At 44.8% G+C, this 1,153,433-nt stretch overlaps 1 protein-coding gene across 8 annotated transcripts; it reads right to left on the minus strand.

Moving 5' to 3' along the window:
* Positions 1-110,228: 110,228 nt before the first annotated feature.
* On the minus strand, positions 110,229-944,808 carry NFIC (nuclear factor I C). 8 transcript variants are annotated; one of them, XM_044306589.1, is made up of 12 exons: positions 944,273-944,807; positions 942,395-942,562; positions 813,896-814,427; positions 596,385-596,456; positions 596,174-596,248; positions 590,406-590,529; positions 486,299-486,423; positions 267,413-267,541; positions 267,059-267,243; positions 266,495-266,648; positions 265,187-265,272; positions 262,574-262,984 (listed from the first exon to the last, which is right to left on the minus strand). In XM_044306589.1, the coding sequence occupies exons 2-12, from the start codon at positions 942,422-942,424 to the stop codon at positions 262,916-262,918; spliced, it is 1,581 nt and encodes a 526-aa protein (XP_044162524.1). In that variant the 5' UTR covers positions 942,425-942,562; positions 944,273-944,807; the 3' UTR covers positions 262,574-262,915. The 8 variants fall into 8 exon arrangements, with proteins under 8 accessions (XP_044162550.1, XP_044162524.1, XP_044162531.1 ...); XM_044306596.1 differs by lacking the exon at positions 944,273-944,807 and adding an exon at positions 943,630-943,647; XM_044306615.1 differs by lacking the exons at positions 262,574-262,984; positions 944,273-944,807 and adding an exon at positions 110,229-111,113 and having other exon boundaries at positions 942,395-942,794.
* Positions 944,809-1,153,433: the final 208,625 nt, after the last annotated feature.

Consider the following 1,153,433-nt stretch of genomic DNA (forward strand, 5'->3'; position numbering starts at 1 on the left):
ACAAAAAATGTGCTTTGACGGACACTAAATATCTTGCCCAGCAACAACAGTACAGCGGTGGGTAACGAGAGATTTAGAGGGATTTAAATTTGAGGCCTAGTATTTAGGCGCTGGGTCACCGGTATGGATTTAGTGACAGAATTAGACTTGGAAATGCACAGAAGCGTGTGTGTGAAGTTATTCTGAATGACCCAATGTGCACCTTCAATATTATATACCCTTTTAGGGATAGATTTCAAATAGCTCTGATATAGCAGAAACCACTAAATTATGAAATTGCTAAATTGGGAATTGTACTTCAACCCAGAACAAAAAATGTGCTTTGACGGACACTAAATATCTTGCCCAGCAACAACAGTACAGCGGTAACGAGAGATTTAGAGGGATTTAAATTTGAGGCCTAGTATTTAGGCGCTGGGTGACAGGTATGGGTTTAGTGACAGAATTAGACTTGGAAATACACAGTAGCGGGTGTGTGTGAAGTTATTCTGAATGACCCAATGTGCACCTTCAATATTATATACCCTTTTAGGGATAGATTCCAAATAGCTCTGATATAGCAGGAACCACTAAATTATGAAATTGCTAAATTGGGAATTGTACTTCAACCCAGAACAAAAAATGTGCTTTGACGGACACTAAATATCTTGCCCAGCAACAACAGTACAGCGGTAACGAGAGATTTAGAGGGATTTAAATTTGAGGCCTAGTATTTAGGCGCTGGGTGACAGGTATGGGTTTAGTGACAGAATTAGACTTGGAAATACACAGTAGCGGGTGTGTGTGAAGTTATTCTGAATGACCCAATGTGCACCTTCAATATTATATACCCTTTTTGGGATAGATTTCAAATAGCTCTGATATAGCAGGAACCACTAAATTATGAAATTGCTAAATTGGGAATTGTACTTCAACCCAGAACAAAAAATGTGCTTTGACGGACACTAAATATCTTGCCCAGCAACAACAGTACAGCGGTAACGAGAGATTTAGCGGGATATAAATTTGAGGCCTAGTATTTAGGCGCTGGGTCACCGGTATGGATTTAGTGACAGAATTAGACTTGGAAATGCACAGAAGCGTGTGTGTGAAGTTATTCTGAATGACCCTATGTGCACCTTCAATATTATATACCCTTTTAGGGATAGATTTCAAATAGCTCTGATATAGCAGAAACCACTAAATTATGAAATTGCTAAATTGGGAATTGTACTTCAACCCAGAACAAAAAATGTGCTTTGACGGACACTAAATATCTTGCCCAGCAACAACAGTACAGCGGTGGGTAACGAGAGATTTAGAGGGATTTAAATTTGAGGCCTAGTATTTAGGCGCTGGGTCACCGGTATGGATTTAGTGACAGAATTAGACTTGGAAATGCACAGAAGCGTGTGTGTGAAGTTATTCTGAATGACCCAATGTGCACCTTCAATATTATATACCCTTTTAGGGATAGATTTCAAATAGCTCTGATATAGCAGAAACCACTAAATTATGAAATTGCTAAATTGGGAATTGTACTTCAACCCAGAACAAAAAATGTGCTTTGACGGACACTAAATATCTTGCCCAGCAACAACAGTACAGCGGTAACGAGAGATTTAGAGGGATTTAAATTTGAGGCCTAGTATTTAGGCGCTGGGTGACAGGTATGGGTTTAGTGACAGAATTAGACTTGGAAATACACAGTAGCGGGTGTGTGTGAAGTTATTCTGAATGACCCAATGTGCACCTTCAATATTATATACCCTTTTAGGGATAGATTCCAAATAGCTCTGATATAGCAGGAACCACTAAATTATGAAATTGCTAAATTGGGAATTGTACTTCAACCCAGAACAAAAAATGTGCTTTGACGGACACTAAATATCTTGCCCAGCAACAACAGTACAGCGGTAACGAGAGATTTAGAGGGATTTAAATTTGAGGCCTAGTATTTAGGCGCTGGGTGACAGGTATGGGTTTAGTGACAGAATTAGACTTGGAAATACACAGTAGCGGGTGTGTGTGAAGTTATTCTGAATGACCCAATGTGCACCTTCAATATTATATACCCTTTTTGGGATAGATTTCAAATAGCTCTGATATAGCAGGAACCACTAAATTATGAAATTGCTAAATTGGGAATTGTACTTCAACCCAGAACAAAAAATGTGCTTTGACGGACACTAAATATCTTGCCCAGCAACAACAGTACAGCGGTAACGAGAGATTTAGCGGGATATAAATTTGAGGCCTAGTATTTAGGCGCTGGGTCACCGGTATGGATTTAGTGACAGAATTAGACTTGGAAATGCACAGAAGCGTGTGTGTGAAGTTATTCTGAATGACCCTATGTGCACCTTCAATATTATATACCCTTTTAGGGATAGATTTCAAATAGCTCTGATATAGCAGAAACCACTAAATTATGAAATTGCTAAATTGGGAATTGTACTTCAACCCAGAACAAAAAATGTGCTTTGACGGACACTAAATATCTTGCCCAGCAACAACAGTACAGCGGTGGGTAACGAGAGATTTAGAGGGATTTAAATTTGAGGCCTAGTATTTAGGCGCTGGGTCACCGGTATGGATTTAGTGACAGAATTAGACTTGGAAATGCACAGAAGCGTGTGTGTGAAGTTATTCTGAATGACCCAATGTGCACCTTCAATATTATATACCCTTTTAGGGATAGATTTCAAATAGCTCTGATATAGCAGAAACCACTAAATTATGAAATTGCTAAATTGGGAATTGTACTTCAACCCAGAACAAAAAATGTGCTTTGACGGACACTAAATATCTTGCCCAGCAACAACAGTACAGCGGTGGGTAACGAGAGATTTAGAGGGATTTAAATTTGAGGCCTAGTATTTAGGCGCTGGGTCACCGGTATGGATTTAGTGACAGAATTAGACTTGGAAATGCACAGAAGCGTGTGTGTGAAGTTATTCTGAATGACCCAATGTGCACCTTCAATATTATATACCCTTTTTGGGATAGATTTCAAATAGCTCTGATATAGCAGGAACCACTAAATTATGAAATTGCTAAATTGGGAATTGTATTTCAACCCAGAACAAGAAATGTGCTTGAACGGACACTAAATAACTCGCCCAGCTACAGCACTAGGGACAGATTTAGCTGGATATAAATTTGAGGCCTAGTATTTAGGCGCTGGGTGACCGGTATGGATTTAGTGACAGAATTAGACTGGGATATGGCCAAAAAATAAACAGACTATTGCTGGTTAAATGCACTTGGTGTGACAGCTTCACCCTGATGTAGGCTTTAGCCAAAAAACAACCACACCATTGAGGGTTAAATGCACTTGGTGACAGGCGCAGCTTGCCCCTGATTTTGTATATGGCCAAAAAATGAACAGACTATTGCTGGTTAAATGCACTTGGTGTGACAGCTTCACCCTGATGTAGGCTTTAGCCAAAAAACAACCACACCATTGAGGGTTAAATGCACTTGGTGACAGGCGCAGCTTGCCCCTGATTTTGTATATGGCCAAAAAATGAACAGACTATTGCTGGTTAAATGCACTTGGTGTCACAGCTTCACCCTGATGTAGGCTTTAGCCAAAAAACAACCACACCATTGAGGGTTAAATGCACTTGGTGACAGGCGCAGCTTGCCCCTGATTTTGTATATGGCCAAAAAATGAACAGACTATTGCTGGTTAAATGCACTTGGTGTGACAGCTTCACCCTGATGTAGGCTTTAGCCAAAAAACAACCACACCATTGAGGGTTAAATGCACTTGGTCGCAGCTTGTGCTGGCGCACCACAAGACACAAAATGGCCGCCGATCACCCCAGAAAAATGAGACTGACAAACGGTCTGTGCAGCCTAAAAACAGTGAGCAATTGAGGATCAGCAGCTCAATGATCCACAGCTGCAGATCGATCAGTTAATCAAGTCCTTTGGAGGAGTTAATCTGCCTAATCTCGCCCTACTGTCGCAGCCGCAACCTCTCCCTACGCTAATCAGAGCAGAGTGACGGGCGGCGCTATGTGACTCCAGCTTAAATAGAGGCTGGGTCACATGGTGCTCTGGCCAATCACAGCCATGCCAATAGTAGGCATGGCTGTGATGGCCTCTTGGGGCAAGTAGTATGACGCTTGTTGATTGGCTGCTTTGCAGCCTTTCAAAAAGCGCCAAGAAAGCGTCACAAAAGCGCCAAGAAAGCGACGAACACCGAACCCGAACCCGGACTTTTACGAAAATGTCCGGGTTCGGGTCCGTGTCACGGACACCCCAAAATTCGGTACGTACCCGAACTATACAGTTCGAGTTCGCTCATCCCTAGTTATGTGGCTTCTGATTGGTTTTTTTGAAAATCATCAACCTGCCAGCCAATGATCGTGGCCGGCAGGTTGATGACGAACTTCTTCTTTGAATTTTGCCGGCCCGCGATGCGCATGCGCGCGCCGGCTTCTCCGGAAATCTCGCGTCTCGCGAGAGGACGCACCGGCGCGTCCACCCAGAGCTGCACGACCGCCGAGAAGACGCAATCCTGCGTACGGCGGTCGTGAGCAGGTTAAAGTCGCCGCAAATTAATAGAGATCCCTGTTTTAAGTCATGAGCCAATCTAATAGTACGCTTAATGAATTTAATTTGGTCGGAATTAGGAGCATAAATGTTCACTATTGAATATCTAGTGTTGTTTATGTCACATATAATGATAATATATCTGCCCTCTTTATCTGATACTACATTATGACATTGAAAGGCAATGGTATTTTTAAAGCCTATAATTACACCTTTCTTTTTTTTTGTAGCTGGGGAAAGGAAAATGTGCGGGAAGGAGGAGTGACAGAATCTGTGGGAGTCTTCCTCATTAAGGTGAGACTCTTGAATGCAAATAATGTCAGCCCTCTGTCTCCTCACCTCATTCCAACATGTGGGGCGTTTAAAAGGGCTGTTGAGACCCTTAACATTTGATGAGAAGATCTTTATACCTTTACTAGCCATCTAACGCATTAGAACAATGCATTAAAGTTTCTAATCTGAGTAGAATAGATAAAGGTGCATATATTAAAAAAAGAAGTACCCAAATGTAGCCGTGTAATGATGGTGGGGACTGTGGGTTTGTACCTTTGTTTTCGAGCAATTGAAGAGATAGGGATAGACCTTGTGTGTAATCCTACAAAACAATGTGTTAAAACACAAAAAGAAAAGTAAGTAATAAAAAACAGTAACATGGTAAGGGTCTAACAATGACCACTAAACTGTGATGTCTGTCACTTAGATTGAAAGGCGTATAAGTAACAGTGGATTAGGGAATAAGAACACCTGGATGGAATATGTGTTCTGAGAGGTAGAGCAACAGGGTGTGGAACCCCGTATAATTTGAATATAACATAGCAATAAGCTTATGAGACTATAGTTACTGTCCAGAATGAAGGTCACGGAGAAATTCTTCCTACTTTGGTCCACTCTGGCGTTAGGTTGAGATGTTTTCTGTCAGATGAGGTCTTGCTAGAAGGAGAGTTCATTGCTTTGTCTTTGGTGCCCTCTAGTGACACACTGATGTTCCATTTGGAGAGAGTTTCTGCTGCTTCCTGAGGAGAAACTAAAATGGTTGATGAGTTTTGATATCTCACAATTAGCTTTACAGGGTAACCCCATTTGTAGGGGATATTGTTATCCCTTAGCGCTTTGGTGTAAATTTGAAAATCGCGCCTCCTGCTTAATGTCGCTGGAGATAAGTCTGTAAATAGGAGGACATTACAGAATCTGTCAGGTATGGCGTTCCTTTTTTTTGAGCTTCTCTCATCAGGGAATCTTTCAGATGGTAAAAGTGGATCCTGGCTAGGACGTCCCTGGGAATAGAGGCTGGCAAAGCTTTAGGTTTAGGAACCCTATGAACCCAGTCAATGATTAACTCAGATGCGGGAGTATCTGGCAAGTATGACACTATAAGATCTGAGATAAATTCTTGTAGCTGAGAGTCCAGAACACTTTCAGGGATATTTCTGAATCTTATATTATTTCTCCTGGAGCGATCCTCTAGATCCACAATTTTAAGTTTGATGGCTGCTAGGTCATCATCAACCACATTGTGATTGTCTACCAGAGAATTATGTGCTGAAACAAATTCCTCCATTTTTTTCTTCTAAATGTGCGGTTCTTTCTCCTATGGCCACTATGTCTGCATGGATAATAGAGATAGTCTCTTTAAAGTCGCCATGGATAGATCTTTTCAGATCTGTTAGCATGTCCTGCATTGTGGCTACTGTTAGGCCAGTGAGTTTGTCTGGCACTGCATTGCAAGTATCGAGGGGAGGATTATAAAATTGTTGCTCACTCACCCTCTTTTGCTTTTTAGGTTCCTGAGATGCTGGAGGGCTGGAGCCTGCTGAGGAGGAAGACCCAGAAGATCGCTGGACGCCTGTAACTGGAGAGGATCGGAGCTCTCCTTCTATGTGGCGGGAGTCGGCGCCATTTTGAAAAGATCTGGCAGCTGGGTGGAAGAACGCCATCATTTTCTGAGGCTGTGCTCCCTTCTTCCTCCCCCTTGTCATCATCGGCAGTGCTGCAAGACCTAGGGCTGTCCTAAATCAGGTAAGTTTGGAAAAAAATCGCTTATATAATAATCGCTTTGTGCCGCTGGACGGAGTTCCACAGACGGAGCTCAGGCACTATGCGTCCTCTCCTCCCGGCATCTGGCCACGCCCCGTGAAATTTTTATAGAGCAGGTTAATACAGACACAGCGATACCTAATATGTCAACTTTTTTTATTTATGTAAGTTTTACACACAATTAATTTTTGAGAAAAAAAATCATGTTTTAATGTCTCCATAGTCTGTGAGCCATAGTTTTTTCAGTTTTTGGGCGATTATCTTGGGTAGGGTATGATTTTTGCAGGATGAGATGTCGGTTTGATTGGCACTTTTTAGTGGTGCATATGACTTTTTGATCGCTTGCTATTACACTTTTTGTGATGTAAGGTGACAAAAAATTGCTTTTTTTCACAGTTTTTTGTTTACCGAGTTCATCTGAGGGGTTAGGTTATGTGATATTTTTATAGAGCAGTTTCTTACGGACGCGGCAATACCTAATATGTATACTTTTTTAATTTATTTAAGTTTTACACAATACCAGCACTTTTAATACAAAAAAAATGATGTTTTAGTTCCTTTATATTCTGAGCCATAGTTTTTTTTATTTTTTGGGCGATTGTTGCACTTTTTGTGATGTAAGCTGACAAAAATGGCTTTTTTTCAAATCGTTTAAATTTTTTAATTTTAATTATCGGACAGTGTGGATCATGTGATATATTTATATAGCCGTCATTACGGAGGTGGCGATACCTAATATATATATATATATTTTTCTGTTTTTTTATTATAAAATCAGGGGAAAGGGGCTTTTTTTTTTTTTTACTTCATTAATTGTATTACTTTATTCATTTTATCGAATCCCTGCCACAGCAGGGCAGGGACTAGATGGGCTCCCTCAAACACAAACCCCTTCTATGATGCGGTAGTGGCATAGAAAGGGTTAATCCGCATCAATTGTCGATATGGGGGGGGTCACAGGACACCCCTTCGGCATTGACCCAATGGTGCCTGCTGATGGATTTCAGGTACGCCCTGTGTCCTTAAGTACCGGGACATCAGGGCGTACCTGTACGCCCTGTGTCCGTAAGAGGTTACATAACATGTCTCATAAAGCATGTGTGTTAGCCTGCTACAGCCGTAACCCCAACCCTACCCAATTATTTCCCACTTGCTTTGGTAATGCTAAAATGTATTTAGTTCTGCCAATAAAGCTGATTTGATTTGATTTGATTGATAGAAAGATAGGTAGCTAGATAAATATTAGAAGAAAGATAAATAGATAGATAGATAGATAGATAGATAGATAGATAGATATAGATAAGTTGTTAGATAGATATTAGAAGCTTGATAAATGTATACATAGATAAATAAATATACGGATAAATATATGTAAAAAAAAAGGCCAAGTCAGAACTCAAATATCCGTGAAAACAGGGTATTTTAATCACCCATGTGAAGACAGCGTTTCAGCTCACTCCATGAAGTCTTTGTCAAGCCATAATACATAGTGCAAAGTCAAGTGCTTATATAGCATACATAACTGACAAAAGTGATTACATGATTATACATCAATTTTTACAAAAACACTAATAAAAACAATACATTTCAAGTGTACATGATTACAATGCAATAAAAACAGACCATATGTGCTATGTGCCAAAAAAATCTAACCATAAATTCATCTGGTTACAGTGCATAACATAATTAATCAATATTACAGATCAGGTGTGCATAATCGTGCTAATTAAAAACCAATAATTCATCTAATATAGAACTCTCACATGTAGCTTGAGACGGCAGGACTCAGTCGGCGTCCGGAAATGAGTAATGCGCAGGCGTGGGAAGCTCCTCAGCCCGCGAGACTATCTATCACATAGGACACATACCCGCCCACATCCAAGATGGCGACTCAGCACCAAACAGAGACTGAGCATGCTCATTCCCAAGTTAAGGTGGAAACAGTCTGACACACACACAAATCATGTGACAAGGTCACATGACTGCCATTCATAACAATGGACCGATTATACTGCACCATTTCCTTAATAATAGCTCAAAAAAGGGAGTCCAGCAGTGTGAAACGGGCCAATGGCATACCGCCACTATCACCCTTATTCACCTATTCCCTCATATTCATATAACCATGGTTTTGTCCCTAATGGTCCATACATCATGGGCAGTCAATTTATCTCAAATGGTGTGGCGTCTCCGCCGGGAGTCACCCGAGCAGAGGCAGCACACCTAGATGGGAGCCACAGACACAGCCATCACCGTAAAGCGACTCTGTGCCCCGGTCTCCATCATAAGAGAACCATCCATTCACATACAGACTGTATAATATCTTAGGTGAACAATGCACACAAATATGTGACCTGAAAGACCGGCCAACTGCACTGTGTCAAAGGTCCCATGATTAAGGAAACATGTATAATGCTGAGTCACATCTTGTCTGTGTCCCCATGCGTCCAATTATAAACTACATACATATATCAAAAAAGGTTAAAAATGTTGCCACATATCAATAATCTCCAGTGCGGTCCTGCTGTCTTCTAGCTTCCAAGGAGATGGTTCATTATAGAACAGATTCGCATGTTCATCTATATAATGAATACATAAAACTAAATATCAGTTGTTGGATTGAATACAATAATTGCACATGTTTAAAACCATGCGATAGAGGCGAGCAAAGTTCATCAGAACCATAAATGAAAATGAAGAAACAGTAAAGGGGAAAAAGGGAAAAGGGAGCAAGGGTAAGGGGGGGGGGGGGGGGGGGGGAGAACAAACATAAATGAAAGCATAAAAAACCAAAAACAAAAATGAGAGATATTCATATAACCCCAAAATCGACATTGAGCCCTCTAGGTTTGAGAGTTTGTAACTCAAAGATCCAATAGAGATCTCTTCTTTTTAAACGTATCGTCCTATCTCCACCCCTTCTGGACAAAGGCACTTTCACAAGTATTCTGAATTTCAAATCACGTTCACAGTGTCCTGCTTCCTTAAAATGTTTGGGCACAGGTAAATCCAGCCTCTGTTTTTTTATGGTATATCTATGTTGGTTTAGGCGTGTTTTAACATCCCAAGTTGTTTCACCAACATACCACAGTTTACACGGACATGATAATAAATAATTTGCGTATGTGGAATCACACGTAAGATAATGTTTAATTCAGATTATTTAACAGAGGCTGGATTTACAAAAAAATCACCTCTAATCATATAAGGGCAGTTCACACAATTGCAGCATGGATAACAGCCCTTAAGTGTAGAGCCAAAATATGTGCTGCAATCAATTTTAGTGGATCCAACATATGACCTGACTAGTTTATCTCCTAAATTGCGACTCCTGCGGAAGGAGCACAGAGGGGGGACCCTAAATTCCTCTATATTGTCAAAACCACTGGTCAATATCGACCAGTGTTTCCTGACAATAAAGGAAACTTGAGGACTACTGATGCAATAATCTGTGATAAATGGAATCCTCGATATCACAGTCTTGGGCCTCCTAGGGTCACCATCCTTCATTCGCATCCTAGTTTTGCTAATGCTCCCAGAGATGAGCCTCCTAGGATAGCCCCTGGACTAGAACTTAGTGGCCATCTCCCTAACCGGGCCCTCATCAACTATCCTGGCTACCCATAGCATTTGGCTGAGTGAAAGGGACTTAAACTATGGCCGTGGGTGATGGCTCTCAAACCTTACGAGAGTATTTTTGTCTGTGGACTTAACATAGAGGTCAGTGGACAATTTATGTCCCCTGATCAATACCTCGGTATCAAGAAACATAGATCGCTATGTGCATGAAATCAGGTCTCAGTTGGCAGACATTAATGTGTATCAGCGGGTCCAAAAAGACCCCAAGATTGGATTGTTGAGAGAATTCAGAGATATGTTGATGCAAGCCAAATCTGGCAGCATCATAGATGAGAAATTGTTTACTTATCTATTTTGTGAAAAACCGATAACACCCATACTGTATACCCTCCCTAAAATACATAAAAATCTGCTTGCTCCCCCTGGCCGGCCCATTGTGTTCAGCAGGGGTTCTTTATTTTGCAATTCAGCCATTTTTCTTGATAGGATCCTGTGGCCATTTGCTATGTCCGCTAGGTCCTATATAAGAGATACAAGTGATTTTTTTTGCTTAAAATTAAGGATTTGAGGGTACCTGGTGGTGCACGTCAATTGAGCATGAGTTTGGCCTCCTTGCGTTACAACAATGTTTACAACATACTGATTACACAGAGGAATGCAGGGAATTTTTACTTGGATTGTTGAGGTTTATTTTATCTAGGAATTTTTTATTCCAAGATGAATATTATGTTCAATTGAGGGGGACGGCGATGGGGTCCAATGTGGCGCCCACCTATGCAAACATATACATGACACATTTTGAAGAGTCTTATATCTATGGGTGCCGCCACTTCGCCATGTGCTAGGGTGTTGGCGCTATATAGATGATATTTTTTTGGTATGGGTGGGTGCCGCAGAGGACCTCATGGCCTTCCACTCCTTCCTAAAAGACATTGTGAAATTTACTTTGGTACACTCTCAGGATAAGCTGCAGTTTCTTGATACCGAGGTCTCGATCAGGGGACATGAATTGTCCACTGACCTCTATGTTAAGTCCACAGACAAAAATACTCTTGTAAGGTTTGAGAGCCATCACCCACGGCCAATGATTAAGTCCCTTCCCCTCAGCCAAATGCTACGGGTAGCCAGGATAGTTTATGAGGGCCCGGTTAGGGATTGCAGGCTATCAGAGATGGCTACTAAGTTCCAGTCCATGGGCTATCCTAGGAGGCTTATCTCTAGGAGCATTAACAAAACTAGGATGAGAATGAAGGATGGTGACCCTAGGAGGCCCAAGACTGTGATATTGAGGATTCCATTTATCACAGATTATTGCATCAGTAGTCCTCAAGTTTCCATTATTGTCAGGAAACACTGGTCGATATTGACCAGTGGTTTTGACAATATAGAGGAATTTAGGGTCCCCCCTCTGTGCTCCTTCCGCAGGAGTCACAATTTAGGAGATAAACTAGTCAGGTCAGATGTTGGATCCACTAAAATTGATTGCAGCACATATTTCGGCTCTACGCTTAAGGGCTGTTATCCATGCTGCAATTGTGTGAACTGCCCACGGTTACATTTATTATCATGTCCGTGTAAACTGTGGTATGTTGGTGAAACAACTTGGGATGTTAAAACATGCCTAAACCAACATAGATATACCATAAGAAAACAAAGGCTGGATTTGCCTGTGCCCAAATATTTTAAGGAAGCAGGACACTGTGAACGTGATTTGAAATTCAGAATACTTGAGCAAGTGCCTTTGTCCAGAAGGGGCGGAGATAGGACGATACGTTTAAAAAGGAGAGAGCTCTATTGGATCTTTGAGTTACAAACTCTCAAACCTAGAGGGCTCAATGTCGATTTTAGGGTTATATGAATATCTTTCATTTTTGTTTTTTGTTTTTTTATGCTTTTTTCATTTATGTTTGTTATTCCCCCCCCCCTTTTTACCTTGCTCCCTTTCCCTTTTCCCCTTTTCTGTTTCTTCTTTTTTTTTATGGTTCTGATGAACTTTGCTCGCCTCTCTCATATGGTTTTATACATGTGCAATTATTGTATTCAATCCAACAACTGATATTTTGTTTTATGTATTCTTTATATAGATGAACATGTGAATCTGTTCTATAATGAACCATCTCCTTGGAAGCTAGAAGACAGCAGGACCGCACTGGCGATTATTGATATGTGGCAAAATTTTTTACCTTTTTCGATATATGTATGTAGTTAAAATTGGACGCATGGTGACACAGACAAGATGTGACTCAGCATTATACATGTATCCTTGATCATGGGACCTTTGACACAGTGCAGTTGGCCGGTCTTTCAGGTCACATATTTGTGTGCATTGGTCACCTAAGATATTATACAGTCTGTATGTGAATGGATGGTTCTCTTATGATGGGGACCGGGGCACAGAGTCGCTTGACGGTGATGGCTGTGTCTGTGGCTCCCATCTAGGTGTGCTGCCTCTGCTCGGGTGACTCCCGGCGGAGACGCCACACCATTTGAGATAAATTGACTGCCCATGATGTGTGGACCATTAGAGACAAAACCATGGTTATATGAATGAGGGAATAGGTGAATAAGGGCGATAGTGGCGGTATGCCATTGGCCCGTTTTACACTGCTGGACTCACTTTTTTTAGCTATTATTAAGGAAATGGTGCAGTATAATCGGTCCATTGTTATGAATGGCGGTCATGTGACCTTGTCACATGATTTGTGTGTGTGTCAGACTGTTTCCACCTTAACTTGGGAACGAGCATGCTCAGTCTCTGTTTGGTGCTGAGTCGCCATCTTGGATGTGGGCGGCTATGTGTCCGATGTGATAGATAGTCTCGCGGGATGAGGAGCTTCCCACGCCTGCGCATTACTCAATTCCGGACGCCGACTGAGTCCTGCCGTCTCAAGCTACATGTGAGAGTTCTATATTAGATTAATTATTGGTTTTTAATTAGCACGATTATGCACACCTGATCTGTAATAATGATTAATGATGTTATGCACTGTAACCAGATGAATTTATGGTTAGAATTTTTTGGCACATAGCACTTGTGTTATGTTATATGGTCTGTTTTTATTGCATTGTAATCATGTACACTTGAAATTTATTGTTTTTATTAGTGTTTTTGTAAAAATTGATGTATAATCATGTAATCACTTTTGTCAGTTATGTATGCTATATAAGCACTTGACTTTGCACTATGTATTATGGCTTGACAAAGGCTCCATGGAGTGAGCTGAAACGTTGCCGTCTTCACATGGGTGATTAAAATACCCTTTTTTCACTGATATTTTAGTGCTGCCTTGGCCTTTTTTTACATATATCTAATAGGACCAGGTCCTTGGTCTGTTTCAAGGAATTGCATCGCTTTTGGATTTGTGTGCTGCTCATCAACTTTTTTTATACATATGGATAAATAGATAGATGGCTAGATAAATAGATATGTGATAGATAGATAGATCCATTGTTAGATAGATGGATAGATAGAAAGATAGTGAAAAGATAGACCGTTAGATAGAAACATGAAATATAGATAGATAGATAGATAGATAGGATGTTAGATAGATATTAGAAGCTAGATAAATAGATTAGTAAATAGTTAGAAAGGTAAATAGATACATTGTTAACCACCTCAGCCCCCCTAGCTTAAACACCCTTAATGACAAGACCACTTTTTACAATTCTGCACTACACTACTTTCACGGTTTATTGCTCGGTCATGCAACTTACCACCCAAATGAATTTTACCACCTTTTCTTTTCACTAATAGAGCTTTCATTTGGTGGTATTTCATTGCTGCTGACATTTTTACTTTTTTTGTTATTAATTGAAATTTAACGAAATTTTGGCAAAAAAATGACATTTTACAAAAAACGACATCCATATATACATTTTTCGCTAAATTCTGCATGTCTTTGATAAATAAAAAATGTTTCGGTAAAAAAATGGCTTGGGTAAAAGTTATAGCGTTTACAAACTATGGTACAAAATTGTGAATTTCCGCTTTTTGAAGCAGCTCTGACTTTCTGAGCACCTGTCATGTTTTCTGAGGTTCTACAATGCCCAGACAGTAGAAAAACCCTACAAATGACCCCATTTTGGAAAGTAGACACCCCAAGTTATTCACTGATGGGCATAGTGAGTTCATAGAACTTTTTATTTTTTGTCACAAGTTAGCGGAAAAAGATGATTTTTTTTTTCTTTCCTTACAAAGTCTCATAACTTGACACGTGACAAAAAAATAAAAACTTCCATGAACTCACTATGCCCATCATGAAATACCTTGGGGTGTCTTATTTCCAAAATGGGGTCACTTGTGGGGTAGTTATACTGCCCTGGCATTTTAGGAGCCCAAATGCGTGCAAAGTAGTTTGAAATCAAAATGTGTAAAAAAAAAATGGCCTGTGAAATCCAAAAAGTGCTCTTTGGAATGTGGGCCCATTTGCCCACCTAGGCTGCAAAAAAGTGTCACACATCTGGTATCGCCGTAGAAGAAGTAGGGCAATGTGTTTTGGGGTGTCTTTTTACATACACTGTATACCCATGCTGGGTGAGAGAAATATCTCGGCAGAAGACAACTTTTCCCATTTTTTTATACAAAGTTGGCATTTGACCAAGATATTTATCTCACCCAGCATGGGAATATGTAAAATGACACCCCAAAACACATTCCCCAACTTCTCCCGAGTATGGCAGTATCACATGTGTGACACTTTTTTGCAGCCTAGATGCGCAAAGGTGCCCAAATTCCCTTTAGGGGGGCATTTTTAGACATTTGGATCCCAGACTTCTTCTCACGCTTTAGGGCCTTTAAAAAGCCAGGGCAGTATAAATACCCCACATGTGACCCCATTTTGGAAAGAAGACACCCCAAGGTATTCAATGAGGGGCATGCCGAGTTCATAGAAAAAAAAAAATTGGGGCACAAGTTAGCGGAATTTGTTTTTCACAAAGTCTCCCTTTCCGCTAACTTGAGACAAAAATTTAAATCTTTCATGGACTAAATATGCCCCTCAGCGAATACCTTGGGGTGTCTTCTTTCCAAAATGGGGTCATTTGTGGGGTGTTTGTACTGCCCTGGCATTTGAGGGTCTCCGCAATCATTACATGTATTGCCAGCATTAGGAGTTTCTGCTATTCTCCTTATATTGAGCATACAGGTAACGAGATTTTTTTTTCCCGTTCAGCCTCTGGGCTGAAAGAAAAAATGAACGCCACAGATTTCTTCATTCGCATCGATCAATGTGGATGAAAAAAATCTCTGCCAAAAATAAAAAAAAATAAAAAAAAATAAAAAAAAAGGAGGGGAAAGGCATCTGCCAGGACATAGGAGCTCCACCCAACATCCATACCCACTTAGCTCGTATGCCCTGGCAAACCCGATTTCTCCATTCACATCAATCGATGTGGATGAATAAATCATTTTTTTGTTATTTTTTTTATATATATATATATATGCAAAGTGTTTTCCAAAGCATATGAACACTGCCGCCTCCTCAGCTCATATGCCTCGGCAAACGTATCTTTTACTGCAGAGGAGAAATCTTGTCTCTCAGCGCCGCATACACCGACTTTTGTGTAATCTGACAGCAGCGCAATGCTTCTGTCAGAATGCACATCAGTGCTGCAGCTAGTAGATCGGTTGGTCCACATGGAAGGTAAAGAAAAAACCAGGCCGCAACGCATAAAATTTATTAACTTTATAATAACTTTTGAACAGAACATATAAATTTTAACTTTTTGAACATAACGTTAACTTTTTTTTTACCTTTATAGGACAAACCTCTCCTTCCCCATGGGACAATGTGCAAATTGCCCAAAGATGTGGCGAAGTACATTATGCACTTTGTCCCAGGTGAAAGGAGAGGTTTGCAGCAGCTCTGTGTGAATGGGCCCTAATAGCCCTGTGTGCCTGTCCTGTGAGATGTGATCCCTATGCTAAGTGTACCTGTGTGTGGTACTTCCGGAAACACTCTCCAAAGCATAGGGCAGGGTGGTCAGGGCAGTCAGGACAGAAATAGCGGGTGTCACGCCTTATTCCACTCCTGCTACAGACACAACATCTTTTTCGGGGTGACGATTGGATTGAGGTACCAGCAACGACACTGGGGAAAAGGTCACTCGTGTTGACGGCTAGCTACACTGGTGGATGGGGCCACGAAACCTCCTGGATACAAGAGGTTCTCGATGATCTCTTCCTTAAATTTGAGGAAGGATCCTGTTCTCCCAGCCTTACTGTAGAGAACAAAACTATTATATGCAGCCAATTGAATTAAATATACAGACACCTTCTTATACCAGCGTCTGGTGCATCAGGAAACTAAATACGGAGCCAACATCTGGTCATTGAAGTCCACCCCACCCATGAGCAAATTATAGTCGTGGACACAGAGGGGCTTTTCAATGACACTGGTTGCTTGTTCAATTTGTATTGTCGTGTCTGCGTGAATGGAGGAGAGCATGTAAACATCACGCTTGTCTCTCCATTTCACCGCAAGCAGTTCTTCATTATACAAGGCAGCCCTCTCCCCCCCTTGCAAGACGGGTGGCAACGACCCGTTGGGGGAAGCCCGTGCGACTAGTTCGCGCGGTGCCACAGCAGCCAATCTGTTCTAGGAACAAATGCCTGAAGAGGGGCACACTTGTGTAGAAATTGTCCACATAAAGATGGTACCCCTTGCCAAATAAGGGTGACACTAAGTCCCAGACTGTCTTCCCACTGTCTTCCCCGACCGGCTCCAGGGTCTGATCTTTACCCTCATAGATCCGAAATTTGTGGGTATAGCCTGTGGCCCTTTCACAGATTTGACCCCATGACCCCATTACAATTTGACCCCATACCGAGCGCGCTTGCTTGGGATGTATTGTTTGAAGCCAAGGCGCCTGGTACAATGTATAAGGGACTCGTCTACGCAGATGTTTTGCTCAGGGGAATACAAATCTGCAAATTTCTGGTTGAAGTGGTCTATGAGGGGTCGAATTTTGTGGAGCCGGTCAAAAGCTGGGTGGCCTCTGGGACGAGAGGTGCTATTGTCACTAAAGTGCAGGAAACGCAGGATGGCCTCAAATTGTGCCCTGGACATGGCAGCAGTGAACATGGGCATGTGATGAATTGGGTTCGTTGACCAATATGACCGCGATTCATGCTTTTTGGTTAGACCCATGTTGAGGAGAAGGCCCAGAAAATGTTTTAATTTCGGAAACTTGGACGGGTTTCCACAGGAAAGACTGGGCATAAAAGCTTCCCGGGTTGGCGGCTATAAATTGAGTGGCATATTGATTTGTTTCTGCCACGACTAAGTCCAACAGCTCCGCAGTCAAGAACAGCAAAAAAAAAAAAAGACAAAGACAGTGCCGGTCCGATCTGAGCTGTCTCAACCCGAACTCCAGACTGGGCAGTGGTGCGGCTGAAGTTGGGGGCTGCCAATCAGGGTTTGCCATCTCAGGGACTCTAAGGGCTCTACGGGCCTGTCTGTGCAGTGGCTGCGACGGGGTAACTATTGCACGTGCCACCGTACCAGCTTCAACTGCCCTTCTGGTGCTCGCCACTTCACCATGTTGTACGGCAGTGCTGGTACTAGGTCCAGGAAGGGCTGCGCTGCTGGTGTATGCCTCACCACGTAATCCGACAGCGCCAGCCCCACTCTGCTGCCCTTGAAGCGGATCCTGCGCAAACTGTGGTCTAGCAACATAGGGCCGGGTACGCCTGGTGGTATCAGGGACCTCAACCTCCTCGTCCGAACTTTGGGTCAGACTGCCACTGCTTTCTACAGGTTCATATTCTGACCCCCTAGATTCGTTAGATGAGGGTTCCAATTCCTCATCCGACTGGGTCAGAATCCTGTAGGCCTCTTCAGAAGAATACCCTTTGTTTGACATTTGGACTACTAAATTTAGGGGGTATTCCCTGAGACTACCCAAGAAAAAAAGCAAGCCTGTCTTACAAATGGGAGGCTAGCGAAGTACCGGAGGCCGCTGCGATTGATAAAAAAATATCAAAACTGATTTTTTTTTTATCGCCGCAGCGCTTGTAAAGTGATTGTGCAGTGATCAAAAAAAATAATTTTTGTCACTGCGGCGGGGCGGGCGTGGGTGAACGCACGTGTGGGCGACTGATCAGGCCTGATCGGGCAAACACTGCGTTTTGGGTGGAGGGCGAGCTAAGGTGACACTAATACTATTATAGATCTGACTGTGATCAGTTTTGATCACTTACAGATACTATAAAAGTACAAATGCTGATTAGCGATACGCTAATCAGCGAATCAGTGACTGTGGTGCGGTGGGCTGGGCGCTAACCGATTGCTAACTACCTATCTAAGGGGCCTAAACTATCCTAAAACCTAACAGTCAATACCAGTGGAAAAAAAAAGTGACAGTTTACACTGATCACTTTTTTTCCCTTTTACTAGGTGATTGACAGGGGCGATCAAGGGGTGATCAAGGGGTTAATTGGGGTGATGGGGGGTGATCTGGGGCTAGGTGTGCTGTTGGTGTGTACTCACTGAACTGTGCTCCTCTGCTGAGATCAACCGACGAAAAGGACCAGCAGAGGAGCACAGCAGCCATTTAACACATTATATTTATAAATATAATGTGTTAACTGGCTTCTGATATGTTTTTAAAAAAATAATCAGCTTGCCAGCCACGATCATTGGCTGGCAAGCTGATGACGTGACCCCATGCGCGGCATGCGCGGGCCGGCTGAGCGCGTCATCTCGCATCTCACGTCTCGCGAGATGACACATATATGCGTGACTGTGCCTAGGACAGCCGCCTCCGGACCGCGATCCTGCGTTAGGCGGTCCGGAGGCGGTTAAATAGATAGATAGAAAGATTGATAGATAGATAATAGATAAAAAGATAGAAAGATAGAAAGACAGAGAGATAGATGCAATTGATGCTAGATGGGTTAATAAACCATCCCCTTTTTTTTTAACTGAACTGTTAGAATGCTGCCTTCTTTTACTTAAAAGATAGATAGAAAGATAGTGGAACGATAGACAGTTAGATAGAAAGATAAATAGATATGTGATAGAGCACCCACAGCCTGGCCATAGAATCCGGACGGCATCGACAGAGCTACATGCCTGGAGAAAGCAGACTATGCCAGCAGTGCCACCTGAAGGTGGTGGAGGATGAGGCCCACTTCCTGATATACTGTCCCAAATACTCAGCAGTGAGGGACATCCACTTTAGGAGACTCTCTGATCTACTTACAGACTTCCTCTACCAGCAGGATGGGCAGTTTCTCTTCCTCCTCCATGGAGCTGAATAGAACACTGTGGACCTAGCAGCACAATAGATCAGTGCCTGCCCCAGACTGATAGGAGCCTGATATGCCATGTACTCCGATACCCTGACTTGGGGTGTGTCTGCCCCCCCCCTCCCCCCGTCATGATACGCCACGGACTCCTATACACCGACCTCGTGTGTGTCTTCATTTCTCAACCCCCTATTTCCCACATGCTTTGGCAATACTAATGTATAATTTTTAGACCTGCCAATAAAGCTTTTTTAATTTGATAGAAAGATAGTGGAAAGATAGACAGATAGAAAGATAAATAGATAGTTTGATAGATAGAAAGATAAATGTTTGATAGATAGCCATGTTAAAGATAGATAGCTAGATAGAAAGATAGTTTGTTAGAAAGATATTAGAAGCTTGATAAATAGATATGCGTATACATAGATAAATAGATATATGATTAAATCGATATATGGATAAATAGATGGTTAGATAAATAGATATGTGATGTATAGATAAATAGATAGCTGTGAGAAGCTAGATAAATAGATAGATAGATAGATAGATAGATAGATAGATTGATATAGAGTAGATAGATGGGAGCACTCTGCTCTGCTATCTGGGCTCATGTGATGCGGGACTCAGCGATGTGGGTTGACCTTCTACGCTTAAGTGAGCTCTCCCTTGTATATGTACGCCAGGTCACTATGGGGTAGCATGCGTTCCACTTGGTTGGTGGAACGCAGGCCACACTCACCATTGCGGCGATGTGTACTGACGCTTTGCGTTCCAGACTGGAACGCAGGACGTCAGCTCGTAATTCTGTGGAGAGGATTAACACATGAATAGCGATCACATGATCGGAACCTGATCACGTGAGTCGATAGGGTTTAAGGTCCTGCGACATGCGCAGTTTAAACATAGGCACACCGAACTCCATGTGGGTCTTCCTCCACGTTCACTCTAGGACCTTCCTGATTTGGATTGTTTTTAAAGGTACACCTGCATATATGTTATTAGGAGATTATTGCCAGATGTGTGTAGTTGTCAATGATTTTGACCATATATTGATATATCACATTTTATGGGTATGTTTTCTCTCTGGGAGATGTATATGAAAAGTACATGCACTATATGTTATATTAAAAATGTATTCACTTTATACACTTATCTTTGGATGTATTTTGACGTTGGTATCAAAAATACTTTATCGATTGATAGTAAATAGAATTTGATTGAATAATTATGTGAAGCTGTATAAATATGTACTCAGCACTAGTAAGTTTGTCACTGCTTGAGAAAGATCCAAAGAGGTGGATTGAAACGTCGCTGTCTGGTGAATAAAAGTTGATCTTATTTTACGCCCTGGATGTGCCGTGGAATTCTTCCTACTAGATAGTTTGATAGATAGAAAGATAAATAGCTAAATGTTTGATAGATAGCCATGTTAAAGATAGATAGCTAGATAGAAAGATAGTTTGTTAGAAAGATATTAGAAGCTTGATAAATAGATATGCGTATACATAGATGATTAAATGGATATATGGATAAATAGATGGTTAGATAAATAGTGTAGGAGAGTACCTGGGGTGGTAATAGACGGCAGGTACGTGCCACCGGGGGTCCTGGCACCGGTGGAGTAAGAGCCAGAAAAGTGCATATTGCAGCGGTTATGCTGTTAACACAGCAGATTCGGGCCGGCTCTTATTGGGAGCAGGCAGATATGCGGGCGGGTGCCTGTCTCCCCACGGTCCAGGCCAGGTTTTGCAGGGAAGGGTTAAAACCTGACCAGCAACAAGGGTGTGGTGTGCAATGTGAAGCTTCTGTGTTCTCTGGCTGTGAGAGTGAGAAGTGGAGGTGAGCTGGGCTGTGTGCTGAGGCCTGTGGAGGACTGTGCAGGATCCTGCAGCTGAAACCAGGAGGGATCCGTGTCCTGTGGCTAGAAGCAGGACCCATGGACTTACTTCACGAAAAAGGTGACATTACTCCTGGCTTTAAATAGACTTTGCTTTATGTGACTGAAACAGGCCTCAAGTAGCCTGCAGCAGGGACTTGCTGTGTTTGAACTATTATTTTGCTGTTGTGTGTGACCACCCTCCCTATGAACTGCACCGTCTTTCACTTGTATGCACCGTGTGAATAAACAAAGCATCGTGTTTTACACCAAGACCATTCTGTGTTGCCTCTATACTGCACTCGCTACCACTGCCTACCAGAGCGGATCCCCACAATTGGTGGCTTCAGCGGGCAAACGGCAGTGAGGCTGAAAATTGTGCTGTTTGGACTGTATGTCATATATTAAGCCAGCAAGTTTTGTGGCTCCAGACAAGATGGAGGAGGCTATTAGACACTTGGTGCAAAGTAATGAGGAGGCTACTCGGAGACATGAGGAAGCCCTGAGAGACCAGCGGCAGTTGAATAGTCTACTGGCCCAGCAACTGGCGACTATGCAGGAGTCCATGCGGGTGTTACAACAACAAGCCGTCCCGGGGGGGACCGCAATCCTACCTGCTGCCCGGGATAAGGTGCGCTCAGCGTTAAGAAAGATGGGCCCCGAAGAGGATATCGAGGCGTTCCTGATGGTCTTCGAACGCACAAAAGGCCTACTTCGACCTCAGTCAGGAGGAAGCCAAAAGCTATAAGAGGCTGAAGGGGGAGGTGTTGGCTCGTCTTGGAGTTAATACCTATGTGCGTGCACATCGAGTCTACCGGTGGGCCTTCTCCGAGTCCCGGCCTGCTCGGTCCCAGGCCTATGACCTGTTACACCTGGTAAGAAAATGGCTGCAGCCTGAGACATTGAGCCCCTCGCAGATGGTGGAACGGGTGGTGGTTGATCGTTTGGTGCGCACACTGCCAAGGGCCATACAGCGCTGGGTTGGTCAGGGAGACCCCGGCAACCTGGATCAGTTAGTAAGCCTTGTCGGGAGGTATGTGGCAACCCAGGACTTGGTGCGGGACTTAACGCAGGCGCAGGAATCCCGTCGGGCTCCCTCTCAGGCTAGGGATCCGGAAAAAAGGACCCAACCACAAAGGGGGGGGAAGGCTAGTCCTACTCCAGGGAAGAGAGACTGGGGAGGGACCACGGGGATTCAATGTTGGCACTGCCACGGCCTGGGACATAGGGCAGCGAACTGTCCTCAAACACCTGAACCCATGGACTGCGGGTTCGCACGCCGGTCCTCTTTCTTTGCCCGGCCTGTATGTACCGCGGATGCCAGGCCGACCACCGATATGCCACCTCTGTGCCAAGTCTTGGTCGATGGGCATCTGATTAATGCTTTGCTGGACTCGGGGAGCCTGGTGACCCTAGTGCATGAGTCCTTAGTGTCTGAGACACTCCCAGAGAAGCAAACCCTGTCCATTGTCTGTATCCATGGGGACCGCCGGGAGTACCCCACTGCCAGGGTTACCATGTCCGTGTTGGGCAAAGAGGTGCAGCATGTCGTCGGAGTGGGACGCCAAATCCCTTATGCCGCCATACTGGGAAGGGATTTTCCTTTGTTCTGGACTCTGTGGAAGAGCAATATGCCTTCCCTTAGGGACAGACGACAATCGGGCTCAGTGCCCGAGGATCCCGATGCAGGGATACCAGCTGTAGGGGTCACCACATCACCCGTAGAGTGTCATCCCGATAGGTTTCCCCTAGAGGTGTTGGCAGGCGAATCTGTGGAAACCCCGTCCATCCCGGACCTGGAGGTATCCCGTGACACGTTCGGGACCGCCCAGCTCCAGGATCCGACATTATTACGGGCGAGGGAAGGGGTGACAGTGGTAAATGGGGTGGCTCAGCACCCAGGGGCCGACTCGGTGTTTCCCCATCTGGCTTTTAACCAGGACCTGCTGTATAGGGTGGACAAAGTGCAGCACGAGGTAGTGGAGCAGCTGGTGGTACCCCAGCCATACCGCCGTGTGGTACTGTACTTGGCCCACTCCCACGTGCTGGGAGGACATTTGGGCGTAAAAAAAAACCAAGAGCGGATTCTGCAAAGGTTCTATTGGCCCGGGGTTTATGAGGAGGTCAAAAGGTTTTGCCAATCCTGTCCAGTGTGTCAGATGACGAGCCCCCAGCCCCACTATCGCAGTCCCCTAGTACCCATGCCCATCATCGAGGTCCCCTTCGAAAGAATAGGGATGGATCTGGTAGGCCCCAAAAACAAGTCGGCCAGAGGGTACCAGCATATCTTGGTGGTCTTAGACTATGCCACCAGATATCCTGAAGCGATCCCACTACGTCATACTTCTGCTAAGCTCATAGCTAAAGAACTCATGGGTATGTTCGCAAGGGTGGGGATTCCAAAAGAGATCCTGACCGACCAGGGGACGCCCTTCATGTCTAAGGTGACGAGAGAGCTCTGCAAGCTTTTAGGGGTTAAACGGTTGCACACGTCCGTATACCATCCTCAGACCGACGGACTAGTGGAACGCTTTAACAAAACCCTAAAAACTATGCTTAAAAGAACCGTAGCCAAAGACGGAAAGGATTGGGACCTGTTGCTGCCGTACGTATTGTTCGCAGTGCGAGAAGTGCCCCAGGCATCTACGGGATTCTCGCCCTTCGAGCTATTATACGGTCGACGGCCAAGAGGGTTGCTGGACATCGCAAAAGAGGCGTGGGAGCAACAGCCCACCCCTCACATGAGTATTATAGAGCATATAGAAAAGATGCAGGACCGTATAGAGACAGTCCTACCAATCGTCCGAGAACACATGGAAGCCGTCCAACTGGCACAGAGCCGGGTATACAACCGGAGTGCCCAGGTCCGGACATTTAACCCGGGTGACCGGGTACTGGTGCTAGTCCCCACCATTGACAGTAAGTTTTTGGCACGGTGGCAAGGTCCCTACGAGGTGAAAGAGAAGGTGGGGTCAGTGAATTACAAGATATCCCAGCCAGGCCGGCGGAAGCCAGAACAGGTATATCATGTAAATTTACTGAAATCGTGGAGAGATAGGGAGTGTCTCATTGGGGACAGCCCAAGCACTGTCTTGTCTGCGGGGAAGATCCCAGCTCCACCCGAGGTCCGGGAGGGCACCTCCGCGGTAAAGATAGCGGGTGGTCTGTCGACTAAACAAGCTCAGGAAGCCAAAGAGTTGGTGAGTCGAAATAGGGACGTATTCTCTGAGCTTCCTGGTCGAACTTCAGTAGTCCGACATGACATCGTCACCGAGCCCCACGTCAGGGTACGGTTAAAGCCGTATCGTGTACCGGAGGCCCGGCGACAGGCCATTTCAGAAGAAGTAAGGTCCATGTTGAGGTTAGGGGTGATTGAGGAGTCAAGGAGCGAGTGGGCCAGTCCCATAGTCCTCATCCCAAAACCTGACGGTACTCTGCGCTTCTGCAATGACTTTAGAAAGCTCAACGAAGTGTCGAAATTCGATGCCTACCCCATGCCCCGGGTAGACGAGCTCATAGAACGGCTAGGGAAAGCTCGCTATTTCTCGGTCCTCGACCTCACAAAAGGATATTGGCAGGTGCCTCTCACGGAGGCGGCAAAGGAGAAGACTGCCTTTGTCACCCCCGAGGGGTTATTTCAGTACCAAGTTTTGCCCTTTGGCCTACATGGGGCTCCAGCCACCTTCCAGCGATTGATGGACGTCATTCTACGGCCCCATCGTCCATATGCTTCGGCATATCTGGACGACATCATCGTGTTTAGCCAGGACTGGGAGAGTCACCTGCCCAAGGTACAGGCCGTAGTCGATTCACTTAGAAAAGCTGGACTGACGGCCAACCCAAAAAAGTGTTCGCTTGGGTTCGAGGAGGTCCGGTACCTGGGATACGTGATTGGGCGGGGAGTTGTCAAACCCCAGGTAGACAAGGTTGAGGCGATCAAGAGCTGGCCCAGACCTCTTACCACCAAGCAAGTACGTTCGTTCCTAGGGATGATAGGATATTACATGCGCTTTATCCCCAACTTTGCCACAGTAGCGGCCCCATTGACAAGACTTTTAAAGGGGAGGAAGACGGTGATGGTCCGCTGGGATGAGCAGGCGGAGGAGGCATTCTCCCGTTTGAAGTCGGCTCTGTGTGGGTCCCCGGTTTTGGTGACACCCGACTTCACACGGGAATTTGTCGTTCAGACGGACGCCTCTGGAGTGGGCCTAGGGGCAGTACTCTCTCAGGAAATCAGTGGGGAGGAACACCCTGTTGTCTTCCTGAGTCGCAAACTCACCCCAGCGGAAACCAGGTACAGTGTGGTAGAGAGAGAATGCCTGGCCATTAAGTGGGCCCTCGAGTCCCTTAGGTACTATCTGTTAGGGAGAAGGTTCCGTCTGGTGACCGACCATTCCCCTCTCCAGTGGATGAGCCGGGCCAAGGAGGGGAGTGCCCGGGTCACCAGATGGTTCTTGTCCCTCCAGAATTTTAAGTTCAGTCTCGAACACAGGGCAGGCCGCTTACAGGGGATTGCCGATGCCCTTTCCCGGGTACACTGTTGTACATCTGTCCAACCCCTCAGGATTGAACAGGGTGTGCAACCCTTCAGGGTTGAACAAAGGGGGGGATATGTAGGAGAGTACCTGGGGTGGTAATAGACGGCAGGTACGTGCCACCGGGGGTCCTGGCACCGGTGGAGTAAGAGCCAGAAAAGTGCATATTGCAGCGGTTATGCTGTTAACACAGCGGATCCGGGCCGGCTCTTATTGGGAGCAGGCAGATATGCGGGCGGGTGCCTGTCTCCCCACGGTCCAGGCCAGGTTTTGCAGGGAAGGGTTAAAACCTGACCAGCAACAAGGGTGTGGTGTGCAATATGAAGCTTCTGTGTTTTCTGGCTGTGAGAGTGAGAAGTGGAGGTGAGCTGGGCTGTGTGCTGAGGCCTGTGGAGGACTGTGCAGGATCCTGCAGCTGAAACCAGGAGGGATCCGTGTCCTGTGGCTAGAAGCAGGACCCATGGACTTACTTCACGAAAAAGGTGACATTACTCCTGGCTTTAAATAGACTTTGCTTTATGTGACTGAAACAGGCCTCAAGTAGCCTGCAGCAGGGACTTGCTGTGTTTGAACTATTATTTTGCTGTTGTGTGTGACCACCCTCCCTATGAACTGCACCGTCTTTCACTTGTATGCACCGTGTGAATAAACAAAGCATCGTGTTTTACACCAAGACCATTCTGTGTTGCCTCTATACTGCACTCGCTACCACTGCCTACCAGAGCGGATCCCCACAATAGATATGTGATGTATAGATAAATACAAACCGGATTCCCAAAAAGTTGGGACACTATACAAATCGTGAATAAAAACTGAATGCAATAATGTGGAGGTGCCAACTTCTAATATTTTATTCAGAATAGAACATAAATCACGGAACAAAAGTTTAAACTGAGAAAATTTACCATTTTAAGGGAAAAATATGTTGAATCAGAATTTCATGGTGTCAACAAATCCCCAAAAAGCTGGGACAAGGCCATTTTCACCACTGTGTGGCATCTCCCCTTCTTCTTAAAACACTCAACAAACGTCTGGGGACCGAGGAGACCAGTTTCTCAAGTTTAGAAATAGGAATTCTCTCCCATTCTTGTCTAATACAGGCCTCTAACTGTTCAATCGTCTTGGGCCTTCTTTGTTGCACCTTCCTCTTTATGATGCGCCAAATGTTCTCTATAGGTGAAAGATCTGGACTGCAGACTGGCCATTTCAGTACCCGGATCCTTCTCCTACGCAGCCATGATGTTGTGATTGATGCAGAATGTGGTCTGGCATTATCTTGTTGAAAAATGCAGGGTCTTCCCTGAAAGAGATAGCGTCTGGATGGGAGCATATGTTGTTCTAGAACCTGAATATATTTTTCTGCATTGATGGTGCATGCAAGCTGCCCATGCCACACGCACTCATGCAACCCCATACCATCAGAGATGCAGGCTTCTGAACTGAGCATTGATAACAACTTGGGTTGTCCTTGTCCTCTTTGGTTCGGATGACATGGCGTCCCAGATTTCCAAAAAGAACTTCGAATCGTGACTCGTCTGACCACAGAACAGTCTTCCATTTTGACAAACTCCATTTTAAATGATCCCTGGCCCAGTGAAAATGCCTGAGCTTGTGGATCTTGCTTAGAAATGGCTTCTTCTTTGCACTGTAGAGTTTCAGCTGGCAACGGCGGATGGCACGGTGGATTGTGTTCACTGACAATGGTTTCTGGAAGTATTCCTGAGCCCATTCTGTGATTTCCTTTACAGTAGCATTCCTGTTTGTGGTGCAGTGTCGTTTAAGGGCCCAGAGATCACGGGCATCCAGTATGGTTTTACGGCCTTGACCCTTACGCACAGAGATTGTTCCAGATTCTCAGAATCTTCGGATGATGTTATGCACAGTTGATGATGATAGATGCAAAGTCTTTGCAATTTTTCACTGGGTGAAACCTTTCTGATATTGCTCCACTATCTTTCTGCGCAACATTGTGAGAATTGGTGATCCTCTACCCATCTTGGCTTCTGAGAGACACTGCCACTCTGAGAAGCTCTTTTTATACCCAATCATGTTGCCAATTGACCTAATTAGTGTTAATTGATCTTCCAGCTCTTCGTTATGCTCAAATTTACTTTTTCCAGCCTCTTATTGCTACTTGTCTCAACTTTTTTGGGATTTGTTGACACCGTGAAAATTTGAATCAACGTATTTTTCCTTTAAAATGATACATTTACTCGGATTAAACGTTTGATCTGTCATCTACGTTCTATTACAAATAAAATATTGACATTTGCCATCTCCACATCATTGCATTCAGTTTTTATTCACAATTTGTTTAGTGTCCCAACTTTTTGGGAATCCGGTTTGTAGATAGCTATCTATTTATCTATCAATATAGCTGTCAGAAGCTAGATAAATAGATAGATATACTGATAGATACATGGATACATTGTTAGATGGATAGATAGAAAGATTGATAGATAGAGTAGATAGATAGGTCAATAAATATTGATAGATAGAAAGATAGATAGGATGTTAGATAGATATTAGAAGCTAGATAAATAGATACAAGAGATTGGTAGATAGTTAGAAAGGTAAATAGATGCATTGTTAAATAGATAGATAGAAGAAAGAAAGATTGATAGATAGATAATAGATAGAAAGATAAAAGACAGATAGAATAGATAGGTAGGTCGCTAGATAGATATATAGATACATTGTTAGAAAGACGGATAGATAAATAGATAGATAGGACGTTAGATATATATTAGAAGCAAGATAAATAGATAGATAAATAGAAAAATTGTTATATAGATGAATAGATAGATAGATAGATAGATAGATAGATACATAGATAGCTACATCGATAGATAAACAGAAATATTCCACGGCACTCCAGAAGAAGTAAAATGAATGTGACTTTGATTCACCAACGCAACGTTTCGGTCCACACACTGGGACCTTCCTCAAGCAGTCACTGATTTTAAAGTCACATTCATTTTACTTCTTCTGGAGTGCCGTGGAATATTTTTGCTTTTCTATAATTTTTGGGAGATTGGATCGCTCCAACATCTGCTGGCACCCTATTTTACTTTGGACCTGCGGTGCTGCTTATATTATCAACTCTGCTAGATAGATAGATAGATAGATAGATAGATAGATAGATAAAATACAGTCCTGATCAAAAGTTTAAGACCACTTGAAAAATGACAAAAAAAAAATCATATTTAGCATGGCTGGATCTTAACAAGGTTCCAAGTAGAGCTTCAACATCCAACAAGAAGAAATGGGAGTGAGACAAAACATTTAAGCATTCAATTTAATGGAAACAACGAATAAACTGAAACAGGCTGTTTTTGAGCTGATCAAAAGTTTAGAACCACACCTCCAAAAAAAAAAACTAACCCCCCCCCCCCCAAAACAGAAATCCAACTTCCAAACATGAACTCAGTAATGAGTAGCTCCGCCGTTATTGTTTAGTACTTCCAAAATTTGTTTCGGCATGCTTGATGCAAGCGTTTCCATGAGGTGAGTGGGAACATTTCTCTAAGTGGTGAAGACGGCCGCATGTAGGCCATCTACTGTCTTGAACTGTTGTCCATTTTTGTAAACTTCCCTTGCCATCCATCCCCAAAGGTTCTCAATTTCGATTTAGATCACGGGAACACGCAGGATGGGCCAAAAGAGTGATGTTATTCTCCTGGAAGAAGTCCCTTGTCCTGCGGGCATTGTGTACTGTAGCGTTGTCCTGTTGAAAAACCCAGTCACTACCACACAGAAGAGGGCCCTCAGTCATGAGGAATGCTCTCTGCAACATCTGGACATAGCCAGCGGCCATTTGACGCCCCTGCACTTCCTGAAGCTCAATTGTTCCCCTGAAGGAAAAAGTACCCCGGACCATTATGGCGCCCCCTCCACTTTGGCGTGTAGAAAAGATCTCAGGTAGGATCTGCTTGTCATGCCAGTAACATTGGAAACCATCAGGACCATCAAGGTTACATTTTTTCTCATCAGAGAATAAAACTTTCTTCCACCTTTGAATGTTCCATGTTTGGTGCTCTCTTGCAAACGAGCAGTTCTGTGGCATTCAAGGAGACGAGGTCTTTGAAGACGTTTTTGGTTTTTGAAGCCCTTCAGTCTCAGATGCCGTCTGATGGTTATGGGGCTGCAGTCAGCACCAGTAAGGGCCTTAATTTGGGTCGAGGATCGTCCAGTGTCTTGACGGAGAGCCAATTGGATCCTCCGACTCAGTGCTGATGAAATTTTTTGGGGTTTTCCACTTGACTTTTCTGTTCTATAACACCTCAGCAGCGATGGCGCAGTTCAACAACGCGACCACGTTCAAAAAGGGAGAGTTTTTTGCCTTTGCCATCACCATGTGTGACTACCTGACAGAAAATGACAATGAATCTTTACACAGATTTGGCTTTTTAAAGACATGTGGTCCTAAAATGTGGATCAGCTGGAAAATAGCCTGTTTCAGTATAAATCGCTATTTTCAATTAATTAAATGCTCAAAAAATGTTTTGTCTCACTCTCATTTCTTCTTGTTGCATGTTGAAGCTCTACTTGGAACCTTGTTAAGATCCAAGAATGTAAAATATGTTTTTTTGTCATTTTTCAAGTGGTCTTAAACTTTTGATCAGGACTGTATTTTTGGTATTATTTTATTAAGCTGGATTATAGATAACACACTGCACAACAATGAATTTGCTACTGAGAGAAAAACATGTGATTTATACTAAAATGAGCGCGCTGATTCCAAATATAAACTCAGAATTTGCCTGACACGTCTAGATTTTAACCCCTTAAGGACCCTGGGATTTTCCATTTTTGAGTTTTCGTTTTTCACTCCCCGCCTTCCAATAGTCCTAACTTTTTAATTTTTCCATTCACATAGCCTCATGAGTGCTTATTGTCCATTTGCCGTATGACATTAATATTGTTATATTTTAATAGTATGGGCATCTTTGCACACGGCGATGCCCATGGTGTTTATTTTTTATCATTCAAGTATTTTTATTTTAGGGAAAGTTTGTCTTACCCAGCTCCTAACTCAGGGATCTGCTGAAGGCTAGTAGGGACCCTAGGTTCCTGAGTATGAGCCCTCCTACCATCTGGGTTCGCTCATACAGCTAGGAGTCAGGGTCAGAGTTAGGGACGCTGTAGGAGGTGACCTGCTCCCTAATTCTGTTGTCCTGGCTTCGCTACCCTATCTGGCGTTGGAGAGGTTAATTCCCTTTCCAGTGTGTGTCTGTGTGGCTACTGGCTATTTAGCTTCTGCTGAGACCTGAAGCTGAGGGGTACTCCAGCCTTATACCATCTGCCAGTGAGGGCCACCCTTGTTGTCATAAAAGTTATGCGTGTTGTTTATTTTATGTTTGTGTGGTGTTTTTTTATCACTGCAGCTATAGATCTGGTTTCCTGTGTTTATGTGTGTGTGCTATGTCCTTTTTAGGTTTGGTGTGGACACTAGCAGTTGAGCACGGGATCCAGTCAGTGTGTCTGTGGCAGGTAGGTGTGGAAGTGCTTTCACTCACCTGCCATATCCATAGTCTGTTTATGTTTCCCCTTCCTTGCAGTTTGGCCAGTTTAGACTTCTGTTCCTCTGTGTCTAGGAGGAACAGGTTGTCTTACCCAGCTCCTAGCTCAGTGATCTGCTGAGGGCTAGTAGGGACCCGAGGTTCCTGAGTATGAGCCCTCCTACCATCAGGGTTGGCTCATACTGCTAGGAGTCAGGGTCAGATTTAGGTGTGCGATAGGAGGTGACCTGCTCCCTATTCTGTTGTCCTGGCCGAGCAGCTTCCACATACGTGTAACATCGCACGGCTGAGGGTTTCCGCCATCCTCAGCCGTGACAGCTGCTATGGCGCCTGCTACATGTGTAAGCAGGCACCATTTTTGGGGACCGGACTTCCGCCGTACATGTACGGCGGAGGTCCTCTAGGAGTTAAGTTATACATGCAAAACCTATTCAGTTATAATATTAATGCATTATATTGGAGATATTCCAATGGACCTGTCCAGACCTGTTCGGACGCACTCAGGCTGATGTCAGCAGTAAGTACAGTACAGACCAAAAGTTTGGACACACCTTCTCATTCAAAGAGCTTTCTTTATTTTCATGACTATAAAAATTGTAGATTCACACTGAAGGCATCAAAACTATAAATTAACACATGTGGAATTGTATACATAACAAAAAAAGTGTGAAAAGACTGAAAATATGTCATATTCTAGGTTCTTCAAAGTAACCACCATTTGCTTTGATTACTGCTTTGCACACTCTTGGCATTCTCTTGATGAGCTTCAAGAGGTAGCCACCTGAAATGGTTTTCACTTCACAGGTGTGCCCTGTCAGGTTTAATAAGTGAGATTTCTTGCCTTATAAATGGGGTTGGGACCATCAGTTGTGTTGTGGAGAAGTCAGGTGGATACACAGCTGATAGTCCTACTGAATAGACTGTTACAATTTGTATTATGGCAAGAAAAAAGCAGCTAAGTAAAGAAAAACAAGTGGCCATCATTACTTTAAGAAATGAAGGTCAGTCAGTCTGAAAAATTGGGAAAACTTTGAAAGTGTCCCCAAGTGCAGTCACAAAAACCATCAAGCACTACAAAGAAACTGGCTCACATGCGGACCGCCCCAGGAAAGGAAGACCAAGAGTCACCTCTGCTGCGGAGGATAAGTTCATCCGAGTCACCAGCCTCAGAAATCACAGGTTAACAGCAGCTCAGATTAGAGACCAGGTCAATGCCACACAGAGTTCTAGCAGCAGACACATCTCTAGAACAACTGTTAAGAGGAGACTGCGTGAATCAGGCCTTCATGGTAGAATATCTGCTAGGAAACCACTGCTAAGGACAGGCAACAAGCAGAAGAGACTTGTTTGGGCTAAAGAACACAAGGAATGGACATTAGACCAGTGGAAATCTGTGCTTTGGTCTGATGAGTCCAAATTTGAGATCTTTGGTTCCAACCACCGTGTCTTTGTGCGACGCAGAAAAGGTGAACGGATGGACTCTACATGCCTGGTTCCCACCGTGAAGCATGGAGGAGGAGGTGTGATGGTGCTTTGCTGGTGACACTGTTAGGGATTTATTCAAAATTGAAGGCATACTGAACCAGCATGGCTACCACAGCATCTTGCAGCTGCATGCTATTCCATCCGGTTTGCGTTTAGTTGGACCATCATTTATTTTTCAACAGGACAATGACCCCAAACACACCTCCAGGCTGTGTAAGGGCTATTTGACCATGAAGGAGAGTGATTGGGTGCTGCGCCAGATGACCTGGCCTCCACAGTCACCGGACCTGAACCCAATCGAGATGGTTTGGGGTGAGCTGGACCGCAGAGTGAAGGAAAAGGGGCCAACAAGTGCTAAGCATCTCTGGGAACTCCTTCAAGACTGTTTGAAGACCATTTCAGGTGACTACCTCTTGAAGCTCATCAAGAGAATGCCAAGAGTGTGCAAAGCAGTAATCAAAGCAAAAGTTGGCTACTTTGAAGAACCTATTTTTCAGTTGTTTTACACTTTGTTATGTATATAATTCCACATGTGTTAATTCATAGTTTCGATGCCTTCAGTGTGAATCTACAATTTTCATAGTCATGAAAATAAAGAAAGCTCTTTGAATGAGAAGGTGTGTCCGAACTTTTGGTCTGTACTGTATATAAGGCAAGCTGGACAGATTTTGATAAAGTGATCTTATTATAGTGCTATCAGTTTTGAAACGTATCCACTTCCAGACCGGGCCATTTGCCCCCTTGCTGACCAGGCCTAATTTTGCAATTCTGACATGTGTCACTTTATGTGGTAATTAGGGATGAGCGAACCCGAACTGTATAGTTCTGGTTCGTACCGAATTTAGGGGTGTTCGTGACACGGACCCGAACCCGAACATTTTCGTAAAAGTCCAGGTTCGGTGTTCGGCGCTTTCTTGCCGCTTTTTGAAAGGCTGCAAGGAAGCCAATCAACAAGCGTCATACTACTTGCCCCAAGAGGCCATCACAGCCATGCCTACTATTGGCATGGCTGTGATTGGCCAGTTCATCATGTGACCCAGCCTCTATTTAAGCTGGAGTCACGTAGCGCCGCACGTCACTCTGCTCTGATCAGTGTAGGGATAGGATGCAGCTGCTGCTTTTAGGGCGAGATTAGGCAGTGATTTAGTCTTCAAAAACAATTACTGAAATGATCGATATACAGCTATGTATCATTCAACCTCTGCTATTTAATTACTCACTGTTTTAAGGCTGCCCAGAGCAATTTTCTGTCACTTTTTTCTGGGGTGATCGGCGGCCATTTTGTGTCTTGTGGTGCGCCACCAAGTACATTTAACCATCAATAGTGTTTTTTGTTTTTTTTGCTATATCCTACATCAGGTGCTTGGCTGTGCTTGCTATTTTATTGAGGGGTGAAATACAGTTGCCAAAATAGCAGTACCCTAAATCTGGTGTTTCAGCTGTGGCTAGCCAATTGTAATACTGTCTGCCATAGGATATATTTTTGTTCTGGGTTGAAATGCAATTCCCAACTTAGCAATTCCCTAAATCAGAGGTTTCTGCTGTATCAGGCCAAGTTTAAATCTATCCATAAAAGGGTATATTAGATTGAAGGTGCGGATAGGGTCATCCTCAATAACTTTACACGCTACCGTGCATTTCCAAGTCTAATTCTGTCCGTAAAACGTATACCTGTCATCCAGGGCCTAAATACTAGGCCTACAATTTATATTCAGCTAAATCTGTCGTTACTGCTGTGCCTGCATTAGTGTAATACGGTACCTAAATTGATAGCCAGATAGTGTTAGGTGCCTGTAAAAAAAAAACTGAATTTGAATTCAATACATTGGGCCAATTTTTTTTCTTATTGTTGTGAACGGTAACAATGAGGAAAACATCTATTAAGGGACGTGGTCGCGGACATGGTCGTCGTGGTATTAGTGGACCCTCTGGTTCTGGGAGAGGAAGTGGCCGTTCTGCCACAGCCACACGTCCTAGTGTACCAAATACCTCCGTTCCCAGTAGACACCAGAATTTTCAGCGATATTTGGTGGGGCCCAATGCCGTTCTAAGGATGGTAAGGCCTGAGCAGGTACAGGCATTAGTCAATTGGGTGGCCGACAGTGGATCCAGCACGTTCACATTATCTCCCACCCAGTCTTCTGCAGAAAGCGCACAGATGGCGCCTGAAAACCAAGCCCATCAGTCTGTCACATTACCCCCCATGCATATCAGGGAAACTGTCTGAGCCTCAACTTATGCAGCAGTCTCTTATGCTGTTTTAAGACTCTGCTAGCAGGGTTTCCCAAGGGCATCAACCTATCCCTTCCCCAGAGGTGGAAGACATAGAATGCACTGACGCACAACCACTTGTTTCCTGATGATGAGGACATGGGAATACCACCTCAGCACGTCTCTGATGATGAAACACAGGTGCCAACTTCTGCGTCTTTCTGCAGTGTGCAGACTGAACAAGAGGTCAGGGAGGAAGACTGGGTGGAAGACGATGCAGGGGGCGATGAGGTCCTAGACCCCACATGGAATGAAGGTCGTGCCACTGACTTTCAGAGTTCGGAGGAAGAGGCAGTGGTGAGACCGAGCCAACAGCGTAGCAAAAGAGGGAGCAGTGGGCAAAAGCAGAACACCCGCCGCCAAGAGAGTCCGCCTGCTACTGGCAGCTTCAAGGAGTTCCCTGGCGTTGCAGTTCTTCAAACAATGTGCTGACGACAAGACCCGAGTGGTTTGCACGCTGTGCCATCAGAGCCTGAAGCGAGGCATTAACGTTCTGAACCTTAGCACAACCTGCATGACCAGGCACCTGCATGCAAAGCATGAACTGCAGTGGAGTAAACACCTTAAAAACAAGGAACTCACTCAGGCTCCCCCTGCTACCTCTTCTGCTGCTGCCGCCTCAGCCTCTTCCCCAGCCTCTGGAGGAACGTTGGCACCTGCCGCCCAGGAAACAGAGGATGTACCACCAACACCACCACCTCCGTCACCAAGCATCTCAACCATGTCACACTGCAGCGTTCAGCTCTCCATCTCACAAACATTTGAGAGAAAGCGTAAATTCATACCTAGCCACCCTCGATCCCTGGACCTGAATGCCAGCATTTCTAAATTACTGGCCTATGAAATGCTGTCATTCAGGCTGGTGAACACAGACAGCTTCAAACAGCTCATGTCGCTTGCTGTCCCACAGTATGTTGTTCCCAGCCGCCACTACTTCTCCAAGAGAGCCATGCCTTCCCTGCACAACCAAGTATCCGATAAAATCAAGTGTGCACTGCGCAACGCCATCTGTGGCAAGGTCCACCTAACCACAGATACGTGGACCAGTAAGCACGGCCAGGGACGCTATTTCTCCCTAACGGCACACTGGGTAAATGTAGTGGCGGCTGGGCCCCAGGCGGAGAGCTGTTTGGCGCACGTCCTTCCGCCGCCAAGGATCGCAGGGCAACATTCTTTGCCTCCTGTAGCCTCCTACTCAGCTTCCTCCACCTGCTCATCCAGTCAGCCACACACCTTCACCACCAACTTCAGCACAGCCCGGGGTAAACGTCAGCAGGCCATTCTGAATCGCATATGTTTGTGGGACAGGCCCCACACCACGCAGGAGTTGTGGCGGGGTATTGAACAACAGACTGACAAGTGGTTGCTGCTGGTGAGCCTCAAGCCCGGCGGTGTGCGATAATGGGCGAAATCTCTTTGCAGCTCTGGGACTAGCTGGTTTGATGCACATCGCTTGCCTGGCGCATGTGCTGAATTTGGTGGTGCAGAAGTTCATTCACAACTACCCCGACATGTCAGAGCTGCTGCATAAAGTGCGGGCCGTCTGTGCGCGCTTCCGGCGTTCACATCCTGCCTCTGCTTGCCTGTCTGCGCTACAGCGCAACTTCGGCCTTCCCACTCACCGCCTAATATGCAACGTGCCCACCAGGTGTAACTCCACCTTGCACATGCTGGACAGACTGTGCGAGCAGCAGCAGGCCATAGTGGAGTTTCAGCTGCAGCACGCACGGGTCAGTCGCACTGCGGAACAGCACCACTTCACCACCAATGACTGGGCCTTCATGCGAGACCTGTGTGCCCTGTTGCGCTGTTTCGAGTACTCCACCAACATGGCCAGTGGCGATGACGCCGTTATCAGCGTTACAATACCACTTCTATGTCTCCTATGTCTCACTTAGGGCGATGATGGAAAAGGAGGTGGCCCAGGAGGAGGAAGAGGGGTCATTTTTAGCACTTTCAGGCCAGTCTCTTCGAAGTGATGATGAGGATGAAGCATGTTCACAGCGGGGTGGCACCCAACGCAGCTCGGGCGTTGGGGGGAAACGCAGGACGATGACGATACGCCTCCCACAGAGGACAGCTTGTCCTTATCTCTGGGCAGCCTGGCACACATGAGCGACTACATGCTGCAGTGCCTGCGCAACGATAGCAGAGTTGCCCACATTTTAATGTGTGCGGACTACTGGGTTGCCACCCTGCTGGATCCCCGGTACAAAGACAATGTGCCCACCTTACTTCCTGCACTGGAATGTGATAGGAAGATGCGCGAGTACAAGCACACGTTGGTAGACGCGCTACTGAGAGCATTCCCAAATGTCACAGGGGAACAAGTGGAAGCCCAAGGCAAAGGCAAAAGGAGGAGCAAGAGGTCGCCAACGCAGCTGTGTCTATTTTCACAGAATTTTTTAATACATATTTTGGGTAGGTATATAACTGAAGTTTCACTGAAAGATTAAACCTACTTTAAAAATTTACTTTTAATGAATATTTCTGTAAGATAAATCCCAAATAACAATACATTTTACATATATATAAATTTTATAACGACTGCAGTATATGTTATACTGACTGCAGTTTGATATCTAGCATGGAGTACTCACAGGGTTTTCAGTATTTCAGATATGTGTATCACGATAAATAGAAAATTTGTTACCACTTACGGTTACCGATGGCGATTCACAGTGGGTCCCAGACCAGGTTTACAATAAGTGACTTGATGTTGAGTTCCAGATCCGGATACCAAAGGTGTTGGTCATCAGGTATAAGTACAATTTCTCCACCATCAGTTTGCCAATAAGGTAAGTTAGAGAAAAAAAGAAACAAATGAGAAAAATAGGGAGGTCTGACCTTAGAATACTGTTGGGTCCCTGCCTAAAAGTGGAGAGAACCTCCGCCTAAATGCGGAGGTATCACCCCCTAATGAGGTGACCTCACTTATCCAGGGCCGGCCTTAGGTGTTCAGGCGCCCTGTGCGAGCTAACCTTGTGGCGCCCCCCCCCAAAAAAAAACAAAAAAACACTGCTTGTTGCTGGCATCATGGCATAGGCTGGCTGACTATCCAACCAAGTAGTTACCAGCCCGCACACCCCAAAGGCCGGTGTAATGTTATACTTCCCTACTTCATGAGATTTCCCTACCTTCGTCACTTCCGGTCGCACCGGACATGACGTGAGGAGGTGTGCAGCGCCGTGCAGGCGCACAACGACAGGTTAGGGAAATTTCACAGCAGAGTGCACATGCGCCGGGAGCGGTTAGGGTAGGGAAAAACTATGGGCCAGTGTGCAGGCGCAGTGATCGGATGGATGTTCTCAGCTGGACACCGGCCGACACTGCGCATGCACCGGGAGCCTCACCAGCGGTTAGGGAAGGGAAAAATTACGTACGGGCCAGTGCTTTTTCCCTACCCTAACCGCTGGTGAGGCTCCCAGCGCATGCGCAGTGTCGGCCGGTGTCCAGCTGAGAACATCCATCCGATCACCGCACCTGTGCACTGGCCCATAGTGCGCCCCCCCCCAATACCCCAGTATAATAAACATTGGTGGCGCAGTGGGCCCCCCCAATATAACAAACATTGGTGGCGCAGTGCGCCCCCCAACACCCCAGTATGATAAACATTGGTGGCGCAGTGCGCCCCCCCCAACACCCCAGTATGATAAACATTGGTGGCGCAGTGCACCCCCCCCAACACCCCAGTATAATAAACATTGGTGGCGCAGTGCCCCCCCCAACCCCCCAGTATAATAAACATTGGTGGCGCAGTGCGCCCCCCCATATAATAAACATTGGTGGTGCAGTGGGCAGTGCCAATGAGGGTTAAAAAATAAAAAAATTATTAACTCACCTCCTCCAATTGATCGTTTCCTGTTCTTTCTTCATGACCTGTCAAAGGACCTGTGGTGACATCACTGTTCTCATCACATGATCCATCACATGATCCATCACTATGGTAATGGACCATGTGATGAGCTCAGTGACGTCACCACAGGTCCTGAAGAAAGAACAGGAGACCGGCAGCTACGCGATCAACTGGAGGAGGTGAGTTAATTTTTTTAATTATTTTTTAACCCTCATTGGCACTTCCCACTGTGCCACCAACGTTTCTTATACTGGGGTGTTGGGGGGGGGGGGGGGCGCACTATGCCACCAACGTTTCTTATAAAGTTATACAAATACAGGAGGCGGGTGCCGGAATCAAATCGCCGGCACCCGACCTCTGTGACAGGGAGCTGCGATCAGCGGCAGTTAATCCCTCAGGTACCGCACCTGAAGGGTTAACTCAACTGCCGCTGATCGCAGCTCCCTGTCACAGAGGTCGGGTGCCGGCTATTTGATTCCGGCACCCGCCTCCTGTATTTGTATAACTTTATAAAAAACGTTGGTGGCGCAGTGGCCACAGCCCTTCCCCTCCTCCTCCCGTCTCTCTTCTTATTGGCAGCGGCGGGGGCAGCAGGCAGGTCAGACACAGGGGAGGAGGAATCAGGTCAGACAGGGGAGGGGGAGATGGAGGGGGCGCCCCGAGGTAGAACACAAGTGCAGCCTCGCCTGCCGCATATACATTGCGAGCTGTCGGCCGCCCAGCGCCCCTGTTGCTATGGCGCCCTGTGCGGCCGCACAGCCCGCACACCCCAAAGGCCGGCCCTGCACTTATCGACGGCTAAGCCCTGAGTGATAACCCTGAAAAATAAACTCCCAAAAAGAAGATCCCAACGCGTTTCTCTCTGTCACCGGTTTGGTGACAGGATCATCAGGGGATGTTGGATGCAGAGTGGCACAATCGCCAAAAAAGATTCAAGCCAGATAAAAGCTGCTGGTATTGCTGCTAAATGGATGTGGAGATGGCAGTCCAGGCCAATACCTTATTCTAATGCCATTAAATACCCCATTGAATGAAGTGAATTACTTACTTGCTGTGCGATCGCCATGTGTGTTCCGGCGTGCGCTTCACAGGCAGTCATTTCCGCTGTGAGGAACGCACGTGACGTACTTCCGTGCGTCCCAAAGGTATATCTATAGTCGCATGGTGATGGAACTCAAGGTGGAACGCAAAAGCGTCATCACCACGCGTCCCGGAAGTGCTCGTATGTCGCCGGATGTGACGTTTCCAATGCGTGAACCGCATCTGGAACGCACATTCGGCCGGACAATTAATACTTGTTAAAGCAAGAAGGGGAGATGTCCTCTAGTGCGAAAAGAGGGGGGTCACTTCTAATCGCTACAATGACAGGTGATTTACACCTAAATAGAAGATGGTTAATTTTGGTGAAAAGACTAAAATTAAACCGGTCATACACAACTCACAGTTAAAAATTCACAGTCTCAAGGACCTTTGGGGTGGCTATACATTACTACATTACTGTTATAGGCAGCAAAAAATACATACATGTACATATATATATATATATACAGTGGAGGAAATAATTATTTGACCCCTCACTGATTTTGTAAGTTTGTCCAATGACAAAGAAATGAAAAGTCTCAGAACAGTATCATTTCAATGGTAGGTTTATTGTAACAGTGGCAGATAGCACATCAAAAGGAAAATCGAAAAAATAACTTTAAATAAAAGATAGCAACTGATTTGCATTTCATTGAGTGAAATAAGTATTTGAACCCTCTAACAAAAAAAGACTTAATACTTGGTGGAAAAACCCTTGTTTGCAAGCACAGAGGTCAAACGTTTCTTGTAATTGATGACCAAGTTTGCGCACATTTTAGGAGGAATGTTGGTCCACTCCTCTTTGCAGATCATCTCTAAATCTCTAAGGTTTCGAGGCTGTCTCTGTGCAACTCTGAGCTTGAGCTCCCTCCATAGGTTTTCGATTGGATTAAGGTCCGGAGACTGACTAGGCCACTCCATGACCTTAATGTGCTTCTTCTTGAGCCACTCCTTTGTTGCCTTTGCTGTATGTTTTGGGTCATTGTCGTGCTGGAACACCCATCCACGACCCATTTTCAGTTTCCTGGCAGAGGGAAGGAGGTTGTCGCTCAGGATTTCACGATACATGGCTCCGTCCATTTTCCCGTTTATGCGAATAAGTTGTCCTGTGCCCTTAGCAGAAAAACACCCCCAAAGCAAAATGTTTCCACCCCCATGCTTGACGGTGGGGATGGTGTTTTGGGGGTCATAGGCAGCATTTTTCTTCCTCCAAACACAGCGAGTTGAGTTAATGCCAAAGAGCTCTATTTTGGTCTCATCAGACCACAGCACCTTCTCCCAGTCACTCTCTGAATCATTCAGGTGTTCATTGGCAAACTTCAGACGGGCCTGCACATGTGCCTTCCTGAGCAGGGGGACCTTGCGAGCCCTGCAGGATTTTAATCCATTGCGGTGTAATGTGTTTCCAATGGTTTTCTTGGTGACTGTGGTCCCTGCTAATTTGAGGTCATTAACTAACTCCTCCCGTGTAGTTCTAGGATGCTTTTTCACCTTTCTCAGAACCATTGACACCCTACGAGGTGAGATCTTGCGTGGAGCCCCAGAGCGAGGTCGATTGATGGTCATTTTGTGCTCCTTCCATTTTCGAACAATCGCACCAACAGTTGTCACCTTCTCTCCCAGCTTCTTGCTAATGGTTTTGTAGCCCATTCCAGCCTTGTGCAGGTCTACAATTTTGTCTCTGACATCCTTGGACAGCTCTTTGGTCTTTCCCATGTTGGAGAGTTTAGAGTCTGCTTGATTGATTGATTCTGTGGACAGGTGTCTTTTATACAGGTGACTAGTTAAGACAGGTGTCCTTAATGAGGGTGACTAATTGAGTAGAAGTGTCTAACCACTCTGTGGGAGCCAGAACTCTTAATGGTTGGTAGGGGTTCAAATACTTATTTCACTCAATGAAATGCAAATCAGTTGCTATCTTTTATTTAAAGTTATTTTTTCGATTTTCCTTTTGATGTGCTATCTGCCACTGTTACAATAAACCTACCATTGAAATGATACTGTTCTGAGACTTTTCATTTCTTTGTCATTGGACAAACTTACAAAATCAGTGAGGGGTCAAATAATTATTTCCGCCACTGTATATATATATATATATATGTACACTAGGGAGAGGTGATCCTAAAGAGGGGAAGGGGGGGGGGGGGAGGGACGGATATGTATTACTTCATAATGCTGAGATATGTAGATACCCCAGATCACCTCAAGATGCAATCAGTTAAACCTTTTTCGGTTAGATATCTATTTTAATTGACTGACGAGTCTGTTCCAAAAATAAAATACATTCACAGGGGGACAGGTCAAAAAGTTCTCCAAAAAAGGGAGAGAATTTGTGATTCACAGAAAGGATCCAAAAGATAAGACTTCATTGAGTCCGAGTGGGCTCACTGTTTTTAGCCTGTGAGTCCACTCGGCCTCCTTCTGCAAAATCCGCTTATTGTGGTCCCCTCCGCGAAGGCAGAGGAGGAGCAAGAGGTCGCCAACGCAGCTGTGTCATGGCCAGCTCCTCTGAGGGCAGGGTTAGCATGGCAGAGATGTGGAAAAGTTTTGTCAACATGCCACAGCTAACTGCACCACCACCTCATACGGAACGTGTTAGCAGGAGGCAACATTTCACTAACATGGTGGAACAGTACGTGTGCACACCCCTCCACGTACTGACTGATGGTTCGGCCCCATTCAACTTCTGGGTCTCCAAATTGTCCACATGGCCAAAGCTAGCCTTTTATGCCTTGGAGGTGCTGGCCTGCCCGGCGGCCAGCGTTTTTTCTGAACGTTTATTCAGCATGGCAGGGGGCGTCATTACAGGCAAACGCAGCCGCCTGTCTACAGCCAATGTGGACAAGCTGACGTTCATAAAAATGAACGAGGCATGGATCCCACAGGACCTGTCCATCCCTTGTGCAGATTAGACATTTATAACTACCTCCCCTTAACCATATATTATTGTACTCCAGGGCACTTCCTCATTCAATCCTCTTTTTATTTTCATTTTACCATTATATTGCGGGGCAACCCAAAGTTGAATGACCCTCTCCTCTGTCTGGGTGCCGGGGCCTAAAAATATCTGACAGTGGCCTATTCCAGTGGTGGGTGACAAAGCCTGATTCTCTGCTATGACATGAAGCCTGATTCTCTGTAATGGGATCTCTCTCCTCTGTCTGGGTGGCGGGGCCTAAATATCTGACAGTGGCCTGTTCCAGTGGTGGGTGACATGAAGCCTGATTCTCTGCTATGATCCTCTGCAATAGGACCTCTCTCCTCTGTCTGGGTGCCGGGGCCTAAATATCTGACAATGCCCTGTTCCAGTGGTGGGTGACAAAGCCTGATTCTCTGCTATGACATGAAGCCTGATCCTCTGCAATGGGACCTCTCTCCTCTGTCTGGGTGCCGGGGCCTAAAAATATCTGACAGTGGCCTGTTCCAGTGGTGGGTGACAAAGCCTGATTCTCTGCTATGACATGAAGCCTGATTCTCTGCAATGGGATCTCTCTCCTCTGTCTAGGTGGCGGGGCCTAAATATCTGACAGTGGCCTGTTCCAGCCTGATTCTCTGCTATGACATGAAGCCTGATTCTCTGCAATGGGATCTCTCTCCTCTGTCTGGGTGCCGGGGCCTAAATATCTGACAATGCCCTGTTCCAGTGGTGGGTGACATAAGCCTGATTCTCTGCTATGACATGAAGCCTGATCCTCTGCAATGGGACTTCTCTCCTCTGTCTGGGTGCCGGGGCCTAAATATCTGACAGTGGCCTGTTCCAGTGGTGGGTGACATGAAGCCTGATTCTCTGCTATGGGACCTCTCTCCAATTGATATTGGTTAATTTTTATTTATTTTATTTTTAAAAAAAATCATTTCCCTATCCACATTTGTTTGCAGGGGATTTACCTACATTTTGCTGCCTTTTGCAGCCCTCTAGCCCTTTCCTGGGCTACAGCCTTTTTAGTGCCGAAAAAAGTTCGGGTCCCCATTGACTTCAATGGGGTTCGGGTTCGGGTTTGGGGCGAAGTTCGGGTCGAGTTCGGATCTCAAACCCAAACATTTCCGGGAAGTTTGGCCGAACTTCTCGAACCCGAACAGCCAGGTGTTCGCTCAACTCTAGTGGTAATAGCTTTGGAACACTTTTATTTTATTCTGAGATTGTTTTCTCGTGACACATTGTACTTCATGATAGTCATAAATTTGAGTCAATATATTTCCTAATTATTTATGAAAAAATCAGAAATTTACCAAATATTTTGAAAAATTAGAAATTTTTATCTACTTTTAAAACAGAAAGTGATACCTCATAAAATATTTATTACTTAACATTTCCCATATGCCTACTTTATGTTGGCATCATTTTGTAAATGTATATATTTTTTAAGACATTTTAGAAGCAATTCTTACATTTTTTAAGAAAATTTCCAAAACCCACATTTTAAAGGACCAGTTCAGTAGAGATGGCTTTGCGTTTCACCCGGAGGTCATTTTGCGGCGAACTTCGCGTGTTCGCGATTTGCCGAACATATGGAGATATTTGCGCCCGCCATATTCTTTTGCATTGTGAAGAACTTTGACCCATGATACATCCATCAGGTGGTACAGGACAGCCAATTGTGACGTTTCAGCACATAGACATACCCCCTACCTTATAAATAAAACTGATCTGGCCGCCATTTTACATTCAGTGTTTTGCCAGTGTAGGGAGAGCTTGCTGTGTGGAGCAGGGACAGGCTGTTAGGGACACCAAACACTATCTAATAGAGCCACAGAAGTCCTTTTAAGGACTGGTATAGGTGTGCTAGCAATAGGTGTGATACACAGAGGGGTGTGATATACTTAAAATATACTTTTATAATGAGTCAAAAACAGCTAGATCTATATAGTGATCACCTGGAAGTCAGGGGCCTAGGGGCTAGGGGCTTACTAGGGCAATTTTTATATAGGGTAAGGATACGGACGGGGTCACTCTGATCAGGTCGTGCGGTCTGGGGTTAGGCTATCAGGGCCAGAATAGCACCCCCCTGTCGGGCAACATCAGGGACAGTTCTTTGCCCACCCTGTCATTAGAGATGTCGCGAACATAACATTTTCCATTCGCGAACGTCGAACACGAATTTCTACAAATGTTCGCGAACGGGCGAACCGCAATAGACTTCTATAGGCAGACGAATTTTAAAACCCACAGGGACTCTTTCTGGCCACAATAGTAATGGAAAAGTTGATTCAAGGGGACTAACACCTGGACTGTGGTATGCCGGAGGGGGATCCATGGCAAAACTCCGATGGAAAATTACATAGTTGACGCAGAGTTGGATTTTAATCCATAAAGAGCATAAATCACCTAACAATCCAATTTTTTTTTTAACAACGTGGTTTAAAACATCCAGTGTGTGTATACGATCAGGTATGATGTATCGATCAGGTAGTGTAAGGGTTACGCCCGCTTCACAGACATTGACAGACCAAACTCCCCTTTTAATGCACCGCAAACAGTCTATTTGCCCAACCGCAAACTCCCCATTTGTACAAGGTTGGATACCAAGCTAGCCATGTCCCGTTGATGTCATTTAAGGTTTCTTCCTCCACCCAGCCACGTAGAACACCAAGGGTCCCGGAAAGGTGAATTTAATAGATTTTTCGAACGGCGAGATGGTTAAGAAAACGCTGGCTCCCTCCTCTTTGTTTGAATCCATGCCACGGTCACTGCGTCTGCGCCGCGCAATTTACTGCCACACCCCATATGAGTGGTATTTTCTGTAGTACTATTCTCATCAGTTTAATCCCTGTTACGTCCCATATTAGGGTGGGATTGCCTTTTGTGAAAAAAAATTCAGGCCGGGTACCTATGACTGCCTTCACAGTGACAGACCAAACTCTGATACACCAAACTGAATTGATTTTAGGAACCGGGAGATGGAAAAAGCCGCTTGGTCGGTCCTCTTACTCCCAAGTTGGGGCACTACGTGTGCATGGAGCAATGTGCTGTGACACCCTATTTGAGTGGTGTCTTAACTAGTACTATTCCTATCAGTTTAATCCCTGTTACGTCCCCTATCCAGGGACGTGTGTCGAATTGATTAACCATTGTCGAATTAACAAACCATTACGACATCCTGGAATTATTTAGTTCTGAGCTTTGTACTTGCTTTGTATTGGAATTGATGGGGATTTTTTTTTAAATTGTCTGCATTAATTCTAATAAACTATTAATTATGATTTTTTTTATTTTATGTATTAAAAACCCACCCATACAACTTAAAAAAAATAAAAAAAATTAAGTTTTTTCTATGAAAAAACATCCAGCCGATCGCTTTTGGTCTTATCATAATGAAGCAACGGCCTTATCATCTGGGGTATGGCAGCATTGCCAACACACTCAGAGGTGATGATCGCTTCATTGTGATACACAAACCCCATCACCACAACAAGGTAACGATCACGAAAGGGGAATTGACACTTGTATGTGCCTTTTTTTTTTGCTTTGTTTTTGCAGCCACAGTGCAGCACCAGAGGCCAGAAAAATTAGGCATGTACACATGCCTGAAAAAGAATGTTATCGTAGCAGCGGCCGGAAAAATTTATGTTTTCAAGGCAGAAAGGTGACGAAAACATTGCGGCTTGAACCCTAGTTGGTGGCAGAGAATTCACGAAATTCATCCGGTATGCAGACATTAAATACAGCAGCGTGGGGACCATTTTGAGGCCAAGGCATGTCATCAGGCCTTTTGTTAGTTAAACGTATCCCCTACTGTCAGTCCCTTTGGGATCCATGCCTCATTCATCTTAATGAAGATGAGGTAATCAACAATTTTTTGACAGAGGCGACTTCTTTGGTCAGTGACAATGCCACCTGCTGCACTGAAGGTCCTTTCTGACAGGACACTTGAAGCAGGGCAGGCCAGAAGTTCTATCGCAAACTGGGATAGCTCAGGCCACAGGTCAAGCCTGCACATCCAGTAGTCAAGGGGTTCATCGCTCCTCAGAGTGTCAATATCTGCAGTTAAGGTGAGGTAGTCTGCTACCTGTCGGTCAAGTCGTTCTCTAAGGCTGGATCCCGAAGGGCTGTGCGATGTGTAGGACTGAAAAAGCTCTGCATGTCCTCCATCAACAACACATCTGTAAAGCGTCCTGTCCTTGCCGCCGTGGTAGGAGGAGGATTACTTTCCCCTCTTCCCCTGTTAGATTCCCGTTGTGTTGTGACATCCCCCTTATAAGCTGTGTAAAGCATATTTTTTTGTTTGGTTTTGAACTGCTGCATCCTTTCTGACTTCCGGTAATTTGGTAACATTTCCGCCACTTTCTGCTTATATGGGGTCTAGTAGCGTGGCCACCCAGTACAGGTCGTTCTCCTTCATCCTTTTTATACGAGGGTCCCTCAGACATGACAGCATGAAAGACCCCATTTGCACAAGGTTGGATGCCGAGCTACTCATTTCCCGTTCCTCGTCCTCACTGATGTCATTGACGGTCTGTTCTTCCCCCCAGCCACGTACAACACCACGGGTCCCAGATAGGTGACAACAATGAGCACCCTTGGATGCCTGCTGTGGTTGGTCTTCCTCCTCCTCAAAGCCACATTCCTCCTCTGACTCTTCTTCCTCATACTCCTCTTCCAACGTTGTCGCAGGTCCGGCAAGCAATAATGACTGTTTCTGGTGGTGATGGTGACCACAACTCTTCCTCTTCACGCTCATCTACAGCCTGATCCAGCACTCTTCGCAGGGCATGCTCCAGGAAGAAAACAAATGGGATGAGGTCGCTGATGGTGCCTTCGGTGCGACTGACTAGGTTTGTCACCTCCTCAAAAGAACGCATGAGCCTACAGGCATTGTGCATGAGCGTCCAGTAACGTGGCAAAAAAATTCCCAGCTCCGCAGAGGCTGTCCTAGCACCCCGGTCATACAAATACTCGTTGACAGCTTTTTCTTGTTGGAGCAGGCGGTCGAACATTAGGAGTGTTGAATTCCAACATGTCGGGCTGTCGCAAATCAAGCGCCTCACTGGCATGTTGTTTCGGCGCTGAATGTCTGAAAAGTGCGCCATGGCCGTGTTGGAACGCCTGAAATGGCCACACACCTTCCTGGCCTGCTTGAGGACGTCCTGTAAGCCTGAGTACTTAGACACAAAGCGTTGTACGATGAGATTCAACACATGTGCCATGCACGGCACATGCGACAACTTGCCCAAATTCAATGCCGCCAACAAATTGCTTCCATTGTCACTCACCACTTTGCCGATCTCCAGTTGGTGCGGGGTCAGCCACTGATCCACCTGTGCATTCAGGGCGGACAGGAGTGCTGGTCCGGTGTGGCTCTCTGCTTTCAGACAAGTCAACCCCAATGCAGCAGAAGAGGACTCAGCTGAGGAGGTTATGGAAGAGAATGGAGTAGGAGGAGTAGAGGAGGTGGCAGTAGGCCTGCCTGCAAGTCGTGGTGGTGTCACCAACTCCGCTGCAGAGCCACGCATTCCATGCTTGGCAGCCGTCAGCAGGTTGACCCAATGCGCAGTGTAGGTGATATACCTGCCCTGACCGTGCTTTGCAGACTAGGTATCAGTGGTCAGATGGACCCTTGCCCCAACACTGTATGCCAGAGATGCCATGACTTTTCAATCACTGAGTAGAGGTTTGGGATTGCCTTATTAGAAAAAAAAAAATCGTCCGGGTTCCTTCCACTGTGGTGTCCCAATAGCGACAAATTTTTTGAAGGCCTCAGACTCCACCCGCTGGTATTGTAAAAGCTGGCGGGCTAAGAGTTCCGTCAAGCCAGCTGTTAGATGCTGGGCAAGGGGGTGACTCTGTGACATTGGCTTCTTACGCTCAAACATTTCCTTTACAGACACCTGACTGTGGGCAGATGAGATGGAACTGCTGAAGGTGAGAGGCGGAGTGGCGGGTAGTTGAGAGGGGGCAAGGAGGACAGCAGTGGTTGACGTGGCTGAAGATGCTGGACCAGGAGGAGGATGGTGGCGTTGAGCTTGTGTGCTGCTTATACTTGTCATCATTTGTTGATCCCATAGGCGTTTGTGATGTGCGATCATGTGCCTTCGCAAAGCAGTTGTACCTAGGTGGGTGTTGAATTTCCCACGACTCAGTTTCTTTTGGCACAGGTTGCAAATGGCATCGCTGTTGTCAGAGGCAGCCACACAAAAAAAATGCCACACTGCTGAGCTTTGCAATGATGGCATTCTGGTGGTGGCAACAGCATGCGTTGATTGGCGTGCTGTCTGGCTGACCCCGGGTGCCAATACATGCTGTCTGACTGTGCCACTAGCTCCTTGCGACAACCTCCCCCTGCTTCCAACTCGTCTCCTCCTTCTCTCTGTCTCCCCTTCTGAACTTTCCCCCTCTTCTCTTCGAGCAGGCACCCACGTGGCATCCACGGACACATAGTCATCATCAACCAATTTACTTGTATCTGACACCTCAGCAAAGGAAGCAGCAGCGGGTACAACATCATCATCATCATCATCACAGAGTACGTCCATGTGTGTAATGCTGCCTGACTGAGACATATCCCGGTTATCTACATCCCCTGGCAATAATGGTTGTGCATCACTAATTTCATCCAACTGATGTGTAAATAACTCCTCTGAGGGATCAAGTGAAGCGGCTGTGGTGGCGGCGGCAGGTGGGAGAGTGGTAACTTGAGAGCAGGTGACCAAAGCAGAGCTGGAGGAGGATGGTGGTTCTTAGCGGAAGCTGTTGAAGATTGGGTGTCCTGTGTAAGCCAGTCAACTATTTTCTCCGAATTTTTGGGGTTCAGGGTACGTGGCCTCTGAACACTGGGCATTATTCTAGGGGCAGTGGAAATCACAGAATCACGACCACGACGGCCACTGCGGGGTGGCCTGCCTCTGCCTGTCATTTTTTTTTTTTATGTGAAGTGGTACTATGCGTGCAAAGTACTGTGCTAACCTATATAAGTGGTGGGCATTGGGCACTGTACAGTATGTGTGGGCCTGAAACACACGGGCTTGCAAATGTGATTATATCACAGAAAATTTTTTAATAGAATTTTGTTTATCTGCAAGGTATTTGAGTGAATGACACCCTGTAACAGTATGAGTGCAGGCTTAGCCACTAGCCAGTGGCCACAATACAGTATGTGTGGCCCTGACACACATGGGCTTGCAAATGTAATTATATCACAGAAAATTTTTAAATAGAATTTTGTTTATCTGCAAGGTATTTGAGCGAATGACACCCTGTAACGGTATGAGTGCAGGCCTAGCCACTAGTAGTATACAGTATGTGTGTGCCTGACACACACGGGCTTGCAAATGTAATTACACCCTGTAACAGTATGAGTGCAGGCCTAGCCACTGGCAACAATACAGTATGTGTGGTCCTGACACACACGGGCTTGCAAATGTGATTATATCAAAGAAACATTTTAAATATCATTTTTTTTATCTGCAAGGTATTTGAGTGAATTACACCCTGTAACGGTATGAGAGCAGGCCTAGCCACTACCCAGTGGCTAGTATACAGTATGTGTGGGCCTGACACACACGGGCTTGAAATTTGTGTATATATCAGAAAAATTTAAAAAAAAATTTTTTATCTGCAAGGTATTTGAGTGAATGCTACCCTGTAACGGTATGAGTGCAGGCCTAGCCACTAGCCAGTGGCCACAATACAGTATGTGTGGGCCTGACACACACAGGCTTGAAAATGTGATTATATCACAGAAAATTTTTAAATAGATTTTCTTTTTATCTGCAAGGTATTTGAGTCAATAACACCCTGTAACGGTATGAGTGCAGGCCTAGCCACTAGCCAGTGGCCAGTATGTGTAAATGTGATTCACAGAAAAATTTTAAATATATATTTTTTTATCTATAGTAAAAAAGGCGGCTCTCCACTGGTTTTCTGAAAGCAGGTGCTCTTGCTCAATGTGACTCACCCTCGTCACTTGTGAATAGATTTAAAATTTATAAAGATGGTGAGCAGGCACTCTATTTATGGGTTCATGGAAAGGCAATTTTATTCATTAAAAATAACATGGATATGTATGACAATAGATAGCAACACTATAACGACAATTAAGAACAATGTGACAATGATAAATAATATAACAAATGATAATATAGCAGCAATTCACCAGTTGATAATATATAGCAGCAATTGAGGAATGGTAGCAGTATCAATAGTATATCACAATTAGTCCGTAGCAAAATTGTTAGCAGCAGTTGGTAATAATATGCAGCAAAAGACTTTCTTATAGGATTTGTGGCAATTATTCCATGTGTATGTGCCACTATTCCTATGGACACAATGTGTGACAGCAATGTAACAACAATATTCTTGGTTGTAGCAGTTATTGAAAAAACTTGCAATTAGTCGCTGAATGTCTCCTTATATTCCTTTTGTGCAATTCACATGCTTAAAATAAAAATGCGGAGTCCTCTATTGTACACATTAAGGCCTCTTTCACACGGGCGTCATGTTTTTTGCCCTGATAAGAGGCGGGTGCGTTGCAGGAAAATGCACGATTTTTCTGCGCGAGTGCAAAACATTGTAATGCGTTTTGCACTCGCGTGAGAAAAATTGCGCATGTTTGGTACCCAAACCCAAACTTCTTCACAGAAGTTCGGGCTTGGGATTGATGTTCTGAAGATTGTATTATTTTCCCTTATAACATGGTTATAAGGGAAAATAATAGCATTCTGACTACAGAATGCATAGTATAATAGTGCTGGAAGGTTTAAAAAAAAATTAAAAAAGTTAACTCACCTTATCCTCATGATCGCGTAGTTCTTGGTCTGTTCTTTGCTAGCTGTGGGCTGAATGACCTGTGGTGACGTCAGATCACATGCTCCAATCACATGGTCCATCACCATGGTGATGGAGCATGTGATCTGACATCACCACAGGTCCTTTAGCCCACAGCTAGCAAAGAACAGGCCGGGAACTACGCGATCAAGAGGATAAGGTGAGTTAACTTTTTTAACCCTTCCAGCACTATTATACTATGCATTCTGTAGTCAGAATGCTATTATTTTCCCTTATAACCATGTTATAAGGGAAAATAATACAGTGAATAGACTGTCACCTAGAACCCATGCGTGAAAATCGCACTGCATCCGCACTTGCTTGCGGATGCTTGCGATTTTCACGCAACCCCATTCACTTCTATGGGGCCTGCGTTGCGTGGATTATCGCACCGCAACGCACAAAGAGGAGCATGCTGCGATTTTCACGCAACGCATAAGTGATGCGTGAAAATCACTGCTCATGTGAACAGCCCCATAGAAATGAATGGGTCAGGATTCAGTGCGGGTGCAATGCGTTCAACTCACGCATCGCACCCACGCGGAATACTCACTCGTGTGAAAGGGGCCTAAGTGTTTGGTCTACTCGCGATTCAGCTGTTTTCTGGTGCGGCGTCCCGCTCCTATTCTGAGAACAGACTGACCTTTATGATTCAGACCTTCCGATCGCAGCTTGTTTCTTAAGAGTCGGCGTGCCACAAGCTAAGGCGGCGTCTCTATTTGATGTTTCAGTCGCCTCTTAACCGCCTCCGGACCACCTAACGCAGATCTGCGGTCCGGAGGCGGCAGCTGTGCGCTCAACAACGCATCGGCGCGTCATCTTGCGATGGCCGATATTTCCTGTGAACGCGCGCACATAGGCGCGCGCGTTCACAGGATCGGAAGGTAAGCGAGAGGATCTCCAGCCTGCCAGCCGCGATCGTTCGCTGGCAGGCTGGAGATGCGATTTTTTTAACCCCTAACAGGTATATTAGACGCTGTTTTGATAACGCGTCTAATATACCTGCTATCTGGTCCTCTGGTGGTCCCTTTTGTTTGGATCGACCACTAGAGGACACAGGTAGCTGTGTAAAGTAGCACCAACCACCACTACACTACACCCCCCTGTCACTTATTAACCCCTTATGAACCCCTGATCACTTTATATAGACTCCCTGATCACCCCCCCCCCCCCGTCATTGATCACCCCCCTGTCATTGATCACCCCCCTGTAAGGCTCCATTCAGACGTCCATATGATTTTTACGGATCCATGGATACATGGATCGGATCCGCAAAACACATACGGACGTCTGAATGGAGCCTTACAGGGGGGTGATCACCCATATAAACTTCCTAATCACCCCACTGTCATTGATCACCCCCCTGTAAGGCTCCATTCAAACGTCCGTATGATTTTTACGGATCCATGAATACATGGATCGGATCCGCAAAACACATACGGACGTCTGAATGGAGCCTTACAGGGGGGTGATCAATGACAAGGGGGTGATCACCCATATAGACTTCCTGATCACCCCCCTGTCATTGATCACCCCCCTGTCATTGATCACCCCCCTGTAAGGCTCGATTCAGACGTCCGTATGATTTTTACGGATCCACAGATACATGGATCGGATCCGCAAAACACATACGGACGTCTGAATGGAGCCTTACAGGGGGGTGATCAATGACAAGGGGGTGATCACCCATATAGACTTCCTGATCACCCCCCTGTCATTGATCACCCCCTGTAAGGCTCCATTCAGACGTCCGTATGCGTTTTGCGGATCCGATTTTTTTAGACATTAGACCCCATTTCGGAAAGAAGACAACCCAAGGTATTCCGTGAGGGGCATATTGAGTCCATGAAAGATTGAAATTTTTGTCCCAAGTTAGCGGAAAGGGAGACTTTGTGAGAAAATACAAAAAAAAAAAAAACAATTTCCGCTAACTTGTGCCAAAAAAAATAAATTCTATGAACTCGCCATGCCCCTCATTGAATACCTTGGGGTGTCTTCTTTCCAAAATGGGGTCACATGTGGGGTATTTATACTGCCCTGGCATTTTAGGGGCCCGAAAGCGTGAGAAGAAGTCTGGGATCCAAATGTCTAAAAATGCCCTCCTAAAAGGAATTTGGGCCGCTTTGCGCATCTAGGCTGCAAAAAAGTGTCACACATGTGGTATCGCCGTACTCAGGAGAAGTTGGGGAATGTGTTTTGGGGTGTTATTTTACATATACCCATGCTGGGTGAGATAATATCTTGGTCAAATGCCAACTTTGTATAAAAAAAATAATGGGAAAAGTTGTCTTTTGCCAAGATATTTCTCTCACCCAGCATGGGTATATGTAAAATGACACCCCAAAACACATTCCCCAACTTCTCCTGAGTACGACGATACCAGATGTGTCACACTTTTTTGCAGCCTAGGTGGGAAAAGGGGCACACATTCCAAAGAGCACCTTTAGGATTTCACAGGTCATTTTTTACACATTTAGATTTCAAACTACTTACCACACATTAGGGCCCCTAGAATGCCAGGGCAGTATAACTACCCCACAAGTGACCCCATTTTTGAAAGAAGACACCCCAAGGTATTCCGTGAGCGGCATGGCGAGTTCCTAGAATTTTTTATTTTTTGTCACAAGTTAGTGGAATATGAGACTTTGTAAGAAAAAAAGAAAAAAAAACCATCATTTTCCGCTAACTTGTGACGTTCCGTTCTACGTGTCTACGTTCCGAAATGGGGTCATTTGTGGGGTGTTTGTACTGTCGGGGCATTGTAGAACCTCAGGAAACATGACAGGTGCTCAGAAAGTCAGAGCTGCTTCAAAAAGCGGAAATTCACATTTTTGTACCATAGTTTGTAAAAGCTATAACTTTTACCCAAACCATTTTTTTTTACCCAAACATTTTTTTTATCAAAGACATGTAGAACAATAAATTTAGCGAAAAATTTATATATGGATGTCGTTTTTTTTGCAAAATTGCAAATTTGCAAAAAAAATCGTTCAATTTCGATTAATAACAATAAAAGTAAAAATGTCAGCAGCAATGAAATACCACCAAATGAAAGCTCTATTAGTGAGAAGAAAAGGCGGTAAAATTAATTTGGGTGGTAAGTTGCATGACCGAGCAATAAACGGTGAAAGTAGTGTAGTGCAGAAGTGTAAAAAGTGGCCTGGTCATTAAGGGGGTTTCAGCTAGCGGGGTTGAAGTGGCTAACTTGTATGTTCCAGCTGCCAGAGTCCCACTTTATAGATAGTTGGTCAATTTTCGTGAGTTGAATTAAATTCCTCTTGGAGCGCTCCAGCTGTATGATTCCAATTTTCGTATGCTTGTTCACCCTAACATGTTTCAGAGCTCAAACTCGCTCCTTCCTCAGTGGCCAAGCATACTTCACATAATGTCCTCTTTTTATCCTGTGCCAATCAATCAGGAGAGCCAGAAGCTGATCCAGATTTAACTCTTTGTATGTTCAATTATGTGAACTTCCAATTCAGATTTAACTCTTTGTGTGTTCCATTGTGTGACTTTCCAGTTCTCTATTATAGAGATATTTAGATCTCTTATTTCATGCTGCTTTCCAGCATTACTGTTTATAAATATTATTAAGTTGCTTGAAATACAATTATTCATAAATATTTAAAACTATAAAATATATAATATTATAAAATATTCCAGAGGTATATATAATGTCAAAATTATTTAAAAATTTCCAGAGGTATATATATAATGTCAATACATCAATTATTCAAAAGTGTAAATAGTTATAAAATATATTTTCAAATATATATTTTCAAATATAAAATTTAAAATTATAGAGATCCTTGGAGAAGACGGGGTTAAAAGCAGAGTGTGCTTGGCGTGCATGCTGTTCCTGCGCTCCCTGGACTTTGTGTGGCTGTCATGGCCCATAAAAGGTAGGTTGCATTTTGTGTTTTTGCGTTTGTATCTGTATTTCGCCATAGCAATCTGCACCTGCTAGGGGTTGTGCGGGCTGAATCCCCCATATTTTTTCTTTGTAGTATATATTGGAGGCGTGGCGATCTCCAAGCAGTCATGCACACCTGACCAGTTAGTATGCCCTGGAGGCTGGTTTTAAAGTCAGTATAAAACTGAGTCTGCTTATATAGCACCTACCAGTAGCCATTAGGCTCCAGGAGAAGTATATAGTGGGCTCAGCATGCATGTTGGTACTTGCATCCCTGGATCTGATGAAAGCTGTAATGGCACCGGACGGGGTTAAAAGCAGAGTGTGCTTGGCGTGCATGCTGTACCTGCGCTCCCTGGACTTTGTGTGGCTGTCATGGCCCATAAAAGGTAGGAACTAGTGTTAGGGACCACTCATTATAGCGACCTTGACATGGTGAGTGGCTTACTACGCTTTGGCCAAAATGTACACCAATGACTTATCCAACATCCAGCATAAAGGCAGGGCAGAGTGCTGGTTGCAGTGTGTGATTGCATTTTGTGTTTTTGCGTTTGTATCTGTATTTCGCCATAGCAATCTGCACCTGCTAGGGGTTGTGCGGGCTGAATCCCCAATATGAATAAATATGTGCATGCACAATTTTGAATATTTCACCCTAGTTTAGCGAAGGGTGCTGTCATCCTGGGTTGGAAAACTGGACAGTTGGTATCGTTATCTATAAAAATACTGTATACAGGTTTTATAATAGAAGAGTAAATTGTTAGTACCTGTATCCTTGTCACCGTAGGCTTACTGAGAGACACTCCTGTAGAAATCCCTTTCCAAGGGAATAACAGTCGGCACAGCTGTGATAAATCATGAGGTGATATTAAATTGGATATTGTAATTTGGTTTGTGTCAGGTTGTGCATAATGAGCATCTGGTAGTATGCTAATTTAGTTCGTGTCAGATTGAAAGTAGTGGGTGGATACTGGTATGCTGGTCGGATTTCGGTGTTTGTTATTTGCTAATGTGCTTGGTGGGAATATGCTGTTGGGTGGGAATATTATGATAGGTGATGTTTTTGAAGATTGATATTGATGATGATGCATAGGAATCAGAGCAAATGAGTGTTGTATGCTGGTATTTACCTGAAGAATGCAGCCGAGGAGTATCCTGTTGAAACTGCGCTTCTGTACCGGCTGCACGTGTATCCTGCGGTGTGAAGAAGCATGCGCTGTCCAGAGGTTTTTAAGGCGGGACTAGGGGGAGGGGGTGTGGCAGGGGCGTGTCAATGGGCCTGTCATTAAAGTCGGAGGTCGCGCCGCCTGGCTGTTGGAATGATGTGTGTTTCTGGTAGTGGGTAGTGACAGGGGGCGGGAGGGAGGAGTTGGCGCAGCGATGAGTGTTGCTGCGATGTATTGCAGGTGCCGTGGTATGGGGTGTGACGATGGGGATGAAAGTTTAAGCTCCGTGGTGATTAGTGTATGAGAGCAATATGATGGGGACAGTATATTGGTATGAGAACTGAGTGTAATTATTAATCTCGAGGGTTAGCTGCACTGTTAGGTCACATGGGTGGGAGTAGGTTACAGTGTGAGTAGTATGTTGGTGTTTCTAGTGAAGGGACTTTAAGATAATGGGAGAATGTGCTGAGAACCATGGGAGGGGGGTAGGGGGTTGGGGGAAGATGTGGGGGTAGCTATCAGTCCAAGATGGCGTTACTTCATTGGATGGTGTGAATATGAATAAGGGGAGATGTATGGAAAAGGGTGCAAATGGATGAAGGGGAGTGAATGGAAGGTGGGGGGAAACGGATGTGAGGATGATTGTATAGTTGGAAACATGATGAGTCCTTGGTGGAGATGTGCAAAATCGGCACAAGATGGGGGGGGGGGGCTAGCGGTGTGAAGTGTATGGTCGAGATTAGTTAAAAGCACTGATTCCCCATACTTTCGTTAAGTCCATTGGGGTCAAGTGTGTGGAGTTTGAATATCCAAAACATTTCACGTCTTTGGAGGGTCCTATATCTATCCGGGCAATGGGCCTCTATATGTTCTATAGGGGTTATTGCTAGCTTTGAACACAATGGGGAGAGTTTTGTGTACTAAAATAGTACACCAATTGATAGCTTCTGGTGCAAAGACACGACCTCAGTCTTTATTGATGATAGTAAAAAGTGCATGTGGAAATATATATATTTATGTAACAAAAAAATAGATGAGCAGCACACAATTTTTCAATTGGAGCTAGGTGTTTGGGAGTGGGCATGCTCAGTGCGCTTCTGTTGTCACGCGGCCATCTTGGTTGTGGGCCGCCGATCTCTGCTCATTATAGATAGTCTCGCGGTATGAACTGTGTCCCGCGCATGCGCAGTGTCAAGTTCCGGACGCCGAGTGAATCCTGCAATCTTCAACAATATGTGAGATATCCATTGATTAGTTTTAATTTACACAATCATGGGCACCTGTAACTAATGAGCAATAATCATGTTTATGCACTATAACTCTCTGGATTATGAATTTTTTATATACGTTATATCACAATTTTGACACTGATGTTGATAAATTATAATGTTTGATTACTACATGTATATTATGAATTTGTATAATTAATTGTCACAGACGGTGTACAGGAAACAAGACAAAGCAACATGCATATATGAGTCACTGGATCCAAAGCTAAGGAACCAAAAGGGAGACCCCTGCACAAGACCTGAGACTTTCCCTGGCTGCTCAGCCTATGCAAAGATCCCAGAGGTGGATGGTTGCATATCCACGTACCTCGACTATATAACCCCTGAACACCCTACAATAGTGAGGGGACACGACCACCGGCTCCCTACACTAGACACGGAGGGAGTCAGGGTCACCTGGGATCCAGCAAACAGAAAATAACAGATAAATGTTCAGCACTTAACTTTGTAGCAGACTGGAAAACAAGATCAGCATGCACACACACTCCAGGAAGTAGTATAAGCCGCCCAGTAATGCATTATGGGGAGGAATTTAAAGGGAAGCAATCAGTCCAACTACATGACAGCTGAGAGAGGCTAACGAGATGAGAAACTGAACATCACAACAAAGAAACTCAAGGAGGAGGTTCTGAAAGGCTTCTGTCAGAGCTTCTCAGCTGTCTGGTTGTGACATTAATTTTAGTTTTTCTATGATTTTGTGTACTAATTGGAATGTAATCATGTAAATTACACAGTAATTTTGTATGCTTTATAAGCACCTGTGTTTGCACTGAACGCTATAGCTTGACAAAGGCTCCATAGAGAGAGTTGAAACGTTGCTGTTTTCACATGGGGGAATAAACTTTGGATTGTTTACTACACACACACACACACATATATATATATATATATATATATATATATACACATACACACACACACCTATACCTAACCACATATGGAATCAAAATTACTATCGGTAATATTAAATAAAATACCATAAGTATAATAATATATAATAATACTGATAATCATAAAATTAATATTAATAGCAATAATGTCATCATATATTCACAAATCTACATTGGATACTGTCCATTAGAATGTCACAACCTGCTCAATAGTGGTGGAAAAATGGCGAATCCATTTACAAGTAAATATTCACTGTATGATGTTAGGAGGGGGCACTAGATGACCAACACAAAGTGGATGAGGAATCTTATTAGCTTAGTACATACAGTATATATGTATAAATGAATAATTTAATAAATAAATAAATCCGGATTCTCACAACTTTATAGGTAAAGTAAAACTATAAAAATGCGCACACAGGGAGACTGTCGGGCGTTGTGATAGCTGGGCAATAAGACGGAGTGATGGTGACTGGTGTGGAGATGAATGGGAACAAGAGGGATGGCTTGATTATTTAGCAGGGACGTTTGGGCAGAATTGCGCATAATAATAGGGGAAAAGAGTGATATAATGAGATTGTACATCCAAAGACTGATGGTATAAAAACAAGTGATGTGGGAGAGAGTTAGGCTGGGGAAATAGATTTGATATTGAATAGGTAAAATGGTGACAAGTAGAGGGAGGGGAAGGGGGGAATGTGGAGGAGAGAAAGGAAACAGGAAAAAGAGAAGATGAGCCAGTGGGAATGGAGCAAAGGTGGTGGGTGAAAGGGCCGTATGAATGGTGAGGGGAGGACTGTGGTGGGGAGAGGACTGTGATAAAATGAGGGGGGGGGGGACCTTGTGAAGTGTAAATAACGGCAAAAGATGTAGGCAAAATGGATAGATGGCACGTGAGGGAGGGGACTCATAATCAAAGAAACATATTGTATGGTGATGGCGAGGGCCGTAGACAGTGTGAATTGTAATGAAGCGGTGGCAAATACGGGAGTGAGCTGATGAGGCAAAAGGACATAGCCAAGGACCAGTAGTTGAGAGAGGACTGGTCAAAAACAATTGCTCTCCAGTGATTTGTTTAGACCATAAGGTTCTATGATTTGCATCTTGAAAATCCAAAACATTTCTTTCCGTCTCAATATCTGAAACCTGTTTGAGTGGGTAGCTGGAATTTGTTTAATTGGTGTTATAGAAAGGATGGTCGGATCTTTATTATGGACTTGGAGGAAATGCCTGGATACACCATGCTTGGTAAAACCATTTGTTATATTCCAGCGGTGTTTGTTGATCCTTTCCCTCAATGCTTGAGTAGTGCGACCTATGTATTGTAGTCCACATGTACATTCTAATAGGTAAATAACGTAGCTTGAGGAGCAATTTAAAAAAGATTTTATCTCAAATTGCTCTCCTGTAGTGTTACTTGAAAATTTTGAGATCCGAGAGGAAATGTTCAAGCAACATTTGCAATGGCAATGCCCACATTTGTAGCTTCCAAGTAATTGGGGAAAAAAGTGGTAGGGTTTGTTGTATTCTTTTTGCAGTTCCATAGCCGGCTTGGAGCGATAATATTTTTAAGAGTTTGAGCCCTCCTGAATGTTATTTGGGTTTTTTACTGAATATGTTTTTTTAAAAAGGGATCCGCTTTTAAAATAGGCCAATGTTTATTAAGGGTATTCTGCAGAATATTATGATTAGTATTATATGTCGTGATGAAAGTGGATTTAAAATTTTCGGTAGCCTTTAAGTCATCTGGTCTGGTTGTACATGATGTGTGACACTCTATTTGAGTGTGCTCCTGGGCTCGCTGGCAGACTGCGTCTATAATTTCCCTAGGATACCCTTTCTTTTGAAATCTTCTTTTCATGACTTGGCTTTGTTCCTAAAAGCTTCATCCTTAGTGCAATTCCTACGTATACACTTGAACTGACTAAATGGAATATCGTTTTTCCATTTTTTGTGATGGGAACTCTGGTAATCCAAATACCGTCAACTTAAAAAAAAAATGTTTTGGTCTCTATAGTGTTTCATTTTGAGGATAGGACAAAATCCAGGTATTCTATGGCCACCTTTGAATAGTTTGCAGTAAAGGTAAGATTAAATGTTCAGGTGAGACGTGAAGTTGGCAGCGTCTTCCATATTTCCATCCCAAATTAGTAACAATATATTCATCACATTCATCCCTTTTGGTTGTAGTGAATCCATCCTTATAGATCCACTCAACCTCCCTCCTATTGATCTGCTCGATAGAATTCCCTCCCCGCCAGATTTCCCTCCCCACCAGAATTGAGCCACATAGGCTATGACGATCTTATGGAGGTGTGGTAGATTCCCACCTGCAGGTATATAAAAACCGCCCCTAAGTAGGCGAAGCTTTCCAAAGCAAAACCTGGGTCGGGTGAATGATTTATACATACTGCTTGTTACCTTATTTATCTTGTAAGTACAATAAAACCTTGCAGTCTGAACTTATGTGATTGTATACCACTATTTGTGGCAACCTTGATTTCTCACAAAGGTTCCCAAAGGAAAGGTGAATCCAAGTGATCTGACCGCTTTCACATATCCAAGGAAGTTTGTGTGATATGGAAGGGAGGATTTGTCTGCTTTGCTCTGGAGCAGCGTGGTCCATTTACAGAAACGCATTTGCATACAGTCATGTGAAAAAATTAGGACACCCTTTGAAAGCATGTGGTTTTTTGTAACATTTTTAATAAAAGGTTATTTCATCTCCGTTTCAACAATACAGAGAGATTAAAGTAATCCAACTAAACAAAGAAAACTGAAGAAAAGTCTTTTCAAGATCTTCTGTAAATGTCATTCTACAAAAATGCCTATTCTAACTGAGGAAAAAGATAGGACACCCTCACATGTATTCCCTCTTAAATTGGCTCAGATCTCACACAGGTATATCACACCAGGTGCACATAATTAGTAGATCGTTACTCTGCATGTTGAATGAGGCTTGCCCTATTTAAACCTCAGACATTTAGTTTGGTGTGCTCCTGACTGTTGAAGTGAGAGTGAGCACCATGGTGAGAGCAAAAGAGCTGTCAGAGGACTTCAGAAAAAAGATTGTAGCAGCCTATGAGTCTGGGAAGGGATTTAAAAAGATCTCAAAAGATTTTGAAATCAGCCATTCCACTGTCCGGAAGATAGTCTACAAGTGGAGGGCTTTCAAAACAGCTGCCAACATGCCCAGGACTGGTCGCCCCAGCAAGTTCACCCCAAGAGCAGACCGCAAGATGCTAAAAGAGGTCTCCAAAAACCCTAAAGTGTCATCTCGAGAACTACAGCAGGCTCTGGCTACTGTTGATGTAGAAGTACATGCCTCTACAATCAGAAAGAGACTGTACAAGTTTAACTTGCATGGGAGGTGTGCAAGGAGGAAACCTTTGCTTTCCAAGAGAAACATCGAGGCCAGACTGACATTTGCCAGAGATAAAGTTGACAAAGACCAGGACTTCTGGAATAATGTTCTTTGGACAGATGAGTCCAAAATTGAATTATTTGGACACAACAGCAGAGGACATGTTTGGCGTAAACCAAACACAGCATTCCAAGAAAAGAACCTCATACCAACTGTAAAGCATGGAGGTGGAAGTGTCATGGTTTGGGGCTGCTTTGCTGCAGCAGGACCTGGTCAGCTCACCATCATAGAATCCACGATGAATTCTACTGTGTATCAGAAGGTGCTTGAAGAACATGTGAGACCATCAGTTAGAAAATTAAAGCTGAAGCGGAACTGGACCATGCAACATGACAATGACCCAAAACATACTAGTAAATCAACCAAAGATTGGCTGAAAAAGAAGAAATGGAGAGTCCTGGAATGGCCAAGTCAAAGTCCAGATTTGAATCCCATTGAGATGCTGTGGGGTGACTTGAAAAGGGCTGTACGTGCAAGAAACCCCTCAAACATCTCACAGCTGAAAAAGTTCTGCATTGAGGAGTGGGGTAAAATTTCCTCAGACCGATGTCGAAGACTGGTAGATGGCTACAAGAACCGTCTCACTGCAGTTATTTCAGCCAAAGGAGGTAACACTCGCTATTAGGGGCAAGGGTGTCCTATCTTTTTCCTCAGTTAGAATAGGCATTTTTGTAGAATGACATTTACAGAAGATCTTGAAAAGACTTTTCTTCAGTTTTCTTTGTTTAGTTGGATTACTTTAATCTCTCTGTATTGTTGAAACGGAGATGAAATAACCTTTTATTAAAAATGTTACAAAAAACCACATGCTTTCAAAGGGTGTCCTAATTTTTTCACATGACTGTATGTGAACAGTACCCACTTCACAATTGGAACTCGCGAAGCACCAAAAGAGAGGCAACGTCTGTTTTATACAATTTTTATTTCTCTCTCAACTACTGGTCCTTGGCTATGTCCTTTTCCTCATCAGCCCTCGCCATCACCATACAATATGTTTCTTTGATTATGAGTCCCCTCCCTCACGTGCCATCTATGCATTTTGCCTACATCTTTTGCCGTTATTTACACTTCACAAGGTTCCCCCCCCCCCCCTCATTTTATCACAGTCCTCTCCCCACCATTCATATGGCCCTTTCACCCACCACCTTTGCTCCATTCCCACTGGCTCATCTTCTGATCTGTCTCTTTTTCCTGTTTCCTTTCTCTCCTCCACATTCCCCCCTTCCCCTCCCTCTACTTGTCACCATTTTACCTATTCAAGATCAAATCTATTTCCCCAGCCTAACTCTCTCCCACATCACTTGTTTTTATACCATCAGTCTTTGGGTGTACAATCTCATTAAATCACTCTTTTCCCCTATAATTATGTTCAATTCTGCCCAAACGTCCCTGCTAAATAATCAAGCCATCCCTCTTGTTCCCATTCATCTCCACACCAGTCCCTATCACTCCGTCTTATTGCCCAGCTATCACAATGCCCAGGGCCGTTTGAAGGAATTTGATGTGGAACAGTGTGGTATATTAGGTTTAAGGTACGGAACATTGGTTAAAATATGCCAATGCTTTGTCAAAATTCCCCTCAGGGTTTAATGGTTGGAATTATAGGTGGTAATTAGTGATGTTTTATATTGGTTAGGATTTTCTGTTTCTCTTAGTTTGGTTTTAGTCGCCAGGCATTCATCTTGGCTTAGGGTGCTTACCCTGGAGTAGGCATTCTCAATGATCCTGCTTGGAGACCCTTTGCTCAGAAATCTATTACATAAGGTTTGACCTTGTGTAGTGAAGTCGTCTTTAGTAGAACAATTTCTACTTATACGTTTAAACTGACTGTATGGTATGTTATTTTTCCATTTTCTATAGTGTGCGCTTCTATAATCAAGATAGTTGGTTCCATCCACTTTTTGGAAGTACGTTTTTGTTTGGATGTTTTCGTTGTAGGGGATAGGAGTAGGTCCAGATAATCAATTGAGGTGGTCGAGATGTTGGCTGTAAATGTGAGATTCCAGGTGTTAGTGTTGAGATATGAGATGAATGCTTCTGCCTCCTCATTGCTACCCCCCAGATAATGATAATATCGTCGATATACCATTTGTAAAATACGATCATGTTGTTCCAGTCGTGGTTATTGTATATCAGTTGTTCTTTGAAGCATCCAATGTAAAGGTTTGCATAACTCGGCACGAAACGCGTCCCCATAGCAGTCCCCCTCTTCTGTGTGTACAGGCAGTTCTCAAATGTGAATATATCATGTGTTAAAATAAACCGAATAGCGTATATAATAAATGTCTTGTGTTCCAGGGAAAGTTGGTTGTCCGTTTCTAGGTAATATTTGGATGTAATAATGCCTGCTTCATGTGGAATGTTCGAGTATAAAAATCCCACGTCTAATGTCAGCCAGCGGTAAGTAGTATTCCATTTGATGTCTTTTAACGAGGATATGAGTTGAGCGGAATCTCTGAGGTGGGAGCGGAGGTTGGTAACATTAAAAAAATGTTGGTTTCTGTAAAAAAAGATCAATGTAATGTGAGAGATTACTAGTAATGGTAATCTCTCTAGTAATGGTAATGTGAGAGATTACTAGTGAGGGAGTTGGTACCTGATATAATGGGTCTTCCCGGCGGATTTTCAATGCTTTTGTGGACGTTTGGTAAATGATAGAAAATTGCTGTGGTCGGATGGTCAATGGTGATAAATTCCCTTTCTTTTTTAGTCAATACTTGGTTGTCTTCTGCCAGTTTCAGTAGCGTTCCCAGTTCTTTTGTGTCCTCAGTGAGTGGGTTGTGGGTGAGGGATTCGTAATATGATATATCTTCCAGGATCCTGTGTGCTTCTTTGATGTAATCAGCACTCTTTTGAAGCACGATCCCGCCTCCTTTCCTTTCAATAGTTTTTATTTCCATTTTCAATATACAAATAGGTGCAGAATCCGGGTGAAACAGAATTTACATAAAACTATTGCCTAATAAATAGCTGTGTTATAAATCAGAGAGGTGCCTGCCTACACCAGCTCTAGAACAGATCCCAACATGGTGGATTATCTAGCATCCCACGTCCACGATATAACCAATCCAGTTTTACTTAGTGGGACAGAGTAAGTTACGGGGAGGAGCATAAGGGGGACCGCGCCCAGGAAGCTTAGTTACTGAAATTTGGCAAAACCACCTTTACCCATTGAGATAATCTTCTCATATGTATATGTATTATTAAGAGCAGTGATTACGTCACTAAGAGGCAGTACATCTGGAGTTTTCTCTCAGCAACACCAATTTTGCTGTGATACAAAATATACAAAGAAACTGCCTGTAAGAGGATGGCAGGAGATCAACTCCTACGAATAACAATACCAGTTGTGGATTCAAATTAATCTTTATGGGGAGTGTTCGGGTCAGCAAGTCACGACATGCTGATCAGTAACTTTGTATAATAGGACATTGCCATAACACGTGGTATAAAGTTCCCCTGCAATCGCACCCTCTCCAATAACAGTTGGAGACCGATGCATACATACGCCCCAACCTGAGAACCGTTTTCAGCACCGACTCGACATGCGATATACACATCAAATGTTTGTGTATCATGCTGACAGCGCGTGTCCATTCTGCATCTGAAAACGGTTTACCCAGATCTGTCTCCCAAGCCATCATTGGGTGGGAGCACTTAAACTGGGACGGGTGTAAGATTGCATTGTACAAAGGCTTTAGTCCCTTCGAATTACCTGTGATATACACTCTCGCTAGCCTATGCATTTTAACCCCTGTGGGGCGTAGACCCTGGATTAGGTGCCGGATCTGTAGGTATAGTGATGCAGAGGAAGCCTTTTCTCCGCCCACAGCACAAAAAGTGCCACTTGAGGTGGGCTAAAGCACATTTGGACAAGCCAGCTTTCGTTTTGGAATAAGGTGCTGTGGACTGATGAAACTAAAATTGAGTTATTTGGGCATAACAAGGGGCGTTATGCATGGAGGAAAAAGAACACAGCATTCCAAGAAAAACACCTGTTACCTACAGTAAAATATGGTAGTGGTTCCATCATGCTGTGGGGCTGTGTGGCCAGTGCAGGGACTGGGAATCTTGTCAAAGTTGAGGGACACATGGATTCCACTCAGTATCAGCAGATTCTGGAGACCAATGTCCAGGAATCAGTGACAAAGCTGAAGCTGCACCGGGGCTGGATCTTTCAACAAGACAACGACCCTAAACACTGCTCAAAATCCACTAAGGCATTTATGCAGAGGAACAAGTACAACGTTCTGGAATAGCCATCTCAGTCCCCAGACCTGAATATAATTGAAAATCTGTGGTGTGACTTAAAGAGAGCTGTCCATGCTCGGAAGCCATCAAACCTGAATGAACTAAAGATGTTTTGTAAAGAGGAATGGTTTAAAATACCTTTAACCAGAATCCAGACTCTCATTGGAACCTACAGGAAATGTTTAGAGGCTGTAATTTCTGCAAATTGAGGATCTACTAAATATTGATTTCATTTCTTTTTTGTGGTGCCCAAATTTATGCACCTGTCTAATTTTGTTTAAACAATTATAGCACATTTTCTGTAAATCCAATAAACTTTATTTCACTTCTCAAATATCACTGTGTGTGTCTCCTATATGATATATTTAACTGACATTTTTTATCGTAACAACCAACGATTTATACAGGAAAATCATGACGATTAACAAGGTTGCCCAAACTTTTGCCTCCCACTGTATGTCCTACGCATTGGGCTGTTCAATCCGTTGCCATTTAATATGTAAGGTGACAAAAAAACTTTTTTCTGGACCGTTTTAATCTGGGGGGTTAGGTCATGGGGTAGTTTTATAGAGGAGATTATTACCGGCGCGGCAATAACTAATATGTCTACTTTTAATATCCGATTTTTTATCCGATGTCAGTGCTAAATTGGGATATATGGAAAAATAAGGGGCAGTAACGTATTAAAACCTAGAGTTTATTAGGATTATTAAGATCCCGAATGGGGAAGGAAAGCCCTACCAAACAACCTGAACAAACAACTATGCGGGACCCACGTGGGTGAGTCACCATAGGTCAAGTCCACTACCAAATAATATAAGGAAGCGGAACTGACCAACAAAAAAACACAAAAACACACTAAATTAGGTCTTCGACATGTGCCATAGACCTAAGGTTATGCCATAAGGCGAAAAAAAGGGTAGATCTTACCGGTGGTACAAATCAGGACCATGTACACAGGAGGTGGAGGAGATTCTTGTGCCTGAAAAACGTCCTCTGGTCTGTTGTACCTTGGTGCCAAAGAGCTACAGGGAAAAACTTTCCCTGTTGATGCCCTACTTGGCCTATGAATCCCTAAGGTAACCTCCTAACACGGGGTCCTTTCCCCGCAAGGGGTGGCCCCGTCCGGAACCTGGCCCTAATAAATGAACCCTAAATAGCCCTATAGGGACAAGGGGATTGGCCCTATTAGTGATGAGAGCTACCAGGGTGTGGGGAACTAGTATGAAAGATATATTCAAGGTCCCTACGCGTTTCGTTTTTGGAACATATCAAACTTTAAAGGGTACCTCCACTTCAAAAGGGACCCCCTAACTCGGTCAGGGGACAGGGGTCATAAGAGGAGGAAAATATCTCCACTCCTAACACAATATGATAGTTATCTCGGTTAGAGGGAGGGATGGGAAGGGGGAACCATAAAGGTTGCGCAGACCTAGATAGACCAGTGTGGTCCAAATCAGCCCAGATACCTGTCAGATAACAAAAATGACAAAAAGGAATCCGTTCAGATACCGAACCTAACTGCAACCTTAACAGGCATGGCATATAGTGAGTTGGTTTACTTACTGTTTAGATCATGGAGCGCGTGTAGCATATACCATGAAGAGCGGCAGTGCAGTTTAGCATGCCGCCTGTGTATCGGCGTCTGTCGGCGTTGCTATGGGCGCCAATTGATTTAAATGAGTGGAGCAAGCTGGTGGTGCGCCTGCGTGAGGAGTGCGGCCGCCTTCATGTGACTAAACATATGTCAGCTGACGTGGCGGTCCGCCTCCTTCCCGGCGCATGCGCACTCGTCCAATGGGCAGCCCAACTACCGCGCGGCTTCAGTGACGTCATAATGGCCGTGATAGCCTGGAGAAGACATAATCCAGGACGGATGAGAGTAGCGGCGGTGGGAGGAGTCGCTGAAGAAGTACATGCAACTCCTACTACTTCACCCACGCTGATGCTGGCGGCGATAATTAATATCACCAGCAACATGGGACCTCAGAAGGGGCATTCAATGGCATTCAATGGCAGGCAGCCCCCCTTAGACCCAAACAAGGTATAGTGACTATGATTAGGCATTTAGGCAATATAACACTTGGAATAGTTAAGACTATTAGAGGATATTGGATTGTAAGGTCAAGAAGTCAACATTTGGATAATACGGTCATGAAATCAAGTAGCTCCTGCTACTAGGAGACAAGGGCAGAGCCCAGAGACCTGGTAGACCACAGACTAACACAAGGACAGAAAACAGGAAACAAAAAACAACAAAAAAAAAAAAAAAAAAAAGGCGGCCACGGAATAAGGCTAAAGTTATTAACCCTTGATGGTGCTAAGTGAAATATATATATGTATTGGAGACTAGATTGGGTCACAATAAGCAACCAAATTGTAACTAGTCATTCAATCCAGGGGGGTTGGTGGTTTTCAACCTGAATATCCACCAACACTCCCTCTGGAGAATCCTCTTATCCCAGTCCCTCCATGTGGTGGCTTCCTAATCACCTCTAACCCTACAAACGTGACACCTGACAACCGCCCATCATGGGCAGAGTGGATGTGTCTCGCTACTGGAGTGTCCCTGTTATTGCGGATGTCACCCAAGTGCTCACCTATACGCACCCGTAGCTCCCTACGGGTCTTGCCAACATATCTAATGCCGCACTCGCAGGTAAGGAGGTAAACCACTCCTGCGGTAGTTGATGAAATCCCGTATACGGTGGCCGGGTTCCGTGGGGCCAACTGCAACCAATTTACCCTGGGTGACATACTTGCAAAAACTACAACCGGCCGCATTTAAAGCATCCATTTAACGGTTTATCCAGCCAGGTCCTCCTTTTGGGAGGATTGTAGTGGCTGTGCACAAATTGATCCCTAAGATTAGTCCCTCTCCTAAAGGTCACTGATGAGTAAGGGCTGACAACATCTGTCAGATCCAGATCCATCAGGAGAGTGTCCCAGTTGGGTGCTAGGATCTCCTTAATTTGTCTAGCCGCTGAATCAAATGTGCCGATGATGCGTAACTTTTTTTGTTGTGGTTCGGTTTTAGGACCCCCCGTGGGATGTAGGAGTGTAGTACGTGTCTCCTGTTGAGCCCTTTGATAAGCCTTTCTCAGCGTATTGTCCGTATAACCTCGTGCACGAAAACGCTGTCTTAACTCGTTTGCCTGTCGTGTGAATTCTCGTGGTTCAGAGCAGTTACGCCTGAGTCTCAAATATTGGCCAAACGGAATCCCACGCTTCAATGGGACAGGATGACAGCTGTCCCATCAAAGGAGTGAGTTTGTGGATGTCTCCTTGCGAAAGATAGTGGTCTGTAGGCCCCCCTTGGTGTCTCTTGAGATACAGATGTCTAGAAAGGGCAAATTGTTATGTACAATCACTGACGTGAATCTGAGATTAATGGTATTATATTCAGTTTGTCCACCAACCTCTTGAACTCGTCCTCTGGCCCGCTCCACAGTATTCAGTATCAGTATCTATGTAGCAGGCCCAGAGGACGATGTACTCCGTGTACCAATTGGGTAGATCGCCGAATACCATAGTCTCCTCCCACCAGCCCAGGAACAGATTTGCGTAAGATGGTGCACAAGAACTGTCCATCGCGGTGCCCCTGAGCTGGTGGTATATCCGTCAAAGAGAAAACAGTTGCTGGTTAAAACAAAATTCAAAAGTTAAAGAACTAGTTCATTATGAGCAGCAAACTGAAGTCCTCTTGCTTTCACAAAATATGCTGTGGCTGCGAGACCTTTGTCATAGGGGATGGAGGAGTACAATGCCTCGACATCAATCGATGCCAGAAACCAGTTGGGTTCAAGATTAATGTTTTCTAATTTAGAAAGAAGGTCCCTCGTATCTCTCACATAGGATGGGAGAGATTGTACAAATGGGCCTAGTATACGATCAACATATATCCCGCTGTTCTGTGGCAGACTGCCTACCCCTGATACAATTGGCCGGCCCTTAAGGGGCACGGTACCCTTGTGGACCTTGGGTAGGCAGTAGAAGGTTGCCATAACTGGATGTGTTGGAAGGAGGAACTCGAGCTCGCTGCTGCTAATGAGACCATCCATCTTGGCTTTAGTCAAGATATCTATTAATTCTTGCTGGAGCCTTGGTGTAGGATCAGATGGTAGTGTCTCATAACTTTCTTTGTCGCCTAGTAGTGTGAGACACATATCGCGATACGCAGAGGTATCCAGGATGACAACATTACCCCCCTTATCAGAGGGCTTGATCATAATGTTGGCATCTGCGGATAGCTCCCTTATCGCCTGTCTCTCCTTACTATTGCAATTATGCCTAGTTGAGGTGAGAATTATCTTGGCAATTTCAGAAGTGGTCTGTTTGAGGAAGACATCGATACAAGAGATGTCTCCCACTGGTGGCATTTTACTACTCCTGTTCTTGATATCCGTGAAGGGACCTCTGCCATCTGGGTTATCTGGCGTGCTGTCAAGGTTAAACAGGAGGTGTACATCACCAAGGATCTCCACCGGCACGCCCAACTCCCGACTTTCTTTTTTGTCCCTAAGCCTAAGGTGTTTATGCCACTTTAGCTTACGGGCGAACAGGTGGAGATCCTTGGTCCAACTAAATAAATCAAATGGGGTAGTGGGGACGAAGGATAGACCGCGTCTCAAAACCCTGTTTTCCCCTATTCTTAGGGTATCTATCCCTCTCGTTGTCAGAGGCGTCTGTTTCAGAAGTGGAGACGTCCGTTCTCTGTGGGTTATCGGGGTTAGTTAGAAACAGGTACGCTCTATTCTCCTTAAAATCTTGGGAGTCCCTAGCAAACTGTCGATGCTTACGCTCCTTGAGATAATACTGATATTTCTCTATAGTATTCTGGAGCTGATTTTCTTTGACACTGAACTCTGCTTCCTGATGACATTTTTTTGTTATGTCAATTTTCTCCGCAAGGTTACTCTCCAATCTTGCCAATAACCCCTTTTCCTCCTCCAACATTATCTGCATGAATCTGAGGGAGCTATTAGTGGCCTCCCTTTCCCACTTTTGTAGTAATTCCGGGTTCCTAATGCGGTTAGCTGGGGTGAGGGGAATGCGTAGACCTCGGGGTACAATGCCCTGTTTTATGTAGTTGTCTATGCCCTGGACCTCCCACCAGGAACTAATGTGTTCTTTGTAGATACGGGTTAATTCAGCAAATGCCCCATTTAGGGTAGGGGTAAATTTCTTTTGTGTGAAGATTTGTTCTGAAAAAATTTTCTTTTCTTCAGTGAGCCACACGTCCCTGTCTAGGCCCGTGGAAAGGAAACCTGCCATGTCCCTATATAAGACTAGTGAAAGAGAAGAAAATAGGAATGGTCCCTAGGGGGAGATGATACGAAAGCACTCTCCCAGGATGTACTGCTCTGTGACAGGAAATATATGGAAAAATAGGATCTACCCTTTTTTTCGTCTTATGGCATAACCTTAGGTCTATGGCACATGTCGAAGACCTAATTTAGTGTGTTTTTGTGTTTTTTTTGTTGGTCAGTTCCGCTTCCTTATATTGTTTGGTAGTGGACTTGAGCTATGGTGACTCACCCACGTGGGTCCCGCATAGTTGTTTGTTCAGTTTGTCTGGTAGGGGCTTTCCTTCCCCATTCAGGATCTTAATAATCCTAATAAACTCTAGGTTTTAATACGTTACTGCCCCTTATTTTTCCATATATTTCCTGTCACAGAGCAGTACATCCCGGGAGAGTGCTTTCGCATCATCTCCCCCTAGGGACCATTCCTATTTTCTTCTCTTTCGCTAAATTGGGATACAAATTTAGTACTCTATGGAAGTGTGATACTCCCTGAAGCAACCGTCAATGCAGAGGCCCGTATGATCGGGGCACGTGTTGCACTGAGTAGTGGTGTCCTTCCGTATCCCCCTCCTGCGACACACTCTGCACTTTTTTTGGGTTCATCCATTCTTTCCAGTATGGGGGACCACACCTGGAAAGTGTTGGCCAGGGACGATCCGGGCGCCTACAGTTCCCGAGGTACTCCGGCCTCCTCTTTCCCGGTCCGAAAAAGATCAGGGCCTTGAGGACTGCCTCATAGAACTGGAGGAATGTCCCTGTGCTGCCAGCGCTTTGGGATAGTACAAAAGAGTTGTACATGGCAACCTGTACCAAGTAGACCGCAACTTTTTTGTACCATGCCCGGGTTTTGCGCATGGCGTTATATGGCTTGAGGACTTGATCCGAGAGATCAACTCCTCCCATATACCGATTGTAGTCGGCTATACAATTAGGCTTGAGGACCGTTGCCGCTGTACCTCGCACAGGGACAGGGGTTATGCCGTTACCATGAATTGTGGACAGCATAAGGACATCCCTCTTGTCCTTATACCTGACCAGCAACAGATTTCCAGTGGTAAGGGCACGGGTCTCACCCCTGGGGATAGGTACCTGGAGGGGGTGGGCAGGGAGGCCGCGTAGATTTTTCCGCACGGTCCCACAAGCGGACGTGGATCTGGCGGCAAGGGACTGGAACAAGGGGATACTGGTATAAAAGTTATCCAAGTAAAGGTGGTAACCCTTATCCAGCAGTGGGTACATAAGGTCCCACACAAGTTTCTCGGTAACACCCAGAGTGGGGGGACATTCTGGGGGTTGAATCCGGGAATCTCGCCCCTCGTATACATGAAATTTGTAAGTGTACCCTGAGGTACTCTCACAATTTTTGTATAGCTTCACACCATACCTCGCCAGCTTGGAGGGCACATACTGGCAGAAAATGAGTCTCCCCTTGAACGCAATGAGAGACTCATGAACCGCGACCTCCCTTCCAGGTACATAGGTCTCCATGAATTTGGCCCCAAAGTGATCGATGACCGGCCGTATCTTATACAGACGGACATGGGCAGGATCACCTTGGAATAATGCAGACATTTCCGGGTGGCCTCAAACCGGGAGTGTGTCATGGCCGTACTGTAAAGTGGAGTCTGGTAGAGGACGTCCCCACTCCAGTACAGCCTGACACTGGGTTTCTTGACCAGGCCCATATGCAGCACGAGGCCCCAAAATGTCCTCATTTCGGCTGCACTGACTGGCGTCCAGCCACCGGGCCTGGCCAAAAAGGAGCCCGGGTGTTGAGCGATGAACTGTTGGGCGTACAGATTCGTCTGCTCCACCATCAGATTTACCAGTGGGTCACTGAAAAAATGGGAAAAAAAAGTCATATTCAGTGTAGCCCACTGTGGAAATCTCGATTTCTGATTGGCCTACAAAATCAGGAATCACGGGCTCGTATCGCTCTGGGCTACACCAGACAAGTTCACCGGCAGGGTGCTCCGGTGGATTTAAATGGTGGGTCGGGAAACCAGTACGAGCCCCACAGCTGCTCGTACTAGTGTTGGCCACAGGGTCCCTAACATGGCGGTCCCCTTGCTCCGCCTGGCAGCGTCTCCGCTGCCTTGGGGGCTCATCATCATCGCTAGATGATGAGGAGGACGCGGATGACAACAGGAATGTGGGGTCATCCTCGTCCCCACTGGGACTCTCAGAGTCGGAGGCAAGCTGGGGGTATGCCTCCTCGGCCGAGAACGTCCGGCGGGCCATATGGGAGTGTGTGTCTGCGTGTAAATGTGCGTATGTGTAAATCTTTATTTGGTGTGCGTGTGTGTGGGGGCACAGGTGTTCGCGGACTTAACCCTAAAACTAACAGAAAAAAATTAAATAAAAACTAACTAAAAAAAAGGGCAAAAAATGTGGGGGAAAAAAAATCGAAACTGCTGATCAACCATCCAAAGTTGATCAGTGGTTGCAATGCGCTAACAGTGGCCGGACGCTAAGAGTGCCGGCCACAGTCAGCGTACAAAAAAAAAAAAAAAAACACAAAAAAAAAACTGCACCCCAAAAAAGTGTGTGTAGGGGGGGGCAAGCGGCAGCACCCCTGGGGTGTCTAGGGTCACACAGCTGTGCTGTGGAACCAAGACACCCTAACTTAGGGTGATGCAATAAAACTTCACAAACTAACTTTCCCTTTTTTTTCCCTGCCTAACGCAAACTTTCCCTATGCTGTCCCTATGTACCTGATGGGGGTTGCTGGGGGCACAGATCGGGTGTTGCTGGCAGCGATGGCGGACACGTGCAGGCAGCTCCTCCGGCTCCGGAACACAAAAGGAGGAGGAGAGGAGCGCCTGCCTCTTTTGAATCTGCCGCCGGACCGCCCACAGACCAATCAGAAGCGATCCTGAGTGGTGATTGGTGGGGTGAAATCACACCACCATCACCATCCTGTTCCGGGTTATCGGGTCTTCAGAGTCCCGAATAACCCAGAAACGCAGAAAACTGCAGGTCTGAATTGACCTGCGGTTTTCTGCGATCGCATACATGGGGGGGTCACCGGACCCCCCGGCACATTTGCCCCAAGTGCCTGCTCAATGATTTGAGCAGGCACGGAGCTCCGATCGCCGCCCACCGCGAGGCGGTGATCGAAAATACACAGGGCGTACAGGTACGCCCTGTGTCCTTAATTACCCCCTTGACTGCTAGCGTGACTTCAGGAGCTGGAGACGAGGACTTTATAAGTTGTTTTTTTCATGAATATCCATCCCAGGAAAGCGGCACAAGAATGCATTGAAACACAATGAGGATAATCTATAAGATACTGGTAATAGTTTATTAAGTGAAATCCTGGTGAAAGGTTTGTTTTAAGTACCAGGATATCAGGGTGTACCTGTACACCCTATGTCCTTAAGAGGTTAAACAAACTGCAGAACCCCTTTAAGGACATTGACAGAGTTTTCCCTAAGCTACCCATGTGTTGTCTTGGCTGTGTGCTTAGGGTCATTGCTTTGTTGGAAGGTGAACCTTCAGCGGAGTCTGAGGTCCAGAGCACTTTGATTATGGGTTTTCATCAAACTTGGGTTTTCATTAAGAATACCTCTGTACTTTTCTCCATTTAGCTTTCCCTCAAGCTTCATGTCTCAGCTGCAAAAAAAAAAAAAAAAAAAAAAAAACACCCCCACGGCATGATGCTGCCACCAACAGGCTTTACTGTAGGGATGGTATTGGTTAGTTGATGAGCAGTGCTTTGTTTACTTCAGACATGACTGTTACAATTGAGGCCAAAAAGTTCAATCTTGGTTGAAACTCTAAGCTGGCTATCATGTATCTTTTACTGAGGAGAGGTTTCTTTCTTACCACTCTGCCATAAAGCCCAGATTAGTGGAGTGCTGGTTGACCTTCTGGAAGTTTCTCCCATCTGCGCACATGATTGTTGGAGCTGAGCCAGAGTTACCATAGCTCTTCCCAAGACCGTCCTCCCCTGATTATTTAGATTGATGGGGTCAATTCAGACCTGTGGTTTGCTGCGTTTCCGGGTTATTCGGGTCTCTGAGGATCCGATAACCCGGAACAGGATGGTGATCGGTGGTGTGATTTTACACCACCAATCACCTTCCTGCGATCCTGAGAGATGATGGTGACATCACCTCTCAGGATCGCCCAGTGGCGTAGCGTGGGTTGCCAGCACCCGGGGCAAGCCAAAAATTGCTTGTGACCGAGTCCTGCTCACTCTACTGCCTTATAGGCTTGCGGCACAACGGAGGGGACGGGAGCCATAGGCTCCCGTAGCCCTCATTGAAATTTCGGCTGCCTGGTGACCGCCCGTCCGCCCCCCCCCCCACGCTACGCCCTTGGGACCGCTTCTGATTGGTAGGTGGGAAGGCGGCGGGACATTCAAATCTTGGCTGCCTGCATGTGTGGATCTCAACCAGCATCACCCCATCTGTGCCCCAGCACCCATCCTTGCCCCAGGACCCGATCTGTGCCCCAGCACCCCCCCCATCTGATCAGCCAGGTAATTAAGGAAAGGCTAGGGAAAGGTTGGGCTAGGCAGGGATATAAAAGGGAAAGTTAGTTGAAAAAAAAAGTTTGATTGCATCACCATAAGTAGGGTGTCTGGGGTCCACAGCACAGCTGTGTGACCCTAGACCCCCCAGGGGTGCTGCCGCTTACCCCCCTCCCCCCACAATTTTTTGGGGGCCCAGGCATTTATTTAAAATTTTTGTGTGCGTACGCTGACTGTGGCCGGCACTCTTAGCGTCCGGCCACTGTTAGCACATCGCACACCCCACCGCTGATCAACTTCGGATGGTTGATCAGCGGTTTTTTATTTTTATATATTTTTTTAATTTCCAATTTTTCTGCTCTTTTTTTAGTTAGTTTTTTTTTCTGTTAGTTTTAGGGATAAGTCCGCGAACACCCGTGCCCCCACACACACACACACACACTGAATAAATATTTACACGCACACACACACACACGCAGACACACACTCCCCTATGGCCTACCGGATCATCTAGCGATGATGATGAGCCCCCAAGGAGGCAGAGACGCAACCAGGCGGAGCAAGGGGACCGCCAGATAATGCAGCATGTCCCCCTCCCCCGTGGTGATCCTGCCTATGACCGCCTGTGCAAAATCAGGCCGGTCATCGATCACTTTGGGGCCAAATTTATACAGGGCTATGTACCTGGAAGGTAGGTCGCGGTTGATGAGTCTCTCATTGCGTTCAAGGGGAGAATCATTTTCCACCAGTATGTTCCCTCAAAGCGGGCGAGGTATGGTGTGAAGCTGTACAAACTTTGAGAGAGTACCTCAGGGTACACTTACAAGTTTTGTGTGTACGAGGGGAGAGATTCCAGTATTCAACCCCCAGAATGTCCCCCACTCTGGGTGTTAGCGGGAAACTTGTGTGGGAACTTAGGCACCCACTGCTAGATAAGGGTTACCGCCTGTACATGGATAACTTTTATACTAGTATCCCCTTGTTCCAGTTCCTCACCGCCAGATCCATGTCCGCTTGTGAGACCGTGCGGAAAAATCCCCAGGGTCAGATATAAGGACAAGAGGGATGTCCTTGTACTGTCCACAACTCATGGTAACGACATCACCCCTGTCCTTGTGCGAGGTACCACGGCAACGGTCCTCAAGCCCGATTGTATCGTTGACTACAATCGGTATATGGGAGGAGTTGATCTCTCTGATCAAGTCCTCAAGCCATATAATGCCATGCGCAAAACCCGGGCATGGTGCAAAAAAGTTGCGGTCTACTTGGTACAGTTGCCAAGACAACTCTTTTGTGCTGTCCCGGAGCGCTGGCAACACAGGGACATTCCTTCAGTACTATGAGGCAGTCCTCAAGGCCCTGATCTTTTTGGATCGGGAAAGAGCAGGCCGGAGTACCTCGGGAACTGGAGGCGCCTGGATTAGGGTTGCCACCTTTTCTTCAAGCCAAACCCGAAGGGAGGGAGGGCCTCCTTCCAGGCCCCACCCACATCCCGCCTCCAGCCACGCCCATGCCCCACCTCCACCCCTGGTCGCTGTCGCACCACGATCGTTACGCCCCTGATCCCGTCACTACAGAAATACAGCGCCCCATACCTCTTACATCCAGTGACGTCTCCTTTGATGCAGATGTTCTCTTTCCTCATCTTCTCCTTTCAGACCTTCAGACCAGACCATCATTTTGTCGCCATTTTTTGTCTCTGCAATTTGACAACAACAACAAAAAAAATCTTAGGTTACTACTTTTCCATTATCCTCCCATCTTCTGGACAAATCATCCTACTACCCCCAATACTGTGCCGCTGTGTTCCCTAATACTATACTGCAGAAACAGATAAACCCCCTGATAATACTAGTACAATGCAGAGTCCACCATATAAAATACCCCTTCTTTGTGGCCTCAGTAGAACCCCCCAAATAATGTACCAGTAAGAAGTGCCCCCCATAGATGCCCCCCATGTGTCAGTAAGAAGTGCCTCTTTTCTCCCCCCCCAATATGTGCCAGTATAAGGTGCCTCTTTCCACCCCTTCCCCCATATATGGCAGTTTCAAGTGCCTCATTCCCCCCCAATATGTGCCAGTATAAGGTGCCTCTTTCCACCCCTTCCCCTATATGTGCCAATCTCAAGTGCCTCTTTTCTCCTCCCCCAACAAAATATGTGCCAGTATAAGATGCCTCTCCCCCCCTTCCCCCATATGTGCCAGTTTCAAGTGCCTCATTTCTCCTCCTCCCCAATATGTGCCAGTATAAGGTGCCTCTTTCCACCGCTTCCCCCATATGTCCCAATTTCAGGTGCTTCTCTTCTCTAAAAAAAATAAAATAAATAGAAACTTTTATTTACCTCCAACGATGCGATACAGGCCTCTTTCCGGCCTGTGTACCGTGCTGTACGGCTCAGGCGGCGTGATGACGTAATCGCGGCGCCTGCACTGGCCTCTGATAGGCTGCAGGCACAAGGCCCACTCCCTATCAGAGGAACAGGGGAGGGAGACGCCTCTCCACTGCCGCAGCACAGCCGTCTGTATCGCTGTCCTGAGGACGGCGATACAGATGACTATGGAGATGAGCGCTTCCACAATGGAAGCGCTCATCCCCCTGTGCCAAGCTGCCGCTGCCATCATTCACAGCTGATCCTGAGAAAGGGTCTGAGAAAGGCTTGTACCCGGGCACAGGATTGCAAACCCGAACTGTCCGGGTAATTCCCGTACGGGTGGCAACCCTAGCCTGGATCGTCCCTGGCCACCACTTTCCAGGTGTGGTCCCCATACTAGAAAGAAGGGACGAACCCAAAAAAGGTGCAGAGTGTGTCACAGGAGGGGGATACAGAAGGACACTACTACTCAATGTGACACATGCCCCAATCATCCGAGCCTCTGCATTATTGGTTGCTTCAGGGAGTACCACACTTCCATGGAGTACTAAATTTATATCCCAATTTAGCCACTGATAATCAGATTTAAAAAAACTATAGTTCTCAGACTTGAGACACCAAAAGAAATTTGTTCAAAAAGTTTGTGAAACTAAAATAATTTTAAAAAAGTATACAAATTAGGTATCGCCGCATCGGTAATAATCTCCTCTATAAAAATACCCCATGACCTAACCCCCCAGATGAACACGGTAAAAAAAAAAGCTAATTTTGGCACTTTTCCATTTCAATCCGTTTTTTTCCGGAAACAAAGCAAGGGTTAACAACCAAACAAAAATTAATATTTATTACCCTGATACTGCAGTTTACAGAAACGCCACATTTGTGGTCGTAAACTGCTGTATCACTAACAGTCAGGGCGCAAAAGGAAAGCACAGACATGGTTTCTGGAAGGCCGATTTTGATGGCCTTTTTTATTGACACCATGTCCCTTTTGAAGCCCCCCTGATGCACCCCTAGAGTAGAAACTTCCTAAAAGTGACCCCATCTAAGAAACTGCACCCCTCAAGGTATTCAAAACTGATTTTACAAACTTTATTAACTCTTTAGGTGTTCCTCAACAGTTAATGGCAAATGGAGATGACATTTCCGAATTAAATTTTTGGGTAATCTTACCTCACAAAAATGTAATATAGAGCAACCAAAAATCATATGTACCCTAAAAATAGTCTAAACAAAACCGCCACCTTATCCCGTAGTTTCCAAAATGGGGTCCCTTTTTTGGAGTTTCTACTCCAAGGGTGCATTAGGGGGGTTGAAACAGGACACGGTGTAAATAAACCGGTCCATAAAAATCAGCCCTCCAAAAACCGCACAGCACTCCTTTCCCTCTACGCCCAGCTGTGTGGCCGTACAGTAGTGTACGACCACATATAGGGTGTTTCTCTAAACGGCAGAGTCAGGGCAATAAAGATACAGTCTTGTTTGGCTGTTAACCCTTGCTTTGTTAGTGGAAAAAATGGGTTAAAATGGAAAATGTGGCTAAAAAATTAAATTCTCAAATTTCATCCCCATTTGCCAATAACTCTTGTGCAACACCTAGAGGGTTAACAAAATTAGTAAAATCAGTTTTGAATACCTTGAGGGGTGTAGTTTCTTAGATGGGGTCACTTTTATGGAGTTTCTACTCTAGGGGTGCATCAGGGGGGCTTCAAATGGGACATGGTGTAAATAAACCAGTCCAGCAAAATCAGCCTTCCAAAAACCATATGGCGTACCTTTTCCTCTACGCCCTACTGTGTGCCCGTACAGTAGTGTGCGACCACATATGGGGTGTTTCTGTAAACGGCAGAGTCAGGGCAATAAAGATACAGTCTTGTTTGGCTTTTAACCCTTGCTTTGTTAGTGTAAAAAATGAATTAAAATGGAAAATTTGCCAAAAAATCTAAATTCTGAAATTTTATCTCCATTTGCCATTAACTCTTCTGGAACACCTAAAGGGTTAACAACGTTTGTAAAATCAGCTTTGAATAGCTTGTGGGGTGTAGTTTCTAGAACAGGGCAATTTTTGGGTGGTTTATATTATGTAAGCCTCACAAAGTGACTTCAGACCTGAACTGGTCCCTACAAATTGGGTTTTTGAAAATTTCTGAAAAATTTCAAATTTGCTTCTAAACTTCTAAGCCTTGGTAACATCCCCAAACTATAAAAGATCATTCCCAAAATGATCCAAACATGAAGTAGACATATGGGGAATGTAAATTAATAACTATTTTTGGAGGCATTTGGAGCTAGAGAAATTGAAACGTGAAAATGTGATATTTTTTACAAATTTTTTGTAAATTTGATATATTTTTTTACTTCATTTTACCAGTGTCATGAAGTACAATATGTGACAGAAAAAAAAAAAAAATATCTCAGAATAGCCTGGATAAGTCAAAGCGTTTTTAAGTTATCACCACTTAAAGTGACACTGGTCACATTTGTAAAAAATGGCCTGGTCCTAAAGGGGTTAAATTATTGTTATATTGCTCCTGAAGAAGAGGGATTTGCCTGTAACCCCTGAAACGCATTGAGATAATTATTAAAGGTCATTGATAAAGACGCTGTCTCCTGAAGCTGACATCGATCTTTAACATTCTACGAGCGATCTTGGTAGGGGAGGCGAGACCTGTTGGTGTCTTGAGTTTATCCATCAGGCCCCCCTCCCCCCCCCCCCCAGTGAAGTGAGTTGACAACTAATATATCAATATAACTATACATTCAATACTTCTTCAAATATTTTAACAATGGAAGATTTTAATTCTAGCTCTATAGCCATGTTCTCTCCTGGTGGAAGCAACATATTCTGATCACCAACCTATTTACCTATAAGTAGATAATTATAGGACGTATTTACATTTTTTACATCTATATATTGTAAATCACCCTCACCTATCCAATGGTATTAGAGCTTGTTATTTTTCCTTATCCCGGTTTCCTCTTCCACCCCATTTCGCCTCCCCCTTTTTTTTCTTTCCCTTCCCCGGAGACCTATCCACAGAGGGATTAATTCCCCTATTCACTTGCTATTCGAGACCACCCATGGGAGATTTTTCCATGCAACTGAGCAGCCTACACCTACTTGAACCTTTCACTCCAATATTTTCTACACCAGTACGAAAAACCACCTAGACTGTCCATTTTATTCTAAAGATTATTTCTAACACATCCCCCCCCCCCTCCCGAGTGGCGCCTATCCACATATTTCACAAACCTTGGAAGAAGGTCTTTCCCAAAACCTGGAAATGCAACCCTCTATCTTTTTTGTTAGACTATACAGACAGGGGTGCATCTTTCCAAATAATGTCCAATCAACTAAATCCAGGTGTCGAAATGTCTCAAATATGTTCAAGAGCTAAATTTCAAGCAAAGGGTCTGAATACCTGTCCCTGCTAAATTTTTTCTTTTAATAAATGTAAAATCATTTCTAAAATTATGTTTTCTCTTTATAGGGCATTAAGTGCACATTGATAATAGAAAACATAACATAAAATGTGAAATGCACTGACTGTATCTTTTGTTACAACTTTTGTGCCCCTTAAATTTCAAACAATTATTTTTACAAATTAAGCCATGGTACCACAGACCATGTGTTTCTGGTGCAGCTGGGTGCCTCATTGGTAGCTATGAGATCCTCCTTATAGGCCTCTTACTTATCTTATTGTTCAAAAGTTTCCACCTCCCTGGGCACAGCAAGAGGGTGTTTGCTGGACGTGTGCAAAGTCTGGCAACTACTCCTCTGTCTCTGGTTGGGTTTTCAGTTGTGGTACCATGGTTGTTAGGCTGCAGTACTTTTATTATTTCTGGCATATAATGGTTGATGGACTGGTGAGATGGCAGCACACTAGTAAGTATATTGAACTTTAGCAATGTGAAGTAGAAATGTTTGTGTAGGTACAAGAAGATTGAATATGATTCTGGGTAGGATCTAAGCATGTTGTCTCCGTTCACATGCCTGTGCAGGCCACGCCCAAGATCCCATATACACATGCCTTATACATTCATATCTGTGTGCTACAATCTGTGACTATTCACTTTTTCATGTTCTATCAAGCAGGGCCGTCTTTACCAAGGGGCAAAAGGGGCAGCTGCCCCGACCCAGTTGCTCCTGGGGGGCCCAAGGCAGCTGCCTCTTGAGCCCTGCTAGCTACTGCCCTGGGTGTCAAGCTGTCAGATACACAGGGGGTGCTGTCATGACATGCCTGCCCGCACTGAATCCAGGCATCATGATCGTACTGTGTTAAAGTTGTGATCTAGGACCTTAATGACATCATCACCATGTGACCAGTAACCTAGCAATTACTGGTCACATGGCTATGAGGTCATCACAGGTCCTACCAGGAGTGTTGCAGAAGTTAACTGTGGAGCTTTTTTGTGTGAAGATTACATCAGAAAAAGGTGACAAGGGCTGTTATGTTAATATACTGTAAACTACTGTATAGTGGGGTGCTGTATACTGTGTGGGGGCCTGTATACTGTGGGGTGCTATATACTGTGTGGGACTGTATATTGTGTGGGGGCTATATACTGTGTGGTGGGCTGTATACTGTGTGGGGGGCCTGTATACTGTGGGGGGCCTGTATACTGTGGGGGGTCTGCATACTGTGGGGGGGCTGTATACTGTGGGGGGGCTGTATAGTGTGGGGGGGCTGTATACTATGTGGGGGCCTGTATAGTGTGGGGGGGGGGCCTGTATAGTGTGGGGGGCTATACTGCTGTACTGTATAGTGTGGGGGGCTGTATCGTGTATAGTTTGGGGTGCTGTATACAGTGAGGTGTTGTATACTGTGGGGTGCTGTATACTGTGGGCTGCTATACTGATCTACTATATACTGTGGGGTACTGTATAGTGTGGGGTGCTAAACTGCATACTGTGTGGTGCTGTATACTATAGGGTGCTATAGTATACAGCACTGATCCTGAGCCGCTGGAGTCTTCAGAACTAGAAGTATTTACAGTCATTCTCTGTACTTTACCAGATGTGTGGATTTTTTGTGTGTGTGTTGTGGTGGAGGGCGTGATTGCCTGCTAAGGTGTGGGAAGGCGGGATCCAGGGGGCCCAAGTAAATTTTTGCCCAGGGTCCAATCAATATTAAAGACGGCCCTGCTATCAAACCATGAAAGCTTAACACTGTCATGACACAATGTGATTCACAAAAGCTGGAGAGTCACAGGTTACAACTACTTGCATATAAATTCAATCCACAAACCGTATCTGAAATATATGGCAATCTTCAGGCAATGCCAGAAATGTTTACATGTGAGAGTCCCACCTTTCTGAACCACTTCCATCAAAAGAATGGGTATCCTCATGCAATCCCTTCACAGATGAGAGCTTTCCACTTCATTTTCTCTTAGGTTTGGGTGCTATCAATTACCATGGCTTGCTCAGGATAGATGGGTTCCATTATTCAGAATTGCTATAAATTTGTAAACCTTTTAAATAGATATGAAGACAACCAGTGCTTAGCAACCAGTCTGCCCTTCAAAGTTCTTATACTGATGTCAAATTAGGAGGTAAGTTCTAGACTTGACAGCGGCGAATCAATGGATGTCGTATATCTGGACTTCTCCAAAGCATTTGACACTGTACCACATAAAAGGTTAGTATATAAAATGAGAATGCTCGGACTGGGAGAAAACATCTGTAAGTGGGTAAGTAACTGGCTCAGTGATAGAAAACAGAGGGTGGTTATTAACGGTACACACTCAGATTGGGTCACTGTCACTAGTGGGGTACCTCAGGGGTCAGTATTGGGCCCTATTCTCTTCAATATATTTATTAATGATCTTGTAGAAGGCTTGCATAGTAAAGTATCAATTTTCGCAGATGACACTAAACTGTGTAAAGTAATTTACACTGATGAGGACAGTATACTGCTACAGAGGGATCTGGATAGATTGGAGGCTTGGGCAGATAAGTGGCAGATGGGGTTTAACACTGATAAATGTAAAGTTATGCACATGGGAAGGAAAAATGCAAGTCAACCGTACATACTAAATGGTAAAACACTCGGTAACACTGACATGGAAAAGGATCTAGGAATTTTAATAAACAGCAAACTAAGCTGCAAAAACCAGTGTCAGGCAGCTGCTGCCAAGGCCAACAAGATAATGGGTTGCATCAGAAGGGGCATAGATTCCCGTGATAAGAACATAGTCCTACCACTTTACAAATCGCTAGTCAGACCACACATGGAGTACTGTGTACAGTTCTGGGCTCCTGTAAACAAGGCAGACATAGCAGAGCTGGAGAAGGTCCAGAGGAGGGCAACTAAAGTAATAACTGGAATGGGGCAACTACAGTACCCTGAAAGATTATCAAAATTAGAGTTATTCACTTTAGAAAAAAGACGACTGAGGGGAGATCTAATTAATATGTATAAATATATCAGGGGTCAGTACAGAGATCTATCCCATCAGCTATTTATCCCCAGGACTGTGACTGTGACGAGGGGACATCCTCTGCGCCTGGAGGAAAGAAGGTTTGTACACAAACATAGAAAAGGATTCTTTACGGTAAGAGCAGTGAGAATATGGAACTCTCTGCCTGAGGAGGTGGTGATGGTGAGTACAATAAAGGAATTCAAGAGGGGCCTGGACGTATTTCTGGAGCTTAATAATATTACAGGCTATAGCTACTAGAGAGGGGTCTTCCTCTGGATCAACTTGCGGGATAACAGGCCGAACTGGATGGACAAATGTCTTTTTTCGGCCTTATGTACTATGTTACTATGTTACTATGTTACTATTGAGCTGAGACTTGGCATTAAGAAATCATGGCTTTTTTCTTCTTAGGCTAGTTGCGGACGACCGTCGGAGATCCGGCAGTGAACAGTCTGCTGCACCCGCATCCGACATTGTTGAAGGTTTCTAAGGCTCAGTCGGGTCCCATTCCAGCAAATATGCTGAGAATCTGCTGGAAGAAAACTGCTGCATGCAATGCTGGAGTGTGCAGAGGTCCAGCAGGCTGCTCCCTGCCGGAACAGCCTGTAGGATCTCTGACGCTATTGTGCAACTATCCTTACTGCCACATTAATCGGATTCTTATAAAACTAAATAAGGTGGGAAACCTCTTTAATTCATTCTTGTTTCAACGAGATTATTTTAAATGGCCAATGTTGCATCACCAAAACACCATGCATTTGATCAAACATTCTCATACATCCATAAAATACACATCTGAACTCTTCACACAGTACAAGCCTACATGCATAGCACAGACACAGTCAAAACTTTCTCAATTGTTTCTAGAATAAAAGAGAAAATCTGTTTTTTGTATATATATATTATTTCTTAGTTTTGCTGATCGCTTACAAAAGAAACTATTTGTCCGTTCTTAAAAAAATAAGGAAACACATTTCCTCCCACCTTAAGCCCCAGATCCCCCCACAATTTTTTTTTGTGGAAGTAAAAGAAATTTCTATGCATGAAAACTATACAGATAAAAACCTAATTATTCAAATTTAACAAAATGTAAATCACCACTTAATTTAACTCTCAAACAGCTAAAGGAAACTGCAACACATTAGTTCTGGGGAGAAGGACATCCTTAATTTGGTTTAGATGAATATATAAAGAGTATTATCATTTTCTTTATCTCATTTCCCTTTAAATACAATCATTGGCAAGTTAAAGGAGATGTCTTCTCCCCTTTACTCTCACACAGCGTAGGACAATTAGAACAAGTTGCATATATTTAGGAGGCTTTGGAAGACGCAAGAGTTACAACAAAGACAGAATATGTATAATTCTGCAGAGGAAAAGGTGGGGCACAGGTAAGAGCATAAAGTGAAAAGATTGCCATATATTGTTTATCAGATCCATTTTTAAGAAAAAATGCAAGCTGTAACATGGTCACAAGGGAATTGAATTTCAAAATAAAGATGGTTGCCATCTCTCAAGCTGCATTATTACAATTAACCGACCAATCTATGACCACAATGATGCTATTTGAATTTACTGTATAAAGAGACTCTATAATGATAACAAGAGCTACAGTAAGTTAAGTCCATAAATCCAGGTTCTCTAACCAATGGTGATCAGCTGTTTTTGAAAGAGGAAGCTGCATCTTTCTACTCATTTGCCCTGCAGCAACCATATGTATCATTATGTGGCAGCAATTTCAAGGAATGGCTGTCCATGTAATGCTTGAATATGCCACCAGAGCAACAGTGGCTACTGCAAAATCTCATTCTTGCTCCAAGAAGGTGGCCCTCTATTACATCAATAAAACCTATTAGGGCTATGGACTGGAATTGTCTTTGAGAAACAATACCTTTCTAATATGGCAGATTTCAGGGCTAAGATCTCCCTACATGCATTGGTTGCTTAAAGGAAACCTGTCACCACAAAATCCAATGCAATCTGCAGGCAGCAGGTTATAGAGCAAGAGGAGCTGAGTAGATGGATATATAGTTTTATGGTAAAAGATTCAGTCAAACCAGTAGTTTATACATTTATATAGCTGCTTTTTCCACCTTCTGTGAACAGTACAGGAGGGAGGGGTTATCAATGATTGATAGCATTGTGTATATAAATGTGCATAAGAAAGAGCTGTCAGTCACTAATAACCCCTCCCTTCTGTACCGATGGGTACAAGAAGCAGAAAAAGCTAAGATATACAGCAAATGTATAAATTACAAGTTTAACTGAATCTTTCTCTACAAACCTATATTTCAATCTTTTCAGCTCCTTCTGCTCTATAATATGGTGCTTTCAGATTGCATTGTAGAGGCTGTTGTGGTGAACTGTATTCTGATAAATGCTGGCTTAATTTCAGGGGCTGTACTGTAATATACCTGTACCATTTTAGTACATCTAATCAGTTAATCTGCTAGGTCTGTCAAGCCTATTGTCGATTTTCAAACTCAACCAGCAGAATTGTGAATGCAGATTTTCTTTTATAATGTATGCTTTAAGACAGGACCAGGGCATGTCAAATCATGTCCTGTATCTACAAATACTCAATGATTAAAAGTTATACATAGTTGTAAAATGAAGTCATAGTTCAGCTTCTGTTCAGTTCCAGTTTTCAAATTTTTTTCTTAATGGTCTATATTTTTTAAAGAAAATATAAAAATACTGTATTTTTCGCCCTACAAGACCCCAAAAGTAGTGAAAAAATGTCCCTTCATCTTATGGGGTGAATTCTAATGAACGCTTCCATTATGGAAGCGCTAATTAGTACCTGGGGACTGGGAAGTGGTGAAGGCTCTGTACTCACCGCTTCCTGGTCCTCTGCCATCGGCACAACTTCACATCACAGTCGACAGCAGGAGGAAGAAGACTGCGCTGGCAGTGAGTAGTGGCGGCGTCCGGAGTAGGAGAGGTAAGCGGTTTTTTATCTTATTTTTATCAAGCATGAGGTAGGGGGCTGTTCTGAGGCAAAAGGGGCTGCTGGGGGCTGATATGAGGCAATGGGGGATGATGAAAGGCTGCTGGGGGCTGATAAGAGGTTGCTAGGGGCTGATGAGAGGCAATTGGGGCTGATATGAGGCCCCTAGCTTGCCAGTGGTACTGTACTTTTCCCTTTATAAGATGCAATGCATCTTATAAAAGGAATTAAAGTGAGTACTTCCATTATGGAAGTGCTCACTAGTATACAGGAGGTGGGGGAATGAATCGCTGTGAGTGCTGTACTTAACCGTCCTCCTGCTTGCTTTTCTCAGGTCTCACGCTGCTAATGAGAGGCATGGGGCTTTTATCTGTGGTCTGATTGGGGGTCTGATCTGAGGTCTTATTGGGATCTTACATTGGGGCTGTTAGCTGAGGTCTGATTAACATAGGGGGTCTGATTGCTGGTCTGACCTGAGGTCTAATGAAAAATATTTTCTCTTATTGTCCTCCTCTAAAACCTAGGTGCGTCTTATAGGGCGAAAAATATGGTAGTTCAGAACTGTGGGCAAGCTAAAGGAACCTTCTTTATTAGAAAATGTATTTCTCCTCTATCAACTTAACTGTCAGATAAAGCTATATGATAGTGTTTGTATATCCGATGCTGCCCCATTTATTGCATGTCTGGCTGTTGGAAGAATCATCTTCCACTATATGGCAATCAAGTCACTTACAGGAAGGTCAGAGCTTTGTAGTTCTGTTTTTACATTTCTAATAGAATAAAAATAACAGGGCAGTTGTGGAACATTCATTACTAGTTTACAACAGTGAAAAGATACACAAATGAAGGAATGGTTTGCATTGCAGTTACAGAATTGATCAAATTCAAGGAAAATTACATAAAGGAAATGTTTATATATAACATATAGATCCCTGTAGTATGAAGAACCATAGGGATTTCAAAGACATATTCAATAGTGCAATATACTTATGACATGGTAAAGAAATAAAAATGCAGAACTTTATCTGCCGGACCAAAATATCTGGAGAGGCTGTTAACATAGCTGGTCATTCAAACTCAAATATTCCAAATATTCATTGTTTGGTAACATAATAAACCATGAAAGGATGCGTTTCACAAATGTAGGTATTTTTATGCAGAACACCGCAAATGGATCACAAATCAAGTAAACACATGGAAAGGAAGGTATGAAACATGTCCTGTGTTTTGAATCCTATCTTGGGTTATGATTTTAAAACTGCATGAAAAACCTGAATGTGGAAACACACTCTAAACGTTTGAAAGAATAAAGGGTATTAGATATATATTTACCAATCAAATCAATTTTAAGTTATAAACAAATGGAAGGGGCCCACTCATATTTAATTTTCACAAATCTGGCAATTATATTGTCCAAAGCAACATTTAATGTGGTTGTCGGGTTTCTGGAGGATGTACAATACAGGTAAGTTCTTACCTGATAGATTTCACACCACAAAATAGTTTTTTACGTCCAGGCTTTTATTTACCTGGCTGCAGTGATGACGTCATGCTGACGTCATGCTGACAACATATGCTGACAATCACTGGCCTCAATGTTTCAACTTATAAGGTAAATGATTGGCTGCAGTGGTCACATGTTGATGTGACGTAACTGCTGCAGCTGAGTGAAGAGTGAATGTAGCCTGTCAAATTAATATAAATTCTTTACTGCAAGCAGATCCGGAGGTTTGTCTGGTTTCCTCATGAAACTCGACACCCAATTTAAACTGTTAAGTATTTTCTGATAGCTGAAAGAAATATGCCATTTTTTGAAAATAAAAATGTAGAAGCATCTGAGGGTTGGGCCAAAAGTCACATTTGTCAAAACTTTTAGTTACGAAGGTAATTTTAATATACTCTCCTCTATCAAAAATGCCCCTGTTGCCTACAGCAACCAATCATGCAAGTGACCTTTAAATTCCTATACTGCTGTTGAAAATGAAGATGTCACTATCACTTGTTTGATAATGGCTCCCACTGTTTATATCAGCAATAGAAATTATATTAATTTTTTAATAACGTTTTTATGTATAATTGGCAATATGTCAGCAAAATTAAACATGAGAAATGTATTTTAAGGGTATAAATGTAATGCTGAAAATCCTATCAAATGTCTCCTGATTTTACACAATATAGTTTTCCTTTTCCCCCACTATCATCAATTGGGAAACAATTAAAGTTTTTTAATGTACTGTATAGAGAGGATACATTAATTTCAACGGAGCCGTAAAAGATGCAGACTGTACACCGAGTGCCATCTGCATCTGTACTTCCGTTCTTTGCAAACAAGAATAATCATTTCTATGATAGGGCTGGCCATATGCATTCCGTAAAATGCGGAACACACATGGCCGGTATCTGTGTTTTTCAGATCCACAATTTGTGGACTGCATAACAAATATGGTCGTGAGAAGTGAGGGGGATCCAGCCTTTTATTTGTTACATATTTGAGCTGCTTGCACATTATGCCAGTTCTATTTATATGCTAGGGTAATAGGTAACAATAGCTTTTTCATTATGTGTTGATCAAACAACACACCCCCCCCCACCACAGACCCCTGTAGCTGTTTTGGTATTTAGAAACAAAGGATATATAACAGAAATAAAACTACTCCCAGCATTGTCAATGTTTAACAGCCTCTCAAATGTTGCACATTCCACAAGGAGAAAGACAATTCAACAGAAATACTGCATAAAAGATGAGGACAACATACATATCAATTAAAAATCCATTAACAAAATAATAAGGAATCAGAAATCATTAACTGTTTAATGTCTGTACACATTTCATATTTCCTGTATATTTAAGTCAGAGCATGCAGCAAATGAGCAAGTGGTTATTTCATCATTTGTCAGAAGGCAAGGCACATAATGTGATAGAAAACTTCGTGCAAATAAGGGAAAGATTATTCGTACATATCTAATGCTTTATATATATAAATTTATATATACTATTTTGTTTCATATGATATTTTATCATTTCTAGTGTTTATTTATATTGTGTTTTTTCATGTATTCCTTTCAATTAACATCTTAACACACAGCAGACCCCCATCTCAGATTATTGTGGTGGTCTTATACAACTTTTTTACCACTTCAAAACATTCCTCAATCACTTTTAATTTTACAATACTGTTGTTATTTTAGAGGCAGAGAATAACATATGCAATCAGAAAGAGAAAGTAGCCTCCTGAAGGTTATCTGAACACTTGCTGAGAACTCGTACATAAGTAAAGGATTTCTTTGGGGGTAAACATAGGTCATCTGGGAAGGACATCCCTACCATAGTGAGTATAGAAACTAATAACATAAGTACTGTTTCCTTCTTCAAAATCTCCTATAAACAGACTATTAGTACATTGCAGAGACAGCAAGTGAATCATAAGGGAATGCGCACTTCCATCCTAACTATCAATGGGAACAGTGCAATATTTAAATCTGCCATGCAGGTGTTCAGCCAAAAGCCTGTATGATGAGTGCAAGTAGTGGAACTGATTGCAAGAAGTAGCACCGTGCAGTTTACTCTGTAAAGTGGCTGAAAAGTTTCATTCAGTTAGGACAACCTCATTATTATCTTCAGATACCAACAAAGTAGGTACAGTAGTTTTTTGTTTTTGTGTTCATTTAACAGGCACACTCAAGTAGTGTCTTTACATACATACTTTTCACTTTGAATGTTGGTGTGTATATATATATATATATATATATATATATATATATATATATTTAGTGCTGATTTCTATATTATCATGTGAGATAAAAAGATTAACCCATCTTATGTTATACAATATGCAAATCATATACATCATATGTTACTGCAAACACAATGGGTCTCCTATATTAATATATTATTACATTAAGCCTTAAGACAGGTCTTCAGTGTCTTACCGGTCTGGATTCCTGAGACTAGCAGAATGAGACTAGCAGAATGAAGGGCAGCAGCCCAAACACCTCACTGCAGTACATGCAACAACAAAGTATACACAGTTGTGTCTGTTATTGCAACTATGCCCATTCAAGTGAAAGGAGCAAGCTAAAATACCAGACACATTTGCATGGATGTGTGCATCTCTGAGTTGGTACTGCAGCCAAGGTGTATCTGCTTATTGGTGGGGATCCTGCTGATGATATTCCCACTAATCACACATTGATAGCCTGTCCTAAAGTCATCAATGTAAAATCCAGGAAACCTATTTATATCTCAGGGAAATAAAGCTCTGAAAGTGTTCAATCATGTTCAATGTTTAGAGCAGTTTAAACAATTAAACCTGAACAATTCCTATGGGCAATATGATGTTTGTTAAAGTACCACTGTGTACTTTCCTATTATACTTACAAAGGCATCAAAGGGCTACATATAACAGATTAGTGAAGGTTAATATCATGACATTGGGCCCTGCTCTTATACAGAGCCACACATGTGCTATACACATATACTCCATTTTATACAGTTCAGATGCTTGGTAGACTTTGCATACTACCCAAATTTCTGTATTAAGTAACTGCTTGAGGCTTTTTAAAACATATTTATCTAAGTAGACTGGTTATATAACTTTTATTGTGTTACATGTTCACAAATTTCACGTATAAGCAGGTTCTTGGACTTTGGTCAGTAGTGTTTGTATGGTTACATAACAAATTACTCAGCTGTTACCAAGTGTCCTAGGATGGTTGAACAAGTGCTGAACACCTAATGGATACTATGAGGAGCCATTTTGATTAAGAAAAGTGTCCTCTTTTATGCAATAATAAAGCTAAATAATTGTTGATGTTAAATTTAGACTCTGTTAAAAACTGCATCATGGCTTAAATGTTTAGTGGAAGCCATCACATTTTGCCAATATTTTTGTAAGGCATATAATATTACCTAAAGTACCCCATTAACTTACAGTAAGGTGCCATTATTTTGATGGAAATAATAGTACTAAATCCTGCATTATTCTTGCTATTAAATCTTATGTAATTGGCAACATTTGTGAACAATCTGGATTCTAGGCTGGCAGATTAATTTGTTTAAGGGTAAGTGAGAAATGTGTTTCTTTTTCCTTGTGCTGCGATCCTATAATCCCTTTGATTGCAGATTGTAAGCCGGGATGGGCAGGGTTCTCCCCCCTCGATTCTGTCATGCCATTAGCTTGGGCCTATTGTACTTGTTTTTGTAATACATTATAAACATGTAAACCCTTTACTCATATGTACAGTGTCCTGGAATTGATGGTGCTTTAAAATAAATAGTCATCTCCCAAACATGATCTAATTAGAAATCTTACACGGATTCGTTAAAACCAAACCTTAGGACACAAAGTATATTTGTATATATGCAATTTTAAGTGAAACCTGTATTCATTTTAATTATATAATGATTAAGTTTAATTTACATAAAAGTGAGAAGACATTTAACATAACCTCTACAGACACCTCATTGTTGTTGGCGAGTTGTTTATGTATGGAGCAGGCTTACAAACTGAGCCTGCTCTATATGTGGCGGGTACTGGAAGTGTAATGTAGCTGACACCCAGCTGCAATTACCTGTATCTGACTTGACTACAATCCCAGTTAGTTAAATCCTAAGACACTGTGGTCAAAATTGACTGCTGTATCCGAGTGGTAAGACAGAGGGAGAGGGGTCTCCTTCTGTCCTGCCAGCTGTGTAATGGTAGATGGATTGTAGATGTAGAGGGATTGTAGATGGCTCTGATGGTCTAACTTAGGTCCTTAGATGCTACAGTCAATAGTTATCGCTGCATCTAACCTCCAATCAGAGCCCCTATGGCAAAATATAGGGGCTCTAATCGGTTGCTATGACAGCCTGTAGCCTTGTGAAGGTTTAACTGCCCGTTAAAGCCCTATAGACTGCTATAGTATTCTGTTGTAGTGTATGGTATAAACCAGTGATGCCAAACCTATGACTCGCAGGCCAAATCCAGCCCACGAAGCTGTGTCATGCAGCCCGTGCGACTCCCTGAAAAAAGTCTAAAAGTCTAATACGCCTTAGACTTTTCTCCCACATTAATCAGCTCAGTGAGCGCTGTGAACGGCACAGGCAGTGCAGCGATGCTGCCTTTGCCTGAAATAACCAATAGCAAAGCTCCTTACAGCAAGGAGCTTTGTTATTGGTTGGTATAGGCACGCGCCGGAGAGAAACAGGTCCTGCAGCAGCGGAAGCCTCTGCTTAAGAGGTAAGAAGCTGTGGAATCATGTGACTAGTCCCAGGTTACCCTGCTCCCCCTTCCTCCTGTCACCCCACTAGTGACCCTGCTCCCCCTCCTCCTGTCACTCCACTAGTGACTCTGCTCCCCCTCCTACTGTCATCCCACTAGTGACCCTGCTCACCCTCTTCCTGTCACCTCACTAATGACCCTGCTCCCCCTCCTCCTGTCACCTCACTAGTGACCCTGCTTCTCCATCCTCCTGTCACCCCACTAGTGACCCTACTCCCCCCTCCTCCTGTCACTTCACTAGTGACCCTGCTTCTCTCTCCTCCTGTCACCCCACTAGTGACCCTTCTCCCCCCTCCTCCTGTCACCTCACTAGTGACCCTGCTTCCCCCTGCTCCTGTCACTTCACTAGTGACCCTGCCTCCCCCTCCTCCTGTCACCCCACTAGTGACCCTGCTCCCCCCTCCTCCTGTCACCTCGCTAGTGACCCTGCTTCCCCCTCCTCCTGTCACCCCACTGGGAAGAAGCTGAACAGACTCCACAGACTATGATGGGATCCGTTTCAGTTTCCATTTGGGATCCTGTCTTTTTCCCGGACATAAAAGTGCTGCATACAATGCATTTTTTTGGGGTCGTTCGACAGAATCTGCAACAGAGGCTCCAAACGCAGCCTCCAACGCAGATTTAAAGGCCTACGCATTATGTATTTCAGTAATGCTCACACGTGCCTCTTCACAGTGTTTACATTTATTTCTGGCAAAGCTACCTGGTTCTGGCCCGTGAAATTTTTACCATGTCTAGTGCAGCCCTCAGACAAAAAATGGTTGGGCACCACTGGTATAAACGATCAAAGGATCGCATATTCCCCTAAGAAAACTACAAATGACAGTGTAAAAAAAATAAAAATTATATATATATCTCTAACAACACAGTCAGACGGTGTGAGTAGGGTGCAGCTCTTCAGGGAAGGCAGGCTTCTCCTCCACTGTATAATACATCCAAAGAATGAGGCAGCACTCCAAATTCTAGTGAGAGGGTGATGACCAAATTTATTTCCCAGGCAACGTTTCTGCCTACTCAATGAGGACTTTGTCAAGCCTGACAAAGGCCTCATTGAGTAGGCCGAAATGTTGCCTGGGAAATAAATTGGGTCATCACCCTCTCACTAGAATTTGGAGTACTGCCTCGTCCTTTGGATATAAATATATATATATATATATATATATATATATACATGTGTATAATCAAAATCACTTCTCTTTCCCAATTTTAAATCTAAAAATAAATAAGCAATGAACTCTGTAACAGAAAAAAAATACAAATTGCTGATTTGCCAGTTTTTTTTTTTTTTTTGGTCACCTCAGCACCACCAAAAAGTTTGAACGAAAAAAGTGATAAAAAGTTGTATGTATTCCAAAATGGTACCAATAAGAACTACAGCTCGCCTCACATAGGTCTGTAGATGGAAATACTACATAAGAAAGTTAAAGGTGTCAGAATAAGGAGATGCAAAGAAAAAATGCTTTTCAAAGGTTTATATTTTTTAAGTAGTAAGACAAAAAAAAAACTATATACATTTGGTATTGAGATGAGCAGCGTTTTGAAAAATTCGATTTGGCAGCTTTGCTGAAGTTAGCCAAGAAATTTGATTAATTCTGAATTAATTTGTCACGGAGTAGCTGTGCTGTGGGCAGGTTGCGGCCATGCTGTGGTGAATGTGGCCAATTACCCCTCAGCTGCCTTACATTTAAGAATGAAGACTGCACTGTGTAGTCTGTCTTCATTGTTCATGGCCACACGGCACCTTTAAACAGGGGCTATTGCTGGAATTGGTTTGGTTAGTTAGGTGGGGGCACAATATGTATATTATTGCTGTTCTGGCCTACAATCTCCTGCAGGTTATTTGACAGTAAACACAGAAAATTAATCAGCTTTGGTATACCCACTTCTCCAACCCCAGTGCTCTCCTGCCCTACAGGTGGGAGCCCTTCTTCTACCATCTGCTTTTCCTCCTTTTCACCATCATCTAATATTGATGAGTATATGTAATCAGGAACATCTAGCTTCTCCTCTCTCTGCATCTTGCTGACTTTTCTAAGACATGGAGACTTTAAAGGATGATTTAGAAGAAGTAAAGCCAGCAAAAGTGGAGGATGGTGATCATTAAGACCTGGTCCCCTAAGGGGTGCAGACTTAATGGTATTGGTTGGCACACTGGCACTCGAATAATTCCATCTTATTGGTATTGAATAGAGTTGAGCGAACACCTGGATGTTCGGGTTCGAGAAGTTCGGCCGAACTTCCCGGAAATGTTCGTGTTCGAGAAGTTCGGCCGAACTTCCCGGAAATGTTCGGGTTCGGGATCCGAACTCGAACCGAACTTCGCCCCGAACCTGAAGCCCATTGAAGTCAATGGGAACCCAAACTTTTCGGCACTAAAAAGGCTGTAAAATAGCCCAGGAAAGGGCTAGGGGGCTGCAAAAGGCAGCAAAATGTAGGTAAATCCTCTGCAAACAAATGTGGATAGGGAAATTAATTAAAATAAAAATAAAATTAATTAGAATTAACCAATATCAATTGGAGAGAGGTCTCATGGCAGAGAATCAGGCTTCATGTCATAGCAGAGAATCAGACTTCACGTCACCCAACACTGGAACAGGCCACTGTCAGATATTTAGGCCCCGGCACCCAGACAGAGGAGAGAGGTCCCATTGCAGAGAATCAGGCTTCATGTCATAGCAGAGAATCAGGCTTCACGTCACCCACCACTGGAACAGGCCACTGTCAGATATTTTTAGGCCCCGGCACACAGACAGAGGAGAGAGGTCCCATAGCAAAGATTCTGGCTTCATATCATAGCAGAGAATCAGGCTTCATGTCATAGCAGAGAATCAGGCTTCATGTCATAGCAGAGAATCAGGCTTCACGTCAACCACCACTGGAACAGGCCATTGTCAGATATTTAGGCCCCGGCACCCAGACAGAGGAGAGAGGTCCCATTGCAGAGAATCAGGCTTCATGGCATAGCAGAGAATCAGGCTTCACGTCACCCACCACTGGAACAGGCCATTGTCAGATATTTAGGCCCCGGCACCCAGACAGAGGAGAGAGGTCCCATTGCAGAGAATCAGGCTTTATGTCATAGCAGAGAATCAAGCTTCAAGTCATAGCAGAGAATCAGGCTTCATGTCATAGCAGACAATCAGGCTTCACGTCTACCACCACTGGAACAGGCCATTGTCAGATATTTAGGCCCCGGCACCCAGACAGAGGAGAGAGGTCCCATTGCAGAGAATCAGGCTTCATGGCATAGCAGAGAATCAGGCTTCATGTCACCCAACACTGGAACAGGCCACTGTCAGATATTTTTAGGCCCCGGCACCCAGACAGAGGAGAGGTTCATTCAACTTTGGGTTGCCCCGCAATATAATGGTAAAATGAAAATAAAAAGAGGATTGAATGAGGAAGTGCCCTGGAGTACAATAATATATGGTTAAGGGGAGGTAGTTATAAAAGTCTAATTTGCACAAGGGATGGACAGGTCCTGTGGGATCCATGCCTGGTTCATTTTTATGAACGTCAGATTGTCCACATTGGCTGTAGACAGGCGGCTGCGTTTGTCTGTAATGACGCCCCCTGCCGTGCTGAATACACGTTCAGACAAAACGCTGGCCGCCGGGCAGGCCAGCACCTCCAAGGCATAAAAGGCTAGCTCTGGCCACGTGGACAATTTAGAGACCCAGAAGTTGAATGGGGCCGAACCATCAGTCAGTACGTGGAGGGGTGTGCACACGTACAGTTCCACCATGTTAGTGAAATGTTGCCTCTTGCTAACACGTTCCATATCAGGTAGTGGTGCAGTTAGCTGTGGCATGTTGACAAAACTTTTCCACATCTCTGCCATGCTAACCCTGCCCTCAGAGGAGCTGTCCGTGACACAGCTGCGTTGGCGACCTCTTGCTCCTCCTCTGCCTTCGCCTTGGGCTTCCACTTGTTCCCCTGTGACATTTGGGAATGCTCTCAGTAGCGCGTCTACCAATGTGCGCTTCTACTCGCGCATCTTCCTATCACGCTCCAGTGCAGGAAGTAAGGTGGGCACATTGTCTTTGTACCGTGGATCCAGCAGGGTGGCAACCCAGTAGTCCGCACACGTTAAAATGTGGGCAACTCTGCTGTCGCTGCGCAGGCACTGCAGCATGTAGTCGCTCATGTGTGCCAGGCTGCCCAGAGGTAAGGACAAGCTGTCCTCTGTGGGAGGCGTATCGTCATCGTCCTGCGTTTCCCCCCAGCCACGCACCAGTGATGGGCCCGAGCTGCGTTGTGTGCCACCCCGCTGTGAACATGCTTCATCCTCATCCTCCTCCACCTCCTCCTCATCCTCGTCCTCCTCGTCCTCCAGTAGTGGGCACTGGCTGGCCACATTTGTGCCTGGCCTCTGCTGTTGCAAAAAACCTCCCTCTGAGTCACTTTGAAGAGACTGGCCTGAAAGTGCTAAAAATGACCCCTCTTCGTCCTCCTCCTCCGCCTGGGCCACCTCCTCTTCCATCATCGCCCTAAGTGTTTTCTCAAGGAGACATAGAAGTGGTTTTGTAAAGCTGATAATGGCGTCATCACCACTGGCCATGTTAGTGGTGTACTCGAAACAGCGCAACAGGGCACACAGGTCTCGCATGGAGGCCCAGTCATTGGTGGTGAAGTGGTGCTGAAACTCCACTATGGCCTGCTGCTGCTCGCACAGTCTGTCCAGCATGTGCAAGGTGGAGTTCCACCTGGTGGGCACGTCGCATATGAGGCAGTGAGCGGGAAAGGCTGAAGTTACGCTGTAACGCAGACAGGCGAGCAGCGGCAGGATGTGAACGCCGGAAGCGCACTTTATGCAGACGGCCCGCACTTTATGCAGCAGCTCTGACATGTCGGGGTAGTTGTGAATGAACTTCTGCACCACCAAATTCAGCACATGCACAAGGCAAGGGATGTGCGTCAAACCGGCTAGTCCCAGAGCTGCAACAAGATTTTGCCCATTATCGCACACCACCAGGCCGGGCTTGAGACTCACCGGCAGCAACCACTCGTCGGTCTGTTGTTCTATACCCCGCCACAACTCCTGTGCGGTGTGGGGCCTGTCCCCCAAACATATAAGCTTCAGAATGGCCTGCTGACGTTTACCCCGGGCTGTGCTGAAGTTGGTGGTGGTGTGGCTGACTGGATGAGCAGGTGGAAGAAGAGGAGGAGAAAGCCGAGTAGGAGGAGGAGGCAACAGGAGGCAAAGAATGTTGTCCTGCGTAACTGTGGTTAGGTGGACCTTGCCACAGATGGCGTTGCGCAGTGCACACTTGATTTTATCGGATACTTGGTTGTGCAGGGAAGGCACGGCTCTCTTGGAGAAGTAGTGGCGGCTGGGAACAACATACTGTAGGACAGCAAGCGACATGAGCTGTTTGAAGCTGTCTGTGTCCACCAGCCTGAATGACAGCATTTCATAGGCCAGTAGCTTAGAAATGCTGGCATTCAGGGCCAGGGATCGAGGGTGGCTAGGTGGGAATTTACGCTTTCTCTCAAATGTTTGTGAGATGGAGAGCTGAACGCTGTCGTGTGACATGGTTGAGATGCTTGGTGACGGAGGTGGTGGTGTTGGTGGTACATCCTCTGTTTGCTGGGCGGCAGGTGCCAACGTTCCTACAGAGGCGGAGGAAGAGGCCGAGGCGGCAGCAGCAGAAGAGCCCGTGGCGGCAGCAGCAGAAGAGGTAGCAGGGGAGCCTGAGTGACTTCCTTGTTTTTAAGGTGTTTACTCCACTGCAGTTCATGCTTTGCATGCAGGTGCCTGGTAATGCAGGTTGTGCTAAGGTTCAGAACGTTAATGCCTCGCTTCAGGCTCTGATGGCACAGCGTGCAAACCACTCGGGTCTTGTCATCAGCACATTGTTTGAAGAAGTGCCATGCCAGGGAACTCCTTGAAGCTGCCTTTGGGGTGCTCGGTCCCAGATGGCGGCGGTCAGTAGCAGGCAGAGTCTCTTGGCGGCGGGTGTTCTGCTTTTGCCCACTGCTCCCTCTTTTGCTACGCTGTTGGCTCGGTCTCACCACTGCCTCTTCCTCCGAACTGTGAAAGTCAGTGGCACGACCTTCATTCCATGTGGGGTCTAGGACCTCAATGTCGCCTGCATCGTCTTCCACCCAGTCTTCCTCCCTGACCTCCTGTTCAGTCTGCACACTGCAGAAAGACGCAGCAGTTGGCACCTGTGTTTCGTCATCATCAGAGACGTGCTGAGGTGGTATTCCCATGTCCTCATCATCAGGAAACATAAGTGGTTGTGCGTCAGTGCATTCTATGTCTTCCACTGCTGGGGAAGGGCTAGGTGGATGCCCTTGGGAAACCCTGCCAGCAGAGTCTTCAAACAGCATAAGAGACTGCTGCATAACTTGAGGCTCAGACAATTTCCCTGATATGCATGGGGGTGATGTGACAGACTGATGGGCTTGGTTTTCAGGCGCCATCTGTGCGCTTTCTGCAGAAGACTGGGTGGGAGATAATGTGAACGTGCTGGATCCACTGTCGGCCACCCAATTGACTAATGCCTGTACCTGCTCAGGCCTTACCATCCTTAGAACGGCATTGGGCCCCACCAAATATCGCTGTAAATTCTGGCGGCTACTGGGACCTGAGGTAGTTGGTTCACTAGGACGTGTGGCTGTGGCAGAACGGCCACGGCCACGTCCTCTCCCAGCACCAGAGGGTCCACTAACACCACCACGACCATGTCCGCGTCCCTTACTAGATGTTTTCCTCATTGTTACCGTTCACCACAACAACAAATATATGATTTGGCCCAATGTATTGAATTCAAATTCAGGCCTTTTTTTTTACAGGCACCTAACACTATCTGGCTATCTATTTAGGTACCGTATTACACTAATACAGGCACAGCAGTAACGAAAGATTTAGCTGAATATAAATTGTAGGCCTAGTATTTAGGCCCTGGATGACAGGTATCCCTTTTACGGACAGAATTAGACTTGGAAATGCACGGTAGCGTGTGAAGTTATTGAGGATGACCCTATCCGCACCTTCATTCTAATATACCCTTTTATGGATAGATTTAAACTTGGCCTGATACAGCAGAAACCACTGATTTAGGGAATTGCTAAGGCTACTTTCACACCTGCGTTCAGGTGTCCGCTCTTGAGCTCCGTTTGAAGGGGCTCACAAGCGGCCCTGAACGCAGCCGTCTGGCCCTAATGCATTCTCAGTGGAGGCGGATCCACTGAGAATGCATCCGTCTGCCAGCGCTCAGCCTCCACTCCGCTCAGTGAGCGGACACCTGAACGCTGCAAGCAGCGTTCGGGTGTCTGCCTGGCCATGCGGAGGCGAGCGGATCCGTTCCGACTTATAATGGAAGTCAATGGGGACGGATCCGCTTGAAGATGACACCATATGGCTCAATCTTCAAGTGAATCCGTCCCCCATTGACTTTCAATGTGAAGTCTGAACGGATCCGCTCAGGCTACTTTCACACTTAGAAAAATTTTCTAAGTTATAATGCAGACGGATCTGTTCTGAACGGAGCCACCGTCTGCATTAATATGAGCGGATCCATTCAGAACGGATCCGATCGAACGCTAGTGTGAAAGTAGCCATAGTTGGGAATTGTATTTCAACCCAGAGCAAAAATATATCCTTTGCCAGACAGCAGACAGTATTACAATTGGCTAGCCACAGCTGAAACACCAGATTTAGTGTACTGCTATTTTGGCAATTGTATTTCACCCCTCAATAAAATAGCAAGCACAGCCAAGCACCTGATGTAGGATATAGCAAAAAAAACACACACTATTGATGGTTAAATGTATTTGGTGGCAGCTTGTGCTGGCGCACCACAAGGCACAAAATGGCCGCCGATCACCCCAGAAAAAAGTGACAGAAAAACGCTCTGGGCAGCCTAAAAACAGTGAGCAATTAAATAGCAGAAGTTGAATGATTCACAGCTGTAGATCGATCACTTCATTAAGTGTTTTTTCTGAGTAAATCCCTGCCTAATCTCGCCCTAACAGCAGCAGCTGCATCCTCTCCCTACACTGATCAGAGCAGAGTGACGTGCAGCGCTACGTGACTCTAGCTTAAATAGAGGCTGGGTCACATGCTGCACTGGCCAATCACAGCCATGCCAATAGTAGGCATGGCTGTGATGGCCTCTTGGGGCAAGTAGTATGACGCCAAGAAAGCGCCGAACACCGAACCCAAACTTTTACCAAAATTTTCGGGTTCAGGTCCGTGTCACGGACACCCCAAAATTCGGTACGAACCCGAACTATACAGTTCGGGTTCGCTCATCCCTAGTATTGAATTACATATCTTAGTTTACGGCTGATGTAGGAATAAGTAAATGTAGGAATAACTAGAACTGACACTGAATAAGTCTCCTTGCACTCTCCCTCTCCAATATTCTTTTATTAATCCTTGTTAGCAACACCGTCCCTAGTGTATGAGCGATTGCCACGTCTCTCCCTATGCTCAGCTCACAGGACAATGGCGGAGACCGCAGGGGATGAGAGTTTTATAGGGCTGTGACATTACAGGGTATGGCCATCTGCGGATTGGCTGACTGCCGGCACTATAGGTAATCTTGAGTTCCAGGGCTTCTAACTTTCACTTTGTAACATGCGCAGCTGCCACTTGAGGAAAAACGGATTTGTTACCAAAACTTCACACAAAATTCTGCTTCAAATGCTTTGTTTCGCTCAACAATAATTATTGTAATTGTACTAACCCGCAGAATACGGCTGTCATGTAATTTTTAGCAAACAATAAACACCATAAAAACTAATAAAGAAAATAGTGTTTTTTCCCCCAATTTTCCCCCAACATGATTTTACCAATACAAGTTTTGGTAAATTAAGAGGTGCCATTAAAAAATATCACTTGTCTGACAAAAAACAAGCCCTCATATGGCTATGTGAACAGAAAAGTAAAAAAGCAATGTCTCTTGGAAGGCGGGGAGGAAAAAATGAAAACCAAGAAATAGAAATGGGCGTCGTCGTGAAAGGGTTAAAATCATACAGTGCAAAAATTGTGTGTTAAAAGACAAATAAAACCATAACAAGCAATCTGGTTATGGGATCACAATCTATTAGAAAATAAAATAACAGTAGAAAAAAAATTAAGCATTCCAAAAAAAATTAAAATAATCTCTAACCTGTTAGAAAAGTCCCTGATGTAAACTGCAGTGAAGGTAGTTTTCTTAGCAGTGACTGTATTTGTGAGTTATACCTCTCTTCTGATCCTCAGCTGTCATGTGACCAACTCGCCAAATAGCACAGCATCTTATGTGTGAACAGGAATCCAGTTTCTCTATGTATTCCTACGGGATCATCAATGTCAGTCTCATAGGACTGAATAGAGAAACTAACTTCCTGTTCTGTCCAGTTGGAGAGGCAGAGTGTTGGCTACATGACACCGCTAAGGATCAGAAGGGAGGTTATAACTCGAAATACTGTCCCTGGTAAGAAGATTACTTTCACTACAATTTACAACATGTACCTTTCTAATGAGCCAGAGAATAAATATTTTTGTGAGAGTGCTTCATTAAGGGTGACATACATGTGCAATCTACAATAATAATTAGGTTATACACAGTTGAGTCACATTATCATATACCATCTAATATCCAGAGTAACTGCTGTATGCAGAATGGACAACAGCTAGGTGGGCTGGGAGTGACTCAATAAGTTCCTGGTAGGTTTTCACAGGTATATGGAGCCATGCTGACTGCAGTGTATCCCACAGCTGCTGGATGGTGTGTTGGTGAGGATCCACAGAGACAACATTACAATCAACGTGGTCCCACAGATGCTTAATTGGGTTCAAGTCGTCTGGAGAATTAAGGGGCCTGGATAGTACTCAGAAGTCTTGTTCATGCTGTAACCAATGTTGGACATTTCTGTGTCACATATAGCATTGTCTTACTGGAAGATTCATTGCACCCCAGGAAATACAATTAGCATGCATGTTTGTACATGATCTGCAAGGATGGATTCATACCCAAATTGGTAGAGAGTGCCTTTCACATGCATTAGTGCGCCCAGAGAATGCCACAAAAACATTCTCCAGAACATAACGCTGCCACCACCAGCTTGTGCACTTCCAACAGGGTGTTTGTTCTCTGATGTTTCTCGCCTGACACGCCAGCATCCACCCAGAAAACATTACACATCAGAGAAGACAAACCTTTGCCAATCAGCGGAGGTCCAACTGTGATACTGCCACAAAAATGTAAGTATTATCTACTGATGCTACTTCGTTAGCAGAGATACAGTGACCATCCATCTGATCCAGAGCCCCAAACACAGTAGGGTTTGCTGAACTGTTGATTTAGACACACGTCTGGTAGCCCCTGGTTCATTTTGGTGGTAAGCTGCTACACTGTAGCATGCCAGTCTGCCCTTGTGCACATTCATAGCCGACGTTCACATCTCACATCAATGGCATGTGGCGCTCTGCAGTTTCCATATCACTTTATTCGCATTGGGGCCACTTGTCCCTTCACTATACACTTTCACCACAGCAGCATGTGAACAGTTGACAAATTGTAGAGTTTCAGAAATACTGCCACCATTGGCCCCAAAAAGCCAATAATCATACCTTTTTCACAACTGATAATCACTCCTTTTATCCATGACCGGAATGAGGAATATGTGTGCAGACAACCTATCACACACCTTATTTACCCACCCACCAAGCCAGCTAACGACAAGTGATGTCCTTCATGAGCTAGGCACTGCCAAGTCTAAAAAATAGGAGGTGGTCATCGTAATGTGACTCGACTGTGTATTTCTTGTGTGTGTTTATTTCTGATAAGAATAGTTGAAGGGGCTGTCCAGTATTCCGATATTGATAGCCTATCATCAGCATAGACCATCAATATCAGAGCGTCAGGGTTCCAACACTTCATACCACCAGCGACCAGGTGTTTCATTTCAGCTCTGAAAGTAGGTGCTGGAACAACAAAGTTCCTGTCACTGTATAGTGGACAAGCTGGTAACTATGCAATCATAGTTAATAATCTTTATGTCTTTGGTACTAAACATGATTTGGTAATCTGCCCCATCTGTCAGAACATTTATCCATCTTGCCATAATATTTTACTCCGCCATTAGTGGTTAACACAACAATTTAATTTAATCCGAGACAAGACAGTTCTTACAATTTAAATGATTTTCAATTGGAAATATTTCTCTTTGTCCTTTCCTGGAGACATTTCTGATAGCAACAGAGATCCGAACAGTCATTGTATTAGGGGAAAATCTTTTTGTTTATAATTAGTTTTTATTCCCAAAAAGGGGCATCTAGTTCATAAAACTATTTTGTTTCTACATCCTATTAGGCAATTTTGAGTCCACTGAGGGAATACAAATGTTCAGAGTAGTTCCAAAAAAGTGCCACTCTCTTATTCTGGACCTGTGCTGCATTACACAGACAATCCATTGATTTTAAATGGGCACTGTGTAATGCTTAATTTTTCTGGCACTGCAGGGAAACTGAATAACTGCCAGGTACTGGCATGTATTTGTGATTAGCTTATTTCAAAGGAATGTTCAAAGCTTCAAACCCCTTTAAATGTTTTTATCCATGATTATATTAAAATTTGGGAAGTATGCAAGTCATTGCATCTTAAATAACTGTAATATATGCAAAGCATATTACAACGGTATATATGGTTCTATATACATACACACATGAACACATACATATAAATTCGGCATAAATGAAAGTGCAATCCATGGCAGAACATTGATAAAACACACATATTATATATATACATATATATATATATATATATAGTTGAAAAAATTGGACTGCACTCCAAGCGTATCCTCAAACAATATGTGTTTATTCACCCATATATGGCAAAGCGACGTTTCGGCTCCAACTGAGCCTTTCTCAAGCTTGAGAAAGGCTCAGTTGGAGCCGAAACGTCGCTTTGCCATATATGGGTGAATAAACACATATTGTTTGAGGATACGCTTGGAGTGCAGTCCAATTTTTTCAACTCTACGATTGGGTAAGCACCTGCTGCCATGCTTGGACTTTGCACCCACTTTGTACGCTAGGTGGTGCCGCCTGTGGTTTTTTCTCTTTTTATATATATATATATATATATATATATATATATACACACACAATGGGAAAAATGCCAGCAGCACACCATGGATTTCAAAGGAAAAGCGTGCGGTTTATTCAACCGGTGTCGGGTAGCAGCGACGTTTCAACCGCTTGTTGCGGTCTTTCTCAAGCTTGAGAAAGACAGCAACAAGCGGTTGAAACGTCGCTGCTACCCGACACTGGTTGAATAAACCGCACGCTTTTCCTTTGAAATCCATGGTGTGCTGCTGGCATTTTTCCCATTGTGTATATATATATATATATATATATATATATATATAATAGTTGAAGTCATAAGTATAAGTGTACAACATACCCTTTAGCCACTTTCATAAAAAAATCCTGACATTTAACTATATTTCAATAATGTGAAATGTCAGACTAATACTAGAGGCTATGATTAATTTCAGTTTTCCACATTCTCAGTGGCTGTGAATTTTATATACTTCAAGTTTACATAGCTTGGAAAATTCCAGAATACAATGTCACGACTTGAACTCAAAGGCCACTCAGCAAGGTTGAAGCCACTGCTCCAAAACTGACATAAAATAGCCAGGTTACAGTTTACAACTGCAAATAGACACAACGGGGGAGACTTATCAAACTGGTGTAAAGTAGAGCTGGCTTAGTTGCCCATGGCAACCAATCAGATTCCACATTTCATTTTCTAAAGGAGTTGTTAAAAAATAAAAGGCGGAATCTGATTGGTTTCTATGGACAACTAAGCCATTTCTACTTTACACCAGTTTGATAAATCTCCCTCAGATATCTTACTTTGTGGATAAATGTCGTCTAGTCTGATAACTATTTGGTGTCGATGACCATGGTTATGTATGAAAGAGGAGGCTTGCAAGCCAAAGAACACCATCCCAACCATGAAGCACAAGTGTGGCACCATAATTTTGTGGGGGAGTTTTGCTGCAGGAAGGACTGTTGCACTTCACAAAACAGATGGCGCAATAATAAAATGAAGTGGTGAAGCAACATCTCAAGATATCAGCTAGGAAGGTCTTGGGCACAAATAGGTCTTCCAAATGGACCACAGGTTAAGAATAACAAAGTGAAGGCACTGTCATCTTCAATATGGAACTGAGTGGGTCCCAATCCTATCTAAAGCTAATGGGCAGATCTGAAAAGCTGAAGGCCTACAAAACTCAAAAACTTGCGCAATTTGTTCAGTCAGAACAAATAGAACACAATCCCAATAACTTATTGTGAGAAGCTTATGGAAAGCTACCCAAAACATTTGACCCAAGTTAGACAATTTAAAGGCAATGCTACCAAATATTAAACATGTGTATGTAAATGTCTGTGTCACTGGGAATGTGAGGAAAGAAATAAAAGCTGAAATAAATAATTATCTCTAATATTATTCTGACATTTCACATTCTTGAAATATAGTAGGGATTAGAGATGAGCAAATTTCCGCTTATGAAATTTGTTCACACTTCGTTTGGTGTTAAAAGGTGAATTGTGTTATGGATTCTGTTACCACAGACCATAACCCATAACAGAAACGGGACGGATCTGTTTTGCAGCCCATAAATTTCTATTATGACGGACTGAATAACAGTATACCTCTAAAGGCATTCCGTTCTAGAATTGCATTATGGTCAGACCAAAACTAATTATTTCAGATTTTTTTCTACCTACAATGTGACCCATAATCTTTACAATTCAATTGAAAAACAACCTAAAATTATTTAGAGGGGGGAAATAAAAATAAGAAAAAATAAATAAAAAAATTGACGCATAATTGTGAAGACCCTCTTATAAGGGCTCAAGCACACGACTGTATGTATTTTGCGGTCCGCAAAAAATACAGATGATTTCTGCGTGAGATCCGTATTGCATCAGGTTTTTTTTTGCAGATCCATTGTAACAATGCCTGTCCTTGTCCACAAAACAGACAGAATTGGAAATTTTCTATCTTTTTTGTGGTGCTACACAACCGACATATGGATGCGGACAGCACAAGGTGTGCTGTCCGCATTTTTTGCGGACCCATTGAAACATCCACCACCCATCCACAAAAATAACTGAATGGACATGGAAACAAAATATGTTTGTGTGCATGAGCACTAACTGGGAATGTGATTGTGTCCAGAATTAGCTAATCATATTTACACATGTTGAACAGTAGTCAGCACACAACTGCCATCATTTAAAGTGATTCTGATCGATTTGGCACACAGTGATATTACCAAGGAGCTGCAGGAATTTCTGGCAAGTACTAATTGGATACCGCATGTGACAAGAATCTCCTGTATTCATCATTAGTCTGGGCTCTGGGGTAGGGTTGCAAGACCCAAACCTTCTCTTACAAGTCTGGATCAACTTGCAGGATAACAAGCTGAACTGGATGGATGGATGGATTTTTTCAGCCTTACAAAATATGTTATCATGTTACTATGTTACAAAGAAAAACATCCAAGCCAGGCTATGTTTTGCCAAAACCTACATCAATTCTGCTAAAAGCATATGGGAAGACATGTTATGATCTGATGTGACAAGGGTCGGACATTTTGGCCATAATTTCCAAAGGTATGTGTGGCGCAAAGCCAACACTGTGCATCACCAAAAGGACACCATACCCATGAGCAGATAAACAATCAAGAGAAGGCAGCGCTGGCACGGCACACGCCTACTCTTCAACCAGCTGATAGGCGGGAGTACAGGGTGTCAGACCCCCGCTTATCTGCTATTGATGACCTATCCTGAGGATAGTTCATCAATAAAAATAACTTGGACAACACATTTAACGTGCAGGAAATTATGAATAATTTCAAATATCAATTTGGCCACAAAACCATATGCCTCCGCTAAAAAACGCTGATTATGAAGAGGAATTTCACCTTTCAACACTACAACAACTCAAAGCTCATCTCCAAAAGAATGGCTTCGCCCCAAAAAAAAATCAAAGCCAGGGCCCAGACCTGAATCCAGTTGTAAATCTGTGGGTTGACTTGAAGAGGCTTGTACACAGGAGCTGCCCATCAATCTGATAGATTTGGAGTGCTTCTGCAAGGAAGAGTGGGCAAAGATTGCCAAGTCAAGATGTGTCATGCTCATAGCCAACCCAAACTCCTACAAAAAAGAGACTGAATGCTGTCATAAATTCAAGTGGTACTTCAACGAAGTATAAGTTTAAGGATGTGCATTTATGCATGTACTGTAAGCTCATCATTATTTTAGTTCTTTATTTTTATTTTCCACGCTAAAAGATTTCACTTTGTTTTTCAATTGAATTATACAGATTATAGGTGACATTAAAGGTGGACAAAGTTTTTACATGACAAAAACCTGTAATTTTAACATGGGTGTTAAAAATATATATATATATATATATAAACAATGAAAAAATAGAAGGCAGCACTCCAAATGGTGAAGAATGGTGGACGCTTTATTCACCCAACCAGCAGCAACGTTTCAGCTCTCACAATGGAGCCTTTGTCCAGCTGGACAAAGGCTCCATTGTGAGAGCTGAAACGTTGCTGCTGGTTGGGTGAATAAAGCGTCCACCATTCTTCACCATTTGGAGTGCTGCCTTCTATTTTTTCATTGTTTATCTACATCCGGGACCCTGGTCTCAGGTCCTTTAGGAGGAATTTTGCACCCCCAAACTATATTGTGTGCTGCTTCTTAATTTTTCTTTTCTATATATATATATATATATATATATATATATATATATATATCTCCACAATGTAGAGATGAGAACACAGACTGTGTGCCAGGTCCTTAAACACATCATTGGTACACTGGTTTACAATCATAGATGGATGTGACAAGAATCATTTTTTTTTTGCCTTCCTCTGAATCAACTTGCAGGATGACAGGCAGAACTGGATGGACAAATGTCTTTTTTCGGCCTTATGTACTATGTTACTGTGTATGTATGTATGTAGCTAGTTTTCTAGGCACCCTTTCGTTACAAACAAAACCTGGTTGCATACCACAAAATTTTGTATATCCCTCAAATGGCAAGCTGTCATAAATCAAAGTCCTTCAGCCAAGAACAGTTAAACTTTTCAGCGAGGAAGCATAGGAAATAAACAATGAGGTTATATCAATTGCATAATAATATTATTAATAATTCATAATAGCAACAATAATAAAGTATATCCATACAGGAAGATCTTTGTTCTTCCTGCTCCTTTCTGGTTGGCTAGTCAACCCTTTTATAAATGGTTAAGATTAAAAGAATATTAAATCATATACCGTTACATGTATATTTTCTCAAAATCCATAATGCAAGAGCAAATGCTCTAAGACATCCTGTTGCATGAGACCATCAAAGTATATTATCACTTGTTCATCTCCCACTGACCTCTGGAGTATATCACTGATTTATTATTTGCTTTGTTGTGGGAACAATATTTATTTAAAAAATACACTTTTAGCTGTTGTCCTGGATATGAAACTTTGCAGAGACCTTTGTTTTATGTCTGCTGGTTCCAGTGGATGGGAGGTAGGCCAGGCTGCTATCCCAAGTACCATGACTGAAAAAAAAAAATAAAAAAAAAAAGGGGGAAGGAAAGGGAAGAGAACATTGAAATTTGAGCTTTAACATTGTGAAATAAATAGCATCAACAGAATGAGAGCATCTTACACTTAGCAGGCACTGGTTTTATTCAAAACATTGTGTCACACGACTAATGTTCCTTAAAGGCTATGTACACCTTTGGGGACAATTTTTTTTATGATTGCATTCTGCTTATTTGGGGCAAAAAAGATTTTTTTTTACAAATGTTCTTGACTCTTTATTAAGCCTAGTTGTGTGAATTGTACTTTCACTTTCTTCTGGTCATCTAATAAACCTCTAAATTACTAAAATGTTATAAACATTTATTTAAAGGCTATGTGATGATTGCATTTTACTCATTTTGGGCCAAAAATTAGTAAAATGCAAAAACATTGAGCCGTTTTGTCACAAACGGTTAACTGTTTGTCTAGCTGTGTGAATTGTACTTTTTACTTTCACTTTGTGCCTAATCTAATAACCCTTATCTCTAATTTACAAAGCGCTCATAAACACTTATTTAAGCTACATTCTTATCAGTAAGATAAGGATTGAGGGGCACATTTATTAATAAGCCCATGTGCTGGCGGTGGATCCGCCAGAGTTATGAAGAGGCACATACCTCTTCATAACTTCGGCGGATCCACTACCACTTCTAAATGTCCCCTTACCCACCACACCTACTTTGCAATCTGCAACACAAATACGCCTAATTAGGCATATTTATGATTAATAAATGATCCCCTGAGTGTTTATAAAGTCGGAGCAGAGAGAAAATTCAGAACCTGTTACTAGAGTATCTCAGCCCTGTACAGAGGTGTACATGTTAAGCTAAGCGGTAAATAATTACTAGGCAGATTTATAGAAACGAGTTTGGTGGAAATGTGGAGTACCTCCCTATAGAACGCAGCAAGCCATCTCAAAATCTGCAATTACCTTCATGTCCTCTATTATAAGCCACACTATTACTAGGTGTCATGGGAAGCAGCACAGTTTTAATTTGTACTAGCATTTCTATATATTGCTCAATAGTAGTCATACATATTTAATTCAGGGCCGGAACGATGGGCAGGTGAAGGTAGGTGCCCAAGGTCTGCAGGAGGGGGGGCTCCTAAATTTTGTGGTCTGAACTGAGGTCTGCACAGGTCTGAGGGAGAGGGGGCTCCTGAATGTTGTGGTCTGATCTGAAATGTGCAGGGGTCTCAGAAGCGGGAAGGGGGGGGGGGGAGATTTATCAAGGTCTGTACACTGTTTTTCTGGGGTTTATTTATTTATTATACTCTCTTATATAGCACTGACATATTCTGCAGTGCTTTACAGACATTAGCATCACACTGTCCCCAATGGTGGTAACAACCTAAGGTCCCTATCAGTATGTCTTTGGAGTGTGGGAGGAAACCGGAGTACCTGTAGGAAACACAAGAACATACAAACTCCATGCGGATGTTGTCCTTGGTCAGATTCGCAGCACTGCAAGACAACAGTGCTAACCACGAGCCATTGGGTTGCCAGTGTTCACATTTGTCTGGAGGGGGGCTACTGAATTTTGGAGTCTGATCTGAGGTCTCCAGTGATCTGAGGGAAGAGGGCTTAGGGGGGCACATGAATTTTGGGGTCTGATCTGATGTCTGCAGGGATATGATGATTTAGAGGGTCACATGAATTTAGGGTCTCATTTGAGATCCCCTTTAAGGGATGGTGGGATGAGGGTTATAGATAGCCACATTAATGTGGAGCCTGATCTGAGGTCTGCATTTAAATTAAATAGGTTATAGGGGGCCACATGAATTTGTGGTCCGTATAAATTTGGGGTTTTATCTGGAGTTTGTATGAATGTGGGGCTAATCTGGGGTCTGTATTTGGGGACTGGTCTGGGGTTTGATGCCTAAAGTTTGGTTTTGGTCCCATCATTTTGTAGTTCTGCAGTCATGTTTTTTGGTTCAGTATTGGTGGAAACTACAGGATGGGCTTGTTAAATGGGCAGCTGGATGAGGTGTTCTTTGCTATAGAAGGTGGGGATGGATGGCAGAAGCAATGAGTCAAGTCAGAGGTGTAACCCAATCTGGCCCTAATGTAAAACCTACCACAGCTCCCCCATCTATCATGAGCGATTTATTAATCCTCTTGTCTTTTTATATAGCAGAGGGGGTAGTACACCACTGGCCAAAGACATTATGGTCTGAACCAAATGGACAGAAAAGGAAATTGAACTATTGAAATCCGTGGAGGTGTCACTTTCTAAGGCAGTTGATTTACATTGGGTATACCTGTGACTGCATCTTATAAGATGTGTTCAAATCTCTTTTTTGAATCAGTTAGGTAAAGGTGAATTGATTTGGAGTTGGGAGGGGAAGGGGGGTGGCGCAATTTTCCAGCTCTGCCTAGTGAACTAAATACCTTGTCCAGGCCTTGATTTAATTGCTCCACCAGCGCAGTACTCACCCAAAATGCAGTGCAGCCGGAATTAAACATTACAGGAGCTCAATTATGGGGTAAAGAAGTAAGTCTGTTGACAAATTGTCAATAGGTCTATGAATCAACAAGACAAATGCAGCATCTGGACTAAAATATAAAGCATATTGTCATTTTGACTGACAACTAATACATGAGAAGTACGCAAACTTAATAAACATATTGTAAGGGATCGCCTCTTATTCGGGGGTCATTCTCACAATGATCTTCATCGACCACAGGGTTAGGGGCCAAACATTGCTTTTATTTGGCACCTCAGCAAAACCAAAACAAACAATACAAATAAAACACCTACCCAGCTGGGCTCTAACTAAACAAGAGGACTCCCTCCCTACCTCACTGAAAGCCCCATTCACACACGGGTAGAACATGCGGCTTTTCCCAGCCTAACAATCCAATCCTCCTGACTCTGGCCTAGCGACCTTCGATTCCAAGACCTTGCGGAGTCCCCCAAAGTTCAGGCTAACACCTAGCCCCGTGGCTCCTCAGCCAGTTCGGCTGAGCCCACCTGTACAGAGCCTTCCCAAGCCTCTGCTGCACACAGACTCTTCCTCCTCCTAACAGTCTGGACTGGGCTCTTATCCCAGACTGATTGTTCCACCTGGTGCGGTCTCTGACCTGCTGATTGACAGCGAAGAAATGCAAACTCCTGCCATATCTCTCCCCTAGCAGCCGTGAGGCCTGTCACTGCCTCACTATATATTAGTATGCTCCCATTCCATCGAAGGTACACCACCACTTCAAAGGCAGGAATGATCAAAGCAATCCTCTGCCTGGAAGTGCCGGAATGCGCAGGCTGGTGCGATAACATCATATCAGCGTGCCAGCCCTTGTGCACTGCCTGCAGCACGGGTTGATCAGGAGCGCATCCTGCCGGGTTTAACTAGTCTTGTGGTGGAGCGCTCGGCAGTTGAGCCAAGCAACTCCAGAAGCAAGAATCATCCCCAGGACAACGAGCATAAGCAGAATCATCCCCTGGAAAACGAGCCAACCCCTAGACAAATGAGCATTGGAGTACCTCCAGAGAGAAGGAAGAGACAGTTCCCAGGTGTCCCTACCTTCTAAATCGCTGCATACAGGGAGCTCACCGAGCTCTGTCTATACAGATCAGGAAGCGCTATGCTCCTGTCCCGGCCCGGTGGTCATGTGACTGCTGTGGCCAAAAGAGTGCAGAAGCTGTCAGGTCTTTCACATACCTCAATAAGCCCTGCACTGAGGCTGTACAACACTGTATTCTGCTGTACAGCCTCTCTGGGGGGTGTATTTCCCCTGTAACTAGTGCTACTATGTAAGCTCCAGTTACAGGAGAAAATCAATAGTGAAAAAAGTAAAATAAAATGAAGTCAAATATCCCCTATAGGTCTTGTTTGACCTTATGGGGGACACAAAGTGTAAAATAAAAAGTAAAAAATAAAAATAAAATAAAAAATCCCCCAATTACGTTAAAAAAATATATAAAAAAATAGAAAAAATAAAATAGATATATTTGGTATTGCAGCATCCGTGACGGCCAGCTCTATAAATATATCACATTATCAAACCTGTCCGATAAACACCATAAAAAGATAAAAATAAAAAACTGTCAAAAAAAGCAATTTTTGTCACCTTACATAACAAAAAGTGCAACACCAAGTGATTAAAAAGGCGTATGTCTCACAAAATGCTACCATAAAACAGTCACCTCATTACACAAAAAATGATCCCCTACATAAGAAAATCTCAAAAAATAAAAAAATATAGCCCTCAGAAAATGGAGACATTGTTTAAAAAATGCTATTATTGTGTTATAGTTAAATAAAACAATTTTAGGTATCGCTGCGTCCGTAACAACTAGCTGTATACAAATATCACATAACCCAACCTCTCAGGTGAATGACATAAAATAAAATAAAACTGTGCCACAAAAAAGCCATTGTTACCTCACATCACAAAAAGTGCAATAGCAAACAAACAAATCATGTTTTAGTGTCTACATAGTCTGAGAGTCTTTTTTGGGGGCGACTGTCTTAGGTAGGATATCATTTTTTTCAGATGAGATGACGGTTTGATTTGTACTATTTTGAGGTGCATATGATATGCACCTCAAAATAGTACAAATCAAACCATCATCTCATCTGAAAAAAATTATATCCTACCTAAGACAGTCGCCCGAAAAAAAAAAAAAAAATGACTCTCAGACTATGTAGACACTAAAACATAATTTTTTTGTTTAAAAAATTATATTATTAAATAAAACTTAAACAAATAAAAAAAAGTATATATATATACAGGGAGTGCAGAATTATTAGGCAAGTTGTATTTTTGAGGATTAATTTTATTATTGAACAGCAACCATGTTCTCAATGAACCCAAAAAACTCATTAATATCAAAGCTGAATATTTTTGGAAGTAGTTTTTAGTTTGTTTTTAGTTTTAGCTATTTTAGGGGGATATCTGTGTGTGCAGGTGACTATTACTGTGCATAATTATTAGGCAACTTAACAAAAAACAAATATATACCCATTTCAATTATTTATTTTTACCAGTGAAACCAATATAACATCTCAACATTCACAAATATACATTTCTGACATTCAAAAACAAAACAAAAACAAATCAGTGACCAATATAGCCACCTTTCTTTGGAAGGACACTCAAAAGCCTGCCATCCATGGATTCTGTCAGTGTTTTGATCTGTTCACCATCAACATTGCGTGCAGCAGCAACCACAGCCTCCCAGACACTGTTCAGAGAGGTGTACTGTTTTCCCTCCTTGTAAATCTCACATTTGATGATGGACCACAGGTTCTCAATGGGGTTCAGATCAGGTGAACAAGGAGGCCATGTCATTAGATTTTCTTCTTTTATACCCTTTCTTGCCAGCCACGTTGTGGAGTACTTGGACGCGTGTGATGGAGCATTGTCCTGCATGAAAATCATGTTTTTCTTACCTTGCAGACTTCTTCCTGTACCACTGCTTGAAGAAGGTGTCTTCCAGAAACTGGCAGTAGGACTGGGAGTTGAGCTTGACTCCATCCTCAACCCAAAAAGGCCCCACAAGCTCATCTTTGATGATACCAGCCCAAACCAGTACTCCACCTCCACCTTGCTGGCGTCTGAGTCGGACTGGAGCTCTCTGCCCTTTACCAATCCAGCCATCTGGCCCATCAAGACTCACTCTCATTTCATCAGTCCATAAAACCTTAGAAAAATCAGTCTTGAGATATTTCTTGGCCCAGTCTTGACGTTTCAGCTTGTGTGTCTTGTTCAGTGGTGGTCGTCTTTCAGCCTTTCTTACCTTGGCCATGTCTCTGAGTATTGCACACCTTGTGCTTTTGGGCACTCCAGTGATGTTGCAGCTCTGAAATATGGCCAAACTGGTGGCAAGTGGCATCTTGGCAGCTGCACGCTTGAATTTTCTCAGTTCATGGGCAGTTATTTTGCGCCTTGGTTTTTCCACACGCTTCTTGCGACCCTGTTGACTATTTTGAATGAAACGCTTGATTGTTCGATGATCACGCTTCAGAAGCTTTGCAATTTTAAGAGTGCTGCATCCCTCTGCAAGATATCTCACTATTTTTGACTTTTCTGAGCCTGTCAAGTCCTTCTTTTGACCCATTTTGCCAAAGGAAAGGAAGTTGCCTAATAATTATGCACACCTGATATAGGGTGTTGATGTCATTAGACCACACCCCTTCTCATTACAGAGATGCACATCACCTAATATGCTTAATTGGTAGTAGGCTTTCGAGCCTATACAGCTTGGAGTAAGACAACATGCATAAAGAGGATGATGTGGTCAAAATACTCATTTGCCTAATAATTCTGCACGTAGTGTATATTAGGAATCACCATGTCTGTAAGAACCGGCTCTAAAAAAAATTACATGACTTAACATCTCAGGTGAGCACCATAAAAATAAAAAGTGTGTCAAAAAAGCCATTTTTGGTCAACTTACATCACAAAAAGTAATACCAAGCGATCAAAAAGTCATATGCACCCTAAAATAGTACCAATCAAACTATCATCTCATACCAGAAAAAAAAATTAGCCCCTACATAAGACAGTCGTCCAAAAAAAAAAAAAAGATGGCTGGAGGAAAGAAGGTTTGTATACAAACATAGAAGAGGATTCTTTACGGTAAGAGCAGTGAGACTATGGAACTCTCTGCCTGAGGAGGTGGTGATGGTGAGTACAATAAAGGAATTCAAGAGGGGCCTGGATTTATTTCTGGAGCGTAATAATATTATAGGATATAGCTACTAGAGAGATATCGTTGATCCAGGGATTTATTCTGATTGCCTGATTGGAGTCGGGAAGGAATTTTTATTCCCCTAAAGTGAGGAAAATTGGCTTCTACCTCACAGGGGATTTTTGCCTTCCTCTGGATCAACTTGCAGGATGACAGGTCGAACTGGATGGACAAATGTCTCTTTTCGGCCTTATGTACTATGTTACTATGGAGACACAAAAATTTTTTTTTTTATCAAAAATGCTTTATTATGTAAAACTAAAACAAACCAAAAAAAACATATTTGGTATTGTTGCGTTGTCGCGTACCCAGCTCTATAGAAATAGCACATAATCTAACCTGTCAGATGAACATTGTAAATAACAAAAAATGAAAACTGTGCCAAAACAGCTATTTTTTGTTACCTTGCACCAGAAAAAGTGCAATATAGAGCAACCAAAAATCATATGTACCCTAAAATAGTACCAACAAAACTGCCACCTTATCCCATAGTTTCCCAAATGGGGTCAGTTTTTTGGAGTTTCTACTCTAGGGGTGCATCAGGGGATCTTCAAATGGGAGATTTGTCCAGTCCAGCAAAATCTGCCTTCCAAAAACCATATGGCGTTCCTTTCCCACTGCGCCCTGCCGTGTGTGTTTATGTAAACTACAGAATCAGGGCAATAAATATTGAGTTTTGTTTAGCTGTTAAACCTTGCTTTGTTAGTAGAAAAAAATAATATTTAAATGGGAAATCTGCCCAAAAAGTGAAATTCTGAAATTTCATCTCCATTTTCCATTCATTCTAAAGAGTTAAAAGCGTTAGTAAAATCAGTTTTGAATACCTTTCTAAAATGGGGTCAGTTTTGGGTGGTTTCCATTATGTAAGCCTGACAAAGTGACTTCAGACCTGAACTGGTCCTTTATGAAGTGGGTTTCGGAAATTTTCTGAAAAATGTTAAGATTTGCTTGTAAACTTCTAAGCCTTCTAACGTCCCCAAAAAATAAAATGACATTCACAAAATGATCCAAACATAAAGTAGACATATAGAAAATGTAATGTAATAACTATTTTTGGAGGTATTACTATCTATTATAAAAGTAGAGAAATAGAAATTTGGCGATTTGCAAATGTTTTTTTTTTTTTGTAAATTTGGTATTCTTTTATAATAAAAAATAAAAAAATTTGACTCAATTTTACCACTGTCATGAAGTACAATATGTGACAAGAACATATTCTCAGAATGGCCTGGATAAGTAAAAGCGTTTTAAAGGGAACCTGTCACCTCCCAAAAACATCCCAAGCCAGCAGCAGTTCCTGAGAGTAGCCAGCAGCGTGTTTGTAATGATCTTTTTTTTTCCTGCAGGCAGATGAAGCAAAAGCTGTACAAACCTTCTTTAATCCCCTGCCGGCGCGCTTCTCTAGTCAGGCTTGAAGTCATGGTAACCATGTCCCCTTCCCTGCTCCTTCGCTGTGATTGACAGCGCTTATGCACGACAGTTCGGCAGGCTTTGCCGAACTGCCAGCTGTCAGTCACAGCGAAGGTGCAGGGAGGGGGGCGTGGTTACCGTGACTTGAAGCAAAGAGGCCGCGGCAGGCTTTGCCGAACTGCCAGCTGTCAGTCACAGCGAAGGTGCAGGGAGGGGGGCGTGGTTACCGTGACTTGAAGCAAAGAGGCCGCTGCCTCTGTGAGTTCAAGCCTGATTAGAAGGGCGCCGGCAGGGGATTAAAGAAGGTTTTTACAGCTTCTGCTTCATCTGCCTGCAGGAAAAAAAAAGATCATTACAAACACACTGCTGGCTACTCTCAGGAACTGCTGCTGGCTTGGGATGTTTTTGGGAGGTGACAGGTTCACTTTAAAGTTATTACCACATAAAGTGACACATATCAGATTTGCAAAAAATGGCTTGGTCAGGAAGGGGGAAATGGCCCGAATGTAACGTGGTTAAACCATGCACTTCCCCCTGCATTGATATAGCCTACCCAACTGCCACCAATGTGTTAACGCTTTTCTTATCTCTCTACAATACTCAGCATTTTCTGGTACCCTGCATTAACCCCGACACTGCCACCAATGTTTTAACCCTTTCCTTATCTCCCTACAATACATTCGCTAGCCATTAACCCCTGCCTTGCCATCATCCCTGCTTTAACTCCTGCATTACCATTATACACCCCCTAAACCTGGTATTGTCACGGCCACGATTATGGCCGTGACTCCTTGGGAGCCGCATACAGTTGCCTGCGGTTTGGGTTGTTGTTTCAACCGCAGCTTGAGGCATGATGTTGTTTGCCTCAAGTGCGGTTGCCGCGGACAACAGGTGTGTGTGCGGTTCCCTTGGAGTTTGTGTGCGTGCATGTATGCACTGTTGTTTGTCTGTGTGCACTCTGTGTATTGTGTGGTGTGCACTGACACCTTTCCTGCACTGTGGTTGTCCGTGGCAACGTTTGGTGATGTTTACATGTGGTGGCAGTGTCCCGGCCTTTGGGCTGACTCCCAGGACACTTTTGCCACCCATGTTGTTGCAACAGCCACAGTGTGTTCTAGTGTTGGACACTTTCTCTTTATGTTGGTGTTTCCCTTCTCTGGTGCTGAAAGGGTTAACTCCCTTCCCAGTATGTGTGTGTGTGTCTCACTGGGTGTGTCCGACTGTGGGGTGTGGCTTCTTGGCCTATAAAGCCTCACTGTTTTCCTAGGTCTGGAGGTTGCTTCAGCCACGCTTAGCTGGAGCAGCCGCCTGTATTTTCTACCTGCCAGTGAGAGCCACCCCTGTGGTCATAACCATTATTGTCATTATGTTTATGTCTTCTTGTGTGTGATGGGACGTTCACGTTCTGTTGGGACCTTCCTTGTGATTTTGTGCAGCTTACGGTTCTGGATTCCTGTTTGCACAGGGATCCAGTCAGCAAGGCTGTGGCAGGTTGGTGGAACTACTAGTTCGCCTGTCATACCCGTAAGGCAGTATGTGTTCCCCTTTTCCCAGCAGCTTGGCCATTGAGACTCCTGCTCCTCCGTGCCTAGGAGGAGTAGGTTGTCTTACCCTGACTCCTAGCTAGGGACCGGACGGAGGGTAAGTCAGGGCTCCTAGGTTCCTGCGCATGGGTCCTCCTACCTTTTAAGGTCGGCCCATGCAGATAGGAGTTAGGGTCAGGTTAGGGACGCTGTAGGAGGTGACCTGCTCCCTATCCTGTTGTCCTGGCCGAGCAGCCATAACATCTTCTGGCATCGCACGGCTGAGGATTTTCCCCCATCCTCAGCCGTGACAGTATGACCACAGAGGCTTCTCAAGTGGTTTCCCTTGAAAGAGGGTGAAGCATGTACCTCCGTCTGTGGAAGGGGTACATGCGCGCTCTTTGGAGGGAGAGCGTTCTGGGGGTTTCGCCTCTGACGGCGCGGTGAGTGGCGTTCCCCGCCATCCCTTCACCGTTGCCTCGTTTGGCGTCCTCCTGATTTTATTGCACGGTGGTGTTTTTTTGGTGTGCGGTATGCATACCTTCGGAAGAGGGTGCAGCATGCAGTGCCATCCCCTTGTGGCCTGCATGCGCGTTCTCCGGAGGGAGAACGTCCCGAGGGGATCACCGTTAACGGCACGGTTGGTGGCTTATTCCCCGCCACCTTACCTTCCGTGTCCGTGTTGGTGAACCCTCTTCCCTCTCCATGTTCCCATCTCTGGTCGTTTGCTGGCAGCACTCCGTTAGTGGGGATTGTGTATTTTGTCTAGTGTAGCTAAGGTTATTATAGTGTTGTTATTGTGTGTTGTAGACTTGTGGAGCAGTGCTGAAAAGGGATTGGTTAGGTCTCACTGCCCCACTAATAGAAATAAACATGATGGCCCGAGGGGGAGGGGGGTTGTCGGCATCCAGTTTCAGCTAGTATCTGAGGGAGTGAGCGGGAGAATGACCTGAGGTTCCCCTTCCATGTCACCTTGAAAATATAAGCAGTGCAGCAGATCCCAGTGCAAGAGAGCCCAGTGCAGCAGAGCCCAGTGACCACTAGACCCTAGTCAGTTTTGTGCAGCCAATTCAGGTTTAGTTATGTTAGCCTGAAATAAAGACACAGATATCAATGCAATAGTAAGGCCTATTTCACACTGATTCTGCATTATGGTGAGTCACATTTAAATAATAAATGTAATCATTATATAGTGTCATATTTTAATATGCACCTTGTATTTTGTTATGCACGTGAATCAGTCAGCGTCGACCAGCACCCCCTAAGCCCCGCCCACCCCCTACACCCCGCCCCAGAACCCCGCCCCAGAACCCCACCCGGCCCCTGGGTAATTTGTCTTGCATGAAACTGGTCCTTTGTGCAAAAAAGATTGAGGACCACTGTTGTAGAGTGTGTCTATAGAAATTGGCGGAGTCAGCAATAATTGGCATCACCTGTTCACTAATATAAATTATTAATGTTAATCACAAATATTAATAATTAATATTTTGCATAACATTTGGCGAGCCAGGCAGGAGGGCAGGAACGGAGGCACCTGTGTGTGGTGGTGTGCTCTATGTACTGTGTTGTATCTGTATCTTTATGTAATGTCCATTGCTTTATGATTCCCATGTTATCAGTAAACAATTTTTATATATAAGTATCTGTGAGGGTTGTGCAGTGTCCCACTCACGTGACCATGGGCAGCACACACTTGCTTTAATTACTGTAAAACAAAACATGCAATGCAACAGCTCTCTGCAAACCAAATAAAGTACAACATTGCATAATAATTGCAAGTGCTATACTAATAAATTAGAGATGCTTGGCAAATCATTTTGTACAAAATTTGAGCAGGTACCAACATGCATGCCGGGCCCACTCCACACCACTCCTGGTGCCAAATAGCCACCAAAGACTGCAATGAAAGTCCCTTTTTTCTTTGAAGTTTGTACTGGAGGTGTGGCTGACACCTAAGGCTACTTTCACACTAGCGTTCTGCTGTCCGCTCGTGAGCTCCGTTTGAAGGAGCTCACGAGCGGAGCAGAACGCTTCCGTCCAGCCCTGATGCAGGCTGAATGGATGCGGATCCGTTCAGACTGCATCAGTCTGGCGGCGTTCAGCCTCCGCTCCGCTCGCCTCTGCACGGCCAGGCGGACAGCTGAACGCTGCTCGCAGCGTTCAGCTGTCCGCCTGGCCGTGCGGAGGCGTGCGGATCCGTCCAGACTTACAATGTAAGTCAATGGGAACGGATCCGCTTGAAGATGACACCATATGGCTCAATCTTCAAGCGGATCCGTCCCCCATTGACTTTACATTTAAAGTCTGAACGGATCCGCTCAGGCTACTTGCGCACTTAGAAATTTTTCTAAGTTATTAATGCAGACTGATCCATACTGAACGGAGCCTCCGTCTGCATTAATATGATCGGATCCGTTCAGAACAGATCCGATCAAGCGCAAGTGTGAAAGTAGCCTAAGTCGTGCACTCCTGCTCAGCTCGTCTGCCCCATAGGCTGATTTTAATTAGTGTAAGTATATAGCTTGGTTCACTCTCCCTCACTCACTGGAAGCCATTTGGCACCAGGAGAGACAAAGTTGTGGACTCTCATTGCAGTATTTGGTGGCCAGCCCGGCATGCATGTTGGTACCTGCATTCCTTGAATATAATGGAGGCCATTTTGGCACCAGAAATGATAGAAATTAAAGCAGGCCCAGCATGCATGTGGAACCTACACTCGCTGAATTATATGGTAGCCGTCATGGCACATAACAGGTAGAATTTAGTGTTAGGAACCCGTCTTACAGAGATCACCTTGAAGTGCGGCAGACGGGCTCAAATAATTTTGTACAAAATGATTGGCCAAGCATCTCTAATATAAGTATAGCACTTGCAATTATTATGCAATGTTGTACTTTATTTGTTTTGCAAAAAGCTGTTGCATTGCATGTTTTGTTTTACAGTGTTGATCTCAGCCATAGCAACGTGCCCCTGCGCTTTGGGATGTACTGACTGACCCCCTTTTTCTTTGCAACTTGCTTTAATTATGTATTAATGTAATGTAATATGCCTGCATTTTGTATTTTTTCTCCTGTCATATTCTCCATGTCACAATGTGATTCTATATGCAAAGATCCTTTACACAGGCCTAGTCAGGGTGCACTACACTTGTTTCTCCACAAGATGGAGTAGTGTCAGTGTGTATAAATAGCTTAGCTCAGACCTAAGTTAGGCAGTTGAATTCAGTTGGCTGGTTGAGGTCAATCCAAACCAGTGCAGATGAGATCAGGTCAATCCAACTGAGAGTTCAGGTCAAAAGCAGTTCTCTCATGAACCTACAAGAAAGCAACAGCAATGTAGCTAAACACCTGGACGGAGGCATATTCCTAGCCTCTCTGCTCTGTCCCTGTCGGCTTCACAGTCCAGGGTTAAAGGATGCAATCATTCTACCTAGAGGTGAGCAATCCACTACTATAGATCGCTCTTCCAGGGTGATCAATGTCTAAACTGCATGCAGCCAAGTATTTAAGGAATTATCACATTTATGCAAGACAAAGGATTAGCAAGATAGTCATTACCTGAGGACTTATTAGGCACCTTTGTAGTAGGTGTAGGACAGGGATGTCAAACTCGTGGCCCTCCAGCTGTTGCAAAACTACAACTCCCATCATGCCTGGGCATACTACAGCTATCAGGGAATGATGGAAGTTGTAGTTTTGCAACATCTGGAGGGCCATGAGTTTGACATTCATGGTGTAGGAGATAGCAAAAAACATCCACACATCCAGTTCAAATCCTGAGGACAGTCAGGCCAACTGTCAGAACAACATTGGAATAGAAGTTTCAGGATTCAGAAAAGCACTTTTAAGCAAGGATTAGGATCAGGCCGGCGTTTTGACCAGTGTAAGACTTTCATTATTACCAGCCTAGTCTGAGCAGTAGCTTTCTTATGTATTACAAGAGCCTGTACTTCATTGAGGATATGTTGTTATCAGAAGTCATCTTCAGTAATGTTCCACCTTGAATTCCACCTTGCTTGCCTCAGACTCCACTTCCTCTATTAAGGCCTCTTTCACACTTGCGTTGTCCGGATCCGGCGTGTACTCCACTTACCGGAATTACACGCCGGATCCGGAAAAACGCAAGTGTACTGAAAGCATTTGAAGACGGATCCGTCTTCAAAATGCTTTCAGTGTTACTATGGCACCCAGGACGCTATTAAAGTCCTGGTTGCCATAGTAGGAGCGGGGAGCGGTATACTTACAGTCCGTGCGGCTCCCGGGGCGCTCCAGAGTGACGTCAGAGCACCCCATGTGCATGGATGACGTGCCATGCGATCACGTGATCCATGCGCTTGGGGCGCCCTGATGTCACTCTGGAGCGCCCCGGGAGCCGCACGGATGGTAAGTATGCTGCTCCCCCGCTCCCCACTACACTTTAGCGTCCCGGCAGCCATGGTAACCATTGAGAAAAAGCTAAACGTTGCATCCGGCAATGCGCCGAAAGGACGTTTAGCTTAAGGCCGGATCCGGATCAATGCCTTTCAATGGGCATTCATTCCGGATCCGGCCTTGCGGCAAGTCTTCAGGATTTTTGGCCGGAGCAAAAAGCGTAGCATGCTGCAGTATTTTCTCCGGCCAAAAAACATTCCGTTCCGGAACTGAAGACATCTTGATGCATCCTGAACGGATTTCACTCCATTCAGAATGCATTAGGATAAAACTGATCAGGATTCTTCCGGCATAGAGCCCCGACGACGGAACTCTATGCCGGAAGAAAAGAACGCAAGTGTGAAAGAGCCCTTACACTATAGTAAATGGTTGTAACTCCACACAAAAGTTATTGGCATCACAACTACAAGGGACCTTGCCACTGGCACATTAATACAGACCACCAAGAGCACCTCAAACCACCATCTGGCCAGTGTCCCTTACACCAGAGAGTGCCGTTCTCATTTTCACTTATGTGAGTAACCAGAACTGTATTTACCTCGGCCCACCTATTGCCCACACCCTGACCTCACACCTAATTCCCCTGCAAGGTCTGTCATACTTCAGTGGGGTGTATGAAGGACTGGAAGAGTGTATATAATACACAGAATAAGTGGGTTGTATAGGAAACAAAGGCAACAGTCTAGGAACAGAATACAAGGGACAAAATACGGAGACCGATATAAATCTCCAATTTCCAATAAGCAAAACCTTGCTTTATCAATATCTTATGTGTATACAGTGAGGAACAAAAATATTTGAACACCCTGTGATTTTGCAAGTTCTCCCACTTAGAAATCATGGAGGGTTCTGAAATTCACATTATAGGTGCATTCCCACTCAGAGACAGAATTGTATAATTTTTAAAGAATTTCTTTTCTCTTGCACTGCTGAACATAAGTTTCCCTTACGTCCTCAACAGCAGCACAGATGGGGTTAACTGCCCCTGTGGACTGGTAGGACCGGCGGAATTTTAATGAGCCCAAGAACCAATAAACGATCTTCAGCTCCCTGAAAGGGAGGAGATCACCCCCTAGCCCACCGTGTTTTTTTCTGTCCTCTGGACAGGTGGACTGGCGTGTCGCTCCCTCTCTGGGAGCTGAAGATTGCTTAAGGGTTCCTTTTTCCCTCCTTAAAGCTTAGCTCGCTTTCTATGGATCTCAGTGCCTTTATTTTAGGCCTGATCATGGCGATTTCGGTCTGGGGTACCGTTGGGGAGGGGGGCGTCCCCTCCCCTCTTCTTTCATCATCTGTAGACGGTCCTCCGTTCCTCCGTTACCGCATGTGTGCGGCGCTATGGGCGCCGCCATTTTCCGGAAGTGACGCGCCCTAGGTGCGCTACGTCACTTCTGGTTTTTCGAAGCGATGCAGTGATGTATAAAACTCACCTTTCTTTAAACTGGCTCCCTAGAATGACATCCTGGACTTAGGAATTAGTCTGGGGAGACAATTTTTCGTTTAGGTAGAGCCAGTATAGGCTCTGGTTTTTCTGAGTGCTTGCTTTGGCAGCACATATACAAAAAAAAAAAAAAGGGAGTGGTGCTGATCTCGTTTCAGGAACCCGCCCATTGGGCGGGGTTTCCTCCTTTTAAGCGCCCAGACCCCATCAGTCAGTGCTCTGGTTGCGTTGCTTTCACAAGTTAGCTCCAGAGCTCTCCTGTGCTTTGTGATATTCCTGCAGTATTGCTTTGCTTGGGTTTTGTACTTCCACTTCTTTCAGCTCTATTTCTTCTAGTGCTGGTGGGCCTCCTTAAGGTCTGGTTTTCTCCACCTCCTGATGTTGTAGGTGTTATGACCTGTTTTGTTTCTTCCATTACAGACTATGGCTTCCCCTAAGGAGGATCAGCGGAAGGCTGGGGCCAAGAGGAAGCATTTGGCATGTTACGAATGTAACACACCCCTAGTTGACAGCTGTCCTTACTCCAGATGTGAGAGTTGTCGCATGGCATCCACGGAACCCACGATGCAGGAGATGTTCCAATGGACCAAGACATACGTGGATGATTCCATCAAGGGAGTAGTTCAGCTACTTAATGAGAGGCTACCAGGTCCCTCTCAGACTCCCATGGAGGTGGTCGCACCGGTCGAAAGACCTACCCCCTGTTCAGTGGGGTCTTCTTCTGAAGAAGAAGAAGAATCTACTTCTTGCTTTTTTCCTCCAGAAAAGACGCAGAAGTTACTCAAGTCCATCAGGTCGGGGGACCAGGATGTTGACATGGGGGAGTCCTCCGATCCCGCCGGTCGGACACAGCGTGTCTTTAGAGCGGATGAGACCCTCCTCTCTGTGATGCGCACAGAGTGGAAAAAGCCTGAGAAGGGTCCAGTGCTTACCAGAAAATTCAGACTCATGTACCCGATGGCTAAACCCTTGGTGGAATCGTGGGGTTCAGTTCCCAAGGTGGACATGGCTATAGCCAAGTTGTCCCGGCGCACTCTAGTCCCTGCAGACGATGGGTCTAGCCTGCAGGACCCTCTAGACCGGAGGGCAGAGTGCACCCTTAGGAGGGGTTACGCGGCGGCCGCTGCCTCCGCATCTACTTCCATTGCGGCCACTGAGGTAGCCACCTATCTACGCTCTAGGCTTAATCAAATCCAGACGGATGTGGACCAGAGCGTATCAAGAGACGACATCCTGGCAGCCTTCAAGTCAGCCAACCTGGCTATGGACTTTTTAGTTGATTCCTCCCAGATGCAGCTAAAGCTGGCCGCCAAAACTATGGCCCTAGTTTCAGCTGCCCGCAGACCACTCTGGCTGAAACCGTGGATTGCGGATAACGCATCCAAGTTTAACCTTTGTGGGCTCCCCTTCGAACCAGATAGGTTATTCGGGTCCGAATTGGACAAAATAATGGAGGGGCTCTCCGATAAAAAAGGGAAGAGCCTCCCCCAGCAGCCCTTTCGGGGACACCCCAGACAGGAAAAGAAGGGCGGAGGTCGTTCTGGGCAGCAGTCTAGGCGCAGAGATTGGGGGGGGGGCCGTCTCGTAAATATCCGAGACGCCCCCACAAACCCACCAGGGAGGCAAAACCCTCCTGACTATGGGCCTCCTCGAGGCTCTTGGATAAGCCCTGCTGCCCCTGCAGTGTCTCCTCTAGATTTTCCCGTACCCCTCCCCCAGATTCCCGTGGGGGGCCGTCTTACCCACTTCGAAGACTCTTGGAGCCGGTTGATTGCAGACCCCTGGGTTCAGGACATAGTTTCCGCCGGGTACCGGGTAGATCTTATCTCTCTCCCCCCAGAGAGATTCATCGCCACACGAAGCTTCGGGTCTGCCAAACAGGTGGTCCTAGAATCTTACATTCAGGACTATATTTCCAAGGGAGCCCTGGAGGAGGTACCAGCAGGGGAGAGGGGCCTAGGGATTTATTCACCAGTGTTCCTGGTTCCCAAGAAGACAGGAGATCTCCGGATGATCATCGATTTGAGATTCCTCAATCGATTTATAAGGAAAACAAGGTTTCGCATGGAAACCATAAGGTCAGTCAGCCATATCCTCAATCTTGGGGACGTCATGGCTACTCTGGACCTCAAGGATGCGTACCTTCACATTCCGATCCATTCCGCTTCCCGGAAACTCCTCAGGATCGCGGTCCAGATCTCAGGGGTTTGCAGGCACTTTCAGTTCGCCGTGCTTCCCTTCGGAATCTCTTCTGCCCCCCTCATCTTCACCAAGGTGGTGGTTTCGGTGGTGGCAGCTTTGAGACTCCAAGGTCTGACTATTATTCCTTATCTGGACGATTGGCTTTTCATAGCCTCTTCAGTTCCGATCCTTACCCACCATCTTCAGGTCGCAGTCTCCTTTCTCTTCCGCCTAGGCTGGATTATCAACTGGCAGAAGTCGAATGTGAGCCCATCGACTTCAATCCATTACTTAGGATTCGTGGTCGACTCTGTGGAGATGTCCCTCCGGTTGATTTTCGAAAGGAGAGCACGGATTCAGGACCTGGCAAAGGTCCTTTATGTCCCTCGTCGAGTCTCTATCCGGACTCTCATGAAGATGCTGGGGCTCATGTCAGCGGCTGCGGATGCGGTCCCTTGGGCGTTATGGCACCTCCGTCCTCTTCAGTCGGAGGTCTTACACCTATGGAACGGCAGCCCTGCAGGGCTAGATTCCCTGTGCTCCCTGTCCGGTCAAACCCGAAATTCCCTCAGATGGTGGTTTCAGCTACCAGCAGGGAAGTCTATGACCCAACCAGCTTGGGTCATATTGACTACAGACGCGTCCCTTGTAGGCTGGGGCGCTCACCTGGACGGATCCCCAATTCAGGGATCTTGGTCTCCTCTGGAGCGGCATCTTTCCTCCAATCTTCGCGAGATGCGAGCTATCCGGCTAGCCCTCCTTTACTTTGCGCCTCAGATCCGGGGCAAAGCAGTGAAAGTCCAGTCAGACAATATGACTGCAGTCCTCTATATAAACAAACAGGGAGGCACAAGATCATTGCCCCTTCTGTCAGAGATCGGGGTAATTCTTCGGTGGGCAGAGCTGAACCTTTCCTATCTATCTGCCGTTCATATTCGAGGCTCCCTCAATATGATAGCGGACCGCTTAAGTCGAGGATTACCGACCATGGAGTGGTCTCTGCATCCGGAGATCTTCAGGCAGCTAGTTTACAGATGGGGTATGCCAGAAGTGGATCTCATGGCAACCAGGTTCAACGCCAAGGTGATGAGGTTCTGTTGCCTCTACAGGGAAGACAACCCCCTGGCGATAGATGCTCTGTCAATACCGTGGAGGTTCAGCCTGACTTACATCTTCCCTCCCTTTTCCATGATACCGAGGGTATTGATGAAAATCCGTCAGGATCAGGCCTCGGTAATAGCCATCATACCGTTTTGGCCCAGAAGATCCTGGTTTACCCAACTCATTCAGATGAGTCGGGGACAATACTGGAGACTCCCCCCGGAGCAGACCCTGGTGTCGTGGGACACTCACCTCTGCACAGGTTCAACCTGACAGCCTGGAGGTTGATCAGTCCCTTCCCAATATAGAAGGGCTTTCCGAGTCGGTCCTGAGGACTTTGTCGCATTCCCGAGCAGAGTCTACAAAGAAGGCCTGCTCCAGGATCATGAGAATCTTCGAGGCATGGTGTGATTCCAGACAGGTGGCGTCTGCAGATCCGCCCCTTCCTGCGATACTTCAATTTCTTCAGGATGGATTAGATAGAGGCCTATCTCCAGCTACCTTGAAGGTACAGGTTTATGCCATCTCGGCCTGTCTCAACAGGCCACATTCTCGGGACCCACTCATCAAACGCTTCCTGAAGGGAGCTAAAAGACTAAAGCCTACTATACTGAAACCTATCCCCCAGTGGGATCTTTCAGTAGTGCTCAGGGGGCTAGCATCTCCCCCCTTCGAGCCCTTGGAGAAGGTAAATTTTAAATTTTTTTACTTTAAAGATGGTCTTTCTTCTGGCTATAGCTTCAGCCAAAAGAGTTTCTGAATTGCAGGCTTTCTCCGCAAATCACCCGTACATTATTTTTCTACAGGATAGAGTACTCCTGAAGTTTTTACCTTACTTCAGGCCTAAGGTGCCTACTTTCCAGAACATCAATCAGGTAATATCTTTACCAGTTTTGTTTACAGCCTCCTCATCTGATACTCCAGCTAGAGACCCGCTGGATATTTCAAGATGCCTCCAGATCTATGTGGATAGATCTAGTGAGTACAGGATAGATGAGAATCTTCTTATCCTGTTTGCCGGTAAGGCCGTAAAGCGTCTAAAGCCACCATTAGTCGCTGGATCAAGGAGGCCATTATGGAAGCTTTCGTCTCCCAATCCTTAGATCCTCCCGAGTTTGTGAGGGCCCATTCTACTAGGGCGGTCTCCACCTCGGTTGCGGAGAGAAGACGCCTCCCCTTAGAGTTGATCTGTAAGGCGGCCTCCTGGAGCTCTGAGTCAACCTTCATCTCCCATTATAGGATAGATGCTAGGATGGCAGAGTTTTCGGCTTTTGGGCAGACTGTTCTTAGTTCTGCCAGGCATGAGGACCCTCCCTAGGGGATTCTTCTTGCTATCTCCCCATCTGTGCTGCTGTTGAGGACGTAAGGGAATCGTTAATTTCCAACGATAATTTGTTTTCCCTTAGTCCTAACAGCAGCACACAAATATCCCACCCTAAATACATTATGCTTGTTAAAAACACGGTGGGCTGGGGGGTGATCTCCTCCCTTTCAGGGAGCTGAAGATCGTTTATTGGTTCTTGGGCTCATTAAAATTCCGCCGGTCCTACCAGTCCACAGGGGCAGTTAACCCCATCTGTGCTGCTGTTAGGACTAAGGGAAAACAAATTATCGTTAGAAATTAACGAATTTGAACACCTGAGAAACAGTGAGACATCTGGCTCTCAAAGACCTGTTCCTGTGCCTTTAAAAAGTCCACCTCTACTCCACTCATTAATCCAACTTAATAGCACCTGTCTGAGCTCTTTAAACACACCTGTCCATTCCACAGTCAGTTAGACGCCAACTCCTACTATGGGCAAGACCAAAGAGCTGTCAAAAGACACCAGAGACAAAATTGTGGACACCCACAAGGCTGAAAAGGGCTATGGGGCAATTGCCAAGCAGCTTGGTAAAACTAGATCAACTGTTCCAGCAATTGTTAGAAAATGGAAGAGGCTAAAGACGACTGTCAGCCTCCCTTGGACTGGGGCTCCATGCAAGATCTCTCAAGGTGAGCAATCAGCCTAGAACTACAAGGGAGGAGCTGGTTAATGACATGAAGAGAACTGGGACCACAGTATCAAAGGTCACTGTCGGTAGAACACTACACCGTCATGGTTTGCACGAAAGGTTCCCCTGCTCAAGTCGTCACATGTCCAGGCCTGTCTGAAGTTTGCAAATGACCTTCTAGGTGATCCAGAGGAGGCATGGGAGAAAGTCACATGGTCAGATTAGACCAAAGTAGAACTTTTTGGTCTAAACTTCACTCATTGTGTTTGGACGAAAAAGAAGGATGAGTTGCATCCCAAGAACACCATCCCTACTGTGAAACATGGGGGTGGTAACATCATGCTTTCGGGGTGCTTTTCTGTGAAGCGGACAGGAAAACAGCACTGTATTAAGGAGAGGATAAATGGGGCCATTTATTGTGAGATTTTGAGCAACAGCCTCCTTCCCTCAGTCAGAGTACTGAAAATGGGTCGTGACTGGGTCTTCCAACATGACAACGACCAGAAACACACCAGCCAGAATAACCAAGGAGTGGCTCCATAAGAAGCATATCAAGGTTCTGGAGTGGCCTAACCAGTTTCCAGATCTAAATCCAATAGAACATCTTTGGAGGGAGCTGAAACTCTGTTTTGCTCAGCGACAGCCTCTAAACCTGACAGATCTAGAGGAGATCTGTGTGGAGGAGTGGGCCAAAATCCCTGTTGCAGTGTGTGCAAACCTGGTCAAGAACTACAGGAAACATTTGACCTCTGCAATTGCAAACAAAGGCTTCTTTACCAAATATTTACACTGATTTTCTCAGGTGTTCAAATACTTATGTTCAGCAGTGCAAGACAAATACATTCTTTAAAAATCACACAATGTGATTTCCTGATTTTAATTTTTTTATTTTGTCTCTCAGAGTGGGAATGCACCTACAATGTGAATTTCAGACCCCTCCATGATTTCAAAGTGGGAGAACTTGCAAAATCGCAGGGTGTTCAAATGCTTCTGTTCCTCACTGTACGTTAAATGTGGGACAAAATTGTAAGTGCAGCCTTATTTTTCAAAGAAGATTCTTGCATTACACTCTCACTATAAAGTTGAATCTTAAAAGGAAACCTGTCATCAACTTTATGCTTCCCATACTAACGGCACATAAAGTAGAGACAGGTGAGTTGATTTCAGTGGTCTGTCATTTAAAAGCCACCTGAGAAGAGTCATGGTTATTCATAAATTCCTTCTCTCCCTGCCCACCTGCTGATGATTGATTCTACCTAGTTTTCTCTCTTTCTCTTTAGGAGAGAACTACCAATCATCAGCAGATGGGTAACAGTGCAGAATATTATGGATAGCCATGACATTTCTCAAGTAGATTTGACTCTTTTCAAGGCCTGTGCTGCAATGATTATGATGCTGGTTCTTAGCAACCACTTACTTTTAGCTCATGATTGACACACCGCTGAAATTAGCATTTCTGTCACAATTTTATGCTGTAAAAAATAATGCCTATAGTAGATATAATGGATGGATGACACGTATTAATTAATTAGAAAATATCAGGAGGAAAATAAACGTGCTTCTAAAATTACCTTTAATTAGATTTGAGTGTAACAGGGCAAATACCCTAGTGATAACCAAAACAATAAGAAAAAAGGCTCTTGTCTAACAAAACATAAATAGTTACAAATTTTAAAACAGGGCTGATGCAGGTAATGGTAGGCGTGTCTAGGGTGGCAAGGCTGAGCCTCAGGGTAGAAAATTCAACCCCTATTTTGGCCCTAAAATGTAGTCTCTGCCCAGGGAAGCTCCCTGATGGTGGAGGCCCCCTGTCCCCATACCTAAAGCCTGAGAGAACTCGGTTAAGACTATACATTGATGTACATATCTGATGTGTACATGTTCGTTTGGGTACAGAAAACCTTATACACATATATAGACAGTAAAAACCCCAATGCGTTTCCTCCGCATCTGGCAGTGGTAATCATGAATATTCGTAGGTATTAATATAATTATACAAAACTGATAAATATAGTGGCAAGGTACTTAGCGCCATGAGTTCACATGTGGGATCAAGATATGTAGGAGACTATGTCAGCCAATACCTAAAAGGAATCATTTAAATAAATAAAGATTACTAAAGGCTCACATGATATGAATAAATATTGTGGAAGGAATTGCACTTACTGATATTGAATACCCACAGTGCCTTGCACGCTGATGTCTAGGGAGGTATTGTGGCAAGTATACTGACGCCGGTGCTCAGAATTTAAGTGCATGCACCACATAGAACTTCTGGATGCCGGAAAGGTACTTCCGGCCAGTGGAAAGCTGGGATGAGGCATAAACATGTGACTTCCGGTGTTTGGAACGCACATGTGGAGCGCAAGACTCTGAACCCAGAAGTAATGGGGTCAAAAGCTCAGATATAGGAGACTGGCAGATAGAAAAGTCATGAGATTAACATGGTAATGTTCCGAGGACACCTAGCTGAGTAATATATTAATAGATATATCAAACTAGCCAAATGTATTGTTAAGAGGGGAGAGGATTTGAATCTGATAGTAAGGATATATAAAGAGGTGAGAGGGAACTGCAACGGTGGTGGGGAACCTACACTCACTGTATGACAAGGGACCTTGATATATTGGTCACCGTTCATATTGCAGGTGCTTCTCGCACCATCATGGTCCAGTAATGGACAAGTGTATTTTACAAGAGGTAGAAGCTGTAGTTAAAAGGGCAAACAGTTCAAATGAAACAAGTGTACTTAAGTCTTTCATTTAAGCCACCTGGTGACTGGGAGCGGAAGCGATATATTCATTCAGTTTCCTTCTGGAGAATCTTCTGATCCCAGTCACCCTTTCTAGGAGGCAATGGAACAACCTCCAATGCAGAGAACATGAAGGAATTGAGGTTACTCTCCATGTGTTTTCCCAATATAATCTTTGGGGCAGGTACATTGACATATATAGATGACTCCCTCAGTGTGTAGTTAGTCACCGAACAGGTCACAGTTTTTGTTGTTTGTAGAAAATTACAGGCCTTACAGGTGCCACATCTAAAAACCCCTATTGGTCTTCAATCAATGTACCCTTGTGCTATGTACCCTTTTCAGTCGGACCAGTATAGTGGCTGTGTACCAGCCAGTCTTTTAGACTTCTACCCTTTTTAATATGTAATCTGTGGGAAGGGTCGGATCACTTTACAGAGATCCTTATCCATGGCTAGAATGGGCCAATAGGTTCTCAGAATGGCTAAGAATTATTTATTGGCTACGTTGAATGTGGCGATAAGACGAATCAGATTATCATCCCTATTTTCAGTGGCTTTAGGCACCAATGGGTCACTACTTTTTTCTTCTTTCTGATATTTGAAACGCTTCTTTCAAAATAGATCCAGGGTAGACTCTCTGAGATAATCTATTTTGTAATTTTTTCAACTCATGATAAAAGTTCTCATTATTAGAGCAGTTCCTGCGAATGCGTAAATACTGCCCCTTGGGGATGCCTATTTTTACTGTGACGTGGTTTACAGGTGATGACTACTCCAGTGTAAAATACTGTTAGTGGCAGTCGGTTTTCGTTACACCCGATGTTGTTAAGTTTCCTAAGGTAAGTTTTACTTACAGAAAAGTGATACACTCAGGTTGAATTTCGGATGTAAAGCTCAGAACGATGTCATTGTCATTAAGTGTGACAATGAAATCATTAAACGCCTCCTCCTTACCGTTCCAGATCAGAAATACATCGTCAATGTAACAAGTCCAAAATAGGATCTTATTGGTCCACCAGACCTGATGGTCTGGAAAAATGTATTGATCTTCCCACCAGCCAAGGAGGAGATTAGCATTGGTAGGGGCACACGGGCTCCTCATTGCTGTCCCCATGAGCTGGTGGTAGAAAGATCCATTAAACAGGAAGAAGTTATGAGTTAAGATGTATTCAAGTAGACGCATAATAAACTGGTTATGGTTCCGAAAGTGAGTACCTCTAGTCCTGAGATAATGAGCTCTTGACCCTATTACTTCTGGGTTCGGAGTCTTGTGCTCCACATGTGCGTTCCAAACACCGGAAGTCACATGTTTGCGCCTCAATCCAGTGTTCCACCTGCCGGAAGTACCTATGGGGCGCATGCGCTTAAATTATGAGCGCCAGCATCCGTATACTAGCCACGATAACTCCCCAGACATCAGCATCCGAGGCACTGTGGGTATTCCATATCAGTAAGTACAATTCCTTCCACAATATTTATTCATATCATGTGAGCCTTTAGTAATAGTTTTAATTGGTGGCGGTGCCACAGTAGGGAGGGAAGGACTCCCTCCTTCTCCACTGTGCTGCTGATGAGAGCAGGGCAGGTGTCGTGCACGGCTTGCACCATGTTATCTAATTAAAAAAGATACTAAGTATTGATTGGGTATCGAAAGTTGGATACCTGGTGCAACCCTAGTGTAAACATACAGTACAGACCAAAAGTTTGGACACACCTTCTCATTCAAAGAGTTTTCTTTATTTTCAGGACTATGAAAATTGTAGATTCACACTGAAGGCATCAAAACTATGAATTAACACATGTGGAAATATATACATAGCAAAAAAGTGTGAAACAACTGAAAATATGTCATATTCTACGTTCTTCAAAGTAGCCACCTTTTGCTTTGATTACTGCTTTGCACACTCTTGGCATTCTCTTGATGAGCTTCAAGAGGTAGTCACCTGAAATGGTCTTCCAACAGTCTTGAAGGAGTTCCCAGAGATGCTTAGCACTTGTTGGCCCTTTTGCCTTCACTCTGGGGTCCAGCTCACCCCAAACCATCTTCATTGGGTTTAGGTCCAGTGACTGTGGAGGCCAGGTCATCTGGCGCAGCACCCCATCACTCTCCTTCATGGTCAAATAGCCCTTACACAGCCTGGAGGTGTGTTTGGGGTCATTGTCCTGTTGAAAAATAAATGATGGTCCAACTAAACGCAAACCGGATGGAATAGCATGCTGCTGCAAGGTGCTGTGGTAGCCATGCTGGTTCAGCATGCCTTCAATTTTGAATAAATCCCCAACAGTGTCACCAGCAAAGCACCCCCACACCATCACACCTCCTCCTCCATGCTTCACGGTGAGAACCAGGCATGTAGAGTTCATCCGTTCACCTTTTCTGCGTCGCACAAAGACACGGTGTTTGGAACAAAAGATCTCAAATTTGGACTCATCAGACCAAAGCACATGAAGCTCATCAAGAGAATGCCAAGAGTGTGCAAAGCAGTAATCAAAGCAAAAGGTGGCTACTTTGAAGAACCTAGAATATGACATATTTTCAGTTGTTTCACACTTTTTTGTTATGTATGTAATTCCATATGTGTTAATTCATAGTTTTGATGCCTTCAGTGTGAATCTACAATTTCCATAGTCATGAAAATAAAGAAAACTCTTTGAGTGAGAAGGTGTGTCCAAACTTTTGGTCTGTACTGTATATAGCAATTCAATGATTGTAATGAAAATACTTACTCATTGCTTGTAAAATTGTTCATGTGAACAAACACATTTATTGGGCCAGATTTATCATTACTCTGACAGCTCACTCCACTTTAACATATGGCTAAAGTCAGTTTTAGCCAAATCAGATTTATGATCGGCCCTTTAAGACGGTAATAAATATGGTTTGACGGTTGCAGTTTATCCGTCAGTAAGCAGGTAGCGGTTATCCGTCAGTAAAAGTCACATGTTCTATTAAAAAGTCTCATTAGATAAGCATGGTCCTCACTGGAGTGAAATTGCAACTTTTTTGCGACTTTTTAAATAGTCCCAATAGTAAATCTGTCTAGAGATTAATTTACATAAGAAAACATGCCCACTTTCGGAAAACTGGTGAGCAGAGTGCAGAGCAGAAAAAAGTCGCAAATTTGTGCGCAGTTTTAGTGTTTCAGACTTTTTTGGGGGACTTTTTCACTCCATTATTCTGACCTGAGCTAATGATAAATCTGGCCCCATTGTCATTATTGAATTTTGGCATGTAAGGCTACATCGTGTGATGTTTCTGTGATGGGAATTATGCAAAAACAGGCATGTTTTTTGTAAATTGTTGTGTTAATATACCTGTGAACAATCCTTAAGTTAAAGGGGTTGTCCCACTTTGCTTTTTTAATCTTATCAGCAGTAGATGTCCTGATAACTTCCTGGTTCTCAGGAAGTTGAGTGAAGGCCACGCCTCCTCATGACTCACCCTGCGTGCTCGTTCATGTGTATGAGTCATCCACATGGAGCCGTATGTGAGGTCCCGCCCCCCCAGTATAATAAACATTGAGTGCGGCCCCCCCCAGTATAATATACATTTAGTGCGCCCCCCCAGTATAATATACATTCAGTGCGGCCACCCCCCCCCCAGTATAATATACATTGAGTGCGGCCACCCCCCCCCAGTATAATATACATTCAGTGCGGCCACCCCCCCCCCCCCCCCAGTATAATATACATTCAGTGCGGCAACCCCCCCCAGTATAATATACATTCAGTGCGGCCACCCCCCCCCCAGTATAATATACATTCAGTGCGGCCACCCCCCCCCAGTATAATATACATTCAGTGCGGCCACCCCCCCCCCAGTATAATATACATTCAGTGCGGCCACCCCCCCCCAGTATAATATACATTCAGTGCGGCCACCCCCCCCCCCCCAGTATAATATACATTCAGTGCGGACCCCCCCAGTATAATAAACATTGGTGGCGCAGTGGGAAGTGCCAATGAGGGTTAAAAAAATAAATAAAAAATTAACTCACCTCCTCCAATTGCTCGCGCAGCTGCCGGTCTCCTGTTCTATCTTTAGGACCTGTGAAAGGACCTTTGGTGACATCACTGTGGTCATCACATGGTACATCATATGATCCATCACCATGGTAATGGACCATGTGATTAGCTCAGTGACGTCACCACAGGTCCTGAAGATAGAACAGGAGACCGGCAGCTGTGCGATCAATTGGTGGAGGTGAGTTAATTTTTTATTTATTTTTTTAACCCTCATTGGCACTTCCCACTGCGCCACCAATGTATATTATACTGGGGGGGGGGGGGGCACTGAATGTATATTATACTGGGGGGGGGGTGGCCGCACTGAATGTATATTATACTGGGGGGGGGGGGGGATGGCCGCACTGAATGTATATTATACTGGGGGGGCGCACTGAATGTATATTATACTGGGGGGGGGTGGCCGCACTGAATGTATATTATACTGGGGGGGGGGGGCGCACTGCGCCACCAATGTTAATACAAATGCAGGAGGTGGGTGCCGGAGTGAAATAGCCGGCACCCGACCTCTATGATAGGGGGCTGCGATCAGCGGCAGTTAACCCCTAAGGTCCCGCTCCCTGTCATAGAGGTCGGGTGCCGGCTATTTGATTCCGGCACCCGCCTGCTGTATTTGCGCATGCGCGGGCGTGCGCGTACTTGTAAGAATGGAGAGGCGGCCCGAGTACTTGTTCAGCTGTTGTGCGCAGGCGCGGCACAGCGATGCGGCCGGACGAAAGAGGCCGTATCCATGGGATACAGAAAACAACAAAGGAATCGCTTTACATGATTTTTTGAATGAAAGGTAGCTTTTGGATAATAACATGGATAGGAAGATATGTTGTGTGGGGGTAAATAGATTAGATAAAACCTATTTTATGAAGTGGGACAACCCCTTTAAGCATGTAAATGAAGGCATGCAGGCAAATTTTTACACAATGATTTTTGCATTAAAATGCTGTCATCGGCTTTAAATTGCTAAATTTGAGTGTCCTTAATTGCCTATATAATTATCCACTCGTCTAAATGTCCTTCCAGCATTGATAATCTGATTTTATAAGGGTTTGAAAGGTTTACGCTATGCCGATGTATTGAAAAGCTCTAAGGCTTTTGCACATGCTCTGGCACTCTCACATTGAAACCAATAGAGGGGCAGAGGGGTGGCCAGGCCATGGATGTAATACACATGTACCTGTTAGCACGCTCTCACAATCCCAGCCACCAAATGAAGAGAAACAAGAGTTCACAGTAAAAGTAAATTTGCCCAGGGGTGTACAAACTTCTGAATGCCACTGTAGGCACTATGGAAAAACATATGATGAATATGATTAAAGGCTTTTAACTAGATGGGAATATAATTTTAAGCCCTGTCTGAGACTGTATTACCTTTAGATATATGGTTTTGCAGTTGCATAAGCAATCTAATAATCATAAGGTCCCTAATGAGGGTAACCATAAAGTAAAAAAAACAAAAACAGTTTTTCTTTTGTTATTAAAAACAGGAGAATTAAAAAAAGATAAAAAAATATATATATCAGAAAGGGGTAGTAACGTATTAAAACCTAACTTTTATTAGGATTATTAAAAGTCCCAGTGATGGGAGGAGAACCCCTACCAGACAAACAAAACACAAAACAACAGGGGACCTGAGGTGACAGGTCGCCTGATGGTCAGATACCCACTCACGTCTCCGAGTAAAGCCGGAGGTGAACTGTGCGACCAAAAGACGTTAACAAAACAATAGAGACCGTGGCAGGTGTGCCGTGGTCTACAGACATGCCATGCGGCAAATATAAGGGTTGGTCTTACCGGTGGTGGACGAAAGGACCTACAGGTCCGGAACCCCGGAGAAGGTGTTCTCACGTGTGGATACGTCCTCCAGTTGGCGGTCACTTTATACAGGAGGGCCACAGGGAGGAGTCTGTCCCTGGTAATGCCCTACTTGGCCTATCAAGCCCAAAAGTGCCTCCTAACTCGGGGTGACCCTGTGGGGACAGGGAAATGGCCCTATGGGGCTTACATACCCGGGTATGGCTATTCATATGGGGGTAACAACTAATATAGAGACAAGCTCTGAGTCCCAAGCTAGTGTGGGGATATAGAAACATAGAATGTGTCGGCAGATAAGAACCATTTGGCCCATCTAGTCTGCCCAATATACTAAATACTATGGATAGCCCCTGGCCCTATCTTATATGAAGGATGGCCTTATGCCTATCCCATGCATGCTTAAACTCCTCCACTGTATTTGCAGCTACCACTTCTGCAGGAAGGCTATTCCATGCATCCACTACTCTCTCAGTAAAGTAATACTTCCTGATATTACTTTTAAACCTTTGCCCCTCTAATTTAAAACTATGTCCTCTTGTAGCAGTTTTTCTTCTTTTACATATTCTCTCCTCTTTTACCTTGTTGATTCCCTTTATGTATTTAAAAATTTCTATCATATCCCCTCTGTCTTGTCTTTCTTCCAAGCTATACATGTTAAGGTCCTTTAATCTTTCCTGGTAAGTTTTATCCTGCAATCCAATCCAATATGCTCTGAGTCCCTACGCGTTTCATTGAAGAGAATATCCAACTAAATACATCATGCAGTAAGGGAATAAGGACAACTACCTATGGAAAACCCCTTCAATCATCAGGGGACAGGCGTGTAAGGTAGAGTATGGGGCCCCCACTCTCAGCCCATCTGTATGGTTATAACAGATGCAGGGAGGGGGTATGTATTGAGTGGAGCAGACTTAACAGGACTTGGTAGTCCAGAATGACCCAGATTCCTCTAAAGTAAAAGACATCAATGGGGGTACAGTCAGGTTGGTGCATTCGCTACACTCAATGCAACGGCATGCCTAGTCAATTTACTTACTGTTTGGCCTGAGGGTCGTATGGCTTTCGTGGGGTGCGGCAGGGTAGATGCACATGCCGTACCGCCAGCCGGCGTCTGACAGCGCTTGTGCGCGCGCTGTGTAGTTTGAATGCAGGGGCAGGGTGGCTGGGCGCATGAGCAATAGGCGTGGCCACCGCTCACGTGGTTTGGTATGTGTGGCGTGATGCAGCCGGCCGCGTCCTTCCTTGCGCAATTGCCAGTGAGGGCAGCCGCATCACAGCGCAGCCTCGCCCACGTCACGGCGCCCCATGTGATTCATAGCATGGGGGCGTGGTCGTGGTGGAGCGCCGCGGCAGCTGTCCAAGAAAGGTGGCTGGTGTGGGAGGAGCCGGTGTATAAGTCAGTACTACTTGCTCCTACAACGGCACACCTGCCTGTGCTGGGGAGGACAAGGACCATCCCCTCCAGCACGGGACCTAAGCAGGGGCTTGCTTGGCAGGTTAAGCCACGGGAGAAGACAGGAAAAATTACATCTTCATAGTGTCCGCTATCCATTAGGTTAAAGAGATAGCGGCTGATGGCCACTGTGGGTTATAAATCGAGAGGAGACCTATATTAGTGTCTACTCCCTTTTCTAATCTGATAACCTCAGATGACCCATCACTAAGGCAGATGACACAAGGTGGAGGGAGGGTGTTGACCCATTGTATCACGTTGGAGGGTGGGGAGTGGAAACAGGGCAATTGGTGGAGAGTAATGGAGATAATGGTGAAGAACCTCCATTATACACAGTTGCAGGCCATTGCAGGCGGGGAGACAGGATGAAACCCGTGTCATAAAGGATGGTGACTACAGCTGGTCTTAGTTAGGGACCATTGGCGCATGGAGAGGGAAGGAATGCCGTAGTTTTGAGGGGAAGAAAGGTATTGAGACCAGGGCACGTCAACAAAATAGGTGCCCAATGGTACTCGTACCCCGCCTAATTTTTGATCTCTTTACGTTCATATGCCAATGGTGAATTTTAAAGGTGAATTTTAATTGGCTGGCATGCAGATGGGTCACAGGAAACATCCAAATTGTAACTGGTCGTTAAGACCAAGGGGTTGAGTGGTTTTTAGTTTAAAAATCCACCAACATTCTCTCTGGAAGATCTTTTTGTCCCAGTCTCCCCCTCGTAGTGGCTTCCTTATTTTCTCTAGGCCTAAGAATGTTACAACTGTGCGGAGTGGACAAGTCTTGCCACTGGGGTATCCCTGTTGTTGCGGATATCGCCCATGTGTTCGCCTATGCGTACCCTTAGTTCCCTACGGGTCTTACCCACAGATCTCATTCCGCACTTGCCTGCGGTGCGACAATTAATTAAGTTGCGTATATGGTGGGTAAAGCCCGTGGGGTCAAGTGTAAGGGACTTGCACTGCGTAACAAATTTGCAAAAGTACAGCGATCACACTTAAAACACCCGCTAACTGGTCCGTGCAGCCACGTGCTTTTCTTGGGGGGATTGTAGTGGCTGTGAACGAATTGGTCTCTCAGGTTGGTCCCTCTCCTATAGGTCACCGATGGGTGGGGGCTGACCACATCAGCCAGATCTGGGTCCATCAGGAGCGTGCCCCAGTTCCGTCCAAGAATTTCTTTAATTTGTGTGGCCGCTGTGTCGAATGTACCTATGACCCTAAGTTTGTTTTGTCGCTCAGGTTTCTGGTCCACGGTCGGATGTAGCAGTCTGGTATGTGACATCTGTCGTACTCGCTGGTAGGCCTGTCTAAGTGTGTTGTCTGGGTATCCCCGTGCTAAGAAACGTTCTCTCAGCTCCTTAGCCTGACGTATGAATTCCCACTGGTCCGAGCAGTTGCTTTTGAGCCGCAGGTACTGGCCAACGGGAATCCCCCGCTTCAATGGGACCGGGTGGCAACTGTCCCATCGAAGCAGCGAGTTAGTCGAGGTCTCTTTGCGATATATGGTAGTCTGCAACCCCCCCTTCGTATCCCTGGATATGCATAAGTCCAGAAATGGGAGGTTGTTACGATGACTGAAGTGAATTTGAGGTTAATGGTGTTGTGGTTCAACTCCTCCACCAGCCTGCTGAAATCATCCTCTGAGCCGCTCCACAGAATGAAAATGTCATCTAGCGGTCCCAGAGGATGATAAACTCCGTATACCAACCGGGCACATCGCCAAAGACAGTGGTCTCTTCCCACCAGCCCAGGAGCAAGTTAGCATATGATGGTGCGCAGGAACTGCCCATCGCGGTGCCCCTGAGCTGGTGGTATATGCGACCGTCGAAAAAGAAACAGTTGCTGGTAAGCACAAAACTCAAGAGACGGAGGACCAGCTCGTTGTGCTCAGAGAAATGTAGTCCCCTAGCCCTCAGGTAATGTGCAGTGGCTATTAGACCCTTGTCATGGGGGATAGAAGAGTACAGGGCCTCAACATCAATTGATGCCAAGAACCAGCTGGGCTCGAGGTTAAGGTTCTCAAGTTTAGAGAGTAGGTCACCTGTATCTCTCACATACGATGGAAGGGACTGCACAAACAGGCCCAATATGCGATCCACATATATCCCGCAGTTCTGCGGTAAGCTGCCTACCCCCGATACAATCGGCCGGCCCCTAAGGGGCAGGGTACCCTTATGGACCTTGGGTAGGCAGTAGAACGTTGCCATTATGGGATGCGCTGGGTACAGGTAATACAATTCCTCACCACTGATGAGTTTTTTCTGTTTTGGCTTTTGACAAGATCTCCCTCAATTCCTGCTGGAATCTGGGGGTCGGGTCGGAAGATAGTTATAGACATGGCTATGAGGTACTAAGTAGCGTGAGGCACATGTCTCGATAGGCTAGGGTGTCCAAAATGACCACATTGCCCCCTTTGTCAGAGGGCTTGATTGTGATGCTGCTATCGTTTGACAACTCTTTAATTGCTTGTCTCTCCTTCCAGCTGCAATTGGAACTCCTGTGGTTAGGAAGTATCTCAGAAAGTTCGGCAATGGTCTGTTTGAGGAAAACATCTACACATGAGATGTCCCCCACTGGAGGCATTTTGATGCTCCTATTTTTTAGGTCAGTGAAAGGGCCTGTGCCATCTGGACAATCCGGTGTGCTATCCAGATTGAACAAAAAGTGTACATCACTGAGGATCTCCACCGGCACGCCCAGCTCACGGCTCTCTTTCTTGTCTTTGAGCTTAAAGTGTTTGTGCCACTTCAGCTTGTGGGCGAACAGGTGGAGATCCTTAGTCCAACGGAAAAGGTCAAATTGGGTGGTGGGGACAAAGGATAGGCCTCGTCTCAGTACCGTAATCTCTATTTCTGTTAGCGGGCGTGATGAAAGATTGATAACCAGTTTGTCATCGGTAGGCCCTACTGGTTGGGCGGAGGATTGATGTTGCGACTCCGTAGTGGATAGTGTATAGTTTGTTCTAAAAAAGAGGCAGATGATGATGGCTGTGGGGCAGATGGTTGTTGGCTGAAGGGCGCGCATTGTGCTTGATCGTTTGACTGTATGTGTTATAGCGGCCACCCCGGCTGCCCCGGCGTCTAGATCTAAAATTGCCATGCCCACGTCCCCTAGTCCTGGGATATCTGTCCCTCTCACTATCAGAGATGTCTGTGTCGGTTGAAGACACGTCCGTTCTTTGGGAATTCTCAGGATTGGTAAGGAACAGATAGGCTTTGTTCTCCTTAAAATCCTGGGAGTCCCTGGCGAACTGTCTATGCTTCCGTTCCTTCAGATGGCACTATGGAAAAACATATGATGAATAGGATTAAATTTTTAACTAGATGGGAATATAATGTTAAGCCCTGTCTGAGACTGTATTACCTTTAGATATATTGTTTTGCATCCTCATCGATCAGCTGTTTGAAGAGAAAGTAGTGCTCGTAAGAGTGCTGCCTTCTCTGCCCTGTTTAAATGCTTGCCACAGCAATTGCAGTGGTGAGCAGGTGTAATTACAAGTATGGCATCCCCCCTTCACTTCTATAAGATGGCCCAGTCTGTTGAAACGCTCCTCACCCAGCAGTACACTTGGGACAAATGTTGGTCATAAATGAGGTCACCATGACTGAAACGTCGTCATTTATCTGAGAAAACAACATTCGAGATGATAATTTACTAGCAGAAGGACCCGGCTTTGCATGCATATAACAGTGACATCTAAAGTACCCCGCCCCTTTAACAGTGACCTCGACAGCGGCTTGCCCCTTTAACAGTAACATCCACAGTGCCCTCGGCTTTAACAGTGACCTCCACAGTATCCCGTCTCGTTAACAGTGTTTTCCACAATAACAAGTCCACTTAACAGTGACATCCACAGAGCTCCGTTCCCTTAAAATATGGCTTCCACAACACCCCGCCCCCTTAGCAGTGGCCATTACAGCACCCCATCCCCGCCCCCTTAACAGTGACCGCCACAGCAGCCTGGCCCTTTAACTGTGATCTCCAAAGCATCCTGCCCCCTTAAAAGTGACTTCCACAGCAGCCCACCCCCCCTTAACAGTGACCTCTACAGCAGACTGCCTCTTTAACAGTGACCTCCACGACAACTTGACCACTTAACAGTGACCTCCAAAGCAGCCCTCCCCTTTAACAGTGACCTTCACAGTGTCCGCTCCTTTATTAGTGACATTGACATTCACAGTACTCCATCTACTTAACCAGCTCCCCTAGCTTAAACCCCCTTAATGACCAGACCACTTTTTACAATTCTGCACTACACTACTTTCACGGTTTATTGCTCGGTCATACAACTTACCACCCAAATGAATTTTACCTCCTTTTCTTCTCACTAATAGAGCTTTCATTTGGTGGTATTTTATTGCTGCTGACATTTTAACTTTTTCTGATATTAATCAAAATTGACCGAAAATTTTGCATAAAAACAACATTTTTCACTTTCTGTTGTAAAATTTTTCAATTAAAACTACATTTCTATATACACTTTTCTCTAAATTTATTGTTCTACAAGTCTTTGATAAATTTTTTTAATAATTTTACAAACTATGGTGCAAAAATGTGAATTTGCGCACTTTGACTTTCTGAGCACCTGTCATGTTTCCTGAGGTTCTACAATGCCCAGACAGTAGAAACAGCCCACAAATGACCCCATTACGGAAAGTAGACACCCTAAGGTATTCGCTGATGGGCATAGTGAGTTCATGGAATTTTTTTTTTTTGTCACAAGTTAGTGGAATATGAGAATTTGTAAGAAAAAAATAATAAAAATTTCGGCTAACCTGTGCCAAAAAAATAAATACAAATCTACTATGAACTCGCCATGCCCCTCAAAAGTGATCTTTATAGCGCTGCAGCGATTTTACTGTGTTTTTGCAGTGATCAGAAAAATTCTGTCACTGCGGTGGGGCGGACTGAACGCAAGTGTGCGCACAAGATCAGGCCTGATCGGGTGAACACTGCGCTTTTTGTAGAGCCTATAGAACATGTCCTATTCTTGTCCACAATTGCGGACAAGAAAGGGCATTTTCTATATAGTTCTGGCAATGTGCGAATCTGTAAAATGCGGAAAGCACATTGCCGATGTCCCTGTTTTGCAGATCCGCGGTGTCCGTGTTTTGCGGATCCGCAAAACACATACGGATGTCTGAATGGAGCCTTACAGGGGGGTGATCAATGACAGGGGGGTGATCAGGGGTTAATAAGGGGTTAATAAGTGACAGGGGGGTGTAGTGTAGTGTAGTGTGGTGCTTGGTGCTACTTATTACAGAGCTGCCTGTGTCCTCTGGTGGTCGATCCAAGCAAAAGGGACCACCAGAGGACCAGGTAGCAGGTATATCAGACGCTGTTAACGAAACAGCGTCTGATATACCTTTTCAAGGGTTCAAAAAAAATCACATCTACAGCCTGCCTGTAGATGAACTCGTTTACCTTCGGATCCTGTGAACGCGCGCTCCTAGGAAATCCCGCGTCTCGCGAGATGACGCGCCGGCGCGTCAAAGAGGAATAACCAGGCCGCCCGCAGGACGCAATCCTGCGTTAGGTGGTCGGGTAGCAGTTAAAGGCCTTCTGTCACCCCCAAAAGTCATTTTTCGTTTTTGGGCTACTTAAAATCCTTATTCTGCGATTTTTCACTATATAGTGCTCTTACCCTTTTTCGTTCAGTAGTTTCTTTAAAAATGGCACTTTTATAATATGTAAATTACCTCTCTACCAGCAAGTAACGCCCCCTCCTCCTGTTGATTGACAGGGCCAGCGAGCACTTTCGTCCTCTGGCTGGCCCTGTCTGCGTTCTAAATCTCGAGCCTGCGCCGTACCGGTCTTCAGTCAGCGCAGGCGCACTGAGAGGAGGATGCTCGCCCGGCCGCTCCTTCCTCAGTGCGCCTGCGCCGGGTGTAGATGTGACGTCGCAGGTGCATTGAGGAAGGAGCAGCTGAGCGAGAGTCCTCCTCTCAGTGCGACTGCACCGACTGAAGACCGGTACGGCGCAGGTGCGAGATTTAGAACGCAGGCAGGGCCAGCCAGGTGACGAGAGCGCTCCCTGGCCCTGTAAATCAACAAGAGGAGGGGGCTTTTTTTGAAAGCAGGATGCGGCTGCTACCAGCAAGTAACCGCCCTACTTGCTGGTAGAGGGGTAATTTACATATTATAAAAGTGCCATTTTTAAAGAAACTACTGAACGAAGAAGGGTAAGAGGGTTTTAAGTAGCCCAAAAACAAAAAAATGACTTTTGGGGGGTGACAGAAGCCCTTTAAGGCCGAATGCACATGGCCGTGTTCCGCGGCCGAGAGCAGTCCGTGGTAACACGGACTGGCATTCTGTTGAGAGCAGGAGCGCACGGCGTAATTGGTTGCTATGACGCCGTGCGCTTCATGCCGCCGCTGGACTTCAGTAATACACTCGTATAGTTGCTTCAACACACTCGGCTAATACACTCGGCTGTTGCGGCAACTGTCATTGTTAAATACAAACTTGAAATACATCAATCATTTTCTGGGTTTTTAAAAACAAGCATTTTTGGCTATACCCTCCATCTTGGGCCTATGCCACATTAGTCAGTGTGCAATTTAAGCTTGAAATACAGGAATAATGTTCAGGGTTTTAAAAAACACCCTTTTTGGGCAAAATACTAAATATTGCAGCCTTTGCTGCATCTATCATTGTGAGACACACGCGTTAGATACTGCTGTTCTATTATGTTATTAAAAACACCCATTTTGTGTAAGATCCTAAATTTTATAAATATGAGGAGAGCGTCAAATAAGGGACATGGCCCCGGTCGTGGTGCTGCTGGTGGAGCTCCTGTTGCAGGGAGAGGACGTGGTCGATATGTGCCAGCTACACGCACAAGTGAAACACCTTCCTCAGGTGCAAGTAGGCGACAGAACATTCAGCGGCATTTGGTCGGGCCTAATGCGGCTCTACGAATGGTGAGGCCAGAACAAGTACAGTCGATAGTAGATTGGGTTACTGACAGTGCCTCCAGTTCCTTTATATTGTCTCCTGCTGAAAGATCAGAGTTGGCACCTGCAGCTGATGTCTTTCACCTCACCCCCTTGTAAATCAGCCAAGCAGTCTGAGCCCCAAGTCATGCAGCAGTCTCTTCTGATTTTTGATGACTCTGCTAGCAGGGTTTCTCAGGGCCATCAGCCTAGCCCTGCCCCAGAAGTGGAAGAGATGCCCAACCACTTATGTTTCAAGATGAGTACATGGGTGGACCACCGCAGCACGTCTCTGATAATGACGAAACACAGGTGCCAACTGCTGTGGCTTTCCGCAGTGTGCAGACCGACAAGGAGGGCAGGGGTGAAGACTGGGTGGAAGATGATGTGGAGGACAATGAGGTCCTCGACCCCACATGAAATCAAGGTCGTGCGAGTGACCTGTGTAGTTCGGAGGAAGAGGCGGTGGTCGCACAAAGCCACCAGAACAGCAGAAGAGGGAGCAGGGTGCAAAAGCGGAGTGGCCGTCCCCTAGACAGTACGCCTGCTACTGCCCACCGCAGCAAGGGACAGAGCACACCAAAGCCAGCTCCAAGGAGTTCCCTAGCGTGGCAGTTCTTCAGACAATGTGCCGACAACAAAACACGAGTGGTTTTCACGCTGTACAATCAGAGCCTGAAGAAAGGCATAAACGTTCTCAACCTGAGCACAACCTGCATGACCAGGCATCTAAGTGCAAAGCACAAGCTGCAGTGGAGTAGACACCTCAAAAACCAAGAAAGGTCTCTGGCTCCTCCTGCTTCCTCTTCTGCTGCAGTTTCGGCCTCTTCATCCACCTCTGGAGTGACAGTGCAACCTGCAACACTGCAAACAGAGGATCTGCCAGCAACACAACCACCTGGGTGGTTCACCAAGCATCTCCACAATGTCCCAAGGAAGCGTTCAGCTCTCCATAACCCAAACACTGCAGAGGAAGAGGAATAACCCCCCTACCCACCCATGATCCCTGGCCCTGAATGCCAGCATTTCAAAATTACTGTCCTTTGAAATGCTGTCATTCCGTGTGGTGGAGACGGAGAGTTTTAAAGACCTTATGGCGGTGGCTGTCCCACAGTACGTTGTGCCCAGACACCACTACTTTTCCAGGCATGCCATCCCTTCCCTGCACAACCAAGTGGGGGACAAAATTAGGTGTGCACTGCGCAACACCATCTGTGGCAAGGTACACCTAACTACAGATACGTGGACCAGTAAGCACGGTCAGGGATGTTATATATCCATAACAGCACACTAGGTAAATGCAGTAAAGCGTATCTGTTTGGGGGACAAGCCCCACACCGCGCAGGAGCTGTGGACGGGCCTTGAACAACAGACCGATGAGTGGTTGGTGCCAGTAAACCTCGAGCTCGGCCTGGTGGTGTGCGATAATGGGCGAAATCTCGTAGTAGCTCTGGGACTAGCACGTTTGACACATCCCTTGCCTGGCGCATGTGCTGAATTTGATTGTGCAGATGTTAATTAAAAATTACACGGATATGTCACAGCTGCTGCATAAAGTGCGGGCCGTCTATGCCCACTTTTGGTGTTCTCACCCTGCTGCTTGCCTGTCAGCGCTGCAGCGTAACTTCGGCCTTCCCGCTCACCGCCTCATAGATGACGTGCCCACAAGGTGGAACTTCACCTTGCACATGGTGGCCAGACTGTGCGAGCAGCAGCAGGAGATAATGGAGTTTAAGCTGCAGCATGCACGGGTGAGTCGCTCTGCAGAACAGCACTTCACCACTAATGTGAGACCTGTGTTCCTTGTTGTGCTGTTTTGAGTATTCCATTAACATGGCCAGTGCCGATAACGCCGTTCTCAGCGTTACTATCCCACTTTACTATCTATGCCACCTTGGAAAAACACTGCTGGCGATGATGGAAGAGGATGTGGCACAGGAAGCGGAAGAGGGATCATTTAATACGGTTTCCGGACAGTCATTCACAAGTGGCTCCGAGGTTGGGTTCCTTCACCCACAAATGCCAGGTACACAATTGTCCAGCCAGGGCACAGTTATGGAGGATGACGAGGAGGAGGAAATGTGTTCACAGAAGGGTGGCACCCAAACCAGCTCATGGCATTCGCTGGTGCGTGACTGGGGGGATACATAGAATACAGTCGATACACCTCCCACAGAGGACAGCTTTTCGTTGCCTCTGGGCAGCCTGGTGCACATGAGCGATTACATGCTGCAGTGTCTCTGCAAAGACCGCCAAGTTGCCCACATTCTAACTTGTGCCGATTACTGGGTGGCCACGCTGCTGGATCCCCATTACAAGGACAACATACCGTCCTTGATTCCGTCACTGAAGTGTGATAGTAAGATACGCGAGTGCAAGCGCACGCCGATAGACGAGCTACTGGTGGCATTCCCACCTGACAGCATGGGAAACGTGGGAGCACAAGGCAGAGGAGGAGGAAGAGGTTGCTAACACAGCTGGGGCACCACCAGCACCTCAGAAGGCAGGGGTAGCATGGCCGAAATGTGGAAAAGCTTTGTCAGCACGCCACAACAACCAGCACCACCAGCTGATATGGAACGTCCACCAGCTGATATGGAACGTCTTAGCAGGAGGCAGCATTTCACCAACATGGTGGCGCAGTATGTGTGCACACGCCTACACATACTGAATGACGGGTCTGCCCTCTTCAACTTCTGGGTCTCCAAATTGGGCACATGGCCTGAGCTTGCCCTTTACGTCTTGGAGGTGCTGGCCTGCCCTGCAGACAGTGTATTGTCTCAATGTGTGATTAGCATGGCAGGGGGCGTTGTGGACAAGCTCACGTTTATTAAAATAAACTAGGCATGGATCCCACAGGACTTGTCCGTACCTTGTGCAGAACAGACATGTATACCGGCCTTAAAGGGCTTCTGTTAAGACAGGTACGGCCGCGGCACAGGCGCCAAATTTTGAATGCAAACAGGCAAGGCCAGCAGAGAACTATTCCGTTCCCTGGCCCTGTCAATCAACATGCGGAGGGGGCGTCTTTAGGATCGGAGGATGCGGCTGCTACCAGCAAGTAGCCGCCCTACAGAAGCCCTTTAACCAGCCATTGTTATACAACAGCGGAAATTGCTCATTGTTGTATTTTGGATATTTCACACTCTTTTGGAGTGTACTATAATAAAAATAAAAAAATAAAAACATTTAAACCAAAAATCAGTGTTGGCTACCTCGTCCTCCCCTCCACCGCTGCTTCCACCTACACCGCTTCATCACCGCCTGCTCAAACCTCAAACTCCTTCTCCATATGGACCTCCACCTCATAAATCAAGTTTATTTATTTTTTATTTGTACGTATTTTATTTTATGTAATTTCACAAATTTTCTGGTGAAATTCACAAATTTTTGGGTGTGATATACCACTGCTATACCTAGTAGACAGGTAAAAAAAATGACTAATGTGTATGTTACATTATCGGGTGACATTTGACAATTTTTGCCGTGATTAAACCCCTGCTCGGCTTAGGGACATAAATTTCAAAAAAAGTCTGTTACATTGTCAGGTGACATTTTACAAATTTTTCTGTATACAAACCCCTTCTCTGCATAGGTGAGAGGGAATTAAATTTCAAAAATTCTTCTTTAATTGATGCACGCCCCCTCCTTTCATACAATGCTTAAACTTTAACAACTTGTCCCACATTTGTGCTTCAACAATTTGTCCCACTTTTCCGCTCGATCATATTTAATTTCAAACAAATAACCTCCCTTGGATGTGGTCTCTTTCTCACGCTCCCTCTACGGCGTGGAACTCTGATTTGCCGCTAACCATGATCAACATGGTAGCCGCAGAAAAGAACATCAAAAGTTGATAGAGCAGACATCCAATTCTATCGTGGACATCACAGGGACGTGCGACATGGTGGAGCAATATGTGTGCACACGCGTACACGTACTGAATGATGGGTCTGCCACCTTCAACTTCTGGGTCTCCAAATTGGGCACATGGCCTAAGCTTGCCCTTTATGCCTTGGAGGTGCTGGCCTGCCCTGCAGCCAGTGTATTGTCTGAACGTGTGTTTAGCACGACTGGAGGGGGTTATCACAGGTTACATTTCCCAATGTTTTGGGGTATAACCCAATTAAAAAAAATATAACTAAATTTTAAACTAAAAACCAAGGTAGTGTACCTCCTCCTCCTCTGCCGCTTCCACCTATACCTGCCACATCCACTGCCTCCTCAACCTCCTACTCCATATGGACCTCCTCCTCCTAGATCAAGATTATTATTTTTTATTTTTACGCATTTAAAGTCATTTCCCTTTCCACATTTTTTTGCAGAGCACTTGCCATGCTCTTAACCACATTTTGCTGGCATTTGCAGCCCTCTAGCCCCTTCCATTACATTTTTAGAGCCATGTTAGTGCTCAAAAATTTGGGTCCCCATTGACTTAAAAAGGGTTCGGGTTCGGGGTCAAGTTCGGATTCCGAATTAAAACTTTTTTGTGAAGTTCGGCCGAACCCAAACATCTAGGTGCCCGCTCAACTCTAGTATCATCCTCAGCACCCTGCCCCTTTAAAGCTGACCTACAGCAGTGAAGAAAAATGGCTGGGTTGTTATGGAAACCTGGTGTAAAACTGTGTACACTACATGCAGAATTATTAGGCAAATGAGTATTTTGACCACATCATCCTCTTTATGCATGTTGTCTTACTCCAAGCTGTATAGGCTCGAAAGCCTACTACCAATTAAGCATATTAGGTGTTGGGCATCTCTGTAATGAGAAGGGGTGTGGTCTAATGACATCAACACCCTATATCAGGTGTGCATAATTATTAGGAAACTTCCTTTCCTTTGGCAAAATGGGTCAAAAGAAGGACTTGACAGGCTCAGAAAAGTCAAAAATAGTGAGATATCTTGCAGAGGGATGCAGCACTCTTAAAATTGCAAAGCTTATGAAGCGTGATCATCGAACAATCAAGCGTTTCATTCAAAATAGTCAACAGGGTCTCAAGAAGCGTGTGGAAAAACCAAGGTGCAAAATAACTGCTCATGAACTGAGAAAAGTCAAGCGTGCAGCTGCCAAGATGCCACTTGCCACCAGTTTGGCCATATTTCAGAGCTGCAACATCACTGGAGTGCCCAAAAGCACAAGGTGTGCAATACTCAGAGACATGGCCAAGGTAAGAAAGGCTGAAAGACGACCACCACTGAACAAGACACACAAGCTGAAACGTCAAGACTGGGCCAAGAAATATCTCAAGACTGATTTTTCTAAGGTTTTATGGACTGATGAAATGAGAGTGAGTCTTGATGGGCCAGATGGCTGGATTGGTAAAGGGCAGAGAGCTCCAGTCCGACTCAGACGCCAGCAAGGTGGAGGTGGAGTACTGGTTTGGGCTGGTATCATCAAAGATGAGCTTGTGGGGCCTTTTTGGGTTGAGGATGGAGTCAAGCTCAACTCCCAGTCCTACTGCCAGTTTCTGGAAGACACCTTCTTCAAGCAGTGGTACAGGAAGAAGTCTGCAAGGTAAGAAAAACATGATTTTCATGCAGGACAATGCTCCATCACACGCGTCCAAGTACTCCACAGCATGGCTGGCAAGAAAGGGTATAAAAGAAGAAAATCTAATGACATGGCCTCCTTGTTCACCTGATCTGAACCCCATTGAGAACCTGTGGTCCATCATCAAATGTGAGATTTACAAGGAGGGAAAACAGTACACCTCTCTGAACAGTGTCTGGGAGGCTGTGGTTGCTGCTGCACGCAATGTTGATGGTGAACAGATCAAAACACTGACAGAATCCATGGATGGCAGGCTTTTGAGTGTCCTTGCAAAGAAAGGTGGCTATATTGGTCACTGATTTGTTTTTGTTTTGTTTTTGAATGTCATAAATGTATATTTGTGAATGTTGAGATGTTATATTGGTTCCACTGGTAAAAATAAATAATTGAAATGGGTATATATTTGTTTTTTGTTAAGTTGCCTAATAATTATGTACAGTAATAGTCACCTGCACACACAGATAGCCCCCTAAAATAGCTAAAACTAAAAACAAACTAAAAACTACTTCCAAAAATATTCAGCTTTGATATTAATGAATACTTCTGTTCAGTTTTTACAAAAGAAAAAGAAGGAGAAGGACCTCCACTAGAAAGGATGACTATTAAAATGTTTGATGCATGTGTCTTTACAGAGGAAGATGTTCTAAGTTTGCTGTCTAAAGTGAAGACAAATAAGTCACAGGGGCCTGATGAGATACACCCAAAATTATTAAAAGAGCTTAGTGGTGAGCTGGCAAAACCGTTAACAGATTTATTTAACCAATCATTAGTAACAGGAGTCGTCCCGGATGATTGGAAATTGGCAAATGTCGTGCCCATTCACAAGAAAGGTAGTAAGGAGGAATCGAGCAACTATAGACCAGTGAGTCTGACATCAATAGTAGGCAAATTAATGGAAACCCTATTAAAGGATAGGATTGTAGAACATCTAAAATCCCATGGATTGCAAGATGAAAAACAGCATGGGTTTACTTCAGGGAGATCATGTCAAACAAATCTTATAGATTTTTTTGACTGGGTGACTAAAATAATAGACGGTGGAGGTGCAGTAGACATCGCATATCTAGATTTTAGTAAGGCTTTTGACACTGTCCCACATAGAAGACTTATCAATAAACTGCAGGCATTGAGCATGGACTCCCATATTGTTGAGTGGATTAGGCAGTGGCTGAGTGACAGACAACAGAGGGTTGTAGTCAATGGAGAACATTCAAAACAAGGTCATGTTACCAGTGGGATTCCACAGGGATCTGTACTGGGACCAATTTTGTTTAATATCTTCATAAGTGATATTGCAAAAGGCCTCGATGGTAAGGTTTGTCTTTTTGCTGATGACACAAAGATATGTAACAGGGTTGATGTTCCTGGAGGGAAACGCCAAATGGAAAAGGATTTAGGAAAACTAGAAGAATGGTCAGAACTCTGGCAACTGAAATTTAATGTGGATAAGTGCAAGATAATGCACCTGGGGCGTAAAAACCCAAGGGCAGAATATAGAATATTTGACACAGTCCTGACCTCAGTATCTGAGGAAAGGGATTTAGGAGTAATTATTTCAGAAGACTTAAAGGTGGGAAGACAATGTAATAAAGCAGCACGAAATGCCAGCAGAATGCTTGGATGTATAGGGAGAGGTATAAGCAGTAGAAAGAGTGAAGTGCTTATGCCGCTGTACAGAACACTGGTGAGACCTCACTTGGAGTATTGTGCGCAGTACTGGAGGCCATATCTCCAGAAGGATATAGATACTCTAGAGAGAGTTCAGAGAAGAGCTACTAAACTGGTCCATGGATTGCAGGATAAAACTTACCAGGAAAGGTTAAAAGACCTTAATATGTATAGCTTGGAAGAAAGAAGAGACCGAGGGGATATGATAGAAACTTTTAAATACATAAAGGGAATCAACTCGGTAAAGGAGGAGAGCATATTTAAAAGAAGAAAAACTACCACAAGAGGACACAGTTTTAAATTAGAGGGGCAAAGGTTTAAAAGTAATATAAGGAAGTATTACTTTACTGAGAGAGTAGTGGATGCATGGAATAGCCTTCCTGCAGAAGTGGTAGCGGCAAATACAGTGAAGGAGTTTAAGCATGCATGGGATAGGCATAAGGCTATCCTTCATATAAGATAGGGCCAGGGACTATTCATAGGATTCAGATATATTGGGCAGACTAGATGGGCCAAATGGTTCTTATCTGCCGACACATTCTATGTTTCTATGTTTCTATGAGTTTTTTGGGTTCATTGAGAACATGGTTGTTGTTCAATAATAAAATTAATCCTCAAAAATACAACTTGCCTAATAATTCTGCACTCCCTGTATGTGGAGACTAAAGGCCTGCAAGCTTATATTGACTGATAAGGGTCATGTGACCAGGCTTCTATTGGTTAATGCATTTTTGGGGAATATCTCAGGAACGGTACGTGTTAGAGAGCTGAGACCCGGTCTAAAACCTTCCTGGACACATGCTTTATCTGTGTGCTAAATTTTGTTATTGTAAATGCGACTTCCTTTAGCGGACATACATACACACATATATGTCTAAACATTATTTGAGGAATTAAATAGATGAAAATTATTTTTGTGTGTGCATTGAATTTATCCAGAATACTGACAGGGTTGAAGAACCTTTTTGGTCACACTGCAGCAATATTTGGTGTGCTATTCCAATATATCCCATTGAAGTTAATGGGGAAGCCATACTTGTAATTACACTGCTCACCACTGCAATCGCTGTGGCAAGTAAACAGAGCAGAGAAAGCAGTGCTCATAAGAGCACAGTTTTTCCCCCCAAAACAGCTGATCGGCAGGGGTGTCGGGAGATGGACCCCCGGCGATATGATATTAATGACCTAGTAGAAAGTGGACAACCCCTTCAAGTTCCCAGAAAACAAACAGACTTGAAAATCATTCCATACTTTGTATGACTAGTATGACTGTGTACATTACACCAAAATATATCAGGAATACACAAGGGTTCAAAAATAAATAAATAAAAGACCCAGGGCCAGGCTTTGACCTCCCAGAGCCATAATATGGGTAGTAGTAACACCAGTGTGAGTCTGACACCGTGCCTTGGAGCCTGGAATGATAGCATTCCTCCTGCTCCTCCTCCTTGAAGCCCAAAAGAAGCCTTTCAGTGGTGTCCTCTCTGTCTTTCCAGAGGGGGACGCCTTTGTTGTGGCAACAACAAAATCCCATCACACCATACAGAGATAGTCAAGAGAGTCTCCCTGTTGATGACTTCTGCAAGAGTAGTCAGTGTTTGGACTGCTCCGAGAAGGAGGTTCTGGAGGAGGCGGGGACCCCATGCATAGCATCCATGGACATCAACAGTCGGGGAAAATGCAGAGCAGAAAATCAGGAGGGGGGCAAAGGAGTCCACCATGATATATAATAATATTCTTTATATATGTAGCGCCAACATATTCCGCAGTGCTTTACAATCAAGGGTTCATGTACAGTAACTAACATAGCAACAGACAAGTCAATTATTAGAACAAGAGAAATGAGGACCCTGCTCGCAAGCGCTTACAATCCATAAGGGGAAAGGCGTGACACAAAACGTAAAAGTTATTGTTTGGTACAATGGTCCAGCCATCTTGGGTAAATAATGGAGTAGATATAAAGCTGAATGAGCCAGTCACCAGACGATATCTGTAGTGCTTTTGGGTGCATGGGTGTGGTGGAGAGTTTGGTTGAGAATCAGGTTCAGGAACTGATGATAAATTGGGTATAAAGTATATTGAGAGGAGTTAGATCATAGGATGTGATAGGCCACCCTAAAAGTAAACTTTTTTAGGGAGCACCTAAAACTGTGTATATTGCAATTTAACCAAATTTTTGGGGGTAGAGCATTCCAGAGAACTGTTGCAGCTCAGGGGAAGTCTTGGAGTTGGGAGTGAGAGCTTCAGATTATGGGGGATGTCAATCGTAAGTCGTTTGCAGAGCATAGAGCAGGGATAGCCAACCTGCAGCTCTCCAGCTGTTTCAAAACTACAACTCACAGCATGCCCAGTATGCCTACAGCTATCAGCCTACAGCAGGGCATGGTGGGAGTTGTAGTTTTACAACAGCTGGAGAGCCGCAGGTTGGCCAGCCCTGGCCTGGCATAGAGTATGGGTAGGGTGTTAGACAAAGATGAGGGAAGAGATGTAGGGGGTGCATCACTGTAGAGTGCTTTGTGGGTATGAACGCGAAGTATATATTGGATTCTATACCGTATGGGCAACCAGTGCAATGACTGGCACAAAGTGGAGGCATCGGATTAGCAGTTAGACAAATTGGTGACCCTAAATGCTGCATTAAGGATAGATTGTATAGGGGAAGTCCAGTGAGGGGGAGGCCAATTAATATTGAGTTGCAAGTAATCGAGGCAGGAATGGATCAAGGTGACAATAAGAGATTTCGCTGTTTCCATAGTGAGAAAGGGGTGGATTCTAGGGATGTTTTTGAAGTGCAGACATAAACAGGCGAGAGAGGTTTAGGTAGGTTAGTAGATGGAGAGAAAGATTTATAATGATTCAGTTTCAGATAGAGAGAAGATATGATGTTAGAGATAGCAGAAACATAGTCACCGGTGTTCTGTAATACAGGAGGTGTGATGTCGAGGGATGAAGTGTATAATTGGGTGTCATCAGCATAGAGATGGTACTGAAAACCAAATCTGTCCAATTTGGAGAAAAGCTAGGAATAAACCCTGAGGAAACCAAACAGCAAGAGGGAAGTGGAGCCAGCAAATCATACACTGAAAGAGCAGTCAGAGAGATACGTATGAAGAAAACCAAGAGAGGGCCAGTGTCCTTTAATCTGATAGATTGGAGCATGGTGAGTAGAAGATGGTGGTCTACAGTGTTAAAAGCTGCAGAGAGATCAAGGAAAATGAGCAGAGAGTAGTCATCTTTGCATTATGCTGTCAGGAGTAGAGTTGAGCGAACACCTGGATGTTCGGGTTCGAGAAGTTCGGCCGAACTTCCCGGAAATGTTCGGGTTCGGGATCCGAACCCGACCCGAACTTCGTCCCGAACCCGAACCCCATTGAAGTCAATGGGGACCCAAACTTTTCGGAACTAAAAAGGCTGTAAAACAGCCCAGGAAAGGGCTAGAGGGCTGCAAAAAGCAGCAAAATGTAGTTAAATCCCCTGCAAACAAATGTGGATAGGGAAATATATAAAAATTAACCAATATCAATTGGAGAGAGGTCCCATAGCAGAGAATATGGCTTCATGTCAGCAGAGAATCAGTCTTCATGTCATAGCAGAGAATCAGGCTTCACGTCACCCACCACTGGAACAGTCCATTGTCATATATTTAGGCCCCGGCACCCAGGCAGAGGAGAGAGGTCCCATAACAGAGATTCAGGCTTCATGTCAGCAGAGAATCAGTCTTCATGTCATAGCAGAGAATCAGGCTTCATGTCACCCACCACTGGAACAGTCCATTGTCAGATATTTAGGCCCCGGCACCCAGACAGAGGAGAGAGGTCCCATAACAAAGATTCAGGCTTCATTTCAGCAGAGAATCAGTCTTCATGTCATAGCAGAGAATCAGGCTTCACGTCATCCACCACTGGAACAGTCCATTGTCAGATATTTAGGCCCCGGCACCCAGACAGAGGAGAGGGGTCCCATAACAGAGATTCAGGCTTCATGTCAGCACAGAATCAGTCTTCATGTCATAGCAGAGAATCAGGCTTCACGTCACCCACCACTGGAACAGTCCATTGTCATATATTTAGGCCCCGGCACCCAGACAGAGGAGAGAGGTCCCATAACAGAGATTCAGGCTTCATGTCAGCAGAGAATCAGGCCTCACGTCACCCACCACTGGAACAGTCCATTGTCATATATTTAGGCCCCGGCACCCAGGCAGAGGAGAGAGGTCCCACAACAGAGATTCAGGCTTCATGTCAGCAGAGAATCTGTCTTCAAGTCATAGCAGAGAATCAGGCTTCATGTCACCCACCACTGGAACAGTCCCTTGTCATATATTTAGGCCCCGGCACCCAGGCAGAGGAAAGAGGTCCCATAACAGAGATTCAGGCTTCATGTCAGCAGAGAATCAGTCTTCATGTCATAGCAGAGAATCAGGCTTCACGTCAGCCAAAACTGGAACAGTCCATTGTCATATATTTAGGCCCCGGCACCCAGACAGAGGAGAGGTTCATTCAACTTTGGGTTGCCCCGCAATATAATGGTAAAATGAAAATAAAAAAAAGGATTGAATGAGGAAGTGCCCTGGAGTACAATAATATATGGTTAAGGGGAGGTAGTTAATGTCTAATCTGCACAAGGGATGGACAGATCCTGTGGGATCCATGCCTGGTTCATTTTTATGAATGTCAGCTTGTCCACATTGGCTGTAGACAGGCAGCTGCGTTTGTCTGTAATGACGCCCCCTGCCGTGCTGAATACACATTCAGACAAAACGCTGGCCGCCGGGCAAGCCAGCACCTCCAAGGCATAAAAGGCTAGCTCTGGCCACGTGGACAATTTGGAGACCCAGAAGTTGAATGGGGCCGAACCATCAGTCAGTACGTGGAGGGGTGTGCACCCGTACTGTTCCACCATGTTAGTGAAATGTTGCCATCTGCTAACACGTTCCGTATCAGGTGGTGGTGCAGTTAGCTGTGGCGTGTTGACAAAACTTTTCCACATCCCTGCCATGATAACCCTGCCCTCAGAGGAGCTGGCCGTGACACAGCTGAGTTGGCGACCTCTTGCTCCTCCTCTGCCTTCGCCTTGGGCTTCCACTTGTTCCCCTGTGACATTTGGGAATGCTCTCAGTAGCGCGTCTACCAACATGCGCTTGTACTCGCGCATCTTCCTATCACGCTCCAGTGCAGGAAGTAAGGTGGGCACATTGTCTTTGTACCGTGGATCCAGCAGGGTGGCAACCCAGTAGTCCGCACACGTTAAAATGTGGGCAACTCTGCTGTCGTTGCGCAGGCACTGCAGCATGTAGTCGCTCATGTGTGCCAGGCTGCCCAGAGGTAAGGACAAGCTGTCCTCTGTGGGAGGCGTATCGTCATCGTCCTGCGTTTCCCCCCAGCCACGCACCAGTGATGGGCCCAAGCTGCGTTGGGTGCCACCCCGCTGTGAACATGCTTCATCCTCATCCTCCTCCACCTCCTCCTCATCCTCGTCCTCCTCATCCTCCAGTAGTCGGCCCTGTCTGGCCACATTTGTACCTGGCCTCTGCTGTTGCAAAAAACCTCCCTCTGAGTCACTTCGAAGAGACTGGCCTGAAAGTGCTAAAAATTACCCCTCCTCCTCCTCCTCCTCCTCCTCCTCCTCCTCCTCCTGGGCCACCTCCTCTTCCATCATCGCCCTAAGTGTTTTCTCAAGGAGACATAGAAGGTATTGTAACGCTGACAACGGCGTCATCGCCACTGGCCATGTTGGTAAAGTACTCGAAACAGCGCAACAGGGCACACAGGTCTCGCATGGAGGCCCAGTCATTGGTGGTGAAGTGGTGCTGTTCCGCAGTGCGACTGACCCGTGCGTGCTGCAGCTGAAACTCCACTATGGCCTGCTGCTGCTCGCACAGTCTGTCCAGCATGTGCAAGGTGGAGTTCCGCCTGGTGGGCACATCGCATATGAGGCGGTGAGCGGGAAGGCCGAAGTTACGCTGTAGCGCAGACAGGCGAGCAGCGGCAGGATGTGAACGCCGGAAGCGCGAACAGATGGCCCGCACTTTATGCAGCAGCTCTGACATGTCGGGGTAGTTGTGAATGAACTTCTGCACCACCAAATTCAGCACATGCGCCAGGCAAGGGATGTGCGTCAAACCGGCTAGTCCCAGAGCTGCAACGAGATTTCGCCCATTATCGCACATCACCAGGCCGGGCTTGAGGCTCACTGGCAGCAACCACTCGTCGGTCTGTTGTTCTATACCCCGCCACAACTCCTGTGCGGTGTGGGGCCTGTCCCCCAAACATATGAGTTTCAGAATGGCCTGCTGACGTTTACCCCGGGCTGTGCTGAAGTTGGTGGTGAAGGTGTGTGGCTGACTGGATGAGCAGGTGGAAAAAGAGGAGGAGGAAGCCGAGTAGGAGGAGGAGGCAACAGGAGGCAAATAATGTTTTGTGATCCTTGGCGGAGGAAGGACGTGCGCCAAACAGCTCTCCACCTGGGTCCCAGCCGCCACTACATTTACCCAGTGTGCAGTTAGGGAGATATAGCGTCCCTGGTCGTGCTTACTGGTCCGCGTATCTGTGGTAAGGTGGACCTTGCCACAGATCGCGTTGCGCAGTGCACACTTGATTTTATCGGATACTTGGTTGTGCAGGGAAGGCACGGCTCTCTTGGAGAAGTAGTGCCGGCCGGGAACAACATACTGTGGGACAGCAAGCGACATGAGCTGTTAGATGCTGTCTGTGTCCACCAGCCTAAATGACAGCATTTCATAGGCCAGTAGTTTAAAAATGCTGGCATTCAGGGCCAGGGATCGAGGGTGGCTAGGTGGGAATTTACGCTTTCTCTCAAATGTTTGTGAGATGGAGAGCTGAACGCTGCCGTATGACATGGTTGAGATGCTTGGTGACGGAGGTGGTGGTGTTTGTGGTACATCCCCTGTTTGCTGGGCGGCAGGTGCCAACGTTCCTCCAGAGGCGGAGGAAGAGGCCGAGGCGGCAGCAGCAGAAGAGGCCGAGGCGGCAACAGCAGAAGAGGTAGCAGGGGGAGACGGAGTGACTTCCTTCTTTTTAAGGTGTTTACTCCACTGCAGTTCATGCTTTGCATGCAGGTGCCTGGTCATGCAGGTTGTGCTAAGGTTCAGAACGTTAATGCCTCGCTTCAGGCTCTGATGGCACAGCGTGCAAACCACTCGGGTCTTGTCGTCAGCACATTGTTTGAAGAAGTGCCATGCAAGGGAACTCCTTGAAGCTGCCTTTGGGGTGCTCGGTCCCAGATGGCGGCGGTCAGTAGCAGGCGGAGTCTCTTGGCGGCGGGTGTTCTGCTTTTGCCCACTGCTCCCTCTTTTGCTACGCTGTTGGCTCGGTCTCACCACTGCCTCTTCCTCCGAACTGTGAAAGTCAGTGGCACGACCTTCATTCCATGTGGGGTCTAGGACCTCATCGTCCCCTGATTCGTCTTCCACCCAGTCTTCCTCCCTGACCTCCTGTTCAGTCTGCACACTGCAGAAAGAAGAAGCAGTTGGCACCTGTGTTTCGTCATCATCAGAGACGTGCTGAGGTGGTATTCCTATGTCCTAATCATCAGGAAACATAAGTGGTTGTGCGTAAGTGCATTCTATGTCTTCCACTGCTGGGGAAGGGCTAGGTGGATGCCCTTGGGAAACCCTGCCAGCAGAGTCTTCAAACAGCATAAGAGACTGCTGCTTAACTTGAGGCTCAGACAGTTTCCCTGATATGCATCGGGGTGATGTGACAGACTGATGGGCTTGATTTTCAGGCGCCATCTGTGCGCTTTCTGCAGAAGACTGGGTGGGAGATAATGTGAACGTGCTGGATCCACTGTCGGCCACCCAATTGATTAATGCCTGTACCTGCTCAGGCCTTACCATGCTTAGAACGGCATTGGGCCCTACCAAATATCGCTGTAAATTCTGGCGGCTACTGGGACCTGAGGTAGTTGGTACACTAGGACGTGTGGCTGTGGCAGAACGGCCACGTCCTCTCCCAGCACCAGAGGGTCTACTAACACCACCACGACCATGTCCGCGTCCCTTACTAGATGTTTTCCTCATTGTTACCGTTCACCACAATAAGAAAAATATTATTTGGCCCAATGTATTGGATTCAAATTCAGGCCTTTTTTTTTACAGACACCTAACACTATCTGGCTATCTATTTAGGTACCGTATTACACTAATACATGCACAGCTGTAACGACAAATTTAGCTGAATATAAATTGTAGGCCTAGTATTTAGGCACTGGATGACAGGTATACGTTTGCGGACAGAATTAGACTTGGAAATGCACGGTAGCGTGTGAAGTTATTGTGGATGACCCTATCAGTACCTTGAATCTAATATTCCCTTTTATGGATAGATTTAAAGTAGGCCTGATACAGCAGAAACCACTAATTTAGGGAATTGCTAAGTTGGGAATTGTATTTCAGCCCAGAACAAAAACTGTGCTTTGACGGACACAAAATAACTTGACCAGCTACAGCAATAACCACAGATTTAGCTGAATATAAATTTGAGGCCTATTATTTAGGCGCTGGGTGACAGGTATACGTTTACGGACAGAATTAGACTTGGAAATGCACGGTAGCGTGTGAAGTTATTGTGGATGACCCTATCAGCACCTTGAATCTAATATACCCTTTTATGGATAGATTTAAAGTAGGCCTGATACAGCAGAAACCACTAATTTAGGGAATTGCTAAGTTGGGAATTGTATTTCAGCCCAGAACAATAACTGTGCTTTGACGGACACAAAATAACTTGACCAGCTACAACAATAACCACAGATTTAGCTGAATATAAATTTGAGGCCTATTATTTAGGCGCTAGGTGACAGGTATATGTTTACGGACAGAATAGACTTGGAACTGCACAGTAGCATCAGCACCTTGAATCTAATATACCCTTTTATGGATAGATTTAAAGTAGGCCTGATACAGCAGAAACCACTAATTTAGGGAATTGCTAAGTTGGGAATTGTATTTCAACCCAGAACTAAAAGTGTGCTTTGACGGACACAAAATAACTTGACCAGCTACAGCAATAACCACAGATTTAGCTGAATATAAGTTTGAGGCCTATTATTTAGGCGCTGGGTGACAGGTATATCTTTACGGACAGAATAGACTTGGAAATGCACGGTAGCGTGTGAAGTTATTGTGGATGACCCTATCAGCACCTTGAATCTAATATACCCTTTTATGGATAGTTTTAAAGTAGGCCTGATACAGCAGAAACCACTAATTTAGGGAATTGCTAAGTTGGGAATTGTATTTCAGCCCAGAACAATAACTGTGCTTTGACGGACACAAAATAACTTGACCAGCTACAGCAATAACCAAAGATTTAGCTGAATATAAATTTGAGGCCTATTATTTAGGCGCTAGGTGACAGGTATATGTTTACGGACAGAATAGACTTGGAAATGCACGGTAGCGTGTGAAGTTATTGTGGATGACCCTATCAGCACCTTGAATCTAATATACCCTTTTATGGATAGATTTAAAGTAGGCCTGATACAGCAGAAACCACTAATTTAGGGAATTGCTAAGTTGGGAATTGTATTTCAACCCAGAACAAAAAGTGTGCTTTTTTATTTTTATTTTTTTATTAAATCTTTTTATTTCCATTTCGTACAATAAATACTTCCGTAACACAACATTATCCCAACAATACATATGAAAAAGTTATTAACAAATGGTGGTTACTGTTCGTCTTTCATTTCTATTCTTTTTCTTTCACCCCATTCCCAACCACCTCCCGACACCCACCCTCCCATTACCCCCCGCGTGGAGAGGAAAAAAAAAAAAAGGAACCTAAAGTACCCAATTTTTCCAGACCTGGTCGAGATTTGAAAACTTTTTAGTATAGTTCTTCATCCCACGTTCTTCTTTAATTAACTTATCTATTGTTTTCCTCCACTGTTCCACCGTCGGTGGGTCTACCTTTATCCATTTCCTAAGTATCAGGATTCTAGCCTGAAATAGTACTTTATTTAAAACCAATCGTATATTTTTATTTAATTTCAAGTGTTCAGTTGCCCCTAAAATACAAATTACTGGGTCATTTGGTACTCGGACCTTCAGTAACAAAAACACAGTTTCCATAATTTCTGTCCAGTATCTATGAACCTTGGGACACCTCCAAAAACAGTGTATCAAATCAGCTCTCTCTTCCCGACATTTTAAGCATTTGTCTGTTGGTCTCACCCCCATTCTTTTTAACATCCATGGAGACCGATGCAGTCTGTGTATTATAAAGAATTGTGAGATCTTATGCGAACCCCTATCCGAAATTGTCGCGTAATTTCTAAGGGCATCGCTCCATTTTTCCTCTGTGAAGGAAACTAAGTCTTTCTGCCATTTCTTCGCGGCAAGCATTATAGTTGTTTTTCTTTTTTCCTCCATCAAGATCTTATATCTCCTTGCAGTTATTCCACCTCTTTCCCCTGCTGCAATAAACTTGTCTAATATATCTGATGTTTCCCTTCGGTATCTATCTCCCTGTACCACTATCCGCAATGCATTCCTCAGCTGGAAATATTTATACAGGTCCCTAGTGTGCTTTGACGGACACAAAATAACTTGACCAGCTATAGCAATAACCACAGATTTAGCTGAATATAAATTTGAAGCCTATTATTTAGGCGCTGGGTGACAGGTATACGTTTACGGACAGAATGAGACTTGGAAATGCACAGTAGCGTGTGTGTGTGAAGTTATTGAGAATGACACTATCTGCACCTTCAATCCAATATACCCTTTTATGGATAGATTTAAAGTAGGCCAGATACAGCAGAAACAACTGATTTAGGGAATTGCTAAGTTGGGAATTGTATTTCAACCCAGAACAAAAATATATCCTTTGCCAGACAGCAGACAGTAATACAATTGGCTGGCCACAGCTGAAACACCAGATTTAGGGTACTGCTATTTTGGCAATTGTATTTCACCCTTCAATAAAATAGCAAGCACAGCCAAGCCCCTGATGTAGGATATAGCAAAAAAATAACCACACTATTGATGGTTAAATGGACTTGGTGGCAGCTTGCCCCGATGTAGGATATAGCAAAAAAATAACCACACTATTGATGGTTAAATGGACTTGGTGGCAGCTTGTGCTGGCGCACCACAAGACACAAAATGGCCGCGATCACCCCAGAAAAAAGTGACTGAAAAACGCTCTGGGCAGCCTAAAAACAGTGAGCAATTGAATAGCAGCAGTTCATTGATCCATAGCTGTAGATCGATCACTGACTTAAGTGTTTTTAAGGAGTTAATCACTGCCTAATCTCGCCCTAACAGTCGCAGCTGCAACCTTTCCCTACACTGATCAGAGCAGAGTGACGTGCGGCGCTACGTGACTACAGCTTAAATAGAGGCTGGGTCACATGCTGCACTGGCCAATCACAGCCATGCCAATAGTAGGCATGGCTGTGACGGCCTCTTGGGGCAAGTAGTATGACGCTTGTTGATTGCCTTTCAAAAAGCGCCAAGAAAGCGACGAACACCAAACCCGGACTTTTACGAAAATGTTCGGGTTCAGGTCCGTGTCACGGACACCCCAAAATAAAAGAGGAGGGGAATACACCAGAAGAGAGAGAGAGAGAGGTTAAAGATTTTTGTTAGGAGAGTGGTGAGAGCTGGAAAGAGAGAGGAGTAGGTGTATGGGAATGGGGTTAGAAGTGAATGTGTTATGATGAGAAGAAGAGAGGAGCCTGGAGACTTCTTCCATGACTGGGTCAAACAGATGGATCTTCAGCACATAGGTAACATAGTAACATAGTTTATAAGGCCTAAAAAAGACATATGCCCATCCAGTTCAGCCTGTTATCCTGCAAGTTGATCCAGGGGAAGGAAAAAAAGAACTGGGGTAGAAACCAATTTTCCCCACTCCAATCAGGCAATCAAAATAACTCCCTGGATCAAGGACCCCTTTCTAGTAGCTATAGTCTAATATTATTACACTCTAGAAATACATCCAGGCCCTCTTAAAAGCTTTTAGTGAACTCCTCCCCATCACCACCTTCTCAGGCAGAGAATTCCATAGTCTCACTGCTCTTACCGTAAATAATCCTCTTCAATGTTTGTGTACAAACCTTCTTTCGTCCAGGCGCAGAGGATGTCCCCTTGTCACAGTCACAGTCCTGCGGAAAACTAGATGATGGGAGAGATCTCTGTACTGACCCCTGATATATTTATATATAGTTATTAGCAGGGCTTTTTTTCTCAGAGAAAAGGTGGTGGAACTCACCCCCCCTCCCCTGGCCACACCCCTACCCACCCCTAGGACCGCCCCCTAAAACCGCCCCTTTAGAGAATAGGGATGCAAGTAAAATTTGGGGGGCTATAAAAGTCCAGCCCAGCAAAGAAACCCCCCATATGGGGATGGCACTGTTAATGGGGGATTGTCATGCCCGACTATGTGCGGAGGTCGGCCAGAATAGCAGCACGTGTTTAGTGTTTGTTTTGGAGTCGTGCTGGATCCGCCTCCCATCAGGTGCACTGGGTGGGGTCATTCATTTAAATGGCTCTCAATTCCAGTGCTCTGAGCGGGTTATAGAAATCAGTCTGGCCTAGGAAGCAAGCAAGGAAGGAAGGTTGTCTTTCCCAGCTCAGATACAATAAGTGTGGTTTCTGTTTTAGTTGTGTTTGTGTCATCTCTCCCATCCAGGTTCTGTGTGAGCAGGCTGCTCCTATTTCCCCTTTTCACCATCTCAGGGAATTTAGGATGTATTAGCCCAGGACACAGCATTCCTACCACCAAGGTCTGCTTGTGGGCTGAGCAGTGCAGGGAGAGAGGTCAGGGATTAGCTAGGAGGTGACCCTTCCCCTGCTTCTCGCCCAGAGCCTGGTTGTTTGTTTTTCTGTGTGTCTGAGTGCTTGTCCGCCGTGACAGGGATCTGGGGATGGCACTGTTATGGGGTGGAGGATCTGTGGATGGCGCTGTTATGGGGGATCTGTGGATGGCATCCACAGATCCCCCATCCTATAACAGTGCCATCCACAGACCCCCCCACCCCATAACAGTGCCATCCACAGACCCCCCCCACCCCTTAACAGTGTCATCCACAGACCCCCCATTGCCGCTCCAATACAGTTATAAACTGTGTAATTCAATTAATAATGATTCATGCTGCCCCCTCTGTAGTATAACATTCTAAAGTGTCAGTTTTTTGGGGGTTGTTGGACATTGAGGAAATTAGGGTGGTGAAGTAGGTCTGTTTGGTGAGGTGGAGGGCAGAGTTTTAGGTTCTTAGCATGAATTTGTAATGTTGGAAATTTTCTGGTGTGTGACTTTTTCTCCATAGGTGTTCAGCACTCCTGGAGCAACACTGGAGAAAGTGAGTTTGTGGTTTAATCCAGGGCTGCTTTGCTGTGTATTCATCCAGGGTGCTTCTGAGGGTGTCATTATAGTGATATACAGCTAGATCAGGACAGGAGAGGGAAGAGATTGTGGACAATAATGAGTGTAGAGTGTCTGTAAGCGTATGAGTGTGAATGGCCTGTATATTTCTGTATGTAATAAATAGGAGTGTGCTAGGGTAGGTGAAGATTTGTGAGATTGAAGGAGAGGATATATCACAGTCTGAAAAATAATGACATGGAGGGTGAGGATTCCAATGATTTATGTGTGTTGAACAGGACCTGAAAGCCGGATAGGGGTGCTGAGGAGAAGGAGGTAACATCAGAGGAGGGAAGTGGTGGCAGCAGCAGCAATAAACAGCAAGGGAGACGTACCTCCCAAAGAACTACCAGGGCCAGATGTGGTTCGGGAAATGGTGACACAACTGAGACTGTGCGTGCTTTAGGTCCAAAACAATCTGCTGGTGTGCAAGCTGAAAAGGGGTTGTGCAGCAATTTATATTGATGACCTATCCTTAGGATAGGTCATAAATATCTGATATGCAGGGTCCGACTTTCAGCACCCCACTGATCAACTGTTCGAAGAGTAGGCAGTGCTCCATGTGAACGTTGCTCCTGTTCATTACACTGCACTTTGTCTCGGAAGTGGAGTGTAATGACAAGCGTCTACTTGTAATAACACTATGACACCGCTCAACAGAACTGCGCAGTCTAATGACCAGGAAGTGGCACTTGCATGCAGCACTGCCTCCTCTTCAAACAGCTGATCTACAGGGGTCCCACACGCCAGACCCCTGCCATTCAGATGTTGACCTATCCTGACGATAGGTCATCAATATAAATAGCTGCACAACCCCTTTAATTCCCAGCTGGTAAAGTTGCTGGTGGTGCAGTCGTTGCCGTACCATTAAGCAGAGTAGAGTGCTGTCTTTAGGGAGCTAAAATATACTTAGCCAGCATTACTTATTCCAAAAAGCCTGCCTTGCCTTGTACTCTCACGTGGCGAAGAATTTTGGCTGCTCTCTGAGAAAGTCGCTGTACGGCAAAGTGCATGCCACGGTGGATACCTAGAGCAGCTGTTATGGGCAGGAACATATCTTTCACTGTCCAGCGAGTCAATGTTTTTTTACAGCAGCGGCAAGGCAGAACCCCAGCCATCAGGCCAGGTCCTTTTGTCAACCTGGCTATGACACCAGGCACCTATCTGCTTTCTCCACCCCCTCTTCCATGGACATGCTCGTGCCTTCAAAAGCAGCAGGGCACAGCGTCGCTTCCACTCCCCCTTCTTCCTATCATATGTCAAGTAAAGCATTGCCATGAAGCTGAATTGTCCTGGGGAAGAGTAGCCACACAGGTGAGGAGTTGCTAAAGTACATCAAGCAGCAAACATCCTGCTGGCTTTAAAGGATAACCGTCACACTTAGACCCTAACTTCAATTTTCATATATGTATTTACCAATACCATGATATTCCAGAATCAGTTACTATTAGACTGACTTGCCCTCAGGGGCGTAGCTATAGGCTCATGGGCCCTGGTGCAAGAGTTCAATTTGGGCCCCCCCTACCCCACAGCAGAAGTATATGCCAATCGTCCACCAGCAAGGCAGCTGGCACTGGGATCTCCATGTTATTGGTCAGTTAATACAGGCTGTGTGGGTCCATTGGAAGCTATCCAAGGCATCACAAGGAACTGCTGTTTGGCATTACATTTGTTGTAGTTGTGCATTGTAGATGTAGCAGAGATGAGTTTGTCACTTGCCCAAGACTGAGGGGGGGGGGGCAGTTTGTCACTTGCCCAAGACTGAGGGGGGGCAGTTTGTCACTTGCCTAAGGGGGGCCTCCCAGGCTGTGCACATTAATCCTGGCTGATTGATCGCTGCCTGCTGCAGTCACATGATGCATGATGAGAATACTGAGATTTCCTAAAGGGTGTATTGACTGGTCTGGTCTGGGCTTATTATCACAATCTCACCGGCGCTCCCACCAGGCGGGTCAGAGCCCGGATTCACTCAGGACAGACATAAAGTCGCAGTCACTCACTCACTGGACCGACCGGACCAGGACCCCGGTCGGTCGGACGCTCACCTCAGTAAGTCAGTCAGGTCAGTCAGTGTGTCTCGCAGTCGCAGTCACACTCGCAGGATAGGAGAGCGGTGGCGTAGCGTGGGTTGCCTGCACCTGGGGCAAGCCAAAAATGGTGCCCCCCCCCCTACCCCGGGCACGCCCCTTTTAACAAATACTGTAGTAGATCACTAGAAGTCCTATGTAACACAGTGATAACTCTCTGAGTACAGATAATGTTGTAGATGGGTGTGAGGCCCCAGAATTCAGAACACACACAGTGTTACCTGAAGTCTGGGGCCGGGCTGAGGCAGTGTGGGTCAAATTCTATATACCCCTTACCCTACCGAGAAACAGATATGTGCATGGATAATATTATTACAGGAGAATGCCGCACCATACCTGTTACATCCAGTGACGTCTCCTGTGATGTAGACTCTCCTCGACGTCTTCATTCAGAGATAAGACCACCATGATACCTTCTTTCTGCCGCTTCTCGTCTCTGCAGAGTTTCACAGAAAAAAATTTAGGTTCCTCACTTTACTATAAACCTCTCCTTCCTGGCGTCTCAACAACTCATCCTGCTGCCCCCCAATATTGTGCTAGAGCCAGACAGATAGTCCCCCATTCCCCATAATATTATTTCCCCTGTATAATATAATGGCCCCCTCTTTATTATTAATATAATGGCCCCCTCTTTATTATTAATATAATGGCCCCCTCTTTGTTATTAATATAATGGCCCGCTCTTTATTATTAATATAATGGCCCGCTCTTTATTATTAATATAATGGCCCGCTCTTTATTATTAATATAATGGCCCGCTCTTTATTATTAATATAATGGCCCGCTCTTTATTATTAATATAATGGCCCGCTCTTTATTATTAATATAATGGCCCGCTCTTTATTATTAATATAATGGCCCCTCTTTAATAACAAAGAGGGGGCCATTATATTAATAATAAAGAGGGGGCCATTATATTAATAATAAAGAGGGGGCCATTATATTAATAATAAAGAGGGGGCCATTATATTAATAATAATGTATTGGCCCCCTCTTTATTATTAATGTATTGGCCCCCTCTTTATTATTAATGTATTGGCCCCCTCTTTATTATTAATGTATTGGCCCCCTCTTTATTATTAATGTAATGGCCCCCTCTTTATTATTAATGTAATGGCCCCCTCTTTATTATTAATGTAATGGCCCCCTCTTTATTATTAATGTAATGGCCCCCTCTTTATTAATAATGTAATGGCCCCCTCTTTATTAATAATGTAATGGCCCCCTCTTTATTAATAATGTAATGGCCCCCTCTTTATTAATAATGTAATGGCCCCCTCATTGTTAATATAATGTCCCCCTCTTATTAATACTATGATGTCCACTGAGTACTGTCAGTGGTCCTCCTCTCGTGCCCCCAGTGCCTCTGCAATAAGGGTAGAACGTAGGGTACATAAAAAAATAATAATAATTAATACTTACCTCTCTCTCCTTCACAGCTTGTGGCATCCTGGTACAGGCGGTCACCAATGCCTCGCTCACTGTGCCTTCCCGCGCCGCGTCATCGCGTCATCTTGCGAGATCCGACGCAGGAGGTCACAGTGAGGTACGTGACTAAGTCCTGCGTCGCACCTCAACTGAAGCCGCTCCCCCGGCCCCTCCTCACTTCAGCTGCCCTGCAGTGCGTGTCACGCAGGGCCTCTCCTCTCGGCCTCCGCTCCGCCCCCTGTAAATCGTATTTTAGTTATTCAGCTGCGGCTGCGCTCTCCTGGCGTGAGGGGGCCCTGTGGGCCCCCCTGACTCAGGGGCCCGGTCGCAATTGCGACCGCTGCGACCCCTATAGCTACGCCACTGCTTGCCCTATATTTAATAAGATTCAGCCCTTAGCAACCAGTCTGCATAAAACTGCAATTTCACTATTCAGTTAAGATGGCCGCCACTGCCCTCACCCTGAGGATAATCCCGCCTGCCCTCACTAGCCAGTGACAATAGCCCCCCAAAAGTGTCAGTAACCAGAGCCCTCCCCCCCTGAAGGGTTAATCTCCTGCAGCACAAAGGGGTCCTCTTACCACATGCTGCTTTGATGTATACACTGAGCAGATGGCAGATCTCCCTTCCCTGCTCTGCGCTGCTTTAACTCTACTTCTCCAGCTCTGCTGAGTGAGGGAGCATTTGCCAAGCGCAGGGACAGGGAGAAGTGCACACAGCCCAGGCACTGTTATCAGCTGCTGGGGAGGGCCTAGCTTTAATCATTTACTTACAGTCTCTGGCTGTCAGGAATGTGACCTTGCATGCTGCATGCTTCTGCTCCTTCAACACATAGATTAATCATGCCTAGCAACCCTATTTTAAGCAAAGGTAAAAGTAGGCAGTACAGGGAACAAAACTGTGGAATTAAGGGGTAATTGAATACACAATGAAAAGTTGAAATAGGGCCACCAAGGAAATATTAATCACCACAATCCAATACTTGATTACTTGATAGCCATGCTTTTAGACTCTCGCTATCAAAGCAAAATAGGGGAATGTTTTTCCCCCTCTGAAAGGAAGGCCAAATTATGTTTTTACCAGAAAGCACTGTGTATGCAGCTTACTGCAGCATTTGGTGAGCAGACACCCGCCACGTTTAGGTCTGAAAGGGAGACCACTCTTTGCCAACTCAGAGTCACCTTCTTCTACAGCCATAAGCAACAAAAGCAGCAACAGCCAGTGCAGTCTCCTCGACATGATAGAGCAGTTTTTTAACCCACCACACCAGGCTGAGGCAAATCAGGAAGGGAAGACCTCACATTTCAATGCCCAGGTTCAGGCCTACCTACACTCTGGCCTGTCTCCGCCGCATATCCTGTTCTCCGACCCCATGGAATTATGGGGAGGCAGACTAGAACAGTATGCCCTCTTCTTTATTGCCCACCTTCAGTGTCATTTCAGAGAGGGTTTTCAGCACCGAAACAGACCAAGTTGTCCTCCACCAGTATCTAAAACATCACTTTTGTCAAAATGAACCAAGCCTGGATGCGGGAGAAATTTCACACTCCTTCAGCTTAGGCCAATGAATAAATATGGCCTTGCTGACAGTGGCCAATCCTGTCACTGTTGCTGCCTGCCTACCATCATGCTGCCTGCCTACCATCTTGGCCGGGATGTCCGGGTTCGAGCGGTTCAGCCGAACTTCCTTTCAAAGTTCAATTTGGGTTCTAAACTTAAGCCTGAACAACAAACAAAGTCAATGGGATCCTGAACTCTGGGGCACTAAAATGGCTGTAAAAAAAGTCATAGAAAGGGCTAGAGGGCTGCAAAAGGCTCCAATGTGGACATAGAAGCAGTACAATTACCCTGCAAACAAATGTGGATATGATAATGACTTAAAATAACATAAAATGCATACAAATAAAAAATAACAATCTTGAACCAAGAGGCGGAGGTCCAAGTGGAGTAGGAAGTTGAGGAGGCTGTGTAGGTGGCGATGTAGGTGGAGGAGCTGGAGGAAGAAGCCAACACTTAATTTTTTGGGGGTTTTATGTGTTTGTCAATTCTGTGTGTGACCTTTAGCCATTTTTGGGGATGTGGCCGGTATATTTCTCTACTCTACCAATATAAAAGATATAATAATCTTGAGCCAGGAGGTGGAGGTCTGAGGGGAGGAGGAGGCGGACGTGGAGGTGTTTTTGGAAGAGGAGGGGGAGGAAGTTAACACTTTTTGTTTTTCCCATGTGTCTATCAATTCTGCGTGACAGTTTGGTGCTTGTATGTCCTGGGTTAAAACTGGGTAAAAAAATTTGTCTGAGTTTTAGATCTCATACTTCCCCTATCTGGGGACTATATATCAAAATAATTCTTCTTCTACTACAGTAAGATGGAACCCAAAGGGGTGTTCTAAATTTTAAAAAATACACATTCAACAGAAGAATTTCCTCTCCTACATCAGTTAGGCTACTTTCACACTAGCGTTCGATCGGATCCGTTCTGAACGGATCCGATCGTAATAATGCAGACGGAGGCTCTGTTCAGAACGGATCCGTCTGCATTATATTAGCAAAAAAAAGCTAAGTGTGAAAATAGCCTCGGACGGATCCGTCCAGACTTTCAATGTAAAGTCAATGGGGGACGGATCCGCTTGAAGATTGAGCCATATTGTGGCATCTTCAAACGGATCCGTCCCCATTGACTTACATTGTAAGTCTGGACGGATCCGCACGCCTCCGCACGGCCAGGCGGACACCCGAACGCTGCAAGCAGCGTTCAGCTGTCCGCCTGTCTGTGCGGAGGCGAGCGGAGCGGATGCTGAACGCCGCCAGACTGATGCAGTCTGAGCGGATCCGCTCCATTCAGAATGCATCAGGGCTGGAAGGCTGCGTTCGGGTCCGCTCGTGAGCCCCTTCAAACGGAGCTCACGAGCGGACACCCGAACGCTAGTGTGAAAGCAGCCTTAGACGGACGCAAAAGGGGTGTTCTTAATTAAAAAAAATATATATTTTCAAATTTTTTCTTCATTTCATAATTTTTGTTACTATAGGCCCAAAAACATGGGGATTGGCAAAGAGAACGCACAAAGTGAGCTGGAGTATAACAATGGCTGGGGAGAGGGGTAGAGAGGCTGTCCCAGATAGGCCGGGACAAATGGCACGCTTGGCAACAGGACGTACGTGTGAGGAAAAGGCATAGCCAAAAGTGAGCGTACACCAGGCGGGTGGCATTGTGCAGATTGTGAACCTGAAGAGGAGCCTTTTTGTGAAGGCAGAGGAGCAGACAGATGATCTCCCTGTTTTGTCAAAGCAAAATGCCTTCTGTAATGGGTCTGGGGTCTGGAGGCCGTCGCCTTGAGAAGTGTTCTGCTTCGGCGAACCCTTTTCAGGTTATCTGTTCTTGTGCTTTTATGGTGTGATCAACTGTAGGATATTTCTCCTACATCCCCTATCTGGGGACCATATATCTAAGAACTTTTAGGACAGGGACAGTGAAAAAGAGCTTGCTTTGTCCACTTCACACATTGATCTACTCTACTGAGGATCGCCGGTGTATGTGACTGTGTTCACCGGACTCTGAGGCCTGCAAACGGCTCTATGGGTAAGGCTTTGTCTTGCTTCTTTCTCCTGCCCCTCTAGAGGGGTCTGGAACAAGTGGGACAGCTGCAGATAATATAATTACTGGGATAAACTGTAATATCTTTTCTCAGTGTAATATCTCATAAATCCCCCATCTGGGGACCATATATTAAAATAATTTCCTCTCCTACAACAGTTATGGCTCTTTCGCACGAACGTGGTTTGGTTCCGCATTTGAGCAGCATTTTCGGTGGTTTGGGTGCGGACCCATTCACTTCAATGGGACCATAAAAGATGCGGATAGCACTCCGTTTGCTGTCCGCATCCGTTGCTTCGTTCTGTGGCCCCGCAAAAATTATAGATCATGTCCTATTCTTTTTCGTTTTGCTGACAAGAATAGACATTTCTTTAAAGGGCCGCTCATTCCATTCCGCAAATTGTGGAAGGCACACGGATGGCATCCGTGTTTTGCGGAACCGCAACTTTTGGACCGCAAAACATGGCACGGTCGTGGGAATGAGCCCTTAGATAGATGAAGGGGGTGTTCCTAATTTTTAAAAATGACTTTCACAGACACGCCACAGAATTTTCTCTCCCATATTAGTTGGATGCATGCAAATTGTGCCGTCTTATTACAATTCTTAATTTTTTGGGAGGGAGGGGGTTTGGTAACTGTTGATCACCAAACATTGGCAAATGAAACGCAGCAGTATAACAATGGCTGGGTGCGGCCAGTATACTTCTATACTCTGCCAATGTAAGACATAATAATCTTGAACCTGGAGACGTAGGTCCCAATGTAGGGGGAGGCGGACGTGGTGGTGCAGGCGGAAGAGGTTTTTGAATTTTTGTAATTTTTCATTTTTGTAATTTTTTGGGAGTTTGTGGAGGCCCCAAAACATTGGGAAATAGCAAAGAGAACACATAAACTGGAGTACAACAATGGCTATCTGGTATACTTTTCTACTCTGGCCAAGGTACGGATAAGTCCTGTGGTATCCATGCCTGGTTCATGTTAATGAATGTGAGCTTGTCTACGTTGGCTCACACCCCCTGCCGTTCTGACAATGCACTTGCCTCAGGGCAGGCCAGCACCTCCAAGGCATGAAGGGCATGCTCCGGCCATGTGCCCAATTTGGAGACCCAGAAGTTAAATGGGGCGGACCCATCAGTCAGTACGTGCACACGTGTGGACAAATACTGTTCCACCATGTTGCTGAAACACTGCGTCCTGCTAAGATGGTCCATATCAGATGGTGGTATTGGATATTGTGGCGTGCAGTCAAAGCTTTTCCACATTTCGGCCATGCTAACCCTCCCTTCTGAGGTGCTGATGGAGCCCCTGCTACTTCTTCCTCTGTCTCTCTGAGCCCCCACTGTCAGGTGGGAATGCCTTCAGTAGTGCCTCTGCCAGCGTTCGCTTGTACTCGCGCATCTTCTGTTCACACTCCAGTGATGGAAGTAAGGATGGCACATTGCGCTTGTAGTGGGGATCCAGCAGGGTGGCCACCCAGTAATTATTACTGGTAAGAATGAGAGCAACTCGGTGGTCATTGGACTGCAGCATGTAGTCGCTCATGTGTGCCAGGCTGCCCAGAGGCAACGACAAGCTGTCCTCAGTGGGAGGTGTATCGTCTTTGTCCTCTGTATCCCCCAGCCACGCTCCAGTGACACCCGTTAGCTGATCTGGGTGCCACCTTGCTGTGAAAGGGGATCCTCCTCCTCCTCCAAAACTATGCCCTGTCTGGACAGTTGAGTAACTGGCCACTGTTGGTGCAGGAATCCACCCTCTGAGCCACCTGTGGACGACTGGCCTGATAACCATGGGAATAATCTCTGTTCCTGCTCTTCCTTCTGTGCCACATCCACATCCATAAGTGCCTGAGGCGTTTTTTCAAGGAGAAATAGAAGTGGGATAGTAAGGCTGATGACAGCATCATCACCGCTGGCCATGTTGGTGGAGTACTCAAAGCAGCGCAACACGGCACACACGTCCCGCATGGAGACCACTCACCCGCATGGAGACCACGTTACAGCGGATTGTTGGCTTTCACTTACCTGGATTTTGGCATATAGCCTTTGTGTGGTTGTCTATTGTATGTCAAAGATAATAGGAGTCCAAGAAGCATCCAGCCATCCTCTTAATGCTGTTTCCAAACCATTTTCATGGGGTTTTCATCAATTTCTAACCTTTTTTTGTGAACCAGACACCCTCTTCTTCTCCGAGCAGGGGGTGCCTGGGATTCTCCCATTGACTTCCATTGTGCTCAGGTGCTCGGTAGAGCACACGAGCATACCGATGTGTTCGGCCAGAGCACCCGAGCACTTTGGTGCTCGATCAACACAAATGTATATTAATGCCAGAAGCCTGACAAATAAAACTGGTGAACTGGAATTAGTGATGCGTGAGGAGGACTATGACATAGCGGCAATTACTTAGACATGGCTGGATGATAACGATGACTGGGAGGTTAACGTACAGGATTACAGTCTGTTTAGAACAGATCATCAAAACCAGAGAGGCGGAGGGGTTTGCATTCATGTAAAGTTCTGTTTAAAGCACAGACTCCGGGAAGATATACTGTAAGTGAGGGACATGGACATGTGAAGTCCCTGTGGGTAGACATACATGGAGGAAAAAAACATGGAGGCAATAAAATACTAATAGGAGTTTAATATACAGTCATGTGAAAAAATTAGGACACCCTTTGAAAGCATGTGGTTTTTTGTAACATTTTTAATAAAAGGTTATTTCATCTCCGTTTCAACAATACAGAGAGATTAAAGTAATCCAACTAAACAAAGAAAACTGAAGAAAAGTCTTTTCAAGATCTTCTGTAAATGTAATTCTACAAAAATGCCTATTCTAACTGAGGAAAAAGATAGGACACCCTCACATGTATTCCCTCTTAAATTGGCTCAGATCTCACACAGGTATATCACACCAGGTGCACATAATTAGTAGATCGTTACTCTGCATGTTGAATGAGGCTTGCCCTATTTAAACCTCAGACATTTAGTTTGGTGTGCTCCTGACTGTTGAAGTGAGAGTGAGCACCATGGTGAGAGCAAAAGAGCTGTCAGAGGACTTCAGAAAAAAGATTGTAGCAGCCTATGAGTCTGGGAAGGGATTTAAAAAGATCTCAAAAGATTTTGAAATCAGCCATTCCACTGTCCGGAAGATAGTCTACAAGTGGAGGGCTTTCAAAACAACTGCCAACATGCCCAGGACTGGTCGCCCCAGCAAGTTCACCCCAAGAGCAGACCGCAAGATGCTAAAAGAGGTCTCCAAAAACCCTAAAGTGTCATCTCGAGAACTACAGCAGGCTCTGGCTACTGTTGATGTAGAAGTACATGCCTCTACAATCAGAAAGAGACTGTACAAGTTTAACTTGCATGGGAGGTGTGCAAGGAGGAAACCTTTGCTTTCCAAGAGAAACATCAAGGCCAGACTGACATTTGCCAGAGATAAAGTTGACAAAGACCAGGACTTCTGGAATAATGTTCTTTGGACAGATGAGTCCAAAATTGAATTATTTGGACACAACAGCAGAGGACATGTTTGGCGTAAACCAAACACAGCATTCCAAGAAAAGAACCTCATACCAACTGTGAAGCATGGAGGTGGAAGTGTCATGGTTTGGGGCTGCTTTGCTGCAGAAGGACCTGGTCAGCTCACCATCATAGAATCCACAATGAATTCTACTGTGTATCAGAAGGTGCTTGAAGAACATGTGAGACCATCAGTTAGAAAATTAAAGCTGAAGCGGAACTGGACCATGCAACATGACAATGACCCAAAACATACTAGTAAATCAACCAAAGATTGGCTGAAAAAGAAGAAATGGAGAGTCCTGGAATGGCCAAGTCAAAGTCCAGATTTGAATCCCATTGAGATGCTGTGGGGTGACTTGAAAAGGGCTGTACGTGCAAGAAACCCCTCAAACATCTCACAGCTGAAAAAGTTCTGCATTGAGGAGTGGGGTAAAATTTCCTCAGACCGATGTCGAAAACTGGTAGATGGCTACAAGAACCGTCTCACTGCAGTTATTTCAGCCAAAGGAGGTAACACTCGCTATTAGGGGCAAGGGTGTCCTATCTTTTTCCTCAGTTAGAATAGGCATTTTTGTAGAATGACATTTACAGAAGATCTTGAAAAGACTTTTCTTCAGTTTTCTTTGTTTAGTTGGATTACTTTAATCTCTCTGTATTGTTGAAACGGAGATGAAATAACCTTTTATTAAAAATGCTACAAAAAACCACATGCTTTCAAAGGGTGTCCTAATTTTTTCACATGACTGTAAGCCACCTAATATACCAGAGTCCACAGAAAATCTACTAAACGAAATAGACGAGGCAGCAAATCTTAATGAGGTTGTTATTATGGGGGATTTCAACTACCCACATAGACTGGAAAACTGAAACTTGTACATCTCATAAGGGAAACAAGTTCTTGGCAATAATCAAAGACAATTACTTTTCCCAACTGGTTCAGGACCCGAACGCAGGGACAGCTATACTGGACTTAACCAATAGACTAGACAGAACAACAGATGTGCAGGTTGTGGGACACCTGGGAAATAGTGACCATAAAGTAATCACCTAACAATTGGCATTCAAAAGAGTGTTTCTTCAGGTAGGGACAAAAATACCAAACTTCAAACAAGATAAATTTAGCCAACTAAGAGAGAGGCCATAGGCATAACTAACTGGGACAAAGTCCTAAAAAATAAAAATACAGCCACAAAATGGGATATTTTTAAAAGCATCACAAAATTTAATTATGAAAGAAACATACCTTAAGGGAATAAAAGGTTTAGGAACAAGAAAAAAACAAACAAAAAATGTAAGTAAAGCAATAAATGACAAAAAGAAAGCACTAAAACAGGAAGGTAGTGAGGAAGCATTGAAAAACTAAGGAAAAAAATAGAATATGTAAAAGTCAAATAAAAACAGACAAACTAGAGACTGAGAGATGAATTGCCAAAGAGAGCAAAACTAACCCTAAAATGTTTTTCGATTATATAAATGGTAAAAAGTATAAATCTGAAGGTGTTGGCCATTCACAGAGTGATAAAAGTGGGAATTGCAGAGAGCGATGAGGAGAAAGCAAAGCTATTAAATATTTTTTTCTCCACTGTATTCACTGAAAAAAGTAAACTGTCAGATGAAATGCCGAATGTAAAAGTAACTTCCCCATTAAAAGTGCCCTGTCTGACCCAGGATGAAGTACAGCGGCGACTTAAAAAGACTGAAATAGACAAATCGCCAGGACCAGATGGCATACACCCCCAGATCCTAAGATAGTTAAGTAATGTCATAACCAGACCCTTATTTTTTAAGGACTCTATACTGACAGGGAGTGTTCCACAGGATTGGCGTATAGCAATTGTGGTGCCAATATTCAAAAAGGGTCCAAAAAAAGAGCCCGGAAACTAGAGGCCAGTAAGTTTTTACATTTGTTGTGGGTAAACTATTTGAAGGCTTTCTAAGAGATGCTATCTTGGAGTACGTAAATGAAAATAAGCAAATAATGCCATATCAACATTGCTTCATGAGGGATCGGTCATGTCAAACTAATTTAATCAGTTTCTATGAGGAGGTAAGTTCTAGATATGACAGCGGCGAATCAATAGATGTCGTATATCTGGACATCTCCAAAGCATTTGACACTATACTGCATAAAAGGTTAGTATATAAAATGAGAATGCTTTGACTGAGGGAAAATGTCTGTATGTGGGTAAGTGCAGTAACTGGCTTAGTGATGGAAAACAGAGGGTGGTTATTAAATGGTACACACTAAGATTGGGTCACTGTCACTAGTGGGGTACCACAGGGCTCAGTATTGGGCCCTATTCTGTTCAATATATGTATTATTGATCTTGTAGAAGGCTTGCACAGTAAAATATCAATTTTTGCAGATGACACTAAACTGTGTAAAGTAATTAACACAGAAGAGGACAGTATACTGCTACAGAGGGAACTGGATAGATTGGAGGCTTGGGCAAAGAAGTGGCAGATGTGATTTAACACTGACAAATGTAAGGTTATGCAAACTTGAAGGAATACTACAAGTCACCAGTAAATACTAAATGGTAACACTGACCTGGAAAAGGACCTACAGCAAACTAAGCTGTAGAAACCAGTGTCAGGCAGCTTCTGCCAAGGCCAATAAGATAATGGGTTGCATCAAAAGGGGCATAGATGAAGGTGATGAGAACATAGTCCTGCCACTTTCCAAATCACTAGTCAGACCACACATGAAGTACTGTGTACAGTTCTGAGCTCCTGTAAACAAGGCAGACATAGCAGAGCTGGAGAGGGCTCAGAGGAGGAGAAATAAGGTAATAACTGGAATGGTTGGATTACAGTACCCAGAAAGATCATCAAAATTAGGGTTATTCACCTTAAAAAAAAGACGACTCGGGGGATGTATGTATAAACATATCAGGGGTCAGTACAGAGATCTGTCCTATCATTTATTGATTACCAGGACTGTGACGAGGGGACAGCCTCTGCATCTGGAGGAATGTTCGCACACAAAAATAGAAGGAAGATTCTCTACAGTTAGAGCAGTGAGACTATCGAACACTCTGCCTGAGGAGGTAGTGATGGTGAATTTACTAAAAGAGGTCAAGAGGGGCCTGGATGTATTTCTGGAGTGTAAATAGATGAGCAAAATTTTTAAAAATTTCAATTCGGCCAGTTTGCCGAATAAAAAAATATAATTTTGATCCAAATTTATTTGCGTCAAAACGCATTAAAAATGGCTATTTCCTGGCTGCAGAGAGCCTTTATAGTGCTGTAGAACACTGTGCCTTGCAGTAACACGCACAGGAAGTCTGCTGTGGTGGTGAAATAATACTCAGTATGACATGCAGATGAAAGGAATCACTGCACACCACATACAGTCAGGTCCATAAATATTGGGACATCGACACAATTCTAACATTCCACAATGGTTTTGAAATGAAATGAGTCTTATGTGCCTCCCACTTGTTTTTTTTTTTTTTTTTTTTAATTTTTTTATTGGGAAAACTACAAAACATTTACAATAAAAAAAAAAAAAAGAATTTTTTTACAATCTCTCAATTCTTAGTGACCCAAATAGTTATATATAAATATATTCCGCTCATCTTTTCATAGTATTTATAGAAAAGAAAAGAAAACCCTCCCCTCCCTCCCTCCCAATTTGTGGTGCGTCAAAGTAGGACCCCTATATATGAAACAACCTGATCTCAGCTAACCAAACCTCCAACCACCCCATATCCTACTCCATTGGTATTCATTTATGTGCCTCCCACTTGTTAAGGAACCAAAAGTAATGGGACAGAATAATAATCATAAATCAAACTCTCACTTTTTAATACTTGGTTGCAAATCCTTTGCAGTCAATTACAGCCTGAAGTCTGGAACACATAGACATCACTAGGCTTCATCCTTGGTGATACTCTGCCAGGCTTCTACTGCAACTGTCTTCAGTTCCTGCTTGTTCTTGGGGCATTTTCCTTTCAGTTTTGTCTTCAGCAAGTGAAATGCATGCTCAATTGGATTCTGGTCAGGTGATTGACTTGGCCATTGCATAACATTCCACTTCTTTCCCTTAAAAAAACTCGTTGGTTGATTTTGCAGTATGCTTTGGGTCATTGTCCATATGCACTGTGAAGCACCGTACAATGAGTTCTGAAGCATTTGGCTGTAGTTAAAGCACATCTAGTTTTTTTATTTCAAATCCATTGTGATGGTGTATAGAGCCAAAAATTTTACAATTGTGTCAATGTCCCAATATTTATGGACCTGACTGTATTTGGGCAGTCACGGGGCCAAAACTGACCAAATAACTCAAGTATGAATTCAGCCTTACAGGTCGATGTTAGCTACAAGAAGAAGCACACTTCTTTTAAACCGTCGTCAGCTGATTCCACATATACAGGTCCTTCTAAAAACATTAGCATATTGTGATAAAGTTCATTATTTTCTGTAATGTACTGATAAACATTAGACTTTCATATATGTTAGATTCATTACACACCAACTGAAGTAGTTCAAGCCTTTTATTGTTTTAATATTGATGATTTTGGCATACAGCTCAAGAAAACCCAAATTTCCTATCTCAAAAAATTAGCATATTTCATCCGACCAATAAAAGAAAAGTGTTTTTAATAAAAGAAAAAAGTCAACCTTCAAACAATTATGTTCAGTTATGCACTCAATACTTGGTCGGGAATCCTTTTGCAGAAATGACTGCTTCAATGCGGCGTGGCATGGAGGCAATCAGCCTGTGGCACTGCTGAGGTGTTATGGAGGCCCAGGATGCTTCGATAGCGGCCTTAAGCTCATCCAACTTTCTCTTCCCAATATCCCACAGATTCTCTATGGGGTTCAGGTCAGGAGAGTTGGCAGGCCAATTGAGCACAGTAATACCATGGTCAGTAAACCATTTACCAGTGGTTTTGGCACTGTAAGCAGGTGCCTGACAGGTGCCAGGTCATGCTGAAAAATGAAATCTTAATCTCAATAAAGCTTTTCAGCAGACAGAAGCATGAAGTGCTCCAAAATCTCCTGATAGCTAGCTGCATTGACCCTGCCCTTGATAAACACAGTGGACCAACACCAGCAGCTGACATGGCACCCCAGACCATCACTGACTGTGGGTACTTGACACTGGACTTCAGGCATTTTGGCATTTCCCTCTCCCCAGTCTTCCTCCAGACTCTGGCACCTTGATTTCCGAATGACATGCAAAATTTGCTTTCATCAGAAAAAAGTACTTTGGACCACTGAGCAACAGTCCAGTACTGCTTCTCTGTAGCCTAGGTCAGGCGCTTCTGCCGCTGTTTCTGGTTCAAAAGTGGCTGACCTGTAGCCCATTTCCTGCATACGCCTGTACACGGTGGCTCTGGATGTTTCTACTCCAGACTCAGTCCACTGCTTCCGCAGGTCCCCCAAGGTCTGGAATCGGTCCTTCTCCACAATCTTCCTCAGGGTCCGGTCACCTCTTCTCGTTGTGCAGCGTTTTCTGCCACACTTTTTCCTTCCCACAGACTTCCCACTGAGGTGCCTTGATACAGCACTCTGGGAACAGCCTATTCGTTCAGAAATTTCTTTCTGTGTCTTACCCTCTTGCTTGAGGGTGTCAATGATGGCCTTCTGGACAGCAGTCAGGTCGGCAGTCTAACCCATGATTGCGGTTTTGAATAATGAACCAGGCTGGGAGTTTTTAAAAGCCTCAGGAATTTTTGGCAGGTGTTTAGAGTTAATTAGTTGATTCAGATGATTAGGTTAATAGCTCATTTAGAGAACCTTTTCATAATATGCTAATTTTTTTAGATAGGAATTTTGGGTTTTCATGAGCTGTATGCCAAAATCATCAATATTAAAACAATAAAAGGCTTGAACTACTTCAGTTGGTGTGCAATGAATCTAAAATATATGAAAGTCTAATGTTTATCAGTACATTACAGAAAATAATGAACTTTATCACAATATGCTAATTTTTTTAGAAGGACCTGTATGTCTATGTCACTGATTATTTTGCCCTACCTCTGATCCATCTGTTGAGCATCCGCCTTTAGAATATATAACTGCACCGCTGAACGGCAGATATATTTTACTTTTTCCACTTTTACGCACAAGAAAAGGCTTTAGAACGTATAACTGCACCACTGAACGGCATTTTTTTTATTTTGTAACTATTACACAAAAAAAGCTGTTTATAACATATAACTGCACCACTAAACGGCAAATATATTTTTATTTTGCCACTAATACATGCAACAAAAGGCTTTAGAACATATAACTGCACCACTGAAAGGCAAATACATTTTTATTTTGTCACTATTACACAACAAAAAGTGCTTTAAAACATAATTGCACCGCTGAACGGCAAATATTTTTTTCTTTTGCCTCTTATACATGCCACAAAACGCTTTAGAACATATAACTGCACTGCTGAACAGCAAATATATTTTACTTTTGACACTAATACACACCACAGAAGGCTTTAGAACATAACTTCACAACTGAAAGGCAAATATATTTTTCTTTTGCATTTAATACACACCACAAAAGGGTTTAGAATTAGGGTTAGGGCAAACCTGTTCTGTAAAGTTAGGGCAAACCTGTTCTGTAAAGTTTGGGTTCGTACCGAACTTTAGGATTTTTGGCAATTGTTTAACTCTGTGCCATTAAAAGCCATCACAGCCATGCCTACTAATGACATGGCTGTGATTGGCCAGTGCAGCATGTGACCCAGCGTTAATATAAGCTGGAGTCACATAGCGCTGCATGTCACTCTGTTGTGCTTAGTGTAGGGATAGGATGCTACTACTGTGAGGGAGAGAATAGGAAAGAATCTTTAATCTGAAGTGCTTGTTAACTCTGAGCCCTGTGACAGAGAAAAATAACTTTTATCCGTCTGTTAGGTGGGCGGCGACGGACATTTTATCAAGCTCAGTGTACCAGCACGTCACATGGGCTTTAGTGACATTTAGTGACATTTGGTGCCTTTGCAGCATTTGTCAGTGTAAGCTAGAAATACATCAATCATTTTTGGGGTTTAAGAAAAAAAAACACCTTTTGGGCAAAGTACTTAACCACTTCAGCCCCGCTAGCTGAAACCCCCTTCATGACCAGAGCACTTTTTACACTTCGGCACTACACTCTTTTCACCGTTTATCGCTCGGTCATGCAACTTACCACCCAAATGAATTTTGCCTCCTTTTCTTCTCACTAATAGAGCTTTCATTTGGCGGTATTTTATTGCTGCTGACATTTTTACTTTTTTTGTTATTAATCAAAATGTAACGATTTTTTTACAAAAAAATGACATTTTTCACTTTCAGCTGTAAAATTTTGCAAAAAAAACGACATCCATATATAAATTTTTTGCCAAATTTATTGTTATACATGTCTTTGATAAAAAAAAATGTTTGGGCAAAAAAAAAAATTTTTTATAGCGTTTACACACTATGGTACAAAAATGTGAATTTCCGCTTTTTGAAGCAGCTCTGACTTTCTGAGCTCCTGTCATGATTCCTGAGGTTCTACAATGCCCAGACAGTAGAAAAACCCCACAAATAACCCCACTTCGGAAAGTAGACATCCTAAGGTATTCGCTGATGGGCATAGTGAGTTCATAGAACTTTTTATTTTTTGTCACAAGTTAGCGGAAAATGATGATGATTTTATTTATTTTTTCTTGCAAAGTCTCATATTCCACTAACTTGCGACAAAAAATAAAAAATTCTAGGAACTCACCATGCCCCTCACAGAATACCTTGGGGTGTCTTCTTTCCAAAAAGGGGTCACTTGTGGCGTAGTTATACTGCCCTGGCAATTTAGGGGCCCAAATGTGTGAGAAGAACTTTGCAATCAAAATGTGTAAAAAATGACCTGTGAAATCCGAAAGGTGCACTTTGGAATATGTGCCCCTTTGCCCACCTTGGCAGCAAAAAAGTGTCACACATCTGGTATCGCAGGAGAAGTTGGGGAATGTGTTTTGGGGTGTCATTTTACATATACCCATGCTGGGTGAGAGAAATATCTTGGCAAAAGACAACTTTTCCCATTTTTTTATACAAAGTTGGCATTTGACCAAGATATTTTTCTCACCCAGCATGGGTATATGTTAAATGACACCCCAAAACACATTCCCCAACTTCTCCTGAGTACGGCGATACCAGATGTGTCACACTTTTTTGCTGCCAAGGTGGGCAAAGGGGCACATATTCCAAAGTGCACCTTTCGGGTTTTGCAGGCCATTTTTTACACATTTTGATTGCAAGGTACTTCTCACACATTTGGGCCCCTAAATTGCCAGGGCAGTATAACTACCCCACAAGTGACCCCATTTTGGAAAGAAGACACCCCAAGGTATTCCGTGAGGGGCACTGCGAGTTCCTAGAATTTTTTTTTTTGTCACAAGTTAGCGGAAAATGATGATTTTTTTTTCTCTTTTTTCCTTACAAAGTCTCATATTCCACTAACTTGCGATAAAAAATAAAAAATTCTAGGAACTCGCAGTGCCCCTCACGGAATACCTTGGGGTGTCTTCTTTCCAAAATGGGGTCACTTGTGGCGTAGTTATACTGCCCTGGCAATTTAGGGGCCCATATGTGTGAGAAGTACTTTGCAATCAAAATCTGTAAAAAATGACCGGTGAAATCCGAAAGGTGCACTTTGGAATATGTGCCCCTTTGCCCACCTTGGCATCAAAAAAGTGTCACACATCTGGTATCGCCGTACTCAGCAGAAGTTGGGGAATGTGTTTTGGGGTGTCATTTTACATATACCCATGCAGGGTGAGAGAAATATCTTGGCAAAAGACAACTTTTCCCATTTTTTTATACAAAGTTGGCATTTGACCAAGATATTTTTTTCACCCAGCATGGGTATATGTAAAATGACACCCCAAAACACATTCCCCAACTTCTCCTGAGTATGGCGATACCAGATGCGACACTTTTTTGCAGCCTAGATGCGCAAAGGTGCCCAAATTCCTTTTAGGAGGACATTTTTAGACATTTGGATCCCAGACTTCTTCTCACGCTTTAGGGCCCCTAAAAAGCCAGGGCAGTATAAATACCCCACATGTGACCCCACTTTGGAAATAAGACACCCCAAGGTATCCAATGAGGGGCCTGGCAAGTTCATAGAAATGTTTTTTTTTCGCATAAGTTAGCGGAAATTGATATATATTTTTTTTTTTCTCACAAAGTCTCACTTTCCGCTAACTTAGGACAAAAATTTTAATCTTTCATGGACTCAATATGCCCCTCAGCAAATACATTGGGGTGTCTTCTTTCCAAAATGGGATCAGTTGTGGGGTGTTTGTACTGCCCTGGCATTTGAGGGTCTCCGCAATCATTACATGTATGGCCAGCATTAGAAGTTTCTGCTATTCTCTTTATATTGAGCATATAGGTAATGAGATTTTTTTTTCCGTTCAGCCTCTGGGCTGAAAGAAAAAAATGAACGGCACAGATTTCTTCATTCGCATCGATCAATGTGGATGAAAAAATCTCTGCCCAAAAAAAAAAATGGAGGGGAAAGGCGTCTGCCAGGACATAGGAGCTCCGCCCTACATCCATACCCACTTAGCTCGTATGCCCTGGCAAACCAGATTTCTCCATTCACATCAATCGATGTGGATGAATAAATCATTGCCGGGATTTTTTATTTTTTTTTATATATACAAAGTGTTTGCCAAAGCATAGGAACGCCGCCTCCTCCTCAGCTCGTATGCCTTGGCAAACGTATCTGTTACTGCAGAGTAGAAATCTTGTCTTGCAGCGCCGCATACACCGACTTGCGTGTAATCTGACAGCAGCGCAATGCTTCTGTCAGAATGCACATCAGTGCTGCAGCTAATCGATCGGTTGGTCCACCTGGAAGGTAAAAAAAAAAAAAAGAAAAGAAAAAACCAGGCCGCAACGCAATAATTTTATTAACTTTGCAACAGAACATATAAACTTTAACTTTTTTAACTGAACATTAACCTTTTTGCTTACTGGTGTTTTTTGTTTTTTTTTGTTTTTTTACCTTTATAGAACAAACCTCTCCTTCCTCATGGGTCAATGTCCAAAGCGCAAATCGCCCAAAGATGTGGCGAAGTGCGTTATGCACTTTGTCCCATGTGAAAGGAGACGTTTGCAGCAGCAGTGAGTGAATGGGCCCTAATAGCCCTGTGTGCCTGTCCTGGTGAGATGATCCCTATGCTAATAGTGTACCTGTGAGTGGTACTTGCGGAAACACTCTCCAAAGCATAGGGCAGGGTGGTCAGGACAGTCAGGACAGAAATAGCGGGTGTCACGCCTTATTCCACTCCTGCTACAGACACGACATCTTTTTCGGGGTGACGGTTGGGTTGAGGTACCAGCAACGACATTTGGGAAATGTCGCTCGTGTAGACGGCTAACTACACTGGTGGATGGGGCCACGGAACCTCCTGGATACAGGAGGTTCTCGATGATCTCTTCCTGAAATTTGAGGAAGGATCCAGTTCTCCCAGCCTTACTGTAGAGAACAAAACTATTATACAGAGCCAATTGAATTAAATATACAGACACCTTCTTATACCAGCATCTGGTTTTGCGGGAAACTAAATACGGAGACAACATCTGGTCATTGAAGTCCACCCCTCCCATGTGAAGGTTATAGTCGTGGACTGAGAGGGGCTTTTCAATGACACGGGTTGCTCGCTCAATTTGTATTGTCGTGTCTGCGTGAATGGAGGAGCATGTAAACGTCACGCTTGTCTCTCCATTTCACCGCGAGCAGTTCTTCGTTACACAGTGCGGCCCTCTGCCCCCTTGCAAGACGGGTGCTAACGAGCCGTTGGGGGAAGCCCGCGCGACTAGTTCACGCGGTACCACAGGCGCCAATCCGTTCCAGAAACAAATGCCTAAAGAGGGCCACACTTGTGTAAAAATTGTCCACATAAAGATGGTACCCCTTGCCGAATAAGGGTGACACCAAGTCCCAAACTGTCTTCCCACTGCTCCCCAGGTAGTCAGGGCAACCGACCGGCTCAAGGGTCTGATCTTTTCCCTCATAGATCCGAAATTTGTGGGTATAGCCTGTGGCCCTTTCACAGAGCTTATACAATTTGACCCCATATCGGGCGCGCTTGCTTGGGATGTATTGTTTGAAGCCAAGGCGCCCGGTAAAATGTATCAGGGACTCGTCTACGCAGATGTTTTGCTCTGGGGTATACAAATCTGCAAATTTCAGGTTGAAATGGTCTATGAGGGACCGAATTTTGTGGAGCCGGTCAAAAGCAGGGTGGCCTCTGGGACGGGAGGTGCTGTTATCACTAAAGTGCAGGAAACGCAGGATGACCTCAAATCGTGTCCTGGACATAGCAGCAGAGAACATGGGCATGTGATGAATCGGGTTCGTGGACCAATATGACCGCAATTCATGCTTTTTAGTTAGACCCATGTTGAAGAGGAGGCCCAGAAAAGTTTTAATTTCGGAAACTTGGACTGGTTTCCACCGGAAAGGCTGGGCATAATAGCTTCCCGGGTTAGCGGTTATAAATTGTGTGGCATACCTGTTTGTTTCGGCCACAACTAAGTCTAAGAGCTCCGCAGTCAACAACAGCTCAAAAAATCCCAGGGCCGAACCGATCTGAGCTGTTTCAACCCGAACTCCAGACTGGGCAGTGAAAGGGAAAACTACAGGTGCGGCTGAAGTTGGGTACTGCCAATCAGGGTTTGCCAGCACCTCTGGGATTCTAGGAGCTCTACGGGCACGTCTTTGCGGTAGCTGCGACGGGGTCACTACTGCACGTGCCACCGTACCAGCTTCAACTGCCCTTCTGGTGCTCGCTACTTCGCCAGGTTGTACGGCAGTGCTGGTACTAGGTCCAGGAAGGGCTGGGCTGCTGGTGTATGCCTCACCACGTAATCCGACAGCACCAGCCCCACTCTGCTGCTCTTGAAGCGGATCCTGCGCAACCTGTGGTCTAGCGACACGGGGCCGGGTACGCCTGGTGCTATCAGAGACCTCAGCCTCCTCGTCCGAACTTTGGGTCAGAGAGCCACTGCTTTCTACAGGTTCGTTATTTTAGGGTTATTCCCTGAGACTACCCAAGAAAAAAAAGCAAGCCTGTCTTACAAAGGGGAGGCTAGCGAAGTACCAGAGGCCTCTGCGGTTGATAAAAAATATCAAAACTGATTTTTTTATCGCCGCAGTGCGTGTAATGTGAATGTGCAGCGATCAAAAAAAGGCCTGATCGGGCAAACACTGCATTTTGGGTGGAGGGAGAACTAAAGTGACACTAATACAATTATAGATCTGACCGTGATCAGTTTTGATCACTTCCAGATACTATAAAAGTACAAATGCTGATTAGCGATACGCTAATCAGCGAATAACGGACTGCGGAGCGGTGGGCTGGGCGCTAACCGATCCCTAAACTACCTAACCAAGGGGCCTAAACTATACCTAAAACCTAACGGTCAATACCAGTGGAAAAAAAAGTGACAGTTTGCACTGATCACTTTTTTCCTTTCACTAGTGATTGACAGGGGCGATCAAAGGAGTGATCAATGGGTTAATAGGGGTTCAGGGGAGTGATCTGGGGCTAGTATGAGGTGTTTGGTGTACTCACTGTGTAGCCTGCTCCTCTGCTTGATCCAACCGACGAAAAGAACCAGCAGAGGAGCAGGCAGCAATATAACAGATCATATTTACAAATATGATCTGTTATCTGGCGCTCTGATTGGATTTTTTAAAAATCATCAGCTTGCCAGCCACGATCATTGGCTGGCAAGCTGATGACGATTTAGTCCCTGACGAAATGCCGGACCGAACTGCGCATGCGCGGGCCGGCATAGCGCCTCATCTCGCGTCTCGCGAGATGACGCGTATATGCGTGACTCTGCGCAGCGATGCCGCCTCCGGACCGCACATCTGCGTTAGGCGGTCCGGAGGCGGTTAATATTGCAGCCTTTGCTGCATCTGTGATTGTTAAAAACAAGCTTGAAATTCTTTTATAATTTTCTGGGTTTTAAAAAACACCCATTTTTGGCAATTCCATCCCTCTTGGGCCTCTGCCGTATTAGTCAGTGTGCAATTTAAGCTAGAAATTTAGCTATAATTTTCTGGGTTTTAAAAAACACCCATTTAGGGCAAAATACCTTATTTGCGACCTTGTCTGCATCTGTCAGTGTGAGATACATGCTTTAGATACTGTTGTGCTATTTTGGTATTAAAAAAAACAACTTAATTTGCAGCCTTGTTTGTATCTGTACATGTGAAATGCAAGCGTTATATACTGCTGTCATACTCTGTTATTAAAAAAAATATATAACATTTTGGGCAAAGTAATATTTCAATAATTTTCTGGGTTTTAAAAAACACCCATTTTTTGCAATACCCTCCATCTGGGGCCTCGGCCGCATTAGTCAGAGTGCAATTTAATTAGAAATACAGCTATAATTTTCTTGGTTTCAAAAAACACTCATTTAGCGCAAAATACTTAATTTGCAGCCTTTTCTGCATATGTCATTGTGAGATACACCCTTTAGATACTGCTGTGCTATTCTGGTATAAAATAAACACCCATTTTGGGCAAAAATCGTAATTTGTTGCCTTGTCTGCATCTGTACGTGTGAGATACACCATTTACATACTGTTGTTCTATTATGCTATTTTAAAAAAAAACACCCATTTTGGGCAAGATCCTAAATCTGTCCCCTAGACAGTACGCCTCCTGCCCAGCGCAGCAAGGGACCGAGCAAACCAAAGCCAGCTCCAAGGAGTTCCCTGGCGTGGCAGTTCTTTAGACAATGTGCCTGACGACAAAACACGAGTGGCTTGCACGCTGTGCAATCAGAGCCTGAAGCGAGGCATAAACGTTCTCAACTTGAGCACAACCTGCATGACCAGGCATCTAACTGCAAAGCACGAGCGGCAGTGGAGTAGACACCTCAAAAACCAAGAAAGGACTCTGGCTCCTCCTGCTTCCTCTTCTGCTGCAGTCTCGGCCTTTTCATCCACTTCTGGAGTGACAGTGCAACCTGCCACCCAGCAAACAGAGTATCTGGCAGCAACACCACCACCTGGGTCACCAAGCATCTCCACAATGTCCCACGGAAACCTTCAGCGCTCCATCTCCCAAACACTGGAGAGGAAGAGGAAGTACCCCCCTACCCACCCACGATCCCTGGCCCTGAATGCCAGCATTTCAAAATTACTGGCCTTTGAAATGCTGTCATTCCGTCTGGTGGAGACGGAGAGTTTTAAAGACCTTATGGCGGTGGCTGTCCCACAGTAAGTCGTGCCCAGCCGCCACTACATTCCTTCCCTGCACAACCAAGTGGGGGACAAAATCAGGTGTGCACTGCGCAACACCATCTGTGACAAGGTCCACGTACAGATACGTCTGTACCCTTGAACTTCTGGGTCTTCAAAGTGGGCACATGGCTCTTTTGGAGTGTACCCTAATTAAAAAAAAAAAAAAAAGTGTTGGCTACCTTGTCCTCCTCTACAGCTGCTTCCACCTACACCGCCTTCTCAAACTCCTACTCTATATGGACCTCCACCTCATAAATTAAGTTTATTTATTTTTTATTTGTACCTATTTTATTTTATCTAATTTCACAAATTTGTCTGTTACATTTTCGGGTGAAATTCACCAATTTTTGGGTGTGATATACCACTACTATACCTATTAGACAGGTAAAAAAAAATGCAATTAATTTGTCGGTTACATATTCTACCTATTAGACAGGTAACATTTCGCTAATTTATCTGTTACATTCTTGGGTGACATTTGACCATTTTTGCCGTGATTTAACCCCTGCTCTGCATAGGTGATAGGTACCTAAATTTCCAAAAATCGTCTGTTACAAGGTGACATTTTACAATTTTTGCCGGATACAAAACCCCTGCTCTGCATAAGTGACAGGGAATTACATTTCAAAAATTCTTCTTTAATTGATGCGCGCCCCCTCCCTTTAATCAATGCTTAAACGTTAATAACTTGTCCCACATTTTCGCTTCAACAATTTGTCCTACTTTTCCGCTCGATCATATTTAATTTAAAACATTTTTTACTTCCCTTGGATGTGGTCTCTTTCTAAAGCTCCCTCTCCAGCGCGGAACCCTGATTCACCAATAACCGTGATCAACATGGTAGGCTCAGAAAAGAACAGTTTATAGAGAAGATATCCAAATGAATCGTGGACGTCAAGGTGACGTGCGATCAGGCAGAAGTTATCTAGAGTTAACAAAGCGGAAGCAGGGCCTCTCCTGTCTAACGTTTCCAAATCCTAAATACCCTAGTGACATTCCCTATAATTTTGTATTAATCATTCCAATAACAGGGCATCTTAAGAGTCTTGTATTGTTATTTATAGTCACTACCTCCCCAAGTCGGGAGTGGGTAATTGCCGCGCGCCCCCCCCCCCCCCCGCTTGATCACAAATACATTTCATCCATTGATCTCCCTTGGATGTGGTCTCTCTTTCTCATGCTCTCTCTCCAGCGTGGAACCCTAATTCGATGAAAACTGTGATCAAGATGGTAGGCTCAGAAAAGAAAATCGAAAGTTGATAGTTAAGATATCTAAATGGATCGTGGACGTCACGTGATGTGCGACATGGTGGGGCAGTATGTGTACACAAGCCTACACGAACTGACTGATGGGTCTCCAAATTGGACATATGTCCTGATCTTGCCCTTTACGCCTTGGCGGTGCTGGCCTGCCCTGCAGCTAGTGTATTGTCTGAACGTGTGTTTAGCCCGACTGGAGGGGATTATCAAAGGTTATATTTCCCAATGTTTTGGGGTGTACCCTAATTTAAAACAATAAAAATTAATTTAAAACCAAAAAGCAGTGTCGCCACCTCAGCTTCCACCTACACCGTCACATCTACCACCTCCTCAACCTCCTAATCCAGGGGTAGGCAACCTCCGGCGCCCAGCTGTTGTGAAACTACAACTCCCAGTATGCATACTTGCTCTGCTCTTCTAAGTACTCTCATAGAAATGAATGTAGCATGCTGGGAATTGTAGTTTCACAACAGCTGGGAGCCGGAGGTTGCCTACCCCTGTCCTAATCCATATGGACCTCATCCTCCTAGATCAAGATTATTATTTTTTATTTTTACGTATTTTATGTTATTTAAAGTCATTTCAATATCCACATTTGTTTGCAGAGCACTTGCCATGCTTTTAACCACATTTTAATGCCATTTGCAGCCCTCTAGCCCTTTCAATTAAATTTTTACAGCCATTTTTGTGCTCAAAAGTTCGGGTCTCCATTGATTTCAATGGGGTTCGGGTCCCAACTCAAACTTTTTTGTGAAGTTCGGCCAAACCAGTCGAACCCGAACACCCAGGTGTCCGCTCAACTCTATTTAGAACATATAACTGCACAGCTGAACGGAAAATATATTTTTCTTTTGCCACTAATGCATGCCACAAAAGGCTTTAGAACATATAACTGCACCGCTAAATGGCAAATACATTTTTATTTTGTCTCTATTACACGACAGCAAGGGCTTTATAACATAACTGCACTGCTGAACGGCAAATATATTTTTATTTTGCCACTAATACACGCCACAAAAAGTTATAGAACATAAAACTGAATTCCTGAAAGGCAAATATATTTTCCTATTTCCTCTTATACACGCAACAAAAAGATTTAGAACATATAACTGCACCACTGAACAGCAAATATATTTTTATTTTTTTTCACTATTACACGACAAAAAGGTTATTATAACATACTTGCACCGCTGAACGGCAAATATATATTTCTTTTGCCACTAATACACGCCACAAAAGGATTTAGAACATATAACTGCACCGCTAAACGGCAAATATATTTATCTTTTACCACTAATGCATGCCACAAAAGGCTTTAGAACTAGAGTTGAGCGGACACCTGGATGTTCGGGTTCGGCCGAACTTCGAAAAAAAAATTGATTTATAAGGTGGAGTTCGATATGGAGTAGGAGTTTGAGGAGGCGGTGGACGTAGTGGAGTAGATGGAAGCGGCGGTGGAGGACGAGATAGGTTTTTGGTTTTAATTTAAATTTAATTTTGTAAAATTAAGGTACACTCCAAAAGAGTGTGAAATATCCAAAATAGAAACATGAGCAATTGCGCTGCAGTATAACAATAACTGCTTAGTGCCGGTATACATGTCTATTCTGCACAAGGTACGGACAAGTCCTGAGGGATCCATGCCTGGTTCATTTTAATGAACGTGAGCTTGTCCACATTGGCTGTGGAAAGGCGGCTGCGCTTGTCTGTGACGATGCCCCCTGCCGTGCTAAGCACACGTTCACATAATACACTGGTTGCAGGGCAGGCCAGCACCTCCGGCCATGTGCCCAATTTGGAGACCCAGAAGTTGAAGAGGGCAGACCAGTCATTCAGTATGTCTAGGCGTATGCACACATACTGCTCCACCATGTTGGTGAAATGCTGCCTCCTGCTAAGACGTTCCATATCAGCTGGTGGTGCTGGTTGTTGTGGCGTGCTGACAAAGCTTTTCCACATTTTGGCCATGCTAACCCTGCCTTCTGAGGTGCTGGCGGTGCCCCAGCAGCGTTGACGACCTATTCATCTTCCTCTGCCTTCGCCTTCTGCTTCCACTGTGCCCCGCTGTCAGGTTGGAATGCCACCAGCAGCGTGTCTACCAGCATGCGCTTGTACATCTTACGATCACGCTCCAGTGACGGAATTAAGGACAGTACATTGTCCTTGTAACGGGGATCCAGCAGCGTGGCCACCCAGTAATCAGCACAAGTTAGAATGTGGGCAACTCAGCGGTCGTTGCGGAGACACTGCAGCATGTAATAGCTCATGTGTGCCAGGCTGCCCAGAGGCAACGAAAAGCTGTCCTCTGTGGGAGGTGTATCATCTGTGTCCTCTGTATCCCCCCCATCCATGCAAAGTGATGGCCATAAGCTGGTCTGGGTGCCACCCTACTGTGAATATGGTTCCTCCTCCTCCATCTCATTCTCCACCTCGATATCCTACAGAACTGTGCCCTGGCTGGACAGTTGTGTACCTTGGGTTTGTGGGTACAGGAACTAGAGATGTCCCGAACTATTCACCGGCGAACAGTTCTCGGCGAACATAGCTTGTTCACGTTCGCCGCGGCGGGCGAACATATGTTCGGTCCGCCCCTATTCATCATCATTGAATAAATTTTGACCCTGTACCTCACAGTCAGCAGACTCATTCCAGCTAATCAGCAGCAGACCCTCCCTCCCAGACCCTCCCACCTCCTGGACAGCATCCATTTTAGATTCATTCGGAAGCTGCATTCTTAGTGAGAGGAGTGACAGTGTAGCTGCTGCTAATTTAATAGGGAAATCGATAGCTAGGCTAGTGTATTCAGTGTCCACTACAGTCCTGAAAGACTCATCTGATATCTGCTGTAAGGACAGCACCCTAAAAAGCCCTTTTTAGGGCTAGAACATCAGTCTGTTTTTTTGTTTTTTTTCTGTGTAATCAAATTGCAGTTGCCTGCCAGCGTGTGTGTCAGGCTCACAGCCCTGCAAGTGCATAGTGTCACCAGCGCAACTCATATCTGGTGTCACATTCGATTATATTTAAAGAAAAACAATAATTTTGACTGTGAATAACTAGCAGTCAGTTGCACACACGTGTTTGTGTGTTTAAGGCCCAGCTGCAAGTCCATAGTGTCACTTAAGCACCATTCATATCTGGTGTCACAGTAGCTTGCACGCATAGTACAACTTAACTAATCTAAAGAAAAATTGACAGGCAGAGGCAGGCCACCCCGCAGGGGCCGTCGTGGTCGTGGTGCTGTGATTTCCTTTGGCCCTAGAATAATGCCCAGTGTTCAGAGGCCACGTACCCTGAACTCGAAAAGTTCTGAGGACATAGTTGACTGGCTAACACAGGACACCCAATTTTCTACAGCTTCCGCTCTGAACCTTGACGCACCATCCTCCTCCAGCTTAGCTTCGGGCACCTTTCAAGTTACCACTCGCCCGCCTGCCGCCCCCACCAACACTAGCACCACCGCCGCTTCACTTGATCTGTCAGAGGAGTTATTTACACATCAGTTGGAAGAAATGAGTGATGCGCAACCATTTATTGCAAGAGGATGTAGATAACAGGGATATGTCTCAGTCAGGCAGCATTACACAGATGGACGTACGGTGTGATGCTGATGATGTTGTACCCGCTGCTGCTTCCTTTGCTGAGTTGTCAGATACAAGTGAAGCGGTTGATGATGATGATCATGTGTCCGTGGATGTCACGTGGGTGACTGCTCGAAGAGAAGAAGAATAGGGGGAAAGTTCAGATGGGGGGACAGAGAGGAGGAGGAGACGAGTTGGAAGCAGGGGGAGGTCGTCGCAAGGAGCTAGTGGCACAGTCAGACAGCATGTATCGGCACCCGGGGTCAGCCAGACAGCACACCAATCAATGCATGCTGTTGCCACCAACAGAATGCAGTCATTGCAAAGCTCAGCAGTGTGGCATTTTTTTGTGTGTGTGTGCCTCTGATAACAGCGATGCCATTTGCAACCTGTGCCAAAAGAAACTGAGTCGTGGGAAATCCAACACCCACCTAGGTACAACTGCTTTGCGAAGGCACATGATCTCACATTACAAAAGCCTATAGGATCAACACATGAGTAAAAACAGCACACAAACTCAAAGCCACCATCCTCCTCCTGGTCCAGCACGTCAACCACTGCTGTCCTCCTTGCCCCCTCTCAACTTCCTGCCACGCCGCCTCTCGCCTTGAGCAGTTCCTGCTCATCTGACCACAGTCAGGTGTCTGTCAAGGACATGTTTGAGCGTAAGAAGCCAATGTCACAAAGTCACCACCTTGCCCAGCGTCTGACAGCTGGCTTGTCTGAACTCTTAGCCCGCCAGCTTTTACCATACAAGCTGGTGGAGTCTGAGGCCTTAAAAAAATTTGTAGCTATTGGGACACCGCAGTGGAAGGTACCCAGATGAAATTTCTTTGCACAAAAGGCAATCCCCAACCTGTACTCGATTGTGCAAAAGGAAGTCATGGCATGTCTGGCACACAGTGTTGGGGCAAGGGTCCACCTGACCACTGATACCTGGTCTGCAAAGCACGGTCAGGGCAGGTATATCACTTACACTGTGCATTGGGTAAACCTGCTCATGGCTGCCAAGCATGGAATGCGTGGCTCTGCAGAGGAGTTAGTGACACCGCCACAACTTGCAGGCAGGCCTGCTGCCCTCTCCTCTACTCCTCCTACTCCATCCTCTTCCATAACCTGCTCGGCTGAGTCCTCTTCTGCTGTTGCGTCTTGCTCCATATCAACGGCACCCCCCCAGCTCCCAGGGGCTATTCCACATCCCGGATACGACAGTGTCATGCCATCTTGGGGTTGACTTGCCTGAAAGCAGAGAGTCACACCGGACCACCACTCCTGTCCGTCCTGAACGCACAGGTGGATCAGTGGCTGACTCCGCACCAACTGGAGATCGGCAAAGTGGTGAGTGACAACGGAAGCAATTTGCTGGCGGCATTGAATTTGGGCAAGTTGACACATGTGCCGTGCATGGCACATGTGTGAAATCTGATCGTACACCGCTTTGTGCATAAGTACCCAGGCTTACAGGACTTCTTCAAGCAGGCCAGGAAGGTGTGTGGCCATTTCTGGCGTTCCTACACGGCCATGACGCACTTTTCAGACATTCAGCGCCGAAACAACATGCCAGTGAAGCGCTTGATTTGCGACAGCCCGACACGTTGGAATTCAACACTCCTAATGTTCGACCGCCTGCTCCAACAAGAAAAATAAGTCAACGAGTATTTCTATGACCGGGGTGCTAGGACAGCCTCTGCGGAGGTGGGCATTTTTTTGCCACGTTACTGGATGCTCATGTGCAATGCCTGTAGGCTTATGCATCCTTTTGAGGAGGTGACAAACCTAGTCAGTCGGTCGCACCGAAGGCACCATCAGCGACATCATCCTATTTGTTTTCTTCCTGGAGCGTGCCCTGCGAAGAGTGCTGGATCAGGCCGTAGATGAGCGTGAAGAGGAAGAGTTGTGGTCACCATCACCACCAGAAACAGCCTTATCAGCATCGCTTGCTGGACCTGCGGCAATGCTGGAAGAGGAGTCTGAGAAGGAGGAGTCAGAGGAGGAATGTGGCTTTGAGGAGGAGGAAGACCAACCACAGCAGGCATCCCAGGGTGCTCGTTGTCACCTATCTGGTACCTGTGGTGTTGTACGTAGCTGGGGGGAATAACAGACCTTCAGTGAGATCAGTGAGGTTGAGGAACGGGACATGAGGAGCTCAGCATCCAACCTTGTGCAAATGGGGTCTTTCATGCTGTCATGCCTGTTGAGGGACCCTCGTATAAAAAGGCTGAAGGAGAACGACCTGTACTGGGTGGCCACGCTACTAGACCCCCGGTATAAGCAGAAAGTGGCTGAAATGTTACCGAATTACCGGAAGTCGGAAAGGATGCAGCAGTTCCAAAATAAGTTAAAAAGTATGCTTTACACAGTGTATAAGGGTGATGTCACAGCACAACAGGAATCTAACAGGGGAAGAGGTGAAAGTAAACCTCCTCCTACCACGACCACACCGGCAAGGACAGGACGCTTTACAGACATGTTAATGGAGGACATGCAGAGCTTTTTGAGTCCTACACATCGCCACAGCCCTTCGGGGTCCACCCTCAGAGAACGACTCGACCGACAGGTAGACTACCTCGCCCTAAATACAGATATCGACACTCTGAGGAGCGATGAACCCCTTGACTACTGGGTGTGCAGGCTTGACCTGTGGCCTGAGCTATCCCAATTTGCGATAGAACTTCTGGCCTGCCCTGCTTCAAGTGTCCTGTCAGAAAGGACCTTCAGCGCAGCAGGAGGTATTGTCACTGAAAAGAGAAGTCGCCTAGGTCAAAAAAGTCTAGATTACCTCACCTTTATTAAGATGAATGAGGCATGGATCCCGAAGGGACTGACAGTGGGCGATACATTTGACAAAAAAAAGGCCTGATGAGATAAGATGAGATGCCTTGGGCTAAAAATGGTCCACGCGCTTCTGTAATTAATCTCTGCATGCCGGATGACTTGCGTGACTTCTCTGGCACCAACTAGGGTTCAAGCCGCAATGTTTTAGAGCACTTTCTGCCTGGAAAACATAAATTCTTTTGGCCGCTGCTACAGCAGTGGCTGCAACGATACCTAATTTTTCAGGCATGTGTACATACCTAAGTTTTCTGGCCTCTGGTGCTGCACTGTGGCTGCAAAAACAAAACAAAAAAAAGGCACATACATGTGCCAATTCCCCTTTGTGATCGTTACCTTGTTGTGGTGAAGGGGCTTGCGTATCGCAATGAAGCGATCACCTCTATGAGTGTGTTGGCAATGGCAATGTTGGCACACCCCAGATGATAAGGTTGTTGCTTCATTGTGAACAGACCAAAAGCGATCGGCTGGATAATTTTGCATAGAAAAAACATACATTTTCTATGTGATCATCTAAGGTGATCATTAAAGCCTACTAATCCAACAGTGGGCCCACACTGCAGAATCATTGTTTTCTGGGTCACTTAACTGTCACTGAACTACCTCAGCACGACCATAGGTTCAGGGACAGCACTGCTGCAGCCGGACACTTACTCTGCCACTCCAGTAAGCAGGGGATTAGGAGAGCAGGGCAGGCCAGACAGGTGCTGGTAGAGGGAGACTCTATTATTAGGGGTACAGATAGGGCAATCTGTCACAAAGAACGCGATCGCAGTACAGTGTGTTGTCTTCCTCGGGCTACAGTGCAACACATTGCAGATTGGGTTGACAGATTACTGGGAGGGGCTGGAGAAGACCCAGTGGTCATAGTCCATATTGGAAACAATGACAAATTTATAGGAAGGTGGAGAGTCCTTAAAAATAATTTGAGGGATTTAGGTCAAAAGCTTAGGGCAAGGACCTCAAAGGTAGTGTTTTCCAAAATACTGCCTGTACCATGTAGGGTAAAAAAATATACATAAACCTCAATTATATTACCTTAATTGTATGTATACTATTGCCAGAAGCCTGACTAATAAAACTGGTGAACTGGAATTAGTGATGTGTGAGGAGGACTATGACATAGTGGGAATAACTGAGACATGGCTGGATGATAGCTATGACTGGGCAGTTAATGTACAAGGTTACAGTCTGTTTAGAAAGGATCATCAAAACCGGAGAGGGGGAGGGGTCTGACTTCATGCAAAGTCCTGTCTAAAGCCCACAGTCCGAGAAGATAAAAGTGAGGGACATGAACATGTGGAGTCATTGTGGGTAGAAATACATGGAGGCAAAAATAATAATAAATTACTAATAGGAGTTTATTATAAACCACCTAATATACCAGAGTCAACAGAAAATCTACTAATAAATGAGATAGACAAGGCGGCAAATCATAATGAGGTGGTTATTATGGGGGACTTCAACTAGCCAGATATAGACTGGGAAACTGAAAGCTGTAAATCTCATAAAGGAAACAGGTTCTTGGCAATACCCAAAGACAATAACCTTTCCCAATTGGTTCAGGACTCCACTAGAGGGACGGCCATACTGGACTTACTATTAACCAATAGATTTGACAGAACAACAGATGTGCAGGTTGGGGGACACCTGGGAAATAGTGACCATAAATGAATAACCTTCCAATTATCCTTCAAACAAGCGTTTCTACAGGGAGGAACAAAAATACCAAACTTCAAAAAAGCGAACTTTAGCCAACTAAGAGAGGCCTTAGGCCTGTCACGACCATAGTCATGGCCGTGACTCCTGGAACCGCAGGCGGTTGCCTGCGGTCTGGCCTTGGTGTTAATCACAGGTGAGGGTTGAAGTAGATTGCCTCACCTGTGGTTGCCACTGGCAACATATTGTATTTGGCAGTATAGCAGCCTGAGCTGTTGCTAGGCAGCTTGCTGTCAAGTGCATCCGGTTGCACCTGGCAACCTGTCTATGTATGTGTGCACATCCCCTGTTTGGTGTGCACGTGGTTTATTTGTGTGTGCACTTTCCCTTTAATTGACTTCACTACCCTGTCTGGTGTTGGAAGGGTTAATTCCCTTTCCAGTGTGTGTCTGTGTGGGTGTGGCTACTTGGGCTATTTAGCCTCAGTTGAGACCTGAAGCTGAGGGGTACTCCAGCCTTGTGGTAAGCTGGAGTCATCCTCCTGGTCTTATACCATCTGCCAGTGAGGGCCACCCTTGTGGTCATAAAAGTTATGCGTGATGTTTATTTTATGTTCTTGTGATGTCTTATTTTACTGCAGCTATGGATCTGGGTTCCTGTGTGTTTATGTGTGTGTGCGCTGTGTCCTTTTATGTTTGGCATGTGAGCACGGGATCCAGTCAGTGTGTCTGTGGCAGGTAGGTGTGGAAGTGGTTTCACTCACCTGCCATATCCATAGGCTGTTTATGTTTCCCCTTCCTTGCAGTTTGGCCAGTTTAGACTCCAGTTCCTCCGTGTCTAGGAGGAACAGGTTGTCTTACCCAGCTCCTAGCTCAGGAATCTGCTGAGGGCTAGTAGGGACCCGAGGTTCCGGAGTATGAGCCATCCTACCATCTGGGTCGGCTCATACAGTTAGGAGTCAGGGTCAGAGTTAGGGACACTGTAGGAGGTGACCTGCTCCCTAATTCTGTTGTCCATCTTCCACATACGTTTAACATCGCACGGCTGAGGGTTTACCCCCATCCTCAGCAGTGACAAGGCCTAACTAACTGAGAAAAAGTCCTCAAAAATAAAATACTGCCACAAAATGGGATATTTTTAAAAGCATCCTAAAATCTAATTGTGAGAGGTACATATGGGAATAAAAGGTTAAGGAACAAGAATAAACCAATGTGGATAAATAGAACTGTAAAGAAGGCAATAAATAATGAAAAGAAAGCATTTCAATCACTAAGGGTAGCAAGGAAGCACTGAAAAACTATAAGTAAAAAAATATAATATTTAAAAATCAAATAAAAGCTGTCAAACTAGAGTCCGTGAGATTAATTGCCAAAGAGAGCAAAACTAACCCTAAAATGTTCTTCAATTATATAAATGGTAAAAAGTATAAATATGAAGGCGTCGGCCCTCTACGGAGCAATGAGGGGGGAGTTGCAGAGAGTGACGAGGAGAAAGCAAAGCTATTAAATATTTTTTTATCCACTGCATTCAGTGAGGAAAATAAACTGTCAGATGAAAAGAAGAATGTAAAAGTTAATCCCCCATTAAAGGTACCCTGTCTGACCCAGGAAGAAGTACAACAGCGACTTAAAAAGATTAAAATAGACAAATCGCCATGGCCAGATGGCATACACCCCCGAATCCTAAGATAATTAAGTAATGTCATAGCCAGACCCTTATTTCTGATATTTACAGACTCTATACTGACAGGGAGTGTTCCATGGTTTTGGTGCATAGCAAATGTGGTGCCAATATTCAAAATGCAAAAACAGACCCCGGAAAATATAGGCCGGTAAGTTTAACATCTGTTGTGAGTAAACTGTTTGAAGGTTTTCTAAGAGATGCTCTCTTGGAGGATCTCAATGAAAACAAGCAAATTACATCATATCAGCATGGCTTCATGAGGGATTGGCCATTTCAAACCAATTTAATCAGCTTCTATGAGGAAGTATGTTCTAGACTTGACAGCGGCGAATCAATGGATGTTGTATATCTGGACTTCTCCAACGCATTTGACACTGTACCACATAAAAGGTTAGTATATAAAATTTGAATGCTCGGACTGGGAGAAAACGTCTATATGTGGGTAAGTAACTGGCTCAATGATAGAAAACAGAGGTTGGTTATTAACAGTACACACTCAGATTGGGTCACTGTCACTAGCGAAGTACCTCAGGGGTCAGTATTGGGCCCTATTCTCTTCAATATATTTATTCATGATCTTGTAGAAGGCTTGCATAGTAAGATATTTATTTTTGCAGATGACAATAAACTGTGTAAATTAATTAACACTGAAGAGGACACTATACTCTGGAACTCGCTAACCCAACATATCAGACTCTCACCTACAGTGGAATCCTTCAAAAGAAACCTGAAAACCCACCTCTTCAGACAAGCCTACAACCAGTGACCCTGCTGCCTCTATACCGCCATGACCAACTTAACCCGCACCTACTGTGTCCTTCTCCCATACCATGTAGATTGTAAGCCCTCACGGGCAGGGGCCTCTCTCCTTCTGTACCAGTTTGTAACTCATCTTGTTTATGATTAGTGCAATTGTCTGTGTTATGTATGTGCACCGCTTATCATATGTACAGCGCTATGGAATGAATGGCGCTTAAATAATAAATAATACATAGTAACATAGTAACATAGTACATAAGGCCGAAAAAAGACATTTGTCCATCCAGTTCGACCTGTCATCCTGCAAGTTGATCCAGAGGAAGGCAAAAAAAACCTGTGAGGTAGAAGCCAATTTTCCTCACTTTAGGGGAATAAAAATTCCTTCCCGACTCCAATCAGGCAATCAGAATAAATCCCTGGATCAACGATATCTCTCTAGTAGCTATAGCCTGTAATATTATTACGCTCCAGAAATACATCCAGGCCCCTCTTGAATTCCTTTATTGTACTCACCATCACCACCTCCTCAGGCAGAGAGTTCCATAGTCTCACTGCTCTTACCGTAAAGAATCCTCTTCTATGTTTGTGTACAAACCTTCTTTCCTCCAGACGCAGAGGATGTCCCCTCGTCACAGTCACCGTCCTGGGAATAAATAGATGACGGGATAGATCTCTGTACTGACCCCTGATATATTTATACATATTAATTAGATCTCCTCTCAGTCGTCTTTTTTCTAAAGTGAATAACCCTAATTTTGATAATCTTTCAGGGTACTGTAGTTGCCCCATTCCAGTTATTACTTTAGTTGCCCTCCTCTGGACCCTCTCCAGCTCTGCTATGTCTGCTTTGTTCACTGGAGCCCAGAACTGTACACAGTACTCCATGTGTGGTCTGACTAATGATTTGTAAAGTGGTAGGACTATGTTCTCATCACGGGCATCTATGCCCCTTTTGATGCAACCCATTATCTTATTTGCCTTGGCAGCAGCTGCCTGACACTGTTTTTTGCAGCTTAGTTTGCTGTTTATTAAAATTCCTAGATCTTTTTCCATGTCAGTGTTACCGAGTGTTTTAGCATTTAATAAGTACGGGTGACTTGCATTATTCCTTCCCATGTGCATAACTTTACATTTGTCAGTGTTAAACCTCATCTGCCACTTATCTGCCCAAGCCTCCAATCTATCCAGATCACTCTGTAGTAGTATACTGTCCTCTTCAGTGTTAATTACTTTACACAGTTTAGTGTCATCTGCAAAAATTGATATTTTACTATGCAAGCCTTCTACAAGATCATTAATAAATATATTGAAGAGAATAGGGCCCAATACTGACCCCTGAGGTACTCCACTAGTGACAGTGACCCAATCTGAGTATTTACCATTAATAACCACCCTCTGTTTTCTATCACTGAGCCAGTTACTTACCCACTTACAGACGTTTTCTCCCAGTCCGAGCATTCTCATTTTATATACTAACCTTTTATGTGGTACAGTGTCAAATGCTTTGGAGAAGTCAAGATACACGACATCCATTGATTCGCCGCTGTCAAGTCTAGAACTTAGCTCCTCATAGAAACTGATTAAATTTGTTTGACATGATCGATCCCTCACGAAGCCATGCTGATATGGCGTTATTTTCTTATTTCCGTTAAGATGCTCTAACATAGCATCTCTCAGAAAACCTTCAAACAGTTTACCCACAACAGATGTTAAACTTACCGGCCTATAGTTTCCAGGCTCTGTTTTTGGACCCTTTTTGAATATTGGCACCACATTTGCCATGCGCCAATCCTGTGGGACATTCCCTGTCAATATAGAATCTGCAAATATCAGAAATAAGGGTCTGGCTATGACATTACTTAATTCCCTTAGGATACGAGGGTGTATGCCATCCGGTCCTGGCGATTTGTCTATTTTAATCTTTTTAAGTCGCTGATGTACTTCTTCCTGGGTCAGACAGGACACTTTTAATGGGGAATTTATTTCAACATTCGGCATGTCATCTGACAGTTTATTTTCCTCAGTGAATACATTGGAGAAAAAAATATTTAACAGCTTTGCTTTCTCCTCGTCGCTCTCTGCGACTCCCCCCTCATTACTCTTTAACGGGCCGACACCTTCAGATTTATACTTTTTAACATTTATATAATTGAAGAACATTTTAGGGTTAGTTTTACTCTCTTTGGCAATTAATCTCTCAGTCTCTAGTTTGGCCGCTTTTATTTGTTTTTTACATGTTCTATTTTTTTCCTTATAGTTTTTCAATGCTTCCGTGCTACCTTCCTGTTTTAGTGTTTTATATGCTTTCTTTTTGTCATTTATTTCTTTCTTTACAGTTCTGTTTATCCACATTGGTTTCTTTTTGTTCCTTAACCTTTTATTCCCATACGGTATGTACCTCTCACAATGAGACTTTAGGATGCTTTAAAAGATATCCCATTTTGTGGCTGTATTTTTATTTGTGAGGACTTTATCCCAGTTAGTTAGGCCTATGGCCTCTCTTAGTTGGCTAAATTTAGCTTTTTTGAAGTTTGGTATTTTTATTCCTCCCTGTACAAACGCTCTCTTGAATGATAATTGGAAGGTTATTACTTTGTGGTCACTATTTCCCAGGTGCCCCCCGACCTACATGTCTGTTGTTCTGTCAGGCCTATTGGTTAATACTAAGTCCAGTATGGCCATCCCTCTAGTTGGGTCCTGAACCAGTTGGGAGAGGTAATTGTCTTTGGTTATTGCCAAGAACCTGTTTCCTTTATGAGATACACAAGTTTCAGTTTCCCAGTCTATATCTGGGTAGTTGAAGTCCCCCATAATAACCACCTCATTATGATTTGCCGCCTCGTCTATCTCGTTTAGTAGTAGATTTTCTGTGGACTCTGGTATATTAGGTGGTTTATAGTAAACTCCTATTAGTAATTTATTATTGTTTTTATCGCCATGTATCTCTACCCACAGTGACTCCACATGTTCATGTCCCTCACTTATATCTTCACGGAGTGTGGGCTTTAGACAGGACTTTACATAAAGGCAGACCCCTCCCCCTCTCCGGTTTTGACGATCCTTTCTAAACAGGCTGTAACCCTGTACATTAACTGTTTGTACATAATAATAATAATAATAATAATAATAATAATAATAAATACAGCTACAGATGGATCTGGATAGATTAGAGGCTTGGGCAGAGAAGTGGCAGATGAGGTTTAACACTGACAAATGTAAGATTTTTCACATGGGAAGGAATAATGCAAATCACCCATACATACTAAATGGTAAAACACTGGGTAACACTGACGTCGAGTCGCTATATTCCAATATTGCTCATGACCATGGGATTATGGCCGCCAAATTTTTCTTGTCTTGTTCCACTGCAGGCGATCCAGCCCACCACACCTTCCTGGTGAGTTCATTGACATTTGTTCTTACCCACAATTATTTTGTTTTTGACCGGGTTTTTTACAGACAGGTCTCGGCACGGCCATGGGGGCACGTTGTGCGCCCTCCTATCCCAACTTATTTTTAGGTTGGTGGGAGGCCACGCGTGTCTACCCAATGGACGGCTTTAGGGACCGTGTGGTGGGCTGGTATCGCTTCATAGATGATATTCTATTTTTCTGGCAGGGTTCAAGACAAGAATGTGAGGATTTCATCAACCAACTGAATGACAACCAATACAATATAACCTTGACATCTAACATTTCGGAATCTTCAAATCAAGGTAAATGATGGCAGATTGGTAACCTCTCTTTTTCGAAAGCATACAGCAACCAATAATATATTGCGCTTCTCAAGCTTCCATCCTAAACATCTAAAAATGGGCATACCTGGGGGCCAGTTCCTACGTTTACGACGCAATTGTACGGAAATGAATGATTTTAAGATGGCATCAGAAGACTTATCTATGAGACTTTATGAGAGGGGTTACCCAAAAAAAGTTATATCACGGGCATTTGAGAATGCAAAAGGTTCAATACGTGAGGATCTGTTCATACCTAGACCCAAACCAAGGGATGGTAAGGTACGGTTAATTACCAAATACAATAACCAATGGTCGGACCTCTATAAAATCTTGAACACTCACTGGTTTCTACTCCAATCGGATGCCAAATTGGCAGCACATGTTGATGATAAACCCAAGATCATAGCACGGAGGGCAACCAATTTAAAAGATACATTAGTATCCAGTCATTTTCAACGCCCGGTAACCTCTACGGGTAGAGGCACTACCCTCAAAGGTACATATCCCTGTGGGAATTGTAATACATGCCAACTCATGTTGAATTCAAACACTTTTTCCCATGGGAATAACTCTAGAGTATACCTAAAACATTATATCAATTGCCGTTCTAGGAACGTAGTATATGCTCTTCTGTGCCCCTGTGAGAAGATCTATGTGGGCCAGACAATGCAAGAATTGAGGAAAAGAGTGCAACAAAATACATCTAATATTCGACTGGCAGCAAGAGATAGTAGCAAGGGCGAGAAACCACTTACATCAGTGGCAGCTCATTTTTTGGACCACCACAACGGCAGGTATGATGACCTACGGGTGGTGGGATTGGATCTGATCCGGGGCAGCATTAGGGGCACACACATCTCCAGATGTTTGCTCCGATCTGAAGCAAGATGGATATATAACCTCGGTTCACAATCGCCGGGGGGGCTTAATGAGGAACTCACCTTCACTGGTTTTTATATGTAGACCCATCTTTTAAATTCATGGGCCTATATATTACTTTGTTTGATTTTCCTCTTTTCTCTTTTTCGCTTTATTAAAAATATATTTTTATTCCTTTATGTTTAGGGCCACAGGTTTAAAGTTCACTGCAACATTGACTCACTGCAACACGAATGTTTTCTTCCTCTGGATCTTCTGTCTATATTGACCCTACAACAGAGGGATGACTTATCAAATGGACACTTCTAATATACTTTCACTGACCTCGGATCTTTGGACTCGCTGGATGTTCGCGCGATTCCAATGACCCTAGGCCATAATTCTTTTTAGTACACATAATGTCCTCATTTTAACCCATCCTGGTGACTACCCAGGCTTTTTTACATTATATATCTCCATCCACATGCTGTATGAACCGCTGATAATTTGGTGTTGGTATGAAAATGGTGGGATTTGTAATTTGTAGTTGGTAATTGCATGTTGCATAGACCACTGATAATTTGATTTTGGTATGATAATAGTGGAATTGTAACTGATAATTAGTAACTCAGATATGTACTATTTATCCCTCCATGAGTGCTCCAGGTTTGCTCTTTTTTGCTCATATATGCGCTTGCGTTTGCTTGGTCCCCTTTGTCCCGGTGCATGGTCCATAAACCCCTTGGATGTGCGGGGTGCGTGTGCGATCACTGCTTCAGCATAAAAATATATTGTTGGTGGATTGTAATATGCTAATAGATATTATGGCTATTGATGATGATTCAGGACTGACTGTTCAGGCATTATTGATATGAATTATGGTCCTACATATAATCATGGTTTATGAGGTATATATTTTTGTGTGCTTGCACATTATGATGATGATTCTTTATCTTTCCTTCAATCATGCATGATATGTAATATCCTCTAAAAATCCGGTTCTATAAATTATATTGCTCAGATTGCCATTACTGATATGAATTATAGTTCATGATGTATATATTTTTGTATGTTCGCACATTATGATGATGACTCTCCATTTTTCCTTCAATCATGTATGATATGTAATATCCCCTAGAAATCTATGAATTTGGCTTTACAAATTATATTACTATTGCTAAGATTGTTGTGGATCACATAAATTTCATATCTCTGTATGACTGTATATTTATTGTGGGATATAATATCCATTTTCAGGAGATTAATCCGAAATGGATTATTTTTCTCATATTATTTTTCTCACATATTGCTCCATCATCATGCATATCGAGGACCTAATCATGGTTAAGAATATTGCATAAGCATTGTATATTAGCATCTTTTGCTGTGGCTGTGCGTGCTCATACTTTGCGTCATATGGGGAGTATCTTGCGACGTCGCTCACGGATGTGACGTCTGGCTCCACGCTGTACTTCCGCTGTTTGGAGCGCATCGCGGGGCTGGGGTCACTTCCGGGAGCCATTTTGCGCATGCGCACCCGCGATGTCAACACGCCGGCTTTGCTGGCGGTCGCGGGTGCGCGTGGACCATGCACCGGGACACATACAGGTGACACCTGTCGACCCTTCCACCTAAGAATACCTAAATTGCCTTATCAGGTATGACTACAATTTATGCAACATTTATTCAATTAATGATATGGACTATAAAAGTTGAGTTTTAGGATCACAATGCACATGGACCTCTGAGGAAGCTGGTCTAGGAACCAGCGATACGCGTTAGGCTGTTGTGCATTCCTCTTGGATGGGTTTTGTATGCCTTGTGTGTTACCATTGATTATGTTCTCACCATAGGATTGAGGGATACAATTTCTTGACAGTGAGTTCATGGTTATCCCGCCTATTCATTGCCATCTTTGTGGGACATTATTGTAATGTTGATATAATTATTGTTAGACCATTTACTGCACCATCCTTGGGGTTTGCCCCATGTGTATGCTGTTTTTAACTTTGATATTTCAATAAAATATTTTCTATTTTCTACTTTGATGTGCGGCCATTATATGGTATTTCTTTGTCTGGTAGTTCTCATGTATGTGCACCGCTTATCATATGTACAGCGCTATGGAATGAATGGCGCTTAAATAATAAATAATAATAATAATAATAAATACAGCTACAGATGGATCTGGATAGATTAGAGGCTTGGGCAGAGAAGTGGCAGATGAGGTTTAACACTGACAAATGTAAGATTTTTCACATGGGAAGGAATAATGCAAATCACCCATACATACTAAATGGTAAAACACTGGGTAACACTGACATGGAAAAGGACCTAGGAATTTTAATAGACAGCAAACTAAGCAGTAAAGACCAGTGTCAGGCAGCTGCTGCCAAGGCCAATAAGATAATGGGTTGCATCAAAAGGGGCATAGATGCCCGTGATAAGAACATAGTCCTTCCACTTTACAAATCACTAGTCAGACCACACATGGAGTACTGTGTACAGTTCTACGCTCCTGTGAACAAGGCAGACATAGCAGGGCTGGAGAGGGTTCAGAGGAGGGCAACTTAAGTAATAACTGGAATGGGGCAACTACAGTACCCTGAAAGATTATCAACATTAGGGTTATTCACTTTAGAAAAAAGACGACTGAGGGGAGCAGTACAGAGATCTCTCCCATCATCTATTTATCCCCAGGACTGTGACTGTGATGAGGGGACACCCTCTGCGTCTGGAGGAAAGAAGGCTTGTACACAAACATAGAAAATGATTTTTTACGGTAAGAGCAGTGAAACTATGGAACTCTCTGCCTGAGGAGGTGGTGATGGTGAGTACAATAAAAGAATTAAAGAAGGGTTTGGATGAATTTCTGGAGTGTAATAATATTACAGGCTATAGCTACTTGAGATGGGTCGTTGATCCAGGGAGTTATTCTAATTGCCTTATTGGAGTCGGGAAGGAATTTTTCCTCCCTTAAGTGGGGAAAATTGGCTTGTACCTCACAGTTTTTTTTTTGCCTTCCTCTGGATCAACTTGCAGGATAACAGGCCGAAGTGGATGGACAAATGTCTTTTTTTGGCCTTATATACTATGTTACTATGTTAAATGAAGGCTTGCGACTCTGCACCTCGGCTTGGCACAAGCCATCAGTTCTCTGAAAGGTGCAGAGTCCACCACTTGGAAAGGGAGGGACTGCAGCACCAGAAATTTGGACAGGAGCACGTTCAGCTTCTGCGCCGTTGGATGAGTGCACGCATACTGTTGTCTTTTGGCTATCGCTTTGGTGATCGATTGCTGGTGGAATGAATGAGGAGTAGGAGGAGCATCAGGACCGGCAGATGATGGGAAGGACAGACAGCTCCCTTCGGCTGAGGTAGTGGAGCCTTGACTGGCTGAAACCAGGTGCATGCCACTGGGTGATGCAGCAGTTACTGCGGCAAGTTGGACCACCACATCGGAGCCAAAGTTCTCACAGGCCACTTTATTGCAATGCTACATATGTTGACGCAGGGCCGTAGTGCCAACATTGGCACCCTGGCCACGCTTCACCCTCTACCCACAGATTTTACATATGGCCACGTTCACCTCCTGCGACGGCTTAATAAAAAACTGCCACACTGCCGAGTAGGTGATTTTGCCCCCAAGACTATGCAGTGACTAACTGCTACCACCACTGCCTCCTTGAACCCCTGCACTGCTACTACAAAGCAGGTGGTCTACCCCCAGCGCGTTTGCAGCGGACACCGTCTACAGAAAAAGTACACTGTATGTCACAGATATTTTGAGGCTGCGCACACGTTAGACAGGAGATGTAGCCCAGATAATGTCGCTGTCTGCAGGTCATCAATATCTGATTGGCAAGGTTCAGACACCCCGCACCCCCACGATCAACTGTTTAAAGAGAAGGAGGTGCTCCATGCGAGCACTACTTTCTCTTCTTTGCACTATGTGTCGTCTCCCCCGGAGCAGTGACGTAGTGTAATTACACTGCACTTGGACCAAGTACCAAGTACTTGTAATTACACTGCACTTCCAAGATGACAGACAGTGTAATAAAGAAGAAGCAATGCTCCTATGAAGTGCTTCCTTCTCTTCAAACAGCTGATCGATGGGGGTGCAGTGTGTCAGACTACTGACGATCAGATATTGATGACCTATCTTGACAAATTAGTGACATTTTTTTACCTGTCTACTAGGTATAGCAGTGGTATATTACACCCAAAAATTGGCGATTTTCAACCAGAAATTTAACAGACAAATTAGTGAAATGACATAAAATAAAATCCATACAAAAAAAATCAAATAAAAATCTTGTATGAGGTGGAGGTCCATATGGAGTATGAGGCTGAGGAGGCGGTGGAAGTAGCGGTGTAGGTGGAAGCAGCGGTGGAGGAGGACGAGGTAGCCAACACAGTTTTTTTTGTTTTAATTTTTTTTAGTTTTTTTAGTTTTAAATTAGGGTACACTCCAAAATAGTGTTAAATATATCCAAAATACAACAATGAGCAATTGTGCTGTAGTATAACAATGGCTGGTTAAGGTTGGTATACTGTCACACCAGGTTTTAGAAAGTGTGAAAGATTATCTGCACATTAGTGATCTGACAGCCTCTTTTGGTTTTGGTTTAATTTTGTCTGTGTGTTGCTTGTATGTCCATACTTCCTGTTCAGGTGTGGATCATGTGACCTTTACCTCTCCCTATTTAGTCTGACTTTACCCTTCACTCCTTGCTCTGGATAGCTTCATTTGGTTTTTGGTAGAGCTGGAGTGTGGTTCTAGGTGAAGTCCTGTTCATTCATCATCCATCAGCCTCAGAAGTTAAGTGTTCCTTTTGTTGTATTTTTCCCCCCCACCTTTGTTGTTTACTAGGCCTCAGAGAGACGCTGGTTACTTCACCAGGGAAGGAGCAGGTAGTCTCTGCCCTGTCATTACCATTAGGGCATCCGAGGGGCACCAGGGTTTTCTAGGTTCCTGTGTATGGGCATCTCTACCATCGAGAGGTGCCCATACAGATAGGAGTTATGGCCAGGAGCAGGGTTTTATAAGATGTGACCCTTTTCCTTCCCTAGCGGTAAGGCCTAGCGTCTTTTCCCTTCCTTGTTGTCTTTTGGTGTTCTCCCTTACTACATCTGTGACATTATCCAGAGCCCATACCGCCATTTTCTGTTCTGATCTGTGCAGCTATGGACGCTATGACTGCACTGGTCGAACAGCTGCAGAATGCGATGGTTTTGCAGATTCAGAGTCCACAGGCTGCTGGTTCTGGTGGTGGGTTCCAGGCCTTCCCTGAACCGAAGGTAGCTCTCCCAGACAGGTTTTCCAGGGGTAGTGACAATTTCATCCAATTCAGGGAGTCATGCAAATTATACTTTAGGCTGCGTCCATACTCTTCTGGTGATGAGTGTCAACATGTGGGTATGATTATTTCATTGCTTAAAGAGGACACCCAATCTTGGGCTTTTTCTCTGCTGACCGACTCACTGTCCCTCCGGTCGGTAGATGAATTCTTTAGAGCCTTGGGTCTTATCTATGATGACCCGGATCGTATCTCTCAGGCCGAGACCAAATTACGGGGTTTGCGGCAGGGAGAACGTTCTGCGGAGACCTATTGCTCTGAATTTAGGAGATGGGCTACGGATACAGAGCTGAATGATTCTGCTCTCCGTAGCAAATTCTGCCAGGGTCTCTCTGAGAGACTGCAGGATGCAATGGCTTTTCATGAAAATCCTGAGTCATTGGAAGCAGCTATGTCCCCTGCTGTACGTCTTCATAGACGCCTGAGGGAGAGATCTAGGGGTCCTCAACTCCAGGAACTACTGTCCAATAAGGGTACTGCTTCCTTTGACACTTATGGTGGAGAGACACGGGTGGTCGTGCCTTGTGATGAGCCTATGCAGTTAGGAGGAGCTACTCCTGGAACTACTGGCAAAAGCTTGGGTCATGTGAAAGGAGTCTGTTTTTGTTGTGGCAAGAAGGGACATTTTGTGAATATTTGTCCGTACTTGCAGCATCAAGGTGTAAACAAAAAGAAAAAAAAAAGTTTACTATTGGTAGTGTGGGTGGGGAGCAAGAAAACTTACGTTTGTCTTTTACTGGTAGTACCCATTTTCTCCTGTCTGCCGAGATGGCGCTAGAGTCCAAAACTGTGAAAATCGAAGTGGGGCAGGAGTTAACTTGATTGATGGACAGTTTGTACGCATTCACGGGTTGACTACTAATCCATTAGAGAATAGTATTTCTGTCTTTGCAATTGACTCAGCACCTCTCGCCCAAAAATGCCTGTCGCAGGTAGTGAATGACATTAATTTAAGAGTGGGTGATTTGCATCAGGAATCTATTTCCTGATATGTGTTGGAGGGTCTGCCTGCTCCGTTGGTGTTGGGCTTACCATGGTTAAGCAAACATAACCCTAACATCGATTGGCAAACAAGACAGATTCTCGATTGGAGTGATTTCTGCATGGACAACTGTCTTAATGCATCGTTCTCTATGGTTACCACAAAAAATGTACCCTCGTTCATTTCTGAATTTTCAGATGTGTTTTCTGAGAGTGGTAATCAGGAGTTGTCTCCGCACCGGGAGTATGACTGTGCCGTAAATTTTATTCCCGGAGCTAAATTGCCAAAATCTCGGTTGTATAATCTTTCGGAACCCGAAAGAAAGGCTATGCGAGAGTATATCACCGAGAGTTTGGCAAAGGGACATATTAGACCATCCAAGTCCCCAGTGGCTGCTGGATTTTTTTTTTTTGTGAAGAAAAAGGATGGTACCCTGAGACCATGTCTGGACTTCTGTGAGCTCAATCGTATTAGCATCCGTGATCCTTACCCCCTTCCTTTGATTCCGGATTTGTTTAGTCAGATTGTCGGTGCCAAGGTGTTCTCTAAATTGGATCTGAGGGGGGCATATAATCTGGTAAGGATCAAGGAGGGGGATGAGTGGAAGACCGCATTTAATACTCCTGAGGGTCATTTTGAAAACCTGGTCATGCCCTTTGGGTTAACCAATGCTCCTGCGGTTTTTCAACACTTTGTCAATGACATCTTTCATCATCTGGTGGGGAGGTTTGTCGTTGTATACCTTGATGACATACTAATTTATTCGCCTAATATGGAGACTCGTCGGGATCATGTGAGACAGGTGCTACAGATCCTAAGAAAGAATAAGTTGTATGCTAAGATGGAAAAGTGTGTATTTTCTGTACAGGAAGTGCAATTTCTGGGTTACCTGCTCTCATCCTCAGGTTTTCGTATGGATCCCGAGAAGGTCTGTGCCGTGTTGGACTGGGATCAACCTGAAAATGTGAAAGTGCTTATGTGGTTTTTGGGGTTTACCAACTACTACCGTAAATTTATCTTGAATTATTCATCGGTGGTTAAACCTTTAAGAGACATGACTAGGAAGGGTGCTGATATTTCTATCTGGTCTGATGTGGCATTACAGGCCTTTTCTGCTATGAAAGAATGTTTTGCTTCGGCCCCTATTCTGGTGCAACCGGACGTGTCTCAGCCATTTATTGTTGAGATTGACGCGTCTGAGGTAGGGGTAGGAGCAATATTGTCGCAGGGTCCTTTACCCAGTAAATGGTGCCCATGTGCATTTTTCTCAAAAAAAAACTCTCGACTGCTGAAAAGAATTATGATGTGGGGAATAGGGAATTGCTGGCCATCAAGTTGGCGTTCGAGGAATGGCGGCATTGGTTGAAAGGAGCAATTCATCCTATTACGGTAACTACAGATCACAAGAATCTGGCATACATCATCACTTACCGCCCTGGGGTTAAAAATGTCAGGGCGGATGCTTTGTCACGTAACTTTCCTGGGGGGGGGGGGGGGGGTGAGTCCCATTTTATCTGAAGGGGTGGTTATATCCGCTCTTTATCCTGATCTCAAGGCCAAGGTGTTGGAGGCACAGGAGGATGCTCCAGACTCTTGTCCTCAGGGGAAGTTGTTTGTTCCCTCCGAATTACGTCACAAGGTGTTCGAGGAACATCACTGTACGGTGCTTGCTAAACACCCTGGGAGTAGATGGACTGCAGATCTCATCTCTCGCAGATTCTGGTGGCCGAGGTTGCGTAAGTGTATTGAGGACTATGTGTCAGCATGTGGCACATACTCGGCCTTCCGGATCTCTGCTTCCATTGTCCATCCCATCCATACTTTGGACCCATTTGTCCATGGATTTTATCACGGATTTACCGAATTCTTCAGGAAAGAAGATCTTTTTTAGTAAAATGGCACACTTTATTGCATTACCTAGACTACCCAATGATAAAACTCTTGCGCAGGTGTTTGTCGACAACATCGTAAAACTACATGGCATTAACTCTGATGTGGTGTCCGATAGAGGGACACAGTTTGTTTCCAGATTCTGGAGAGCGTTCTGTACCCGTCAGGGTGTACAAGTGTCCTTCTCTTCGGCTTTTCATCCTCAGTTGAACGGACAGACAGAGCGCACTAATCAGAATTTGGAGACTTACTTGAGATGTTTTGTTTCAGAGAATCAGGAAGTGTGGTCTTAATTTTTGTCGTTAGCTGAGTTTTCTATAAATAACCGTAGACAGGAATCCACTGGTAAGTCGCCATTTTTGGGGGCATATGGGTTCCATCCATAATTCTGGCATTCATGAGGAGGAACGATTTTCTTCTCCTTTGTCTTCTATTTGGCAGAAAATCCAAAATAACCTGGAAAAGATGGGCAACAGGTATAAGCGTGCGGATGATAGGAAACGTATGAGTGGTCCGGACCTGAGAGTGGGTGATTCTGTTTTGCTGTCTACAAGAAACATTAAACTTAAGGTACCTTCTTGGAAGTTGGGACCAAGATTTATTGGTCCATAAAAGATCACTGCCATTGTTAACCCTGTAGCCTTCCGTCTTAAACTTCCTCAAGCATTGAAAATCCATAAAGTTTTTTATAAATCGTTGTTAAAGAAATGTGTTGAACCTGTTGATCCATCCTCTTTGCCTCCCGCTTCTGTCATGGTGGACAGCAATTTAGAATTTCAGATCAGCAGGATTGTGGACTTCTGAGTTCTCCAGAGATTTCTCCAGTATCTCGTTCATTGGAGAGGGTACGGACCAGAGGAGAGGATGTGGGTTCCAGTGACCGATGTTAATGCTAGTCGTCTAATGAGAGCATTCCACAGAGCTCATCCTAATAAGGTCGATCCTGGGTACCCGGAGGTCACCCGTAGAACGGGGGTACTGTCACATCGGTGACAGGTTTTAGAAGGTCTGAAAGATTATTTGCACATTAGGGATCTGACAGCCTCTTTTGGTTTTGGTTTCACTTTGTCTGTGTGTTGCTTGTATGTCCACACCTTCTGTTCAGGTGTGGATCCTGTGACCTTTACCCCCCCTATTTAGTCTGACTTTACCCATCACTCCTTGCTCTGGATAGCTTCATTTGGTTTTTGGAAGAGCTGGAGTTTGGTTCTAGTTGAAGTCCTGTTCATCCATCATCCATCAGCCTCAGAAGTTAAGTGTTCTGTTTGTTGTATTTTGTATTCCCCCCCCCCCCCACATTTGTTGTTTACTATGCCTCAGCGAGAAGCTGGTTCCTTCACCAGGGAAGGAGCAGGTAGTCTCTGCCCTGTCATTACCATTAGGGCATCCGAGGCCCACCAGGGTTTTCTAGGTTCCTGTGTATGGACATCTCTACCATCGAGAGGTGCCCATATGGATAGGAGTTAGGGACTGGAGCAGGGTTTTATAGGTGGTGACCCTTTTCCTTCCCTAGTGGTGTGGCCTAGTGTCTTTTCTCTTCCTTCTTGTTGTCTTTTGGTGTTCTCCCCTACTACATCTGTGACATATACATGTCTATTCTTCACAAGGTATGGACAAGTCCTGTGGGATCCATGCCTGGTTCATTTTAATGAACGTGAGCTTTTCTACATTGGCTGTAGACAGGTGGCTGCACTTGTCTATGATAACGCCCCCTGCTGTGCTAAACACATGTCCAGAAAATACACCGGCTGCAGGGCAGGCCAGCACCTCCAAGGCATAAAGGGCAAGCACAGGCCATGTGTCCAATTTGGAGACCCAGAAGAAGGGGGCAGACCCGTCATTCAGTACGTGTAGGCGTGTGCACACATACTGATCCACCATGTTGCTGAAATGCTACCTCCTCCTAAGACGTTCCATATCAGCTGGTGTTGCTGGTTGTTGTGGCTTGCTGACAAAGCTTTTCCACATTTCGGACATGCTAACACTACCTTCTGAGGTGCTAGTGGTGCCACAACTGCGTTGGCGACCTCTTCTTCCTCATCTGCCTTTGCCTTGTGCTTCCACTGTGCCCCCACTGTCAGGTGGGAATGCCACCAGCAGCACGTCTACCAGCATGCGCTTGTACTCGCACAACTTACGATCACGCTCCAGTGACAGAATTAAGGATGGTACGTTGTCCTTGTAACAGGGATCCAGCAGCGTGGCCACCCAGTAATCAGCACAAATTAGAATGTGGGCAACTCGGTGGTTGTTGCGGAGACACTGTAGCATGTAATCACTCATATGTGCCAGGCTGCCCAGAGGCAAAGAAAAGCTGTCCTCTGTGGGAGGTGTATCGTATGTGTCCTCTGTATCTCCCCAGCCATGCACCAGTGATAGCCATGAGCTGGTTTGAGTGCCACCCTGCTGTGAACACGGTTCCTCCTCCATCTCCTTCTTATCCTCCACCTCATCATCCTCCAGAACTGTGCCCTGGCTGGACAATTGTGTACCCTCGGAGCCACTTGTGAATGACTGGCCACAAACCCTATGAAATGATTCCTCTTCCTCCTCCTATGCCACATCCTCTTCATTTTTTCAAGGAGGCATAGAAGTGGAATAGTAATGCTGAAAACTGTTTTCGGCACTGGCGATGTTGGTGGAGTACTCGAAACAGCGCAACAAAGAACACAGGTCTCACATGGAGGCCCAGTCATTGGTGGTGAAGTGGTGCTGTTCCGCAGTGCGACTCATCCGTGCTTGCTGCAGCTGAAACTCCACTATCGCCTGCTGCTGCTCGCACAGTCTGGCCAGCATGTGCAAGGTTGAGTTCCACCTTGTGGGCACGTCGCATATTAGGCGGTGAGTGGGAAGGCCGAAATTATGCTTCAGCGCTGACAGGCGAGCAGCAGCAGGGTGAGAAAGCCGAAAGCGTGCACCGATGGTCCGCACTTTATGCAGCAGCTCTGACATATCGGGATAATTGTTAAGGAACCTCTGCACCATCCAACTGAGCACATGCACCAGGCAAGGAATGTGCGTCAAACCGGCTAGTCCCAGAGCTGCTACGAGATTTCTCCCATTATAGCACACCACCAGGCCTGGCTCACTGGCACCAACCGCTCATCGGTGTGTTGTTCAAGGCTCGCCCACAGCTCCTGCACTGTGTGGGGTTTGTCCCCCAAACAGATAAGTGTTAAAACTGCCTGCTGTCGATTACCCCTGGCTGTGCTGAAGTTGGTGGTGAAGGTGTTATGCTGACCGGATGAGGAGCCGGTAGAGGATGAGGAAGCGGAGTAGGAGGAGGAAGCAACAGGAGGCAAACTGAAGCGCCCTACAATCCTCCGTGGTGGAAGGACATATGCCAAACTGCTATCCGCCTCAGGCCCAGCCGCTGATATAACATTCCTGACCGTGCTTACTGGTCCACGTATTCCTAGTTAGGTGGACCTTGCCAAAGATGGCGTTGCGCAGTGCACACCTAATTTGGTTGTGCAGGGAAGGGATGGCACACCTGGAAAAGTAGTGACGGCTGGGCACAACATTCTGTGAGACAGCCACCGCCATAAGGCTTTTAGCACTCTCCGTCTCCACCAGACGTAATGACAGCATTTCAAAGGATAGTAATTTTGAAATGCTGCCATTCAGAGCCAGAGATCGCGGGTTGGTAGGAGGGTACTCCCTCTTCTGCTCCAGTGTTTGGGAGACGGAGAGCTGAACGCTTCCATGGGATATTGTGGAGAAGCTTGGTGACCAAGGTGGTGGTGTTGCTGGCAGATCCTCTGTTTGCGGGGTGGCAGGTGGCACTGTCACTCCAAAGGTTGATTAAGAGGCCAAGACTGCAGCAGAAGAGGAAGCAGAAGGAGCCAGAGTCCTTTCTTGGTTTTTGAGGTGTATACTCCACTGCAGCTCGTGCTTTGCACCTGGTCATGCAGGTTGTGCTCAGGTTGAGAACGTTTATTCCTCGCTTCAGGCTCCGATTGCACAGCGTGCAAACCACTCGTGTCTTGTCATCCGCAGATTGTCTGAAGAACTGCCACGCCAGGGAACTCCTTGGAGCTCGCTTTGGTGTGGCCACTGCGGTGGGCAGTAGCAGGCAAACTGTCAAAGGGACGGCCGCTCCGCTTTTTCACCCTGCTCCCTCTTCTGCCGTGCTGGTGGCTCTGTGCGACCACCGCCTCTTTCTCCGAACTACAAGGGTCACTCGCATGACCTTGATTCCATGTGGGGTCAAGGACCTCATCATCCTCCACATCACCTTCCACCCAGTCTTCACCCCTGCCCTCCTTGTCGGTCTGCACACTTTCAAAAGCCACAGCAGTTGGCACCTGTGTTTCGTCATCATCCGAGACGTGCTGCGGTGGTCCTCCCATGTACTCATCTTGAAAGATAAGTGGTTGGGCATCGGTGCATTCAATTTCTTCCACTCCTGGCGCAGGATTAGGTGGATGGCCCTGGGAAACCCTGCTAGCAGAGTCATCAAAAAGCAGAATAGACTGTTGCATGACTTGGGGCTCAGACTGCTTGGCTGATTTGCAAGGGGGTGAGGTGAAAGACTGTTGGACATCGGCTGCAGGTTCCAAATCTCATCTTTCAGCAGGAGACTGGGTGGGAGACAATGTAAAGGAACTGGAGGCACTGTCAGCAACCCAATCGACTATCACCTGTACTTGTTTTGGCCTCATCATTCATAGAGCCGCATTAGGCCCGACCAAATACCGCTGAAGGTTCTGTCGCCTACTCGCATCTGAGGAAGGTGTTTCACTTGTGTGTGTAGCTGGCACAAATCGACCATGACCTCTCCCTGCAACAGCAGCTCCACCAGCAGCACCACGATCGGGGCCACGTTACTTATTTGACGCTCTCCTCAAATTTCTCAAATTTAGGATCTTTCCCAAAATAGTTTTTTTTTTTATAACAGAATAGAACAACAGTATCTAACGCATGTATCTCACACTGAAAGATGCAGCAAAGACTGCCAAATTAAGTTTTTATCAAAAATCAGTTTTCTTATAAATAAAAGAATTGAACAGCAGTATCTAACGCATGTATCTCACACTGACAGATGCAGCAAAGGCTGTAAATTTAGGTTTTTGCCCAAAATAGGTGTTTTTCTAATAGCAGAATAGAACAGCAGTATCTAACATTTGAATCTCACAATGACAGATTCAGCAAAGGCTGCAATATTAAGTACTTTGCCGAAAATGGGTGTTTTTTTAAATCCAGAATTTTATTGCTGCATTTCAAGCTTGTACTTCACACTGACAGATGCAGACAATGCCGCAAATTTTTTTTTTTGCCCAAAATGTATTTTTTTTATAACAGAATAGAACACCAGTATCTAACACGTGTATCTCACAATGACAGATGCAGCAAAGGCTGCAATATTAAGTACTTTGCCCAAAATGGGTGTTTTTTTAATAACAGAATATGACAGCAGTATATAACGCTTGAATTTCACACTGACAGATGAAGCAAGGGCTGTAAAATTGAGTTTTGTGCCCAAAAAGAGTGTTTTCCCCTGGCGGCACTCTATGCAACTCAGGCCCTCCCATCTGGACAGGAAACCTGAGAAGATAAAAAGAACACCCCCCCCCCCACCAAGCACCAGTTCAGGTTTCCTGTCCTCCGGATGGGAGGAAGCATCTGCCGCTGGGGGAGGGTCTGGGCCGATTGCCGTATGGAGACCTTTTCCCTGGGGAGCGGTAGTTCTGTGGCCGTGCCGGAAGCCGCACCCCACAAGTCTGCATCTCCTCCTGCGCTACTGTCCGGTCCTGCTGTGGCCGTGTTCAGGCGGCCCCCCACTCTTGTCTCGGGGTAAGGGCCGCCTCCAGTACTAAGAATGGCAGTCGCGTGCATCAAGCGCTTTTGCACATACGCCCGGCCGTTCTGGGGCGCATTTTGATGACGTCGGGGTGGAGCCTTCAGGGACCTCAGGATACCGGAAGTAGGAGTCGAGGCGCATTTTTTCAAATACAAGAGCGGCTGCAGGAGCAGGCAGCCAGCGTGGAAGGCACACAGTGTTTGTGCTGAAGAGGTTCCCAGCTTTGGCAGTGTGATGGAACTTGTGGATGGACGCACTGAACCCCTGGAACCCTTGAGGCCCGCAAGCCCGGTACCGGTCCTAAGGATTGGGGAAGGAAAAGTTTCTTCTCTATGGGTGAGAATGTTCTTTTCCTTACTAATGATATATTATTTGATGTTGTAGACCTCAAAGCCGCCCAAAAAGTCTTCTAGCAAGACCAAGCACAAGGAATTTGCAGGATGTAAAGTGGCCCTATCCACTTCATACCTTAAACCTTTGTGCTCTACATGCATAGATAAGCTTGTGGCGGAAGAGTTTGACCAAGTCCATGAAATGTTTGATTAGGTCAGAAGTGAAGACTTCACTTAAAGCATTCAGTAAAGGCTGTACCAGGTCCCCGGATAGGTCCGCAGAATATGAAAGTGGAGAGTTTGACTCTTCGGATACCGAAGATAAAGAAACAGGACAGTTGTTTTCCAGCGATTACTGAGGATACACAGCCATTACTGAAAGCTTTTGAACCTTGTTCACACCATGCGATTTTGTATGGATGGAATGAAGAACATGCTTATTGTGTCATGTAGCGGAGCCAATATTGTCAGAAAAATTCAGATCAAGGGTTAAACTATTGTACCCTGTCCACATCTTATGTTTTTTTGGGGATGGAGTGAGGCGCATGCGATATTCCAGGAGAATTTTACACTGCAGGGCAGATATTATATCAAATAGCTGACCGGATACCATCATAAAAAAATCGGGCATGTTGTGCGATTTTCCTAGTAAACTAAATGGAGATTATAGAGTAGTACAACATGTTCGATATTTAACAAGATATATTATAATGTATTGAGAAATGGAGACACGGTGTGTCTATATATACATTTGTTTTTCGAAACAGGACATGCGTGCTATCTTTTCCGATGCCGGCTTTTCCCACACATGATCTTATGAAGTGTTTTATCATATAATTAGATTTGATTTTATATGTCACAGTGTGTTTGTGTGTTTGTTTGAACAGATGTCTGATGTGCTGATGACCGGGTTTACCTCCCTTTTCTTCCCATCCCCTCCCTCCTATGGACGGGAAAAAAGGGAGGCTGACCCTATTTAAGATCATGGCAGATCAGACACTTTCGATTATGACTAAGAACAGAAGTGTTCGAAACGCGTAAATCGGGGAAGAGTGGGAACAAGTGCCACTGTATTTGTATATCTTGAAAATTTGGTGAATAAAGACAGGGAACGAAAAACTTTCAAAACTGGTGCTGGATCCTCTTCTTTTTTCATATGGGTGATTACTGAAAGCTGTAAGATCCACTATGCAGCTAGAAGATATCAAACAGTCTAGATCTGCTGCGGATCAAGCCTTCTAAGCTCTAGGCCCAAGAAAACATAGGGTCTTTACTATGCATGAAAATTTTCAGGGCCTCATAAAAAAAAAGTGGAAAATTCTGACAGGAAGTTTTTTATTCCCACCTCAGTAAAAAGAAAGTACTCGTATGATGAAGAGGTATCCTCAATATGGGATAAGGCTTCTACAGTGGACGCCCCGGTCGCCAAAATAGCCAAAAAGGCAGCACTTCCATTTGATGATCTGGGTTGTCTGTCTGATCCTCTAGATAAAAAGGCCTATATTTATTTAAAAACGTGCCTGGGAAACATTAGCCACTTGTCTCAGACCTGCTATCGCAGCTACCTGGGTGTCCAGGTCCCTCCGTCTCTGGTTGGACCAGCTAGAGATTCATCTGAAAGAAAAGAAGCCTAGGGAAGAAATCCTGGCCTCCTTACCTACATTCTCTAAGGCGGCGGATTTCTTAACGGTTGCTTCTACCGATGTTATCCGTTTCATTGCCAAATCTTCGGCCATGACTAATGCCGCTAGAAGAGCCATTTGGCTTAAGTCATGGAAAGGGGATCAAGGTTCTAAAGCCAGACTCTGCGCCCTTCCATGTGAAGGGAACAGACTTTTTGGATCTTGTCTGGATGAAATATTGGAGAAAGCTTCAAACAAGAAAAAGGGTTTTCCTACTCCTCAGAGGAATCCCTTCTTTCGTAAACCCCAGCAGAGTTTTTAAAGACAGAGGGGCAAACCTTATGATAAAAATGAAAGAGACAGGTTTCAGAAAAGATCAGGTGGATTCCTCTTTTTAAGACACAGGTTAATACCCCGAAAGGGAAACAACAATGAAGCCAGGCTCCAGGTTGGGGGAAGGCTGGCTTACTTTTTCCCGACTTGGACAGGGATTACCCTGAACAAGTGGGTCCTGGGGGGGATAAGGAAGGGATTCCGCTTGGAGTTCCTGTCTTATCCTCAAGACTCTTTCACCTACACCCCCTTTCCCAGAGATTACCAAAAGTACAAGGTGCTGGAATCGGAAGTCCGTTTACTACTAGACAAAGGTGTAGTCTGCCAAGTACCCAAGAGGGAGGAAGGCAAGGGGTTTTACTCCCCTCTATTTTTGGTCAAGAAACCCAACGGATCCTTTCACATGATATTGAACTTAAAAAAGTTAAACAAGTTCTTAAAATACAAAAGGTTTCGTATGGAGACAATAAAAACAACCCTGGATCTATTGTTCAAAGACTGCTGGATGGCGAGCATAGATCTACAGGGTGCTTATTACCATATCCCAATTCATGCTTCCTTCCAAAAGTATTTGAGAACAGCAGTCTACATGCATGGTCAGCTTCTACATTTACAATACAGGGCACTCCCCTTCGGGGTATCACAGGCCCCGAGAATTTTTACAAAAGTACTGGTGGAGATGGTGGCCTTCCTCCGTCTGTCCAGGGTGGTATTGATACCTTATCTGGATGACTTTTTGTTCATTGCCCATACAGAAGACCAATTACAGAAAGATCTAGTTCTGGTATGTTCCCTGTTAAAAGATCTCGGGTGGAAGATAAATCATGCAAAATCTTGTCTAACCCCGTCTCAGAATTGCACCTTTCTTAACGGAATGCAGCTAGACTACAAGTCCCAGAAGACAATTCACCCTCACAGAAAAGTCTCGTACACCATAGAGCATGTTTGGGACCTGTTTCATTCCTTCAAGTGTTCCTTCAGACAAGCAATGATGGTACTGGGTTATTTGGCGGCTACGATTCCGGCCGTACCCTTCACGCAGATTCACACAAGACCACTGCAGGCGGATATATTGCAGACCTGGAATGGACTTCTACAAACGCTGGAGGAAAGGTTCCATCTTTCATCCAGAGCAAGATCATCCCTTCTATGGTGGATGTCCCAAATAAACCTCTCTGTGGGAATGCCTTGGTCTTTTGCAAATCCCATGATGATAACTATGGACGCCAGTCCCTGGGGCTGGGGCGTACATGCCGAAAGAAGATACTGGCAAGGAAGGTGGGACTTAAAAACAAGGAGCTCAAAGCTGTAGTGATGGCCCTAAAGATTGCAGTTATGGAAGTCTCAAACAGAAAACTTGTCTTCCACTCAGACAACTCAACGACAGTGGCTTATATAAAATCGCCAGGGCGGAACACGAGTACCATTCCTTCCCTCCCTCTGCCAGGAGATTTTTCAGGTAGCAGAAGAGAGGAACCTCTTTCTATCCGCAGTCCATCTAAGGGGGAAAGAGAATATCCTAGCCGACTTTTTAAGTCGAGTCAAGCTCAGTCAAGAAGAATGGAGTCTGAACGAGGAAGCATTCTCTCAGATTGTGTCCAAATTTGGGTCTCCAACAATAGACCTCTTTGCCTCCCGGAAGAACAGGGAGGTGGAAAGATTCTTCTCCCTAAATCGTTCAGAGAATCCTACAGCTGTAGATGGTCTAGCTCAAGATTGGAATCAGGAATACGGATACACCTTCCATCCCCTTTCCCTATTTCCACAAGTCCTGAAAAAAGTCCAGAGGGAAAGAGCCTCCATAATATTAGTAGCCCCAAGATGGCCCAAGAGAGTGTGGTATTCAACCCTGATAAACCTATCCAGGGAGCCCCCTTGGATCATTCCTCCAAGGGAAGATCTTCTCTCCCAGGGCCCAGTCCTACATCCCAACCTAGAAATTCTGCAGTTATCAGTATGGAAGTTGACAGGGATATGTGGTTAGGGAGAGGCCTTTCCGACAGAGTAGTTTCCACCCTTTTATGCAGCAGGAAGGGTTCTACGGCCAGAAAGTATAATAGAGTCTGGAAAACCTTCTCTTCCTTTTTAGGGTCCAGTCCAGATCCGTTTAGCCCTCCAGAAGTCCCTAAGATCCTGGATTTCCTACAAGCTGGTCTGGATAAGGGGCTCAAGGCTTCCACCTTAAAAGGTGCAGGTGTCAGCTTTGAGTTATTTTTTTGACTTCCAACTAGCTGTCCACCCTTGGGTTAAGCGTTTTCTATCTGCAGCAGCCAGACTCCATCCTTCCCTAAGACCCTTTTCCCCTCCCTGGGATTTAAATAGGGTTTTTACAGCACTTACACAGGAGCCCTTTGAACCTCTGTTCGAAGTTTCGATAGACATCCTGTCCATAAAAATGGCTTTCCTCTTAGCCATCACCTCCGCTAGGAGGATATCAGAGATCCAAGCCTTTTTGGCTTATCCTCCTTACACCATTATTCTGGAGAACCAAGTAGTCATTAGACCAGTTCTAACCTTTTTACCCAAAGTAGTCTCTGGTTTTCACAGAAGCCAAGATATTGTGCTGCCGTCCTTTTTCCCAAACCCTTCCAACAGTTCAGAACAGAAATTTCATTGCCTAGATGTTAGAAGATGTCTGCTGGCCTATTTAAAAGCCACCTCCCCTGGAGAAAGGATGAAAATCTCCTGGTCCAGTTTCTAGGCAAAAATAAAGGGCGCAAAGTGTCTTCTGGGGTAATTGCTAGATGGGTTAAAAAGGCCATAGTTAAGGGTTATATTTCTTGGGGGCTTCCTCCTCCATCTGGATTCGGGGACCATTCCACGAAAGCAGTCTCGACCTCCTGGGCAGAGAGAGCAGATGTTTCCCTAGCCCAAATCTGTAGGGCAGCCATCTGAAATTCTCCACATACCTTCCTTAGGCATTAAAGATTACAGCTTCATTCTGATGCATCCTTCGGAGAGAGGGTTCTTCAGGCTGTAGTCTTCTAGGTTCTGATTTATAGTTTATCTTGCATACGGTGGCGTCATGGGTGAGGGGAAAATAACATTGCTTACCGGTAATAGTTTTTCTCAATACCCATGACGGCACCCTCCAAAAATCCCTCCCAAAAAACAAAAATACAATAAAAATAAATAAAATAAAATATAAAATATATAGATACATATGACTATATGAGGAAATATGGATATATAAGTTGAATATTCTAGTACATAGGTACCGCTTCTCTCTCTGGTGAACAATTTATTTCTTCCACTGGTGCTTTGTGGGGGTGTGTTCTTTTTATCTTCTCAGGTTTCCTGTCCAGATGGGAGGTCCTGAGTCGCATAGGGTGCCGTCATGGGTATAGAGAAAAACGATTACCGGTAAGCGATGTTGTTTTTTAAAACCCAGCAAATTATTGCTGTATTTCAAGCTTAAATTGCACACTGACTAATGCGGCGTAGGCCCCAGATGGAGGGTATTGCCAAAAATGGGTGTTTTTTAAAACCCAGAAAATTATTTAAGTATTTAAAGCTTGTTTTTAATAATGACAGATGCAGAAAACGCCGCAAAATTTGGATTTTGCCCTAAATGGGTGTTTTTTTTATAACAGAATATGACAGCAGTACTCATTAGTCAGTGTGCAATTTAAGCTAGAAATACAGCAATAATTTTCAGAGTTTTAAAAAACACCCTTTTTGGGCAAAATACTCAATTTTACAGCCATTGCTGCAACTGTGTGAAATTTAAGCGTTATATACTGCTGTCACATTCTGTTATTTTAAAAAAAACGCCCATTTAGGGCAAAATCCGCATTAGTCAGTGTGCAATTTAGGCCCCAGATGGAGGGTATTGCCTAAAATTGGTGTTTTTTTAAAACCCTGAAAATTATTGAAGCATTTATAGAATGTGTCGGCAGATAAGAACCATTTTACCTTGTTGATTCCCGTTATGTATTTAAAAGTTTCTATCATATCCCCTCTGTCTCGTCTTTCTTCCAAGCTATACATGTTAAGGTCCTTTAATCTTTCCTGGTAAGTTTTATCCTGCAATCCATGTACCAGTTTAGTAGCTCTTCTCTGAACTCTCTCCAAAGTATCAATATCCTTCTGGAGATATGGTCTCCAGTACTGAGCACAATACTCCAAATGAGGTCTCACTAGTGCTCTGTAGAGCGGCATGAGCACCTCCCTCTTTCTACTGGTAATTCCTCTTCCTATACACCCAAGCATTCTGCTAGCATTTCCTGCTGCTCTACCTTTAAGTCTTCTGAAATAATGAGTTTTAAAAAACACCCTTTTTGGGGAAAATCCATTTCAAGCTTGCTTTTAACAATGACAGATGCAGCAAGGGCTGTAAAATTTTGTATTTTGCCCAAATTATTGCTGTATTTCTAGCTCCTATTTGACTGTCACTGGTGCACAGAACTTGCATAAAATGGTCGCCGCTGCCCACCTAACTAACAAACGGATAAAAGTAATTTTTCTTGGTCACTGGGCTCAGGGCAGGGTAAAAAGATTGTGCACTGCTCCCACAAAACAAAATCTAGGTAGATCGCTGAGTTAACAAGCACTTCTGATTAAAGATTCTGTCCTATTCTCTTCCTCACAGCAGCAGCATCCTATCCCTACACTAATCAGAGCAGAAGGACGTGCAGCGCTATGTGACTCCAGCTTATATAGAGGCTGGGTCACATGCTGCACTAACCAATCACAGCCATGCCATCTAAGGGCACACAAGTTAAACGCTTGTTGGTTGGCTGCTCTGCAGCCTTTCAAAAAGCGCCATAAAATAGCCGAACACCGAACACAAAATTTTACTGAAAAGTTCGGGTTCGGGGTCCAAAAATCCTCAAGTTCGCTCAACCCTAGCTGTGACATTCCCTGCAATTTTTTATTAGCCGCTGGTGATAGCAGCGATATTACCTGAGCTACATCTCCTGTGTAACGTTTGCTCATCATAAATATCACTGATATTCCCTGTCATTTTTTATTAACCGCTGGTGACAGCAGCGATATTATCTGGGGTTACATCTCCTGTATAACGTTTGTGCATCATGAAGATCAGTGATACTCACTGTAATTTCTTATTAGCAGCTGGTGACAGCAGTGACATTACCTGCGCCTCATCTCCTGTATAATGTTTGCGCATCCCAAATAGCTGTGACATTCTCTGTAATTTTTTATTAGCTGCTGTTGACAGGAGCGACATTACCTGCGCTACATCTCCTGTATAATGTTTGCGCATCATAAATATCAGTGATATTCCATGTAATTTTTTATTAGCCGCTGGTGACAGCAGCGACATTACCTGCGCTACATCTCCTGTATAACGTTTGCGCATCCCAAATATCAGTGACATTCAGTTTAATTTATTTGCGCATACACTTACAAAACCTGCGCTAGTGTACATGTGACATACTTGCAAGCATATATACCATTTAATATGCCGAAGGCAAGCAGTAAAGGAAAGTGGCTGTGCTGTTGATGGTGCATGCAGAGGCCATTACCCTGGGTGCGGTGAAACTGTGCCTGCTGCCAGAGCACAAGAAACACACTCATCCACGATACCCAGCTTCATGTCCCAGTTTGCAGGGCGGCGCAGGACACCACTCTCGAAGTCAGACCAATGCGACCAGGTGGTTGGTTGGATTGCAGCAGATAATGCTTCCAGTAGATTAAGCACCACCCTGTCTTCCACAAAGTCCAGTCTCAGTAGCCAAGAGTCTCGTCAACAGAATCCTCACCCTGATCCTCCTTCCGCCCACCATGGAGAGTCTTGATAAACAAATGATCCCACACTTGGATATTCCGAGGAGCTCTTTTCATCACCATTCTCTGTTGGTGTCCCGCAAGGCTCTGTCCTAGGACCCCTGCTCTTCTCAATCTACACTTTTGGCCTGGGACAGCTCATAGAGTCCCATGGCTTTCAGTATCACTCCTATGCTGATGACACACAAATCTACCTCTCTGATCCAGACATCACCACCTTACTATCAAGAATCCCACAATGCCTATCTTCTATATCATCCTTCTTCGCCTCTCGCTTTCTTAAACTTAACATGGATAAGACAGAATTCATAATCTTTCCCCCATCTTGTTCAACCCCCCCAACAGACCTATCTATCATGATCAATGGCTGCACATTATCCCCAGTCAACAAAGCCCGCTGCCTTGGAGTGACCTTAGATTCTGCCCTTTCCTTCCGACAGCACATCCAAGCCCTTTCCACCACCTGCCGCCTCCAACTCAAAAACATCTCCCGCATCCGTGCTTTCCTTAACTTCGAATCTGCAAAAATACTCGTACATGCCCTCATTATCTCCCGCCTAGACTACTGCAACATTCTCCTCTGTGGCCTTCCATCTAGCACCCTAGCACCCCTCCAATCTATCCTCAACTCTGCTGCCCGACTAATCCACCTCTCACCTTATTACTCCTCTGCCTCTCCCCTCTGCCAATCCCTTCACTGGCTCCCCATTGCCCAACGAATCCACTTCAAAGTACTGACAAACGCATACAAGGCCGTCCATAACCTGTCCCCTCCCTACATCTCTGAGCTACTTTCCCGATACATCCCCACACGCACTCTTCTCTCCTCTCCTCTTATCGCCTCTTCCCACAATCAACTCCAAGATTTCTCCCGTGCATCCCCCATACTCTGGAACTCGCTACCCCAACATATCAGACTCTCACCTACAGTGGAATCCTTCAAAAGAAACCTGAAAACCCACCTCTTCAGACAAGCCTACAACCAATGACCCGCACCTACTGTGTCCTTCTCCCATACCATGTAGATTGTAAGCCCTCACGGGCAGGGCCCTCTCTCCTTCTGTACCAGTTTGTAACTCATCTTGTTTATGATTAGTACAATTGTTTGTGATGTATGTGCAGCGCTATGGAATGAATGGCGCTTTAATAAATAATAAAAATAATAATAATAATTCCTTGACTTGAGACTCTCGTCAAGCCCACTTGAAGAGGGACACGAGGAGATCGTGTGTACCGATGCCCAAACTCTTAAGCATCCACAGTCACAAGAAGATGACGGTGGGGAACGGCAATTAGTGTTTCACGAGGTGGATGATGAGGATCAGACACGGTTGTCAATAAGTGAGGTTGTCTGGAGAATGACCAGAGTGAGGAAGTGGAAGAGGAGGTGGTGGACCAGGCAAGGACAGCAGTACAGAGGGGGAGGGATCCGCAGTACCGCAACAGGCTGGAAGAAGCAGTGGGATTGCAAAAGGGAGAAGGCGGTCCACACCAAACAGGCCCGCAACTGTTCCCCGGAGCACCCCCTTGCGGCAATCTCCCTTGCGAAGGGGTAGGTGTTCTGCAGTCTGGCGCTTTTTTTTTTTTGGGAGGAAAGTGCAGACGATAAAAGAATTGTCATTTGCAACCTTTGCCGTAAAATAATGAGCAGGGGCGTGAACACTAGCAACCTCACCACCACCAGCATGATCCGCCACATGGCATCAAAGCACCCTAGTAGGTGGGCCGAACGCCCACAATCAGTGTCTGCGAGTCACACCACTGCCTCCTGTGTTACGTGCTGGCCAATTCCCTGTCCAAGACGCATGCCCGGATGCCTCCCATCCTGCACCTGGACCTTCGCAAGCACCATCAGCTAGCACACCCACTTCTGTGTCCCAGCACAGCGTACAGATGTCCATATCCCAGGCCTTAGAACGAAGGCGCAAATACCCAGCCACCCACCCACAGGCCATAGCACTAAATGTGCACCTTATAAGGCCACTTTACTGGCCTTATAAATGTTGCCATTTAGGTTTGTGGACACTGAGGCTTTCCGCTGTGGTCCCTTCTTACTCACTCCCTATCCGCCACTATTTTTCCCGGTGTGTCGTCCCCGTCTTATACCAGCATGTGTCCTGTGATATCACCCATGCCCTGACCAACGCAGTTATTGGAAGGTCCACTTAACGACTCACACATGGACAAGTGCTTGTGGCCAAGGACACTACATTTCACTGATGGCACACTGGGTGAACGTTGTGGAGGCTGGGTGCGAGTCATACCCTGGTATGGCACAGGTGCTACCGATGCAAAGGATTGCGGGCGCTACTTCCATCAGGATTTCTGCCACCACCTACATTAGTGGCTGCAACCCCCATTTCTCCTCCTCCACCTCCTCCACTTCCACCTCTGAATTATCATCTTTCAGCACCAGTCAGCCATCAGTCAGTAGCTGGAAGCAGTGTAGCACTACAGTGTGGAAGCTGGTAACAGGCCTTGCTGAAACTAATATGTTTAGGTGACAAACAGCACACCGCCGCAGAGCTGTGGCAGGGTATAAGGGACCAGACTAAGCTGTGGCTCTCGCCACTCAACCTAGAACCAGCCATGGTTGTGTCTGATAATGACCGTAACTTGGTGGCGACTTTGGAGCTCAGCAAGTTCAGACACATCCCATGCCTAACCCACGTGTTCAACTTAGTGGTTCAGTGGTTTCTCAAAACCTACCCCAATTTGCCTGAGCTATTGGTGAAGGTGCGCAACGTGTGCCCATTTCCGAAAGTCATCTACAGTTGCCGCCGGTCTGTCAACGCTGCAGCAGCACTTGCAATTGCCAGCTCACCGACTGTTGTGCTACGGCAGCAGGCGCTGGAACTCCACATTCCATATGTTGGCCAGGCTTTGTGAGCAGCAGACAGTAGTGGAATACCAGCTGCAACATGGTTGTCACCTTTCCAGTCAGCTTCCGCTCTTCACAAGCGACGAGTGGGCATAAATGTCTGACCTCTGTGAGGTTTTACGCAACTTTGAGGAATCAACACAGATGGTATATATAGTGGTTTCAAAATATATTTATTTAAGAAGGCCCCCGGTTCATCATTTGAGAGCATTTGGTGGATTGACTACCTACAGGTGACCTCAGCGAGGGGGGGCTTTAAGTGCAAGTGTTTCGAGCTTTATCTTGCACTACCCCCCCTGGTGAAGTAAGTACAACCAAAATAGCCATCAGTGTTGTCATTCTGATTTAATGAATTTTATTGATACCTTTTTCATTGATCCTGTTTTACCTGCTCTGTTTTTAATTACTATACGTAAGACCATTGAGTATAACTCTGACTTGACTTCCTATTTTGATACATCTACTCAGTCATCACCATACGTGGTTAAAGAACTCACTTTCATCTGTTCTAATTAACCTTTTCTGCACTGATAGTTTGTGGCGCTCCATGGGTTTCTACCCCTTGATTGCTTTTTCCTCGAAACTTGATATAACGAGCAGCCTCGACTCTGAGGCTAGCTTCTTCTATGGTGTGAGCTGCCTAAAAACCTATAAAACTTTCTACCTGGAACCCTTCATTTTTTCAATAGCACCTTGTCCCTTGGCGCTCTTCCTCCTAATCTTTCTTTCCAAATCAGGGCTATTCTACAGCCCTTGGTTCTGTTTTGAGTATTTTTACGTGCAAAACCCTAATGTTTTAGATTGTCAGTCAGCAGCAGGCTCTCGCTCATAATGTTTTAGATGGTAAGATCAGCAGCAGCATAAGCCGCTGATGTTTTAGACTCAACTCAGCAGCAGACCCTCACCCTTAATGTTTTAGATGGTCAGTCAGCAGCAGGCCCTCAACCATAATTTTTTCGATGGTCAGCTCAGCAGCAGACCCTTGGCCCTAATGTTTTAGATGGTCAGCTCAGCAGCAGGCCCTCACCCATAGTGTTTTAGATGGTCAGATTAGCCGCTGATGTTTTAGAGAGTCAGCTCAGTAGCAGACCCTTACCCCTAATGTTTTAGATAATCAGCTCCGCAGCAGACCATCAACCATCATTTTTTCAATGGTCAGCTTAGCAGCAGGCCCTCGCCCATAATATTTTCCATGGTCAGATCACCAGCAGGCCAACGCCCCTAATGTTTTCGAGAGTCAGCTCACCAGCAGACCCTGAACCATAATTTTTTTGATGGTCAGCTCAGCAGCAAGCCCTCAACCATAATTTTTTCAATGGTCAGCTCAGTAGCAGGCCCTCCTCCTTAATGTTTTAGAGAGTCAGCTCAGTAGCAGACCTTCACTCCTCATGTTTTAGATGGTCAGATCAGCAGCAGGCCCTCACCCCTAATGTTTTAGAGGGTCACCAGCAGGCCCTCACCCCTAATGTTTTAGAGGGTCACCAGCAGGCAAGCAATCATAATTTTTCAAGGGTGTGCATGATGCCCTCCTTTATATGTAATAAAGGGTGTAATGGAGTGTCAGTTCCTTGCAATTTTTGGCAGCTCTTTCACTTAGCATAGGCTAAGTGAAGCATAAACTTTAGGAGTGTAGGAGTCCCACTACCTGAACAATTGTACCACAATGTGAATGAGGCCCTCCTTTATGTGACATACAGCTTGTATCGGGGTGCCTCTTCCTTGCAATTTCTGGCAGAACTTGCACTTTATATACATGTAATTATATAGGAAAGAATGTTTCCTAACAATTTTTCTTCTAAAATCGATTTTATCTTCGGTTTTGTGCGTATTATTGTCAGTCTGTAAAAGTGGCGTACTACTCGGACAACATCGTTCCCAGCAGCAACCTGGGAGTCCAAGATGCATCCAGACATCCTCCCCATGCTGTTCCCGAACCATTTCAGTGGTGTTTCCATCCATTTCTGACTTTTTCATGTGAACCAGACACCCTCCCCTCTTCAGGTTCTCTCATTGACTTCCATTGTGCATTGTAGAGCACCCGAACATCCTGAGGTGTTCTACTCGAGCACCCGAGCACTTTGGTGCTCGATCAACACAAGTGTCCTTCCTTCACTACGCCTGCGTCGGATACTAAACGGCACAGCGCAGGCATGAGATTTCAACAGGCAGGAGGATGTGAACGCTGACTGGCCCTGTCAATCAAGTAAGTCTTCGAGGGCATGGACAGAGGTGGGAGAACGGAGCCTTTAGGAGCAGGACCACTCTCCCTTCCCGTTTCTAGAGGATAATTTGCATATAATAAAAGTTATATTCTAGGTTCAGCTGACATAAGTACATCGCTAATGTCATCCTGGTTAATAGTGTTAATTCAGGTGACAGAAGCTCTATAAAGCCACTTTTCTGGCACAAAGGAGATGATAAATCTCCCCCATAAAATAAATAAATATATATATATATATATATATATATATATATACACATATACACACACAGTACAGACCAAAAGTTTGGATACACCTTCTCATTCAAAGAGTTTTCTTTATTTTCATGACTATGAAAATTGTAGATTCACACTGAAGGCATCAAAACTATGAAATAACACATGTGGAATTATATACATAACAAAAAAGTGTGAAACAACTGAAAATATGTCATATTCTAGGTTCTTCAAAGTAGCCACCTTTTGCTTTGATTACTGCTTTGCACACTCTTGGCATTCTCTTGATGAGCTTCAAGAGGTAGTCACCTGAAATGGTCTTCCAACAGTCTTGAAGGAGTTCCCAGAGATGCTTAGTTCCCAGAGATGCTTAGCACTTGTTGGCCCTTTTGCCTTCACTCTGCGGTCCAGATCACCCCAAACCATCTCGATTGGGTTCAGGTCTGGTGACTGAGGAGGCCAGGTCATCTGGCGCAGCACCCCATCACTCTCCTTCATGGTCAAATAGCCCTTACACAGCCTGGAGGTGTGTTTGGGGTCATTGTCCTGTTGAAAAATAAATGATAGTCCAACTAAAACGCAAACCGGATGGAATACCATGCCGCTGCAAGATGCTGTGGTAGCCATGCTGGTTCAGTATGCCTTCAATTTTGAAAACAGTGTCACCAGAAAAGCACCCCCACACCATCACACCTCCTCTTCCACGTTTTACGGTGGGAACCAGGCATGTAGAGTCCATCCGTTCACCTTTTCTGTGTCGCACAAAGAAACGGTGGTTGGAACCAAAGATCTCAAATTTGGACTCATCAGACCAAAGCACAGATTTCCACTGGTCTAATGTCGATTCCATGTGTTCTTTAGCCCAAACAATATATTCCTACTACAGTAGTCAATAAGACCTAGAATCCCTTTAGGGGTCTCTAACTAATGTTAACATTAATATTTTTATTAGTATATATTTAAAAAGGTTTGCACCTCACATAAATTAGAAGAAAAAATATATATAAAAAAATCAGTATGTGGTGACAAGTGAACTGGTTCCTCTTGTGGTGTCTACCACAGTCACTTTATTATTCATAGGTCTCCACGGACAGCATAGGGGTGAATTATTCAATAGGAGTAGTGTTAGTGTTTCACATACGTTCCACGTGGATCCAAGTGAACAGAACGGGTCTCATCCACCACTCACAGCTCGATTCCGCCAATCAGGAGTCCCAGGGTAACAGGAAATGTCATCTGACATGTATCCTGTGCGCTCCCCTGCTCCGTCTCGTCACTGGCACGCGCAGGTAAACAATCGACGATTCGCCTCTCCATTGGTCAAATTGATCTGTCTATGATACATGCAGTTATAATAGGTAACCGCCCCTCTGCCTCTGACATATCCCAGCTTCTAACGCTGTTCATTAACCCATTCCTGGAGGTCGGTGACAGATACCTCACTATGATATAAGCAGTGGATGGAGTATAGAATTTATCATAGTGAGTACACTCACAGTGAATCTCCATCCCTTTTATTTCTGGCATATCCCATCGTATGCAGCCGATCGTTAACCCATTTGTAACGGTCGGTCCAAGTAACTTACATTCGATGTAGCCAGGAGGGGATAGAAGATATATTGTTTTCTACACTCCATCAGATGGACCAAGCTTTTTGAAATCAAGCAGATCAGATTGCCAATGTTCTATGAGTACATAATATCTCATAGAATAGGTCATTATGTAGAATTGGGATCCGCATGTTCAGACCATATTTGACAGTTTGTTATGGAAGTTGTGAGTTGACTGGCCTATACATTTGACTATTGGCCAGTTGGCCATCTTATATATTGGGGGTGGTACTTTTCTTTAATATATTAGGGTCTTGTTGGACTAATCCTCCTTACTTGATGTGAAGTTATAATTTTAATGAATATTTATTTTTTATACTTTCTATTATCACTCTATATTCATTTTAGATAAAGGCAGCATATGAAAAACCTTCATTTAGGCCTCCTGGACTTAGAGTCTGAAGTTTGTGCATCCATCTGGCCTCCTCCTGTAGAAGTTTGACATCTAGATTGCCTCTTCTTATTTAGCTATTTTCTTCAGTCCCCAAAATTTAAGGACCTCCACGTCTCCCCCATGGGCATATGAGATGTGCCTGTAGAGCGACGTGTCCTTGCCTGTATTTATGGCACTGATGTGGCCAGATATTCTTCGCCTCAGCTCCTGTGTGGTTTTACCCACATACAGCTTCGGACAATTGCAGGAAGCGATATAAATAATGCCACTACTACGGCAGTTAAAGAACTCTTATTGTATACTCACGTCCATCCATGGGGTTTTTGAATTTTTTGACTCTGGGGAGGTACTTACAAAAGATGCAATTTCCACAGGGAAAGGAGCCAGTAATAGTGGATTTTAACCAATTTATATTTGTCGTCAGTTTTTCAGGAAGGAAACTGTGGACAAGCTTGTCCCTCAAATTTGGTCCCCTCCTATACGTGACGCTGGGATATGGCGGCAGTACAGTCCTTAATTCATCATCACTGGTAAGTACCCTCCAATGTTTTTTGAGGATGTTCATGACTTGCTGATTACCACAATCATAGGTACCTATGCATCTAATCCTTTGTTCCTGTTTTTTCTGATTCTTCCTGTGGTCCTGCGATATTAGATCCTCCCTATTTGTACTATTGGCACGATTAAATGCCCTTTTCAGACACTTTCGGGGGTAACCTCTACTTCTAAAGTGATTATAGAGCTCACCAGCCTCTTTTTGAAATGTCTCTTCTGTAGTACAATTCCTCCTCGCTCTCAAGTACTGCCCCACTGGTATACCTTTTCTCAGTGCCACTGGATGCCAACTCGTCCAGTGCAGGAGGCTGTTTGTCGAGGTAGGTCTTCTGTAAATTTCCGTGAGGATCTGCCCATCCACATCCTTCTGGATCAGAAGATCCAAGAAGCATATTTGTTTGGGATGAATTGCAGAGGTAAAATGCATACCTATTTCATTGTGGTTCAACTTGTCAACAAAGGTGACAAATTTCCATTCCTCCCCCTCCCAAAATAACAGAACATCATCAATAAATCTACCCCAAAATAGGGTAGATGTCCTGGTTTCAGAGGACATCAATAAAGTAAGAATAAACAAGGATCTTGCCCCTGTTAACATGACAGAGGATGAACTTGGTTCATTGGATGAACTTAGAACCAATAAGGATATAATTGTGAAACCAAGTGACAAAGGGGGAAATATAGTTATCTTGGATAGGGATGACTATGAAGGGATGGTGAATAGGTTACTATGTGACAATGAAGTCTATCAGAGTGTGTGTGCATGCTGACCTTGTTCTCCTGTCTGCTACTATAGCTAAGTGTTGAACATTTATCTGTTATTTTCTGTTTGCTGGATCCCAGGTGACCCTGACTCCCTCCGTATCTTGTGTAGGGAGCCGGTGGTCGTGTCCCCTCACTATTGTAGGGTGCTCAGGGGTTATATAGTCAAGGTACGTGGATATGCAAACTTCCACCATTCGGATCTTTGCATAGGCTGAGCAGCCAGGGAAAGTGCCAGGTCTTCTGCAGGGGTCTCCCCTTGGTTCCTTCGTTTTTGGATCCAGCGAGTCATTTAAGCATGTTGCTTTGCCTTGTTTCCTGTACACCGTCCGTGACAGGCACCTTTTATCAACAGATGAAGGGTACCGCGATGGGGACTCCCTGCGCACCGACTTTTGCAAATTTATTTTTGGGGTGGTGGGAAGACACTATAGTTTTTATTGACACTATGGCACAATTCACTAGTCACATTTTATTTTGGGGAAGATTTATTGATGATGTTTTGTTATTTTGGGAGGGGGAGGAATGAAAATTTGTCACCTTTGTTGACAAGTTGAACCACAATGAAATAGGTATGCATTTTACCTCTGTAATTCATCTCAAACAAATATGCTTCTTGGATCTTCTGATCCAGAAGGATGTGGATGGGCAGATCCTCACGGAAATTTACAGAAAACCTACCTCGACAAACAGCCTCCTGCACTGGACGAGTTGGCATCCAGTGGCACTGAGAAAAGGTATACCAGTGGGGCAGTACTTGAGAGCGAGGAGGAATTGTACTACAGAAGAGACATTTCAAAAAGAGGCTGGTGAGCTCTATAATCGCTTTAGAAGTAGAGGTCACCCCCGAAAGTGTCTGAAAAGGGCAATTAATCGTGCCAATAGTACAAATAGGGAGGATCTAATATCGCAGGACCACAGCAAGAATCAGAAAAAACAGGAACAAAGGATTATATGCATAGGTACCTATGATTGTGGTAATCAACAAGTCATGAACATCCTCAAAAAACATTGGAGGGTACTTACCAGTGATGATGAATTAAGGACTGTACTGCCGCCATATCCCAGTGTCACGTATAGGAGGGGACCAAATTTGAGGGACAAGCTTGTCCACAGTTTCCTTCCTGAAAAACTGACGACAAATATAAATTGGTTAAAATCCACTATTACTGGCTCCTTTCCCTGTGGAAATTGCATCTTTTGTAAGTACCTCCCCAGAATCAAAAAATTCAAAAACCCTATGGATGGACGTGAGTACGCAATAAGAGTTATTTAACTGCCGTAGTAGTGGCATTATTTATATCGCTTCCTGCAATTGTCCGAAGCTGTATGTGGGTAAAACCACACAGGAGCTGAGGCGAAGAATATCTGGCCACATCAGTGCCATAAATACAGGCAAGGACACGTCGCTCTACAGGCACATCTCATATGCCCATGGGGGAAACGTGGAGGTCCTTAAATTTTGGGGACTGAAGAAAATAACTCTGGGACCAAGAAGAGGCAATCTAGATGTCAAACTTCTACAGGAGGAGGCCAGATGGATACACAAACTTCAGACCCTAAGTCCAGGAGGCCTAAATGAAGGTTTTTCATATGCTGCCTTTATCTAAACTGAATATAGAGTGATAATAGAAAGTATACAAAATAAATCTTCATTAAAATTATAACTTCACATCAAGTAAAGAGGATTAGTCCAACAAGACCCTAATATATTAAAGAAAAGTACCACCCCCAATATATAAGATGGCCAACTGGCCAATAGTCAAATGTATAAGCCAGTCAACTCACAACTTCCATAACAAACTGTCAAATATGGTCTGAACATGCGGATCCCAATTCTACATAATGACCTATTCTATGAGATATTATGTACTCATAGAACATTGGCAATCTGATCTGTCTGCTTGATTTCAAAAAGCTTGGTCCATCTGATGGAGTGTAGAAAACAATATATCTTCTATCCCCTCCTGGCTACATCGAATGTAAGTTACTTGGACCGACCATTACAAATGGGTTAACGATCGGCTGAATACGATGGGATATGCCAGAAATAAAAGGGATGGAGATTCACTGTGAGTGTACTCACTATGATAAATTCTATACTCCATCCACTGCTTATATCATAGTGAGGTATCTGTCACGACCTCTAGGAATGGGTTAATGAACAGCGTTAGAAGCTGGGATATGTCGGAGGCAGAGGGGCGGTTACCTATTATAACTGCATGTATCGTAGACAGATCAATTCGACCAATGGAGAGGCGAATCGTCGATTGTTTACCTGCGCGTGCCAGTGACGAGACGGAGCAGGGGAGCGCACAGGATACATGTCAGATGACATTTCCTGTTACCCTGGGACTCCTGATTGGCGGAATCGAGCTGTGAGTGGCCGCAACTGACAGGTGGGTGGGACCCAAAAAGGCATAAAGGAAGGTCTTCTTGGACGCGTGCACACATATACCCCACATCCCCTGACGAAGCCACTAGTTGTGGCGAAACATGTCGGGAGGGGTGGTATAGTGTGACCTAGTTTTAGACAGTCTGAGTGGCAGTGAGGATTAGTTAACAGCACGGTCGATAGACAGCAAGGGTGTTTGGAGCGTGATAGATTGAGGGATTAGGTGGCGTGGCTCCGTTCAGAGAACGCCACCAAGTACTAATCAGACTAATAAGTGTGTGTGTACCACCCTCAGGACAGACGGGTGGACTAGACCCGTTCTGCCCACTGGGATCCCTCCTGAATGTCTGTGACAGACGGGTGGATGAGACCCGTTCTGTTCACTTGGATCCACGTGGAACGTATGTGAAACACTAACACTACTCCTATTGAATAATTCACCCCTATGCTGTCCGTGGAGACCTATGAATAATAAAGAAAAATAGGAAAGCCACAGCAGCGTCTCACCAAAGGGTTTCTTTATTCAGGAACACTCCTCATAACAAGTCATAAAAAAGCATTTCGCAGCAACGTTTCGGCTAATGTTAGCCTTTGTCAAGCATAGCAATCACTAAAAATCACAGCCTATAAATAGCTATTCATAAGTCCACCCACACCGCTAAGTAACCAATAGAATTAAGAATTTATATGCAACACACCTGCATGTGAAACCAGCATACATCGACACCCTAATCAGCTGGCACAAAACATACCCATTTGAGGCCATCACCCATGAGTCCCCGCCATCCGTCCCGCGTCCCATAGCCGGCAATGCGCATGTCTGCATGCGTCATCGCACGCGCCGCCACAAGGCAGCGTGCGTATGACGCAACCAGATGAGCCCCGACGCATATTCCACGCTGGACCGCATACGTCATCAGGCGGCGGCCGGCGAATATCACCAAACCACTCCCACCTGGCGCGCCAAATTGGAATATGCATGAGGGTCCAAATGGGGCTGTGTGCAAAGGGCGATCGCACCGCTGTTATACATAAACAGCGTGCAAGAGGCGCCTATCAGGAGCACAGCAATAAACCATGTCAAAGCGCATCACCCATATCACTAACGCCAGGGCAGAATAAGGGGATATAAAAAGGCGTGTGTGCCCCAAACGGGTACAGAAAACATACTGGAGAAGTGAGAAACACCAGATGTTGATAACAAATGGCGTACTCACTAAACATAGGTGCCAACTAGTGGGTGATATCACATACAAGTGTGTATAGCAAAGACCACAATAATCATTATGGTACTATAGAGCGGTGTGGTTAGAACACATAATTAAAAGTACACAGCAAAAAATAGCAAAAATACTGTAACAGAAGAGGGATATGAAATCAAATTGAAAAAATGTCCGATCTTTAACTGATACCAGCCACATTAAACTCTAAATTTAAACCAAATGGCTGTAAGGATTTCAATGTGTAAATCCATTTGAGTTCCTTCTTCCTTAATATTGCATCTTTGTCACCCCCTCTCCGTAATGGCCCCACACCATCAATAACTCTAAAGCGAAGCTGGTTAACAGAATGCCCCGCTTCCACGAAATGTTTTGCAACGGGCTTATCCATGTTCATCTTGCGTATGGTGCTCTTGTGTTTATTGATGCGTTCTCTAATCTCCATAGTGGTCTCCCCCACATAGATAAGGCTGCAAGGGCACTGGATAGCATAAATCACATCCCGTGACCTGCAGGTATAATAGCCCTTGATTTTATATTTCTTCCCACTATACGGGTGGGAGAAAGATTCACCTTTGAGAACGTTACCACAATTACAGCAAGATAAACATGGATAAGTCCCGTTTTTGCGTGGTGCAAGAAGTTTTTGTGAAGGTGACTGCCCACCTACATCGGATTTAACAAGTCTATCACGGAGACTAGGGTTCCGTCTGTATGCCATCATCGGCGGGGATCTGAACTCTTCTATATCTGGCAATCCCCGTTGGAGTATATGCCATTCCTTTCTAAGGATGTTAGCAATGTTTCCACTATCCCGGCCGTAGATGGACACAAACGGAACCCTAGTCTCGGGGGTCATCCTTTCTGACTTCCGAAGTGCGGTGCACCTGTCAACCAGCCTCACCCTGCGTTTGGTTTGGGTGAGTAGGGGTTTCGGGTAACCCCGTTCCAAGAAACGTGTGCACATCGTGTCAATCCTCTGCGCACACGTGTTTTGGTCTGAAACAATTCTCTTCACTCGTAGGAGTTGACTCCATGGGAGCGAGTCAAGCATTCTGTGTGGGTGATAGCTATCATGCATGAGCAAAGTGTTGCGGTCAGTAGGCTTCCGATAGAGGTCCGTAGCCAAAAGACCCTCCATAACATAGACCCGCACATCTAGGAACTGCAACTCACTAGAAGAAACAGTAATAGTGAATTGCAGGTCCGGGACACCCGCATTCAAATGAAGGTGAAACTCGTCAAGTTCATCTCTTGTGCCTGTCCAGATCATAAAGATGTCGTCGATGTAGCGCCACCAACACAGGACTCTCCCAAAAAAAGGGGAGCGATACACGAGTTTGTCCTCCACCGCAGCCATAAAGATGTTAGCGTAGGTGGGGGCCACGTTGGACCCCATAGCCACACCCCGCTGCTGCTGGTAGAAGGTGTCCCCGAAGAGGAAATAACTCCTCTTCAGGACCACCTCCAAAAGGCGGAGGACAAATTGGCACACACCCGGGGAGAGTCCCATGTCGGACAGGGCCACATCGACGACATCTAACCCATATGTATGGTCAATACTTATTTTATTTACCACTATGAATAATAAAGTGACTGTGGTAGACACCACAAGAGGAACCAGTTCACTTGTCACCACATACAGATTTTTTATATATATATATATATATATTTTTCTAATTTGTGTGAGGTGCAAACCTTTTTAAATATATACTAATAAAAATATTAATTTTAACATTAGTTAGAGACCCCTAAAGGGATTCTAGGTCTTATTGACCACTGTAGTAGGAATATATTAATATCCCGAGGGTCTCTAAAAGGGACTTTGCATATTACATTAGCCCAAACAAGTCTCTTCTGCTTGTTGCCTGTCCTTAGCAGTGGTTTCCTAGCAGATATTCTACCATGAAGGCCTGATTCACACAGTCTCCTCTTAAAGGGGTTGTCCGGGATCAAGATTTTTTTTAAAAACCAGTTAAATCACTATTAATAGCGGTTTAAAGGTCCCCCCAGATGTTTTTAGCTATTTTTACACTTCAGCAGGGCTCCTACAGTCCCCCACTGATTGTTTACCTTTCTGTTTATGTGCAGCAACTTCCTGCCTCAATGCTTTCTGGGTCCCAGCGCAGCTAAACGCCTCCTTCCTTACTAAGAATGCGCCCTGCTCGGTGAGGGGCGTGGCTTAGCGCTGCGATGGGCGTGGCTTCGCGGCGTGAGGGGGCGTGTCTTAGCGCTTCTGTTGCCGCATAGTTACTGCCCCTCCATGCGCTTGGAATAATTAGAGGCCGACGGTGACGTCACCGGGCTCCTTGTGAAGCAGAAGGAGAGGCTTCACTATGCAGAAAGGGACCCGGTACGTCACTGACTGTGATAGAAACTGCACTTCCGGCTGAAAATTTGTCAAGTGAAAAAGGGCCATCAGAAATGTCTGGTAAGGGAAGGACAGGCATGAATGTAATATTTAGGGGACCATTGTACATGTAGACCCATGTCCCCAATCCCAGGACAACCCCTTTAACAGTTGTTCTAGAGATGTGTCTGCTGCTAGAACTCTGTGTGGCATTGACCTGGTCTCTAATCTGAGCTGCTGTTAACCTGCGATTTCTGAGGCTGGTGACTCGGATGAACTTATCCTCCGCAGCAGAGGTGACTCTTGGTCTTCCTTTCCTGGGGCGGTCCGCATGTGAGCCAGTTTCTTTGTAGCACTTGATGGTTTTTGTGACTGCACTTGGGGACACTTTCAAAGTTTTCCCAATTTTTCGGACTGACTGGCCTTCATTTCTTAAAGTAATGATGGCCACTCGTTTTTCTTTACTTAGCTGCTTTTTTCTTGCCATAATACAAATTCTAACAGTCTATTCAGTAGGACTATCAGCTGTGTGTCCACCTGACTTCTCCACAATGCAACTGATGGTCCCAACCCCATTTATAAGGCAAGAATTCCTACTTATTAAACCTGACAGGGCACACCTGTGAAGTGAAAACCATTTCAGGTGACTACCTCTTGAACCTCATCAAGAGAATGCCAAGAGTGTGCAAAGCAGTAATCGAAGCAAAAGGTGGCTACTTTGAAGAACCTAGAATATGACATATTTTCAGTTGTATCACACTTTTTTGTTATGTATATAATTCCACATGTGTTAATTCATAGTTTTGATGCCTTCAGTGTGAATCTACAATTTTCATAGTCATGAAAATAAAGAAAAATCTTTGAATGAGAAGATGTGTCCAAACTTTTGGTCTGTACTGTATATATATATATATATATATATATATATATATATATATACACACACACACATGTATATATTGTCAGGGCAACAATGAGTATGGTCCCTAAGCCAAGAAGATTTCCATCAGATTTACGCAACAGTGGGGAATGCCAGAGATCGATCTTATGGCGACAAGGTTCAACACCAAGGTGGACAGATTCTGCACCCTATACAGGGAACCCAATCCTTGGGCGGAAGATGCTCTGTCCATTCCGTGGAGGTTCAGGCTGGCCTATATATTCCCTCTAGTATCCATGATACCAACAGTATTGATGAAACTCAGGCAAGACCAGACCTCAGTGATCGCCATAATGCCTTTCTGGCCGAAGAGGTCTTGGTTCACCCAGCTCAGGCATGTGAGCCAGGGGCAATATTGGAAGCTTCCCCTGAGGCAGGACCTAGTACATCTGGCAGGGTCCTGCCTAGACTTGAAGAGTCTCAACCTGACAGCCAGGAGATTGATTGCCACCTTCTAGAGTCTAGAGGGTTTTCTTGCCAGGGTCCTGAGGACTTTATCTCATTCCAGATCGGTAGCTACCAACAAAGCCTATTCCAGAATCAGAAGGATTTTTCTGCAGTAGTGTGCCCTAAATGAGGTGTCCTCATTGGATCCCCCTCTTTCTTATGTTCTTCAGTTCCTACAGGATGGATTAGACAAAGGTCTCAAACCTTCAACCTTAAGGGTACATACCTCAGCTTTTTCAGCAGTTTTGGGCAAGCCCTTTTCTCAGGACCCTCTAATCAAATGGTTCCTTAAAGGAGCCAAAAGACTGCAACCTAGGATCCTGAGCCTTGTACCTCAGTGGGATCTGTCAGTCATGCTCAGGGGGTTATGCTCTCCCCCCCTTTGAGACCCTTCAGAGCGTGGATTTTAAATTCTTATCTTGGAAAATCAGTTTTTTGCTTGCCATTACTTCAGCAAAGAGAATCAGAGAATTGCAAGCCTTGGCTGCTGTGGAGCCATATACTGTATTTTTACCAGATAGAGTCCACCTGTGGTTTCTCCCCACCTTTGTTCCTAAGGTACCTTCTTTCCACAATTGAAACCAGGACATTTCTTTACCAGTTTTTTATCCATCTCCAGTGTCGGAAGAAGAGCAGGTCTTATAGACCCTAGATGTTGACAGAAGTATGAGAATATACCTAGAAAGAACTAAAGACTTTAGAAGATCCGAAAATATTTTCATTTTTTTTGCAGGAAGGAACAAAGGTCTTAAAACTTCTAAACCAACATTAAGCCGTTGGATCAATGAAGCCATCAGAGAAAAAAAAAAATCGCTCAGGTATAGGCGCTCCCTGCTTTTAGCCACACTCATGCTACCCGAGCGGTAGCTGCATCTACGGCTGAGAGGAGCCTAGTACCTTTGTGCTGCTGCCTCATGGAGTTCTCACTCTACATTTGTAAGCCATTATAGGCTTGACTTAAAGGGAGTCTGTCACCTACCTTACCGGTTTCAAACAGGTGACATTGTTCAGTCGGGCGCAAAGACATGACACAGATGTTACCCGTGGTTAGTTTTTCTGATGCGTCAAATCGCCCAAAAAGTTGTTTTTATCATATGCTAATAAGCCGTTGCAAGTACCCAGGGGCGGAGAGTTTTCTGAAAGTGCCCAAGTTTCTCCGCCTCACTTGCACTTAACTCCGCCCCTCAGTAAGCTCAGGCCAGCCCTGTGGCTCTGTGACATCATATTTCCCTGTAGGCTGTTCGTGCATCACTGCCGGGCCCGGGCAGAACACTGCGCATGCCCGATGCGCGAACAGCCTATAGGGAAATATACTGTCACAGAGCCACAGGGCTGGCTTGAGATTACTGAGGGGCGGAGTTAGGCACGAGTGAGGCGGAGGAACGTGGGCACTTTCAGAAAACTCTCCGCCCCTGGGCACTTGTGACGGTTCATTAGCATATGATAAAAACAACTTTTTGGGTCGATTTGAAGCATCAAAAGAACTAACCACGGGTAACATCTGTGTCATGTCTTTGTGCCCCATTGAACAATGTCACCTGTTTGAAACAGGTCCGGTAGGTGACAGACTCCCTTTAAGGAGTTCAGAACATAACGCCTTTGGCAGGTCTGTCTTGAATTAAGTTCCGCTGGAAGACCCTCCTTCATAGGTTCTCTTCTTGCCAAGTCCCCAGTTGTGCTGCTGTTGGGACGTAAAGGAATCGTTAATTTCTAATGATAATTTGTTTTCCTTTAGTTCTAACAGCAGCACACGTATATCCCTCCCTCTAATTTTTTGTGGGTTTATTACTTAACATTTCGCACGGTGTGTGTGTTTGGGGAGGTCATATTAGGGGCTTAATTGGTTAATCATCACTTTATTTTGATTTAATTAATAAAAGTTCCACCTGTCCTGATTGTCCACAGGGGCAGTAATACCCCAGTTGTGCTGCTGTTAGGACTAAGGGAAAACAAATTATTGTTTTTAACCACTTCCCAACAGCTCATAGACTATAAATGTCATGCGGGTCGCGATTTATCTTTGAATGGACGTTTTAGAGCATCCATTCAGAGATTGCAGCTGCACACGTTCCTCTGTGTCCCTGCCTTCTAGATGGCTGAACACACAATTCTGAATGAGTGCTGTGTATTAATCTAAGGAAGTGATATCCCACTTCCCATTCCGACCCTGTCAGTCATGTGACCGCTGGGGCCGGTAGATAGCAGATGCTGTCAGATCTTCCCGATACCGCGATCAGCCCTGCAGTGAGGCTGTACAGCATAGTATACTGCTGCACAGTCTCTCTGTGGGTTGTATTCCCCCTGTAACTGGGGCTACTATGTAAGGCCCAGTTACAGGAAAAATCAATAGTACAAAAAATAAATCAAAATTGTGATGTTAAATGTTCCCCATAGTTCTTGCATACCCTTATTGGGAACAGAAAGTGTAAAATAAAAAAAAATGCTTCCTAAAAATAAAAAAAATAAGTTTCAAATGTAAAAAAGCACATTTTTCCCCAATTGTCAATTAAAAATTGTTTACAAAAAATAGCCATATTTGGTATCGCCGCGGCTGTAATGATTGGCTCTATAAAAATATCACATGATGTACCCCATCAGATGAACAGCATAAAAAAATAATAAAAATTACATCAAAGCAGCTTTTTTTGTCACCTCACCTCCCACAAAAAGTATTAAAAAAATACAAAAAAATATAATATTAAGCAATCAAAAAGTCGTATGTACCCCAAAATGGTACCAATTAAAATGTCACCTAATCCTACATACAAGACCAAAGCCTGAAAAATGAAAAACAATATATATGGCTGTAAGAAATTGGCAACACAAAAACATGATTTTTTCCCCCTAAAAAAATCTTATTGTGTAAAACAAAAAAATAAAATAAATAGACATATTTGGCATCGCCGCATCCGTAACAACTGGCATTATAAAAATATTACATGATCTACCCCATCAGGTAAACCCGGATTTTTTTTTTTAATTACATCAAAATTTCTTCTTTTGTCATCTCTGTCCCCAAAAAACATAAAATCAAGTCATCAAAAAGTCTTAAGTACCCAAAAATGGTACTGATAAAAATTACAGTCTGTACTGCAAAAGGTAAGCACTCGGACATCTAAGCTGGCAGAAAAATGTACAAATTTTTGTATGTGGCGGTGCGAAATATAACAGATTTTTACTATAAAGGGATTTTATTATGCAAAAATAGTAACACATAAAAAAAAAAAAGTCATATTCATATCAACCTGAAGAATAAAGTAAGCATATCATATACCGTATTTTGCCCTATAAGACGCACCGGCCCATAAGACGCACCTAGGTTTTAGAGGAGCACAATAAGAAAAAAATATTTTTCATTAGACCTCAGGTCAGACCAGCAATCAGACCCCCAATGTTAATAAGACCCCAGCAAGACCTCAGCTCAGACCCCAATGTGAATGACCCCAATCAGACGTCAGATAAGAGCCCCATGACTCTCATCAGCCCCCGTTTGCCTCTCATCAGCCCCCAGCAGTCTCATATCAGCCCCCAGCAGTCTCATATCAGCCCCCAGCAGTCTCATATCAGCCCCCAGCAGTCCCTATTACTTCATATCAGCCCCAAGCAGCCCCCATTGCCTCTTATATTAGCCCCCAGCAGTCCCTATTGCCTCATATCAGCCACCAGCAGCCCCCATTGCCTGTCATATTAGCCACCAGCAGCCCCCATTGCCTCATATCAGCCACCAGTAGCCCCAACTACCTCTCATGTTACCCCTATTGCCTCAGATTAGCCCCCAGCAGCCCCATATTGCCTGAAATCATCCCCAGCAGCTCCATATTGCTCCAGATCAGCCCCCAGGAGCCCCATATTGCCTCAAATCATCCCCCAGCAGCTCCATATTGCTCCAGATTAGCCCCCAGGAGCCCTGTATTGCCTCAGGAGCCCCATATTGCCCCAGATCAGCCCCCAGCAGATCCATATTGCCCCAGATCAGCCCCCAGGAGCCCTATATTGCCTCATGTTTTATAAAATAATCACTTACCTTTTCTGCTCTGGACGCCGACGCTCCTCACCTACATTGTGATCCTCTTCATCCTGCTGTCAGCTGTGCTGTGAACTGGCGCTCACAGCGTGATGTCAAAGAGTGCCCTCACGCTGACAGCCGAGGACCAGGAAGTGGTGAGTACAGAGCCTTCACGGCTTCCTGGTCCTCCGGTACTAATGAGCCATTGTGGAAGCGCTCATTAGTAGAGATGGCCTTGCGGTTGGCCTGGCGGTCGCTTTGCGGCGAACTTTGCGTGTTCGCGATTCGCCGAACATATGGACAGATTTGCGCCCATCATATTCTTTTACATTATGAAGAACTTTGACCCATGCCACATCCATCAGGTAGTACAGGACAGCAAATTGAGTCATTTCAGCACATGGACATACCCCCTACCTTATAAATAAACCTGATCTGGCCGCCATTTTACATTCAGTGTTTTGCCAGTGTAGGGAGAGGTTGCTGTGTGGACCAGGGACAGGCTGTTAGGGACACCAAACGATAGCTAATAGGACCACAAAAGTCATTTTAAGGACTAGTATAGGTGTGCTATCTATATATGTGATACACAAAGGGGTGCAATATACTTATACTTTTATATTTAGTCAAAAACACATAGATCTATATAGTGATCACCTGGAAGTCAGGGGGCTAGGGGCTTACTAGGGCCATTTTTATATAGGGTAAGGTTCGGGCTCTCTCTTATCAGGGCGGGTGGTCTGTGGTTAGGCTATCAGGGTCAGAATAGCCCCCCCCCTCCCCGTAGGGCAATATCAGGGACAGTTCTCTGCCCACCCTGTCCTTCAATACCACATCATCATCTAAACCAGGGATAGATGGTTTTTGTTTTCTCTCCGGGATTCAGGGATGTGCACTGGACATATGGTTTCTGATTTGGTGCCGCCGAGCATCTGATTTAGTGCCGTCGAGCACTTGTTATTGCCTTCCACATCTATGCTTTTTTCTTAAAGGGATTCTGCACTTTGTTTTAACTGATGATCTATCCTCTGGATAGATCATCAGCATCTGATCGGCTTGGGTCCGCACCCGGGACCCCCACCGATCAGCTGTTTGAGAAGGCAGCGCCGCAGCCTTCTCGCTGTTTACCGCTGGCCCAGTGACGTCACGACTAGTATCAACTAGCGTGAGCGGGGCTAAGCTCTGTTCACTTGAATGGAGCTTAGCCCCGCCCACGCTATCCAGAGGATAGATCATCAGTTTAAACAAAGTGCAGAACCCCTTTAACTTTAATCATTTAATTTATTTTCATTTTGAGGGATATCTTTTCCATTCACATGTCCACAAAATGGGTCCGCATCCGTTCCGTAATTTTGCAGAAAGGGTGCAGACCCATTCATGTTCAATGGGGACGGAATGTGCTGTCTGCATCCGCATTTGCAGATCCGCATTTTCGTTTAAGCACTACCGCATCTGTGCTTCCGTTTCCGCAAAAAAATAGAACATGTCCTATTTTTGTCCACAATTGCAGACAAGATTAGGCATTTTCTATTATAGTGTCGGCGATGTGCGGTCCACAAATTGCGGAATGCACATTGCCGGTGTCCGTGTTTCGCGTGAATCGATCAGGGATCTATTTGCATCTTTACAGCCAAGTATTATAAATTCTATGCCTGTTGGGCCAAAGTGCTCACTACACCCCTTAAAAATTTCTTGGGTGGTGTAGTTTCCAAAATGTGGTCCCTTTTAGGGGGTTTTCACAGTAGAGGTACCTCAGGGTCCCTTCACACGCAATATGGCACCCATGGTGCTGCTTACTTTCTGAGCCCTGCTGTGTGCCTATACAGCAGTTTATGACCACAGTTTACGACCAAACTGCAGATTCAGGGTAATAAATATTGAGGTTAGTTTTGTTGTCAACCCTTGATGTGTTACAGGAAAAAAATAGATTAAAATAGAAAATGTGCAGAATTTTTTTTTTTCTCCATTTTGCTTTCATTTTTGTGGAATACTTAATTTGTGGGTGTTTTTTTATTATGCAAAGTGACTTCAGAACTGAATTAGTCCTTAAAAAAAATTGATTTTTTAAAAATTGCTTCTAAAATTCTAAACCTAATGATGCCAAAATAATGCCAACATAAAGCAGACATATGGGGGGCGGAGCCAGCGCCGGAGCCGAGAGGACATGCTTTGCTGAGCTCCGTACATTACCTTGCCAAGGGACCTGCTTACGTCTGCTAATAACCGCTGAAATGGTCAAGATAGGAGGGCAGAAGACCACTGACACAGGTGCGATGCCAAAATCCCATAACCAGGGCGCGGGGATGTCAAAATACCTGAAAAAACAGTCCAGCACGGCTGTGATCAGGGAATCCAAGATGGCACAGGCGGATGAATGCACTCCCGCCGAGACTGAAGAAGGCGCCTCTGATGATGACAGCGACGGAGGTGAGTCAGCGAACTCACGCCAATTACCAGTCTCCAGACGCTTTATTAAACAAGCCCTAGCAGAAGCCTTATCCCCCCTTAAGCAAGAAATCTCTAACCTCACGCAAGAAATCCAACATGTAGGCCATAGAGTGGAATCGCTAGAAGCCACACAAGCGGCAACCTTGGAGCATAGCTCGGCCGTGGTACAATCTCATTCCTCATGCCAGCGCCACATTAACTCTCTCTATGCCGCAATGGAAGATCAAGAGAATCGCAGTCGGCGAAACAATCTTAGATTCAGGGGCATACCTGAAACAGTGCCTGCTGAGGATCTTGTGACCACCATTAAAAATATTGCTACCTCTCTCCTAGACAACGAAGATCCTGCGAGTATGACTATAGAAAGAGCGCATAGAGCCCTGCGACAAAAGCCAAAGGACTCTGATCCACCTAGGGACATTATATGTCGCTTTTTGAATTTCCTTGACAAAGAAAAAATGCTAGCAGCGGCTAGGACAACTAACACCATTTCACTTGGGGACGCGTCAATCTCAATTTACCAAGACCTGGCGCCTTGTAACCCTGCAAAAAAGAAGGATCCTTAAACCCCTTACAGAGCACCTTCGCAATAACCGAATTCCATATAGATGGACTTTTCCATTTGGCCTCACTTTTTCGCATGCTGGAAAATTCATCAGGATCTCTTCATATGAGGATCTGCAAACAGCTTTCGTCACCATGGACATTACCCCGATGGACATTGCTAACTGGTATACAGTATCCGACATCTCATCACTCCCACCTATCCCGAAAATCACCCCATGGGAGAAGTCACCTGCTACCAAACTACAACGGTTTAGACACAGAAGTGGATTGCTGACACCAAGGAGAATCACTTGAATGTCTGGGTGCTATAGATACTCACCAACAATTTTTTCTATGTTCTCTTTCTGATATCTTGCCTTCTCTTTCCTACTTCCATATTTATCCCCTCCTCCTTGAAGGACCAATGCATATAGTATGTTATAAGATTTGTGTACTATTATGAATCACCAGAAGTAACTGCCTTTCAGCTCACCATGTCCCATATAATGGCAAGATCTAATAATTGGGTTTACCCACACTTCCCCCTTCTCACTACTTTGATGGTATTTCCCATCATTTCAATGTTCTATCAGAGTTATGCTGATTGTTATGTTTATAGATATGTTTCTCCTTCTTCTTCCTTCAGTCATGTCACTTTGAGTAGACTTTCCACAAGTCACCCGGCGTTCTTGGGATGGATGCTCGCTCTCCTTGGGGCCATTTGGTATGATATCCTATTCTCTCACTTCGCAAGGTACCGGTATAATTGTATCACCCCAATCCTGACCCGAACAATATGGCGGATCTAAATATAGTTACCTATAATGTTAAGGGTCTCAGATCTCCCTCAAAACGCTCTCAAATCTTCTCCCTTCTGGGAAAGGAAAAGTCCTCCATAATCTTCCTCCAGGAAACCCATTATAAACATAATAAGTACCCGGACTTATCTTTCTCTAGATTCCCAAATTGGTACCATTGCGGAGCTGATGGGGCTGCCTCAAGGGGAGTAAGCATCGGTTTCAAAAAAAGCGTACCCTTTACATATGCCTCTCACATTCAAGATCCCGAAGGGAGGTACATTATTTTGAAGGGTCATATCAGTCAGAAAATGTATACTTTTGTAAACCTTTATGCCCCTAATTCAGACCAGATATCTTGGTTGTTGTCTACCCTTTCTTTGATAGAAAACCATCATGAAGGTATTCTTGTCTTAGCAGGAGATCTTAATGTTGCGTTACATCCTCTTACCGACACTTCCTCCAAAAGGTCTTCCTTCTCTGCCAGAGCCCTGAGAAAATTAAACGCTAAATTATACAATTTAGGTCTGATTGACATTTGGAGATGCCTTAACCCAAATTGCTCTGATTATTCTTTTTTTCCGTTCCAGCACAGTCCTATAGCAGGATCGATTATATCTTTGTCTCTAAGGACCAGGTTCAGTTCTGCACCGACACGAGGATCGGAAGTATATCCATTTCTGATCACGCGCCTGTATTCTGTACCTTGCGTTCTTCATCTGATACGGGTAGGTCCCCTATTTGGAGGCTCAATGAGTCCATTCTGAGCAGCGAGGCACACAGGACCTACTTTAAATCACTACTAGATGAATACTTCTCTATAAATAATACACCTGACATATCCCCCCATGTCCTTTGGGATGCCCATATGGTTTTCATCAGGGGTCACTTTATTAGCAAATGCTCCTTCATAAAGAAACAATATGAGAAACGTCTGTCTGCCCTTTTAGACCAAATTCATGCCCTTGAAACCCTACATAAAAGTTCCCTAGCTCAGCAACATTTGGATGACCTTAATGCACTTAGAGCAGACCTCAAAAATCTATTAAACGAAAGGTCAGCAAAATATTATCTGTCCTCACAACATAAATTTTTCGCCCATGGCAATAAGGCATCCAAATTTTTGATGAGCCGTATCAAACGCAGACAACAGACAAGACATGTAACTTCTATCAAAGCCCCCCAAGGAACACCAATTTTCTCCTCAAAGGAAATTGCTGAACAATTCAAAATCTTTTATGAATCTCTTTACAATCTTGATCCCCCTAGCCAAGTACAATCTCTTTCAGACAAAGAGACTGAAACGCATCGCTTCCTAAGATCCTTAAACCTCCCATCACTATCCCCCTCTCAAAAAAGCACCCTATCAAGTCCTTTCACTCTTGCAGAATTGACCACAGCTTTAAAGACCTCACCTAAAGGAAAAAGCCCTGGACCTGACACGATCTGGGACTTACAGCTGTTAGACATTTTTTGGGGAAGGATTCGTCCATGCCAGAACAGCAAAAAGAATTCTTACTGGATGCCATTGAATTTATTTTAAATCATAATTTTTTTTACTTTTAATGAGGTGTATTACATTCAGAAAAAAGGGACCGCGATGGGGACGAAGTTTGCCCCATCATACGCAAACCTTTTTATGGGCCTCTTTGAGGAACACCATGGTCTATTGTCTCACCCGAAAATCCGTTATTACCAGAGATATATCGATGACATTATTTTTATATGGGAAGGGGATGTTGAAGAGCTAGTATCCTTTGTAAAAATTCTAAATGCAAACCAATGGGGCCTTGGGTTTAGCCTGGAGCACAACCCCCGAGAAGCTATCTTCTTGGATATTCATTTGAGCATAAAAAACAATAAGATCATCACTAAAACTCACTTTAAACAGGTGGACGCGAACAGCTACCTTAACTATAAAAGCTGCCACCACCCAAAATGGAAGAACAACATACCATTCAGCCAGATGAAGAGGTTGAGGAGGAATTGCTCTGACAACCAGACCCTAAAGAAACAACTAAACTCCTTATGTCAAAGGTTTGCTGAAAAAGGTTACCCTAAAACTCTAATCAAAGAATCTGAGAAAAGATCTCTGTCACTTTGCCAAATCAACGCCCTCCAACCCAAAATAAATAAAAATAAAAACACTAACACCGAGAACAAGACTCAGTTTAATCTGATTACAAGATTTAATGTGAGACATGTTGCAATCCGGCAAATTATGAAGAAACATTGGGGCATATTACAAAGGGACCCTATTTTAAAACATATACTTCCCCCAGTGCCAGGCCTAACATTCAGAAGGGCCCAAACCCTTAAAAACATAGTTGCACCTTCTTGCCCCAAAATTACAGAAATGGGAAAGGCCACAAAACCAACAAACCCATCAGAAAAAGGGGCCTTTAGTTGCAAAATAAAGAAATGCAAATGCTGTGGAATGATCAAGGATAAGACTAAAACCATACAATGTCCCACATTCTGGTGAGGTCATTACGTTGAGGCACTTTATGAGTTGTGGATCTCGGAATATAATCTATCTGCTTACATGCCCTTGCAATCTGTTATATATTGGGAGAACCACCCAAACCCTTAGAGAAAGAATGAACGAGCATCGCTCAAATATCCATCGCAAAGTTCTGACTCACAGCGTTTCCAGACATTTCTTCGAACACCACAACAGTGATCACCCCTGTTGAATGGGTCCCCTATTCATTTCAACAGTTGGCTCGAAAAGAAATGTTCTGGATATACAAATTTAATACGCTGGTTCCCTTTGGCCTAAACGAAGCCCTCGAATATACAAATTATTAACCCACCCATAGTTATGTGTGTATGTGTATGTATGTGTGTATATATATATATATATATATATATATAGGTGTATATATATATATATATATATATATATGTTCATTTATTTACTTATTTATTATTTTTTTATTTTTTTTATATATAATTTTTTTTATATATATATATTTTTATTTATATATATATATATATATTTCACACATTTTTTTATATATATGTTTTTTAACATATATATTTTTACATATTTATATTAATATTTCCATATGTATTTACATATCCATTTAATGACTTCTTCGGCTCTCTGGGAATATATATATTTGTATGTCCTATGCATATATGTTAAATTTTATATGCACATTTTTTGGATGTGGTTTTTTAGTGACATTTTCTACGGAATTTTATCATCTTTTTTTATATATATACATTTTTTATTCTTTATTTTATTTTCTCTATTATTATTATTATTATTTTAGATTTTTATTTATAGTCTTCTAAAACTTGTTTCCTTCTATATATACATTTGTCCTACCTTTCCTTAAGAATAGTTTAGTTTCTATTTTTATCATGTAATTATGCACAGCCCTGTATTTATCATATGATCCTGAGCTCCTCCCCCTCTCTTTCCCCCTAACAATAATAATGAGAATAATAATACCAATATTCCTTATCTAATATGGCTACAAGATCTTTTAAGATGCTGTCAACCAGGTCCCAAATCAACATTGCTGACAGCACGAACAAAACACATATCGGAACGCCCCACAGGACAGCCCATTGAATAACATCATCGGGTGCGTTCCACTGTGGAACGCACGGGCACTTCCGGTTCAGTCCGAAACCGGAAGTGGGGTCGGAGAGCAGCCAAAAATAGATCTGATCCTCTCCTTGTAAAGACACTCTCCCATCTTCTCCCAATCACTCATTATACAAGGTACATACCTGCCCTCTTTGTCTATTATTATGTGTTTATCTGCATAAATGCGTTCCACCGTGGAACGCACCATCACTTCCGGTCCACATAGGAACCGGAAGTGATGCTCCCTTACAAGCGTGGATGTGTTTGTCTGCCATATTTATCCCTATATATAGACAGCAATTGTAACATTGTATACACTGCTGCTCCTGAGGAAGGGGTGTTTAATAGACCCCGAAACGCGTTGAGCTCACCTATTGCCTGCTTTTTGAATAAAGGAAGTTACAAGAAGATCTCAGTGTGGACCTGCTGCTTCATCCTATCATTCTACTTGCGATCCAGGCGAGGGGGGAATATCCAGTAGGTGTCTTGAGCTTTATCCTATTGGATTCCTCCCTGGTGAAGTAAGTTTGAATATATTGTGGAGTTTATTGCTATTTGAAGCAATTTCACGGAGGAATCATTATCAGACCCTCCATCTAGGGTGTGTATCCTACACCTTTGTGTCTGTTCATGTATTTTTTTGTATACATTTGTATACATCTATATCTGTATAGTTGTTCTCTATTTTATCTATTATTAGCGAGCTCCATTTACAGTATAACAGCTTCCATCAGCTACTACTATACATTTAGGGGTGCGTGGCGCCGGACACCTTCTTTTCCGGTGGTTATGGTTGTATATATTTTTTCCTGCTCTCTATTCTTGTCCTTTTAGGAACCGACGTCGAGAAGGCATTTGACCGTATAGATTGGTCTTTCATCAAACAAACCTTGCAGAAATTCCAAATCCCCGACTCATTTATACACGCTATCTTTGCAATGTATACCAACTCTTCTGCTGCAGTTTCAGTCAACAACCTTATCTCGTCCCGCTTTTCCATAAAAAACGGTACCCGCCAAGGCTGTCCTCTCTCCCCTCTTATCTTTGTCCTTGTAATGGAAACTTTGATGCAAGCCCTTAGACAGGAGAAAGGAATAACAGGCCTAAAAATCGGAACATTAGAATTTAAATTAGCTGCTTTTGCGGATGACCTTCTGATAATTACCACCAACCCCTTAACTTCCATGCCATTAATAACCTCTCTCCTAGCTAAATTTGGCTTTTTATCTAACTTCAAAGTTAATCCCCATAAATCACAAATCCTGCACAGTGGTCTTTCCTCTAAAACGCTCACAACTCTTAGATCTAGCTCCCCTTTTGACTGGACCTCTCCTCGCCTAAATTATTTAGGTATTAAGATTACTTCTCATCTCTCAGATCTATTCCGCCTTAACTATACACCCCTCTTGTCTGCCATCGCTGCTCAGCTGGACTCATTAGATCATCATTGCCTATCCTGGTTTGGAAGAAAAAATATGGTCATGTCTTTAGTGATACCTAGACTGACCTACCTCATGCAAGTCCTCCCTTTACCTATACCTAGGTCATACTTCCGATCCTTGAATAACCATATCAGGAAATTTATCTGGCAGGTAAGGAAACCTAGGATCTCCTTTGCAACTTTAACTAAACCTAAACACTTGGGAGGAATAGGCCTCCCGGATCCAGAGAAATACATGAAAGCAATACACCTCTGCAGAGTAATGGATTGGCTTAGTCCCCATAAGCAAAAACAATGGTTAGCTCTGGAGAATATTTATTTCCCATCCACTCTCAGGGCCTTGTTGTTGGCGGACAGACCACTTCCTGCTCGAGCTTCCATACCTAATCCAATGATTTCCACTACCATCAAGGTATGGGAGTGGTTCTCCGCCAATCATCGGGCACTAACCCTACCTTCTCCCCTATTACAAGTAAAAGACATGATATCATTGGCTCCTAGGGAACTAAAAGATTCTTCTCCTACTGAGTTTAGATCCTCTAGCATACCTATACTAGAACTACTGGATAAAGATGGTTGTATTTTACTGGACCCGCTTCTATTGGAAGCATTAAACCTCACTCCCTCTAACAATTTACTCATTAACTATATAAAGAAAGACCTTCTCTCGTGGGCAAAAACACTTGATACTCAAAAAACTCCAGATTGGTTTGAAAATCTACTTAATGCTCCCAAATATCCTCCTAAGCTCATATCTACTATGTACAAACGAATAAACCTCCCCACTGCGGATGTCAAACCTGCTTTTATTGGCATATGGGAGGGTGACTTAAAGAAAAACTTCACACAAAAGGAGGTTCTTAAACTCTGCACTATTCCTCACAAGCTCTCTCGTTGTGTCCGTGTCCAGGAAAATGGATACAAAGTGCTATCACGATGGTATAAAACCCCAGACAAAATCTCAAAATTCTTCCCTACTGTCCCTGACCGCTGTTGGAGGTGCGAGGACATGAAGGGCACATTTGGTGGGACTGTTCCAAGATCTCTGATTGGTGGAAAACCATTTTTCAAATCAGCAACAAGATTTGCAAGTCCACTTTCCCATGTACCTCTGAAATTGCTTTACTCTCGTTTGGCATCCGCGGTAGGGACAAATATACGTTGGCCTTATTCTCCTCCCTGATATCGGCAGCGCGTCTCCTCATCCCAACTCTGTGGCGTTCTACTGAGACTCCAAAGGTTGAACATTGGCTCAATAAAGTTGACCAAATTTACCGCCTTGAGGAGTTATCCCATTGGGAACTTAACTCTAGATCCACCTTTCTATTGATTTGGACCCGCTGGAAAGAATATAGACACTTTACTTGATAATATTTATAGTATAATTGTCTCTTAGTTAACATGACTGACTACCTATTTCCCTTCCCCCCTCCCCTCCCTTTCCTCCCCCCCCTCCTTTCCTCCCCCCCTTCCTTTCTTTACTCTTCATAAGTTTCATGTTAACTTTAATGTTCCAATTGTAACTTTTATTGCAAGATTACCTGTCATCATACCATGTGCTATTTTGTGTCATTTGACAGTGATCTACTGCCATACATGTACTCTATACTATCAAAAAAACAATAAAAAATTGTTAAATAAAAATAAATAAAAATAAAGCAGACATATGGTGATGAATGATAATTAATAAATATTTTAAGAGGTATCACTATCTGTCTTAACCATTTCACTTCCTGAGGTTTTTTCGTTTTCATTTTTCTTCCCCATCTTCCATAAATTATTTCTATTTCCATTAGCTGTATGAGGACTTTTTTCGGGACAAGTTCTACTTTCTAATGCCACCATTAATTATGGCATACAATGTAGTGGGAAGAGGTAAAATAATTTTCAAACAAAATGCAATTTCTCCACTGTTTTATGGGTTTTGTTCCCACGGCGTTTAGTTTGCGGCAAAACTGACCCATGCCCTTCGTTCTCTGGGGCAGTACAATTACAATGATACCCCATATGTATAGGTTTTTTTTATGTCTTAATAGTGTAAAAATAAATTTAAAGGGGTTCTGAAGTTTTTCAAACTGATGATCTATCCTCTGGATAGGTCATCATCCTCTGGATAGATCATCAGCATCTGATCAGCTGGGGTCCGACTCCCGGGACCCCTGCCGATCAGCTTTTTTAGAAGGCAGTGGCACTGTTTACCGCAGGCCCAGTGACGTGACGACTAGTATCCAATGGCCTGGGCAGAGCTAAGCTATATTTAAGTGAACAGAGCTTAGCCCCGCCAAGGCCATTGAAAATAGTCGTGACGTGACTGGGCCTGCGGTAAACAGCAAGAAGGCTGCGGTGCTACTGCCAATGCCGCTGCCTTCTCAAACAGCTGAACGGCAGGGGTCCCGGGTGTCGGACCTCAGCTGATCAGATGCTGATGATCTATCCAGAGGATGATGACCTATCCAGAGGATAGATCATCAGTTTGAAAAACTTCAGAACCCCTTTATACTTTGAAAAAAAAATATATATATATATGTATATTTTTTTACATCACCATATTCTGACCCCCATAACTTTTTTGATAGTTATATCTACTGAGCTGTGGCGATTTTGACCCTTTTTCCATCACGCCATTTGCCGTATTGTATATTATATGGAAAGGGGGGTGATATAAACTTTTATATTTTTTACATATTTGTTAACAGTCTTTTTTTTTTTAATGATTTTGAAGCTTATATATGAGCCTAAAAAATCTATTGTTAATTTTGAACAATCATGTATTTTTAAAATGACTTTATTAATGTCTATTGCTCATTTCTTATGTTGGCCTGCCATCTGGTGTCCAAAATAAGAATTGCAGTTTGAATACTCTAGGTCTCTTTAGCGAGACCCACGGCATTAAAATCAGTTACCGGCATCCCCATTGGTCGCAGGGAATGTCGGTAGGATTTCGAGAATTGTGAGCTTCCAGGTTTTTGACACTTTAGATGCCGTGATCTCACTTAATCATGGCATCTAAAGGCTTTAATTACCGGGATTGACATTATTGCCGTTCGCAGTAATTAGCGTTAGGTCTTTTCTGTTTGAAACAACAGAGACCTGTCGGCCATGACGCCCGCTGCACGTGCGAGCGGGCGCCATGTTTGCCTATTGCTCCAGTAGAAAATAGTGAATTTTTCCCAAAAATTTGGTAAATTTTCAATTTTTTTATAAATAAGGGTATAACATAGGGACTCAATTTAACAATAACATGACGTACAATATGTCAATTTTAAAACGGCTTGGGTAAGTAAAAACATTCCAAAGTTTGTATCACATAAATTTACGCATGTCAGACTCACAAAATTAGTCTTGGTCAGGAAGGGGGTAAATGGCCTGGTCTCAAAATGGTTAAGGAAAATACATGTTTCTTACATGCCTAGTAAGATGTGTCAAATCTATTACACAGCATGGGGCAACTTAGTCTAGCTTTAAGCTATCTAAATTTAAGGCCGTATTAATAAACCTCCACCACTATCATGTATGCTAAAGCATAACTTGAACAAACTTACCTGTGGCTGATATATGCTCCCAGGATCCCGGGGTCCAAGTCCTACAAAGGATCGATTGGCTGGAGGTGTACTAGGGGAAGAATATGCTGTAAAGAAAGAATAATTATTGATACAAACGCCAAAATGGGTGGGTGGGGGGCTTAAGGGTACAGGCTATATAAAAATAGTCTTACAATTGTTCAGATTAAGTGATTGTGACTTCATACAGGTTTCAAGAATACTGAGCCCTTAACCACCAATATGACAACTACAGAACTATAGAAAAGCAATAAAGACGTAAATTATAATGCTTGAAATTAAAATGCTAATGGATTAAGGATTCTGCATGCCAAAGCATTTGCTTTAATCGCAATAAAATAAAAGCAGTCACAGACCATAGAAAGGTACACTGCTGTAATGATGTGGACTTACTGCTGATCTATGTGTTTGTAAGATGATTATATGGCACTTACTAATATAGCATTTGTTGATATTCTGCACCATTTCATAACGTAGGAACGCTTGTTGGCCAAGTCTTTTGTGCTGTCCACACAGAAGTCCTATCTATAAAAAAGCCGCAGATGGAGGGATATTTAACCAGACACATCCCTCAGCCTCCTCCATTCCAATACACATCACTCAGTCTGCTCTGTTCAAATATACTGCATCTGCCATCTACACTTGCAGTGTTAGGAGTTTAGTGCAACTGCAGTGGGTTAGAACGGAGGAGGTTGGGAGATGTGTCTGGTCACATGATCCTCCATCAACTGCCATTTTATGGACAGGACCTTTATGAGGACAGCAGAGAAGATTTCCGCAAAAAGGGTACATAGGTTGCAAAATCTAGCAGACAGCACAAAATATCAACAAAAGCTATATTAATAAGTGCAATTTATTCATCTTACATGCACAGTGATCACCAGTAACCAGAAAGTGATCAACCCCTTCAATATTTAGGGCTTATTCAGACAACTGTATATTTCAATAGGGCCACAAAAGATGCGGACAGCACACTGTGTGCTGTACGCATCTGTACTTCCATTCCACGGACCTGCAAAAAAGACAAGAATAGGCATTTCTATCATAGGGCTGGCCCTTCTGTTCCACAAAATGGGGAACGCACGCGGACGGTACCCATGTTTTGCGGATCTGAAATTTGCAGAGCGCAAAATGGATATACTGTAGTCGTCTGAATGAACCCTTAGTCATAAAGTATATGTTAGTCAATACATGCTTTTCTTTACTATTACCAATATTATAATTTTCCTACATTAATTCTTTGTCATAAGATTACCATTTTTCTTATTTTGTAACAGTTGGAGAACTCACTTGGAGAAGTGGGTGAGGAGTTACCACCGTCGGATGCTGTGGTAGATTTGGTGTCGGAGGGCAATGACAGGCGGGGCATCCCTGGAGGAGGTGGGGCCAACATCTGCGTGGAGATATAGTGACTCGAAACCTTCACCTGGCCACTCCCATTCAGCTTAGAGAGCAAGTGGGTGGAGAGGAAAAGTGGTAACAGTCTAGAGCATGACTCCATAGTACATATTATTTCAAGGGAAATACCCAGTGGAATAAATAGATTATAGCAACTACACAGAACCCCTTATTCTAAAACTAGATAATTCCCAACAGAACATATTTGGTACTGCCATGGATTGCCTGTATATTTTTTATGTTATCCAACTAGATGTATCTGGAATACTGGAATACTACTCCAAAATATTTATCACATACAGTAGGAAAATCCTCAAGATGCAGCACCCTCCCCACAATTATCTTATTATTTTTCTCCAGAAAAAGATTACGGTACATATGCTAGTGATTATTTCTATATAAAGTCCCCTGTCTCTTTTGATTCAGGGTTACTTTTACAAACCCTCAAATGCTTACCGGGCCTGGTTGTTGATTGGATGGGTCACAGGCAAGCGACACCAAGTCTTTCAGGGGATCCTGAGGATTTAGGTGAGGGGGATAGCGAATAGCTGTATGTGGAAAGTAAGTGGAGGCAGCCTGGGGAAGGAGGGAGGAAGGTGGGAAGTGTAACGTAGTAGAAGTGTGGGGACTTCGGGCAAGACCTATGTAGTGCAAAAATAACAGAACAATAAAGGGGGGGGGGAGGGATAATTAAACAACTGAAAATAAAAGCACAGGAAATATTTCACATATAACAAAGTACTAGATCTTATGTGTGCTCTAGAGAGCTATGCTCTCACTTGGGAGCAAATCTAGGGATTATGCACTCACCACTGTGCACAGCTATGACCGGCCTGTGATGTTGTGTGAAGCCACTGATTCTTGGGGAAGTATCTTGAGGAGATGGGCTGTGAAATGGTGATTTGTCCAATTCAGACTTCTTCACAGTGGGAGACATTCCTATCCAATCAATTATAATACAGAACAGGTATCAGGTACGTTTAAACATCTTGCCACAGGTAATGAAAGGCATTAGGCTAGGCCAGGGATGGCCAACCTGTGGCTCTCCCCACTGCTGTAAAACTACAACTCCCACCATGCCCGTCTGTAGGCTAATAACTGTAGGCAGTGTGGGCATGCTGGGAGTTGTAGTTTTGCAACAGCTGGAGAGCCTCAGGTTGGCCATCCCTGGGCTAGGCTATGCTGGACAGAAGGGGAAGGCTTTATCTGCATTCACTCCATAACAAGGTGTATCCAACTGTTTATGTGCATACTGGAACTCTTTATAAAGGAATGTGGTTAATAGTGACATTAGGACGAGAGACAGGACAAATGAAATGTGGGGGACAAAGAAGAGTTTCTAAAAACATAAATTGAAAACATAATTACTTAGTAGCTCAGTAAATCTCACCTAATGTTCCATTGCCCATTTAGTGAATATAAAAAGAATTATAGATCACAGACTATGATCCTTGCTCCATATGGAGAATACAGGCTGCTGTAAACGGTAGATGGATTGTATGACAACTCAGCAATCTGACGGTATTATCTGATAGCTCATGGAGATGGAGAGATGGTTGGATATAGAAATGCATAGATTAAGATTAGAGATATGCAAATGTCATATTTTAAAATTAGTTCACGCTTTGTTTGGTGGTAAAAGCAGAATTGCGTTATGGATTCCACGGACCATGACACAATTCTATAACGGAATGCCTTTAGAGGCATTCCGTTACTCATTCTGTCATAATAGAAGTCTATGGGCTGCAAAACGGATCCGTCCCATTTCCTTTATGCAGGGGAGTCCTCTCCTGCATAATGGAAACAGGACGGATCCGTTATGCAGGCCATAGACTTCTATTATGACGGAATGAATAACGGAAAGCCACTAAAGGCATTCCGTTATGCATTCTGTCACAGAATTGCGTTATGGTCCGTGGCAACGGCATAACATGAAATTTGCTCATCTCTAATTAAGATAGATAGATATATATTAAGGTATTTAGATTGATAAAAGTATTTATAAGTGGGGAGCTCCGTTTGCCTTCTCCCATCCCCTCAACAGTGACTGGTCACTGCCATTCATCTGACAGTGATGATACCACAGAATATAATAAACAATAATTGTAACCAGTGGTCGACTGGAAAAAAAAAACTAATACTGGCCCATTTTGTAGGCAGGGTGACAAAATACCATCCCAGCAGAACCAAATAACACAGTGTAGCACAATATACTGGCCCTCTGTGGTGGCCATTAATAGCTACCATTTGTTCTCTTCCAGTTGTCTTTGATTAAGATATGGAGCAGGGGGCTTAGGAGGTGAGATACAGGTCACAGCAGTTGAATTACTGTTGAGAGCTCATTATGTACCCGGTCAGCGGTAGAGACTTGGGTGGCCCACTGGGGCATCAGCCGACTGGGAAATTTCCCTGTAAGGTCTATGGCCAATCCGCCCCTGATTGTATCCAATTCATTTGCTCAGGGTATCTCTGTTATTGAGTACAGTCGTACAGTTTTCTTTTTCTGGTTTTTATCCTTGGTTACATATTTTATACTAGTCAAAATTGACTTTAATATGTGAACACTACTAGAAAACAAAGCTCTGTATGCAGTAGTACATACAATGTCAATTCACATTGTCCAATTTCAATTCCACCTTCCATTTATCACGTTGCATACAGCATCTGTATATACTATACTTCCTAACTGACAATGCATCGTGAGGATGTGTACAAACGTCCACCGCTATAATGGAAAAATCACACTGTATAGTATTCAGTTACTTATACCCAAACAATGTTAAATACAACGGTCATAGCAAGGTCAAATGTAACCTAAGAATGAGACTAGAATAAAAGAGAATAATTTAGATTACATTTATTGGCAATCTGTTTACCTTTAGCCTATGACAGCACCCCTGCATAGACCAGTCAGTGTGTCCTATAGGGTGAATACTAATGAGCGCTTCCATTATGGAAGCACTCATTAGTAAAGCAGGAATGGGGAGCAGAGAATGCATCACTCCTTGTGCTAGCTCTGTACTCACCACTCACTGGTATTCGTGTGCCAGAGCCGCATGCTGTGCTGTGACCTGCGCACAGTGTGAGGACATAGGCGCACTGTGTGACCTCATGCTGTGTGATGTCAGGTCACAGCATGGCAGGAAGAGGGCTGGATCTCAGTAGCAGCGGCGGTCCAGAATAGGAGAGGTGAGTTGATTTATTTTGTTTTGTCTGTTTAACATTGGGGGTCTGATCTAAGATCAGTTTGGGGGTCTGATTAACATTTGAGCTCTGATCTGAGGTCTTTTGGGAGTGTCTGAGCTGCATTCTAAATAACACTGTCGGTCTGTTTGGTGGAGTCGGAGGTCTGTTTGGGGGTCTGATTAATATTGGCAGTCTGAACGGAGGTCTTATTAACATTGGGGGTCTGAGCTGAGGTCTGATTAACACTTCAGCCTCTAAAACCCAGGTGCATCTTATAGAGCGAAAAATATGGTATATGTGTGTGTATATATATATATATACACACACACACAGTACAGACCAAAAGTTTGGACACACCTTCTCATTCAAAGAGCTTTCTTTATTTTCATGACTATGAAAATTGTAGATTCACACTGAAGGCATCAAAACTATGAATAAACACATGTGGAATTATATACATAGCAAAAAAGTGTGAAACAACTGAAAATATGTCATATTCTAGGTTCTTCAAAGTAGCCACCTTTTGCTTTGATTACTGCTTTGCACACTCTTGGCATCTCTTGATAAGCTTCAAGAGGTAGTCACCTGAAATGGTGTTCCAACAGTCTTGAAGGAGTTTCCAGAGATGCTTAGCACTTGTTGGCTCTTTTGCCTTCACTCTGCGGTCCAGCTCACCCCAAACTATCTTGATTGGGTTCATGTCCGGTGACTGTGGAGGCCAGGTCATCTGGCGCAGCACCCCATCACTCTCCTTCATGGTCAAATAGCCATTACACAGCCTGGAGGGGTGTTTTGGGTCATTGTCCTGTTGAAAAATAAATGATGGTCCAGCTAAACGCAAACCGGATGGAATAGCATGCCGCTGCAAGATGCTGTGGTAGCCATGCTGGTTCAGTATGCCTTCAATTTGGAATAAATCCCCAACAGTGTCACCAGCAAAGCACCCCCACACCATCACACATCCTCCATGCTTCACGGTGGGAACCGGGCATGTAGAGTCCATCCGTTCACCTTTTCTGCGTCGCACAAAGACATGGTGGTTGGAACCAAAGATCTCAAATTTGGACTCTTTAGACAAAAGCACAGATTTCCACTGGTCTAATGTCCATTCCTTGTGTTCTTTAGCCCGCCCAAACAAGTCTCTTCTGCTTGTTGACTGTCCTTAGCAGTGATTTCCTAGCAGATATTCTACCATGAAGGCCTGATTCACACAGTCTCCTCTTAACAGTTGTTCTAGAGATGTGTCTGCTGCTAGAACTCTGTGTGGCATTGACCTGGTCTCTAATCTGAGCTGCTGTTAACCTGCGATTTCTGAGGCTGGTTACTCGGATGAACTTATCCTCCGCAGTAGAGGTGACTCTTGGTCTTCCTTTCCTGGGGCGATCCGCATGTGAGCCAGTTTCTTTGTAGCGCTGTCACGGAAGGTGCACAGGAAACAAGACCATGCAAAATGAATATATGACTCACTGAATCCAAAACTAAGGAACAAAAGGGAGACCCTTGCATCAGACCTGGCTCTCTCCCTCTCTGCTCAGCCTATGCGAAAATCCCAATGATGGATGATCGCATATCCACGTACCTCGACTATATACCACCTGAACACCCTACAATAGTGAGGGGACACGACCACCGGCTCCCTACACTAGACACGGAGGGAGTCAAATGTACAGCACTTATCTTGTAGAAGGCTGGAAGATAGGATCAGCATGCACACCCACTCCAGGAAGTTGTATAAGCCGCACACTAATGCATTATGGGGAGGAATTTAAAGGGATGCAATCAGTCCAACTACATGACAGCTGAGAGAGGCTAACGAGATGAGGAACTGAGATTCAAAACAAAGAAAACTCAAGGAGGAGGTTCTGAAAGGCTTCTGTCAGAGCTTCTCAGCTGTCTGGTTGTGACAAGCGCTTGATGGTTTTTGTGACTGCACTTGGGGACACTGTCAAAGTTTTCCCAATTTTTCTGTTACGCTGCTGGTAGACGCGGCTGGAATCCAGTGGCCAGAAGGAACAAGCGAGGTGCAGACTTGAGGAGTAGATCGCAAGGTAGGTAATCCAGTGAAGAATCGGAACGGTCTGGAAAGGACGGTTCTGAGGAGCAGGAGACTGGAACAAGTCACAATACTCAAGCAATGTTTGCATTGCCTCATCGGTATAAGTAGGCCCAAACAGGAAACAAGATGGCTCCCAATCAGTATCACAACGGCCATCTTAGTTAAGGGCAAATCCTCAGATAACACAGCCGCCTCCAGTGGTGGAGGAGTGAAATTGCAACACAAGTTCAGAGTGGGTGAAACAGCGGCCATTAGTGGAAATTTAGAAGATTACATCAAATTCTGACATTTTCGGACTGACTGAACTTCATTTCTTAAAGTAATGATGGCCACTCGTTTTTCTTTACTTAGCTGCTTTTTTCCTGCCATAATACAAATTCTAACAATCTATTCAGTAGGACTATCAGCTGTGTATCCACCTGACTTCTCCACAACGCAAGGCAATAAATCCCACTTATTAACCCTGACAGGGCACACCTGTGAAGTGAAAACCATTTCAGGTGACTACCTCTTGAAGCTCATCAAGAGAATGTGCAAAGCAGTAATCAAAGCAAAAGGTGGCTACTTTGAAGAACCTAGAATATGACATATTTTCAGTTGTTTCACACTTTTTTGTTATGTATATAATTCCACATGTGTTAATTCATAGTTTTGATGCCTTCAGTGTGAATCTACAATTTTCATAGTCATGAAAATAAAGAAAACTCTTTGAATGAGAAGGTGTGTCAAAACTTTTGGTCTGTACTGTATATATATATATATATATATATATAGACATAGACATCAAAAGGATGAGGCAGCACTCCAGGTAAAGTGAAATGGTGGATCTTTTATTCCCTCTGCAACTTTTCAACCGTCTCAATGCGGTCTTTCTCAAGCATATCACAAGGTGTCATACAAGGGTATATATACCCACAATACATAGCAAGCAATTATAGTGACAATTATTCAATATACAACATGATTAATCCATACAAAATATAATAAAGTGCATAGTGCAATCTCCAGCAGATCTATCTGACATGATTACATATAATGTGATAATTTACATATCATGATACAGTACAGTGTTTGTAAATCCAGCAATTCTAATACCGGGCTCAACTGTGAATTAATTATTAATCTATAATTCATCAACACACTAAGAGTCACCTGTGTATCTATACAGAGTGCAATTATAACAACTAGAGTTAAAAACAACTCACACCGTAGCACATGTGCAGGGGCGCCAAAGTCCGTGTCCTCACTGTCGAAACGCGCATGCCCAAAATGTCCGCCGCGTCACAGAAGCGACACCATCCAGGAAGAAGCCAGGAGCCGTCACCATGGAAACGTGACGTCAAAGACACGCGACCAGGGAGGTGGCCACATGACCAAGCCAGAGGCGTCCCCGAGATCCGCCCACGATGCAGGGCCCGCGTCACCAGGCCAGACACGCCTACAGTAGTAGCGTCGCTGCCATGGCAACAACAGGCCCAACACCATGCACACAATCCCGCGGCAGGCATAGGGCAGGTGCGAACTAACCGAGAACGGCGGAGGGAGAACATTAGGCCAAACAAAAGATAAAATCAATGAAGGCAGATAGGCGAGGGTTAATGTATACCTCACCGGGTCATCATACATACTTAGAAATTGGAGTGAACATGGTCCGAGTATGTCGGCACCATGGGTAACCCCTAAATAATCTGTGCCATACCCATGTTATACGACAATAAACAGAAAATAGTTGTTTCTCAAAACCAGATCAAGAAGGTGGATAATGAAGTCCTGACAGTGTAAAGAATGGCTACTGCCCGACAACTGTCTCCGGACTGCAGCCACCCCCCTATCATGGTCAATGGAGGTGTGCAAGCTCGTTACGTCAAAAGATGCCAGGAGACAATTGTCAGGCAACACAATGTCAGAGATCTTATCCAAAAAATCCCCAGTGTCCCTAATATAAGACCTGGCAGTAACCGCATATTGTCTGAGTAATCTGTCAAGAAAAATAGAGATGTTAGAGAAAATGGAGCCAGTGCCCGCAACAATGGGGCGGCCTGGTGGGTCAATCAGTGATTTGTGAATCTTTGGGAGTACATATATGACTGGTGTACGTGGTTGTGACACAGATAAAAATGAGTAAAGTTCACCATCAATAATGTCCTGACCCAAGGCTGCGTCCAGGACCTTCTTGATGCATCCTGCAATCTCAAACCTCGGGTCACCAGCCAACATTCTGTAGACATTCGGGTCACCCAGCTGTCTCATAATCTCATGGATGTATTTAGAGGTGTCCATGACAACAACCGCACCACCCTTATCGGCTGGTTTGATGGTGAGGCTGCTGTCATGGCACAACCCCTCCAGAGTGACAACCTCAGAAGAAGTCATATTGGGATATTTTAAAGGCATATTACTGGCCTCCTCACGTAATGAGGCTACATCCCTTTTTAAATGTTTCTAGAGCAGACGAACCACTATGTCATGAGAAATCACTCTTATTGAACAATCCAAAGGATTTTAACCTCAATTCAGTACCAGCGGTCGATTGCTCCACAGGAGGGCGACCTGTAAACCATATCTTGAGTTCAATGCTGCTGGATTTACACACACTGTAATGTATCATGATATGTAAATTATCACATTATATGTAATCATGTCAGATAGATCTGCTGTAGATTGCACTATGCACTTTATTATATTTTGTATGGATTAATCATGTTGTATATTGAATAATTGTCACTATAATTGCTTGCTATGTATTGTGGGTATATATACCCTTGTATGACACCTTGTGATATGCTTGAGAAAGACCGCATTGAGACGGTTGAAAAGTTGCAGAGGGAATAAAAGATCCACCATTTCACTTTACCTGGAGTGCTGCCTCATCCTTTTGATGTCTATCTATCTATAGCCGCTTGAGCCCACGGCTGAGAGGACTTGCACCTATAATTTTGTCTTGTGCTGCTGGGACCCGCAATTTGGTTTATATATATATATATATATATATATATATATATATATCCAGAAAATGGACGGCACTCCAGTTAGATGAAATTAAGTGATTCCTTTATTTAACCATCCAATGCAACATTTCGGCTCTAAAATGAGCCTTTTTCAAGCCTTAACCATTCCGGATGGTTGTATAAAGGAATCACTTAATTTCATCTAACTGGAGTGCCGTACATTTTCTAGATACATTGGTGGGGTAAGAAGTCGATTCCCCAGGAACGTGCACCCAATCTCTTCTGATTATAGCCAGTACCGCCATTTTTCTTGTGTATATATATATATATATATATATATACATATGGAAGCCATCATTAGACAGGAGGTAAGGCTTATAAAATAATGTGGGGAACTCCAGGTGGCTGCCTTACATATTTGCTTTATAGAGGCACAGGCCTTCTCTGCCGATGAGGTAGATATCGACCAAGGTGGGGGACGATGAGTATACTAAACATATAGCCAGAGGGATCCAGCTATCAATATTTTGAGAGGATGTCCCTTTTCCTTCCTAGACCCTTGAAACTGTAGCAAAAGTTGACAAGAATCACTCCACTCTTGAGAAATGTTCAGATATTCGAGGAGACATCGCCCGATGTCTATCTCACAAACTCCTTTAGCTGAGGAAATGGCGAAAAGAAAGGCAAATTTAATAGGAAGTATTTTAAAAGTGAGGCTCTGAATATATAATCACTGCCTGTAAGGACATTTAAAAGAAAACAAAAAATGTCTATTGTTATGCAGATAAAAATGTGGAGGAAACCGAAACCGGGGTAGAAGCGCATATACTGTATCAGGCAGAAAGAACTACTAACTGGGGAATGCAGCGGAATATAGTACAAACCGGATTCCCAAAAAGTTGGGACACTATACAAATCGTGAATAAAAACTGAATGCAATGATGTGGAGGTGCCAACTTGTAATATTTTATTCAGAATAGAACATAAATCACAGAACAAAAGTTTAAACTGAGAAAATTTACCATTTTAAGGGAAAAATATGTTGAATCAGAATTTCATGGTGTCAACAAATCCCCAAAAAGTTGGGACAAGGCCATTTTCACCATTGTGTGGCATCTCCCCTTCTTCTTACAACACTCAACAGACGTCTGGGGACCGAGGAGACCAGTTTCTCAAGTTTAGAAATAGGAATGCTCTCCCATTCTTGTCTAATACAGGCCTCTAACTGTTCAATCGTCTTGGGCCTTCTTTGTAGCACCTTCCTCTTTATGATGCGCCAAATGTTCTCTATAGGTGAAAGATCTGGACTGCAGACTTTCACCCGGATCCTTCTCCTACAAAGCCATGATGTTGTGATTGATGCAGAATGTGGTCTGGCATTATCTTGTTGAAAAATGCAGGGTCTTCCCTGAAAGAGATGATGTCTGGATGGGAGCATATGTTGTTCTAGAACCTGAATATATTTTTCTGCATTGATGGTGCCTTTCCAAATATGCAAGCTGCCCATGCCACACGCACTCATGCAACCCCATACCATCAGAGATGCAGGCTTCTGAACTGAGCGTTGATAACAACTTGGGTTGTCCTTGTCCTCTTTGGTCTGGATGACATGGCGTCCCAGATTTTCAAAAATAACTTTGAATCGTGACTCGTCTGACCACAGAAAAGTCTTCCATTTTGCCACACTCCATTTTAAATGATCCCTGGCCTAGTGAAAACGCCTGAGCTTGTGGATCTTGCTTAGAAATGGCTTCTTCTTTGCACTGTAGAGTTTCAGCTGGCAACGGCGGATGGCACGGTGGATTGTATTCACTGACAATGGTTTCTGGAAGTATTCCTGAGCCCATTCTGTGATTTCCTTTATAGTAGCATTCCTGTTTGTGGTGCAGTGTCGTTTAAGGGCCCAGAGATCACGGGCATCCAGTATGGTTTTACGACCTTGACCCTTACGCACAGAGATTGTTCCAGATTCTCTGAATCTTCGGATGATGTTATGCACAGTTGATGATGATAGATGCAAAGTCTTAGCAATTTTTCGCTGGGTAGCACCTTTCTGATATTGCTCCACTATATTTCTGTGCTACATTATGGGAATTGGTGATCCTCTACCCATCTTGGCTTCTGAGAGACACTGCCACTCTGAGAAGCTCTTTTTATACCCAATCATGTTGCCAATTGACCCAATTAGTGTTAATTGGTCTTCCAGCTCTTCGTTATGCTCAAATTTACTTTTTCCAGCCTCTTATTGCTACTTGTCCCAACTTTTTTGGGATTTGTGGACACCGTGAAAATTTGAATCGACTTATTTTTCCTTTAAAATGATACATTTACTCGGATTAAACATTTGATCTGTCATCTACGTTCTATTACAAATAAAATATAGAAATTTGCCATCTCCACATCATTGCATTCAGTTTTTATTCACAATTTGTTTAGTGTCCCAACTTTTTTGGAATCCGGTTTGTAGTTGCATTGAAGGCTTTATGCAACTACTATATCCCGCTGCATTCACCAGCAAGAAATCCAGAAAGAAAGGAATATCTGGACTCAACAGGACATCTATGGGTTTGTTGGCAAATAAACAAAAAGTCCTCCGGATCTTGAGATAGAAAACAGATGTTACCTGCTAGTAGGGTAGAAATTACTTGTTCAGGAAAGTTCTCTTACTTAAAATCTGCCTTTTAAGAGCCAGGACATCAGAGGTAAACACTTCACTTCTGGATGGTAAACTGGTCTCTGAAAAAAGAGACTGTGAATCTCTAAAACAAAACCAGGGGTTACTATTGACATCCTGCAAAGCCAAGAGAACCACACCCTCCTGGACCGAAATGGGGCAATCATTACCACAGTGGCTGCCTCCTCTCTGATCGTTTTTTAGAGCCCTTGGCAAGAGTTTTAGAGGAGGAAAGGCATAAGGGAGACCCTCCCTCCATTATTGGGGAAAAGGTGTCAATCCCTGATGGTAAATCCTGGGGGAAGAGACAAAACCTGACCAAGTAGCAAATGGATCTATATGTGGTGTACTGCAAAGGGCATCTGATTGAATATACTATGATCTACTACCCACTCCCCCGATTTAGATGGTGATGACTCAGAAAGCCTGCCTGTTGGTTGGAGATCCCCCTGAGATGAACCTCAAATCAAGAACTCAAAGATGCTTCAGGTAATTGAAAAATCTGGTGGAAAAGACATCAATCCTTGGAGTCTGGTACCTAACTGCTTGTTTATGAAATCTTTATTCTTTACTGAAGAGAGACCATGAGATAAGGCTAGAAACATTGCCTTCATATATCTTAACTGCCTTAAGGTATTATTGTCCCATAGAACAGATTCTGCATGGTGCCAGAGCAGACCTGGCTTCTCTGAGGACTATGTACCAATTTTACATGGCTTCTTGTATTTGTGAAGTGACCAAAAGAGCTTTCTGGTGGGGAAGATAATACTTCTGTGATATGGAATCTAATATAACTCCCAAAAACGGGCACTTTTGATTAGGAGACAAGCTGGAATATCCTCTGTTCTGAATCAGCTACCATTAGAAAAACATCCTGATATTTGTGGACTCTATACTGACAGGGAATGTCCCACAGGATTGGCGCATGGCATATGTGGTGCCAATATTTAAAAAGGGTCCAAAAACAGAGCCTGGAAACTATAGGCCGGTAAGTTTATCATCTGTTGTGGGTAAACAGTTTGAAGGTTTTCTGAGAGATGCTATCTTAGAGCATCTCAACGGAAATAAGAAAATAACGCCATATCAGCATGGCTTCGTGAGGGATCGGTCATGCCAAACTAATTTAATCAGTTTCTATGAGGATGTAAGTTCTAGACTTGACAGCGGCAAATCAATGGATGTCGTATATCTGGACTTCTCCAAAGCATTTGACACTGTACCACATAAAAGGTTAGTATATAAAATGAGAATGCTCGGAACTGGGAGAAATCGTCTGTATGTGGGTAAGTAACTGGCTCAATGATAGAAAACAGAGGGTGGTTATTAAAGGTACACACTCAGATTGGGTCACTGTCACTAGTGGGGTACCTTAGGGGTCAGTATTGGGCCCTATTCTCTTCAATATATTTATTAATGATCTTGTAGGAGGCTTGCATAGTAAAGTATCAATTTTCGCAGATGACACTAAACTGTGTAAAGTAATTTACACAGAAGAGGACAGTATACTACTACAGAGGGATCTGGATAGATTGGAGGCTTGGGCAGATAAGTGGCAGATAAGGTTTAACACTGAGAAATGTAAAGTTATGCACATGGGAAGGAATAATGCAAGTCACCCGTACATACTAAATGATAAAACACTCGGTAACACTGACATGAAAAAGGATCTAGGAATTTTTATAAACATCAAACTAAGCTGCAAAATCCAGTGTCAGGCAGCTGCTGCCAAGGCCAATAAGATAATGGGTTGCATCAGAAGGGCCATAGATGCCCGTGATAAGAACATAGTCTTACCACTTTACAAATCTCTAGTCAGACCACACATGGAGTACTGTGTACAGTTCTGGGCTCCTGTAAACAAGGCATACATAGCATGGCTGGAGAAGGTCCAGAGGAGGGCAACTAAAGTAATTACTGGAATGGGGCAACTACAGTACCATGAAAGATTATTAAAACTAGGGTTATTCACTTTAGAAAATAGACGACTGAGGGGAGATCTAATTAATATGTATAAATATATCAGGGGTTAGTACAGAGATCTATCCCATCATCTATTTATCCCCAGGACTGTTACTGTGACGAGGGGACATTCTCTGCGTCTGGAGGAAAGAAGGTTTGTACACAAACATAGAAAAGGATTCTTTACGGTAAGAGCAGTGAGACTATGGAACTCTCTACCTGAGGAAGTGGTGATGGTGAGTACAATAAAGGAATTCAAGAGGGGCCTGGATGTATTTCTGGAGCGTAATAATATTACAGGCTATAGCTACTAGAGGGGGGTCGTTGATTCAGGGAGTTATTCTGATTGCCTGATTGGAGTTGGGAAGGAATTTTTTATTCCCCTAAAATGGGGAAAATTGGCTTCTATCTCACAGGGTTTTTATTTTTTATTTTTTTTGCCTTCCTCTGGATCAATTTGCAGGTTAACAGGCCGAACTGGATGGACAAATGTATTTTTTCGGCCTTATGTACTATGTTACTATGTATGGAAGAATCACTACTTCCTGATATGGGCCATCATCTATGTCACTATCTTGCTCAAGACCCTTGGGGCTTGGGACAGACTGAATGAAAGAACCCAAAACTGAAGTTGAAGAACCAAGTCTTCCAACTGAATGGCTATTCTTAGAAACTTCTGGCAAGACACATATATTGTAATACATATCATGCTAATCCATAGCTCCAGACTCCATCTGAAATTTCATGTACAGATGTATGCACACTTAACTGCTCACATAACTCAACATGGCCTGAGATGTGTGTTACGAAATTACGTTATATCTAAATTGTATAAATTGCAATACAACATTCAGATAGCAGGTGGCGCATTGTGTTACTAGCTAATACCTGAACATAAGGTCAAGACCTGGTAATGGAATTTGGCCGGGTTCACATCACGTCTTTGTTAGTGATGATCGAGCACCAAAGTATTCGGGTGTTTAGCACCCGAGTATAATGGAAGTCAATGGGAGACAACCAGGCACCCCATGCTCTGAAAAGGGGAGGGTGCCTGGTCCATTTGAAAAAGTCAGAAAGTGACAGAAACACCACCAAAATGGATCGGGAACACCATGGGGACGATGTCTGGATGCATCTTGGACTCCCAGGTCGCTGCTGGGAACCATGTCGTCCGAGATGTACGCCACTTTTACAGACTGACAAAAATATGCACAAAACACCCCCAAAAAGATAAATTTTCAGGAAACATTCTTTCCTGTATATTAAATTGTATATAAAGTGCAAGTGCTGGAAAAAATTACAAGCAAGAGGCACTCCGAAACAGCCTGTTTATCACATAAAGGAGGGCATCCTACACACCCATAAAAATTATGATTGGTGACCCTCAAAAACACTTGGAGCAAGGGCTTGCTGATTTGATCATCCAAAACATGAGGGGCGAGGGCCTGCTGCTGAGCTGATGCTCTAAAACATTATATGCGAGTGCGTGCTGGTGAGCTGGTGCTCTAAAACATTACATGCTAGTGCCTGCAGGTGAGCTGATGCTGTAAAACATGTTATGCAAGTGCATGTTGTTCAATTGACGCTCTCAAACATTATATGCAAGTCTATGCTGTGCATCTGATGCTCCAAAACATTATTTTCAAGTGCATGTTGTTCAGCTGACGCTCTAAAACATTATTTGCGAGTGCTTTCAGGTGAGCTGATGCTCTAAAACATTATATGCGAGTGCATGCTGTTCAGCTGATGCTCTAAAACATTATATGTGAATGCCTTCAGGTGAGCTGATGCTCTAAAACATTATATGTGAGTGCATGCTGTACAGCTGATGCTCTAAAAAAAATTGAGTAGAGGGCCTGCAGTTGAGCTGACCCTATAAAAAAATTGAGTTGAGGGCCTGCAGTGAGCTGACCCTATAAAAAAAATAGAGTGGAGGGAATATATACAATCTGGATGAGGAGGAGGAGAAAACAAGATTCAACCATATACTTTTTTTTTGTGGTGGAAAAGGTGCATGGGAATACACCATAGTAGATTGAGTACATTGTACATGATAGATTGAAATTGCCTTTATGTCCATCAACCTGTCAGCATTACCAGTGGACAAGCGGATATGCCTATCTGTTATAATTCCACCAGCAGCACTAAATACACGCTCAGATAAAACGCTAGCGGCAGGGCAGGCCTGCACCTCCAAGGCGTAGAGCGCAAGTTCGTGCCACGTGTCCAACTTTGACACCCAGTAGTTGTAAGGCACTGAGGGATCATTTAGGATGCTTATACGGTCTGCTATGTATTCCCTCACCATCTTCCAAAACTTTTACCTCCTTGTACCACTAGGCTGTGCTTCAGGGTGAGGTTGCTGGCGGGGTGTCATGAAAGTGTCCCATGCCTTGGAGAGTGTTGCCCTGCCTTTGCTGGAACTGCTGTGTGTTCCCCTTGTCTCCCTTCCTCGCTTGTCTAAGGAAGTACGGACTCTGCCGGCCGCATTGTCAGATGGAAAATTTTGGAGCAATCTCTCAACAAATACTTTCTGGTATTGCACAGTTTTACTCGTGCTCTCCACCAAAGGAATGAGAGATGAAAATGTCTTTGTCTTTGTAGCAGTGGTCTAGAAGGGTGAACACTCAGTAATCCGTGTTATCTAAAATGTGAATAACGCAAGGGTTGCGGGAAAGGCAGCCTAACAAGAAGTCAGCCATGTGTGCCAGAGTACCAACAGGCAAGGTGTCGATGTCGAAATCAGGATGACTCTCCATCTCCTCCTCCTCTTCTGCCCATCCATGCTGAACAGATGGAATTAAAGTGACATGGGTACTACCCTCTGTAGCAGAGGCAACTGTCTCCACTCCTCCTCCTCTTCATGGTCCAATTCTCGCTGAGAAGACAAACTGGAGTGTTGTCCTTAATTGTGAGCAGTGATCGTTTGAGAAGACACAGCAGTGGGATGGTTACGCTAATAATAGCGTTATCGCCACTAAATATCTGTGTGGATTGCGCTTGCTTTAAAATGACTGTTTATGGACATTTGGACGCTGCCCTGGGACAGGAAAATGGATACTGTTGTTGCTGATGGTTCATGCGAAGGTCCAGGTGCAGGGCGAGGGTTTTAGGGGTCCCTAGTAGAGATGGCCTTGCGGTTCGCCTGGTGGTTTTTTCGCGGCGAACTTTGCGTGTTCGCGATTCGCTGAACATGCGAACATATGGAGATATTGGCGCCCGCCACTCTTTTACATTGTGAAGAACTTTGACCCATGACACATCTATCAAGTGGTACAGGATAGCTAATTGTGACATTTCAGCACATGGACATACCCCCTACCTTATAAATAAACCTGATGTGGCCGCCATTTTACATTCAGTGTTTTGCCAGTGTAGGGAGAGGTTGCTGTATGGAGCAGGGACAGGCTGTTAGAGACACCAAATGCTAGCTAATAGGGCAACAAAAGTCCTTTTAAGGACTGGTATAGGTGTGCTATCGATAGGTGTGATACACAGAGGGGTGCGATATACTTATAATATACTTTTATAATGAGTCAAAACACATAGATCTATATAGTGATCACCTGGAAGTCAGGGGGCTACGGGCTTACTAGGGCCATTTTTATATAGGGTAAGGTCCCGGACGGAGTCGCTCTTATCAGGGTGGGTGGTCTGTGGTTAGGCTATGAGAGTCAGAATAGCACCCCCCTGTAGGGCAATATCAGGGACAGTTCTTTGCCCACCCTGTCCTTCAAAACCACATCATCATCTAGCACAGGGATAGATGTTTTTTGCTTTCCCTCCGGGATTCATGGATGTGCACTGGAACCCCCCAGATTGTGGTAGTACATATGGTTTCTGATTTGGTGTCGCCGAGCACTTGTTATTGCCTACCACATCTATGCTTTTTGCTTAACTTTAATAATTACATTTATTTTCAATTTGAGGGATATCTCTTCCATTCACACGTCCAGAAAATGGGTCCACATCCTTTCCGCAATTTTGCGGAACAGGTGCCAACCCATTCATTTTCAATGAGGCCAGACAGCACATTCCGGCCTCATTGAAAATGAATGGGTCGGCACCCGTTCCGCAAAATTGCGGAAAAGATGTGGACCCATTTTGCGGACGTGTGAATGGAAGAGATATCCCTCAAATTGAAAATAAATGTAATTATTTAAAAATTGAAAATAAATGTAATGATTCCGCAAAATTGCGGAATGGATGCGGACCCATTTGCGGATGTGTGAATGGAGCCTATAGTGCCAGCAATGTGTGGTCCGCAAATTGCGGAATGCACATTGCCGGTGTCTGTGTTTTGCAGATCCGCAAAACACTTACGGACGTGTGAATGGACCCTCATAGTAGCATTATTAAAGATACGGAAGAAGCGACCGCGAAGGGGCAAGGGGCGCAGATCCAGGACAACGTATCCAGACTCGATCCCAGGTAATATAGACAACCTGGTCATTAACATTTCTTCACAAATTCTATCACCTGCTCAAATAACGGCATTACAGAAAGGACTTTGATTTTGCCCTACCCACCCTCTTGACACTTTCCTACTGGAACAAGAATTACATTGATTCTACCGCACCATTCGACTTAAAGCCCATTTTTCCACATCGGGTAACCTGATCGATACATCTAGTCGATCCACTAATCATTCATTATCACTACAGACTCTGGGTCTCAGAAATAACAGCTCTTATATGCCCCCCAAGACCTATCATCAAGTGGAAACCTACATTTAATTTACCAAACGATCCATACACAATATACTTAAATCCCATTCAGAGGGTAATTTCAGACATTCCCGTAATTTAACTATTGATGAACAGCGAGCTATCTCCAAGTTACAATCTAATAAGGAGATCATGATTAAACCAGCGGACAAGGGGGGAGCAGTGGTAGTCATTGATAAAACTATGTATGTCAATGACATAAAAAAACAACAACAACTCAGCCATCCAGCCACCTATGAACCGCTCACAAAAGACCTGACCCCTTACATTGCAAAAAAAGATAATCACTCTACTTCAACATTATCGGAAACTCAATATCATTGATGATGACACAATAACTTTCCTAACCAAACAATACCCTATCACACTGGTCTTTTACACCTTACCTAAGAGTCCTAAAAATCTTCAAAACCCACCAGGTAGACCCATAGTCGCTTCTACTAAATCTATACTATCTCCTTTGTCAATATATCTAGATGGCATACTTACTCCACTCATTAAAACTTCATGCTCCTTCCTATTAGACACCAATGATTTCATAACCAAACTCAATTTAAGTTCACCCCAACCGAATTAATTACCAGTGACGATGGACATAAATAGTCTATTCATGTCCATAATGCATGATAAATGCATCCGAGCCATCACACAATTACTGGCTAGATACTCCATGCTCAGTTCAGTACAACAGGAATTCTGTATCTCGTTATTGTCACTAGTCTTACACAAGAATTTCTTTTTGTTTGGGGACGATTTTTATACCCAAAGAAGAGGGACCACGATGGGGGCCAATATAGCCCGTCCTTACGCTAATGCGTACATGATAAGCTTCGAGGAAGAATATGTCTAATCACACCCTCTCTTTCAACAACATGCCAAAATCTGGCTCCGCTTTATAGACACCATTTTTTGCCTTTGGGAGGGACCTACATCCAGCATACTTTAATTTCACCAATATCTTGATAACATTTATTCTGAATTAGGTTTCACTATACAGACAGACACTAACAAGATTAGTTTCCTTGACACCCTTGTACTCTTTAACCAAGAAGGATTCATAAGCTTTGACCTATACAGCAAACCAACGGACAGAAATAGTATTTTACATTACACTAGCAGTCATCCCAGAGCAACAAAAAAGTCACTACCCAAATCCCAACTAACTCGAGTGGAACGTATTGTAACTGATCCTTCCACCAGAGAAAAGAGGAAAGAAGAGATGTCATCAAAGTTTCTCCAGAGGGGATACCCCCAGCATATGATTCAACCCAAACATGGGCCACCATGACAGATAGTTGAACATCCAAGTACTCCCAATTAGAGTTGAGCGAACACCTGGATGTTCGGGTTCGAGAAGTTCGGCCGAACATCCCGGAAATGTTCGGGTTCGGGATCCGAACCCGATCCGAACTTCGTCCCGAACCCGAACCCCATTGAAGTCAATGGGGACCCGAACTTTTCGGCACTAAAACCGCTGTAAAACAGCCCAGGAAAGGGCTAGAGGGCTGCAAAAGGCAGCAACATGTAGGTAAATCCCCTGCAAACAAATGTGGATAGGGAAATTAATTAAAATAAAAATTAAATAAATAAAAATTAACCAAAATCAATTGGAGAGAGGTTCCATAGCAGAGAATCTGGCTTCCCGTCACCCACCACTGGAACAGTCCATTCTCAGATATTTAGGCCCCGGCACCCAGGCAGAGGAGAGAGGTCCCGTAACAGACAATCTGGCTTCATGTCAGCAGAGAATCAGTCTTCATGTCATAGCAGAGAATCAGGCTTCACGTCACCCACCACTGTAAGAGTCCATTTTCATAAATTTAGGCCCAGCACCCAGGCAGAGGAGAGAGGTCCCGTAACAGACAATCTGGCTTCATGTCAGCAGAGAATCAGTCTTCATATCATAGCAGAGAATCTGGCTTCCCGTTACCCACCACTGGAACAGTCCATTCTCAGATATTTAGGCCCCGGCACCCAGGCAGAGGAGAGAGGTCCCGTAACAGACAATCTGGCTTCATGTCAGCAGAGAATCAGTCTTCATATCATAGCAGAGAATCAGGCTTCACGTCAGCCACCACTGCAACAGTCCATTGTCATAAATTCAGGCCCAGCACCCAGGCAGAGGAGAGAGGTCCCGTAACAGACAATCTGGCTTCATGTCAGCAGAGAATCAGTCTGCATGTCATAGCAGAGAATGAGGCTTCACGTCACCCACCACTGCAACAGTCCATTTTCATAAATTTAGGCCCAGCACCCAGGCAGAGGAGAGAGGTCCCGTAACAGAGGATCTGGCTTCATGTCACCAGAGAATCAGTCTGCATGTCATAGCAGAGAATCAGGCTTCACGTCACCCACCACTGCAACAGTCCATTTTCATAAATTTAGGCCCAGCACCCAGGCAGAGGAGAGAGGTCCCGTAACAGAGGATCTGGCTTCATGTCACCAGAGAATCAGTCTGCATGTCATAGCAGAGAATCAGGCTTCACGTCAGCCACCACTGCAACAATCCATTGGCATATATTTAGGCCTAGCACACAGGCAGAGGAGAGAGGTCCCGTAACAGACAATCTGGCTTCATGTCAGCAGAGAATCAGTCTTCATATCATAGCAGAGAATCAGGCTTCACGTCAGCCACCAATGCAACAGTCCATTGTCAGATATTTAGGCCCAGCACCCAGGCAGAGGAGAGAGGTCCCGTAACAGAGGATCTGGCTTCATGTCAGCAGAGAATCAGTCTTCATGTCATAGCAGAGAATGAGGCTTCACGTCACCCACCACTGCAACAGTCCATTTTCATAAATTTAGGCCCAGCACCCAGGCAGAGGAGAGAGGTCCCGTAACAGAGGATCTGGCTTCATGTCACCAGAGAATCAGTCTGCATGTCATAGCAGAGAATCAGGCTTCACGTCACCCACCACTGCAACAGTCCATTTTCATAAATTTAGGCCCAGCACCCAGGCAGAGGAGAGAGGTCCCGTAACAGAGGATCTGGCTTCATGTCAGCAGAGAATCAGTCTGCATGTCATAGCAGAGAATCAGGCTTCACGTCAGCCACCACTGCAACAGTCCATTGTCATAAATTCAGGCCCAGCACCCAGGCAGAGGAGAGAGGTCCCGTAACAGACAATCTGGCTTCATGTCACCAGAGAATCAGTCTGCATGTCATAGCAGAGAATGAGGCTTCACGTCAGCCACCACTGCAACAATCCATTGGCATATATTTAGGCCTAGCACACAGGCAGAGGAGAGGTTCATTCAACTTTGGGTAGCCTTGCAATATAATGGTAAAATGAAAATAAAAATAGGATTGAATGAGGAAGTGCCCTGGAGTCCAATAATATATGGTTATGGGGAGGTAGTTAATGTCTAATCTGGACAAGGGACGGACAGGTCCTGTGGGATCCATGCCTGGTTCATTTTTATGAACGTCAGCTTGTCCACATTGGCTGTAGACAGGCGGCTGCGTTTGTCTGTAATGACGCCCCCTGCCGTGCTGAATACACGTTCAGACAAAACGCTGGCTGCCGGGCAGGCCAGCACCTCCAAGGCATAAAAGGCTAGCTCTGGCCACGTGGACAATTTAGAGACCCAGAAGTTGAATGGGGCCGAACCATCAGTCAGTACGTGGAGGGGTGTGCACACGTACTGTTCCACCATGTTAGTGAAATGTTGCCTCCTGCTAACACGTTGCGTATCAGGTGGTGGTGCAGTTAGCTGTGGCGTGTTGACAAAAGTTTTCCACATCTCTGCCATGCTAACCCTGCCCTCAGAGGAGCTGGCCGTGACACAGCTGCCTTGGCGACCTCTTGCTCCTCCTCTGCCTTGGCCTTGGGCTTCCACTTGTTCCCCTGTGACATTTGGGAATGCTCTCAGTAGCGCGTCTACCAACGTGCGCTTGTACTCGCGCATCTTCCTATCACGCTCCAGTGCAGGAAGTAAGGTGGGCACATTGTCTTTGTAGCGTGGATCCAGCAGGGTGGCAACCCAGTAGTCCGCACAGGTTAAAATGTGGGCAACTCTGCTGTCGTTGCGCAGGCACTGCAGCATGTAGTCGCTCATGTGTGCCAGGCTGCCCAGGGGTAAGGACAAGCTGTCCTCTGTGGGAGGCGTATCGTCATCGTCCTGCCTTTCCCCCCAGCCACGCACCAGTGATGGACCCGAGCTGCGTTGGGTGCCACCCCGCTGTGACCATGCTTCATCCTCATCCTCCTCCACCTCCTCCTCATCCTCGTCCTCCTCGTCCTCCAGTAGTGGGCCCTGGCTGGCCACATTTGTACCTGGCCTCTGCTGTTGCCAAAAACCTCCCTCTGAGTCACTTCGAAGAGACTGGCCTGAAAGTGCTAAAAATGACCCCTCTTCCTCCTCCTCCTCCTCCTCCTCCTGGGCCACCTCCTCTTCCATCATCGCCCTAAGTGTTTTCTCAAGGAGACATAGAAGTGGTATTGTAACGCTGATAACGGTGTCATCGCCACTGGCCATGTTGGTGGAGTACTCGAAACAGCGCAACAGGGCACACAGGTCTCGCATGGAGGCCCAGTCATTGGTGGTGAAGTGGTGCTGTTCTGTAGTGCGACTGACCCGTGCGTGCTGCAGCTGAAACTCCACTATGGCCTGCTGCTGCTCGCACAGTCTGTCCAGCATGTGCAAGGTGGAGTTCCACCTGGTGGGCACGTCGCATATGAGGCGGTGAGCGGGAAGGCCGAAGTTACGCTGTAGCGCAGACAGGCGAGCAGCGGCAGGATGTGAACGCCGGAAGCGCGAACAGACAGCCCGCACTTTATGCAGCAGCTCTGACATGTCGGGGTAGTTGTGAATGAACTTCTGCACCACCAAATTCAGCACATGCGCCAAGCAAGGGATGTGCGTCAAATTGGCTAGTCCCAGAGCTGCAACGAGATTTCGCCCATTATCACACACCACCAGGCCGGGCTTGAGGCTCACCGGCAGCAACCACTCGTCGGTCTGTTGTTCAATACCCCGCCACAACTCCTGTGCGGTGTGGGGCCTGTCCCCCAAACATATGAGTTTCAGAATGGCCTGCTGACGTTTACCCCGGGCTGTGCTGAAGTTGGTGGTGAAGGTGTGTGGCTGACTGGATGAGCAGGTGGAAGAAGAGGAGGAGGAAGCCGAGAAGGAGGAGGTGGCAACAGGAGGCAAAGAATGTTGCCCTGCGATCCTTGGCGGCGGAAGGACGTGCGCCAAACAGCTCTCCGCCTGGGGCCCAGCTGCCACTACATTTACCCAGTGTGCAGTTAGGGAGATATAGCGTCCCTGGCCGTGCTTACTGGTCCACGTATCTGTGGTTAGGTGGACCTTGCTACAGATGGCGTTGCGCAGTGCACACTTGATTTTATCGGATACTTGGTTGTGCAGGGAAGGCACGGCTCTCTTGGAGAAGTAGTGCCGGCTGGGAACAACATACTGTGGGACAGCAAGCGACATGAGCTGTTTGAAGCTGTCTGTGTCCACCAGCCTAAATGACAGCATTTCATAGGCCAGTAGTTTAGAAATGCTGGCATTCAGGGCCAGGGATCGAGGGTGGCTAGGTGGGAATTTACGCTTTCTATCAAATGTTTGTGAGATGGAGAGCTGAACGCTGGCGTGTGACATGGTTGAGACGCTTGGTGACGGAGGTGGTGGTGGTGGTGTTGGTGGTACATCCCCTGTTTGCTGGGCGGCAGGTGCCAACGTTCCTCCAGAGGCGGAGGAAGAGGCCGAGGCGGCAGCAGCAGAAGAGGTAGCAGGGGGAGCCTGAGTGACTTCCTTGGTTTTAAGGTGTTTACTCCACTGCAGTTCATGCTTTGCATGCAGGTGCCTGGTCATGCAGGTTGTGCTCAGGTTCAGAACGTTAATGCCTCGCTTCAGGCTCTGATGGCACAGCGTGCAAACCACTCGGGTCTTGTCGTCAGCACATTGTTTGAAGAAGTGCCATGCCAGGGAACTCCTTGAAGCTGCCTTTGGGGTGCTCGGTCCCAGATGGCGGCGGTCAGTAGCAGGCGGAGTCTCTTGGCGGCGGGTGTTCTGCTTTTGCCCACTGCTCCCTCTTTTGCTACGCTGTTGGCTCGGTCTCACCACTGCCTCTTCCTCCGAACTGTGAAAGTCAGTGGCACGACCTTCATTCCATGTGGGGTCTAGGACCTCATCGTCCCCTGCATCGTCTTCCACCCAGTCTTGATCCCTGACCTCCTGTTCAGTCTGCACACTGCAGAAAGACGCAGCAGTTGGCACCTGTGTTTCGTCATCATCAGAGACATGCTGAGGTGGTATTCCCATGTCCTCATCATCAGGAAACATAAGTGGTTGTGCGTCAGTGCATTCTATGTCTTTCACCGCTGGGGAAGGGCTAGGTGGATGCCCTTGGGAAACCCTGCCAGCGGAGTCTTCAAACAGCATAAGAGACTGCTGCATAACTTGAGGCTGAGACAGTTTCCCTGGTATGCATGGGGGTGATGTGACAGACTGATGGGGTTGGTTTTCAGGCGCCATCTGTGCGCTTTCTGCAGAAGACTGGGTGGGAGATAATGTGAACGTGCTGGATCCACTGTCGGCCACCCAATTGACTAATGCCTGTACCTGCTCAGGCCTTACCATCCTTAGAACGGCATTGGGCCCCACCATATATCGCTGTAAATTCTGGCGGCTACTGGGACCTGAGGTAGTTGGTACACTAGGACGTGTGGATGTGGCAGAACGGCCACGTCCTCTCCCAGCACCAGAGGGTCCACTAACACCACCACGACCATGTCCACGTCCGCGTCCCTTACTAGATGTTTTTCTCATTGTTATGGTTCACCACAACAACAAATATATTATTTGGCCCAATGTATTGTATTCAAATTCAGCGGGATATCAATTTGAGGCCTAGTATTTAGGCGCTGGGTGACCGGTATGGATTTAGTGACAGAATTAGACTTGGAAATGCACAGAAGCGTGTGTGTGAAGTTATTCTGAATGACCCTATGTGCACCTTGAATATTATATACCCTTTTTGGGATAGATTTCAAATAGCTCTGATATAGCAGGAACCACTAAATTATGAAATTGCTAAATTGGGAATTGTATTTCAACCCAGAACAAAAAATGTGCTTTGACGGACACTAAATATCTTTCCAAGCAACAACAGTACAGCGGTAACGAGAGATTTAGCAGGATATAAATTTGAGGCCTAGTATTTAGGCGCTGGGTGACAGGTATGGGTTTAGTGACAGAATTAGACTTGGAAATACACAGTAGCGGGTGTGTGTGAAGTTATTCTGAATGACCCTATGTGCACCTTCAATATGATCTACCCTTTTAGGGATAGATTTCAAATAGCTCTGATATAGCAGAAACCACTAAATTATGAAATTGCTAAATTGGGAATTGTATTTCAACCCAGAACAAAAAATGTGCTTTGACGGACACTAAATAACTTTCCCAGCTACAACAGGACAGCGGTAACGAGAGATTTAGCAGGATATAAATTTGAGGCCTAGTATTTAGGCGCTGGGTGACAGGTATGGGTTTAGTGACAGAATTAGACTTGGAAATACACAGTAGCGGGTGTGTGTGAAGTTATTCTGAATGACCCAATGTGCACCTTGAATATTATATACCCTTTTAGGGATAGATTTCAAATAGCTCTGATATAGCAGAAACCACTAAATTATGAAATTGCTAAATTGGGAATTGTATTTCAACCCAGAACAAAAAATGTGCTTTGACGGACACTAAATAACTTTCCCAGCTACAACAGGACAGCGGTAACGAGAGATTTAGCAGGATATAAATTTGAGGCCTAGTATTTAGGCGCTGGGTGACAGGTATGGGTTTAGTGACAGAATTAGACTTGGAAATACACAGTAGCGGGTGTGTGTGAAGTTATTCTGAATGACCCTATGTGCACCTTCAATATGATCTACCCTTTTAGGGATAGATTTCAAATAGCTCTGATATAGCAGAAACCACTAAATTATGAAATTGCTAAATTGGGAATTGTATTTCAACCCAGAACAAAAAATGTGCTTTGACGGACACTAAATAACTTTCCCAGCTACAACAGGACAGCGGTAACGAGAGATTTAGCAGGATATAAATTTGAGGCCTAGTATTTAGGCGCTGGGTGACAGGTATGGGTTTAGTGACAGAATTAGACTTGGAAATACACAGTAGCGGGTGTGTGTGAAGTTATTCTGAATGACCCAATGTGCACCTTGAATATTATATACCCTTTTAGGGATAGATTTCAAATAGCTCTGATATAGCAGAAACCACTAAATTATGAAATTGCTAAATTGGGAATTGTATTTCAACCCAGAACAAAAAATGTGCTTTGACGGACACTAAATAACTTTCCCAGCTACAACAGGACAGCGGTAACGAGAGATTTAGCGGGATATAAATTTGAGGCCTAGTATTTAGGCGCTGGGTGACCGGTATGGATTTAGTGACAGAATTAGACTGGGATATGGCCAAAAAATAACCACACTATTGCTGGTTAAATGCACTTGGTGACGGGCGCAGCTTGCCCCTGATGTAGTATATGGCCAAAAAATGAACAGACTATTGCTGGTTAAATGCACTTGGTGTCACAGCTTGACCAACCACACTACTGAGGGTTAAATGCACTTGGTGACGGGCGCAGCTTGCCCCTGATGTAGTATATGGCCAAAAAATAAACAGACTATTGCTGGTTAAATGCACTTGGTGTGACAGCTTCACCCTGATGTAGGCTTTAGCCAGAAAACAACCACACCATTGAGGGTTAAATGCACTTGGTGACAGGCGCAGCTTGCCCCTGATTTTGTATATGGCCAAAAAATGAACAGACTATTGCTGGTTAAATGCACTTGGTGTGACAGCTTCACCCTGATGTAGGCTTTAGCCAAAAAACAACCACACCATTGAGGGTTAAATGCACTTGGTGACAGGCGCAGCTTGCCCCTGATTTTGTATATGGCCAAAAAATGAACAGACTATTGCTGGTTAAATGCACTTGGTGTGACAGCTTCACCCTGATGTAGGCTTTAGCCAAAAAACAACCACACCATTGAGGGTTAAATGCACTTGGTGACAGGCGCAGCTTGCCCCTGATTTTGTATATGGCCAAAAAATGAACAGACTATTGCTGGTTAAATGCACTTGGTGTGACAGCTTCACCCTGATGTAGGCTTTAGCCAAAAAACAACCACACCATTGAGGGTTAAATGCACTTGGTGACAGGCGCAGCTTGCCCCTGATTTTGTATATGGCCAAAAAATGAACAGACTATTGCTGGTTAAATGCACTTGGTGTGACAGCTTCACCCTGATGAAGGCTTTAGCCAAAAAACAACCACACCATTGAGGGTTAAATGCACTTGGTCGCAGCTTGTGCTGGCGCACCACAAGACACAAAATGGCCGCCGATCACCCCAGAAAAATGTGACTGACAAACGGTCTGGGCAGCCTAAAAACAGTGAGCAATTGAGGATCAGCAGCTCAATGATCCACAGCTGCAGATCGATCAGTTAATCAAGTCCTTTGGAGGAGTTAATCTGCCTAATCTCGCCCTACTGTCGCAGCCGCAACCTCTCCCTACGCTAATCAGAGCAGAGTGACGGGCGGCGCTATGTGACTCCAGCTTAAATAGAGGCTGGGTCACATGGTGCTCTGGCCAATCACAGCCATGCCAATAGTAGGCATGGCTGTGATGGCCTCTTGGGGCAAGTAGTATGACGCTTGTTGATTGGCTGCTTTGCAGCCTCTCAAAAAGCGCCAAGAAAGCGTCACAAAAGCGCCAAGAAAGCGACGAACACCGAACCCGAACCCGGACTTTTACGAAAATGTCCGGGTTCGGGTCCGTGTCACGGACACCCCAAAATTCGGTACGAACCCGAACTATACAGTTCGAGTTCGCTCATCCCTACTCCCAATAGGATACCATGTATACTTACATATCACCAGCTCACACAGAAGATCCAAAATACGGTCTGCCAGCAATGGCATATATTATCTCAAGCCTAATCTCAAGTGTTTCAATCTCCTCCTCTTACATGCTACAAACGTCCACAAAACATTAGATACCATCTGATTAGAGCTGACATTGGCCCCCTATCTAGGATCCCTTGCCAAATATTTCTAGGGACCCCTAAAACCGTCACTTTTCCATGCCTACACTGTGCACAGTGTTCCAGCGTTATCAAAGGAGATGTTAACACACATCCCCACTCAGGCAAGAAATATCCCATTAAGGGATACTTCACTTGTGATTCCTCTCATGTTGTGATCAAATGTCCCTGTGGATTGATCTACGTTGGCGAGACCACCCAGCACATTAGAGATAGAATCTCCAAACATAAATCTACAATCAGAACTGATCAATTACTCTTACCAATTCCAGCACACTTCAAACAATTTAACCATCAAATCTCTACAATGCGTTTTCAAGTTTTGGAACAGATACCAATACCACGACGAGGAGGAAACCGGACCTTGCTATTAAAGCAACGTGAATAATATTGGATACACCGCTTGGATACTTTGTTCCTAAAGGGACTGAATAGAGAATGTGACTTTTACCATAATGTATAAAAGGACATAATATCTCTTACTTTTTCTGACATTCTATTATCTTTTTTGTTGTTCACAGATTCACTAAATTGGAAGATTTCCTAGATCCATCTAGTCATATACTCCCATGGGTGAATTGGTCCCCCCCCCCCTTTTTCCCATCTCCCTCCCCTTCTCACCCTAGTCAGTCAGTATAATTGTATTATAATACATTATCTATTGATATTGCTATTAAATGTATTGATTGAATTAACTTATTTAAGTCCTCGTGATTAACGTTTTATTTTTCAGTTAATTTACCTTTTCATAACCATTTCCCATATCTACCCTATAGCATCTATACCATCTCTTTTACTTTTTGCTGAGTTGTGTATCTAATCCTATCCTGTGTGATACTGTCTGCTGATTTGTGTATCTAATCCCATCATATATGATACTGTCTGCTCAGCTGGGTGTCTAATCCTATCTTGTGTGATACTGGCTGCTGAACTTTGGATCTAATCCCATCATGTGTGATACTGTCTGCTGAGCTGGGTATTTAATCCTATCATGTGTGATACTGTCTGCTAAGTTGTGTATCTAATCCTATCTTGTGTGATACTGTCTGCTGAGCTTTGTCTCTAATCATATCATGTGTGATACTGTCGGCTGATCTGGGTATTTACTCCTATCATGCATAATACTGTCTGTTGAGCTTTGTATCTATGATACTGTCTGCTGAGCTGGTGATCTAATCCTATCTTGTGTGATACTGTCTTTTGAGCTTTGTATCTAATCATATCATGTGTGATACTGTCTGCTGAGCTGGGTATCTACTTCTATAATGCGTGATACGGTCTGCTGAGCTGTGTATCTAATCCTATAATGTGTGATACTGTCTGGTGAGCTGCATATGTAATCCTATTATGTGTGATAGTGTCTCCTCAACTGCGTATCTAATCATATTATGTGTGATACTGCCTGCTGAGCTGTGCATCTAATCAGATCCTGTGTGACATTGTACATTATATTTGCAATGGGCGTGTGCTAATGTAGCATGGCAGAAATGAAAAAAAAAACTTGCATCAATAAATTCTTGTGTAATATTTTCTCATTCAATAAAACTGTTTGTTAATTTACAGAATCTAATAACTTGTAACTTTCTCAGACTGTCAAATTTATAAAGTGAAAAACAGTTGGAAAGGGAATGAGACATCACAATGGCTGCTGGGATGCTAGCAGTTATTTATGGTTCTTCCGTGGCTGGACTCTGGGCATCCGTAGCAAGGCATTCAAGGTTTCATGGATAATGCCAATCTCTGATAGTCCCAGCCTGAACCTATCACGGCAGAAAACTCTCTTCTGTTAAAAAGGGGGATGGGCGGGACTGAAATACAGCAGCACCTCCCCCACCTCTCTTATCTCAGCAGTGGCAGCTCACAATGCAGAGCTCCTTATCTCTGTATCACACTCTATACAGATAAATACAATAGCTTCATAAACAGTATCACAACTGCTAGGATTAGATACACAGCTGAGCAGACTGTATCACACATGATAGGATTAGATACACAGCTCAGCACACTCCTCTCCTGAAATGTTATGTGCTGCTGGGGACCCTGCTCCTTCTACTATGTAACGATCAGCCTGTGACCCACCACAAGATCAGCACACTCCTCTCCTGAAATACTGTTTGCTACAAACGCTCATGCACACAAACACATTTTCTTTCTGTGTCCTTTCCATTTTTTTGCGGACCGTATGCAGAACCATTCACTTCAATGGGTCTGCAAAAACAAGAGCCATTTTATGCAAGCTCAGTGCACCCCACTGCATATGTCCTTTTTGTGACATTCAATTCCAAGCTTGAAATACTGCAATATTTTTTGGCAATATCCTACATCTGGTGCCTTTGTGTGCAATTTAAGCTAGAAATACAGCTATAATTTTCAGGGTTTAAAAAAACACCCTTTTTGGGCAAAATATACAATTTTACAGCTGCATCTGCACGTTTGAAATTGAAGCGTTATATACTGCTGTCATATTCTGTTAGTAAAAAAACACCCTTTTCTGGGCAAAATACTTAATTTTGAAGCCCTTGCTGCATCTGTGATTGTTAAAAACAAGTTTGTAATACTTCAAAATTTTCTGGCTTTGAAAAAACACACATTTTTAGCAATAACCTTCATCTTGGGCTTCTGCTGCATTAGTCAATGTGCAATTTAACCTAGAAATACAGCTATAATTTTCTGGGTTTTACAAAATTTTACAGCCCTTGCTGCATCTGCATGTGTGAAATTCAAGCGTTATATACTGCTGTCATATTCTGTTAGTAAAAATAAAACACCCTTTTTGGGCAAAATACTTAATATTGCAGCCCTTGCTGCATCTGTGATTGTTAAAAACAAGTTTGAAATACTTCAAAATTTTCTGGCTTTGAAAAAAAAAATATTTTTGGGCAATAACCTTCATCTTGGGGCTCTGCCGCATTAGTCAGTGTGCAATTAAAGCTACAAATACAGCTATAATTTTCTTGGTTTTAAAAAGCACTCATTTTGGACAAAGTATAAAATTTTACAGCCCTTGCTGCATCTGCACATGTGAAATTCAAGATTTATATACTGCTCTCATATTCTGTAAGTAAAAAAAAAAAACCTTTGTGTGGGTGCAGTGCACAATCTTTTTACAATGCCCTGAGCCCAGTGACAGAGAAAAATTAATTTTATCTGTCTCTTAGTTAGGTGGGCGGCGGCGGCCATTTTATGCAAGCTCAGTGCACCAGCACTGCATATGTCCTTTTTGTGACATTCAATTCCAAGCTTGAAATACTGCAATATTTTTGGGCAATATCCTACATCTGGTGCCTTTGTGTGCAATTTAAGCGAGGGTGGCTTCCTGCACCCACATACACCAGGTACACAATTGTCCAGCAAGGGCACAGTTCTGGCACACATGAGCGATTACATGCTGCAGTGTCTCCGTAACGACCACCGAGTTGCCGACATTCTAACTTGTGCTGATTACTGGGTGGCCACGCTGCTGGATCCCCATTACAAGGACAACATACCTTAATTCCCTCACTGGAGCATAATCGTAAGATGCGCGAGTACAAGCGCACGCTGGTAGACACGCTGCTGGTGGCATTCCCACCTGATAGCGGGGGCACAGTGGAAGCACAAGGCGAAGGCAGAGGAGGAGAAAGAGGTCGCCAAAGCAGCTGGGGCACCGCCAGCACTTCAGAAGGCAGGGTTAGCATGGCTGAAATGTGGAAAATCTTTCTCAGCACGCCACAACAACCAGCACCACCAGCTGGGTTTCCAAATTGGGCACATAATCTGAGCTTGCCCTTTATGCCTTAAAGGGCTGGCCTGCCCTGCAGCCAGTGTATTATCTGAACGTGTATTTAGCACAGCAGGGGGCGTTATCACAGACAAGCGCAGCCTCCTGTCCACAGCCAATGTGGACAAGCTCACGTTCATTAAAATGAACCAGGCATGGATCCCAAAGGACTTGTCCGTACCTTGGCAGAATAGACATGTATACCGGCCTTACCCAGCCATTGTTATACTACAGCGCAATTGCTAATTGTTGCATTTTTGATATTTCCCACTCTTTTGGGGTGTACCCTAATAAAAAGAAAATTTTTAAAAATTAAAAGCAAAAAACTGTGTTGGCTACCTTGTCCTCCTCCACCGTCGCTTCCACCTACACCACTACATCCACCACCTCCTCCTCAAACTCCTAATCCATTTGGACCTCCACCTCATAAATCAAGTTGTTTTTTTTGTTTGTTTTTTGTACGTATTTTATTTTATTTGATGTAATTTCACTAATTGGTCTGTTACATTTTCTGGTGAAATTCACACATTTGTGGGTGTGATATACCACGGCTCTACCTAGTAGACAGGTTAAAAAAAAATCACTAATTCGTCTGTTACATTTTCGGGTGAAATTCACCAATTTTTGGGTGTGATATACCACTGCTCTACCTAGTAGACAGGTTAAAAAAATCACTAATTCGTCTGTTACATTTTTGGGTGAAATTCACAAATTTTTGCGTGTGATATACCAATCCTATACCTTGTAGACAGGTAAAAAATGCACTAATCTGTCTGTTACATTTTTGGGTGTTATATACCACTGCTATACCTGTAGACATTCTTGGGTTGACATTTTACAATTGTCTGCATAGGTGACAGGGTCCGAATTTTTAAAAAAATAATCTGTTCCATTGATGGGTGACATTAACCCATTTCTGGCATTAACCCATTGGGTGACATTAACCCATTTCTGCATAGGTGACATATGACATAGGTGACAGGACTTAAATTTCTAAAATTCGTCTTTAATTGGCCCTTTCATTCGATCCTTTTGCTTTAATAATTTGTCCCACATTTCCGCTTCATCCCATTGCAGCCATTGACCTCTCTTGGATGAGTTCTCCCTTTCTCAAGCTCCCTCTCTGGCGTGGAACCCTGATTCCAGATAACCATGATCAACATGGTAGGCTCAGAAAAGAACATCAAAGGTTGATATAGAGGATATCCAAATAGATGGTGGACGTCACAGATGCATGCGATCAGGCAGAAGTTATCTAGAGTCAACAAAGCGGCAGCAGGGCCTCTCCTGGCTAACGTTTCCAAATCCAAAATACCATAATGATATTCCCTATAATTTTTTATTAATCATTTAAATAACAGGGCATCTTAAGAGTCCTAAATTGTTATTTATCGTCACTACCTCCCCGAGTCGGGAGTGGAAAATTGCCGCGCTCCCCCTCCTTTCCTTTAGTTCTTCCATTTTAATAGCTTCTCCCACATTTCCGCTCGATCACAATTAAATTGCATCCATTGATCTCCCTTGGATGTGGTCTCTCTTTCTTACGCTCCCTCTCTGGGGTGGAACCCTGATTCGCTGCTAACCATGATCAATATGGTAGGTGCAGAAAAGAACATCGAAAATTGATAGAGCAGATATACAATTGGATCGTGAACATCAAAGGGACGTGCAACATGGTGGCGCAGTATGTTTGCACACGCCTACACAAACTGACAGATGGTTCTGAACCCTGCAAATTCTTTGTCTCCAAATTAGGCACATGGCCTGAGCTTGACCTTTACACCTTGGAGGTGCTGGCCTGCCCTGCAGCCAGTGTATTGTCTGAACGTGTGTTTAGCACAACTGGAATGGGGTTACAGGAGGTTATATTTCCCAATGTTTTGGGGTGTACCCTAATTTAAAAAAAAAAAATGTAAAACCAAAAAGCAGTGTAGGCTACCTCCTCCTCCTCTACCGCCGCTTCCACCTACACCGCCACATCCACCACCTCCTCAACCTCCTACTCCATATGGACCTCATTCTCCTAGATCAAGATTATTTTTTTTTATTTTTACGTATTTTATTTTATTTAAAGTAATCTCCCTATCTACTTGCCATGCTCTTAACCAAATGTAATGCCATTTGCAGCCCTCTAGCCCTTTCCATGACATTTTTACAGCCATTTTAGTGCTCAAAAGTTCGGGTCCCCTTGACTTCAATGGGGTTCGGGGTCAAGTTTTTTTGTGAAGTTTTTTTGTGAAGTTCGGCCAAACCCATCAAACCCGAACATCGTGGTGTCCGCTCAACTCTAGATTAGATCCAAAGCTCAGCAGACAGTATCACACAAGATAGAATTAGATACTCAGCTCAGCAGACAGTATCATTTATGAAAGGATTAGATACACAGCTCAGCAAACAGTATCATTTATGAAAGGAATACAAACCGGATTCCCAAAAAGTTGGGACACTATACAAATCGTGAATAAAAACTAAATGCAATGACGTGGAGATGGCAAATGTCAATATTTTATTTGTAATAGAAGGTAGATGACAGATCAAACGTTTAATCCGAGTAAATGTATCATTTTAAAGGAAAAATACGTTGATTCAAAATTTCACGGTGTCAACAAATCCCCAAAAAGTTGGGACAAGTAGCAATAAGAGGCTGGAAAAATTAAATGTTAGCATAATGAAGAGCTGGAAGACCAATTAACACTAATTAGGTCAATTGGCAACATGATTGGGTATAAAAAGAGCTTCTCAGAGTGGCAGTGTCTCTCAGAAGCCAAGATGGGTAGAGGATCACCAATTCCCACAATGTTGCACCGAAATATAGTGGAGCAATATCAGAAAGGTGTTACCCAGCGAAAAATTGCAAAGACTTTGCATCTATCATCATCAACTGTGCATAACATCATCCGAAGATTCTGAGAATCTGGAACAATCTCTGTGCGTAAGGGTCAAGGCCGTAAAACCATACTGGATGCCCGTGATCTCCGGGCCCTTAAACGACACTGCACCACAAACAGGAATGCTACTGTAAAGGAAATCACAGAATGGGCCCAGGAATACTTCCAGAAACCATGGTCAGTGAACACAAGCCACGGTGCCATCCGCCGTTGCCAGCTGAAACTCTACAGTGCAAAGAAGAAGCCATTTCTAAGCAAGATCCACAAGCTCAGGCGTTTTCACTGGGCCAGGGATCATTTAAAATGGAGTGTGGCAAAATGGAAGACTGTTCTGTGGTGAGACAAGTCACGATTCGAAGTTCTTTTTGGAAATCTGGGACGCCATGTCATCCGGACCAAAGAGGACAAGGACAACTCAAGTTGTTATCAACGCTCAGTTAAGAAGCCTGCATCTCTGATGGTATGGGGTTGCATGAGTGCGTGTGGCATGGGCAGCTTGCATGCACTATCAATGCAGAAAAATAAATTCAGGTTCTAGAACAACATATGCTCCCATCCAGACGTCATCTCTTTCAGGGAAGACCCTGCATTTTTCAACAAGATAATGTCAGACCACATTCTGCATCAATCACAACATCATGGCTGCGTAGGAGAAGGATCCGGGCACTGAAATGGCCAGTCTGCAGTCTAGATCTTTCACCTATAGAGAACATTTGGCGCATCATAAAGAGGAAGATGCAACAAAGAAGGCCCAAGACGATTGAACAGTTAGAGGCCTGTATTAGACAAGAATGGGAGAGCATTCCTATTTCTAAACTTGAGAAACTGGTCTCCTCAGTCCCCAGACGTCTGTTGAGTGTTGTAAGAAGAAGGGGAGATGCCACACAGTGGTGAAAATGGCCTTGTCCCAACGTTTTGGGGATTTGTTGACACCATGAAATTCTGATTCAACATATTTTTCCCTTAAAATGGTACATTTTCTCAGTTTAAACTTTTGTTCCGTGATTTATGTTCTATTCTGAATGAAATATTAGAAGTTGGCACCTCCACCTCCTATTATATATTATAGGATTAGGTACACAGCTCAGCAGACAGTATCACACATGATAGGATTAAATACCCAGCTTAGCAAACAGTATCACACATGATAGGATTAGATGCCCAGCTCAGCAGACAGTATCATATATGATATGATTAGATACACAGCTCAGCAGACAGTATCAAACATAATAGGATTGGATACACAGCTTAGTAGGCAGTATCACACATAATATGACTAGATATGCAGTTCAGTAGACAGTATCACACATAATAGGATTAGATACGCAGGTGAGCAGACAGTGTCACACAGGATATGATTAAATACTCAGCTCAACAGACAGTTTCACACAGGACAGGATTAGATCCAAAACTCAGCAGACAGTGTCACACAAGATAGGATTAGATGCCCAGCTCAGCAGACAGTATCATATATGATATGATCAGATACACAGCTCAGCAGACAGTATCAAACATAATAGAATTAGATACACAGCTTAGCAGGCAGTATCACATATAATATGACTAGATACGCAGTTCAGCAGAAATTATCACCGATAATAGGATTAGATATGTAGCTCAGCAGACAATATCACACATGGTTGGATTAGATACCCAGCTCAGCAGACAGTATCACACATGATATTATTAGATACAAAGCTCAGCAGACAGTATTACACAAGATAGGATTAGATACCCAGCTCAGCTGACAGTATCATATATAATAGGATTAGATACACAACTCAGCAGACAGTATCACACATGATAAGATTAAATACACAGCTCAGCAGACAGTATTACACAGGATAGGATTAGATCCAAAGCTCAGCAGACAGTATCACACAAGATAGGTTTAAATACCCAGCTCAGCAGACAGTATCATATATGAAATTATTAGATACACAGCCCAGCAGGCAGTATCACACATGATATGATTAGATACACAGCTCAGCAGACAGTATCACACAGGATAGGATTAGATACACAACAGTATCACGCATGATAGGTTTAAATACCCAGCTCAGCAGACACTATCACACATGATATGTTTAGATACATAGCCCAGCAGGCAGTATCACGCATGATATGATTAGATACACAGCTCAGCAGACAGTATCAAACATAATAGAATAAGATACACAGCTCAGCAATCAGTATCATAGGATAAGATTAGATACACAACTCAGCAGATAGTATCACACATGATAGGAATAAATACCCAGCTCAGGGGACAGTATCACACATGATATGATTAGATACACAGTCCAGCAGACAGTATGAAACATAATGGGATTAGATACACAGTTCAGCAGGCAGTATTAGACATAAAATGTTTAGATGCGAAGTTCAGCAGACAATATCACACATAATAGGATTAGATACGCAGCTCAGCAGACAGTGTCACACAGGATATGATTAGCTACACAGCTCAGCAGGCAGTATTACACATAATATGATTAGATACGCAGTTCAGCAGACACTATCACACATAATATGATTTGATAAGCAGTTCAGCAGACACTATTACACATAATAGGATTAGATATGCAGCTTAGCAGACAGTATCACACATGATATGAATAGATACAAAGCTCAGCAGACAGTATCAGACAAGATAGGATTAGATACCCAGTTCAGCAGACATTATCATATATGATATGATTAGATACACAGCCCAGCAGGCAGTATCACACATAATATGATTAGATACACAGCCCAGCAGGCAGTAGCACACATGATATGATTAGATACACAGCTTAGCAGACAGTATCACACAGGATAGGATTAGATACACAACAGTATCACACATGATAGGTTTAAATACCCAGCTCAGCAGACAGTATCACACATGATATGTTTAGATACATAGCCCAGCAGGCAGTATCACACATGATATGGTAAGATACACAGCTCAGAAGGCAGTATCACACATAATATGACTAGATACGCAGTTCAGCAGACAGTAATACACATACAGTTGTATCATCGTTACCGCTCCCTTTTTTCGCAATTCGTTAATACCGAAACACAATTTTATTTCCTTCAGTGTAGAAATACACAGCAAAGCCACTAGATGGTGGTGTTTATTTAAAGTAGCAAATTAAGCAGTGTTGCGGTACTTTGCTGTATAGTTCAGTACAGTACATATACTGTATGTGAAGTTCGTTGATAGAGTATAGTAGATACAGTAGCATACTGTAGCTGCCCTAATTTGTTAATTATTCCCTTTCCTAGAAGTAATGTAAGATTACAGTATATTATCGTAGTTATTGGCCAGAGCAGCTTTCCATTTTACCGGCTCCCGTCATCCCTCCCCGCTCTGCCTATCACCCTTAATGTTTGCTCTCCCCTAAACTTAGTGTCCCCCCCGTATGTGTACAGTAAGCACCTACAGTATATCATTATCTACAGTACTTGTGGCTGCGTTTAGCCGTATGGTCTGTCTGGTAGACGACTTCATCATCCTCCTGTTCCCTATACTCTGTTGGAATCTGTACTGTACAGTACATGTGCTGTATTTAATTAAAAAGTATGGCAATACATGAATAAATATACAGCCATGTACAGTACAGTATATACACATGCATTAATTATCGCTACTGCGCAGCTTATTGTAATTACCGCCTGGTCGCATTCATCCTTATGGAAACTCCGAGGTGGTGGAGATTACAGTAACCTGCGTGGCATTGAGGACAATATACTATAATGTACAGTATACTGTCCCCTTCATCACGCACGCCGCCAAAAAGAAGAAATTTGGTGTCGGGGGAGGCGGGGTGGGGATGTTCACCAAAGAGCTACAGTACAGTGCTGTACAGTACTGTAGCTCCGGCTAATAGTAATAGGGGGGGGGGGGGGAATCGAATATCCGAACATTATTAAACCAAAAAATCGCTGTACCGTACAGATAATTGACCCGAGGTCATTGATGCGGGCCCAAAAAAAAAAAGGGTTTGATTTATTAAAGTCCTAGGTGCAACATCGTGAGCCGGAGCTACTGTACAGTACTCTACTGTACAGTGTAGCTGTCTGGTGAACTTCCCCGCCACCCCCAACACCCGGTTTCTTCATTTTGGCCGTGTGCCTGATGAAGGGGACAGTATACTGTACATTACAGTATATTGTCCTCAATGCCACGCAGGTTACTGTAATCTCTGCCACCTCAGAGTTTCCATGATGATGAGGATGATGAAGTCGGCTACCTGACAGTCTATACGGCTTAACGCAGCTGCAAGTACTGTAGATAATGATATCGTAATTATGGCCGTACACAAACTGCTATTAACTACGATAATATACTGTAATATTATAGTACCTCTATTGCAGAAAAGGGGGAAAATTAAGGCATTAGGGCCCGTGTTGCTTCAACTGCCCTTCTGGTGCTTGCCACTTCACCATGTTGTACGGTAGTGCTGGTACTAGGTCCAGGATGGGCTACGCTGCTGGTGTATGCCTCACCACGTAATCCGACAGTGCCAGCCCCACTCTGCTGCCCTTGAAGCGGATCCTGCGCAATCTGTGGTCTAGCAACACGGGCCCGTAGACCCCCTAGAGTCCCTGAGGTGCTGGCAAACCCTGATTGGCAGTCCCCAACTTCAGACCCACCACTGTTTCCCCCTTTCACCGCCCAGTCTGGAGTTCGAGTTGAGACAGCTCAGATCGGTTCGGCCCTGGGATTTTTTGAGCTTTTCTTGACTGCGGAGCTCTTGGACTTAGTTGTGGCAGAAACAAACCGATATGCCACTGAATTTATAGCCGCCAACCCGGGAAGCTATTATGCCCAGTTTTTCCGGTGGAAACCCGTCCAAGTTTCTGAATTTAAAATTTTTCTGGGCCTTCTCCTCAACATGGGTCTAACCAAAAAGCATGAATTGCGGTCATATTGGTCCACAAACCCAATTCATTACATGCCCATGTTCTCTGCTGCCATGTCCAGGACACGATTTGAGATCATCCTGCGTTTCCTGCACTTTAGTGATAACAGCACCTCTCGTCCCAGAGGCCACCCAGCTTTTGACTGGCTCCACAAAATTCGGCCCCTCATAGACCACTTCAACCAGAAATTTGCAGATTTGTATACCCCTGAGCAAAACATCTGTGTAGACGAGTCCCATATACATTTTACCGGGCGCCTTGGCTTCAAACAATACATCCCAAGCAAGTGCGCCCAGTATGGGGTCAAATTGTATAAGCTGTGTGAAAGGGCCACAGGCTATACCCACAAATTTCGGATCTATGAGGGTAAAGATCAGACCCTGGAGCCGGTCGGTTGCCCTGACTATCTGGGGAGCAGTGGGAACTTGGTGTCACCCTTATTTGGCAAGGGGTACCATCTTTATGTGGACAATTTCTACACAAGTGTGCCTCTCTTAAGGCATTTGTTCCTAGAACAGATTGGCTGCTATGGCACCGCGCGACCTAGTCGCAGGGGCTTCCCCCAATGGCTCGTTACCACCCGTCTTACAAGGGGGGAGAGGGCTGCCTTGTGTAATGAAGAACTGCTCGCGGTGAAATGGAGAGACAAGCGTGACGTTTACATGCTCTCCTCCATTCACGCAGACACGAAAATACAAATTGAACGAGCAACTAGTGTCATTGAAAAGCCCCTCTGTGTCCACGACTATAATTCGCTCATGGGAGGGGTGGACTTCAATGACCAGATGTTGGCTCCTTATCTCCTTTCCCGTAGGACCAGACACTGGTATAAGAAGGTGTCTGTATATTTAATTCAATTGGCTGCATATAATAGTTTTGTTCTCTACAATAAGGCTGGGAGAACAGGATCCTTCCTCAAATTTCAGGAAGAGATCATAGAGAACCTCCTGTATCCAGGAGGTTCCGTGGCCCCATCCACCAGTGTAGTGAGCTGTCTACAAGAGCGACATTTCCCCAGTGTCGTTGCTGGTACCTCAAACCGACCGCCACCCCGAAAAAAATGTTGTGTCTGTAGCAGGAGTGGAATAAGGCGTGACACCCGCTATTTCTGTCCTGACTGCCCTGACCACCCTGCCCTATGCTTAGGGGAGTGTTTCCGGAAGTACCACACACAGGTACACTTAGCTTAGGGATTGCATCTCACAGGACAGGCACACAGGGCTATTAAGGCCCATTCACACACAGCTGCTGCAAACCTCTCCTTTCACCTGGGACAAAGTGCATAATGTACTTCGCCACATCTTTGGGCGATTTGCGCTTTGCACATTGTCCCATGGGAAAGGAGAGGTTTGTCCTATAAAGGTAAAAAAAATAAAAATCACCAGTAAGCAAAAAAGTTAACGTTCAGTTAAAAAAGTGAAATAAAGTTTATATGTTCTGTTCAAATGTTATTATAAAGTTAATAAAATGTATTGCGTTGAGGCCTGTTTTTTTTTTTTTTTTACCAAGGTATTCACTGAGGGGCATATTGAGTCCATGAACGATTGAAATTTTTGTCCCAAATTAGCGGAAAGTGAGACTTTGTGAAAAAAAAAAAAAATTCCGCTAACTTGTGGCAAAAAAAAATAATAATTTATGAACTCGCCATGCCCCTCATTGAATACCTTGGGGTTTCTTCTTTCCAAAATGGGGTCACATGTGGGGTATTTATACTGCCCTGGCTTTTTAGGGGCCCTAAAGCGTGAGAAGAAGTCTGGGATCCAAATGTCTAAAAATGCCCTCCTAAAAGGAATTTGGGCACCTTTGCGCATCTAGGCCGTGAAGCCTCTTGAGTCCATTCCCAACGTTGCCAAATATTTTTTGAAAACCACCACGAACTGAAAGAGGACCCACACTCCCCCAGCTAGCCCCTGACCTATACTCCCTCAAACAACTGACTGGGCACATCAAACAACCCGGCACCGCATACAACATTACACTACAACCCCTGCCTTCTCTATCAGTCTTAGATACCCGAAGTCGTACCACCACCCTATCCCCATATAAATCCACATCCCCCCCCCCAAACCCCCGGGACTAACCACGCTCCTGCTTACTAATTCACCCAAACGAAACGCCCCGAAAAAGCCAACGAAAAAGCCAACCTAAATAAACGCACCTCGTAACGTCCGGAAGGCCACCTAATTTAAACCCAAAAACCAAACCAGCCAAGCATCTATTAACCCTTTCCACCGATCAACCCTCTTCCACAATATACCCCAAAAACAATACCAACGGAGCTTCCCCCCCATCCACCCCTAAACCCAAACCAGCACACCATTGCTCCCAACAACTCCAATCCTTACCATAATCCATCCATGTATCCACACTCAACGACTGTCTAAACAAACCCGCTATGGCACCTCCAAGAGATCCCAGAGCCAAACCGGACACTCCAAACCCTCCGTCTCCGCCTCTGGTGCCAGCTGATGAAAACGCTCCAACTGTAGACGAGAAAGAGAATCAGCCATCCATTAGCAACTCCCGACACATGAACCGCCACCACCCAAGCATTCAAATGCAAACACATTAGCACCAAATGCAACAACCTGACAACTGGAGGGGAAGATGCCATCAGGCCGTTGACCGCCTGCACCACACCCAAGTTGTCACAATGACACCGCACCTTTTTGTTCCTAAATTTGTCACCCCAGAGCACAACAGCCAGCACTTTGGGGAACAAATCGAGTAAAGCAACATTCTTCACACAGCCCTTCAAAAACCACGACTCAGGCCACTTTCCTACACACCACTGTCCCTCACAATAGACACCGAAACCCACTCCGTCCGCTGCATCTGAGAACAATTCAAAACTCTCCACCGCGTCCCCCATGACTAACGCCCTACCTTTAAACTGCTCCAGAAACCCATGCCAAACCTCCAAATCCCTTCTCAACTCCTTACCCAACCAAACAAAATGATGCCCCGAAACCATGCCTCCTGTGGCAGCCGCCAGCTCCTACAAAATATTAGGCACCATTCCGTAGTAGGCCCAACCGTCTTTTATGCCGACAGCGGCACCCTAAACGACTCAAACACCGACTGCAACGACGCCAACAACAAACCGCATACCCTGGAATCCGCCGGACCCAAATACAGGAAATCGTCCAAATAATGAATAAGCGAAGTACACCCCGACAGGTCCTTCACCACCCATTCCAAAAAGGAACAACATTTTTTGAAATACGCGCAAGAAACAGAATACCCCATTGGTAAACACCTGTCAACGAAATAACCCCCATTACAAAAACAACCCAACAAATGTAAACTATCCGGATGAACTGGCAACAGACGAAATGCCGCTTCAATGTCCGTTTTCACCAACAGGGCACCCGGCCCCAACTACCGCACCCAATCGACCGCTGTGTCAAAGGATGTGTACACCACCGAACACAACTCCAGGTCAATCCCATCATTCACCGACGCCCCTTTCGGGAACGATAAATGGTGACTCAAACGAAAAGCATTCGGCTCCTTTTTTGGAACCACCCCCAGTGGAGAAACTCGCAAGTCCACCATAGGCAAATCCTTAAATGGCCCATCCATTCTCCCCAAAGCCACTTCCTTAGCCAACTTCTGCGTCACTACCTCCGGGTGCACCAAAGCAGAACGCAAATTTCTAAACATCCCAACCACCGTTTCCACAGGGGAAGACGGAATAGTAAAACCTTCCCCGAAACCCTTCCTCAAAAATTCCGCCCCTGCCCTATCAGGGTATCTATTTAAATACCGCCCCATCACGTCCACTCGCACCGGCGTCTGCCCCTTTTCCAACCGCCTCCCCGCCCCTTGGCCTGGGGCCCCTGAAACAATGACTGGCCCCGTGACTTCCCCCGCAAACAGAGCATTCGTGTTTGAACTTGCATTTTTGTCCAAACTTGCAACTCCCTTCATTAAATAAGAAACACAAGCTCTTGGCCGAAGCTGCTGCAAAACCGGACTGCCTTCCCCCCCCCCCCCGCTCTGCTCGAAAAAGCTGCCCCTGCCGCACCGACGCCATCACCCGAATCCACAACCCTATGTCCTTATGGTCCCACCGCATGCTGGTGCGGATCGCTTTCCTCTGATGAAACTGCTTGTCGTACCGCAACCACCCAGACCCCCCGTACACCCTATAAGCTTCCCCAATCGCATCCATGTAGCAAAAAAGAGGAGAACAACTATCTGGCGCCCTTTCGCCAATCACACTCGCCATAATAGCGAAAACCTGAAGCCAATTTCCAAAGGTACGGGAGGATCAGCCGATAACGCCTCTTCCCCTCCTCCTCCTTCTTACCCACATCCTTCCTAACAACATCCAAGTTAAAACACTCCAGAGGCAGAAGCGAGAATATATCCACATATTCCCCCTCCCCTCCTGTCCCTCATCTCCTGCTTCAAGTGCGCTCCTAAGGGGCCCTCAAACCACACATAAACCTCACCCCTAGCCGCATCATCCACCCTGGGCCTATCCTCTTCCCCCCCACTTGCGTTTGCATTGACACTCCCCCACCCCCTTCGCCGCACGTCACCCCCCCGACCCCCACCCCCCCTGCGTCTGCACTGATACCCCACCACCTACTGCCGTCTCGTCCACACTCCGCGCCTCCCACGCTTGCAACTGCCCTGCCCCGCCAGACCCCATGCCCGCCAGACCGCACAATAACCGCCCCAACCCACCAATGACTTCAGACTGACCACCCCCCACATCACCCCACACCAACACCCTGTATTAATGAAAATAACGTCCCCAATGTTGCCTCATCTAGCTGCCCGGGCGCTGTGAACCCCGCAGCCATTGATCTGGAATTCCGCCACTCCACTTCGGACCTCACTAACACAGACCCTCTCGTTGGCGATGAACCTCCACTGTCTCCCGGCATCCCAACTTCCTCTGTGCTGGACGCGCTCTGCGCCAACCTGGCTCCCAAATCCATGGACATCCCTGGAGGACCAGCTGAGGGCTGTCTGTCACCCAAAAGGGGCCTGCGCACCTGTGCCACACTCCGGTGCACAGCCCTGTGCTTCCTGATGGTGCTCACTCTCCCCCGCCGAGCAGGCCTCCCCCCCAACCGCAGGAGGGATGGAGCCTGCAGTCCCAGGTCCTTCATCTATGCCGTCTGCCGCCGCTCGCTGGGGGTCCGCCCCCCAAGCCCTCGCCGAGTCCCGACGCACACCTGGATTCCTCCCGGGCCGGGAGGACTTAGGAAGGGACTGAGAATGTCCCCCCCAACCCGGCGCTGGACTCTGGGTGTGTCCTCTGCAATAAGGGGCGCGGCGGCCTAGCCCACCGCGGCCGTCTCGCTCGGCGGTGGCAGACAGCACCCACTGCCTTCCCCTGCAACAAGCTGGCTACCTGGTCCTTTAGCCAGCCCGAACCTCGTGCCTCCACAGCCGCCCTTAAACGCGCCAACACTTCCTCCACGTCGGACATGGTAGGACGAGATGTCTGCTCCTCACTGCTTCCTCTAAAAAATGGCGCTGTCCCGCATGCGCCCGCCCCCTTTATAATCTATATCCTGCCCTTCCTTACATCCCGCCTCACTAGCTCCCTGTTGACCCCTTACCTCCCGGCCCTGTCTCCCAAAACGCATCATGTCGGCCTCCCCTGATATGTCCAGCCTCACTGGCAATGATTAGATACACAGCTCAGCAGGCAGTATCACACATAATATGATTAGATAGGCAGTTTAGCAGACACCATTACACATAATATGATTAGATACGAAGTTCATCAGACACTATTACACATAATAGGATTAGATAAGCAGCTTAGCAGACAGTATCACACAGGATAGGAATAGATCCAAAGCTCAGCAGAAAGTATGACGCAAGATAGAATTAGATACCCAGCTCAGCAGACAGTATCATATATGATAGGATTAGATACACAACTACACAGACAGTATCACACATGATATGATTAGATACTCAGCTCAGTAGTCAGTGTCACACAGGATAGGATTAGATACCCAGCTCAGCAGATGGTATCATACATGATTGGATTAGATACACAACTCAACAGACAATATCACACAGGATAGAATTAGATACGCAGTTCTGCAGTGTCACACATAATAGGATTAGATACGTAGCTCGGCAGACAGTGTCACACAGGATATAATTAGATACACAGCCCAACAGGCAGTATCACACATGATAGGATTATATGCACGGATCAGCAGGCAGTATCACACATGATAGGATCAGATACACAGCTCAGCAGACAGTATCACACATAATAGGATTAGATACACAGCTCGGCAGACAGTATCACACATGATGTTTAGATTCTGGATTTAGTGTTCCTTTATTCTTATGTGTTTGACTTTCTCACACTTAATATTATCAATAGATCTCACCAAAATTAGCTGGATCTGCCAATAAATATCTTATGTCTGAGGCCAGCTTCTCTGTTCTCTAAACAGAAAAAAAAGCAGCCTGAGGAATAAGCTAAATGTGGAGCACTCACCACCCAGTGGTTGTGATGTGTATTGCAGTCGTTAATAGAGACCACAAACTGGGAGTCATCCAGACTCTACACCACTGGGCAGAGAAAATCCCCACCAGCACAGAGGCCAAGGCGAAGGAATTCAAACACCTCAGAGGGGCACTTAAAACTTGTGGGTATCTAGATTGGGCCTTTGTCAAAACAGAAGGAAGGAAAAGAAAGAGCACCTAGACTACCAGTGAGGGCCAGAAGCATGACAGACGCAAGAATTTGGTTATCCCATATGTAGCTGGGGTGTCTGAGAAACTCAAAAGGATTTTTTATAAACATCACATCCCTGTCTGGTTTAAACCCAGCAACACACTAATGCAACAACCGGTTCACCCAAAAGACCCAACGACTAAACACAATATGGACAACATTGTGTACGCAGTCCAGCGCAATGAAGAATGCTCCGAACTGTATATCGGCGAAACAACAACTACATCAGCGTATGGCTCAGCATAGAAGAGCCAAAACCTCTGGTCAAGATTCAGCCATGCACTTACATCTAAAAGAAACAGGTCACACCTTTGAAGACAGTCAAGTACGTGTTTTGGATAAGGAGGCCGATTGGTACAAACAAGGTGTGAAGGAGGCCATCTACGTAAAAATGAAGAGGCCAAGCTTGAATAGAGGCGGGGGGGTTAGACATCTATTGTCTGCCACATACAATGCTGTCTTGACACCTTTTTCTGGGAGGTCATTGTCACCTACTGACTCCAATTAGGATAATGGAATCAACACCTTTGACCCCATGCTGGGTATAATGACCTCTGACCCCATGCTGGGTATAATTACCAGATGTTGATTAAGTTATATATTTATTCCCAGAGAATTCTTGTACAGTCACTCAGAATTGAGAAAGCTCATTGGAAAAACGAGTGAAACGCTTTCAAGAACTCTACAGTAAGTCCAGTTGCCTTGATTTATTATTTACAGATATTAAGAGTTTAGTTACAGTTTCACAATATTATGTTGTTTTGCTGTTAGGACAAAATTGACACCACCTCCAGCTTGGAGATCAGGAGTGGACGCATCTGTACACCAGACTCTGATTTAACCACCTCCGGACCGCCTAACGCACATGTGCGTTCCGGAGGTGGCAGCCCTGCGCTCAACGACGCATATACGCGTCATCTCGCGAGGGCCGGGATTTCCTGTGAACGCGCGCACACAGGAGCGCGCGCTCACAGGAACGGAAGGTAAGCGAGTGGATCTCCAGCCTGCCAGCGGCGATCGCTCGCTGGCAGGCTGGAGATCCGAATTTTTTAACCCCTAACAGGTATATTAGACGCTGTTTTCATAACAGCGTCTAATATACCTCCTACCTGGTCCTCTGGTGGTCCCTTTTGTTAGGATCGACCACCAGAGGACTCAGGTAGGTCAGTACAGTCCCACCAAACACCACACTACACTACACTACACCCCCCCCGGGTCACTTATTAACCCCTTATAAACCCCTGATAACCCCTGATCACCCCATATAAACTCCCTGATCACCCCCCTGTCATTGATCACCGCCCTGTCATTGATCACCGCCCTGTCAGGCTCCGTTCAGACGTCCGTATGATTTTTACGGATCCACGGATACATGGATCGGATCCGCAAAAAGCATACGGACGTCTGAATGGAGCCTTACAGGGGGGTGATCAATGACAAGCGGGTGATCACCCATATACACTCCCTGATCACCCCCTGTCATTGATCACCCCCGTCATTGATCACCACCCTGTAAGGCACCATTCAGATGTCCGCATGATTTTTACGGATCCATGGATACATGGATCGGATCCGCAAAACACATGCGGACGTCTGAATGGAGCCTTACAGGGGGTGATCAATGACAGGCGGGTGATCACCCATATACACTCCCTGATCACCCCCCTGTCATTGATAACCCCCCTGTAAGGCTCCATTCAGACGTCCGCATGCGTTTTATGGATCCGTAAAAAATCCTGCGGATGTCTGAATGGAGCCTTACAGGGGGGGTGATCAGTGACAGGGGGGTGATCACCCTGATTACCCTGATCACCCCCTGTCATTGATAACCCCCCTGTAAGGCTCCATTCAGACGTCCGCATGCATTTTGTGGATCCGATCCATGTATCCATGGATCCGTAAAAAATCATGCGGATGTCTGAATGGAGCCTTACAGGGGGGGTGATCAGTGACAGGGGGGTGATCACCCTGATTACCCTGATCACCCCCTGTCATTGATAACCCCACTGTAAGGCTCCATTCAGACGCCCGCATGCATTTTGTGGATCCGATCCATGTATCCATGGATCCGTAAAAAATCATGCGGATGTCTGAATGGAGCCTTACAGGGGGGGTGGTCAGTGACAGGGGGGTGATCACCCTGATTACCCTGATCACCCCCTGTCATTGATAACCCCCCTGTAAGGCTCCATTCAGACGTCCGCATGCGTTTTGTGGATCCGATCCATGTATCCATGGATCCGTAAAAAATCATGCGGATGTCTGAATGGAGCCTTACAGGGGGGGTGATCAATGACAGGGGGGTGATCAGGGAGTCTATATGGGTGATCACCCCCCTGTCATTGATCACCCCCCTGTCATTGATCACTCCCCCCCCTGGTAAGGCTCCATTCAGCCATTTTTTTGGGCACAAGTTAGCGGAAATTTTTTGTTTGTTTTTGTTTTTGTTTTTTTCTTACAAAGTCTCATATTCCACTAACTTGTGTCAAAAAATAAAATCTCACATGGACGCACCATACCCCTCACGGAATCCAAATGCGTAAACACGCATTTAGGGCCCCTAAAAAGCCAGGGCAGTATAAATACCCCACATGTGACCCCATTTCGGAAAGAAGACACCCCAAGGTATTCCGTGAGGGGCATATTGAGTCCATGAAAGATTGAAATTTTTGACCTAAGTTAGCGGAAAGTGAGACTTTGTGAGAAAAAAAACAAAAAAAATCAATATCCGCTAACTTATGCAAAAAAAAAAAAAATTCTAGGAACTCGCCAGGCCCCTCATTGAATACCTTGGGGTGTCTTCTTTCCAAAGTGGGGTCACATGTGGGGTATTTATACTGCCCTGGATTTTTAGGGGCCCGAAAGTGTGAGAAGAAGTCTGGGATCCAAATGTCTAAAAATGCCCTCCTAAAAGGAATTTGGGCCCCTTTGCGCATCTAGGCTGCAAAAAAGTGTCACACATCTGGTATCGCCGTACTCAGGAGAAGTTGGGGAATGTGTTTTGGGGTGTCATTTTACATATACCCATGCTGGGTGAGAAAAATATCTTGGTTAAATGCCAACTTTGTATAAAAAAATGGGAAAAGTTGTCTTTTGCCAAGATATTTCTCTCACCCAGCATGGGTATATGTAAAATGACACCCCAAAACACATTCCCCAACTTCTCCTGAGTACGGCGATACCACATGTGTGACACTTTTTTGCAGCCAAGGTGGGCAAAGGGGCACCTTTCGGATTTTGCAGGCCATTTTTTACACATTTTGATTTCAAGGTACTTCTCACACATTTGGGCCCCTAAATTGCCAGGGCAGTATAACTACTCCACAAGTGACCCCATTTTGGAAAGAAGACACCCCAAGGTATTCCGTGGGGGGCACGGCGAGTTCCTAGAATTTTTTATTTTTTGTCACAATTTAGCGGAAAATGATGATTTTTCTTTTTTTTTCTTTTTTCCTTATAAAGTCTCATATTCCACTAACTTGCGACAAAAAATTAAAAATTCTAGGAACTCGCCATGCCCCTCACGGAATACCTTGGGGTGTCTTCTTTCCAAAATGGGGTCACTTGTGGGGTAGTTATACTGCCCTGGCAATTTAGGGGCCCAAATGTGTGAGAAGAACTTTGCAATCAAAATGTGTAAAAAATGCCCTGCAAAATCCGAAAGGTGCACTTTGGAATATGTGCCCCTTTGCCCACCTTGGCAGCAAAAAAGTGTGACACGTCTGGTATCGCCGTACTCAGGAGAAGTTGGGCAATGTGTTTTGGGGTGTCATTTTACATATACCCATGCTGGGTGAGAAAAATATCTTGGTCAAATGCCAACTTTGTATAAAAAAATGGGAAAAGTTGTCTTTTGCCAAGATATTTCTCTCACCCAGCATGGGTATATGTAAAATGACAGCCCAAAACACATTGCCCAACTTCTCCTGAGTACGGCGATACCAGATGTGTGACACTTTTTTGATGCCAAGGTGGGCAAAGGGGCACATATTCCAAAGTGCACCTTTCAGATTTTGCAGGCCATTTTTTACACATTTTGATTGCAAGGTACTTCTCACACATTTGGGCCCCTAAATTGCCAGGGCAGTATAACTACGCCACAAGTGACCCCATTTTGGAAAGAAGACACCCCAAGGTATTCCGTGGGGGGCACGGCGAGTTCCTAGAATTTTTTATTTTTTGTCACAATTTAGCGGAAAATGATGATTTTTCTTTTTTTTTCTTTTTTCCTTATAAAGTCTCATATTCCACTAACTTGCGACAAAAAATTAAAAATTCTAGGAACTCGCCATGCCCCTCACGGAATACCTTGGGGTGTCTTCTTTCCAAAATGGGGTCACTTGTGGCGTAGTTATACTGCCCTGGCAATTTAGGGGCCCAAATGTGTGAGAAGTACCTTGCAATCAAAATGTGTAAAAAATGGCCTGCAAAATCTGAAAGGTGCACTTTGGAATGTGTGCCCCTTTGCCCACCTTGGCTGCAAAAAAGTGTGACACATCTGGTATCGCCGTACTCAGGAGAAGTTGGGGAATGTGTTTTGGGGGGTCATTTTACATATACCCATGCTGGATGAGAGAAATATCTTGGCAAAAGACAACTTTTCCCATTTTTTTATACAAAGCTGGCATTTGACCAAGATATTTTTCTCACCCAGCATGGGTATATGTAAAATGACACCCCAAAACACATTCCCCAACTTCTCCTGAGTACGGCGATACCAGATGTGTCACACTTTTTTGCTGCCAAGGTGGGCAAAGGGGCGCATATTCCAAAGTGCACCTTTTGGATTTCACCGGTCATTTTTTACACATTTTGATTGCAAGGTACTTCTCACACATTTGGGCCCCTAAATTGCCAGGGCAGTATAACTACCCCACAAGTGACCCCATTTTGGAAAGAAGACACCCCAAGGTATTCTGTGAGGGGCATGGTGAGTTCCTAAAATTTTTTATTTTTTGTCGCAAGTTAGTGGAATATGAGACTTTGTAAGAAAAAAAAAAAAAAAGAAATCATCATCATTTTCCGCTAACTTGTGACAAAAAAATAAAAAGTTCTATGAACTCACTATGCCCATCAGCGAATACCTTAGGGTGTCTACTTTCCGAAATGGGGTCATTTGTGGGGTAGTTATACTGTTTGGGCATTGTAGAACCTCAGGAAACATGGCAGGTGCTCAGAAAGTCAGAGCTGTTTCAAAAAGCGGAAATTCACATTTTTGTACCATAGTTTGTAAATGCTATAACTTTTACCCAAACCATTTTTTTTTGCCCAAACATTTTTTTTTTATCAAAGACATGTAGAACAATAAATTTGGTGAAAAATTTATATATGGATGTCGTTTTTTTTGCAAAATTTTACAGCTGAAAGTGAAAAATGTCATTTTTTTGCAAAAAAATCGTTACATTTTGATTAATAACAAAAAAATTTAAAATGCCAGCAGCAATGAAATACCACCAAATGAAAGCTCCATTAGTGAGAAGAAAAGGAGGTAAAATTCATTTGGGTGGTAAGTTGTATGACCGAGCGATAAACGGTGAAAGTAGTGTAGTGCCGAAGTGTAAAAAGTGCTCTGGTCATGAAGGGGGTTTCACCTAGCGGGGCTGAAGTGGTTAATAGTCTTAAATTTCTTGTTGTGCGAAAAGTGCCATTTGCTTTTCTTACAAGGAACAGAGTAGAGTACAATTCTCTTGAAATTCTAGCAGAGAAAAAACTGCTACTATGACTTACTGTTTTAGTTGACTCTTTAGAAAACTAAATTAAAATCAAAGCTGTAATCAATGATCCTTAAATAATCAGCATTGGGGTGTAACTAGTGGCGTAGCATGGGGGAGGGGCGTGGGAGCAGTTGCTCCACATACAAAATTGCATGGGGCTCCAGGCAGCAGGAATTTCAATCAGGGCCATGGAAGCCTATGGCTTCCGCCCCCTCCGTTATGCCTCATAGGCTTCAGGCCACTAGGCATCCTGCGTCGGATGTCGCGAGATAAAGTGGCACAGGAAGGCACAGTGTGGCATTCGTGACTGCCTGCGCCGGGACGCCACAAGCTGTGATGAACAGAGGTAAGTAATTGGTATAGGTGCGCTATCGTTTGACGCTTCTGTTAAATAGAACTGAACTTTGCACCGGCGCGGCTCTGCTCCATCGATTTCCGCCACTTCGACCGATGCAGGTGGATGACATCACTGACCAGCGAACCATCTTCTGGTTTGGTCACATGAGACGCCGCGAAGAACAAGCCGAGCGACTACCTTGTGGCACCAAACTAACACCAGTTGAAGGCGGTCTAACCGTAGTATTAAGCAATGTTCGGATGCTAAGACCACTTACCAGCGACCGCAAACTGAACATTTTTTGAACAACTTATGTTCAGATCACTGGCAAAATAACATACAACTATCCGAACATTTGAGAGATCTAATTGTAACACGTTGCAGACAGACACCATATAGCATATAGCGATATGTTGACATGCAATTAGGATATGTATAACATTTTAATATTTTAGCAGGTAAATACATTTTAACAAATGCAAAAATACTGTGAGCCAGTCTGATTGTTTTTTTTTTTTTTTACTAATTTACTTGGTTTTCAGTTGGTAACTGAAAGGCTGGGCTCCAGTAGGTTGTTGGTGCAGCTTCTCTAATTGTCTATTGTTAGTTTAAATAATTAGTTCATCTAAAAGGAATTAAAAAGGTCTTCGGGGACTATTTTGAGGAACTTTACAAGTCCAGGGTGCAATATACAAAAAAAGACCTTGATTATTTTTTTGATCATATTGCGTTTTCTGAGATAACTAAAGCACAAAAGGAATATTTGGATAAAGAAATATCCAGCTCAGAAATATTAGAGGTTTTGGGTCAGGTGAAACCAGTAAAATCACCGGGGAGCGATGGACTCCCCTTTGAAATATATAAGAGCTTTTCGCAGGTGTTAATACCAGAATTAAGAGCGACATTGTGTGAGGCTCAAAAAATAGGTGATCTACCAGAGTCAATGAAAGAGGCAATTATTACTTTGATTCCAAAAAAGGGTAAAGACCAACTAGATCCTGCCTCATATAGACCAATATCCTTGTTGAATACGGATGTTAAGATTCTGGCAAAGATTTTGGCAGACGGGCTCTCTAAAGTGATTAAAGGTATAATTCAAGAAGATCAGACAGGTTTTATACCCGAAAGAACAATATAATCAAATATCAGAAGACTGTACCTTAATATTGAAGCTAATAAAACAGAAGTTGGTGAAAAAGCTATACTCTCATTGGATGCGCAAAAGGCGTTTGATTGTATCGAGTGGGAGTATTTATGGGCAGTCCTAAAAAGGGTTGGTATAGGGGAAGGTTTATAAGATGGATCCGACTTATATATTCCAAACCAACCAATTCCATCACCGTCCCGGGTGATGGTGGATGGGAGTTTGTCCCTTCCTTTTGCCCTTTATAGGGGCACTAGGCAGGGATGCCCTCTCTCCCCATTATTATTTGCTATTGCAATAGAACCCTTGGCATGTATGATAAGAAATAGTGGGGAGTGTAAGGGGTTCCAATATAGGGACGGAAAAAAGAAATTAATAATGTATGCTCATGACTAGGGATGAGCGAACTCGAACTGTATAGTTCGGGTTCGTACCGAATTTTGGGGTGTCCGTGACACGGACCCGAACCCGGACATTTTCGTAAAAGTCCGGGTTCGGGTTCGGTGTTCGTCGCTTTCTTGGCGCTTTTGTGACGCTTTCTTGGCGCTTTTTGAAAGGCTGCAAAGCAGCCAATCAACAAGCGTCATACTACTTGCCCCAAGAGGCCATCACAGCCATGCCTACTATTGGCATGGCTGTGATTGGCCAGAGCACCATGTGACCCAGCCTCTATTTAAGCTGGAGTCACATAGCGCCGCCCGTCACTCTGCTCTGATTAGCGTAGGGAGAGGTTGCGGCTGCGACAGTAGGGCGAGATTAGGCAGATTAACTCCTCCAAAGGACTTGATTAACTGATCGATCTGCAGCTGTGGATCATTGAGCTGCTGATCCTCAATTGCTCACTGTTTTTAGGCTGCCCAGACCGTTTGTCAGTCACATTTTTCTGGGGTGATCGGCGGCCATTTTGTGTCTTGTGGTGCGCCAGCACAAGCTGCGACCAAGTGCATTTAACCCTCAATGGTGTGGTTGTTTTTTGGCTAAAGCCTACATCAGGGTGAAGCTGTCACACCAAGTGCATTTAACCAGCAATAGTCTGTTCATTTTTTGGCCATATACAAAATCAGGGGCAAGCTGCGCCTGTCACCAAGTGCATTTAACCCTCAATGGTGTGGTTGTTTTTTGGCTAAAGCCTACATCAGGGTGAAGCTGTCACACCAAGTGCATTTAACCAGCAATAGTCTGTTCATTTTTTGGCCATATACAAAATCAGGGGCAAGCTGCGCCCGTCACCAAGTGCATTTAACCCTCAGTAGTGTGGTTGGTCAAGCTGTGACACCAAGTGCATTTAACCAGCAATAGTCTGTTCATTTTTTGGCCATATACTACATCAGGGGCAAGCTGCGCCCGTCACCAAGTGCATTTAACCAGCAATAGTGTGGTTATTTTTTGGCCATATCCCAGTCTAATTCTGTCACTAAATCCATACCGGTCACCCAGCGCCTAAATACTAGGCCTCAAATTTATATCCCGCTAAATCTCTCGTTACCGCTGTCCTGTTGTAGCTGGGAAAGTTATTTAGTGTCCGTCAAAGCACATTTTTTGTTCTGGGTTGAAGTACAATTCCCAATTTAGCAATTTCATAATTTAGTGGTTTCTGCTATATCAGAGCTATTTGAAATCTATCCCTAAAAGGGTATATAATATTCAAGGTGCACATTGGGTCATTCAGAATAACTTCACACACACCCGCTACTGTGTATTTTCAAGTCTAATTCTGTCACTAAACCCATACCTGTCACCCAGCGCCTAAATACTAGGCCTCAAATTTATATCCTGCTAAATCTCTCGTTACCGCTGTCCTGTTGTAGCTGGGAAAGTTATTTAGTGTCCGTCAAAGCACATTTTTTGTTCTGGGTTGAAGTACAATTCCCAATTTAGCAATTTCATAATTTAGTGGTTTCTGCTATATCAGAGCTATTTGAAATCTATCCCTAAAAGGGTATATAATATTCAAGGTGCACATTGGGTCATTCAGAATAACTTCACACACACCCGCTACTGTGTATTTTCAAGTCTAATTCTGTCACTAAACCCATACCTGTCACCCAGCGCCTAAATACTAGGCCTCAAATTTATATCCTGCTAAATCTCTCGTTACCGCTGTCCTGTTGTAGCTGGGAAAGTTATTTAGTGTCCGTCAAAGCACATTTTTTGTTCTGGGTTGAAATACAATTCCCAATTTAGCAATTTCATAATTTAGTGGTTTCTGCTATATCAGAGCTATTTGAAATCTATCCCTAAAAGGGTAGATCATATTGAAGGTGCACATAGGGTCATTCAGAATAACTTCACACACACCCGCTACTGTGTATTTCCAAGTCTAATTCTGTCACTAAACCCATACCTGTCACCCAGCGCCTAAATACTAGGCCTCAAATTTATATCCCGCTAAATCTCTCGTTACCGCTGTCCTGTTGTAGCTGGGAAAGTTATTTAGTGTCCGTCAAAGCACATTTTTTGTTCTGGGTTGAAGTACAATTCCCAATTTAGCAATTTCAGAATTTAGTGGTTTCTGCTATATCAGAGCTATTTGAAATCTATCCCTAAAAGGGTATATAATATTCAAGGTGCACATTGGGTCATTCAGAATAACTTCACACACACCCGCTACTGTGTATTTCCAAGTCTAATTCTGTCACTAAACCCATACCTGTCACCCAGCGCCTAAATACTAGGCCTCAAATTTATATCCTGCTAAATCTCTCGTTACCGCTGTACTGTTGTTGCTTGGAAAGATATTTAGTGTCCGTCAAAGCACATTTTTTGTTCTGGGTTGAAGTACAATTCCCAATTTAGCAATTTCATAATTTAGTGGTTTCTGCTATATCAGAGCTATTTGAAATCTATCCCTAAAAGGGTATATAATATTCAAGGTGCACATTGGGTCATTCAGAATAACTTCACACACACCCGCTACTGTGTATTTTCAAGTCTAATTCTGTCACTAAACCCATACCTGTCACCCAGCGCCTAAATACTAGGCCTCAAATTTATATCCTGCTAAATCTCTCGTTACCGCTGTCCTGTTGTAGCTGGGAAAGTTATTTAGTGTCCGTCAAAGCACATTTTTTCTTCTGGGTTGAAATACAATTCCCAATTTAGCAATTTCATAATTTAGTGGTTTCTGCTATATCAGAGCTATTTGAAATCTATCCCTAAAAGGGTAGATCATATTGAAGGTGCACATAGGGTCATTCAGAATAACTTCACACACACCCGCTACTGTGTATTTCCAAGTCTAATTCTGTCACTAAACCCATACCTGTCACCCAGCGCCTAAATACTAGGCCTCAAATTTATATCCCGCTAAATCTCTCGTTACCGCTGTCCTGTTGTAGCTGGGAAAGTTATTTAGTGTCCGTCAAAGCACATTTTTTGTTCTGGGTTGAAGTACAATTCCCAATTTAGCAATTTCATAATTTAGTGGTTTCTGCTATATCAGAGCTATTTGAAATCTATCCCTAAAAGGGTATATAATATTCAAGGTGCACATTGGGTCATTCAGAATAACTTCACACACACCCGCTACTGTGTATTTCCAAGTCTAATTCTGTCACTAAACCCATACCTGTCACCCAGCGCCTAAATACTAGGCCTCAAATTTATATCCTGCTAAATCTCTCGTTACCGCTGTACTGTTGTTGCTTGGAAAGATATTTAGTGTCCGTCAAAGCACATTTTTTGTTCTGGGTTGAAGTACAATTCCCAATTTAGCAATTTCATAATTTAGTGGTTTCTGCTATATCAGAGCTATTTGAAATCTATCCCTAAAAGGGTATATAATATTCAAGGTGCACATTGGGTCATTCAGAATAACTTCACACACACCCGCTACTGTGTATTTTCAAGTCTAATTCTGTCACTAAACCCATACCTGTCACCCAGCGCCTAAATACTAGGCCTCAAATTTATATCCTGCTAAATCTCTCGTTACCGCTGTCCTGTTGTAGCTGGGCAAGATATTTAGTGTCCGTCAAAGCACATTTTTTGTTCTGGGTTGAAATACAATTCCCAATTTAGCAATTTCATAATTTAGTGGTTTCTGCTATATCAGAGCTATTTGAAATCTATCCCTAAAAGGGTATATAATATTCAAGGTGCACATTGGGTCATTCAGAATAACTTCACACACACCCGCTACTGTGTATTTTCAAGTCTAATTCTGTCACTAAACCCATACCTGTCACCCAGCGCCTAAATACTAGGCCTCAAATTTATATCCTGCTAAATCTCTCGTTACCGCTGTACTGTTGTTGCTGGGCAAGATATTTAGTGTCCGTCAAAGCACATTTTTTGTTCTGGGTTGAAATACAATTCCCAATTTAGCAATTTCATAATTTAGTGGTTTCTGCTATATCAGAGCTATTTGAAATCTATCCCTAAAAGGGTATATAATATTCAAGGTGCACATTGGGTCATTCAGAATAACTTCACACACACCCGCTACTGTGTATTTTCAAGTCTAATTCTGTCACTAAACCCATACCTGTCACCCAGCGCCTAAATACTAGGCCTCAAATTTATATCCTGCTAAATCTCTCGTTACCGCTGTACTGTTGTTGCTGGGCAAGATATTTAGTGTCCGTCAAAGCACATTTTTTGTTCTGGGTTGAAATACAATTCCCAATTTAGCAATTTCATAATTTAGTGGTTTCTGCTATATCAGAGCTATTTGAAATCTATCCCTAAAAGGGTATATAATATTCAAGGTGCACATTGGGTCATTCAGAATAACTTCACACACACCCGCTACTGTGTATTTCCAAGTCTAATTCTGTCACTAAACCCATACCTGTCACCCAGCGCCTAAATACTAGGCCTCAAATTTATATCCCGCTAAATCTGTCCCTAGTGCTGTAGCTGGGCGAGTTATTTAGTGTCCGTTCAAGCACATTTCTTGTTCTGGGTTGAAATACAATTCCCAATTTAGCAATTTCATAATTTAGTGGTTTCTGCTATATCAGAGCTATTTGAAATCTATCCCTAAAAGGGTATATAATATTCAAGGTGCACATAGGGTCATTCAGAATAACTTCACACACCCGCTACTGTGCATTTCCAAATCTAATTCTGTCACTAAACCCATACCTGTCACCCAGCGCCTAAATACTAGGCCTCAAATTTATATCCCGCTAAATCTCTCGTTACCGCTGTCCTGTTGTGGCTGGGAAAGTTATTTAGTGTCCGTCAAAGCACATTTTTTGTTCTGGGTTGAAATACAATTCCCAATTTAGCAATTTCATAATTTAGTCGTTTCTGCTATATCAGAGCTATTTGAAATCTATCTCTAAAAGGGTAGATCATATTGAAGGTGCACATAGGGTCATTCAGAATAACTTCACACACACGCTTCTGTGCATTTCCAAGTCTAATTCTGTCACTAAATCCATACCGGTCACCCAGCGCCTAAATACTAGGCCTCAAATTTATATCCCGCTGAATTTGAATACAATACATTGGGCCAAATAATATATTTGTTGTTGTGGTGAACCATAACAATGAGAAAAACATCTAGTAAGGGACGCGGACGTGGACATGGTCGTGGTGGTGTTAGTGGACCCTCTGGTGCTGGGAGAGGACGTGGCCGTTCTGCCACATCCACACGTCCTAGTGTACCAACTACCTCAGGTCCCAGTAGCCGCCAGAATTTACAGCGATATATGGTGGGGCCCAATGCCGTTCTAAGGATGGTAAGGCCTGAGCAGGTACAGGCATTAGTCAATTGGGTGGCCGACAGTGGATCCAGCACGTTCACATTATCTCCCACCCAGTCTTCTGCAGAAAGCGCACAGATGGCGCCTGAAAACCAACCCCATCAGTCTGTCACATCACCCCCATGCATACCAGGGAAACTGTCTCAGCCTCAAGTTATGCAGCAGTCTCTTATGCTGTTTGAAGACTCCGCTGGCAGGGTTTCCCAAGGGCATCCACCTAGCCCTTCCCCAGCGGTGAAAGACATAGAATGCACTGACGCACAACCACTTATGTTTCCTGATGATGAGGACATGGGAATACCACCTCAGCATGTCTCTGATGATGACGAAACACAGGTGCCAACTGCTGCGTCTTTCTGCAGTGTGCAGACTGAACAGGAGGTCAGGGATCAAGACTGGGTGGAAGACGATGCAGGGGACGATGAGGTCCTAGACCCCACATGGAATGAAGGTCGTGCCACTGACTTTCACAGTTCGGAGGAAGAGGCAGTGGTGAGACCGAGCCAACAGCGTAGCAAAAGAGGGAGCAGTGGGCAAAAGCAGAACACCCGCCGCCAAGAGACTCCGCCTGCTACTGACCGCCGCCATCTGGGACCGAGCACCCCAAAGGCAGCTTCAAGGAGTTCCCTGGCATGGCACTTCTTCAAACAATGTGCTGACGACAAGACCCGAGTGGTTTGCACGCTGTGCCATCAGAGCCTGAAGCGAGGCATTAACGTTCTGAACCTGAGCACAACCTGCATGACCAGGCACCTGCATGCAAAGCATGAACTGCAGTGGAGTAAACACCTTAAAACCAAGGAAGTCACTCAGGCTCCCCCTGCTACCTCTTCTGCTGCTGCCGCCTCGGCCTATTCTGCTGCTGCCGCCTCGGCCTCTTCCTCCGCCTCTGGAGGAACGTTGGCACCTGCCGCCCAGCAAACAGGGGATGTACCACCAACACCACCACCACCACCTCCGTCACCAAGCGTCTCAACCATGTCACACGCCAGCGTTCAGCTCTCCATCTCACAAACATTTGATAGAAAGCGTAAATTCCCACCTAGCCACCCTCGATCTCTGGCCCTGAATGCCAGCATTTCTAAACTACTGGCCTATGAAATGCTGTCATTTAGGCTGGTGGACACAGACAGCTTCAAACAGCTCATGTCGCTTGCTGTCCCACAGTATGTTGTTCCCAGCCGGCACTACTTCTCCAAGAGAGCCGTGCCTTCCCTGCACAACCAAGTATCCGATAAAATCAAGTGTGCACTGCGCAACGCCATCTGTAGCAAGGTCCACCTAACCACAGATACGTGGACCAGTAAGCACGGCCAGGGACGCTATATCTCCCTAACTGCACACTGGGTAAATGTAGTGGCAGCTGGGCCCCAGGCGGAGAGCTGTTTGGCGCACGTCCTTCCGCCGCCAAGGATCGCAGGGCAACATTCTTTGCCTCCTGTTGCCACCTCCTCCTTCTCGGCTTCCTCCTCCTCTTCTTCCACCTGCTCATCCAGTCAGCCACACACCTTCACCACCAACTTCAGCACAGCCCGGGGTAAACGTCAGCAGGCCATTCTGAAACTCATATGTTTGGGGGACAGGCCCCACACCGCACAGGAGTTGTGGCGGGGTATTGAACAACAGACCGACGAGTGGTTGCTGCCGGTGAGCCTCAAGCCCGGCCTGGTGGTGTGTGATAATGGGCGAAATCTCGTTGCAGCTCTGGGACTAGCCAATTTGACGCACATCCCTTGCTTGGCGCATGTGCTGAATTTGGTGGTGCAGAAGTTCATTCACAACTACCCCGACATGTCAGAGCTGCTGCATAAAGTGCGGGCCGTCTGTTCGCGCTTCCGGCGTTCACATCCTGCCGCTGCTCGCCTGTCTGCGCTACAGCGTAACTTCGGCCTTCCCGCTCACCGCCTCATATGCGACGTGCCCACCAGGTGGAACTCCACCTTGCACATGCTGGACAGACTGTGCGAGCAGCAGCAGGCCATAGTGGAGTTTCAGCTGCAGCACGCACGGGTCAGTCGCACTACAGAACAGCACCACTTCACCACCAATGACTGGGCCTCCATGCGAGACCTGTGTGCCCTGTTGCGCTGTTTCGAGTACTCCACCAACATGGCCAGTGGCGATGACACCGTTATCAGCGTTACAATACCACTTCTATGTCTCCTTGAGAAAACACTTAGGGCGATGATGGAAGAGGAGGTGGCCCAGGAGGAGGAGGAGGAGGAGGAGGAAGAGGGGTCATTTTTAGCACTTTCAGGCCAGTCTCTTCGAAGTGACTCAGAGGGAGGTTTTTGGCAACAGCAGAGGCCAGGTACAAATGTGGCCAGCCAGGGCCCACTACTGGAGGACGAGGAGGACGAGGATGAGGAGGAGGTGGAGGAGGATGAGGATGAAGCATGGTCACAGCGGGGTGGCACCCAACGCAGCTCGGGTCCATCACTGGTGCGTGGCTGGGGGGAAAGGCAGGACGATGACGATACGCCTCCCACAGAGGACAGCTTGTCCTTACCCCTGGGCAGCCTGGCACACATGAGCGACTACATGCTGCAGTGCCTGCGCAACGACAGCAGAGTTGCCCACATTTTAACCTGTGCGGACTACTGGGTTGCCACCCTGCTGGATCCACGCTACAAAGACAATGTGCCCACCTTACTTCCTGCACTGGAGCGTGATAGGAAGATGCGCGAGTACAAGCGCACGTTGGTAGACGCGCTACTGAGAGCATTCCCAAATGTCACAGGGGAACAAGTGGAAGCCCAAGGCCAAGGCAGAGGAGGAGCAAGAGGTCGCCAAGGCAGCTGTGTCACGGCCAGCTCCTCTGAGGGCAGGGTTAGCATGGCAGAGATGTGGAAAACTTTTGTCAACACGCCACAGCTAACTGCACCACCACCTGATACGCAACGTGTTAGCAGGAGGCAACATTTCACTAACATGGTGGAACAGTACGTGTGCACACCCCTCCACGTACTGACTGATGGTTCGGCCCCATTCAACTTCTGGGTCTCTAAATTGTCCACGTGGCCAGAGCTAGCCTTTTATGCCTTGGAGGTGCTGGCCTGCCCGGCAGCCAGCGTTTTGTCTGAACGTGTATTCAGCACGGCAGGGGGCGTCATTACAGACAAACGCAGCCGCCTGTCTACAGCCAATGTGGACAAGCTGACGTTCATAAAAATGAACCAGGCATGGATCCCACAGGACCTGTCCGTCCCTTGTCCAGATTAGACATTAACTACCTCCCCATAACCATATATTATTGGACTCCAGGGCACTTCCTCATTCAATCCTATTTTTATTTTCATTTTACCATTATATTGCAAGGCTACCCAAAGTTGAATGAACCTCTCCTCTGCCTGTGTGCTAGGCCTAAATATATGCCAATGGATTGTTGCAGTGGTGGCTGACGTGAAGCCTCATTCTCTGCTATGACATGCAGACTGATTCTCTGGTGACATGAAGCCAGATTGTCTGTTACGGGACCTCTCTCCTCTGCCTGGGTGCTGGGCCTGAATTTATGACAATGGACTGTTGCAGTGGTGGCTGACGTGAAGCCTGATTCTCTGCTATGACATGCAGACTGATTCTCTGGTGACATGAAGCCAGATCCTCTGTTACGGGACCTCTCTCCTCTGCCTGGGTGCTGGGCCTAAATTTATGAAAATGGACTGTTGCAGTGGTGGGTGACGTGAAGCCTGATTCTCTGCTATGACATGCAGACTGATTCTCTGCTGACATGAAGCCAGATTGTCTGTTACGGGACCTCTCTCCTCTGCCTGGGTGCTGGGCCTGAATTTATGACAATGGACTGTTGCAGTGGTGGCTGACGTGAAGCCTGATTCTCTGCTATGATATGAAGACTGATTCTCTGCTGACATGAAGCCAGATTGTCTGTTACGGGACCTCTCTCCTCTGCCTGGGTGCCGGGGCCTAAATATCTGAGAATGGACTGTTCCAGTGGTGGGTAACGGGAAGCCAGATTCTCTGCTATGATATGAAGACTGATTCTCTGCTGACATGAAGCCAGATTGTCTGTTACGGGACCTCTCTCCTCTGCCTGGGTGCTGGGCCTAAATTTATGAAAATGGACTATTACAGTGGTGGGTGACGTGAAGCCTGATTCTCTGCTATGACATGAAGACTGATTCTCTGCTGACATGAAGCCAGATTGTCTGTTACGGGACCTCTCTCCTCTGCCTGGGTGCCGGGGCCTAAATATCTGAGAATGGACTGTTCCAGTGGTGGGTGACGGGAAGCCAGATTCTCTGCTATGGAACCTCTCTCCAATTGATTTTGGTTAATTTTTATTTATTTAATTTTTATTTTAATTAATTTCCCTATCCACATTTGTTTGCAGGGGATTTACCTACATGTTGCTGCCTTTTGCAGCCCTCTAGCCCTTTCCTGGGCTGTTTTACAGCCGTTTTAGTGCCGAAAAGTTCGGGTCCCCATTGACTTCAATGGGGTTCGGGTTCGGGACGAAGTTCGGATCGGGTTCGGATCCCGAACCCGAACATTTCCGGGATGTTCGGCCGAACTTCTCGAACCCGAACATCCAGGTGTTCGCTCAACTCTACTCATGACATCTTACTGTTTTTGCACAATACTGGGGATAGGTTTAACATAGCAATAGATATAATAGATAAGTTTGGGTTTTTCTCGGGTTTAAAGATAAATTGGGGGAAATCCCGTATGATGTTACTAGGGAAAGGGGTATCACAGAACGCTTCAAGGGTGCATGTGCTTGGGCAACACAAGAGTTTTAAATATCTAGGCATACAGATTTCTAGAAATATACAAGATTATGAAAAATTTTATGTACTCCTTTTAGTAAAATTTAATGTACTCCCTCCCTTGAGAAAGAAACAACCATCCTATATAATTAGCCAGGTGGGCCCACAATCGGCTGGGTGAGCTAAGTAAGGGGTGGGGGAAGGTGTCCCTAAAACTACTGCCCTGCTCTATACCTCTGCCCAGGGACGTCCCCTAGTGGTGGGGACTCCCTGTCCTCGAGCCTAGCCTCACTTCCTGTCTAACCCTGGAATGGTGACAGGTGGCGAATAACTAGTATCAGAGTGGCCCACCAATGGATAACTAACAAATGCACAAAAAGATGGAAAAAGGTGCCCACTGTATATAGCCCTCGTGACAATTTGCCAGGAGGTACAGGGTACACCAAGTATATTAAAATTCACACGCGGACAGACAAGCGCATACTGACACGATAGTTACAGATAATAAACCAAACCGTGTTTATCGGATGGGGTTGATGATGCGATATATTTATAGAGACGATCGTTACAGACACGGTGATACCTAATATGTGTACTTTTTTTTATAGGAAAGGGGAATTTATTTTTTTAATTTACATTTTTATTTATTTATTTTAATCAAGTCTCACTTGGATCTTGAAGTGGGACTGATGGCTGTACTATACTTTGCAATGCTCTTGCATTGCAAAGCATAATACTATCAGATTTCCTGTAGGTGGCAATATCGGACGCCTTTGCAAAGCGTCCGGTTGCCATGGCAACCATCGAGCGCTACGCAGCGCGGCAGCCCCGATGGTTGAGAGAGGGAGCCCCCTCCCTCTATTATCCCCATGGATGTCGCTGCCGCGGCTAAGGGGTTACAGCAGAGTGTCAGCATACAGCTGACACTCTCTGCTGATGGCGGCAACTCAGAAATGGAGCCACCGCCATCAAACACAGCAGGGGGACCGCATCAGGGGCAGGGGGCACAAATGGGGGCAGCGCTGAAAAGAGGGGGTACAGCCAACATTGAGGGGGAACAGATGGGGGCAGGATGCATGGATGGGGGGGAGGGGGGCCGCATCAGGGGCAGGATACATGGATATGGATGGGGCAGGGGGGACCGCATCAGGGGCAGGCGGGGACGGATGGCGGAGGGGGTTTGGAGGTGCACAGGGGGGGGGCACAGATCTGGAGCACCAGGACACATTACCTGATTTCAGGCTCTGATCTGCAGAGCACAGATCAGAGCCTGGAACAGGCACTTTTTCATTGCCGCAATCCGATTAGTTAGTCTGCACAGACTAGCCACTCTGATTGGTCCCTTGGTGGCATTACTGCACTGCATGCTGGGCAGGGGCAGAAGCTTTAATCCCAGCATTTTGCAGCGCTTGGATTAAAGAGCTGCCATGACGTCTATACACGTGTTAGCTGCACGGGGTATGTGCACTGTGGCGAAACCAACCTCACCACTGGGTTTTGGAGGGGCCTGGTTGCCAGCCTCTTGCCCCAGGATTATGGCCCACACTAACTTTGAAGGAGAAGAAAGACCAGCCACACAACTTAAATCTGTGGAACTGTTTTAGACAGAAAAGCCATGAGTACAGCCAGGCCCAAGAGATTTTTACAACTAATTTGTGCTATGTTGGGATGTTAAATGTCTATGTGTATTGTAAAGGGTGGGACATTGTATACGTTGAGTAGTGAGGTCTGTTCCATTGTCTTGCTGTGTGTATTGGCGATTGCCCTCTGTCCTGAGAGATAATTGAATTACAACTCGTTTGTCTCCAGGACAGAGGACATTGTGTGTTCTCCTGCCTGTGACGATTATGTTAACCATGGTGTACCATGATTATATCACAGGCAAAGGGGAGGATTCTATGTGGGTTGTAGCCTTTGTGTTATTGGTAATTGTATTTTGTTAATTGCGTCTCAGACAATGCCAGTGTGTTAGTTAATTGCGTCTCAGACAATGCCAGTGTGTTAGTTAATTGCATCAAAGACAATGCTCATAGTATTTTGCTGATTGCGTTACAGACAGAGGGAAGGGGGTTTTGTGTACAATTGCTGGGAAGGTTTCAATAATGAAGTGCAAAACGGGATGAAGAAAGGGAAATAGCTCACCCTCTCACAGTCACAATGAGGTGCTCTGGTCTAAAATGATTCACCCTTCACAAATGCAAGAAAACGTATATGTCTGAAAGACCGGCACTCTCAACACACGGGACCATATGGTTAAATGCAGATCACAATGTTTAATTAATACATATATAAAAGAATAAAAAGATAAAATATACACTGACACTGGATGGTTTGATAAGTGGTTTCCCACAAGGTTATGCTAATTCTACAGTGGTGACATCAATCTACACACATCCAATGTTCACTATTGGAAAAAAGACCGCTGTAGGAAAAAAAAAAGACCGCTGTAGGAAAAAAAAAGGGGACCGTAAGTGTTCACATGTAGATTCCTGGAAGGAAAGAGAATGAGGATCCTTTTTGGTTCTGTCCTGAGTATGAACAGGCAATGCGAGATGGTATTCGCTGGAGTAAAGTCAATGTTCTATTGTAAATGACTACCTCTTTTCTATATAGGTGTCGCTTAACGGTTAGCAATCAAATGTGCCTGGTGATCACCCACTGTGTGGGCTTACCTTCCCTTCGTGCCGGTCAGTCAATCAGGTTCCTCGGGGCTCGCTGTGAGCCGGCGTCCCGGCTGTAGCACTGTCAGCGTCCCACGTGAGTTTGGAGAAAAAGTTTGTCGCTCCGGAAATGACGTATCGGCATGTAGGCTGGGTTTCAGTAGTTTACTCAGGCTCGGCTATTCGTTGTGACGGCTGAGATAAAACTTACAGTGCACTGTAGTTGGAGTTTTTGCTTCTCACAGATGGGTCATATTCTGATCTCTAATTTAGATCTCTGAGTACTAAACGCGTTTCGGGAAACACTCTTCCCTTCTTCAGTGGTGATGACCCTCCTTCATGTCTGATTGGTTTTTATACCCTCCATTGGTAATTGCCAAAAACAGACATGGAATCTATCCATTTTTTTCTTTGTCTATTTTTAGTCATCTACAATATAATTATTTGGTATCTGTTGTCATTCACATCTCTTTGTTACATAGTTCTTTTCATGTGTTCGGTATTTTTTCATTTTTTTACTTGCGATTATATCGCGTTTTTGATGCGTTTTATTTTTGACATATGCGTTTTTTTGTCAGAAAGTTGTAATTTGCTCTATAGTACAAAGTCCATAAAGGGTTTTATTGCACGAGCCATGGTTAACCTTATATATCATTTATTATGGTCTATTGTGTATATATGTGCAAATAAGCATCTATTTACATCTGATAATACATTAAAAGTATTTCCGATGTTAAAAATTGAGGATATAAAAATGAAAAAAACTGAATAAAATTATGGCTTACTAGTCTAATACATTTTACATCTTCATATTTTGTTGATGATATCAACATACAGCATTGTATATATTTCTATCTATACATTTGGTCCTGGAATATAAAGGACGTGCCTTAGTACTATTCAGTGGTTTATAATATGCTAAAGATCCGGCCGCAAATTAATGCGGGTGTATCTATAGATTGTGCTTTGCATCCGGTTTTACAAAATTTCTTCTGGGACATTTCTTTCTTTCCCAAGAAGCACCTTGTTTGGATGAAAGAGAGATACGTGCGCCTTTCCCCGAGGGAGGGTCGTAGTGCCGATAAACGGCCAAACGTGCGACTCTCCATTGGAAAAAAAGGCGAACGACCCATAAAATCAAAGAAAGCCAAAAATCTCTAGGTCAGCATTTAATCCCTTAGGTGTGAGGCTTCCAAAGTCATATATTCTTTTAGACTCTGCCCTTGACATTTTTTCGATGTGGTTACCTCCTCTGCAGTCGTGATCTATCTGTTCCAGTGCTGAGAAGGACAGGCCCTCACAGTTTTTGTTATGGACCTCTTTAAAGTGTCTTGATAGGGCATTATTTTCACAGCCCTTAGCTATATTATTAAGATGTTCAGATATTCGTATTTTAAGTTGTCGTTTTGTCCTCCCAATATATTGTTTAGTGCATGGGCACTGGATCAAATAGATCACGCTGGATGAATTACATGTTAAGAGGCCCTTAATTGTCATTGAGAACAAATTTTTTCCTACAGCGGTCTTTTTTCCAATAGTGAACATTGGATGTGTGTAGATTGATGTCACCACTGTAGAATTAGCATAACCTTGTGGGAAACCACTTATCAAACCATCCAGTGTCAGTGTATATTTTATCTTTTTATTATTTTATATATGTATTAATTAAACATTGTGATCTGCATTTAACCATATGTGTTGAGAGTGCCGGTCTTTCAGACATATATGGTTTCAATAATGTAAATGCATGTGATTGGCTAAAATATAAACTATCACAGTCTTCTACAAGGGCCCCTGGGGGAGTGTCCCTTGCTAGGAGACCTGCATAAAAGGCTGAAAAATAACCCATTAAAGAGTTCCTGTTTTACATTCAACATAGAGCCCCGTTTCATGTGTATGGGGATTGCTATACGTGTATACTCCCCTGGCTATAACAACTAGCTCTTGTAAGAGCTGTTCCTGGCTCCTGTGGTGGTTTTGGTGTAGAGCGGAGTGGTTGGAGTCCTTGGGAAGCACTGGGAGCATCCATCAACGGAGGTACCTGGTCGGGGTGCTAGGAGATCCGTTACATGCGCGTATATATAGCCGTATGGCAGTCGGAAAGAGGCAAATACGGTAATAAAAAGGGGGCCATTACATTAAAAATAAAGAGGGGACCATTATATTAATAATACAGAGGGGGCCATTATTTTAATAATAAAGAGGGGCCAATATATTAATAACAAAGAGGGGCCAATATATTAATAACAAAGAGGGGGCAATTATATTAATAATATAGAGGGGGCATTATATTAATAATAAAGTGGGGACCATTATATTAATAATAAAGTGGGGACCATTATATTAATAATAATAATAATTATTATTACAGGGAGTGCAGAATTATTAGGCAAGTTGTATTTTTGAGGATTAATTTTATTATTGAACAACAACCATGTTCTCAATGAACCCCAAAAACTCATTAATATCAAAGCTGAATATTTTTGGAAGTAGTTTTTAGTTTGTTTTTAGTTTTAGCTATTTTAGGGGGATATCTGTGTGTGCAGGTGACTATTACTGTGCATAATTATTAGGCAACTTAACAAAAAACAAATATATACCCATTTCAATTATTTATTTTTACCAGTGAAACCAATATAACATCTCAACATTCACAAATATACATTTCTGACATTCAAAAACAAAACAAATCAGTGACCAATATAGCCACCTTTCTTTGCAAGGACACTCAAAAGCCTGCCATCCATGGATTCTGTCAGTGTTTTGATCTGTTCACCATCAACATTGCGTGCAGCAGCAACCACAGCCTCCCAGACACTGTTCAGAGAGGTGTACTGTTTTCCCTCCTTGTAAATCTCACATTTGATGATGTACCACAGGTTCTCAATGGGGTTCAGATCAGGTGAACAAGGAGGCCATGTCATTAGATTTTCTTCTTTTATACCCTTTCTTGCCAGCCACGCTGTGGAGTACTTGGACGCGTGTGATGGAGCATTGTCCTGCATGAAAATCATGTTTTTCTTGAAGGATGCAGACTTCTTCCTGTACCACTGCTTGAAGAAGGTGTCTTCCAGAAACTGGCAGTAGGACTGGGAGTTGAGCTTGACTCCATCCTCAACCCGAAAAGGCCCCACAAGCTCATCTTTGATGATACCAGCCCAAACCAGTACTCCACCTCCACCTTGCTGGCGTCTGAGTCGGACTGGAGCTCTCTGCCCTTTACCAATCCAGCCACGGGCCCATCCATCTGGCCCATCAAGACTCACTCTCATTTCATCAGTCCATAAAACCTTAGAAAAATCAGTCTTGAGATATTTCTTGGCCCAGTCTTGATGTTTCAGCTTGTGTGTCTTGTTCAGTGGTGGTCGTCTTTCAGCCTTTCTTACCTTGGCCATGTCTCTGAGTATTGCACACCTTGTGCTTTTGGGCACTCCAGTGATGTTGCAGCTCTGAAATATGGCCATATCGGGACCGAAAGGTACCCCCAGAACCCCCTAACAGTGTCAGGGGCATCTATGGAGAAATTCATTGTCAGAGGCGGTTCACAGAAGGAGTTGCGGGCAACACTCCCTACAGGTGACGACCTAAAAGCGAGGGGCAAGATGGCGCCGGTGGCCGAGAAAAGACACAGGCTTACCCGCTCAACATCGCAGTCGACCCAGAAAAGCACGGAGGCATCGGGTTCCGATGAAGAAGAAGGGGAGTGTGGGCTCACCGCGGCAGAAGAGTTGACAGCCTCCTGCAAAACTATGGCCATAGAAGTGGCTAAACTCCTTGCGCCAGATCTCAAAGCTTCCCTGGAAGCCACGGTCTCGTTGGCCCTGCAACAATTGCAGTCAGAGGTGGCGCAGCATACTTCTCAGATTGCTGATGTGGAGCAAAGGGTGGTAATAGTGGAGGAAGAGCTGGAGAAGGCCCAGAGCAACATCAGAGACCTCCTGCGCAGCAACCAGTACCTGAAAGAGAAGATGGACGATTTGGAGAATCGCTCCAGGAGAAATAACCTGCGAATTATCGGCCTTCCAGAATTGATCCCTTCGAATCAGCTGGCGGATATTTGCGAGGTGGAGATCCCGCAAGCCCTGGGGCTGCGAGGCACTTGCACTGTGGAGAGAGCACACCGCTTGGGACCGCTGCTACCTGCAGGGTCACGATCAAATAACGTGAGGCCGAGAGCTGCGATAGTTAAATACTTGAACTATGCCGCCAAGGAGGCCATTCTGGCGAAGTTCCGACGCAATGTGCGGCCCTTAATGATTCGGGGCAACAAGATCCTTCTATTCAGCGACTACTCAGCAGAAGTGGCGAAGCGCAGGAGGGAATTCTCGCAAGTTTGCTCCACTTTAGCTAGAAACAAGGTCAAGTTTGCCCTTCTGTATCCTGCAACCCTGAGGATCTTTCGTCAAGACGGGACGGTAGATACCTTCTTTTCACCGTGGCAAGCAACTGAGGTGCTTGAGTCGGATTCCTTGTTTTCTGATATCATACCGCCATCCTCCCAGCGATCCACATCCTCGGGCAGAGGTAGAGGAGCCAGTCAGAAGTCGGGGAGAGCGGTGCCCAGATCTGCAGAGCTGGATCGTCATGACGCGGATCCTATGTGAATTTGGACATCCCTGGGTTCTGGCAGCGTCTCATGAGGTCGCCCTGGAGGGACACGTGAGACAACATTGGACTCTTGGTTCATTAATGTTAATGTGTTAAATTCTATGTCTAGGCCGTACATTTTGGGCTGCTGAGCGGCGTAGAGTAGGAGACAGTTAATGATTCTGTTTAGCGTAGGTAGCGACAACTGCTACACAGTAAGATGCGCGAAAAAAGCGAAGTCGATATGTGATATGTTTATGTTGTGGGGTTGGGTAGGGGGGGTATGGGTGGGAGGGAGGGGTGGGGAGGGGGGTGAACACCAATTTTGAGGGGTTCGGAATGCTGCTGTCTAGGTGCCAATATGTGAGATTCCGTTTTGACCTGTTCCTGTTAGCTTCTCCTGTGGAGTACGCAAGCATAGAGTACCAATAATGCGAGTAGCCACATGGAACGTTAAGGGCCTACGGTCCCCGGCCAAACGCATGACGGTGCTACGCCACCTCAGAAAACTCAAGATAGATGTGGCGTTCCTGCAGGAGACCCATTTAGAGGAGGCAGATTTCTGTAGGATGCAAAGATTGTGGGTGGGGCAGGTGGTAGGTTCACCCTCAGTGGGCAGGATGGCGGGAATCATGGTCCTGTTTCATAAACGTTTACGCTACGAGATTTCTTCTGTATCTACTGACAAACAGGGGAGATGGATGCGACTAAGCTTGGACTCTCCGGGGGGTCAGATAGTTCTACATAATGTCTATGCGCCCAACACCTCCCAGACTGACTTTTACAGGTCCTTGGAGAAGGACATCCTAGGGGAAGACTCGCAGATGCTATTAGTCGCGGGGGATTTTAATAGGGTGCACAATGAACAGGACGATAGGAAGCGGGGGGGCCTTCGAGAATATTTCTCAACAGAATAGGGCTCAGACGTTGCTCCCCCTGATACAAAACACGGGCCTGTGTGATACCTGGCGTTACCACCACCCAGTGGATCGCGAGTACACTCATTATTCTCATGCCCAGGGGTCATGGTCCCGGATTGACTACTTCTTGACATCACTGAGGATGCTGTCCAGAGTCAAACTGGTAGAAATTTCTGACTTATTAATCTCGGACCATGCCCCAGTGGTTATGGAAATTATGGACACAGTTTCCAGAGGTCAAGATTTTACATGGAGAATGCCTCAGCACTTGTCCAAAGACAAGGATTTTCTAGATAAGCTAAAAGGGTGGTTGTGGGAATACTCGCAGGATAATGCGGATCAGGCGTCAAACCAGAATTTAGTCTGGGATGCGGCCAAAGCGGTTCTTAGGGGCCGGATAATGTCCTATTCAATAGGGAAAAAGAGGGAAGCGAGAAAAAAGTTCGAATAGGCCACTCAGAAGGTACGAGAGACGTACACTGAATTCATGCAAAATCCCACAACCCACAACAAAGTTCTATGGGTCACAGCCAAACACAGTTTTGACTACTGTTAGGAAAGGCAGGAAAAGTGGTTCGGGGATTACCAAAAGGCTACGTTTTTCCGTGTAGGCAATAAGGCGGGGCGGCTTTTTGGTAAATTTAACGCGCCCATTCGTTAAACAAACGGCCCTGTACCCCCTAAAAGACAAATCGGGAAAGTTATGCTCTCAACCGAAGGATATTGTGGAGATATTGGGCGACTATTTTCAAACATTATACGCGAGGGATCCCCCCAGACCTCAGGAAGCAAGGAATCTCTTAGACATGGTGGACCTGCCACGCCTGACCACTGAGGCGCTGGAATCACTGAGTCGAGACGTTAGCGGCGAGGAATTAGGGATGACAATTAAATCCCTGTCGAACTGCAAAGCCCCGGGACCGGATGGATTCCCGGCGGAATTCTATAAGGCCATGATCCCAGAACTATCTTTGACGTTGACTGGTCTGTTCAATAACATTATGGCTGGGGGAAACTTACCTGATTCAGGCAAGATGGCTTACATTAAGATTCTTACGAAGCCGGGAAGAGACTTGACGCAGCCCAGCGCATACAGACCGATCTCCCTGATCAATCAGGATGTGAAGATCCTGTCCAAAATTTTGGCCAATAGATTAGCTGATTGTGTATCCAATTTAATTGGTTCGCATCAGGTAGGGTTCATGAAGGGTAGATCTGCAGTAACTAATATACGCAAAGTTTTAGCAGCTCTGGGCGGTTATAGGGACCCCAAAAACAAACCTTCTCCAGCGTTGTTGGCAGTGGATGCCGAGAAGGCATTCGACAACGTCAACTGGCAATGGTTGGACATGGTGCTGGATAGGGTTAACATCACGGGACGCTTTAGAAATTTCTTGAGGGCGCTCTATGATAACCCCCAGGCACGAGTGAATGTACCGGGCTTTTTATCCAAACCAATCACGCTGGAAAAGGGTACGCGGCAGGGCTGCCCCTTGTCCCCTTTACTCTTCAACCTGGCGATGGAGCCCTTGGCGAGATGGTTGATTAAGTCTGACACCTTTGAGGGCATAAAGATAGGGGCCAAGGTGCTGAAAGTTAGTTGCTTTGCAGATGACATCCTGCAATATCTTATATCCTGGGAGCTTCAGCTAGAGAGGACGCTAGAGGCTTTGAACCTTTATGGGAGTGCCACAGGCTATCGGGTCAATGCGGAAAAAAGTCAGCTATTGTTCCTAGACCACAGGTCCCCCGTAGCGAGTAATCTACAAAACAGGGTGGAAATTCGGAAGGACTATTTGACCTACTTGGGCATTAAAATTGGACGTACCCCAAAGTTAATATACACTCTGAATTACCCCCCCCCCCCCCTCTCTTCCTCAAAATAGAAAATGAGCTAGAGAAATGGCAGGATCTTCCCCTGTCGGTGTGTGGGAGGGCACATTTAATTAAAATGGTAAGCTTCCCGAAGCTACTCTATCCGCTCCAGACAATTCCATTGCTGCTCAAACACACAGATGTAGTTAGGATTAGTGTTGAGCGCAAATATTCGAATATCGAATTTTTTTCGCAAATATCGGCACTTCGCTAATTCGCGAATATTTCGAATATAGTGATATAAATTCGATATTTCGAATATTCGTTATTATTTTTTTTTTTTTATTGTTAGATTTTTTTCTTTCCCACTTCCCTAAAGTTGTTCTTACCTGTCCTTTGGATTCCTGGCTTCCTGGCTGCTCCAGTCAGTGCCCGTTGCCGCTTCTGCCGACTTCCGTGCTCATGGAGTGTCCCCATCACCATGGGAACGTCTCCATATACTAGAATGTACTGTCGGATTTGAGAATTACGTTGAAATCGCAATTCGATTTTTTCAAGTTATAATAATCGAATTTCGATTTTAACTTAAAGTCGAGTAGACCTATTTAAATAGCAATGCGATTAATTCGTTATAATAATCGAATTTCGATTTTAACTTAGCACTGCTATATTCCATATTCGTTAATTCTAGCCTAATATGGAATATAGCAGTGCTAAGTTAAAATCGAAATTCGATTATTATATCTTAAATTAATCGAATTGCGATTTCAACTTGGACCTGGTTTACTATGGTTGGCTTGGTAGAATTAGCGAATATGACGAATGTATTCGTCATATTCCACAAAACGAATATAACAAAGTATTCTGCATCTTCGTTTTAGCTACCTATTCATCAACTTCGCTAATTCTAGCAATCATATAGGAAGGTTTACTATAGAGACAGCTAAGTTTAATTCGCTATGTGATTATATTACTTTGCTTTTTTTTATAATATAGAATAATTATAATAATTATCAGTATTATAATTATTCTATTTTTTTTATTTTTTTAAAAGCAGTCATATAATCGCATAGCGAATTAAACTTAGCTGTCTCTATAGTAAGCTTTCCTATATGATTGCTAGAATTAGCGAAGTTGGCGAATAGGTAGCTAAAACGAAGATGCAGAATACTTCGTTATCTTCGTTTTGTGGAATATAATGAATATATTCGTCATATTCGCTAATTCTACCAAGCCAACCATAGTACAACAGGTCCAAGTTGAAATCGCAATTCGATTATTTCAAGTTATAATAATCAAATTTCGATTTTAACTTAAATGCTACTCTCCTATTGAAATAGCAATGCGATTAATTCAAGTTATAATAATCAAATTTCAATTTTAACTTAGCACTGCTATATTCCATATTAGGCTAGAATTAACGAATATGGAATATAGCAGTGCTAAGTTAAAATCGAAATTCGATTATTATATCTTAAATTAATCGAATTGCGATTTCAATAGGAGAGTAGCCTTTAAGTTAAAATCGAAATTCGATTATTTAAATCGCATATTAATCGCGATAACAAGAATAATGGCGAATATTCGATTTCGACGAATATAAAACGAATATTCTATCGAATATTCGCGAATTTCGTCGAAATCGAATATGGCACCTGCCGCTCATCACTAGTTAGGATGCAGAGAGCTTTCAATCGCTTCCTCTGGAAAACTAAGATGCCACGCATTGCCTATGCCAAATTAACGATGAAGGATGAGGGGGGCTGCAATTACCAAATATTCGGCACTATAACCTGGCGTCGCTATTCAGACATGTACGAGACTGGGTGTGGGGCACCGGGTACTATTTGGCGATTGTTTTTGAAAGAGAATTAGCTGAGGGGGAGAATCTTGAGGCTTTGCTTCATTCCAGGCTGAAAGACATTCCGGTGTCAATACGACAGTCCATACTATTGAAAGATACCATAATGGCATGGAAGGCGATTAGGAAAATGTATGGCCTTCCCTACTATTTGTCACCCAGTTTACCATTATGGTCGCTGCCGGCGTTCCACCAGGGTAGAGAGAACACTATGTTCCAGTCGAGGAGGGAAAAAAAACATAATGCGGCTTAAGGACTTGCTACACACTTCTGGTCTCCACTGGCTACCTTGGGAACAGGTAAAAACGCAGTTTGACTTCCAGGATGCCCGCTATCTCCCCTATCTACAAATTAGAAGTTATTGTAGGGCCCAGGTGTTCTCTGTGGGAGACTCAGAGAAGCTAGCATGGTTTGCAGCCCTGCTGGGCAGGGATGGCTCCCACATGCCCCTCTCTGAATTACATAGGCGGCTCCACAGCATTCAGACAATAGGCTTGGTGAAAGGGGCGTATAAACCCTGGGAAAGAGAATTGTCTGATTTAAACATAGAGAAGAAGATGAGGGCGCGTATGGAATTGGTTAGGTGGGCAACATATAATGAGCAATGGAGGGAGACGCAATTAAGAATCATGCATAAAGCGCCGTACGCCTTTAATTTATCCAATCATGACGCCCCTGCCCATTATCTGCGTGAATGTCCCAAGTGTAATCTCCCGAAAGCAGGATTCCTGCATGCCATATGGGATTGTCCAAAGGTGTAGCCATTATGGAAGCAGGCTATTGAATCGATAGATGACATTTGGGGAGAAACGGTGGGTCCCACACCCCAACAGTGTATATTCCACTATATTCCTAAAAACCAGGAGGAGGAACTGGGGTCGGTGGTTGCTAAGCCTGGTGTACATCATCTACTGATGTCGGTAAAAAAGTCTCTCTTACGTCACTGGTTAGAGCGGGAAATTCTAGTGTGGGAGGAGGTTATTGGGACGATGAAAAAGGTTCTTCACCTGGAAAGGTTGGAGGTGGAACAGGATAAAGAATGGCTGGTTGAGTGGTTCATTAAAAAGTGGAGGAGGTTCATAGAGAAAAGGCTGTCTGATATTGAAATTCAGGAGCTTATAGCCCCATTTAAACAGACCGGATGGTATCTAGAGGCTCAGCTTGCAAATAGGTTAGGGAAACTGGGATTGTAACTTGGCACTCGGGTGGGCAAACCACTGGAGGTGGGGGTCGCGGTTCTGCGCCGACACCGCTTCAAGTTTGGAGGTCTTAGAATGGTGTTCAGGGATGGGGGGTAAGGGGGGGGGGGGGTTGGGATGGGGGCATGAATAAGAGGGTTGGGTAGGGAGGGGGGAATAAAATTGTAAAATTGGGATTTGAGGAATCAAGCCTTTATAACTGCCTGTACAATATGCTTTGATGCAATGCTTATATGCTGTACTGTGTTCATGGCTTTGCTTGTGATTTCTCACTTCAATAAAGAGATCTTTAAAAATAATAATAATAATGTCCATCCACATATCTGTTTCACGGTAGGGTTGTGGGAGGAGATTGAGAATTTGGCCCACCCTGCCGCATCCTGGCCCCAGACTTCAGGTCACACTGTGCATGTTCTGCATTCTGGGGCTCACACCCATCTACTACATTATCTGTACTGAGAGAGTTATCACTGTGTTATCTGAGGTGTTACATAGGACTGCAGGTGAATCTACTACATTATCTGTACATGGAGAGTTATCACTGTGTTATCTGTGGTTTTACATAGGACTGCAAGTGATCTACTACATTATCTGTTAAAATGGAAATGCCCACAGGCCAGGGAAAGCACAATTTTTGCCTTGCCCTGGGTGCTGGCAACCCACGCTACGCCACTGGGTGTAACCCCTCTTGCCCCACCTGGAATTGGCTCCATCATGGGACTGCATAAGTCCAGGAGCAGCAGAGGTAGCGAGCTTCCAAGTCTTTTGGCATTAGCTACCTCCTCTGTGCTGGCTGGTTGGGCCCTCTCCCATAGTGTCACTAACCTTCTTCCACTTTTGGTCCATAGTGCTGACCCCTTTTTTCTCTCTGCTCCTGGGACCAGAAGTCATCATCATTAGACTTTGCTCCATGGATTCCACCAGAGAAGCAGACAAATGCTACCAAAGGAAGAGGGGTGAGAACGGCCCGCAGAGGCCCACAAACATCCACATGTGGCTGGACAAGCAAACTCACCCCACCACCCACAGACCAGAACAGGGGCTGTAATGTAATTGGAATGAGGGTAACCCAAGAAGATCTATACATGGGTGCTGTCATGGAATGAATGTTCTCACATATTACAGTGACACACATAATTGTGTGTCTGAAGTTTTTTGCATAAATCAGTTCTGTTAAACCTAACAGCGAAATGCGGAAGAAAATGTGCGTTTCCTTAGAAAAATAGATAATGAAGGTTATGTTTTGGTACGATATGAAAACATTATCTATGATGAAAAAAAATCTTTCAAAAATACACCATTAGAATGTTTTGTTCCAATAGATGAACCTTTGTTATGGATGCGTTGATGCTGTCATATAAGTTGGCACTAGCCCCACTAACCATTTTTATGATTTATGTTGAGGAAATTCAACTCTATTCTAATCTGCAGTACACGTCTGCAGACCACAGATATCATTGGGATGGTGGAAAGATCTAGGTAAAAGTAGAGGGTGATATGGTAAAAATGGTTAAAGTGCGACAAATCAATTTATTCCCTATCTACATGACAGGGGATAAGCATCTGATCGGTGGGTGTCTGACTGCCTGTTGCCATGTTGAGCATGCGTGCAGTTGCTCCATTCATACCAACACACTGGACTGCCATTCTTATGATTATATGGGTCCTAGCTGTCAGATCCCAATAAGCAGTAAATATAGGATATGTTGATTTCATGGCACAATTACTTTAATTCAGAAAAAGGCAAAATACATTAATTAAATCACAATTAATCTAAAAACTCAGCATTCTTATTAGTATTAAAAAATTATAATAAAAATTCAGCTTTAAAGTTTTTGAAGTTGTAGGTAACTATAGAGGAAGGGTCAGTAGTAAGATTATAAGAGTGAATCTTTAAAATGGTAAGTTTTAATGACCTTAAGGGTCCATGCACACGTCCGTAAATGTGAATTGCGGATCCGCAAAACACAGGCACGGGCAATGTGCATTCAGCAATTTACGGACCGCACATTGCCCATACTATAATAGAAAATGCCTAAACTTGTCCGCGGAAACGGAAGCACAGATGCGGAAGTGGGATCCGCAAATGCGGATGCGGACAGCACATTCCGGCCCCATTGAAAATTAATGCGCCTGCACATGTTCCGCAAAATTGCGGAACGGATGCAGACCCATTTTGCGGACAGGTGAATGGACCCTGAATGGGTTGTCCAAGTTTTTTTTATTAGGATAGGTCAATTACAGATCGGCGGGGGTCCAACACCCAGCTGGTTGAAAAGAAGGCATGTGATGTGTTTACTATTGCAACAGCAGCGGTGAGCAGGTATAGCTACAAAAGCTTTGCCATTCATTTCAATGTACCCTTGCCAATCTGATATTGATGATCTATAAATCAACAAAAATAACTTGGACAGACTTGTGGATCCGGCGCTGCCATGTGAGGATGCTCCTCTCCCAATTTACCTCTATTAGCACAATTTTGCAGCAAAATTGCAACATTCCTCCTCAGTGGCTCAGACCTGTGACTCCATCTTTCCTCACCACATGGATTGGTATCTGCTCAAAGGCAAAAAAAAAAAAAATGCAGAATCGCAGCACTCTTCGCCTATTAAACAATCACCTAAGATGGTGGCTAGAAAACACAAAATGAAGAGCCGACTGACTGGATCCAAAACTAAGGAACCAAAGGGAGAGCCCTGCAACAGACCTGGCTCTCTCCCTAACTGCTCAGCCTATGCAAAAATCTCAATGGTAGATGATCGCATATCCTCGTTCCTCGACTGTATAACTTGGTCATGGTCGTGACTCCTGTAACCGCATGCCTACTGCAGCAAGCTGCCTAACACTGCTCAGGCTGCACAGCTGCCACATACCCAATGTTGCCAGCGGCAACCACAGGTTAGGCAACATACTAAAGCCCTCACCTGTGATTGACAACAACACCAAGACCGCAGGCAACTGCGTGAGGCCACAAGAGTCACGACCATAACCATGGGTCGTGACACACAAACACCGGCTCCCTACACTTGATACGGAGGGAGTCAGGGTCACCTGGGATCCAGCAAACAGGAAAACACAAATGAATAAACAAAACTTATCTGTAGAAGACTCAGCAGTAGCATCCAGCATGCACACACTCCAGGAAGTTGTATAAACCGCAAAGTGATGCAGTATGGGAAGGGATTTAAAGGGATGCAATCAGTGCAACTACATGACAGCTGAGAGAGGCTAACGAGATGAGAAAACGAAAGCAAAACAAAAGGAACCTCAAGGAGGAGGTTCTGAAGAACGTCTGTCAGAGCTTCTCAGATGTCTGATGGTGACAATAGCAGGCAGCTAGGAGTGATTATGAACTGTGATTGGACAGGAGGGAAAACATGTATAGGTCAGCCTTTTCAGTTTATTGCTCTATAGTCTTGCAGGTCTGATACCCTTTAATGGCTAAAAAAAATAGAAGCAATCATGTTACAGCAATCAGTGAGCTTTCGAGACAACATCAGTCCCTTCATCCGGTCAAATTTGTGAAGAAATAGCAATACGTATATATATATATATATATATATATATATACACAATAAGAACACAGACATGATGTAATGAACGGACATTTGAAAAACAACAGAATATAAAAAATCTTGAGAATGAGCACTTAATTATCCTACAGATAAGTGGTGTGGAAGTTTTATGGTCTCTGAATTGATGTTATCTCAGAGACCTTGTGTCCCCACTATGTCTCTAAAAGACTCTTTAGAACTTTTAGTGTGCCATATATCTGTCATTGCTGTGTCTCGGCCCTGGTATAGTTTGCCGTGACACATTTGACGCGCTTGCAGTTGCCTGGGGCAACGTGTTGTTCTGCATGTTTGTGCTCTGCTCCCTTTCTCTTTGTTCCTTCCCAATCTGGTGTGTGCGGGGTTAAGGTGTGGATCTAGGTGTGTTCTGGGTGTGGCCTCATGGCTCTTCTTATTCTGGTGCTGTGAGTCTGAGGTAAGTGGTACTCCTACCTTGGTTGGTGATGGAGCTTGCTCCTGTCTGGATATTCCATCTGTCCAGTGTGAGGGCCACCTAGTTAGACATCAATGTCTCTCCTATTTCTTCCCCTTGTTTCTATTTCCTTTAACCATCCTCACCTGTTGTTTAGTTTGGTGTGGTTTATGTTCTGGGCGTGTTGTTTTGTGTTCCATGTCTGGTCTGTTTAGTGTTTGTAGTTCAGCATGGTTGCTAGACATTTCCTGTGTTTGTCAGTGCCTTTGGTGAGAGGGCTCCCGGGTTCCCCGGAGGGGGAACTACAAGTCAGTGAGCAGCTCTGTCTGGTGCTGCCATGCATCCTGTCCGCTTGGGGGTCCAGGTAGTTATTAGTGTTGGTCTTACACCCTGTTGCTGCAGCAGGTAAATGCTTGTTGTTCTGATGTGTTGTTGTATCACTGGAATCTTACCTGCCGATCCAGTTGCTGTTCACTGTCTTCCCCTATCTTTGCTGCTAGGCCTGCGGAGACTCCTGTTCGTTCGTGTTATGGAGGAACAGATCATCTGCAAATCCTGAACTTAATTTCAGGGATCACCAGGGCGACTCAGGGTCTGAGGTTCCTGTGTATGAGCCTTCCTACCATCTGGGTCCTCTCATATGGTTAGGAGTCAGGGCAAGGTTTAGGGATGCATTAGGAGGTCCCCTGCTCTCTTTCCCCGGTGTCCTGGCCTTGTTTTAGCTCCCACTTCCTTACAGTGTTCGGTGGGGAGTTCCCCCCACTCCCCATCGTGACAATATCATTGGGAATAATTCAGTCCAGTATTTAACCAGTCAAGTAGTGTTATAAATGTGCATTTCCAAATTCTTCTGGTTCTTTGAGACTTGATATTAGCCTTTAACATGACTACTTTCATATCTTCTTCATTGTGTCCTGGGCTATAGAAATACGTAGCCACATGAAAATGTACCTTTTTCTCTTGAATTTTGTGGCAGTGGGACCTCATTCTTGCTTTAAGTTTTATATCCTGTTTCTCCAACATAGAGGCCTCCCAACAGGACATTAAGTGCAGATAATCAGGTACACAACATTGGATGTAGAACACGTGAATGTCCCAGGGATCTTATAGTCCTGCTATGTGTTGGGGATTTGGATCGTATCTGTTGTCATTATAGGTTTTTACATCTTCTTACATTACAGAGGGGAGTTCCTTTTGTGTGGAACATGGCAATGAACTTCTGATTAGAATATTTGTCAGATTTGGGGTTTTTCGGTAACATAGTAAGGGAGGATCTGGGAAACATGTCTTTTGGGCAGGTCATCCTGAAGTATGACATAATGCACATTTTTGGCACTTTTCCTCAGTACCTCTAGTTGTGGGTTTTAGGCCACTACCAGAGGTACACACTGTTTCTCTATTTTCCTTGTATTGTAGAAGTTGACTTCTGGGGATCCTAGTGGCTCTTGTGATCTGATCTTCAATTGAAGCAGAATGATAGCCCTGGTGTAAAAAATTTCCTTTTCAGATGATGCAAATGCTCATCCCTGTCTGCTGAGCTGGAACACATTCAATTATATTTGATGGCTTGACTATAGATGACAGACTTTTTAATGTGTTTAGGGTGGAAGCTGTCCCATTTGAGGCATGTAGGTTTCCGATACAGGGATGTTTGTCTTGAGCTGTTCTGAACTTTTATGGTGGTGCCCAGAAAGCTTATCCACTCACACACTCATGCTTAGAGCTGTCCTTTTTTCCTTTGTTCAGTTTTATTGGTAGCCAAACAAGTATTATTGCAGGAATAGCTCTCCCCGGGTATGCCTGGAATACCGGCTGTAGTCTCTCAACTGAAACTACTTTTGAGATATGTTTAATTTGAGGCAAAATGGCATAAAGAGGAATCTGCTCCCAAGTTCTTATGGAAATGGAAGACCTTTCTAGTTACACACTTTAATGCTGATGACTTAGCAGAAAAGGTGCAACCTTTTCAATACACGTCCTGATATCTTACTTTATCTCTGAAGGGTATCTTGGGGGTCTTAAGTATGCAGTTGTAGGCCAAGAGGCAGAGGGTGGACCCAGAGGACATTTGGGGGGTAGTAGATGTCCACTTTACCAGAATATCACAGGATTATTTGCAGGGGATTATGGACAAGTTTTGTGAGGAGCACCCCAACAGGGGATATGGGCATCTTCTGAGGTTTTTGGGATGAGATACCCCTTCCATGCCCCTTTTTATTTTCTTTTTCCCTCTCTCTCCCTCTCTCTCTCCTCCCTTGTATTTCTTCCTCATCCTCTTCACACCTAACATCCATTACTAATATGTACCTTCTCTCGGTTGCCTTTGTTGTTTTCCACATACAATCATTTTGTGTCACGGCTGAGGATGGGGAAAACCCTCAGCCGTGTGATGCCATGAGATGTTAGTCGCTGCTCGGCCAGGACAACAGAATAAGGGAGCAGGTCACCTCCTAACGCATCCCTAATCCGACCCTGACTCCTAGCTGCATGAGCCGACCTTAAAGGTAGGAGGGCCCATGCTCAGGAACCTCGGATCCCTACTCACCCTCCGCCGATCTCTGAACTAGGAGCTGGGTAGACCACCTGTTCCTCCTGGATGCGGAGAAACAGGAGTCTAAACTGGCCGAGCTGGGATATGAACATAAACAGACTATGGATATGGCAGGAGAGTGAAAGACGTCCACCTCTACCTGCCACAGACACACTGACTGGTTCCCTGGACACAAGTGCTGGCTGTCCACACACAAACATAAAAGGACACAGCACACATAAACACACAGGGACCCAGAACCATAGCTGAAATAATAACAGACACCACATAAACTTAACATCACATAAACATATAGTATCACAATTTATGACCACAAGGGTGGCCCTCACTGGCAGATTGTATATGGGACCAGGAGAGTGCCTCCAGCTTACTACAAGGCCGGAGTACCCCTCAGAACTCAGGTCTCAACTGAGGTTAAATAGCCCATGTAGCCACACCCATGCAGACACACCCAGTGCTCACAGACTAAGAAGGGAATTAACCCTTCTCACACCAGGGAAGGGAAGACAGCAACTAAAAGGGGAATACACACAATAAACCCTGTGTACACCAGACAAGGAAAGTGCACACATATAAACACACGCTGCCAAGTGTAACCGCATGCAGATTGCAGCAAGCTGCCAAGCAACAGCTCAGGCTCCTATACTGCCAAGTATAAACATGTTGCCAGCGGCAACCACATGTGAGGCAACCATCCAGCCGCCCTCACAATGTGATGGACAAAAACCAAACCGCAAGCAACTGCTTGCGGATAAGGAGTCACGTCCATGACCATGGTCGTGACATTTTGGTTGAATTTGTCAGTTTTGATCAACTTTAGACTCATGTATTTCGTCACCTTTAGGAGCATTTAGATTCATAAATAGATGAGGATGCTGCTACTGTATGGAGAGGAGAGAAGGTAAATCGACTATACTGCCCCAAAAAGCAGACAGTGGTGCCCTCTCAGTTCCTAGGAAAATGGATCACTGCTTTATTTGCTTGAAATTAGAATTTTAGTGATGTAAATAATGGAATGGATGTTCGAAAAGCCATCCAAAAAGTATGCACACAATATATGTAAATAGAAAGTGAAGGAGGATTACAGAGGCTCTACTGACAACAGAGCACGGCTTGGTGCTCTCTCCAATATGGCAGTACCTATTGCCAGAGTATTGGGTAAGTTATATAGATTCACAGAGAGGAGGGCACTCCGATGGCTGGGTGTATATATAGAGTCAGATTGCAGGTATATAACCTATTATTTATTGATTACATATAAAATTAATCATATAGAATTAATCATATAGAATTACACCACTCAGTCTGTCAATAATAGTGGTGTAGTGGCCACAAGATGAGATGAGTGGATATACAGTATAATTATCCCTATATGGCTGGATTGTGACTAAACAAACACACTACATATATATCTCCTGTAGATAGAATAATACCTATAATTAAAAGAAAAAAGACAAATGACCTACTTATGCAGGTAATCAGTCTGCATATAGGTCCTGTTGTAAAATAGTAGATGTGCACAATGTATATATATATATATATATATATATATATATAAATAAATAAAAAGACCAAGTATGGTGGTCTGCATAAAATGAAACTTGTGCTGATGTTGGTCCGCTTGTATCCTGGAAGAACAGTCACCTTACAAAACAGAACAGTCTTACCCCATAAAGCTGAATCCTAGGGAGCTGTTGTGGAGGGGTGTCTGTGCTAGCGGTAGTCCGGTCCTGAATGGCATTGGTGCGCACGTGGTCCTCAGTGTCCTCGGCGTCTTCCTCTACTGCAGCTTCCTGAGTTTCTGCTGTGTTCCCCGTAGTACAGGAAATGATGTTTCTATATGACCGGAAGGAACAGTCTGTGGTTCCGATCAGCTGACCGGTTACGTCGGAGATTTGCGAACTGCTTAATAGATATTCACCTTTGGTTTTTCTTTCTAGAGAGGTCTTTCTCGACTCATTCAAAGTCCATGTGCTATCCTTTAACGAACCAGGTTCATTAAAGGATAGCACTATCACGATCGGCGTGACTATCACATATGTGACACAGAGGGAGGGAAAGAGGAAGGCCCTGCCCAAGTGAGAGGGAAGGTGGTGACCCCTGACTCACCTTGCGGCTGGCACCTGGCTGCCCTGACGTCCCTAGACGGGTTCCTCACCCGTACGCTGATCACGTGCCTAAAACCCTGGCTTTCCCTAAGATGAGCCCTAGATAGTGAACAGGGCGGTGGGAACAGGAGACAACAAAAAGCCCAACAGGGATCCGGAGGGTAGCACTCTGGAACAACAACCAGGATTCACAGCTCCAGTGGGTCAGTATAGAAGTCCAGGCAGGAAGCTCTATAACTGGCAACTAGAGAAGTGTGAGAGGAGAATATAAGGAGGTTGGGGGTGGCAGACAAGAAACAGCTGAGGAGGAGAAGCTACGGATCCCTGAGTGAGACAACAAGGATTGCAAGGCAAACACAGAAAACAATCACTAAGAAACAACGTGATCTTTAGACATAGAGCGCGCAGCCACCCGCTGCGACTTCCTGACCCCGGGTATAACGGAGTCAGACGTGGCTCTTGACACCCTCGTGACAGTACCCCCCCTTTCACGAGGGGCCTCCGGACACTCAGGACCAGGTCTCTCAGGATGAGAGGCATGGAAAGCCTGATTTAACCTGTTGGCGTTTACCTCTGACGCTGGAACCCACATTCTTTCCTCAGGACCATAACCCCTCCAATGCACCAGATACTGAAGAGAGCGGCGGACCCGACGAGAATCAACAATTCTGGATATTTGAAACTCCAGATTACCATCCACAATAACAGGAGGAGGTGGCAGCGGTGATGGTTCTAGAGGTGGAACATACTTCTTGAGTAACGACTTATGGAAGACGTTATGGATCTTAAAAGTCTGAGGTAGCTCCAGGCGAAAAGCCACAGGGTTAATGACGGCTACTATTTTATAAGGACCAATGAACCTAGGGCCCAGTTTCCAAGAGGGAACCTTCAACTTAATATTCCTAGTAGACAACCACACATAGTCATTCACTCCTAGGTCCGGACCTGGCGACCGTTTCTTATCGGCCATGCATTTATATTTACCACTCATATTTTTCAAGTTAGCTTGCACCTTCTGCCATACCGATGAAAGAGATGAAGAAAACCGTTCCTCTTCGGGAACCCCAGAAGACCCCCCCTCTTTGAAAGTACAAAATTGGGGATGAAAACCGTATGCACCAAGAAATGGTGACTTGCCACTGGATTCCTGACAGCGATTATTTATGGCAAACTCGGCTAACGGTAAATATGATGACCACACCTCTTGGTTTTCAGACACAAAACACCTTAAATATGTTTCTAGGTTTTGGTTGGTACGCTCAGTCTGTCCATTCGACTGAGGATGGAAAGCTGAGGAAAAGGACAAGTGTACCCCCAAACGGGAACAAAAAGCTTTCCAAAACTTAGAAATAAACTGTCATGGAACCATGAACCAGACGTACAACAAGAGATGAGTGGAAATAAGAAGGCTTTATTGAAAATAAAGCTGTAAGGCAAAAGTCCAAACGGATGGCTAAACCGAAGCAGGGTCTTGCGAAACCAGGGATCAGGAACCAGAAGGGTAGTCAGACGAAGCCAGGATCAGGAATCAGCAGGGTAGTCAGACGAAGCCAGGATCAGGAATCAGCAGGGTAGTCAGACGAAGCCAGGATCAGGAACCAGAAGCAGCAGCAGTCTTAGAAGCATGTGAGCACAGGAGGACCAAGCAAGGAACTGAAGCCACAGACCTCCTATATATATGAGCTAGGCATCCAGCTCCTCCCAGTGGGAAGGAGGAGCCGCAGGGTGGGAGGCTACAAGAAACCCAGAAACCAAGATGGCCGCCAGCACATGTCAAACGAAGGAGGACAGCAAGGAGGTAAGACCATGACAGTACCTCCCCCTCAAGGGCCCCTCCTCCGCGGAGTAAGGAACGGTTTCTGAGGGAAGCGTGCGTGGAAGGCTCGGAGCAAGGCAGGAGCATGGACATCTGCGGAGGGAACCCAGGAACGCTCCTCTAGACCATAATCACGCCAATGGACCAAAAACTGCACCCGGCCGCGGACCAGGCGTGAGTCCAGGATATTGCTCACCTCATACTCCTCACGATTGCCCACTTGGACCGGACGAGGCCGAGGAATCGAGGAAGTGAAACGATTACACACCAGTGGCTTCAACAGGGAGACATGAAACACGTTGGAGATCCGCATGCCAGGAGGAAGCGCAAGGGCATAGGCTACCGGGTTTACCCTGCGAAGCACTCGGAAGGGACCAACAAAGCGAGGCGCCAGCTTGGGAGTGGGCACTCGAAGGTTGAGGTTGCGGGTGGACAACCATACGCGGTCTCCGACCTGGTAGGAAGGAGCGGGCGCTCGTCTGCGATCAGCCTGGAGTCTCTGGCGCTGCACAGAGACCTCAAGGGACCTCTGGATCTGTACCCAAGAAGCACGTAGGACGGAAAGGTGATCCTCCACAGCCGGAATATCCTGGGGAGAGAATACCTCCGGTAACACGGCAGGTTGGAACCCATAATTGGCCATGAAGGGAGACGTCCCAGAGGAAGAGTTCACCGCCGTGTTCCTGGCAAACTCAGCCCAAGGCAGGAGGTCAACCCAATTGTCTTGGTGATCGGAGACATAGCAACGAAGGAATTGCTCCAAGGCCTGATTGGATCGTTCTGCGGCCCCATTGGACTGAGGGTGGTAGGCCGAGGAGAAAGAGAGATGAATCCCCAACTGGGAGCAAAAGGCGCGCCAGAACCTGGACACAAACTGACTCCCCCGATCCGACACAATCTCCTTTGGCAAACCGTGCAACCGGAAGACCTCCCTGGCAAAAATCGAGGCCAACTCTTGTGCAGAGGGTAACTTCTTAAGAGGAACACAGTGGCACATTTTGGAAAACCGATCCACTATCATGAGAATGACCGTATGGCCTCGGGATGCAGGGAGGTCCACAATGAAATCCATCCCCAGGTGTGACCATGGACGCTCCCCGGTGGCTATGGGTTACAAAAGGCCCAACGGAAGGTGCCGAGGGGACTTACACTGGGCACAAACGGAGCATGCCGCTACATATGCGGCGATGTCGGAACGTAGAGAAGGCCACCAGAACAGACGTGAAACAGCCCAGGACAGCTGATTCTTTCCAGGATGCCCCGCGGCCTTGGAGTTATGGTAGGTTTGCAACAACCGAGTGCGCAACTCCTCAGGCACAAAACACCTGCCGTTGGGTCTCCCAGAGGGAGCACCAGATTGAGCCGCCAAAATCTGCTCACCCAGGGGAGAGGTCAGGCTGGTGCGAATGGCGGCCAGGATCTGATTCGGAGGTATGACCGAAGTCGGAATCGACTCCTCCCCGGACAGCTCGGAGTACTGCCGTGATAAGGCATCCGCTCTGATGTTCTTGGAACCGGGTAGGTAGGAGACCACGTAATTAAAACGTGACAAGAACAGAGCCCATCTGGCCTGACGTGGTGTCAATCTCTTGGCCTCAGAGAGGTAGGTCAGATTCTTGTGGTCCGTCAGGATGAGAACCGGAACCACCGAGCCCTCGAGCAAGTGCCTCCATTCTTTAAGGGCCTGCACGATGGCCAATAACTCCCTGTCACCAATCTGGTAGTTGCACTCCGCGGAAGACAGTTTCCGGGAGTAAAACCCACAAGGAAGCAGAGGACCCTCTGGTGTTCTACGCTGAGACAGGAGGGCGCCTACTCCCGTCTCAGACGCGTCCACCTCGAGGACAAACGGCAACCCAGGGTTGGGATGCGACAGAATCGGAGCCGACACAAAGGCGGACTTTAGAGCCTCAAAAGCTCGGATGGCCTCGGGCGGCCAGACCTGGGGATTACTGCCCTTCTTGGTCAGATCCGTGAGAGGCTTGGCTAGCATGGAAAAGTCCCTGATGAACTTCCGATAATAATTGGCGAAGCCCAAAAAGCGCTGCAGGGCACGAAGACCACTGGGCTGGGGCCACTGTAAGACAGCCGAAACCTTCTCAGGATCCATGGAGAACCCCTCAGCGGAAATGATGTAACCTAAGAAGGTTACCTGGGATCGGTGAAATTCGCATTTCTCAAGCTTACCGAACAGCTTGTTCTCTCGTAACCGTTGCAACACTCGTCTGACATCCAGAATGTGGGCCTCCATGGATTCAGAATATACCAAGATGTCATCCAAATAGACCACCACACACTGCTGCAACAGGTCACGGAAAACATCGTTGATGAATTCCTGGAAGACTGCGGGCGCATTGCACAACCCAAAGGGCATAACCAAGGATTCATAATGACCGGTCCTGGTGTTAAACGCGGTCTTCCACTCATCGCCCGCCTTGATCCTTACCAGGTTATATGCCGCCCTCAGGTCGAGTTTGGTAAAGACTGTGGCCCCTTTGAGGCGATCGAACAGCTCGGAAATCAAGGGTATCGGGTAAGCGTTCTTGATCGTGATGCGATTGAGACCCCTGTAATCGATGCAAGGCCTCAACTCACCGCCCTTCTTTTTCACAAAGAAAAATCCAGCCCCTGCCGGGGACGAGGATTTGCGAATGTGTCCGCGTGAAAGCGCCTCCCTCACGTACTCCTCCATGGCCTCATTCTCCGCTACCGACAGTGGATAGACTTTGCCACGAGGCGGAACGGCACCAGATTGTAACTCTATGGCACAATCGTATGGGCGGTGCGGAGGTAGGGCAACCGCACGCACCTTATCGAATACATCCCGGTACTCCTCATATTCAGGAGGCGTGGGAGGAGAGGGAGGCACGGGTGGGACAGCAAACGTAGGCGCCAATCTGTTAGAAGGCCTCCGCAGGCTCTCCTTAAAGGAAGGTCTCTCCCTGAGTCTGGTGTCAATCAAAATCAGGAAAGAAATAAGAGACTCGAGCTCCACTGGTAGGTCCTTAGCTGCAACCTCATCCTTCAAGGCATCCGAGAGACCATGAGAGAAAGCAGCGACCAGAGCCTCATTATTCCAGCCCACCTCTGCTGCCAGGGTACGAAACTCAATGGCGTATTCAGCTACGGATCGTGAACCCTGTCTGATGGACATAAGGAGCTTCGCAGCAGAGGCAGCACGAGCCGGCACATCGAATACCTTCCGAAGAGAAGCAACAAAACCAGAAAACTCGGCAACCACCGGATTGTTGTTCTCCCATAAAGGGCTGGCCCAGGCCAAGGCCTTGTCCGAGAGCAGCGAGATCAAGAAGCCCACCTTTGATCTCTCAGTAGGAAAGGCATGTGGCAGCAACTCGAAGTAAATGCCCACCTGGTTAAGGAAACCTCGGCACTGAGTTGGCTCTCCCCCAAAGCGCTGTGGAAGAGGGGCAGAACCGGTCATACCCCGAAACACCGCAGGCGCAGCAGCAGGTGTCGGGGTAGACTCTGGCGCAACAACAACCGGAGTGGCAGTAGGAACGGGCCCAGGAGCGACAACCGACCCATCGGCAACGGAAGCTAAATGAGCCGTGCGTTCAAGCAGGGTTTGCAACGCCACAGCGAACCGACCCAACAAGTGATCCTGCTGATCAAGTCTGGCAACCAGCGTAGGTAGCGAGGATGGCCCTGTACCGTCAGAATTCATGGCTTGGTCCTAATGTCATGGAACCATGAACCAGACGTACAACAAGAGATGAGTGGAAATAAGAAGGCTTTATTGAAAATAAAGCTGTAAGGCAAAAGTCCAAACGGATGGCTAAACCGAAGCAGGGTCTTGCGAAACCAGGGATCAGGAACCAGAAGGGTAGTCAGACTGAAGCCAGGATCAGGAATCAGCAGGGTAGTCAGACGAAGCCAGGATCAGGAATCAGCAGGGTAGTCAGACGAAGCCAGGATCAGGAACCAGAAGCAGCAGCAGTCTTAGAAGCATGTGAGCACAGGAGGACCAAGCAAGGAACTGAAGCCACAGACCTCCTATATATATGAGCTAGGCATCCAGCTCCTCCCAGTGGGAAGGAGGAGCCGCAGGGTGGGAGGCTACAAGAAACCCAGAAACCAAGATGGCCGCCAGCACATGTCAAACGAAGGAGGACAGCAAGGAGGTAAGACCATGACATAAACTGGGTTCCCCGATCCGAAACCACATCGGAAGGGACCCCGTGAAGCTTCACGATTTCACTGATAAACACCTGAGCAAGAGTCTTAGCATTAGGAAGTGCGGGTAGCGCAATAAAGTGTACCATTTTGCTAAACCTGTCTACTACTACCAAGATAACTGTTTTACCCGCAGACAACGGTAAGTCAGTGATGAAATCCATTGACAGATGTGTCCATGGCCTATTGGGGATGAAAAGTGGCAATAAAGACCCTGCTGGACGTGTATGAAAGACTTTCGTGTGTGCACAAGTAGAACAAGTAGACACGAAATCCATTACATCCTGACGCAACCTTGGCTACCAAAAACGACGAGACAATAGCTCCAAGGTTGCTTTACTACCCGGGTGCCCAGCAAGTGCCGAATTATGATGTTCCTTTAATAATTCAAGACGCAGGTTTAACGGTACAAACAATTTCTCTGAGGGGCAAGAGGCCGGGGCGTCCCCCTGGGCCTCTAACACCTTTCTCTCTAGAACAGAGTGTACAGCAGAGACAACCACTCCTCTTTGTAAAATAGGTACCGGATCACTAACATTACCCCCTCCAGGGAAACTACGAGATAATGCGTCTGCCTTGGTATTTTTTGCCCCAGGACGAGAGGTGATTACAAAGTTAAATCTGGTAAAGAATAGCGACCACCTAGCTTGTCTAGGGGTGAGACGCTTAGCCGATTCTAGGTACAGAAGGTTTTTGTGATCCGCAAGTTTAATCGCCAACAGTTCCCTATTTCCGATATCATAGTTCTTTTCTGCTGTAGATAACTTTTTGGAAAAGAAAGAGCAAGGACGCCATTTGCCAGGAGATGGACCCTGAGACAATACAGCCCCCACTCCCACCTCTGACGCATCTACTTCAACAATAAAAGGCTGGGAGACATCAGGTTGAATTAGAACAGGTGCCGAGGTAAATCTCTCTTTTAGAGAGGAAAATGCAATTTTAGCGGCGTCAGACCATTTAGAAAAATCAGTCCCCTTCCTAGTCATGTCAGTAAGGGGTTTAACGATCACTGAATAATTTTTTATGAACTTTCTATAGAAATTTGCGAAACCCAAAAACCGTTGTAGAGCTTTAAGGTTCTCAGGAAGATCCCAATCTAAAATTGCCTGGACCTTCCTAGGATCCATATGGAAACCTGAAGCAGATAATAGATATCCCAGGAACTGTATTTCCTGAACGGCACATTTTTCAATTTTCGCATATAATTTATTCGTCCATAGGACCTGCAGTACTTGCCTGACATGTACTTCATGTGTTTTCAGATCAGCCGAATAAATTAAGATATCATCTAGGTATATGACTACAAACCTGCCGATGAGATGACTAAAAATATCATTAACGAAATGTTGGAAGACAGCAGGGGCATTGGTCAGACCGAAAGGCATGACTAAATTTTCATAATGCCCCTCAGGTGTGTTAAAAGCTGTCTTCCACTCATCCCCTTCCTTGATACGAATCAGATTGTAGGCCCCCCTAAGATCAAGTTTGGAGAACCACCTAGCACCCGCAATCTGATTAAAAAGGTCAGGAATGAGAGGAAGAGGGTATGGGTCTCGGATGGTTATCCGGTTTAGCTCACAGAAATCTAGGCAAGGACGCAGGCCCCCATCTTTCTTTTTAACAAAGAAAAACCCTGCAGCCACGGGTGAAGAAGAGGGTCTGATGTGTCCCTTAGCCAGACTCTCGGAGATATAATCTTTCATGGCTTGTCTCTCGGGACCCGAAAGATTATACAACCTGGACTTGGGTAATTTTGCACCGGGAATCAGGTTAACCGGGCAATCATAAGGACGATGAGGTGGTAGCTTCTGACAACCCTTTTCAGAAAAAACGTCCTCAAAGTCCGAAATAAATGTAGGTAGGGAAGCTATGGAGGCGATTAAGCAATTGTTATTTAAGCAATTCTCTCTGCAATGCTCACTCCACTCCAATATCTCCCTTGCCTACCAATCCACCACTGGATTGTGCGCTACCAACCAGGGAAGACCCAATACCACAGGAGAGGGAAGGCCCTCCAGAACGTAACATGAAAGACACTCATTATGGTGGTCCCCTACCCGAAGGTGTAAGTTATGGACAATGTGAGTGAGGTTTCTCTGAGACAGAGGAGCAGAATCAATAGCGAATATGGGAATAGGTCTCTGCAGCGTACAGAGAGACAAACCCATAGTGCGGGCAAAATGGGCATCTATCAAATTTACCCCTGCTCCACTGTCTAGAAAAAAAGAAATAGACTCCGTCTTAACACCAAAAACAATAACCGCTGGCAGCACAAATTGAGATGTTCGTATGGAGGAAACGTATACCCCCCGGCTGACATCCTCCGCACAGCCTGGGGTTAGTAGTTTTCCGACGGTCTTTTGTTTTTGAGAAAGGAGGGACAGACATTAATGAAATGACCCCTCCCCCCCACAGAAAAAACAAGCCCCCCACCTACGGCGAACCTCAGGAGGACGGACCTGACGAGAAGTTCCTCCCAGCTGCATAGGCTCATCTAAGTCAGTACAGACTAACTGCTGCTTGGGAGAGGTTACCAATTGCTCAGGAATTTTCGATCTCTCCCTAAGACGTCTATCTATTCTGATAGAGAGGGACATAACAGCATCAAGGGAAAGGGGGGTCTCATACAGCGCCAGCGCATCCCTAACCCTTTCAGATAACCCAGAGCAGAACTGACTCCTGAGAGCCGGGTCGTTCCACTGAGTATCCGTAGCCCACCTACGGAACTCTGAGCAATATTCCTCTGCTGGCCGATCTCCCTGTAGGAGTCTCCGTAACTTCGACTCAGCCAGGGCGACTCGGTCAGGGTCATCATATATGAGACCCAAAGCCCCCAAAAATCCCTCCACTGACCGGAGAGCCTGGGAACCAGGGGGTAACGAGAACGCCCAGGATTGCGGGTCCCCCTGAAGCAGGGAAATAACAATCCCCACCCGCTGTTCTTCATTACCTGAGGAGTAAGGGCGCAGCTTAAAATATAATTTGCAGGCCTCACGGAACATCACAAATTTGTCCCTTCCCCCAGAAAATCTGTCAGGAAGAACAACCTTAGGTTCTGTAACAACCTGGTTACCCATAGCAACCGCTGGGCTTGCGGTCTGCTGCATTTGCTGCTGTTGTTGGAGGACAGACGCCTTCAATCCTGCCACCTCCAAAGACAGGCCTTGAAGCTGTTTTGCCAAAGCAGCAATAGGATCCATATTGGATTCTAAGTAGAGAGAAAAAATTATTTATTTATTTATTTTTCTTCTCCCAAAAAATAAGGGCCAGTTATAATATCACGATCGGCGTGACTATCACATACGTGACACAGAGGGAGGGAAAGAGGAAGGCCCTGCCCAAGTGAGAGGGAAGGTGGTGACCCCTGACTCACCTTGCGGCTGGCACCTGGCTGCCCTGACGTCCCTAGACGGGGTCCTCACCCGTACGCCGATCACGTGCCTAAAACCCTGGCTTTCCCTAAGATGAGCCCTACATAGTGAACAGGGCGGTGGGAACACTAGTCCGCACCACTAGCTCTAAAGGAAAACACCAAGGGGAGGACAGACAATACAGACTCAACATATAATCCCAGGTGGGCGACAACAGGAGACAACAAAAAGCCCAACAGGGATCCGGAGGGTAGCACTCTGGAACAACAACCAGGATTCACAGCTCCAGTGGGTCAGTATAGAAGTCCAGGCAGGAAGCTCTATAACTGGCAACTAGAGAAGAGAAGTGTGAGAGGAGAATATAAGGAGGTTGGGAGTGGCAGACAAGAAAGAGCTGAGGAGGAGAAGCTACGGATCCCTGAGTGAGACAAAAAGGATTGCAAGGCAAACACAGAAAACAATCACTAAGAAACAACGTGATCTTTAGACATAGAGCGCGCAGCCACCCGCTGCGACTTCCTGACCCCGGGTATAACAGAGTCAGACGTGGCTCTTGACACCCTCGTGACAAGCACATGGACTTTGAATAAGTAATGCTTTAGTTTAAATGTCAGTTCTTGTTCCTCTGTCCATGGCATCTAGGATTGCTCCAAACAACATTTCATTGTATTGTACATTGTATTACATTGTATTGTACAGTGACAATAAAGGCATCTTATCTATGCAAGTTATAAGGCTGTATCCCTCCTGTAACTAGAAATCAGCAAAAAAAGTAATGTTAAATAGTGCCCAAAGGTCTTGCATGGCCTTATGGGGCAGAAACTGTAAAAAAATGAAAAAATACACACAAAACAAAGTAAAAAAAAATTATAGTAAAAAAGAACACCACCTCTAGCCACCCATTGCAACCATAAACTATATTTCCCATATACTAATTGACCATAACAGAAAGGGAAATCATTTTAAAAAGTATTTTAGTTGTACTTTGTGCTATAAAAAGATGTAAAATAGGTAAAAAGCGTTATTTACATTTTCCTAGATATGAAAAATAAAAACAAACTGTGCTAAAATAAAAATGGTATAAACATAAAGTCCCAAGTATCACAAAAAAAAAAAAAGACACAAAAAAGTTCTTAAATAACTGAAGAGGGGGAAAAACGTTTCACTGCATCATCCGAAAGAATGAAAATGTGTCTGGTCATAAAGTTATACAAATAATATGGCCCTCACAGAAACAAGATCAAATGAATGAGAAAGTTGTTTCCAATATATGTGCTGAGTATATCTTCTATTCTATGGATCGTAACTAGAGTTGAGCGAACACCTGGATGTTCGGGTTCGAGAAGTTCGGCCGAACATCCCGGAAATGTTCGGGTTCGGGATCCGAACCCGATCCGAACTTCGTCCCGAACCCGAACCCCATTGAAGTCAATGGGGACCCGAACTTTTCGGCACTAAAAAGGCTGTAAAACAGCCCAGGAAAGAGCTAGAGGGCTGCAAAAGGCAGCAACATGTAGGTAAATCCCCTGCAAACAAATGTGGATAGGGAAATGAATTAAAATAAAAATTAAATAAATAAAAATTAACCAAAATCAATTGGAGAGAGGTTCCATAGCAGAGAATCTGGCTTCCCGTCACCCACCACTGGAACAGTCCATTCTCAGATATTTAGGCCCCGGCACCCAGGCAGAGGAGAGAGGTCCCGTAACAGAGAATCTGTCTTCATGTCAGCAGAGAATTAGTCTGCATGTCATAGCAGAGAATGAGGCTTCACGTCAGCCACCACTGCAACAGTCCATTGGCATATATTTAGGCCCAGCACCCAGGCAGAGGAGGGAGGTCCCGTAACAGAGAATCTGTCTTCATGTCAGCAGAGAATTAGTCTGCATGTCATAGCAGAGAATGAGGCTTCACGTCAGCCACCACTGCAACAGTCCATTGGCATATATTTAGGCCTAGCACACAGGCAGAGCAGAGAGGTCCCGTAACAGACAATCTGGCTTCATGACAGCAGAGAATCAGTCTGCATGTCATAGCAGAGAATGAGGCTTCACGTCACCCACCACTGCAACAGTCCATTGGCATATATTTAGGCCTAGCACACAGGCAGAGCAGAGAGGTCCCGTAACAGACAATCTGGCTTCATGTCAGCAGAGAATCAGTCTGCATGTCATAGCAGAGAATGAGGCTTCACGTCACCCACCACTGCAACAGTCCATTGGCCTATATTTAGGCCTAGCACACAGGCAGAGCAGAGAGGTCCCGTAACAGACAATCTGGCTTCATGACAGCAGAGAATCAGTCTGCATGTCATAGCAGAGAATGAGGCTTCACGTCACCCACCACTGCAACAGTCCATTGGCATATATTTAGGCCTAGCACACAGGCAGAGCAGAGAGGTCCCGTAACAGACGATCTGGCTTCATGTCAGCAGAGAATCAGTCTGCATGTCATAGCAGAGAATGAGGCTTCACGTCACCCACCACTGCAACAGTCCATTGGCATATATTTAGGCCTAGCACACAGGCAGAGCAGAGAGGTCCCGTAACAGACGATCTGGCTTCATGTCAGCAGAGAATCAGTCTGCATGTCATAGCAGAGAATGAGGCTTCACGTCACCCACCACTGCAACAGTCCATTGGCATATATTTAGGCCTAGCACACAGGCAGAGCAGAGAGGTCCCGTAACAGACAATCTGGCTTCATGTCAGCAGAGAATCAGTCTGCATGTCATAGCAGAGAATCAGGCTTCACGTCAGCCACCACTGCAACAGTCCATTGTCATAAATTTAGGCCCAGCACACAGGCAGAGGAGAGAGGTCCCGTAACAGACAATCTGGCTTCATGTCAGCAGAGAATTAGTCTGCATGTCATAGCAGAGAATCAGGCTTCATGTCAGCCACCACTGCAACAGTCCATTGGCATATATTTAGGCCTAGCACACAGGCAGAGGAGAGGTTCATTCAACTTTGGGTAGCCTCGCAATATAATGGTAAAATGAAAATAAAAATAGGATTGAATGAGGAAGTGCCCTGGAGTCCAATAATATATGGTTATGGGGAGGTAGTTAATGTCTAATCTGGACAAGGGACGGACAGGTCCTGTGGGATCCATGCCTGGTTCATTTTTATGAACGTCAGCTTGTCCACATTGGCTGTAGACAGGCGGCTGCGTTTGTCTGTAATGACGCCCCCTGCCGTGCTGAATACACGTTCAGACAAAACGCTGGCTGCCGGGCAGGCCAGCACCTCCAAGGCATAAAAGGCTAGCTCTGGCCACGTGGACAATTTAGAGACCCAGAAGTTGAATGGGGCCGAACCATCAGTCAGTACGTGGAGGGGTGTGCACACGTACTGTTCCACCATGTTAGTGAAATGTTGCCTCCTGCTAACACGTTGCGTATCAGGTGGTGGTGCAGTTAGCTGTGGCGTGTTGACAAAAGTTTTCCACATCTCTGCCATGCTAACCCTGCCCTCAGAGGAGCTGGCCGTGACACAGCTGCCTTGGCGACCTCTTGCTCCTCCTCTGCCTTGGCCTTGGGCTTCCACTTGTTCCCCTGTGACATTTGGGAATGCTCTCAGTAGCGCGTCTACCAACGTGCGCTTGTACTCGCGCATCTTCCTATCACGCTCCAGTGCAGGAAGTAAGGTGGGCACATTGTCTTTGTAGCGTGGATCCAGCAGGGTGGCAACCCAGTAGTCCGCACAGGTTAAAATGTGGGCAACTCTGCTGTCGTTGCGCAGGCACTGCAGCATGTAGTCGCTCATGTGTGCCAGGCTGCCCAGGGGTAAGGACAAGCTGTCCTCTGTGGGAGGCGTATCGTCATCGTCCTGCCTTTCCCCCCAGCCACGCACCAGTGATGGACCCGAGCTGCGTTGGGTGCCACCCCGCTGTGACCATGCTTCATCCTCATCCTCCTCCACCTCCTCCTCATCCTCGTCCTCCTCGTCCTCCAGTAGTGGGCCCTGGCTGGCCACATTTGTACCTGGCCTCTGCTGTTGCCAAAAACCTCCCTCTGAGTCACTTCGAAGAGACTGGCCTGAAAGGGCTAAAAATGACCCCTCTTCCTCCTCCTCCTCCTCCTCCTCCTGGGCCACCTCCTCTTCCATCATCGCCCTAAGTGTTTTCTCAAGGAGACATAGAAGTGGTATTGTAACGCTGATAACGGTGTCATCGCCACTGGCCATGTTGGTGGAGTACTCGAAACAGCGCAACAGGGCACACAGGTCTCGCATGGAGGCCCAGTCATTGGTGGTGAAGTGGTGCTGTTCTGTAGTGCGACTGACCCGTGCGTGCTGCAGCTGAAACTCCACTATGGCCTGCTGCTGCTCGCACAGTCTGTCCAGCATGTGCAAGGTGGAGTTCCACCTGGTGGGCACGTCGCATATGAGGCGGTGAGCGGGAAGGCCGAAGTTACGCTGTAGCGCAGACAGGCGAGCAGCAGCAGGATGTGAACGCCGGAAGCGCGAACAGACGGCCCGCACTTTATGCAGCAGCTCTGACATGTCGGGGTAGTTGTGAATGAACTTCTGCACCACCAAATTCAGCACATGCGCCAAGCAAGGGATGTGCGTCAAATTGGCTAGTCCCAGAGCTGCAACGAGATTTCGCCCATTATCACACACCACCAGGCCGGGCTTGAGGCTCACCGGCAGCAACCACTCGTCGGTCTGTTGTTCAATACCCCGCCACAACTCCTGTGCGGTGTGGGGCCTGTCCCCCAAACATATGAGTTTCAGAATGGCCTGCTGACGTTTACCCCGGGCTGTGCTGAAGTTGGTGGTGAAGGTGTGTGGCTGACTGGATGAGCAGGTGGAAGAAGAGGAGGAGGAAGCCGAGAAGGAGGAGGTGGCAACAGGAGGCAAAGAATGTTGCCCTGCGATCCTTGGCGGCGGAAGGACGTGCGCCAAACAGCTCTCCGCCTGGGGCCCAGCTGCCACTACATTTACCCAGTGTGCAGTTAGGGAGATATAGCGTCCCTGGCCGTGCTTACTGGTCCACGTATCTGTGGTTAGGTGGACCTTGCTACAGATGGCGTTGCGCAGTGCACACTTGATTTTATCGGATACTTGGTTGTGCAGGGAAGGCACGGCTCTCTTGGAGAAGTAGTGCCGGCTGGGAACAACATACTGTGGGACAGCAAGCGACATGAGTTGTTTGAAGCTGTCTGTGTCCACCAGCCTAAATGACAGCATTTCATAGGCCAGTAGTTTAGAAATGCTGGCATTCAGGGCCAGGGATCGAGGGTGGCTAGGTGGGAATTTACGCTTTCTATCAAATGTTTGTGAGATGGAGAGCTGAACGCTGGCGTGTGACATGGTTGAGACGCTTGGTGACGGAGGTGGTGGTGGTGGTGTTGGTGGTACATCCCCTGTTTGCTGGGCGGCAGGTGCCAACGTTCCTCCAGAGGCGGAGGAAGAGGCCGAGGCGGCAGCAGCAGAATAGGCCGAGGCGGCAGCAGCAGAAGAGGTAGCAGGGGGAGCCTGAGTGACTTCCTTGGTTTTAAGGTGTTTACTCCACTGCAGTTCATGCTTTGCATGCAGGTGCCTGGTCATGCAGGTTGTGCTCAGGTTCAGAACGTTAATGCCTCGCTTCAGGCTCTGATGGCACAGCGTGCAAACCACTCGGGTCTTGTCGTCAGCACATTGTTTGAAGAAGTGCCATGCCAGGGAACTCCTTGAAGCTGCCTTTGGGGTGCTCGGTCCCAGATGGCGGCGGTCAGTAGCAGGCGGAGTCTCTTGGTGGCGGGTGTTCTGCTTTTGCCCACTGCTCCCTCTTTTGCTACGCTGTTGGCTCGGTCTCACCACTGCCTCTTCCTCCGAACTGTGAAAGTCAGTGGCACGACCTTCATTCCATGTGGGGTCTAGGACCTCATCGTCCCCTGCATCGTCTTCCACCCAGTCTTGATCCCTGACCTCCTGTTCAGTCTGCACACTGCAGAAAGACGCAGCAGTTGGCACCTGTGTTTCGTCATCATCAGAGACATGCTGAGGTGGTATTCCCATGTCCTCATCATCAGGAAACATAAGTGGTTGTGCGTCAGTGCATTCTATGTCTTTCACCGCTGGGGAAGGGCTAGGTGGATGCCCTTGGGAAACCCTGCCAGCGGAGTCTTCAAACAGCATAAGAGACTGCTGCATAACTTGAGGCTGAGACAGTTTCCCTGGTATGCATGGGGGTGATGTGACAGACTGATGGGGTTGGTTTTCAGGCGCCATCTGTGTGCTTTCTGCAGAAGACTGGGTGGGAGATAATGTGAACGTGCTGGATCCACTGTCGGCCACCCAATTGACTAATGCCTGTACCTGCTCAGGCCTTACCATCCTTAGAACGGCATTGGGCCCCACCATATATCGCTGTAAATTCTGGCGGCTACTGGGACCTGAGGTAGTTGGTACACTAGGACGTGTGGATGTGGCAGAACGGCCACGTCCTCTCCCAGCACCAGAGGGTCCACTAACACCACCACGACCATGTCCACGTCCGCGTCCCTTACTAGATGTTTTTCTCATTGTTATGGTTCACCACAACAACAAATATATTATTTGGCCCAATGTATTGTATTCAAATTCAGCGGGATATAAATTTGAGGCCTAGTATTTAGGCGCTGGGTGACCGGTATGGATTTAGTGACAGAATTAGACTTGGAAATACACAGTAGCGGGTGTGTGTGAAGTTATTCTGAATGACCCAATGTGCACCTTGAATATTATATACCCTTTTAGGGATAGATTTCAAATAGCTCTGATATAGCAGAAACCACTAAATTATGAAATTGCTAAATTGGGAATTGTATTTCAACCCAGAACAAAAAATGTGCTTTGACGGACACTAAATAACTTTCCCAGCCACAACAGGACAGCGTTAACGAGAGATTTAGCAGGATATAAATTTGAGGCCTAGTATTTAGGCGCTGGGTGACAGGTATGGGTTTAGTGACAGAATTAGACTTGGAAATACACAGTAGCGGGTGTGTGTGAAGTTATTCTGAATGACCCAATGTGCACCTTGAATATTATATACCCTTTTAGGGATAGATTTCAAATAGCTCTGATATAGCAGAAACCACTAAATTATGAAATTGCTAAATTGGGAATTGTATTTCAACCCAGAACAAGAAATGTGCTTGAACGGACACTAAATAACTCGCCCAGCTACAGCACTAACGACAGATTTAGCTGGATATGAATTTGAGGCCTAGTATTTAGGCGCTGGGTGACAGGTATGGGTTTAGTGACAGAATTAGACTTGGAAATGCACAGTAGCGGGTGTGTGAAGTTATTCTGAATGACCCTATGTGCACCTTGAATATTATATACCCTTTTAGGGATAGATTTCAAATAGCTCTGATACAGCAGAAACCACTAAATTTTTAAATTGCTAAATTGGGAATTGTATTTCAACCCAGAACAAAAAATGTGCTTTGACGGACACTAAATAACTTTCCCAGCCACAACAGGACAGCGGTAACGAGAGATTTAGCGGGATATAAATTTGAGGCCTAGTATTTAGGCGCTGGGTGACCGGTATGGATTTAGTGACAGAATTAGACTGGGATATGGCCAAAAAATAACCACACTATTGCTGGTTAAATGCACTTGGTGATGGGCGCAGCTTGCCCCTGATGTAGTATATGGCCAAAAAATGAACAGACTATTGCTGGTTAAATGCACTTGGTGTCACAGCTTGACCAACCACACTACTGAGGGTTAAATGCACTTGGTGACGGGCGCAGCTTGCCCCTGATGTAGTATATGGCCAAAAAATGAACAGACTATTGCTGGTTAAATGCACTTGGTGACGGGCGCAGCTTGCCCCTGATTTAGTATATGGCCAAAAAATGAACAGACTATTGCTGGTTAAATGCACTTGGTGTGATAGCTTGACCAACCACACTACTGAGGGTTAAATGCACTTGGTGACGGGCGCAGCTTGCCCCTGATGTAGTATATGGCCAAAAAATAAACAGACTATTGCTGGTTAAATGCACTTGGTGTGACAGCTTCACCCTGATGTAGGCTTTAGCCAAAAAACAAACGCACCATTGAGGGTTAAATGCACTTGGTGACAGGCGCAGCTTGCCCCTGATGTAGTATATGGCCAAAAAATAAACAGACTATTGCTGGTTAAATGCACTTGGTGTGACAGCTTCACCCTGATGTAGGCTTTAGCCAAAAAACAACCACACCATTGAGGGTTAAATGCACTTGGTCGCAGCTTGTGCTGGCGCACCACAAGACACAAAATGGCCGCCGATCACCCCAGAAAAATGTGACTGACAAACGGTCTGGGCAGCCTAAAAACAGTGAGCAATTGAGGATCAGCAGCTCAATGATCCACAGCTGCAGATCGATCAGTTAATCAAGTCCTTTGGAGGAGTTAATCTGCCTAATCTCGCCCTACTGTCGCAGCCGAAACCTCTCCCTACGCTAATCAGAGCAGAGTGACGGGCGGCGCTATGTGACTCCAGCTTAAATAGAGGCTGGGTCACATGGTGCTCTGGCCAATCACAGCCATGCCAATAGTAGGCATGGCTGTGATGGCCTCTTGGGGCAAGTAGTATGACGCTTGTTGATTGGCTGCTTTGCAGCCTTTCAAAAAGCGCCAAGAAAGCGTCACAAAAGCGCGAAGAAAGCGACGAACACCGAACCCGAACCCGGACTTTTACGAAAATGTCCGGGTTCGGGTCCGTGTCACGGACACCCCAAAATTCGGTACGAACCCGAACTATACAGTTCGAGTTCGCTCATCCCTAATCGTAACACATCTGGGGTTAAAGAGAAGAAAGTAATGACTGGGCAATGACTAATATATTTACATTATAACCCTTTAAATTGAGCAACTTATTCTTCAAAGTGAGATATTTACAGCCCTCAGAATTGTACTTGTCTGCTCTTCAATGAGCTACTGGACATTATATTCTTTCTCCATCCTTAAAAACAAAGCAATAAATATCTAAAGACAATTAAGGCCCCTTTTACACGGGCGAGTATTCCGCGCGGACGCGATGCGTGAGTTGAACGCATTGCACCCGCACTGAATACCGACCCATTAATTTCTATGGGGCTGTTCACATGAGCGGTGATTTTCACCCATCACTTGTGCGTTGCGTGAAAATCACAGCATGCTCTATAGGCCCCTTTTACACGGCCGTTGCGGAAACATGTGCGGGTGTGTTGCGGGAACACCCACAATTTTTCTGTGCGAGTGCAAAACATTGTCATGCGTTTTGCACTCGCATGAGAAAAATCACGCATGGGATCTGTATTCTGTAGACTGTATTATTTTCCCTTATAACATGGTTATAAGGGAAAATAATAGCATTCTGAATACAGAATGCATAGTAAAATAGCGCTGGGGGGGGGTTAAAAAAATAATAATAATAATTTAACTCACCTTAGTCCACTTGATCGCATAGCCCGTCATCTACTTTTGTCTTCATCTTAGCTTTGTGTAGCAACAAGGACCTTTGGTGACATCACAGTCATCACATGATCCATCACCATGGTAAAAGATCATGTGATGGATCATGTGATGACTGTGACGTCACCAAAGGTCCTTGTTGCTACACAAAGCTAAGATGAAGACAGAAGGAGATGCCGGGCTGCGCGAGCAAGTGGACTAAGGTGAGTAAATTTTTTTTTCATTTTTTTAACCCCTCCAGCGCTATTTTACTATTGTCATGTCCGGCTCTGACTATGTACGGAGGTTAGCCAGAATAGCAGCACGTGTTTAGTGTTCTGTTTTGGAGCCGTGCTGGATCCGCCTCCCATCAGGTGCACTGGGTGGGGTCATTAGTTTAAATAGCACTCCATCCCAGTGCTCTGAGCGGGTTATATAAATAATTCTGGCCTTGGAAGCAAGGAGGGAAGGTTGTCTGTTCCAGCTCAGAAAAGATAAGTGTTGTTTCAGTTTTTGTTGTTTGCTATCTTGGTTGTGTTGGTGTCATCTCTCCCATCCAGGTTCTGTGTGAGCAGGCTGCTCCTATTCCCCATTTCACCATCTCAGGGAATCTAGGGTGTTTTAGCCAAGGCACGAGGACACTTCATTCCTACCATCCAGGTTTGAATGTGGGCTGAGCAAAGCAGGGAGAGAAGTCAGGGATTTGCTAGAAGGTGACCCTTCCCCTGCTTCTCGCCTAGAGCCTGGTTTGCTGGTTTATCTGTATGTCTAAGATCCCGTCCGACATTATAACCCGCCTTACGTTGACTGTCATTGCTCAGCGTTTTTTGTGATGGCGTCAATTGATGCGTTAGTTAACCGCATGCAGGGGCTATCCCTAGAGGTTGCGGAGCTACGTGGTTCAGTCACACAGTGTCAGAATGCTCTGGCATCAGGAGGAGGTCAAATTTCAGTGGACCCTAAGATTGCTCTTCCTGATCGATTTGCAGGGGGTACGGATGATTTTATCCGTTTTAGAGAGTCTTGCAAATTATATTTTCGTCTGCGTCCATCGTCTTCTGGTGATGAAAGTCAGAGGATAGGTATAGTCATTTCTCTGCTTAGGGGGAATGCGTCATCCTTGGCCTTTTCTCTGCCGCCCGGTTCTCGGTCCCTCCGGTCGGTGGAGGAATTTTTTAAGGTCCTGGGATTGATCTACGATGACCCAGACCGGGTCTCGATGGCGGAATCGAGATTACGCAATTTATTTCAGGGTAAACATTCTGCAGAGGCTTACTGTGTTGAGTTTAGGAGATGGGTGACCAAATCAAAGTGGAATGATCCCGCGTTACGCAGTCAGTTTTGTTAGGGGTTATCTGAGAGATTGAAAGATGCCCTTGCTTTTCATGAGTACCCAGATTCTTTGAGAATGCTACGGTTAGATAGACGTATCAGAGAAAGGAGTAGGGCTCCCTCCGCGCAAGGGATCCCTTCTGTGAGTAGTTTCGTCTCAACGGGCTCCCCGGGTGATGTTACAGGTAACTCTGGGGTAGCGGAGGAACCCATGCAGCTGGGTCAGGTTTCTTGCTGTTCTGATAGTAGAAACTTTAGGAGATTGCACAAACTGTGTTACTACTGTGGGAAAAGTGGTCATTTTGTTTTGGCTTGTCCTTTTGTTAAGCCACAGGTGGAAGAGAAAAAGAAAAAAAAAAACTTTCCTGACTCTTGGTGGTGTGAATGGTGTGGTAGAGCAGGCAGGTATGCAAGCTCTCTGCAATTCCCGTTTTCTCCTTCCAGCTAGGGTGGCGCTAGAGTCAAGATAAATTTTTGTTGAAGTATTCCTTGACTGTGGTGCTGGGGTAAACCTAATTGACTTCCTTTTTCTTCAAAATTTGGGTATGGGCACTTTATAGAAAGAGATTCGGGTTTTTGCAATTGATTCTTCCCCTCTTTCTCAAAGGAGTCTCACTCACATTGCTCATGGTATTTACTTAAGGGTGGGTGATTCACATGTTGAGATTATGTCTTGTTTTGTCATGAAGCATTTGCCAGCTCCTATAGTTTTGGGGTTACCATGGTTGACTAAACATAATCTAATTATTGATTGGCAAGCGAGACAGATCATTGGTTGGAGTGAGTTTTGTTCGGTTAATTGTCTGGGCAAATCTATCTCTGGTGTGTCCACTATGGCTTTGCCTCAGTACCTCTCAGATTTTTCGGATGTCTTTTCGGAGGGTGGGGCTCAGGAATTGCCCCCTCATCGTGACTATGATTGTCCAGTTAATCTCATTCCTGGGGCTAAGTTGCCAAAGTCTCGGCTTTACAACCTCTCTCAACCCGAAAGAGAGGTCATGCGAAAATATATCGCAGAGAGTTTGGCGAAAGGTCATATTAGGCCATCTAAGTCTCTGGTGGCAGTAGGTTTTTTCTTTGTAAAAAAAAAGGATGGATCGCTGAGACCGTGTTTGGATTTCCAGGAATTGAACCGTATTACAGTCCGGGATCCATATCCCCTGCCTTTGATCTATGACCTTTTTGATCAGATTGTTGGAGCCAAGGTGTTCTCCAAGTTGGATTTGAGAGGGGCCTACAATCTGATCAGAATCAAGGAGGGGGATGAGTGGAAAACATCCTTCAATACGCACGAGGGTCATTTTGAGAACCTGGTTATGCCTTTTGGGTTGACGAACGCACCAGCAGCATTTCAGCGATTCGTCAATGACATTTTTCATCATTTGGTGGGGAGGTTCGTAGTAGTTTACTTGGATGACATTTTAATTTACTCTCCTGACCTGAAGACCCATCAGGATCATGTGAGACAGGTTTTGATGATCCTTCGGGGGAATAAATTATATGCCAAATTGGAGAAATGTTTGTTTGCGGTGCAAGAGCTTCCGTTCTTGGGATATCTGCTTTCTGATTCTGGTTTTCGTATGGACCCCGGAAAGGTCCGGGCGGTTCTGGGGGAGGTGATTTAGAGGATCCTGCGCCGATTTTAGCGGATGGGGTGGTGGTCTCCGCTCTGTACCCTGAATTGGAGATGGAGTTGTTGGGAGCCCAGGAGGGGCTCCTGGTTCTTGTTCCCCAGGGAGGTTGTTTCTTCCTGAAGGCCTGCAATACAAGGTGTTCAAGGAACATCACGATACTGTCCTTGCTGGATATCCTGGTGGTAAATCCACCTGTGATCTGGTGTCCCGGAGGTTCTGGTGGCCAGGGTTACGTAAGAGCATTGAGGATTACGTGACAGCTTGTGAAACCTGTGCTCGGTCAAAGGTTGTTCATACTTGACCGGCTGGTTCACTGCGTCCTTGGACGCACTTGTCTATGGACTTTATTACGGATCTGCCGAGTTCCTCCGGGAGAACAGTGATTTTGGTGGTAGTTGACCGTTTCAGTAAAATGGATCACTTTATATCATTAACTAGTATGCCTAACACCAAGACTCTTGCTCAGATTTTTGTGGATAATATTGTGAAATTGCATGGTATTCCTTCGGATGTGGTCTCTGATAGGGGCACGCAGTTTGTCTCCAGGTTTTGGAGGGCGTTCTGCTCTCGGCTTGGCATTTAACTTTCATTCTCTTAGGCTTTTCATCCGCAGTCGAATAGTCAGACAGAGTGTACAAATCAAAACCTGGAGACCTACTTGAGGTGCTTTGTGGCTGAGAATCAGCAGCACTTGTCCTAATTCTTGTCCCTAGCAGAGTTTGCGTTGAATACCTATAGGCAGGAGTCCACCGGTAAGTCGCCATATTTTGGATACGGTTTTCATCCTCAGTTTGGTACCTTTTCTGGGACTGGTTCCTCTAGGATGCCAGAGGAGGAGAGATTTTCTTCTGCCTTATCCTCCATCTGGTGGAGGATCCATGATGTGTTCCACAGGTCCTTACTGAAAAAATATGTGAAACCGGTGGAACCATCGCCATTGCCTCCTTCTCCGGTTCTGGTCGATGGAAACTTGGGGTTCGAGATCTCCAGGATTCTCGACTCTAGAATTCTTCAGGGTTCCCTTCAGTACCCTGTACACTGGAGGGGATACGGTCCTGAAGAGAGGATGTGGGTTCCGGCGCTGGATGTCAACACCAGCCGACTGGTGAGGGCTTTTCATAGATCCCATCCAAATAAGGTTGGTTCGGGGTGTCCGGAGGTCATCCGTAGAAGGGGGGGTACTGTCATGTCCTGCTCTGACTATGTACAGAGGTTAGCCAGAATAGCAGCACGTGTTTAGTGTTCTGTTTTCGAGCCGTGCTGGATCCGCCTCCCATCAGGTGCACTGGGTGGGGTCATTAGTTTAAATAGCACTCTATCCCAAGGCTCTGAGCGGGTTAAAGAAATCATTCTGGCCTTGGAAGCAAGGAGGGAAGGTTGTCTGTTCCAGCTCAGAAAGGATAAGTGTTGTTTCAGTTTTTGTTGTTTGCTATCTTGGTTGTGTTGGTGTCATCTCTCCCATCCAGGTTCTGTGTGAGCAGGCTGCTCCTATTCCCCTTTTCACCATGTCAGGGAATCTAGGGTGTTTTAGCCAAGGAACGAGGACACTTCATTCCTACCATCAAGGTTTGAATGTGGGCTGAGCAGAGCAGGGAGAGAAGTCAGGGATTTGCTAGGAGATGACCCTTCCCCTGCTTCTCGCCTAGAGCCTAGTTTGTTGGTTTATTTGTATGTCTGAGATCCCGTCCGGCGTGACAACTATGCATTCTGTATTCAGAATGCTATTATTTTCCCTTATAACCATGTTATAAGGGAAAATAATAATGATTGGGTCTCCATCCCGATCATCTCCTAGCAACAGTGCGTGAAAATCGCACCGCATCCGCACTTGCTTGCAGATGCTTGCGATTTTCACGCAACCCCATTCATTTCTATGGGGCCTGCGTTACGTGAAAAACGCAGAATATAGAGCATACTACGATTTTCACGCAACGCACAAGTAATGCGTGAAAATCACTGCTCATATGAACAGCCCCATAGAAATGAATGGGTCGGTATTCAGTGCGGGTGCAATGCATTCAACCGCACGTAATACTCGCCCGTGTGAAAGGGGCCATATTCTGCGTTTTTCACGTAACGCAGGCCCCATAGAAGTGAATGGGGCTGTGTGGAAATCGCAAGAATCCGCAAGCAAGTGTGGATGCGGTGCAATTTTCATGCACGGTTGCTAGGAGACGATCGGGATGGAGACCCGATCATTATTATTTTCCCTTATAACATGGTTATAAGGGAAAATAGCATTCTGAATACAGAATGCATAGTAAAATAGCGCTGAAGGGGTTGAAAAAAATAAAAATAATTTTACTCACCTTAGTCCACTGGAGGGGTTAAAAAAAAAAAGAAGGCGATGCCGGCTACGCGAGCAATTGGACTAAGGCGAGTTAAAAATTTTTTTACTATGCATTCTGTATTCAGAATGCTATTATTTTCCCTTATAACCATGTTATAAGGGAAAATAATACAATCTACAGCACACCGATCCCAAGCCCAAACTTCTGTGAAGAAGTTCGGGTTTGGGTACCAAACATGCACAGTTTTTCTCACACGAGTGCAAAACACATTGCAATGTGTTGCACTTGCGCAGAAAAAAACGCGGGTGTTCCCGCAACGCACCCGCACATGTTTCCGCAACGGCCGTGTGAAAGAGGCCCTACAATTCCAATACATTTCACACAATAATAGCACACATGAAGCCCCCAAGCTCCCATCTCCTCTGAGAAATGCTCCTTCTAAAATGATGGTGAAGAAACATGACAAGAACAAAATTAAATACTGTGCAACACTGTGCATCAGATTTTGTAAGCCAACATTAAATGGGCATTTCGGTTATGTTAGTTTCAGGCTAGCAGTGGAAATCTGGCAGACAGACCCGGCAGGGAACAGTAAGGCTCCATCCAGCCCCATTCACTATAATGGGGAGCGGCGGAGATCCGGCCACAGTTTGACAAGTATGCAGAGAATCGGCTAGAAAAATATGTGTGCAGCGTTTTTCTTCTGGCCAATTCTTGGCATATTTGCCGGAATGCTGCCAGATCTCCACTGGTCCCCTGTATAGTGAACTAGAAAAAGGTACCTGGCCGTGCCAGAGTATGAAGTGTTGTTTTCTTTGTGTGTTTCTTGGATTTGTGCCAAGGAGGCCAATTCATGACCTTTTCTTTTTTATTTTTTTCAGGGAGATGGCTAGTAGCTCTATATACCCCGACAGTTACACACTGTTCATTTTATCGACTGTCCCCCATAACAGTGATCTCCACAGTGTCCTTCCCCTTTAACTGTGACCTCCACGGCACTCGGTCCCCTTAACAGTGACCTTCACAGCACCCCGTCCCCTTTGTGCCTCTTGCACATGACCGTATGGTTTTGCAGTCCGTTCTAAATGGATCTTTTTTTCCATTTTTTTGTCTCAGTCGTGTTTTCTCTTCCGTTCTATTTTGCTGTTACGTTTTTCTGTTTGGTTTCCACTTGTGATCCATTTTTTGCGTACAGTAAGTACCTAAAAAAATTGGTTTGGGCATAAAATTTTCAATAGATGGTTCTGCAAAAACAGAATGGATACAGAAGACATAAGGATGCATTCCGTTTTTTTTTTTGCGGAACCATTGACTTGCATGGAGCCACGGATCGTTATTTGCGGGCAATAATAGGACAAGTTCTATCTTTCAGCAGAACGTGTTTTTTTTTGCAGAACCATTGAAATAAATAGTTCCGCATACGGATCGCAAATGGAATCTGCAAAAAAGTAACGGAAACGGAAAAAAAAAGGTTTGTGTGAAAGAGGCCTCCATAGCACCGTGCCCCCTTAACAGTGACCTCCACAGCACCCAGCCCCTTTAGGGCTCTTTCACACGACCATGTGTAGTACAGAAATCATGCTCTATGTGAGAGCGTGACCCTTCTTTGCAGACACTCCTCATCTTGCCAAAGCGCACATCATTATACTGATTACTGTCAGTATGATTCTGTAGAAGTAAGGTCAAGCAGAAGCACATAACATTATAAATCAGTATAATGCCATGCATGCCTGAAAGAAGAGCAGTGTCTAGAACGGAGAATCACGCTCACATATAGAGCGTGATTGCCGGACTACGCATGCTTGGTGAAAGAGCCCTAACAGTGATCTCAACAGCACCCCGCCCCCTTAAGTGGGACATTTACAGCACATCACCCCCTTAAGATTGACTATTACAGCACTCACCCCATTAACAATGACCTCAGCACCCTGCTCCCTTAACTGTCACTTTCACAGTGCCCCACCCCCTTAACAGTAACCTCCACAACACCCACTACCTTCACAATGACACCTACAGCACCCTGCCCTCTTAACAGTGACCTTGTCACGACCATGGTCATGGTCGTGACTCCTGTAACCGCATGCAGTTGCCTGCGGTCTAGGTCTGGGTGTTCAATCACAGGTGAGGGCTGTAGTATGTTGCCTCACCTGTGGTTGCCGCTGGCAACATTGTTTATGTGGCAACATAGCAGCCTGAACTGTTGCGAGGCAGCTTGCTATGTTGTGCATGTGGTTGCACCTGGCAACCTGCCTATTTAGGTGTGCCTTGTTTCTGTTTCTGTGCACGAGGTTTATTTATGGGTGCACTTTCCTTGTCTGGTGTGTACGGGGTTTATTGTGTGTATTCCCCTTTTAGTTGCTGTCTTCCCTTCCCTGGTGTGAGAAGGGTTAATTCCCTTCCTAGTCTGTGAGCACTGGGTGTGTCTGCGTGGGTGTGGCTACATGGGCTATTTAACTTCAGTTGAGACCTGAGTTCTGAGGGGTACTCCAGCCTTGTAGTAAGCTGGAGGCACTCTCCTGGTCCCATATACCATCTGCCAGTGAGGGCCACCCTTGTGGTCACAAATTGCGATACACAATGTTATAAGGATGTGTTTGTGTGTTATGCTTATTTATTGCAGCGTATGGTTTCCTGGCTTCCTGTGTGGTGTGTGTGCTCTGTCTCTTGTGTTGTTGTGGACAGCAGCACTTATACTTGGGTTCCAGGCTCTGTGTCTGTGACAGGTAGGTGTGGTACTAGTTGCACTTACCTGCCATTGCCATATGACTGTTTCTGTTCCCCTTTCTTTATAGCTTGGCCACTTTAGACTCCTGTTTCTCCGCGTCCAGGACGAACAGGTTGTCTACCCAGCTCCTAGTCCAGGGCCACCCTGAGGGCTAGCAGGGACTATTAGGTTCCGGTCTATGAGCCCTCCTACCATCAGGGTTGGCTCATACGGTTAGGAGTTAGGGTCAGATTAGGGACACAATAGGAGGTGAACTGCTCCCTATTTCCATTGTTCTGGCTGAGTATCCATTAACATCTTCTGGCATCGCACGGCTGAGGGTTTTCCCCACCCTCAGCGAATAACACAAGCCATTTTATAATAGTGAATAAAAATGGCTTGTGTTGTTATGGAAACCTGGTGTAAAATTGTGTATATGTCAAGAATGAAGGACCTATATGTTTCTATTGGCTAATAATAGTCACGTGTCTATGTGTATGGCAGTTACAATATGAGTGAAGGACCTGCAAGCTTCTTTTGGCTAATAAGAGTCATGTGACCATGTGTATGGCAGTTAGGATATGAGTGAAGAACCTGTGAGCTCCTACTGGCTAATACATTTTTGGGAATATCTCAGGAACTGTACATCCTAGAGAGCTGAGGCCTTTACGAAAACCTTCCTAGACACCTGATGTACCTATGTTCCAAATTTGTTGTTCAACGGTTCAGGCATTTGAAGGCCTATAGAAGACAGACATTGATTTTTTTATAACATACAGTCAGGTCCATAAATATTGGGACATCAACACAATTCTACAATTTTTGGCTCTATACACCACCACAATGGATTTGAAATAAAACAAACAAGATGTGCTTTACCTGCAGACTGTCAGCTTTAATTTGAGGGTATTTACATCCAAATCAGGTGAACGGTGTAGAAATTACAACAGTTTGCATATGTGCCTCCCACTTGTTAAGGGACCAAAAGTAACGGGACAATTGGCTTCTCAGCTTTTCCATGGCCAGGTGTGTGTTATTCCCTCATTATCCCAATTACAATGAGCAGATAAAAGGTTAAGAGTTAATTCCCAGTGTGCTATTTGCATTTGGAATCTGTTGCTGTCAACTCTCAAGATGAGATCCAAAGAGCTGCCACTATCAGTGAAGCAAGCCATCATTAGGCAGAAAAAACACAACAAACCCATCAGAGAGATAGCAAAAACATTAGGCGTGGCCAAAACAACTGCTCGGAACATTCTTAAAAAGAAAGGACGCACTGGTGAGCTCAGCAACACCAAAAGACCCGGAAGACCATGGAAAACAACTGTGGTGAATGACCGAAGAATTCTTTCCCTGGTGAAGAAAACACCCTTCACAACAGTTGGCCAGATCTAGAACACTCTCCAGGAGGTAGGTGTATGTCAGTCAAAGTCCACAATCAAGAGAAGACTTCACAAGGGTGAATACAGAGGGGTCACCACAAGATGTAAACCATTGGTGAGCTTCAAAAACAGGATTAACAGATTAAAGTTTGCCAAACGACCTCTAAAAAAGCCTTCACAGTTCTGGAACAACATCCTATGGACAGATGAGAACAAGATCAACTTGTACCAGAGTGATGGGAAGAGAAGAGTATGGAGAATGAAAGGAACTGCTCATGATGCTACCACCTCATCAGTGAAGCATGGTGGTGGTAGTGTCATGGCGTGGGCATGTATGGCTGCCAATGGAACTGGTTCTCTTGTATTTATGGATGATGTGACTGCTGACAAAAGCAGCAGGATGAATTCTGAAGTGTTTTGGGCAATATTATCTGCTCATATTCAGCCAAATGCTTCAGAACTCATTGGACGGCGCTTCACAGTGCAGATGGACAATGACCCAAAGCATACTGTAAAAGCAACCAAAGAGTTTTTTAAGGGAAAGAAGTGGAATGTTATGCAATGACCAAGTCAACCACCTGACCTGAATCCGATTGAGAATGCATTTCACTTGCTGAAGACAAAACTGAAGGGAAAATGCCCCAAAAACAAGCAGGATCTGAGGACAGTTGCAGTAGAGGCCTGGCAGAGCATCACCAGGGATGAAACCCAGCGTCTGGTGATGTCTATGCGTTCCAGACCTCAGGCTGTAATTGACTGCAAAGGATTTGCAGCCAAGTATTAAAAAGTTAAAGTTTGATTTATGATTATTATTCTGTCCCATTACTTTTGGTCCCTTAACAAGTGGGAGGCACATATGCAAACTGTTGTAATTCCTGCACCATTCACCTGATTTGGATGTAAATACCCTCAAATGAAAGCTGTCTGCAGTTAAAGCACATCTTGTTTGTTTCATTTCAAATACATTGTGGTGGTGTATAAAGCCAAATATTTTAGAATTGTGTCTGTAATGGATCACCTGGCACCCCGACTGAGTACTTCCATTGACGGATACTCCTAGCGTTTCTCTGAGGTTTCCAAGCACTCTGGCAGACACCACAATCACCGAACCGAAGCAGCATATAAATCCTCTTCAAGCATATGAATGCTGTAGACAGTTGAATAGGAAACCATACAAATAGGTTTACACTCCTAGCAGTCAAACTGGGACAGCATGCAATAAATCCTCCCCCAAGAATGAGACGACACTTCACCTTGAGGGTTAAAACAGGAACTGACTTGCTGGCACACCCAGCCTGGTTTTTATTACAGTTTTGCAAATACAGGACAGATACAACACATCCCCACAATGCATCATGGTTTCCTCCTCTCTGTCCCGGAGACAACCGAGGGCAATCCAATTATCTCTCAGGACAAAAGGGAGATCACCAATACACTTGTGGAGACAACAGGACAGACATCACCATTTAAACACACAATGGCACAATGGGACAATAGAAACACACCCACACAAAATCTTCCCCTCTGCCGATGATGATTATTGAACACACTGGCGAATATAATTATCAAAGGCAGAGAAATACAGTTTTATAAAACATATCACAGGAACCCCAAAACATGCAATAACCCCATAACCAATATATCCTCGGAACCGGGGGATCTGGGTGAACCACATATCCAAAATTCACCCACATCCGTTCAGTAGTTTGGAAGATACAGTTTTATGCCAGTTACACTGAAAATGTACAAGTTATACAGAAAATAGTCACTAATATATGTGTCCCCTGTTTGGTAGTTTCAAATTACTGAATGATGTCTCTGTTCACCAAATACAGGCAAGATAGCACCGTGTTGAAAAGTCAGAACAGTGTCTGTGAGTTAAAATGGCCGCTATCTATTGTTCTCACCATGTGCTTCCTCCATTGTTCTCACCATGGGAATAGTAAAATCCAAGCAAGTAAGGCAAATGATGCAATCCAGGGACAGAGGGCTCAGTCCCAAGTGCCTTAAGACCCAATAACTTAAGGGACCATAATCCCAGGGCAAGAGGCGGGCACGCAGCCCCCTCCAAAAGTTCATGGCAAACTCTAGCAAAAAGGTGAGTTTGCTACAGTGTCGATGTCCCAATATTTATGGATCTGACTGTAGATGAGGCAGGATGGAACCTTACAAGCTTCTGGCAATTCCGGAATGCAGAGCGATTTGGCAGGCTATTCTCTGCCAGAACAGCCTGTCTGATCACTGGAGCTAGTGTGAAAAATGCCTTACAGAAATGCGCTCCATTCATTGTTTTTTTTATAATTGTATGTTTATTATGGTATATAAAACAAAAAAACGTGAATATACTTTCACAATAGCATAGTGCACAGAAGTTCAAGGAAAGGGTAATACACAAAATATATCACATACATATTGGATGAGCATATGTAACACTGATGAAGCATTGAAGACTAGAGTTGAGCGAACACCTGGATCTTCGGGTTCGAGAAGTTCGGCCGAACTTCCCGGAAATGTTCGGGTTCGGGATCCGAACCCGACCCGAACTTCGTCCCGAACCTGAACCCCATTGAAGTCAATGGGGACCCGAACTTGTCGGCACTAAAAAGGCTGTAAAACAGCCCAGGAAAGGGCTAGAGGGCTGCAAAAGGCAGCAACATGTAGGTAAATCCCCTGCAAACAAATGTGGATAGGGAAATTAATAAAAATAAAAATAAAATAAATTAACCAATATCAATTGGAGAGAGGTCCCATAGCAGAGAATCTGGCTTCACGTCACCCACCACTGTAACAGTCCATTGTCATATATTTAGGCCCCGGCACCCAGGCAGAGGAGAGAGGTCCCGTAACAGAGAATCTGGCTTCATGTCAGCAGAGAATCAGTCTTCATGTCATAGCAGAGAATCAGGCTTCACGTCAGCCACCACTGTAACAGTCCATTGTCAGAAATTTAGGCCCAGGCACCCAGGCAGAGAAGAGAGGTCCCGTAAAAGAGAATCTGGCTTCATGTCAGCAGAGAATCAGTCTTCATGTCATAGCAGAGAATCAGGGTTCACGTCACCCACCACTGTAACAGTCCATTGTCAGATATTTAGGCCCCGGCACCCAGACAGAGGAGAGGTTCATTCAACTTTGGGTTGCCCCGCAATATAATGGTAAAATGAAAATAAAAATAGGATTGAATGAGGAAGTGCCCTGGAGTACAATACTATATGGTTAAGGGGAGGTAGTTAATGTCTAATCTGCACAAGGGATGGACAGGTCCTGTGGGATCCATGCCTGGTTCACTTTTATGAACGTCAGCTTGTCCACATTGGCTGTAGACAGGCGGCTGCGTTTGTCTGTAATGACGCCCCCCTGCCGTGCTGAATACACGTTCAGGCAAAACGTTGGCCGCCGGGCAGGCCAGCACCTCCAAGGCATAAAAGGCTAGCTCTGGCCACGTGGACAATTTAGAGACCCAGAAGTTGAATGGGGCCGAACCATCAGTCAGTACGTGGAGGGGTGTGCACACGTACTGTTCCACCATGTTAGTGAAATGTTGCCTCCTGCTAACACGTTGCGTATCAGGTGGTGGTGCAGTTAGCTGTGGCGTGTTGACAAAACTTTTCCACATCTCTGCCATGCTAACCCTGCCCTCAGATGAGCTGGCCGTGACACAGCTGCCTTGGCGACCTCTTGCTCCTCCTCTGCCTTGGCCTTGGGCTTCCACTTGTTCCCCTGTGACATTTGGGAATGCTCTCAGTAGCGCGTCTACCACCGTGCACTTGTATTCGCGCATCTTCCTATCACGCTCCAGTGCAGGAAGTAAGGTGGGCACATTGTCTTTGTACCGTGGATCCAGCAGGGTGGCAACCCAGTAGTCCGCACATGTTAAAATGTGGGAACTCTGCTGTCGTTGCGCAGGCACTGCAGCATGTAGTCGCTCATGTGTGCCAGGCTGCCCAGAGGTAAGGACAAGCTGTCCTCTGTGGGAGGCGTATCGTCATCGTCCTGCGTTTCCCCCCAGCCACGCACCAGAGATGGGCCCGAGCTGCGTTGGGTGCCACCGCTGAGACCATGCTTCATCCTCATCCTCCTCCACCTCATCCTCGTCCTCCTCGTCCTCCAGTAGTGGGCCCTGGCTGGCCACATTTGTACCTGGCCTCTGCTGTTGCAAAAAACCTCCCTCTGAGTCACTTCTAAGAGACTGGCCTGAAAGTGCTAAAAATGACCCCTCTTCCTCCTCCTCCTCCTGGGCCACCTCCTCTTCCATCATCGCCCTAAGTGTTTTCTCAAGTAGGCATAGAAGTGGTATTGTAACGGTGTCATCGCCACTGGCCATGTTTGTGGAGTACTCGAAACAGCGCAACAGGGCACACAGGTCTCGCATGGAGGCCCAGTCATTGGTGGTGAAGTGGTGCCGTTCCGCAGTGCGACTGACCCGTGCGTGCTGCAGCTGAAACTCCACTATGGCCTGATGCTGCTAGCACAGTCTGTCCAGCATGCGCAAGGTGGAGTTCCACCTAGTGGGCACATCGCATATGAGGCGGTGAGCGGGAAGGCCGAAGTTACGCTGTAGCACAGACAGGCGAACAGCGGCAGGATGTGAACGACGGAAGCGCGAACAGACGGCCCGCACTTTACGCAGCAGCTCTGACATGTCGGGGTAGTTGTGAATGAACTTCTGCACCACCAAATTCAGCACATGCTCCAGGCAAGGGATGTGCGTCAACCGGCTAGTCCCAGAGCTGCAACGAGATTTCGCCCATTATCGCACACCACCAGGCCGGGCTTGAGGCTCACCGGCAGCAACCACTCGTCGGTCTGTTGTTCTATACCCCGCCACAACTCCTGTGCGGTGTGGGGCCTGTCCCCCAAACATATGAGTTTCAGAATGGCCTGCTGACGTTTACCCCGGGCTGTGCTGAAGTTGGTGGTGAAGGTGTGTGGCTGACTGGATGAGCAGATGGAAGAAGAGGAGGAGGAAGCTGAGTAGGAGGAGGTGGCAACAGGAGGCAAAGAATGTTGCCCTGCGATCCTTGGCAGCGGAAGGACGTGCGCCAAACAGCTCTCTGCCTGGGGCCCAGCTGCCACTACATTTACCCAGTGTGCAGTTAGGGAGATATAGCGTCCCTGGCCGTGCTTACTGGTCCACGTATCTGTGGTTAGGTGGACCTTGCCACAGATGGCGTTGCGCAGTGCACACTTGATGTTTTCGGATACTTGGTTGTGCAGGGAGGGCACGGCTCTCTTGGAGAAGTAGTGCTGGCTGGGAACAATATACTGTGGGACAGCGAGCGACATGAGCTGTTTGAAGCTGTCTGTGTCCACCAGCCTAAATGACAGCATTTCATAGGCCAGTAGTTTAGAAATGCTGGCATTCAGGGCCAGGGATCGAGGGTGGCTAGGTGGGAATTTACGCTTTCTCTCAAATGTTTGTGAGATGGAGAGCTGAACGCTGCCGTTTGACATGGTTGAGATGCTTGGTGACGGAGGTGGTGGTGTTGGTGGTACATCCCCTGTTTGCTGGGCGGCAGGTGCCAACGTTCCTCCAGAGGCGGAGGAAGAAGCCGAGGCGGCAGCAGAAGAAGAGGCCGAGGCGGCAGCAGGAGAAGAGGTAGCAGGGGGAGCCTGAGTGACTTCCTTGTTTTTAAAGGTGTTTACTCCACTGCAGTTCATGCTTTGCATGCAGGTGCCTGGTCATGCAGGTTGTGCTAAGGTTCAGAAAGTTAATGCCTCGCTTCAGGCTCTGATGGCACAGCGTGCAAACCACTCTGGTCTTGTCGTCAGCACATTGTTTAAAGAAGTGCCATACCAGGGAACTCCTTGAAGCTGCCTTTGGGGTGCTCGGTCCCAGATGGTGGCGGTCAGTAGCAGGCGGAGTCTCTTGGCGGCGGGTGTTCTGCTTTTGCCCACTGCTCCCTCTTTGCTATGCTGTTGGCTCGGTCTCACCACTGCCTCTTCCTCCGAACTGTGAAAGTCAGTGGCACGACCTTCATTCCATGTGGGGTCTAGGACATCATCGTCCCCTGCATCGTCTTCCACCCAGTCTTGATCCCTTACCTCCTGTTCAGTCTGCACACTGCAGAAAGACGCAGCAGTTGGCACCTGTGTTTCGTCATCATCAGAGACGTGCTGAGGTGGTATTCCCATGTCCTCATCATAAGGAAACATAAGTGGTTGTGCGTCAGTGCATTCTATGTCTTCCACTGCTGGGGAAGGGCTAGGTGGATGCCCTTGGGAAACCCTGCCAGCGGAGTCTTCAAACAGCATAAGAGACTGCTGCATAACTTGAGGCTCAGACAGTTTCCCTGGTATGCATGGGGGTGATGTGACAGATTGATGGGCTTGGTTTTCAGGAGCCATCTGTGCGCTTTCTGCAGAAGACTGGGTGGGAGATAATGTGAACGTGCTGGATCCACTGTCGGCCACCCAATTGACTAATGCCTGTACCTGCTCAGGCCTTACCATCCTTAGAACGGCATTGGGCCCCACCAAATATCGCTGTAAATTATGGCGGCTACTGGGACCTGAGGTAGTTGGTACACTAGGACGTGTGGCTGTGGCAGAACGGCCACGTCCTCTCCCAGCACCAGAGGGTCCACTAACACCACCACGACCATGTCCGCGTCCCTTACTAGATGTTTTCCTCATTGTTACCGTTCACCACAATAAGAAAAATATTATTTGGTCCAATGTATTGAATTAAAAATCAGGCCTTTTTTTACAGACACCTAACACTATCTGGCTATCTATTTAGGTACCGTATTACACTAATAAAGGCACAGCAGTAACGACAGATTTAGCTGAATATAAATTTGAGGCCTAGTATTTAGGCGCTGGGTGAAAGGTATACGTTTACAGACAGAATTAGACTTGGAAATGCACAGTAACGTGTGTGTGAAGTTATTGAGAATGACCCTATGTGCACCTTGAATCTAATATACCCTTTTAGGGATAGATTTAAAGTAGGTCTGATACAGCAGAAACCACTAAATTAGGAAATTGCTAAATTGGGAATTGTATTTCAACCCAGAACAAAAACTGTGCTTTGACGGACACTAAATAACTTGACCAGCTACAGCAATAACCACAGATTTAGCTGACTATAAATTTGAGGCCTATTATTTAGGAGCTGGGTGACAGGTATACGTTTACAGACAGAATTAGACTGGGATATGGCCAAAAAATAATCACACTGTTGATGGTTAAATGCACTTGGTATGACAGCTTCACCCTGATGTAGGATATGGCCAAAAAATAACCACTTGGTATGACAGCTTCACCCTGATGTAGGATATAGCCAAAAAATAACCACACTATTGAGGGTTAAATGTACTTGGTGGCAGCTTGTGCTAGCGCACCACAAGACACAAAATGGCTGCCGATCACCCCAGAAAAAAGTGAATGAAAATCGCTCTGGGCAGCCTAAAAACAGTGAGCAATTGAATAGCAGCAGTTCAATGATCACTGAATGAAGTCTTTTGGAGGAGTTAATCACTGCCTAATCTCACCCTAACGTCGCAGCTGCAACCTCTCCCTACACTGATCAGAGCAGAGTGACGTGCGGCGCTACGTGACTCCAGCTTAAATAGAGGCTGGGTCACATGCTGCACTGGCCAATCACAGCCATGCCAATAGTAGGCATGGCTGTGACGGCCTCTTGGGGCAAGTAGTATGAAGCTTGTTGATTGGCTGCTTTGCAGCCTTTCAAAAAGCGCCAAGAAAGCAACGAACACCGAACCCGAACCCAGACTTTTACTACAATTTTCGGGTTCGGGTCCGTGTCACGGACACCCCAAAATTCGGGTTCGCTCACCCCTATTGAAGACCAAACAAAAATAAAGCGTTGAATTGAACTAACTGAGACTGCATCCATCTGCAACCAGCCTGAAAAAAAAAAAAAAAACAGGTAGAAGCGGGATAGCCATAAGGGCCCTAAGTCCCAAAAAATTCTCAACGAGAATTACCCAACTCAACAAGTAGGCAACAGACATGACAAATGACATGGACAAAGACAGAGAGGGAAGGGAGAGGGTGGGGGAGGTGAAAGGGACCAATCCTTTCACCATGTGTCTTCAAGGTTGCCTAGCGGCCCAATAAGTGTCCCATATGTCCCATATGGTGTTGAAGAGTGCCATTTTGTCCTGATACATAGCAGTGGAATACTCCATCGTTCGGACCTCCATCGTTCGGCATACAAATCAGAGACCCGCGGTGGGTCGGGGCTTTTCTACGATCGGGAGACTAAACAACGAGCTGCTGTTAGGATCAGTAGCAGCAGCTTGAGTGCATGTTTTTTGACTTGTTTGGGGACCACATTAAGCAGGAAGGACACAGGTTCCGGTCGGATTTCGGTTTCAAAAACATCGGTCAGGAGAGTGCCGACTTCAGACCAATAAGGGCCTATCTTGGGACAATCCCAGAAAATGTGAGGCAGTGTACCCCTATGTAAGCCACATCTCCAACAATCACCCGGAACAAATGGAATAAAAACACAAAGTTTCTGTATAAGAAATCGGTCCACTCAAGCGCTGCAGATCACAAGACAATGTGGGGAAAAGTCTGTTAGATAAAGTGATAGGAGAAAGGATTGCGCTGCAAGAGAGGATTTTTTAAAAGTTCCTATTATTTTTTCTTTCTTACATTCGGAAAATGTTCAGTTAGATGAACCACATTCAATCATATAAATTCAACAGATGCATGGAAACCTAAAATGCAGTGAAAAAAATGCAGTGAAAAAAATTACAAGTGATCCTTGTGAGTATATCGCATACATCTGATGCGACTGGTGTCTGAACATACTATACCATAGTGCGTTTTTTTCACTGCATTTTACGTTTCCATGCATCTGTTGGATTTCTATGATTGAATGTGGTCCATCTAACTGAAGATTTTCCGAATGTAAGAAAGAGAAAATAATAGGAACTTTAAAAAATCCTCTCTTGCAGCGCAATCCTTTCTCCAATCACCCAGAACCACTGGATTAATTCTATGGAGGAGGTCAGGAGTGTGATACCAGTACATTAAGATCTTATATTGGTTTTCCTGGTGAAGTACCGACATAGATGATTTCACTGCCCTCCTCCATATAAGGTGCCAGAGTGAATCCGAATCAGTTCACTCATCCATTATTCATATATTTCTTGTTTATACTACTTAATGTGGATTTTGAGATACACATTTCATGTGAATATGGGCTGATTGAAATGGCCATATTATTTGGGCTGCATACTGTCTGTTGTACATGGACAGCACATGGACCCATAGAAGGACTCACTTACGTTCTTCCACACAGACTGTTGGAAAGTTAGGAAATGAGCCACTATGGTCCATATCTCCACATTACCCACAATAACAGATCCTTTTCCTACAAAGAAATGTAGACCTTGCTGTCAAATTATAAATCTCCTACTGTAAATGTTTTATCTGCAACACAGACGTTTTTTTTAATGCAGCCTTCTGAAGGAGTTAAGCTTACCGTGATGAGTCAGGTTCTTTACAAATTTCACAAAAAGTCATTGGCCAAACAAACCTAAAGCTTTTCAAGTTCCCTTCGGATGAATCCAGTAAAACAGCACACAGTGCCATTTTACTGCATGTGTTGATTAGACAAACTACAAGGGGAGAAGGATGCTCACATGACCCTAGGAGGAAGTGCCGGGGAGTGCTTCCCCTGGTTAGCTTAGAGGCTTAAAAACCTGCCACCAGTCAATCAGGTGTGGCAGCAGGCAGGAGATGCCTGTGCAGAACAAGCAGATGCCAGTCTGTGTTGAGCTGTTGATGAGGGTGGATGGGTCAATGCAGATCCTGTCAGAAAACAATTTTATACAGTATACAGTCATAAGCAATCAGCTATTCTAGTGTGACAGGGGCAGTGTAAGGAAAGAACAGAAAGCAATCATCTATTCTAGTATAACCGGGAAAGTGTAGGGAAAGAATTGAGGGACTTTGATAAGGGAACGCTTTGAGGGAGAAGATGAGGGGCTGGGCACCCTGCTTAAAGAGCATCTGTCAGCAGATTTGTAACTATGAAACTGGCTGACCTATTGTATGTGCGCTTGGCAGCTGAAGGCATCTGTGTTGGTCCCATGTTCATATGTCCCTGCATTGGTTTAAAAATTTAGTTTTAATATATGTAATATTTGAAAATGAGCCTCTAGGAGCAATGGGAGTGTTGTTGTTACACCTGGTTTCTCTGCAACTGCTGCGACCTGTCCACTTTCATTCACAGGACCAGGTAGTGAAAACATCATCATGCTTGGCCCTGTCAATTAAAGTACAGAGGGCACATAAGTTGCAGAGAGAGCAGAACCTCTAGGTGTAACAGTAATGCCTTAGCAGCTCCTAGAGGCTCATATAAACACATCATTTTTCTCAGCAATGTAGGCACATATGAATTACTGTTTTTGTATACTGTTATATGCAAAAATTTGATTTGGTGCTCATATACAAAATGTAACTCGTCGGTCTGCACATAGTTATATAGTTGATACGGTTGAAAAAAAGACATAAGTCCATCAAGTTCAACCAAGGGATGCACACGTAGCCTACTTTTGAGCCTTCTATTAAATAAAAGAAATTCTTGCCTCTGGCCCGGGCAGTGTCGTGAGACTCTTGGAGTGTATGTGTCTTATGGGCAGGCATTCGGACCCCATTAAGACATCATCTTTACTTGGTTCGCCAAAAAGCCCCTGTTTTTTTTCAGATAACACTTTATACACACGCAGGCAATTTTGTCGCCTTGTTCATAAGGGGTATAGGGTTGCAGTTGCACATGGCTGAGAGGCTCTTTGATGCATAAGAAGACACCAGTGGTATACATGGCACAGGATAAAGGATTGTGCATTATGGCCCAGGAGATTCAAGTTTCATGCCTGCTGCCTGCATCTACCTCCAAAGAGCAATCATACATGCTGCATTTTTTAGTTTTTTGGTGGTCTGAAGATTAATGGGATTATTTATCAAACTAGTGTAAAGTAGAACTGGCTTAGTTGCCCATAGACCAGTCAAATTCCTCCTTTCATTTTCCAAAGGAGCTGACAAAAATGAAAGGAGGAATCTGATTGGTTGCTATGGGCAACTAAGCCAGATCTGTCACGAACTATGGATCCGATCGCTCCGGATCCCACAGCTGTGACGTAGTGGTCTGTGACGGAGTCTGCGCACACACAGAGACCTCACGTGACCGGGGTATTACCATTCGGCTAACACCCCCCACTACACTTCGGTAACTGCCACCACGTGGGTTCCCGGTCCACGAGCCGACTATCCAGGTCATTCACTATCACACAGATCAGTGGATGAACCGGATATCACTTACTGACCAACCGCAGTCAATCACCCCCAGCTACAATTCCTAAATGCAATTTAACTAACTACCTGGTAACGTCTCTTCAAAAGCAAGGTACGTTGTTCAGCAGCTTAGAATATGGAAGACTTGGCCACTTAGATTTTATAATCTTTAATAAGCGGTAAAAAGCAGTGCAAACAAGTCTAATGAAAATGACTACAAATCTACAGAATAATAATAACAATATAAATTATCACGACAGTTCAAATGAAAGGGAAAAAGATGAAAGAATACTTAGTTTCTCTGGAGGGTTTCAGATGGTCGTTCATATGTCCTTTTTGAATCCTTGCAAACCCCTTTTCAGTATGTATCAGGGGAGACCCTCAAAGTTCTTCTGATACAGGGATCTGCCGTCAATGTCCAATTAAGTGTCTGGTGATGTTCCATGGGTCTCTCTCCTCTGTCCTTGTGCATGGATTTTTATGAACTCTCCCATGGGCAGGAGACTTACTCCTGTCAGCCAATGGCAGCAGAGGGACTGTGAAGCCTAGGGAGTGGCCCCCAAGTGTTTTATGACCCCATCAAAGTTCAGTTCCTGCAATGAGGATTATACTTAAGCCCGTATCTCCTTGATACATCGGCATATTTTTATACAGAATACATATTTGCGATCCTTATTTATTTACCTACAGAATGAGACCACACATGGTAATGCTGGGACCTGTAGTTCTTCTACCACCCATAGGTCAGTTACAGAATCACATCCTCTGGTCATATTTGATACCCAATTAACCACAATACTCTGTAGAGCCTGGATCTGATGTCAGAAAGGGCATAAGTTGATTCATAAATGAAATATGAAAGTGGACTGGTTTTATGCCCAGAGCTAATTAAGGGCTATTAGCTCTCCTCAAACCAGACCTGGAAATTAATGACGTCACGCTCCAGCCAGGCTTGACAGCGAGCTGATCTTATCTTACCGGACAGGATGAGCTGGGCCTGGTATAGCCTTTATGACCTTTTTATAGCTGGTCTCAAAGAGTAGTGGTAATAAAAGTGTCCATCTATATCATAGGCGACCCAGGCTTCAGGAAGATGAGAGTTCACAGTTTTTTTTTTTACATATGCCAGAAGCATATAAGATGGCTACCCAGAGGAATTATGTATGTATGCCGGCACACCTCCCTCTTTTAAAAGGTTGCCTGGGGAAATGGCCACAAGCCTATTCCACAGCAACCCAGCCGTCTCCGGCAAATTCTCCCTGCCGCGACAACCCGTCAGCATTTCCATGTAAACTACCTTTTGTGTGCTGCACAGTGAAGTTGTACTGCTGCAAAATCAGGCTCCATCTCAGCAGTTTCGCATTGTCTCCTGCGAGACGTGCCAACCAGCTGAGGGGATTGTGATCAGTGACCACTGTGAAATTGCGTCCATACAGGTAGTGTTGTAGCTTTTGCAGGGACCACACAATAGCTAAACACTCCTTCTCTATTGTGGAGTAGCTGGTCTCCCTGGCCAGTAACTTACGGCTCAGGTATAGTACAGGATGCTCCTCCCCGGCCTGGTTCACCTGACTCAGGACTGCACCCAGACCAAAGGCGGAAGCATCCGTGTGGACCACAAACTTCCGAGTGAAATCTGGGGCCTGAAGCACAGGAGCACTGGCTAGCGCATCCTTCAGGGCCTGGAAGCCTTGCTCGCATTCCGGTGTCCATGACACCATCCTGGGCAGCTTCTTCTTGGTCAAGTCTGTCAGAGGCTTGGCCAGGGTGCTATAGTTCGGGATGAACTTACTATAGTACCCGGCCGTTCCCAAGAAAGACATGACCTGCTTCTTGGTGAGAGGTGTTGGCCATCTCGTAATGGCTTTCACCTTCTCTATTTCAGGCCTCAGTGTGCCTCCTCCTACTCTGTGGCCTAAGTAAGTGACCTCATTCATGCCCAGCTGACACTTGCTAGGTTTAACAGTTAGTCCAGCCGCAGCAAGTTTGTCCAGTACTTGTGACAGGTGCACCAGATGCTCCTTCCACGTGGGGCTATACACGGCAATGTCGTCTAAATAGGCGACAGCACATTCTTCTAGTCCTTCCAGCAAGTCATTCACAAGCCTTTGAAAGGTGGCTGGCGCATTCTTCATCCCAAACGGCATTACAGTAAATTCGTATAAGCCGAAAGGGGTGATGAAGGCCGACTTCTCCTGAGCCTCCGAGGTCAGGGGAATCTGCCAATACCCCCTGCTCAGGTCCATGATTGTCAGGTAGCTGGCTCCTGCCAACTTATCTAACAGTTCATCAATCCTGGGCATGGGGTAAGCATCCGAGGTTGTGATGGCATTCAGTTTCCGATAATCCACACAGAACCTGGTTGTCTGATCTTTCTTCGGGACCAGAACCACCGGTGAGGCCCAAGCGCTGTGGGATTTCTGAATGACCTCGAGCTGCTTCATCTCCTCGATCTCCCTCCTGAGGTCTGCCTGGACCTCCAGTGAGACACGGTAGGCGGACTGCTTTGTAGGAGCATGTGTACCTGTGTCCACATGATGGACTGCAAGGTGAGTTCTCCCGGGTTTCCCTGTAAAAGTGTCACGGTGAGCCGCCAACACTTCTAAGAGCTGAGATCTCTGCTGGGACGAGAGTTGAGGGTTAAGTCCACCTCCAACTCTCGAGTGTCAGCTAGCAGATCTAGTAGGGGGTCGGCCTCCTCCCTTTCGGGCAGGCTGCAAACCGGCATAACATGTGGCGTTCTCTCGTGATGCTCCTTGAGCATGTTGACATGAAAAGTCTTCTGTCTCCTACCTCCCTCTCCAAGGCCCACCACATAATTTACCTTACTCAGACATTTGACAATGGGGTACGGCCCTTCCCATGCAGCTTGCAGTTTGTTTTGCCGCATTGGCAGCAGGACATAGACCTTCTGCCCCTCCTGGTAGATTCTCTCTCGGGCAGTGCGGTTATACCACTGCTTCTGTTTGCTTTGGGCCTGCACCATATTCTCCTGTACCAGACCTACCAGCGACTCCATTTTGTCTCGGAACCTGAGGACATAGTCTACTACAGAGACTTCAGTTCCGGCAACCTTGCCTTCCCAAGACTCTCTGATTAGGTCTAGGGGACCTCTTACTCGTCGACCATACAGGAGTTCGAAGGGCGAAAACCCGGTTGACTCCTGGGGAACCTCTCTGCAGGCAAATAGCAGGTGAGGTAGATATCGTTCCCAGTCCTTCCCTTGCACCTCCACAAACGTCTTCAGCATCTGCTTCAACGTCCCGTTGAAGCGCTCACAGAGGCCGTTTGTTTGTGGGTGGTAAAGGCTGGCTACAATATGGTTCACCTATATTTTCCTACAGAGCCCCTGCATTAGTTCAGACATGAACTGAGGTCCTTGGTCGCTGAGAAGCTCAGCTGGGAACCCCACTCTCGTGAAGATCCCCAGCAGGGCGTCTGCAACCTTGTCCGCCCTAATGGAGGATAACGCCACTGCTTCCGGGTAGCGCGTCGCGTAATCCACCAGGGTTAATATGAACCGTTTACCCGAACTGCTGGGGATGGCCAGTGGACCAATGATGTCCACGGCCACCCTCCTAAAGGGTTCATCAATTATCGGTAAGGGATTCAATGGAGCTCGGTGACGGTCTCCTGCTTTGCCAACTCGCTGACAGGTGTCGCAGGACCTGCAGTACTTGGCGACATCTGCCCTGAGGCCAGGCCAGAAAAAATTCTGCATCACCCGGGACTTTGTTTTGGTTATTCCCAGGTGACCAGCTAAGGGGATCTCATGAGCCACTTGCAGTAATTGTTCCCTTACCCGCACAGGTACAATGAGCTGCCTCTTGAGTGGCCCCACCCTACTGTCACTGTGGGAGATGTCCTCCTTATACAGTTTCCCATTGTCCCAACACACTCTGTAGTTGTCTCCCTCAGTGGGAGGGCTGGCAGCTAACCCTTTTAGCTGCTCCAAGGTAGGGTCATCTCGCAGGGCCTGCTCAAAGGCGGTACTACAAATCCCAGCCAGCTGTCCTGTGGCGAACAGGGACAGTGGCTGAGGCTCTGACGCGGTTAAGTCCACAGGGTCCGAACCGGTGGAAGGGGACACTTCCACTTGCTCTTCCCCAATGGAGCGTTCCGCTGCGGCTTTTGCAGCCCTGCGAGTGATGGGCAACACAGGCACAATAATGTCATCACATTTAACATTGGCACAACTTGAATCAGTTAAACACATGTCCGCTACCTGTGTACATACACCCGCCATCCCCTCTACATCTCCTGTCATAGGAGAACTGCTCCCACACACCCCACCCCCCACCTCCCGAGGTCCATCCCCAAGGTTATCTGATGTTACGCAAACATCCTTGCACAGTACCTCGGTATGTCCAGGGACCTCCATAGGGACGGGTGAGTCCTGTGTGCTTCCAGGGGGCACGTAGCACGAGACCAATCGTCCTAGGTCAGTGCCTAATAAAACATTTGTGGGGATCTCCGCAGAGACTCCCACCTCCCTTACTCCACTCCCAGCCCCCCAATCAAGGAAAACACGAGCTAGGGGAACATTAGGGCTAACCCCCCCAACTCCCGTGATGGTGAGGCTTTTGCCGGGAATAAGGTCTGCGTCATCCACTAGTTCAGGCCGAACTAGTGTGACTTCGGCTCCTGTATCGCGGAAGCCTGTGGTGCATCGGTTGCCCACAGTAACCGACTGTAGGTTGTCTGCGGTGTGTCTTGCAGCTCCATTCACCAACAGCACAGATGATGGGTTGCGGGCAAGCTTGCCAGGGGGTGCTGTCTTCTTCTCCGGGCACGAGTGGCTGAGGTGTCCTGGTATGCCGCACGCATAGCACTTGCGCACGTCTGTCGGTGCTGGCTTGACTCCTTCAGGTCTTTGTGCAGACCTGTGAAAGGGTCGCTGGACAGGAACCGACAAAGCTGGCCGGGAGGAAGAAGCAGATGAAGAGGTTCCTCCCAGACGGGACAGAGTGTCTTTGAATGCCCGAGTGCTGGGCATGGCGATGTATTCATCGGCTAGCTCGGCCGCCTCTCGCGCACTCTTCGGCTTGTCCTCACATACATATTTTTGCACATCCGTGGGGCAATTGGAGACAAACTGTTCTCGGACCATCAGATCCGCCAGGGACTGCTTGGTGTCCTCTGTGAGGGGATCAGACCACTGTTGGAAGGTGGTCTGCAACTTGCCCAGATGGTCCATAAAAGTATCTCCGGGCCCTCTCCGCAGGGACCGGAACCGTAAACGGTAAGTCTCTGGAGTCAGCTGGTACTTGACCAGAATAGCCTTTTTGATGACCGCGTAACTGGTACGCTCTGCTAATGGTAGTCCGACCAGGGCCTCCATAGCTTTGCCCTTCAGTGCGGACATTAGATGTCCCGCCCACTGTGGCTCTGGTACCTGGTACTGCTGGCATGAGGTTTCAAAAGCATGCAGGAAAAGATCAATGTCACAGTTCTCAGACTCCATCACAGGCAGTTTTGGCTTGACCATCAGGGATGGGCCTGTGGATGTGGCATGCCGGTCTGACCCCTGAAGCTGTACTCGGGCCAGGTCCAGTTCATGCCTGCGGACAGCTTCCCGTTCTGCAGCCTCGCGCTCAGCCTTGCGCTCTGCAGCCTCGAGCTCAGCCTTGCGCTCTGTCCGACGTGCCTCCAGCAGCCGAAATTATAAGTCTGGGTTACTGAGCATTAGTTGATCCAGCCCATTTTGGGATGGCATAGAGACAGAGTTATGTCCAGCTAGAGGACTGCAAACCCCAGCAGGCTGTCCTCCTCCCAGTTCATCATCCTCATTCTGGAAGGGGTCACCTGGCTCAGGGGCCCCAGAGTCTCCTCCATTCTCTGAATCCTGCAGGAATGACTCTTGACTCCTCCGTGCAAATAACTCGTGGATAAGGACAGTCTTATTTTTCCCATATACTTGGATGCCTTTGTGCTCACACAGAGCTGTGATATCAGCCTCGCTCAGGACGTCATAATTCACGGATTCGGACATTATTGCCAAATAAAAGATAGGACAGAGAACAAGAGAGAGGGGAGGGTACTGTCGTGAATTATTATTCTATCAAAACTAATGCACTGTGCTTCGGCTTCCAGAATTTTTCAAACCTTTAGTACAGAGTTATGGACATAACTTCATGCACTAATATTCTAAGCATACAGAATCCCGTAAGCTGCCACCAGAAAATGTCACGAACTATGGATCCGATCGCTCCGGCTCCCACAGCTGTGACGTAGTGGTCTGTGACGGAGTCTGCGCACACACAGAGACCTCACGTGACCGGGGTATTACCATTCGGCTAACACCCTCCACTACACTTCGGTAACTGCCACCACGTGGGTTCCCGGTCCACGAGCCGACTATCCAGGTCATTCACTATCACACAGATCAATGGATGAACCGGATATCACTTACTGACCAACCGCAGTCAATCACCCCCAGTTACAATTCCTACAGTCATGTGAAAAAATTAGGACACCCTTTGAAAGCATGTGGTTTTTTGTAACATTTTTAATAAAAGGTTATTTCATCTCCGTTTCAACAATACAGAGAGATTAAAGTAATCCGACTAAACAAAGAAAACTGAAGAAAAGTCTTTTCAAGATCTTCTGTAAATGTCATTCTACAAAAATGCCTATTCTAACTGAGGAAAAAGATAGGACACCCTTGCCCCTAATAGCGAGTGTTACCTCCTTTGGCTGAAATAACTGCAGTGAGACGGTTCTTGTAGCCATCTACCAGTCTTCGACATCGGTCTGAGGAAATTTTACCCCACTCCTCAATGCAGAACTTTTTCAGCTGTGAGATGTTTGAGGGGTTTCTTGCACGTACAGCCCTTTTCAAGTCACCCCACAGCATCTCAATGGGATTCAAATCTGGACTTTGACTTGGCCATTCCAGGACTCTCCATTTCTTCTTTTTCAGCCAATCTTTGGTTGATTTACTAGTATGTTTTGGGTCATTGTCATGTTGCATGGTCCAGTTCCGCTTCAGCTTTAATTTTCTAACTGATGGTCTCACATGTTCTTCAAGCACCTTCTGATACACAGTAGAATTCATCGTGGATTCTATGATGGTGAGCTGACCAGGTCCTGCTGCAGCAAAGCAGCCCCAAACCATGACACTTCCACCTCCATGCTTCACAGTTGGTATGAGGTTCTTTTCTTGGAATGCTGTGTTTGGTTTACGCCAAACATGTCCTCTGCTGTTGTGTCCAAATAATTCAATTTTGGACTCATCTGTCCAAAGAACATTATTCCAGAAGTCCTGGTCTTTGTCAACTTTATCTCTGGCAAATGTCAGTCTGGCCTCGATGTTTCTCTTGGAAAGCAAAGGTTTCCTCCTTGCACACCTCCCATGCAAGTTAAACTTGTACAGTATCTTTCTGATTGTAGAGGCATGTACTTCTACATCAACAGTAGCCAGAGCCTGCTGTAGTTCTCGAGATGACACTTTAGGGTTTTTGGAGACCTCTTTTAGCATCTTGCGGTCTGCTCTTGGGGTGAACTTGCTGGGGCGACCAGTCCTGGGCATGTTGGCAGTTGTTTTGAAAGCCCTCCACTTGTAGACTATCTTCCGGACAGTGGAATGGCTGATTTCAAAATTTTTTGAGATCTTTTTAAATCCCTTCCCAGACTCATAGGCTGCTACAATCTTTTTTCTGAAGTCCTCTGACAGCTCTTTTGCTCTCACCATGGTGCTCACTCTCACTTCAACAGTCAGGAGCACACCAAACTAAATGTCTGAGGTTTAAATAGGGCAAGCCTCATTCAACATGCAGAGTAACGATCTACTAATTATGTGCACCTGGTGTGATATACCTGTGTGAGATCTGAGCCAATTTAAGAGGGAATACATGTGAGGGTGTCCTATCTTTTTCCTCAGTTAGAATAGGCATTTTTGTAGAATGACATTTACAGAAGATCTTGAAAAGACTTTTCTTCAGTTTTCTTTGTTTAGTTGGATTACTTTAATCTCTCTGTATTGTTGAAACGGAGATGAAATAACCTTTTATTAAAAATGTTACAAAAAACCACATGCTTTCAAAGGGTGTCCTAATTTTTTCACATGACTGTAAATGCAATTTAACTAACTACCTGGTAACGTCTCTTCAAAGGCAAGGTACGTTGTTCAGCAGCTTAGAATATGGAAGACTTGGCCACTTAGATTTTATAATCTTTAATAAGCGGTAAAAAGCAGTGCATACAAGTCTAATGAAAATGACTACAAATCTACAGAATAATAATAACAATATAAATAATCACGACAGTTCAAATGAAAGGGAAAAATATGAAAGAATACTTAGTTTCTCTGGAGGGTTTCAGATGGTCGTTCATATGTCCTTTTTGAATCCTTGCAAACCCCTTTTCAGTATGTATCAGGGGAGACCCTCAAAGTTCTTCTGATACAGGGATCTGCCGTCAATGTCCAATTAAGTGTCTGGTGATGTTCCATGGGTCTCTCTCCTCTGTCCTTGTGCATGGATTTTTATGAACTCTCCCATGGGCAGGAGACTTACTCCTGTCAGCCAATGGCAGCAGAGGGACTGTGAAGCCTAGGGATGGCCCCCAAGTGTTTTATGACCCCATCAAAGTTCAGTTCCTACAATGAGGATTATACTTAAGCCCGTATCTCCTTGATACATTGTCATATTTTTATACAGAATACATATTTGCGATCCTTATTTATTTACCTACAGAATGAGACCACACACGGTAATGCTGGGACCTGTAGTTCTTCTACCACCCATAGGTCAGTTACAGAATCACATCCTCTGGTCATATTTGATACCCAATTAACCACAATGCTCTGTAGAGCCTGGATCTGATGTCAGAAAGGGCATAAGTTGATTCATAAATGAAATATGAAAGTGGACTGGTTTTATGCCCAGAGCTAATTAAGGGCTATTAGCTCTCCTTAAACCAGACCTGGAAATTAATGACGTCTCGCTCCAGCCAGGCTTGACAGCGAGCTGATCTTATCTTACCGGACAGGATGAGCTGGGCCTGGTATAGCCTTTATGACCTTTTTATAGCTGGTCTCAAAGAGTAGTGGTAATAAAAGTGTCCATCTATATCATAGGCGACCCAGGCTTCAGGAAGATGAGAGTTCACAGTTTTTTTTTACATATGCCAGAAGCATATAAGATGGCTACCCAGAGGAATGATGTATGTATGCCGGCACAAGATCTACTTTATACCAGTTTGATAAATGAACCCATAATTGTTTTGGTTTACTTTATAGTACAGTCAAAGGAAAAAAAAAAAATTGAGAAAGACAAACCACAGGTCTGTTATGAGCTTCAGCTAAATGTTGATATATTTTCTCACGACTAAAGATTTGTCCAATTTATATATTTCATAATTATGATTCAATGATATATATGTTTATATCTAATACAAACACACACACACTAAGGAAAGGGGCTATTTCAGGCATATATACAATTTGGTTGCAATATAATATGTCACATATAATATTTGCTATTTCGAAATATTGGGAGAGTAAGTTAGTTGAAATAAGAGCTTCACAATGTTTAATATTCCTATTTTATAAGTTTGGCAAGGTTAAGTATGATTCAGAAAAATATTTCTCTGAATGACCATGACCAGACATGAGGGGCACTGTTTATAGCATTTATTAATGAGTTTGCGCCAATGTGACATGGACTCACTGTTCTAAAATGCAAGCAAGACAAAGTTCCTAGAATAGCTCCTAGAATAGTTGGGACATGACCTCAACTGCATCATGAGTTAAAGTCCATTTCTAAAATCAGAATAAAATAGAACCATAAATCCTTACAAATGAAGAGACTATGAGATCAATATTATATAAGCATCATTTTGTGGGGCGCTGTCATACTCTTTCAAAAGTAAATGTGTGCCCAGGCATTATTGCAGCAAACACTGTATTTAAGCAAATGCATGCATAGTTGCTTAAAATTAAACTGAGTTACAGGCAGTGTAAATTTCACTGCCTGCCCAGGAGCTTCTGAAACATATCCAACTGCAGTCTGAACAAAGATATTAACTGAGAGCAGAGGGAGGGGGAGTTATGAGCAAAAGGAGGGGGTGTCAGGACCTGGCAGTTCATCTCAGGACAGCTAAGCTACAATACAGTAAACATGTGACACAGCAGGGAGGAAACCTACATTGAAGTCCCAGCTATTGCCACAGAAGCAGTGTTGCAGCTCTCAGTGCAAACGTCCTGCTATTGCTTTACTGTGTTCCCTGGTTCTCCAACAGATTCTTATAAATTCTTGAGGCTTAGAATGTTAAGGCTGCGTTCACACGGGCGAGATTTCCACGCGGGTGCAATGCAGTAGGTGAACACATTGCACCCGCAGTGAATCCTGACCCATTCATTTCAATGGGGCTGTGCACATGAGCGTTTTTTTTCATGCATCACTTCTGAAATGCTTTAAAATCGCAGCATGTTCTATATTCTGCGTTTTTCATGCAGCCCTGGCTCCATAGAAGTGAATAGGGCTGCGTTAATAACGCATTGCATCTGCAAGCAAGTGCGGATGCAATGCGTTTTTCACTGATGGTTGCTAGGAGATGTTGTTTGTAAACCTTCAGTTTTTTATCACGCGCGTGAAAAACGCATCAAAACGCATTGCACCCGCGCGGAAAAAACTGAACAACTAAACGCAATTGCAGCCAAAACTGACTGAACTTGCTTGCAAAATGGTGCGAGTTTAACTGAACGCACCCTGAACGCATCCGGACCTAATCTGTCACGCTCGTGTGAACTCAGCCTAACCCAGTTCTGAATATCCTGAAAGTGAGTAACATGCTGTATTCAGTAAGATTATGGATGGTGCTTGTAGTACAAACTGCCTGCAATGCAGATAAATCTTGCTATTTCTAATAAGCCTATCACAAAGTTAACCACTTCATTATGATTGTGTTCAGCCCTCTCTTTTCCAGGCCATTTTTCTCTCTCAGTATTTTGCTTTTACATCACTGCATTCAAAGAGCAATGCCTTTATTATTTTCTGTCAATGAAACTGTATGACAGCTTGTTTGCTGTGGAATGAGCTCTATTTTTAATGTCTCCATTTGGACTAAATATAACATATCAGGATACGTATTTATTTAGGGGTGTAACGATCACGGTCACAGAGGGTAAGACTGCGACCGGGTGGGGTTGGGGTGCCTGCAAGTGCTTTTAGCCAGTCCCCTCTGCTTTGACTCATAATTAGGGATGAGCGAACTCGAACTGTATAGTTCGGGTTCGTACCGAATTTTGGGGTGTCCGTGACACGGACCCGAACCCGGACATTTTCGTAAAAGTCCGGGTTCGGGTTCGGTGTTCGTCGCTTTCTTCGCGCTTTTGTGACGCTTTCTTGGCGCTTTTTGAAAGGCTGCAAAGCAGCCAATCAACAAGCGTCATACTACTTGCCCCAAGAGGCCATCACAGCCATGCCTACTATTGGCATGGCTGTGATTGGCCAGAGCACCATGTGATCCAGCCTCTATTTAAGCTGGAGTCACATAGCGCCGCCCGTCACTCTGCTCTGATTAGCGTAGGGAGAGGTTGCGGCTGCGACAGTAGGGCGAGATTAGGCAGATTAACTCCTCCAAAGGACTTGATTAACTGATCGATCTGCAGCTGTGGATCATTGAGCTGCTGATCCTCAATTGCTCACTGTTTTTAGGCTGCACAGACCGTTTGTCAGTCTCATTTTTCTGGGGTGATCGGCGGCCATTTTGTGTCTTGTGGTGCGCCAGCACAAGCTGCGACCAAGTGCATTTAACCCTCAATGGTGTGGTTGTTTTTTGGCTAAAGCCTACATCAGGGTGAAGCTGTCACACCAAGTGCATTTAACCAGCAATAGTCTGTTCATTTTTTGGCCATATACAAAATCAGGGGCAAGCTGCGCCTGTCACCAAGTGCATTTAACCCTCAATGGTGTGGTTGTTTTTTGGCTAAAGCCTACATCAGGGTGAAGCTGTCACACCAAGTGCATTTAACCAGCAATAGTCTGTTCATTTTTTGGCCATATACAAAATCAGGGGCAAGCTGCGCCTGTCACCAAGTGCATTTAACCCTCAATGGTGTGGTTGTTTTTTGGCTAAAGCCTACATCAGGGTGAAGCTGTCACACCAAGTGCATTTAACCAGCAATAGTCTGTTCATTTTTTGGCCATATACAAAATCAGGGGCAAGCTGCGCCTGTCACCAAGTGCATTTAACCCTCAATGGTGTGGTTGTTTTTTGGCTAAAGCCTACATCAGGGTGAAGCTGTCACACCAAGTGCATTTAACCAGCAATAGTCTGTTCATTTTTTGGCCATATCCCAGTCTAATTCTGTCACTAAATCCATACCGGTCACCCAGCGCCTAAATACTAGGCCTCAAATTTATATCCAGCTAAATCTGTCCCTAGTGCTGTAGCTGGGCGAGTTATTTAGTGTCCGTTCAAGCACATTTCTTGTTCTGGGTTGAAATACAATTCTCAATTTAGCAATTTCATAATTTAGTGGTTCCTGCTATATCAGAGCTCTTTGAAATCTATCCCAAAAAGGGTATATAATATTGAAGGTGCACATAGGGTCATTCAGAGTAACTTCACACACACCCGCTACTGTGTATTTCCAAGTCTAATTCTGTCACTAAATCCATACCGGTGACCCAGCGCCTAAATACTAGGCCTCAAATTTAATTCCCTCTAAATCTCTCGTTACCCACCGCTGTACTGTTGTTGCTGGGCAAGATATTTAGTGTCCGTCAAAGCACATTTTTTGTTCTGGGTTGAAGTACAATTCCCAATTTAGCAATTTCATAATTTAGTGGTTTCTGCTATATCAGAGCTATTTGAAATCTATCCCAAAAAGGGTATATAATATTGAAGGTGCACATAGGGTCATTCAGAATAACTTCACACACACCCGCTACTGTGTATTTCCAAGTCTAATTCTGTCACTAAACCCATACCTGTCACCCAGCGCCTAAATACTAGGCCTCAAATTTAAATCCCTCTAAATCTCTCGTTACCGTTGTCCTGTTGTAGCTGGGAAAGTTATTTAGTGCCCGTCAAAGCACATTTTTTGTTCTGGGTTGAAGTACAATTCCCAATTTAGCAATTTCATAATTTAGTGGTTCCTGCTATATCAGAGCTATTTGAAATCTATCCCAAAAAGGGTATATAATATTGAAGGTGCACATAGGGTCATTCAGAATAACTTCACACACACCCGCTACTGTGTATTTCCAAGTCTAATTCTGTCACTAAATCCATACCGGTGACCCAGCGCCTAAATACTAGGCCTCAAATTTAATTCCCTCTAAATCTCTCGTTACCCACCGGTGTACTGTTGTTGCTGGGCAAGATATTTAGTGTCCGTCAAAGCACATTTTTTGTTCTGGGTTGAAGTACAATTCCCAATTTAGCAATTTCATAATTTAGTGGTTTCTGCTATATCAGAGCTATTTGAAATCTATCCCTAAAAGGGTATATAATATTGAAGGTGCACATAGGGTCATTCAGAATAACTTCACACACACCCGCTACTGTGTATTTCCAAGTCTAATTCTGTCACTAAACCCATACCTGTCACCCAGCGCCTAAATACTAGGCCTCAAATTTAAATCCCTCTAAATCTCTCGTTACCGTTGTCCTGTTGTAGCTGGGAAAGTTATTTAGTGCCCGTCAAAGCACATTTTTTGTTCTGGGTTGAAGTACAATTCCCAATTTAGCAATTTCATAATTTAGTGGTTCCTGCTATATCAGAGCTATTTGAAATCTATCCCAAAAAGGGTATATAATATTGAAGGTGCACATAGGGTCATTCAGAATAACTTCACACACACGCTTCTGTGCATTTCCAAGTCTAATTCTGTCACTAAATCCATACCGGTGACCCAGCGCCTAAATACTAGGCCTCAAATTTAATTCCCTCTAAATCTCTCGTTACCCACCGCTGTACTGTTGTTGCTGGGCAAGATATTTAGTGTCCGTCAAAGCACATTTTTTGTTCTGGGTTGAAGTACAATTCCCAATTTAGCAATTTCATAATTTAGTGGTTTCTGCTATATCAGAGCTATTTGAAATCTATCCCTAAAAGGGTATATAATATTGAAGGTGCACATAGGGTCATTCAGAATAACTTCACACACACCCGCTACTGTGTATTTCCAAGTCTAATTCTGTCACTAAATCCATACCGGTGACCCAGCGCCTAAATACTAGGCCTCAAATTTAATTCCCTCTAAATCTCTCGTTACCCACCGGTGTACTGTTGTTGCTGGGCAAGATATTTAGTGTCCGTCAAAGCACATTTTTTGTTCTGGGTTGAAGTACAATTCCCAATTTAGCAATTTCATAATTTAGTGGTTTCTGCTATATCAGAGCTATTTGAAATCTATCCCTAAAAGGGTATATAATATTGAAGGTGCACATAGGGTCATTCAGAATAACTTCACACACACCGCTTACTGTGCATTTCCAAGTCTAATTCTGTCACTAAATCCATACCGGTGACCCAGCGCCTAAATACTAGGCCTCAAATTTAAATCCCTCTAAATCTCTCGTTACCCACCGCTGTACTGTTGTTGCTGGGCAAGATATTTAGTGTCCGTCAAAGCACATTTTTTGTTCTGGGTTGAAGTACAATTCCCAATTTAGCAATTTCATAATTTAGTGGTTTCTGCTATATCAGAGCTATTTGAAATCTATCCCTAAAAGGGTATATAATATTGAAGGTGCACATAGGGTCATTCAGAATAACTTCACACACACGCTTCTGTGCATTTCCAAGTCTAATTCTGTCACTAAATCCATACCGGTGACCCAGCGCCTAAATACTAGGCCTCAAATTTAAATCCCTCTAAATCTCTCGTTACCCACCGCTGTACTGTTGTTGCTGGGCAAGATATTTAGTGTCCGTCAAAGCACATTTTTTGTTCTGGGTTGAAGTACAATTCCCAATTTAGCAATTTCATAATTTAGTGGTTCCTGCTATATCAGAGCTATTTGAAATCTATCCCAAAAAGGGTATATAATATTGAAGGTGCACATAGGGTCATTCAGAATAACTTCACACACACCCGCTACTGTGTATTTTCAAGTCTAATTCTGTCACTAAACCCATACCTGTCACCCAGCGCCTAAATACTAGGCCTCAAATTTAAATCCCTCTAAATCTCTCGTTACCCACCGCTGTACTGTTGTTGCTGGGCAAGATATTTAGTGTCCGTCAAAGCACATTTTTTGTTCTGGGTTGAAGTACAATTCCCAATTTAGCAATTTCATAATTTAGTGGTTTCTGCTATATCAGAGCTATTTGAAATCTATCCCTAAAAGGGTATATAATATTGAAGGTGCACATAGGGTCATTCAGAATAACTTCACACACACGCTTCTGTGCATTTCCAAGTCTAATTCTGTCACTAAATCCATACCGGTGACCCAGCGCCTAAATACTAGGCCTCAAATTTAAATCCCTCTAAATCTCTCGTTACCCACCGCTGTACTGTTGTTGCTGGGCAAGATATTTAGTGTCCGTCAAAGCACATTTTTTGTTCTGGGTTGAAGTACAATTCCCAATTTAGCAATTTCATAATTTAGTGGTTTCTGCTATATCAGAGCTATTTGAAATCTATCCCTAAAAGGGTATATAATATTGAAGGTGCACATAGGGTCATTCAGAATAACTTCACACACACGCTTCTGTGCATTTCCAAGTCTAATTCTGTCACTAAATCCATACCGGTGACCCAGCGCCTAAATACTAGGCCTCAAATTTAATTCCCTCTAAATCTCTCGTTACCCACCGCTGTACTGTTGTTGCTGGGCAAGATATTTAGTGTCCGTCAAAGCACATTTTTTGTTCTGGGTTGAAGTACAATTCCCAATTTAGCAATTTCATAATTTAGTGGTTTCTGCTATATCAGAGCTATTTGAAATCTATCCCTAAAAGGGTATATAATATTGAAGGTGCACATAGGGTCATTCAGAATAACTTCACACACACCCGCTACTGTGTATTTCCAAGTCTAATTCTGTCACTAAATCCATACCGGTGACCCAGCGCCTAAATACTAGGCCTCAAATTTAATTCCCTCTAAATCTCTCGTTACCCACCGCTGTACTGTTGTTGCTGGGCAAGATATTTAGTGTCCGTCAAAGCACATTTTTTGTTCTGGGTTGAAGTACAATTCCCAATTTAGCAATTTCATAATTTAGTGGTTTCTGCTATATCAGAGCTATTTGAAATCTATCCCTAAAAGGGTATATAATATTGAAGGTGCACATAGGGTCATTCAGAATAACTTCACACACACGCTTCTGTGCATTTCCAAGTCTAATTCTGTCACTAAATCCATACCGGTGACCCAGCGCCTAAATACTAGGCCTCAAATTTAAATCCCTCTAAATCTCTCGTTACCCACCACTGTACTGTTGTTGCTGGGCAAGATATTTAGTGTCCGTCAAAGCACATTTTTTGTTCTGGGTTGAAGTACAATTCCCAATTTAGCAATTTCATAATTTAGTGGTTTCTGCTATATCAGAGCTATTTGAAATCTATCCCTAAAAGGGTATATAATATTGAAGGTGCACATAGGGTCATTCAGAATAACTTCACACACACGCTTCTGTGCATTTCCAAGTCTAATTCTGTCACTAAATCCATACCGGTCACCCAGCGCCTAAATACTAGGCCTCAAATTTATATCCCGCTGAATTTGAATACAATACATTGGGCCAAATAATATATTTGTTGTTGTGGTGAACCATAACAATGAGAAAAACATCTAGTAAGGGACGCGGACGTGGACATGGTCGTGGTGGTGTTAGTGGACCCTCTGGTGCTGGGAGAGGACGTGGCCGTTCTGCCACATCCACACGTCCTAGTGTACCAACTACCTCAGGTCCCAGTAGCCGCCAGAATTTACAGCGATATATGGTGGGGCCCAATGCCGTTCTAAGGATGGTAAGGCCTGAGCAGGTACAGGCATTAGTCAATTGGGTGGCCGACAGTGGATCCAGCACGTTCACATTATCTCCCACCCAGTCTTCTGCAGAAAGCGCACAGATGGCGCCTGAAAACCAACCCCATCAGTCTGTCACATCACCCCCATGCATACCAGGGAAACTGTCTCAGCCTCAAGTTATGCAGCAGTCTCTTATGCTGTTTGAAGACTCCGCTGGCAGGGTTTCCCAAGGGCATCCACCTAGCCCTTCCCCAGCGGTGAAAGACATAGAATGCACTGACGCACAACCACTTATGTTTCCTGATGATGAGGACATGGGAATACCACCTCAGCATGTCTCTGATGATGACGAAACACAGGTGCCAACTGCTGCGTCTTTCTGCAGTGTGCAGACTGAACAGGAGGTCAGGGATCAAGACTGGGTGGAAGACGATGCAGGGGACGATGAGGTCCTAGACCCCACATGGAATGAAGGTCGTGCCACTGACTTTCACAGTTCGGAGGAAGAGGCAGTGGTGAGACCGAGCCAACAGCGTAGCAAAAGAGGGAGCAGTGGGCAAAAGCAGAACACCCGCCGCCAAGAGACTCCGCCTGCTACTGACCGCCGCCATCTGGGACCGAGCACCCCAAAGGCAGCTTCAAGGAGTTCCCTGGCATGGCACTTCTTCAAACAATGTGCTGACGACAAGACCCGAGTGGTTTGCACGCTGTGCCATCAGAGCCTGAAGCGAGGCATTAACGTTCTGAACCTGAGCACAACCTGCATGACCAGGCACCTGCATGCAAAGCATGAACTGCAGTGGAGTAAACACCTTAAAACCAAGGAAGTCACTCAGGCTCCCCCTGCTACCTCTTCTGCTGCTGCCGCCTCGGCCTATTCTGCTGCTGCCGCCTCGGCCTCTTCCTCCGCCTCTGGAGGAACGTTGGCACCTGCCGCCCAGCAAACAGGGGATGTACCACCAACACCACCACCACCACCTCCGTCACCAAGCGTCTCAACCATGTCACACGCCAGCGTTCAGCTCTCCATCTCACAAACATTTGATAGAAAGCGTAAATTCCCACCTAGCCACCCTCGATCCCTGGCCCTGAATGCCAGCATTTCTAAACTACTGGCCTATGAAATGCTGTCATTTAGGCTGGTGGACACAGACAGCTTCAAACAGCTCATGTCGCTTGCTGTCCCACAGTATGTTGTTCCCAGCCGGCACTACTTCTCCAAGAGAGCCGTGCCTTCCCTGCACAACCAAGTATCCGATAAAATCAAGTGTGCACTGCGCAACGCCATCTGTAGCAAGGTCCACCTAACCACAGATACGTGGACCAGTAAGCACGGCCAGGGACGCTATATCTCCCTAACTGCACACTGGGTAAATGTAGTGGCAGCTGGGCCCCAGGCGGAGAGCTGTTTGGCGCACGTCCTGCCGCCGCCAAGGATCGCAGGGCAACATTCTTTGCCTCCTGTTGCCACCTCCTCCTTCTCGGCTTCCTCCTCCTCTTCTTCCACCTGCTCATCCAGTCAGCCACACACCTTCACCACCAACTTCAGCACAGCCCGGGGTAAACGTCAGCAGGCCATTCTGAAACTCATATGTTTGGGGGACAGGCCCCACACCGCACAGGAGTTGTGGCGGGGTATTGAACAACAGACCGACGAGTGGTTGCTGCCGGTGAGCCTCAAGCCCGGCCTGGTGGTGTGTGATAATGGGCGAAATCTCGTTGCAGCTCTGGGACTAGCCAATTTGACGCACATCCCTTGCTTGGCGCATGTGCTGAATTTGGTGGTGCAGAAGTTCATTCACAACTACCCCGACATGTCAGAGCTGCTGCATAAAGTGCGGGCCGTCTGTTCGCGCTTCCGGCGTTCACATCCTGCCGCTGCTCGCCTGTCTGCGCTACAGCGTAACTTCGGCCTTCCCGCTCACCGCCTCATATGCGACGTGCCCACCAGGTGGAACTCCACCTTGCACATGCTGGACAGACTGTGCGAGCAGCAGCAGGCCATAGTGGAGTTTCAGCTGCAGCACGCACGGGTCAGTCGCACTACAGAACAGCACCACTTCACCACCAATGACTGGGCCTCCATGCGAGACCTGTGTGCCCTGTTGCGCTGTTTCGAGTACTCCACCAACATGGCCAGTGGCGATGACACCGTTATCAGCGTTACAATACCACTTCTATGTCTCCTTGAGAAAACACTTAGGGCGATGATGGAACAGGAGGTGGCCCAGGAGGAGGAGGAGGAGGATGAGGAAGAGGGGTCATTTTTAGCACTTTCAGGCCAGTCTCTTCGAAGTGACTCAGAGGGAGGTTTTTTGCAACAGCAGAGGCCAGGTACAAATGTGGCCAGCCAGGGCCCACTACTGGAGGACGAGGAGGACGAGGATGAGGAGGAGGTGGAGGAGGATGAGGATGAAGCATGGTCACAGCGGGGTGGCACCCAACGCAGCTCGGGTCCATCACTGGTGCGTGGCTGGGGGGAAAGGCAGGACGATGACGATACGCCTCCCACAGAGGACAGCTTGTCCTTACCCCTGGGCAGCCTGGCACACATGAGCGACTACATGCTGCAGTGCCTGCGCAACGACAGCAGAGTTGCCCACATTTTAACCTGTGCGGACTACTGGGTTGCCACCCTGCTGGATCCACGCTACAAAGACAATGTGCCCACCTTACTTCCTGCACTGGAGCGTGATAGGAAGATGCGCGAGTACAAGCGCACGTTGGTAGACGCGCTACTGAGAGCATTCCCAAATGTCACAGGGGAACAAGTGGAAGCCCAAGGCCAAGGCAGAGGAGGAGCAAGAGGTCGCCAAGGCAGCTGTGTCACGGCCAGCTCCTCTGAGGGCAGGGTTAGCATGGCAGAGATGTGGAAAACTTTTGTCAACACGCCACAGCTAACTGCACCACCACCTGATACGCAACGTGTTAGCAGGAGGCAACATTTCACTAACATGGTGGAACAGTACGTGTGCACACCCCTCCACGTACTGACTGATGGTTCGGCCCCATTCAACTTCTGGGTCTCTAAATTGTCCACGTGGCCAGAGCTAGCCTTTTATGCCTTGGAGGTGCTGGCCTGCCCGGCAGCCAGCGTTTTGTCTGAACGTGTATTCAGCACGGCAGGGGGCGTCATTACAGACAAACGCAGCCGCCTGTCTACAGCCAATGTGGACAAGCTGACGTTCATAAAAATGAACCAGGCATGGATCCCACAGGACCTGTCCGTCCCTTGTCCAGATTAGACATTAACTACCTCCCCATAACCATATATTATTGGACTCCAGGGCACTTCCTCATTCAATCCTATTTTTATTTTCATTTTACCATTATATTGCGATGCTACCCAAAGTTGAATGAACCTCTCCTCTGCCTGTGTGCTAGGCCTAAATATATGCCAATGGACTGTTGCAGTGGTGGCTGACATGAAGCCTGATTCTCTGCTATGACATGCAGACTAATTCTCTGCTGACATGAAGCCAGATTGTCTGTTACGGGACCTCTCTCCTCTGCCTGGGTGCTGGGCCTAAATTTATGACAATGGACTGTTGCAGTGGTGGCTGACGTGAAGCCTGATTCTCTGCTATGACATGCAGACTGATTCTCTGCTGTCATGAAGCCAGATTGTCTGTTACGGGACCTTTCTCCTCTACCTGGGTTCTGGGCCTAAATTTATGAAAATTGACTCTTACAGTGGTGGGTGACGTGAAGCCTGATTCTCTGCTATGATATGAAGACTGATTCTCTGCTGACATGAAGCCAGATTGTCTGTTACGGGACCTTTCTCCTCTGCCTGGGTTCTGGGCCTAAATTTATGAAAATTGACTCTTACAGTGGTGGGTGACGTGAAGCCTGATTCTCTGCTATGATATGAAGACTGATTCTCTGCTGACATGAAGCCAGATTGTCTGTTACGGGACCTTTCTCCTCTGCCTGGGTTCTGGGCCTAAATTTATGAAAATTGACTCTTACAGTGGTGGGTGACGTGAAGCCTGATTCTCTGCTATGATATGAAGACTGATTCTCTGCTGACATGAAGCCAGATTGTCTGTTACGGGACCTTTCTCCTCTGCCTGGGTTCTGGGCCTAAATTTATGAAAATTGACTCTTACAGTGGTGGGTGACGTGAAGCCTGATTCTCTGCTATGATATGAAGACTGATTCTCTGCTGACATGAAGCCAGATTGTCTGTTACGGGACCTTTCTCCTCTGCCTGGGTTCTGGGCCTAAATTTATGAAAATTGACTCTTACAGTGGTGGGTGACGTGAAGCCTGATTCTCTGCTATGATATGAAGACTGATTCTCTGCTGACATGAAGCCAGATTGTCTGTTACGGGACCTTTCTCCTCTGCCTGGGTTCTGGGCCTAAATTTATGAAAATTGACTCTTACAGTGGTGGGTGACGTGAAGCCTGATTCTCTGCTATGATATGAAGACTGATTCTCTGCTGACATGAAGCCAGATTCTCTGTTACGGGACCTCTCTCCTCTGCCTGGGTGCTGGGCCTAAATTTATGACAATGGACTGTTGCAGTGGTGGCTGACGTGAAGCCTGATTCTCTGCTATGACATGCAGACTGATTCTCTGCTGACATGAAGCCAGATTCTCTGTTACGGGACCTCTCTCCTCTGCCTGTGTGTGTGCTGGGCCTAAATATATGCCAATGGACTGTTGCAGTGGTGGCTGACGTGAAGCCTCATTCTCTGCTATGACATGCAGACTAATTCTCTGCTGACATGAAGACAGATTCTCTGTTACGGGACCTCTCTCCTCTGCCTGGGTGCCGGGGCCTAAATATCTGAGAATGGACTGTTCCAGTGGTGGGTGACGGGAAGCCAGATTCTCTGCTATGGAACCTCTCTCCAATTGATTTTGGTTAATTTTTATTTATTTAATTTTTATTTTAATTCATTTCCCTATCCACATTTGTTTGCAGGGGATTTACCTACATGTTGCTGCCTTTTGCAGCCCTCTAGCTCTTTCCTGGGCTGTTTTACAGCCTTTTTAGTGCCGAAAAGTTCGGGTCCCCATTGACTTCAATGGGGTTCGGGTTCGGGACGAAGTTCGGATCGGGTTCGGATCCCGAACCCGAACATTTCCGGGATGTTCGGCCGAACTTCTCGAACCCGAACATCCAGGTGTTCGCTCAACTCTACTCATAATTAAAAAAGCCAGTGCAGTGAAGATGCGCACATGCCCATACCCTCTCCAGTGCCACTGCTGCATTATAATTTCATGTCGATGTCAGTGAGACGCCTGAACTCAAGGCTGCAAGCAGAGACGGAGCGGAACAGAATAGAGTTTTATTTTTATGCATGCACACGCGCCATACTGGTGGGACAGCCGGCACTATAAACTGAATTTCGAAAGGGGGACCATATATATGAGATAGAGGAGGCCAAATAAGAAAATCTAAACAGAGTGAGAAGGGGACAGGGGCAGCCAAATATATACAGGGGGCAAAATGAAATATATACAGTTTGAGTAGGGGAAAAATTAAATATACACAAGGGGGTGGGGACAAAATGAAATATATACAGTTTGAGTAGGGGCAAAATGAAATGTAACCAGAGAGTGGGGGGAAAATGAAATATGCAGAGTGAGTGGGTAGGGAAAAAATGAAATATTTACAGTGAGAGGGAGCACGCACACTCTTACTTTTCTTCCCGCTCTAAACTCTGACAAGAATAAGCTGGTTGTAGAGACAGAGTCAGAGCAGGGAGTGCGCCAGTGGCAGGGGCAGACTGGGCATGCGCTGCTCTTATTAGGAAAAGCAGCGCATGTGCAGTTAGAATAAAGCCATGGATGAGCTTTCTCTAAAGCTCCTCCATGTCGTGTGCAGCCATGGACGAACTAGCTGCACGCAGAGCGGAGCTGAGAGGGCAGGGCTCATTATAAATACATTACCATTCAGATTTTTTAAATAAAGTATATTAGGAAACTCTTTTTTACCCTACCTCCCACTATATAGTGGAAAGTACTTACGGTATATAGTGGCCAACCCCTTTAAATACTTTGTTATTGCCTCTATACTGCGTCCGCTAACCTGCCTACCAGAGAAAATCCCCACAATATATATACATATACACACACAGAGTGAGAGAGAGAAGGGGCCGCTGGCAATAAAACACTGGGATTTTGGCAATAATTATATTATCATAAACAGGGAAGTAAAAAAATGATACAATCAGACACCCCTTTGGAAGTGGTGTTAAAGAGGACCATTCACGTTTTTAATCTTCTTCAAGTGTAACTGAGTACCTTTATATGCTGAATACCCTCCGCTGATGCTGCCAGAATTTTTATTTTTTTGATAGATCCCTCGTCTGCCCTGCTGTGGTCCCCTGAAGTTTTGGTGCTCAATATGATAATACCGAACATCGGTACAGGGAGGAGGATACACCAGCATTTCTCAGTCTCCAGCTGTGATACGGTCCGCTGCCATTGGACCACTCAGTATTATCATATCGGGCAACAAAACTTTAGGGGAGCACAGCAGGGCAGACAAGTGCTCTTTAAAAAAAAAGCTGAGCTGAACTCAAAGATCTGAAACATTTTCTACATACAGAAAAGACCCATTACTCTCAAATATTGTTCACAAATCTGTCTAAATCTGTGTTAGTGAGCACTTCTCTCTTGCCGAGATAATCCATCCCACCTCACAGGTGTGGCATATCAAGGTGCTGATTAGACAGCAGGAATATTGCACAGGTGTGCCTTAGACTGCCCACAAGGAAAGGACACTCTGAAATGTGCACAGTTTTGCCTTACTGTGGGAGGGGAGCATGCAGATGGGCTTCCCTGAGACGGTTTCTGACATTTGTGCAGAAATTCTTTGGTTATGCAAACCAATTGTTGCTGCAGCTGTCCGAGTGGCTGGTCTCAGACGATCATGGAGGTGAACATGCTGGATGTGGAGGTCCTGGGCTGGTGTGGTTACACGTGGTCTGCAATTGTGAGGCCGGTTGGATGTACTGCCAAATTCTCTGAAACACCTTTGGAGACAGATTAAGGTAGAAAAATAAACATTCATTACACAGGCAACAGCTCTGGTAGACATTCCTGTAGTTAGCATGCCAATTGCACGCTCACTCAAACGTTGCAACATCTGTGGCATTGTGCTGTGTGATCAAACTGCACATTTCAGAGTGTCCTTTTATTGTGGGCAGTCTAAGGCACACCTGTGCAATATTCATGCTGTCTAATCAGCACCTTGATATGCCACACCTGTGAGGTGGGATGGATTATCTCGGCAAAGGAGAAGTGCTCCTTTGAATTTAGACAGATTTGTGAACAATATTTGAGAGTAATGGGTCTTTTGTGTATGTAGAAAATGTTTCAGATCTTTGAGTTCAGCTCATGCAAAATTGGAGAAAACCAAAAGTATTGCGTTTATATTATTTTTCAATATATATATATATATATATATATATATATATAAAAATAAGAAGGGCAGAAGGCAAGAAAGGAGAGAAAAGGGAAGGGGAAGCAGAAAAAGGAAAGAGAAAAAAAAGGAGAAAAAGAAATGGAAAAAGGGAAGAAAGAAAGGGAAAAAAAATGGGCCCTAAACAGCACAGGCCGTCAGATTTATCAACGGCTAAGGCCTCATGCACACGGACGTTTTTTTTCACGGTCCGCAAAACGGGGTTCCGTTGGTCCGTGATCCGTGACCGTTTTTCCGTCCGTGGGTCTTCCTTGATTTTTGGAGGATCCACGGACATGAAAAAAAAGTCATTTTGGTGTCCGCCTGGCCGTGCGGAGCCAAACGGATCCGTCCTGAATTACAATGCAAGTCAATGGGGACGGATCCGTTTGATGTTGACACAATATGGTGCCATTTCAAACGGATCCGTCCCCATTGACTTTCAATGTAAAGTCTGGAGTTCTGTTATACCATCGGATTGGAGTTTTCTCCAATCCGATGGTATATTTTAACTTGTAGCGTCCCCATCACCATGGGAACGCCTCTATGTTAGAATATACTGTCGGATATGAGCTACATCGTGAAACTCATTTCCGACAGTATATTCTAACACAGAGGCGTTCCCATGGTGATGGAGACGCTTCAGGTTAGAATATACAAAAAAACTGTGTACATGACTGTCCCCTGCTGCCTGGCAGGTGCTGCCAGGCAGCAGGGGGCAGACCCCCCCCCCTGTTTTTAACTCATTGGTGGCCAGTGGGCCCCCCCTCCCCTGTTGTTAACTCGTTGGTGGCCAGTGTGCGCACCCCCCTCCCTCCCTCCCTCTATTGTTTTAATACATTGGGGCCAGTGTGCGCGGGCCCCCCCAACCCCCCCTCCCTCCCTCTATTGTTTGAATACATTGGGGCCAGTGTGCGCGCGCCCCCCCAACCCCCTCCCTCCCTCCCTCTATTGTTTTAATACATTGGGGCCAGTGTGCGTGCGCCCCCCCAACCCCCCCCCCCCCTCCCTCCCTCTATTGTAATCATCATCGGTGGCAGCGGAGTGGAAGATTTTCATACTTACCTGGCTGCTGGCTGCTGCGATCTCTGTGTCCGGCCGGGAGCTCCTCCTACTGGTAAGTGACAGGTCTGTGCGGCGCATTGCTGTCACTTACCAGTAGGAGGAGCTCCCGGCCGGACGCAGACATCGCAGCAGCCAGCAGCCAGGTAAGTATGAAAATCTTCCACTCCGCTGCCACCGATGATGATTACAATAGAGGGAGGGAGGGGGGGGGCGCGCGCACACTGGCCCCAATGTATTAAAACAATAGAGGGAGGGACGCGCGCACACTGGCCCCAATGTATTCAAACAATAGAGGGAGGGAGGGGGGGGGGGGTGCGCACACTGGCCCCAATGTATTAAAACAATAGAGGGAGGGAGGGAGGGGGGTGCGCACACTGGCCACCAACGAGTTAACAACAGGGGGGGGGGCCGCACAATGATATTCAAACTGGGGAGGGGGGGGTCTGCCCCCTGCTGCCTGGCAGCCCTGATCTCTTACAGGGGGATATGATGGGGTTAATTGTACTATCATATCCCCCTGTCAGAGATCGGGTGCTGCCAGGCAGCAGGGGGCAGTCTTGTACAAAGTTTGCAGTGTATTCTAACTAGAAGCGTCCCCATCACCATGGGAACGCTTCTGTGTTAGAATATACTGTCGGAAATGAGTTTTCACGAAGTGAAAACTTAGATCAGAAAAAGCTTTTATGCAGACGGATCTTCAGATCCGTCTGTATGAAAGCAACCTACGGCCACGGATCACGGACACGGATGCCAATCTTGTGTGCATCCGTGTTCTTTCACGGACCCATTGACTTGAATGGGCCCGTGAACCGTTGGCCGTGAAAAAAATAGGACAGGTCATATTTTTTTCACGGCCAGGAAACACGGCTCACGGATGCGGCTGCCAAACGGTGCATTTTCCGATTTTTCCACGGACCCATTGAAAGTCAATGGGTCCGTGAAAAAAAACGGAAAACGGCACAACGGCCACGGATGCACAAAACGGTCGTGTGCATGAGGCCTAAAACTGGACAGAAATCCCTAGAACCTGTAAAAATGTATCAATTTCTAAAATCCCCAAACATATACACAACAACAGGACAAAAAGGGAAGACAGATGCAAATTTGAAAATAAAAATAAAAATATTGCTGGACTTAGATCAGAAGAAACAGCAGATGATTATCCCCAGGAGGGGGACGGAGCGGGGGTGAATGAGGTGGATATTCACATGGCAGAGTCCTCCCCTTTAGAAGAAATTTTAGCTACTGTTAAAGGATAACTGTTTTTTTTTTGTTTTTTTTTTGGGGGGGGGGGAGTATTGGATTGTGTTGATTAATATCAACTTAGTGGCTCTATTTCAACTTTTCACTGTGTATTCAATTACCCCTCAATTCCATATTTTTGTTCCCTGTACTGCCTACTTTTGCCTGTGCTTAAAATAGGGTTGCTAGGCATGGTCCGTCTATCTGTTGATAGACGGAGCTCAGCGTGCAGGGTCACATTACTGACAGCCAGGGACTGTAAGTAAATGATTAAAGCCAGGTCCTCCCCAGCAGCTGATAACAGTGCCTGGGCTGTGTGCACTTCTCCCTGTCCCAGACTTGGAGAATGCAGAGTGGAAGCAGCGCACAACAGGGAAGGGAGATCTGCCATATGCTCAGTGTATGAATGAAAGCAACATGTGGTAAGAGGACCCCTTTGTGTTGCAGGGGATTAACCCTTTAGGGTGAAGGGCTTTGGTTAATGACACTTTTGGGGGGCTATTGTTACTAACTAGTAAGGGCAGGGGGGATTAGCCTCAGGGTGAGGGCAGTGGCGGCCATCTTAACTGAATAGTGAAAATTGCAGTTTTATGCAGACTGGTTGCTAAGGGCTGAATCTTATTAACCACCTCAGCTCCCCTAGCTTAAACACCCTTAATGACCAGACCACTTTTTACAATTCAGCACTACACTACTTTCACGGTTTATTGCTCGGTCATGCAACTTACCACCCAAATTAATTTTATCTCCTTTTCTTCTCACTAATAAAGTTTTCATTTGGTGGTATTTCATTGCTGCTATTAATCAAAATTTAACGAAATTTTTGCCAAAAAATGACATTTTCCACTTTCAGTTGTAAAATGTTTCAAATAAAACGACATTTCTCTAAATTTATTGTTCTACATGTCTTTGATAAAAAGAAAATAAGTCTATATTTATTGGTTTGGGTAAAAGTTATAGCGTTTACAAACTATGGTACAAAAATGTGAATTTCCGCTTTTTGAAGCAACTCTGACTTTCTGAGCACCTGTCATGTTTCCTGAGGTTCTACAATGCCCAGACATTACAAAAACCCCACAAATGACCCCATTTCAGAAAGTAGACATCCTAAGGTATTCGCTGATGGGCATAGTGAGTTCATAGAACTTATTATTTTTTGTCACAAGTTAGCGGAAAATTATGATTTTTTATTTTTTCTCTTACAAAGTCTCATATTCCACTAACTTGTGACAAAAAATAAAAACTTCCATGAACTCACTATGCCCATCACGAAATACCTTAGGGTGTCTTATTTCCAAAATGGGGTCACTTGTGGGGTAGTTATACTGCCCTGGCATTTTAGGGGCCCTAATGCTTGAGTAGTTTGAAATCAAAATGTGTAAAAAATGCCCTGTGAAATCTTAAAGGTGCTCTTTGGAATGTGGGCCCCTTTGCCCACCTAGGCTGCAAAAAAGTGTCACACATGTGGTATCGCCGTACTCAGGAGAAGTTGGGCAATGTGTTTTGGGGTGTCTTTTTACACATGCCCATGCTGGGTGAGATAAATATCTCTGTCAAATGACAACTTTGTATAAAAAAATGGGAAAAGTTGTCACGGAATACCTTGGGGTGTCTTCTTTCCAAAATAGGGTCACTTGTGGGGTAGTTATACTGCCCTGGCATTTTAGGGGCCCTAATGCGTGAGAAGTAGTTTGAAATCCAAATGTGTTAAAAATGCCTTGTGAAATCCTAAAGGTGCTCTTTAGAATGTGGGCCCCTTTGCCCACCTAGTCTGCAAAAAAGTATCACACATGTGGTATAGCCGTACTCGGAAGAAGTAGGGCAATGTGTTTTGGTGTGTATTTTTACATATACCCATGCTGGATGAGAGAAATATCTCTCTAAAAGTCAACTTTTCCCATTTTGTTATACAAAGTTGTCATTATAGAGAGATATTTATCTCACCCAGCATGGGTATATGTAAAAAGACCCCGTAAAACACATTGCCCAACTTCTCCTGAGTACGGCGATACCACATGTGTGACACTTTTTTGCAGCCTAGATGCGCAAAGGGGCCCAAATTCCTTTTAGGAGGGCATTTTTAGACATTTGGATCCCAGACTTCTTCTCACGCTTTAGGGCCCTTAAAATGCCAGGGCAGTATAAATACCCCACATGTGACCCCATTTTGGAAAGAAGACACCCCAAGGTATTCAATGAGGGGCATGGCGAGTTCATAGAAGATTTTTTTTGGCACAAGTTAGCGGAAATTGATTTTTTATTTTTATTTTTTTCACAAAGCCTCCCTTTCCGCTAATTTGGGACAAAAAGTTCAATCTTTCATGGACTCAATATGCACCTCAGCGAATACCTTGGGGTGTCTTATTTCCGAAATGGGGTCACATGTGGGGTATTTATACTGCCCTGTCATTTTAGGGGCTGGAATATAAATGTCTAAAAATTTTTACGCATCTGGATTCCGTGAGGGGTATGGTGAGTTCATGTGAGATTTTATTTTTTGTCACAAGTTAGTGGAATATGAGACTTTGTAAGAAAAAACAAAAAAAAACCTAAAAACTAAAAAATCCGCTAACTTGTGCCAAAAAAATGTCTGAATGGAGCCTTACAGGGGGGTAATCAATGACAGGGGGGTGATCAGGGAGTCTATATGGGGTGATCACCACCCTGTCATTTATCACCCCCCTGTAAGGCTCCATTCAGACGTCCGTATGTGTTTTGCGGATCCACTGTGTCAGCGTTTTGCGGATCCACGGATCTGCAAAACACATATGGACGTCTAAATGGAGCCTTACAGGGGGTTGATCAATGACAGGGGGGTGATCAGGGAGTATATATGGGGTGATCACCCCCTCTGTAAGGCTCCATTCAGAGGTTCGTATGTGTTTTGCGGACCCGATCCATGGATCCGTGGATCCGTAAAACACATATGGCTGTCTGAATGGAGCCTTACACGGGGGTGATCAATGACAGGGGGGTGATCAGGGAGTCTATACAGGGTGATCAGGGGTTAATAAGGGGTTAATAAATGACAGGGGCGGGTGTAGTGTAGTGTAGTGTGGTGCTTTGTGCTACTTATTACAGAGCTGCCTGTGTCCTCTGGTGGTCGATACAAGCAAAAGGGACTACTAGAGGACCAGGTGGCAGGTATATTAGACGCTGTTATCAAAATCTAATATACCTGTTAGGGGTTAAAAAAAATCGCATCTACAGCCTGCCAGCAAACGATCGCTGCTGGCAGGCTGTAGATCCACTCGCTTACCTGCAGTTCCTGTGAACGCGAGCGCCTGTGTGCGCGCGTTCACAGGAAATCTCGCGAGATGACACGTAGATGCGTGACTGTGCCTGAGTGAGCCGCCCCAGGAACGCGATCCTGCGTTAGGCGGTCCGGAGGCGGTTAAATATGGGGTAAGTCAGTCTAATAGTAACTGATTCTGGAATATCATGTTATTAGTAACTACATATATGAAAATTGAAATTAGGGTCTAAATGTGACAGCTATCCTTTAAAAACAAGGTGATACAAAATAATGCTTAGGGACTGTTCAGTTGGATGTGTTATTAATAAGGGACGAGGTTACTAAAATACGAGACTGAGTCTCCCTTATAGAAAGGTTTACTGGTTCCCTACAAAATGAAGTGAAAGTATTAAAATCGGTAATTTCCACCTTGACTATGCACTACAACTATATACAAAAAAAAACTAGTCGATCTAGAAGATAGGTCGAGACGCTCCAATGCGAGAATTCTGGGGCCCCCGGAGAGTGCCGAAGGAAAAGACCCTGCTGAAATGCTACAATCTCTTATTTTTGAGATTTTTGGGAAGGAATATTTTTCCTCTATGTTTTTAGTGGAGAGGGCTCATCGGATTCCTGGGGGAATACTAACTCCTGGAATGTATCCTCTGGCTTTTCTGGCAAAAATACTTGTCTTCTGCGACAGATACATGATCCTGAAGAGAGCCAGGTAGTGCCCTCCCATTGTGTATCATGGTGGTAAACTGTTTTTTTTCACAGATTTCTCCAGAGACACAAGAAAAGAGACACAGTTTCCTATCTGTTAAAAAACGGCTACAGGCCAAGGACATTAAGTACTCCTTTATGTACCCAGCCAAACTCAGGATAATCTGCAATGGAGCAACTCACTTCTTTGACACTCCTGCGTCAGTCACTGACTGACTTGATTGGAATGGTGTTTAAGCAGTGGCACACCTTTTGTTCTTTCTTTTTTTGATCTGTATTTTGATTGTTTAGTGGGGCGGGTTGGCGGGAGGAGGAGAGATGGCCTGAGATGAGAGGTCTGCTGTTAGATAAGGGGCAGATCATGGGTTGAGGGTGCAATGAGTCTCCTAGTTGTTCGTTGTTTATTCATAAAAAGATCGATATTGTCTGTGAGGCCTCCTGTACGGCATACATATTAGGACATCGTCAGACATCATCCACAACTCCATCCTCCATCAGGCAAAACTCCATCAGCCCTCAGACATCAGACAAAACTCCGTCCTCCGTCAGGCAAAACTCCATCAGACATCAGACAAAACTCCGTCCTCCGTCAGACAAAACTCCGTCCTCCGTCAGACAAAACTCCATCAGACCTCAGACATCAGACAAAACTCCGTCCTCCGTCAGACAAAACTCCATCAGACCTCAGACATCAGACAATACTCCGTCCTCCGTCACCCAAAACTCCATCAGACCTCAGACATCAGACAAAACTCCGTCCTCCGTCAGACAAAACTCCATCAGACCTCAGACATCAGACAAAACTCCGTCCTCCGTCACCCAAAACTTCATCAGACCTCAGACATCAGACAAAACTCCGTCCTCCGTCACCCAAAACTCCATCAGACCTCAGACATAAGACAAAACTCCGTCCTCCGTCAGGCAAAACTCCATCAGACCTCAGACATCAGACAATACTCCGTCCTCCATCAGGCAAAACTCCATCAGACCTCAGACATCAAACAATACTCCGTCCTCCATCAGGCAAAACTCCATCAGACCTCAGACATCAGACAAAACTCCGTCCTCCATCAGGCAAAACTCCATCAGACCTCAGACATCAGACAATACTCCGTCCTCCATCAGGCAAAACTCCATCAGACCTCAGACATCAGACAATACTCCGTCCTCCGTCACCCAAAACTCCATCAGACCTCAGACATCAGACAAAACTCCGTCCTCCGTCAGGCAAAACTCCATCAGACCTCAGACATCAGACAAAACTCCGTCCTCCATCACCCAAAGCTCCATCAGACCTCAGACATCAGACAAAACTCCGTCCTCCATCAGGCAAAACTCCATCAGACCTCAGACATCAGACAAATCTCCGTCCTCCATCAGGCAAAACTCCATCAGACCTCAGACATCAGCTAAAACTCTGTCCTCCCTCAGACATCAGCCAAAACTCCGTCCTCCCTAACTCAAAATACGCCCTACTACACACACTCTTCACCTGACGGAGCTGCTAGCTGCTGGAGAGGCAAAGGACCTGTGATGACGTCATGACCATGTGACGAGTCACGTGTGTGGGAGGGGCCAGATGTGCACAGCAGCTGGTAGAGTGTACAGAACAGTAGCCATCAAATAGAGCTCTATACTAGAGATGTGTGTGTAACCTGCATGTAGCAGAGCTGTGTACTGTGTTACAGAGATGTATGTGTAACCTGCATGTAGCAGGGCTGTGTACTGTGTTACAGAGATGTATGCGTAACCTGCAGGTAGCAGATCTGTATGTGTAACCTGCAGGTAGCAGAGCTGTGTACTGTCTAGCAGATCTGTATGTGTAACCTGCAGGTAGCAGTGCTGTGTACTGTGTTACAGAGATGTATGTGTAACCTGCATGTAGCAGAGCTGTGTACTGTGTTACAGAGATGTATGTGTAACCTGCAGGTAGCAGATCTGTATGTGTAACCTGCAGGTAGCAGAGCTGTGTACTGTGTAGCAGATCTGTATGTGTAACCTGCAGGTAGCAGAGCTGTGTACTGTGTAGTAGATCTGTATGTGTAACCTGCAGGTAGCAGAGCTGTGTACTGTGTAGTAGATCTGTATGTGTAACCTGCATGTAGCAGAGCTGTGTACTGTGTTACAGAGATGTATGTGTAACCTGCAGGTAGCAGAGCTGAGTACTGTGTAGCAGATCTGTATGTGTAACCTGCAGGTAGCAGAGCTGTGTACTGTGTAGCAGATCTGTATGTGTAACCTGCATGTAGCAGAGCTGTGTACTGTGTAGCAGAGCTGTATGTGTAACCTGCATGTAGCAGAGCTGTGTACTGTGTTACAGAGATGTATGTGTAACCTGCAGGTAGCAGAGCTGTGTACTGTGTAGCAGATCTTATGTGTAACCTGCATGTAGCAGAGCTGTGTACTGTGTAGCAGAGCTGTATGTGTAACCTGCATGTAGCAGAGCTGTGTACTGTGTTACAGTGCTGTATGTGTAACCTGCATGTAGCAGTGCTGTGTACTGTGTAGCAGAGCCGTATGTGTAACCTGCATGTAGCAAAGCTGTGTACTGTGTTACAGAGATGTATGTGTAACCTGCAGGTAGCAGAGCTGTGTACTGTGTAGCAGATCTGTATGTGTAACCTGCATGTAGCAGAGCTGTGTACTGTGTTACAGAGATGTATGTGTAACCTGCATGTAGCAGAGCTGTGTACTGTGTTACAGAGATGTATGTGTAACCTGCAGGTAGCAGAACTGTATGTGTAACCTGCAGGTAGCAGAGCTGTGTACTGTGTAGCAGATCTGTATGTGTAACCTGCAGGTAGCAGAGCTGTGTACTGTGTTACAGAGATGTATGTGTAACCTGCATGTAGCAGAGCTGTGTACTGTGTTACAGAGATGTATGTGTAACCTGCAGGTAGCAGATACGTATGTGTAACCTGCAGGTAGCAGAGCTGTGTACTGTGTAGCAGATCTGTATGTGTAACCTGCAGGTAGCAGAGCTGTGTACTGTGTAGTAGATCTGTATGTGTAACCTGCATGTAGCAGAGCTGTGTACTGTGTTACAGAGATGTATGTGTAACCTGCAGGTAGCAGAGCTGTGTACTGTGTAGCAGATCTGTATGTGTAACCTGCAGGTAGCAGAGCTGTGTACTGTGTAGCAGATCTGTATGTGTACCTGCATGTAGCAGAGCTGTGTACTGTGTAGCAGAGCTGTATGTGTAACCTGCATGTAGCAGAGCTGTGTACTGTGTAGCAGTGCTGTATGTGTAACCTGCATGTAGCAGTGCTGTGTACTGTGTAGCAGAGCTGTATGTGTAACCTGCATGTAGCAGAGCTGTGTACTGTGTTACAGAGATGTATGTGTAACCTGCAGGTAGCAGATCTGTGTACTGTGTTACAGAGATGTATGTGTAACCTGCAGGTAGCAGATCTGTATGTGTAACCTGCAGGTAGCAGAGCTGTGTACTGTGTAGCAGACCTGTATGTGTAACCTGCAGGTAGCAGAGCTGTGTACTGTGTAGTAGATCTGTATGTGTAACCTGCATGTAGCAGAGCTGTGTACTGTGTTACAGAGATGTATGTGTAACCTGCAGGTAGCAGAGCTGTGTACTGTGTAGCAGATCTGTATGTGTACCTGCATGTAGCAGAGCTGTGTACTGTGTAGCAGATCTGTATGTGTAACCTGCAGGTAGCAGAGCTGTGTACTGTGTAGCAGATCTGTATGTGTAACCTGCATGTAGCAGAGCTGTGTACTGTGTAGCAGAGCTGTATGTGTAACCTGCATGTAGCAGAGCTGTGTACTGTGTAGCAGTGCTGTATGTGTAACCTGCATGTAGCAGTGCTGTGTACTGTGTAGCAGAGCTGTATGTGTAACCTGCATGTAGCAGAGCTGTGTACTGCGTAGCAGAGCTGTATGTGTAACCTGCATGTAGCAGAGCTGTGTACTGTGTTACAGAGATGTATGTGTAACCTGCAGGTAGCAGAGCTGTGTACTGTGTAGCAGATCTGTATGTGCAACCTGCATGTGGCAGAGCTGTGTACTGTGTTACAGAGATGTATGTGTAACCTGCATGTAGCAGAGCTGTGTACTGTGTTACAGAGATGTATGTGTAACCTGCAGGTAGCAGAGCTGTGTACTGTGTAGCAGATCTGTATGTGTAACCTGCAGGTAGCAGAGCTGTGTACTGTGTAGCAGTGCTGTATGTGTAACCTGCATGTAGCAGTGCTGTGTACTGTGTAGCAGAGCTGTATGTGTAACCTGCATGTAGCAGAGCTGTGTACTGTGTTACAGAGATGTATGTGTAACCTGCAGGTAGCAGATCTGTATTTGTAACCTACAGGTAGCAGAGCTGTGTACTGTGTAGCAGATATGTATGTGTAACCTGCAGGTAGCAGAGCTGTGTACTGTGTAGTAGATCTGTATGTGTAACCTGCATGTAGCAGAGCTGTGTACTGTGTTACAGAGATGTATGTGTAACCTGCAGGTAGCAGAGCTGTGTACTGTGTAGCAGATCTGTATGTGTAACCTGCAGGTAGCAGAGCTGTGTACTGTGTAGCAGATCTGTATGTGTAACCTGCATGTAGCAGAGCTGTGTACTGTGTAGCAGAGCTGTATGTGTAACCTGCATGTAGCAGAGCTGTGTACTGTGTAGCAGTGCTGTATGTGTAACCTGCATGTAGCAGTGCTGTGTACTGTGTAGCAGAGCTGTATGTGTAACCTGCATGTAGCAGTGCTGTGTACTGTGTAGCAGAGCTGTATGTGTAACCTGCATGTAGCAGAGCTGTGTACTGTGTTACAGAGATGTATGTGTAACCTGCAGGTAGCAGAGCTGTGTACTGTGTAGCAGATCTGTATGTGCAACCTGCATGTGGCAGAGCTGTGTACTGTGTTACAGAGATGTATGTGTAACCTGCATGTAGCAGAGCTGTGTACTGTGTTACAGAGATGTATGTGTAACCTGCAGGTAGCAGAGCTGTGTACTGTGTAGCAGAGCTGTATGTGTAACCTGCATGTAGCAGAGCTGTGTACTGTGTTACAGAGATGTATGTGTAACCTGCAGGTAGCAGATCTGTATTTGTAACCTACAGGTAGCAGAGCTGTGTACTGTGTAGCAGATATGTATGTGTAACCTGCAGGTAGCAGAGCTGTGTACTGTGTAGTAGATCTGTATGTGTAACCTGCATGTAGCAGAGCTGTGTACTGTGTTACAGAGATGTATGTGTAACCTGCAGGTAGCAGAGCTGTGTACTGTGTAGCAGATCTGTATGTGTAACCTGCAGGTAGCAGAGCTGTGTACTGTGTAGCAGATCTGTATGTGTAACCTGCATGTAGCAGAGCTGTGTACTGTGTAGCAGAGCTGTATGTGTAACCTGCATGTAGCAGAGCTGTGTACTGTGTAGCAGTGCTGTATGTGTAACCTGCATGTAGCAGTGCTGTGTACTGTGTAGCAGAGCTGTATGTGTAACCTGCATGTAGCAGTGCTGTGTACTGTGTAGCAGAGCTGTATGTGTAACCTGCATGTAGCAGAGCTGTGTACTGTGTTACAGAGATGTATGTGTAACCTGCAGGTAGCAGAGCTGTGTACTGTGTAGCAGATCTGTATGTGCAACCTGCATGTGGCAGAGCTGTGTACTGTGTTACAGAGATGTATGTGTAACCTGCATGTAGCAGAGCTGTGTACTGTGTTACAGAGATGTATGTGTAACCTGCAGGTAGCAGAGCTGTGTACTGTGTAGCAGATCTGTATGTGTAACCTGCAGGTAGCAGAGCTGTGTACTGTGTAGCAGCGCTGTATGTGTAACCTGCATGTAGCAGAGCTGTGTACTGTGTAGCAGAGCTGTATGTGTAACCTGCATGTAGCAGAGCTGTGTACTGTGTTACAGAGATGTATGTGTAACCTGCATGTAGCAGAGCTGTGTACTGTGTTACAGAGATGTACGTGTAACCTGCAGGTAGCAGAGCTGTGTACTGTGTAGCAGATCTGTATGTGTAACCTGCATGTAGCAGAGCTGTGTACTGTGTAGCAGAGCTGTATGTGTAACCTGCATGTAGCAGGCTGTGAACTGTGTAGCAGAGCTGTATGTGTAACCTGCATGTAGCAGAGCTGTGTACTGTGTTACAGGGATGTATGTGCAACCTGCAGGTAGCAGTGCTGTGTACTGTGTAGCAGAGATGTGTACTGTGTTACAGAGATGTGTGTGTAACCTGCATGTAGCAGAGCTGTGTACTGTGTATATAGAGTAGTGTGTGTAACAGCATGTAGCAGAGCTGTGTACTGTGTTACAGAGATGTGTGTGTAACCTGCATGTAGCAGAGCTGTGTACTGTATTACAGGGATGTATGTGCAACCTGCAGGTAGCAGAGCTGTGTACTGTGTATATAGAGCAGTTTGTCTAACCGCATGTAGCAGAGCTGTGTACTGTGTTACAGAGATGTGTGTGTAACCTGGGAACTATAAAAAAGTGTAAAAAAAAAACATAAATATTCAGATCACCCCCCTGTTCCCAAAATTAAAATAAAAGACACATCATGGGTTTCGCAATGTGTAAAAATGCCCATTGTATAAAAATATATTCCCCATACGGCAAACAGCAAAACAGAAAAAAAAAAGAGTCCAAATGTCCGATTCGCCGTTTTTGGTCACTTCATTTGCTACAAAAATGTAAATAAAAAGTGATCAAAAAGTCTTAAACACCCCAGAATGGTATCAGTAAAAAGTTTAGATTGCCCCGCAAAAAATGAGCCCCCATCCAGCTCTGTACACATAATTACAAAAAAGTTATGGGGCTCAAAATATGGCGACAAAAAAAATCGGATATTTTTATTTTTTTATCACTATTAAAACGCAAGAAAAACTATACATATAAGGTATTGCCGGATTCGATCTGACCTGTAGAATAAAAGTAACCAGTCAGTTTTATCGCACATCGAATGTCGTAAATAAAAATCACGTAAAACTGTGGTGGAATTTTTTTTTCTTTTCTACAGGAAGAATGGGCAGTTTTACCATCTGAGAAAATAAAGACCCTCCTCCATAACTACCACAAAAGACTTCAAGCTGTCATTGATGCTAAAGGGGGCAATACATGGTATTAATAACTGGGGTGTGTAAGCTTCTGATCAGGATCATTTGGGGAGTTTGTGTTGTGATTATGATTTATAAAGAGTAAACACCGTTGTTTGACATAAATGGCTTCAGCCGACCACTAACCATGAGCGAGAGAAAAGTGTCTGTGGTATCAATCATATTCTCTGAACAATGGTTAAAGGGGTATTCTCATCCTAATGACCACTGGTAAATCTGTTAATGATTTGACAGTGATAATTTTTCTAAATACATTTTATTACCCAATTCCCATCCTTTTTTAGAAAATAAGTCACCTCTTACCTGATGTTGTCTTTGGTCTCCCCTGGTCATGGCCACCTCTCCTGTCGAATCCAGCCGGGCCACGCTTGCGCAGAAGACGGAAAATTCTCTCCCGGCTGGGCCATGCAATGTCCTGAACGCGCATGCCGCCGCGCATGCGCCATGATGACTTCTTCCTGGCCAGTATAGTACAGAGCCGCGAATGCGCACGCCGACTCTGTACTATACCGGCCAGGAATAAGTCACCATGGCACATGCGCGGCGCTGTGCGCGTTCAGGACATTGTGCGGCCCGGCCGGGAGACCTGTGTGAAGTTGGCACCCCATGTTCTTAAATTTCAAAAAGAAATACGCCATTCGTTTGTGCTGCGTTTGTGCTGGTTTGTGCCGCAAAAATTAACGTTTGTGCCGGTTCGGTTCCTGAGATATTGCGCGTTAGATTTTTATGAAGCCCTGCCCATTTTCCACCCCATGTTCTTAAATTTCAAAAATAAATACATCATTCATTTGTGCTGCGTTTGTGCTGGTTTGTGCTGCAAAAATGAACGTTTGCGCCGCTTTGGTTTCCGAGATATTGCGCGTTTGATTTGCTGAAACCCGCCCACTTTCCACCCCATGTTTTTAAATTTCAAAAAGAAATACACCATTCGTTTGTGCTGCGTTTGTGCTGTTTTGTGCCGCAAAAATGAACGTTTGTGCCGGTTCGGTTCCTGAGATATTGCGCGTTAGATTTTTATGAAGCCCCGCCCATTTTCCACCCCATGTTCTTAAATTTCAAAAAGAAATACACCATTCGTTTGTGCTGCGTTTGTGCTGGTTTGTGCTGCAAAAATGAACGTTTGCGCCGCATTGGTTTCCGAGATATTGCGTGCTTGATTTGATGAAACCCCTCCCACTTTCCACCCCATGTTTTTAACCCTGACTCTAGACCCCCCAGGTGTCCTGCAGCTTGCCCCCCTCCCGCCCCCTTTCACAACTTTTTTTTGGGCACAAGCATATTATATATTTTTTTCTGCGTACGCTGACTGTGGCCGGGACTCTTAGCGTCACTGTTAGCGCATCGCACGCCCCACCGCTGATCAACTTCGGACGGTTGATCAGCGAGTTAGAATTTTTTTAAAAAAATCACATTTTTGGGCCTTTTTTTTTTTTTTTGTCTGTAAGGTTTAGGGTAAGTTCCCGAACACCCGTCCCCCCACACACACGCACACCAAATAAAGTTTATCACACACACTCCCCTATGGCCTGCCGGATGTTCTAGGCGGCATATGCCCAGCTTGCCTCCGAGTCCGAGAGCCCTAGTGAGGACGAGGATAACCCCTCTTTCCTTTTGTCATCCGCATCCTCCTCATCATCTAGCAATGATGATGAGACCCCAAGGCGGCGGAGACGCCGCCAGGTGGAGCAAGGAGACCGCCATGCTAGGGACCCTGTGGCCCACACTAGTACGAGAAGCTCTGGGGCTCGTACTAGTTTTCCGGCCCACCAGTTAAGACCACCGGAGCCCCCTACCGGTGAACTTGTCTGGTATACCCCAGAGCGTTTTGAGCCCGTGATTCCTGATTTTGTAGGCCAACCAGGAATCCAGATTTCCACAGTGGGCTTCACTGAATGCGACTACTTTAGTCTTTTTTTGTGAGTCTGATATTGGAGCAGACGAACCTGTACGCCCCACAGTTCATTGCTCAACATCCGGGCTCCTTTTTGGCTAGGCCCGGTGGCTGGACTCCGGTCTGTGCAGCCAAGATGAGGACGTTTTGGGGCCTCGTGCTGCATATGGGCCTAGTGAAGAAACCTAGTGTCAGGCATTACTGGAGTGGGGACGTCCTTTACCAGACCCCACTTTACAATTATGCAGATAATGCAGCAAGTCCCCTCCCCAAGGTGATCCTGCCTATGACCGCCTGTACAAAATCAGGTCGGTCATCGATCACTTTGGGGCCAAATTTGTGCAGGTTTATGTACCTGGAAGGGAAGTCGCGGTTGATGAGTCTCTCATTGCTTTCAAGGGGAGACTCATTATCCGCCAGTATGTTCCCTCTAAGCGGGCGAGGTATGGCGTGAAGCTGTACAAACTTTGTGAGAATACCTCAGGGTGCACTTACAAGTTTTGTGTGTACGAGGGGCGAGATTCCCGTATTTAACCCCCAGAAGGTTCCCACACTCTGGGTGTTAGCGGGAAACTTGTGTGGGACCTTATGCACCCACTGCTAGATAAGGGCTACCACCTGCACGTGGATAACTTTTATACTAGTATCCCCATAGTTTTATATCCGATTGTCAGTGGCTAAAATGGGGAAGGGGAACATAAATTTAGTACTCCATGGAAGTGTGGTACTCCTTGAAGCAACCAATAATGCAGAGGCCCGGATGATCGGGTCACGTGTCAGATTGAGTAGTGGTGTCCTTCCGTATCCCCCTCTTGTGACACACTCTGCACCTTTTTTGGGTCCGCCCTTCCTTCCAGTATGGAGGACCACACCTGGAAAGTGTTGGCCAGGGACGATCTGGGCGCCTCCAGTTCCCGAGGTACTCTGGCCTGCTCTTTCCCGGTCAGAAAAGATCAGGTCCTTGAGGACTGCCTCATAGAACTGAAGGAATGTCCCTGTGTTGTCAGCGCTCCGGGACAGCACAAAAGAGTTGTACAAGGCAACCTGCACCAAGCAGACCGCAACTTTTTTATACCATGCCCGGGTTTTGCGCATGGCGTTATATGGCTTGAGGACTTGATCAGGGAGATCAACTCCTCCCATATATCGATTGTAGTCGACGATGCAATCAGGCTTGAGGACCGTTGCCGCGGTACCTCGCACAGGGACAGGGGTGATGCCGTTACCGTGAAATGTGGACAGCATAAGGACATCCCTCTTGTCCTTATGCCTGACCAGCAACAGGTTTCCACTGGTAAGTGCACGGGTCGCCCCCCTAGGGATAGGTACCTGGAGGGGGTGGGCAGGGAGGCCGCGTTGATTTTTCCGCACAGTCCCACAAGCGAACGTGGATCTGGCGGCGAGAGACTGGAACAAGGGGATACTAGTATAAAAGTTATCCACACAAAGGTGGTAACCCTTATCTAGCAGTGGGTGCATAAGGTCCCACACAAGTTTCCCGCTAACACCCAGAGTGGGGGAACCTTCTGGGGGTTAAATACGGGAATCTCGCCCCTCGTACACACAAAACTTGTAAGTGCACCCTGAGGTACTCTCACAAAGTTTGTACAGCTTCACGCCATACCTCGCCCGCTTAGAGGGAACATACTGGCGGATAATGAGTCTCCCCTTGAAAGCAATGAGAGACTCATCAACCGCGACTTCCCTTCCAGGTACATAAACCTGCACAAATTTGGCCCCAAAGTGATCGATGACCGACCTGATTTTGTACAGGCGGTCATAGGTAGGATCACCTTGGGGAGGGGACTTGCTGCATTATCTGCATAATTGTAAAGTGGGGTCTGGTAGAGGACGTCCCCACTCCAGTAATGCCTGACACTAGGTTTCTTCACTAGGCCCATATGCAGCACGAGGCCCCAAAACGTCCTCATCTTGGCTGCACAGACCGGAGTCCAGCCACCGGGCCTAGCCAAAAAGGAGCCCGGATGTTGAGCAATGAACTGTGGGGCGTACAGGTTCGTCTGCTCCAACATCAGATTCACAAAAAAAGACTAAAGTAGTCACATTCAGTGAAGCCCACTGTGGAAATCTGGATTCCTGGTTGGCCTACAAAATCAGGAATCACGGGCTCAAAACGCTCTGGGGTATACCAGACAAGTTCACCGGTAGAGGGCTCCGGTGGTCTTAACTGGTGGGCCGGAAAACTAGTACGAGCCCCAGAGCTTCTCGTACTAGTGTGGGCCACAGGGTCCCTAGCATGGCGGTCTCCTTGCTCCACCTGGCGGCGTCTCCGCCGCCTTGGGGTCTCATCATCATTGCTAGATGATGAGGAGGATGCGGATGACAAAAGGAAAGAGGGGTTATCCTCGTCCTCACTAGGGCTCTCGGACTCGGAGGCAAGCTGGGCATATGCCGCCTAGAACATCCGGCAGGCCATAGGGGAGTGTGTGTGATAAACTTTATTTGGTGTGCGTGTGTGTGGGGGGACGGGTGTTCGGGAACTTACCCTAAACCTTACAGACAAAAAAAAAAAAAAGGCCCAAAAATGTGATTTTTTAAAAAAATTCTAACTCGCTGATCAACCGTCCGAAGTTGATCAGCGGTGGGGCGTGCGATGCGCTAACAGTGACGCTAAGAGTCCCGGCCACAGTCAGCGTACGCAGAAAAAAATATATAATATGCTTGTGCCCCAAAAAAAGTTGTGAAAGGGGGCGGGAGGGGGGCAAGCTGCAGGACACCTGGGGGGTCTAGAGTCAGGGTTAATAACATGGGGTGGAAAGTGGGAGGGGTTTCATCAAATCAAGCACGCAATATCTCGGAAACCAATGCGGCGCAAACGTTCATTTTTGCAGCACAAACCAGCACAAACGCAGCACAAACGAATGGTGTATTTCTTTTTGAAATTTAAGAACATGGGGTGGAAAATGGGCGGGGCTTCATAAAAATCTAACGCGCAATATCTCAGGAACCGAACCGGCGCAAACGTTCATTTTTGCGGCACAAAACAGCACAAACGCAGCACAAATGAATGGTGTATTTCTTTTTGAAATTTAAAAACATGGGGTGGAAAGTGGGCGGGTTTCAGCAAATCAAACGCGCAATATCTCGGAAACCAAAGCGGCGCAAACGTTCATTTTTGCAGCACAAACCAGCACAAACGCAGCACAAATGAATGATGTATTTATTTTTGAAATTTAAGAACATGGGGTGGAAAATGGGCGGGGTTTCAGAAAATCAAGTGCGCAATATCTCGGAAACCAAAGCGGTGCAAACATTCATTTTTGCAGCACAAACGCAGCACAAACGAATGGTGTATTTATTTTAGAAATTTAAGAACATGGGGTGGAAAATGGGCAGGGCTTCATAAAAATCTAACGCGCAATCACTCAGGAACCGAACCGGCACAAACGTTAATTTTTGCGGCACAAACCAGCACAAACGCAGCACAAACGAATGGCGTATATCTTTTTGAAATTTAAGAACATGGGGTGCCAACTTCACACAGGTCTCCCGGCCGGGCCGCGCAATGTCCTGAACGCGCACAGCGCCGCGCATGTGCCATGGTGACTTATTCCTGGCCTGTATAGTACAGAGTCGGCGTGCGCATTCGCGGCTCTGTACTATACTGGCCAGGAAGAAGTCATCATGGCGCATGCGCGGCGGCATGCGCGTTCAGGACATTGCACGGCCCAGCCGGGAGAGAATTTTCCATCTTCTGCGCAAGCGTGGCCCGGCTGGATTCGACAGGAGAGGTGGCCGTGACCAGGGGAGACCAAAGACAACATCAGGTAAGAGGTGACTTATTTTCTAAAAAAGGATGGGAATTGGGTAATAAAATGTATTTAGAAAAATTATCACTGTCAAATCATTAACAGATTTACCAGTGGTCATTAGGATGAGAATACCCCCTTTAACCATTGTTCAGAGAATATGAATGATAACACGGACACTTTTCTCTCGCTCATGGTTAGTGGTCGGCTGAAGCCATTTATGTCAAACAACGGTGTTTACTCTTTATAAATCATAATCACAACACAAACTCCCCAAATGATCCTGATCAGAAGCTTACACACCCCAGTTATTAATACCATGTATTGCCCCCTTTAGCATCAATGACAGCTTGAAGTCTTTTGTGGTAGTTATGGAGGAGGGTCTTTATTTTCTCAGATGGTAAAACTGCCCATTCTTCCTGTAGAAAAGAAAAAAAAATTCCACCACAGTTTTACGTGATTTTTATTTACGACATTCGATGTGCGATAAAACTGACTGGTTACTTTTATTCTACAGGTCAGATCGAATCCGGCAATACCTTATATGTATAGTTTTTCTTGCGTTTTAATAGTGATAAAAAAAAAAAAATATCCGATTTTTTTTGTCGCCATATTTTGAGCCCCATAACTTTTTTGTAATTATGTGTACAGAGCTGGATGGGGGCTCATTTTTTGCGGGGCAATCTAAACTTTTTACTGATACCATTCTGGGGTGTTTAAGACTTTTTGATCACTTTTTATTTACATTTTTGTAGCAAATGAAGTGACCAAAAACGGCGAATCGGACATTTGGACTCTTTTTTTTTTCTGTTTTGCTGTTTGCCGTATGGGGAATATATTTTTATACAATGGGCGTTTTTACACATTGCGAAACCCATGATGTGTCTTTTATTTTAATTTTGGGAACAGGGGGGTGATCTGAATATTTATGTTTTTTTTTTACACTTTTTTTATAGTTCCCAGGTTACACACACATCTCTGTAACACAGTACACAGCCCTGCTACATGCGGTTAGACAAACTGCTCTATATACACAGTACACAGCTCTGCTACCTGCAGGTTGCACATACATCCCTGTAATACAGTACACAGCTCTGCTACATGCAGGTTACACACACATCTCTGTAACACAGTACACAGCTCTGCTACATGCTGTTACACACACTGCTCTATATACACAGTACACAGCTCTGCTACATGCAGGTTACACACACATCTCTGTAACACAGTACACATCTCTGCTACACAGTACACAGCACTGCTACCTGCAGGTTGCACATACATCCCTGTAACACAGTACACAGCTCTGCTACATGCAGGTTACACATACAGCTCTGCTACACAGTACACAGCTCTGCTACATGCAGGTTACACATACAGATCTGCTACACAGTACACAGCACTGCTACCTGCAGGTTACACGTACATCTCTGTAACACAGTACACAGCTCTGCTACATGCAGGTTACACATACATCTCTGTAACACAGTACACAGCTCTGCTACATGCAGGTTACACATACAGATCTGCTACACAGTACACAGCTCTGCTACCTGCAGGTTACACATACATCTCTGTAACACAGTACACAGCTCTGCTACATGCAGGTTACACATACAGCTCTGCTACACAGTACACAACACTGCTACATGCAGGTTACACATACAGCTCTGCTACACAGTACACAGCACTGCTACATGCAGGTTACACATACAGCTCTGCTTCACAGTACACAGCTCTGCTACATGCAGGTTACACATACAGATCTGCTACACAGTACACAGCTCTGCTACCTGCAGGTTACACATACAGATCTGCTACACAGTACACAGCTCTGCTACCTGCAGGTTACACATACATCTCTGTAACACAGTACACAGCTCTGCTACATGCAGGTTACACATACAGATCTACTACACAGTACACAGCTCTGCTACCTGCAGGTTACACATACAGATCTGCTACACAGTACACAGCTCTGCTACCTGCAGGTTACACATACAGATCTGCTACCTGCAGGTTACACATACATCTCTGTAACACAGTACACAGCTCTGCTACATGCAGGTTACACATACAGCTCTGCTACACAGTACACAGCACTGCTACATGCAGGTTACACATACAGCACTGCTACACAGGACACAGCTCTGCTACATGCAGGTTACACATACAGCTCTGCTACACAGTACACAGCTCTGCTACATGCAGGTTACACATACAGATCTGCTACACAGTACACAGCTCTGCTACCTGCAGGTTACACATACAGATCTGCTACACAGTACACAGCTCTGCTACCTGCAGGTTACACATACATCTCTGTAACACAGTACACAGCTCTGCTACATGCAGGTTACACATACAGATCTCCTACACAGTACACAGCTCTGCTACCTGCAGGTTACACATACAGTTCTGCTACACAGTACACAGCTCTGCTACCTGCAGGTTACACATACAGATCTGCTACCTGCAGGTTACACATACATCTTTGTAACACAGTACACAGCTCTGCTACATGCAGGTTACACATACAGCTCTGCTACACAGTACACAGCACTGCTACATGCAGGCTACACATACAGCACTGCTACACAGTACACAGCTCTGCTACATGCAGGTTACACATACAGCTCTGCTACGCAGTACACAGCTCTGCTACATGCAGGTTACACATACAGATCTGCTACACAGTACACAGCTCTGCTACCTGCAGGTTACACATACATCTCTGTAACACAGTACACAGCTCTGCTACATGCAGGTTACACATACAGATCTATTACTACACAGTACACAGCTCTGCTACCTGCAGGTTACACATACAGATCTGCTACACAGTACACAGCTCTGCTACCTGCAGGTTACACATACAGATCTGCTACCTGCAGGTTACACATACATCTCTGTAACACAGTACACAGCTCTGCTACATGCAGGTTACACATACATCTCTGTAACACAGTACACAGCTCTGCTACCTGCAGGTTACACATACAGATCTGCTACACAGTACACAGCTCTGCTACCTGCAGGTTACACATACAGATCTGCTACCTGCAGGTTACACATACATCTCTGTAACACAGTACACAGCTCTGCTACATGCAGGTTACACATACATCTCTGTAACACAGTACACAGCTCTGCTACATGCAGGTTACACATATAGGTCTGCTACACAGTACACAGCTCTGCTACCTGCAGGTTACACATACATCTCTGTAACACAGTACACAGCTCTGCTACATGCAGGTTACACATACAGCTCTGCTACACAGTACACAGCACTGCTACATGCAGGTTACACATACAGCTCTGCTACACAGTACACAGCACTGCTACGTGCAGGTTACACATACAGCACTGCTACACAGTACACAGCTCTGCTACATGCAGGTTACACATACAGCTCTGCTACACAGTACACAGCACTGCTACATGCAGGTTACACATACAGGTCTGCTACACAGTACACAGCTCTGCTACCTGCAGGTTACACATACAGATCTGCTACACAGTACACAGCTCTGCTACCTGCAGGTTACACATACATCTCTGTAACACAGTACACAGCTCTGCTACATGCAGGTTACACATACAGATCTACTACACAGTACACAGCTCTGCTACCTGCAGGTTACACATACAGATCTGCTACACAGTACACAGCTCTGCTACCTGCAGGTTACACATACAGATCTGCTACATGCAGGTTACACATACATCTCTGTAACACAGTACACAGCTCTGCTACATGCAGGTTACACATACATCTCTGTAACACAGTACACAGCTCTGCTACCTGCAGGTTACACATACAGATCTGCTACCTGCAGGTTACACATACATCTCTGTAACACAGTACACAGCTCTGCTACATGCAGGTTACACATACATCTCTGTAACACAGTACACAGCTCTGCTACATGCAGGTTACACACACATCTCTAGTATAGAGCTCTATTTGATGGCTACTGTTCTGTACACTCTACCAGCTGCTGTGCACATCTGGCCCCTCCCACACACGTGACTCGTCACATGGTCATGACGTCATCACAGGTCCTTTGCCTCTTCAGCAGCTAGCAGCTCCGTCAGGTGAAGAGTGTGTGTAGTAGGGCGTATTTTGAGTTAGGGAGGACGGAGTTTTGGCTGATGTCTGAGGGAGGACAGAGTTTTAGCTGATGTCTGAGGTCTGATGGAGTTTTGCCTGATGGAGGACGGAGTGTTGTCTGATGTCTGAGGTCTGATGGAGTTTTGGGTGATGGAGGACGGAGTTTTGTCTGATGTCTGAGGTCTGATGGAGTTTTGCCTGACGGAGGACGGAGTTTTGTCTGATGTCTGAGGTCTGATGGAGTTTTGGGTGACGGAGGACGGAGTATTGTCTGATGTCTGATGGAGTTTTGCCTGACGGAGGACGGAGTTTTGTCTGATGTCTGAGGTCTGATGGAGTTTTGCCTGATGGAGGACGGAGTATTGTCTGATGTCTGAGGTCTGATGGAGTTTTGCCTGACGGAGGACGGAGTTTTGTCTGATGTCTGAGGTCTAATGGAGTTTTGCCTGATGGAGGACGGAGTATTGTCTGATGTCTGAGGTCTGATGGAGTTTTGCCTGACGGAGGACGGAGTTTTGTCTGATGTCTGATGGAGTTTTGGGTGACGGAGGACGGAGTTTTGTCTGATGTCTGAGGTCTGATGGAGTTTTGGGTGACGGAGGATGGAGTTTTGTCTGATGTCTGAGGTCTGATGGAGTTTTGGGTGACGGAGGACGGAGTTTTGTCTGATGTCTGAGGTCTGATGGAGTTTTGTCTGACGGAGGACGGAGTTTTGTCTGATGTCTGATGGAGTTTTGCCTGACGGAGGACGGAGTTTTGTCTGATGTCTGAGGGCTGATGGAGTTTTGCCTGACGGAGGATGGAGTTGTGGATGATGTCTGACGATGTCCTAATATGTATGCCGTACTCCTGTATTGATAAGCATGGGAGAAATGTTTTTGGAAGACCCTTTATTTTGGCTTTTATTTATATCCCTCCCCCTTTATATTTTTTTGTACTAAACTCGTTATTAACATTTATGGAGCAAAGGCCAGACTGTCTTACCTTAAAGGGAATCTGTCACCTGGTTTGACCATATTAAGCTCTCATCATTGCCATGTTTAATAAAATACCTTATCTCCTGCAGTGGTTTTCTTTCTTATATTCATTCTTTCATTTTGCTAAAAAATCTTTGCACCTGGAATCTTCAATTCATCCGGTTGAAGTCTCGCGCAGGCACAGTACCGCCTACTGCCTGCGCCTGTGCAATCCAACCGCTCCTGAGGGCAACAGCGATAAGAAGACATCACTGTGCTCGGCGGTGCATGCCCAGTGACACTTTTGAGGCTGTTGCCCTCAGGAGTGCTTGGATCGCACAGGCGCAGTCAGTAGTTGGTACTGCGCCTGCACGAGATTTCAGTCAGACAAATTGAAGATTCCAGGTGCGTGGCTAGAATGAATTAGCTGACGTAGCAGAGGCATCGATAAACAAGGGTGTGGGACGATACTGCATAACGAGGAGGCATGCTTGGGCTCCAAATTAAGGCGGTCTATGCACTACAGGGGGGCGTTACTGGGCTCAGAGGGTGAAGAATAACGCCCCTCTGGGCACCTTCAGGGTTCATTTGCATAATACAAAGATCACTTTTTTTATCTAAATGAAAGCATGAATATAAGAAAACCACTGCAGGAGATAAGGTATTTCATTGAACATGGCAATGGTGAGAGCTTAATATGGTCAAACCAGGTGACAGATTCCCTTTAATAAATGGGGATTTTAACTGTGTTATGCACTCTAAGATAGACCAAATTTCTATGGGTAGAGACGCCCCTGCTCCTGCATTTAATCAGGGATCCCCCTTGGCCCGATTTTGTCAGAAGTCAGGCTTTATAGATGTTTGAGGTGTTCTGGGACGAGGGAGGAGAGCCTATTCCTGCTTCTCAAGGTCTGGGAACTGTATTTCCAGATTGACCTGGATTTAATAAATGAAAAATATCTTAGACATATTAGATAAATGAGATATGAAGCCAGGTCACTCTCGGATCATGTTCCAGTATCCCTTGAAATTTGTATGACTGATATCAGGGAGGGGGACAGCTCCTCACTTTAGATTAAATCCTTATTGGTTGTCGGTAATAGACAATCACGATTGGATGAAACAGGAGATGGTATGCTTTTGGGATGTTAATTATAAAACAGCTAAAATTCAACTGGTTTGGGATACATTTAAGGCCTTTAAGGGGGGGAGGTATTTGTTAGCAACATCTCTAATTAGAGAAGGGGGTATCGATTAAAAGAGGGGGCCTTGAAAGCAGCTGTGCTTTGCGGGTCACAGAAGTTAGTCTGTGCAGAAGAAAATAGAAATCTTATGCAATGTGCAAATCAGGAATATTCAGATTTTCTTCTCGAACTGGCTCAACAGAGGCTCTTTTTTAAAGGTCAAAAACAATTCTGTGAATCTGGTCGTCCAGGGAAACTTCTCGCTATAGTGATAGCTAACCAGAATAATAAAAAGGAAATACTTATTATTCGTTTAACAGATGATACAATTACTGGAAATCAGGAGTTAACAAAGAGGGCTTTTGTAGAATATTTCTCAGAAATATATCAAACTAGTGAGGATATCCCTGATGAAAAAAATCAATGCCTATTTAGATGTGATTACTTTTACGGTTCTGATTGAAATTCAGAGAAACTCCCTTGAAGCAGACTTTTCACTTCAGGAAATAGAGGCGGCATTAAAATCATATTCAGGTAACTCTTCCCCTGGATTGTATTGCTTCCCATACAAGCTTTATCGCAAGTATGGGAAAGTGATTCTTCCACGGTTGTTGAGGGTAGTTGACGAGTCTGTGGAAAATGAAGCCCTTCCTGAATCAATGTCAGAAGCACTAATAATATTAATATTGAAAAAGGGTAAAGATCCTTTAGCTATGGAGTCATCGCTCCTGAACACAGATGTAAAGCTTTTAGCAAAGATGTTGGCTACAAGGCTCTCTATAGTAATCTCGTTGATTGTTCATCCCCAATAAAGGTACTCATTATAATCTCCATTGAATATTTGTGAAAATACAGTCTGGGGGGGGTTCCCGCTCCATTCTGTCCTTGAATGTCTCTAAGGTGTTCAATAGGGTGGAGTAGAAATTCCTATGGAAGGTATTGGAAAGAATGGGTTTTGGTACAAGGTTCATTAGCATGGTTAGTCTTTTATACAGATCCCCCACTGCTATATTGAATAAAAATGTTAGTTTGACATCTAGTCTTAAGTTGACCAGATGTACCCGGCAGGGTTGTCCACTTTCGCCTTTATTGTTTGATTTATATATATTGAGTCCTTGGCACTTAGGTTTAGGCAACTGGGCAAAGTCTCCTCTTATGCTGTTGGATACATTTTGGACACCAGTGTGAGGGGTTCCTGACGATGTTAAAGATTGTTAAAGATATCTGGGCATGATGATTTCCCCTAGGATTGAGGATTTTACTCACCTTAATCTCTATCTGGTTTTGCTTACCTTTATCCAGAGATGACAGAATATCGTTAGTCAAAATGGTGATCTTAACCCAATTTCTCTATATCTTATGGAATTCTCCAGTTTGGATTGAGGATAGGTTTTTCAAGCTTATTGAAAGGATGAGTAATGATTTACTCTGGGGGAGAAAGTGAGTGAGGTTAAAACAGGCTTATTTCTATAAGCCATTGGAGCAACTTCAAAGGCTATTTTATTGCTGCACAGTTGTGGTTATATTATGACTGGGAGAAAAGTGCCCTTTGTAGAACGCTAGTAGATCGTTCCCCATTTGAGAATATATTCAATTTGCTGGAATCCGGGTGATTAATGAATGTTGAATAAGAATATAGAGTGACGGGAAAGTTATTTTCTAGCTCCTGGACTACCATTAGAAGATGGTGGGGATAAAGGGTTACCTTGTATGTACCCCTCTTTGGCATAACTTCTTTTTAAAAGGTTTGGATAAACTAGCTGGGGATAAGTTTTGGCAAACAAGCAATATTATTTATGTTTAACAGGTGGTGAGGAATGCGGAGGTTCTCTCCTTTTCCTCCTTAACACAAAGGGGTAACTTTAGTTAGTTTAGGTGCTTTCAGATATTTCTAGTTTAAAAGAATCTTCACTTCTGGAAATATAAACTTCTTCACCTTTAAATACTGTAATAGGGACTCCTGGTCACAAGTTTAAGATTTCTCAATTACATAAACTACTACTTAAAGCACTACTTAATGAGGTGGTCTCCACGGGTCAGAGAGCTTGGGGAATTGACTGTCCAATAGTTACGTGGGTAGATTGGGGCAATATATTTGGCTCACTAAGGCTACTTTCACACTGGCGTTTTGGTTTCCGTTTGTGAGATCAGTTCAAGGATCTCACAAGCGGTCCAAAACGGATCAGTTTTGTCCGTAATGCATTCTGAATGGATAAGGATCTGCTCAGAATGCATCAGTTTGGCTCAGTTTGGCTCTGTTCCGCCTCCATTCTGCTTTGGAGGCGGACACCAAAACACCAAATGTAAGTCAATGGGGATGAATCCATTTTCACTGACACAATATGGCACAATAGAAAACGGATCCGATCCCCATTGACTTTCAATGGTGCTCAGACGAATCCGTTTTGGCTATTTTAAAGATAATACTAAAGGATCCGTTCTGAACGGATGCATGCGGTTGTATTATCTGAACGGATGCGTTTGTGCAAATACATGACGGATACGCACCAAACGCGAGTGTCAAAGAAGCCTAACAACAGTTTCACATAATTGTAATCATATATTTGTTCAGTTTAGTGTTTTTTCATAGAATTATTCTGATTCGGCTTAAAAAATGTGGCTTTCGACTGTCCACCTTGTGATTCACAACTGGCAGACTTTTTGCTTTTGATCGAACATAGTAACATAGTAACATTGTACATAAGGCCGAAAAAAGACATTTGTTCATCCAGTTCGGCCTGTCATCCTGCAAGTTGATCCAGAGGAAGGCAAAAAAAAATCCTATGAGGTAGAAGCCAATTTTCCTCACTTTAGGGGAATAAAAAATTCCTTCCCGACTCCAATCAGGCAATCTCTCTCTAGTAGCTATAGCCTGTAATATTATTACACTCCAGAAATACATCCAGGCCCCTCTTGAATTCCTTTATTGTACTCACCATCACCACCTCCTCAGGCAGAGAGTTCCATAGTCTCACTGCTCTTACCGTTAAGAATCCTCTTCTATGTTTGTGTACAAACCTTCTTTCCTCCAGACGCAGGGGATGTCCCCTCGTCACAGTCCTGGGAATGAATAGATGATGGGATAGATCTCTGTACTGCCCCTGATATATTTATACATATTAATTAGATCTCTTCTCAGTCGTCTTTTTTCTAAAGTGAATAACCCTAATTTTGATAATCTTTCAGGGTACTATAGTTGCCCCATTCCAGTTATTACTTTAGTTGCCCTCCTCTGGACCCTCTCCAGCTCTGCTATGTCTGCTTTGTTCACTGTAGCCCAGAACTGTGCACAGTACTTCATGTGTGGTCTGACTAATGATTTGTAAAGTGGTAGGACTATGTCCTACCTTCTACCATCTGGTTGTGTCCAGACTTAAAAACCTACTGGGGTTCGATTTATAAATTCATTACCCATAAAATGAAGGTAACAATCCCGTTCCCATCTGAATTTTGGATATTTAATAACCTTTGTAGGGTTAATTGTCACAAATAAAAAAAAGATTCTTTTGATAAGCATTATGTTCTTAGCTAGACTGCTGGTTACATGAGTTTGGATCTCACATAATATTCCAAAGTTTAATGAATGGCTATCTTTAGTGAAGAAGGTAAAGAGATATGAAAATGTATTATACTAACATAGAAATGCTGGGGAAAAATGGTCCAGAGGATGGGGAGGTTGGAATTGGTAGGTTTTCCCTCTTTTTTTTTTTGGGACACATCACACGGATTGGGAGCATATGGGTGTTGATTCGGGAGGGATTGTAAAAGAAAGAGGGACAAGAATGTAACGATGGTATTGATTATTTATGTATTTGCTTTCTAAGCTTTTTGTCCCTTAATAAAAAAAGTAATACAGTCAGGTCCATAAATATTGGGACATCGACACAATTCTAACGCAATGTATTTGAAATGAAACAAACTGCAGACTGTCAGCTTTAATTTGAGGGTATTTAAATCCAAATCAGGTGAACGGTGTAGGAATTACAACAGTTTGCATATGTGCCTCCCACTTGTTAAGGAACCAAAATTAAATGGGACAAATGGCTTCTCAAATGTTCCATGGCCAGGTGTGTGTTATTCCCTCATTATCCCAATTTCAATGAGCAGATAAAAGGTCCAGAGTCCAAGTGTGCTATTTGCATTTGGAATCTGTTGCTGTCAACTCTCAAGATGAGATCCAAAGAGCTGTCACTATCAGTGAAGCAAGCCATCATTAGGCTGAAAAAACTAAACAAACTCATCAGAGAGATAGCAAAAACATTAGGCGTGGTCAAAACAACAGTTTGAAACAGTCTTAAAAAGAAGGAACGCACCAGTGAGCTCAGCAACACCAAAAGACCCGGAAGACCACGGAAAACAACAGTGGTGGATGACTGAAGAATTCTTTCCCTGGTGAAGAAAACACCCTTCACAACAGTTGTCCAGATCAAGAACACTCTCCAGGAGGTAGGTGTATGTGTGTCATAGTCAACAATCAAGAGAAGACTTCACCAGAGTGAATACAGAGGGTTCACCACAAGATGGAAACCATTAGCCAGAGCCTCAAAAACAGGAAGGCCAGATTAGAGTTTGCCAAATGACATCTAAAAAAGCCTTCACAGTTCTGGAACAACATCCTATGGACAGATGAGACCAAGATCAACTTGTACCAGAATGATGGGAAGAGAAGAGTATGGAGAAGGAAAGGAGCTGCTCATCATCCTAAGCATACCACCTCATCAGTGAAGCATGGTGGTGGTAGTGTCATGGCATGGGCATGTATGGCTGCCAATGGAACTGGTTCTCTTGTATTTATTGATCATGTGACTGCTGACAAAAGCAGCAGGATGAATTCTGAAGTGTTTTGGGGAATATTATCTGCTCATATTCAGCCAACTGCTTCAGAACTCATTGGACGGCGCTTCACAGTGCAGATGGACAATGATCCAAAGCATACTGTAAAAGCAACCAAAGAGTTTTTTTAAGGAAAAGAAGTGGAATGCTATGCAATGGCCAAGTCAATCATCTGAGCTGAATCCAATTGAGCATGCATTTTTACTTGCTGAAGACAAAACTGAAGGGAAAATGCCCCAAGAACAAGCAGGAACTGAAGATCGATGCAGTAGAGACCTGGCAGAGCATGACCAGGGATGAAACCCAGCGTCTGGTGATGTCTATGGGTTCCAGACCTCAGGCTGTAATTGACTGCAAAGGATTTGCAACCAAGTATTAAATAGTGAAAGTTTGATTTATGATTATTATTCTGTCCCATTACTTTTGGTTCCTTAACAAGTGAGAGGCACATATGCAAAGTGTTGAAATTCCTACACCGTTTACCTGATTTGGATGTAAATACCATCAAATGAAAGCTGACAGTCTGTAGTTAAAGCACATCTTGTTCATTTCATTTCAAATCCATTGTGGTCGTGTACAGAGCCAAAAATGTTAGAATTGTGTCGATGTCCCAATATTTATGGACCTGGCTGTAAATACCTAAGCCCTAAAATACAAAATGAAATAATAGACATCCTTTCAAAAAAAAGAAGGTCTTGTGAGTGAAATGAAAGCTTCCAATTGTTTTCCATAATAATGGACGCAACACAGGATGTTTCCAAATTTTATCAATTAAAGCTTAACTGCCATTTAATAATTTATTTATTTTTGCTAATGTGAAGGGACAGTGACCGGGAACATTTTTGTAATATACTTTATTTAGGGCAAACTTTTATTTTTAGTAGAAAACTGGGTCTGAAATGTCCCTTAGCAGCGCTCTCTCAAATAAGCGTTGCTAAGGACCATCTGTCTTCTATTAGCATAGCAGAGACGACTGTGCGGGACCTGCGGGCTAAGGACATAACTGTCCTTATATACTGTATAGCAGCTTCCCCCGCCTGCACTGCCTGTAATGAGTGCTTATCGCTCACACAGGCATCGCTCCCAGTGGTTGATTCATTAGTTAGCACACTGGGAGTGCAGGGGGAAAGCAGCTCACTGACAGCACTGGCCAGTGGGAATATATATTTTATTTTAACACATAAGGCTCTTGTGCCCACCATCTGTGGCCTCCAAACAGTCACTATCATCTTCTATGTTCCCTTAAGTCCCCAGAGACCCCTTCTGTGGCGCAAAGAACTTGTACCGCTTTCTGTGCCCCTTCTCATAACAGAGCCCCTGCCACCTTTTGTATTCCTTGTCACCACCACCCACTCATCCACAAATCCCATGGAACCCTCTGTCCTACAATCAGTTTTTGTCCATCCTTCAGTAACTGAGCCCCTATCACCTATTGGATTTGCTGTGCCCAATCCCTTAGCACAAAGCCCTTGGCAACTTCTGCCCCTGATCTAACAGAGTCCATGCTACCTGCTTCTTTCCCCTTTTCTATAAAAGAGTCCATGCCAGCTGTTGCTATTAGAGATGAGTGAATCGAATCTGACAAAGTGAAATTCAATCTGAATTTCTGGAAAAATTCTATTCACACCGAAGCTGAATTTCCTCATGCTTCGTGGTAATGAATCACATTTTTTCCTAAAATGGCTGCTACACATGTGAGGACATGGGGCAGCCAATCAGCAGACAGCCAGCCCTGTGATGTCACAGCCCTATACAAAGCGTCAGCCTCTTAGATTCTGCCATTCACCAGCGTACTTAGTGCAGGGAGAGACATCTTCAGGCGCTAGGGACAATGATAGGAAAGACTTGATTCTGGTGAAAACATTTTTTATAAGTGCAGGGAAAGGATAGAGAGGAATCATTCCACAGCATTTATGTAGAACAGGGTTCAGTAGGGGAGGTTACAGATTGGGTAATAGGAACGATCCTATTACCCCTTGCTACACTGAGTTTATTACAAGGGAATATTTCTACCGTATGTCTTATTTGCCCTTGTGCGGTGCAGTTATATATTCTAAAGACCTGTTTGCCGAGTACTAGTGGCAAAAGATAAATACTGTATATTTGCACTTGTGCAGTACAGTGATATATCCGAAAGCCCAGTTTTCAGTGTATTAGTGGCAAAATAAAAATATATTCGCTGTTCAGCGTTGCACTAATCTGTTGAAAAGCCTTTTGTGTTGTGTAAAAGTTGAAAAAAATAGGGCCTAATTGCCCTTGTGCCGCGCAGTGATATATTCTAAAGCCCAGTTTGCCGTGTATTAATGGCGAAATAAAAATATATTCGCCATCCAATGTTGCACATATCTGTTGAAAAGCCTTTTGTGTTGTGTAAAAGTTGAAAAAAAATAACAGCGCCTAATTGCCCTTATGCGGTGCAGTGATATATATATTTCCTCTTTCTCCATTTAACCGTTGTTGATAATGCTGACTAGAATTATTGCTTGGAATATACGTGGTTTGGGGGATAGAGGTAAGAGACAAGCGGTTTTTGACTTGACTCAGGTCCATTTACCAGCAATAGTATGCCTGCTAGAGACCCACCTCACTGAGGAGACCTCTAGAGTGGTCGACAGGGGATGGGCTGCGCACACTTATCACTCTACCTTCTCTAATTACTCGAGAGGTGTTACTGTTTTGTTACATAGGCTTATTGATTTCGTTTGTGAGGCATCCTCTGTCGACCAACAGGGGAGATTTATTTTTTTATATTGTAGGTTAAGGGGGAAGATATGTATTTTGGCCTTTGTCTATATTCCACTGCCATTTTCCTTTTCGGTCCTTAACTCTCTGTTATTATTTATGGATAAATGGCCAGAGTGTCCAACACTGATTATTGGCGACTTTAACTGTGTCATTGATCCTGTACGTGATAGGGTCTCTACGAGCGTCAGGAGTGACAGTCCGGTCCAGGGGTCTCCCCTGGCACGGTTTTGCCTGGAGGCCTGGATGCTTGGGAATATCTGGGACAGGGGAAAAGGGCTTTTTCATGTTTTAGTAAAGCAGGTAAATCGATGTCCAGAATAGATCTTGCATTGATAAGTAGTAAACATGTGAAACTGGTAAAGCGAATGAAATATGAAACGAGGTCAATATCGGATCACTCTCCGCTATTACTTGAACTCTGCTTATCTCAGGAAAGATATACACCAAAACCTCCTTTTAGACTAAATCCTTATTGGCTATCAGTCATAAAGACACATGAAATAATTCAAAATGAAATAGGCAGATTCTGGGATAATAACTATGGCTCAGCAAAAATTCAAGTGGTATGGGATACTTTTAAGGCGTATATGAGGGGATTGATGGTTAGTAACATCGCGAACCTTAGAAGGGAGTACGGGAAAAAACAGAAAAATCTAGAAGAACATGTAGCGCTGGCGATAGAATCCTTTCACATGAACAAGACGGAGGAGAACAGGGAAAATATGCAAAGAGCCACACAAATATATGCTAAGTTTTTATTGGATAAGGCCCAACAGAGCCTTTTCTTTAAAGGGCAAAAATACTTTACCGAGTCAGGGCGACCCGGTAAATTCCTGTCCAGAGTAATTTCAAATCAACAACCCAAAAAACATAAAGATAAGGTTCGATTGATTGATGGTAGGATAGTCACTAGACAGGGCCCGGTGGAGAATGCCTTTGTTGATTATTTCCTTGATCTGTATAAAGCCGATTCTAACATCACAGATGATAAGATAGATTTCTATCTAGACAGGATCAACTTTCCAACTATTACTGAGACGCAAAAGAGAGCACTTGAACTAGAGGTCTCAATTCAGGAACTTGAGGGAGCTATTAAACTATGTTCAGCTAACTCCACTCCTGGTTCAGACGGGCTTCCATATGAATTTTATAGTAAATATAGGGACTGCATTCTTCCCAGACTGCTGGAGGTCTTTGCTGAATCAATGGAGGATGGGAAGCTGCCAGATTCAATGATGGAGGCTACAATAATATTAATTCCAAAAAAAGGCAAGGACCCTTTAGATTTAGAATCTTATAGACCAATCTCACTGCTTAATGCAGATGTAAAGCTTCTTGCGAGGGTCCTGGCTACAAGGCTTTCTAGGGTCATTTCCTCTATTGTCCATCCGGATCAGAGCGGCTTTATCCAAAACAAGGGCACACATCATAATTTACACCGGCTTTTTTCTAATATTCAGGCCCCTGGGGGGACCGCTCGCTCCATCCTGTCATTGGATGCCTCTAAGGCCTTTGACAGGGTGGAGTGGCGCTTCCTCTGGAAGGTTCTCACAAGGATGGGCTTTGGGGAAAAGTTTATACGTACTCTTAAGCTACTGTATAGATCTCCAAGGGCAAAATTGAGTCTTAATGGAATCCTGAGTAGTAGTATTGACTTAAATAGAGGCACGCGGCAGGGCTGTCCACTATCCCCCTTGTTATTCGATATCTATATCGAACCCCTTGCGATGGCCATCAGGCAGGATGATCAGGTTAAAGGATTTGGTACGTTAGGAGTACAAGACCGTATCTCCTTATATGCAGATGATGTTTTGTTTTTTATAGACCATACGGAAATTACTCTTCCTAGGATTATTCAAATGGTTAAAGCATTTGGTGAGGTGTCTGGTCTTCTTATAAACTGGGCCAAGACCAGTTTGTTGCCAATAGACCCCCTGCCACAGAAAGAGGTTCTTGTGACACAGTTAGACATTGTTGACACTTTTCAATACTTGGGTTTGACTATATCGCCTCGGGTTGAAAATTTTGTACAACTTAATTTGATCCCCATAATGGTAAAGACTAGAGCTAAAATAGGGATCTGGCTGAGACTTCCCCTATCTAGAGCTGACCGAGTTTCACTAGTTAAAATGGTGATACTACCACAATTTCTTTACGTGCTCAGGAATACACCTATCTGGATACAAGATAAATATTTTAAACTCATGGAAAGAATAATTAATGATTTAATATGGGGAAGAAAGCGAGTTCGAATAAAGCTGGAATATTTGTACAAATCAGTGGAGTGTGGGGGTTTAAATCTCCCTTACTTTAAAGGGTACTTTATTGCAGCCCAGTTATTGATGTGCTATGAATCAGAGAACAGTGCATTGTTGGGGAAGTTGGTAACTAGTCATGCCCACAATAATATTTTTACCTTGTTGGAATCTGGTTTATTGAAGAGTTATGAGCGAGGCTACAGAGAGACTATAAAATTACTCCCGAAAGTGTGGGCTACAATTAGGACATGGTTGAAGGTTAAGGGTTCACTCACATTTACGCCCCTCTGGCATAATTTGTATTTACAAAGGCTAGATGAGATTGCAGCTGACACATTTTGGCAGAAGAATAAAATTCTATATATCTCACAGGTAGTTAAAGATAGAGAAATTAAACCATTTATAGAGATGACACATAATATAAGAAACCTTTCATGGTTTAGGTATTTTCAATTGCGTTCAGTACTATCCAGTTTGGATGATAAACGGGTGTTGGATATAGATAACTCATCTTTTTTGAATGATTGGGTAGGGGGTACACTTTCTAGAATAAAAATTTCAAATATATATAAGTTATTACTTAAGGCACGGTTTAGTGATACACAGTCACCAGGACAAAAAGCGTGGGAGATGGATTGTCCGAATTTACAAATAGAAGGGTGGGAGAATATTTTTGGGAACTTAGTCTCACTATCCCAGAACGTCAACCATGTTCTAATACAATTTTATATTTGCCATAGATTATATATTACTCCCCTATGGATGAATAAATGTGGGTTAAGAGACACGTCTAACTGCCCCAAATGCGACACTGTAGGAGCGGACTTTCTCCATATGATATGGACTTGTCCAGAACTTATAAACTACTGGAATAGTATTAATAATTGTATTATGTATAAACAAAAAATTCGAATCCCTTTTGAACCACAAGTATTTGTGCTTAATGATCTTTCCAAATTAAATAATCACAAGTATCAAAAGATCTTCCTGAGCAGAATATTGATGTTGGCTAGAGTTTTGATCAGTCGGACCTGGTTTGCCCGATCCACTCCAGATATAAATACATGGATAAATTTAATTGATAAGGTAAAAAATTATGAGAAAATTATGTACAAACAGAGGGAAGTTGAGGACCAGTGGATTAAGATATGGGGTGGTTGGAGGATTGATTAGCTGAGGTCAAACCATTTTATTTATAAGGGTTCTATTTTGACGCACCACAGGCAGGGGGGGGGGGGTTGGGGGGGGAACTGTATTCTTTTCTTTATTCTGTAATGTTTTGATATATTAATCAATAAAGACAATCAAATAAAAAAAAAAATATATATATTCTAAAGCCCAGTTTGCCGTGTATTAGTGGCAGAATAAAAATATATTCGCCGTTCAGCGTTGCACTTATCTGTTGAAAAGCCTTTTGTGTTGTATAAAAGTAAAAAAAATGAGGGCCTAATTGCCCTTGTGCGGTGCAGTAATATATTCTAAAGCCCAGTTTGCCGTGTATTAGTGGCAAAATAAAAATATATTTGCCGTTCAGTGTTGCACTTACAGTTGCAAGAAAAAGTATGTGAACCCTTTGGAATGATATGGATTTCTGTACAAATTGGTCATAAAATGTGATTTGATCTTCATCTAAGTCACAACAATAGACAATCACAGTCTGCTTAAAGAGGACCTTTCACCTGGAAAAACATTAAGTATCCTGACATATACAGCGGCGTCCAGGGATCTCACTGCACTTACTACTATCCCTGCGTGCCGCTCCGTTCTCCCGCTATGCCCTCTGGTATCTTCGCTCACTAAGTTATAGTAGGCAGAGACGTTTTTTTTTCTCCCAGGCTGTGAGCTGTGTGCTGCGATTGGCCAGCACTACAGCCTAGGGGGAGGAGACGCCCAGCAGAACAAGGGCAGTCTCCGCCTACTATAACTTACTGAGCGAAGATACCGGAGGGCATTACAGGAGAACAGAGCGGCGCCCAGGGATAATAGTAAGTGCAGTGAGATCCCTGGGTGCCGCTGTATATGTCAGGATACTTAGTTCACAATGTTTTTCCAGGTGAAAGGTCCTCTTTAAACTAATAACACTCAAAGAATTAAATGTTACCATGTTTTTATTGAACACACCATGTAAACATTCACAGTGCAGGTGGAAAAAGTATGTTAACCCCTAGACTAATTACATCTCCAAGAGCTAATTGGAGTGAGGTGTTAGCCAACTGGAGTCCAATAAATGAGATGAGATTGGAGGTGTTGGTTACAGCTGCCCTGCCCTATAAAAAAACACACACCAATTCTGGGTTTGCTTTTCATAAAAAGCATTGCCTGATGTGAATGATGCCTCGCACAAAAGAGCTCTCAGAAGACCTACGATTAAGAATTGTTGACTTGCATAAAGCTGGAAAGGGTTATAAAAGTATCTCCAAAAGCCTTGCTGTCCATCAGTCCACGGTAAGACAAATTATCTATAAATGGAGAAAGTTCAGCACTGCTGCTATTCTCCATAGGAGTGGCCGTCCTGTAAAGATGACTGCAAGGGCACAGTGCATACTGCTCAATGAGGTGAAGAAGAATCCTAGAGTGTCAGCTAAATACTTACAAAAGTCTCTGGCATATGCTAACATCCCTGTTAGCGAATCTACAATACGTAAAACACTAAACAAGAATGGATTTCATGGGAGGATACCACAGAGTAAGCCACTGCTGTCCAAAAAAAAACATTGCTGCACATTTACAGTTTGCACAAGAGCACCTGGATGTTCCAGAGCAGTACTGCAAAATATTCTGTGGACAGATGAAACCAAAGTTGAGCTGTTTGGAAGAAACACACAACACTATGTGTGGAGAAGAAGGGGCACAGCACACCAACATCAAAACCTCATCCCAACTGTGAAGTATGGTGGTGGGGACATCATGTTTTGGGGCTGCTTTGCTGCATCAGGGCCTGGACGGATTGCTATCATTGAAGTAAAATTCCCAAGTTTATCAAGACATTTTGTGGGAGAACTTAAGGCCATCTGTCCACCAGCTGAAGCTCAACAGAAGATGGGTGTTGCAACAGGACAACGACCCAAAGCATAGAAGTAAACCAACAACAGAATGGCTTAAACAGAAGAAAATACGCCTTCTGGAGTGGCCAAGTCAGAGTCCTGACCTCAAACTGATTGCGATGCTGTGGCATGACCTCAAGAAAGTGATTCACACCAAACATCCCAAGAATATTGCTGAACTGAAACAGTTCTGTAAAGAGGAATGGTCAAGAATTTCTCCTGACCGTTGTACACGTCTGATCTGCAACTACAGGAAAAAATTGGTTGAAGTTATTGCTGCCAAAGGTGGTTCAACCAGTTATTAAATTCAAGGGTTCACATACTTTTTCCACCTGCATTGTCAATGTTTACATGGTGTGTGTAATAAAAACACGGTAACATTACATTTTTTGTGTGTTATTAGTTTAAGCAGACTGTGATTGTCTTTTGTTGTGACTTGAGAAGAAGATCAGATCACATTTTATGACCAATTTGTGCAGAAATTCATATCATTCCAAAGGGTTCACATACTTTTTCTTGAAACTGTATTGTGTCTGTGGATAAAGCAGTAATATGTATATTAGCTTTCTGAGAAAATCTCAGTGTGGTGAAGCTATAGCACACTGTGTGTCTAATACCGTACACATATATACAGTAGATATGTATATTCCAGGACACAGCTCTGTATACAGTGACTAATCAACTTTTTCAGGGGACCTAGAAAAATAGTGATTCTTGCTAATATGGAACTGCATAAACACTTGAGAGAGGTGAATAAATGTATAAGCCATGTAAGATAGCGGAGGGAGCGCAGAGTTACGGTAAGATAAGTTGGTTTGCAGATTTGTGAAGAGGCAGTGAATCTGGCAAGTCTCCTCATCAGCTACTCCAGAACATGCCACACTTCCTCCTGCTTGTATTTGCTAGGAGAGCTGGACCGTGCCTAACCACAGTGGACTAGTGAGACCCTTAGTGGTCAAATCTTTGCAGCTTATGTTTGGTTGGATGCCGACAAATAATTTCAATAAGGTGATTTACAGATCTGATAATTAGACCCCGTCCTAAGAAATAAAAATACATTATTGTATTGTACAGTGACTCAAGACAACAGAAAACAAAATAGCCTTCAGTCACCTGTAATTAGATGAAGATACAGTAAATTAGTGCCGCCGCCTTACTATAGCGGTGCCCATGTACTCTTTAATAAAAATAAAAAAAAGGACTACTTATAGTACTCTTTGTCATATATTTTATGTAAAAAGAAAACAAGCTCTTCTTTTTTTTCTTGTCCGTTTGTAGGTGCATAGGTGCATGAGAGTCAGACAACCCACCAGTAAGATACAGGTCGACCTATTGCTTGGTAGCGATTTTCTCTAGCTATGTGATTCAACAGACAAATACACAGTAAACCTAAAAGCAAACTGAAGGACTTTATTTATCTATTTGATGGAGCAGATTAAAAGCACAATGAAGCTAACATTTTATGTGACGCTGACTAGTCTCTGACTAGAAGAGAAAAGTCAGACATCAGGGTTACACATCACTTGCATTTGTCTCTCTTCTAGGACTCTCCTCTGCGAGGCAAGTACTGTATTTTTCACCCTATAAGACCCAAAAGTGGGGGGAAAATGGCAGTGCGTATTATGGGGCAAATGCTGCAGTTTACACTGATACACCGCCAACCGCATGCTGCACAGTGCGGCCGGAGGGTGTATCAGTGGGGAGGGAGGAGGGGCTGGGGGCTGGTATCTGGTTCAGGAATTGCAGCGGGGCCCAATGCAGTCAATGTATTTTATTTTACCGGGCCCCGCTCACTGTAGTGATCCTATCTAAGTGTAGGCATTGTTTAACAATATAATTAATCTTCATTCCAGCAGCCTGTAATACTGTACTTACAAACTTCCGTAGCAGGAAGAGGGAAGGCGGCTGTAGCGTAACTCACTATCAGGCGCATGACGTAGTGAGTTACGCTAGAGCCGCCCGCCCTCCCCCCCAGCCTCCTGCCTGCTACAGAAGTTAGTAAGTACGGAAGTACAGGCTGCTGAAATGAAGATTAATTCTATTGTTAAAAAATTCCTACACTTCAATAAGATTACTACAGTGAGCGGGGCCCGATGCAATAGAATACAGTGACTGCACCGGGCCCCCTTGCCATTACAAAACTAGATGCCGGCCCCCACACCCTGTATTAATGGGTCATTCACACACAGGGACACTGTTATGGGGAGATCTGTGGATGCTATTTATGTGTTATCCACAGATCTCTCGCAGTGTCATGCCATCCACAGATGCGCCCATAACAGTGCCATCCACAGATCCCCCATAGCAGTGCCATGCCATCCATAGATGCCCCCATAACAGTGCCATCCACAGATCCCCATAACAGTGTCAGTCCCAGACCACCATAACAGTGCGTCATTCACAGATCCCCATAATAGTGTCAACAACAGACCACTATTAGTTCAAAACCCACCAAAAGCACACCATTTGGAAACCTAGGTGTGTCAAAAAGGCCGGTGCGTCTTATAGGGCAAAAAATACGGTATCTAAACCAGTGAGCCATAGCTTCAGACAGCAAACTGAAGGATTTTCTTTATCTCTGTGATGGAGCATATTCAAAGTACAATAAGGCTAATAGTCAATGTGACACTGATTAGTGAGAAGAGAAAAGTCAGACATCAGGGTCACATATCACTTGAATTTGTCTCTTTTCTAGGGTTCAATAAAATGTCAATTTTTTTTAAAACTGAAAGGGGTTTTGAACTCAAGAACACTGTACGCAAGGAAAGCATTTAAACCACTGAGCTATAGCTTCAGACAGCACACTGAAGGATTTTCGTCATATAACTTATTTTCACTTTGACCCTGATCTATGAGGACTATAAGTCAAACTCGGATGTCAGAGTCAAATATCAAAGTCAGAGTCAGGTGTCAGAGTCAGGTGTCAGGTGTCACACTGGCATTATTCTGATACTTGACAATGATATTTGACCATGTCCTAAAATTAACACTGTAGGAAGTACAGTATGTACAGCTTTAATACTTTTTCTCACATCACCAGTGACATCTGCAGAAACAGCATGTTACAATGACAGCTTTCTGGCCTTGCCCAAGTAAGTATTGAGAATGAAAGAGCAAGGAAATTGAACATTCCAGCTATTGTTGACAAATTAGAAGTGAACTGAGAATATATTTTTCTTGTAGTACTGAATAAGTTACTAAGATATAAGCCACTAAAGGCTTTTCAACATAACACTTGCAGCCCAATAACAAAGCTGTCTAATGACTATTTGGATCCCTAAATAATCGTTCCCTGCACTTGTAAATCACTTTCCTATCAATGTCCCTAGCACCTTCTGACGTCTCTCCCTGCACTAAGATGCTGTGAAATGATTCCTCCCTATCCTTTCCCTGCACTTATAAATAGTTTTTTCAGTTCCTTTTTTTTTCCAATTGCTGTCCCTAGCGCCTTAACATGTCTGTTTTTCCAATTGCTGTCCCTGCACTGAACACTGGAAAATGTCTGACTGTAAGATGGCCGACGTATTTATAGGGCTGTGACATCACAGGGCTGGCTGCTGTATGCAGTATTTTCTGTATGCAGCTATGTTAATCTGGGTGATCCTGCCTTCCCAGAGTTCCTTTCCCCATGTTCTCAGTCCTCACACGTGTAGCCGACATTTTAGGAAATTCGCGATTCGTTACTACGAAGAGCAAGGAAATTTGCATTTGTTGCAAATGGAATTTTTCCTGAAATTCTAAATGGATTCCACTTTGTCAGCTTCAGTTCGATCATCTTTAGTAATAACTTTCTGAGATTGTTTCTCGTCACATATTGCACTTCATGACATAAATTTGAGTTAAAATATTTCATTATTATTTATAAAAAAACATAAAATTTACAAAAAATTTGGAAAAGTTCACAATTTTAAAAATTTTGATTTCTCTGCTTTAACCACCTCAGCTCCAGTAGCTTAAACACCCTGAATGACCAGACCACTTTTTACAATTCTGCACTACACTACTTTCACCGTTTATTGCTCGGTCATGCAACTTACCACCCAAATTAATTTTACCTCCTTTTCTTTTCACTAATAGAGCTTTCATTTGGTGGTATTTCATTGCTGCTGACATTTTTAGTATTTTTGTTATTAATCAAAATGTACCGAAATTTTTCACTTTCAGTTGTAAATTTTTTTGAAAAAAACGAAATCTATATATACATTTTTCTCTAAATTTATTGTTATACATGTCTTTGATTTAAAAAAAAATGTTTGGGTAAAAAAAAAATGGTTTGGGTAAAAGTTATAGCGTTTACAAACTATGGTACAAAAATTTGAATTTCCGCTTTTTGAAGCAGCTCTGACTTTCTGAGCACCTGTCATGATTCCTGAGGTTCTACTATGCCCATACAATGCGAATACCTTGGGGTGTCCTCTTTGCAAAATGGGGTCACTTGTGGGGTAGTTATACTGCACTGGCATTTTAGGGACCCTAATGCGTGAGAAGTAGTTTGAAATCAAAATGTGTTAAAAATGCCCTGTGAAATCCTAAAGGTGCTCTTTGGAATGTGGGCCCCTTTGCCCACCTAGGCTGCAAAAAAGTGTCACACATGTGGTATCGCCGTACTCAGAAGAAGTAGGGCAATGTGTTTTGGGGTGTCTTTTTACATATACCCATGCTGGGTGAGAGAAATATCTCGGCAAAAGACAACTTTTCCCATTTTTTTATACAAAGTTGGCATATGACCAAGATATTTATCTCACCCAGCATAGGTATATGCAAAATGACATCCCAAAACACATTGCCCAACTTCTCCTGAGTACGGCGATAACACATGTGTGACACTTTTTTGCAGCCTAGATGCGCAAAGGGGCCCAAATTCCTTTTAGGAGGGCATTTTTAGACATTTGGACCCCAGACTTCTTCTCACGCTTTAGGGCCCCTAAAATGCCAGGGCAGTATAAATACGCCACATGTGACCCCATTTTGGAAAGAAGACACCCCAAGGTATTCAATGAGGGGCATGGCGAGTTCATAGAAAAAAAAAATTGGGAACAAGTTAGCGGAAATTGATTTGTGTTTTGTTTTTTCTCACAAAGTCTCACTTTCCGCTAACTTGGGGCAAAAATTTCAATCTTTCATGGACTCAATATGCCCCTCAGCGAATACCTTGGGGTGTCTTCTTTCGAAAATGAGGTCATTTGTGGGGTGTTTGTACTGCCCTTGCATTTGAGAGTCTCCGCAATCATTACATGTATGGCCAGCATTAGGAGTTTCTGCTAATCTCCTTATATTGAGCATACGGGTAATGAGATTTATTTTTTTCCGTTCAGCCTCTGGGCTGAAAGAAAAAATGAACGGCACAGATTTCTTCATTCGCATCGATCAATGTGGATGAAAAAATCTCTGCCCAAAAAAAAAAGGAAGGGAAAGGCATCTGCCAGGACATAGGAGCTCCGCCCAACATCCATACCCACTTAGCTCGTATGCCCTGGCAAACCGATTTCTCCATTCACATCAATCGATGTGGATGAATAAATCATTGCTAAAGCATATGAACACCACCTCCCCCTCAGCTCATAAGCCTCGGCAAACATATCTTTTGCTGCAGAGGAGAAAGCTTGTCTTGCAGCGCCGCATACACCGACTTTTGTGTAATCTGACAGCAGCGCAATGCTTCTGTCAGAATGCACATCAGTGCTGCAGCTAGTCGATCGGTTGGTCCACCTGGAAGGCAAAAAAAAACAAAAAACAAAAAAGCCCGCAACACAATAAATTTATTAACTTTATAATAACATTTGAACGGAACATATAAACTTTATTTAACCTTTTGAACAGAACGTTAACTTTTTTTTTTTTTACCTTTTTTACCTTTATAGGACAAACCTCTACTTTCCCATGGGACAATGTGCAGAGCGCAAATCGCCCAGAGATGTGACGAAGTACATTATGCACTTTGTCCCAGGTGAAAGGAGAGGTTTGCAGCAGCTCTGTGTGAATGGGCCCTAATAGACCTGTGCAGTGCGACGGGAAGTCAGGAAATTCAACGGAGCAAGGGCTCGAAATCAAGTCCCGACTCACCCGACGGTGCAAGTAAAGGTAAGTGGGTTTAACAATAAGAATTACCTTGTCAAGTAACAAACAAATGAACTGCTTTGGCTATTCAAGCAAGTAATCCTCACTGTAGTTATATACAAATTCACTACAATAGCCAGCAGTTGGATGCAACTTAGTACCAGTTTGTGGCGGCTGAAGCGCTTTTCCTGATACAGACGTTTCATACAAATAAACTGCTTTGGCCACTTAAGCGAAGGATCTTTGCTGCAATTTAGCTGTATGCTAGCGCATTGGAACAATTAGTAGCAGGAAAGCTGATATAACCCATCACCTGTTTGTAAAGAGTTGGAGTGCTTTTTTGACACAGATGCTTGGATAGACCTGTGTAGATATAAGAAAAGACTCAATATCCAGAGACTGGTCCACTCAATGGTCTGATATAATCTTTTAATTTCAAAATTGAATATTGGATGTAATTTTTATCAATTCGGTACATTCTGCTACTCAACTAGATAGATACTGCCTGCGCCAATTTGTCTCTCCAACCAAACAGATAATCTATCACACCTAGGACCTCACTAGTCCAGGTGGGGATATAGAGAGACAGGCATTTGGCACAGTACCTATTTCAATATTGTTGCTTTTTGCTATGCAATGAACATATCATGAAAGAATTTATGACATCTTGATAGAGAATAAGCATATGATACTGTGCTGAACAGTTTACAGAAGATTTTTTATTGTATTTTTATTGTACTTTTTATCATTTGTATCCATTTATTTTAATATATATGTCAAATAAAACATCCTGTATTTCCATATAAGAGTGACCAATCCACTTCTTTCCTACATATATCTGAAATCTTGAGGGGTGACTCAAATTTTGGATTGGAGCACCTATCCTGAGAGAGCGGATCCCTTGTTCTGTTATCCCCTAATAGACCTGTGTGCCTGTCCTGTGAGATGCAATCCCTATGCTAAGTATACCTGTGTGTGGTACTTCCGGAAACACTCCCCTAAGCATAGGGCAGGGTGGTCAGGGCAGTCAGGACAGAAATAGCGGGTGTCATGCCTTATTCCACTCCTGCTACAGATACAACATTTTTTTCGGGGTGGCGGTTGGTTTGAGGTACTGGCAACGACACTGGGGAAATGTCGCTCGTGTAGACGGCTAACTACACTGGTGGATGGGGCCACGGAACCTCCTGGATACACAGTGCAATTAGTTATTCCAATACCGTTTGTCCCTCTATCTAGCTGTGGTATCTCAGCAGAACTGCACACAACTGCTGCACAATGCACTATAATATACTTTCTATGTTAGAAGGTATATTATAGGTATGTCACTCCCCCCTTAATAAGTTTTTTTGGGGGGTAACAGGTATATCACACCAGTTGCAATTAGTTATTCCAATAGCGTTTTTCCCTCTATCTAGCTGCAGTATCGCAGCTGAACCGCACACAACTGCTGCACAATACAAATGCACTATAATATACTTTCTATGTTAGAAGGTATATTCCCTTACGTCCTACCAGCAGCACAGATGGGGCTAACTACCCCCTGTGGACTGGTAGGACCGGCGGAATTTTAATGAGCCCAAGAACCAATAACAAAGCTTTACACCCCTACAATAGGAGGGAACACCCCCCCAGCCCACGGCAATCTGCCTCCTGTCATCAGGGAAGAAGGTATTTTTTTTTTTCTTCTAACGCTGCTGACTGGGGGCAGGGGGGTGGGGTTGATGCGCACAACTAGAGTGAGGGGGCACAAAAGTTGCCTCTACTGAGGGGCACCTAATCTGCCATAACTAATTTGAGGGGGCACCTAATCTGGCATAACTACTGTGAGGGGGGCACATATGAAGGCATAACTACTGTGAGGGGGCACGTAATCTGGCATAACCACTGTGAGGGGCACATATGTAGGCATATGTAATGTGAGGGGCACATAATATAGCATAACCACTCTGAGGGGACACATAACTGGGCATAAATACTGTGAAGGGGCACATAATATGCCATAACTACTGTGAGGGGCACATAATCTGGCATTACTACCGTGAGGGGGCACATATCTGGCATAACCACTCTGAGGGGGAACATATCTGGGCATATCTATTTTGAGGGGGCACGTAACTTGGCATAAATACTGTGAAGGGGCACATAATCTGGCATTACTACTGTGAGGGGGCACATAATCTGGCATTACTACTGTGAGGGGTGTGAGGCAGTGACAGGCCTCACGGCTGCTAGGGGCGAGATATGGCAGGAGTTTCCAATTCTTCGCTGTCAATCAGCAGGTTAGAGGCCGCACAAGGTGGAACAATCCGTCTGGGATAAGAGCCCAGTCCAGACTGTTAGGAGGAGGAAGAGTCTGTGTGCAGCAGAGGCCTGAGAAGGTTCTGTACAAGTGGGCTCAGCAGAGTTGGCTGAGGGGCCACGGGGCTAGGGGTTAGCCTGAACTTTGGGGGACTCCGTGAGGTCTTGGAATCGACGGTCACTAGGCCAGAGTCAGGAGGACTTCTGGGCCACAATCCCCCAAAGGGTACTGGACTTTGTTACAGCCTGGAAGTGCTGGATTGTGTGTGAACGGGGCTTTCAGTGAGGTAGGGAGTCCTCATGTTTAGTCAGAGCCCAGCCAGGCAGGTGTTTTATTTGTATTGTTTGTTTTGGTTTTGCTGAGGTGCCAAATAAAAGCAGTGTTTGGCCCCTAACTTTGTGGTCGATGAAGATCATTGTAGGAATGACCCCCGAATAAGAGGTGATCCCTTACATATCTGGGCAAAAAATCTGGCATTACTACTGTGAGGGGACACATAATCTGGCATAACTACTCTGACGGGGCATATCTGGGCATATCTACTTTGAGGGGGCACATAACTGGGCATAAATACTGTGAAGAGGCACATAATCTGCCATAACTACTGTGAGGGGCACATAATCTGGCATTGCTACTGTGAGGGGCACATAATCTGGCATTACTACTGTGAGGGGGCACATAATCTGGCATTACTACTGTGAGGGGACACAAAATCTGGCATTACTACTGTAAGGGGACACATAATCTGACACTACTGTGAGGGGACACATAATCTGGGCATTACTACTGTGAGGGGGCACATATTTGGCATTACTACTGTGAGGGGGCACATAACGGGGCATTACTACTGTGAGGGGACACATAATCTGGCATTACTACTGTGAGGGAGGCACATATCTGGGCATAACTACTGTAAGGGGACACATATTTGGCATAACTACTATGATGGGGCACATATCTGGGCATAACTACTGTGAGGGGCCACAAGGTGGGCATTAGTACTGTGTGGTTGCACTTAGGGGAAATGTCCTAGATTACCCTGCTATACATTGGCATTGCTCAGTCTTACAGGCCAGCACAGTGCCCCCTGCTGGTGATTTCACAGGAGCAGTCACCATCCCTTCCTTATGTGATTATTCTTTTTTCCTCACCACAGGGACCTTGTTCTGGATTCAGCGAACATCATGCCAACGCCAGTGACACCCTGGTGAGGTAGGACCATGGATCAGTTTCGCACTGGGGCCCTATGGATTGTGTGTACGCCTCTGGGCACAGTACAGGGTGGGGGGCACAGTCACATGACCCTGTGACATTAGAAGGTCCTTATGGTGAATGCGGTTCATACACCACCATAATGAGAGGCAGAGGAGTGAGACAAGGGTGTGATTATGTGGCTAGAGACAAAAAATTTAACTGTCGGCCAGTACAGGCCCCAAAAATTTGACATTTAATGGACATGAAAGGCCTTTTATGCCGCTGTATTTACCTAATACAGGGACCATGATTTGTTGGTTGGGTGGTGCGGATATTTGCTAGCTGTCATGAGAAAATTCAATCAAAAGTGGTCGACTCGTCACATGTGTTGAATTTCTCCGAGATCCATGCCTTATTCATTTTTAGAAATTTGAGGTAGTCCACACTGTCGTGAGCTAGGCGAGTATGCTTATCGGTCACGATCCCCCCTGCTGCGCTGAACATCCTTTCGAACAGGACACTGGACGGGGGGCAAGCCAACATTTCTATGGCAAATTTTGCCTGCTCTGACCACAGGTCAAGCCTGCACACCCAGTAGTCCAGAGGTTCATCGCTTTTCAGAGCGTCCACATCAGACGTTAATCCAATTTCTCTGTGAGTGGAAATTCCTCTGCCAGCACCCACAAAAGCAGAATGCAGTATTTCTCGAAGCAAGGCCTGGAAGTGCTACATTCTGACAGCCCTCTGTGATGGTGGTAACAATTCCACCATTTTGGTTTTTCTTACCGGGGGTCTAAGTATGTTTCCATCCAGTACTGGTCCTTGCCCTTTATGCTTTTTATACGGGGGTCCCTCTTCAAACACTAGAGCATGAAGGCCCCCATTTTCACTAAATTGGAAGCGGTGGAGTGGCCTGGCTCCTGCTCATCATCCAGGATAATGTTGTCCTCGTGTTGTCCTCGTTCTCTTCCCCCCAGCCACGGACAACACCACGGATCCCAGAAAAGTTGAAAAGCATGCTCTTCTTGCTCCTCCTCCACGCTGGCACCATCCTCCTCTGACTCTTTTTCAGACTCCAGTTGATCTTCCCGCTCCTGCTCTTCGACGGCTTGATCAATGACACAACGCAATGCACGCTCCAGAAAGAAGGTGTAAGGTACAATGTAACTGATGGCGCCCTGGCTGTGACTGACCAGTTTGGTGAGCTCATCAAATAGCCGTAGAAGTCTGGATCCGTCGCGCATGAACAGTGGTGGTAAAAAAAAACACAAGCTCCCCAGAACCTGTCCTGCCACAGAGTTTGTACAGATAGTTGTTAACTGCACGTTTCTGCTGGAGCAGCCTATCAAGCATATACAAGGTGGAGTTCCAGTGCGTCGGGCAGTCACAAAATCAGATGGGCAGGTGGTGTCGCCGCTGAATGTCAGCAAGGCGAGCCATGGCCGTGTAAGATCTTCTAAAATGGCCAGAGATTTTCCTGGCCTGCTGCAAGACATCCTGGGCCCCGGGGTATTTGGCAACTAATTGCTGCACGACTAAGTTCAGGACGTGTGCCATGCATGGCACATGTGTCATTTTGCCCTGTTTCAGTGCGCTCAGCAGATTGGCACCCTTGTCGCACACCACTTTACCAACTGTCAAATTGAAACGGGTTAGCCACTGATCGGCCTGTGACCGCAAAGCTGAAAGGAGTGCAGGACCGATGTGTCTCTTGGCTTCCAGGCACAACAGACGCAGCACAGCATGGCAACGTCTCACCTGGCACGTCGAATAGGTTCTGGGGAGCTTGGGGGCGCAGGGGAAGAGCCGGTAGCAGCAGAAAAGGAGGAGTCAGCCGAGGAGGAGAGGGAGGAGGAGAAGAAGAGGCAGGCCTGCATGCAATCCGTGGCGGTAACATCAAATATACATGGGAGCCACAAGTTGCATGCTTGATGGTCGTCAGAAGGTTCACCCAGTATGCAGTAAAAGTTATGTACCTTCCCTGCCCGTGTTTGCTAGACCACATGTCTGTGGTCAGATGTATCTTGGCACCGACACTGTGTGCCAGAGATACATTCACTTGCCGCTGAACGTGGCCATATAGCTCTGGGATGCCCTTCTGGGAGAAATATTTCCTTCCGGGGACCTTCCATTGTGGTGTACCATTAGCCACAAATTTTCACAAGGCCTCCGAGTCCACCGGTTTATATGGCAGTAGTTGGTGGGCTAGCAGTTCCAACAAACCAGCAGTCAGCCGTTGGGCAAGAGGGTTATCCGGTGTCATCATCTTTTTTTGCTCGAACATTTGGGGCAAGAAAGCCTGCCTTTTGCCAGATGAACGCGACGACGGCACGGTCGAAGGTGGAGTGGAGGACAAATGATAGCAGAAGGAGAAGAGGCAGGAGGTGGAGCACCAAGAGTGTATCTTTGTCGGTTCGGACGGTGTTGCTCCCACTGGGCTCGGTGATGGGAGGCCAAGTGCCTTCTTAAGGCGGTCGTCCCTAAGTGAGGCTTACTGCAACTTATGCGTTGACAGCACAGGCTGCAGATGGCAACACTATTGTCAGCAGCGGACACGTTAAAAAAAAAGCCCACACTGCGGAGCCATGTGTCGGTGTCCTGGGAGTGCCAGATGTGACCGTGCATGGTGGATGGCTCGTTCCAGATATATTAGCAGTCTGCTTTTTGCCTCTTGTGCACTGCAAGTTCTGCCTGCTTCTCCTCCTCCTCCCTATTTGCTGCTCTGTCTCTCCCTCTAAACTCCCCTCCTCTTCCTCTCTTGTGGGCACCCACGTGACATCCATCGACACGTCATCATCGGATTTGTCACCTTCACCACCACTGACATTAGCGATCTTGGAGTAGGCAGCAACAGCGGGGACCACACTCCGTGGGCGTCAGACTGCGTCAGACTGCTGTCATCAGACTGATGGGTGACTGTTGATATCTCCTCTTCCTGATCCGATGCCAATAATGGCCGCGCATCAGTAAGGTCTTGTAATGGATGGAAAAATAATTCCTCTGACTCGAGTGGAAGGGATATGGTGGTGGTGATTTATTTGGGGGTGCACACAGCAGAGAGTGAAGAGGATAGAGAGGATGAGGAGGGTGCAGAAGCGGATGGCTGAGTGAGCCACTCAACCAACTCTTGTGCGTCCTTTGACGTAATCGCACACACCTTCTGCAACTTCCCACTTAGGCTCTTCCCCTGGTGCACCTGCCCGACCCCTACCACCCCTGCGGAATGGCCTTCCTCTTCCTCTGCCTGTCATTTTCAAAATGACCCTGTGAAAAAAGTCCTTATAGAAGAGCAGTATTTGTGGAAGAAGGTATATCACACCCCTGTCTTAATAAGTTTTTTTTGGGTGGGCTACTGGTATATCACACCAGTAGAAATGATTTCTTCAAATAGTGTTTTTCATTCTTTGTAGATGCGGTAACGCAGAAAAACTGCAGACAAATGCTGCACTACCTAAATGCACTATATAGAAAGTATATTATTGGTATATAACACCCCTGCTTCAATCAGTTTTTTGGAAGGGCAACTGGTAAATCACACCAGTAGAAATTATTACTTCAAAAAGAGTTTTTCGCTCTGTGCAGATGCGGTAACGCAGCAAAACCACAGACAAATGCTGCACTACCTAAATGCACTATATAGAAAGTATATTATTGGTATTTAAAGGGATTCTGTCATCAAAAATTAGTCCTATAACCTAAACATATGGCGATGTCTCTAGTAATACACTGAATCCTAAAGTGACTTTATCAAATGCTCCTGTGGCTCTATAATCATAAAAAAGAGGTTTATATGACCTGTCACTCACTTCAAAATGTGTCCAAGGGGACGTCTCATGGTGAAAGTTGCCCGGCTGCAGCCATCTCGTTTAAAACACCCCTGCTTTAATCCGTTTTTTTTGGGGGGGGGGGGGGGGCAACTGGTAAATCACACCAGTGGAAATTATTGGTTCCAATAGTGTTTGTCACTGTGTAGATGTGGTAACACAGCAAAACCGCAAACAAATGCTGCACTACTTAAATGCACTATATAGAAAGTATATTATTGGTATATAACACCCCTGCTTCAATACTTTTTTTTTGGGGGGGGGGGGGGGCAACTGGTAAATCACACCAGTAGAAATAATTTGTTCCAATAGCGTTTGGCACTCTGTGTGGCTGCAGTATCGCAGCAGAACCACACACAACTGCTGCACAATACAATTGCACTATAATATACTTTCTATGTTAGAAAGTATATTATAAGTACAGTGGGATGCGAAAGTTTGGGCAACCTTGTTAATCGTCATGATTTTCCTGTATAAATCGTTGGTTGTTACGATAAAAAATGTCAGTTAAATATATCATATAGGAGACACACACAGTGATATTTGAGAAGTGAAATGAAGTTTATTGGATTTACAGAAAGTGTGCTATAATTGTTTAAACAAAATTAGGCAGGTGCATAAATTTGGGCACTGTTGTCATTTTATTGATTCCAAAACCTTTAGAACTAATTATTGGAACTCAAATTGGCTTAGTAAGCTCAGTGACCCCCGACCTACATACACAGGTGAATCCAATTATGAGAAAGAGTATTTAAGGGGGTCAATTGTAAGTTTCCCTCCTCTTTTAATTTTCTCTGAAGAGTAGCAACATGGGTCTCAAAACAACTCTCAAATGACCTGAAAACAAAGATTGTTCACCATCATGGTTTAGGGGAAGGATACAGAAAGCTGTCTCAGAGATTTCTGCCGTCTATTTCCACAGTTAGGAACATATTGAGGAAATGGAAGACCACAGGCTCAGTTCAAGTTAAGGCTCGAAGTGGCAGACCAAGAAAAATCTCAGATAGACAGAAGCGACGAATGGTGAGAACAGTCAGAGTCAACCCATTGAGAAGAGTCAACCGATTGATTGAGAAGACACGACTGCTGGGATTTTTCCTTGAATATTCGTGGATTTTTTCCTATCCCGTGCAACGTGCAAAATTGAGTGAGTGCCGACTATTTTCTCTTATATATTATTTCTTGAGCCGTGCACCACCTCCAATGACGACTTTGAGCTTCGATAATGCTGATGCTGAAAGGATCCTTTCCCAAGTGACATCGACCTCAGATTTTCTGAATATTCCAACTAGTGAATTTAAAAAACGACACTGGGAACGTGAACTCAGACGACTCACATCATATGAGCTACATGCCATTACATTGGCCGAATACCATAAGGTAAAAAGAATCCCGAGAGGCCTCAGGGTGCATCTGCGTCCGACCTTCTTTCCAGAGGATCTCGATTATTGTAAAGATTTTGAACGCATTATTAATAAATGCTCTTATGATCTTATGCTGCTGACAATTAATCGTATACAGATCGCTATCACCGAGATACAAACACAAATTGCCACTACTGAACAACAATTGAAAGACTCAATATCATCTGAGGAATTTCAACAATTGAAAGAATCGATTGATTCACAAATTGCAGTATACAAAAAGGAGACCGAGGATCGAAAACGATCTAAATTCTTACGCGACAGCGAGGATTATCATCTTAATAAAGTGTACAGATGGCAAGATACAACATCATCTCGCCAGCGAGGGGGCTACAGAAGACCGGCAAAACTGGGATCATATACCTCCAGCTCAGGAAACGAATCCACGGGACCACAGGAGACTCGCAGTTTTTTTCGGAGGGGCGGTCGGCGTCCGCGTGGAGGAGGAGGAGACACACGAGGCGTGCAGGTCGGAAGCATCGGAGACGCAGGCGAGATGACGGGAGCGAGCCAGACGGTTCAGACACGCTCTCAGGTAAGAGCCCGTCGCTTGTAATTAACTTGTCCTCTAAAAGTCTCAATATTGAACAAATGAATGCGCTGCAGAAAGGACTTTCATTTAGTCCGTCTACTTCATTTGACTCTTTTCAATTTGACATTGATTTGAATCATTTTTTTCGTAAATTGAGACTGAAGGCACATTTTTTGGAATCATCAGAGAAACCGCATGGTGTGCATGGTGTTGAGGAGGGACATTCTGGTATACGCCTTTCTGATTTGGGGCTCAAGATTAAGAGCCGCTTCATGCCCCCTAAGGGGTATCACCCGATTGAGACCTATATTCATCTTGTTAATAGAGACATTCAGAGCCAGTTGGATTCGATAAAGAGGGGTGAATTGCGTTTTTCACATAACGTAACATTACAAAAAAATATGGCTATCCGGTCGTTGATGGATGATAAAAGTCTTATTTTGAAGCCTGCAGATAAAGGCAGGGCTATTGTTCTTATGGATCGGAAAAAATATGTTGCAGAAGTAATGCGCCAACTTTCAGATGAAGATACGTATATGAAATTATCAGGGGATCCGGTGTTTCGCATTAAAGATAAAATTATGCTTATAGCTAATCAATATTTATCCCTAGGGGTTATTGATGGAAAATTACATACTTTTTTGATTAACCATACACCGATTACCCCTGTTTTCTATATTTTGCCTAAAGTGCATAAGACCTTAATTGACCCCCCAGGGCGACCAATTGTGGCTTCTGTGGGCTCTATATTATCGCCTTTGGCTATTGTGTTGGAAAAGGCCTTGACTCCTTTGATTAAAGATACAAGATCATTTTTATCTGATACACAGCATTTTCTCAACAGAATAGCCGAATTGGAAACAGTTCCACCTGATAGTCTATTAGTGACTATAGACGTGGTAAGTCTGTACACCTCTATAGATCTGGTGTTGAAGCAGTGAGATCACTGTTAGGTGGAAGTCATTATACTACTAATGAACAGGAATTTTTGTTACAGTTATTGAAATTGGTACTATATGAAAACTATTTTATGTTTGAAGATGACTTCTTCCTACAGAGGCGGGGAACCGCGATGGGGTCGAATGTGGCCCCGCCCTATGCAAATGCATATATGTCGCAATTTGAGGAATTAAAAATATATAATACCGTATGGTTTTCTAATAATATCCTTATTTGGAAAAGATTTATTGACGACATTTTTTGCATATGGGCGGAGCCACATGAGACCCTTTTGACCTTCCTTGACCACCTTAACCATGCATATGAGGGTTTGAAATTTACATTTGTTCTGGATAGTGAAAAAGTGAGCTTTCTGGACACGTTGGTGATAAAGGATCAATATGGTAGATTGTCGACAGATTTATTCAGGAAGGATACGGATAGGAACAGCATTCTCCATTTCACAAGCTCTCATCCACCAGCATTGAAAAAAGCTATCCCTAAATCTCAGTATCAGCGAGTGCAGCGCATTGTATCTGATCCTGACATGCAACTTGTCAGGATGAATGAGATGACTCAGCGGTTTGAACAAAGGGGTTATCCCCGTTCTATCCTGAATTAAACACAAATGAAACTCACTGAATCTGATAAATCATCTAGAGATGTATCATCTAGGGTAGCACTAGTACATAAATTTCATCCCTTTAACCAGAGATTGGACAATATTATCCGGAAACATTGGCCTCTGTTGCAGAAGGCTTATCCTACTATTGATGAATTTAAAAATTTACCACTGATATGTAACAAGAAGAACTCTAGTTACAGGGATAAATTGGTACATTCAGACATTGGGAGTACAAAAAAGGCTCTGAAACAATCAGTATTAGCGACACAACGTAAAGGCACGTTCCCATGTTTGCACTGTTCCCAATGTTCCCATATTATTAGAGGTTCCACATTTTTTCATCCCCATAGTGGACGCCCTTTTTCGATTGAAGGTTTTTTCACATGTGAATCTACTAATGTGATATATTTGATAAAATGCCCTTGTGGCCTATTATATAATCGCATCGGGAAACATAAATCCACTATCCGTACAAAAAACTTATTGTTACCTATCCCATTTCATTTTGAACAGTGCAAACATGGGATAGCACAGTTGAGGTTTCAAATACTGGAACAGGTCAAAAGACCTAGGAGAGGAGGTGATCTGAAGAAGTTGCTGTTGCGCAGAGAGGCATATTGGATCCATACATTGGATACCTTATATCCCAGAGGCCTCAATAGGGATTATGACATTATGCATATTTAGTAAGTTAATACTTACATTTTTATTTTTATTTTTTCAGACTTCTAATATTCGGTGAGGGATCTAATACCTGGCAATATATGGCATAAAAGTATCTATAAATACAGTATACGTTTTGAATTGTTTCTTCATATATATATGTTATTGTGAAATTTAGTCTGAGACACAGACCCATTTAAAGTGTTAATGATGGGAGTAGGTGAGGTTTTCATAAGGGGAGGAGTATATTCTCTTATATAAACTAGATCATTATGCATATCTGTACCTGTTGATGAAGGCATGCTAGCCGAAATGCGTCCAGGATTGTGGACATTTCTTTGTTGAAATAAAAATATTTGATTGATTGAGAAGACATGACTGCTGGGATTTTTCCTTGAAGAGTCAACCCACAGACCAGCACTAAAGACCTACAACATCATCTTGCTGCAGATGGAGTCACTGTGCATCGTTCAACCATTCGGCACACTTTAAACAAGGAGATGCTGTATGCAAGAGTGATGCAGAGGAAGCCTTTTCTCCGCCCACAGCACAAAAAGTGCCACTTGAGGTGGGCTAAAGCACATTTGGACAAGCCAGCTTCATTTTGGAATAAGGTGCTGTGGACTGATGAAATTAAAATTGAGTTATTTGGCCATAACAAGGGGCGTTATGCATGGAGGAAAAATAACACAGCATTCCAAGAAAAACACCTGCTACCTACAGTAAAATATGGCAGTGGTTTCATCATGCTGTGGGGCTGTGTGGCCAGTGCAGGGACTGGGAATCTTGTCAAAGTTGAGGGACGCATGGATTCCACTCTGTATCAGCAGATTCTGGAGACCAATGTCCAGGAATCAGTGACAAAGCTGAAGTTGCGTCGGGGCTGGATCTCAACAAGACAACGACCCTAAACACTGCTCAAAATCCACTAAGGCATTTATGCAGAGGAACAAGTACAACGTTCTGGAATGGCCATCTCAGTCCCCAGATCTGAATATAATTGAAAATCTGTGGTGTGACTTAAAGAGAGCTGTCCATGCTCCTAAGCCATCAAACCTGAATGAACTAAAGATGTTTTGTAAAGAGGAATGGTCCAAAATACCTTCAACCTCATTGGAACCTACAGGAAGCGTTTAGAGGCTGTAATTTCTGCAAAAGGAGGATCTACTAAATATTGATTTCATTTCTTTTTCGTGGTGCCCAAATTTATGCCCCGGCCTAATTTTGTTTAAACAATTATAGCACACTTTCTGTAAATCCAATAAACTTCATTTCACTTCTCAAATATCACTGTGTGTGTCTCCTATATGATATATTTAACTGTCATTTTTTTTCATAACAACCAATGATTTATACAGGAAAATCATGACGATTAACAAGGTTGCCCAAACTTTCGCATCCCACTGTATATTACACCCTTCAGAATGTCACACCTATCGATAGCACACCTATACCAGTACTTAAAAGGACTTTTGTGGCCTTATTAGCTAGCATTTTGTGTCTCTAACAGTCTGTCCCTGCTCCACACAGCAACCTCTCCCTACACTGGCAAAAGACTGAATGTAAAATGGCGCCCAGCTCAGGTTTATTTATAAGGTAGGGAGTACGTCCATGTGCTGAAACGTCTCAATTGGCTGTCCCATACTACCTGATGAATGTGTCATGGGTCAAAGTTCTTCACAATGCAAAAGAATATGGCGGGCACGAATATCGCCATATGTTCGCCCGTTCGGCGAACAGCGAACGAGCAAAGTTCACGAAACGACCGCTGGGCGAACCGCAAGGCTAATGCCTAATGTTTGGGGCCTGTACTCCAGTGGGCTACAGTAAAATTGTTATTCAGTGACTGCATAATGTACCTCGAGCCACATAATCACAATTTCTTTTATGTCAGGTGAATGCCTAATTTTTAGGGCCCGTACTCCCGTTGCTTAAAATAAAATTTTTCTAGGCTCCAGCAGGGCACATTTTTGAGAGTTTCCCTTTTAGACGCATAAAAATGTCCCCTGATTAAAATACATATTTTTTGTGGGAATTTTTGTCATTGATTCCCCTCTAGTATGTCACATGTTGTGGGACTACTTGTGCACTTCTAGTAAGTATTTGGTGGCTGCAAATATGACTTGAAGGTTTTTCAGGTTCGCCTGCCATTAAAGTGAATGGGGCCCGCTGCTAACTTGCGGTTCGTGAACATTTGATCGTCCCGGCTGACGTTCGTCCATCACTATCCATGAGCACATATAGAGTATTGCTGTCAGGAGAAAATCCGTAACAAATTTTGTGGTGTATTTTCTCCTGTTACCCCCTTTTTTTTTTTTTTTATCCATTTTATTTGAAGAATTTTTCATTTTCACAGCCAAGTGTTTATAAGGCTACTTTCACACTAGAGTTTTAGCTTTCCGTTTATGAGATCCGTTCATGGCTCTCAAAAGCGGTCCAAAAAGGATCAGTTTTGCCCTAATGCATTCTGAATGGAAAAGGATCTGCTCAGAATGTATCAGTTTGCCTCCGTTCAGTCACCATTCTGCTCTGGAGGTGGACACCATAACGTTGCCTACAATAGAGAACGGATCCGTCCCCCTTTGACTTTCAATGGTGTTCAAGGCAGATCCGTTATGGCTATAGTAGACATAATACAACTGGATCGGTTAATGCCAGATGCATGGGGTTGTAATTATTGTAATGGAAGTGTTTTTGCGGATCCGTCAAAAACGCTAGTGTGAAAGCAGCCTAAATTCTATGAAACAGCCTTAGAGTCAAAGTGCTATCTAAACCATTCAATAAATTCCTTTTGGGTGAAGTAGTCTCTGAAATGGGTCACTTCTTGGAGGTTTTCCACTGTGGGGGGGGGGGGGGGCACCTCAGGATCTCTTCAAATGTGACATGGCAACCAAAAACCATTCTCCAGCAAAAACTGCCCTCCAAAAACTATATAGCGCTCCTTCCATTCTAAGGTGTGTACTCATACAACAGTTTGCGACTAGAGTTGAGCGGACACCTGGATGTTCGGGTTCGACGGGTTCGGCAGAACTTCACAAAAAAGTTTGAGTTCGGGACCCGAACTTGACCCCTAACCCGAACCCCATTGAAGTCAATGGGGACCCCAACTTTGGAGCACTAAAATGGCTCTAAAAAAAAGTCATGGAAAGGGCTAGAGGGCTGCAAATGGCAGCAAAATGTGGTTAAGAGCATGGCAAGTGCTCTGCAAACAAATTTGGATAGGGAAATGACTTCCAGTAGAAGGATGAAGAGGCGGTGGATGTGGCAGTGTAGGTGGAAGCGGTGGTGGATGAGGAGGTAGCCAACACAGTTTTTATTTATTTATAATTTTTATTTTGTTTAAATTTGGGTAGACCCCAAAACATTGGGAAATATAACCTGTGATAACCCCTTCCAGCCATGCTAAACAAACATTCAGACAATACACTGGCTGCAGGGCAGGGCAGCACCTCCAAGGCATAAAGGGCAAGCTTAGGCCCTGTGCCCGATTTGGAGATCCAGAAGTTGAAGGTGGCAGACCCATCAGTCAGTACGTGTAGGCGTGTGCAACATACAGCTTAACCATGTTGCACGTCCCAGTGACGTCCACGATCCAATTGGATATCTTCTCTATCAACTTTCGATGTTCTTTTCTGCGCCTACCATGGTGATCATGGGTAGTGGGGAATCAGGGCTCCAGGTCGGAGAGGGAGCCTGAGAAAGGGATACCACATCCAAGGGAGGTCAATGGATTAAATTAAATGTGATCGAAATGTGGGACATATTATTAAGCCGAAGCTTCAAAGTAAAGTAGGGGCCGGGTGGTAATTACCCACTCCCGACTCGGGGAGGTAGTGATGATAAAGAACAATACAGGACTCTTAAGATGCCCTGTTATTGGAATGATTAATAAAAAATTACAGGAAATGTCACTGGGGTATTTTGGATTTGGAAACGTAGGACACTGCTGCCGCTATGTTGACTCTAGATAACTTCTGCCTGATTGCACGTCCCCGTGACGTCTACGATCCAATTGGATATCTTCTCTATCAACTTTCAATGTTCTTTTCTGTGCTTACCATGTTGATAACGGTTAGCGGCAAATCAGGGTTCCACGCCAGAGAGGGAGTGTGAGAAAGGGATACCACATCCAAGGGAGGTCAATGGCTGAAATGTAATTGAGTGGAAATACGGGACAAGTTTTTAAAGCAGAAGGATCGAATCAAAGGAGGTGGCGCGCGTCAATCAAAGACAAATTTTTGAAATTTAAGTCCCTGTCAATTTTCAGAGCAGGGGTTTATTCATGGCAAAACTGGGTTCATGTCACCCACCAATTGAACAGACGATTTTGTACTTTCTAGTGCAAAAGATTAGCATTTGTCACCCAACTATGTAACAGACGAATTAGTGAAATGTATTTCCTTGTCCACTAGGTAGAGCAGGGGTATATCACAGCAAAAAAATTGGTGATTGTCACCAAACAATGTAACAGGCAAATTAGTTAAATGTATTTCCCTGTCTACTAGGTAGAGCAGGGGTATAAATTTGTGAATTTCACCCGACCATGTAACAGACAAATTAGTGAAATGTATATCCTTGTCTACTAGGTAGAGCAGGGGTATATCACAGCCAAAAATTGGGGTATGAAACCCAACAATGTATCAGACAAATTAGTGAAATTACTTTAAAAAAATATATGTAAAAATTAAAAATAATAATCTTGATCTATTAGGTGAAGGTCCATATGGAGTAGTATGTTGAGGAGGCAGTGGACGTAGCGGTGTAGGTGGAAGGGGCGGTGGAGGAGGAGGAGGTAGTCAACAATTGTTTTTGTAGTTAATTAAATGGAGTGGCTCACTGTTGGTAGTGGGTGGTATGGTGCTACAAACTAATGATTGAGGACGCCCCACCTCAATTTGATGAGTAAATTGCACAGTACGGAAGCGAGCACTCAATTCTATGGCAACACTCAGATTTTATTAACTAAAAATTGTTTAAAATGACAATAGTATTAAAATAGCATACATACAAATCAATAAAATAATTAAAATAATATGGTCGACCTTATGTAATAATAATGCAGCTTCAATTCAATAGCCCAATCGTGTCCTAATAGACAAAGTGAAGACAATAAATTCGCGCCTAAGAGTGTTAAATAAGCAGTGTTGGATTAACTAAAACCATATAATAAGGATCATAGATATAATAGTGACAATGCGTATAAACAATGAATAAAGTGTTAAGTGTGGGACACTGATTGGAGTCCAGCGCAACAATGCGCAATGTGCTGTACTTGATTCCTGTGGAAAATAAAAGAGGTCCGAGTCTCTAGTGTAGTACACCGCAACGCACAATATCTGGCTGTTTGATAAAATATTCTTATAGCCCGATTCTAGTCACGGCTGATTTCTTACCTCTATCTAGAGGAAGCCGTGAACGATGTAGTGAAAATCCTTTAGGACGCTCTGAAGTCTGCTGAAAACGCCGCTCCGTCTACACGGCTTGCAAGCTGTGACAGTCCAGCCCAATCTCGCGATACTCCAAGCGGGACTTCCGTCCGGTCTCTTCGCTTGCTCAAATGTTCAGGGCAGTTCGATCGTCACAAAGTAGCAGTTAGGTCTCTCTTTAAAGCATGGCCATGCAATAAGTCCTTCTTATGGAGGTATGTGCAGGAGCTCTGAAGTATCGGGGTCATTTTTAAGAAACCACCAAATTCAGCACATGCGTCAGGCAAGGGATGTGCGTCAAACCGGCTAGCCCCAGAGCTGCCACGAGATTTCACCCATTATCGCACACCACCAGGCCGGGCTTGAGACTCACTGGCACCAACCACTCATCGGTCTGTTGTTCGATGCCCATCCACAGCTCCTGCGCAGTGTGGGGTTTGTCCCCCAAACAGACAAGTTTTAAAACTGCCTGCTGTCATTTACCCCTGGCTGTGCTGAAGTTGGTGGTGAAGGTGTTACGCTGACCGGATGAGGAGGCGTTAGAGGATGAGGAAGCAGAGTAGGAGGAGGAAGCAACAGGAGGCAAAAAGAAGCGATCTGCAATCCTCGGTGGTGGAAGTACATGCGCCAAACTGCTATCCTCCTCAGGCCCAGCAGCCACTGTATTTACCCAGTGTGCTGTTAGGGAGATATAAAGTCCCTGACCGTGCTTACTGGTCCACGTATCCACAGATGGCTTTTATAACTCTCCGTCTCCACCAGACAGAATGACAGCATTTCAAAGGCCAGTCATTTTGAAATGTTGGCATTCAGGGCCAGGGATCACGGGTGGGAAGGGGTTACTTAATCTTATGCTCCAGTGTTTGGGAGGCAGACAGCTGAACGCTTCCATGGGACATTGTGGAGATGCTTGGTGACCCAGGTTGTGGTGTTGCTGGAAGATGCTCTGTTTGCGGGGTGGCAGGTGCCACTGTCACTCCAGAGGGGGATGAGGAGGCCGAGTCTGCAGCAGAAGAGGAAGCAGGAGGAGCCAGAGACCTTTCTTGGTTTTTAAGGTGTCTACTCCACTGCAGCTTGTGCTTTGCACTTAGATTCCTGGTCATGCAGGTTGTGCTCAGGTTGAGAACGTTTATGCCTCGCTTCAGGCTCTGATTGCACAGCATGCAAACTACTCGTGTCTTGTCGTCAGCACATTGTCTGAAGAACTGCCACGCCAGGGAACTCCTTTGGTGTGCTTGTTCCCTTGGTGCGTTGGGCATTAGCAGGCATATTGTCTAGGGGACGGCCGCTCTGCTTTAGCACCCTGCTCCCTCTTCTGCTGTGCTGGTGCCTCTGTGTTACCACCGCCTCTTCCTACGAACTAGACAGGTCACGCGCGTGACCTTGATTCCATGTTGGGTCGAGGACCTCATCATCCTCCATATCATCTTCTACCCAGTCTTCACCCCTGCCCTCCTTGTTGGTCTGCACACTGCAGAAAGCCACAGTAGTGTGTGCACTCAATCTCTTCTACTTCTGGGGTAGGGCTATGTGGATGGCCCTGGGAAACCCTGCTAGCAGAGTCATCAAAAAGCAGATGAGACTGCTGCATGACTTGGGGCTCAGACTGCTTTGCTGATTTGCAAGGGGGTGAGTTGAAAGACTGATGGCCATGGGTTGCAGGTGCCAATGTCCTCCCCTCAGTGCACCTGCGCCGACTGAAGACAGGTACAGCGCAGGCGCCAGATTTTGAATGCAGACAGGGCCAGCAGAGAACGAGCGCGTTTGCTGGCCCTGTCAATCAACATGAGGAGGGGGCGTCTTTATGAGAGGAGGATGCGGCTGCTACCCGCAAGTAGCCGCCCTACTTGCTGGTAGACAGGTAATTTGCATATGATAAAAGTCAGTTTTTTGCATTATCTGCTGAACCAAAATGAATAATAACATTATGTATTGAAATATCGCAGTGTAGGGATTATAAGTACCCCCCCCCCCCCAAAAAAAAAAGACTTTAGTGGGGTGACAGGAGCCCTTTAAAGGTTGTATTTCACTGTACTAAATGCAGAAAAAGGCCCCAGATGTAGGGTCTTGCAAAAAAATGTTGTTTTTTTAAACCCAGTATATAATTGCAGTAGTTAAAGCTTGTATTTCACTGTGACAAATGAAGCAAAGGCCCCAGATGCAGGGTCTTGCAAAAAATGGGTGTTTTTTAAACCCAGAATATAATTGCAGTATTTAAAGTTTGTATTTGACTGTCACAAATTTAGCAAAGGGCCCAAAATGTATTATCTTGCAAAAAATTGAGTTTTTTTTTTAAACCTGAATATAATTGCAATATTTAAACCTTGTATTTGACTGTCACAAATGCACATATGCTGTGCTGGTGCACTGAACTTGCACAACCTAACTAACAGACGGACAAACGTTCTTTTTCTGTGTCACTGGGCTCAGGGCAGGGTACAAAAATGGTGCACTTTTGGGTGCCACAAAACAAAATCGCTGTAGATTGCCGAGTTAACAAGCACTTCTGATAACAGATTCTTTCCTACTCTCTCCCTCACAGCAGCAGCATCCTATCCTACACTAGTAAAAGCAGAGTGACGTGCAGCCCTACGTGACTCCAGCTTACATAGAGGCTGGGTCACATGCTGCACTGGCCAATCACAGCCATGCTATTACTAGGCATGGTTGTGATGGCTTCTAAGGGCACACAAGTTAAATGCTTGTTGATTGGCTGCTTTGCAGCCTTTCAAAATGCGCCATTAACTCCCCGAACACCAAACTCGAACCCGAACCCGAACTTTACAGTTTGGGTTCTCTCAACCCTATTTACGACTACATATGGGGTGTTTCTATAAAATGTGGAATCAGGGTAATAAATAACAAGGTTTGTTTTGTTACTAACCCTTGCTGTTTTACAGGAAAGAATGGATTAAAATAGAAAATATGCAAAAACAAAAGTGACATTTTGAAATTTCACCTCAATAGTCCTTTATTTTGTGTGGAAAGCTAAAAGGCTAACATAGTTTGTAAAATCAGTTTTGAATAATTTGAGGTGTGTAGTTTCTAAAATGGGGTTATTTATGGTGGTTACTATTATGTGAGTCACTCAAAGTGTCTTTGAAACTGAATTGGTCACAAAAAAGTTGGTTTTGTTTAAAAAAATTGCTTCCAAAATTCTAATGTCCTAAAGAAAAAAAATGACATTTCCTAAATTATGCAAACATAAAGTAGACATAAGGTGAATGATAAGTAGTAACTATTTTATGAGATATCACTCAGTCTTAAAAGCAGAGAAATTCTAATTTCGAACAATTTCGATTTTTTTCAAATTATATATAAATTTGTGATTTTTAAATAAATAACAGTAAAACATCAAATCAAATTTACCATTAACATGAAGTATGATATGTCACGAGAAAACAATCTCTGAATCGGATGGATAAGTAAAAGCATTCCAAAGTTGTTACCGCATAAAGTGACAAGTCAGATTTGCAAAAATAGGCTCTGTTGGGAAGGGGAAAAGGGCTGTCAAGAAAGGATTAAAAAGTAAATGCTGTAAGTAAAATATTTGCAAAGTATAAAGAGGTTGAGTGAGGAAAAAGGCCATCCAATGTGGGCATTTCACTCTATCCAAAGTAACCTCATTACCCCTCTAAGTGTGAGTTTTATCATTGAGTTTTATGCTTCTGCTTGATGTATATTTCAGAAAAAAAAGGATATAAAAATGCAGCACACCATGTTCTAGCCTCCTGCACAGTAGAAACAGTTAAAAAAGTATACATTTTTTATTTATTTATTTATTTTTACAATGGAACTCAATGGTGAACGGATGGCATCAGTGTGAGGCATCCATTTAACGTATATGTTTTTTGTATATGTTAAACGGATGGGGAAAATATGATTTGAGCCTAAATATAAAGCTTTGCTTTGCTTAGAAGGAGCAAAGCAAGTTAATTAGGGAGCATTGGTTATCCAGGATGAAACGCGGCATACACATACATAGCTGTACTGGGGACTGAAGCAAAACGCAGCAGGCAAATCATTCCTTTCCACAACTGTAGCACACTTTGGTAGCCCAACCTTCATTAATAAAATGGCATTATTTGGAATCTTCTCTATACAGGGCTTTGTACAGTTTATATTGTCATTTATTGACCTGCAAGTGGCATAAAAAAGTTGCTGCTGACAAAGTATGTATGTAAAATTATGATGCGAACACTTTGCATGATGATAACAGGGTCACTAACCTTTGAGGGGAAAAAAAAAAATATGGAATTAAATAGTTGACCACAAAGAAGTATCAAACAGGATACCACAACAAAAGGTTGTGAAAGACACCTCCACCTCACATCACCGTCAGTGGCGTACACACAATCCATGGGGCCCCGGTGTGCGAAACTGATCCATGGGGCCCCCTCCCCTAAGTGCAACCACCACAGTACTAATGCCCACCTTGTGGCCCCTCACAGTAGTTATGCCCAGATATGTGCCCCATCATAGTAGTTATGCCAAATATGTGTCCCCTTACAGTAGTTATGCCCAGATATATGCCTCCCTCACAATAGTAATGCCAGTATATGTGCCCCTCACAGTAGTAATGCCAGATTATGTGCCCCTCACAGTAGTAATGCCAGATTATGTGCCCCTCACAGTAGTTATGGCAGATTATGTGCCCCTTCACAGTATTTATGTCCAGTTATGTGCCCCCTCAAAGTAGATATGCCCAGATACGTGCCCCCTCAATTATGTGTTCTCTCACGATAGTAATGCCAGATTATATGTCCCTCACAGTAGTTATGGCAGATTATGTGCCCCTTCACAGTATTTATGCCCAGTTATGTGTCCCCTCAGAGTCGTTATGCTAGATTATGTGCCCCTCACATTAGATATGCCCACATACGTGCCCCTCACAGTGGTTATGCCAGATTGCGTGCCCCCTCTCAGTAGTTATGCCTTCATATGTGCCCCCCTCACAGTAGTTATGCCAGATTACGTGCCCCTCAAATTAGTTATGGCAGACTAGGTGGCCCTCAGTAGAGATTCCCACTTTTGTGTCCCCTCACTCTAGTTGTGCCCATCAACCCCCCCCCCCCCCCGCCCCCAGCCCCAGTCTGCAGCTTTAGAAAAAATAAATAAACATACTTACCTTCTTCCCTTACGACAGGAGGCAGATTGCCGGGCTTTTAGGTCTCCTCCCACAGCAAGGCTGGGCCCTCTGGAGTGCTGGGCTCGGTCGTAACTGCGACCCCTGTATGTACGGCAGTGATCACCGTTTAGCCTTCCATTCTTCTAATCCGTTAGAAGAAGAGAGAGGGAAAAAAAAAAAAAAATGATCCTGTTGCATCAGTAAGGGTCGTTCACATGACCGTTGCCCCTCCATGCCCATGCTGTGGACCGCAAATTGCAGTCCGCAATGCATGAGCACTGACCGTGGGCCAGCCGCATGCGGATCGCGGACTCATTCACTTAAATGGGTCCGCAGTCCGTCTGTTCTGCAAAAAAATAGAGCAAGTTCTATCTTTTTGCGGTTCGGAGACATGGAACGGAACCCCAGGAAGCACTCCGTAGCGCTTATGTGGGGTTCCATTCCATGCTTCAGTTATGCACCGCATCTCCGGATTTGCAGACCCATTCAAGTGAATGGGTCCGCATCCGTGATGCAGAATGCGCGGCCGGTACCCCGTGTATTGCGGACCCGCCGTATGCAGGCCGCAATACAGCAACGGAGGGGAAACAGTCATGTGAACGAGCCCTTAGGCATTTGCGTTTCCGCAATACACTAGTGCCGTTCTGTGGGCATTCGGCATCACGGATGCGGACCCATTCACTTGAACGTAACCCTATGGAAGCACTACGGAGTGGTTCCGTGGGGTTTCGTCCCGCACTTAGGTTCCGCAAAAAGATAGAACATGTCCTATCTTTTTGAGGAACGGCCGGATCACGAACCCATTCAAGTGAATGGGTCCACAATCCGCTGCCCCACAGACTGTGCTCGTGTATTGCGGCCCGCATTTTGCTCGTGTATTACGGCAACGGGGCGCACACGCCAGTGTGAAAGAGGCCTTATGCATAGGATTACACAGGATCTGTATTTTTTTTACAGGCTCCAGTAAAAAAAAACGGATCTGTTGCGTCAGTTGTCATCCGTTTGAGCCATTTCCATCTGAGATACGTTTTTTTTTAAACGGAAATAAAAGTACTGAATTTTATTTCCGTCTAAAAAATGGATCTTAGATGGAAATGGCTCAAATGGATGACAACTGATGCAACAAGATCCTTTTTTTTTTTTTTACTGGATCCAGTTTTTTTTTCTCTCCCTCTTCTTCTGACGGATCAGAATAAGGCCTCTTTCCCATGGATGTGCGCGCCTGTTGCCGTATTGCGGACCGCATTTGAGGATCCACAATACATGGGTGCCGTTCCGTGGGCATTCCGCATCACGGATGCGGACCCATTCACTTCAATGGAGATGCGGAATGGTGTGGAACGGAACCACGGAACGGAACCCTACGGAAGTACTACGGAGTGGTTCCTTGGGGTTTCGTCCCGTACTTCTGTTCCACAAAAAGATAGAACATGTTCTATCTTTTTGCCATCCGCTGCAGCTGCCCCACGGACTGTGCTCATGCATTGCGGCCCGCATTTTGCAGCACGCACAGGCCCATGGGAAAGAGGCCTAACAAAAAGTTAAACGGTTATGTTAATGCACCATTTCCCAACTGTAGTTAAATTTCAGCTATGATGAAAATAAATGATAACTTAGATAATAACTGAAGTGTTCTATGTCCTGTGTGAACAAAACATACATGAGCCAGATCTGCAAAGGTAAGTTTAAGCAGCATCAAAATCCCCAATCTCAGAAAGAATATTACTTAGATATTACCCAATTTCATATTTTTAATTAATAAAAAAAATATTATTTTATTAAACTATATATAAAATCAAAACATATAAAACCAAGACTCTTTCTGTCCACAATTCTGCTTTCTATAAATTTTCTGCTGGGCTTTGCCAAACGGAATAGCAAAGCATTCTTTACTTTTCTATCCAGTAAAAACAAATAAAAATTGAAACTTGATGGACTTTGCTAGCCAAAGTGAAAATAAATCTGGCCATAATAGATTATAATGGATTTTTCATACAGATTGTGATAAATCTATTCCCCTCGCTTATACATATTGATTCTCAATAATTTCACAAAATTATATTTGCTACTTTATACATTTATCCCCTTAAGGATGTTGCCTAGTTCGGTAGTTAAAGGGGTTGTCCCATTCCAAGAACTTATCATCTATCCACAGGATGGGGATAAGTGTCTGATTGGCGGATAGGTTATTGCAATGAGACAAACCCTTTGAGATTTTACTACTCATGACCTATCATCAGGATAGGTAACCAGTATCTGATTGGTGGGGATCTGACACCTTGGACGCCCGCCAGCTCCTGTGAGTGCTGTGGCCTTCTCCACCTTTTCCTAGGCCAGTGACGATATGTTCATGTATCACGTGGCCTAGGAGTAGCTCAGCTTTATAGAAGTCAATGGGGCTGAGTGCGATACCAAGCACAGCCGCTAAACAATGTACAGCGCTGTGCTTGGTAAGCTGCGAGAAGGCTGCAGCGCTCACAGGAGCGTTGGTGCCTTTTCAAGCAGCTGATTAGTGGGGGTCCCGAGTGTTGGACCCCCACCGGTCAGACACTGATGACCTATCCTGAGGATAGGTCATCAGTAGTAAAATCTCTGAAAACTTTTTTTAAGTTTAATCTGTGGGTCAGTATGATTATGGAGATAACAAATTGATATGGTTTTATTAGGTTTTCTGACATCTACAACTTTTTTACTTTTCTGCCGATGCAGCTGTTTAAGGGCAATCTATAGTTTTTATTGATACTATGTTAATACGTGAGACCTTTTCATAATTTTTATTTATTTTTGAGAGGGAGCTGAGGTGACCAAATAACAACAATTCTGGGGGCCTTTCAGAAGGCAATCAACTACTTGGCAATCAACGACTGTATTGGCGAAGTGCCAATTGGAGGAAAGAGGGAGCTGTCTAACAGCTCAGATGCTGTGATCGCTGTTGACCGCAGCATCTGAAGTGTTAAAATGCTGGGATTGGAGTTATATCTAATGCTGGAAGTCAGAGTTGGGTGGCAGCTGTATTATAAAGCTGTCCTGAGCTCATGACATTGCCATTGTGCACTATTATGGCACAGAGTATTAACTACCTGTGCTCTATGCCATAATAGTACATTGCAGAGAGGAAAGGGTATAAACAAAATATTATATCACATAGTGTAAAATATATGCATAGGCCCCCATTCAACCAACAGATGCCAAAATTGTATAGAAAAGCACATTGACTGTGTTCTTCTACTGTATGCAGAGGCATCCCGCACAAAAAACATATCCTGCAAAATATCCTTTTTGCCTTTTTAAACTGGGTGCCTACATATGTTGCTGTATGCCTATACAATAGCATATCTTGGAGCTTTCTTTAGTAGGCATATGTTCGCAAAACCACTTGACATAAATTACCGATAGATGGCTGGAATGTAATGTGAACACAGTCTTAAGCCTCATTTACACGTCCGTGCTCAAATCCGTAAGCAGGTGGTCAGTGACGCATCCGTGAAACAGTCCGGGAAGGATCCGTGTTGGGTCGGTGGGTCAATTTTTTTGCTGTCCATGTGCCATTCGTGTTTCACTGACACTGAACAGCTGAAAAATAATTTTCAAAGCATCTCCTCTTAATGATCTGTGAAACACGGATGCAACACGGAAGGCATCCCTGTTGCATCCGTGGTTTTCAGGGACCCATAAACCCATAATGGACGTGATGGATCCGTGAACACGGACAAAAAAAGAGCATGCATCTGTGCTAAAAACACGTACACACAGACCATGCTAAAACACTGATGTCTGAATGCACACTTTAAAATAAATGGGGACGTGTGCTGTCCGTGGAGAACACGGACAGCACACGTCCGTGAAACACTGTTTTACTTAACGGTTTCTCAAAAATCATACCCTCTACTTCTATAATAAGGACATAAACCGCATGACTTCTCTTAATAAGATTTTTGAGAGTACAGATTAAAAAAGACAAAGAATCGTGATGAATATTTGCTTCTTTAAAGGCTACTTTCACACTAGCGGCAGGACGGATCCGACAGGCTGTTCACCCTGTCGGATCCGTCCGGCCGCTATTTCGCCGTGCCGCCGGACCGCCGCTCTGTCCCCATTGACTATATTGGGGATGGGGGTAGGTCTCCGGCACAACACGGCAGTTCGCGGTGAGAGGCCGCTGAACTAAAAAGTTGGACATGCAGTACTCTTAGTCTAGCGGCCTTTCGCCGTGCACTGCTGTGTTGTGCCGGAGCTCCACCCCCGTCCCCATTGTCTATAATAGGGATGGGGGCGGAGCGGTGGTCCAGCGGCATGGCGAAATAGCGTCAGGACAGATCCGACAGGGTGAGCAGCCTGTCGGATCCGTCCTGCCGCTAGTGTAATAGTAGTCTAAGAAGATCTTGAGATTTATATATGATGTTCATGTTTTTATGTTTGTACATTGGATTGAAGCACCTACCTCCCTCCATGTCCTCTGTCCAGTTTCGGCTGCTCCCAGTTGGAGAAGATGGAGATGTGTAGAACTCTCCTCCAGGACTTGTGTCCACATCATCCTCCAGAGACCCAGATTTGTGCCTCTTACTCCTTATAAAAGAAGAACAACATATTCATAAAAGCATACAATTGCATTTTCTTTCCAACCTGCACCACTATTTTATTAAACAGGCTTTCACCTGTAGCTGGAACTTGCTGATCACTCTCCTCTCTAGAAAAATCTATTGAAGTTGGGTTCTAAATAACCCTGTGGGATTAATTATACAAACTAGAAAACTTCACGGAATAAGGGCTCCGTGCTGCAGACCACAAAATTACGGTCCGCAATGCACAGGCACAGACTGTGGGGCTGCTGCACGTGGATCGTGGACCTATTCACTTGAATGGGGTCCGTGATCTGCATCCGACGGTCCGCACTGCAAAAAAGTTGTGCATGCGCTACTTTTTGGTGGTACGGCGGCATGGCCAGAAACACTACGGGAGCACTCCCTAGTACTTCCGTGGGGTTCCGATCCGTGCCTCCATTCCGCATCTCCGTGATTGCGGACCTATTCAAGTGAACGGGTCTGCGATTCGTGATGCAGAATGCACGCGGCCGATGCCCATGTATTGCAGACCCGCTGTATGTGGGACACAATACGGGAACGGGGGGCACACGGTAGTGTGCATGAGCCCTTATAATAATCCGGATTAAAAACAGATGCAGTTAAAGAAGGCAGAGAATCCCGCACACTAAAGGGAAAAAACCATGATGTTTGTACAATGAAAATAAATTAAGTGCCCTAAGCAAATGTGCTGGAGAAAGGAGGTGCCATGGCTCTTCTTTTCTGATGATTGGACACAATATCTTGAGATTTTTGCAACAATGCGTGTTTAATGTTGGCAGATTGGGTTAAAGATATTTCTGTTGGCTATGCCAGGTTTAAACAGCAGCATTTTATAATAGCTGTCACCCTCAGAAGAAGCAATGGCAAACAGCAACACCATTCTTTTTTACTGTATATATACAGGTGAAACTCAAAAAATTAGAATATTGTGCAAATTTCGTTTATTTCAGTAATGCAACTTAAATGGTGAAACTAACATATGAGATAGACTCATTACATTCAAAGCGAGATATTTCAAGCCTTTATTTGGATGATTATGGCTTATAGCTTATGAAACCCCAAAGTCACAATTTTGAGGTACCCTTTGCTTAGGGGTATGGATTAATTAGCTGACTAGAGTGTGACACTTTGAGCCTAGAATATTGAACCTTTTCACAAAATTCGATTTTTTTGCTGCATTAATGCAATTCCTTTTAATTTGCATTACTGAAGTAAATGGACTTTCGCCCGATATTCTAATTTTTCGAGTTTCACCTGTATATACAGGGAGTGCAGAATTATTAGGCAAGTTGTATTTTTGAGGATTAATTTTATTATTGAACAACAACCATGTTCTCAATGAACCCAAAAAACTAATTAATATCAAAGCTGAATATTTTTGGAAGTAGTTTTTAGTTTGTTTTTAGTTTTAGCTATTTTAGGGGGATATCTGTGTGTGCAGGTGACTATTACTGTGCATAATTATTAGGCAACTTAACAAAAAACAAATATATACCCATTTCAATTATTTATTTTTACCAGTGAAACCAATATAACATCTCAACATTCACAAATATACATTTCTGACATTCAAAAACAAAACAAAAACAAATCAGTGACCAATATAGCCACCTTTCTTTGCAAGGACACTCAAAAGCCTGCCATCCATGGATTCTGTCAGTGTTTTGATCTGATCAACATTGCGTGCAGCAGCAACCACAGCCTCCCAGACACTGTTCAGAGAGGTGTACTGTTTTCCCTCCTTGTAAATCTCACATTTGATGATGGACCACAGGTTCTCAATGGGGTTCAGATCAGGTGAACAAGGAGGCCATGTCATTAGATTTTCTTCTTTTATACCCTTTCCTGCCAGCCACGCTGTGGAGTACTTGGACGCGTATGAAGGAGCATTGTCCTGCATGAAAATCATGTTTTTCTTGAAGGATGCAGACTTCTTCCTGTACCACTGCTTGAAGAAGGTGTCTTCCAGAAACTGGCAGTAGGACTGGGAGTTGAGCTTGACTCCATCCTCAACCCGAAAAGGCCCCACAAGCTCATCTTTGATGATACCAGCCCAAACCAGTACTCCGCCTCCACCTTGCTGGCGTCTGAGTCGGACTGGAGCTCTCTGCCCTTTACCAATCCAGCCACGGGCCCATCCATCTGGCCCATCAAGACTCACTCTCATTTCATCAGTCCATAAAACCTTAGAAAAATCAGTCTTGAGATATTTCTTGGCCCAGTCTTGACGTTTCAGCTTGTGTGTCTTGTTCAGTGGTGGTCGTCTTTCAACCTTTATTACCTTGGCCATGTCTCTGAGTATTGCACACCTTGTGCTTTTGGGCACTCCAGTGATGTTGCTCTGAAATATGGCCAAACTGGTGGCAAGTGGCATCTTGGCAGCTGCACGCTTGACTTTTCTCAGTTCATGGGCAGTTATTTTGCGCCTTGGTTTTTCCACACGCTCCTTGCGACCCTGTTGACTATTTTGAATGAAACGCTTGATTGTTCGATGATCACGCTTCAGAAGCTTTGCAATTTTAAGAGTGCTGCATCCCTCTGCAAGATATCTCACTATTTTTGACTTTTCTGAGCCTGTCAAGTCCTTCTTTTGACCCATTTTGACAAAGGAAAGGAAGTTGCCTAATAATTATGCACACCTGATATAGGGTGTTGATGTCATTAGACCACACCCCTTCTCATTACAGAGATGCACATCACCTAATATGCTTAATTGGTAGTAGGCTTTCGAGCCTATAAAGCTTGGAGTAAGACAACATGCATAAAGAGGATGATGTGGTCAAAATACTCATTTGCCTAATAATTCGGCACTCCTTGTACACATGTATATATAATAAGGAAAAGCGTGGCAGCACCAATTCACAAAAAAGCGTGGAAATGGAAATGTAGATGAAAACGGACAGCACATCCAGTAGAAAAAAGGTAGAAATTTATTCAACCATGGTGGCACAGTGAGGCGACGTTTTAAGCTCTGTGTTTTGAGCCGAAACGTCACCTCACTGTGCCACCGTGGTTGAATAAATTTCTACCTTTTTTCTACTGGATGTGCAGTCCGTTTTCATCTACATATAACATTATATATATATATATATATATATATATATATATATACAGAGAGAGAGAGAGAGAGAGAGATAATTCTGTAATATGGTTCCTTATTGGGTCTCTGTTCAATATTTGAATAGGGTTAAAGTATTCCTGCATTTATGCATTTCAATGTTTATGTTGTGTTACTGTGTTTTACCTAAGTGATGCCTATTCATTTTCCATTTTTCACCTTGGGCTACTGTCATGCCTTCAGCTTTATTGTGTGTGATTATGTTTTAACTGTATCTATCTTTTAATATGGATTATTCTAATAACAATTGGTATCCCTTTATGATAAGCATTGTGCCACCTTTTATAAAGAAGCACAAAATACTTTAGAAAACCCAGGCAAGATGCTATGACATATTTCAAAATGGAATACTATTCCTGGAAACTGGTATTCAGTGTGTTTCCAGCTTTGCCTAACATACTGCATATATTTATATCAATACTGTGAGGCAGTGACAGGCCTCATAAAAGATAGAGGGGTGGATATTTCAGCTCACACCCCTATTCCACCATAGGTGAGGCCAGCTGGGTTTAATCACTGGGGGATAAACCAGCCCTCAGTGTAGGAGTCCAGAGAGGACTTGGTAAAGGAAGCGTGTAGAGGCTCTGAGTGGTTGCAGCCAGGATGGCTGGGGGCCACCAGGCTGTGTGAAAACCAGGAGGCTGCTGGATATTATGTTTGAGAAAAGCCTGATCTTACCCTGGATGTGAACCACGCTTTAGAGGTGAGTTAGGATAACACCAATGTATTAGTGAGTGCCTAGACGGGCAGGTGTTTATTTTGTTTGTTTATGTTTTGTGCTGATGCTGAAGTGCCAAAGCAAAGCACAGTTTAAACTAAGTCTGTCATTGCCGACCCCTGAAAGAGAGCGATCCCTTACAATACATATAACTGCACACCGTATAGAACTACAATGTTACAGCTCTCCATTTTTTTTAAATATTATTTGATATTAAGGTGACTTTCACACCTGTGCTTTCCCTTTCCGCTAATGACTTCCATCAAAGGATCTTGAGAAAACGCTTCCATTTTGTCCCCATTCATGGTCAATGGGGACATAACTGAACGAAACGGAGTGCACCAAAATGCATTCCGTTCCATTTGGTTGCATCCCCATCACGGACAGAATAACGCTGCAAGGTTTTTGTCTCCTTTTGCCATGGGGGGATCCCTCACGGCTACCTACTTCTCTTCATACCTGTGGCCGGGCAAAGTTCCAGTGGGGAGGGGGGATGCATCCTCTCCTGGTTCGCCAGTGCAGCGCGTTCTTGCAGGCCCTCTTTCCGGCATGCATTGAGCAGGCGTCCCGCATGAGACGCGTGCGTTCCATGCTGGACAGGGAAGGGGAGAGGCCAAGGAAGCATGGTGGGCAGTGCGCGACCTGTCAAAAGAGGATGTCGGCAAGCCATTATGGAAGTAAAAAGCAGCAGAAGCAGCAGTGTGGGAAGTTTGGGAGAACAGCCAATTTTCCTTCCGGTTTCCTCTTTTGTGCATGGTGGAAGGGGAGACACCACAGGGCACTGAAAGACAGGAGCAACACTCTGAACTCGGCATGGTACTCCTGGGGAGTAAGAGGAGTTGTACCCTACTGTCTCCTATATGGGAGATTATTTTATCTATTCCCTGGTGATTTATTGTGGGCTATGTATTGCTACAGGTTAAGGAGGCCCCAAAGAAAGCTGCCCACAAGAGGAAAGGCAGAGAGTGTGGGATTTTCAGAAAGAAGCTGTCCATCTTACCCCAAAGCCTGTTGTCAGCCCTGCCTGGATAAAGTGGTAGCGGAGTAATCCCCATCCTTGTCCCAAAATATACAGAGTCTGGTCAAGATGGAAGTCCGTTCCTCGGTGGAACAGTTTAAGAAGTCGCTTACTAGTTCTTATAGGAAGAACTGGGCTCAAGTGGTAGAATCAGACTTTACTCAGTCAGATTCAGAGGAAGAGGGAGTAAAAGAAAGTTCAGATTCTTCCTCTGAAGCTCTTAAGGGAAGACCACTTTTTAAAGTGGAGGATACGGACCTTTTATTAAAAGCAGTGAGGTCCACTATATAGGTAGAAAAAGAAAAGGAGACTAGAACAGGACAGGACAGGAACTAATGTTTGAAAGTCTGAGGCCAAGAAAGGAGAGAAAGTGCCCTATTCAGGACTGTGTTAAGGAGTTGATAAAGCAAGAATGGAACAAGCCTGATAAAAAGTTTTTATTCCTAGATCAGTCAAAAGGAAATACCCCTTAAATGATCAGGATGACTTGGCCTTGCAGGATGTTCCTAGGGTAGATGGCCCAGTTGCATAGGTTAATAAAAATATTGAAGTTTGAAGACCTGATGGATAAAAGAGCTGACACCTATCTTAGAAAAAAATGGAAAGCGTCTACCTCCTCCTTTAAGCCTAATATTGCTACTACATCGGTGGCAAGGTCACTTAAAGTCTGGTTAGGGGAATTAGAATCACATATTGCTAATAGAACCCCAAGGGAGCAGGTACTGGAAGCAATATCTATTATGCTAAAAGCAGTAGACTTTATTTCGGATGCGTCAGCTGACGCTCTAAGGTTATCGGCCAGAGCAGCAGCATTGTCTAACTCGGCCAGAAGATCCCTTTGTCACGACTATGCTGATGGTCGTGACTTAGACTTCACATGCAGTTGCCAGCGGTCAGTTGGTTGTTCACCGCAGCTGAGGGCTGTAAGTTGTTAGCCTCATGTGCGGTTGCAGCTGGCAACATGGTGTTGGCACTGTAGCAGCCTGAGCTTGTTGCTGGGCTGCTCACTGTCTATGCATGCAGTTGCCTATGGCAACTTGGGTTATATGTGTGCCCTTTTCCTGTTTGGTGTGCACAGGGTTTATTTGTGTGTGCACTTTCCCTTTAAGTGGCTTCACTACCCTGTCTGGTGTTGGAAGGGTTAATTCCCTTTCCAGTGTGTGTCTGTGTGGGTGTGGCTACTTGGGCTATTTAGCCTCAGTTGAGACCTGAAGCTGAGGGGTACTCCAGCCTTGTGGTAAGCTGGAGTCATCCTCCTGGTCTTATACCATCTGCCAGTGAGGGCCACCCTTGTGGTCATAAAAGTTATGTGTGATCTTTATTTTATGTTCTTGTGATGTCTTATCTTACTGCAGCTATGGATCTGGGTTCCTTTATGTTTATCTGTTTGTGCTGAGTCTTTTTATGTTTGGACATTCAGCATGTGAGCACACAAAACCTAGCACGTTAAAGGATCAGGTTTCATCCCCTAGTTCTCTGTTTGATTTTGGTTTGGCATCTCATCCCTGGTTTAAAAGGTTCATAATGGCGTTTACCAGGCTAAATCCTTCTATTAAACCCAGATCATCACCCTGGGATTTAAATGTCGTTCTTTCTATGCTAACCCAAAATCCGTTTAAACCTAAAGATTCAATCTCTATGAAAATCTTGTCTTACAAGACAGCCTTCCTGGTGGCCACTACGTCAGCCAGAAGAGTAGGAGAGATTTCTGCCTTGTCTGCCTCCCTCCCCCTTATACCTCTGTTTTGGAAAAAAGGATTGTATTTAGACCGGATCCTGCATTTCTTATCATAGATCTCTGGAAATCACTTTGCTCTCTTTCGGCCAAAATGCCAAAAATGAAGGGGAAGAGAGATTCCATACAATAGATCAGTGATGGCTAACCTTGGCACTCCAGCTGTGGTAAAACTACAACTACCAAGATGCCCCTCTTGCTTAGCTGCTCTCAGAACTCTAGAGAAATAAATGGAGCATGCTGGGAGTCGTAGTTTTACCACAGCTGGAGTGCCAAGGTTAGCCATCACCGCACTAGATGGAAGGAGAAGTGTGTGTAGGTACTTAGCGTCAAACAAGAAATAGAGGAAAGCCCCTCTGTTTATTCAATTTCAGGGTCCAAACAAGGGTCTAAAAGTTACAAGTCATACTATAGCTAGATAGCTTATAAGAACAATAGATTTAGCCTATTCTTTGGCGGGTCTCCAGGTTCCTACGGGGTTCTCGGCCCATTCTATGAGAGCTATAGCTTCTTCCTGGGCAGAGAAAGGCTGTGCCAACATTGACCTAATTTGTAGAGCTTGCTACCTGGAGATTTCCAAAAACCTTTTACAAACATTACAGATTGGATCTGTCATCTGCTCAAGACTTGGCCTTCGGGAGGAAAGTTTTGAACGCGGTGGTCCCACCCTAGATTTATCTAGTCTAATTGCTCACAGGTGCCGTCATGGCGTGTATTGGAAATAAACTGATTACTCTTACCGGTAATTCCATAAGCCCTATAAATAATTCCCCACTATATAAAAAAATATATATATATATATATATATATATATATATATTCTGGGTTTTAAAATACAAAATTTTATAGCCCTTGTTGCATCATTCAGTGTGAAATACAAGCGTTAGATACTGCTGTCATATTCTCCAATAAAAAAACACCCATTTTGGGCAAAAAACTAAATTTGCGACCTTGGCTGCATCTGTCTGTCATGGCGGACAGGAACTCAGATACACAAACAACCAAATACACAAGTGTCTAGGCTAGATGCTGGGGACAGGTCACCTCCTAGCACATCCCTGACTTCTCTCCCTATGCTGCTAAGCCCACTTTCAGACCTTGATGGTAGTTAAGAAGTGTCCTAGTGCCTGGGCTGCAAACACCCTAGAATCCCTGAGATGGTGAAAGGGGAGAAGGGGCAGAAGACACACAAATAGCCTAGACCGCAAACAACACAAACAGAAATGAAACTTATCTGAGCTGGAACAGACAATCCTTCCTTCCTGAATCCAAGACCAGAATGAATACTATAACCCGCACGGCCCTCTGGGATATAAAACAATTTAAGCCAATGACCCCACCCAGAGCACCTGAAGGAAGGCGGATCCAGCATGATTCCAAAACAAACAAAAAGGTTAGACACGTGCTGCCAATCTGACAGACCTCCGCACACCGTCCGAGCAAGGCATGACAGTACCCCCCCTTCTACGGGTGACCTCCAGGCACCCCGGACCCACCTTATCCGGGTGGGCTCTGTGAAAAGCCCTAACCAGTCGGCTGGCGTTGACCTCCAGTGCCGGAACCCACATCCTCTCCTCGGGGCCGTATCCCCTCCAGTGTACCAGGTACTGAAGGGAACCCGAAGAACTCTAGAATCAAGCATCCTGGAGATCTCAAACTCCAAATTCCCATCGACCAGAACAGGAGGAGGGGGCAATGGCAATGGTTCCACTGGTCTCACATATTTTTTCAATAAAGATCCATGGAACACATCATGGATCCTCCAAGTCTGCGGAAGATCCAGTCGAAACGCTACTGGATTGATCAGCGCAGATATTTTGAACGGGCCAATAAATCTTGGACCCAGTTTCCAAGATGGCACTCTCAAGTTAATGTTTTTAGTGGACAACCACACCAGATCACCCAGACACAGGTCCGGACCAGTCACATGTCTCCTGTCAGCCATTTGCTTATATCTCTCACCCATTGTTTTCAAATTCACTTGTATCCTCCACCAGATAGAGGATAAGGTAGAAGAAAATCTTTCCTCCTCTGGCATCCCAGAGGAACTAGTCCCACAAAAGGTACCAAACTGAGGATGAAAACCATATGCGCCAAAAAATGGCGACTTACCCGTGGATTCCTGTCTACGGTTATTCAAAGCAAACTCCGCTAATGGCAGGAATGAGGACCAGTCCTCCTGATTCTCCGCCACAAAGCACCTCAAGTAGGTCTCCAGGTTCTGATTAGTATGCTCAGTCTGTCCATTCGACTGCGGATGGAAAGCCGAAGAGAACGAAAGTTGAATTCCAAGCCGAGAGCAGAACGCCATCCAGAACCTGGAGACAAACTGCGTGCCCCTATCGGAAACGATATCCAAAGGAATACCATGCAATCTCAGGATATTGTCAACAAAAATTTGCGCAAGAGTCTTGGCATTAGGCAGACTAGTTAACGATATAAAATGAGACATCTTGCTAAAACGATCAACTACCACCAAAATTACTGTTTTCCCTAAGGAACTCGGCAGATCCCTAATAAAGTCCACGGACAAGTGCGTCCAAGGACAAGACGGAATAGATAAAGGAAGGAGTGAACCAGCCGGTCGAGTATGAGCAACCTTAGATCGTGCACAGGTCTCACACGCTGCCACGTAATCCTCAATGCTTCTACGTAACCCGGGCCACCAGAACCTCCGGGACACAAGGTCACAGGTGGACTTACCACCAGGATGTCCGGCAAGGACAGTATCGTGATGTTCCTTGAAAACCTTGTATCGCAGTTCTTCGGGAACAAACAACCTCCCTGGGGGACAGGAACCAGGAGCCCCCTCCTGGGCTCCCAACACCTCCATCTCCAATTCGGTATACAGAGCGGAAACCACAACCCCCTCAGCCAAAATCGGAGCGGGATCCTCTGAATCACCTCCCCCAGGAAAATTGCGAGACAGCGCATCTGCCATGATGTTTTTGACCCCCGGAGGAAAAATAACAACAAAATTGAACCTGGCAAAAAACAGTGACCATCTGGCCTGTCTAGGGTTCAGATGCTTGGCAGATTGCAGGTAAGCCAAATTTTTATGATCCGTATAAACAGTAACGGGGTGAGAAGCCCCCTCCAACCAGTGACGCCATTCCTCAAAGGCCAACTTTATAGCCAGCAACTCTCTATCTCCCACATCATAGTTCATCTCGGCGACCGAGAGCTTCTTGGAAAAGAAAGCACACGGGACCTATTTGCCAGGAGAAGAACCCTTCGACAGCACCACTCCCACCCCCACTTCTGATGCATCCACCTCCACCACGAATGGTTGAGACACATCGGGCTGCACCAGAATGGGAGCAAACGCAAAACACTCCTTAATAGTCGAAAAGGCCTGCAATGCCTCCTCCAACCAAACAGAGACGTCAGTGCCCTTCTTTGTCATATCAGTCAGAGGTTTAACAATTGTGGAAAAGTTTAGAATACATTTTCTATAATAGTTAGTAAACCCCAAAAACCGCATTGAAGCTTTCTGATTCTCTGGTCGGTCCCATTCTAGAACCGCCCGGACTTTTTCGGGGTCCATACGAAAGCCAGAGTCGGAAAGCAGATATCCCAAAAACGGAAGCTCCTGCACAGAAAACACACATTTTTCCAATTTGGCATATAACTTATTCTCCTGAAGGATCGTCAAAACCTGTCTCACATGATCCTGATGGGTCTTCAGATCAGGAGAGTAAATAAAAATGTCATCTAAGTAAACTACCATGAACCTCCCCACCAACTGATGAAAAATGTCATTGACGAATCGCTGAAATACTGCTGGCGCGTTCGTCAACCCAAAAGGCATAACCAGATTCTCAAAATGACCCTCGTGCGTATTAAAGCCCGTCTTCCACTCATCCCCTTCCTTGATTCTGATCAGATTGTAGGCCCCTCTCAAATCCAACTTGGAGAACACCCTGGCACCAACAATCTGATCAAAAAGGTCGGAGATCAAAGAAAGGGGATACGGATCCGGGACTTAATACGGTTCAATTCCCGAAAATTGAAGTCAATGGGGACCCAAACTTTTCGGCACTAAAAGGGCTGTAAAATAGCCCAGGAAAGGGCTAGAGGGCTGCAAAAGGCAGCAAAATGTAGGTAAATTCCCTGCAAACAAATGTGGATAGGGAAATGAATTTAAATAAAAATAAAATACATAAAAATTAACCAATATCAATTGGAGAGAGGTCTCATGGCAGAGAATCAGGCTTCATGTCAACCACCCCTGGAACAGGCCACTGTCAGATATTTAGACCCCGGCACCCAGACAGAGGAGAGAGGTCCCATAGCAGAGATTCAGGCTTCATGTCATAGCAGAGAATCAGGCTTCATGTTATAGCAGAGAATCAGGCTTCATGGCATAGCAGAGAATCAGGCTTCACGTCACCCACCACTGGAACAGGCCATTGTCAGATATTTAGGCCCCGGCACCCAGACAAAGGAGAGAGGTCCCGTAGCAGAGAATCAGGCTTCATGTCATAGCAGAGAATCAGGATTCACATCACCCACCACTAGAACAGGCCACTGTCAGATATTTTTAGGCCCCGGCACCCAGACAGAGGAGAGAGGTCCCATAGCAGAAATTCAGGCTTCATGTCATAGCAGAGAATCAGGCTTCATGTCACCCAACACTGGAACAGGCCACTGTCAGATATTTTTAGGCCCCGGCACCCAGACAGAGGAGAGGTTCATTCAACTTTGGGTTGCCCCGCAATATAATGGTAAAATGAAAATAAAAAAAGGATTGAATGAGGAAGTGCCCTGGAGTACAATAATATATGGTTAAGGGGGGGTAGTTATAAATGTCTAATCTGCACAAGGGATGGACAGGTCCTGTGGGATCCATGCTTGGTTCATTTTTATGAACGTCAGCTTGTCCACATTGACTGTAGACAGGCGGCTGCGTTTGTCTGTAATGACGCCCCCTGCCTGTCATGGCTGAGGATGGGGGAAATCCTCAGCCGTACGGTGACGGCAGATGTCCAGTCGCTACTCGCCAGGAACACAGAATTAGGGAGCAGGTCACCTCCTGTTGCGTCCCTAACGCTGACCCTGTCTCCTACCTGCATGGGCCGACCTTGATGGTAGGAGGACCCATGCGCAGGAACCTCGGAGCCCTGACTTACCCTCCGTCCGGTCCCTGGGCTAAGGAGCAGGGTAAGACAACCCACTCCTCCTAGGAACGGAGGAGCAGCAGTCTCACTGGCCAAGCAGCATGAAGATGGGGGTACATAAACAGAACTACGGATAAGACATGTGAACCCTAACAGTTCCACACATACCTGTCTCAGCCTAGCTGACTGGAACCCGTGCAAACGCTGTCCACACAAACAAAGGTAAACAGCACACACATGAAGACACACAGGGACCAGGACATCCATAGCTGCACAAAAAGCAAAGACACAGGACATCAACAACAAATCACGCAATAATAACATATGACCGGAAGGGTGGCCTTTACAAGGAGATAGAAATCACAGGAGGCTGCTACAGCAAAGCATGACTGAAGCAACCTCCTAAGCCATGCCAAAGGCAAAAGCTATATAGGCCTAAGTTGCCACACCCACCGGTCAGACACACCCAGTGACATCACACACACTGGGAAGAGAGGTAACCCTTCCAGCACCACAGGAAAGGGAAAACACCAACTTAAAGAAACCGTGTCCAAACACAACAAACACACTGTGGTTGTTACCGCTGGCAACCGTGTCCTGGGAGTCAGCCCAAAGGCCGGGACACTGCCACCACATGTACACATCACCAAACATTGCCACGGGCAACCACAGCGCAGGAAAGGTGTCATTGTATACCACACAATACACAGAGTGCACACAGACAAATAACGGTGCATACATACACGCACACAGACTCCAAAGGAACCGCACACACACCTGTTGTCCGCGGCAACCGCACCTGAGACAAGTAACATCATTCCTCAAGCTGCGGTTGAAACAACAACCCAAACCGCGGGTAACAGTATGCGGCTCCCAAGGAGTCACGGCCAAAACCGTGGCCGTGACACTGCCGTGCTGAATACAAATTCAGACAAAACGCTGGCCGCCGGGCAGGCCAGCACCTCCAAGGCATAAAAGGCTAGCTCTGGCCACGTGGACAATTTGGAGACCCAGAAGTTGAATGGGGTCGAACCATCAGTCAGTACGTGGAGGGTTGTGCACACGTACTGTTCCACCATGTTAGTGAAATGTTGCCTCCTGCTAACACGTTCCGTATCAGGTGGTGGTGCAGTTAGCTGTGGCGTGGTGACAAAACTTTTCCACATCTCTGCCATGCTAACCCTGCCCTCAGAGGAGCTGGCCGTGACACAGCTGCGTTGGGGACCGCTTGCTCCTCCTCTACCTTCGCCTTGGGCTTCCACTTGTTCCCCTGTGACATTTGTGAATGCTCTCAGTAGTGCGTCTACCAACGTGTGTTTGTACTCGCGCATCTTCCTATCACGCTCCAGTGCAGGAAGTAAGGTGGGCACATTGTCTTTGTACCGGGGATCCAGCAGGGTGGCAACCCAGTAGTCCGCACACGTTAAAATGTGGGAACTCTGCTGTCGTTGCGCAGGCACTGCAGCATGTAGTCGCTCATGTGTGCCAGGCTGCCCAGAGGTAAGGACAAGCTGTCCTCTGTGGGAGGCGTATAGTCATCGTCCTGCGTTTCCCCCCTCCTCTTCCATCATCGCCCTAAGTGTTTTCTCAAGGAGACATAGAAGTGGTATTGTAACGCTGATAACGGCGTCATCGCCACTGGCCATGTTGGTGGAGTACTTGAAACAGCACAACAGGGCACACAGGTCTCGCATGGAGGCCCAGTCATTGGTGGTGAAGTGGTGCTGTTCCGCAGTGAGACTGACCCGTGCGTGCTGCAGCTGAAACTCCACTATGGCCTGCTGCTGCTCGCACAGTCTGTCCAGCATGTGCAAGGTGGAGTTCCACCTGGTGGGCACGTCGCATATGAGGCGGTCAGCGGGAAGGCCGAAGTTACGCTGTACGCAGACAGGCGAGCAGCGGCAGGATGTGAACGCCGGAAGCGCGCACAGACGGCCCGCACTTTATGCAGCAGCTCTGACATGTCGGGGTAGTTGTGAATGAACTTCTGCACCACCAAATTCAGCACATGCGCCGGGCAAGGGATGTGCGTCAAACCGGCTAGTCCCAGAGCTGCAACGAGATTTCGCCCATTATCGCACACCACCAGGCCGGGCTTGAGGCTCACCGGCAGCAACCACTCGTTGGTCTGTTGTTCAATACCCTGCCACAACTCCTGTGCGGTGTGGGACCTGTCCCCCAAACATATGAGTTTCAGAATGGCCTGCTGACATTTACCCCGGGCTGTGCTGAAGTTGGTGGTGAAGGTGTGTGGCTGACTGGATGAGCAGGTGGAAGAAGAGGAGGAGGAAGCCGAGTAGGAGGAGGAGGCTACAGGAGGCAAAGAATGTTGCCCTGCGATCCTTGGCGGCGGAAGGACGTGCGCCAAACAGCTCTCCGCCTGGGGCCCAGCCGCCACTACATTTACCCAGTGTGCAGTTAGGGAGATATAGTGTCCCTGGCCGTGCTTACTGGCCCACGTATCTGTGGTTAGGTGGACCTTGCCACAGATGGCGTTGCGCAGTGCACACTTGATTTTATCGAATACTTGGTTGTGCAGGGAAGGCACGGCTTTCTTGGAGAAGTAGTGGCGGCTGGGAACAACATACTGTGGGACAGCAAGCGACATGAGCTGTTTGAAGCTGTCTGTGTCCACCAGCCTGAATGCCAGCATTTCATAGGTTAAACATGTAGGGTAGAGATACCGGCTCATTGTTTCTGCAATAGTATATGTCCGCGTGCTTGGTGCCTTTGTTTTCAACCTCCTTTGCAGGTACAGAGAAATAATGGAAAGATTCAGACTCCAGCACTCACTTTTTTGAAGTGTCAAGTTCTCCGTCTTTATTTAGCAACTGTGCACAGACAATACAAGGCTCAATTCTCTCTGGTGTAGGCTGTTGACGCGTTTCGAAAGGTTCTTATTCGTAACAGTGGTGTGCGTCCAGTGTTCTCAGATATATATGGGAGCTAAAATGTGTGTAATCAGCGCTAAAGACACTCCCACCTTTGACCAAGCCATATGGGGAGAGGAAGAATAGCATGGAACAATTCAGGTTCCACCCCTTTGCGCAACACATGTCTCTCATAGGTATCACCAGGAGCACCAGATTCAGTCCACTTTAGTATCTGACATGCAGAGATTTAAATAGAATTGTTTTAAAAACATGTTTCAATACATATGAATTAGCTCTTCTAGCATAATAAAAATTATTATGTGACATTCAAATAAAATCATGAAAGTAAAATAAAAGGCATTGTGGAAAAGACTCTGCTTCATGGTCTGCTGCGTTAAATAGGTATCCATTCACATTACAGTTGCGTTATTTGTCATTTGGATTTTTCCAAAAGATGCTACTGGAGTTTGATAGAGAATATACATAATTATACATGATTATGCAATATGTATCCCCAAAGGAAAAGGGAATAAAGAAAAAAACTGTTTTTAATAGTTAGGGAATTAGTCAGTAAAAGTGCATGATTTCTCTTCTCATATTTAATCCCTTAGGGTATCTTGTTTCCAGTTTGAATATCCAATATGCTTCTCTTAAATTGACTTGATGTTTTATATCTCCTCCTCTTATAGGGGTTTTAACTTGTTCTATAGCATATGTCTTGAAATATTTGGGGCTGCGATTGTGTTTTTCTATAAAATGTCTAGCCACATTAGATATATTGACATACGAAGGATTGTCTATATAATTTAAATGTTCCAGAATTCTATTTTTAAATTTTCTTATAGTGCACCCTATGTACATTTTATCACATTGCTCACACCAGATCACATAGACTACTGCTTTTGTGTTACAATATCAAGTCCTATATCAATTGCAAGTCTGTGTATGATCTGTGTTAGAAAAGGATTTTGTATTTTGTACATAATTTCAGGTGCAGCATCGCTGACTATCGCAGCGTGTGAACCCCTTGTATGTGAGCCAAGTATCTGTGTATGGGCAAATTTCCCATACAAACATGGACGGGGACAGAAAGTTTCCTATAGTTTGGGGTCTTTTTGATACTATCCTACAGCCATCTTTTAATACTGTGTTAAGTATATTGTCTTCATATAATACCGGAAGGCATTTTTTTAAGACATTTTGTATTGTATTGTATTGACGGCTGTACGTCAGTACCAAAGTAGGTTGTGATATTTTGCTTTTATTTTTATTGGCGTTTCTTTGCTCTCCCTTTGATCTTATGGATTTAATATTACCTTCTAATCTGACAACATGTTTCAACTGTTTTTGTATCATTTTGTTTATGGGAGTATTTATTTTTCATAATTTTTATTTTTATTCTTAAATAACAGGGATTCCCTGGGTTTGGTTTTTGCTATTTGAAAGCCTCTAAAGATCATCCATTCAGGATATTTTCTTTCTAGAAGGCGTAGCCATATTATATGACATTCCTTTTTAAAGGCTTCTATTGTATTACAATTTCTCCTGGCTCGTATAAACTCTCCTACTGGGATAGATTTAATGGTATGGTAACAATGGTGGCTATCTGCCCGTAAAATTGTATTCCCCGCAATCTCTTTTCTGTATGTTTCTGTTTGGATAGTTTTATTAGGTATACCAGTAAGTTTTAAATCCAGAAAATTTATCATACTAGAATGCTTACTATATGTGAATTTGAGATTGTAGGTATTATTTTGTAGGTACTGTATGAACTCGTGTACGGCAGGCACATCACCACTCCATATTATGAGCAAGTCGTCGATGCACCTGCCGTACCAGTTCAAACAGTATGCGAAGGGATTATTTATGCTGCATATATATTTTTGCTCCCAATACATCATAGTCAGATTAGCAAGAGCTGGGGAATATTTAGCCCCCATAAAAAACTCCTTGTGATTGGAGATAAAAAACATTGTCAAATAAAAAGTAATTATGGCACATGAGGAAACGGGTCACATCAAGGACATAAGTGTCACGGACGGTGTACAGGAAACAAGACAAAGCAACATGCATATATGACTCACTGGATCCAAAGCTAAGGAACCAAAAGGGAGACCCCTGAACAAGACCTGAGACTTTCCCTGGCTGCTCAGCCTATGCAAAGATCCCAGAGGTGGATGGTTGCATATCCACATACCTTGACTATATAACCCTTGAACACCCTACAATAGTGAGGGGACACGACCACCGGCTCCCTACACCAGACACGGAGGGAGTCAGGGTCACCTGGGATCCAGCAAACAGAAAATAACAGATAAATGTTCAGCACTTAACTTTGTAGCAGACTGGAAAACAGGATCAGCATGCACACACACTCCAGGAAGTAGTATAGGCCGCCCAGTAATGCATTATGGGGAGGAATTTAAAGGGAAGCAATCAGTCCAACTACATGACAGCTGAGAGAGGCTAACAAGATGAGGAACTGAACAGCACAACAAAGAAAACTCAAGGATGAGGTTCTGAAAGGCTTCTGTCAGAGCTTCTCAGCTGTCTGGTTGTGACAGTACCCCTCCCTCTACGAGTGGACTCCGGACACTCAGAGCCCACCTTCTCAGGATGGGACCTATGGAAAGCCCTGATGAGACGAGAGGCCTTAATGTCAGTCACTGGGACCCACATCCTCTCCTCAGGACCATAACCCTCCCAATGAACAAGGTACTGAAGAGAACCGTGGACAAGACGAGAATCCACAATCCTAGAGACCTGAAATTCAAGATTCCCATCAACCGTAATCGGAGGAGGAGGCAAAGGCGAGGGTACAATGGGTTGAACATAAGGTTTCAATAAGGACTTATGAAAAACATTATGGATCTTCCAAGTCTGAGGAAGATCAAGACGGTAGGCAACAGGATTGATGACAGACAGGATTTTGTAAGGCCCAATAAACCTAGGACCCAACTTCCAGGAGGGAACCTTCAATTTGATATTCTTGGTAGACAACCACACCAGATCACCAACATTCAGGTCCGGACCAAGCACACGTCTCTTATCTGCCACACGCTTATATCTTTTACTCATGCTCTTTAGATTATCCTGATGATAATAGATGACAAAGACGAGGAGAATCTGTCCTCATCAGGTAAACCAGAAGACCCCTCTCCCGAGAAAGTCCCAAACTGCGGATGAAACCCATATGCACCAAAAAATGGTGACTTATCAGAGGACTCCTGACGACGGTTATTTAAAGCAAACTCAGCAAGGGACAAAAAAGAACACCAATCCTCTTGATTCTCCGCCACAAAACAGCGCAGATATGTCTCCAGATTCTGATTGACGCTCTCTGTCTGGCCATTCGACTGCGGGTGGAAAGCAGAAGAGAATGACAACCGAACCCCCAAGCGAGAACAGAAAGCCTTCCAGAATCTGGAAACAAACTGCGTGCCCCTATCAGAGACTATGTCTGAAGGAATACCGTGCAATTTGACAATGTGATCAATAAATGCCTGCGCCAGCGTCTTAGCATTGGGCAAACCAGGAAAAGGGATGAAATGCACCATTTTGCTAAAACGGTCCACCACCACCAAAATCACAGTCTTCCCCGAGGAACGAGGCAGGTCCGTTATAAGGTCCATGGACAGATGTGTCCAAGGACGGGAAGGAATGGGTAAGGGAAGGAGAGGACCTGATGGCCGTGAATGAAGGACTTTGGCACGAGCGCAAGTCTCGCAGGCTGCCACAAAACCCTCAACCGACTTACGAAGCGCAGGCCACCAGAATCTCCGAGCGATGAGATCCAGTGTGGCTCTTGCCCCCGGGTGCCCAGCAAGGACCGTATCGTGGTGTTCCTTAAAAATCTTGTGTCTTAAAGCGAGAGGCACAAACAACCTCCCAGGAGGACAAAGATCAGGAGCCTCTGACTGGGCTGCCTGCACCTCTGCCTCCAATTCAGAAAAAAGAGCAGAGACCACCACACCTTCAGCCAAAATGGGACCCGGGTCTTCAAAATTCCCGCCTCCCGGAAAACAACGTGACAGGGCATCTGCCTTCACATTCTTAACTCCAGGGCGGAACGTGAGAACAAAATTAAACCTAGAAAAGAACAAAGACCATCTGGCCTGTCTCGGGTTCAGACGCTTGGCTTTGGATTTTTATGGTCAGTAAATACGGTAATAGGGTGTCTGGCTCCCTCTAGCCAATGGCGCCATTCCTCAAAAGCCAACTTGATGGCCAACAATTCCCTATCTCATTGTAATTTCTCTCTGCAGAGGAGAGTTTTTTTGAGAAAAAGGCACACGGTCGCCATTTGGCAGGAGAGGAACCCTGAGACAAGACCGCCCCCACACCCACCTCAGAAGCATCAACCTCAACTATGAAGGGTAAAGAAATATCAGGTTGCACCAAGACGGGAGCGGAAGCAAAACTCTCCTTGATATTAGAAAAAGCCTTACGCGCCTCTACTGACCAAGAACAAAAAATCTACCCCCTTTCTGGTCATATCAGTGAGTGGTTTAACAATAGAGGAATAATTCAAAATAAACTTCCTGTAATAATTGGCAAAGCCCCAAAAACGCATCAGCGCCTTCTGATTTTCAGGAAGCTCCCACTCAAGCACAGCGCGGACCTTCTCGGGGTCCATGCGAAAACCAAAAGCGGAGAGAAGAAACCCCAGAAATTGAATTTCTGGAACCGCAAACACACATTTTTCCAGTTTCGCATATCATTTATTCTCCCGCAGGATGAGCAAGACCTGACGTAAATGTTCCTTATGAGTTTTGAAATCAGGAGAAAAAATCCGAAATGTCATCCAAATACACTAATACAAATTTTCCCATCAAATGATAAAAAATGCTGTTCACGAAATGCTGAAAAACGGCTGGGGCATTCATCAAACCAAAAGGCATAACCAAATTCTCAAAATAGCCCTCAGGGGTATTGAAGGCCATCTTCCATTCGTCTCCTTCTCTGACCTTGACCAGGTTGTATGCCCCTCTTAGATCTAATTTGGAAAATACTTTAGCCCCAACAACCTGGTTAAACAGGTCCGGGATCAGAGGAAGCGGATAAGGGTCACGAATAGTGATACTGTTCAGCTCCCTGAAATCCAGACAAGGTCTTAAAGAACCATCTTTTTTCTTAACAAAGAAAAAACCAGCGGCAACAGGTGACTTCGAGGGTCGTATGTGTCCCTTTCTCAGACTCTCAGAGATATAAGCACGCATAGCAATCCTCTCAGGTTGGGAAAGATTGTATAAACAAGATTTAGGCAGTTTGGCGCCTGGGATGAGATTAATAGGGCAATCGTACTCCCTGTGCGGGGGCAAATCCTGAACTCCACTCTCAGAGAAGACATCTGAAAATTCAGAGAAAAAAGATGGTACAGTCTTAGTAGCAACCTCAGAAACAGATGTCGTGAGGCAATTCTCTCTGCAAAAGTCACTCCAACCATTTATTTGCCTCACTTGCCAATCAATGGTGGGGTTATGTTTAGTGAGCCAAGGTAGCCCCAACACTAGAGGAGTAGGCAAACCGCTAAGGACGAAACATGACACATCCTCAACATGAGCATCACTCACAATTAAATGGATATTGTGAACTATGCCCTTTAATGATTTCTGAGAAAGTGGAGCGGAATCAATAGCAAAAATAGGAATATCCTTTCCCAAAGTGCGCACCTGGAAACCATGAGTTATTGCAAATTGATTATCAATGAGATTGACAGCTGCTCCACTATCCACAAAAAATGTTCTTGCTCTGTAGCGCCACCCTAGCCGGCAGGACAAAATGGGAACTACAAGCAAACGGAAAACCTTCAATTTACGCCTCAACCCTGCCAATAGTAACAGACAGAACATTTTTTAAAGATTTTTTTCCTATTTGTTTCTTTATTACTCCCAGAAAACTGCCTGAATCTCCTAGAGGGACAAACATTAGCCAAATGATTTATACCTCCACAACAAAAACAAACCCTCCCATGTGAGCTGAATCTTCTATTGTCAGACGCAATCAACCCCAGCTGCATGGGCTCCTGCTCAGCAGGGGCTGACAGCGACCGAGACCCCTGCGCACAGAATGAGACCGCTGCACTGTCCTGGGACTGAGTATAACAGGAAGTGGACATCTCTCCTCTCTCTCTAAGACGCCTGTCAATACGAACGACCTGAGACATAGCAGAGTCCAAAGAAATAGGCCTCTCATGAAAGGCAAATGCATCTTTCAATCCCTCTGAAAGACCATGGCAAAATTGAATTCGGAGTGCAGCATCATTCCAACCAGTATCAGCTGCCCATCTCCGAAATTCTGAGCAGTATATTTCTGCGGATTGTTTACCCTGGCATAATAGACGTAGTCTAGACTCAGCCAGAGCAATACGATCCGGATCATCATATATCTGACCCAGGGCTAAAAAGAATTCATCCACTGAACGGAGAGGCCGTGCCCCCTCCGGCAGCGAAAAGGCCCACGACTGAGCGTTACCCCTGAGCAGCGATATAATGATCCCCACCCTCCGTTCCTCATCACCAGAGGAATGGGGAAGAAGGCAAAAATGGAGTTTGCAAGCCTCTCTAAAATGCACAAAATTCTCACTACCCCCAGAGAACGTATCCGGGAGCGAGATCTTAGGCTCAGAACAAACTCCATGAACGCAAGCTGAACCGGTCACTTGAAGCTGAGAAAAAGTTTTACGGAGATCAGCTACCTCCAATGAAAGACCCTGGAAGCATTTAGCCAAAAGTGAAACCGGATCCATGCTTGAGACGGTTTTGGCGGCTTATAATGTCACGGACGGTGTACAGGAAACAAGACAAAGCAACATGCATATATGAGTCACTGGATCCAAAGCTAAGGAACCAAAAGGGAGACCCCTGCACAAGACCTGAGACTTTCCCTGGATGCTCAGCCTATGCAAAGATCCCAGAGGTGGATGGTTGCATATCCACGTACCTTGACTATATAACCCCTGAAAACCCTACAATAGTGAGGGGACACGACCACCGGCTCCCTACACCAGACACGGAGGGAGTCAGGGTCACCTGGGATCCAGCAAACAGAAAATAACAGATAAATGTTCAGCACTTAACTTTGTAGCAGACTGGAAAACAGGATCAGCATGCACACACACTCCAGGAAGTAGTATAAGCCGCCCAGTAATGCATTATGGGGAGGAATTTAAAGGGAAGCAATCAGTCCAACTACATGACAGCTGAGAGAGGCTAACGAGATGAGGAACTGAACAGCACAACAAAGAAAACTCAAGGATGAGGTTCTGAAAGGCTTCTGTCAGAGCTTCTCAGCTGTCTGGTTGTAACAATAAGTGATAAAGTCATCTCCATATCCACTGAACTTATGGAGATGATACTCCAAAGCTTCTAGTGCAATGGAATGTGGGATAGAAGGGTAAATTGCTACCACATCTACCGTGAGCCATCTGTAGTGTGGTTCCCATTGTTTGTTGTCAAATGACCTAAGGACCTCTGATGTGTCCTTGATTTAACCCCGTTCTCTCCTGACCATAGGCTGTATTATACAGTCTAACTAATTTCCAAGCCTTTCTGTTAGGGACCCTATACCACTAACTATAGGGCGCAGGGGTGGTGGATTAAGTTTTTTTGGGATTTTGGGAACTGCATGCATGATTGGAGTAATTGGATATTTTACATTCATGTAGTCATATTCTTTTTGTGTTAAGAATGTATAATTTAGACCAATCCCTAAAATTTGTATGTATTCTATTTGATATTTTGCAGTGGGATTACAGGGAAGTTTAATATATGTATCAGCCTCTGCTAGAATTTTTATTACTTGGTTGTAATATACATCTTTGTCAAGGACGACAACAGATCCCAATCGCAGCCCCAAATATTTCAAGACGTACACTATAGAGCAAGTTAAAACACCTATAAGAGGAGGAGATATAAAACATCAAGTCAATTTAAGAGAAGCATATTGGATATTCAAACTGAAAACAAGATACCCTAAAGGATTAAATATGAGAAGAGAAATCATGCACTTTTACTGACTAATTCCCTAACTATTAAAAACAGTTTTTTTCTTTATTCCTTTTTCCTTTGGGAATGCATATTGCATAATCATGTATAATTATGTATATTCTCTATCAAACTCCAGTAGCATCTTTTGGAAAAATCCAAATGACAAATAACGCAACTGTAATGTGAATGGATACCTATTTAACGCAGCAGACCATGAAGCAGAGTCTTTTCCACACTGCCTTTTATTTTACTTTCATGATTTTATTTGCATGTCACATAATAATTTTTATTATGCTAGAAGAGCTAATTCATATGTAATGAAACATGTTTTTTAAACAATTCTATGTAAATCTCTGCATGTCAGATACTAAAGTGGACTGAATCTGGTGCTCCTGGTGATACCTATGAGAAAAATGTGTTGCGCAAAGGGGTGGAACCTGAATTGTTCCATGCTATTCTTTCTCTCCCCATATGGCTTGGTCAAAAGTGGGAGTGTCTTTAGCGCTGATTACACACATTTGAGCTCCTATATATACCTGAGAACACTAGACGCACACCACTGTTAAGAATAAGAACCTTTCGAAACGCGTCAACAGCCCACACCAGAGAGAATTGAGCCTTGTATTGTCTGTGCACAATTGCTAAATAAAGATGGAGAACTTGACACTTCAAAAAAGTGAGTGCTGGAGTCTGAATCTTTCCATTATTTCTCAGCATTTCATAGGCCAGTAGTTTAGCAATGCTGGCATTCAGGGCCAGGGATCGAGGGTGGCTAGGTGGGAATTTACGCTTTCTCTCAAATGTTTGTGAGATGGAGAGCTGAACGCTGCCGTGTGACATGGTTGAGATGCTTGGTGACAGAGGTGGTGGTGTTGGTGGTACATCCTCTGTTTGCTGGGTGGCAGGTGCCAACGTTCCTCCAGAGGCGGAGGAAGAGGCCGAGGCGGCAGCAGCAAAAGAGGTAGCAGGGGGAGTCTGAGTGAGTTCCTTGTTTATAAGGTGTTTACTCCACTGCAGTTCATGCTTTGCATGCAGGTGCCTGGTCATGCAGGTTGTGCTAAGGTTCAGAACGTTAATGCCTCGCTTCAGGCTCTGATGGCACAGCGTGCAAACCACTCGGGTCTTGTCATCAGCACATTGTTTGAAGAACTGCCACGCCAGGGAACTCCTTGAAGCTGCCTTTGGGGTGCTCGGTCCCAGATGGCGGCGGTCAGTAGCAGGCGGAGTCTCTTGGCGGTGGGTGTTCTGCTTTTGCCCACTGCTTCCTCTTTTGCTACGCTGTTGGCTCGGTCTTACCACTGCCTCTACCTCCAAACTCTGAAAGTCAGTGGCACGACCTTCATTCCATGTGGGGTCTAGGACCTCATCGTCCTCCACTCAGTCTTCCTCCCTGACTACCTGTTCAGTCTGCACACTGCAGAAAGACGCAGCAGTTGGCACCTGTGTTTCATCAGAGACGTGCTGAGGTGGTATTCCCATGTCCTCATCATCAGGAAACATAAGTGGTTGTGCGTCAGTACATTCTATGTCTTCCACCGCTGGGGAAGGGCTAGGTGGATGCCCTTGGGAAACCCTGCCAGCAGAGTCTTCAAACAGCATAAGAGACTGCTGCATAACTTGAGGCTCAGACAGTTTCCCTGATATGCATGGGGGTGATGTGACAGACTGATGGGCTTGGTTTTCAGGCGCCATCTGTGAGCTTTCTGCAGAAGACTGGGTGAGAGATAATGTGAACGTGCTGGATCCACTGTCGGCCACCCAATTGACTAATGCCTGTACCTGCTCAGGCCTTACCATCCTTAGAACGGCATTATGCCCCACCAAATATCGCTGTAAATTCTGGCGTCTACTGGGACCTGAGGTAGTTGGTACACTAGGACGTGTGTGTCACTACCAGAGCTTTGAGACGTTCTCACAGCTCTGTTTCTCCACCCCTGTGATGATGTCACTACTAAAGCTTGAGGAGTTCCCTCTGCCCTGTTTCTTTGCCCCTGTGATGAGGTCTTTACTTTCTGTTTCCTTCCTCCCAGCTGTCTCTCTTGTGTTTGATTTCGCTGCCTTTAAATCACCCCTCCTCCTTTGTAGAGGTGCAGATTATACTTATCATTTGAGCTGTATCTCTCGTTTGAGTATCTTCACCTGTGTGATATCTTTTCACTGGATCTGTGTTCTGCTGAAGCAAGTACTTCGGATATTGTCTGCTGACTTTGGATCTGTTTTGACTGCAGCCGCAGCACCTTCAGTTAAGTGTTCAGACATTGTGTGTTTCTGTTTCTTTGCTGACTGGATCCGAGGCGACCTCAGTTCCGTCCATATACTGAGCAGGGCACTGGTGGCCATGCCCCTTCCACTATTGTAGGGGTTTCAGTGGTCATCAGCCTAAGGTACGCGGGCATGTCTCGATCCACCATATGGATCCGGACATGTGCATAGCAGCTTTTAGAGTCTGACAGGGGTCACCCTTTATCCTCCCTAGTTTGGGTCCGGTCAGTTGCTATTCACTGTGTGTTGCTCTCTTACAGCCGTGACATTATAATCCGCCAAATCGTCCTTTTTTTACATGGATCCGCTTTCTGACCTGGTTGACCGCATGCAGGGTCTTTCTTTGGAGGTAGCGGATCTCCGTCAATCTATGACTCAGCTTCAAGCATTGGGCTCTGCTCCGGCCCATGGAGTCTGTTGAGAGCCAAAGGTCTCACTTCCGGAAACGTTCTCCGGGGGCAGTGCGAATTTTGTTCGTTTCAGAGAGGCATGCAAACTCCATTTTTGCTTGTGTCCCCATTCCTCTGGTAATGAGGAACAGAGGGTGAGGATTGTCATCTCCCTGCTCAGGGGTAATGCTCAGACTTGGGTTTTTTCGTTGTCATCGGGGGATTCCTCCCTTCGATCCGTGGAAAGATTTTTTGTGGCCCTGGGGCAGATATATGATGACCCGGATCGTGTTGCCCTGGCCGAATCTAACTTACGTTCTTTATGCCAGAACAAATTGTCTGCGGAGCTTTATTGTTCTGAATTTAGGAGATGGGCAGCTGATTCAGGTTGGAATGATGCTGCACTCCGGAGTCCATTCTCTCATGGTCTCTCAGAGAGATTGAAAGATGCGTTTGCTTTCCATGAGAGACCAACGTCCTTAGAGTCTGCCATGTCATTGGCGGTACGCCTTGACAGGCGTCTAAGAGAAAGAAACGAGACCTCTCTGTCCAGTCATTTTCAGTCTAGGGGCAGTGGTGCGGACTCATTCACTGTGCAGGGGCCTCATCCTCTCTCGGTTCCCTCTGTGGAGGAGCCCATGCAGCTAGGTCAACTTGCCCCTGATAAAAGAGGATTTAGTCCTCAGAGAATGGTGTGTTTTTGTTGTGGGGGCATAGGTCATTTGGCAAATGTTTGTCCGTCTAGGAAATTCTTGAACTGTACTAAGAGTTATAATAAGAGAAAAACCTCAAAAGGTAAATCATCAAACTCTGCTTCATCTGCTACTTTGGGCAAAGTTGATGTAGGAATTGATGCTTTTCCTCTGACCTGCAGTTCCCGTTTTCTCCTTTCTGCCAGGGTAGCGCTAGGGAGCAAAGTCATTTCTTGTGAAATTGTTGTCGATAGTGGAGCGGCCGTCAATCTTATTGATACTCAATTTGTAGCCTTGCATGGTTTTCAGGTTTGCACATTAAAAAAGGATATACCTGTTTTTGTATTGACTCTGCTCCACTCTCACAGAGATCCCTGAAGGGCATTGTTCACAATATCCGGTTAGCGGTAGGTGACACTCATGTGGAGATATATCTTGTTTTGTCCTTAACGGATTGTCTTCTCCTCTAGTTTTGGGGTTACCCTGGCTCACTAGACATAACCCCACTATTGATTGGCAAGGAAGGCAAATAAATGAGTGGAGTGAGTTTTGTAGAGAGAATTGTCTCACAGCGATTTTTGCAGGGGTGTCTACTAAAATGGTGCCATCATTTCTCTCTGATTTCTCGGACGTGTTTTCCGAGAGCGGTGTTCAGGAGCTACCTCCTCACCGGGAGTTTGACTGTCCCATTAACCTCATTCCCGGCGCCAAGCTGCCAAAAGCACGCCTCTACAATCTCTCACAACCGGAAAGAATCGCAATGCGAACTTATATCTCTGAGAGTCTCGATAAGGGACATATTTGTCCCTCAAAATCACCTGTTGCCGCTGTTTGTTTTTTTGTTAAAAAGAAAGATGGCTCTCTGAGACCTTGCCTAGATTTTAGGGAGCTGAACCGTATCACGATTCGCGATCCCTATCCCCTTCCTCTGATCCCGGACCTCTTAAACCAAATTGTTGGGGCCAAGGTTTTTTCCAAATTGGATTTAAGAGACGCGTACAACCTGGTCAGGGTCAGAGAGGGGGATGAATGGAAAACGGCCTTTAATACCCCTAACGGGCATTTTGAGAATCTCGTTATGCCTTTCGGCCTGATGAATGCTCCGGCCGTCTTTCAGCATTTTGTTAACAGTATTTTCTACCATTTAATGGGGAAATTTGTATTGGTGTATCTTGATGATATTTTGACTTTTTCCCCTGATGTTCAGACCCATCAGGATCATCTTTTTCAGGTTCTGCGGATTCTGCGAGAGAATAAATTGTACACCAAGCTGGAGAAATGTGTTTTTTATGGTATCGGAGATTCAATTTCTGGGTTTTCTCCTCTCTGCTTCTGGTTTTCGCATGGATCCGGAGAAGGTCCGTGCTGTGCTGGAGTGGGAGCTTCCTGAGAATCAGAAGGCATTGATGCGCTTTCTGGGTTTTGCGAACTATCACAGAAAGTTCATTTTGAATTATTCCTCTGTTGTCAAACCCCTCACTGACATGACAAAAAAGGGGGCGGATTTTTCCTCTTGGTCGGAGGAGGCGCTTGCAGCTTTTTCTAAGATTAAAGAGAGTTTTGCGTCTGCTCCCGTCTTGGTGCATCCCGATGTTTCCTTACCTTTTATTGTTGAGGTGGATGCTTCCGAGGTGGGTGTGGGTGCGGTTTTGTCCCAGGGCCCTTCTCCTGCCAAGTGGCGACCCTGTGCCTTTTTCTCTAAAAAACTCTCCCCGGCAGAGAGAAACTATGATGTGGGAGATAGAGAGTTGTTGGCCATCAAGTTGGCTTTCAAGGAATGGCGCCATTGGTTGGAGGGGGCCAGGCACCCTATCACCGTTTTTAACGACCATAAGAATCTGGCGTACTTGGAGTCGGCCAGGCGTATGAATCCGAGACAGGCCAGATGGTCTCTGTTCTTCTCCAGATTCAATTTTGTTGTTACATTCCGCCCTGGGATCAAAAATGTGAAGGCTGATGCTCTCTCTCGCTGTTTTCCGGGAGGAGGAAACTCCGAGGACCCGGGTCCCATTTTGGCGGAGGGGGTGGTTATTTCTGCTCTGTATTCTGATTTGGAGGCCGAGGTCCAGGCTGCCCAGACTGAGGTACCTGCCCGTTGTCCTCCTGGGAAGTTGTTTGTGCCTCCTGAGTTACGTCACAAACTCTTCAAGAAGCATCATGATACTGTTCTTGCTGGTCACCCCAGGAGTAGAGCCACGGTAGATCTCATTGCTCAGAGATTTTGATGGCCGGCTCTTCGTAAGTCGGTGGAGGGTTTTGTGGCGGCTTGTGAGACGTGCGCTCGCGCTAAGGTCGCTCGTTCACGGCCTTCAGGTCCCCTTCTCCCGTTACCCATACCTTCCCGTCCTTGGACACACCTCTTGATGGACTTTATCACGGATCTTCCTCGTTCCTCAGGGAAGTCAGTGATCCTGGTGGTGGTGGACCGTTTTAGCAAGATGGCTCATTTCGTACCCTTCCCTGGTTTACCGAGTGCTAAAACGTCGGCGCAAGCTTTTGTCGAACATATTGTTAAATTGCATGGCATTCCCTCGGATATTGTTTCCGATAGAGGCACGCAGTTTGTGTCCAGATTCTGGAAGGCTTTCTGTTCTCGCCTGGGGGTTCGGCTGTCCTTCTCTTCTGCTTTTCACCCGCAGTCGAATGGTCAGACTGAACGCGTCAACCAGAATCTGGAGACATATTTGCGCTGTTTTGTGGCAGAGAACCAGGAGGATTGGTGTTCATTTCTCCCTCTTGCTGAGTTTGCTCTGAACAACCGTCGTCAGGAATTTTCTGATAAGTCACCATGCTTTGGTGCATATGGGTTTCATCCGCAGTTTGGGACATTCTCGGGAGGGGCTCCCTCTGGTTTGCCTGAGGAGGAGAGATTTTCCTCGTCTTTGTCTACCATTTGGCAAAAGATTCAGAGTAATCTTAGAAAGATGAGTGAGAAATATAAGCGTGTGGCTGATAAGAGACGTGTGCCTGGTCCGGACCTGAATGTGGGTGATCTGGTGTGGTTGTCTACAAGAAATATTAAACTGAAGGTTCCCTCCTGGAAATTGGGTCCCAAGTTTATTGGGCCTTATAAAATCTTGTAAATCGTCAATCCTGTTGCCTTCCGTCTTGATCTTCCACGGGTTTGGAAGATACATAATGTATTTCACAGGGCTCTTTTAAAACCATATGTCCAGCCCACGGTACCCTCCTCTTTGCCTCCTCCTCCGATTTTGGTTGATGGGAATCTAGAGTTTGAGGTTTCCAGAATTGTGGACTCTCGCATTGTCCGCGGTTCTCTTCAGTACCTCGTTCATTGGAAGGGTTATGGTCCTGAGGAGAGGATGCGGGTTCCGGTGTCTGACATTAAAGCCACTCGCCTCATCAAAGCATTTCATAGGGCTCACCCTGAGAAGGTGGGTCCTGGGTGTCCGGAGTCCACCCGTAGAGGGGGGGGGGTACTGTCACTACCAGAGCTTTGAGACGTTCTCACAGCTCTGTTTCTCCACCCCTGTTATGATGTCACTACTAGAGCTTGGAGGAGTTCCCTCTGCCCTGTTTCTGGTTAAATGTACTTGGTGGCAGCTTGTGATGGCGCACCACAAGACACAAAATGGCTGCCGATCACCCCAGAAAAAAGTGACAGAAAAACGCTCTGGGCAGCCTAAAAACAGTGAGCATTTAAATAGCAGAGGTTGAATGATTCACAGCTGTAGATCGATCACTTCATTAAGTGTTTTGGAAGAGTAAATCCCTGCCTAATCTCGCCCTAACAGCAGCAGCTGCATCCTATCCCTACACTGATCACAGCAGAGTGACGTGCGGCGCTACGTGACTCCAGCTTAAATAGAGGCTGGGTCACATGCTGCACTGGCCAATCACAGCCATGCCAATAGTAGGCATGACTGTGATGGCCTCTTGGGGCAAGTAGTATGACTCTTGTTGATTGGCTGCTTTGCAGCCTTTCAAAAAGCGCCGAACACCGAACCCAAACCCGGACTTTTACAAAAATGTTCGGGTTCGGGTCTGTGTCACGAACACCCCAAAATTCGGTACGAATACATTCGGGTTCGCTCATCACTAGTCACAATGAGGGGGCAATTCCTGGGTCCCACCCTCCGAAATGACATCCGCAAAGTCTGAGAGATATTGAGGTAGAACCGCAGTGGACACCCCAGAGATAGATGTGCTAAGACAATTCCCTGAACAAAATTCTCCCCAACCAATAATTTGTCTTACTTGCCAATCAATAATTGGATTATGTTTTGTCAACCACGGTAAACCTAGGACTATAGGAGCAGGCAAATCCCTCATGACAAAACAAGATATAAACTCTACATGTGAATCACCCACCCTCAACTAAATACCATGTGCAATATGAGTGAGACCCCGTTGAGAAAGAGGTGAATAATCTGTAGCAAACACCGGAATCTCCCTTTCTAAAGTGCACGTACTTAGACCCAGAGTTTGAAGAAAGAGAAAGTCAATAAGGTTTAACCCAGCACCACAGTCAATGAATACCTCCACAGAAAATGTTCTTGAGTCTAGAGCCACCATAGCTGGAAGGAGAAAACAATAATTACAGGGAGCTTGCATACCTGCTTGTTCCACTACTCCATTCACGCTACCAAGAGTCAGAACGTTTTTTTTTTCTTCCATATCATGCGGTTTAACAAAAGGACAAGCAAAAACAAAATGGTCACTTTTTCCACAGTAGTAACATAGTTTATGTAATCTTCTAAAGTTTTTCCTATCAGAACAAAAAGATATCTTACCCAACTACATGGATTTCTCCCCTACCCCAGAGTTATAAGTAATATCACCCTGGGCAGCAGGTGAAACGAGACCACATGCAGAAATGATCCCTTGCGCGGAGGGACCTTTACACCTCTCTCTGATACGTCTATCCAACCGTATAGCCAAAGACATGGCATTCTCTAGAGTATCCGGGTACTCATGAAAAGCCAGGGCATCTTTCAACCTCTCAGATAACCCTTGACATAACTGACTACGTAACGCAGGGTCTTTCCAACCTGACTCAGTAGCCCATCTCCTAAACTCCACGCAGTAAACCTCTGCAGTATGTTCACCCTGTAATAAGTTACGCAATTTAGATTCTGCCATTGAGACCTGATCTGGGTCATCATAAATCAATCCCAGGGCTTTGAAAAATTCCTCCACCGACCGGAGGGCCAGAGAACCGGGCAGCAGAGAAAAAGCCCAGGATTGCGCGTCCCCTTTAAGCAGAGACACGATGATACCAACCCTCTGACTTTCATCACCTGACGAAAATGGACGCAGTCGAAAATACAGTTTGAATGACTCTTTAAAGCAGATAAAATCATCCGCTCCCCCTGTAAATTTCTCGGGAAGAGCGACTTTAGGCTCCCCACCAATTTGACCTGCACCTGATGCCAGAACACTCTGACACTGTGTGACCGAACTACGCAGATCCGCAACCTCCAGGGATAATCCCTGCATGCGGTCAACCAGTGCATCAATTGACACCATCACAAAACCGCTGAGTAATGGCAGTCAGTCGGCGGGTTATAATGTCACGGCGGACAGGAACTCAGATACACAAACAACCAAATACACAAGTGTCTAGGCTAGATGCTGGGGACAGGTCACCTCCTAGCACATCCCTGACTTCTCTCCCTATGCTGCTAAGCCCACTTTCAGACCTTGATGGTAGGTAAGAAGTGTCCTCGTGCCTGGGCTGCAAACACCCTAGAATCCCTGAGATGGTGAAAGGGGAGAAGGGGCAAAAGACACACAAATAGCCTAGACTGCAAACAACACAAACAGAAATTAAACTTATCTGAGCCGGAACAGACAATCCTTCCTTCCTGAATCCAAGACCAGAATGAATACTATAACCCGCACGGCCCTCTGGGATATAAGACAATTTAAGCCAATGACCCCACCCAGAGCACCTTAAGGAAGGCGGATCCAGCATGATTCCAAAACAAACAAAAAGGTTAGACACGTGCTGCCAATCTGACAGACCTCCGCACACCGTCCGAGCAAGGCATGACACTGTCAGTGTGAAATACATGCAATAGATACTGTTGTTCTATTCTGTTATTAAAAAAACACCCATTTTGGGCAAAACACTAAATTTGCAGCCTTTGCTGCATCTATCAGTGTGAGATACAAGCTTGAAATACTGCAATAATATTCTGGGTTTAAAAAAAAACACCCATTTTGGGCAAAATAATAAATTGTCGTGGCAACCAAGTACGTGTCTGTCCTACCTGGGCTACCCTACCCCTAAGCGGTCAGAGTTGTGCCGTGACCGTGTCGTGGAGGGACGCCTGAAAGAGGGCAAAAGACATACTGATAGGCAGAAGTAATTTATTGCAAAGTCGTTACAAAGCTAAAGTTTGAAAGGCTGCCGACATTTCGGTTTCGGGGCGCGGTATGCAGCCCAGTTTCTGAATGATATGCGCAGGCACTCGATTCTTGGAGGCCGCGGATGCAGCACCTATGCGGAACGAATGACCCGAAATGGTGGCAGGGTCACCGCCCGCGCTGGCCACTAGTGACCTCACATGGGATATGAACTGGTGGGTGGTGAGCGGAACCACCCCGAAGGGTAACAATGGACTGTTCGGACCGGCCTCGGACAAGGCCGACCGTAACTGACGAAGCACCGTGACGGGACACCATTGATGCGCTGTGGGAAAGAAGGATACCTGGACAGGGGGGCCCAACTGGGAGGTCTTAGACGTCTTGAGCAGTAATGTGAACCCGTCGGAGTTCTGGACCAGCTGGCTGACCGTGAGGAACGTGCTGCTGCCTGGCGAACAGGAGAACTCCCCAGGTCTCAAGAAGCCGTAAAAGGCTAAATAGATGGCGGATTTAAGTACCAAGCTGGGCAAAACCCCGAAAGGATTGCCGTCCAAGGCGTCGGACAGTTTGCGGAAAAGAGGGCCGGTGACCGGTTGCCTGCGTGCTTGGCTTTGAGGCCCGCACTTGCTCAACCCCTTGAGGGCGGCTTTGACAGCATGCATGGTGAACACTGATTCTAGTTCGGGATGGCTAACAGAGAGGAAGTGTTGCACTCCCGCCAGGTACGACCTCACTGTAGCGTGGGAGATCTTGCGTACTGAGTGGCAGTAACCAATAAACGCCAGGATGTACTCTGGAAACTGGAGTCCCCCTGAGGACATTCCCCTCGAAACCTGCAGAACGTCTTCCACCCGGTGTTGTATGCCCTGGTCGTGTTAGGCGAGAGGGAATGGCGTATTAGGGCGTGGGCCGTCTACATTAGCCTTAAGGACTCGAGAGGAGGGATGGTGGCGCCTGTCGCGTCTGCCTCTGGCATGATCTGAAAGAAACGGGAGAAGTTAGCCCTCGACAAGGCGTCAGCAGCCCCGTTTTGCGCACCTGGCACATGCGCACTAAACACATGAAAGTGGTGTTGTAAGGAGAGCTGCACTAACCGTCTGAGGAAACACATGACTGGGCTAGATTTTGACAGCCCACTGTTAAGAATGTCTACTACGGCTGTGTTGTCAGTTACGAACAAAACAGACTGACGCGCCCAAAGATTGCCCCAAATATGGGCGGCCACCACGATGGGGTACAGCTCGAACAGCGCTGAGGTTTGGAGGAACCCCGGCATTTGTCCCACCTCGGCAGGCCATGCGTCTGCCACCCAGTGGGTGCCGTAAATGGCGGCAAACCCCGAGCCCGCAGCTGCGTCTGAAAAGACTGTAGGCGACTGACACGACAGCTCGGGTACGAATAAGGAGACTCCGTTCCACTGGCTCAGGAAATGGTCCCACATATGGAGGTCCGCTAGGGCTTGACTGTCCAGGCACACTGGGCTGTCCTGTTCCGGGGCGGAACTTAAGAGCGCCAGTAAGTGGGATATGAACGCTCTGCCCTGCGGGATGATGCGCATGGCGAAGTTTAACATGCCCAGTAGAGACTGAAGGTCAGCCTTAGTGACCACGGTCGTGACTGTGAACCTGTGGATGACTCCTCTAATCCTTGTCAACTTGTCCGCAGGCAACCTAGCTAGCATATGCTGGGAGTCTAACTCGATGCCCAGAAAGGTGATGACTGTGGCCGGGCCTTCTACTTTCTTGGGGGAAACCGGGACACCTAACTGGAAAAAACACTTCAGTAACTTGCCCAGCCCTAGGGGGAGTGCCCCTGGCCTCTCAATCAGCAGGAAGTCATCCAAGTAGTGGATGACAAACTCACAGAGGACTTTATGTGCCAAGATCCAGTGGAGTGCCTGAGCCAACTAATCGAAGAGCCAGGGGCTACTCTTAGAACCGAAGGTGAGCTTGGTGGAGAAATAATACAGGCCTTTCCACTTGATACCGTGCCACTGCCAGAGGGCTGGCATGATGGGAAGCAACTTGAAGGCATCCGATATGTCGACTTTGGACAACCAGGACTCTGGGCCCGTTTTCATGATGATGGCGATAGCCTGGTCGATCGAAGCATATCTCATGCCCACTTCCTCCGAAGGAATGAGGGAGTTGAGGCTGGGGACCTGGGTGCCGTGTGGGGCCGACAAGTCGATAATGAGTCTCTCCTTTCCGCTGAACTTGCCTGTTACTACCCCCACGGGACTGACTCTCCAGCGTTGAAAAGGGGGCACACCAAAGGGACCGATTAGGAACCCCTCGCTTAACTCGGCCTCTATTAGTGCGTCTACCGAGGCGGGATTTCTTTCGGCAGACTGAAGGTTTTTGCACTCGTGTGTGGACTCTGGAGTCGTGATCAGTCCCGTATGGAAGCCCTCGTGAAATCCTGACACCAGGAACTGTACAAACCCTGGGTTGTGGTGACCTTGCAAGTATTCTTGTAGACGGCTGATATTGACCACACTCATGTAATTTTTTACCGATTTTAATGAGCATGCTACTCGGGGGTGGGCCCTAAAACAATTGGTACAGATATGCAACAACCGGCACTGCCCAAAATTACAAGAGGCGTAGTTAAAGTTGTTGCATATCTGTGCCCTCCCTAGCTGAACGATGGGTCAGCCCAGCTTGTCTACTGAGTTGGGGGGCCTGAAAACCTCGAGAGGACCAGCTGCAGAGCTGGAGGGGTAGGACGCCGTGCTGATGGCGGACTTATCGCACCACTCGACAGAGTGGAAGATAGAGTGACAGGCGGAACAGGAGGGAGCCTTCAGGCCTCTAAAGTGTCTGCAGAAAAGCTCAGTGTCCAGGTTGGACCAGTCAGTAACGTGTTGGAACTGGGAGAGAGCCGCTGCCGCCTTAGCTGCAAAAGACCAGTGGTAGTCATAGAACGCGGTTCCTCCATACCTATGACCCAACTCTGTGACCCTAAAGAGATATAGGTCTAGTTCCTCCCTCCTGTCCGGCCTGGCAGTGCAAATGACATCCCTAAAAAGGCTAAATGCCATGACGAATTCCGGGATGGACAATTTGCGGTTGAGCCGGTGGTCGTGGCCCCTCAGTACCACTGACACTTCCCCACAAGCTATGACCTTATTGTCAGAAAGGTCCCTGGAGGCTATCAGTAGAGACGCAAGATTGACATCCCTACCCTCTAGGATGTCTTTCCTGATGTTGACCGGGACATAGTGGGAGGGAGTCACGTTGGGGACGGACTGGACAGAACGAATGTCTGCTATGGCAGAGGTGGAGGCGACCGTAACCTCGAGGGAGGAAACTGGTACGACTGCGCTGCGAGCCTCGATAGACTCCAATCTCGCCTGCATGGATGTGACGGCCGACGTCAGACTGTTTAGCATGACGTGTATCTGAGTCAGCGATGTTTGCATCGTAGTTGCAGGGGGATCGTTGGCACTGGGTACCAGGGAGTCTCTCCACAGCCGATATAGCTCCACTTTTCTGGCGGTTGCCGGGAAAGGAACGCCTCGCTTTGTCAAGTCCGCCATAAGCCTAGGAACTGTCCAAGCACGTAGGGACGGTTTACTGCCCCTCTCGGAAGTCTGTGCTACGACCTCGTCCACCGACGCCTCGACAATGTCTGATGCACGTGACATTGCAGCTGTGAAAACAGTAACGTAACATGACCGACTAGCCTGGGTGACCACTGGTATCCGTGCAGCTGTCTAACTTCGTAATGAAATGGTGAACAATTCCCGTGAGGTATGCACACTAACACCAGAGGAGCCGTGAAGGAATGGCCAGGAACCGCCACCCGGAAGTCCATGCAAGGAGACCTGACGTACTTACCAACTGAGAATCCCTATACCCTGACTTCCACGGAAGTATTTAATGAAATAAAACAACCTGCACGTAAAAAAAAACATGAGACACCAGCCTGAAGGCAGCCACTTCCTGTCCCCCAACGTGTACCCCCACTACCTTGGTAGACAAGGAAAATCAATTGAGATCCAACCAACTTTTCTCTGACTAACCACTGTTAGAACCTGGAAAACAACAACGGAACAACACAAAAGAACCAGTCAATGCGTGAGGCTCAATTACCGGGACGTGGTCGTGAGGGGAGGTATGGTCGACTGAGGGGAGTGGGTGTTTTGATTGACGTTGACCAGTACGTAACGTCAGTGATGAAACCCCTACCTATCTAAGCGGCATGGCGGCCCGTGCCAGACTTTATGTGGGCGAGGAGCGAGCCGTTGCGTGCCCCATCGTGCTCCATGGCAACCGCGTGGGGAACGCGGAGTTCCCTGGCACCATGAACCAAGTGGGGATGGATCTTAGTCAACGGCTGACACTCCCCGCAACATGAAATGGGTGCCACGTGGAGAGCTAACGCATGTCCCTGACAGGGTGCTCAGTGCGGGGGCCCCCTCTGTCCCAGGGTGGCGTCGTCCACCGGCTGAGCACTTCTGCCGCGTGGGGAGCAGCGCAGCCCTCTGGCATGGTCGACACAGGGGGGCCCCCGGCGACGAGGGCCCTATCTTGCCGAAACTAGAAATGCCGCGTGGGGGGCCTCGCCGGTCCCTGATGAAGAGCTCAGTGCGGGGGTGCCCCCCTACTCCATGAGGGGCCAACCCACCGCCGGCTGGGCACCTCCACCACGTGGGGAAACGGCGCTGCCCCCTGGCATAGGGGCAGGCCTAATCAGACATGCCTCCCCCTTCTTGTACGGGACGTGCCACGTGGGGGGCCCACCACTCCCTGATGGGGTGCCCAGTGCGGGGGTGCCCGCCTACTCCACGAGGGGCCGCCCCACCGCAGGCTGGGCATCCCCACCGCGTGGGGAAAAAGTGTAGCCCCCTGGCAATGTGGGACGCGGGGGAGTCTGTGTTGCTGTCCCTGATACTTGTGACGGGCAGAGCCGCATGACGACGCCCCGCTCCCCGGCAGGGCGCCTGTCGCCGGGGTGCCCCCCCCTAGCTAGGGGGCCGACCCACAGCTGACTGCGCAGCCCACCAGGTGAGGGAGCGGGGCAGCGCAGTCTGTGTTGCCGAAAAAAGGGGGCGGAAGCGGGTGGGGAGGCGGGCGGGGGTTGGGTCCTCACGTGACCACTGGCCCCGCCCCCCACTGGAGAGAGGTGCCGAGCACGAGCCTGGGCGGCGGAGGAGGGGAGTGCCGTATCCGTGGCTCCGTCTCCCCCCCCCCGGCGGCTGAAGAGGCGCCGTCGTTGAACGGGCAGGAGGGGTCTCGTGCTGTGGAGCCCCGTCCCCTGCTGTCTGCTGATGAAGCAGAGACCCGGTGTATGGCGGCCCCTACTCACCAAAAGGGCCGACCACCGCACGCACGCATGTCCACTTACCGAATCTGCCGCAGGAACTGCCAGGTACGAGCGCACGCTTCGTAAGGACTCTGCACTACGTACGCATGTGGGAGGGCGCCGGCCGTTGAAGTAGGAGGCCAAGCCCCTCCCACAAATACAGGCCAATGAATCGGCCTTTACACTTTGCAGCCTTTGCTGCATCTGTCAGTGTGAAATACACGCGCTATTCTTTTATTTTAAAAAAAAACTTGGGCCAAATACTAAATTTGCGGAGAATGAGGAGAGAGTCTAATAAGGGACATTGCCCTGGTCGTGATGCTGCTAGTGGAGCTCCTATTGCAGAGAGAACATGGTCAATCTGTGCCAGCTACATGCACAAGTGAAACACTTTACTCAGGTGCGAGTAGGCGACAGAAACTTCAGCGTTATTTGGTCGGTCTTAATGCGGCTCTACGAATGGTGAGGCCAGAACAAGTACAGGCGATAGAAGATTGGGTTGCTGACAGTGCCTTCAGTTCCTTCACATTGTCTCCTACCCAGTCTCCTGCTGAAAGATCAGAGTTGGCACCTGCAGCCGAAGTCCATCAGTCTTTCACCTCACCCCCTAGCAAATCAACCAAGCAGTCTGAGCCCCAAGTCATGCAGCAGTCTCTTCTGCTATTTGATGACTCTGCTAGCAGGGTTTCCCAGGGCCATCCACATAGCCCTGCCTCAAAAGTGGAAGAGATTGAATGCACCAATGCCCAACCACTTATGTTTCAGGATGAGTACATGGGAGGACCACCGCAGCACGTCTTGGATGATGAAGAAACACAGGTGCCAACTGCTGTGGCTTTTCGCAGTGTGCAGACCGATAAGGAGGGCAGGGGTGAAGTCTGGGTGGAAGATGATGTGGAGGAAGATGAGCTCCTCGACCCAACATGGAATCAAGGTCATGCGAGTGACCTGTCTAGTTCTGAGAAAGAGGCGGTGGTCGCACAGAGCCACCAGCACAGCAGAAGAGGGAGCAGGGTGCAAAAGCAGAGCAGCCCTCACCTAGACAGTATGCCTGCTACTGCCCAAACGCAGCAAGGGACCGAGTACACCAAAGCCAACAACAAGGAGTTCCCTGGCATGGCAGTTCTTCAGACAATGTACTGACGACAAGACATGAGTGGTTTGCACGCTGTGCAATCAGAGCCTAAAGCGAGGCATAAATGTTCTCAACCTGAGCACAACCTACATGACCAGGCATCTAAGTGCAAAGCACGAGCTGCAGTGGAGTAGACACCTCAAAAACCAAGAAAGGTCTCTGGCTCCTCCTGCTTCCTCTTCTGCTGCAGTCTTGGCCTCTTCATCCACCTCTGGAGTGACAGTGGCACCTGCCACCCCGCAAACAGAGGATCTGCCAGCAACACCACCACCTGGATCACTAAGCATCTCCACAATGTCTGACGGAAGCGTTCAGCTCTCTATCTCCCAAACACTGGCGCAGAAGAAGAAATTACCCCCCTACCCACCCGTGATCCCTGGCCCTGAATGCCAGCATTTCAAAATTACTGGCCTTTGAAATGCTGTTAATCCGTCTGGCGGTGGCTGTCCCACAGTATGTCATGCCCAGCCGCCACTACTTTTCCAGGTGAGCCATCCCTTCCCTGCACAACCAAGTGGACAAAATCAGGTGTGCACTGCGCAATTCCATCTGTGGCAAGGTCCACCTAACTACGGATACGTGGAACAGTAAGCACGGTCAGGGACGTTATATCTCCCTAACAGCACACTGGGTAAATGCATTGGCGGCTGGGCCTGAGGCGGATAGCAGTTTGGCGCATGTACTTCCACAACCGAGGATTGAAGGGCACTTCTCTTTGCCTCCTGTTGCTTCATCCTCTACAACCTCCTCATCGGATCAGCGTAGCACTTTCACCATCAACTTCAGCACAGCCAGGGGTAAACGAAAGCAGGCAGTTTAAAAAAAAAGTATCTGTTTGGGGGACAAACCCCACACCGCGCAGGAGCTATGGATGGGCACGGAACAACAGACCGATGAGTGGTTGGTGCCAGTGAGCCTCAAGCCCGGACTGGTGGTGTGCGATAATGGGCAAAATCTCGTAGCAGCTCTGGGCCTAGCCGGTTTGACGCACATCTCTTGCCTGGCGTATGTGCTGAATTAGGTGGTGCAGAGGTTCCTTAAAAGTTACTCTGATATGTCAGAGCTGCTGCAGAAAGTGCGGGCCGTCTGTGCGCGCTTTCGGCATTCTCACATTGCTGCTGCTCGCCTGTCAGCGCTGTAGCGTAACTTCGGCCTTTCCGCTCACCACCTCATATGCGACGAGCCAACAAGGTGGCCAGACTGTGCGAGCATCAGCAGGCAATAGTGGAGTTTCAGCTGCAGCACGCACGGGTGAGTTGCTCTTTCGGAACATCACCACTTCACCAACAATGACTGGGCCTCCATGCGATACCTGTGTTCCTTGTTGCACTGTTTCGGAGTACTCCACCAACATGGCCAGTGCCGATAATGCTGTTCTCAGCGTTACAATCCCACTTGTATGCCTCCTTGAAAAAACAGAGGATGATGATTTATTCTGATTGCCTAATTGGAGTCAGGAAGGAATTTTTATTGCCCTAAAGTGAAGAAAATTGGCTTCTACCTCACAGGGTTTTTTTGCCTTCCTCGGGATCAACTTGCAGGATGACAGACAGGCCGAACTGGATGGACAAATGTCTTTTTTTGGCCTTATGTACTATGTTACTATGATGAGGTGGAGGATGAGGAGGAGGAGATGGAGGAGGAGGAACCATGTTCACAGCAGGGTTGCACCCAAACCAGCTCATGGCCATCACTGGTGCATGGCTGGGGAAAAACAGAGGACACAAACAATACACCTGCCACAGAGGACAGCTTTTCTTTGCCTCTGGGCAGCCTGGCACACATGAGCGATTACATGCTGCAATGTCTCCGCAACGACCGCCGAGTTGGCCACATTCTAACTTATGGCGATTACTGGGTGGCCACGCTGCTGGATCCCTGTTACAAGGACAACATACCATCCTTAATTCCATCACTAGAGCGTTATCGTAAGATGTGTAAGTACAAGCACACGCTGGTAGACGCGCTGCTGGTGGCATTTCCACCTGACAGAGGGAGCACAGTGGAAGCACAAGGCAAAGGCAGAGGAGGAGGAAGAGGTTGCCAACACAGCTGGGGTACCACCAGCACCTCAGAAAGCAGGGTTAGCATGGCCGAAATGTGGAAAGTTTTGTCAGCACGCAACAACAACCAGCACCACCAGCTTATATGGAACATATTAGCAGGAGGTAGCATTTCACCAACATGGTGGAGCAGTATGTGTGCACACGCCTATATGTACTGAATGACGGGTCTGCCCCCTTCAACTTCTGGGTCTCCAAATTTGGCACATGGCCTGAGCTTGCCCTTTACGCTTTGGAGGTGCTGGCCTGACCTGCAGCCAGTGTATTATCTGAACGTTTGTTTAGCACGGCAGGGAGCGTTATCACAGACAAGCGCAGCCGCCTGCCTGTCCACAGCCAATGTGGACAAGCTCACGTTCATTAAAATGAACTAGGCATGGATCCCACAGGACTTGTCCGTACCTTGTGCAGAATAGACATGTATACCGGCCTTACCCAGCCATTGTTGTACTACAGCGCAATTGCTTATTGTTGTATTTTTGATATTTCCCACTCTTTTGAGGTGTACCCTAATAAAAAAAAATAATAATAATAATAAAATTAAAACCAAAAACCAGTGTTGGCTACCTCGTCCTCCTCCTCTGCCTCTTCTACCTACACCGCCACGCCCATCGCCTCTTCAACCTCCTACTCCATATGGATCTCCAGCTTATACATCAAGATTATTTTTTTAAATTTGTACGTATTTTATTTTATGTCATTTCACTAATTTGTCTGTTACATTGTCTGGTGACATTCACCAATTTTTGGCTATGATATACCCCTGTTCTACCTAATTGACAGGTTAATACATTTCACAAATGTTTCTGATACATTGTCGGGTGACATTCGCTATATTTTTGGCTGTGATAAACCCCTGCTCTACCTAGTTGACAGGTTAATACATTTCACTAATTTGTCTGTTATATAGTTGGGTGACATTTTGCAATTTTTGCTGTGAATAAACCTTTGCTCTGCATAGGTGACAGGGACCGAAATTTTTTAAAATAATCTGTTCCATTGGTGGGTGACAACCCATTTCTGACTATGAAAAACCCCTGCTCTGCATAGGTGACAGGGACTTAAATTTTAAAAATTTGTCTTTAATTGGCCCTTTCATTCGATCCTTCTGCTTTAATAATTTCTCCCACATTTCAGCTTAATCAAATTGACGCCATTGACCTCCCTTGGATGTGGTCTCCCTTTCTCATGCTCCCTCTCCGGCGTTGAACCCTGATTCGCCGCTAACCGTGATCAACATGGTAGGCGCAGAAAAGAACATCGAAAGTTTATAGAGCAGATATCTAATTGGATCGTGGACATCACGGGGACGTGCAACAAGGTGGAGCAGTATGTGTGCACACGCCTACACGTACTGACTGATGGGTCTGCCCCCTTCAACTTCTGGGTCTACAAATTTGGCATATGGCCTGAGCTTTCCCTTTACGCCTTGGACGTGCTGGCCTGCCCTGCAGCCAGTGTATTGTCTGAACGTTTGTTTAGCACGGCTGGAGGGGGTTATAACTGGTTATATTTCTTAATGTTTTGGGGTGTACCATAAAAAAAAAAATGTTAAAAAAAAAAAAAAAGCTACCTCCTCCTCCTCTACCGCCGCTTCCACCTACACCGCCACATCCACCACCTCCTCAACCTCCTACTCCATATGGACCTCTTCCTCCTAGATCAAAATTATTATTTTTTATTTTGACGTATTTTATGTTATTTGAAGTCATTTCCCTATCCACATTTGTTTGCAGACCACTTGCCATGCTCTTAACCACATTTTGCTGCCATTTGCAGCCCTCTAGCCCTTTCTGTGACAGCCATTTTATTGCTCAAAATTTTGGATCCCCATTGACTTCAATGTGGTTCGGGTCCAGCGTCAAGTTCGGATAAAGTTTGAGTCCCGAACTCAAACTGGTTTGTGAAGTTCGGCTGAACCCATTGAACCCCAACATCCAGGTGTGCGCTCAACTCTAGTTGTCTTACTTCAGAAAGTGTCAATTATCTTGTAGAAAAAGTTAATACAAGGCACTTACTAATGTATTGTGATTGTCCATATTGCTTCCTTTGATGGCTGGATTAATTTTACCATCACATTATACACTGCTCATGTCCATGGTTACAGACCACCCTGCAATTCATCAGTGATGGTTGTGCTTGCACACTATAACAAAACACAATAACAAATAGCATCAGCCTCTCTGGTGACGGGGACCATGGGAGCGCATATAGGCTAGTGTTTTTTCTTAATTATAGTGTGCAAGCACAACCACCACTGATGGATTGCAGGGTGGTCTGTAACCACGTGTACGCCCTTATGTCCTGGTACTGGTACTGTGGCTGGCAATGATCGGAACCCGGTGCCTGCTCAAATCATTGAGCAGGAACCTAGGCTAAATGCACGGGGGGGTCCTGTATTACAAAAAGTGTAATAGCAAGCAATCAAAAAGTCATATGCACCCTAAAACAGTGCCAATCAAACGGTCATCTCATCCTACAAAAAACGAGACCCTTCTTAAGATAATCGCCCAAAAACTGAAAAAAAAACTATGGCTCTTAGACTATGGAGACACTAAAACTTTTTTTGTTTTAAAAATGAATTCATTGTGTAAAACTTACATAAATTTAAAAAAATTGTATACATATTAGGTATCGCCGCGTCTGTGACAACCTGCTCTATAAAATTACCACATGATCTAACCTGTCAGATGAATGTTGTAAATAACAAAAAAAAACGATGCCAAAAAAGCTATTTCTTGTTACCTTGCCGCACAAAAAGTGTAATATAGAGCAACTAAAAATCATATGTACCCTAAACTAGTACCAACAAAACTGCCACCCTAGTTTCTAAAACAAGGTCACTTTTTTAGAGTTTCTACTCTAGGGGTGCATCAGGGGGGCTTCAAATGGGACATGGTGTCAAAAAACCAGTCCATCAAAACCTGCCTTCCAAAAACCAAACAGCGCACCTTTCAATCTACTCCCCTCTGTGTGGTCGTACAGTAGTTTACGGCCACATATGGGGTGTTTCTGTAAACGGCAGAGTCAGGAGAATAAAGATACAGTGTTGTTTGGCTGTTAACCCTTGCTTTGTTAGTGGAAAAAAATTGTTAAAATGGAAAATTAGGCAAAAAATAATGAAATTCTCAAATTTCATCCCCATTTGCAAATAACTCTTGTGCAACACCTAAAGGGTTAACAAAGTTAGTAAAATCTGTTTTGAATACCTTGAGGGGTGTAGTTTATAGAATGGGGTCATTTTTAGGTGGTTTCTATTATGTAAGCCTCGCAAAGTGACTTCAGAGCTGTAGTGGTCCCTAAAAATTGGGTTTTTGTAAATTTCTTAAAAATTTCAAGTTTTGCTTCTAAACTTCTAAGCCTTGTAACATCCCCAAAAACTAAAATATCATTCCCAAAATAATTCAAACATGAAGTAGACATATAGGGAATGTAAAGTCATCACAATTTTTAGGTGTATTACTATGTATTACAGAAGAAGAGAAACTGAAACTTTGAAATTTGTTAATTTTTCCCAATTTCTGATAAATTAGGTAGTTTTTTATGCAAAAAAAATATTTTTTTACTTCATTTTACCAGTGTCATAAAGTAAAATTTAAGATTATACTAACCGGTGATCAGTTTTCCATAAGCCCATGACAGCACCCTTGAGAGACCGCCTCCATCCAGGACAGGAAACAGGAACTTTCGTGGAGAGCTCATAAGGAGGAGCATGGCCCCAAGACCACCAGTTAATCGCAAGAACTTGTCCTAGACCACACTCTTCTTTTTTTTTTTTTTGTATATATGATTTATTTGATTTTTTTTATATATTTTTATTTTTTATTTTTTTTAATTAGCATTAATTCTATACAGGGTGGGAATAAACCCGGGTGCTGTCATGGGCTTATGGAAAAGTGATTACCGGTAAGTGTAATCTTAAATTTCCCTTGCGCCCATGACAGCACCCTTGAGAGACGACTAGAATAGAAATCCCTTTACTTCTTAGGGTGGGACTACCGCCTGGAGGACTTTCCTACCGAAGGCTAGCTGTTCTCTATTGCCTAGGTCTAATCTGTAGTGACGAAAGAAGGTGCCAGGCGACTGCCATGTGGCTGCTCTACAAATCTGTTCTAAGGTAGCGTCGGCCCTTTCTGCCCAAGTGGTGGAGACTGAGCTTGTGGAATGAGCACCAAAACCCCCTGGGGGAGCCTTTCCAGCTGAAGAATAGGCCAAATTAATGGCTCTCACGATCCATCTGGAAAGGGTTTTAGCAGAGGCTGGGAGACCCTTATTTTTCCCACTAAATTGAATGAAAAGTTTTGAGGTTTTCCTCCACTGACTAGTAACCTCTAGATAATGGGATAGGCATCTTTTTATATCTAAACAGTGCAGTTTTTCCTCTTTTTCATTTCTCAGATTTTTTTATTAATTTTTTTCATGGCCTAAGAGTTCCATCCTTTTTTTTTTTTTTTTTTTTTTTTTTTCGTTGATGAACTCTTTATTAAAAGAATTTCCAAAAAGTACAGACTTTTTCACAGGTAAACATGGACAAATCAAAATCAAGTACAATCAGGTACAATTAGTGTTACAGGAAACTGAGATTTTCCTCAAGGTTGGGGACATATGCAAGTTCAGCCAAAATCTTTGAGTCCGTGACACATTGCAAAGCTTATATATCTAACTTAATGCTATACTAGATCAAGACAAGCATATAAAAGCACATATCAGCTAGTATCAAAGGCAGAATCCAAATGTGGGAGGGATAATTAATCGTATTTCCTAAAAGACGACCATTGTGACCAACATTTCTTGTAGGCAAGTATACTTCTGTTTTCCCAAGATGCCAGTTCCTCAAATCTAAAAATTTGATCAACCTTGGCAAGCATGGAAGTCCTACTATTTGAGATGTGTGTCCCTAGAAGGGCTAGATCTGGGGAAACGGGGATGGACAGATTGCAGATCCTGTTGCATTGTTCAAATATAGCTCCCCACCATACTTTAATTTTGGGACAGGACCACCATATGTGGAAGAAAGTGCCTTTTTCTATTCCACACCTCCAGCCCCTCTCTGAGAGCGTAGGGTTAAATCTACAGGTAATATCTGGTGTTTTGTACCACCTAGTCAAAATTTTATAGGCATTCTCCTGGATGCGAACACATCTCAAAGCTTTATGAGGTCTAATAAGTAGTCTGGAAATCGTTGTCTGGGTGAACGAGGAGTCAAGGTCTCTTTCCCACATACCAATGAATGCCGGCTTTACTATTGGCTTAGGAGAATTTAGGTTTTTATAAATCAGAGAAATCAGTTTAGGTTGTGGATTAGGCTTATTTAAAAGGTTCTCAAACCATGTGAGTGGGCGCTGTAAGGAGCTTTTATTAATGAACTTGTTAATAAAGGATTGTAGGAAGGAAAAGAAAGGAATGGGAAATTTGCAATCTGGGAAAAGTCTAGTGACAGTCTCTTATGGATTTTGGGAGACTATCCAACAGAGCTTTAGGTGCTAATCCCACTATATCTCTCAATTGAACCAGAGGGGACGGTAATGGGATCGCATGAGTAGATGTTTGGAACCAATCCCAAGCCCTTAATGTGGATTTGACTATAGGGTTATTGTTTGTGGCCCTTTGTAGGGGAACTTCCCTACTTATCAGAAGCCCTCTAAAAGGAGTGCCATATTGTGTCTGTTCAAGATCGACCCAGGGTTCCTTCAAAATACCCTTAATCCATCCTACAAACCTAGCAAGGAGGACTGCGTTGTTATATAATTCAGGGTCAGGTAGACCTATCCCACCAGAGGGTTTGGGCTTCTTCAAAGTTGAAAAAGATATTCAAGCTTTCTTGCCAGCCCAAATAAATGTCGTAATCATCCGATTGAGTGAGACATAGAATGATTTGGGCACTGGGATTGGTAAGACTTGTTGGAGATAAGTCATTCTGGGAATAATGAGTGAAGTCACTAAATTTTTCCTGCCAAACCAGGATAGGAGAAGATTGTTAAGGGAGGACAGTTGATCTTGTATTGAATTCAAAAGCGGAACATAGTTTAGGCGGAATAATGTGTCCGGATCAGGGCCTATTTTAACTCCCAAATAAGTGATATGCGGATGGTCCCAATTAAATGGAGATTTCAACCTAAGTTTATTAACCATGGATAAGGGAAAGCCAACATTAAGGACATGTGATTTTGTAGCGTTTATTTTAAAATTAGAGAGTCTACCAAAAAGTCCAAGTATACGTTCAATATGTGGGGAAGCTACGGTCGGGTTCGTAAACATAATAAGCAGGTCGTCAGCAAATGCTGCGACTTTGTGGTTGTGACATCCTGCTCTAATCCCTTGAATCCCCTCCTCATTCCTGATGGCCTGTAGTAGTGATTCCATTACTAGAACAAATAAGAGAGGGGAAAGGGGGCAACCCTGTCTAGTCCCGTTATGTATGTTAAAGGGAGAGGAAAGTGAGTTGTTTACGACTACCGAGGCAGATGCATTCGAGTACAGGGGGAAAATTGCATTCAAGAACTTTTCAGGAATCCCAAAAGTTGATAAAACTTTACACATAAAATCCCAATCCACCCTATTGAATGCCTTCTCAGCATCAGTGCTGAGAAGGATCAGAGGGCGTTTAAGTCTTTTTGCCTGAAAAATGCAGTTTAAGACTCTAGCCGTGTTATCCTTACCCTCCCTACCCTTTACGAAGCCTACTTGATCCTTTTGGATTAGGGAGGGAAGGAGGGAGGATAAACGGGAGGCCAATAACTTAGCCAGTATTTTTAGGTCTAAGTTTAGCAAAGAGATGGGGCGATAACTGGCACAGTCCGAACTATCTTTCCCTTCCTTGTGAATTAAAGAGATGTGAGCTTTCGTCATGTCTGTAGTCATATTAGATCCATTTAGGGCACTATTACATACATCTAGTAGAAAGGGGCTTAAAATGTCAGAAAGCGATTTATAGTATGAAGCAGGGAGTCCGTCAGGGCCGGGGCATTTTCCTCCTGGAAGCTGCATGATAGTTTATTTTATTTCTTGGAGAGTGAAAGGGGTTTGTAACCGTTGGGCCTGCTCCTTGGCTAATGATGGTAATGACAAAGATTGTAAAAAGGATAATATTAAATCGTTAGGTGGGAAAGGGTATTGCACATCATTATCTGGATACTTTAGAATATATAGAGATTGGTAAAATTCCTTAAATTGAGCAGCTATTTCGGATGTTGTGTAGACTAGCTTACCAGTAGTGGTTTTAATCTGGTGAATAAAATTGTGAGCCTTTCTCTGTTTGATCCGCTGCATCATGAACTTAGAAGCTCTATCACCATGGGCATAATATTTAAAACGTGCCTGTAGATAATATATGGCTGAGATACAGTTTAGAATCTTTTTTAAGGCTTCCCTTGCAGCTGTCAGTTCAATAAGGTGAGACTCAAGCAGTGATTGTTTATGGAGCGTTTCCAGCTCATGGATTTTACTAAGTAAGGCATCTACTCGGGCTTGTCTTTCTCTTTTGGCTCTTGCTCCCATTGAGATGAAATGACCTCTTATGAATGCCTTATGGGCATCCCATAGAACCTGGCAGGAACTCACTGAGTTATTGTTGAGAGTAAAGTATTCCTTCAACGCTATCTGCGTCTGGGATAAGGGGTCACCCGGGGCAATTAATTGCTCATTGAGTCTCCATCTGAACGGGCGCGGGTCTTTGTTAGGGGTGGACAGTGTCAAAAAGATAGGGGCATGATCGGATAAATGCATAGTGCCAATGCTGGCCTGGCTGCAATGCTGAAGATGTTCCTTTGATATGAACAAATAATCTAATCTATGATAAGATCCATGAACATGGGAAAAAAAGGAATAATCTCTTTCATTGGGGTTAAAAAGCCTCCAAGCGTCACAGAGAGACCAATTGTTGGGTTTTCTTGAGGCGCCTAAGCATTTTGGTAGCTAACGGCGGATTTTTAGAAGTGGAATCAATGTGAGGTTCAAGTGTCAGGTTGAGGTCCCCTCCAACAACTACCACTCCCTCTCTAAAAGGTTCTAACAAGGATAGTACCTCTACAAGCCATGCAGCCTGGCCAGCGTTGGGGGCATATATATTAATAAAGGTGTAGATCTGGTTAGCTAAGGAACCCTTGAGCAGTAGGTATCTACCTTCCTGGTCTTGGGTATGGTACATATAACTAAATGGAGTGTTTTTCCTAAACCCTATGCTTACACCCCTGGAGGACGAAGATCCTGAGTCACAGTGATACCAGTCTGAAAACAAGGAATTCTTAAGATTCGGGTATTTGTCGAATTTGAAGTGGGTCTCTTGAAGGAATAAGACTGAACATTTTTCTTTTTTCAAGTGTGAGAAGATTTGACTCCGTTTAGAGGGAGAGTTGAATCCCTTCACGTTGAAGGATGCGATACAAAGATCATCCATGCCTCAAAGTGAAGGGATGTACTGCAAACGTGCTCAATGTGGCGAATATGAGACCTGGTATTGTTAGAAATGTGGAGCATTCAACCTCCAGGAGCGCAGCATTAGTATGGCCCAAGAGTCTTGGAAAAAGGTGTGTGTCCTGTACACAAAGAAAGGTACCTGGTGGAGAAACAAAAACAACAAAGGAATAAGAAAGTAAATAGCAAACAACTGTGGAGAGAACACAGTAAGATGCATTAAACATGTTATGAAAGAGTAATAACACACTCATCATCTGAGGGGAGAGATAAATATTTATCTCGCTATATCCTTCCCTAGAGCAAAGTGGAACCAGACCAAGGTTCGCATATGGAGAAATAACAATTTATGATCGCAAGATATGATCGCAAGTTAAAAGCCAAAAGCGCAGTTCCCAAGTATCGGAGTCTGCGAATTAGGCCCAACATGTGAGGGAATATTCAGGCGAACAAGAATAATCTTCAACTAGAACATTCGGATGAAAACATTTGCAAAATGTAGTGTATACTAAGATTACGATACTCTTACATCATGCGAATTGCGTTAAGGTTATGAGGGTATATCTGAGCAGTTAACTGGAAATATATCAGGAAACAGTAAAGCATTTATAATTTCCACATTTCGAGTCAGGGGGGAGTGGCCCTAAGTTACAAAGACGCATCTACGCGATCAGCTGACAAAGTGTAATCTAAGAACTAAATACGAGCGTTCGCATATTGCAACAGTCACTGGCATAAAGATTCTCGTGCAGTCCCGTGAATTTATACCAATTATAAATGTTGTCCTTAGCGAATCACAACATAGATAACCTGAGTAATGTGGACTTCGTTATTCCCCTAGCTCAAGGTGCCTCTCGCAACGATTGACTTTAATCCAACCCTTGGGGCATGCGAATTAACTTAACTCAACTTGAGCCGCAAAGAGTTAACAGTGCAGCTATCTACAAAGATGTTAGAAGCAAACAAATAACAACATCTTCTTATAATGATGATTACTTGTGAATACCGCCACGACAGTGCTGCGAATATATACTTATACTTATCAGGAGAAGACTGGGTTCAGTCGTCGCTCAGAGGGAGTTTTCTTGGAGTGGAAGCAGACATTCTTCTACCTCTCTGCGGTTTTGGAGTACGTGGAGGTTCCCAAGGGATGAAGGGTGGAAGGTCCGGCAAAGAGATAGTATTTTGGAGCACTTCCCAGTTTTCAATTGGTAACGGCCGAATTTGAAGCTGTGCGTAGATCTTTTCCAGGTCCTTAGGTGAGGAGACAAACATGCGACGGCCGTCATGGGAGAAGGAGAGACCGAAGGGGCAGGACCATCGGTATAATATCTTCTGTGATCGCAACCAGTCAGTGAGTGGCTTAAGCGCTCTGCGTTTGCGGACTGTTCCTGGCGCTAGAGAGAATCGCTTCTTTGGCTGGAAAGTGTAGAAATCTGCATATAATATCTCGTGGAGGTTCATTCGGAGGCGGCTTGGGTCTTAAAGCCCTATGCGCTCTTTCGATTATGACCTCATGCGCTGTATCGGGACCCAATAATTGAAGGCAGATTTGCATCACTGCTTCAGATATATCGCTCGAGCCCACCAATTCAGGGATACCTCTGAACCTGAGGTTATTTCTTTGTCCCCTGTTTTCCTGATCCTCCAGCGCCGTGTAAAACAAATTAATGTGAGTTTGGTGTTCAGCCAGGTTCGCAGACACCTCGTTCTGATGCGCCACCATCTTCTGCTGATTTTCTTCCAGGGTTTCTACTCTGGATCCAATGTGGCGAATATCACTTCTTATAGCCGCCAGTTCGGAGCTAAGAGGTTCAAGAGCCTCAGCCAGAGAATCTTTAAGAAAGCTCCTGGAGATTGGGAGGGCGTCTGGGCTGGGGGAAGATTCCCTGCCTCCATCAGCGCATGGCGGGGCCTGTTGTTTGCAGCCAGCCGCTCTTGGTGTGCCGGGCGCCATCTTAGTTTCCCTTGCCACATATGAGGCGGCAGCTTTCTTGATGAATTTGTCCATTTCTCCGGGCTGAGTCGGCGCTTTGGTAGGACCGGATTGTTCTGTGTTCTTTTGTCCACCGATTTTGACCATTTTCGGTCTGGTTAGCAAATGATAGGAGGCTTTGAAGGATATCTAGTTAGCGGAGCGACGCTTCACACAGCCATCCGCACTGAGCCAGCTCCCCCCCCCCCCCCCATTTCTCAGATTTTGACACAGGGAAGGAAGGATAATGTCCTGTGTTCTATGAAACATAGAAACCACTTTCGGTAAGAAGGAAGGGTCTGGTTTAATGAGTACCTTATCATCTAGGATGTTAGTGTAAGGTGGCGAAGTAGAAAAGGCCGAAATCTCACCAACCCTCCTTGCTGAGGTAATTGCCACAAGAAACGCTGTTTTGAAGGACAAAATTTTTATGGGTAACTGTTTAAGTGGCTCAAAGGGAGGCTCTGTGAGGCTAGTGAGGACCAAGTTGAGGTCCCAGGGGGGAACTGAAGGTCCAGATATAGGCCTAAGCCTGCTGATGGCTTTAAAGAATCTTCGGACCCACGGGTGGCTAGCGATGGGAGAATCAAAGAATGCACTCAAAGCGGATACCTGTACTTTAAGAGTACTTGGCCTCAAATTTTTTTCATGACCGGCTTGCAGAAAATCGAAAACCTTACACATAGGTGGGGGATTTAAAGGATTCACCGGATCTTTGGCAAACTTCTGGAAGGTGTTCCAAATTCTGAGATAAATAGAGGAGGTGACATCCTTTCTGCAGGATAGCAAAGTGGAAACTACATTCTTGGAGAGTCCTCTACTTTCTAGGATTTCCCCCTCAAGAGCCATGCTGTTAAGTGTAACTGCTTCACACTCGGATGATTGACTGGTCCTTGGGATAGAAGGTCTTGCCTCTCCGGGAGAATCCAAGGGTCCGTCAAGGATAGTTTCCTCAACCAGGTGAACCAGGTTCTTCTGGGCCAGAAAGGAGCAATTAAGATCACTGTCGTTCTATCTTGTCTCAACTTCTGTAAGAATCTTGGAAGAAGTCTTAATGGAGGAAAGGCGTAGAGGAGCTGGTTCGGCCAGTGAAGGGAGAAGGCATCTATCCCTGTTGGTGAATCTCTTGCGCTGAGGGAAAAGAAAAGATGACACTTTCTGTTTTCTCTGGTAGCAAATAAGTCCAGATGAGGACGACCCCAAAGTTGAATTATTTGATCGAACACCATTTGATTCAGACACCATTCCCCCTGGTCTAGTGTATTTCTGCTTAAGACATCTGCCACCTTGTTTTCTGTACCTTTTAGATGTACTGCCATAAGGGACGGAACAAAAGGAATTATAAGGGAAAAGATATCCGTTGTTAACTGCATAAGATTTTCTGATCTGGTTCCTCCTTGCTTGTTCAAATAGGAGACAACTGTGGCGTTGTCCGAAAAAACTTTTATAGACTTTCCCTGCAGTAAAGGAAGAAACTCTTTTAAGGCGAGAAAAACCGCTCTCAGTTCCCTCATGTTTTGGGAGTCTAGACTCTGCTCTCTTTCCTAAACACCTTGTCTTAAGTACCCTTGGCAACAGGCCCCCTAACCGGAAGGACTTGCGTCGGTGGTAAGGGTAACAAAATTTTGTTGGATCCAAGGGAGCCCCTGGGACAGGTTTGCAGGATTCAGCCACCAGTGAAGGGACTGGATCACTTGGGGGGTGAGTGTGAGAGGTGTATCTAATGGGCGGAGGGTACCCTGCCATTCCTTCAGAATTTGCCACTGTAGGGGTCTGGAGTGAAGATGGCTCCAACTGACCGCTGGTATAGTGGAAGTCATTCTGCCCAAGACCGCCATTGCTTGTCTGATAGTAGGGTTCTTTGTAGATATCAGGGACTGAACCTGTTGTATTAATCTCTGAATCTTGTCTTGGGGTAGGATACAGAGTAGTTTCTTTGAGTCCAGCATCATTCCCAGAAAGACACAAACTTGGGAAGGTATTAGATGTGATTTTTCCCCGTTTATTTGCCAGCCGAGGTCTTCTAGATCTGCACTACTTTTTTGAGGTGTACTTCGAGAAGGGATTCTGACTCTGCTACCACCAGGAGATCGTCTAGGTAAGGAATCACTAGAATGTCTCTTTCCCTTATATGAGCCATGACTTCTGCCATGACTTTCGTAATAAGTCTGGGAGCTTGAGAAATCCCAAAGGGAAGGGCTGTATATTGTAGGTGCTGAATGTGACCTCCTATTGAAACAGCGACTCTGAGGAATTTTTGACAGTCTAGCCGAATAGGGATGTGATAGTACGCATCTCTTACATCTATCGTAGCCATGAAACAGCCCCTGAAAAGATGTTTTACAACTGATTGGATCGACTCCATTCTGAATTTTTTGTAAGAAAGGAACTGATTTAAATCTGGTGGTCTTGGGGCCATGCTCCTCCTTATGAGCTCTCCACGAAAGTTCCTGTTTCCTGTCCTGGATGGAGGCGGTCAGGGAAATTGCCTGGTCCTAAGGTGAAATAAGGCTGTGTCCCTAAGGGGTTAAGGACATCAGTCTACCAGCTGACGCTCAACAGAAGATGGGTGTTGCAACAGGACAAAGAACCAAAGCATAGAAGTAAATCAACAACAGAATGGATTAAACTGAAGAAAATATGCCTTCTGGAGTGGCCCAGTCAGAGTCCTGACCTCAACCCGATTGAGATGCTGTGGCATGACCTCAAGAAAGCGATTCACACCAGACATCCCAAGAATATTGCTGAACTGAACAGGGAATGGGAATGGGAAGAGGAATGGTAAAAAATTACTCCTGACCGTTGTGCATGTCTGATCTGCAACTACAGGAAATGTTTGATTGAAGTTATTGCTGCCAAAGGAGGTTCAACCAGTTATTAAATCCAAGGGTTTACATATTTTTTCCACCTGCACTGTGAATGTTTACATGGTAACATTTAATTATTTGTGTGTTATTAGTTTAACCTCCTCCCGACCGCCTAACGCAGGGATGCGTCCTGCAGGCGGCCCGGTTATTCCTCTTGGACGCATCGACGCGCAGCTGAGAAGTTGATTTACAGCCTGCCAGCAGCGATCATTCGCTGGCAGGCAGTAGATGCAATTTTTTTTTTTACCCCAAAAGGGTATATTAGATGCTGTTTTGTTAACAGCCCTGTGAAATGCCCTGTGAAATCCTAAAGGTACTCATTGAAATTTGGGCCCCTTTGAGCATCTTGGCTGCAAAAAAGTGTCACACAAGTGGTATCGCCGTACTCAGGAGAAGTAGGGCAATGGGTTTTGGGGTGTATTTTTACATATGCCCATACTGTGTGTGAGAAATATCTCTGTAAATTGACACTTTGTATAAAAAACGTTGTCATTTACAGAGATATTTCTCACACACAGTATGGTTATATATAAAACTACACCCCAAAACACATTGCCCTACTTCTTCTGAGTACGGCAATACCACATGTGTGACACTTTTTTGCAGCCTAGGTGCACAAAGGGGCCCTAATTCCAATGAGTACCTTTTAGGAGGGCATTTTTAGACATTTGGATTCCAGACTTCTTCTCACGCTATAGAGCCCCTAAAATGCCAGGACAGTATAAATACCCCACATGTGACCCCATTTTGGAAAAAAGACACCCCAAGGTATTCCATGAGGGGCATGGCGAGTTCATGTAAAAAAAAATTTTTTGTCACAAGTTTAAAAAAAATATCAGTTTCCGCTAACTTGTGCCAAAAAAAAAAATATTCTATGAACTTGCCATGCCCCTCAAGGAATACCTTGGGGTGTCTTCTTTCCAAAATGGGGTCACTTGTGGGGTATTTATACTGCCCTGGCATTTTAGGTGCCCTAAAGCGTGAGAAGTAGTTTGGAATCCAAATGCGTAAAAAATGCCCTGTGAAATCCTAAAGATACTCATTGGAATTTGGGCCCCTTTGTGCACTTAGGCTGCAAAAAAGTGTCACACATGTGGTATTGCCGTACTCAGGAGAAGTAGGGCAATGTGTTTTGGGGTGTATTTTACATATACCCATGCTGGGTGAGAGAAATATCGCTGTAAAATGACAACTTTGTATAAAACAATGGGAAAAGTTGTCTTTTACAGAAATATTTATCTCACCCAGCATGGGTTTATGTAAAAATACACCCCAAAATACATTGCCCTACTTCTTCTGAGTATGGCGATACCACATGTGTGACACTTTTTTGCAGCCTAGGTGCGCAAAGGGGCCCAAATTCCAAAAAGTACTTTTAGGGTTTCACAGGGCATTTTTTTGCATTTGGATTCCAAACTACTTCTCACAAGTGACCCCATTTTAGAAAGAAGACTCCCCAAGGTATTCCGTGAGGGGTATGGTGAGTTCATGTAAAATTGTATTTTTTGTCACAAGTTAGTGGAATATGAGACTTTGTAAGAAAAAAATTAAATATAAAATTTCCGCTAACTTGTGACGAAAAATAAAAACTTCCATGAACTCACTATGCCCATCAGCGAATATCTTAGGGTGTCTACTTTCCGAAATTGGGTAATTTGTGGGGTGTTTCTACTGTCTGGGCATTGTAGAACCTCACGAAACATGACAGGTGCTCAGAAAGTCAAAGTGCGTAAATTAATTTTTTTGCACCATAGTTTGCAAACGCTATAACTTTTACCCAAACCAATAAATATACACTAATTGCATTTTTGTATGACCGAGCAATAAACCGTGAAATAGTGTAGTGCAGAATTGTAAAAAGTGGTCTGGTCATTAACCGCTTTTCGACCGCCTAACACAGGGATGTGTCCTGCGGGCGGTCGGGTTGTTCCGCTTCGATGCATCGGTGCGTCATCTCGTGAGACGGAAAAAGTCGCAGAATAAGTTCGTCACCAGCCTGCCAGCCAATGATCAGCGCTGGCAGGTTGGTGACTTAAAAAAAAATCTAATCAAAAGCCATTTAACACATTATATTTAGAAATATAATGTGTCAAATGGCTTCTGTGCTCTCTGCTGGTTCCTTTTCGTCGGTTGGTTCCAGCAGAGAGCACAGATCACTGTAAGTACACAAAACACAACACATTTAGCCCCAGATCACTCCCCCATCACCCCAATTAACCCTTTGATCACCCCTGTCAATCACTAGTGAGAGGGAAAAAAGTGATCAGTATAAACTGTCACTTTTTTTTTCCACCAGTATTGACTGTTAGGTTTTATGATAGTTTAGGCCCCTTTGGTAGGTAGTTAGAGTTGGTTAGCGTCCAGCCCACCACACCGCAGTCACTGATTCACTGATTAGCGTATCACTAATCAGCATTGGTACTTCTATAGTATCTGTAAATGATCAGAACTGATCACAGTCAGATCTATAATAGTATTAGTGTCACCTTAGCTCGCCCTCCACCCAAAACGCAGTGTTTGCCCGCTCAGGCCTGATCGGTCGCCTACACCCACGCCCGCCCCGCCGCAGTGACAATTTATTTTTATTTTTTTATCACTGCGCAATCACTACACAAGCGCTACGGCGATAAAAAAAAAAAATCTGTTTTGATATTTTTTATCAATCGCAGCGGCTTCCTGTACTTCGCTAGCCTCCCATTTGTAAGACAGGCTTGCTTTTTTTCTTGGGTAGTCTCAGGGAATACCCACTAAATTTAGTTGACCAAATGGCAAGTAAGGGGTATTCTTCTGAAGAGGCCTACAGGCTTCTGACCCAGTCGGATGAGGAATGGGAACCCTCATCTGATGAATCCAGCAGGTCAGAATACGAACCTGTAGAAAACAGTGGCAGTCTAACCCAAAGTTCGGACGATGAAGTTGAGGTCCCTGATACCACCAAGCGTACCCGGCCCCGGGTTGCTAGACCACAGGTTGCGCAGGATCCGCTTCAAGGGCAGCAGAGTGGGGCTGGCGCTGTCGGATTACGTGGTGAGGCATACACCAGCAGCGCAGCCCATCCTTGACCTAGGACCAGAACTGCCATAGAACATGGTGAAGTGGCGAGCACCAGAAGGGCAGTTGAAGCTGGTACGGTGGCACGTGCAGTAGTTCCCCCATCGCAGCCACCGCACAGACAGGCCCTTAGAGCCCCTAGAGTCCCTGAGGTGCTGGCAAACCCTGATTGGCAGCTCCCATCTTCAGCCGCACTAGTAGTTCCCCCTTTCACCGTCCAGTCTGGAGTTCGGGTTGAAAGAGCTCAGATCGGCACTGTTTTTTTTTGAGCTGTTCTTTACTGCAAAGCTCTTTGACTTGCGGTCATATTGGTCCACGAACCCAATTCATCACATGCCCATGTTCTCAGCTGCCATGTCCAGGACACGATTTGAGACCATCCTGCGTTTCCTGCACTTTAGTGACAACAGCACCTCTCGTCCCAGAGGCCACCCAGCTTTTGACCGGCTCCACAAAATTCGACCCCTCATAGACCACTTTAACAGCAAATTTGCAGATTTGTATACCCCCGAGCAAAACATCTGCATAGATGAGTCCCTGATACATTTTACCGGGCGCCTTGGCTTCAAACAATACATCCCAAGCAAGTGCGCCCAGTATGGGGTCAGATTGTATAAGCTCTGTGAAAGGGCCACAGGCTATACGCACCAATTTAGTGTCTATGAGGGTAAAGATCAGACCCTGGAGCCGGTCGGTTGCCCTGACTACCTGGGGAGCAGTGGGAAGACAGTCTGGGACTTGGTGACCCTTATTTGGCAAGGGGTACCATCTTTATGTGGACAATTTCTACACAAGTGTGCCCCTTTTCAGGCATTTGTTTCTAGAACAGATTGGCTGCTGTGGCACCGCACGACCTAGTCGCCGGGGCTTCCCCGAACGGCTCGTTACCACCCGTCTTGCAAGGGGGGAGAGGGCTGCCTTGTTTAACGAAGAACTGCTCGAGGTGAAATGGAGAGACAAGCGTGATGTTTACATGTTCTCCTCCATTCACGCAGACACGACAATACAAATTGAACGAGCAACTGGAGTCATTGAAAAGCCCCTCTTGGTCTACGACTATAATTTTCTCATGGGAGGGGTGGACTTCAATGACCAGATGTTGGCTCCTTATTCACTCTCCCGCAGGACCAGACGCTGGCATAAGAAGGAGTCTATATACCTAATTCAATTGGCTATGTACAATAGTTTTGTTCTCTACAGTAAGGCTGGGAGAACATGATCCTTCCTCAAATTTCAGGAAAAGATCATCGAGAACCTCCTGTATCCAAAGGTTCCGTGGCCCCAACCACCAGTGTAGTGAGCCGTCTACACGAGCGACATTTCCCCAATGTCATTGCTGGTACCTCAAACCAAGCGTCACCCAGAAAAATATGTTGTGTCTGTAGCACCCGCTATTTCTGTCCTGACTGCCCTGACCACCCTGCCCTATGCTTAGGGGAGTGATTTTCCGGAAGTACCACACACAGGTACACTTAGTATAGGGATTGCGTGACACAGGATAGGCACAAAGGGGTCTTAGGGCCCTTTCACACAGAGCTGCTGCAAACCTCTCCTTTCACTTGGGACAAAGAGCATAATGTACTTTGCCACATCTCTGGGCGATTTACGATTTGCACATTGTCCCATGGGGAAGGAGAGGTTTGTCCTATAAAGGTAAAAAAAATACAAATAAAAATAAAATCACAGGCAAAAAAGTTAATGTTACAAAAGTTCAATAAAGTTTATAAAAGTTAATGTTCTGTTTCAAATAAAGTTAATGTTAATAAATTTATTGTGTTGCGGCCTGGTTTATTTATTTTCTTCCTGTTTTTTTACCTTCTAGGTGGACCAACCAATCAACCAGCTGCAGCACTGATGTGCATTCTGACAGAAGCATTGCGCTGCTGTCAGATTACACAAAAGTTGGTGTATGCAGCGCTGCAAGACAAGATTTCTCCTCTGCAGTAAAAAAGATACGTTTGCTGGGGCTTATGAGCTGAGGGGCGGTGTTCATATGCTTTGGAAAACACTTTGTATATAAAAAGAAAATTCCAGCAATGATTTATTCATCCACATCGATTGATGTGAATGGAGAAATCGGGTTTGCCAGGGCATACGGTCTGAGTGGATTTGGATGTTGGGCGGAGCTCCTAGATCCTGGCAGACGCCTTTCCCCTCTTTTTTTTTTGCACATTTTTTGGCAGAGATTTTTTTATCCACATTGATCGATGCGAATGAAGAAATCTGTGCCGTTCATTTTTTCTTTCAGCCCAGAGGCTGAACGGAAAAAAAAATAATCTCATTACCCGTATGCTCAATATAAGGAGGATAGCAGAAACTCCTAATGCTGGCCATACATGTAATGATTGTGGAGACCCTCAAATGCCAGGGCAGTACAAACACCTCACAAATGACCCAATTTTTTAAAGAAGTCACCCCAATGTATTCGCTGAGGGGCATATTGAGTCCATGAAAGATTGAACTTTTTGTCCCAAATTAGCGGAAAGGGAGACTTTGTGAGAAAAAAAATAAAAAAATAAAATCAATTTCTGCTAACTTGTGCCCAAAAAACTCGCCATGCCCCTCACGGAATACCTTGGGGTGTCTTCTTTCCAAAATGGGGTCACATGTGGGGTGTAACGGATCTCCTGGCACTCCGACTGGGTACCTCCATCGATAGATGCTCCTAGTGCTTTCCGAGGACTCCAAGCACTCCACTTGACACCGTGCGCACTGCAGACCCCACGAACCGCCGAAGCTTGGTTGAGGTCTCACCGTCTCCTACCCACTCTGGACCTACGACAAGACTCCAGTGGGTGAACCTCTCCTAAAACCAGAGAGCAGGAACAGCTCTTACAAGACTTAGTAGTTATGCCAGGGGAGTATATCAAATCTTCAGCATATAGCAATCCCCCAGTGTCAATCAGTTACCCAAACACCAGCCTCGACATGTTAAAGGGTAAAAACAGGAGCTCTTTATTTGAACACACAAGCATTTATACATATCTTCCAACAAGGTTACCACCCACAGTGTTTTCTAAAAACAGCCAATAACCACGTACAATACACTCAGACACTCCCATACAAAATCCTCCCCTCTGCCTGTGATACAATTACCTCACACTGGGTTGATGTAATCATCACAGGCAGGAGAATACACAATATCTTCTGTCCTGGAGACAACCGAGACGAAATTCAATTATCTCTCAGGACAAAGGGACATCGCCAATACACACAGAGAGACAATGGAACAGACCTCACTACAACGTATACAATGTCCCTCCCTTTACAATACACATAGACATTTAACATCCCAAAATGGCACGAATTAGACCAGGGGTTCAAGTTAGTACAAGTCCTTTGTGAACAAAGAAGGCCTGGCTGATGAGAGGGCCTGTAATCCAGGGGCAGGAGGCGGGCAAACAGCCCCCTCCAAAACACTGTGGCGAAGTGGCTTTCGCCACATATCTTCCCAATCGGGGGGAGACTAACCAGTCAGTGCCTGAGTTAGTCGAGTCACCCACCCACAGTTAATTACAATCAACAAGGCAGCCCCCCACAATAATATACAATCCACAGTGCAGTCCCCCCCACCCCCCCAACACTTGGTTACTGCACCCGGGCAATTTTGTAGCTTGTATCGTTCCCATGGCTTCACCGTGGCTGTGATGGGCACTGGTCTCTTGGCTTTGTGGGTCGCTAAGTGAGCAGAGACCAGCGGTACTCTGCCCTGGTGCCAGCGCTTTAGCTGGGGGGACCTGCAGATAGACAAGCCTGGGACAAGGGGACAAAGGAGGGCAGAGGCCAACTGTGCTCTGCCCCGTTGCCAGCTCTTCCGCTGGAGAAACCGGGGTATAGTCCTGCCCGGTGACAAAGGGAAAGTTAGGGCAGAGGCCAGCGGCGCTCTTCCCAGATGCCAGGTCTTCTGCTGGGATGGGGTCAGGGAATCCTACCCCCAGGACCTTGTTGCGAATCAGCTGTGGAGAGGAGGGATTGCTTACCTTCTCCTCCTGGCATTCCTGCAGGGTTGGTGGGGAAGCTGTACCGGCCATCCAGCATCCCGGTCGGCCTGGTGCAGAGACTGCAGTCCCATCTGCACCATTGGAGTTAAGGGTGTTGTCCCCCTGTGGTTGGGGAGAGAGACCAGTTGTCTCCTCTCCCTTCAATGTACACTGCCGCTGGGGAGCAGGACCAACTGTCCCTATTCCCTGAAACTCCGGCTGCCTTTGGGGATCTGGGCCGACTGCCCAGCATCCCTGTAGGGCCGGTGGAGAGATCTCGGTCCCATCTCCACCTGCCATATGAGTTTCCCCCCAGGACCAGTCTATGAGGTCCCCTACCTCTGTAGCTGGTACTGAAGCAGGGAATACTTCAGTCGGGTCTTCCCAGCTGTAGGGTTGTAGGTCTGGGACGGCCACCCAGCTCTATGGCAGTGTATCTTGGGACCGAATAAAGCTGAAGAAGTATTGGTAGTCCTGCCCCAGCTCCCACTCCTTTGCCACTAGAGATGCCAGGTCTTGTATCACCTCTCTCGCTGTAGCCCAATCATGAATAGCCTCCCTGTAGTCATAGATATCCCAGATCCTGGACTCTCCAGCATCTCCGAACTCCGGTTCTGTGAAGGCCTCAAACAGGCCAGGGGCATCATAATCCTCACCCTCGGGTCTGTCGTGCTCAGCCATCCAGGGGGAGTGCCGAATCACATACCAGAGTGCCTGGGAGGCATTGTCTAGCCAAAGCTCCTTCCATACCAGGCTCTCCAGTTCTGTCACCCACTCATCCAGGGGCTTCTCTCCCAGAAGGGGCATTCACAGGGCCACTCGCATCCGCAACTGCTACTCCTCACTGGGGAGACACTCGCCTGGCCGCCGCTGGGCATTTTCCAGGGCATCATACCAGTCTTCCTTTCTGTCTGCATCCCTGTAGTCTGAGGCTGGCTCCTCCTCCTCGTCTTGGAACGCTGTCCGAAGACTAGCCGATTCCATCCTGCTGTAGCCAGGGGCGCTGTACGGATACTAGTATTGCCCTCAATTTTGTAAATCCATGAACGGTGTCTCCAAGCAGTTTCTCCTCTCACTAGGACGCCATCCCACAGCTTGCCGCCAATGTAACGGATCTCCTGGCACTCCGACCGGGTACCTCCGTCGATAGATGCTCCTAGTGCTTTCCGAGGACTCCAAGCACTCCACTTGACACTGTACGCAGTGCAGACCCCAGGAACTGCCGAAGCTTGGTTGAGGTCTCACCGTCTCCTACCCACCCTGGACCTATGACAAGGCTCCAGTGGGTGAACCTCTTCTAAAACCAGAGAGCAGGAACAGCTCTTACAAGAGCTAGTAGTTATGCCAGGGGAGTATAGCAAATCTTCAGCGTATAGCAATCCCCCAGTGTTGATCAGTTACCCAAACACCAGCCTCAAAAAGGGTAAAAACAGGAACTATTTATTTGAACACACAAGCATTGATTTATACATATCTTCCAACAAGGTTACCACCCACAGGGTTTTGTAAAAACAGCCAATAACCACGTACAATACACTCAGACACTCCCACACAAAATCCTCCCCTCTGCCTGTGATACAATTACCTCACACTGGGTTGATGTAATCATCACAGGCAGGAGAATACACAATATCTTCTGTCCTGGAGACAACTGAGACACAATTCAATTATCTCTCAGGACAAAGAGACATCACCAATACACAGAGAGACAATGGAACAGACCTCACTACTCAACGTATACAATGTCCCACCCTTTACAATACACATAGACATTTAACATTCCAAAATGGCATGAATTAGACCAGGGGTTCAAGTTAGTACAAGTCCTTTGTGAACAAAGGAGGCCTGGCTGATGAGAGGGCCCGTAATCCAGGGACAGGATTTGAGCAAACAGCCCTCTCCAAAACACCGTGGCGAAGTGGCTTTCGCCACATGGGGTATTTATACTGCCCTGGCATTTTAGGGGCCCTAAAGCGTGAGAAGAAGTCTGGAATCCAAATGTCTAAAAATGCCCTCCTAAAAAGGTACTCATTGGAATTTTGGCCCCTTTGCGCACCTAGGCTGCAAAAAAGTGTCACACATGTGGTATCGCCGTACTCAGGAGAAGTAGGGCAATGTGTTTTGGGGTGTATTTTTACATATACACAGGCTTTCAATGATGCCCCTATGCATACACAAGTGTATTAATTTACATTTTATTCAAATTCCGGATTTACATTTTTGTGTTTTAGTGTGAATATATTGTATTTCCATTGTTTTGTCTATTAAAATGCCTTCAGCGTGAAACAGATATCGAGTGCCGATCGATTTTTCTACTAGGCTTTCAATGACGTTCAGATCAGGGGACTGTAAGGGCTATGGTAAAACCTTCAGCATGTGCCTTTTGAAGTCTGTTAATGGTAGATTTAGAGGTGTGTTTAGGATCATTATCCATTTGTAGATGACATCCTCTTTTCAACTTCTGCCTTTTTGCAGTTGGTGTTAAGTGTGCATCCTGAATTTGCTGGCATTTAATTGACGTACCTTGTTCCTGTTAACTGCATTTCTTAATTACATTTCGAACTGAGGAAATGCCAACCTGAAATTGTTTTTCTATCTTCTCATAGCATTCTCCTGTTTTGTGGGCCTCAACCATTATCATGTTTAGAGTGTTAGGCAGGTGTTTAGAAGAACCCCTGGTTGCTGTTTTTTTGGGACTAGGTAAGGGAGGCCAGGTCCTTCGTACCGAACTTCACGATTTTTTGACCAAGGACCCGAACATTTCAGCAAAAGTTTGGGTTTGAGTTGGGTGTTTGGCGATTTAATGGCGCTTTTTGAAAGGCTGCAGGGCGGCCGATCAACAAGCGTTTAACTCGTTTGCCCTTAGAAGCCATCACAGCCATACCTACTAATGGCATAGCTGTGATTGGCCATGGCAGCATGTGACCAAGCTGGAGTCAAGTAGCGCCACACGTCACTCTGCTCTTACTAATGTAGGGATAGGATGCTGCTGCTGTGGGTGAGAGAATAGGAAAGAATCTATCTGATATCAGAACTTGTTAACTCTGCGATCTGCAGTAATTTTTTTAATTTTTTTTGAGGGTGCCACATTTTTGTACCCTGCCCTGAGCCCAGTGACACAGAAAAATAAGTTTTATTCGTCTGTTAGTTAGGTGGGCATCGGCGGCCATTTTGTGCAAGTTCAGTTCACCAACACTGCATATGTGCTAGGGAAAGGGAAAATAATATAGGTAATTTGTCTGTGAGTTCAGGGACCCAGGGGTTGACATATTAATTTTTTTTTCTGTAATGTACAATCCAAGTAAATCTGTTAGATTCTGTGGAGACAAATTATTATTTTTTGCTAAAAAATACATTTACGCCCTGCACTGCATTTGTGATAGAAAATCAGTTAAATCCATCTGTTTAACCACTTCAGCCCCCCTAGCTTAAACACCCTTAATGACCAGACTACTTTTTACAATTCTGCACTACACTACTTTCACCGTTTATTGCTCGGTCATGCAACTTACCACCCAAATGAATTTTGCCTTCTTTTCTTCTCACTAATAGAGCTTTCATTTGGTGGTATTTCATTGCTGCTGACATTTTTACTTTTTTTGTTATTAATCAAAATTTAACGAAATATTTGCAAAAAAAATGACATTTTTCACTTTCAGTTGTAAAATTTTTCTAAAAAAACGACATCTATATATACATTTATCTCTAAATTTATTGTTCTACATGTCTGATAAAAAAAAATGGTTTGGGTAAAAGTTATAGCGTTTACAAACTATGGTACAAAAATTTGAATTTCCTCATTTTGAAGCAGCTCTGACTTTCTGAGCACCTGTCATGTTTCTTGAGGTTCTACAATGCCCAGACAGTAGCAAAAAAACACAAATAACCCCATTTTGGAAAGTAGACACCCTAAGGTATTCGCTGATGGGCATAGTGAGTTCATAGAACTTTTTATTTTTTGTCACAAGTTAGCGGAAAATGATGAATTTTTTTTTTCCTTACAAAGTCTCATATTCCACTAACTTGTGACAAAAAATAAAAGCTTCCATGAACTCACTATGCCCATCATGAAATACCTTGGGGTGTCTTCTTTCCAAAATGGGGTCACTTGTGGGGTAGTTATACTGCCCTGGCATTTTAGGGTAGTTTGAAATCAAAATCTGTAAAAAATGGCCGGTGAAATCCTAAAGGTGCTCTTTGGAATGTGGGCCCATTTGCCCACCTAGGCTGCAAAAAAGTGTCACACATGTGGTATCGCCGTACTCAGGAGAAGTTGGGGAATGTGTTTTTGGGTGTCTTTTTACATATACCCATGCTGGGTGAGAAAAATATCTCGGCAAAAGACGTTTCCCATTTTTTTTATACAAAGTTGGCATTTGACCAAGATATTTATCTCACCCAGCATGGGTATATGTAAAATGACACCCCAAAACACATTCCCCAACTTCTCCTGAGTACGGCGATACCACATGTGTGACACTTTTGCAGCCTAGATGCGCAAAGGGGCCCAAATTCATTTTAGGAGGGCATTTTTAGACATTTGGATCCCAGACTTCTTCTCACGCTTTAGGGCCCCTAAAACGCCAGGGCAGTATAAATACCCCACATGTGACCCCATTTTGGAAAGAAGACACCCCAAGGTATTCAATGAGGGGCATGGCGAGTTCATAGAATATTTTTTTTTTGGGCACAAGTTAGCGGAAATTTATATATATATTTTTTTTCTCACAAAGTCTCCCTTTCCGCTAACTTGGGACAAAAATTTTAATCTTTAATGGACTCAATATGCCCCTCACAGAATACATTGGGGTGTCTTCTTTCCGAAATGGGGTCACATGTGGGGTATTTATACTGCCCTGGCATTTTAGGGGCCCTAAAGCGTGAGAAGAATTCTGGAATATAAATGTCTAAAAATTTTTACGCATTTGGATTCCGTGAGGGGTATGGTGAGTTCATGTGAGATTTTATGTTTTGACACAAGTTAGTGGAATATGAGACTTTGTAAGAAAAAACAAAAAAACAAAAAACAAAACAAAAAAATCTATTTCCGCTAACTTGTGCCCAAAAAATGTCTGAATGGAGCCTTATAGGGGGGTGACCAATGACAGGGGGATGATCAGGGAGTGTATATGGGGTGATCACCCCCCTGTCAGGCTCCATTCAGACGTTCGTATGTGTTTTGCGGATCCATGGATCGGATCCGCAAAACACATACGGACGTCTGAATGGAGCCTTAGAGGGGGGTGATCAATGACAGGGGGTGATCAGGGAGTCTATATGGGGTGATCACCCCCCTGTAAGGCTCCATTCAGACATTCGTATGTGTTTTGCGGATCCAATCCATGGATGCGTGGATCCGTAAAACACATACAGACGTCTGAATGGAGCCTTACAGGGGGGTGATCATCCCATATAGACTCCCTGATCACCCCCCTGTAAGGCTCCATTCAGACGTCCGTATGTGTTTTGCAGATCCGATCCAGGGATGCATGGATCCGTAAAACACATACGGGCGTCTGAATGGAGCCTTACAGGGGGGTGATCAATGACAGGGGGGTGATCAGGGAGTGTATATGGGGTGATCACCCCCCTGTCATTGATCACCCCCTGTAAGGCTCCATTCAGACGTCCGTATGTGTTTTGTGGATCCGATCCATTGATGCGTGGATCCGTAAAACACATACGGACATCTGAATGGAGCCTTACAGGGGGGTGATCAATAAAAAAGGGGTGATCAATGACAGGGGGGTGATCAGGGAGTCTATATGGGGTGATCAGGGGTTCATAAGGGGTTAATAAGTGACAGGGGGGTGTAGTGTAGTGTAGTGGTGTTTGGTGCTACTTTACAGAGCTACCTGTGTCCTCTGGTGGTCGATCCAAGCAAAAGGGACCACCAGAGGACCAGGTATATTAGACGCTGTTATCAAAACAGCGTCTAATATACCTGTTAGGGGTAAAATCGCATCTACAGCCTGCCAGCAAACGATCGCCACTGGCAGACTGTAGATCCTGTCTCTCACCTTCCGATCCTGTGATCCTGTCAATTTTTTAAACGATCACTGCCCAAAGATAACCGAGGATTTGATCGAGGATTCGGATCAAGGAAATACCGGAAGATCCAGTCCTGTCTGCCTGCTACGTCATTTCCGTAAGTATCACCCTTGTGGTGAACTAACCTCCAAACACACGTGGGACGCTAACGGAGGAACAGCCGGGACGCCGGTCTGCAGCGGGTCTCAGAAAGCTTCACGTTACTGACGAGCAGTCAGAACAAAGAAAGGTAAGCCCACGAAGTGGGTTATCATTACCGGTCAATAGGATCTAAACAACCAGCAAGTAATCCCTCCACAAAAGGACATAATTATATCCAATGCGATATTAACAAACTGCCATTCCGGTTATACAGTATATACCATCGATTTTACCATTGCAGTGAGATACTGCTGACCTCATTGTTGCAACAAAGGATACCTAATAGCGACTCTAGACTTATAATATAACTCAAGTAGCAATTGTTGATACGCCTGAGAATGTATAATCATTCATTGAGCTAGTTGCTGGTTACATGTTGGAAATGGTGTGCAATATCTTATATTCCGAGCCACTATACCGTTTTATTGAGTGTTATTTTATCGTCTGTAACTTTTTATTCTATATATTTTACATTGTGTGCTTGTATTAAACTCATTGTAGTTTGGACTTTCCCCACTGTGTCCCATATGTTTAGTGTGCCAGTCTTCCATTATTAGCTATTTATATGTATTTTGAAGGGTGAATCAATACAGATCTGAGCACCTGGACGTGATTGTGAGGAGGTGAGCTATTTCCATCCAATTCTATTGATTAAGCGTTAAATACTGTTGTTATACTGTAGTTTTAAAAAAACACCCATTTTGTGCTAGATACTACATTTGCGGCCTTTGCTGCAAAAAAAAAATAAAAAATTATATTATTTCTCTGTGATCTAATCGCATTTGCAAGCCAGTGAGTGACTGTGTGGCCCACAGACAGTACTGTGGGCACACCATTCATACAGGGTGTCACAGACAATACCTTGCAGATTAAAATAATTCAATTTATATAATTTCTCTGTGATATAATCGCAGTTGCAAGCCAGTGTGTGTCAGGCCCACACAGACTGTACTGTGTCCACTGCCCACCACTTATATAGGGTGGCACAGTACCTTGCACGCATAGTATCACTTATCTAAAAAAAAAAAAAAAGGACAGGCAGAGGCAGGCCACCCCGCACGGGCCGTCGTGGTGCTGCGATTTCCACTGGCCCTGGAATCATGCCCAGTGTTCAGAGGCCACGTACCCTGAACCCAAAAAATTCGGAGAAAATAGTTGACTGGCTTACACAGGACACCCAATCTTCAACAGCTTCCGCTAAGAACCTTGACGCACCATCCTCCTCCAGCTCAGCTTTAGTCACCTGCTCTCAAGTTACCAATCTCGCGGGGGTTTCAAGCAAAAAAAAAAACAACCCTTTTCCCCGGATTTTATAATAAAAAATAGAAACAAAAATGAAAAACCGCATGGGAAATCTGCCCAAAAAGTTAAATTCTGAAATTTCATCTCCATTTTCCTGCAATTCTTGTGGAACACCTAAAGGGTTAACAAAGTTTGTAAAATCAGTTTTGAATACCTTGAGGGGTTTAGTTTCTAAAATGGGGTAATATTTTAGTGGTTTCTATTATGTAAGCCTCACAAAGTGACTTCAGACCTGAACTGGTCCTTAAAAAGTGGGTTTTGGAAATTTTCGGAAACATTTTAAGATTTGCTTCTAAACTTAAAAGCCTTCTAAGGTCCCCCAAAATTAAAATGGCATTCACAAAATGATCTAAACATGAAGTAGACATATGGGGAATGGAAAGTACTAACAATTTTAGGAGGTATTACTATCTGTTTAAAAAGTAGAGAAATAGAAATTTGGAAAGTTGCAAATTTTTCAAAACTTTTGGTAAATTTTGTATTTTTTTATAAATAAAAATGAAATATTTTTATTCAAATTTACCACTGCCATTAAGTACAATATGTGATGAGAAAACAATCTCAGAATGGCTTGGATAAGTAAAAGAGTTTTATATTTATCACCACATAAAGTGACACATGTCAGATTTGCAAAAATGGCCCGGTCCTTAAGGGGTTAAAAATATCCCCGATATGTCAGAGCTGCTGCAGAAAGTGCAGGCTGTCTGAGCGATCTTTTGGTTTTCCCACCCTGCTGCTGCTCGCCTGTCAGCGCTGCAGCGTAACTTTGGCCTTCCCGCTAACCACCTCATATGCGACATGCCCACAAGGTGGCATTGGACAAACCCCACACCGCGCAGGAGCTGTGGATGGGCATGGAACAACAGACCGATGAGTGGTTGGTGCCAGTGAGCCTCAAGCCTGGCCTGGTGGTGTGCGATAATGGGCAAAATCTCGTAGCAGCTCTGGGCCTAGCCGGTTTGACGCACATCTCTTGCCTCGCATATGTGCTGAATTTGGTGGTGCAGAGGTTCCTTAAAAGTTACCCTGATATGTCAGAGCTGCTGCAGAAAGTGCGGGCTGTCTGTGCGCGCTTTCGGCATTCTCACCCTGCTGTTGCTCGCCTGTCAGCGCTGTAGCGTAACTTCGGCTTCCCGCTCACCGCCTCATATGCGATGAGCCAATATGGTGGAACTCCACCTTGCACATGCTGGCCAGACTGTGCGAGCAGCAGCAGGCGATAGTGGAGTTTCAGCTGCAGCACTCACGGGTGAGTCGCTCTGCGGAACAGCACCACTTCACCACCAATGACTGGGCCTCCATGCGAGACCTGTGTTCCACCAACATGGCCAGTGCCGATAACGCTGTTCTCAGCATTACTATCCCACTTCTATGCCTTCTTTAAAAAAACGCTTCGGGCGATGATGGAAGAGGATGTGGCACAGGAGGAGGAAGAGGGATCATTTTATAGGGTTTCCGGCCAGTCATTCACAAATGGCTCCGAGGGTGGGTTCCTGCACCCACAAACGCCAGGTACACTATTGTCCAGCCAGGGCACAGTTCTTGAGGATGACGAGGTGGAGTATGAGGAGATGGAGGAGGAGGAACCGTTTTCACAGCAGGGTGGCACCCAAACCAGCTCATGGCCATCACTGGTGTGTGGCTGGGGGGATACAGAGGACACAGACGATACACATCCCACAGAGGACAGCTTGTTGTTGCCTCTGGGCAGCCTGGCACACATGAGCGATTACACGCTATAGTGTCTCCGCAACAACCGCCGAGTTGGCCACATTCTAACTTGTGCTGATTACAGGTTGACCACACTGCTGGATCCCCGTTACAAGGACAATGTACCATCCTTAATTTCCTCACTGGAGCGTGATCGTAAGATGCCCGAGTACAAGCGCATGCTGGTAGACGCGCTGCTGATGGCATTCCCACCTGACAGCGGGGGCACAGTGAAAGCACAAGGCAAAGGCAGAGGAGGAGGAAGAGGTCGCCAACGCAGCTGGGGCACCGCCAGCACGCCACAACAACCAGCTCCACCAGCTGATATGGAACGTCTTAGCAGGAGGCAGCATTTCAGCAACATGGTGGCACAGTATGTGTGCACACGCCTACACGTACTGATTGATGGGTCTGCCCCCCTCAACTTCTGGGTCTCCAAATTGGGAACATGCCCTAAGTTTGTCGTTTACGCCTAGGAGGTTCTGGCCTGCCCTGCAGCCAGTGTATTGTCTGAACGTGTGTTTAGCATGGCAGGGGGCATTATCACAGACAAGCGCAGCCGCCTGTCCATGGCCAATGTGGACAAGCTCACGTTCATTAAAATTAAACACTTTCTACCTAAGCATATCCCATGCATTTTTTCATTAATGTAATTCCTTGATACCATCTCTATTACATTTTCAATCTTAGGAATAGTTGTTGACTTCCAATTCCTTGCTATCAATATCCTATATGTTATAAAGATATGTGTGAGAGGGTATTGTATCCTTGAGTCTCAAATAAAAAAAATAACCAATCCTGTGGAAATAGCAAAATGCTACGAAAAACTCTATAGTTTAAAAAATGACAAAAATACACATCAACTAACTAAAGAACAAATAACGAAATATCTCCAGGAGAGCCAACTACCAAATATTACATCAGAACTTAAAATGCCTTTAGAATCTCCAATTTCTGAAAAAGAATCAGAATTAGCAATCAGATCCTTAAAACAAGGAAAAACACCTGGCCCAGGCGGATTTTCTTCAGAATACTGTAAGATTTTTTGTGACATCTTAATCCCACATATAACCAAACATTTAACAAGGCAATAGAGCAAAGAGAATTTCCTCAAGAAATGCTATCAACTAACATAATAACACTCCCTAAGCCAGGAAAATATCCTACCAGTCCAGGAAACTTTTGCCCAATTTCATTACTAAACACGGACGTTAAACTATATGCAGAAATCTTGGCATACAGACTGAAAGATTTAGTTCCGTCACTGATCAATTTAGATCAGGTAGGCTTTACAAATAACAGGCAAAAACCAGAAGAACATCTTCTCTGCTTCTTTCTCTGGATGCAGAGAAGGCATTTGACAGGATTCAATGTCAAAATGGGCCTTCCTCAATACAATCTCCCAGATTCAATGATCAAAGCGATCTTTGCACTATACACAAACCCGTCCACAAGAGTCCAATGCAACAGTATATACTCAGACACTTTCTTCATTAGCAATGGAACAAGGCAGTTGTTTTCATTTATTATTTTCATTTTAGCAATTGAACATTTATTTTCATTTTAGCAATTGAACCCCTGATAGCACACATAAGACTGAACCCCAGTATTAAAGGCATTAAAACAGATAATAAATCCTATAAAATCACATTATTTGCAGACAATATGATACTAACTTTAACTGACCCACTTAGGTCTATTAGAGAAACCCAAAGATAATTGGATAGGTTTGGAAGAATCTACTATCACAAAGTAAAACAGAACAAATCACATGTATTAGGAATCCATATTAAAGAAGATATTAGATCCAAGATTGAAAAAGAATATAATTACATCTGGAATCACAAAAACGATTACTTTTCTAGGTATTGAAATTGCTCCAGATAGAAACCTCTTACTAAAAGAAAACTTCCAAACACTATTAAAAGACCTTAAAAAAGATATGGATACGCTGCTTCTAAAAGAATGGAGCTGGTTTGGAAGACTAACTCTATACAAAATGCTCATTCTGCCAAAATTACTCTATAAATTCAGAATAATACCTATCACCATGGTGGAAATCGAATCTGAGATAACACAGGTCAGGATTTGGCTGCATCTCATCCTAAACGCCAACAAAATTCCTGAACTATGAAGGAAAATTTTACCCACTGTAAGATGTACCATAGAAGCATGGAATACACAAATCTCAAAACATAAAATGTCATCAAGCATAACTAAACATTCTTTGGAAATACCGTATTTTTCGCCGTATAAGATGCACTTTTTCTTCCCCAAAACTGGGGGGGAAAAGTTGGTGCGTCTTATACGACGAAAACACATTTTGCCTGCATTAAAACTGCCCCTAACTTTGTGTGGTGCTTGGTCTCAGTCCTCTTTTTATGCTGTGTGTGCTGCAGGCTGGATTTGTGGCATGTACTGCGGGCTGTGGAGACTTCTTTGACCCTCCCTGCACGGCCAGGCTGTGTTTGTTCGGGCTTCCCTCTTCCTCCTATAGCCCTGTCCCCCCCTCCCGACAGTCTAACCACATGCTGCCCAGGCACCATGTCAACGCTCTGCTGAGCTTACCTTTTCCTCCATCAGTGCGGGCTGTGCCTCCTCATGTCCTCAGCAGTCTCACTCCTTGCTGGGCAGTGTGGGCACAATCCACTTCTGGGCATATCTCCCGGGCAATGGGCATATCTCCAACTGAAATGTCTGCACGTCTGCCCCTCCTGCTCCATATGCCAAAACTCCGCCCCCCGAATCCCGGGGAGAAGACACCGCCCTCCCTACCTCATAATGTTGCTTCTGGAAAGATCACAGGCAGCGTGTATGGTGTGTGTGTGAGAAAGTGTTCAGGCGGACCAACTACAGGGTAAATGAAATGTAAAATGTGCATACACACCCACACACACCTAGGGTCTAAGAGAGCTTAGAGCATAATGAACATTTAAAGCCAAGTATTGGCTGATTTTACTGATGACAAAAGTTGCAGTATGGCTGTTCCTGTGTCCCCATATGATGATAAATTTGCCATTGGCCATCTCCCCATATGTTGCCAGTGTGATGAATAGCTGTTCCCATGACTCCTGCATGGTCAGTGTAACAGTCTGTAAACCAAGGCTGCAGACTATCCCACAACATTCTCTCCAGCAGCATTCACTCAAAAACTACTGTAGATGGCATATGAGGGAATATGAGACCACCAGATGCAATATGGGGGGTTAGAGAGCACCAGATGAAATATGAGGGGGTACAAGACCACCAGATGAAATATGGGGGGTATGAGACCACCAGATGAAATATGGGGGGTTAGAGAGCACCAGATGAAATATGGGGGTTAGAGAGCACCAGATGAAATATGGGGGGTTAGAGAGCACCAGATGAAATATGGGGGGTTAGAGAGCACCAGATGAAATATGGCTGGATAAGAAAGCACCAGATGAAATATAAGGGGGGAGGGGAAATGAAGAACATATTGGTAATTTCTGGATTTCTTGTAGAAAATTACGGTACCGTTATCCTTTTCAAGATGTCTAAGCAGAAGAGACTGGCATATAAAGTTGCTTTCAAGCTGGAAGTAATCAAATTTGCTAAGGAGCAAGGAAACAGAGCAGCGGAGAGACACTTCAGGCCACCTCCAACTGAGAAAATGATAAGAGAGTGGAGGAAACAGGAGGATCAGCTCCAAAAGTTGGATAAAAGCAAGCACACCTTACGTGGACCAACTGCAAAGTGGCCAGAGTTAGAGGTAGAAGTGAAGGAGTGGATCACACGTCACCGGCAAAATGGACTTTCTGTCTCAACAAAAATGATAATCTATGAGGCCAAATGCATTGCTGTGGAGAAAGGCATTCAGGATTTCACCGGATCACCATCGTGGTGCTTTAGATTTATGAAGAGATCTGGCCTTTCTATGCGCACCAAAACCAGGATTGCACAAAAAATGCCAAAGGAATATGAATCAAAGATTCTGTCTTTTCATAAGTTTGTTATTGATGCGAGGAAGAAGAATAACTTTGAAATGAGCCAGATTGGGAACGTGAATGAAGTCCCGCTAACGTTTGATGTGCCAAACATGTGTAGAGGGCATGAGAAAACCCTCTACACAGTTGTGCTGTCCTGCTGTGCAGATGGTACCAAACTGCCTCCGATGTTGATCTTTAAAAGGAAAACATTACCAAAAGAAATTCCACGGGGAGTCGTCGTGCACGTTCATGATAAAGGGTGGATGGACGAAAATGGCATGAGGCTGTGGATTGACAAAGTGTGGTCCAAACGTCCTGGCGGGCTTATGAATAAATCTTCCTTGTTGGTGCTTGACCAGTTCAGAGCGCACATTACAGAAACTACTAAAAAGAAATTTAAGGAAGTTGAGACCCAAATAGCTGTGATTCCTGGTGGTCTTACCAGCCAGCTGCAACCTCTGGACGTTTCCATTAACAAACCGTTCAAAGTTCTGATGCGAGAGTGGAACACCTGGATGTCAGCTGGGAACCATGATCTGACGCCTACTGGGCGGATGAAGAGGCCCACTATCACACAAGTGTGTGAATGGGTTAAAAGGTCATGGGACTCCGTGAAGGAGGACATTGTTGTAAAATTCTTCAAGAAGTGTGGCATTAGTAATGCCTTGGATGGAATAGAAGACGACGTCTTATTTTACATCAGTGAGGAAGAAAGTGATGACAATGACTGCGTGGATCTGTCCTTCCACATTTCTAATAGCAGCGAAGAAGAGGAATTCTTGGGGCTCGAATAAAAACATTACAGCCTTATTTTTGTTACTCACTGTTTACTGACTTTTCTGACTGTTAATGAGAGTAAAGATACGTACGGTAATATGTTACATGGTTGACATAAAATTGTTCTTAAACTGCTGTTAACATTATACAGTTGATATAAAATATTTTACTACAGTATTTGGTTCAGAATCTTTTTTTTCTAGATTTTCCTCCTTTAAAATTGGGTGCGTCTTATATGCCGGAGCGTCTTATACGGTGAAAAATACGGTAGTCTCTTTAAAACACCTCATTGAACTTAAAAACATGAAAATTGGACATCTAAAGGACTAATCCACCTAAGACAGATGGTTGAAGGAAACAAATTAAAAACTTATGACTCCCTTAAAGAAAAATACAACTTAATGGAAGAAGACAGATGCATGCACAAAGTTATAAAAAACATCTGGGAAAAATACCCCTCAACCAAAATTTAGATTCCACAACAACTGTCGGACCTCCTAAACCATTCTCTAATTGGAGATAGGAAAAACAACTTCAAAAAGATCTATGAGAACTGCAACGACGATTTCATCCAAGAACATACAACATATCACAAGAAGTGGGAGACTGACCTTAATAGAGCTATATCCTTGAATAAATGGAACAAAGCGACACAACTATTTAAAAAAGCTACTATCTGCATGAACCACAGAGAGCATTTCTTCAAAATGCACATTAGATGGTATTATACACCAGTTAAGCTTCACCAATTCTATAGCACTTGCTCAGACAATTGCTGGAGAAAATGCAACCAAAAGGGCACCCTGTTACACACCTTCTGGACATGTCCAAAACGTGACAAATTTAAAAAAGATCTGGAAATACTAATCAATAAACCCACCAAAATAATCCCTGAATTGGTGTTACTTAATCTGTTCACCATTTTATGCATGGGCCATTTATATATTTGTATATTAGATGCCTCTTTTCAAGACTAAGTTAATTTTTTTAAATTTATCCTCATAATTAAAACACCATGCCCCTGATCGGTTAGTTGCCCTTCTTTGCATTTTTTTTTTCTAACTCCAGTGCATCCTAACTGTGAACCAGTTACCAGAACTGAACAGCATATTCCAGAAGACACTGCACCAAAGTTTTGTAAAGTGATATTATCTTTCTGTCCCACAAGTACATTCCCCTACAGCCTTAGGCCTCATGCACACGACCGTTGTTGTTTTGCAGTCCTTTTTTAACAAATGCGTTGTTCCGTATCCGAGTTGTTTTTTCTCTGATTTAAGTCCTCTTCCATTCTGTTATTCCACAAAACATATCTGTATGGTTTCCGTATGCGATCCGTTTTTTTGCGGATCGGAAACAGTAACTTATTAATCACCATTAAACACCTGAGCAATATGGGCTGGGCATAGCATTTATACAGTATGGATCTGCAAAATACGGATGCAATATGGATGTGTTCCGTGTGCGTTCCACATTTTTTGCGGACCCATTGACTTGAATGGAGCCTCGGACCATGATTTGTGGACAATAATAGGACATGCACTACTTTTTTGAGGAAAGGAAATATGGAAACAGAATGCACAAGGAGTACCTTTCATTGTCTTTGCAGACTCATTGAAGTGAATGGTTTCACATACAGTCTGCAAAAAAAAAAAGCAACTGACTGACACTGCATGGAAAGGAAATATGGAAACAGAATGCACAAGGAGTACCTTTCATTGTCTTTGCAGACTCATTGAAGTGAATGGTTTCACATACAGTCTGCAAAAAAAACAAAACGAATGGAAGCGGAAAGAAAATACGTTCGTGTGCATGGGCCCATTGCACACAAACGTATTTTCTTTCCGCTTCCATTCGTTTTGTTTTTTTTGCAGACTGTATGTGAAACCATTCACTTCAATGAGTCTGCAAAGACAATGAAAGGTACTCCTTGTGCATTCTGTTTCCATATTTCCTTTCCATGCAGTGTCAGTCAGTTGCTTCTATTTAGTCTAAAATCTACAAGCAGTGGCGTACCACCAATATAGGCAGACCACGCCGTTGCTATGGGACCCGTGGCGCAGGGGGGCCCGGAAAGCACGGAAGGCCCTGCCCCCTCCGTTTACTGTGCACAGACACAGACAGTAGTTAATATGCAGAACAGCGGCACTTGTGTTCGTCCGTCTCCCATTCCCCGACGCCCCCCCCCCCTTCCGTTTGAGTCTGGAGTCTGACCTGAATGATCCGACAGGGCTATGGCTGTAGGCATGTTGCGTTTTACACTGGCCAATCAGCGCAAAGAGGCAGCTGCTGATCTGCCAGTGTATTGCTGGCACAGGCAGCAGGCGTGGGCGCCGCAGCCGCTCAACTATATTCAGAGTGAGGCGACGCAAGCTGCACCCTGTACCCAGCCGGGGCCCCGGCATCATTCCTCGCCGCCCGCCTGGCTGAAGTCATAAGCCGACAGCAAGTACAGTGGTAGTGAGTGCAACTCCCGGCCCTGGCCCAGACTGAAGGACCGCTCCTGACCGGGCAAGGTCTAGTTGGTTCATGATGCAGCAAGAGAATTCATAGGGATGGGGGTGCTCATAGAGGACAGTGTGCTTTCCTCCTGCTCTGTCCTCTATGAGACTCCCCCTCTGCGTCCAATATGAGCTTCCCCCAACCCTATTTCCCCCCTAAAATGCCCAGGGGGGGGAGTAGGAGGAAAGCACACTGTCCTCTATGAGCCTCCCCCGAGTCCTCTATGAACCCCCAACCCCTAATGCCCCCCAAAATGCACAGGGGAGGGGAGAAGTAGGAGGAAATCACAGTGTCCTGAACATTTTGGAGGGCATTAGGGCTTGGAGGGGCTCATAGAGGAGGGGGGTGGAGGCTCGTAGAGGACAGTGTGCTTTCCTCCTACTCCCCCCCACCCGGGCATTTTGGGGGCATTAGGGGGTTGTATAACCTCTAACTCCTTGCTGCTGATGCTGAGTGTGCACATAGTCACCAAACATATTCCCCCAACCCACCCACCCCTCAACACATCAGTCAGCTTTGGGAGGGGGAGGGGGTGGAATATGAATTGTGGCTTTGTGCACACTCAGCATCAGCAGAAAGGAGTTAAAGGGGTTTGGGCAGTGGCATACTGCAACCATTTAGGGTAAGAGAAGTGATGACAAAATGGTGCTGATAGCAAAGGGGTTAAGATGTGGGGGATGGCCTAAGTATGGCTTTAGCACAGTGGACACAGGCAGGAGGAGCGATGTGTATGCGGGCTCCTTCCCTGCACTTGTTCAGCTGTGCTTGCATACATATTGCGCCCTGTGTCCACTGTCCTGTGCCCACTCTGCTAAAACTTGACATAGCCCATCTATGCCCGGCTTTACCAAAGCAGACAGGCAGGAGCAGTGATGTGTGATGTGATCATATTTTTTGTATGTATGTGTGTGTGTGTCTGTCCCTGCGTCTGTGTTTGTGTCACCATCACCATGCCAACAGTGTTGCTATGTTTTGAGGCAGCTGCATCAGGACGTTCTGTGCTGGGCAAGAGAAAAAAGGAAGGAAGAGGAGGCAGAGATGCCAGCATGGAGTCTGTGGGAGAGATACAGGGAGGCAACACTACCACATTATCAGCACTAGTGTTATCTGTGGTTTTACATAGGACTGCAGGTAACACTACTACATTTTCGGTAATCAGAGAGCTATCACTGTGTTATTTGTCGAGTTACATAGGACTACAGGTGACATCTACTACATTATCTGTACTCAGAGCTATCACTGTGTTATTTGTAATGTTAAGAGATATATAAGAGGGGCACACCTACATAAAAAAACACATAAGGAGAAACAAAATATATGGCTATAGGAATTTATTACTTATTAAAACTATATAGTAATAATATTGAAATCGATTAAAATATAAAAAAAACATAAATAACCAGTAGTAACATGTATGTCAAATGTACAAATAAGCATAAAAATAATCACAAAATATTGAGCAGCTTGAAATATATGAATAAATATGCACTATTGTTGTAGTCCTCTTATTCGATCTGAAAGAGAGCATGAAAAGACACAAAATGGATGCAAAATAAATTATCGATTATTTATGTGATTATTTATATGCTTATTTGCACATTTGACATACATGTTACCACTGGTTATTTATGTTTTTATATATTTTAATTGATTTTAATAGTATTACTATACAGTTTTAATAAGTAATACATTCCTATAGCCATATATTTTGTTTCTCCTTATGTGTTTTTTTATGTAGGTGTGCCCCTCTTATACCTACATTTAGCCAATGCTTGATGTATTTACACAGGGGTGCACCTTTAATGAGGTGAGGTGGCAGTGCCATCTAGAGGAAGGGACGGCAATCCAAAACAGAAAGGTCACAGCGCAGTAGAGACCTGCTACCGCCTCAGAACATGCCCTGCACACAGTCACTGTTCTGCTGCTGCCTGCACTATATGCTGGCGTAATAGAGAGGGGGCATGGGGCCAGAGGGGGCACAGTTCTCCCTCTCAGACTCAAGACTCGCAAGAAGATCCCAGCACAGCCAGTGATTAGCTGTTCAGATCTGCAGAACAGCTCATTGCTTAATAGCTAGGTTGTGGGCTGTTGATTAGCCAATGGGCAGCACTACTCGTGAACTTTATTACTTCCGCCAGCCCTGTGGTCCCACTTACAGCAGCCTGATATGGACGTTGTCAGAAAAAGACTCCTCCTCCCAGCCTGCTCCTGTTCAGAGGGACCAACACTGCAGAAATGCTGGTCAGTGAATGCCCCTCCTCTTGGCTAGCTAGTGCTCAGTTAACCCTTACCTTCTTATCCACCTGCTCATGTTTAAACAGCCAGAGCTTCCCAGGGCTGGTGTAAAATGATACAGCTGTGTAGTCTGGGCCGAGGTCGGAGAGGGAGGGGATGGTTGTCAGGAGATGCAGTGCTTAGATCTGGATGAGTACTGGGTGTTCAGTCCTGGCTTGCGCCCACCCCTCTAGCTGCAGGACTCCCCTTCCACTGCATGATCAAGCCCCAAGAATCCTGCATAAAAGTGAGTGCATATGTGATGTTTATATGTTTGTAATAACGTGTGTGATTGTTACGGCCAGAGGATGTGGATCCTCTGTGTCAGCTGATAGAGGACTGGGAATTAGTCCAATATTGCTGACTGCTGACTCTCAGAGTCAGGACCCTGGTGACTGCACCTGTTACCTTGAATGCAGCTACCTGCAGTAGTGTGAACAGAGTCCAACAAAGGCAGAATAAAGATGGTCTTTACTGGCAGACAGTATTCAAAAGTCACTTGACAGATACAGGCAACACAAAGTTCAGAGCAATATAGCGTGCAGATATAAGCAGTCCCATAGGCAGTGCAGGGTCTGGATCCAGGCAGACTTACAGGAGGAGATGGGCAGATGCATAGTCAGGCAGTGCAGATATAAGCGGTCTTATTGTCAGGCAGTGTAGGGTCTGGATCCAGGCAGACTTACAGGAGGCGATGGGCAGATGCATAGTCAGACAGTGCAGAGGTCTATAATCCAGGTGATCCAATAAACAGACGGCAGGCAGATGCGTAGTCAAATGAAGCGGAGGTCAGAATCCAGGAAATCCAATAAACAGACACAGTGGGACGCTTCAGCGGGAGTCAAGAGGTACAACAACCACGCTTGGGCACTTCATGGTGAGTGAAGCTGCCTTAAATACAAATTGTCCCGCCTCCAGGTAGGGACGGTAATCAGGAACCAGCTGCCTACTGCTGGAGAGGTGCGCGCGCGCAAGCTATAGCGCATCAGATGACACCTGGCAGTGAGGACGGATGCTGCGGTATACTGGCGGGCGCCTGCATCTCCTACAAGAATTCGCCATTTTCTTGATTGCGAAAATCAGCAATGTAATATTTGCGTAAAGCGTGCGCAATGCAGGCGTGGGTCACTTTTGCTACATTTTCCAAGCTGCTAGAAGTTTGCTGAGACTGGAGAAAATGGTTGGCACGACAGAACATTAAAAATGGCTTTATATGCAGATAGAGTGCTCCAATATATTCGCGATTGCGCTAATCAGCAATTAATGATGTGCATATTTTGGTGCAATATGTGAAACTTAACATTTTAGCAGGTCTGACTACATATTACTGATTGGTGCACTATCTTTTGTTGTGACATCACAGTGCTATGTCTGTAGCATGTATGTATGGACAGCAGAACCTATCACACTACCTAACACACTGCAATGCAACAGCTACACTAACCTACTCTGACTATCTGTATTATACTGATATATATTTATATAAAAAATTCAGACAGCAGCACTAGTCCAATAGACCAAGGGTGCAAAATCCTCCAAGCCACAGGCTAGACAGCTAATAGGATGATATATATTCAAAAGATGAGGCAGCACTCCAGTAGATGAGGTGAAAAACTGTGGACCCTTTATTGACCCCTCTGCTAGCAGAGCAGAGGGGTCAATAAAGGGTCCACTGTTTTTCACCTCATCTACTGGAGTGCTGCCTCATCTTTTGAATATATATATATATATATATATATATATATATATACATACAGTACAGACCAAAAGTTTGGACACTCTTTCTCATTCAAAGAGTTTTCTTTATTTTCATGACTATTAAAATTGTAGATTCACACTGAAGGCATCAACACTATGAATTAACACATGTGGAATGATATACATAACAAAAAGTGTGAAACAACTGAAAATATGTCATATTCTAGGTTCTTCAAAGTAGCCACCTTTTGCTTTAATTACTGCTTTGCACACTCTTGGCATTCTCTTGATGCGCTTCAAGAGGTAGTCACCTGAAATGGTTTTCACTTCACAGGTGTGCCCTGTCAGGTTTATTAAGTGGGATTTATTGCCTTATAAATGGGGTTGGGACCATCAGTTGCGTTGTGGAGAAGTCAGGTGGATACACAGCTGATAGTCCTACTGAATAGACTGTTAGAATTTGTATTATGGCAAGAAAAAAGCAGTTAAGGCTACTTTCACACTTGCGACGGATACCGAGTCCTGAGACACTTGCGTTCAGAGCGGATCCTTCTGAGACGGATTCGCTCAGATAATGCAGACGGTGGATCCGTTCAGAACGGATCCGTCTGCATTATATTGTAAAAAAAATTCTAAGTGTGAAAGTAGCCAGAACGGATCCGTCCAGACTTTTACATTGAAAGTCAATGGGGGACGGATCCGTTTGAAGATTGAGCCATATTGTGTCATCTTCAAATGGATCCGTCCCCATTGACTTACATTGTAAGTCTGGACGGATCCTCTTGCCTCCGCACCGCCAGGCGGACACCCGAACGCTGCAAGAAGCGTTCAGGTGTCCGCCTGCTGAGCGGAGCGGAGGCTGAACGCTGCCAGACTGGTGCATTCTGAGCGAAACCGTGTCCACTCAGAATGCATTAGGGCTGGACAGATGCGTTCGGGGCCGCTCGTGAGCCCCTTCAAACGGAGCTCACAAGCGGACACCCGAACGCTAGTGTGAAAGTAGCCTTAGTAAAGAAAAACGAGTAGCCATCATTACTTTAAGAAATGAAGGTCAGTCAGTCCGAAAAATTGGGAAAACTTTGAAAGTGTCCCCAAGTGCAGTCACAAAAACCATCAAGCACTACAAAGAAACTGGCTCACATGTGGACCGCCCCAGGAAAGGAAGACCACAAGTCACCTCTGCTGCGCAGGATAAGTTCATCCGAGTCACCAGCCTCAGAAATAGCAGGTTAACAGCAGCTCAGATTAGAGACCAGGTCAATGCCACACAGAGTTCTAGCAGCAGACACATCTCTAGAACAACTGTTAGGAGGAGACTGTGTGAATCAGGCCTTCATTGTAGAATATCTGCTAGGAAACCACTGCACAGGCAACAAGCAGAAGAGACTTGTTTGGGCTAAAAAACACAAGGAATGGACATTAGACCAGTGGAAATCTATGCTTTGGTCTGATGAGTCCAAATTTGAGATCTTTGGTTCCAACCACCATGTCTTTGTGCGACCCAGAAAAGGTGAACGGATGGACTCTACATGCCTGGTTCCCACCGTGAAGCATGGAGGAGGAGGTGTGATGGTGTGGGGGTGCTTTGCTGGTGACACTGTTGGGGATTTATTTCAAATTGAAGGCATACTGAACCAGCATGGCTACCACAGCATCTTGCAGCGGCATGCTATTCCATCCGGTTTGCGTTTAGTTGGACCATCATTTATTTTTCAACAGGACAATGACCCCAAACACACCTCCAGGCTGTGTAAGGCTATTTGACCATGAAGGAGAGTGATGGGGTGCTGCGCCAGATGACCTGGCCTCCACAGTCACCAGACCTGAACCCAATCGAGATGGTTTGGGGTGAGCTGGACTGCAGAGTGAAGGCAAAAGGGCCAACAAGTGCTAAGCATCTCTGGGAACTCCTTCAAGACTGTTGGAAGACCATTTCAGGTGACTACCTCTTGAAGCTCATCAAGAGAATGCCAAGAGTCTGCAAAGCAGGGGGGGCGGAGCCAGCGCCGAGAGTGGATGGCTGTGTGAAGCGTTGCTCCGCTTAACAGATATCCTTCTAAGCCTTATATCTTTAGCTGACCAGACCTACAATGGTCAAAATCGGAGGGCAGAAGAACAGTGACAACTCCGGTCCTGCTAGATCGGTGCCTCAGCCTGGAGAAATGGACAAATTTGTCAAAAAGGCAGCTGTTGCGTATGTGGCTAGAGAAAATAAAATGGCGCCCGGAACACCGAAGACGGCAGGCCACAAGCAGCATGCTCCGTTAGGAGCTGAAGGCGGCAGGGAGGCCTCTCCTAGCCCAGAAGCTCTCCCAATCTCCAGGAGTTTTATTAAGGACTCTCTAGCTGAAGCCTTAGAACCCCTCAGCTCGGAACTTGCTGCTATCAGGGGAGACATTCGCCACATTGGATCCAGAGTGGAAACCCTGGAAGAAAATCAACAAAAAGTTGTGGCGCATCAAACGGAGGTTTCTGCTAAAATGGCTGACCATCAAGCCCACATAAATGCACTGTATACAGCGTTGGAGGACCAAGAAAATAGGGGAAGGAGGAATAACCTCCGATTTAGAGGAATTCCTGAATCCGTTGGCCCTGGCGATATCTCTGAGGCAATAATGCAAATATGCCTACAGCTCCTGGGCCCTGATACGGCACACGAGATCACTATTGAACGGGCTCATAGAGCTCTGAGACCGAAGCCGCTTCCGAATGAGCCTCCAAGAGACATTATTTGTAGATTTCTCTATTTCCCAGTAAAAGAAGCGATATTGTCGGGAGCAAGGAATATCCGTCGCTAATGTGGGAAGGCAACGAAATTGCGATTTTCCAAGACCTAGCTCAAACAACTCTTCGCAAGCGCAGAGCACTGAAGCCGCTCACGGATTGGCTGCGATCACGGAAGATCCTATATCGCTGGTCCATTCCTTTTGGACTCTCATTCTCTTACGACGGCCGTCGTCTAATGGTCTCATCACCCAGGGACTTGGAGATTTATGCGCAACTCCAAATTCAACCGCTGCCGATTGACAACTGGGAGGTGTTGCAGAATACTTTCGCCTTACCTGAGCTGCGATCTTTCCTTCCCTGGGAACCTCAACGTACCCCAAAGCCATCAAGAGGCAGAAGAATGAACGCCGCTACTCCGAGGAGACTACCTTTGTCCGACGAGTGAAGAAAATTCCTATGGATGAGTATACTCTCTAATACCTGCTACAGTACTGTCACTGGCACAATCACCACAAATGCGGATGTGGTGCTTGTATTTTACATATGAGTCCATAGAAGTAGATTAAGCTCTTTTTTTTTTTTCTTACCCCTGATGTTTCGGGATAGTTCTCGCAGACCCCTAAGGTTTGGTATGCTTTCACCGTACTGTATATTTTCGCATATCCACAACCCTGATACCTTGTGTGCGCCTTACCCAGTTCGCGGAGGCTGATATTTAAATCTCCTTTATGTTTGTTCTGCTTCGTAGCTCCCCCCCTGGTCAGGATGCGCTTTTATTGCAATGTGAATTTTCGCATGTTAGCATTTTCACTGTTATATTTGCGCCCTACACGGAATGCGAACATGCGCATGAGAATTTTCTCTTGTGTATACTTATTAGTTAATGATCACTTATGCGTTTCCCGCCGCACTAGTCTAAATTGCTTGTCCCGATATTTAGGTAATTGTGATTGTTTTTTTTTTCTTTCGCAATGCAGCGCGATTATTTACAGTTTCCATTGTACTATTGGAACTAGGTCTGGTTCTCTTTGGCCTCAGGAAGGATACTACAAGGAGTGTGTTCCCCCTCTTTATCCCCCCCTCCATAGATAAAGAGTTTATTACTCAATATACAATGTTTAAAGCACCTCAGAGTGCTCACTTTATGATTGTTGTTATTATGATCTTTAACTTTTATGTTTTTTCTGTTATTTTTGTTCCTCAGTCAGGTACCCTTCTATGTGCGCAAGACATATGGTCTTTCTCAAGATATTTTGGACAACTTTGTGATACGCTTCTGGAGGCTGAGTATCCCCCCTCTCCTTCATCAAAATCCCTTCACTAAAGCTGTGTGTCGTACATCCCTTTACATTGTGGTATGGATGACTTATGCATTACATCCTTCAATGTGAAGGGATTCAATTCCCCCTCTAAACGTAATCAGGTTTTCTCCTACCTAAAAAAAGAAAAGTGCTCAATTTTATTTCTACAAGAGACCCACTTTAAATTTGGCAAATACCCGAATCTTAAGAACTCCCTATTTGCGGACTGGTACCATTGCGGCTCCAGTTCCTCGGCCTCCAGGGGCGTAAGCATAGGGTTTAGGAAACAAGTACCTTTCACTTACCTATATCACACCCAGGATCAGGAAGGTAGATATTTATTACTCAAAGGGACTGTCAATAACCAAATATATACTTTCATTAATTTGTATGCTCCCAATGTTGGCCAGGCTTCATGGATTATAGAGACTCTCTCATTACTGGAACCATTCAAAGAAGGGGTGGTAGTATTGGGAGGTGACTTAAATTTAGCTCTTGAGCCTTGTATAGACTCCACATCCAAAAGGCCACCAATAGCTATCAAAGAGCTTAGACGTCTTAAGAAAGTCCTGCATAATTGGTCCATATCTGACGCATGGAGGTTTCTCAACCCTAATGAAAGAGACTACTCTTTCTTTTCACATGTACATGGTTCTTACCACAGATTGGACTACTTGTTCATACCAAAGGAGCATCTCCAGTTCTGCAGCCGGGCCGGCATTGGGACTATGCATCTTTCTGATCATGCCCCTATTTTCCTGTCGCTATCAACCCCAGAGGCGAAACCTCGGCCATTCAGATGGCGGCTCAATGAGCAATTGATTTCCCCTGGTGACCGTCTGACCCAGACAAAAACAGCATTGAGGGAATATTTCACTATTAATCATAAATCTGTCGATTCCTGCCATGTGTTATGGGATGCCCATAAGGCATTCATTAGAGGTTTTTTCATTTCAATGGGCGCGAAAGCCAAAAAAGAAAGGACGGCCCGAGTAAATTCATTACTAACTAAAATCCAAACATTAGAAACCCTCCACAAACATTCCTTGTTAGAATCTCATTTCACTGAGTTAACTGCTTCAAGAGAAGCCCTAATAAAGATATTAGATTCCACCTCGGCCAAATATTATTTACAGGCACGCTTTAAATACTACGCTCACGGTGATAGAGCATCTAAGTTTATGATGCAGAGGATTAAACAAAGGAAAGCCCAAAACTATATTCACCAGATCAAAACTTCGAGTGGCGGACTAGTGTACACCACAACTGAGATAGCGGCCCAATTCAAAAATTTTTACCATTCCCTATATAACCTAGAAGGATCAGTTGGTAAGACACGCTATCCTTTCCCACATAATATTCCAATATCTTCCTTTTTACAGTCACTGTCACTACCCTCGTTGTCCAAGGAGCAAGCCCAATTGTTAGAGACCCCTTTTACTATTCAGGAACTGGAGGATACAATTAAACAACTCCCAAGAGGAAAATGCCCGGGTCCGGATGGTCTTCCAGCGCCATATTATAGATCCCTATCCGATATACTTAGCCCTTTCCTGCTGGAGGTATGCAACAGTGCTTTAAATGGCTCTGATATGTCCAAGGATATGACAAAGGCTCATATATCCTTGATTCACAAAGAGGGAAAAGATTCTTTAGACTGTGCGAATTATCGGCCCATATCTTTGCTGAATATAGACTTAAAAATTTTGGCAAAACTAATGGCTTCTCGTCTGTCCTCCCTCCTGCCTATTTTAATTCAAAAGGACCAAGTGGGTTTTGTTAAGGGAAGAGAGGGCAAGGATAACACGGCCAGAGTCCTAAACTGTATCTATCACGCTAAAAGATCCAAGCGCCCTTTGATCCTTCTCAGCACTGATGCTGAGAAGGCATTCGATAGGATGGGATGGGATTATATGAGCAAGGTTCTGCTAGTATTTGGAATTCCGGAAAGGTTTTTGAAGGCGGTTTTTTCCCTATACACAAATGCTTCGGCCTCTGTAATTGTAAATGACTCTTTGTCCTCACCCTTCGCCATTAACAATGGGACTAGGCAGGGATGTCCTCTCTCCCCCCTTTTGTTTGTATTGGTCATGGAATCTCTTCTGCAGGCTATTAGGGGGGAGAGGGGTATCCAGGGGGTTGTGGTTGGTGGTCAATGCCACAAAGTTGCAGCTTTCGCTGATGACTTGCTCATTATGTTTACAAACCCATCCATTGCTTTTCCCCACATTGAACGCATCCTGAGAAGTTTTGGTAAGCTTTAAAATTTTAAAATAAATGCGACCAAGTCTCATGTTCTTAATGTGGGTTTTCCCTCCCAATTGGCCAATAAGTTTAAATTGAACTCACCATTTAATTGGGATTGTTCACATATTACATATCTAGGGGTCAAAATAGGACCCAATCCTGATACCCTTTTTGGCCTAAATTATTCAACGCTCCTAAACTCAATAAAAGATCAACTCTCTTCCCTCAATAATCTTATGTTGTCATGGTTCGGTAGAAAGAATATAGTATCCTCACTTATTATCCCCAGAATGACTTACCTCCAACAGGTATTACCAATTCCGATACCAAGATCTTTCTATATATCATTCAATAGGATGATTAGATCTTTTATCTGGGCTGGCAAAAAAGCTCGGATATCCCTTGCAACTTTACAGAGACCAAAGCGTTTTGGTGGGATAAACATGCCTGATCCTGAACTTTATAATAACGCAGTATTACTAGCTAGGTTTGTAGGATGGGTTAAGGGTACAATGAAAGAACCTTGGATTTCCCTTGAACAAGGACTCCATGGGGCCCCCTTTAGAGGACTTCTAGTGGGCAACAAACTATCTCAGCAAAGGTTTGTGGATGATACTCCCATAGTTAAATCCACGATGAGAGCGTGGGACTGGTTTCAATCGTCCGCTCATGCTATATCACTACCATCTCCCCTGATTCAAGTGAGAGATATCTTGAGTTTTGCGCCCGAAACCTTGCTGGATAGTCTCCCACTGTCCTTAAAGAATTCAACTCATACGGTGGTTTCGCTTTTTAATAGTAGTGATAAGGTACTAGATCCGACCTCCATTACTAAACTTTACACAGAATGCAAGTTTCCCTTCCCTCTCCAATCCTTTCTTAGGTCCTTTGCCTCCAAATTTATTGATAAAAGCTCTCTTCAGCGCCAGCTCACATGGTTTGAGAAACTTGTGGCCAATCCCAAACCTCAACCCAAATTAATCTCCCTAATATACAAAAACCTTATTTCTCCTAAAAGTTTTGTTAAACCAGCTTTCATTGGGCTTTGGGAGAAGGATCTGGACACTTCGTTCGACCAAACAATGATGACTAGACTGCTTATTAGACCTCACAAAGCTTCAAGATGTGTGCGTGTCCAGGAGAACGCTTATAAAATTTTGACGAGGTGGTACAAAGTACCGGAGATTACTTGCAGATTTAACCTCACATATTCGGACAGGTGTTGGAGGTGTGAACAAGATAAAGGCTCCTTTTTCCACATATGGTGGTCTTGCCCCATAATTAAGTCATGGTGGCTTACTATTTTCGAACAATGTAATAAGATTTGCCAGTCATCTGTACCTGCATCACCCGACTTGGCTCTCTTGGGAACGCATACATCTGCTCATAGCACGACCATACCCCCCTTATTTGCTCATCTTTTAGATGCAGCTCGACTTCTGATTCCATGTTACTGGTTATCATTAGAAACGCCACCCATTTCTAGGTGGATTGCCAAAATTGATCAAATCTTCAGATTTGAGGAGCTAGCTGCGTGGGAAAATAACAGCATAACAGCTTATATGTCACGATGGAAGCAATGGTCATCTTTCAGGGGATATGACTAGCTATTTCTGCTGACGTTAGATATAATCTTCTATATTTTCTACAATAACAGGCTTAGGAGTCTATGTTTGGAATTGATATCTTGATAACATTATGGTACTGAGTCCTTTAACATCCTGAGTCCTTTAACATCCAGGGCCTCACTTGCCTCTTTTAAGTATTACTGTATTTACAGATATTGGTAGTACTTATTCATGTCCTATTAGTTAAACTAGGATTATGATTTTGTGTCACTAATTTGTACCTGACTGTATTTTAATTTGGCTTTTAATTTGTATTTGTATTTTACTTTGTTGATTTAGTTTTACCCAAATATGTATGCATTGCAACACTGCTTTATGACGAACATTGTTCATTTACTGTGAAAAAAAAAAAAAAAAAAAGAGTCTGCAAAGCAGTAATCAAAGCAAAAGGTGGCTACTTTGAAGAACCTAGAATATGACATATTTTCAGTTGTTTCACACACACTTTTTTGTTATGTATATAATTCCACATGTGTTAATTCATAGTTTTGATGCTTTCAGTGTGACTCAAAGAAAACTCTTTGAATGAGAAGGTGTGTCCAAACTTTTGGTGTGTACTGTATATATACACACACACTATCTACTTATCTATTGTGGCGAAACCAACCTCGCCACTGGGTTTTGGAGAGGGCTGTTTAAAAGCCTCTTGCCTCAGGATTATGGCCCATAGTAACTTTAAAGGAGAAAACAGACCGGCCGCACAGCTTAAATCTGTCTGTAGAATTGTATTTTATGTTATTATGCGTTCGGTTAAATTGTATGTTATGTGAGGGCACCCAGATAGCTAATATTATTGTATTTGTGTATTCTGAGTGCCATTCACCTAATGATATGCACTCAGACTTCAGCTATCTGGGGATATGTTAAATGTCTGTGTTTGCTGTGGGGGTGTGCCATTTTGTGTTTAAATGGTGATGTCTGTCCTGTTGTCTCCACATGTGTATTGGTGATCTCCCTTTGTCCTGAGAGATAATTGGATTGCCTTCGGTTGTCTCTGGGACAGAGAGGAGGAAACCATGATGCATTGTGGGGATGTGTTGTATCTGTTCTGTATTTGCAAAACTGTAATAAAAACCAGGCTGGGTGTGCCAGCACATCAGACCACTGATAACCCTCAAGACGGAGCCTTGTCTCGTTATTGGGGGGATTCCCTGTATGCTGTTGGAGACTGATTGCCAGGAGTGTAAGCTGACTGTACACTTTTCCTGTTCGTCTGCTGACAGCTATTTGCGAGGTTCCAGTTTGGAGTGCTATTTTGTATCCAGTTCGGGAGGTTGGTGTTCTGCAGTAGCTGTGCCTGTCTCTCGGAAAGGGGCATATCGCCTAAATGGATTTTAACCCCTTGTCTGCTGAAACGGTCCATTACATCTATATAATGTAATGGTAAGTGGAATGTAAGTGGAAAGCACAGAGCACAGCAATGACACTGCTGTCTCACTCAGAACTTTAAAAAAACTGTAGAAAACAGCTGGTGGGGAGGTTCTTATATAGTAAGGGGTAGGCAACTTTCCTATTAGTTGCTAGGGATGTTGCTAGGTTTAGACAAAGACATTGCAGCCTTCTTATTCGCCCACAAGCAAGAACCAGGGAGGGATCATGGGTTCAAATGAAAAAAAATCTATATCACTATATTCTAAATATTAGCAAATTCTCAAAGTGCAGATATTCACGATTAATATTCACACCCAACACTACTAATAACATAGCAGGGCAAGTTACTTCACAACACTGAGCTAAAGATCTGCCTCATCCTTCTCTCTGCTCTGCTTGTCAGGTGTTATGATTCTGAATACAGTTTAGGCCTACACTAGTATAGTGTATTACTGTACAGCAGCGGCTGCATGAAGCGCACAGCGTCATAGCAACCAATGATGCCGTGCGCTCATGCTGTCAGCAGGAATCCCGGCCGGGTTTCCACGGTCCGCTCTCGGCCGCGGAACACGGCCGTGTGCATGAGGCCTTAATATGAGCTTCAGCTGAATCTTGGTAGGAATGGCGTTCATGAGGAGACATGAAGTACAGAGAGGATGGTGGAGATGTTAGTAATGATCAGCAGCATTTGTATACAGTGTCCATTACCACAGCCCCACATTACCACAGTTTGTCCTGTCTGTCTTCTCTGTACTTTATGTCTCCACATGAGCTCCTTTCCTTTAGAGATTCAGCTGAAGATCTTATCAGCTGTATTCAGGATCATAATCCCTGACAAGCAGAGTAGAGAGAAGGATGAGACAGCTCTTCAGCTTACTGTTGTGAGTAATTTGATCTTCTGTGTTGACTAAGACATGTTTTGTGTTTAATAATAGGATGGTGGCCATTTAATTTCTCCTAATGATTGCTCCTTAGACAAAACGAGCCATTATAACTAATGAAAGGTATTTGGGAATATATTTATAATAAAGAAATGTTTAAGTATTTTCATTTTCTTAATTCCCAGAGAACCCCTTTAACTCCGGGCTCATTTTCACTTTAAGGACCCGGCCATTTTTTGCAAATCTGACCAGTGTCACTTTAAGTGGTGATAACTTTAAAATGCTTTGACTTATCTAGGCCATTTTGAGATCGTTTTTTCGTCACATATTGTACTTCATGACACTGGTAAAATGAAGTAAAAAAATGAAATTTTTATTTATAAAAAAAGCAAATTTACCAAAAATTTGTAAATAAATTCAAATTTCCAAGTTTCATTTCTCTCCTTGTATATAATACATAGTAATAACTACAAAAATAATTATTGCTTTACATTTCCCATATGTCTACTTCATGTTTGGATCTTTTTGGGAATGACATTTTATTTTTTGGGGATGTTACAAGGCTTAGAAGTTTAGAAGCAAATCTTGAAATTTTTCTGAAATGTTCAAAAACTCACTTTTCAAGGACCATTTTAGGAAGTCACTTTGTGAGGCTTACATAATAAAAACCACCCAAAAATGACCACATTCTAGAAATTACACCCCTCAAGGTATTCAAAACTGATTTTACAAACTTTGTTAACCCTTATGTGTTCCACAAGAATTAATGGAAAACAGAGATACAATTTCAAAATTTCACTTTTTGGGCAGATTTTCTATTTTAATAATTTTTTCCAGTTACAAAGCAAGAGTTAACGGCCAAACAAAACTCTATATTTATGGCTCTGATTCTGTAGTTTACAGAAACACCCCATATGTGGTTGTAAACTACTGTACGGGCACACGGCAGGGTGCAGAAGGAAAGGAATGCTATATGGTTTTTGGAAGGCAAATTTTGCTGGACTGTTTTTTTTTTTACACCATGTCCCATTGGAAGCCCCCCCTGATGCAGCGGCGATCGGAAATACACATGACGTACCGGTACGTCATGTGTCCTTAAGTACCGGAACAACATGCTGTATCGGTACGTCATTGTAATGACCGGCGTTACGCACAGGGAGGGAAAAGGGAAAGCCCTGCCCAAGGGAGAGGGAAAGGTGGTGACCCCTGACTCACCTTGCGGCCGGCACCTGACTGCCCTGACGTCCCTAGACGGGTTCCTCACCCGTGCGGCGATCACGTGCCTAAACCCTGGCTTTCCCTAAAATGAGCCCTAGATAGTGAACGGGCCGGTGGGATCGCTAGTCCGCACCACTGACACTAAGAGGAAAACATCAGGGAGAGGACAGACAATACAGACAAACACATAAACCCAGGTGGGCGACCACAGCAGACCACAAAGGTCCAACAGGGATCCGGAGGGAAACGTTCTGGACCAACAACCAGAGAACGCAGCAACACAGCTCCAGTGGGTCAGTATAGAAGTCCAGGCAGGAAGCTCTATATCTGGCAACCAGAGAAGTGTGAGAGGGGAATATAAGAAGGTTGGGAGTGCTGGACAAGGAACAGCTGAGGAGAAGGCGCTACGGATCCCTGAATGAGCCAAAAAGGGTTGCAAAGTAAACCCAGAAAGCTACCATAAAGAAACAGCCCTATCTTACTACATAGAGCCAACCGCTGCGACTTCCTGACCCCGGGTATAACGGAGTCAGGCGTGGTTCTTGACACCCTCGTGACAGTCATGTGTCCTAAAGAGGTTAATAACGTGTGTAATGTGTAGTATGTGCCCGTATGTAATAACATGTGTAGTATATGGCCCATCCTTATGCAGGGGTGCACCTAGCCTTTTCTGCTGCCTGAGGTGAAAACTGAAATGGTGCCCCTCCCTCTCCAATGTCAATTTCTTAACCTAGCCCCTTCCCTTCAGCCCATGACCCTTTAGCTGACCCTCTCATGCCCCTGCCTGAAGCGATCACCTCACCTGGTCTCATGGGTGGTGCACCCCTGCCCATATGTAATAAAATGTGTGATGTGCAATATGTTCCTGTATGTAATAACATGTAGGATGTGTAGTACAGTATGTACCTATATGTAATACAGGATATATTACATACAGTACAGACCAAAAGTTTGGACACACCTTCTCATTCAAAGAGTTTTCTTTATTTTCCTGACTATGAAAATTGTAGATTCACACTGAAGGCATCAAAACTATGAATTAACACATGTGGAATTATATACATGACAAAAAAGTGTGAAACAACTGAAAATATGTAATATTCTAGGTTCTTCAAAGTAGCCACCTTTTGCTTTGATTACTGCTTTGCACACTCTTGGCATTCTCTTGATGAGCTTCAAGAGGTACTCACCTGAAATGGTCTTCCAACAGTCTTGAAGGAGTTCCCAGAGATGCTTAGCACTTGTTGGCCCTTTTGCCTTCCCTCTGCGGTCCAGCTCACCCCAAACCATCTTGATTGGGTTCATGTACGGTGACTGTGGAGGCCAGGTCATCTGGCGCAGCACCCCATCACTCTCCTTCATGGTCAAATAGCCCTTACACAGCCCGGAGGTGTGTTTGAGGTCATTGTCCTGTTGAAAAATAAATGATGGTCCAACTAAACGCAAACTGGATGGAATAGCATGCCGCTGCAAGATGCTGTGGTAGCCATGCTGGTTCAGTATGCCTTCAATTTGGAATAAATCCCCAACAGTGTCACCAGCAAAGCACCCCCACACCATCACACCTCCTCCATGCTTCACGGTGGGAACCAGGCATGTAGAGTCCATCCGTTCACCTTTTCTGCGTCGCACAAAGACATGGTGGTTGGAACCAAAGATCTCAAATTTGGACTCTTTAGACAAAAGCACAGATTTCCACTGGTCTAATGTCCATTCCTTGTGTTCTTTAGCCCAAACAAGTCTCTTATGCTTGTTGCCTGTCCTTAGCAGTGGTTTCCTAGCAGATATTCTACAATGAAGGCCTGATTCACACAGTCTCCTCTTAACAGTTGTTCTAGAGATGTGTCTGCTGCTAGAACTCTGTGTGGCATTGACCTGGTCTCTAATCTGAGCTGCTGTTAACCTGCGATTTCTGAGGCTGGTGACTCGGATGAACTTATCCTCCGCAGCAGAGGTGACTCGTGGTCTTCCTTTCCTGGGGCGGTCCCCATGTGAGCCAGTTTCTTTGTAGCGCTTGAAGGTTTTTGTGACTGCACTTGGGGACACTTTCAAAGTTTTCCCAATTTTTCGGACTGACTGACCTTCATTTATTAAAGTAATGATGGCCACTTGTATTTCTTTACTTAGCTGCTTGTTTCTTGCCATAATACAAATTCTAACAGTCTATCAGTAGGATTATCAGCTGTGTATCCACCTGACTTCTCCACAACGCAACTAATGGTCCCAATCTCATTTATAAGGCAAGAAATCCCACTTATTAAACCTGACAGGGCACACCTGTGAAGTGAAAACCATTTCAGGTGACTACCTCTTGAAGCTCATCAAGAGAATGCCAAGAGTGTGCAAAGCAGTAATCAAAGCAAAAGGTGGCTACTTTGAAGAACCTAGAATATGATTTTTTTTAAGTTGTTTCACACTTTTTTGTTATGTATATAATTCCACATGTGTTAATTCATAGTTTTGATGCCTTCAGTGCGAATCATAGTCATGAAAATAAAGAAAACTATTTGAATGAGAAGGTGTGTCCAAACTTTTGGTCTGTACTGTACATAGTAATATTATTTTGTATAGTGCATGGTGACATCAATGCCTGTGTGCAGTAACCAATTATTAATATTCCCTCCATTGTAGATTAAGAAAAGGGACGAATTATCTTAAAAGTTGACACATTGGTGTGTATACGGCTTGAAGGGGGCCCACACTTCCAATACAGTACCCTTAATCTGCCCCTGGTGACAGTACACAGAGTACTGTACTCTATGCGCTGTCACAGGGTACATCACTCCACCAAAAGAGGAAGGGGTATCTCCGCACATGAACAACTGATAAACACCAGCAACATTCAGCTCAAGACAGAAAGGGACTGAATCCTGGGATACCTTCACTTAGCTGCACTCCCTCTCTGCTACTGAATAATTTTCTCTGTTGCTCATTCCACTGGGGTGGGACGCTGCTTCTACTAGCAGTAAGGCAGTGCCAGCCCCACTCTATCTGTCTGCTGTTATGCCTGCCCCTGGTGACGTAACTGATGTCACGTGACAATTTCACTGACCAGTGCCGCCATTAACTGGCAGGACTTCAATGCTGCCAAAGAATCTGGGCCCCAGGAAATAGTAAGTTGTGGCCAGGCAACAAGGTAGCATGGGCTGTGTGGAGGTTGGGACTGTATGTTGGAGGGGTTTGGAGAGAGGGGAGTAATGTTATTTAGATTGGACTGTATGTTGGAGGGAGGAGAATGATGCAATTTAACCCCTTAAGGACTGGGCTCATTTTCACCTTAAGAACCAAGCCATTTTTTTGCAAATCTGACTAGTGTCAGAAGATGTGGTGATAACTTTAAAACACTTTGACTTATCCAGGCCATTCTGAGATTGTTTTTTCGTCACATAATGTACTTCATGACACTGGTAAAATGGAGTAAAAAAATAATAATTTTTATTTATAAAATAATTTATACAAATTTGCAAATTTTTAAGTTTCAATTTCTCTACTTCTATAATACATAGTAATACCTATAAAAATAGTTATTACTTTACATTCCCCATATGTCTACTTCATGTTTGGATCATTTTGGGAATTATATTTTATTTTTTGCGGATGTTACAAGGCTTAGAAGTTTAGAAGTAAATCTTGAAATTTCTCAGAAATTTTCTAAAAACAACTTTTTAAGGACCAGTTCAGGTCTGAAGTCAGTTTGTGAAGCTTACATGATAGAAACCACCCCATTCTAGAAACTAAACCCCTCAAGGTATTCAAAACGGATTTTAAAATTGTTGCTAACCCTTTAGGTGTTCCACAAGAATTAATGGAAAATAGAGAAACAATTTCAAAATTTTTCATTTTTGGCAGATTTTCTATTTTAATATTTTTTTTCCAGTTAAAAAGCAAAGGTTAACAGCCAAACAAAACTCATTATTTATGGCCCTGATTCTGTAGTTTACAGAAACACCCCATATGTGGTCATAAACTGCTGTACTGGCACACGGCAGGGAGCAGAAGGAAAAGAATGCCATACGGTTTTTGGAAGGCAGATTTTGCTAGACTGGTTTTTTTGGACACCATGTCCCATTTGAAGCCCCCCTGATGCACCCCTAGAGTAGAAACTCCATAAAAGTCACCCCATCTAAGAAACTACACCCCTCAAGGTATTCAAAACTGATTTTACAAACATCGTTAACCCTTTAGGTGTTCCACAAGAGTTATTGGCAAATAGAGATGACATTTCTGAATTTCAATTTTTGGGCACACTTTCCATTTTAATCCATTTTTACCAGTAACAAAGCAAGGGTTAACAGACAAACAAAACTCAATATTTATGGCCCTGATTCTGTAGTTTACAGAAACACCCCATATGTAGTCGTAAACTGCTATACGGGCACACGGTAGGGCGCAGAAGGAAAGAAATGCCATACGGTTTTTGGAAGGCAGATTTTGCTAGACTGTTTGCTAAAACTCCCACCCTATACCGTAGTTTCTAAAATGGGGTCACTTTTATGGAGTTTCTACTCTAGGGGTGCTTCAAATGGGACATGGTGTAAAAAAAAAAAAAAACAGTCTAGCATAATCTGCCTTCCAAAAACCGTATGGCATTTATTTCCTTCTGCGCCCTACCGTGTGCCCGTATAGCAGTTTACGACTACATATGGGGTGTTTCTGTAAACTACAGAATCAGGGCCATAAATATAGAGTTTTGTTTATCTGTTAACCCTTGCTTTGTTACTGGTAAAAATGGATTTAAATGGAAAGTGTGCCCAAAAATTGAAATTCAGAAATGTCATCTCTATTTGCCAATAACTCTTGTGGAACACCTAAAGGGTTAACGACGTTTGTAAAATCAGTTTTGAATACCTTGAGGGGTGTAGTTTCTTAGATGGGGTGACTTTTATGGAGTTTCTACTCTAGGGGTGCATCAGGGGGGCTTCAAATGGGACATGGTGTCCAAAAAACCAGTCTAGCAAAATCTGCCTTCCAAAATAAAAAATAAAACTGTGCTAAGTAAACAACTTTTTTGTCACCTTGCATCACAAAAAGTACAACAGCAAGCGATTAGAAAGGCGTCCCCCATCAAGATAGTATCAATCTAACCGTCACCTCATTCCGCAAAAAATGAGCCCCTACTTGAGACAATCGCCCAAAAAATAATGTCTCAGAATACTGAGACATTATTTTTTGGGCGATTGTCTCAAGTAGGGTCTCATTTTTTGCGGGATGAGGTGACGGTTAGATTGGTACTATCTTGATGGGGGACGCCTTTCTAATCGCTTGCTGTTGTACTTTTTGTGATGCAAGGTGACAAAAAAATTGTTTACTTAGCACAGTTTTATTTTTTATTTTTTACGGTGTTCATCTGAGGGGTTAGGTCATATGATATGTTTATAGAGCTGGTCGATGGACGCAACAATACCTAATATGTCTATATGTCTTTTCCCTATTTTTTTTACAATTTTTTCTTTATTTTATTTTTGGAAAATGCTGCTTTTTTTTTGCTTTTTTTTTACTTGAAACTTGTATTGTTTTGTAAAACTTAAATTTTATTTCACTTTATTTTTTGTCCCACTATGGGACTTCAACATTACAGGGTCTGATCTTTGTTTCAATACAGCACAATACATCTGTATTGTGCTGTATTGAACTGTTAGTGTCTTACACTGTAAGACACTAACATTTGCCTAGGAGACCCAGCCTGGGCGCTGGGCCTCTTAGGCTTCCGTAGTTAACAGGCCCCAAGCCTCGGAATGGCTTGGGGCTGCCATGACAATGATCGAGTTCCCGCCACAGCACAGCGGGGACCCGATCCATCAGGTGAGGGAGCGCAAACCTCCCATATGCCACGGTCAGTGCTGACCGCGGCATATGAGGGGTTAATCCACCGGCATCGGCGTTATCGCTGATGCTGGTGGATGCAGCAGGGATACGGCGGTCAGTAACCGCTGGAACTCTGCTGCTGACCGGGGGGGCCGCACGCGGAGGGAGGATCGACTCCAGGACGAGATAGCTTGTCCTCGAGCGCTAAGTGCCGGCGTTTGAGAACGAGCTATCTCGTCCTGGGTCCTTAAGGTGTTAAATGGGACTGCACAACTAGGGCATTGTTATTGCTGGGGGCATTATTATTATTATGGAAGGGACTGGGGCACCTACAGGAGGAGGATAATGAAAAAGTGAGGAATCTAAGATGTCTGTGTGCAAAACTCTACAGAGACGCAACTGAAAGAAGTTGTCAAGGCGGTCAGCTTCCAATGGAGAAGATGAGGAACGAGAATGTCTATATCAAAGGAGACGTCACTGGATGTAAGAGGTACAGTATGTGGCGCTGTATTTCACTTTATGTTTTGTAGTGCTGTATGTAATGTTATCAATGTATGTCTTTAACAGTAGGGCTGGAGAGAAGGGGTTAGGTTGAGAATTTGTTATGTGGGGGAGGTGCCATTTAAATGCTTGCCTCAGGCAGCAGAAAGGCTAAGTGCACCCCTGTATTTACTGCACACGCTCCATCTACATCACCTCCTCTTTCTTTGCACATATAGACCTAAAAATCTGTTTAGTAGCTCTTCCTTTTTCTGATTAGCTTCTACCTCACATGTTTTTTTTTTCCTTCCTCTGGATCAACTTGCAGGATAACAGGCTGGACTGGATGGAGAGATGTCTAGTATTATGTTACTATTTCCTGTGACCCTCCCTGTTAACATTATTTAGGGGACCTACTGCGTCTGACCTTTATATTTAAAGAATTTTGGGGATATTTATTTTGCTTTTTGGCCGCCTGCCGTTCATTATGTATTTTAGCAGATTTTGTAAGCCCTTTGTATATTATAAAGGCTTACAGCTGACCTCTCAGATTTGTGAGTGAGGCATATATGGCGAATTATTGTATAAGCATATGATCCAGGATATCATCCAGTTCTACTTCCTTCTCACAAATATGGCAAGACAACTGGCTGCAGGAAGAGCCCTCTCCCACTGATTTGTCTCCTATCGCTGGCATACTGAACCCCTGTTAGCAAAATGAAGTATCTCAGTTTCTTGCTGGACAAAAATAGATGGGATAAGAAGAAATTTCTCTGAGAAGTTTCTACAGGAAGATTCTACAACTAATTTTTTTCCCCTATTTTCATTTCCTATTCACATTTTCTTTTCCAGATGGCTGTCCCACACAGTGAATGATAGTCTTCTTTTCTATATGAGGACAGATTCAAATGAATAAAAGAAACCTATAAAACAACAAATCATACTCAGGTGCTATACGGTTGCTCCCTACCAGAAGTTTTGTATAAACCGGAATCCAGACTGGTTTTGAGGTATGTGTTTGATTTTAACTTATGACACCTCATTTTATGCAATTACACTCCTCAACATTGAAACTGCAACCTCAAGAAGGAAAAGTAATAGAATTTTGGAAATCACAGGATTGATAGACATGATAAAGTGATTGTCCCACAAAAAATATTCTACAGTTTTCAAACCAGAACCTGCATCTGAATACTTTTGTAATTGCATGTAATAACATTTTTTACATAGCCACAATGAAATGTATCTGTATAGTGCAACCTGCAGTTTTTTTTTTTTTCCTTATTTCTTTGACCTGCTCACTGAGAAGGTTGCATATGCTCAGTTTCAATCTTTAACTGCCTCCTGAGCTGAGATAGGGAGAGCAGAAAAGACACTCCTCTTGAGCTGCCAGCTTGATATAAATCTAGCAGAGCAATGAATGGGGAGATCTTTGGATCCATGTGAGGTACCAGTCTAGTACTGGCTTTGTTAGAAAGAGGTTGTCATGCACAATATGATGTCTGATTTTCATTATTTGCATTAGTCATGGGTATCCCCAGGGTCGGCTCCAGGTTCATGTGGGTCCTTGGGCGATAAAGTCTCATTGGGCCTCCTTGTGGCATTTTGCACAACACACAAGGCAAGCAAACTGCAGTCCTGGGTAACCCCTTTAATCATATTCAAAAGATAAAAAATAGAAATAAAATATTCTAAACATCCCAATGTATTCAATATTGAATATGAGCGCCATTCTCAGAAATACACACACTTACAAGCCTTGGCATGCTATCAATGAGGTTAGAAATGTTCTGCCATGCAAATCATCAAGATCTGCTCCCTTTGTAATTGCTGACTGTCTGTGATCAATGGGAGACAAGTCCAGAAACAATGCACACCATGATAACCTGTTTCGGTCACGCTCACAGTAGCATGCGCAACATGTGTTATCCTTTTAAAAAACAGCTCCTGGGACACTCTGGAGAAAAGGCCAAAACGCTGGTTCCATGATCAAATCAATGTAACACTGAGATGTTAGTGTACCGGAAATGAAGACCTGCTACCATATAATATACCAACCCACATTATAATCTCAACAGTAGGACTGGCGTGATTTCCTTTGTAAAGGCCTCTTCATGGTTTTGCCTACATGGTTTCCAGACCAATCTCCAGTTATTGTTGAGTCTGAGGCAAAAGCAGGACTCATCACTGAAGAGGACAAAGCTCCATTCCAGCCTCAATTTCCATCTCCCTGCACATGATAGCCTGAGGTCCAATGAACACCTATAGCTGGCTCATAGCTGAATGTCATGCAAATGCTTTCTAAAGGTTTGTGTAGACACTGATTGTTGCCCTAGGCTTGAGATGCAATGTCCAATTTCACATGAAGTACAGAATAGATCACTATTGAACAGTACTGACATCTCAGCCTAGATTTGTACCAATCTTCTGCGTAAACCAAGGTGTCTCAGTTTAAGGATTCTGTCCCTCTCAATTTGCGACAAGTGGCGATAACTGGCATATCCACAAACAAGAGGCATTGCAATCATCCTACACGACTTGATCTGATTTTATAGGTTTCATATGGCCAAAAAACTTTGCTTTCAATCTGGCTTTTATGCCCCTCTCAAATGCCACAGATTGCAGCTAGGTGCTCGAAAATTTGAACATTTGTAGATCTTGAATCTGTCAACACATACCTCAATGTAAAAGCAAGACCACTGATAGATCTGTTTTGGTATCTGGACACAAATGCTTTTGTCCCCCTCCCGGTCGTGCTTCAGTTACTGAGAAATACTACTTTTCTGAATATGCAAATTAAATGTTTGGTGCAACGAGGGCTTCACTGTTGGACCTTACCGCACCATAAGGTCCCCTCTGTGTAACTTTGCATTTTCACTCTGGGAATCAGGACACGTGCATTACAGCCCTGGTAATTACTGGGGTTGAAGTAATCTCTACTGCGCATGTGCTGATTTCTAAAGTGACGGCGCACACTTAGTAACAGGAACGGACAAGATTAGATCCCCCCTGCCCGGACCTGCCACTGAACGCTTGTGTGGGGTGAGGCTGGCAGCGATGAGGAAGAGATATTTTGGTGCATCAAGTTGCAATGGTGACAGCCCTGTGGCACCAAACAACTATTTTACATACAGGTCCTTCAAAATTAGCATATTGTGATAAAAGTTCATTATTTTCTGTAATGTACTGATAAACATTAGACTTTAATATATTTTAGATTCATTACACACCAACTGAAGTAGTTCAAGCCTTTTATTGTTTTAATATTGATGATTTTGGCATACAGCTCATGAAAACCCCAAATTCCTATCTAAAAAAATTAGCATATCATGAAAAGGTTCTCTAAACAAGCTATTAACCTAATCATCTGAATCAACTAATTAACTCTAAACACCTGCAAAAGATTCCTGAGGCTTTTAAAAACTCCCAGCCTGGTTCATTACTCAAAACCGCAATCATGGGTAAGACTGCCGACCTGACTGCTGTCCAGAAGGCCATCATTGACACCCTCAAGCAAGAGGGTAAGACACAGAAAGAAATTTCTGAACAAATAGGCTGTTCCCAGAGTGCTGTATCAAGGCACCTCAGTGGGAAGTGTGTGGGAAGGAAAAAGTGTGGCAGAAAACGCTGCACAACGAGAAGAGGTGACCGGACCCTGAGGAAGATTGTGGAGAAGGACCGATTCCAGACCTTGGGGGACCTGCGGAAGCAGTGGACTGAGTCTGGAGTAGAAACATCCAGAGCCACCGTGTACAGGCGTGTGCAGGAAATGGGCTACAGGTGCTGCATTCCCCAGAAACAGCGGCAGAAGCACCTGACCCGGGCTACAGAGAAGCAGCACTGGACTGTTGCTCAGTGGTCCAAAGTACTTTTTTCGGATGAAAGCAAATTTTGCATGTCATTCGGAAATCAAGGTGCCAGAGTCTGGAGGAAGACTGGGGAGAGGGAAATGCCAAAATGCCTGAAGTCCAGTGTCAAGTACCCACAGTCAGTGATGGTCTGGGGTGCCATGTCAGCTGCTGGTGTTGGTCCACTGTGTTTTATCAAGGGCAGGGTCAATGCAGCTAGCTATCAGGAGATTTTGGAGCACTTCATGCTTCCATCTGCTGAAAAGCTTTATGGAGATGAAGATTTCATTTTTCAGCACGACCTGGCACCTGCTCACAGTGCCAAAACCACTGGTAAATGGTTTACTGACCATGGTATTACTGGGCTCAATTGGCCTGCCAACTCTCCTGACCTGAACCCCATAGAGAATCTGTGGGATATTGGGAAGAGAAAGTTGAGAGACGCAAGACCCAACACTCTGGATGAGCTTAAGGCCGCTATCGAAGCATCCTGGGCCTCCATAACACCTCAGCAGTGCCACAGGCTGATTGCCTCCATGCCACGCCGCATTGAAGCAGTCATTTATGCAAAAGGATTCCCCACCAAGTATTGAGTGCATAACTGAACATCATTATTTGAAGGTTGACTTTTTTTGTATTAAAAACACTTTTCTTTTATTGGTCGGATGAAATATGCTAATTTTTTTAGATAGGAAATTTGGGTTTTCATGAGCTGTATGCCAAAATCATCATTAAAACAATAAAAGGCTTGAACTACTTCAGTTGGTGTGTAATGAATCTAAAATATATGAAAGTCTAATGTTTATCAGTACATTACAGAAAATAATGAACTTTATCACAATATGCTAATTTTTTTAGAAGGACCTGTATTACAAAATGCATTTCTAAGTAACGGAGGCAACAATCAGGAAGGGGACAAAAACTTCTGGATCAAGATACCAAAACAAATCTCACAGTGGTCTATATTGAGGTATGTGGCAACAGATTCACTTTAATTCATACACACCAAATGACATACCCGCTTGATGACGTGCTTGGGAGGGTCCTTCTCATACCAGTTCCAGCTGGGTTTAAATCATATGCCAGGTGTCCCTGTAGCTCTCCTAGAGAGAAATTGGGTCCTGTGCCAGACACAACTGGGGCTGCAAAATAGAAGTGATAAATATTATTATTTAACTTTAACCCCTTCAGTACCGAGCCACTTTTCCCCTTAAATCCCAGGATGATATTTGCAAATCTGACATGTGTCACTTTATGTGGTAATAACTATGGAACGCCTTTACTTATCCAAGCCAGTCTGAGATTGTTTTCTCGTAACACATATCACTTCATGACAGTAAATTTGAGTCAATATTTTTCACCATTATTTATAAAATAATCCCAAATTTACAAAAAAAAAATCAAAAATCCACAATTTTCTAAATTTGAATTGTTCTAACTTTAAAACAGATAGTAATGCCTCATAAAACAGTTATCAGTCAACATATGTCTGCTTTATATTGGCATAATTGTGTAAATTTCATTTTATTTTTTTAGGACGGTAGAAGGCTTAGAAGTTTACAAGCCATTTTTCAAATGTTGAACAAAATAAATAAAAAAAATTTAAAGCACCAATTCCGTTATAAAGTTATTTTGAGGGGCTTTTGTAATCGAAACCACCCATAAATGACCTCATTTGAGAAACTACACCCCTCAAATTATTCAAAACTCATGTTACAAACTTTGCTAATCCTTGAGGTGTTCCCCAAGAATTAAAGGAAAATTTCACTTTTTTGGCAGATTTTTTATGTTATGCATTTATGACTAGCCAGTATAGTCAGTGGTATATCCGTGTGGTGCATTTTTTCTGTGATTTATGATTATATTTTCATCCGCACAATGCTCCGTTTTGTGTAGGATGCCTTTGTGGTGCATGTGGACCGCGCCGACATCCTCCACCGTATGCAAAATATTTTTTGCTGGGGATAGTCGTTTGCTGCGGTCCACATGCGGTGGGGTTGCTCCCCCAATGAAAAACACGCTACAGTGTTAGGGGTTGAGCAGCTCCCCCAGATTTGCCACTATATTTCTGTGTTTTTGTCTTGTTTTATATGTAGTGTATGTGCCTTCACCTGGCATTCAAACACTATCCTCTGCACCTGGTAGCCTCCATCACATGGTCTGATATAGGTGTGGCTTACAGTCTGGCTTTGTTCACATTGCACTAGTTGTCCTGCTAGGCGGTTGTGTGGAAGCTTGGCTGTGAGCTGGATTACATCACCTTCAGACCTTGTTCACACCATAGGTAGCGTAGTGGTAGGACCCCTTGCCATGCTGAGAACCGTGACGTGGTGCTTGGGGCTCCGATATCTTCCTGACAGGAATATATTGGCAAAAGTCTCAGCTTTTAATATCTGCATTTATGACTAGCCAGTATAGTCAGTGGTATATCCGTGTGGTGCATTTTTTCTGTGATTTATGATTATATTTTCATCCGCACAATGCTCCGTTTTGTGTAGGATGCCTTTGTGGTGCATGTGGACCGCGCCGACATCCTCCACCGTATGCAAAATATTTTTTGCTGGGGATAGTCGTTTGCTGCGGTCCACATGCGGTGGGGTTGCTCCCCCAATGAAAAACACGCTACAGTGTTAGGGGTTGAGCAGCTCCCCCAGATTTGCCACTATATTTCTGTGTTTTTGTCTTGTTTTATATGTAGTGTATGTGCCTTCACCTGGCATTCAAACACTATCCTCTGCACCTGGTAGCCTCCATCACATGGTCTGATATAGGTGTGGCTTACAGTCTGGCTTTGTTCACATTGCACTAGTTGTCCTGCTAGGCGGTTGTGTGGAAGCTTGGCTGTGAGCTGGATTACATCACCTTCAGACCTTGTTCACACCATAGGTAGCGTAGTGGTAGGACCCCTTGCCATGCTGAGAACCGTGACGTGGTGCTTGGGGCTCCGATATCTTCCTGACAGGAATATATTGGCAAAAGTCTCAGCTTTTAATATCTGCATTTATGACTAGCCAGTATAGTCAGTGGTATATCCGTGTGGTGCATTTTTTCTGTGATTTATGATTATATTTTCATCCGCACAATGCTCCGTTTTGTGTAGGATGCCTTTGTGGTGCATGTGGACCGCGCCGACATCCTCCACCGTATGCAAAATATTTTTTGCTGGGGATAGTCGTTTGCTGCGGTCCACATGCGGTGGGGTTGCTCCCCCAATGAAAAACACGCTACAGTGTTAGGGGTTGAGCAGCTCCCCCAGATTTGCCACTATATTTCTGTGTTTTTGTCTTGTTTTATATGTAGTGTATGTGCCTTCACCTGGCATTCAAACACTATCCTCTGCACCTGGTAGCCTCCATCACATGGTCTGATATAGGTGTGGCTTACAGTCTGGCTTTGTTCACATTGCACTAGTTGTCCTGCTAGGCGGTTGTGTGGAAGCTTGGCTGTGAGCTGGATTACATCACCTTCAGACCTTGTTCACACCATAGGTAGCGTAGTGGTAGGACCCCTTGCCATGCTGAGAACCGTGACGTGGTGCTTGGGGCTCCGATATCTTCCTGACAGGAATATATTGGCAAAAGTCTCAGCTTTTAATATCTGCATTTATGACTAGCCAGTATAGTCAGTGGTATATCCGTGTGGTGCATTTTTTCTGTGATTTATGATTATATTTTCATCCGCACAATGCTCCGTTTTGTGTAGGATGCCTTTGTGGTGCATGTGGACCGCGCCGACATCCTCCACCGTATGCAAAATATTTTTTGCTGGGGATAGTCGTTTGCTGCGGTCCACATGCGGTGGGGTTGCTCCCCCAATGAAAAACACGCTACAGTGTTAGGGGTTGAGCAGCTCCCCCAGATTTGCCACTATATTTCTGTGTTTTTGTCTTGTTTTATATGTAGTGTATGTGCCTTCACCTGGCATTCAAACACTATCCTCTGCACCTGGTAGCCTCCATCACATGGTCTGATATAGGTGTGGCTTACAGTCTGGCTTTGTTCACATTGCACTAGTTGTCCTGCTAGGCGGTTGTGTGGAAGCTTGGCTGTGAGCTGGATTACATCACCTTCAGACCTTGTTCACACCATAGGTAGCGTAGTGGTAGGACCCCTTGCCATGCTGAGAACCGTGACGTGGTGCTTGGGGCTCCGATATCTTCCTGACAGGAATATATTGGCAAAAGTCTCAGCTTTTAATATCTGCATTTATGACTAGCCAGTATAGTCAGTGGTATATCCGTGTGGTGCATTTTTTCTGTGATTTATGATTATATTTTCATCCGCACAATGCTCCGTTTTGTGTAGGATGCCTTTGTGGTGCATGTGGACCGCGCCGACATCCTCCACCGTATGCAAAATATTTTTTGCTGGGGATAGTCGTTTGCTGCGGTCCACATGCGGTGGGGTTGCTCCCCCAATGAAAAACACGCTACAGTGTTAGGGGTTGAGCAGCTCCCCCAGATTTGCCACTATATTTCTGTGTTTTTGTCTTGTTTTATATGTAGTGTATGTGCCTTCACCTGGCATTCAAACACTATCCTCTGCACCTGGTAGCCTCCATCACATGGTCTGATATAGGTGTGGCTTACAGTCTGGCTTTGTTCACATTGCACTAGTTGTCCTGCTAGGCGGTTGTGTGGAAGCTTGGCTGTGAGCTGGATTACATCACCTTCAGACCTTGTTCACACCATAGGTAGCGTAGTGGTAGGACCCCTTGCCATGCTGAGAACCGTGACGTGGTGCTTGGGGCTCCGATATCTTCCTGACAGGAATATATTGGCAAAAGTCTCAGCTTTTAATATCTGCATTTATGACTAGCCAGTATAGTCAGTGGTATATCCGTGTGGTGCATTTTTTCTGTGATTTAAGATTTTTTATGTTAACCTCAATATACATTACTATGATTCTGCAGTTTACAGGAATACACCATATGTGGCTGTAAAGTGCCCTATGGGCATGTGGCAGTGGTCAGAAGGAAAGGAGCACAATATGGATTTTGGAGGCAGATTTTGCTAGAATGGTTTTTAGGCACCATTTTGTATTTGAAGAGACCCTGACGTACCCCTACAGTAGAATCCCTCAAAGTGACCCCATTTTGGAAACTACACCCCTTAAAGAACATATTAAGGGGGGTACTGAGCACTTTCACCCCCTAACCGTTTAACAGAATTTGGAAAACCGTGGCTGTGAAATGAAAAGTTTCATTTTTTTCAAGAAAATTTGGTTTTATCCCCAAATTTTTGATTTTCACAAGAGGTAACAGGAGAAAAAGCACCCCATAATTTGTTACGCATTCTCTCCTGAATACAGCAACACCCCATATGTGGTGATAAAATGCTGCAGGGGGCACATGTCAGGATTCAGAAGGGAAGGAGCACAATATGGCTTTTGCAGCACAGATTTTGATGAATTGGTTTACGGATGCCATTGGTTTTTATTTTTTAAATTATTGTATAATGTGGATGAGGTGATGTTTCCATTGGTACCATTTTGGGATAAATAAGACTTTTTGTGTGGCAAGGTGAAAAAAATGGCATAGTTTTTGCATAGTGTTGCATAGTGTTTTTTACAGCATTCACCTGAGGGAGCATATAATGTGATATTTTTATAGAGCACGTTGTTATGGATGTGGCAATACCCAATAAGTCTATAATTTATATTATTGTTAAGTTTTACACAGTGTTTTTGTGTTGCCATCGTCTGAGAGCCATAGTTTGTTTTGTTTTTTTGGGGGAGATTGTCTTAGGTAGGGTGTAATGTGTTTGCTGGATGAGATGATGGTTTGATTGGTACCATTTTGGGCTAAATATGCCTTTTTGATCACTTGGTATTATACTTTTTGTGAGGCAAGGGGACCAGAAAATGCCAGTTTTGGCACAGTTTGTATAAAAAAAATTGCACGTGCTGCTGTCAGTGCTGACCACGGCAGTGCAAGGGTAAATGCGCCGGCATCAGTGTTTTCACAGATGTCCGCGCATACAGCAGGAGTCCAGCTATCAGTAAGTCCCGGACCCCTGCAGCTGATTGGGTGGGTGCAGCTCCTGCTGTTTAATGTATACTAGTGACATCATTTTATTTAATGACTGTACACAAATGTGTTTCTACATAGTAACATAGTTAATAAGGCTGAAAAAGACATAAATCTATCCAATTCAGCCCCTTCTATACTGATGGAGTAACCTTCTTTCCTCTAGATGTAGTGGATATCCCCTTGTCTCAGCCACAATCCTGGGTATAAATAAATCATCCTTTTTCAAATAAATAACCCAAATTGTGGTAATCTTTCTGGGCCCTATAGTCCACTAGTTCCAGAAATGTTAACTTTAATTTACCAGGTATAACAATGAAACACTATTTGGCATACCATTGGCCAGGAAACATCAGAATTCAGCAGCCCAACTATACTTAAAAGGGCTGTAGACTACACTTTCAATACAACTGTATAACAAGTATGCCTATAGGTCCAGAGTAAGGCAAACTGATTGTATCACATTGCTTCCCCATATCACATAGTTATCCCGGTAGTTTACATCCATTCAATAAACGTGTTCTATCTATTTATTCAACAATTTGTCAAAGACAGAGGTTACTGTTAAATAATTCATTTATATCCCAATGCCACATATCAATGCATAATAATCAGCATTTCTCATGCAAAATTTAAGAAAATGGCCCAGTCACACAATTTATTAACATGAATAAAACATATGCACTATAAATAAATATACTTTCATTATGATCACTGACACACTCTCAGATTAAGAATCATTGAGGGACTGCTACTCACTTCTAGATACTTGAATCAACTCTGTCACGCTGAAAACACCAGAAGTGACAAAACTCTCTTGGAAATCTGTCATATCTGCAGAGACAAAGAACTATGACAGGACTAATAGCATAGCATACATATGGACATGTGGGTGGCTGTACATAAAGGATGTACCAATCACAAACCACAGAACTTGGATGACAGTACAGGGCATCACACAAACACTCACCCAAATTAATTGGTTTCGTGTCCTCCAGGTCTGAGCCTATAACTGTGCGAGGGCTGCTATCCTGTTCCGAATCTGCAACAAAGAATGAAAGAGGGGTATAATGCCAATTACTTTAATCATAAGGGCATACACAACATACAGTACAGACCAAAAGTTTGGACACACCTTCTCATTCAAAGAGTTTTCTTTATTTTCATGACTATGAAAATTGAAGATTCACACTGAAGGCATCAAAACTATTAATTAACACATGTGGAATTATATACATAACAAAAAACTGTGAAACAACTGAAAATATGTCATATTCTAGGTTCTTCAAAGTAGCCACCTTTTGCTTTGATTACTGCTTTGCACACTCTTCGCATTCTCCTGATGAGCTTCAAGAGGTAGTCACCTGAAATCGTTTAAACTTCACAGGTGTGCCCTGTCAGGTTTAATAAGTGGGATTTCTTGCCTTATAAATGGGGTTGGGACCATCAGTTGCGTTGTGGAGAAGTCAGGTGGATACACAGCTGATAGTCCTACTGAATAGACTGTTAGAATTTGTATTATGGCAAGAAAAAAGCAGCTACGTAAAGAAAAAAGAGTAGCCATCATTACTTTAAGAAATAAAGGTCAGTCAGTCTGAAAAATTGGGAAAAACTGTGTCCCCAAGTGCAGTCACAAAAACCATCAAGCGCTACATAGAAACTGGCGGACCGTCCCAGGAAAAGGAAGACCAAGAGTCACCTCTGCTGCGGAGGATAAGTTCATCCGAGTCACCAGCCTCAGAAATCGCAGGTTAACAGCAGCTCAGATTAGAGACCAGGTCAATGTCACACAGAGTTCTAGCAGCAGACACATCTCTAGAACAACTGTTAAGAGGAGACTGTGTGAATCAGGCCTTCATGGTAGAATATCTGCTAGGAAACCACTGCTAAGGACAGGCAACAAGCAGAAGAGACTTGTTTGGGCTAAAGAACACAAGGAATGGACATTAGACCAGTGGAAATCTGTGCTTTGGTCTGATGAGTCCAAATTTGAGATCTTTGGTTCAGTGGCGTCTCTAGCTTTCAAATTTTGGGGGGGCACACTGGGGGCCAGGACAAAAAGTAGGGGGGCAGCTATAACAACGATACATTTACACAAGTACACTTAGAAATGCTGCGATACTTTACCCAATACCTAAAACCGCAACAGGGAAGAAAAGTCCAGCTGTCTGTGGATGACACTTTTATAGAGAGGGGGATCTGTGGATGACACTGCTATGGGGGGGGGATCTGTGGATGCCACATACCGTGTATAGCATCTTATGTGTCATCCACAGATCCACCCCATGACAGTGTCATACCCATTTCCCCCTCCATAACAGTGTCATCCACAGATCTCCCTCCCTGCCTCTCACAGGAGTGTACATTTGACATTTCTAAACTGTAATCCATATCCTGCAGTAACTTTAACTTTAAATCAGGATTAAGCGGCCACTCATCTCTACTAGTACCTTAACCTTGCACCACTCGGCTAGATAGAGGTATACTGTGTGGCACAGTGTAGAGGTATACTGTGTGGCACAGTGTAGAGGTATACTGTGTGGCACAGTGTAGAGGTATACTGTGTGGCACAGTGTAGAGGTATGCTGTGTGGCACAGTGTAGAGGTATACTGTGTGGCACAGTGTAGAGGTATACTGTGTGGCACAGTGTAGCGATACTTGTGGCACAGGGTAGAGGTATACTGTGTGGCACAGTGTAGAGGTTATACTGTGTGGCACAGTGTAGAGGTATACTGTGTGGCACAGTGTAGAGGTATACTGTGTGGCACAGTGTAGAGGTATACTGTGTGGCACAGTGTAGAGGTATACTGTGTGGCACAGTGTAGAGGTATGCTGTGTGGCACAGTGTAGAGGTATACTGTGTGGCACAGTGTAGAGGTATACTGTGTGGCACAGTGTAGCGGTATACTTTGTGGCACAGGGTAGAGGTATACTGTGTGGCACAGTGTAGAGGTATACTGTGTGGCACAGTGTAGAGGTATACTGTGTGGCACAGTGTAGAGGTATACTGTGTGGCACAGTGTAGAGGTATACTGTGTGGCACAGTGTAGCGGTATACTGTGTGGCACAGTGTAGAGGTATACTGTGTGGCACAGTGTAGAGGTATACTGTGTGGCACAGTGTAGAGGTATACTGTGGGGCACAGTGTAGAGGTATACTGTACATTGTGGGGCACAGTGTAGAGGTATACTGTACGGCACATTGTAGAGGTATACTGTACATTGTGGGGCACAGTGTAGAGGTATATTGTGTGGCACAGTGTAGAGGTATACTGTATATTGTGTGGCACAGTGTAGCGGTATACTGTATATTGTGTGGCACAGTGTAGCGGTATACTGTATATTGTGGGGCACAGAGTAGAGGTATACTGTATATTGTGAGGCACAGTGTAGAGTTATACTGTATATTGTGAGGCACAGTGTAGGCTATGTGTGTATGACATAAACATATTTCACATGAACACTTACAGTTACTTGGCTTGGCCCTTGGGGATCTCGGAACTACTTCCACACTTTGGTCGGGGCTCGGCGGAGATGATGTTGTGCTTTATCCTAATGAGAAAGATTTCATAATAAGAATTTGGAGAAGGGGCAGAGGGATAGCAGAGCAGGGAGAGGCTGGTGCTGCTACTAGGGGGTCATACCATGTGGGAGTAATAAAACCCACCATAATGCCCCCCAGTAGAAATAATTCTCCTTATAACGTGACAATGCAATTATGCCCCGAGTTGAGCTAATGTCCCCCATAATGTGCCAGTATAAAATACCCCTATATAGTGCCCCCAGTAAATGCCCCCATAGTGCTCCTCTCCCCCTTCCGCCTAGTGCCCCCCATAATGTACCAGTATAAAATGCCCCAGTAGATGCCCTCAGTGTCCCCCATAATTTGCAAGTATAAATTACCCCTTCTTAGTGCCCCCGTAGATGAGTCCATAGTACTCCTCTCCCCCCTTCCCCATAGTACCCACCATAATGTGTCCCAGTATAAAATGCTACTGTACAGAGCCCCTCATATAAAACACCCCTTCTTTGTGGCCTCAGTAGATGCCCCTATAGTGTCCCCCATTACGTGCCAGTAATAAGCCCCCCCATTACATGCCAGTAATAAGACCCCCATTACGTGCCAGTAATAAGCCCCCCCATCACGTGCCAGTAATAAGCCCCCCATCATGTGCCAGTAATAAGCCCCCCCATCACGAGCCAGTAATAAGCCCCCCCATCATGTGCCAGTATTAAGCCCCCCCCATCATGTGCCAGTATTAGGTCCCCCCATCATGTGCCAGTATTAAGCCCCCCATCATGTGCCAGTATTAAGCCCCCCCATCATGTGCCAGTATTAAAGCCCCCCATCATGTGCCAGTATTAAGGCCCCCCAGAATGTGCCAGTATTAAGGCCCTCCCATCATGTGCCAGTATTAAGGCCCCCCATCATGTGCCAGTATTAAGTAAGTCCCCCCATCATGTGCCAGTATTAAGTAAGTCCCCCCATCATGTGCCAGTATTAAGTAAGTCCCCCCATCATGTGCCAGTATTAAGTAAGCCCCCCCATCATGTGCCAGTATTAAGTAAGTCCCCCCCATCATGTGCCAGTATTAAGTAAGTCCCCCCCATCATGTGCCAGTATTAAGTAAGTCCCCCGTCCCCCCATCATGTGCCAGGATCACTATTGTAAAAAAAAAAAAAAAAACACTTAATACTTACCTCCATGTCAGCGATGCAATGCAGGTCTCTTCTGGCCTGTGCCCCACGCTGTATGGCTCAGGCGGCGCGATGACGTCATCGCGACGCCTGCGCCGGCTTCTGATAGGCTGCCGGCCTAGTGCCTGCAGCCTATCAGAGCAAGGGGAAGGGACACGCCTCTCCCTTCCCTGCACCGCCGCTGGCACAGGCAGATTACTAAGGAGATGAGCGCAATGGAAGCGCTCATCTCCCTGTGCCCGATGGCGGCGGCGGCTCACTTGGGGGTGGCATTTTAGTTAGGGGGGCACATGGGGGGGTACAGCATGATGTAGGGGGGGCCGTGGCCCCCTCTGGCCCCCCTGGCGACGCCACTGCTTTGGTTCCAACCACTGTGTCTTTGTGCAACGCAGAAAAGGTGAACGGATGGACTCTACATGCCTGGTTCCCACCGTGAAGCATGGAGGAGGAGGTGTGATGGTGTGGGGGTGCTTTGCTGGTGACACTGTTGGGGATTTATTCCAAATTGAAGGCATACTGAACCAGCATGGCTACCACAGCATCTTGCAGCGGCATGCTATTCCATCTGGTTTGCGTTTAGTTGGACCATCATTTATTTTTCAACAGGACAATGACCCCAAACACACCTCCAGGCTATTTGACCATGAAGGAGAGTGATGGGGTGCTGCACCAGATGACCTGGCCTCCAGTCACCGGACCTGAACCCAATCGAGATGGTTTGGGGTGAGCTGGACCGCAGAGTGAAGGCAAAAGGGCCAACAAGTGCTAAGCATCTCTGGGAACTCCTTCAAGACTGTTGGAAGACCATTTCAAGTGACTACCTCTTGAAGCTCATCAAGAGAATGCCAAGAGTGTGCAAAGCAGTAATCAAAGCAAAAGGTGGCTACATTGAAGAACCTAGAATATGACATATTTTCAGTTGTTTTTATACTTTTTTGATAAGTATATAATTCCACATGTGTTAATTTATAGTTGTGATGCCTTCAGTGTGAATCTATAATTTTCACAGTCATGAAAATAAAGAAAACTCTTTGAATGAGAAGGTGTGTCCAAACTTTTGGCCTTTTATGAGATCCCAATTATTCGACACGTCTTGTTTCACTATATCTGTGGCTGGGCTGAACTTAAAAATGAACGTGAATCTATCTTTGTTGTCACTGTGAAATTGGTCACTGAGGAGACTGTGACGGGGGCACAGGGCTGCTCGATGCAGTGCATCTATCACGTCCCTTTTAGGGTAACCCCTTTCAAGTAACCTGTCCTTGAGTTGGTGGGCCTGTCTAAAATAACTTGCATCGGTGCTGTTAATCCTACGAAGGTGTATAAACTGGCCAAAACGGATAGCTTCCTTAACGGTAGGGGGATGGAAGCTGGTCTGGTGGAGCAGCGAATTAGTGGTAGTGGGTTTTTGGAAACCCATGGTCTGCAGAGTGCCGTCAACCACGGTGACTTTCATGTACAGAAAATTTAGACTGTCGCTGCCGAAGTTGAGGGTGAACTTCATATTCATTCTATTTGTGTTATTCATGTACTGCACAAACTGCCTACACTGGTTTTTGCTGCCCGACCAGACCAGAAACACGTCATCCACATACCGCAGGTATAGCTGAACATACCTGAGGAAGGGGTTCTGCATGGAAAAGACGTAGGTCTCTTCAAATACCGCCAGATACAGGTTAGCGAAGGTACCCATCGCTGTACCTAGTATCTGGCGGTACCATTGACCACCAAACTGAAAAACGTTATTAGTTACTATCAAGTCAAGGGACTCCTATATGAACTGTGAAAAGACTCGGTGTCTCTATTCCCTTGGACAAAGCTAAGGCGAAACGTATGTCAGGGAGTGGTCCCTTCCTCCCTCCTTACGGATATACAGGGTCAGTATATTGTTTGTCTGTGTTGGTCAGCAGTTGTTTACACTTTTTTAATGGTCGCTAGTTGCACTTTACTGGGAGTTCCCACTGAGTTTAGACCATATCTAGGGAGGAATCCGGATGTGTTCTGACCATATGTGATTAGGTATAGATTCCTTTTTAGTGTTTTACCCGCCATGGACGACTACAATGTAATTTATAACTGTAGCACCGTTTAGGTGCCATTTATTGATGTGTATATTTCTTTTGAATAATTTAAATTGACCCATTGGTATCTGTGTGGGGGGGAGGGGTGATTCTTGCTCTGTAGCCCTCACCCTCAAATTTTATATTGTATTGTATTTTTGTGTATTAATTATGTGTAATAAAGATAACAATCTTTTGTACTACATGGAAGGCTTCAAGCAGGATGTTCTCAGACGGAAGTGGCCACTGAGCTTAGAGTATCACAAAGTGTAGTCGGCAGGTTGCAACAGAGATACAGAGAGACTGGAAGAGCCACAGAAAGGCATAGAAGTGGAATTCCTTTGGCCACATCCCACACTGATGACAGCTTCACTGTGAACAATGCCCTGCGGAACAGTATGATGAATGCCACACAACTCCAGGCACATTTAAGGTATGTGAAAGGCACCAAGCACCCAAGTGTCATGTCAGACCATTCGAAACCATTTACATCAGCATGGTCTGCATGCTTGATAACCTGCAGGGGCCTGACCACAGGCATCATTGTGTTTTATTGGCCTGGGAGCCTCTATGCTGGATGATGGACCAGTGGGCCTCAGTGCTGAAGACATCAAGGAGAGCGCTATGCATCAGCCACTGTTTGTCTTTAGTGTGTTACGGAAGGTGTGCAGGAAACTAGAAAACACAAAATGAATATAACGACTGACTGGATCCAAAACTAAGGAACAAAAAGGGAGAGCCCTGCATCAGACCTGGCTCTCTCCCTGACTGCTCAGCCTATGCAAAAATCCCAATGGTAGATGATCGCATATCTTCGTACCTCGACTGTATAACACCTGAACACCCTATAATAGTGAGGGGACACGACCACCGGCTCCCTACACTAGATACGGAGGGAGTCAGGGTCACCTGGGATCCAGCAAACAGAAAATAACACAAATAAATGAACAAAACTTATCTTATAGAAGACTGAGAAGTAGGAACAGCATGCACACACTCCAGGAAGTTGTATAAACCGCAAAGTGATGCAGTATGGGGAGGGATTTAAAGGGATGCAATCAGTGCAACTACATGACAGCTGAGAGAGGCTAACGAGATGAGAAAATGAAAGCAAAACAAAGGAACCTCAAAGAGGAGGTTCTAGACATCTGTCAGAGCTTCTCAGATGTCTGGTGGTGACATATTGGTGGTGGTGTAACAGTGTGTGGTGGGGTAGCAGGTGTGTCTAGTCACTACAGAACTGTCCTACAATTTGCGTATGGTACAGTGACAAGCCCATACTACTTGAATAACATCATTAATCCAGTCATTGTGCCTCTGCATTAACAGCACAGGCCTAATTTCATCTTCATGGACGAAAAAGCACCAGCTCATCCAGGTCGCATCATTAGGGAACGGCTGCTGTAGACTGAGAATGGAGATTACTGCACTTTCTCCAGACTTGAATCCCATTGAAAACCTATGGGATCAGCTGAGTCGCCATGTAGAGGCTCGTAACTCTATACCCCAGAACCTCGATGACCTGAGGACCTCCCTTCAAAAACAGTGGGATGCCATGCCTCAGCAGACAATAAGTCAACATATGAACAGCCTAAGACATAGTTGTCAAGCTGTAATTGACGCTCAAGGCCACATGAAAAGTTTTTAAGACATTAACAGTTTTTGTGGGGGTGTACCACTGTTTGCTTTTGTTTCAATAAATTGTTTGAGATGAGGAAATAACCATTGCATGTTTCTACTTAAATGCCCTGCCCTAATTTCATGATATAATTTCACTGTGGCATGAACTTTAAGTTTTCCGTAAATTTGACCAGAAAAAGCCAAATATCCCTAACTTTGTGTAGTGTATACATATAGGTAACTTGTAGTAGGGCCTGCCTGTAATCTCTCTTTAGTATAGCATAAACTGTGACACTTCCCTCCCCGTTTATTGTCAGTGAGTAAGAGAACTACAAGTAATAGTTCTCTCAGTTCTAGGGTCTGCCTAGTTCTCCTGTGAAACGTGCCCCTGGGCAGCCCTCCCCCGTTTCTGCGTCTCTCTATTAATTTCGTGCTCCTGCAGACGCTGATCTCAGCACTTCTCATTCTCAAGCAGCAAGATCTTTAATTTTGTCCTCCCTGCAGAGGAGCAGAACATCCACCCGCACTGCGCAATCAGCATTCCCTCCATACACAGCATACCTCTTCTCTTTACACTGCACTAGTATATTATATATACCTGTGTGTGTGTGTGTGTATATATATATATATATATATATATATATATATATAAAAAAACGAAGAAATCCAGCAGGAGCATCAACCTGAATGTGGGTGCACTATCCAGCACGGGGTAGCGGCAATACCTCAAGTATTATAGAAGCAAAAAGAATCCGGAATGCACTCCAAAGTAGACGTGAAATAAGTGATTTATTCACCCATAAAGAGTATGCTTAGTCACTGGCTTTACATTATCTGTTTTGACTTATTGTAATATAATTCAGGCAGTAAAAATATGTTCAAAAAATATGTGTGCTGGGAAAACTCCCTGTACATATAGCAAACTTATTCCTACGGTTCCATTCAGGAGTGCACCTGGAGGGATTGTGGTTGCCCAGAATCCCCCTAATCAGTCATATTTTTTTTTCTGCACAGACTCCTCCCCTCTTCTTAGCAGTGCAACAGTGCATTAGTGAGGAGCACGAAGGTGCCTGTACAGCTGCCACTAGGTAGTTGGAGAGGGGCAGGAGGATGCTCAGTCAATGAACAGAGAGTCATAAGGAACAGCCATGAAAGCTGTAGGTAGAGCTTACAGTGTTGGTAAGCCTATGGGGGCACAGATTGACTGCCTACAGCTGCAGACCCGGTGGGGGTAGGCACTATATAACTAGCTGCCAAGTGTAGGAGGCAGGCATTTTGCTGTACAGGAGAGTGGGCACTGTGACTCTTGGTTTCAGTGAGTTGCCCTCAGTCATTTTAGTTGTACTGTGAACCTGACAGGGACAGGTTACTGTGTGGTTAGGCTGTCTTTTTCAATGCTCCCAGTGAGTCTTTAACAGTCGGGCATGCAGCAGGTTTGCAAGGCAACACTAAATTTGCAGTTATACGTTATGCTAGGGAGAAGGCTGGGCAGTCCCTTTGAGGGTGAATACCATATTATGTTCTAGGGACAATCGAGGGAGAGTGTGAGGAATATGGATTATTGTTCAATGTCAGCCATTCCTTACCTCCTGACGAATCAGAGGCAAAACACGCGTAAAGGTTTTCATCCTGTCCTGTGACTGCTGTTTCTGCCCTCCATCATGTCTCATGGTATGTTGTAAATTTCCATCAGGTGCCTACAGATGAGCTTGGTTTATAGCCTTTATTGAAAGGTTTGGCGCATGGGGCCCTACTTATTTAAGTATTCCATATAGATATTATTCTGCCTATGCTGTTATTTGTGCATTATTAAGGGCTCAAGGCCTGAGATTCGCCTAGTGGCTATGCACTGGAGTGATAACCACAGTTATTATATTTGAGTGGTTAGTACTATATACCTGTCACGGACGGTGTACAGGAAACAAGTCAAAGCAACATGCATATATGACTGAGTGGATCCAAAGCTAAGGAACCAAAAGGGAGACCCCTGCACAAGACCTAGCACTTTCCCTGGCTGCTCAGCCTATGCAAAGATCCGAAAGGTGGAAGGTTGCATATCCACGTACCTCGACTATATAACCCCTGAACACCCTACAATAGTGAGGGGACACGACCACCGGCTCCCTACACCAGACACGGAGGGAGTCAGGGTCACCTGGGATCCAGCAAATAGAAAATAACAGATAAATGTTCAGCACTTAACTTTGTAGCAGACTGGAAAACAAGATCAGCATGCACACACACTCCAGGAAGTAGTATAAGCCGCCCAGAAATGCACTATGGGGCGGAATTTAAAGGGATGCAATCAGTCCAACTCCATGACAGCTGAGAGAGGCTAACGAGATGAGGAACTGAACAGCACAACAAAGAGAACTCAAGGAGGAGGTTCTGAAAGGCCTCTGTCAGAGCTTCTCAGCTGTCTGGTTGTGACAATACCACTTTTCTGCAAATAACCCGACTGCATATTATACACACACCTGACATGTGTTCCATCTCTTTGGCGGGCTACAGAGACACCGGCCGAGGGACTACGGCATCCAGTCTTTTCTGCTAACTTTTTCAAACTTTTTTTGTTATCTTTAATACTTGAATAATCATGATCTGTTTATTATGAAATAAAGTATATATATTTTTTGAATACATTGGGCATTCTTTGGTTGTTTGTTTAACAACATTTTAGGTTTATATGTTCCCACACCAGCCATCAGCTGTCAGCAGAGGTAGTGAACTCCACAGGGGTGCCCTGCTTCAAAGCCCAGCCAAATGGCAGAGAACCTCTAGCAGGCCACCGTTGTTTACAATTTCTCACCTCCATTCAGCCAGCCAGGAACCCAGCTAATTGAACAGGAAAAACCTCTCTGCAGGGGGTCTAGGCCATTCCCCAGTTCAATGAACATTATTAGACATCATGGAACTGGCGATTCATAAGGAATTATGAATTGCCCGTCCATCACAGACATAAACCAGATGCATATTTGTGTCCATGTGACCACAATGAACAGGCCCGTGGTCATAGTTTGATGGTGTAATGCCAGGGAGGGGAGATATACATATTTCCCCACAGAAACCAAATAACGGTACCATGTTTGGACTTTAATGGTAGCCAGAACCCAGGAAGATCCATTGGTCCCTGAACCACCTCCCTGTGACATTCTGGTCTGGAGCCATGAGCCCTAATCGGTTTTGTGGCTCATGTGCTGGCAGCCCAGCAGGGGGGGAGTGGACCTCTCCCAGAGTCCGGGAAGAGAGGTACCGGCTACAACTTAAAAGGCTTGTGCCAGCAAGCGAGTGTGTCTTTTCTCTGAAGGCAGTCACATTGTGCCATGTGTTTAGAGGGACCTGCAACCGGATGACATCATTAACTCCAGCTAAAAACTCATCACAACCCACAGGACATATATCTGGTAAACTGACTTATTGTTCTGCTTAACCTTGTCATGCCCTATCATCTGTATTTGTAACCTCAGACTGTATATATTTTCTGTGTATATTGTGTTATGTCTAGTGAACCCTTAAGGCGATTAAATACATAATTTAATCTTGTGCTGTCTTGTATCTCGATGACGAATCCCCACGTCCATGTTTTGGCCTAGTTATACGCTACTGTGGGTTGGTTTCTCACCCTATACAATGCCGTTAGCAGACTGGGCTTATATCAAACAAAAAGATGGTGGCAGTATACCTGGGCTGAGTAAGCGCTGTTTTAATGGGACAGTGAAAAGGCTCTCTCAGCTTGTTGCCTCTCTGTACCCGTGTGGCTAGGAGGTGTCTGTGTAAACTGTATCAAGCTGACCTTACCTGCTCCTCCAGGAATGCGTAACGTCACACCTTGGTAACCAGTAACCATACCGTATCCCGCTGGCTATATGTATTTGACGTCCGAAGTGAATCGGATTACAGTATTCATCACATATTGTTGGCAGAAAAGTGGGATCGAGATACTAGTGTGTGAGTGTGGGACCCATAATCCCAGACACTAAAGACTACCAGCAGTAGCTTTTGCCGCTGGAGTCTTAAGATCAGCTCAACACTAGACAATCTGAGTGCAAATACAATAGGGTGTGAGTGCATCAGGTTGCAGTCTGTGTCAGTGATCATCCGTGGCAATGATGGCCAGTATCACAAGAAGCAAAGCGAAGGAGATGCTATGAACGGTAGTGGGGAGGATGCAGTCCAGATAGGGGGCCAAGAGGAGGTGGAAGGCAACTTTATTCAAGGTGAGGGGGAGCACAGCCAAAGCTCCCCAAGGAGCCAGTTGCCGGTGGTGAGGCCCACGGTGGGCCACACTCCACCTGCCCATTTCCCCTGCCAGGCAGGCTCAGATGCTCTCCTACAAGCTGCCTTAGACCATCTCCAGACCGGAGACCAGGCTTTCTATGAGATCCTCATGGCAGCTGCAGAGCGTCACGAGCAAGCAGAGGCTGCAAAACGTCGAGAGCAAGCAGAAGCTGCAGAACGACGTGAACAAGCAGAGCGCGAGCATCAGCTGCGAGTGCTCCAGCTCCAACTCTAGCAGCCCTCCTCAGCCCGATGCGAGTCTCCAGAGATCCGGATTCCAAAACTGTGGATGGAGGACTTCCCTCTGCTGGACAAAGATGGGGACTTGGACACTTTCTTGTTCGTGTTTGAGACGGCCTGCCATCAGTACCAGCTGCCGGAGGACCAGTCGGTCCGATTCATAACACCATGTCTCAGGGGAAAAGCCCTTGAAATCTTCGGGTACCTGCCCAGTGAGACCATCCTGAGCTATGAGGAAATCAAGCAGTACAACTTGACCCTTGAGTCATACTGGAAGGTCCTGCCCAGAGCTGGGTCGATCACCGGGCCCTGCTGACAGCAGTCGACCAGTGGACCACGGAATTGGAGCTCTCCAACAGCTGAAGGGGCTCATCGCCACAGAAGTTCTTGTGGAATTGCCCGGAGGACCTCCAGCAGTACCTCTGTGACAGGAAGCAAAAAGGGGCCTCTGCAACAGCAGCCCTGGCTGACGAGTACACCAACAAAAGGACTTCAGAGGCCCGGAAACCTGTTGGCTGGAGAGGAGGTAAGACGCACTCTGCACCTGCTAACCCCTGCCCCTAGACCCAAGTGGGCACCGGCTCCGGCTTCACTTTCCACGTTGGTGGGGGAACACTGACTGTGCTACCTCTGTAAGCAGCCAGGACACTTCAAGGCCATGTGTCTACAGCGCATGAGGGACACATCCCAGTCATCGACCCGGAAACTGTCCACTGTGTTGTTTGTGGGTGGAGATTGTGGTAGGTCCCTTGACAATTTTCAACCGGTCACTGTGGGCCAAGCCGTGGCCATGGGCCTTAGAGACACCGGCGCTGAGATGAATCTGGTATGGCCTGAACTAGAGGCACCCCATTATTTATTGCCCGGGAGATCCCTTACTGTCTCCGGGATTGGAGGAGTAGAACCGTCGCTGGCCGTCGCCAAGGTCTATTTGGACTGGGGCACCGGTCAAGGAGTGAGGGAGGTGGGGGTATCCTCAAATATCTCTGCTAGTGTTTTGCTGGGGACGGACCTGGGGAGGCTTTTGTCTAAGTACATGGCCGCTGATACACCGATGTCCAATCTCCCAGAATATGATGCCATGTCCACCCCTGTTGATACTGTTAATGTTCATAACATGCCTGTTGATGGGGATGTGCGGGTGGGGGATGTAATGTGTGCCTCTCCCCTCAGTGGGGAGGGGGTCATTCACGCCAGCTGTGCTGAGGCCCCAGGGTTTGGCCAGCAAACATGCTAGAACCTGTTGTCCTTAGGTCTGGCGACAAGTGGACAAGCAGGGGAAGTGGTCTGAGTGGACAAGCAGGGGGAAGACAGCTGTGGAGGAGGAGGATGCAAATTAGGTCATTGCTGTCCCAGGAGAAGTTGGGCTTCCAGGTAAAGCCTCAGTGCAGGGTTCCTCCACAACCAGGATGTTAGAGGGCCAGGTAAGTCCGTCTGGACTGGCGACATGGTCGGAAGTCGAGGGGAAGCAGGCACTACCAGTGGTGGTAGCGTCCATAGCTGCTGTTACATGCAGTGGGAGTGCTGGGGCCCCTCAGGGATCTGATGGTTTTCCCCCTTCCGACCAAGTGGCTGCCAAGTCAGACGGTAGTAGAACTGACAGGGGACGTGGCAGTCTCGTCTATTCTGGCCACGTCCCACCAGGGGTTTCAGGTGGCATTAGGGGCTACGCCAGCTTTAAAGCTCTCACAGAGCAGGTAGCACAACTTCCCTTGGACTTAGAACCCCAGAGGGCAGTCTGGGACCAAGGACGGTTGTGCCAGGAAACAGTCCAGCAGGGCTCACCAGAGGTGTGGCCTAGAGACTGACAATTCGTGGTACCTTATCTGTTTAGGGCGAAGTTTTTGTGGGTTACGCACAAGATTCCGATGGCCAGATACCCAGGGGCCGCTAAGTCAGAGGCTGGATGGGAGGCAAGTGTGGATACTGGTTCCCGTAGCTCAGGAAAAGCTTCAGGAGGCCTGGAGAGCTCCGTACTTCGAGTACCAGTGGGACAATGGCAAGATGTACCTGGTCACCCTGGATCATGCCCGGGGAAGGCAGAAGGCCTTCCCCGTGAACCTGATGCAGGCGCATCCTGAGTGGGAGGCAGGTGCCCTCCCGGAATGCCACCCGTTCCAGGAAATGTTCACCAAAACGCCCGGAAGGACGGAGCCCACTAAGATGCCATTGGGCATCGAGTATGCCCCTGCCACTTTTAAGCGGATGGTCAAGCTGCTTAAGGGACTCGAAGGGTACGTGGCCGTGTACCTGGAGGTCATTGCTTTCTTCGATCCTACATGGTAGGATCCCCGAGAGCATCTGGCGCAGATGCTCGGGCAGATCTGCCAGGCAGGCTTGACACTTACAACAGGAAAGTGACAGCTGGGCATAAGTAAGGGGCCCCGGGCAGGCGGGAATTCTTTGGAACCGGAGCCCCAGAGAGTGGATGCCAGCACATCCTGGGTCACTTTCCAGGACAAGAACCAGGTGATGTCCTTCCTGGGTACCGTCGGATACTATAGGGGGTTCACGCCCTACTATAGAACCCTGGCAAAGCCCCTGACGGATTGCACCAGGAAGAAGCTGCCCTGCGCAGTTGATTGGACAAATGACTGCAAGATGGCCTTCCAGGCGCTGAAGGAAGCCCTTTCCAGCTTCCCGCTACCCTATGCAGCCGACTTCACGCGGCTGTTTTTAGTACCGACTGACGCCAATAATTGTTGCCTCGGTGTCATGCTCAGTCAGGGTAACTCCATTGGCCAGGAACAAATGGGAGGTCGGTACGTGGAAGCCTTGTGCTCCAGCCGTACCCGTTTGCCATTCACCACCAGAGAGGGTGTGGATGGGCGCGCGGGGAAACACAGGAATGTGCTGCCCCTAGCGCTCTCAAAAAGGGGGAGAGTGTGAGGAATATGGATTATCGTTCATTGTCAGCCATGTTCCCACACCAGCCTTCAGCTGTCAGATAGCAGAGGTAGTGAACTACACAGGGAGGCCCTGCTTTAAAGCCCAGCCAAATGGCAGAGAACCTCTAGCAGGCCACCGTTGTTTACAATTTCTCGCCTCCATTCAGCCAGCCAGGAACCCAGCTAATGGAACAGGAAAAACCTCTCTGAAGGGGGTCTAGGCCATTCGCCAGTTCAATGTACATTATCAGACATCATGGAATGGGCGATTCATAAGGAATTATGAATCACCCGTCCATTACAGACATAAACCAGATGCATATTCGCGTCCCTGTGGCCACGATGAACAGGCCCGTGCTCATAGTTTGGTGGTGGAATGCCAGGTAGTGGAGAAATACATATCTCCCCACAGAAACCAAATAACAGTACCATGCTTGGACTCTACTGGTAGTCAGAACCCAGGCGGATCCATTGGTCCCAGAACCACCTCCCTGCGACACTCTGGTCTGGAGCCATGAGGCCTAGTCGGTTTTGTGGCTCATGTGCTGGCAGCCCAGCAGGGGGGGAATGGACCCCTCCCACAGGCCCAGAGGGGAAGGGCCAGCTACAGCTTAAAAGGCTTGTGCTATTAAGCGGGCAGGTTTTTTCTCTGAAGGTCACATTGTGCCATGTGTTTAGAGGGACCTGCAACCGGATGACATCACTGCCTCCCACGTGACTCCAGCTAAGAACTCATCACAACCCACAAGACTCCTATACCTGATAAACTGACTTATTGTTCTACTTAACCCTGTTGTACCCTATCATCTGTATTTGTAACCTCAGACCACTGTATATATTTTCTGTGTATATTGCGTTATGTCTAGTGAGCCCTTAAGGCGATTAAATACATAATTTAATCTTGTGCTGTCTTGTATCTCGATCACGGATCCCCACGTCTGTGTTTCGGCCTAGTTATACGCTACTGCGGGTTGGTTTCTCACCTTATATAATCCTGTTAGTGGACCGGGCTTATATCAAAGGAGAAGCTGGTGGCAGTATACCCGGGCTGAGAAAGCACTGTTCACTGGAGCAGTGAAAAGGCTCTCTCAGCTTGTTGCCTCTCTGTGCCCAGGTGGACAGAAGGTGTCTGTGTAAACTGTATCAAGCTGACCTTACCTGCTCCTCCAGGAGGGCGTAACGTCACGCCTTGGTAACCAGTGACCATAATGTATTTCACTGGCTATATGCATTTCAAAAATAATTTCACTGATACAACTGGCACAGAGTATACGTTCCACCTATCAAAACTAAATCACTGTCGTTTGGAACGCTATATTACTGTTAAAACTAAGGTTTTATTAAACAGAACAAAAGGGGGGAAGGGTAAACTAACCTATACCAAAATTCTAGGGCGCCGTCCAACCAGTGTGAGGTCGATGGATGAGACCTATGACACCGCAGGATGCGGTATTTGCAACTGTGGATGACGTCACTAGAAAAGCCGCAAATAGTGTATTGCTGCAGGCTGGATCATAAGGCCGTGGTGCCGTGCTAGATCAAACCACCAAAAGTATACACTGTGGCACGGTCTAAGTGCTCTGAACCATTGCCAGCTATTGGAGCCCTAGACTAAAATTACGATAGACTAATCCATTGATAAACATCTGTCTGCATATGCCGACCTCAATCGAAACCATCCGTTCAGTATGAATCGGATGTCTGAGGGACGGCTCTGCAGGCACGAATCAATGGACCTAGGCTGAGCTGGATGGAACAGAAAGGCTGAATTGCATCTGCTCACTAACTGCAGAGGGCTGAGACCCACAGACCTCAACTGCAGTGTGGGCGCAATACAGACAGTATAACCATTAATTTATCCCCACACCACACTCGACGCGTTTCGCCATAATCGGCTCGTCAGGAGCGTGAATCTGTGGGTATTAGGATAAATGATCAGAGCTGCAGAGCCTCCGTGACAGAGGCTGCAGCTATTAATACGAGGTGGCCGAACACAGCCGCTCAGGTGCACGAGATATAAGGAGAGTCCTCCTCCCCCTGTGCTGAGCCACGCCTCTAGGGCGGCCAATGGGGATACAGGAGGCGCGGCTATCGCCGCATCATCCATCCCGCCCCCATTGTGCTGCCCCCTCTCTGAGACAGGCCCAGATGAATGTCACAACATTCACACATGTAAGAATAGAGTTAGATCTTCGGCGACTTACTGAAATGGCAGCCTGGTACAACATCAGTCGGGACGAGGACCGCCGAGCGATCCCTAACATGTATTGTATTTGTGGAGGACACCAATCGATACGGTCAGAGTAGCACGACAGGTTCACAGAAGATCAAAACGGACCCTGCAGCATTATTCCCTCGGTGGTAACAAACAGATCAGGCAGATGTATAAGTCCTTTCTAAGTAGCACAGGGAGGGTGTGAGGAATGAAGTGGTATACACAATGGGGGCGGGATGGATGATGCGGCGATAGCCGCGCCTCCTGTATCCCCATTGGCCGCCCTAGAGGCGTGGCTCAGCACAGGGGGAGGAGGACTCTCCTTATATCTCGTGCACCTGAGCGGCTGTGTTCGGCCACCTCGTATTAATAGCTGCAGCCTCTGTCACGGAGGCTCTGCAGCTCTGATCATTTATCCTAATACCCACAGATTCACGCTCCTGACGAGCCGATTATGGCGAAACGCGTCGAGTGTGGTGTGGGGATAAATTAATGGTTATACTGTCTGTATTGCGCCCACACTGCAGTTGAGGTCTGTGGGTCTCAGCCCTCTGCAGTTAGTGAGCAGATGCAATTCAGCCTTTCTGTTCCATCCAGCTCAGCCTAGGTCCATTGATTCGTGCCTGCAGAGCCGTCCCTCAGACATCCGATTCATACTGAACGGATGGTTTCGATTGAGGTCGGCATATGCAGACAGATGTTTATCAATGGATTAGTCTATCGTAATTTTAGTCTAGGGCTCCAATAGCTGGCAATGGTTCAGAGCACTTAGACCGTGCCACAGTGTATACTTTTGGTGGTTTGATCTAGCACGGCACCACGGCCTTATGATCCAGCCTGCAGCAATACACTATTTGCGGCTTTTCTAGTGACGTCATCCACAGTTGCAAATACCGCATCCTGCGGTGTCATAGGTCTCATCCATCGACCTCACACTGGTTGGACGGCGCCCTAGAATTTTGGTATAGGTTAGTTTACCCTTCCCCCCTTTTGTTCTGTTTAATAAAACCTTAGTTTTAACAGTAATATAGCGTTCCAAACGACAGTGATTTAGTTTTGATAGGTGGAACGTATACTCTGTGCCAGTTGTATCAGTGAAATTATTTTTGAAATACATATAGCCAGTGAAATACATTATGGTCACTGGTTACCAAGGCGTGACGTTACGCCCTCCTGGAGGAGCAGGTAAGGTCAGCTTGATACAGTTTACACAGACACCTTCTGTCCACCTGGGCACAGAGAGGCAACAAGCTGAGAGAGCCTTTTCACTGCTCCAGTGAACAGTGCTTTCTCAGCCCGGGTATACTGCCACCAGCTCCTCCTTTGATATAAGCCCGGTCCACTAACAGGATTATATAAGGTGAGAAACCAACCCGCAGTAGCGTATAACTAGGCCGAAACACAGACGTGGGGATCCGTGATCGAGATACAAGACAGCACAAGATTAAATTATGTATTTAATCGCCTTAAGGGCTCACTAGACATAACGCAATATACACAGAAAATATATACAGTGGTCTGAGGTTACAAATACAGATGATAGGGTACAACAGGGTTAAGTAGAACAATAAGTCAGTTTATCAGGTATAGGAGTCTTGTGGGTTATGATGAGTTCTTAGCTGGAGTCACGTGGGAGGCAGTGATGTCATCCGGTTGCAGGTCCCTCTAAACACATGGCACAATGTGACCTTCAGAGAAAAAACCTGCCCGCTTAATAGCACAAGCCTTTTAAGCTGTAGCTGGCCCTTCCCCTCTGGGCCTGTGGGAGGGGTCCATTCCCCCCCTGCTGGGCTGCCAGCACATGAGCCACAAAACCGACTAGGCCCCATGGCTCCAGACCAGAATGTCACAGGGAGGTGGTTCAGGGACCAATGGATCTTCCTGGGTTCTGGCTACCATTTGGCATCTCCTTTTTCTTCAGTGGAACTACTGGAAGCTATTAAAAACTCCCCTAGAGGGAAATGCCCAGGTCCTGACGGCCTCCCTATCCCCTACTACTCGACGTTCCAGGAGATATTGATACCACACCTCCTTCCAGTGTATAATGCCACTTTAGCTGGCGCACCCCTCTCCCCTGATATGACAAGAGCCCACATCACCTTAATTCCTAAAGAAGGTAAAGACCATACGTTATGCCCCAATTTCAGACCTATTTCCCTTCTTAACATAGACTTAAAACTTTTAGCTAAAATGCTTGCAAATAGACTGGCGGAAGTCCTCCCATCTCTTATACACAGGGATCAAGTGGGGTTCGTAAAACAAAGAGAGGGGAAGGATAATACGGCCCGAATCCTTAATATCATTCACTATGTCAAAAGAAAAAAACATCCCTCTTGTCCTTCTCAGCACAGATGCTGAGAAGGCCTTCGATAGGGTCACTTGGTCCTTTATGTACTCGGCGTTTCGATCTCGGGGTATTCCTCCTCCCTTTATCCTAGCAATAGAAGCCATGTACCGTCATGCTTTGGCTTCAATTCGGGTAAATGACACCCTTTCTGAACCCTTCAAAATTCGTAATGGCACACGCCAAGGTTGCCCCCTTTTCCCGCTCCTATTCGTCCTCGCCTTGGAGCCTCTATTGCAGACCATTAGGTTAGATGGGGACATCCGGGGAATAACGTTAGGGGACCAACAACATAAAATAGCCGCATTCGCGGACGATTTGCTGTTAATAATTAGTAATCCTGAGACAGCTCTCCCTATTATTTATAGGCACTTGGAAACTTAGGGATCATATTCCAATTTTAAAGTTAACCACAGTAAATCGCTTATAATCTCCACAGGTCTTAAAAAATCTTTAAAAGACCATCTTGAAGCAAATTCCCCCTTTAACTGGTCCGCCCCCTTTTTAACGTTTCTGGGGATTAAAATGTCCATGGATCCAAACCAACTCTTCAACTTGAACTATGTTCCTCTCCAAAACAAATTGTCCGAAGACCTGAATTCCCTGGATGTCCCCATACTTTCATGGTTTGGGAGGAAAAACATTTTACTTTCTCTAGTTATCCCCAAGCTCACTTACCTCCAACAGACTCTTCCAATTCCAGTCCCTTCTACATATTACACTAAACTTCGGTCTATGTTCCGAGCCTTCATATGGAACAAGAAAAAAGCCAGGTTGTCCTACAAGTTGTTGTCTTATCCGAGAGAAAGAGGAGGGGTCTGACTACCAGATCCTGAACTTTATGGGAAAGCAGTTTTACTTACCAGAGTGGTGGATTGGATGATAGCCCCCAAGCATAAATCTCGGGTCCCTATGGAAGAAGCCTTACTAGGACTTCCTTTTAGAGCTGCGTTGCTAGGACGAATGTCAATACCGCCTCTCCATCCGAATATTTCTCCAGTAATGAAGGCCACCCTAAATGCCTGGAAGGCCCTCCAATCCTCTCCCCTTGGCTCTCCTTTTCCATCTCCTATTCTTAATACAACAGATATTCTTCAACTGGCTCCCCAGGCCCTGCAAAAAAGTCTACCTACTGAAATAATCAAGGCTAAGGTGAGATTAATTGACCTTTATGTAGATGGACAACTGCTTTCTGTCAAAGCAATAAATTACCTCCTGAAGGTCCCTTGGTCTAGCTTCAATGGTTCTTTCTTTTTAAGGGCTTACATGTCTCAACACAATTAAGTACAAAATTTAATATGCCCTGTAACATGGTTTGAGCATCTGATTTCCTTAAACTCTCCCCCACGTAAACCAATTTCACAATGGTACAACAGGATAAGGACTCCCCCTACTGCACTGACGCCAGCGTTTATCAGATTATGGGAAAAAGACTTAGATAAATGCTTCCCCTCTGAGGACGTCACTACTATTTTTAACTCCCCACATAAAGCTTCACGTTGTGTCAAAATTCAGGAAAATAACTACAAAATTATCACTCGCTGGTATAAAACCCCTGACAAGACATGCCTGTACTCTGTCTCGGCCTCGGACACATGCTGGAGATGCTCTGAAAACAAAGGTACTTTTCTCCACATATGGTGGTCATGCCCGGTTCTGGCTAGTTGGTGGGTTAAGATTTTTCAGACTTGCAACAGAATTTGTAAATCTAATATTGTCCCATCACCAGAGGTTGCCCTTCTAAATCTCTTCCCTACAGATCCTTACCCACCTAATCTAGCACTATTTAAACAATTAATATATGCGGCTAAACTACTAATCCCCCTCCTATGGTTATCGACCGAGGTCCCAGCTACAGAACAATGGCTCCAAAAGATTGACCAGATTTATCGCCTAGAGGAATTGTCCTCTTGGGAAATGAGATCTCACCCCAAATTCTTGAAGATTTGGTGTAACTGGATCTCTTCCAGAGGTTATTGAGGGCCCACTGGGTAAGGCCGGTTTTTCCATAACTCAAGGGCTATTCGAGTCTCAGTCGGCTCTCCCCCCCCCCCTCTAGATTTCCTCCCTTTACCTGTCTCGGATGTGTCTCACAGGATGTGTCTCACAGAATTGTCGCTAAGTTTTGCCTCAAGTTCACACTATTTACTTGCGACCTGCAAACAGAATCCGCAGGCGTTTATATCAGACTCTCTGTTTGCTCTATTTATGTAATTAGTGATGTGAACACGACTAGTTATATGTAATCAAAAATAATAACAGTCACTCAGTTTCTTTGATAAGCTGTCTTCATGATGTACAACATATATAAGAATATTATGATCCGTGATTTATATTTGTCAGACCTGGAATAAGTTCTGTACTGTTCAAGAGTAGTGGGGATTTGTCATCCTCCCACTATTCTAGTTTTTCATGTATGACTCTGAATTATTCAATAAAATCTTCTTCTCACGCTTTAGGGCCCCTAAAATGCCAGGGCAGTATAAATACCCCACATGTGACCCCATTTCGGAAAGAAGACACCCCAAGGTATTCCGTGAGGGGCATATTGAGTCCATGAAAGATTTAAATTTTTGTCCCAAGTTAGCGGAAAGGGAGACTTTGTGAGAAAAAAATAAATAACTTGTGCACAAAAAGTTTTTATGAACTTGCCATGCTCCTCATTGAATACCTTGGGGTGTCTTCTTTCCAAAATGGGGTCACATGTGGGGTATTTATACTGCCCTGGCTTTTTAGGGGCCCTAAAGCGTGAGAAGAAGTCTGGGATCCAAATGTCTAAAAATGCCCTCCTAAAAGGAATTTGTGCACCTTTGTGCATCTAGGCTGCAAAAAAGTGTCACACATGTGGTATCGCTGTACTCAGGAGAAGTTGGGGAATGTGTTTTGGGGTGTCATTTTACATATACCCATGCTGGGTGAGAGAAATATCTTGGTCAAGTGCCAACTTTGTATAAAAAAAATGGGAAAAGTTATCTTTTGCCAAGATATTTCTCTCACCCAGCATGGTTATATGTAAAATGACACCCCAAAACACATTCCCCAACTTTTCCTGAGTACGGCGATACCACATGTGTGACACTTTTTTCCCGCCTAGGTGGGCAAAGGGGAACACATTCCAAAGAGCACCTTTAGGATTTCACAGGTCATTTTTTACACATTTTGATTTTAAACTTTTTACCACACATTAGGGCCCCTAGAATGCCAGGGCAGTATAACTACACCACAAGTGACCCCATTCTGGAAAGATGACACCCCAAAGTATTCCGTGAGAAGCATGACGAGTTCCTAGAATTTTTTATTTTTTGTCACAAGTTAGAGGAATATGATGATTTTTTTAATATTATTTTTCTTACAAAGTCTCATATTCCACTAACTTGTGACAAAAAATTAAAAATTCTAGGAACTCGTCATGCCCCTCACGGAATACCTTGGGGTGTCTTCTTTCCAAAATGGGGTCACTTGTGGGGTAGTTATACTGCCCTGGCATTTTAGGGGCCCATATGCGTGAGAAGTAGTTTGCAATCAAAATGTGTAAAAAAAATGGCCTGTGAAATCCAAAAGGTGCTCTTTGGAATGTGTGCCCCTTTGCCCACCTTGGCTGCAAAAAAGTGTCAAAAATGTGGTATCGCCGTACTCAGGAGTGTAACTACCCCACAAATGACCCCATTTTGGAAAGAAGACACCCCAAGGTATTTTGTGATGGGCATAGTGAGTTCATGGAAGTTTTTATTTTTTGTCACAAGTTAGTGGAATATGAGACTTTGTAAGAAAAAAAATAAAAATAAAAAAATCATCATTTTCCACTAACTTGTGACAAAAAATAAAAAGTTCTATGAACTCACTATGCCCATCAGCGAATACCTTAGGGTATCTACTTTCCGAAATGGGGTCATTTGTGGGTTTTTTCTACTGTCGGGGCATTGTAGAACCTCAGGAAACATGACCGGTGCTCAAAAAGCGGAAATTCACATTTTTGTACCATAGTCTGTAAACACTATAACTTTTACCCAAACCATTTTTTTTTGCCCAAACATTTTTTTTTTTATCAAAGACATGTAGAACAATAAATTTAGCGAAAAATTTATATATGGATGTCTTTTTTTTTGCTAAATTTTATAACTGAAAGTGAAAAATTACTTTTTTTGCAAAAAAATCGTTAAATTTCGATTAATAACAAAAAAAGTTAAAATGTCAGCAGCAATGAAATACCACCAAATGAAAGCTCTATTAGTGAGAAGAAAAGGAGGTAAAATTCATTTGGGTGGTAAGTTGCATGACCGAGCAATAAACGGTGAAAGTAGTGTAGTGCAGAAGTGTAAAAAGTGGCCTGGTCATTAAGGGAGGGGGGTTGAAGTGGTTAAATTGTTGTGTTGGCACTTTCCGATAAATAAGTGGGTTTTGAGTTGCAGTTTGGGCACTTGATCTCTAAAAGGTTCATCATGACTGATTTAGTGCGTTTGCGGGCGTGTCTCTCTTCCTTATATGAGGCAGCATGTGCACGCCTCCCATCTTCCCCAGCTTATGGCTGGCCTGCAGGTGTTATTTAGAGGTGCCTCCTTCTGCAGAAAGGCACCTGACCAACTTAGCTTGTCTAGCTTCCTGTTTGAGATAAGGTGCTCTGTTTGTTCTTGTAATTCAGTGTACCAGGCTTTGGATTACATTTTACAGATTGTTGCCTGCCCTGCATCCATTGGGTGTATTGTGGAAGTCAGTCCAGTGGGTTCACACTCTGGTCCCGATTCCCTCATGTTCCAATTCCCCTCTTAGGTAGCACCTGAAACTCCCCTCAAGGAAGGGGAGGTATTGTGTGAAGAACGAGGAGTGTGCTTAGACATCGCCCTCAGAGGTATTTGGTCACATGGGGCAGCGGGTTCTCACCCACTGGTCATGACACAGGGCTGGTTCTAGCTTTGTTAGAAAAAGATTGTTAGGTACAACACGATGTCTGATTTTCATTTTTATATCTCTCATTGTATAACCCCTTTTAGGGTCATTATAGGGTGAGTAAAGGATACTTTTCCTATTGAAATTCACCATCCATGTATGGCCATACTGGGATTTCGAGCATTTTTCAGCAGCTCTCCACTCTGGTTTATACCAGCTCTCCACTCTGGACTCATACTCACTGGTGGTGAAAATGCATATTGTAATGCAACCTCTGGCTCTACAAAGCATATTAGCATCCCTTTAGATAGTTTCCGCCTATTTTACCCTCTCTGTCTAAACTCTGGTCACACACCTGTCATGCTCGTGTGTGGGAGGAAAACACCACACAGAGCAAAGGAGGGAAAAGGAGATATCAGAATAAGGCTTGGAAACTAGGGAAGGAAAAGGGACACCTCCTAGAGAAAACTCTAACTCCAGTTCTGACAGACTACTACTAGCATGAACAGCACCCAAATGTAGGCAAGTTCATACGCTGGATACCTAGAATCCTGTCTCGCCCTATAGGACACTGGAACTAATGTCAGGATTGAGTCTATCTGTTCCTCCAAAGGAAAGAACGAACAAAAGTCTTCCTCAGGCCTAATGACAAACAATATGGAAAGACAACACTCACACATATATAATCAAAATACAAAAAGGGAAGAAAACTTTCTTGGTAGCACCAGAAACTCAACTGAAAACCAAACACAGGCTAATCACAAGTCCAACAGAAGCTATAAACCGCATAGCATAGTGGGATAAACAACAGTATATAGAGAAGGTAAAATTGCCACAATAGCCACACCTGGGGAAAGAAGGTGTGGCAAGCAACAGAAACAACACAGACATCATTTGATCCAAAAGGAAACATGTCAGATCAAACTACATGTTGCCAGTCTCACAGATCTCCTGCCAACTGTCGCGGGAACGTCCGTATGTCTCAGGACGTCTGTGACAGTACCCCTCCCCCTTCTACGGGTGACCTCCAGGCACCCAAGACCAACCTTATCCAGATGAGACCTGTGAAAGGCTTTCACCAAACGACTGGCATTCATACTCACATCCTCTCCTCTGGCTCATAACCCTTCCAGTGAACAAGATACTGCAGAGATCTATGGAGAGTCAATAACCTTGGCGATCTGGAATTCCAAACTGCCGTCCACCATGAGAGGAGCGGGTGGCAAACAGGGGCGGATTAAGTGCATGATAGGCCCGGGGGTGTTTACCCAACTTGGGCCCCCCCCCCCTCCATTTTAGTTTAGGTTTTTTTTGTTTGTTTTTTTCGTATGAAGAGGCTGCGGTGCTTCATAGGCGCCACAGTCTCTTCTTAGGCCATATGACATCTTCAGACTAAAAAAAAAAAATACCCCAAATTGGGTCCTAAACTGAAAAATGTGGTTGCCAAATTTAAAATACATATAATTGTAATAAAAAAGACATGGAGGAGAATACAGCACCACATACCTCTTACATCCAGTGACATCTCCTGTCATGTAGACCTTCTCTTTCCTCTTCTCCTCCATTTGACCCAGACCACCATGGCAAATTCTTTCAGCCGCATCTCGTCTCTACAGGTTGTTACACAGACAAGTTAGATTTCTCAATTTATCCATCAACCTCCTCATCCTGGTGTCCCCACAGTGTCATCCTGCCACCCCCAATACTGTGCTCGTTGTGCTCCCCAATGCCCCAGGAACTATACTGCTGAAAAAATTGTTACCCTGATAGATATAATTGGGGTAGTTTATCAAGCTGGTGAGAAGTAGAACTGGATTTCCAAAAGAGCTGTCAAATATGAAAGGTGGAATCTGATTGGCTGCTATGGGCAACTAAGCCAGTTCTGCATTACAGCAGTTTGATAAATTACCTCAAATGTTCCTATAGTGTCTACAGCAGTTATAATGTCCCCTAGAGTGCCCCCAGTAATAATGACACCCTATATTGTGCTCTAGGTAATAATCCTTGTATAGTGTCCCCAGAAGTAATAGAATTGCCCCTACAGTGACTCCCCAATAGCAACACCCCATATAGTAATTTCCAACACACTGCCCCCACATAGTAATCCCCCATAGTAATTTGCCACCACACAGTAATTTCCCCCAAACTGCCCCCATATAGTAGTTTGCCCCCAAACAGTAATTTCCCCCCAAACTGCCCCCATATAGTAGTTTGCCCCCACACAGTAATTTGCTCCACACTGCCCCAACATAGTAATTTCCACCACACTGCCCCCACATAGTAATTTCCACCACACAGCTCCCACATAGTAATTTGCCCCCACACTTTCCCCCACATAGTAATTTGCCCCCACATAGCAATTTCCCCACACTGTTCCCACACAATAGTTTTCCCCACACTGCCCCCACATAGTAATTTGCCCCCACATAGAAATATTCCCACATAGCAATTACCCCACACTGTCCCCACATAGAAATTACCCCACACTGTCCCCACATAGAAATTACCCCACACTGTCCCCACATGGCAATTTCCCCCACACAATAGTTTCCCCCACACTGCCCCCACACAATAGTTTCCCCCACACTGCCCCATATAGTAATTTGTCCCCACATAGCAATTTCCCCACACTGTCCCCACATAGAAATTACCCCACACTGTCCCCACATAGCAATTAGCAATTACCCCCACACAATAGTTTCCCCCACACTGCCCCATGTAGTAGTCCCTCCCATAATAATTTGCCCCCACATAGCAATTTGCCCCCACACTGCCCCATCTAGTAATTTGCCCCCACATAATAGTCCTTCTCATAATAATTTGGCCCCATACAGCCCCCACATTCCCCCCCATGTACTCGATTTATCTTCCCTAATATGTCCTCCTGTGTGTGTCCCCCCCCCCAAGTAGGCACATGAAATAAAAAAATAAAAAATGAACAAAAAATGAAAAGATAAACACTCACCTATGTCCAGGGCCAGGCGCTTGCTCGCAGAGGAAGGTGGGATGAGTCAGGCGCGTCACAGTGCTGCGTCCCGGCACAGGCACGCGATGACATCATCACGCACGCCTGCGCCTGGGATTTCACTACCGCATAGGCCTCAGGCCTACAAGGCCTGAAGCCTATGGCGGTAATCGGCGATGGGACAGGGAGCTATGTGCTCCCGTCCCCTTGCCGCAGTATGTGGGCGTTCGGGTCAGCGTTGGGCCCCCCAGCGGTACTGGGACCGGGGCTGCCGACCCGAATGTCCCAATTGTAATCCACCACTGGGGGCAAAGGGGACTACTCCAAAGGTTCAACATATCTCTTCAACAAAGATTTGTGACATACATTATGAATTTTCTGAGCCTGAGAAAGTTCAAGACGAAAATCCACAGGATTAATAATAGCAGGGATCTTATATGGACCAATAAACTTTGGACCAAATTTCCAAGAAGGAACCTTCAACTTAATATTTCTTGTAGACAGCCACACAAAATCACCCACACTTAGGTCCAGACTATTCATACGTTTCCTGTCCGCCACAAGTTTATACTTGTTGCCCATATTCATCAAGTTATTTTGAATTTTCCCCTATCTAAAAGACAATTATGACGAAAAACGTTCCTCTTCAGGGATACCGGAAGCCTCCGAACCAGAGAATGTGCCAAATTGCGGGTGAAACCATATACGAATGTATGCATACGATAAAAGGCGATAAGACATTCTTCAGATATATAAATGAAAAAAGGAAACTAAAACAAGGAATTAACTAATTAAAAACAAAAGAAGGAAGGTATATGGAAGAAGATAAAGAACTAGCTGACTGCCTCAATGAATACTTCTGTTCAGTTTTCACAAAGGAAAATGAAGGAAAAGGACCTCAGTTAGGAAAGAAAACTAATTAATCTTTTGATGCATGTGTCTTTACAGAGGAAGAGGTTCTATGTCAGCTGTCTAAAATGAATACAAATTAGTCACAGGGGCCTGATGGGATACACCCAAAGCTATTCACTACTCAGTAGTGAACTAGCAAAACCATTAACAGATTTATTTAACCAATCACCGGCAACAGGAGTTGTCCCAGAAGATTGGAAATTGGCAAATGTTGTGCCCATTCACAAGAAAGGTAGTAGGGAGGAATCGGCCAACTATAGGCCAGTAAGCCTGACATCAATAGTGGCGAAATTAATAGAAACCATACTTAAGGAGAGGATTGTGGAACATCTAAAATCCCATGGATTGAAAGATGAAAAACAGCATGGGTTTACTTCAGGGAGATCAGGTCAAACTAAACTTATTGATTTTTTTGATTGGGTGACTAAAATAATAGATGGCGGAGGTGCAGTAGACATCGCTTATCTGGAATTTAGTAATTCTTTTGATACTGTCCCATATAGAAGGCTTATAAATAAATTGCAATCTTTGGGCTTGGACTCCCATATTGTTGAATGGATTAGGCAGTGGCTGAGGGACAGATAACAGAGGGTTGTAGTCAATGGAGTACATTCAGACCATGGTCTTGTTACCAGTGGGGTACCTCAGGGATCTGTTCTGGGACCCATATTGTTTAATATCTCTATCAGCGAAATTTCAGAAGGCCTCAATGGTAAGGTGTGTCTTTTTGCTGATGACACAAAGATTTGTAACAGGGTTGATGTTCCTGGAGGGATACACCAAATGGAAAAGGATTTAGGAAAACTAGAGGAATGGTCAAAAATCTGGCAACTAAAATTTTATGTTGATAAGTTCATGATAATGCACCTGGGGCGTAAAAACCCAAGAGCAGAATATAAAATCAGTGCTACAGTCCTAACCTCAGTATCTGAGGAAAGGGATTTTAGGGGTCATTATTTCAAAAGATTTAAAGGTAGGCAGACAATGTCATAGAGCAGCAGGAAATGCTAGCAGAATGCTTGGGTGTATAGGGAGAGGCATTACCAGTAGAAAGAGGGAGGTGCTCATGCCGCTCTACAGAGCACTAGTGAGACCTCATTTGGAGTATTGTGCACAGTACTGGAGACCATATCTCCAGAAGGATATTGATACTTTGGAGAGAGTTCAGAGAAGAGCTACTAAACGTAAATGGATTGCAGGATAAAACTTACCAGGAAAGATTATAGGATCTTAACATGTATAGCTTGGACGAAAGACGAGACAGAGGGGATATGATAGAAACTTTTAAATACATAAAGGGAATCAACAAGGTAAAAGAGGAGAGAATATTTAAAAGAAGAAAAACTGCTACAAGAGGACATCGTTTTAAATTAGAGGGGCAAAGGTTTAACAGTAATATCAAGAAGTATTACTTTACTGAGAGAGTAGTGTATGCATGGAATAGCCTTCCTGCAGAAGTGGTAGCTGCAAATACAGTGAAGGAGTTTAAGCATGCATGGGATAGGCATAAGGCCATCCTTCATATAAGATAGGGCCAGGGGCTATCCATAGCATTCAGTATATTGGGCAGACTAGATGGGCCAAATGGTTCTTATCTGCCGACACATTTTATGTTTCTATGTGTACACCTGCACAGTTATTTGTTATTGTATGTGGTGTCAGGAGTACTACAAGTGAGGCCTGTAATCGGGTGTTACCTGCCTTTTTTTACCTTTACAATTAATAAAGAATTATTTTGTTCATTTTTAGCGTCTTACACAGGCAGTGATTTATCTATAGAAATAGACGCACACCCATATATTTTTATCCGTGATTTGAAACCCATATGCCCCAAAAAACGGCGACTTACCAGTCGACTTCTGTCTACAATTGTTTATGGCAAACTCTGCCAAGGACAAAAACAAGGACCACTCATCCTGCTTCTCAGAGGCAAAACATCTTAGGCTACTTTCACACTCGCGTTTGGTGCGGATCCGTTCAGATAATACAACCGCCTGCAGATTGTGTCATAGAAAACGGATCTGTCCCCATTGACTTACATTGTGTGTCAGAACGGATCAGTTTGGCTCAGTTTAGTCAGACGGACACCAAAACGCTGCAAGCAGGGTTTTGGTGTCCGCCTCCAAAGCAGAATGGAGACGGAATGGAGGCAAACTGAGGCAAACTGATGCATTCTGAGTGGATCCTTTTCCATTCAGAATGCATTAGGGCAAAACGTATCAGTTTTGGACCGCTTGTGAGAGCCCTCGAAGGATCTCCCAAACGGAAGGCCAAAAAGCCAGTGTGAAAGTAGCCTTAAGTAAATATTCAGACTCTGATTAGTGCGCTCCGTCTGTCCATTCGCCGGAGGATGAAAAGCAGAAGAAAAAGACAGTTGTACCCCCAGCCGAGTACAGAACGCCTTCCTAAATCTGGACACAAACGGAGTCCCACGATCTGAGACCACGTCAGAGGGATGGCCATGAAGTTTCACAATGCTGTCAACAAACACAAGTGTTTTAGCATTAGGTAGGCCAGGCAATGCTATAAAGTGCACTATTTTACTAAATCAATCAACTACCACCAGAATAACTGTCTTTTCAGATGATCAGATAATGAATAAAATCCATAGACAAGTAAGTCCATGGTCTGAACTGGATGGGCAACACAAGTAGAGATCCAGAAGGTTGAGTATGTGTCACCTTAGCACATGCACAGATACTACAGGCCGACACATAGTCCTCAACATACTTATGCAACCCTGGCCACCAGAATCTACGAGTGGATCTACTCCCAGGGTGTCCCATAAGAACTGTATTGTAATGACCGGCAACACGCACAGGGAGGAAAACAGGGAAAGCCCTGCCCAAGGGAGAGGGAAAGGTGGTGACCCCTAACTCACCTTGCAGCTGGCACCTGCCTGCCCTGATGTCCCTAGACGGGTTCCTCACCCGTGCGGCGATCACGTGCCTAAACCCTGGCTTTCCCTGAAATGAGCCCTAGATAATGAACGGGCCGGTGGGATCGCTAGTCCTCACCACTGCACTAAGAGGGAAACACCAGGGAGAGGACAGACAAACACAGACAAACACAAACACCCAGGTGGACGGCAACAATTGTCCACAAAGGTCCAACAGGGATCCGGAGGGTAGCGTTCTAAGGCAACACTCAGAGAACGCAGCAACACAGCTCCAGTGGGTCAGAATAGATGTCCAGGCAGGAAGCTCTATATCTGGCAACCAGAGAAGTGTGAGAGGGGAATATAAGGAGGATTGGGAGTGCTGGACAAGGAACAGCTGAGAGAAGGAGCTACGGATCCCTGAGTGAGCCAAAAGGGTTTGTAAAGCAAACCCAGAAAGCTACAATAAGGAAACTTCCCTATCTGACATAGAGCGTGCAGCCAACCGCTGCGACCTCCTGACCCCGGGTACAACGGAGTCAGGCGTGGCTCTTGACACCCTCGTGACATGTATAGTGATGTTCCTCAAACACCTTATGATGCAATTCTGATGGAACAAACAATTTCCCAGAGGGAAAATCTTCCTGAGCTCTAACACGTTCACCTCTAGGTCAAGGTATACAGCGGATATCACCACCCCCTCAAACAATATTGACGATAAGTGACAATGAAATTGAATCTGGTGAAAAACAAAGACCTGCCTGCCTTGGGTTCAGTCGACTCCAGGTAAGCAAGATTTTTGTGATTTGTGAACACCGTGATCGGATGAATTGCCCCTGCCAACCAATGACGCCCCTCCTCAAAGCCAACGTTTAGGCTACTTTCACACTTGCGTTCGGGGCTCCGCTTGTGAGTTCCGTTTAAAGGCTCTCACAAGCGGCCCCGAACGGATCCGTACAGCCCCAATGCATTCTGAGTGGATAAGGATCCTCTCAGAATGCATCAGTATGGCACCGTTTGGCCTCTGTTCCGCTCAGCAGGCGGACACCCGAACGCAGCTTGCAGTGTTTTGGTGTCCGTCTGGCCGTGCGGAGCCAAACGGATCCGTCCAGACTTACAATGTAAGTCAATGGGGACGGATCCGTCTGTCCTGGCTCCGCTTTGACACGGATCCATTAGAAACCGTTCGCATTTCTGCGCATGCCCAGTAACTTCCTGTCCCTCCCCCTCATTGTCGGCCATTTTGGATTATCGACTGGTAAGTATATGAAGTTTTGTCTGTTTGTCTATCTTTCTTTTTTTACTATCTATCTATCTATCTATCTATCTATTTCTAGGGTGGGGGGGCTGCTGGCACTTGGGAATGGGTGTGTGTGTCTGGAACAGTGGGGGCTGCTGGCACTGGTGGTGGGGGCTGCCTTTATGGGGGGCTTCTGGCACTGGGAGGGGGCTGCTGGCACTGCGGGGGGGGCTGGAACTGGGGGGTCTGCTGGCACTGCGATGATGTTTGTGGCTGGAACTGTGCGGTGCTTCTGGCACTGCAGTTTTTTTGTGGCTGAAACTGTGGTTGCTGCTGGCACTGCGGGGGTGTTTGTGGCTGAAACTGTGGTTGCTGCTGGCACTGCGGGTGTGTTTGTGGCTGGAACTGTGCGGTGTGCTTCTGGCACTGCAGGGGTTTTTGTGGCTGGAACTGAGGGGTCTGCTGGCATTGCGGGGGTGTTTGTGGCTGAAACTGTGGTTGCTGCTGGCACTGCGGGGGTGTTTGTGGCTGGAACTGTGCGGTGCTTCTGGCACTGCAGGGGTATTTGTGGCTGGAACTGTGCGGTGCTTCTGACACTGCAGGGGTTTTTGTGGCTGGAACTGTGGGGTCTGCTGGCACTGCGGGGGTGTTTGTGGCTGAAACTGTGGTTGCTGCTGGCACTGCGGGTGTGTTTGTGGCTGGAACTGTGGGGGCTGCTGGCATTGGGGGGGCTGAGGGCACTGTGGGAAGGTTGTTTGGAACTGGGGACCTGATGTCATTGTGGGGGGCTGCTGGGACTATGCGGGGCTGCTGTCTCTGGGGGTGTTTATGGCACTTGGGGGGGATTATGGCTCCTAATTTTTTAAATCATTTAATTATTAGGATCATTCCCAAAAAAATAAAAATAAAATCGAATTTAAAGAAACTTCTGCGGTGGGCAAGCACAGATCTATATTTTAAAAAGTAAGTATTAGGCCTCATGCACACGACCGTTGTGTGCATCCGTGGCCGCTGTGCCGTTTTCCGTTTTTTTTCGCGGACCCATTGACTTTCAATGGGTCCGTGGAAAAATCGGAAAATGCACCGTTTTGCAGCTGAGGCCGTGATCCGTGTATCCTGTCCGTCAAAAAAATATGACCTGTCCTATTTTTTTGACGGACAACGGTTCACGGACCCATTCAAGTCAATGGGTCCGTGAAAGAACACGGATGCACACAAGATTGGCATCCGTGTCCGTGATCCGTGGCCGTAGGTTGCTTTCATACAGACGGATCCGAAGATCCGTCTGCATAAAAGCTTTTTCTGATCTAAGTTTTCACTTCGTGAAAACTCATTTCCGACAGTATATTCTAACACAGAAGCGTTCCCATGGTGATGGGGACGCTTCTAGTTAGAATACACTGCAAACTTTGTACAAGACTGCCCCCTGCTGCCTGGCACCACCCGATCTCTTACAGGGGGATATGATAGCACAATTAACCCCTTCAGGTGCGGCACCTAAAGGGGTTAATTGTCCTATCATATTCCCCTGTAAGAGATCAGGGCTGCCAGGCAGCAGGGGGCAGATCCCCCCCCTCCCCAGTTTGAATATCGTTGGTGGCACAGTGTGCGCCCACCATCGCCCCCCCTTCCTCCCTCTATAGTTAAAATTCGTTGGTGGCACAGTGTGCACCCACCATCGCCCCCCCTTCCTCCCTCTATAGTTAAAATTCGTTGGTGGCCGATCGGTAACCATGGCAACCAGGAAGCTACTGCAGCCCTGGTTGCCAAGGTTACTTAGCAATAAATAGTACAACAGTAGAAGATTCATACTTACCTGCTTGCTGCTGCGATGTCTGTGACCGGCCGGGAGCTCCTCCTACTGGTAAGTGACAGTTCTTTAGCAATGCGCCGCACTGACCTTTCACTTACCAGTAGGTGGAGCTCCCGGCCGGTCACAGACATCGCAGCAGCAAGCAGGTAAGTATGAATCTTCTACAATTGTACTATTGCTAAGTAACCATGGCAACCAGGGATGCAGTAGCTTCCTGGGTGCCATGGTTACCGATCGGCGCCCCAGCGATTAAACTGGGACTCCGATCGGAACTCTGCTGCCACCAATGATGGGGGGGGGGAATGGGAGGCCGCACACTGCCACCAATGGTTGTTACTACTATAGAGAGAGGGGGGCCGATGGTGGGCGCACACTGTGCCACCAACGATTTTTAACTATAGAGGGAGGAAGGGGGGGGGCGATGGTGGGCGCACACTGTGCCACCAACGATTTTTAACTATAGAGGGAGGAAGGGGGGGGGCCCGATGGTGGGCGCACACTGTGCCACCAACTATATTCAAACTGGGGAGGGGGGGTCTGCCCCCTGCTGCCTGGCAGCCCTGATCCCTCACAGGGGGATATGATAGTACAATTAACCCCTTCAGGTGCGGCACCTGAGGAGTTAATTGTGCTCATCACGGCCCCCTGTAAGAGATCGGGTGCTGCCAGGCAGCAGGGGGCAGTCATGTACACAGTTTTTCAGTATATCCTAACCTGAAGCGTCCCCATCACCATGGGAACGCCTCTGTGTTAGAATATACTGTCGGAAATGAGTTTCACGATGTAGCTCATATCCGACAGTATATTCTAACGTAGAGGCGTTCCCATGGTGATGGGGACGCTTCAAGTTATGTTCGGGTGTCCGCCTGGCCGTGCGGAGGCAAGCGGATCCGTCCAGACTTATAATGTAAGTCAATGGGGACGGATCCGTTTGAAGATGACACACTGTGGCTCAATTTTCAAACGGATCCGTCCCCCATTGACTTTCAATGTAAAGTCTGGACGGATCCGTCTGAGGCTATTTTCACACTTAGAAATGTTATAACAATATAATGCAGACGGATCCGCTCTGAACGGAGCCACCGTCTGCATTATGAACACAAGTGTGAAAGTAAAGGGACTCCTGACTTTACATTGAAAGTCAATGGGGACGGATCCGTTTGCAATTGCACCATATTGTGTCAACGTCAAACGGATCCGTCCCCGTTGACTTGCATTGTAATTCAGGACGGATCCGTTTGGCTCATGTCCGTGGATCCTCCAAAAATCAAGGAAGACCCACGGACGAAAAAACGGTCACGGATCACGGACCCACGGACCCCGTTTTTGCGGACCGTGAAAAAAAACTGTCGTGTGCATGAGGCCTTAAATAAATAAAAATTGTTGATATATGAGGAAATAGTGTTCTACAAGTTCCTTTAACGTTATCTGCATTTTGTCTGGTATTCTGTTGCGTACAGATGTCCTCAAAGAAGACAACAATAGACTGGAAAAACCCACCCAGAAGGCGACGTCGTATCCAGTGACCGGTAAGTATAAAATCAACACTTGGAGTTTTTACTGTTTGATTTGTTGCATTAATCAGTATGTGCTCTTATTATAGATTTCTTCATCATCTGCGGAGAGCTCTCCGGAAGTGGCCGGCGCTGCCGGGGCAAGCTCACCTGCCAAATCGCCATCGTCCAGGGGAGGTGGACCAAGCCCGGACCGGGGCTGTCAAGAAGTAAGTATATATATATATATATATATATATATATATATATATAGATATCTTAATTTTTTTAATACATTCTTATAAAAAAAAAAAAATGTTTTAGCAATCTGCACCTAGAGCCGCCAGCGAGGATCCCACAGTCGCCTCCAGAGTCCGCGGGAATGAGCGTGGAGGTTGTAGACATGTAAGTCTTGAATTAAGTTGTTTTAATTTGCATTTTGTATTACGATTTACATTAAATTTTGCATTTCCTTTTTTTCAGGGTCCCGTAGGCTCCACCATGGAAGATGAGGAGTTCGGGGTTCCGACCATCGATAACCTGCTCCTCATCCAACTGGTGGAGGCGCGTCCAGCATTATGGGACCACTCCAACTGCCACCACGCTGATCATCGTCGTACCCAGCGGCTCTGGAGGGACATCTGTGCTGAAATTTTCGAGACCTGGGGGGATCTAAATGCGGCGGCTCAGGAGAAACAAGGTAGGTAAAACAATATGTATTTTAATACATTAAAATATTGTTCTTTTCCTTTCATCATGCTGATTTTAGTTTTTATGTTTTTTTTCTATAGTCAAACTGGTTACAACGCGCTGGCAATCTATCCGGGTCCGCTTCAGGAGGGATTATAACAAGGAGGTTCAGGCCCCAAGTGGCTCCGGAGGAACCTCAGGGACCACCTACATCCATACGGCGGCCCTGGGGTTCCTACGAAAGGCAATGGCACCAAGAAGGTAAATATTTTTAACAACTGTTAAAAAAAATAATTGTAAAGGGGCTGTCTGAGACAGGGTAGCGTTTGGCTCTGCTGTTTTGGCCAGCCCCCTACAGTCAGATGGACAACTGTTCTCTCCATCTGAGTGTAAGGGGCTGTCTGAGACAGTGGAGCGTTTGGCTCCCCTGTTTTGGCCAGCCCCATACAGTCAGAGGGACAACTGTTCTCGCCTTCTGAGTGTAAGGGGCTGTCTGAGACAGCGGAGCGTTTGGCTCCCCTGTTTTGGCCAGCCCCCTATGGTATATGGTAGACATAGCATAGAACATTGATGTTTTATTTAAAGAACAGTTCCTAACTTTCCTTATTTTTTTCCTACAGAAGTGAGCCAGGAGCCTGACCAACCCCCTGAGGCGGAACCAGAACAGATCGCCAGCGCCAGCCCTCCTGTCCCTCATGTATAGGCTCAGGATAATCCAGGTCCCCTACCGGGTCCCTCCGCTCAACAGAGGCTCTTAGGTTTTCACCAAAATTTGAGAGCCCTGGTGAGCGGGCAGAGATCCGGTAGGCCAAATCGAGCTGATTATGCGAACCTTGTAGAGGTCGTTTCCGACGCTCTAGAAGGTTTTGCCCAACATCAGATGGAGTTTGGTGCTGACTTGATTCGCCGCTGGGAGGGGGAGGAGTCGGCATTTCAAAGCAGCCCAAACTACCATTATGGGCTAAGCCATCAGTTTGATGGACTCAATGACGCCCGAGCAGTTGCATGAGTTTAAGATCATGCTAGAGAACGGGTCATGGGAACTCATGCACTGCCCCCAACCCCCCCCATCCCCCACCTATCATCCCACACCAGTGGCCAGTATCGTCAACCTTTCCCCCCCCCCCCTCCTGCCCTGTAGTTTCCTCCTACTTCTTTTCAAACTCCCTCCTCCTCTACACATGCTCGGGTCCCCTCCTCCTCAGACCCTTCCTTTCTCCACACCCCGCAATTACGCCTTGCATCCTTTCCTGTGGCCCATAGTTTCAACTCAGTGGATCGCCAGGACAGGGGGGCTACCGTTGCTAGCTCCAGACCATTGAGTTATAAAAAAATTATGTTTATATACATATTTTTTCTGTATATATATAAAAAAAATTATACTTTACTGCACTGTGTCTTTATTGTCCTGTACAGGGTAACCTTGGCACTACAGCTGTGTTGAAATTAAAACTACCCTAATCTCACTACGGTGTGTTTATTATAACACCCTTGGTAGTTTTTATATCAAAACAGCATTAGTGCCAATGTCGTAAGATCCATTAAAACATGACCATCAATAATGAGCTATCTTTTGGCTCTTTATTGATTGTAGACCCTATGATTGGCACATAAACAAGCAAATGCTTGTTCATTGTTCAATCTTGTGCCCTTTCATATGAGCCCTTGTGGGAGTCACGGTCCATCAGCATCATCAGGAATTCATTAATAAATTGTGATTTTAACGTTTAATGATTTCCCGATGATGCTCTAATATAACCAGTGTGATTATCACAAGGGACACGCAAGGGGCATACATTTTTTAAAGGGGTATTCACATAGACAATGGGGGATTTCACTTGAATATGCCCCCATTGTCTGATAGGTGTTGGTAAACATTGGTAGGACCCGCACCTATATCAAGAACAGAGTGGGGAGCACTGTTGCTGGAGGACGAGAAATTTCCCATGGTATGTCCACCACCAAGAGCTAATCCCCGCCTCTCCCATAGAAATGAATGGAGGGCGGCAGCGCAGTGCAACCTCATCTACTTTCTTGGCTTCGTTCTCAATATATGTGAGGGTACCAGCCGTGGGACCCGCACCTATAAGACAATGTAGGCATATCTTAAAGTGGTATGCCCCCATTGTACGAGATGAGAAAACCCCTTTAAGGCCTCTTGCACACGACTGTATGCCCCAAGAGACATACGGTCCGTGAGTGGGCCATATGTCCCGTAGTGGCATTGATCGTGCGCACGAGAGTACACAGCATCATAGTGTACAATGATTCTGTGCAAGTTGAGCTGCCCGTGGGGATATAGTCTTGCACTAATAGATCATATGAGTGCGGGACAATAGCCCAGTGTGCGGCACAACATGGTCAGCATCATGATCCTCTGTGTTCCCGTATGCACGATCAATGACGATCAGGGACATATGGCCCGCTAACGAACACTATACATCTTTAAGTGCATGTAGTCACGTACAAGTGTCCGGAAGGTGTGGTCCATTATCAAAGTCGGACCAGCTTTGAATTTCAACAAGATAGCCCTGGAGAAATATAGGAGCATTACAACCCTATGGATCTGAATACATGAAGATGGAACCTAGAAATGCTTTTCATTCCAAAACGGATCCGCTAAATGGATGACAAAACGGAAACCAACGTGACAAACGGATCCGTCTGAATGGCTTCCGTTTGGCTCCGTTTAGTCAGTTTATTGACGGATCAGTTTGAAATGCCTTTCAAACGGATCCGTGAAACGCAAGTGTGAAAGTAGCTTTAATGGCCAGCAACTCTCTGTTACCCATATCGTAATTTCTCTCTGCGCCAGATAGTTCTTTTGAGAAAAATGCACATGGGGGCCATTTACCAGGTGACGAGACCTCCGATAAAACTGCTCCTATCCCCACTTTGGATGCGTCAGCTTCCTCAATGAAAGGTTGTGATACATACGGCTGCACAAATAAGGGGCAGAAGAGAAGCACTTCTTAACCGCAGAAAAGGCTCACAACGCCGAATCAGACCACACTGAGCTATCCGTCCCTTTCTAAGTCATGTCAGTTAAGGGTTTCACCGCTGTTGAATAGTTTTAATGCAGCCGAGAACCAAACACAGGCTAACCACAAGTCCAACAGGAGCTATAAACCATATAAAGCATAGTGGGAGAAACAACAATAAGTAGAGAAGGTAAAATTATCACAATAGCGACACCTGGGAAAAGAAGGCGTGGCAAGTACCAGAAACAACACAGACATCATTTGATCCAAAAAGAAAACATGTCAGATCAAACCACCTGTTGCCAGTCTAGCAGATCTCCCGCCACCTGTCGCGGGAACGTCCGTATGTCTTGATACGTCCGTGACAACACCTTCATCAGCTATTCCTTCGAATCAACCCCATGCAGCATCAGGTTGGCAAAGAATGCATGTGTTTTCTTTTGGGAGAGGAAAATAAGCTGCTGCCAGACACCTCTGTTGGTGGCTTAACTCCTATGAGAGCAAAGGATCAAGAATGCCGAAATTCAACATTCAGATTTGTCTTTCCCTCATCATCTGCCTAGAGAGTGACACAACAACCTCATACGACAGTTGGTGTATGCTGCAGAAATTTACAGGTTTGAGCAGTGTTGCTTATGTGTGGATGCCTTAACAATAAACTAACCCTATTAACTTTGCCATCTATTTATATCTATCCCAAATTTTCTTTTAACAATAGCCCCTCAATTTTACCCAGAAATACCTGTTGCAGATGCTTTTGATCTGCCATGTCCTCTTGGCTGGGATAGATGGGAAGGGCCTAAATGTTTACTTTTACCTTGACTGTATAACAAATGGGGAACAACACAGTGGGTGAGATTTATTAAAACTAATACATGGGAAAACTGGCTTAGGCTACTTTCACATCTGCGTTTTTGTTGGATCAGGAAAAACGCATACGGTATATAATACAACCTTTTGCATCCGTTCAGAGCAGATACGGTTGTATTGTCTTCCAAATGAACTCATGTCTGAAAAAACATATCCATCACCATTGACTTACATTGTGTTTCATGCAGGATAAGTTTTGCTCCGTTTCCTATGATGCACTCAAAAATGCCATTTGCAGCATTTTTATGTGCTTAATCGTAACGCAAACGGAAAGCCCTCCATTCCGTTCAGTTTTGTCCTCATTGACAATGGGGGCAAAACTGAAGCTTTTTCTTCCGGTTTTGAGATTATCAGAAAGAAAAACGCAGATGTGAAAGTAGCCTTAGTTGCCCATAGCAACCAATCAGATTCCGCCTTTTATTTTCTAAAGCTCTGAAAAATGGTTGCTATGGGCCACTAAACCAGTTTTCCTTTGCACCAATTTTGATGAATTTCCCCCAATGAAAGAAATGTAGAAAACATGTGCTAGGGTTTCTGTTTACAGGTGGCTTACTCGGTAGATGTGAGTATGACCTGCATATTTTCTACAAATGTTACCTGCCTGTATGTTATATTAGATCTGGATATGAATATAGAAATTAAATTTAGCATGCACACAATGTGGGACAGTTTTCTTGGTTACAACATTGGGCTGCATTTTACTTGGAAGCTACATACACTTTTTACTGGCACTTCAGAAAAACTCGCACAGATAAATATGGTGTTTAGCCTGCTTGATACTCCTCTCAATTCAGTTGTGCCAGAAATTTGCACGTTTTTGGTTTCTAGTTTTGTGAAAAGACTACAGAGCCACAGCTATAAAATAGTTAATGTTGGCGGAGATCTACAATTCTGGCACATGGTGTTCCCTCCACATCTGTTTGTTTGTGTTGTTCGGTTTGCATTTAGCACACGTATCCAGAGAGTACGGTATTTCATGTGTCTGTGTGATCATATAACCTAACCTGATGATAGCTTGTTTTTCCTTCCTATCCACAGTGAATGAAGCAAAGGTAACTAGATGTAATGTACAACACACAGTCAGTACTGATCTTATATTTAATAGTACACAGATGGAGTGTGGGGGTGGAGTGTTATAAAAAGGAAGGAGTGGGTTGGAAGGGGTAATACTTAAGGTCATGTGGTACCTGTGTAATGTCTAGGCAGCCATTTTGTTTTTGTACTAGATTTACATTTTCTTTTCCCTCCTCTTTCTCAGTTTTATGACATGGCGGCCATTTTGTGGTCACTGTGAAAATGTGTATTAAGCACAGAGGTTTAAAGGAAAAGAGGGGGTTAAGATAGTGGAGGCAGTTTCTCTACCCAATTCCCACTAAAAAGGTTTTAAACTATCAAGTGGTTAGGAGCATGGTACTGAAATGACATGGCATAAGCTGGCTTCCCTGTTAGTCAAAGAGTTAACATTAGTAATTTAGGTTGTAACTGTTAAAACGGACATCCGTACCCAAAACAAGCTGGGGAATCAGGGAAGTGTCTGTACTTTAGAGCTGAACAACTACAGGGTTAAATATTCTAGCATACAAACCTGCCAAAGTAGTTGAATTTGGCAAGAGCCCTTTCCTCTCTCTCTCACTCCACTCCCTCTTTTTTTCAGCTGCTCATTCAATTTCCTTCTCGTACTTCCTCTTATCTTCTACCCTTCTTCTATATCTCAAGCTTTCTATTATTTCCTCTAGCTTTCTAGCAGTTTCTGTCATGTTCACATTTTGTCTTTAATTGCACATCATTTTCTGTATATTTTCTATCTTCCAAATTAGTTTCTCTGATTTAAGTCAATGTCTTTTTCATAACTGCAACACTTTCTCCAATCCAAAGTGCCTTCAATGAACGACATCTCATGTGTAATAGAGATAGTGGAGGTCATTTTCTAGCATCCCAATGTCAGTATTTGGAGTAAAAAGAGCCACAAGACCATTGAACTGCAACTTTTTAAATACAAAGACAAGCATTTTACGAACGCTGTGTCATAAATTAGGTGCATCCTCCAGCGGCCTGCAGTAAAAAAATGACTCAATTCCCTTTACAGGGGTTGTTGTTCTGGCCCCCGCAACCATGCGACAAAATATATCAGCCCTGGCAAAGTGCGTGGAGCAGCAGTGGAGTTCACTCCAGACGCACGGACTGCAGGAGGATGCAGCTAATTTATGATGTAGCGTGCGTAAAATGCTTGTCTTTGTAAATTGCACCAGTATTTATAATGTTGTGGATTAGAAATCTGCGGACAGCAATGTCTGCAGCTTCCTGATGCTTGTCTTATTTTTGTCTGAAAGGAAGGCATGAACAATAGTGTTAGAGTGGAAAGACCTGCCTCCTCTCCTGACATGTCATTTTTAGTAACTAGCACTTCTCATGTAATAATAATTTTGGGACATCATATAACTCTATGGTATGTCAGTCCTCTATTACTCCTACAAAAAATGTGAAGTGCCAGAAGTCTGCAATAAAGATCCAACTGGGTGTTACTGTGGCAAACATCGCCACTTATAGAATGTCTTTGTATATATCTGCCCTTACTGTAATGTTTACTAGGCTAAATGTATGGCTTTTCTGTGCCTCTTCCCCCCCCCCCCCTTCCTGTCCCATTGTTTCTCCAGCAGGGTGTTGTCTCTGGGACACTGGGAGACCAGTTTAAACTAGCTGCTCTGTCCCTCCTCAATCTCCCATCAGCCCTTGTTATTGTCTGGTCCCACCCTTCCCTGTGCCATAGTAATCCGTGTGCCCTATTGTATGTGGGCTGTTGGGGTTTTTAAAAATAGGTGTGCTATGCCAAAATAAAGTAGTTGATTCCCAGAACTGTGTTTCGTCCGACACTCGGTGTGGATTACCTTACTGTATCAGCAGAGCTATGGGGATTTAATATTGCGGCTCCGCTACAATTGGTGGCAAGCGGCAGGATCCAACCTTACAGTCGGAAAGCGCAGTTCGTGCAATTGGAACTGCCGAATGGAAAAGTGAAGTGGCAATTCATAGGCAGCCAAGAAACGAACATAGAGGTGAATGGAGACAGATTACAACGTATTGAAATGGCAAACGTTAAAGGAACTGTTGGAAGCCAGGAGTAAGATAGCCAGCAATAAGTCTAAAGCGGTACTTATTGCCGAACTGATGGAGGGAGACAGAGCTCGCAGTGCTACACCCCAAACAAGCATGGAGGAGACCCTATTCCAAAGAGAATTGAGAACCAGGCTGGAATTCTTACCCAGTCCAGCACCTTTGGAATTAATGACCGCAATCTTTGCAGATGTGCAGGAGTATGTGACGGCACACAGACGGCAGGAATTCTCACCCAGAGCAGAATCTACAGAGTTATCCACTACCAGCCACGTAAAACCCCAAATACCCCACCATGCTTTTAAAACCTTTTGCAAAGACAAAGATGAGATCGATGGGTATTTACAGGATTTTGAAAGGCTGTGTGACCTGCATGATTTGGAGCAGGCCGTGTGGGTACCCTTACTGGCAGGCAAATTATCCGGTCATGCTGCCGAAGCATACCGGACCATGCCCAGAGAGTACAGTAAAGATTATGCCCGGGTAAAGCAAGTGCTACTAGAGAGATATGCTATTACCCAGGAGGCATACCGGCGCAAATTCAGAGGATTGCGCAAAGCAGACAAGGACTCCCACGCCGAATGGGCACACAAGGGGTGGATACAAGCCAGCCAAGCTACCACCATGGAGGAGTTACGCCAGCTGTTATTATTAGAGCAGTTCTTCAATGGCCTAACACCGTAGGCACAAGAATGGGTAAGGGACAGAAAACCCCTCACCCCCACAGAGGAGGCACGATTGGCAGACCAGCACTATGATGCTAGGAGGCATCATGGGAACTTTAACCGAGGGTATGTCAGGCCCAGCACCCATCCTGGTCCAGTCACTACTACCGCACCTACAACAACCCCATTGAGATCAACACCTGTGGGACACAACTCCCAGTCTCGTTATAATGGCAGTGACAACATCCAGTGCCATTCCTGCAAGCAATGGGGCCACATGGCAAGAGAGTGCACCCAGAACCAAAGCCGGCAAGCCTGGAATCAAGCCCGTCAAAATCTGGTACCCTGTGCAGCCGATCACCAATACCAAGCAGAACCAGCAACCCAAGAAGTGGTGTTCAACCTTACCGACGAGCCATTGGGGATACTACACGATGTGATGTCAGTACACGCTACAGATAATCGACAGCCACATCGCCAGACAGTAACCTTGGAGGGGAGAGAAGTACAAGGGCTCTCCGTGACTCAGGGGCCACTTTGACTCTGGTAGCCCCCCATCTGGTTCCAGGTTCAGCACATACAGGCAGATCCGTAGCCGTCCGGGTAGCAGGGGGAGCAATGTACCGATTGCCCACCGCCAAAGTACATTTGAATTGGGGTGTGGGGGAAGGTATGGTGGAGGTGGGATTGATGCATAAACTTCCGGCAGATGTGGTTTTGGGAAACGATCTGGGCAAAATGACCTCCGCTTTTGTGCCTCAAGCCCCTCTCACCGAGGCATATCCGTGCTTGCACCACGGCCCCTTCCACGCACTCTGAGGCTCCGGTAAGAGACAATGTACCCCTTTTGACCCGTGTTCCCTGGGATACCCCGACTAACTTTGGGGCAGAGGTTAAAGTAGACCCGACACTGCAGGTGTATAGAGATAGAGTCACCTCAGATCAGGCAGGTTTAAAGGGGGAGCAGTATGCCTGGGAAAAAGGTTTACTGTACCGTATTGCTGAAAGAGTGGTAGGGGGGTCTGCAAACATCACAACTAGACAGCTGGTAGTACCCCAGAAATACCGACAGGAACTCCTTAGAATTGCGCACGATATTCCGTTATCTGGCCACCTAGGGATGACTCGAACTAGGTACCGTTTAACCCATGCATTCTTCTGGCCAGGTATCTCTAAAGATGTGCGACAGTACTGTCAGACCTGTGACATCTGTCAGAGGGTAGGGAAGAGCGGTGACCGACACAAAGCCAAACTATGCCCCCTTCCCATTATTCAAGAACCGTTCAGCAGAGTGGCGGTAGATATAGTAGGACCTCTGTCAAAACCTAGTCCCTCCGCCAAGAAATACATTTTGACCATTGTAGATTACACCACCAGGTACCCCGAGGCAGTGGCCCTCACTATCCACGCTGAAACTGTGGCCGAGGCCCTGATGAAAGTATTTTCCCGTATGGGGTTCCCTCAAGAGATAATATCCGATAGAGGGACACAGTTTTCAGCCGAAGTGACCCACCAGCTGTGGAAAATATGTTGTATTAAGCTGATTGTAAACTCTGCTTATCACCCACAGTCCAATGGATTATGTGAAAGATTTAATGAAACATTGAAACAGATGCTCCGTACATTTGGAGAGTCCAATAAGGACTGGGAAAGGTTCTTACCCCATTTGCTTTTTTGCGTACTGAGAGGTTTCCCAAGAGTCTACCAGGTTTTCTCCTTTTGAACTGTTGTTTGGGAGAAGGGTGAGGGGGCCCCTAGATTAATTTAGAGAGCATTGGGAGGGGGAGAGCAGTGCAGATGGAGTCCCCATTGTGCCATATGTACTGGAGTTCCGGGACCACTTGTAGGCATTAACCCAGACCGTAAGGGTGAACCTCCGGGCAGCCCAGCAGCACCAGTGCAGATGGTACGATAGGGGAGCCAGGGACCGTAGCTTTCAAGTAGGACAGAAAGTTTTGATTTTAAAACCTGTCCACACTGACAAGCTACAGGCTACCTGGCAGGGCCCATACCAAGTGGTGGAACAGAGATGTGACACCACTTATGTGACCGGCCCCTGCTCGGGGGTAGGGAAGTGACGCATGCTTCATGTGAATATGCTCAAACCCTACCACGAGAGAATAGAGGATGTAGCAGCTATCTGTGCCCCGGCCTCAGAAGATTATGAAAATCTTCCACTGCCTGATTTATTAGAGAAGGAGGATCAGGCAGTGAATCCTACAGGGGTACAGCTGGGGGAGAGGTTAAGTCCCCAGGAGCGGGCCCAGGTACAGGAGTTGATTGCGGCTAAGGGGCCACGTTCTCCAATTTACCAGGGTACACTCCGTTAGCTACACACCGGGTAGAGACTCCAGGGCAGCTACCTATGAGGCAGACTCCATATCGTATCCCTGAAGCAGTAAGTGAACATATGAGGCAGTATCCTGGTCACCGGGTAGGAAGTGGGCAACAGAAGCCCGAACTAGCCAAAATAGAGGCTGTAGCTAAGTGGCCTACCCCCCAGACAAAGACTCAAGTGTTGGCATTCCTAGGTACCGCCGGGTACTACCGCAAATTCGTGCCCAACTACAGTGCCCTGGCCAAATCCCTCACTGACTTGACCCGTAAGAACCTTCCTCGATGGGTCACCTGGGCCCCAGAGTGTCATCAGGCATTTCAACAGCTCAAGACTGCTTTAACCAATGCACCGGTACTGACTGCGCCTGATACAACTAAACGATTTCTTGTCCACACAGGCGCTTCAATATTTGGATTGGGTGCAGTACTGAGCCAAGTTGGAACCGATGGCGGAGAGTTATTACCAATAGAAGTAAGCTACGCCGCCATTGAGAAAGAATGCCTCACCGTGGTGTGGGCCCTCAAAAAGCTGAAGTCCTATTTGTACGGACAACCATTCTCATTGCTCACAGATCACAACCCGTTGGTATGGCTGAACAGGGTGTCAGGAGACAATGCCCGGCTGCTGCGCTGGAGTTTGGTGCTCCAGCCGTTTGACTTTACCATTCACTACCGCCCTGGGAAACCCGCCGACGGGTTATCCAGACAAACTGAACTTGAAAAGTGAGCGCTCCTCCGGACATCCCCAAGCCGATCCGTTGGGTTAAGACTGTGTATGCCGGCTTGGTTCTGGGGGAGCATTGTGGCAAACATCACCACTTATAGAATGTCTTTGTATACTTTGTACAAACCGGATTCCAAAAAAGTTGGGACACTATACAAATCGTGAATAAAAACTGAATGCAATGATGTGGAGGTGCCAACTTCTAATATTTTATTCAGAATAGAACATAAATCACAGAACAAAAGTTTAAACTGAGAAAATGTACCATTTTAAGGGAAAAATATGTTGAATCAGAATTTCATGGTGTCAACAAATCCCCAAAAAGTTGGGACAAGGCCATTTTCACCACTGTGTGGCATCTCCCCTTCTTCTTACAACACTCAACAGAGGTCTGGGGACCGAGGAGACCAGTTTCTCAAGTTTAGAAATAGGAATGCTCTCCCATTCTTGTCTAATACAGGCCTCTAACTGTTCAATCGTCTTGGGCCTTCTTTGTTGCACCTTCCTCTTTATGATGCGCCAAATGTTCTCTATAGGTGAAAGATCTGGACTGCAGACTGGCCATTTCAGTACCTGGATCCTTCTCCTACGCAGCCATGAAGTTGTGATTGATGTAGAATGTGGTCTGGCATTATCTTGTTAAAAAATGCAGGGTCTTCCCTGAAAGAGATGACGTCTGGATGAGAGCATATGTTGTTCTAGAACCTGAATATATTTTTCTGCATTGATGGTGCCTTTCCAGACATGCAAGCTGCCCATGCCACACGCACTCATGCAACCCCATACCATCAGAGATGCAGGCTTCTGAACTGAGCGTTGATAAGAACTTGGGTTGTCCTTGTCCTCTTTGGTCCGGATAAGATGGCGTCCCAGATTTCCAAAAAGAACTTCGAATCGTGACTCGTCTGACCACAGAACAGTCTTCCATTTTGCCACACTCCATTTTAAATGATCCTTGGCCCAGTGAAAACGCCTGAGTTTGTGGATCTTGCTTAGAAATGGCTTCTTCTTTGCACTGTAGAGTTTCAGCTGGCAACGGCAGATGGCACGGTGGATTGTGTTCACTTACAATGGTTTCTGGAAGTATTCCTGAGCTCATTCTGTGATTTCCTTTACAGTAGCATTCCTGTTTCTGGTGCAGTTTCGTTTAAGGGCCTGGAGATCACGGGCATCCAGTATGGTTTTACGACCTTGACCCTTACGCACAGAGATTCTTACGCCTTCTGTTGATTTTTTTATTTACACACTACACCAGTGCACGTCCTGCTGAATCGCAATCGCAAACTCTAATAGTAATCGTTCGCTGCAGCTGCGCCGGCACTACTGACCTCAGTGTCAGACAGCCGTCTACTCTATAATGAGAGTCACAACTCACAGATGGGGGCGGCGTTCGGACCCAGCGGACTCGCGGACGCGGAGGCAGAGCGTGCAGGGCTTGACGTCACGGTCGTCAACAAGTAAAGCTGTGCTGCTGCGTGCCTGGTTCCCGCCTGAACAGACTTTGCAAACTGCTGCGCTGCGAAGTGCCACAAGTGAGTAGTGTGAGTGATAGACTAACTGAGTGCCTTCAGTGTTCTCTCTGCTTTTGGACCTGTCCTGCGTGCTGCGTCACTCTGCTAGGCTAGCTACTAGTGACTTCTTAGACTGTGTTGTGATTGTGAGCCAGCGGCTGTCTGTGCCCTCAGCCTGGCCCTGACCTCAACTGGCTGTCTTCTACAGGTGCCCACTGTCTAGGGCTAGATGGCCTAGCCCCAGCTTGGACTGTCAGGAGAGGAGGAGGACTGGAGAGTGGAGACAGGAGTGGACTCACTCAGTCGACTGTGGCATTGCAACCTCTGAACTCTGCCTGAAAAAGTAAGAATAAAAAGTTTTAAAAAAAAGTATGTACCCATATATCCCCACTACCTCGCCTTATGGCCTGCCCTGAGCCCTCCCTCCTTCTTGGTTTGCGCCCAGCCCCTCATCAACCTGTCCCTGATATGGTTACCCCTATAACTTAGGGTATCATGGTACATTATACAGGGGTAATATAACTAAGGACCCCTGTATAATGTCCCCACTCCCCTGATGGCACTGAGTCCTCCTCAGTTATATTACCCTTGTATAATGTACCCTGATGATACCCCTTAGTTATATTACCCATAATGTCCCCTGACTGATACCCCTCAGTTATATAACTTAGGGTAATCAGGGTACATTATACAGGGGGTAATATAACCAAGGGGTGTCAGTGTACATTATACAGGGGGTAATATAACTTATATTACCACCGTTCCACTGTATAATGCCTGATAGGCCTACGGAGTTATATTACCCTTGTATAATTATGTACCCGGATACCCCTTAGTTATATGATCTCGGCGGGGTCATATAACTAAGGGGTATCAGGGTACATTTATTATACATGGGTAATATAACTCAGGAGGCCTATCAGGCATTATACGGTGGTATTATAGCTTACATTACCCCTGTATAATGTCCCATCATAGCCCTCCTCAGTTATATTACCAATACCCTTGTATAATGTACCCTGATACCCCTCAGTTATATTACCCCTGTGTAATGTACCCTGATATCCATTAGTTATATAATATAACTAAGGGTTATCAGGGTGCATTATACAGGGGAAACATAACTGAGGAGTGCTATCCTTATCAGGGACGTAATACAGGGGTAATGAAAGCTATATTACTAGGCGGCGCAGGCGAGTGACGTCAGTGAGTGAGCGCCGCCCGCCCGCACTGCCTGCTGTTAGGCCTCGTTCACACTTCAGTGTTTGGTCAGTGATTTCCATCAGTGATTTGTGAGCCAAAACCAGAAGTGGAGCCTCCACAGACATGAGGTAGAAGAGAAAGATCTGCTCCTGTTCTGTGTTTAGAGTTGCACCTGGTTTTGGCTCACAAATCACTGATGGAATTCACTGACTAAACACTGAAGTGTGAACGAGGCCTTACCGTTGCCGGAGCTAAGACAGAGTAAGGTATCCAAATCCAATCCAAGTAAAGAGATCAGCAATGTCAATGATTAAAGTTACTGATTAGTTTATAAATGTACTCCTGTGAGCATCGGGGAGGGGTATCTGTGGATGGCACTGGGGGGGGCCCATAAAATTATTTTTGCTATGGGGCCCATGCATTTCTAGCTACGCCCCTGTACAGAGGGATCTGCTACAGAGGGATCTGGATAGATTAGAGGCTTGGGCAGAGAAATGGCAGATGAGGTTTAACACTGACAAATGTAAGGTTATACACATAGGAAGGAATAATGAAAGTCACCAGAACATAAATAGTAAAACACTGGGTAATACTGACATGGAAAAGGACCTAGGAATTTTAGTGAACAGCAAACTTAGCTGTAAAAACCAGTGTCAAGAAGCTGCTGCCAAGGCCAATAGGATAATGGTTTGCATCAAAAGGGGCATAGACGCCCGTGATGAGAACATAGTCCTGCCACTTTACAAATCACAGACCACACATGGAGTACTGTGTACAGTTCTGGGCTCCTGTGAACAAGGCAGACATACTGTAGCAGACCTGGAGAGGGTTCAGAGTAGGGTAACTAAAGTAATAACTGGAATGGAGGGACTACAGTACCCTGAAAGATTATCAACATTAGGGTTATTCACTTTAGAAAAAAGACGACTGAAGGGAGGTTTAATTACTATGTATAAATATAGCAACGGACAGTACAGAGATCTCTCCCATCATCTATTTATCCCCAGGATTGTGACGGGGGGGACATCCTCTGCGTCTGGTGGAAAGAAGGTTTATACACAAACATAGAAGAGGATTCTTTACAGTAAGAGCAGTGAGACTATGGAACTCTCTGCCTGAGGAGGTGGTGATAGTAAGTTCACAAAAAGAGTTCAAGAGGGGCCTGGATGTATTTCTGGAGCGTAATAATATTACAGGCTATAGCTACTAGAGATGCGTCGTTGATCCAGGGAGTTATTCTATTGCCTGATTGGAGTCGGGATGGAATTTTTTTCCCCTTAAGTGGGGAAAATTGGCTTCTCTCTTTTTTTTTTGCCTTCCTCTGGATCAACTTGCAGGATAACCAGCTGAACTGGATGGACAGATGTCTTTTTTCGGCCTTAGGGCACTTTCACACTTGCGTTAAACTTTTCCGGTATTGAGTATCCTAAGGCCTCATGCACACGACCGTTGTTCTGGTCCGCATTCGAGCCGCAGTTTTTGCGGCTCATGGGCTCATGGGCGAACCCATTTACTTCAATAGGGCTGCAAAAGATGCGGAGAGCACTCCGTGTGCTGTCTGTATCCGTTGCTCCGGGCCCTTAAACGACACTGCACCACAAACCGGAATGCTACTGTAAAGGAAATCACAGTATGGGCTCAGGAATACTTCCAGCAACCATTGTCAGTGAACACAATCCACCGTGCCATCCGCCGTTGCCAGCTGAAACTCTACAGTGCAGAGAAGAAGCCATTTCTAAGCAAGATCCACAAGCTCAGGCGTTTTAACTGGGCCAGGGATCATTTAAAATGGAGTGTGGCTAAATGGAAGACTGTTCTGTGGTCAGACGAGTCATGATTCGAAGTTCTTTTTGGAAATCTGGGACGCCATGTCTTCCGGACCAAAGAGGACAAGGACAACCCAAGTTGTTATCAACGCTCAGTTCAGAAGCCTGCATTTCTGATGGTATGGGGTTGCATGAGTGCGTGTGGCATGGGCCGCTTGCATGTCTGGAAAGGCACCATCAATGCAGAAAAATATATTCAGGTTCTAGAACAACATATGCTCCCATCCAGATGTCATCTCTTTCAGGGAAGACCCTGCATTTTTCAACAAGATAATGCCAGACCACATTCTGCATCAATCACAACTTCATGGCTGCGTAGGAGAAGGATCCGGGTACTGAAATGGCCAGTCTGCAGTCCAGATCTTTCACCTATAGAGAACATTTGGCGCATCATAAAGAGGAAGGTGCAACAAAGAAGGCCCAAGACGATTGAACAGTTAGAGGCCTGTATTAGACAAGAATGGGAGAGCATTCCTATTTCTAAACTTGAGAAACTGGTCTCCTCGGTCCCCAGACATCTGTTGAGTGTTGTAAGAAGAAGGGGAGATGCCACACAGTGGTGAAAATGGCCTTGTCCCAACTTTTTGGGGATTTGTTGACACCATGAAATTCTTATTCAACATATGTTTCCCTTTAAATGGTACATTTTCTCAGTTTAAACTTTTGTTCCGTGATTTATGTTCTATTCTGAATAAAAAGTTGGCACCTCCACATCATTGCAATCAGTTTTTATTCACGATTGGTATAGAGTCCCAACTTTTTGGGAATCCGGTTTGTACAATGCTGGTGGACGTGACTTAAGGACCAGTGCCGTACATGTACAGCAGGCTAATCGGGCGGGTGCAGGAGCTGCGCCTGACAGATCAGCGGCACAAACCTGGCAGTCACTGATAGCCGGACCCCTGCTGCATACGCTGGCATCAATGAAAACAATCAAAGCTAACGAGGCATGCAGAGGTACATGTGTCCTCCGCTTCCCATTGGGTCCTCGCGCTGCAGTGGTGGAGACCTGATCGCAGAGAAGGCAGCCCGATGCCTTCCATATTCATCGGGGCTTGCCTTCAACAGAAGTCTGTGAGATCCAGCCCTTTAGGCTGGATCTCACAGCCGCTGGAGATAATGACGTTTTCCTGTAAATAAAAATTGATTAAAATGTCAAATATTCCTTTAATCCCTTCAGGACCCTGAGATTTTCCATTTGTGCATTTTCGTTTTTCACTCCCTGCCTTTGTTGTGGAAATTTTATTAGGATGTGTTTCTAATATATTGTGTATTGTCATCATGTCTCTTAGTGTTAGGGTAAACCATTGGAGTGGATATCTTCCTGTGTATGTCCTGTCACAGCTGCTGGGCGCAGAGGTCTTCGTCGGCGTATGGTCCATGTGCTAAGCACTGGGCTGGGGGAGATTGATGTGTTCAGCAGAGCAGTGTTTTCTTGGCTGATGTATGGATGCCAGCTAGGGCCCTTGCGCAAGACGCAGCTTTATTGGCTTGGTGTGGATGCATTTGTTAAGAGAACAATATATGAAAGGAACATGCGTTTGTTGTCTCTAGTGTGACTGATCAGCCGCTGGAGATAATGACGTTGTCCTGTAAATAAACATGCATGAGGATCATAGTAACTTTATCTGGCATTGATCACTGAGCAAGGCTGGATAAAGTTAACTCCAGTGGTTATAGAATACATATGTGATATGTTATTCTAAATGATGGTATCTTGTCTTCCTATGTCATCACTTCCTGTATGTCATCACTTAATGAATCCTTGTTACATTAAGTAAGTGGTCGGTGATGGGCCACCCCTGTTCTATTATTACACCTTTTGTGAGTAAACAGTAAAAAGGTACAGACTGGGTGGGAGCAAGGGAGTTGCTCAGCAGAACTGACCATGAAAACACCTTTGTCTGACTGTGGTTGAGAGATTTGCCTGTCCTTACACAAAGTCTGATGAGAGCAGATTTCTACTATTAATATTTCTATAACAGATGGCGAGCTTGGAAAGATTCAACAGATTTTTTTCTCTTTACAGCAGGTAAAATGGGAGAGAAAAGTAAACTGTCGTTTTGTCTGCTGCGTCAGAGAAAATTTCTGCTTGTTAAAAGAAAGTTTTTTGCTCTATTTGTGTAAGGATAAGGTAAGTTCTTTTCCATTGTGTAGTTTTTGGTGGATCTGAGTATGTGTGTGCTGAGCAGTACATTAGAGACAGCATTTAAAGAGTATTTTTATATTGTTAGCCTGTAAATCACCCGCAGAGTGGAGATTTGCTCTGGTTTCGGTGGTGGGGAACTGGGAATATATAAACTGTTTTGTTTGGTTTTCCTATTGCTGGATATTGTAGATACCATTTTATTTTCCTTTGTATGTGTGAAGGCCATGTGGGTTTGTCGGCAATTTTATTTTCCTTTGTGTGTGTGAAGGCCATGTGTGTTTGTCGGCCATCTTTTATGTCCTTTGTGTGTGTGAAGACATGAGGTTTTGTCAGCCATCTTGGTTAGTTTGGTGCTGCAGGTTTTAACAAGGAATTCATTTAAGTCTGAGCTGGTTCATTTTTAGTTTTGGTGTCTATGGAAAGCAATTTGGTTGTTTTTGTCTTAAATGTCAGTTTTGTCCAGAATAGTTATCTTGTCTTTTTGTAACCTTTCTATGTTCAGTTTGATTTTGTGTTGGTAAGTTTTGTGCTGGATATCAGTTGAGTGTTTGGTTATGGTATAGCTCAGTGACTAGTCTGATACAGGAATCATTGTGTGAGCATTAGTGGCAGTTTAGCGGTGGAATTGTCCTATAGTTGATGATTCTGCTTAATGCTTGTATATCTGTGGCTGTTACATTGAATTGCAGACTTGTTTGGCATAATGAATACAGGTACTACAGTGTAGAAAGGAGGTGCTTGTAGTTCTGTGCCAAAAGTATTGGGACAACTCCTAGAAATTTGTACCAGTGTTTTGTTTCCTTGTGCAATGGAAAGTATTTTTAAAGAAGTTGCAAAGTTGAAGGACACGGCGGCCATTATTCAAGCTATGCAGGGATCTATTGATCTATGGCTGCAGGCTCAGAATTGTGTAGCAAACCTGATTGGTACCAAAAAATGGCGCAAAAGGAAAGCCAAGTATGCTCTGATTTTTGCTCCTGGGTGGATAGCGGATAAATATCAGGAGTCTGGTAGGCTGAAGCTGAGTTTGGAAGGAGAAGTGGAAGATTTAAAAGTGGAAATTGTTAAATTGAGAACTCTTGTCCAGCATGCAGCTGAAGCTAGCGCTAATTATGAATGTACTGTGAGGTGTAATACTGAGCTGCGCAAGCAGAATAAATGGCTGTCTGAAAGCCTGACGCACGCACAGAATGATGTAAGGGAATTGTCTGCTCTCTGCAGGAGGACAGAAGATAAACATTCTCAGTGCTTAGAGCAGCCAGAGTCATTGAAGCAACCGTTAGAGAGTAATGTGTCTAGGATTAGAGGAGATGTATGGGCTGTAAGTATGGAGAAGTCTGAGGACTGTGGGTCACATAGTGGATCCGACTCAGAGATGGAGATGGACAATGTGTCTGGCCCTGGAGTTGGAAGTATTAACACAATGCCAGAAGATTCCTCAAATGAGTCTGTGGTAAGTGGACTCAATATAGATAGCAGTGTGGGATCTAGTCATGCTGGGATGGTTAATGTTGTGCACCAAGTCAAATCACCATGTGCCCAGACAAGGTATTGTGCAGGTAGGCAAGCTATTAATTGTTTTGCATGCAGGAAATCTGGGCACATTGCACGATATTGCGACGTTGCTAATGGCAACAGACACAGGCATGTTAAGTGCCCGAGAACCACACCTAGAAGTGAAGTGGTTTATTCAGCAAGGTGGGGTAATGCTCCCAGACATGGTTCTTTGCAACGGTATAGAACCCAGGGACAGCCAAGGTCTTTGATCAAGGAAGCAGATTTTAAATCACAATATGAACGGTTAAAATGTAAAGCTCAGAGAGGAAAGAGATCAATTCCTGGAATTCAGTATAATTTCAAATTTTGTGTGCCAGAGAAGGGTAAATTAAAATATGTTCCCTTCCTCTGAAAAAAACGGTTCTGGGACCTTGTAATGTTAAATCCTGTTTCTTTGGTAAAATAAATCTGAAGTTTTCTATGTTGTTTTTTCTCTCCTTTTTACAGGTCTTCTTTTACTAATCAATTTTTATTTTTCGGTTTTATTGTTGTAATCAAGTTTTTCGTTTTTCATATTTTGGTATCTTTTTTAGTTTTATTTTCAGTTATTTTTGTCTATTTTTGTTTGGGTATTTCTTTGATTAATTTATATTTAAGTTTTTTCTGCAGTTCTTTACTCAATCTTAACATACTTTTTTCCTTCTATTACTCTTTTCCAAGTGACGGTTCTACACACCAGGACTCTTCTCTCTTTAACAACCAGAGGTTAACCCCGTATTTATTCTTACTTTATCAGCAGGAGATTGACTGGAGGAGCCACATTGAGCTGGAGAAAAGCATGTCTCATTTATTGGCTAGCCGTTGCTGGCCAAACACAGGCATAGATCAGCTGTGTGTATAGCTCTTTAGGAGGCATACTGGGAATCCAGAAAAAGGAGCTCTGACTTAAAGGCCCTGTGGGAGTGGAAATAGCATTGAGAGTAGCAATAGGTCGCTCTCAGTGCCGAGATTTCTAAGTGTCCGACATAGGCTGAGTAAAAGTCGGGGTCAGACAGACGTACCGTAAGAATGAGCCGGGCGCTTCCCTCCGTGTACGGTCAAAAGGGGGTTCCTGGACGTAGGCAACACTGGTAAGGCTTGGTTAACCAAGGATGGGTTGTGGCAGATCCATTTTCGGAGGGGGGGGGGATAGTCCCTTCGTGAGGTCAGATGGCTGCTCAGTACATGAGATCTAGTTATGAATGGGAAGGGATTTAGGGGGTCATTATTTCAGAGGACTTAAAGGTAGGCAGACAATGTCATAGAGCAGCAGGAAATGCTAGCAGAATGCTTGGGTGTATAGAGAGAGGAATTACCAGTAGAAAGAGGGAGGTGCTCATGCCGCTCTACAGAGCACTAGTGAGACCTCATTTGGAGTATTGTGCGCAGTACTGGAGACCATGGGCCAGATTTATCATTAGCTCAAGTCAGAATAATGGAGTGAAAAAGTCGCAAATTTTTGTGCAATCGCTTAAACTGCGCAAAAATTCGCGACTTTCTTCTGCTCTGCACTATGCTCGCCAGTTTTCTGAAAGTGGGCGTGTTTTCTTATGTAAATGAATCTATAGACAGATTTACTATTGGGACTATTTAAAAAGTCGCAAAAAAGTCGCAATTTCACTCCAGTGAGGACCATGCTTACCTTATGAGACTTTTTAATAGAACATGCGACTTTTTCATAAAAACGTGCGACTTTTTAGTAAAGATGTGCGACTTTTGTGAAGCTGCTTACTGACGGATAAACTGCTACCGTCAAACCACATTTATTGCAGTCTTAAAGGGCCGATCATAAATCTGACTTGGCTAAAACTGACTTTAGCCATATGTTAAAGTGGAGTGAGCTGTCAGAGTCGTGATAAATCTGGCCCCATATCTCCAGAAGGATATTGATACTTTGGAGAGAGTTCAGAAAAAACTAGTACATGGATTGCAGGATAAAACTTATCAGGAAAGATTGAAGGACTTTAACATGTATACCTTGGAAGAAAGACGAGACAGAGGGGATATGATAGAAAATTTTAAATACATAAAGGGAATCAACAAGGTAAAAGAGGAGAGAATATTTAAAAGAAGAAAAACTGCTACAAGAGGACATAGTTTTAAATTAGAGGGGCAAAGGTTTACAAGTAATATCAGAGTATTACAAAGTATTACTTTACTGAGAGAGTAGTGGATGCATGGAATAGCCTTCCTGCAGAAGTGGTAGCTGCAAATACAGTGAAGGAGTTTAAAGGGGTATTCCCATCTTGCTACTTCATCCTCAATTGCTGCCAGCTAGCGGTTCACTTCCTGGTTTTCTGCTGCTAAGGCTGGGCGGGATTAGGCAGTTTGAGTGAAGGCCGGCCACGCCCACTTATGACATCACACTGATAACTCAGTCCTTGCATGCTAGTTCATGTGAGGAGTATGACTCATCAGTCTGGCAGCCTGCAGTGTCTGTGAAGCCCCTCCCCCTGCTGGGGAATCATCAGAGAGCCATGTGAAGTGAGTTCAGTGTACAGTAACACGTGGCTCTTCTGCAGAGTTTTACACACAAAATCTCAGTCTGATCTTTTACAAACCAATTCTGTGCATCAAAAACTATAATTCCATATTATACATTAGCTTAAAAGCTTGACCATCCTCCGTCCACCAGCACTGATGCAGATTTGTTTCCATTACAGCTGTACTCCAGTTGTGTATAAACCTTACACTATGTATCTTTATAGATGCATATACAGCTCAGCTACATGTGTCTTCTCCAGTCCCCTAACATCACTTTATTCTACTCCCCCACTAGCACTGTGTCTGAAAAGCTTCATATACAGTTCTGCTACATCTGTCTGTTTATCTCTTAAACCAGCACTGTGTCAGAACAGCCGCATATTCAGCTCTGCTACATCAGTTTCTCTCTTCTACCAGCATTGATACTGACCTGCCACATATACAGCTTTGCTACATCTGTCTATTCCCTTCCCGATTAGAACTGTGTCTGAACAGCAGTGTATTCAGCTCTGCTACATCAGTTTCTCTCTTCCACCAGCATTAATGCTGACCCGCCACATATACAGCTCTACTACATCTGTCTATTCCGTTCCCCACTAGAGCTATGGCTGAACAGCAGCATATTCAGCTCTGCTACATCCATCAGCCCCCCATATGCCTCCATCAGCTTCCTCATATGCCTCAAACAGCCCCCATATGCCTCCAACAGCCCCTATATGCCTCTATAAGCCCCCATATGCCTCCATAAGCCCCCATAAGCCCCCATATGCCCCCATATGCCTCCATAAGCCCCCATATGCCTCCATAAGCCCCAATGTACCTCCATCAGCCCAAGTGCCTCCATCAGCCCCATAGTGCCCCCATTGTGTCCCATTAGCCCCCATTATGTCTCCATCAGCCCCCTTTATGCCTCCATCAGCCCCCATTGTGCCTCCATCAGCCCCATTGTGCCTCCATCAAGCTCCTTTATGCCTCCATCAGCCCCATTGTCCCTCCATCAGCCCCATTGTGCCTCCATCAGCCCCCATTGTGCCTCCATCAGCCCCCATTGTGCCTCAATCAGCACCCCCCAGTGCCTCCATCAGCCCCCAATCATTGGTGGAATTGGTGGTGCAGGTAAACAAAACTCACCCCTTCTGAAGTTGTGTCCCGTTCCTCCACTGGCTCTCCAACGCTGTCCGGACGTCTCTTCCTCCCACAAACTGTTTGGGCGGCCGCATATGCACTAAACTATCTTCCTTTGTGCTGCATTGGAGCCGCGGCACGAAGGAAGATTGATCTGCGCATGCCCGGCCGCGCGACATGTGCGCTCCTGGAAACTAAGTGGCCGGCCATGGGAAGCTCTGCGCAAGCACGGCCCATGGATGCGGTCGGCGATCAGTGGCCGTATCCATGGGCAACGAATATAAACTATAGAATGTGATTTTTTCTATTTTTTTAAGAAAACAGATTCCCAGACTCTGCCTGCTGCCCTGTGCACACAGCAGCATGGAGCTTACCATGGCAGCCAAGGTTTCAGTAGTGTCCTGGCTGCCATGGTAACCGATCAGAGCCCCGAGATTTCACTGCTGGGGCTCCCGAAAGCTGCCACTACCACCAATTAAGAGGGGAGAAGGGGAACCTGTGGCCACTGCCACCAATGACTTTAATACTGGGGGGTTTGGGGGGGTGCACTGCGCCACCAATGATTATAATTTGTAATACTGGGGTTGAGGGGGCACACTACACCACCAATATAGATTACTAACCTTTTAATACAAATATAGGTGGCAGAATCACATACCCGGCATCCGACCTCTATGACACCTGATGGGTTTATTGCAGATCACAGCGCCTTGTCATAGAGGTCGGGTGCCGGGTATGTGATTCTGCCGCTGGCACCCGCCAGCTATATTTGTATTAAAAGGTTAGTTATCTTCATTGGTGGCGCAGTGGCCACAGCCCTTCTTCTCCTCTTCCCCTCTCTCTTCTCATTGGTGGCAGCTCCTGCAGCGGCACAATAGGGAGGTAGAGACTCTCTTCTTCTCCACTGTGCTGCTGAGGAGAACATAACGTGTGCTGAAAGCAGCGCGCGCCATGATCTCTGATACTACGCAGTAGCACAGCCTAGAATCGGTAAATTAGAAATCCCGGTATTGATCTGGGTACAAGAGTATCGAATGGGTATCGATAATTCGATACCCGGTGCAACCCTAACTGTCACTGATAAGAATGAGAAGGGGCATGGAAATTAGATGGCACTCATAAGAACAGCAGGGATAACAAAGAAGAGCCCAGGGAACATGCTAATATGAGCAGACAAACTCCTAATTTGAGATAGAAATTGGGAGTTCGGATTGTAGCCCCATGAGATGTGTATGTAGATGTAATAAGTTGGCATTCTAAAAGGTGGTGGTGCTCGTATCCAGGGTTGCATTCCCATACTTTCAAGAAATGGAACAGCATGAGAAGTCCACAGAGTGGCCCAATGACACAGTGGTGTGGTGGCAGCAGCATGATGAGACCACAAAAAGGCCCAGTGACACAGTGCTGAGGTGGCAGCAGCATGATGAGACCACATAGTGGCCCAGTGACATAGTGTTGAGGTAGCAGCATCTGTGAGGACACCTCAGAGTGGTGAGTTTGCAGCAGCCTGAGGAGACCATAGAGTGGCCCAGTGACATAGTGGTACGTTGGCAGTAGCATGATAAGACCAGAGAGTGGTTCGGTGGCAGCAGCATGAGGAGATCACAGAGTGGCCCAGTGACATAGTGTTGAGGTGGCTGCAGCATGAGGAGACCACAGAGTGGCCCAGTGACATAGTGTTGAGGTAGCAGTAGTAAGAGTAGACCACAGAGTGGCGAGGTGGCAGCAGCATGAGAAGAAAACAGAGTAACACAGTGACAGTGTTGAGGTAGCAGCTGCATGAGGAAACCACAGATTGGTTATGTAGCAGCAGCATAAGGAGACTACAGAGTTGCCCAGTGACAGGGTGGGGAGGTCGGGGGCAATACCAGTACCAGCTTAAGATGGTGGGTGGCAGTAGGAGCACCTGGCAGCAGGTGTGGCATCAGGCAGGTGGCAGCATCAGAATAGTAGCTGAAGCAGCAGCTAGAAGAAACAGTTCTCTTTTGTGAAAGTGTAGGTGTGGTACCATAGATGATCTAATCTGATGCATCAGGCACTGGTGTTTGAAAATCCTGGCTGATCCACAAAGGTCAGTTTCTCCACATTTTGGGTGAATGGGCGAGTTCTCCTTGGGGTAACTATGGCCACCGCTGCACTAAATACCCGCTCTGATGCCGCACTGCTGGCCGGGCAGGAAAGCTTGTCTAGGGCAAACTCGGCCAGATGCGGCCAAAAATCCAGTTTGGCTGCCCAGTAGTCCAGGGGTGGCACTCCAAGTATTCCACAACCTGTTGGTTCAGGTTCTGTTCTATGTCTAGCTGGTGCTGCTGGTGAGTAGTTTCTTCAGTAGGCAGGTGAAGAAAAATGCTCATCAGTTACTCTAGACTTAAGTTGCTGCTGATGGAGCTGGTACTGCTCCTGCCCCCTCCCCCACTCCAGCAGCCATGGCAGTGTAACGTGAGTGCAGAAGGCTCCCCGGTCAGACCTGCGTGAGGATGGGTGATGGCGCGCATAGGTAGCGGCCAACTGACTACATACGATGTCTCGATAGTAGTTCAGTTTGTTTTCCCTCTTAGCGGGTGTAAAAAGGCCCCCATTTTCGACCAGTAGCGAGGGTTTGACATGGTGGAGAGCCAGTAGTCATCCCTCTGCCAAATGGTGACTATTCAACTGCCACAGTGTGTCTGGGTCATCTGCCTCATTTCCTCATCGCCCTGTAGCTCCTCTGGCTGCTCTTACTCCTCCTCTCCTGTCACCTGTGTATGAAAACCACCCATTTCTACACATTGCATGTGCTCAAATGATTTCCTCCTCCTCTAGTTTAGCCCCCACAGGGCTCATGTGGCCATGAGATGTATTTACCACGTCTCCTGTCCCCTTTCCAGTCAAATTTAGAAGCATGTGCTCCAGGACATGAATCATTGTTCATCCCGTAGTCCTCCTCAAAGGGCCCGAGCAAATGGCAGGTGTCACACATGAGCTGCCACTGGCTAAAATAGAAGTTACACAGGGGAGTACTTCTGCCTGCCTGCATCATCAAGAAATCGTTTATGGCCTTTCTCTGTTCATTTAATCGGTCCAACATATGGAGGGTGGAATTCCAACGGGTCGAAACGTTGCATATCAGCCTATGTTGGGGGACGCCGTTCTGCCGCCAAAGCTAAAGGAGGGTGTGCTTTGCGGTGTACGAGTGGCTAAAGTGCATGCAAAGTTTCCTGGCTATTTTCAGGATATCTTGCAGATGGGTGGAAAATTTCAGCATAACTCAGCCCTCCTTCACGTAGCGCTGACACCATGTTCTTCCCGATGTCGGTCACTATCCCGATCACTGTCCCGATTTTGAGTTGTCGCAGAGAAAGACAGGATTTGATTTGTTGATGAAAGACATGGAGCAGTTCCTCCCCAGTGTGACTCAGGCAAACCAGGCAAACTAGGTGCAGAACAACGTAACATGCCCAGCAAATGTGTTATGTTGTAGAGGCACTGTGAATTGTCCCTACAGTGGAGGCTGTGGACACGGTGGAGGAGGAGGAGGTAGAGGCGGACATTGTCGCAGGACCAATGGCTAGAGATGGCCTTGCGGTTCCCCGGCGGTCGTTTTACGGCGAATTTTGCGTATTCGCGACATATGGAGATATTCGCTCCCGCCATATTCTTTTACATTGTGAAGAACTTTGACCCATGACACATCCATCAGGTGGTACAGGACAGCCAATTGAAACGTTTTAGCACATGGACATACCCCCTACCTGCTGGGTGGAGCAGGGACAGGCTGTTAGGGACATAAAACGCTAGCTAATAGGGCCACAAAAGTCCTTTTAAGGCCTGATATACATAGGTGTGCTATTGTAAGGTGTGATACACAGAGCGGTGCGATATACTTATAATATACTTTTATAACGAGACAAAAACACATAGATCTATATAGTGATCACCTGGAAGTCAGGGGCCTAGAGGCTAGGGGCTTACTAGAGCCATTTTTATATAGGGTAAGGTTCCAGACGGGGTCCCTTTTATCAGGGCGGGCGGTCTGTGGTTAGGCTATCAGGGCCAGAATAGCACCCCCCTGTAGGGCAATATCAGGGACAGTTCTTTGCCCACCCTGTCCTTCAATACCACATCCTCATCTAGCCCAGGGACAGATGTTTTTTTCATGGATGTGCACTGGAACCCCCGGATTGTGGTAGGACATATGGTTTCTGATTTGGTGCCGCCGAGCACTTGTGGAGCAGGGACAGCCTACCAAATCTATGCTTTTTGCTTAACTTTAATAATTTAATTTATTTTAATTTTGAGGGATATCTTTTCCATTCACACGTCCGCAAAATGGGTCCGCATCCGTTTCGCAATTTTGCGGAACGGGTGCAGACCAATTCATTTTCAATGGGGCCGGAATGTGCTGTCCGAATCCGCATTTGCGTATCCGCACTTCCGCATCCGTGCTTCAGTTTCCGCAAAAAAAATAGAACATGTCCTATTTGTGTCCGCAATTGCAGACAAGATTAGGCATTTTCTATTAGGGATGTCCGCAAAATGTGTCCACATCCATTCCGCAACTTTGCGGAACGGGTGCAGACCCATTCATTTTCAATGGGGCCAGAATGTGCTGTCCGCATCCGCATTTGCGGAGACGCATCCACATTTGCGGATCCGCACTTCCACGTCCTTGCTTTAGTTTCCGCATTTTCTATTATAGTGCCGGCGATGTGCGGTCCACAAATTGCTGAATGCATATTGCCGGTGTCCGTGTTTTGCGGATCCGCTAAACACTTACGGACGTGTAAATGGACCCTCATAGTAACATTATTAAAGGTTACGTTTTATCTTTATGTATATTCTAAAGGATTGCCTTCCTTGTACAATATTATAATATACTTTCTATGTTAGAAAGTATATTATAGTGCATTTGTATTGTGTGTCAGTTGTATGCGTTTCTGCTGCGATACTGCAGGTATATAGAGGGACAAGCGTTATTGGAACAAATAATTTCTACTGGTGTGATATACCAGTAGGCCCCCCAAAAACCTGATTGAAGCGGTGTGTTATATACCAATATACTTTATTTATAGTGCATTTGGGTACTGTATAATGCATTTGAGCATGCGCGTACGCGAAAATTATATTGCTGATATTTCGGATTGAAAAAAATTATGAATGGAGATCGCAAATTCGAATAATACATCTGATATATCACTGTCCATGTTGTGGGACTATTTGTGCACTTCTAGTAATTATTTTTTGCGAATATGAGCTGAAGGTTTTTCAGGTTCGCCTGCCATTTAAATGAATGGGACCCATTGTGAATTAGCGGTTTGCGAACATTTGATCGTGTTCGCGAGTTCGTGAACCGTCCCGGCAAATGTTCGTCTATCACTATAAACGGCATGAGAATGTGGAGGTGGAAGCGGCGTCGCCTGGCCAAGTTGCTGGTATGGCTGAGCAGGAACCACATTTACCCAGTGGGCCGTTAACACGTTCAGGACCTTGGACGAGTGTACTCGTCCTGGAACACCGGTACTTTGCGCTCCAGGACGAGTATACTCGTCCTGACATTAAACTGTCACCATGTCTGCAGACATGGTGACAGCGCTGAGTGCCGGCTGTTGCACACAGCCAGGCACCCAGGGTCAATGTTGAGGGGGGTCCTGTGACCCCCCCCCCCCCCCGTATCGGCGATCGCTGCAAAGCGCAGGTCAATTCAGACCTGCGGTTTGCAGCGCTTTCTGTAATTTCTGATCCCTGCGGTCCCTGACTGCAGGGATCAGAAACTTTAAAATGGCCATGGTGCTGAACAGATCTATGCTAAAGGCATAGATCTGTTCAGACAGTGTAAGTAAAATACAGTACAGTATCCTATATGGTGTACTGTACTGTATTATACAGACATCAGACTTACTGTATCTTCAAGAACCAAGTGGGTCTGGGTCCCAAAAATTTAAAGATAATAAAAACACATTTATCACTGAATAAAAATTAAAAAAATAAAATACACTACACATATTAGATATCTCTGTGTCCGTAACGACCTGATCTATAAAACGGTCATGTTACTTTCCCCGCACGGAGAACGCCATAAAAATAAAAAAATAAAAACTACCAGGAAATTGAAATTTTGCCCACCTTACTTCCCAAAAAAGGTAATAAAAGTGATCAAAAAAGTCGCATGTACACCAAAATAGTACCAATCAAACCGTCACCTCATCCCGCAAAAAATGAGCTCCTACATGAGACAATGGTCCAAAAAATAAAAAAAACATGGGGACACTATAACATGATTTTTTTTTTGTTTCAAAAATGATATTATTGTGTAAAACTTACATAAATAAAAAAAAGTATACATATTAGGTATCGCCGCGTCCGTATCGACCTACCTAGCTCTATAATAATATCACATGAGCTAACCACCCAGATGAACACCGTAAAAAATAAAAACTGTGCTAAATAAACATTTTTTTGCCACCTTACATCACAAAAAGTGTAATAGCAAGCGATCAAAAAGTCATATGCACCCCAAAATAGCGCCAATCAAACCGTCATCTCATCCCGCAAAAATCATACCATACCCAAGATAATCGCCCAAAAACTGAAAAAAACTATGGCTCAGACTATGGAAACACTAAAACATGATTTTTTTTTGTTTCAAAAATGAAATCATTGTGTAAAACTTACATAAAAAAATATATACATATTAGGTATCGCCTCGTCTGTATCGACCGGCTCTATAAAAATATCAAATATCATATTAAGGTTAACACCATAAAAAAATAAAAATAAAAACGGTGTAAAAAAAGCACTAAAACATATTTTTTATGTTTCAAAAATGAAATCATTGTGTAAAACTTACATAAATTAAAAAATTGTATACATATTGGGTATCGCCGCGTCTGTGACAACCTGCTCTATAAAAATACCACATGATCTAACCTGTCAGATGAATGTTGTAAATAACAAAAAAAATACTCTAGGGGTGCATCAGGGGGGCTTCAAATGGGACATGGTGTCAAAAAAAAACTGTCTAGCAAAATCTGCCTTCCAAAAACCGTATCGCATTCCTTTCCTTCTGTGTCCTACCGTGTGCCCGTACAGTGGTTTACGACCACATATGGGGGGTTTCTACAAACTACAGAATCAGGGCCATAAATAAGGAGTTTTGTTTGGCTGTTAACCCTTGCTTTGTAATTGGAAAAAAATAGTAAAATGGAAAATTTGCCCAAAAATTTTAATTCTGAAATGTCATCTCTATTTGCCAGTAACTCTTATGGAACACCTCAAGGGTTAACGACGTTTGTAAAATCAGTTTTGAATACCTTGAGGGCTGTGGTTTCTTAGATGGAGTCGCTTTTATGGAGTTTCTACTCTAGGGGTGCATCGGGGGGGGGCTTCAAATGGGACATGGTGTCAAAAAAAAACTGTCTAGCAAAATCTGCCTTTCAAAAACCATATGGCATTCCTTTCCTTCTGTGGCCCGTACAGTGGTTTACGACCACATATGGGGTGTTTCTGTAAACTACAGAATCAGAGCCATAAATATTGAGTCTTGTTTGGCTGTTAACCCTTGCTTTGCAACTGGAAAAAAATGATTAAAATGGAAAATCTGCCCAAAAAGTGAAATTTTGAAATTGTATCTCTATTTTGCACTAATTCTTGTGGAATTGTAAAATCAGTTTTGAATACCTTGAGGGGTGTAGTTTCTAGAATGGGGTCATTTTTGGGTGGTTTCTATTATATAAGCCTCACAAAGTGACTTCAGACCTGAACTGGTCCCTAAAAATTGGGTTTTTGAAAAGTTCAGAACAATTTCAAGATTTGTTTCCAAACTTCTAAGCCTTGTAACATCCCCAAAATATAAAATGTCATTCCCAAAATAATGCAAAAATGAAGTAGACATATCGGGAATATAAAGTAATAACTATGTTTGGAGGTATTACTATGTATTATAGAAGTAGAGAAATTGAAACTTGGAAATTTGCAATTTTTAAAAATAAATTGGTAAATTTTGTATTTTTTTATAAATAAAAATTTATTTTTTTTACTTCATTTTACCAGTGTCATGAAGTACAATATGTGCTGAAAAAACTCAGAATGGCCTGGATAAGTCAAAGCATTTTAACGTTATCACCACATAAGTGACACTGGTCAGATTTGCAAAAAATGGCCTGGTCCTTAAGGTGCAAATGAGCTTGGTCCTTAAGGTGTTAAGGACATATATTGTCCTTGACTGTAGTTACAGTTCCACATGTCGCCGCTGCCATGCACTTTGGCAGACACGACTTGCTCAAGGACTGGCCCACCTTCTGTTCTACATATGTGCACAGGGATTGTACTGCCTTTTTTGCAAAGAAATGACGGCTTGGGACTCTCCACCTCAACTCTGCACATGCCATTAGTTCTCTAAAAGGTGCAGAGTCCACCACTTGGAAAGGGAGGGACTGCAGCACCAGCAACTTGGCCAGGAGCACGTTCAGCATCTGCACCATTGCATGAGTACAAGCATACTGTTGTCTCTTGGCATTCGCATCAGTGATCGATTGCTGATGGAATGACTGACGAGGAGTAGGAGGAGCAGGAGCATCAGGATCAGCAGATGATGGGAAGGACCGACAGCTCCCTTCAGCTGAGGTGGTGGAGCCTTGACTGCATGAAATTGGGTGCGTGCCACTGGGTGATGCAGCGGTTGCTGCGGCAGGTAGGACCATCACATCGGATCCAACGTTCTCCCTGGCCACTTTATGATGATGCTGCATGTGTTGACGCAGAGCCGTGGTGCCAACATTGGCACCCTGGCCATGTTTCACCTTCTGCCCACAAATTCGGCAAATGGCCTCCGCGGCCTAACAAAAAATGCCACACCACCGAGTATGACATTTGCCCCCCAACACTCCTGCAAAACGGGTACCCTACCCCGGGCATGTTTGGCTCCCGACCTCCCACTGCTGCCACCCTGCTGATTCACAGCCATGCTGGCTCAGCCGCTGCCTCACACGCAAGCTGCTACCCTCTTCTCTTGATGATGATGAAGCCCCTTCTTCACCCGGCTCCCAAGTACAATCGGCTACATCATCCGCTACTGTCTGCACGTCACTGATGTCCCCCTCAATGGTCTCAGGGCCAGGAGCCTGACCGCTCACAACATCTGCTCCTACACAACTCTCATTATCACTACTTACCTGCCTACCGGAGGAAGCAGCGGATGTCTCCTCCAGATAATGGCTGGGCAGTAGCTGCTGACTGTCCTCTAGTAGTTTGTCCTTGCTAAGAAGTGGAGCCGAGCCTACGGCATATAATACTTCTCGCACTAAGGGAACTGAAAATGACAGAGGAAGGTTCAGGACAGGTGGGGGCACAGGGCCTGCTACCAGGCCATGCCAACTAGCGTCTTGTCAGAGGAACCCATTGACTCTTGGCTCGCGGTGTCTCATGTCACTTGCGACGAAGTCAAAGATCGAGTCAACCATTCAAGCATCGCTGGGTTGCTGGTCAAGACACGACTCAGACTCCAATCACACTTCCGCAGAATGGGTCCGCATCCGTTCCGCAATTTTGCGGAATGGGTGCGGACCCATTCATTCTCTATGGGGATGGAATGGATGCAGACAGCACACAGTGTGCTGTCTGTATCTGCAATTGCGGAGCACGTCCCCGATCTTCGGGTCCGCAGCTCCGCAAAAGATAGAACATGTCCTATTCTTGTCCGCAGCTTCCAACACATCACGGACGTGTGAATGGAGCCTCATGCTGCCACCCCCCTTCTTCTGTTGCCTGCGACAGAAACATTTTGGCAACTGCCCGTCTGACATACTGTATAATAAAAGAATTAAATTAAAATTAAAATAATACTCCCCAAAAAAGGCTGTAGTACAATGCAATTTCACTGCTGAACGTCAATTAAGACATACAGTACAGACCAAAAGTTTGGACACACCTTCTCATTCAAAGAGTTTTCTTTATTTTCATGACTATGAAATTTGTTGATTCACACTGAAGGCATCAAAACTATGAATTAACACATGTGGAATTATATACATAACAAAAAAGTGTGAAACAACTGAAAATATGTCATATTCTAGGTTCTTCAAAGTAGCCACCTTTTGCTTTGATTACTGCTTTGCACACTCTTGGCATTCTCTTGGTGAGCTTCAAGAGGTAGTCACCTGAAATGGTCTTCTAACAATCTTGAAGGAGTTCCCAGAGATGCTTAGCATTTGTTGGCCCTTTTGCCTTCACTCTGCGCTCCAGCTCACCCCAAACCATCTTGATTGAGTTCAGGTCCGGTGACTGTGGAGGCCAGGTCATCTGGCGCGGCACCCCATCACTCTCCTTCATGGTCAATTAGCCTTTACACAGCCTGGAGATGTGTTTGGGGTCATTGTCCTGTTGAAAAATAAATCATGGTCCAACTAAACGCAAACCAGATGGAATAGCATGCCGATGCAAGATGCTGTGGTAGCCATGCTGGTTCAGTATGCCTTCAATTTTGAATAAATCCCCAACAGTGTCACCAGCAAAGCACCCCCACACCATCACACCTCCTCCTCCATGCTTCACGGTGGGAACCAGTCGCACAAAGACACGGTGGTTGGAACCAAAGATCTCAAATTGGGACTCATCCAAAGCACAGATTTCCACTGGTCTAATGTCTATTCCTTGTGTTCTTTAGCCCAAACAAGTCTCTTCTGCTTGTTGCCTGTCCTTAGCAGTGGTTTCCTAGCAGATATTCTACCATGAAGGCCTGATTCACACAGTCTCCTCTTAACAGTTGTTCTAGAGATGTGTCTGCTGCTAGAACTCTGTGTGGCATTGACCTGGTCTCTAATCTGAGCTGCTGTTAACCTGCGATTTCTGAGGCTGGTGACTCGGATGAACTTGTCCTCCACAGCAGAGGTGGCTCTTGGTCTTCCTTTCCTGGGGCGGTCCGCATATGAGCCAGTTTCTTTGTAGCGCTTGATGGTTTTTGTGACTGCACTTGGGGACACTTTTAAAGTTTTCCCAGTTTTTCGGACTGACTGACCTTCATTTCTTAAAGCAATGATGGCCACTCGTTTTTCTTTACGTAGCTGCTTTTTTCTTGTCATAATACAAATTCTAACAGTCTATTCAGTAGGACTATCAGCTGTGCATCCACCTGACTTCTCCACAACGCAACTGATGGTCCCAACCCCATTTATAAGGCAAGAAATCCCACTTATTAAACCTGACAGGGCACACCTGTATAGTGAAAACCATTTCAGGTGACTACCTCTTAAAGCTCATCAAGAGAATGCCAAGAGTGTGCAAAGCAGTAATCAAAGCAAAAGGTGGCTACTTTGAAGAACCTAGAATATATTTTCAGTTGTTTCACACTTTTTTGTTATGTATATAATTCCAAATGTGTTAATTCATAGTTTTGATGCCATCAGTGTGAATCTACAATTTTCATAGTCATGAAAATAAAGAAAACTCTTTGAATGAGAAGGTGTGTCCAAACTTTTGGTCTGTACTGTATATATATATATATATATATATATATTTTCTGATTAATGAAATCCCTCCTCCCAAAAATAAAATAATTACAATTCACTGCAGAACAGTGAAAAAAAGAAATATAACAATCCCAATTCACTGCAGAACGGCTAATGGGAAGTATGTATATTTCCTTTTTATACACCACATAAATGGCTGTAGCACAATATAACTTCACCGCTGAACAGCAATTTTGACATATATTTTTTCCTTTTTTTCCTATTAATACACCCCCCCAGAAAAAAGTAAAACAATGTCTAATCAACGCAGAACGGCTAATAGGACGTACATATATGTCCTATTAATGCACCCTGTAAATGGCTGTAGTACAATGTAACTTCACCGCTCAACGGCAATTATGACATATATTGTTCCCTTTATTTTTCCTATTAATACACCCCCCCAAAAAAGTTAAATCAATGCAGAATGGCTAATAGGACGTACATATCTTTCCTACTAATACACCCGTAAATGGCTGTATTCTTTGCACCCAAATAAAAAGCAAGGTTTGCTGGAATTAGTGATGTATCATATAATGCAAACAACCTAAAAGCAGTAGTATAACTGCAATTTGGATCCCCAATTAGTGCAGCAAGGTGTAATAGAATCGCTCCTATTACCCAGGCTGTACACTCTCCTACTGCACCCTGTTCTCCTTTTAGGGTCCATTCACACGTCTGTAACATGTTTTGCGGATCCATGGATCCGCGGATCCGCAAAACACAGACACGGCAATGTGCGTACCGCATTTTGCGGACCATACATCGCCGGCACTAGTATTTTTTTGCGGATCAGTTTTTTGCGGACTGCAAAATACTGAAAAAGCCATACGGTCGTGTGCAAGAGGCCTGAGTGTGTCTTTTATGGACTGTGTCAACACTTTTACAATTCATACAATGTGATTTACCCTATTACCCAAGCTGTACACTCTCCTATTGCACCCTGTTCTCCTTTTAGGGTCCATTCACGTGTCCGTAATGTGTTTTGCGGATCCACGGATCCACAAAACACAGACATGGCAATGTGCGTTCCGGATTTTGCGGAACGTACATAGCCGGCACTAATAGAACATGCCTATTCTTGTCCGCAATAGCGGAGAAGAATAGGACATGTTCTATTTATTTCGGGAACAGAAATGCGGACCCGGAAGTGCGGGCCGCATTTCCGGAGCTGGGCCGCACATAGAAATGAATGGGTCCGTAATTCCGTTCCGCAAAATGCGGAACTAAATTGCGGACGTGTGAATGGGGCCTTATAGTGTGGATAATGCCTCCCTATCCTTTCCCTACACCTTGAATAATCTTACCCTGAACTTGTAAATCCTTTTTCCGGCACAATAAAGTCTTCCCTAGCACTGTCCCTAGTGCTTGCTGACATGTCTCCCCGCACTAAGCTCACTGGAAAATGGCAGAATCCAAGATGGCTTAGGCTAGTTATAGGGCTGTGACATCACAGGGGCTGTCTGGCTCCTGATTGGCTGCATACATGGCAATGTATTTGCTCCATGTCCTAACACTTGCAGCAGCCATTTTAGGAAAAAATGTTATTCGTTACCATGAAGCGTGAGGAAAGTCGGCTTCGGTGCGAATCAAATTTTTCCTGAAATTCGGATGGAATTCCACCTCATCAATGTTGATTCGCTCATCTCTAATGAGATATGAAATTTGACATTCCTGATCTTTAATGAACATAAATTGACAGGTATGGAGGAAAAGCAGCAGAATTTTGATGCAACTTGCAGGATAACAGGCTGAGGCCTCTTGCATACGACCGTATGGCTTTTTCAGTATTTTTCAGTGCACAAAAAACGGATCCGCAAAAAATACTGATGACGTCCGTGTGCATTCCCTTTTTTGCGGAACGGAACAGCTGGCCCCTGATAGAAAAGTACTATCCTTGTAAGTTATGTGGAGAATAATAGGACATCTATCTTTGAAGGGAACGGGAAAACGGAAATACGGAAACGGAAGGCATACGGAGTACCTTGCTTTTTTTGCGGATCTATTGAAATGAATTGTTCCGTACACATCCGTATACGGAACACAAAAAATTTAATGCAAATGGAAAAAAAAACGTTTGTGTGCAAGAGGCCTGAACTGGATAGACAGATGTCTTTTTTCAGCCTTGCAAACTATCTTACTAAACGTCTTGACACAAAAAGTTGGATTCTGGAAAAATGTGATTTTTTTTTATCTGGATGTATCTTTTAGGGCTCATTCAGACAGTCGTATAAATGAAGCCGCATCCCTTACGTAATTTTGCAGCACCGTGTGCTGTCCGCATCCATAGTTCCGTTCCACGGCCCCACAAAAAAGATAAAGCATGTCCTTTTTTTGCGGATCCGTTTTTTGCGGACTGCAAAATACTGAAAAAGCCATATGGTCGTGTGCAAGAGGCCTGAGTGTGTGTAAAGGTGTCTTTTATGGACTTTACATTTCATACAATGTGATTTTCAGGATTTTTTTTCTATCTTTCACAGTTGAAGCATACCTACGATAAAAATTACAGACCTCTCCATTCTTTGTATGTGGGAAAACTTTCAAAATCACCAGTGTATCAAAATAATTAAAAATGTATTCTAGCTACAGAATTAGTGAATTAATTTAATTTCTATAGTACCATTTGCTGATTGCTCTTTTTCTAATTTCTTTGTCCTGCTCATTGAGATGGAAGCACATGGCTCAGCGCCTCCAGCGGCAGCAGAAAGGACACTCCCCTCCCCCGCCCCCCCCCCAAAAAAAATAAGTACATAACCCCTAAGCGAACAGCTACAATAATATAAATAAATAATAGTAGCAGACCAATTTAAAAAAAATAAAAATAAATGTAGCAGACCAATTTCAGAAATGAACGAGGAGATTTCTAGATGCATGTGAGATACAGGGCTAGTTCTAGTTTTGTTAGAAAGAGGTTGTCATTTACTAGATTTTGTATAATTTCAATTTTTTACATTATTTGTGGGATAATTCCTTTAAGCTTTAAGTGCATGTTATATTATAAATACTAGTTTGATGACGTACAGAGTGTTAGTACAAGTCACTATATGTGTCCTCTAGCCTTACATATTTTCTGCATTCACTTTTTTCAAGCTAACCTGGATTTCTTCTTTGTGGATATTAATATTCAAATAGAACAAAACATAGCAAAAGTTAATTGTGAAACAATGTAAATGACAAAAAGCCCACGCAACTGCAGAGTTAAAATAGGCTCCATTCCATTCTCTACTTAACACATTACGCAGCACTCTTCTCACAGGCTAATCAATAGTCATCGACTGATTCCGGTCTGGACTGGCAATCAGAGCCTGATTAAAATTCAGAGCTGATAGGAGAATATCCCCTCATTTCACCCTAGTCCTGGACATGAGGCTGCAGAGTATACAGCTATAAACTGTTTGACAATGACAAAAATGTGCATAATATATTCAACAGATAATACACAATTAACAATGGGAATCCTGTGACATCATGAAAAGAGGTTTAACACAGAGAAGTTTATTTTTATAGAAATGTGTCAAAGGACAAAAAGATTTACTACTGAGCATACAAACACCATGATCCTCTGTAGAATTCCCTTTCACTTAAACCTGATAACCTGACAACAACTAATTGGAAGTAAAGGCTAATGAAAGGGTTTGACCCACAAAGACAATCTTTTTATATAGGCATATTAACATCAAAGAGGAAGATTTTCCACTTGAGACTGTTCTCTGCTTGTCAGCTTCTGCTCCATCTAATTGTACTACATGATTCCATGACATACAGACGTGGACAAAATTGTTGGTACCCTTTGGTCAATGAAAGAAAAAGTCACAATGGTCACAGAAATAACTTTAATCTGACAAAAGTAATAATAAATTAAAATTCTATAAATGTTAACCAATGAAAGTCAGACATTGTTTTTCAACCATGCTTCAACAGAATTATGTAAAAAAATAAACTCATGAAACAGGCATGGACAAAAATGATGGTACCCCTAGAAAACACAGAACATAATGTGACCAAAGGGACATGTTAATTCAAGGTGTGTCCACTAATTAGCATCACAGGTGTCTACAACCTTGTAATCAGCCATTGGGCCTATATATATGGCTCCAGGTAATCACTGTGTTGTTTGGTGATATGGTGTGTACCACACTCGACATGGACCAGAGGAAGCAAAGGAAAGAGCTGTCTCAAGAGATCAGAAAGAAAATTATAGACAAGCATGTTAAAGGTAAAGGCTATAAGACCATCTCCAAGCAACTAGATGTTCCTGTGAGTACAGTTGCACATATTATTCATAAGTTTAAGATCCATGGGACTGTAGCCAACCTCCCTGGACGTGGCCGCAGGAGGAAAATTGATGACAAATCTAAGAGACGGATAATCCGAATGGTAACAAAAGAGCCTAGAAAGACTTCTAAAGAGATTCAAGGTGAACTTCATGCTCAAGGAACATCAGTGTCAGATCGCACCATCCGTCGTTGTTTGAGCCAAAGTGGACTACATGGGAGACGACCAAGGAGGACACCATTGTTGAAAACGAATCATAAAAAAGCAAGACTGGAATATGCCAAACTACATGTTGACAAGCCACAAAGCTTCTGGGAGAATGTCCTGTGGACAGATGAGACAAAAATCGAAGTTTTTGCCAAGGCACATCAGCTGTATGTTCACAGACGAAAAAATGAAGCATATCAAGAAAAGAACACTGTCCCTACTGTGAAACATGGAGGAGGCTCTGTTATGTTCTGGGGCTGCTTTGCTGCGTCTGGCACAGGGTGTCTTGAATCTGTGCAGGGTACAATGAAATCTCAAGACTATCAAGGAATTCTAGAGAGAAATGTACTAGCCAGTGTCAGAAAGCTTGGTCTCAGTCGCAGGTCATGGGTCTTGCAACAGGACAATGACCCAAAACACACCGCTAAAAACACCCAAGAATGGCTAAGAGGAAAAAATTGGACTATTCTAAAGTGGCCTTCTATGAGCCCTGACCTCAATCCTATTGAGCATCTTTGGAAGGAGCTGAAACATGCAGTCTGGAAAAGGCACCCTTCAAACCGGACACAACTGGAGCAGTTTGCTCATGAGGAGTGGGCCAAAATACCTGCTGAGAGGTGCAGATGTCTCATTGACAGTTACAGGAAGCGTTTGATTGCAGTGATTGCCTCAAAAGGTTGCGCAACAAAATATTAAGTTAGGGGTACCATCATTTTTGTCCATGCCTGTTTCATGAGTTTATTTTTTTACATAATTCTGTTGAAGCATGGTTGAAAAACAATGTCTGACTTTCATTGGTTAACATTTATAGAATTTTAATTTATTATTACTTTTGTCAGATTAAAGTTATTTCTGTGACCATTGTGACTTTTTCTTTCATTGACCAAAGGGTACCAACAATTTTGTCCACGTCTGTATGAGCCATTTCTAGTCATGACTATAGATCAAAGGTTGTGTGGTGTGTGCATAAACACGGACCACATTCACAAAACCCCCCAAAAATCAAAGCCAAATAACTGTCAACCTTTAATATACCATCAAACAGAAAAAAGGATAGAACTGAAAGAAAAAAAAATGACAAATAGCAAACAATATTAAGAATGTGTCCAATTTATTCAAATCTTCAAATATACAAGTGCCCTCTAGAACGTTGATGTGAAGAGGAATGCAGTAGCTCTCCTCTCCAAAACCAGGAATAATTACCAATCCTGACCGCCACTCCACACATCTTTCATTCAATAACTCCAAATGGATAAAGTTTAGCACTTAATCCAATCATAGTATAAAAATGGGACATATTCATACTCATAAATATATGTATATATACAGTAGAGACCAAAAGTTTGGACACACCTTCTCATTCAATGAGTTTATTTTCATGACTATGAAAATTGTAGATTCACACTGTAGGCATCAAAACTATGAATTAACACATGTGGAATTATATACATAACAAAAAAGTGTGAAACAACTGAAAATATGTCATATTCTAGGTTCTTCAAAGTAGCCACCTTTTGCTTTGATTACTGCTTTGCACACTCTTGGCATTCTCTTGATGAGCTTCAAGAGGTAGTCACCTGAAATGGTTTTCACTTCACAGGTGTGCCCTGTCAGGTTTAATAAGTGGGATGTCTTGCCTTATAAATGGGGTTGGGACCATCATTTGCGTTGTGGAGAAGTCAGGTGGATACACAGCTGATAGTCCTACTGAATAGACTGTTAGAATTTGTATTATGGCAAGAAAAAAGCAGCTAAGTAAAGAAAAACGAGTGGCCATCGTTACTTTAAGAAATTAAGGTCAGTCAGTTCGAAAAATTGGGAAAACTTTGAAAGTGTCCCCAAGTGCAGTCACAAAAACCATCAAGCGCTACAAAGAAACTGGCTCACATGTAGACCGGCCCAGGAAAGGAAGACCAAGAGTCACCTCTGCTGCTGGGGATAAGTTCATCTGAGTCACCAGCCTCAGAAATCGCAGGTTAACAGCAGCTCAGATTAGAGACCAGGTCAATGCCACACAGAGTTCTAGCAGCAGACACATCTCTAGAACAACTGTTAAGAGGAGACTGTGTGAATCAGGCCTTCATGGTAGAATATCTGCTTGGAAACCACTGCTAAGGACAGGCAACAAGCAGAAGAGACTTGTTTTGGCTAAAGAACACAAGGAGTGGACATTAGACCAGTGGAAATCTGTGCTTTGGTCTGATGAGTCAAAATTTGAGATCTTTGGTTCCAACAACTGGGTCTTTGTGAGATGCAGAAAAGGTGAACGGATGGACTCTACATGCCTGGTTCCCACCGTTAAGCATGGAGGAGGAGGTGTGATGGTGTGGGGGTGCTTTGCTGGTGACACTGTTGGGGATTTATTCAAAATTGAAGGCATACTGAACCAGCATGGCTACCACGGCATTTTGCAGCGGCATGCTATTCCATCCGGTTTGCGTTTAGTTGGACCATCATTTATTTTTCAATAGGACAATGACCCCAAACACACCTCCAGGCTGTGTAAGGGCTATTTGACCATGAAGGAGAGTGATGGGGTGCTGCGCCAGATGACCTGGCCTCCACAGTCACTGGACCTGAACCCAATCGAGATGGTTTGGGGTGAGCTGGACCGCAGAGTGAAGGCAAAAGGGCCAACAAGTGCTAAGCATCTCTGGGAACTCCTTCAAGACTGTTGGAAGACCATTTCAGGTGACTACCTCTTGAAGCTCATCAAGAGTGTGCAAAGCAGCAATCAAAGCAAAAGGTGGCTACTTTGAAGAACCTAGAATATGACATATTTTCAGTTGTTTCACACTTTTTTGTTATGTATATAATTCCACATGTGTTAATTCATAGTTTTGATGCCTTCAGTGTGAATCTACAATTTTCATAGTCATGAAAATAAAGAAAACTCTTTGAATGAGAAGGTGTGTCCAAACTTTTGGTCTGTACTGTATCTAAAGTGTGTATCTCACAGGTACAGATTCAGACTAGTCCGCAATTTAAGTTTTTTGCCCAAAATGTGTTTTTTTTTTCAAATAACTGAATAGAACCACAGTATGTAAAGTGTGTATCTCACACGTCCTGATCCAGACTAGGCCGCAATTAATTTTTTTTGCCCAAAATGGTTGTTTTTCAAATATCTGAATAAAACCACAGTATCTAAAGTGTGTATCTCACAATGACATATGCAGCAAAGGCTGCAAAATTAAGTTTTCTTAAGCAAAGGCTGCAAAATAAAAGTTTGTTTAATAAAAGATTATGAAAGCAGTATATAAACCTTGAATTTCACACGTTCTGATGCAACAAGGGCTGTAAAGTTGTGTATTTCACCCAAAAAGGGTGTTTTATTAATTGAAGAATATAACCACAGTATCTAAAGTGTGTATCTCACACGTACAGATCCAGACTAGGCCGCAATTTAAGTTTTTTAACCAAAATGGCTATTTTCCCAATAACTCAATAGAACCACAATATCTAAAGTGTGTATCTCACAATGATATATGCAACAAAGGCTGCAAAATTATTATTTTTTGCCCAAAATGGGTGTTTGTTTAACCGCCTCCGGACCGCCTAATGCAGATGTGCGGTCTGGAGGCGGCAGCCCTGCGCAGAGTGACGCATATACGCGTTATCTCGCGATAGCCGAGATTTCCTGTGAACGCGCGCACACAGGCGCGCGCGTTCACAGGAACTGAAGGTAAGCGAGTGGATCTCCAGCCTGCCAGCGGCGATCGCTTGCTGGCAGGCTGGAGATGTGATTTTTTTAACCCCTAACAGGTATATTAGACGCTGTTTTGATAACAGCGTCTAATATACCTGCTACCTGGTCCTCTGGTGGTCCCTTTTGTTTGGATCAACCACCAGAGGACACAGGTAGCTGTGTAAAGTACCACAAAACACTACACTACACCCCCCCGTCACTTATTAACCCCTTATGAACCGCTGATCACCCATGATCACCCCATATAGACGTCCTGATCACCCCCCTGTCATTGATCAGCCCCTGTAAGGCTCCATTCAGACATTTTTTTAGCCCAAGTGAGCGTAATTTTTTTTTTGTTTTTTGTTTTTTCTTACTAAGTCTCATATTCCACTAACTTGTGTCAAAAAATAAAATCTCACATGAACTCACCATACCCCTCACGGAATCCAAATGCGTAAAATTTTTTAGACATTTATATTCCAGGCTTCTTCTCACGCTTTAGAGCCCCTAAAATGCCAGGGCAGTATATTGAGTCCATGAAAGATTGACATTTTTGTCCCAAGTTAGCGGAAAGGGAGACTTTGTGAGAAAATAAAAAAAAAATCAATTTCCGCTAACTTGTGCACAAAAAAAAAAATTCTATGAACTTGCCATGCCCCTCATTGAATACCTTGGGGTGTCTTCTTTCCAAAATGGGGTCACATGTGGGGTATTTATACTGCCCTGGCTTTTTAGGGGCCCGAAAGCGTGAGAAGAAGTCTGGGATCCAAATGTCTAAAAATGCCCTCCTAAAAGGAATTTGGGACGCTTTACGCATCTAGGCTGCAAAAAAGTGTCATACATCTGGTATTGCCGTACTCAGGAGAAGTTGGGGAATGTGTTTTGGGGTGTCATTTTACATATACCCATGCTGGGTGAGATAAATATCTTGGTTAAATGCCAACTTTGTATAAAAAAATGGGAAAAGTTGTCTTTTACCAAGATATTTCTGGGTGAGCAGCATATTTCTGGGCGAGCTTGCTGGGTGAGCAGCATGGGTATATGTAAAATTACACCCCAAAACACATTCCCCAACTTCTCCTGAGTACGGCGATACCAGATGTGTAACACTTTTTTGCCGCATAGGTGGGCAAAGGGGCACACATTCCAAAGAGCACCTTTAGGATTTCACAGGTCATTTTTTACACATTTTGATTTCAAACTACTTACCACACATTAGGGCCCCTAGAATGCCAGGGCAGTATAACTACCCCACAAGTGACCCCATTTTGAAAAGAAGACACCCCAAGGTATTCCGTGAGGGGCATGCCGAGTTCCTAGAATTTTTTATTTTCTGTCACAAGTTAGCGGAAAATGATGATTTTTTTTTTTTTCCTTACAAAGTCTCATATTCCACTAACTTGTGACAAAAAATAAAAAATTCTAGGAACTCCCCATGCCCCTCACGGAATACCTTGGGGTGTCTTCTTTCCAAAATGGGGTCACTTGTGGCGTAGTTATACTGCCCTGGCAATTTAGGGGCCCAAATGTGTGAGAAGTACTTTGCAATCAAAATGTGTAAAAAATGGCCTGCGAAATCCGAAAGGTGCACTTTGGAATATGTGCCCCTTTGCCCACCTTGGATGCAAAAAAGTGTCACACATGTGGTATCGCCGTACTCAGGAGAAGTTGGGCAATGTGTTTTGGGGTGTCATTTTACATATACCCATGCTGGGTGAGATAAATATCTTGGCAAAAGACAACTTTTCCCATTTTTTTATACAAAGTTGGCATTTGACCAAGATATTTTTCTCACCCAGCATGGGTATATGTAAAATGACACCCCAAAACACATTCCCCAACTTCTCCTGAGTACGGCGATACCAGATGTGTGACACTTTTTTGCAGCCTAGATGCGCAAAGGTGCCCAAATTCCTTTTAGGAGGGCATTTTTAGACATTTGGATCCCAGACTTCTTCTCACGCTTTAGGGCCCCTAAAAAGCCAGGGCAGTATAAATACCCCACATGTGACCCCACTTTGGAAAGAAGACACCCCAAGGTATCCAATGAGGGGCCTGGCAAAGTTCATAGAATTTTTTATTTTTTTGCATAAGTTAGCGGAAATTGATTATTTTTTTTTTTTCTCACAAAGTCTCACTTTCCGCTAACTTAGGACAAAAATTTAAATCTTTCATGGACTCAATATGCCCCTCAGCAAATACCTTGGGGTGTCTTCTTTCCAAAATGGGGTCAGTTGTGGGGTGTTTGTACTGCCCTGGCATTTGAGGGTCTCCGCAATCATTACATGTATGGCCAGCATTAGGAGTTTCTGCTATTCTCCTTATATTGAGCATACAGGTAATGAGATTTTTTTTTCCGTTCAGCCTCTAGGCTGAAAGAAAAAAATGAACGGCACAGATTTCTTCATTCGCATCGATCAATGTGGATGAAAAAAAAAAAAAAAGAAAAAACCAGGCCGCAACGCAATAATTTTATTAACTTTGCAACAGAACATGTAACTTTAACTTTTTTAACTGAACATTAACGTGTTTGCTTACTGGTGTGTTTTTTTTTTTTTTTTTTTTTTTTACCTTTATAGAACAAACCTCTCCTTCCCCATGGGTCAATGTGCAAAGCGCAAATCGCCCAAAGATGTGGCGAAGTGCGTTATGCACTTTGTCCCATGTGAAAGGAGACGTTTGCAGCAGCAGTGAGTAAATGGGCCCTAATAGCCCTGTGCGCCTATCCTGGTGAGATGATCCCTATGCTAATAGTGTACCTGTGAGTGGTACTTCCGGAAACACTCTCCAAAGCATAGGGCAGGGTGGTCCGGACAGTCAGGACAGAAATAGCGGGTGTCACGCCTTATTCCACTCCTGCTACAGACACGACATCTTTTTCGGGGTGACGGTTGGGTTGAGGTACCAGGAACGACATTGGGGAAATGTCGCTCGTGTAGACGGCTAACTACACTGGTGGTTGGGGCCACGGAACCTCCTGGATACAGGAGGTTCTCGATGATCTCTTCCTGAAATTTGAGGAAGGATCCAGTTCTCCCAGCCTTACTGTAGAGAACAAAACTATTGTACAGAGCCAATTGAATTAAATATACAGACACCTTCTTATACCAGCATCTGGTGCGTCGGGAAACTAAATACGGAGACAACATCTGGTCATTGAAGTCGACCCCTCCCATGTGGAGGTTATAGTCGTGGACTGAGAGGGGCTTTTCAATGACACGGGTTGCTCGCTCAATTTGTATTGTCGTGTCTGCGTGAGAGGAGGAGAGCATGTAAACGTCACGCTTGTCTCTCCATTTCACCGCGAGCAGTTCTTCGTTACACAGTGCGGCCCTCTGCCCCCTTGCAAGACGGGTGGTAACGAGCCATTGGGGGAAGCCCGCGCGACTAGTTCGCGCGGTACCACAGGCGACAATCCGTTCTAGAAACAAATGCCTAAAGAGGGCCACACTTGTGTAAAAATTGTCCACATAAAGATGGTACCCCTTGCCGAATAAGGGTGACACCAAGTCCCAAACTGTCTTCCCACTGCTCCCCAGGTAGTCAGGGCAACCGACCGGCTCCAGGGTCTGATCTTTTCCCTCATAGACCCGAAATTTGTGGGTATAGCCTGTGGCCCTTTCACAGAGCTTATACAATTTGACCCCATACCGGGCGCGCTTGCTTGGGATGTATTGTTTGAAGCCAAGGCGCCAGGTAAAATGTATCAGGGACTCGTCTATGCAGATGTTTTGCTCTGGGGTATAAATATCTGCAAATTTCTGGTTGAAATGGTCTATGAGGGGCCGAATTTTGTGGAGCCGGTCAAAAGCAGGGTGGCCCCTGGGACGGGAGGCGGTGTTGTCACTAAAGTGCAGGAACCGCAGGATGGCCTCAAAACGTGCCCTGGACATGGCAGCAGAGAACATGGGCATGTGATGAATCGGGTTCGTGGACCAATATGACCGCAATTCATGCTTTTTTGTCAGGCCCATGTTGAGGAGGAGGCCCAGAAAAGTTTTAAGTTCGGAAACTTGGACTGGTTTCCACCGGAAAGGCTGGGCATAAAAGCTTCCCGGGTTAGCGGTGATAAATTGTGTGGCATACCTGTTTGTTTCGGCCACAACTATGTCTAAAAGCTCCGCAGTCAAGAACAGCTCAAAAAATCCCAGGGCCGAACCGATCTGAGCCGTCTCAACCCGAACTCCAGACTGGGCAGTGAAAGGGAAAACTACAGGTGCGGCTGAGGTTGGGGACTGCCAATCAGGGTTTGCCAGCACCTCTGGGATTCTAGGGGCTCTACGGGCACGTCTTTGCGGTGGCTGCGACGGGGTCACTACTGCACGTGCCACCGTACCAGCTTCAACTGCCCTTCTGGTGCTCGCTACTTCACCAGGTTGTACGGCAGTGCTGGTACTAGGTCCAGGGAGGGCTGGGCTGCTGGTGTATGCCTCACCACGTAATCCGACAGCACCAGCCCCACTCTGCTGCTCTTGAAGCGGATCCTGAGCAACCTGCGGTCTAGCGACACGGGGCCGGGTACGCCTGGTGGTATCAGGGACCTCAGCCTCCTCGTCCGAACTTTGGGTCAGTGAGCCACTGCTTTCTACAGGTTCGTATTCTGACCCGCTGGATTCATCAGATGAGGGTTCCCACTCCTCATCCGACTAGGTCAGAAGCCTGTAGGCCTCTTCAGAAGAATACCCCCTGTTAGACATGTGGGCAACTAAATTTAGGGGTATTCCCTGAGACTACCCAAGAAAAAAAAAGCAAGCCTGTCTTACAAAGGGGAGGCTAGCGAAGTACCGGAGGCCGCTGTGGTTGATAAAAAATATCAAAACTGATTTTTTTATCGCCGCAGTGCGTGTAAAGTGAATGTGCAGTGATCAAAAAAAAAATTTTTTTTTGTCACTGCGGTGGGGCGGGTGTGGGCGAACGCACGTGTGGGCGACCGATCAGGCCCGATCGGGCAAACACTGCGTTTTGGGTGGAGGGCGAACTAAAGTGACACTAGTACTATTATAGATCTGACCGTGATCAGTTTTGATCACTTCCAGATACTATAAAAGTACAAATGCTGATTAGCGATACGCTAATCAGCGAATAACGGACTGCGGTGCGGTGGGCTGGGCGCTAACTGATCACTAACTACCTAACCAAGGGACCTAAACTATACCTAAAACCTAACGGTCAATAACAGTGAAAACAAAAAGTGACAGTTTGCACTGATCACTTTTTTCTTTTCACTTGTGATTGACAGGGGTGATCAAAGAGGTGATCAAAGGGTTAATTGGGGTTCAGGGGGGTGATCAGGGGCTATAGTGTAGTGTTTGGTGTACTCACTGTGAAGCCTGCTCCTCTGCTGGATCCAACCGACGAAAAGAACCAGCAGAGGAGCAGGCAGCCATATAACAGATCATATTTACAAATATGATCTGCTATCTGGCACTTTGATTGGATTTTTTAAAAATCAGCAACCTGCCAGCCACGATCATTGGCTGGCAGGTTGCTGACGAAATACCTCTCGATGAAATGCCGGCGCGAACTGCGCACGCGCGGGCGCATACTCGCGTCATCTCGCGTCTCGCGAGATGACGCGTATATGCGTGACTGTGCGCCAGCCTGCCACCTCCGGACCGCACATCTGCGTTAGGCGGTCCGGAGGTGGTTAAAGGGTTTCTACCATCAGAATTACTGTTATGTAGCTGACTGACATTAGCGATGTGCTAATGTCAGCACTACATAACAGTGTGCTTTTTACATTTCTCCCTGCACTTTTATAATATGCTAATGAGCCTCTAGGTGCTATGTGGGCATAGAATCAGCAACTAGAGGCTCCGTCTACTCGCCCTTTATGCCCGCCCGCTCCTCTTGATTGATGTCACGGTTCGCAGCATCGCTGACGAAATCCCACGCCTGCCCCATTCACTTCTGTATTCGGCGCAGACGCAGTGAGTGAATGATACACTCCTGCTGCCGGATTCCTCACTGCGCCTGCGCCGACTACGTCACAGTGAGGAAGCCGGCACCAGGAGAGCTGCCTTCACTGATTCTACGCCCACATAGCACCTAGAGGCTCATTAGCATATTATAAAAGTGCTTAATTTATCAGAACGACTGCAGGGAGAAATGTAAAAACATACTGTTATGGCCTCATGCACACGGACGTTTTTTTTCACGGTCCGCAAAACGGGGTTCCGTTGGTCCGTGATCCGTGACCGTTTTTCCGTCCGTGGGTCTTCCTTGATTTTTGGAGGATCCACGGACATGAAAAAAAAGTCATTTTGGTGTCCGTCTGGCCGTGCGGAGCCAAACGGATCCATCCTGAATTACAATGCAAGTCAATGGGGACGGATCCGTTTGATGTTGACACAATATGGTGCCATTTCAAACGGATCCGTCCCCATTGACTTTCAATGTAAAGTCTGGAGTTCTGTTATACCATCGGATTGGAGTTTTCTCCAATCCGATGGTATATTTTAACTTGTAGCGTCCCCATCACCATGGGAACGCCTCTATGTTAGAATATACTGTCGGATATGAGCTACATCGTGAAACTCATTTCCGACAGTATATTCTAACACAGAGGCGTTCCCATGGTGATGGAGATGCTTCAGGTTAGAATATACAAAAAAACTGTGTACATGACTGTCCCCTGCTGCCTGGCAGGTGCTGCCAGGCAGCAGGGGGCAGACCCCCCCCCCCCTGTTTTTAACTCATTGGTGGCCAGTGGGCCCCCCCTCCCCTGTTGTTAACTCGTTGGTGGCCAGTGTGCGCACCCCCCTCCCTCCCTCCCTCTATTGTAATAATAGCATTGGGGCCAGTGTGCGCGCCCCCCCAACCCCCCCCCCCTCCCTCCCTCTATTGTAATAATAGCATTGGGGCCAGTGTGCGCGCCCCCCCAACCCCCCCCCCCCTCCCTCCCTCTATTGTAATAATAGCATTGGGGCCAGTGTGCGCGCCCCCCCAACCCCCCCCTCCCTCCCTCTATTGTAATAATAGCATTGGGGCCAGTGTGCGCACACCCCCCCCCCCCCCCCCCCGATCATCGGTGGCAGCGGAGTAGAAGATTTTCATACTTACCTGGCTGCTGGCTGCTGCGATGTCTGCGTCCGGCCGGGAGCTCCTCCTACTGGTAAGTGACAGGTCTGTGCGGCGCATTGCTGTCACTTACCAGTAGGAGGAGCTCCCGGCCGGACGCAGACATCGCAGCAGCCAGCAGCCAGGTAAGTATGAAAATCTTCTACTCCGCTGCCACCGATGATGGGGGGGGGGGGGGGGTGTGCACACTGGCCCCAATGCTATTATTACAATAGAGGGAGGGAGGGGGGGGGTTGGGGGGGTGCGCACACTGGCCCCAATGTATTAAAACAATAGAGGGAGGGAGGGGGGGTTGGGGGGGCGCGCGCACACTGGCCCCAATGTATTAAAACAATAGAGGGAGGGAGGGAGGGGGGTGCGCACACTGGCCACCAACGAGTTAACAACAGGGGAGGGGGGGGGCCGCACAATGATATTCAAACTGGGGAGGGGGGGGTCTGCCCCCTGCTGCCTGGCAGCCCTGATCTCTTACAGGGGGATATGATAGTACAATTAACCCCTTCAGGTGCCGCACCTGATGGGGTTAATTGTACTATCATATCCCCCTGTAAGAGATCGGGTGCTGCCAGGCAGCAGGGGGCAGTCTTGTACACAGTTTGTAGTGTATTCTAACTAGAAGCGTCCCATCACCATGGGAACGCCTCTGTGTTAGAATATACTGTCGGATCTGAGTTTTCACGAAGTGAAAACTCAGCTCTGAAAAAGCTTTTATGCAGACGGATCTTCGGATCCGTCTGTATGAAACTAAAACCTACGGCCACGGATCACGGACACGGATGCCAATCTTGTGTGCATCCGTGTTCTTTCACGGACCCATTGACTTGAATGGGCCCGTGAACCGTTGGCCGTGAAAAAAATAGGACAGGTCATATTTTTTTCACGGCCAGGAAACACGGCTCACGGATGCGGCTGCCAAACGGTGCATTTTCCGATTTTTCCACGGACCCATTGAAAGTCAATGGGTCCATGAAAAAAAACGGAAAACGGCACAACGGCCACGGATGCACACAACGGTCGTGTGCATGAGGCCTATGTAGTGCTGACATTAGCACATCGCTAATGTCACTCAGCTACATAACAGTAAAGGCTGACGCACATCGTTTTGGTGGCTCAGATGCAGACCCATTCACTTCATTGGGGCCGCAAAAGATGCAGACAGCACTCCCTGTGCTGTCCGCATCCATGGCTCCGTTCCGCGGCCCCATTAAAAAAATATAACATGTCCTATTCTTGTCCTCGCTTTGCAGACAAGAATAGGCATTTATATTACCGGCGCCCGTTCCGTTCTGCAAATGGCAACACAGGCGGCTTCTGTTTTTTGCTGATCCGCTGTTTGCAGACAGCAAAAAACGTCACGGCCATGTGCATGAGGCCTAATTCTGATGGTAGAAACCCTTTAAGAAAATTTTCAAAACCCACTTTTTGAAGTACCAGTTCAGTTATGAAGTCACTTTGTGGGGCTTACATAGTAGAAACCACCCATAAATGACTCTATTTTAGAAACTACACCCTTCAAGTTATTCAAAACAAATTTTACAAACTTTGTTAACCCTGTTATGTGTTCCACAAGAATTATAGGAAAATGTAGATGAAATTTCTAAATTTCACTTTTTTGCAGATTCTCCATTTAAAATGTTTTTTTTTTTCCTTTAAAACAGCAAGGGTTAACAGCGAAACTAAACTCAATATCTATGGCACTGATTCTGCAGCGAAACACCCCATATGTGGTCATAAACTGCTGTATGGGTGCACAGCCGGGCTCAAAAATACAGGAGTGCCACATGGTTTTTGAAGGGCAGATTTTGATGGACTGGATTTTAGGCACCATATCACATTTTATAGCCCCAGTAATGCAACCCTACATTAGAAATTCCCAAAAAGTGACCCCATTTTGGAAACCATGGGGTAAGGTGACAGTTTTATTGGTACTATTTTGGGAGACATATGATTTTTGATTGCCTAATTTTACGCTATTTGTGAGGCAAGGTATCACGGATGATGTTGCAGATAGCTGGAAGTTATGAATAAAATGTCCGACTGGCTTGATCCCAAACTAAGGAGCATATAGGTGACCCCTATAAAACCCTAAGAGCTCACCTTGACTGCTAAGCACATACAAGGGTCTGAAAAGGTAGACGATTGTATGCCCATGTACCTAAGACTGTGTGACACCTAAAAACCCTATAATGGTGAGGGAACACGACCACCGGCTCCCTGCACTTCATACAGAGGAAGTCAGGGTCACCTAGAATAAAGCCAGCAAGGAAACACAATACATGAAAGGATTTATCTGAACAAGCAGCAGCAGACGCCTCCAGCAGTTAACTCTTCAATCCAGGAAGTAGTATAAACCACAAAGTGAGGCAGTATGGGAGGGAATATAAAGGAAAGAGGATTGGTCTAAATAGGGAGGAGGAAATACCTGGGAGAAGGAAACGAGATAAGAAAGTGAAACCAAAACAGTACCCCTCCCTCTACGGTTTACACTCCGGACACTCAGAACCCACCTTCTCAGGATGAGACCTATGGAAAGCCTTGACGAGACGAGTGACCTTAATGTCCACCACTCTCCTCAGGACCATAACCCTCCCAATGAACAAGGTTTTGGAGAGAACAGCGGATAATGCGAGAATCCACAATCCTAGAGACCTGGAATTCAAGATTACCATCAACATAAATCGGAGGAGGAGGCAAAGAGGAGGGTAAAGTGGGTTGGACATAATGTTTTAACCACTTCAGCCCCCCTAGCTTAAACACCCTTAATGACCAGACCACATTTTACAATTCTGCACTACACTACTTTCACCGTTTATTGCTCGGTCATGCAACTTACCACCCAAATGAATTTGCCTCCTTTTCTTCTCACTAATAGAGCTTTCATTTGGTGGTATTTCATTGCTGCTGACATTTTTACTTTTTTTGCTATTAATCAAAATTTAACATCTTTGCAAAAAAATGACATTTTTCACTTTCAGTTGTAAAATGTTTCTAAACAAAACTACATCTATAGATACATTTTTCTCAAAATGTATTGTTCTACATGTCTATGGTACAAAAAAGTGAATTTCCGCTTTCTGAAGCAGCTCTGATTTTCTGAGCACCTGTCATGTTTCCTGAGGTTCTACAATGCCCAGACAGTAGAAAAAAAAACCAAATACCCCATTTTGGAAAGTAGATACCCTAAGGTACTCGCCGATGGGCATAGTGAGTTCATAGAACTTTTAATTTTTTGTCACAAGTTAGCGGAAAATGATTAATTTTATTATTTATTTATTTTTTCCTTACAAAGTCTCATATTCCACTAACTTGTGACAAGGGGTGTCCTCTTTCCAAAATGGGGTCTCTTGTGGGGTAGTTACACTGCCCTGGCATTTTAGGGGCCCAAATGCATGCAAAGTAGTTTGAAATCAAAATCTGTAAAAAATGGCCGGTGAAATCCGAAAGGTGCTCTTTGGAATGTGGGCCCATTTGCCCACCTAGGCTGCAAAAAAGTGTCACACATGTGGTATCGCCGTACTCAGGAAAAGTTGGGAAATGTGTTTTGGGGTGTCTTTTTACATATACCCATGCTGGGTGAGAGAAATATCTCGACAAAAAACAACTTTTCCCATTTTTTTTATACAAAGTAGGCATTTGACCAAGATATTTATCTCACCCAGCATGGGTATATGTAAAATGACACCCCAAAACACATTCCCCAACTTCTCCTGAGTACGGCGATACCACATGTGTGACACTTTTTTGCAGCCTAGATGCGCAAAGGGGCCCAAATTCATTTTAGGAGGGCATTTTTAGACATTTGGATCCCAGACTTCTTCTCACGCTTTAGGGCCCCTAAAAAGCCAGGGCAGTATAAATACCCCACATGTGACCCCATTTTGGAAAGAAGACACCCCAAGGTATTCAATGAGGGGCATGGCGAGTTCATAGAATTTTTTTTTTTTTTTACACAAGTTAGCGGAAATTTTATTATTATTTTTTTCCTCACAAAGTCTCCCTTTCCGCTAACTTGGGACAAAAATGTAAATCTTTCATGGACTCAATATGCCCCTCACGGAATACCTTGGGGTGTCTTCTTCCCGAAATGGGGTCACATGTGGGGTATTTATACTGCCCTGGAATTTTAGGGGCCCTAAAGCATGAGAAGAAGTCTGGAATATAAATGTCTAAAAAATTCATGGATGCGTGGATCCGTAAAACACATACGGACATCTGAATGGAGCCTTACAGGGGGGTGATCATCCCATATAGACTCCATGATCACCCCCCTGTAAGGCTCCATTCAGACTTCCGTATGTGTTTTGCGGATCCGATCCATGGATGCATTGATCCGTAAAACACATACGGACATCTGAATGGAGCCTTACAGGGGGGCGATCAATCACAGGGGAGTGATCAATGACAGGGGGTGATCAGGGAGTCTATATGGGGTGATCATGGGTTCATAAGAGGTTAATAAGTGACAGGGGGGGTTGTAGTGTAGTGTAGTGGTGTTTGGTGCTACTTTACAGAGCTACCTGTGTCCTCTGGTGGTCGATCCAAGCAAAAGGGACCACCAGAGGACCAGGTAGCAGGTATATTAGACGCTGTTATCAAAACAGCATATAATATACCTGTTAGGGGTTAAAAAAAAATCGCATCTACAGCCTGCCAGCGAACGATCGCCGCTGGCAGGCTGTAAATCCTGTCTCTTACCTTCCGATCCTGTGAACATGCGCGCCTGTGTGCGCGCGTTCACAGGAAATCTCGCCTCTCGCGAGATGATGCACGGATCCGTCCAGGAGGAATGAATCGACCGCCTCCAGGACGCATCCGTGCGGTCCTGGGGTGGATAATAATAAATTCAGGACCTAACCTGGGCAAGGTTAATCACAAACGTATTTACAAATGCCTAGGAAGGCAATAGAAACCTATCTTGGCCCAAGTTAAACTAATACTTTACTTTTATTAACTATTCATTAAAAAGTGTCACTGGTAATTGTGATTCACATGTGAAGGGACACAGACAAACAACCAGAATAACCTTCTAAGGTATTAAAAACACAGTTTATGGCCCACTGTGAGAGATGGTAGATGTCACCGGTGGAGGCGATATGTATGATCGCTCACTCGAAACAAAAATGAGAACAGCAAAGGCACTGCCACATGCCCACAAGTATTATGCCAACTAGGTGCCAGCTGGAATTAATTTGTATTATCAGATATCAATAGTGGGAGACTGGTGCCATCGTCCCACTATATGAATTGAAAGACTGTTTGACAGCCTACTATTTACCAACACACAAAGCACTTATCATATGTGCAGTAGACTGGAGTGTGTGAGCTACTGTTAGTGCCAGTGAGGTGCCAGTAAACGGGCCCAGCCACTATTTATTGCTGGCTGGGTACATTTATCACGTCTATAAATGCTGTTGCCAAATCAAGCTGGTTATCAACAAAAGGCAACAAATTTGCAAAATGTTGCCCTTTATTTGTAAGGGGGGATTTGTAGCATCCACCCTCCACACAATTGAACGTGCTCTTGAGCAACTAGCCCTTAAATAAAGACAATGGCTACAATGTTGGGCCACATGCCCACAAGTATTATGCCAACTAGGTACCAGCTGGAATTAGTTTGTATTATCAGATGTCAATAGTGGGAGACTGGTGCCATCGTCCCACTATATGAATTGGAAGACTGTTTGACAGCCTACTATTTACCAACACACAAAGCACTTATCATATGTGCAGTAGCCTGGAGTGTGTGAGCTACTGCTAGTGCCAGTGAGGTGCCAGTAAACGGGCCCAGCCACTATTTATTGCTGACTGGGTACGTTTATCACGTCTATAAATGCTGTTGCAAAATCAAGCTGGTTATCAACAAAAGGCAACAAATTTGCAAAATGTTGCCCTTTATTTGTGAGGGGAGATTTGTAGCAGCCACCCTCCACACAATTAAACATGCTCTTGAGCAACTAGCCCTTAAATAAAGACGATGGCTACACTGTTGGTCACCTGAGTGTGCGGGCTGCTGGTGGATACCAGACAGTTCATGTCAGCACATTCAGGACTAACAAGGTCGATATCTACCTAGAAAGACAGCCTGCTTAAATGTCAGGCATGTACTGATAATATATGTGGGGCTGGCAGAACTGCTGTCCTCCTAAATGTGTGGCCTGTCGTTGGTGCCAAACAGGTCACTGCTAATGATCTTCAACAGTGGGCCACATGTCTGCTGATTAAAACCTAAAACTGCCCCCCGACATGTTTCGCCAGTCTCTCTGGCTTCCTCAGGGGTAACGGGCAGCAATAGATGAAAACCTGTACCGGAAGACTACATAGTGTCCCCGTGATTGACATATGCTTCTAGCCCATCAGTGATGGGGGCGGAACCTACCATCGTCCAATCGCCGTAAACGGAGGTGGCTGACATCATCTCCCTGTGCCAGCTCTCTCCGTCACCTCCCACTTGGCGTCATCGCGGCGTCAAAATGCCTCAACGCGCATGCGCCGGCACTCCGACGTGAGCGCTCCGGCAAGGCAACTCAGTGCGCATGCGCTGCGCAGTGAATGGCTGCGCACAGACTCTGGACGGAATGAATCACTCCGCAAGAACTAACGCACCAGGTCTGGTCTCACATCAAAAGAGGGGGAGGTGTATATTGACAGTCATTGTGGGAAGAATAACTAAGATGACAGGTGATATTGCAACTACTGGATGTTCACCTGAAGCTGTGCTGGTGATTTGTATTAATGTCACCCCATTAATGAAAAGAGATCTTTTTTTTGGGGGGGGGGGGGAGGGCGGGGGGTGTGCTACTGCATTATAAAACAAGGCAGAACAAACCCCCATATTGCCTAATCATGCGCTCACAAATATATATTTATATATTTATAGCATAGCATCAATCACTTGTGATGGGACAATAGATGCATCTTATCAGTCCTGAACACAGTATGATTTATTATTTGACGGTAGAACATTCTAAAAATGTGGAGTGATAATCCACATAATGATTGGGATTGCCAAGTGCTTATTTTAATGCGAATACTTTAATCCGGTACAAAGGATCCAAAGCCTATTATTCTGACACTGTGTCTGTGCATGAATGTGGATTCTACTGACAATCCAAACACTATAATAGTGGATGGATGGAATATTCGAATATCTGGTCAATTCCAAAAAATACCTTCCAATATTTATAAAAAAGCAGTCAAAGCGAACCCTTCATTGAGTCCCTTTGGGTTCAGGCTATCAAGGCGATAAATCCACCTGGTTTCCTCTTGTAGAAGAATAACATCCAGGTCGCCTTTTCTTGCTCCTAAAGTTTTTTTGCAGATGCCCCAAAACTTCAGAACCCTATGGTCTCCCCCATGATGACTTCTGACATGTCTGGAGATGGATGTGTCTGCAAGAGTATTGATGCTACTGATATGTTGACAAATCCTTCTCCTGAATTCTTGAGAAGTCTTCCCAACATAAATCTTGAGACAGGGGCATTGAATGGCGTAAACTATACCTTTGGTCTTACAATTGATATATTGCCTAATCTGGTATTCTTTTTTGTCAACAGGGTTTACAAAGGACCGACATTTTCTCACAAGTGGACAGTATACACAGTTCCCACAAGGGTAAGTACCCATAACATTTGATTTCAACCAGGTTGTCTTCGGTGGTTCTGGACGAAAGAAACTGTGGACTAATACGTCCTTTAAATTTCTTCCACGGCGATAGGTCACACTGGGATTGGATGTAATAACTGTCCTCAAATCATTATCGGCCCACAGGACATGCCAGTGCTTCCTAAGGATCCCAAACACTTTATTATTTTGCTCATCAAAAGTGCCAATACATCTGACCGTAGGCATCTTTGAAACCTTAGACGAATTGGTCAAATGTTCCGTCCTACTGGTCCTACTTGCCCTGGCATAGGCATGGTGTAGGACTTTTTTTTGGATAGCCCCTGGCTCGGAATCGATCATATAAGATCTTACTTTCTCTTTCAAAGCTAGCTTCGTCGGAGCAATTCCTACGGGCCCTGATGTATTGCCCTATAGGTATTCCTTTCCTAAGGGGTCTCGGATGGAAACTATTCCAGTAAGTTGTTCGTTGCAGTAGGTTTACGGTAAACTTCTGACCGGATGTAGCCATCAGGGTCCAAGGACAATTTAAGATCTAGGAAAGTGATAGTGCTATCATTAATCTCTGATGTGAATGCCATACCAATGGCATTAGTGTTGAGTGCAGTAACAAAACAGTGAAAGTTATCGGTTGTGCCATCCCAAAGGATTAGCACATCATCAATATACCTACCCCAAAATAAAATGTGCTGGGTGAATTAAAAAAAATCAGACGTGAAAACTATAGTGTCCTCCCACCACCCCAAAAATAAATTAGCGTAATTTGGTGCACATTTACTTCCCATTGCGGTCCCGACAGATTGTAAATAATATTGGCCGTCAAACAGGAAGTAATTGTGAGTGAGTAAATAACGGAGGAGAGTTAAAAGAAACTCATTATGTGCGTGAAACTGAATACTTTTTGTTGAAAGGAAAGTGGAGACCGCCTTTATCCCTAAATGGTGCCTTATATTTGTATATAGGGCCTCAACGTCAAGGCAGGACAATATAGTTGTCGAAGTGACCTGGATGTCCTGGAGCCTGATGACCACATCCTTAGTGTCCTTAATGAATGATGGCAAACTAGGCACAAAAGGTGCTATAAATTCGTCAATATACTGACTGATATTTTCAGTCAGACTATTATTACCAGACACGATTGGTCTGCCTGGTACCGGTTGTCTCTGTTTGTGCACTTTAGGGATCGCATAGATAGTAGCGATCGTTGGATGCATATTTAGGAGATATTTGAATTCCTCTTTCGATATTAATTTATCCGCCTTGGCAGTAGTCAAGATTACTTTCAATTCTGCTAGGAACCTATCCGTCGGGTTACAATCCAGCTTCTGATATGTATCACTTTGTTTGACCAGATCCTCAACCATTTTTTTAATAATCCTGTTTGTCCATAAGGACAACATTGCCCCACTTATCCGAGGATTTTATTACCAGATCTTCATTCTGGCTAAGTTCCTCTAAGGCCCGTTGTTCCTCAATCCCAAGATTAAGTTATGCAGATGGTATTTTAGTGCTCACGGTTTTTAAATGCGGTCCTGGGGTGGATAATAGGGACCTGTGAAAAACATTATGGATCTTCCAAGTCTGAGGAAGATCAAGACGGAAGGCAACGGGATTGATGACGGACAAGATCTTGTAAGTCCCAATAAACTTAAAACCCAACTTCCAGGAGGGAACCTTCAGTTTGATATTCTTTGTAGACAACCACACCAGATCACCCACATTCAGGTCAGGACCAGGCACACGTCTCTTATCGGCCACACGCTTATATCTCTCACTCATCCTCTTCAGATTACCCTGAATCTTTTGCCAAATAAATGACAAAGACGAGGAAAATCTCTCCTTATCAGGTAAACCAGAAGACCCCTCTCCAGAAAATGTCCCAAACTGTGGATGAAACCCATATGCACCAAAAAATGGTGACTTATCAGAGGACTCCTGGCGACGGTTATTTAAACATAGAAACATAGAATGTGTTGGCAGATAAGAACCATTTGGCCCATCTACTCTGCCCAATATACTAAATACTATGGATAGCCCCTGGCCCTATCTTATATGAAGTATGGCCTTATGCCTATCCCATGCGCGCTTAAACTCCTCCACTGTATTTGCAGCTACCACTTCTGCAGGAAGGCTATTCCATGCATCCACTACTCTCTCAGTAAAGTAATACTTCCTGATATTACTTTTAAACCTTTGCCCCTCTAATTTAAAACTATGTCCTCTTGTAGCAGTTTTTCTTCTTTTAAATATTCTCTCCACTTTTACCTTGTTGATTCCCTTTATGCATTTAAAAGTTTCTATCATATCCCCTCTGTCTCATCTTTCTTCTAAGGCCTCTTTCACACTTGCGTTGTCCGGATCCGGCGTGTACTCCACTTGCCGGAATTACATGCCGGATCCGGAAAAACGCAAGTGTACTGAAAGCATTTGAAGACGGATCCGTCTTCAAAATGCTTTCAGTGTTACTATGGCACCCAGGACGCTATTAAAGTCCTGGTTGCCATAGTAGAAGCGGGGAGCGGGGGAGCGGTATACTTACCATCCGTGCGGCTCCCGGGGCGCTCTAGAGTGACATCAGAGCGCCCCATGCGCATGGATGACGTGCCATGCGATCACGTGATCCATGCGATTGGGGCGCCCTGACGTCACTCTGGAGCGCTCCGGGAGCCGCACGGATGGTAAGTATACTGCTCCCCCGCTCCCCGCTACACTTTACCATGGCTGCCAGGACTTTAGCGTCCCGGCAGCCATGGTAACCACTCTAAAAAAGCTAAACGTCGTATCCGGCAATGCGCCGAAACGACGTTTAGCTTAAGGCCGGATCCTGATCAATGCCTTTCAATGGGCATTAATTCCGGATCCGGCCTTGCGGCAAGTCTTCAGTTTTTTGGGCCGGAGCAAAAAGTGCAGCATGCTGCGGTATTTTCTCCGGCCAAAAAACGTTCCGTTCCGGAACTGAAGACATCCTGATGCATCCTGAATGGATTTCACTCCATTCAGAATGCATTAGGATAATCCTGATCAGGATTCTTCCGGCATAGAGCCCCGACGACGGAACTCTATGCCGGAAGACAATAACGCAGGTGTGAAAGAGCCTTAAGCTATACATGTTAAGGTCCTTTAATCTTTCCTGGTAAGTTTTATCCTGCAATCCATGTACCAGTTTAGTAGCTCTTCTCTGAACTCTCTCCAAAGTATCAATATCCTTCTGGAGATATGGTCTCCAGTACTGAGCACATCACTCCAAATAAGATCTCACTAGTTGTCTGTAGAGCGGCATGAGCACCTCCCTCTTTCTACTGGTAATTCCTCTCCCTATACACCCAAGCATTCTGCTAGCATTTCCTGCTGCTCTATGACATTGTCTGCCTACCTTTAAGTCTTCTGAAATAATGATACCTAAATCCCTTTCCTCAGATACTGAGGATAGCAGTGTATCACTGATTTTATATTCTGCTCTTGGGTTTTTACGTCCCAGGTGCATTATCTTGCACTTATCAACATTAAATTTTAGTTGCCAGATTTTTGACCATTCCTCTAGTTTTCCTAAGTCCTTTTCCATTTGGTGTATCCCTCCAGGAACATCAACCCTGTTACAAATCTTTGTGTCATCAGCAAAAAGACACACCTTACCATTGAGGCCTTCTGCAATTTCGCTGATAAAGATATTAAACAATATGGGTCCCAGAACAGATCCCTGAGGTACCCCACTGGTAACAAGACCATGGTCTGAATATACTCCATTGACTACAACCCTCTGTTGCCTGTCCCTCAGCCACTGCCTAAACCATTCAACAATATGGGAGTCCAAGCCCAAAGACTGCACTTTATTGATAAGCCTTCTATGTGGGACAGTATCAAAAGCCTTACTAAAGTCTAGATAAGCGATGTCTACTGCACCTCCTCAATCTATTATTTTAGTCACCCAATCAAAAAAATCTATAAGATTAGTTTGACATGATCTCCCTGAAGTAAACCCATGCTGTTTTTCATGTTTTAATCCATGGGATTTTAGATGTTCCACTATCCTCTCCTTAAGTATGGTTTCCATTAATTTCCCCACTATTGATGTGAGGCTTACTGGCCTATAGTTGCCCGATTGCTCCCTACTAACTTTCTTGTGAATGGGCACAACATTTGCTAATTTCCAATCTTCTGGGACGACTCCTGTTGCCAGTGATTGGTTAAATAAATCTGTTAATGGTTTTGCTAGTTCACCACTGAGCTCTTTTAATAGCTTTGGGTGTATCCCATCAGGCCCCTGTGACTTATTTGTATTAATTTTAGAGAGTTGACTTAGAACCTCTTCCTCTTTAAAGACACATGCATCAAACGATTCATTAGTCTTCTTTCCTAACTGAGGTCCTTCTCCTTTCTTTTCCTTTGTAAAAACTGAACAGAAGTATTCATTGAGGCAGTCAGCTAGTTCTTTATCTTCTTCCATATACCTTCCTTCTTTTGTTTTGAATTTGGTAATTCCTTGTTTGAGTTTCCTTTTTTCATTTATGTATCTGAAGAATGCCTTATCGCCTTTTTCCCCTGACTGAGCTAATTTCTCTTCTGCCTGTGCTTTAGAAGCTCTTATAACTTGTTTGGCCTCTCTCTGCCTAATCTTATAAATTTGCCTGTCATCCTCATTTTTTATTTTTTTTTAATAATTCCTAAATGCTATCTTTTTGTTTTTAATGATTTTGGCCACTTCTGCTGAGTACCACAGTGGTCTCTTCCTTTTTTTTGCTTTTACTGACACGCCTAATGCACAATAGTGCCACTTTTAAGTAGTCCCATTTCTCCTGGACTCCAATGAAACTGCTCCAGTCTGATAGGGACTCGTATACCACTAATCTAATTTTAGAAAAGTCAGTTTTTCTAAAATCTAAAACTTTTGTTTTTGTGTGGTGTGACTCAGTCACTGTACTTATAGTAAACCACACTGACTGGTGATCACTAGATCCCAAGCTTTCTCCTACAGTAATATTAGATACCAAATTCCCATTTGTGAATACTAAATCTAAAATGGCGTCCTTCTGGGTTCGCTCCTCCACTACTTGCTGTAGAGATAATCCCAGTAGGGAATTTAGAATATCTGTACTCCTGGCAGAACTAGCTATTTTGGTTTTCCAGTTTACATCTGGAAGATTGAAGTCTCCCATAATGATAACTTCCCCCTTCAATGTCATTTTAGCTATTTCCTCAACTAGTAGATCATCTAATTCTTTGACTTGGCTAGGTGATCTATATATCACACCTACACAAGTTACCTTATGATTATCAAGCTGAAAGGTAACCCAAAATGACTCTAAATTGTTCTCGCTAACTTGTATCAAAAGAGTTTGCAAGGGACAAAAAAGAATCCCAATCCTCCTGATTCTCCGCCACAAAACAGAGCAGATGTGTCTCCAGATTCTGATTGACGCGTTCGGTCTGACCATTCGACTGCTGGTGAAAAGCAGAAGAAAATGACAACTGAATCCCCAAGAGAGTACAGAAGGCCTTCCAGAATCTGGAAACAAATTGCGTGCCCCTATCAGAAACAATGTCTGAAGGAATGCCATGCAATTTAACAATGTGATCAACAAACGCTTGCGCCAACGTCTTAGCATTATGTAACCCAGGAAAGGGAATAAAATGCGCCATTTTGCTAAAACGGTCCACTACCACCAGAATCACAGTCTTCCCCGAGGAACGAGGCAGGTCCGTAATGAAGTCCATGGACAAATGCGTCCAAGGCGGGAAGAAATGGGTAACAGGAGGAGAGAACCCGATGGCAGTGAATTAGGGACCTTGGCACGAGCGCAGGTCTCGCAGGCTGCCACAAAACCCTCAACCGTCTTATGAAGTGCCGGCCACCAGATCTCTGAGCAATGAGATCTACTGTGGCTCTACTCCCCGGGTGCCCAGCAAGGACAGTTTTATGGTGCTCCTTAAAAACCTTGTGTCGCAAAGCGAGAGGCATTAACGACCTCCCAGGAGGAAAAAGATCAGGAGCCTCTGCCTGGGCTGCCGGAACCTCTGCCTCCAATGCAGGATAAAGAGCAGAGACGACCACCCCTAGAGCCAAAATGGGACCCGGGTCTTCAAAGTTCCCCCCTCCCGGAAAACAACGTAACAGGGCATACGCCTTCACATTTTTAACCCCAGGGCGGAATATGACAACAAAATTAAACCTAGAAAAGAACAAAGACCATCTGGCCTGTCTCGGGTTCAGACGCTTGGCTGATTCCAAGTAGGCCAGATTCTTATGGTCGGTAAACAAGGTAATAGGGTGTCTGGCTCCCTCTAGCCAATCGCGCCATTCCTCAAAAGCTAATTTGATGGCCAACAACTCCCTACCTCCCACATCGTAATTTCTTTCTGCAGAGGAGAGTTTCCTTGAGAAAAAGGCACACGGTCACCATTTGGCAGGAGAGGGACCCTGAAATAAGACCGCACCCACGCCCACCTCAGAAGCGTCCACCTCAACAATAAAAGGTAGAGAGACATCAGGTTGTACCAAAATGGGAGTGGATTCTCAGGAAGCTCCCGATCAAGCACAGCGCGGACCTTCTCAGGGTCCATGCGAAAACCAGAAGCGGAGAGAAAAAAAACAAGAAATTGAATCCCCGGAACCGCAAACACACATTTTTCCAGTTTAGCGTACTATTTATTCTCCCGCAGAATGAGCAAGACCTGATGTAAGTGGTCCCTATGAGTTTTGAAATCAGGAGAAAAAAATCAAAATGTCATGTAGATACACCAGTACAAATTTCCCCATTAAATGATAAAAAATGCTGTTCACAAAATGTTGGAAGACGGCCGAGGCATTCACCAAACCAAAGGGCATAACCAAATTCTCGAAATGACCCTCAGGGGTATTGAAGGCCGTCTTCCATTTGTCCCCTTCCTGACCCTGACTAGGTTGTATGTCCCTCTTAAATGCAACTTAGAAAAAACTTTAGCCCCAACAATCTGGTTAAACAGGTCCGGGATCAGAGGAAGCGGATATGGGTCACGAATTGTGATACGGTTCAGCTCCTTGAAATCCAGACAAGGTCTTAAAGAACTATCTTTTTTCTTAACAAAAAAAAAAAAACAGCGGCAACAGGTGACTTCGAGGGTCTGATGTGTCCCTTTCTCAGGCTCTCAGAGATATAAGTACACATAGCGACTCTTTCAGGTTGGGAGAGATTGTATAAACGTGATTTTGGCAGCTTGGCGCCTGGGATGAGATTAATAGGGCAATCGTACTCCTGGTGAGGGGGCAGCTCTTGGACACCACTCTCGGAAAACACATCCGAAAATTCAGAGAGAAAAGATGGTACAGTCTTGGTAGAAACCTCTGAAAGAGACTCCGTGAGGCAATTCTCTCTGCAAAAGTCACTCCAACCATTTATTTGCCTTGCTTGCCAATCAATGGTGGGGTTATGTTTAGTGAGCCTGGGTAGCCCCAACATTAGATGAAAAAGTGAAACCAAAACAAAGAACATCATGCAAGAGGTAGAGAAGAACGTCTGTCAGACTTTCTCACAGAGCTGGCGGTGACACAAGGTGACGAAAAAATGGCTGCTCAAGCACATTTTTTTTCTGTTTTTTACAATGTTCACAGGTTAGATCAGGTGCTTTTTTTGCAACCCATTTTTAAAATACTTTTTGGAACCAGACCCACTTGGTTCTTGAAGATCCAGTGGGTCTGATGGCTCTACAATACACTGCAGTACACAGTATAATATATTGCAGTGTATTGTCATTTACACTAAACCTGTGTAAGGCATCCGGTTTCCATGTTAACCATCGGGACGCCGCAGAGCAGTGGCCCGATGCGGGAGGGAGCTCCCTCCCTTTGTTAACACTTTAAACCATTGGGATGCAGCCACAGCAGCACAGTGACCCAATGGAGAGTGAGACATTCCCCTCCCTTTTATACCCTTCCATACAGAGGTCCCATGGACCACGGAATGGAAGGGGTTAAACGGACGACATTTGTGCCAGCACCAATGTCAGCCATTACAGCTGAGTGTCAGCTGTATGTTGCCATCCTGAAAAAGATCACGGAGGTGGGCCCATGGAGAGGAGGATTATGGGGTTGGTGGGCCATTCTAAATGGGGAAGAGTTACAGGGAGATAGCTGTAGCAGAAAAAACACACCCCCTGAAAACAGCACGTCCCCTGAGCATGAAGAGAATCTAGTGGAGCTACTGGAGCAATGAATATTGAGAGCTTTGGATACATATGAGGTACATGCCTGATTCCAGCTTTGTTATAAAGAGATTGTTATATACTATACATACGGGTTCACTGTATGCTATGGCTTTTATCGGTCTCTGTTATGCCCTGCAGAGGCTATTATACCCTGACCAAGCCAATCATACACAGCACCCGCCCTGACAAGGGCGATCTCACCTTGTTTTGGATCTATACCCTGGTACTTTCTAGTGCTGCTCATTGGTTTTCATGGTAGGTAGTTGTGCTGTCTACAGTGAAGTACCCAATTACAGTTAAGTTCATATTGTTTATCTTTTACTGGCATCTATATTAAAGGTTACTTTTTAGCAGTCCTAGACTATGCATAATTAATTGATCCCTGAGAGGACTATTTATGGCTTGACAGTAACACAATTGGTCAGGGCCCTATAGTAATTTCTTCTCTAGCATGTAGATGTAGTTTGAAAAATCCCTCAGACTTGTATTGTATTGTACTTTGCTGTGCAGAATCTGCACCACAAATCTGTGAGATATCGCAGCATGTGAACTTAGCATTATGGTCTGATTTCTATGATGCCCAGAGAAAGAACCAATTGGACGGTACAATTTCACCTATAGCACCCACCTTTCTTTAGTAAGGCCTCTTTCACACGGATTGTGTCAGAATCTGTTCAGGAAAAAGAAGATGGTTTTGCATGCAAGTTGAATGGGCGATTGTGTTCAGTGTCTGTGTTCTGCACAGATTATGTCTGGATTGCATTAGTCTTTCATGTTCGTGAAAAAAACCTGAAGAATAACACTCTACATCACTGAGCAACCATCAGCGGAAAAACTCATTGCATCCGGATGCCTTCTGTTTTTTCACAAAAGATCCATTCACTTCTATAGGGCCACATCTGTGTGAAAAATGTATAATAAAGAACATGCTGCGATTTTTTTCCTGAACGCAGAGATGATGCGTGAAAAATGCTCATGTGCACATAACCAATTAAATGAATGGGTCAGGATTCTGTCTGGATGCTAGAAATACATTTTTGGACAATTACACATAAAATCACATAAATTCATAATGAATTATAAAGTATTTTTCAGGTTATTCGGATATTTACCATACTTAGAGTATGCTACCATCGAGTAAAACACTGTGTACTTGCAACTGCAGATTTGCATGTGGCAAATCCACAGCATTTTACAGTAGCAGTGAAGTGGATGAGATTTTAAAAAACCTTATCTACATTATACAGAGTGTGTCTGCACTTGAACACGCACAATAGGGAAGATTTATCAAAACTGATAATGGAAAAACAGAAAACTGGTTCCTTGCCCATAGCAACCAGATTCCATTTATTTTTCATAGCTCCTTTTCGAAAATGAAAGATACAATCTGACTGGTTTCTAGGGGAAACTAAAGCAGTTTTCCTTTGCATTAGGCATTGTCACGAGGGTGTCAAGAGCCACGTCTGACTCCGTTATACCCGGGGTCAGGAAATCGCAGCGGGTGGCTGCGCGCTCTATGTCTAAAGATCACGTTGTTTCTTAGTGACTATTTTCTGTGTTTGCCTTGCAATCCTTTTTGTCTCACTCAGGGATCCGTAGCTTCTCCTCCTCAGCTGTTTCTTGTCTGCCACTCCCAACCTCCTTATATTCTCCTCTCACACTTCTCTAGTTGCCAGTTATAGAGCTTCCTGCCTGGACTTCTATACTGACCCACTGGAGCTGTGAATCCTGGTTGTTGTTCCAGAGTGCTACCCTCCGGATCCCTGTTGGGCTTTTTGTTGTCTCCTGTTGTCGCCCACCTGGGATTATATGTTGAATCTGTATTGTCTGTCCTCCCCTTGGTGTTTTCCTTTAGAGCTAGTGGTGCGGACTAGTGTTCCCACCGCCCTGTTCACTATCTAGGGCTCATCTTAGGGAAAGCCAGGGTTTTAGGCACGTGATCGGCGTACGGGTGAGGAACCCGTCTAGGGACGTCAGGGCAGCCAGGTGCCAGCCGCAAGGTGAGTCAGGGGTCACCACCTTCCCTCTCACTTGGGCAGGGCCTTCCTCTTTCCCTCCCTTTGTGTCACGTATGTGATAGTCACGCCGATCGTGATAGGCATCTTGCTTACAACCGTAGTTTGGTTCCTCATCCACATTCACTTCAATGGGGCCGCAAAAGATACGGACATCACTCCGTGTGCTGTCTGCATCCGTTGCTCCGTTCGGTGGTCCCGCAAAAAATATAGATCATGTCCTATTCTTGTCCGTTTTGCGAACAAGAATAAGCATTTCTGTAATGGACCATCTGTTCCACTACGCAAATTGCAGAAGGCACACGGGCAGCAAAACACAGCACGTTCGTGTGCAAGAGGCCTTAGTTTGATAAATATCCCCCAATAGCTTCACATGGGGTTTGGACGATGGCATAAATGACTGAACCTCACAGCAAATTTTTTAACATGCTGAGAAAATACAAGTCATTAAAAGTGGCAAAACAGCTTATTTTTAATGGCCATTTGAATGGCCTTTCGGAAAAACAGACATTAAAAACGGCCCTCTTGCATTGTATGGGGCTGTCTGTAATTGAAAATGGACGAAACAGAACGTCCTATTTTTGACGGGCCATTACAAAAAACAAAAAAAAAAGGAGTGTGAACAGACAGATAGGGGGAGATTTATCAAAACTGGTGTAAAGGAAAACTGGCTTAGTTGCCCATAGCAACCAATCAAATTCCACCTTTTATTTTCCACAGGAACTGTGAAAAATGAATGATGGAATCTGATTGGTTGCTATGGGCAACAAGCCAGTTTTCGTTTACATCGGTTGTGATAAATCTCCCCCATAGACTGCAATGTCCCTGAAATTGGCTGTGTGACAACTGTTTTTCAAACGGTCGGTATATGGTCAGTACTTTTCATCAGCATAAACTAAAAGCAGGTCCAAAACACAGAAGACGTACAAACGGCTATTATACTTTTTCTGCTTATGTTCCATTCTTGCTTTTGTTTTACAAATACTAGGGGTCATTTATTACGAACTTATGACTATTTTTACGATTAAAATAGTCGCAAGTCCTTTTTTTGACCGACCGCTCACCAATACTTAGTCACACAGCTGGTTTTACAGTGTGTTCAGAGGTTGGACAGGACAGGTTGGAGCAGGGGGTATTGGGCGGTAGGCCAGGGCCGGACTCATTCTCTGTAAAATTTACAAACACAGACACCTGGAAACAGAAGCAAATGCTGGAGGAAAATTAGTCCTTGGCGTAGTTGTGGCAGGTGCCCAAACTGCCATACATTTGCCTAATTTATGACATGGTGTACGCTTTGCCATGGGCCCCGGATTTTTTGTCCCAAGCCCTGAATGTACTGCCTTCTAATGAAAAAACAAGGCTGACTACTGACCAGGACATACTGCAAGAACTGAAGACTTGTGGTGACATCACAGTCAGCTGATCTGTGCTAGAGGCAGAGCTTGGTGGTGGAGAAGGACCTGCAATGATGTCACCTTCAGGTGATCAGTGCGGAGGGGCAGAGATAAGCTGTGAGGAGAACTAGTGGAGAAGACCCTGACTATGATGGCTTCTGTGACATGAGGAGGGGGTAAGTGAAAAGACAGATTCAGTGTGAGAGCCAGAGGAATGCTGAGAGTTGTAGTTCTCCTCTTTCACACCACGTCTCTGCTTGGTTGAGGGATTGATGTTATCTACATGGGACTGTATGTAAAGGCTGAAGGGAGGGATGTTATTTACATGTGGAGGGATGTTATTTACATGGGACTTTATATTGAAGGGGCTGAACGGAGTGATGTTATTTACATGGGACTATATGTTAGGGCTGAAGGGAGAGGTGTTATTTACATGTGGAGGGATGTTATTTACATGGGACTGTATGTTGGAGGGGCTAAAGGGAGGGAAGTGATGTTATTTACATGGGACTGTATATTGGAGGGGCTGAAGGGCCATTTTTATAACCAATCACAGTCTATGTGCCTATGTGGCTGTTCTTTTGTTTATTTTATTTTTTAACACTTTCAGGACCTTGGACGAGTAATACTCGTCCTGGAGCAACGGTACTTAGCGCACCAGGACAAGTATACTCATCCTGGCATTAAACTGCAGACATGGTGACAGCGCTGAGTGCCGGTTGTTACACACAGCCAGGCACCCAAGGTCAATGCCGAAGGGGGTCCTGTGACCCCCCCGTATCGGCGATCGCTGCAAACCGCAGGTCAGTTCAGACCTGCGGTTTGCAGCGCTTTCTGTAGTTCCTGATCTCTGCGGTCCCTGACCGCGGGGATCAGAAACTTAAAAATGGCCAGTGTCAATTTTTTTTAACCCCTGCACCCCTGAATGCTTTTTTGTCGGCGGGGTGCAGGGGGGAGGTTTGTGGGCGGTGCGGGAGGCCTCCTGCTGAATATTCATTGGTGGTCAGTGGTACCAGAGTGTCAGCACATTGCTGACACTCTGGTATAAACGGCTGACATCGCTGCGATGTCAGCGGTTTCACCCTTTCCATACCGCGGTCCATACGGGTTAAGTCAGGGAGCTCCCTTCCTTCCCCTCCCCCGTCTGCTCAGTTGTGGCAGACGGGGAAGTTTCCCAGGCGTCCTGCTGTACATGGTGCTGAACAGATCTATGCTAAAAGCATAGATCTGTTCAGTGTAAGTAAAATACAGTACAGAACCCTATATAGGGTACTGTACTGTATTATACAGACATCAGACCCACTGGATCTTCAAGAACCAAGTGGGTCTGGGTTCAAAAAATGTAAAAAAAAGTGATAATAAAAACACATTTATCACTGAATAAAAATTAAAAAAATAAAATACACTACACATATTAGGTATCGCCGCGTCCGTAACGACGATCTAAAAAACGGTCATGTTACTTTCCCCGCACGGAGAACGCTATAAAAAAAAAAAAAAAAACTATCAGGAAATTGAAATTTTGCCCACCTTACTTCCCAAAAAAGGTAATAAAAGTGATCAAAAGAGTTGCATGTACGCCGAAATAGTACCAATCAAACCGTCACCTCATCCTGCAAAAAATGAGCCTCTACATGAGACAATGGCACAAAAAATAAAAAAAAGATGGGGACAGTATAACATGATTTTTTTTTGTTTCAAAAATGATATTATTGTGTAAAACTTACATAAATAAAAAAAAGTATACATATTAGGTATCGCCGCGTCCGTATCGACCAGCTCTATAATAATATCACATGAGCTAACCCCTCAAATGAACACCGTAAAAAATAAAAACTGTGCTAAATAAACAATTTTTTGTCACCTTACATCACAAAAAGTGTAATAGCAAGTGATCAAAAAGTCATATGCACCCCAAAATAGCGCCAATCAAACCATCATCTCATCCCGCAAAAATCATACCATACCCAAGATAATCGCCCAAAAACGGAAAAAAATATGGCTCTTAGACTATGGAAACACTAAAACATGATTTTTTTTTTGTTTCATAAATGAAATCATTGTGTAAAACTTACATAAATAAAAAAATTGTATACATATTAGGTATCGCCGCGTCTGTATCGACGGGCTCTATAAAAATATCACATGACCTAACCCCTCAGGTGAACACTGCAAAAAAATAAAAATAAAAACAGTGTAAAAAAAGCAATTTTTTGCCATCTTATGTCACAAAAAGTGTAATAGCAAGCGATCAAAAAGTCATATGCACCCCAAAATAGCGCCAATCAAACCATCATCTCATCCCGCAAAAATCATACCCTACTTTAGATTATCGCCCAAAAACGGAAAAAAAAAACTATGGCTCTCAGACTATGGAGACACTAAAACATATATTTTTTTGTTTCAAAAATGAAATTATTCTGTAAAACTTACATAAATAAAAAAAATTGTATACATATTAGGTATCGCCGCGTCCATAACAACCTGCTCTATAAAAAAAACACATGATCTAACCTTTCAGATGAATGCTGTAAATAACAAAAAACCGTGCCAAAAAAGCTATTTCTTGTTACTTTGCCTCATAAAAAGTGTAATATAGAGCAACCAAAAATCATATGTACCCTAAACTACTACCAACAAAACTTCCACCCTATCCCGTAGTTTCTAAAATGGGGTCACTTTTTGGAGTTTCTACTCTAGGGGTGCATTAGGGGGGCTTCAAATGGGACATGGTGTCCAAAAAAAACTGTCTAGCAAAATCTGCCTTCCAAAAACCGTATGGCATTCCTTTCCTTCTGCGCCCTGCCGTGTGCCCGTACAGCGGTTTAAGACCACATATGGGGTGTTTCTGCAAAACTACAGAATCAGGGCCATAAATAATGAGTTTTGCTTGGCTGTTAACCCCTGCTTTGTAACTGGAAAAAAAATAGTAAATTGGAAAATTTGCCCAAAAATCGAAATTCAGAAATTTCATCTCCATTTGCCAATAACTCTTGCCGAACACCTAAAGGGTTAACGACGTTTGTAAAATCAGTTTTGAATACCTTGAGGGGTCTAGTTTCTTAGATGGAGTCACTTTTATGGAGTTTCTACTGTAGGGGTGCATCAGGGGGGCTTTAAATGGAACATGGTGTTAAAGAAAAACTGTCTAGCAAAATCTGCCTTTCAAAAACCGTATGGCATTCCTTTCCTTCTGTGTCCTGCCGTGTGCCCGAACAGTGGTTTACGACCACATATGGGGTGTTTCTGTAAACTACAGAATCAGAGCCATAAATATTGAGTCTTGTTTGGCTGTTAACCCTTGCTTTGTAACTGTAAAAAAATTATTAAAATGGAAAATCTGCCCAAAAAGTGGCATTTTGAAATTGTATCTCTATTTTCCATTAATTCTTGTGGAACACTTAAAGGGTTAACAAAGTTTGTAAAATCAGTTTTGAATACCTTGAGGAGTGTAGTTTCTAGAATAGTGTCATTTTTGGGTGGTTTCTATTATATAAGCCTCACAAAGTGACTTCAGACCTGAACTGGTCCCTAAAAATTGGGTTTTTGAAAAGCAGAACAATTTCAAGATTGGCTTCCAAACTTCTAAGCCTTGTAACATTCCCAAAATGATGCAAACATGAAGTAGACATACGGGGAATATAAAGTAATAACTATGTTTGGAGGTATTACTATGTATTATAGAAGTAGAAAAATTGAAACTTGGAAATTTGCTATTTTTTAAAAATTTTGGTAAATTGGGTATTTTTTTATAAATTATTATTTATTTATTTTTTACTTCATTTCATGAAGTACAATATGTGCCGAAAGAAACAATCTCAGAATGGCCTGGATAAGTCAAAGCGTTTTAAAGTTATCACCACATAAAGTGACACTGGTCAGATTTGCAAAAAATGGCCTGGTCCTTAAGTTGAAAATGAGCTCGGTCCTTAAGGTGTTAACGGCCAGTGAATAGCGGCAGTCAGAACACAGGACATGTCCTCTTTTTGTAACAGCAATAAAAACAGGTAGGGGAGAAATGACATTTCAGGAGTTAAAATAATTTAAAAAATACTCACCTCATCTAATGCACAGGGACACCGACTCCTCATTGGATGCATTAGGACCCGGGCTCCCAGCGTGATAGCATCACACAATCATGTCAGGTCCTGCTGCATCCAGTAAGGAGTGAGTGTCTCCATGCGTGAAAGTGGATAAGGTATGGATTTTTTTTTGCAGTCAAAAGAAAATGCTGTAGGCCACATTATTAATGCTGGGGGCAGGGCCGTCTTTACCAAGGGGCAGCTGCCCCGAGCCCAGTTGCTCCAGGGGGGCCCAAGGCAGCTGCCTCTTGAGCCCTGCTAGCCACTGCCCTGGGCGTCAGGCTGTCAGCTACACAGGGGGTGCTGCCATGCCTGCCGGCACTGAGTCCAGGCATCATGATCGTACGGTAGATGCTAGAGTGGAGTTGTTAGAACGAGGTCTGTGATCGTACTGTGTTAAAGTTGTGATCTAGTACCTTAATGACATCATCACCATGTGACCAGTAACCTGGAAATTACTGGTCACATGGCTATGAGGTAATCACAGGTCCTAGCAGGAGTGTTGCAGAAGTTAACTGTGGAGCTTTTTTGTGTGAAGATTACATCAGAAAAAGGTGACACTCAGGGGCTGTTATGTTAATATACTGTAAACTACTGTATAGTGGGGTGCTGTATACTGGGGGGGGCTGTATAGTGTGGGGGGCCTGTATAGTGTGGGGGGCCTGTATAGTGTGGGGGGGGGGCTGTATACTGTGTGAGGGCCTGTATAGTGTGGGGGAAGGCCCTGTATAGTGTGGGGGGGGGGGGGCTGTATAGTGTGGGGGGCCTGTATAGTGTGGGGGGCCTGTATAGTGTGGGGCCTGTATAGTGGGGGGGGGCTTTATAGTGGGGGGCTATACTGCTGTACTGTATACTGTGGGGGTCTGTATACTGTGGGTGCGGTATAGTGTGGAGTGCTATACTGCTGTACTGTATAGTGTGGGGGGCTGTACCGTGTATAGTTTGGGGTGCTGTATACAGTGAGGTGTTGTATACTGTGAGGTGTTGTATACTGTGGGGTGCTGTATACTGCGGGCTGCTATACTGCTCTACTATATACTGTGGGGTACTCAGGGCCGGCCTTTGGGGTGTGCGGGCTGTGCGGCCGCACAGGGCGCCATAGGAACAGGGGCGCCGGGCGGCCGACAGTATACTTATTACTATTTTCTTGCGGCCGCCGGCTAACTAACAGCGCTGAAAGCGCACGTACTATTGGAAATAGTGAGGAGGGGGCGGGGCCCGCGGCCGCTCTAAGCTTAGGGTGCCCTGCTGTCACTCACTGCAGCGTCGGCAGCCGGGTGATCAGCTGAGCGCAGCTCTCCAGTCCCTCCTCTCCCTGCTCCCTTCCTCCTCTATCTACACTACAGTGATGCGTGCCGTGCCCCCAGCCAGGCAGCGCAGCGGCTCACTCACTGTTCAATCAGTCAGTCTCCCTCCTCCTCGCTCCACCTCTGCCTGCGGCTGCCTCCCAGTGACCCTGCCTCCTTCTCTCTGACAAGGAAGTCAGGTGACGGTCCACAGTCAGGAAGTGACATCAGAGAGAGAGGCAGGGAGCTCCTTCACCCGTGGGAGAATTAAAATCATTCCTCTTCACTTCTCTCCAGTCCAGCTCCTCCAGCAGCAGCCAGGCAGCCTGCCCAAGTAGTGCCCTGTGCCCAGCCCAGTGCCCACTATTGTGCCCTGCCTGCAGGCTGCAGTGCAGCAGCAGTGGTTTTTCAACCTGACTAACTAAGACAGTCCTGAACTGAACTGAGAGTCCTGACACCTGTTGTCCTGGATAGTCACTCACTTACTTCTAAAAAGGTATAAATTTAAAACATTTGAAGTGTAATGTTACAGTGTTTAAACAGGATTCTGAAATCTGTCAATCATCAGAAAAAACGTTATGTAGCTGACTGACATGAGCGATGGGCTAATGTCAGCAGTACATAACAGAGTGTTTTATAACTCCCTGCCCGCCGCTGCCGCCGTTCTATTAAAATAAAGATGTATAATATGCTAATGAGCCTCTAGGTGCTATGAGGGCGTTGCTGCAGCACCTAGAGGCTCCGTCTATTCAGCCTTTGGCAGTGGCACGCCCATGTCCAGTTGATTGACGTCCGAGTTCTCCTCTTCGTCCCGTAAATCCCACGCCTGCGCCGTCCCGTTTAGTATTCGGCGCAGGCGCGGGATTTATGGGACGAAGAGGAGAACTCGGACGTCAATCAACTGGACATGGGCGTGCCACTGCCAAAGGGTGAATAGACAGAGCCTCTAGGTGCTGCAGGAACGCCCTCATAGCACCTAGAGGCTCATTAGCATATTATAAGTCGGCAGGGAGTTATGTACTGCTGACATCAGCCCATCGCTAATGTCAGTCAGCTACATAACGTAACGTTTTTTCTGATGACAGAAACCCTTTAATAAAAAGTATTAATTGATTGGACAACAACTATCAATAAAATGGATTTTGCACTAACATGAAATTTGGATGTCTGTATTGGACGATATGTATTATTGCACATATAAGATGCCCCCCACAAAACATGTCACTGGTTACCTGTGGCATTTCTTTATGGGGGCATATTTTAGGTGCAATACTAACAAGTGCCTTGCCCTGCACTCGTTCAGCTGTGCTCGCATACATATCGTGCCCTGTGTCCACTGTCCTGTGACCACTCTGCTAAAGCCTGGCATAGCCCATCTATGCCCAGCTTTACCAAAGCAGACAGGCAGGAGCTGTGATGTGATCATATTTATTGTATGTATGTGTGTGTGTGTCCCCGTCCCTGTGTGTGTGACTGTCCGTCCCTGTGTGTGTGACTGTCCGTCCCTGTGTGTGTGACTGTCCGTCCCTGTGTGTGTCCGTCCCTTTGTGTGTGACTGTCCGTCCCTGTGTGTGTGTGTGACTGTCCGTCCCTGTGTGTGTGTGGCTGTCCCTTTGTGTGTGACTGTCCGTCCCTGTGTGTGTGTGTGACTGTCCGTCCCTGTGTGTGTGGCTGTCCGTCCCTGTGTGTGTGTCTCTCCCTGGGTGTATCACCATGCCCACAGTGTTCCTATGTCTTGACGCAGCTGCATCAGAAGTTCAGAATGTTCTGTGCGGGGCAAGAAGAAGATGGAAGAGGAGGCAGCGCCAGCATGGAGTCCATGCGATAGACACAGGGAGGCACACTAAGGACGAAGGTAACACTTCCACATGATCTACACTAGTGTTATCTGTGGTTTTACATAGGACTGCAGGTAACACTACCACATTAGCAGCACTAGTGTTATCTGTGGTTTTACATAGGACCAGAGGTAACACTACTACATTTACGGAAATCAGAGAGCCATCACTGTTTTATCTGTATTCAGAGAGCTATGTGGTGTTATTTGTGGTGTTACATAGGACTGCAGATAAAACTTTAATGGTATATCCACAGGAGTCCCATAGATTCAGATACCGTATCGTGTATCAGCATTATGGGTCCCAAAAAACCAGGGGTAAGGGGGGGGGGCGCCACAAGGTTAGCTCGCACAGGGCGCCTGAACACCTAAGGCCGGCCCTGGGGGTACTGTATAGTGTGGGGTGCTAAACTGCATACTGTGTGGTGCTGTATACTATAGGGTGCCATACTGCATACTGTGGGGTGCTGGGGTGCACTGTAACACTAGGGTGAGCCGAGCCCTGGTCTCCTTCCTGCAGAGCAGTGCCCACTTCCAGCCCAGAGCACTGACCCTGAGCCGCTGGAGTCTTCAGAACTAGAAGTATTTACAGTCATTCACTGTATTCTACCAGATGTGTGGATTTTTTGTGTGTGTGTTGTGGTGGAGGGCGTAATTGCCTGCTAAGGTGTGGGAAGGTGGGATCCAGGGGGGCCAAGTAAATTTCTGCCCAGGGTCCAATCAATATTAAAGACGGCCCTGGCTGGGGGTCACTATGGGGGACATTATTAATGCTGGGGGCCACTATGAGGGACATTAATAATGTTGGGGGCCACTATGAGGGACATTATTAATGCTAGGGGCCACTATGGAGGACATTATTAATGCTGGGGGCCACTATGGAGGACATTATTAATGTTAGGTGCCAATATGTGGGGCATTATTACTGCTGGGGGCCACTATGGGGGGATATTATTTATGCAGCCAATATCAGGAGCAATGTAATTATAACCTGTATGAGGAGCCCAGGAATTTTGAGGGGCAATATAGGTGTTGGATAACCCCTTAATTTTACATCTATGGCTTAATTCACACATCAGTGTTTTGGTCATTAATTTGCATCAGTGATTGTACGTCAACACAGAACAGGTGCAGATCTTTCCATAATATTTTATCTCTGTGTAGGCTTAACTCCTGGCTTTGGCTTACAATCACTAATGAAAATCACTGATCAAACAATGACGTGTGAATTAGCCCTAAAGGTAGGGTGACCATACGTTCTCGCAGTGCGGAGGAGAAGTGATAAGGACTAGTGATGAGCGAGCACCAAAGTGTTTGGGTGTTTGGTCTGAACACATAGCGATATTTGTGCACTTGGCCGAGCACCCGAGTATAATGTAAGTCAATGGGAGACAACCAGGCTCCCCCTGCTCGGGTGAGGGGAGGGTGCCTGGACCATAGGAAAGGTCTGAAAGTGATGGAAACAACTCTTAAATCGATCAGGAACATCAAGGGGACCATGTCTGGATGCATCTTGGACACCAATGTCGCTGCTGGGAACCATGTTGTGTCCCCACAAAAATAAAATCCTTTTTAGAGGAAAAATTGTTAGGAATCATTCTTTCCTGTAGATTCAATTATATATACACAGTGTAAGTGCTGCCAAAATTACAAGGAAGAAGAGATACAGCCTGTATATCACATAAAGGAGTGCCTCATTCCATGGGGCTACAACTGTTCAGGTAGTAGGACTCCTACACACGTAAAGCCTATGCACTAAGTAAAAGGGCTGCCAAAAATGACAAGGAACTGGCACTACAATGCACCCTTTATTACACATAAAGGAGGGCATTGTCACAGTTGTTACCTTTGGCTGTGACCTTCTGTCTATTCTCTTGCTGCAGCTCCGTTCCTGTGTGTTTGTGGTTCTTTATGGATTAACTCCCCTGTGTGCCTATTAGGACCTAATCCTCTGTCTGCTCCATGGGTGTGGCCTCTCTGCTGCACCCATGGAACCTGTATATAAGGCTGAGGTTTCCTCAGTTCTGTGTCAGCTCTCCTGGTGTGTGTTGTCTTGTTCTGCTCCTAGTTTGTACTCACTCTCCCATGCTGCTGACTAGTGTTGAGCGAACTTGTGTTTTAAGTTCGGCATCCAAAGTTCGAGTTCAGGTTATCGAAGTATCCCGTTATGGATTCTAAATTCCATTATGGTCCGTGGTAGCGGAATCCATAACGGGATACTTCGATAACCCGAACCCGAACTTTAGACGCCGAACTTAAAACACAAATTCGCTCAACACTACTGCTGACCCATGAGATCCGTGTCTGTCTGTGCTCTGTGGGTTTCCTACTTGTTCATTCCCGTCCTCTTTCCTGTGTGTTGTTATGTTTTAGTTACCTTGTGTGTATTCATGTCTCTGTTCAGCAAGCCCTTGCCGCACCTTTCTTTGCAGCAGAGTGCCATGGGCAAGGCCATGCAGTTTACTACTGGTGGAGCGAGTCCTTCTCTGCTCATTGTCACTCCTGTTTCCTTGCTATGAACTTCTGCTTGTGTTTTTAGTTGCCTGCTTGTATTTGCCTGTTTGTTATGTTTGCCTATGTACCGTTGGTACCTTCTGGTACCTGTTGTCCGTTTGCTCCTGTTGTCACTGTCTAGTTCACGCTCCAGAGTGGACCCTGGCAACTCCCTGCGGCAAAGCCTAACCCTACCATCTGGGGCCCTAGTGAATACCAGGAGTTGCTTAGTCATGCCCTCTGGAGTATTATTAGACAGTGGCGCAGTGGGGGTTTTCCTCCCACTGTGCGGACGGTACATAGAGCTCTCTATTTCCCTGTGTTTCCCTCCTTGGATTCTGTTTGTGCAATAAACTCTTGTATGTCTGTACCTGAGTTCCGTTTGTTTTATTGCTTGACGACGCATAGGTCTCTCCTGGGACCTCCAACTCATGACAGAATGAACAAGTGAACTTTAACAGAGTTTTTGTGTTCTGTTTTCTGCTTATCTGTGGTGTGTGCTTTCTGTTTTTATTTCCCTCTTCATGGTGCCTTTAGGTATCGGATTTAGTTGCCTTAGTGTACTGCCTGCGGTATTTTCCGTGCATGCTAGTTGCCATGGGCGACGTCCGGTGTAGCCTTTTTAGCTTGCAGTTCTGCCTACGGCCGTGTTTTCTGTTATCGGTGCAGGTATCTGCTTCTGTACTCATTCCTCCGGAAGGGGGTGACAGCATGTTTGACCAATCAGTTCTTGGCAGACATGCCATTCTCCGGAGGGAGAGTGGAGGGGGAGGTGTTAGCACACTGCAGATCACCGTGACTTTTGTGGCTGTGTAGGCTGGCAGCATTCCCCTTGGCGTGCAGAGTGCTATGGGCAAGGCCATGTAGTATACCACTGGTGGAGCTAGTCCTTCTCTGCTCATTGCCACTCCTATTGCGTTTCCCGTGTAGGCTGTTGCTAGGGGCTGCGTGCTGGCTCCGGTCAACTTATGTGTTCTGCTTGTGTACCTCTGTACCCCTTTGATTCTGATTTTCTTTGTATTCCAGTCTGGTTCCCGTTCCTGGTCCCACTCCCCCGGAAGGGGGTGTCAGCATGTTTGACCAATCAGTTCTTGGCAGACATGTAATTCTCCGGAGGGAGAGTGGAGGGGGAGGTAACTTTTTGGTGCGGTTCACTTGACGTGTATGCTGTGTTGGCTGGCTATCTTCCCCTGGCGTACTGGCTGCGGACCCTCCGTGTAGGCTGGTTTTCAGGGGTTGGGCTGGTTGCGGTCGTCGTGTGTGTTCCTGCCCATGTACCTTGTCACCCCTCTGATTTTTGTTCCCTAACCTGGTTCTGTTTGGGTTGTTGCCTCTCTTCTTCCCCTTTCTGTTTGGGAGGAGAAGGGGGGGCTTTGAGGGGTGGGAGTGTCACAGTCGTTACCTTTGGCTGTGACCTTCTGTCTATTCTCTCACTGCAGCTCCGTTCCTGTGTGTTTGTGGTTCTTTATGGGTTAACTCCCCTGTGTGCCTATTAGGAGTTAATCCTCTGTCTGCTCCATGGGTGTTGCCTCTCTGCTGTACCCATGGAACCTGTATATAAGGCTGAGGTTTCCTCAGTTCTGTGTCAGCTCTCCTGGTGTGTGTTGTCTTGTCCTGCTCCTAGTTTGTACTCACTCTCCCATGCTGCTGACCTATGGGATCCGTGTCTGTCTGTGCTCTGTGGGTTTCCTACTTGTTCATTCCCGTCCTCATTCCTGTGTGTTGTTATCTGTTCTGCCAGTTATGTTTTAGTTACCTTGTGTGTATTCATGTCTCTGTTCAGCAAGCCTTTGCTGCAGCACGCCTTGCTGCAGAGTGCTATGGGCAAGGCCATGCAGTATACCACTGGTGGAACTAGTCCTTCTCTGCTCATTGTCACTCCTGTTTTCTTGCTATGAACTCCTGCTTGTATTTGCCCGTTTGTTATGTTTGCCTATGTACAGTCGGTACCTTCTGGTACCTGTTGTCCGTTTTCTCCTGTTGTCACTGTCTAGTTCACGCTCCAGAGTGGACCCTGGCAACTCCCTGCGGCAAAGCCTAACCCTACCATATGGGGTCCTAGTGAATACCAGGAGTTGCTTAGTCACGCCCCTCTGGAGTATTACTAGACAGTGGTGCAGTGGGGGTTTTCCCCCCACTGTGCAGACGGTACATAGAGCTCTATATTTCCCTGTCTTCCCCTCCTTGGATTCTGTTTGTGCAATAAACTCTGCTGTGTCTGTACCTGAGTTCTTTTTCTTCATTGCTTGACGACGCGGAGGTCTCTCCTGGGACCTCCAACTCGTGACAGGCATCATACACACTCTCTAAAAATTATCATTGATGGCTTGCTGGTGACCCTCAAAAACATTAGGAGCAAGGGCCTGCTGATCTGACCACCTAAGAAGTTAATTGACCCGGTCAGCACAGGCTACCAAAAAAGAATGACCAATTTCTAATAGTAATGTTCTAATTCGCAAGCATCATCTGCTAGCACACCCCTTTCTGTGTCCAAGCACAGCGTACAGATGTCCCCAGGCCTTTGATCCTAACCGCCAATACCCCGCCATCCACCCACAGGCTATAGCACTAAATGCGCACCTTTCAAAATTTGTAGGCATGGAAATGTTAACATCTAGGCCTGTGGACACTGAAGCTTTCCTCAGCCTCATGGCGGCAGCAGTCCTTCGTTACTCAGTCCCCAGCCGCCGCTATTTTTCACGGTGTGCCGTCCCCGCATTACACCAGCAATTGTGTTTGTTTCCCGTAACATCACACGTGCCCTGACCAACGCAGTAATTGGCAAAATTGTACATAGGGCAAATGCTGATATGGCCATGTGGATCCCACCTTAATGTCCGGGATCTGGCCATACCATGCCTAAGTCACGTGTTCTCAATTTTCTCCCAACCTCCCCTATTTTGCCTGAGCTACTGGTGAAGGTGTGCTGTGTGTGTGCCTATTTCCAAAAGTAATCTACAGCTGCCGTCAGTTTGGCAATGCTGCTGCAGCGCTTGCATTTGGCAGCTAACAGACTATTTATTGTGCGACGTGAGCATGCGCTGGAGCTCCACGTTCTACATGTGGTCCAGGCATTGTGAGCAGCAGAAGGCAGTAGTGGAATACCAGCTGCAATATGCTCTTGTATGTCTGACCTCTGTGAGATTTTACACAATTTTGAGGGATAAACACCGATGGTGAGTGGCGATGCTGCCCTTATCAGCCGTACCACTTCTGTGTCTAGTGCAACGCTGGCTGCTAATGATGAAGGCGGATGCCTCAAATGTGGAAGAGGTGGAAATAGGGGGAAGACATTACACAGGGTGATAGCCAGAACACCATGAGTTCGGCTTCTCAGTGTGAATTGGATGATGATGAGGAGGATGAGAAAGAGACAGTTGCCTACGCTACCGAGAGTAGTAGCAATAGCAGGTTTATTCCATCTGTTCTGCATAGATGGGCAGGAGAGGAGGAATAGGATAAGGAGAATGAGAGTCATCCTCCTGATGACGACAGTGAAGTATTACATGTTGGAGATCTGGCACACATGGCTGACTTCATGTTAGGCTGCCATTCCCGTGACCCGTGCGTTACACGCATATTAGATAACACGGATTACTGATTGTTCACCCTTATCGACCCCCCCCCTACAAAGGGAACTTCTCGTCTCTCATTCCTGTGGTGGAGAGGACGAGCAAAACGATGCAATAACAGAATATCCTTGTTTAAAAAATGCTTAGAAAATTTCCATATGACAACAGTGGAGGCAGAGAGTGGAGATAAACCAATGGCAGGGCCTGTTAATTAACAGATAAATAACCATAACATATTTTACAACCATAATAACAATTATAATACCAACTATAATACAAACAAAAAAACTATAATAGTAATAGAACAATGTCATTGCAGAAATATTTACAGCTGACAACGCTGGTGGCAGAGTACGTAGTTCCTTAGCCAACCCAGGAGGGGAGATGAGGGGGACACACCACAGTTCCAACAGAGGCAGGACAACACTCTACAAGACCTGGGACAGTTTCATGACACCCCGCCAGCACCCTCATCCTGATGCGCGGCCTATTGTCACAAGGAGGCAAACATTGTGGAAGATTGTGAAGGAGTACATAGTAGACCGTGTCAGCGTCCTCGGTGATCCCTCTGTGCCTTACAACTATTGGGTGTCCAAGCTGGACTCGTGGCACAAACTTCCACTCTATGCCTCAGAGGTGCTGGGATGCCCTGCCGCCAGCGTTTTGTCAGAGCGGGTATATAGTGTTGCTGGGGGCATAAAAACTGATAAGTGCATCCGTCTGGCAATTGAAAATGCTGACAGGTCAACTCTTAAAAAAATGAACACCTCTGTCACCACCGAAAAGGTTATATGGTTCAATCTTCCTTTTCTCGTCCTTCTCCTCCTCCATCATATCAACATGCTTTATAAGCTGCCCTCGCTCATAATGTTTTATAGGCTCAGCGAAACCCTTGCACAGGTGTCAGGGGCGACACTCAGAGCCACCCCTTGGGCACCCTTACTCTTGAAAAAGTCTATGGTGCTCCAATATGCCTTACAGTTTTCCTGTCATTCATCAGCGCCGGGTACGCCATGAATAGCACAGGCAGCACATTGACTGTAGGCAGGCCACTATAGCTAAATAATAAGGAACATGGAAGATATACTATTTTGGACTGTAGTATTCAGGGTAAATGATCGTGTGGGCACTTTGCGATAAATAAGCGTGTTTGTGGTTGCAGTTTGGGCAATCAGTCTCTAAATAGAGGGTTAGCGCACCTGGAGGCCCTCATCTACATTATTTTACTCTGTATTATTGAGCCCAGGGCCACAGCCTTTGCATGAACCATCAGCATCACGGACACTTCCACGTCCCATACGGCCGCCTTCTTAATATGAAATGTTATATATGCTAAAAGTATCTAACACCTACAGTATTGTAGGATATGTACGTGTATGCGCCAATCATATAAAACAGGTATTTTGGATGCGCACACTTTACACAGGGGATGTAGCTCTGATAATGTCACAGACTACCATACACCATCTGCGGATGAAGTACAGTATATGTTAGTAATATGTATGAAATGCACACACAGTAGATGTGGCACAAATATTTTACTTCTCACAAAAATACACAGTTTTCACATGTGGTACTGTATTTGAAACAGAGAGCCACACGCTATGGACACTAGATTTTGAACAGATTATTTATTTTGTCGCTAGACACACACATTTTTTATTTGACTCAGTATATGCCCCAGTAATGAACAGAATATGGACACTAGATTATGCACAGATTATTCAGATTGCCGCAACAGAAACTCTTTTCAAATGTGATAGAGTATTTGTCACATGAATCCACAGTACATGGACAGTATATTTGGCACAAAACAGTTAGATTTGTCCCAAATATAAATAATTCTCTGCAGAATTACTGTGTATATGGTTGTGGACTAAATTCACACACACACGAGACCCAAAATACTGAAATTTATCCCAAATAGTAATAATTCTCTGCTGAACTACTGTATATATGGTTGCGGAACAGAAGTCACCCAAACCAGTGAAATTTGTCCCAAATAGAAATAATTCTCTGGTGACTAACTGTATATATGGTTGCGGCCTAAATTCACGCACAGAAGTCACACAAACTAGTGAAATTTGTCCCAAATATAAATAAATCTATGCTGGATTACTGTATACATAGTTGTGGCCTAAACACAGACACAGATGTGCCCAAAAGTATTGAAATTTGTCCCAAATATAAATAATTCTCTGCTGAACTACTGTATATATGGTTGTGGACTAAATTCACACACAGAAGTCACCCAAACTACGGAAATGTATCCCAAATAGAAAGAATTACCGTATTTTTCGCTTTATAAGGCGCAGTCCCCCCCCCCAAAGTGGGGGGGAAATGGCCTGTGCGTCTTATAAAGCGAATACTTCGCTGGCCGTCTGCCTGTTCATTCATAAAGTGAGATAAGCAGGCAGGCGGCGCATGACAGAAGGAGCTGAAGCAGGCGGCGCATGAGGAGGGAGCTGCGGCAGGCGGCACATGACTGTGGGAGATGCCGGTCTTAATGCTTTACTTACGGTACTACAAATAGATAAGATTGAATGTTTAACAGTTGCGGGGCCCGGTGTATTAGAGTAGAGTCACTGCATCGGGCCCCGCCATAAGTGTCCCCGCCTCCTCCCTCCACACTGATGCATCTGATGTAGATGACACTTATGAAGTAACAAATAAAGATCCGACTGACTTGATCTAAAAACTAAGGAACAAAAGGGTGAGCCCTATAAAAGCCATATAGCTCTCCCTGACTGCTCAGCCCATGCAAAAATCTCTGTGATAGAAAGTTGCATGTTCACATACCTAAACTGAGTGACACCTGAAAACCCTATAATAGTGAGGGGACATGACCACCGGCTCCCTGCACTAAATACGGAGGGAGTCAGGGTCACATAGAATCAAGCCAACAGGAAAACACAAATAAAGGGATAGACTTATCTGAGAAACCAGCAGTAGCAAACTTCTAGCAGTGAGCACAATCCAAGAAGTAGTATAAACCGCAAAGTGAGGCAGTATGAAAGGGGATATAAAGGGAGGCAATGACTGCTAATAGATGACAGCTGGAAGTGCCAGAAGAGATGTCAAAGCAAAACCAAAACAAAAGAACATCATGCAGAAGGTACTGAAGAACGTCTGTCAGAACTTCTCAGAGACCTGGCGGTGACAGTACCCCTCCCTTTACGAGTGGACTCCGGAAAAACTCAGAGCCCACCTTCTCAGAATGGGACCTATGGAACGCCCTGATAAGACGAGTAGCCTTAATGTCCGCCACTGGGACCCACATCCTCTCCTCAGGACCATAACCCTCCCAATGAACAAGGTACTGGAGAGAACCGTGGATAACACAAGAATCCACAATCCTAGAAACTCAAGATTACCATCAACCACAATCGGAGGAGGGGGAAAAGAGGAGGGTACAGTGGGTTGGACATAAGGTTTTAATAGCGACTTGTGAAAAACATTAAGGATCTTCCAAGTCTGAGGAAGATCAAGACGGAAGGCAACGGGATTGATGACGGACAAGATTTTGTAAGGCCCAATAAACTTAGGACCCAACTTCCAGGAGGGAACTTTCAACTTAATATTCTTAGTAGACAACCACACCAGATCACCAACATTCAGGTCCAGACCAGGCACACGTCTCTTATCATACACACGCTTATATCTCTCACTCATGCTCTTTAGATTATCCTGAATCTTTTGCCAAATAGACAACAAAGACGAGGGGAATCTCTCCTCATCAGGTAAACCAGAAGACCCCTTTCCAGAGAATGTCCCAAACTGCAGATGAAACCCATATGCACCAAAAAATGGCAACTTATCAGAGGACTCCTGACGACGGTAATTTAAAGCAAACTCGGCAAGGGACAAAAAAGAACACCCGTCTGGCCATTCGAATGCGGGTAGAAAGCAGAAGAGAATGACAACCGAACCCCCAAGCGAGAACAGAAGGCCTTCCAGAATCTGGAAACAAACTGCGTGCCCCTATCAGAGACTATATCTGAAGGGATACCATGCAGTTTGACAATGTGATCAATAAATGCCTGCACCAGCGTTTTAGCATTGGGCAAGCCAGGAAAAGGAACAAAATGCACCATTTTGCTAAAACGGTCCACTACCACCAGAATCACAGTCTTCCCCGAGGAACGAGGCAGGTCTGTAATGAAGTCCATGGAGAGATGTGTCCAAGGACGGGAAGGAATGGGTAACGGAAGGAGAGGACCTGATGGCCGTGAATGAGGGACTTTGGCACGAGCGCAGGTCTTACAGGCTGCCACAAAACCCTCAACCAACTTACGAAGAGCCGGCCACCAGAATCTCCGAGCAATGAGATCCACTGTGGCTCTACCCCCCGGGTGCCCAGCAAGGACAGTTTCGTGGTGCTCCTTAAAAACTTTGTGTCGCAAAGCAAGAGGCACAAACAACCTCCTAGGAGGACAAAGATCAGGAGCCTCTGCCTGGGCTGCCAGAACCTCTGCCTCCAATTCAGGATAAAGAGCAGACACAACCACCCCTTCAGCCAAACTGGGACCCGGGTCTTCAGAGTTCCCCCCTCCCGGAAAACAACGTGACAAGGCATCCGCCTTCACATTCTTAACCCCAGGGCGGAACGTGACAACAAAATTAAACCTTGAAAAGAACAAAAACCATCTGGCCTGTCTCGGGTTCAGATGCTTGGCTGACTCCAAGTAGGCCAGATAGTCGGTAAACAGGGTAATAGGGTGTCTGGCTCCATCTAGCCAATGGCACCATTCATCAAAAGCTAACTTGATGGCCGACAACTCCCTATCTCCCACATCGTAATTTCTCTCTGCGGAGGAGAGTTTCTTTGAGAAAAAGGCACACGGTCGCCATTTGGCAGGAAAGGGACCCTGAGACAAGACCGCACCCACACCCACCTCAGAAGCGTCAACCTCAACTATGAAAGGTAGAGAGACATCAGGTTGTACCAAGATGGGAGCGGAAGCAAAACTCTCCTTGATCCCAGAAAAGGCCTTATGCGCCTCTACCGACCAGGAGGAAAAATCTACCCCCTTTGTAGTCATATCAGTGAGCGGTTTAACAACAGAGGAATTATTCTAAATTAACTTCCTGTAATAATTGGCAAAACCCAAAAAGCGCATGAGCAACTTCTGATTCTCAGAGTAGGTAACCCGCTTAGGACAAAACATGACACATCCTCAACATGAGTATCACTCACAATCAAACGGATATTGTGTATTATGCCTTTTACCGATTTTTGAGAAAGTGGAGCGGAATCAATAGCAAAAACAGGTATGTCCTTTCCCAAAGTGCATACCTGGAAACTATGTGTTATAGCAAATTGATTATCAATTAGATTGACAGCTGCTTCACTATCTACAAAAATCTCACAAAGAATGTTCTTGCTCTCTAGGTAGGACAAAACGGGAACTACAAGCAAACGGAAAACCTTCAATTTCCGCATCAACCTTGCCAATAGTAACAAATGGAACGTTTTTAGAGGACTTTTTTCTTTTTGTTACTTTATTACTCTCAGAAAACTGCCTGAATCTCCTAGAGGGACAAACATTTGCCAAATGATTTATACCTCCACAACAGAAACAAACCCTCCTCTGAGAGCTGAATCCTCTGTTGTTAGAGGCAAGCAAACCCAGCTGCATGGGCTCCTGCTCAGAGGGGAATGAGAGAGACTGAGACCCCTGCGCACTGAATGAGACCGCCACACTGTCCTTGGACTGAGTATGACAGGAAGGAGTGATCGCTCCTCTCTCTCTAAGACGCCTGTCAATACGAACGGCCCGAGACATGGCACACTCCAAGGAGGTAGGTCTCTCATGAAAGGCAAATGCATCTTTCAATCCCTCTGAAAGACCATGGCAAAATTGACTTCGGAGTGCAGCATCATTCCAACCAGTATCAGCTGCCCATCTCTGAAATTCTGAACAGTATATCTCTGCGGACCGTTTACCCTGACATAAAAGACGTAGTCTAGATTCAGCCAGAGCAATACGATCTGGATCATCATATATCTGACCCAGGGCTAAAAAAAATTCATCCACTGAACAGAGGGGCCGTGCCCCCACCGGCAGCGAAAAGGCCCAGGACTGAGCATTATCCCTGAGCAGCGAGATGATGATCCCCACCCTCTGCTCCTCATCACCAGAGGAATGGGGAAGTAGGTGAAAATGGAGTTTGCAAGCCTCTCTAAAACAAACAAAATTCTCACTACCCCCAGAGAACGTATCCGGGAGCGAGATCTTAGGCTCAGAACAAACTTCATGAATGTAAGCTGAACCAGTCACCTGAAACTGAGATACAGTTTTACGGAGATCTGCTACCTCCAATGAAAGACCCTGCATGCGTTCAGTCAAAAGTGAAACCGGATCCATGCTTGAGACGGTTTAGGCGGTTTATAATGTCACGGATGGTGTTGCAGAAAACTAGAAGACACAAATGAAGATCCGACTGACTTGATCCAAAACTAAGGAACAAGAGGGTAAGCCCTGTAACAGCCCTAGCACTCTCCCTTACTGCTCAGCCTATCCAAAAATCTCTATGGTAGATAATTGCATACCCTCGTTCCTCAACTGTATGACACCTGAACACCCTATAATAGTGAGGGGACATGACCACCGGCTCCCTACACTAAATGCGGAGGGAGTCAGGGTCACCTAGGATCAAGACCACAGGAAAACAGAAATAAAGGAACACTTATCTTGTGGATGCAGCAGTAGCAACGTCTAGCATCAGCACAGTCCAGGAAGTTGTATAAACCGCAAAGTGATGCAGTATGGGAGGGGATTTAAAGGGATGCAATCAGTGCAACTAGATGACAGCTGAGAGAGGGAAACAAGATTACAAAACAAAAGCAAAACAAAAGAACCTCAAGCAGGAGGTTCTGAAGAACATCTGTCAGAGCTTCTCAGATGTCTAGCGGTGACAGGACCACAGCGTCCGACTAAAAGGGGTGGACTTAGATGACTAAGAGTGGTAAGAAGGAGGATCTGAGCCTTCTATGTGAATTAATGGGGTTTTGACGAAACCTTTCAAAACTGACTCACTACCACTCGAGACCATGGACAGGGAATACATCACAGATCATGTATTTAGCATTATACTAGATTGCCCAGTCAGCCTGTTAGGGAGAGATTTGTTCATTAAGCTTGACTTGAAGGTATCAGCAAAGAATGAGGACATAAGAATACGCTTAGGTCTCATTTCAATCTCTACACCAGTGCCACTGATTCTTGCAAACATACAGGACCACCCAGAACTTAACAACATTAACCCTGCATTATGGTCTTCAAATGAATATGACACAGGATTCATAGATTGCACACTTTACACAGCTACTGTGAAACCATGTGTCATCTCAGTATATCAGAAACAATACCCGCTGTCAAAAGAGAAACTTGATGGACTTAGATCAATGATAGAAGAATTCCTACAAAAGGGAATCCTGGAAGAGGTGATTTCACCCTACAGCAAGCTCGTGAATCCAGTGACAAAGGCAGATAGTACTACCCACTTTGTACAGGATTTAAGGGCCATCAACAACATCATTGTGCCTATAGCTCCTGTTGTACCTGATGTCACTCAATTATTCTGCAATTCCAGCAGACACTGTCTGGTTCAGTGTGATAGATCTAAAGAATGCATTATTTTCTATCCCAGTTGATAAGATAACCAGACTACTTTTTGCTTTTTCCTTTGACGGATGTCAACTGACCTGGTGCAGAATGCCCCAGGGATATGCTGATTCACCTGTAGTGTACAGCATAGTCCTCCAAGCCACGTTAAAACCATGGTACCCCCCAAGGTTCTGTGCTGCTGCAATATGTCGATGATCTATTACTGTGTAGCATGTCAGCGGAGGCCAGCATTCAGGATGGTTTATCACTGTTACAATGGTTGTCAGGATGTGGTCACAAAGTGGCAATGGTGTAAAATGTAGGTTGAAAACTTGGGCTTTGTCCTCACAAAAGGTGAAAGGAGAATCAGCACAGAAAGAGTCTAGTCTAGAGTCTAGTCTGGTCAATGTTGTCTTTTCTTGGTATGATAAACTTCTGCAGGCAATGGATTCCTGATTGCTGTAAAAAATGGTGTAATGTCACATTGTGAAAGAAGTTGCCAACTCTACCATCATAGCACAGGCTGCAAGAGAACACAGACATGCCGGCATCCCTTGAACAGGGGTGGGCATTACCTTTGAGAAAAATACACAAGGACGCAACTTGCCTCCATTTTCTTGTGTCAGTACACCCGCCATGGTTTTACAATTTTGGTGTGCAAACATGTGGAAGGTCATATTATAGTCAGGGAGGCCCAGCCCTGGACTCGACATGAGTGAACATTTCAGATAATCAAATGCATTGTACATTTCAGAAGACCATTTAATCAAATCTGGATTTTCGTCCAGAGTGGCTTGCCTCAAAACATTGTCATAATAGGTTATGACAATGTTTTGAGGCAAGCCACTCTGGACGAAAATCCAGATTTGATTAAATGGTCTTCTGAAATGTACAATGCATTTGATTATCTGAAATGTTCACTCATGTCGAGTCCAGGGCTGGGCCTCCCTGACTATAATATGACCTTCCACATGTTTGCACACCAAAATTGTAAAACCATGGCGGGTGTACTGACACAAGAAAATGGAGGCAAGTTGCGTCCTTGTGTATTTTTCTCAAAGGTAATGCCCACCCCTGTTCAAGGGATGCCGGCATGTCTGTGTTCTCTTGCAGCCTGTGCTATGATGGTAGAGTTGGCAACTTCTTTCACAATGTGACATTACACCATTTTTGCACACTACTCATGATGTTGTAGGCCTACTCAAGGGCATCCACACTCAACACAGCAGGCAGCTGAGCTCATTGCACTCACTAGAGCATGTATTCTACATGCTGATAGACCTGTCACCATTTATACTGAGAGTAGGTTTGCACATGGGGTAGTGTGGGACCATGGTATGATTTGGCAGAGGAGAGGAATTATGGCAGCAGAGGGTAAGGATCATGTCTCACAGGGCAATGCGCTGGCAGATAAGGTGGCGAAATGAGTGGCCAAATGCAACCCCACAGGTTTGTGTAACCATTGGGAGATGCCATGTCTGGCACTTCCAACCCCTGAGATGTCGCACATGATTACTGATCTTCAAAGGTATGCCACTGAACAGGAACAGCAAGACTGGTGTTATCCAGTATTGCAGAAAAATCCTAAGACAGGATTAGTCTGCAAAGAGGGGCAGCCATGCATTCCCCAACACAGTGCTTCGATCTTAATAGCACATTTCCACGGAGTAGGACATAACAGTATTGAGATACTCATGGAGAGGCCTTTCCCCACCCCCAGGGCCTAACGATAGTGCAGGGAGGAGACCTTGATTTAATAAGGGAAGACTATGTCACCAAATTGATACAGGTACTTAACAAAACTGAGGACAAAGTTGCTTGTAAGTCTCCCTCTCTTCCACAGGAACCCACCCACCCACCCATACAGGGTGGGGGATGAGGTGGTGGTCGAAACACTGAAGAAAGGAAGAGCTCAAGGTGATTTTGTATATGGCCCACCTACTACCGTGGTTGCAGTAACCAGAACAGCTGTGCTGACTGAACAATCTCCAATTTGGAGATTGTGAGAGAAAGAGAGGAGGCATGAATGGAGGCAGATGGCCTTGGCATTGAAGAAGGACAGAGGGTACTAACGGGGGCAGACAGCCCTGACCTCCAACGAGGCCCAGAGGTACTAACGGAGGCAGACAGCCTTGACCTCGAAGAAGATACAGAAGGGGTACTAACGGAGGCAGACAGCCTTGACCCCCAACGAGATGACGCAGTTGGGAAATTCCTCGAGATGGCTGAGATGCAGTGCCTTAATAATTCCAATTTTGTGTCTCCTACTTACTGTCACATGGCTGTGGAACAGACAGACATACCTGAAAACGGAATGCAGAGGGGAAGACAATCTGTGGAAGACAAAGGAGAACTTATGGCTGTACCTGGCCAAAACTCTGAACTTAACTGATTTCTGTCTCCGAACCACTTTATCTGCATCTAACATTTTGGAGACATGTCTGGTAGCAGTCCCCACACCTATAGATGTATGGATGGATCTCCTACGTTCCCAATGGAATGACACTGATTTGCAGGATCATGATGTTAAATATGGATATGTAAATCCTTATCATGCTTGTTATGACTGTCCAGCATATGAGACTCTGCAAAGTAATATGATAGAAATAATTACAGGTCTTGTTACAGCAGCAGAAATATGTTATAATTTCACCTGTGATGAGAAACTATTGCCTCCCTGCATACAAGCAAAAATGCAGAACAAGACTAAGCCAAATATTTGCAATAGATATCTAGGTAGCTGTAAAAAGATAGTATCAGAAAAGAATATGCAATGTGATATTACAAAAACAGTACCATCCCTAGACAAACATGTACCTCTACCAACAGGATGGGTATTGGCCTTTGGAAATACTAGTTACACATACATACCAGCCAATATTACAGAGGGACCCTGTACAATAGCTAGATTGACATTAGGAATGATACCACTATTCCCAGCAATGCAGAAACGACACACGAGAGACACTTCCCTACAGCTACCAGAAAATTGTGACTATAATGTGAATCTCCTCTCTAGATCAGAATACATGAGTTTAGGGATGTCTTTGATAGGGGTACCAGGGTTGGCCATATATAATCACAGGACAATATCAAAATTTGCCTGTTTTATGGTAAAACAAATAAATGTCACTGGTGCAATTCTGCAAGATATGCTGCTGGATATACAATCATATAAAAAAGCTATCTTGCAGAATAGGGCAACTATTGACTATTTATTGCTTCAACATGGTATAGGATGCTCAGCGTTCGCAGGGATGTGTTGTTTCAATTTATCAGATCACTCCCGTGGAATAAAAGATAAACTAGGCAAACTAGAAGAGATGATAAAACATATAAAACAAGATGTTGACCAAGGATGGTGGGACTGGCTTTTTGGCTGGATACCTGACTTTGGTCAAATAAGGTATATTTTAGGAGTGGCACTCGCCGTGGTCGCTGTAAAAGTGTGCCTCTGCTGTTGTTTACAGTGTGTGCCCTCCCTTCTTGCCATATGTCAAAATGTGGCCGAAAGAGGAGTACACTCAACATTCCTCTTTACTCCGGTAGAGGTAGAAGAGGTAAACACAACCTCAACAAAGCCTGAGGATTATACTCCTGAAGGGTATATGGAATATCTAAAGACTTACAAGCAAACTAAGGCTACTTTCACACTTGCGTTCACAGCGGATCAGTCTGAGACGGATCCGCTTATATAATGCAGACGGGAGATCCGTTCAGAACGGATCCATCTGCATTATATTGTAAAAAAAATTCTAAGTGTGAAAGTAGCCTCAGACGGATCTGTCCAGACTTTACATTGAAAGTCAATGGGGGACGGATCCGTTTGAAAATTGAGCCATAGTGTGTCATATTCAAACGGATCCGTCCCCATTGACTTACATTGTAAGTCTGGACGGATTTGCTTGCTTCTGCACGGCCAGGCGGACACTCGAACGCTGCAAGCAGCGTTCAGGTGTCCGCTTGCTGAGCGGAGCGGAGGCTGAACGCTGCCAGACTGATGCATTCTGAGCGGATCCGCGTCCACTCAGAATGCATTAGGGCTGGACGGATGCGTTCGGGGCCGCTTGTGAGCCCCTTCAAACGGAGCTCACAAGCGGACACCCGAACGCTAGTGTGAAAGTAGCCTTAGAGAGAACAAAGAAAGAACCATATACTATAAGATATATAAGGTTCTAAGAGGGGATTGAAGGGGTATAAGTAACTAAATTTTGTCTGTTTTAATAATGTGTATTACGATTACATCTGGTCAATGCACTGTTTCAGTATCCCCCCCCCCCCTTTTGTGGAATTTGAGAAACTTCCTGTCCAGTTTAGAAGAGGCCCATACATTCCTTAGTTTAAACAGTCTTACCTTATAAGGTCATCTTGGCTCAATGCATACTAGCCAATATGTGTCTATACCTGATTGGTTAAATGTTGTTACTATGAGTCATCTATTATGTTAATGCAGAGCTCATGTGTATTCATGCTATAGGTTAAGCCAAATGCTAACATATGATTGGATGTAAAGGAAGTTCAACCCCCTCATATCAAGTGTTTGCAAGCAGTTAATAAACCAGAGTGAATTAGAACAAGACACGTGTTTGGTGTTAAATCTAATTCATGCTCCGGTACCAGAAAATACTTAATTCAAGCTTACCACCGAAAGTCTGGTGTCAGGGACACCATAGGCAAAGAGTCCAAATTGCCTAATAGGTCACACAGCTGTGCTGTGGACCCCAGACACCCTATCACCCTATTTAGGGTGATGCAATCAAGTATTTTTTCCACTAACTTTCCCTTTTAATCCTTGCCTAGCCCAACCTTTCCCTGGCCTTCCCCAGATGGGAGGTGCTGGGGCACAGATCGGGTGCTGGGGCACGGATGGGTGCTGGGGCACAGATGGGATGATGCTGACTAAGACCCACGTGCAGCGGCAGCGCTCCTCTCTCCTCTGCTCCCCGGACACAAAAGGAGGAGGAGAGGAGCCCTGCCAAGATTTGAACGTCCCGCCGCCCACCCACCTACCAATCACAGGCGATTCTGAAAGGTGGTGTCACATCTGAATTGACCAGCGGTTTGCTGCGATCGCCTACACAGGACCCCCCGACGCATTGGCCCCAGGTGCCTGCTCATTGATTTGAGCAGGCACCGGGCTCCGATCACCTCCCGCCGTGCGGCGGTGATTGGAAATACACAGGGCGTACAGGTACGCCCCTTTTTTTTTGTTTCAATCGTTTTTATTGGATTTTCAAAAGTATTGCATGTTACAATAAAGATACGTTGCATTAACAAAATAATATTTGAGTTACATTTGAGTTATTTCAACCATAATAACAGTACATTGACATAAACTTGTCAATATTAACCCCACTGGATTCGATGGTCGCCACCCCCATCTGGAGCTCACATTCGATACAATATCACAAGCTGTAACCATATCAAAGCCTTACAGATTTGGTAAATATCAGAAAGGAAAATCCACCTCCCTCTCTCGTAATCAAAATGTATATTTATGCTAGGTAAATGTATATAAAAGTAGACCAGTGTTTCCCAACCAGTGTGCCTCCAGCTGTTGTAAAACTACAACTCCCAGCATGCCCGCACAGCCTTTGGCTGTGCGGGCATGCTGGGAGTTGTAGTTTTGCAACAGCTGGAGGCACACTGGTTGGGAAACACTGAAGTAGACAGTCCCAGCGCAGGCATATGTAACTGTATCAGAGCCCAGCATGCACGATTACCACGCGTACCAACCCCCACATCTTGACATCACCCTTTTGTGCAGTAAGGTGAGTCTATCCACAGTTGCCACTTTCTCATAGCTTTATGGTATGAACCATTGCCTAGGGCAATGATTTTTTCATATGCAAAAGTTGTGTTTATTTCGGAAATCAGGTCTTCTATTCTAGGCACTTCTTGAGATTTCCATCTCCGCAGTAGCAACAGTTTAGCTAAAACACAGAATATGCATAGCAGTTTCCTGTCTTCTCCTGGGAAATCGTTTATCCCTATTAAAAGTATCGCAAGTTGCGGTGTCCAACTAAACCGTTGCGGAAGTATAAGGCCCAACAGTTCCCCACATGCTTTCCAGTATCCTTTAATCAGTGGACACTGCCAGAGAATGTGGAAAATTGTCCCCCCACATCCGCAACCCCTCCAACACTCCCCAGACACTCCCGGGTACATGTATTTTAAAGTTTTCGGTGTGTAGTACCAGTGCAAAATCGTCTTTAAAGCTGATTCAACATGGGTGGAACAATGTAGATGAGAGTGGATTGCTTTAATAGTCTTCTGCCAGTCACTATCTGATATGTGAATGTTCAGAGATCTCTCCCATTTACGCATGGGATGAGATTTCTTGAACTGTACTGGCTGGAGTAATTCTTCATATAACACTTTGAGCCCTTTGGTGTTAGTGGACAGATAAATCATACCCACTTGGTTGCAACTTAAATTAGTAGGGCGTAATGATTGCAGCAGATGCCTAATTTGGAGGTATTTGAAAAATTCTGAAATTGGAAGATTGAATTGTTCCTTCAAAGACTGTAGCCTCCCACTCTCATACAGCATCTCCACTCTACCTGTATGTCCCAGGTGCCAATTGGATAGATCAGTCTGAGGAAGCAAAGCTCTAACCATAGAAAAGGGTAGAGAAGTCAATGTTGACTTCTTCCCCTCATCAGCAATACTGTGCAATTGCTTCCAGGCTTCTATGGACGCCCGAATTACTGGGGGAAAATTGCTTGGCATCGGGATATCCCAAAAGGGTATGTGTAATAGGTCTGTCAGAGTAAAAGGCGCTGCCTGAGTTTTTTCCATCTGTACCCATGGGATCTCCACCTTTTCCTGCCCCCAATTTCTAAGCATAGAGACCAAAGAGGTTAAGTAATACAGTTTCATATCCGATACTGCAAGGCCCCCCATTCTGCGAGTCCTCTGGATACTGCTTCTAGCTACTCTTGGTTTTTTGTTCTTCCAGATATACTTAGACATCATACTCTGCGCCTTACTAAAGAAACTATTCCGTACTAGTATTGGGACAGTGCGGTATATATAGAGGAAACGGGGGAGCATAAACATCTTAAAAGCTGCAATCCTGCCTAACCATGATGTTTCATGTTTGTGGAAATTTTCCAGATCTTTACCAATCTCCAAAAGCAGAGATTCATAATTAAGCGTATATAGTTTTGACAGAGAGGGAGTCATATTAGTGCCCAGGTATGTTATGCTCTCCTTGCACCAGTCAAAGTCCCACTTCTCACGAAAGGACCTAGTCAAGGTCTCTGGGATATGAACCAGGAGTGCCTGCGTCTTGGAAGAATTAAGATGATAATACGATAAATCACCATAGGTTTTAATCTGGCTCATAACCGCTTGCAGCGATACCTCTGGTCTCGTCAGTGACAAAAGAACACCATCTGCGTATAGTGAAATTTTATGTACCTGACTCCCAATTTCTACCCCAGAGACCCGGGGATCTAACCTGATTGCTTGAGCCAAAGGCTCCATGGCGATTATGAAAATTAAAGGGGACAGAGGGCAACCTTGCCTTGTGCCATTCGTCAGTTCAAACGCCTCTGACAGAGCCCCATTAACATAGATGTTGGCCGTAGGATTGCTATATAGAGCCTCTTTTGCAAGCATGATAGGACCACTAAATCCTATAATAGAAAGCACCGAAAAGGCGAACGACCATCTAATCCTGTCGAACGCCTTTTCGGCGTCCAGGGCCAGGACCAGGAGGGGATTCTTTCTCTGTGTGATCTGATGGAAAATACCCAACATTCTCCTAGTATTAAAATAGGACTGGCGGGATGGAACAAAACCAGTTTGGTCTGAATTAATTATGGTTGGAAGTATCTTGGCTAACCGAAGAGCCAAAAGTTTAGCGTATATTTTTACGTCTTGATTCAGCAAAGATATGGGCCTAAAATTTTGGGGCCTGTCAGAAGGTTTGCCTGATTTAGGCAGGGTATTAATCGTGGCCTGAAGGTTTTCTTTAGGAAAGGATCCAGAAGATAGTGCGGTCTGGCAAAAGTCCTGCAGAAAGGGGCTCAGAATATGCGAAAACCATTTATAGTAATGACTAGCAAACCCATCTGGGCCTGCTGCCTTATACCTGGGCAAGGAGGTTATCACCTTCTCTATTTCCTCGGTTGTTATCTGGGCATTTAGGGCCTGGAATTGTGAAACCGTTAGAGTTGGCAAATTTAAAGAGCTGAGGTATTTATCCTTGGGAGTTGGGATGGTTTTTTTAAGTTTATACAGGTCATGGTAGTAAGACTGGAAACCCTCTGCTATGTCTGACGGCGAGTATAACTTGGTTTGTGACTTGGGATGCAGAAGATATGGAATCCTGCTCTTTACCCGTTTTGCTTTAAGATTAGCTGCCAGGAGTTTACCTGCTTTATTCCCTTGGGAGTAGTAGCGAGCCTTACTTTTACGGAGCCCTTTCTCATATGACTCTAACATGTGATTCCTCAGATCTTGTCTCATTTGTTTTAAAGCCTCTGCCGTTGATGGTGAGGGGCATAATTTATTGTTATCCTCCATCTGCTTTAGCTTGGCCAGCAATTGCGATGTGGCCTCCTCCAGTTTTCTCTTTCGTACCGCCCCTTGTTGTATAAATGACCCTCTGATGTATGCCTTATGGGCGTTCCATAGAACTACGGGGTCAGTAGAGTCTATTTTATTAAGGTGGAAGAATTCTTTCAAGTCTGATTCAATGAGCTGACCGTGCTGTGGACAAGATAGCAGTATCGGATTACTCCTCCACAGATACTTTGGTGAACAGTTATTGTCCTCTGCCAGCGTCATGGTAATCGCAGCATGGTCAGACCATTTAATCTGCTTGATCTCCGTATCCACCACCTTAGACAACGCTATCCTGTCGGTCAGAAACATATCAACACGAGAGTAAACATTGTGAACCCCTGAATGAAAGGTAAAATCCTTAATTGACGGATGCTGGATCCTCCATATATCATATACTTCAGCTTTCCACACATCCTCCACTAGAGCTGGGACATTCCTCCCCCCATACAAGGAGGTGTCTATCTCAGGATCTGCGGTGATGTTGAAGTCGCCAAACATGATCAGTTGACCCCTCTTTTTCTTATTGATCAGTTTCATTACCCTTTGAAAAAAAACTTTTTGTCCCTTGTTGGGTGCATATATAAATACCAGAGTGACGGTCACATTATTTAAAGTGCAAACCACTATCACGTATCTACCTACGGGGTCACTAATACTTTCAATTAATGTGAACTCCAGCGTGTTTTTTATGGCTATCAACACTGCTCTGGATTTAGAATCAAAGTGAGCTTGGAACATATAGGGGAATTGTGCGTGTTGTACCCTGTGGGCATCTTTGGTCACTATATGGGTTTCCTGTGCTCCCAGGACATCATATTTAAGAATTTTGGCCTCTTTCCATAAGTGTGATCTGCGCATAGGACTGTTCAACCCGTTCACATTAAGGCTAGCAAATACAATTACCATAACAAGGCAACTTGAAACGATAAGCATAAGGGTCGCACAGTAACCAGCAAAGAAGGTGCAGGACGCCTGCCAGCCAGCACGTCCGCAACCATATTATGAAGGTGGTGGAATATTGTACAGGCTTACTTGTGGCACCAGTCATGACTTGTGCAGCAAATACCAGTGGTAAAACATAATAACATAGAATTGAAAGCATGAATAAACAAAGGTGTATTCGCAAGAACCAACCGGCTCTCCAACACCAAATAACTTGGGGAATTAAAGTCCCGTCTGAAGCCTAGGTTTGTTACTCATATCGATAGACACTCAAACCTATCTCATAGGCAGTAACTGCCTTCGTTGCCCCCGGTGAACCATCTTCTTCTATTCAGCAGGCTACGTCCCAATCTTTTGGAATCTTATCAGGAGGGGCACGGCGGTGCTCCTTTGGCAGTTCAATTGGGATGTCCCAGCTTTGCAGCACCTTTCTGCCCTGATAGTGTGCAGGTCTCCCAGGTGGTGGCATAATGGGCGTCTATGAGATCATTGTGAGAGCCCGCAAACTCTCCAAACTTGCGCTCTAGGTGGTCTGTTCTGTCCCCAATGTCCTCCACCTCTCTCCGCAATGGGGGCACTAAGGAGCGCATGTCATGCAAAAGAGAGCGCCTCTGGATTAAAAGCATGTCTCTCATTATAGTGTCAGTCAGGGCCATATTGTTAACTGGTAACGCCAGTATTTCTGCCTTACCCGTGTCCTGTGGGCCCCCTTGTGCTCTCAGAGTACCTGCATTGGTAACATCTGTCTCTGACTCGGACGCTCGGGTGTCTTTCGGGATATGCGGAGAGTCTGCTGATCCCGCTGCCATTTCTCTCCCGGCATCTTGAAATGAAGCTGCCGCGTCACTCACTTCCTCCTGGCCGGCTTCCAAGTTGTCCTCATCTGGCGCCTGTCTCGACCCCTTTCTAGAGTCTGGGCAAGTAGATGATTGCAGGCCTTCCGCATGCTCGCGTAACATGGCAGTCCTGTCCCCGCACCATCTTGAGACCTTCCCGCTTCTCTTGTAAAGTAAAATTTCGTCAGTTGCGGGTACTTCATTGCTATCTTTTTGCGACCCGTCATGCTCCGGTATTGTTCCGGGACCAGTTCCTCCACTTTAGGGCAGTTCACCGTGGGTTTAGTCGCTGTAAAAGTCGCTGGTTTGTAGTGCTATCTCCGGAGCTGAAGCACACTACATCCGCGCGCCTCGGCAGCCAGAACACGCCCCTCACAGGTACGCCCCTTGTCCTTAGGTACCAGGACATCAGGGCGTACCCTTGATCTAGGAGGACAAGGTCCATATGGAGTAGGAGGTTGAGGAGGTGGTGGATGTGGTGGTGTAGGTGGAATCGGTGGTACAGGAGAAAGCCTACACTGCTTTTTGGTTTTAAATTTATCTTTTTTTAAAATTAGGGTACACCCCAAAACATTGGGAAATTTAACCTGTGATAACCCCCTCCAGTCGCGCTAAACACACGTTCAGACAATACACTGGCTTCAGGGCAGGCCAGCACCTCCAAGGCGTAAAGGGCAAGCTCAGGCCATGTGCCCAATTTGGAGACCCAGAAGTTGAAGGGGGCAGACCCATCAGTCAGTAAGTGTAGGCGTGTGCATACATACTGCTCCACCATGTTGCACATCCCCATGAGGTCCACGATCCAATTGGATATCTTCTCTATCAACTTTCAATGTTCTTTTATGCGCATACCATGGTAATCATGGGTGGCGTGGATTCAGGGTTCCACGCCGGAAAGGGAACCTGAGAAAGGGATACCACATCCAAAGGAGGTCAATGGATGAAATTAAATGTAATTGAGCGGAAATATGGGACAAAGTATTGAAGCATAAGCTTCCAAGTAAAGGAGGGAGCGCGCAGCAATTACCCACTCCCGACACGAGTAGGTCGTGATGATAAATAACAATACAGGACTCTTAAGATGCCCTGTTATTGGAATGATTAATTAGAAATTACAGGGAATGTCACTGCAGTATTTTGAATTAGGAAACGTTAGACAGGAGAGACCCTGCTGCCGCTCTGTTGACTCTAGATAACTTCTGCCTGATCGCACTTCCCTGTGATGTCCACCATCCATTTGGATATCTTCTCTATCAACTTTCGATGTTTTTTTCTAACTACCATGTTGATCACGGATATTGGCGAATCAGGGTTCCACGCCGGAGAGGGAGCATAAGAAAGAGAGACCACATCCAAGGGAGGTTTCAAATTAAATATGATAGAGTGGAAATATGGGACAAAGTATTAAAGTGCAAATGTTGGACAACTTGTTAAAGTTTAAGCATTTAATGAAAGGAGGTGTGAAAATGTGGGAAAAGCTGTTAAAACGCAAAAGTTGAACAAACTATTTAAGCGCAAATGTGGGACAAATTATTAAAGCGCAAATGTGTAAAAAATTATTGAAGTGAAAATGTTGTACAAAATCGGAAAGCGCAAATGTGGGACAAATTATTGAACCGCAAATGTTGGACAAATTAGTAAAGTGCAAATGTGGGACAAATTATTGAAGCGTAAATGTGGAAAAAATTAGTAAAGCGCGAATGTGGGACAAATTATTGAAGCGTAAATGTGGTAAAACTTGTTAAAGTTTAAGCATTGAATGAAAGGTGGCGCGCATCAATTAACCACCTCCCGACCGCTGTACGCACCGATGCGTCCGGGAGGTGGTTGTTTAGTTCCTCCTGGACGCATCGGCGCGTCCTCTCGCGAGACGCGAGATTACGTCACAGCCGGCCCGCGCATGCGCATCGCGGGCCGGCATCTCGCAGAAGACTATTTCGTCAGCAGCCTGCCGGCCACGATCATTGGCTGGCAGGCTGCTGATTTTTAAAAAATCCAATCAGCAGCCACATAACCCATCATATTAGTAAATATGATGGGTTTATATGGCTGCTGTGCTCCTCTGCTCCTTCTTTTGGTCGGTTGGTTCCAGCAGAGGAGCACATCTACTGTGAGTACCCACCACACCACATTTAGCCCCCAGATCACCCCAATTAACCCTTTGATCATCCCTTTTATCCCCCCCTGTCAATCACTAGTGAAAGGAAAAAAGTGATCAGTGCAAACTGTCACTTTTTTTTTCACTGTTATTGACCGTTAGGTTTTAGGTATAGTTTAGGTCCCTTGGTTAGGTAGTTAGCGATCAGTTAGCGCCCAGCCCACCGCACCGCAGTCCGTTATTCGCTGATTAGCGTATCGCTAATCAGCATTTGTACTTTTATAGTATCTGAAAGTGATCAAAACTGATCACGGTCAGATCTATAATAGTACTAGTGTCACTTTAGTTCGCCCTCCACCCAAAACGCAGTGTTTGCCCGATCAGGCCTGATCGGTCGCCCACACGTGCGTTCGCCCACACCCGCCCCACCGCAGTGACAAAAAAATTATTTTTTTTTGATCACTGCACATTCACTTTACACGCACTGCGGCGATAAAAAAATCAGTTTTGATATTTTTTATCAACCGCAGCGGCCTCCGGTACTTCGCTAGCCTCCCATTTGTAAGACAGGCTTGCTTTTTTTTTCTTGGGTAGTCTCAGGGAATACCCCTAAATTTAGTTGCCCACATGTCAAACAGGGGGTATTCCTCTGAAGAGGCCTACAGGCTTCTGACCCAGTCGGATGAGGAGTGGGAACCCTCATCTGATGAATCCAGCGGGTCAGAATACGAACCTGTAGAAAGCAGTGGCTCTCTGACCCAAAGTTCGGACGAGGAGGCTGAGGTCCCTGATAGCAGCAGGCGTACCCGGCCCCGTGTCGCTAGACCGCAGGTTGCGCAGGATCCGCTTCAAGAGCAGCAGAGTGGGGCTGGTGCTGTCGGATTACGTGGTGAGGCATACACCAGCAGCCCAGCCCTTCCTGGACCTAGTACCAGCACTGCCGTACAACCTGGTGAAGTAGCGAGCACCAGAAGGGCAGTTGAAGCTGGTACGGTGGCACGTGCAGTAGTGACCCCGTCGCAGCCACCGCAAAGACGTGCCCGTAGAGCCCCTAGAATCCCAGAGGTGCTGGCAAACCCTGATTGGCAGTCCCCAACTTCAGCCGCACCCGTAGTTTTCCCTTTCACCGCCCAGTCTGGAGTTCGGGTTGAGACGGCTCAGATCGGTTCGGCCCTGGGATTTTTTGAGCTGTTCTTGACTGCGGAGCTTTTAGACTTAGTCGTGGCAGAGACAAACCGGTATGCCACACAATTTATCACCGCTAACCCGGAAAGCTTTTATGCCCAGCCTTTCCGGTGGAAACCAGTCCAAGTTTCCGAATTTAAAACTTTTCTGGGCCTCCTCCTCAACATGGGCCTGACAAAAAAACATGAATTGCGGTCATATTGGTCCACGAACCCAATTCATCACATGCCCATGTTCTCTGCTGCTATGTCCAGGACACGATTTGAGGTCATCCTGCGTTTCCTGCACTTTAGCGACAATACCGCCTCCCGTCCCAGGGGCCACCCTGCTTTTGACCGGCTCCACAAAATTCGGCCCCTCATAGACCATTTCAACCAGAAATTTGCAGATATTTATACCCCTGAGCAAAACATCTGCATAGACGAGTCCCTAATACATTTTACCGGGCGCCTTGGCTTCAAGCAATACATCCCAAGCAAGCGCGCCCGGTATGGGGTCAAATTGTATAAGCTCTGTGAAAGGGCCACAGGCTATACCCACAAATTTCGGGTCTATGAGGGAAAAGATCAGACCCTGGAGCCGGTCGGTTGCCCTGACTACCTGGGGAGCAGTGGGAAGACAGTTTGGGACTTGGTGTCACCCTTATTCGGCAAGGGGTACCATCTTTATGTGGACAATTTTTACACAAGTGTGGCCCTCTTTAGGCATTTGTTTCTAGAACGGATTGGCGCCTGTGGTACCGCGCGAACTAGTCGCGCGGGCTTCCCCCAACGGCTCGTTACCACCCGTCTTGCAAGGGGGCAGAGGGCCGCACTGTGTAACGAAGAACTGCTCGCGGTGAAATGGAGAGACAAGCGTGACGTTTACATGCTCTCCTCCATTCACGCAGACACGACAATCCAAATTGAGCGAGCAACCCGTGTCATTGAAAAGCCCCTCTCAGTCCACGACTATAACCTCCACATGGGAGGGGTCGACTTCAATGACCAGATGTTGGCTCCGTATTTAGTTTCCCGACGCACCAGACGCTGGTATAAGAAGGTGTCTGTATATTTAATTCAATTGGCTCTGTACAATAGTTTTGTTCTCTACAGTAAGGCTGGGAGAACTGGATCCTTCCTCAAATTTCAGGAAGAGATCATCGCGAACCTCCTGTATCCAGGAGGTTCCGTGGCCCCATCCACCAGTGTAGTTAGCCGTCTACACGAGCGACATTTCCCCAGTGTCGTTCCTGGTACCTCAAACCGACCGCCACCCCGAAAAAAATGTCGTGTCTGTAGCAGGAGTGGAATAAGGCGTGACACCCGTTATTTCTGTCCTGACTGTCCCGACCACCCTGCCCTATGCTTAGGGGAGTGTTTCCGAAAGTACCACACACAGGTACACCTAGCATAGGGATCACATCTCACCAGGATAGGCACACAAGGCTATTAGGGCCCATTCACTCACAGCTGCTGCAAACGTCTCCTTTCACATGGGACAAAGTGCATAACGCACTTCGCCACATCTTTGGGCGATTTGCGCTTTGCACATTGACCCATGGGGAAGGAGAGGTTTGTTCTATAAAGGTAAAAAAACAAACAAAAAAAAAAAACAGGTAAGCAAACAGGTTAATGTTTAGTTCCAAAAGTTAAAGTTACATGTTCTGTTCCAAGGTTAATAAAATTATTGCGTTGTGGCCTGGTTTTTTCTTTTTTTTTTTTTTTTGTCTTTTTACCTTCCAGGTGGACCAACCGATCTACTAGCTGCAGCACCGATGTGCATTCTGACAGAAGCATTGCGCTGCTGTCAGATTACACGCAAGTCGGTGTATGCGGCGCTGCAAGACGGGATTTTCTCCTCTGCAGTGACAGATACGTTTGCCGAAGCATACGAGCTGAGGAGGAGGCGGCGTTCCTATGCTTTGGCAAGCATTTTGTATATATATATATATAAAAAAAAAAATCCCGGCAATGATTTATTCATCCACATCGATTGATGCGAATGGAGAAATCTGGTTTGCCAGGGCATACGAGCTAAGTGGGTATGGATGTAGGGCGGAGCTCCTATGTCCTGGCAGACGCCTTTCCCCTCCATTTTTTTTTTTTGGCAGAGATTTTTTCATCCACATTGATCGATGCGAATGAAGAAATCTGTGCCGTTCATTTTTTTCTTTCAGCCCAGAAGCTGAACGGAAAAAAAAATCTCATTACCTGTATGCTCAATATAAGGAGAATAGCAGAAACTCCTAATGCTGGCCATACATGTAATGATTGCGGAGACCCTCAAATGCCAGGGCAGTACAAACACCCCACAACTGACCCCATTTTGGAAAGAAGACACCCCAAGGTATTTGCTGAGGGGCATATTGAGTCCATGAAAGATTGAAATTTTTGTCCTAAGTTAGCGGAAAGTGAGACTTTGTGAGATAAAACAAAAAAAAATCAATTTCCGCTAACTTATGCGAAAAAAATAAATTCTATGAACTTGCCAGGCCCCTCATTGGATACCTTGGGGTGTCTTCTTTCCAAAGTGGGGTCACATGTGGGGTATTTATACTGCCCTGGCTTTTTAGGGGCCCTAAAGCGTGAGAAGAAGTCTGGGATCCAAATGTCTAAAAATGCCCTCCTAAAAGGAATTTGGGCCCCTTTGCGCATCTAGGCTGCAAAAAAGTGTGACACATCTGGTATCGCCGTACTCAGAAGAAGTTGGGGAATGTGTTTTGGGGTGTCATTTTACATATACCCATGCTGGGTGAGAAAAATATCTTGGTCAAATGCCAACTTTGTATAAAAAAATGGGAAAAGTTGTCGTTTGCCAAGATATTTTTCTCACCCAGCATGGGTATATGTAAAATGACACCCCAAAACACATTCCCCAACTTCTCCTGAGTACGGCGATACCAGATGTGTCACACTTTTTTGCTGCCAAGGTGGGCAAAGGGGCACATATTCCAAAGTGCACCTTTCGGATTTTGCAGGGCATTTTTTACACATTTTGATTGCAAGGTACTTTTGAAGAGGCCACATAAGTACCTTGCAATCAAAATGTGTAAAAAATGCCCTGCAAAATCCGAAAGGTGCACTTTGGAATATGTGCCCCTTTGCCAACCTTGGCAGCAAAAAAGTGTGACACATCTGGTATCGCCGTACTCAGGAGAAGTTGGGGAATGTGTTTTGGGGTGTCATTTTACATATACCCATGCTGGGTGAGAAAAATATCTTGGTCAAATGCCAACTTTGTATAAAAAAATGGGAAAAGTTGTCGTTTGCCAAGATATTTCTCTCACCCAGCATGGGTATATGTAAAATGACACCCCAAAACACATTCCCCAACTTCTCCTGAGTACGGCGATACCAGATGTGTGACACTTTTTTGATGCCAAGGTGGGCAAAGGGGCGCATATTCCAAAGTGCACCTTTCGTATTTCACCGGTCATTTTTTACAGATTTTGATTGCAAAGTACTTCTCACACATATGGGCCCCTAAATTGCCAGGGCAGTATAACTATGCCACAAGTGACCCCATTTTGGAAAGAAGACACCCCAAGGTATTCCGTGAGGGGCATGGCGAGTTCCTAGAATTTTTTATTTTTTGTCGCAAGTTAGTGGAATATGAGACTTTGTAAGGAAAAAAGAGAAAAAAAAAAATCATCATTTTCCGCTAACTTGTGACAAAAAATAAAAAATTCTAGGAACTCGCCGTGCCCCTCACGGAATACCTTGGGGTGTCTTCTTTCCAAAATGGGGTCACTTGTGGCGTAGTTATACTGCCCTGGCAATTTAGGGGCCCAAATGTATGAGAAGTACCTTGCAATCAAAATGTGTAAAAAATGCCCTGCAAAATCCGAAAGGTGCACTTTGGAATATGTGCCCCTTTGCCCACCTTGGCAGCAAAAAAGTGTGACACATCTGGTATCGCCGTACTCAGGAGAAGTTGGGGAATGTGTTTTGGGGTGTCATTTTACATATACCCATGCTGGGTGAGAAAAATATCTTGGTCAAATGCCAACTTTGTATAAAAAAATTGGAAAAGTTGTCTTTTGCCAAGATATTTCTCTCACCCAGCATGGGTATATGTAAAATGACACCCCAAAACACATTCCCCAACTTCTCCTGAGTACGGCGATACCACATGTGTGACACTTTTTTGCTGCCAAGGTGGGCAAAGGGGCGCATATTCCAAAGTGCACCTTTCGGATTTCACCGGTCATTTTTTACACATTTTGATTGCAAAGTTCTTCTCACACATTTGGGCCCCTAAATTGCCAGGGCAGTATAACTACACCACAAGTGACCCCATTTTGGAAAGAAGACACCCCAAGGTATTCTGTGAGGGGCATGGCGAGTTCCTAGAATTTTTTATTTTTTGTCGCAAGTTAGTGGAAAATGAGACTTTGTAAGAAAAAAAAAAAAATAAAAATCATCATCATTTTCCGCTAACTTGTGACAAAAAATAAAAAGTTCTATGAACTCACTATGCCCATCAGCGAATACCTTAGGGTGTCTACTTTCCGAAATGGGGTCATTTGTGGGGGTTTTCTACTGTTTGGGCATTGTAGAACCTCAGGAAACATGACAGGTGCTCAGAAAATCAGAGCCGTTTCAAAAAGCGGAAATTCACATTTTTGTACCATAGTTTGTAAATGCTATAACTTTTACCCAAACCATTTTTTTTTTTTGCCCAAACATTTTTTTTTTATCAAAGACATGTAGAACTATAAATTTAGCGAAAAATTTATATATGGATGTCGGTTTTTTTGCAAAATTTCACAGCTGAAAGTGAAAAATGTCATTTTTTTGCAAAAAAATCGTTATATTTTGATTAATAACAAAAAAAGTAAAAATGTCAGCAGCAATAAAATACCACCAAATGAAAGCTCCATTAGTGAGAAGAAAAGGAGGTAAAATTCATTTGGGTGGTAAGTTGCATGACCGAGCGATAAACGGTGAAAGGAGTGTAGTGCCGAAGTGTAAAAAGTGGCCTGGTCATGAAGGGGGTTTCACCTAGCGGGGCTGAAGTGGTTAAAGAAGTATTTCTGAAGTTTTATTCCATGTCACCTATGCAGAGCAGGGGTTTATTCACGTCCAAAATTGTAAAATGTCAACCCAAGAATGTAACAGAAAAATTACTTAAAATTTATTAACGTGTCTACTTGGTACAGCAGGGGTCTATGACAGAAAAAAATTGTTTATTGTCACCTGAAAATGTCAAAAACAAAATATTGAAATTTATTAAGCTGTCAACTAGGTAGAGGAGGGGTATATTACACCCAAAAATTGGTGAATTTCACCTGAAAATGTAACATACAAATTTGGTTGTTTTTTTAACCTGCCTACTAGGTATAGCAGTGGTACATCACACCCAAAAACTGGTGAATTTCACCCAAAAATGTAACAGACAAATTTTTATTTTTCAACCTGTCTACTAGGTATAGCAGTGGTACATCACGTGCAAAAATTGGTGAGTCTCATCTGAAAATGTAACAGACAAACTAGTGAAATTATATAAAATTAAAAAAAGATTTGTACAAAAAAAAAAAATTGATTTATGAGGTGGAGTTCCATATGGAGTAGGTGGAAGTAGCGGTGGAGGAGGACGAGGTAGCCAACACTGGTTTGTGGTTTGAAATTTTTATATATTTTTTTAATTAGGGTATACTCCAATAGAGTGAAATATCCAAAATACAAGAATGAGCAATTGTGCTATAGTATAACAATGGCTGGTTAAGGCCGGTATACATGTCTATTCTGCACAAGGTATGGACAAGTCCTGTGGGAACCATGCCTGGTTAATTTGAATGAATGTGAGCTTGTCCACATTGGCTGTGGACAGGCGGCTGCGCTTGTCTGTGATGATGCCTCCTGCCGTGCTAAACACATGTTCAGAAAATACACTGGCTGCAGGGAAGGCCAGCACCTCCAAGGCATAAAGGGGAAGCTCCGGCCATGTGCCCAATTTGGAGACTCAGAAGTTGAGGGAGGCAGACCCGTCATTAAGTACGTGTAGGCGTGTACACACATACTGCTCCACCATGTTGGTGAAATGCTGCCTCCTGCTAAGATGTTCCATCAGCTGGTGGTGCTGGTTGTTGTGGCATGCTGACAAAGATTTTCCAAATTTCGGCCATGCTAACCCTGCCTTCTGAGGTGCTGGCGGTGCCTCAGCTGCGTTGGCGACCTCTTCCTGTTCCTTCGCCTTGTGCTTCCACTGTGCCCCCGCTCTCAGGTGGGAATACCACTAGCAGCGCGTCTACCAGCGTGTGCTAGTACTCGTGCATCTTACGATCACGCTCCAGTGATGGAATTAAGGACGGTACGTTGTCCTTGTAACGGGGATCCAGCAGTGTGGCCATCCAGTAATCAGCACAAGTTTGAATGTGGCCAACTTGGCGGTCGTTTCGGAGACACTGCAGCATGTAATCGCTCATGTGTGTCAGGCTGCCCAGAGGCAATGAAAAACTGTCTTCTGTAGGAGGTGTATCGTCTGTGTCCTCTGTATCCCCCCAGCCATGCACCAGTGATGGCCATTAACTGGTCTGGGTGCCATCCTGCTGTGAACAAGTTTCCTCTTCCTCCTCCATCTCCTCATCGTCCACCTTGTCATCCTCCAGAACTGTGCCCTGGCTGGACAATTGTGTACCTGGCGTTTGTGGGTGCAGGAACCCACCCTCGGAGCCACTTGTGAATGACTGACCGGAAACCGTATGAAATAATGCCTCTTCCTTCTCCTCCTCCTGTGCGACATCCTCTTCCATCATCACAAGCAGCGTTTTTTTAAGGAGGCATTGAAGTGGGATAGTAACGCTGAGAACGGCGTTATCGGCGCTGGCCATGTTGGTGGAGTACTTGAAACAGCACAACAAGGAACACAGGTCTAGCATGGAGGGCCGGTCATTGGTGGTGAAGTGGTGGTATTTTGCGTGCGTGCTGCAGCTGAAACTCCACTATGGCCTGCTGCTGCTCGCACAGTCTGTCCAGCATGTGCAAGGTGGAGTTCCACCTGGTGGGCACGTCGCATATGAGGCGGTGAGCGGGAAGGCCGAAGTTACGCTGTAGCTCAGACAGGCAAGCAGCGGCAGGATGTGAACGCCGGAAGCGCGAACAGACGGCCCGCACTTTATGCAGCAGCTCTGACATGTCGGGGTAGTTGTGAATGAACTTCTGCACCACCAAATTCAGCACATGCGCCAAGCAAGGGATGTGCGTCAAACCGGCTAGTCCCAGAGCTGCAACGAGATTTTGACCATTATCGCACACCACCAGGCCGGGCTTGAGGCTCACCGGCAGCAACCACTCGGTCTGTTGTTCTATACCCCGCCACAACTCCTGTGCAGTGTGGGGCCTGTCACACAAACATATGAGTTTCAGAATGGCCTGCTGACGTTTACCCCGGGCTGTGCTGAAGTTGGTGGTGAAGGTGTGTGGCTGACTGGATGAGCAGGTGGAAGAAGAGGAGGAGGAAGCTGAGTAGGAGGAGGTGGCAACAGGAGGCAAAGAATGTTGCCCTGCGATCCTTGGCGGCGGAAGGACGTGCGCCAAACAGCTCTCCGCCTGGGGCTCAGCTGCCACTACATTTACCCAGTGTGCAGTTAGGGAGATATAGCGTCCCTGGCCGTGCTTACTGGTCCACGTATCTGTGGTTAGGTGGACCTTGCCACAGATGGCGTTGCGCAGTGCACACTTGATTTTATCGGATACTTGGTTGTGCAGGGAAGGCACGGCTCTCTTGGAGAACTAGTGCTGGCTGGGAACAACATACTGTGGGACAGCAAGCGACATGAGCTGTTTGAAGCTGTCTGTGTCCACCAGCCTAAATGACAGCATTTCATAGGCCAGTAGTTTAGAAATGCTGGCATTCAGGGCCAGGGATCGAGGGTGGCTAGGTGGGAATTTACGTTTTCTCTCAAATATTTGTGAGAGCTGAACGCTGCCGTGTGACATGGTTGAGATGCTTGGTGACGGAGGTGGTGGTGTTGGTGGTACATCCCCTGTTTGCTGGGCGGCAGGTGCCAACGGAGGAAGAGGCCGAGGCGGCAGCAGCAGAAGAGGCTGAGGCGGCAGCAGCAGAAGAGGCCGAGGCGGCAGCAGCAGAACAAGGTAGCAAGGGGAGCCTGAGTGACTTCCTTGTTTTTAAGGTGTTTACTCCACTGCAGTTCATGCTTTGCATGCAGGTGCCTGGTCATGCAGGTTGTGCTAAGGTTCAAAACGTTAATGCCTCGCTTCAGGCTCTGATGGCACAGCGTGCAAACCACTCGGGTCTTGTCGTCAGCACATTGTTTGAAGAAGTGCCATGCCAGGGAACTCCTTGAAGCTGCTTTTGGGGTGCTCGGTCCCAGATGGCGGCGGTCAGTAGCAGGCGGAGTCTCTTGGCGGCGGATGTTCTGCTTTTGCCCACTCTGCCCACTGCTCCCTCTTTTGCTCGGTCTCATCACTGCCTCTTCCTCCGAACTGTGAAAGTCAGTGGCACGACCTTCATTCCATGTGGGGTCTAGGACCTCATCGTCCCCTGCATCGTCTTCCACCCAGTCTTGATCCCTGACTTCCTGTTCAGTCTGCACACTGCAGAAAGACGCAGCAGTTGGCACCTGTGTTTCGTCATCATCAGAGACATGCTGAGGTGGTATTCCCATGTCCTCATCATCAGGAAACATAAGTGGTTGTGCGTCAGTGCATTCTATGTCTTCCACCGCTGGGGAAGGGCTAGGTGGATGCCCTTGGGAAACCCTGCCAGCGGAGTCTTCAAACAGCATAAGAGACTGCTGCATAACTTGAGGCTCAGACAGTTTCCCTGGTATGCATGGGGGTGATGTGACAGACTGATGGGCTTGGTTTTCAGGCGCCATCTGTGCGCTTTCTGCAGAAGACTGGGTGGGAGATAATGTGAACGTGCTGGATCCACTGTCGGCCACCCAATTGACTAATGCCTGTACCTGCTCAGGCCTTACCATCCTTAGAACGGCATTGGGCCCCACCAAATATCGCTGTAAATTATGGCGGCTACTGGGACCTGAGGTAGTTGGTACACTAGGACATGTGGCTGTGGCAGAACGGCCACATCCTCTCCCAGCACCAGAGGATCCACTAACACCACCACGACCATGTTCGCGTCCGCGTCCTTTACTAGATGTTTTCCTCATTGTTATCGTTCACCACAACAACAAAAATATTATTTGGCCCAATGTATTGAATTCAAATTCAGGCCCTTTTTTAAAGACACCTAACACTATCTGGCTATCTATTTAGGTACCTTATTACACTAATACAGGCACAGCAGTAACCACAGATTTAGCTGACTATAAATTTGAGGCCTATTATTTAGGCGCTGGGTGACAGGTATACGTTTACAGACAGAATTAGACTGGGATATGCACAGTAGGGTGTGTGTGTGAAGTTATTGAGAATGACCCTATGTGCACCTTGAATCTTATATACCCTTTTAGGGATAGATTTATAGGAGGTCTGATACAGCAGAAACCACTAAGTTAGAGAATTGCTAAATTGGGAATTGTATTTCAACCCAGAACAAAAACTGTGCTTTGACAGACACTAAATAACTTGACCAGCTACAGCAATAACGACAGATTTGGATGACTATAAATTTGAGGCCTATTATTTAGGCGCTGGGTGACAGGTATACGTTTACAGACAGAATTAGACTGGGATATGCACAGTAGCGTGTGTGTGAAGTTACTGAGAATGACCCTATCTGCACCTTGAATCTAATATACCCTTTTAGGGATTAATTTGAAGTAGGCCTGATACAGCAGAAACCACTAATTTAGAGAATTGCTAAATTGGGAATTATATTTCAACCCAGAACAAAAACTGTGCTTTGACGGACACTAAATAACTTGACCAGCTACAGCAATAACCACAGATTTGGATGACTATAAATTTGAGGCATATTATTTAGGCGCTGGTCACAGGTATACGTTTACAGACAGAATTAGACTGGGATATGCACAGTAGCGTGTGTGTGAAGTTATTGAGAATGACCCTATGTGCACCTTGAATCTTATATACCCTTTTAGGGATAGATTTATAGGAGTTCTGATACAGCAGAAACCACTAATTTAGAGAATTGCTAAATTGGGAATTGTATTTCAACCCAGAACAAAAACTGTGCTTTGACGGACACTAAATAAGTTGACCAGCTACAGCAATAACGACAGATTTGGATGACTATAAATTTGAGGCCTATTATTTAGGCGCTGGGTGACAGGTATACGTTTACAGACAGAATTAGACTGGGATATGCACAGTAGCGTGTGTGTGAAGTTACTGAGAATGACCCTATCTGCACCTTGAATCTAATATACCCTTTTAGGGGTAAATTTAAAGTAGGCCTGATACAGCAGAAACCACTAATTTAGAGAATTGCTAAATTGGGAATTGTATTTCAACCCAGAACAAAAACTGTGCTTTGACAGACACTAAATAACTTGACCAGCTACAGCAATAACCACAGATTTAGCTGACTATAAATTTGAGGCCTATTATTTAGGCGCTGGGTGACAGGTATACGTTTACAGACAGAATTAGACTGGGATATGGCCAAAAAATAACCACACTATTGATGGTTAAATGCACTTGGTGTGACAGCTTGACCCTGATGTAGGATATAGCCAAAAAACAACCACACTATTGATGGTTAAATGCACTTGGTGTGACAGCTTGACCCTGATGTAGGATATAGCAAAAAAACAACCACACTATTGAGGGTTAAATGCACTTGGTGGCAGCTTGTGCTGGCACACCACAATACACAAAATGGCCGCCGATCACCCCAGAAAAAAGTGACTGAAAAACGCTCTGGGCAGCCTAAAAACAGTGAGCAATTCAATAGCAGCAGTTCAATCATCCACAGCTGCAGATCGATCTCTGAATGAAGTCTTTTGGAGGAGTTAATCACTGCCTAATCTCGCCCTAACGTCGCAGCTGCAACCTCTCTGTGCCGGCATACATACATAATTCCTCTGGGTAGCCATCTTATATGCTTCTGGCATATGTAAAAAAAATAAGTGAACTCTCATCTTCCTGAAGCCTGGGTCGCCTATGATATAGATGGACACTTTTATTACCACTACTCTTTGAGGCCAGCTATAAAAAGGTCATAAAGGCTATACCAGGCCCAGCTCATCCTGTCCCGTAAGATAAGATCAGCTCGCTGTCAAGCCTGGCTGGAGCGTGACGTCATTAATTTCCAGGTCTGGTTTGAGGAGAGCTAATAGCCCTTAATTAGCTCTGGGCATAAAACCAGTCCACTTTCATATTTTATTTATGAATCAACTTATGCCCTTTCTGACACCAGATCCAGGCTCTACAGAGTATTGTGGTTAATTGGGTATTAAATATGACTAGAGGATGTGATTCTGTAGCTGACCTATGGGTGGTAGAAGAACTACAGGTCCCAGCATTACCGTGTGTGGTCTCATTCTGTAGGTAAATAAATAAGGATCGCAAATATGTATTCTGTATAAAAATATGCCGATGTATCAAGGAGATACAGGCTTAAGTATAATCCTCATTGTAGGAACTGAACTTTGATGGGGTCATAAAACACTTGGGGGCCATCCCTAGGCTTCACAGTCACTCTGCTGCCATTGGCTGACAGGAGTAAGTCTCCTGCCCATGGAAGAGTTCATAAAAATCCATGCACAAGGACAGAGGAGAGAGACCCATGGAACATCACCAGACAATTAATTGGACATTGACGGCTTATCCCTGTATCAGAAGAACTTTGAGGGTCTCCCCTGATACATATTAAAAAGGGGTTTGCAAGGATTCAAAAAGGACATATTAACGACCATCTGAAACCCTCCAGAGAAACTAAGTATTCTTTCATCTTTTTCCCTTTCATTTGAACTGTCGTGATTATTTATATTGTTATTATTATTCTGTAGATTTATAGTCATTTTCATTAGACTTGTATGCACTGCTTTTTACCGCTTATTAAAGATTATAAAATCTAAATAGCCAAGTCTTCCATATTCTAAGCTGCTGAACAACGTACCTTGCCTTTGAAGAGACGTTACCAGGTAGTTAGTTAAATTGCATTTAGGAATTGTAGCTGGGTGTGATTGACTGCGGTTGGTCAGTAAGTGATATCCGGTTCATCCACTGATCTGTGTGATAGTGAATAACCCGGATAGTCGGCTCGTGGACCGGGAACCCACGTGGTGGCAGTTACCGAAGTATAGTGGGGGGTGTTAGCCGAGTGGTAATACCCCGGTCACATGAGGTCTCTGTGTGTGCGCAGACTCCGTCACAGACCACTACGTCAGAGCTGTGGGATCCGGAGCGATCGGATCCATAGTTCGTGACACTCTGCCTATACTGATCAGAGCAGAGTGACGTGCGGCGCTACGTGACTCCAGCTTAAATAGAGGCTGGGTCACATGCTGCACTGGCCAATCACAGCCATGCCAATAGTAGGCATGGCTGTGACGGCCTCTTGGGGCAAGTAGCATGACGCTTGTTGATTGGCTGCTTTGCAGCCTTTCAAAAAGTGCCAAGAAAGCAACGAACACCGAACCCGGACTTTTACGAAAATGTCCGGGTTCGGGTCCGTGTCACGGACACCCCAAAATTTGGTACGAACCTGAACTATACAGTGTGTGTCAGGCATACAGCGTCTACTCTGCCAACTTCTGCTAGTGCACAGTGCCACTCATATCTGGTGTCACAGTAGCTTGCACGCATAGTACAACTAAACTTATCTAAAAAAAATGACAGGCAGAGGCAGGCCACCCCGTAGGGGCCATCATGGTCGTGGTGCTGTGATTCCATTTGGCCCTAAAATAATGCCCAGTGTTCAGAGGCCACGTACCCTGAACTCGAAAAGTTCTGAGGACATAGTTGACTGGCTAACACAGGACACCCAATCTTCTACAGCTTCCGCTCAGAAACTTGACGCACCATCCTCCTACAGCTCAGCTTCGGGTACCTCTCAAATTACCACTCGCCCACCTGCCGCCACCACCAACACTAGCACCACAGCAGCTTTACTTGATCTGTCAGAGGAGTTATTTACACATCAGTTGGAAGTAAGTAGTGATGCACAACCATTATTGCCAGAGGATGTAGATAACAGGGATATGTCTCAGTCAGGCAGCATTACACAGATGGACGTACGGTGTGATGATGATGATGTTGTACCCGCTGCTGCTCCCTTTGCTGAGTTGTCAGATACAAGTGACGCGGTTGATGATGAAGATGTGTCCGTGGATGTCACATGGGTGCCCGCTCGAAGAGAAGAAGAACAGGGGGAAAGTTCAGATGGTGAGACAGAGAGGAGGAGGAGACGAGTTGGAAGCAGGGGGAGGTCATCGCAAGGAGCTAGTGGCACAGTCAGACAGCATGTATCGGCACCCGGGGTCAGCCAGACAGCATGCCAATCAATGCATGCTGTTGCCACCACCAGAATTCCGTCATTGCAAAGCTCAGCAGTGTGGCATTTTTTGTGTGTGTCTGCCTCTGATAACAGCGATGCCATTTGCAACCTGTGCCAAAAGAAACTGAGTCGTGGGAAGTCCAACACCCACCTAGGTACAACTGCTTTGCGAAGGCACATGATCTCACATCACAAACGCCTATGGGATCAACACATGAGTACAAGCAGCACACAAACTCAAAGCCACCATCCTCCTCCTGGCCCAGCATCTTCAGCCACGTCAACCACTGCTGTCCTCCTTGCCCCCTCTCAACCACCCGCCACTCCGCCTCTTGCCTTGAGCAGTTCCTGCTCATCTGCCCACAGTCAGGTGTCTGTCAAGGACATGTTTGAGCGTAAGAAGCCAATGTCACAGAGTCACCCCCTTGCCCGGTGTCTGACAGCTGGCTTGTTGGAACTCTTATCCCGCTGGCTTTTACCATACAAGCTGGTGGAGTCTGAGGCCTTCAAAAGATTTGTAGCTATTGGGACACCGCAGTGGAAGGTACCCGGCCGAAATTTCTTTTCACAAAAGGCAATCCCCAACCTGTACTCTATTGTGCAAAAGGAAGTCATGGCATGTCTGGCACACAGTGTTGGGGCAATGGTCCATCTGACCACTGATACCTGGTCTGCAAAGCACGGTCAGGGCAGGTATATCACCTACACTGCGCATTGGGTAAACCTACTGACGGCTGCCAAGCATGGAATGCGTGGCTCTGCAGAGGAGTTGGTGACACCTCCACGACTTGCAGGCAGGCCTGCTGCCACTCCCTCTACTCCTCCTACTACATTCTCTTCGCTAACTTCCTCGGCTGAGTCCTCTTCTGCTGCTGCGTCTTGCTCCACCTCCACTGCACCCCCCAGCTCCCCAGGGGCTATTCCACATCCCGGATACGACAGTGTCACGCCGTCTTGGGGTTGACTTGCCTGAAAGCAGAGAGTCACATCGGACCAGCACTCCTGTCCGCCCTGAACGCAACAGGTGCATCAGTGGCTGACTCCGCACCAACTGGAGATCGTCAAAGTGGTGTGTGACAACGGAAGCAATTTGTTGGCGGCATTGAATTTGGGCAAGTTGACACATGCGCCGTGCATGGCTTACAGGACTTCCTTAAGCAGGCCAAGAAGGTGTGTGGCCCTTTCAGGTATTCCTACACGGCCATGGCATACTTTTCGGATATTCAGCGGCGAAACAACATGCCAGTGAGGCGCCTGATTTGCGACAGCCCGACATGTTGAAATTCAACACTCCTAATGTTCGACCGCCTGCTCCAACAAAAAAAAAGCCTTCAACGAGTATTTGTATGACCGGGGAGCTAGGACAGCCTCTGCGGAGCTGGGAATTTTTTTGCCACGTTACTGGACGCTTACGCGCAATACCTGTAGGCTCATGCGTCCTTTTGAGGAGGTGACAAACCTAGTCAGTTGCACCGAAGGCACAATCAGCGACATCATCCCATTTGTTTTCTTCCTGGAGCGTGCCCTGCGAAGAGTGCTGGATCAGGCCGTGGATGAGCGTGAAGAGGAAGAGTTGTGGTCACTATCATAACCCCCAGAAACAGCCTTATCAGCATCGCTTGCTGGACCTGCGGCAATGCTGGAAGAAGAGTCTGAGGAAGAAGAGTCAGAGGAGGAATGTGGCTTTGAGGAGGAGGAAGACCAACCACAACAGGCATCCCAGGGTGCTCGTTGTCACCTATCTGGTACCCATGGTGTTGTACGTGGCTGGGGGGAAGAACAGACCTTCAGTGAGATCAGTGAGGACGAGGAACGGGACATAAGGAGCTCGGCTTCCAACCTTGTGCAAATTGGGTCTTTCATGCTGTCGTGCCTGTTGAGGGCTGAAGGAGAACGACCTGTACTGGACACGCTACTAGACCCCTGGTATAAGCAGAAAGTGCGTGAAACGTTATCGAATTACCGGAAGTCTGAAAGGATGCAGCAGTTCCAAAATAAATTAAAAAGTATGCTTTACACAGCGCATAAGGGTAATGTCACAGCACAACGGGAATCTAACAGGGGAAGAGGTGAAAGTAATCCTCCTCCTACCACGACCACGCCGGCAAGGACAGGAGGCTTTACAGACGTGTTGTTGATGGAGGACATGCAGAGCATTTTAAGTCCTACGCATCGCCACAGCCCTTCGGGGTCCACCCTCAGAGAACGACTCGACCGACAGCTAGCAGACTACCTCGCCTTAAGTGCAGATATCGACACTCTGAGGAGCGATTAACCCCTTGACTACTGGGTGTGCAGGCTTGCCCTGTAGCCTGAGCTATCCCAATTTGCGCTAGAACTTCTGGCCTGCCTGGCTTCAAGTGTCCTGTTAGAAAGGACCTTCAGTGCAGCAGGAGGTATTGTCACTGAGAAGAGAAGTTGCCTAGGTCAAAAAAGTCTAGATTACCTCACCTTTATTAATATGAATGAGGCATGGATCCTGAAGGGACTGACAGTGGGTGATACATTTGACTAAAAAAGGCCTGATGAGATGAGCTGCCATGAGCTAAAAATGGTCCACACGCTGCTGTATTTTATCTCTGAATGCCGGATGACTTGCGTGACTTCCGCCACCAACTAGGGTTCAAGCCGCAATGTTTTAGGGCACTTTCTGCCTGGAAAAATCTATTTTTCTGGCCACTGCTACAGCAGCAGCTGCAACAATACCTGATTTTTCAGGCGTGTGTACATGCCTAATTTGTCGGGCCTCTGGTGCTGCACTGTGCAAAAACAAAAAAAGGCACATACATGTGTAAATTCCCCTTCGTGATCGTTACCTTGTTGTGGTTGAAGGGGCTTGCGTATCACAATGAAGCGACCACCTCTATGAGTGTGTTGGCAATGGCAATGTTGGCCAGGGCCGGTGCAGGGATTTTTGCCAACACAAGCGAAGCTACATTTTGGCTCCCCCCCACGCTTCTCCTCTCTGTGGTCCTGGTATTTTCTCTCTGCCTCAGACTGGTTTAAGGACCATATTTTTCTCCCTCTAAGACACACCTAGGTTTTAGAGGAGGATAATAAGAAAAAAATATTTTCCATTACACCTCAGGTCAGACCAGCAATCAGACCCCCAATGTTAATCAGACCTCAGATCAGAACCCCATGTCAGACATCATCCCCCAGCCATCAGCCCCCAATGTCAGCCATCAGACCTCCATGTCACATTTCTCCCCCTCCATGTCACATTTTTCCGCCCTCCCCCAGGGTGCGCCCTAAGGCGGCCGCTTGGTCTGCCTTACGGCCCTGATGTTGGCACACCCCATTCATTGTGAACAGACCAAAAGCGATCGGCTGGATAATTTTGCATAGAAAAAACATAAATTTTCTTTGTGATCATCTAAGGTGATCATTAAAGCTTACTTGGCCAACAATGGGACCACACTGCAGAATCATTGATTTCTGGGTCACTTAACTAGCTCAGCACGACCATAGGCTTTGAAAAAAAAACCATTGCCTGCAATCTCCCAAACGTGCGCACAAACACAGTCATCACTACACCAAGATTGATGCATAGAGGAATAAACTTTATGTCATGAGTGTGTCAACTATTGACAACTCTTTGCAGTTGTCTAAAATCTATTCCATACACCTCCCCCTGATAAGGGACGTAACAGGGATTAAACTGATAGGAATAGTACTACTTAACACACCACTCATATCTGGTGGCACAGTACATTGCACGCGCAGTGCCCTAAATTGGAAGTAGGAGGACCGACCAAGCATCTTTTTCCATCTCCCGGTTCCTAAAATCTATTCCATACACGTCCCCTGATAGGGGATGTAACAGGGATTAAACTGATAGGAATAGTACTACTAAACACACCTTATAATAATAATAATAGGGGACGTAACAGGGATTAAACTGATAGGAATAGTACTACTTAACATACCACTCATATTGGGATTACACAGTACAGTACACGGCGCACGCGCAGTGCCCTAAATTGGAAGTAAGAGGGCCGACCAAGCATCTTTTTCCATCTCCCGGTTCCTAAAATCTATTCCATACACGTACCCTGATAAGGGAAGTAACAGGGATTAAACTGATAGGAATAGTACTACTTAAACACACCACTCATATCTGGTGGCACAGCACATTTCAAGCCGTACACGCAGTGCCCCAAATTGGAAGTAAGAGGACCGACCAAGCATCTTTTTCCATCTCCCGGTTCCTAAAATCGATTCCATACACCGGCCCCTGATAGGGGACAAAACAGAGATTAAACTGGTAAGAACAGATTTTTTTAATTAAAAAAAAAAAGAGGACAGCCTCTGCGGAGCTGGGTATTTTTTGGCCGCGTTACTGAACGCTCATGCACAACGGCTATAGGCTCATGCATCCTTTTGCGGAGGTGACAAACCTGGTCAGTCAAACTTAAGGCAACATCATCGACCTCAGCCCATATGCGTTTTTTCTGGAGCATGCCCTGCGAAGAGTGCTGGATCAGGCCATAGATGAGCATGAAGAGGAAGAGTTGTGGTCACTATCACCACCAGAAGCAACCTTGTCGTCGTTCATTTGCTGAACCTGCGGCAACGCAGAGAGAGGAGTCTGAAGAAGAGGAGTCAGAGGAGGAAGGTGGCTTTGAGGAGGTGGAAGACAAACGCAGGCGTCCCAGGGGGCTTGGTGTCACCTTTCGGGGACCCTTGGTGTTGTACGTGGCTGGGTGGAGGAAGAGACCTTCAATGACATCAGTGAGGACAAGGAACGGGACATGGCTAGCTTGGTATCCAACCTTGTGCAAATGAGGAGTTTGTGGTTGTGCAAATGGACTGTTTGTGGTTGTTTGCGGTGCGTTAAACAGGGAGTTTGGTCTGTCAGAGTTTGGTCTGTCACTGTGAAGCGGGCGTAACCCTTACACTACCTGATCGATACAACATCATACCTGATGTTTTAAAGCACGTTATTCCAAACAATTTAGGAATGTTAGGTGATGTATGCCCTTTATGGATTAAAACCCAACTCTGCGTCAACTACGTAATTTTCCATGGGAGTTTTGCCATGGATCTCCCTCCGGCATGCCACAGTCCAGGTGTTAGTCCCCTTGAAACAACTTTTCCATCACTATTGTGGCCAGAAAGAGTCCTTGTGGGTTTTAAAATTCGCCTCCAATTGAAGTCTATGGCGGTTCGCCCGTTCACGAACATTTGCGGAAAGTCGCGTTCGCCGTCCGCGAACAGAAAATGTTATGTTTGTGACATCTCTATCACTCAGAGACTTTGCATTATCTTTACAAGAAGCCCTTAGAGCTGTTTTACCCCCCCCCCCCCCCCCCCGTGAGGCACAGAATCAGGACAAAACCCTGAAAGAACAGTATATTGAAGGTGTTAATACAGACAATTTAAAGAGCCAACTAAGAATGTTAGCCGCCCAGCATCCAAGTACTGCTTTCCTAGATTTTAAAGAACTGGCTATCAGCATACTGGGAAAAAGTTCACCAACAGAATCAGTTGGATCTGCTGTAGTGCCAGTAACACAGCCGGTCACCCCTGTCAAACCTTTACCTGTAGTCAGTCAGGCAACTCTAGCCCCAATTTCTGATGCAGTTGCTGCTCTTACTGAGCAAGTCCAATTTCTAACTAAAAGTCTGGAGAAAGTTCATAAAAAATTGGAACAATGGGAAAAGCCACTATTACTAGAGGATGAGAAACCTGTATCCAGAAGGCTCTTCTCCCCTGATTACAAAGGGACTTATTTCAGAAATTCAGGCGGATGCCCACCTGATCGCACTAGTACCCCCAAGCGGCCTATCTGTACCTACTGTAACAAGCCAGGTCATACTGAAGCCACCTGCTGGCAGTTAAACGGGCGACCACCCCTCAGGAGGTAGATCAATAGGTCCAGAAGATCCTTATTGGATGCCAAGATATGTAGGATGCCGTCCAGAAGTGACCCTTCAAATAAATGGAGTTCCTTTTGTTGCCCTAGTTGACACAGGATCCCAAGTCACTACCATACAACAAACAGCATTTGAGAAATACTGGGACCAAAATCAACTTACCCAGCCACCAGAATCCTGGCTGAGTCTCATAGCCAGCAACAGCAAACCAGTACCAATACTGGGTTACTGGGAACCCCCCATTCAAATAGGAAGAACCATCCTATCCCAACAAGGCATCATTGTAGTGCAAGTAAAAGAAAACAATAACAACCCTCTTATAGTCCTAGGCATAAATGTCCTTAGGAATTGCTATGTTGAAATGTTGGAAGCCTTACACCAGTCAGTGCCTACTGCTTCTTTTGCTTCTAAGAAGGTAATCCAGCAAACTATCCGCGTGCTGAGTGCGCAACAGAAATTTGCCAATGAAAAAGGAGATATTTGCTGTGTCCGCATCCGAGACAATCAACCAGTGATTCTCAAGCCCAACACTGAAACTCTCCTATGTTTCCGAGCTGTAGTCAGAACTCAAGGTCAAGACTACCAAGCCTTGGTGGAACCAGTTTGGAAGACTATCCTTTAGTCAGAGCTGCAAGAAGCCTGGTAACTGTCACTGAAGGTAAAGTGCCTATTCGTCTCCTCAACTTGAGTGATCATAATGTCACATTAGCCAAGTACCGTCCTATTGCACAGCTGATCCAAATCACCTTTGTGGCTACAGAGTTAAAGAAACAACCCCCACAGGGCCAAAACTTAAACAAAATGAAAGAACTTCATGTGGGAGATGTGGTTGATGCTTCCACACCAGGACACCAAATAGAAGGAGTATTGCAAGTCGTGAAGGAGCATCACCGTGCCTTCAGCAAACATTCTACAGACTATGAAGAAGTAGACATCATAAAACATTCCATCCCTACAGGTTCACACCCACAGCTCAAAGAAAGGTATCGGCCTATACCACCTACTATGTACCAACCCGTCAAGCAAATGATTCAAGAGATGAAAGACTCAAACATCATTAAAGACAGCCATAGTCCCATGGGCTGCACCATTAGTCCTAGTCCGGAAAAAAGATGGCAACATCAGATTCTGTGTGGACTACAGAAAAATCAACCAAATTACTCACAAAGATGCTTATCCTTTACCATGCATTGAAGAATCCTTGACAGCTTTAGGATCTTCAGCCTACTTCTCTACACTTTATATAACCAGTGGATATTGGCAAGTACCAATGGCACCGGAAGATCGTGAGAAGACTGCATTCACCACCCCTATGGGCTTATTTTAGTTCAATTGCATGCCCTTTGGACTTTGCAATGCGCCTGGAACTTTTCAGAGACTCATGGAGCGTTGTCTGGGCCACAAAAAATTTGAAACCGTCCTGCTGTACTTAGATGACGTTATCATCTACTCCAAATCTTATGAAGACCATTTGAAACATCTGGCTGAAGTTTTTCAAGTTCTTATTAAGCATGGACTTAAAGTTAAACCATCCAAGTGTCATCTGCTAAAGCCAGAAGTTAAATACTTAGGGAATATCGTCAGCTCTGAAGGGGTTAAACCGGATCCAGAGAAGGTAGCCACAGTCTGTAATTGGCCTACTCCCACTACGGTGAAGGAGGTAAGAAGTTTCCTCAGTTTTGCAGGATATTACAGACGTTTCATTCCGCATTGCCCAAATTGCAGAGCCAATCTTGGAACTTATGAGAAGGCATCCTAAAGGATACCAGAAGACTCCCATACCAGTGGAATGGAACACTGAAAGAGAAATTGCCTTCCAGCTCCTGAAGAAGAAATTAACCAAACCACCAATCTTAGGTTATCCGGATTATCAACAGCCATTTCATCTTTGCACAGATGCAAGTAAGAAAGGCCTGGGAGCTGTTTTGTCACAAGTACAAGAAGGTAAAGAAAGAGTCATTTCCCACTATCTCTTGAAGGTAATGAAAAGAACGACCAAAACTACAGTTCCTTCAAGTTGGAATTTCTCCCACTTGTGTGGGCTGTCACAGAAAAATTTTAAGATTATCTTGCCGCAACATCCTTCATGGCCTTCACTGATAACAATCCGCTAGCACATCTTAACACCGCTAGCACTTTACAGTAAAATAAAGAACAGGAAAAGCAAACGAAAATGCAGATGCTTTATCCCGTCTGCCAACCAAGGAAGACCCTACTTCACAAGAGGACATTTGGGAAGAAGTAGAAATGCCATCCTTCTATAACAACTTTGCCCATAAAGGCATTGTGGCGGAACCCGCCTCGCCACTGGGCATTGGAGAGGACTGGCTGGCCGCCTCCTACCTACTGACTATGGCCCCTGGTGATTTGGTACGTTTGAATGCAATATTTGGGCATGTGCTATTTTATATTGCTGCTACTGGCCCTTTAATGGCCATCCGTGGACATGTCTGACTTTTAGGAGCAATGCCCCTTTAAGACTGTGTAGCAGATTGCATTCAGGCTGTCTTAAATACTATGCATGTTATTATGTGTTCAGTTGAATTGTATATGTGTATTCCAGGGTTCAAGTTAGTCCATTACGTTTGATAATTGTATTTTGTGGATTGCGTCTGAGACAATGCTATTGTGTTGGTAATTACGTCTCAGACAATGCTCATTGTGTTTTGTTTATTGCGTTACAGACAGAGGGAAGGGGATTTTGTGTACAATTGCTGGGAAGGTTTAAATACTGTAGATACATATGATTGGCTGTGGGTGGTACCTTGCTGGAAGATGTGTATAAATCAATGCTTGTGTTAAAATAAAGTCAGTTCCTGTTTTAAACCTCAAGGTGAAGTGTCGTCTCATCCTTGGGGGAGGATTAATTGCATGCTGTCCCAGTTTGACTGCTAGGAGTGAAAACCTATTTGTATGGTTCCTATTCAACTGCCTACAGCATTCATTGCTGGGAGAGGATTTATATGCTGGTTCGGTGATTGTGGTGTCTGCCAGAGTGCTTGGAAGCCTCAGGAAAACGCTAGGCGCATCCGTAAACGGAGGTACTCGGTCGGGGTGCCAGGAGATCCGTTACATTGGTGGCAAGCAGTGGGATGGCGTCCTAGTGCGAGGAGAAGCAGCTCAGAGACACCGGTAACGTGTGGAGTTACAAATTGAGGGCAAACGCTAGCACTCGTGCAGCGCCCCTGGGAGCAGAGGTATCCAGCGACTTGGAGCAGACAAGTATGGAAGGCTCTGAAGATGACTGGCTGGCCGAGGTGAGGCAGCGATTGGAACAGTATGGAGATAATGTGTCCATGGATATATGCCAGGCCATCTGGAACCAGGTCACAGCCAAGCGACACGCAAGGATGGAACGAGAATTCCGACTGGCGAAAGAGAGAGAAATTGCCCAGCAGAAGGAGTGTTACAGCAGCCGAGCAGAGGCTGCATCCGAGGAGGTAAGCCGTTTCCCCTTGAGGTGGCCAGAGGAACCCGAAGTAGGGGTCCTCATAGACTGGTCCTGTGAGGAACCACAACAGGCAGGTGGAGACGGGACCGAGGTCTCTCCACCGGGATGCTGGGCAGCTGGCCCAGACCCTCAGCAGCAGCCGAAGTTGCCAGGTGTGGACGCAGGTGGTCCTTACTCGCAAATGTTGAGGGACCTCACAGACTGGTCCTGGGAAGACCCACAGATGGCAGGTGGAGATGGGACCGAGATCTCTCTACCGGCCCTACAGGGATACTGGGCAGCCGGCCCAGATCTCCAACTCCAGCAGCAGTACCAGGAGGAGGAGGTAAGCAACCCCTCCCCTCCACAGCCAACTCCAAACCAGGTACTGGGGTCAGTAGAGGAGTCGTTAGCCCCCTCTGGCCCCCTCCCAGTAGAAGAGCTGGCATCTGGGCAGAGCGCCGCTGACCTCTGCCCTACTTGTCCCCTTACTACCCAGCAGGACTGTACTCCAGTCCCTCCAGCAGAAGAGCTGGCATCAGGGCAGAGAGCCGCTAGCCTCTGCTCCACCGACCCCCTTGTTACAGGGCTGGCTTGTACCCCCCTCGCCCCAGCAGAAGTGCTGGCATCAGTGCAGAACACCGCTGGCCGCTGTTCCCCAAGTAGCCCCAGCGGTTTGCCTAGCACACCAAGGGGAGACAGCAAGCCCCACAACAGTGCAGATGGGACCGTAGTCTCTGTACCTGCACCACTGGAGATATGGACAGTCTGTCCTGGTCCACAACAACAGGACAATGTATTGGAAGGAGAGGCAGTCTGTTTTCCCCTACAACAAGGGAGGGTGTCGCAGAGAGAGGAGCCTGTTACCCCTTCCCCCCAGCAACAGCTTTGTTCAACCAGGGGAGAGGGCACCCTGGTTACCTTCCCCCCAAGTCATGGATCTACAACTGGGCACAAGTGGCAGGGGGCCATAGGGACAACTACACCCTTGGAGAAAGGCCGGCTGACTATCAGAGCCCCAGACCGCCTGGAGGTCTGGAGTCTGGATAGTCTCAATGGGAAAGGGGAGAAATGTGGCGGAACCCGCCTCGCCACTGGGCATTGGAGAGGACTGGCTGGCCGCCTCCTACCTACTGACTATGGCCCCTGGTGATTTGGTACGTTTGAATGCAATATTTGGGCATGTGCTATTTTATATTGCTGCTACTGGCCCTTTAATGGCCATCCGTGGACATGTCTGACTTTTAGGAGCAATGCCCCTTTAAGACTGTGTAGCAGATTGCATTCAGGCTGTCTTAAATACTATGCATGTTATTATGTGTTCAGTTGAATTGTATATGTGTATTCCAGGGTTCAAGTTAGTCCATTACGTTTGATAATTGTATTTTGTGGATTGCGTCTGAGACAATGCTATTGTGTTGGTAATTACGTCTCAGACAATGCTCATTGTGTTTTGTTTATTGCGTTACAGACAGAGGGAAGGGGATTTTGTGTACAATTGCTGGGAAGGTTTAAATACTGTAGATACATATGATTGGCTGTGGGTGGTACCTTGCTGGAAGATGTGTATAAATCAATGCTTGTGTTAAAATAAAGTCAGTTCCTGTTTTAAACCTCAAGGTGAAGTGTCGTCTCATCCTTGGGGGAGGATTAATTGCATGCTGTCCCAGTTTGACTGCTAGGAGTGAAAACCTATTTGTATGGTTCCTATTCAACTGCCTACAGCATTCATTGCTGGGAGAGGATTTATATGCTGGTTCGGTGATTGTGGTGTCTGCCAGAGTGCTTGGAAGCCTCAGGAAAACGCTAGGCGCATCCGTAAACGGAGGTACTCGGTCGGGGTGCCAGGAGATCCGTTACAGGCATCATCTCTGTTAAAGGGAAAAAGGTTTTCAATTCTCAACAGCAAGTGGATCCAAAATCTCATGTAGATCAAGAAAGATGGATCAAATTACAGAACGAAAGCAGAGTGTTAGGAGAACTAAAAAAATTCTTCACCAGTGGAAGAACCCCAGAAAGAATTCGTAGAAAAAATGCTGATCTAGAGTTGTCCAAATTATGGAGACATAGAAAACACCTCTTTCTACAAAAAGGCCTACTACTAAGAAGAACTCTGGACCCAGTTACATGGGATCGTCTAGACCAAATCCTAATACCACGCCGTGATGCAAGTATCATTCTGGAAATGTATCATGACCAATTAGGACACTTTGGCGTGCAGAGAACAGAAGCCATCATTCGTAGAAGGTTTTATTGGATCGGAATAAGAGGAGAGAGAGAAAAATGGTGTTGAGAATGTTCCACCTGTGCTGTTGGAAAAGGTGAGAAACATGACCAAAGAGCTCCCTTACATTCCATAGTGATCAAAACACCATTAGAAATAGTCACAATCGACCATGTGAAATTGGAACCAAGTAGCTCAGGTTATACCTATGCTATGACCATCATTGACCACTACACAAAATTTGCTGTAGCTGTGCCTGTAAAAGCCTTGACCGCGAAAACAACTGCAGATGGTTTCTGGAAACACTTCTTGTTACCATATGGATGTCCTCACAGATCAAGGATCTGCCTTTGAATCCCAACTCTTTAAAGAACTATGTACTTTTCACAATTGTCAAAAAATAAGGACCACAGCGTATCATCCCCAAGGGAATGGACTTTGTGAGAAGATGAACCAAACTCTTATTGAAATGTTAAGAGCAGTCCCACCTACTACAAGAAATGATTGGCCTACTTTATTGCCTCAGCTGATTTATACCTACAACAACACTATCCATTGTTCTACTGGGTATACACCCTACTACCTTATGTTTGCCCAACAAGGTACATTACCTCCTGACCACACTTTGGGCGTACAAGTGCCTGATGCAATCAACCCACTACCAAAGACTGATTGGGTGGCTGAACACCAAAGGCATTTGATTGACGCACAGGAAATTGTTCAACAATGCATGGGACATGCCCAAGAAAAACAACAGAAGGACTACAACCAATCTGCCAAGGAAGAACCACTCAAAATTGGTGATCGTGTCTGGTTAACAAATAACCATAGAACCAGCAAACTTGTTAGCAAATGGGAGAGAGAACGTTATACCATTTCTGCTATTTTGAATCCAGAAACTGACACATATGAGATTACCCAAGAGGATAAATCCCGTATAGTACACAGAAATCGCCCAAAATTGTGGCTTTAAGAGGACACCTCAGTAGAAACTTCTCAAGAAGAAGCTGTTTCAGAGGAAATTCAACCCGTTGAACCAGAACTGGAAAAACCAACTGAGCTAGAGGGAACAATACAGTCCTTGGGAAAAACATTGCTAGCTTCTGACCCTTTACAATGGTTCTTAACCCCATGCCTTAACATTCTAGTGCCTGCTAAAACTAATAGCCCAACACTTCAACCAGAAACCAAAGTTGTCACAATTCAGGAAACCTCAAGTTCCCCTGGAAACAAGGTCTGAAAAATCACAGCCACTTTGGAGATCTGAAAGGAGCAACAGAGGACAACCACCAGTCCGTTATGGAGATTTCCTGCTCCAGCAGCCGAGAAGTTAAGATCCCAGCCATGTTAATTCAGAAAAAAGACTAATTCTTGCTTATTGTGTTATATTTACCTTAAAGGACTTTTTAAGGGACTATTTGCCTGTTTTGCAACATTCAAGTCCGCACCTGGAGATAGACTTTCACGTACCTGAGCCTCAGTGCTATTCCATTATTATATTTATTGTGCCCAGGGAACGGACTCATACCCTGTGACCCTCCCGAGATGTTCATTGTGTTTTCCTCATCCTTATGGACTATTTTAGTTGCCGGTATAATAGCAGTATTCAGAGACAATAATGTGTTACCCCATTTGATGCATTTCGTTGTTGCCTGAGATATGCTTGCCTAACCCGTTTTAGTCATAGGTACAAGTACAAGAATGTGAGTTATGGCATTATTTCCCTATGCATGCATGCTTCTCCTTTTTATATCTTTCAGGATGATACATCATCGAGTCAAGAATGTGTCGAGGTCGACTAACATTTTACCATGGGGGTATGCAGCGTCCCACTACGTGTGTGTGTGGGCACTGCTTAAAGTACTTTTTCATCTTAACAATTGCATTGTACCGTAATGTATAGCTTTGCATTTGTATAACTGCAAAATCCTTGTTAACAGGCCTATTAGGTACATCCCACCACTAGATGGGGATAAGGTTTGGGTCCTATATATACCCTAGTTAGGCTTAGTGAGAGGGAGGAGATCAGATCAGATTAGTTCAGGTCAGTGGTTAAGGGAGATCAGTTCAGTTGAGACCACAGGTCAGTGTGAAGATCAGAGAGTGAAAAGATGCAGATCCGGCATGTCAGCTCTAAAGAAAAGTTCTAGTCCAGAGAGGGACAAGAGAGAAGGACAAATGTAACTTCATCCAAAGGATAAAAGCCGTAACCCAGGCAGAAAGGACTTTTGGGATATTTTAGGTGAAATATACCTTAGCCTCTGGCAACCTCACCAGAAGTTCCACTGACATCGAAGTAACCCACTGCTCCAAAACCACAAAAACCTGACAAGCCTTAAACAGTGTATTTGCAGAATTATGTCTGTATCATCTAAAGACTGCATAATTGTACTACTGCAACTGAAAGACATCCAAAGTAAAAGTTGTGAGTTGCATCTTACCACTGTCTTCCTCATTATTACTACCTATGGTTGTACCACCATTAACGGTACTGGCATCACAACAAAAATATTCAAAGTACTCAGCCGCAACAAGCACCCTATGCACCCTTAACATCAAGGGCACCTCAACCACCATCTTGGCTGATGCTTCCTACCACAGAGTGTGTTCCGGAGGATTTCATGCTGTTCACCTCAACACTGTGCTGCCAGCCCAGGGAGGCTATCTGCTAGCCGTGAGTAAACTGATGAACTGTGTGTTATACCATTTGGCCCCTCATCGGCCCACCGTGAACCTCACGTGTTCCACCTGTGACTGGCTGGCTTAATGTTATGGAGATATAATGTCCCTGACCGTGCTTACTGGTCCATGTATCCGTAGTGAAGTGCACCTTGCCACAGATGGCGTTGCGCAGTGCACACCTGATTTTGTCCCCCACTTGGTTGTGCAGGGAAGGGATGGAAAAGTAGTGGCGGCTGGGCACGACGTACTGTGGGACAGCCACCGCCATAAGGCCTGTAAAACTCTCCGTCTCCACCAGACGGAATGACAGCATTTCAAAGGCCAGTAATTTAGAAATGCTGGCATTCAGGGCAACAAGGGATCGTGGGTGGGTAGGGGGGTACTTCCTCTTCCGCTCCAGTGTTTGGGAGATGGAGAGCTGAACACTTCCGTGGGACATTGTGGAGATGCTTGGTGACCCAGGTAGTGGTGTTGCTGGCAGATCCTCTGTTTGCGGGGTGGCAGGTGGCACTGTCACTCCAGAGGTGGATGAAGAGGCCGAGACTGCAGCAGAAGAGCAAGCAGGAGGAGCCAGAGACCTTTCTTGGTTTTAGAGGTGTCTACTCCACTGCAGCTCGTGCTTTGCACTTAAATGCCTGGTAATGCAGGTTGTGCTCAGGTTGAGAACGTTTATGCCTCGCTTCAGGCTCTGATTGCACAGTGTGCAAACCACTCGGGTCTTGTCGTCAGCACATTGTCTGAAGAACTGCCACGCCAGGGAACTCCTTGGAGCTGGCTTTGGTGTGCTTGGTCCCTTGCTGCAGTGGGCAGTAGCAGGCGTACTGTCTAGGGGATGGCCGCTCCGCCTTTGCACCATGCTCCCTATTCTGCTGCCCTGGTGACTATGTGCGACCACCGCCTCTTCCTCCAAACTACATAGGTCACTCGCATGACCTTGATTCCATGTGGGGTTGAGGACCTCATCGTCCTCCACATCATCTTCCACCCAGTCTTCACCCCTGCCCTCCTTGTCGGATTGCACACTTTCGAAAGCCCCAACAGTTGGCACCTGTGTTTTGTCATCATCCGAGACGTGCTGCGATGGTCCTCCCATGTACTTATCTTGAAACATAAGTGGTTGGGCATCGGTGCACTCAATCTCTAACACTTCTGGGGCAGGGATAGGTGGATGGCCTTGGGAAACCCTGCTAACAGAGTCATCAAAAAGCAGAAGAGACTGCTGCATGACTTGGGGCTCAGACTGCTTGGCTGATTTGCAAGGGGGTGAGGCGAAAGACTGATGCACATCGGCTGCAGGTGCCAACTCTGATCTTCCAGCAGGAGACTGGGTGGGAGACAATGTGAAGGAACTGGAGGCACTGTCAGCAACCCAATCTACTATCGCCTGTACTTGTTCTGGCCTTACCATTCGTAAAGCCGCATTAGGCCTAACCAAATACCGCTGCAGGTTCTGTTGCCTACTCGCAACTGAGGAAGGGGTTTCACTTGTACGTGTAGCTGGCACAGATCAACCACTTCCTCTCCCTGCAACAGGAGCTCCACCAGCAGCATGACGACCTGGGCCACGTCCCTAATTTGACTTTCTCCTCATATTTCTCAAACTTAGGATCTTGCCCTGAGGCCGAATGCACACGGCTGTGTTCCGCGACCGAGAGCGGTCCGTGGTATGCCGGGCTGGATTCCTGTTCAGAGCAGGAGCGCACGGTGTCATTGGTTGCTATGACGATGTGCGCTTCATGCCGCCGCTGCACTACAGTAATACACTTGTATAGTGTATTACTGTAGTGCAGCGGCGACATGAAGCGCACGGCGTCATAGCAACCAATGACGCCGTGCGCTCCTGCTCTGAACAGGAATCCAGCCCGGCATACCACGGACCTCTCTTGGCCTAAATAGGTGCATTCGGCCAAATAGGTGCATTCGGCCTAAATAGGTGTTTAATTAATAGCAGAATAGAACAACAGTATATAAAGGTTGGATCTCACACGTACAGATGCAGACTAATCCGCAATTAAAGTTTTTGGTCAAAAATGGCTGTTTTTCAAATTATTGAATAGAACCACAGTATCTAAAGGTTGTATCTCACATGTACTGATCCAGACTAGACCGGAAATTAATTTTTGTGCACAAAATGGCTGTTTTTCAAATAACAGAAGATAATCACAGTATCTAAAGTGTGTATCTCACAATGACATATGCAGCAAAGGATGCAAAATGGGCCAAAATGGGTGTTTGTTTAAAAACTAAATAGAACAACAATATGTAAAGGGTGTATCTCACACGTACAGATAAAGACTAGGGCGCAATTAAAGATTTTTGCCCAAAATAGGTGTTTTTCAAATAACTGAATAGAACCACAGTATGTAAAGGGTGTATCTCACACATACTGAGCCAGATCAGGCAGCAATAAAAAAATATTGCCCAAAATTGGAGTTTGTTAATAACTAAATATGACAGAGGCATATAAACCTTGAATTTCACACGTTTGGATGCAGCAAGGGCTGTAAAATTGTGTATTTGGCCCCAAAAAAGGATGTTTTATTAATAGAAGAATATAACCACAGTATCTAAAGGGTGTATCTCACACCGACTGATCCAGACTAGGCCACAATTAAGTTTGTTGACCAAAATGGCTGTTTTTCAAATAACTGAATATAACCAAAGTTAAAGTGTGTATCTCACAATGACATATGCAGCAAAGGCTGCAAAATTAACTTTTTTGCCCAAAATGGGTTTTTGTTTAATAACTGAATATGACAGCAGTATATAACCATTGAATTTCACACGTGCTGATGCAGCTAGGGCTGTAGAATTGTGCATTTTGCCCAAAAAGGGTGTTTCAATAATAGTAGAATATAACCACAGTATCTAAAGAGTGTATCCCACACGTACTGATGCAGACTAGGCAGGATTTTAAGATTTTTGCACAAAATGGCTGTTTTTCAAATAAATAAATAGAATCACAGTATGTAAAGGGTGTATTTTACACGGGCCGATCCAGTCTAGGCCGGAATTTAAGTTTCTTGCACAAAATGGCTGTTTTTAAAATAACTGAATATAACCACAGTATCTAAAGTGTGTATCTCACAATGACATAAGCAGCAAAAGCTGCAAAATTAACTTTTTTGCCAAAACGGGTGTTTGTTTAATAACTGAATATGACAACAGTATATAACCCTTGAATTTCATACGTTCGGATGCAGCAAGGGCTGTAAAATTGTGTATTTGGCCCAAAAAGGGTGTTTTATTAATAGCAGAATATAACCACAGTATCTAAAGGGTGTATCTCACACGGACTGATCCAGACTAGCCGCAATTACATTTTTTGGCACAAAATGGCTGTTTTTCAAATATCTGTATAGAACCACAGTATGTAAAGGGTGTATCTCACAATGATATATGCAGCAAATGCAGCAAAATTAACTTTTTTGCCCAAAATGTTTGTTTGTTTGTTTAATAACTGAATATGACAACATTATTTAAACCTTGAATTTCACATGTTCGGATGCAGCAAGTGCTGTAAAATGGTGTATTTTGCCTAAAAAGGGTGTTTTAGTAATAGAAGAATATTACCACAGTATCTAAAGTGTGTATCTCACATGGACTGATCCAGACTAGGCCGCAATCTATTTTCTTTTGCACAAAATAGCTGTTTTGCCAATATCTGTATAGAACCACAGTATGTAAAGGGTGTATCTCACAATGATATATGCAGCAAATGCTGCAAAATTAACTTTTTTGCCCAAAATGTTTGTTTGTTTAATAACTGAATATGACAGCAGTATATAAACCTTGAATTTCACATGTTCGGATGCAGCTAGTGCTGTAAAATTGTGTATTTTGCCTAAAAAGGGTGTTTTATTAATAGAAGAATATTACCACAGTATCTAGAGTGTGTATCTCACATGGACTGATCCAGACTAGGCTGCAATTTTAGTTTTTTGCACAAAATGGCTGTTTTGCAAATATCTGTATAGAACCACAGTATCTAAAGGGTGTATCTCACAATGACATGCAGCAAAGGCTGCAAAATTAAGTTTTTGGCCCATACTAGTTGTTTTTCAAATAACTGAATATAACCACAGTATCTAAAGGGTGTATGTCACACGTCCTGAGCCAGACTAGGCCAAAATTTTAGTTTTTTGCACAAAATGGCTGTTTTTCAAATAACTGAATAGAACCACAGTATCTAAAGTGTGTATCTCACAATGACATATACAGCAAAGGCTGCAAAATTAACTTTTTAATAACTGAATATGACATCAGTATATAACCCTTGAATTTCATACATGCTGATGCTGCAAGAGCTGCAAAATTGTGTATTTTGCAAAAAAAGTGTGTTTTTAACCACTTCAGCCCAGCTAGCTGAAACCCCCTTCATGACCAGAGCACTTTTTACACTTCGGCACTACACTCCTTTCACCGTTTATCGCTCGGTCATGCAACTTACCACCCAAATGAATTTTACCTCCTTTTCTTCTCACTAATAGAGCTTTCATTTGGTGGTATTTTATTGCTGCTGACATTTTTACTTTTTTTTGTTATTAATCAAAATGTAACTATTTTTTTGCAAAAAAATGACATTTTTCACTTTCAGCTGTAAAATGTTGCAAAAAAAACGACATCCATATATAAATTTTTCGCCAAATTTATTGTTCTACATGTCTTTGATAAAAAAAAAAATGTTTGGGCAAAAAAAAAAATGGTTTGGGTAAAAGTTCTAGCGTTTACAAACTATGGTACAAAAATGTGAATTTCCGCTTTTTGAAACAGCTCTGATTTTCTGAGCACCTGTCATGATTCCTGAGGTTCTACAATGCCCAAACAGTAGAAAAACCCCACAAATGACCCCATTTCGGAAAGTAGACACCCTAAGGTATTCGCTGATGGGCATAGGGAGTTCATAGAACTTTTTATTTTTTGTCACAAGTTAGCGGAAAATGATGATTTTTATTTTTATTTTTTTTCTTACAAGTCTCATATTCCACTAACTTGCGACAAAAAATTCTAGGAACTCACCATGCCCCTCTCCATGCCCCTCACAGAATACCTTAGGGTGTCTTCTTTCCAAAATGGGGTCACTTGTGGCGTAGTTATACTGCCCTGGCAATTTAGGGGCCCAAATGTGTGAGAAGTACCTTGCAATCAAAATGTGTAAAAAATGGCCTGCGAAACCCGAAAGGTGCACTTTGGAATATGTGCCCCTTTGACCACCTTGGCAGCAAAAAAGTTTGACACATTTGGTATCACCGTACTCAGGAGAAGTTGGGGAATGTGTTTTGGGGTGTCATTTTACATATACCCATGCTGGGTGAGATAAATATCTTGGTCAAATGCCAACTTTGTATAAAAAAAATGGGAAAAGTTGTCTTTTGCCAAGATATTTCTCTCACCCAGCACGGGTATATGTAAAATGACACCCCAAAACACATTCCCCAACTTCTCCTGAGTACGGCCATACCAGATGTGTGACACTTTTTTGATGCCAAGGTGGGCAAAGGGGCACATATTCCAAAGTGCACCTTTCAGATTTCGCAGGTCATTTTTTACACATTTTGATTGCAAAGTACTTCTCACACATATGGGCCCCTAAATTGCCAGGGCAGTATAACTACGCCACAAGTGACCCCATTTTGGAAAGAAGACACCCCAAGGTATTCCGTGAGGGGCATGGCGAGTTCCTAGAATTTTATTTTTTTTGTCACAAGTTAGCGGAAAATGATGATTTTTTTTTCTTCTCTTTTTTCCTTACAAAGTCTCATATTCCACTAACTTGCGACAAAAAATAAAAAATTCTAGGAACTCGCCATGCCCCTCACGGAATACCTTGGGGTGTCTTCTTTCCAAAATGGGGTCACTTGTGGCGTAGTTATACTGCCCTGGCAATTTAGGGGCCCATATGTGTGAGAAGTACTTTGCAATCAAAATGTGTAAAAAATGACCTGCGAAATCTGAAAGGTGCACTTTGGAATATGTGCTCCTTTGCCCACCTTGGCATCAAAAAAATTTCTGCTATTCTCCTTATATTGAGCATACAGGTAATGAGACTTTTTTTTCCGGTCAGCCTCTGGGCTGATAGAAAAAAATGAACGGCACAGATTTCTTCATTCGCATCGATCAATGTGGATGAAAAAATCTCTCCCCAAAAAAAAAAATTGAGGGGAAAGGCGTCTGCCAGGACATAGGAGCTCCGCCCTACATCCATACCCACTTAGCTCGTATGCCCTGGCAAACCAGATTTCTCCATTCGCATCAATCGATGTGGATGAATAAATCATTGCCGGGATTTTTTATTTTTTTTTTATATATATACAAAGTGTTTGCCAAAGCATAGGAACGCCGCCTCCTCCTCAGCTCGTATGCCTCGGCAAACGTATCTGTCACTGCAGAGGAGAAAATCCCGTCTTGCAGCGCCGCATACACCGACTTGCGTGTAATCTGACAGCAGCGCAATGCTTCTGTCAGAATGCACATCGGTGCTGCAGCTAGTAGATCGGTTGGTCCACCTGGAAGGTAAAAAGACAAAAAAAAAAAAATGAAAAAACCAGGCCACAACGCAATAATTTTATTAACTTTGGAACAGAACATGTAACTTTAACTTTTTGAACTAAACATTAACGTGTTTGCTTACTGGTGTTTTGTTTTTGTTTTTGTTTTTTTTACCTTTATAGAACAAACCTCTCCTTCCCCATGGGTCAATGTGCAAAGCGCAAATCGCCCAAAGATGTGGCGAAGTGCGTTATGCACTTTGTCCCATGTGAAAGGAGACGTTTGCAGCAGCTGTGAGTGAATGGGCCCTAATAGCCCTGTGTGCCTATCCTGGTGAGATGATCCCTATGCTAATAGTGTACCTGTGAGTGGTACTTCCGGAAACACTCTCCAAAGCATAGGGCAGGGTGGTCAGGACAGTCAGGACAGAAATAGCAGGTGTCACGCCTTATTCCACTCCTGCTACAGACACAACATTTTTTTCGGGGTGGCGGTCGGTTTGAGGTACCAGGAACGACACTGGGGAAATGTCGCTCGTGTAGACGGCTAACTACACTGGTGGATGGGGCCACGGAACCTCCTGGGTACAGGAGGTTCGCGATAATCTCTTCCTGAAATTTGAGGATGGATCCAGTTCTCCCAGCCTTACTGTAGAGAACAAAACTATTGTACAGAGCCAATTGAATTAAATATACAGACACCTTCTTATACCAGCGTCTGGTTCTGCGGGACACTAAATACGGAGCCAACATCTGGTCATTGAAGTCTACCCCTCCCATGTGGAGGTTATAGTCGTGGACTGAGAGGGGCTTTTCAATGACACGGGTTGCTCGCTCAATTTGGATTGTCGTGTCTGCGTGAATGGAGGAGAGCATGTAAACGTCACTCTTGTCTCTCCATTTCACCGCGAGCAGTTCTTCGTTACACAGTGCGGCCCTCTGCCCCCTTGCAAGACGGGTGGTAACGAGCCGTTGGGGGAAGCCCGCGCGACTAGTTCGCGCGGTACCACAGGCGCCAATCCGTTCTAGAAACAAATGCCTAAAGAGGGCCACACTTGTGTAAAAATTGTCCACATAAAGATGGTACCCCTTGCCTAATAAGGGTGACACCAAGTCCCAAACTGTCTTCCCACTGCTCCCCAGGTAGTCAGGGCAACCGACCAGCTCCAGGGTCTGATCTTTTCCCTCATAGATCCGAAATTTGTGGGTATAGCCTGTGGCCCTTTCACAGAGCTTATACAATTTGACCCCATACCGGGCGCGCTTGCTTGAGATGTATTGTTTGAAGCCAAGGCGCCCGGTAAAATGTATTAGGGACTCGTCTATGCAGATGTTTTGCTCTGGGGTATAAATATCTGCAAATTTCAGGTTAAAATGGTCTATGAGGGGCCGAATTTTGTGGAGCCGGTCAAAAGCAGGGTGGCCTCTGGGACGGGAGGTGCTGTTATCACTAAAGTGCAGGAAACGCAGGATGGTCTCAAATCGTGTCCTGGACATAGCAGCAGAGAACATGGGCATGTGATGAATTGGGTTGGTGGACCAATATGACCGCAATTCATGCTTTTTTGTCAGGCCCATGTTGAGGAGGAGGCCCAGAAAAGTTTTAATTTCGGAAACTTGGACTGGTTTCCACCGGAAAGACTGGGCATAAGAGCTTCCCGGGTTAGCGGTTATAAATTGTGTGGCATATCTGTTTGTTTCGGCCACAACTAAGTCTAAAAGCTCCGCAGTCAAGAACAGCTCAAAAAATCCCAGGGCCGAACCGATCTGAGCTGTCTCAACCCGAACTCCAGACTGGGCAGTGAAAGGGAAAACTACGGGTGCGGCTGAAGTTGGGGACTGCCAATCAGGGTTTGCCAGCACCTCTGGGATTCTAGGGGCTCTACGGGCACGTTTTTGCGGTGGCTGCGACGGGGTCACTACTGCACGTGCCACCGTACCAGCTTCAACTGCCCTTCTGGTGCTCGCTACTTCACCAGGTTGTACGGCAGTGCTGGTACTAGGTCCAGGAAGGGCTGGGCTGCTGGTGTATGCCTCACCACGTAATCCGACAGCACCAGCCCCACTCTGCTGCTCTTGAAGCGGATCCTGCGCAACCTGCGGTCTAGCGACACAGGGCCGGGTACGCCTGGTGGTATCAGGGACCTCAGCCTCCTCGTCCGAACTTTGGGTCAGAGAGCCACTGCTTTCTACAGGTTCGTATTCTGACCCGCTGGATTCATCAGATGAGGGTTCCCACTCCTCATCCGACTGGGTCAGAAGCCTGTAGGCCTCTTCAGAAGAATACCCCCTGTTAGACATGTGGGCAACTAAATTTAGGGGTATTCCCTGAGACTACCCAAGAAAAAAAAAGCAAGCCTGTCTTACAAAGGGGAGGCTAGCGAAGTACCGGAGGCCGCTGCGGTTGATAAAAAATATCAAAACTGATTTTTTTATCGCCACAGTGCGTGTAAAGTGAATGTGCAGTGATCAAAAAAAAATTTTTTTTTGGTCACTGCGGTGGGGCGGGCGTGGGCGAACGCACGTGTGGGCGACCGATCAGGCCTGATCGGGCAAACACTGCGTTTTGGGTGGAGGGCGAACTAAAGTGACACTAGTACTATTATAGATCTGACCGTGATCAGTTTTGATCACTTTCAGATACTATAAAAGTACAAATGCTGATTAGCGATACGCTAATCAGCGAATAAAGGACTGCGGTGCGGTGGGCTGGGCGCTAACTGATCGCTAACTACCTAACCAAGGGACCTAAACTATACCTAAAACCTAATGGTCAATACCAGTGAAAAAAAAAAAAGTGACAGTTTGCACTGATCACTTTTTTCCTTTTCACTAGTGATTGACAGGGGCAAGAAGGGGTGATCAAAGGGTTAATTGGGTGCTGGGAGGTGATCTGGGGGCTAAGTGTACTGTAGTGGGTACTCACAGTGATGTGTGCTCCTCTGCTCCTCTCCTGGAACCAACCGACCAAAAGAAGGAGCAGAGGAGCACAGCAGCCATATAACCCCATCATATTTACTAATATGTGGGGTTAAATGGCTGCTGATTGGATTTTTTGAAAATCATCAACCTGCCAGCCAATGATCGTGGCCGGCAGGTTGATGACGAACTTCTTCTTTGAATTTTGCCGGCCCGCGATGCGCATGCGCGGGCCGGCATACCCGGAAATCTCGCGTCTCGCGAGAGGACGCACCGGTGCGTCCACCCAGAGCAGCATGACCACCGAGAAGACGCAATCCTGCGTACGGCGGTCGTGAGGAGGTTAAAAACCCAGAAAATTATGGCTGTGTTTCTAGCTTAAATTGCACACTGAATAATCCAGATGTTGGATAATGCCCACAAATTTTGTTTTTTCAAAGCCAGAAAAATTATTTAAGTTATAAAAACTTGTTTTTAACAATCACAGATGCAGCAAGGGCTGCAATATTAAGTATTTTGAAAAAAAAAAAGGATTTTTTTTATAACAGAATATGAATGCTGTATAAAGCGATTGAATTTCACACGTACAGATGCAGCTAGGGCTGTAAAATAGTGTATTTTGCACAAAAACGGTGCTTTTAAAAATCCTGAAAATTATGGCTGTATTTCTAGCTTAGGCTCCTTTCACACTAGCGTTCGCTGGTCCGCTCGTGAGCTCCGTTTGAAGGAGCTCACGAGCGGACCCGAACGCCTCCGTCCAGCCCTGATGCAGTCTGAATGGAGCGGATCCGCTCAGACTGCATCAGTCTGGCGGCGTTCAGCCTCCGCTCCGCTCGCCTCCGCACGGACAGGCGGACAGCTGAACGCTGCTTGCAGCGTTCGGGTGTCCGCCTGGCCGTGCGGAGGCGAGCGGATCCGTTCAGACTTACAATGTAAGTCAATGGGAACGGATCCGCTTGAAGATGTCACCCTGTGGCTCAATCTTCAAGCGGATCCGTCCCCCATTGACTTTACATTGAAAGTCTGAACGGATCCGCTCAGGCTGCTTTCACACTTAGATTTTTTTCTAAGTTATTAATGCAGACGGATCCGTACTGAACGGAGCCTCCGTCTGCATTAATATGATCGGATCCGTTCAGAACTGATCCGATCAAACGCTAGTGTGAAAGTAGCCTAAATTGCACACTGTCTAGGGCTGTATTTCTAACTTAAATTGCACACTGACTAGGGCCTCATGCACACAACCGTTGTTGTGTTCTGTTCCGCAAAATGGGGTTCCGTTGTTCCGTGATCCATTTCCGTTTTTGTTTCCGTGTGTCTTCGTTTATTTTTAGAGGATCACCAGACATGAAGGAAAGTAAAAAAAAGTCTAAGTCAAGTTTGCCATGCAAATAATAGGAAAAAAACTGACGCGGATGACAATCTTGTGTGCCTTCGCGAACCGTTTTCCGTGAAAAAAATAGGACAGGTTATGTTTTTTTGATGGACTGAAACCACGGATCACGGACAGCGGATGACAAACAGTGCATTAGCCGAGTTGAAAGTCAATGGGTCTGCAAAAAATCACGAAAAACGGAACAATGGACACGGAATGAAACAACGGTCGTGTGCATGAAGCCTAATCCAGATGTTGGATATTGCCAAAAAAGTGTGTGTTTTTAGTAACAGAACATAAAAGCTGTATATAACGCTTGAATTTCACACGTGCAGATCTGTAAAATAGTTTTTTTTGCAAAAAAAGGGTGTTTGTAAAAACCCAGAAAATTATGGCTGTATTTCTAGCTTAAATTGCACACTGACTAATCCTGCAAATGCACCAGATGTTGTATATTGCCCAAAAAAGGGTGTTTTTTAAAAACCAGATTATTAGTGCAGTATTTCAAGCTTGGATTTGAATGTCACAAAACCTCAGATGCAGTGCTGGTGCACTGAGCTTGTATAAAATGGCCGCCGCCGGCGCCCACCTAACTAACAGACGGATAGGGCTTGAGGCAGGGTAAAAAGATTGTGCACTGCACCCACACAACTAAATGTATGTAGATCGCTGAGTTATATTCGAGTTCTGATCACAGATTCGGTCCTATTCGCTCCCTGAAATCACCAGCAGCATCCTCTTCCTACACTAGTAACAGCAGAGTGATGTGCAGCGCTACGTAACTCCAGCTTATATAGAGGCTGGGTTACATGCTGCACTGGCCAACCACAGCCATGCCATTAGTAGGTATGGCTTTGATGGCTTCTAAGGGCACACAGTTAAACGCTTGTGGATTGGCTGCTCTGTAGCCTTTCAAAAAGTGCTGAGAAATCGCCAAACAACGAACCCGAACCCGAACTTTTACTGAAATGTTCGGGTTCAGGTCCGGGGTCCAAATATTCTTTACAGTTCGGGTTCGCTGAACCCTACCTAAGATGTCTGTGTGATGAACTCTGCAGAGATGAGACATGGGTGGAAGATGTTGTTATGGCGGCCAGAGCCTAATGGAGAAGAGGAAAGAAAATGTCTACAATCAAAGGAGATGTCACTGGATTTAATAGGTGTGTAGTGCTGTATTCTCCTATATGTTTGGTAACGTGGAATGTGATTTAAAAAGTAATAGGCATCCATCATGGGTCAAAATGTGGAGACTGTCATTTTACAAGAAAATTAGTGGTGTATGCTATGCTCTTATTTCTGTCACATGTTGAACAAGTTGAATGGGTCTGGATCCGTTGTGTCAGCCGCACACATGGTGGCTGTGCATTGGGGACCGCAATTGTGGTCCCCAATGCACAGAACAGCCAAGCAACGGCCGTGTGCATGAGGCCTAAATGGCCTGTTGACTATAATGTGAGAGTGTCCGGGTACTGTCTGTTGTACACAGAAAGCAATCGAATGTGAACATCAGTCGTCTGAATGAGCCCTAAATTGGACAACCTCTGAAGGATAGGGTATTAATGTTTTTAACTCCAGAAAACCTCTTTAAGGCCCACTTCACATATATCAGTTTTGATCGGCTAGCTATATTAGGCTGGGAGCAAGACACAACTTCAGTGCACAGATCCGGCGTCAAATCCACTGATGAACAGAAAAACTTAGTATGCAGCATTTTTATGGCATCAAATACGCCGGATTCGGGAGAATGGTCCCATAGAAAACTATGCAATTAGTTCTGGCTTCAGTTCCCTCTGCATTTTCTACTCCACGCCAGAAGGGAACTGAACTCGACCTGAAATAAGGGACAAAGAAACCACAATGAAGAAAAGTCATGTGAACTCCTAGAAAAAAAACCCACAAGATATCATATAGTAATAGGGAGTCATATAGTAAGAGTGCCACACCACTTTTAGCAGCAAACAAAAGTCACCATTTTGCAAGTTATTTAATGCCTGGGGATGATATTTTGTTGCAAAGGTGTTTTTGCGCCATCCTTAGCATCTTCACAAATTTACCAACTTTTACACCTGGAAACATGATGAAGATTTGTTGCAGAATTTTCTGCAACTTAAAATCAGTTCAATTCATTTGAATGGGGAGTAGAGTTGAGCGAACCCGAACTGTAAAGTTTGGGTTCGTACCGAACTTTAGGGTTTTCGGCACCTGGACTCGAACCCGAACATTTACGTAAAAGTTCGGGTTTGGTGTTCAGCAATTTTTATGGCGCTTTTTGAAAGTCTGCAAAGCAGCCAATCAACAAGCGTCATACTACTTGCCCCAAAAGGCCATCATAGACATGCCTACTATTGGCATGGCTGTGATTGGCCAACTGCAGCATGTGACCCAGCCTCTATTTAAGCTGGAGTCACGTAGCGCCGCCCGTCACTCTGCTCGGATTAGTGTAGGGATAGGCTGCAGCTGCTGTGAGAAAGAGATCATAGAGAAATCTTATGAAGATTCAAAACTGTTTCTTTACTCAGCGATCTACAGCAAATGTGTTTTGTGGGTGCAGTGCACAATTTTTTTAAGCCAGCCCTGAGCCAACTACTACTGAAAACGAACATTTTTTACTTCAGTTAGTCAATATCAATACATAAACGGCAGCCATTTTATGCAACAATAGTGCAACAGCACAGGATATCTGCATGTCTGCAAGTCCAGAAATACTTATTTGAGACACTGAGGTAAAAAACAACAACTTTTTTCATATAGTGCACATCTAGGATTATCGCTGCATAAGTGACTGTGAAATTTAGGCCACAAATATGGCTTTCTCATACTGGGGCGAAAAAAATTATCTGTTTCATATAGTGCACATCTAGGATTATAGGTGCATAAGTAAGTGTCACATTTAGGCCAGAAATACAGCTTTTTGCTTACTGGGGTTAAAAAATCCTCTGACATACTGCACATCTGGGATTAGACGTGTATAAATGAGTGTCACATTTAGGCCAGAAATACGCCTTTTTGCTTACTGGGGCATACTGGGGTGAAAAAAAACAAAAACATCTGTTTCATATAGTGCACATCTAGGATTATAGGGGCATAAGTGACTGTGAAATTTAGGCCACAAATATGGCTTTTTGCTTACTGGGGCATACTGGGGTGAAAAAAAAACATCTGTTTCATATAGTGCATATCTAGGATTATAGGTGCATAAGTGAGTGTCACATTTAGACCAGAAATACAGCTTTTTGTTTACTAGGGTTAAAAAACCCTCTGATATACTGCACATCTGGGATTAGACGTGCATAAGTGACTGTGAATTTAGGCCACAAATACAGCTTTTTGCTTACTGGGGCATACTGGGGTGAAAAAAAAACATCCGTTTCATATAGTGCACATCTAGGATTATAGGTCCATAAGTGACTGTGAAATTTAGGCCACAAATACGGCTTTTTGCTTACTGGGGTTAATAAACCTTCTGATATACTGCACGTCTGGGATTAGACATGCATAAGTGACTGTGAAATTTAGGCCACAAATACGGCTTTTTGCTTACTGGGGCATACTAGGGTTAAAAAAAAAAAAACATCTGTTTCATATAGTGCACATCTTGGATTATAGGTGCATAAGTGACTGAAATTTATGCCACGAATGCAGCTTTTTGATTACTGGGGTTAATAAACCCTCTGATATACCGCACATCTGGGATTAGACGTGCATAAGTGACTCGGAAATTTAGGCCCCAAATACGGCTTTTTGCTTACTGGGGCATACTGGGGTGAAAGAAAAAAAAACATCTGTTTCATATAGTGCACATCTAGGATTATAGGTACATAAGTGACTAAAATTTAGGCCAGAAATACAGCTTTTTGCTTACTGGGGTTAAAAACCCCTCTGATATACTGCACATCTGGGATTAGACGTGCATAAGTGAGTGTCACATTTAGGCCAGAAATACATGTTTTTGCCTACTGGGACATACTGGGGTGAAAAAAACAAAAACATCTGTTTCATATAGTGCACATTTAGGATTATAGGTGCATAAGTGAGTGTCACATTTAGGCCAGAAATACAGCTTTTTGCTTACTGTGGCATACTGGGTGGGAAAAAACATCTGTTTCATATAGTGCACATCTAGCATTATAGGTGCATAAGTGACTGTGAAATTTAGGCCACAAATACGGCTTTTTACTTACTGGGGCATACTGGGGTGAAAAAAACCCCCATCTGTTTCATATAGTGCACATCTATGATTATAGGTGCATAAGTGACTGTAAAATTTAGGCCACAAATACGGCTTTTTGCTTACTGGGGCATACTGGGGTGAAAAAAAAAACATCTGTTTCATATAGTGCACATTTAGGATTATAGGTGCATAAGTGAGTGTCACATTTAGGCCAGAAATACAGCTTTTTGCTTACTGGGGTTAAAAAAAAAACCTCTGATATGCTGCACATCTGGGATTAGACATGCATAAGTGACTGTGAAATTTAGGCCACAAATATGGCTTTTTGCTTACTGGAAAGAAAGGGCTGGGCACTCTCTGTATCTGGAGTCAATGGTATTTTAATTCAATAATAAAATACAATATATCAATATTAATCACAATGTTAAAAGTTATATTACAATATACATAAATAATACAAAAGTCTGGCCAGACTAAAAAGTACCTACAAACACTTGTTCAACCACTCAATTCCTGAACACAATGGTTTTCTTGTAGACCAATCTTCAGATTGCATATGAATTTCCAAATTAAATTCGGATATATAGTCACAAGAAATATTCGGATCACAAGAAAAAATGTCGAATACATAATCACAAGGGAAAAATATTCGGATATTCGGATATATGATCGCAAGAAAAAATATCAGATATTCGATCCGAAAATTCGATCCAATGTCCAACACTCTTTCAATATATACTTGTCCAGTTTTCGCTGTAAGTATGATTAGTCTCTCTAGTCACTAATATGACAGCAAACCATATCTGTTGATTATATGCCGATTATATTTGCATCGCTAAATGCTTGTTTTGTCTACTCACATACCAGGTATCCGTAGGCGGCTCCGATCAACAGTCTGCAGCGTCCCGCGTGGCAATCAGAATAATGTCTTCCGCTGTTGCTTGTACGTGTGAGTATCGACTTATAATAGAGCGAAATATGCGAGCACAATTTTGCGATGTATCCAAGGTTTTTTGACAGATTGTCCTTTATTATAACCCTGTGGGTTTTAACTTACTGGCGCCAGTGATTTCCTTCTAGTCCACAGCTTTGCAAATGCATACGGTGCAGTCTTAATGGATTTCCTCCAAATAGGTTCAAAGCTGCAAAGGTTAAAACGGTTGATGCTCCTTGTGTTGAATCGGGGGGGTCCAGTACCAGACGCGTTTCGGGGCTCTTAGTGGCCCCTTCCTCAGTGGTTGACCTCCCCTCCATAGTGTCTCTCCTTTTATAGTGAGTTCTAGTGATTTGCAAAATAGAGAATGGATCTGGTTTTCCTCAAACTCAGTACTGGATTTTAATTGTGGAATCTCTTTCAATAAAGTAATCTTATTTTCTCCAATAAGAATAGCACTATTCACAGTACTTTTCACTCTGCAGACTTGATACAAGGTTTACATCATATAGCAACATAAAACGCACCAAAGATCAAAAACCGCATGTGCGGTAGTGATGCGTTTTTGCTGCGTTTTCTTTGAAAATCATATTTTAAGTTATATTGATGTGTGTATGTTATAAATACATGTATACATAGATATATAAAGGTATAAACATCAAATACATAGTGTCTTCATATTGATCCTCATTATATAGACTTTTACAGATCTATAAATGCTTATGCAGCAAAAAACGCACATTATCGACAAAAATCGCATATGCGGTATTAATGCGTTTCTGTTGCGTTTTCATTAATACATCATTGCTTAAGTTGTGTTGTACATAAATACTTCATAAAATGAATAATACATATACAGAAATATAAAAAAACTGATCTATATAAATAATTAAAAATGCTGTAAAAAGTTTTTAATAAAAGAGCCTTCATGTCAGATATAACGATATGGAGAGATCTGTATTCTCAAAAGCATTGGCTTATAAACATGTCTCATAGGGATTATAAAACTCTTATATACTGCACATCTGGGATTAACCGCCATCAGTCTGTCACATCACCCCCGTGCATATCGGGGAACCTGTCTAAGCCTCAAGTCATGCAGCAGTCTCTTCTGCTGTTTGAAGACTCTGCTGGCAGGGTTTCCAAAGGGCATCCACCTAGCCCTTCCCCAGGGGTGGAAGACATAGAATGCACTGACACACAACCACTTATATTTCCTGATAAGGACATGGGAATACCACCTTAGCACCTCTCTGATGATGACGAAACACAGGCGTCTTTCTGCAGTGTGCAGGCCAAAAAGGAGGTCAGGGAGGAAGACTGGGTGGAAGATGATGCAGGGGACGATGAGGTCCAAGACCTCACATGGAATGAAGGTCGTGCCACTGACTTTCAGAGTTTGGAGGAAGAGGCAGTGGTGAGAGCGAGCCAACAGCGTAGCAAAAGAGGGAGCAGGGTGGAAAAGCAGAGCAGCCATCGCCAAAACAGTTTGCCTGCTACTGGCCACCGTCACCAGGGACAGAGCACACCAAAGGCAGCTTCAAGGAGTTCCCTTGCATGGCACTTCTTCACACAATGTGCTGACGACAAGACCCGAGTGGCTTGCACACTGTGCCATCAGAGCCTAAAGCAAGGCATTAACGTTCTGAACCTTAGCACAACCTGCTTGACCAGGCATCTACATGCGAGACACCGGCTGCAGTGGAGTAAGCACCTTAAAAACCAAGAAAGGGCTCAGGCCCCTCCTGCTCCCTCTTCTGCCGCTGCCTCGGCCTCTTCCTCAGCCTCTGGAGGAACGTTGGCACCTGCCGCCCAGCAAACAGAGGATGTGCCACCAACAACACCACCTCCGTCAACAAGCATCTCCACCATGTCACACGGAAGCGTTCAGCTCTGCATCTCACAAACCTTTAAGAGAAAGCATAAATTCCCACCTAGCCACCTCGATCCCTGGCCCTGAATGCCAGCATTTCTAAACTACTAGCCTTTGAAATGCAGTCATTCTGGCTGGTGGAGACAGACAGCTTCAAACAGCTCATGTTGCTTGCTGTCCCACAGAACGTCGTTCCCAGCCGCCACTACTTCTCCAGGAGAGCCGTGCCCTCCCTGCACAATCAAGTATCGCAGGGATGGCCAACCTGAGGCTCTCCAGCTGTTGCAAAACTACAACTCCCAGCATGCCCAGACTGCCTACAGGTATCAGCCTACAGCAAAGCATGGTGGGAGTTGTAGTTTTACAACAGCTGGAGAGCCGCAGGTTGGCCAGCCCTGAAGTATCGGATAAAATCAAGTGTGCACTGCGCAACGCCATCTGTGGCAAGGTCCACCTAACCACAGATACCTGGACCAGTAAGCACGGCCAGGGACGCTATATCTTCCTAACTGCACACTGGGTAAATGTAGTGGTGGCTGGGCCCCAGGCGGAGAGTTGTTTGGCACACCTCCTTCCGCCGTCAAGTATCGCAGAGCATCATTCTTTGCCTCCTGTTGCCTCCTCTTCCTACTCGGCTTCCTCCCCCTCTTCTACCACCTCCTCATCTGGTCAGCGACAAACCTTCACCACCAACTTCAGCACAGCCAGGGGTAAACGTCAGCAGGTCGTTCTGAAACTGATGTGTTTGGGGGGCAGGCCCCACACCGCGCAGGAGTTGTGGCGGGGTAAAGAACAACAGATCGACAAGTGGTTGTTGCCAGTGAGCCTTAAGCCCGGCCTGGTGGTGTGCGATAATGGGAAAAATCTTGTTGCAGCTCTGGGACAAGCCGGTTTGACGCACATCCCTTGCCTGGCGCATGTGCTGAATTTGGTGGTGCAGAAATTCATTCACAACTACCCCGACATGTCAGAGCTTCTGCATAAAGTGCGGGCCGTCTGTGCGCGCTTCTGGCGTTCTCATCCTGCCGCCGCTTGGCTGTCTGCTCTACAGCGTAACTTCGGCCTTCCCGCTCACCGCCTCCTATGTGACGTGCCCACCAGGTGGAACTCCACCTTGCACATGCTGGAGAGACTGTGCAAGCAGCAGCAGGCCATAGTGGAGTTTCAGCTGCAGCACGCACGGGTGAGTCGCACTGTGGAACAGCACCACTTCACCACCAATGACTGGGCCTCCATGCGAGACCTGTGTGCCCTGTTGCGCTGTTTCGAGTACTCCACCAACACTTAGGGCGATGATGGAAGAGGATGTGGCCCAGGGCGAGGAGGAGGAAGAGGGGTCATCTCTAACACTTTCAGGCCAGTCTTTTAGAAGTGTCTCAGAAAGAAGATTTTTGCAACAGCAGAGGCCAAGTACAAATTTGGCCAGCCAGGGCCCACTACTGGAGGATGAGGAGGAGGAGTTCGGGCCCATCACTGGTGCGTGGCTGGGGGATACGGAGGACGCAGATGACACGCCTCCCACAGAGGACAGCATGTCCTTACCTCTGGGCAGCCTGGCACACATGAGCGACTACATGCTTCAGTGCCTGTGCAACGACAGCAGAGTTGCCCACATTTTAACGTGTGCTGACTACTGGGTGGCCACTCTGCTGGATCCCCGTTACAAAGACAATGTGCCGTCCTTAATTCCCTCACTGGAGCATGATCGGAAGCTGCACGACTACAGGTGCACGCTGGTAGACGCGCTCCTGAGAGCATTCCCGACTGACGCCGGGGAACAAGTGGAAGCACAAGGCGAAGGCAGGGGAGAAGGAAGAGGTCACCAACGCAGCTGTGTCAGCGCCAGCACCTCAGAAGGCAGGGTTAGCATGGCCGACATGTGGAAAAGCTTTGTCACCTCGCCGCAACAACCGGCCCCAACTGCTGATATGGAGTGTGTTAGTAGGAGGCAGCATTTGAACAACATGGTGGAACAGTACCTGTGCACACGAATACACGTACTGACTGATGGTTCTGCCCCATTCAACTTCTGGGTCTCCGAATTGTCCACATGGCCAGAGGTGGTACAGATTGTCCCTGTATGCCTTGGAGGTGCTGGCCTGCCCTGCAGACAGTGTACTCTCTGAACGTGTATTTAGCACGGCAGGAGGCGACCTTACAGACAGACGCAGTCGTCTGTCCACAGTCAACGTGGACAAGCTCACGTTCATTAAAATGAACCAGGCCTGGATCCCACAAGACTTGTCTGTACCTTGTGCAGAATAGACAGTTCTAACAACCTCAACCATCCATCCTTGTACTCAAGTGCACTTATTTTATTTTTTTATATGTCCCAATATTTTGGGGGATACCCCTATGTAAAAATGCAAAATAACACACATCTGTGTTGGGTACCTATTTCTCCTTCACCGCCACTTCCACCTAGACCGCCACGTGAGCCTACACGGCCACATCCACCCATTCTCCTCAACCTTTTCCTCCTACATCATTCCTAATTTTGATTTTTTTAAGATCTTTTACAAACGGATTCCACAAAAGTTGGGACACTATACAAATCGTGAATACAAACTGAATGCAATGATGTGGAGGTGCCGACTTCTAATATTTTTTTCAGAATAGAACATAAATCACTGGAACAAAAGTTTAAACTGAGAAAATGTAAAATTTTAAAGGGAAAAATATGTTGAATCAGACTTTCATGGTGTCAACAAATCCCCAAAAAGTTGGGGCAAGGCCATTTTCACCACTGTGTGGCATCTTCCCTTCTTCTTACAACACTCAACAGACGTCTGGGGACCGAGGAGACCAGTTTCTCAAGTTTAGAAATAGGAATGCTCTCCCATTCTTGTCTAATACAGGCCTCTAACTGTTCAATCGTCTTGGGCCTTCTTTGTTGCACCTTCCTCTTTATGATGCGCCAAATGTTCTCTATAGGTGAAAGATCTGGACTGCAGACTGTCCATTTCAGTACCCGGATCCTTCTCCTACGCAGCCATGATGTTGTGATTGATGCAGAATGTGGTCTGGCATTATCTTGTTGAAAAATGCAGGGTCTTCCCTGAAAGAGATGACGTCTGGATGGGAGCATATGTTGTTCTAGAACCTGAATATATTTTTCTGCATTGATGGTGCCTTTTCAGACATGCAAGCTGCCCATGCCACACGCACTCATGCAACCCCATACCATCAGAGATGCAGGCTTCTGAACTGAGCGTTGATAACAACTTGGGTTGTCCTTGTCCTCTTTGGTCCGGATGACATGGCGTCCCAGATTTCCCAAAAGAACTTTAAATCGTGACTCGTCTGACCACAGAACAGTCTTCCATTTTGTCACACTCCATTTTAAATGATCCCTGGCCCAGTGAAAACGCCTGAGCTTGTGGATCTTGCTTAGAAATGGCTTCTTCTTTGCACTGTAGAGTTTCAGCTGGCAACGGCGGGTGGCACGGTGGATTGTGTTCACTGACAATGGTTTCTGGAAGTATTCCTGAGCCCATTCTGTGATTTCCTTTACAGTAGCATTCCTATTTGTGGTGCAGTGTCGTTTAAGTCCCCCGGAGATCACGGTCATCCAGTATGGTTTTACGGCCTTGACCCTTACGCACAGAGATTGTTCCAGATTCTCTGAATCTTCGGATGATGTTATGCACAGTTCATGATGATAGATGCAAAGTCTTTGCAATTTTTCGCTGGGTAACACCTTTCTGATATTGCTCCACTATCTTTCTACATTGTGGGAATTGGTGATCCTCTACCCATCTTGGCTTCTGAGAGACACTGCCACTCTGAGAAGCTCTTTTTATACCCAATCATGTTGCCAATTGACCTAATTAGTGTTAATTGGTCTTCCAGCTCTTCGTTATGCTCAAATTTACTTTTTCCAGCCTCTTATTGCTACTTGTCCCAACTTTTGGGGGATTTGTTGACACCATGAAATTTTTAATCAACGTATTTTTCCTTTAAAATTATACATTTACTCGGATTAAACGTTTGATCTGTCATCTACCTTCTATTACAAATAACATATTGAAATTTGCCATCTACACATCATTGCATCATTGCATTAAGTTTTTATTCACGATTTGTATAGTGTCCCAACTTTTTGGGAATCCGGTTTGTATGTTTTTTAATTCGTTTCCCGATCCACATTTGTTTGCAGAGCATTTGCCATGCTCTTAAAGACATTTTGCTGCCCTTTGCAGCCCTCTAGCTCTTTCCAGGGCTATCTTAGAGCCATTTTAGTGTCCAAAAGTTCGGGTCCACATTGACTTCAATGGGGTTCGGGTTCAAGTTTGGGTTAAGTTCGGGTCCCGAACCCGAACAGTTTTTTCAAGTTCGGCCGAACCTGCCAAACCCGAACATCCAGGTGTCCGCTCAAGCACGGAGGCAAGCACATGGATTTCTGCAAGCCCCATTCAGGTGGATGGAAGTGATTTTCAGTTATGGAAAATTCTGTAACGTGTGCAGGCACCCTAAAAGAGGAGTGAAAACGACTCCAGTAAAAGGGCTGGAGTAGTTTTCACTCCACGCACATGGGCTGCCGGAGGAGTGTTTAAACCTTAAGCTGACTAGCAGGGAGCTGGGAGAATAATGCTGATGCAAGAGAGGCAAAGGGAGACAGAAAGAATAGAAAACAAAGTCAGGCAAAGTGGATCTGAAAGGGGTAAAAAGTCATAGATGGAAATTTAGCAAAATGCAACAGCACCATATTTATTAAGCCACTGGACACCATTACCAAGACAAACAACTGTTTTAGTTGACTAAGGGAAAAGGGGCATGGCTTCTTAAAAATAACAGGAAACATGGCGTGATATCCTGTTTGAGGCTGTGTACTAGCTATGTGGGTTTCCTATGCCTACTGTAATAACAGACAGAGGCCCTAAATTTACTAATCCTATAGATTGGGGGTGGGGAACCTCCAGTCCGTGGGATCATCTCATGTGGCCCCTGGCCCTCTTCCAGAACAGATAATGCTAATGAACACTTCCATTATGGAAGTGGTCATTAGCATGCAGGAGGCACAGGAAGATGAGAACAGCGCCTACTATGACCTGATGTTGTGCGCTGTCAGGTGACAATACAGCGCGGCGGGAAGAAGAACAGAGGGGGGGGGGGGGGTGAAGTGAATCTGTCCAGAGATGGAGAGATACGTTTATTTTTATTTTTTATACGTCTGATCTGAGGTCTGATTGGATGCTATGGGGTCTGCTAGGGGCTGATCTGAGGCTAATGGAGGGTGGGGAGGGTCTGATGTGGGTCGGATCCAAGGCTAGGGAGGGTCTGATAAGAGTCTGATCTGAGGCTGTGGTCCAATCTAAGGCTGGGAAGGGTCTTATGAGGGTCTGATCTGAAGCTGGGGGGGGTCTGATCTGAGCCTGGGAGTCTGACGGGGGTCTGATCTAAGACTGGGGTGTCTGAGGGGAGTCTGATCTGAGGCTGGGGGGGTCTGATAGGGGCTGATCTGAGGCTAATGAAGGGTGAGGAAGGTCTGATCTGAGGCTGGGGAGGGTCTGATCTAAGGCTGGGAAGGTTCTGATCTGAGACTGGGGGGTCTGATCTGAGGGTGGGGGGTATGATCTGAGGCTGGGGGTCTGATCTGAGGCTGGGGGGGTCTAATTGAAGCCTGGGGAGTCTGATGAGGGTCTGATCTGACGCTGGGGGGTCTGATCTGAGGCTGGGAAGTCCGATGGGAGTCTGATCTGAGGCTGGGGATTTGATCTGAGGTTGGATGGTGTGATGGAGTCTGAGCTGAGGCTGGGGTCTAATAGAGGCTGATCTGAGGCTAATGGAGGGTAGGGAAGGTCTGATCTGAGGCTGGGGAGGGTCTGATGGGGATCTGATCTAAGGCTGGGAAGGTTCTGATCTGAGGCTGCGAGGTTTGATCTGAGAGTGGGGGGGGGGGTCTGATCTGAGGCTGGGGGTCTGACGGAGGTCTGATCTGAGGCTGGAGGGTCTGATGGGGGTCTGATCTGAGGTTGGGGAGTCTGATCTGAGCCTGGGGAGTCTGATGAGGGTCTGATCTGATGCTGAGGGGTCTGATCTGAGGATGGGGGGTCTAATCTGAGGCTGGGGGGTCCGATGGGAGTCTGATCTGAGGCTGGGGATCTGAACTGAGGTTGGAGGGTGTGATGAAGTCTGATCTGAGGCTGGGGGTCTAATAGAGGCTGATCTGAGGCTAATGGAGGGTGGGGAACATCTGATCTGAGGCTGGGGGGGTCTGATTTAAAGCTGGGGAGTCTGATGGGGGTCTGATCTGAGGCTGGGTGGTCTGATTTAAAGCTGGGGAGTCTGATGGGGGTCTGATCTGAGGCTGGGTGGTCTGATCTGAGGCTGGGGGTTCTGATGGGGGTCTGTTCTGAGGTTTGGAGTCTGATCTGCGGCTGGGGGGTCTGATTGGGGCTGACCTGAAGCTAGGGAGGGTCTGGGTCTGATATGAGGCTGGGAGATCTGAAAGGAGGCTGATGAAGGTGGGGGTGCAGATCTGAGGCTGAGAAAGGGACAAAGGCACCATTTTGTACTGCAAAAATACAGCGCTTTAGATTTTTTTTAAATTGAACCGCAATTTATGTAACTTACTAAGTCAATTATATGTTAGACCAAATATTGGAGTAACATTTTTAAAGTTGAGAATTTTGTATGGCCTACGAACATTTATACACATATCCAAAAGGCCCTTGGCAGCAAAAAAGTTCCCCACCCCTGCTATAGATGCTGTAAACTTAGGGCTGTATTAGACTAGCAGACGAGCATTCCGATTGCCGGGAGGGAAGCATTCATTTCCGACTAATGTCAGCTCGTCAGTGGAGGAGACCACCGCTATTACATGTAGCAATCTCCTCCACAGTATGGGAAGAAGTGATCACTAATGCCATCTCTCCTCCCCATACAGAATCAGTATTTGCCGGCAGCAGGATGTGGTTAGACAGCATTATCTGCTGCCGGCACTTTAAGGGTGACTTCACATTCGGCAGATTTGCAAGCACATGGATTTCTGCAAGCTCCATTAAGATGAATGGAACTGATTTTCAGTCGCAGAATTTTCTGCCACCAAATCTGCCACGTGTGAAGGCATCCTTAAAGAGAACCTGTCATCAACTTTATGCTGACCTCACTGAGGGCAGCATAAAATAGTGACAGAAATGCTTATTTCAGCAGTGTATCACTCATGAGCTAAAAGTAAATCTACCCGAGAAGAGTCATGATTATTCCTAATCTCCTGCTCTCCCGCCCATCTGCTGATGATTGGCAGTGAGAAAACTAAGTAGAAGGCTGTTAATCATCACCAGGTGGGCAGGGAGAGTAGGAATTTATGAATACCCATGACTCTTCTCAGGTGGCCATGACTCTTTTCCAGGCCCAGTCTTCAATGATTGTGATGTTGGTTCTCAGCAACCACTCACTTTTAACTTTTAAATGACAAGCCTCTGAAATCTTTATGCTGCCGTTAGAACGGGTAGAATAAAGTTGATAACAGGTTCCATTTAAGCCTCATTCACACATCAGTGTTTTGGTCAGTGATTTCCAACAGTGATTGTGACTCAAACCCAGGATTGATGCCTCCACAGACATAAGATATAAGGGAAAGATCTGCACTTTTTCTGTGTTTAGAGCCGCATCTGGTTTTGGCTCAAAATAACTGATGGAAATCACTGACCAAACACTGACTGTGTGATGAGGCATTACACAGGCAGATCATCACTAATGAGCGTTCCTATGAATGCTCGTTAGCCATGATCTGACTGACCCTCGGCCAGTATAATACAGGACTTAGACAGGCTGTCTAGACAGGCTGTCTAGAATTGTTGGGCTGATTATCGGGAACGAGTGTTAGTGTGAACAATCATTCCTGATAATTGGTCTGTGTAAAGGTGTCGCAGATAACCCAATGAATGATCAAAACACATGCGTATAGGATGAAATCATCGTTCATGTATAAACCTAAATCATTATATATGGGCAGTAGAGTGCCCTGTTTAACCACCTCAGCTCCCCTAGCTTAAACACCCTTAATGACCAGACCACTTTTTACAATTCTGCACTACACTACTTTCACAGTTTATTGCTCGGTAATACAACTTACCACCCAAATGAATTTTACCTCCTTTTCTTCTCACTAATAGAGCTTTCATTTGGTGGTATTTCATTGCTGCTGACATTTTTACTGTTTTTGTTATTAATTGAAATTTACCGATTTTTTTGCAAAAAAATGACATTTTTCACTTTCAGTTGAATTTTTTTTCTAATAAAACTACATTTCTATATAAATTTTCATCTAAATGTTTTGTCTTACAAGTCTTTGATAAAAAAAACAGTTTGGGTAAAAAAAAAAAAAAAAAAAAAGCAGCTTTGACTTTCTGAGTACCTGTCATGTTTCCTGGGGTTCTACAATGCCCACACAGTAGAAAAACCCCACAAATGACCCCATTTCGGAAAGAAGACACCCTAAGGTATTCGCTCATGGGCATAGTGAGTTCAAAGTACTTTTTATTTTTTGTCACAAGTTAGTGGAAAATGATGATTTTTTTTTTCTTACAAAGTCTCATATTCCACTAACTTGTGACAAAAAATAAAAACTTCCATGAACTCACTATGCCCATCATAAAATACCTTGGGGTGTCTTCTTTCCAAAATGGGGTCACTTGTCAGTAGTTATACTGCCCTGGCATTTTAGGGGCCCTAATGCGTGAGAAGTAGTTTGAAATCAAAATGTGTACAAAATGCCCTGTGAAATCCTAAAGGTGCTCTTTGGAATTTGTGCCCCTTTGCCCACCTAGGCTGCAAAAAAGTGTCACACATGTGGTATCACCGTACTCAGGAGAAGTTGGGCAATATGTTTTGGGGTGTCTTTTTACATATACCCATGCTGGGTGACAGAAATATCTCTCTAAAAGACAACTTTTCCCATTTTTTATACAAAGTTGGCATTTGACAGAGATATTTATCTCACCCAGCATAGGTATATGTAAAAAGACGCCCCAAAACACATTGCCCAACTTCTTATGAGTATGGCGATACCACATGTGTGACACTTTTTTCAGCCTAGGGGCACAAAGGGGCACAAATTCGTTTTAGGGGGGCATTTTTAGACATTTCAATTCCAGACTTCTTCTTATGCTTTAGGGTCCCTAAAATGCCAGGGCAGTATAAATACCCCACATGTGACCCCATTTTGGAAAGAAGACACCCCAAGGTATTCCATGAGGGGCATGGCGAGTTCATAGAAGATTTTTTTTTGGCACAAGTTAGCGGAAATTGATTTTTTTTTGTTTTTTTCTCACAAAGTCTCCCTTTCCGCTAACTTGGGACAAAAATTTCAATCTTTCATTGACTCAATATGCCCCTCAGCGAATACCTTGGCGTGTCTTCTTTCCAAAATGGGGTTATTTGTGGGGTGTTTGTACTGCCCTGGCATTTGAGGGTCTCTGCAATCATTACATGTATGGCCAGCATTAGGAGTTTCTGCTAATCTCCTTATATTGAGCATATGGGTAATGAGATTTTTTTTTTCCGTTCAGCCTCTGGGCTGAGAAAAAAAATGAACGGCACAGATTTCTTCATTCGCATCGATCAATGTGGATGAAAAAATCTCTGCCAAAAAAAAAAAGGAGGGGAAAGGCGTCTGCCAGGACATAGGAGCTCCGCCCAACATCCATACCCACTTAGTTCGTATGCCCTGGCAAACCCGATTTCTCCATTCACATCAATCGATGTGGATGAATAAATCATTGCCGGGATGTATTTATTTTTATATATATATATGTATACAAAGTTTTTGCCAAAGCATATGAACACCACCTCCCCCTCAGCTCATAAGCCTCGGCAAACGTATCTTTTACTGCAGAGGAGAAATCTCGTCTTGCAGCGCCGCATACACCGACTTTTGTGTAATCTGACAGCAGGGCAATGCTTCTGTCAGAATGCACATCCGGAGGCGGTTAAACAGCGATCTGCAGCCCAGAATCAATGACCTAGCATAGGGGTGGGTGATGGCAGTAGCAGTAGTAGTAATTCAGTAGTAGTAATTCATGTATACAGTTAATGTTCCTTCCTGATAATTGCCTACTTAGTTGGTGTGTGCAAATGCGACTTAACTCTGTATCAACTACTGACTGGCTTAGGCTACTTTCACACCTGCGTTCAGGTGTCCGCTCGTGAGCTCCGTTTGAAGGGGCTCACAAGCGGCCCTGAACGCAGCCGTCTGGCCCTAATGCATTCTCAGTGAAGGCGGATCCACTGAGAATGCATCCGTCTGCCAGCGCTCAGCCTCCGCTCCGCTCAGTGAGCGGACACCGGAACGCTGCAAGCAGCGTTCGGGTGTCCGCCTGGCCGTGCGGAGGCGAGCGGATCCGTTCCGACTTATAATGGAAGTCAATGGGGACGGATCCGCTTGAAGATGACACCATATGGCTCAATCTTCAAGCGGATCCGTCCCCCATTGACTTTCAATGTAAAGTCTGAACGGATCCGCTCAGGCTACTTTCACACTTAGAAAATTTTTCTAAGTTATAATGCAGACGGATCCGTTCTGAACGGAGCCACCGTCTGCATTAATATGAGCGGATCCGTTCAGAACGGATCCGCTCGAACGCTAGTGTGAAAGTATCCTTACTTTGAATTTTCTGGTCATTATACTATGTGTCATCTCCAGTAGAGACGAAGTGCAGTGTAATGAACAGGAAGCAGAGCTTGCATGGACCACCATCTCCTCTTCATACAGATGATCGGCAGAGGTGTCAGACCCTCCCCCCCCCCCCCCCCCCCCAGATCAGATATTGATGACCTATCCTATTGCTGCACAAACCCTTTAAGTGTTCAGGTTTACTCCAGTAGAGGGTGGCATAAAAACTAGAGCAACATCTCTCGACATATATAAAGACTTATCAAACAGCTTGTGATGTTGGTGCAAATAACAGCAATACAGAATCAAGCAAAACTGACCTAAAAAATCCCCCTCATAAGTTCCACTTAGATGCCTCATTCACACGTCAGTGTTTTGGTCAGTGATTTTCATCAGTGACTGTGAGCCAAAACCAGGATTGGAGACTCCACAGACATAAGGTATAGAGGAAAGATCTGCCCCTGTTCTGTGTTTAGAGCCGCACCTGGTTTTGTCTCACAGTCACTGATGGAAATCACTGACGTGTGAATGAGGCTTTATGCACATTAGTGTTGATCGAGCACCAAAGTGCTTGTGTGCTCGGGTCAAACACATCAATATGCTTGTGTGCTCTACCGAGCACCCGAGCACAATAGAAGTCAATGGAAGAACCCCAGGCATCCCCTGCTCAGAAAAGAAAAGAGGGTGTCTGGTTCACAAAAAAAGGTTAGAAATTGATGGAAACCCCATCAAAATGGCTTGGAAACAGCATTAAGAGGATGGCTGGATGCGTCTTGGACTCCTATTATCTATGACATACAATAGACAACCACACAAACACTATATGCCAAAAGCCAGGTATGTGGAAACCAACAATCTATCCATGAGACAGATATCAGTCAGCATACCTTACAATGGCAGCCTTGTGCACTATGAGACATTCCAAACCAGCTCACATCTGACTGAGAGCCAGTAAGCCTCAAAGTTGTTTCACATCTGTTGGATGGCTTGGGTGGACCTGCACACCTAGATCAATATCATTAGGGTGATAAAAAGTTTTCTGATTGCCCTAACATAATATTCAATAACCTTTCTATACAGTTTTGTCATGTAAAAACGAATTAGCATAAACATGAGCATATGGGAAAGACATGCAAATGAGCAGAATCTGTCTTGTTTTTCAGCTGAAAAAACATTTGCATGGAAAATTTGCGATCTACACTACTCATGAACATCACCATCTATTGAGTCAGTCTTGTCATAAGACTATGAAACCAATAGATGGCACTGTTCATGAGTCATGAACAGCGCCATCTATTGGTTATGACAAGACTATTATCCTGCGCTAACACTGAGGTGTATATCGGATTGCTGCTAACATTCACACATCTTCTAGCACTTTATCTGCGGTAATATAAGCTTGCTAGGGTGTATCTGAGGACTATTGCCCTGCTTGTAATGACTCATGAACAGCGCCATCTATTGGTTTCATAGTTCTATGACAAGACTATGAATCCAATAGATGGAGCTGTTCATGAGTAGTGTAGATCGCGAATATTCTAATTGTGAATTTTTATCGCAAATTTTCCATGCAAAAGGCTGAGTGCTACACGGTGTGTAGACTCTGTTGAGAAGGGTGCCCCACTTACTAGCGCCATAACAAGATGAACAGCGCCATCTATTGGTTTCATAATCTTATGACAAGACTAATAGTCTTGTCATAAGACTCATAGTCTGGGGGGCGTGGCTTGCTGCGGACAGGAAGAGACGTGTGGTGAGAGAGCTCTGACCGCTTGGTTGCAATCTATCGCCATCCTGCCGTAAAATCGCCTCATAAAGCCCCAAATCCCTCATATTGAGAAGCTGTGACTCACCAGCATTAGTTTGAACCCTCTTTGGGGCTTCCTGGGTGCCGGCGAACCGGAGATATGGTTGGGGCCTAGCTAACAGGCAGCCTCCGGCCCGCTGCATATGTCGGGACACTGATCCTCCGAACCTTCTGGCTGCTGTCTGCAGTGAGGTGTGGTGCCTGTGAAGTCTGGGCGCCTGGCGCAACGATCGCGCGCCCGAACCGTTTGAAGCAGAGGCGCCATCTTGGGAAGGAGCTTCCCATACGGCAGAATACAGGAGCTACTCACTCTGAGCCGTTCGGTAGCGGAGTTCCCGGCTGTGAAAGAAGCCCTGCCGCTCTGTGCCCTTCAAGGTCCTTGCATTAAAGGGGTTTTCCGGGTTCAGAGCTGAACCCGGACATCCCTCCATTTTCCCCCCGGCAGTCCCCCTGACAGGAGCATTGGAGCAGTTCATGCGCCGATGTTCTCCTTTGCCCTGCGCTAAATTGCACAGGGCAAAGGCATTTTTAGGAGTTCTGGTGACATACCGGGTCTCTCCATGGGGCTGACAGGAACCCCGGTGACGTCGTCGGCACTGATGGGCGGGATTTAGCTCTGCCCTAGCCAGTAAAACGGCTAGGGCAGAGCTAAAGCCCGCCCCTCAGAGCCGGTGACGTCACCAAACACACTGCCGGGCGGAAGTTACCGCCCGGCAGTGTGTTATTGAAAACAAAAGAGCCTGTGCCTGTGCGGTTTAGCGCAGGGCACGGGAGCGCATCAGAGCATGAGATGCTCCGATGCTAGGCTCAGGGATGCTGCCGGGGTGAAAATAAGGGTATGTCCGGGTACAGCTCTTAACCCGGACAACCCCTTTAATCACTTCAACCCCGCTAGCTAAAACCCCCTTCATGACCAGGCCACTTTTTACACTTCTGCACTACACTACTTTCACCGTTTATCGCTCGGTCATGCAACTTACCACCCAAATGAATTTTACCTTCTTTTCTTCTCACTAATAGAGCTTTCATTTGGTGGTATTTTTTTGCTGCTCACATTTTTACTTTTTTGTTATTAATCAAAATGTAACGATTTTTTTGCAAAAAAAAGTCATTTTTCACTTTCAGCTGTAAAATTTTGCAAAAAAAGAACGACATCCATATATTAATTTTTCGCCAAATTTATTGTTATACATGTCTTTTAAAAAAAAAATGTTTGGGCAAAAAAAAAAAAATGGTTTGGGTAAAAGTTATAGCGTTTACACACTATGGTACAAAAATGTGAATTTCCGCTTTTTGAAACAGCTCTGACTTTCTGAGCACCTGTCATGATTCCTGAGGTTCTACAATGCCCAAACAGTAGAAAAACCCCACAAATGACCCCATTTCGGAAAGAAGACACCCTAAGGTATTCGCTGATGGGCATAGTGAGTTCATAGAAGTTTTTATTTTTTGTCACAAGTTAGCGGAAAATGATGATTTTTATTTTTTTTTTTCTTACAAAGTCTCATATTCCACTAACTTGCGACAAAAAATTAAAAATTCTAGGAACTCGCCATGCCCCTCACGGAATACCTTGGGGTGTCTTCTTTCCAAAATGGGGTCACTTGTGGTGTAGTTATACTGCCCTGGCAATTTAGGGGCCCATATGTGTGAGAAGTAATTTGCAATCAAAATGTGTAAAAAATGACCGGTGAAATCCGAAAGGTGCACTTTGGAATGTGGGTCCCTTTGCCCACCTAGGCTGCAAAAAAGTGTCACACATCTGGTATCGCCGTACTCAGGAGAAGTTGGGGAATGTGTTTTGGGGTGTCATTTTACATATAACCATGCTGGGTGAGAGAAATATCTTGGCAAAAGACAACTTTTCAATTTTTTTTATACAAAGTTGGCATTTGACCCAAGATATTTTTCTCACCCAGCATGGGTATATGTAAAATGATACCCCAAAACACATTCCCCAACTTCTCCTGAGTACGGCGATACCAGATGCGTGACACTTTTTTGCAGCTAAGGTGGGCAAAGGGGCACATATTCCAAAGAGCACCTTTCGGATTTTGCAGGCCATTTTTTACACATTTTGATTGTAAAGTACTTCTCACACATTTGGGCCCCTAAATTGCCAGGGCAGTATAACTACCCCACAAGTGACCCCATTTTGGAAAGAAGACACCCCAAGGTATTTCGTGAGGGGCATGGCGAGTTCCTAGAATTTTTTATTTTTTGTCACAAGTTAGCAGAAAATGATGATTTTGACCAAGATATTTTTCTCACCCAGCATGGGTATATGTAAAATGACACGCCAAAACACATTCCCCAACTTCTCCTGAGTACGGCGATACCAGATGTGTGACACTTTTTTGCAGCCTAGATGCGCAAAGCGGCCCAAATTCCTTTTAGGAGGGCATTTTTAGACATTTGGATCCCAGACTTCTTCTCACGCTTTAGGGCCCCTAAAAAGTCAGGGCAGTATAAATACCCCATATAGGACCCCATTTTGGAAAGAAGACACCCCAAGGTATTCAATGAGGGGCATGGCGAGTTCATCGAAAAAAAAATTGGGGTTGCATAAGTTAGCGAATTTTTTTTTTGTTTGTTTTTTCTCACAAAGTCTCACTTTCCGCTAACTTGGGACAAAAATTTCAATCTTTCATGGACTCAATATGCCCCTCACGGAATACCTTGGGGTGTCTTCTTTCCGAAATGGGGTCACATGTGGGGTATTTATACTGCCCTGGCTTTTTAGGGGCCCTAAAGCGTGAGAAGAAGTCTGGAATATAAATGTCAAAAAAATGTTACGCATTTGGATTCCGTGAGGGGTATGGTGAGTTGAGTTCATGTGAGATTTTATTTTTTGGACACAAGTTAGTGGAATATGAGACTTTGTAAGAAAAAAACAAACAAAAAAAAATATATCCGCTAACTTGGGCCAAAAAAATGTCTGAATGGAGCCTTACAGGGGGTGATCAATGACAGGGGGGTGATCAGGGAGTGTATATGGGGTGATCACCTCATATACACTCCCTGATCACCCCTCTGTCATTGATCACCCCTCTGAAAGGCTCCATTCAGACGTCCATATGATTTTTACGGATCCACGGATCGGATCCGCAAAACACATACGGACGACTGAATGGAGCCTCACAGGTGGGTGATCAATGACAAGGGGGTGATCACCCATATAGACTTCCTGATCACCCCCTTGTCATTGATCACCCCCCTGTAAGGCTCCATTCAGACGTCCGTATGTGTTTTGCGGATCCGATCCATGTATCCGTGGATCCGTAAAAATCATACGGACGTCTGAATGGAGCCTTACAGGGGGGTGATCAATGACATGGGGGTGATCAATGTCAGGGGGTGTTCAGGGAGTGTATATGAGGTGATCACCCCTTGGCATTGATCACCCCTCTGTAAGGCTCCATTCAGACGTCCGTATGTGTTTTGCGGATCCGATCCATGTATCCGTGGATCCGTAAAAATCATACGGACGTCTGAATGGAGCCTTACAGTGGGGTGATCAATGACAGGGGGGTGATCACCCATATAGACTTCCTGATCACCCCCTTGTCATTGATCACCCCCCTGTAAGGCTCCATTCAGACGTCTGTATGTGTTTTGCGGATCCGATCCATGTATCCGTGGATCCGTAAAAATCATACGGACGTCTGAATGGAGCCTTACAGAGGGGTGATCAATGACAGGGGGGTGATCAATGACAGGGGGGTGATCAGGGAGTGTATATGAGGTGATCACCCCCTTGGCATTGATCACCCCCCTGTAAGGCTCCATTCAGACGTCCGTATGTGTTTTGCGGATCCGATGCATGTATCCGATGATCCATAAAAATCATACGGACGTCTGAACGGAGCCTTACAGGGGGGTGATCAATGACAGGGGGCTGATCAATGACAGGGGGGTGATCGGGAAGTCTATATGGGTGATCACCCCCTTGTCATTGATCACTCCCCTGTAAGGCTCCATTCAGACGTCTGTATGCGTTTTGCGGATCCGATTCATGTATCAGTGGATCCGTAAAAATCATACGGACGTCTGAACGCAGCCTTACAGGGGGGTGATCAATGACAGGGGGGTGATCAATAACAGGGGGGTGATCGGGAAGTCTATATGGGTGATCACCCCCTTGTCATTGATCACCCCCCTGTAAGGCTCCATTCAGACGTCCGTATGCGTTTTGCGGATCCGATCCATGTATCAGTGGATCCGTAAAAATCATACAGACGTCTGAACGGAGCCTTACAGGGGGGTGATCAATGACAGGGAAGTGATCAGGAAGTCTATATGCGTGATCACCCCCTTGTCATTGATCACCCCCCTGTAAGGCTCCATTCAGACGTCCGTATGCGTTTTGCGGATCCGATCCATGTATCAATGGATCCGTAAAAATCATATGGACGTCTGAACGGAGCCTTACAGGGGGGTGATCAATGACAGGGAAGTGATCAGGAAGTCTATATCCGTGATCACCCCCTTGTCATTGATCACCCCCCTGTAAGGCTCCATTCAGACGTCCGTATGCGTTTTGCGGATCCGATCCATGTATCAGTGGATCCGTAAAAATCATACGGACGTCTGAACGGAGCCTGACAGGGGGGTGATCAATGACAGGGGGGTGATCAGGGAGTCTGTATTGGGTGATCAGTGGTTCATAAAGGGTTAATAAGTGACAGGGGGGGGTGTAGCGCGTTCACAGGAAATCTCGGCTCTCGCTGGAGGACGCGTATATGCGTCCACCCAGAAGAGCAGGACCGCCGGCAGGACGCAATCCTGCGTACGGCGGTCCGGAGAAGGTTAAGGTACTGTGACTTTACACTCCTTACTAGAGGAACCGATGCCATTATAAGGAGCTTTGCTTCTCCCCACTCCACTCTCCACTCAGAGAGCTGAAGCGCCACTAGCGCACAGCACAGTTGACCTTCCCAGTTATTCCTGGTCTGATCTAAATTGAGGACTGAGTCCTAATGTTTTAAACGTTCCTCCTTTTACCTCTAAAAGGAGGTCCTTCCACTTCATTTATTGGAGCCACAGGCTCAATGTTTCCGGATTGTTAATTATGATCTATCCTGTTTGGACACCTTACTGGCATATTTGAGGCTTTGCAGCATACAAAGGCATAGCACTCCTGATGTGTGATATTTTTAGCATTTAAAGGACATAAATCACCAGTCTTGCAATGGTTAAATACGGCCAACCTGCATCCAGAGATCCTAATATGCCTCAGAAAACTCCTCATGTCAGAGGCAATATGGAGAAATTTGTCACAAAAACGCCTGCAGGTGCTGACCCATCTACTCATGTGAATGTGCCTCTATCTCTAAGTGATACACTGCAAGACGAACCACAAACTGCAGCACAGATGGATCTCCCTCTATCCAGGGACTTATTTCAGCAAACCCTCAATAACGCTCTGTCGCCTCTAGCACAGAATTTGCAGGAAATTAAACAGGATCTACGCCATATTGGTCATCGTGTGGATGGCTAACAGGATACCATAGCAGAACTCTGCAATCACTCTAGAGAAGTTGTCGCTGATTTTCAAACATGTCAAGACCATTTGAACGAGTTGTACACCCACATGGAGGACCAAGACAATCGCAATAGACGCAACAATTTAAGAATTTGTGGTCTTCCAGAAACGTATGCTACAAAATCTCTGCTCTCAACGGTGAAACAGATTGCTATTGTGTTATTGGGAAATCACTATCCTCTTTCCATTGATATTGAGAGAGCACATAGAGCATTAAGACCAAGACCTAACCCTAATGATCCCCCCGGGATATTATCAGCAAATTTCTGGAAAAAATTTACTATCCGGCGACATGAGGACCTTACGGAACTCTTATCAGCACTGGGAGACACCATGATCTCCATTGAAGATTGGTGTAGTGTCCAAAATCTGCAGGCCTTTCCGGTCCCATGGTCCACTGCACAAGCTGGCAGACACGGGAAAAGTAGAGAAAGAATGATCGGCTGTCCCCCAAACACGCTGATGAGGAGATAACATGAATGTTGTTTTAATATGAAATCTCTCCTGGGATGTGGGTCAGTTCATGTATTCTATGCTGAGAAATCTGTCACGGGTGGTGTTGCTGAAAACTAGAATACACAAATGAAGATCCGACTGACTTGATCCAAAACTGAGGAACAAAAGGGTAGGCCTCTGTAACAGCCCTAGCACTCTCCCTTACTGCTCAGCCTATGCAAAATCTCTATGGTAGATAATTGCATACTCTTGTTCCTCGACTGTATGACACCTGAACACCCTATGATAGTGAGGGGACACGACCACAGGCTCCCTACACTAAATACGGAGGGAGTCAGGGTCACCTAGGATCAAGGCCACAGAAAAACAGGAAAACAGAAATAAAGGAACAGACTTATCTTGTGGATGCAGCAGTAGAAGCTTCTAGCATCAGCACAGTCCAGGAAGTTGTATAAACCGCAAGGTGAGGCAGTATGGGGAGGAGATATATAGGGAGGCAATCACTGCTAAAAAATGACAGCTGGGAGAGGGAGGAGAGATGTCAAAACGAAAGCAAAACAAAAGAAGATCATGCAGGAAGTACTGAAGAACGTCTATCAGAACTTCTCAAAGATCTGGTGGAGACAGTACCCCTTCCTCTACGAGTGGACTCCGGACACTCAGAGCCCACCTTCTCAGGCTGGGACCTATGGAATGCCACTGGAACCCACATCCTTTCCTCAAGACCATAACCCTCCCAATAAACGAGTTACTGAAGAGAACTGCGGACAATACGAGAGTCCACAATCCTAGAGACCTGAAATTCAAGATTACCATCAACCACAATCGGAGGAGGAGGGTACAGTGGGTTGGACATAAGGTTTTAATAGGGACTTGTGAAAAACATTATGGATCTTCCAAGTCTGAGGAAGATCAAGACGGTAGGCAACGGGATTGATGACGGACAAGATTTTGTAAGGCCCAATAAACTTAGGACCCAACTTCCAGGAGGGAACCTTCAATTTGATATTCTTAGTAGACAACCATACCAGATCACCAACATTCAGGTCCAGAGCAGGCACACGTCTCTTATCCGCCACACGCTTATATATCTCACTCATGCTCTTTAGATTATCCTGAATCTTTTGCCAAATAGATGACAAAGACGAGGAGAATCTCTCCTCATCAGGTAAACCAGAAGCCCCCTCTCCAGAGAATGTCCCAAACTGCGGATGAAACCCATATGCACCAAAAAATAGTGACTTATCAGAGGACTCCTGACGACGGTTATTTAAAGCAAACTCATCAAGGGAGAGAAAAGAACACAAATCCTCCTGATTCTCTGCCACAAAACAACGCAGATATGTCTCCAGATTCTGATTGACGCGCTCTGTCTGGCCATTCGACTGCGGGTGGAAAGCAGAAGAGAATGACAACCGAACCTCCAAGCGAGAACAGAAGGCCTTCCAGAATCTGGAAACAAACTCCGTGCCCCTATCAGAGACTATGTCTGAAGGGATACCATGCAGTTTGACAATGTGATCAATAAATGCCTGCGCCAGCGTTTTAGCATTGGGCAAGCCAGGAAAAGGAACAAAATGCACCATTTTGCTAAAACGCTCCACCACCACCAAAATCACAGTCTTCCCCAAGGAACGAGGCAGGTCCGTGATGAAATCCGTGGACAGATGTGTCCAAGGACGGGAAGGAATGGGTAACGGAAGGAGAGGACCCGATGGCCGTGAATGAGGGACTTTGGCACGAGCGCAGGTCTCGCAGGCTGCCACAAAACCCTCAACCGATTTACGAAGAGCCGGCCACCAGAATCTCCGAGCGATGAGATCCACTGTGGCTCTACCCCCCGGGTGCCCAGCAAGGACAGTATCGTGGTGCTCCTTAAAAACCTTGTGTCGCACAGCGAGAGGCACAAACAACCTCCCAGGAGGACAAAGATCAGGAGCCTTTGCCTGGGCTGCCAGAACCTCTGCCTCCAATTCAGGATAAAGAGCAGACACAACCACCCCTTCAGCCAAAATGGGACCCGGGTCTTCAAAAGTTCCCCCCTCCCGGAAAACAACGTGACAAGGCATCCGCCTTCACATTCTTAACCCCAGGGCGGAACGGGACAACAAAATTAAACCTTGAAAAGAACAAAGACCAAGTAAGCTAGATTCTTACGGTCGGTAAACACGGTAATAGGGTGTCTGGCTCCCTCTAGCCAATGGCGCCATTCCTCAAAAGTTAACTTGATGGGACAAACATTTCCCAAATGATTTATACCTCCACAACAGAAACAAACCCTCCTCTGAGAGCTGAATCCTCTGTTGTTAGAAGCAAGCAAACCCAGCTGCATGGGCTCCTGCTCAGAGGGGAATGAGAGAGACTGAGACCCCCTGCGCACTGAATGAGACCGCCACACTGTCCTTGGACTGAGTATGACAGGAAGGAGTGATCTCTCCTCTCTCTCTAAGACGCCTGTCAATACGAACGGCCCAAGACATGGCACACTCCAAGGAGGTAGGTCTCTCATGAAAGGCAAATGCATCTTTCAATCCCTCTGAAAGACCATGACAAAATTGCACTGAGTGCAGCATCATTCCAACCAATATCAGCTGCCCATCTCCAAAATTCTGAACAGTATATCTCTGTGGACTGTTTACCAGTCTAGATTCAGCCAGAGCAATATGATCCGGATCATCATATATCTGACCCAGGGCTAAAAAAAAAAATCATCCACTGAACGGAGGGGCCGTGCCCCCAACGGCAGCGAAAAGGCCCAAGACTGAGCGTTATCCCTGAGCAGCGAGATGATGATCCCCACCCTCTGCTCCTCATCACCAGAGGAATGAGGAAGTAGGCGAAAATGGAGTTTGCAAGCCTCTCTAAAAAGAACTAAATTCAGTTACCTCCAATACTGAATCTGCTACCTCCAATGAAAGACCCTGCATGCGTTCAGTCAAAAGTGAAACCAGATCCATGCTTGGGACAGTTTTGGCGGTTTATAATGTCACGGATGGTGTTGCAGAAAACTAGAAGACACAAATGAAGATCCGACTGACTTGATCCAAAACTGAGGAACAAGAGGGTAAGCCCTGTAACAGCCCTAGCACTCTCCCTTACTGCTCAGCCTATGCAAAAACTCTATGGTAGATAATTGCATACCCTCGTTCCTCGACTGTATGACACCTGAACACCCTATAATAGTGAGGGGACACGACCACCAGCTCCCTACACTAAATACGGAGGGGGTCAGGGTCACCTAGGATCAAGACCACAGGAAATCAGGAAAACAGAAATAAAGGAACAGACTTATCTTGTGGATGCAGAAGTAGCAGCTTCTAGCATCAGCACATCAGCACAGTCCAGGAAGTTGTATAAACTGCAAGGGGAGGCAGTATCGGGAGGAGATATATAGGGAGGCAATCACTGCTAATAGATGACAGCTGTGAGAGGGAGGAGAGATGTCAAAATGAAAGCAAAACAAACGAAGATCATGCAGGAAGTACTGAAGAACGTCTATCAGAACTTCTCAAAGATCTGGTGGTGACAAAATCGCTGTCCTTCTATTCTGTACTTGCTCTATTACTAAGCTCTCTATAGATTACTTAACATCTTTGCTTATCTGTCTATGGAGTGAGTTGGAAAAGGGTAACACCCTTATAGTCGTATTTACTATGCCAAGTTTCTCTTCACTTATTCTAGCTTTAAATAGCTTACTGTTACTGTTTTTATGAGTTAAGGTGATCCTTTCAGGATCTTCTTGTCTACTTTGGAAACCTCTGCGCTCCTGAAAACTCATGGGCGCTCATCATTGGTTATCATACCAATATAGGCATGTTTGCCTAGTTTCACTTTATGGACTTGTTAACTATTGTTGTTTCTTCCAGCTTCAATGTGATCCTGAATCTATTATGTCTATCGTGCCACCTGAAATACACCGTTTGATATACTGCTAGCTCAAGAAACTCATTTGTTGGCCAAAGATACCGATAGGTGTTCTAATAGACACTACCCACATCTTTATTTTGCATCTTCAGAGGTTAAAAAAGCTGGGCTTCTTATAGGGGTCAGACGCTCGGTCCAATTTAAAGCACATCAAACCATTATTGATCAAGCGGGACAATATTTTATTCTCCTTTGCTCCATAAATCATGCTGAATATACTATAGCTAATGTTTATATGCCTAACTCTCACCAAATTTCTTTCCTTACACGGTTCTTTAAGAAACTGTTGAATGCTGCCAGGGGTTCCATCATTCTAGGCAGGGATTTTAATTTGCCCATTGACCCTTCTCTGGACTGTTCCAAGAAAACGGTGGGTCAACGGCCTGCGTTGGGTAAGCTACTCAAAACTACTCCCCTACATGATATATGGAGGTACCAGCATGCGACAGAAAGGGATTACACCTTTATGTACCAGGTTCATATCTCCCAGTCTAGAATCGATTACTTCCTTATCTCCAAAGACCTCCTTCATAAAACCACTCACACTGAAATAGGCAATATTACATGGTCTGATCATGCTCCAACCTATCTTCATATTGCAGATAACTATCCTAATCCTAACCCACCGCTTTGGCGCCTTAACTCATATTTGCTGAGAGATGAAAAACGATACGAACTATTCTCTAAAGCTTTAGACTAATACTTTGATCTTAATGACACTTCAGATGTCAATATCTCCACATTATGGTGCACCCATAAAAGCTTCATGAGAGGTCTTTTCATTCAGACTGTGTCTAAAATCAAGAAACAAAGAGATAAACAAATGTAAGAAATCTTAGCTCGGGTGGCGGAGGTATAAGCGCAATTTAAGGCAGCCCCTACGGATACATTATCTGCTCAACTCACAGATTTGCGCTTTAAGCTTCGCTCTCTCCTGCTCTGCAAATATGAAAGGGCCCTAACCCGCTCGAAGGCAAGGTTGTATCACTTAGGAAATCGAGCTGGTGCTATGCTAGCTCGCAGATTGATAAAAAGAGAGGTAGCCTCCCGCATAGAATCAATGAAGCAAAATAATGGAGAGATGACTACACATCCGGTTGATATTGCAGATGCATTTGCGGATTACTATAGCTCCCTCTATTACTTGAAAGATGATAGCGACACTCCACAACCCACCTCACACTCCATACTGAATTTCTTAAAATCAGTGTCTCTCCCGAGCATCACCCCTCAAGATTTGAGATTGCTCAATATTCCCTTCTCTGAACTGGAAGTAGATACTGCTATAAAATCACTGAAACTACATAAAGCCCCAGGCCCAGATGGCTTTTTTGGGAGATTATTATAAAACCTTCAAAGTAAACCTACTACCATACCTTACGCGGGTCTTTAATGCATTTCTACTCCCGGGTAGTATACCTAAAGAAATGTTATGCGCCATTATCACGACAATCCCCAAACCAGGGAAACCTCATGATATTCCGTCAAATTTCCCCCCCATTTTTTTATTAAATAATGACCTGAAGTTATCCTCCAAGTTATTAGCCCTGAGAATACAGCCCCTCCTTCCTAAATTGGTGTCCACATATTAGGTTGGTTTTATCCCTGGCCGTCAATGCAGAGATGGAACCCGTAGAATGATTGATCTGCTTCAACTAGCGGATACCTCCGTTGCACCCACAATATTTGTTTCTCTTGATGCTGAAAAAGCCTTTGATAGGGTGCACTGGGGGTTTCTGAGGGAAGTGTTGAATCATTTTGGGTTCTGAGGACCTATTCTGTCAGCTATTTTAAATCTATACTCCCTTCCATCAGCTCGTGTATTGGCATCCGGCTTTTATTCCAAAAGTTTTGATATAACGAACAATACCAGACAAGGCTGCCCTGGTGATGGAACCCCTGGCAGAAAGAATCCGTTCGGACCCAGGTATTTTAGGTATACATGTGGGAATGATGTTCTGCTATCACTTACGAACCCAGAGAATGTAATTGTTAGCGGATTATGTTGAATACTCTAAACTTTTTATGTCATGGATGGCTAGAATTAATGCGGTCAAAATGATGATTTTACCTAAGATTCTCTATAAACTTACCTCTCATCATACCACATAAAATATTAAGGTTGTTGCAGTCGGACCTTTTAAGATTTATATGGGGTAACAAACCTCCTAGAGTGGACCGACATGCCCTGTACCCAAAACTGAAGGAGGGAGGTTTAGGGGTCCTGGATCTGACTCGTTATTACAAAGCGAACCTCATTGAACAAACGAAGGAGTGGTGGGTGCCTTCCTCGCCACAGAGATGGTATGAATTAGAATCCACTTACACAAAACTGGGCTCGCTCCCAGGCTTTCTTGCTGCCCATTCCCGAGGGGTCCCTAAACTTTCACCCCCCCTTTTGACTATGGCAGCCTGGACCTGGTGCCACTGTATACAGAAAGGGAAGCTTTTCTCTCCTACGAGATCTGAGATTCCATTGGTTGCTCTCACGTATGGGGTTCCTGATCTTTCACTGGATAAATAGGAGAGAGCGGGTATTATATGTCTGGAACAGTTATACGAGGGTGCTACCATGAAAACATTTGAGAGCTTGCATCAAATCTATGGTATACCTTATACTTATTTTTATCAATACCTTCAAGTTAGACATGTGCTACATGGGACAAAACCTCCCATTGATCCATTGACTAGAACTACCTCTTTTAGTAAGTATTTCATTAGTAAGACAGGGCGGGGGAAAGGACTGGCAACTGCGTATCATGCACTCGTTACATTAGAAACTAAGCTTAATTTTATGATGAAGTGGGAAGAAGAGTTGGGGAGCTCTTGGACGGTCGAGGAGTGGACGGATGATTTCCATTGGACGATAGCTACCGCCAAATGCATTAATCACATAGAACAAAATAGGAAAATACAGCTTAGATGGTACTTGACCCCAGCCCGTATAGCCCACATGGATCCTGGCTATAGCTCAAATTGTTGGAGGAACTGTGGGGAAAAGGGAAGCTTTAACTCATATGTGGTGGTCATGCCCTATTATTCTCCCATTTTGGACGAAGGTTTTTGACCTTATCTTAACAGAAGCGGGCTTCCTGGTCCCCCTCGACCCTCCATTAGCTGTGCTATCCATTGGAATAGGAGACCTACCTTATTCCCATAGACCGGTTATAATGGGCATTCTCTTAGCTGCAAGGAAGCTTATTGCGACCTCCTGGAAGCTGCCCATTACCCCTCAGTTAACTGATGTGATCTCCCTAGTAAACCAATATATGCAGCATGAATACAGGTCCTTCTCAAAAAATTAGCATATTGTGATAAAGTTCATTATTTTCTGTAATGTACTGATAAACATTAGACTTTCATATATTTTAGATTCATTACACACCAACTGAAGTAGATCAAGCCTTTTATTGTTTTAATATTGATGATTTTGGCATACAGCTCATGAAAACCCAAAATTCCTATCTAAAAAAATTAGCATATCATGAAAAGGTTCTCTAAACGAGCTATTAACCTAATCATCTGAATCAACTAATTAACTCTAAACACCTGCAAAAGATTCCTGAGGCTTTTAAAAACTCCCAGCCTGGTTCATTACTCAAAACCGCAATCATGAGTAAGACTGCCGACCTGACTGCTGTCCAGAAGGCCATCATTGACACCCTCAAGCAAGAGGGTAAGACACAGAAAGAAATTTCTGAATGAATAGGCTGTTCCCAGAGTGCTGTATCAAGGCACCTCAGTGGGAAGTCTGTGGGAAGGAAAAAGTGTGGCAGAAAATGCTGCACAACGAGAAGAGGTGACCGGACCCTGAGGAAGATTGTGGAGAAGGACCGATTCCAGACCTTGGGGGACCTGCGGAAGCAGTGGACTGAGTCTGGAGTAGAAACATCCAGAGCCACCGTGTACAGGCGTGTGCAGGAAATGGGCTACAGGTGCCGCATTCCCCAGGTCAAGCCACTTTTGAACCAGAAACAGTGGCAGAAGCGCCTGACCTGGGCTACAGAGAAGCAGCACTGGAATGTTGCATGTCATTCGGAAATCAAGGTGCCAGAGTCTGGAGGAAGACTGGGGAGAGGGAAATGCCAAAATGCCTGAAGTCCAGTGTCAAGTACCCACAGTCAGTGATGGTCTGGGGTGCCATGTCAGCTGCTGGTGTTGGTCCACTGTGTTTTATCAAGGGCAGGGTCAATGCAGCTAGCTATCAGGAGATTTTGGAGCACTTTATGCTTCCATCTGCTGAAAACCTTTATGGAGATGAAGATTTCATTTTTCAGCACGACCTGGCACCTGCTCACAGTGCCAAAACCACTCGTAAATGGTTTACTGACCATGGTATTACTGTGCTCAATTGGCCTGCCAACTCTCCTGACCTGAACCCCATAGAGAATCTGTGGGATATTGGGAAGAGAAAGTTGAGAGACGCAAGACCCAACACTCTGGATGAGCTTAAGGCCGCTATCGAAGCATCCTGGGCCTCCATAACACCTCAGCAGTGCCACAGGCTGATTGCCTCCATGCCACGCCGCATTGAAGCAGTCATTTCTGCAAAAGGATTCCCGACCAAGTATTGAGTGCATAACTGAACATAATTATTTGAAGGTTGACTTTTTTTGTATTAAAAACACTTTTATTTTATTGGTCGGATGAAATATGCTAATTTTTTGAGATAGGAAATTTGGGTTTTCATGAGCTGTATGCCAAAATCATCAATATTAAAACAATAAAAGGCTTGAACTACTTCAGTTGGTGTGTAATGAATCTAAAATATATGAAAGTCTAATGTTTATCAGCACATTACAGAAAATAATGAACTTTATCACAATATGCTAATTTTTTTATAATGACCTGTATATGCAGACTCTTACCCTGACCGCTTAAAAGCTCACAAAAGATGGGAGTTGTGGAACTCATTAACGTTTGCAGCTAAAATCTCCTCTTTGGCTTTATAGTGACTGATGGTGTAGTATAAATAGTGGGAGAGAACGGTGGATGGACAACTATATAAGAAACAACTATATAGTGACACGTTATAGATTAAACTATATACCTTAGAAAGATCACAAGTTCTGGACTTTAATGTCTTAGGGTATGTTTTTTTAATTGACTATGTTACAATATGATGTACAGGGAGTGCAGAATTATTAGGCAAGTTGTATTTTTGAGGATTAATTTTATTATTGAACAACAACCATGTTCTCAATGAACCCAAAAAACTCATTTATATCAAAGCTGAATATTTTTGGAAGTAGTTTTTAGTTTGTTTTAGTTTTAGCTATTTTAGGGGGATATCTGTGTGTGCAGGTGACTATTACTGTGCATAATTATTAGGCAACTTAACAAAAAACAAATATATACCCATTTCAATTATTTATTTTTACCAGTGAAACCAATATAACATCTCAACATTCACAAATATACATTTCTGACATTCAAAAACAAAACAAAAACAAATCAGTGACCAATATAGACACCTTTCTTTGCAAGGACACTCAAAAGCCTGCCATCCATGGATTCTGACAGTGTTTTGATCTGTTCAACATCAACATTGCGTGCAGCAGCAACCACAGCCTCCCAGACACTGTTCAGAGAGGTGTACTGTTTTCCCTCCTTGTAAATCTCACATTTGATGATGGACCACAGGTTCTCAATGGGGTTCAGATCAGGTGAACAAGGAGGCCATGTCATTAGATTTTCTTCTTTTATACCCTTTCTTGCCAGCCACGTTGTGGAGTACTTGGACGCGTGTGATGGAGCATTGTCCTGCATGAAAATCATGTTTTTCTTACCTTGCAGACTTCTTCCTGTACCACTGCTTGAAGAAGGTGTCTTCCAGAAACTGTCAGTAGGACTGGGAGTTGAGCTTGACTCCATCCTCAACCCAAAAAGGCCCCACAAGCTCATCTTTGATGATACCAGCCCAAACCAGTACTCCACCTCCACCTTGCTGGCGTCTGAGTCGGACTGGAGCTCTCTGCCCTTTACCAATCCAGCCATCTGGCCCATCAAGACTCACTCTCATTTCATCAGTCCATAAAACCTTAGAAAAATCAGTCTTGAGATATTTCTTGGCCCAGTCTTGACGTTTCAGCTTGTGTGTCTTGTTCAGTGGTGGTCGTCTTTCAGCCTTTCTTACCTTGGCCATGTCTCTGAGTATTGCACACCTTGTGCTTTTGGGCACTCCAGTGATGTTGCAGCTCTGAAATATGGCCAAACTGGTGGCAAGTGTCATCTTGGCAGCTGCACGCTTGACTTTTCTCAGTTCATGTGAAGTTATTTTGCACCTTGGTTTTTCCACACGCTTCTTGAGCCCCGTTGACTATTTTGAATGAAACGCTTGATTGTTCGATGGTCACACTTCAGAAGCTTTGCAATTTTAAGAGTGCTGCATCCCTCTGCAAGATATCTCACTATTTTTGACTTTTCTGAGCCTGTCAAGTCCTTCTTTTGACCCATTTTGCCAAAGGAAAGGAAGTTGCCTAATAATTATGCACACCTGATATAGGGTGTTGATATCATTAGACCACACCCCTTCTCATTACAGAGATGCACATCACCTAATATGCTTAATTGGTAGTAGGCTTTCGAGCCTATACAGCTTGGAGTAAGACAACATGCATAAAGAGGATTATGTGGTCAAAATACTCATTTGCCTAATAATTCTGCACGTAGTGTATATGTCACAGATGTACTTTACATATGCTAGCGATTGATGTTGGATTCTGCAAGTGACATATTTACTATCTGATATTCTTATGTTAGATTAACTATGTAACAATACATTATGTATGTCAAGGATGTGCTTTGCATATGTTAACATTGATATTGGCTTATACAAGTGACATATTACAGATTTTCTTATGTTGAAAAATCAATAAAACTTAAAAGTTAAAAAAAAAAGACTCATGGTCTAATTGTCTTGTCATAAGACTATGAAACCAATAGATGGCGCTGTTCATGAGTAGTGTAGATCACACATTTTCCATGAGGCTTACTCTCAGTCAGATGAGAGCTGGTTTGGAATGTCTCATAGTGCACAAGGCTGCCATTGTAAGGTATGCTGACTGTTATCTGTCTCATGGATAGATTGTTGGTTTCCACATACCTGGCTTTTGGCATATAACCTTTGTGTGGTTGTCTATTGTATGTCATAGATAATAGTATTCCAAGATGCATCCATTCATCCTCTTAATGCTGTTTCCAAACCATTTTGATGGGGTTTCCATCAATTTCAATTATTTTTTTGGGAACCAGACACCCTCTATTCTTCAGAGCAGGGGGTGCCTGATTTGATGCTTAGGTCTCCCATTGACTTTCATTGTATTAAATTGTACTCGAGCACCAGCAGTATTCGGCTGAGCACTGCAATGTGCCGAACATAGCGATACTCTAGCCGAACAGCATGCTTGCTCAACACTACTGGGCACCAGTCCAAAGAAAGGACGCATCACAGCTGGAAAAAATACAGATGAGAGTGACTAAAATAATAATGGGCATGGAGGGTCTTAGTTATGAAGAAAGATTAAAATAATTGAATTTATTTAGTCTTGAGAAGAGACATCTAAGGGGGGATGTGATTAACCTATACAAATATATAAATCGGCCATACAAATAATACGGTGAAAAACTGTTCCATGCAACCGTGCTAACTATGTAAAAAAATTATTAATACCAGGCGGAAAGCTTAAAACAGAAAGTGAAAGTTTTTTCAATATAAGGCTACATTCACACGACTATATTAATGAGTCCGCATCCGCTCTGCAATTTTGCGGAACGGGTGCGGACCCATTCATTCATACAGGGCCGCAAAAGATGCGGACAGCACACCATGTGCTGTCTGCAGCCTACCTCAGTGCCCCGGCCCCGCAAAAAAAATAGAACATGTCCTATTCTTGTCCGCAATTGCAGACAAGAATAGACATTTTCTATGATAGCGGTGGCATGTGTAGTCCGCAAATTGGAGGAACGCACATGGGAAGATATCTGTGATTTGCCTAATAGGCATAATCTTGGCAAATTTAAAGTTAGGCACATTTGGATTTAGCACAAAACCTCTTACATACATGTTAGGCCTCCTGGTACTTAATATTTACGAATATTTTTATGCCAACTTTTGGCATCAAAATAATCACAATACTTTTTTGAATGGCTGTGAAGCAATATTTTTTCAATTAATGTATATAGTGGCTCACCCCTCCTGTTATCACAGACAGGTGCTCTCACTAAGTTGTGGTTCACCCTAACCATAATGATAAATGGCAATAAATAAATGTGCATAGTGGGCACTCAATATCTGGCACTACACACTGGGTACAACATATTTAATCAAATAAAATAAGTACTATCAATCAATTACATCCATTTAAAAACATTATTCCCAATTATATATGACAGTATACCTCAATATTACTAAAAATAAGTGATCGGAGCGTCAGAGCGTCAAGGCGTTCCACGTAACCTGAGTTAGCGGGAGTGGATGAGATCCTTATACTGACAAGACGTCTTACAGCATTGCAATCAGCAACAAACTGTTGCGAAAAACCAACAGGAATATTGCTAGAAAAGTGTATAAACGGAGGTTGGTACCGCCTCCGGAACTTGAACTAATTCAATTACACCAAACTCAGGTTACGTGGAACGCCTTGACGCTCTGACGCTCCGATCACGTGACACGCCATCTACACATGGGACGCTAAACAGAGACCGACAGGAAACCTGAAACGCAACAACATTCCCGAGTGGAAGCGCAAATACCTTACGGTGTATAAGAAGAGGGGTGAGTGAACTGACCAGTAGTGGGACGCCACTACAGTCAGATGTAGAAACAAGCAGAGCATTAAGCAGTAAGTTAATAATATTATACTGCATGCAACCAACCCCTAAATAATACCCAATATAATCCACTATACAAGCGAGACCTACTAATCCAATCAGACATTCAAAGGTTGATGAACATTGAACAAGTGCACTGCTTATATCGCACTTTATCAACTATACTTTATCAATTGCACTATTTTAAACGTGGAAGATTTTAAAGGGATTTTTATGAAATCTATGTGAATATCATTTTTTTCAAAACTCCAGGAACTTTATTTGAACATTATAGTAATTTATTTTTAGAAATATTGAGGTATACTGTCATATATAATGTTTTTAAATGTATGTAATTGATTGATAGTACTTATTTTATTTGATTAAATATGTTGTACCCAGTGTGTAGTGCCAGATATTGAGTGCCCACTATACACATTTATTTATTGCAATATTTTTTCACACAGGCGTGTTTGTGCCAGTTGGGAGTGGCAAGGGAGTGATGGGGATGTGGCTGGGAACTTTGGCTCTGACACATTTACTGGGGGAGAATTATCAAAACTAGTGTAAAGGAAAACTGGCTTAGTTGCCCATAGCAACCAATCAGATTTTACCTTTCATTTTCCAAAGGAGCTCTGAAAAATTAAAGGTGGAGTCTGATTTGTTGCTATGGGAAACTAAGCTAGTTTTCCTTTACACTAGTTTTGATAAATCTCTCCTAGCAAATGTGTCTGGAAACAGGCATAAAAGAGTAGTAAAAACTACTGTAGTCAGGGGCTGTAGTACTTTTTACTCCGGGCATATGGACTGCCGGCAGTGCGCCTAATTTTTCATGAAACCTCATAATAAAATAGGCTTTTTCTCAGCCAGCGCAAGGGAAAAACAAAGACTGGCATTTTTGTAAATGACCCAAATATTTCAGCCTCATGACTGTGGTTTTTTAGGGGGTTCAATATGTTAAGTCATTTCAAAGAATGAAAATAAATCAATATAAGAACTAGATCTTAAAGGGGTTGTCTGTGATTTTTGTTATAGGATGTTTGTCAACTGAACACTAAACTTTGCATTGCTATAACTTGGACCCATCCTCTCCATACACAAGCTTCTATGGATTGTATGAAACATCACATTGCAAAGTAGAGCGCCATAGAGTTGAATGAAGTGGTAAACATGTATGCCACTAATCAAATAGGGGAACATAGACCCTTGTTCTAGTGATTAGCGGGGCCCCAGTGATTGGACCCCTGCCGTTCAGATACTTATCTTCCCTATATGTCTTGCAAAAGGTACAGTACACAATACCAATTATACCTCAACAAAACAAGTTCAGAATGGTTTAATGCTTATGTAGAGGTTGTCAGGAGATAGAAATGGCATTTGGCCGCCTGTACACGTAAGATCCGTGCAAATTTCCGTACAGAATTTATGTGCATTTCTGCAGCATATCCGCAACTATTAATCACGGATTTTGGTGCATTTGGTGCATCATGGATTAGATGCAGATTTTCCGTAGATCTGACCCTTCATTGGAAAACGGTGAAACATATTTGACATGCTGCGTATTTAAAAATCTACATGGCAGGTCAATTTCCACACAGAAAAAATTAGCAACGTGTATATGACGTTTGTGTGATCTCAAACAGATTGCTGGTACAGTACTATGCTGCAGTTTTTCTGCACAAAAATCCATGCAGAAAAAACACACGGAATCTGCATTGTGTGCAACTGGCCTTATAGAAACATGTTTGAAATGCTGAATAACTAATATTGTCTCACCTCTCTCTCGAATGAAGTAAGCCAAATACAGGTCTAGTTCTTTTACAGAGACACTAATGTGGTGTGGCTGCACACACAACTGGGGGTTTGAGCAGTGAACTGCTTTCACAAGTCTCTCTCCATCCGTGCTCTCCAATGGAATGCCTTTGAAAAGGATTACCATAACAAGATCCAACCTCCACACCTTATCTGCCTGTCGTAGGCAGTCTATTCTCCTCATCTTGCCCTTCTGGTCCGGGTTTGAGAGGACACAACTGGCTGCCTTCTTTCCAGTAATAGATAGCACAAAGTCCTCCCGAAACTCTGGCCTGATATCTTTGCGAAGCTTTGCTAAAAGACGTGATGCCCATTTCTGCTTAACCTCTGCTTTCTCATTCAACAGTTCATCCTTTACACCTCGCTCTTCCTCTTTAGTCATTTTTTTCTCATGTTTCTTGAAATATTTTCTTTTTCGTGCCTGAAGGTTGAACCAGGTGTAGGCAAAAGCTCGTACATGAGGGAGTAGGGCTTCAATAAAAGGGTGAAATTCATCCTGGGTGGGAAGAGTGAAAATTACCATTAGTCGCCCTATGTAGAACAGCATTTTCAAAAAGGCCACTTATACTTATGTATCATTAGTATTTGTAAGCCAAAACCAGGAGTGGTTCCAGAACAGGTACATATCCTTCCATTATATTTTTATTTGCAGTTTTCGTTTTCATTCCTGGTTTTGGCCTCATCGGCGATCCATAGCCCCCGGTCGTGTGCACCATGCATCACGGATGCGGACCCATTCCCTTGAATTGGTCTGCAATTCGGGAGATGCAGAACGGAGTCAGGGAACGGAACACCAGAAGCACTACAGAGTGCTTCCGTGGTGTTTTTTTCCGTTGTTCCGCACCGCAAATAAATATGACATGTCATTTTTTTTGCAGTGTGGACAGACCACGGAACCATTCAAGTTGAATGGTCCGGCCCTCTGCAAGGATGTTGCCCATGCATTGGGGACCGGAATTGTGGTCTCCAATGCACGGAACGGTCGCACAACGGCTGTGTGCATGAGGCCTTTGGCTTACAAATACTGATGCAAAATTCAATGTGAAAGTGGCTTAAAGGGGTTGTCTCACCTCAGCAATTTGCATTTATCATGTAGAAATTATTTTATCTATTTTAACTAGCTACAATAAAAAATTGCATCCTGAATGCATGTCAGAAATGCACTGTGTGCCAGCACCCCTAGGCCTCTTGCACATGATCGTATAACTTTTTCTGTATTTTGCGGTCAGTTTTTCACGGATCCGTTTTTCCATTTTTTGTTTCAGTAATGTTTCCATTCCGCTTCTGTTTTGCTGTTCCATTTTTCCATTTGGTTTCCATTTGTGATCCGTTTTTTTGAGGATTGCAAATGGAATTGGAAGCATACAATAATGTTTAAACAGTACACCAAAAAATTGGGCTGGGCGTAAAATTTTCAATAGATGGTTCTGCAAAAACGGACTGGATACAGAAAACATACAGATGCATTCCATATGCATTCAGTTTTTTTTTTTGCGGAACTATTGACTTGAATGGAGCCACGGATCATTATTTGCGGGCAATATTAAACATTATTGTATGCTTCCGTTTGCGATCCGCAAAAAGCGGATCACAAACGGAAACCAAACGGAACGGCAAAACGGAATGGAAGTGGAAAGTATTGGAAACAAAAATTGAAAAACGGATCCATGAGAAACGGACCGCAAAATACTGAAAAGACCATACGGTCATGTGCAGGAGGCATTAGAGTGCATTAACAAATGCAAGTTTGTGAGGTACATTTACTAACTAATTGGCTTTTTGCGCCAGTATTAGTTTCTCACTTGCGCTGCCATAGGATTCAGCTAACTTAGGCCCCATGCACACGGCCGTTGTTCACGGCCGTGTGCGGGCCGTGGAACCGCGGCCTGGATCCCTTCCTGTGAGCTGGAGCGCACGGCGTCACTGGTTGCTATGACGCCGTGCGCCCCCCTGCTGCCGGCACAGTACAGTAATACACTGGTATAGATCGTACCAGTGTATTACTGTACTGTGCCGGCAGCAGGGAGCGCACGGCGTCATAGCAACCAGTGACGCCGTGCGCTCCAGCTCACAGGAAGGGATCCAGGCCGCGGTTCCACGGCCCGCACACGGCCGTGAACAACGGCCGTGTGCATGGGGCCTTATGACAAGGCATGCGATAAAAATGAGGCATATAGCAATCCTTGCACCTGGCCAAAAAAACTACAACAATTACGATTGCTTCTAGGCGCTGCATTCCCTTCAAACAGCTGATCGGTGGGGCCTCCACTAATTTTATATTCATAACCTATCCTGAGGATAGGTCATATATCCATCCAGTTTAGCCTGTTAGGGCTCATACATATGAATATATATTTTTTTCCATACCCGTTCCATTTTTTGGGGGATCCAGATTCACTACAATGGGGCCACACAAAAAAAATAAAAATTACTCCGTGTGCATTCCATGTCCGCATGCCCGTTCCGCATAAAAAAGAACATGTCCTATTATTGTCCGCATTACAGACAGGGATAGGACTGTTCTATTAGGGGCCGCCTGAATGTACACGACCGGTATCTGTGTTTTGCAGACCGCTTGAGCCCTTAACCTGAAAGTTGATCCAGAAGAAGGCAAAAAAAAAACTTGTGATGTAACATAGTACATAAGGCCGAAAAATACATTTGTCCATCCAGTTCGGCCTGTCATCCTGCAAGTTGATCCAGAGGAAGGTAAAAAAAAAAACTGTGAGTTAAAAGCCAATTTTCCCCACTTTAGGGGAATAAAAAATTCCTTCTCGACTCCAATCAGGCAATCAGAATAACTCCCTGGATCAACGACACCTCTCTAGTAGCTATAGAGTGTAATATTATTACACTCCAGTAATACATCCAGGTCCCGCTTGAATTCCTTTATTGTACTCACAATCACCACCTCCTCAGGCAGAGAGTTCCATAGTCTCACCGGTCTTACCGTAAAGAATCCTCTTCTATGTTTGACTATAATGGGGACGGGGCGGAGCTCTGGCGCAGCGCAGCAGTTCAAGGCGAAAGGCCGCCGGACTAAAAGTACTGCATGTTTGACTTTTTAGTCTGGCGGCCTCTCACCGTGAACTGCTATGATGCGCTGGAGGTCTGCCACCATCCTCATTATGGTCAATGAGGATGGAGCGGTGGTCCGGCGGCAGGACAGATCCGACAGAGTGAACAGCCTGTCGGATCCATCCTGCTACTAGTGTGAAAGTACCCTAAAACCTAATCTGCCACTTCTCTGCCCAAGTCTCCAATCTATCCAGATCCCTCTGTAGTAGTATACTTCAGTGTTAATTACTTTACACAGTTTAGTGTCATCTGCAAAAATGTATATTTTACTATGCAAGCCTTCTACAAGATCATTAATAAATATATTGAAGAGAATAGGGCCCAATACTGACCCCTGAGGTACCCCACTAGTGACAGTGACCCAATCTGAGTGTGTACCGTTAATAACCACCCTCTGTTTTCTATCACTCAAATCAGTTACTTACCCACATACAGACATTTTCTCCCAGTCTGAGCATTCTCATTTTATATACTAACCTTTTATGTGGTACAGTGTCAAAAGCTTTGGAGAAGTCAAGATACACGACATCCATTGATTCGCCGCTGTCAAGTCTATAACTTACCTCCTTATAGAAACTGATTAAATTAGTTTGGCATGACCGATCCCTCATGAAGCCATGCTGATATGATGTTATTTGCTTATTTCCATTGAGATGCTCTAAGATAGCATCTCTTAGAAAACCTTCAGTTTACCCACAGACAGATGCTAAACTTAACGGCCTATAGTTTCCAGGCTTTGTTTTTGGACCCTTTTTGATTATTGGCACCACATTTGCTATGCGCCAATCCTGTGGAACATTCCCTGTCAGTATAGAGTCCGCAAATATCAGAAATAAGGGTCTGGCTATGACATTACCTAATTCCCTTAGGATACGGTGGTGTATGCCATCCGGTCCTGGCGACTTGTCTATTTTATTCTTTTCAAGTCACTGTTGTACTTCATCCTGTCAGACACGACACTTTTAATGGGGAATTTATTTTTACATTCAGCATTTCATCTGACAGTTTATTTTCCTCAGTGAAAACAGTGGAGAAAAAAATATTTAATAGCTTTGCTTTCTCCTCATCGCTCTCTGCGACTCCCCCCTCATTACTCTTTAACGGGCCGACACCTTCAGATTTATACTTTATAACATTTATATAATTGAAGAACATTTTAGGGTTAGTTTTGCTCTCTTTGGCAATTAATCTCTCAGTCTCTAGTTTGGCCACTTTTATTCGTTTTTTACATGTTCTATTTTTTTCCTTATAGTTTTTCAGTGCTTCAGTGCCACCATCCTGTTTTAGTGATTTAAATGCTTTCTTTTTGTCATTTATAGTGAGCGCCCGACGGCCTATGGAGGGCGATAAGAGACTGGGGGCCTTCCTTATCCCTCTGGCCCGAGTTTGTAGGGGGGGTCATGGCCTTGTTTAGGGTTTATGGAGCAGTGAAGGGAAGTGCTGTAAGGAGTTAACTTTAGGAGCCTTCCCATGATTCATGGGGGGAAGGGGTGGTGCTGGGAGGCTATATATTCTGGGATTTTGGCTGGCCACTTCCTCTTGATGGTGGATGTGCTTGGTTTGAGGTACCTTGCCGCTGTCATGTCCGCACGAGATTGGCCCTGAGGGACTCCCTCCTGGCGCGTTTTCAGGAGGAAGGAGAGGGTTGGCTGCGGGAGTTCCTTGGGAGCCTGCATTCCCCTTTGCCTTCCCCTACTCTGGCCCCTCTGCCTGCTGCTGAATCTGAGCTGGCGGTTCCTGCCTGTCGTGTGGGGGATCGGTGGTCCGCTTGGCGTTCCCGCCCCCCGGCGCGGCTTGGGCACAGCCCCTCTGCTCACACTGTTTCCCGTTGCGGCGGTCCCCGGGGCTCTCCCAGGTCTGAGGAGCGCTTACCTGGTCCCTCCAGGCGCCGCGACGGGTCGGGCCGCTCCGGCGGGCGGGTGGTTGGTGGGCGGACTCGGCGCAGGGCTGTAGCTCCTCCCCTTCCTCTGCCTACCGGAAGTGTGTTTTCGGCCGGCGGCGCGCTGTGTACAGAGATTAGTATGGGAGCCCGGGAGAGCACGCATGGGGATGATTCCCCCCCTACACCCCCCTCAGCTGCATTGTTGCCCCCCCCCCCGGTTGCCGAAGGGCACGAGTTCTCCACACTTGCGGTGGTACCTCTATCTGCGGATCCAGGCAGGGGGTCGCAGGGTGTTACGCTTACAGCCCCTGGGATTATGTCCGCCCCACCGCCCCCCCCCCCCCTCCCAAGTGCTACCAGTGGATGCGGCCCCCAGGCAGAGGAGACGCAGGGAGTTTTCTGTCTCTCCCTCCTCTTCATTAGAAGATGGCAGGGGTGAGCGTTCTTACCGCAGGCGTCCGTCCCGTCGCCATTCCAGGGCTCGGGGGAATCGTAGACACTCCAGATCCTCCAGGTGGCGTTCCCCCTCATCTTCGGAGCTGTCATCGGGCGCATCTGAGGAGTCTGGTAGGGTTTCGCGGTCTAGAAGAGTGAGGCCAGTTCCAGGCTGTACGTCCAGGGTTTCGAGCCTGGTGCATCTGGTGGTCCAGAGTCAAGCGGTTCCGGTGGAGATGCCTTCTCCGGCTGTTTCTAGTGCTCCGGTTGGTGAGTTTCAATTTGCGGGGGCCTGGGGGGAGAGTGGGTCTGTGGCTGGGATGGAATCGCTGATGCGGGCTTTGTTAGACAAATTGCAGGATGCTCCAGCCCCAGTCGCTCGCCCGGCCCCTTCCGCTGTGGCTGCGGGGATTCACAAGGAGTCCTTTTTCTGCGGGGTTAGCCCGTTGGGTTTGCATGTTGAGGAGGCGGTTAAGGAAGCGATTTGGGCTAATCAGTATGTGGACGTATGGTCGCTTGTTACTGTGGATCAGCATACTGTGGACAGGGAGTGCAGAGCTTTGGATAAGCCGTACGAGTGTAGGCCGAAGGTTGCGAAAACTATTGGGAACTGGCTCCAGGCGTTTTCGGTTTTGGGGTGTATCATAGGGCGGCGGCATCCGGAGCGGTGTGCGGAGCTTTTTGTTTACGTTGATACGATATATAGTGCTTATAGGTCCCATGGGGGCAGCGCCTGGTGGCGGTATGATGAGGAGTTTAGGAGGCGCCTTGCTCTGCAGCCTGGCGTGGGTTGGGGAGTTAAGGCTACGGATGTGTGGCTGCGGCTCATGTTGTCACAGAGACAGCATCCCTTTCAGAGTGGGGCCACCAGTGCGGGCACTGCCCCGGTCCATGCATCGGTGGCCGTTAGACGCCCAGGAGTGTGCTGGTCGTTCAATGAGGGGAGTTGCAAGTACGCGGGTTTATGCAGGTTCAGGCATGAATGCTCAGTGTGCGGTGGTTCCCATGCGGGAAATAGGTGTTCGGGCCAGTCAGCCAGACTTGCCAAGTTGCCCGCCCAGGGTGAGAGTAAGGACCCCGGTGAGCGTGGACGCGATGTCCCCGTGGCTAGACAGGTACCACGATAAGCAGGCAGCTTCTCAGATTCGTGCTGTTTTTTTTTTTTTTTTTTTTTTTTATTCCATTTGTTCTTAACCGGTCCCCTGTTTTTAGTGATAACTTGAGGTCAGCCCGGGATCATCCTGAGGTGTTGACGGATAAATTGGTCAAGGAGGTTGAGTTGGGGAGGATTGAGGGCCCGTTCTCGTCGCTTCCATTTCCTAATTTGAGGGTGTCCTCGTGGGGGGTAGTTCCGAAGAAGGAAGTGGGGAAGTTTCGTTTGATTCATCATTTGTCTCATCCTAAGGGCTCCTCGGTGAATGATGCGATTCTTCAGGAGGAGGCATCAGTTTCGTATGTTTCCTTTAACAGGGCGGTTTCTTTAGTTAGGGATGCAGGCGAAGGGGCCCTGTTGGCGAAATCTGATATTGAGTCGGCATTTCGGCTTCTTCCTGTTCATCCTGATTGTTTTCATTTGTTGGGAGGTTGTTGGGAGGGGCAATTTTATTATGACACTTGTTTGCCGATGGGGTGCTCCATATAGTGTCACTATTTTGAGCTGTTTAGCTCCTTCTTGGAGTGGGTGGTGAGATTTGAGTCCGGTATGTCGTCTGTGATACATTATCTAGATGATTTCCTGTTTGTTTCCCCTAGTGTTGGGGGGGGGGGGGGGGTTGCAGGTACTTGTTGGCGTCGTTTTTGTCCCTTATGGGACAATTTGGGGTCCCTATTTCGGCGGAGAAGAGGGAGGGTCCTTTTTGGGTATCGAAATTGATAGGGTTGCTATGGTTTTTCGGTTGCCGGGGGACAATTTGGGTAGGTTGTTGGAGTTGATTGACGGATTTCTGGGTGTTCGGAAGGTGACGCTTAAGCAGCTTCAGTCTCTTTTGGGGTTGTTGTGTTTTGCGTGTCGGGTGATGCCTATGGGCCGCGTTTTTTCCCGCCAGTTGTCGTTGGCCACGAGGGGGGTTTCCTCTCCGGGGCATCATATCCGGTTGACCAAGTCCCTTAAGGCGGACTTGGGCGTTTGGCGTTACTTTTTATCTGGTTATAATGGCCATACTTGTTATATTTCTAAGGAGATTGTGAGTTCGGAGTTGGCATTGTGGTCTGATGCGGCTGGGTCCTGTGGCTTTGGTACCATATTGGGCTGTGCATGGTGTGCTGCCCCGTGGCCGGGGGCGTGGAGGGAGTCTGGCTTTTGCAAGAATTTGACGCTTTTGGAATTGTTCCCTATCGTGGTGGCTGTGGAGATTTGGGGGGAGCGGTTAGCTAATAGGCACGTGTGTTTTTGGTCTGATAATCTGGGAGTTGTGCAGGTGATTAATCGTTTGTCTTCCTTTTCTCTTCCAGTGTTGGCGTTAGTTCGTCATCTGGTTTTGCGGTGCCTGGATCATAACATTTACTTTCGGGCCCGTCATGTGCCGGGGGTAGATAATAAGGTCGCTGATGCCCTCTCCCGATTTCATTGGCAGGTCTTCCGGGAACTTCATCCGGAGGCGGACGAATGTGGTCAGGAGTGTCCTCCGTTCCTGTAGCGCCTGGTGGACAGCTGATGTCGCTTATTAGCTCCTCGGTCTCGCCGGCTACGTGGCAATCTCATGGTAAGGCCTGGGCTGAGTGGTTGGCGATGGTGGGGTCTAGGGATGTGTCTTCGCGGGACGATGTCCGATTGGAGGTCACGGTGGAATGGTTGCTTCGTTTGCACAGTTCAGGTGTGTCTTCTTTTGTTGCCCTTCGGCGGCTGTTGGGTGTGGCTTTCTTTTTTAAGTTGTGTGGTTGGACGGATGTGTCTAAACACTTCACAATTCGTCAGGCCATGCAGGGCTGGCGTAAGGGATATGTGGCGCGGGAGGCGCCCGTTGTCCTTTTCTTTGCTGGGTAGGCTGATTGGGGGTTGCGCTAGCGTTTGTAAATCTGCTTATGAGGGATCGCTTTTTTCTGCCAGTTTCAGCGTTGCTTTCTTCGCGCCGTTGCGGGTCGGTGAATTAGTTGCTCCTTCACTTAGGAGACCGGGGGGATTGTTGGTGGAGGATGTGGTTTTAGCCAATGGATCCCTGCGTATTAGGGTCCGACGTTCTAAGATGGATCCGTATGGTCGCGGGGTGTGGATCCCTCTCCTCCCTGTCCAGGGTTCTTCCTGCCCGGTGGTTTTGGTAGGGGACTTTATGGACAGGCGACGCAAGGGTTCTAATTTCTTTTTGCATGAGGATGGGACGCCGGTGACTAAGTTTCAGTTTACGGCTGTTTTTAGACGGTGTCTTTCGGAGGTGGGGGTTGATCCGAAGGAATTTGGGACTCATTCGTTCCGCATTGGCGCAGCTACCGAGGCAGCCAGAGCGGGTTTGCCGGAGTCTGAGATTATGCGTATTGGTCGCTGGCGTTCTTCTTGTTTTGCGCGGTATGTTCGTCCGGAGTTGCTGCTATGAGTAAATCCAAAAAAAAAATAAAAATAGGATAAAAGGGTGCTGTGGTATTCGTGATATGATGCAAATGTATGTATTCGATTGGTTGTATGTCAATGGTTCTTTTCCTTCTGCAGGTCGTGGTGGTTGTCCGGTTGTTCCTTTTCTAACATTGTTATCTTTTCAGGTGCCGAGCGTCCAGCAGTATGGATTGTTGGACACTCCTACGTATTTTGGGCTGCACAGCGGGCTGAAGGTCGGCCTGGCGGGCGCAATCTCGGATTGGTATACGTTCGGTGGGTCCGGTGATCTTGGTGATCCATGCTGGTGGTAACGACCTATGTCATTTACGGGTGGCGGAATTGTTGACGCTTATGCGTTCGGATGTGGAGCGTTTTCCGTCATTTTTTAGAGAGTTGGTTCTAGTTTGGTCAGAAATTGTCCCCAGGGTGGTGTGGCACGGTGCCCGGGATGGTGAGGCTTTGGAAAAAGGCAGGCATACTGTAAACGCGCAGATCTCCTGGTTTGTGCGGTCAAAAGGGTCAGTGGTTGTTCGCCATAGGCAGCTAGAGGGTGACAATCGGGCGTTGATAAGGCCGGATGGGGTTCATCTTAATGATATTGGCCTGGATATATTCTTGTCGGGCATCCAGAATGGGATCGAGCAGGCCATGTTTTTGCTGGGTGGTGGTCGGAGCCACGTGTAGGCACGAGTCTCCTCCGTGGCGGTATATATATATGATTCAGTATGGAATTTGGTTGTGGCATATGGTGTTATCGTTAAATAAAGAAAGCTGTGGCCGATCATCACCCAGCATTGAAAGGAAAATTGTTGTCAGCCTCTTATTTCAGGTAATGGGCTGGGTAAAGGCCTGACCGGGTGTCCCATCCCCTAGTCGGGTTAGTCCCTATTTGCCAACAGTCTGGTGAGCGCCCGACGGCCTATGGAGGGCGATAAGAGACTGGGGGCCTTCCTTATCCCTCTGCCCCGAGTTTGTAGGGGGGTCATGGCCTTGTTTAGGGTTTATGGAGCAGTGAAGGGAAGTGCTGTAAGGAGTTAACTTTAGGAGCCTTCCCATGATTCATGGGGGGAAGGGGCGGTGCTGGGAGGCTATATATTCTGGGATTTTGGCTGGCCACTTCCTCTTGACGGTGGATATGCTTGATTTCCTGCCCGCCCTCCCCGGTATGAGCGCAATGGTTTTGACGGATTGGATCCGTTTACCTCAGGTGAGGTATTCTTTTGTGTTAAAAAAAAATAAAAATAATGAGAGAAAATATATGATGATATATACGATTTGAGAACAAGTCACAGCTGGTGGTATATATATGATTCAGTATGGAATTTGGTTGTGGCACAAGGCAGACTTGCCCGCTGGGAGCCAGCGGCTGGCATACTGCGCCATTACAGTTATGGTGTTATCGTTAAATAAAGAAAGCTGTGGCCGATCATCACCCAGCATTAAAAGGAAAATTGTTGTCAGCCTCTTATTTCAGGTAATGGGTTGGGTAAAGGCCTGACCGGGTGTCCCATCCCCTAGTCGGGTTAGTCCCTATTTGCCAACAGTCTTGCTTTTTTTTACAGTTCTATTTATCCACATTTGTTTCTTTTTGTTCCTTAACCTTTTATTCCCATATGGTATTTACCTCTCACAATGATATTTACTCCTATTAGTAATTTATTATTGTTTTTTGCTCCATGTATCTCTACCCACAGTGACTCCACATGTTGATGTCCCTCACTTATATCTTCACGGAGTGTGGGCTTTAGACAAAACTTTGCATAAAGGCAGACTCCTCCCCCTCTCCAGTTTTGACGATCCTTTCTAAACAGACTGTAACCTTGTACATTAACTGCACAGTTATAGCTATCATCCAGCCATGTTTCCGTTATTCCCACTATGTCATAGTCCTCCTCATACATTACTAATTCCAGTTCACCAGTTTTATTAGTCAGGCTTCTGACATTAGTATACATACATTTGAGAGGTTTATGTATATTTTTTACCCTACACCTTTCCTTCTGAACTGTTCTAGTCCCTCCTTCCATTCCTCCTCCAGTCCCACTACCTTGCCCCCGGTCTCTATCTGAACTATCTTCCCATCATATAATGTAATTACCCTCCCCCCCCCCCAGTCCCTAGTTTAAACACTCCTCCAACCTTCTAGCCATCTTTCTCCCCAACACAGCTGCCCCTTCCCCATTGAGGTGCAGCCCGTCCCTATGTAGAAGCCAATTTTCCTTATTTTAGTGGATAAATTCCTTCCTAATTGAAGCAATTAAAATAATTCCTTAGATCAACCACCCTTCTCCAAACTTCTAGTAACTATAAGATGCAATATTAACACACTCTAGAAATACATCCAGGGGTCTGGCTGGACCCTTTGGGGAGCATGGGAGCGTCTGACGTGTGACGCTAGGCTCCGCCCCCCGCCTCCCCTGCACGCTGGCCGTACGGATCGCCCGCTTACTGAGCCTGCTGTGGGATGCTGCCTGATATGCCGATGCCCGGGATCTGATCTCTGCCTGCCTGCTGTCGCCGGGAGCTGCCTGATCGAGACGCCGCTGCCTGACGGAGATGCCGCTGTTCGGGTGGTGAGTCAGTGAAGCAGTTGGGTGATGAGTCACCGAAGCAGCTGGTGGTATGAAGCGGAGGTGCAGAGAGGATCTATATCAGTGGAGGCGCTGTGTTAATGGAGTTAGAGTGGCTGGGACTGTGCATGTGAATTGGGGGCGAAAGACGGAGATTCCAGTGTTTTGTATGACCGGCTGGACTGTCTGCCCCCCTCTTCCTATGGTGCGAGTTTATTACTCTTGCTTTTTTCAATTCGTATGGTTGCCCCTCACTGTGTACAAATAGTGCCAGAGATATTTAAAAAAGGGGTGAAGAAAGAAGGACGGTGTGGATAGAGAAGGAGGGTAGGAGCGAACATAGATGGGTTGGAGACTGGAGTGCGGAGGATGGAGGTTGCGGCCTAGTGTTTCACTATTGTTGGAAGAAGAAGGAAGTAATAAGTGAGAGACGAGGGGGGGGGGGGGGGGAGTGAATATACTCAGCCGGGTGTCTATTACAGGGCATAGTGGCTGTTTTTTATTCCCAGCTGGACTTTGATTAACCCTCTTATTAACCCTCTGAAGAAGTTGCTCCAGGACTAACCTCTAATCTTTCTAACAGTTGCTAATACCTCCAAACTCTCCCGGATTAAACAGGGATTTATTCATCCTGATACTTATCCAGCTTCACCTTCATACTTAATAGTATAAATGGACATTTTGTTTTGACGAATATCTGTGACGTCTCCATTCCCCTTTTTCTGAAAAAGTGGACACTATTCTCTGATTAACTACATCTAACCTCTCTGGATCACAGGAAAAACGTTTATAACCTGGTTGCTGGACTTGTGTTCCCTTTTTTTGTGTTTTTGTTTTTCCCCTTCTTCCCCTCTGCTCTCATAACATTAATCGTTTCATGTTGTTAACAAAACTTTTCTTCTCCTCTTCTCTCTGATTAAGCTGAAACGTACGGCTAAGTTGAACTGTTTGATTTTTGGTAATAGTTCACTAGATTGTAAAACTTAGTGCCATTATATTTTTATAGATCTGATGTTTTTTATGATAATTATATTCTGGTAATACGGAAGGAAAGGGAGGGAGGGGGAGAAGAGGAGCAGAGATGCCAGGGAGGAACAGCGTGGGCCTACTGGCGGTGGTGGTAGGAGATCGGTAACAGGGTTAGAGAGCGGGTTTAAACAACAAGGATTGAACAAATTTTTGGTTCTAAACTCACCAGGTTCCAGCCCCTCTCAGAAAGAAAAAAGTATGGATGTAGAGCCTCAGGGTTTGACGCATGAGAACAGGTCTATGGGTGGGGCTGGAGTACGAGGATCCCCGGTGTCATCTACAGAGATAGACGCAGGAATGGTGAAGGACATATTTTGCACTGTCTCAAGGATGGAGAATGTAATGGGGAACATAGTGACGCAGATCGGGGCGGTGCAAACGGATGTCAGTATAATACGGGATGGGATGGAGAAAATTAGGCAGCGTTTACATGAGATGGAGAAAAGGGTCCCTGCTCTGGAACACTCAGTACAGAACTTAGAGAATGAGGTGGTTTTTCTAAAGGAAATGAATACAAGCATGGAACAAAAATTAATAAGTCAAGAAGATAGATCAAGAAGATCCAACATAAGATGTGTAGGGATCCCAGAGCGTGCAGAGGGGGATAACTGTACTGAATTTATGGAAAAATGGATCAGGAAGAATTGTAAAGAGGGTACTCTCTCCCCCCTGTTCGCCATTGAAAGAGCACATAGGGTCCCTACAAAAAACAGGGTTCCAGGGGATTATCCTTGATCGATACTGGTGAAATGCCTATTAGCCAAGGATTGTGACACTATCATAGCTGATGCTAGAAATTCTGAATACAGGGTGAAAAGAAAAGATTTTTTCCGGATTACTCGGCAAATACTAATGCCCGTAGAAGAGATTTTATATCTGTAAAAAGAAGATTAAGGGAGGCAGGTTTAACCACTTTAACCCCGCTAGCTAAAACCCCCTTAATGACCAGGCCACTTTTTACACTTCTGCACTACACTACTTTCACCGTTTATTGCTCGGTCATGCAACTTACCACCCAAATGAATTTTAGCTCCTTTTCTTCTCACTAATAGAGCTTTCATTTGGTGGTATTTTATTGCTGCTGACATTTTTACTTTTTTTGTTATTAATCGAAATTTAACGATTTTTTTGCAAAAAAATGACATTTTTCACTTTCAGCTGTAAAATTTTGCAAAAAAAAAACGACATCCATATATAAATTTATTGTTCTACATGTCTTTGATAACAAAGAAAAATGTTTAGGCAAAAAAAAATGGTTTGGGTAAAAGTTATAGCGTTTACAAACTATGGTACAAAAATGTAAATTTCCGCTTTTTGAAGCCGCTCTGACTTTCTGAGCACCTGTCATGTTTCCTGAAGTTCTACAATGCCCAGACAGTAGAAAAACCCCACAAATTACCCCATGTCGAAAAGTAGACACCCTAAGGTATTCGCTGATGGGCATAGTGACTTCATAGAACTTTTTATTTTTTGTCACAAGTTAGCGGAAAATGATGTTTTTTTTTTTTTTCTTACAAAGTCTCATATTCCACTAACTTGCGACAAAAAATAAAAAATTCTAGGAACTCACCATGCCCCTCACGGAATACCTTGGGGTGTCTTCTTTCCAAAATGGGGTCACTTGTGGCGTAGTTATACTGCCCTGGCAATTTAGGGGCCCATATGTGTGAGAAGTACTTTACAATCAAAATGTGTAAAAAATGGCCTGCGAAATCCGAAAGGTGCACTTTGGAATGTGTGCCCCTTTGCCCACCTTGGCTGCAAAAAAGTGTCACACATCTGGTATCGTCCTACTCAGGAGAAGTTGATGAATGTGTTTTGGGGTGTCATTTTACATATACCCATGCTGGGTGAGAGAAATATAAAAAAGACAACTTTTCCCATTTTTTTATACAAAGTTGGCATTTGACCAAGATATTTATCTCACCCAGCATGGGTATATGTAAAATGACACCCCAAAACACATTCCCCAACTTCTCCTGAGTACGGCGATACCAGATGTGTCACACTTTTTTGCAGCCTAGGTGGGCAAAGGGGCACACATTCCAAAGAGCACCTTTCGGATTTCGCAGGCCATTTTTTACACATTTTGATTGCAAAGTATTTCTCACACATTTGGGCCCCTAAATTGCCAGGGCAGTATAACTACGCCACAAGTGACCCCATTTTGGAAAGAAGACACTCCAAGGTATTGCGTGAGGGGCATGGCGAGTTCCTAGAATTTTTTATTTTTTGTCACAAGTTAGCGGAAAATGATTTATTTTTTATTTTTTTTTCCTTACAAAGTCTCATATTCCACTAACTTGCGACAAAAAATAAAAAATTCTAGGAACTCGCCATGCCCCTCACAGAATACCTTGGGGTGTCTTCTTTCCAAAATGGGGTCACTTGTGGCGTAGTTATACTGCCCTGGCAATTTAGGGGCCCAAATGTGTGAGAAGTAGTTTGCAATCAAAATGTGTAAAAAATGGCCTGCGAAATCCGAAAGGTGCACTTTGGAATATGTGTCCCTTTGCCCACCTAGGCTGCAAAAAAGTGTCACACATCTGGTATTGCCGTACTCAGGAGAAGTTGGGGGATGTGTTTTGGGGTGTCATTTTACATATACCCATGCTGGGTGAGAGAAATATCTTGGCAAAAGACAACTTTTCCCATTTTTTTTATACAAAGTTGGCATTTGACCAAGATATTTATCTCACCCAGCATGGGTATATGTAAAATGACACGCCAAAACACATTCCCCAACTTCTCCTGAGTACGGCGATACCAGATGTGTCACACTTTTTTACAGCCTAGGTGGGCAAAGGGGCCCAAATTCCTTTTAGGAGGGCATTTATAGACATTTGGATCCCAGACTTCTTCTCACGTTTTCGGGCCCCTAACATGCCAGGGCAGTAACAATACCCCACATGTGACCCCATTTTGGAAAGAAGACACCCCAAGGTATTCCGTGAGGGGCATGGCGAGTTCCTAGAATTTTTATTTTTTTGGGCACAAGTTAGCGGAAATTGATTTTTTTTTGTATTTTCTCACAAAGTCTCCCTTTCCGCTAACTTGGGACAAAAATTTAAATCTTTCATGGACTCAATATGCCCCTCACGGAATACCTTGGGGTGTCTTCTTTCCGAAATGGGGTCACATGTGGGGTATTTATACTGCCCTGGCATTTTAGGGCCCTAAAGCGTGAGAAGAAGTCTGGAATATAAATGTCTAAAAAATGTTACGCATTTGGATTCCATGAGGGGTATGGTGAGTTCATGTGAGATTTTATTTTTTGACACAAGTTAGTGGAATATGAGACTTAGTAAGAAAAAACAAAAACAAAAACAAACAAAAAATTTCCACTAACTTGGGCCCAAAAAAATGTCTGAATGGAGCCTTACAGGGGGAGATCAATGACAGGGGGGTGATCAGGGAGTCTATATGGGGTGATCACCCCCCTGTCATTGATCACCCCCCTGTCATTGATCACCCCCTGTAAGGCTCCATTCAGACGTCCGTATGAATTTTTACGGATCCACCGATACATGGATCGGATCCGCAAAACGCATATGGACGTCTGAATGGAGCCTTACAGGGGGTGATCAATGACAGGGGGGTGATCAGGGAGTCTATATGGGGTGATCACCCCCCTGTCATTGATCACCCCCCTGTCATTGATCACCCCCTGTAAGGCTCCATTCAGACGTCCGTATGAATTTTTACGGATCCACCGATACATGGATCGGATCCGCAAAACGCATATGGACGTCTGAATGGAGCCTTACAGGGGGTGATCAATGACAGGGGGGTGATCAGGGAGTCTATATGGGGTGATCACCCCCCTGTCATTGATCACCCCCCTGTAAGGCTCCATTCAGACGTCCGTATGATTTTTTACGGATCCACGGATACATGGATCGGATCCGCAAAATGCATACGGACGTCTGAATGGAGCCTTACAGGGGGGGTGATCAATGACAGGGGGGTGATCAGGGAGTCTATATGGGTGATCACCCCCCTGTAAGGCTCCATTCAGACGTCCGTATGATTTTTTACGGATCCACGGATACATGGTCCGGATCCGCCAAACACATACGGACGTCTGAATGGAGCCTTACAGGGGGGTGATCAATGACAGGGGGGTGATCAGGGAGTCTATATGGGTGATCACCCCCCTGTAAGGCTCTATTCAGACGTCCGCATGATTTTTTACGGATCCACGGATACATGGATCGGATCCGCAAAACGCATACGGACGTCTGAATGGAGCCTTACAGGGGGGGTGATCAATGACAGGGAAGTGATCAGGAAGTCTATATGCGTGATCACCCCCTTGTCATTGATCACCCCCCTGTAAGGCTCCATTCAGACGTCCGCATGTGTTTTGCGGATCCGATCCATGTATCAGTGGATCCGTAAAAATCATACGGACGTCTGAATGGAGCCTTACAGGGGGGTGATCAATGACAGAAGTGATCAGGGAGTCTATATGGGTGATCACCCCTCTGTCATTGATCACCCCCCTGTAAGGCTCCTTTCAGAGGTCCGCATGTGTTTTGCGGATCTGATCCATGTATCAGTGGATCCGTAAAAATCATACGGACGTCTGAATGGAGCCTTACAGGGGGGTGATCAATGACAGGGAAGTGATCAGGAAGTCTATATGCGTGATCACCCCCTTGTCATTGATCACCCCCCTGTAAGGCTCCATTCCGAGGTCCGCATGTGTTTTGCGGATCCGATCCATGTATCCCTGGATCTGTAAAAATCATACCGACCTCTGAATGGAGCCTTACAGGGGGGTGATCAATGACAGGGGGGTGATCAGGGAGTCTATATGGGGTGATCAGTGGTTCATAAAGGGTTAATAAGTGATGGGGGGGTGTAGTGTAGTGTAGTGTTTTGTGGTACTTTACAGAGCTGCCTGTGTCCTCTGGTGGTCGATCCAAACAAAAGGGACCTCCAGAGGACCAGGTAGCAGGTATATTAGACGCTGTTATCAAAACAGCGTCTAATATACCTGTTAGGGGTTAAAAAAATCACATCTCCAGCCTGCCAGCGAGCGATCGCCGCTGGCAGGCTGGAGATCCACTCGCTTACCTTCAGTTCCTGTGAGCGTGCGCGCCTGTGTGCGCGCGTTCACAGGAAATCTCGGCTATCGCGAGATGACGCACGGATGCGTCCAGGAGGAATAGATCAACCACCTTCCGGACGCATCCGTGCGTTACATGGTCGGGAGGTGGTTAAAGTACAGCTTGCTTTTTCCGGCAAAGTTAAGGGTGGAATATAAAGGAAAGAGTGTGTTTTTTCAGGTTCCGGAAAAGGTTATTGAGTGGGCGGACGGGGAGGGCCTTTGAGGCCGGGGGTGGTAGAGGGGAAAGGAGCCATTATGCTAGGTTATGGAGTCGCTCCGACTGCTGTATAGCAGAGTGGGAGACTATTTGGGGGGGGCAGGTATTTATGGGATGAGAGAGAGGGGCCTTTTTTTTTTTTTTTTTCTCTTTTTCCTTTTGTTTGTTCTCCCCTCTCTGCTAGATGGTCAGGATTATTTCATTGAATGTGAGAGGTCTGCGTGAGAGAGTTAAGAGATTTGCTATCCTTGAGTGGTTGAAGAGGTTCTTGCCAGCCATCATTTGCCTTCAAGAGACCCACCTGGATAAGGAGTCATTGAGGTGGTTGGAGAGGAGGTGGATCGCGGAAGGGTATCAATCTGTGTATATTACTTATTCTAGAGGGGTGTCAATTTTGATACACAATAAGATCAAATTTGAGTGTGTGGTATTCGAGGCCGATGACTATGGCAGGTACCTCTTTTTACATTGTAACATTGAAGGGATTAGAACTGTAATTGTTAATATATATATTCCACCACCATATAAGCCAGATGTTCTATATCAATTGCACAGATTTATGTTAAACATACAGGAGTGTGCAATGATTGCGATAGGAGATTATAATGCGGTAATGGATCCACTCAGGGATAGAACGTCTAGCAGAGGGGGAGGAGCACAAAATGTATTTTTTTTTAAATTAGCCCAGGAATTTAATTGGGTTGATGTTTGGCGTTTCCAGAACCCGGATGAAGCCATGTACTCTTGTTATTCTAAAACACACCAAACTTGGTCAAGAATAGATATGGTCCTGGGAAATAAAAACTTAATGTCCCAAAATAAGACTAGGATTAAGTATGTACCCATGGCCCTATCAGACCACACCGCAGTGGTAATTGAATTAGATCTGAATAAAAAGAAAATTCTGCCATTTTTTAAGTTTAACCCTCATTGGTTATCTCTGATTCCCGATAAAGAGAGTATAGCCGAAGAACGTAAAAACTTTTTTAAGGAAAATAAGGACTCCGCTAGTAGGTTAATAGTTTGGGATACTGCCTAGGCATACTTGAGAGGTGTGTTGTTCAAAAAGGTGAATCATTGGAAAAAAAGTACTAGCGAAACTAGTAATGCACTGGAAAAAAAATTACAAGAAGCAAGAATAGCATGTATAAGGCACCCCACCGACTGTAATAAGGGCTCTTTCACACTTGCGTTTTTGTCTTCCGGCATAGAGTTCCGTCGTCGGGGATCTATGCCGGAAGAATCCTGATCAGGATTATCCTAATGCATTCTGAATGGAGTGAAATCCGTTCAGGATGCATCAGGATGTCTTCAGTTCCGGAACGGAACGTTTTTTGGCCGGAGAAAATACCGCAGCATGCTGCGCTTTTTGCTCCGGCCAAAAATCCTGAAGACTTGCCGCAAGGCCGGATCCGGAATGAATGCCCATTGAAAGGCATTGATCCGGATCCGGCCTTAAGCTAAACGTCGTTTCGGCGCATTGCCAGATCCGACGTTTAGCTTTTTTGGAGAGGTTACCATGGCTGCCGGGACGCTAAAGTCCTGGCAGCCATGGTAAAGTGTAGCGGGGAGCGGGGGAGCAGCATACTTACCGTCCATGCGGCTCCCGGGGCGCTCCAGAGTGACGTCAGGGCGCCCCACGCACATGGATGACGTGATCGCATGGCACGTCATCCATGCGCATGGGGCGCTCCGACGTCATTCTGGAGCGCCCCGGGAGCCGCACGGACTGTAAGTATACCGCTCCCCCGCTCCCCGCTCCTACTATGGCAACCAGGACGTTCATAGCGTCCTGGGTGCCATAGTAACACTGAAAGCATTTTGAAGACGGATCCGTCTTCAAATGCTTACAGTTCACTTGCGTTTTTCCGGATCCGGCGTGTAATTCCGGCAAGTGGAGTACACGCCGGATCCGGACAACGCAAGTGTGAAAGAGGCCTCAGAGAGTTTGGGAGGAGGAACAAGGAAAGTTAAAAATATATCATTTAGAAAGAAGCAAGAAAGAATTACTCATTCAGGGGATCCGGTTAACCACAGAGGGTAAAAAGGTTGCTAAAATCTTAGCAAATATAGTAAGAAATCAAAGAGGGAAATCCTGGATTGGTGCGATTAGAGATAAAAGGGGTGAAATAATTAGTACATCGGAAGGCATTAAAAAAGTGTCCCGGGTACAATACTCAAAACAAGATTTAGATTTATATCTAGATCAGATAGCTTTCAGAGAGATATCCCAGGCCCAAAAAGAATATTTAGAAAAATAAATATCGGTGGTGGAAATAAATGAGGTTCTGGGGAAGGTAAAATCAGAAACCAGGTGGTGATGGGCTCCCCTTTGAAATATATAAAACCTTTTCTCAGGTGTTAGTACCAGAGTTAAAAACAACATTGAATGAGGCCCAAAGATTAGGTGATCTACCGGACTCCATGAAGGAGGCAATTATCACAATAATTCTAAAAAAGGGGAAAGAACTATTAGATCCCGGGTGTCACGGCTGTAAGTGAGCAACACACAGTGAATAGCGACTGACCAGACCCAAACTAGGGCGGATAAAGGGTGACCCCTGTCAGACCCTGAAAGCTCTCCCTAAGCTGCTATGCACATGTCCGGATCCATTATTATTATTATTATTTATTATTATTTAAGCGCCATTCATTCCATAGCGCTGTACATATGATAAGCGGTGCACATACATAACACAGACAATTGTACTAATCATAAACAAGATGAGTTACAAACTGGTACAGAAGGAGAGAGGGCCCTGCCCGTGAGGGCTTACAATCTACATGGTATGGGAGAAGGACACAGTAGGTGCGGGTTGAGTTGGTCATGGCGGTATAGAGGCAGCAGGGTCATTGGTTGTAGGCTTGTCTGAAGAGGTGGGTTTTCAGGTTTCTTTTGAAGGATTCCACTGTAGGTGAGAGTCTGATATGTTGGGGTAGCGAGTTCCAGAGTATGGGGGATGCACGGGAGAAATCTTGGAGTCGATTGTGGGAAGAGGCGATAAGAGGAGAGGAGAGAAGGAGGTCTTGTGAGGATCGGAGAGTGCGTGTGGGAATGTATCAGGAAAGTAGCTCAGAGATGTAGGGAGGGGACAGGTTATGGACGGCCTTGTATGTGTTTGTCAGTACTTTGAAGTGGATTTGTTGGGCAATGGGGAGCCAGTGAAGGGATTGGCAGAGGGGAGAGGCAGAGGAGTAATAAGGTGAGAGGTGGATTAGTCGGGCAGCGGAGTTGAGGATAGATTGGAGGGGTGCGAGGGTGCTAGATGGAAGGCCACAGAGGAGAATGTTGCAGTAGTCTAAGCGGGAGATAATGAGGGCATGTACGAGCATTTTCGCAGATTCGAAGTTAAGGAAAGCACGGATGCGGGAGATGTTTTTGAGTTGGAGGCGGCAGGTGGTGGAAAGGGCTTGGATGTGCGGTCGGAAGGAAAGGGCAGAATCTAAGGTCACTCCAAGGCAGCGGGCTTTTTTGACTGGGGATAATGTGCAGCCATTGATCGTGATAGATAGGTCTGTTGGGGGGGTTGAACAAGATGGGGGAAAGATTATGAATTCTGTCTTATCCATGTTAAGTTTAAGAAAGCGAGAGGCGAAGAAGGATGATATAGAAGATAGACATTGTGGGATTCTTGATAGTAAGGTGGTGATATCTGGACCAGAAAGGTAGATTTGTGTGTCATCAGCATAGGAGTGATACTGAAAGCCATGGGACTCTATGAGCTGTCCCAGGCCAAAAGTGTAGATTGAGAAGAGCAGGGGTCCTAGGACAGAGCCTTTCGGGACCCCAACAGAGAGGGCATGAGACGAGGAGGTGGTGCGGGAGTGGGAGACACTAAACGTCCGGTCTGTGAGGTATGATGTGATCCAGGAGAGAGCCAGGTCAGTGATGCCAAGAGATGAGAGAGTTTGCAACAGAAGGGTGTGGTCAACAGTGTCAAAGGTAGAGGACAGGTCAAGGAGAAGGAGGACAGAGTATTGTTTCTTGGTTTTGGCTGTCAGTAGGTCATTGGTGACTTTGGTAAGGGCAGTCTCGGTCGAGTGGTGGGTTCGGAAGCCAGATTGTAGGCGGTCAAAGAGGGAGCAAGAGGAGAGGTGGGAGGACAGTACAGAATGGACATGTTGTTCAAGTAGCTTTGAGGCATATGGAAGAAGTGATATGGGGCGATAACTGGACAAGGAAGATGGGTCAAGTGAAGGCTTTTTGAGGATGGGTGTAATGGTAGCATGTTTAAAAGCAGAGGGGAAGACACCAGAGTTTAGTGATAGATTGAAGAGATGAGTTAGGACTGGGATAAACACTGCGGTGAGGTTAGGGATGAGGTGGGATGGGATCGGGTCAAGTGCACAGGTGGTGAGATGTGATCTGGAGAGTAGAGTGGAGAGTTTTTCTTCTGTAATGGTGGAGAAGCAGGTTTTAGGGGGAGAGGACCGAGCAGTTGTGTAGCGTGTCTGTGGGGACTGAGTAGTAAAGCTTTCTCTGATGTGGATTATCTTTTGTTTGAAATATTTGGCAAAGTCCTCAGCTGAGAAGAGAGGAGAGGGTGGGGGCGCTGGGGGCGGAGAAGGGAGTTAAAAGTGCTAAAAAGTTGTTTAGGGCTGTGTGACAGGGAAGATATGAGAGAAGTAGGCCTGTTTTGCATCAGCGAGTGAGGATTTGAATATGAGAAGGGATTGCTTGTATGAAGTGAGATGATCTATAGAAGGGGATTTTTTCCATTGTCGCTCAGCAGCCCTGGAAGCTTGTCTGAGTTTCTTGGTCAGGTTGGTGTGCCAGGGTTGTCTGTTGATTTTCCGGATTTTGTTATGTGTGTGTGGGGGGGGGGGGGCAACAGTGTCCAGAGCTGTACTTATTGTGGTGTTGTATAGGGTGGTAGCAGCTTCTGGGTCTTGGAGGCAAAAGATGGTAGAGAGTGGGAGAAGAGAGTCAGAAAGCAAGCGAAAGTCGAGATGTTTAAGGTTCCTGCGGGGGTGTGCTGGTGTGTGGACCGGGGGGGCTACAGAAGAGACCAGTGAAGAGAAGGTGAGTAGGTTGTGGTCGGATAGGGGGAGAGGCGAGTTAGAAAGGTTAGATAGGGAGCAAAAGCGGGTAAAGATCAGATCCAAAGTGTGACCATCTCTGTGGGTGGGAGCTGAGGACCACTGTGATAGGCCGAAGGAGGAAGAGAGCGACAGGAGTTTAGAGGCGGCCGAGTGGCAGGTGTCAATAGCGATGTTGAAGTCACCCATGATGATAGTGGGGATGTCGGCAGAAAGAAAGTGTAGTAGCCAGGTGTTCAAGTGGTCAAGAAAGATGGTGGCTGGGCCTGGAGGGCGGTAAATGACAGCTACTTGAAGGTTGGAGGGAGAGTAGATGCGAGCAGAGTGTACTTCAAATGAGGTGAGCGTAATGGAGGGTGGCAGTGGAGTTGGGCTGTAGGAGCAGGTGTCTGATAGGAGAATACCAACTCCTCCACCATGTTTGCAGCCGGGGCGGGGGGTGTGAGTGAATTGAAATCCACTATAAGAGAGTGCAGCAGGGGAGGAGGTGTCTGAGGGTGTCAGCCATGTTTCTGTGAGACCCAGAAAGGAAAGGTTTTGAGAGATAAACAGTTCGTGAATGTACGACAGTTTGTTACGGACAGAGCGCGCGTTCCATAGTGCTCCTGCAAGAGGAGCCAAAGGGGCAGGGGTCAGAGGAATGGTAATTAGGTTTAAGGGGTTGCAGGAATTTGTAGAAAGAGATTTGTAGTAGGACATGGAGGTGATGGTGGGGATTTGCTGAGGGGGTCCTGGATTTGGAGAGATATCACCAGCAATAAGGAGAAGCAGAGAAAGTGTTAATAGGTGAGAATAAGAGAGGGCATGAGGTGTCTGTGTGTATTTTGGAAGGAAGTGTTTTATGTTTGCAAACAGGTTTGTGCAAGCTATCAGATGAGGAGGTAAAATGGAAGAAGAGATGAATAGTCCCTTGCTGGGTGAATGGATGTGGGGGTATTTCAGGAGGTTGTGGAAAAGTAGTTGGAGTAAGAGGAAAAATGTAAACATTGTTTGCATTGACTATGTCTAATTACCTGTGGTCCCCTTCTGGTCCAATTCAGTCTGTGCACTTAAGGAGTTGCACTTGAGAGAGGTTGCATGTGGAAAGACCAAGGTCTGGAAGACCATGGATCTTAGATTTATATCACTCAGTGATCAATCAGGTGTGACCAAGAGGGGAGGGGGCTACATATGGACTAATCAAGGGAGGACCAGATACAGGGGTTAAATAGTGTACAAATACTCAATAAATCCAGCAGGAAAAGAGACCTTAATAGTTCAATGCGAACATACCAGGATTTAGAAGGAGAGATGAGAGGGGGTGGACAATATCAGACTGGAAAAGCTGGGTGTAGCAGTAAGGTTCAATGCGAACATACCAGGATTTAGAAGGAGAGATGAGAGGGGGTGGACAATATCAGACTGGAAAAGCTGGGTGTAGCAGTAAGGTTCAATGCGAACATACCAGGATTTAGAAGGAGAGATGAGAGGGGGTGGACAATATCAGACTGGAAAAGCTGGGCGTAGCAGTAAGGTTCAATGCGAACATACCAGGATTTAGAAGGAGAGATGAGAGGGGGGGACAATATCAGACTGGAAAAGCTAGGTGTAGCAGTAAGGTTCAATGCGAACATACCAGGATTTAGAAGGAGAGATGAGAGGGGGTGGACAATATCAGACTGGAAAAGCTGGGTGTAGCAGTAAGGTTTAATGCAAACATACCAGGATTTAGAAGGAGAGATGAGAGGGGGTGGACAATATCAGACTGGAAAAGCTGGGTGTAGCAGTAAGGTTCAATGCAAACATACCAGGATTTAGAAGGAGAGATGAGAGGGGGTGGACAATATCAGACTGGAAAAGCTGGGTGTAGCAATAAGGTTCAATGCGAACATACCAGGATTTAGAAGGAGAGATGAGAGGGGGTGGACAATATCAGACTGGAAAAGCTGGGCGTAGCAGTAAGGTTCAATGCGAACATACCAGGATTTAGAAGGAGAGATGAGAGGGGGTGGACAATATCAGACTGGAAAAGCTGGGTGTAGCAGTAAGGTTCAATGCGAACATACCTTGAGATGAGAGATGAGAGAATTGGGTGATGGTCAGTAAGCAGTGATGACAAAGTGGAATATCCATAATATTACATTCTGGTATAATTCAGTCTGTGCACTTAAGGAGTTGCACTTGAGAGAGGTTGCATGTGGAATGCATGTGCAGGTTGCATGTGCATATGGTGGATCGAGACATGCCCGCGTACCTTAGGCTGATGACCACTGAAACCCCTACAATAGTGGAAGGGGCACGGCCACCGGTGCCCTGCTCAGTATATGGACGGAACCGGGGTCGCCTCGGATCCAGTCAGCAAAGAAACAAAAACACACAATGTCTGAACACTTAACTGAAGGAGTTGCGGCTGCAGTGAAAACAGATCCGAAGTCAGCAGACAATATCCGAAGTACTTGCTTCAGCAGAACACAGATCCAGTGAAAAGATATCACACAGGTGAAGTTACTCAAGCGAGAGATACAGCTCAAATGAAAAGTATAATCCGCACCTCTACAAAGGAGGAGGGGTGATTTAAAGGCAGCGAAATCAAACACAGGAGAGACAGCTGGGAGGAAGGAAACAGAAAATAAAGATCTCATCACAGGGGCGGAGAAACATGGCAGAGGGAACTCCTCCAAGCTCTAGTAGTGACATCATCACAGGGGTGGAGAAACAGAGCTGTCTCAAACAAATTTCTGGAAACATACAAACCGGATTCCGAAAAAGTTGGGACACTATACAAATTGTGAATAAAAACCGAATGCAATGATGTGGAGATGCCAACTTCTAATATTTTATTCAGAATAGAACATAAATCACGGAACAAAAGTTTAAACTGAGAAAATGTACCATTTTAAGGGAAAAAGAAGTTGAATCAGAATTTCATGGTGTCAACAAATCCCCAAAAAGTTGGGACAAGGCCATTTTCACCACTGTGTGGCATCTCCCCTTCTTCTTACAACACTCAACAGACCAGTTTCTCAAGTTTAGAAATAGGAATGCTCTCCCATTCTTGTCTAATACAGGCCTCTAACTGTTCAATCGTCTTGGGCCTTCTTTGTTGCACCTTCCTCTTTATGATGCGCCAAATGTTCTCTATAGGTGAAAGATCTGGACTGCAGACTGGCCATTTCAGTACCCGGATCCTTCTCCTACGCAGCCATGATGTTGTGATTGATGCAGAATGTGGTCTGGCATTATCTTGTTGAAAAATGCAGGGTCTTCCCTGAAAGAGATGACGTCTGGATGGGAGCATATGTTGTTCTAGAACCTGAATATATTTTTCTGCATTGATGGTGCCTTTCCAGACATGCAAGCTGCCCATGCCACACGCACTCATGCAACCCCATACCATCAGAGATGCAGGCTTCTGAACTGAGCATTGATAACAACTTGGGTTGTCCTTGTCCTCTTTGGTCCGGATGACATGGTGTCCCAGATTTTCAAAAAGAACTTCGAATCGTGACTCGTCTGACCACAGAACAGTCTTCCATTTTGCCACACTCCAACTCTGGTAGTGACACCGGATCATATAGGCCAATATCTCTCCTAAATACGGATGTTAAAATTCTGGCAAAGGTCCTGGCCGATAGGCTGTCGAAGGTTATTAAAGTAGTAATAAACGAAGATCAGACTGGTCTTATACTCAAATATAAGAAGGTTGTTTCTTAATATTGAAGCCAACAGATTAGAGGCAGGGGAGAAAGCGGTACTTTCACTAGACGCCCAAAAGGCATTTGATTGTATTGAATGGGAGTATTTATGGGCAGTATTAAAAAGGATTGGTATAGGGGAGGGATTTATAAGATGGATTCAGCTTATATATTCCAATCCAAGGGCTAGAGTGATGGTGGATGGGAGCTTGTCGGGGCACTAGGCAGGGATGCCCTCTCTCCACATTACTATTCGCTATTGCAATTGAACCACTAGCAACTATAATAAGAGATGATAGGGAGATTAAAGGGTTTCCATATGTGGGTGGAGAAGAAAAATTATTAATGTATGCGGACGATATTTTATTGTTTTTGCACAATACTGGGGACCAGTTTAATAGAGTAACAGAAATAATTGATAAGTTTGGTTTATTTTCTGGTTTAAATATTAATTGTGGGAAATCACATATGTTGTTACTAGAAGAGGCACAATCACAGGGAGATTCAAGGGTTCATGTCCTTAATAAGCACGAGAATTTCAAATATTTAGGTATACAAATTTCTGGAAACATACAAACCGGATTCCGAAAAAGTTGGGACACTATACAAATTGTGAATAAAAACCGAATGCAATGATGTGGAGATGCCAACTTCTAATATTTTATTCAGAATAGAACATAAATCACGGAACAAAAGTTTAAACTGAGAAAATGTACCATTTTAAGGGAAAAAGAAGTTGAATCAGAATTTCATGGTGTCAACAAATCCCCAAAAAGTTGGGACAAGGCCATTTTCACCACTGTGTGGCATCTCCCCTTCTTCTTACAACACTCAACAGACGTCTGGGGACCGAGAAGACCAGTTTCTCAAGTTTAGAAATAGGAATGCTCTCCCATTCTTGTCTAATACAGGCCTCTAACTGTTCAATCGTCTTGGGCCTTCTTTGTTGCACCTTCCTCTTTATGATGCGCCAAATGTTCTCTATAGGTGAAAGATCTGGACTGCAGACTGGCCATTTCAGTACCCGGATCCTTCTCCTACGCAGCCATGATGTTGTGATTGATGCAGAATGTGGTCTGGCATTATCTTGTTGAAAAATGCAGGGTCTTCCCTGAAAGAGATGACGTCTGGATGGGAGCATATGTTGTTCTAGAACCTGAATATATTTTTCTGCATTGATGGTGCCTTTCCAGACATGCAAGCTGCCCATGCCACACGCACTCATGCAACCCCATACCATCAGAGATGCAGGCTTCTGAACTGAGCATTGATAACAACTTGGGTTGTCCTTGTCCTCTTTGGTCCGGATGACATGGTGTCCCAGATTTTCAAAAAGAACTTCGAATCGTGACTCGTCTGACCACAGAACAGTCTTCCATTTTGCCACACTACATTTTAAATGATCCCTGGCCCAGTGAAAACGCCTGAGCTTGTGGATCTTGCTTAGAAATGGCTTCTTCTTTGCACTGTAGAGTTTCAGCTGGCAACGGCGGATGGCACGGTGGATTGTGTTCACTGACAATGGTTTCTGGAAGTATTCCTGAGCCCATTCTGTGATTTCCTTTACAGTAGCATTCCTGTTTGTGGTGCAGTGTCATTTAAGGGCCCGGAGATCACGGGCATCCAGTATGGTTTTACGGCCTTGACCCTTACGCACAGAGATTGTTCCAGATTCTCTGAATCTTTGGATGATGTTATGCACAGTTGATGATGATAGATGCAAAGTCTTTGCAATATTTTGCTGGGTAACACCTTTCTGATATTGCTCCACTATCTTTCTGCGCACCATTGTGGGAATTGGTGATCCTCTACCCATCTTGGCTTCTGAGAGACACTGCCACTCTGAGAAGCTCTTTTTATACCCAATCATGTTGCCAATTGACCAAATTAGTGTTAATTGGTCTTCCAGCTCTTCGTTATGCTCACATTTACTTTTTCTAGCCTCTTATTGCTACTTGTCCCAACTTTTTGGGGATTTGTTGACACCGTGAAATTTTGAATCAACATATTTTTCCTTTAAAATTATACATTTACTCGGATTAAACGTTTGATCTGTCATCTACGTTCTATTACAAATAAAATATTGACATTTGCCATCTCCACATCATTGCATTCAGTTTTTATTCACGATTTGTATAGTGTCCCAACTTTTTGGGAATCCGGTTTGCAGAAGATTATGAAAAATTAAATGTACTCCCTCTAATAAAAGAACTTAGAAGCAAAATACATATTTGGAAAAGATTACCAATATCAATACACGGACGAGTAAATTTTATAAAAATGGTTTTCCTCCCAAAAATACTCTATGTTCTACAAAATGCCCCATTGAGATTACCGCAGAATATTTTTATAGTTATAGAATATTTTAAGTTATTCGACAGCCTAATGGGGGACTTTATCTTGAAAGGTGCTATTCTACGGATAAAGAAAGAAGTGCTTCAGCTTCCAGTCCGAGAGGGAGGATTAGCGGTTCCGATTTTTTTTTTTATTATTTAATAACACAATATGGTCACATAAGAGGTAGTTTAAATGCTTTAGTGGGTAAGCAGGAAGTTAATAGATTGGGGTGGAAAGAGGAATGGAATTACTTAGAGGTTTTGGAATCAGGTACATTGGGGAAAAATAATACAGGTAATAGAATCTTAAATTCACTGGACTATATATGGGTGTAAATTAAAAAAATATTAGAGATTAAAGGATTTTTGCAATATACACCTATTTGGAAAAATTTTAACTTAAAGGAATTACAAACGATTAGGAATTATATCGATTGGGAAAAAAAGGGGATAAAATATCTAGACCAGATATTTGAGGAGGACAAGTTGAAAGACTTTAATACACTGGGGAGGGAGTTCGGGATCCCCCAAAAGGATATGTATAAATATTTTCAGCTCAGGAATGCGCTACGGATAGTGAAGCAGGTGGATAAGTATAGAAAGGAAAAATCAGATAAACTGTACAAATTTACTAATGGAGGGGAAAGAGGAGGAATAACTGCAAGGAGATATGAGATTTTGATGGAGGTAAAGAGTAAACGGACCAAAGAGTAAACGGAAAAAGTGGGAGAGTGAATTAGAATCTTTTACGGAAGAGAAATGGAAAGACGCCCTTAGAAGTTATGCTAGGGTTTCGGACAGGGGCTCACACAAGATCTCACAGTTTTTCATAGTTCATAGATTACATAGATCCCTGTGGATGTTGAACAAAATGGGTGTGAATACCTCAGATAAATGTCTAAAATGTGGGGGTGATAGAGCAGATCTAATACATTGCTTTTGGAGATGCCCCAGACTGTTCAGATATTGGACAGATTAGCAGAGACCGTATTTTCAATTCTGAAGGTTCAAATATCTGAAGATCCAGTGATCTGTATATTAGGGGCAACCGAACATTTAAAGTTAAGTAAAAAGATAAGATTGGTCCTTAGTAAAGTACTATTTCAAGCTACACTCCTCATACTTAGGAAATGGGTAAAAGAAGACCCCCCGACAGCGGTTCAGTGGAGAAAAGCAATCGATAATTTGATCAAAGAAGAGCGGGTGATAGAGGGCCATAGTAAAAAAATCACAAAATCTTGATGAACTATGGAAAAATTGGTTACTATAGGGCCGGGCACGTGTTAGTGATTTATTTATTTTTTGTTTGTCCCCTCTCTCTCCCTCTAGGGTGGTGGGTGGGTATTTAATAAAGGGGAGGGAAAAGAGAAAGGGAAAAAAAAATTCTTCAATTTTAATGTTTAAGCTGGATTTTTTCTATTGTTAAAATTGATGTGTGTTACATATAATGTATATGTTTCTATGAAATTGAAATAAAAACTTTATAAAAAAAAAAGAAATACATCCAGGCCCCTCTTAAACTCTTTTAGCAAGTTCACTATTAGAGATGGCCTTGAGGTTCACCCGGCAGTTGTTTCACGGCGAACTTTGCATGTTCGCGATTCGCCAAACATGTGAACATATGGAGATATTCGCGCCCGCCATATTCTTTTACATTGTGAAGAACGTTGACCCATGACACATCCATCAGGTGGTACAGGACAGCCAACTGAGACGTTTCAGCACATGGACATACCCCCTACCTTATAAATAAACCTGATCTGGCCGCCATTTTACATTCAGTGTTTTGCCAGTGTAGGGAGAGGTTGCTGTGTGGAGCAGGGACAGGCTGTTAGGGACACCAAACGCTAGCTAATAGGGCCTCAAAAGTCCTTTTAAGGACTGGTATACGTGTGCTATCAATAGATGTGATACACAGAGGGGTGCAATATACTTATAATATACTTTTATGAGTAAAAAACACATAGATCTATATAGTGATCTACTGGAAGTCAGGGGGCTAGGGGCTTACTAGGGCCATTTTTTATATAGGGTAAGGTTCCGGACTGGGTCGCTTTTATCAGGGCGGGTGGTCTGTGGTTAGGCTATCAGGGCCAGAATAGCATCCCCTTGTAGGCATAGGCGTGCACACGGGGTGTGTCGGGTGTGCCTGGGCACACCCTAATAGGTTTGTCACCTCCGTGCACACTGTCCCCCAGCTGATTCCCCTGTCTGTTTTGCTGGCTGCCGCCGCCCGCCGTGCTGTCAATTCATTTACAATACCTGGCTGTGGGCTTCCGGTGGGTGCGGTGGCTAGTATTCAAATAGGGCGGCAGAGTCCCAGCCCCGGCGGAGGCAGAGAGGTAGTGCGTGCTGTGTGGTGCATGCTGAGTTGACGTCATGTCACGTCACGCTGCATCTGAGTGGCCGCCTGCTAGCTGGTTAGGTCAGGGCATATAAAAAAAGAAGCATGTACCCCCCCCTGTCCCACAGTGCTACGAATCCTCTGTTGTTGCCTGTATTACCCTGATAACCCTCAGTTATATAATATATCTGAGGGGTATCAGGGTAAATTATACAGGGGGTAATATAACTAGGGGTATCAGGGTACATGAGGGGTAATATAACTGAGGTGGGCTAAGGCTACTATCAGACATTATACAGCAGTAATAATATAACTTATCTTACCCCTCACCCCTGTATTATGTCCCTGATAGCCCTCCTCAATTATATTACCCCTGTATAATGTACCCTGATAGATACCCCTTAGTTATATTAACCCCTGTATAATGTAACCTGATACCCCTCAGTTATATAATATAACTGAGAGGTATCAGGTTAATTTATACAGGGCGGGGTAATATAACTAAGGGGTATCAGTGTAAATTATTAAACAGGGGTAATATAACTAAGGGGTATCAGGGGACATTATTATACAGGGGTAATATAACTTACCCCTGTATAATGTCCTTGATAGCCCTCCTCAGTTATATCACCCCTGTATAGTGTACCCTGATACCCCTTAGTTATATTACCCCCTGTATAATTTACCCTGATACCCCTCAGTTATATTACCCCTGTATAATGTCCCCTGATAGCCCTCCTCAGTGATATGTCATCACACAGGCCCCCCATAACAGTGTGTCATCCAAAGGTCCCCCATAACAGTGTGTCATCCACAGACCCCTCATAAAAATGTGTCATCCACAGATCTCCCATAACAATGTGTCATCCACAGATCCCCCATAACACTGTGTAATCCACAGATCCCCCATAACAGTGTGTCATCCACAGATCCCCCATAACAATGTGTCATCTACAGATCCCCCATAACAGTGTGTCAGCCACAGATCCCCCATAACAATGTGTCATCCGCAGATCCCCCATAATACTGTGTCATCCACAGATCCCCCATAACAGTGCACCTGCGCACTATGGAGAGACTGAAAGGAGGCGAAGATCCGCGGAAGCAAGCAGAGGACAGCACAGCAGACGACTGAATAGCTTCTTTTGTAATTTTTTTTTATAGTGCTGAAACTGCTTTAAACTCTAAATTAAAGTTTTGGAGAGTGTTTCTCTCTTTCTCAGGTCTGAAGCAAAACCGAGGAAGAAAGGAAAACTCTTGAAAGCTTGTCTTTTAAGTATTATGATAGTACAATAAAAAGATATCCCTGCATACCGCAATACTCTCGTATTTAGTAATCTTATTTATATATACTTATTTAGTTTTTTTCAGCAGTATGATTAAAAGGTGAAAATTATTACTGCCCCCCCCCCCCCGCCATTTTTGACTGTGGTATATTATGTGCCCTCCCCTCCCTATATATTGTTCCTAGGCGCAGAGGCAAAGTCACGGTAATGCTAGGGTGAGGCCCAGCCTGTGTGTATATGTGTGTGTGTATATAATATATATATATCTATATATAGATATATAGATATATAGATATATACAGTCATGTGAAAAAATTAGGACACCCTTTGAAAGCATGTGGTTTTTTGTAACATTTTTAATAAAAGGTTATTTCATCTCCGTTTCAACAATACAGAGAGATTAAAGTAATCCGACTAAACAAAGAAAACTGAAGAAAAGTCTTTTCAAGATCTTCTGTAAATGTCATTCTACAAAAATGCCTATTCTAACTGAGGAAAAAGATAGGACACCCTTGCCCCTAATAGCGAGTGTTACCTCCTTTGGCTGAAATAACTGCAGTGAGACGGTTCTTGTAGCCATCTACCAGTCTTCGACATCGGTCTGAGGAAATTTTACCCCACTCCTCAATGCAGAACTTTTTCAGCTGTGAGATGTTTGAGGGGTTTCTTGCACGTACAGCCCTTTTCAAGTCACCCCACAGCATCTCAATGGGATTCAAATCTGGACTTTGACTTGGCCATTCCAGGACTCTCCATTTCTTCTTTTTCAGCCAATCTTTGGTTGATTTACTAGTATGTTTTGGGTCATTGTCATGTTGCATGGTCCAGTTCCGCTTCAGCTTTAATTTTCTAACTGATGGTCTCACATGTTCTTCAAGCACCTTCTGATACACAGTAGAATTCATCGTGGATTCTATGATGGTGAGCTGACCAGGTCCTGCTGCAGCAAAGCAGCCCCAAACCATGACACTTCCACCTCCATGCTTCACAGTTGGTATGAGGTTCTTTTCTTGGAATGCTGTGTTTGGTTTACGCCAAACATGTCCTCTGCTGTTGTGTCCAAATAATTCAATTTTGGACTCATCTGTCCAAAGAACATTATTCCAGAAGTCCTTGTCTTTGTCAACTTTATCTCTGGCAAATGTCAGTCTGGCCTCGATGTTTCTCTTGGAAAGCAAAGGTTTCCTCCTTGCACACCTCCCATGCAAGTTAAACTTGTACAGTCTCTTTCTGATTGTAGAGGCATGTACTTCTACATCAACAGTAGCCAGAGCCTGCTGTAGTTCTCGAGATGACACTTTAGGGTTTTTGGAGACCTCTTTTAGCATCTTGCGGTCTGCTCTTGGGGTGAACTTGCTGGGGCGACCAGTCCTGGGCATGTTGGCAGTTGTTTTGAAAGCCCTCCACTTGTAGACTATCTTCCGGACAGTGGAATGGCTGATTTCAAAATCTTTTGAGATCTTTTTAAATCCCTTCCCAGACTCATAGGCTGCTACAATCTTTTTTCTGAAGTCCTCTGACAGCTCTTTTGCTCTCACCATGGTGCTCACTCTCACTTCAACAGTCAGGAGCACACCAAACTAAATGTCTGAGGTTTAAATAGGGCAAGCCTCATTCAACATGCAGAGTAACGATCTACTAATTATGTGCACCTGGTGTGATATACCTGTGTGAGATCTGAGCCAATTTAAGAGGGAATACATGTGAGGGTGTCCTATCTTTTTCCTCAGTTAGAATAGGCATTTTTGTAGAATGACATTTACAGAAGATCTTGAAAAGACTTTTCTTCAGTTTTCTTTGTTTAGTTGGATTACTTTAATCTCTCTGTATTGTTGAAACGGAGATGAAATAACCTTTTATTAAAAATGTTACAAAAAACCACATGCTTTCAAAGGGTGTCCTAATTTTTTCACATGACTGTATATATACATGTGGCGAAACCAGCCTTGCCACTGGGTTTTGGAGAGGCCTGTTTACCAGCCTCTTGCCTCAGGATTACGGCCCTTTAAGATACTTTTACTAATTTTTAAACCCCTTAACCTATTCAAGTGAATTTTGGATAGGTATGTCCCCAAGTTATACTGGTTAAATTGATATAAGTTATATGTATGTACAATGTAAACTCACAAAGTTGTAACAATGTATAAGAAGTGTAACTTTTCAGCGTAGGAGATAGTTGAGCAGATACAGAAATTGAGTCAATTATCTCCTAGACAGAGGGGAGGAATATGTTGGGTGTGTTTCTATTGTCCCATTGTGCCATTGTGTGTTTAAATGGTGATTTCTGTCCTGTTGTCTCCACATGTGTATTGGCGATTTCCCTTTGTCCTGAGAGATAATTGAATTGCTCATCGAGTGTAGGGGCAGAGAGGAGGAAACCATGATGCATTGTGAGGATGTGTTGTGTCTGTGTATCCTGAATTGCTGCATATCTGTCCTGTGTCACAGTCTCCTTTCTGGTCCCCTAGGGGCGTGTCCACCAGATGGGGACCTGCATAAATGCGGGCGAGTAGCCCTCAATAAAGAGTTCCTGTTTTATCCTTCATCATGTTGAGGCTGGTGTTTGGATAACTGATCAAAACTGGGGGATTGCTATACGCTGAAGATTTGCTATACTCCCCTGGCATAACTACTAGCTCTTGTAAGAGCTGTTCCTGCTCTATGGTTTTAGGAGAGGTTCACCTACTGGAGGCTGGAGCCTTGTAGTAGGTCCAGGATGGGTAGGAGACGGTGAGACCTCAACCAAGCTTCAGCGGTTTGTGGGGTCTGCAGTGCGTACGGTATCAAGTGGAGTGCTTGGAGTCCTCGGAAAGCACTAGGAGCATCTATCGACGGAGGTACCCGGTCGGGGTGCCAGGAGATCCGTTACATTTGGTGGCAGCAGTGGGATGGAGTCCTAGTGTGAGGAGAAGCAGCTCGGAGACACCGTTCGTGGAGTATATTGAGGGCAACACTAGTAACCGTGCAGCGCCCCTGGCTACAGCAGGATGGAATCAGCTAGCCTTCGGACAGCGTTCTATGACGAGGAGGAGGAGGCAGCCGCAGACTACAGGGATGCAGACAGAAAATAAGTCTGTTATGATGCCCTGGAAAATGCCCAGCGGCGGCGAGGTGAGAGTCTCCCCAGTTATGAGCAGCGGCTACAGAAGCGTGTGGCGATGCGGATGGGTCTCTTAGGAGAGCAGCCCCTGGATGACTGGGTAACAGAGCTTTAGAACCTGGTATGTAAGGAGCTTTGGCTAGAAGATGCTTACCAGGCCCTAAGGTGGCATGTCATTCAACATTCGCCCAGGATGGCTGAGCACGACAGACCCGAGGGTGAGGATTATGATGGACCTGGGTTACTATGGGATGCCTTGGAGGAGGACATTGATCTTGGCAGCATGGAGGAGTCTAGGTTTTGGGACATCTACGACTACCGGATGGGCATGCATGCTTATGCTGACGGAAGGGAGGTGAGCAAAGACATGACCCACCTGGTAACAAGGGAGTGGGAGCTGGAGCAGACCTACCAACACCTGCTCAGCTCTGTTCATACCCAACCTACTCGACAAGCAGAGCCAGATCTGCCCTTCTACAACTGGTAAGACTTGCCAGAGATACCCCCTGCTTCCCTACCAACTCCCAAAGTAGGGAACTTCATCGACTGGTTCTGGGAAGACCTCCTGACGGCAGGTAGAGATGGGACCGAAGTCTCTCCACCGGCCCTACAGGGATGCTGGGTATCCGGCCCAGATCCCCAACTACAGCCAGCATTACCTGGAGTCCAGACAGTCGGTCTGACTCCCCATCGGCAGCTTAACTTACAGGGAGAGATGACAACCGGTCTCTCTCCCAAACGGCAGACAGGATCACATGGAGAGGAGATTGTCAGTCCCCCGTCCCATCAGCAACCAGCATTACCAGGAGTGGAGATGGTCGCACCCACTACCCAGCACCAGGCAGCGTTACAGAGAGTTGAGACAGTCGGTCTGACTCCCCTGCAGCAGTGTGTTGTAAAGAGAGAAGAGACAACTGGTCTCTATTCCCAACCACAGGGGGACAGCACCCCTAACTTTGATGGTGAAGATGGGACCGCGGTCTCTGCACCAGGCCTACCGGGATGCTGGACGGCCGGTTCAGATCCCCCACCAACCCTGAAGGAATGCCAGGAGGAGGAGGTAAGCGATTCCTCCTCTCCACAACCGATCTGCAACAAGGTCCTGGGGATAGGATTCCCTGACAACATCCCAGCAGAAGAGCTGGCATCTGGGCAGAGCGCAGTCGGCCTCTGCCCTCCCCTATCCTCTTCTCCAGAGGCTGACTTTCCACAGGCTACCCCAGCGGAAGCGCTGGCATCTGAGAAGAGTGCAGTCGGCCTCTGCCCTCCCCTATCCTCTTCTCCAGAGGCTGACTTTCCACAGGCTACCCCAGCGCAAGCGCTGGCATCTGGGAAGAGCGCAGTCGGCCTCTGCCCACCAAGTACCTACAGCTCCAAGCTGGAGAACCGCAAGGAGTAGCAGATGCCCACTCAACAGCTGGGGACATACAGAACAGAGCCAGGCCCCAAGATTCAACAGGTCCAGTATTGGGTTGTGGTTGGACTGCCAGACTAACTCAGGTACTGACCGTGAAGTCAGGTATCTGGTTAGTCTTCCCTGGGAGGAGGAGATGTGTGGCGAAACCAACCTCGCCACTGGGTTTTGGAGAGGCCTGTTTACCAGCCTCTTGCCTCAGGATTACGGCCCTTTAAGATACTTTTACTAACTTTTAAACCCCTTAACCTATTCAAGTGAATTTTGGATAGGTATGTCCCCAAGTTATACTGGTTAAATTGATATAAGTTATATGTATGTACAATGTGAACTCACAAAGTTGTAACAATTTATAAGAAGTGTAACTTTTCAGCGTAGGAGATAGTTGAGCAGATACAGAAATTTACTCAATTATCTCCTAGACAGAGGGGAGGAATATGCTGGGTGTGTTTCTATTGTCCCATTGTGTGTTTAAATGGTGATTTCTGTCCTGTTGTCTCCACATGTGTATTGGCGGTTTCTCTTTGTCCTGAGAGATAATTGAATTGCTCCTCGGGTGTCTCCAGGGCAGAGAGGAGGAAACCATGATGCATTGTGAGGATGTGTTGTGTCTGTGTATCCTGAATTGCTGCATATCTGTCCTGTGTCACAGTCTCCCTTCTGGTCCCCTAGGGACGTGTCCACCAGATGGGGACCTGCATAAATGCGGGCGAGTAGCCCTCAATAAAGAGTTCCTGTTTTATCCTTCATCATGTTGAGGCTGGTGTTTGGATAACTGATCAAAACTGGGGGATTGCTATACGCTGAAGATTTGCTATACTCCCCTGGCATAACTACTAGCTCTTGTAAGAGCTGTTCCTGCTCTCTGGTTTTAGGAGAGGTTCACCCACTGGAGCCTGGAGCCTTGTCGTAGGTCCAGGGTGGGTAGGAGACGGTGAGACCTCAACCAAGCTTCGGCGGTTCGTGGGGTCTGCAGTGCGTACGGTGTCAAGTGGAGTGCTTGGAGTCCTCGGAAAGCACTAGAAGCATCTATCGAAGGAGGTACCCGGTCGGGGTGCCAGGAGATCCATTACAATACAGTACAGACCAAAAGTGTGGACATACCTTCTCATTCAAAGAGTTTTCTATATTTTCATGACTATGAAAATTGTAGATTCACACTGAAGGCATCAAAACTATGAATTAACACATGTGGAATTATATACATAACAAAAAAGTGTGAAACAACATAAAATATGTCATATTCTAGGTTCTTCAAAGTAGCCACCTTTTGCTTTGATTACTGCTTTGCACACAATTGGCATTCTCTTCATGAGCTTCAAGAGGTAGTCACCTGAAATGGTTTTCACTTCACAGGTGTGCCCTGTCAGGTTTAATAAGTGGGATTTCTGGCCTTATAAATGGGGTTGGGACCATCAGTTGCGTTGTGGAGAAGTCAGGTGGATACAGTCCTACTGAATAGACTGTTAGAATTTGTATTATGGCAAGAAAAAGCAGCTAAGTAAAGAAAAATGAGTGGCCATCATTACTTTAAGAAATGAAGGTCAGTCAATCCGACAAATTGGGAAAACGTTGAAAGTGTCCCCAAGTGCAGTCACAAAAACCATCAAGCGCTACAAAGAAACTGGATCACATGCAGACCGCCCCAGGAAAGGAAGACCAAGAGTCACCTCTGCTGCCTCAGAAATTGCAGGTTAACAGCAGCTCAGATTAGAGACCAGGTCAATGCCACAGAGAGTTCTAGCAGCAGACACATCTCTAGAAAAACTGTTAAGAGGAGACTGTGTGAATCAGGCCTTCATGGTAGAATATCTGCTAGGAAACCACTGCTAAGGACAGGCAACAAGCAGAAGAGACTTGTTTGGGCTAAAAAACACAAGGAATGGACATTAGACCAGTGGAAATCTGTGCTTTGGTCTGATGAGTCCAAATTTGAGATCTTTGGTTCCAACCACCGTGTCTTTGTGTGACACAGAAAAGGTGAACAAATGTACTCTACATGTCCTGGTTCCCACCGTGAAGCAAGAAGGAGGAGGTGTGATGGTGTGGGGGTGCTTTGCTGGTGACACTGTTGAGGATTTATTCCAAATTGAATGCATACTGAACCAGCATGGCTACCACAGCATCTTGCAGCGGCATGCTATTCCATCCGGTTTTCATTTATTTGGACCATCATTTATTTTTTAACAGGACAATGACCCCAAACACACCTCCAGGCTGTGTAAGGACTATTTGACCATGAAGGAGAGTGATGGGGTGCTGCGCCAGATGACCTGGCCTCCACAGTCACCGGAACTGAACCAAATCAAGATGGTTTGGGGTGAGCTGGACCGCAGAGTGAAGGCAAAAGGGCCAACAAGTGCTAAGCATCTCTGGGAACTCCTTCAAGACTGTTGGAAGACCATTTCAGGTGACTACTTCTTGAAGCTCATCAAGAGAATGCCAAGAGTGTGCAAAGCAGTAATCAAAGCAAAAGGTGGCTACTTTAAAGAACCTAGAATATGACATATTTTCTGTTGTTTCACACTTTTTTGTTATGTATATAATTCCACATGTGTTAATTCATAGTTTTGATGCCTTCAGTATAAATCTACAATTTTCATAGTCATGAAAATAAAGAAAACTATTTGAATAAGAAGGTGTGTCCATACTTTTGGTCTGTACTGTATATATACATACTGTACATACATAAATACAAGTGTGCGCAGGGCGTGTGTGTTTGTGCTTTAGGGTGCACACCCTAATGCAATAGGTTGCGCACGCCTATGCTTGTAGGGCAATATCAGGGACAGTTCTTTGCAAGGTGTTATATACCAATATACTTTCTTTATAGTGCATTTGGGTACTGCATAGTGCATTTGCGCATGTTGTGGGACTATTTGTGCACTTCTAGTAATTATTTATTGGCTGAAATATGAGCTGAAGGTTTTTCAAGTTCGCCTGCCATTAAAATGATTGGGACCTGCCGCAAACTTGAGGTTCGATGAACATTTGCTTGTGTTCGCGAACCGTCCTGGCAGGTGTTCGTCCATCACTAGTCACTATCACAACATTCCTAGTTCCATAGTCTCACTGCTCCTACAGTAAAGAATTATCTTATGTTTGTGTAGAAACCTTTTTTCTTCTAGTCCTGTGATGGCTAACCTCCGGCACTCCAGCTGTCGTCAAACTACAACTCCCAAGATGCACATTTGCTTGGCTATTCTCGGTACTCTATAGAAATAAATGGAGCATGCTGGGAGTCATAATTTCACCACAGCTGGAGTGCTGGAGGTTAGCCATCACTTCTCTAGTCGCAGAGGATTTACCCTCATCACAGTCACAGTCCTGGGTATGAATAGATCATGGGAATACTGTACTGCCCCCTTATGCATTCATACAAAGTTATTAGATCGCTCAGTTGTCTTCCCGGGTGGGGAGAGCTGTCCCTATATTCTCACCCTAGTCTTGTGCTCAGCCCAGGGACGACCCCTAAAGGTGGGGACTCCCTGTCTTCGAACCTGGACTCACAAAGTCCTATATCAACCCTAACAATGAGATGGAGAGTAGAGGGTAGTATAGGTGCCTGCCAGTAAAAAATAGGAAATAAGAAAGACACTGTACATATACACTCCCCTATAAACATAGGGTAAATTGATGGACTCTGTATACAGCCCTAATGCTGTATTATTACAGTCAAAGGTACACAGTGCATCAAGGAATATAAATCACCCTAAAACATAGAAGACATAAAGAAAACCCCAACTTGTTTCGCCCACTATGTGGGATCATCAGGGGTAAGTAAAATCAATAGCTGATATCATAGATATCGGATACCCATACTATGAAGTTATATCCGTAATTTGGGTGAGGACCACCAACATTGATAAATCAGTGTCCGTTATATATTCATCTTGATTATGAGGGGACCATCAAATGATAACAGGAGGAGAGCAATCTCAATTGGACTGTGCACCGACCATAGCAAAAAGAGGTGGTTGTTCCATGCGGTCACATTTTCATAGAGGCATCTGTGGGGGAGAGATAAATATAACGGTAACGAACACACCAGGTTCCGAAATGTCACCTCCACCACTAGCCACCAAAGTCAGAAATCAAACTTACAGTCTCCACAGATATAAGAGTGTGTCCAATAAGTCGCAAGGTAGCATCAGTAACAATAGATATCCTAAGTTATAAAAAGGCATGTTCAATATCACCAAAGGATATAGGAATGATGAAAGACTTCCTAAGGAGAAAATGTCCCTACTTACAGTTAGTTGTCCATCTATGGGATAGAACATGTCGGCTCCTCCATCGGTCCACTACCACATAAGTCCCAGGTCCCCTTTAAATATCCCTCTGCCAGTCAAAATTCCCGCCCATAGGTGCTGCGTCCGTGTCGCTTGGCAATAGACGTCACTTCCGGTCTCCGAAGTGAGTTATTGCCGGTAGATGGAACGCACATAAATCAAATGATGGCGTATGGAGCGCATCCCTGATCACCTGCTTCCGGTACATGAAATGCAGAGTGTTGCGGACGCACTTCCGGTCACGTGATTCCGGACCTACATCGCAGATGGAATATGGTAAAGGTGCTCCCAAGCATTACAAGAGACCGAATAGTGCCCAAACTACCTTAGTCTAACCATGGCCAATATATGGACAGGTTGCAGCATGGCACACACCAGGGGACAAAGGAGTATCGCTGTCAAGAATGACAGCGACGCTGGCATAGGGTATAAAGAGGGAACCCATTGCTATTAAACTGTTCAATGATTAATAGAACTATCGTCCAATCCTGTCAATGGGCACCCACTTATGATTATAGGGGGTGTCAACATTACCAATGAAAGCGATTATGTTCATTGATCATGATAATATTCAGTTTAAAGATGCTTCCCGCATCTGGCCAATAAAAGGAAACTTATTTTTACAATGGGCCCAGCCATATCAGATAAAGACAACCAGGATGAAGAACCCATTGCCTTCATAGTAGCGGTCAGAAAAAACACACAGTCAGAGGAAACAAGAAAACATCAATCTTTCATTGATCCCTTTCATTTGGGCACTATTCAGTCTCTGGTAATGCTTGGGAGCGCCTTTACCATATTTCATCTGCGATGTCGGTCCGGACTCACGCGACCGGAAGTGCGTCTGGAGCACTCTGCGTTCCACGTACCAGAAGCAGGTGACCAGGGATGCGCTCCATAAGCCATCACGTGATGTACATGCATTCCATCTACCAGCAATGACTCACTTCGGAGACCGGAAGTGACATCTATTTCCATACGACACGGACGCAGCACCTATGGGCGGGAATTTTGACTGGCAGAGGGATATTTAAAGGGGACCTGGGACTTATGTGGTAGCGGACCGATGGAGGAGCCGGCATGTTCTATCCCATAGATGGACAACTAACTGTAAGTAGGGACATTTTCTTCTTAGGAAGTCTTACATCATTCCTATGTCCTTTGGTGATATTGAACATCCCTTTTTATAACTTAGGAGATCTATTGTTACTGATGCCACTTTGCGACTTATTGGACACTCTCTTATATTTGTGGAGACTGTGAGTTTGATTTCTGACTTTGGTGGCTAGTGGTGGAGGTGACATTTCAGAACCTGGTGTGTTCGTTACCGTTATATTTATCTCTCCCCCACAGATGCCTCTATGGATATGTGACCGTATGGAACAACCACTTCTTTTTGCTATGGTCGGTGCATAGTCCAATTGAGATTGCTCTCCTCCCGTTATCATTTGATGGTCCCCTCATAATCAAGATAAATATATAACGGTGTCATTACCAGAGCTTTGAGACGTTCTCACAGCTCTGTTTCTCCACCCCTGTGATGATGTCACTACTAGAGCTTGGAGGAGTTCCCTCTGCCCTGTTTCTCCGCCCCTGTGATGAGGTCTTTACTTTCGGTTTCCTTCCTCCCAGCTGTCTCTCCTGTGTTTGATTTCGCTGCCTTTAAATCACCCCTCCTCCTTTGTAGAGGTGCGGATTAAACTTTTCATTTGAGCTGTATCTCTCGCTTGAGTAGCTTCACCTATGTGATATCTTTTCACTGGATCTGTGTTCTGCTGAAGCAAGTACTTCGGATATTGTCTGCTGACTTTGGATCTGTTTTCACTGCAGCCGCAGCTCCGTCAGATAAGTGTTCAGACATTGTGTGTTTCTGTTTCTTTGCTGACTGGATCCGAGGCGACCCCGGTTCCGTCCATATACTGAGCAGGGCACCGGTGGCCGTGCCCCTTCCACTATTGTAGGGGTTTCAGTGGTCATCAGCCTGAGGTACGCGGGCATGTCTCGATCCACCATATGGATCCGGACATGTGCATAGCAGCTTAGGGAGAGCTTTTAGGGTCTGACAGGGGTCACCCTTTATCCTCCCTAGTTTGGGTCCGGTCAGTTGCTATTTACTGTGTGTTGCTCACTTACAGCCGTGACATTATAATCCGCCAAACCGTCCTTTTTTTACATGGATCCGCTTTCTGACCTGGTTGACCGCATGCAGGGTCTTTCTTTGGAGGTAGCGGATCTCCGTTAATCTATGACTCAGATTCAAGCATTGGGCTTTGCTCCGGCCCATGGAGTCTGTTGCGAGCCAAAGGTCTCACTTCCGGAAACGTTCTCCGGGGGCAGTGAGAATTTTGTTTGTTTCAGAGAGGCATGCAAACTCCATTTTTGCTTGTGTCCCCATTCCTCTGGTAATGAGGAACAGAGGGTGAGGATTGTCATCTCCCTGCTCTGGGGTAATGCTCAGACTTGGGCTTTTTCGTTGCCATCGGGGGATCCCTCCCTTCGATCTGTGGAAAGATTTTTTGTGGCCCTGGGGCAGATATATGATGACCCGGATCGTGTTGCTCTGGCCGAATCTAACTTACGTTTTTTATGCCAGAACAAACTGTCTGCGGAGCTTTATTGTTCTGAATTTCAGAGATGGGCAGCTGATTCAGGTTGGAATGATGCTGCACTCCGGAGTCAGTTCTCTCATGGTCTCTCAGAGAGATTGAAAGATGCGTTTGCTTTCCATGAGAGACCAACGTCCTTAGAGTCTGCCATGTCATTGGCGGTACGCCTTGACAGGCGTCTAAGAGAAAGAAACGAGACCTCTCTGTCCAGTCATTTTCAGTCTAGGGGCAGTGGTGCGGACTCATTCACTGTGCAGGGGCCTCTTCCTCTCTCGGTTCCCTCTGTGGAGGAGCCCATGCAGTTAGGTCGACTTGCCCCTGATAAAAGAGGATTTAGTCCTCAGAGAATGGTGTGTTTTTGTTGTGGGGGCATAGGTCATTTGGCAAATGTTTGTCCGTCTAGGAAATTCTTGAACTGTACTAAGAGTTATAATAAGAGAAAAACCTCAAAAGGTAAATCATCAAACTCTGCTTCATCTGCTACTTTGGGCAAAGCTGATGTAGGAATTGATGCTTTTCCTCTGACCTGCAGTTCCCGTTTTCTCCTTTCTGCCAGGGTAGCGCTAGGGAGCAAAGTCATTTCTTGTGAAATTTTTGTCGATAGTGGAGCGGCCGTCAATCTTATTGATACTCAATTTGTAGCCATGCGTGGTTTTCAGGTTTGCACATTAGAAAAGGATATACCTCTTTTTGCTATTGACTCTGCTCCACTCTCACAGAGATCCCTGAAGGGCATTGTTCACAATATCCGGTTAGCGGTAGGTGACACTCATGTGGAGGATATATCTTGTTTTGTCCTTAACGGATTGCCTTCTCCTCTAGTTTTGGGGTTACCCTGGCTCACTAGACATAACCCCACTATTGATTGGCAAGGAAGGCAAATAAATGAGTGGAGTGAGTTTTGTAAAGAGAATTGTCTCACAGCGATTTTTGCAGAGGTGTCTACTAAAACGGTGCCATCATTTCTCTCTGATTTCTCGGAGAGCGGTGTTCAGGAGCTACCTCCTCACCGGGAGTCTGACTGTCCCATTAACCTTATTCCCGGGGGCCAAGCTGCCAAAAGCACGCCTCTACAACCTCTCACAACCGGAAAGAATTGCAATGCGAACTTATATCTCTGAGAGTCTCGATAAGGGGCATATTCGTCCCTCAAAATCACCTGTTGCCGCTGTTTTTTATTTTGTTAAAAAGAAAGATGGCTCTCTGAGACCTTGCCTAGATTTTAGGGAGCTGAACCGTATCACGATTCGTGACCCCTATCCCCTTCCTCTGATCCCGGACCTCTTCAACCAAATTGTTGGGGCCAAGGTTTTTTCCAAATTGGATTTGAGAGGCGCGTACAACCTGGTCAGGGTCAGAGAGGGGGATGAATGGAAAACGGCCTTTAATACCCCTAACGGGCATTTTGAGAATCTCGTTATGCCTTTCGGCCTGATGAATGCTCCGGCCGTCTTTCAGCATTTTGTTAACAGTATTTTCTACCATGTAATGGGGAAATTTGTATTGGTGTATCTTGATGATATTTAGATTTTTTCCCCTGATGTTCAGACCCATCAGGATCATCTTTTTCAGGTTCTGCGGATTCTGCGAGAGAATAAATTGTACGCCAAGCTGGAGAAATGTGTTTTTATGGTATCAGAGATTCAATTTCTGGGTTTTCTTCTCTCTGCTTCTTGTTTTCGCATGGATCCGGAGAAGGTCCGTGCTGTGCTGGAGTGGGAGCTTCCTGAGAATCAGAAGGCATTGATGCGCTTTCTGGGTTTAGCGAACTATTACAGAAAGTTCATTTTTAATTATTCCTCTGTTGTCAAACCCCTCACTGACATGACAAAAAAGGGGGCGGATTTTTCCTCTTGGTCGGAGGAGGCGCCTGCAGCTTTTTCTAAGTTTAAAGAGAGTTTTGCGTCTGCTCCCGTCTTGGTGCATCCCTATGTTTCCTTACCTTTCATCGTTGAGGTGGATGCTTCCGAGGTGGGTGTGGGTGCGGTTTTGTCCCAGGGCCCTTCTCCTGCCAAGTGGCGACCCTGTGCCGTTTTCTCTAAAAAACTCTCCCCGGCAGAGAGAAACTATGATGTGAGAGATAGAGTTGTTGGCTTTCGAGGAATGGCGCCATTGGTTGGAGGGGGCCAGGCACCCTGTCACTGTTTTTACCGACCATAAGAATCTGGCGTACTTGGAGTCGGCCAGGCGTATGAATCCGAGGCAGGCCAGATGGTCTCTGTTCTTCTCCAGATTCAATTTTGTTGTTACATTCTGCCCTGGGATCAAAAATGTGAAGGCTGATGCTCTCTCTCGCTGTTTTCCGGGAGGAGGAAACTCCGAGGACCCGGGTCCCATTTTGGCGGAGGGGGTGGTTGTTTCTGCTCTGCATTCAGATTTGGAGGCCGAGGTCCAGGCTGCCCATACTGAGGTACCTGCCCGTTGTCCTCCTGGGAAGTTGTTTGTGCCTCCTGAGTTACATCACAAACTCTTCAAGGAGCATCATGATACTGTTCTTGCTGGTCACCCCGGGAGTAGAGCCACGGTAGATCTCATTGCTCTGAGATTTTGGTGGCTGGCTCTTCGTAAGTCGGTGGAGGGTTTTGTGGCTGCTTGTGAGACGTGCGCTCACGCTAAGGTCCCTCGTTCACGGCCTTCAGGTCCCCTTCTCCCGTTAGCCATACCTTCCCGTCCTTGGACACACCTCTCCATGGACTTTATCACGGATCTTCCTCGTTCCTCAGGGAAGTCGGTGATCCTGATGGTGGTGGACCGTTTTAGCAAGATGGCTCATTTCGTACCCTTCCCTGGTTTACCCAGTGCTAAAACGTTGGCGCAAGCTTTTGTCGACCATATTGTTAAATTGCATGGCATTCCCTCGGATATTGTTTCCGATAGAGGCACGCAGTTTGTGTCCAGATTCTGGAAGGCCTTCTGTTCTCGCCTGGGGGTTCGGCTGTCCTTCTCTTCTGCTTTTCACCCGCAGTCGAATGGTCAGACTGAACGCGTCAACCAGAATCTGGAGACATATTTGCGCTGTTTTGTGGCAGAGAACCAGGAGGATTGGTGTTCATTTCTCCCTCTTGCTGAGTTTGCTCTGAACAACCGTCGTCAGGAATCTTCTGATAAGTCACCATTCTTTGGTGCATATAGGTTCCATCCGCAGTTTGGGACATTCTCGGGAGGGGCTCCCTCTGGTTTGCCTGAGGAGGAGAGATTTTCCTTGTCTTTGTCTACCATTTGGCAAAAGATTCTGAGTAATCTTAGAAAGATGAGTGAGAAATATAAGCGTGTGGCTGATAAGAGACGTGTGCCTGGTCCGGACCTGAATGTGGGTGATCTGGTGTGGTTGTCTACAAGAAATGTTAAACTGAAGGTTCCCTCCTGGAAATTGGGTCCCAAGTTTATCGGGCCTTATAAAATCTTGTCAGTCATCAATCCTGTTGCCTTCCGTCTTGATCTTCCACGGGTTTGGAAGATACATAATGTATTTCAAAGGGCTCTTTTAAAACCATATGTCCAGCCCACGGTACCCTCCTCTTTGCCTCCTCCTCCGATTTTGGTTGATGGCAATCTGGAGTTTGAGGTTTCCAGAATTGTGGACTCTCGCATTGTCCGCGGTTCTCTTCAGTACCTCGTTCATTGGAAGGGTTATGGTCCTGAGGAGAGGATGTGGGTTCCCGTGTCGGACATTAAAGCCACTCGCCTCATCAGGGCATTTCATAGGGCTCATCCTGAGAAGGTGGGTCCTGGGTGTCCGGAGTCCACCCGTAGAGGGGGGGTACTGTCATTACCAGAGCTTTGAGACGTTCTCACAGCTCTGTTTCTCCACCGCTGTGATGATGTCACTACTAGAGCTTGGAGGAGTTCCCTCTGCCCTGTTTCTCCGCTCCTGTGATGAGGTCTTTACTTTCGGTTTCCGTCCTCCCAGCTGTCTCTCCTGTGTTTGATTTCGCTGCATTTAAATCACCCCTCCTCCTTTGTAGAGGTGCGGATTATACTTTTCATTTGAGTAGCTTCACCTGTGTGATATCTTTTCACTGGATCTGTGTTCTGCTGAAGCAAGTACTTCGGATATTGTCTGCTGACTTTGGATCTGTTTTCACTGCAGCTGCAGCTCCGTCAGGTAAGTGTTCAGACATTGTGTGTTTCTGTTTCTTTGCTGACTGGATCCGAGGTGACCCCGGTTCCGTCCATATACTGAGCAGGGCACCGGTGGCCGTGCCCCTTCCACTATTGTAGGGGTTTCGGATCCGGACATGTGCATAGCAGCTTAGGGAGAGCTTTTAGGGTCTAAAAGGGGTCACCCTTTATCCTCCCTAGTTTGGGTCCGGTCAGTTGCTATTTACTGTGTGTTACTCACTTACAGCTGTGACAAACGGACACTGATTTATCAATATTGGTGGTCCTCACCCAAATTACGGATTCTACTTCATAGTATGGGTATCCGATATCTATGATATCAGCTATTGATCTTACTTACCCCCTGATGATCCCACATAGCGGGGGGAAACGCGTTGGAGTTTTCTTTATGTCTTCTATGTTTAGGGTGATTCATATACCTTGATGCACTGTGTACCTTTGACTGTAATAATACAGCATTAGGGTTCTATACAGAGTCCATCGATTTACCCTATGTTTATAGGGGAGTGTATATGTACAGTGTCTTTCTTATTTCCTATTTTTTACTGGCAGGCACCTATTCTACTCTCTAACCTCCATCTCATTGTTAGGGTTGATATAGGACTTTGTGAGTCCAGGTTCGAGGACAGGGAGTCCCCACCTTTAGGGGTCGTCCCTGGGCTGAGCATGAGACTAGGGAGAGACTATAGGGACAGCTCTCCCCACCCGTCAGGATACATTGGTGTAGCTGCCTGCGGTAGATTTAACTGAGATTATCCCAGTGATTTTTGTTCCGTGTGTATTTTAAGGTAATTTAATTAAAGTTTATTAATTTTAAGGGTTATAATAATTGCTGGAACTAGGTGATTTTCTTCTAACCCTGATTTAGATTGCATCTTTACTTGCTGGACTAGGCCTTTTCCATGTCAGTGTTAGGGCTCATGCACACAAATGTATTTTCTTTCAGTGTCCATCTGTATTTATGCAAAAAAAATAGAATGTGTCCTATTATTGTCTGCATTACGGACAAGGATAGTACTGTTCTATAAAGGGCCAGCTGTTCCATTCCACAAAATACGGAATGCACACGGATGTTATCCGTATTTTTTGCAGGTCTGCTTTTTGCAGACCGCAAAATGCATACGGTCATGTGCATGAGCCCTTACTCAGTTTTTTTACCATTTAGTATGTATAGGTGACTTGCATTATTCCTTCCCATGTGCATAACCTTACATTTATCAGTGTTAGGCCTCATGCACACGACTGTTGTTCTGGTCCGCATCCAAGCCGCAAGGACCCATTCACTTCAATGGGGCCACAAAAGATACGGACAGCACTCCGTGTGCTGTCCGCATCCGTTGCTCCGTTCCGTGGCCCCACAAAAAAAATATAACATGTCCTATTCTTGTCCGTTTTGCGGACAATAGGCATTTCTACAATGGGCCGCCTGTTTCGTTCCGCAAATTGCGGAAGGTACACGGGCGGGTTCCGTGTTTTGCAGATTCACAATTTGAGGACCGCAAAAAACTGAAAGGTTGTGTGCATGATGCCTAAAATATAACAAAACTATATTTGGTATTCCTGTAATCATAATAAGCTGTACAATATATTACACATATTATTTATGGGGATTGGTAGATGGTGCAATTTATTTAGTGTTATGCCTGTGTAGAAAATAGCTTTTTAAGCACAAAAAATCCAGCCCTTCCAACAGAGCAGCTCTTCTGCCTGACATTCAAAAGGACTAGATTTCAAACCATGATGAAGACCTGTCAAATAATTTATTTTAGTAAAAGTCTATGGAGCACACTTACTAGGGACTTGCCACAATTTTAGACATAAAATAGTTGCTTGCAAGTCCCCTTTTTTAACCAGCCTTTCAACAATATATAGTCGCACTGTGTGTCCTATAGTTAGGCATGACGAGGTGGGGGCTTTAGCCCCAGCAAATTTACTAACATTTATGCATGGAAACAGGCGTACATATCTGTAAAGAATAAATCAAGGCAACTGGACTTACTGTACATGTTAATGTAAATGTTAGCAAAAAACTACGGTAGCCCCTGTTTTTACATTAGGCACAAGGACTACCACAGATGCACCTAATTTATGACGAGGCACTCGCCTAGTCATATATTAGATAACTCTAAAGCCTTATTCAGACTTCAGTGTTTCACGGACGTGTGCTGTTCATGTTCTCCACGGACAGTACACGTCCCCATTCATTTAATGTGTTTTTAGCACAGATGCATGCTCTATTTTGTCCGTGTTCATGGATCCATCACGTCCATTATACTGTATGGGTCCGTGAAAACCATGGATGCAACACGAATGCCATCTGTGTTGCATCCGTGTTTCACAGATCATTAGGAAGAGATGCTTAGAAAATTATTTTTCAGCTGTTCAGTGTCAGTGTAACACGGATGCAACACGGACAGCAAGAAAACTGACACACAGATCCTTTACAGACAGCTTCACGGATGTATCATTGACCACCTGCTCACGGATTTGAACATGGACGTGTGAATGAGGCTTAAGGGCTCATGCACACGACCGTTGTTGTTTTGCGGTCCGTTTTCCATTTAGAAAAAAGACGACTGAGGGGAGATCTAATTAATATGTATAAATATATCAGGGGACAGTACAGAGATCTATCCCCTCAGCTATTCATTCCCATGACGGTGACTGTGACGAGGGGACATCCTCTGCGTCTGGAGGTAGGAGGTTTGTACACAAACATAGAAGAGGATTCTTTACGGTAAGAGCAGTGAGACTATGGAACTCTCTGCCTGAGGAGGTAGTGATGGTGAGTACAATAAAGGAATTCAAGAGGGCCCTGGACGTATTTCTGGAGCTTAATAATATTACAGGATATAGCTACTAGAGAGGGGTCGTTGATCCAGGGAGTTAGGCCCCATGCACACGGCCATTGTTCACAGCCGTGGAACCGCGGCCTGGATCCCTCCTGAGAGCAGGAGCGCACAGCGTCACTGGTTGCTATGACGCCGTGCGCTCCCTGCTGCCGCCGCAATACAGTAATACACTGGTATGATATATACCAGTGTATTACTGTACTGTGCCGGCAGCAGGGAGCGCACGGCGTCATAGCAACCAGTGACGCCATGCGCTCCTGCTCTCAGGAGGGATCCAGGCCGCGGTTCCACGGCCCGCACACGGCCGTGAACAACGGCCGTGTGCATGGGGCCTTATTCTGATGGCCTGATTGGAGTCAGGAAGGAAGTTTATAGTCCCCTAAGGCCTCCTGCACACGACCGTTGTGTGCACCCGTGGCCATTGTCCCGTTTAACGTGTTTTTCTGCGGTCCCATTGACTTTCAATGGGTCCATGGAAAAATCGGAAGCTGCACCGTTTGGCAGCCGCATCCGTGATCCGTGTTTCCTGGCCGTGAAAAAAATATGACCTGTCCTATTTTTTTCACGGCCAACGGTTCACGGACCCATTCAAGTCAATGGGTCCGTGAAAATCACGGATGCACACAAGATTGTCATCCGCGTCCGTGATCCGTGTCCGTGATCCGTGTCCGTTTTTTCCTATCATTTCAATGGCAAACTTGACTTAGATTTTTTTTTCATTTTTCATGTCCGTGGATCCTCCAAAAATCAAGGAAGACCCACGGACGAAAAAACGGTCACGGATCACGGACCTATGGACCCCGTTTTTGCGGACCTTAAAAAAAAAACGGTCGTGTGCATGAGGCCTTAAGTGGAGAAAATTGGCTTCTACCTCACAGGGTTTTTTTTTTTTTGCCTTCCTCTGGATCAACTTGCGGGATAACAGGCCGAACTGGATGGACAAATGTCTTTTTTCGGCCTTATGTACTATGTTACTTATTTACTATGTTACTATGTTTTTCACGGCTCTGTTGTTCCGTATCTGAGTTTTTCTCTCTCTCGGATTTAAGTCCTCTTCCGTTCCGTTATTCCACAAAACATATCCGTATTGGTTTTCATATGCGATCCATTTTTTGCAAAACGGAAACAGTAACTTATTAATCACCAAACACATGAGCAATATGGGCTGGGTACAGCTTTTCTACAGTATGGATCGGCAAAATACGGATGAAATACAAATGACATACGGATGTGTTCCTTGTGCGTTCCGTATTTTTTGCGGACCCACTGACTTGATGGGGACCTTGGACCGTGATTTGCAGACAATAATAGGACATGCGCTACTTTTTTGCGGAACAGAAATACGGAAATCAAATGCACGTAGAGTACCTTCCATTGTTTATGCGACCCATTGAAGTGAATAGTTCCGCATATCGTCTGCAAAAAAATGGAACGGAAGCGCAAATAAAATACACTCTCTGCGCAGAAACATGTCAGTTTTTTTTTTATAAACTATGTTCTGGATTTCTATTGAAAACAATGTTAGGCCTTATTCACACATCAAAAATATAAAATGAAAGTCTTTCAATACGTTGCCTTGATACTTTTTTTACGCAGCAGTTACCAAGAATGATGTGGGCTTAATTCACACTAAGGCTACATGCACACGACCGTGTGTGTTTTGCGGTCCGCAAATTGCGGTTCCGCAAAAAAAAGGATGACATTCCGTATGGCATCCGTTTTTTTTGCGGATCCATTGTAATAATGCCTATCCTTGTCCGCAAACTAGAAAAAAATAGGACATGCACTATTTTTTTAGCGGAGCAACGGAACGGACATACTGATGCGGACAGCACACTGTGTGCTGTCCTTGTTTTTTGCGGACCCATTGAATTGAATGGGTCCGCATCCTATCCGCAAAAAAAACGGATCGGACACTGAAACAAAATACGGTCGTGTGCATGTAGCCTTAGGCTACATGTACACGACCGTATTTTGTTTCAGTGTCCGATCCGTTTTTTTTTGCGGATCCGCATCCTATCCGCAAAAAAAACAGATCAGACACGATCCGTTTTTTTTTGCGGATAGGATGCGGACCCATTGATTTCAATGGGTCCGCAAAAAACAAGGACAGCACACAGTGAGCTGTCCGCATCAGTATGTCCGTTCCGTTGCTCCGCTAAAAAAATAGTGCATGTCCTATTTTTTTCTAGTTTGCGGACAAGGATAGGCATTATTACAATGGATCCGCAAAAAAAACGGATCCGCAAAAAAAACGGATGCCATACGGAATGTCATCCGTTTTTTTGCGGGACCGCAAAACACACACGGTCGTGTGCATGTAGCCTTAGGCCTCATGCACACGACCGTTTTTTTTTAACGTCCCGCAAAACGTGGTTCCGTTGTACCGTGATCCGTGCCCGTGGGTCTGCCGTGATTTTTGGAGGATCCACGGACATGAAAAATTTGAAAAAAATCTAAGTCAAGTTTGCCATTGAAATGATAGGAAAAACGGACACGGATCACGGACACGGATCACGGACGCGGATGACAATCTTGTGTGCATCCGTGATTTTCACGGACCCATTGACTTGAATGGGTCCGTGAACCGTTGGCCGTGAAAAAAATAGGACAGGTCATATTTTTTTCACGGCCAGGAAACACGGGTCACGGGAGCGGTGTAAAAACGGTGCACAAGCCGAGTTTTCAACGGCCCCATTGAAAGTCAATGGAGCCGCAGAAAAAAACGTCTAACGGCACAACGGCCACGGGTGCACACAACGGTCGTGTGCATGAGGCCTTAGTTTAATGCGTCTTGTAGGACCACGGGCTTATTGACAGGTTTAAGGATAATCACTCCAAATCAACTTCTGCATATACAGGTAAAATGTTCCCTCTCCTTCAACTTCCCTCTCCTCTCATTCCTGTGGAGTATCAAATACCACACCAATAGTGAAGTACTGCTGTCATTAACCCCATGTACTCCTGGTATTATACTCACAAGCACATGAGAATATGTAAGCACATCAGATGAAGTCCGTCATTACGAACTCCACTAGCTCTCTTCTTCCCATAGATAATGCTATAGAAAATTTGTTCTAATAGTGAAGCACTGTCACCAATGTACAAACAGATTTTTAATATACTCACAAAAGTCAGTAGAAATACAGGCAAATCATACAGAATAAAACACAGCAATCTTGTGTATGCCCGACCCAGGTTTCGCTCCAACCTTCGTCAGGGCAATATATCTTAATCATCCGCACAAGTGTCCCCTTTCTCCCAAAACACTATTTTTAGATTGCCAGTATTGACCATAAAACCACTATATAAAACTTCCATAATATTATAAAACAAACTACAAACAGAGTTAAAATATATTATCTAATTTTCGTACTCCCCGCCACTATTTTTGTTTTCAGCCACTACACTTCCATTCATAAAATTGCTCCACTACGTAATCTGCCACTCAGGTTGATTACGTGGTTTGTATCCACCAATCATAATTCAGGTGGACCGTTCCAAATCTATTGTTGTCTATATTTCAGCTTGCAGAGCAAGGGACCTCCATCCTCCATGTACTAATCTATCAGACAAGGTTTTAAATCAAATTCCATGTTTAATCCCTGGGGCTGGACCGTATCTAATTCGTAGATACACTTTACTTCTTTGCAATCTATCTCCGCCACAGCATCTCCCCCCCCCCCCCCCTGCCAGTTCGCCTTCACTAGTTCAATCCCTGCAAAGGTAAGTCCCCTAGGATTTTTTTGATTAACATTTTTAAAATGTAACGATACTCCATGTGTCTCTTTTCTTTTTCTGATGTTCCTAATGTGTTCTTGCACACACGTTTTTAACTTCAACATGGTGTGGCCCACAAACTGGAGGTTTCACATGTAATATTCCCCTTGATTTGTTTACTAGGCCACAGGGAGACGCTAGTTCCTTCACCAGGGAAGACATTTGTGGTTTCTGACCTGTCATTATCTTTAGGGCATCTGAGGGTCACCAGGGTTTTCTAGGTTCCTGTGTATGAGTATCTCTACCATCGAAAGGTGCCCATACGGATAGGAGTTAGGGCCAGGAGCAGGGTTTTATAGGTGGTGACCCTTTTCCTTCCCTAGCGAGGCCTAGTGTCTTTCCCCTTCCTTCTTGTTGTCTTTTGGTGTTCTCCCCTACCACATCTGTGACAGATCCAGCCCCAGGGATTAAACGTGGAATTCGATTTAAAACCTTGTCTGATAGATTAGTACATGGAGGATGGAGGTCCCTTGCTCTGTAAGCTGAAATATGGACAACAATAGATTTGGAACGGTCCACCTGAATTATGATTGGTGGATACAAACCACGTAATCAACCTGAGTGGCGGATCACGTAGTGGAGCAATTTTATGAATGAAAGTGTAGTGACTGAAAAGGAAAATAGTGGCGGGGAGTAAAATGAGAGAATATATTTTAACTCTGGTTGTAGTTTGTTTTATAATATTATGGAAGTTTTATATAGTGGTTTTATGTCAATACTGGCAATGTAAAAATAGTGTTTTGGGAGAAAGGGGGAGGGGAACTGGGTGGATAACTAAACACTTGTGCGGATGATTAAGATATATGCCCCTGACGAAGCTTGGAGCGAAACCCGGGTCGGGCATGCACAAAATTGCTGTATTTTATTTTGTCGGATTTGCCTGTATTTCTACTGACGTTTGTGAGTATAATAAAAATCTGTTTATATACACATTGGTGACAGTGCTTCACTATCAGAGCGAATTTTCAATTATCTATGGGAAGAAGAGAGCTAGAGGAGTTCGTAATGACGGCCTTCATCTGATGTGCTTACATGTGCTTACATATACTTGTGTGCTTGTGAGTATAATACCAGGAGTACATGGGGTTAATGACATCAGTACTTCACTATTGGTACGGTTTTTTATACTCCACAGGAACAAGAGGAGAGAGAAGTTGTCTGTGGAAATCAACATTTTACCTGTATATGCAGAAGTGGATGGTTTTGATTTGGAGTGGTTATCCTGAAACTTGTCAATAAGCCCACGGTCCTACAAGATGCTTATTCACACATCCATGTCCATGATGAAATTCATCATAAGATGGTTAGTGATCATTAGTGATTCCATTTCAATACCATAAAAAAAGTATTGTGATACTCAATATCATTCGATACCATGTGAAAGAAAAAAAAAAAATACCAAAAAAGCCTTGTGCAATCCACATTTTTCAGAACGTCCAGCACATAATAAACAAGTCCTATTCTATTTTAGGGGGATAAAAAATGGTGAATCACCTGTTTTTCATTTATTTATATTTTTTTTGTTACAGCGCGTTCACTGCATTTTAATATTTATTATTTAATATTTTTTTATATCGATAATTTTTAACCCTTTCACACATTTGGACGTAACTGTACGTCCAAATTGCAATTGACTTACTGCAGAGACACCGGGGAAGCCGGCAAGTGACCAATCAGAGTGGTCCCTTGCTGGCAAGCACTCAGATTGTTTAGTCTCTGAAGACTAACCAATCGGAGCGCTTCATTGAGAGAAATGCCGGTTTCAGGCTGTGATCTCCACGCTGGAGATCACAGCCTGAAATCAGGCAGGACTGCCACCATGTCCCCGGTGCCCCTGATAAATCTAAGTGCCCCCACATGCTGCCATTGCCCCCAGATGCCCCCTGCTGAGATGTGCTATCGGCTTTGATTGATGGCAGTGGCTCAGGAACGGAGCCTCTGCCATCAGCAGAGAGTGTCAGCTGTAACTTACAACTGACACTCTGCTGCTCCGGCTAAAATTGGTGCTTGCACCGATCTTGGCCGTTTAACCCCATAGATGCCGCGGTCAGCAGCCGCCCGCGGCATCCATGGGGTTGAGAGGGAAGGAGCTCCCTCTTTCTTCCATGGGGCTGCCGCTGCTGAGATGGTTACCATGACGACCCGACACTTTACAAAGACCCTAAAGATCTGATCAACCTTAGGCCTCATGCACACGACCGTATGTATTTTGTGGTTTGCAAAGAACGGATCCGCAAAATGAATGGATGACGTCCATGTGCATTCCGTATTTTGCGGAACGGAACAGCTGGCCCCTAATAGAACAGTACTATCCTTGTCCGTAATGCGGACAATAATAGGACATGTTCTATTTTTTTTGTGGAAAGGAAATATGGACATACGGAAACGGAATGCACACGGAGCACCTTCCGTTTTTTTTGCGGACCCATTGAAATGAATAGTAAAGTATATGCTAAAACAAAAACTGAATGGACATGGAAAGAAAATACATTTGTGTACATGAGCCATTATTGTAAGTGTAGCACTGACTATACAGTGCATTGCAATAGATGGCTATACAGTGCATTGAAATAGTCATCAGGCCCACTGGATCTTTAAGTGAAAAAAATATAAGAACAATTTAAATAAGAATAAAATAAATTGTCATTGTCATAAAAAAAATAAAAAATACACATAATTGGTATTGCCATGTCCGTAATGACCTGATCTTTAAAAATATTAAATTACTAATCCTGCGCGGTGAACTCTAAAAAAGAATGTGGGAAAAAATGAATTGCTGTTTTTGTCACCTCACAAAAAAATAAATAACAAGTGATCAAAAACACATATGTACCCCAAAATGATACCAATAAAATCTACAGCCTGTCATGCAAAAAACAAGCCCCCCACACACCTACATTGGTGAAAAAATGTTAAGTTATGGGCTTTAGTATATGGCAAAGCAAAATATAATTTATTTTTAACACAAAAGTGATTTTATGCAGAAAAAGTTGTAAAAAAAATACATTAATTCTGTATTCCCTAGCATGTCAGCAGCACAATAATGGGGTAACAAGCCCCCCTGTGAGCTAGCAGGACCTGTGGAATTTTTTATGTTTAAGGCCTCATGCACATGACTGTAGTTCGGGTCCGCATCTGAGCCGCAGTTTTTGCGGCTCGGGTGCGGACCCAGTCACTTCCATGTGCTGTGCGCATCCTTTGCTCCGTTCCGTGGCCCCGCAAAATAAATATAGCATGTTCCATTCTTGTCCGTTTTGCGGACAAGAACAGGAATTTCTACAATGGGCCTTCCGTTCCGCAAATTGCCGAAGGCACACGGGCGGCTTCTGTTTTTTGCGGATCCACGGTTTGCGGATCACAAAAAAACAAACGTTCGTGTGCATGTAGCCTAAGTCTACAACACCCTGCTGTATAAATTGACTTCCCTCTTCAGCTCATTGAGTTTTTTTCGTCCTGTGACCAGAACAGCTGTATTACTTTCCTCCTTAGATACGAAGGAGACTGCGGAAACAGCTCTCAGGGAATGGTCCCTCTCTCAACAGGTATTCCATCAGATCTCGGATCTGTGGGGGTTACCAGACATAGATCTTATGGCCACCAGGCTGAATGCCAAGCTAAAAAGGTTTTGTTCCCTATACGCAGAGGATCAACCCTTAGCAATAGTTGCCATGTCGATTCCTTGGGACTACACACTGGCATACATATTTCCACCCACAACGATGATACCGAGAGTATTGACCAAGATCAAGCAGGAGCAAGCCTCGGTCATAGTAATAATACTGTTCTGGCCAAAGACAGCTTTGTTCTCTCTCCTCATGACCATGAGCCAGGGAATGTATTGGGAACTTCCCCTACAGTGGGAACTAGTTTCTCAGGGATGTCAATTGTGTCACAATCTGAGGTCCTTCCATCTAACAGCTTGGAAGTTAGTAGGCCCATACTAAAAGATAGAGGTTTTTCAGATAGGGTCCTAAATACCTTAGCACACTCTAGGAGTGTATCTACTAACAGAACTTATGCCAGAATCAGACATTTTTTTAGTTCCTGGTGTATAAGAAGAGGTATTAATCCTTCTTCTCCATGTAGGCCCCAAATACTGGAGTTCCCTCAGGATGGTTTTGATAGAGGATAATCTACCAGTACAATCAATGTTTAGGTGGCCGCTCTTTCAGCTTATCTCCAAAAGAAATTATGTCCGTTTCAGGAGGTCAAAGATTTCCTCAAAGCCTTGAATAGGCTAAGACCTAGAAGAATCCAGCCGAGGGCTTCTTGGGATCTCTCACTAGTACTAAGACAACTATGTGAACAACCCTTTGAACCACTTGAGGAAACACCATTAAAATTTCTCTCTCTTAAGACTGCCCTTTTAGTGGCTGAAACTTCAGCAAAAAGGGTAAGAGAATTACAAGCTTTGGCAGCCGATGAGCCTTATCTATCTTTATTCAGATAGAGTACTGTTACAAAAGATGGAAGGAATCTTAAGTTCCCTCATTTTCAAATATAAATCAAGTGATAACTCTTCCTAGGTATTCTCCTTCAGCTGAGGAGAATGCTCAGGTTGACTACACCAAAATTGGTGTGGTCAGATGTCTAAGTGTGTATATTACCAGAACAAGAGAGTTCCGTAAAGACAAGAGTTTGTTTTTATTACGTTTCAGGATAACAGTAGAGGAAAATCAACCTACAAAGCAACAATATCCAGATGGATCTCAGAATGTATTAAGGAAGCATACATAAATCCGAATTTACAACAACCCGAGTACACCAAGGCACACTCGACAAAAGCCACAGTCACTTCCTGGGCAGAGCAGAGTTCAGTTCCTTTGGAGCAAATTTGTAACGGTGTGTCTTGGTCTACTCCAGTGACCTTCTTCAAGCATTCAAAGTTGGACTCTCTATGTGCAGAAAAAAACTTTTTGTTAGATCTGTGTTAGATTCAGTTACAACTACTAAGGCTACTTTCACACTTGCGTTCGGGGCTACGCTTGTGAGTTCCGTCCAGCCCTAATGCATCCTGAGTGGATGCGGATCCGCTCAGAATGCATCAGTCTGGCACCGTTTGTCCTCCGCTCCGCAGGCGAACACCTGAACGCTGCTTGCAGCGTTCGGGTGTCCGCCTGGCTGTGCGGAGGCAAACGGATCCGTCCAGACTTACAATGTAAGTCAATGGGGACGGATCCGTTTGAAGTTGACACAGTATGGCTCAATTTTCAAACGGATCCGTCCCCCATTGACTTTCAATGTAAAGTCAAAACGGATCCGTTTGCACTATCATGAAAAAAAAAAAATAAAAATTTTTTTTTTTTTTTTTGTTCATGGTAATGCAAACGGATCCGTTCTGAACGGATCTAAGCGTTTGCATTATACCAGACGAATCCGCTCCGAACGCAAGTGTGAAAGTAGCCTAACCCGCCCAGGGATACTACTAGCTAAATCCCATTATTGTGCTGCTGACAGATGCTAGGGAAGATTATATTTAAGTACAGTAGTTAATCTGTTTTCCCTTAGGCCCCTTTCACATGGGCGAGATTTCTGCACGGGTGCAATGCGTGAGGTGAACTCATTGCACCCGCACTGAATCCGGACCCATTCATTTCTATGGGGCTGTGCACATGAGCGTTGATTTTCATGCATCACTTGTGCGTTGCATGAAAATCGCAGCATGTTCTATATTCTGCGTTTTTCACGCTATGCATGCCCCATAGAAGTGAATGGGGCTTCGTGAAAATGGCAAGCATCCGCAAGCAAATGTGGAAACGGTTTTCACACATGGTTGCTAGGAGACGATCGGGATGGAGACCCAATCATTATTATTTTCCCTAATAACATGGTTATAAGGGAAAATAATAGCATTCTTAATACAGGGGGGGGGGTTAAAAAAATAAAAATAAAAATTTAACTCTCCTTAATCCACTTGCTCGTGCAGCCCGGGTTCTCTTCTGGATCATGTGATTGACCATGTGATGAGCGCAGTGACATCCTAAAAGGTACTATTTCTCAAAGAGGAAGACAAAAGAGAAGCCAGGCTGCGCGAGCAAGTGGATTAAGGTGAGTTAAATAAAATAAAAAAATCTTTTTAATCCCTCCAACCCTATTGTTCTATGCATTCTGTATTAAGAATGCTATTATTTTCCCTTATAATCATATAAGGGAAAATACTACAGTCTACACAACACTGAACCCAAACCCGAACTTCTGTGAAGAAGTTCGGGTTTGGGTACCAAACATGCCGATTTTGCACTCGCGCATTTTCCCGCAACTCATCCGGACACGCTCGTCTGCAAGGGGCCTTAGTCTTGTCAACAGCACAAACTTCCCGCCCCAAGTCAAAAACTTGTTTTTTCTTTCTTACAGGATTACTTTATAAAATACTTAATGAGTTGAAGGGGGAAGGACCATTTATACAGCAGGGTGTTGTAGACTTAATCATTAAAAATTACACAGGTCATGCTAGCTCACAGGGGGGATTGTTAACCAATTATTGTGCTGTTGACAAGACTAAGGGAAAATAGATTAACTACTTAAATCAAATCTTGCCATAACCGTATCAACCCACAGAATAAAATAATCATATATTTACAACAAGAGCAACCCCATAAAAAATAAAAATAAAAAAAAGACAGAATTGCCATTTTTGTCCACTTCACCTCCACTAAAAATGGTATAGAAAGTGATCAAAAAGACATATGTACCCTAAAATGATACTAATAAAAACAACAGCCTGCCCTGCAATAATCAAGCCCCTACACAGCTACACTGGTGAAAAATATAAATATTATGCACTTTAGTATATGGTGATGCAAAATATTATTTATTTTTAACACAAAAGTGATTTTATGCTGAAAAAGTAGTAAAATATAAAAAACGACATAAATTTGATATCGCCATAACCATATCAACCCACAAAATAAAATAGATATATAATATTTACCATAAGAGGAACCAATAAAAAATAAAAAGCAGACAGAATTGCCATTTTTGACCACTTCACCTTCACTAAAAATGGTATAAAAAGTGATCAAAAATACATATGTACCCCAAAATGATACCAATAAAAACTACAGCCCGTCCCGCAAAATAACAAGTCCACACAAAGCTACGATGGTGAAAAAATACAAATGTTATGGGCCCTAAACTAATTTCAGCAAATTGCATGTTAGAAAATCCCAATGCCGCTCTTGCCCTTCTGAATGCTGCCGTGCCCCCAAAGAGCGGTTTATGACCACGTATGTGGTGTTGTATTCAGGAAAAAATGCATCACAAATTTTGGGGTTATGAAGTCATTTGGGCCCCACAAAATGACTTCATAACCAAAATGGTCCTTAAAAAAGAGGGTTTTGGAATTTTTTTAAAATAAAATAAAATGTGCTTCTAAGCCTTATAACTTCCTAAAAAACAAACAAACAACATTTACAAAATGATGCCATCATAAAGCAGACATATGGGGAATGTAAAGTGATAACTATTTTATGAAGTATCACTATCCATCTTATAAGCAAAGAAATTCAATTTAATTTTTTATTTTTTTATGTATAAAGGTAAAACATATCCACTCAAATTCACCACTAATATGAGGTACGATGTGTCATTAGATAACATCTCAGAATGACTTGGATAAGTAAAAGCGTTCCAAAGTTATTACCACATAAAGTAACACATGTCAGATTTAAAAAATTGGGCTCTGGCATTTGGTCAAAACTGTCTGTCACTTGAAGGGGTTAATATTTTGATGGGTTTTCTTGTTTGTTTTTATAAACTTTTTTTTATTTTTAATTATTTAATAACTAATAGGGCTCTTTCACACGAGTGGATACCGTGTGTGTAATCTGCTGCGCGAAAGAGAACCAAGCCTCGCTCCGGACAGCAGAGACATGGAGCATTAACATGATTGATAATGCTCCGTGCCTCTCTGTGACCTTTTTACTACAAAATCACGGTGACCACTTTAACTCACTGTGATTTTGTAGTAAAAAGATCAGAGATGTACGGAGCATTATCAATCATGTTACTGCTCCATGTCTCTGCTGTACAGAGAGGGGCTTGGCTCTCTTCCATGCAGCGGATTACCCACACGGAATCTGCTCGTGTGAAAGATCCCTTAGGGAGCTATAACCTTGGATCTTTTGATCGATTGTCCTATTCACCCTAAAATCTGCATAAATAGAGAAAACTATCCAATTCAGGAGGTTTAAAAGCAAAGTTTGAGATTTGTTACACATAAAGTAAACAAAATGATGAAAAAGTGCTTGGACATCAAAAGATGCAAAATCAGTTATAACATTCAGTGTCTGATTGAAGTGTACAATAAACATTTATTGCAACAAAATCTTTGGTGATTACATCACTGAATGTATAATTGATACTGTATCTTTTGATATCCAAGCACTTTTTCACAAACTTTGCATTTAACCTTTTCGCTACCAGCGCCGTATGATGGGTAAAAATGGCGCCCGCTCAAACGTGCAGCGGGCGCCATGGTCGGCAGGTCTTCTAGACCTGCGGCTAATGACCACGACCTGCAATAATGCCGATCGCGGTCAGTAAAGCCTTTAGATTCCGTGATCAAATGTGATCACAACATCTTACTGGCATCATCTGTGGCCAATGAGGATGCCGGTAATTGGTTTCAATACGCTGGGTCTCTCTGAAGAGACCTAGGGTAACGGAGCTGTAATTCTTATTTTGGCCATCAAGTAGAAATTAGCAATTCTAGTACCATTAATGATCTATATGAAAAATAATGGTACAGAATAAAAAATATAAATGTGTTATAAAGGTGTTATAGCCTCAAAATTTTTCCAATACGGAAAATGGCATGAAGGAAAAAAGGGTCAAATGGCCCATTCACAGTTTTTTCATTGCTTCTCTCTCCCAATAAAATGTGATCAAAAAGTCATACACACTCCAAAATGGTATCAATAAAAACTACAGATTATCCAGCAAAAATTGAGCCCCAGAACAGTTCAGTAGATATAACTATAAAACATGTATGGGGGTTATGGTGATGTAATTACACTATTTAGACATATACATATGTGGTATTGTTGTAATCGTACTGACCCAGAGAATGGAGGGCAAGGGTCAGTTGCTGCAAAGGGAATGCCATAGGGACAAAACCCGTAAAACGTGGAGAAATTTATTTATTTATTTTTTCAATTCCCACTACATTGTATGCCATATCAAAAGGTGGCATTAGAAAGTACAACTTATGGCTCAAGGAAGATAGGGAAGAAAAATGAAAAAGCTAAAACGAAAAAACCTCCAGTAGCCACAGGCTTACCCCTTCATAGCATCCGCCTTACATGTACGGCAGATGTTAAGCCTTTAACTACTACAGAACCGCCACACGCAGGATTGCGTCCTGGCGACGGCCCTGGTATTCCTCCTAGACGCGCCGACGCGTCTTCTCGCGAGACGCGAGATTTCGGGCAGAGCCGGCCCGCACATGCGCAGTGCGGGCCAGGAATCGTTAGATCATAAGTTCTTCACCAGCCTGCAAGCCAATGATCATCGCTGGCAGGCTGTTGACTTTTAAAAAATCGAATCAGAAGCCATATAACATCTTATATTTATACATATAAGGTGTTAAATGGCTTCTGTGCTCCTCTGCTGGTCCTTTTCGTCGGTTGGTCCAAGCAGAGGAGCACACATCACAGTGAGTACACCAAACACTACACTTAGCCCCAAGATCACCCCCCATCACCTCAATTAACCCATTGATCACCCCTTGATCACCCCTGTTGATCACTAGTGAAAGGGAAAAAAGTGATCAGTGTAAACTGTCACTTTTTTTTCCCACTAGTATTGACGGTTAGGTTTTAGGATATTTTAGGCCCCTTTGTTAGGTAGTTAGTGCCCAGCCCACCGCACCGCAGTCACTGATTCACTGATTAGCGTATCGCTAATCAGCATTGGTACTTTTATAGTATCTGTAAGTGATCAGAACTGATCACAGTCAGACCTATAAGGCCCCTTTCACACGGCGGAGTTTTCAGTGCGGGTGCAATGCGTGAGGTGAGCGTATTGCACCCGCACTGAATCCTGACCCATTTATTTCTATGGGGCTGTGCACATGAGCGGTGATTTTCACGCATCACTTGTGCGTTGAGTGAAAATCGCAGCATGCTCTATATTGTGCGATTTTTCACGCGACGCAGGCCTCATAGAAGTGGATGGGGCTGCGTGAAAATTGCAAGCATCCGCAAGCAAATGTGGAAGCGGTTTTCACGCACGGTTGCTAGAAGACGATCGGGATGGAGACCCGATCATTATTATTTTCCCTTATAACAAGCAAGTGCGGATGCGGTGCGATTTTCACGCATGGTTGCTAGGTGACAGTCTATTCACTGTTTTATTTTCCCTTATAACATGGTTATAAGGGAAAATAATTGCATTCTGAATACAGAATGCATAGTATAATAGTGCTGGAGGGGTTAAAAAAAAAGAGTTAACTCACCTTCTCCTCTTGATCGCGTAGCTCCCGGTCTCTTTAATTCTTGAATGATGAGCTGTGATTGGAGCATGTGATCTGACGTCACCACAGGTCATTTAGCCCACAGCTCATCATTCAAGAAGTAAAGAGACCGGGAGCTACGCGATCAAGAGGAGAAGGTGAGTTAACTTAACTTAAGTTACTTAACTTAACTTTTTATTTATTTTTTAACCCCTCCAGCACTATTATACTATGCATTCTGTATTCAGAATGCTATTATTTTCCCTTATAACCATGTTATAAGGATAAATAATACAATCTTCAGAACATCAATCCCAAGCCCGAACTTCTGTGAAGAAGTTCAGGTTTGGGTACCAAACATGCGCGATTTTTCTCACGCGAGTGCAAAACGCATTACAATGTTTTGCACTCGCGCAGAAAAATCACACATTTTCCCGCAACGCACCTGCCTCTTATCCGGGCCAAAAATATGACGCCCGTGTGAAAGAGGCCTAATAGTATTAGTGTCACCTTAGCTCGCCCTCCACCCAAAACGCAGTGTTTGCCCGATCAGGCCTGATCGGTCTCCCACAGGTGCGTTCACCCACGCCCGCCCCGCCGCAGTGACAAAATTATTATTATTTTTTTATCACTGCCCAATCACTTTACAAGCGCTGCGGCGATAAAAAAAAATTCAGTTTTGATATTTTTTATCAATCGCAGTGGCTTCCGTAACTTCACTAGCCTCCCATTTGTAAGACAGGCTTGCTTGTTTTCTTGGGTAGTCTCAGGGGATACCCCCTAAATTTAGTTGACCAAATGGCAAGTAAGGGGTATTCTTCTGAAGAGGCCTACAGGCTTCTGACACAGTCGGATGAGGAATGGGAACCCACATCTGACAAATCCAGCGGGTCATAATATGAACCTGTAGAAAGCAATGGCAGTGTGACCGAAAGTTCGGAGGATGAGGTTGAGGTCCCTGATACCACCAGGCGTACCCGGCCCCATGTTGCTAGACCACAGGTTGCGCAGGATCCGCTTCAAGGGCAGCAGAGTGGGGCTGGCGCTGTCGGATTACGTGGTGAGGCATACGCCAGCAGCGTAGCCCATCCTGGACCTAGTACCAGAACTGCAGTACAACATGGTGAAGTGGTGAGAACCAGAAGGGCAGTTGAAGCTGGTACGGTGGCACGTGCATTAGTTCCCCCGTCGCAGCCACCGCACAGACAGTCCCGTAGAGTCCCTGAGGTGCTGGCAAACCCTGATTGGCAGCCCCCAACTTCATCCTCACCAGTACTTCCCCCTTTCACCGACCCAGTCTGGAGTTCGGGTTGAGACAGCTCAGATCAGATGGGCATTGTTTTTTTTTTAGCTGTTCTTGACTGCAGAGCTCTTGGACTTAGTCGTGGCAGAAACAAACCAGTATGCCACTCAATTTATAGCCGCCAACCCGGGAAGCTTTTATGCCCAGTCTTTCCGGTGGAAACCCGTCCAAGTTTCTGAATTTAAAACTTTTCTGGGCCTTCTCCTCAACATGGGCCTAACAAAAAATCATGAATTGCGGTCATATTGGTCCACAAACCCAATTCATCACATGCCCATGTTCTCTGCTGCCATGTCCAGGACACGATTTGAGGCCATCCTGTGTTTCCTGCACTTTAGTGACAACAGCACCTCTTGTTCCAGAAGCCACCTAGCTTTTGACCGGCTCCACAAAATTTGGCCCCTCGTAGACCACTTTAACACCAAATTTGCAGATTTGTATACCCCTGAGGAAAACATCTGCATAGACAAGACCCTTATACATTACCGGGCGCCTTGGCTTCAAACAATACATCCCAAGCAAGCGCGCCCGGTATGGGGTAAAATTGTATAAGCCCTGTAAAAGGGCCACAGGCTATACGCACAAATTTCGGGTCTATGAGGGTAAAGATCAGACCCTGGAGTCGGTCGGTTGCCCTGACTACCTGGGGAGCAGTGGGAAGAAAGTCTGGGACTTGGTGTCACCCTTATTTGGCAAGGGGTACCATCTTTATGTGGACATTTTTTACACAAGTGTGCCCCTCTTCAGGCATTTGTTTTTAGAACAGATTGGCTGCTGTGGCACCGCGCGACCTAGTCGCCGGGGCTTCCCACAACGTCTCGTTACCACCCGTCTTGCAAGGGGGGAGAGGGCTGCCTTGTGTAATGAAGAACTGCTCGCGGTGAAATGGAGAGACAAGCGTGACGTTAACATGCTCTCCTCCATTCACGCAGACACGACAATCCAAATTGAACGAGCAACCAGTGTCATTAAAAAGCCCCTCTTGGTCCACGACTATAATTTGCTCATGGGAGGGGTGGACTTCAATGACCAGATGTTGGCTCCCTATTTACTTTCCCGCAGAACCAGACGCTGGTATAAGAAGGTGTCTGTATATTTAATTCAATTGGCACTGTATAATAGTTTTGTTCTCTACAGTAAGGCTGGGAGAACAAGATCCTTCCTCAAATTTCAGGAAGAGATCGAGAACCTCCTGTATCCAGGAGGTTCCGTGGCCCCAACCACCAGTTTAGTGAGCCGTCTACACGAGCAACATTTCCTCAATGTCGTTGCTGGTACCTCAAACCAACCTCCACCCCGAAAAAAATGTGTCTGTAGCAGGAGTGGAATAAGTCGTGACACCCGCTATTTCTGTCCTGACTGCCCTGACCACCCTGCCCTATGCTTAGGGGAGTGTTTCCGGAAGTACCACACACAGGTACACTTAGCATAGGGATTGCGTTACATAGGACAGGCACACAGGGCTGTTAGGGCCCTTTCACTCACAGCTGCTGCAAACCTCTCCTTTTACCTGGGACAAAGTGCATAATGTACTTCCCCACATCTCTGGGCAATTTGTGCTTTGCACATTGTCCCATGGGGAAGGAGAGGTTTGTCCTATAAAAAGGTACAAAAAAGCAAAAAAAATAAAAATAAAAATCTCCGGTAAGCAAAAAAGTTAATGTTCTGTTCCAAAAATTCAATAAAGTTTATAAAAGTTAATGTTCTGTTCAAATGTCATATAAAGTTATTGTTAATAAATTTATTGCGTTGCGGCCTTTTCTTTTTTTCCATTTTACCTTCTAGGTGGACCAACCGATGAACCAGCTGTAGCACTGATGTGCATTCTGACAGAAGCATTGCGCTGCTGTCAGATTACACAAAAGTCGGTGTATGCGGCGCTGCAAGACGAGATTTCTCCTCTGCAGTAAAAAAGATATGTTTGCCGAGGCTTATGAGCTGAGGGGCGGTGTTCATATGCTTTGGCAAACACTTTGTATATAAAAAAAATATCCCGGTAATGATTTATTCATCCACATCGATTGATGTGAATGGAGAAATCGGGTTTGCCAGGGCATACGAGCTGAGTGGGTTTGGATGTTGGGCGGAGCTCCTATGTCCTGGGAGACGCCTTTCCCACTCCTTTTTTTTTTTTTGGGGGGGCAGAGATTTTTTTCATCCACATTGATCGATGCGAATGAAGAAGTCTGTGCCGTTCATTTTTTCTTTCATCCCAGAGGCTGAACGAAAAAAAATAAAATCTCATTACCCGTATGCTCAATATAAGGAGAATAGCAGAAACTCCTAATGCTGGCCATACATGTAATGATTGTGGAGACCCTCAAATGCCAGGGCAGTACAAACACCCCACAAATGACCCCATTTTGGAAAGAAGACACCCCAAGGTATTCGCTGAGAGGCATATTGAGTCCATGAAAGATTGAAATTTTTGTCCCAAGTTAGCGGAAAGGCAGACTTTGTGAGAAAAAAATAAAATGAAATCTATTTCCGCTAACTTGTGCCAAAAAAAAAAAAAATCTTCTATGAACTCGCCATGCCCCTCATGGAATACCTTGGGGTGTCTTCTTTCCAAAATGGGGTCACATGTGGGGTATTTATACTGCCCTTTAGGGGCCCTAAAACGTGAGAAGAAGTCTGGAATCCAAATGTCTAAAAATGCCCTCCTAAAAGGAATTTGGGCCCTTTTGCGCACCTAGGCTGCAAAAAAGTGTCACACATGTGGTATCGCCGTACTCAGGAGAAGTTGGGCAATGTGTTTTGGGGTGTCTTTTTACATATACCTATGCTGGGTAAGAGAAATATCTCTCTAAAATGACAACTTTGTATAAAAACAAAATGGGAAAAGTTGTCTTTTAGAGAGAGATTTCTCTCACCCACCATGGGTATATGTAAAAATACACCCCAAAACACATTGCCCTACTTCTTCTGAGTACATAAATACCATATGTGTGACCCTTTTTTGCAGCCTAGGTGGGCAAAGGGGCCCAAATTCTAAAGAGCACCTTTAGGATTTCACAGGGCATTTTTTGCACATTTGGATTTCAAACTACTTCCTCTCATGCATTAGGGCCCCTAAAATGCCAGGGCAGTATAAATACCCCACAAGAGGACACTGAGGAGGAGCATGTGAGCGTCTGACGCAGGACGCTAGGCTCCGCCCTCCCTCCCCTCTGCCTTGCCTGCCCGCTCGGGTGCTGCCGCCGTCTGCCGATCGTCAGAGGACGCCGCTTGCAATATGGACTGCCATGCCAGCTGAGGACGCCGCTTGCAATATGGACTGCATGCCAGCTGAGGACGCCGAGGTTGCCGACTGCGGTGGTGAGAGCCCTCGACTAGAGGAGAGCTGGAGCGCTGCTGTTGCCAGTGTGATGTGCGCTGTTGTATGAGCACTGTTTGGGGTCCGGTATCCTCTAAAAGCTGAAGCGGTGTCTGAGGGCAGATGTAGTTGCTGCAGTAATTTTGCTGTATGGGCTAAAGTACGATTAAGTATTGCAGACTATCAACCGCTGCAGGCACACCGCGGTGGGCGCATCGCTGGTGTATGGTCTGTTTAGTGGAGGAAACGGTCTATCGCACAGTGCAGAAGTCTCGTTACTGCCGTGTTATCACCGTGGTTGCGGTGAAGGAGTGGGGTTGGAGAGCGGACATCAGAGGCAGCGGGACATTCTGTACTATGTGAGAAACCTATAATAATATTCCCTGTGGAAAGTAAAGTGGAGGGAAAACAGGAGTAAGGGGCGAAGATAAGATGTTGGCGATGGAACATTTCTATTGATACAACAGGTGGACTGTGATAGGATATAATCGCCTTTATATTATATCTTTGGCCTTGGCTATAAATCCCCTTTGAGACTCCATTTGTGATCTAATCTTTTCCGACCCCCTCCTAATTTCTTGGACTAACCAAAGACTAACTCTTTCTATACTAATTCGCTCCCGTATCTGCTCCCGTGTCGCAGTAAAATTGTGGATTTGCGATCTTGTCTTTTTTTTTTTTTTCCCCTTCTCAACTACTACAAAGAAAATGATCCTGGATAAGTCTCATTCCTCCATTACCTGTGGACTGCAGGAATTGTAACAATAATAACAACCCACTAACTGGACTCCTTTTTTCTCTTTTTCCCTTCCCCCTGTTCATTAATATATGTTGTCTCAAGCAATATTTCCTCTCTCGACAATGTATCATTGATAACTTATTTGCACTAATTTAAAAAAGTTTTTTATGTTGGTGTAAAAATAATTTGTATCCTAGGGAAAACTGCTGAGAGAATAGTTGAAATAGTTGGGAGAAAGGGAAGGGAAGAGTTGGGGAGGAGGGAGAGAGGAAAGCAGGAGAAGAGAGGGGGTATTAGAAGAGGTGGGAAGGGGTAACAAAAATAGAGAGGGGAAGGAGGGGGAGGGGAAAAGGAAAAAAAGAGAGGGAAAAGGAGAAAAGAAAGAAAAAAAGGAAGGAAAGGAAAGAGGAAAAAAAATAAAAAAATGTTTAAGATGTCCCCAAAGAAAAAAGATGAACAACGTGCTCCCTCCAGCGCCAGTAGTAGGAGATCAATAACAGGTTTGGAGACTGGGCAAAAACCTAAATAAATACCTGACCCCTAGTTCCCCAGTCTCCACTCCTTTACAGAAAGAAAAAAATAAAAAATATAGAAGTACATGCCACGACACAGGAGAATGGGAACGCGGGTACTACGGGGGGAGCAGGAACCCTTGAGTTAGCTCCAGAGATGGATGTAAAAAAGATGAAGGACATATTTCAGACCGTCTCTAGGACGGAAAATATAATGGGGAGTATAGTGACACAGATTGGGGCAGTACAAACTGATGTCAGTATAATTCGAGGTGATATGGAGAAAATAAGAGAGCGAATAAATGAGATGGAAAAAAGGATTCCTGCTTTGGAGTACTCGGTAGAGAAATTAGAGAAAGAGGTGGTAGGTTTGATAGAGTTAAATGCTAAGATGGAACAAAAAATAATATATTAAGAAGATAGATTGAGGAGGACAAATATACGATGTGTAGGGATCTCAGAACGGGAAGAAGGGAACAATAGTATAGATTATATGGAGAGATGGATAAAAGAAAACTGTAGTGAGGGTATTCTCTCTCCTATGTTTTCTATTGAAAGAGCACATAGGGTTCCCGCGAAAAAGAGGGTCCCAGGGGATTATCCTAGACATGTGCTGGTGAAATGTTTACTCTCCAAGGACCGGGATGCAATCTTATCAGATGCTAGAGTCTCTGATAAATATCAGATACAAGGGGTAAATTATTTCCAGACTATTCGACAGACACTAATGCACGCAGGAAAGAGTTTATAAGTGCTAAAAAGAGATTAAGGGAAGTAGGGTTGAAGTACAGTTTACTTTTTCCTTACAAAGGAAAGGTTGAATTCTTTCAGACGCCAATGGATGCAAATGAATGGTTAGATAGGACGGACAGTTGAGGGGGCTGAGGGCATGGGGGAGGTTGAGGAGCCATTATGCTGAGTAATGGAGCTGCCATGTCTGCTGACCAGCGGCGGGGGAGCTATTCAGAAGGGGGGTGGGGGGAGAGGGGTATTTTGGAGAAGAGAGAGAGAGGGCTTTTTTTATTTTTTTTATTTTGTTCCTCCTCTGCTAGATGGTTAGGTCTCGTTAAATGTGAGAGGTTTGCGGGAAAGGATAAAGAGATATGCTGTCTGAGTGGATTAGGAGGTTCTTGCCAGCCATCGTCTGCCTCCAAGAGACACACTTAGCCCCTCATATGGATGGAGAAGGGATGGATAGTGGAAGGGTACCATTCGGTATATACTACCTACTCTAGAGGGGTTACAATTTTCGTGCATAAAAAGATCAAATTTGAGTGTGTTGCATGTGAGACGGAAGACTGTGGCAGGTATCTCTTTTTACATTGCAATGTGGAAGGGGTCAAAATGGTAATCGCAAATATATATATTCCTCCACCATATAAGTCAGATGTGTTGTATGAGTTGCATAGATTTATGTTGAATAGACAGGAATGTATAATGATTGCGACAGGAGATTATAATGCTGTAATGGATCCACTCAGAGACAGAGTGTCTGGCAGAGGGGGAAGAACACAAAATGTAGATTTGCTTAAAATGGTCTTGGAGTTTAACTGGATTGATGTCTGGCGCTATTTAAATCCAGAAGAAACCATGTATTCTTGTTACTCTAAAACACACCATACGTGGTCAAGAATAGATATGGTTTTGGGAAATAAAAACGTAATGACCCAAAGTAGGATAAAGATAACGTTTTTGCATATGGCTTTATCTGACCACAGTGCCGTTGTAATGGATCTGGACTTGAACAGGAAGCAAAATTTGCCACTGTTTAAGTTTAACGCTCATTGGTTATTGCTTATCCCAGATAAAGAGAGTATAGGGCTGGAGTAAAAAAAAAAAAAATTGTAGAAAATATCAGTTCTGCTATTTATAGTGTGGGATACTGCTAAGGCATATTTGGGATACTGCTAAGGCATATTTAAGAGGATGTTTGTTTAAAAAGGTGAACTATTGCAAAAGAATTACTAAAGAAAAGGGGAAATTATTGGAAAAGAACTTGGAAGAAGCAAGATCGATATGTATAATGAATCCGACCGGAAATAATAAGAAGAAATGGGAGGAAGAACACGAAAACTTAAAAATATATTACATGGATAAAACAAGAAAGGAATTGTTCTTCCAGGGGTTTCAGTTAGCCTCAGAGGGAGAAAAGGTCAGAAAAATGTTAGCAGGTATAGTGAAGAACCAGAGAGGGAAAACATGGATAGGGGCAATCAGGGACAATAGAGACGAAATAGTCAGTTCACCCGAAGGAATTAAAAAGGTCTTTGCTGACTATTTTGAAGAACTCTATAAGTCCAGGGTACAATACACAAAAAAAGACCTAGATTATTATTTAGATCAAATCGCTATCCCCAAGATATGTAAAACACAAAAGGAATACCTGGATAAAGAAAAATCTATTTTAGAAATAGAGGAGGTCCTGGGTTAGGTGAAACCATTAAAATCACCAGGGTGTGATGGACTCCCCTTTGAAATATATAAGATTTTTTTGCAGGTGTTAATACCGGAGTTAAGAGCGACATTGTGCGAGGCCCATAAAATAGGTGATTTACCAGAGTCAATGAAAGAAGCAATAATTACATTGATCCCAAAAAAGGGTAAAGAACAACTAGACCCTAGTTCATATAGACCAATATCCCTGTTGAATATGGATGTTAAGTTTCTGGCAAAGGTTTTGGCAGGTAGGCTTTCTAAGGTGATTAAAGGTATAATCCAAGAAGACCAGACAGGTTTTATATCCGGAAGAACAATATACTCAAATATTAGAAGGCTGTACCTTTTAATATTGAAGCTAACAAAACAGAAGCCGGCAAAAAAGCTATACTCTCACTGGATGCACAAAAGGCGTTCGATTGCATAGAGTGGGAGTATTTATGGGCAGTATTAAAAAAGGCTGGTATAGGGGAGGGATTTATAAGATGGATTCAACTCATATATTCCAACCCAAGGTCCAGGGTAATGGTGGATGGGAGCTTGTCCCTGCCTTTTGCCCTTCATAGGGGCACTAGACAGGGATGCCCTCTCTCCCCATTATTATTTTCCATCGCAATAGAACCTTTGGCATGTATGATAAAAAAAATAATAGGGAGTGCAATGGTTTTCAATATAGGGATGGAAACGAGAAACTAATAATGTATGCCGATATTTTATTATTTTTGCACAATACCGGGGATGAGTTTAATAGAGTAATAGATAAGTTTTTTGTTTTTTTTCCTCTGGGTTAAATATAAATTGGGAGAAATCCCATATGATGTTATTAGGGAAGGGGGTATCACAGAATTTCGTAAGGGTGCACGTGCTAGAGCAACACGAGGGTTTTAAATATTTAGATATACAGATTTCTAGAAATATTCAAGATTATGAAAAGCTGAATGTACTCCCTTTAATAAAAGAACTTAGAACCAAAATACATATCTGGAAAAAATTACCAATGTCAATTCAGGGCCGGGTGAATTTAATAAAAATGATTTTCCTTCCAAAAATATTATATGTTCTACAAAATGCTCCAACGTGGTTGCCGATTTTTGTTTTTTTAGGTTGTTAGACAGTTTAATGGGGGATTTTATCTGGAAAGGTGATACTCCCAGGCTGAGGAGAGAAGTTCTTCAGATACCCAGTAAGAGAAGGTGGACTAGCAGTCCCCAATTGGCTATTTTACTATTTAATAACACAATATAGTCAGATAAAAGGAACTTTAAAAGGAATAAGTGGGGAGGGAGGAGTTAATAAAAAATGGGGTGGACTGGGGACACAAATTATTTAGAGGTGTTGGAGTCAGGAACACTGGGGAAAAATATCACAGGAAATAGGATAATGAATTTAATGGAAAATATATGGGTGGAACTTAAAAAAATATTGGATATTAAGGGGTATTTGCACTACACACCTATTTGGAATAACATGAATTTAAAGGAAGTGCAAAGGATCAAGCCTTACATAGATTGGGAGAAAAAGGGGGTAAAATATTTAGAGCAAATATTCGAGGAAGATAAACTGAAAGACTTTTCTACCTTGGCAACGGAGTTTGGGATCCACCAAAAGGATAGTTATAAATATCTCCAGATTAAAAACACTGTTAGGATACCAGTTAACCCAAATAAATATAGAAAAGAACAATCAAATAGAATATATAAATTTACCAATGGAGGGGGAAAAAAGGAATTACGGCAAAAAGATATGGAATCTTGATGTAGGCAAAAAAAGAAGGGATTATAATACTAGCCAGAGGAAAGTGGGGAAAAAGAGCTTTTATCCTTTACTGAAGAAAAATGGAATTATGCCCTTAGAAGTTACATTAGGGTCTCGGAAAGGGCCTCACATAAAATCTCGCAGTTTTTTATGGTCCATAGGTTACATCGATCTCCTTGGGCGTTAAAGAAAATGGGGGTTAGAATGTCGGATAAATGTCCAAAATGCAGGGGGGAGATGGCGGATCTTATACATTGTTTTTGGAGATGCCCTAAATTGCTAAGGTACTGGAAAGAGATTGTAGAGATTACATCAGTATTTCTGGGTATTCAAGTTTTGGAAGATCCCGTAGTTTGCATATTGGGGGCCACTGCACATCTTAAATTAAACAGAGAGATACAATTGGTGTTGAGTAAAGAGAAACCAAAAAAGGGGGTCAGTCAGCACATACCAAACCGCAGGAGCACATTGCTATTGCAGGGAACAACATTGAAAGACAAAAACATGCAATGCGACAATTAACTGCAATATAGAGTACAAAATTGCATAATGATAACAAGTGCTACACTATAAGTGCAAGATACTTGGCAAATCATTTAGTACAAAATTATTTGAGCCCGTCTGCCGAGCCCAAGGCGATCTCTGTTGGACGGGTTCCTACGCTAAATTCTACCTGGTAGGTGCCATGACGGCTACCATACACTTCAGGGAGTGTAGGTTCCACATTCCTACATTGAATTCTACCTGTTAGGTGCCATGACGGCTACCATACACTTCAGGGAGTATAGGTTACACAGCAGGCCCACTCCACAACGCCACCGGCCCCAAACGGCTACCAAGAACTGCAGTGAGAGTCCACAAACTATCTCACTCCTGGTGCCATGGCTTCAGTGAGTGAGGAGGAGCAGGCCTGACTATGTACTAACACTAATTAAAATCAGCCTATAGGGCAGACAGGGTGGTCAGGAGTGCATGACTGAGGAGGCAGCCACACCAACATGGTGTTGAGTAAAGTTTATTCCAGGCCAGATTGCTGATACTTCGGAAATGGATAAATAAAGATCCTCCTACAGTGGGACAATGGCAGGAAGCAGTGCTTAATTTAGATAAAGTTGGAAGAGGTGTCTGAGAGATATAGTGATAAACAGGAAAAAATTGATAAAATATGGAAGAAACGGTTGAACCAGGGCCGAGGTGTATTTTTTTTCTCACCTCTCTCTCTCTCTCTTTCTTCAATTGGGTGTGGGGGGGGGGTATTTGGGTTAAAATGTTAACACATGACTGAGTATTGTAATACGGACCCTTTGGACGGTCCGATATTGTATATGTTTTTTGCATTTTGGATAAAGGAAAAATAAAGATTTAATAAAAATTAAAAAGACCCCACAAGTGACCCCATTTTGGAAAGAAGACACCCCAAGGTATTTTGTGTCGGGCATAGTGAGTTCATGGAAGTTTTTATTTTTTTGTCAGAAGTTAGTGGAATATGAGACTTTGTAAGAATTTTTTTTTTAAATAATCATCATTTTCCGCTAGCTTGTGACAAACAATAATAACTTCTATGAACTCACTATGCCCATCAGCGAATACCTTAGGGTGTCTACTTTCCGAAATGGGGTCATTTGGGGGGTGTTTCTACTGCCTGGGTATTGTAGAACCTCAGGAAACATGACAGGTGCTCAGAAAGTCAGAGCTGCTTCAAAATGCGGAAATTTACATTTTTGTAACATAGTTTGTAAACGATATAACTTTTGCGCAAACCAATAAATATACACTTATTGCATTTATTTTAAATCAAAGACATGTAGACCAATACATTTAGAGAAAAAATTATATAGAAATGTAGTTTTATTTGAAAAATTTTACAACTGAAAGTGAAAAATGTCATTTTTTTGCAAAAAATTCAGTAAATTTCGATTAATAACAAAAAAAGTAAAAAATGAGTGACTGATTCTCTTAGCAAAATGCGGGGTCACTTTCTTTAATTGACCCAGTCAATCTGCCAACATCTTGTATTGAAAAGCTCCAGCTGATAATGATGAGTTATGAATATTCATAAGCTCCTGACTCTCCCCGCCTACCTGCTGCAGAGTGACAGTTTGTTTCCATAGGAATCAGCAGCAGGTGGGCAGGGGAGTGGCTATAGCTCTGAATTAAATATACGCTGGACTCAATTACATCATGCCGGACTCCAATCGGCTCATTAGCATGCGGCATCTTTGTGTGTATATTATGAGGTAAAAATCTGTCACACAAGTAAGTGAATACATCTAAGGTACTTTTTAGTAGTTATTGATTGTATATAATTAGTTAGATTATAATCAAATATCCACAATGACAGGTTCCCTTTTAAGGGGGTTTAAGCTAGGGGAGCTCAGGTGGTTAAAGATGGCACCCACTCCGGAGCAGAGGGAGGGTCATAGCTAGAGGGTATCTGCTGATTTATACTGCAGACACCTGTGGCTAATGTCCGTGACCAGCAGTAATGCCTATCATGGACAGCTAACCTCTCAGATGCCATGGTCAAAGGTGACTACAGCATCTGAGAAGCCGGAAAACCCAGAAGCGCACACGCTTCACTGGCTGTTTTCAAAAGTTTGGATTTATTCATTATTAAGCCCTTCAGTACCGAGCCACTTTTCACCTTAAATCTCAGGCCGATTTTTGCAAATCTGACATGTCACTTTGTTATAATAATTTTGGAACACTTTTACTTATCCATGCCATTTTGAGAATGTTTTCTTGTGACACATTGTATTTCATGACTGTCATAAATTTGAGTCAATATATTTAACCTTTATTTATGAAAAAATTTAAATTTCTCTGCTTTTAAAACAGAAAGTGATACCTCATACAATATTTAATTATTTAACATTCCCCATATGTCTATTTTATGTTGGCATCATTTTGTAAATGTTTTATTTTTTTAGGACTTTAGAAGGCTTAGGCCTCTTTCACACGGGCGTTCCGGATTTGCTCTGGTTGCGTTGAGTGTGCATTGCGGGAAAACCGCGCGAGTAGGCACGCAATTGTAGTCAGTTTTGACTGCGATTGCATTCCGATGTTCAGTATTTCCTGTGTGAGTGCAATGCATTTTGCAAGCGCATGAGAAAAAAATGAATGTGGTACCTAGACCCGAACCCGGACTTCTTCACTGAAGTTTGGGTTAGGTGTTCTGTATATTTTATTTTCTCTTATAACATTGTTATAAAGGAAAATAATAGCATTCTTAATACAGAATGCTTACTTAAATGTTGCTTGAGTGGTTAAAAAATAAATTAAAAAAATTAACTCTCCTCATCCGCTTGTTCTCGCAGCCGGCATCGTCTTTCTTCATCTTTCAGGTCCTGCAAAAGGACATTTGATGATGTAATCGCGCTCACCGTGTGGTGAGCGCGGTGACATCAGCACAGGTCCTGCTGAATGAAGATAGAATCTTCTTTCTTCATTCAGCAGGACCTGCGCTGCCGTCAACGCGCTCACCACGTGGTGAGCGCAATTACGTCATCAAAGGTCCTTTTGCAGGTCCTGAAACAAGAAGAAAAAAGAGGATGAGGTGAGTTATTTATATATTTTTTTTATATATATTTTTTTTTTAACCCCTCAAGCCACATCTTAGTAAGCATTTCGTATTAAGAATGCTATTATTTTCCCTTATAACCATGTCAATACAGTAAATTGACTTTAATGGGGTTGCTCATCCCTATCATCTCCTAGCAACCATGCGTGAAAATCCCACCGCATCCACACTTGCTTGCGGATGCTTGTGATTTTCACGCATCTTCGTTCATTTCTATGGGGCCTGCGTTGCGTGAAAAACGCTGAATATAGAACATGCTGCTATTTTCACACAATGCACAAGTGATGCGTGAAAATCACCATTCATCTGAACAGCCCCATTGAAGTGAATGGGTCCGGATTCAGTGCGGATGCAATGCGTTCACCTCAGGCATTGCACCCGCACGTAAAACTCGCCCGTGTGAAAGGGAGAATTAGAAGTTTAGAAGCAATGTTTGAAATTTTCAACAAAATTTCCCAAATTTAGCACCAATTCAGTTATAAAGTGATTTTCAGGGGCTTACGTAATAGAAACCACTCAATATGCAGTAAAACAGACTTTGGCTGTAAAACAGACTTTCACTCTGCACTTTGAACTGCTGCTGCATCAGTTTATCTCTGACCGAGCCAAGGTCGCTTTTTTAATGTCTCACCTTACAGGAGAGGTCCTGGCCTGGATCAACCCACTCTGGGAGAGGAGTGACCTAGTACTTCTGAATCTACAGGCCTTCCTAGAGGCTTTCTGTAGGGTGTTTGACAACGCACTACCTCAGCCGCATTTTCTATATTGTGGCTGCGCCAAGGAAGTCAGTCCGTGGGCCAGCATTCAGTCCAGTTCTAGACCCTTGCCTCTGAATTGGGCTAGGATAATGAGGCTTTAGTGGCCGCCTTCTGGGAGGGTCTCAACTCCTGCAACAAGGCCTAGTGGATCATCAGATACCTGTTTGACGTCTGCAGAGTCCTCTAATTGTATATAAGTGCATACAGTTAATCACTGACCCTGTAAAATTACAGGTGTGAGCATTCATACTGAAGAGATGTGGTTCCTGGTCCTCTCAAGTCTGTCTCATCCTCTCCTAGTAGGGCTTCTGTGGCTTCATGTTCATGAACCTGTTCTTGACCTGAGGTCCTGATAGGTGCTTTGTTTGGGACAAACTTGTCTTGGGAGGTGCCTTTCTTATGTTCAGTCTGCTCGGTCACCTCGGGTACAACCCAATCTCCAGGGTCTGCCAGTAGCCTATCATGCTTATGTGGACATCTTTGACAAGAAAGAGGCTGAGATGCTACCCCCTCACAGGCCGTATGACTGCCCTATTGACTTGGTACCTGGTTCCTCGCCTCCACTGGGACGCATCTATCCCCTGTCACCAGCTGAGACTCAGTCCATGTCTCAGTATATCAAGGAGAACCTCGACAGAGGATTTATCTGCAAATATTCCCTTTTTTGCTGGTGCAGGTTTCTTCTTTGTGAAGAAAGATGGCTCCCTCCGTCCATGCATCGACTACAGGGGTCTTAACAAGATCACCTTATTCCTAAATTGTTTGACTGCCTCAGGGGAGCTAAAGTATTCTCCAAATTAGAACTACGTGGGATCTACAACCTGATCAGGAATCGTCAGGGGAATGAATGGAAGACCACCTTCAACACCCACGACGATCACTACGAATACCAGGTGATGCCCTTTGGGCTAAGCAATGTAGTGTTTCAAGAATTCATAAATGACCTCTTCAGAGACTTGTTCTATTCCTGTGTTGTGGTGTACCTAGATGATATTCAGTATTTCTCCAGATTTGGCTACTCACCGGAGGCAGGTTCATCAGGTTCTTCAAAAGTTAAGAAAAGATCGTCTGCACGTCAACTTCGAGAAATGTATCTTTGAGCAGTCTTCACTTCCATTCCTAGGATACATAATAACTGATACTGGCCTGCAGATGGATCTTGAGAAGCTGTTAGCGATTTAAAGTGGTTTTGTCCTTCTGGTTTAAAAGTAATCCAGCGGTTCACCAGTTCTTGCCACACTTCTCATCCTTGACAGCCCCCATCTCTGCCTTGACCCGCAAAGGAGCAAATCCCAAGAATTGGATAGCTGAGGTTGAATTGGCTTTCCTAGCGTTGAAGCAAACCTTCTCTGTGGCTCCAGTTCTCCATCGCCCTATTGCTAACAAGCAATTTTATCTTGAGGTGGATGCATTGTCTCTTGGAGCTGGGGCGGTGCTTCAACAAAAGGCTTCCTTGGGTAAGATGGTAACCTGTGGTTTCTTTGTCCCTCTGCCTGGTCTTCCTCCTGCTCCTCAGCTGGTGGAATTGTTAGATAAAGGTGTGTAGTTCACATCTAAGTTCTGGAGAGCTTTCTGTAAGCTATTGAATGTGTCTCTGGACTTCTCTTTGGCTTATCATCCGCAGTCTAATGGTCAAGTGGAACGTGTATATCAGATCCTGACCAATTTTTTTGCAACATTTCACCAACCTCCATCATGACGACTGGGCCGAGCTATTACCATGCGTGAGTTTTCGTACAATAACCATGTCGGCGAGTCTTCCAAGTCACAATTTTTTGTTGTTTATGGTCAACAACCTAACATCCCACTGCTGCCCTTTCTCTTTCCACGTCTCCCTGCTAAAACCTGTCATCCTGAATCGTTTCGTCAAGAAACCTGTCTCAGCTTCTGGTGCATTCGGAGAAGAGAAAGAGTAGAGATAGAACCCTCTTTCTTGTGGATTGAACGGGGTTGTAGCCTTGAAGAAAGATGTTGGAAACCTAGAGAGTACATCAATGCTCCTCTTCTTCTGAACATTTTTTTTTGTCTAGTGCAAGGCAGGAGGGGATGGGGGTGGAATACTGTTAACCCAGCGGTCCATGCCTGCGCTGCTGCCCCTACTCGAAGGCCCTGACCCCGGGCTCTCTTTATCTCTCCTACTGCTGTGCATAGAGCTGACAAGCAGTTACTGTGCTCCATGCTAGAGCTTCCTTCCTGTCTAGAGTACTGTACCGGGCATGTGCTAGAGTGTCTCTCCTCCTTTTCTTAGGCAGCACATACACGTCCTCTATCTCCCCAGCCTATGGCTAGGTTGCAGGATGTATTTAAAGGCGCTTCCTGCCCCATGAAGGCGCCTGAGCAATCTTTGTCACTAGCCAGTCTAGTTCATTGTGTGAAGGTGTTTCGAATATTCTGCTTTACTGTATACTGGAACCTGCTTCTCAATTTAACAGACTTTGCTTAATCTCTGCGTGCCCTGACGCCGAACCTTCTGACTATGGCTTCTCCCTCAGTGCTTTGCACTGGTATTTATGACCTCCTTGCCAGCTGCCACTAACCCGGGGACTGTTCAGGTGTGGTACATGGTAACTACCCTAACGGCCCAAACCTATCCTCGCCATCAGAGGCTCTAGTGAAGACCAGGTAGTTACCTGTGCCCTGTCAGGTTTAATAAGTGGGATTTCTTGCCTTTATAAATGGGGTTGGGACCATCAGTTGCGTTGTGGAGAAGTCAGGTGGATACACAGCTGATAGTCCTACTGAATAGACTGTTAGAATTTGTATTATGGCAAGAAAAAAGCAGCTAAGTAAAGAAAAACGAGTGGCCATCATTGCTTTAAGAAATGAAGGTCAGTCAATCCGAAAAATTGGGAAAGCTTTGAAAGTGTCCCCAAGTGCAGTCACAAAAACCATCAAGCGCTACAAAGAAACTGGCTCACATGCGGACCGCCCCAGGAAAGGAAGACCAAGAGTCACCTCTGCTGTGGAGAATAAGTTCCCCTGAGTCACCAGCCTCAGAAATCGCAGGTTAACAGCAGCTCAGATTAGAGACCAGGTCAATGCCACACAGAGTTCTAGCAGCAGACACCTCTCTAGAACAACTGTTAAGAGGAGACTGTGTGAATCAGGCCTTCATGGTAGAATATCTGCTAGGAAACCACTGGTAAGGACAGGTAACAAGCAGAAGAGACTTGTTTGGACTAAAAAACACAAGGAATGGACATTAGACTAGTGGAAATCTGTGCTTTGGTCTGATGAGTCCAAATTTGAGATCTTTGGTTCCAACCACTGTGTCTTTGTGCGACGCAGAAAAGGTGAACGGATGGACTCTACATGCCTGGTTCCCACAGTGAAGCATGGAGGAGGAGGTGTGATGGTGTGGGGATGCTTTGCTGGTGACACTGTTCGGGATTTATTCAAAATTGAAGGCATACTGAACCAGCATGGCTACCACATCATCTTGCAGCGGCATGCTATTCCATCCGGTTTGCGTTTAGTTGGACCATCATTTATTTTTCAACAGGACAATGACCCCAAAAACACCTCCAGGCTGTGTAAGGTCTATTTAACCATGAAGGAGAGTGATGGGGTGCTGCGCCAGATGACCTAGCCTCCACAGTCACCGGACCTGAACCCAATCAAGATGGTTTGGGGTGAGCTGGACCGCAGAGTGAAGGCAAAAGGGCCAACAAGTGCTAAGCATCTCTGGGAACTCCTTCAAGACTGTTGGAAGACCATTTCAGGTAACTACCTCTTGAAGCTCATCAAGAGAATGCCAAGAGTGTGCAAGGCAGTAATCAAAGCAAAAGGTGGCTACTTTGAAGAACCTAGAATATGACATAACAAAGCGTGAAACAACTGAAAATGTTATGTATATAATTCCACATGTCTTAATTCATAGTTTTGATGCCTTCAGTGTGAATCTACAATTTTCATAGTCATGAAAATAAAGAAAACTCTTTGAATGAGAAGGTGTGTCCAAACTTTTGGTCTGTACTGTATGTATGGCCAGTTTAAACAACTGTAACGGATAATATGGACTAAAATGTGTATAGCAAAAGTCTGTGGCAAGATGACTCATTAGATGATTGTTCAACTATTAACCAATTTCTATCTAATGTGTATGGCCAAAGTGATAAACCTGCCTAAAAAGATGTATTTTCAGGGAATGGTTAAAGGGGTTGAGCGTAATTTCTATGAGATAGCTAATTGATAGGATCAGACATCCTGAACCCTTGATGATCAGCTGCTCAGGTGTATAGTAGCTCTGCTGCTCGAAGTCAACACTGGAGCTCCACTACAAGGTAAACAGAACTGTGTAGTTCCGGTTCCGATTTCTGCCTACTCAACCCAACACCTATTCATGTTATTCCCATCTCATCTCGAAAGGCTGAAATGGGAATAACCTTCTAAGGCTGTGTGTGCTTGGCACCTGATTGTCCAGAATAGCATATTCCCGAGAACCATCTTAGCTCAAAAAAAGTCTTCAGAGGGGTTCTCCAATCCTGTACCTAACAAGTCTCTTTCCGCTAACCTGGTTTACAGAAGACATTTTAAGCAGTGCTTAGCCTTCCACCGCTCCTCTGATTCCACAATTCTTGCTGGGATCATTTAACTGCCTGTCTCGTTGAGGGCTCTTCCTCTGACGTTGCGACCAGATAGGCCCCTCTTTCTTCATGTTCAGCTGCCTAATATAGATGTAGCTGAACAGGAAGAAAGAGGAGCACATTTGGTTGTTATGTCAAAAGAAGAGCCTGTATCCAGCTGGGCATTCACATGATGCCAGCCGAAGAAACAACAGTGTAGTGCCCTGGAGTAGGGGTACTGTAAAAGTCTGGAAATTTGTGGACATTTTCCCCTGTTTCCACTATGCTAAATTAAAACATCTTAGTCTACTTTCACACTCGTGTTTTGGCTTTCCGTTTGAGATCCGTTCAGGGCACAAGCGGTCCAAAACAGATCAGCTTGCATTCTAATGCATTCTGAATGTCTCCAGTCTCTATTCCGCTTTGGAAACTGACACCAAAACGCTGCTTGCAGTGTTTTGGTGTCCATCTGATGAAACTGAGCCAATTTCACTGACACAATCTGGAACAATAGAAAACTGATCCATCCTCCATTGTATTATCTGATCCAATTGTATTATCTGAACGGATCCGTCCATGACAGATCCGCACAAAACACGAGTGTGAAATTAGCCTAACTTTAATTCTCTTGAAAGGGTTAATGTGCACTGTTTAATACTGTGTAACTGCATTTTATATGTATGCTGTGAGATATATATATATATATATATATATATATATATATCCTGTTCATTTGCACTGTATTTGCTAGGCTCTGTGAAAAGGGTTATTGAATACTGAAAGACTTTTGGGACTTTGAATAAGAAGCTGGCAATTTTCCACAGCTGCCATAGGGTTTAAAGCAGAGCATGTTTTGGAGAGAAAAAGTCAGACTTGTTTACCACCAAAACCAGACAGACTGACCTTTTGAATGTCTGGTTTTAGCTAGGTTGTTATGTCTGGAAACTTGTTTTTGTCTGGAAAACCTGCCCCTACAAGAGCACATAGTGAAAATGCTAATGACCGCTTGCATTATGGAAGCGGTCATTAGCATGCGGGAGGCACAGGAAGGTGAGAACAGCACTGCACAGGCTGTACTCACCTTCCCTGGTCTTGTTCTGGCCCCACTCTGTGTCCTGACACGTACAGTGTCAGAACATGGAGCACATACAGTGTCAGGAAATAGTGCATGTAGACACGCACTATAACCTGATGCTGTGCCCTGTCAGGTCACAGTACAGCACGGCAGAAAGAAGACCAGGGAAGATGAGTAAATCTGTCGAATGGCAGCACCATCTATAGCTGGAGAGGTAAAAAAAAAAATTTTTTTTTTTTTTAAACGACTGATCTGAGGTCTGATTGGCAGCTGGGGGGTTATGATCAGAGGCTAATGGAGGGTGAGGAGGGTCTGATAGGGATCTGATGCTGGGGAGGGTCTGATCTGAGGCTGGAGGGGGTTTGATGAGGGTCTGATCTGAGGCTGTGGGGTCTGATCTGATGCTAGGGGCTCTGATGGGAGCCTGATATGAGGCTGTGGGGGTCTGATGGGAAAACTGTTCTGAGGCTAGGGAGGGTCTTATGGAGGTCTGATTGGAGCCTGGGAGGTCTAATCTGAGGCTGGTATAGGCTGTTAGGGGGGGACAGATTTGAGGCTGAGAAAGGGACAAAGGCAGGGACAGTTGCGAAGGCAGAAGCAGGGAGAGAAAGCTGGGTGAACCTTGGCTGCCATAAATGCCAAATAAAGAACTGAATATAACATTTTGAACAGTTGGAAAAAACTGTCAATCAGTGGCGGAGCAGAGAAAGTCTGATGCAGATTTTGTGCAGAAATGCAGAGCAATTCATAGAAAAATCAGTGAAGAAGCTCTGTTAGAATTCCCGCACTCGTGTGCAGGTACCCTTAGAGAATGGCCACACGATGTGCTCATGATGAAGTAATGATGTGGTTATGGTATGCATGCAGTCGCCAATCATGCATTTAGGGTAATTTTTTTTACGAGCGATTGTTTATAGATTGGCGTTTGAACTGTTGTGAATTTTTGTGGTTCTTTAGCATTCTGATTAATTTCAAATAGTGACGCACAAGGAAAAATATGTTAAACATACAGGTCCTTCTAAAAAAATTAGCATATTGTGATAAAGTTCATTATTTTCTGTAATGTACTGATAAACATTAGACTTTCATATATTTTAGATTCATTACACACCAACTGAAGTAGTTCAAGCCTTTTATTGTTTTAATATTGATGATTTTGGCATACAGCTCATGAAAACCCCAAATTCCTATCTCAAAAAATTAGCATATCATGAAAAGGTTCTCTAAACGAGCTATTAACCTAATCATCTGAATCAACTAATTAACTCTAAACACCTGCAAAAGATTCCTGAGGCTTTTAAAAACTCCCAGCCTGGTTCATTACTCAAAACCGCAATCATGGGTAAGACTGCCGACCTGACTGCTGTCCAGAAGGTCATCATTGACACCCTCAAGCAAGAGGGTAAGACACAGAAAGAAATTTCTGAAGGAATAGGCTGTTCCCAGAGTGCTGTATCAAGGCACCTCAGTGGGAAGTCTGTGGGAAGGAAAAAGTGTGGCAGAAAACGCTGCACAACGAGAAGAGGTGACCGGACCCTGAGGAAGATTGTGGAGAAGGACCGATTCCAGACCTTGGGGGACCTGCGGAAGCAGTGGACTGAGTCTGGAGTAGAAACATCCAGAGCCACCGTGTACAGGCGTGTGCAGGAAATGGGCTACAGGTGCCGCATTCCCCAGGTCAAGCCACTTTTGAACCAGAAACAGCGGCAGAAGCGCCTGACCTGGGCTACAGAGAAGCAGCACTGGACTGTTGCATGTCATTCGGAAATCAAGGTGCCAGAATCTGGAGGAAGACTGGGGAGAGGGAAATGCCAAAATGCCTGAAGTCCAGAGTCAAGTACCCACAGTCAGTGATGGTCTGGGGTGCCATGTCAGCTGCTGGTGTTGGTCCACTGTGTTTTATCAAGGGCAGGGTCAATGCAGCTAGCTATCAGGAGATTTTGGAGCACTTCATGCTTCCATCTGCTGAAAAGCTTTATGGAGATGAAGATGTCATTTTTCAGCACGACCTGGCACCTGCTCACAGTGCCAAAACCACTGGTAAATGGTTTACTGACCATGGTATTACTGTGCTCAATTGGCCTGCCAACTCTTCTGACCTGAACCCCATAGAGAATCTGTGGGATATTGGGAAGAGAAAGTTGAGAGACGCAAGACCCAACACTCTGGATGAGCTTAAGGCCGCTATCGAAGCATCCTGGACCTCCATAACACCTCAGCAGTGCCACAGGCTGATTGCCTCCATGCCACGCCGCATTGAAGCAGTCATTTCTGCAAAAGGATTCCCGACCAAGTATTGAGTGCATAACTGAACATAATTATTTGAAGGTTGACTTTTTTTGTATTAAAAACACTTTTCTTTTATTGGTCGGATGAAATATGCTAATTTTTTGAGATAGGAAATTTGGGTTTTCATGAGCTGTATGCCAAAATCATCAATATTAAAACAATAAAAGGCTTGAACTACTTCAGTTGTGTGTAATGAATCTAAAATATATGAAAGTCTAATGTTTATCAGTACATTACAGAAAATAATGAACTTTATCACAATATGCAAATTTTTTGAGAAGGACCTGTATACTGCATGTGGCTACTCAAATATCAGGACATGTTTTATGTGTGGTCAACTGCGTGTAAATCAGGTGCAGTCATCACAATTTTAAAAGTGCCAAGTGTAACTCGGGAACCTATTTTCCTCTTGATTTCTACTGCAAAATGAGATGCAGGGGATCCTAACCCCATCATGAACGCATCATGACCTCACCGTGTCGTCATACCCTTAGAGTATTTGCTGTCTCCACATACCCTGGATGTTTCTGAGGTGCAAGGGTGAAGGAAAGATCTAAGTAAAAAATGACCCTAAGGGCTCATGCACACAAACTTATTTTTTTTCGTGTACATTCTGGGGGTTTTCGCAGCCTGTAGGCGGAACCATTGAATTCAATGGGGCTATGAAGAAAAACATTAATGGCTATGTGTGCATCCTGTGTTTGTATGTTCACATGGCCATGCCGCAAAAAATAGAACGTGTCCTATAATTGTCACTATTACTGATAAGGATAGGACTGTTCTACTAGGATTGTTCCTTTCCGCAAAATGAGGAATGCACATGGCTGGCATCAGTGTTTTACTCATCCGCAATTTGTGGACCGCAAAACATCCAACGGTCATGTGCATGAGCCCCAAAACAGTGTACAGGCTGCCTACAAGGTATAGTAATACCACACACTAAATTGGAATCACTAATAAGAATCACTGGTGTCATACAATGGGTCAAGCCTATCCTCACCATCTGAGTAGCTAGTGAAATCCGGGTAGTTGCTTAGTCACGCCCCTCTGGAGTACTGCTAGTCAGCAGCACAGTGGGTTCACATCCACTGATCCGTGACACAAACAATATAATAAACAGTTATGGGTCACCAGGCCAATGGACCACAGATAAGTCTTAATAATAGAGAGGCATAAATCAAGCAGAGGTCAGTGGATGCTGATTTGGAGACAAAATTGCAACTGTGGAGACCTAGCTAAATACTTTATACTTACTGTGTTACAATGTGGGTAGAAGTCTAATATTTCTCATGTGAGGATCCTGAAAGAAAGCACTCAGATAATCCGAATAGATAACTATGAGGTCGGCATTCATCAATGTAGTAAAATCATCCTTTATTCATCCGGAATGACATTCAGCAGAGCTAGTAGGGGCGAGATGTCAGTTTCTCAAATATAGTAGCGGCAACAGCTGTTTAGCGCGACTTTGCGCTTCTTCGGGCCGCTGACCATCATCTCCCCTCCTTGTCACAATGCTCTCTGTGGGGAAGCGGGGACAGTCGGGGCGCACTCGCGTCATCAGCGCGCCCGGCGTCGCCGGCTCTCATGGTAACCACAATAGGGCTGAGTGCCGAGCGGCTCACTCACCGCTCGGCCACATTAGAACTCAGGAGTCATGTGACGCTGGCCACGTTACATGACTCCACCAGTGCCCTATTTAAACAGGCAATCTGCTGGCCACAGATTGCCTGTTATTGAGGTCCTTCATGCGAGATTCTCACCTGTTTTTTTGTTCCTGCTTAGCTTCCGATTACCGACCCGTCTCATCCTTTCGTCTTGGTGTTCCCTCCTGGTTTTGACTTCGGCTTGTCTTGACGATTCTCTGCCAGCTCCTCTGGTACCTTTCTGGTCTCTTGGTTATTGACGCGGCTTGTTTGACTTTCCTGTTACTTGTGTTGTTTGTCTTCCCTGCACTATCCTAGCTAAGGGTTTTTCGACCAGTTGTCCCTTGTCACTAGGACTTGCGAGGCAAGTAGGCAGGGACAGGGGTGCGGGTGGAGTTCAGTGGTCACGAATCCCGCAATGCGATATGGCGATTTGGCCGACCCAAAAATGCTGCAATTAGTTTACTGAATGATACATGGTTGCAGCGATGCTACACAGCGTGGTGGGCGGGTGTATCAACAGAGGAAGGAGGGGCTGGGGGCCGGCATCTGGATTAGGAATGACAGCGGGGACCGGTGCAGTCCCTGTATTCTAATGCACCGGCCCCGCTCACTGTTATATAATCTTATCTAACCTGTAGGCATTGTTAAGATATAATAATCATTTGTAATCCAGCTGTATTACTTACAACTAAGTTCCGGAGGAGGACGGAGGCAGGCCGGGAGGGAGGACGGGCGGCGCGTCACTCATTACGTCATGCACCTGCGCCGCCCACTTTATGAATGAAGCAGGCGGCAAGGGCGCATGACGTAGTAAGTGACGCGTCGCCCGCCTGTCCTTTCTGCCTGCCTCCTCTCTGCTATGGAACTTAGTTGTATGTAATACAGCTGGATTACAAATTATTATTATATTTTAACAATGCCTATAAGTTAGGAAAGATTATACAACAGTAAGCGGGGCTGGTGCAATAGAATACAGGGACTGCACAATTCCCCACTGTCATTCCTAATCCAGATGCCGGCCCCCAGCCCCTGTATTCGGGTCATTCACACTGCAAGGACACTGTTATGGGGGGGGGGGGGGGGGAGATCTGTGGCTGGCACATAGCATAAGATGCTATATATGTGTCATCCACAGACCCCCCCCCCCATCACAGTACCATCAACAGATCTCGCATAACAGTGCCATCCACAGATACCCCCCCCCCATAACAGTGCAATCCACAGACCCCCCCCCCATAAAAGTGTCATCCACAGATTCCCCCCATAGCAGTGTCAACCACAGATCCCCTGCATAAGTGTTTGGATCACTTTTGTTTCTTACACCATTTAGTAGGATTTGAGATTCTAAAGATTCAATATATTCGAGAACCTTTTCGGATTCGGATAAAAAAAATATATTGGATTCCTCCCACCTCCTAGTATTTTTATTATCCATATTTCTTCCATTGCTGGCTAGATAAATTTTTCCATTACATTATACGCTGCTCTTTTTCAATGGTTACCACCACCCTGTAATCCAGCAGCGGTGGCCGTGTTTGCACACTATAGGAAAAAGTGCCAGCCTCTCTGGTGGCCAGGACCATGGAGTGCACATAGTCCAGCACTTTTTTCTATAGTGTGTAAGCACGACCACTGCTGCTCGATTGCAGGGCGGTTATAATCATGGAAACAAGCAGTGTATAATTGTATGGAAAAAATGTATCCAGCCAGCAAAGGAAGCAAAATGGAAAATAACAATACATTAGTAAGGGCCTTGTATTAACTTTCTCTACATGATAAACGCATTTTGCTGAAGTGAGACAACCCCTTTAAGTCTTGTATACTTTGCCCTTCCATTTAACAACGCCATTACCGGAAAAAAATAAATAAATATATATATATATATATATATATATATATATATATATACCATGTTAGCCAGTTAATATAAGATGAAAAAAGATTGAGATTCCTCAGTGGTTGATACCTAACTGAAATCTTTCTTCATCGACACTTCATGCACACGACCGTTGTTTTGGACTGCATCCGAGCCACAGTTTTTGCGGCTTGTATGCGGACCCATTCACTTCAATGGGGCCGCAAAAGATGCGGACAGCACTCAGTGTGCTGTCCGCATCCGTTGCTCCGTTCCGTGGTCCGCAAAAAGAATATAACCAGTCCTATTCTTGTCCGCAAAACGGACAAGAATAGGCAGTTATATCAATGGCTGTCCGTGCCGTTCTGCAAATTGCGGAACACACACGGACGCCATCCGTGTTTTGCGTATCCGCAATTTGCAGACTGCAAAACAAACAACGGTCGTGTGCATGTAGCCTAATACAGCATACTGATTTTTACTGCAGAGCATTCCACAAGTGAACTAACAAGCCATGTACTGCAGGGTAGGAACATATGTAATATATGTAATTTGTATGCACAATTCCTTGATAAAGAATATATAAGCACAACATAGTTTTTAATCTTGTTCTGTACATGAAAGCTGAAAACAGAGCACTCTGCTATAATAATTGCTGTGGGTCAATGAATGGTTAACTCAACAAAGCAAATGCAAGAAAGGGAGGGGGAAGGGGGGGTCTTACTTCCGGAGTAGAACAGGTGGAGCTTGAGAGGGGTGTATGTGTTAAGAGAACAGAAAGTAAGGTTATACGAGGACACAGATTCTGTGTGTGCCTTTAGGAATATACATAGAGAACATGTGTTGATACATAACATTTACATACATATTCCAAAAGAGAAATGCTCAATACTGTGTTTCTAGTTCACAATGTTTACCACTAAGCTTTTATGTTTGCAATAGCAGTGGAAAGCTGCCAGCTCTATAACTAGACAGATATGTTGTATCCCAGGTTTACCCAGGTCTTTGGACCTGACATTTATAAAATGTAAGTTTCATTTAGGCCCCTTGCAGACGAGTGTGAGCGAAATAGGCCCAGATGCGTTGCGGATGCATTCAGTGAAAAATGCGCTATTTCGCAAGCAATTTTATTCAGTTTTCTATGCAATCGCTTCAGTTCAGTTTTTATCGCACGGGTGCAATGCGATTTAATGCATTTTGCACACGTGTGGTAAAAAACTGAAGGTATACAAACAACATCTCTTAGCAACCATCCGTGAAAAACACATAGCATCCGCACTTGCTTGCAGATGCGATGCAATTTTTCACGCAGCCCCATTCACTATTATGGGGTCAGCATTGCGTGAAAATAGCAGAATATAGAACATGCTGCGATTTTTACGCAACGCACAAGCTCATGTACACAGACCTTGCAGGCACAACACTCGCTCGTGTGAAAGGGGTCTTAAACAGAGAATGTATATTCAGCAATAAATGATAACAATATGTGAAGTCTGTGGGGGGAATTTATCAAGAGGGTAATATTTGAAGTCAGTTTTGCAGAAGTCTGTGTTGGTGCACTTTGCACCAAATTTATAAAATGTTGTATGGTGTTAAGTTTGGTGCATCATTAAACCTAACACCTTTGTCTAGAAATATTACTACAGTTTTCCGACGACACCCTTGTACTGCAGTGAGTTTGCGATTTATTTTTTATTTTATATTTTTTTTTACTTTTGAACTTTTTGAAACTCATTAACATAGCTAACCAAACTCATTTTTTCAAAACTGGAGTGAATAGTGTAAAAAGGCACACATCTTTTAAGCAAGGGACCTAAGAAAGTAACATGTATAGCTTGGAAGAAAGACGAGACGGAGGGGATATGATAGAAACTTTTAAATACATAAAGGGAATCAACAAGGCAAAAGAGGAGAGAAAAAAAAACTGCTACAAGAGGTCATAGTTTTAAATTAGAGGGGCAAAGGTTTAAAAGTAATATCAGGAAGTATTACTTTACTGAGAGAGTAGTGGATGCATGGAATAGCCTTCCTGCAGAAGTGGTAGCTGCAAATACAGTGGAGGAGTTTAAGCATGCATGGGATAGGCATAAGGCCTTCCTTCATATAAGGGCTCTTTCACACCTGCGTTCTTTTCTTCTGGCATAGAGTTCCGTCGTCGGGGCTCTATGCCGGAAGAATCCTGATCAGTTTTATCCTAATGCATTCTGAATGGAGTGAAATCCGTTCAGGATGCATCAGGATGTCTTCAGTTCCAGAACGGAACGTTTTTTGGCCGGAGAAAATACCGCAGCATGCTGCGCTTTTTGCTCCGGCCAAAAATCCTGAAGACTTGCTGCAAGGCCGGATCCGTAATTAATGCCCATTGAAAGGCATTGATCCGGATCCGGCCTTAAGCTAAACGTCGTTTCGGCGCATTGCCGGATCCGACGTTTAGCTTTTTCTGAATGGTTACCATGGCTGCCGGGACGCTAAAGTCCTGGCAGCCATGGTAAAGTGTAGCGGGGAGCGGGGGAGCAGCATACTTACCGTCCGTGCGGCTCCCGGGGCGCTCCAGAGTGACGTCAGGGCACCCCAAGCGCATGGATCACGTGATCGCATAGACACGTCATCCATGCACATGGGGCGCTCTGACGTCACTCTGGAGCGCCCCGGGAGCCGCACAGACGGTAAGTATGCTGCTCCCCCGCTCCTACTATGGCAACCAGGACATAGTAACACTGAAAGCATTTTGAAGACGGATCCGTCTTTAAATGCTTTCAGTACACTTGCGTTTTCCGGCGTGTAATTCCGGCAAGTGGTGTACACGCCGGGTCCGGACAACGCAAGTGTGAAAGAGGCCTAAGATAGGGCCAAGGGCAATTCATAGTATTCAGTATATTGGGCAGACTACCCAAATGGTTCTTATCTGCCGACACATTCTATGTTTCTATTAAATGCTGGTCTTAGATATCCCCTGCGCTGCTAGATGTACCTAATTTGTGACAAGGTTAGGTGCATTCTACCCCAGTCTGTGCGCTAAAATCTACACCAGCTCTGAGAAAACTGGTGTCAATGAAGACAAATGTACTAGGTGCGCTAGACCAGCCCATGCCTGGTCCCCCTTTCAGAAAGTGGTGAGAGCAGCATACAAATGCCACTTGTAACAATCTTGTTGCAATCGTATTTAAAGATTTGTAAAAACACTGTATTTGTGACTTTTTTACGTCTTAAAACTAATGTAGGGAGAAAAATCTCCCCCTCTGAGTCTACATCTTCAGAAAAGTCTCTACAACTAAATATTAGAACCTTCAACATGGAAGGACCATTTCCAGTGGTTGCTTTGGTTTTCTCCAAAACAAGTTTTAACATTTTAGACGTTACCAATAATGCCACATAAAAGTTATAATAGATTATGACATGTTGTGTGCTGGTTCATCTTCTTGCTTTCTCCAGGAAAAACTTTCTAACAATCATTGATGATGATGATGATGTATAGTCTCGTGTACACGCAGTCTTACCCTTAGGCCCCTTTCACACGGGCGAGTTTTCCGTGCGGGTGCGATCCGTGCGGCGAACGTATGGCACCCGCACTAAATCCTGACCCATTCATTTCTATGGGGCTGCGCACATGAGCGATGTTTTTAACACATCACTTGTGCGTTCAGTTGAAATCGCAGCATGCTCTATATTTTCCGATTTTGACGTGACGCAGGCCCTATAGAAGTGAATGGGGTGTGTGAAAATCGGATGGCATCCGCAAGCAAGTACGGATGCCGTGCGATTTGCACGCATGGTTGCTAGGAGACCATCGGGATGGAGACCCGATCATTATTATTTTCCCTTATAACATGGTTATAAGGGAAAATAATAGCATTCTGAATACAGAATGCATAGTAAACCAGCGCTAGAGGGGTTAAAATAAAATAAAAAATAATTTAACTCACCTTAGTCCACTTGCTCGCGAAGCCGGCATCTCCTTGTGTCTCCGCTGCTGATGAACAGGACCTGGGATGAGCTGCTCCATTAAATAGAGCTTAAGGACCTTCGATGACGTCACTCCGGTCATCACATGATCTTTTACCATGGTGAATCACCATGGTAGAAGATCATGTGACGTACCATGTGATGACCGGAGTGACGTCATCGAAGGTCCTTAACCGGTATTTAATAGAGCAGCTCATCCCAGGTCCTGTTCATCAGCAGCGGAGACACAAGGAGATGCCGGCTTCGCGAGCAAGTGGACTAAGGTGAGTTAAATTATTTTTTATTTTATTTTAACCCCTCTAGCGCTGGTTTACTATGCATTCTGTATTCAGAATGCTATTATTTTCCCTTATAACCATGTTATAAGGGAAAATAATACAATCTTCAGAACATCAATCCCAAGCCCGAACTTCTATGAAGAAGTTCGGGTTTGGGTACCAAACATGCGCGATTTTTCTCACGCGAGTGCAACGCATGACAATGTTTTGCACTTGCGCAGAAAAAATCGCGCATTTTCCCGCAACGCACCCGGCTCTTAGCCGGGCCAAAAAAATGACGCCCGTGTGAAAGAGGCCTTAGGGCCTCGATGCGCTTAGCTGGCTGATTCAAGAAGAAGGCTTAACACTTTGCTATGGGCCGCAAAGGCCTAGAAAATAAGGCACCTATTCCAGAGACCAATTTGCTAGCACTTATCAAATGGAGAATCAAGAAAAAGGGAGGGAAGGAAGGGGATCTCAAGGTTCAAAGGGTTCGGACGAGATATAGAGAATGTGAAGAGAACAAAATTAATAAACGTGAGGAAAAAGTATCTTTAAAATAGAAGGGACATTACCAACCGTGAATTTATAGACTAAAATTTTCGAAAACCCCCAAAATTATATGAACAAAAAATAGGTGTTATATAGGAAGATCAAACGCCTGTTTGAAAAGTAAGATTTTCAGTGCAGTCTGCACTGGGAATCATTTTTTAGGGCCAGAGGTAGGTGGTTCCAAAATCTGGCCCTTGAGTGGAAAAGGATCTACCTCCACGTCTGATCTTGTTAACCCTTTCACAACCGCAATCTGTATATATACGTGATAGCTGCACATACCCCGTGCAGCTACCACATATATAAACGTTCTGGCAGCTCTTTAATCCAAGTGCTGCAAAGCGCTTGGATTAAAGCTTCTGCCCCTGCCCTGTATGCTGTCACGGACATCATACAGTGCAGTAATGCCGGCAAGGGACCAATCAGAGTGGCCCGTTGCCGGCAATCGATCCGATTGGTTAGTCTGTGCAGACTAACCAATCGGATCGCGGCAGTGTTAAAATGCCGGTTTCATGCTCTGATCTGCGCTCTGCAGATCAGAGCATGAAATCAGGTAATGTGTCCTCGGGTAATAAACCCCCCTCCCGCCGATCTGTGCCCCGATCTGTGGCTGTGCCCCCCCTTGTGCCGCCTGTAGCTCATTCTCCTACTAGCTGCCGTGATTTGGTCCGCCCCCTCCCCGCCCCATGCAGTCATTTAGTAACCTCGGCGATCCCCCCCCCACCCATGCAGTCATTTTGTAGCCTCCCCGATCCCCCCCACCCCACCTTTCCAGCGCTGCCCCCCGATCTCCCTGCTGTGTGCGATGGCGGCGGCTCCATTACTGAGCCGCCGCCATGAGCAGAGAGTGTCAGCTCTATGCTGACACTCTCCTGTAACCCCATAGATGCCGCGGTTGCGGCATCCATGAGGTTAACAGAGGGAGGGAGCTCCCTCTCTCCACCATCGGGGCTGCAGCGCTGCGATTGCAGCACCCGATGGTTGCCATGGAAAGGTGTCCAGTGCTGCCACCTACAGGACATCTGGAAGTATTATACTTTGGAATGCAAGAGCATTGCAAAGTATAGTACAACTATCAGCCCCACTGGATCTTGAAGATCCAAGAGGGAACTGATAAAAAAAAGTGAAAATAATAAAAGTAAAAATAAATAAATAAAAATGTAAATTAAAAAAAAGAAATTGCCTTTTCCTATAAAAAATGAAAAAATAAAATAAAATACACATATTAGGTGTCAGCGCGTCCGTAACGATATCACATGATAGACCCCGTCCGATAAACACCATAAAAATAAAATAAAAAAACTGTGCCAAAAAAGCTATTTTTTTCACCTTACATCACAAAAAGTGCAACAGCGAGCGATCAAAAAAGGCTTATGACCCCCAAAATAGTACCAATCAAACCATCACCTCGTCCCGCAAAAAATGATACCCTATTTAAGACAATCGCCCGCCCAAAAAATTTAAAAGTTTTTTCTCTCAGACTATAGAGACACTAAAACATCATTTTTTTGGTTTCAGAAATGCTATTATTGTGTAAAACTTAAATAAATAAGAAAAAGTATACATATTAGGTATTGCCACGTCCGTAATCTTCTCTATAAAACAATCACATGACCTAACTCCTCAGATGAACGCTGTAAAAATAAATAAATGAAAACTGTTCCAAAACAGACAATTTTTGGGTCACCTTGCCCCATAAAGTGTAATAATGAATGATCAAAGAATCCTATGTACCCAAAATTGGTACCAATAAAAACCTCAACTCTTTCTGCAAAAAACGAGCCCCTGCACAAGACGATCGGCAGAAAAATAAAAAACATATGGCGTTCAGAAAACCAATCCAGCACAATCTGCCTTCCAAAAACCGTATGGCATTCCTTTCCTTCTGCGCCCTGCCGTGTGCCCGTACAGCAGTTTACGACCACATGTGGGGTGTTTATGTAAACCGCGGAATCAGGGTAATAAATATTGAGTTTTCTTTGGCTGTTAACTCTCAATGTGTTAAAGAAAAAAAAATTATAAAATGGAAAATCTGCCAAAAAAGTGAAATTTTTACATTTAATCTCCATTTTCCTTTAATTCTTGTGGAACGCCTAAAGGGTTAACAAAGTTTGTAAAATCAGTTTTGAGTAACTTGAGGGGTGTAGTTTCTACAATGGGGTCATTTATGGGGGTTTCCACTATGTAGGCCCCACAAAGTGACTTCAGATATGAACTGGTTCTTAAAAAGTGCGTTTTGGAAATTTTCTTAAAAATTGCAAGAATTGCTTCTAAACTTCTAAGCCTTCTAACGTCCTAAAAAAATAAAATTACATCTCCAAAATGATGCCAGCATAAAGTAGACATATGGGGAATGTTAAATAATAAATATTTTATTAGGTATCACTTTCTGTTTTGGAAGCAAAGAAATAGAAATTTGGAAAATTGTGAATTTTTCTAAATTTTTGGTACATTTTGGATTTTTTCATAAATAAAGGTGAAATATATTGACTCAAATATATGACTATCATGAAGTGCAATGTGTCACGAGAAAACAATCTCAGAATAGCTTGGATAAGTAAAAGTGTTCCAAAGCTATTACCACATAAAGTGACGCATGTCAGATTTGTAAATTTTGACCTGGACACTGGGGCATCAATGACCCTTGGTCATGAAAGGGTTAACTTGCGGGATGTTAAAATTTGCTAGATGAGTTACTAGACCTCAATGTTCTCAACGGGGCATACCTGGTGAGTTTACGTCCCACATCATTGAATACCCTATGCATGAAGCATCCAATCTTGAACATCACCCGTTGTTGAACGAGGAGCCAGTGCAAGGCATTAAGAGAGGGAGTGATATGATCTTGACGGGCAACACCCATTGGTAGCCTTGCTGATGAATTCTGCACAAGTTAAAGTCTATGCAAGTTCTTCTTAGGGAGTCCAATGTACAAGGCATTACAATAGTCCAACCGACTGCTGCTCGCTGCTCGGACCAAGGCTTTCCTGAGAGGGGATTCAATGTATTTTAAGATCCTCCTCAGAAGTTTAAGCTGGTAGTGACAGGTACTAACCACCTTATTTATCTGAGGAGCCAGGTTTAATCTGGAGTCCAAGACCACTTCCAAGTCCCTAACCTGGATGGCTGTCTCAGGGACAGGTCCAAAAGACAATGGCCATTGGGGTGCTGAGGGTGTAATCTGGTCACTGAATGTATTACATTCAGTTTTGGTGCCATTAAGCTTTAGATGATTGGCACTCATCTAGTGATCGATCTCCAAGAGACATCCGGACAGATCGACTTGAGCAACTGTTCCTTTGGCAAGCCTAAAGTACAGTTGTGTATCATCTGCATAAACATGAAACTGAAGATTGTGGCTCCTGATGATGTCGGCCAATGGTTTCAGATAGATGTTGAACAAGACTGGGGATAGGGCCGAGCCTTGTGGTACTCCACAGTGGGAGATCGGCTGGGTGAAATACCCCCAGCTTCACTTTTTGTACCCTGTCCTGGAGAAATGAGACCATCCATGCCAAGGCCTTTCCATCTAATCCGGCTACCACTTTCAACCGGTTCAGTAACACTTGATGGTCAATAGTGTCAAAAGCGGATGATAGGTCCATAGAGTCGTTCTGGTCTAATGCCATCAGTAGATCGTCCTGGACATTGACCGGAGCGTTCTCAGTACCCCTTCCGGTGGAAGTCGTCAAGAATGTGATTGGCCTCCAGATATCCCCGTAGTTGTGCAACAACCTCCCTCTCGCCTATCTATGCAGCGAACGGCAGTCCCGAAATCGGTCTAAGGTTACTCAGATCGGTCACAGGTAGCGCCGGTTTCTTAGGCAGGGGTGTTACCACTGCCTGCTTCAGAATAGCCGGCACCTGACCGCTGGAAAAGGAACTATTTATAATGTCTCAAATGTATGGTGCCATTGCAACCGCGGTGGACTTCACCACGGCCGCCGGGCATGGGTCTAGAGGCGTGGAGAAGGATCTAAGAGCTCCAATGATTTCAATCGTTTTCTCCTAAAAGAATCATTACTGTAGAAAGACATAGTTGAAATATGTTACAAAAGTTACAGAAAGGGTGAAAGGTGAAATAACATCAGATTCTTGCAGATATGTGTCTTCAGAAAGGAGATTAAAGAGGACCTTTCACAGCTCCTGACATGCCTGTTTTAATAGTTTCATGCATTCCCTATGTAATGGTAATAACAATTCTTGAACATCTATTCTTATGTCTGTATATTGTGCCATTCCTTTATTATTTCTACTAGACTGTACACTCACCTAAAGAATTATTAAGAACACCATACTAATACGGTGTTGGACCCCCTTTTGCCTTCAGAACTGCCTTAATTCTACGTGGCATTGATTCAACAAGGTGCTGATAGCATTCTTTAGAAATGTTAGCCCATATTGATAGGATAGCATCTTGCAGTTGATGGAGATTTGAGGGATGCACATCCAGGGCACGAAGCTCCCGTTCCACCACATCCGAAAGATGTTCTATTGGGTTGAGATCTGGTGACTGTAGGGGCCATTTTAGTACAGTGAACTCATTGTCATGTTCAAGAAACCATTTTTCCAGTCTTCAACAGTCCAATTTTGGTGAGCTTGTGCAAATTGTAGCCTCTTTTTCCTATTTGTAGTGGAGATGAGTGGTACCCGGTGGGGTCTTCTGCTGTTGTAGCCCATCCCCCTCAAGGTTGTGCGTGTTGTGGCTTCACAAATGCTTTGCTGCATACCTCGGTTGTAACGAGTGGTTATTTCAGGCCACGTTGCTCTTCTATCAGCTTGAATCAGTCGGCCCATTCTCCTCTGACCTCTAGCATCAACAAGGCATTTTCGCCCACAGGACTGCCGCATACTGGATGTTTTTCCCTTTTCACACCATTTTTTGTAAATCCTAGAAATGGTTGTGCGTGAAAATCCCAGTAACTGAGCAGATTGTGAAATACTCAGACCAGCTCGTCTGGCACCAACAACCATGCCACGCAAAAAATTGCTTAAATCACCTTTCTTTTCCATTCTGACATTCAGTTTGGAGTTCAGGAGATTGTCTTGACCAGGACCACAACCCTACATGCATTGAAGCAACTGCCATGTGATTGGTTGACTAGATAATCGCATTAATGAGAAATAGAACAGGTGTTCCTAATAATTCTTTAGGTGAGTGTATAACTGAATTGCTATTAGCCTTCAATAAGGGTACAGAGGGGAGGTAAACAATTGTGGGGGAGTCTGAAAATGGCAACACTGATTGGATCGAGTGAGTCTGTGCAGGAACACAACCAACTTGTTACCTCCCCTCTGTACCCTTACTGAAAATCTAATAGAAATTCAGTTATAACTTTTAGTAGAAAAAATAAAGGAATGGCACAACATACAAACATAAGAATAGATGCTCCAGAATTGTTATTACATGGGTAATACATGAAGCTATTAAAACAGACATGTGAGGAGTGATGAAAGGTCCTCTTTAAGGCCACATTCACACATGTGACGGCTGTCTTTGTAGTCTATGGGGTCACATTATTATTATTATTATTATTATTTTTTTAGCTAGTGAATAGTGACTGTCAAAAAATGGGACATGTCCTATTTGTGTCCGTTTTCATGGTCAGACGGACCCCATTGAAATCAATGGGACCGTTTTTAATGGCCGTTAGACAGGAGTGCATCGGTCTACCGACCGTTATAAATGGGTATATTAGCGCAAAATGGCGTTTGAGGGGTTAAAAAAAATTGCCTCATCCACCTGCATGTAAAGAGGCCATCGCTCCTCTCTTGATGGTGAGTAATTACATTTTTCGGCTAAAGTACATTATTACAGCTGAGAACCACTATGAGGGACATCAGGGGCCACAATGGTTGACATTATTACTTCTGGGGGCTACTTTGGGGATACATTATTACTAGCGAAGAAATTTGATTTGTTGCAAATTACTTCGTCACAAATCGTTTTTCATTGTATGGAGTGAGCACAATGACGCGGAACGGCGATCATGCCTCCCCCCCCATCATTTAACCCCTCAAATACTGCATACAATGCTGATCGCGGCATCTGAGACTCATATTCCGGTGCTCAGGGGTTACAAAAATCCTGAGTTTTTCCTAAACTTCGGATCGCATTCTGATTCGGATGATTTGATTCACTCAACACTAATTATTACTGCTGAGCACCACTATGGGGGACATTACTACAGCTGGGGGCCACTATGAGGGACATTATGTATACTGCAGGGGTTGGGATAAAAAAAAAAAAAAGAAAGCCAAAGAAAATAATCAATTTTAATAGCCATTAAAAACGGGTGCAAAACAGCCATTGAAAACTGCCAGATTGCAAAAAAATGAATGCAGAACTGTTGAAAAATGGTTACAAAAACTGACAGTGTGTACGTTTTTCATGGCTATTTTTGTCGTGTGAATGTAAGCCAGGCACTTGGGGGTCCGGTGACCCCCCCCCCCCCCCCCATGTATGCGATCGGAGAAAACTGCAGGTCAATTCAGACCTGCGGTTTTCTGCGTTTCCGGGTTATTCGGGTCTCTGAAGACCCGATAACCCGGAACAGGATGGTGATGGTGGGGTGATTTCACCCAACCAATCACCATCCAGCGATCCTGAGTGGTGATGGTGACATCACCACACTCAGGATCGCTTCTGATTGGTCTGTGGGCGGTCCGGCAGCAGATTCAAAAGAGGCAGGCGCTCCTCTCCTCCTCCTTTTGTGTTCTGGAGCCGAGGAGAGAGGAGCTGCCTGCACGTGTCCGCCATCGCTGCCAGCACACCCCAATCTGTGCCCCCAGGACCCCCCATCAGGTACATAGGGACAGCATAGGGAAAGTTTGGGTTAGGCAGGGAAAAAAAACGGAAAGTTAGTTTGTGAAGCTTATTGCATCACCCTAAGCACAGCTGTGTGACCCTAGACCCCCCAGGGGTGCTGCCGTTTGCCCACCCCACCCCCCCACTTTTTTGGGGTGCAGTTTTTTTTTTTTTGTGATGATGCACACCAAATAAAGATTTACACACACGCACATATACACCGCAGACGCACACTCCCCTATAGCCCGCCGGACGTTCTCGGCCGAGGAGGCATACGCCCAGTGAGGACGAGGATGACCCCATATTCCTGTTGTCATCTGCGTCCTCCTCATCATCTAGCGACGATGATGAGCCCCCAAGGCGGCGGAGACGCCGCCAGGCGGAGCAAGGGGACCACCATGTTAGGGACCCTGTGGCCCACACTAGTACGAGCAGCTCTGGGGCTCGTACTGGTTTACCGACCCACCAGTTAAATCCACCGGAGCACCCTGCCGGTGAACTTGTCTGGTGTAGCCCAGAGCGATACGAGCCCGTGATTCCTGATTTTGTAGGCCAATCAGGAATCCAGATTTCCACAGTGGGCTACACTGAATATGACTTTTTTTGTCATTTTTTTTCAGTTACCCAGGAATCGCATTAAGGAATCGCATTGCTAGAGAATCGCATTGCAAAGAAATCGCATTGGCAAAAACATTGCATTGCAGGAAATCGCATCAAATCGATCACTTTGGGGCCAAATTCATGGAGGCCTACTGTATGTACCTGGAAGGGAGGTCGTGGTTGATGAGTCTCTCATTGCGTTCAAGGGGAGACTCATTTTCCGCCAGTATGTGCCCTCCAAGCGGGCGAGGTATGGCGTGAAGCTATACAAAATGTGTGAGAGTACCTCAGGGTACACTTACAAATTTTGTGTATACAAGGGGCGAGATTCCCGGATTCAACCCTCAGAATGTCCCCCCACTCTGGGTGTTACCTGGAAACTTGTGTGGGACCTTATGTACCCACTGCTGGATAAGGGTTACCACCTTTACGTGGATAACTATTATACCAGTATCCCCTTGTTCCAGTCCCTTGCCGCCAGATCCACATCCGCTTGTGGGACCGTGCGGAAAAATCAATGCAGCCTCCCTGCCCACCCCCTCTGGGTACCTATCCCCAGGGGTGAGACCCGTGCCCTTACCACTGGAAACCTGTTGCTGGTCAGGTATAAGGACAAGAGGGATGTCCTTATCCTCTCCACAATTCATGGTAAAGGCATGACCCCTGTCCCTGTGCGAGGTACCGTGGCAACGGTCCTCAAGCCCGATTGTATCGTCGACTACAATCGGTATATGGGAGGAGTTGATCTCTCGGATCAAGTCCTCAAGCCATATAACGCCATGCACAAAACCCGGGCATGGTACAAAAAAGTTGCAATCTACTTGGTACAGGTTGCCATGTACAACTCTTTTGTACTATCCCGAAGTGCTGGAAGCACAAGGACATTCCTCCAGTTCTATGAGGCAGTCCTCAAGGCCCTGATCTTTTTCGGACCGGGAAAGAGCAGGCCGGAGTACCTCGGGAGCTGTAGGCGCCCGGATCGTCCCTGGCCAACAGTTTCCAGGTGTGGTCCCTCATACTGGAAAGAAGGGACGAACCCCAAAAAAGTGCAGAGTGTGTCGCAGGACAGAAGGATACCACTACTCAGTGCGACACGTGCCCCGATCATCCGGGCCTCTGCATTGACGGTTGCTTCAGGGAGTATCACACTTCCATGGAGTACTAAATTTGTATCCCAATTTAGCACTGACCGGATAAAAAAAGAACCTGGTTCTCAGAATTTATTAAAAGTAGACATATTAGGTATGCCGCGTCCGTAAGAATCTCCTCTATAAAAATACCCCATGACCCAACCCCCCAGATTAACGCGGTAAAAAAATTAAATAAAAATAGGTGCAAAAAAAGATTTTTTTTTGTCACCTTACATAACAAAAAATCTAATAGCAAGCGATAAAGTCATATAGCCCCCAAAATAGTGCCAATAAAACCGTCGTCTCATCCTGCAAAAAACAAGCCCCCACATAAGATAATCGGATACAAAAAAAAGACCCAGACTTTAGATACCCCAAAAAAATTTGTATCAAAAAGGATAATATAGTCAAAAAACTAATAAATAATTGTAAAAAAAGTTGACTTATTAGGTATCGCCGCGTCCGTAAGAATCTCCTCTATAAAAATATCCCATGACCTAACCCCCCCCCAGATTAACACGGTTAAAAATTAAATTAAAAAAAGTGCCAAAACCGCTATTTTTGGCACTTTTCCATTTCAATCCATTTTTTACGGTAACAAAACAAGGGTTAACAACCAAACAAAAGTTAAAATTTATTACCCTGATACTGCAGTTTACAGAAATGCCACATTTGTGGTCGTAAACTGCTGTATCAGTAAAAGGCAGGCCGCAAAAGGAAAGGACCGACATGGTTTCTGGAAGGCCAATTTTGATGGACTTTTTTATTGCCACCATGTCCCTTTTGAAGCCCCCCTGATGCCCCCAGAGTAAAAACTCCCTAAAAGTGACCCCATCTAAGAAACTACACCCCTCAAGGTATTCAAAACTGATTATACAAACTTTATTAACCCTTTAGATGTTCCTCAACAGTTTATGGCAAATGGAGAGGTAATTTCAGAATTTCAATTTTTGGTAACATTGCCTCACAAAAATGCAATATGGAGCAACCAAAAATTATATTTTTTCTCTAAAAAGTCCCCCAAAAAATGCCACCTTATCCAGTAGTTTCCAAAATGGGGTCACTTTTAGATAGTTTCTACTCTAGGGGTGCATCAGGGGGGTTGAAACAGGACACGGTGTAAATAAACCGGTCCATAAAAATCAGCCCTCCAAAAACCAAACGGCGCACCTTTCACTCTACGCCCCGCTGTGTGGCTGTACAGTAGTTTACGGCCACATATTGGGTGTTTCTGTGAACGGCACAGTCAGGGCAATAAAGATACAGTCTTGTTTGGCTGTTAACCCTTGCTTTGTTAATGGAAAAAATGGGTTAAAATGGAAAATTAGGCAAAAAAATGAAATTCTCAAAAAAAAAAATATATTCCAACCTCTGAACATCTCATAAAGCTCTGTTCAATCCATAATCCAAAAATGGAAGGAGTATAGCACAACTGCAAACCTACTAAGACATGGCTGCCCACCTAAAGTGACAGCCCAGTCAAGGAAATCGCTAATCAGAGAAGCAGCCTAGAGGCCCATGGTCACTGCAGAGATCCACAGCTCAAATGTTCTGTCCACAGGACAGCTATTGGTTGTGGGTCTCCACAAATCTGGCCATTATGGAAGAATGGCAAGAAGAAAGACATTTTGGAAAGCAAGCCATAAGAAGTCCTGTTTGCCACAAGCCATGTAGGAGACACAGCAGATGTGGAAGAAGGTGCTCTAGAGATCAAAGTTAAACTTTTTGGCCTAAATGCAAAACGTTATGTGTAATGGAAGAATAATACTGCACATCACCATGGACACACTATCTCCACTGTGAACCATGGTGGTGGCAGCATCATGTTGTGGGGATGCGTTATTTCAGCAGGGAAGCTGGTAAGAGTTGATGTTATGATGAATGGAGCTAAATACAGGACAATTCGGGAGGAAAACCTGGTAGAGGCTGCAAAAGACTTGAGACCAGGGTGGAGGTTCACCTTCCAGCAAGACAACAACCCTAAACTTACAGCCAGAGCAATTTAATCTGACTGAGCTTGAGATAGTTTGCAAAGAAGAATGGGCAAACATTTTAGCCTCTAGATGTGCAAAGCTGGTAGAGACATATCCCAAAAGACTTGCAGCTGTAATTGCAGTAAAAGGTGGTCCTACAAAGTAATGAGTCAGGAAGCAGAATACAAATGCACGCCACACTTTCCAGATTTTTATTTATGAAAACCATTAGAGATGGTCTTGCGGTTCGCCCAACGGTCGTTTCGCTGTTCGCCGAACATGTGGCGATGTCCGCTGGCGCCATATTCTTTTACATTGTGAAGAACTTTGACCAATAACACATCTATCAGGTGGTACAGGACAGCCAATTGAGACGTTTCAGCACATGGACATACCCCCTACCTTATAAATAAACCTGATCCATTTTACAAACCGGATTCCCAAAAAGTTGGGACACTAAACAAATTGTGAATAAAAACTGAATGCAATGATGTGGAGATGGAAAATGTCAATATTTTATTTGTAATAGAACGCAGATGACAGAGAATCTGGAATAATCTCTGTGCGTAAGGGTCAAGGCCGTAAAACCATACTGGATGCCCGTGATCTCCAGGCCCTTAAACGACACTGCACCACAAACAGGAATGCTACTGTAAAGGAAATCACAGAATGGGCTCAGGAATACTTCCAGAAACCCATTGTCAGTGAACACAATCCACCGTGCCAACCGCCGTTGCCAGCTGAAACTCTACAGTGCAAAGAAGAAGCCATTTCTAAGCAAGATCCACAAGCTCAGGCGTTTTCACTGGGCCAGGGATCATTTAAAATGGAGTGTGGCAAAATGGAAGACTGTTCTGTGGTCAGACGAGTCACGATTCGAAGTTCTTTTTGGAAATCTGGGACGCCATGTCATCCGGACCAAAGAGGACAAGGACAACCCAAGTTGTTATCAATGCTCAGTTCAGAAGCCTGCATCTCTGATGGTATGGGGTTGCATGAGTGCGTGTGGCATGGGCAGCTTGCATGTCTGGAAAGGCACCATCAATGCAGAAAAATATATTCAGGTTCTAGAACAACATATGCTCCCATCCAGACGTCATCTCTTTCAGGGAAGACCCTGCATTTTTCAACAAGATAATGCCAGACCACATTCTGCATCAATCACAACATCATGGCTGCGTAGGAGAAGGATCTGGGTACTGAAATGGCCAGTCTGCAGTCCAGATCTTTCACCTATAGAGAACATTTGGCGCATCATAAAGAGGAAGAAGCCAAAGAAGGCCCAAGACGATTGAACAGTTAGAGGCCTGTATTAGACAAGAATGGGAGAGCATTCCTATTTCTAAACTTGAGAAACTGGTCTCCTCGGTCCCCAGACGTCTGTTGAGTGTTGTAAGAAGAAGGGGAGATGCCACACAGTGGTGAAAATGGCCTTGTCCCAACTTTTTGGGGGATTTGTTGACACCATGAAATTCTGATTCAACATATTTTTCCCTTAAAATGGTACATTTTCTCAGTTTAAACTTTTGTTCCGTGATTTATGTTCTATTCTGAATAAAATATTAGAAGCTGGCACCTCCACATCATTGCATTCAGTTTTTATTCACGATTTGTATAGTGTCCCAACTTTTTGGGAATCCGGTTTGTACATTCAGTCTTTTGCCAATGTAGGGAAAGGTTGCAGTGTGGAGCAGACACCAACTGTTGGAGGGACACCAAACACTAGCTAATATGGCCACAAAAGTCCTTTTAAGGACTTGTATAGGTGTGCTAGCGATAGGTGTGACTTACTGAGGGGTGTAATAAAAAGTGTATTATAGTGCATTTGTATTGTGCATTTGTTTTGTGCAGTTCTGCTGCAAAAGCCATTGGAACAAATAATTTCTACTGGTGTGATATACCAGTTGCCCCCAAAAAACTGATTGAAGCAGGGGTGTAATATACCAATAATATACTTTCTATATAGTGCATTTAGGTAGTGCAGTATTTGTTTGCGGTTTAGCTGCGTTACCTCAGCTACACAGAGTGACAAACGCAATTAGAAGAAATAATTTATACTGGTGTGATATATAAGTTGCCCCCCCCCCCCCCATCCCAAAAAAAGTGACTGAAGCAGGAGTGTTATATACAAATAATATACTTTCTATATAGTGCATTTGACTAGTGCTTCATTTGTTTGCGGTTTAGCTGCGTTACCTCTGCTACAGATAGTGACAAATGTTATTGGAACAAATCATTTCTACTGGTGTGATATACCAGTAGTTGCCCCCCCCCCCCAAAAAAAACTGATTGAAGCAGGGGTGTGATATATCTTCTTCCACAAATACTTCTCTTCTATAGGGACTTTTGTCACAGAGTAATTTTGAAAATAACAGGCAGAGGAAGAGGCAGGCCATTCGGCAGGGGTGGTAGGGGTCGGGCAGGTGCACCAGGCCAGAGCCTAAGTGGGAAGTTGCATAAAATGAGTGCGATTACGTCAAAGGAATCACCAGACTTGGTTGAGTGGCTCACTCAGCCTTCCGCTTCTGAACTCTCCTCATCCTCTCTATCTGCACCCTCTTCACTCTTTGCATCCCCAAAGACACCAACACCACCACCATATACCCTCCGCATGAGTCTGAGAAATTATTTTCACATCCATTACAAGACCTTACCGATGCGCAGCCATTCTTGGCCTCTGATCAGGAAGAGGAGGTATCAACGGTCGCCACCCAGCAGTCTGACAACAGACCAAGGAGGGTGGTCCGCGCTGTTGCTGCCTACTCTGAGATCTCTAATGTCAGTGGTGGTGAAGGGAACAATGATGATGTGTCTATAGACATCGCGTGGGTGCCCACAAGAGATGAAGAGAAGGGGAGTTCAGAAGGAGAGACGGAGCAGCAGATAGGGAGGAGAAGGAGGCAGAACTTACAGTGCACAAGAGGTAAAAAGCAGACTGCTAATGTATCTGGAACGAGCCATCCAACATGCACAGTCTGGCGCTCCCAGGACGCCGGCACATGGCCCCGCAGTGTGGGCTTTTTTTAACGTGTCCGCTGCTGACAATAGTGTTGCCATCTGCTGCCTGTGCTGTCAACGCATAAGTTGCAGTAAGCTCACTCACCTAGGGACGACCGCTTAAGAAGGCACTTGGCCTCCCATCACCGAGCCCAGTGGGAGCAACACTGTCCGAACCCACAAAGACACACTCCTGGTGCTCCACGTCCTGCCTCTTCTCCTTCCCCTTCTCCTCTCATTTGTCCCCCAATACACCTTCGACCATGCCGTCATCGCGTTCATCTGACAAAAGGCAGGCTTCCGTGGACCGAATTTTCAAGCGAAAAAAGATGACGCCGGATAACCCTCTTGCCCAACGGCTGAACGCCGGCTTATCGGGACCGCTAGCCCGCCAATTACTGCCATATAAATTGGTGGACTCAGAGGCCTTTAGAAAGTTTGTGGCCATTGGCACACCGCAATGGAAGTTCCCCGGAAGGAAATATTTCTCCCAGAAGGGCATCCCGGAGCTATATGGCCACGTTTAGCGGCAAGTGAATGTATCTCTGGCACACAGTGTCAGTGCCAAGATGCATCTGACCACAGACACGTGGTCTAGCAAACACGGGCAGGGAAGGTACATAACTTTTACTGCCCACTGGGTGATCCTTCCGACGGGCGTCAAGCATGCAACCCATGGCACCCGTGTGGATTTGGTGTTACCGCCACAGATTGCACGCAGGTCTGCCTCGTCTCCTCCTCAGCTGATTCCTCCTTTTCCACTGCTAACGCCTCTTCCGCTGCGCCCCCCAAAACCTTTTTGTCATGCCAGGTGAGACGTAGCAATGCTGTGCTGCGGCTGCTGTGCCTGGAAGCCAAGCGCCACACTTGTCCTGCACTCCTTTCAGCTTTGCAGTCACAGACCAATCAGTGGCTAACCCCGCTCAATTTGACAGTTGGTAAAAAGGAGATTTTTGTGAAACTCACCTGAAAAATCTTTTTCTCGTCTTTTCCATTGGGGGACACAGACCATGGGTATAGCTTAGAGGTATTAGTAGGAGGGACACTATGCAAATGAAAGAGCTCCTCCTCCTCGGGCTATACCCCCAGACTCCACCAGGAGGAACTCAGGCGTTGCACAAGCAGTAGGAGAAGGAGCAAGAAAAAATCATGGAAACCATCGGACCAAGCCATAAGGTCCAACCAGAAACAGAAAAACTGAACTAAAGACCCCTCCTGCAACAGGAATAATGGGTGGGAGCTGTGTCCCCCAATGGAAAAGACGAGAAAAAGATTTTACAGGTGAGTTTCACAAAAATCTCCTTTTCTCGTGCTTTTTTCCATTGGGGGACACAGACCATGGGACGTCCAAAAGCAGTCCATGGGGTGGGAAAAAATATCAGCACCGCCAGGAGGAACGCCCCAACGGTCAAACAGGAACCACAGCCTGCAAAACCCTGCGGCCAAAGCCGCATCAGCCGAAGCCAGTGAATGCAACTGACAAAAATTTGCAAAGGTATGCAAGGACGACCAGGTGGCCGCCGTACACAGCTGAGACGCAGAGGCACGACTGCGTCTTGCCCAGGAAGCCCCCTCCGCCCCAATGGAGTGAGCGGCAATTCTAGCCGGGGGAACTCCACCACAAGCGTGACAAGCCGCGGAAATAGCCAAGCAGATCCAGAGAGCCAAGAACGGCGGACGGAAGCAGTAGCCGCGAGACACACCTTCAGGACCCGTACAACATCCAGGGAATGCAGAGTGCGTTCCTTGGGGTTAGCCGGAGAAGGACAAAAGGAAGGCAGGACAAGATCCTCATCAAGGCGGAAGGGAGAGACCACCCTGGGCAAAAAGAAGGGGACTGGACGGAGCACAACTTAATCCTGGTGGAAAACCAGAAAGGCTCCTGACAGGAAAGAGCGGCCAGCTTCGACACCAGTCTGACTTAAAAGCTCGTGATGGGACGTGAACTCACAGCCACTGCATAATAGCCCAGAACTTTAATCACTACGCTATGTAGCTGTATCAGAAGCTATGGTCACAAGGAAGTCCAGATGAGAACAGTCAGAGAGACCCTCCTCAAAGGCTCGAAGGGGGCCGACTGCAGAGTGCGCAGAACCAAATTGAGATCCCAAGGAGACAAAGGGGGAACATACGGGGAACCGAATGCGCCACCCCCGAAGAAAGGTCACCACCGGACCCTTAAGAGCAAGGGACCTCTGACGGCCCGCGCCGAAACCTGACCTTACAGGGAACTAAGCGACAGTCCCTGCACAAGCCCAGACTGAAGAAAAGACAGTACCATCAAGATGGAAAACCGAAGGGGAGGGAACCCCGAACCCTCAAAAAAGGATAGGAAGGCCATCCAGGTACGATAGTAAATCCGGGAGGAAGAAGACTTCCCCGGACTGATCATGGTCCTAACCACTGAATCCGAGAACCCCATCTTTATCAGGATGGCGGTTTCAACAGTCACGCCGGTAAACGAAGAGACCGCAAATTCCGGTGGAAGAACGGGCCCTGAGACAGTAGGTCCTGTCCGTCGGGAAGAGGCCATGGGGCGTCCTCCAGCAACCGAGCCACGTCCGAAAAACCACGCGCGGCGAGGCCACTCTGGGGTGATGAGAACGGTCGGAGTCCCTTCCGCCTCGAACTGGCGTAGACCCTTTGGTAGGAGAGGAAAACAGAGGAGGCTGAAGTCCTGCCACGGAGACACCTGCGCATCCATCCGTACGCCTCCGGATCTCGGGCGCGAGCCAGGACCACTGGGATCTTGTTGTTGAACCCGGACGCCATTAAGTCCACATCCGGACGGTCCCATCTGTGGCAGATTTCTTCGAACCCTTCTGGATGCAGAGACCACTCGCTTGGATCCACCGTGTTGTGGCTTAGAAAGTCCGCTGTCCAGTTGTCCACTCCTGGAATGCAAACAACACCGGAACGTGCGTCTCCGCCCACGTCAGAATTCTCTTCACCTCCTGCATCACCATCCGGCTGCGGGTCCCGCCCTGATGGTCGATATAGGCCACGGCCGCGGCACTGCCCGTTTGAACCCGCACTGGGAGGCCCGCAAGGAGAGAGGTCCAATAGGAGAGAGAGAGCGGAAAAAATCGCCCTCAGTTCCAGAAAGTTGATTGGAAGGCGAGACTCTGCCGCCGACCAAATTCCTTGAACCGTGCGAGACTGGAAAACGCCCCCCCAACCCAGGATGCTGGCATCGGTGGCGGCGATCGTCCAGGAGAATGCGAGAAAGGAACTCCCCGACCTCAGGTTCTTTGGTAACAGCCACCAAGGGAGAGCTGCCCGAACCCGCTGAAAGGTAAAGGATCTCCTGTTGCGCCAGGCGAGTGTGAAACTGGGCATATGGAAGGCCTCGAAAGAGGCTACCATAAGACCCAGGACCTGCAAGTATTCCCGAATGGAGAGGCACGGGGAGCGCAGCAGATGCGACACTGCCCCCTGGACCTGGGAGGACTTGAAGGCTGGTAGAATACTTTGGCAGCCGAGGTGTCCAAAATCACCCTCCGGAAGGAGAGCCTCTGGGACGGGAAGAGGCAGGAGGTTGGGAAAGTTACCAGCCAGCCGAACCGTTCCAGGGTCTGAACAGTGATCCGGACGCTGTCCGTGGTCTGCGGTAGAGAGGGGGGCCTCTATCCGGATATCGTCCCGATAGGGCAGCAAAGGAATGCCCCTGGTACGAAGAAGCGCCATGAGCGGTCCAGGACCGTGGCAAGGACCCGCGGGGTGGTCGCCAACCCGAAGGAAGGGCGACAAACTGACAGTGTCGACCCATAATGGCGAAGCGCAGGAATCGATGGTGGGATTCCGCAATCGGGACATGTGATAGGCCTAGGAGCAGCAGGGCGGGCTGACTGGGCCCTCTAGTGCCGGGAAGGCTGGTGCAAAGGAAGGCCTCTTTGCGGGCGACCTGAGACCCCCGGCGGAGGAAGCAGGCGACGGCCTACCAGATGAGAAACGGCAAAAGGCATGCAGAGATGAACTCGTCCAGCTGATCCCCATAAGGTCTGGAAACCCCAAAGGGGAGATTAGCAAGGGAACGCTTGGTGGAGGCGTCAGCGTCCCACACCTTCAATCAGATCTCTTCGCGCTGAGTGACAGAGATGGCCAACCTGCGGGCAAAGAGGGAAACAATGTCCCTAGAAGCTTCGCAAAGAATCTTAGAAGCCTGAGACATCTGGAGAACCAACTCCAGTGTGTTAGTAGCCGCATCTCGTACCGCCAGTTCCTGGTGGTGGTGTTGTAACCACACCGAGAGAGCACTGGCTACCCCTGCTGAGTGAAAGGTAGGTCACAGGGACGCGCTGCCAGCGAAAAAAGGACCTGGAAGAGAGTCTATGCGTCTGTCTACAGCATCCTGGAAAGAGGAACTGACTAAGACAGGAAGGGCCACATAATTGGCTAATCCGGCCACCGGAGGATCCACCTTAGGGGGAGGAGACACCTCTCCTCGCCGTCAGCAGGGAAAGGAAAGTATATTCATGCGCTGGGTGGTCGAGAACCTTATTAAGACTACCCCAGGCCCTGGACATGACTGCGGAAAAATCCCTCATGGACCGGGAACATGGTAGTCTCCGACTGCCTGGACGGAAAAAGGGGGAACTCCTGACCAGTGGAAGGAGGAGAATCCCCTTGGAGAATAAAGGTGTCTCGGACAGTCACCACTAAGTCAGCCACCCTGGTGGAGAGCTTAGGCGAGGGGTCCCGCTCCATGACCTAATCAGAGCCGGAAATTCTCCTTCAGACTTGCGCTCCCTAAGGCAGGGGAGAGTCGCCCGAACGCGCCTCTAGACGAGGGGGGGGGGGGGGGGGAGAGCCAGAGCCATCCGAGGAGGGATGCTGCTGCTCACGCTCCCTGTTAGTAGTCGGGCGTCTTCTGTGGAAAACCACTTAGAGAGGTGGTTGGCGTCACAGGATTTGAAAATGCCCTATAGTCCAAAAAGGACCTGGCTCGTCCGAGCCGGATAATTCTCCTTCGGAGTACTCTCCCTAGGGAGGGGGAAGAGCAGTCCGCAAGCGCCACCGGCGAGGTGAGGGGGGTGGAGAGACGGAGACATCCGAGGTGGGATGCTGCCGCTCACGCTGCCTCTTCGTAGTCAGTCACCCACTGTGGGGACCACTGAGAGAGATGGAGTCGTTAGCGCCACAGGATTAAAGGACATGGTTGCCTTGGCGACTAAGACCAATTTAGCGGCCGCGCTGGACATGGCAGATGCCCAAGCGGGGACCGCAGGCCCCCAGGGACGTGGAGGAGGGGGGTAAGGCAAGGATGCAGGTAATACTTATCTGCTCCTGCACAACTTCTCCCTCGACTCCAGGACCAGCAGGGATGCACCTCATCAGGCTTCTGACTCCTTGTCCAGGAGTGCAGTGTTCTGGTGGAGGGTGGCAGCAGGAGACCCAGTAGCTGGTGGGATACCGGAGCTGCAGGTCGAGCCCGGATCCACTTGTCTTCTTTGGGGGGCAATGGAGGCAGCCAGGCAGCGTCCAAGGACGGCAGCGGGCATTCCACGGGGGACCAGGAAGGCGCCATGCCGACCTGTGTCCCCATCTAGAATAATATAAACAATTTTTGAAGGCTGAAAGGGGCTTTGAACTCAGAAAGCCTGGACATGGGGCAGCAGCAGCAGTACCACTGAGCTACCAGCTTGCCTGGCACAAAACGGAGTAGAGTGATGAGGAGCTGCACGGCCATGAGCAAACAGAGTCTCCGGTGTAAGGAGAGTCAGAGCGGCATGCCGAGGCTCCGCCTCCCCGAACGCGTCATTATGGCGCGAAAAAAGCGCGCGAAAATAAGCGCGCGCGAAAATATGCGCGAAAATAAGCGCACGCGCGAAAATATGCGCGAAAATAAGCGCATGCGCGAAAATAAGCGCACGCGCGAAAATATGCGCGAAAATAAGCGCACGCGCGAAAATATGCGCGAAAATAAGCGCACGCGCGCGGAAATAAGCGCGCGCGTGATTTAAACAAACACCACGTGGAGGAGCGGCCTGCCGGCGGGCGCTGAGGGAGCGCAGCAGCCAAGGCCCGACGAGAGAAGCGCTGAAGCCCACAGTTTAAGGGGGAAGAGATGCCAGTACTCCAGTGCCAAAATGAAGAAAGTGCCCCATCAGGATCCTTCTTCAAGCTCACCCAGGTAGCCACAGACAAATAGACACAGAGGGAGGGGGAGGGATTGGGCAACACTTATCTGCTCAGCATGCTCCCTCGATGTCCAGACCAGCAGGGATGCGCCTCTTCAGACTTCTGACTCCAATCCAGGAGAACAGTGCTCTGGAGGAGGGTAGGCAGCAGGCGTCCCAGCAGCTGGTGGGATGCCGGAGCTAACAGGTCGAGCCCGGATCCACTTATCTTCTTGGGGGGAAATGGAGGCAGCCAGGCAACGTCCCAAAGACGGCGGCGGGCACTCCACGGGGGACCAGGAAGGCGCCATGCCGACCTGTGTCCCCATCTAGAATAAAAATAACAAAAAGGAGTAGAATCAGAGAGTGTCAACCTCCTTCACCAGACACTAAGCAAAGACTGAGTTCCTCCTGGTGGAGTCTGGGGGTATAGCCCGAGGAGGAGGAGCTCTTTCATTTGCATAGTGTCCCTCCTACTAATACCTCTAAGCTATACCCATGGTCTGTGTCCCCCAATGGAAAAAAGCACGAGAAATGGTGTGTGACAACGGTGCCAATCTGCTGAGCACGCTGAAACAGGGCAAAATGACACACGGGCCGTGCATGGCACACGTCCTTAACTTAGTCGTGCAGTTGACAAATACCCCGTGGTCCAGGACGTCTTGCAGCAGGCCAGGAAAATCTCTGGCCATTTTAGAAGATCTTACACGGCCATGGCTCGCCGTGCTGACATTCAGCCGCGACACCACCTGCCTATCAGACGTCTGATTTGTGACTGCCCGACGCGATGGAACTCCACCATGTATATGCTTGATAGGCTGCTCCAGCAGAAATGTGCAGTTAACTACTACCTGTTCAAACTCTGCGGCAGGACAGGTTCCGGGGAGATAGTGTTTTTTTTTTGTTTTTTTCACTGCGCCAGTGGCTGCTCATGCGCGACGCATGCAGACTTCTGCAGCCATTTGATGACATCACTAAACTGGTCAGTCGCAGCCAGGGCGCCATCAGTGACATCATACCTTTATGCCTTCTTTCTGCAGCGTGCATTGCGTTGTGTCATTGATCAAGCCGTCAAGGAGCAGGAAGATGAGGAGGTCGCAATGCTGGATAATTTCCCAGGGGGACTACTCCATCTGAGACAAGTGAAAAGGAGTCTGAAGAGGAGTCAGAGGAGGATGGTGCCGGGGCGGAGGAGGAGCAAAAAGAGCATGCTTTAAACTTTTCTAGGATCCCTAGTATTGTCCGTGGCTGGGGAGAGAAGACTGAGGAAGACATTATTCTGGACGATGAGCAGGAGTCAGGCCACTCCACCGCTTACAGTTTAGTGCAAATGGGGGCCTTCATGCTCTAGTGCTTGAAGAGGGACCCCCCTATAAAAAGCATAAACGGCAAGGACCAGTACTGTGTGGCAACGTACTTAAACCCCCGTTACAAACACAAAATGGCGGACATGTTACCAGCATCACAGAGGGCTGTCAGAATGCAGCACTTCCAGGCACTGCTTCGAGAAATACTGCATTCTGCTTTTGCGGGCGCTGGCAGTGGAATTTCTACTCGCAGAGAAACAGCTGCTGGTACCAATCCAACAGCGCATGCAAGAAGAGGGCGGTTTGAATATGTGTTGGTCTCTTCAGATATGAGATCATTCTTGCAGCCAACCCATCGACAGATGCCTTCAGAATCCAGCCTCACGGAATGCCTAGACTGACAGGTGTCCGACTACATTGGGTTAATGGCCGATGTGGATGCTCTGAACAAATATTGGTCCCTGTCTTAGGTAAATACAGCGGCATAAAAGCACTTTTCTGTCTGTTGAATGCCAAATTTTTTGGGCCTCTAAGGAATTCAACACCTGTGACAACCATGTGTTTTAACTATTATATAAGAGGGGGATTTCGTCAGCCATGTTTTTAATTCAATTTTATATTTTTAGTTCTTTTAAACATATGTATTTGACCTGTATTTGTACTGGCCTTCAGTAAAATTGATATCCATTGACCATCTAATAGACCTCCAGCCACATACTTACTTGTTCTTTTATGTACGCTGAATGCATAATTTTTGGGGCCTGTAGTACATTGGTCTGCTGGAAAATTGATATCCAATGACCGTGTAACCTACCTTCAGCCACTTACTTAACCGCACATCTGCGTTAGGCGGTCCGGAGGCGGTAGCTCTGCGCAGAGTGACGCATATACGCGTCATCTCGCGAGAGCCAAGATTTCCTGTGAATGCGCGCACACAGGCGCGCGCGTTCACAGGAACTGAAGGTAAGCGAGTGTATCTGCAGCCTGCCAGCGGCGATCGCTCGCTGGCAGGCTGGAGATGTGATTTTTTTTTAACCCCTAACAGGTATATTAGACGCTGTTATCAAAACAATATACCTGCTACCTGGTCCTCTGGTGGTCCCTTTTGTTTGGATCGACCACCAGAGGACACAGGTAGCTGTGTAAAGTACCACAAAACACTACACTACACCCCCCCCCCCGTCACTTATTAACCCCTTATGAACCCCTGATCACCCCATATAGACTCCCTGATCACCCCCCTGTCACTGATCACCCCCCTGTCAGGCTCCGTTCAGACGTCCGTATGATTTTTACGGATCCACGGATACATGGATCAGATCCGCAAAACACATACGGATGTCTGAATGGAGCCTTACAGGGGGGTGATCAATGACAGGCGGGTGATCACCCATATAGATTCCCTGATCACCCCCTGTCATTGATCACCCCCCTGTAAGGCTCCATTCAGACGTCCGTATGATTTTTACAGATCCACGGATACATGGATCAGATCCGCAAAACACATACGGATGTCTGAATGGAGCCTTACAGGGGGGTGATCAATGACAGGCGGGTGATCACCCATATAGATTCCCTGATCACCCCCTGTCATTGATCACCCCCCTGTAAGGCTCCATTCAGACGTCCGTATGATTTTTACTGATCCACGGATACATGGATTGGATCCGCAAAACACATACGGACGTCTGAATGGAGCCTGACAGGGGGGTGATCAATGACAGGCGGGTGATCACCCATATAGATTCCCTGATCACCCCCTGTCATTGATCACCCCCCTGTAAGGCTCCATTCAGACGTCCGTATGATTTTTACTGATCCACGGATACATGGATCAGATCCGCAAAACACATACGGACGTTTAAATGGAGCCTTACAGGGGGGTGATCAATGACAGGCGGGTGATCACCCATATAGACTCCCTGATCACCCCCTGTCATTGATCACCCCCCTGTAAGGCTCCATTCAGATGTCCGTATGATTTGTACGGATCCACGGATACATGGATCGGATCCGCAAAACACATACGGACGTCTGAATGGAGCCTTACAGTGGGGTGATCAATGACAGGCGGGTGATCACCCATATAGATTCCCTGATCACCCCCTGTCATTGATCACCCCGCTGTCATTGATCACCCCCCTGTAAGGCTCCATTCAGACGTCTGTATGCGTTTTGCGGATCCGATCCATGTATCCGTGGATCCGTAAAAATCATACAGACGTCTGAATGGAGCCTTACAGGGGGGTGATCAATGACAAGGGGGTGATCACCTCATATACACTCCCTGATCACCCCCTGTCATTGATCACCCCCCTGTCATTGATCACCCCCCTGTAAGGCTCCATTCAGACGTCCGTATGCATTTTGCGGATCTGATCCATGTATCCATGTATCCGAAAAAATCATACAGACGTCTGAATGGAGCCTTACAGGGGAGTGATCAATGACAGGGTGGTGATCACCCCATATAGACTCCCTGATCACCCCCCTGTCATTGATCACCCCCTGTAAGGCTCCATTCAGACATTTTTTTTGGCCCAAGTTAGCGGAAATAGTTTTTTTTGTTTTGTTTTGTTTTTCTTACTAAGTCTCATATTCCACTAACTTGTGTCAAAAAATAAAATCTCACATGAACTCACCATACCCCTCACGGAATCCAAATGCGTAAAAATTTTTTGACATTTATATTCCAGACTTCTTCTCGCGCTTTAGGGCCCCTAAAATGCCAGGGCAGTATAAATACCCCACATGTGACCCCATTTCGGAAAGAAGACAACCCAAGGTATTCCGTGAGGGGCATATTGAGTCCATGAAAGATTTTAATTTTTGTCCCAAGTTAGCGGAAAGGGAGACTTTGTGAGAAAATACCAAAAAAAAACCATTTCCGCTAACTTGTGCCCAAAAAAAAAAAAATCTATGAACTCGCCATGCCCCTCATTGAATACCTTGGGGTGTCTTCTTTCCAAAATGGGGTCACATGTGGGGTTTTTATACTGCCCTGGCTTTTTAGGGGCCCAAAAGCGTGAGAAGAAGTCTGGGATCCAAATGTCTAAAAATGCCCTCCTAAAAGGAATTTGGGCCGCTTTGCGCATCTAGGCTGCAAAAAAGTGTCACACATGTGGTATCGCCGTACTCAGGAGAAGTTGGGGAATGTGTTTTGGGGTGTCATTTTACATATACCCATGCTGGGTGAGATAAATATCTTGGTCAAATGCCAACTTTCGTATAAAAAAATGGCAAAAGTTGTCTTTTGCCAAGATATTTCTCTCACCCAGCATGGGTATATGTAAAATGACACCCCAAAACACATTCCCCAACTTCTCCTGAGTACGGCGATACCTTTCGGATTTCACCGGTCATTTTTTACAGATTTTGATTGCAAACTACTTCTCACACATATGGGCCCCTAAATTGCCAGGGCAGTATAACTACGCCACAAGTGACCCCATTTTGGAAAGAAGACACCCTAAGGTATTTTGTGATGGGCATAGTGAGTTCATGGAAGTTTTTATTTTTTGTCACAAGTTAGTGGAATATGAGACTTTGTAAGAAAAAAAAAATCATAATTTTCCGCTAACTTCTGACAAAAAATAAAAAGTTATATGAACTGACTATGCCCATCAGCGAATACCTTAGGGTGTCTACTTTCCGAAATGGGGTAATTTGTGGGGTTTTTCTACTGTTTGGGCATTGTAGAACCTCAGGAATCATGACAGGTGCTCAGAAAGTCAGAGCTGCTTCAAAAAGCGGAAATTCAAATTTTTGTACTATAGTTTGTAAACGCTATAACTTTTACTCAAACCATTTTTTTTTTTGCCCAAACATTTTTTTTTATAGAAAAACAATACATTTTGCGAAAAATTTATATATGGATGTCGTTTTTTTTGCAAAATTTTACAGCTGAAAGTGAAAAATTCTATTTTTTTTGGCAAAAAAATCATTAAATTTTGATTAATAACAAAAAAAGTTAAAATGTCAGCAGCAATGAAATACCACCAAATGAAAGCTCTATTAGTGAGAAGAAAAGGAGGTAAAATTCATTTGGGTGGTAAGTTGCATGACCGAGCAATAAACGGTGAAAGTAGTGTAGTGCAGAAGTGTAAAAAGTGGCCTGGTCATTAAGGGTGTTTCAGCTAGCGGGGTTGAAGTGGTTAAAGGGGTTATCCGAGTTTTTTTTTTTTTGTTCTTTCTATGTTCCTAACTAAGCAAATGTAACAGCTTTCCAATTCACTCACTTTATCTCCAGTGGCTGGTTTCTCAGATTTCACAGAGGGTCACATGACCTGTGATGTCAGCTTCTCTCTCTGCTCTGATAAAGGTTGTTTACAAGCCTGTAAACAAGACCTCACTGTGCTGGCCACGCTCCCCCCCTTCACTGCCGTCTACTCTCTGCTAGGATTCTTAATACCTTCAGCTGCACACACTGAGTAGCTCTGCAGGCAGTGAGGAGACAATGCTGGGCACTGGAGCTGACATACTAGAGAGAGCATTACACAAGAAGGTAGGGGGAAGATCCTATGTGTATTAGCAGTGTCATTATACAGGTGGGACTTGCAGTTCTACACCTACAAGTTGCTGTTGTTTCTCCTAGCACTCAGGGCAGCTCTTGTATCCACTCCCTTAGCAGTGTCATTATACAGCTGAGACTTGTAGTCCTATACATACAACATGCTGCAGAGTCTCCCAGCAGGCAGACATGTCACTCAGGGCAGCTTTTGTATCTACTCCCTTAGCAGTGTCATTATACAGCTGGGACTTGTAGTCCTACACCTACAACATGCTGCAGAGTCTCCCAGCAGGCGGACATGTCACTCAGGGCAGCTCTTATATTCACTCTCTTAGCAGTGCAGGGGGAGGGGCAGAGATTGTTTGTATTGCATGTAAACAAAGGGCCAGAAGAGAACCAGGGAAATGAGGAAATATATATATTTTTTGGGATAAAACTTTTTGGGGATATATATCAGATTTTCAGTGCTATATTATTTTTTTCATAACTCTGACAACCCCTTTAATTGTTCTTTTATGTAAGCTGAATGCATAATTTTGGGGGCCTGTAGTACACTAGCCTGCTGGAAAATTGATATCCAATGACCGTGTAATCTACCTCCAGCTACACACTTACTTGTTCTTTTATGTTCACTGAATAAATAATTGTTGTGGCCTCGGAGGAATTCAACACCAGTGAAGACCACAAGTTATCAAATTACCACTATTATCATTAGTTTTTTTTTTTTTCAAGAAGGGGGATTTCATTAGAGAAGTTTTTAATCCAATGTTATATTTTGTTCTTTTAAACATATGTATATGACCTGTATTTGTAATAGCCTGCAGTAAAATTGATATCCATTGACTGTGTAATATACCTCTGGCCACATAATCACTTGATCTTTTCTGTCTGGTAAATGCCTAATATTTGGGGCCTGTAGTCCAATGACAGTAACATTTGTATCCACTGACCGCATAATGTACCTCGAGCCACATAATCAGAATTTCTTTTGTCAGGTGAATGCCTTATTTTTACTCGTACTCCCGTGGCCTAAAATAAAACATTACTAGGCTCCGACAGGGCACATTTCAGAGAATTTCCCTCTAAGATGCATCAAAATGTCCCCTGATTTAGATACAGATTTTTTGTTGGAATTTTTGTCATTGATCCCCCTCTAGTAAGTTACTGTCCATGTTGTGGGACTATTTGTACACTTCTAAGTATTTGGTGGCTGCAAATATGAGCTGAAGGTTTTTCAGGTTCGCATGCCATTAAAGTGAATGGGGCCCACAACAAACTTGCGGTTTGCGAACATTTGTTTTGTGTTTGCGAACCGTCCCTGCTGATGTTCGGCGATCACTAAAAACCATGCATAATTTTATTTTAATTTCACACATACCACTTTGTGTTTGGTCTATCAAATAAAATACCCATAAAATACATTTAAGTTTGTGGGTGTAATGTGGAGCCACAGGAAGATGAGAACAGTGCTGCACTGGCTGTCTTCGCCTCCCCTGGTCTTCTTGTCTTCTTCCGGCCCCACGCTATGTCCTGACACGTACAGTGTCAGGACGTAGTGCACGTAGACGTGCACTATGACCTGACGCTGTGCGCGGTCAGGTCACAGTACAGCGCGGCGGGGAGAAGTCCAGGGAGGGAGTCCAGGGAAGTTCAGAGAAGTGAATCTGCCAAGTGCCTGATCTAAAGCTAGGGGTCTGATGGGGGCTGATCTGAGGCTAGGGAGGGGCTGATGTAGAGTTGTTGCGATACCAAATTTTTGATTTGGTTTCGATACCATGAAAAAGTATTGCAATACTCTATACCATTCGATACCACGCAAAAATAAATAAACCAAAAAAGCCACGTGCATTCCGCATTTTAAAAAATGGCGAATCACGCCGTTTTTATTTATTTTTTCTGTTCCGGCGTTCACCGCATAGATTTTTTTTTTTTATATTTTAATAGTTTGGACTTTTCTGACGTGGCAATATGTAATATGTCTATTATTTATACATTTTATATTTATACTTCATATTTTGGTGGGGTTTTTTATTTTACTTTATTTATTTTTACACTTTTTATTTAATAACTATTTCCCCCCTTAGGGGCTAGAACCTGGGATTTTTTTCATTCCTTGTCCTATTCACCCTGATAGAGATCAGGGTAAATAGGACTTCACACTGTCCCTGCTGCTCTGTGCTCTGTGCACACAGTATCAGGGATGTTACCATGGCAGCCAGGGCTTCAGTAGCGTCCTGGCTGCTATGGTAACCGATCGGAGCCACAGGGTTACACTGCTGGGGCTCCGATCAGAAGCTGCCACTGCACCACCAATGAGGGGGAGGGGAGAAGACCCTGTGGCTACTGCCACCAATGATTTTAATACTGGGGGGTTGAGAGGGGCCGGCGCAATGCGATTCTGCTGCCGGCACCCGCCTCCTGTATTATGTGTTAGACTACTTTTCCTGGGTCCAGACTCCAGACTTTAAGTATTAGGTTACACAGAGCGGCGCCCAGCGATGTCCCAGCACTTACTATTAGTCCTGGGCGCTGCTCCGTTCACCCGCAGTGCCCCATTACTGTCTCCTCTCCTGCTCCACATGCTGATTACTATCGGAGCGATGGGGAGGAGACATCAGCTTCACTAGTGCTTCTTCCTGCGCTGCGATTGGACAGCACTACAGCCAGGGAGAAGGAACACCCACTAGTGAAGCTGATGTCTCCTCCCCATCGCTCCGATAGTAATCAGCATGTGGAGCAGGAGAGGAGACAGTAATGGGGCACTGCGGGTGAACGGAGCAGCGCCCAGGACTAATAGTAAGTGCTGGGACATCGCTGGGCGCCGCTCTGTGTAGGAAAAGTCATATCATTGGTGGCTCAGTGCGCCCGCCCCTCCTCCGCCCCTCTCCCCGTTCATTGGTGGCAGCGGCAGCAGCACAGGGGGAGGGAGGACAGCTTCCTTCTCCCCGTGCTGCTGAGAGAACATGAGCGCGCCGACAGCAGCGCGCACATGTTCAGAGATACTAGACTGCGCAGAAGCGCAGCCCAGTATCGAAAAAAATGGAAATCCCGGTATCATATCGATACTGGGACAAAAGTATTGATTGGGTATCGAAATTTCGATACCCGCAACAACCCTAGTCTGATGGGGGTCTGATCTGAGGTTGTAGGTCTGGTGTGATCTGAGTCCGGGGAGAGTCTGATGAGGGTCTGAACTGAGGCTGATGTAGGCTGGGGGGTCTGATAGGAGGCTGATGGAGGGGGGGAAGATCTGAGGCTAAGAAAGGGATAAAGGCAGGAACAGTTGCAAAGAAAGAGGCAGGGACAGTGGCAGGGAGAGTGAAAGCTGGGTGAACCCCCCCCCCCCCCCCCCCCCCCCCTGGGGTTTAGCTTGGCTGCCATTAATGCCAAATAAAGAACTAAATATATAACATTCTCAACTTAAAAATTAGACTGTTATATGTGGTCAAAATGGCACCTTTACTATTTGTAACATATAGTGCAGGCGCCATTTGTGCTGCAAAAATACAGTGCTCTTAAACTGAAGCGCAATTTCTGTAACTTAGTCTTAAAGGAAACCTGTCACCTGCAAAACGCATATTAAACCGACCAAAGTACCTTACATTATCCCCCAGTGTGTTGCTAATCATGTTTTTCTTTCCTCTTTGTGTTTCTTCATACTGTTTTAATGTCGGTTAGCGCTCTCTCTGAGTCAGGTTTGAAGTCAAGGGGCAGCTTCAAGTAAAGCTAAGCCTGCCACTTACCCCTCCTCTCTACAATTAGATGGACATGCTGCCGTGATCGCTCTCTTCTAGCGCATGCGCGGTATGCTGCCTGTTACAGCGTGATCCTCACTCACCTGCCTGCATTTTGGTGACTGCGGATGCGCCGGACAGTTAGAACGCGCGCGTCCGGCCGTCATGCTGTAACAGGCAGCTTACCACGCATGCGCAAGAAGAGCGTGATCACTGCAGCATGTCCATCTAATTGTAGAGAGGAGGGGTAAGGGGCAGGCTTAGCGTTACTTGAAGCAAGGAGGCCGCTGCCCCTCTTGACTTCAAGCCTGACTCGGAGAGAGCGCCAACCGTCATTAAAACAGCGTTTTTAACAAGTATGAAGAAACACAAAGAGGAAAGAAAAACATGATTAGCAACACACTAAGGGATCCTGTAAGGTACTGTCGTCGGTTTAATATGCGTTTTTCAGGTGACAGGTTCCGTTTAAGTCACTTATATGTTTGACCAAATATAGCAGTCAAATTTTTAAGTTGAGAATTTTGTATGGCCCTTGTCAGCAAAAAGGTTCCCCACCCCTAGTGCAATGTAAAAAAATGTGGAAAAGTTTAAGGGGTATGAATACTTTATCAAGGCACTATATATATATATATATATATATATATATAATACACACACAAATAAAAACAGGGAGATTAATAGGGATTAACTCTCATTGTTATATGATCCTGCATATATGTAAACAAATGTGGGTAAAAGCCCTACACTAGGGCTCACATACACTACTTCTTTGCCATAGGGTTGCACCGGGTATTGAATTTTCAATACTTTTACACCCGGATTGAACTGATACCGGGATTTGCTATTTTCCAATACTAGGCTGCACTACTAGTATCTGTTAGAGAACATGGCGCACACCGCCTTTGCCGCTCACTATGTTTTCCTCAGCCGGCACAGTGGAGAAGGAAGCAGTCCCTCCTTCCCCACTGTGACGTGGCTGCCGCTGGCCACCATTGAGAAGATAGTACTGAGGAGGAGAGGAGGGGCTGTGGCCACTGCTCCACCAATAAATATAATTTACCCCTAAATACAAATGTAGGGTGCCAGGTGCTGGCTGTATCACACAGCTGGCACCCCGCCTCAATGACAGGGTGCGGCAATCCCCCAAACTACGTCAATTAACCCCTCATGTGCCGCACCTGAGGGGTTAATTGATGGGGTTTGCAGGATCCCCATCATTGAGGTTTGGTGCTGGCTGTGTGATAAAGCCGGCACCCTCCAACATTTGTATTTACTGGCAAATTATAGTCATTGGTGGCGCAGTGCGCCCCCCACCCTAGTATTATAAAAATTGTCATTATCTTCATTGGTGGTGCAATGGCCACAGGGTCCCCTCCCCTCCTCCTCAGTATTCTCATTGGTTGCAGCTTCCGATCGGAGCCCCAGCAGTGAAATTGCGGGGCTTCGATTTGTTACCATGGCAGCCAGAACACTACTAAAGCCTTCCATGGCTGCCATGGTAAGCTCCCTACTGCTGTGTGCACAAAGCACATGGCAGCAGGGACAGTGTAAAATCCTATTCTCCCTAATAGATCTCTATCAGGGTGAATAGGACAAGGGTTCTAGCCCCCCTAAGGTGGTTAAAGTGAAAAAAAAAATATATATATATATATATACATATATATATATATATAAAGCGAAGACTTTCTTTATCTACTATATATATATATATATATATATATATATATATATATATAAGTTTAAATCACCCCATTCCCAATTTTACATATAAAAATATAAACACCAAAAATAAAAATAAAACACATGATTTGCCATTTTTTTTTGGTCACCATGTCCCCCCCAAAAATAGGATAGGACTGTTCTATTATGGGCTGGACGTTCAATAAAATGCAGAATGCATGCAGCTTTATTTTGTGTTTTATTTTTATTTTTTGCCTGGTATCGAATGGCATTCAGTATCACAATACTTTTTTATGGTATCAAAATCGAATCAAATTTTTGGTATCGTGACAACCCTACTTTGCCAAGGGTAATGCTGCTTTCCTCTATGCAAGTTTACAGTTTTTCCGCACAAAAAAAAAATACTCTGCGCTATATCGTTGATTGAACACGCAGGATGAATGTTCATACACAATGTGGGTGATTTACCAAGACCAGCTTTTTACGCCAGTCTTAGATCTTCCCCCATGCTGCTGTAAGATCCTGCTAATTTATGATGAGGTGTCAAAACTACTCCAGGCCCTGTTTTCAGGTGTAAATGTTAACAAATTTGCCAGGCCCAGAGTCCCGTCCCTGGCACACCCTCATCTCGCCCAACTGCCGAACATGGCTTAAAACTGACCATGTGACTAAATATTGTCGCAGAGCCGGTTAAAAACGGGACTTTCAACTATTTTTACTACTAAAATTGTCATAAGTCCCTTAATAAATGACCCCAAAGTTTTTTGCAAGTTCATGCCAGGTACCATTTGCTCTATTAATACTCCTACATACACAGCTATATCCAGAGATAGAGAGATAGATGGACACGAGAGATGACAATTTAAACCACATGTGTAACAAAATTCAATTAAAGTGTGAACAGTTGGTTTCTACTGCTTATTGGGAGTGCCGTTATAACAGGCCAAGGTCATTTCACTCACCAGGCCTTTTCCACCCACCAGTCCATTAACTCCTGTACTGCCATTTGAGAAAACAATAAGATACACAACAAACTGGACCTAGTTTTTGATCTGCAGTAGTTACCAAGCTTCCGTGCATTAGAATAGTGAGCAAAGTAGAAAACACCCACTATTCCTAAGCACCCCAGGGAATAACGGGACTATAGTGTAACTTTGATAAGACATAAAAAAGCAACCATTTATCTATAGAACATAAAAGTACATTAATATAATCGAAAACAAGCTCCTAAACCATTCTTCTGAAATACGAGAGAGATCCTGCCGAATGCCCCGACTCCAAATTACACACTATATATATATATATATATATATATATATATACATATTAAAAAATACATGTCTCAGAAAAGAGCGGGCAAGAGGGTGTGGGGTGAGGGGCGGACTAGACATGTGACTATTTTTTATTTTTTTATAATCAGCAAAGAATGGCCTGCAATACATTCCAGAGAAAATACAAGTTCTTAAAAACCTACAGCCAAAACTATATCTCAGTTGATATTTTCAACAATAATGAAGACAAAAATGTGTGAAAATTTGACCTTTTTTGGAGACATGAGCACTTCCTTCAAAACTTATAACCAGTTTCTAGTTTAATTTTTCCATATTCTGAAAAGCCATAAACATCACAATTACCACAATTGTAATGTTTAGGAACAGGCACTTTCTTATTCTGGGCTGTTTGATCTGAAAGCTAAGCTTCTCAGCCTACATTGCCATGCATTAAACATCCTATTAAGATGCAAACGTAGCTGCGTATGACAAGACTTGAGAAGGCAGCGGGAAGTAGCAAGCAGGGTGGGAGAAGAGGATTTCAAGCTGCTAAGAGAATAATTGGATGAAAGTCACTTTACCTGTGTCAGACATAAAGGTGACGCATACATGGCTGTATAGTGTATCCTCTTATACTCCACTGTTACACACACAAAGTTACTGAGTCACAGGCAGCAGCTGTATGCTCGCTTTTCCTTCGGCAACCCACATCCAACTTTCCGTATGCCCCACAAAAATAAAAAATATTCCTGCAAAATGCACATAAAAAAAAAAAAGAATAATGCTTCCTTTGGGAATTCCAGATTTGGATCGTGGCAGGGGGTTCCTCTTTAAAAAAAAAATGGTCCCCTCCTATAGCACAGTGTCCAATTTAGGCTTCCTGACAGGGAGGCAGAAGGCAACTTTGTGAATTGTGTTCGATTAGAAAACTAACCAGAGGAGTGATAGAATAAAAAAGACAGAAAAAAGAGAGCGTGTAGGAAGGAGGGGGGATGAGAAGAGCGATGGGTGACGTCCTACATCAGGCCCATCCTACACTAGTAAAAAAAAATGATAAAAATGACATCCCTTTAAAGATATAGTCTCTGTACACAGAGAATGTGGACACTGATGGGTGCTTTGCTTCTCCTTGTGCACTTCAATACTATTCTAGCAAACAAATGGTTAACCAGTGATGTATCAGGACCTGACCATAAGTGCCACAGCCACCAGCAAGAGATTGGTGAAAACTAGTAAAAGAGGAATTGCTTCTCGGTGTGACTAAAAGGGTTGACTGGGAAACTATTACAATAGATGACTATTATTATGTGGAAAACTATTATACTACATGACCGTCTTATGTGTTCTGTTTCCATCTATATTTGATATAGTGGAGTCAGCATGGAGTCAACCCTAGCATTCAGGAGATTTAGCAAAGTTATACAGGGTCATAAAAATACGTTCCCAGCCAGGGTCATGTTTAAAAGGTGACATCAGGTACTTCACCTAATATCAAATCCCTGTTCTGTGGCCATGTACTAATCCAAATGAGGCTTTATCAGAGTCTGGGAATAATGCTCTGCACATTTGAAGTAACCCAGAAACAGGGCATATTGCAACAATATGTGATATTGTCAGTATACAATCAGATCAATTTGCCCCATAGTAATGTAAAGTTTTTAGACGAATGTATACATCAGACCTATCGCCCATGATGTTCCAGAAGAGCTTATGGGTTGTATCTCCCCACCCACCTATCGCCAGTTATTTAGCTTGGGGTTTGCTCTGATACGTCTGCCCCACTGCAGGAGTCTACATTCTAAGAGGTCTTATTTACATTGGTATTTTCTGTTATTCCAGCTGGAGGGATAATGGGCAGTCATGAGGTGACACAGCCTCGCACTATAGGTTCCGGAAAGTTGTGTAGCACCTCCTGGCAGGGGCACTGCAGCAGGAAGCGGCACTGCGGCTGGCAGCTCTCTCATTCACGTTTATTTGCATGCGCTTTTCGCTGCCCGGGGGTAGATTAGGACATATGTACAGCTGTGACTGTTCTGCCCCTGCCATCTCTAGTACGGTAACTTCTGCCCTGCCCACGACTCGCTCGATGGGGGTGGGCACAGCCGCTTTAATACGGCTCTCGCATGGACATTTGTCTAGTCAGGAGAACATGTCCCCAGCTTCTCTTCCAAGTTCATCCCGATGTCTGCGCTAGGTCCTCCCCTTCCTACGCGGCCATGTTTAACCAGCCACAGCCTCCAGCCTGTTAAAGTAGAATCTCCCCACCCCTTGTCCTAAATTCCCCTCCTAGACATTGACGGGTGAAGGTATGGAGTGTCACCCCACTAATACAGAAGGGACAGCATTTCCTTCACCACTCAACAGTGTCCTATGTAGGAACTATGTGGGGCTGACCCAGACAACCCCCCAGGCACTGCCCATAACAACCCCACCCACGGTGCGCTGGAACTGTCACCTACCATGATCCAGCGCCCTCACTCACTGTGCCCGCTATAATTAGGTATCCGCAATTAGGCTGGAGGTGCCACTGGCTCTTCCCAGGTCCATGCTCGTCGGGCACAATAGAAGGGAGGTTATGAGAATGCCATCAGGGTCCCTTTGTGTCCTGTCTCAGTGGCCACTGCGGGTCCTGGTGCCCCCGACTCCTTTGACTGACGCTGAGAATGAAATGCTGAGTAACATAGTCTGAGCTCCTGCCCTCCCCGCTGCTCAAGCTGGGGAATTACTGGGCCGGGGGGAGGGGAGAGGGAGTTGGGGATAAAGGAGCACCCGAAAATAATGCCGCACTATGAAGGGAGCTTATTTATAATGCGACCTCCTTTTCAAGCGGACGTCACTAGGCATCCCACCCCAGCAGCTCCACAGATGCTTCAGGTCTCTAGACAAACCAGCACGTCACGTTGTATCAAGAGACAAAGTAATCTGATTTACTTCTACACATGGACTGCCACAAACTCCATGTTTGTGCACATTTCTTGTCATGTGCGCATCCCTCTCCCTATTACCCTGACCCTCCACTGTGTCTTCTTGGCGCCCCCTCTTTCTCAGTCACTATCACCTCCTCCTTATCTACATGTCCCCTCCTCTACACACACGCAGTACCCGTCTGGTCTGTGCCCCTTGGCATCTGCAGGGGTGAGAGAGGAGCCCTCTCTCCTAAGACTTCACAAGCATTGGGTTAATACTTGATCACAGAGATGCAGCTTTCTAGCTGTAGTGAAAACAGTATATTCTACAGTTATGACTTTCCATAAATGATACAGGGCTTTCACTTCCTTTTACAATACCCTATTTCACATTGTGTGTTCTGCAGTGCCCATCAAAAGTTTTCATCAGAAAGATTTCCCGAATTTAACAGGCCAACTGAGTGGCATCTGTCGCCCATGTAAAAAAATAAAAATAATATATATATATATATATATATACAGTACAGACCAAAAGTTTGGACACACCTTCTCATTCAAAGAGTTTTCTTTATTTTCATGACTATGAAAATTGTAGATTCACACTGAAGGCATCAAAACTATGAATTAACATATGTGGAATTATATACATAACAAAAAAGTGTGAAACAACTGAAAAGGTTTAGGTTCTTCAAAGTAGCCACCTTTTGCTTTGATTACTGCTTTGCACACTTTTGGCATTCTCTTGATGAGCTTCAAGAGGTAAGTCACCTGAAATGGTCTTCCAACAGTCTTGAAGGAGTTCCCAGAGATGCTTAGCACTTGTTGGCCCTTTTGCCTTCACTCTGCGGTCCAGCTCACCCCAAACCATCTCGATTGGGTTCAGGTCTGGTGACTGTGGAGGCCAGGTCATCTGGCATAGCATCCCATCACTCTCCTTCATGGTCAAATAGCCCTTACACAGCCTGGAGGTGTGTTTGGGGTCATTGTCCTGTTGAAAAAAAATGATGGTCCAACTAAACGCAAACCGGATGGAATAGCATGCCGCTGCAAGATGCTGTGGTAGCCATGCGGGTTCAGGATGCCTTCAATTTAAATAAATCCCCAACAGTGTCACTAGCAAAGCACCCCCACACCATCACACCTCCTCCTCCATGCTTCACAGTGGGAACCAAGCATGTAGACAGTGGCGTTGCGAGGGGGGTGCGGGCCGCACCGGGTGACACCAGTCTGATGGGGTGTCACCCGCCTGCCGCCGGAGTTCTCCTTAACTAACTAACTTTAGGCAGGGCCGGCGCTTCCATAGAGGCAGGGAGGGGGGGCTCTCTCCCTCCCCCTGTGCTGCTGCTACCGCTGCCTCCGCCAATGAGAAGAGGGATGGGAGGAGGAGGGGAGGGGCTGTGGCCACTGCGCCACCAATGAAGAAAACTGACCTGTAATACAAATACAGGAGGCGGGTGCCGGAATCAAATAGCCGCCACCCGACCTCTATGACAGGGAGCGGCACCTGAGGGGTTAACTGCCACTGATCGCAGCCCCCTATCATAGAGGTCGGGTGCCGGCTATTTCTTTCCGGCACCCGCCTCCTGTATTTGTATTAACATTGAGTGCGCCCCCCCCCCCCCCAGTATAATAAACATTTTGTGCACCCCCCCCAGTATAATAAACATTTTGTGCACCCCCCAGTATAAGAAACATTGGTGGCGCAGTGGGAAGTGCCAATGAGGGTTAAAAAAATAAATGAAAAATGAACTCACCTCCTCCAGTTGATCGCATAGCTGCCGGTCTCCTGTTCTATCTTCAGGACCTGTGGTGACATCACTGAGCTAATCACATGGTCCATTACCATGGTGATGGATCATATGATGTACCATGTGATGACCACAGTGATGTCACCACAGGTCCTTTCACAGGTCCTGAAGATAGAACAGGAGACCGGCAGCTGCGCGATCAATTGGAGGAGGTGAGTTAATTTTTATTTATTTTTTTAACCCTCATTGGCACTTCCCACTGCGCCACCAATGTTTATTATACTGGGAGGGGGCCGCACTCAATGTATATTATACTGGGGGGGGGGTGGCCGCACTCAATGTTTATTATACTGGGGGGGGGGGCGCTCTCAATGTATATTATACTGGGGGGGGTGGCCGCACTCAATGTTTATTATACTGGGGGGGGCGCTCTCAATGTATATTATACTGGGGGGGGTGGCGCTCTCAATGTATATTATACTGGGGGGGTGGCCGCACTCAATGTTTATTATACTGGGGGGGGGCGCTCTCAATGTATATTATACTGGGGGGGGCGCTCTCAATGTTTGATATACTGGGGGGGGGCGCTCTCAATGTTTGATATACTGGGGGGGGCGCTCTCAATGTATATTATACTGGGGGGGGTGGCCGCACTCAATGTTTATTATACTGTGGGGAGGGCGCTCTCAATGTATATTATACTGGGGGGGGGCGCTCTCAATGTTTGATATACTGGGGGGGCGCTCTCAATGTATATTATACTGGGGGGCGCTCTCAATGTTTATTATACTGGGGGGGCGCTCTCAATGTTTATTATACTGGGGGGGGCGCTCTCAATGTTTATTATACTGGGGGGGCGCTCTCAATGTTTATTATACTGGGGGGGGGCGCTCTCAATGTTTATTATACTGGGGGGGCGCCTTCAATGTTTATTATACTGGGGGGGGCGCACTCAATGTTTATTATACTGGGGGGGCGCTCTCAATGTATATTATACTGGGGGGGTGGCCGCACTCAATGTTTATTATACTGGGGGGGGGGCTCTCAATGTATATTATACTGGGGGGGCGCTCTCAATGTTTGATATACTGGGGGGGGGGCGCTCTCAATGTATATTATACTGGGGGGGTGGCCGCACTCAATGTTTATTATACTGGGGGGGCGCTCTCAATGTTTATTATACTGGGGGGGGGGGCGCACTCAATGTTTATTATACTGGGGGGGTGCTCTCAATGTTTATTATACTGGGGGGGGCGCTCTCAATGTTTGATATACTGGGGGGGGCGCTCTCAATGTTTATTATACTGGGGGGGCGCACTCAATGTTTATTATACTGGGGGGGCGCACTCAATGTTTATTATACTGGGGGGGCGCACTCAATGTTTATTATACTGGGGGGCGCACTCAATGTCTATTATACTGGGGGGGGGCGCACTCAATGTTTATTATACTGGGGGGCGCACTCAATGTTTATTATACTGGGGGGGGCGCACTCAATGTTTATTATACTGGGGGGGTGCTCTCAATGTCTATTATACTGGGGGGGCGCACTCAATGTTTATTATACTGGGGGGGGCACTCAATGTTTATTATACTGGGGGGGCGCACTCAATGTTTATTATACTGGGGGGGCGCACTCCATGTTTATTATACTGGGGGGGCGCACTCAATGTTTATTATACTGGGGGGGCGCACTCAATATTTATTATATTGACCTTCTACTATGCAGTCTGTATTAAAGAATGCTATTATTTTCCCTTATAACCATGTTCTAAGGGAAAATAACACAGTGAATAGACTTTCATCTTAGCAACCAAGCGTGAAAATCGCACCGCATCCGCACTTGCTTGCGGATACAATGCGATTTTCACGCAGCCCCATTAACTTCTATGGGGTCTGCGTTGCATGAAAACGCACAACATAAAGCATGTTGCGATTTTCACGCAGCGCACAAGTGATGCGTGAAAATCACCGCTCATCTGCACAGCCCCATAGAAGTGAATGGGTCCGGATTCAGTGCGGGTGCAATGCGTTCACCTCACGCATTGCACCCGCGCAGAAATCTCACCCATGTGAAAGGGGCCTAAGGGTGAATAGGACAAGGGTTCCAGCCCCTAAGGGGGCTAATAGTAAGTGAAAATAAAACACAAACACTAAGGCTACTTTCTCAATGTTTGATATACTGGGGGGGGCGCTCTCAATGTATATTATACTGGGGGGGGTGGCCGCACTCAATGTTTATTATACTGTGGGGAGGGCGCTCTCAATGTATATTATACTGGGGGGGGCGCTCTCAATGTTTGATATACTGGGGGGGCGCTCTCAATGTATATTATACTGGGGGGCGCTCTCAATGTTTATTATACTGGGGGGGCGCTCTCAATGTTTATTATACTGGGGGGGGCGCTCTCAATGTTTATTATACTGGGGGGGCGCTCTCAATGTTTATTATACTGGGGGGGCGCTCTCAATGTTTATTATACTGGGGGGGCGCCTTCAATGTTTATTATACTGGGGGGGGCGCACTCAATGTTTATTATACTGGGGGGGCGCTCTCAATGTATATTATACTGGGGGGGTGGCCGCACTCAATGTTTATTATACTGGGGGGGGGCTCTCAATGTATATTATACTGGGGGGGCGCTCTCAATGTTTGATATACTGGGGGGGCGCTCTCAATGTTTGATATACTGGGGGGGGGGCGCTCTCAATTTATATTATACTGGGGGGGTGGCCGCACTCAATGTTTATTATACTGGGGGGGCGCTCTCAATGTTTATTATACTGGGGGGGGGCGCACTCAATGTTTATTATACTGGGGGGGTGCTCTCAATGTTTATTATACTGGGGGGGGGCGCTCTCAATGTTTGATATACTGGGGGGGGGCGCTCTCAATGTTTATTATACTGGGGGGGCGCACTCAATGTTTATTATACTGGGGGGGCGCACTCAATGTTTATTATACTGGGGGGGCGCACTCAATGTTTATTATACTGGGGGGGCGCACTCAATGTCTATTATACTGGGGGGGGGGCGCACTCAATGTTTATTATACTGGGGGGGCGCACTCAATGTTTATTATACTGGGGGGGGCGCACTCAATGTTTATTATACTGGGGGGGTGCTCTCAATGTCTATTATACTGGGGGGGCGCACTCAATGTTTATTATACTGGGGGGGCGCACTCAATGTTTATTATACTGGGGGGGCGCACTCAATGTTTATTATACTGGGGGGGCGCACTCCATGTTTATTATACTGGGGGGGCGCACTCAATGTTTATTATACTGGGGGGGCGCACTCAATGTTTATTATATTGACCTTCTACTATGCAGTCTGTATTAAAGAATGCTATTATTTTCCCTTATAACCATGTTATAAGGGAAAATAACACAGTGAATAGACTTTCATCTTAGCAACCAAGCGTGAAAATCGCACCGCATCCGCACTTGCTTGCGGATACAATGCGATTTTCACGCAGCCCCATTAACTTCTATGGGGTCTGCGTTGCATGAAAACGCACAACATAAAGCATGTTGCGATTTTCACAGCAGCGCACAAGTGATGCGTGAAAATCACCGCTCATCTGCACAGCCCCATAGAAGTGAATGGGTCCGGATTCAGTGCGGGTGCAATGCGTTCACCTCACGCATTGCACCCGCGCAGAAATCTCACCCATGTGAAAGGGGCCTAAGGGTGAATAGGACAAGGGTTCCAGCCCCTAAGGGGGCTAATAGTAAGTGAAAATAAAACACAAACACTAATGCCTCATTCACACATCAGTGTTCGGTCAGTGATTTCCATCAGTGATTTGTGAGCCAAAACCAGGTGCGGCTCTAAACACAGAATAGGAGCAGATCTTTCCCTTCTACCTCATGTCTGTGGAGGCTTCACTTCTGGTTTTGGCTCACAAATCACTGATGGAAATCACTGACCAAACACTGAAGTGTGAACGAGGCCTAAGGCTACTTTCACACTTGCGGCAGTGTGATCCGGCGGGCAGTTCCGTTGTCAGAACTGCCTGCCAGATCCGCCGATCTTGATGTGACTGAAAGCATTTATGAGATGCATCCGGATGCGGATCCATCTCACAAATGCATTGCAAGAATGAATCCATGTCTCCGCTTGTCATGCGGACAGACGGATCCGCCTTGTATCTTTTTACACATTTTTACCGGCATGCGCAGACCGAAAGGACGGATCCGGCATTCCGGTATTTTGAATGCCGGATCTGGCACTAATATGTTCCTATGGGAAAAAATGCCAGATTCGGCATTCAGGCAAGTCTTCAGTTTTTTTCGCCGGAGATAAAACCGTAGCATGCTGCGGTTTTATCTTTTGCCTGATCAGTCAAAATAACTGAACTGAAGACATCCTGATGCATTCTGGACGGATTACTCTCCATTCAGAATGCATGGGGATATGACGGATCAGTTCTTTTCCGGTATTGAGCCCCTAGGACGGAACTCTATGCCGAAAAAGAAAAACGCTAGTGTGAAAGTACTCTAAAATATTAAGTTTAAATCCCCCCTTTCCCAATTTTACATATAAAAAATATATACAATAAACATATTACATAGCGCTGCATCCGAAAAGTCCAAACTATTAAATTATTAAAAAATATCTCCTATGTGGTGAGCATTCGCCATTTTTTAGTCACCTTGTCACCCCAAAAAATAGGATAGGACTGTTCTATTATGGGCCAAACGTTTCATAAAATGCGAAATGCACGTGGCTTTTTTGCTTGGTATTGAGTATCGCAATACTTTTTTATGGTGATGAAAGCGAATCAAAATTTTGGTATTGAAACAACCCTACACCGATCTGATCGGCGTAGCAGTGTCACGATACCAAAATTTTCATTCGGTTTTGATTTGGCGACTAAAAATGTAATTTGGCTCCTAAATTTTTCAGTCTGGAGCCCTGCTATCAGAGGCCGGCGCAGGCGGCGTCATCGCGCTGCCTAATCCCTGAGCCGTACACAGCGCGGGACACAGGCCAGAAGAGGCCTGCATCGCATCGCTGCCAAAGAGGTAAGTGTTTTTTTTCCTTTTTTTTTTTTTTTTCTGTACAATACTGATGGCTAGTGGCACATGATAGGGGGGGGCCGCCTATGGCTACTGGCACATGATAGGTGGGCCTATGGCTACTGGCACATGATAGGGGGGCCCTATGGCTACTGGCACATGATAGGGGGCCCTGTGGCTACTGGCACATGATAGAGGGGCCCTATGGCTACTGGCACATGATAGGGGGGGCGCCTGTGGCTACTGGCACATGTTGATGGGGGGCTTAGGCAACTGGCACATGATTAAGGGGCATCTATGAGGGCACATTTCACTGGCACATTATTGGGGGACATCTATGGGGGCACTTCTTACTGGCACATTATTGGTGGCACTATAGGGGCATCTACTGAGGCCACAAAGAACGGTTATTTTATATGGGGGCTCTGTATAGGGGCATTTTATACTGGGACACATTGTGTTGGGTACTATGGGGAAGGGGGGAGAGGACTACTACGGGGCACTGAGAAGGGGTATTTTATGCTTACAAATTATGGGGGACACTGAGGGCATCTACTGGCGCACTATATATCGGGCATTTTATACTGGTACATTATGGGGGCACTAGGGGGGAGAGGAGCACTATGGGGGCATTTACTGGGGTCACTATATAGGGGTATTTTATACTGGCACATTATGGAGGCACTATGGGGACATTAGCTCAACTGGGGACATTACAGGGGGGTATTTTTTGCACTGACACATTATAAGGAGAATTATTTCTACTGGGGGGGGGCATTATGGTGGGCGTTATTACTCCCCCATGGTATGAGCCCCCTAGTAGCAGCACCAGCCTCTCCCTGCTCTGCTATTCCTCTGCCCCTTCTCCAAATACTTATTATGAAATCTTTCTCATTAGGATAAAACACATCATCAGCTCCGCCGAGCCCCAAAGTGTGGAAGTGGCGTCCGAGATCCCCAAGGGCCAAGCCAAGTAACTGTAAGTTTTTATATGAAATATGTTTGTTATATACATATAGCCTACACTGTCAGGTGTCACCCAGGGGGGGGGGGTGACACCATTTTCTACCGCACCGGGTGACACCAGCCCTAGCAACGCCACTGCATGTAGAGTCCATCCGTTCACATTTTCTGCGTCGCACAAAGACATGGTGGTTGGAACCAAAGATCTCACATTTGGACTCATCAGACCAAAGCACAGATTTCCACTGGTCTAATGTCCATTACTTGTGTTCTTTACCCCAAACAAGTCTCTTCTGCTTGTTGCCTGTCCTTAGCAGTGGTTTCCTAGCAGATATTCTACCATGGAGGCCTGATTCACACAGTCTCCTCTTAACAGTTGTTCTAGAGATGTGTCTGCTGCTAGAACTTTGTGTGGCATTGACCTGGTCTCTAATCTGAGCTGCTATTAACCTGCGATTTCTGAGGCTGGTGACTTGGATGAACTTATCCTCTGCAGCAGAGGGGACTTGGTCTTCCTTTCCTGGGGCGGTCCGCATGTGAGCCAGTTTCTTTGTAGCGCTTGATGGTTTTTGTGATTGCACTTGGGGACACTTTCAAAGTTTTCCCAATTTTTCAAACTGACTGACCATCATTTCTTAAAGTAATTATGGCCACTCATTTTTCTTTACTTAGCTGCTTTTTTCTTGCCATAATACAAATTCTAAGAGTCTGTTCAGTAGGACTATCAGCTGTGTATCCACCTGACTTCTCCACAACGCAACTGATGGTCCCAACCCCATTTATAAGGCAAGAAATCCCACTTATTAAACCTGACAGGGCACACCTGTGAAGTGAAAAACCATTTCAGGTGACTACCTCTTGAAGCTCATCAAGAGAATGCCAAGAGTGTGCAAAGCTGAAATCACAGCAAAGCGTGGCTACTTTGAAGAATCTAAAATATGACATATTTTCAGTTGTTTCACACTATTTTTGTTATGTATATAATTCCACATGTGTTAATTCATAGTTTTGATGCCTTCAGTGTGAATCTACAATTTTCATAGTCATGAAAATAAAGAAAACTTGAATGAGAAGGTGTGTCCAAACTTTTGGTCTGTACTGTATATAAAAATAAATATATATATACAGTGTCAGACTGGGGTGCCTTGGGCCTACCAGTAAAATGTATTTTGGGGGTCCACCGTATGGATACATTAAAATATCACCTGCTCACACAGCAGCAAGATGATACCAGATGATTGAATATGGGGTTCCCTGCAGCAACTTTGAGAAGGTAGGTCCTTGGAAAAAGAGGACACTGGTATCTTTCCTCTATACCTAAAATTCATCTCAGCTCTGATCGTGTCTATAATAATAAACTGGGTAACATAGTATATAAGGCCAAGGCCGAAAAAAAAACATTTTTCCATTCAGTTCAGCCTGTTATCCTGCAAGTTGATCCAGAGGAAGGCAAAAAAAAACAAAAAAAACTGTGAGGTAGAAGCCAATTTTCCACACTTAAGGGGGAAAAAAATCCTTCCCGACTCCAATCAGGCAATCAGAATAACTTCCTGGATCAATGACCCCTCTCTAGTAGCTATAGCCTATAATATTATTACACTCCAGAAATACATCCAGGCCCCTCTTGAACTCTTTTAGGCTAGATTCCCACTAGCTGCAGGGAACTTCGTCAGGCTGTTCCGGCGGGTGAACAGCCTGTTTGATCCATCCTGCCGCTAGTTCACATGTGCACTCGGACTGCCGCCCTGGCGGAGTTCATGCAGTACTTTCAGTCTAGCTGCCTCTCGGTCCAGGGGCACATGTGAACTAGCAGCAGGACGGATCCGACAGGCTGTTCACCCGCCAGAACAGCATGCCGGAGTCCCCTGCCACTAGTGTAGAAGTACCATTAGTGAACTCACCATCACCACCACCTCAGGCAAAGAGTTCCATAGTCTCACTGCTCTTACCGTAAAGAATCCTCTTCTATATTTGTGTACAAACCTTCTTTGCTCCAGACGCAGTGGATGTCCCCTCGTCAGTCCTGGGGATAAATAGATGATGGGAGAGATCTCAGTACTGACCCCTGATATATTTATACATAGTAATTAGAACTTCCCTTAGTCGTCTTTTTCTAAAGTGAATAACCCTAATGTTGATAATCTTCCAGGGTACTGTAGTCCCCCCATTCCAGTTATTACTTAAGTTGCCCTCCTCTGAACCCTCTCCAGCTCTGCTATGTCTGCCTTGTTCACAGGAGCCCAGAACTGTACACAGTACTCAATGTGTGGTCTGACTAGTGATTTGTAAAGTGGCAGGACTATGTTCTCATCACGGGCATCTATGCCCCTTTTGATGCAACCCATCTTATTGGCCTTGCAGCAGTTACTTGACACTGTTTTTTACAGCTTAGTTTGCTGTTTATTAAAATTCCTAGGTCCTTTTCCATGTCAGTTACCCAGTGTTTTACCATTTAGTATGTACTGGTGACTTGCATTATTCCTTTCTATGTGTATAACCTTAAATTTGTCAGTGTTAAACCTCATCTGCCACTAGTGATGTCCCGAATTGTTCCCGGCGAACATAGCTTGTTCGCGTTCGCCGCTACGGGCGAACATATGCGATGTTCGGTCCGCCCCCTATACATCATCATTGAGTAAACGTTGACCCTCTACCTCACAGTCAGCAGACACATTCCAGCCAATTAGCAGCAGACCCTCCCTCCTCCTGGACAGCATCCATTTTAGATTCATTCGGAAACTGCATTCACAGAGAGAGGAGGGACAGTACAGCTGCTGCTGATTCAATAGGGAAAGCGTTACCTAGGGCACTATTCTGTGTCCACAGACTCATCTGCTGTAAGGACAGCGTCCTGACAGCACCCCAAAAAGACATTTTCAGGGCTGGTACATCAGTCTGCTTTTTTTTCTTCTTTCATATATATATATTGAAAGAAGTGCACACCATTCCAGTGCACACCATTCATGCAGGGTGTAACAGAAAATACCTTGCAGAGAAAAAAAAAATTTAAATTTAATATTTTTTTCATTCACTCAAATACCTTGCAGAAAAAAAAATTATATTTAAAATTTAACTGTGATCTAATCACATTTGCAACCCCGTGTGTGTCAGGCCCCCACACATACTGTATTGTGGCCACTGGCTAGTGGCTGGCTAGGCCTGCACTCATACCGTTACAGGGTGTCATTCACTCAAATACCTCGCAGAAAAAAAAAAATCAAATTTAAATTTAACTGTGATCTAATCACATTTGCAAGCCCGTGTGTGTCAGGCCCCCACACATACTGTATTGTGTCCACTGGCTAGTGGCTAGGCCTGCACTCATACCGTTACAGGGTGTCATTCACTGAAATACTTTTCAGATAAAAATTCTATTGAAAATTTTTCTGTGAAATAATCACATTTGCAAGCCTGTGTGTGTCAGGCCCACACAGACTGTACTGTGCCCACTGCCCACCACTTATATAGGGTGGCACAGTACCTTGCACGCATAGTAACACTTATATAATAAAAAATGACAGGCAGAGGCAGGCCACGCCGCAGGGGCCGTCGTGTTCGTGGTGCTATGATTTCCACTGGCCCTGGAATAATGCCCAGTGTTCAGAGGCCACGTACCCTGAACCCAGAGAAAATAGTTGACTGGCTTACACAGGACACCCAATCTTCAACAGCTTCCGCTAAGAACCTTGACGCACCATCCTCCTCCAGCTCAGCTTTGGTCACCACTCTCCCGCCCGCCGCCACCACCACCACAGCCAACACAGCCGCTTCACTTGATCCCTCAGAGGAGTTATTTACACATCAGTTGGATGAAATTAGTGATGCGCAACCATTATTACCAGGGGATGTAGATAACAGGGATATTTCAGGCAGCATTACACACATGGACGTACAGTGTGATGATGATGATGTTGTACCCGCTGCTGCTTCCTTTGCTGAGGTGTCAGATACAAGTGAAGTGGTTGATGATGACGATGTGTCCCTGGATGCCATGTGTGTGCCTGCTCGAAGAGAAGAAGAAGAGTGGGAGAGTTCAGTAGGGGAGACAGAGAGAAGGAGACGAGTTGGAAGCAGGGGGAGGTCGTCGCAAGGAGCCAGTGGCATAGTCAGACAGCATGTATCGGCACCCGGGGTCAGCCAGACAGCACGCCAATCAACGCTTTCTGTTGCCACCACCAGAATGCCGTCATTGCAATGCTCAGCAGTGTGGCATTTTTTTTGTGTGTCTGCCTCTGACAACAGCGATGCCATTTGCAACCTGTGCCAAAAGAAACTGAGTCGTGGGAAATCCAACACCCACCTAGGTACAACTGCTTTGCGAAGGCACATGATCGCACATCACAAACGCTTATGGGATCAACACATGATGACGAGTAGAAGCAGCACACAATCTGACCACTGATACCTGGTCTGCAAAGCACGGTCAGGGCAGGTATATCGCCTACACTGCGCATTGGGTCAACCTGCTGACGGCTGCCAAGCATGGAATGCGTGGCTCTGCAGCGGAGTTGGTGACACCGCCACGACTTGCAGGCAGGCCTACTGCCACCTCCTCTACTCCTCCTACTCCATCCTCTTCCATAGCCTCCTCAGCTGAGTCCTCTTCTGCTGCGGCGTCTGGCTGCACATCAACTGAACCCCCCCCAGCTCCCCCGGGGCTATTCCACATCCCGGATACAACAGTGTCACGCTGTTTTGGGGTTGACTTGCCTGAAAGCAGAGAGCCACACCGGACCAGCACTCCTGTCTGCCCTGAACGCACACGTGGATCAGTGGCTGACCCCGCACCAACTGGAGATCGGCAAAGTGGTGTGTGACAATGGAAGCAATTTGTTGGCGGCATTGAATTTGGGCAAGTTGTCACATGTGCCGTGCATGGCACACGTGTTGAATCTCATCGTACAACGCTTTGTGTCTAAGTACCCAGGCTTACAGGACGTCCTCAAGCAGGCCAGGAAGGTGTGTGGCCATTTCAGACGTTCCTACATGGCCATGGCGCACTTTTCAGACATTCAGCACCGAAACAACATGCCAGTGAGGCGCTTGATTTGTGACAGCCCGACACGTTGGAATTCAACACTCCTAATGTTCGACCGCCTGCTCCAACAAGAAAAAGCCGTCAACGAGTATTTGTATGACCAGGCTGCTAGGACAGCCTCTGCGGAGCTGGGAATTTTTTTGCTACATTACTGGACGCCCATGCGCAATGCCTGTAGCAGACGCAGTGACCGTGGCGTGGATTCAAACAAAGGGGAGGGAGCCAGCGTTTCTTTAACCATCTCCCCGTTCGAAAAATCCATTTAATAAATGGACCCCAGATTGGGGACATAACAGGGATTAAACTGATGAGAAGAGAGAACTACAGGAAATACCACTCATATCGGGTGGGACAGTAAATTGCACGGCACAGACGCAGTGACCGTGGATTCAAACAAAGGGGAGGGAGCCAGCGTTTTTTTAACCCTCTCCCCATTCGAAAAATCAATTCAATTCACCTTTCCGGGACCCTTGGTGTTGTACGTGGCTAGGTGGAGGAAGAAACCTTCAATGACATCAACGGGGCATGGCTAGCTTGGTATCCAACCTTGTGCAAATGGGAAGTTTGCAGTTGGACAAATAGACTGTTTGCGGTGCATTAAAAGGGGGGTTTGGTCTGTCAATGTCTGTGAAGCGGACGTAACCCTTACACTACCTGATCTATACAACATCATACCTGATCGTATACACACACTGCATGTTTTAAACCACGTTAAAAATTTGGATTGTTAGGTGATTTATGCCCTTTATGGATTAAAATCCAACTCTGCGTCAACTATGTAATTTTCCATGGGAGTTTTGCCATGGATCCCCCTCCGGCATGCCACAGTCCAGGTGTTAGTCCCCTTGAAACAACTTTTCCATCACTATTGTGGCCAGAAAGAGTCCCTGTGGGTTTTAAAATTCGCCTGCCTATAAAAGTCAATGGCGGTTCGCACGTTCGCGAACATTTAAATTTTATGTTCGCGACATCTCTATCTGCCACTTCTCTGCCCAAATCTTTTAATCTATCCAAATCCATCTGTAGCAGTATACTGTCCCCTTCAGTGTTAATTACTTTACATAGTTTAGTGTCACCTGCAAAAATATTGATATACAGTAAATATATTTTACTGTACAAGCCTTCTACAAGATCATTAATAAATATATTGAAGAGAATAGGGCCCAATACTGACCCCTGAGGTACTGCACTAGTGAATGTAACCCAATCTGAGTGTGTACTGTTAATAACCACCCTCTTTTTTCTATCACTGAGCCAGTTAGTTACCCATATACAGACATTTTCTCCCAGTCCAAGCTTTCTCATTTTATATACTAACCTTTTATGCGGTACAGTGTCGTATGCTTTGGAGAAGTCCAGATATACGACATCCATTGATTTGCCGCGGTAAAGTCTAGAACTTACCTTCTCATAGAAACTGATTCAATTAGTTTGACATGACCAATCCTTCATGAAGCCATGCTGATATGGCGTTATTTGCTCATTTTCATTGAGATCCTCCAAGATAGCATCTCTTAGAAAACTTTCAAACAGTTTACCCACAACAGATGTTAAACTTACCGGCCTATAGTCTCCGGGCTCTGTTTTTGGACCCATTTCGAATATTGGCACCACATTTGCTATGCGCCAATCCTGTGGAACACTCCCTGTCAGTATAACAGTATATCCTTAAATATCAGAAATAAGTGTCTGGCTATGACATTACTTAATTCTGTTAGGATACGGGGTTGTATGCCATCTGGTCCTGGCGATTTGTCTATTTTAATCTTTTTAAGACACCGCTGTACTTCTTCCTGGGTCAGACAGGGCACTTTTAATGGCAAATTTACATTTACATTCTACATTTCATTTGACAGTTTATTTTCCTCAGTGAATACAGTGGAGAAAAAAAGATTTAATAGCTTTGCTTCCTCCTCCTCGCTCTCTGTAACTCCTTCCTCATTACACTGTAGAGGGCCGACACCTTCTGATTTATAATTTTTACTATTTATATAATTGAAGAACATTTTTGGGTTAGTTTTGCTCTCTTTGGCAATTAATCTCCCCGTTTTTGTCATTTATTGGTTTCTTTACAGTTCTATTTATCCACCTTGGTTTCTTCTTCTTTATCCTTTTATTCCCATAATGTATGTACCTCTTACAATTAGATTTTAGGATGCTTTAAAAAAAAAATCCCATTTTGTGGATTCTGTCAGCTGGATTTTAGTAACAGAGCTTTTGACATCACCACATCAGTCTCCTCGATTTGTTATAAAATATACCAGTATTACTGCCATCTGTCTTGTCATTTTATTAAAAAAATATTTATTAACCACCTCAGCTCCCCTAGCTTTAAACACCCTTAATGACCAGACCACTTTTTACAATTCTTCACTACACTACTTTCACCATTTATTGCTCGGTCATACAACTTACCACCCAAATGAATTTTTCCTCCTTTTCTTCTCACTAATATAGCTTACATTTGGTGGTATTTCATTGCTGCTGACATTTTAACTTTTTTTGTTATTAATCAAAATTTTACACTTTAGATACAAATTTCTATATAAATTTGTATCTAAATTTATTGTTCTACAAGTCTTTGATAAAAAAAAAATGTTTGGGTAAAAAAAAATGGTTTGGGTAAAAAAAAATGGTTTGGGTAAAAGTTATAGCGTTTACAAACTATGGTACAAAAATGTGAATTTCCGCATTTTGAAGCAGCTCTGACTTTCTGAGAACCTGTCATGTTTCCTGAGGTTCTACAATGCCCAGACAGTAGAAAAACCCCACAATTGACCCCATTTCGGAAAGTAGACACCTTAAGGTATTCGCTCATGGGCATAGTGAGTTCATAGAACTTTTTATTTTTTGTCACAAGTTAGCGGAAAATAATGATTTTTTTTTTCTTACAAAATCTCATATTCCACTAACTTGTGACAAAAAATAAAAACTTCCATGAACTCACTATGCCCATCACAAAATACCTTGGTGTGTCTTCTTTCCAAAATGGGGTCACTTGTGGGGTAGTTATACTGCCCTGGCATTTTAGGGGCCCTAATTTGTGAGAAGTAGTTTGAAATCAAAATGTGTATAAAATGCCCTGTGAGATCCTAAAGGTGCTCTTTGGAATTTGTGCCCCTTTGCCCACCTAGGCTGCAAAAAAGTGTCACACATGTGGTATCGCCGTACTCAGTTGGGAAATGTGTTTTGGGGTGTCTTTTTACATTATACCCATGCTGGGTGAGAGAAATATCTCTCTAAAAGAAAACTTTTCCCATTTTTTTTTATACAAAGTTGTCATTTGACAGAGATATTTATCTCACCCAGCATGGGCATGTGTAAAAAGACACCCCAAAATACATTGCCCAACTTCTCCTGAGTACGGCGATACCACATGTGTGACACTTTTTTGCAGCCTAGGGGCGCAAAGGTGCCCAAATTCCTTTTAGGGGGGCATTTTTAGACATTTGGATCCCAGACTTCTTCTCACGCTTTCGGGCCCCTAAAATTCCAAGGCAGTATAAATACCCCACATGTGACCCCATTTTGGAAAGAAGACACCCCAAGGTATTCCATGAGGGGCATGGCGAAATCATAGAAGTTTTTTTCCTTTGGCACAAGTTAGCGGAAATTGATTTTTTTTTTGTATTTTCTCACAAAGTCTCCCTTTCCGCTAACTTGGGACAAAAATTTCAATCTTTCATGGACTCAATATGCCCCTCAGCAAATACCTTGGGGTGTCTTCTTTCCAAAATGGGGTCATTTGTGGGGTGTTGGTACTGCCCTGGCATTTGAGGGTCTCCGCAATCATTACATGTATGGCTAGCATTAGGAGTTTCTGCTATTCTCCTTATATTGAGCATACGGGTAAATGAGATTATTTTTTTTCCGTTCAGCCTCTGGGCTGAAAGAAAAAAATGAACGGCACAGATTTCTCCATTCGCATCGATCAATGTGGATGAAAAAAATCTCTGCCAAAAAAAAAAAAAAGGAGGGGAAAGGCGTCTGCCAGGACGTAGGAGCTCCGCCCAACATCCATACCCACTTAGCTCATATGCCCTGGCGAACCCGATTTCTCCATTCACATTAATCGATGTGGATGAATAAATCATTGCCGTTTTTTTTTTTTTTATATACAAAGTGTTTGCCAAAGCATATGAACTAATACTAATGTCCTTTGGGACTTATTTTTACACCTATTTTTCCCTGCACCTACCAATTGCCTAAGACATAACTTTTAATGTTGTTCAATTTAAAATATTTGGTAGTGCACCGACATAACACTTGTGTTTTAAAATTTCCAGTGACACTGGCCTTTGTTTTTCACTTTTTGTCTAGATACAATGTTGCCATAGCAGGCTCCGCGTTTGCCTGTCTTTATTCACGGCACTGTGTCTAGAGTTCATTCATATGCATAAGCGCCAGTGATTCCTGTTTAAAATTAGAGCCTCACGCTGCCCCCCGACATGTTTCGCCGTGTCACGGCGTCCTCAGGGGTTCGGGCAGTGTGTGTCCTGTGTCAATGCGCATGTTTTCATGCTTAACTTGCAGTCAGGATTTTCCAATGCGCATGCCCAAGGACTTAACTCTAGCAAGTATCGCAGCTCATCTATTCCTCTGATGTTAACTGATACATTCTACCAACTTTATTAGCTAGCGATACGCTATTTACCTCTATTAGCCAGCGGCCGAGCCTATTACACAACTGATGTCCCTTATGTCTTTTCCATATTAGCTCCTCCATTCACGGTTGACTTCTCATTTCTTCAGTTGAGTGTGTTTTTTGGTGTATCTCCCCTCATTTTCGCATATGTTTCCTTCTTCATCCGAATTTTTGTATATTAATGTTGGACTTATTTTACTGGTTGTCCAGTTTAATAAGGAGGAAGGGGGGAAAAGGCAGAGACTAGTGGGCAAGGTCTATTAGGATTTTTCCTTTATTTAATTTACTTTACGATTATAGTACCTCTATGTCTGTATTGATGTCATCAGACTAGACATACTAACCTCTGTACTATTCCTCGATTGGTTATTCCTTACATATATCTTGCCCTCTTCTCTGGTTATCCTCTGCCCAGCTCTTTATCTAATAGGGCTCAGAGAATGATCATTTTTGATTTCTTTCATCTCTTTGATTTGATTTTTCCTCTCTCCTCTCTTTCCCCCTTTTTTTAAGTTGTTCCTAACTCTTCGTCAAGGCCTTACTTGAATTGCCAACTTTTTCCCATGGGGTTGATCTTATTCTTCTGTTCTTATTTGTATTTTTCTCTTGCGAATATTTTTGTTGCTTAGGTCTAGCCTATCTTGAGGCTGTTCTTTCTATTATGATATATCGTAAATTCTACTCTATAGTTTTTTCCTTCTAATATTTTTTCCATTTGTTCTCAGGTAGGGGTACCATCTATAAGAAGGATGAGTACGTGAACCCTTCATTGAGGCCATTTGGAGATAAGCTGTTTAGTAAGTATATCCATTTCGTTTCTTCTTGTTGAAGTTTTTTTTCTATGTCCCCTTTTCGTGGGCCTGTTTTCACCTTCATCACTCCCCAAACTTTTATGTTCGTGTCGTGTTGTGGAGAGTATTCTCCACAGAAAGTCTACTGTTTGGATGTAGCCCAGGCTTTCAGAGAAATTAACAAAACATATAAACGATATATACGAGGAGTATGGGAAACTGCTAGCCTGGAAACATACCTCCAACAAAAAATAGTCTACAGAGGAATGAGAATTAATATCACTCCAAATTCCCATCAGGAAGACGTGGAGTTTATTAAGGGGTGGGAAACAATTCTCACAGAAAACTCCCTGCGGATGCAGGCGTATTTGTTAGATTATGAACAAAAATCATTGGCGATAATTACAACACAATTACAAAAAGAAATTCAGGAGATCCAAACATTCAGGACTAAACCAGAGTTTGTGGAGTACGAACAAAAACTACAAAAAAATGTAGAGAGTCTGCAGGGGGAAATTAAGGAGCGGAAACATAGGAAATACAACCGAGACAAAAGGGATTTTGACACTGGAAATATATACTTCAGAAAACAAGGAGGGCGACCTACAGTCAGACCAAAAGAGAACTGGAGGGAATACACTGATATTTCCGAATCTGAGATTTCTGAAGTGGAGGGCAGTAATACGCGAACTACAGTAAAGACCAAGCGTAGACCCAAAAACAAACCATCATATCCACAGAAAAGATACCCACAACAGAATCTAAGCACCAACACAAATTCAAGTTCAAGTGGAAATACAACATGGACAACAACTCAAGAGCCAGGTCAAAAAACTCAAACGCAGTATTGACAATACTTACAATTTCCGCAACCATCCTCCTTATCTATACCAACAAATGTCATCTTACAGCCCCAGAATGCAGTACAGGGAGGTTTTTTAGGGCAGGGGATGGGATTATGGGACAGGGAGAAGTGGGGCTACAATCAAAAGATGTAGATATAAGAACATCAGAAGCAGTAGAAGGAAATGTTGACCCCAGCCTAAAAATAAATAAGAGGAGCAATGGAGCAACACAAATAATTAATAAAACACAGATAAATTTAACTGCAGAACATATAAGTCTTATACAAAAAAGCCTTTCCTTTACCCCAGCACCATCATTCAACCGGTTCCTGTGGGTTAAGGACATTAACCTATTCGCTAGAAAGTTAGCACTACACAAGGAGTTTAACTCTAGGAAACAAGTAGAAACTAACATCCAGCAATGGGAGAGAGAAGCGGTTGAGACACTTGAGAGTCTACTGAGGGAAGGAGAAGGAGAAGTTGTAGCTCCAACCCCACCATTTAGTACACTAACCCCAAAATCCAAATTTACCCCCCCTTTTGGCAAATATGCAAATATTCAAACCTTTGTCGATGTGGTAACCAGAGATCTACGAAAAATGAAAGCCCCAAAAAGGAATAAATATAGTAATTTGAGTATAGAAGAACAGAGAGCCATGAAAGATCTAATGGAAAATGAGAATCTGGTTATAAAACCTTCCGATAAGGGAGGGAATATTGTATTATTGGAAAGGAAAGATTACGAGCGAATGGTAATGGACCTCCTGAATGAGACAAATACGTACAGGGAGCTTAAATCAGACCCCACAGAAAAATATGTTTTAGAGTTAAAAGAATTACTAAAAAGTGCCAAAGATCGCAACCTAATAACGAAGGAAGAATATAAAGTCATGTACAGGCCGAGACCAACTAGAGCAACGTTTTATGCTATCCCAAAAGTCCATAAGCAACGAGTACCGATTCCAGGGAGACCCATCGTCTCTGGCAACCAAAGCCTATGCGAAAGTATAAGTGAATATGTTGAACAGGTCATTTCCCCCTTCGTTAAAACCTTGCCATCGTATCTCAAGGATACCAAGGATGCTGTCGTCAGGCTGCAGGAAATCCAGGTTAATTCATGTACACTAGTAGCCAGCCTCGATGTCGAGGCACTCTATACAAGTATCCAACACCATCTGGGCATACAAGCAATTCAATATTATTTAAATACAAAGGGAACACAGTATCACAAGCACAATAATTTCGTAATCTCACTATTAAAATTTCTGTTGGAGCACAATTACTTTCTATTTAATGGAAAATATTATTTACAAGTCACTGGCACCGCTATGGGCACGATTTGTGCACCAAGTTATGCAAATTTGTTTTTAGGGTGGTGGGAAGATCGTATAGTTTTCACGGACACAATGGAGAAGTACACAAAGCACATATTATTTTCGGGTCGATATATCGACGATATTTTAATTTTTTGGGATGCCACTGAAGCACAATTTCATGAGCTTGTATGCCACCTCAACCACAATCAAGTAGGCATGAGATTTACAGCTGAAATACATAAGAGCACATTGAATTTCCTGGACCTTAAGATTAACCTGCAGCCTGACGGCAGAATCCAAACTGAGATACACCGTAAAATAACATCAACAAATAACTTGCTACACTGGCAAAGCTTCCATCCTGACCCCCTCAAGAGGGGAATCCCGGTGGGGCAGTACCTCAGAGCCAGGCGGAACTGCTCCACCGAGGAAGCTTTTCAAAAAGAGTGTGAAATTCTGTACTCTGGCTTTTATGAGAGAGGGTACTCCAAGAAATGCCTACACCGGGCCTATAATAGAGCTAGGAAGACTGAAAGGCTGGATCTGTTGACGGACAAAAAAACAAAAGAGGGGGAAATAATTATACGATGCATAGGAACATACAATACTGAACATAGAGCCATACAACAAATTCTAAAACGACATTGGCATATACTGCAAACTGATGGTGATTTACAACAAGTGATACCTAAATATCCCGCCATCACATACAGAAGAGGACAGAATTTAAAAGAAAAACTAGTCCACAGCCATTATCAACCTTATGGAACTAGTAAAAAAACAACTTGGCTGTCCCACAATGGATCATATCCATGTGGGGACTGTATCTTCTGTAGTAGGATGATAGCTACGAAAACATTCAGTAATCCAGTGGATGGAAAAAATTACGAAATTAGAGACTACATCAATTGCAAGACAAAGGGGGTAGTGTATATCATCAAATGCGATTGTCCAAAATTATATGTTGGAAAGACCATTCAGAAGTTGAGAAGGCGAATTTCGAAACACCTGAGTAGTATTAGTACAGGAGAAGACACCAGCCTGGCCAGACACATGAGAGACAAACATAAAGGTAACAACACGAACATAAAAGTTTGGGGAGTGATAAAGGTGAAAACAGGCCCACGAAAAGGGGACATAGACAAAAAACTTCAACAAGAAGAAACGAAATGGATATACTTACTAAACAGCTTATCTCCAAATGGCCTCAATGAAGGGTTCACGTACTCGTCCTTCTTATAGATGGTACCCCTACCTGAGAACAAATGGAAAAAATATTAGAAGGAAAAAACTATAGAGTAGAATTTACAATATATCATAATAGAAAGAGCAGCCTCAAGATAGGCTAGACCTAAGCAACAAAAATATTCGCAAGAGAAAAATACAAATAAGAACAGAAGAATAAGATCAACCCCATGGGAAAAAGTTGGCAATTCAAGTAAGGCCTTGACGAAGAGTTAGGAACAACTTAAAAAAAGGGGGAAAGAGAGGAGAGAGGAAAAATCAAATCAAAGAGATGAAAGAAATCAAAAATGATCATTCTCTGAGCCCTATTAGATAAAGAGCTGGGCAGAGGATAACCAGAGAAGAGGGCAAGATATATGTAAGGAATAACCAATCGAGGAATAGTACAGAGGTTAGTATGTCTAGTCTGATGACATCAATACAGACATAGAGGTACTATAATCGTAAAGTAAATTAAATAAAGGAAAAATCCTAATAGACCTTGCCCACTAGTCTCTGCCTTTTCCCCCCTTCCTCCTTATTAAACTGGACAACCAGTAAAATAAGTCCAACATTAATATACTAAAATTCGGATGAAGAAGGAAACATATGCGAAAATGAGGGGAGATACACCAAAAAACACACTCAACTGAAGAAATGAGAAGCCAACCGTGAATGGAGGAGCTAATATGGAAAAGACATAAGGGACATCAGTTGTGTAATAGGCTCGGCCGCTGGCTAATAGAGGTAAATAGCGTATCGCTAGCTAATAAAGTTGGTAGAATGTATCAGTTAACATCAGAGGAATAGATGAGCTGCGATACTTGCTAGAGTTAAGTCCATGGGCATGCGCATTGGAAAATCCTGACTGCAAGTTAAGCATGAAAACATGCGCATTGACACAGGACCTGTGAGAGCGCCTACGTGATCAAGAAGTGCGGCATGGAATGATGACCCGCACCAATAGAGAGCAGAAGAACTATACACAACTGACGTCAGGGGGTGAGGCTAGGTCGTCATTGAGCCGAGCCCCACGACTCATCCAATTAGCAGCGCAGCAAAGGTGCATACCACGCCCCCAAGTAAACGCATAGGATACACGTCATTAACCTAGGTCATAAAAGCCCCAAACGAGGCGAACACGCTCACACACTGCCCAAACCCCTGAGGACGCCGTGACACGGCGAAACATGTCAGGGGGCAGCGTGAGGCTCTAATTTTAAACAGGAATCACTGGCGCTTATGCATATGAATGAACTCTAGACACAGTGCCGTGAATAAAGACAGGCAAACGCGGAGCCTGCTATGGCAACATTGTATCTAGACAAAAAGTGAAAAACAAAGGCCAGTGTCACTGGAAATTTTAAAACACAAGTGTTATGTCGGTGCACTACCAAATATTTTAAATTTAACAACATTAAAAGTTATGTCTTAGGCAATTGGTAGGTGCAGGGAAAAATAGATGGAAAAATAAGTCCCAAAGGACATTAGTATTAGTTAGTTGTTAGCCCAACACACCTGATCCCAGCACCTAAAGGGAAAATATAAATGTTGATGCCAAAGCATATGAACACCACCTCCCCCTCAACTCATAAGCCTCGGCAAACGTATCTTTTACTGCAGAGGAGAAATCTCATCTTGCAGCACCACATACACCGACTTTTGTGTAATCTGACAGCAGCGCAATGATTCTGTCAGAATGCACATCAGTGCTGCAGCTGGTTCATCGGTTGGTCCACCTAGAAGGTAAAAAAAAGAAAAAGAAAAAACCAGGCCGCAACGCAATAAATTTATTAACATTATAATAACATTTGAACTGAACATTAACTTTTATAAACTTTATTTAACTTGATCGCACATCACAAACGCTTATGGGATCAACACATGATGACGAGTAGAAGCAGCACACAAGCTCAAAGCCACCATCCTCCTCCTGGTCCAGCATCTTCAGCCACGTCAACCACTGCTGTCCTCCTTGCCCGCTCTCAACCACTCCGCCTCTCACCTTGAGCAGTTCCATCTCATCTGCCCACAGTCAGGTGTCTGTAAAGGAAATGTTTGAGCGTAAGAAGCCAATGTCACAGAGTCACCCCCTTGCCCGGTGTCTGACAGCTGGCTTAACGGAACTCTTAGCCCTCCAGCTTTTACCATACCAGCTGGTGGAGTCTCAGGCCTTCCAAAAATGTGTTGCTATTGGGACACCACAGTGGAAGGTACCCGGACAAATTAAATTTTTTTTGAATAAGGCAATCCCAAACCTCTACTCAGTGATTGAAAAGGAAGTCATGGCATCTCTGGCATACAGTGTTGGGGCAAGGGTCCATCTGACCACTGAAACCTGGTCTGCAAAGCACGGTCAGGGCAGGTACATGGAATGCGTGGCTCTGCAGCGGAGTTTGTGACACCACCACGACTTGTAGGCAGGCCTACTGCCACCTCCTCTACTCCTCCTACTCCATCCTCTTCCATAGCCTCCTCAGCTGAGTCCTCTTCTGCTGCGGCGTCTGGCTGCACATCAACTGAACCCCCCCAGCTCCCCCGGGGCTATTCCACATCCCGGATACAACAGTGTCACGCTGTTTTGGGGTTGACTTGCCTGAAAGCAGAGAGCCACACCGGACCAGCACTCCTGTCTGCCCTGAACGCACACGTGGATCAGTGGCTGACCCCGCACCAACTGGAGATCGGCAAAGTGGTGTGTGACAATGGAAGCAATTTGTTGGCGGCATTGAATTTGGGCAAGTTGTCACATGTGCCGTGCATGGCACACGTGTTGAATCTCATCGTACAACGCTTTGTGTCTAAGTACCCAGGCTTACAGGACGTCCTCAAGCAGGCCAGGAAGGTGTGTGGCCATTTCAGGCGTTCCTACACGACCATGGCGCACTTTTCAGACATTCAGCGCCGAAACAACATGCCAGTGAGGCGCTTGATTTGTGACAGCCCGACACGTTGGAATTCAACACTCCTAATGTTCGACCGCCTGCTTCAACAAGAAAAAGCCGTCAACGAGTATTTGTATGACCGGGCTGCTAGGACAGCCTCTGCGGAGCTGGGAATTTTTTTGCCACGTTACTGGACGCTCATGCACAATGCCTGTAGGCTCATGCGTCCTTTTGAGGAGGTGACAAACCTAGTCAGTCGCACCGAAGGCACCATCAGCGACCTCAACCCATTTGTTTTCTTCCTGGAGCGTGCCCTGCGAAGAGTGCTGGATCATGCTGTAGATGAGCGTGAAGAGGAAGAGTTGTGGTCACCATCACCACCAGAAACAGCCTGGTCATCATCGCTTGCTGGACCTGCGGCAATGCTGCAAGAGGAGTATGAGGAAGAGGAGTCAGAGGAGGAATGTGGCTTTGAGGAGGAGGAAGACCAACCACAGCAGGCATCCCAGGGTGCTCGTTGTTGTCACCTATCTGGGACCCGTGGTCTTGTACGTGACTGGGGGGAAGAACAGACCGTCAATGACATCAGTGAGGAGGAGGAACGGGAAATGAGTAGCTCGGCATCCAACCTTGTGCAAAAGGGGTCTTTCATGCTATCATGTCTGCTGAGGGACCCTCGTATAAAAAGGATGAAGGAGAACGACCTGTACTGGGTGGCCACGCTACTAGACCCCCGGTATAAGCAGAAAGTGGCGAAAAATAGCACTTATATCGGGTGTGATAGTAAATTCCACGGCGCAGACGCAGTGACCGTGGCATGGATTCAAATAAAGAGGAGGGAGCCAGCAATTTTTTAACCATCTCTCCGTTCTAAAAATCTATTTAATAAATGGACCCTAGATTGGGGACGTAACAGGGATTACACTGATGAGAAGAGAGAACTACATGCAATATCACTCATATCGGGTGGGACAGTAAATTGCACGGCGCAGACGCAGTGACCGTGGCGTGGATTCAAACAAAGGGGAGGGAGCCAGCGTTTTTTTTAACCATCTCCCCGTTCGAAAAATCCATTTAATAAATGGACCCCAGATTGGGGACATAACAGGGATTAAACTGATGAGAAGAGAGAACTACAGGAAATACCACTCATATCGGGTGGGACAGTAAATTGCACGGCACAGACGCAGTGACCGTGGATTCAAACAAAGGGGAGGGAGCCAGCGTTTTTTTAACCCTCTCCCCATTCGAAAAATCAATTCAATTCACCTTTCCGGGACGCTTGGTGTTGTACGTGGCTGGGTGGAGGAAGAAACCTTCAATGACATCAACGGGGCATGGCTAGCTTGGTATCCAACCATGTGCAAATGGGAAGTTTGCGGTTGGGCAAATGGACTGTTTGCGGTGCATTAAAAGGGGAGTTTGGTCTGTCAATGTCTGTGAAGTGGACGTAACCCTTACACTACCTGATCTATACAACATCATACCTGATCGTATACACACACTGGATGTTTTAAACCACGTTAAAAAAAACATTTGGATTGTTAGGTGATTTATGCCCTTTATGGATTAAAATCCAACTCTGCGTCAACTATGTAATTTTCCATGGGAGTTTTGCCATGGATCCCACCCCCGGCATGCCACAGTCCAGGTGTTAGTCCCCTCGTGGGGCAGTATAACTACCCCACAAGTGACCCCAGTGCTGCAGCTGGTTCATCGGTTGGTCCACCTAGAAGGTAAAAAAAAGAAAAAACCAGGCCGCAACGCAATAAATTTATTAACATTATAATAACATTTGAACGGAACATTAACTTTTATAAACTTTATTAAACTTTTTGAACAGAACATTAACTTTTTTACTTACTGGTGATTTATTTATTTTTTTACCTTTTTATAGGACAAACCTCTCCTTCCCTATGGGACAATGTGCAAAGCGCAAAGTGCCCAGAGATGTGGTGAAGTACATTATGCACTTTGTCCCAGGTGAAAAGAGAGGTTTGCAGCAGCTCTCTGTAAATGGGCCCTAATAGCCCTGTGTGCCTGTCCTGTGAGATGCAATCCCTATGCTAAATGTACCTGTGTGTGGTACTTCCTGAAACACTCCCCTAAGCATAGGGCAGGGTGGTCAGGGCAGGCAGGACAGAAATAGCGAAAATCACGCCTTAATCCACTCCTGCTACAGACACAACATCTTTTTCGGGGTGGCGCTTGGGTTGAGGTACCAGAAACGACATTGGGGAAATGTCGCTCGTGTAGACGGCTCACTACACTGGTGGATGGGGCCACGGAACCTCCTGGATACAGGAGGTTCTCGATGATCTCTTCCTGAAATTTGAGGAAGGATCGTGTTCTCCCAGCCTTACTGTAGAGAACAAAACTATTATATACAGCCAATTGAATCAAATATATAGACACCTTCTTATACCAGCGTCTGGTGTGGCGGGACACTAAATAAGGAGCCAACATCTGGTCATTGAAGTCCACCCCTCCCATGAGCAAATTACAGTTGTGGACCGAGAGGGGCTTTTCAATAACAATGGTTGCTCGTTCAATTTGTATTGTCGTGTCTGTGTGAATGGAGGAGAGCATGTAAACGTCACGCTTGTCTCTCCATTTCACCGCTAGCAGTTATTCATTACACAAGGCAGCCCTCTCCCCCCTTGCAAGATGGGTGGTAACGAGCCGTTGGGGGAAGCCCTGGTGACTAGGTCGCGCAGTGCCACAGCAGCCAATCTGTTCTAGGAACAAATGCCTGAAGAGGGGCACACTGTGTAGAAATTGTCCACATAAAGATGGTACCCCTTGCCAAATAAGGGTGACACCAAGTCCCAGACTGTCTTCCCACTGCTCCCCAGGTAGTCAGGGCAACCGACCGGCTCCAGGGTCTGATCTTTACCCTCATAGATCCGAAATCTGTGGGTATAGCCTGTGGCCCTTTCACAGAGCTTATACAATTTGACCCAATACCGGGCGCGCTTGCTTGGGATGTATTGTTTAAAGCCAAGGCGCCCGGTAAAATGTATAAGGGACTCGTCTACGCAGATGTTTTGCTCAGGGGTATACAAATCTGCAAATTTGGTGTTAAGGTGGTCTATGAGGGGCCGAATTTTGTGGAGCCGGTCAAAAGCTGGGTGGCCTCTGGGACGGGAGGTGCTGTTGTCGCTAAAGTGCAGGAAATGCAGGACGCCCTCAAATCGTGCCCTGGACATGGCAGCAGTGAACATGGGCATGTGATGAATTGGGTTTGTGGACCATATGACCGCAATTCATCCTTTTTCGTTAGGCCCATGTTGAGGAGAAGGCCCAGAAAAGTTTTAATTTCGGAAACTTGGACGGGTTTCCACCGGAAAAACTGGGCATAAAAGTTTCCCGGGTTGGCGGCTATAAATTGAGTGGCATATCGATTTGTTTCTGCCACAACTAAGTCCAACAGCTCCGCAGTCAAGAACAGCTCAAAAAACCCCAGTGCCGAACCGATCTGAGCTGTCTCAACCCGAACTCCAGATTGGACGGTGAAAGGGGGAACTACTGGTGCGGCTGAAGTTGGGGGCTGCCAATCAGGGTTTGCCAACACCTCAGGGACTCTAGGGGCTCTACGGGCCTGTCTGTGCGGTGGCTGCGACTGGGGAACTACTGCACGTGCCACCGTACCAGCTTCAACTGGCCTTCTGGTTCTCGCCACTTCACCATGTTGTACGAAAGTGCTAGTACTAGGTCCAGGATGGGCTGCGCTGCTAGTGTATGCCTCACCGCGTAATCCGCCAGCGCCAGCCCCACTCTGCTGCCCTTGAAGCAAATCCTGCGCAACCTGTGGTCTAGCAACATGGGGCCGGGTACGCCTGGTGGTATAGTAACATAGTAACATAGTACATAAGGCCGAAAAAAGACATTTGTCCATCCAGTTCGGCCTGTTATCCTGCAAGTTGATCCAGAGGAAGGCAAAAAAAAAAAAAACTGTGAGGTAGAAGCCAATTTTCCCCACTTTAGGGGAATAGAAAATTCCTTCCCGACTCCAATCAGGCAATCAGAATAACTCCCTGGATCAACGACCCCTCTCTAGTAGCTACAGTAGGATGCAAAAGTTTGGGCAACCTTGTTAATCGTCATGATTTTCCTGTATAAATCGTTGGTTGTTACGATAAAAAATGTCAGTTAAATATATCATATAGGAGACACACAGTGATATTTGAGAAGTGAAATGAAGTTTATTGGATTTACAGAAAGTGTGCTATATTTGTTTAAAAAAAATTAGGCAGGTGCATAAATTTGGGCACCACAAAAAAGAAATGAAAGCAATATTTAGTAGATCCTCCGTTTGCAGAAATTACAGCCTCTAAACGTTTCCTGTAGGTTCCAATGAGAGTCTGGATTCTGGTTGAAGGTATTTTGGACCATTCCTCTTTACAAAACATCTTTAGATCATTCAGGTTTGATGGCTTCCGAGCATGGACAGCTCTCTTTAAGTCACACCACAGATTTTCAATTATATTCAGGTCTGGGGACTGAGATGGCCATTCCAGAATGTTGTACTTGTTCCTCTGCATAAATGCCTTAGTGGATTTTGAGCAGTGTTTAGGGTAGTTGTCTTGTTGACAGATCCAGCCCTGGCACATCTTTAGCTTTGTCACTGATTCCTGGACATTGGTCTCCAGAATCTGCTGATACTGACTGGAATTCATGCGTCCCTCAACTTTGACAAGAATATTAGTCCCTACACTGGCCACACAGCCCCACAGTATGATGGAACCACCACCATATTTTACTGTAGGTAGCAGGTGATTTTCTTGGAATGCTGTGTTCTGTTTCCTCCATGCATAACGCCAAATAACTCAATTTTAGTTTCATCAATCCACAGCACCTTATTCCAAAATGAAGCTGGCTTGTCCAAATGTGCTTTAGCCCACCTCCAGCGGCACTTTTTGTGCTGTGGGTGGAGAAAAGGCTTCCTCTGCATCACTCTCGCATACAGCATCTCCTTGTGTAAAGCGCGCCGAATGGTTGAACGATGCACAGTGACTCCATCTGCAGCAAGATGATGTTGTAGGTCTTTGGTGCTGGTCTGTGGGTTGACTCTGACTGTTCTCACCATTCGTCGCTTCTGTCTATCCAAGATTTTTCTTGGTCTGCCACTTCGAGCCTTAACTTGAACTGAGCCTGTGGTCTTCCATTTCCTCAATATGTTCCTAACTGTGGAGACAGACAGCTGAAATCTCTGAGACAGCTTTCTGTATCCTTCCCCTAAACCATAATGGTGAACAATCTTTGTCTATAGGTCATTTGAGAGTTGTTTTGAGACCCCCATGTTGCTACTCTTCAGAGAAAATTAAAAGAGGAGGGAAACTTACAATTGACCCACTTAAATACTGTTTCTCATAATTGGATTCACCTGTGTATGTAGGTCAGGGGTCACTGAGCTTACCAAGCCAATTTGAGTTCCAATAATTAGTTCTAATGATTTTGGATTCAATAAAATGACAACAGTGCCCAAATTTATGCACCTGCCTAATTTTGTTTAAACAATTATAGCACACTTTCTGTAAATCCAATAAACTTCATTTCACTTCTCAAATATCACTGTGTGTGTCTCCTATATGATATATTTAACTGACATTTTTTATCGTAACAACCAATGATTTATACAGGAAAATCATGACGATTAACAAGGTTGCCCAAACTTTCACATCCCACTGTATAGCCTGTAATATTATTAAGCTCCAGATATACATCCAGGCCCCTCTTGAATTCCTTTATTGTACTTACCCTCACCACCTCCTCAGGCAGAGAGTTCCATAGTCTCAATGCTCTTACCGTAAAGAATCCTTTTCTATGTTTGCGTACAAACCTTCTTTCCTCCAGACGCAGAGGATGTCCCCTCGTCACAGTCACAGTCCTGGGTATAAATAGCTGATGGGATAGATCTCTGTACTGACCCCTGATATATTTATACATATTAATTAGATCTCCCCTCAGTCGTCTTTTTTCTAAAGTGAATAGCCCTAATTTTAATAATCTTTCAGGGTACTGTAGTTGCCCCATTCCAGTTATTACTTTAGATGCCCTACTCTGGACCTTCTCCAGCTCTGCTATGTCTGCCTTGTTTACAGGAGCCCAGAACTGTACACAGTACTCCATGTGTGGTCTGACTAGCGATTTTTAAAGTGGTAGGACTATGTTCTTATCACGGGAATCTATGCCCCTCCTGATGCAACCCATTATCTTATTGGCCTTGGCAGCAGCTGCCTGACACTGGTTTTTGCAGCTTAGTTTGCTGTTTATTAAAATTCCTAGATCCTTTTCCAAGTCAGTGTTACCAAGTGTTTTACCATTTAGTATGTATGGGGGACTTGCATTTTTCCTTCCCATGTGCATAACTTTACATTTATCAGTGTTAAACCTCATCTGCCACTTATCTGCCCAAGCCTCCAATCTATCCAGATCCCTCTGTAGTAGTATACTGTCCTCATCAGTGTAAATTACTTTACACATTTTAGTGTCATCTGCGAAAATTGATACTTTACTATGCGAGCCTTCTACAAGATCATTAATAAATATATTGAAGAGAATAGGGCCCAATACTGACCCCTGAGGTACCCCACTAGTGACAGTGACCCAATCTGAGTGTGTACCGTTAATAACCACCCTCTGTTTTCTATCACTGAGCCAGTTACTTACCCACACACAGACGTTTTTTCCCAGTCCGAGCATTCTCATTTTATATACTAACCTTTTATGTGGTGCAGTGTCAAATGCTTTGGAGAAGTCCAGATATACGACATCCATTGATTCGCCGCTGTCAAGTCTAGAACTTACCTTCTCATAGAAACTGATTAAATTAGTTTGACATGACCGATCCCTCACGAAGCCATACTGATATGGCATTATTTGCTTATTTCCATTGAGATGCTCTAATATAGCATCTCTCAGAAAACCTTCAAACAGTTTACCCACAACAGATGTTAAACTTACTGGCCTATAGTTTCCAGGCTCTGTTTTTGGCCCCTTTTTGAATATTGGCACCACATTTGCCATGCACCAATCCTGTGGGACATTCCCTGTCAGTATAGAGTCTGCAAATATCAGAAATTAGGGTCTGGCTATGACATTACTTAATTCCTTTAGGATACGGGGGTGTATCAGGGACCTCAACCTCCTCGTCCGAACTTTGGGTCAGACTGCCACTGCTTTCTGCAGGTTCATATTCTGACCTGCTGGATTCGTCAGATGAGGGTTCCCATTCCTCATCCGACAGGGCCAGAAGCCTGTAGGCCTCTTCAGAAGAATACCCCTTATTTGCCAGGTGACACTAATACTATTATAGATCTGACTGTGATCACTTAAAGATACTATAAAAGTACAAATTCTGATTAGTGATACTCTAATCAACGAATCAATGACTGTGGTGCGGTGGGCTGGGCGCTAAACGATCGCTAACTACCTAACTTAAGGGCCTAAACTATCCAAAAACTATCAGTCAATACCAGTGAAAAAAAAGTGACAGTTTACACTGATCACTTTTTTCCTTTTCACTAGGTGATTGACAGGGGCGATCGAGGGGTGATCAAGGGGTTAATTGGGGTGATGGGGGGGGTGATCTGGGGGCTAAGTGTTGTGTCTTGTGTGCTCACTGTGATCTGCTGAAACCAATCGACGAAAAGGACCAGCAGAGGAGCACAGCAGCCATTTAACACATTATATTTATAAATATAATGTGTTAACTGGCTTCTGATTCGTTTTTTTGAAAATCATCAGCCTGCCAGCGACAATCATTGGCTGGCAGGCAGATGACGAAATTGTCCTTTAACTTTTGCCGGCCTGCGATGCACATGCGAGGGCCGGCTGTGAGCATAATCTCGCGTCTCGCGAGATGACACATAGATGCGTGACTGTGCCTGAGTGAGCCGCCTCTGGAACACGATCCTGCGTTAGGCGGTCCGGAGGCGGTTAAACAAACACCAATTTTGGACCAAAAACTTAAATTGCGGCCTATTCTACATCTGTACGTGTGAGATACACACTTTACATACTGTGGTTCTATTTAGTCATTTGAAAAAACTGCCATTTTGGGCAAAAAACTTAAATTGCAGCCTAGTCTGGATCTGTACGTGTGAAATACACACTTTAGATGCTGTGGTTATATTCTTCTATTAATAAAACACCCTTTTTGGGCAAAATACAAAATTTTTCAGCCCTTGCTGCATCAGCACGTGTGAATAGCAAGCTTTATATCTACTGCTATCATATTCTGTTATTAAACAAACACCCATTTTGGGCAAAAACCTTTAATCGCGACCTAATCTACATCTGTAAGTGTGAGAGACACCCTTTACATACTGTGGTTCTATTTAGTTATTTAAAAAAACAGCCATCTTTGGAAAAAAAACTTAAAATGCAGCATAGTCTTGATCTGTACGTGTGAGATACACACTTTAGATACTGTGGTTCTATTCTGTTATTAGAAAAACAGCCATTTTGGGCAAAAAACTTAAATTGCGGCCTAGTCTGGACTCTGGATCTGTACGTGAAAAATTGCGGCCTCTTCTGGATGTGTACGTGTGAGATACGCACTTTAGATACTGTGGTTCTATTCTTCAATTAATAAAACACCCTTTTTGGACAAAATACACAATTTTACAGCCCTTGCTGCATCCGAACATGTGAAGTTCAAGGGTTATATACTGCTGTCATATTCTGTTGTTAAACAAACACCCATTTTGGGCAAAATCCTTTAATTGCGACCTAGTCTATATCTGTAAGTGTGAGAAACACCCTTTACATACTGTGGTTCTATTTAGTTATTTGAAAAACAGCCATCTTGCGCAAAAAAAATAAAATGCGGCATAGTCTGGATCTGTACGTGTGAGATACACACTTTAGATACTGTGGTTCTATTTAGTCATTTGAAAAAACAGCCATTTTGGGTAAAACACTTAAATTGCGGCCTAGTCTGGATCTGTATGTGTAAGATACACACTTTAGATACTGTGGTTCTATACTGTTATTTGAAAAACAGCCATTTTGGGCAAAAAACTTAAATTGTGGCCTAGTCAAGATCTGTACGTGTGAGATGCACACTTTAGATACTGTGGTTCTTTTCTTCTATTAATAAAACACCCTTTTTGGGCAAAATCCACAATTTTATAGCCCTTGCTACATCTGCACGTGTGAAATTCAAGGATTATATACTACTGTCATATTCTGTTATTAAACAATCACCCATTTTGGGCAAAAAACTTTAATTGTGGCCTAGTCTACATCTGTAAGTGTAAGATACACTCTTTACATACTATGTTTCTATTTAGTTATATGAAAAACAACCATCTTGAGCAAAAAACGTAAAATGCGGCATAGTCTAGATCTGTACGTGTGAGATACACACTTTAGATACTGTGGTTCTATTCTTTAAATTGAAAAACAGCCATTTTGGGCAAAAAACTTAAATTGCAGCCTAGTCTGGATCTGTACGTGTGAGATACACCCTTTACATACTGTGGTTGTATTTAGTCATTTGAAAAACAGTCATTTTTGGCAAAAAAAATAAATTGCGGCCTAGTCTGGATCTGTTTGTGTGAAATACACACTTTAGATACTGTGGCTCTATTCTTCTATTAATAAAACACCCTTTTTGGGCAAAATGCTAATTTGTACAGCACTTGCTGAATCAACACATGTGAAATTCAATGGTTATATACTGCAGTGTCATATTGTTATTAAACAAACACTCATTTTGGGCAAACAACTTTAATTGCGGGATAATCTAAATTTGTACATGTGAGATACACACTTTAGATACTGTGGTTCTATTCTTCAAATAATAAAACACCCTTTTTTGTCAAAATACACAATTTTACAGCCCTTGCTGCATCAGCACATGTGAAATCCAAGGGTTATATACTGCTGTCATATTGTTATTAAACAAACATTCATTTTGGGCAAGCAACTTAAATTGCGGCCTAGTCTGGATCTGTACCTGTGAGATAAGCACTTTAGATACTGTTGTTCTATTCTTCAAATAATAAAACACCCTTTTTTTTTGTCAAAATACACAATTTTACAGCCCTTGCCACATCAGCACATGTGAAATTCAAGGGTTATATACTGCTATGATATTCTGCTATTAAACAAACACCCATTTTGGGCAAAAAAACTTTAAATGGGGCACAGTCTGGATCTGTACGTGTGAGATACACACTTTAGTTTAGTTTGTAAAATATTTTATTGTACATAAAATCAAGAATGTCTTCATCTGCATACATGCGTTAGATTAAAATTTGTCACGCACAGTGCGACACAGAGTCAGACATTTACAAATTGCAGTTGTTTTATACAGCAATGGAAAAAACAATAACAGCAACAAGCGACAGTTGACAGCTTATACACTTTTGCTTGGCAACCTAACAGCGAGCTCTACCTAGATCCCAGCTCACAATGATGAGCTAAGTTACAGCAAATAATGGATACTGCCCCTGTGGCTAACCTTCCCCTAACAAGGAAAACCACGGAACTTCTTCCAAGGCCCCCACACCTTTTCGAACAGAGGGGTGTTGTTGATCTCCCAGTGTGCTATTTGTTCCATCCGGAATACCTGATCGCAGCGCGCTAACCATTGGGGGATATCAGGCAGAGTTCTCGACTTCCAATTTGAGGTTATGAGGAGTCTAGCTACTGCCAACAGATGTTGATATAAGCGGTTGGTATGGAGAGAACGGCAACCAGGTGATCTTAGACCCACAAGGCAAAATTGTGGCAGAATAGGTAGGGGTATGCCCTGCAACTTTGAAATTATTTCCCCCACTTTCGTCCAGAAGGGTTTAATCAGATGGCAGCTCCACCAAATGTGTATAAATGTACCTTCTGTATCTAAACATCTCCAACACTTCGAGGATGAGGAAGGGAAGATCCTATGGAGCCTTGTCGGGGTGTAATACCACCTGGTAACCATCTTATAGTAATTCTCCTGCAGGCGTACACATCTGGATATTTTGCTAGTTTGTGAAATAATTATTTTAAGTTCATCAGGGGTGAACTTAACCTCAAGTTCTCTCTCCCAGTCCCTAATGAAAGTGGGCGTGGTGTTTTGAGGGGTTACAAGAAGGGAGGAATAGATTTTAGATATTTTCTTGGCGGGTTCAATCCTCCCCAGTACCATCTGCTCGAATTGAGTGGGGATATTGTGACCCTGCATCGAACGCCCTGCAATAGTTTTTAATACATGAGCATGTTGAAAGTGAGTTAAGTTCCCCAATTGGGGCTGTTCTAGATCTGCATCTTCCTCTTCCCGACGAGAGCCAAATAAATCCAGTATTGGGGTGGCATTGTTTCTAGGCCCGATACCTAAGGTGGACCTAAACTTGGGGGAGGAGTCCCAAAGGACATCTCTAATTTGCAGTACAGGTGAGGTCTGCTCAGATAACAATTTCCCAGAAGGTCCTGCAAACCACACCTTGAGAGTGTTACGGGTGAGAGGGTTAGATATCTGGTTTTTCTATGCCCCATGAGCAAAGCTAGAGAGCGCAATGGGAGACCCGCTAGATCTTGTTCTAAGATCACATCTAGCCTCTCTGGTGGATTCCTTAGCCATTCTAACACCCTTAGGCTCTGGACTGATTTATAATAAAGAAAGAAGTCTGGTACTCCTAGCCCTCCCACCCGCTGAGGTTTGATCATTAGGCTGTATGGTAGCCTAGGTCTGACACTACTCCAGAAGAAACGCGACAAAATCCCTTTCAGCTGTAGGAAAAATGCTCTAGGTACAAAAATTGGCAAGGCTTGCAGATAATAGAGCACCTTCGGGAGGACTATCGTTTTAATTAAGGTTCTGCGGCCAAACCAGGAGGTAAACGGCAGATCCCATGAGGTCATGAGGTCATGAGGTCCTTAATAGTGCGCAGAATATTTTTAAAATTTTCTGCATATAATTCTGAGTAGCGGGAAGTGATGTTCACTCCTAGGAAGGGGATGCTATTGTTGAACCATGAAAAGGGTGTCTTAGTTTCCAAACGGGCTTGTGTCTGGGTATCTAGCGAAACATTTAAGACCTGTGACTTGGATAAGTTGACCTTGAAGTTAGATAGGATCCCAAAATGTTCCAACCGGGTGTGAATCGCTGGAAAGGCTTCCTCAGGATTCGTGATAAGTAGGAGCAGGTCGTCTGCGAATGCAGCAAGGGAGTGTGTTTTCCCTTTTATGGTCACACCTTGAATCTTTTAATCCCGCCGGATAGCCTGTAACAACGGTTCTATCGAAAGGATGAAAAGGAGCAGGGAGAGGGGGCAACCCAGCCTGGTGCCATTACTAATTGTGAAGGGGGGGACAGTGTGTTATTGACTAGGACTCTCGCACTCAGAGCACTATACATAGCCATCACTACCTCAATACCAAAGGCCCTCAGTGCTGCACACATGAAAGACCAATTCACTCTATCAAAGGCCTTCTCGGCATCCGTGCTGAGAAGGACTAAGGGAGTGGATGATGACCTGGCATGGTATATAATATTAATCAGCCGACTAATATTCATTCTTCCCTCGCGGCCACTCACAAAACCCACTTGCTCCATGTGGATCAATTGAGGTAAGAACGGTTGGAGGCGAGAGGCCAACATCTTGGCCAGCAACTTCAGGTCGGTATTGAGCAAGGATATCGGCCTGTAGCTTGCACATAATGCGGGGTCTTTCCCCTCTTTAGGAATGATTGTTATTTGAGCTGCAAGCATATGCGGGTGCAGGTGCTTCCCTTCCCACAGTGAATTGCATACCTGCAAGAGTCTAGGCAGGAGGAATGCTTGGAAGGAGTCATAATATTTCATTGGTAGACCATCCGGTCCTGGGCTTTTGTGGAGGGGTGAGTCTTTAAAGGCCTTTCTCAATTCAGCAATGCTAAAGGGACGGGACAAAGCCAGTGATTGCTCATCCTTAAGCTTAGGCAGCTTAAGCTGAGAGAGCCAATTCGTCATCTCCAAGAGTTTAGCATGGCTGTCCGAGGAAGATGACCCCTGATTCAGATTATATAGATGGGTGTAATATTCCGTGAAACATGTGGCTATCTGCTCTGTCTGATAGACCGTTTGTGTCGGAGAGGGGTGTATTTTTTGTATGTAAGAGTGGGCTTTCCTTTTTTACAGCTGGGCCAGCATAAATTTGGAGGCTTTGTCGCCGTGGGCGTAATATTTGAACTTAGCTGATAGGAATAATTTAGCCAACCTAGCGTTCAGTATGTTTCTCAACTGTGATCTAAGGAGATCGAGCAGACTCAATGTTTCAGGTGTCTGTCTTTTCTTATGCAGGGATTCCGCTCTACCTATCTGGTTCTGTAGGTCGATAATTTCCGCCTCTCTGCGTTTTTTAAGGAAGGAACCCAGGGAAATTAAATGTCCCCTCACCACTGCCTTATGCGCTTCCCACACCGTTCCAGGGGATATTTCCGGGGTATCATTGAGAGAAAAATACTCTTAAATTTTCTCCATCATGCTCTCCAGATGCTGTGGATTATGTCGAAGAGTTTCATTGAGTCTCCAGACCATTTCCCTTTTCGGGATATTAAGCAGTTGGAAGCTCATGAAAACTGGTGCATGATCAGACAACAGTATGGAACCAATTGATGTTTTAGTGCAATAAGGCAGTAGTGAGGTGGACATAAAGATATAATCCAGCCGTTGGTAGGTTTTGTGTGCTGGTGAGTAATATGTATAGTCTTTTTGCCCCGGGTAAAGGGCTCTCCAACTGTCTACTAGTCCTATATTGGTGATATTCCTCCTAATAGATCTCAGCGCCACCTGTGATATCGATGACCTCCCGAGTGAAGAGTCTACATCTGGGAACAAAGCCACATTCAAGTCACCTCCCAAGATGGTTGGGCCTTCTGCGAACCCCTGGAGTAGTGTCAGTGAATTCCCCAACCAGGCCGCTTGTGCCTCATTCGGTACGTATATGCTACCAAATGTATATACCTGTTGTCCTATCACTCCCTTAACAAAGATGTATCTACCCTCCGTGTCAGCCAGGGATGAACGCACCTCGAAAGGAATGTGTCTATGGAATGCTATACTAGCCCCTTTCGAGGCAGAGGTAGGTGAGGTGCTATGGAACCACTGATTATAGGTCATGTGACTAAATTTGGTCACATGGTTCTTCCTAAGGCCTCTTTCATACTTGCGTTGTCCGGATCCGGCGTGTACTCCACTTGCCGGAATTACACGCCGGATCCGGAAAAACGCAAGTGTACTGAAAGCATTTGAAGACGGATCCGTCTTCAAAATGCTTTCAGTGTTACTATGGCACCCAGGACGCTATTAAAGTCCTGGGTGCCATAGTAGTAGTGGGGAGCGGGGGAGCAGCATACTTACCATCCGTGCGGCTCCCGGGGCGCTCCAGAATGACGTCAGAGCGCCCCATGCGCATGGATCATGTGATCCATGCGATCACGTCATCCATGCGCCTGGGGCGCCCTGACGTCACTCTGGAGCGCCCCGGGAGCCGCACGGATGGTAAGTATGCTGCTCCCCGCTCCCCACTACAGTTTACCATGGCTGCCAGGACTTTAGCGTCCCGGCAGCCATGGTAACCATTGAGAAAAAGCTAAACGTCGCATCCGGCAATGCGCCGAAACGACGTTTAGCTTAAGGCCGGATCCGGATCAATGCCTTTCAATGGGCATTCATTCCGGATCCGGCCTTGCGGCAAGTGTTCCGGATTTTTGGCCGGAGCAAAAAGTGCAGCATGCTGCGCTATTTGCTGCGGCCAAAAAACGTTCCATTCCGGAACTGAAGACATCCTGATGCATCCTGAAGGATGGACTGTCCATTCAGAATGCATTAGGAAAATCCTGATCAGTATTCTTCCGGCATAGAGCCCCGACGACGGAACTCTATGCCGGAAGACTATAACGCAGGTGTGAAAGGGCCCTAAAGTGGGTCTCCTGTAGCATTAAGATATCTACTCTTTGCTTCTTTATTAGGGCGCAGATTTGACCCCTTTTAGTTGGTGCGTTCATCCCCCGCGCATTGAAGGAGCATACAGTGGCTACCGCCATTCACATTCTGGAAAATGCAGGACCCTGCTAAAAAGAACGCAAGAAGGTATACCAAGCATACATGACACAAAATCTGCTTTGTCGCAACTAACTAAACTAAACGGATTTGACATCTGAGAAATCGCACTCTGACTGACTGTGAAAGCAAACTCGAAAGTTGGTGCACACATCATAAGTGCGGTCAATAGCTTCACATTTAAAACTCTATGAACTAACGTCAACAGATACCATAACATAGCTCCATTAAGGAACAACTGGTGGTTCTCATGAATAGTTATGAGAATTGTGGGCGCAGGCTGCCACCTAGAGGATCTGGTGTGGTGTACAGGCAGCAAGTGCAACACAGGTTCAACTGAGAGTTGTAGTATGGCACTCTAACCAACGTAAAATGCAGTAATAACATGATGCACATATATTCAGACATCTCGGAGCGATGCTTCTCAAATCTTCTCCTCTGGCGCTGTGGACGACCCGAGATCACCGGTGTCCAGGAGGTAATCAGAGGAAGGGCTGGGAGCTGAGTAAGTTCTTGCACCGGATTTCAATCTTTGATCTGCAGATCATCAATGTCCAGCTTCTCATAGACCCTCCTGAGGTCCGCAGGTGATCTGACCGTAGTTTTCCTGTCCGGAAAATTGATCAGGAGACCAAAAGGATACAGCCATCTATAGGTAATCTTGCGGTCTCTCAAGATGTCCAGTAAAGGCTTTAATGATTTCCTCTTTCTCAGGGTCAGCGGTGATAGGTCCTGGTAGATCAGGATACTTGAGCCCGCATAAGATAAATGTGGCGTGGCTCTTGCTGCTTTAAGTACTGTAAGCATCCAAAGGGTGAGGTTATTGATGGAAAGTATGTGTCACTGAGGCTGCTGCTCTCAGTGATGTAAATCCCGGAGGTAAATGGCAACCAGTGATGTTAGATTGCTGAGTTTGTGGTAGCTGGAATTTGGGTCTGGGATTTAGGAGTGACTGAAGAGTTTAGGTGGGAAGGTCAGTCCCATACTCCATCTCCTGTGTTACCACCTCACCCAGCTGGAAGCTAATTTAAAAGACTCACTGTCAGTGTGTGTTGGTCTGCAGAGGACTTAGGAGCATTCATCTCCACCGTGTTCCTGAGAAGGGAAAAGACAAGATTCTGCACAAAGGTGACTCCTGTATTTTTGCCTGTGTAAAATTTGAACTGTTATATGACACATGAGGGCTGAAGATAAGTGCTTTATGTGACTGAACTTTGATGGGCTGAAGCCAAGCCATCCTGTTGATACAAATTTGAGTTGTGTTTTTTCCAATAAAACCCTTATGTTGCATCCAATCCTGCCGACTGCCTACCATTTGTACAGCTAACCTCCACAGTACGCTCTCTTTAGCCTGAAAGCTGTACATTTTGCATATTATGTCCCTTGGGGGATCAGTCGGGCCTGGCGGTGGACGTAGAGCTCTATGGGCTCTTTCCAATGTGAAGTCTATATTGTCGCCTTCCTGTATAAGGCTTTTAAAAAAGTCCATCAACATGGGCATAATGGCTTGTATGGACTCTGAAGATAAAAGAGAGATAGGAGGCAGCGCCTCATGTGTGGTGTTGTAGAATGATTGATAAAAAAAAAAGTAAGTGGAAACTCTTACCGGATGATGTTGTGATGAGTCACAACACCTATATGTAGCTTATGCTGATTTGCCCGATCAGCATGCGGGGTGCCTGCGCTGCTGCCTAGGTTCCAGCCCCGTGCCTTGGAGGCAATCGTCGGGGAGAGGTATCGTTTGCAGAAGAAGAAATAGAATGAACCTTTTTGATGGCGCTGTCAGCAGGAGTCAGAAACAGGTAGGTATTGTTAACACAATACTTTTTTATTTTCAGTCAACGCGTTTCAGGGGCGGAGAGCCCCCTTCATCAGGACAATATACAGCATAAAACGGCATTCACATGTGGCAGTTATTTAAACTGAAAAAAGGCGCGTGGGGCCAAACGAGGGTGGAGCAGGGGGAGGAGAAGAAGGCGGGGGATGAGTCTGTGTCTTAGAGTTGTGGAAAGCTATCATCTAGTATTCAGTCACTTATTCAGTCCCTTATTGGTCCCTTTAAAATTATATATAGTGTGGACCTGATTCATTTTAGAAGGAGGGAAGTAGATAGGATAAAATGATTATATATGGATATAGCTGCAATGGTTGGATTTAGCCATATCTTGGAAAGGTTCTAGTTTAATTGATCTAAAAAAAAAAAAATAAAAAAAAAAAAAAGGAAGTGTAAAGCATAGTGGTGATTTAGTGGGTTGATAAGAGATAAAAATGTGTAAAATGATAGATAATACATGGGACTGTAAATTAATAGTAGAAGGTGTAGGGAATGGTATAAAATTTGGTAGTTGTATTGGTTGGGGATAAAAGATTTTTTATAAAATACACATATATATATATATGCAGACAAATAGAATGATAAAATATATATATATATATATATATATATATATATATACACACATACATATACACATACACATACATACATACACACACATGTGCACATATATATACACAACATCTAGATGCATGTACACCCATATGTCTCTTCCTACACGTGCAATTGTACCGTAATTCATATGAATGGATGAATTTTCATGGGGGAGGATAGGAGAAAGCAACCATAAAAAGTAAACATATTTGAGATACAAGGTTAGTGGCTGTTGATACAATGATATAGCTGTTTTGCAAAGCTGTATCAACTGTGAATCATGGACACCGCCCTGCAAAACAGCTAGCAGAGTGTTCTGAAACAATAGTGTGGGAAAACAGAGGTTTGTTGCATGAAGATGGTATTGGGACTATAACGGCGGGGCCACCCTATTTTGTTGCAAGGGCCCCTTGGGGGAAAAAAACAAAAAACAAAAAAAACAAACCAAAAACAAAAAGGTCATTACAAATTCTGGAATGTCAGGCGACACAGATGTTGGGTGTCCTTTCGAGAGGTTTACATTAGAAGATGGTCTCATTAATTTCATTTAGCCCATGGGGCGCAAGAGTATCCAATTGGTACATCCAGTAAACTTCTCGTCGCTGCAAAGTACAGAACCGGTTGTATGGGTTTTCTGGTATAAAATCAATTGGTGTAATTCTGATTGGATGTTTTTGTTTCTCTGGTGTGGAGGCACAATGTCTGGAAAGGCTATGTTTTTGGTAATGTTTTTGGATGTTGTGCCTATGTTGGTTTAGCCTACAGTGTAACTCCTGGGTGGTACGCCCTACGTATTGAAGCCCACAGCTACACTCTATTAAGTAGATTACATAACTGGATTGACATGTCAAATGATGCTTTATCATGAATGTGGACCCGTTTTTGTTGGACGAAAAATGTGTGCATTTATTAGTTATAGTCTTGCAGCATAAACACCGGCTCTTTAAACATTTGTAGCTGCCTAGTTTTTTGGATGGTAAAAATGGGCCAACAAGGCTGGTTTTCTTATTATGTTGTTTCGGCTTGCTAGGGGCAAGAAGATTCTTAAATGTTGGGGCTCTCCTATAAATCATTCTGGGCTTGAGCGGTAGGAGTTTTGCAAGGTATGGATCTTGGAGTAAAATATACCAGTATTTTGAAAGAATTGTACGTATACTGTTGTTAGATGTATTGAACTGTGTAATGAAGTTCATATTCATTTCTATGTTTGTCCCTTGTCTGTTTTTGGGCTGTAGGCAGGTTTCCTGTGTATCAGCGATGGTTCTACTATAAGCGTTTTTTATGAGTTTCCTCGGATAGCCTTTCTCGATGAATCGTTTTTTGAGGATTTTTGCCTGATTTTTAAAGTCACTATCAAGGGTACAGTTTCGTCGGATCCGTTTGTATTGGCTATATGGAATATTTTCTAGCCATTTTTTGTTATGGAAGCTTGAGAAATTAATGTAACTATTTGTGTCAATGGATTTAAAGTATGTTTGGGTAAACAGTTTTTGATAGAGATAATGATATCTAGAAATTCGATCTCACTTTTACTGTATTTAGGGGTAAATTTTATTCCCCAACTTGTGTTGTTTATTTTATTGCAAAATTGTAAAGCGGTGTTTTCGTCCCCGTCCCATATAATAAAGATATCATCGATGTATCTTTTGTAGTACACTAGTTGTTGGGTCGGGGGTATAGTGTTTTGGATGTGTAGTTTTTCAAACTCACCCATAAAAAGATTTGCAAAGGATGGCGCCACTTTTGTCCCCATAGCGGTACCTCTGCATTGATGGTATGTGACACTATTATAAATAAAGAAATTGTTCTCTAAAATAAAGCGTAAACTGTTTGTGAGAAAGGTTACTTGGGGTGGTTTAAGGGTGGAGTCTCCTTCTAGGACAGTTTTTATACACTATATACCCAAGTTGTGTTGGATATTGGAATAAAGTGCTACGACGTCCATAGTAAAGAATGCGTATAAGTTTTTCCACGTGATGTCTTTTAGTTCCCGAATTAGCTGACTGGAATCGTGGAGATAACTGGGTAGTGTGCGCACATATGGTTGCAAGAAAAGATCTAGATAGTGTGAGAGGTTGCTTGTGGCACATTTTGTGTTTGACACAATTGGTCTACCGGGAGGATGTTTACCGTTTTTATGTATTTTCGGGAGGTGATAGAAGTAGGGTGTGCAGGGGGCTCTTGGTATTAGGAAGTTTTTTTCTTTTTTATTTATATAATTTCTATCGTAGGCATCTTTTATTATTTTTATAAGATCTTTAGTTATGCCAGGGAAGGGGTTTTCTGGTACTTTTTCGTAATAGACTGTATCATTGAGGATATTTAATGCCTCCTTCTCATAGTCAGCAAAGTCTTGAATAACTATCCCACCCCCTTTGTCTGCGGGGCAAATTCTAAAACGACATTGGCATATACTGCAAACTGATGGTGATTTACAACAAGTGATACCTAAATATCCCGCCATCACATACAGAAGAGGACAGAATTTAAAAGAAAAACTAGTCCACAGCCATTATCAACCTTATGGAACTAGTAAAAAAACAACTTGGCTGTCCCACAATGGATCATATCCATGTGGGGACTGTATCTTCTGTAGTAGGATGATAGCTACGAAAACATTCAGTAATCCAGTGGATGGAAAAAATTACGAAATTAGAGACTACATCAATTGCAAGACAAAGGGGGTAGTGTATATCATCAAATGCGATTGTCCAAAATTATATGTTGGAAAGACCATTCAGAAGTTGAGAAGGCGAATTTCGAAACACCTGAGTAGTATTAGTACAGGAGAAGACACCAGCCTGGCCAGACACATGAGAGACAAACATAAAGGTAACAACACGAACATAAAAGTTTGGGGAGTGATAAAGGTGAAAACAGGCCCACGAAAAGGGGACATAGACAAAAAACTTCAACAAGAAGAAACGAAATGGATATACTTACTAAACAGCTTATCTCCAAATGGCCTCAATGAAGGGTTCACGTACTCGTCCTTCTTATAGATGGTACCCCTACCTGAGAACAAATGGAAAAAATATTAGAAGGAAAAAACTATAGAGTAGAATTTACAATATATCATAATAGAAAGAGCAGCCTCAAGATAGGCTAGACCTAAGCAACAAAAATATTCGCAAGAGAAAAATACAAATAAGAACAGAAGAATAAGATCAACCCCATGGGAAAAAGTTGGCAATTCAAGTAAGGCCTTGACGAAGAGTTAGGAACAACTTAAAAAAAGGGGGAAAGAGAGGAGAGAGGAAAAATCAAATCAAAGAGATGAAAGAAATCAAAAATGATCATTCTCTGAGCCCTATTAGATAAAGAGCTGGGCAGAGGATAACCAGAGAAGAGGGCAAGATATATGTAAGGAATAACCAATCGAGGAATAGTACAGAGGTTAGTATGTCTAGTCTGATGACATCAATACAGACATAGAGGTACTATAATCGTAAAGTAAATTAAATAAAGGAAAAATCCTAATAGACCTTGCCCACTAGTCTCTGCCTTTTCCCCCCTTCCTCCTTATTAAACTGGACAACCAGTAAAATAAGTCCAACATTAATATACTAAAATTCGGATGAAGAAGGAAACATATGCGAAAATGAGGGGAGATACACCAAAAAACACACTCAACTGAAGAAATGAGAAGCCAACCGTGAATGGAGGAGCTAATATGGAAAAGACATAAGGGACATCAGTTGTGTAATAGGCTCGGCCGCTGGCTAATAGAGGTAAATAGCGTATCGCTAGCTAATAAAGTTGGTAGAATGTATCAGTTAACATCAGAGGAATAGATGAGCTGCGATACTTGCTAGAGTTAAGTCCATGGGCATGCGCATTGGAAAATCCTGACTGCAAGTTAAGCATGAAAACATGCGCATTGACACAGGACCTGTGAGAGCGCCTACGTGATCAAGAAGTGCGGCATGGAATGATGACCCGCACCAATAGAGAGCAGAAGAACTATACACAACTGACGTCAGGGGGTGAGGCTAGGTCGTCATTGAGCCGAGCCCCACGACTCATCCAATTAGCAGCGCAGCAAAGGTGCATACCACGCCCCCAAGTAAACGCATAGGATACACGTCATTAACCTAGGTCATAAAAGCCCCAAACGAGGCGAACACGCTCACACACTGCCCAAACCCCTGAGGACGCCGTGACACGGCGAAACATGTCAGGGGGCAGCGTGAGGCTCTAATTTTAAACAGGAATCACTGGCGCTTATGCATATGAATGAACTCTAGACACAGTGCCGTGAATAAAGACAGGCAAACGCGGAGCCTGCTATGGCAACATTGTATCTAGACAAAAAGTGAAAAACAAAGGCCAGTGTCACTGGAAATTTTAAAACACAAGTGTTATGTCGGTGCACTACCAAATATTTTAAATTTAACAACATTAAAAGTTATGTCTTAGGCAATTGGTAGGTGCAGGGAAAAATAGATGGAAAAATAAGTCCCAAAGGACATTAGTATTAGTTAGTTGTTAGCCCAACACACCTGATCCCAGCACCTAAAGGGAAAATATAAATGTTGATGCCAAAGCATATGAACACCACCTCCCCCTCAACTCATAAGCCTCGGCAAACGTATCTTTTACTGCAGAGGAGAAATCTCATCTTGCAGCGCCACATACACCGACTTTTGTGTAATCTGACAGCAGCGCAATGATTCTGTCAGAATGCACATCAGTGCTGCAGCTGGTTCATCGGTTGGTCCACCTAGAAGGTAAAAAAAAGAAAAAGAAAAAACCAGGCCGCAACGCAATAAATTTATTAACATTATAATAACATTTGAACTGAACATTAACTTTTATAAACTTTATTTAACTTGATCGCACATCACAAACGCTTATGGGATCAACACATGATGACGAGTAGAAGCAGCACACAAGCTCAAAGCCACCATCCTCCTCCTGGTCCAGCATCTTCAGCCACGTCAACCACTGCTGTCCTCCTTGCCCGCTCTCAACCACTCCGCCTCTCACCTTGAGCAGTTCCATCTCATCTGCCCACAGTCAGGTGTCTGTAAAGGAAATGTTTGAGCGTAAGAAGCCAATGTCACAGAGTCACCCCCTTGCCCGGTGTCTGACAGCTGGCTTAACGGAACTCTTAGCCCTCCAGCTTTTACCATACCAGCTGGTGGAGTCTCAGGCCTTCCAAAAATGTGTTGCTATTGGGACACCACAGTGGAAGGTACCCGGACAAATTAAATTTTTTTTGAATAAGGCAATCCCAAACCTCTACTCAGTGATTGAAAAGGAAGTCATGGCATCTCTGGCATACAGTGTTGGGGCAAGGGTCCATCTGACCACTGAAACCTGGTCTGCAAAGCACGGTCAGGGCAGGTACATGGAATGCGTGGCTCTGCAGCGGAGTTTGTGACACCACCACGACTTGTAGGCAGGCCTACTGCCACCTCCTCTACTCCTCCTACTCCATCCTCTTCCATAGCCTCCTCAGCTGAGTCCTCTTCTGCTGCGGCGTCTGGCTGCACATCAACTGAACCCCCCCAGCTCCCCCGGGGCTATTCCACATCCCGGATACAACAGTGTCACGCTGTTTTGGGGTTGACTTGCCTGAAAGCAGAGAGCCACACCGGACCAGCACTCCTGTCTGCCCTGAACGCACACGTGGATCAGTGGCTGACCCCGCACCAACTGGAGATCGGCAAAGTGGTGTGTGACAATGGAAGCAATTTGTTGGCGGCATTGAATTTGGGCAAGTTGTCACATGTGCCGTGCATGGCACACGTGTTGAATCTCATCGTACAACGCTTTGTGTCTAAGTACCCAGGCTTACAGGACGTCCTCAAGCAGGCCAGGAAGGTGTGTGGCCATTTCAGGCGTTCCTACACGACCATGGCGCACTTTTCAGACATTCAGCGCCGAAACAACATGCCAGTGAGGCGCTTGATTTGTGACAGCCCGACACGTTGGAATTCAACACTCCTAATGTTCGACCGCCTGCTTCAACAAGAAAAAGCCGTCAACGAGTATTTGTATGACCGGGCTGCTAGGACAGCCTCTGCGGAGCTGGGAATTTTTTTGCCACGTTACTGGACGCTCATGCACAATGCCTGTAGGCTCATGCGTCCTTTTGAGGAGGTGACAAACCTAGTCAGTCGCACCGAAGGCACCATCAGCGACCTCAACCCATTTGTTTTCTTCCTGGAGCGTGCCCTGCGAAGAGTGCTGGATCATGCTGTAGATGAGCGTGAAGAGGAAGAGTTGTGGTCACCATCACCACCAGAAACAGCCTGGTCATCATCGCTTGCTGGACCTGCGGCAATGCTGCAAGAGGAGTATGAGGAAGAGGAGTCAGAGGAGGAATGTGGCTTTGAGGAGGAGGAAGACCAACCACAGCAGGCATCCCAGGGTGCTCGTTGTTGTCACCTATCTGGGACCCGTGGTCTTGTACGTGACTGGGGGGAAGAACAGACCGTCAATGACATCAGTGAGGAGGAGGAACGGGAAATGAGTAGCTCGGCATCCAACCTTGTGCAAAAGGGGTCTTTCATGCTATCATGTCTGCTGAGGGACCCTCGTATAAAAAGGATGAAGGAGAACGACCTGTACTGGGTGGCCACGCTACTAGACCCCCGGTATAAGCAGAAAGTGGCGAAAAATAGCACTTATATCGGGTGTGATAGTAAATTCCACGGCGCAGACGCAGTGACCGTGGCATGGATTCAAATAAAGAGGAGGGAGCCAGCAATTTTTTAACCATCTCTCGTTCTAAAAATCTATTTAATAAATGGACCCTAGATTGGGGACGTAACAGGGATTACACTGATGAGAGAGAGAACTACATGCAATATCACTCATATCGGGTGGGACAGTAAATTGCACGGCGCAGACGCAGTGACCGTGGCGTGGATTCAAACAAAGGGGAGGGAGCCAGCGTTTTTTTTAACCATCTCCCCGTTCGAAAAATCCATTTAATAAATGGACCCCAGATTGGGGACATAACAGGGATTAAACTGATGAGAAGAGAGAACTACAGGAAATACCACTCATATCGGGTGGGACAGTAAATTGCACGGCACAGACGCAGTGACCGTGGATTCAAACAAAGGGGAGGGAGCCAGCGTTTTTTTAACCCTCTCCCCATTCGAAAAATCAATTCAATTCACCTTTCCGGGACGCTTGGTGTTGTACGTGGCTGGGTGGAGGAAGAAACCTTCAATGACATCAACGGGGCATGGCTAGCTTGGTATCCAACCATGTGCAAATGGGAAGTTTGCGGTTGGGCAAATGGACTGTTTGCGGTGCATTAAAAGGGGAGTTTGGTCTGTCAATGTCTGTGAAGTGGACGTAACCCTTACACTACCTGATCTATACAACATCATACCTGATCGTATACACACACTGGATGTTTTAAACCACGTTAAAAAAAACATTTGGATTGTTAGGTGATTTATGCCCTTTATGGATTAAAATCCAACTCTGCGTCAACTATGTAATTTTCCATGGGAGTTTTGCCATGGATCCCACCCCCGGCATGCCACAGTCCAGGTGTTAGTCCCCTCGTGGGGCAGTATAACTACCCCACAAGTGACCCCAGTGCTGCAGCTGGTTCATCGGTTGGTCCACCTAGAAGGTAAAAAAAAGAAAAAACCAGGCCGCAACGCAATAAATTTATTAACATTATAATAACATTTGAACGGAACATTAACTTTTATAAACTTTATTAAACTTTTTGAACAGAACATTAACTTTTTTACTTACTGGTGATTTATTTATTTTTTCCTTTTTATAGGACAAACCTCTCCTTCCCTATGGGACAATGTGCAAAGCGCAAAGTGCCCAGAGATGTGGTGAAGTACATTATGCACTTTGTCCCAGGTGAAAAGAGGTTTGCAGCAGCTCTCTGTAAATGGGCCCTAATAGCCCTGTGTGCCTGTCCTGTGAGATGCAATCCCTATGCTAAATGTACCTGTGTGTGGTACTTCCTGAAACACTCCCCTAAGCATAGGGCAGGGTGGTCAGGGCAGGCAGGACAGAAATAGCGAAAATCACGCCTTAATCCACTCCTGCTACAGACACAACATCTTTTTCGGGGTGGCGCTTGGGTTGAGGTACCAGAAACGACATGGGGAAATGTCGCTCGTGTAGACGGCTCACTACCCTGGTGGATGGGGCCACGGAACTCCTGGATACAGGAGGTTCTCGATGATCTCTTCCGAAATTTGAGGAAGGATAGTGTTCTCCCAGCCTTACTGTAGAGAACCAAAACTATTATATACAGCCATTGAATCAAATATATAGACACCGTCTTATACCAGCGTCTGGTGTGGCGGGACACTAAATCAAGGAGCCAACATCGGTCATTGAAGTCCACCCCTCCATGAGCAAATTACAGTTGGGACCGAGAGGGGCTTTTCAATAACAATGGTTGCTCGTTCAATTTGTATTGTCGTGTCTGTGTGAATGGAGGAGAGCATGTAAACGTCACGCTTGGTCCTCTCCATTTCACCGCTAGCAGTTCTTCATTACCAAGGAAGCCCTCTCCCCCCTTGCAAGATGGGTGGGTAACGAGCCGTTGGGGGAAGCCCTGGTGACTAGGTCGCGCAGTGCCACAGCAGCCAATCTGTTCTAGGAACAAATGCCTGAAGAGGGCCACACTGTGTAGAAATTGTCCACATAAAGATGGTACCCCTTGCTCAAATAAGGGATGACACCAAGTCCAGACTGTCTTCCCACTGCTCCCCAGGTAGTCAGGGCAACCGACCGGCTTCCAGGGTCTGATCTTTACCTCATAGATCCGAAATCTGTGGGTATAGCCTGTGGCCCTTTCACAGAGCTTATACAATTTGACCCAATACCGGGCGCGCTTGCTTGGGATGTATTGTTTAAAGCCAAGGCGCCCGGTAAAATGTATAAGGGACTCGTCTACGCAGATGTTTTTGCTCAGGGGTATACAAATCTGCAAATTTGGTGTTAAGGTGGTCTATGAGGTGCCGAATTTTGTGGAGCCGGTCAAAAGCTGGGTGGCCTCTGGGACGGGAGGTGCTGTTGTCGCTAAAGTGCAGGAAATGCAGGACGCCCTCAAATCGTGCCCTGGACATGGCAGCAGTGAACATGGGCATGTGATGATTGGGTTTGTGGACCATATGACCGCAATTCATCCTTTTTCGTTAGGCCCATGTTGAGGAGAAGGCCCAGAAAAGTTTAATTCGGAACTTGGACGGGTTTCCACCGGAAAAACTGGGCATAAAAGTTTCCCGGGTTGGCGGCTATAAATTGAGTGGCATATCGATTTGTTTCTGCCACAACTAAGTCCAACAGCTCCGCAGTCAAGAACAGCTCAAAAAACCCCAGTGCCGAACGATCTGAGCTGTCTCAACCCGAACTCCAGATTGACGGTTGAAAGGGGGAACTAATGGTGCGGCTGAAGTATGGGGGCTGCCAATCAGGGGTTTGCCAACACCTCAGGGACTCTAGGGCTCTACGGGCCTGTCTGTGCGGTGGCTGCGACTGGGGAAACTACTGCACGTGCCACTGTACCAGCTTCAACTGGCCTTCTGGTTCTCGCCACTCACCATGTTGTACGAAAGTGCTGGTACTAGGTCCAGGATGGGCTGCGCTGCTAGGTATGCCTCACCGCGTAATCCGCCAGCGCCAGCCCACTCTGCTGCCCTTGAAGCAAATCCTGCGCAACCTGTGGTCTAGCAACATGGGGCCGGGTACGCCTGGTGGTATAGTAACATAGTAACATAGTACATAGGCCGAAAAAAGACATTTGTCCATCCAGTTCGGCCTGTTATCCTGCAAGTTGATCCAGAGGAAGGCAAAAAAAAAAAAAAACTGTGAGGTAGAAGCCAATTTTCCCCACTTTAGGGGAATAGAAAATTCCTTCCCGACTCCAATCCAGGCAATCAGAATAACTCCCTGGATCAACGACCCCTCTCTAGTAGCTACAGTAGGATGCAAAAGTTTGGGCACCCTTGTTAATCGTCATGATTTTCCTGATAAATCGTTGGTGTTACGATAAAAAATGTCAGTTAAATATATCATATAGAGGACACACAGTGATATTGAGAAGTGAAAATGAAGTTTATTGGATTTACAGAAAGTGTGCTATATTTGGTTTAAAAAAATTAGGCAGGTGCATAAATTTGGGCACCACAAAAAAGAGAAATGAAAGCAATATTAGTAGATCCTCCGTTTGCAGAAATTACAGCCTTAAACGTTTTCCTGTAGGGTTCCAATGAGAGTCTGGATTCTGGTTGAAGGTATTTTGGACCATTCCTCTTTACAAAACATCTTTAGATCATTAGGTTTGATGGCTTCCGAGCCATGGACAGCTCTCTTTAAGTCACACCACAGATTTTTCCATTAGATTCAGGTCTGGGGACTGAGATGGCCATTCCAGAATGTTGTACTTGTCCTCTGCATAAATGCCTTAGTGGATTGTTGGAGCAGTGGTGTTAGGGTAGTTGTCTTGTTGACAAGATCCAGCCCTGCACATCCTTAGCTTTGTCACTGATTCCTGGACATTGGTCTCCAGAACTGCTGATACTGACTGGAATTCCCTGCGTCCCTCCACTTTGGACAAGAATATTAGTCCCTCCAATGGCCACACAGACCCCACAGTATGATTGGGAACACCACCACTATTTTACTGTAGGTAGCAGAGTGAATTTTCTTGGACTGCTGGGTTCTGTTTCCTCCATGCATAACGCCAAATAACTCAATTTTAGGTTTCATCAATCCAATCCACAGCACCTTATTTCCAAAATGAAGCTGGCTTGTCCAAATGTGCTTAGCCCACCTCCAGCGGCAATTTTTGTGCTGTGGGTGGTGAAAGGGTTTCCTCTGCATCACTCTCGCTTACCAGCATCTCCTTGTGTAAAGTGCACTGAATGGTGTGAACCGATGCACAGTGACTCCATCTGCAGCAAGATGATGTTGTAGGTCTTTGGTGCTGGTCTGTGGGTTGACTCTGACTGTTCTCACCATTCATCGCTTCTGTCTATTCCAAGATTTTTCTTGGTCTGCCACTTCGAGCCTTAACTTGAACTGAGCCTGTGGTCTTCCATTCCTCAATATGTTCCTAACTGTGGAAATAGACAGATGAAATCTCTGAGACAACTTTCTGTATCCTTCCCCTAAACCATGTTGGTGAACAATCTTTGTCTATCAGGTCATTTGAGAGTTGTTTTGAGACCCCCATGTTGCTACTCGTCAGTGAAAATTAAAAGAGGAGGGAAAACTTACAATTGACCCCCTTAAATACTCTTTCTCATAATTGGATCACCTGTGTATGTAGGTCAGGGGTCACTGAGCTTACCAAGCCAATTTGAGTTCCAATAATTAGTTCTAATGATTTTGGATTCAATAAATGACAACAGTGCCCAAATTTATGCACCTGCCTAATTTTGTTTAAACAATTATAGCACACTTTCTGTAATCCAATAAACTTCATTTCACTTCTCAAATATCACTGTGTGTGTCTCCTATATGATATATTTAACTGACATTTTTTATCGTAACAACCAATGATTTATACAGGAAAATCATGACGATTAACAAGGTTGCCCAAACTTTCACATCCCCTGTATAGCCTGTAATATTATTAAGCTCCAGATATACATCCAGGCCCCTCTTGAATTCCTTTATTGTACTTACCCTCACCACCTCCTCAGGCAGAGAGTTCCATAGTCTCAATGCTCTTACCGTAAAGAATCCTTTTCTATGTTTGCGTACAAACCTTCTTTCCTCCAGACGCAGAGGATGTCCCTCGTCACAGTCACAGTCCTGGGTATAAATAGCTGATGGGATAGATCTCTGTACTGACCCCTGATATTTATACATATTAATTAGATCTCCCCTCAGTCGTCTTTTTTCTAAAGTGAATAGCCCTAATTTTAATAATCTTTCAGGGTACTGTAGTTGCCCCATTCCAGTTATTACTTTAGATGCCCTACTCTGGACCTTCTCCAGCTCTGCTATGTCTGCCTTGTTTACAGGAGCCCAGAACTGTACACAGTACTCCATGTGTGGTCTGACTAGCGATTTTTAAAGTGGTAGGACTATGTTCTTATCACGGGAATCTATGCCCCTCCTGATGCAACCCATTATCTTATTGGCCTTGCAGCAGCTGCCTGACACTGGTTTTTGCAGCTTAGTTTGCTGTTTATTAAAATTCCTAGATCCTTTTCCAAGTCAGTGTTACCAAGTGTTTTACCATTTAGTATGTATGGGGGACTTGCATTTTTCCTTCCCATGTGCATAACTTTACATTTATCAGTGTTAAACCTCATCTGCCACTTTCTGCCCAAGCCTCCAATCTATCCAGATCCCTCTGTAGTAGTATACTGTCCTCATCAGTGTAAATTACTTTACACATTTTAGTGTCATCTGCGAAAATTGATACTTTACTATGCGAGCCTTCTACAAGATCATTAATAAATATATTGAAGAGAATAGGCCCAATACTGACCCCTGAGGTACCCCACTAGTGACAGTGACCCAATCTGAGTGTGTACCGTTAATAACCACCCTCTGTTTTCTATCACTGAGCCAGTTACTTACCCCACACAGACGTTTTTCCCAGTCCGAGCATTCTCATTTTATATACTAACCTTTTATGTGGTGCAGTGTCAAATGCTTTGGAGAAGTCCAGATATACGACATCCATTGATTCGCCGCTGTCAAGTCTAGAACTTACCTTCTCATAGAAACTGATTAAATTAGTTTGACATGACCGATCCCTCACGAAGCCATACTGATATGGCATTATTTGCTTATTTCCGTTGAGATGCTCTAATATAGCATCTCTCAGAAAACCTTCAAACAGTTTACCCACAACAGATGTTAAACTTACTGGCCTATTTTCCAGGCTCTGTTTTTGGCCCCTTTTTGAATATTGGCACCACATTTGCCATGCACCAATCCTGTGGGACATTCCCTGTCAGTATAGAGTCTGCAAATTCAGAAATTAGGGTCTGGCTATGACATTACTTAATTCCTTTAGGATACGGGGGTGTATCAGGGACCTCAACCTCCTCGTCCGAACTTTGGGTCAGACTGCCACTGCTTTCTGCAGGTTCATATTCTGACCTGCTGGATTCGTCAGATGAGGTTCCCATTCCTCATCCGACAGGGCCAGAAGCCTGTAGGCCTCTTCAGAAGAATACCCCTTATTTGCCAGGTGACACTAATACTATTATAGATCTGACTGTGATCACTTAAATACTATAAAAGTACAAATTCTGATTAGTGATACTCTAATCAACGAATCAATGACTGTGGTGCGGTGGGCTGGGCGCTAAACGATCGCTAACTACCTAACTTAAGGGCCTAAACTATCCAAAAACTATCAGTCAATACCAGTGAAAAAAAAGTGACAGTTTACACTGATCACTTTTTTCCTTTTCACTAGGTGATTGACAGGGGCGATCGAGGGGTGATCAAGGGGTTAATTGGGGTGATGGGGGGGGTGATCTGGGGCTAAGTGTTGTCTTGTGTGCTCACTGTGATCTGCTGAAACCAATCGACGAAAAGGACCAGCAGAGGAGCACAGCAGCCATTTAACACATTATATTTATAAATATGTGTTAACTGGCTTCTGATTCGTTTTTTTGAAAATCATCAGCCTGCCAGCGACAATCATTGGCTGGCAGGCAGATGACGAAATTGTCCTTTAACTTTTGCCGGCCTGCGATGCACATGCGAGGGCCGGCTGTGAGCATAATCTCGCGTCTCGCGAGATGACACATAGATGCGTGACTGTGCCTGAGTGAGCCGCCTCTGGAACACGATCCTGCGTTAGGCGGTCCGGAGGCGGTTAAACAAACACCAATTTTGGACCAAAAACTTAAATTGCGGCCTATTCTACATCTGTACGTGTGAGATACACACTTTACATACTGTGGTTCTATTTAGTCATTTGAAAAAACTGCCATTTTGGGCAAAAAACTTAAATTGCAGCCTAGTCTGGATCTGTACGTGTGAAATACACACTTTAGATGCTGTGGTTATCTTCTATTAATAAACACCCTTTTTGGGCAAAATACAAAATTTTTCAGCCCTTGCTGCATCAGCACGTGTGAATAGCAAGCTTTATATCTACTGCTATCATATTCTGTTATTAAACAAACACCCATTTTGGGCAAAAACCTTTAATCGCGACCTAATCTACATCTGTAAGTGTGAGAGACACCCTTTACATACTGTGGTTCTATTTAGTTATTTAAAAAAACAGCCATCTTTGGAAAAAAAACTTAAAATGCAGCATAGTCTTGATCTGTACGTGTGAGATACACACTTTAGATACTGTGGTTCTATTCTGTTATTAGAAAAACAGCCATTTTGGGCAAAAAACTTAAATTGCGGCCTAGTCTGGACTCTGGATCTGTACGTGAAAAATTGCGGCCTCTTCTGGATGTGTACGTGTGAGATACGCACTTTAGATACTGTGGTTCTATTCTTCAATTAATAAAACACCCTTTTTGGACAAAATACACAATTTTACAGCCCTTGCTGCATCCGAACATGTGAAGTTCAAGGGTTATATACTGCTGTCATATTCTGTTGTTAAACAAACACCCATTTTGGGCAAAATCCTTTAATTGCGACCTAGTCTATATCTGTAAGTGTGAGAAACACCCTTTACATACTGTGGTTCTATTTAGTTATTTGAAAAACAGCCATCTTGCGCAAAAAAAAAAAAATGCGGCATAGTCTGGATCTGTACGTGTGAGATACACACTTTAGATACTGTGGTTCTATTTAGTCATTTGAAAAAACAGCCATTTTGGGTAAAACACTATAAATTGCGGCCTAGTCTGGATCTGTATGTGTAAGATACACACTTTTAGATACTGGGGTTCTATACTGTTATTTGAAAAACAGCCATTTTGGGCAAAAAACTTAAATTGTGGCCTAGTCAAGATCTGTACGTGTGAGATGCACACTTTAGATACTGTGGTTCTTTCTTCTATTAATAAAACACCCTTTTTGGGCAAAATCCACAATTTTATAGCCCTTGCTACATCTGCACGTGTGAAATTCAAGGATTATATACTACTGTCATATTCTGTTATTAACCAATCACCCATTTTGGGCAAAAACTTTAATTGTGGCCTAGTCTACATCTGTAAGTGTAAGATACACTCTTTACATACTATGTTCTATTTAGTTATATGAAAAACAACCATCTTGAGCAAAAAACGTAAAATGCGGCATAGTCTAGATCTGTACGTGTGAGATACACACTTTAGATACTGTGGTTCTATTCTTTAAATTGAAAAACAGCCATTTTGGGCAAAAACTTAAATTGCAGCCTAGTCTGGATCTGTACGTGTGAGATACACCCTTTACATACTGTGGTTGTATTTAGTCATTTGAAAAACAGTCATTTTTGGCAAAAAAAATAAATTGCGGCCTAGTCTGGATCTGTTTGTGTGAAATACACACTTTAGATACTGTGGCTCTATTCTTCTATTAATAAACACCCCTTTTTGGGCAAAATGCTAATTTGTACAGCACTTGCTGAATCAACACATGTGAAATTCAATGGTTATATACTGCAGTGTCATATTGTTATTAACAAACACTCATTTGGGCAAACAACTTTAATTGCGGGATAATCTAAATTTGTACATGTGAGATACACACTTTAGCTACTGTGGTTCTATTCTTCAAATAATAAAACACCCTTTTTGTCAAAATACACAATTTTACAGCCCTTGCTGCATCAGCACATGTGAAATCCAAGGGTTATATACTGCTGTCATATTGTTATTAAACAAACATTCATTTTGGCAAGCAACTTAATTGCGCCTAGTCTGGATCTGTACCTGTGAGATAAGCACTTTAGATACTGTTGTTCTATTCTTCAAATAATAAAACACCCTTTTTTTTTGTCAAAATACACAATTTTACAGCCCTTGCCACATCAGCACATGTGAAATTCAAGGGTTATATACTGCTATGATATTCTGCTATTAAACAAACACCCATTTTGGGCAAAAAAACTTTAAATGGGGCACAGTCTGGATCTGTACGTGTGAGATACACACTTTAGTTTAGTTTGTAAAATATTTTATTGTACATAAATCAAGAATGTCTTCATCTGCATACATGCGTTAGATTAAAATTTGTCACGCACAGTGCGACACAGAGTCAGACATTTACAAATTGCAGTTGTTTTATACAGCAATGGAAAAAACATAACAGCAACAAGCGACAGTTGACAGCTTATACACTTTTGCTTGGCACCTAACAGCGAGCTCTACCTAGATCCCAGCTCACAATGATGAGCTAAGTTACAGCAAATAATGGATACTGCCCCTGTGGCTAACCCTTCCCCTAACAAGGAAAACCACGGAACTTCTTCCAAGGCCCCCACACCTTTTCGAACAGAGGGGTGTTGTTGATCTCCCAGTGTGCTATTTGTTCCATCCGGAATACCTGATCGCAGCGCGCTAACCATTGGGGGATATCAGGCAGAGTTCTCGACTTCCAATTTGAGGTTATGAGGAGTCTAGCTACTGCCAACAGATGTTGATATAAGCGGTTGGTATGGAGAGAACGGCAACCAGGTGATCTTAGACCCACAAGGCAAAATTGTGGCAGAATAGGTAGGGGTATGCCCTGCAACTTTGAAATTATTTCCCCCACTTTCGTCCAGAAGGGTTTATCAGATGGCAGCTCCACCAATGTGTATAAATGTACCTTCTGTATCTAAACATCTCCAACACTTCGAGGATGAGGAAGGGAAGATCCTATGGAGCCTTGTCGGGGTGTAATACCACCTGGTAACCATCTTATAGTAATTCTCCTGCAGGCGTACACATCTGGATATTTTGCTAGTTTGTGAAATAATTATTTAAGTTCATCAGGGGTGAACTTACCTCAAGTTCTCTCTCCCAGTCCCTATGAAAGTGGCGTGGTGTTTGAGGGGTTACAAGAAGGGAGGAATAGATTTTAGATATTTTCTTGGCGGGTCAATCCTCCCCAGTACCATCTGCTCGAATTGAGTGGGGATATTGTGACCCTGCATCGAACGCCCTGCAATAGTTTTAATACATGAGCATGTTGAAAGTGAGTTAAGTTCCCAATTGGGGCTGTTCTAGATCTGCATCTTCCTCTTCCCGACGAGAGCCAAATAATCCAGTATTGGGGTGGCATTGTTTCTAGGCCCGATACCTAAGGTGGACCTAAACTTGGGGGAGGAGTCCCAAAGGACATCTCTAATTTGCAGTACAGGTGAGGTCTGCTCAGATAACAATTTCCCAGAAGGTCCTGCAAACCACACCTTGAGAGTGTTACGGGTGAGAGGGTTAGATATCTGGTTTGTCTATGCCCCATGAGCAAAGCTAGAGAGCGCAATGGGAGACCCGCTAGATCTTGTTCTAAGATCACATCTAGCCTCTCTGGTGGATTCCTTAGCCATTCTAACACCCTTAGGCTCTGGACTGATTTATAATAAAGAAAGAAGTCTGGTACTCCTAGCCCTCCCACCCGCTGAGGTTTGATCATTAGGCTGTATGGTAGCCTAGGTCTGACACTACTCCAGAAGAAACGCGACAAATCCCTTTCAGCTGTAGGAAAAATGCTCTAGGTACAAAATTGGCAAGGCTTGCAGATAATAGAGCACCTTCGGGAGGACTATCGTTTTAATTAAGGTTCTGCGGCCAAACCAGGAGGTAAACGGCAGATCCCATGAGGTCATGAGGTCCTTAATAGTGCGCAGAATATTTTTAAAATTTTCTGCATATAATTCTGAGTAGCGGGAAGTGATGTTCACTCCTAGGAAGGGGATGCTATTGTTGAACCATGAAAAGGGTGTCTTAGTTTCCAAACGGGCTTGTGTCTGGGTATCTAGCGAACATTTAAGACCTGTGACTTGGATAAGTTGACCTTGAAGTTAGATAGGATCCCAAAATGTTCCAACCGGGTGTGAATCGCTGGAAAGGCTTCCTCAAGGATTCGTGATAAGTAGGAGCAGGTCGTCTGCGAATGCAGCAAGGGAGTGTGTTTTCCCTTTTATGGTCACACCTTGAATCTTTTAATCCCGCCGGATAGCTGTAACAACGGTTCTATCGAAAGGAATGAAAAGGAGCAGGGAGAGGGGGCAACCCAGCCTGGTGCCATTACTAATTGTGAAGGGGGGGACAGTGTGTTATTGACTAGGACTCTCGCACTCAGAGCACTATACATAGCCATCACTACCTCAATACCAAAGGCCCTCAGTGCTGCACACATGAAAGACCAATTCACTCTATCAAAGGCCTTCTCGGCATCCGTGCTGAGAAGGACTAAGGGAGTGGATGATGACCTGGCATGGTATATAATATTAATCAGCCGACTAATATTCATTCTTCCCTCGCGGCCACTCACAAAACCCACTTGCTCCATGTGGATCAATTGAGGTAAGAACGGTTGGAGGCGAGAGGCCAACATCTTGGCCAGCAACTTCAGGTCGGTATTGAGCAAGGATATCGGCCTGTAGCTTGCACATAATGCGGGGTCTTTCCCCTCTTTAGGAATGATTGTTATTTGAGCTGCAAGCATATGCGGGTGCAGGTGCTTCCCTTCCCACAGTGAATTGCATACCTGCAAGAGTCTAGGCAGGAGGAATGCTTGGAAGGAGTCATAATATTTCATTGGTAGACCATCCGGTCCTGGGCTTTTGTGGAGGGGTGAGTCTTTAAAGGCCTTTCTCAATTCAGCAATGCTAAAGGGACGGGACAAAGCCAGTGATTGCTCATCCTTAAGCTTAGGCAGCTTAAGCTGAGAGAGCCAATTCGTCATCTCCAAGAGTTTAGCATGGCTGTCCGAGGAAGATGACCCCTGATTCAGATTATATAGATGGGTGTAATATTCCGTGAAACATGTGGCTATCTGCTCTGTCTGATAGACCGTTTGTGTCGGAGAGGGGTGTATTTTTTGTATGTAAGAGTGGGCTTTCCTTTTTTACAGCTGGGCCAGCATAAATTTGGAGGCTTTGTCGCCGTGGGCGTAATATTTGAACTTAGCTGATAGGAATAATTTAGCCAACCTAGCGTTCAGTATGTTTCTCAACTGTGATCTAAGGAGATCGAGCAGACTCAATGTTTCAGGTGTCTGTCTTTTCTTATGCAGGGATTCCGCTCTACCTATCTGGTTCTGTAGGTCGATAATTTCCGCCTCTCTGCGTTTTTAAGGAAGGAACCCAGGGAAATTAAATGTCCCCTCACCACTGCCTTATGCGCTTCCCACACCGTTCCAGGGGATATTTCCGGGTATCATTGAGAGAAAAATACTCTTAAATTTTCTCCATCATGCTCTCCAGATGCTGTGGATTATGTCGAAGAGTTTCATTGAGTCTCCAGACCATTTCCCTTTTCGGGATATTAAGCAGTTGGAAGCTCATGAAAACTGGTGCATGATCAGACAACAGTATGGAACCAATTGATGTTTTAGTGCAATAAGGCAGTAGTGAGGTGGACATAAGATATAATCCAGCCGTTGGTAGGTTTTGTGTGCTGGTGAGTAATATGTATAGTCTTTTTGCCCCGGGTAAAGGGCTCTCCAACTGTCTACTAGTCCTATATTGGTGATATTCCTCCTAATAGATCTCAGCGCCACCTGTGATATCGATGACCTCCCGAGTGAAGAGTCTACATCTGGGAACAAAGCCACATTCAAGTCACCTCCCAAGATGGTTGGGCCTTCTGCGAACCCCTGGAGTAGTGTCAGTGAATTCCCCAACCAGGCCGCTTGTGCCTCATTCGGTACGTATATGCTACCAAATGTATATACCTGTTGTCCTATCACTCCCTTAACAAAGATGTATCTACCCTCCGTGTCAGCCAGGGATGAACGCACCTCGAAAGGAATGTGTCTATGGAATGCTATACTAGCCCCTTTCGAGGCAGAGGTAGGTGAGGTGCTATGGAACCACTGATTATAGGTCATGTGACTAAATTTGGTCACATGGTTCTTCCTAAGGCCTCTTTCATACTTGCGTTGTCCGGATCCGGCGTGTACTCCACTTGCCGGAATTACACGCCGGATCCGGAAAAACGCAAGTGTACTGAAAGCATTTGAAGACGGATCCGTCTTCAAAATGCTTTCAGTGTTACTATGGCACCCAGGACGCTATTAAAGTCCTGGGTGCCATAGTAGTAGTGGGGAGCGGGGGAGCAGCATACTTACCATCCGTGCGGCTCCCGGGGCGCTCCAGAATGACGTCAGAGCGCCCCATGCGCATGGATCATGTGATCCATGCGATCACGTCATCCATGCGCCTGGGGCGCCCTGACGTCACTCTGGAGCGCCCCGGGAGCCGCACGGATGGTAAGTATGCTGCTCCCCGCTCCCCACTACAGTTTACCATGGCTGCCAGGACTTTAGCGTCCCGGCAGCCATGGTAACCATTGAGAAAAAGCTAAACGTCGCATCCGGCAATGCGCCGAAACGACGTTTAGCTTAAGGCCGGATCCGGATCAATGCCTTTCAATGGGCATTCATTCCGGATCCGGCCTTGCGGCAAGTGTTCCGGATTTTTGGCCGGAGCAAAAAGTGCAGCATGCTGCGCTATTTGCTGCGGCCAAAAAACGTTCCATTCCGGAACTGAAGACATCCTGATGCATCCTGAAGGATGGACTGTCCATTCAGAATGCATTAGGAAAATCCTGATCAGTATTCTTCCGGCATAGAGCCCCGACGACGGAACTCTATGCCGGAAGACTATAACGCAGGTGTGAAAGGGCCCTAAAGTGGGTCTCCTGTAGCATTAAGATATCTACTCTTTGCTTCTTTATTAGGGCGCAGATTTGACCCCTTTTAGTTGGTGCGTTCATCCCCCGCGCATTGAAGGAGCATACAGTGGCTACCGCCATTCACATTCTGGAAAATGCAGGACCCTGCTAAAAAGAACGCAAGAAGGTATACCAAGCATACATGACACAAAATCTGCTTTGTCGCAACTAACTAAACTAAACGGATTTGACATCTGAGAAATCGCACTCTGACTGACTGTGAAAGCAAACTCGAAAGTTGGTGCACACATCATAAGTGCGGTCAATAGCTTCACATTTAAAACTCTATGAACTAACGTCAACAGATACCATAACATAGCTCCATTAAGGAACAACTGGTGGTTCTCATGAATAGTTATGAGAATTGTGGGCGCAGGCTGCCACCTAGAGGATCTGGTGTGGTGTACAGGCAGCAAGTGCAACACAGGTTCAACTGAGAGTTGTAGTATGGCACTCTAACCAACGTAAAATGCAGTAATAACATGATGCACATATATTCAGACATCTCGGAGCGATGCTTCTCAAATCTTCTCCTCTGGCGCTGTGGACGACCCGAGATCACCGGTGTCCAGGAGGTAATCAGAGGAAGGGCTGGGAGCTGAGTAAGTTCTTGCACCGGATTTCAATCTTTGATCTGCAGATCATCAATGTCCAGCTTCTCATAGACCCTCCTGAGGTCCGCAGGTGATCTGACCGTAGTTTTCCTGTCCGGAAAATTGATCAGGAGACCAAAAGGATACAGCCATCTATAGGTAATCTTGCGGTCTCTCAAGATGTCCAGTAAAGGCTTTAATGATTTCCTCTTTCTCAGGGTCAGCGGTGATAGGTCCTGGTAGATCAGGATACTTGAGCCCGCATAAGATAAATGTGGCGTGGCTCTTGCTGCTTTAAGTACTGTAAGCATCCAAAGGGTGAGGTTATTGATGGAAAGTATGTGTCACTGAGGCTGCTGCTCTCAGTGATGTAAATCCCGGAGGTAAATGGCAACCAGTGATGTTAGATTGCTGAGTTTGTGGTAGCTGGAATTTGGGTCTGGGATTTAGGAGTGACTGAAGAGTTTAGGTGGGAAGGTCAGTCCCCATACTCCATCTCCTGTGTTACCACCTCACCCAGCTGGAAGCTAATTTAAAAGACTCACTGTCAGTGTGTGTTGGTCTGCAGAGGACTTAGGAGCATTCATCTCCACCGTGTTCCTGAGAAGGGAAAAGACAAGATTCTGCACAAAGGTGACTCCTGTATTTTGCCTGTGTAAAATTTGAACTGTTATATGACACATGAGGGCTGAAGATAAGTGCTTTATGTGACTGAACTTTGATGGGCTGAAGCCAAGCCATCCTGTTGATACAAATTGAGTTGTGTTTTTTCCAATAAACCCTTATGTTGCATCCAATCCTGCCGACTGCCTACCATTTGTACAGCTAACCTCCACAGTACGCTCTCTTTAGCCTGAAAGCTGTACATTTTGCATATTATGTCCCTTGGGGGATCAGTCGGGCCTGGCGGTGGACGTAGAGCTCTATGGGCTCTTTCCAATGTGAAGTCTATATTGTCGCCTTCCTGTATAAGGCTTTTAAAAAAGTCCATCAACATGGGCATAATGGCTTGTATGGACTCTGAAGATAAAAGAGAGATAGGAGGCAGCGCCTCATGTGTGGTGTTGTAGAATGATTGATAAAAAAAAAGTAAGTGGAAACTCTTACCGGATGATGTTGTGATGAGTCACAACACCTATATGTAGCTTATGCTGATTTGCCCGATCAGCATGCGGGGTGCCTGCGCTGCTGCCTAGGTTCCAGCCCCGTGCCTTGGAGGCAATCGTCGGGGAGAGGTATCGTTTGCAGAAGAAGAAATAGAATGAACCTTTTTGATGGCGCTGTCAGCAGGAGTCAGAAACAGGTAGGTATTGTTAACACAATACTTTTTTATTTTCAGTCAACGCGTTTCAGGGGCGGAGAGCCCCCTTCATCAGGACAATATACAGCATAAAACGGCATTCACATGTGGCAGTTATTTAAACTGAAAAAAGGCGCGTGGGGCCAAACGAGGGTGGAGCAGGGGGAGGAGAAGAAGGCGGGGGATGAGTCTGTGTCTTAGAGTTGTGGAAAGCTATCATCTAGTATTCAGTCACTTATTCAGTCCCTTATTGGTCCCTTTAAAATTATATATAGTGTGGACCTGATTCATTTTAGAAGGAGGGAAGTAGATAGGATAAAATGATTATATATGGATATAGCTGCAATGGTTGGATTTAGCCATATCTTGGAAAGGTTCTAGTTTAATTGATCTAAAAAAAAAAAAATAAAAAAAAAAAAAGGAAGTGTAAAGCATAGTGGTGATTTAGTGGGTTGATAAGAGATAAAAATGTGTAAAATGATAGATAATACATGGGACTGTAAATTAATAGTAGAAGGTGTAGGGAATGGTATAAAATTTGGTAGTTGTATTGGTTGGGGATAAAAGATTTTTTATAAAATACACATATATATATATATGCAGACAAATAGAATGATAAATATATATATATATATATATATATATATATATATACACACATACATATACACATACACATACATACATACACACACATGTGCACATATATATACACAACATCTAGATGCATGTACACCCATATGTCTCTTCCTACACGTGCAATTGTACCGTAATTCATATGAATGGATGAATTTTCATGGGGGAGGATAGGAGAAAGCAACCATAAAAAGTAAACATATTTGAGATACAAGGTTAGTGGCTGTTGATACAATGATATAGCTGTTTTGCAAAGCTGTATCAACTGTGAATCATGGACACCGCCCTGCAAAACAGCTAGCAGAGTGTTCTGAAACAATAGTGTGGGAAAACAGAGGTTTGTTGCATGAAGATGGTATTGGGACTATAACGGCGGGGCCACCCTATTTTGTTGCAAGGGCCCCTTGGGGGAAAAAAACAAAAAACAAAAAAAAACAAACCAAAAACAAAAAGGTCATTACAAATTCTGGAATGTCAGGCGACACAGATGTTGGGTGTCCTTTCGAGAGGTTTACATTAGAAGATGGTCTCATTAATTTCATTTAGCCCATGGGGCGCAGAGTATCCAATTGGTACATCCAGTAAACTTCTCGTCGCTGCAAAGTACAGAACCGGTTGTATGGGTTTTCTGGTATAAAATCAATTGGTGTAATTCTGATTGGATGTTTTTGTTTCTCTGGTGTGGAGGCACAATGTCTGGAAAGGCTATGTTTTTGGTAATGTTTTTGGATGTTGTGCCTATGTTGGTTTAGCCTACAGTGTAACTCCTGGGTGGTACGCCCTACGTATTGAAGCCCACAGCTACACTCTATTAAGTAGATTACATAACTGGATTGACATGTCAAATGATGCTTTATCATGAATGTGGACCCGTTTTTGTTGGACGAAAAATGTGTGCATTTATTAGTTATAGTCTTGCAGCATAAACACCGGCTCTTTAAACATTTGTAGCTGCCTAGTTTTTTGGATGGTAAAAATGGGCCAACAAGGCTGGTTTTCTTATTATGTTGTTTCGGCTTGCTAGGGGCAAGAAGATTCTTAAATGTTGGGGCTCTCCTATAAATCATTCTGGGCTTGAGCGGTAGGAGTTTTGCAAGGTATGGATCTTGGAGTAAAATATACCAGTATTTTGAAAGAATTGTACGTATACTGTTGTTAGATGTATTGAACTGTGTAATGAAGTTCATATTCATTTCTATGTTTGTCCCTTGTCTGTTTTGGGCTGTAGGCAGGTTTCCTGTGTATCAGCGATGGTTCTACTATAAGCGTTTTTTATGAGTTTCCTCGGATAGCCTTTCTCGATGAATCGTTTTTGAGGATTTTTGCCTGATTTTTAAAGTCACTATCAAGGGTACAGTTTCGTCGGATCCGTTGTATTGGCTATATGGAATATTTTCTAGCCATTTTTTGTTATGGAAGCTTGAGAAATTAATGTAACTATTTGTGTCAATGGATTTAAAGTATGTTTGGGTAAACAGTTTTTGATAGAGATAATGATATCTAGAAATTCGATCTCACTTTTACTGTATTTAGGGGTAAATTTTATTCCCCAACTTGTGTTGTTTATTTTATTGCAAAATTGTAAAGCGGTGTTTTCGTCCCCGTCCCATATAATAAAGATATCATCGATGTATCTTTTGTAGTACACTAGTTGTTGGGTCGGGGGTATAGTGTTTTGGATGTGTAGTTTTTCAAACTCACCCATAAAAGATTTGCAAAGGATGGCGCCACTTTTGTCCCCATAGCGGTACCTCTGCATTGATGGTATGTGACACTATTATAAATAAGAAATTGTTCTCTAAAATAAAGCGTAAACTGTTTGTGAGAAAGGTTACTTGGGGTGGTTTAAGGGTGGAGTCTCCTTCTAGGACAGTTTTTATACACTATATACCCAAGTTGTGTTGGATATTGGAATAAAGTGCTACGACGTCCATAGTAAAGAATGCGTATAAGTTTTTCCACGTGATGTCTTTTAGTTCCCGAATTAGCTGACTGGAATCGTGGAGATAACTGGGTAGTGTGCGCACATATGGTTGCAAGAAAAGATCTAGATAGTGTGAGAGGTTGCTTGTGGCACATTTTGTGTTTGACACAATTGGTCTACCGGGAGGATGTTTACCGTTTTTATGTATTTTCGGGAGGTGATAGAAGTAGGGTGTGCAGGGGGCTCTTGGTATTAGGAAGTTTTTTTCTTTTTTATTTATATAATTTCTATCGTAGGCATCTTTTATTATTTTTATAAGATCTTTAGTTATGCCAGGGAAGGGGTTTTCTGGTACTTTTTCGTAATAGACTGTATCATTGAGGATATTTAATGCCTCCTTCTCATAGTCAGCAAAGTCTTGAATAACTATCCCACCCCCTTGTCTGCGGGGCAAATTCTAAAACGACATTGGCATATACTGCAAACTGATGGTGATTTACAACAAGTGATACCTAAATATCCCGCCATCACATACAGAAGAGGACAGAATTTAAAAGAAAAACTAGTCCACAGCCATTATCAACCTTATGGAACTAGTAAAAAAACAACTTGGCTGTCCCACAATGGATCATATCCATGTGGGGACTGTATCTTCTGTAGTAGGATGATAGCTACGAAAACATTCAGTAATCCAGTGGATGGAAAAAATTACGAAATTAGAGACTACATCAATTGCAAGACAAAGGGGGTAGTGTATATCATCAAATGCGATTGTCCAAAATTATATGTTGGAAAGACCATTCAGAAGTTGAGAAGGCGAATTTCGAAACACCTGAGTAGTATTAGTACAGGAGAAGACACCAGCCTGGCCAGACACATGAGAGACAAACATAAAGGTAACAACACGAACATAAAAGTTTGGGGAGTGATAAAGGTGAAAACAGGCCCACGAAAAGGGGACATAGACAAAAAACTTCAACAAGAAGAAACGAAATGGATATACTTACTAAACAGCTTATCTCCAAATGGCCTCAATGAAGGGTTCACGTACTCGTCCTTCTTATAGATGGTACCCCTACCTGAGAACAAATGGAAAAAATATTAGAAGGAAAAAACTATAGAGTAGAATTTACAATATATCATAATAGAAAGAGCAGCCTCAAGATAGGCTAGACCTAAGCAACAAAAATATTCGCAAGAGAAAAATACAAATAAGAACAGAAGAATAAGATCAACCCCATGGGAAAAAGTTGGCAATTCAAGTAAGGCCTTGACGAAGAGTTAGGAACAACTTAAAAAAAGGGGGAAAGAGAGGAGAGAGGAAAAATCAAATCAAAGAGATGAAAGAAATCAAAAATGATCATTCTCTGAGCCCTATTAGATAAAGAGCTGGGCAGAGGATAACCAGAGAAGAGGGCAAGATATATGTAAGGAATAACCAATCGAGGAATAGTACAGAGGTTAGTATGTCTAGTCTGATGACATCAATACAGACATAGAGGTACTATAATCGTAAAGTAAATTAAATAAAGGAAAAATCCTAATAGACCTTGCCCACTAGTCTCTGCCTTTTCCCCCCTTCCTCCTTATTAAACTGGACAACCAGTAAAATAAGTCCAACATTAATATACTAAAATTCGGATGAAGAAGGAAACATATGCGAAAATGAGGGGAGATACACCAAAAAACACACTCAACTGAAGAAATGAGAAGCCAACCGTGAATGGAGGAGCTAATATGGAAAAGACATAAGGGACATCAGTTGTGTAATAGGCTCGGCCGCTGGCTAATAGAGGTAAATAGCGTATCGCTAGCTAATAAAGTTGGTAGAATGTATCAGTTAACATCAGAGGAATAGATGAGCTGCGATACTTGCTAGAGTTAAGTCCATGGGCATGCGCATTGGAAAATCCTGACTGCAAGTTAAGCATGAAAACATGCGCATTGACACAGGACCTGTGAGAGCGCCTACGTGATCAAGAAGTGCGGCATGGAATGATGACCCGCACCAATAGAGAGCAGAAGAACTATACACAACTGACGTCAGGGGGTGAGGCTAGGTCGTCATTGAGCCGAGCCCCACGACTCATCCAATTAGCAGCGCAGCAAAGGTGCATACCACGCCCCCAAGTAAACGCATAGGATACACGTCATTAACCTAGGTCATAAAAGCCCCAAACGAGGCGAACACGCTCACACACTGCCCAAACCCCTGAGGACGCCGTGACACGGCGAAACATGTCAGGGGGCAGCGTGAGGCTCTAATTTTAAACAGGAATCACTGGCGCTTATGCATATGAATGAACTCTAGACACAGTGCCGTGAATAAAGACAGGCAAACGCGGAGCCTGCTATGGCAACATTGTATCTAGACAAAAAGTGAAAAACAAAGGCCAGTGTCACTGGAAATTTTAAAACACAAGTGTTATGTCGGTGCACTACCAAATATTTTAAATTTAACAACATTAAAAGTTATGTCTTAGGCAATTGGTAGGTGCAGGGAAAAATAGATGGAAAAATAAGTCCCAAAGGACATTAGTATTAGTTAGTTGTTAGCCCAACACACCTGATCCCAGCACCTAAAGGGAAAATATAAATGTTGATGCCAAAGCATATGAACACCACCTCCCCCTCAACTCATAAGCCTCGGCAAACGTATCTTTTACTGCAGAGGAGAAATCTCATCTTGCAGCGCCACATACACCGACTTTTGTGTAATCTGACAGCAGCGCAATGATTCTGTCAGAATGCACATCAGTGCTGCAGCTGGTTCATCGGTTGGTCCACCTAGAAGGTAAAAAAAAGAAAAAGAAAAAACCAGGCCGCAACGCAATAAATTTATTAACATTATAATAACATTTGAACTGAACATTAACTTTTATAAACTTTATTTAACTTGATCGCACATCACAAACGCTTATGGGATCAACACATGATGACGAGTAGAAGCAGCACACAAGCTCAAAGCCACCATCCTCCTCCTGGTCCAGCATCTTCAGCCACGTCAACCACTGCTGTCCTCCTTGCCCGCTCTCAACCACTCCGCCTCTCACCTTGAGCAGTTCCATCTCATCTGCCCACAGTCAGGTGTCTGTAAAGGAAATGTTTGAGCGTAAGAAGCCAATGTCACAGAGTCACCCCCTTGCCCGGTGTCTGACAGCTGGCTTAACGGAACTCTTAGCCCTCCAGCTTTTACCATACCAGCTGGTGGAGTCTCAGGCCTTCCAAAAATGTGTTGCTATTGGGACACCACAGTGGAAGGTACCCGGACAAATTAAATTTTTTTTGAATAAGGCAATCCCAAACCTCTACTCAGTGATTGAAAAGGAAGTCATGGCATCTCTGGCATACAGTGTTGGGGCAAGGGTCCATCTGACCACTGAAACCTGGTCTGCAAAGCACGGTCAGGGCAGGTACATGGAATGCGTGGCTCTGCAGCGGAGTTTGTGACACCACCACGACTTGTAGGCAGGCCTACTGCCACCTCCTCTACTCCTCCTACTCCATCCTCTTCCATAGCCTCCTCAGCTGAGTCCTCTTCTGCTGCGGCGTCTGGCTGCACATCAACTGAACCCCCCCAGCTCCCCCGGGGCTATTCCACATCCCGGATACAACAGTGTCACGCTGTTTTGGGGTTGACTTGCCTGAAAGCAGAGAGCCACACCGGACCAGCACTCCTGTCTGCCCTGAACGCACACGTGGATCAGTGGCTGACCCCGCACCAACTGGAGATCGGCAAAGTGGTGTGTGACAATGGAAGCAATTTGTTGGCGGCATTGAATTTGGGCAAGTTGTCACATGTGCCGTGCATGGCACACGTGTTGAATCTCATCGTACAACGCTTTGTGTCTAAGTACCCAGGCTTACAGGACGTCCTCAAGCAGGCCAGGAAGGTGTGTGGCCATTTCAGGCGTTCCTACACGACCATGGCGCACTTTTCAGACATTCAGCGCCGAAACAACATGCCAGTGAGGCGCTTGATTTGTGACAGCCCGACACGTTGGAATTCAACACTCCTAATGTTCGACCGCCTGCTTCAACAAGAAAAAGCCGTCAACGAGTATTTGTATGACCGGGCTGCTAGGACAGCCTCTGCGGAGCTGGGAATTTTTTTGCCACGTTACTGGACGCTCATGCACAATGCCTGTAGGCTCATGCGTCCTTTTGAGGAGGTGACAAACCTAGTCAGTCGCACCGAAGGCACCATCAGCGACCTCAACCCATTTGTTTTCTTCCTGGAGCGTGCCCTGCGAAGAGTGCTGGATCATGCTGTAGATGAGCGTGAAGAGGAAGAGTTGTGGTCACCATCACCACCAGAAACAGCCTGGTCATCATCGCTTGCTGGACCTGCGGCAATGCTGCAAGAGGAGTATGAGGAAGAGGAGTCAGAGGAGGAATGTGGCTTTGAGGAGGAGGAAGACCAACCACAGCAGGCATCCCAGGGTGCTCGTTGTTGTCACCTATCTGGGACCCGTGGTCTTGTACGTGACTGGGGGGAAGAACAGACCGTCAATGACATCAGTGAGGAGGAGGAACGGGAAATGAGTAGCTCGGCATCCAACCTTGTGCAAAAGGGGTCTTTCATGCTATCATGTCTGCTGAGGGACCCTCGTATAAAAAGGATGAAGGAGAACGACCTGTACTGGGTGGCCACGCTACTAGACCCCCGGTATAAGCAGAAAGTGGCGAAAAATAGCACTTATATCGGGTGTGATAGTAAATTCCACGGCGCAGACGCAGTGACCGTGGCATGGATTCAAATAAAGAGGAGGGAGCCAGCAATTTTTTAACCATCTCTCCGTTCTAAAAATCTATTTAATAAATGGACCCTAGATTGGGGACGTAACAGGGATTACACTGATGAGAAGAGAGAACTACATGCAATATCACTCATATCGGGTGGGACAGTAAATTGCACGGCGCAGACGCAGTGACCGTGGCGTGGATTCAAACAAAGGGGAGGGAGCCAGCGTTTTTTTTAACCATCTCCCCGTTCGAAAAATCCATTTAATAAATGGACCCCAGATTGGGGACATAACAGGGATTAAACTGATGAGAAGAGAGAACTACAGGAAATACCACTCATATCGGGTGGGACAGTAAATTGCACGGCACAGACGCAGTGACCGTGGATTCAAACAAAGGGGAGGGAGCCAGCGTTTTTTTAACCCTCTCCCCATTCGAAAAATCAATTCAATTCACCTTTCCGGGACGCTTGGTGTTGTACGTGGCTGGGTGGAGGAAGAAACCTTCAATGACATCAACGGGGCATGGCTAGCTTGGTATCCAACCATGTGCAAATGGGAAGTTTGCGGTTGGGCAAATGGACTGTTTGCGGTGCATTAAAAGGGGAGTTTGGTCTGTCAATGTCTGTGAAGTGGACGTAACCCTTACACTACCTGATCTATACAACATCATACCTGATCGTATACACACACTGGATGTTTTAAACCACGTTAAAAAAAACATTTGGATTGTTAGGTGATTTATGCCCTTTATGGATTAAAATCCAACTCTGCGTCAACTATGTAATTTTCCATGGGAGTTTTGCCATGGATCCCACCCCCGGCATGCCACAGTCCAGGTGTTAGTCCCCTCGTGGGGCAGTATAACTACCCCACAAGTGACCCCAGTGCTGCAGCTGGTTCATCGGTTGGTCCACCTAGAAGGTAAAAAAAAGAAAAAACCAGGCCGCAACGCAATAAATTTATTAACATTATAATAACATTTGAACGGAACATTAACTTTTATAAACTTTATTAAACTTTTTGAACAGAACATTAACTTTTTTACTTACTGGTGATTTATTTATTTTTTTACCTTTTTATAGGACAAACCTCTCCTTCCCTATGGGACAATGTGCAAAGCGCAAAGTGCCCAGAGATGTGGTGAAGTACATTATGCACTTTGTCCCAGGTGAAAAGAGAGGTTTGCAGCAGCTCTCTGTAAATGGGCCCTAATAGCCCTGTGTGCCTGTCCTGTGAGATGCAATCCCTATGCTAAATGTACCTGTGTGTGGTACTTCCTGAAACACTCCCCTAAGCATAGGGCAGGGTGGTCAGGGCAGGCAGGACAGAAATAGCGAAAATCACGCCTTAATCCACTCCTGCTACAGACACAACATCTTTTTCGGGGTGGCGCTTGGGTTGAGGTACCAGAAACGACATTGGGGAAATGTCGCTCGTGTAGACGGCTCACTACACTGGTGGATGGGGCCACGGAACCTCCTGGATACAGGAGGTTCTCGATGATCTCTTCCTGAAATTTGAGGAAGGATCGTGTTCTCCCAGCCTTACTGTAGAGAACAAAACTATTATATACAGCCAATTGAATCAAATATATAGACACCTTCTTATACCAGCGTCTGGTGTGGCGGGACACTAAATAAGGAGCCAACATCTGGTCATTGAAGTCCACCCCTCCCATGAGCAAATTACAGTTGTGGACCGAGAGGGGCTTTTCAATAACAATGGTTGCTCGTTCAATTTGTATTGTCGTGTCTGTGTGAATGGAGGAGAGCATGTAAACGTCACGCTTGTCTCTCCATTTCACCGCTAGCAGTTCTTCATTACACAAGGCAGCCCTCTCCCCCCTTGCAAGATGGGTGGTAACGAGCCGTTGGGGGAAGCCCTGGTGACTAGGTCGCGCAGTGCCACAGCAGCCAATCTGTTCTAGGAACAAATGCCTGAAGAGGGGCACACTGTGTAGAAATTGTCCACATAAAGATGGTACCCCTTGCCAAATAAGGGTGACACCAAGTCCCAGACTGTCTTCCCACTGCTCCCCAGGTAGTCAGGGCAACCGACCGGCTCCAGGGTCTGATCTTTACCCTCATAGATCCGAAATCTGTGGGTATAGCCTGTGGCCCTTTCACAGAGCTTATACAATTTGACCCAATACCGGGCGCGCTTGCTTGGGATGTATTGTTTAAAGCCAAGGCGCCCGGTAAAATGTATAAGGGACTCGTCTACGCAGATGTTTTGCTCAGGGGTATACAAATCTGCAAATTTGGTGTTAAGGTGGTCTATGAGGGGCCGAATTTTGTGGAGCCGGTCAAAAGCTGGGTGGCCTCTGGGACGGGAGGTGCTGTTGTCGCTAAAGTGCAGGAAATGCAGGACGCCCTCAAATCGTGCCCTGGACATGGCAGCAGTGAACATGGGCATGTGATGAATTGGGTTTGTGGACCATATGACCGCAATTCATCCTTTTTCGTTAGGCCCATGTTGAGGAGAAGGCCCAGAAAAGTTTTAATTTCGGAAACTTGGACGGGTTTCCACCGGAAAAACTGGGCATAAAAGTTTCCCGGGTTGGCGGCTATAAATTGAGTGGCATATCGATTTGTTTCTGCCACAACTAAGTCCAACAGCTCCGCAGTCAAGAACAGCTCAAAAAACCCCAGTGCCGAACCGATCTGAGCTGTCTCAACCCGAACTCCAGATTGGACGGTGAAAGGGGGAACTACTGGTGCGGCTGAAGTTGGGGGCTGCCAATCAGGGTTTGCCAACACCTCAGGGACTCTAGGGGCTCTACGGGCCTGTCTGTGCGGTGGCTGCGACTGGGGAACTACTGCACGTGCCACTGTACCAGCTTCAACTGGCCTTCTGGTTCTCGCCACTTCACCATGTTGTACGAAAGTGCTGGTACTAGGTCCAGGATGGGCTGCGCTGCTAGTGTATGCCTCACCGCGTAATCCGCCAGCGCCAGCCCCACTCTGCTGCCCTTGAAGCAAATCCTGCGCAACCTGTGGTCTAGCAACATGGGGCCGGGTACGCCTGGTGGTATAGTAACATAGTAACATAGTACATAAGGCCGAAAAAAGACATTTGTCCATCCAGTTCGGCCTGTTATCCTGCAAGTTGATCCAGAGGAAGGCAAAAAAAAAAAAAAACTGTGAGGTAGAAGCCAATTTTCCCCACTTTAGGGGAATAGAAAATTCCTTCCCGACTCCAATCAGGCAATCAGAATAACTCCCTGGATCAACGACCCCTCTCTAGTAGCTACAGTAGGATGCAAAAGTTTGGGCAACCTTGTTAATCGTCATGATTTTCCTGTATAAATCGTTGGTTGTTACGATAAAAAATGTCAGTTAAATATATCATATAGGAGACACACAGTGATATTTGAGAAGTGAAATGAAGTTTATTGGATTTACAGAAAGTGTGCTATATTTGTTTAAAAAAAATTAGGCAGGTGCATAAATTTGGGCACCACAAAAAAGAAATGAAAGCAATATTTAGTAGATCCTCCGTTTGCAGAAATTACAGCCTCTAAACGTTTCCTGTAGGTTCCAATGAGAGTCTGGATTCTGGTTGAAGGTATTTTGGACCATTCCTCTTTACAAAACATCTTTAGATCATTCAGGTTTGATGGCTTCCGAGCATGGACAGCTCTCTTTAAGTCACACCACAGATTTTCAATTATATTCAGGTCTGGGGACTGAGATGGCCATTCCAGAATGTTGTACTTGTTCCTCTGCATAAATGCCTTAGTGGATTTTGAGCAGTGTTTAGGGTAGTTGTCTTGTTGACAGATCCAGCCCTGGCACATCTTTAGCTTTGTCACTGATTCCTGGACATTGGTCTCCAGAATCTGCTGATACTGACTGGAATTCATGCGTCCCTCAACTTTGACAAGAATATTAGTCCCTACACTGGCCACACAGCCCCACAGTATGATGGAACCACCACCATATTTTACTGTAGGTAGCAGGTGATTTTCTTGGAATGCTGTGTTCTGTTTCCTCCATGCATAACGCCAAATAACTCAATTTTAGTTTCATCAATCCACAGCACCTTATTCCAAAATGAAGCTGGCTTGTCCAAATGTGCTTTAGCCCACCTCCAGCGGCACTTTTTGTGCTGTGGGTGGAGAAAAGGCTTCCTCTGCATCACTCTCGCATACAGCATCTCCTTGTGTAAAGCGCGCCGAATGGTTGAACGATGCACAGTGACTCCATCTGCAGCAAGATGATGTTGTAGGTCTTTGGTGCTGGTCTGTGGGTTGACTCTGACTGTTCTCACCATTCGTCGCTTCTGTCTATCCAAGATTTTTCTTGGTCTGCCACTTCGAGCCTTAACTTGAACTGAGCCTGTGGTCTTCCATTTCCTCAATATGTTCCTAACTGTGGAGACAGACAGCTGAAATCTCTGAGACAGCTTTCTGTATCCTTCCCCTAAACCATAATGGTGAACAATCTTTGTCTATAGGTCATTTGAGAGTTGTTTTGAGACCCCCATGTTGCTACTCTTCAGAGAAAATTAAAAGAGGAGGGAAACTTACAATTGACCCACTTAAATACTGTTTCTCATAATTGGATTCACCTGTGTATGTAGGTCAGGGGTCACTGAGCTTACCAAGCCAATTTGAGTTCCAATAATTAGTTCTAATGATTTTGGATTCAATAAAATGACAACAGTGCCCAAATTTATGCACCTGCCTAATTTTGTTTAAACAATTATAGCACACTTTCTGTAAATCCAATAAACTTCATTTCACTTCTCAAATATCACTGTGTGTGTCTCCTATATGATATATTTAACTGACATTTTTTATCGTAACAACCAATGATTTATACAGGAAAATCATGACGATTAACAAGGTTGCCCAAACTTTCACATCCCACTGTATAGCCTGTAATATTATTAAGCTCCAGATATACATCCAGGCCCCTCTTGAATTCCTTTATTGTACTTACCCTCACCACCTCCTCAGGCAGAGAGTTCCATAGTCTCAATGCTCTTACCGTAAAGAATCCTTTTCTATGTTTGCGTACAAACCTTCTTTCCTCCAGACGCAGAGGATGTCCCCTCGTCACAGTCACAGTCCTGGGTATAAATAGCTGATGGGATAGATCTCTGTACTGACCCCTGATATATTTATACATATTAATTAGATCTCCCCTCAGTCGTCTTTTTTCTAAAGTGAATAGCCCTAATTTTAATAATCTTTCAGGGTACTGTAGTTGCCCCATTCCAGTTATTACTTTAGATGCCCTACTCTGGACCTTCTCCAGCTCTGCTATGTCTGCCTTGTTTACAGGAGCCCAGAACTGTACACAGTACTCCATGTGTGGTCTGACTAGCGATTTTTAAAGTGGTAGGACTATGTTCTTATCACGGGAATCTATGCCCCTCCTGATGCAACCCATTATCTTATTGGCCTTGGCAGCAGCTGCCTGACACTGGTTTTTGCAGCTTAGTTTGCTGTTTATTAAAATTCCTAGATCCTTTTCCAAGTCAGTGTTACCAAGTGTTTTACCATTTAGTATGTATGGGGGACTTGCATTTTTCCTTCCCATGTGCATAACTTTACATTTATCAGTGTTAAACCTCATCTGCCACTTATCTGCCCAAGCCTCCAATCTATCCAGATCCCTCTGTAGTAGTATACTGTCCTCATCAGTGTAAATTACTTTACACATTTTAGTGTCATCTGCGAAAATTGATACTTTACTATGCGAGCCTTCTACAAGATCATTAATAAATATATTGAAGAGAATAGGGCCCAATACTGACCCCTGAGGTACCCCACTAGTGACAGTGACCCAATCTGAGTGTGTACCGTTAATAACCACCCTCTGTTTTCTATCACTGAGCCAGTTACTTACCCACACACAGACGTTTTTTCCCAGTCCGAGCATTCTCATTTTATATACTAACCTTTTATGTGGTGCAGTGTCAAATGCTTTGGAGAAGTCCAGATATACGACATCCATTGATTCGCCGCTGTCAAGTCTAGAACTTACCTTCTCATAGAAACTGATTAAATTAGTTTGACATGACCGATCCCTCACGAAGCCATACTGATATGGCATTATTTGCTTATTTCCGTTGAGATGCTCTAATATAGCATCTCTCAGAAAACCTTCAAACAGTTTACCCACAACAGATGTTAAACTTACTGGCCTATAGTTTCCAGGCTCTGTTTTTGGCCCCTTTTTGAATATTGGCACCACATTTGCCATGCACCAATCCTGTGGGACATTCCCTGTCAGTATAGAGTCTGCAAATATCAGAAATTAGGGTCTGGCTATGACATTACTTAATTCCTTTAGGATACGGGGGTGTATCAGGGACCTCAACCTCCTCGTCCGAACTTTGGGTCAGACTGCCACTGCTTTCTGCAGGTTCATATTCTGACCTGCTGGATTCGTCAGATGAGGGTTCCCATTCCTCATCCGACAGGGCCAGAAGCCTGTAGGCCTCTTCAGAAGAATACCCCTTATTTGCCAGGTGACACTAATACTATTATAGATCTGACTGTGATCACTTAAAGATACTATAAAAGTACAAATTCTGATTAGTGATACTCTAATCAACGAATCAATGACTGTGGTGCGGTGGGCTGGGCGCTAAACGATCGCTAACTACCTAACTTAAGGGCCTAAACTATCCAAAAACTATCAGTCAATACCAGTGAAAAAAAAGTGACAGTTTACACTGATCACTTTTTTCCTTTTCACTAGGTGATTGACAGGGGCGATCGAGGGGTGATCAAGGGGTTAATTGGGGTGATGGGGGGGGTGATCTGGGGGCTAAGTGTTGTGTCTTGTGTGCTCACTGTGATCTGCTGAAACCAATCGACGAAAAGGACCAGCAGAGGAGCACAGCAGCCATTTAACACATTATATTTATAAATATAATGTGTTAACTGGCTTCTGATTCGTTTTTTTGAAAATCATCAGCCTGCCAGCGACAATCATTGGCTGGCAGGCAGATGACGAAATTGTCCTTTAACTTTTGCCGGCCTGCGATGCACATGCGAGGGCCGGCTGTGAGCATAATCTCGCGTCTCGCGAGATGACACATAGATGCGTGACTGTGCCTGAGTGAGCCGCCTCTGGAACACGATCCTGCGTTAGGCGGTCCGGAGGCGGTTAAACAAACACCAATTTTGGACCAAAAACTTAAATTGCGGCCTATTCTACATCTGTACGTGTGAGATACACACTTTACATACTGTGGTTCTATTTAGTCATTTGAAAAAACTGCCATTTTGGGCAAAAAACTTAAATTGCAGCCTAGTCTGGATCTGTACGTGTGAAATACACACTTTAGATGCTGTGGTTATATTCTTCTATTAATAAAACACCCTTTTTGGGCAAAATACAAAATTTTTCAGCCCTTGCTGCATCAGCACGTGTGAATAGCAAGCTTTATATCTACTGCTATCATATTCTGTTATTAAACAAACACCCATTTTGGGCAAAAACCTTTAATCGCGACCTAATCTACATCTGTAAGTGTGAGAGACACCCTTTACATACTGTGGTTCTATTTAGTTATTTAAAAAAACAGCCATCTTTGGAAAAAAAACTTAAAATGCAGCATAGTCTTGATCTGTACGTGTGAGATACACACTTTAGATACTGTGGTTCTATTCTGTTATTAGAAAAACAGCCATTTTGGGCAAAAAACTTAAATTGCGGCCTAGTCTGGACTCTGGATCTGTACGTGAAAAATTGCGGCCTCTTCTGGATGTGTACGTGTGAGATACGCACTTTAGATACTGTGGTTCTATTCTTCAATTAATAAAACACCCTTTTTGGACAAAATACACAATTTTACAGCCCTTGCTGCATCCGAACATGTGAAGTTCAAGGGTTATATACTGCTGTCATATTCTGTTGTTAAACAAACACCCATTTTGGGCAAAATCCTTTAATTGCGACCTAGTCTATATCTGTAAGTGTGAGAAACACCCTTTACATACTGTGGTTCTATTTAGTTATTTGAAAAACAGCCATCTTGCGCAAAAAAAAAAAAATGCGGCATAGTCTGGATCTGTACGTGTGAGATACACACTTTAGATACTGTGGTTCTATTTAGTCATTTGAAAAAACAGCCATTTTGGGTAAAACACTTAAATTGCGGCCTAGTCTGGATCTGTATGTGTAAGATACACACTTTAGATACTGTGGTTCTATACTGTTATTTGAAAAACAGCCATTTTGGGCAAAAAACTTAAATTGTGGCCTAGTCAAGATCTGTACGTGTGAGATGCACACTTTAGATACTGTGGTTCTTTTCTTCTATTAATAAAACACCCTTTTTGGGCAAAATCCACAATTTTATAGCCCTTGCTACATCTGCACGTGTGAAATTCAAGGATTATATACTACTGTCATATTCTGTTATTAAACAATCACCCATTTTGGGCAAAAAACTTTAATTGTGGCCTAGTCTACATCTGTAAGTGTAAGATACACTCTTTACATACTATGTTTCTATTTAGTTATATGAAAAACAACCATCTTGAGCAAAAAACGTAAAATGCGGCATAGTCTAGATCTGTACGTGTGAGATACACACTTTAGATACTGTGGTTCTATTCTTTAAATTGAAAAACAGCCATTTTGGGCAAAAAACTTAAATTGCAGCCTAGTCTGGATCTGTACGTGTGAGATACACCCTTTACATACTGTGGTTGTATTTAGTCATTTGAAAAACAGTCATTTTTGGCAAAAAAAATAAATTGCGGCCTAGTCTGGATCTGTTTGTGTGAAATACACACTTTAGATACTGTGGCTCTATTCTTCTATTAATAAAACACCCTTTTTGGGCAAAATGCTAATTTGTACAGCACTTGCTGAATCAACACATGTGAAATTCAATGGTTATATACTGCAGTGTCATATTGTTATTAAACAAACACTCATTTTGGGCAAACAACTTTAATTGCGGGATAATCTAAATTTGTACATGTGAGATACACACTTTAGATACTGTGGTTCTATTCTTCAAATAATAAAACACCCTTTTTTGTCAAAATACACAATTTTACAGCCCTTGCTGCATCAGCACATGTGAAATCCAAGGGTTATATACTGCTGTCATATTGTTATTAAACAAACATTCATTTTGGGCAAGCAACTTAAATTGCGGCCTAGTCTGGATCTGTACCTGTGAGATAAGCACTTTAGATACTGTTGTTCTATTCTTCAAATAATAAAACACCCTTTTTTTTTGTCAAAATACACAATTTTACAGCCCTTGCCACATCAGCACATGTGAAATTCAAGGGTTATATACTGCTATGATATTCTGCTATTAAACAAACACCCATTTTGGGCAAAAAAACTTTAAATGGGGCACAGTCTGGATCTGTACGTGTGAGATACACACTTTAGTTTAGTTTGTAAAATATTTTATTGTACATAAAATCAAGAATGTCTTCATCTGCATACATGCGTTAGATTAAAATTTGTCACGCACAGTGCGACACAGAGTCAGACATTTACAAATTGCAGTTGTTTTATACAGCAATGGAAAAAACAATAACAGCAACAAGCGACAGTTGACAGCTTATACACTTTTGCTTGGCAACCTAACAGCGAGCTCTACCTAGATCCCAGCTCACAATGATGAGCTAAGTTACAGCAAATAATGGATACTGCCCCTGTGGCTAACCTTCCCCTAACAAGGAAAACCACGGAACTTCTTCCAAGGCCCCCACACCTTTTCGAACAGAGGGGTGTTGTTGATCTCCCAGTGTGCTATTTGTTCCATCCGGAATACCTGATCGCAGCGCGCTAACCATTGGGGGATATCAGGCAGAGTTCTCGACTTCCAATTTGAGGTTATGAGGAGTCTAGCTACTGCCAACAGATGTTGATATAAGCGGTTGGTATGGAGAGAACGGCAACCAGGTGATCTTAGACCCACAAGGCAAAATTGTGGCAGAATAGGTAGGGGTATGCCCTGCAACTTTGAAATTATTTCCCCCACTTTCGTCCAGAAGGGTTTAATCAGATGGCAGCTCCACCAAATGTGTATAAATGTACCTTCTGTATCTAAACATCTCCAACACTTCGAGGATGAGGAAGGGAAGATCCTATGGAGCCTTGTCGGGGTGTAATACCACCTGGTAACCATCTTATAGTAATTCTCCTGCAGGCGTACACATCTGGATATTTTGCTAGTTTGTGAAATAATTATTTTAAGTTCATCAGGGGTGAACTTAACCTCAAGTTCTCTCTCCCAGTCCCTAATGAAAGTGGGCGTGGTGTTTTGAGGGGTTACAAGAAGGGAGGAATAGATTTTAGATATTTTCTTGGCGGGTTCAATCCTCCCCAGTACCATCTGCTCGAATTGAGTGGGGATATTGTGACCCTGCATCGAACGCCCTGCAATAGTTTTTAATACATGAGCATGTTGAAAGTGAGTTAAGTTCCCCAATTGGGGCTGTTCTAGATCTGCATCTTCCTCTTCCCGACGAGAGCCAAATAAATCCAGTATTGGGGTGGCATTGTTTCTAGGCCCGATACCTAAGGTGGACCTAAACTTGGGGGAGGAGTCCCAAAGGACATCTCTAATTTGCAGTACAGGTGAGGTCTGCTCAGATAACAATTTCCCAGAAGGTCCTGCAAACCACACCTTGAGAGTGTTACGGGTGAGAGGGTTAGATATCTGGTTTTTCTATGCCCCATGAGCAAAGCTAGAGAGCGCAATGGGAGACCCGCTAGATCTTGTTCTAAGATCACATCTAGCCTCTCTGGTGGATTCCTTAGCCATTCTAACACCCTTAGGCTCTGGACTGATTTATAATAAAGAAAGAAGTCTGGTACTCCTAGCCCTCCCACCCGCTGAGGTTTGATCATTAGGCTGTATGGTAGCCTAGGTCTGACACTACTCCAGAAGAAACGCGACAAAATCCCTTTCAGCTGTAGGAAAAATGCTCTAGGTACAAAAATTGGCAAGGCTTGCAGATAATAGAGCACCTTCGGGAGGACTATCGTTTTAATTAAGGTTCTGCGGCCAAACCAGGAGGTAAACGGCAGATCCCATGAGGTCATGAGGTCCTTAATAGTGCGCAGAATATTTTTAAAATTTTCTGCATATAATTCTGAGTAGCGGGAAGTGATGTTCACTCCTAGGAAGGGGATGCTATTGTTGAACCATGAAAAGGGTGTCTTAGTTTCCAAACGGGCTTGTGTCTGGGTATCTAGCGAAACATTTAAGACCTGTGACTTGGATAAGTTGACCTTGAAGTTAGATAGGATCCCAAAATGTTCCAACCGGGTGTGAATCGCTGGAAAGGCTTCCTCAGGATTCGTGATAAGTAGGAGCAGGTCGTCTGCGAATGCAGCAAGGGAGTGTGTTTTCCCTTTTATGGTCACACCTTGAATCTTTTAATCCCGCCGGATAGCCTGTAACAACGGTTCTATCGAAAGGATGAAAAGGAGCAGGGAGAGGGGGCAACCCAGCCTGGTGCCATTACTAATTGTGAAGGGGGGGACAGTGTGTTATTGACTAGGACTCTCGCACTCAGAGCACTATACATAGCCATCACTACCTCAATACCAAAGGCCCTCAGTGCTGCACACATGAAAGACCAATTCACTCTATCAAAGGCCTTCTCGGCATCCGTGCTGAGAAGGACTAAGGGAGTGGATGATGACCTGGCATGGTATATAATATTAATCAGCCGACTAATATTCATTCTTCCCTCGCGGCCACTCACAAAACCCACTTGCTCCATGTGGATCAATTGAGGTAAGAACGGTTGGAGGCGAGAGGCCAACATCTTGGCCAGCAACTTCAGGTCGGTATTGAGCAAGGATATCGGCCTGTAGCTTGCACATAATGCGGGGTCTTTCCCCTCTTTAGGAATGATTGTTATTTGAGCTGCAAGCATATGCGGGTGCAGGTGCTTCCCTTCCCACAGTGAATTGCATACCTGCAAGAGTCTAGGCAGGAGGAATGCTTGGAAGGAGTCATAATATTTCATTGGTAGACCATCCGGTCCTGGGCTTTTGTGGAGGGGTGAGTCTTTAAAGGCCTTTCTCAATTCAGCAATGCTAAAGGGACGGGACAAAGCCAGTGATTGCTCATCCTTAAGCTTAGGCAGCTTAAGCTGAGAGAGCCAATTCGTCATCTCCAAGAGTTTAGCATGGCTGTCCGAGGAAGATGACCCCTGATTCAGATTATATAGATGGGTGTAATATTCCGTGAAACATGTGGCTATCTGCTCTGTCTGATAGACCGTTTGTGTCGGAGAGGGGTGTATTTTTTGTATGTAAGAGTGGGCTTTCCTTTTTTACAGCTGGGCCAGCATAAATTTGGAGGCTTTGTCGCCGTGGGCGTAATATTTGAACTTAGCTGATAGGAATAATTTAGCCAACCTAGCGTTCAGTATGTTTCTCAACTGTGATCTAAGGAGATCGAGCAGACTCAATGTTTCAGGTGTCTGTCTTTTCTTATGCAGGGATTCCGCTCTACCTATCTGGTTCTGTAGGTCGATAATTTCCGCCTCTCTGCGTTTTTTAAGGAAGGAACCCAGGGAAATTAAATGTCCCCTCACCACTGCCTTATGCGCTTCCCACACCGTTCCAGGGGATATTTCCGGGGTATCATTGAGAGAAAAATACTCTTAAATTTTCTCCATCATGCTCTCCAGATGCTGTGGATTATGTCGAAGAGTTTCATTGAGTCTCCAGACCATTTCCCTTTTCGGGATATTAAGCAGTTGGAAGCTCATGAAAACTGGTGCATGATCAGACAACAGTATGGAACCAATTGATGTTTTAGTGCAATAAGGCAGTAGTGAGGTGGACATAAAGATATAATCCAGCCGTTGGTAGGTTTTGTGTGCTGGTGAGTAATATGTATAGTCTTTTTGCCCCGGGTAAAGGGCTCTCCAACTGTCTACTAGTCCTATATTGGTGATATTCCTCCTAATAGATCTCAGCGCCACCTGTGATATCGATGACCTCCCGAGTGAAGAGTCTACATCTGGGAACAAAGCCACATTCAAGTCACCTCCCAAGATGGTTGGGCCTTCTGCGAACCCCTGGAGTAGTGTCAGTGAATTCCCCAACCAGGCCGCTTGTGCCTCATTCGGTACGTATATGCTACCAAATGTATATACCTGTTGTCCTATCACTCCCTTAACAAAGATGTATCTACCCTCCGTGTCAGCCAGGGATGAACGCACCTCGAAAGGAATGTGTCTATGGAATGCTATACTAGCCCCTTTCGAGGCAGAGGTAGGTGAGGTGCTATGGAACCACTGATTATAGGTCATGTGACTAAATTTGGTCACATGGTTCTTCCTAAGGCCTCTTTCATACTTGCGTTGTCCGGATCCGGCGTGTACTCCACTTGCCGGAATTACACGCCGGATCCGGAAAAACGCAAGTGTACTGAAAGCATTTGAAGACGGATCCGTCTTCAAAATGCTTTCAGTGTTACTATGGCACCCAGGACGCTATTAAAGTCCTGGGTGCCATAGTAGTAGTGGGGAGCGGGGGAGCAGCATACTTACCATCCGTGCGGCTCCCGGGGCGCTCCAGAATGACGTCAGAGCGCCCCATGCGCATGGATCATGTGATCCATGCGATCACGTCATCCATGCGCCTGGGGCGCCCTGACGTCACTCTGGAGCGCCCCGGGAGCCGCACGGATGGTAAGTATGCTGCTCCCCGCTCCCCACTACAGTTTACCATGGCTGCCAGGACTTTAGCGTCCCGGCAGCCATGGTAACCATTGAGAAAAAGCTAAACGTCGCATCCGGCAATGCGCCGAAACGACGTTTAGCTTAAGGCCGGATCCGGATCAATGCCTTTCAATGGGCATTCATTCCGGATCCGGCCTTGCGGCAAGTGTTCCGGATTTTTGGCCGGAGCAAAAAGTGCAGCATGCTGCGCTATTTGCTGCGGCCAAAAAACGTTCCATTCCGGAACTGAAGACATCCTGATGCATCCTGAAGGATGGACTGTCCATTCAGAATGCATTAGGAAAATCCTGATCAGTATTCTTCCGGCATAGAGCCCCGACGACGGAACTCTATGCCGGAAGACTATAACGCAGGTGTGAAAGGGCCCTAAAGTGGGTCTCCTGTAGCATTAAGATATCTACTCTTTGCTTCTTTATTAGGGCGCAGATTTGACCCCTTTTAGTTGGTGCGTTCATCCCCCGCGCATTGAAGGAGCATACAGTGGCTACCGCCATTCACATTCTGGAAAATGCAGGACCCTGCTAAAAAGAACGCAAGAAGGTATACCAAGCATACATGACACAAAATCTGCTTTGTCGCAACTAACTAAACTAAACGGATTTGACATCTGAGAAATCGCACTCTGACTGACTGTGAAAGCAAACTCGAAAGTTGGTGCACACATCATAAGTGCGGTCAATAGCTTCACATTTAAAACTCTATGAACTAACGTCAACAGATACCATAACATAGCTCCATTAAGGAACAACTGGTGGTTCTCATGAATAGTTATGAGAATTGTGGGCGCAGGCTGCCACCTAGAGGATCTGGTGTGGTGTACAGGCAGCAAGTGCAACACAGGTTCAACTGAGAGTTGTAGTATGGCACTCTAACCAACGTAAAATGCAGTAATAACATGATGCACATATATTCAGACATCTCGGAGCGATGCTTCTCAAATCTTCTCCTCTGGCGCTGTGGACGACCCGAGATCACCGGTGTCCAGGAGGTAATCAGAGGAAGGGCTGGGAGCTGAGTAAGTTCTTGCACCGGATTTCAATCTTTGATCTGCAGATCATCAATGTCCAGCTTCTCATAGACCCTCCTGAGGTCCGCAGGTGATCTGACCGTAGTTTTCCTGTCCGGAAAATTGATCAGGAGACCAAAAGGATACAGCCATCTATAGGTAATCTTGCGGTCTCTCAAGATGTCCAGTAAAGGCTTTAATGATTTCCTCTTTCTCAGGGTCAGCGGTGATAGGTCCTGGTAGATCAGGATACTTGAGCCCGCATAAGATAAATGTGGCGTGGCTCTTGCTGCTTTAAGTACTGTAAGCATCCAAAGGGTGAGGTTATTGATGGAAAGTATGTGTCACTGAGGCTGCTGCTCTCAGTGATGTAAATCCCGGAGGTAAATGGCAACCAGTGATGTTAGATTGCTGAGTTTGTGGTAGCTGGAATTTGGGTCTGGGATTTAGGAGTGACTGAAGAGTTTAGGTGGGAAGGTCAGTCCCATACTCCATCTCCTGTGTTACCACCTCACCCAGCTGGAAGCTAATTTAAAAGACTCACTGTCAGTGTGTGTTGGTCTGCAGAGGACTTAGGAGCATTCATCTCCACCGTGTTCCTGAGAAGGGAAAAGACAAGATTCTGCACAAAGGTGACTCCTGTATTTTTGCCTGTGTAAAATTTGAACTGTTATATGACACATGAGGGCTGAAGATAAGTGCTTTATGTGACTGAACTTTGATGGGCTGAAGCCAAGCCATCCTGTTGATACAAATTTGAGTTGTGTTTTTTCCAATAAAACCCTTATGTTGCATCCAATCCTGCCGACTGCCTACCATTTGTACAGCTAACCTCCACAGTACGCTCTCTTTAGCCTGAAAGCTGTACATTTTGCATATTATGTCCCTTGGGGGATCAGTCGGGCCTGGCGGTGGACGTAGAGCTCTATGGGCTCTTTCCAATGTGAAGTCTATATTGTCGCCTTCCTGTATAAGGCTTTTAAAAAAGTCCATCAACATGGGCATAATGGCTTGTATGGACTCTGAAGATAAAAGAGAGATAGGAGGCAGCGCCTCATGTGTGGTGTTGTAGAATGATTGATAAAAAAAAAAGTAAGTGGAAACTCTTACCGGATGATGTTGTGATGAGTCACAACACCTATATGTAGCTTATGCTGATTTGCCCGATCAGCATGCGGGGTGCCTGCGCTGCTGCCTAGGTTCCAGCCCCGTGCCTTGGAGGCAATCGTCGGGGAGAGGTATCGTTTGCAGAAGAAGAAATAGAATGAACCTTTTTGATGGCGCTGTCAGCAGGAGTCAGAAACAGGTAGGTATTGTTAACACAATACTTTTTTATTTTCAGTCAACGCGTTTCAGGGGCGGAGAGCCCCCTTCATCAGGACAATATACAGCATAAAACGGCATTCACATGTGGCAGTTATTTAAACTGAAAAAAGGCGCGTGGGGCCAAACGAGGGTGGAGCAGGGGGAGGAGAAGAAGGCGGGGGATGAGTCTGTGTCTTAGAGTTGTGGAAAGCTATCATCTAGTATTCAGTCACTTATTCAGTCCCTTATTGGTCCCTTTAAAATTATATATAGTGTGGACCTGATTCATTTTAGAAGGAGGGAAGTAGATAGGATAAAATGATTATATATGGATATAGCTGCAATGGTTGGATTTAGCCATATCTTGGAAAGGTTCTAGTTTAATTGATCTAAAAAAAAAAAAAAAAAAAAAAAAAAAGGAAGTGTAAAGCATAGTGGTGATTTAGTGGGTTGATAAGAGATAAAAATGTGTAAAATGATAGATAATACATGGGACTGTAAATTAATAGTAGAAGGTGTAGGGAATGGTATAAAATTTGGTAGTTGTATTGGTTGGGGATAAAAGATTTTTTATAAAATACACATATATATATATATGCAGACAAATAGAATGATAAAATATATATATATATATATATATATATATATATACACACATACATATACACATACACATACATACATACACACACATGTGCACATATATATACACAACATCTAGATGCATGTACACCCATATGTCTCTTCCTACACGTGCAATTGTACCGTAATTCATATGAATGGATGAATTTTCATGGGGGAGGATAGGAGAAAGCAACCATAAAAAGTAAACATATTTGAGATACAAGGTTAGTGGCTGTTGATACAATGATATAGCTGTTTTGCAAAGCTGTATCAACTGTGAATCATGGACACCGCCCTGCAAAACAGCTAGCAGAGTGTTCTGAAACAATAGTGTGGGAAAACAGAGGTTTGTTGCATGAAGATGGTATTGGGACTATAACGGCGGGGCCACCCTATTTTGTTGCAAGGGCCCCTTGGGGGAAAAAAACAAAAAACAAAAAAAACAAACCAAAAACAAAAAGGTCATTACAAATTCTGGAATGTCAGGCGACACAGATGTTGGGTGTCCTTTCGAGAGGTTTACATTAGAAGATGGTCTCATTAATTTCATTTAGCCCATGGGGCGCAAGAGTATCCAATTGGTACATCCAGTAAACTTCTCGTCGCTGCAAAGTACAGAACCGGTTGTATGGGTTTTCTGGTATAAAATCAATTGGTGTAATTCTGATTGGATGTTTTTGTTTCTCTGGTGTGGAGGCACAATGTCTGGAAAGGCTATGTTTTTGGTAATGTTTTTGGATGTTGTGCCTATGTTGGTTTAGCCTACAGTGTAACTCCTGGGTGGTACGCCCTACGTATTGAAGCCCACAGCTACACTCTATTAAGTAGATTACATAACTGGATTGACATGTCAAATGATGCTTTATCATGAATGTGGACCCGTTTTTGTTGGACGAAAAATGTGTGCATTTATTAGTTATAGTCTTGCAGCATAAACACCGGCTCTTTAAACATTTGTAGCTGCCTAGTTTTTTGGATGGTAAAAATGGGCCAACAAGGCTGGTTTTCTTATTATGTTGTTTCGGCTTGCTAGGGGCAAGAAGATTCTTAAATGTTGGGGCTCTCCTATAAATCATTCTGGGCTTGAGCGGTAGGAGTTTTGCAAGGTATGGATCTTGGAGTAAAATATACCAGTATTTTGAAAGAATTGTACGTATACTGTTGTTAGATGTATTGAACTGTGTAATGAAGTTCATATTCATTTCTATGTTTGTCCCTTGTCTGTTTTTGGGCTGTAGGCAGGTTTCCTGTGTATCAGCGATGGTTCTACTATAAGCGTTTTTTATGAGTTTCCTCGGATAGCCTTTCTCGATGAATCGTTTTTTGAGGATTTTTGCCTGATTTTTAAAGTCACTATCAAGGGTACAGTTTCGTCGGATCCGTTTGTATTGGCTATATGGAATATTTTCTAGCCATTTTTTGTTATGGAAGCTTGAGAAATTAATGTAACTATTTGTGTCAATGGATTTAAAGTATGTTTGGGTAAACAGTTTTTGATAGAGATAATGATATCTAGAAATTCGATCTCACTTTTACTGTATTTAGGGGTAAATTTTATTCCCCAACTTGTGTTGTTTATTTTATTGCAAAATTGTAAAGCGGTGTTTTCGTCCCCGTCCCATATAATAAAGATATCATCGATGTATCTTTTGTAGTACACTAGTTGTTGGGTCGGGGGTATAGTGTTTTGGATGTGTAGTTTTTCAAACTCACCCATAAAAAGATTTGCAAAGGATGGCGCCACTTTTGTCCCCATAGCGGTACCTCTGCATTGATGGTATGTGACACTATTATAAATAAAGAAATTGTTCTCTAAAATAAAGCGTAAACTGTTTGTGAGAAAGGTTACTTGGGGTGGTTTAAGGGTGGAGTCTCCTTCTAGGACAGTTTTTATACACTATATACCCAAGTTGTGTTGGATATTGGAATAAAGTGCTACGACGTCCATAGTAAAGAATGCGTATAAGTTTTTCCACGTGATGTCTTTTAGTTCCCGAATTAGCTGACTGGAATCGTGGAGATAACTGGGTAGTGTGCGCACATATGGTTGCAAGAAAAGATCTAGATAGTGTGAGAGGTTGCTTGTGGCACATTTTGTGTTTGACACAATTGGTCTACCGGGAGGATGTTTACCGTTTTTATGTATTTTCGGGAGGTGATAGAAGTAGGGTGTGCAGGGGGCTCTTGGTATTAGGAAGTTTTTTTCTTTTTTATTTATATAATTTCTATCGTAGGCATCTTTTATTATTTTTATAAGATCTTTAGTTATGCCAGGGAAGGGGTTTTCTGGTACTTTTTCGTAATAGACTGTATCATTGAGGATATTTAATGCCTCCTTCTCATAGTCAGCAAAGTCTTGAATAACTATCCCACCCCCTTTGTCTGCGGGGCGAATAATTATATTTTCATTTGCACTGAGTTTTTTTAGGGCATTTTTTTCTGGTATGCTGAGGTTGTCTTTTTTATTTGACTTAGTTGTTATAGTGGTCATTGTTTTGATCTCAGAGGATATAAGGTCAAAAAAAGTGGGGATATGGTGTCCCTGACTTTGGAGGGGGAAAAAATTTGATTTTGGTCTGACATCTTGATGTATGAATGAGGGTGGTTCCGTTTCTGTTTGTTGCTCTATTGTTTCTCCTTTACGGGGAAATTTGGTATTTTCAACTTCGAAGTGCCTTTTAATTGTAAGGCTTCGCCTGAATTTTTGTATGTCTAGAAACAGCTCAAAGGGATTAACGGTATTGAGGGGGCAGAAGGATAGACCCTTCTCTAGCACTTTGGTTTCAGTTGGAGTGAGTATATGGGAAGAAAGATTAAAGATTTTTATGGTCGAGGTGGATTTATGTTCGGTTGTCCCTAGTGTCTGGACGATTTTCCTTTTTTGGATACCTCCCCTACAGCCTCGTGTTCTAGTTTTCTTTTTCCAGGAATTGGTCTGAAATATTGTGTGATCTGGTGAGTGGCTAGTTGGGAGTTTGAGGGATTGGGGAGGGGCTGTGAGAGGCTGACGGGGGTGGGGTAATTTTGACATGCCCTAAAAAAGGTACTAGAGCAGAGGGACCGGATAGTGAATTGTCAATGATGATGACCTGATTATTGGCTTTGGTCGCCAATGGAGGTGTGTCGTGTGTGGTAAGATTGCACAGTAGAGAGATGTCCGTGGAGGGACTATCTATTGAGGGTGCAGATGTATGTGTATATGTATGTGTATGTATGTATGTATATATATATATATATATATATATTATCATTCTATTTGTCTGCATATATATATATGTGTATTTTATATTTTTAATATAATTTTTCAAAAAAATCTTTTATCCCCAACCAATACAACTACCAAATTTTATACCATTCCCTACACCTTCTACTATTAATTTACAGTCCCATGTATTATCTATCATTTTACACATTTTTATCTCTTATCAACCCACTAAATCACCACTATGCTTTACACTTCCTTTTTTTTTTTTTTTTTTTTTTTTTTTTTTTTATAGATCAATTCAACTACAACCTTTCCAAGATATGGCTAAATCCAACCATTGCAGCTATATCCATATATAATCATTTTATCCTATCTACTTCCCTCCTTCTAAAATCAGGTCCACACTATATATAATTTTAAAGGGACCAATAAGGGACTGAATAAGTGACTGAATACTAGATGATAGCTTTCCACAACTCTAAGACACAGACTCATCCCCCGCCTTCTTCTCCTCCCCCTGCTCCACCCTCGTTTGGCCCCACGCGCCTTTTTTCAGTTTAAATAACTGCCACATGTGAATGCCGTTTAATGCTGTATATTGTCCTGATGAAGGGGGCTCTCCGCCCCTGAAACGCGTTGACTGAAAATAAAAAAGTATTGTATGGACTCTGGGAATCCTCTAAGCCTGAGGTTGTTCCGCCTACCTCGATTATCTTGATCCTCAATCTGACTATAGAGCGAGTTCAGGTGGGCCTGCGCATGATCCATATTGTGGGAGATCGCAGTGCTAAAGTCCACAATGGACGCTTGTGCGGTTTCCAGCACTTCCACCCGGTCACTTTGCTGTTTAAGATCCTGCTTTAGTTCCTTGAGCTCCAGGACCAGCGGATCGAGCGCCTCCGCTAACAGTTGTCTCATGAAAGCCCTAGAGACAGGCAAGTCCTCTTTAACCGCGGGAGCAGTTGCTTCACTGCCATCTTCATCGGAGTCGGAGGCTTCAGGCGTCCCTGCTCTCAGCGCCATCTTGTCTGCCCGCTTCACGCTTTGGGACCCCGCTTTTCTCACGAATCTATCGAGATCTCCCTGCCCTGGAAGCGAATTTCCGGCTCCAGGGGTCTCTATAGCTTTATCTTTGGTGATTTTACCCATGTTGGGGCTTTAAAAAAGAGCTAATAAGCCTGTACACTGATGATCCTCTGCAGAGCTCACACGGATGCGTGCATCTGGCTCTGCTGCTAGGCTCCGCCCTCCCTGAGATACACACTTTAGATACTGTGGTTCTATTCTGTTATTTGAAAAACAGCCATTTTGGGCAAAAAACTTAAATTGTGGCCTAGTCTGGATCTGTACGTGTGATATACACACTTTAGATACTGTGGTTCTAGTTTTCAAATAATAAAGCACCCTTTTTGGGCAAAAAAAACTATTTTACAACCTTTGCTGAATCAGCACGTGTGACATTCAAGTGGTATATACTGCTGTCATATTCTGTTATTAAACAAAAACCCATTTTGGCCAAACAAAATTTAATTGCGGCATAATCTGGATCTGTATGTGTGAGATACACACTTTAGATAATGTGGTTCTATTCTGTTATATGAAAAACAGCCATTTTCGGTAAAAAAGTTAAATTGTGTCCTAGTCTGGATCTGTATGTGTGAGATACACACTTTAGATGCTGTGGTTATATTCTTCTATTAATAAAATACCCATTTTGGGCAAAATACACAATTTTACAGCCCTTGCTGCTTCAGCAAGTGTGAAATTCAAGGGTTATATACTGCTGTCATATTCTGTTATTAAACAAACACCCATTTTGGCCAAACAACTTTAATTGCAGCATAGTCTGGATCTGTACTTGTGAGATACACACTTTAGATGCTGTGGTTATATTCTTCTACTAATAAAAGACCCTTTTTGGGAAAAATACACAATTTTACAGCCTTTGCTGCATCAACACAGGTGAAGTTCAAGGGTTATATACTGCTGTCATATTCTGTTATTAACCCTTTCAGGACCAAGCCATTTTTTACCTTAAGGACCAGGCTATTTTTTGCAAATCTGACCAGTGTCAGTTTATGTGTGAATAACTTTAAAACACTTTTACTTATCCAGGCCGTTCTGAGATTGTTTTTTCATCCCATATTGTACTTCATGACACTGGTAAAATGAAGTCCCCAAAAAATTTTTTTTTGCACAAAAAATACCAAATTTACCCAAAATTTGGAAAAATTAGCAAATTTCAAAGTTTCAGTTTCTCTACTTCTGTAATACATAGTAATACCCCTAAAAATTGTGATGACTTTACATTCCCCATATGTCTACTTCATGTTTGGATCATTTTGGGAACTACATTTTATTTTTTGGGGACGTTACAAGGCTTAGAAGTTTAGAAGCATTTTTCGGAAAATTTCCAAAACCCAATTTTTAGGGACCACTACAGCTCTGAAGTCACTTTGTGAGGCTTACATAATTGAAACCACCCAAAAATGACCCCATTATATAAACTACACCCCTCAAGGTATTCAAAACTGATTTTACAAACTTGGTTAACCCTTTAGGTGTTGCACAAGAGTTATTGGCAAATAGAGATAAAATTTGAGAATTTCATTTTTTTGCCTAATTTTCCATTTTAACCCATTTTTTCCACTAACAAAGCAAGGGTTACCAGCCAAACAAGACTGTATCTTTATTGCCCTGACTCTGCCGTTTACAGAAACACCCCATATGTGGCCGTAAACTACTGTACGGCCACACAGCGGGGCGTAGAGTGAAAGGTGCGCCGTATGGTTTTTGGAAGCCAGATTTTGCTGGACAGTTTTTTTGACACCATGTCCCATTTGAAGCCCCCCTGATGCACCCCTGGAGTAGAAACTACATAAAAGTGACCCTATCTAAGAAACTACACCCCTCAAGGTATTCAAAACTGATTTTACAAACGTTGTTAACCCTTTAGGTGTTCCACAAGAGTTATTGGCAAATAGAGATGAAATTTCAGAATTTCAATTTTTGGGCAAATTTTCCATTTTACTTTTTTTTTTCCAGTTACAAAGCAAAGTTTAACAGCCAAACAAAACTCATTATTTATGGTCCTGATTCTGTAGTTTACAGAAACACCCCATATGTGGTCGCAAACCGCTGTATGGGCACATGGCAGGGCGCAGAAGGAAAGGGATGCCATATGGTTTTTGGAAGGCAGATTTTGCTAGACAGTTTTAATGGGCACTATGTCCCATTTGAAGCCCCCCTGATGCACCCCTAGGTTAGAAACTCCAAAAGAGTGACCCCATTTTGGAAACTATGGGATAAGGTGGCAGTTTTGTTGGTACTATTTTAGGGTATATACGATTTTTGGTTGCTCTATATTACACTTTTTGTGAGGCAAAGTAACAAAAAATAGAAATTCTGAAATTTCATCTCCATTTGCCACTAACTCTTGTGGAACACTTAAAGGGTTAACACAGTTTGTAAAATCAGTTTTGAATATCTTGAGGGGTGTAGTTTCCAAAATGGGGTCACTTTTTGGAGTTTCTACTCTAGGGGTGCATCAGGGGGCTTCAAATGGGACATGGTGTCAAAAATACCAGTCCAGCAAAAACTGCCTTCCAAAAACCATATGGCATTCCTTTCCTTCTGTGCCCTGCCGTGTGGCCATACAGCAGTTTACGACCACATATGGGGCATTTATATAAACTACAGAATCAGGCCAATAAATATTGAGTTTTATTTGGCTGTTAACCCTTGCTTTGTTACGGGAAAAAATTGATTAAAATGGAAAATTTCCCAAAAAATAGGTGTTTTGGCACTGTTTTTATTTTTTATTATTTGCAACGTTCATCTGACAGGTACGATTATGTGCTATTGTTATAGAGCAAGTTCCTACGGACGTGGCAATACCTAATATGTCTACCTTTTTTAATTTATCTAGGTTTTACACAATAAAATCATTTTTGAAACAAAAAAAATCATGTTTTAGTGTCTCTATAGTCTGAGAGCCATAGTTTTTTCAGTTTTTAGTCGATTGTCTCAGGTTGGGTATCATTTTTGCGGGATGAGATGACGGTTAGATTGGTACTATTTTGGGGTGCATATGACTTTTTGATCGCTTGCTATTACACTTTTTGTGATGTAAGGTAACAAAAAATGGCTTTTTTGACACCGTTTTTATTTAATTTTTTTTACAGTGTTCACCTGAGGGGTTAGGTCATGTGGTATTTTTATAGAGCAGGTTCTTACGGACGTGGCAATACCTAATATGTCTACCTTTTTTTAATTTATCTAGGTTTTACACAATAATATCATTTTTGAAACAAAAAAAAATCATGTTTTAGTGTCTCCATAGTCTGAGAGCCATAGTTTTTTCAGTTTTTAGGCGATTGTCTCATGTAGGGGCTCATTTTTTGTGGGATGAAGTGACGGTTGGATTGGCACTATTTTGGCGTACATGTGACTTTTTTGATCACTTTTATCATCTTTTTTGGGAAGTAAGGTGGGCAAAATTTCTATTTCCTCATAGTTTTTATTTTTTTTATTTTTATGGCGTTCACCGTGCGGGGAAAGTAACATGATTGTTTTATAGATCAGGTCGTTATGGACGCGGCGATACCTAATATGTGTAGCGTTTTTTATTTATTTTATTTTTATTCAGTGATAAATGTTTTTTTTTTATCTTTTACTTTTTTCACTTTTTTTAACATTTCTTTTGACCCAGACCCACTTGGTTCTTGAAGATCCAGTGGGTCTGATGTCTGTATAATACAGTACAGTACAATATACTATACAGTACTGCACTGTATTTTACTTACAGTTTGCCTGAACAGACCTATGCTTTCAGCATAGATCTGTTCAGTACCATGGACAGCAGGACGCCTGAGAAGGCATCCTGTTGCCATGGGAACCTTCCCCGTCTGTCACAACTGCGCAGACGGGGAAGGGTGAGGACAGGGCTCTGGGGGGGCTGTCTGGGGGCTCTCTCCCTCTCCCATCGGGGGCTGCAAAGGCACAGCAGCCCCCCGATCGGAGAGGGAGGGAGCTCTCTCTTACTGTTAACCTTTTCCATACAGCGGTCCGTACGGACCGCTGTATGGAAAGGGTTAAACGGCTGACATCGCATCAACGATGTCAGCCGTTTATACCAGGGTGCCAGCAATGTGCTGGCACCCTGGTATACCCACTGTACACCAACGATTATTGAAGGGGAGGCGGGCGGGGGATCGCGATCCCGCCTGCCGCACCGCCCGCCTCCCGCACGGCCCGCACCGCCCGCAACCCTCCCCCTGCACCACCCGCCCACATAATACTATTCAGGGGTGCAGGGGGGGGGTAAAACAACGTGATTTTGGGAATTTTAAAGTTTCTGATCCCTGCGGTCAGGGACCGCAGGGATCAGAAACGGCATAAAGCGCTAAAAAACCGCAGGTCTGAATTGACCTGCGGTTTGAAGCAATCGCCGATACGGGGGGGTCACAGGACCCCCCTCGGCATTGACACTGGGTGCCTGGCTGTGTGTAACAGCCGGCACTCAGCGCTGTCACCATGTCTGCAGACATGGTGACAGTTTAATGCCATGACGAATATACTCATCATGGAGCACTAACTAGCAGTGCTTTATGACGAGTATACACGTCATAGGTCGGGAAAGGGTTAAACAAACACCCATTTTGGGCAAAATACTTTAATTGCGGCATAGTCTATCTCTGTAAGTGTGAGATACACCCTTTACATACTGTGGTTCTATTTAGTTATTTGAAAAACAGCCTTATTGGGCAAAAAACATAATATGCGGCATAGTCTAGATCTTTATGTGTAAGATACACACTTTTTGCTGAATCGGCACGTGTGAAATTCAAGGGTTATATACTGCTGTCATATTCTGTTATTAAACAAACACCCATTTTGGGCAGCATAATCTGGATCTGTACGTGTGAGATAAACACTTTTTGATACTGTGGTTCTTATCTGTATTTGAAAAACAGCCATTTTGGGTAAAAAACTTAAATTGCATCCTAGTCTAGATCTGTACGTGTGAGATATAGCATTTACATACTGTGGTTCTAGTTAGTTATTTGAAAAACAGCCATTTTGGAGAAAAAAAACTTAAATTGCGGACTAGTCTGAATCTGTATGTGTGAGATACACACTTTAGATTCTGTTGTTATATTCTTCTATTAATAAAACACCCTTTTTGGGCAAAATACACAATTTTACAGCCCTTGCTGCATCAACTTGTGTGAAATTCAAGGTTTATATACTGCTAAGATATTCTGTTATTAAACAAACACATATTTTGTGCAAAAAACTTAATTTTGAAGCCTTTGCTGCATATTTCATTGTAAGATACACACTCTAAATACTGTGCTTCTATTTTGCTATTTGAAAAACAAGTCATTTTGGGCAAAAAACTAAAATTGCAGGCTAGTCTAGATCTGTACGTGTGAGATACACACTTTAGATACTGTGGTTCTATTCTTCAAATAATAAAACACCCATTTTGGTCAAAATACACAATTTTACAGCCCTTGCTGCATCAGCATATGTGAAATTCAAGGGTTATATACTGGTATGATATTCTGTTATTAAATAAACACACATTTTGGGCAAACAACTTTAATTGCAGCCTAGTCTGGATCTGTACATGTAAGATACATACTTTAGATACTGTGGTTCTATTCTTCTATTAATAAAACACCTTTTTTGGGCAAAATCCACAATTTTATAGCCCTTGCTGTATCTGCACGTGTGAAATTCAGGGCTTATATACTGCTGTCATATTCTGTTATTAAACAATCACCCATTTTTGGCAAAAACTGTAATTGCGACCTAGTCTACATCTGTAAGTGTAAAATACACTCTTTACATACTGTGTTTCTATTTAGTTATATGAAAAACAACCATCTTGGGCAAAAAACGTAAAATGCGACATAGTCTGGATCTGTACGTGTGAGATACACACTTTAAATACTGTGGTTCTATTCTTTTAAATAAAAAACTGTGATTTTGGGAAAAAAAAAAAATTGCGGCCTAGTCTATATCTGTACATGTGAGATAAACACTTTAACTGCCGTGGTTCTATTCTTCTATTAATAAAACACCCTTTTTGGGCAAAATCCACAATTTTACAGCCCTTGCTGCATCAGCTTGTGTGAAATTCATGGGTTATATACTGCTGTCATATTCTGCAATTAAACAAACACCCATTTTGGGCAGAAAACTTTAATTGCGGCCTAGTCTATATCTGTAAGTGTGGGATGCACCCTTTACATACTGTGGTTATATTTAGTTATTTGAAAAAGCAAAAAAATAAATTGCGGCCTAGTCTGGATCTGTATGTGTTAAATACACACGTTAACTACTGCGGCTCTATTCTTCTTTTGGGCAAAATACACAATTTTACAGCCCTTGCTGCATCAGCACATGTGAAAGTCAAGGGTTATATACTTCTATGATATTCTGTTATTAAACAAACACCCATTTTGGGCAAAAAACTGTAATTGCTTCACAGTCTGGATCTCTACGTGTGAGATACACAGATACTGTGGTTCTATTCTGTTATTTGAAAAACAGACATTTTGGGCAAAATACACAATTTTACAGCCCTTGCTGCATCAGCACGTGTAAAATTCAAGGGTCATATACTGCTGTCATATTCTGTTATTAAACACCCATTTTGGGCAAACAACTTTAATTGCGGCCTAGTCTATATCTGTACGTGTGAGATACACCCTTTACATACTATTGTTCTATTTAGTTATTTGAAAAACAGCCATTTTGGTAAAAAAAAAAATATTTAAATGCGTCATAGTCTAGATCTGTACGTGTGAGATACACACTTTAGATACTGTGGTTCTATTAAGTTATTTGAAAAACAGCCATTTTGGGAAAAAAAACTTAAATTGCGGCCTAGTCTGGATCTGAAATTGTGAGATACACCTTTTTACATACTGTGGTTTTATTTCGTTATTTGTAAAACAACCATTTTGGGCAAAAAACTTTATGTGCTGCCTAGTCTGGATCTGTATGTGTGAAGTACACACTTTAGATGCTGTGGTTCTATTCTTCTATTAAAAAAACAGTTTTTGGGCAAAATTCACAATTTTACAGCCCTTGCTGCATCAGAACATGTGAAATTCTAGGGTTATATACTGATTTCATATTCTGTTATTAAACAAACACCCATTTTGGCTAAAAACTACTTTATTTGCAGCATAGTATGGATCTGTACATGTGAGATACACACTTTTGATACTGTGGTTCTATTCTTCTATTAATAAAACACACTTTTTGGTCAAAATCCTCAATTTTACAGCCCTTACTGCATCAGCACGTGAGAAATTCTAGGGTTACATACTGCTGTCATATTTTGTTATTAAACATACACCCATTTTGGGCAAAAAACTTTAATTGCGGCCTACTCTATATCTGTAAGTGTGAGATACACCCTTTACATACTGTGGTTCTATTTAGTTATTTGAAAAACAGCCATTATGGTAAAAAAAACTTAAAATGCGGCATAGTCTGGATCTGTACTTTTGAGATACACCCTTTACATACTGTGGTTCTAATCTTCTATTAATAAAACACACTTTTTGTTCAAAATCAACAATTTTATAGCCCTTGCTGCATCAGCACGTGTGAAATTCAAGGGTTCTATACTGCTGTCATATTTTGTTATTAAACAAACACCCATTTTGGTCAAAAAACTTTAATTGCGACCTAGTCTATATCTGTAAGTGTGATATACACCCTTTACATACAGTTTTTTTTACTTATTTGAAAAACTGTTATTTTGGGCAAAAAAACTTAAATTGCGGACTAGTCTCAATCTGGATGTGTGAGATACACACTTTTTAGATTTTGTGGTTATATTCTTCTATTAATAAAGCACCATTTTTGGGCAAAATACACAATTTTACAGCCCTTGCTGCATTAGCTTGTGTGAAATTTAAGGTTTATATACTGCTAAGATATTCTGTTATTAAACAAACACCTATTTTGGGCAAAAGAAATAATTTTGCAGCCTTTACTGCATATGCCATTGTAAGATACACACTCTAAATACACTTTAGATACTGTGGTTCTATTCAGTTATTTGAAAAACAACCATTTTGGGCAAAAATTTTTAATTGCGGCCTAGTCTATATACTGTGGTTATATTCTTCCATTAATAAAACACCCTTTTTGGGCAAAATACACAATTTTATAGCCCTTGCTGCATCAGCACGTGTAAAATGCAAGGGTTATATACTGCTGTCATATTCTGTTATTAAACAAACCCATTTTGGTAAAAAAAAAAACTTTAATTGCGGCCTAGTCTATATCTGTAAGTGTAATATACACCCTTTACATACTGTGGTTCTATTTAGTTATTTGAAAAACAATCATTTTGGGCAAGAAACTTCTGGTTATATACTACTATTACTAAAACACCCATTTTGGGCAAAATACACAATTTTACAGCCCTTGCTGAATCAGCTTGTGTGAAATTCAAGGTTTATACAGTCATGTGAAAAAATTAGGACACCCTTTGAAAGCATGTGGTTTTTTGTAACATTTTTAATAAAAGGTTATTTCATCTCCGTTTCAACAATACAGAGAGATTAAAGTAATCCAACTAAACAAAGAAAACTGAAGAAAAGTCTTTTCAAGATCTTCTGTAAATGTCATTCTACAAAAATGCCTATTCTAACTGAGGAAAAAGATAGGACACCCTCACATGTATTCCCTCTTAAATTGGCTCAGATCTCACACAGGTATATCACACCAGGTGCACATAATTAGTAGATCGTTACTCTGCATGTTGAATGAGGCTTGCCCTATTTAAACCTCAGACATTTAGTTTGGTGTGCTCCTGACTGTTGAAGTGAGAGTGAGCACCATGGTGAGAGCAAAAGAGCTGTCAGAGGACTTCAGAAAAAAGATTGTAGCAGCCTATGAGTCTGGGAAGGGATTTAAAAAGATCTCAAAAGATTTTGAAATCAGCCATTCCACTGTCCGGAAGATAGTCTACAAGTGGAGGGCTTTCAAAACAACTGCCAACATGCCCAGGACTGGTCGCCCCAGCAAGTTCACCCCAAGAGCAGACCGCAAGATGCTAAAAGAGGTCTCCAAAAACCCTAAAGTGTCATCTCGAGAACTACAGCAGGCTCTGGCTACTGTTGATGTAGAAGTACATGCCTCTACAATCAGAAAGAGACTGTACAAGTTTAACTTGCATGGGAGGTGTGCAAGGAGGAAACCTTTGCTTTCCAAGAGAAACATCGAGGCCAGACTGACATTTGCCAGAGATAAAGTTGACAAAGACCAGGACTTCTGGAATAATGTTCTTTGGACAGATGAGTCCAAAATTGAATTATTTGGACACAACAGCAGAGGACATGTTTGGCGTAAACCAAACACAGCATTCCAAGAAAAGAACCTCATACCAACTGTGAAGCATGGAGGTGGAAGTGTCATGGTTTGGGGCTGCTTTGCTGCAGCAGGACCTGGTCAGCTCACCATCATAGAATCCACGATGAATTCTACTGTGTATCAGAAGGTGCTTGAAGAACATGTGAGACCATCAGTTAGAAAATTAAAGCTGAAGCGGAACTGGACCATGCAACATGACAATGACCCAAAACATACTAGTAAATCAACCAAAGATTGGCTGAAAAAGAAGAAATGGAGAGTCCTGGAATGGCCAAGTCAAAGTCCAGATTTGAATCCCATTGAGATGCTGTGGGGTGACTTGAAAAGGGCTGTACGTGCAAGAAACCCCTCAAACATCTCACAGCTGAAAAAGTTCTGCATTGAGGAGTGGGGTAAAATTTCCTCAGACCGATGTCGAAGACTGGTAGATGGCTACAAGAACCGTCTCACTGCAGTTATTTCAGCCAAAGGAGGTAACACTCGCTATTAGGGGCAAGGGTGTCCTATCTTTTTCCTCAGTTAGAATAGGCATTTTTGTAGAATGACATTTACAGAAGATCTTGAAAAGACTTTTCTTCAGTTTTCTTTGTTTAGTTGGATTACTTTAATCTCTCTGTATTGTTGAAACGGAGATGAAATAACCTTTTATTAAAAATGTTACAAAAAACCACATGCTTTCAAAGGGTGTCCTAATTTTTTCACATGACTGTATACTGCTAAGATATTCTGTTATTAAACAAACACCTATTTTGGGCAAAAGAAATAATTTTGCAGCCTTTACTGCATATGCCATTGTAAGATACACACTCTAAATACACTTTAGATACTGTGGTTCTATTCAGTTATTTGAAAAACAACCATTTTGGGCAAAAAATTTTAATTGCGGCCTAGTCTATATACTGTGGTTATATTCTTCCATTAATAAAACACCCTTTTTGGGCAAAATACACAATTTTATAGCCCTTGCTGCATCAGCACGTGTAAAATGCAAGGGTTATATACTGCTGTCATATTCTGTTATTAAACAAACCCATTTTGGTAAAAAAAAAAAACTTTAATTGCGGCCTAGTCTATATCTGTAAGTGTAATATACACCCTTTACATACTGTGGTTCTATTTAGTTATTTGAAAAACAATCATTTTGGGCAAGAAACTTCTGGTTATATACTACTATTACTAAAACACCCATTTTGGGCAAAATACACAATTTTACAGCCCTTGCTGAATCAGCTTGTGTGAAATTCAAGGTTTATATACTGCTAAGATATTCTGTTATTAAACAAACACCCATTTTCGGCAAAAAACTTAAAATGTGGCATAGTCTAGATCTGTACGTGTGAGATACACACTTTAGATACTGTGGTTTTATTCTGTTATTTGAAAAACAACCATTTTGGATAAAAAGCTTAAATTGTGGACTAGTCTGAATCTGTATGTGTGAGATACACACTTTAGATACTGTGGTTCTATACTTCTATTAATAAAACACCCTTTTTGGGCAAAATACATAATATTACAGCCCTTGCTGCATCAGCACGTGTAAAATTTAAGGGTTATATACTGCTGTCATACTCTGTTATTAAAAAAAATCACCTATTTTGGGCAAAAAACTTTAATTGCGGCTTAGTCTACATCTGTACATGTGAGATACACCCTTTACATACTGTTCTTCTATTTAGGTATTTGAAAAATTGCCATTTTGGCAAAAAAACTTAAATTGTGTTCTGTACGTGTGAGATACACACTTTAGTTCCAATAGATATTTATTGTTAGAGTAAATGCTCATGTCATAAAAATACATTTTACAGACAGTAAGGTGTATTATTGAGCATAAAACTCAATTTCTTTCTTTAAAGTGCTTAAATAAAGTATACTTTGCATACAGATTATCGTAATAAAATCATAACGTACAAACAAAGCAAAACAAAACAAAAGTCTGGGCCGTGTCTTCTACTTATCAATAAGATATGTATAATTAGAAGTATTAGCGAGCATTCCCTCAGGGAAATGCCCAGGTTCGGATTGGCTACCTATAGTACACTATAAAAAGTTTAAGAAAACCCTTGCCCCACAGCTTGTAGGCTTATGCAACTCCCTATTAAATGGGAAATCCCTCCCACTACAATCACTAATCGCTCCCATAACAGTTATCCCTAAAGAGGGAAAAGATCCCACCAAGTGCAGCAGCTACAGACCAATTTCCCTGCTCAATGTTGATGTTAAATTATGGGCCAAACTTCTAAGCCACAGAATAGCAAAGTTACTCCCTAAGCTTATTGGTGAGGAACAAGTGGGCTTCGTGAAGGGTCGTGAAGGTAAACATAATGTTAGCAGAGTCTTACACGCCATATACTACGCAAAACAACACAAAATCCCACTAACACTTCTGGGAACTGATGCTGAAAAAGCATTCAATAGGGTCAACTGGGTTTTCATAGTGCGTTACGCCATTTTGGCTTCCCGCCCTTGTTTATCTCTGCCATTTTTTCGCTCTATTCGCAACCCTCTGCTAGTGTTTTTATCAGCGGTACCCTATCCCCACCCTTTCACATATCCAATGGGACAAGGCAGGGCTGCCCTCTCTCTCCAGCATTGTTCATTCTGACCCTAGAGTTACTGCTATGCAAATTAAGAACCTCTGAGGCTATTAAAGGCCTTCAAGTGAAGGGGAAAACTCACTCTTTGGCAGCCTTTGCGGATGACCTGCTTCTCTTCATAACAAATCCAGTAGTTGCAATCCCAGAGGTGATCAAAATCTTTTCGGACTTTGGAGAAATCTCCAATTTCAAGGTTAACTATGACAAATCTGAAATACTTAATATTTCAGCCCCGGACAGTCACATGTCAGAGGTCAAAAAATGCACTTCCTTCCAATGGCCGAAAGAAGCTATTAAACACTTGGGAATCATGATATCAGCAAACCCCTTACATCTGTTCAGACTTAACTACGCCACTTTATTTAGTAAAATCAAGGTCTTCCTGGCCTCAATTAAACTTCCCTTCCTCTTGTGGTTGGGTAAGAAAAATCTACTGTCTACCTACGTCCTACCACAGATCCTTTAAACTCTAAGATGCCTGCCCATTCCACTGGCAAACCATTTCTCTGACTTCCGGGTTTTATTCAGCAATTTTCTTTGGTCCAACAAAAAACCACGCCTAGCATACCCTTTGCTCATTAGGAAGATTAGTAAAGGAGGGTTATCCCCTCCTGATTTATAGACCTATCTCCATGCTATACAGTTGGAAAGGTGGATTGAGTTAGCTAGACCCCACAACAATGCACTACATATCGAAATGGAAAAAGCCCTTTAAGACGAAAACGCTCTCCACAACTTCTGGGTCCACACCCCCACCAAAAAGAAAAAAAACCCTCTTAGTGCCTTAACGCACTGTATGCTTCAATTTTGTGGAAGAACCGAGGCCCTGTCAATGTCCACTAATAAACTATCCCCTATAGCCCCACTGTCTGTTCTCCCATACTACCTCAATAAAGGCAGGAGTGACTTCCATAGAGCCTGGTTTTATCTTACTGACCTCAGGATCTCTGACCTGGTTAAAGCCATGGACCTCCCAGAATTCCTAAAAAGAGCCCAAACCTACATACCCAGGTATTTGCGTTCCAGGCCAGTAGAATTAGATCTCGAACTCTGTTGCAAAAAATACAGGAAACTTTGTGTAAAGCCCCATAACGACCCCACTTGGCTCGAAAATTACACTCTATTACCAAATTCCCCCCTAAAACCCTTTCTAAACTATATTCCCAACTTATACTAGACTCCTCATGTGGGAAACCCATTTATGTAACAGCATGGGAAAGAGAACTGCAGATGTTTCTATCAGATGAACAGGTTAAAGTAATACTAAAGCACTTTCATGGATTCTCGAGATGTATACACATTCAGGAAAGTTCTTTCAAAATTCTATCAAGATGGTATAGAATCCCAGACTTCCTATACAGAGCCCACCTCTCCCCCTCAGATAAGTGTTGGAGATGTCAAGAAGAGCTAGGATCCATCTCCCATATCTGGTGGTCTTGTAGGAATATTTCTAACTTCTGGATAGAAGTGGAACATATCATTAACAGAGTCTGCAGTTCTAGAATTTCACTAAATCCGGCTCTTATATTATTGTGGCTGCCACAAAGCGATTTCAAGCCTTCCTTTAATAATCTGGTCACACATATGATCACTGCAGCTAAATATATTGTCCCCACCAAATGGAAAAAAAACAAATCAGCTACCATTAAAGAATGACTGGAGAAGACCCACCAGATCTGCCTTATGGAAGAAATGGCAGGATGGGAAAAAGGAAATAGAAATGCCTTTCTAAAAACCTGGCAACCATGGTTAGATTTCTACAGGTCTTACATGAAGATCTAGGCCCTTCCACTCCTTTCAATAAGTATAACCACATGCTTCACTTGTGCATTTGCCGGTTTTGACCTTCACGTTTTAATCTATAATTAGGGATGAGCGAACTCGAACTGTATAGTTCGGGTTCGTACCGAATTTTGGGGTGTCCGTGACACGGACCCGAACCCGGACATTTTCGTAAAAGTCCGGGTTCGGTGTTCGTCGCTTTCTTTGCGCTTTTGTGACGCTTTCTTGGCGCTTTTTGAAAGGCTGCAAAGCAGCCAATCAACAAGCGTCATACTACTTGCCCCAAGAGTCCGTCACAGCCATGCCTACTATTGGCATGGCTGTGATTGGCCAGAGCACCATGTGACCCAGCCTCTATTTAAGCTGGAGTCACATAGCGCCGCCCGTCACTCTGCTCTGATTAGCGTATGGAGAGGTTGCGGCTGCGACAGTAGGGCGAGATTAGGCAGATTAACTCCTCCAAAGGACTTGATTAATCGATCGATCTGCAGCTGTGCATCATTGAGCTGCTGAAATTCAATTGCTCACTGTTTTTAGGCTGCCCAGACCGTTTGTCAGTCACTTTTTTCTGGGGTGATCGGCGGCCATTTTGTGTCTTGTGGTGCGCCAGCACAAGCTGCGACCAAGTGCATTTAACCCTCAATGGTGTGGTTGTTTTTTGGCTAAAGCCTACATCAGGGTGAAGCTGTCACACCAAGTGCATTTAACCAGCAATAGTCTGTTTATTTTTTGGCCATATACTACATCAGGGGCAAGCTGCGCCCGTCACCAAGTGCATTTAACCCTCAGTAATGTGGTTGGTCAAGCTGTCACACCAAGTGCATTTAACCAGCAATAGTCTGTTAATTTTTTGGCCATATACTACATCAGGGGCAAGCTGTGCCCGTCACCAAGTGCATTTAACCCTCAGTAGTGTGGTTGGTCAAGCTGTCACACCAAGTGCATTTAACCAGCAATAGTCTGTTCATTTTTTGGCCATAAACTACATCAGGGGCAAGCTGCACCCGTCACCAAGTGCATTTAACCCTCAGTAGTGTGGTTGGTCAAGCTGTCACACCAAGTGCATTTAACCAGCAATAGTCTGTTCATTTTTTGGCCATATACTACATCAGGGGCAAGCTGCGCCCGTCACCAAGTGCATTTAACCCTCAGTAGTGTGGTTGGTCAAGCTGTCACACCAAGTGCATTTAACCAGCAATAGTCTGTTCATTTTTTGGCCATATACTACATCAGGGCATGCTGCGCCCGTCACCAAGTGCATTTAACCCTCAGTAGTGTGGTTGGTCAAGCTGTCACACCAAGTGCATTTAACCAGCAATAGTCTGTTCATTTTTTGGCCATATACTACATCAGGGGCAAGCTGCGCCCTTCACCAAGTGCATTTAACCCTCAGTAGTGTGGTTGGTCAAGCTGTCACACCAAGTGCATTTAACCAGCAATAGTCTGTTCATTTTTTGGCCATATACTACATCAGGGGCAAGCTGCGCCCGTCACCAAGTGCATTTAACCCTCAGTAGTGTGGTTGGTCAAGCTGTCACACCAAGTGCATTTAACCAGCAATAGTGTGGTTATTTTTTGGCCATATCCCAGTCTAATTCTGTTAGTAAATCCATACCGGTCACCCAGCGCCTAAATACTAGGCCTCAAATTTATATCCCGCCAAATCTGTCGTTACCGCTGTACTGTTCTGGCTGGGCAAGTTATTTAGTGTCCGTCAAAGCACATTTTTTGTTCTAGGTTGAAATACAATTCCCAATTTAGCAATTTCATAATTTAGTGGTTTCTGCTGTATCAGAGCTATTTGAAATCTATCCCTAAAAGGGTATATAATATTCAAGGTGCACATAGGGTCATTCAGAATAACTTCACACACACGCTACTGTGCATTTCCAAGTCTAATTCTGTCAGTAAATCCATACCGGTCACCCAGCGCCTAAATACTAGGCCTCAAATTTATATCCCGCTAAATCTGTCGTTACCGCTGTTCTGTTCTGGCTGGGCAAGTTATTTAGTGTCCGTCAAAGCACATTTTTTGTTCTGGGTTGAAATACAATTCCCAATTTAGCAATTTCATAATTTAGTGGTTTCTGCTGTATCAGAGCTTTTTGAAATCTATCCCTGAAAGGGTATATAATATTCAAGGTGCACATAGGGTCATTCAGAATAACTTCACACACACGCTACTGTGCATTTCCAAGTCTAATTCTGTCAGTAAATCCATACTGGTCACCCAGCGCCTAAATACTAGGCCTCAAATTTATATCCCGCTAAATCTGTCGTTACCGCTGTACTGTTCTGGCTGGGCAAGTTATTTAGTGTCCGTCAAAGCACATTTTTTGTTCTGGGTTGAAATACAATTCCCAATTTAGCATTTTCATAATTTAGTGGTTTCTGCTATATCAGAGCTATTTGAAATCTATCCCTAAAAGGGTATATAATATTCAAGGTGCACATAGGGTCATTTAGAATAACTTCACACACACGCTACTGTGCATTTCCAAGTCTAATTCTGTCAGTAAATCCATACCGGTCACCCAGCGCCTAAATACTAGGCCTCAAATTTATATCCCGCTAAATCTGTCGTTACCGCTGTACTGTTCTGGCTGGGCAAGTTATTTAGTGTCCGTCAAAGCACATTTTTTGTTCTGGGTTGAAATACAATTCCCAATTTAGCAATTTCATAATTTAGTGGTTTCTGCTATATCAGAGCTATTTGAAATCTATCACTAAAAGGGTATATAATATTCAAGGTGCACATAGGGTCATTCAGAATAACTTCACACACACGCTACTGTGCATTTCCAAGTCTAATTCTGTCAGTAAATCCATACCGGTCACCCAGCGCCTAAATACTAGGCCTCAAATTTATATCCCGCTAAATCTGTTGTTACCGCTGTACTGTTCTGGCTGGGCAAGTTATTTAGTGTCCGTCAAAGCACATTTTTTGTTCTGGGTTGAAATACAATTCCCAATTTAGCAATTTCATAATTTAGTGGTTTCTGCTATATCAGAGCTATTTGAAATCTATCCCTAAAAGGGTATATAATATTCAAGGTGCACATAGGGTCATTCAGAATAACTTCACACACACGCTACTGTGCATTTCCAAGTCTAATTCTGTTAGTAAATCCATACCGGTCACCCAGCGCCTAAATACTAGGCCTCAAATTTATATCCCGCTAAATCTGTCGTTACCGCTGTTCTGTTCTGGCCGGGCAAGTTATTTACTGTCCGTCAAAGCACATTTTTTGTTCTGGGTTGAAATACAATTCCCAATTTAGCAATTTCATAATTTAGTGGTTTCTGCTGTATCAGAGCTTTTTGAAATCTATCCCTGAAAGGGTATATAATATTCAAGGTGCACATAGGGTCATTCAGAATAATTTCACACACACGCTACTGTGCATTTCCAAGTCTAATTCTGTCAGTAAATCCATACTGGTCACCCAGTGCCTAAATACTAGGCCTCAAATTTATATCCCGCTAAATCTGTCGTTACCGCTGTACTGTTCTGGCTGGGCAAGTTATTTAGTGTCCGTCAAAGCACATTTTTTGTTCTGGGTTGAAATACAATTCCCAATTTAGCAATTTCATAATTTAGTGGTTTCTGCTATATCAGAGCTATTTGAAATCTATCCCTAAAAGGGTATATAATATTCAAGGTGCACATAGGGTCATTCAGAATAACTTCACACACACGCTACTGTGCATTTCCAAGTCTAATTCTGTCAGTAAATCTATACCGGTCACCCAGCGCCTAAATACTAGGCCTCAAATTTATATTCAGCTGAATTTGAATACAATACATTGGGCCAAATAATATTTTTGTTGTTGTGGTGAACGATAACAATGAGGAAAATATCTAGTAAGGGACACGGACGTGGACATGGTCGTGGTGGTGTTAGTGGACCCTCTGGTGCTGGGAGCGGACGTGGCGGTTCTGCCACATCCACACGTCCTAGTGTACCAACTACCTCAGGTCCCAGTAGCCACCAGAATTTACAGCGATATATGGTGGGGCCCAATGCCGTTCTAAGGATGGTAAGGCCTGAGCAGGTACAGGCATTAGTCAATTGGGTGGCCGACAGTGGATCCAGCACATTCACATTATCTCCCACCCAGTCTTCTGCAGAAAGCGCACAGATGGCGCCTGAAAACCAAGCCCATCAGTCTGTCACATTACCCCCATGCATACCAGGGAAACTGTCTGAGCCTCAAGTTATGCGGCAGTCTCTTATGCTGTTTGAAGACTCTGCTGGCAGGGTTTCCCAAGGGCATCCACCTAGCCCTTCCCCAGCGGTGGAAGACATAGAATGCACTGACGCACAACCACTTATGTTTCCTGATGATGAGGACATGGGAATACCACCTCAGCACGTCTCTGATGATGACGAAACACAGGTGCCAACTGCTGCGTCTTTCTGCAGTGTGCAGACTGAACAGGAGGTCAGGGATCAAGACTGGGTGGAAGACGATGCAGGGGACGATGAGGTCCAAGACCCCACATGGAATGAAGGTCGTGCCACTGACTTTCACAGTTCGGAGGAAGAGGCAGTGGTGAGACCGAGCCAACAGCGTAGCAAAAGAGGGAGCAGTGGGCAAAAGCAGAACACCCGCCGCCAAGAGACTCCGCCTGCTACTGACCGCCGCCATCTGGGACCGAGCACCCCAAAGGCAGCTTCAAGGAGTTCCCTGGCATGGCACTTCTTCAAACAATGTGCTGACGACAAGACCCGAGTGGTTTGCACGCTGTGCCATCAGAGCCTGAAGCGAGGCATTAACGTTCTGAACCTTAGCACAACCTGCATGACCAGGCACCTGCATGCAAAGCATGAACTGCAGTGGAGTAAACACCTTAAAAACAAGGAAGTCACTCAGGCTCCCCCTGCTACCTCTTCTGCTGCTGCCGACTCGGCCTCTTCTGCTGCTGCCGCCTCGGCCTCTTCCTCCACCTCTGGAGGAACGTTGGCACCTGCCGCCCAGCAAACAGGGGATGTACCCTCAGCCATGTCACACGGCAGCGTTCAGCTCTCCATCTCACAAACATTTGAGAGAAAGCGTAAATTCCCACCTAGCCACCCTTGATCCCTGGCCCTGAATGCCAGCATTTCTAAACTACTGGCCTATGAAATGCTGTCATTTAGGCTAGTGGACACAGACAGCTTCAAACAGCTCATGTCGCTTGCTGTCCCACAGTATGTTGTTCCCAGCCGGCACTACTTCTCCAAGAGAGCCGTGCCTTCCCTGCACAACCAAGTATCCCATAAAATCAAGTGTGCACTGCGCAACGCCATCTGTAGCAAGGGTCCACCTAACCACGGATACATGGACCAGTAAGCACGGCCAGGGACGCTATATCTCCCTAACTGCACACTGGGTAAATGTAGTGGCAGCTGGGCCCCAGGCGGAGAGCTGTTTGGCGCACGTCCTTCCACCGCGAAGGATCGCAGGGCAACATTCTTTGCCTCCTGTTGCCACCTCCTCCTACTCAGCTTCCTCCTCCTCTTCTTCCACCTGCTCATCCAGTCAGCCACACACCTTCACCACCAACTTCAGCACAGCCCGGGGTAAACGTCAGCAGGCCATTCTGAAACTCATATGTTTGGGGGACAGGCCCCACACCGCACAGGAGTTGTGGCGGGGTATAGAACAACAGACCAACGAGTGGTTGCTGCCGGTGAGCCTCAAGCCCGGCCTGGTGGTGTGCGATAATGGGCGAAATCTCGTTGCAGCTCTGGGACTAGCCGGTTTGACGCACATCCCTTGCTTGGCGCATGTGCTGAATTTGGTGGTGCAGAAGTTCATTCACAACTACCCCGACATGTCAGAGCTGCTGCATAAAGTGCGGGCCGTCTGTTCGCGCTTCCGGCGTTTACATCCTGCCGCTGCTCGCCTGTCTGCGCTACAGCATAACTTCGGCCTTCCCGCTCACCGCCTCATATGCGACGTGCCCACAAGGTGGAACTCCACCTTGCACATGCTGGACAGACTGTGCGAGCAGCAGCAGGCCATAGTGGAGTTTCAGCTGCAGCACGCACGGGTCAGTCGCACTGCGGAACAGCACCACTTTACCACCAATGACTGGGCCTCCATGCGAGACCTGTGTGCCCTGTTGCGCTGTTTCGAGTACTCCACCAACATGGCCAGTGGCGATGACGCCGTTATCAGCGTTACAATACCACTTCTATGTCTCCTTGAGAAAACACTTAGGGCGATGATGGAAGAGGAGGTGGCCCAGGAGGAGGAGGAAGAGGGGTCATTTTTAGCACTTTCAGGCCAGTCTCTTCGAAGTGACTCAGAGGGAGTTTTTTGCAACAGCAGAGGCCAGGTACAAATGTGGCCAGCCAGGGCCCACTACTGGGGGATGAGGAGGACGAGGATGAGGAGGAGGTGGAGGAGGATGAGGATGAAGTATGGTCACAGCGGGGTGGACATCCAACGCAGCTCGGGCCCATCACTGGTGCGTGGCTGGGGGGAAACGCAGGACAATGACGATACGCCTCCCACAGAGGACAGCTTGTCCTTACCCCTGGGCAGCCTGGCACACATGAGCGACTACATGCTGCAGTGCCTGCGCAACGACAGCAGAGTTGCCCACATTTTAACGTGTGTGGACTACTGGGTTGCCACCCTGCTGGATCCACTGGTACAAAGACAATGTGCCCACCTTACTTCCTGCACTGGAGCGTGATAGGAAGATGCGCGAGTACAAGTGCACGTTGGTAGACGCGCTACTGAGAGCATTCCCAAATGTCACAAGAGAACAAGTGGAAGGCCAAGGCAGAGGAGGAGCAAGAGGTCGCCAAGGCAGCTGTGTCACGGCCAGCTCCTCTGAGGGCAGGGTTAGCATGGCAGAGATGTGGAAAAGTTTTGTCAACACGCCACAGCTAACTGCACCACCACCTGATACGCAACGTGTTAGCAGGAGGCAACATTTCACTAACATGGTGGAACAGTACGTGTGCACACCCCTCCACGTACTGACTGATGGTTCGGCCCCATTCAACTACTAAATTGTCCACGTGGCCAGAGCTAGCCTTTTATGCCTTGGAGGTGCTGGCCTGCCCGGCGGCCAGCGTTTTGTCTGAACGTTTATTCAGCACGGCAGGGGGCGTCATTACAGACAAATGCGGTCGCCTGTCTACAGCCAATGTGGACAAGCTGACGTTCATAAAAATGAACCAGGCATGGATCCCACAGGACCTGTCCATCCCTTGTGCAGATTAGACATTAACTACCTCCCCTTAACCATATATTATTGTACTCCAGGGCACTTCCTCATTCAATCCTATTTTTATTTTCATTTTACCATTATATTGCGAGGCAACCCAAAGTTGAATGAACCTCTCCTCTGTCTGGGTGCCGGGGCCTAAATATATGACAATGGACTGTTCCAATGTTGGGTGGCGTGAAGCATGATTCTCTGCTATGACATGCAGACTGATTCTCTGCTGACATGAATCCAGATTTTCTGTTACGGGACCTCTCTCCTCTGCCTGGGTGCCAGGGCCTAAATTTATGACAATGGACTGTTACAGTGGTGGGTGACGTGAAGCATGATTCTCTGCTATGACATGAAGACTGATTCTCTGGTGACAGGAAGCCAGATTCTGTGTTATGGGACCTCTCTCCTCTGCCTGGGTGCCGGGGCCTAAATTTATGACAATGGACTGTTACAGTGCTGGGTGACGTGAAGCCTGATTCTCTGCTATGATATGAAGACTGATTCTCTGCTGACATGAAGCCAGATTCTGTGTTATGGGACCTCTCTCCTCTGCCTGGGTGCCAGGGCCTAAATTTATGACAATGGACTGTTACAGTGGTGGGTGACGTGAAGCATGATTCTCTGCTATGATATGAAGACTGATTCTCTGGTGACATGAAGCCAGATTCTGTGTTATGGGACCTCTCTCCTCTGCCTGGGTGCCAGGGCCTAAATTTATGACAATGGACTGTTACAGTGGTGGGTGACGTGAAGCCTGATTCTCTGCTATGATATATAGACTGATTCTCTGCTGACATGAAGCCAGATTCTGTGTTATGGGACCTCTCTCCTCTGCCTGGGTGCCAGTGCCTAAATTTATGACAATGGACTGTTACAGTGGTGGGTGATGTGAAGCCTGATTCTCTGCTATGACATGAAGACTGATTCTCTGGTGACATGAAGCCAGATTCTCTGTTACGGGACCTCTCTCCTCTGCCTGGGTGCCGGGGCCTAAATATCTGAGAATGGACTGTTCCAGTGGTAGGTGACGTGAAGCCAGATTCTCTGCTATGGGACCTCTCTCCAATTGATATTGGTTAATTTTTATTTATTTTATTTTTATTTTTATTCATTTCCCTATCCACATTTGTTTGCAGGGGATTTACCTACATGTTGCTGCCTTTTGCAGCCCTCTAGCCCTTTCCTGGGCTGTTTTACAGCCTTTCTAGTGCAGAAAAGTTCGGGTCCCCATTGACTTCAATGGGGTTCAGGTTCGGGGCGAAGTTCGGATCGGGTTCGGATCCCGAACCCGAACATTTCCCGGAAGTTCGGCCGAACTTCTCGAACCCGAACACCCAGGTGTTCGCTCAACTCTAATAATCAGTAAATGCTTTAGATCTGAAGCTAACAATAAAGAATTTGAGATGAAATCTTATTTGAATTGCAACACCAAACATTTAGGGGCAGATTTATCATGACTCTGACAGCTCACTCCACATATGGCTAAAGTCAGTTTTAGCCAAGTCAGATTTATGATCGGCCCTTTAAGACTGTAATAAATGTGGTTTGACGGTAGCAGTTTATCCGTCAGTAAGCAGCTTTACAAAAGTCGCACATCTTTAAAAAAAAGTCGCACATTTTTATGAAAAAGTCGCATGTTCTATTAAAAAGTCTCATAAGATAAGCATGGTCCTCACTGGAGTGAAATTGCGACTTTTTAAAAAGTCCCAATAGTAAATCTGTCTAGAGATTCATTTACATAAGAAAACACGCCCACTTTCAGAAAACTGGCGAGCATAGCGCAGAGCAGAAAAAAGTGCAAATTTGTGCGCAGTTTTAGCGTTTGGGACTTTTTGGGGAACTTTTTCACTCCATTTTTCTGACCTGAGCTAATGATAAATCTGGCCTTTAATCTATTTGATCACCTGCATGGAATGTCACCTGCAATATGTTGGCTGCACTTCTAACCAGCTTATTTCGGATGTGCCCCATCATGATGGCCGCAACGTGTCTGCAGTCAGTATGCATTTTGCGGTTCATCATGGTGGGGACACATCCGGACAGGGTATAGAAAGCCCCCGTGAGAGGAGGTGATTATAGGAGAAAATTATTAAATAGGGAGGCCTACTAGATGTTCCAGTTAGCCACTCGTCATCCACAAGGTCTAAATAGATGTGATCTCATACTGCAATATTAAAAGCACAATGTATGTGAATCTATTCCTGTGTTTTGCTACTGCATTGTGTTGCTTAATAATATCTATTTTTTTTATTTATCTATTTGTAATTTTATGAGGTTCATATGAAGTATATGTATATATGTGTGTGTATATATATATATATATATATATATATATTTATGGTCAGGGCTAGAGATAGCGAGGAGCGTGGGGAAAGGGAACCCTAACCCTGAACCTAGTGGCTGAGGTGTGTCGGGAGCCACGACCGCGGGTACGCCAGGTAAAGGGGGCATTCCCAAAAGGTAAGAGTGAAAGAAAGGGGAGGGAGGGGCACGCTGCAGAAACGCCAGGCTGTAGTGAGGTAAGCGTGGGGCTAAATACTGCATGCCCCTCCCACAACTACAGGCTGAGGCTTCAGCCTTAACTATTTATGGCCAGGGCTAGAGATAGCAAGGAGCGGGGGGAAAGGGAACCCTAACCCTGAACCTAGTGGCTGGGGTGTGCTGGGAGCCACGACCGCGGGTACGCCAAGTAAAGGGGCCAAAGACTCCGAATAGGTAAACATAGATCTATTGAAACATTACAAGGCCAGAGTACAGAAAGCCTGAGAAATTTCTGCCTGAGGATCTGGTATATAACGGGCGAAACAAGACGAATGCAGCAAATAACATGAGCGGGGACCTGATGTTTAGAAGCCGCCGACGCTGCCCTAATGTGGAAAGAATGACCTGAAATTGTTCTGGGGTCGTGGCCCAAGCCCTGCATCAGAAACCGGACGAGGGTGAGTCCATGAAGCAGGAAGAAATCTGCCACAAAACCTTGACCGGGCACCATTGATCATTTGAAGGGAAAAACCTAATCTCCGTAGGTGGACCAGTCTGGTTGGTTTTGGGGGACGGGAGATGGAGGACACAATGGTCATTGTTCCAGACTAGGTGGTGTTTCTGGAGGAAGCTATGATGCCCGGGGCCAGACGTGAATTCGCCAGGCCTGAGGAAGCCGTAGAACCCGAGGTAAATAGCAACCTTCAGAACCGTGCTAAGAGAGGGCACAAAAGGACTGCCGTCTAAGGCCGAGGATAGGGCTCTGAAGAATTCCCCTGACATTGGCTGTCTACGGGTACGCAGACCCCTCCCCTCTTTCTGCAGACCCCTGAGCGTTGCCTTGATGGCCTGTGTGGCAAGGATGGAACCCCCATCTGGCTTGGCGATCATGCGATGATGCTGGAGCCTTGCTAAATATAGCTTGATGGTATTGTGTGATAATGACAGGCGGGTGTGGCAAAACGCAATGAACACCATGACATATGAGGTTTCCTCCAACGGACCCCTTGGAAACTCTTGGGAAAACTTGCTGAATGCTGTGAACCTGGCCCGATAATTCCTGGCTGTGTTGCGGGACAATGAACTCTCAACCAGCCTCTCAGCCTGGACCACCAAGGATGCTAATCCAGGATGAATGAGCTGAGTGGTGGGACCTGAGTGCCAGCACGATCCGCTTCGGGCATTTCCTGAAAAAAAGCCACCTGACCGCTAGCTAGTGGGACCTAAAGATTGCAGCAAAACCGATGGAACCGGCGGCGTTCGAGAAGATCGGGGAAGCAGAGTCCCAGCGTGCAACGAAGAGGGAAATGCCGTTCCAGTCTGAAAGGAAAGTGTTCCACATGGCAAGGTCCGAAATAGCGTCGTAGTCCAGGTGGACCACAGAATCCTGGTCTTGAACTGTGGAGAGAAGATGCAACAGGCTGGCCAGAAAAGCCCAGCCCTGGGCATGATTCAACAGACCCAGCAAGGACTGTAGCTCCGCCTTGGTCAGGGACAGAGTGCTGACCAGGGCGGAGCGGATCTTGGCCAACTTCTCTGGCGGCAGACTAGCCTCCATCTTAACGGAGTCTAATGTAATTACCAGGAAGGTCACCCTGGTGGCTGGACCCTCGGTCTTGGCGGTGGCCACAGGTACCTGGAGGTGGGAGGAGATTTCCAGAAGAGTGGCGGGAATTGAGGGAACCGGGTGAGGGTGTTCAATGAGCAAAAAGTCGTCCAGGTAATGAATTACCATGGGAAGATCGCCGTGGTGTACCAGGATCCAATGGAGGGCCCTGGCAAATTGGTCGAACAGCCAGGGGCTGCTCTTGGACCGGAAAGTTAGGCGATTAGCAAAATAAAACCTGTTCGACCAATTTATGCCATAGTACCTCCAAAGATGCGGGTGGACTGGAAGAAGCTTGAAGGCGTCGGCTATATCTACTTTGGCAAGCCAAGACCCAACCACTGACTGGAGGATGAGCTTAATTGCCTCCTCTACTGAGGAGTATTGCATAGAATACTCCTCAGACGGAATGAGAGAATTCAGGCTTGGGGTGGACGACCTATGAGGCGCTGACGGGTCGTAGATGAGGCGTTTTTTATTGGAAGATTGTTTTACAACCAGTCCGATAAGGTTGATCCGCCAGGATTGAAACGGGATGTGGAGGAAAGGACCAATAATGAAACCCTTTTTGACTTCGGATCTAAGGAGGGTATCCACGGCCTCAGGGTCACTGAAGGCCGTACGCAAATTGGGACCTTCCCATGACCCGTGAGGCAGAGTGATGAGCCCTGTGTGGAAGCCCTCCCAGAACCCGGCCAAGAGGAAAGCCACAAAATGACGGTCTGGGTGATCCTGCAGCAGAACAGCCAGAAGGTCTACATCAATGTCGGTTAGTCAGGAGCTCTTAGCAGATATCCTGGAACAGGCCGAACGTGGATGAGCCCGAAAGCACACCGAGCAGATATGAAGAGCTCGACAGGTGTTAAAGGCACAACCTCCCGCATTGAAGTTGTTGCAGACCTAGCTGCTACCTAAATAGACAATTGATTCAGTTTTGTGCCTTATGGGTATGATTTAATACCACATGTCTTTATTTTTGTACCCTCTATGATTGTACTCTTCCACTGCTGATTTAAGCCTGTTAGTTGCTTAAAAACAATAAAAATTGTTAATAACAAAAAAATAAAAAATAGAAAATTGGTCTGCCTAGCTTGTCTAGAGTCGCCGAGCTCTTGGCGGCCCCTGAAGTACTAGGAGCAGCTCCTGGCTGGGAAGGATGAGCCTGATCGGGACACCGGTCAGAGGAATGGAAGATAGACTGACAAGAGGCACAGGATGGAGCTCTGAGACCGGCAAAATGACGGCAGAACAGCTCCATGTCGAGATCGGCCCAATTAGTTATGAACTGAAACTGCGACAGAGCTGCTGCAGCCTTGGCAGAAAAATACCTGTGGTAATCGTAGAACGCTGAGCCACCGTACTTGTGGCCCAGGTCCGAAACCCGATACAGGTAGGTATCAAGCTCCTCCCTCCTGGTTGGATGGGCCGAACAGACAATGTCCCGATACAGGCTGAAAGCCAGGATAAACTCAGCAATGGACAGTTTGCGATTAAGTCTGGCGTCTTTGGCTTTCAAGACCACCGAAACCTCCCCGCAATTAATGATCCGATTCTCCGAGATGTCCTGGGAGTCAATGAGGATGGAGGCTAAATTCACATCCCTCCCAGCCAAGATGTCCTTTTTAATATGCTCAGGAATGAAATGGGATGGGGCAATTAGAGGACCAGGAGCTGGCCTACCTGCCACATCCAGAGGTGGGGTGGATGCCACCGCCGGAGAGGGTGGAGTTGCTGAGGGTCTGGCTTCGAGAGCTGCAACCCTGGCCTGAATGTCTGATATGGAACTGGCCAGCCCGCTAATGGAGGATAGAATCTGGGACAGGGCTTGCTGGATGGAAGGCGAGCTAGACTGATCTTCCACTGAACTCGGGGCCGTCATCAACAAGCGGTATAATTCCACCTTGCGGGCCAACGGATCCCTCTATGGTTGAGCTCGGTGATCAGCCTAGGTACAGTCCAGCTCCTCAAGGAAGCGCAGCTGTAGTGACCAGAAGCCGATGTTCCAGGAAGGGAAATATTGTCTTCCATCTCTGACACATGGGACATCCTTGACCTGCGGAAAAAATGTTAATGAGAGGTGGAACGAAGGTGAAGAAGTGAGAGAAAGAAACAGCTGAGAATGAAGATAAAAGGAGAGGGTAATGAGAAAATTTAAGATACTTACCAGATGAAAGCTAAGACCGAAGAACTGGAGAACCGAATCCGCTTGCGGACTGGCACGCTAGAGAAAAAGACGCAGACCTTCAGAAGAGAAGAAAAGAACACAGCCCTCAGAGGGACCGAGCTTAACCTGAACTTACCTTTAGAGAGGATTTAACCCTTGACCGAACGTGAGATGAAAAACAGACCGAACCTACGATCTGAAGATAGTGCACATGAGGACCAGTTAACCGGCAGCTGGGAAGAAAACGGGAGGCGATCTCCCAAAGGAAGCAACGAAAGGTAAAGACACTGCAAGGACCATGTTGACCCTGCTGGCCCAGGGAGCAAAATGAACCTGGAACGTGACCCAGGGGCTCAAGGGTCATACTGACTGGAAACAAGAAGCACAGACAATCTGCACCCGTGACCCACAGAGACCAGGTGGCCAAGGAAGCTGAAGACAGACCTGGGCGATCCAGGAGGAAAGAAGAATCCTAGGCGAACTAGGGAAAAAGACCTGGGCGATCCAGGAGAAAAACACGTAAACCGGGCGAACCGGAGAGAGACGGCCCTGGGTGATCCAAGACCTGAGACGGGACAAACCCTGTGAAGGAGAGAAAGCCTGGGCGATCCGGAAAAGACCAAGCAAATAACAAGTAATGAAGGGAGGACGCTGTGAGCCGGGAGAACTCGGCATCTGAGAACCGTGGTGTAGGAGAGGACAGATGACCTAAAGAGAGCTGAAACATGGAAGGAAGCTGGAACGGAGGCCCTGGCGATCCCAGCAATACAGGTTTGGGGAATCCAGGGGCCTGGAGGCCGAAGCACCCAAGTAACGTGAGGTGACAAGAAGAACCTGAGCCAGAACATACCGTGGTATCCTAAAAGACGCCGGGAGCGGAGGAGAGCCGTATGCTGGACTCGCGGCAGGAGGAAGCAGAGGGGGCGGACCCGGAAGTGAGGTCACTGCTGATGACGACCGGACGAGACGGCACACTGCAGAAACGCCAGGCTGTAGTAAGGTAAGCTTGGGCTAAATACTGCATGCCCCTTCCGCAACTATATATAATTATATTATATATAATTTTTATTTTTCTAGTAATACATGTGATTTTAAACCATGCCTTCTGTGCCTCCCCCCTCACCTGTTCCAAATTAGGAGCCTCATTGGTGTGGATGTGGGGGATGGTGTGTGTGTGTGTGTGTGTGTGTATATATATATATATATATATATATAAAAAAATATATATATATATACACATATATATATATATATATACAGGTCATTCTCAAAAAATTAGCATATTGTGATAAAGTTCATTATTTTCTGTAATGTACTGATAAACATTAGAGTTTCATATATTTTAGATTCATTACACACCAACTGAAGTAGTTCAAGCCTTTTATTGTTTTAATATTGATGATTTTGGCATACAGCTCATGAAAACCCAAAATTCCTATCTCTAAAAATTAGCATATCATGAAAAGGTTCTCTAAACGAGCTATTAACCTAATCATCTTAATCAACTAATTAACTCTAAACACCTGCAAAAGATTCCTGAGGCTTTTAAAAACTCCCAGCCTGGTTCATTACTCAAAACCGCAATCATGGGTAAGACTGCCGACCTGACTGCTGTCCAGAAGGCCATCATTGACACCCTCAAGCAAGAGGGTAAGACACAGAAAGAAATTTCTGAACGAATAGGCTGTTCCCAGAGTGCTGTATCAAGGCACCTCAGTGGGAAGTCTGTGGGAAGGAAAAAGTGTGGCAGAAAACGCTGCACAACGAGAAGAGGTGACCGGACCCTGAGGAAGATTGTGGAGAAGGACCGATTCCAGACCTTGGGGGACCTGCGGAAGCAGTGGACTGAGTCTGGAGTAGAAACATCCAGAGCCACCGTGTACAGGCGTGTGCAGGAAATGGGCTACAGGTGCTGCATTCCCCAGAAACAGCGGCAGAAGCGCCTGACCTGGGCTACAGAGAAACAGCACTGGACTGGAGGAAGACTGGGGAGAGGGAAATGCCAAAATGCCTGAAGTCCAGTGTCAAGTACCCACAGTCAGTGATGGTCTGGGGTGCCATGTCAGCTGCTGGTTTTAGTCCACTGTGTTTTATCAAGGGCAGGGTCAATGCAGCTAGCTATCAGGAGATTTTGGAGCACTTCATGCTTCCATCTGCTGAAAAGCTTTATGGAGATGAAGATTTCATTTTTCAGCACGACCTGGCACCTGCTCACAGTGCCAAAACCACTGGTAAATGGTTTACTGACCATGGTATTACTGTGCTCAATTGGCCTGCCAACTCTCCTAACCTAAACCCCATAGAGAATCTGTGGGATATTGGGAAGAGAAAGTTGAGAGACGCAAGACCCAACACTCTGGATGAGCTTAAGGCCGCTATCGAAGCATCCTGGGCCTCCATAACACCTCAGCAGTGCCACAGGCTGATTGCCTCCATGCCACGCCGCATTGAAGCAGTCATTTCTGCAAAGGGATTCCCGACCAAGTATTGAGTGCAGAACTGAACATATTTATTTGAAGGTTGACTTTTTTTGTATTAAAAACACTTTTCTTTTATTGGTCGGATGAAATATGCTAATTTTTTGAGATAGGAAATTTGGGTTTTCATGAGCTGTATGCCAAAATCATTAATATTACAACAATAAAAGGCTTGAACTACTTCAGTTGTGTGTAATGAATCTAAAATATATGAAAGTCTAATGTTTATCAGTACATTACAGAAAATAATGAACTTTATCACAATATGCTAATTTTTTGAGAAGGACCTGTATATTCATGGTTAGCAGGGGCGTTGTTAGGTCAAAACATTTGGGGCTTAGGCTTTTGACCAGTGCCCCGAATGTTATGCTGGCATCAGTGGCGTAACTACCAGGGAAGTGGCTGCTTCTAATGCAGTTTTTCATGCCAGTACAGTCATTTCCACACAATCTCCTGCACAGCCCGGACTCCGCCCACTCATGTGACTGATCATGTGCTCCTGACATCATGAAAGGTCCTTTTGCCCACTAGGAACTATCAACTCCTAGGTAGGACATGTGAATGGAGCATTTCTATGTGCATGTGTTGGCTGTATTCTGCCCCCTGCCCTGTACTGTACCCCCTATGCTGTATTTTGCCCCCTGCCCTGTACTGTGCCCCCATGCTGTATTATGCCCCTTGCCCTATGCTGCACTGTGTGTGCCTCCTGCCCTGTACCATACCCCCTATAATGCACTGTGCCCCTATGCTGCACTGTATGTGCCCCCTGCCCTGAATTGTGCCTGCTATGCTGTACTGTCCCCCCTGCCCTTTAGTGTGCCCCTATGCTGCATTTTACCCCCTATGCTGCAATGTGTGTCTCCTCCCTGCCCTGTACTGTACCCCCTATACTATACTGTGCCCTGTACATTGCACTATCATGGCACACTAAGGCTGGTTTCACATCACGTTTTGCCATTCGTCTAATGCAGAAGTAGGCAAACTACGGCACTCCAGCTGTTGTGAAATTACAACTCCCAGCATGCATTATTGCTCTGCTCTTCTCATAACTCCCATATAAAATGTTTTGCGTGTGTGCTGCGCTTTTGTATCCTATTTTCCAACATAAACATCAAACGGATGGCAAAAATGTGCAAAAATTACATATGCACATATAGGATGCCAGGATAGTCATGGAGAGGGGGGGCCCATACAAAATTTTGCTGTGGGGCCCAGTCAGTTCTAGCTACGCCCCTGGCTGGCAGGACTGGCTGCTCTGACTCTCCTGCGCTGCGCAGCCCCGCCATCCTAATCCGTATCCTGCAGTAACTGAACTTTAAAACAGCGCTACTGATCTCATTACTATATAACACACTCAGCTCCGAAAACATGCAGTGCAGGCACGTGACGTCAGTGAGTGACCGCCGCCCGCACTGCCTGTTACTGGAGCTGAGTGTGTAAGTCAAGATAGTAATGAAATGAGCGCTGATTTAAAGTTCAGTTACTGCAGGATACAAATTACTGAGGGGATGATCTGTGGGGTTGCGCAGACGGCTAGGCCCTTCACAGTAGTTATTAACCCCTTTCAGCAGTCCTCCATTCACTGAAGGGGGTTAATAACTACTGTGAAGCGGGGGACTGCTGAAAGAGGTTAACTACTGTGAAGGCCCATGGGGGTGGGGCTTCATGGGATGGGGGCATGGCTTAACAGGGGTGTGATACAGTGGGCTTGTGCCCCGGATGTTTTCAGACACTAGCAATGCCCATGATGGTTAGTTAAGTTTGGTATTGTCATGAAGAAGGACCCCCACAAAAATGGTCCGAAACGCGTAACGATTTTTCTTGTGTGTTGAACACTTTAACAAAGCCACTGAAATAAACATACACCTTTTTTGCTAATTGGAGCTGGACTTTCTCAAGTTTGTTGGATTCCGTTATCGCCAGCACTATCCAGGGGCTGTGTCCGTGCTCATTGCAAATTAAAACATTTGAGAGCTGCTAACATAACTGTTTTTGCACTTTCTAACTGCGCTCCGCACTCTTTCAGTCCAGTCCTGCAACGTCATGTTTCAACCGTCATATTTTGAAAGATGGCGCAACAGCGCCCCCATAGAGATCTGTCCTACTGGGGCAGACATGGCGTTGGGGGTAAGCTGGCCTTGCACAGGCGCACCCTGAGCTGGGTCTTGATCCGGCAGTATTGGCACCGGAGAAATGTCTCCTGCCGCATTCTCGCCCATAACGGTCACTGTATCCTGCTGACTATGCCAAGTTGTGTACCGGGGTGGGCTCCCCAGGATACAGCGAAGTTACAAACGAAGAAAGCAACTCCGACACTAGCGCTTGCAAAAGAAACTTTACTTTACTGAAGAATGATATCAAACATAACCCCACATGCAAAGCGCAGAAAGTAAATTTACATACACTCAGGCAGGGCTGAGACCCTTGTGCTGCACAGCACGATGCCCCTGTTTGCTGGGGAACACAATTACTATAAATTTTGCCTATGGCGGGCACAAATATCACTGCCTCGCCATACCTGTTATTACCCTTAAGGCGGGAACAATCGTGTGGGATGCGAGGTATGGGTTAGCACAAAAGCTTACAATCCTACTGAACTATATATTCCATAACCCTTCCCCACAACTGGCATCGCTGCTTCGCTCCTCAGTTCCCACCAGCGATATCTGCAGCAGAAATACTCCTTCAGGACAGGATCCAGGTGTTGGACAAGATCAGCTTCTCTTAACTGCAGCTCTGGTAGCACAAGAAGGCTCTCCCAGATGGATATAAATCGATTCACTCCTCTCTGTGTCTCTGTGTGCTTCCAAGATGGAGACCTCCTCTTACTTCTCCTCACAAGAACGTCACTTCCTGCTTCTTCTCCAGCTTCTCAACCCCACCTCTCATGAATATTAAAATCCAGCAGTATATTAGCTGTATGGCCAAACAGCAAAATAACATTCTTGTAAACTTAATATATATAAACAGTATTCAAACGTTAAGAACGGTTTCTCAATCTCACAAGGATACCACATAGTGGCCACTGACAGTGTTTAGTTGGAAGCAGCATAAGGAGACCACAGAGTGTGGAGGTGGCAGCAGCATGAGGAGAACACAGAGTGGCCCAGTAACAGAGTGGGGAGGTGGGGGGCAATACCAGTACCAGTTGAAGATGGTGAGTGGTAGTAAGAGCACCTGACATTAGGCGGGTGTGTGGTATTAGGCGGGTGTCAGCATCAGATTAGTAGCTGAAGCAGGTAGCCAGAAGAAACAGATCTCTTTTAACAAAGTTTGAGTGTGGTAACATGGATGATCTAGTCTTATGCATCAGGCACTGGTTTGTGGAACTCTTAGCTGATCCACGCCTGATTTATCTTCATAAAGGTCAGTTTCTCCACATTTGAGACAAGAGTTCTCCTCCGCCACACTAAACACCCACTCTGATGCCACACTACTGGCCAGGCAGGAAAGCTTGTCATGGGCAAACTTGGCCAGTTGCGGCCACAAATCAAGTTTGGCTGCCCAGTATTCCAGGGGATCTTCGAAGTGGGGCTGCAGGGTGCTCGTTCAGGTTCTGCTCTATGTCTGGCTGCTGCTGGTGAGTAGTTTCTTCACTAGACGGGTGAAGAAAACTGCTGATTAGCGACTCTAGACTTAAGTTGCTGCTGATGGAGCTAGTACTGCTCCTGCCCCCCCCCCCCCTCCCCAGCAGCCAAGGCAGTGGAACGTGAGTGCAGAGATCACCCCTGGCCAGACCTGTGTGAGGATGGCCAACTGACTACACAGGATGTCTTAATAATAGTTCAATTTGTTCTCCCCCTGACCGGGTGGAAAAAAGGCCCCCTTTTTGGACTGGTAGTGAGGGTCTAACATGGTGGAGAGACAGTAGCCATCCCTCTGCTGAATATTAACAATTCGTCTGTCACTACACAAGCAACTGAGCATGCATCAGGCCATTTACGCAACTGACTCAGAGGGACTCCCTGCCTCCATCTCCACTGCATACTACCACGGGGTGTCTGGGTCATCTGCATGATCTTCCTCATTGCCCTGTAGCTCCTCCTGCTTCTCCTCTCCTGTCACCTGTGTACAAAAACCACCCATTTTTCTATGCATTGCTTGTGCTAGAATGTCCTCCTCCTACTCCAGTTCAGCCCCAACAGGGTTCATGTAGGTACCATGTCTCCTGTCCCCTGGCCAGCCAGATATAGCAGCATCTGTTCCAGGACATGAAGCAGTGGAATGACATTGCTCATCCCGTAGTCCTGGCGACTGACAAAGTGGCCCCCTCAAATGACCCAAGCAAAGGGCAGGTGTCACTCATCAGCTGCCACTGGCTAACATCGAAGTTACACAGGGAAGTACTTCTACCCGCATGTATCATCAGGAAATAGTTTTTGCCCTTTCTCTGTTCATATAGTATGTCCAACATATGAAGGGTGGAGTTCCAAAGGGTGGAAACGTTGCATATATCAGCCGATGTTGTGGAACACCATTCTGACTTTGCAGCTCAAGGAGGGTGTGCTTTGCAGTGTAAGAGTGGCTAAAGTGCATGCACAGTTTCCTGGCCATTTTTAGGATGTTTTGAAGATGGGTGGAAGACTTCTGGGACCTCTTTACAATCAGATTGAACACGTGCACTATGCAGGGCGCATGGTTTAGACCACCTTGATGCAGCACCGACACCATGTTCTTCCAGTTGTTGGTGACCATGGTTCCGATTTTGAGTTGTCAAGAAGAAAGCCAGGATTCAATTTCTTGATGAAGGACGTGGAGCAGTTCCTCCCCTGTGTGACTCTGTTCACCCAGGCAAACAAGGTGCAGCATGACACAGCCGTGCCCTGCACATGTGGTATGCTGGAGGAGCACTGTGAATTTTCCCTGCAGTGGAGGCTGAAGAGAATGTGGAGGATGAGGAGGCAGTGGCGGACATTGTCACAAGACCACTAGCGTGAGAATGTGGACGTGGCAGCAGCATCACCTGGCCAAGTTGCTGGTGTGGCTGGGTAGGAACCACATTTACCCAGTGGAACATAAAGGACATATATTGTCCTTGACCTTAGTTACAGCTCCACACATCGGTGCTGCCGTGTAAAATGGCCCACTTTCAGTTCAACATACGTGTGCAGGGCCCTTTTCTCAAAGAAATGACGGCTTTGGATTCTCCACCTCGGCTATCGGCTCAGCACAAGCCATCATTTCTCTGAAAGGTGCAGAGTCACCACTTGGAAAGGAAAGGGCTGCAGCACCAGAAACCTGGCCAGGAGCATGTTCAGCTTCTGCACTGTTGGATGAGTTAACACATACTGTTGTCTCTTGGCAATCGCGTCAGTGATCGATTGCTAACAAAATGAGTGACAAAGAGTAGGAGGACGAGGAACAGGAGCATCAGGACCAGTAGATATTGGGAAGGACAGACAACTTCCTTCGGCTGAGGTGGTGGAGCCTTTACTGCAGGAAAAGGGGTGCGGGCCACTGGGTGATACAGCGGTTGCTGCAGCAGGCTAGACCACTGCATTAGCACCACGGTTCTCCCAGCCCACTTTATGGTGATGCTACATGTGTTGAAGCATGGCCGTGGTGCCAACATTGGCACCCTGGCCACGGTTCACCTTCTGCCCATAGATTCAGCAAATGGCCATGTTTACCACTTCGTGTATCTTGACAAAAACTTCTAGACCGCAAAGTATGGCATTTTCCCCCCAACACTCCACGCTCACTGCTTGCTACTGCTGCCTCTGTGAACCCCTGCACTGCTACTTTCCAGGCAGGTAGGCTCCTACGAAGCAGGCAGTCTACGCTGGGCACATTTGGCTCCCAACCTCACACTGCTGCCATCCTGATGACTTACGGCAACGATACCACCTTGCTGGCTTAGCCACTGCCTCACGCACAAGCTGCCACCCTCTTCTCCTGATGATGATGAAGCCCTTCTTCACCCGACTCCCAAGTGCGATCAGCTACATCATGATTCACTACTGTCTGCATGTCACGGATGTCCCCTGGTCTCAGGGCTAGGAGCTTGACCGCTCGCAACACTAGCTCCCACGTGACTCTAATCATCACTATTTGTCTGCCTACTGGAGTAGAGCGTCGGATCACTCCTTCAGATCTTGGCTGGACAGTAGCTACTGAGTGTCCTCTAGTAGCTTGTCCTCGGTGAAAAGTGGAGCTGAGCAAACGGCATATAATACTTCTCGCGTTGAAGAAACATAAAATGACAGAGGCAGGTTGAGGACAGGTGAGGGCATATGGCCTGCACCTAGGCCATGCCAACTAAGCATTGTGTGTCACCACCAGACATCTGAGAAGCTCTGACAGATGTTCTTCAGAACCTCCTGCTTGAGGTTCCTTTTTGTTTTGCTTTCATTTTCTCATCTTGTTAGCCTCTCTCAGCTGTCATGTGGTTGCACTGATTGCATCCCTTTAAATCCCTACCCATACTGCATCACTTTGCGGTTTATACAACTTCCTGGAGTGTGCTGATGCTAGAAGCTGTTACTACTGCATCCACAAGATAAGTCTGTTTTCTTTATTTCTGTTTGCCTGTGGGCTTGATCCTAGGTTACCCTGACTCCCTCTGTATTAAGTGTAGGGAGCCGGTGGTCGTGTCCCCTTACTATTATAGGGTGTTCAGGTGCATACAGTTGAGGAACGAGGATATGCGATTTTCTACCATTGAGATTTTTGCATAGGCTGAGCAGTAAGGGAGAGAGCTAGGGCTCTTACAGGGCTTACCCTCCTGTTCCTTAGTTTTGGATCAAGTCAGTTCATTTGTGTCTTCTAGTTTTCTGTAACACAATCCATGACATTATAAACTGCCAAAACCGTCTTAAGCATGAATCCGGTTTCAACCTTGATTTACCGCATGCAGGGTCTTTAACTGGAGGTAGCAGATCTCCGGAAAACTGCCTCTTAGTTTGAGGTGACCATTTCTGCTTGCGTTCATGGAATTTGTTCTGAGCCTAAAATCTCGCTTCCGGATACGTTCTGGGGGGGTAGTGAGAATTTTGTTTGTTTTAGAGAGGCTTGCAAACTCCATTTTCGCCTACTTCCCCATTCCTCTGGTGATGAGGAGCGGAGGGTGGGGATCATCATCTCACTGCTCAGGGATAACGCTCAGTCCTGGGCCAGTCCAAGGACAGTGCGGCGGTCTCATTCAGTGCACAGGGGTCTCAGTCACTCTCAATCTCCTCTGAGCAGGAGCCCATGCAGCTGGGTTTGCTTGCCTCTGACAATAGAGGATTCAGCTCTCATAGGAAGGTTTGCTTCTGTTGTGGAGGTATAAATCATTTGGCAAATGTTTGTCCCTCTAGGAGATTTAGGCAGTTTTTTGAGAGTAATAAAGAAACAAAAAGAAAAAAAATCCTCTAAAAACATTCCATCTGTTACTATTGGCAAGGTTGATGTGTAAATTGAAGCTTTTCCGTTTGCTTGTAGTTCCCGTTTTGTCCTACCTGCCAGGGTGGTGCTAGAGAGCAAGAACATTTTTTGTGAGATTTTTGTAGATAGTGGAGCAGCTGTCAATCTTATTGATAATCAATTTGCTATAGCTCATGGTTTCCAGGTATGCACTTTGGGAAAGGATATACCTGTTTTTGCTATTGATTCCGTTCCACTTTCTCAGAAATCGTTAAAGGGCATAGTTCACAATATCCGTTTGATTGTGAGTGATACTCATGTTGAGGATGTGTCATGTTTCGTCCTAAGCGGGTTGCCTACTCCTCTAGTGTTGGGGCTACCCTGGCTCACTAAACATAACCCCACCATTGATTGGCAAGCGAGGCAAATAAATGGTTGGAGTGACTTTTGCAGAGAGAATTGCCTCACGATATCTGTTTCTGAGGTTTCTACTAAGACTGTGCCATCTTTTCTCTCAGAATTTTCGGATGTGTTTTCTGAGAGTGGTGTTCAGGACTTGCCCCCTCACAGGGAGTACGATTGCGCTATTAATCTCACCCCAGGCACCAAGCTGCCTAAATCTCGTTTATACAATCTCTCCCAACCTGAAAGGGTCGCTATGTGTGCTTATATCTCTGAGAGTCTGAGAAAGGGACACATACGACCCTCGAAGTCACCTGTCGCCGCTGTTTTTTTCTTTGTTTAGAAAAAAAGATGGTTCTTTAAGACCATGTCTGGATTTCAGGGAGCTGAACAGTATCACAATTCGTGACCCTTATCCGCTTCCTCTGATCCCGGACCTGTTTAACCAGATTGTTGGGGCTAAAGTTTTTTCCAAGTTGGATCTAAGAGGGGCATACAACCTGGTCAGGGTCAGAGAAGGAGACGAATGGAAGACGGCCTTCAATACCCCTGAGGGCCATTTTGAGAATTTGGTTATGCCTTTTGGTTTGATGAATGCTCCAGCCGTCTTCCAGCATTTTGTGAACAGCATTTTTTATCATTTAATGGGGAAATTTGTATTAGTGTATCTAGATGACATTTTGATTTTTTCTCCTGATTTCAAAACTCATAAGGACCACCTACGTCAGGTCTTGCTCATCCTGCGGGAGAATAAATTGTACGCTAAACTGGAAAAATGTGTGTTTAAAGTTCCAGAAATTACATTTCTGGGGTTTCTTCTCTCCGCTTCTGGTTTTCGCATGGACCCTGAGAAGGTCCGCGCTGTGATTGAGTGGGAGCTTCCTGAGAATCAGAAGGCGCTGATGCGCTTTTTGGGTTTTGCCAATTATTACAGGAAGTTTATTTTGAATTATTCCTCTGTTATTAAACCACCCACTGATATGACTAGAAAGGGGGTAGATTTTTCCTCCTGGTCGGTAGAGGCGTGTAAGGCCTTTTCTAGTATCAAGGAGAGTTTTGCTTCCACTCCCATCTTGGTACAACCTGATATCTCTCTGCCCTTCATAGTTGAGGTGGACGCTTCTGAGGTGGGTGTGGGTGCGGTCTTGTCTCAGGGTCCCTCTGCTGCCAAATGGCGACCGCGTGCCTTTTTCTCGAAGAAACTCTCCTCCGCAGAGAGAAATTATGATGTGGGAGATGGGGAGTTGTTGGCCATCAAGTTAGCTTTTGAGGAATGGCGCCATTGGCTAGAGGGAGCCAGACACCCTATTACCGTGTTTACTGACCATAAGAATCTGGCTTATTTGGAGTCAGCCAAGCGTCAGAACCTGAGACAGGCCAGATGGTCTTTGTTCTTTTCAAGGTTTAATTTTGTTGTCACGTTCCGCCCTGAAGTTAAGAATGTGAAGGCGGATGCCCTGTCACGTTGTTTTCCGGGAGGTGGGAATTTTGAAGACCCGGGTCCCATTTTGGCTGAAGGTGTGGAGGTCTCTGCTCTTTATCCTGAATTGGAGGCAGAGGTTCAGGTAGCCCAGTCAGAGGCTCCTGATCTGTCCTCCTGGGAGGTTGTTTGCGCCTATCGCTTTGAGACACAAGATTTTTAAAGAGCACCACTGTCCTTGCTGGGCACCTGGGGGCAAGAGCCACAGTGGATCTCATTGCTCGGAGATTCTGGTGGCCGGCGTTTCGTAAGTCGGTTGAGGGATTTGTGGCAGCCTGCGAGACCTGCGCTCGTGCCAAAGTCCCTCATTCACGGCCATCAGGTCCTCTTCTTCTGTTACCCATTCCTTCCCGTCCTTGGACACATCTGTCCATGGACTTTATTACAGACCTGCTTCGTTCCTCGGGGAAGACTGTGATTCTGGTCGTGGTGGACCATTTTAGCAAAATGGTGCATTTCATTCCTTTTCCTGGCTTGCCTAATGCCAAGACGCTGGCGCAGGCATTTATTGATCACATTGTCAAATTGCATGGTATTCCTTCAGACATAGTCTCTGATATGGGCATGCAGTTTGTTTCCAGATTCTGGAAGGCTTTCTGTTCTCGCTTGGGGGTTCGGTTGTCATTCTCTTCTGCTTTCCTCCCGCAGTCGAATGGCCAGACAGAGCGCGTCAATCAGAATCTGGAGACATATCTGCGCTGTTTTGTGGTGGAGAATCAGGAGGAATGGTTTTTTTTGTCCCTTGCTGAGTTTGCTTTAAATAACCGTCGTCAGGAGTCTTCTGATAAGTCACCATTTTTTGGTGCATATGGGTTTCCTCCGCAGTTTGGGACATTCTCTGGAGAGGGGTTTTCTGGTTTACCTGATGAGGACAGATTCTCCTCGTCTTTGTCATCTATTTGGCAAAAGATTCAGGATAATCTAAAGAGCATGAGTGAGAGATATAAGCGTGTGGCGGATAAGAGACGTGTGCCTGGTCCGGACCTGAATGTTGGAGATCTGGTGTGATTGTCTACTAAGAATATCAAATTGAAGGTTCCCTCCTGGAAGTTGGGTTCTAAGTTTATTGGGCCTTACAAAATCTTGTCCGTCGTCAATCCTGTTGCCTACCGTCTTGATCTTCCTCAGACTTGGAAGATCCATAATGTTTTTCATAAGTCCTTATTAAAACCTTATGTCCAACCCATTGTACCCTCGTCTTTGCTTCCTCCTCCAATTGTGGTTGATGGTAACCTTGAATTTCAGGTCTCTAGGATTGTGGATTCTCGTGTTGTCCGCGGTTCTCTCCAGTACCTCGTTCATTGGGAGGGTTATGGTTCTGAGGAGAGGATGTGGGTCCCAGTGACGGACATTAAGGCCACTCGTCTCATCAGGGCTTTCCATAGGTCCCATCCTGAGAAGGTGGGCTCTGAGTGTCCGGAGTCCACTCGTAGAAGGAGGGGTACTGTCACCACCAGACATCTGAGAAGCTCTGACAGATGTTCTTTAGAACCTCCTGCTTGAGGTTCCTTTTTGTTTTGCTTTCGTTTTCTCATCTCGTTAGCCTCTCTCAGCTGTCTTGTGGTTGCACTGATTGCATCCCTTAAAATCCCTTCCCATACTGCATCACTTTGCGGTTTATACAACTTCCTGGAGTGTGCTGATGCTAGAAGCTGTTACTACTGCATCCACAAGATAAGTCTGTTTTCTTTATTTCTGTTTGCCTGTGGGCTTGATCCTAGGTGACCCTGACTCCCTCTGTATTAAGTGTAGGGAGCCGGTGGTCGTGTCCCCTCACTATTATAGGGTGTTCAGGTGCATACAGTCGAGGAACGAGGATATGCGATTTTCTACCATTGATATTTTTGCATAGGCTGAGCAGTAAGGGAGAGAGCTAGGGCTCTTGCAGGGCTTACCCTCCTGTTCCTTAGTTTTGGATCAAGTCAGTTCATTTGTGTCTTCTAGTTTTCTGTAACACCATCCGTGACATTGTGTCAGAGAAACCCACCGACTCTTGGCTGGGGGTGTCCGATGTCACTTGTGAAGTAGAAGACCGAGTCAATCATTCAAGCACCTCCGGTCAAGACACGACCACTAGTTGACACTGGAAGATCAGGCATCTCGCCGTGACTTCTGCTGCCACTTCTTTCTTCTTCTGCTACTTGTGCCTGCACCAGAAACATTTTGGCCACTGCCCATTCCATTTGAAAGGCCAGTCACTTTTCTGTCTGACATACTGTAAAATAAATGAAATAAATTACATTAAAAGTAAATTTATACACCCCAAAAATGGCTGTATAACAATGTCAGTTCACCGCAGAATGGCTAATAAGACGCATTTATTTTTCCTATTAATACACCCTAAAAATGGATGTAAAACAATGTGGGTTCACCACAGAACGACTAATAACACTTACTTATTTTTCCTATTAATTCAGCCCAAAAATGGCTGTATGATAATGTTAGTTCACCGCAGAATGGCTAATAACGCCTACTTATTTTTCCTACTAATATACCCCAACAATGGCTGTATAACAATGTCAGTTCACCACAGAATGGCTAATAAAACATACCTATTTTTACTATTTAATACACACCAAAAATGGCTGTATGACAATGTCAATTCACCAAAGAACGGCTAATAACACGTACTTATTTTTCCTATTAATACTCCCCAACAATGGCTGTTTAACAATGTCAGTTCACCTCAGAATGGCTAATAAGATGTACTTATAAAGCCATTTTGGGGTTTATTAACCCCTTAAGGACCCATTACATATATGTACGTAATTTCTTTACGGGACCTGCAGGGGCGTCATTAGGTCAAAACATTCGGGGCTTTAGCCCCGGATGTTTTGACCAGTGACTCTCCTGCGCTACACCGGCCCTACCGCTCATGTCCTAATCCGCCTGCCCTGTGCCTGCAGAGTGCAGACTTAACTTAACTTGAAAAATCATCCCCAGATTCTGCAGCTGTCCGCTCATCTCTGTGATTCCTACTGCAGCTCTGCCTCCGGTAACAGCATGCAGTGCGGTCGGCGCTTGCTCACTGACGTCAGGCGTCTTCTCCTCCCACTAGGCGGCGCAGGCGCGTGATGTCAGCAAGTGAGCACCGCCCACACTGCCTGGAGGCTGGAGCTGACTAGCTGAGTAAAACTAGAGAGAGACTCTCTGACTGGGTAAGACTAGGTCACTATCACTATGAGCAAATTAAGTTAAAGTTACTAGGATTACAGTTTAAAATAATGTACAGTTGTACACTCCTGTGAGTGGAGGAGGATCTGTGGTGGATGGCACTGTTATGGGGAGGGCTGGGGAATCTGTGGATGGCACTGTTATGGGCAGGGCTGGGGGATCTATGGATGACACTGTTATGGGCAGGGCTGGGGGAATCTGTGGATGGCACTGTTATGGGGAGGGGGATCTGTGGATGGCACTGTTATGGGGAGGGGGATCTGTGGGGTTGCCCAGACGGCTAGGCCCTTCACTGTAGTTATTAACCGCATTCAGCATTCCCCCATTCACTGAAGTGGGGACTACTGAAAGGGGTTAATAACCATTGTGAAGGCCCCTCACCCTTTTGGTGGTAATAAGGGAGTGGCTTCATGGGGTGGGGGCGTGGCTTAATGTGATGGGGCGTGGTTTCACATGGGCTCATGCCCCGGATGTCTTCATCCCTAGCAACGCCCCTGGGGACCTGTGACGTACATGTACTACATGGGGATAGGGTGAGTGCTGGAACTGTGCCCGATCCGCGCAGGGGTCCGGCGGTCACTGATAGCCGGACCCCTGCTGCATGCACCAGCATTGGTGAAATTACCGTTGCCGGAGCATTAACCCTTCATGTGCTGCTGTCTGCGCTTTATTAGGCATCGGGGCTGCCTTCCGGTGGAGAGCCTGTGAGATCCCAACCTCACACTGCTGCCATCCTGATGACTTACGGCAATGATACCACCTTGCTGGCTCAGTTAAAAATAGGAAAAAAAAATCGACAGGCTCTATAAACCTATCATTTGATGAACACTATAAAAATAAAAACAGCTAAATATTTTTATTTTATTTCAACTTATTTCAACTTACATCACTAAAAGTACAACACTAAGCGTTCAAAAAGGCATATGCCCGCCAAAATAGTAACAATCTAACTCTCACCTCATACCGCAAGAAATAAGCCCCTACCTAAGACAATTGCCCAAAAAATAAAAACTATGGCTCAGAATATGGAGACACTAAAACATTGTAAAACTTAAGTAAATAAAAAAAGTATACACATTAGGCATCTCTGCGTCTGTAAGAACCTGCTCTATAAAAATATCACATGACCTAACCCCTCAGATGAACACCGTAAAAAAACGGTGTAAAAAAAACAACAACAATTTTTTTGTCACCTTACATCACAAAAAATGTAATAGCAAGCGATCAAAAAGTCATATGCACCCCTAAATAATGTCAATCAAACCGTCATCTCATCCCGCAAAAATTGTACCCTACCTAAGATAATCGCCCAAAAACTGAAAAAAAAGTTGGCTCTCAGACTATGGCGACACTAAAACATGATTTTTTTTGTTGAACAAATGAAATCATTGTGTAAAATAGTACCAATTAAACCATCATCTCACCCCGAAAAAAACGAGCTCTTACACAAGACAGTTGCCCAAAAAATTAATAAAACTACGGCTTTCAGAATGTGAACACACAAAAAAATAACATTTTTTTCAAAAATGCTTTGTTATGTAAAACTGAAACAAACAAACAAAAAAAAGTTGTATTTTGTATTGAGTCTGTGACAACCTGCTCTATAAAAAAAACACACATGCTCTAACCCAGTGATGGTAAATAGTGTTGATCACGAATATTCGAATTTCAAATTTTTATACGCGAATATAGGTACTTCGAAAGTTTGCGAATATTTGGAATATAGTTTTTTTAAATATATATATATATATATATATATATAATTTCGAATATTCTATATTTTTTTTTATATTCTATTTTTTTTTATTTTTTTTTAATCAGTACACATGATCCCTCCCTGCTTCTAGCTTGTGGGCCAATAAGAAGGCTGCAATATACTTGACTTTAGGAGTAGTAGTGTTTGCAAATTTTGCTCTATATTTGTTTTTTTCGAATATTCGCTATATTGCTATATATTCTTGTTTTAGAATATTACGAATATTCAAAAAAACTAAGTTATAAAAATATAGCGAATATTCGAAAAAAAATGAATATAGAGCAATTTAGCTAATATAGTGCTATAATCTTCTTTGTCTAATAGTTGTAAGTTGAAAAATTCACAATAAAAAATTTGAATCCGAAAATTCGCATATTACACAATCATTACCTTACTGATTTTTCGAGTAAAAAAATAAAAAATTGTAGAATATTACGAATATATTCTATAGACTCTACAAAATATTCGTGAAATATCACAAATTTGAATATGACCCCTGCCACTCAGGTGAACCTCTTGGAGACAGAGTGCCCAAGCTGCAACCAAAAATCCCACTGATTTATCGCAAAGTGCCACACCAATTTCATATATCTACCATGTACTTTATCATTTAGCTATAATTACCTGCCTACATTCAATGTGCTGCCTGTGCTGTTCATAGCATGTCCTGCACTGATGAATGGCAGGAAAACTCTAAGGCATATTGGTACACCATAGACTTTCTCCAGGGTGCGGGTGCCCACAGAGAGGGCTCTGAGTGCCGCCTCTGGCACCCATGCCATAGGTTCGCCATCACTACTCTAACCTGTCAGATTAATTTTGTAAATAACAAAAAATAAAAACGGTGCCAAAACAGCTATTTCTTGTTACCTTAAAAAGTGTATTATAGAACCAAAAATCATATGTACCCTAAAAAATTACCAACAAAACTGCCACCTTATCCTGTAGTTTCCAAAATGGGGTCACTTTTTTGGAGTTTCTACTCTAGGGTTGCATCAGGGAGGCTTCAAATGGGACATAGTGTCAAAAAACCAGTCCAGCAAAATCTGCCTTCCAAAAAACGCATGGTGTTCCTTTCCTTCTGCGCAATGCTGTGTGCCCGTACAGCAGTTTACAACCACATATGGGGTGTTTCTGTAAACTACAGAATCAAGGCCATAAATATTGAGTTTTGTTTGGCTGTTAACCCTTGATTTGTAACTGGGAAAAAAAATATTAAAATGGAAAATCTGCCAAAAAAGTGAAATTCTGAAAGGTAATCTTTATTTTCCATGAATTCTTGTGGAACACCTAAAGGGTTAACAAAGTTTGTAAAATCATTTTTGTACACCTTGAGGGGTGTACTTTATAAAATGTGGTCACTTTTTTAGAGTTTCTACTTTAGGGGTGCATCAGGGGGTCTTTAAATGTGACATTGCAGCTTAAAATTTCCAGTGAAATCTGCTTTCCAAAAAACCATATGGCGTTCCTTTCCTTCTGCGCAATGCCGTGTGCATGTACAGCAGTTTACTACCACATATGGGGTGTTTCTGTAAACTACAGAATCAGGGCCATAAAAATTATGTTTTGTTTGGCTGTTAACCCTTGCTTTGCAACTGGAATTTTTTATTATTAAAATGGAAAATCTGCCAAAAATGTAAAATTCTGAAATTTCATCTCTGTTTTCCATTAATTCTTGTGGAACACCTAAAGGGTTAACAGAGTTTGTAAAATCAGTTTTGTATACCTTGAGGGCTGTAGTTTCTAAAATGTGGTAAGTTTTTTGGAGTTTCTACTCTAGGGGTGCATCAGGGAGGCTTCAAATGGGACATGGTGTAAAAAAAACAGTCCAGCAAAATCTGTCTTCCAAAAACCGTATAGCAATCCTTTCCTTCTGCACCCTGCTGTGTGCCTGTACAGTGGTTTACAACCACATATGGGGTGTTTCTGTAAACAACTGAATCAGGGCTATAAATATTGAGTTTTGTTAGGGCTCTTTCACATCTGCGTTCTTTTCTTCCGGCATAGAGTTCCGTCGGCGGGGCTCTATGCCGGAAGAATCCTGATCAGTTTTATCCTAATGGATTCTGAATGGAGCGAAATCCGTTCAGGATGCATCAGAATGTCTTCAGTTCCGGACCGGAACGTTTTTTGGCCGGAGAAAATACCGCAGCATGCTGCGCTTTTTGCTCCGGCCAAAAATCCTGAAGACTTGCCGCAAGGCTGGATCCGGAATTATTGCCCATTGAAAAGCATTGATCCGGCCTTAAGCTAAACGTTGTTTCGGCGCATTGCCGGATCCGACGTTTAGCTTTTTTTAGAATGGTTACCATGGCTGCCGGGACGCTAAAGTCCCGGCAGCCATGGTAAAGTGTAGTGGGGAGTGGGGGAGCAGCATACTTACCGTCCGTGCGGCTCCCGGGGCGCTCCAGAGTGACGTCAGGGCGCCCCAAGCGCATGGATCACGTGATCGCATGGCACGTCAGCCATGCACATGGGGCGCTCTGACATCATTCTGGAGCGCCCTGGGAGCCGCACGGACTGTAAGTATGCCGCTCCCCCGCTCCCCGCTCCTACTATGGCAACCAGGACTTTAATAGCGTCCTGGGTGCCATAGTAACACTGAAAGAATTTTGAAGACGGATCCGTCTTCAAATGCTTTCAGTACACTTGCGTTTTTCCGGATCCAGCGTGTAATTCTGGCAAGTGGAGTACACGTCGGATCCGGACAACGCAAGTGTGAAAGAGGCCTTACGCTGTTAACCCTCACTTTGTAACAGGAAAAAATGGATTCAAATGGATAATCTGCCAAAAAAGTGAAATTTTATCTCTATTAGACATATGGGGAATGTAAAGTAATAACAATTTCTGGAGGTATCACTATTATAAAAGTTGAGAAATTGAAATTTGGAAATTTGCCAATTTGTCAAAAATGTTGGTGAATTTGGAATTTTTTTATAAATAAAAATTATTATCTTTTTACTCAATTTTACCACTGTCATGGAGTACAATACGTGATGAGAAAATAATCTCAGAATGGCCTGGATAAGAAAGAGTTTTAAAGTTATCACCACATAAAGTGACACATGTCAGATTTGCAAAAAATGCCTTGGTCCTTAAGGTGAAACATGGCAGGGTCCTGAAGGGGTTAATAGGAAAAATGACAATGTCGGCTAATAACACATACTTATTTTTCCCATTAATACACCCCAAAAATGGTGTATAACAATGTCGGTTCACTGCAGAATGGCTAATAAGAAGTACTTATTTTTCCTATTAATACACCACCAAAAATGGTTGCATCACACATCACTTGAACCCCAATAACAAGCAAGGTTTTCTGGAATTACCGAGCTATCATATAGTGCAAACCTAAAAGGAGCAGTATAACAGCAATTTGGATCCCCAATTAGTGCAGTTAGGTGTAATAGAATCGCTCCTATTACCCAGGTGTCACAGGGCGCCGGTGACATGCTTCTCCTCTCCTGCGCCGCCGGCGCCCTGGTGTAACATGGCGGCAGACATGCACACTGCGTCCTGCTGTAGCGCAGAGCGGGGAGCAGCTCGGCGTCTTGGTTGCTGGAGTAATGGGGGGTGCAGCGCGCTCCGGCCAGACACTTCCTCTCTGTGCGGACGCCATTGACCGTTCCCATAGTTATGCTCAAAGGGCGGAGCGCCAAGCTGGCTACAGACAGGGTGGGAGGTCATGTGGCGCCGGCCAAGTCATATGACCTCTGCTCTTCAGTATATAACCTGCTAGCCACAGGTTGCCTGTGATTAATTGTCCTAGGCTATTTTTACCGTGTTCCCTGCACTATCTGGATTTTGACCCGTGCCTAGTTTTGACCCGCAACTGCTTGTTCCTAGTTCCTGACGTGACCTCTTGGCTTGACCTTCGGCTTGTGACCTGACCTGTTCTTGTTCATTCATGTGGTACTTTTATTATTCTCCTGGTATTTGACCCCAGCTTCTTCTGACTATTCTCTGCTTACTCAATTTGTACTTCATCGCTCTCATGGTATTGACTCGGTCCGTTCACTATCCGTTGTTTGTCTTGTCTGTCCTCCCAGCACGTATTCTAAGCTAGCGACTGCTGCCCAGTTGTCCCCTGTCATCAGGACTTGCGAGGCAAGTAGGCAGGGCCAGGGGTGAGAGTGGAGCGCAGTGGTCACTATCCTTCTCTTTGTGTGTGTGTATGTGACCGTGACACCAGGCTTTACACTCCCCTATTGATCCCTGCTCTCTTCATACAGTGTGGATAATGCCTCCCTATCGTTTCACTAAACTTGATCTTTCCCTGAACTTCTAAATCTTTTATTTTTTTTGCAGAATAAAGTATTTCCTAAAACTGTCCCTAGCGCCTGTCACGTCTCTCCCTGCACTAAGTACACTGGAAATTGGCAGCAACTGTTGTGGAAATTTTTATTAGCATAGGAGGACTTTCTCTTTAGCTTAGGAATGTTATGTAGGTTAATTTTGTATATGCCTCCCTGTGTAAGGTCTGACCGGATTACGGTTATAAAGGAGCGTGATCGGGTTACAACGTTACAAGGGAAATTCTATAGATCAGCACTTGGGTTCCTACCCCCCCATGTGGAAGCCGCCACCGTTGGTTTGAGGGGGATCTAATGGCTGCTGGCTCTGAGAGCAATGTTCTTAGTGAAAGCTACCAGCGGGTCCTTATCAGCAAAGGTGGGGTATAGCACACTGATGCTGGTCTCATTGAACCATGGGGGCCCCAACATGCTCCAAAATATTGGTTGATGGGACTGGTGGCCATGTGAATGCTATATCACCTTTCTTGGTCGACCCTGTTTTAAAAGACCTTCCTCAGGGACTAATCCCCCTTTTGGAACAATGTCTAACAGAGGTTCACTTTGGGTCAGTAGGATATCTGTACCAAATTAAATAGATATTGTCCGATTAGGGCAATATCTGTTTAAATAAAAGGCTGATTCATTTGGAAGCATTTGCACATGTTCTGGGTGTGGTGGTGGATTGTGAGCATCCTCAGGAAGTGTGCAAATGTGTACCTTTCAGTTCTGAAATGTATTAATATGGGTCAAGGCATGAGGTGGCTAGTACCTTCCGATCTGTAATATTATTGGGCGGCCATGTGCCATGGAGGGTGGGGTTAGCCCAGTAAAAAGGTCTAACACATGTTAACAGACACAGAATTTCTTTGACACGAAGCAGACTGTACACGAGTCTTATTTCATCGGTGCTGGTTGCTTACACTTGCAAGTCTATATTTCTAAAAGAGCTAATAGTACTTCACAAGGATCAGGATCCGACGGTACCAGAGACCAAAACTACCACTACAGTTGGCGAGCACAGTAAGGGAGGCGCTTCAGAGTGACGTCAGGGAGCCCCACGTGCATGGATGACGTGATCGCATGGCACGTCATCCATGCGCATGGGGCACTCTGACGTCATTCTGGAGCGCCACCGCTCCCCCACTCCCCACTACTACTATGGCAACCAGGACTTTAACCACTTTAACCCCGCTAGCTGAAACCCCCTTCACGACCAGGCCACTTTTTGCACTTCTGCACTACACTATTTTCACTGTTTATCGCTCGGTCATGCAACTTACCACCCAAATGAATTTTACCTCCTTTTCTTCTCACTAATAGAGCTTTCATTTGGTGGTATTTTATTGCTGCTGACATTTTTACTTTTTTTGTTATTAATCAAAATGTAACGATTTTTTTGCAAAAAAATGACATTTTTCACTTTCAGCTGTAAAATTTTGCAAAAAAAACAACATCCATATAGAAATTTTTCGCCAAATTTATTGTTCTACATGTCTTTGAAAAAAATAAATGTTTGGGCAAAAAAAAATGGTTTGGGTAAAAGTTATAGTGTTTACACACTATGGTACAAAAATGTGAATTTCCGCTTTTTGAAACAGCTCTGACTTTCTGAGCACCTGTCATGATTCCTGAGGTTCTACAATGCCCAAACAGTAGAAAACCCCCACAAATGACCCCATTTCGGAAAGTAGACACCCTAAGGTATTCGCTGATGGGCATAGTGAGTTCATAGAACTTTTTATTTTTTGTCACAAGTTAGCGGAAAATGATGATTTTTTCTTTTTTTTTTTCTTACAGAGTCTCATATTCCACTAACTTGCGACAAAAAATTAAAGATTCTAGGAACTCGCCATGCCCCTCACGGAATACCTTGGGGTGTCTTCTTTCCAAAATGGGGTCACTTGTGGCCTAGTTATACTGCCCTGCAATTTAGGGGCCCATATGTGTGAGAAGTACTTTGCAATCAAAATCTGTAAAAAAATGACCGGTGAAATCCGAAAGGTGCACTTTGGAATGTGGGTCCCTTTGCCCACCTAGGCTGCAAAAAAGTGTCACACATCTGGTATCGCCATACTCAGGAGAAGTTGGGGAATGTGTTTTGGGGTGTCATTTTACATATACCCATGCTGGGTGAGAGAAATATCTTGGCAAAAGACAACTTTTCCCATTTTTTTATACAAAGTTGGCATTTGACCAAGATATTTTTCTCACCCAGCATGGGTATATGTAAAATGACACCCCAAAACACATTCCCCAACTTCTCCTGAGTATGGCGATACCAGATGTGTGACACTTTTTTGCAGCCAAGGTGGGCAAAGAGGCACATATTCCAAAGTGCACCTTTCGGATTTCGCAGGCCATTTTTTACACATTTTGATTGCAAAGTACTTCTCACACATATGGGCCCCTAAATTGTCAGGGCAGTATAACTACCCCACAAGTGACCCCATTTTGGAAAGAAGACACCCCAAGGTATTCCGTGAGGGGAATGGCGAGTTCCTAGAATTTTTTATTTTTTGTCACAAGTTAGCGGAAAATGATGATTTTTTTATTTTTATTTTTTTCCTTACAAAGTGTCATATTCCACTAACTTGCGACAAAAAATAAAAAATTCTAGGAACTTGCCATGCCCCTCACAGAATACCTTGGGGTGTCTTCTTTCCAAAATGGGGTCACTTATGGCGTAGTTATACTGCCCTGGCAATTTAGGGGCCCATATGTGTGAGTAGTAGTTTGCAATCAAAATCTGTAAAAAATGACCGGTGAAATCCGAAAGGTGCACTTTGGAATGTGGGTCCCTTTGCCCACCTAGGCTGCAAAAAAAGTGTCACACATCTGGTATCGCCGTACTCAGGAGAAGTTGGGGAATGTGTTTTGGGGTGTCATTTTACATATACACATTCTGGGTTAGAGAAATATCTTGGCAAAAGACAACTTTTCCCATTTTTTTTATACATATGGCATTTGACCAAGATATTTATCTCACCCAGCATGGGTATATGGAAAATGACACCCCAAAACACATTCCCCAGCTTCTTCTGAGTACGGCGATACCAGATGTGTGACACTTTTGCGCATCTAGGCTGCAAAAGTGCCCAAATTCCTTTTAGGAGGGCATTTTTAGACATTTGGATCCCAGACTTCTCACGCTTTCGGGCCCCTAAAAAGCCAGGGCAGTATAAATACCCCACATGTGACCCCACTTTGGAAAGAAGACACCCCAAGGTATTCAATGAGGGGCATGGCGAGTTCATAGAAATGTATTTTTTTGGCATAAGTTAGCGGAAATTGTTTTTTTTTTTTTCTCACAAAGTCTCACTTTCTGCTAACTTAGGACAAAAATTTAAATCTTTCATGGACTCAATATAGGTGTCTTCTTTCCAAAATGGGGTCAGTTGTGGGGTGTTTGTACTGCCCTGGCATTTGAGGGTCTCCGCAATCATTACATGTATGGCCAGCATTAGGAGTTTCTGCTATTCTCCTTATATTGAGAATACAGGTAATGAGATTTTTTTTTTCCGTTCAGCCTCTGGGCTGAAAGAAAAAAATGAACGGCACAGATTTCTTCATTCGCATCGATCAATGTGGATGAAAAAATCTCTGCCCAAAAAAGAAAAAGGAGGGGAAAGGCGTCTGCCAGGACATAGGAGCTCCGCCCAACATCCATACCCACTTAGCTCGTATGCCCTGGCAAACCAGATTTCTCCATTCACATCAATCGATGTGGATGAATAAATCATTGCCAGGATTTTTTATTCTTTTTTTACATACAAAGTGTTTGCCAAAGCATAGGAACGCCGCCTCCTCCTCAGCTCGTATGCCTCGGCAAACGTATCTGTTACTGCAGAATAGAAATCTCGTCTTGCAGCGCCGCATACACCGACTTGCGTGTAATCTGACAGCAGCGAAATGCTTCTGTCAGAATGCACATCAGTGCTGCAGCTAGTCGATCGGTTGGTCCACCTGGAAGGTAAAAAAAAAATGTAAAAAAAATTAAAAAACCAGGCCGCAACGCAATAATTTTATTAACTTTGGAACAGAACATATAAACTTTAACTTTTTGAACTAAACATTAACCTTTTTGCTTACTGGTGTTTTTTTTTGTTTTTTTACCTTTATAGAACAAACCTCTCCTTCCCCATGTGTCAATGTGCAAAGCGCAAATCGCCCAAAGATGTGGCGAAGTGCGTTGTGCACTTTGTCCCAGGTGAAAGGAGACGTTTGCAGCAGCTGTGTGAGTGAATGGGCCCTAATAGCCCTGTGTGCCTGTCCTGGTGAGATGATCCCTATGCTAGGTGTACCTGTGTGTAGTACTTCCGGAAACACTCCCCTAAGCATAGGGCAGGGTGGTCAGGACAGTCAGGACAGAAATAGCGGGTGTCACGCCTTATTCCACTCCTGCTACAGACACAACATTTTTTTCGGGATGGCGGTCGGTTTGAGGTACCAGGAACGACTCTGGGGAAATGTCGCTCGTGTAGACGGCTAACTACACTGGTGGATGGGGCCACGGAACCTCCTGGGTACAGGAGGTTCGCGATGATCTCTTCCTGAAATTTGAGGAAGGATCCAGTTCTCCCAGCCTTACTGTAGAGAACAAAAGTATTATACAGAGCCAATTGAATTAAATATACAGACACCTTCTTATACCAGCGTCTGGTTCTGCGGGAAACTAAATACGGAGCCAACATCTGGTCATTGAAGTCCACCCCTCCCATGTGGAGGTTATAGTCGTGGACTGAGAGGGGCTTTTCAATGACACGGGTTGCTCGCTCAATTTGTATTGTCGTGTCTGCGTGACTGGAGGAGAGCATGTAAACGTCACGCTTGTCTCTCCATTTCACCGCGAGCAGTTCTTCGTTACACAGTGCGGCCCTCTGCTCCCTTGCAAGACGGGTGCTAACGAGCTGTTGGGGGGAAGCCCGCGCGACTAGTTCGTGCGGTACCACAGGCGCCAATCTGTTCTAGAAACAAATGCCTAAAGAGGGCCACACTTGTGTAGAAATTGTCCACATAAAGATGGTACCCCTTGCCGAATAAGTGTGACACCAAGTCCCAGACTATCTTCCAACTGCTCCCCAGGTAGTCAGGGCAACCGACCGGCTCCAGGGTCTGATCTTTTCCCTCATAGACACAAAATTTGTGGTTATAGCCTGTGGCCCTTTCACAGAGCTTATACAATTTGACCCCATACCGGGCGCGCTTGCTTGGGATGTATTGATTGAAGCCAAGGCGCCCTGTAAAATGTATCAGGGACTCGTCTACGCAGATGTTTTGCTCTGGGGTATACAAATCTGCAAATTTCAGGTTGAAATGGTCTATGAGGGGCCGAATTTTGTGGAGCCGGTCAAAAGCAGGGTGGCCTCTGGGACGGGAGGTGCTGTTATCACTAAAGTGCAGGAAACGCAGGATGGTCTCAAATCGTGTCCTGGACATAGCAGCAGAGAACATGGGCATGTGATGAATTGGGTTTGTGGACCAATATGACCGCAATTCATGCTTTTTAGTTAGACCCATGTTGAGGAGAAGGCCCAAAAAAATAGTAATTTCGGAAACTTGGACTGGTTTCCACCGGAAAGGCTGGGCATAAAAGCTTTCCGGGTTAGCGGTTATAAATTATGTCTCTGCCACAACTAAGTCTAAGAGCTCCGCAGTCAAGAACAGCTCAAAAAATCCCAGGGCCGAACCGATCTGAGCTGTCTCAACCCGAACTCCGGACTGGGCGGTGAAAGGGGGAACTACAGGTGCGGCTGAAGTTGGGGACTGCCAATCAGGGTTTGCCAGCACCTCAGGGATTCTAGGGGCTCTACGGGCACGTCTTTGCGGTGGCTGCGACGGGGTCACTACTGCACGTGCCACCGTACCAGCTTCAACTGCCCTTCTGGTGCTCGCTACTTCACCATGTTCTACGACAGTGCTGGTACTAGGTCCAGGAAGGGCTGCGCTGCTGGTGTATGCCTCACCACGTAATCCGACAGCACCAGCCCCACTCTGCTGCTCTTGAAGTGGATCCTGCGCAACCCGCGGTCTAGCGACATGGGACCGGGTACGCCTGGTGCTATCAGGGACCTCAGCCTCCTCGTCCGAACTTTGGGTCAGAGAGCCACTGCTTTCTACAGGTTCATATTCTGACCCGCCAATTCATCAGATGAGGGTTCCCATTCCTCATCCGACTGGGTCAGAAGCCTGTAGGCCTCTTCAGAAGAATACCCCCTGTTTGACATGTGGGCAACTAAATTTAGGGGTATTCCCTGAGACTACCCAAGAAAAAAAAGCAAGCCTGTCTTACAAATGGGAGGCTAGCGAAGTACCGGAGGCCGCTGCGGTTGATAAAAAATATCAAAACTGATTTTTTTTTATCGCCGCAGCGCGTGTAAAGTGAATGTGCAGTGATCAAAAAAAAATTTTTGCCACTGCGGTGGGGCGGGCGTGGGTGAACGCACGTGTGAGCGACCGATCAGGCCTGATCGGGCAAACACTGCGTTTTGGGTGGAGGGCGAACCTAAAGTGACACTAATACAATTATAGATCTGACCGTGATCAGTTTTGATCACTTCCAGATACTATAAAAGTACAAATGCTGATTAGCGATACGCTAATCAGCGAATCAGTGACTGCGGTGCGGTGGGCTGGGCGCTAACTGATCCCTAAATTACCTAACCAAGGGGCCTAAACTATACCTAAAACCTAACGGTCAATACCAGTGAAAAAAAGTGACAGTTTGCACTGATCACTTTTTTCCTTTCACTAGTGATTGACAGGGGCGATCAAAGGGTTAATTGGGGTTCAGGGGGGGTGATCTGGGGCTAGTATGTGGTGTTGGTGTACTCACTGTGTAGCCTGCTCCTCTGCTGGATCCAACCGACGAAAAGGACCAGCAGAGGTGCAGGCCAGCCATATAACAGATCATATTTACAAATATGATCTGCTATCTGGCACTCTGATTGTTTTTTTTAAAAATCAGCAACCTGCCAGCCGCGATCATTAGCTGGCAGGTTGCTGACGAAATACTCCATGACGAAATGCCGGCCTGCGATGCGCATGCGCGGGCCGGCTGTGACCGAAATCTCGCGTCTCGCGAGATGACGCGCCGATGCGTCCAGGAGGAGTAAATCAACCACCTCCCGGATGCATCGGTGCGTACAGCGGTCGGGAGGTGGTTAATAGCGTCCTGGCTGCCATAGTAACACTGAAAGCATTTTGAAGATGGATTTGTCTTCAAATGCTTTCAGTTCACTTGCGTTTTTCCGGATCCGGCGTGTAATTCCGGCAAGTGGAGTACACGCCAGATCCGGACAACGCAAGTGTGAAAGAGGCCTTACACTGTATTGTCTATTCATGTGCTTGTAAGATCCTTCCCTTTGTTTGAGTAGCTGAAAGCGTGGGTGAAGGTAGCCATTTCTGCTACACTGTATTGCCCATATGCTTGTAAGATCCATCCCTTTGTTCCAGTGCCTGTAAGCGTGGGGGTGGGGAACCATTTTTGGTCACATTGTCATTAGGATCAATTCAGAGTTGGGAGAACCATCCACCCGATCTGAATGGAAAAACAGGATAAAAATCAATTTTAAATTGAATGAATTTCACAGTTTTTAACCGTTTATTTCCCCGATTTTTTGGGGGGGGTTAGTGTCTGATTAAGTAAGCAGTGGCCATTTTAGGGCAGACCATGTGGGGCTGTTGTTGATTTGTCCCTCATGTGGCCTGGTGGAGCAAGCAAAGCTTTGTTTATTACAAAGTTGTAACTTTTTTACTTTTTACTCATTTTTATGCAGTGAATTCCTTTTAATTTAGATTTTACATTTTTGGGGGATTTTAACTTTTTAATTTCTTTATTTATGCATTTTTTTATAAAAAAAATTTACGTGAGAAGGCTACATTTAATTTTTTACAGGTTTTCTTTTACTAACCCATTTTTATATATTTTTTAGGTTTTTATTGTTGTAACCAAGTTCTTTTTCAGTTTCTCTTTCCTTTTCCATACTTCTCTGATTAATTACGGGATTTACCTTTGTATAGTGAGGCAAGTTTTATATTTACCCTTTTCTACAATTCTATATTCAATCTCGGCATACTTTTTTCCCTTCTGTTTCTCTTTTCCAAGTGACAGTTCTCCACTCCAGGACTCTTCTCTCTTTAACAACCAGAGGTTAACCCCGTATTTCTTTTTACTTTATCAGCAGGAGATTGACTAGAGGAGCTACAGTGAGCTGGAGAAAAGCAGGTCTCATTTATTGGGTAGCCGTTGCTGACCAAACACAGGTGTAGCTCAAATGTGTGTATAGCCCTTTAGGAGGCATACTGGGAATCCAGCAAAAGGAGCTCTGGCTTAAGGGCTCTGTGGGAGTGGAAATAGCATTGAGAGTAGCAATAAGCCACTCACAGTGCACAAGATTTCTAGCTGTCCGACATAGGCCATGTAAAAGTCGGGGTCGGACAGACGTACCACAAGAATGAGCCGGGCGGTACCCTCCGTGTACAGTCAAAAGCGCATCCCTGGAAGCAGGCAATACTGGTAAGGCTTGGTTAACCAATGATGGGTTGTGGCACATACATGTTTGGGGGGGATAATAGTCCCCTTGTGTGTTCAGACGGCTGCTCAGTACATGAGATCTAGTTATGGGGTGAAGGCCACAAAGCCCCTTAAAGAATGGAGTAGGTGGTCCAAGGGAACTAATTGGAGCATCCCTCTGGAAGGTATTTTTGACGTATGGAGATGGGAAAAATCTATTATGGAGTTCAGGCCCAGACTCCAGTCGAAAACGTTGGCGGTAGAGCAATGGTGGCTGCAAAAGTCAATGATGGTTTAAATCCGGATGAATCGAGTGATGTACACCTAGCCTGAGGGGGTAACTGCTGTTACATATCCGATGCAGGAAGCAGAGGAGGCTCTATCTGGGCTGACTTTGTTAAAACAGGCTGGATCCACTAAACCCGGGCCGACTGAAACACAACCAGTACCCGAGGTAAGTAAGTCCCCAACTGTCACTTCAACCTCCACTACTGACAGTGTCGCTTCTGACACTGCCAGCTCTTCCCAAACAGTTTCTCAAACCCCCTTTCCTGTCCCTCAATCTTCTCCGGCACCCACTCCTACTACATCTCCTCCCTCTGTTTCTAACTATGAGGCTTTCGCCACCTGTGACCTACAAACAATCTGAGTCTAGAGGAATCGACAGCAGATAAAAAAAAATTGGGTGGACTGCATCATTCAGTACAAAACCTCCGAAACGATCACAACTCCCAAACTGTATCCCAAACCTGGATGACCTCAGATTGGATGGGGCTGTGAGTGAGATGATATATCTCAGTCCTCCCATGAAGCCTCAATTTCTCGTTGCATGACCCCCAGTCTGAGGCCTATCCAGTACGGGTACAACAATACGAAGGACCACCCAACACACAAGGCAAGCGTGTATTCATGGAGAGGATAGTGTGGCATGTCCATTTTAACCCTGCAGAAATCCGGACAATCCTGGCCGAGTTACTGGACTATAGGAGCAACCTACGGGGGTTTGCGAGGATGTTCAGCCAGAACCAGTTTAGTTATGGCATGAGTGGAATGGATTGTGCCCATATTCTGCAGGCCAAGGTGGGCCCGGAGGTAACCAGTGTCATTATATCAAGCTGTAACATCACCACCCACGAGCAGGCCACCTCAGGAGGTAAGGAGTTTCGTATAGCTCTTAAATCCACACTTCCAGAACTATATGGTGCCAATTCCCCCTTGGATATGATGAAGTTAAATCAAAACCCAGATGAAGATTGTGCTTGTTTCTGGCAGCACCTGAAAACAGGCAGCACTGGACGCTGACCTCAGTCCTGATGTACCACCCGATGGCACAAAGGTCACTCCCACACATCTTTTGCTCAGGGCCTACTTCTTGGAGGGCATCAACACCAAGATTCGGGACCGGCTACTCTTAGCCAGACCCGAATACAGTGATATGTCCATGTCTGCAATTTTGTCCACTCTCTCCGCTATAGAGAGAGATGGATAGAAGGAAGCAGGACAAGGCGGCTAAGGTCCTTGTATCACAGGACCCTGAGAAAAAATGGAAGAGAAGGGATGTTCGGAGGGGTTCTGAAACGCGTATAGTGCAAACTAGTGTGAACTGGACCCAGTTAGTGGTGCGTTATTTCTGTCTCTGCTCAAAAAAGACTTTTGCTCATTTCATCTGGAATCGCTCTAAAAGAGTGAACACGGTACCGCCAGTGGTCTAATATCACCAAAGTGGACTGATTTAACTATCGTTCAGCATTAGAGTTGAGCGAACACCTGGATGTTCGGGTTCGAGAAGTTCGGCCGAACATCCCGGAAATGTTCGGGTTCGGGATCCGAACCCGATCCGAACTTCGTCCCGAACCCGAACCCCATTGAAGTCAATGGGGACCCGAACTTTTCGGCACTAAAACGGCTGTAAAACAGCCCAGGAAAGGGCTAGAGGGCTGCAAAAGGCAGCAACATGTAGGTAAATCCCCTGCAAACAAATGTGGATAGGGAAATGAATTAAAATAAAAATTAAATAAATAAAAATTAACCAAAATCAATTGGAGAGAGGTTCCATAGCAGAGAATCTGGCTTCCCGTCACCCACCACTGGAACAGTCCATTCTCAGATATTTAGGCCCCGGCACCCAGGCAGAGGAGAGAGGTCCCGTAACAGACAATCTGGCTTCATGTCAGCAGAGAATCAGTCTTCATGTCATAGCAGAGAATCAGGCTTCACGTCACCCACCACTGTAAAAGTCCATTTTCATAAATTTAGGCCCAGCACCCAGGCAGAGGAGAGAGGTCCCGTAACAGAGGATCTGGCTTCATGTCAGCAGAGAATCAGTCTGCATGTCATAGCAGAGAATCAGGCTTCACGTCACCCACCACTGCAACAGTCCATTGGCATATATTTAGGCCCAGCACCCAGGCAGAGGAGAGAGGTCCCGTAACAGACAATCTGGCTTCATGTCAGCAGAGAATCAGTCTGCATGTCATAGCAGAGAATGAGGCTTCACGTCAGCCACCACTGCAACAATCCATTGGCATATATTTAGGCCTAGCACACAGGCAGAGGAGAGAGGTCCCGTAACAGACAATCTGGCTTCATGTCAGCAGAGAATTAGTCTGCATGTCATAGCAGAGAATGAGGCTTCACGTCAGCCACCACTGCAACAGTCCATTGGCATATATTTAGGCCTAGCACACAGGCAGAGGAGAGAGGTCCCGTAACAGACAATCTGGCTTCATGTCAGCAGAGAATTAGTCTGCATGTCATAGCAGAGAATGAGGCTTCACGTCAGCCACCATTGCAACAGTCCATTGGCATATATTTAGGCCTAGCACACAGGCAGAGGAGAGAGGTCCCGTAACAGACAATCTGGCTTCATGTCAGCAGAGAATCAGTCTGCATGTCATAGCAGAGAATGAGGCTTCACGTCAGCCACCACTGCAACAGTCCATTGGCATATATTTAGGCCTAGCACACAGGCAGAGGAGAGAGGTCCCGTAACAGACAATCTGGCTTCATGTCAGCAGAGAATCAGTCTGCATGTCATAGCAGAGAATGAGGCTTCACGTCACCCACCACTGCAACAGTCCATTTTCATAAATTTAGGCCCAGCACCCAGGCAGAGGAGAGAGGTCCCGTAACAGAGGATCTGGCTTCATGTCAGCAGAGAATCAGTCTGCATGTCATAGCAGAGAATCAGGCTTCACGTCAGCCACCACTGCAACAGTCCATTGTCATAAATTTAGGCCCAGCACCCAGGCAGAGGAGAGAGGTCCCGTAACAGACAATCTGGCTTCATGTCAGCAGAGAATCAGTCTGCATGTCATAGCAGAGAATCAGGCTTCACGTCACCCACCACTGCAACAGTCCATTGGCATATATTTAGGCCCAGCACCCAGGCAGAGGAGAGAGGTCCCGTAACAGACAATCTGGCTTCATGTCAGCAGAGAATCAGTCTGCATGTCATAGCAGAGAATGAGGCTTCACGTCAGCCACCACTGCAACAATCCATTGGCATATATTTAGGCCTAGCACACAGGCAGAGGAGAGAGGTCCCGTAACAGACAAGCTGGCTTCATGTCAGCAGAGAATTAGTCTGCATGTCATAGCAGATAATGAGGCTTCACGTCAGCCACCACTGCAACAGTCCATTGGCATATATTTAGGCCTAGCACACAGGCAGAGGAGAGAGGTCCCGTAACAGACAATCTGGCTTCATGTCAGCAGAGAATTAGTCTGCATGTCATAGCAGAGAATGAGGCTTCACGTCAGCCACCACTGCAACAGTCCATTGGCATATATTTAGGCCTAGCACACAGGCAGAGGAGAGAGGTCCCGTAACAGACAATCTGGCTTCATGTCAGCAGAGAATCAGTCTGCATGTCATAGCAGAGAATGAGGCTTCACGTCACCCACCACTGCAACAGTCCATTGGCATATATTTAGGCCTAGCACACAGGCAGAGCAGAGAGGTCCCGTAACAGACAATCTGGCTTCATGTCAGCAGAGAATCAGTCTGCATGTCATAGCAGAGAATGAGGCTTCACGTCACCCACCACTGCAACAGTCCATTGGCATATATTTAGGCCTAGCACACAGGCAGAGGAGAGAGGTCCCGTAACAGACAATCTGGCTTCATGTCAGCAGAGAATCAGTCTGCATGTCATAGCAGAGAATGAGGCTTCACGTCACCCACCACTGCAACAGTCCATTTTCATAAATTTAGGCCCAGCACCCAGGCAGAGGAGAGAGGTCCCGTAACAGAGGATCTGGCTTCATGTCAGCAGAGAATCAGTCTGCATGTCATAGCAGAGAATCAGGCTTCACGTCAGCCACCACTGCAACAGTCCATTGTCATAAATTTAGGCCCAGCACCCAGGCAGAGGAGAGAGGTCCCGTAACAGACAATCTGGCTTCATGTCAGCAGAGAATTAGTCTGCATGTCATAGCAGAGAATCAGGCTTCACGTCAGCCACCACTGCAACAGTCCATTGGCATATATTTAGGCCCTGGCACCCAGACAGAGGAGAGGTTCATTCAACTTTGGGTAGCCTCGCAATATAATGGTAAAATGAAAATAAAAATAGGATTGAATGAGGAAGTGCCCTGGAGTCCAATAATATATGGTTATGGAGAGGTAGTTAATGTCTAATCTGGACAAGGGACGGACAGGTCCTGTGGGATCCATGCCTGGTTCATTTTTATGAACGTCAGCTTGTCCACATTGGCTGTAGACAGGCGGCTGCGTTTGTCTGTAATGACGCCCCCTGCCGTGCTGAATACACGTTCAGACAAAACGCTGGCTGCGGGGCAGGCCAGCACCTCCAAGGCATAAAAGGCTAGCTCTGGCCACGTGGACAATTTAGAGACCCAGAAGTTGAATGGGGCCGAACCATCAGTCAGTACGTGGAGGGGTGTGCACACGTACTGTTCCACCATGTTAGTGAAATGTTGCCTCCTGCTAACACGTTGCGTATCAGGTGGTGGTGCAGTTAGCTGTGGCGTGTTGACAAAAGTTTTCCACATCTCTGCCATGCTAACCCTGCCCTCAGAGGAGCTGGCCGTGACACAGCTGCCTTGGCGACCTCTTGCTCCTCCTCTGCCTTGGCCTTGGGCTTCCACTTGTTCCCCTGTGACATTTGGGAATGCTCTCAGTAGCGCGTCTACCAACGTGCGCTTGTACTCGCGCATCTTCCTATCACGCTCCAGTGCAGGAAGTAAGGTGGGCACATTGTCTTTGTAGCATGGATCCAGCAGGGTGGCAACCCAGTAGTCCGCACAGGTTAAAATGTGGGCAACTCTGCTGTCGTTGCGCAGGCACTGCAGCATGTAGTCGCTCATGTGTGCCAGGCTGCCCAGGGGTAAGGACAAGCTGTCCTCTGTGGGAGGCGTATCGTCATCGTCCTGCCTTTCCCCTCAGCCACGCACCAGTGATGGACCCGAGCTGCGTTGGGTGCCACCCCGCTGTGACCATGCTTCATCCTCATCCTCCTCCACCTCCTCCTCATCCTCGTCCTCCTCGTCCTCCAGTAGTGGGCCCTGGCTGGCCACATTTGTACCTGGCCTCTGCTGTTGCCAAAAACCTCCCTCTGAGTCACTTCGAAGAGACTGGCCTGAAAGTGCTAAAAATGACCCCTCTTCCTCCTCCTCCTCCTCCTCCTCCTGGGCCACCTCCTCTTCCATCATCGCCCTAAGTGTTTTCTCAAGGAGACATAGAAGTGGTATTGTAACGCTGATAACGGTGTCATCGCCACTGGCCATGTTGGTGGAGTACTCGAAACAGCGCAACAGGGCACACAGGTCTCGCATGGAGGCCCAGTCATTGGTGGTGAAGTGGTGCTGTTCTGTAGTGCGACTGACCCGTGCGTGCTGCAGCTGAAACTCCACTATGGCCTGCTGCTGCTCGCACAGTCTGTCCAGCATGTGCAAGGTGGAGTTCCACCTGGTGGGCACGTCGCATATGAGGCGGTGAGCGGGAAGGCCGAAGTTACGCTGTAGCGCAGACAGGCGAGCAGCAGCAGGATGTGAACGCCGGAAGCGCGAACAGACGGCCCGCACTTTATGCAGCAGCTCTGACATGTCGGGGTAGTTGTGTATGAACTTCTGCACCACCAAATTCAGCACATGCGCCAAGCAAGGGATGTGCGTCAAATTGGCTAGTCCCAGAGCTGCAACGAGATTTCGCCCATTATCACACACCACCAGGCCGGGCTTGAGGCTCACCGGCAGCAACCACTCGTCGGTCTGTTGTTCTATACCCCGCCACAACTCCTGTGCGGTGTGGGGCCTGTCCCCCAAACATATGAGTTTCAGAATGGCCTGCTGACGTTTACCCCGGGCTGTGCTGAAGTTGGTGGTGAAGGTGTGTGGCTGACTGGATGAGCAGGTGGAAGAAGAGGAGGAGGAAGCCGAGAAGGAGGAGGTGGCAACAGGAGGCAAAGAATGTTGCCCTGCGATCCTTGGCGGTGGAAGGACGTGCGCCAAACAGCTCTCCGCCTGGGGCCCAGCTGCCACTACATTTACCCAGTGTGCAGTTAGGGAGATATAGCGTCCCTGGCCGTGCTTACTGGTCCACGTATCTGTGGTTAGGTGGACCTTGCTACAGATGGCGTTGCGCAGTGCACACTTGATTTTATCGGATACTTGGTTGTGCAGGGAAGGCACGGCTCTCTTGGAGAAGTAGTGCCGGCTGGGAACAACATACTGTGGGACAGCAAGCGACATGAGCTGTTTGAAGCTGTCTGTGTCCACCAGCCTAAATGACAGCATTTCATAGGCCAGTAGTTTAGAAATGCTGGCATTCAGGGCCAGGGATCGAGGGTGGCTAGGTGGGAATTTACGCTTTCTATCAAATGTTTGTGAGATGGAGAGCTGAACGCTGGCGTGTGACATGGTTGAGACGCTTGGTGACGGAGGTGGTGGTGGTGGTGTTGGTGGTACATCCCCTGTTTGCTGGGCGGCAGGTGCCAACGTTCCTCCAGAGGCGGAGGAAGAGGCCGAGGCGGCAGCAGCAGAATAGGCCGAGGCGGCAGCAGCAGAAGAGGTAGCAGGGGGAGCCTGAGTGACTTCCTTGGTTTTAAGGTGTTTACTCCACTGCAGTTCATGCTTTGCATGCAGGTGCCTGGTCATGCAGGTTGTGCTCAGGTTCAGAACGTTAATGCCTCGCTTCAGGCTCTGATGGCACAGCGTGCAAACCACTCGGGTCTTGTCGTCAGCACATTGTTTGAAGAAGTGCCATGCCAGGGAACTCCTTGAAGCTGCCTTTGGGGTGCTCGGTCCCAGATGGCGGCGGTCAGTAGCAGGCGGAGTCTCTTGGCGGCGGGTGTTCTGCTTTTGCCCACTGCTCCCTATTTTGCTACGCTGTTGGCTCGGTCTCACCACTGCCTCTTCCTCCGAACTGTGAAAGTCAGTGGCACGACCTTCATTCCATGTGGGGTCTAGGACCTCATCGTCCCCTGCATCGTCTTCCACCCAGTCTTGATCCCTGACCTCCTGTTCAGTCTGCACACTGCAGAAAGACGCAGCAGTTGGCACCTGTGTTTCGTCATCATCAGAGACATGCTGAGGTGGTATTCCCATGTCCTCATCATCAGGAAACATAAGTGGTTGTGCGTCAGTGCATTCTATGTCTTTCACCGCTGGGGAAGGGCTAGGTGGATGCCCTTGGGAAACCCTGCCAGCGGAGTCTTCAAACAGCATAAGAGACTGCTGCATAACTTGAGGCTGAGACAGTTTCCCTGGTATGCATGGGGGTGATGTGACAGACTGATGGGGTTGGTTTTCAGGCGCCATCTGTGCGCTTTCTGCAGAAGACTGGGTGGGAGATAATGTGAATGTGCTGGATCCACTGTCGGCCACCCAATTGACTAATGCCTGTACCTGCTCAGGCCTTACCATCCTTAGAACGGCATTGGGCCCCACCATATATCGCTGTAAATTCTGGCGGCTACTGGGACCTGAGGTAGTTGGTACACTAGGACGTGTGGATGTGGCAGAACGGCCACGTCCTCTCCCAGCACCAGAGGGTCCACTAACACCACCACGACCATGTCCACGTCCGCGTCCCTTACTAGATGTTTTTCTCATTGTTATGGTTCACCACAACAACAAATATATTATTTGGCCCAATGTATTGTATTCAAATTCAGCGGGATATAAATTTGAGGCCTAGTATTTAGGCGCTGGGTGACCGGTATGGATTTACTAACAGAATTAGACTTGGAAATGCACAGTAGCGTGTGTGTGAAGTTATTCTGAATGACCCTATGTGCACCTTGAATATTATATACCCTTTTTGGGATAGATTTCAAATAGCTCTGATATAGCAGGAACCACTAAATTATGAAATTGCTAAATTGGGAATTGTACTTCAACCCAGAACAAAAAATGTGCTTTGACGGACACTAAATAACTTTCCCAGCTACAACAGGACAGCGGTAACGAGAGATTTGGCGGGATATAAATTTGAGGCCTAGTATTTAGGCGCTGGGTGACCGGTATGGATTTAGTGACAGAATTAGACTTGGAAATGCACAGAAGCGTGTGTGTGAAGTTATTCTGAATGACCCTATGTGCACCTTGAATATTATATACCCTTTTAGGGATAGATTTCAAATAGCTCTGATATAGCAGGAACCACTAAATTATGAAATTGCTAAATTGGGAATTGTACTTCAACCCAGAACAAAAAATGTGCTTTGACGGACACTAAATAACTTTCCCAGCTACAACAGGACAGCGGTAACGAGAGATTTAGCGGGATATAAATTTGAGGCCTAGTATTTAGGCGCTGGGTGACCGGTATGGATTTAGTGACAGAATTAGACTTGGAAATGCACAGAAGCGTGTGTGTGAAGTTATTCTGAATGACCCTATGTGCACCTTGAATATTATATACCCTTTTAGGGATAGATTTCAAATAGCTCTGATATAGCAGGAACCACTAAATTATGAAATTGCTAAATTGGGAATTGTACTTCAACCCAGAACAAAAAATGTGCTTTGACGGACACTAAATAACTTTCCCAGCTACAACAGGACAGCGGTAACGAGAGATTTAGCGGGATATAAATTTGAGGCCTACTATTTAGGCGCTGGGTGACCGGTATGGATTTAGTGACAGAATTAGACTTGGAAATGCACAGAAGCGTGTGTGTGAAGTTATTCTGAATGACCCTATGTGCACCTTCAATATTATATACCCTTTTAGGGATAGATTTCAAATAGCTCTGATATAGCAGAAACCACTAAATTATGAAATTGCTAAATTGGGAATTGTACTTCAACCCAGAACAAAAAATGTGCTTTGACGGACACTAAATATCTTGCCCAGCAACAACAGTACAGCGGTGGGTAACGAGAGATTTAGAGGGATTTAAATTTGAGGCCCAGTATTTAGGCGCTGGGTCACCGGTATGGATTTAGTGACAGAATTAGACTTGGAAATGCACAGAAGCGTGTGTGTGAAGTTATTCTGAATGACCCTATGTGCACCTTCAATATTATATACCCTTTTAGGGATAGATTTCAAATAGCTCTGATATAGCAGGAACCACTAAATTATGAAATTGCTAAATTGGGAATTGTACTTCAACCCAGAACAAAAAATGTGCTTTGACGGACACTAAATAACTTTCCCAGCTACAACAGGACAGCGGTAACGAGAGATTTAGCGGGATATAAATTTGAGGCCTAGTATTTAGGCGCTGGGTGACCGGTATGGATTTAGTGACAGAATTAGACTTGGAAATGCACAGAAGCGTGTGTGTGAAGTTATTCTGAATGACCCTATGTGCACCTTGAATATTATATACCCTTTTTGGGATAGATTTCAAATAGCTCTGATATAGCAGGAACCACTAAATTATGAAATTGCTAAATTGGGAATTGTACTTCAACCCAGAACAAAAAATGTGCTTTGACGGACACTAAATAACTTTCCCAGCTACAACAGGACAGCGGTAACGAGAGATTTAGCGGGATATAAATTTGAGGCCTAGTATTTAGGCGCTGGGTGACCGGTATGGATTTAGTGACAGAATTAGACTTGGAAATGCACAGAAGCGTGTGTGTGAAGTTATTCTGAATGACCCTATGTGCACCTTGAATATTATACACCCTTTTTGGGATAGATTTCAAATAGCTCTGATATAGCAGGAACCACTAAATTATGAAATTGCTAAATTGGGAATTGTACTTCAACCCAGAACAAAAAATTTGCTTTGACGGACACTAAATAACTTTCCCAGCTACAACAGGACAGCGGTAACGAGAGATTTAGCGGGATATAAATTTGAGGCCTAGTATTTAGGCGCTGGGTGACCGGTATGGATTTAGTGACAGAATTAGACTTGGAAATGCACAGAAGCGTGTGTGTGAAGTTATTCTGAATGACCCTATGTGCACCTTGAATATTATATACCCTTTTAGGGATAGATTTCAAATAGCTCTGATATAGCAGGAACCACTAAATTATGAAATTGCTAAATTGGGAATTGTACTTCAACCCAGAACAAAAAATGTGCTTTGACGGACACTAAATAACTTTCCCAGCTACAACAGGACAGCGGTAACGAGAGATTTAGCGGGATATAAATTTGAGGCCTACTATTTAGGCGCTGGGTGACCGGTATGGATTTAGTGACAGAATTAGACTTGGAAATGCACAGAAGCGTGTGTGTGAAGTTATTCTGAATGACCCTATGTGCACCTTGAATATTATATACCCTTTTAGGGATAGATTTCAAATAGCTCTGATATAGCAGGAACCACTAAATTATGAAATTGCTAAATTGGGAATTGTACTTCAACCCAGAACAAAAAATGTGCTTTGACGGACACTAAATAACTTTCCCAGCTACAACAGGACAGCGGTAACGAGAGATTTAGCGGGATATAAATTTGAGGCCTAGTATTTAGGCGCTGGGTGACCGGTATGGATTTAGTGACAGAATTAGACTTGGAAATGCACAGAAGCGTGTGTGTGAAGTTATTCTGAATGACCCTATGTGCACCTTGAATATTATATACCCTTTTAGGTATAGATTTCAAATAGCTCTGATATAGCAGGAACCACTAAATTATGAAATTGCTAAATTGGGAATTGTACTTCAACCCAGAACAAAAAATGTGCTTTGACGGACACTAAATAACTTTCCCAGCTACAACAGGACAGCGGTAACGAGAGATTTAGCGGGATATAAATTTGAGGCCTAGTATTTAGGCGCTGGGTGACCGGTATGGATTTAGTGACAGAATTAGACTTGGAAATGCACAGAAGCGTGTGTGTGAAGTTATTCTGAATGACCCTATGTGCACCTTGAATATTATATACCCTTTTAGGGATAGATTTCAAATAGCTCTGATATAGCAGGAACCACTAAATTATGAAATTGCTAAATTGGGAATTGTACTTCAACCCAGAACAAAAAATGTGCTTTGACGGACACTAAATAACTTTCCCAGCCACAACAGGACAGCGGTAACGAGAGATTTAGCGGGATATAAATTTGAGGCCTAGTATTTAGGCGCTGGGTGACCGGTATGGATTTAGTGACAGAATTAGACTGGGATATGGCCAAAAAATAACCACACTATTGCTGGTTAAATGCACTTGGTGACGGGCGCAGCTTGCCCCTGATGTAGTATATGGCCAAAAAATGAACAGACTATTGCTGGTTAAATGCACTTGGTGTCACAGCTTGACCAACCACACTACTGAGGGTTAAATGCACTTGGTGACGGGCGCAGCTTGCCCCTGATGTAGTATATGGCCAAAAAATGAACAGACTATTGCTGGTTAAATGCACTTGGTGTGACAGCTTCACCCTGATGTAGGCTTTAGCCAAAAAACAACCACACCATTGAGGGTTAAATGCACTTGGTGACAGGCGCAGCTTGCCCCTGATTTAGTATATGGCCAAAAAATGAACAGACTATTGCTGGTTAAATGCACTTGGTGTGACAGCTTCACCCTGATGTAGGCTTTAGCCAAAAAACAACCACACCATTGAGGGTTAAATGCACTTGGTGACAGGCGCAGCTTGCCCCTGATTTAGTATATGGCCAAAAAATGAACAGACTATTGCTGGTTAAATGCACTTGGTGTGACAGCTTCACCCTGATGTAGGCTTTAGCCAAAAAACAACCACACCATTGAGGGTTAAATGCACTTGGTCGCAGCTTGGATGCACTTGGTCGCAGCACCGCACAAGACACAAAATGGCCGCCGATCACCCCATAAAAAAGTGACTGACAAACGGTCTGGGCAGCCTAAAAACAGTGAGTGAGCATTTGAGTATCAGCAGCTCAATGATGCACAGCTGCAGATCGATCGATTAATCAAGTGAAGTCCTTTGGAGGAGTTAATCTGCCTAATCTCGCCCTACTGTCGCATCCGCAACCTCTCTCTACGCTAATCAGAGCAGAGTGACGGGCGGCGCTATGTGACTCCAGCTTAAATAGAGGCTGGGTCACATGGTGCTCTGGCCAATCACAGCCATGCCAATAGTAGGCATGGCTGTGACGGCCTCTTGGGGCAAGTAGTATGACGCTTGTTGATTGGCTGCTTTGCAGCCTTTCAAAAAGCGCCAAGAAAGCGTCACAAAAGCGTTCGAGTTCGCTCATCCCTATTCAGCATCTTCACTGAAGGAGAACTGAATCTTGCACCGACGTAGCTCTGCTACATCGATCTCCGCTACTCCGATCGGCACAGGTGGATGACATCACTGACCAGGAAACCATCTTCAGGTCAGGTCACGTGAGACGCCGAGAAGGAAAAGCCGAGCGACTACCTTGTGGCAGGAGGTAGGAAAACAACGCTGATTCAAAAAGCATGAAGTAATGTTTGGATGTCGAGACCATGCACCGGTGACCGTAAATTGAACATTCTTAGAACGACTTGTATGCAGATTACCGGCAAGTCAATATACAAGTATCTGAGCATTTGAAAGGCTTAAATATAACACACTGCAGACAGACACCACGTAGCAAAATTAAGTGGTCACATTTTGGAGTACTCCTGTCATTTAGGTATATGCGTGAGCTCCGCATTTAAAGTACCTATATAATTATGCGAACAAGTTGACATGTAATCAGGATATGTGTAATAATATCTAGTAGGCAATTTATTTTAATAACCTTTATTTAAATAACTGTAATTGTATTAATTGTAATAAATGCAAAAATACTGTGAGCCAGTCTGATTGTTTTTTAATTTTACTTGGTTTTCAGTTGGTACCTGAAGGACTGGGCTGGACTGTTTATTATTACCTTAGATCTTGAATCAAGTCCAAACCAAACATCTCTCTGCAGCCAGACTGACCAAGCATGAGGTAGCCCTCTTGACTCCTACCAACTTGATGATTAGACGGTGCACCATTTTGAATCCGGGTTCTCATCTTCCTGTTACCGAGGATGAAGAGAAGGGGGGGAATAGTGGTGCTAATGACCGACAGGACAATTTTTTTTTTCAGGAAACCACATTGAAGAATATCACGACTGCCTTTCTCTGATGGAACTCTAGTCAGCAGGTATCAGTCTGGTGAAGGAGACATCAATCTCAGATGCCAAAAATCTTTTTGTTGATGGTTCCAGGTATTACACCCCAGACGGTAAGCCACACACTGGGTATGCGGTGACAACGGTTAGTGAAGTGGTAGAAAAAGGCTCTTTGAGCTCACATGTCTGCACAGGAAGCAGAGCTGTGGGCTTTGGCAAGGGCATGCAAGCTCCACCGAGGCCGGAGGATTAATGTCTATACGGATTTGAGATATGCTTACGGGATAGCTCATGACTTTGGGCCTATCTGGAGGGCAAGAGGGTTTATGACCAGTTCAGGTAAGCCAGTAAAGCATGCAGAACTAATTGATAGGTTGTAAATTGCCTTTAGCCTGCCGCACAAAATGGCCGTTTTGAAGGATAAGGCCCATACTATGGAGACGACCATGGAGGCCACTGGGAACACCTTGGCAGATTGGGCTGCTAAGGAGGGTGCTTTGGATCCAGGGGGTGGGATCCTAATGCTTACCATTCATTCTGATGTACCGTTAGAGAAGTTTAAAAAAACTGCAGTCTCAGGCAGAGAGAAAAAAGAAAAAGAAAAGGTAAAGGACGGCTCACCTCTGGTTTAGGATGGTAAGGTGCACCAAACAGATGTTGTACCAAATCACCAAAAACAATAGTATTAAAATAGAATAGAATGGGCACTCATATATCTAGTTCACAAGGTAGGCAAAGCGACTCAAGTGATATGTATTAGTTTATTGATAGCGATATAATTGAGCAGATATATATCAACAGTACACAATGGTATTATAACCTAAACAGAGCTATATTCCCTAAATCAACATAAATTGATAAAACTTGTATAAAATTAAATTGATAAAATATGCATGTGACTATCCACTGTTATAGCTGATAAAAGGCCAGGAGGTCCAGTCCAGCGTTAATAGGTCCAGTCCAGCATTAGCAGGTGGAACACAGTGATTTTTAGCTTCTATTAACTACAACAGTGGCTAGCAGCAACTATATCTCCAGGGGAAAAAAAATAAATTATAAAAATAGATAAATAAGTGAATAAATATATGAATAAACGAAGATAGAGAATAAATATAACAATAATAATACGTGATGTGACACAGTGACTTATAGTGTCCAATGGATGAAATGTAACATGTTATGACACATAAAATCCACTGGATCAACAATAAAATTTGAAAGCAATTAGTGAAATGGTGTATATAAATAGATGTATAAATATATATGTATCTCTGGAGAATCAACAGAATTGCTGTATCCCACTGATGCTGCAGTCTTTCTTTAGTGGTAGGACATGTAACCTAAATCCTGGCTTAGTCCGCACAATTGTCCACAAATATATTCGGTTTAAGCAAATATCTGCCTGGGTAGGCTGTATGCTTAAACAACCGCGACAAACGCGGCAAGGTACTTGAACAATGGTATCAGTGTGTCCAGCAATGTTACGCAATATTCAATCAACGATGCAGATAATATAGCAAGATGTTTGAGCAGCAGTACACATATATCCAGTAGTGTTATACCGGTTCGCATATATCAGAGCTAAATAGCTCTTACTCACATATCGTCCTATTCCCACCGTGGCGTCCCACGTGGTGTAGATGCAAGAGGACTCGCCTTTGGATAGCACAGCTGAATTGTCTGCTAGCGATGCTGTATCCACCCGGCTGTGAACGGAAATGCTGGCTGTGTCACGCTGCAGATCCACGTCCGGTTTCTTTGATTAAAATAGATGTTCCACCTATTTGGATCGGTTCTGGTAGTAAGATGTTTAGTCCATCAGTCTCTGTATTAAGTCTGAAACGACCCACAATTCAATTGTCTTTAGAATCGTAATTCTGATGTCCTTTTAGAAAGCGCTTTCTCAATCCAATGCAGTAGAAAATTATTGCCGGTGTGTAGTCAGGTCCAATTACTCCTTGCCAGACGCGTTTCAAAGGCTACCTGCCTTCTTCCTCAGTGGCTAGTTTGGGTCTGACTAACTTGCCGGCTTTTTATCCTCCAAAGGGCTCTTTATTAAACCTGAAATGGACCCAAAGGATCTGGATTTCACAAGGATCAGGATCCGACGGTACCAAAGACCTAAACTACCACTACACAACCAAGATGGCTGAGGCTATTTATAGGGCTGTGACATCACAAGGGCTGGCTGATGATTGGCTGCATGCATGGCATTGTGGGTGATCCCTTGTTCCCAGAGTTCTTATCTCCATTTTCTAACATGTAGAGCAGCCATTTTAGGAAAAAATTTGATTTGTTACTACGAAGCAGGAGGAAATCCGACTTCGGTGCAAATCAAAATTTTTCCAGAAATTCGGATCGAATTCCACTTCGTCAACTTTGATTCGCTCATCTCTAGTTATTGAGGTGTCCAACGAATTCCACTTCGTCAAATTTGATTCGCTCATCTCTAGTTATTGAGGTGTCCAACTGTGTTGGACACAGTTGACTCTGAGTTGACTCTTAGCTCAGTAAAAAGGTCTAAACACATGTTAACAGACACAGAATTTCTTGGACACGAAGCAGACTGTACGCAAGTCTTATTTCATAGGTGCTGGTTGCTTACACTTGCAAGTCTCTATATATCTAAAGGAACTAATAGTACTTCACAAGGATCAGGATCCGACGGTACCAAAGACCTAAACTACCACTACACAACCAAGATGGCTGAGGCTATTTATAGGGCTGTGACATCACAAGGGCTGGCTGATGATTGGCTGCATGCCGGGCATTGTGGGTGATCCCTTGTTCCCAGAGTTCTTATCTCCATTTTCTAACATGTAGAGCAGCCATTTTAGGAAAAAATTTGATTTGTTACCACGAAGCAGGAGGAAATTCGACTTCGGTGCAAATCAAAATTTTTCATGAAATTCGGATCGAATTCCACTTCGTCAACTTTGATTCGCTCATCTCTAGTTATTGAGGTGTCCAACTTGTTCAATAGATAAGCAATTTCATTAGGCTTGATTCTTAAATTGGGGTAAAAAAGTTGTCTATTTTTACTGTTATTGGGGTGTCCACCTTATTTAAACATAAGCAATTCCATTAGACCTTGATTCTCAATTTGGCGTAAGATGTCTAATACTACTGTCATTGAGATGTCCACATTAACATTCAATATTTTTTTTTTTACATATACAGTTACTGTACAGTATGTCCAACAAGGAATTCAGATGTCAGAGCCCTCCAAAGGAACGGGTAGTGGCAAAAATGTTGCTGGAGCTGGCAGAAGTACAGAAGCAGCAAAAGAAGCGGAGGTTGTAGCAGCAGGCCAGAGATTCCATTGTCATCCAGCGGTCATGTTTTGACAACCAATCCCGCTGTCCCGGAATGGTTGACTTGTTCTTCAACACCATCTCAACTGATATCAGATACTGAAAGCCAGGAGACGGTTGGTTTCTCTGTAACAACAATTAGTTTGCATGGGCAGGTGCCCTCACCTGTCCTGAACCTGCCTCTTTCATTTGCTGCTCCTCCTGCAAGGCAACTGATGTATGTTGCCGGCTCTGCTCCACTTTTCAGCGAGGAAGATATTATTGAGGACAGCTACTGGCTAGCCCAGATTTGGAGGAGAGGTCCTCCTGTCGGCATGCAAGTAGCAACAATGATCGTCGTGTGGAAGCAGGTGTTGCGAGTGGTAAGGGACACGGCCATGAGACTGGTTAGAGTGGTGTAAGTGACAAGCAGACAGTAGAGGACGATAATGTAGCCAATCACATGTGGAAGAGGGGGCTTCAACATCATCATTATCAGAGGGTGAAGGTGACAGCTTGCCCGTGAAACAGCAACAGAGTGGCAGCATGTGGCTGAGCTATCAGGGGCCAAGCATGGCCATTAGCCAGCAGGGTGGCAGCAGTGTCATCAGATCTGGAGCCAAATGTGCCCGGGGTAGAGTGTCTGCTTCTCAGGAGCCTACCTGTCCAGAAACAACTAGCAGTGCATGGCTTCAAAGAGTCAGCGGCAGGCAGTCATCATGCAGTGGTGGGGGTAAAATGCCATAATCATCAGTGTGTCAATTTTTCATCAAGTCGTTGGAGGACGTCAGCGTGATCATTAGTGATGATCAGCATTGGCAACATTACTTTTTGTCGATATTTCGTGAATTTTTGGCCTAATATTCGCAATAAATTCACAAATTCTAGAATTCGTGATCTTCATTTATTATTTTCTTGATTCTGAAATTCGGCAATGTAATATTCGCGTATTGCACACGCAATACAAGCGTGAGTCACTTTTGCAAAATTTTTAAGCTGCTAGAAGTTTCCTGAGACTGAAGAAAATGCACAGTACAGTAATTCCTATCACACTACCTAACACCCTGCACTGGAAGCTATCAGCTACACTATATCACTATCTAACCTACACTGACTATCTCCCACTAAGGCCTCATGCACACGACTGTTGTGTGCATCCGTGGCCGTTGTGCCGTTTTCCGTTTTTTTTTCGCGGACCCATTGACTTTCAATGGGTCCGTGGAAAAATCGGAAAATGCACCGTTTTGCAGCCGAGGCCGTGATCCGTGTATCCTGTCTGTCAAAAAATATGACCTGTCCTATTTTTTTGACGGACAACGGTTCACGGACCCATTCAAGTCAATGGGTCCGTGAAACAACACGGATGCACACAAGATTGGCATCCGTGGCCGTGATCCGTGGCCGTAGGTTGCTTTCATACAGACGGATCCGAAGATCCGTCTGAATAAAAGCTTTTTCTGATCTAAGTTTTCACTTCGTGAAAACTCATTTCCGACAGTATATTCTAACACAGAAGCGTTCCCATGGTGATGGGGACGCTTCTAGTTAGAATACACTGCAAACTTTGCACAAGACTGCCCCCTGCTTCCTGGCAGCACCCGATCTCTTACAGGGGGATATGATAGCACAATTAACCCCTTCAGGTGCGGCACCTAAAGGGGCTAATTGTACTATCATATTCCCCTGTAAGAGATCAGGGCTGCCAGGCAGCAGGGGGCAGACCCCCCCCTCCCCAGTTTGAATATCGTTGGTGGCACAGTGTGCCCCCACCATCGCCCCCCCTCCCTCCCTCTATTGTATTAAATCGTTGGTGGCACAGTGTGCCAACTACCATCGGCCCCCCTCCCTCCCTCTATTGTATTAAATCGTTGGTGGCACAGTGTGCCAACCACCATCGCCCCCCCTCCCTCTATAGCAGTAACATTGGTGGCAGTGTGCGGTCTCAACAGTAGAAGATTCATACTTACCTGCTTGCTGCTGCGATGTCTGTGAACGGCCGGGAGCTCCTCCTACTGGTAAGTGACAGTTCTTTAGCAATGCGCCGCACAGACCTTTCACTTACCAGTAGGAGGAGCTCCCGGCCGGACACAGACATCGCAGCAGCAAGCAGGTAAGAATGAATCTTCTACTGTTGAGACCGCACACTGCCACCAATGTTACTGCTATAGAGGGAGGGGGGGCGATGGTGGTTGGCACACTGTGCCACCAACGATTTAATACAATAGAGGGAGGGAGGGGGGCCGATGGTGGTTGGCACACTGTGCCACCAACGATTTAATACAATAGAGGGAGGGGGGGCCGATGGTGGTTGGCACACTGTGCCACCAACGATTTAATACAATAGAGGGAGGGAGGGGGGCCGATGGTGGTTGGCACACTGTGCCACCAACGATTTAATACAATAGAGGGAGGGAGGGGGGGGCGATGGTGGGGGCACACTGTGCCACCAACGATATTCAAACTGGGGAGGGGGGGGGACTGCCCCCTGCTGCCTGGCAGCCCTGATCTCTTACAGGGGAATATGATAGTACAATTAACCCCTTTAGGTGCCGCACCTAAAGGGGTTAATTGTGCTATCATATCCCCCAGTAAGAGATCGGGTGCTGCCAGGCAGCAGGGGGCAGTCTTGTACAAAGTTTGTAGTGTATTCTAACCTGAAGCGTCCCCATCACCATGGGAACGCCTCTGTGTTAGAATATACTGTCGGATCTGAGGTTCACGAAGTAGCTCATATCCGACAGTATATTCTAACATAGAGGCGTTCCCATGGTGATGGGGACGCTTCAAGTTAAAATATACCATCGGATTGGAGAAAACTCCAATCCGATGGTATAAAAGAACTCCAGACTTTACATTGAAAGTCAATGGCGACGGATCCGTTTGAAATGGCACCATATTGTGTCAACATCAAACGGATCCGTCCCCATTGACTTGCATTGTAATTCAGGACGGATCCGTTTGGCTCCGCACGGCCAGGCGGACACCAAAACGACTTTTTTTTCATGTCCGTGGATCCTCCAAAAATCAAGGAAGACCCACGGACGAAAAAACGGTCACGGATCACGGACCCACGGACCCCGTTTTTGCGGGCCGTGAAAAAAAACAGTCGTGTGCATGAGGCCTAACTCTCTGATATATACAATCACCTAAAGAATTATTAGGAACGCCATACTAATACGGTGTTGGACCCCCTTTTGCCTTCAGAACTGTAGGTGCTGATAGCATTCTTTAGAAATGTTGGCCCATATTGATAGGATAGCATCTTGCAGTTGATGGAGATTTGAGGGATGCACATCCAGGGCACAAAGCTCCTGTTCCACCACATCCCAAAGATGCTCTATTGGGTTGAGATCTGGTGACTGTGGGGGTCATTTTAGTACAGTGAACTCATTGTCATGTTCAAGAAACCAATTTGAAGTGAATCGAGCTTTGTGACATGGTGCATTATCCTGCTGAAAGTAGCCATCAGAGGATGGGTACATGGTGGTCATGAAACATTTCTCAGGTAGCCCGTGGAATTTAAACGATGGCCAATTGACACAAAGGGGCCTAAAGTGTGCCCAGAAAACATCCCCCACACCATTACACCACCACCACCAGCCTGCACAATGGTAACAAGGCATGATGGATACATGTTCTCATTCTGTTTACGCCAAATTTGGACTGTACCATTTGAATGTCTCAACAGAAATCGAGACTCATCAGGGTATTCCAATTTTTGTTTTACCCACGCCCATCCATATCATGGCCATCGACTCCACTCCCCTGGTGGGGGGTACTGTAAGGTCATGTACCTCCAGAAATGTCCTTAGCTGTGGGAGTGTGCCACTTAGAGAAATGTTCCCTGTTAGTCCTGGAAAACTTACCAGTCGAGGTGGTATTACATAGAAACATAGAAACATAGAATGTGTCGGCAGATAAGAACCATTTGGCCCATCTAGTCTGCCCCATATACTGAATACTATGGCTAGCCCCGGCCCTATCTTATATGAAGGATGGCCTTATGCCTATCCCATGCATACTTAAACTCCTTCACTGTATTTGCAGCTACCACTTCTGCAGGAAGGCTATTCCATGCATCCACTCCTCTCTCAGTAAAGTAATACTTCCTTATATTACTTTTAAACCTTTGCCCCTCTAATTTAAAACTGTGTCCTCTTGTGGTAGTTTTTCTTCTTTTAAATATGTTCTCCTCCTTTACCGAGTTGATTCCCTTTATGTATTTAAAAGTTTCTATCATATCCCCTCGGTCTCTTCTTTCTTCCAAGCTATACATATTAAGGTCTTTTAACCTTTCCTGGTAAGTTTTATCCTGAAATCCATGTACTAGTTTAGTAGCTCTTCTCTGAACTCTCTCTAGAGTATCTATACCCTTCTGGAGATATGGCCTCCAGTACTGCGCACAATACTCCAAGTGAGGTCTCACCAGTGATCTGTACAGCGGCATAAGCACTTCACTCTTTCTACTGCTTATACCTCTCCCTATACATCCAAGCATTCTGCTGGCATTTCGTGCTGCTTTATTACATTGTCTTCCCACCTTTAAGTCTTCTGAAATAATTACTCCTAAATCCCTTTCCTCAGATACTGAGGTCAGGACTGTGTCAAATATTCTATATTCTGCCCTGGTTTTTACGCCCCAGGTGCATTATCTTGCACTTATCCACATTAAATTTCAGTTGCCAGAGTATTGGGGATGCCGTGGCTCCAATTACACAATCCTACGATTGATTGGACCAGAGGGGAACTGGTGAGTTGGGGCTCTGAGTGTGGCTCGTGTTTGTCTAGAATACAGGTTGGGTTCTCTGTGGAGTCTGAGGTATTACCTGTAGTCATAAAGGAGTATGCTGATGTGTTCTTGTCGTCGCCCCCGGAGGCTCTTCCTCCCCATAGACCTTATGATTGCGCCATAGTCCTGGAGAAGGGGGCAAGGTTTCCTAAGGGGCGTATTTACAATCTTTCCAAACATGAACGTGAGGCCATGGAAGATTACATTAAGTAGAGTCTCATTAAGGGGCACATTAGACCCTCGGTTTTTCCTATGAGGCAGGGTTTTTCTTTGTTAAGAAGAAGGATGGTGATCTTAGACCCTGTATAGATTGCCGGAAATTAAATCACTATCCGGAATACTTACTCCCTCCCATTGATTCCGGATTTATTTAACCAGGTATTAGGGGCGGCCTGGTTTTCTTATATTGATTTAAGAGGAGCATACAATTTAATCCAAATCAAGGAGGGGGACAAGTGGAAAACAGCATTCAATACCCCGGCTGGCACTTTGAGTATCTTGTTATGCCTTTTGGACTCAGCAATGCCCCGGCTGTGTTCCAAAATTTCATGAACGATATTCTAGGGAGTTCTTGGGAAAATTTGTCATTGTATATCTCAACGACATTTTGATTTTTTCCCCTGATTTTATGAGTCATGTGTTTCAGGTTAGACAGGTGTTGAGAGAGAGAGAGAGAGAGAGAGAGAGAGAGAGAGAGAGAGAGAGAGAGAGAGAGAAAGAGAACCAATTATCTGCTAAACAGGGAAAAAGTGTTTTTGGTGTGCAGGAGATTATATTTCTCGGACATGTTCTGACTCCCCACGCCATAAAGATGGATCCTAGCAAGGTTTTAGCGATTAAGGGATGGATAAGACCATCATCCTCAAAGGCCTTACAACGTTTCCTTGGATTCGCTTACTACTACCGTAAGTTCATAAAGACTTTCTCGTTAATCACTAGACCACTGACCGACCTCACAAAAAAAGGGGCAGATCTGGAAAATTGGTCTACTGAGGCCTTAGATTTATTTGAAACTCTAAAGGAGGCTTTCAGTAGCGCTCCCGTTCTAACCCAGCCAGATCAGGAAAAAACTTTTATCGTGGAGGTGGATGCTTCTGAGGACGGGGCAGGAGCAGACCTCTCACAAGGTCCTGCTACCCTCACTAACCTGAGACCTTGTGTTTTTTTTGTTTTTTTTTCAGAAAGTTTTTCTCCTCTGAGAGAAATTATGACATAGGAAATCGGGAGTTACTGGCCATTAAGTGGGCATTTGAAGAAAGGAGACATTTTCTTGAGGGGGAAAAACATTGTGTTACTGTTACTGATCATAAGAACCTAATGTTTCTCGAGTCGCCTAAAAGGTTAAATCCCCCTCAGGCTAGATGGGCATTGTTTTTTACTCGCTTTAATTTTTCCATAACTTTCAGACCAGGAAGTAGAAACGTGAAGGCTGATGCACTCTCTCTAAATTTCTGTGGGTACCAGCCTACAGAGACTCCACCTGAAACCATTTTACCAGCTAAGGTCTTCGTAGCAGCCTTGTCTCAGAACATCATGACTCTCATCAAGGCTGAACAACACAGTTTAGTCTCCAACTGCTGGGTGAGTGTCATGACTCTGTTCAGGGGTGGACTGAGAACCCTCGGGGCCCCCAGGAAAAATAAATCAAAGGCCCCCTTCCAGACCCCACCCATGTCCCACCTCCAGCCACGCCCATGTCCCACCTACAGCCACGCCCCTATCCTGCCTCCAGCCACGCACTACACAAAGAACAAAAGTACAATCATTTATCAATCTGGGGCTCTGGCTGAGGGCGGCTGACACACAGTCAGTCAGCTCACCTCTAGGTAGGACCTGCGGCTGCACTCCTGTCTCCTGCTTTCCGCTGCTGCGGCACCGCTCGTCACGCCCCCGTGGCCTGCCCTGAGCCCATGTTGCTGAGGCAGAGGGCAGTGCCAGTGGCGGCCGGGCTACCTATCACAAGCAGCAGGCTGGGGACAGTGGCGGATCCAGGATTTAAAATTAGTCAGTGAGGTTGCAAATTTACGCTCAGGTCCTAGTGACCACCTAATTTCAAAACAATTAATAGAATAGCGTAGCAACCTCCTGAGGGATTTACCCGTTTGTCATATTCAAGTAGTCTCGGGAGGGGCATTTCCAGATTTTTTTCTGTCAGCCGCCACAAAACAATGGTGCTTATAGAACAGACTACACAGTGTAGCGGTATACAGTAAATTGTGTGGCACAGTGTAGGCTATATGTGTATAACAAACATATTTCACATGAAAACTTACAATTGCTTGGCTTGGCCCTTGGGGATCTCGGACGCCACTTCCACGCTTTGGCCAGGGGCTCGGCGGAGCTGATGTGTTTTATACTAATGAGAAAGATTTCATAATAAGGATTTGGAAAAGAGGCAGAGGGATAGCAGAGCAGGGAGAGGCTGGTGCTGCTACTAGGGAGTCATACCATGGGGGAGTAATAAAGACCCCCCAGTAGAAATAATTCTCCTTATAATGTGACAGTGCAAAAAATATCCCCTTGTAATGCCCCCAGTTGAGCTAATGTCCCCATAGTGCCCCCATAATGTCCCAGTATAAAATACCCCTATATAGTGCCCCTAGTAAATGCCCCCATAGTGCTCCACACCCTCCTTCCTCCTAGTGTCCCCCATAATGTACCAGTATACAATGCTCCAGTCAGATGCCCTCAGTGTCCCCCATAATTTGTAAGTATAAAATACCCCTGCTTAGTGCCCCCCGTAGATGACCCCATAGTACTCCTCTTCCCCCTTCCCCATAGTGCCCACCATAATGTGTCCCAGTATAAAATTGTACTGTACAGAGCGCCCATATAAAACACCCCTTCTTTGTGGCCTAAGTAGATGCCCCTATAGTGCCCCCAATCATGTGCTAGTATTAATAACAGCCCCCATGTCCAAATCTGGAAAAATTTGCAAATTTCCAAGTTTTAATTTCTCTACTTCTATAATACATATTAATACCTACAAAAATAGTTATTACTTTACATTTTTCCTTATGTCTACTTCATGTTAGGATCATTTTGGGAATGACATTTTAATTTTTGGGGGATGTTACAAGTCTTAGAAGTAAATCTTGAAATTTCTCAGACATTTTCAAAAAACAACTTTTTAAGGACCAGTTCAGGTCTGAAGTCACTTTGTGAGGCTTATATATTAGAAATCACCCAAAAATGACCCCATTCTAGAAACTACACCCCTCAAGGTATTCAAAACTGATTTTAAAAACGTTGTTAACTCTTTAGGTGTTCCACAAGAATTAATGGAAAATACAGGGAGTGCAGAATTATTAGGCAAGTTGTATTTTTGAGGATTAATTTTATTATTGAACAACAACCATGTTCTCAATGAACCCAAAAAACTCATTAATATCAAAGCTGAATATTTTTGGAAGTAGTTTTTAGTTTGTTTTTAGTTTTAGCTATTTTAGGGGGATATCTGTGTGTGCAGGTGACTATTACTGTGCATAATTATTAGGCAACTTAACAAAAAACTAATATATACCCATTTCAATTATTTATTTTTACCAGTGAAACCAATATATCATCTCAACATTCACAAATATACATTTCTGACATTCAAAAACAAAACAAAAACAAATCAGTGACCAATATAGCCACCTTTCTTTGCAAGGACACTCAAAAGCCTGCCATCCATGGATTCTGTCAGTGTTTTGATCTGTTCACCATCAACATTGCGTGCAGCAGCAACCAAAGCCTCCCAGACACTGTTCAGAGAGGTGTACTGTTTTCCCTCCTTGTAAATCTCACATTTGATGATGGACTACAGGTTCTCAATGGGGTTCAGATCAGTTGAACAAGGAGGCCATGTCATTAGATTTTCTTCTTTTATACCCTTTCTTGCCAGCCACGCTGTGGAGTACTTGGACGTGTGTGATGGAGCATTGTCCTGCATGAAAATCATGTTTTTCTTGAAGGATGCAGACTTCTTCCTGTACCACTGCTTGAAGAAGGTGTCTTCCAGAAACTGGCAGTAGGACTGGGAGTTGAGCTTGCTTGACTCCATCCTCAACCCGAAAAGGCCCCACAAGCTCATCTTTGATGATACCAGCCCAAACCAGTACTCCACCTCCACCTTGCTGGCGTCTGAGTCGGACTGGAGCTCTCTGCCCTTTACCAATCCAGCCACGGGCCCATCCATCTGGCCCATCAAGACTCACTCTCATTTCATCAGTCCATAAAACCTTAGAAAAATCAGTCTTGAGATATTTCTTGGCCCAGTCTTGATGTTTCAGCTTGTGTGTCTTGTTCAGTGGTGGTCGTCTTTCAGCCTTTCTTACCTTGGCCATGTCTCTGAGTATTGCACACCTTGTGCTTTTGGGCACTCCAGTGATGTTGCAGCTCTGAAATATGGCCAAACTGGTGGCAAGTGGCATCTTGGCAGCTGCACGCTTGACTTTTCTCAGTTCATGGGCAGTTATTTTGCGCCTTGGTTTTTCCACACGCTTCTTGCGACCCTGTTGACTATTTTGAATGAAACGCTTGATTGTTTGATGATCACGCTTCAGAAGCTTTGCAATTTTAAGAGTGCTGCATCCCTCTGCAAGATATCTCACTATTTTTTACTTTTCTGAGCCTGTCAAGTCCTTCTTTTGACCCATTTTGCCAAAGGAAAGGAAGTTGCCTAATAATTATGCACACCTGATATAGGGTGTTGATGTCATTAGACCACACCCCTTCTCATTACAGAGATGCACATCACCTAATATGCTTAATTGGTAGTAGGCTTTCGAGCCTATACAGCTTGGAGTAAGACAACATGCATAAAGAGGATGATGTGGTCAAAATACTCATTTGCCTAATAATTCTGCACTCCCTGTAGAGATACAATTTAAAAATTTCACTTTTTTGGCAGATTTTCCAGTTTTTTTACAGTTACAAAGCAAGGGTTAACAGCCAAATAAAACTCAATATTTATGGCCCTGATTCTGTAGTTTATAGAAACACCCCATATGTGGTCGTAAACTGCTGTACGGGCACATGACTGGGCGCAGAAGGAAATGAATGCCATACGGTTTTTGGAAGGCAGATTTTGCTGGACTGTTTTTTTTTACGCCATGTTCCATTTGAAGCCCCCCTGATGCACCCCTAGAGTAGAAAATCCATAAAAGTTACCACATCTAAGAAACTACACCCCTCAAGGTATTCAAAACTAATTTTACAAACATCATTAACCCTTTAGGTGTTCCACAAGAGTTATTGGCAAATGGAGATGAAAATTCAGAATTTCAATTTTTGGGCGAATTTTAATACATTTTTTCCAGTTACAAATCAAGGGTTAACAGCCAAACAAAACTCAATATTTATGGCTCTGATTCTGTAGTTTACAGAAACACCCCATATGTGGTCGTAAACCGCTGTAAGGGCATACGGCAGGGCACAGAAGGAAAGGTATGCCATACGGTTTTTGGAAGGCAGATTTTGCTGGACTGGTTTTTTGACACCATGTCCCATTTGAAGCCTCCCTGATGCACCCGTAGAGTAGAAACTCCAAAAAGTTTTTTGGGTACTATTTTAGGGAACATATGATTTTTGGTTGCTATATATTACACTTTTAATTTCTAACGATAATTTGTTTTCCCTTAGTCCTAACAGCAGCACAGATGGGGTTAACTGCCCCCCGTGTACTGGTATGACCGGCGGAATTTTTATTGAGCCCAAAGAATAACCAATAGAAAAACTCCAGCTCCCTTAAAGGGAGGGGTTCACCCCCCAGCCCACCGTGTCTATAACAAGAAAATACTTAGAGCGGGAAAATGTTTGTGCTTCTGTTAGGACTAAGGGAAAACAAATTATCATTAGAAATTAACGATTCCCTTATGTCCTACCAGCAACACAGATGGGGAGATAGCAAGAGGAATCCCCTAGGGAGGGTCCTCATGCCTGGCAGAAGTAAGAACTGTCTGCCCAAAGGCCGAAAACTCTGCTACCTTAGCATCTATTCTATAATGAGAGATGAAGGTTGATTCAGAGCTCCAGGAAGCTGCCCTACAGATCAACTCTAGGGGGAGACGACTTCTCTCCGTGACAGAGGTAGCTACGGCCCTAGTAGAATGGGCCCTCACAGAGGATAAGGATTGGGAGGTGAAAGCTTCCCTAATGGCTTCCTTGACCCAGCGACTAATAGTAGTTTTAGACGCCTTACGGCTTTTAGACTTACCAGCAAACAGGATGAAGAGGTTCTCATCTATCCTGAATTCTCTGGATCTATCCACATAGATCTGGAGGCATCTCGATATATCCAGTGGATGTCGGACTGGAACATCAGAAGAAGAGGCAGAGAATAATACAGGTAGAGAGATTACCTGATATTTGAAAGGTTGGAACTTTAGGTCTAAAATAAGGTAGAAATTTTAGAAGGACCCTGTCCTATAAGAAAATGGTGTATGGGTGTAAAGCGGAGAAAGCTTGCAGCTCTGAAATTATTTTGGCTGAGGTTATGGCCAGGAGAAAGACCACCTTGAGTGTTAGAAATTTAAAGCTTGCCTCCTCCAAGGGTTCGAAGGGGGGAGATGCTAACCCCCTGAGAACTACTGACAAGTCCCATTGGGGAACGGGTTTCAGTATTGTAGGCTTCAATCTTTCTGCTCCCTTAAGGAAGCGTTTGATGAGCGGGTCCCGAGAATATGGCCTGTTGAGGCAGGCCGAGATGGCAAAAACTTGAACCTTTAGGGTAGATGGGGAGAGACCTCTGTCTATCCCATCCTGGAGGAATTGTAAGATCGCTGAGAGGGGCGGATCTTCAGATGCCACCTGATTGGAGCTACACCAAGAGGTGAAGATCCTCATAATCCGGGAATAGGCCTTCTTGGAATGCTCTGGAATGCAAAAAAGTTCTCAGATCCGACTCATAGAGCCCCTCCACTCTGGGAAGGGACTGATCAACCTCCAGGCTGTCAGGTTGAATCTGGCAGATCTGGGCAGAGATGAGAGTCCCACGACACCAGGGTCTGCTCCGGGGGGAGTCTTCAATATTGTCCCCGACTTATCTGAATGAGCTGGGTAAACCAGGATCTCCTGGGCCAAAATGGTATGATGGCTATTACCGAGGCCTGATCCTGACAGATTTTCATCAATACCCTCGGAATCATGGAAAAAAGAGGGAAGATATACGCCAGCCTGAACCTCCACGGTATTGTGAGAGCATCTATCGCCAGGGGGTTGTCCTCCCTGTATAGGGAGCAGAACCTCTGTACCTTGGCGTTGAACCTGGTTGCCATGAGATCCACCTCTGGCATACCCCATCTGGGGACTAGCTGTTTGAAGATCTCTGGATGCAGTGACCACTCCATGGTTGGTAAGCCGCGACTTAGGCGGTCCGCGATGATGTTGAGGGAGCCTCGGATGTGAGTGGAAGATAGATGGGATAGGTTCAGCTCTGCCCACCACAGAATTACCCCAATCTCTGAAAGAAGGGGTAAGGATCTTGTGCCTCCCTGCTTGCTGATGTAAAGCACGGCAGTCATGTTGTCTGACTGGACTTTCACTGCTTTGCCCCGAATCTGAGGGGCGAAGTGAAGGAGGGCTAGCCGGATAGCCCGCATCTCGCGGAGATTCGAAGAAAGATGCCGCTCCTGAGGAGACCAAGATCCCCGAACTGGGGATCTGTCTACATGGGTGCCCCAGCCTACAAGGGACGCGTCCGTAGTCAATATGAGCCAAACTTGTTAGGTCATAGACTTCCCTACTAGTAGATGGAACCACCACCTGAGGGAATTCCGTGTTTGGTTGGATAGGGAGCACAGGGAATCTAGCCCCGCAGGGCTGCCGTTTCATTTGTTTAAAACCTCCGACTGAAGAGGTCGGAGGTGCCATAAAGCCCAAGGGACTGCATCCGCAGCCGCTGACATGAGCCCCAACATCTTCATGAGGGTCCGTATGGAGACTCGTCGTGGTACGTAATGGAACCTTGCCAGGTTCTGAATCCGCGCTCTTCTTTCTGGCGTCAACTGGAGGGACATCTCCAGAGAGTCGATTACGAATCCTAGATAATGAATAGACGTTTAAGGGCTCACGTTCGACTTCTGCCAGTTGATAATCCAGCCTAGGCGGAGCAGAAAGGAAATTGCGACATGAAGATGATGGGAAAGTAGGGGGACCGAAGAGGCTAGAAGAAGCCAATCGTCCAGGTAAGGAACAATGGTCAGACCCTGGAGTCTCAGAGCTGCCACCACCGATACTACCACTTTGGTGAAGATAAGGGGGCAGATGAGATTCCGAAGGGAAGGGCGGCAAATTGAAAATGCCTGCGCACTCCTGAAATCTGGACCGCAATCCTGAGAAATTTCCGGGAGGAAGGATGGATCACGTCCCCAGGGCTGAGGAGGTGGCTGACTGGCCTTATGATTTCCATGCAGAACCTGGTTCTCCTTATGAAATGATTGAGGAATCTCAAATCTATGATCATCCGGAGATCCCCTGTCTTTTTGGGTACCAGAAATACTGGAGAATAAATCCCTAGACCCCTCTCCCCTGCCGGTACCTCCTCCAGGGCTCCTTTGGAAAGGTAGTCCTGGATATAGGACTCTATGATCCTTTGTCTGACCGGCAAAAAACTGCGCGTAGCAATGAATCTGTCTGGGGGGAAAGAAACGAGGTCTATTAGATAGCCCGTAGCTACTATGCTTTGGACCCAGGAGGTCTGAGATTTCCCGGGCCCATATGTGCTTGAAAAAAGAAAGACGACCCCCTACAGGGAGGTGAAGAAGGGGTACGGGAAAATCTAGAGGCGTGACAACAGGGGTAGCAGGGTTTATCCAAGAGCTTCTGGGAGGCCCATAGTCAGGAGGGTTTTGCCTCCCTGGTGGGTTTACGGGAGTGTCTAGAGAACTTTCTAGACGGCCCCCTCAGTCTCTACGTCTAGCCTGCTGTCCGGGTCGGCCCCCGCAAGCTTGTCCACCCCTGCCCCGAAAGGGCTGTTGGGGGAGACTTTTCCCCTTCTTATCCGAGATACCCTCCATTATGGAGTCTAATTCTGAACCGAATAGACGGTTCAGTTCGAAGGGAAGCCCACAGAGGTTATACTTGGATGCGTTGTCCGCATTCCAGGGCTTTAGCCACAGAGGTCTCCTAGCAACAGACACTAGAGCCATTGTTTTGGCTGCCAATTCCAGCTGTAGCTGGGATGTGTCACACAGGAAATCCATGGCCAGATTGACGGATTTGATATCGTCTCGGGAGACACTTTGGTCGACATCTGTCTGGATCTGGTTCAGCCTAGATCTAAGGAAAGAAGAGACCTCTGTGGCTGCAATGGATGTTGAGGCCGAGGCTGCAGCAGCCGAGTAGCCCTTTCTTAGGGTGCATTCTGCCCTCCTATCTAGAGGGTCCTGCAGACTAGACCCATCGTCTGCAGGAACCAAAGTGTGCCTGGACAGTTTGGCTATCGCCGTGTCCACCTTAGGAATGGAACCCTATGATTCCACTAAGGGTTTAGCCATCGGAAACTTTAACTTAAATTTCCGGGTAAGGACTGGACCTTTTTCCGGCTTTTTCCATTCTGTGTGCATCACAGAAAGAAGGGTCTCATCTGCCTTAAAGACCCGCTGGGTCCGGCAGGTGGGATCGGAAGACTCCCCTATGTCAACATCACGGTCCCCTGACTTGATGGACTTTAGTAGCTTCTGTGTCTTTTCGGGTGGAAAGAAACATAAAGTTGACTCATCCGAGGAAGATGACCCCACAGAAAGGGGCATAGGTCTGTCAGTGGGGTGCGACAACCTCCATCAGAGTCTGAGAGAGAACTGGTAACCTCTTATTTTGAAGGCGTACGACACCCTGGATGGAGTCGTCCACATAGGTTTTAGCCCACTGGTACATGTCCCGCATTCTAGGTTCTGTAGTAGTGCCGGACCGGCAGCTGTCGCACCTGGAAAAAGGGCAACTGTCTTCAAGAGGAGTGTTGCAATGGTAACAGGCAGGGTGTTTCCTCTTGGTCGTTGATTTCCATTGCTGATCTGACTCTCTAGGAGAAGCCATAGCTGAAACGAAAGAAGAAAATTAAAGCATCCCTGCAAACCTAAGGGAAAATAAACTTTAATTAGCGGCACGAACCAGAGGAGAAAAGTCAAGCACTATGAACGATAGAGCTGAATAGAATTTGGATGATAGCAAAATATCTCACTGAACGCAGGAGACTCTGGAGCTAGCGTGTTAAAGCAGCGCAGCCAGAGACAGACTGAAGGTATCAGGGAGCTTAAGTAGAGAACAGCTCCACCTAGGGGAGGGACCCATGTTACCAGCCCTCCCCCAGGAGCATTGCAAAAGCTATCTGCTTTTTAAAACATTATTGTGGCAAATAAAGGCATTTAAATTGCCCTTACATAGCCCCCTCCCTCCTGTAGGAACAAAACCTCCAGGTGCAAGAGCTAGTTTGCTTTAGCAAAAAAGAAAACCGGAATCAGCCGAAAGACCGGAAGTGACGCCGCCGACAGCAGCGCGTCACTTCCGGTCATGGCGGCGCCCATACCACGCCGGATCAGACGAGCCGATGTATCCAGGAGGGGACCTTAGTGTTCATCCAGAGGAACACATCGCCCCCAGGTATCGCTAGTTACATAGCAGCTGAATGGGGGAGATGGAAAGAAAAAAATGAGCGCAAAAATAAGCGCTAGATGTAAGAGACAAAGAAGAGACCAAACAAACATAGGGTAATGGTCTCCAAATCCCAGAGAGGGGGAGCTTCGCCAGTCCACCTGTCCAAAGGACAGAAAAAAACACGGTGGGCTGGGGGGCGGACCCCTCCCTTTAAGGGAGCTAGAGTTCTTCTATTGGTTATTCTTTGGGCCCATTAAAAATTCTGCCGGTCCTACCAGTCCACGGGGGGCAGTTAACCCCATCTGTTCTGCTGGTAGGACGGAAGTGAATAGCTGTTTTGGCACCTTTTTTAATTTTTTTTATTTACAACAATCATCTGACAGGTTAGATCATGTGGTATTTTTATAGCGCAGGTTGTCATGGACGCGGAAAAACGAATATGTATGCAATTTTTTTTTTGTTTATGTAAGTTTTACACAATGATTAAATTTTTGAAACAAAAAAAATCATGTTTTAGTGTCTCCATAGTCTGAGAGCCATAGTTTTTTCAGTTTTTGGGCGATTATATTAGGTAGGAATTTCATTTATTGTGGGATGAGATGATGGTTTGATTGGCACTATTTTGGGGTCCATATGACTTTTTAATCGCTTGCTATTACACTTTTTGTGATGGAAGGTGACAAAAAATAGATTTTTTAACACCGTTTTCATTTTTATTTTTTTACGGTGTTCACCTGAGGGGTTAGGTCATGTGATATTTTTATAGAGCAGATTATTACGGATGCGGCGATACCTAATATGTAAACTTTTTTTATTTATGTAAGTTTTACACAATGATTTAATTTTTGAAACAAAAAAAATCATGTTTTAGTGTCTCCATAGTCTGAGAGCCATAGTTATTTCAGATTTTGGGTGATTATCTTAGGTAGGAACTCAATTTTTGCGGGATGAGATGACAATTTGAGGTGCATATGACTTTTTGATCGCTTGCTATTACACTTTTTGTGATGTAAGATGACAAAAAATTGCTTTTTTTACACAGTTTTTATTTTTATTTTTTTACAGTGTTCACCTGAGGAGTTAGGTCACGTGGGGCAAAATTTTTTGCGGGATGAGGTGACGGTTAGAGTGGTACTTTTTTGGTGGGCATACGCTTACTGTTGTACTTTTTATGATGTAAGGTGACAAAATAATTGTTTATTTATCAGTTTTTATTTTTAACGGTGTTCATCTGAGGGGTCATGTGATATGTTTATAGAGCCAGTCGATACGGACGCAGCAATACCTAATATGTCTAAGGTATTGGCTGATGGGCATAGTGAGTTTATAGAAGTTTTTATTTTTTGTCACAAGTTAGCGGAAAATGATGATTTTTTTTCCCTACAAAGTCTCATATTCCACTAACTTGTGACAAAAAATGAAAACTTCCATGAACTCACTATGCCCATTACAAAATACCTTGGGGTGTCTTCTTTCCAAAATGGGTTCACTTGTGGGGTAGTTATACTGCCTTGGCATTTTAGGGGCCCTAATGAGTGAGAAGTAGTTTGAAATCCAAATGTGTAAAAAATGCCCTGTGAAATCCTAAAGGTGCTCTTTAAAATTTGTGCCCTTTTGCCCACCTAGGCTGCAAAAAAGTGTCACACATGTGGTATCGCTGTATTCAGAAGTAGGGCAAAGTGTTTTGGGGTGTAATTTTACATATACCCATTCTGGTTGAGAGAAATATCTCTCTAAAAGTCAACTTTTCCCATTTTTTTATACAAAGTTGTCATTTTAGAGAGATATTTCTCTCACCCAGCATGGGTATATGTAAAAATATACCCCAAAACACATTTCCCAACTTCTCCTGAGTACGGCGATACCACATGTGTGACACTTTTTTGCAGCCTAGGTGGGCAAAGGGGCACAAATTCTATAGAGAACCGTTAGGATTTCACAGGGCATTTTTTACACATTTTGATTTCAAACTACTTCTCACGCATTAAGGCCCCTAAAATGCCAAGGCAGTATAAATACCCCACAAGTGACCCCATTTTGGAAAGAAGACACCCTAAGGTATTCGCAGATGGGCATAGTGAGTGCATAGAAGTTTTAATTTTTTGTCACAAGTTAATGGAAATTTATGATTTTTATTTTATTTTATTTTTTCTTACAAAGTCTCATATTCCACTAACTTGTGACAAAAAATTTAAACTTCTATGAACTCACTATGCCCATTACAAAATATACCTTGGGGTGTCTTCTTTCCAAAATGGGGTCACTTGTGGGGTAGTAATACTGCCTTGGCATTTTAGGGGCCCTAATGCATGAGAAGTAGTTTGAAATCCAAATGTGTAAAAAATGGCCTGTGAAATCCAAAAGGTGCTCTTTTGAATTTGTGCCCCTTTGCCCACCAAGGCTGCAAAAAAGTGTCACACATGTGGTATGGCCGTACTCAGAACAAGTAGGGCAACGTGTTTTGGGGTGTATTTTTACATATACCCATGCTGGGTGAGAGTAATATCTCTCTAAAATTCAACTTTTCCCCTTTTTTTATACAAAGTTGTCATTTTAGAGAGATATTTCGCCCAACCTAGCATGGGTATATGTAAAAAGACACCCCAAAACACATTGCCCAACTTCTTATGAGTACGGCAATACCACATGTGTGACACTTTTTTGCAGCCTAGGTGCACAAAGGGGCACAAATTCCTTTTAGGAGGGCATTTCTAGACATTTGGATTTCAGACTTCTCACGCTTTAGGGCCCCTAAAATGCCAGGGCAGTATAAATACCCCACATATGACCCCATTTTGGAAAGAAGACACCCCAAGGTATTTTGTGATGGGCATAGTGAGTTCATGGAAGTTTTTCTTTTTTGTCACAAGTTAGTGGAATATGAGATTTTGAGAATATGAGATATGAGAAATTTCTTTTAAAAATCATAATTTTCCTTTAACTTGTGACAAAAAATAAAAACTTCTATGAACTCACTATGCCCATCAGCGAATACCTTAGGGTATCTTCTTTCCAAAATGGGGTCATTTGTGGGGTGTTTGTACTGCCCTGGCATTTGAGGGTCTCCGCAATCATTAAATTGCATTAGGAGCTGCTATTCTCCTTATAATGAGATTTCTATTTTTCGGTACAGCCCCAGGGCTGAAAGAAAAAATGAACGGCACAGATTTCTTCATTTGCATCGATCAATGTGGATGAAAAAATCTCTGCCCAAAAAAAAAAAAGGAGGGGAAAGGCGTCTGCCAGGACATAGGAGCTCCGCCCAACATCCATACCCACTCAGCTCGTATGCCCTGGCAAACCCGATTTCTCCATTCACATCAATCGATGTGGATGAATAAATCATTGGAGTTTTTTTTGTTTTTTTTTATATATATATACAAAGTGTTTGCCAAAGCATATGAACACCGCCCCTCAGCTCATAAACCTCGGCAAACATATCTTTTTTACTGCAGAGGAGAAATCTCGTCTTGCAGCGCCGCATACACCGACTTTTGTGTAATCTGACAGCAGCGCAATGCTTCTGTCAGAATGCACATCAGTGCTGCAGCTGGTTCATCGGTTGCTCCACCTAGAAGGTAAAAAAGAAAAAAACAGGCCGCAACGCAATAAATTTGTTAACATGAACTTTATAATAAAATTTGAACAGAACATTAACTTTTATGAACTTTTGGAACAGAACATAAAACTTTTTTGCTTACCGGTGATTTTTTTTTGTTTGTTTTGCTTTTTTTGCCTTTATAGGACAAACTTCTCCTTGGGGGAAGCCCCGACGACTAGGTCGCGCGGTGCCACAGCAGCCAATCTGTTCTAAAAACAAATGCCTGAAGAGGGGCACACTTGTGTAAAAATTGTCCACATAAAGATGGTAACCCATGCCAAATAAGGGTGACACCAAGTCCAAGACTGTCTTCCCACTGCTCCGCAGGTAGTCAGGGCAACTGTCCGGCTCCAGGGTCTGATTTTTACCCTCATAGACACGAAATTTGTGCGTATAGCCTGTGGCCCTTTCACAGAGCTTATACAATTTGACCCCATACCAGGCGCGCTTGCTTGGGATGTATTGTTTGAAGCCAAGGCGCCCGGTAAAATGTATAAGGGACTCATCTATGCAGATGTTTTGCTCAGGGGTATACAAATCTGCAAATTTGGTGTTAAAGTGGTCTATGAGGGGACGAATTTTGTGGAGCCGATCAAAAGCTGGGTGGCCTCTGGGACGAGAGGTGCTGTTGTCACTAAAGTGCAGGAAACACAGGATGGTCTCAAATTGTGTCCTGGACATGGCAGCAGAGAACATGGGCATGTGATGAATTGGGTTCGTGGATCAATATGACAACAATTCATGCTTTTTTGTTAGGCCCATGTTGAGGAGAAGGCACAGAAAAGTTTTAATTTTGGAAAATTGGACGGGTTTCCACCGGAAAGACTGGGCATAATAGCTTCCCGGGTTGGCGGCTATAAATTGAGTGGCATACCGACCTGTGGTGACGTCAGATCACATGCTCCAATCACATGGTCCATCACCATGGTGATGGAGCATGTGATCTGACGATCAGCACAGGTCCTTTAGCCCACAGCTCATCATTAAAGAAGTAAAGAGACCGGGAACTACGCGATGAAGAGGAGAAGGTGAGTTAACTTTTTTATTTATTTTTAACCCCTCCAGCACTATTATACTATGCATTCTGTATTCAGAATGCTATTATTTTACCTTATAACCATGTTATAAGGGAAAATAATACAGTGAATAGACTGTCACCTAGAACCCATGCGTGGAAATTGCACCGCATCCGCACTTGCTTGCGGATGCTTGCTATTTTCAAGCAACCCCATTTATTTCTATGGGGCCTGCGTTACGTGAAAAACGCAGAATATAGAACATGCTGCGATTTTCACACAACACATAAGTGATGCGTGAAAATCACCGCTCATGTGAACAGCCCCATAGAAATGAATGGGTCCGGATTCAGTGCGGGTGCAATGCGTTCAACTCACACATCGCACCAGCGCGGAATACTAACCCGTGTGAAAGGGGCCTAAGTGTAGTTTTAACGATTCCCGGCCCGCACTGCGCATGTGCGGGCCAGCTCTGCCCGAAAATCTTGCGTCTCACGAGAGGTCGCATCGGTGCGTCCAGGAGGAATAACAGGGCCGCCGCCAGGACGCGGTCCTGCCTGCGGCAGTCCTCTAAAGGTTAAAGGGGTTGTCCGAGTTATGAAAAAAATAATATAGCACTGAAAATCTGATATATAACTGAGCTAAGCAAGTTTTATGCAAAAAAATATATATATTTTTCCTAATTTCCCTGATTCTTTTCTGGCTCTTTGTTTACATGCAATAACAACAACCTCTGCCCCTCCCCCTGCACTGCTAAGGGAGTGAATACAAGAGCTGCCCTGAGTGACATGTCTGCCTGCTGGGAGACTCTGCAGCATGTTGTATGTGTAGGACTACAAGTCCAAGCTGTATAATGACACTGCTAAGAGAGTGAATACAAGAGCTGCCCTGAGTGCTGTGAGACTCTGCAGCATGTTGCATGTGTAGGTCTACATGTCCCAGCTGTATAATGACACTGCTAATACACACAGGATCTTCCCCCTACCTTCTTGTGCAATGTTCTCTCTAGTATTCAGCTCCAGTGACCAGAATTGTCCCTGCTGCAGAGCTGTGCAGCTGAAGGGGTTAAGTGTCCCAGCAGAGAATAGACGGCAGCGAAAGGGGGGCGTGGCCAGCACAGTGAGGTCTTGTTTACAGGCTTGTAAACGAACATTATCAGCACAGGGAGAGAAGCTGACATCACAGGTCATGTGACCCTCAGTGAAATCTGAGAAACCAGCCACTGGAGATAAAGTGAGTGAATTGGAAAGCTGTTACATTTGCTTAGTTAGGAACATAGAAAGAATAAAAAAAATAACTCGGATAACCCCTTTAAATACTGTAAAAACACACATTTTTTGCAAGACCCTACATCTGGGGCCTTTGCTGCATTTGTCACAGTGAAATACAAGCTTTAATTGCTGCAATTATATTTTGGTTTAAAAAAAACACCCATTTTGGGCAAAATAATACATTTGCGGCCTTTGCAGCATTTCTGACAGTCCAAAACAAGCGTTAGATACTGCTGTTATATTCTGGTTTAAAAAAAACAACAATTTTTTTGCAATACCCTATATCTGGGGCCTTTGATGCATTTTTCACAGTGAAATACAAGGTTTAAATATTGCAATTATATACTGGGTTAAAAAAAATACCCTTTTTTTGCAAGACCCTACATCCGGGGCCTTTGCTGCATTTGTCACAGTGAAATACAAGCTTTAAATACTAAAATTATATTCTGGGTTTATAAAAAAACACAAATATTTTGCAAGACCCTACATCTGGGGCCTTTGCTGCATTTGTCACGGTGAAATACAAGCTTTAAATACTGCAATCATATACTGGGCTAAAAAAAACACAATTTTTTTGCAAGGCCCTACATCTGGGGCTTTAGCTGCATTTTTCACATTGAAATACAAGGTTTAAATACTGCAATTATACACTGGGTTGAAAAAAAACACCCATTTTGGGCAAGTAAATATATTTGCGGCTTTTGCAGCCTTTTTGACATTCCAATACAAGCATTAGATACTGCTGTTATATTCTGGTTTTAAAAAAACACACTTTTTTTGCAAGACCTTACATCTGGGGCCTTTGCTGCATTTGTCACAGTAAATGACAAGCTTTAAGTACTGCAATTACATACTGGGTTAAAAAAAACAAATTTTTCTAGATCCTACATCTGGGGCCTTTGCTGCGTTTGTCACAGTGAAATATAAGCTTTAAATACTGCAATTATGTTTTGGTTTAAAAAAAACACAAATTTTGGTCAAGTTAATACATTTGCGGCCTTTCCTGCATTTCTGACAGTCCAATACAAGAATGAGATACTGCTGTTATATTCAGGTTTTTTTTTTCAACACACATTTTGGGCAAGATTATACATTTGCGGCCTTTGTTGCATTTGTGACAGTGAAATACAAGCTTTAAATACTGCAATTATAAACTGGGTTGAAGAAAAACACCCATTTTGGGCAAAATAATACATTTGCTGCCTTTGCTGCATTTGTCACAGTGAATTGCAAGTTTTAAATTCTGCAATTATATACTGGGTTAAAAAAAACACACACATTTTTTTCAAGACCCTACATCTGGGGCCTTTGCTGCATTTGTCACAGTGAAATACAAGCTGTAAATACTGCAATTATATACTGCTTTGAAAGAATCACCCATTTTTTGCAAGACCCTATATCTGGGGCATTTGTTGCATTTGTCACAATGAAATACAAGCTTTAAATACTGCAATAATATTTTGGCTTAAAAAAAATACCCATTTTTGGCAAGTTAATACATTTGCTGCATTTCTGACAGTCAAATACAAGCGTTAGATACTGCTGTTATATTCTGGTTGTAAGAAAACACCCATTTTGTGCAAGACACAACATTTGGGGCCTTTGCTGCATTTGTCACAGTCAAATACAACCAGTCAATACTGCAGTTACATTGTTGGTTGACAAATAAAAAAAAAAAATTGTGATTGTGAAGTAATTGTATATAATTCGCCTGTCACACTCTTGTGACCTCAATAAATTTTTCATCTTTATGACACTGGCCCTGCCTTCCTCTCAGTGAACTTAATTGTTGACTCTTGGTGGTTACATTGTCACCTGACATAAACTATCTGTTAGTTTGGTGGGTGAACGCGAAAAATGAAAAGAATGTCAAATAAGGGACGTGGTCCCGGTTGTGGTGCTGCTGGTGGTTCTCCTTTTACAGGGAGAGGATGTGGTCGATCTGTGCCAGCTACAAGCACAAGTGAAACAACTTCCTCAGATGCGAGTAGGCGACAGAACCTTCAATGTTATTTGGTAGGCTGAATGCGGCTCTAAGAATGGTGAGGCCAGAACAAGTACAGGCGATAGTAGATTGGGTGGCTGACAGTGCCTCTAGTTCATTCACATTGTCTCCCACCCAGTCTCCTGCTGAAAGATCAGAGTTGTGTCCATGTCCATCAGTCCTTCACCTCACCCCCTTGCAAAAAAGCCAAACAGTCTGAGCCCCAAGTCATGGAGCAGTCTCTTCTGATTTCTAGCAGGATATCCCAGGGCCATCCACATAGCCCTGCCCCAGAAGTGGAAGAAATTCAGTGCACCAATGCCCAACCACTTATGTTTCAGGATGAGTACATGGGAGGACCAACACAGTACGTCTCAGATGATGGCAAAACACAGATGCCAACTGCAAAGCTGGGGCTTTCGAAAGTGTGCAGACCGACCAGGAGGGCAGGGGTGAAGAATGGGTGGAAGATGATGTGGAGGACGATGAGGTTCTCGAACCCACATGGAATCAAGGGTATGCGAGTGACCTGTGTAGTTCGGAGGAAGAGGCGGTGGTCGCACAGAGCCCCTCAGCACAGCGAAAGAGGGAATAGGGTGCAAAAGCGGAGCGGCCGTCCCCTAGACAGTACGCCTATTACTGCCCACCGCAGCAAGGGACTGAGCACACCAAAGTCAGCTCCAAGGAGTTCCCTGGCGTGGCAGTTCTTCAGACATTGTGCTGACGACAAGACAAAAGTAGTTTGCACGCTGTGCAATCAGAGCCTGAAGCGAGGCATAAACGTTCTCAACCTGAGCACAACCTGCATGACCAGTCATGTAAGTGCAAAGCACGAGCTGCAGTGGAGTAGACACCTCAAAAACCAAGAAAGGTCTCTGGCTCCTCCTGCTTCCTCTTCTGCTGCAGTTTCGACCTCTTCATCCACCTCTGGAGTGACAGTGGCACCTGTCACGCCTCAAACAGAGGATCTGCCAGCAACGCCACCACCTATGTCACCAAGCATCTCCCAATGTTCAACTGTCTATCTCCCAAACACTGGAGCGAAAGAGAAATTAACCCGCTACCCACCCGCGATCCCTGGCTCTGAATGCCAGCATTTCTAAATTACTGAAAAAAAATAGTTATGGGAAGCTCACCAAAATAGAGCACGGCCTGCTACCATCCAATAGCTAAACAATAAATATGCAAAAATATGACCAGCTCACAAGAAGTCAATTATGTCAAATTTTATCCCAACCTATAAAATTATGCCAGATATTGGCCAATCATACATAAAGATATGCACTCTTGTGTGCTGACATGAACACACCAAATAGGAGTATAAAATCAAAAGGCAATTATGAATTTAAGATAGCAATAAAATTAAAATAGCAATAAAATTATAATAGTCACGATCCCTCCTTTCTATTAAGCTGCGGAGCTCTCACAACTTACTCTATAATATTTGGACTGCAGCCCTACGTTGTTTTCCTTTAGATTTTCTTAATTGATGTATTTTCAGCAGGATGGTGGAATGTTCTATGGGGCATATGTGAGTGTCCAGTGTCTCAATTCACACTGATAAATGATTAACAGTGATGGAGCGCAAATCCACGTGTCCAGTCGATTCGCTGCCTTTGTAGTGTAACGGGTAGTTTTCTTTTTTATAGCGCTTGTGCGCTTCTTACCAGATGTTGATAGTATCTATACGGTGACGTTTGTTGGTATACAGTCCAGGTATCGGACGCTCCACGGATAGTCTCCGGTTACTAATGACGCTACGCGCCTGCGCAGTGCAGCTTTACGGACGCTGACTGTTCCACGTGTGATCTCTGGTTGTTAGCAGTACTGGGCACCTGCGCAATGCAAGGTTCCGGACACTCACAGCCCTCAAGTTGTTTCACTACGATAATCTAGCTTCACACTTGCAAATTTTCCACTTTTCATTTCCCGGTCATAGAAATGTTACACCAATTGTAACAGGGGTGCAGTCACTTTTCTAGCCAGACGTGTTTCAAAACTGCATGGGTTTCTTCCTTAGTGGCAGTATATTGAATGGAGAAAGGTGGACATATTGCTCCTTATAAGGAGCCTAAGTTAAGATTAAAACCTGGACCGGACTGTGACTAATCATTCCATATACTAAACAACCCTATATCAAGTACTCATTCAATCACAAAATATAGGTTATTCACCTCATGTATATTAGCGTGTACACTGCATACTAACATCATTAACCACTTCCCATCTGGGCAATTTGCCCCCTTCCTGACCAGGCCTAATTTTGCAAATCTGACATATCTCACTTTATGTGGTAATAACTTTGGAACGCCTTTACTTATCCAAGTCATTCAGAGATTGTTTTCTCGTGACACATTGTACTTCATGATAGTCATAAATTTGAGTCAATATATTTCACCTTTATTTGTGAAAAAATCCCCAATTTATCCAAAATGTTGACAAATTTGCAATTTTCTAAATTTAAATTTCTCTGCTTTTAAAACAGAAAGTGATACCTCATTAAATATATATTATTTAACATGTTCCATATGCATACTTTATGTTGGCATCATCTTGGAAATGTCATTTTTTTTTTTAGGACATTAGAAGACTTAGGGCTGTATCACACGAGCGGAAGCCATGCGTGACATCTGCTCCGTGAATGACAGCCAAGACCCGATGCGGACTGCAGAAGCACGGAGCATTAACATGATTGATAATGCACTGTGCCTCTCTGTAACCTCTTTACTACGAAATCACAGTGACAACTTTATCTCACTGTGATTTTGTAGTAAAGAGGTTACAGAGAGGCACGGAGCATTATCAATCATGTTACTGCACCGTGCTTCTGCTGTCCGCATCGGGTCTTGGCTGTCATTCACGGAGCGGATGCCACGCACGGCATCCGCTCGTGTGAAACAGCCCTTAGAAGTTTTATAGAGCAGATTATTACGGACGTGGCGATCCCTAATATGTATACTTTTTCTTATTTATTTAAGTTTAACACAATAATAGCATTTTTTAAACAAAAAAAATTGTTTTAATGTGTCCATGTTCTGAGAGCTATATTTTTTTTTATTTTTTGAGAGATTTTCTTATGTATGGGCTCATTTTTTGCAGGATGAGGTGACAGTTTTATTGGTGCCATTTTGTGAGACATATGCCTTTTTGATCACTTGGTGTTGCACTTTATGTGATGTAAGGTGACAAAAATTGCTTGTTTTGACACAGTTTATTTTTGGTTGTTATGGAAGAGCTGGTTGTTATGGAAGCGGCAATACCTAATATGTATACTATTTTAAATTTATTTCACTTTAACACAATAATAGCATTTTTGAAACCAAAAAAATAATGTTTTATTGTGTCCATGTTCTGAGAGCTATAGTTTTTTATTTTTTTTGAGAGATTTTCTTATGTATGGGCTCATTTTTTGCGAGGTGAGGTGATGGTTTTATTGGTACCATTTTGTGGGACATACGCACTTTTTGTGATGTAAGGTGACAAAAATGGCTTTTTTTGACAGTTTTTTTAATGGTGTTTATAGGACTGGGTCGATTATGTGATATATTTATAGAGCCGACCGTCACGGATGCAGGAATACCAAATGTGTCTATTTTATTTTTTCTATTTTTAGCATTTTTCCTTACTTGGGGAATTATTATTTTTTTGCATGTGAAACCTTTATTTTTATTTTATATTTTGAACACTTTATTTTTTTATTTTACACTTTTCGTTTTCCATAAGGTCATACAAGACCTCTGGGGGACATTTACTTCACTTTTTTTTTATTTTTTCACTGTTGATTTCTCCTGTAACTGGGGCTGACATAGTAGCCTCTGTTACAGGAGAAATACACCCCCCCAGAGAGAGTGTACAGTGCAATACAGCGCTGTACAGCCTCAGGTCACATGGCCGCCGGGCCGGAACAGGAAGCACATAGCACTTCCTGCTCTGCATACACAGCACACGGTGAGCGCTGTGTATGCAGCGATCCAGAAGGCAGGGACACCTGTGCGTGCAGCTGCAGTTTCTGAATGGACGGTCTGGAACATCCATTCAGAAATAGAGAACCACCTCCCGGATGTTTATAGTCAACGTACGGACAGGAGGTGGTTAAATATGATAGTGATATTACATTATGTAAACATCGTATACAAAATCTTGATTCAGCAGACTTGGTTTTCATTGATGTGATGGCTGGATTCAGTGGGAGGGTGCAGGACGTGTCAATGTGCTGATAAAACAGCCTGGCATCGACACGTCGTGTACTCCTGCCACCGAACCATCTATAAGAACCCAAAGATTTTGAGTTCAAAATTGAGTCCCCTAGGTGCTATAGTTCCAAATTCGTAGATCATTTAATATTCGTACCTGGACAGTCTTTCTTAACAGTCTTTAGAGCTGCGTACTTCAAGCCTGTTGGATCACTAGCATGGTGTATTTTAAAATGATTAGACAATACATGTTTATCATAACCCTTCTTAATGTTATCTATATGTTTGGAGACCCTGATCTTGAGGGTCCTACTGGTGCAACCCACATATTGTTTCGCACATGGGCACTCCAACACATAAATAACGGCTTTACTGTTGCATGATAATATTTCATTGATCTCCCATTCATATGAAGTAGTTTGGGAGATTATTTTTGTGGTTTTTGTGGGGAATTTTGTTGCTCTACAATTCCCACAAGTACCACATCTGTAAAACCCCTTCAGGGTCATCCAAAGTGTAATTATAGATCTTTTTTCTTCTTTTTTCCTAATAGTAGGAGCTACTTGCAACCCCAGATTTGCTGCTTTTGTATAAACAATAGGAGGTTTGATTGGCAAAGCAGTAGCCAAAATTCTATCCTCATGCAACATGTGCCAGTGTTTATTCACCACTTTTAAACTTAGATGTTGCTTCTCCTTGATTACTTTCTTTTTTTTTTTTTTTTCTTCAAAAAATGTGTCTATCTAGATTTTTCCCTCTATCCAATGCATCATCCAGCAGCACGGGTGGATACTGTTTATCCACAAATAGATTTTTCATGGTTATTGCTTCCCGTTCGAACTGTTCGTTCTTGGTGCAGTTATGCCTCAACCTACGGAATTGGCTGAATGGTACATTCAACACCCATCGAGGCAAATGATAGCTTGTATTCAAAATAAAGCTGTTCCTCGATACAGATTTTTTATATGAGTGCAGGGCCATGAAAGACTATATCCAGGAGAGTCTCAAGGAGGGACATATTAGGCCCTCCACCTCTCCCTGGGAGCAGGATTCTTTTTTGTTAAAAAGAAGGAGGTCTCAGGCCCTGCATTGACTATAGAAATTTGAATAAAATCACTTCTAGGAATCAGTATTCCATCCCGTTGATTCCTGATTTGTTTAACCAGATTTTGGGTGCTTTGTGGTTTTCTAAATTTGATTTGAGAGGAGCGTATAACCTAGATCGTATTAAGGAGGGAGATGAGTGGAAAACTGTTTTTAATACTCCAGAGGGACACTTTGAGTATCTTGTTATGCCATTCGGTCTTTGCAATGCCCCTGCTGTGTTTCAGAATTTCATGAATGACATTTTTAGAGAACTCATCGACAAAGTTATGATTGTTTATCTCGATGATGTCTTTTCACCTGACTGGGATTCTCATGTGTCTTACATCAGATTGGTTCTTAAAATCTTCAGGGAGAATCATCTGTCCGTTAAATTAGAGAAATGTGTGTTTGGAGTTCAAGAGATTCCTTATCTAGGCTATATTCTTACTCCTCATTCATTTAAAATGGATCCCAGTAAGGTTCAGGCTATCCAAGACTGGGTAAGACCATCCTCCTTAAAGGCACTCCAATGCTTTTTAGGATTCGCCAATTTTTACCGTAAATTCATAAAGATTTTTTTCTGTTATTGCCAAGCCCCTTACTGACTTAACTAAAAAAGGTTCTGATCTGGTTGACTGGTTGTTGGAGGCCTGTCGGTCCTTTGATACCCGTAAAAATTGTTTTCAGATGGCTCCAGTCTTGGTTCAGCCCGATACCGAGGAACCTTTTGTGGTGGAGGTTGATGCCTCAGAGGATGGTGTGGGGGCCATCCTTTCTCAGGGGTCTTTTAACCTCTCTAATTTAAGGCCATGCACCTTCTTCTCTTGTAAGTTCTCTCCTTCAGAGATAAATTACGATATTAGAAACCGCAAATTACTGGCCATAAAATGGGCATTTGAGGAATGGAGGCATTTTTTAGAAGGGGCTAGACACCGTATTACTGTCCTCACCAATCATAAGAACTTAGTGTTTCTTGAGGCAGCCAAACGCCTTAATCATAGACAAGCCAGATGGGCCCTGTTTTTTACTCGTTTTAATTTTTCTGCTACTTTCAGAGCTGGAAGTAAAAATATTAAGGCTGATGCCTTGTCCCGGAGTTTTAATGCCGTCCAACCTCCTGAACCCCCTCCCCCCCCGAAACCCATCTTGCCGGCAAGCATCTTTGTGGCAGCAGTTTCTGCGGATCTTCCCTCAACGGGCTCAGCAACTTGCTCCTCCACAAACACTGGCAGATAGGTTATTTGTTCTGAGTGCTTTCCTTTTTTAATTATTGGGTGAATGTCATGACTCCGTGCTCTCTGGTCATCCAGGTATTGCTGCCACTAAGGAATTGCTGCTGAGGTCTTTCTGGTGGCCCACTTTGTCTAAGGATGTATGGTCTTATGTTTTGGCTTGCGATGTTTGTGCCAGGTCTAAGACCCTGAGAACACTTCCTGCTGGTGAACTACAACCACTACCGATTCCCTGCAAGCCATGGTCTCACATTTCGATGGATTTTATTTCTGATCTGCCACCTTCTGAGGGAAAATCAGTGGTGTGGGTAGTGGTTGACCGTTTTAGCAAGATGGTGCACTATGTTCCTTTAAGTAAGCTCCCTGATGCGAAGACCTTAGCATCCTTGTTCATTGAACATGTGGTACATCTGCATGGTGTCCCTGAGAATATCGTCTCTGATAGAGGAGTTAATCTCTTTATCCTTTTCGTCTGCTTTCCATCCACAGACCAGTGGGCAGACGGAACGGTTAAATCAGGCAGTGGAGCTTTTTCTAAGGTGCTATGTATCACATAATCAACTCTTATGGGTGAGATACCTCCCATTGGCAGACTTCGCTATTAACAATCGAGTTAATTCTTCCACGGGGGTGTCTTCTTTTTTTTGTAACAGTGGTTTACATCCTCACTTTTGTTATAGTCCCTCTGTATCACTCAACCCGCAGGCAGATTCTTTTACCTCTAGACTGTGCACAGTCTGAGCCCAGGTTCAAACTAACCTGGAAAGGCTCATAAAACCCAGTGTAAACATGCCAGTAAGAGACGTTCCAAGAGGGGCTAAATTTTGTACTCGGCGATAAGGTGTGGTTGTCGACTAAGAATCTTGCTTTGAAACAGTGTTCTAGGAAATTCTCTCTGCGTTTCATTGGACCATACAATATTATTGAGGTTGTTAACCCAGTGTCCTTTAGACTTAAGCTACCCGACTCCTTTCGTATACATGATGTGTTTCATAAGTCGTTGCTTAAGAGATATGTGTCTCCAGTGGTTCCGGTTAAAAAACCTCCTCCACCTGTGGAGGTTGAAGGTCAGGAGGAATTTATAATCTCTAGAATTATTGATGTTAGAAAGGTTAGGAACTCCTTTCAATACCTGGTCCACTGGAAGGGCTATGGACCCGAGGAGAGGTCTTGGGTCCCAGCTACTGAGATCCACGCCCCAAGGCTCATCAAGAAGTTTCATGATGAGCATCCTGGGCTTTGCTAGCTGGGGGGCTCCCTGCTCCTAGGTCTGCCTTGAGCACCGAGCTGATCACTCGGTGCTTGACTTGCCTGTCTGTCGGTCATGTGACACTGGCCATGTCACAAAAGGAAGGAAGACCGGCACTCGCGATGATGATTCGATGCTGTGATTTATTCAGTCACATATTACAGAGCATAGTGATGCGTTTCAGCACACACTCGTGCTTTCTTCAGACTATGTGATAAACTCCTATTTAGCATACCTTATATACCTACTAAGGACAGAAATTACATGACACTGACACATAGATTTTACAATCAGATCCAGTCTATTCGATTAAAACCACATTACAAAAGATAGTGACTGAGGCGAGAGAGGAGGGCATTATTGACAATAAATTAAGTGAATTTTTGATAAATCAACATCCAATTACACCGGTGTTTTACACCCTCCCAAAGATTCATAAATCTTTAATAAACCCACCGCTCATTGTGGCCTCCTCTGATTCAATCCTGTCTCCCCCAGCCATTCTCTTAGAGAAAGTCCTCACACCGTTAACTATGTCATCACCTTCCTATCTACGAGACACAGGGCATTTCTTGAGTGAGATCCGCCCCCTTCTTTTGGATGGAGACTGCATACTTGTCACTTTTGACGTATGCAGTCTCTAAACTTCAATTACTCATGAAAAAGGTTTGGAAGCAGCATCTAGACTGTTGAATATGAGTCATTATACGTCATCACAAAAGGATTTTTTTCTGACACTTCTTAAATTAGTGTTAGAGAAAAATTATTTTCTATTTCAAGACACTTTTTTCAGCAGTGCCGTGGGACCGCGATGGGATCGAACGTCGCACCGCCGTACGCAAACAGCTATATGTCGTCATTTGAGAGTGAATTCATTTATACCAATTCTCTATACCTAAAGCATTGTATATTTTGGTGTAGATTTATCGACGACGTGTTTTGCGTATGGCGAGGCGACGTTCGATCCCTCATGGAATTTACTAGTCATCTTAACTCTATTTGGAGTGAACTTCAATTTACCATGCATTATGATTTTCATAAAATATCCTTTCTTGACACATGGGTGATGCGCAAAGAAGACGGTACAGTTTATACCGATTTATTTAGTAAAGATACTGACCGTAATAGTCTACTCACCTATACAAGTAGTCATCCCCCAGCAGTCAAGAAGGCCATTCCATTTTCACAATACCAACGGGTTAAAAGGACCAAATACCTGCACAAAAGGTTACAAGAAATGACAAGTAGGTTCCTTAATAGAGGCTACCCCAAACATTTACTGGAATTTCAAAAGAAGAAGCTAAATCAACCGCAGGAACAGAAAATTGTTAAATCACCCCGCATTCCACTAGTATTGAAATATCATCCATGGACACAAAAGATGAGGGGTATAATCAATAAGTGTCCAGATCATATCCTCAAATAGAGATTTCCATATTTTTAAATGTCCCTGCGGTTTAGTCTATGTATGAGAGACCTCAATGCGGATAAAAGATAGATTGAATAAACATAAGTCCACTATCCGCACTGAGAATTTAATGTTACCAATACCTTATCATTTTCATGAGAAACGTCATGCGATATCGCAGTTGCGGTTTCAGGTGATTGGAAGTGTCTCATTACCTCGCCGAGGCGGCGACAGGAACAGTCTGCTTTTGAAGCGTGAGGCCTATTGGATCCACCGGTTACGATGGATCCGAGAGGCCTTAATCGCGAGTATAATGTTTCTGGCTTTATTTAGGTTTTATTTATATAACCTTCATCATTAAATGATTCATATTATATCTATGTTTCACTTTCAGCGGACTTGATTCCTGAATTTGTCGCAGCAATTTTTTCGCATCGATTTTCTTCATATTTTCTTCGCAATGATTCTTTATTAGACTTTTCTGATTTATAGCTTCTTTCATTGCTTTACCTGTATCGGCCACTAAGTGGGATGAGCCACATATCATGATGTCATTTCCTCTTTTTTTTCTCCTCCCTTTTTCTGTCCTTAGTAGGTATATAAGGTATGCTAAATAGGAGTTTATCACATAGTCTGAAGAAAGCACGTGTGTGTGCTGAAACGCGTCACTATGCTCTGTAATATGTGACTGAATAAATCACAGCATCGAATCATCATCGCGAGTGCCGGTCTTCCTTCCTTTCATTGCAAGTTTTGGGACGCCGCCCCATTGACTCGTGCACCGCTCACATCCAAAGCAGTGCCGACCCTTCTCTACAAAAGGCTGGCCATGTCACATGACCCTCACTCCCCACTATAAATACAGGCAACCTGCTGGCTAAAGGTTGCCTGTGATTTTGGTCCCTTAGGCTGTGTATTATTATTGTTATTTAACTTACCTTTGGATTTGACCCTTGATCTGCTTCCTGACACCTCTTCTGCCTGCTCCCTGAACCTTGATGCTACCTCTCGGATTTTGACCTCGGCTTGCTTTTGGATTTTGTCTTTGCCTCTTTTGACCAGATCTGTCTCTGTCTCCTCCCTCTGTCATGGCTGAGGATGGGGAAAACCCTCAGCTGTGCGATGCCAGAAGATGAATGGTCGATGCAAGGCCAGGACAGGAATCAGGGAGCAGGTCACCTCCTATTACATCCCTAATTCTGACCCTGTCTCCTAGCTGTATGAGCCGACCCTGATGGTAGGAGGGCTCATACTCTGGAACCTAAAATTCCTACTAGCCCTCAGGGTGGCCCTGGACTAGGAGCAGGGTAAGACGACCTGTTCCTCCTAGACATGGAGGAACAGGAGTCTCACTGGCCAAGCTACATAGAAAGGGAAACATGAACAGCTTATGGCAATGGCAGGTAAATGCAACAGGTAACACCTACCTGCCACAGACACAAAGCCTGGAACCCATGCAGAAACGCTGCTCTCCACAAGATATGGCGGACACAGCACACACCACACATCACACAGGAACCCAGGATCATAAGCTGCAATAAACATAGAGACCAAAGACACACCTTCATAACATCATGTAATATAACTTAACATCACATAACAACATTTATGACCACAAGGGTGGCCCTCACTGGCAGGTGGTATAAGGATACCAGGAGGATGACTCCAGGAACATGCCTGGAGTACCCCTCAGACTTCTGCTCTCAACTGAGGCTAAATAGCCCATGTAGCCACACCCACACAGACACACCCAGTGATCACACACTAGGAAGGGAATTAACCCTTCTCACACCAGGGAAGGGAAGGCAGCCACTTAAAGGGGAATACACACACAATAAACCCTGTGCACACCAGACAGGGAAAGTGCACACATAAAATCACACGTTGCCATAGGTAACCGCATGCATAAAAAGTGAGCAGCCCAGCAGCCAGCTCCAGCTGCTACACCGCCAAACTATATGTTGCCAACGGCAACCACACATGAGGCAACAAACCCAGAGCCCTCACCTGTGGTTGACAACACAGAACAAACCGCTGACAACCGCATGCGACCAAACCAACCATGGTCGTGACACCCTCGTACTGACGTGACCTCCTGGACTGACCCCGGCTAGTTGACCAGCCTCGCCCTTCCGTTTTTGGTGGTACCTTGCTTTTTCTACCTCTCTGTCCGCTCGAGTGATACCTCTCATTGGCTGTCCGCTTCCCTGCTGTCTCTATCTCTCTGCTTGCACTTACTCAGGTCAGGCACTGTCGCTGAGTTGCTCCCCGTCACCTAGGGCGGGTGGTGAAAGTATGCAGGGACAGGGGACTGGATGGCAGCTCAGGGGATGCACCTCCGCTCTATCTTTATACCCGTGACGCTACCCCTTGACAGATAAACATGTGTTGTCTAATCATTTTAAAATACACCATGCTAGTGATCCAACAGGCTTGAAGTACACAGCTCTACAGACTGTTAAGAAAGACTGGAGAGGAGGCGACTTTATATCTAAAATGTCCAGGTACGAGTCTAAAATGATCTACGAATTTGGAACCTAGGGGACTCAATTCTGAACTCAAAATCTTTGGGTTCTTATAGATGGTTCGGTGGCAGGAGTACACGACGTGTCGATGCCAGGCTGTTTTATCAACGCATTGACACGTCCTGCACCCTCCCACCGAATGCAGCCATCACATCAATGAAAACCAAGTCTGCTGGATCAAGATTTTGTATACGATGTTTACATAATGTAATATCACTATCATATTTAATGATGTTAGTATGCAGTGTACAACACTAATATACATGAGGTGATTAACCTATATTTTATGATTGAATGAGTACTTGATATAGGATTGTTTAGTATATGGAATGATTAGTCACGGTCCGGTCTGGGTTTTGTGGCAATATACTGCCACTGAGGAAGAAACCTATGCGGTTTTGAAACGTGTCTGGCTAGAAAAGTGACTGCACCCCTGTTACAATTGGTGTAACATTTCTATGACCGGGAATTGAAAAGTGGAAAATTCGCAAGTGTGAAGCTAGATTATCGTCCGGAACCGTGTATTGCGCAGATGCCCAGTACTGCTAACAACCAGAGATCACAAGTGGAACAGTCAGCATTCGGAAAGCCGCACTGTGCAGGCGCGCAGTGTCATTAGTAACCGGAGACTATTCGTGGAGCGGCCGATACCTGGACTGTATGCCAACAGACGTCACCGTACTATCAACATTGGGTAGAAGCGCACAAGCGCTATAAAAAAGTGCATATGTATGATTGGCCAATATCTGGCATGTTTTTATAGGTTGGGATTAAATTTGATGTAATTGACTTCTTGTGAGCTGGTCATCTTTCTAAATTGCTGACCTTTGAAATGCTGTCATTCCGTCTGGTGGACACAGAGTTTTAAAGGCCTTATGGCAGTGGCTGTCCCACAGTACGTTGTGCCCAGCCGCCACTACTTTTCCAGGCGAGCCATCCCTTCCCTGCACAACCAAGTGGGGGACAAAATCAGTTGTGCACTGCGCAGCGTCATCTATGTCAAGCTCTACCTAACTATGGATATGTGGACCAGTAAGCATGGTCAGGGACGTTATATCTCCATAACAGCACACTGGGTAAAAGCAGTGGCAGCTGGGTCTGAGGCGGATAGCAGTTTGGAGCATGTCCTTCCACCACTGAGGATTGCAGGGCGCTTCTCTTTGCCTCCTGTTGCTTCATCCTCCTGCTCCGCTTCCTCATCCTCTACCACCTCCTCATCCGGTCAGCATAACACCTTCATCACCAACATCAGCACAGACAGGGGTAAATGACAGCAGGCAGTTTTAAAACTTATCTGTTTGGGGGACAAACCCCACACCGCGCAGGAGCTGTGGACGGCATTGAACAACAGACCGATGAGTGGTTGGACCCAGTGAGCCTCAAGCCCAGCCTGGCGGTGTGCGATAATGGGTGAAATCTCTTAGCAGATCTGGGACTAGCTGGTTTGACGGCAACCCTTGCCTGGTGCTTGTCCTGAATTTGATGGTGCAGAGATTCCATAAAAATTACTCCAATATGTCAGAGCTGCTGCAGAAAGTGTGGGCCGGCTGTGCGTCCTTTTGGCGTTCTCACCCTGCCACTTGCCTGTCAGCGCTGCTGAGTGACTTCGGCCTTCCCGCTCACTGCCTCATATGCGATGTGCCCACAAGGTGGAACTCCACCTTGCACATGCTGGCCAGATTGTGCGAGCAACAGCAGGCTATAGTGGAGTTTCAGCTGCAGCACGCACGGGTGAGTCGCTCTGCGAAACAGCACCACTTCACCACCAATGACTGGGCCTCCATGAGAGAACTGTGTGCCTTTTTGCGCTGTTTCAAGTACTCCACCACCATGGCCAGTGCCGATGACGCAGTGCTCAGCGTTACTATCCCACTTCTATGCCTCCTTGAAAAAACGCTTCGGGCGATGATGGAAGAGGATTTGGGACAGGAGGAGGAGGAAGAGGGCTAATTTACAAGGGTTTCAGGCCAGTCATTTACAAGTGGCTCTGAGGGTGGGTTCCTGCAGCAACATATGCCAGGTACACAATTGTCCAGCCAGGGCACAGTTCTGGAGGATGACAAGGTGGAGGATGAGGAAGAGGAGATGGATGAGGAGGAACTGTGTTCACAGCAGGGTGGCATCCAAACCAGCTTATGGCCATCATGTCCTGCACCAGAAGTGGAAGAGATTGAGTGCGCTGATGCCCAACCACTTATGTTTCAGGATGAGGACATTGGAAGACCACCGCAACACGTCTCTAATGATGACAAAACACAGGTGCCAGCTTTTTGCAGTCTGCAGACCGACAAGGAGGGCAGGGGTTGTGAAGATGATGTGAAGGATGATGAGATACTAGACCCCACATGGAATCAAGGTCATGAGAGTGACCTGTCTAATTTGTAGGAAGAGGCGGAGGTCACACAGAGGCACCAGCACAGCAAAAGAGGGAGCAGGGTGCAAAAGCATCTGTTACATTCTCAGGTGACATTTTACCAACTTTGCCATATACAAACCCCTGCTCTGCATAGGTGACAGGGACCTCATTTTTGTAAAATCGTCTGTTCAATTGGTGGGTGACATGAACACGGTTTTGCCGTATACAAACCCCTGCTCTGCATAGGTGACAGGGACTTAAATTTCTAAAATTTGTCTTTAATTGATGCGCGCCCCCTCCTTTCATTTGGTCCTTCTGCTTTATGAAACTTGTCCCACATTGCAGCTTGATCACATTGCAGCGATTGACCTCCCTTGGATGTGGTATCCCTTTCTCATGCTCCCTCTCCGGCATGGAACCCTGATTTGCTGCTAACCGTGATCAACATGGTAGGCATAGAAAAGAACATCGAAAATTGATAGAGAAGATATCCAATTGGATCGTGGACGTCACGGGGACGTGCAATCAGGCAGAAGTTATCTAGAGTCAACAAAGCGGCAGCAGGGCCTCTCCTGCCTAACGTTTCCAAATCTAAAATACTCCAGAGACATTCCCTGCAATTTTTTATTAATCATTCAAATAACAGGGCATCTTAAGAGTCCTGTATTGTTATTGTTATACTATCTCCCCAAGTAGAGAGTGGGTAATCGCTGCGCACCCCCTCCTTTACTTGGAAGCTTCTGCTTCAAAAATTTGTTGCACATTTCCGCTCGATCACATTTAATTTCATGCATTAAAAGGCTACCTCTCCGGCCTGGAGCCCTGATTCCCCGCTACCCGTGATCACCATGGTAGGCACAGAAAAGAACATTGAAAGTTGATAGAGAAGATATCCAATTGGATTGTGGACGTCACAGGGACGTGCGACATGGTTGAGCAGTATGTGTGCACACGCCTACACGTACTGACTGTTGGGTCTGCCCCTTTCAACTTCTTGGTCTCCAAATTGGGCACATGGCCTGAGCTTGCCCTTTGTGCCTTGGAGATGCTGGCCTGCCCTGCCGCCAGTGTATTGTCTTAACGTTTGTTTAGCACGGCTGGAGGGGGTTATCACAGGTTATATTTCCCAATATTTTGGGGTCTACCCAAATTTTAACAAAAATAAAATTAAATAAAATAAAAAAACATTACCAAAAATCTGTGTTGGCTACCTCCTCCTCCACCACTGCTTCCACCTACAACACAACATCCACCACCTCCTCAACCTCCTACTCCATATGGACCTCCTCGTCCTAGATCAAGATTATTATTTTAGATTTTTACGTATTTTATGTTATTTGCAGTAATTTCCCTATACATATTTGTTTGCAGAGCACTTGCCGTGCTCTTAGCCACATGTTGCTACCATTTGCAGCCCTCTAGCCCTTTCCATTACTTTTTTGCAGTCATTTTAGTGCTCCAAAGTTCGGGTTCCCATTGACTTCAATGGGGTTTGGGTCCGGGGTCAAGTTCGGGTCAAGTTCAGGTCCCGAACTCGAACTTTTTGGTGAAGTTCGGCCGAATCCATTGAACCCGAACATCCAGGTGTCCGCTCAACTCTAGTTTTAACTGCTATAATAATGTGATCTACTATTGTATGGATTTCTGAAAATGTGTTAGAATATGTGTTAATAGATCTATACTGTACAGATGGAACGTATGGGGAGTCCGGCCATATAGCATATAAACTCAAATAGTTTCTATCTCATATTTCAGTAAGTTCATCTACAAAATAGAAAAACAAATAGCACATTTAATTTATGGTTTAACCACTTATTTTATTACATATATACATATTTTTAGAGTATTACAGCCAATGCACAATTGTTGCCTAGCGTGGGTTTGACTATTTGCGTTCCACTGTGGAACGCATGTGCCGGAATGCACATTTCAGTAGTGGAACAACACTATATGGTAGAGACCCATTTTCACAGTTTATTGAGTCCAACTATACTTTTAATTAGTCCCCAAATGCCTAATACTGTATACTATTTGCACATTAAAACCAATATTTATTCCTTATTATAATATTGACTACATGTTTTCCAACTGTAGATACCGAAAGGGCTCAGCGTTGAACTTCACTTCCGGTCCCACGAACCGTGCAGGAAATTAGACTCTTTTTAAATGATGTTCTGGTATGACTATTTTATACATTGCTCTTGAGGAAGGAGGGACCTATAATACCCTGAAACGAATTGAGCCAATATTTTTAATAAAAGGAACCGATCAGAAGCTTCATCGCCTGGGCTGCCATCATTTCCTTATACTCTACATGCGATTCTGACCAGGGAGGGTTGAATCTGTGGGTGTCTTGAGCTTTATCCTACAGACCACCTCCCCAGTGAAGTGAGTCAATGCATTTTGTTTGATTTGATTTTACATGAATATATAATCGTTCGATTTTTGTACATAATTTTATTCATTTTATTTTTCTATATTTGTTCATTCATAATATTCTATTTACTGTATTTTTCGCTTTATAAGACGCACCTGATGATAAGACGCAACTAGGTTTTTGAGGAGGAATATAAGAAAAAAAATTGTTTGAACCAAATTGTGTGCTTTTGGTGGGTTTTGAACTAATGGGGGTCTGTGGATGATGCACTGTTATGGGGGGATGCGTGGATGACACACTTATGGTGCATCAGTGGATGACACACTTATGGTGCATCTGTGGATGACACTGTTATGGGAATCTGTGGGTGACACTGTCATGGGGGATCTGTGGATGACGCACTGTTATGAGGGATCTGTGGATGACACTTATGTGATTGTAACCGCAATCATCATTGTAGGTACTGTACATTGGTATATTCTCATGGATGAGGGGAGTTATAGTCAGAATAAATATAAACACTATCCAGGGACTGTTCTGTAATTGGCATGTTTTTATATTAAATATGACTATAACCCCCCTCATCCATAAGAATCCACTCATATACTGCAGTACATGGGTGGATACGTATGAATGAAAGGGGTTATAGTCATATATGGCATATTTAAAGTAATTTTTATATTGCCCTGAACTCCACTCACCCAGGGACTGGGTCTACAAAACCGCTGTACACAGCAGGAGCAGAGCTGGTACAGCGGGAAATTGGAAGGAAGCTGATTGGTGGAGGTTTGGGCAGCACCAGTGAGCTCACCACCAATCAGCAGGACTAATGAAGTGCGGGCTGGTGGCAGCAGAGCACATTCATTGAAGCCGCCAGCCCGCCCAATGGTGGGCTCAGGAGAATGATGGCATGATGGATGTGCGGACTGGCGGTAGCAGTACGCAGTAAGTGAAGCCACCCGCCCAACAGCTTAGGGTACTTTCACACTAGCGTTGTTAGAATCCGATCCGGCAAGCCATATAAAAATGGATAGCTTTTTTTTCCCGTTAGACGGATCCAGTGATATACCAGATCTGTTTCATGTAGAATAACAGATCTGGTATAAAAAATATTTCAAAGATCAAAAGCGAAACTAGCTCCTCCTATATCCCGGCGAATGCGCAGACCGGAAAACCGGATCCGGCGATGTGGCAATTTCCAGAACACTTGGTACAGGATCCGGCATTAATACATCTCTATGAAAATGAATGCCGGATTCGGCAAGTGCGGTATTGTTCCGTGAGCTGCAGTATTTTGTCCGGTCAAATACTGTACAAGGCACGGGACGGAAGACATCCTGATGTATAGTGAACGGATTGCTTTCCATTCAGCGTGCATTAGGACAAAACTGATGTGTTTTTTTCCGGTATTGAACGCTAGTGTGAAAGTACGCTTACTATAATAGCGTAGAGCCGCCCTCAATATGGTCTTGTCAAGGAAGCGCGGGCTGGCGGCAGAAGCCTTCAGTGAAGCCGCCAGCCTACCCAACTGTTAGTGAGAGCTCCTGAGCCACCTAATTTGTGTCGCATTCGTTTTCCTTTGGAGGAAAAAAAGTGCGTCTTATAAAACGAAAAGTACGGTATATATATCCATCATTTGGCAACTATTTATACTTTTGAGACCCTAACCCTCGTTCTGTTTTTTCTGTTTTTTCCTTTCAATAATTTTTTATTGTCAAAAGTAATTACTCAAATTACATAGCATCATTTGCTAGAAATTACAATAAGTTTTAAGCAATAAGTAATACTCCAGATCATCTTTTGATAGGATAAATTCAAAGGAAAACAAAATCAAAATCAAAGCAAGCAATTGGCTTATTAAAGAACATGTCCAGATCTACTGAATATTTGCTAAAAAATAATACAAATCATAACAAAACATAACACATTCTAAGTCATGTCCACATATCTCTATTGATATACATACTTATGCACGCCAGCTACGCTATACATCTGTCGACATCAGCAAGGTTGCATAAATAATTCTATACCCTCCGTACCATGACATTCCCCTCCAGCTCCTAACCCAATCCCAATCTTTCTGGCATTGTAAGGCTCAGACCCCTCCAAACCTCCCATGTCCGAGTATGTCTAGGGACTTGAAAGGACTGGTGTGCTAACAAATACTCATAAGATCTTGTCGTATCTACCATACTAATAATCTCCCGTATATCAGGTATATTATCACTTTTCCATTTTTTTGCGATTTAAATTTTAGTAGTAATCAGTAAGTGGATTATGATGACCCTATATTTGGATGGTAGTTTGTCTAGATCTATAAGAAGCAAAGCTAGAGCAGGGTCTGGAGAGATCCGGTGGCCCACAATCCCAGAGATCTTAGTAAATACTTGCATCCATAGAGCATAAATCCTCGAACATGACCACAGAATGTGTATCAATGTCCCTTTACAACCACACCCCCTCCAACATTGCTCGCTTACATTGGGGAAAATTGCGTGTAGTCTAACTGGAGTAAAGTACCATCTAAGTGTAGTTTTAATGTATGCCTCCAGGTGAGAGGAGCATTTAAAGGGCTTCTGTCAGCCCACTAAACCCTTTTTTTTCCCCCCCGTTAATATTAATCCCTACACTGCAAGCTCCCTGTACATATGCTAAATATTCATTTTCATTCAGTAGATATTGTTAAAAATCAAGTTTTATAATATGTAAATTACCTTGCTACCAGCAAGTAGGGCGGCTACTTGCTGGTAGCAGCCGCATCCTCCTCTCATCATGACGCCCCTTCCGCCGTTTGATTGACAGGGCCAG

Source organism: Bufo gargarizans, chromosome 1, assembly GCF_014858855.1.
Source record: "Bufo gargarizans isolate SCDJY-AF-19 chromosome 1, ASM1485885v1, whole genome shotgun sequence".
NCBI lineage: Eukaryota > Metazoa > Chordata > Amphibia > Anura > Bufonidae > Bufo > Bufo gargarizans.

Bases quoted from the DNA above. Each gene is read 5' to 3' on its own strand.
- NFIC (XM_044306589.1), bottom strand. From the start codon at position 942,424: ATGTATGCGTCACCTTTATGTCTGACACAG. The intron at 486,424-590,405 runs GTATGTCATTTG...TTCTTTTATAAG, and splicing joins CCAAGCACGTCATCAAGCGG to GAGTAAGAGGCACAAATCTG. The intron at 265,273-266,494 runs GTGAGTTCTCCA...CTTTCTTTACAG, and splicing joins CTCCTCACCCACTTCTCCAA to CATATTCTTCCCCTAGTACA.